Genomic DNA, 1,153,433 nt, shown 5'->3' with positions numbered 1-1,153,433 from the left:
CCTTGCTCAGCTTCTTGTTGAAACCAAGTAAACAATGCAGTCTTGTAAATTTAATCTACAGAAGACAATGGGGTTACATTAACTGGCTTGCATCGACCCCACACAGCACTGGCAAAGTTATTTGCGCCATTGTGACTAAGTTCAAGGAAGCTTGAAGACCAGGCTGATTTTGTTACTTAGCACACCAAACATCAATCAATAGTTGGGATATTTGTGTACTCTGAGAGTCAACCCTCACAGCATTCGTTTTAGGTGTCCGAGATCTCCATCCCCAGAAGCTTTTAGAACAGCTGTGCAATTATTTTGACCCAGCAAAAGCACCAGAAAAAAAACATCACATGCAGATAATGTCAACTAGTAGCAAAGCAGTATAAATATTAGAAAACATTGGGGATTGCTAGGAAAGCCAAGGAGAATGACAGAAAGTCTGGGAATGACAGAAAAAAGAAATGGAATTCATTCCTCAACCTTCAGTTCCTGCAATGGATGTCTTGTTCATCTGCAACTTGTTGGTATGTTCTTTTAGTTCATAAGAATTTTATGTGTTTGGAAATTCTCTCTAGTTCATAAATCTTCTCTAATTCTGTAAATATTTCATACATCAGAAATCCTCTGTGTTAAAAACTATTTGTCAAAATTTCAACTTGTGTCATTAAAATAAAATAAACTGTGTTTGAACTACATAATTAGCTGGAAGTATCTCCTCCTTAATAGGGAAGGGGAACTTAACACTTCAGTGGTGGGTATTGGCAGCTAAACCTCGCCACAGAGACTAGACTGGGAAGTAAGCTAGTCCTTGAAAAGTAGGATGACGCAGTATAACCTCCCTCTAGTGAGGCTCTATGTAGAATACTAACAATATTTCACCTGACATGCTAAATCTATGATCTCTAGTTCTAGTCTCATCCAACCTGCATTCATTCATCCTATTTTTACCCCTCATAATTTTGTATAACTCCATGAGATCTCACAGGCATTTAGATAGGCACATGAATGTCAGGGAAATGGAAGGATGTGGACATTGTGCAGGCAGAAAGGATTAGTTTAGTTGGCCAGATGATTACTAATTTAGTTAATTCAGCACAACATTGTGGGCCACTGGGCCTGTTCCTGTGTTGTACTGTTCTATGTTCTATGTTCAACCATTCCCTATAACTCAGATTCTCAAGTCCCAGTAATATCCTTGTACATTTTCTTTACACTTCTTCAACCTTTCTTGGAGGCTTGGACAACCAAAAGTCAACTACAAGCCTCCATTTGGAGTGACACATAAACCAGATCAGATTAGGACAGCAAACCTCCTTCCTTGAAAGACAGAATGAACTAGGCGAATCTTTACGGCCATCAATTCTCTTAGTAGCTTTAATGTTCCGATTTATCTAATTAACTGTATTTAATTTCTCCAGCTGCTGAAGTAGGGTATGAACTCCCTTCTCTTGATCAAGAGCCAGGGCATACATGCCCATTATACTACATGTGTGAATATAAGAGGATTCAGTCATTATCAAAGGCACACAACACCAGAAGTCTTTCAATATGTTGAATTTCCACTCCTAACCCCAAATTAAGAGCAGTTCAGGATGAACAGATTATATAATTGCAGAGTTGCATTGCTAATTGAATCTTACATAAATAAGCTTAATTGAACTTTTTTTTTATCATAGTACTACTCCGTGAAAAAAAATATAATCTACAATTCCACCCACACGCTGCTTTCTACACAGGGTTAAACCATTACACAAATTACTCTAGGAAGATTCTCATTTTAATTTTTATTAGAACGCTAGCCTTGGAACAATGGGCCTCCTGTGGTTAAAATTTCTGTAGTTAATTAATCACTACCCTTGGCCCAAAAAAAGGCTTGGTAGTACAGTGCAAGATGTAAGATTGGGGTTCAATTGCGGCCACTGTCTGTAAGGAGTTTGTACCTTCTCCCCATCATTGCTCTGGTTCCCTCCCGCACTCAAAGCATGTGCAGGGTGGGGTTATTAAGTTGTGGGTATGTTAGGTTGGCGCTGGAAGCATGGTGACATTTGTGTGCTGCCCTCAGCACGAACCTCACTGATCTGATTTGACGCAATGCAACGCATTACACTATATGCTTAAATGTTTATGTGACCAATAACGTGAATCATACCTTTGATCTTTACAAGTAAGTCATTGAGAACTTCAAATTAATGGACCAAGCGTGCTATTAATGGAGTAACCTGAATATGGAATAAATGTCTCAAAATTATTTACTGGTTAATATTTCAAATACTGCATCAAGTTCCCATCCACGTCCACCAGCAGTAAATTTAAGAGCAGTCTCACCATGTTTAACCATATTTGTTTTCTTATTGTGTTCTTTATCCTATTGTATTTCAGCAGAATGATAAGAGGGGGAAGAGGGGAAGGAATATAAGAGGGGTAGGTGAAAGGGGCAACTTTTCTGGATCACTTGAGAAGCATGGCAAACGGTTTCCACTGTAAGCACAGTTACTGACCTTGCTTTAGCTTGGGACAGCGCAGTAGTGTCGTGATTAGCACATTGCTTTCTAGCGCCCGCATCGTTGATCAGGGTTCAATTCCTGCTGATGCCTGTCAGGAGTTTGTACATTCCACCCATAACCCGGCGAGTTGCCTCTGTGTGCTCTGGTATCCTCCCACATTCCAAAGACGCTTGGGTTCGGGCTGGTGAGTCGTGGGCTGGGCACGCTATTTTGGTGATGGAAATGTGGTGACACTTGTAGGCTGCCACCAGCACATCCTCGCTGATTTGATTTGATGTAAGTGACACACTTCACCCCTCCACAGCCCCCAACCACCAGTATTTTATTAATTCCTGTAAGTCACCTTGCGTGCTGACACTCCTATGCCTAGCCTGAGAAGACGCCACAGTCATCCACTCCAACCAAGGAAGACCCCAGTTTGTGACGCTTGTTTGTACCACTGGATCCAGACTTCTGAGGTCAAGAGATTGGAACTGCCTCAGTACAATGCCTTCTCCACTTCATAAAATCTCTCCCACAGAGGTTCACTGTCATCACTGAACATGACGGAGAACCACCTGTGCCAAGCATCACCTTCCGGACACACAATCAATCTATGTATATAAGCTATCATATGTATTTATGTTTAATGTGATTTGTTTTCTTATTGTGTTCTTTATCTTATTGTATTTGAGCAGAATGATAAAGGGGCAAGAGGGGAAGGAATATAAGAGGGGGAGGTGGTAGGTGAGACCAGGTGGGTAAGTGGGGAGGAGGGATGGAATACTGCTGGCTGGTGATCAGTGATCAGTTTTGGGTCCCTTATCTAAGAACCGGGTAGCACAGTAGCATAGTGGTTAGCACAACGCTTTCCAGTACAGGTGACCTGGGTTCATTTCCCACCGCTGTCCATAAGGACTCTATATGTTCTCTGCGTGACTGCATAAGATTCATCTGGGTGCTCTGGTTTCCTCCCACAATCCAAAGGCGTATCGGTTGGTAGGTTAATTGGGCATTGCAAATCATCCAATGATTACGCTATGATTAAACTGGAGGATTGCTGAGCAGTGTGGCTCAAAGCCGGAAGGGCCTACTTCATGCTGTATCTCAATTAATCAATCAATCAATGTGCTGACATTGGAGATAGTCCAGAGGAGGTACTAGAATGATTCTGAAAATTAAAGGGCTAACTTATGAAGAGTGTTTGATGATTCTGAGCCTGTACCTGCTAGAGTTTAGAAGAATAAGGTGGGATCTCATTGAAATCTATCAAATATTGAAAGGCCTAGATAGACTGGATGTGGGGAGAATGTTTTCCGTAGTGGGGGAGTCTGGGACCAGAGGGCACAGTCTCAGAACAGAAGGACATCCATTTAGAACAGAGATGAGAAGGAATTTCCTCAGCCAGAGGGATGTGAATCTGTGGAATTCATTGTCACGGGTGGCTGTGGAGGCCAAGTCATTGAGGATATTTAAAGTGAAGGTTATTGGGTTATTGATTAGTTAGGAAATCAAGGGGTGGGGGGGGTGAGGACTGGAGAATACATGACTCCACTGTAGAGAGAGTTAAGTGTACCAAATTCCTGAGAAGTTCACACCACAGATGACCTCACCTGGACACTTAATGTCACCTCCCTGAACAAGAAGGCACAGCAGCGCCTCCACTTCCTAAGGGGATTGAGGCAAGCGAGCTCTCCCCACCCACCCCCATTTTAACTGCAATTTGCTCCTGCCTCCATCTGAGATTCTGCCAACAATGACTATATCATCAGCAAATTTATAGATGGCATTAGAGATGTGCCAAGGCACACAGCCATGGGTATAGAGAGATTAAAGCAGTGGACTAAGCACACATCCCTGAGGTGTGCAGTGTTGATCGTCAGTGAGGAGGAGGTGTTATTACAAATCTGCACTGATTGTGCTCTTCCAGTTAGGAAGTCGAGGATCCTGTTGCAGAAGGAGGTACAGACGCCCAGGTTCTGTAGCTTTTTGATCAGGACTGTAAGTGTTGTTTGACATCTTCAAGGAGCAGTGCCTCAGAAAAGTGGCTTCCATCATCAAGGACCCCCACTACCCAGGGCATGTCGCCTTCTTATTGTTACCATCAGGAAGGAGGTACAGGAGCCTGAAGACATGCACTCAGTGATTCAGGAACAGCTTTGTCCTCTCTGCCATCTGATTTCTGAATGGACATTAAAACCATGAACACTACCTCACTATTTTTTTTAAATGTCTGTTTCTGCACTATTTACCTTAATTTAACTCCTTAACAACTTAATTTAACTACATCATGTTGGAGCTAAATAATGGAGCTAATGAATAGCATCCTTATCTTCATAAGTTATCATGTGTCATGTGTGTTATGTGTACTACTGCACTTTACACTTTGGTTTGGAGAATGGTCTCATTTCTATATACAATATATGGTTATATGCATTATATCCATGTATATTAGAATGCACAGTAATTGTGGGAAAGATTGAAGGGAAGAAAGCAAGAGGAAGACAAAGACAAATGATGAAGGAGACAGCAGCCAGAGAACTGGAAATGAATACCAGTGAATTGATCCACTTGACCCGAAACAGGGGTGTGTGGGCCATGGCAGTCAAAGCTCAAACTGGGCATGGCACCTGATGATGATGATGATGATGATGATACATGTATATAGATAAATGAGACTAAACTTAATTTGACTTGAATTTGTTTCAGAGGGAAAATAAATCAGCCAAGATGGAATGGCGGAGCAGACTCAATGGACCTCATGGCTTAATCCTGCTCCATGTCTTATGGAGATCAGGTTAGAGGAGAGGAGGGTGGGTGGGGTGGGGTGTTGAAGTAAGAAGCTCAGAAGTGATAGGTGGAAGAAGCAAAAGGTTGAAGAAGAAGGGATCTGGCGGATCAGAACAGTAGGCAAAGGAAAAAAAGGAGGAGGAAGCCACCAGAGGGAGGTGATGAGCAGGTGAGGAGAAGAAAAGGGGTAAGAGGGGAACTAGAATGGGGAATAGGAAAAAAGAGAAACGGATGGGGGAGAAATGACCAGAACTCAGTGAAATCGATGTTCATGCCTATCAGGTTGGAGACTACCCAGACAGAATATGTGGTGCTGGTCCTCCACCCTGAGTTTGGTCTCTTCATGGGCCGACATGTCAGAATGGGAATGGGAAGTCAAATTGAAATGGATGGCCACCGAGAAATCCCACCTTTTGTGGCGGACAGAACAAAGGTGCTCGACAAAGTGAAAGATAGAAAGAATTTTAAAACACGGATTGATTTTCTGTCACAGTTTGGAGCACACTCATTAAAAAACTATTGCTTGTGATAGTCCTGATAGCTTACAATAGCCTGTTCTTTGAAAGTAAACCAGAAATGTGGACATTAGAAGCTTGCTTGTCCTGAAAGAGCTCTGTGCTCTTTGTGGTATCTTTAGTTAGGAAGAAGCTAAAGTTAGGGTGTCACGGGGTAAAAGAAGATTTAATGAATTAATAGAGGCTGAGGGCAAGTTGTAACACCACAGACAAAATTAAATTGCTATTGCTTTTTCATTGCGGTAAAATAGCCCCTGACATTCAGAAGAAGGTTCTTGGCCCGAAATGCCATCTGTTTATTCATTTCCATAGACACTGGCTAACCTGTTGATTTCCTGCAGCATTTTGTGTGTGTTGCTTTGGATTTCCAGCATCTGCAGAATCTCTTGTGTTCAGAAGATGTTTCTTTCTGTGGCATTTGAACGATGGTACTAATATGTTAATTTTAGCTTTTGTTCAGGTGCTATTGTGAGAACCATTAAACGATGGTCTACTCATTATTACAAATATCAGGGGAAGGGAGCCGTCAGTTTACCTTAGACTATCATTTTAAGGTAAGCTGTGCATTGATGACAAATAAAACCAGTGCAACTATTAATTAAACGGGTGCTCAGGTGTCAGTGTACCAGCTCTGCTCAATGACATTCATTGAGTTAGTGGCTTTCTGAAGAGCGCAAATCAAATACATATTTCGATGGAACATTTGGATATTCGCCTGTGAAAGAATGCAGCTATCGACGCTTACCTGAATGTCTGTTGTTTCCCATTGATATCAGGCAGGTCCCCCGATAACAGACGGGTCCCCAGTGGCAATGCACAGCATATTATCCCCGTTTAGGCTTTGCAGGATTAGACTTCCAATAATACGGATCATTAAGCATCACTTTCACAAGTCTCAAACAACCAGGTGTTTTTTAATGCACCTCAATAACTGTAACAAAAGGACATGAAAATGACTTTGTCTTTTCAAACTCTTTCTATGAGCATGTAACATGCCTGCCAAATCATTAGAATCAGAATCAGATTCTGATTTATTATCACTGAAAAATGATGTGAAATTTGCATTTTTTGTGGGTGCTATACAATGTAAAGATTGAAAAATCTATAAATTACAAAAAAAAACAAGGAACACAATGCATTCAAGCTGATTTATAGATTTACACATAATTACATTTACATTTCCTATTGTGACAGGGGATTGGAAGATTTGCTATTCATAATTTTTCTGCCCTTGTACCATACTCCTAACTTTGTGCAATCATAAAATTCAAATCAATAAAAGCTGAAATAAATGCCTAAAAATATATATCAATTGAGAGAAAATAAAATCCAGAATCTGCCGAGTCTATTCATATTGAATATGGAAGGTTAAAACCGCATCAACAAACTCGGTTAATGTTCTCCAGTTACCGATTTATCTGAGATTGCAACCTGAATGAATTCAGGCCAGTATATAGTTTCATTTAATTGACACTGTTCTAAAAATAAATTTTAGGCCCTTCTGCAAACACTTTCTTCCCTATGATTGAGCATGTGACTTTTGAGGAGCAGCTTGGGATGTGACTTTCCTGACATGCTTGAAATATTTTGTACAGTCAATTTTGCAGGATGGTAGAGGGTTAAAACAGGAAAGGAAGGAATGCATTTTGCCGGCTGGAGGTGGGAAAGAACACCTCTTTATTTCACTGACCTTGCAATTGAGAGAAGGAATTTGTATTTGTGGGCAGCTTCACGCTACTGTTGTGTCAGAGGCTGAGGGATAGGAAAGATTCACTCCACTTTATCCACCTTGTAACCCCATTCAGACCACCCCACGGTGGTGTCTGAAAAGAGGATGCTGTCCAAGGTGCATGCCATCTTGGACAATGTCTCCCATCCACTACATAATGTACTGGGTGGGCACAGGAGTACATTCAGCCAGAGACTCATTCCTCCGAGATGCAGCACAGAGCGTCATAGGAAGTCATTCCTGCCTGTGACCATCCAACTTTACAACTCCTCCCTTGGAGGGTCAGACACCCTGAGCCAATAGGCTGGTCCTGGACCTATTTCATAATTTACTGGCATAATTTACATATTACTATTTAACTATTTATGGTTCTATTACTATTTATAATTTATGGAGCAACTGTAACGAAAACCAATTTCCCCCGGGATTAATAATGTATGACTATGACTATGACTATTCCAAATTTCATTGCCCATGAAGCTGTTCATCCCACGAAAGCCCAGGTCTCTTATTATGGTAACAATACAGACCACTTATTCCTAAACTAAAGCTTCATCAAGGCCACTTGAAGAGCAAGAAGCTCTTTCACACTTCAGTCGTTTTCTTGCAGCTTGGCATGTTCTGATTCTGAAGAACGTAGGAGGCAGGAGCAGAAGTAAGTTCTGTATATTCTGCGGAGCGTAGAAGAATGAGGGGTGACCTTATTGAAGTGTTATTGTTGACTTGGCTTACAACCTGTTGAGAAGACAGCTGTTTAATGTCTCATTGGAGGGACAGAGCAGATTCCACCCCCCCCCACCCCCACTCAACCCTCTAGGACTGTACCAGAATCTCAGCCAAGATTTTATTATCAGACATCTGGGAGTCTCATCCTTAAACATCTGACCCAGAGGTCAGAACAGTCCTGCTGAGCCTAGGCTGACATTGTAAGCTTCCTGTGGAACATAGAAATCACTGTTAAACCTCCTAAAATGTCAATTATGATACATTACGGTGTAGAATTGTTACTTCTCGTGTAGTTTAACTCCTGTATGCTGGCTTGCAATGACCTGTAGAAGATGCACTGCGGTGGACAGGAAGGCTCTACAAAGGGTAGTCCGAACTGCCCAAAGCATCAATGACACCAGCCTACATGCCATCAAAGGCACGTACACAAAAAGGGCAGAATCAGAATCAGGTTTAATATCACTGGCACATTTCGTGAAATTTGTTGTTATGAGGCAGTAGTACATTGCAATACATAATAAAAAAAAACTGTAAAATACAGTAAGAAGTATACTTCAAATGAAATTAAATTAATTAAGTAGTGCAAACAGAGAAAAAATAGTGGTGAGGTAGCGTTCATGGGTTCAATGTCCATTCAGAAATCTGTTGGTAGAGGGGAAGAAGCTGTTCTTGAATTGTGGAACATGTGCCTTCAGGTTCCTGCACCACCTCCCTGATGGTAGCAATGTCAAAGTGATAGATGATGCGTCATTGAGGCATCGCTCCTTGAAGATGTCCTGGATGCCAGGGAAACTCGTGCCCATAATGGAGCTGACTGAGTTTTTATTTAATAAGATACAGCACAATGCAGTCCTTCCTGCCCTTCGAGTCACGCCGCCCAGAAATCCACAGATTTAATTCTAGCCTAATCACGGGTCAATCTAACAATGACCAAGTATGTCTTTGGACTGTGGGAGGAAACCGGAGCACCCGGAGGAAACCCACACAGTCACAGGGAGAACATACAAACTCCTTACAGGCAGCGTATTGGAAATTGAACCCAGGTTGCCTGTACTGTAGAACGTTGTGCTAACCACTATGCTACCCTACAACTTTCTGCTGATTATTCTGATCCTGGCCCCTCCATAATAGACGGTGGTGCAGACAGTTAGAATGCTCTCCACGGTACATCTGTAGAAGTTTGCAAGTGTCTTTGGTGACATGCCAAATCTCCTCAAACTCCTCATGAACTACAGCCACTGTCAGTCACCAGATGTACAGACACTGTCACTTCTGTGCCTAGGATCGCTTTATGGACACAAATCAATCTATCTTTATAAATTATCTTATGTATTTACATACGACCATAAGACCATAAGATATAGGAGCAGAAGTAAGCCATTCAGCCCATTGAGTCTGCTCTGCCATTCGATCACAGGCTGATCCAATTCTTCCAGTCATCCCCCCTCTCCTGCCTTCTCCCCATACCCTTTGATGCCCTGGCAAATCAAGAAACTATCTATCTCTGCCTCAAATGCACCCAATGACTTGGCCTCCACAACTGCTCGTGACAACAAAATCCACAGATTTACCACACGCACTAAAGTAATTTCTCAGCATCTCTGTTCTAAATGGACATCCTTCAGTCCTGAAGTCGTGCCCTCTTGTCCGAGACTCGCCTACCATGGGAAATAACTTTGCCTTATCTAATCTGTTCAGGCCTTTTAACATTTGGAATGTTTCTATGAGATCCCCCCCCTCATTCTCCTGAACCAGGGAATACAAGCCAAAAGCTGCCAGACTTTCCCCATATGCTATCTCCTTCATTCCTGGAATCATTCTCATGAATCTTCTCTGAACCCTCTCCAATGTCAGTATACCCTTTCTAAAATAAAGAGCCCAAAACTGCACACAATACGCCAAGTGTGATCTCATGAGTGCCTTATAGAGCCTCAACATCAAATCCCTGCTCTTATATTCTATACCTCTGGAAACAAATGCCAACATTGCATTCACCTTCTTCACCGCCGACTCAACCTGGAGTTAACCTTTAGGGTATCCTGCACAAGGACTTGCAAGTCCCTTTGCATCTCTGCATTTTGAATTCTCTCCCCATCTAAATAATAGTCTGCCCATTTATTTCTGCCACCCAAGTGCATGACCATACGCTTTCCAACATTGTATTTCATTTGCCACTTCTTTGCCCATTCCCCTAAACTATCTAAGTCTCTCTGCAGGCTCTCTGTTTCCTCAACACTACCTGCTCCTCCACCCGTCTTTGTATCATCTGAAAATTTGCCACAAATCCCTTAATCCCATAGTCTGAGTCATTGACATACATCATGAAAAGCAACGGTCCCAACACTGATCCCTGCGGAACTCCACTGGTAACCGGCTGCCAGCCAGAATAAGATCCCTTTATTCCCACTCTCTGTTTTCTGCTGTTCAGCCAATGCTCCACCCGTGTTAGTAACTTCCCTGTAATTCCATGGGCTCATATCTTACTAAGCAGCCTCACATGCACCACGTGCACGTACAATCCAAGTATACCACATCTACTACATCTCCTATGTCTACCTTGCTTGTAATTTCCTCAAAAAATTGCAGTAGGTTAATTAGGCAGGATTTCCCTTTCAAGAAACTATGTTGACTTTGGCCTATCTTGTCTTGTGCCTCCAGGTATTCCTCCCTCACCACCATTCAGGGCCCTAGACAGTCCTTCCAGGTGAGGCGACACTTCACCTGTGAGTCGGCTGGGGTGATATACTGCGTCTGGTGCTCCCGGTGCGGCCTTTTATATATTGGCAAGACCCGGCGCAGGCTGGGAGACCGATTCGCTGAACTCCTACGCTCTGTCCGCCAGAGAAAGCAAAATCTCCCAGTGGCCACACATTTTAATTCCACGTCCCTTCCCATTCTGATATGTCTATCCACAGCCTCCTCTACTGTCAAGGTGAAGCCACACTCAGGTTGGAGGAACAACACCTTATATTCCGTCTGGGTAGCCTCCAACTTGATGGCATGAATATTGATTTCTCTAACTTCCATTAATGCCCCTCCTCCCCTTCACACCCCATCCCTTATTTATTTATTTAATATATTTTTTATTTTTTCCCCCATTTTTTTCCCTCTCTGTCCCTCTCACTATAACTCCTTGCCTGCTCTCCACCCTCCGGGCTCCCCTCCCCTCTTCTTTTTCTCCCCAGGCTTCCCATCCCATGATCCTCTCCCTTCTCCAGCCTGGTATCCCTTTTGCCAATCAACTGTCCAGCTCTTAGATCCACCCCTCCCCTCCTGTCTTCTCCTATCATTTTGGATCTCCCCCTCCCCCTCCCACTTTCAAATCTCTTACTATCTCTTCTTTCAGTTAGTCCTGATGAAGGATTCCGGCCTGAAATGTCGACTGTACCTCTTCCTATAGATGCTGCCTGGCCTGCTGCGTTCACCGGCAACTTTTGTGTGTGTTGCTTGAATTTCCAGCATCTGCAGATTTCCTCGAGTCTGCTAATTTTCTTTCCCTTTGTTTTCTTTTCGTTGTTCTCTCTGCTCCTCTTTCTTGTCCATTTTCTGCTCTTGTAACATTGAATAAAATGATCATATAGAATATTTTTATGCATCATTCATCACTTCCAAATAACATTTGGATCACAAAAGCATCAGGAGCCAGCAATTCCATTAAAATCAGACCACAAAGTGAGTGCAGCTGGGTTGGCCAATTGGCATATTTTAATTCAAAGTTCAAAGTTCAAGTTTCAAAATAAATTATATAAAGTACATATACTGTATGTCACCATATACATCCCCTGAGATTTAGTTTCTTTCAGGCATTCACAGTAAATACAAAAACACAATAATAAAAGCAAAATAATGATACTAATAAATAAATAAGTAAGCAATAAATGTCGAGAACGTGAGATGAAGAGTCTTGAAAGTGAGTCCATAGGTTGTGGGATCAGTTCAGTGATGAGGTGAGTGAAGAATCCTACTGGTCCAAGAGCCTGATGGTTGACTAGTAGTAACTGTTCCTGAACCTGGTGGTGTGAGGCTCCTGTACCTCTTTCTTAATGGCAGCAGCGAGAACAGAATATGGCCTGGATGGTGAGGGCCTCTTTCCTGCAATGGTGCAACATGTAGATGTGTTGTATGGTAGGGAGGGCTTTACCCCTGAAAGACTGGGTCGTACCCACTACTTTTTGGATTTTCCATTCAAGGACATTGGCGTTTCCACACCAGGCCATGATGCTACCGGTCAATATACTCACTGCCGTGTATTTATAGAAGTTTGTCAAAGTTTTAGATGACATGCCAAGTCTTTGCAAACTTCTAAGAAAGTAGAGGCGCTGCTGTGCCTTTTTCCTAATGGCTTTTAGGAGATGCTGGATAGGCACGTGCATCTAATGAAGATGGAGGGATGTGGACATGGTGTAGGCAGGATGGATTAGTGTTTGGGTGTTCTTGATTTGCTTATTAGCAGGTTCTGCACAACATTGTGGGCCAGGTGGCCTGTTCCTGTGCTGTACTCTTCTATGTTCTATGTATGTGCTGGATCCAGGAAAGGTTCTCTGAAATGATAACACCAAAGAATTGCTAACCGTCTTCACCTCTGTTCCCCTGATGAGGACTGGTTCATGGACCTCTGGTTTCCTCATCCTGAGGTCTACAATCAGCTCCTTGGTCTTGCCTACATTGAGTGAGAGGTTGTTGTGGCACCACTCAGCCAGGTTTTCAATCCCCCTCCTATATCCTGATTCATCACCACCTTTGACTCAGCCCACAACAGTAGTGTCATCAGCAAACCTGAATATATGGCATTGGAGTTGTGCTTAGCCTCACAGTCATAAGTGTAAGGCAAGTAGAGCAGGGGGGTAAGCACATAACTTTGTGGTGCACCTGTGCTAATGGAGATTGTGGAGGAGATGTTGTTGCCAATCTCAACTGATTTCCCATTATTCATTGCCCTTTAGAAACTGACTTTGGGCCACTTCCTGGAACTCCCATATTTCCTAGTGATGAAGGTACCGCCCCATCTCCACCAGGTAAAACTAGTATGTGTTGTATTCGTTCTGTGTTACTGTCCCAGTTCAAGATTTGAGAATCAAATTTGACATGTGTACATCGAAACATACAGTGAAATGTGTCACTTGCCTAAACAACCAACAACCGGTCTGATGTGATCGGGTGGGTCACTGGACTATCTTGAGTCATGTGGTCAAACAGCATGGAAACAATCCCTTTGTCACACTTATCCACACAAATCCTTATTTATTCCAACCAGATTCCCATCAACTCCCCCCAGATCCTGCTATTCACCTGCATTCCAGGGGCAACTTACAATAATCAGCCAATTCACGTATCTATGTTTGGATATGACAGGAAACCAGCCAGAGGAGTGCGTACAAACTCCACATGGACGACACCCAAAGTCAGGATTGAACTTGTATCACTATGAGGGAGCAGGTGTAGAACTATGGAATTACACAGCATGGAAACTGGTCCTTTGGCCCAACTCTTCCATGGTGCCTAGTAGAGTTAGTCCCATCTGCCTGTATTTGGCTGATCGCCATCTAAGCCTTTCTTAATTGGGTGCCACAATAGCATAGCGGTTAGCGCCACCCGATTACAGCTCGGGGCATCAGAGTTCAGAGTTCAATTCTGATGTCATCTATAAGGAGTCTGTACGTCCTCCCTGTGGAATGTGTGGATTTTCTCCGGGTCCTCCAGTTTCCTCCCTTCTGGTGAAGGAAAGAATTCCATACACCATCTTTGCCACCTTGTCCACCTGTGACAACGTGCTCATAGAACTATGCATTAGTACTTCGAGATCTCTGTTGTACAGCACTCGCCAGAAATCTGTTCTACAAGCAGTGTCACTGTCCTGGCTCTAGGGGGTGGTAAGGAGTCAACACTTTGCAGTTAGTCATTTATCCTCTGGACTAGGTAAGGACAAAAAGATTCCCTTCCCTAAATGTTGTTACTTACTGCAAAACATAGCACAGTACAGGCCCTTTGACCCACGGTGTTACGCTGTCCCTTTAACCTATCCAAGATCAATCTAACCCTTCCCCTCCAATACACAGCCCTCCATTTTTTCATGCAGGTGTCTACCTTAAATGTCCCTAATGTATCTGCCCCTACTGCCATCTCAGCAGTGTGTTCCACATGCCGACCACTCTCTGTGTGAAAAACCCGCCTTTGACAAACCCCCTATACTTTCCTCCAAACACCTGAAAGTTAAGACCTCTCATCCTATCTGGGAAAAAGTCAGTAGTTGCCCACTGCATTATCTTGTATCTTGCCTCTGATTATCTTGAACACCTCTATCTACTCACCACTATTAATCAGCATGGGGAAGATTGCAGATGCTGGAAATCCAAAGCAACACATACAAATGCTGGAGGAACTCAGCAGGCCGGGCAGTGTTTATAGAAAAGAGTAAACAGTCGACGTTTCGGGCCAAGACTTACCACTATTCCTCCTTGATTACAAAGAGAAAAACCCTCGTCTGCTCAACCTATTTTCATAAGACATCCCCTCTAATCCAGGCAGTATCCTGGCAAATCTCCTCTGCACACTCTCTAAAACTTCTGCATCCCTTCTAAGTTATGCCCCCTCGTATTAGACATTGAGGTATGACAGTTTGGTTTGTTTCATGAGATTTATTTAATTAGCTAAATTTAAATCCTTCAGCAGCCACCATAGAGATTTGAGTTAACACTTACAGTTCACTGTCAGCTTCAAGTTCAGTGATGTAATCAGCAACCGTATATGCAAAGAGGTGGGTGAACAGCAAGCTATTCAGAGCACCAGCCTGGGGGTTGAAACTTGTTTGAAACTCCAGCTCAAGTTATCACAGGCTGCAGTATTTCCAGCTTTTAGTTCTTCACAGCACTGTCCTTCATGGTTTGATCTTTATCAAGTGGTTAGCTCTCGTCTCTGCTGATATTCATCTGCATGTTTTTGCTTTGATATACTTGGTTTACTTTGGTCCTTGTTTATAGTGTTGCAAAGCAAATTATACCCGGTCGATTTGATCTTCGAGTTCATGTTTAACTTTCATTGACGATCAAGGTGTCCAGAATTCTGCTCAGATGCTTCTGTGGCTCTTCTGAAGTTCTGAAGAATTAGACACAGACTGACATTTAAGCTCCTGTTCAGATGATAGAGTTGCTAGGAGTTCTGCTTACTTTGGATCTGTGCATAAAATCATGCAATCTGCTTGAGCTTGCTTTTGTTGGCACCGATCAGGAAAGAAAAATGCTGCAGCTGTAGGAAATCTGAAATAGAACAAGACTGCCCAAAGTACTCAGTGTCAGGGGGAAAAGTGATAATGTTTCATCTCCAAGTCAAAAAGTCAAAGTAAAATTTATTATCAAAGTGAACATATGTTAGCATATGCCTCCTTGAGATTAAGCTTCTTACAGGCATTTACAGGAAAATAAAGAGAAACAATAGAATTCACAAAACTATATGGTACATAACCAAAAACTGGCAAATAGGCAACGTGCAAAAGACACATTACACAAATAAAAAATAAATATTATAGAGAACATGAGTTGGAAAGCAATTGACAGTGATTCTGTAGGTCGTGGTGACTGGAGTTATCCACGCTGGTTCACGATCTCTGAGGGATATCGTTAGAAAAAAAAATGTTCTCAGAAAAGGTTATTGAATTTAAAACACTTGCTCTTGTTTTTATCGCTGTTTGACCTATTGTATACTTTTGGCACTAGAATTATTTTAATATTATGCTAATGAAGTGTGTAGCCAAATGTTCCAAATGCTAGGCTGAAAGTAAATGAACATCCAGACCATCACATCCTGTAGGGACTAGCCATTCAAAAAACATCAGTACTTCCCGCATGATTAGAAGTTTAGTAGATTCCGGTTAACTGGGCCATCTGTTAACCGGGGCAGTTGTTTATTTGGCGCAGGTCTAAAGAACAAAAACTAAATGAGGAAATAGTCAGGATTCACTTCATTTATTTGGGACACTTTACCACTTAACTGAGGCAACTTTATCCATGCTAGTATCTTTCCTGTAATACCATATGCTCTTAACTTCTAAAGCAGCCTTATGTGCAGCATCTTGTCAAAGGCCTTCTTAAAATCCAAGTACATAACATCCAGCTATCTTCCTCTGTCTATTCTTGTTTGTTATTTCTTCAAAGAATTCCAACAGTTTTGTCAGCAAGATTTTCCCTCGAGGAAACTTACTAGATACTTTACCTCACTCAAGCCTGATCTTTCCTAAGTCTGATCAGCCAAAGCCACCCTAAACACTGGCACACTCTCAACAATGACCGTGCAAAGAATGGCCATTCCATTTGCACTTGCATTATTTTAATTTGCTTTTTCTAATGAATCCCGCTCGGTGACTGGCTGCAGTCCAACTTCAAAAAAACTGCTGCGAAGTTCTGCCTTTTTAATCTTGAGTGTGGTCCTCATGAAAAGGTAGCTTCCTTCATGCACTCCCACTCGACACATTCCCCAAAAGCATTGTACGAAAGCAGTCCATGGGGAGGCACGGTAGTGGAATGGTTAGCACAACACTTTACAGTATAGGAGGCCCAGGTTCTGTTCCTCCCGCTGTCTGTAAGAAGTTTGTACATTCTCCCCATGATCGTGTGGGTTTTCTCCAGGTGCTCTGGTTTCTTCCCACAGTCCAAAGACATAACAGTTGGCAGGTTAATTGATCATTTGAAATTGTCCCATAATTAGGCTAGGGTTAAATCAGGGGATTGCTGGGAGTAGTTCATCTTTTTATACCTTTTTTGCATGAAACTTCAGTTAATTGGGGCAGCCACATAATTGGACCGAAATGTACTGGTCCCGATGTCTCCCAAATAACTGGAACCCACTGTACTTGGATTTGGATGGTTGTCCTTACTACCATGTTAAAGGGTGATGAATCAGGTGTGACTGTGCACTCTCTACATCAGTGCATTGCATGTTTCTCCAGTGTCAGATGTCCACCTAATAGTGTCACTATTTGCATCATATTCCCTTTCAATGCAGATTTCCTTCAGTGATCAGAGTAGCCCAAGGAACACATTGTTCTGTTTTGCTGCGCTTATCATCATCAAAAGTATTAGTTCCCAAAGTGGGCAATACCATCCCTTCTTAGGGGCAGTATGAGTTTCTAATGGGGTAAAAAAGATAAAGGGGGTGGAGGAGAGAGCACTTGGTGGCAACGAGGGCAGCTGTGAGTTTACAAGCTTAATTTAAGAAATAAATTACTTGCGTGATCCTCAGTGCCTCATAATTGATTACAATGTTCACATAATCACTTTATCTCTTGCTAACCCTCCGTTGTCTTGGACTTTGCTCGAAGTGCATTATAGTTGTTGAATAATAATTTGACGCTTCTGTATTTGGCACATTGTTAGTAATCTGGACTGTTATTTCTGAACCCAGCCTGTGCATTGTTGCTGTTCACTACTGTAGTACTCTGTTAGCCAGTGCAATTCCCATACTCTAATCATCCAGTGACACAATTCTTGTGTGTGGCATTCGATGGGGTAAAAGTCAGAATCTACCCTGTTGAATAGTCCTGACCGCGTTTCTCTAGCCCGTGGCCCAACCGAGATATCACTGCCCCACTTTATGTACCATCGGGCAAAGAGTCAGGTTTTGTCTGAGCTATGATGATGTCTTAACTTTCCCCTTTATTGATCGCAGGGCTTGATGTTGGACTTAAACAAATGGTGTTTGACCATTGTTGTCAATCCATAACGAAAATGGCAGAAGCAGGTCACGTGAAAAAGGAGCATTGACACTATAGTGTGGAATACCTGAAATATGGATTTATCCCAGAACCAAGCAAACAACGGCAACCAATGTGTCTGTTGTGTGAAAAGGTGTTTTTTTTTTAATGAGGCAATGAAACCATCCAGGATTCTTGAACATTTGAAGAGAATACACTCTGATAAAACAAACAGGAACTGGCTTATTTTCAGTCACTTTGTGAAAACTTCCAAAAATGGAAAACACTTTAAAGCATATTTGCCAGCACTTCACAGCAAAACAGTGATAGTTTAAGTGCTTCACACAACATTTCATTGCTCATGACTAAATCTGGAAAGCTCCATACAATTGGAGAAGAACTGATTCTGCCAGCAGTAATGGAAGTTCTGAGTACAGTTTTGCGTAAGTCTCCAGACCAAATAACTAAAGTGATTCCGCTCAGTGAAAACTCTTTTTAAAGATGAACAGGTGAAATGTCTAAGAATATAGAAGACACATTGTGCAACATACTTTAGACAAATGAATTTCCTCTCCAGTTGGATGAGTCAACTTTGCCAGGCAACAAATCTTTGCTTTTTGGTTATGTTTGCTTCAAGAAAGATGAAAACATAGTTCAAAGTCAAATCAGTCATCTCCACCTTTCTGTCCAAGTTAGCCCTATTTAAGTACAACATCGACCTTTTCCGTTTTCTGAGCCTCTCTGAATTGGAAAAGGAAGAAATAATACCAGATGATGATCTTCAAGGATACTGTGCTGCATAAAAACAAGTCAAAGAGATTTCAGGATCTTCTTTTGATCCAAACTCCACATTGGGTAATACATCCATTCCTGAACAAGAAGAAGGATGGGCAAAGAACTGATCTCGCTGCAAAATGATGTTGAAGGTAAGTTGAGGCCTCTCCTTATAACCCAAACCTGACAGTCCCTGTAACATCCTTGTGAAACTTTTCTGCACCCTTTCAAATTTAATGACATGCTCCCAATAGCTGGGCACCTAGAACCTTACACAATACTCTAAATGTGGTCTCACCAATGATCCGTATAGTACAACATGATGTCCCAGTTTAACACCTTAATTCTTGGAGAAACAAAACACTGTAGACACTGGAATATGGAGAAACAAACTAGCTGCTGAAGGAATTCGGGATTCAAGCAGCAGCTTTAATGCGCTTGATAGCCCTGGGCCTGTACTCACTGGAGTTTAGAAGAATGTGTGGAGGACCTCATTGAAACCAATTTTAGTAAGGCATTTGACAAGGTTCCACATGGTAGGCTTATTCAGAAAGTTAGAGGGCATGGGATCCAGGGAAGTTTGGCCAGGTGGATTCAGAATTGGCTTGCCTGCAGAAGGCAGAGGGTGGTGGTGGAGGGAGTACATTCAGATTGGAGGATTGTGACGAGTGATGTCCCACAAGGATCTGTTCTAGGACCCCTACTTTTCGTGATTTTTATTAACGACCTGGATGTGGGGGTAGAAGGGTGGGTTAGCAAGTTTGCAGACGACACAAAGGTTGGTGCTGTTGTAGATAGTGTAGAGGATTGTCAAAGATTGCAGAGAGACATTGATAGGATGCAGAAGTGGGCTGAGAAGTGGCAGATGGAGTTCAACCCGGAGAAGTGTGAGGTGGTACACTTTGGAAGGACAAACTCCAAGGCAGAGTACAAAGTAAATGGCAGGATACTTGGTAATGTGGAGGAGCAGAGGGATCTCGGGGTACATGTCCACAGATTCCTGAAAGTTGCCTCACAGGTGGATAGGGTAGTTAAGAAAGCTTATGGGGTGTTAGCTTTCATAAGTCGAGGGATAGAGTTTAAGAGTCGCGATGTAATGATGCAGCTCTATAAAACTCTGGTTAGATTACTGTGTCCAGTTCTGGTCGCCTCGCTATAGGAAGGATGTGGAAGCATTGGAAAGGGTACAGAGGAGATTTACCAGGATGCTGCCTGGTTTAGAAAGTATGCATTATGATCAGAGATTAAGGGAGCTAGGGCTTTACTCTTTGGAGAGAAGGAGGATGAGAGGAGACATGATAGAGGTGTACAAGATAATAAGAGGAATAGATAGAGTGGACAGCCAGCGCCTCTTCCCCAGGGTACCAATGAATACAAGAGGACATGGCTTTAAGGTAAGGGGTGGGAAGTTCAAGGGGAATATTAGAGGAAGGTTTTTTACTCAGTGAGTGGTTGGTGCGTGGAATGCACTGCCTGAGTCAGTGGTGGAGGCAGATACACTAGTGAAGTTTAAGAGACTACTAGACAGGTATATGGAGGAACCTAAGGTGGGGGCTTATATGGGAGGCGGGGTTTGAGGGTCTGCACAACATTGTGGGCCGAAGGGCCTGTACTGTGCTGTACTATTCTATTTCTATAATATTGAAAGGTCTATACAGAGTGGCCATGGAAAGTTTCTGTAAATGGTAGAGTCTAGGTCTTGAGGGCACAGCCTCAGAATACAACAGAGATGAGGAGGAATTTCTTTAATCAGAAGCCACGGTAGCATAGTGGTCAGGACAGCATCCTACTTGGGGTGTTGGAGTTCAGAGTTCAATTCCAGTCCACTCTGCGAAGGGTTTGTACATTCTCCCTGTGATCACATGGGTTTTCTCCTGGTGCTCTGGTTTCCTCCCACAGTCCAAAGATGTACCAGTTAGTAGGTTAACTGGTCATTGTAAACTGTTCTGTGATTAGGCTAGGATTAAATATAGATGGGTTGCTGGGTGGTGCAGGTCGTTGGTCCAGAAGAACTTGTTCTGTGCTGTATCTCTAAATAAAAATAGACAGCTGTGGAGGCCAAGTCACTGGATAAATTTAAAGTGGAGATTGATAGGTTCTTAATTAGTAAGGGCTTCAAACGTTATGGGGAATGACCTTGGCAGGGAAAATAAATCAACAGTGATCGAATGGTGGAGCATGGTGATGGGCTGAATGGCCTATTTCTGCTCCATTGTTGTATGGTTTTATCTGTGACAGGAAAAGAACTGTCTACATTTCAGGTTGAAAAACTGCATCAGGGCGTTAATCTTTAACACCTTCAGACTTCATTGCGAGTCAGTCAAGGGAGTTCAGATGGCACATTATAACCCCTCAGTTCTCCTTTGTAGAACCACCTGCAACATTCATAACACAAAATGTACTGAAGGTCTGACAGATCCCTATAACTGTTTCTGGAGCTTTGCAGCTCTCCCTGAAGATACATTTATTTCTCATCTCCATATGTATTTTCGCCTTCCTCACTTAGCAGGTTCTAGCAATGTATATTCCTGTTTATCACTCTCCCGCAGCTGTCTCCACCCTCACCAGCCCCTTCCTCCCACTACGTTACATCTGCATTTCCCTTTCTCTCTCTCCCTCCAGCCATCATCCACCTGTCTCTGTCTCCTACCTCCGCCATTCCCCTCACCTATCCCGTTGCATTTGCCTGTCTTCCTTCACCATCCCTTGGTCCACCAATCACCTTGGTGTCCCACCACTCCTCCTTCTCCTCTATACACTGGCTATCCCCTTCCTCTACTTTCTGTCCAGATGCAGGGTTTCGATCCATAATATTGATGATTCCATTCCACCCTAACAGATGTTGCTTGACCTGCTGAGCCCCTCCAGCGTGTTGTCTGGATTCCAGATTCTGTGGTCTCTTGTGTCTTCAATTATCTTTGCATTGGTTGAGTGACTGAGGATTCCCAGCAACAGAAGATTTCACCCAGTGACAGAGTTGAACAGCATGAAAACAGGCTCTTCGACCAAACGTATTGATGCCAACCAAGGTGATCACCAAGGTGTCCCATTTGACTCCACTTGGCCCATATTACTCCAACCATTTCCTATCCATTGACCTGTCCTACTATCTTTTAAATGTTGTTATTGCACCAGCCTCAACTGCTTCATCTAGTCGCTCATTCCATATCACAGACAATACTTTGAGTTCAAAAGTTGCCCCTCGGGTTCTTACTAAATGGGCATAGATAATGTGGACAGCTAGAGAGCTTTTCCCAGCGTGGAAGTGGCTAATGTGAGGGGCAAAACTTAAAAGTGCTTGCAGGGAAGTATAGGGGTGGAGGGGTGACAGATATACTTTTTTACACAGAGTGTGGCATGAAGCATGCTGCCAGGGGTGTTTGTAGAGGCAGATATATTGGGAACATTTAATGAGATTTTCAGATGGGCACATGGATGATAGGAAAATGGAGGGCTATGTTGAAGGGAAGGGTTAAATTGATCTTAGAGCAGGCTAAGTTTTGGCACAGCATTGTGGGCTGAAGGGCTTGTCATCATCATCATTATGTGCTGTGTCCTATGATGTAGGTGATCATGGTCTTTCCATGACAATGATTGTTCTTGGCAAATTTTTCGATGTAAGTGGTTTGCCATTGCCTTCTTCTGGGCAGTGTTTTCAGATGACAGGAGACCCCAGCCATTATCAATACTCTTCAGAGATAGTCCGCTTGGTGTCAATGGTCACATAACCAGGACTTGTGATATGCACCAGCTGCTCATACAACCACCCACCACCTGTTCCCGTGACTTCACATGACCCTGATCGGAGGCGGCTAAGCAGGTGCTACACTTCGTCCAAGGATGGCCTGCAGGCTAGCAGAGTAAAGAAGCACCTTACACCTCCTTTAGTAGACGTATCCCCACCCCACCACCCATGAAGGGCCTGTGCTGTGTTGTGATGCTCTATATCCTAAATCTCTCTCCTCTCATCTTAAACCCACGCCCTCTGGTTGTTAATTCTCCAAGCCTGGGAAAAAGATTACACTTCTTAAAGATCATCCCTCAGTCTCTTCTTGCAACATACTTTATACATCACAACCTCCCCACCCCCGTATGAAGTACCTCACTTCTTACTGATACCTCTTTGGTTCTGTGTGAATGCACCTGGTAGATTTCTGCCTCTCCCCTGGCAGCCACAGTGTGTGTGCTGCTGTCATCTGTCTATCACGGCAATCTATTTTAGAGGTGGCACCCTTCACAGACTGTTGCATGGCTATTTGTCAGAAGCTGCACTCAAGTGGAGGCAGGTCGCAATAGGAAATGCGCAGGTCCTACCTTTACTCTATAGTACGGAACGTAAATGACTCTAGTACTAATCCAGGATGTTCCCCTAAGGGGTCGTCTATTGGTAGGTCCTCAGAGGCCAATCCGGAATCCACATATTCGGAATATTAGGGTGGATTCCCTTATTGGAGAATACCAGTGCATGACTTTGTTTAATTTGAGGAGACTGATGTACAAGCAGCCACCTTGACAGATCCAGTCCTAGACAGATCGGGGTCAAAATCTAGTGACATGGATTGCAAGAGAACTGGGGAGCCTTCTTCACTGCAGCAGGCTTCCTCCGCCTTCACTGTCATAGGGATGTGTCATCATCTTCTACGAGCTCCACCATTGAGGTCTCTGTTGGATTGCTCTTGAATGGAACCTTCACCTCAACCTCACCACCACAGATGACCGTACATGAAGATGGCTAAACTCCAAACAGCATTGCTGTCAGGATCTCAGGAACTCAAAGGCCTCTCCACTGTGACATATTGATGATTCTTGAAGAAGCAAATGACGCCACCATAGTTTCTAATGTCATTTTTGGCATTTTCATATTTTGGGGAGGTGGCATACTATCATAGGAGTTAACGTAATGCTATTACAGCACCAGCACCTGGGTTCATTTACATGTTTTGAAAGGAGTTTGTATGTTCTCCCTGTGACTGCGTGGGTTTCCTCAGGGTGCTCCAGTTTCCTCCCACATTCCAAAGTTTAGTAGGTTACATTGGTGAAATTGGGCAGCATAGGCTTGAAGGTCAGAAGGGCCTGTTGCTATGCTGCATCTCCAAATAAAAAATTTAAAAATAAAACAATTCATTCAGATAGGTGGCCAATGAAATTACAACCATGAAAACACTATCTATTCCAAACTAAATATATTTTTAAAGTTGGGCTTTTTGGATATTACATCTCAGTACTTGGTGGCATAACAGCACAACGGATCAGTCAATGGCTGAGTGACTCAGCCCAGGATTATTGATGTCACTCAGTCATTTGGGAATTTCATTTCACGTACTCACAAATGAAAAAGTTAAAATTCAGAAAACACAGAGTCATGGAGCGTGACAGCATAAATCAGGCTCGTCAGCCCAACTAGTCCATACTGCGCCCTGTCCAAAGTTCAAAGTAAATTTATTATCGAAGTATGTGTACCATACACAACCCTGAGAGTCATTTTCCTGCAGGCACCCATAGGAAGGAAAAAGAAATACAATAGAATCCACAAAAGAGCAAAGACCGACAAACATTCGATGTGCAAAAGACGACAGGTCTTGCAAAACTTACTTACTGTCTGTTATACCATTGGCATTTAGGTCAGCAATAAAGGTACTCCATCTCTAGCAGTGTTCAGGCCTTCTTCCATCATGTCAGTAGTTTCCTCTTGGCTGTCACTACTGTCAGTCATGCAAGTCCCTGGTGAAGACTCAGGGATACCATCGCACTCAGGTGTAGAAGGAATTTTCATTGCTGCTTCCATAACAATTTTGTTTTGCCCGTCAGGGTTGACAGCCCTGAGCTGATCTCCTGAACCTGGAGGACTGGTGGATCACTCTTAGTCTGGCCTCTACCCTTTGACCTGTTTGGCATGGGTGACCGTACCAAGAGCCAATGCTCAAAGCTCTGATTCCAACCAACATAGCTCTACGGGTCATTGAGGCACGCAAGCCTCCAAACCACAGCAAGGTTGTGGTCCTCTTGGAATGAAATAATAAAAAGTAAACAAGTAATACTGAGAACATGAGCTGCAAAGCCCCCAAAAGTGAGTCTGTCAGCTGCGGAGTCAGTTCAGCGTTGAGGTGAGTGAAGCTGGTCTAGGAGCACTATGGCTGTAGGATAACAACTACACCTGAAAATGTTTGTATGGGGCTCAAGACTCCTACACCTTCCGCTCAATGTCAGCCGCAAGAAGACCTGGACCATAGCCCTTCATACCCCTCCCGTCCATGTAGGAAAGGTGGCCGAGAAATTATTGGATTTTGGTCCAGATCCATCCACCTGTTTCATGAATATCCTTCAGGAAAGGGAATCTGTCATCAAGATCACCCAAAGTGTGAGGTATCTTGATCAGCTGGGTGAGTGGGCCAGGAATGGCAAAGCGAGTTTAATTCAGATAAGTGTGAAGTGTTGCATTGTGGACAATCAGTTCAAGGTGGGACTTTCACAGTGAACGGTGGTGGGGAGAGTTGTAGAACAAAGGAACCTTAGTGTTCAGGTACATGGTTGCCTGAAGTCACAGGTAGACAGGGTGGTGAAGAACTATTCATCAGTCAGCGCGCTGAATATAGAAGTGGGATGCTGTAGCCAGTGAGTGATGAAGCCAGTTCAATTTTGGTCACCCTGCACAAAGAAGGATGTTATTAAACTGAAAAGAGTGCAATAAAAAAAGAGTGAAAGATTTGCTAGGAATCGGGGGACTAAATTATAGGGAGGGACGGACAGGCTAGGACATAGCTTGAAAGACTGAGAGGTGATCCTCTCCGGCTGTAAGGCAGGTCAAGAGAAATGGTGATGGGGAATCAGATTAGTGCAGAGTATTATCAAAGTTCAAAGTCAAAGTACGTGTATAGTATGTCGCCATGTACTACCCTGAGATTCATTGTCCTGCAGGCTTTCACAGTGGAACAAAGAAATACAATAGAATCGATGAAAAACTACTGTCACGGTCCGGTCTGTTGACTCCACATTTCAGTTAATTTCCTTTTTCCCATGTTCCACTGGGCTCCCTGATTAGGGCATCTGATCCTCATTCAAACCGGCAGCATAAAAACTCTGACTTACATCTACTCGCTGCTGGTTCGTCACCTCAGCAGTACGGCTATGCTCGTTCCGAGCCGGCAAGAATAAGGGGACCGTCTTCCGAGTCGCCAAGAATAAGGGACTGTCTTCATAGTCATAGTCATACTTTACTGATCCCAAAGGAAATTGATTTTCATTACAGTTGCCCCAACCAAGAATAGAGTATAAATATAGCAATATAAATAATTAAATAGTAATATGTAAATTATGCCAGTAAATTATGAAATAAGTCCAGGACCAGCCTATTGGCTCAGGGTGTCTGACCCTTCAAGGGAGGAGTTGTAAAGTTTGATGGCCACAGGCAGGAATGACTTCCTATGACGCTCAGTGTTACATCTTCTCCATCTTCATGTGCTTCTCCATGTCAAGATATGTATTGTCTGTTATTGTTCGTTTTTGTCGTCTAGTGCCTGGCTGAGTATTACTGACCATTTGCCGCTGCTCTGAGCCACGATACTAATTGTCTGTTGTTGTTCGTTTTTGTCATCTTGCGCCCGGCTGAGTATTGCAGGTTGTTTGCCACTGCTCCGAGCCGCGATACGAATTGTCTGTCTTTGTTTGGTTTTGTCGCTCTGTGTTCCAGTCAAGTCCAAGTCCAGGCCCTGAGTCCAAGTCAAGTCCAAGTCCAGGCCCCGAGTCCAAGTCAAGTCCAAGTCCAGGCCCCGAGTCCAAGTCAAGTCCAAGTCCAGGCTCCGAGTCCCAGTGAACGTTCAAGTCCGCGTAAGAATCCTAACCCGCTCTGTGTTCTGCTCTTGGGTCTGCTCCCCAATGCCCGATTACAACAATTACACAGAAAGACTGAATGACAAACAACCAATGTGCAAGAGAAGAGATTCAGTCTGCTGTGGGCTGTGTGTCCAGAGACCTGAGCCTTTCGGGGGCAGACTTTCTGGGTGCAGAGCTCAGAAAAAGTGACGCAACAGACTTTTATATCATAAATCAGCGAGTTGTCTGTTATGTCTCCCCTCTCGCTGTGGAATGGGGACACCTCTTTTTCCTTTATTAGGGAGAGAGAGAGCCTATGATATGTCAAATTACTGGGTGATCAAGCAGTCATTGAGATACTGCAACTCTGTGTCTTTACTGATGCTTTGCTGCATGCTTGAGCCCTTGGTGGGGGGGGGGCGCTGATGCTTTTTTTGCCGGGGGGGTGTCATTGCCTTGCTGCTGCTTGTGTGTGGGAGGGGGGAGTTGGCGGGGGCTTTGATGTTCTAACCTTCAACTGTCATTCATTCTTTGGGGCAATCCTCTGTTTTCGTGGATGTTTGCGAAGAAAAAGAATTTCAGGATGTATATTGTATACATTTCTCTGACATTGAATGTACCTGGTGAACCTATTGAAGGGGGATGGAATACAAGTTTAAGCAAATCTTGCTACAACTGTAAATGACTTCACTAAGCTCACAGCTGGAGGACTGTATAAGAAAAAGGAAAAGACATAATTGCCTTGGAGATATTGTAGGGGAGGTTCTGAATTAGAATCAGGTTTCTGTGGAAACTTCGCAACTGGAATCTGTGTAAACTTCTGCATTAGTAGAGGCACTGTCATGCCTTCTTTGTGATGGCACTTTCATGCTATCGTAAATATCAGAATCAGACTCAGGTTAATGTTACTGGCATATGTTGTGAAATTTGTTAACTTCACGCCAGCATTACAATGCAATACATGATGAAATATAGAAAAAATAATAAGTGAACTACAGTAAGTATATATATATGTATTTTAAATAGTTAAATTAAGAACTGTAGTGCAAAAAGCAGAAATAGATAAATGTGGTAATGTTCATGGGTTCATGGCCTCTGATCCTCAACACAGGTGCCCCTCAGGGCAATGTTCTAAGCCCCTCCTTTACTCTCTGTATACCCATGACTGTGTCGCCACCCACAGCTCCAATCTGCTAATTAAATTTGCTGATGACACTACTCTGATTGACCTAATCTCAGATAATAATGAGGCAGCCTACAGAGAAGAAGTCATCACCCTGACACAGTGGCGTCAAGAAAACAACCTCTCCTTCAATGTCGTAAAAACAAAGGAGCTGGTTGTGGATTACAGGAGGAATGGAGACAGTCTAACCCCTATTGACATCAATGGATCTGGGATTGAGAGGGTGAACAGCTTTAAGTTCCTCGGCATACACATCACCGAGGATCTCACATGGTCTGTACATACCAGCTCCTCTTTCACTTCAGATGGTTGAGGAAGTTTGGTATGTGCCCCCAAATCCTAAGAGCTTTCTACAGGGGAACAATTGAGAGCATCCTGACTGGCTGCATCACTGCCTGGTATGGGAACTGTACTTCCCTTAATCGCAAGACTCTGCAGAGAGTGGTGCAGACAGCCCAGCACATCTGTAGTTGTGAACTTCCCACTATTCAGGACATTTACAAAGACAGGTGTGTAAAAAGGGCCTGAAGGATCATTGGAGACCGGAGTCACCCCAACCACAAACTGTTCCAGCTGCTACCATCCGGGAACCAGTACCACAGCATAAAAGCCAGGACTAACGGGCTCCAGGACAGCTTCTTCCACCAGGCCGTCAGTCTGCTTAATTCATACTGTCGCAACTGTATTTCTGCTATATTGACTATCCTGTTGTACATAATATTTATTATAAATTACTATATTTACACCTTGCACATTTGAACAGAGACATAACGTAAAGATTTTTACTCCTCATGTGCAGTATATGAAGGATTTAAGTAATAAAGTCAATTCAATTTAAAATTCAATTCAATTCAATATCCATTTAGAAATCAGATGGCAGAGGGGGAAGAAGCTGTTCCTGAGTTGCTGAGTGTGAGCCTTCAGGTCTCTGTACCTCCCTTGTGATGGTAACAATGAGAACAGGGCATGCCCTGGGTGATGGGGTTCTTAATAATGGACACTGCCTTTGTGATTCACCACTCCTTGAAGATGGTTTGGATACTGTTGAGGTTAGTACCCATGATGGAGCTGGATAATTTTACAACTTCCTGTAGCTTCTGCCTGTTGGTTGATTCCTGAAATGAGGAATTGTTCTCTGGGGAAACGGATGAAAAAGTGGGGTCTGCGTTTTGTGCAGTTTGGAAGTTTGGGAGGTGATCTTGTTGAAGTAGAAAAGGATGTCTGTTTGTCTTTGTGAGGGATCTCGAACTGGGGACAAACCTTCAGCAGAGTGAGCCCACCACTTAAGACTGTCATGAGGACGAGTCCCTTCTCTCAGCGGCTGTAAATGTTTGGAATTCTCTAGCCTGGAGAGCTGATGAGAGGGAGATATTAAGATAGACATTGTTTTCTATCTTTATGGGAATGGAGGTATTGAGTGATCAGGTAAGACTATGGAGCATAGAACAAAGCTCAAATTATGATTTTATTGGGTGATGGAGCAGTTAGTGGAGCTGAATGGCCATTGCCCATTTTCAAATGCTGTAACTTATGAGTTCAATGCACCTTTGAAATTTGTATTGGTGGGCTTTAGATACAGCATTCAATGCATGTGTTAAGAAGAGGAAGAGAGACACAAATGCACACACACACACAGGCAGATGCATAAAGTCCTAAAAGCACACATATACACACAGGCATGTGCACACTCTCACATACATACATACATGTACATACACACGGACATGCAGATACGCAAGTGCACATACACACCCATGTTAGCACATGCACAGAGACATGTGAACACCAAACACACATCTCAGACATTCACCTCATGTACATTAGAGTATGTGAGCATTGAAGTATGTGAGTACGCATGCACGCATGTTCTCAATCACACACATTCTTTCACACGAACACACACACTCACACGTTCACACACAAATACTGTATGCATGCACATTGACTGATTTACACACTCCCCATGGGAAATGTGTGATTGTTTAACAAAAGTGAGTAGACGTTTGTCCCTCCACCCCATTTCACTCAACAGTAACCTGATGAGAACACTGCAGAGAAAGCACTATTATGAATAGAACAGAACACACGAGTTCTTCCCCTACCCCTACCCTTCCCAAAATGTTTCTCTTCACTAATACCCATTCTGTTATTAAAGAGAACTGCTGGAATATTTTGTTGTAAGAGAGATTAGCCTTTGGAGAGTTAATGGATTAGATAAATATTTGTGCAGATAATTCTGTTGCATGTACTGACATTCAGAATTACAGGAGATATTTGCAGAGCAATTTCTGCTCAAAGCTTGCTCAGCCGATGCTGGGAGAAAACAGAAGCATAAGAAGATAAGAACATAAGATTAGGAGGAGGCCATCTGCCTTTTTTGAGGCCGCTCCACCATTCGGCTGACCTCCTACCTCAGCTCCAGCTTCATTTCCTCCTCTGAATGAACCCAAGGACTGAGTCTGCACATCTGGAGACATCCAGAGGTGGGGTCAGGCACCATAAACTGACCCACAGCCTGGTAACCAGAGAATGACTTATTTATTTCCACTGTCTGTCTGATAATCATCTTCATAGAACCTATCATAGAACATAAAACACACAAATTGGAACATAGAACATAGAAGTGAAAGAGAAGAAGAATGCAAGATTCGATATTCAGTTGACTGGGACCCAGCAGAAACTAATGGCCAGTACGACATCCAACAAAAGAGTGTAGAATTGATGGTAGAACTCTTGGCAGGGTGAAGGATCAGAGGGATCTTGGGGTCTGAGTCCATAGGACACTCAAAGCTGCTGCACAGGTTGACTGGGTGGTTAAGAAGGCATACAGTGTATTCGCCTTCATCAACCATGGGATTGAGTTCAAAAGCCGAGAGGTAATGTTGCAGCTATATAGGACCCTGCTCAGACCCCACTTGGAGTTCTGTGCTCAGTTCTGGTCACCTCACCACAGGAAGGATGTGGAAACCATAGAAAGGGTGCAGAGGAGATTTACAATGATGTTGCCTGGATTGGGGAGCATGCCTTATGAGAATAGATTGAGTGAATTTGGTATTTTCTCCTTGGAGTGATGGAGGATGAGAGGTGACCGGATAGAGGTGTATAAGATGATGAGAGACATTGATCGTGTGGATAGTCAGAGGCTTTTTCCCAGGGCTGAAACGGCTAACATGAGAGGGCACAGTTTTAAAGTGCTTGGAAGCAGGTATAGAGGGGATGTCGGGGGTAAGTTTTTTACATAGAGAGTGGTGAGTGCGTGGAATAGTTGCCACAAGAAGGCACAGTTTTAAGGTGCTTGTAAGTAGGTTATAGCGGGGATGTCAGGGGTAAGTTTTTTATGCAGAGAGTGGTGAGTGCTTGGAATGGGCTGCCAGTGACGGTGGTGGAGGCGGATATGATAGGGTCTTTTAAGAGAGTCCTGGATAGGTACATGGAGCTTAGAAAAATAGAGGGCTATGGGTAACCCGAGGTAATTTCTAAAGTAAGTGTCATGGTCCGGTCTGTGAAGTCCATATTTCGGTTCACGGTCCGGTCCATTGACCCTTGCTCCAGGTTTTCCTGTTTACCCTGTTTCTGTTCTTGTTTAGCTCTAATTGAGGCAGCTGATGCTCATTGGGGCTGGCTGCATAAATACCTCCAGAGACCAGGGCTGGTTGCTGGATTGTTCTTGTCCTTACTCCTTGTATCCCTTGCTCTGCCTTCTGTTTCCTTGTCTGAAGCCCTGCCTTGTCTTGCAGGTAACTCTCGCCTCCCCTGAAGTTCTCATCTCACCTTGCATTGCCTGAAGCCTTACCTTGTTTTGCTGGTAAATCTCGCCTCACCTCACCTGCAGACTTGTCCTGGAGCCACCCTGTATCTAGCTCCCTTCCTGTCCCTTGCCTCCGCCCAGGTAAGCCAGGCCGTCTTGCCGTTACCTGTGGTTGGTTCTGTCCCTTCCTGTCCCTTGCCTCCGTCGGGTAAGCCAGGTCGTCTTGCCATTACCTATGGTTGGTTCTGTCCCTTCCTGTCCCTTGCCTCCGTCGGGTAAGCCAGGTCGTCTTGCCATTACCTATGGTTGGTTCTGTCCCTTCCTGTCCCATGCCTCTGTCGGGTGGTGATCTGCGCCCTGCCCAGGTGATCCGCGCCCTGCCCAAGTGAACCATGCCCTGCCCCGGAGGAGCCTGCCTAGCCTCAAGCCTGAAGACTCCAGCCTCCTGCCTTGCCTCAAGCCTGAAGACTGCAGCCTCCTGCCTTGCCTCAAGACTAAAGACTCTAGCCTCCTGCCTCCTGCCGAGCCTCGCCTCCAGTGTCTAAGACTCCAGCCTTGTCCTGCCTGCCAGCCAAGCCTCGTCCTTGCCTGGTTCCGGGGCCCGAGCCAGAGGCAAGACCCAGGTACTGGGTCCTTGTCCAGTCTCTGGCTTGGAGTCCAAGCCCGGGCTCCTAGCTCTTTTGTCCGGTCCTGTTCTGGGTTCCCGGTTTTCCTGTCCATGTCCTTGCCATCGCCCTGTATCCTAGTCCTGTCCCTAGTACTTCAGTATCTGTGTCTTGCACTTGGGTCAGTTCCTAGCCACCACCCTATGACAGTAAGTACACGTTTGGCACAGCATTGTCGGCTGAAGGGCCTGTATTGTGCTGTACGTTTTCTATGTTTCTATGTTTCAGTCAATCGGACCAATATAAACACAGGCACTTGGCGAAACAGCGCTCAGGTGTGCATTGATGATATCATCTTGATTGGTGATGAAACATTTGCAACTGAACCTCTAGCGCTCGGTGAACAACCGTACAAACATAGAACATACAATATGGAACATAGTACAGAGAGCAGTATAGTGTACTGACTCAGGTCATGTATGATGTTCTCCTAAAGGGCTGTCCATTGGTGGGTCCCCAGGTGACTGATCCGAGATCTACATTTTCTGGGGCAGTGTGGGCATGAGTAAGTGGAGTTTGTGGGTTGCAGTTGGGTCTTTCTGTTCTCTGCAGCACAGTGGATGTGGTTCTCATGTGGGAAGCTCACTCTTGGACAGATTTCCTCCAGGTGCATCTATTGAGAGCAATGTCTTCCCAGTTTTTAGAGCACAGAATATGCAACATAGAACATATAACAGTGCAGTCCCTTTGGACCACAAAGTTATGCCAAATTAATTTAATTAATGACTCATTATTAATCTAATTCCTCTTCCCCACACATTGACTATATTCCTCCTTTTCTGCATATTCACATGCCTTTCTAAGAGTCCCTTAAATATTCCTATGCTATTTGCCAACAGCTCCACCCCTGGCAACGCATTCATGGTCCCCACAACTCTCTATATGAAAAACTCACCTCACACATCTCCTTTGTACTTTCCTCCTCTCACCTTAAGTAAGTGCCCATTGGTCTTAGGCAGTTCAATCTTGAGAAAAAGACATTGGCTATCTACTCTGTCAATGCCTTACATAATCATATAAACCTCTCTTTGCTCTAACATTTCAGACCAACCTCCTGTGGCAGAATGTTATCGACAGCCTCTGAGCACTAAAATGAAGTCCACTCACTAGATCCCCACATCGATTCTTCCAGTCACACCCTTAAAAAGTTCTGATAGACTAGTCAAGCATGACTTCCTTTCCATAAATCCAGGGTGCCTGGTTGTTCAGTCCTACTTGTTTCTAGGTATTCAGTTATGACATCCTTCATTCCAGCTTCCGGAACTAACATATTCAGGTTCAGATTTATTTACTAATGCACTCTTTACGTTAACAACCAGCACACACAAGGCTAGGAGCAGCCTGCGAATGTTGCCACTGATTCCGACGCCAACATATCATGCCCATAATGGTTCGCAGAACAACACAAGCAGCAGCAGAACAAACCATGGCCCTTTCCCACCCTGTCACCCGCCTCCCACTCAAACACACAGATAGGCCTCCAACTCATGACAGGCCACCTCCAGGCCTCCAGTCCTTGGCCCCGGGCTCTCATACTCACAGATATCAGGCCTCCAACCTCCAGTCCCTGGCCCAGGTTTCCATCCAGGCCTCTGGCCATTGGACAAGCTGACCCACGAACTTCAACCCTCGGTCCTCCACCTCCGGACTCACCGAGCTCCAGATTTCGACTTTTGGCTTTGCCTCTCTGTACTGCACTGACCACTGGGTCACCACTTTCCGCTTTCACCTCTCCGTCTGCACAGTCACATTTGGTACCCTCCAATCTGTAGGAACCACTGATGAATCGGTAGAATTTTACAATGAACAAAGCATTCACTCTCTGCAAAGGCACCTCTTTCAAACTTCTCAGATAAAGATCGTTAGATTTATCAGCTTTCATCAACACCAAATTCTCTAGTAGTATGTTTTCCACTCACTTCCTCCTGTTCTTCATCTTCTCTGGACCTTTGCTTCTTTAATATGGCAGATTTTCTTTCTTTCTTTATTAATCTTTTTATTGATTTAAAAAGGAGCATAAAAACAATCAAGAGGATAATTATCTCAAATATACAGTATATATCAGTTACAATATGAATCAAGATTAAGATAGACATTGTCAAAATCATAGATATTGTTAAACGTATAAAATATATAATAAAAAAATGAAAATGGCAATTCTCCTCATATCAGTTTATGAAGAGAAAAGAAAAAACATTGGGTTTTAAATGAAAAGAAAAAAAAACACTACACTATCGAAAAGGAACAAAAAAAAAACCAAAAAAAAGGGGACTGGGCAGTCCATTTTGAGGATATGACCCAAAAAAGAGAAAGGAAGACTTTCTGATCAAATCTAAAACTTTGAAAAAGAAGATTGAAAGAGTAATAAATCAGGTAGATATTCTTATATGCCTTCCGTAAAGACATATGTGTTTAATTTTCCTAGACAAATATGTCTTTGTGGAAAATATTTATTTAATTCCTTACTCATTTCTCTACCGCCTGCTGTAATTTCTTTTGCTTCTATCTGTAGGGGACTCAAACATGGCCTTGCTCGGCTTTACAATTTCCATTCCTCTAATGGAGCTCCTGCCTCACGGTGCCAGAGTTCAAAGGGTCGGGACTGGCGTTGGGTGCTGCTTGTGTGGAGTGTGCACACTCTCCTTCTGACCCCAGGTACACTTTTTTCCTCCCTCAGTCGGTTAACGTGGTCCAAGGCATCACTTGGGTTTTTCAGGTCAGTTCAAGAACCTGATGACAGTGTTGGACATGCTTTTGTATGAGGTAGGATCTCCTGTACCTCCTGCCTGATGATAGCATCAAGAAGAAGGAGGGGTCACTAATAATGCCCTGAGGGCGACCCAATTCCCGCGGTGATCAAAACATTGAGACAGCGGGCGCGGGTGTCAGAGGCCTCCGCACTCAAGCAATCTTTCTCTCTCTCTCAACAGTCAGAGACAGTCTGCTGACTCGTGAGACGGGGGATCTCAAATAAGCGACACTGCAAACTGTAAGATAGAAACACCGAGCTGCGGGCAGACACGTGGTAGCGCGTTTGGAACTACCTGTTCGGGGCGGACCTTCCGGGGACAGTCTGACGTCATGTCCGCCCCGTGGGTCGCAGGGGCCCATGGGAGGGGAGATTTAAGGGTGCAATTTTGAATCAGTAAAGGCATTCTGAGTTCAGCTCTCTCTGCCTCGGTGTGTTCCTTTAGTAGTGCATTTGTGCGCGACTACACAATATCTAAATATTTATGGTATGTTGTTGGGAATGAGAAACGTTTCTTCAGACAAAATTAAAAATTTCTGGGAGCAAGACTTAGAGACTTCAATTTCTGAGGAAACTTGGAATGAAATTTTTTAATTGGTTAATACCTCATCGTTATGTGCCCATTATTCCCTCCTACAATTTAAAGTGGTCCATAGGGCCCACCTGACTAAAGATAAGCTGTCTTGTTTTTATTTGGATATATTTCCCTGTTGTGACAGAAGTAACAATGGAGATGCTTCATTAATTCATACGTTCTGCACATGCCCGAGTCTTGTAAAATATTGGAAGGAAGTATTCCAAACTTTTTCTGTACCTTTCAAAGTAAATTGTAAACGTAACCCTTTGATTGCCTTATTCGGTATTGTTGGAGGAGAAGATATTATCTTGGAGACACCTGATTTGCACATTTTGGCTTTTAGTTATCTTATAGCTAGGAGGGCGTTGTTGTTTAAGTGGAAGGATGTTGTTCCGCCTACTCATGCTGAATGGTAAAGTGATATCATGTCATGCTTAAACCTAGAGAAGATTCATTGTTCAATTTCTGAATCTAGACAGGACTTTCTAACATTCTGGGGACCATTTTTGAATTATTTTCAAAATCTTTGATTTGTTATTATAGAAACATAGAAACATAGAAAATAGGTGCAGGAGTAGGCCAATCGGCCCTTCGAGCCTGCACCGCCATTTATTATGATCATCCAACTCAGAACCCCACCCCAGCCTTCCCTCCATACCCCCTGACCCCTGTAGCCACAAGGGCCATATCTAACTCCGTCTTAAACATAGCCAATGAACTGGCCTCAACAGTTTCCTGTGGCAGAGAATTCCACAGATTCACCACTCTCTGTGTGAAGAAGTTTTTCCTAATCTCGGTCCTAAAAGGCTTCCCCTCTATCCTCAAACCGTGACCCCTCGTTCTGGACTTCCCCAACATCGGGAACAATCTTCCTGCATCTAGCCTGTCCAATCCCTTCAGGATCTTATACGTTTCAATCAGATCCCCCCTCAATCTTCTAAATTCCAAAGAGTACAAGCCCAGTTCATCCAGTCTTTCTTCATATGAAAGTCCTGCCATCCCAGGAATCAATCTGGTGAACCTTCTTTGTACTCCTTCTATGGCAAAGATGTCTTTCCTCAGATTAGGGGACCAAAACTGCACACAATACTCCAGGTGTGGTCTCACCAAGGCCTTGTACAACTGCAGTAGTACCTCCCTGCTCCTGTACTCGAATCCTCTCGCTATAAATGCCAGCATACCATTTGCCTTTTTTCACCGCCTGCTGTACCTGCATGCCCACTTTCAATGACTGGTGTATAATGACACCCAGGTCTCGTTGCACCTCCCCTTTTCCTAATCGGCCACCATTCAGATAATAATCTGTTTTCCTATTTTTGCCACCAAAGTGGATAACTTCACATTTATCCACATTAAATTGCATCTGCCATGAGTTTGCCCACTCACCCAACCTATCCAAGTCACCCTGCATCCTCTTAGCATCCTCCTCACTGCTAACACTGCCACCCAGCTTCGTGTCATCCGCAAACTTGGAGATGCTGCATTTAATTCCCTCATCCAAGTCATTAATATATATTGTAAACAACTGGGGTCCCAGCACTGAGCCTTGCGGTACCCCACTAGTCACCGCCTGCCATTCTGAAAAGGTCCCGTTTATTCCCACTCTTTGCTTCCTGTCTGCTAACCAATTCTCCACCCACACCAATACCTTACCCCCAATACCGTGTGCTTTAAGTTTCCACACTAATCTCCTGTGTGGGACCTTGTCAAAAGCCTTTTGAAAATCCAAATATACCACATCCACTGGTTCTCCCCTCTACTAGTTACATCCTCAAAAAATTCTATGAGATTCGTCAGACATGATTTTCCTTTCACAAATCCATGCTGACTTTGTCCGATCATTTCACCGCTTTCCAAATGTGCTGTTATCACATCCTTGATAACTGACTCCAGCAGTTTCCCCACCACCGACGTTAGGCTAACCGGTCTATAATTCCCCGGTTTCTCTCTCCCTCCTTTTTTAAAAAGTGGGGTACAGATGTTGTACAGATTATGTACAGATGTTGGCTAAAAATATGTTTTACCATATGATAAGGATTTTTTTCCTTTTTCTCTCTTTACCAAACAGCTTTTCTTGGTAGTGGGTTTAGATTTTTTTTGTATAATAAAATTACTACTTTTCAATATTACGATTCAATTTAATTTACATGCATATGGGGTAATGAGGCTATAAGTGTGATTTAAATATATTGTAATTGATATATAATATATATCCTCCTGTACTCTGTATTCTTTTATGTAAGAAATCAATAAAAATATTGAAAAAGAAAAGAAAGAAAAATAAGCCTATTTCAGTGATCAAGCTATTTGTGTATGTTTACGGTGAGAAACACTTTGGACTCTTCTTTAAACTCCATCTGTAGGTAGGCCTCAGCTGAGTCCACTTGAGGAAGTGCTTTCCTCCAGGAAGGTTTGCAAAGGTATCCTCTATCCTGGGCGGAGGGTTTTGACCTACTCTCTGTACTGGGTTGAAGGTGACCTTAAAATCACCACAGATCTTGACAGATTCATCTTTCTTGGCTGCTGGGATCACTGGCATTGCCCATGGGCTCCAATCAACCCTAGAAAGAATTCCTTCACCTTCCATGTGATTTAGCTCACTAGCTACTTTATCATGGATGGTATAAGGAACTGCCTGCCTTTAGCCAATGTCACTGTTGCACACGGATATCTCATTCCCGAATTGTTGCAGGTTTTTCCCCTAATAATTGTGGACTTCAGGAAGTAGCAGGCTGACCACACCTCACTGCACATAAATGGCTCCTCTGCAGAATGCACATAATAGGTGATGTCATCTGGTCCCTGAACACCATCTCTTCAGCAAAGAGTGCACAGCAGCATGTCCACTTCTGAGGAGATGGAGGTGAGCAAGGTTCCCATCCACCCCAGTTCTAACCAATTATTGCAGAAGCACCATTGAGGGTATCCTGACCAGTTTCATCACCATCTGGTCAGTGAGTTGCAAAGCATCTGACCGCAAGACCCTACAACAGATCGTGAGGATTGCTGAGAGGATCATTGGGATCTCTATTCCATCTACCACGATATTTATCAGGACCACTGTGTATGCAGGGCTTTAGCGTGGCCAGTGATCTTACTCTCATCCATCCAAACATCTCTCTGACCCCCCCCCACCATCAGGCAGGAGGTACCGTAGCATTAGGACAAGGACTGTTAGGATAGGAAACAGCTCCCCCCCCAGGCCATGAGACTACTGAACTCCCTACCACCTCACAGGTCTCAACACCTATGGAGTGCCAGTAGCACAATACTTTTACAATTTGACGTGTTGTAAATGCATCATTATTTATTAATTTATATGTGGTAATATATAAATTAATAAATAATAAGATGCATTTACTACATATATGTGGTAATAGTGTGGGCATGTGGCCAAGTGGTTAAGGCATTGGACTAGCAACCTGAAGGTTGTGAGTTCCAGACCCAGCCGAGGCAACGTGTTGGTTCCTGGTGCCAAGCCCAATAGGTCCTAATGCCCTTCCCTTGGACAACATTGGTGTCATGGAGAGGGGAGACTTGCAGCATGGGCAACTGCTGGTCTTCCATACAACCTTGCCCAGGCCTGTGCCCTGGAGAGTGAAGACTTTCCAGGCGTAGATCCATGGTCTTGCAAGACTAACAGATGCCTTTATGTGGTAATATTACCTCATGTGTTGTGTGTGCACCTTGTTGAAGAGGAACATTGCTTTGTTGGATGGTACACATGTATAGAGTTGAATGATAATAAAACTGAACTTGTCCATTTCCATCAGTTTCTCCACTGCCGTTGACCCCTCATTCTCTCGTCTCTCTCTGTCTATAGTGGCCTAGGGTCACTGCCTCTGCACTCATTGATGTCTCCCTCGTCAGACTTACTCTCTGGTCTCCCGTTTGCTGCTGTTGTCCAGGTCAGCAGCAGATCCAAATGCTGTTTATTTAAAATCCTGAGATTCTGCTTAAATAGACTCTAGTTAATAGATATGTGTTACAAAAGGTTTGACTTTCTGTCCCATGATACCAGCTGGAAAACGTTCTGTGTGTATGTTTGTGTGATTATGTCTGCAGTAGAAGAGAATAATCCAACTGAGAATATCTCTTCAATACCCATTGGCACAGAATGACCCATTGCTTGTATCACTATAAATCCTGCAGAACATGTTAAATAGCCTTTGAACTAACTCACTGCTTGAAGTTGGTGGTGTATTAGCAGGCAGCATGTCGAGGTTGGTGGAGATGAGAGTGCACCAGACAACACCTACTGGACGAAAGTGTCCAGCCGGGTACCAAGGCCAGTTTGGAGAATGGTATTCTCACCTCTTATCCTGAGTAAGACTCGAGCCTTCGATTTTCCAACATGCTGTTGTGGGTAAGATAGAGGATTGTTGTGGGTTATAACGGAACATTGATAGGATGCAGAGCTGGGAAGGAGCAAGGGAGTTCAATATGGAAAAGTGTGAAGTGATTCACTTTGAAAGGTTGATTTTGAAGGTGTAATACAGGGAATGAAAGGATTAACGTATGAAGAGCATTTGATAGTTCTGGGCTTGCACTTGCTGATGTTTAGAAGAATGAGGGAGATCTCATCAAAACTTAACGAACATTAAAAGGCCTGGATAGAGTGAATGTGGAGTTGGGGAGCTAGGGCCAGAGGGCACAGCCTCAGAATAGAAGGACGTCCATTTAGAACAGAGATGAGGAGGAACGTCTTTAGCCAGACGGTAATGAATCTGTAGAATTCACTGCCACAGATGGCTCTTGCGGCCAAGTCATTAGATATATTTAAAGCGGAGGCTGATGTTCTTATCAACTGGAATGATGGAATGCTGGAGCAGACATGATGGGCCATATGGCCTAATTCTGCTCCTATGTCTTATGGTCTTATGGTCCTATGGTCTTATTCCCCCCCCCCCACCATACTATTCTCCAATCACCTTAAAATTATACCCCCTGGTATTGGCCATTTCCTCCCTGGGAAAAAGTTTCTGCCTATCCACTCAGTCTTCACCTCGTCACCTCTCGTCTTCATTCAATAAGTACATTTAATGTCAGTGAAATGTATACAATATATATCCTGATACTCTTTTTCTTCACAAACATCCATGAAAATAGAAGAGTGCCCCAAAGAATGAATGACAATTAAAATGTTGGAACCCCAAAGCCCCCCCCAGCTCCTCCCTCCCACACACAAGCAGTAGCAAGGCAACGACCATCCCCCCCCACCCCCACCGCCACCAGCAGAAATAGCATCAGCACCCTCCACCGAGCACTCAAGCATGCAACAAAGACACAAACTTGCAGTACCCCAAAACCTACTCGTTCTCCCGGTAATTCAACATACCACAGGCTCTCTCTCTCCCTAATAAGGGAAAAAGAGGTGTCCCTGTTTCATGGCGAGAGGGGAGACATAACTACGATGTTAAAAATCTGTTGCGTTGCCAAAAAGTCGCAGCTCTCCAGACATACAGCCCCCAGCAGCTAACACGCTGCTCCCGATGTTTCATGTTCTCCCGCAACACCTCAGTTGGGGGCACCAGCCTAGAGTCAGCCCATCTCCAGAGAGACGAAAATCCAGAACCCTGTAGGGGCATTAGTCTTCCAGGCCGTTTCCTTGGGATATCAAAAAGTGGCCAGTTGTGATGCCCTCACAGCAGGTCCCAATCCCACAAAGAAATAAAGTCAGAGTGTAACTCCAGATCAGGGTCTTCAAATGAACCTTGAAGTGGGAAAAAAGAGATATCAAAGATAGAAATAGAGCTGTTTCCAAAGGTGCAAACAAGGGAGTCGCCGTTAGGCGCCATCTTGACTTTGCTCCGCCTCCAGCGTTCTTGTAGGGCATTGATTAAGACAAACAACGTAGAATTTTTTTTGAAGTGGGCTCCACAAATAAAATTAAATTATTTTCATGCTAAGAAGCTGTCTTTTAAAAGTGTTCACTTTGTGTCATGTTGTTGATATTAGCTACAAAAAAAAATGTAGGTGTCGATTCCTGATCTCAGATTCACAGATTCACCCATTTGCCTGTCTCATTTTGTTTTTTCAGTCGTGCAGGAGGATTTGCAAATGAGCGGTAGGCATGACACAGATAACAAAAGCAGATGGAGCCAAAAAAATAGTGAAGGTTTAATTATAGTAATTATCAATAGCAGCAGGAGGACAGACTATGCAAAGCTAAGGACGCCTCGGAGAAAGGAAAATAAAACGAGACCAAAGTAAAGGCAAATTTTACCTCCTCGACAGTAATTTTGCAGTCTGGATATCTAACACCTTCAGCTTTCAGGAAGATGGATTAGACAGTGTCGTGTAGTCTGAACATGGCTTTGCTGCTTTTCTTTCCATTTCGTTTATGTGTTTTGACAGTATTTTATTGCGTTGATTTAACAAATGCAAATAATAGATTGAAGTATAACCCCATTGTTAGAAAACAGCTTATCCTCTGTCTTGCTGTTCAGAAAACCTGGTCATTAGCCTGTTTCTTGAGATACACAAGCAGTTCCAGTTGACTTACCTCAGTAGATTCTAGGCAGGTATAATTACCTCTCTTTGCCTATTTGAAATGCTGCTCTTAAAGGGACAGTCCACATAAACCATTGCTGCTGTACACCTGATCCCAAACAGCCCTCAAGAAACGCTTTCAGGCTAATTTAAAATTAAAAGCTCCATTGTTAAAACCAGACATTGATTAGAACTATCTGAGGTATGCTAAAGGAACGACACATGCAAATACAAGTTACCCCTGTGTAATGTGGTGGCAAACAAACCTCATGCCTCTGTGTGCTACTAAGTGGACCTCCCACATTCCAAGCCTTTTTCTCTTTGGGCAGCACTGTGGCTATTAGATAAAATCGAAGAGGATGAATTTCTCTAGCCAGAAGAAATTTGTGGAATTCATTGCCACAGATGGTTGTAGAGGCTTGGTCATTGAGTATATTAAAAACAGAGGCTGATAGGTTTCTGATTAGTAAGGGCATCAAAGGGTACAGGGAGAAAGCAGGAGCATGGGGTTGAGTGTGATAATAAAACAGTCATGGTCGAATGGCAGAGCAGACTCAATGGGCAAAATGGGCTAATTCTGCTCTATGTCTTATGGTCTTATGGTCTTCAGTCCCTCTACTGGAGCCATGATCTCTATCCCTCTGTGTTTGTAACAATCCGAGGTTGAAACATTATTTATCAACTTCTACCTGACCTTCTGACCACAAATTCAGTTCTACCTGTTTCTACCCGTTGACCCGTTGACCAGCCCTCAACCTTAGCTCAGCTGTTTGTTCTGTTGTTTGACTTGCCCTAGAGTCAGAGAGTCATCCAACATTACTGCACAGAAACAGGCCCTTTGGCCCATCTAGTTCATGCTGTACTTCATTCTGCCTAATCTCATCACCCTATACCCAGGCCACAACCCTCCATCCTCTTCCTACCAATGTACTTATGCAAACTTTTCTTAAAAGTTGCAGACAAACCCGGGTTCAAAACTTCTGCTGGCAGCTCATTCCACACTTGCACTACCATCTAAGAGATGGTCTTTCACCCTCAACTCATAACCTCTAAATTTAGTCTCATCCAATTGCAGTGGAAAAAGCCTTCTTGTATTTACCCCAGCTATACTCCTCGTAACTTTGTCAAATTTTAGCAAATTTCCTCAAATCTCCCCTCATTCTCCAATGTTCTCTTTTTCACTTGAGTTTCTTTTTGAACCTTGCTGCTTATTTTCTGCTCACCCTTGGTCTCGCTATGCTCACAGTAAAGCGATGCCTTGATTTAAATTCATCACTTCTTTTCATATCTATCCATCTCCAGGACTGCCTGTATCACTGGAAGCTCCACTGGTCCTCTGACATGCCAGGAAACTGCACTTCCCACACACCCCCACCCCCCCCGTCGGCCCTCAGGATCACCCCTGGTTTCACATTCAGGTTTATGTATCACATGAACATGGAATCGAACAGAGAAATGCACTGTTTGCATTAACAACCAACACGCCCAAGGATATGCTGGGGGCAGCTCACACGGACAGTCCTCCAGACCCAAGGTAAGCCTCCATTCTCCAGGCTTCAGCCATAGGGCTTCAACTTCCAGGCTTCCGATCGGCCTTCGGGTTGCGGTCTTCAGTATCGACCCCTGACGAGCTGGTTACAGGATCCTGAACTCCAGCCTCACTGACTGACCGACTCCTGACCTTCCTCATGCTTCCTTCACATGTGGATATCTGATCTCAGGACCCCTTGATCTGGGGCAGTCTGACATCCATAGATGTCCTCTGTTACCCATCAACGCCGCTGGCCTTCAACTGCTGAGCATAGAACAGACGCCTGGCCTCTAACTCCCCACATCTCTGTCTTTAAGCCCTGACCTGACCACTAACTCTTTCAAATCGCTGTCCCTAAACCCTAACCTAGTCTCTAACTCCTTCACATCCCTGTCCCGAAACCCTAACCTGACCTCTAACCCCCCACATTTCTGTCCCTAAGCCCTGACCTGACCTCCAACTCCTTCACATCTCTGGCCCGAAACCCTGACCTGACCTCTACCTCCCCACATTTCTGTCCCTGAGCCCTGACTTGACCTCTTAATTCCTTCAAATCCCAGTCCCTAAATCCTAACATGTCCTCTAACTCCCCCACTTCCCTATCCCTAAACCCAAAGCTGACCCCTAACTCTCCCATATCCCTGTTCCTGAGCCCTAACATGACCCTCACATACCTCTCTATCCCCAAAACAATCCCCACAAACTTAAAAAGCAACTGAGTCTGAGCCATTGTCTCAATGGAGACCGCAGCATGGTGTCATCTTGACTGTAAATTCTGCAACTTTCTTTTATGTGCTGGACTCCAAACTCCAGACCCCCCTTTTTATCTCTCCCCATCTCCCTCTCCTCCATGGTTTCTCCTTACATTCCTCATCCTGTGATATCAACACTGCTCCGGGAAGCAATAGATGTAATAGCGGAATATTTGGATATTAGTGGCAGGATAGGTCCGAGTCAGCATGGATTTACGAAGGGGAAGTCATGCTTGACTAATCATCTGGAATTTTTTGAGAATGTGACTATGAAAATGGGCATGGGAAAGCCAGTGGATGTAGTGTACCTGGACTTTCAGAAAGCCTTTGATAAGGTCCCACATGGGAGGTTAGTGTGTAAAATTAAAGCACATGGTATTGGGGGTTGGGTACTGACATGGATAGAAAATTGGTTGGCAGACAGGAAACAAAGAGTAGTAATTAATGGGTCCTTTTCAGAATGGCTGGCAGTGACCAGTGGGGTACCGCAAGGCTCGGTACTGGGACCGCAGCTATTTACAATATATATTAATGATTTAGATGAAGGGATTAAAAGTAACATTAGCAAATTTGCAGATGACACAAAGTTGGGTGGCAGTGTGAAATGTGAGGAGGATGTTATGAGAATGCAGGGTGACTTGGACAGATTGGGTGAGTGGTCAGATGCAGTTTAATATGGATAAATGTGAGGTTATCCACTTTGGTGGCAAGAACAGGAAGGCAGATTACTATCTGAATGGTGTCAAGTTAGGAAAAGGGGAAGTACAACGAGAACTAGGTGTCCTTGTTCATCAGTCACTGAGAGTAAGCATGCAGGTACAGCAGGCAGTGAAGAAAGCTAATGGCATGGTGGCCTCATAACAAGGGGAATTGAGTATAAGAGCAAAGAGGTCCTTCTGCAGCTGTACAGGGCCCTGGTGAGACCACACCTGGAGTATTGTGTACAGTTTTGGTCTCTAAATTTGAGGAAGGACATTCTAGCTATTGAGGGAGTGCAGCGTAGGTTCACGAGGTTAATACCCGGGATGGCAGGACTGTCATATGTTGAAAGGTTGGAGTGACTGGGCTTGTATACACTGGAATTTAGAAGGATGAGAGGGGATCTGATTGAAACATATAAGATTATTAAGGGATTGGATACGCTAGAGGCAGGAAACATGTTCCTGATGTTGGGGAAGTCCAGAACCAGAGGCCACAGTTTAAGAATAAGGGGTGGACAATTTAGACTGGAGTTGAGGAAAAACTTTTTCACACAGAGGGTTGTGGTTCTGTGGAATGCTCTGCCTCAGAAGGCAGTGAAGGCTAGTTCTCTGGATTCTTTCAAGAAAGAGTTAGGCAGAGCTGTTAAAGATAGTGGAGTCAAGGGATATGGGGATAAGGCAGGAACTGGATACTGATTGTGGATGATTAGCCATGATCACAGTGAATGGTGGTGCTGGCTCAAAGGGCTGAATAGCCTACTCCTGCACCTATTGTCTATTGTCTACTGAAGCATTGCGGTTCACTGTACCACATTAATGTGAACCACAAAGCAGTATTGATAACATAGACTGGGGAACGTGACCTAAGTTCAGGTGGGTGTGGCTTGGGCCGAGATTTTACCACAGGGTTGGCGTCTGCGAAATTCGTGATGATTTCTTGTACCATTAGACCCAGACTTCTGAGGTGAAGAGAGTGGGCCTGCCCCAGTGCGACGGCTTTTCCACTTTAAAAATGCTCTCCCGCACGGGTTTCTACTGTCATTGCCGGATATGACAGAAAACCAGTCAATATTGGCTTAGCAGGAGGCTCCAATCCTAAACAAAACCATGGACTGAGATTCAGTTCAGCACCCCATCTGCAGACTGACACCTTTGAAAGGAGAACACTCCCTTAATACTGCGCTGGCAATTGGTAATCTCCCAAAGATTTACTTAACCTGCAAACACCTTAGCACATCTGCTTGCTGTAGTAGATTTTATCTGCCAGAAAAGTTGCCAACTAGTACTTGGCCAAGCAGCATGCTTCATATACACAGCCCTGCATGTTAGTTTAATTCTTGAAAATAACAGTGCATTGCAGGGGGTTAAAACACATGCCACTCTAATGGCTTGAATGCAGCTTTCACAGTTATTAATCACACACAACATTCGCAAATTGTCCCATGCAATAACGCTGCCTGGGGTTCAGCCAACTGCGATAAGTACAGGAGCTTTAGAGGTCACTCTGAATCCCTCAGCCCAATGGCCTGATTATTCTGTCGAGAAGGAGCGATGAATTCGCTTGGATTGATGGAAGGGACACGGTTGACTGGTGCTGCAGTGGCCAAGGGGCTTCAGATTCTGAGCAATGCCTTCAGTAATTCAGCTGAAACGGGATATGTTTTACTTATTGATTTATTGATCTATCTATCAATGAACAATGAACCACCTCATGCACACTATTTCACTATTTTTGATCTCGTTTTGCACTGCTTATTTAACTTAATTTATACATATACTGTATTGTGTCACTTGGGGGTGGGGCCGGGTTGACAGCCCGCCCCAGCATTCCTAATGACCAGCGCTATTAATTGTTCTTGCGTTGAAATGCTTTTGTGGGATTATAGTGGGGTCATCAGGTCATTTACTGTTACATTTTAGCTTGGATTTTAGTTATTTGCTTGTGTATTTGTGGACCACCCTGTTTGTAACTGGAGTATAGGAACATAAAAACATAGAAAACCTACAGCACAATACAGGCCCTTCGGCCCACAAAGCTGTGCCGAACATGTCCTTACCTTAGAAATTACTAGACTTCCCCATAACCCTCTATTTTTCTAAGCTCCATGTACCTATCCAAAAGTCTCTTAAAAGACCTTATCGTATCCACCTCCACCACCGTTGCCGGCAGCCCATTCCACACACTCGCCACTCTCTGAGTAAAAAACTTACCCCTGACATCTCCTCTGTACCTACTCCCCAGCACCTTAAACCTGTGTCCACTTGTGGCAACCATTTCAGCCCTGGGAAAAAGCCTCTGACTAACCACACGATCAATTCCTTTCATCATGTATGTTTGAATCACACACCCCCTCCCGCATCTGTACGTGACTGAGCTGTTCTTTCCCCAGGTCATAGTGCCCGGCCTGTTTTTGTGTTTATCAGAATAAAAGCAGTTGTTGAGTCAAACAAGCTTCTTCATCCATTGTCATGGAGCAAATGCTCGCCAAATTGGTGTCAGGAGTGGGGTTATAAACTGACAAGATTGAAGAGCTATGACACTGTTTGGAGCATTTTAAGATGAGGGTCCGAGCAGTATACCTCCCCCCACCCTCCCCCGCCGGGCTCCCAAAGACAGGCCACTGACCCGGAGGGAGAGCCTGGGAACCGAGCATCGTACCTTCACAGGGAATCTTGCAGGGGTGAGCGTACCCAAACTCCCCAACCCGGGAGACACAGTGGGGCACATCACCCACTTCCCTTGTGGTCCGCACTGGGGAGTCCGAGATGCCGTAGTCATGCGAGGATGGGCAACATGGCAGGCACAACCGATGCTGCCAGAGCAAGAGGAAGACTGATGGGCCTCAGCAAATCACTCCATAAGGCCCACCCTGCAGCTTCCCAGATACAATGGTACCGGCTGCCTGGAGCCTTACCTGGCACAACTAAAACCTGCCGCACCGAGACGGCAGTGCACCTTGCCCTGGCACTGGAGGGGAATGCACTGCAGGCCCTCCTCGACCTAACACTGGCTGAGCCGTGTAGCTGCAGGGCCCTCCTAGCGGTGCTGGGGCTGCATTTCGGACAGAGGTCAGGACTGGGCAGCAGACAACACCACGTGGAAGAAACCCTGGGGCCATTTGATTATATTAGATTATGAGGACACACAGTCCTCTTTTATTGTCATTTAGTAATGCATGCATTAAGAAATGATACAATGTTCCTCCAGAATGATATCACAGAAACACAGGACAGACCAAGACTGAAAAACTGACAAAAAACACATAATTATAACATACAGTTACAACAGTGCAAAGCAATACCGTGATTTGATAAGAACAGACCATGGGCACAGTAAAAAAAGTCTCAAAGTCTCTCGAAGTCCCATCATCTCACGTAGACGGAGAAGGAAGAAAAACTCTCCCTGCCATGAGCTTCCAGTGCCGCAAACTTGCCGATGCAGCATCCTGGAAGCATCCGACCACAACCGACTCTTGAGTCCCTCCGAAAACTTCGAGCCTCCAACCAGCCCTCTGACACCGAGCACCATCTCTGCTGAGCGCTTTAACCCCAGTCCCGGCAACAGGCAATAGGCAAAGCCAAGGATTTGGGGCCTTCCCCTCCGGAGATTCTCGATCTCACAGTAGCAGTGGCAGTGAAGCGGGCATTTCAGAAGTTACTCCAGATGTTCCTCTGTGCTTCACACGGCTGTCTCCATCAAATCAGGATTGTGCACGGCATCCTACTTCACAAATACAATATCACTTCATTGCCGCCGCGCATGCCGCCATCTTCTCCTCCCCTCTCTGCCACTGTGCTCAGCATGCCTATCCCCAGTTCCCTCTAGCAGCTCAGGAAGAGCTTGCCCGCCACGCCTTTGTAAAGGCACTGACACCGGAACGCCTTCAGCAGCATGTTCACCTGACATTACAGTCATCAGTGGCCGAGGTGCTGGCAGAGGGAAGAAGGGCATCAGATGCTGTGCGTTTGTGGACACGGGGGTCAACCGTCACCATCATCTGTCTGGATGTCCTCCCCAACACGGACCAGCCTGGGTGGACACTGCGGTCTCCGGCAACTGTGTAGCGATGAGAAGGATGAGGTGGGTGTGTGTTGAAGTGGGGAAAACGCAGTGGAGCACGAGGTGTGGCTATCTGTCATCCGGCTCTCCCTGAATCATTGGCCTGGACCTGCTGTCCCGCTGGGGAGCTGCGTGGACAACACTCTACCTCGGCGTTGAAGCCGTGAATCTCCGGCAGGGCAGGAACAACCGCCACCAGTCTCGCAGTGGTCCGCCATAGTGCAGCACACCCTGCAGCGGCCTAACGCAACACAGAGCACACGCCATAACCTGCGACGGGGCGATACCCACCATCACCGTTCACCCCAGTGCTGGTCACCTTGCCTGTCATCAGCAACCGCACTGACACAGCACGACAACACCGGCCGCGCTACCGCGGCATCCACCACGTCAGCTCTTACCTCTTCTGTTGAAGGTTCCTGCTTCACATGGACCACGCTGTTCAACTTCCACAATCCCGAGGGGCAGCTGGCATGGCGGCTGGAGGCTCTCAATTTCGAGGTACATCACCGCACCGTGGGCACCATAGCAATGCTGACGCCCTCTCCCGCCACCCTTGTGAGTCATCCAAGTGTTGCTACTGCCACCACCTCAAGGAGCAGAGCCAAGGGCAAGCGGCAGAGATGGCGCCTCGAGTGACAGCTGGCAGCGAACTCCCCACCATGGGCCACCAGCAGCTGGCAGCGAGCAGGTGAGCGACCCTGTGCTTGCCCAGGTGACGGGATGGCAGAGCGTGACGCAGCGGGTGGGGTGGTGGGAGGTCTCCACATGGATCCAGAGACCAAAGCCCTATATCCTCAGCGAGGCACGCTGGAAGTGTGCGACGGGCTTTTGTTCCGGCGGGAGCAGCTTCCCGACATCTCCTGAAGCTGTTGGTCCCCCGGGGGCCCCACATCACGGTGCTGTAGTTGGTGCACGGGCTGGTGGTTGCTGGCCATTTTGGGGTTGCAAAAACGTTGGGCAAGCTGTGCAAAGCCTTCTGCTGGTCTGGGCGCAGGCAGGGTGTGGAGAGGGTCATGCATTACTGTGACACTTGCACGTTGCAGAAGGGGCCAGACTGCCAGTCGCACGCGTAGTGGTGGACATCCTGGGCCCCTTCCCCTGCATGGACACCGAGAACAGCTACGTCCTCGTGTCCATGGATTATTTCAAGAAGTGGCCAGAGGCGTGCGCAGTCCCAGACCGCTGAACCATCATCACTGCTGAGGGACTCATGGGGGAGTTTTTCTGCCACTTCGGCATCCCTGAGGAATTCCACAGCGACCGGGGTGCAACTTTGAGGCACAGGTGCTTGGTGAGGTCTGCAGGTGGCTGAGAATGTCCAAAACGCGGACCACCCCCCTTTACCTGCAAAGTGACGGGCTGGTGGAGTGCTCTAACCCCCACGCTGGCTACGCAGCCTACCATCCTCGTCAGCCAACACCAGCGCGATTGGGATCGCTACCCACCCCTGGTATTGTGAGCATACCGGACTGCCGTTCAGGACAGCACCACACGCACGCAGGCTGTGCTCACGTTCGGTGGGAGCTGCACACACACTGGTGAATCAGGTGTCTGGATCCCTCCTGAGCCAGAGACTCCTGAGGAGGCCGGGTTGGGGAGCACCTGCAGCGTCGGTAGGCTGTTCACAGTGCGGCTTGGCAGAGCCAAAGCGCAACCAGCAGCTGCCAAAAATGGGCTTCTGGTGCCCGTAGCCAGGGACACGACTTTACTGGAGTGACCAGTACACGTCTACTGCCCATCAGGAAGATGAGACTATCCCTCAAACGGGGGAGTCACTGGACAGGGCTGGGAGCGTCACAACCACCGATACGGCAGCGCATCAGATTCAGCAAATGCGCTCAAGAATATGCAAGTGTCAGCTAATTATTATTTCATTGTGATAGTATTTAACTCCATTCATTCCGTTGCAGTATTGGTCGAGACTTGGACACAGCAACGCTTTGCTGCAATCCACCTTGCCTGAGAAATTGGACTGTCGAGTCAACTGACTCTGAAGACTAGCGGTATTCGTTTTATTCTTGGTTGTTCTTTTCAGCTGCAGTGTAGGCTTCGTTTTCCATTTTAGTGTTTTGGTTAACAGCCCTGTTTGGCCGAGCGTTTATTGTTTTGTTTTCCCTTTAACACTGTCCGCATTAAAGTCTGCGTACTATCGACCCATTTCAGCGTCTCTCTCTCCGCACTTGGGCCATGTCCGAACCCGGTGACAGCAAGTCTTGACCACGCAAAGATGGACCCAGCCGAGAGAGAGCAGCTGACCTTGGCCACGTGATTCATTGGTCACAGTGATTCGTTGAGGCAACAATGTTCTGTTGGAATTCCTATGTATGAACTCTTGTTTCTGTCTCCAGCGTGACGGAAGGATCTTGCCAAGTAATGGACGCAGCAAAGTTTGAACAGTGACATTTTGACATTGACGGCTTGAAGAGAGGATGCCTTTATTCTGAGTGCATGTCCTGACTCTACATTCCAGAGTCCCAAGTCTACGTACCGAGCTTCGCTAGTCTACATTGAGTTTCTCCAGTATCCATTCCAAGCTTTTCAATGTCACAAGTACCCACGTTCCCAGCACTGTAGTCCTGTGACTCAGGTCTGCATAACAAATGAGCGCTTCAAACAAGTTGATCAATCGATTCAACAAATCATCATCAACTCTACAGTGTAAATTCTGGAAGAGCCCTACTCCAAAAGCTGATCCCTGGCTGGTGTGTGCAAATATACAAGTGAAGTAACCCTATCAAAAGTATTTTTTTAACCCCTTGACAAAAATCATGGTACAGACTGGGAAATATGTAATTTCATGTAGCAAATTAAACAGATCTACAGAGAACTAGCTAGCTTAGTGATGAAAGAAACCTGTCTATGCTGTCTCGATCTGTAAAGTTGAGAGTATATCCTAATTGTCTCTGGAAAAATTGTGAAAGATAAAACACTGTGAACAAGATTTGAAAAAGTTCCTTCTCTAGGTTTCAAGGTTCACGGTTTCAAGGATACCCGAGAACTTTACTCCATGTTCCCAAGGGTTTTATTTTCCGATTGTTTCAAGGCTTATTCAATGTGTTTAGGATTTTTCAATGTCCTCCCCATCTTGAGGACTCCCAAGTTTCCCTCTCAGCCTCGCCTGAGATTTCTTGATCTCACTCGAGGTTCCCTGGTCTCTCAGTCTGTTGGGGTTCCCAGGTCTCAGTCTCTCTGGATCCCCAAATCCCACTGCCTCTCAAGTTCCCCATGTCTCCCCCTCAAGTTCCCCATGTCTCTCGAGTCATCCCTGGATCTCGAGTTTTCAGGTTTTCCTGGGCCATCAGGTGCCAGCTATCAGAGAGGAGGGGTGTTGTCCTATAGTGACTACTGCAGGCCTCTGAGGTTTTTAGAGCTCCTGAACTGGTTAATTGTTACTTAATAATTAATAATGGCTTTAGAGTTTCTTGTATTTTTCTCAAGCAACTCGCTCTTTGTGATGTGGTTTCCTGGTGCTTTTTGTTTAAGTTTAAGTTTATTTTGATAAACTCAGATTCTGTGTCAGTTTTATTCTTGAAGTAGATGCCAGATTAGCACCAGAGAGTCTTATTTTGAGAATGATTTGTCTCACGGTGTCACTTGGTTGAGCTACCTCTGTCTAAGCTCTTGCTTCTGTCTCTACATGGAAGTCTTTGGCATTGATATTGGCAGTGCATACCATGGCACGTATCTACCAGCATCACTGGAGGACATCTTGGACGAGTCCCTCATTCGGGACTTCTAGCGGACACAGATCTGTGGCGCCTCAGGGGCTGTTCCTAGAGAGGGGGCCCCTGTCACAACCACGGATTCGGCAACACATCAGATTCAGCAATTGTGCTCATGAATATGCACGTGCAAGCTAATTATCATTTCATTGCGATAGTATTTAACTCCATTCAGTCCGTCGCAGTGTTTGTCGAGACTTGGACATAGCTACGCTTCGTTATCTTCATTCCGCCTTACCTGAGAAATTGGACTGTTGAGTCAACTGATTCTGAAGACTATCAGTATTCGTTTTATTCTTAGTTGTTCTTTTCATCCGCAGTGTAGGTTTTGTTTTCCATTTGAGTGTTTTAGTTAATGGCCAAGTTTGGCCTAGCGTTTATTGTTCACATTAAAGTCTGAGAACTATTGACCCACTTTAGTGTCTCTCACTCTGCACTTGGGCCATGTCCGAACCTGGTGACAGGGAAAGGTTCTCAACCACATCTCTGATGTGGTATATGTACCAGGTGCAGTTTCCTGAGCAGCAGAAGGCAGTTGTGCTGCACCAGAACCGGCTGGCACCATATTTTCCCTTGGCCGCCACCGACCCAGCAAGGTTGAAGAAAGGAAGTAACACGCTAGGCGCCCTGTATCTAGCCTCACCGAACAGTGCGTCCCCTGGGAGGGAGCTACTGACACCTCCCAGTGCCATAGGCGGCAGCATCCATCACAACCGGGACTCTTGGACTTTGTCGTGGACCCTGGGGCTGCTGGGGATGGCAGACCCCTTCGGTGGGGGCATTGTGATGCTCCGGGATTGGGGGGGGTGGTCGAAAGCCCATCCCAGCATTCCTAATGACCAGCACTATTTATTATTCTCCTGTTCAAATGCTTTTGTGGAATTATGGTGGGATGTTCAGGTTCGTTTATTGTTACATTTTAGCTTGAGTGATACATTGACTTCCTTCTGTGTTTGTGGGTTGCCCTGACTGTAACCAGGGTGTGCAATCATCACCTTCCCCGGTCGGTATGTGACCGAGTGAGTTCTCACCCCAGGTCAGTGCGCCCAAGCTGGTTTTGTGTTTATCACAATAAAAACAGTTGTTGAGTTAAACGAGCTTCCTCGTCTGTCATCATAAACAGTATTTTTATGTATTGCAATGCGCTGCTACCGCAAAACAACAAAATTCACAACATATGAAACCCAACTCTGATTGATTAATTGATTATTTATTTACTGATACAACATGGTAACAGGTCCTTCCAACCAAACGAGCCCACGCCACCCAATTACACCCATGTGACTAACTAAGCTACCAACCCATACATCTTTTGGAATAATCCGGAGCACCAGGAAGGAAACGCTCGAGGTCACAGGGAGAAGGAACATTCTCCTTACAGACGGTAGTGGACTTGAACCTGGGTCATTGGTTTTATAGAACATAGAAAACCTACAGCACACAAAGGCCCTTCAGTTCACAATGCTGTGCCAAACTTTACTTCCTTTAGAAATTACCTAGGGTTACTCATAGCCCTCAATTTTTCTAAGTTCCATGTACCTATCCAGGGATCTCGTAAAAGGCCCTATCGTATCTGCCTCCACCACCGTCGCCGGCAGCCCATTCCACGAACTCACCACTCTCTGTGTAAAAAAACTTACCACTGACATCTCCTCTGTACCTGCTTCCAAGCACCTTAAAACTATGCCCCCTTGTGTTAGCCATTTCAGCCCTGGGAAAAAATCTCTGACTATCCATATGATCAATGCCTCTCAACATCTTATACTCCTCTATCAGGCCACCTCTCATCCTCCGCAGCTCCAAGGAGAAAAGACCGAGTTTACTCAACCTCATAAGGCATGTTCCCCAATCCAGATGTACCCGCTCCCCGGCCAGCCTCAGGGTCGCTCGGCTCGCTGTCGTCTAGGGAAACAGCCCTCGACCCCGCCAAACTGAGTAATCAGTTTGTATGGATGCTGTGTGATGTACCCCACCCCACCCAAATAACAGACAATACACCAGATACGATTAAATGATTTACAGTTTATAGATATTACTGGAACTATATAATTAATAGAGAATAAAATATAAAAGGAAAATAAAAGACGCCACACTTATCAAAGTTCAATCTCTTTGTGCACAAATAGTTGGAGCTCAGGACCCTTCTTCTTCACCCTGTGACCCCTCGAACCACCTCGACCGGCCGCCTGGGACCAACAACGGTGGTCGACCAGATGCTCCACACGAGTCCGTCTCCATCCTCTCTCCTCGCCGAACGCCCCACTTGGGGTCCGACCCCGTTAGCAGACTCACAGCACCTGGTCCATTCTCTGTCTCTCTCTCCCGCCTTCTGCCCCAAAACCCCGCGCATACAATATCTTACAGACACAGCAAAAACATGACAACTATCCCAATTGGTTCGTAACATCTTCTTATCAGTAACATGATCCAAACAAACTGCTAGTGGGAGGACTTTCTCAGCAGTTAACATAACAAAGAAGCGCTTTCAATTATAACTTAACAAAGAAGCCATTTTAGTTAGACTACGCAGTGACGTAAAAAAAAAGAAACCCCTTACACAGGTAACATTCTTGTAAATCTCCTCTGCACCCTTTCTATAGTTTCCACATCCTTCCTATACTGAGGTGACTGGAACTGAGCACAGTACTCCAAGGGGGTTCTGACCAGGGTCCTATGCATCTGTAACATTACCCCTCGGCTCTTAAACTCAATCCCACAGTTGATGAAGGCCAATGCACCGTATACCTTCTTAACCACAGAGTCAACTTGCACAGTAGCTTTGAGTGTCCTATGGACTCGGACCCCAAGATCCCTCTGATCCTCCACACAGCCAAGACTCTTACCATTAATACTATATTCTGCTATCATATTTGACCTACCAAATGAACCACTTCACACTTATCTGGGTCGAACTCCATCTGCCACTTCTCAGCCCAGTTTGCATCCTATCAATGTCCCACGGTAACCTCTGATAGCCCTCCACACTATCCACAACACCCCCAGCCTTCGTGTCATCAGCAAATTTACTAACTCATCCATCCACTTCCTCATCCAGGTCATTTATAAAAATCACGAATAGAAGGGGTCCCAAAACAGATCCCTGAGGCACACCACTGATCACCAAACCATTGATCACCAACCTCCATGCAGAACATAACCCATCTACAACCACTCTTTGCCTTCTGTGAGAAAGCCAATTCTGGATCCACAAAGCAATGTCCCCTTGGATCCCAAGTCTTCTTACTTTCTCAAAAAGCCTTGCATGGGGTACCTTATCAAATGCCTTTCTGAATTCCATATACACTACATCTACTGCTCTACCTTCATCAATGTGTTTAGACACATCCTCAAAAAATTCAATCCGGCTTGTAAGGCACGACCTGCCTTTGACAATCCATGCTGACTATTTCTAATCATATTATGCCTCTCCAAATGTTCATAAATCCTGCCTCTCAGGATCTTCTCCATCAATTTACCAACCACTGAAGTAAGACTCACTGATCTATAATTTCCTGGGCTATCTCTACTCCCTTTCTTGAATAAGAGAACAACATCTGCAACTCTCCAACCCTCTGGAACCTCTCCTGCCCCCACTGATGATGCAAAGATCATTGTCAGAGGCTCAGCAACCTCCTCCCTCTCCAAGTTCCAAGTTCTTGCCTGATAGCTTCATATTTCCCCTTACTCCAATTAAACACTTTCCTAACTTGTCTATTCCTATCCCTCTCCAACGCTATGGTAAAGGAGACAGAATTGTGATTACTATTTCCAAAATTCTCTCCCACTGAGAGACCTGACACCTGACCAGGTTCTTTTCCCAATACTGGATCAGGTACAGCCTCTCCTCTTGTAGGCTTATCTACATATTGTGTCAAGAAGCCTTCCTGAACACACCTAACAAACTCCACCCCATCTAAACCCCTCACTTTAGGGAGATGTCAATCAATGTCTGGGAAATTCAGATCTCCCACCACGACAACCCTGTTATTAATACACCTTCCCAGAATCTCTCTTTATCTGTTCCTCGATGTCCCTGTTACTATTGGGTGGTCTATAAAAACACCCAATAGAGTTATTGACCCTTTCCTGTTTCTAACTTTCAGCCACAGAGACTCAGTAGATAATCCCTCCATGACTTTCTCCTTTTCTGCAGCCTTGACACTATTTCTGATCAGCAGTGCCATGCCCCCACCTCTTTTGCCTTTCTCCCTGTCCTTTTTGAAACATCTAAAGCCTGGCACTTGAAGTAACTATTCCTGCCCCTGAGCCATCCAAGTCTCTGTATTGACCCCAATATCATAGCTCCAAGTACTGATCCATGCTCCAAGCTCATCCGCTTTGTTCATGATGCTTCTTGCATTAAAATAGACATGCCTCAAACCAAACACAAGGAAATCTGCAGTTGCTGGAAATTCAAGCAACACACATCAAAGTTGCTGGTGAACGCAGCAGGCCAGGCAGCATCTCTAGGAAGAGGTATGTCCCGACGAAGGGTCTCAGCCTGAAACGTCGACTGTACTTCTTCCTAGAGATGCTGCCTGGCATACATCTCAAACCATCTGTCTGAGCATATCCCTTCTTTATCATCTGCCTATCCTCCCTCTTGTACAGTCTCCAAGCTTTCTCTATTTGTGAGCCGACTGCCCCTTCCTCTGTCTCTTCAGTTCGGTTCCCACCCCCCCCAGCAATTCTAGTTTAAGCTCTCCCCAATAGCCTTAGCAAACCTCCCTGCCAGGGTATCGGTCCCCCTCAGATTCAAGTGCAACCCGTGCTTTTTGTACAGGTCACACCTGTCCCAAAAGAGGTCCCAATGATCCAGAAATCTGAATCCCTGCGCCCTGCTCCAAACCCTCAGCCACGCATTTATTCTCCACCTCACTCTATTCCTATACTCACCGTTGCATGGCTCAGGCAGTAATCCCGAGATTACTACCTTTGAGGTCCTGCTTCTCAACTTCCTTCCTAAATCCCTGTAGTCTGTTTTCAGGACCTCCTCCCTTTTCCTACTTATATCGTTGGTACCAATATGTACCACAACCTCTGGCTGTTCACCATCCCACTTCAGAATATTGTGGACACCATCTGAAACATCCCGGACCCTGGCACCTGGGAGGCAGACTACCATCCACGTTTCTTTCCTGCGTCCACAGAATCGCCTATCTGACCCCTTAACTATAGAGTCCCCTATTACTGCTGCTTCCATTCTTTCCCTACCCTTCTGAGCCACAGGGACAGACTCTGTTGCTTCCCCCAGGTATGCTAACCACTACACTCCCAAATCCTCCCCCCCAGAGGGGATCAATGAACACAGGAAATATTAAAAGAGAATATCCATCAAACCTCTCTGGTTTTAACTGTCAGTCCTCTGTTGACTAATTTCTCAAATAATCTGAGAGTGACCCAAAGCTCCGACCAGGACCTAACCCATGCCCAGCAACCCTATGCTCCCCTACCTACATCAGCTTTCTCCTTATAATTTTATAATCCTCCAGGAACTTGTATCATCCTCTCTCTCAATTTTCCTCCTATTCTTCACAGTTTGCAGTTCAGCTTCTTCTTCAATCTCCCTAAATTTCTTGACCACTCTCCCATGGGAGACTCCTTGGCCAAATTTGGCCCCGCTCTTTCCTTATGTAGTCAGCCTCGGTTGTTCTCGGGACCATTCAGTCGCAGTAGTCACCCTTCTTCTGGTCAGTGAATGGTCAATTCACTCTCGCAACACAAACACGCACAAAATGCTGGAGGAACTCAGCATGTCAGGCAACATCTTTGGAAATGTCGACATTTCAGGCTAAGACCTTTCTTCAGGAAGGGGAAAGATGCCAAAATAAGATAGTGGGGGAGGGGAAGGTGTACAAGCTAGAAGACAGGTGACTTGGGGAGGGAGTATAAAGAAACTGGGGAGCGATAGGTTGGAATATTGGTTAATGTGGAGATTTCATGCTTTAAACTTGTTGAATGTTGTTTACTTATGCATGAAGTCTCTTTGTTTTAAAGGCTCAGAATAACACATTAATGTTGTCAATTTGTATCTCAATATTGTGACAACAGGAACAAGAGATTTTCTGAAATGGTTTAAAGAGTAAATTGCTTGCATGTTTCAAGTGAGAGAGATTGCATCAATGCGTTAATGTGTCGGGGGCCCCTGGCCAGCAGTTTTTTTCACTTTTCCTTCGCTCTTTGAGAAACATTTGGAATTTTTTTCATGGAGGTAATTAACTGTTTATTTTAAGTTTTGCAGTTATAGTACTTACAGCAGGTTATAAAGGAAGAACAGTACAGGCAAGGATTTTTGTTTGTCCTGTCTATGTTTTGATTTGTGTTTCTTTATTTGTTTTCCATGGAATTGAATTTAAGGAAGCTCAGTTTCCATACTGGCCAGCAGTAATCTGGGTTGAGAACGAAATTTGTGCATTTCTAATCCGAAGATGAGATGCCCACATTTCTGAAGGAAATGGACATTCAGGAAAATCACTCATTAGTGGACAGTAAAATTTGGAATTTGAATTTGACATTTTGTGAAGACTGGAACATTTGGGGAGCTATCCTAAAAGTTGCTTTTACTAACAAGACTTTTTTTATAGAACATATTTACCTAGCCACTGTTGGATGTTTGAATTAAAATGACTTGGTTAGTCTGCCCTGACACTGCAAGGTTGAGATGTAGTTGTAAAGGGTACCAAAGTTTCTACCTCCCTTGCAGATAATCTTTATTGTACTGGAGAACTGCATGGGCATCAGAAAATGATAGCAAATGATCACAAGGGACCATTTGTATCAAATAATAATGGAGGAGGTAGAATGAGGTCAGAAAGCAATATCTAAGAACAAAGACACAAAGGAAAAATAAAAACCCCATTTTAATTTTTTTGCAGATGGCTCTTCATCAGTACAGGGTGGTGAGAGGAGAGCCAAATGTGGGATATATGTGAAGGTAAAAGGACACAGTCACAAAGGTGAAGACTCACATCAAGTATCCCAGAGAGAATAATAGTCAGTTTTTAGGTCCATTTGGTGCGCAGCCCTTTGGTAAAGATTATAGTTCTGTGGGATCACGTTCATGTGAATGTGAGTGGGACAGGTTCACTCGAGATATCTATTGGGGGGGGGGTTACAGCCAAGTATTTTTCAAAGGATGCTTTGATCATTAACTGTATACAGGAGAACAGCAGGGGTGATTGATAAGTTTGTGGCCTAAGTTCTGCATAATCACTCAAAGAGTTGCACTGCACGTACATGTAGCGAGAGCTGTATAACTCATCACCTTCTACCTGAGACCACGAACTTATCCATCACCCCTCACAGAGCAACAGTGTCCACGAGTTATACAAGGGATGGAAACAATGTCCTTTTGGAAAGTCACCATGTCGCCATAGGGAATGTGACTTTACATCTGGCCATTGGAGGACGAACTTTGTCTCAACCAACAGGAAACACAGTAATGAAGGAGAACTTCAAGATCCAATGCTCTGATACAGATCAATATCTGTGGGACAATGCTGTTACTGAGTTGCCACCAATTCCGCACTTGACTACAGACTGGACATGTGTTGTAGAGGAAGAAAGGGTGACAATCCAGAAATGGACTAAACACATTAAAGTAATTAAAACACATGCTGCTAAGGCAAATGAAATAGTGGGTGACTCAGGCTTTTGGAGTTAGTTTTGGAATTGGGGAACAAATGTTCAAACACGTCCGTGGGTGAGAACAGTATCGCATGCTGCTGTAATGCTAATTTTATGTACCCTGATAATTATGTTGCTTATTGTATATCAACTGAGAAGGTAGAAGGCTGAAATAATTCAAAAATTAGAGGATAACAATTTCATGAAACAGCAGAGACGATTGTCAGTATAAAGTAAATGTTAATATTATTTATATAATGTAACGTAAGTGTTGCACACTTACTGAGGTTCCAAGGCAGTCCTACAGGCAGTCAACTGAATGAGAGATGAGAGGAGGATAATGATCCTAAGAGGCTGGGGGGGGGGGGGGATGCAGAAACCATAGAAAATCTGGTAATGCCCCACCCCTCTCCTTCACTATTCCCCATTCCCATTTCCCTCTCACCATATCACCCCGATTTTCAATCTCCCTCAAATACACTGATTCATCACCACCTTTGATTCGGCCTATGACAGTGGTGTCATCAGAAAATTTAAATATGGCATTGGAGCTGTGATTAGCCACACAGTCATAAGTGAGTAGAGCAGGGGGCTAAGCACACAGCCTGTTGATAGAGATGTTGTTGTCAATCTGAACTGACTGGAGTCTGCAAGTGAGGAAATCAAGGATCCAATTGCACAAGGAGGTGTTGAGGCCAAGGTCTTGAAGCTTATTGATTAGTTTTGTGAGAATGATGTAGTTGAATGCTGACCTATAGTCAATAAAGCACATTCTGATGTATGAACCTTTGCTGTCCAGATGCTCCAGGGTTGAGTGAAGAGCCAATGAAATGGCAACTGCTGTGGACCTGTTGAGATTGTTGGCAAATTGGAGCAGATCCAAGTTGCTTCTCAGGCAGGAGTTGATATGTTTCATCACCAACCTCTTAAAACACTTTATCATAGTGGGCAATAGTCATTGGAGCAGGTTACCACGTTCTTCTCAGGCACCAGTATAATTGAAGCCTCCTTGAAGCAAGTGGGTACCTCAGACGGCAAAAGCAAGAGGTTAAAGATATGGGTGGACATTCCCAGCCAGCCGTTCACAGATCCCTGCCTTTTCCCTGCCTAGAACTTAATGATATTCAGGAATATTGGAACTATAAACTGCATTGAACATACTGATGAATTGTTGAATCTAAGAGGAAGTAAAGAGAGGGTGGTTGAATGTGGGATTAGTGTAAGTGGGAGGTTATTGCTTTGGTGGGCTGAAGGATCAGTTTTGTGTTTTATCTCTCTATGACTATTTATATTGTACCCGTACGATAGCAAATCTGTCCTAAAACAGAAGTAAACCACAAATGAATTATTAGGGCAGATAAGCAATAACCTATTGAAAGAAGCACGTACTAAGGAACATTTTAGAGATAAAGAAAAAGATGAGCTTTATTTGTCACATGTACGGTACATCAAAACATTGAAACATACGGTGAAATGCATCCTTTGTGTCAATGACCAACACAGTCTGGGAGTGTGCTGGGGACAGCTTGCAAGTATCACAATGCTTCTGCCAACATAGCATGCCTGCATTTTACTAACCTTAACCATATGCCTGTAGAATAATGAATGAAGCCAGAGCACCCAGAGGAAACCCATGTGGTCACGGGGAGAACGTCCAGACAGCGACAGGAATCGAACCCCAATCACTGATCGCTGGCACCATAAAGGTGTTACGCTAACTGCTGCCGATTTAAGAGAATAAAGAGAGGCGGAGATCTGGAGAGTTAGAGAGATGTTCCTGAATTTAGCCATGACCCCTTTGACTGTCACACTAAGAGCAAAGTGCCTTAATTCAAGATGCGAGAAATGGAAGAGAGCCTGTATCTCTAAAGCTTGAATGGATGGAGGAGGTTACAGAAAGAGGAAGGAATTAAATGATAGAAGGACTTAAAAACGAATTTAAAATGAATGTGTTACTCAGCCAGTGTAGGTCATAAGTCCTGGAGCACTACAGCGCAGAACAGGCCCTTCAACCCATTTAGTTCATACCAAACTGTTAATCTTGTTATGTTTTGTAACTTCAAAACATTAAATAAATTCAAAGGAAGACATGTGAGTCCAAAATGTGAATCTAACCATGGGTTTCCTTTAGTGCGGCGTGCATGTATTAAGTGGTAGCATGATAACGTAGTTTTACACATAACCCATAATGAATTAGAGTCATAGAGAAGTACATTACAGAAACAGGCCCTTCAGCCTATCTATTCCATGCCAAAACCATTTAAACTGCCTACTCCCATCGATCTGCACCGGGACCATAGCCCTCCATAATCCCTACCATCCGTGTACCTATTTGAACTTTTCTTAAACATCGAGCTTGTATGCACCACTTGTACTAGGAGCTCATTCCACACTCCCACAACTGTCTGAGTGAAGAAGTTTCCCTTCATGTTCCCCTTAAACTATTCATCTTTCACCCTTAACCAATGACCTCTGGTTGTAGTCCCTCACAACCTCAGTGGAAAAAGCCTGCTTACATTTACCCTATCTATATTCCTCATTATTTCGTAGATATCTATCAAATCCCCTCTCAATTTTCTAAGTTCTAAGGAATAAAGTCCTAACTTATTCAACCTTTCCTTATAACTCAGGTACTCTAGATCCAGCAATGTCCTTCTAAATTTTCTCTATACTCTTTCAACCTTGTTTATATCTTTCCTGTAGATAGGTAACCAAAACTGCACACAGTACTGCAAATTAGGCCTCACCAATGTCTTATACAACTTCAATATAGCTTTCCAACTTCTGTACTCAGTACATTGATTTATGAAAGCCAATGTGCCAAAGGCTTTCTTTACGACCCTATCTACCTGTGACACCACTTTCAATGAATTAAGGACCTGTATTCCCAGATCCCTTTGTTCTACCACACTCCTCAGTACTGTACCGTTCACCGTGTAAGACCTAAACTGGTTAGGTCCTACCAGAGTGCAACACCTCACAGAGGTCTGCATTAAATTCCATCTGTCATTTTTCAGACCATTTTCCAGCTGGTCCAGATCCCTCTGCAGGTAATGATAGCCATCCTCATTGTCCACCACAACCCCAGCCTTGGTGTCATTTGCAAATTTGCTGCTCTAGTTAACCACATTATCATCCAGATCGTTGATATAGATGGCAAACAACAAAGGACCCAGCACCGATCCCTGTGGCGCACCACTTACCAGAGGCCTCCAGTCAGAGAGAAAACCCTCTACTATCACTCTTTGGCTTCTCCCACAAAGTCGATATCTAATCCAATTTACTACCTCATCTTGAATGCAGAAGAATTTAAATTATTTAAACAAATAAGAATGCTTAATCAACCTATTTATACACAAATTTACTGAAATATTATTGAAATCTTAAATACACAACAAATCTGCCTAGTCTTATTCACCTGATCCCAGACCATTGCCGTCCATCCCATTCATGTTCCTATCCAAATTCTGCTTAAAAGTTGAAATCAATGCCGCACCCACCACTGACATTGGGAGCTTATTCCGCACTCTTACCTCCCTCTGAGTGAAAAAGTTTCCCCTTGTATTTCTCTTAAACATTTCATCGTTCACCCTCAACCTATGACCTCTAGTTCTAGTCTCCCCCAGCCTCAGTGGAAAAAGCCTGTTTGCATTTACCCTATCTATACCCCACATAATTTTGTATACCTCTATCAAATCTCCACTCAATCTTCTATGTCCTAGGGATTAAGTCCGAAACTACTCAACATTTTCGTATAACTCATGTCCTGAAGTCTCAGCAACATCCATGTAAATTTTCTCTACACTCTTTCAATCTTATTTACATCTTTACTGTAGGTAGGCAAACAAAACCGGTTATAATATTCCAAACTAGGTCTCTTTAATTACAACATAGCATCCCAATTCCTGTACTCAATACATTGATTTATGAAGGGCAATGTGCCAAAAGATTTCTTTACCACCCTATCTACCTGTGATGCCACTTCCAAGGAATTATAGATCTGTATTCCAAGATCCCTCTGTTCTACCACACTGTTCGGTACCCTATAGCTCAGTATGTAAGACTACCCAAACCAAAAGCCGTGAATGAACCAGGAGGTACGTCGTCTACTGAAGGCTAGGTCTGTGGCATTCAAGTCTGGCGACCCAGGTCTGTACCAGAAAACCCGATGTGATCTGCGGAGGGCTATTTCAAGGGTGAAGAGACCATTTCGAACGGGGTTGGAGGCGACATCGGATATACCACAACTCTGGCAGGGTTTGCAAGGCATTATTTCGTACAAAGCAAAACCCAATAGCATGAATGGCAACGATGCTTCACTACCAGATGAACTCAATGTCTTCTATGCCCATTTTGAAAGGGAGAACACAACTACAGCTGTGAAGATCCCTGCTGCACCTGATGACCCTGTGATCTCTGTCTCAGAAGCCAATGTCAGGCTGTCTTTAAAGAGAGTGAACCCTCACAAGGCGGAAGGCACCGAAGGAGTACCTGGTAAGGCTCTGAAAACCTGTGCCAACCAACTGGCGGGAGTATTCAAGGACATTTTCAGCCTCTCACTGCTGTGGGAAGAAGTTCCCACTTGCTTCAAAAAGGCAACAATTATACCAGTGCCCAAGAAGAATATTGTGGGTTGCCTTAATGACTATTGCCCGGTAGCACTCTCATCGACAGTGATGAAATACTTTGTGAGGTTCGTCAACTGTAACGAAAACCAATTTCCCCCGGGATCAATAAAGTATGACTATGACTATGGCTATGACTATGACTATGTCATGACTAGACTGAACTCCTGCCTGAGCAAGGACTTGGACCCATTGCGATTTGCATATCGCCACAATAGATCAACGGCAGATGCAATGTCAATGGCTCTTCACACGGCCTTAGACCACCTGGACAATACAAATACTTATGTCTGGATGCTGTTCATCGACTATAGCTCAGCATTTAACACCATCATTTCCACAATTCTGATTGATAAGTTACAGAACCTGGGCCTCTGTACCTCCCTGTGCAATTGGATCCTTGAATTCCAAACCAGAAGACCATAATCTGTGTAGATTGGTGATAATATCTCTTCCTCGCTGATGATCAACACTGTTGCACCTCAGGGTTGTGTGCTTAACCCACTGCTCTACTCTCTCTATACCCATGACTGTGTGACCAGGCATAGCTCAAATACCATCTATAAATTTGCTGATGATACAACTATTGTTGGTAGAATCTCAGATGGAGATGAGAGGGCGTACAGGAGTGAGATATACCAACTAGTGGAGTGGTGTCGCAGCAACAACCTGGCACTCAATGTCAGTAAGACAAAAGAGCTGATTGTGAACTTCAGGAAGGGTAAGACGAAGGAACACATACCAGTTCTCATAGAGGGGTCAGAAGTGGAGAGTGGGAGTAGTTCCTGGGTGTCAAGATCTCTGAGGATCTAATTTAGTCTTAACATATCATTGCAGTTATGAAAAAGGCAAGACAGTGACTATACTTCATTAGGAGTGTGAAGAGATTTGGCATGTCAACAAATACACTCAAAAACTTATATAGATGTACTGTGGAGAACATTCTGACAGGCCGCAACACTGTCTGCTATGGGGGAGCTACTGCACAGGACCGAAAGAAGCTGCAAAAGGTTGCAAATTTAGTCAGCTCCATCTTGGATACTAGCCTACGACGTACCCAGGACATCTTCAGGGAGTGGTGTCTCAGGAAGGCAGCATCCATTATTAAGGACCTCCAGCACCCAGGATATGCCCTTTTCTCACTGTTACCAGAAAACAACCTGTCCCAAACCACAACTTGGCAGATCCTTTCTGATACCATCATAATTGGTCTTTCTCCAACTTAGAATCTCAGCCTGAACACCAGACCTATCCTTTTCCATAACTGCCTTGATACTAATAGCTTAATGATCACGAGATGCAAAGTGTTCTCTACAAACTTCAGTCACCTGCCCTGACTCAGTCCCTAACAGGAGATCTAGTATTGCACTCTTTCTACTTGGGACTTCTATGTACTGATTAAGGAAACTTTGCTGAACACATTTAACAAACTTTTTACCATCCAGCCCTTTTACAGTACGGGAGTCCCAGTCAATATGTGGAAAGTTAAAATTGACTACTATAACATTCTTATATTTCTTGCCACAGTCTGAGATCTCTTTCCAAATTTGCTCCTCCAAATCACGCAGACTGTTGGATGGTCTATATAATCCCATTAATGTACTCATACCTTTCTTATTTCTCAGTACTACCCATAAAATCTCACTAGACGAGTTCTCTAATCTGTCTTGACTGACTACTGTCATGACATTTTCCCTGACTAGTAATACCACCCTATCTATTTAATCCCTCTCACTCTATCACATCTAAAACAATGGAATTCTGGAACATTGAGCTGCCGGTCCTGACCTTCCTGCAACCAAGTCTCACCAATGGCTACAACGTTATAATTCCAGGTGCTGATCCATTCTCTACGTTCATCTGCCTTTCCTACAATACTCCTTGCATTGAAATATATACAGTTCAAAGCATTAGTCCCACCGTACTTGACCTTTCAATTCCTGACTTTGTATGTAGGATTTACAACATCTTTCGGAAAAAGTACACAGTCAACGTTTCACGCCAAGACCCTTCACCAGTCCTGATGAAAGGCCTCAGCCCGAAGCATCGACTGTTTACTCTTTTCCATAGATGCTGAGTTCCTCCAGCATTTCGTGTGTGTTGCTCTGGATTTCCAGTATCTGCAGATTTTCACCTGTTTACATTATTCTCCACAACCCCTCCACTGTCTGTTCTGGCACTTCGGTTCCTATCCCCCTGCAGCTCTATTTTAACCAATCCATCCCCACCCCGTTCAGCTCTAGGAAACCTGCCACTAGGATATTAGTCCCCCTCCAGTTCAGGTACAAACCATCCCTCCTATACAGGTCCCACCTTCCCTGGAAGAGAGTCCAATGATCCAAAAATCTGAATTCTTCCTCCTATACCATCTCCTGAGCCACATGTTAAACTGGATGATCTTCCTATTTCTGGCCGCACTAACACATGTACAGGATCTGAGGCACCTAACTTCCGGAACTCACTTTGCTGGACCTCATCACCCCTCCCACACAATCATTGGTACCAATGAACACCACAACCTTTGTTTGCTCAGCCTCCCACTTAAGAATGCTATGGACTCGATTCAAAATGTCCCTGACCCTGGCACCAGGGAGGCAACAAACCATCAGACAACCTCATCCTCGTGCACTGACATCAAGTCAGGAGCCACATTGCACAGTGACTCACAGCTGGCCGTCTCAAAGATCTGCATGATTTTCTATTCACATGCACAAAATGCTGGAGAAACCCAGCAGGTCAGGCAGCATCCATGGAGAGGAATAGACAGTCGATATTTCGGGCTGGGGCCCTTCATCAGGACTGGAAAGGAAGGGGGAAGAAGCCAATGTATTTCCCCTCACAGATGCTGCCTGACCAGCTGAGTTTTTGCAGAAGTGTGTGCGTGTGTGTGTGTGTGTTACTCTGTATTTCCAGCATCTGCAGAATGTCTTGTGTTTATGAACTTCTGATGCCTGTTACAACTGTGGAGCCTCATTTAACAACAGACACTGTGGTAAATGGCTGGTAAACTCTGATGCATGAGAAGGTCCTGGCTGCTTGGCAGAAGCTGCAATTTCAGGCAACAGAGGCAGAGCAAAGAGGAGACTTAAAGTAGGAGATTTTTAAAAAAACACAACATAAACAAAGAGATGGACAGGATTGATTTTTAAAGGTTTCCCGGTCTCTGACTTTAGGTGGCTTCTGTGATTATAGAGAAGATGTGTCCCTGGAGTCAAGATTCACACAGCAGCTTTTTGGACTCCTAAATGATCTTTTCCCACTGCATCAGACTGTCTGTTTCACAAACGTACTTAGAGTGAATTTCAAATGGCTGGCAGTCCTACACACTGTAATTACATCATCACACTGACACCAAGCAACTACTTGTCACTTTTAACATCTCTCTGAGCTATCAGACAAGTGCTTTCGACCTTTAATGGCAGAAAACAATGTCACAGAGTCATAAAGTGCTGTAGTACAGAAACAGGCCCTTCGGCCCATCTAGTCCATGCCAAACTATTATTCTGACTTGTCCTATCAACCCACACATGGACCAAAGCCCTCCATACCCCTCCCATCCGTGTACTTAACCAAACTTCTAATAAATGCTACAATTTAACCTGCACCGACCATTTCTACTGGCAGCTCATTCCACACTCCCACCATGCTCTGAGTGAAGAAGTTCTACGACCGATTATCCCAGACACAGACCTGGACATCAGTCCGCTGCCCTGTGGACTCCCTGCCAGGCCATTTGTGAAGCACGGTGGAGTAGTCTTCCGTAACCTCCGCCCTCTGGCGAGGGAGCTGTTGTCGGATTATACTGCTATCCCAGTCAAAATGGCTCTGATCAACACGAGATCCTTATCCAATAAGACTTTTATTCTCAGTGACTTTTTCACCACCCAAGGATTGGATTTCTTACTGGTGACAGAAACCTGGTTAAGCACTGGTGAGCTTGCTGCACTTGTTGAACTCTGTCCAGATGACTGTAACTTTGTTAGCATGCCTAGACCCTCCAGACGCGGAGGGGGGTCTAGCCGCTGTGCTTAAGAACCATTTCAATTGCCGTCTACTGAACTCTGATTATTTCCCCAGCTTCGAGGTGCAATTAATTAAAGTGGGCCTGGTCACTCCCCTCTTAATTGCTCTTGTGTATCGTCCACCAAAAATACATGAAGATTTTATCACTCAATTTGCGGACTTCCTCTTAAATACTATGCCCAACTTTGATCGAGTTCTGATTCTTGGTGACTTTAATTTTCAAGTTTGCTGTCCTGCTAAGCCTCCTGTAAGTGATTTTATGCATCTGCTTGAGTCTTTTAATCTTGCTTTGCTTATCACCGGACCCACTCACATGTTAGGCCATACACTTGACCTGGTCTTATCGTCTGGTTTTTCGATCTGCAATGTGGAAATAATTGGTGCGTGCCTGTTGGATCACAGTGCTGTTATGTTTGTTGCTTCTCTGTCTTTTTCCCCAACTAAATTTCATCTTCCTGTACGTTGCTCTCGTTACATTAACTCTTCGACTGCCAGTAAGTTCTCTGAGGCTCCCATGGTTGCTCCTAATACCTGCACTATTGCGGCTTCTCCTCTGCATCTCGGCACTGAGGAACTTATTTAATACCACCTGCTCTTCTCTTCTGAATACTGTTGCTCCCCTTAAATTCGAAAAAGCCTAAGCCTAAAGGTCTGCCTTGGCTCAACGACACCACCAGAGCCCTGAGGAGGGAGTGCAGAATATCCGAACAAAAGTGGAAGCGTGATAAGCTTCAAATTTCCTTTGAAATTTTGAGATACAATCTTCACAAATATCAGGATGCAGTTAAGGCTGCGAGAGCAAAATACTTTTCTGACCTAATTTCTAACAACTCTCATAATCTCAAGGTCTTATTCAGTACCATAAATTCTGTCATTTGTCTCGCCCCCAGTATTAGTTTAGATGTGCGAAGAATTTTTAAAAATTCTTCATTAGCAAAGTTGAAGATATTAGAATGAACATTCCCCCCCCCCCCCCCACCTGTGACCTACTGTCTCACTGGTCTGTTCATCTAAACTGGACTGTTTCCAACCCATCACGCTACCCTCCCTTACAAAGATTGTTTCCACCATGAAACTTGCAACCTGCCCCCTTGACATTGTCCCCACTGCCCTCCTGAAGGATGACTTTGACATAGCCGGTCCCAGCTTCCTCTCTATTATCAACAGCTCCCTGGCCACTGGTACCGTTCCAACCTGCTTCAAGCGCGCTGTGGTCCAGCCTCTCCTGAAAAAACCCAACTTAGACCGTACCTTACCTGGTAACTATAGACCTATTTCTAAATTTCCATTCCTGTCAAAGGTTCTCAAAAAGGTTATTCTTAGTCAATTTCTGCCCTACCTACACCAAAACAACATCTTGGAAAGATTTCAGTCAGGGTTTAAGGCTTATCATAGCTCAGAGTCTGCTCTGCTGAAAGTGTACAATGATCTCCTCCTCTCTACCGATTCAGGTGACTTTGCCATCCTAATTCTTCTTCGATACTGTGGATCATGCCGTTTTAATAGACCATCTCCAGTACGGGATTGGTGTTGATGGCACTGCCTTGAACTGGTTCACATCCTACCTCAAAAATAGAAGCTTCTCCATCAACGTAGGCAAATTTTCCTCTTCTCCAGCTAGTTTCTTCTGCAGGGTCCCACAAGGTTCCATCCTAGGTCCCATTCTTTTCTCTATGTACATGGTTCCCCTCGGGTCAAACCGTTCAAAAACATGACATTTCCTTCCATTGTTCTGCTGATGACACACAGCTTTATCTCCCCTTGAAACCAAACAACCAGTCAAATCGAGTCAGCCTCATGAACTGTCTTGAGGACATAAAGTGTTGGATGGCACAAAGCTTCCTACAGCTGAATGAAGGTAAGTCTGAAATTGTCCTATCTATTTGGCCCCCCTGGACTCCATCGAAGTGATTACCAACAGTCTTGGTAACCTGTCCACCCTTGTCAAACCCCATGTCAAAAACCTTGGTGTGATATCTGATTCCGCTTTTAAGTTTGACAAGCAAGTTAATGCAGTAGTAAAAGCCAGTTGTAGCCCCCCCGGCCACCCTCAGGGTCGCTCGGCTCGCTGTCGTCTAGGGAAACAGCCTCGGCCCCGGCAAACTGGATAATTCGTTTGTGTGGATGCTGTGTGAGGTACCCTACCCCGCCCAAATAACAGACAATACACCAGATGCAATTAAATGATTTACAGTTTATAGATATTACTGGAACTATATAATTAAAAGAGAATAAAATATAAAAGGAAAATAAAAGGCGCCACACTTATCAAAGTTCAATCTCTTCGTGCACAAAACCCTTGGAGCTCAAGGACCTTCTTCTTCACCCTGCGACCCCTTGGACCACCTCGACCGGCCGCCTGGGACCAACAATGGTGGTCGACCAGACACTCCACATGAGTCCGTCTCCGTCTCCTCGCCGAACATCCCTCTCGGGGTCCGACCCCATTAGCGGACTCACAGCACCTCGTCCATCCTCTGTCTCGCTCTCCCGCCTTCTGCCCCAAAACCCCGCGCATACAGTATCTTCAAATACACCGAAACCATAACAACTAACCAATTGGTTAATAGCACTCTCTTATCAGACTCTAAAACAAAAACAAACTGTTGCGCAAACTTTCTCAGTGTTTAACACAACAAAGCCGCATTCCCCAGATTAACATAACAAAGACGCCATTTTAATTAGCCTCCGCAGTAACATAAAAATCGAAACCCCCTTACACAGTTTTTTCCAGCTTCATACTATTGCCAAAATCAAGTCGTTTCTCTCTTTCAAAGATCTCGAGAAAGTCATCCGCGCCCTTATATCCTCCCGTTTGGACTACTCCAACTCCCTGTATACTGGGATTAGTCAGTCGTCCCTGTCCCATCTGCAACTGGTCCAGAACGCCACAGCCAGGCTCCTGACAGGTGCCCGGAAGAGGGACCATATTACTTCTATCCTGGCCTCTCCCCACTGGCTACCAGTATGGTTTAGAATTGATTTTAAGGTTCTCCTGTTTGTTTATAAAGCCCCAAATGGGCTGGCCCCCTCCTATATCGCAGACCTTCTAACCCGTTATTCTACTTCCAGGTCCCTCAGGTCGGCTGACTTGGGTCTCCTGGCTGTCCCACGATCTAAATTTAAGTTCAGGGGTGACCGCTCCTTTGCTGTTGTAGCCCTAGACCGTGGAACAGCATTCCCCTCCCTAGCAGATCTGCCCTCTCCATTGACTCTTTTAAGTCCAGGCTCAAAACTTACCTTTATTCACTAACATTTGAATCTTCCTGATATGGCCGATTTTTGGCTTGTGCCTAGGCTCATGTGTTGTTTATTTTGTGCCTATAAGTTGTGTGCCTTGTTGTTTATATCTGTGTTTCTTGTATTTGTAATTTTAGCTACCTGTTATGGTTTGTACAGCACTTTGGTCAACATGGGTTGTTTTTAAATGTGCTTTATAAATAAATTTGACTTGACTTGACTCATGTTCTCCCTAAGCATGTCACCTTTCACCCTTAACCAATGACCTCTATTTCTAATCTCACTCAAACTCAGTGGAAAAAGCCTGCTTGTATTTAACTTATCTATACCCCTCATAATTCTGCATACCTCTATCAAATCTCCCCTCTTTCTCCTGCACTCTAGAGAATAAACCTGTTCAATCTTTCCCTCTAGCTAAGCTCCTCATGACCCAGCAACATCCTTGTAATGTGAAGTTAGCATGTTAACACACCGATCCCCCTACAGAGCCACCCGGATCCCCGGAGCCCTCCATAGACATTCTGTAAGGTTGATGTGTGAACACTCTAAATTCACATTACAAGGACGTTGCCAGGTCTTGCAGACTTTAGCTACAGGGAGAGTTTGAAGAGGTTAAGACTTTATTGCCTAGAATGTAGGGGAATGGGGAGGGGGAGACTGGAACTAACTGTTTTGGGTTAAGGGTGAAAGTTGAAATATTTCACACCTCATACTTACAGTATGCCTTCTTTGAGAGCTATGGGATCAAGGTGGCACTGTAGGAGGAGCAATATGGAATTTCTGCAGCTGAAACTGTAGGGCTATAAGTTCAAGCCCCACTCCACAGGTGAACACTGCATTGACAGTGATTCTACATTTTGGAAATAATGCCTGGAACTTGCAGTTGGACAAATAAGGTCTCTTGGCATTACCTTGTCTCGATTACCCTGGCATATATTTACCCAACTGCACAACAAACATTAGTAATCATAGCATTCTGACCGGCTGAACCGTGGTTTGGTATTGAAACTCCAACGCACAGGAACACAGGTTCAGAGATTAGTAAACTCAGCCAGGTTTACCACAAGTACAGCTCTCTTCACCGCTGAGGGCATCTACAAGAGGCGATTTGTCAGGGGGGCAACGTCCATCATTTATGATCGCCACCATCTGGGTCATGCTCTCTTCTTGATGCTGCCATCAGACAGAATGTACAGGAGCCTGAAGACCCAGGCCTCAAGGTCATACAGCTTCTTCCCCACTGCCATCAGGTTCCAGAACTGAGCTGAAAAAAACATAATTCTACCTCGAACTATATTTCCCTCAATGTCACTCATGTCATCATGAAACATCAAAGATAGAGCAGGACAGCACAGGACAGGCATTTTGGCCCGTATGTTTCAACCTCTCCAAAATCAATCTTATACTTTCCTTTCACATAGTTCTCCATATTTTCTTTCTTCCATGTACCCAGACCCTTCAGTCTCTTAAACATCCTTAATATATCTCTCTCTCCCATCAACCCTAGCAACACGTTCCATGCATCTACTACTCTCTGTGTAAAAAAATCTAAATATATATATATATATAAATCATGTTTATTTTTGTTTACTTAGTTGTGTAAATCATGTATAATTTATATTAATTTTTAGCTTTTTCAATTTATGTTTGCAATATTTTGAGCTGCTGCTGTTGCAATTTTTATTAAATTATTTATATCCTGGCCCTGTATTGTATATAAACCACAATTAACGTAAGCTTATTATTTGTCATTTTTGGGAGCTTACTATGCAGATTGACAACGGATCCTGGAAATGGACCATCGGCTGTAAAGTATTTGAAATAGCCTGGATATAGTTTGAAGATAAAGATAAAGATTCAGCTTTATTTGTCACATGTACTTTGAAACATAGTTACCCACCCCTCCACAACAACCCCCCCACCCCCAGAGCCACTACTTTATCATTTCCTGTCGGAGCCTGATATACAAACACTCGTGCCTGGCATCACTTTATGGACATATTGCTATAACGTGAGCAAAGTCACCAGAGAGTCTTTGAAGTTAGTTGATAAAGAAGTGTTTTATTCAACAAAATGAGACACTTTCGGAGGAAGAGGCCTGTTTGACCTAATATTACATGACATTTTATTTGCTTAGCAGCAGGACAATTCCATATTTACAATGTCTCTACAATGTTTCGCAAGCAACATAAGAAATAGGAGCAGGAGTAGCCATCTGGCCCATCGAGTCTGCTCCGCCATTCAATAAGATCATGGCTGATCTGGCCATGGACTCATCTCCACCTGCCTGCCTTTTCCCCGTAGCTCTTAATTTATTTGAATTACATATAATTTTCACAATTCCTTCTTCACACCCACACTCCAGACTCCCTAAATGAACATTAATCAGTATTTTCTCGTTTTCAGTTAACTGGTGTCCATAGCTCCAGGAAACTATTGCCTAGGGCTCCATTTTAAATTTAATCTACAATTCACCTTCAGCTCTAAAGATTGGTTGCTGAAGTTAATATTTGCTATATACCCTAACTTCAGAACATGCCCTATCACATACAATCAATCTATGTATTCTATCGATCTGTCTTATGTATTTATATTTATTGTGCTTTTTTATTATTGTGTTCTTTATCTTACTGTGTCTTTTTTTTTGTAGAGCATCAGTTCCAGAGGAACAATTATTTTGTTTTCCTTTACATTTCTGTACTGGAAATGACATTAAGCAATCTTGAGTCTTGAAATGAATTGTTGATATAAATCTAATCAATTAGCATGGTGTTGAGCAGCCCACAAGTGTTGTCACACTGCTGGCGTCAACATAACACACTCACAACTCACTAACATTAACTGTATGTCTTTGGAATGTGGGAGGAAACCAGAGCACCCAGAGGAACTAGCTTGGTCACAGGGAGAATATACAAATTCTTTATAGGCAGTAATGAAAATGGAACCCTGATCTCACAGCTGGCACTGTAAGGTGCTGTGCTAACCGCTACACGACCGTAACGCCCAGGAAGAGATGTGGCAGGTGCTGTTACACATGCCTCTGGGACTGGTTGTTGCAATCCTGAGACTGAAACATATGGGGCGTGGTGCAAGCAAGAATTTTGCTCCCTGGATTTTGGAAGCAAAATGCCGTCACTTGGTTCATACAAGCGGAGGCCCAGTTCACTCTGCGAGAAATCTCTGCCGACAATACTAAATATTTTTCTGTGATAGCGTCGCTCAGCAACTCCATTGCTGTGAGAGTGGCGAATCTACTAGAACGGCCGCTTGAACACGATAAATACCGATTGCTGAGAACTCACCTTTTACGGATTTTGGTCTGAGCATGCCAAACAGTTGCTTTCCTTGCCCGTTTTCGGTAATGGTAAGCCTTCAGAGCTAATGGGCCACACACTGTCTCTACTGGGAAATCACCATCCTTGTTCTATTTTTAAAGATCTCCTCATGCAGCAAGTGCCTGATCAACGCAAACACGAGGAAATCTGCAGATGCTGGAAATTCAAGCAACACACACAAAAAAATGCTGGTGGAACGCAGCAGGCCAGGCAGCATCTATAGGAAGAGGTACAGTCGACATTTCGGGCCGAGACCCTTCGTCAGGACTAACGAAGGGTCTCGGCCCGAAACGTTTACTGTACCTCTTCCTATAGATGCTACCTGGCCTGCTGCGTTCCAAGTGCCTGACCAAGTTCACATAGCATTTGCTAATGCACCTGTGATGGGCTATAGGGAGCTTGCTAAAATGGCTGGTAGGCTACACTACCATCCCTCCTCCTTTCTCTACCTCAACAACCCCGGTCAGCAAGGACCCCATGGCTGCGAAACAGATGACACCAGGCCTATGCTTTTATCAAGCCTGCTTTGGTAGGGAATCTAGTAGGTGCCGACCACCTTGCAGCTTCAACAATGCCAGTGCAGCAGGACATCAGAGATCTGTGAACACCACGGGTTCCAGCTGCCAGGGTTGTCTACTGTTTATTACAGACACTTCCTGTGTGACACGGGTGCTCGAGTGAGTGTGTTGCCAGCATTGCCTATTAATGAGAAGGCAACGAGTAACGAAACCTCGCTGGAGGCCGCTAACAGCAGCAAGGTCCAGACTTATGGGACGTGGAGGATGAACTTCTGCTTCTGCGGGGGATGTTACACGTGGGACTTCATCCTGGTTAAAGTGGCTAGACCTCTGCATGATGTAGATTTCCTGTGTGCCCAAGGACCGTTAGTCAATCTTGAGAACTGTGTCTTGTGGATGTCAAGAACTTTGGGTCGTTACTCTGCTTCTCCAGTAAGTTCCCCACAATGACTCTGTCAAGTGCGTGCACCACTGCTTGTCAGTTTACTCGACTGCTGGGCAATTCCCAGACCTCACCAAGCCCACATTCTCCATTACAGTCACAAAGCATGTGGTCGAGAACCACGTTCCCACAACTGGCCCGCCAGGCCATGCCCATGCACGTAGACTGGAACCACAAAAGCTGAGTTTACAAACATGGGAAGACTCAGAATTGTATTCCAGATGAGTAGCCCCTGGGCTTCAGCCCTCCATATGGCCCCTAAGTCCGATGGTGACTGCCGCCCATGTGGTGATTACCAATGCCTTAAAGAGGCCACCACTCCCAATCGTCATGCAGTCCAGCACATTCAAGAGTTTTCGGCACATTTAGCCAGAAAGTTATTTTTTTCCAAAGTCTATCTAGTTAGGGGCTACCATCAGATGCCTGTGTGCTGGAGGACATACCCAAAATGGCTGTGATAACATCATTTGGCATTTTTGAGTTTCTGTGCATGCTGTGTGGACTGAAAGATGCAACACGGACTTTCCAACAGCTGACGGACTCTGTATTAAAAGACATAGATATTCTTTTCGTTTACCTGGATTATATATCTGTCACCAGTGCATCCAAATCTGAACACGTATTCATCTCCACACACTTCTCGAACACGGGTTGATAATTAACGCTCTTCAATGGTAGCTTGGGTTGTCAACCATTGACTTTCTTGGCCATCGCATCTCCGCAGAAGATGTGAAACCCCTCCCATCAAAAGTAGCTGCTACTATGGATTTCCGACTGTCCCACACTACCAAAAAAATACTACGGGAGTTGTTAGGCATAAGCAATTTCTATCACCACTTTATTGCACAGACTGCTGAACTTATGCTCCCCCTCTATAGAGCAGTTAAAGGTGATACCCCTAAGCACGTGCTTGACTGGTCAGCAGACATAACCAGGGCATTTAATGATCCAAACAAGCTCTTTCCAACGGGACCCTCCTGGTGCATCTACTCCCCAATGCACCTGTAGCCATTACTACTGACCCGTCGGACTGTGCTGTGGGTGCTGTGCATAAACAGTTGGTTGGAGGTGTGTGCCAGCCACTCACCTTCTTCAGTCGGCAGCTCCATCACCCCGAAAGGAAGTTCAGCACGTTTGACCTTGAGCTTCTCGGTCTCTATCCGGCTGTCCACCATTTTCGCTTTCTTCTAGAGAGTCACTTTTTCACAGCGTTCATTGACCCCAAACCTTTCGTGCACGCAATGACCTAAATATCAGACTTTTTGGTCTGCACGGCAGCAATGCCACTGGGCCTAGGTATCTGAGTTCACAACTGATATACAGCATATCAAGGGGAAAGATAATGCCATGGCTAATTGCCTCTCATGGCCAGCCGTTGAGGCCGTACACATAGGGGTTGTCTACGCCGGCATGGCAGCCAACCAGACTACTGACCCAGAGGTCCAGGCATAACGATCAGCAGTCACAGGCCTGCGGTTGGCTCATTCTAATTTCAGGGAAGCTGGGGTTTCTGTCCAGTACGATATCTCAACTGGTCACCCATTACCCCATTGTGCCCGCAAACTGGAGATGGACAGTTTTCAACTCAATACATTGCTTCTCACGTTCAGGCTGGAAGGCCTCACAGAAACTGGTTGTACTAAAGTTTGTTTGGCACGGCCTCAGAAAGGAGCCCGTGTCGAGTGCTAGCAGACAAAAATTAACCGTCATATTCAGGCGCTATTGGCACCTTTTGAGGTCCCTGAGCGACAGTTTGACCATGTCAATGTGGACCTTGTTGGTCCTTATCTCCCCTCCCACGACTCCTGTACCTTCTTACCATGGTGGAACGAAAACCAATTTCCCCCAGGATCTATAAAGTATGACTATGACTATTAACATACTACCAGATGGCTAGAGGTCGTCCCACTATAGTCAACGACAGCCGCAGACATGGTTTGGGTGTTCATCAGCAACTGGGTTACTTTGTTTGGCGCCACATCTGGTATTTCCTCTGACCGCGGCCCCCGATTCAGACCTCTGGGCTGTGATAGCCCAGAACATAAGCGTTAAGATACATCACACCACGGTGTATCACCCATAGTCCAATGGCCTATGTGAGCAGTTTTACCGCTCCTTAAAGGGTACTCTGTGCACTTCCCTGATGGACGAGTATTGGCATGTTTGGCTCCCATGGGTTCTGCTGGGGTTCAGAACAGCTGCAAAGGAGGACCTGCAGTGGTCCAGGGCTGAGTTGGTATCTGGGTAGCTCTTATGAGTGCCAGGAGATTTCTTTCCTGACACCATAACTGCCAGGTTGGCTCTCAACAACTTTCCACCCTCCTCAGTAAATCCGATTCTTTTTCACCTGTTCCTACCTCCCATCATACTGTACAGTATTCTCGGGTTCCTGTTGACCCACATTCTGTCTTGTCTGTTTTCTTCCAGCATTACGCACACCAACATCCCCTTAGGCACCCTTACAATGGCCTATTGCGCATTTTGGAATGGGGAGAAAGACTTATATCACAGATAGGAGGGGTAAACCTGAAAGTTATTTTGGTGGATCACTTTAAACCGGCCCACCAAGATTTGAAGTACTCTGCTGCCATGCCCCTGCTGTCACAACATGACCATGAGCGTGTCAACGCACTTCTGGATGAGCCAGAGGCACCTGCGGTTCCCCCACCCATGGAACACAGGGTCCGAGTCGGGCAACTCGTCCAAGCTCCAGACAGGCTCACCATGTCAGTTTTAGTGAATTCTCGGGGGACCTCTGTAAGGTAACCTAATTGGGACAAATGTATCTAATTCGCAACCACCAATGTTGAGTTGGGGTTTCGCTTTAAGCAGCTGGTTTGATGTGATGATGTTATTACGTAAAAGATTTTTAATGTGCTTTTTTTTCTCTTTCTTTTCATGTGGTGGGGGCGCAGTTTGATGTCTCTTCTTTCAATTACCTCTATTTATTTTCTGTATTTCATGGATATTTAGAGAAGACGAATCTCAGAGTTGTACTCCGCAGGCATACTTTGATAACAAAATGAACCTTTGACCCTTTTGAACCATTAGGGGATGTGGTTGCTAGCAACATGCCCAACCCTCCTCCGCTCACGCGGGAATTTCCATGGCAGAGTGAATACTGGAGTAGCAAACACAAAATGCTGGAGGAACTCAGCAGGTCAGACAGCATCAATGGAGAGAAATAAGTCGTTGACGTTTCGGCCAAAACCTTTTATCAGGACTGGTCATCAGGTCATCATAATCATATGAACAGTAGGCCATTCAGCCCATCATGCCTGTTGTTCTGGGACTCAAGAGTTACTGGAAGGCCAACATTTGTTGCCCATGTATAACTACCCAAGAGGGGGAAATCACATTCTTTCTGGTGAAGTTATCACATAAAGTTGTTGGGTTTGTAATTCTAGAGTTTGCACCGTTGAAGTCTTGTTTAGATTTGTTAAACATAGTACATGGAACACTACAGCACAGTACAGGCCCTTCAGCCCATGATATGCCAACCTTTTAACCTACGCTAAAATCAATCTGTACCTTCCCTCCAACATAGCCCTCCATTTTTCTATCATCCATCTGCCTATCTAAAACTTTCTTAAATATCCCTAATGTACGTGCCTCTACCATCACCCCTGACAGGGTGTTCCATGCACGCACCACTCTCTATGTAAAGAACCTACCACTCACATAAGACAACAAGACTTGGGAGCTGAATTAGGTCATTTGGGCCTGAAGTTTGCTCCACCATTCCATCTTTGCTGGTTTATCTCCTCCATACATTTTTCCAATCACTTCAAAATTATGACCTCTTCCATTAGCCATTTCTGCCCTGGGAAAAAGTCACTGGCTGTCCACTTTAACTATGCCTCTTATCACCTTGTACACCTCTATCAAGTCACCTTGCATTCTCTTTCACTCCAAAGAGGAAAGCCCTATCTCACTTTCTTTTTTTATAGGCATCCGTTAGTCTCGTGAGACCATGGATTTGCACTTTGGGAGGTTTCCAGGGTGCAGGCCTAGGCAAGGTTGTATGGAAGACCGGCAGTTGCCCATGCTGCAAGTCTTCCCTCTCCACGACACCGATGTTGTCCAAGGGAAGGGCATTAGGACGGATACAGCTTGGCACCGATGTCATCGCAGAGCAATGTGTGGTTAAGTGCCTTGCTCAAGGACACAGCACGTTACCTCAGCTGAGGCTCGAACCAGCAACCTTCAGATCACTGGACCGATGCCTTAACCACTTGGCCACACGCCTATCTCACTAAATCTATCCTCATAAGACATGCCCTTTAATCCAGGCAGCATCTTTTCTGCACCCTGAAGTGTTAACTTCTTTTCAGATCTCAAAATAATATTTCTTTGACCTCTTCGTTGCACTAGTGGACTTTCTCTTGTTTTTACCCTTTTCATTCTTGGCATTTTACCGACTGGACTTCAGCCACTGTTTAAATTCTATGAAAGCTCCAGGTAGTTCATCCTTTTCCCAGGGACCCTTCAGATTCGACAAGCCCAGGCTGTCCTGGGCTTGCTTAGAATTTGCTCTGTACATCTGGACAATATCTGCTCATTATTAGCATTGCTAATAGCTTGTGCTGACAATTCAAAAAGGCGAACATTACCTTGGGGTTATCTGTGAGATTCACTTACCTAATCTGCCCTAGATTAAAGGAGCAAACATTCGAATCCATTCAACACTCTTGCAAAGACATTGCGATAAGAAGATCAAGCATGTCATCAGAAATACTCCTCAGTGTTGACAGCCATTACAAAAGTTTTAGGGCATACTGTGGAACATAGAACATTACAGCTCAGTGGAAGACCTTCAGCCCACAATGTCATGCTGACCTTTTAACCCACTCTAACACCAACCTAACCTTTTCCTCTCACATAGTCCTCCATTTTTTTCATGTACCTATTTAAGAATCTCTTTGTGGGAAGTGACCACATTCTAGAGTCACCAGACACTGAGGGACTGGGTCCTGGATCCTCTCAAACTTCTGTAACTCGCACTTCGGCTAGCGGCTTAATATAGGGGATGACAGCACCTCCCCCCCAGCCCGGCCAAACTTAAGAAATCTCGTTTGGGTGGGTGCTGCGCAATATGTCCCCTGTTACAAATCAGTACCACGAAATAACAAACAGTACACAATACGCCATTAAATGATGAGCTTTATAATTCTTAATTTGACTATATGGTGAATAAAGAAAACAAAAAAAGAAAAGGGATCCATTCTCATGAAACAGTTTAATGTGCAATGTTGGAAATCACTGATAGGGACGTTCGTTCACCATCGACCTCCTCCTATCATCACTGACCTTTGGACCCTCGCTCCAAGTCCTTTCTGTCTGGCAGTCCACCAACTCTCTCCATTCATGTCTTCTCTCCTCATCTCTCCCTGGCAAAAGACTGTGAATTCCTGGCTCCCAGACACACAAGAAAGAACAACATCCCACTCATTTGCTAACACGCCCCATTATCTCTGGTCATAACCCAAACATTGCTGCTACAGCGACACCATTACCTTAGCAGTAGAACATTACAGAGAAGCCATTACATTAGCAGTGAAATCTTACAGTGTTACACTTTTATAGGTGTATTGTTTAATGGGAGAACATGTACTGGCTCAATGGCATAATCAATATAAGGAAGGACATAGGATATGGAACAGTACAGTACAATTCATGCCCTTTGCCTGCAATCTTGTGCCAATCTTTAAACCTACTCTAAGGTCAATCTAAGCCTTTCCTTCAATTCCTCAATTTTTCTATCAACCATGTACCTATCCAAGATTTTCTTAAATGTACCTAAAGTGTCTGCCTCAACCACCACCCCCCAGCAGGGCAATCTTTGCTTCTGACATTCCTCGTATATTTTCCCCCAGTCACCTTAAAATTATGCCCCCTCACGTCAGCCATTTCCACCCTGGAAAGAAGTATCTGGCTGTCCACTCTGTCTAAGCCTCCTATCATCATGCACTGCTTGCTTTGTATTTCCTGAACCTCCTTCTCCAGGGACCGTCACCTTGTTATGGCGGAGAGGCTGGTGAGTTCCTGAGGTCCCGATAGCAGTGCTGTCTGGAGTTTGTGCCATCCGGCACCCGGCTCCCAGTAGGGTCGCCAATGGCAGTGAGGTCAAGGCGGAGGTTCTGGGCAATGAGTGATTCAACCAAGACCTCAACGGTGGAGCTGGCAGAAGATGATGACACATCACAATGGAGTGAAGGCAGAGGAAGGCTGCAGGAGTGAATGGTCCCCAGTGGACCAATGTCACTGGACCCTGACCATGATCTGTGCATCAGCCTTTGCACCTTAAACAAGTCATGTACAGATGCTCTCCATTAAGTGAATGCACCCTAATAATAGTTCCTATATTTTCTCCTGTATTGGAACAGTCTCATGGGATTGTTCTGAGGAAAAGCAAGTTAAACATCACATATATATTTTCCCCAAAGTAGGGTAGACTAAAACAGGCCACTGCAGTAGCCTAGTGGTTATTGTGACACTATTGTAGCTTGGGGTAGTGGAGTTTGAGCTCAACTCTGACACCATCTGTAAGAAGTATGAATGTCCTCCCCATCATCACATGGGTTTCCATTAGGTGTTCCAGTTTCCTCCCACAGCCCAAAGATGTATCCATCAGTAGGTTAACTAGTTATTGTAAAACGTCCTGTGATTAAACTTGGGTTAAGTGGGTTGGTCACTGAACGGTGCAGCTCGTTGAGCCAAAGGGCCTGTTCTTCACTGTGTCTCTAAATAAATTAGGGGGGTGTAGGTTTAAAGTGAGTGCAGAATTGGTGCCAGAATGTGTGGAAACACTTGTGGGTTGTCCCTGGCACACCCCGGGGTGTGTTCGCTGTTAACACAAACAATGCATTTCACTGTATGTTTTGATGTGCATTTGATAGATAAATCTGAATCTGAAAGGTCTTAAAGGAAGAGAGTGGCAAAGTTTTCACACAGAGGGAGGTGGCTATATGAAATAAGCTATCTGAGGAAGCAGAAAGACAGGTATAATGCTTCATAGATATTTGGACAGGTGCATTTATAGAAAAGGTACAGAGGAATATTGGCCAAGCTCAAGCAGATGGAACAATTCAGATTGACAGCTTGGTCGGTTTGGATATGTTCTGCTGAAAGTCCTGTTCGCACATGCTGTAACTCTATGGGTCTATGACCAATAAACGTTACCATGAGAATAGATTATCCAATTGTCATAGAGAGAGAGAGAGAGAGAGAGATAATTACTTAGAGATTCTGGCCTACTAGCTCATGCCACCCAATTGCACCCACGTGACCCACACATCTTTGGAATGTGGGAAGAAACCAGGGATCCTGGAAGAATCCTATGCAGTCATGGGAAAGTGTACAAACTCCTTGCATACAGCAGCAAGAATTGAACCTAGGTCGCTGATGCTTTAGTAGTGTTACGCTAACCGCTACACTACCGTGATGCTCCATCTGGGATTGTGCTGTGCAAATGTGACTCCCAGCTTTCCAACATGACGTCGCGGACTGTATTGGGGATACAGTGCTTTGTGGCGTGAAAGGACATGAACTGTCGGGCACTCTTCCCTTTCCTTTGCTCTGCAGACAACTCCTGGTTAAATCATTCCTTTGAAACTCTGCATATGCAATCAGCCTAGAACAAAGTCCAGGGTTTATAATTCCTAGATTGTAAAACTGTCCTTTCTTAAGTGGCTTTTGGTTGAGTAATTCATCAAGAAAATCTTAAGCTCTGTTCTATTTTTCCACATCCACATTAATTCTGTCCTAAACTGACTTTTGGTTTAAATAAATGTTTACCCTTCAGGGATTTAAATCAAACGTCCTGAGAAGATAGAATTGACTCTCTAGGGTAGGGTGGGGGGGGAATGAAATCCCGATTTCATATCCTGCAACTTCTGTTTTAACCAGATAACAAAAGGAAAACACATACCGTCAGGCATCACCATGGCAGCAGACAGCCTCAGTACTTTAGGGAAAACTTGCATGCATTTTATGTTAAGAGCTACAGTAGGAATGGCAGGTACAATGTCATATGTCATCGGGATTCGATTCCCACCACTGTCTGTGAAGAGTTTGTATGTCCTCCTTGTGACTGCACGCGTTTCCTCCAAGTGCTCCAGTAGGAAGGGGAAAAAAGATTATGAGAGAAAACTGGCGGGGAACATAAAAACGGACTGTAAAAGCTTTTATAGATATGTAAAAAGGAAAAGACTGGTAAAGACAAATGTAGGTCCCCTGCAGACAGAAACAGGTGAATTGATTATGGGGAGCAAGGACATGGCAGACCAATTGAATAATTACTTTGGTTCTGTCTTCACTAAGGAGGACATAAATAATCTTCCAGAAATAGTAAGGAACAGAGGGTCCAGTGAGATGGAGGAACTGAGTGAAATACATGTTAGTAGGGAAGTGGTGTTAGGTAAATTGAAGGGATTGAAGGCAGATAAATCCCCAGGGCCAGATGGTCTGCATCCTAGAGTGCTTAAGGAAGTAGCCCAAGAAATAGTGGATGCATTAGTGATAATTTTTCAAAACTCGTTAGATTCTGGACTAGTTCCTGAGGATTGGAGGGTGGCTAATGTAACCCCACTTTTTAAAAAAGGAGGGAGAGAGAAACCGGGGAATTATAGACCGGTTAGCCTAATGTCGGTGGTGGGGAAACTGCTGGAGTCAGTTATCAAGGATGTGATAACAGCACATTTGGAAAGCGGTGAAATGATCGGACAAAGTCAGCATGGATTTGTGAAAGGAAAATCATGTCTGACGAATCTCATAGAATTTTTTGAGGATGTAACTAGTAGAGTGGATAGGGGAGAACCAGTGGATGTGGTATATTTGGATTTTCAAAAGGCTTTTGACAAGGTCCCACACAGGAGATTAGTGTGCAAACTTAAAGCACACGGTATTGGGGGTAAGGTATTGGTGTGGGTGGAGAATTGGTTAGCAGACAGGAAGCAAAGAGTGGGAATAAATGGGACCTTTTCAGAATGGCAGGCGGTGACTAGTGGGGTACTGCAAGGCTCAGTGCTGGGACCCCAGTTGTTTACAATATATATTAATGACTTGGGTGAGGGAATTAAATGCAGCATCTCCAAGTTTGCGGATGACACGAAGCTGGGTGGCAGTGTTAGCAGTGAGGAGGATGCTAAGAGGATGCAGGGTGACTTGGATAGGTTGGGTGAGTGGGCAAACTCATGGCAGATGCAATTTAATGTGGATAAGTGTGAAGTTATCCACTTTGGTGGCAAAAATAGGAAAACAGATTATTATCTGAATGGTGGCCGATTAGGAAAAGGGGAGGTGCAACGAGACCTGAGTGTCATTATACACCAGTCATTGAAAGTGGGCATGCAGGTACAGCAGGCGGTGAAAAAGGCGAATGGTATGCTGGCATTTATAGCGAGAGGATTCGAGTACAGGAGCAGGGAGGTACTACTGCAGTTGTACAAGGCCTTGGTGAGACCACACCTGGAGTATTGTGTGCAGTTTTGGTCCCCTAATCTGAGGAAAGACATCTTTGCCATAGAGGGAGTACAAAGAAGGTTCACCAGATTGATTCCTGGGATGGCAGGACTTTCATATGAAGAAAGACTGGATGAACTGGGCTTGTACTCGTTGGAATTTAGAAGATTGAGGGGGGATCTGATTGAAACGTATAAGATCCTAAAGGGATTGGACAGGCTAGATGCAGGAAGATTGTTCCCGATGTTGGGGAAGTCCAGAAGGAGGGGTCACAGTTTGAGGATAAAGGGGAAGCCTTTTAGGACCGAGATTAGGAAAAACTTCTTCACACACACAGAGAGTGGTGAATCTGTGGAATTCTCTGCCACAGGAAACTGTTGAGGCCAGTTCATTGGCTATGTTTAAGAGGGAGTTAGATATGGCCCTTGTGGCTACAGGGGTCAGGGGGTATGGAGGGAAGGCTGGGGCGGGGTTCTGAGTTGGATGATCAGCCATGATCATAATAAATGGCGGTGCAGGCTCAAAGGGCCGAATGGCCTACTCCTGCACCTATTTTCTATGTTTCTATGTTTCCTCTCGCATTCCAATGGCATATAGGTCAAAGTTAGTAAGTTGTGGGCATTCAATGTTGGCACCGGAAGCATGGCGATACTTGTGGACGCAACCTTGGACTGTGTTGGTCGTTGATGCAAATGTTGCACTTCATGTTTGTTTTGATGTTTCGACATACATGTGACAAATAAAGCTCACCGTTTAGTCTGCTGAACAATCAGGATGGTGAGAGGGTTCCCCAATGGGTGAAGCTGAGGGAGCAGGATGGGTAGGGGTCTGGCTGGGGAGCATTTGGGAAGTGCATAGGGTGGGGTGTAATAGGATAGCCATTCCCCACTTTGACTTCTTACCTTCTTCCACCCTCCTATCACCTCCACTTGGGTCCCCTTCTCCATTCCTTTCTCCGATGGTCCACTCTTCTCCCCTATCACATTTCCTTCCTCTCCAGCCCTTTGTCTTTCCAGCCCAGCTGGCTTCACCTATCACTTTCTAGTTATCCTCCCTCCACCACCTCCCCCTGCCTTTTTATTGTGGCATCCTTTCCCATCCTTTCCAGTCCTGAAGAAGGGCTTCGGCCTGAAAGTCGACTGTTTATTCGTTTCCACAGATGGCGCCTGACCTGCTGAGTTCCTGCAGCATTTTGTGTGTGTTGTATTGGATAGGGAAGCTGTAAGACTGAGGTTCAACTCCTATTGCTATCTATAAGGAATTCATACATGCTCCCTGTGAACATGTGGGTTTCCTCCGGGTGCTCCAGTTTTCTCCCACAGTCCAAAGATATATGAGTTAGGATGTGTGAGTTGTCAGCGTGCTGCAGGACGTTTGCACCAGAGGCATGGTGATATGTACAGGCTGGCCCCAGCATACTCCTTGGACTGTGTTGGTCATTGACACAAATAACGCATTTCACTGCATCACAAACACAAGCAAATTTGCAGATGCCAATTTTCTCTTGTTTGATATGATAAAAGACAGATTTCTCCTACCCATGATCCATAAACCTTCCTTTCCAGGTAGAGCCATTATTTCTGCTTGTTCCTGCCTCACTGTGATTATCTCTGTGAAACCTTGCTGCTTTTCCTTCGCTGCATAAGTCTAGGGAAGACACACTCCAGTCAGACCAGATGTATGAGATTGAGACCGCTCTCCCACCCCAGACCCCAGTCTGTGTGGATGCTGTGTAATTTGCTACCCTGTAACAACTCAATGCCAAGAAACAGCAGACAGCACACTGCATACGATTAAAGGAATTAACTCAAGCCAAGTCACTTTTTATTGTCATTTCGACCATAATTGCTGGTACAGTACACAGTAGAAATGAGACAACGTTTTTCAGGACCGTGGTGCTACATGAACAATACAAAAACTACACTGAACTACGTAAAACAACACAAAACTACACTAGACTACAGACCTACCCAGGACTGCATAAAGTGCACAAAACAGTGCAGGCATTACAATAAATAATAAACAAGACAATAGGCACAGTAGGGGGCAGTAGGTTGGTGTCAGTCCGGGCTCTGGGTATTGAGGAGTCTGATGGCTTGGGGGAAGAAACTGTTACATACTCTGGTCGTGAGAGCCCGAATACTTCGGTGCCTTTTGCCAGATGGTAGGAGGGAGAAGAGTTTGTATGAGGGGTGCATGGGGTCCTTCATAATGCTGTTTGCTTTGCAGATGCAGCGTGTGGTGTAAATGTCTGTAATGGCGGGAAGAGAGACCCCGATGATCTTCTCAGCTGACCTCACTATCCGCTGCAGGGTCTTGCGATCCGAGATGGTGCAATTTCCGAACCAGGCAGTGATGCAGCTGCTCAGGATGCTCTCGACACAACCTCTGTAGAATGTGGTGAGGATGGGGGGTGGGAGATGAACTTTTCTCAGCCTTCACAGAAAGTAGAGACGCTGCTGGGCTTTCTTGGCTATGGAGCTGGTGTTGAGGGACCAGGTGAGATTCTCCACCAGGTGAACACCAAGAAATTTGGTGCTCTTAACGATCTCTACTGAGGAGTCGTCGATGTTCAGCGGTGAGTGGTTGTTCCATGTCCTCCTGAAGTCAACAACCATCCCTTTTGTTTTGTTTACATTCAGAGACAAGTTGTTGGCTCTGTACCAGTCTGTTAGCCGCTGCACCTCCTCTCTGCATGCTGACTCATCGTTCTTGCTGATGAGACCCAGCACGGTCGTGTCATCGGCAAACTTGATAACTGAAGGGTTAGTAAAGAAAAGAAAGACAAAAACAAAAAGAGCCCATTATAATTAAACAGTCAAATGTGCACAAGTTGGAGCTCAACTCTCCCAAAATTCATATTCACCGATCGTCAGTCGATCTTGGCACCTGGCTCCATCGAATCACGGTCCCCCACTGAGTCAAATCCTACGACCAGTTCTCTCCAGCATCTTCTCTCTTCATCTCCCGCCAAACAAAAAAACCAAAAACCAACCTTAGTGCCCCTCACAAAACCTCTCCCCCCAGTGTTCTCTCAAACTTTTTCCCAGTTCCACCATCCTAATTGGATGACACATTCCTCATCATCCTTATCTTCAACAATAACCCAAACAGACTGCTCTTACAGAACTGCTAAAGTGAAATACCTACAGCATAACAGTAAAAATGTGAACCAGGCTGTTACATCTGCATATCTTGACTCAGTTTTAAACCCCCAGTTCAGTCAATTCCTACCTACATCCATGAGACTTCACACGCTCTGGATCTTTTCAATGACTTTAAGTTCCCTGGCCCCAATCGTCTCACTTTCACTATGGATGTCTAGTCCTTATATACCTTCATCCCCTATGATGAGGGCCTCAAAGCTCTCCGCTTCTTTTTAGATAACAGACCCAACCAGTTCCCTTCCACCACTACTCTCCTCTGCCTGGCAGAACTGATCCTCACCCTCAATAATTTCTCGTTTGGTTCCTCCCACTTCTTTCGAGCCAAAAATGTAGCCATGGGCACTCACATGGGTCCCAGCTATGCCTCCCTTTTCATCAGCTATGTAGAACGATCCATCTTCCAAGCCTACATCAACATTGCTTCCCAACTTTTTCTACCCGACATTGACGACTGCATTGGTGCTGCTTTCTGCACCCATGAGCTCATTGACGTCATCATCTTTGCCTCCAACTTCCACCCTGCCCTCACATTTATTAGGTCCATTTCTGACACCTCCCTCTCCTTTCTCAATCTCACTGTCTTCATCTCTGGAGGCAGTCTATCTACTGATATCTTTTACAAATCTACAGACTCTCACAGCTATCTGGACTATACCTCTGCCTACCCTGACACTTGTAAAAATGCCATCTCCTTGTCTTAGTTCCTCTGACTCCACTGCATCTGCTCTCAGGATGATGCTTTTCATTCCAGAAATACTGACATGTCCTCCTTCTTCAAAGAAAGGGGCTTCCCTTCCTCCACCATCAATGATGCCCTCACCTACATCTCTTCCATTTCATGCACATCTTCCCTCACCCCATCCTCCCACTGCCACATCAGTGAAAGGGTTCCTCGTGCCCTCACCTACCACTCCAGTATCCTCCATGTCCAGCACATAATTTCCCTTAACTTCCATCATCTCCAATGGGATCCCACCTCCAAACACATCTTTCCCTGCCAATTTTGACTTTCCACAGGGATTGCTCCCTTGTCCACTCATCACTCCCCACTGATCTCCATCCTGGAATTTATCCTTGCAAGTGAAACAAGTGCCACACCATAAGACCATAAGTTATAGCAGCAAAATTAGTCCATTTGGCCCATTGAGTCTGTTCCACCATTTCATCATGGCTGATCCAAATTTCCCATCAGCCCCAATCTCCTGTCTTCTCCCTGTATCCCTTCATACCAAACTGCACTAACAGTTACAGAATGAAACGGCGAGAGTTAAACAGTATGAAGACCATCACAGACACTAACAAAGGAATGTGTGAGTAACTGCTTGCTTAGTATACAGTGAAAGACAGAACTAGCAAAGTTAAAATGAAAATAATGTGACAATGGCTTCAGTCGGGAAAGCTGATGAATTTAATAGCGCTAATAAAGGCTGGGAGACATATATTGAGAGGGTGGAACTGTATTGAAACATGAACAACATGGAGGAACAAAAGAAAGCCCCCACACTTCTTAGCTTAATGGGTCCTAGGACGTACAGTCTCTTAAGCAACTAGTAACCCCCGAAAAGCCAGAAAGCAAGACATTTGATGAAATTGTTACAATTTTACAAAATCACTTGTAATAGCTGAGAGATTTAGATTTTACAAAAGGAACTAGTCAAAGGATGAACACACTTCTAAATACATTGCAGAACTGCAAAAACTTTCCCAGTACTGCGACTTTAGAGATGGACTTTCTGATGCATTAAGGGACAGGTTTTCACATGGCTTGCATAGTCAAAGGACTCAGAAGAGGTTACTGTCAGAAAGAGACCTAACCTTAGAATGGGCATTGACCATTGCAATATCATTAGAGATTTCAGCCAAGGATGCAGCAGAACTACAGAAAAAGAGGTTAGAATATGAAATGCACAAAGTGTCTCTGAATGGTGTAAAAAGCCAAAGATGGCAAATCTTCCACAATGCAAATGACTGTTAGTTCAAAGAAAAAGTCTGCAGAAAGTGTCACAGACAAGGTCACATAGTGAGTGTGTGCAAGGCAGACAAAAAGCACGACCAAAGAGAAAAACCACGCCAAGTGAAAAGTTTTACACACAAAGCTAAGCAAATATATAAAGTGATCGAATGTGAAACAGACAACATGGAATCTGACAAAGGTGAGCTGTCATGCCCAGAATTGCATAATGTTACTGAAGTAGTTCAAAAAATCATATGTATCACAATAGGTGTGTCTGGTGTAACAATGAGAATGGAACAGGACACAGGTCAGCTTTGTCTATAATTTCAGAGGCTGACTACAACAGACTGTTTTCTAAGATACTATTACAGCGACCTTAGTGATGCTAAAGACCTATACAGGTGAAAAAGTCTCTCCCAAAGGCAAACTGAAAGTGAATGTGACGTATGGAGGCCAAACACAGCCGAGCTTATGTATTGAAAAATGGAGGGTCAGCACTTTTTGGACTTGAATGGTTGAAAAAATCCAACTAGACTGACACACAATCAAAGCTCTCAATGTGGTATCACCAGGCAACGGCAGCCCAAATGATAGCATTAACCAAAGACTGGAACAGCTGCTCAATGCTAATGAGAAAGTGTTTGAGAAGTGGATTGGTAAACTTAAAAGCATGAAGACCAGATTTGAACTAGATGAAGCAGCAACATTAAATATCCATAAAGCATGTCCAGTACCTTATGCACGATGTCCTAGAGTGGAGGCTGAACTCCAGTGCTTGGAGTGAAGGCATCTGGAATTGTCTTGAGAGTTGAGCAGAGCCATTGGGCTATGCCCATTGTTCCAGTGATCAAGAATGGGAAGGCCAGAACTGTTCACATATGTAGAGATTTCAAAGTGAGCATCAACTCAGTGCTGCATAATGTGCAGTATTCCCTGCCATGAATAGAAGACATTGTTACATCTTTGGCAGGTGGGGAGAGGTTCTCAAATATTGACTTGTCACAACCCTATCTGCAAATGGAGATTGAGGAGTCAAGCAGGAAGTTCCTCACAATCAACACTCACAGGGACTGTTCCAGTAAAATCATCCCATCTTTGGCATTGCATCAGCTCTAACAATTTGGCAAAGAGCAAGGGAACAAGTGCTCAAGTTATCCCAAGAACACAATGTTATCTTGATTTCATCATTGTAGCAGGCAAAAATGATGAAGAGCACCTCCAGAACCCTGGTAAAGTGCTTACCAGGCTAAGTGAGTATGGTCTGCACGCAAGAATGAAATCTCATATTATGGACCTGTCATTGACAACATGGCTTACATAAGAAAAGACTGAAGCAGAGCTACAGGCACTCAGACACGAAAGTATGTCACAACTCAGGTCATACTCGGGTCTTGTAGACTACCACCACTGATTTCTCCCAAACATTGCTACAGTGCTGCATCCATTGAATGCACCTTTGCCAACAGGAGCAAATTGGGAATGGTTGAAAGAATGTGAAAGAGTATTGAAGGAAACAAAGAGACTAATAACATCGATGAACTGCTCACCCTTTATGACCCTTTGCTGCTCACCAGACTGGTATGTGATGCGTCCCCTTATGGCATTGGGGCTGTTTGGTAACACACTATGAAGGATCGATCCGAGTGCCCAATTGAGCTTGCCTCGATATCACTGATGACTGCAGAACACAACCATGCACAGATTGACCAAGAGGCCCTTAGTCTAGTAGGGGGAATAAAGAAGTTCCACAACAACCACTACGGACAAACGTTTATGCTAGTGATAGATCACCAGCCCCTTGCATCTATTTTCAATCCCAGTAAGGGAATTCCAATGATGACTGCTACCTGTAACACAGGCACCATCACACCCATGGGAGTGGCTGATCTCACCATGGCAAAGAGTACATATTGACTTCGCTGGGCCATTCATGGACTCCATGTTTCTGATTGCTGTGGATGCTCATTCGAAGTGGCCGGAGGTTATACCAATGGAGTCAACCTCCTCAGCAAAGACCGTCACTGCTCTGAGGACTATCTCCACCAGAAATGCCTTACCAGAACAAATTGTGAGTGACAACGGACCACAATACACGACAGAAGAATTCCGACTGTTCATGAAGTAAGTTGCATCAGACATTTCAAGTCAGTTCCTCGCCACCCAGCAGCAAATGAGTTAGCTGCAGGGTTTATCCAAACATTCAGGAAGTCCATTAAAGTGATGGACAAGGAGGACATTTCTCTACAGGACAAGGTGGGCAACTTCCTTTTTGTGTATCGAAACTCTGTCCATGTGATGACAAATCAAACACCTGCAATGCTGTTCATGAACAGGAATCATAGATCGCCTGAAACCAGACCTACGGAGGGAAGTGCAAAATAAACAGTTCAGCCAGTTGCCAAGTAAATCAGCAAGCAGCTTCGAGGTTGGACAGGAAATCCTAGCGCGTGATTATTGAGAAGACAAGTGGAGACCCCATAGGATATCTACAAGAAATGGGCCACTGATGTACACAGACATGGAGACGTCATGTGGACCAGATACTCGATGCTCAACTGAAGAACACACTGGAGTCAATTGTATTGAACAAAACGGACACATTACAGCCACCGGACTTACCTCTCAGATCATGTCGCTGATAGCAATGTGACACTGAAAATTGAGAACATTATCTTAGACAAGATACCTACCAAATCTGATGCCACTCCAGGTCCAGAGGTGCTAACTTGAAAGAAACAGAGTGTCACCCAAAAGACTGAATCTTTAGAACAATGAAGTTAGTTATGGAGCGTTATAGTGAAAGCATGTTTATATGGAATATGGGTTTATGAAAGGGAAATTGAATGTTTTGTACATATACAGTTTGATGTTGCATTAATCTAAAGGAGAAGGAAGTGTAAAGTATGGATCTGTTTCTTTTAGATCAATGACTCCTCTTAGCACTATGTACTATCTGTTGTCTGAGCGTGCGCATTGATCTGTTGTCCACACCAGTGGTCCCCAACCTCCGGGCCGCGGACCCATACCGGGCCGCGAAGCATGCAGGGGTGCTGAGGTAGCCAGAACGCACCAAGCACATCTTTAAGAAAAAAGCCGAAATAGACAAACTAATTAATTAGGTGCCGCCTGGCACATAAATATCTCTGATCTGGGCCGCCCGGCACACAATTCCCTCTGATCTGGGCCGACATTTACATGCCGGGCGGCAGCTAATTAATTAGCTTGTTTATTTCTGCTTTTTTCTTAAAGGTGTGCCAGGTGCGTTCCAGCTACCGCTGCATCTCTGCATGCTTCGCGGCCCGGTATTGGTCTGCGGCCCGGAGGTTGGGGACCACTGGTCTACACAAGTGCATTGTCTCTCTGTCTCTCTCTTGCTGCAATGTGAATACACCAGTTAAAGCCATCTCCCGCGTGTGCACTTTTATGTTAATTGTTATTTAGTTGCAAAGACATAACATTAACCTTTAGGGAATCCTACACAAGGACTCTCAATTCCTTTCAACTCTTTCTTTTCTTCTACTAAAGTGCATTACCATACACATCCTGACACTGTATTCTATCGGCCACTTCTTTGCCCATTCTCCTATTTGTCTAGGTCCTTCTGTAGATTCTCTACTTCTTCAAAACTACCTGACCCTCCAACCATCTTCATATTGTCTGCAAACCTTGCAGTAAAGCCATCAATTCCATCATTCAAGTCATTGACATATATCATTAAAAGAATCGGCCCCAGCACAGACCCCTAAGGAACACCACTAGTCACTGGCAGCCAGTCAGAAAGGGTCCCTTTATTCCCACTCTTTGCATCCAGTCAATCAATCACTGATGCACTAGCTGTGCCAATAAATTATCTCAGGCAGCTCCCTCTTCACAAAAGTGACAAAACTTCAAGAATACTTAACTACCCATAAGCATAGGTGTAGTGTGGTTATTCAAGTTGAGTAAGATGTTCTCCTAAGGGGTTGTCTATTGGTGGCAGTGGAGGCCAATCCAGGATCCACACATTCTGGTGCAGCACAGACACAAGTAAGTGGTGGCTGTAGTTAGTGGTTGGGTCTTTTGGTTGCTCAGTCTCTCCTATTGCAGCTGATGCTTGTTCCCTGCAGCTCAGTGGAGGTCACTCTCATGTTGCTCTGCTCCCTCTTGAACAGATTTCCTCCAGGTGTATCTGTTGAGGGTCTTGTCTTCCCAGTTTTTAGATGTTATGCTGAGTTTCTTCAGGCTGATTTTGATTTTATCTTTGAAGCATTTCCTTTGCCCACTAAGGGCTCACTAACCTTCTTTAATTTGTTCTAAATGTTTTGGCAGGTGTTCGCAATGTTGTTCATTCATTCACAAGGCCTGGCCTCCCTGGTAAGGTCAACATTCATCATCAGTGCCTAAATGTCCCCAGGTTGCTTGATTAGCTGCTTCTGAGGGCAGTTAGGACTCCGATTCGGATTCGGATTCGGATTCAGATTTATTTATCAGAAAGCCATCAAAACATGTAGTATAATGTGTTATTTGTGTTAACAATCAACATGCCCAAGGATGTGCTAGGGGTGGGGAGGTACGTGCTATCACCCAATATCACTTACACCCACACTAAAGAAGTGTTTTGAGAGGGTGATGATGAAACATATCAACTTCTGTCTGAGAAGCGACTTGGATCTCCTCTAATTTGCCAACAATCACAACAGGTCCACAGCAGATGCCATTTCATTGGCTCTTCACTCAACCTTGGAATATCTGGACAGCAAAGGTGCATGCACGAGGAAATCTGCAGATGCTGGAAATTCGAGCAACACACATAAAAGTTGCTGGTGAACGCAGCAGGCCAGGCAGCATCTCTAGGAAGAGGTACAGTCCACATTTCGGGCCGAGACGTCAACTGTACCTCTTCCTAGAGATGCTGCCTGGCCTGCTGCGTTCACCAGCAACTTTTATGTGTGTTGCAGCTTATTGACTATAGCTCAGAATTCAACCCCATCATTCCCAGAAAACTAATCAATAAGCTTCAAGGCCTTGGCTCAATACCTCCTTGTGCAATTGGATCCTCTATTTCCTCACTTGCAGACTCCAGTCAGTTCAGGTTGGCAACAATATCTCTATCAACAGAGGTGCACCACAGGCTGTGTGCTTAGCCCTCTGCTCTACTTGCTTTACACTTATGACTGTGAGGCTAAGCACAGCTCCAATGCCATATTTAAGTTTGCTGACAACACCACTGCCATAGGCCGAATCAAAGGTGGCAATAAATCAGCGTATAGGAGGTAAATTGAAAATCTGGCTGAGTGATTTTCAGTGACAGCAACCTCCTGATCAATTCAGCAAGACTAGGGAACTGATGATCGACTTCAGAAGAAGGAAACCAGAGACCCTTGTCTCAGTTCTCATAGGTTGTCAGTGTTTTAAATTTAAATTCCTAGGTGTTATTATTTCAGTGTACTTTTCTTTTTCTTAAGGCCCAGCACTGAAATGCAATTATGAAAAAGCATAACAGTGCCTCTACTTCCTTAGGAGTTTGTGGAGATTTGGCATGACATCTAAAACTTTGATAAACTTTGATGGAAGTGTAGTGGGGAGTATATTGACTGGCTGCATCACAACCTGGTCAATGCCCTTTAATGGAAAATTCTACAAAAAGTAATGGATATGGCCTAGTCTACCATGACTAAAGCCCCCAACCCAATGATTGGGCACATCTACATCAAATGCTGTCACAAAAAAGCAGCATCCGGGGACCCTCACCACCCAGACCTGCTGTCTTCTCACTGCTGCAATCAGGAAGAAAGTACAAGAGCCTCAGGGCTCACACCACCAAGATTAGGAACGGCTACTGTCCCTCAACCATCAGGCTCTTGAACAAGAAATTGAGCTACACTCAATTTCACTTGCCCCATCATTGAAAAGTTCCCATAACCAAAAACTCACTTTCAGGGTCTTTTCAACACATGTTCTCAATATTTATTGCTTATTTATTTATTTAATATTATTGTTTCTTCTTTTTGCATTTGCACAGTTTGTAGTCGTCTGCACTCTGGTTGAACGTGCTAGTAGTGCAGTCTTTCATTGATTCTGTTATAGTTACTATTCTATAGATTTGTTGAATATGCCCACAATAAGAAAATTAATCTCAGGGTTGTAAATGGTGACATACAGTTGAAGTCAGAAATTTACATATACCTAAGCCAAATACATTTAAACTCAGTTTTTCACAACTCCTGACATTTAATCCTAGAAAACATTTCCTGTCTTAGGTCAGTTAGGATAACTACTTTATTTTAAGAATGTGAAATGTCAGAATAATAGTAGAGAGAATGATTTATTTCAGCTTTTATTTCTTTCATCACTTTCCCAGTGGATCAGAAGTTTACATACACTTTGTTAGTATTTGTTTGCATTGCCTTTAAATCATTTAACTTGGGTTAAACGTTTTGGGCAGCCTTCCACAAGCTTCTCACAGTAAGTTGCTGGAATTTTGTTCCATTCCTCCAGACGGAACTGGTGTAACTGAGTCAGGTTTGTAGGCCTCCTTGCTCGCACACGCTTTTTCAGTTCTGCCCACAAATATTCTGTCGGATTGAGGTCAGAAAATGATGTCAAGTCTGGTTCATCCTTGGGAGCAATTTCCTAATGCCTGAAGGTACCACGTTCATCTGTACAAACAATAGTATGCAAGTATAAACACCATGGGACCACGTAGCCATCATACTGCTCAGGAAGGAGATGCATTCTGTCTCCTAGAGATGAACATACTTTGGCGCGAAAAGTGCAAATCAATCCCAGAACAACAGCAAAGGACCTTGTGAAGATGCTGGAGGAAACAGGTAGACAAGTATCTATATCCACAGTAAAACGAGTCCTATATCGACATAACCTGAAAGGCTGCCCAGCAAGGAAGAAGCCACTGCTCCAAAACCACCATTAAAAAGCCAGACTACAGTTTGGAAGTGCACGTGGGGACAAAGATAATACGTTTTGGAGAAATGTCCTCTGGTCTGATGAAACAAAAATTGAACTGTTTGGCCATAATGACCATCGTTATGTTTGGAGGAAAAAGGGTGACGCTTGCAAGCCGAAGAAAATCATCCCAACCGTGAAGCATGGGGGTGGCAGCATCATGTTGTGGGGGCTGCTTTGCTGCAGGAGGGACTGGTGCACTTCACAAAATAGATGGCATCATGAGGAAGGAAAATTATGTGGATATATTGAAGCAACATCTCAAGACATCAGCCAGGAAGTTAAAGCTCGGTCACAAATGGGTCTTCCAAATGGATAATGACCCCAAGCATACCTCCAAAGTTGTGGCAAAGTTGCTTAAGGACAACAAAGTCAAGGTATTGGAGTGGCCATCACAAAGTCCTGACCTCAATCCGATTGAAAATATGAGGGCAGAACTGAAAAAGCGTGTGCAAGCAAGGAGGCCTACAAACCTGACTCAGTTACACCAGTTCTGTCTGGAGGAATGGAACAAAATTCCAGCAACTTACTGTGAGAAGCTTGTGGAAGGCTATCCAAAACATTTGACCCAAGTTAAACAATTTAAAGGCAATGCTACCAAATACTAACAAAGTGTACGTAAACTTCTGACCCACTGTGAAAGTGATGAAAGAAATAACAGCTGAAGTAAATCATTCTCTCTACTATTATTCTGACATTTCACATTCTTAAAATAAAGTAGTGATCCTAACTGACCTAAGACAGGGAATGTTTTCTAGAATTAAATGTCAGGAATTGTGAAAAACTGAGTTTAAGTGTATTTGGCTAAGATGTATGTAAACTTCTGACTTCAACTGTATATATACTCTGATAATCAATTTACTTTGAACTTTGATAAGTGTCACCATCCCAGTACAGCATAATAAAAACATCGAAACAAAACAAGGTAACAGCAGAAAAACACACCACTTTCTCTCTCTCTCTCTCTCTGTCTCACACACACACACACACACACACACACACACACACACACACACACACACACACACACACACACACACACCTCCAACCCCAGGATGGGCCTCTGGGATTGCTGACGTTTAACTACAGAGCATCCCAGCATCCCCAAACTGGACTCAAACTCCCGCCCAATCTCACTATTTACTCCCTTTGACCCTCTAACTCCACCTCATCTCTCTCCCTAAACCCTAATCTGACCCCTAACTCTCTGTGCTGCCTCCAAACCCATCTCTACGAGCCTAAAAGAACAACCAGATCTGAGCCATAACATCAACAGACATTGCAGCTCTTGACCGGAACCGCTTAAGTGGTTAACCGGTTAAGAGTTGACCTCATGGCTAGGTGTCAGATGGTTTCTTACGTAATCATTTTCACTGATTCAAGCATTTACCCCAAGATGATTTCATTGACCAAGTTTGAATTCCCCGGTTGCCTTGGTTAGGGCTTGAGCTCTTGTCTCTAGATCATTAGTCCAGGTTCCTAAGTTACTCATCCAGTAGAGTGACTGCAGTGCCGCTGAACCCCAAATATGTGTCACACTTCTTTCAATTAATTATCTAAAACCAGGTTGGCAGGCATCAGAGAGTGGATGAGTCAGGTCAAGTGGAACAGCTGCAGCTGCAAATTCCCTGTTTGCTGATAATGTGCTGTTCCAAGGTCAGTCCCAGAGTGCAGAACTGACAGAATTTATCTGGAGCCTTCGAATGTGCAGGGATGAGGGAAGTTCTCAGTCTCACAGCCTGAGTCCATGGAATCTCTTAAAAGATCAAGGATCAAAGATCAACTTTATTCACCACGCACATGTACACATTTTAGAAATTTGCTCTGGTGTTGGCAATAAAAAGCAACATTCAACAATTGTGAAGAATTATATAACAAATAAAGTTAGAGGTTAGGGTACAGATATGGAGTAAATGTGCATAAACACACAAATAGCAGCATGTATTAGCAATGAAAACAGAATTATAAAAGGTTGTTTAAAGTGTTTACAGTGTCGTGCAGTGACTTGGGGTAATAGATAGAGTGGTTGGAAGGGCTAACTAGAATGGATAGTCAGATTAACTGCCTGGGAGAAGATACTTTTAAGTTGGCATGGTTTTTGTTTAATAGCCCTATAGTAGTTTCAAGAAGGGAGCTTTTGGAAAAGGCAGGTTGCAGGGTAGGCTGCATCCGCAATAATTCTTCCTGCCAGCTTCTTTGTCCCGGATACATAGAAGTTCGGCAGCCAATGGCCTTTTCTGCTGACCTGACAGCTTACTGTAGTCTTCGTATATTGTGAGGGGATGCTGCACCAGACCAGACCAGACAGTGATGGCTGATATAATTCAATCTGTGGACACTTGGTCAAATCCCGGCTGCATTCACCTTCACTCTCTGTCTATATTTCCCTTTTCAAGTAACCAACTTTTTTTTATGCCTTTTAAGACTATATCACAATTATTTCCACTTTTCCCATGGATCTCTTCCATCTCATTTCAAGGGTCTCAAGAGTTGAGAAGCCGAGGCCTGCCCGTGGTGGGACGGTTGAAGAACAGTGGAAGACTTTAAAGAGATTTTTCTCTTAGAGAGGTGCTCAATAAAAGTACATCCCAGTTAAAAGCAGGAACATTAAAGGTGGGGAGAACCAACCTTGGATAACTATGGAAATAAAAGAAGGCATTGAACTAAAACCCTGTGCATACAAAGTCTCCAAGAGGAGTGGGAAATTGGAAGATTGGGGAAACTTTAAAAAGCAACAAAGTACCAGTAGGTGAGCAATAAAGAAAGGGAAGCTAGATTATGAAAATAAACTAGAACAACATATAAAAATGGATCGTAAAATATTTTAGAATTATATAAAGTGGAAAAATTGAACATCGGTCCCTTAGAGGACAAGAAAGGGGAATTGATATTGGGTAATGAGGAAGTGGCCAAGGCTTTGAATGACTATTTTGTGTCAGCCTTCATGGTGGAGGACACATCTAACTTGTCAAAGAAAGATGTTGTGAAATGGATGGGAGGTGAGGACCCCAATACTATAGCTATCACTAAACAGGTAGCGCTGAGCAAACTTGTGGGCCTGAAGATAGGTAAGTTCCCTGGTCCTGATGGAATGCATCTCAGGGTGCTGAAAGAAATGGCAGAAGTTATAGTAGAGGATTTGGTGATAATTTACTAAAATTCTCTGGACTCTGGAAAGGTCCCAGTGGATTGGAAGATGGCAAGTGTCATGCCACTGTTCAAAAAAGGGTGGAAGCAAAACACAGGCAACTATAGGCCAGTTAGTTTAACATCTGTGGTTGGGAAAATGCTTGAAGTTATCATTAAAGAAGAAATAGCAAGGCATCTGGAAAGAAATGGATCCATCAGGCAGATGCAGCATGGATTCAGTAAAGGGCGGTCTTGTTTGACAAACCTACTAGAGTTCTTTGAGGATATAATGAGTGCAGTGGATAGAGATGAACAGGTGGATGTTATTTACTTGGATTTCCAGAAGGCGTTTGATAAGGTGCCGCATAAAAGACATCCATAAGATAAGGATGCATAGAGTTGGAGGTGATGTATTAGCATGGACAGAGGATTGGTTAATTAATAGATGACAGAGAGTTGGGATACATGGGTGTTACTCTGGTTGGCAATCAGCGGTGAATGGTGTGCCGCAGGGGTCGGTGCTGGGCCCGCTACTTTTCACAATACACATTAACAATCTGGAATAGGGGACCAAGTGTAGTGTATCTAAGTTTGCTAATGTTGCTAAATTGAGTGGAAAAGCAAATTGTGCAGAAGATACAGAGAGATTTAGATAGGTTAACTGAGTGGGTGAAGGACTGGCAGATGGAGTACAATGTTGGTAAATGTGAGGTCATCCACTTTGGAAGGGAAAATGAAAGGGCAGATTATTATTTAAATGGTAAAAAATTGCAGCATGCTGCTGTGAAGAGGGAGTAAGGAATGTTTGTGTATGAATCACAAAATGTTGGTTCACAGGTGCAGCAAGCTATCAAGAAGACAAATGGGATGTTGGCCTTTATTGCTAGAGGGATTGAACTTAAGAAAAGGGAGGTCATGCTGCAACTGTACAGGGCACTAGTGAGGCCGCACCTGGAGCACTGCATGCAGTTCTGGTCTCCTTACTTAAGGAAGGCTATATTGGCTTTGGGGGTGGTGCAGAGGAGGTTCACCAGGTTGATTCCAGAGATGAAGGGGTTAGACTATGAGGAGAGATTGAGTCACCTGGGACTGTACTTGTTGGAATTCAGAAGGATAAGAGGAGATCTTACAGAAACATATAAAATTATGAAAGGGATAGATAAGGTAGAGGCAGGAAAGTTGTTTCTACTGGTAGGTGAGAGTAGAACTAGGAGACATAGGCTCAAGATTTGGGGGAGTAGACTTAGGACGGAGATGAGTAGGAACTGCTTTTACCAGAGAGTGGTGAATCTGTGGAATTCTCTGCCCAAGCAGTGGAGGCTACCTCAGTTGTCATGTGTGATGCCAAGCAGAGCTGCAGAACGGATGATGCTAATGAGAGAGATAACGAGAGAAAATGGAGAACCATTCAAAATGCTAATAAGAGAGAAGAGAGAGATTAACGAGAAAGCGACACATAATTCAGATGTTGGCGTCTGCCACAGACAGTTTGCTTTGAACCTGAACTGTTTGAAGTTTGATGGACAGGTGATACCCCATCAGGGGGATAAAAATAATGGGTTTGCTGAGGCACAGGACACACTACGAGACCCTGGAAAGAGCATTGTGCCCCACAAGTTGGTGGGAGTCTGGAGGACTGATTCGCAGGAATTGGTCAGAGGCTCATAGGGTGAAAAGGTACAATCGGTGGGGATCTGGTATGTGTCCACCCTTGCCTGGGTGCCCGGTTCACCACGGAAAAACGATCGCATCCGAAACAGAGGGATCACAGTCGGTGACCACAGCTGGATCAGAAGGCATCGAAAGGTTTGCCTGAAACCAACTGCATCTCTCTCTCTCTCCAACAGTACAACAACAGCGATTACTTTGAACTGCACTAGACTGAACTGAACTCCGCTTCACCTTAAGACTGATCATTTTACCCCTAGACTGTGATAGAGCTTGGTTGATTCCTTTTACCCTATTTCTGTGTATATGTGTATACTATCATTGCTAACCTGTTACATTTATATCTTTGTGGTTAGTGTATTGTATTACTTATTTCTTTAATACAACTTTATTAGTTCCTAGTAATCACAAACTCCAACAGGTGTTCCATTTCTGCTGGTTTGACAACCCAGTTACGGGGTACGTAACACAGTACATATATTTAAGACAAGGTTGGGTAGGTTTTTGCATAGTAGGGGAATTAAGGGTTATGGGGAAACAGCAGGTAGGTGGAGATGGCCAGATCAGCCATGATTTTATTGAATGGCGGTGCAGGCTCGACGGGTCAGATGGCCTACTCCTGCTCCTATTTCTTATGTTCTTATGTTTGTGAGTCCGAGCCCAAGTGTACTGGAAGCTGGAGGCTCAACTCAAGCTAGAGGATTGTGTATGTGCAGAGATGGGAGCGAGGAATGGAACTTGATTTGTTGCTTGTTGTGCTCTGTTTTGTTTTGTACTGTGATGCTCTGCCGAGCATTGTGGGCATGCTATGTTGGCGCTGGAATGTGTGGCGACAATTGTGGGCTGCCCCAGCACATCCTTGGTGTGTCGGTTGTTAATGCAAACAACACATTTCACTGTATGTTTCAATTTACATGTGGTAAATAAATCTGAATCTTGAATCTCCTAATTCTGGTCTATGTGGTGCCTCATTGTGACTCACCTGTTTCCATGGTTACACCGTCACATGGCATTACCTCAATGTCACTTCCCTTGGTTCCTCGACCATCTCTATATTGTCAGACTCCATTGCTGGATGAACAGAAAGTTCTTCCTTCTGAGTATTGACAAGAAGTGTTGCACCCTTCACCATTGCCCATCCCTGGTCCCCGACTCCATCCTTCTCCCTGTTAACTGCCTGAACCTAAATCAGATGTTCAAATGTTAGTAACTTACTTAACCCCATGACGAACACTAAACCAAAACAGAAAATGCGAAAAAAAAAGTCCAGTGGGTCAGTCAGCATCTATGGAAACAGAAACAAAAACAGAGACAATGTTTTAGCTAAAGAATCCTTGAGCTGACTCTTTTTGATCTGAAATAGTAACTCAGTTTTTCTTTCCATAGGGGTGCAGGACCAGGTGATTTCCAACATTGTCTATTTTTGTTTCAGATGTCCAGTTTCTGTTGTTTTTCTTGAGATTTCTGTGACTAAAACAATTTATTCCCTTTTCCCTAAATTCTCCTGAGTCTATCTATCTTTTGACATAAATACAAGAGATTCTGTAGATGCTGGAAATCCAGAGCAATACCAGTGCAGCTGCCTCTACAATGCTGAAACCCAATGTAGATTTAATCTGCAACGAAAGACAGAATTTCCCAGTGGTCAACCATTTCAATTTGACTCCCCATTCCCATTCAAACACGTTGGCCCATGGCCTCCCTCATTGCCACAACGAAGCAACTCTCAGGTTGGATGAACAATGTCACATATTCTACCTGGGTAGCCCTCAACCTGGTGACATGAACATTGATTTCTCGAACTTCCAGTAATTCTCCCCCACCCCACCTTCTCTCTTTGTCCATTCCCCATTCTGGCTCTTACCCCTTCTCTTCTTCTAACTTCCCCATCACATTCCTCTGGTGCCTCTCCTCCTTCCCTTTTTTAAATGGTCCTGTCCTATCAGGTTCCTTCTTCTTCAGCTCCTTACCTCCTCCACCTATCACCACGCAGCATCTTCGTTCTTCCCCTTGCCCAACCTACCTTCCCCCTCACCTGGTCTTACCTATCACCTGCCAGTCTTTCCCCTTCTCCAGCTTCTTATTCTGGCTTCTTCCATCTTCCTGTGCAGTCCCAAAACGTTGACTATTTATTAACCTCCTTAAATGTTGCCTGATGTACTTCTTCAAAGCTCTTCAGCTGCAGAAATCTTCCTCTACGTTTTTGTAACCGTTTAGCTACCCTAATGAATCTATACCTCCCACCTTTTTAAACATGAGTTGCCAAATCTCTGCTTCCCATATCCCAAACCAAACCATCCCTCACATCTATCAGCCCTCTTCTTCCATTATGGTGATGGAACTGAAGGAACACAGCTTTGTTAATTGAACTGCTTCATCCTGCTAATGTATCAATGATAATAGTTGAGAAAGAAGTGAGATTAAATTTACTGCACTTAGCATTTTCTCTCCATGTCATTTGTATCTTCAAAATTTCCAAAAATTGCATTTGTGAAATTTAAATTATTTTTTAAATACACAGCTTGTGACTCTCTTACTATTTTTGACATTAAATACTCAAAGTTCTGTTTCTTTCACCTAAATATTCTCACTACTATGGTCTTGCCAGCTGAAAGTCAAAGTACATGTGTGCAGAGGTCCATCGAAAAATTTACTTGCAGCAGAATCACAGACACATACAGACATAACATTCACAAGAAAAACATGCAATTATATATAATTTTTACAAGAAATAACATAATTAAAGTAAAAAATTGTCCACCATAGTGCAAAGTGGGCAAGCTGGCTGTAGTGTTGCTATGGGCGACACAGTAGCATAGTGGTTAGCACACACTTTACAGTAACAGCAACCCAGGTTCAATTCCCGCCGCTGTCTGTAAGCAGTCTGTCCGTTTTCCCTGTGATGAATTGATGAATTTCTACCTCCGTTCTCACCAAGCTCTGGACCTTGACCTAGGTTTTGTCAGATTAGAACAATCAATAAGATCATTATTATTCAATGCTGGAACTACTGTCTGTACACTCAAGACTGCATGGCCATATTCTGCTTTAAATCCTGTGACAGGTGTGCAGATGTTATCACTGTAGTGGGCCATATCTCAAATAATGATGTGTTGGAGTGCAGGATGGAGATAGAAAGCTTAGTAACATTGTTCCATGACAACAACTTTTTCCACAATGTCAACAAGATGGAAGAGTCGGTCACTGACCTCTGGAAGGGGTCAGTGCACATGCTCCGATCTACATCAGAAGGGTTGAGGTTGAGAGGGTTCAAATTCCTAGGAGTGAGCATCACCAACAACCTGTCCTTCCTGGTCCATCCACTTGATGTCACAGCCAAGAAAGCTCACCAACTTATCTACTTCCTGAGGAGGCTAAAGAAATTCAGCATATCCCTGACAACTTGTACAAGTGTTTTATCAACGCTCCATAGAAAGCATTCTGCATGAATGCCTAACAGCTTGGTATGGCAAATGCTCTGCAGATGAATGCAAGGATCTGCAGAAAAGTGACAAATGGAATATAGTCTAGGGAAGTGTATGGTTATGATCTTGGTAGAAGGAATAAAGGCTTAGACCACTTTTTAAATGGGGGGAAAACTAAAAAAATCAGAGGTGCAAAGGGACTGGGGAGTCCTTGTGCGGGATTCCCTAAAGGTTAACCTTCAGGCTGAGTTGATGGTAGGGAGCACAAATGAAATGTTAGCATTCATTTTGAGAGGATTAGAACATAAAAACAAGGATGTTATACTGAGGCATACAATGCCTTGGTCATACTGCACGTGGGGTATTGTGAACAGCTTTGAGCCCTTTATCTTAGAAAAGATATGCTGACATTGGAGAAGGTCCAGTGGAGGTTCATGAGAATGATTCTGGGTATAAAAGGGTTAATATATAAGGAGCATTTGATGGCTCTGGTCCTATACTCACTGGAGTTTAGAAGAAAGAGGGGGAATCTCATTGAAACTTATCGAATGTTGAAAAGCCTAGATGGAGTGGACGTGGAGAGGATGTTTCCTATGGCGGGTGAATCTAGGACTGAAAGGCACCTCCTCAGAACAGAGGGATGTCTATTTAGAACAGAGATGAGGAGGAATTTCTTTCTCCAGAGGTGGTGAATCTGTGGAATTCATTGCCACAGATGGCTGTGGAGAATAAAACATTGAGTACATTTTAAAGGTCACAGGGAAAAGGCAAGAGAATGGGGTTAAGAGGAATAACAAATCCTCCATGGTGGAATGGCAGAGGAAACTGGCCTAATTCTGCTCCTATGTCTTATGATCCTTAGTCGTGAACAAAGCACAGCACATCATGGAAATCAGACTTCCCTCTATGCATGGTCCCTATACTTCTCGCTGCCTCAGTAAAGCAGCCAACATAATCAAAAACCCTACCCACCCCTGACGTTATCTCTTCTTCTCTCTCCCATCAGGCAACAGATACAAAAGCTTCAACGACTGGATAGGTTGGGTTTGTTTCCTCTGGAGGGAATAAGACTGAGGTGTAACCTGATAGAAGTACAGCACATAAGATTTTGAAATGCACAGGTATGGGGGAGATAGTTGCAACACTTCTCCCATAGTAAGGGCTTCAAAAATGAGAGGACATAGCTTTACAGTGCAAGAAAGAGGGTCTGAGGGGAAAGAGAGTGATCAATGTTGTGTATTTAATATTGCAGTAATATGTGAGTAATCTGGTAAATATATTGTTTGATTAACCATTCTTTGTTTGTTTAAATAATTCTTTATGGGTTATATGTAAAAGCACATGGATGAAATACATCATCAGGGCCACCACATCACAAGGGTGTACTTCGCTAAAGTAAAGATGAAACCAAGATACCTTCTTCTGGGCTCCCATTTTTTTTTCAATTAGTTTTATGTTTTGGAGTTATAAAACATAACAGTGATGACAATGAAGTTTTAAATGAACCCGATACGACTACCTACCTGTTGAAGCATGGCCAGATGTTCAAGTTAAAAGAAAAGCACAGCAAGACATTTGAGTTTTTAAAAAAGGCATAAAACAGATTAATTGACAGATTCATAAATAGTGAGTACTGGGTGATAATGATCATAAATAACAAAAGAGTAGAAATGGCTGGCTACATGCGTTTGATTGCATGGCTGATAAGTGGCTAATGTATACTGAACAAATTGAGCAGCATTTTAAAGCAAATGAAAGAACCAATAAAAAGTGGATGCCAGTTTTGTTGAGTGCAATCAGTGGAAGTGCATACAGTTTGTTAAAAGTTTGTCTGCTCCAACCAAACCAGCTGAAACGAGCTTTGCTAATATTGTGAAAGTAATGCAAGTAATATAACAACCTTAAGGCTCTTATAGCCGGGGTATGGTAATGGGGACAAGCTCCCACCTATTAAATGCTCCCAGTGGCTTACACCTCAAATAGCCTTTGACAACCAAGTCCAGGTCTTGGCCTTCACATGTGGTTTAGCTACTAAGGCCAGCGGAACCTTTTCTACTGACAGGAGAAGGGGCAAAGGTGGGTTACTGTTGCCTTAAAACCAATTGCTTCAGGCCAATAGGGTTCATCAGCCATGTTTTGCAGCTCAGCTAGGAAAAGGAAACCTTTGATCTCAAATCTCCGCTGCCTTGCGGCTATACCTACTCATGGGAAAGGCTTCAGGAGTAAATCCTGAAGGAAAAGTCCGAAACTGGAGTCCCTAAGGCAGTCACACATTAAGTTCAATGCTGACCAGCAACTCCTGCAATGCTTCTGATACCAAACTGTATTGGTCTCTACCATTCCTTTGGGTTCATCAGATGCATGGAGAGGGGGAGCTTGTTACATGGGCAACAGCTTACTCTCCATATCATACTGCCCAGGTTTGTGTATCTAGACAATTAGGATACAATATCCATGATCAACTCTGACCGGCGGAGACCTCAGAATGCAAGAACATTTAGAACCAGAACCATTGTTGATTGCAGGATGCTTTACGCTTCATATGCAGAATTAAAAGGAAGGAGAGTCCATTTCAACATGTGTGGATAAATCGAAGAGATTGTCTGAACATTGTCGGTTCAGTCTTCGGCTTAATGATACACTGAGAGATCAATTAGTTTGTGGAATCTTATGAGAAAGCATTGAAAAATGGCTCCTAACTGAAACACAACACACATTGAAAAGAGCAGTTGAAATCACTGTATCAATAGAAACAGCAGAAACAGAGGCAACTGAGTTGCAGTCAGGATTGAAAGAAAACATGAACAAAATTGCAGCATCTAGACAGAGACCTGCCTGACTGAACAAATTGTGTTACCATTGTGCCAGGGGCTTATAAACACTCGAGCAATTGACATTTAAAAGTGAACCATGCAGAAAATGCAACAAAGTAGGACACATTCAAAGAGGATGTCAGGCAGACAAAAATAAATGGACTGCACAGGGAAGAGAAAAAGATTAAAAGCCAAGCTGCAGTTTCAAAAAGAGCACTAATCCACAAGGTGTTAATGAGAATGACACAGGACTAAGTAGATCTTCAGATGTAAAATGTGAAAACTAACAATATGGCTTGCAACAGAAGTGAACAGCAAATGAATTGGAATTGGATGCTGGCTTGGCCGTTTCAGTCATTCCACAAAATAAGCTTGAATGGCATTTCAAAGAAACTAAAATGAAGCCTGCAGATATCTAACTGAGAATTTATACTGGAGATAAGATAACTCCTGTGGAATGACGTTCATAAGGGAGAAATAGAACAACCAACAAGCCACAATGAGCTTGTATGTGGTAAAAACAAAATGGCCAGCATTGTGGTGTCATTATTGGCTGAGACATCTACAACTTGATTAGAGGTCCATCCTCTATTTGCATGCCACATCACCAGCAAAAGAGCCAATTGAAGGTGAATTATGGAAAGTACTGGATGATGCCAGAGCAGTGTACAAAGATGGCTTTGGAAAACTCAAACATATCAAAGGTAAAATAATATTAAATGAAAATGCCACACCCAAGATTTACAAAGCCCGTCTGGTTCCTTATACCATCTATAAGTAGCCAGTGAGCTGGATCACATGGAGGCTGATGGAATTCCTTCCTAGGTTTACTGGAGCTCATGGGAAACTCCAGTGGTCCAAGAGGCCAAAAGAATAGGTCTGTCAAGATCGGAAGTGATTTTAAGGTCTCCATCAACCTGGTACTGAAGGTATATCAATACCCTCTGCCCAGGATAGAGGATATCTTTGCAGACCTCTCCGGAGGAAAACACTCAGTAAAGTGAACTTAGCTGAGGACCACCTACAGATGGAGATGGAAGAAGAGTCCAAAGTGTTTCTCACCATTAATGTCCACAGAGGGTTTTATCGCTATAATTGCCTTATTTATGGAGTAACCTCTGCACCTGCACTCTGTCAGAAGGCTATGGAGTAGATGCTGCAAGGCTGCCCAGGCACTCAGTATCACCTGGATGACAGCATTGTTACCAGTAAGGATGACAAGGAATATCTCCTAAATCTCAAGATGGTGTTAAAAAAGATTAGAAGATTATAGGTTCAGAGCACAGAGTAACAAGTGTAAATTCCTTAAACCAAGCATCATTTACAGTGGACACACAATGATTATACAGGGATGCAAAGAAAATTCAAGTAGTGATGGATGCCCCAAGACCAAAGGATGGGTCATAATTGTGGTCCTTTTTAGGATTTGTCAATTACTATAGCAGGTTCCTGTCGAACCTGGCCACTGTGCTTGACCCCTTGAACTCATTACTACAGATCAAGAAGAAATGGCAATGGTCAATGCAGTGTGAGGTGGCTTTCAAAAAGATAAAGGAAGGGTGACGTCAAATACTGCACTCACACATTATAATCCTCATCGCCCAGGGAAGCTTGCCTGTGATGCCTCACTTTATGGTATAGGTGCAGTCATGTCACATGGGCAGTGCTCAAAATTTTGAAGGCAGAGTTTGGCGGCAGGTTTTCTGAGTTGAGGAGAGACCAATCAGCAAGAGGAATTTATTAGAAAGGGCCAAATAACAATAATTCAAGTGCATACGGAGCAGCCATTCATTTGGAGTGCGCCGGTATTTAGAGTGTCTTTGGCTAGTCGGGCTTATCTGAAATCAGGTTTGGGTGAGGTACAATGTCTTGTAAGTTATTCTCTCTCTCTGTCCTTATTTGTTCATTCCTCATCCATTAGGGCAGAGTAGATTAGTGAGAATGGCTCCAGGGGCAGTGTTTTCAAGAGTGCATATCGGACAGCTGGAAAACGATAACAGAGAGCTAGTAATGGGGAACAACGAAATGTAATATGAATTGAATAAGTATTTTGCACCAGTCTTCACTGCAGAAGACACTAGCACTATGGTTCCAGGTGTCAGGGGTCATGAAGTGTGTGAAGTTACCATTACTAGAGAGAAGGTCCTTGGGAACTTGAAAGGTCTGAAGGTAGATAAGTCACCTGGACCGGATGGCGTACACCCCCAGGTTTCTGAAAGAAGTGGCTGAAGAGATTATGGAGGCATTAGTAATGATCTTTCAAGAATCACCAGATATTGGAATGGTTCTGCAAATATCACTCCACTCTTCAAGAAGGGAGAGAGGCAGAAGACAGGAAACTATAGGCTAGTTAGTCTAACCTCAGTGGTCAGGAAGATGTTGGAGTCAATTGTTATGGTCTCAGGGTACTTGGAGGCATGATAAAATAGGCTGTAGTCAGCATGGTTTCCTCAAGGGAAAATCTTGCCTGACAAATCTGTTGGAATTCTTTGAAGAAATAACAAGCAAGATAGACAAAGGAGAACCCATTATTGTTTTGTACTTGGTTTAACAGAAGGCCTTTGACAGGGTGCCATACATCAGGCCCCTTAACAGCCTATAAACCCATGGAATTACAGGAAAGATTTTAGCATGGGTAAAGTAGTGGTAGGAGGCAAAGTGTGGGAATAAAGAGAGCCTTTTCTGGTTGGTTACCAGTGACTAGTGGTGTTCCACAGGGGTCTGTGTTGGGGCTGATTCTTTTTATTTTATATGTCAATGATATGGATGATGGAATTGATGACTTTGTTCCAAAGTTTGCAGATGATATGAAGATAGGTGGAGGGGCAAGTAGTTTTGAGGAAGTAGCGAGATTACAGAAGGACTTAGACAGATTAGGAGAATGGTCAAAGAGGCAGATTAAATAAAGTGTCTGGAAGTGTATGGTCACGCACTCTGGTAGAAGAAATGAAAGGGTAGCCTATTTTCTAAATGGAGAGAAAATACAAAAAAAATGAGGTGCAAAGGGACTTGGGAATCTTTGTGCAGGATTCCCTAAAGGTTAATTTGCAGGTTGAGACTGTGGTGAGGAAGGCAAATTTGATGTTAGCATTCATTTCAAGAGGACAAGCATATAAAGGCAAGGATGTAATGTTGAGACTTTATGGAGCTCTAGAGAGGCCTCACTTGGATTATTGTGATCAGTTTTGGGCCTCTTATCTTAGAAAGCATGTGCTAAAACTGGAAAGGGTTCAAATGAGGTTCACAAAAAATGATTCCAGGATTGAATGGCTTGTAACATAAAGAGCGTTTGATGGCTCTGGGCCTGCATTCAGGAGAATTCAGAAGAATGATGGGTGACCTCATTGAAACGTATTGAATGGTGAAAGGTTTTGATAGAGTGGATGAGGAAAGGATGTTTCCTATGATGGGAGAGTCCAATACCAGAGGATACAACCTCAGAATATTGGGGCATCCTTTTAGAACGGAGATAAGGTAGAATTTCTTTAGGCAGAAAGTGCTGAATCTGTGGATTTTTTGCCACTGGCAGCTGTGGAGGCCAAGTTTTTATGTATATTTAAGGTAGGGGTCAATAGATTCTTCATTGGTCAGGGTATGAAGCGATATGGGGAGAAGGCAGGAGATTGCGTTGGAGAGGGAAACGATCAGCCATGATGAAATGTCGGTGCAGACTCAATGGGTCAACTGACCTAATTCTGCTCCTGTGTCTTATGGTCTTATGTTATGAGTGATAGGAGCGAGCGTCCCACAGTGTTTGCATCACATTCCATTACTGCTGCAGAGAAAATGTACACACATCCTTGAGTCCAGTTTGGGGAGGACAACGTTTCAACCAGTAACTGTATGGGAGAGAGTTTACTTTCATCACTGGTCGTCAATCATTAGTGTCCATTTTCAATCCACAGGAGTGTGTTCCACCAACAGCAGTAGTGTAAATACAAAGATGAGCCCTGTTTCTGACTTGGAGGACACAATTACCAGATCAAATTCCAGAGGATGACTAATCATGGAAATGCCAATGGAGTGTCCTGGTTACCCTTAGGAAAGGAAATACCTGAAAAATTTACAAAAGAGTGCACTCCTCTTGACTTATTCTCCCCAAAACAAATTGAAAGTCTTCCTATTAGGGCAGAGATGATCCATTTGAAGGTCAGAAGAAGAACCCACACTGACTACCTAGCTACTCAAATGTCTGGAATGGGCAGCAGAAATTCCAGTTCCCTCATTTTTACCAGGGCCAGGATAAACTTGTCCTTGACAGGAGTGGCCTTCTCTGGGGATTGAGAGTTGTTGTACATCAGAACTGAGAGCTAAAGCTTTGAAGGAGCAATATGCTGGCCATCTAGGCGTGGTCAAAATGAAAGCATTGGCTCAAAGCTTCATTTGGTGGCCAGGGACAGGTCCGCAGATTGAGCAGCTTGCCATGCACTGTTCTGGATGCCAACACGTTCAGAAGACGTGTACAAAAGGTAGTGGATACCACCCAGTCCATCATGGGTAAAGTCCTCCCCACCATCGAACACACCTACATGGAGCACAGTCGCAGGAAAGCAGCTTCCATCATCAGGGTCCACCACCACCCAAATTATGCTCTCTTCTTGCTGTTACCATCAGGAAGAAGTTACAGGACCCTCAGGACTCACACTACCAGCTTCAGGAACAGTTATTACCCCTCAACCATCAGACTCTTGAATCAATGTGCATAACTTCACTCAACATCACTTGCCCCATCAGTGAACTGTTTCCACAACCTATGGACTTCCTTTCAAGGATTCTTCTTCTCATGTTCTTGCTATTTATTGCTTATTTATTGATTTATTATTATTATTATTAGGAGTATTATTAGTAATATTATTATTTTCTCTTTTGTACTTACAGTTTGTTGTCTTTTATGCGTTGATTGTTTGTCCGCCTGTTGCTGTGATCTTTCATTGATCTTAATATGGTCCTTGGATTTACTGAGTATACCCACAAGAAACCAAATCTCAGTGTTACAAATGATCATATTTATATACTTGGATAATAAATTTACTTTGAAATTTGAACTTTGAAGAGCAGCACCTCTCCATTCCTGGGGATAACCTGCATTCCCCTGGAAGGGGATTCATGCAGATTTTGCCAGACCATTCATGAGCACCAATTTCTTGGTAGTAGTAGATGCAGCGACGACGTGACCATAAGTTCCCAACAGCCTCCACTACAGCCTCACACACTGTCGATGTGTAGAGAAGCCTCTCCTCAAGGACTGGTGTTCTAGAACACTTAGTCACTGACAATGGACAGCTTGTTCCGGAACAGCTTCAGTCACTTCCTGAAAATAAATGGAATACGACATATTGCGTTTGCACCATACCACCCATCTACAAATGGTTTGATGGAAAGGTTTGTCCGGGTTCTAAAGAATGCACTGTGAGCAATGTCAGCAAAACACACTAGCCTGACACTGAATCAGAAGATTTACAACTTCCTGCTTGCATATCGCAATGCAGCACGCTCCACAACCAACAACTCACCAGCTATGCTGCTCCTGGGTCGGGACTTTCACATGGTTGCATCTCCCCAAGCCTAATCTCAAAAGGAGTATACAGGGGAAACAGCTGAGGTAAATTCAGGGCTCCTCAAACAAGGAATTTTGATGTTTCAGTCCTGGACAAGCAATCCTGCAGAGGGACTGCAGCAGACCCTGAATAATGGACAGAACTGGACCATTCTCCTACACAGTGGAGATGGCGTCCGATGTCCTCTGGAGATGACATATCAATCAGTTGTTAGAGAAGAAAGGTGTCCAGAGCTGTCGGAACCTCCTGCAGTCCCAGAGTCAACTCTAGAGCTGAGCAGTCAGAACCACTTCCTACAACCATCACACAGGAGGCCCCAGAATCTCAGATTCTTTCACAGCCACAAGTCTCACCTGAGAAGCAGAGTGAACACTCTGTCAGGAAAGAAGTTATCCCACAAGAGTAAGAAATCTTCCACAGCAATTAAAGCTTTAGGACTGAATGGGACAACTTAAAATTTGCTATGATGTGGATGTCTATATATAGTTGTTGAATTATGTTCTATACTCTATATAGACTCGTCTGAGTGCTACTGGTACCATGTAACCCAGTACTACCTGTCGCATGGTCGGGTGGTCTGCAACTAAACCGGCTCCCCCACCAGGCTTGCCTGGGGAGGATGGCAGCTAGACACCCTGCAGGACAAAAAACAAGACCTGTCAAAGGGCGGATGAACCCTCTTGTAGGGTGAACGGCCATCTGGCAAACATGTGCCGTGAAGCGTGGAAAGGGCATCCCTTGCATCGAAGCTTGGTCTGGCCATTCACTGCAACAGAACTTCCCCCAGCCATCTTGGACCCCACCATGCCGCTGGATCCGGGAGATGATGTCGAAAGGATGGGTCTGGACCTGTGCAACCCCCTACTCACCTAAAATCCATTCACGCACACGCTGTTCCTTGAAAGGAACCATCATCATCCTATAGGATGGCTAGCCAGAGAGAGAGAGATACTCTATATACAGTACTGTGCGAAAGTCTTAGGCATATATATAGCCTTAGCTATATATAATTAGAGTGCCTGAACAGTTTTACATAGGACTGTGTTTCTTAATGTGGAGCAGAGAGGGAGTTTGTAAATCTGATGAGAAGCAAAAGATGTTGGGTATAGCGAGGGTGAAGTGCTATGGGAGGGTTGTGGGACAGGTGGTAGAGAAGGAATACCAGGAGTGGGGGGGGGGTGGTTGGTGTGAGTGCAGACACACCCAGCCCTGAGACTCCAGGCAAGGTCATTTGATTCCAGACAATTGGTTTATTGATCATTACAGAACGTCTGTCTGGTGATTCCCACTCCCTCTCCTCCCTCTTCCCCCAACCGTGATCCGTCTCCCTGCTCCCTTCCCACTCATTCCACAACAGAGACCCCTATGAGAATCAGGTTTATCATCACTCACATAGTGTATGCCATGAAATTTGTCGTTTTTTTGCTGCAGCAGTACAGTTCAATACATAAAATTACTATACATATATCTGCCTAAGTCTTTTGCACAGTACTGTATATATGTTGGGATGCATTCGAGATTGAGTTGGAGTTTATAGTTAAGCAAGGAGGAGTGTCGCATATTTAATATTTAAGTAACATTATAAATATAATGTTTGATTAAGCATTCCTGGTTTGTTTAAATAACTCATTATGGGTTATATGCAAAAGTACGTGAATGGCATACGTCATTACACCACCAAGTCATATGTGCACGCCTCCCTAAAGTAAAAACAAAACTCAGTCACTTTCTCCTGGGACTCACACATTTTTTTTTAAATTAGTTTTATACTTTGGAGTTAAAAAATATAACAGTTGATACCTGGAATATTCTACAAGTGGAGGTGAGTGAATTGGATACAATCTCTATGTCTAAGAGGCACATAAAAAAGCAAAGAGTAGGATGCGATCCTAATGCAGGCAAATAGGATTAAAGTGGATGGACAAAAAGATAGAAATGGACATGATGGGCTGAAGGGCCTGTTTCAGTGCTGTAAAACTCTATGACTGTATGGTTCAATTTCCAACATCAACATCTTGTTTTAGATTTCATATTGCTCCTATTTCTGTTCTGAATACCCAGAGTATTTTATTACTTTTATTTTTTGTTCCCTGATAATTTAATTTCCTCACCCTTCTTTAAGATCATTATGACTGCTTATGAAAAAAGGTCATTGATCTGAAAGGTTAATGCTTTTCCTCTCCACCTCGCAGTCCTGTGAGCTCCGTGCCAGATGACTTGCTCTGCGTGTTATGTATCAGTCAGTAACACAGACTTGACTGTCGAGGACATGATTAAGGAGTTCTCAGACACAAAAATTGACAGAGTTGCTGCTAATGAAGAAGAATGTCTTCGACTGCAGGAAGAAATCCATCCAGTGTTCGGGTGGGTGTAACTGTGGTAAATGGAATTTGATCCGGGGACGGGTGAGGTCACATGTTGGGAAGGGGAAAGGAGTTGAAAGATTGAAAGATTCAAAGATTCAGAGTACATTTATTATCAAAGTACGTATGCAGTATCCAACCCCGAGATTCATCTTCCCCATAGACAGCCACGGAACAAAGAAAAACATGGAACCCCAACCCGTTCAAAGAAACATCAAACCCCTCCTTCCACGTGCAGAAAAAAAAATCACACAAATGGCAACAAAAAAAGTGAAAAACACAGAATATAAAACACAAAATCAAAAGCGTCAGTTCAGCTCAGTAGGCCGCCCTGATTCATAAATCACTCATAACAGCAACAAAAGAAAAGAGGGCAACCAGAAATTAGAAACACATCGTAATGTGAAATAGAGAATCCAATCCACAAAGCTCATTGATTAAACCTTGCTCTGACATTTTCTTCCGCAATGGCATTGAAGGAGAAAGGGAGAATCTAAACAGAGGGCCTTCCTTTGGGAGCAGCAAGAGAGAGGGAGAGAGAGAGAGACCATCACGTGCGGACAACATTCTCTGGGAGCAGCGAGTGAGAGGCTGGTAGTTGGAACACAAAGCAAATGATGGGATACTAAGATACACACAGGGGCAGTGAGGTTGTGTGACCACGGTGTCCAGGGTATACTAGGACGGATGGGCGGGTCAAGAAGGCATGCGGGAAATTCCGACTGCAAGGACTAAAGTATAATGCAGGAAAGGCATCTTAGAAATGTATCAAATATTAGCTGCACCACTCTATTCTGGTCACTACAGCAGAGAGAAAGGAGTTGCAAAGGGTCACTTAGCCCATTGTGGCTGTTGGAAATTGCTACCGAGTTTATTAGTGTCATGTGTACTGAGGTACAGTGAAAAACAAATACAGAAAACTCCAAAGCATAAGTCCATTCAGTGAGATCATAATGGATATTTTACTTCAGCATTGCTGTCCTCCACTAACCCCATGTCCCTTGATGTCGTGGGAGAGGCTCTGAGGTTGCCTGGTCAGGTGAATGTCCATTTTGTAGTGAGACAACCTAGCTAGCAAGTAAGCTGAAGGGGGAGTGAATTGTGAGGAATCTAGAAAGGGATGAAGGGAAACACTATATTTCCTTGAATAACGATGATACCAAAGGGGATACAAGTTTCAAACTAATTGGTAGAAGGATCAGATGTGAGGATAACTAGCGAACTGAAGTGAAGAAATCACAGTGACTTCAGCAATTCAAACAAAACTGAAGATTTATTACATAAATTAACCTGAAAAACTGACAAGAGGTCAGGCAAACTACATAGTATTTTGATGAACAGAAAGTACTGATGATACACAGAAGATCTCAGTCTGAATTTCATCCGACGACCCAACAGAGAGGGTTTTGGTGTACCCTCTTGAAATACACCCTGGAGCACATAGAAACTCCAGACATTGACATTACTGTGCTCATTAAATTAACCCAAATTGAATACCAGTGATAAAAACAAAGAGTTTAACAATCCCCATGATCCCAAATGAGAAACAAGAGCTAGGGCAAAGACAAACAATTAGACATGAAAGGAAAACAAACCAAGGACAATGCAGACACATGAGGTGAAATCGAGTAAAGACAGCCCACATACTAACTGGAAAAATCTTCTTTTTTACAAACGATCCCTGGTTGTGACATCAGGAGTGATTTGAGAGAGATGCTTTCGCCCACAGGGTGGTGTTGGTCTGTGATTTTTCAACTGCAGCGTGGTACTGGGCAGAAAGGCTAGGTGGTCTTCTGCGAAGTTTGTTGAAGGTTTGTTCACTCATCATGTTAACCAACAAAATGGCTTAGTTTTACTAATGCTGGTGTGTGTGTTGTATCATCTGGATCATCAATGTGGATGTTGATCTCGGTATCAGCTCAACATACACTGCACTTGGTGAGTCCCAACATTCTGAGTGACAGACTGGGTTGTGCTGTTCCTTACTGGGGTGAAGGGCCAGTACTGTGCTGTGCTGTTCAATGTTCTATGACTTGGGTGAAAATGTAAGTGACATGGATAGTAAACTTACAGACAACATAAAAATTGCTGGAGTTTTAGCTCATGAGAAAGTTTATTTCAGCATACAGTGAGACTTAGTTTAGCTGGAAGTCGGGTGGAACAGAAATAGTTGGAATAAGTGTGAGGAACTTGGGTTCAAAAGTCAAGAGGTCATGTTGCAAATTTATTGAACTCTAGTTAGGCCACATCTGGAGTATGGCACACAGTTCTGGTCACCCCACTGCAGGAAGCATTTTGAGGCTTTCGAGAGGGTGCAGAAGAGGTTCACCAGGATGCTGCCTGGATTGGAGAGTGTGTGCTATCTTAAGAGGCTGGATGAACTTGAGTAGTTTTCAAGGAGTGACAGAGGCTAAGGGGAGATCTAATAAAATTTATAAGATTATAAAAAGCATACATAGAGTAGACAGGGAGTATCTTTTACCCAGGATAGAAATGTCTAATACCAGAGGGCACACATTGAAGGTGAGAGGGGGTAGATTCAAAGGGAATGTGAGCGGTGACTTTTTCACTCAGAGAGTGGCGGATACCTGGAGTGGTGCTGCCTGATAAGGTGGAAGAGGCAAATACATTAGAGACTTTTAAGAGACATTTAGATAGGCACATGAATAGGAGGAAGATGGAGGGATATGGACATTGAGTAGGTAGGAGGGATTAGTTTTTGGTGGTTTTTCTGATTTGCTTTTTAGCTGGTCCGGCACAACACTGTGGGCGGAAGGACCGTTCCTATGCTGTACCGTTCTATGTTTGAAAGACACATTGGGAAGCAGATTTTAGTTGGAAATAGAGAGTAAGTGGTAGAGACACAATGACCTTGGGATGTGGGTCCGTATCTCCTCAGACATGACAATACGTGGATCATCGTCATCATCATCATTATGTGCCGTGTCGTATGACATCATCGTTATGTGCCTTGTCATATGACATGGGTGATAACAGTCTCCATTACCATGACTGTTCTTGACAAGTTTTTCTACAGAATTGGTTTGCCATTGCTGCCATCTGGGCAGTGTCTTTATAAGGCAGGTGACCCCAGCCATTATTAATTCTCTTCAGAGATTGTCTGCCTGGCACCGATGTTCATACTACCAAGACATAATATGCACCAGCTTCTCATACGACCATTCATTACCTGCTCCCATGGCTTTATGTAACTCTGATCCGGGGCTGGGGGGATAAGCAGGTGCTACACCTTGCCCAAGGGTGGCCTGCAGGCTAGCAGAGGGAAGGAGCTCCTTACACCTCCTTTGGTAGAGATGTATCTCCACCCCACCACCCAACAGGTGAATAGGTTGTGAAAAAGGTATTTGTACATTTGCTTTCATGGGCTGCGGTATTGAGTGTGGCAATAAGTTGCCATTGTACAAAAATCAGCACTGTGTACAATTCTGGTCACCACACTACACCAAGGATGTGGTAAGTATAAAGAGTGTTTGGAAGAAATTCACCAGGATGTAGCCAGGCATGGAAGGCTGTAGCTATAAAGTGAGATTACTTTGGCTGTGTACATTCTTACTGGAATGTAGGAGGATGGGTTAGAGATGTTACAGGGGAAAATATGAGTGATTGACAGTCAGAATCTTTTCCACAGAATTTAAGATAAAGAAATGACATCCTTTACAGAAGATGAGTCTGGAGCAGGTGCAGTCAAAGGAACTGTGGGAGCCCATGGGTTTACAGTTGATATTGGGTATAGTTTGTCTTCTGAGATGGAGACAACGAGATTCAGAAGAATGTCAGATGAATCTTTGTGTTGAAAATCCTCAAAGACTCTGCCTCTACAACTCTCTGGGGAAGGGAAATCCAATGGGTTAAATGTTGGTATTGATTTTACGTCCACACTCTGATGATCATTTCCCTGTAACTGTTGAGGACAACCACAGAAACTAATGTCCCAAACTTGATCAACACCTACGTGGTCCTTACAAAGCTAAGGAAAAACAACTGCATAGAAAAATACAAATTTAGATTATGTTAATTTAGTGTCCCTTATCAATGAGTCTAAATGATAATTTAAATTCTCTTCCATTTCTCTATCTCTTATTATAAATTCTCCCGCTCATCAGTTAAGAGTACCAACTTTACTTGAATTTTCTCTTCACTTTTACATAGAACATAGAACATTACAGCATAGTAAAGGCCCATCAGCCCACAATGTTGTAACTTACTCTAAGATCAATCTAGCCCTTCCCTCATACATAACCCTTCATTTTTTTCTATCATTCATGCGCCAGTGAAAGTAGGCGATCCTTCTGTCTTGACTTGTATTTTATATGTTTATTTTAAGGCAGCCTTTGTCATTTTCTAAAAATGTTCCAATCCCTGGACTTATCACAAATCTTCATAACAACGTGTATCTTTCCTTTTAATTTAATACCATCCTTAACTTTTTTAGTCAGCGTTCTTCCTGTGGAGTCTCTCTACCTCTCAGGAATATAGCCTGACTCAGATTTCTGAAATAACTCTAAAATTTTTGCTGCAGCTCATATTGTTTTATCCTTCAGACAACCTTAGTCAATTCTATTCTCATTGCATTGTTCATTCCTTTATTTAGCTTTGAACCTAAGTTTCTCCCTCTCAAACTGAATTTGAAATTCTTCCTCAGTGGACCACTGAAATACAGCACATCTCATCACAGAAACCAGCCTCCTCTCCATTTCCTACATATCTAATGAAAACATTGAACATAATGGAGATCTTTTAGAGCTATACAAAATTATGAGGGTGTTACCTGTCCTGTGAGTATCTCGTGAGCATGATGTAATTGTCTTGTGATATTAGTAAGATGTAATGGTCGTGATAGTGGGATGATGTGATATCACATGATGGCATGTTCCAATCAGTATAAAAGGGGAAACTGCAGTTTGTTGCATAGTTGTTGTTTCGTTGGGGAGTTACAGTTGGTGGTTACATAATCGAGGAAAGAGAGAGAGCGAGAGTGAAGAATTTGCCAGCTTCGTACGAACCCAAGAAAACAACGGCGTTCTGTGTGCCTTGAATGTGACTGACATTTGGTACGGTCCATATGGGTATTATGGCACACACTTTTGATTAACCCCTGCATGGTCTCGGGTGTTGTGGTATGACCACCTCCAGTGAAAGGTCAGTTACTGTGAGAAATCTTATTCTTCGTGACCTCTTCGGACAAGGCATTTCTTGGCTGGGATCTGCTTCGGCAGTTTCATCTTTTCTTCATCGTTGGTTCGGGAAGTCTCTCCTCTCATTTATTTCATAAATCAATTGGACTCTTTGAACTACCATCTTAAGACTGTGTTTGAGTAAGATCTGTTAAGAATTGTCTTTAAGTTCGACTGTTTGATAACTAAAGACGCATAACACTTTTAACTTCTGCTTGTTAGTCGTTTGTTTACTTTTCTATGTTTTTGAGTAGAGGGTAATAAATTTCATTGTTTATTTATAAAAACCCAACTCAATTTCATATCTATTGCTGCTGATGCGTAACAAGGGGTATAATTGGGATGAATGCTGGCAGGACTTTTCTCCTCAGGTTGGATGAGACTGGAACTAGAACTAGGGGTCATAGGTTAAGGGTGAAAAAGGAATCAGACAGGGAACTTCTTCGCTCAGAGTGTGAGTGTGGAATGAACTGCCAGTGGAAGTGGGGGATTCAATTGTTATATTTGAGAGAAGTTCAAATAGGTACATAGACAGGTGGCACAGAAGCGTGGCAGTTAGTGCAATGGTTATCGGGCTGGGACTCTTCATCAAGATTGGAAAGGAAGGAGGCAGAAGCCAGAATAAGATGGTGAGATCAGGTAAGGATTTCTTCTTCTTCAGACCTTGTTTTTCGGCCACTGGTGTTGGTCAAATCAAATATTGATTCTCTTGTGTTTATGATCTCACCTGTCACCTGCACTCCTTCCACTCCACCCACCTTCTCATTCTGGTTTCTTCCCCCTTCCTTTCCAGTCCTGATATAGGGCCCCCACCCAAAATATCGACTGTTCACTCCCTTCCAAAGATGTTGCCTGGCCTGCTGTTACAAAAAACTCATCATTCTTCAAACAGTAGTAAATTGAAATGGACAGTCTCAGGAGGAGGGGAGAAACTGAATGTGCCAAGGTGATGCATTAACAGCACACGAACTTTCGGACGTCACTGAGCACCATCCACTATGTCAGCAGTGACTCTCACAATGAGGCAAGAAGGCTAAGAGAGTCAGAATAGTTCTTTTACTTGTCACGGAGAGGAAATTAGTGTTTTGATGTTTCATGATTGTCACACGATGTTCTTGGGAACACATCGTTCATTTCCTTTTCAAGAAATACAGTGAATAGATCTGACGTTGTGTATAGATCTGAGTCCGTGCCCAATATCTTGGCTTTGCCAATAAAGGAAGCAGACAATATTTGCATCCTGTTCAGGCTGAGGCTACATAATTCATCGCAGATATAAGAGCCAAACATATGGCCTGAAGATGTTTGAGTGGATATTCACAAAATGTGCACGAATCCATCACCATTCTCTACACATTGAAATTGGGCTAAATGTAGATCTTCCATTCTAAGAACCGTTATTGAAAATTAGCAAAGGGAGGAAAAGGGATTGTTTTTGCCTTTGTTGTTGTGTTCTGCGTTGTTTCGCTGGGCATTGAGACCATGCAATGTTGGCATCAGAAGGTATGGCGGCCCTTGGCAGGCTGCCCCAGCACTCCTTTTGATGTGCTGCTTGTTAATGCGAATGACGCATTTGACTGTATGTCTCGATATACACATGGTAAGTACTCTTGAATCTTGAATTTCACTTCTGTTTGGTGCATTATATATTAATGATAAATCCAGGCTTGTTTCTTTGGACGGTTTAATAGAAACAGTTCTTGTTGCATTCGTGCGTTCAAGGTGTTCATTAGGATCAGAGTGAGTTCTGGCAGATTCAGATTTATTTATCACATATACATAGAAACATTAAGTGACCATGCATTAATAACCAACACACCCAAGGGTTCATTTCCCTCCCTAGATGCTACTTGACTTGCTGAGTTCCTCAGCATCTACAGAATTATTTGTGCCTAGTCCTCTGCTCCATGTTCAAAGTCTAGCGTTGTGGAAGTACGATGAAAGATGTCCATGGATGTCAGGCTGGCAAGCACTGTGGATGAGGACACGTAAGGTCCAGGTCATCAGCCCTGGGATCAGAGCATTAGTTAGTCCTAGGGTCGATTCCAATGATTGAAGCCCAAAGGTCAATCAGAAGACCAGACGTAGAAGCCAGAGAGATGAAGCCCTGGGTCTACGGGTCTGGCATCCACAGGGGAAGTCTGTGGTAAGTGCAAGTCAGACGGCAGCCTAGGGCTTGTCCCGGAGTTGGAGGACTGTCTGTGTGTGGGTGGGTGGGGGGGAGGAAGAGGGCTTGCTTTCATGTAGTTTCATTGCTTTGATTGAATTTTATACACAAATACACTTACTGTGATTTACAGTTTTTATTTTCATGTATTTCAATGTACTGCTGCCTTACAACAACAAATTTCACACCAGACGTCGGTGATATTAAACCCAATGCTTGTGGGCTGCCCCCAGCACATCATTAAGGTGTGTTGCCTGTAAATGCAAAAGACGCATTTCACTGCACGTTTTAACGCACACGTGATAAATAAATCTGAAACTGAACAGTGAAGTATTCCTTCAAGACACACATTGTAAGAAGATGACGCCGGTGAACAACACTACCACGGACAACATTTGTCAGATAGTCCATGGAACAATTTTTTTCATTTATTTTACATCTTTTATTTTCTTTTAACAGTGGTTCTGGTACTGTTGGAGCCTGTAACCTAAGTTTGATGGTGCACTTGCTGGCAGATTGAGCCACCTGACACTTGCTGTCTCGAGAAGATTCTGGGAGGTGAGCAGCCTTGAGGCCAAGAAAACTTAGAGAAGGAGTGCGAGCCCATGATCAACTCTAATTTCCACCAATCACGCTGATTAAAACATAGAGGAAGACTGAAACATCGAGGCGCACCTGGAAGGCGATGGAGGGTTCGGTGCCGTCTACCAGCCTCTCGCTCGCTCGCTGTTGCCAGGGGAGAGTGTCTGTGTGTGACAGTCTCTCTCTCCCCCTCTTACTCACTGCTCCTGAGAGAAGGCCCCTGTGTTCGAATGGTCTCTCTCTCCCTCAGTGCTGTTGGAGGATGGTAGTGAAGATCTGGGTCTGCCTTTTGTGCATTGGACTGTAGTTCCTGGTCGCCCTTTATCTGTGCTATTCGGTGGGAGAAGAGATAGCAGCGCGCCATGCGTACGTAGCCCTCCGGTGAAAATGATATCGTATCCGTTAAATAGGGGCCGTGGACAATTCTGATTTGATGGAGACAGACGTGAAAGCACAGAGGAACATCTGGAGAAATTTCTGAAACGCCCGTTCGCTGCTGTTGTTACTGTGCGATCGAGAATCTTCCGGAGGGAAGGCCTCAAAATCCCCGGCTTTGCCTGCTGTTGGCGACCGAGATTGAGGTCGAATCGTTCGGATAGAGATGGTGCTCAGTACTCGGTGTCGGAGAGCTGATCGGAGGCCTGAAGTTTTCGGACGACTCAGAGTCGGACTGTGGTCGGGCATGGCAGGGAGAGTTTTTCTTCCTTTTTCTGTCTGCGTGAGATGTGGGACATTTGAGAGACTTTGAACTTTTTACTGTGCTCATGGACTTCTTCATCAAATTATGGTATTGTTGCACTGTCGTAACTATATGTTATAATTATGTGGTTTTGTCAGTTTTTTCAGTCTTGGTCTGTCCTGTGTATTGTGATATCACACCGGAGGAAATATTGTATCATTTCTTAATGCATGCAATACTAAATGACAATAAAAGAGGACTGCATGTCTTCATAATCTAATTTTGCTATTTTGGGCAACTTTGAATTGGGCAACCTACAGATAGGACACTGAGCTGAACTGAATATGGACTCTTTTGATTTTGTGTTTTATTTTCTGTGTTTTCGCTCACTCTTTCTTGTTGTCAGCTGCGTGAGTTGTTTTTTTTTGTGCAGGAGGGTCAATGTTCTTGTTGCCATTTGCATGATTTGTTTTTTGCGCGTGGGGGCAGGGTTGATTTTTTTCCTTTGTTTCGCCATTGTCTGTGGAAAAGACAAATCTCGGGGTTGTAGGCTGCATACATAGTTTGATATTAAATGTAGTTTGAATCCTGTGGATTATTTTGCCCATGTTACTGCCATTGAACTTGGAACCCCAACCAACATCAGGTTCCGGGAAACGTGTATTGTAAGCTTGCAGCGTGAAATAACGATAGAACATGGTCTGTCATTTTCTGGGTGAGTCTGCCTCTCCACTAGCTGCGTTGACATGAAGTACCCTTGTCTTTGCAAAACCCATTGAAGCTGCTACGTTTATCCAATTGCTTCAACTACACACCTTCACTTCAATAGCAAGTTTGAAGTGTGAAGAACCAACTTAAGAAGTAAAATAATGAACGATTCTCACTAAAACAAGGCAAAAATGATCTTGCTTCTGCTATTTTATTTTTAATTAATTTATTTCATTTAGAGATTCAGCACAAGAACAGGCTTTTCTGGCCCAATGAGTTTGCACAGCCCATAGAGCACTATGACATAACCGTCCATACCCCTCCCATCCATGTAATTATCCAAACTTCTCTTAAATGTTGCAATCAAACTTGTACCCATCACATTCTTTGGCAGCTCGTTCCACACTCCTACCACCCTCTACGTGAAGCAGTTCCCCCCTCAGGCCTCCCTTAAGTATTTCAGCTTTCATTCTTTACCTATGACCTCTAGTTCTAGTATCATGTGACCGATGAACCCGCCAACCGATATATCTTTGGAATCTGGGGGTGGCTGGGAACCGGAGCACTCAGAGGAAACCCCAAGTGTTCATGGGGAGGACGTACATTCTCCCTTCAGACAGCAGCAGAAGTGAAACTGGCAGTGTAACGGCGTTACACTAACCACCACATTCCCACACTGCCCTAAGGATTGGGTTCTGCAATATTGCAAGGTTTCCTGCTAAACTGTCGCTAGACAGGAACAGGACAAAGCCATTCTGCCCAGCAAACCGTTTTATCATCCCGCTATATCATGGCATCACCTACCCTCAGTTACTCCATTTTCCCTCAGTAACCTTGTCTGACTAAAACCTATCTCTTTTAGTTTTGAATGATATAATTAACCACTAACCTCACAGTCATTTCAAGGTTGTTTCAGGACTATCCAATAGCACAAGAAAGTTGAAGCAGGATTCAACTACTCGGCCCCGCAAGCTTGCCCCACCATTCAACATGATCATGGCTGATCTACCATAGGCCTCACCTCCTCCTCTGTGCCAGTTCCCTCCAGACCTTAACTTAATAATCTGTCCTTCAGCTTACATCATCATCATCATAATTACGTTCCATGCCATATGACATGGATGATCATGGTCACATGACCATGATTGTTCTTGGCAAATTTACAGAAGAGGCTTGCCACTGCCTTCTTCTGGTCAGTGTCTTTGCAAGACCAGTGACCCCAGCCATTATCAATGCTCTTCAGGGATGGTTTTCCTGGCATCCATGGTCACATAACTAGGATTTGTGATATGCACAGCTGCTCATACAACCTTTACCACCTGCTCCCATGGCTTCACATGACCCTATTACAGCACTAGCGTCCCGGGTTAATCAGGTGCTACACCTTGTCCAAGGGTGACCTGCAGGTCAGCAGAGGGAAGGAGCCTTACATCTCCTTTGGTGGAGACATATCTCCACCCTACTACCCTAAGTTTAAATCCTACTAATAACTTAGCCCCAATAGTAGTAAAAAATTCCAGAGACCCACCAAAAAAAATATCCAAGCACTTCTCCTTGCAGCGACTATCCCCATACCTTGCAACTCTGCCGATCATTTGAAAGACCTCCAAAGCCAGCGATCAGCAACCTGGGTTGAATTCCTGTCACAGCCTGTGAGAAGTTTTATATATTCTCCCCATTACCTTGCATGGATTTCCTTCCACAAACAAGAGAAAATCTGCAGGAGCTGGAAGTCTGAGCAACACACACAAAATGCTGGAGGAACTCAGCAGGCCAGGCAGCATCTAGGATAAGAGTAAACAGTCGGTGTTTCAGGATGAAATCGGATTTCCTTCCGATGCTTCAGCTTCCTCCCACATCCCAAAGACGTACAGGTTATGGTTTGCAAGTTGTGGCCATGCTAAGTCAGTGCCAGAAGCAGGTTGCCCCCTGCACATCCTCGGACTGTGTTGGTCATTGTCACAGCAAAGCATTCCAGTGTACGTCTGATATTGCGATGTACCTGTGACAAATAAATCTAATCTAAATCTTATCTTATCTTTCTTCCTTATGCCTCATCTTATTTTGAGAGCCTCTGCTGACGTAGTGGATGGTGCTCAGTGCCTTCAGGAAGTGAGAGTGTTGCTATTGCGTCACCTGGGCTTTGCACAGTTTCTCTCCTCCTCCTGAGGCCGTCCACTTTGATGAACTACAGTTTGAAGAACGATGAGTTGTGTGCCATGCTCTGCAAACCGATCAGATGGTGTCATTGTGGTGGTCCGCAAATGGCTGCATGTCAGATGGAGTTGAAGAACCAACCAAGGAGCAGGCAACTTTACATTAAGTGTTGTGCAATGCGACAGCATTCATGAATGAAGACATTAATGAATTAATGTGACAAATAAAGCTAACCTTTAATCTTTAAGGATCATTCCTGAGTCTTCAGAATTAGTTTTAATAACACCTGTATATATCGAGGAATTTGTAAACTTTGCAGCAGCAGTACAATGTATTACATGATAAACATAGAAAGAAAACTGAATATATATGCATGTATATGTATTTTAAATAGTTAAATTTAACAGAAGTAGTGAGGTAGTGTTCATGGGTTCAATATCCATTTAGAAATTGGATGGTAAAGGGGAAGACGCTGTTCCTGGATCACTGAGTGTGTGCCTTCAGGCTCTTGTACCTCCCACCTGATGGTAACAGTGAGAATGGGGCATGCTGTGGGTGGTGGGGGTCCTTAATAAAGCCGCCTTTCTGAGGCACCACTCCTTGAAGATGTCCTGGGTACTACAGAGGCTAGTACCCATGATGGAGCTGACAAATTTTACAACTTTCTGCAGCTTATTTTGATCCAGTGAAGTATACCCCACCCCCCGCTCCCCCATACCAGACAGTGATGCAGCCTGTCAGAATGCTCTCCACCGTACATCAGTAGAAGTTTTCGAATCTTTCCAGGGTTGCTTCGGGATAGTTAAAGTTGGCTCGTGGGGGAAGGAGAAATGGGACCAACAAATGGATGGTAGACCAGCAATCATAAAAGACGGGGGATTGGCTCAATTTCAAGGGTTTACAAAGTAACGAGTGTTTGGTTTGGGGGCTGGGTCTGTTGGGACAAAGGTGTGAGGACAGCAGTGTTAACAGAGAGGTTCTGCAAACACCAGTAGGCCTGGAACTAACCTACGAGTAGAAGACGTGAAGCAAGTGTGGCTCAGCTTCTGATGACTCATCACTTAATTCTAATTTCATCATTATGTCAATCTGTGATTAATTAAAGTACCACACTCTTCAATGGAGACTGGAGCTGGGTCAAATTTATAATAGGAGACATTAAAAATTCATACTCAGATTGGCAATGTTAACGGCAGGAGTTTGTGAATTTAGCACGTTGGAGTCTGTCGCTGAAATCCACTTCTATGAAGTACATGAAAACAAAGTTTGGCAGCAGACTACAACACACAGATAGTGATACATTGTTAGCATGCTGTTTACAGGTTATGATTTATTTTTATTTAGATAAAGATCTGTAACAGCCCCTCCAGGCCTAATGAGCCCATGCCTTCCGATTCCACTCAATTTACCTACTGGGCTCTTTCCACACTCTCACCACTCTCTGAGGGAAGAAGTTCCCTCTCATGCTCCCCTTAAATATTCCACCTTTCACCCTTAACCTTGACCTCTCGTTCTCACGTGACCAATTAACCAACTAAACTGTACCTCTTTGGGATGTGGAAGGAAACAGGGAACGTGCAAACTGCTTACTGACAGCGGCAGAACTGAACCGGGGACGCTGGCGCTGAAGTAGCATCATGCTATCCGCTGTGCTAGCGTGCTGCTCCCATAAGACTACAAGAGGAATTTCCAGGCAATGGCATGGTGGGCAAAGGTGAGAAGAATGAGATCATGCTTGATCCTTCTGCATCGTTTCATGGACCTCATATGTTATTATATACTGATTCCCGGGGAAAGTAAATAAATATCATGACGAAAATGTGAGACCCAAAATGTTCAGAGGTTTAATGCTGTCAAAGTTCTGACCTCAGAAGGATGGAGCAATATGAATGTGTTCCTCAGGGTCAAAGAGCCTATTAGAAAGAGCAGATAGTAACGAATCTACAATGTGACCAATTAACACCTTCATCCAACATCCCAGGAATCCCTAGCCCGTGCTGCACAAGGTAGTGCAGGAGGATTTGGGATGGGACTGGGAACCATGAATTTATGCATCAGGACTTCACAGGAATCCCACTCAGACAGCTGGAAGAGTACAGCACTTCTTAACTTACCCACCCTCCTGCCCTTTCTGGGGAAGATGGTGTCAATAGTCTATATTTATTTTTATTAGAGATACAATGCAGATCAGGCCCTTTCATTGTGGATTAGGTCTTTTCAGCCTGGATCAGGTCTTTCCAGAGTGGATCAGGCCTTTCCAGCCAAGAACAGGCCCTTTCCATAGAACCATAGAACCATAGAATACTACAGCACAGAAACAGGCCATTCGGCCCTTCTAGTCTCTGCTGAGACATTATTCCACTAGTCCCATTGACCTGCATCCAGTCCATAACCCTCCAGACCTCTCCCATTCATGTATCTATCCAATTTATTCTTAAAACTTAAGAGTGAGCCCGCATTTACCACATCAGATGGCAGCTTGTTCCACACTCCCACCGCTCTCTGAGTGAAGTTCCCCCTAAACCTTTCCCCTTTCACCCTAAAGCCATGTCTTCTCGTATTTATCTCAAATAATCTAAGTGGAAAGAGCCTATTCACATTTACCCTATCTATACTCCTCATAATTTTGTAAACCTCTATCAAATCTCCCCTCATTCTTCCACGCTTCAAGGAATAAAGTCCTAACCTGTTCAATCTTTCCCTGTAACTCAACTCCTGAAGACCCAGCAACATCCTAGTAAATCTTCTCTGCACTCTTTCAATCTTACTGATATCCTTCCTATAGTTAGGTGACCAGAACTGTACATCATACTCCAAATTTGGCCTCACCAATGTCTTATACAACCTCCCCATAACATCCCAACTCCTATACTCAATACTTTGATTTATGAATGCCAGGATGCCAAAAGCCTTCTTTACAACCATGTCTACCTGTGACACCACTTTCAGGGAATTACGTATCTGAACTCCCAGATCTCTTTGTACCTCCGCACTCCTCAGTGCCCTACCATTTACTGTGTATGTCCTACCTTGATTTGTCCTTCCAAAATGCTACACCTCACCCTTGTCTGCATTAAATTCCATCTGCCATTTTCTGGCCCATTTTTCTAGTTGGTCCAGATCCCTCTGCAAGCTTTGAAAGCCTTCCTCGCTGTCCACAATGCCTCCAATCCTAGTGTCATCAGCAAACTTGCTGATCCAATTTACCACGTTATCATCTAGATCATTGATATAGTCAACAAACAACAATGGTCCCAGCACAGATCCTTGAGGCACACCACTAGTCACAGGCCTCCAGTCTGAGAAGCAATCATCCACTACCACTCTCTGCCTTCTCCCACACAGCCAATTTTGAATCCAGTTTACAACCTCTCCATGGATACCGAGTGTCTGAACCTTCTGAACTAACCTCCCATGTGATACCTTGTCAAAGGCCTTGCTAAAGCCCATGTAGACAATATCCACAGCGTTTCCTTCATCTACTTCCTTGGTAACCTCCTCAAAAATCTCCACAAGTTTCGTTAAACACGATCTACCACGCACAAAGCCATGCTGAATATCTTTAATCAGCCCTTGGCTGTCCAAATACTTCTATATCGAATCTCTCAGAACACTTTCCAATACTTTACCTACTACTGATGTCAGGCTCACCGGCCTGTAATTACCTTGTTTACTTTTGGAGCTTTTTTTAAACAACGGAACAACATGAGCTTTCATGTGGAACTTTCATTATGGATCAGGCCCTCCCAGAGTAGATCAGGCCCTTCCAGCACAGATCAGGCCCTTTCATTGTGGATCAGGCCCTCCCAGAGTAGATCAGGTCTTTCCAGACCAGATCAGGCCCTTTCATTGTGCATCAGGCGCTTCCAGAGTGGATCAGGCCTTTCCAGTCCAGATTAGGCCCTTTCATTGTGAATCAGGCCCTTCCAGCCCACCAAGCTGTGCCACCCAACAACCCACTTATTTATCCCTAGCCTAATCAAAGGACAATTTATAATGACTAAATAACCTACCAATTGGTACGTCTTTGGACTGTGGGAGGAAACCAGAGCACTCAGAGGAAACCCATGCACACACAGGAAGAATGTACAATCTTTCTTATAGATGATGCCGGTATTAAACTCCAAACTCCGACGCCCCGAGCTGTAATAGCATCACGCTAACCAGTATGCAAATAGGGCCCCCTCGGCAGAACCAAAAAAACCTAGTCAAAGCAGGTCACCCTCAATTAGGCTTGCCAACTGTCCCGTATTAGCCGGGACATCTCGTACATTGGGCTAAGTTGGTTTGTCCCATACGGGACCACCTTTGTCCCATATTTCCCCCGCTAAGGTAGAGCGTTCCTATGAAACCTTTCATGCCTAAGTGACATAAAGCAAAGAAGAATTACCATTTATTTATATGGGAAAAATTTTTGAGCATTCCCAGACCTGAAAAATAACCTACCAAATCATACCAAATAACAAATAAAACCTAAAATAACACGAACATATAGTAAAAGCAGGAATGATATGATCAATACACAGCCTATATAAAGTAGAAATAATGTATGTACAGTGTAGTTTCACTAAACAGAATCGCCAAAACTGATTTGTAGAAATAAAATCGGCACGTCACGCATGCACACACAGGTGCCCGCGCAAGGCTTCATGGTCATGGTAGACTTTCTTGGGGTAAACACAAGTGTCCCGTATTTGACTGTTACTTTTGTCCCTCATTTGGGAGTGAGAAAGTTGGCAATCCTACCCTCAATCCCAAGGGATTGCCAAAAAAAGAAGATGAACCATTTCTAGCTTGGGGACATAATGGCTGGCAGAAGATGGCCTCAGGGCAAATCATTTATCAAGTTATTGAGAGTTTATCAAGTCAAGAAGTTTCCTGTACCTGCTGAATACAAGCAGCTTAACTGGTCCTTGGCAGCATTTGTAGATCACATGACCTTCCTTCTGCTCATTTCGTCAATTTTATCTGAGATCCTCTATGTTCCTCAAAGGACTCATTTCCAGTTGCCTGAACCTATCATACATTTCCTTCATTTTTCCTGGTCAAACCTTCAGTATCTTTTCTCATTCAAGGTCCCCTAATCATACCAGCAAGTTCTGGTACATGCAAGCCTAGAACTCTTATTAGCTCCCTTTTAAAAGCCAGTGAGTAATTCTTATGAACTTTCCACTGAGTTTATTAGTACTGGTTTAGGTAAGCCAGAAGGTAGATGTATCTTCTTTGCACCTAAATTCCTAAGGCTCTTCAACATTTTGAACTATTTTACTTGGTCAGTCCCCAAAAAGAGGTTATTTCCAAAAGGGTAAACATGGGAAGAAATAAAAAATTGGAGATGGGGATGTGGGGTTGGAACTTGGGAGATGTTCAGCCATACCAAGTTTTGGTTATAAGTAATTATGCAATAAATAAGCTAGAATTTTATTCGCAAAGTACAACATTTAGAACACAAAACATAAAACGTCAAATACCACAGCACAGTACAGGCCATTCTGCTCATTATGTTGTGCCAACCTTTTAATCTACTCCAAGATTAATCTAACACTTCCCTCCCACATATTCCTCCATTTTTCTTTCATCCTTATGCCTATTTAAGAGTCCCTTAAATGTCGCTAGTGTGTCAGTCTCATCACCACTCCTGGCAGTATATTCCCCATACCTGCCACTGTATAAAATAAAAGTACCTCTGACATCACAGTTATACTTTCCTCCAATCACTTTAAAATTATGACCTCTCATATTAGCCAGTTACACCCTGGGAAAATGTTTCTTGCTATCCACTCGATCTATGCCTCTTATTATCTTGTAAACCTCTATTAAGTCACCTCTCATCCTCCTTCACCCCAAAGAGAAATGCCCTAGTTCGCTAAAACTTTCCTCATAAAATATGGTCTCTAATACAGGCGACATCCAGGTAAATCTCCACTGCATCTTCTCTAAAGCTTCCATATCCTTACTATAATGAAGTGACCAAAATCGAACATAATACTCCAAGTGTGCTCCAACCAGAGTTTCATAGAGCTGCACCATAACCTAGTGTTCTTGAACTCAGTCCCCCAACAAATGAAGGCCAACACACCATACGCCTTTTGGAACCAGAATGGGGAAAGGAAAAATATAAAAGAAGGGAGAAATTATTGGAAGTTGGAGAATTCAATATTCATACCATCAGTTAGGAGGCTATCAGGATGGAATATGAGATGTTGCTTCTCCAGCCTGAGTTTGGCCTTATTGTGGCAGTGAAGTAGATGTGATTGAACTTTCTCTTTCTCGATCTCTTAATGCATTGTGCTTATGAACAATTGCCGGTACTTCCCTGGCCTGTATTTGATTAATTTTATCCCTAAACAGAAAAGGAGTTTGGAATTATGGGGTCACAGTGAGAAATTTGACTTACCCAGCAGTGAACAGACCTCATGAGAAAACTGAGATCATAAACAGTTAATTTTCAAGAGGAGTGAATACGTGGATCTTGAGTATTTGGACACAGTCTCTCATTTGAAAGAATCCACCAGGTAAACTACGAAAATTATACAAAATTAATATCTAACATGCAGGGGGGAATGAGAGGGTGATGTTATTGAAACCTACTGAATATTGAAAGGCCTAGACAGAGTGGACATGGAGAGGACATTTCCAATAGTGGAGAAGTCTAGGACTAGAGGGCACGGCCTCAGAATAGAAGGACATTCTTTTAGCGAAGAAGATTTTCTTCAGCAAGAGAATCTATAGAATTCATTACTAGAGACGGCTGCAGAGGCCAAGTGTTATTGAGTCTATTTAAAGCTGGTGTTGATAGGTTCTTGATTAGTAAGGGTATCAAAGGTTATGGGGAGAAGGCAGGAGAATGGGGGTGGGAGGGATGATTATTCAGCCATGATGTAATGGCAAAACAGACTCGGTGGGCCAAAATGGCCTAATTCTGCCCCTGTCTTATGGTTGTATGGGCTTATGGAAGGGTTAGATTGATCTTAGAGTGGGTTAAAAGGTTAGTACAACATCGTGGGCTGAAGAGCCTGTACTGTACCGTTTTATCTTCTATGTTCTATGCTCACAGATTTTAAACAATGTTTGCGAGCTGCTGTGAGTCAGAGCAGATTAAACTGCGGCAGAGAGAAGGGTGGTGGTCAGATGTGTTAGGCGGTCAGGTTCTGAATTTTCATAAGTTGAAGCTTAAATGGATTTTATTTAGGAATTTTTTTTCTGAAAAGAAATGATCCAAAATCCTGAAGATTATAGATTGCATTTTTAAAATTTAAATAGAAATCTGACTACCATTATCTGAATTTCACAGCACTCTGAACGTGAATGTATGGGAAATTGTCCCCTTACTAAGATCCCAAGTTGAGCAGATAATGTTTGTTGCCGGGGGGCAGTATTTGCTGCCTGACCTTGACTTGTTCGTTTGAGCCATATATAAAACAGTGGAGTTTATACAGTGCATTATCAAGATAAATGTCAGCTCTTGTGCAGGCTTTAACAAGATTTACATGTTTCAGTGTCAGAAGGGGTCACACTCAGAAATTATTTCCTGTTGATCACCACCATCTCCAGAGATCAGTGGCAATCCTTCTTGATGTAGGAGTCTGTAGAGAATAAAATATGTTAACATCAATATTCATGGTTTTGGATAGGAGGGCTTGTATCCAGAGGTGACACTCCAGAACTTCACTGGGTGGGAATGTGACATTCAATAGACATTATTTGTGCCACAGCTTCATTTCCGATCTCTCCATAGTCAAACAACATTCCTAGTTTATGAGATCTAAACTGAGAGTGGATGAAATCTTCTTCCTCTTAGGCAGTCCTTGGTGGTGGTGGTGGTGGTGGTGGTGGTGGTGTGTGTGTGTGTGTGTGTGTGTGTGTGTGTGTGTGTGTGTGTGTGTGTGCGTGTGTGTGTGTCTGTGTGTGCGCGCGCGCGCGCTCATATCCTGTTGCTTTGTGAAAGCAGTACAGTGCAATAAATAAAAGTTACTAGAAGATACAATAAAATATATAAAAAATAAATAAATGGTGTAAAAAAAGATCAAAGTAGTGAGGTAGTATCCATGGGATCCTGGACTGTTCAGGAATCTGACGACAGAGGGGAAGGAGCTGTTCCTAAGTTGTTGGGTGTGGATCCTCAGACTGCTGTACTTCCTCAGTGATGGTGGCAATGAGAAGAAGCCATGTCCTGGATGGTGAGGGTCCTTCATGGTGAATGCTGCCTTCTAGAGGTATTGCTTTATGAAAAAACGTCCTTGATGGAGGGGAGGCTGGTGCCCATGTTGAAACTGGTGGAGTCTACAAACCCTCTGCATCTCTTCACAATCCTGTGCCTTGAAGCGTCCGTACCAAATGGTGAAGCAACCTGTCAAACTCCTCTCCATGGCACCTCTGTGACCTATCAAATCACTTCACACTTCGAATGAGGTATAGCCACTGGTGTGCCTTCTTCATGACTGCATCACTATGGTGGACATAGGATAGATCTTCTGAGATGCTGATGCCCGGGATCTTAAAGCTGTTCACTGCTGACACTGCGATGTGTTCTCCTGATTTCCCCTTCCTGAAGACCACAATCAATTCCTTGGTGTCACTGACATATGAGCATGTCTGCATATGTGTTTAGATAGCTGTGTGTCCTTTAGTGTAACTTGTATGTGTGTGTGAGCATGCATGCAAACATATGACTGGGTGAGAGTAAGCATGAGTCTCAAGTTCCTAGGCGTCAACATCTCTGAAGATGAATGCTGGGCCCAACATATTGATGCAATTACAAAAAAGGCACACCAGTGGCTATATTTCATTACAGGTCTGAGGAGTCACCAAAGACTCTAACAAATTTCTACAGATGTACTATGGAGAGTATTCTAAATTGCATCAGCGTCTGGTATGGAGAGACGACTGCACAGGACGGGAAAAGCGGCAGAGGGTCGCGAGCTCAGCCAGCTCCATCATGGGCGCAAGCCTCCCCAGCATTGATGCCGTCTCCGCAAGGTGATGTCTCAGAAGGTGGCGGTGGTATCATCATTAAAGACCTCCATCACCTAGGACATGCACCTGGATGACAGACTTGAGTGGAACACCAACACAGAGGCTGCGTACAAGAAGGGCCAGAATCACAATTACTTCCCGAGGAGACAGAGGACCTTTGGAATATGCAGGCTTCTCCTTCACATGTTCTGCCAGTCTGTCGCTGCCAGTACAGTCTTGTATGGGGTGGTGTACTGGGGCAATGGCATCAACACAGGTGATGCCAACTGGCTCAGTAAACGGATTAGAAAGGCTGGCTTTGTTATAGGAGTCAAACTGGACACACTGTAGAACAAAGGTCCCTATGGAAAATCCTGCAATTCTGGACAATATTTCTCACCATCTGCATGCCACCTTGGATGAACAGATGAGCAGTTTTAGTGTAATAGACTAAGTCAACTATGCTGCTACTAAAGAGCGCTAAATGAGGTCATTCTTACCCTCAGCCATCAGGCTCTATAATGAATCAACCTATCGCCAGGGAAGTGATGATTACACACCCCCCCCCCCCCCCACCGTTAGACTGTTTGAGGTAACTTACTTTTAATTTTTTCTTACTTCTCTTCTACTATTTGTATATCTGTGCACTTGTAATGCTACTGTGACACTATAATTTCCTTTGGGATAAATAAAATATCTATCTATCTATCTAAACAGTCAACGTTTCGGGCCGAGGACCTTCATCAGGACTGGGAAAAAGAGATGGCTTGATCCTCCAGCATTTTATCTGATTTCCAACATCTGCAGATTTTCTCTTGTTTGTGATGTTAAACCTGGTTCTGATTCTGGGCATACCCAAGTGCGCAAGTGTGTACATGTGAGCACCTGTGCATGGTGTGATTGTACATATATATACGTGTGTGTGCGTTTATAAGTGTATGCTACATGTATGTGTATGTGAAAGAGTGCGTGGACTCTTGTGCTTACCCACCCACGTAAACGTCCATATAGCAGATTCGGCCCTCAGTCACCTCATCCCTTTGCAACATTATTCCGCCTGAATTAGATGTGATCTGGCTGAGTGACAGGATTAGTATCCGCAACTGATTATGGGCTAATTTGTGCTCTGTTTTAAATGTGCCTACAAACTCAAGCCATTCAGGGATCTTAAATACATCTGAAGCAAGTCTCAGAGCATCTGTTATTCCATGTAATATTTAGCTCCACTGATGGAAAATAATGCCTTGGTCGAATTGGAATAATGAGGGAATTAAAGATAGTGGCCATATAGTTCCCAGTTATCAGTACCACAGTGGGTGTTTGACACCAGGAGAAAGCCACAAAGTATTGGGAAAATTGAGCCACACGTACAAAATACTGGACATCCTCCAGCACTCTGTGTACATTGCTCAAGATTTCCAGTATCTGTGCTTATGCATCGGGAAAAGATGAGGCCAGTTAGAAGATCAAGACAGCATAACTAGATGGGCCGAACGATTCTGTGTTGTAGTACACAATGATTTTACAAGGACAGGCATAGACACATTTCAAATCAGCAGGAACTGTGGGGAAGAATTTCTTTCCCCAGTGTGCCAGACCAAACGTCGTTTGGTGAGCATCACCAAAATGAATGTTGGCACAATTGCACTCCTCAAGTTGGACCAGATGTAAAACAGGCTGATGAATGTAACCTGAAGGGGAGCTTTGATGATCGGCAGAGCTCCATCTCCAGCTATGTCTCTGGTCAAAGGGGTTTCGGGGTCAGTGCATTACACACCCCTAGACAGCTTCAGACTCTTGATTGGATTTCTCATGTAGTGCTAGACGAACTTGTGCTCTCCTAATCCACCTCACTGTGGCCTTTGCACATTAGTTATCTATCTGCAGAGCACTTTCTCTGTAGCTGCAACACCTCATCTGCATTCTCTTCTCCTTCTTATTCCCTTGGCGTACTTCTGTATGGGATGATCCGTCTGGAAGGTACACAAACAGAAGCTCACCACTGTAGCTCGGTGCATAGAACATAGAACACAAGGCATAGAAGAATGCAGCATAGTACAGTCCATTTGATGTTGTTCTGACCTGTTAACCTATTCCAACATCCATCTAACCCTTCTCTCACACATAGCCCTCCATTTTCCTTTTATCCATGTCTCTATTGAAGTCTCTCAAATCTGCCTAGTGTATCTGTCGCTATGATCACCACTGGCAGTGCATTCCATGGTCTAATCACTCTCAACGTAAAGAACCGACCTCTGACATCCCCCGTATAATTTCCTCCAATCACCTTAAAATTCTGCCCTACCATACTAGCCATTTCTGCTTGGGGAAGAGGTTCTGACGGTCCACTCTATCATCTTAACACCTCTGTCAATTCGCGTCTTATCCTCCTTCGCTACAGAGAAAATCCCTAGCTCACTTGACCTATCCTCATAAATCATGCTCTCTAATCCAGGCAGCATCCTGGTAAATCTCCTCTGCACTCTCTCTAAAGCTTCCATATCCTTCTACATGTGACAATATTAAACCATACCAATATCATCGAGACACATAAGACTGCTGGAATATGGAGCAACCCACAAAGCGCTGGAGAAACTCAACGAGCCAGGCAGCATATTCAGAGGGAAATGGATAGCTGACATTTGGAGTCAAAGCCCTTCAGGTGGATTAGAGAGGCGTCATAACCTAGCTGCCATTCACGTACCACCTCCCAAACCTGAGAGCACAGAGATTCTCATACTCCTCTCAGAACTGGAGGTGGGGGGTGGGGGAAGGAGGAAGCCAGAATAAGAACATGTGGGGAAAGGGAAGGTAAAAAGTGAAATCAGAACCAATGAAGGTTCGTCTGTTCATTCCTCTCCATAAGACCATAACGTATAGGAGCAGAATCAGGCCATTTGGCCCATCGAGTCTAGTCCACCATTTCATCATGGCTGATCCATCTTCCTCTCAGCCCCAGTCTCCTGCCTTCTCCCCGTATCCCTTCATGCCCTGACCAACCAAGAGTCTATCAGCCTGTGTCTTAAATATACACAATGACTTGACCTCCACGGAAACCTGCTGAGTTCCTCCAGCATTCTGTGTGTTACTCTGGATTTCCAGTATCTGCAGAATCTCATCCCATTCTTGCCAATAACATCCAACTGCTGAAAAATATAACTTAGCATATTCAGTGTCGGCGGTTTAGCAGAGAGTACGAGCACACAGTCTTCACAAAGGGCAAATCATAGAGCAAAGGAGTGGGTACTTTCTCAAGAAGTGTCACAACCCAATGTGTGCCACCTTCTCCCCCTTACCAACTCTATGCCATTAACCTTCTGGAAATTGGTATAGAGTACACGTTCTTTGATCCACTGATAGTGACAATTAACTTGACTGCATTCCAAATTACATCAGAGAAAAACAGTCCAAGTGAAATGAAATTACAACTCACTTACAGTAATGGTCTGGAGTGATTATATTGCATTGAATAATAAAGTATATCCCACAAATCAATAGAAACCACTACTATGTGTGGCAAAGCATTTAATCTTTGTGAGTTGACTGACTTCATTCCTTAATTGCAATTGATAAGAGATTAATTCACATTCAGCTGGGGGAGCACAGGCACAGTAGGTCTCAGCACTGCCTTCACATCTGAAAGTTCCTGGACGGTTTAAGGGCAGGGTGATACCAGCAAACCCAGAACTGTTTTTGGTTAATCTTGCTCTGAAACAAAAATACCTGATACCTGATGTTTGAAAGTTCGCGAACTGGAAGCCAGCAACTGGAGGTTGGAAGTCTGGAGGCAGCCTGTCCTGGGGTTAGAAGTGTGTGTGTGTGTGTGTGTGTGTGTGTGTGTGTGTGAGGGAGGGAGGGAGGGAGGGAGGAAGGAAAGAGCTTGTTTTGTCACTGTTATTCTGTTTTGTTACTCTTGTTGTGTTCTTGTTGTTGTTGCTTGACTTGTTCTGCTGAATATTATGAGCATGCTGTAAGACCAAAAGACATAGGGGCAGAACTAGGCCACTCGGCCCATCAAGTCTGGTCCACCATCCCATAATGGCTGATTTATTATCACTTTCAAGCCCATTTTCCTGGTTATCCCCATGACTATTGATGCCCTGACAATCCCTGTTTTAAATATATTCAACGATTTGGCCTCCACAGCATTCCACAGCTATAAATTCCACAGTTTCTCCACCTTTAAGCTAAAAAAAAACTTACTCTCTTCTCTGTTCTAAATTAATGTCCCTCTAGTCTAAGGCAATGCTCTTTGGTCATAGACTCCCCCTATAGAAAACATCCTCTCCATATCCAGGCCTTTCAGTATTCAGTGGGCTCCAATGATGCCATCCCTCATTCTTCTAAACTCCAATGAGTACAAGCTCAGAGATCCTCATATGTGACCCCTTCCATTACCAGAATCATTCTTGTGAACCTCATCTGAACCCTTTCCAATGCCAGCACATAGATAGGGTACCCAATCAGTATTACAGTAGAGTAAAGGGAATTGCAGAGGTATGAGGGAGATGCTGGCCAGAAGTGATTGGAAAAGAATACTGGCAAGGATGATGGTAGAGCAGCAATGGCTGGAATTTCTGGGAGCAATTTGGAAGGTGCAGGAAATATACATTCCAAAGGGGAAGAAGGATTATAATGGCAAGATGACAGAACCATGATTAACAAGAAAAGTCAAAGCCAACATAAAAGCCAAAGAGAGGGCAGAGGGGAAAAATTAGTGGGAAGTTAGAGGATTGAAAAGCTTTCAAAAACCAACTGAAAGCAACTAAAAAGTCATAATGAAGGAAAAGATGGAATACTAAGGTAAGCTGACCAATAAACTTCTTCACACAGAGAGTGGTGAATCTGTGGAATTCTCTGCCACAGGAAACAGTTGAGGCCAGTTCATTGGCTATATTTAAGAGGGAGTTAGGTATGGCCCTTGTGGCTAAAGGGATCAGGGGGTATGGAGGGAAGGCTGGTGCAGGGTTCTGAGTTGGATGATCAGCCATGATCATACTGAATGGCAGTGCAGGCTCGAAGGGCCAAATGGCCTACTCCTGCACCTATTTTCTATGTTTCTATAATATTAAAGAGAATACCAAAAGTTTCTTCAAATACATTAAGTGTAAAAGAGAGGTGAGTGTAGATATCAGACTGCTGGAAAATGATGTTGGAGAGGTAATAATGGGGTAGAAGGAAATGGTAGAGGAACTGAATATGTATTTTGCATCAGTCTTCACTGTGGAAGACACTAGCAGTATGCTGCAAGTTCAAGAGTGTCAGGGGGCAGAGGTGTATGAAATTACCATTACTAGAGAGAAGGTTCTTGGGAAATTGAAAGTTCTGAAGGTGGATAAGTCACCTAAACTAGATGGGAGATTATGGAGACATTAGTAATGATCTTTCAAGAATCAGTTGATTCTGGCATGTTACCAGAGGAGTAGAAAACGCAAATGTCACTCCACTCTTCAAGAAGAAAGGAAACTAGGCCAATTAGTCTGACCTCAGTGGCTGGGAAAATGTTGGAGTTGAATGTTAAGGATATGGTTTTGGAGTACTTGGAGGCACATGATAAAATAAGCCATTGTCAGCACGGTTTCCTTAAGGGTAAACCTTGCCTGACAAATCAATTGGAATTCTTTGAAGAAATAACAAGCAGGATAGACAAAGGAGAATCAGTTGATGTTGTGTACTTGGGTTTTCAGTATACCTCTGACAAGGTACCACACATACCACTGGCTGCTTAACAAGTTAGGATCCAATGGTATTACAGGACAGATATTAGCATGAATAAAGCAGTGGCTGATTGGCAGGAGGCAAAAAGTGGGAATAAAGGGAGCCTTCTCTGGTTGGCGGCCAGTGACTAGTAGTGTTCCACAGAGGTCTGTTTTGGGACCGATTCTTTATACGTTATACGTCAAAGATTTGCATGATGGAATTTATGGCTTTGTGACCAATTTTCTGGATGATACAAAAATGTTGTGGAGGGTCAGGTAGTTTTGAAGAGGTAGAGAGGCTACAGAAGGACTTAAACCAATTAGGAGAATGGGCAAAGAAGTAGCAGACAGAATAGAGTGATGGGAAGTGTATGGTTATGCATCTTTGTAGAAGAAATAAAAGCATAAACTATTTTCTAAATGGAGAGAAGATTCAAAAATCTGAGTTGCAAAGGGCGTCCTCGTGTAGGATTCCCTAAATGTTGATTTGCAGGTTGAGTCTGTGGTGAGGAAGGCAAATGCCATGTTAGCATTCATTTCAACAAGACTAGAATATAAAAGCAAGGATATAATCATGAGACTATAAAGCACTGGTTAGGCCTCATTTGGAGTATTGTGAGCAGTTCTGGGCCCTTTATCAAAGAAAGGATGTGCTGATGTTGGAGATGGTTCAAAGGAGATCCACGAAAATGATTCCAAGATTGAAAGGCTTGTCATATGAGAAGTTTTTGATTGCTCTGGGCCACTTGAATTCACAAGAATGAGAGGTCACCTTATCGAAACCTACCGAATGTTGAAAGGCCTTGATAGAGTGGATGTTGAGAGAATACATGGGGGAGTCTAAGACCTCAGGACACCGCCTCAGAAGAGAGGGGTGTCCTTTTAGAACAGAGATGGGGAGGAATTTCTTTATCTAGACAGCAGTGAATCTGTGAAATTCGTTGCCACAGGTGGCTAAATTTAAGGCAGAGGTTCATAGATTTTTGATTCATCAGGGCATGAAGGGATACAGGGAGAAGGCAGGAGATTGGGGCTGAGAACAAAAATGGATCAACTCTGATGAATTGGTGGAGCAGTTCTGATGGGCCAAATGATCTAATCCTGCTTCTATATTTTATGATGTTATGGTCTGGAACTGCTCCCAATACTTCAAGTGCTGCCTGACCAAAGCCTTACAGTATAAAACATCAGCATCACATATTTGCTCTTGTGTTCTACTGCTCTCAAAATGAATACTAACATTACATTTACCTTCCTTACCACTGACCAAGCCTGCAAATTAGCCTTTAGGGAATCCTGCACGAGAACTCCAAAGTCCCCTTGCAATTTCGAATCTGTATTGCTATGTTGACACCAGAATTTGTGGCAATACTTACAGGCTGCCCGCAACACATCCTGAGGCTGTGTCCGTGGTTAAGTAAACGAAGCATTTCATTGCATGTTCTGATGTACGTGTGATAAAGGAATGATTCCAAATCTCGATCTGAAATCCAGGTTTCCTCCTAATCATTCAGCAGGTGAGGGTTTTGCCTGACACTTTATTCTTTATTGTTATTGTTTTGATGATAATCATCTGACCTTTATGAACAGTGTGAAAGCAAGCTTTTCACTGTATCTTGGTACATGTGAAAATAATAAACCAACACTAATACAAATTTATCCCTTCCCCTTCCCCAAACATTGAACACGTCACATCCCCCTGGTAATTTGGGACTTTCTAGGCAGCAGTTAGGATCACTGAGTGTCTTGTTTGAAAAGGTTTCTGGAGGTGACGAGGAATTTCTTTAGCCAGAGAGTGGTGAATCTGTGGAATTCATTGCCACAGTTGGCTGTGAAGGCCAAGCCATTGGGTACATTTAAGGCATTGATTGGTCAGGGCATGGGGAGAAGGCAGGAGACTGGGGCTGAGAGGGAAAATGGATCGACCATGATGAAATTGCATAGCAGACTCAGTGGGCCAGATGTCCTAAGTCTGCTCCTATATCTTATCACTCACATTATTTCCACAGGGGTCTGTGTTGGGACTGATTCTTTTTACGTTATATGTCAATGATTTGGATGATGGAATTGATGGCTTTGTTGCAAAGTTTGCAGACTATATGAAGATAAGTGGAGAGGCAGGTAGTTTTGAGGAAGTAGAATTAGAATTTATTTAAATCTTACATCCATTGCACAATGTGAGGGAATAAAAATCTTTGTGTTATGACTCAGTTGCAATGTACAGACATGTGGATTTAAAAATCTAATAGCTTGTAGAAAGAAGCTGTCCCGTTCCCTGTTGATCCTGGCTTTAATACTGTGGTAGCATTTGCCAGACAGAAGCAGCTGAAACAGTTTATGGTTGGGGTGACTGGTGTCCCCAATGATCTTCCAGGCCTTCTTTCTGCACCTGCTGCTATAAATGACCTCAATGAAGGGAACTCCACATCCACAGATGCGCTGCGCTGTCTGTACCATTCTCTGCAGTGCCCAGCGATCAAGGTTGGTGCAGTTCCCGTACCATTTGGTGATACAGCCAGTCAGTATGCTCTCAATGATGCCCCTGTAGAAGGATTTGTGGGGCCATGCCAAACTTCTTTAGTTGCCTGAGGTGGAAAAGATGCTGTTGTGCTTTTATTGCTACAAAGCCAGTGTGTACAGTCCAGGTGAGATCATTAGAGAAGCTACAGAAGGACTTGAACAGATTAGGAGAATGGCAAAAAATTGGCAGATGGAATACAGTGCAGAAAGTGTATGGTCATGCACTTAGAAGAAATGAAAGGGTTAACTATTTTCTAAATGGAGAGAAAATACAAAACACTGAGGCATAAAAGGGAGTCCCTGTGCAGGATTCCTTAAAGGTAAATTTGCAGGTTGAGTCTGTGATGAGGAAGGCAAATGCAATGTTAGCATTCATTTCAAGAGGACTAGAATAACAAAGCAAGGATGTAATGTTGAAACTTTAAAAAGCACTGCTAAGGCTTCACTTGGAGTTCTATAAGCAGGTTTGGGCCCTTTATCTTAGAAAGGATGTGCTGAAACTGGAGAGAGTTCAAAGGAGGTTCACGAGAATGATTCCAGGATTGAATAGCTTGTCATATGAAGAGCATCTGATGGCTCCTGGCCTGTATTCACTAGAATTCAGAAGAATGAGGTGTTACCTCATTGAAACTTGTTGAATGGTGAAAGGCTTTGATAGAGTGAATGCAGAGGGAATGTTTCCCATGGTGAGAGAGTCTAAGACCAGAGGATACAGACTCAGAATTGAGTGACATTCCTTAGTAACAGAGATGAGGAGGAATTTCTTTAGCCAGAGAGTGATGAATCTGGGGATTTCTTTGCCACAGGCAGCTGTGGAGGCCAAGTCTTTATGTATATTTAAGGCAGAGGTTGATAGATTCTTGACTGATCAGGGTATGAAGGGATTCAGGGAGAAGACAGGAGATTGGGGCTGAAAGAAAAATTGGATCCGGTGGCCCAGTTAGTGGCAGAAGCAGGCTACAGTGACAAGGTTTCTCGCAGGTCAGCAACACTTGTTTAAGAGAACTTCACACATAAAAATTGCTGGTGAACACATCAGGCCAGGCAGCATCTCTAGGAAGAGGTAGAGTCGACGTTTCAGGCCGAGACCCTTCATCAGGACTAACTGAAAGAAGAGCTAGTAAGAGATTTGAGCTAGTAAGAGATAAGAGCTTCATGGGCATCTGGGCTTATTCCGGCAGCCCAATCAGCAGCAGAAGCAGGCCACAACAACAAGGTTTCTCACAGGTCGGCAACGCCTGTTAAAAAGCACAGAAGGGACAAGCGGGGCACCCATTGTTGAAAGTAGGTTAATGGTGAGAGGAGAGGAGAGGAGTGTCGGGCTTTGGCTCGAAAGAGGTGTTGGTTCTGGGTAAGCTTCTGTTAAGGTTCCCTTTTTTCCCTCTTGCTGTATCCAATGTAGTGAATGGATGTTGTGTGTCCTTCATGCTGGATGTTGGAGTCCTGGGAGACCCAGAGTCTCCTGGGGAACTACATCTGCGTGAAGTGCATCTACCTGCAGCTCCTTGAAGAGCTTGTTAGGGATCCAGAGCAGCAGCTGGATGACCTTCGGCTTGTACGGGAGAGTGAGGAGATCATCAATCAGAAATGCATGGAAGTAGTCACCTCCCTAGTTTCAGGAGGCGAGTAGCTGGGTGACTGTCAGGAGAACAGGATTTAGAGAGAAGCAGTTGCAGTGAGCGGATGGTTCACAACCAAGTTGGTGCCATAGATTTTAAGCAATGCAGATTTAAGGTGCAGTGAAATTTCCCAGGACAATTGTAAAGATAGGTTTTTGTTTAGTCAAGGCGTCGAAGGTTATGGGGGAAAGGCAGAAGAATGGGATTGAGAGGGATGATAGATCGGTCATGATGGAATGGCAGAGTAAGCTCAATGGACTGAGTTGCCTCACTCTGCTCCTATGTCTTATAGTCTTAAAGTGACTGGCGCAAGATGCAGGGGTGACGCGAAGAGAAGTTATTTCATGGCGAGAATGGTTTTCCCGTGGGATTCATGGTCTGAGAGGGAGGTAGGAAAAATGCACTTCTTTCGAAAGAGCAGTGGATGAATATATTTAAATATAAAATTTGCTGAGTCATGACTGACCGGAGCAGCCTACGAAGGGATGACACAGACTCAACAGGTTGCATGGCCTCCCTCTGTGCTGGAACTGAGATTAGAGTGGGTCGAGAACTCACCACTCCCTGCATCATTAGTCCACTCCCCTTACGGTCAGACTGAATAACACAAGCACTGAACCACCACATCATCCCTTGCTTGCTTGTCACCACCCCTTCCCCCGTTCTGGTCTCTGGCATTCCATCAGAAGGGCCAGTGTTGGGAACACTACATTTTTGGAAGTGAAGATAGTAAATATCTTCAATGTTAAGTTCAGGAGGGTAATGGACACCAATAATTTCAGTTTGAAGTTCAAACTAAACTTATTATCAAAATAGATAAATGTCACCACCTGCAACCTTTAGAGTAATTTTCTTGCAGTCATTCACAGTAGAACAAAAAAAACAATAGATTCTGTGAAAAACTACACACAAAGACTGACAACTAATATGCAGAAGAAGACAAACTGTGCAAATACAAAAAGACTAATAATAATAATCATAACAACTTGTCTCAAACTATATGTAAAATTGTAATATCATGTGTCTCGCAACTTATCACCACTCACTTAGATGACCACAGTGTACTGACAGAAGAACAGAAGGGATGCCGTAAAGATATGAAAGGATGTAAAAAACAACTGATAATAGATTCTGTAATTCTAAATCAAGCCCGACAACCAAAAGGCATTTGACTCGGTCCTACACGCATGGTTAATAGAAGCCCCTAATATATATAAACTACAACAATACTTGTGAAATTCCTGTAACATCTGATGAAGCATCAGCATACTGTAATCACCCCATCTACTAACAACCAAAAAAGAACAACCGCCATTATCAAAATAAACCGAGGCATTTTCCAAGGTGACTCTTTAAGTCCACTATGATTCTGTCTAGCTTTAGTCCTGTTCTCTGATTTACTGAATTGGATAAAGATTGGGTATCAAATTAGAAACAACGAAATGAGCTATACCTTAACACACCTATACATGAATGATTTGAAATTTTGCTCTCCTTCATCAGTAAAGTTAAAGCAATTAATTCAAGCAGTAGAACTATTTTCTAAAGATATGAAAATGAACTTTGGACTCAATGAGTGCAGAACATGAAACATAAAGAATGGTGCAATAGAGCGAATAGAATACAAAACAGAGCATCAGGTGGTTGATTATGAAACATATAAGTATCTGGGATATCAACAAGCACAGAAAATAGATTATAGTGTGACAAAGGAAAAACTTTTGACAGAATTTACCTGCAGGCATAAGAATATCTGCCAAAAAGTGCTTAACAGTAAAAATATAACAAGGGCAATAAACAATTTTGCTATCTCTATATTAATGTATTCTCTTGCCATAATATCTTGGTCCAAATTCGAGCTGGAAAATTTACAAAGAAAAAAGAAAAACTGAAATGGCAGATTTCAGAAAACATCATGTACATTTGAATGTGCTTAGAATAATACTACCTGGGACAGAAGGGAGAAAAGGAATAACAGACATTAAAAATCTACACAACAGTCAGATAAAACTTGTAACGATATACGTTCATCAACAAAAACAGGAAGCAGCACTCCGCACGAGCGTATGCAGTTCTGATAAGAAGTACACACACTAAACATAAATGAGAGCACAGCCCGGAAAAATGAAGACATTATCACTATTGAGGGAAAAGCTAGTTAATGGAAGAGCATGACACTCCATGGAAGACATCCCCATGATCTGAGCAGACTAGACGTGGACAAGGAAGTGTCAAACACCTGGCTCAGAGTTAGAGACCTCTTCCCAGAAACAGAAGGGTTCCTTGCGGCAATATAGGACCAGAGAGTTAATACAAAAAAATAGCAAAACTACATAATAAAAGACCAACAAATTCAAGATGACAAATGTAGAAAATGCCAAGAAAAGCCAAAAATAATCCAACAGGTTACAGGATACTGTAGCAGTTTAACTTTATCTGATTACTTACACAGGCACAATCAAGTGGCAGACATCATTCATCAAGATCTTGCTTTAAAGTACATACTGTGTTGACGCGATGCCAAGTGGTTAAGGCGTTCATCTAGTGATCTGAAGGTCGCTAGTTTGAGCCTTGGCTGCGGCAGCGTGTTGTGTCCTTGAGCAAGGAACTTAACCACATATTGCTCTGCAACGACACCAGAGGGTCATAATGGGTCCTAATGCCCTCCCCTTGGACACCATCAGAGGCGTGGAGAGGGGAGACTTGCGGCATGGGCAACTGCTGGTCTTCCATACAACCTTGCCCAGGCCCGCGCCCTGGAAACCTTCCAAGGCACAAATTCATGGTCTCACGAGACTAACGGATGCCTAAAAAAAATGTACATACTCATAAATGAAATCACACCTTACTATTAATACAAGCCGATCCAGTTCTAGAATCAGAATATTACAAATTTTATGATGACCGATCTGTTATTACGGACAGGACAATCCATAAGAACAGGGCAATCTATAACCAACCAGATATAATAATACAGGATAAACAAGCAAGAACAACTTACTTCGTAGATATAGCCACTCCAAGCACACATAACTTACAAAAATCAATGTGAAAAACACCAGAAATATGCTGAATTAAAAGAGGAAATTGAAAGACTTTGGAACATGAACAGGGTATATATTGTCCCATTAGAAATATCTACACCTGGTGTCATCACAAAGGCACTACACAATAGCATTAAACAATTAGGGCTACACAATACTATCTAAGTAAATCTTCAGAGAGCCACAATACTAAACATCATTGAGAGAGTCTGAAGGTTCCTTGCAATTGACAAATGACTGTACTTGGTTATGCCAATACCTCAGGTTTTACCAGATTCAGCTGAGAAAAAAATGAAATAATAATAATTCTGATAAGAAGTACACACTACTAAACGTAAATGAGAGTGCAACACAGAAAAATGGAGGCATTATCACTAGTGAAGAAAAAGTTAGCCAGTGGAAGAGCATGGCCCTCCATGGATGATATCCCTATGATTTGAGCAGCCTAGGTCCCGACAAGGAAGCGTCAAATGCCTGGCTCAGATTGGAGACATCTTCGCAGAAACAGAACATCTCCTTGTGACAATACAGGATCAGGTGGTTAACACAAAAAAATTATCAAAAATACATAATAAAAGACCAAACAATTCAAAATGATAACTGTAAAAAATGCCAAGAAATAACCAACGCATTACAGGATCCCGTAGCAGTTTATCTCTATCTGATTACATACACAGGCACAATCAAGTGGCAAACATCATTCATCAAAATCTTGCTTTAAAATACAAAATCATAAGTGAAATCACACCTTACTGTTAATACAAGTCGATCCAGTTTTAGAGTCAGAACATCACAAATTATATTATGACCAATCAGTTATTACAGATACGACAATCCATACTAACCATCCAGATATAATCATACAGGATAAACAAGCAAGAACAACCTATTTAATAGATATAGCCATTCCAAACACACATAACTTACAGAAATCAATAAATAAAAAGCACCAGAAATATGCTGAATTAAAAGAGGAAATTGAAAGACTTTGGAACATGAACAGGGTATACATTGTCCTGATGGTATATCATCCCAAAGACTCTACACAATAGTGTTAAACATTTAAGGCTACACAGTAATATCCATGTAAATCTTCAGAAAGCCATAATACTAAACACCACAAGAAGAGTCTGAAGGTTCCTTACAATTGACAGATGACTATGCTTGGCTATGCCTGTACCTCAGGTTTCACCAGATTCAGCTGAGGGGAAATAAACAAATAAGTACATAAATATTATTGAAAACATGAGTTGTAAAATCCTTGAAACTGAGTCCATAGGTTTGGAATCAATCAATGTTGAGGTAACTCTAGTTCAAAGCCTGATGATTGGAGAGTATTAACTGTTCCTGAACCTGGTGGTGTGGAACCTAAGACTCCTGTACCTCCTTCCCAATGGCAGCAGTGAGTAGAAACTATGGCTACTGGGGGTCCTTGATGATAGATGCTGCTTTCTTGTGGCAGTGTTCCTTATTGATGTGTTCAAAGGTGGGAAGGGCCTTTCCTTTGATGGACTGGGCTGTATCCAGAGCAACACACACAAAGTGCTGGAGGAACTAAACAGAGCAGGCAGCACCTACAGAAAAGAGTAAACAGTCGATGTTTTGGGCCGAGACCCTTCTTCAGGACTGAGAGGGAAGGGGTGAAATACTTGAATAAGAAGGTGGGGGCAGGGGATAGAGGCTAGCTGGAAGGTGATAGGAGAAGCCAGATAGGTGGAAAAGGTCAGGGGTTGGAGAAGAAAGAAACTAATAGGAGAGGAGAATGGACCATAGGAGAAAGGGAAGGAAGAGGGGACCCGGGGGGGAAGTAATAGGCAGGTGAAAAGTGAAAGGTCAGAGTAGGGAATACAAGAAGGGGGAGGGATATTTGCTTACTGGAAGGATAGTTCAATATTCATTACTTTTTGTTGGCTTATCCATTGTTGGCCATAATAGACCAGTCAGGATACACTCAACTGTGTATCCATAGGCATTTGTTGAAGTTTTGGATGACATGCACAAACAGAGAGCCAGTATGGGCTGGCTGGGCACAATAGCCTGCTCGTGTAAATAAACCTGAAACTGAAACTGAGGGCAAGGTGGTGAGCTGGATACGTCTTACTCTCCAAAATGTTCCCTGCCTTCGCTTTAAACTTCCAAATGCAGACAAGCTGAGGCAAGTCATATTGACTAATTAACCTGGCAACCTGCACGTCTTTGGTAACTGTCCACTATCACATGGCTGAGTGTAATCTGACCATGACCTGACAATAGTTCACAAGCACCTCACTGGCTGGAGAAGCCGGGCTGATGAAAGCTGACATTGAACTTCCCCATCGTAAAAAGAGGAAACATTAGAAACAGAAAGGGGCAGTTCTAATGTGTTGAGAATGTGAAGAGAGAAGAGAGCCAGAGGATGAATTAATATTACCAATAAACAGAAATTAAATGGTGCTGGTGTCTATGTAATGCTAATTCAATGATCAGCTTATGTGCCACCTGCCTCTTATTATAATGGAGGAGTGAAAAAGCATCTTGTGAGTTAAAATCAAGCACAACACCACACACCATAATACCTTTATCATTAGCCTTGGGGGAGCCCATTTATGTCAGAGTAATTCTACAGTAATATTTAGTGTGACAGCAGGGGCACTGTTGCAGTAAGTGTATCTGATAAAGAGGAATTATTTACATATTAAATAACAAAAATAAATTGACAGGGCAACAGGAAACAAAGGGGGAGGAGATTGGAGCAGAGGGGTGGGCTTGGAGCAGTGTGGGTGGGGCTTGGAGCAGTGTGGGTGGGGCTTAGAGCAGAGTAGGAGCAAGAGAGGTAAGCAAGGTAGGATTGAAGGATTCCAACAAAACAAGATAACATATCTTATGCGCGGAATGCACTGCCAGCGAAGGTGGGAGAAGAGGATGCAATAGGGTCTTTTAAGAAATTCTTAGATAGGTACATGGAGCTTAGAAAAATAGAGGGCTATGCGGTAGGGAAATTCCAGGCAGCTTTTAGTGGAGGTTACATAGTCAGCACAACATTGTGGGCCGAAGATCCTGTAATGTGCTGAGATTTTCTATGTTTCTGTATTTTTCTATAAGCAACAGGAGCTAGAGATGGCCATTAGAATCATCAAGCCTACTTCATTACTCTTCAGGTTCATGCCTGGGTCTTTTAATGGTAGTCTAATTTATATTTCTAAACTGATTCATAATCTCAATTTACCATAGAGAGATCTGAACTCATCTTTTTTGTTTTTAAATTATTGATTTGGTGACTTGATTCCGGGCTAATTGCTTCAGATGTTTTCAGAACTATGACTTTGAAGTCCTCCCATGTCCCACTCTGAGTCCAGCCGATGAGAGCTGGTATTAGGCCACAGTAAGTGACATCTTCACCCAGACTCAGGCTACAGTAGCTCGGTGGTCACTTACTGGACTGGGATCCAAAGATCTTGACTAATCATCCGAGTATTTGAGCTCCAATCCCACAAGGGAAACAGGGGAATATAAATTCAATTTATTATGTAATCTGCGGATATCAGTAGTAATGATCATGACTGAAACAATGGGGTTTTCTGAAACCTTGCAGTTGGAAGATATCCTTCAGAGAAGAAAACCTAAACTATATGTCACTGTAAACTTAGAGTAACACAAGGAATGGTAGCAGAAATTGCAAAATAATCAAAACCCCTCCAATCCTCATCATTCCCTCTTCTTCCCCACTCCTCTTCCATTAGACAGAATATACAACTGTTTGATAACATTGTCTTTGAGGTGCACCAAGCTCAAGGTCAGAATCTTGAAGGGATGTCTTGTACAATAAACTCGATCTCTCAATCTATCTCATTGTGGTCCTTGCACTTTACTTGTATCCCTGCACTACTCTTTCTCTCTAACTATAATACCATTGTGTTACTGCTTTTCCCATTTGTACTACCTTCAGTTTCTTGGATCATTGGGATCTCTTCTGGGGGAAGTATGACCTGTTCAAAAAGGACGGGTTACACCTAAACCCGAAGGGGACCAGTATCCTGGCGGGAAGGTTTAATAGAGCTGTTAGGGAGGATTTGAACTAATTTGGCAGGGGGAAGGGAACTGGAATGATAGAATGGAGGAGGGGGAACACAGAAATAAATCTAAGATAGTGAGCAGTAAAGATGTCAGGAAGGACAGGCAGGTGATGGGGCAAATTTGCAGCCATTGGGATGAGTTGCACGCAGCATAAGGAATAAGGTGGATGATCTTATCATACAGCTACAGGTTGGCACATATGATATTGTGGCCATCACTGAGACGTGGCTAAAGGATGCATGTCTCTGGGAGCTGAACGTCCAAGGATACACGGTGTATCGGAAGGATAGGAAGGTAGGCAGAGGGGCAGGCGTGGCTTTATTTGTAAGAAATGATATTAAATCATTAGAAAGAGGTGGCATAGGATCAGAAGATGCAGAATCTTTATGGGTTGAGCTAAGAAATCGCAGGGGTAAAAGGACCCTGATGGCAGTCATATATAGGCCTCCTAACAGCTGCAGTGATGTGGACTACAAATTACAACAGGAGATAGAAAAGGCTTGTCAGAAGGGCAGTGTTATGATAATTGTGGGGGATTTTAACATGCGAGTGGATTGGGAAAATCCAGTCGGCACTGGATCTCAAGAGAGAGAATTTGTAGAATGTCTACAAGATCGCTTTTTCGAACAGCTTGTTGTTGAGCCCACTAGGGGATCGGCTGTACTGGATTGGGTATTGTGTAATGAACTGGAGGTGATTAGAGAGATTGAGGTGAAGGAACCCTTAGGAGGCAGTGATCATAACATGATTGAGTTCACTGCGAAATTTGAGAAAGAGAAGCTGAAATGCGATTTGTCGGTATTTCAGTGGAGTAAAGGAAATTACAGTGGCATGAGAGAGGAAATGGCCAAAGCTGACTGGAAAGGGACAATAGCGGGTAGGACGGCAGAGCAGCAGTGGCTGGAGTTTATGCGAGAAGTGAGGAAGGTGCAAGATAGATATATTCCAAAAAAGAAGAATTTTTTGAATGGAAAAAGGTTGCAACCATGGCTGACAAGAGAAATCGAAGCCAAAGTTAAAGCAAAGGGAGGGCATAAAAGGAAGCAAAAATTAGTGGGAAGACAGAGGATTGGGAAGTTTTTAAAAGCTTACAAAAGGAAACTAAGAAGGTTATTAAGAGGGTAAAGATGAACTATGAAAGGAAACTAGCAAATAATATCAAAGAGGATACTAAAAGCTTTTTCAAGTTTATAAAGAGTAAAAGACAGGTGAGAGTAGATATAGGACTGATGGAAAAAGATGCTGGAGAAATTGTAATGGGAGATAGGGAGATGGCGGAGGAAATGAACGAGTATTTTGCATCAGTCTTCACTGAGGAAGACATCAGCAGTATACCGGACACTCAAGGGTGGCAGGGAAGAGAAGTGTGCGCAGTCACAATTACGACAGAGAAAGTACTCAGGAAGCTGAATAGTCTAAGGGTAGAAAAATCTCCCGGACCAGATAGAATGCACCCTCGTGTTCTGAAGGAAGTAGCTGTGGAGATTGCAGAGGCATTAGCAATGATCTTTCAAAAGTCAATAGATTCTGGCATGGTTCCGGAGGACTGGAAGATTGCAAATGTCACTCCGCTATTTAAGAAGGGGGCAAGAAAGCAAGAAGGAAATTATAGACCTGTTAGCTTCACATTGGTGGTTGGGAAATTGTTGGGGTCGATTGTCAAGGATGAGGTTACAGAGTACCTGGAGGCATATGACAAGATAGGCAGAACTCAGCATCGTTTCCTTAAAGGAAAATCCTGCCTGACAAACCTATTGCAATTTTTTGAGGAAATTACCAGTCGGCTAGACAAGGGAGATGCAGTGGATGTTGTATATTTGGATTTTCAGAAGGCCTTTGACAAAGTGCCACACGTGAGGCTACTTAACAAGATAAGAGCCCATGGAATTATGGGATAGTTACATACGTGGATAGAGCGTTGGCTGATTGGCAGGAAACAGAGAGTGGGAATAAAGGGATCCTATTCTGGTTGGCTGCCGGTTACCAGTGGTGTTCCACAGGGGTCCATGTTGGGGCCGCTCCTTTTTACGTTGTACACCAACGATTTGGATTATGGAATAGATGGCTTTGTGGCTAAGTTTGCTGATGATACAAAGATAGGTGGAGGGGCCGGTAGTGCTGAGGAAACCGAGAGTCTGCAGAGAGACTTGGATAGATTGGGAGAATGGACAAAGAAGTGGCAAATGAAATACAATGTTGGAAAGTGTATGGTTATGCACTTTAGCAGAAGAAATAAATGGGCAGACTATTATTTAAATGGGGAGAGAATTCAAAGTTCTGAGATGCAACAGGACTTGGGAGTCCTCGTGCAGGATACCCTTAAGGTTAACCTCCAGGTTGAGTCGGTGGTGAAGAAGGCGAATGCAATGTTGGCATTCATTTCTAGAGGAATAGAGTATAGGAGCAGGGATGTGATGTTGAGGCTCTATAAGGCACTGGTAAGACCTCACTTGGAGTACTGTGGGCAGTTCTGGGCTCCTTATTTAAGAAAGGATGTGCTGACGTTGGAGAGGGTACAGAGAAGGTTCACTAGAATGATTCTGGGAATGAGAAGGTTAACATATGAGGAACGTTTGTCCGCTCTTGAACTGTACTCCTTGGAGTTTAGAAGAATGAGGGGGGACCTCATAGAAACATTTCGAATGTTGAAAGGCATGGACAGAGTGAATGTGGCAAAGTTGTTTCCCATGATGGGGGAGTCTAGTACGAGAGGGCATGACTTAAGGATTGAAGGGCGCCCATTCAGAACAGAGATGCAAAGAAATTTTTTTAGCCAGAGGGTGGTGAATCTGTGGAATTTGTTGCCACCGGTGGCAGTGGAGGCCAAGTCATTGGGTGTATTTAAGGCAGAGATTGATAGGTATCTGAGTAGCTAGGGCATCAAAGGTTATGGTGAGAAGGCGGGGGAGTGGGACTAAATGGGAGAATGGATCAGCTCATGATAAAATGGCAGAGCAGACTTGATGGGCCGAATGGCCGACTTCTGCTCCTTTGTCTTATGGTCTTATATACTTATGTTTAGAATGATCTGTCTGGATGGCAGGTAAAGAAAGACTTTTCACTGTATCTTGGTAGTCATGACAATAGTAACCCCATTAACAATTCCAATTCCAGTTCATTTGTACCAAAGGGTCGATAGTACTCTCCACCACCTTTACCTAACAAGGAGCAATGGGCGAGAAATGTTAGCCTTGCTGCGCAGCCAATGAATTGATGTAAAAATACAGTCTAAAAAAATCTGAAATTAAATGAAATGGAAGCTGTTTGGACAGACCTCACAAATGGGAGGGTAATCAGTCTGACTCACAAGGAGGGAGAAGGACAAAGAACTTATGTATGTGAGATACTTGAAAACCAGTCCATAAGTCTATAAGATATAGGAGTGGAATTAGCCACTCAGCACATCGAGTCTGTTCCACCATTTCATCATAGCTGATTCCAGATCCCATTCAACCCATACACCTGCCCTTTCACCATATCTCTTGATGTCTCGACCAATCAGGAATTTATCAACTTCCACTTTAAATATACCCACAGACTTGGCCTCCACCGCAGTCTGTGGCAGAGCATTCCACAGTTTCAGCACCCTTTGGCTAAAAAATTCCTCCTTGCTTCTGTTCTAAAAGGTTGCTCCTCAATTTTGAGGCTGTGCCCTCTAGTTCTGGATACCTCCACCGGAGGAAACATCCTCCCCTCATCCACCTTATCTAGTCCTTTCAACATTCAGTAGATTTCAATGAGATCCATAGAAACCATAGAAAAACTACAGCACAGGAACTGGCCTTTTGGCCCTTCTTGGCTGTGCCGAACCATTTTCTGCCTAGTCCCACTGACCTGCACACGGACCGTATCCCTCCATACACCTCCCATCCATGTATCTGTCCAATTTATTCTTAAATGTTAAAAAAGAACCTACATTTACCACCTCATCTGGCAGCCCATTCCACACTCCCACCACTCTCTGTGTGAAGAAGCCCCACCTAATGTTCCCTTTAAACTTTTCCCCCTTCATCCTTAACCCATGTCCTCTGGTTTTTTTCTCCCCTTGCCTCAGTGGAAAAAGCCTGCTTGCATTCACTCTATCTATACCCATCATAATTTTATATACCTTTATCAAATCTCCCCTCATTCTTCTACGCTCCAGGGAATAAAGTCCTAACCTATTCAACCTTTCTCTGTAACTGAGTTTCTCAAGTCCCGACAACATCCTTGTAAACCTTCTCTGCACTCTTTCAACCTTATTTATATCCTTCCTGTAACTTGGGGACCAAAACTGAACACAATACTCCAGATTCAGCCTCACTAGTGCCTTATACAACCTCATCATAACATTCCAGCTCTTATACTCAATACTTGGATTAATAAAGGCCAATGTACCAAAAAGTGTACCAGAAACGTCGACTGTACCTCTTCCTAGAGATGCTGTCTGGCCTGCTGCGTTCACCAGCAACTTTGATGTGTGTTGCAATGTACCAAAAGCTCTCTTTACGACCCTATCTACCTGTGATGCCACTTCTAGGGAATTTTGTATCTGTATTCCCAGATCCCTCTGTTGTACTGCACTCCTCAGTGCCTTACCATTTACCCTGTATGTTCTACCTTGGTTTGTCCTTCCAAAGTGCAATACCTCACACTTGTCTGTATTAAACTCCATCTGCCAGTAAATACAGATGCAAAAAACCCATTTAAGATCTCCCCCATTTCTTTTGGTTCCGCACATAGCCAACCACTCTGATCTTCAAGAGGACCAATTTTATCCCTTACAATCCTTTTACTCCCCACGCATTCTTCTGAATTCCAGTGAGTGCAGGCCCAAAGCTGACAGGCGATCCTCATATGTTAACCCCTTCATTCCTGGAATCATCATCGTGAATCTCCTCTGGACTCTCTCCAATGACAATACATCCTCTCTAAGATAAGGAGCCCTAAACTGTTGACAATATTCCAAGTGCTGCCTGAATTGTGTCTTACAAAGCTTCAGCATTATCCTGTTGTTTTTATTTTCTATTCCCCTTGAAATAAATTTCAATATTGCATTTCCCTTCTTTATCACAGATTCAACCTGTAAATTAACCTTCTGGGAGTCCTACATGAGGACTCCTATGTCCCTTTGGCAGCTCAACTAGGAGAAGGAAAACACTGGTCTCAAACCTCTGCTGCCTTGCAGCTGTACCCACTCATGAGGAAGGCTTTGGGAGTAAACCCTGAGGGAAAATTCCAGAGCTGGAGTCCCTAAGGCAGTCCTACATTGAGTTCAATGCTGACAGGCAACTCCTGCGACATTTCTGGTACCAAACTGTACCGGTCTCTGTCATTCCTTTGGGTTCATCAGATGCATGGAGAGGGGGAGCTTGCTACATGGGCAACAGCATGCTCTCCGTATCATACTGCCCATACTTGTGCACCTGAGATATAGGACACAATACCCACAGTCAACCAGTGGTCAACAGAGGCCTCACTCTCAAAACCTACATACTTCACTCAGAGGGTGATGTGAATGTGGGATGTGCTGTTACATGCAGGTTCAATTGTAACATTGAAGAGAAGGTTGGATAAGTACATGGATGAGAGAGGTATAGAGTGCTATAGTCTGGGTGCAGATAGATGGGACTAGGCAGAAGACCATTCCAGCACAGACTAGATGGGCCAAACACCCTGTTACTGTGCTGCTGTACTCTATAGCTTATAGAAAGTTAACAAGGAAAAGGAACAAAATTCACCTCAAGAATGGCTATGTTATGAGGCCTTTGACATCCATCTGACCAATCCTTGGGCTGCGGAGCTTGGCATCCCTCAGAGTGCTCTCCTTCATCAAAGTCAAGTTTATTGTCATGTGGACAACTTCATGTACGCACAGGTGAAATGAAAAACTTGCAACAGCATCACAGGCACCTAGCATCAGATACACAACTTCCACAAGGAAAACTTAAATTATATGAAATAATACAAGCCAGAAGTACAAAATCCATTCTAGTGCAAAGTGATTATAGTGTTACTATACTAAGGTAGTGACAAGGGCTGTGGTATGCTGCAGTGCTTAGAAAAGTGATGTCATTGCCTGAGGACTATAGACTGCAGTCTCAAGCTCTTACCAGAGAGGTCACATGGTCTGATGTTCTACTAGCGATGTTTTCAGTGAGCTGGCCATTGTGATACTTTTTCTGTAACCGTAACTACTATATCCTGCATTTTGTTTCCTTTCCTTTGGTGCTAATTTGATGCACTTATGTGTGGAATGATCTGCCTGGATGACATGAAAACAGAAGCTCTTCACTGTATCTCGGAATGTGTGATAGTAATAAACCAAATACCAATTATGATATGACTGTGAAGACACGCAGTCCTCTTTTATTGTCATTTAGTAATGCATGCATTAAGAAATGATACAATATTTCCTCTGGTGTGATATCACAAAACACAGGACAGACCAAGACTGAAAAAACTGACAAAACCACATAATTATAACATATAGTTACAACAGTGCAACAATACCATAACTTGGTGACGAAGTCTGTGAGCACAGTAAAAGTTCAAAGTCTCTCAAATGTCCCACATCTCACGCAGACGGGAGAAGGAAGAAAAACTCTCCCTGCCATGCCGACCACAATCTGACACTGAGTCATCCGAAAACTTCGAGCTCTGATCAGCTCTTCAACACCGAGTACTGAGCGCCATCTCTGTCCGAACGATTCGACCTCAGCCTCAGTCACCAAAAGCAGGCAAAGCTGGGGATTTTGAGGCCTATCCTCCGAAAGATTCCCGACCACGCAGTAATGACAGCAGCCAACGAGCGTATCCGAAATTTCTCCAGATGTTCCTCTGTGCTTTCACATCCATTCTCCAACAAATCAGAATTGTCCACGGCCCCTATTTAACAGATACAATATCATTTTTCACCGGAGGGCTGCGCACGCGCAGGTGCGCTGCTCTGTCTCCTCTCTCTGAACTGCTGGAAATGAGACATCTTTCTCTGCCTTCCCTTCCAACAGGAGAGTGTATCAAGATCTGAATAGAGCCTCCTGCTATGTCCTGGGGGACATATATATAATGTCATTTTAAATGACATATATATATAATGTCATTTTCTTTCAGGCATTCACAGTAGAACAATGAAGTACAATAGAATCGATGAAAAGCTACACACGATGACTGACACGCAATCAATGTGCAAAGGAAACTGTGCAAGTAAAAAATAAACAAATAATAATTTAAATAAATAAATAAATCCTGCAAACTTAAGTTGTAGAGTCCTTGATGGTTGTGTTGAGTGATCATTTCAGTGTTGTGTTAAGTGGAGATGTGTACAATGGTTCAGAATCCTGATGGTTGAAGGGTAATAACTATCCTCGAACCTAGTGGTATAGGACCTCAGGCACCTGAACCTCCTTCCTGACTGGCAGCAGTGAGAAGTGAGCATGGCCCGGATGGTGTGCGTCCAAGAGGATGGATGTTGTTTTCGTGTGGCAGCGCTCTTTGTAGGTGTACTCAATGGTGAGAAGGGTTTTTACTGGCCATATCCATCACTTTTTGTATGTTTGCACATTGGCCATCTCCAATACCATGTCCCCATCTATCTGAATGAAGGGGAAAGGGATCATTTTGCTTTTGGGTGATAGTGTACACAGGCTGTTTTTCATTCAGCTACTCATCACATGATTTTCATTTCAATTAGAATCACTGGAGATGAAAATGAAGAGGGTGGTGTAAGTAGAGACTTGCCTGTCTATGCCACTGCACAAAGTTGAAAATAACTCTTCTGAGAAAAGAAATGACCCATGCTGTAGTGATTCCGTTGGTGTATAGAATACCATTATAAATGGTGTTACAACAGTAGCTTTCTGTGACAGCGTAGATGTGACAAGTATTAGTTTCACTGCCCTTTCCAGCACAAGTTCCACTTCCCCAAAGAGAGATGCTTACTCATACATATCCCGGTGCTGTCATCTTGGATATCATAGCTAAAGCACTGGGATCTGACCTTGCTGAAGAAGTGCAGGTGAATAAATATATTGTTTCCCATTACCATGCCTTTATCTTACCCCATTTCTATAAAATTCACCACTAATGGTCAGTAATCATGCTCCTATCACTTGATCTGTGGAATCTCCATGGAAGCATATGGTATGTTCGTATTTGCCTGAGCGCCCATCGCTAATCCTCTCCAATGGGATTACTCTATATTCTATGCCCCTGGTAATGCCTGCTCTTCACACTAGGGGCAAAGAGGATAAGTCTATGGGATAAGTCTTCAATAGGGACTTTTAAGAGATATTTAGATAGGCAGGTGAACAGGAGGAAAATCAAAGGATATGGGCATTGTGTAGGCTGAAGAGATTAGTTTAATTAGCTATTTGAGTTAATTTAATTGGTTTGGCACAACGTTGTAGGCCGAAAGGCCTGTTCCTGTACTGTACTTTTCTGTGTTCTATGTTTGAGGTCAAGAAGTCAAAATGCAGTTGTATAGAACTTTGGCTGGGCTGCATCTGGTGTTTGGCGTGCAGTTCTGGTCTTCCCATTGCAGGAAGGACGTGGAGGGTTTGGAGAGAATGCTGAAGAGGTCTACAGAATGTTGCCTGGATAAGAGAGGTTGGACATATTTGGATTGTCTTCTATGGAGCATCGGATGCTGAGGGGAGACCTGATGGTACAACATCTATTTTTAAGCAATACAGACTTTATACATGATAAAAATAATTTACAAGATTAAACCGTGCCTTTTCACTCTTGTATTTATATTCAATGCATTACGTAGTGTTGAGCAGCATAGTTATATTATGAGAAGCATAGACAAGGCACACAGCCATAACCTTTTCCCAGGATAGAAGGGTCTAATATTAGAGGGCAGAGCTTTAAAGTGAGAGGGGAAAGTTTAAAGGCGATGTGCGAGGCAAGTATTTTTTTACACACAGAGCGGTAGGTGTCTGGAACTCACTGTCAGGGGCAGTGGTGGAAGAAGAGACAATCGTGATATTCAAGAAGCTGTTAGGCTCACAGACATGCAGGGAATGGAGGGAAATAGATCATGCCCAGGCGCAAGGGATTAGTTTGATAAGGCATCGTGCTGGGCACAGATAAACCTTCCTGTGCAATACTGTTCTATGTTCTGTGTTCCGTATAATCTTTCTTACACCTCACTCCCTCACACCCCGCGCCAGCTCTGCTTTAGAACCAGATACCCCTCCGCTCTTGCCCCAACTCTGATCCAAGACACTGAAATGTTCCAACAACCTATGGACTCACTTTCAGGAACTCTTCATCTCGTGTGCTCGATATTTATTGCATATTTATTTATTGTTATTTCTTTCTTTTTCTACTTGCACAGTTTGTTGTCTTTTACACACTGTTGATCACCCAAGTCGGTGCAGTCTTCCATTGATTCTATTATGATTATTATTCTATTATGGATTTACTAAGTATGCCCACAAGAAAATGAATCTCAGAGTTGTATATGATGACATATATGTACTTTAATAATAAATTTACTTTGAACTTTAAATACAGGCAGCACAGTAGAGTAGCAGTTAGCACAACTCTTTACAGCACCGACCGACTGCCAGATTAACGCTCAATTCCTGACCTGCTGTAAGGAGTTGGTACATTCTCCCGTAACTGAGTGTGTTTTTTCCACGTGCACTGGTTTTGTCCCACATCCCAAAACAAACATGGTTAGGGTTAGTGAGTTGTGGGCGTGCTATGTTGGCACTGAAAGCATAGTGACACTTATGGATGCCTCACACAATATTCGCTGCTTTGATTTGACACAAACCACACATTTTACTTTATGTATATTTCAATGTACATCATACAACCCTTTTCTTTAAATTCCTAACTAATTTCTCTTTCCATAGATACTACTTGATTGGCTGAGTCCTTCCAGCATTTCTGTTCTTGTTTAAGAGAGAAAACCGACGTGTTTTAAGTCAGAGAGTTGGGGAAGGGTGGGAAGAACAGAACAAATGCTAACCAGTGTTGTCAAGGTCCTGATGTAGGGCTTTGGCCTGAAAATTGACAATTACTTTTTCTCCCCATGGAAGCTGATTGACCCTCTGAGTTGGTCGGCAGAATAGCAGAGCAGTTAGCGCAAGCGATCGAAAGATCAGGGTTTAATTTCTGCCACTGTCTGTAAGGAGTTTTTACGTTCTCCATGTGACAGGGTGGGTTTCCTATGAGCAGTCTAGCATCCTTCTACATTCTAAAGATGTACATTAGAGTTAGAGGGTTGTGTCCTATGTTGGAACCAGAGGAATGGCGACCCTTGTGGACTGCCTTCAGATGGTATTGATTGTTGATGCAAATAACATATTTCATTGAATGTATCGATGTACCACTGACAAGTAAAGCTAATCTTTATCTCCAAATCTTCCTCCAGCTTTGTTGCTCCAGATTTGAGCACCTGCAGTCTTTCATGGCTCTATTAATTTAGAAAACAGTGGATACAGACAAAAAGGAACTATAAGAAGAAACACTGAAAGAACTCAGACTGTATCTGTAACTTTTCTTCCAGGTATGCCTACCTTGAAGAAGTTTTCTTCTTCTCTCTGATGGGATTTCCATCAGTTGCCTGAACTCTTTCAGCACTTTCCACTTTTGTTTTGGATTCCAGCATCGACAAACATATTATCCAAGAACAAAGAAACTAATTTGAAACAAAGAATGGATGTGCTGGCATTAAAGAAGCTCCAGAGGAGGTTCACAAGAATGATCCTAGGAATGAAAAGGTTAATTTTCATTTGATGGCTCTGGGCCTGAACTTGTTGGAGTCTCTCATTTAAACCTAACAAATATTGAAAGAATGAGTTGGAGTGAATGTGGAGATGATGTTTCCGAAAGAGGTGGAGCCTCAGATACAAAGACCTCTCTTTTGGACAGAGATGAGGAGGAATTTCATTAGCAAGGCATTGGTGAATCTATGGAATTTATTGCCACATACACATACAGGTCGTTGAGTATATTTAAAGTGGAGGTTGATAGGTTCTTGATTAGTAAGTGTGTCAAAGGTTATGGGGAGAAGGTAGGAGAACAAGGTAAAGAGGGATAATAAGTCAGCCATGATAGAATTGTGGAGTGGAAATGATGGGCCAAATGGCCTAATTCCGCTCCTATGTCTTATGGTCTTATGGTTGCCTTTATGGGATGAATGGGGAGTTCTGTAATGCGATCACCCAGATGTGTTGGTACTTTGGTTTTCATTTTAAAATTATTTTTTATTTTTTCTTTTGCTGGATTTTAAAGTATTAGAGTTATAGAGTTATAGAAAAGTATAGTGCAGAAACAGGCTATTCAGACCATCTAGTCCATGCTGAACCATTTAAACTGCCTACTCCCATCAACCTGCACCGGGACCAGAGTGCTTCATACCCTGCCATTTATGTAACTATCCAAACTTCTCTCAAACAATGAAATCAATCTCACATGCACCATTTGTGTTGACAGCTTGTTCCACACTCTCGCCACCCTCTGAGTGAAGAAGTTTTCTCTCATGTTCTCCTTAAACTTTTCATTTTTCACCCTGAACCCTTGACCTCTGGCTGTAGTCCACCCAACCTCAGTGGAAAAAGTCAGCTTGCCTTTACCCTGTCTATACCCCTCATAATTTTTTATACCTCTATCAAATCTCCCCTTAATCTTCTATGTTCTAAAAATACAGGACTAACCTATTCAATCTTTCCTTATAACTCAGGTCCTCCAATCCCAGAAATATCCTTGTAAATTTTCTCTATACTCTTTCAATTTTATTTACATCTTTCCTGTAGGTAGGTAACCAAAACTGCACACAATACTCCAAATTAGGCCTCACTAATGTCTTATACGTTGACATAACATCCGATCTCCTATACTCAGTACTTTGATTAATGAGGACCAATGTGCCAATGTATCTTTACAAGCCCATCTACCTGTGACACCACTTTCAACTGATTATGGACCTGCATTCCCAGATCACAAGGACTCCTCAGTGTCCTACCGTTCACTGTGTAGGACCTACTACGCTTGGTCCTACCGAAGTGTAACACCTCATACTTGTCTGCACTGATTTCCATCTCCAACTTTTCAGCCCATCTTTCCAGCAGGTCCAGATCCCATTGCAAGCTCAGATAGTCTTCCTCTCTGTCCTCTACACTCCCAACCTTGGAGTCGTCTGCAAATTTGCTGATAAAGTTAACCTCTTGATCTAGTCACAGGCCTCCAGAGGCATCCATCTGCTACTACCCTCTGGCTTCACCTACTTAGCTAATGACTAATACAATTTACTACATCTTCTTGAATGCCAAGTGCCTGAAGTTTCTTAACCAACCTCCCATGCTGGACCTGGTCAAATGCCTTTCATTTAAGTCCATGTAGACAACATCCACTGCCTTGCTTTCATCAACTTTCTTGGTAACTTCCTTAAAAAACTCCATACCACACATGAAGTCATACTGACTATCCCTAATCAGTCCAAGTCTATCCAAATATTCGTATATCCAGTCCCTTAGAAAACCTTCCCAAAGTTTCCCAATACTGGTGTCAGACTCACTGGCCTGTAATTTCCTGGTTTATTTTAAGAGCCTTTCTTAAACAGTGGAACAACATTAGCTATCTTCCAATCCTCTGGGACCTCACCTGTCACTAAGGATGATTTAAATATCTCTGCTAGGGCCCCTGCAATTTCTGCACTTAGCTCCCACAGTGTCTGAGGGAACAACTTGTCAGGCCTGGGGATTTATCCACCCTTATTTGCCTCAAGACAACAAAATCCTCCTCCTGTATAATCTAAATAGCATCTATAAAGGCTGTACTGTCCTCACTGAGGAGTTGTAACTAGTCAAATTCCCTGAGCTTATCTTCCTTTCCTACAATAATTTTGCATTAAAATATATACCTGTACAGCTCAGGACATTAGTCACACCATGCTCAACCTTATTATTCCTGACTCTGTCTGAAGTCTTAACAACATCTGTCACCACAACCTCTCCACTATCTGTTCTAGCACTCTGGTTCCCATTGCCCCGCAACTCTAGTTTAAACTCATACTCTTTGTCCATCTGGGCCTAGTGACCTATCTACCTTCAGATCTTTCAGCTTCCCAAGCACCTTCTCCTTAGTAATAACAACTGCACTCATTTCTGCCCCTTGACAATCTCAAAATTCTGCTAGTGTCTTCCACAGTGAAGACTGACACAAAATATTGATTAAGTTCCTCCGTCATTTCTTTGTCCCCCATTGCTCCTTCTCCAGCATCATTTTCCAATGGTCCAATATTCGCTCTCATCTCTCTTTTACTTTTTATACATTTGAAAAACCTTTTTGTATCCTCTATTATTTTATTGGCTAGTTTATATATTTAATCTTTTCTCCGCATATGGATTTTTAAAGTTGCCTTCTGTTGGTTTTTAAAAGCTTCCCAATGCTCTAGTTTCCCATTCTCTTTCTTTTTTTGCTTTTGTGCTGCCTTTGACTTCCCTTGTCAGCCACAATCACGTCATCCTCCCTTTAGGATACTTCTTCTTTGAGATGTACCTACCCTGCATCTTCTGAATTGCTCCCAGAAACTCTAGTCATTACTGTTCTGCCATCAACCCTACTAGTGTCCCCTTCCAGTCAACTTTGGCCGATTCTCTTCTCATGCCTCTGTAATTCCCTTTACTCCACTGTAAGAGTGATATATCTGACCTTAGCTTCTTACGATCAAACTGCAGTGAGAACGCTATCATATTGTGATCACTGTCTCCTAAGGGCTCCTTTACGTTAAGCTCCCTAGATGAATACACAACACCCAATCTAGAATTGTCTTTCCCCTCGTGGGCTCGACAACATGCTGCTCTAAGAAACCATCTTGTAGACATTCTACAAATTCCCTCTCTTGGGGTCCAGCATCAACATGATTTTCTCAATCTACCTGCATACTGAAATCCCCCATGACAATCATAACGTTGCCCTTTCGACATGCCTTTTCTATCTCCCATTGTAATTTGTACCCCACAGCCTGGCTATTGTTCGGAGGCCTGTATATAACTCCCATCAGGGTCTTTTTACCCTTGATGTTTCTTAACTCTACCTACAAGGATTCTACATCTTCCAATCCTATGTCATCTCTTTCTAGGGGTTTGGTTTCATTTTTACCAACAAAGGCATGCCATCCCCTCTATCAACCAGCCTGTCCTTCCAGTATAATGTGTATCCTTGGATATTAAGCTCCCAGCTATGATATTCTTTCATCCATGACTCAATGATGCCCACAACGTTATACCTGCCAATCTCTAACTGCACCACAATATCAACTACCTTATTCCTTATACTGCACGCATTCAAATATAACACCTTCAAGTCCTGTTTTCATCACCCTTTTGATGCTGCCTCCTTGTTACATGGCAACTCAGCCCACTAACTGCAACTCTGCCCTGTCATCTGCCTGTCCTTCCTCACAGTCTCACGACACACAGCAGCTGCTTGTAAACCAACTGCTCCATCCTCAGCCCCGTCACTCTGGTTCCCACACCCTGACAGATTAGTTTAAATCCTCCCCAGCTGCTCTAGCAAACCTGCCTGCTAAAGGTGTAACACACCCCTTTTATACATGTCATACCTTCCCCGGAAAAGACGTCAGTTATCCAGACGTATCAAACCCTGCCTCATGCCCCACACCAGTTCCTCAGCCTCACATTCATCTACCAAATCATCCTATTCTCACCCTCACTGGTGTGTGGCACAGACAGCCATTGAGGTCCGACTTTTCAGCTTTCTACCTCGCCTCACATATTCTCTCTACAGGAACGCTTCCTCCTCCCTTTTCCTACTACGTCATTGGCACCAGAATGCACCATGACTTTCAGCTGTTTGCCCTCCCCCCTTTAGAAAGCTGTGGACTCAATCTGAGACATCCTTGACCCTGGCACCTGGGAGGCAACATACCATCTGGGTGTCTCTTTCAAGTCCACAGAATCTCCTGTCTGTTCCTCTAACTGTGGAATCCCCAATTACTACTACACTCCTCTTCTCCCACTTTCCTGCTGAGCCATAGAGCCAGACTTAGTGCCAGAGATCCAATCGCTGAGGCTTCAACCTGGTAGGCTATTCGCCCCAATAGTATACTTGTTATTGAGGGCAATGGCCAAAGTGGTGCCCTGCAATGGCTGCCTATTCCCTTTCCTTCTTCTGACAGTCACCCAGCCACCTGCCTCCTGCAGCCTTCTGACTACCTCCCTGTGGTTCCTATCTATCACCTCCTCATTCTCCCATACGAGCTGAAGGTCAGCCAGCTGCAGCTCCAGTTCCCTAATGCAATCTCCAAGGAGCTGCAGCTTGATGCACTTTGTGCAGATGTGGTTATCAGGGAGACTGGAGGTCTCAGAATTCCCACATCCCACACATGGAACATACCAGTAATCCTGGATCCATTCTCCAACATACTAGCTATGTACTAATAGACAAAGAAAGAGAAAAAAAAGTCTTACTTAGAACCTTCACCTGTTCTTGCCAAAAACCGTTTCTGCTCCTTGGCTGGCAACATTGAATTTGTTTCTCTCCCCACAGACACCGCTTGACACCTGAACACTTCCAACGCTTTACAGTTTTCGTTCCGGATTTTCAGTTCCTGCATTTTTCTTTTGCTCCAGGCAGAATTTAAAACCACCCTCAACTATTTTGGCTTAGGCTGCAAATACACTAGAGAAAAAGATCTTACGTGTTTAGAAAACTTCTCAGAAACTCAGAACTCTGAAAATGAAGCTGTTCAGTCAAGCTTTTAGAAGCGGTTTAGACACACTTTCAAGGACTCTAAAATCTCATGTTCTCAATATTTATTTATTTATTATCATTTGATTTATTATATGTACACAGTTTGTCTTCTTTTGCACATTGGTTGTTTGTGAGTCTTTGTGCGGGCAGTTTTTCACTGATTCTATTGTATTTCTTTGTTCTACTGTGAATGAATATCCACAAGAAAATGAATAGGTAGTACATGGTGACATATGTATTTTGATAATAAATTTACATTGAACTTTGAGGCAGTCTGTTGTACACCGGGGAAAATCAGTAGGTAAGGTATGGGTAGCAAGCTGTCACAAGGAGTAATGAGATGTTGAAAGGCTAACCTGCTTGTGTATGTCTATCATACGCTCATCACTTCCAGCCACTCAGCCCATCTCCGAGGTGTGGTGCATCAGGATATCTGCCACCCTGGCCATTCCCTTTTCTCTCTTCTAATTTCTGGGAGAAGATATCGGTGCATGAAAGACAAGACAGCCAGACTAGACTCCTGAAGCAATCTCCTCTGTCAAATCCCTTTCCCAATGGATCCCCAGCCACTTTTTTTTAATTATCCTGAGATATAGCACAGTAACGTCTTTCCAGTTTAATGAGCCCGTGCCACCCAATTCCACTGATGTGAATTAACACACTAAGTCGTACGTCTTTGTAATGTGGTCCCACTGCAGATCGATGGGAGCAGGCAGCTTACGTGACTCAGCAGGGACTAGATGGACTGAAGGGCCTGCTTCTGTGCGGTATGACTCTATGATTTCATGTGGGAGGAATCCAGAGTACCTGGAGGAAACCAACACAGTCATGGGAAGAACATGCAAACTCCTTGTGAGAGTTGAACCCCGACCTTACAGCTGGCGTAGTAAAGCATTACACTAACCGTTATGCTAGCATGCCGGCTTTGGGCTTTGGACTAAGCGTTGGTAAATGAGATCAGTAATGATGGTTGGCATGGGCATAATGGGCCACAAAGCCTAAACCATGCCATGTGCCTTTATGACTCAAGTTTCCTGGGTGCCAACATAGCACGCCCACACCTAACCCTAACCCTTTGGAATGCGGGAGGAAACCTGAGCACCTGAATGAGACCAATGTGGTCACAAGAATTTATATACCCAACCGTAGCTTGGAGGGTAAAGAGTTAACTGTTTTTGTTCATTACTGACCAGTTCACAAGTGCTATAAGGATAACATCATCAATGACCAGTGATATTGCAGGTAGTGCAGCTGAAACTTCTCTCTCGAGACCCGGAGACACAGGTTCAGTCCTGACCTCCAGTGTTATATGTGTCAGTTTGTTTCACATCCTAAAGGCTGTTATGTATTTGACCACTATAATTTACCCCCACAGTAGCAGAATTGTCTGTGCATGGGTGGAGGGGGGAGATGGTATGCCGTGCCATTAACAGACGTGCAAGATCGAAACAACTGGGGGTCATGAATTACGCTGAGAGTTGGCATAGATTTGATGGGCCAATTGGCCTATTTATGTGATGAAATATGAAATAATGCCTGACCATGGAAGAGAAAGGCGGAGAATGAGAGGGGAAAAGAGAGCAAGGGAGATATCACTTGAACTTTGCACCATTTTAATCTTCTGCACTCATTGCTGTATGGATTTTTGCATTTATCACTAAAATCCACAGTACTTAATCTGAGAGATCCACACAACCAAGGAATTTCTTTGCATCCTGGTGAATAGGACAATAAACTAATCTGAATCTGATTCTGACTGAGAGAACAATGTAGGCCCTCCATTGATCAGGGTCGACCATGGATGCTGCATCCTAGCTGTCTACTCCAGCCCGAGCAGCACATTGTGCAGAGCAGGCTGTTGCCCATGCAGCTGGCTGCCCCTCTCTACGCAGCTCATGAATTCAAAGAAACGGCAGAGGCCAACACAGTTTGGCACCAGCAGCATTGCAGGAGTTGCCGGTCAGCATTTAACTCAACGTGGGACTGCCTTGGAGACTGCAGCTCTATTCCCCCCCCCCCCGCTCAGGATTTACTTCCTAAGCCTTCCCCATGAGTGGGTATAGCGAAAGTTTGAGATCAGAGTTCTCCTTCTCGTAGGTGAGCGGCCAACCTCAGCTGACGAGCCCCATCTGTCCAAAGCAACTGATTCTGGCACCAGTACCCATCTTTACCCCTTCTCCTGTCAATAAAAACTGTCCTGCTGGGTTTCATAGCTAAGCCACACGTGAAGGCCAGGAGCTTGGCTTGGTTGTCAGAGGCTATTTGGGAGAACAACTTTGGCTGGAAATCAGGGAAAGCTCCTATCCTTTAATTCAGTGCTGCATGTCTTTTTGTACCTGTGAGGATTTGTAGGGGCTCATATTAATATCTCAACTGGCTTGAGTTCTGTACACAGGTCTCCGAACTTGAACCCACAGCCTTGTTCAATTCTGGTCGCCTCACTATAGGGAGAATGTGGAAACTTCGGAGAGGGTGCAGGGGAGATTTACCAAAACGCTGTTTGTATTAGAGAGCATGTCATGAGGAAAGACTAAGCGAGCTAGGGTGATTGGAGGAAAGTATAGGAGGGATGTCAGAAGTAAGATTTTTTTACACGGAGAGTGGTGAGTGCATGGAACACCCAGCCAGGGGTGGTGGTGGAGGCAGATACATTAGGGTCCTTTAAGGGCCTCTTAGATAGGCACATGATGGTGGAAAAATTGAGAGCTATGTGTAAGGTTGGTAGTGTTAGGTTGATTTTAGAGTAGGTTAAAAGTTTGACATTTCGTGGGCAGAACGACTTATAGCCGGTGCAGGGGAGATTTACCAAAATGCTGTTTGTATTAGAGAGCACTACTTATGCTGTAGTATTCAATATTTCATGTTCTATGTTCTGGAATCTGAGCCCTGCTGACATTCATGGGATGAATCAGTCAGAGCCTGTGTTCATGCAGACCCTGGAGGAGATGGAGGATCCTAAGGCTACCATTCAACATCATTTGGAGAAGAAACATTTCTGGCCTAGATAAGGTTGGTGACGGAAACTGATACGTTGTCAGACACCTCAGTCACAAGGAAGTGTCAAGTACACCATCTAAAATGTTGAGTATTTTTCCCCACAGGTCCATTTGAGTATTAAATGTGAAAGATCACTGAACAGTACAGCACAGGAACAGGCCCTTCGGCCCACAATGTCTGTGCTGAACGTGATGTCAACTTAAACTACTTCTTCTGCCTGCACATGATCCACATCCCTCCACTCACCGCCTGTTCATGGGTCTATCTAATAACCTCTCAAATGCCACTATCATATACCTGCTGCCACCACCATCGCCTGGCATCCGTTCCAAGCACCTACCGCTTTCTGTGTAAAAGCTTGCCCCCACCCCAACCCCCACATCTCATTTAAAAGGTGGTATAGCAGTTAGAGAAATCACTCTACAAGTGCCGGCGATTACAGATCGGGGGTTCAATGCCAGCTTTGTCTGTTAGGAGTTTGTACTTCCTCTCCGTGAATGCGTGGATGATCCAGTTCCCTTCCACATTCCAAAGATGTACAGTTAGGGTTAGGGCTAATAAATTATGGGAGAGCTATGTTGGTGACACCCATGGGCTGCCCCCAGCACAAACATTGTTGATTTGATTTGAAGCAAAAGACACATTTCTCTGTACGTTTTGATGTACATGTGACAAATAAAGCTAATCTTTTTATTAAACTTGCCCTCTTTCACCTTAAGTGCATGTCCTCCAGTATTTGATATTTCTGTGCTGGGGAAAAAAAAAAGACCTCTGACTCCTTAGTTTCAAGGATCAAGGATCAACTTTATTCATCGTATAAGTTTACATGTATTTGGAATTTGCTGTGGTGTGTGTCATGACATGCAACAAAAAACCACAACAGTAAGTAATAATAAAGAATGCTGAATTATATAAATAATAAAGTTTGAGGTTACATGGAATAAAATCTGCATAAATACATAAATACATTCTACCCTGGGGAAGTAAGTTCTGTCTGCTGCAGGAAATTTTAACCGAACCCATCCTGGCAGATTATAAAGCTCATTCTCGGTGGAGATATATATTAGGTGGGAGAAACACTTGTGGAACACCAAAGGGGTTCCCTTCCAACCATTGGGTTAAAAGTGAAGGCTCTCTCTCCACCTGAATGGAGTTGGTAAAGTACAGATTTTACAGAGCATGGTGAGTACATGGAACACCCTGCCAGGGATGGAGTTGGAGGCAGATACACAAGGGTTATTTAAGAGACTCTTATATTGGCACATGGATGACAGCAAAACTGAGAGCTATGGTAGGGTTAGATTGATCTTAGCATAGGTTAAAAGTTTGACATTGTTACGTGACCACTGTTTCATTTACTAGGGGTGCCACTTTAAAACGCCTGAATGAGGTAGGACTATGACACCAGTATAACAAGCTGCGACAGACCGCTGGGACTTTCAGAGAGGAGAGAGAGAGAGAAAGTGTGGAAGCTTTGGACCGCCAGCCGCTGGACGAGCTTGCTGCAGTGATGGGTAAAATCTGATAGTTTCCCATGCCCTGAGAATTGGGTTGATCAACAGCACCCAATGCACATTGGATGTGTGACTCTCACTTCGTATGATCCATATGTGGATTTCCCTGGATTATCCTGTGGTGACCACTTTTCTTACCCGTTGCATGGTTTCAGGTACGTTGTGTGGTAACCACTTGTGCTAAAGGAATATTCCGTGACTGTCACCTTTGGGGATATTTCTACGTGGATTTCGGAACGACTCGACGGATAGGATCTTCGGCGACTGTTACTTCGTTCTCCCAGCGTGGAACCTATGGAATCTTTCGTAATCGCCTCCTTTCTACATTTTAATGTGGATTTACAAGTTTCTCCCCTCACTTATTCCATGGATTACTGGACCTTTCTAGTTTGCCATCCTCAGACTTTATGAACTGTTCCTAAGCTTGACAGTTTGGGAGCCACACACACATAACACTGTTAACTTCTGTTTATTTTGTTTAATCTTTTATATTTTGAGTAGATAGTAATAAATATAGTGGTTTAACATTAAAACCTGACTCAATTTGTGATCTATTGCTGCTGGTACATAACAACATAACATTGTGGGCAGAAGGATCCCCACACTGTACTGTAAAGTTCTGTTTCACCTTCCATGTTCTGGTATCTGATCCCTGCTGATATCCATGTGGCGAATTCGTCAGAACCTGTGTTCTAATGATAGAAGTATAAACATGGAACAAAATGTGCATAAATACATACATATCAGCATGTATTTACAATATAAACAGCATTATAAAATGTAGTTTAACATGCTTACAATGCAGTGCAGGGATGGTGGTAATTGATAGAGGAGGTGGCGGAGATAACTAAAATGGTTGATCAGATTAACTGCCCGTGGGAAGGAACTTTTAAGATGACATACAGTTTTTTTGTTTTTGTTTTAATAGCCCTAAAGTGCTTTCCAGAAGGGGGCTTTTTGGAAAAAAGTAGTTTACTGGGCAGATAGTATCCATAATAATTTTCTTGCCACTTTTTTGTCCTGGGCACATACAAGTCCTGTGATGACGGTACTCGTGATAGTGATGGTTCTAGTTACAACTCAAGTGCTCAGGACACAGAGTGGCTGAATTTGGGGAGGTTTTGAAGCACAGAGGCATAAATTGTTTCTAGCCTGCTGGAGAAGATCAGAATGTTCATAAGTCCCAATTGGGCCCTGATTAAGTCAAAAGTCAAAGTACATGTATTATCAAAGTAAGTATCTTTCATGCAATGTCAAGATTCATCACCTTTCAGGCAGCTATGAAACAAAGAAACCCAGCAGAACCCATTAAAACAAAAAAAGATCGTCCAACACGCAACATGCAGAGAGAAAAAAAGGAAAAAAAAGTGCAAACAGTGAAAGTAAGCAAATAGCATTCAGAACTGAAGTTAACAGAAGTGAGTTCACACTGTGATAGTTGCAGGCCACAGCCACAGTTCAGTGCAGAGGTGAGTAAGTCTCGCAGAGTAACGAGTTGAAGTTCAGCGCGGAGATGAGTAAAGCTCACGGAGTAACGAGTTGAAGTTCAGCGCAGAGGTGAGTAAAGCTCACGGAGCAGCTATTTGAACTGGCACGTGCCTCATCTCCGACCCCCACACACTGTCCTTTGCCATCTGGCCCAGCGCTTAAATCATCCAGCCCTTGCTCTCAGACCCAGATCCTGCTGTGTCGATACGCTCTCGGACCAGTGCCCCACCATCCCAATTCAGCCCGTACCCCACCATCCCAATTCAGCCCGTACCCAACTTTCCAATTCCGCTAGGCTCTTAAATCGATCAAACCTCGGGTCTTTCCTGGCTCTCAGGCCTGGGTTCAGGCCCCGCCTCCTCAACTCTGCATTGCCTCACCTTGGTTCTGCTGAATCCAATTGTCTCCAAATTCACTCCAAGAATGGCCAAACATTGACTCATTCCCTGCCGCCTTGATTCACCATGCCTCAGTCATCCTGCACCTCCGAGACTTCAGCTTCCACTGCAAAAATGCCAGGTCAGACAGCGGTTCAAAACCCAGCACTGACTGGGAAGTTACAGTTTATTGTTTGCAGAGATCATTTAACAGAAAAAGTGCCATTAAAGAAGTATTTAGTTGTTTTCTTTGTTTTATTTGCCACCAACAATCAGTCGCTGAGCTTCATCACCACCATCTGACACCATTGGGGTAACAGAAAAGAACCAAGAGCAGTGGAGATGTTAAATGAACATGAAATTGAGACACATAGCTTCTTCTTCATGTAGACATTTTGTATCTACTAGGCTGGTCCTACATTAATAATGTTAGAGGAAACAAGGCAATGAGACACAGGAGAGTGCAGATGCTGGAATCTGAAAAAAATAAAACAGCTGTTAGAGGAACTCAGTGGTCAAGTAAACCTGATTCAGAGCAGCTTCTGTGGAAGGAAGGGAATTGTTAACATTTTAGTGTGAAGCCCTGCATCAGGAAGAGGCTGGTGCAGAGCTGGGAACAGCATTGTCCAGACGGGCCAACTAGCCTGATCCCATATTATAAGTTCAGTCCCGATCTAAGAATGATTAAAGAAACTCATCAGATAGTGTTCAGTAGCAGTTTGAAAATGTCACACAGAGGTCAAGATTGAAAGAGATAGAATAGAGCGTGGTACTCTGTATGGCACCAGATAGATTACCGTTTGAAGAAGTCTCCTGGCAAATTACTTTTCTGTTGACCAGCAGGTACTGAATCTTTCTAATCATTCTGTGGACAGCTGCAGGGCTGGGACCGTTGTACAGAGTGGAAATGGTGCATCAATTTCATTCCTTCTTGCGGTATCTGGCTGTGTGAAAAGTGGCCACTGTTTTATCTTACATTACAACAATGACTACACTTCAAAAGGACGGAAATGGCTGTAAAGCACTCTGGAACATCTTGGGGCCGTAGAAGGCCCTGAACGAAAACACTTTCTTTCCACCATTTAAATGCTATTTTGCTCCCTTTATTTGTTTCCCACTCCTGTCTCTCTGCTAAGGTCAATCTCCCTGAGGTGGACATGTCTTTGAGACATTTGTGGAAACAGATTGCTCTCCAGCTGCACCCCACTGGCCCCTATCCCAAGCTGTCCTCTCTAGACGAGCAATCCAGCTGCGTTGCAGCCTGGTGTAGCAACTGCTCTGCCTGGGACCGCAAGAAAGTGCAGAGTTGTGGACACTAGCCCAGCCTATCGCGAAAACCAGCCTCCCCTCATAGACACTTCCCACTGCCTTCAGAAGCACTTCTTGATTGCCTTAGTCAAGAAGACACAGCAACATCTACACTTTCAGGGGAGACTGAGTTATGCAAGGCTCCCCTCCACCATGCTAACAACGTTCTACAGGAGCTCCATCGTACTTGGCTGCATCAATTTGGGGAATGGAGACTGCAAGGTTTCAGACCTCAAGATGCTACAGAAGATAGTAAAAACCACTGAGAGAATCACCAGGGTCTCTCTTCCCCATCTCCGCCCCCCCCACCATTCATGACATTAACCAGCCCAAAGTGCCCGGAGCATTATTAAAGATCCCTGCCACCCACCTCACAATCTCTTTGACCCTAATACCAACAGGAAGGAGGTACAGACTATCAGGACTGGGACTGCCCGATGGGGTAACAGCTTCTTCCCCCAGGCTATGAGAATGATGGATACCCTGTCATCACTAAGGTCTTGTCACTGGGACTGTATTGTTTACTGCTTACCTGAGCTGCACACCTCACATGCATTATGAATTATAGTTCATTACGGTATTTGTGGTAATATTTTGTTTCATGTGCTATGTGTGAAGCATCTTTTGTGGGTGCACCATGATCCAGACAAACTTGGTTTGTTCATTTGGCTGTATATAAGTACAGTAGGATGACAATAAACTTGAACTTGAAAGCAACTAAAATAATCAAAAACCCCTCTCTCCCAAGTCATCCATTATTCCTGTTTCATTGGGCAGAAGATGCAAAAGCTGGAGAACATGTACCAACAGGATCAAAGTTCAAAGTTAAGTTCAATATCAAATACACACACGTCACCATATAGGAACTGGAGATTCGTTTTCTTGCAGGCATTTACAGTAGAAAAGAGAAATACTATTGAAGCAGTGGGAAATCTACACAAAGACTGACAATCAACAAATGTGCAAAAGAAGACAAACTTTTAAAAGTACTACTGCGAACATGAGATGGAAAGAGTCATTGAAAGTGAATCTGTAGGTTGTGGAATCAGTACTGAGCTGAGGTGAGTGCAGTTATCCACGCTGGTTCGGGAACCTGCTAACCCACTCTCATAAGATTCTTCAAACGGACCTCATGAACACAGAACATAGAATAGTACAGCACAGTACAGGGCCTTCGGCCCACAATGTTGTGCTGACCCTCAAACCCTGCGGCCCATATAACACCCCACCTTAAATTCCTCCATATACCTGTCTAGTAGTCTCTCAAATTTCACTAATGTATCTGTCTCCACCACTGACTCAGGCAGTGCATAACATGCACCAACCAATCTCTGAGTAAAAAAACTTCCTCTAATATCCCCCTTGAACTTCCCACCCCTTACCTTAAAGCCATGTCCTCTTGTATTAAGTAGTGGTGCCCTGGGGAAGAGGTGCTGGCTGTCCACTCTATCTATTCCTCTTAATATCTTGCATACCTCTATCATGTTTCCTCTCATCCTCCTTCTCTCCAAAGAGTAAAGGCCTAGCTCCCTTAATCTCTGATCATAATCCATACTCTCTAAACCAGGCAGCATCCTGGTATTTCTCCTCTGTACCCTTTCCAATGCTTCCACATCCTTCCTATAGTGAGGCGACCAGAACTGGACACAGTACTCCAAGTGTGGCCTAACCAGAGTTTTGTAAAGATGCATCATTACCTCGCGACTCTTAAACTCTATCCTTCGACTTATGAAAGCTACCACCCCATAAGCTTTCTTAACTACCCTATCTACCTGTGAGGCAACTTTCAGGGATCTGTGGACATGTACCCCCAAATCCCTCTGCTCCTCCACACTACCAAGTATCCTGCCATTTACTTTGTACTCTGCCTTGGAGTTTGTCCTTCCAAAGTGTACCATCTCACACTTCTCTGGGTTGAACTTCGTCTGCCACTTCTCAGCCCACTTCTGCATCCTATCAATGCCTCTCTGCAATCTTCGACAATCCTCTACACTATCCACAACACTGTCCAAACTTCCCTGGATCCCTTGCCTTCTGACTTTCTGAAAAAGCCTACCATGTGAAACCTTGTCAAATGCCTTACTAAAATCCATGTAGATCACATCCACTGCACTACCCTCATCTATATGCCTGGTCACCTCCTCAAAGAACTCTATCAGGCTTGTTAGACATGATCTGCCTTTCACAAAACCATGCTGACTGTCTCTGATCAGACCATGATTCTCTAAATGCCCATAGATCCTATCTCTAAGAATCTTTTCCAACAGCTTTCCCACCACAGACGTAAGGCTCACTGGTCTATAATTACCTGGACTATCCCTAAAACCTTTTTGAACAAGGGGACAACATTCGCCTCCCTCCAGTCCTCCGGTACCATTCCCGTGGACAACGAGGACATAAAGACCCTAGCCAGAGGCTCAGCAATCTCTTCCCTCGCCTCGTGGAGCAGCCTGGGGAATATTCCGTCCTAGGGATTTATCCGTCCTAATGTATTTTAACAACTCCAACACCTCCTCTCCCTTAATATCAACATGCTCCAGAACATCAACCTCACTCATATTGTCCTCATATATCAAGTTCCCTCTCATTGGTGAATACCGAAGAGAAGTATTCATTGAACATTTCGCTCACTTCCACAGCCTCCAGGCACATCTTCCCACCTTTATCTCTAATCGGTCCTACCTTCACTCCTGTCATCTTTTTGTTCTTCACATAATTGAAGAATGCCTTGGGGTTTTCCTTTACCCTACTCACCAAGGCCTTCTCATGTCCCCTTCTTGCTTTCCTCAGCCCCTTCTTAAGCTCCTTTCTTGCTACCCTATATTCCTCAATAGACCCATCTGATCCTTGCTTCCTAAACCTCTTGTATGCTGCCTTCTTCCACCTGACTAGATTTTCCACCTCACTTGTCACCCATGGTTCCTTCACCCTACCATTCTTTATCTTCCTCACCTGGACAAATTTATCCCTAATATCCTGCAAGAGATCCCTGAACATTGACCACATGTCCATAGTACATTTCCCTGGAAAAACATCATCCCAATTCACACCCGCAAGTTCTAGCCTTACAGCTTCATAATTTGCCCTTCCCCAATTAAACGTTTTCCTGTCCTCTCTGACTCTATCCTTTTCCATGATAATGCTAAAGGCCAGGGAACGGTGGTCACTGTCTCCCAGATGCTCACCTACTGAGAGATCTGTGACCTGACCCGGTTCATTACCTAATACTAGATCTAGTATGGTAATCCCCCAGTCGGCCTGTCAACATACTATGACAGGAATCCGTCCTGGACACACTTAAAAAACTCTGCCCCGTCTAAACCATTGGAACTAATAAGATGCCAATCAATATTAGGGAAGTTAAAGTCACCCATGATAACAACCCTGTTATTTTTGCACTTTTCCAAAATCTGCCTCCAAATCTGCTCCTCGGTATCTCTGCTGCTACCAGGGGGCCTATAGAATACTCCCAATAGAGTAACTGCTCCCTTCCTGTTCCTGACTTCCACCCATACTGACTCAAAAGAGGATCCTGCTACATTACCCACCCTTTCTGTAGCTTAATAGTATCCTTGACCAGTAATGCCACCCCTCCTCCCCTTTCCCCCCTCTCCATCCCTTTTAAAGCACTGAAATCCAGGAATATTAAGAATCCATTCCTGCCCTGGTGCCAGCCAAGTCTCTGTAATGGCCACTACATCCTAATTCCACGTATGTATCCAAGCTCTCAGTTCATTACCTTTGTTCCTAATGCTTCTTGCATTGAAGTACATGCACTTTATCCCTTCTACCTTCCTACCTTTACACCCTTTATTCTGCTTCTCTTTCCTCAAAGCCTCTTTATATGTTAGATCTGGCTTTACTCCATGCGCTTCTTTCACTGCTCTATTGCTCCAGGTCCCATCCCCCTTGCAAATTAGTTTAAACCCTCCCCAACCATGCTAGCAAACCTACCTGCAAGGATATTGCTCCCCCTCAAATTCAGGTGCAACCCATCCAATCTGTTCAAGTCCCACCTTTCCCAGAAGAGATCCTAGTGATCAAAAATCGAAAACACTGTCCCCTGCACCAACTCCTCAGCCACAAATTCAACTGCCATCTCTTATCATCACTATCAAGTAGCACTGGCAGCAATCCTGAGAAGGCCACCCTTGAGGTCCTGTTCTTCAGCCTTCTGCCTAGTTCCCGAAACCCACACTTCAGGACCTCATCCCTCTTCCTGCCTATGTCGTTGGTACCAACATGTATCACGACTTCTGGTTGCTTTCCTTCTCATACCAGGATGTCGTGCACCTGGTCAGAGACATCCCGGACCCTGGCACCCGGGAGGCAACAATCCATGCGGGTGTCCTTCTCACGTCCACAAAATCTCCTGTCTGCTACCCTGACTATAGAGTCCCCAATGACGACAGCTCTCCCCTTTTCCGTCCCACCCTTCTGCACCACAGGGTCACGTACTATATAGATGATCTTTTGAACTCCCAAACTACCTCGCTGTGGCCCTTGCTGCTTACACCTGCTCTGTACTTTCCCAGTAACATTCCACCAGTGTGTGCCATGTTGTATGACCTGTGCGATCATGGTCACTCTGTGACCATGATTGCTCCTGGCAAATTTTTCTACCGAAGTGGTTTGCCATTGCCTTCCAAACCCTGTAACAGCAACACTAGATTCTGCATTTTGCTGTTGTACTCCTTTTGTTGTACCACATGTACTATGTAAAGAATGATCTGCCTGAACGGTGTGGAAAACAAAGCTTTTCACTGTATATGTGACAATAGTAAGACAATTACCAGCTATCAACTACAGCAACACCTCTTTAGCTCGATACTGCTTTGGTAAAAGAAATTAAAGGATTGACTGTTTTCTAAATGGAGAGAAAATACAGAAAAAAAACTGAGGTGCAAATGGATTTGGGAATCCTTGTGCAGGATACCCTAAAGGTTCATTTGCAGGTTGAGTCTGTGGTGAGGAAGGCAAATGCAATGCTAGCATTCACTTCAAGAGGACTAAAATATACATTACCTATAAAAAGTATTCACCCTCCTTGGAAGTTTTCATGTTTTATTGTTTTACAACATTGAATCACAATGGAAACAATCTGGCTTTTTTGACACTGATCAACAGAAAAAGACTCTTTCGTGTCAAAGTGAAAACAGATCTCTACAAAGTGATCTGGATTAATTATAAATATAAAAAAACTAAATAATTGATTGCATAAGGATTCACCCCTCCCCTTTTAATATGATACCCCAAGTCATCACTGAGGCAGCCAATTGGTTTTAAAAGTCACATAATTAGTTCCATGGTAATCTACTTTTGGAGACCTGTGTGCAGTCAAGGTGTTTCAATTGATTGTAGTAAAAGTACACCTGTATCTTGAAGGTCCAACTGCTGGTGAGTCAGTATCCTGGCAAAAATTACACCCTGAAGGCAAAAGAACAATCCAAGCAACTCTGTGAAAAGGTTATCACAAAGCACAAGTAGGGAGATGGATCAAAAGTGGGGAATTTAGCTGTTTCATCTCAAGAAACAAATAGCCCTCTAACCACATCCCCTTCCTTCAAAGTTCCAAGTTCGAAGTACATTTATTATCAAAGTATTATCATATACATCTTCTTGCAAGCAACCAGAAAACAAATAAATACAACAGAATCCATGAAGAAAAACACACAACAAAGACCGTCAAACACCCAGCTTGCAAAGAAAAAGAACAAGTTGTGCAAGCAATAAAAAAGTAAACTAATAATCCACTGAACACAGAGTCCTCGAAAGTGAGTCCACAGCCACGGAGGCAGTTCAGCACTGAGGTGAGTGCAAGCGGGCCAGGAGCCCGATGGCTGCAGGCCACAGGTGCAGAGTCAGTTCAGTGCTGAGGCGAGTAAGACACGGGGTAGTGAGCTCAACACCGGTTCATCCTCCACCCTTGGCTTGACTCCTTAATGTTTTTAATCTGGCTCGAAGTTTCAATCTAGTTCCTTTCCCTCAAGACCCACGTTGACTTTCTCAGCCAGCGGCGATCAGCACGGTAGGTTGTTCGTTGGTGATGCAGTGCGACATTTAAAAAGAGCTCAGGTGCTTTCGGTTTTTGACTCAGGTGGTGTATGCAGAGCGGCCATTGTTGAAGTGGGGCATTGTTAGAGTGGTCCGGCTTTGGCTCAATGAGCTTGAGCGAAAACGGGCTTGGGCCAGCACATGCAGACTTTGTGAGTAAGTTTCTGGTGATTTTTTCTTTTGGTACACAGCTAGTCCCCCGAGAATGGATCTAGCGGTAGTGGTATGTTCTTTGTCTGAGATGTGGGAATACTGAGAGACTTCCAGTTTCCCTGACAACTACACCTGCATGAAATGCATCAAGCTGCCACTCCTTGGCGACTGCGTTAAGGAACTGGAGCTACAGCTCGATGACCTTTGGCTCATATGGGGGAATGAGGAGGTGATCGATAGGAGCTGCAGGGAGTTAGTCACCACTAAGTTGCAGGAGACTGGTCCCTGGGTAACTTTCATGAGAGGGAAAGGGAATAAGAGCCAGTGCAGAGTACCCCTGTGAGGATCCCCCTCAATAGCAAGCATACTGCTGTGGATGCTGTTGTGGAGGGGAGTGAGGAGAGGAGGGAGACAACCTACCAGGAGGAAGCCACAGTGACCAGGTCTCTGGCTCTGTGGCTCAGAAGGGAAGGGGATGAAAAGGACTGCAGTGGTGATAGGGAATTCCATAATTAAAGGAGCAGAAAGCAGATTTTGTGGATGTGAAAAAAGACACCCAGATGGTATGTTGTCTCCCAGGTACAAGGGTCAGAGATGCCTCAGATTGGGCCCATGGCATTCTAAAGGGGAAGGGTGAGCAGCCAGAGGTCGTGGTACATATTGGTACCAACTACATAGTTTGGAAAATGGAGGAAGTCCTGAAGAGAGAATATAGGAAGTTATGCAAAAGAAGTTGGCAAAAGAATAAATCAAGGAAGGTAGTGCACCCGCTACAGGGGTCAGGGGGTATGGAGGGAAGGCTGGGGTGGGGTTCTGAGTTGGATGATCAGCCATGATCATAATAAATGGCGGTGGAGGCTCGAAGGGCCGAATGGCCTACTCCTGCACCTATTTTCTATGTTTCTATGTTTCTATTAAGCTGAAAAGCAGGATCTCCAGGACAGTTGACTGCCTGTGTCACATGCCAGGGCAAGAACAGGATGATTTGGCAGGTAAATGCATGGCTGAGGAATTGGTGCAGGGGGCAGGGATTTGGATTTCTGGATCATTGGGATCTTTCTGGGGAATGAATAACCTGTACGAAAAGCATAGGTTACACCTAAACCTGAGGGGGGACCAATATCCTTGCCGGCAGATTGGCTAGAGCTGGTGGGGAGTGTTTAAACTAATTTGAAAGGGGGATGGGAACTGCAATGATAGCACTGAGAATGGGGCATAGAAACATAGAAACATAGAAAATCGGTGCAGGAGTAGGCCATTCAGCCCTTTGAGCCTGCACCGCCATTCAGTACGATCATGGCTGATCATCCAACTCAGAACCCTGCACCAGCCTTCTCTCCATACCCCCTGATCCCTTTAGCCACAAGGGCCATATCTAACTCCCTCTTAAATATAGCCAGTGAACTGGCCTCAACTGTTTCCTGCGGCAGAGAATTCCAAAGATTCACCACTCTCTGTGTGAAGAAGTTTTTCCTCATCTCGGTCCTAAAAGGCTTCCCCTTTATCCTCAAACTGTGGCCCCTCGTTCTGGACTTCCCCAACATCGGGAACAATCTTCCTACATCTAACCTGTCCAATCCCTTTAGAATTTTATACATTTCAATAAGATGCCCCCTCAATCTTCTAAATTCCAGGGAGTATAAGCCTAGCCAATCCAATCTTTCATCACATGAAAGTCCTGCCATCCCAGGAATCAATCTGGTGAACCTTCTTTGTACTCCCTCTATGGCAAGAATGTCTTTCCTCAGATTAGGGGACCAAAACTGCACACAATACTCCAGGTGTGGTCTCACCAAGGCCTTGTACAATTGCAGTACAACTACGGCTGACAAGGGAAGTCAAAGGCAGTATAACAGCAAAAGAGAGAGCATATAATTAGTGGGAAGGTAGGAGATTGTGAAGATTTTAAAAACCAACAGAAGTCAATTAAAAAGCCATAAAGAAAGAAAAGATAAAATATAAAGACAAGCTAGCCAAGATATAAAAGTGGATACAAGAAGTTTTTTCAGATATATAAGGACTGAAAGGGAGAAGACAGTGGCTATCTTACTGCTGGAAAATGAAACTGAAGAGGTAGTAATGAAGGAGGAACTTAATAAGTATTTTGCGACCGGCTTCATTGTGGAAGGCACTAGCAGTATTCTAGAAATGAGAGAGTGTCAGGGGGCAGAAGTGAGCATAACTGCTATTACTAAGGAGCAGGATCTTAGGAAACTGAAAAGGCTGGAGATAGATAAGTCACCTGGACCAGATGGATGACCGCCCAGAGGTAGCTGAAGAGATTGTGGAGACAGTAGTAATTATCTTTCAAGAATCAATAGGTTCTGGAATGCTTCGGCAGGAAAGAACAATTGCAAATGCCATTCCACTCCTTAGGAAGGGAGGGAGGGAGGCAGAAGAAAGGAAATTATAGGCTATTTAGCCTGTCTTCAGTGGTTGTAAAGATGTTAGAGTCCTTTATTAAGTAAGAGGTTTCAGGGTACTTGGTGGCAATGATAAAATAGGCCCAAAGTCAGCATGATTTTCTGAAGGGGAAATCTTGCCTGACGAATCTGTTAGAATTCTTTGAGGAAACAACAGGCAGGATAGATCAAGGAGAGTCAGTTGATGTTGTTTATTTGGATTTTCAGTAGGCCTTTGACAAAGTGCCACACTACAAAATAAGAGCCAATGGTATTATGGGAAAGTTACTAACATCGATAGGAGATTGGCTAACTGGCAGGAGACAAAGAATGGGAATAAAGGGGCTTTTTCTGATTTGCTGTTGTTGATAAGTGATGTTCCACAGGGGTCAGTGTTGGGACTGATTCTTACCCGTTATTTGTAAATAATTTGGATGATGGAACTGATGGCTTTGTGGATGGTAGGAAGATAGGTGGGAGGGCGAGTGGTGGCTGAGGAAACAGGGAGCTTGCAGAAGTACTTAGACAGATTGGGAGAACGGGAAATGGATTGGTGGATGGAATATTGTGTAATGATGTGTATGGTCATGTACTTTGGTAGTAAGAATGAAGGCATAGTTTACTTTATAAATGGGGAGAAAATCCAAGTATATGAGGTGCAAAACTTGGGAGTTCTTGTGCAGAATTCCCTAAAGGTTAACTTACAGGTGGTAAGGAAGGCAAATGTGAAGTTAACATTCATTTCAAAAGAATTGGAATATAAGAGCAAGAATGTAAGGCTGAGTCTTTATGGGGCACTGGTCAGATCACACGAGTACTGTGAGCCCCTTATCTAAGAAAACATGTGCTGGCATTGGAGAGAATCCAGAGGAGGTTCACAAGAATGATTCCGGAATGGAAAGGTTAACGTATGAGGAACCTTTGATGGCTCTGGGCCTGTACTCAGTGGAGTTTAGAAGAATGAGTGGGGGGGGCGGGGTGGGATCTCATTGAAATCTAGTGAATATTGATAGGTCTAGACAGAGTGGGGGAGGTGGGTGAAACTAGGACCAGAGTCTATGGCCTCAAACTAGAAGGATTTCCATTTAGAACACAGATGAAGATTGCCACAGGTGGCTGTGGAGGCCAAGTCATTGGGTATACTCAAAGCAGAAGTTGATATGTTCTTGATTAGTCAGGATGTCAAAGGTCATGGGGAGAAGGTAGGAGAATGAGGTTGAGAGGGATAATAAATCAGCCATGATAGAATGGTGCAGCAGACTTGAAGGGCCAAATAGCCTAATTCTGCTCCTATGTTTTATAGTCTCATAAAGTTTAGTGCAATGCTTTACATTGCAATGCAAGACACACAAAATGCTGGAGGAACTCAGCAGATCAGGCAGCATCCATGGAGAGGAGTAAATACTCGACGTTTCAGGCCAAGTCCCTTCACCAGGACTGCTGTTTTAAATTCAGGTTCAATTCCGGCCATTTTCTACATGGAGTGTGTCCATTCTCCCTGTGACTGCATGGGTTTCCTCTGGGTGCTCTGGTTTTCTCCCGCATTCCAAAGGAGTTGGTAAATTGTGTGCCAGATGCGTGGCGACATGATGGCTTAATACTCGCTGATCTGACGTGACACAAATGACGCACTTCACAGTATGTTTCAAAGTACGTGTGACAGATAAAGCTAATCTCACCTTTGTATTTTAACATTTCCCATGATGTGTACACCATTCAATTATGTTGACAAACTGCACAGCAAGTTGAAGAGAAGGTGAGGATTTCTTTTGCCATTTGTCAGAAAGTTAACGTCATTAAAATAAGTGGTATGTCTCGTGTTGTCATGTCACCTACCATCCTTGATGTTGATTGTCAACAAGTGGTTGCTCAGCATTAGTTAACATCTGCAGGCTTCTGACTGTCTCTTGGTTACATTCAATGAGACAGTGCATTCACCTCCCAGCACCAGACAAGTCTGATCCTGCTCTTGAGATGCAGTTTAATGCTCTCTGTATTAATCCACGGGAAGTGCATCTCACTTGGCTGAAGCTGAAGTAGAGGATCCCTCTGGAGATTCCACTGAAGAGCGCATCTTTCACTCAGTCTCCGTATTAACATATCACTGTCTAGAGGACATGTCAGCACCTGGTTTGGCAGAGATTTCTCCAAGGGACAGGGCTGAACCAACTCGGCACCACTCTGATGTGACATCTTCTCCATTTGAAGCATTTTCAGTGCTGTGCAAATGAGTTATAATTATTTTCTCTTGCGGTTGTGAGCTCAGTTGGATGCCTTGCAGGGACTGGGATTAGTGCTAAGTGTTTGTTTTCAGAATGTGGCTCTGTGATCACACAGCGTGACTCACGCTCCATACCCCAAGAGCTATGCTGCCGTGAAGTCACCGAGTCTTAGAGTATTCCAGCACAGAAACAGGCCCTTCAGCCCATCTAGTTCATTCTAAACTAGTCCCATCAACCCTGGACAATAGACCTCCATACCCCTTCCATCCATGTACTTATACAAACCTCTTAAATGTTGAAATCAAACCCACACCACCCTCTGAGTGAAGAAGTTCCCCTTAAACATTTCACCTTTCACTCTTAACCTAAAATCTCTAGTTCTAGTCTCACTCAGCCTCAGTGGAAAAAGCCTGCTTACATTTAACCTATCTATACCCCTTATAATTTTATATACCTCTATCAAATCTGCCCTCATCCTCCTGCACTCCAGGGAATGAAGTCTGAACCTACTCAACCTTTCCCAATAACTCAGGTCCTCATGTCCCAGCAACATCCTTGCAAATTTTCTCTGCACTCTTTCAATCTTATCGACATCTTTACTGTAGGAAGAAGGTGGAGATGAAATTGCGCGTCACTTTCTGTGCTCCAGCACAGACTGTGCCCACCTGAGGTAAGAGTGTCTGACGGTCAACAAAACTTTGGTGGACGCACATTTGGTGTACGGTGTGCAATTCTCATCGCTGAGTTACAGGTAGGAGGTGGAGGCTCTAGAGAGGGTGCAAAAGAAGTTTAACAGGATGCTTCCTGGAGTAGAGACTGTAAGTTACAAGGTGTAGTTGGTTCTGCATTTTTATTGCTTCCAGTTGAATATGAATCATAATCAGGATTATTATCATTCACATCTGTTGCAAAGTCTGTTATTTTGTGGCAGCAGTACAGTACAAGTCATAAAATGTTATTATTAAATAATTAAATAATAGATAGTCTCTTGGCCTCACTAACTAATTCATTATGATCTTGTACCTTAGTATTCACCCACACGGCACTTTTTTGGTATCTTATACACTTTATACTGCATTATTATTGTTTTACCTTATTCTAGCTCAATGTTCTGTGTGCATTGAGATCTGTATTTGATTGTATAAACAATATGCAAGACAAGCTTTTCACACTGTCTCGGTACTTTCAAGATTCAAGAATTTCACTCCCTGTACACAAGTGTAAAGGAAACCAAGGTAATTGTTAGTCCAGATCTGATGCAGCACAAAAACACACAACAGATAAAGAATACAACAATAATAAAAATAAACAATAAATATAAATACATAAGATAGCTTATATACATACAGTAAATTGATAGTATGCCTGTAGAGTGATGCTAGGCTACACATAAGGTGACTGATAGGAAATAGTAAAGGAGCTTCAGTCCGAAACATTGACTGTTTACTCTTTCCCATAGATGCAGCCTGACCTGCTGAGTTCCTCCAGCATTTTGTGTGTGGTGAAGTAGTGACCGAGTTAGTAGGTGGAGGTGTTGATTAGCCTTACTGCTTGGGATAAGGAACTGTTTTTTGAACCTGGTGGTCCTGGTGTGGATGCTACTCCCTGATGGGAGTGGGGCCAATGGTCCATGAGCAGGGTGGGTGGGATCATTCGTGCTGTTACTGGCCCTTTTCTGGCACCGTTCTGTATATACAGCATGCCCTTGCAGGCAGCTAGGCCGGTGCCAGTGATGCTTTGAGTAGCTTCATGCAGCTTGTTAGGGTGATCTCTACTGTGCATCTGTCGAATGATGTGAGTAAGGCCGTGCATAGTTCAGCTCTCTTCTGCCTCCTTGGAAAGTAGAGGATTGGTGAGCTTTTATAACTGTGTAGAAAATGTTCTGGGACCGAGGGAGGTTGTGTGTGATGTGCACTCATAAGAATTTGAAACTGCTTGCAGTTTCCACTGCTGTGCCACCAATGTAAAGGGGGTTGTGAGTGGTGAGAGTTCTCTTGTCTTGTTGACATTATGGAAGACGTTATTTGCCTGGCACCAGGCCTCGAGCTCTTCTGCCTCCTCTCTGTAGGCCATCTCATCATTGTTGGTGATGAGCCCCACCACTGCCATGTCATCGGCGAACTTGACAATGTGATTCCTCAGGTGTTTGCCCGGGCAATCGTCTGTGAGAGCCCTGGGGGACCTCCTGTGTTGTGGAAAATGGGGAGAGAGCAAACAAAACCAATGTTATAAGTGATGATAAAAAATAAACAAATAAATAAATGAGGTATGCAAAAGAGGATAAGTGAGGTAGTCCTGAAGGAGGGTCTTGGCCCGAAACGTCGACTGTTCATTCTTTTCCATAAATGCTGCCTGACCTGCTGAGTTCCTCCAGTGTTTTGTGTGTGTTATGTTGAATTTCCAGTATCTGCAGACTGTCTTGTGTTTTTGATAGTGGTGTTGGACCATTCAGAAACCTGATAACGGGTGGGAAGAAGCTGTTCTTAAAACACTATACTACCTCAATGTACTTAAGTACACATGCAAACAGCTTCGACAAGCCGGCTAAACCAGGTGAGGGTAGCTGACGGGTCTCAAACCCTCGGTGAGATAGGGAGTTGTCTATCCCAGCATGTGAAGACAGACTCTGACGGATTGAGTGGACGAGACCTATGGAAGGTCCAACGGTCAAGAAGGCGGTCTCTGCAGGCGTCATGGAATGTGTAGAGCAGGACAAGATGCAGAAGACATCCTGGTCATCCACTGCGCCTAGTCCCATCTCCAGCCATCTCGACTCTGTATTGGCACTGGATCCAGATGGAAATTGTGAAGAGAGAGTGAGGCTGACGCTGCGCAACTCTCCCTCACTTAAGTCCAAATCACGGGCTAGTCTCGACACCATCATTATGGTGTCAAGGTCCTCATTGATGTCGACGATGGATGAACAATAAAAATACTTAAGTACAGAATTCAGTCTGGAAGGCACATTATCAAAAGTATTTCAGCTTATCTCAGTACATGTGACAATAATAACCATTTGCAAACTTGGATTATTTTCTCTGGAGCATCGGAGGCTGAGGGGATGATCTGATAAACATATTTAAAAGTATGAAAGGCAGAGGGTGGGTAGACAGTCAGAAGCTTTTTTTTCCTTAAAGTCCCATTGTCGAATACTAGAGTGTATAGATTTAAGGTGGGTGTTTTAAAACTTTAAAGGAGCTTTACAAGAGAAGGTTTTTTTTTAATAAGAATGGTAGGTTTCTGGAGAGAGCTGGAAGGAGGTGTGGTAGAAGTAATGTTGAAAAGACAAAGATGCATAAACTAGAGGACATCGATTTGAGAGTAACAGGAAGAGATTTAGGAAGGATCTGAGGAGAAACGTTTCCACCCAGAGAGCGGTGAGCACCTGGAATATACTGGCAGAGAGGGTCACTTCCTGGTGAACACTTTAATCACTTTGGCATTGAAGGCTACAGGCTAAGTGTTGGAAGATGGAATTATTATGGATCAGTGCCCACTGGTATGTATGAACATGGTGAGCTGAATGGCCTCTTCATGCTGTATGATTCTATAACTCTTAAGACCATAAAGCCAAAGGTCATTTGGCTCATTGAGTCAGCTTCACCATTGGATCATGGCTGATTTGTTATCCCTTTCAACCTCATTCTCCTGTTTTCTCCCCATAACCTTTGATGCCTTTACTAATCAAGAACCTATCAACATCCACCTTAAATAGACCAGCTGTCTGTGGCAATAAATTCCACAGATGCACCACCCTATGGCTAAATAAATTCCTCCTCATCTCTGTTCTAAAGGGACATCCATTTATTCTGAGGCTGTGACCTCTGGCCCTATATCTCACACTATTGGAAACATACTCTCAATGTTCACTCTATCCAGATCTAAGCCTAAAACTCTATAATATAGAGCACACAGTCCAGTGGGTGGAAGTGATTCCTGCTCTCCTGTCCTCTTAGGAGACATGGAATATCAACAATGGGCACCTCAAGGCACTAGGGAAGTACCATCACCATAAAGTCCTCCAGATCTACTGGCAACCCAATGCCAGTGCCAACAGTGTGGTTTTAATTACATTGTCATGCTCTGATGGGGATGCCATGTTGTTGAAATGCACATCACCAGGCTCCCACAAGGGGCCCTCTGCTCTAAGCTCCATCAGTACAGACACTTCAACGTTCTTCCCAAAGTTCCATTGAAAAAATATACAACATCCTCATGGACTGATGGGAGTCTCTGGCCTGAAACCCTCTCAAGATAGAGAGGGGTGTCTGGGAAAGTGCTGAGCACCTTGAATTCTCCTTTTTGGGAGAACACTCAAGGAAAATGGTAGAAGGAGCACACCTCTGCACTGGATCAGAAAAAGCTACAGAGGATTCTAAACTCAACCAGCTCCATCATGGACACTAGCCTCCCCGCCATCAAAGGCATTTTCAAAAGGCAATGCTTCAAGAAGGTGGCCTCTATCATTGATGACCCCCATAAGCCAGGACATGCCTTCTCATTTCTACCGTGAGGGAGGAAGTGCAGGAGCCTCAATGTTTTAGGATCAGCTTCTTTTCCTCCACCTTTAGATTTTTGAATGGTCCATTACTCATGAATACTACTCATTATTTTGCACTATTTATTTATCATGCATTTCTTATAGTGATTTTTTTAATGTACTGCTTCCACAAACAATAAATTTCATGACATATGTCAGTGATAATAAACTGATTCTGATTCACCTCCCAAACTATGAGGAGAAATTGAGCAGATTTGGCTTGTACTTGTTTAGCAGAATAAGAGGAATTTTAATCAAGTATTTAAAATCCTTAAGGGGTGTGACAAGGAAGTGAAGTTCATGCTTGCTCTGTCTGGAATGATTTTGTCTGTGGAATAATTGTTGGTGCCAGAAGGGGTGATTTGAGTATCTCAGACTGATCTCCTGGGATTTTCACACACAAGTCTCTAGATTTTACAGAGAATTGTGTGAAAAACATCAAGTGAGCAGCAGTTCTGGATCACATTCTCAAAATGAGAGTCCAGTCCGTGGGCACCACTGTAGCATAGCAGTTAGTGCAATGCTATTATAGCTTGGAGTGTCAGAGTTCAGAGTGCAATTCTCTTGCCGTCTGTAAGGGGTTTGTACATTTCCCCAGGACCGCATGAGATTCCTCCGGGTGCTCCAGCTTCCTCCCACAGTCCAAAGATGCATTGGTCTTTGGACAGTGGAAAGAAATTAACTAAAGGTTAATTGGTCATTGTAAATTGCCCTGTGATTAGGCTAGGATTCAACAAGTGGGTTGTCAGGCAGCACGGCTCATCGGGTTGGAAGAACCTGTCAGCACTGTATTTCTAAATAAAACAAAAATAAAAATTCAGTACACAGTCCTAGAGCAATGCAGCCTGGAAACAGTCCACTCAGCCCAACTCATCCATGCCGACCACAATGCCCTTCTAAGCAAGTCCCATTTGTCCGTGTTTGGCCCACATCCCTCTAAACCTTTCCTAACCACCGAGCCAATCCAGGAATCTTTTAAATGCTCTCGTTGTACCTGCCTCACAATTCATTGGGCAGCTTTTCCCATATATGCACCATGCCCTGCATGAAGAAGTTGCCCTCATATTCCTTTTAAATCTAGGCGCCTCAAATCTATGGTCTCTAGTTTTTGATTTTATGCACTTGAAAACTATGCCTTCATATTTTATTTGTTTTTGTAACATTCTCTGTCAACTCCAGAGATAGTTGTGCGTGAAAATTCCAGATCAATCGTTTCCGAGATACTCAAACTACCCTGTCAGGCACCAACAATTATTCCAAGGTCAAAGTCATCCCAGACAGAGCAAGCTTGAATTCCACTTCAACTTTGTCAAGCTTGTAAAGAATTTTATATACTTGATTAAAATTCCACTCATTCTGCTAAACTTGCCCTCTAGTTTTTGATTTCCTTTCCCTGGGAAATAGACAGTGTGCATTTATGGTGCTACAGTCGCGCAGTGGTTAGCCCAACGATATTACAGCTCGGGGGATTCCAGATTTCGGAGTTCAGTTCCAGTGCTGTTCTGTAAGGAGTCCCTGTACAACTTCCACATCAAATGCATGGATTTTCTCAGGGTCCTTCATTTCCTCCCACAATCCAAAGATGTACCAGGTAGGTTAACTTGTCATTGTAAATTGTCATGTGATTAGGTTAGGGTTAATTGGGCTTGCCAGGGGTTTGCTGGGCCGGAAAGTCGCACTCCACACTGTATTACTAAACAAATAAATTATTCCCCACATGATTTTCTATCGGTCACCCCTCAGTATCCTGGGTTCCAATGTCTAGAGTTCTAGCCTGCTCAACCTCTCCCAAGTCCCTGAACATAGAACATTGAACACTACAGCACAGTACAGGCCCTTTGGCCCTCGATGTTGTGCTGGCCATTTAACCTATTCCAAGACCAATCTAACCCTTCACTCCCTCATAAATCCATTTTTCTATCATCCATGGGCCTTTCAGAGTCACTTAAATGTCCCTAATGTAACTGCCTCTACCACCACTGCTGGCGGTACATTCCATGCACTCACCAGCCTCTGTGTAAAAAAACGGAACTCGGACATTCCTTCTCTACTTTCCTCCAGTCGCTTTAATATTATGCCCCTTCGTATTAGATATTTCTGCCCTGGGAAAAAGTCTCTAGCACTCCACTTTGTCTATATCTGTTATCACCTAGTACACCTCCATTGTCATCTCTTATTCACCTTCTCTCCAAAGAGAAAAAGCCCTAGGTTGCTCAACATGTCCTCAGAAGGCACACTCTATTATCCAAGCAGTGGCCTGGTAAATCTCCCCTGCACCCTCTCTAAAGCTTCCACATCCTTCCTACATGAGGCAACCAGAACCGAACACTATGTTGAAAATCAGAATCAAGTTTAATACCACTGGCATATGGCGTGAGATTTGTTGTTTTATGGCAGCAGTACATTGTAATATATATTAACTAAAAATATACAATGCAATAAGTCAGACATAAAAAAGAAAATTAAACTAAATAAGTAGTGCAAAACAGAGGGATAAAAATTACTGAGGTAATGTTCATTGTCTAATCAGAAATCTGATGGCAAAGGGAAAGAAGCTTCTCCTGAAATGTTGAGTGTGTGTCTTCAGGCTCCTGCAGCAATGAGAAGACGGCATGTCCTGAATGATGTGGGTCCTTAATGATGTATGCCACTGAACAGACTAGTGCCCTTGATGCAGCTTGCAGCGTTGAAAACTTTCTGCATCTTTTTACGCTGGCAACGTTCATGTAAATATTCTTTGCACTCTTTTCATCTTAATGAAGTCTTTCCTATAACAAGGTAACCAAGATTGTACATAATACTCCTGACGCGACCTCGCCAGCATCTTGTATAATTGAACTATGATGTTCCGACTCCCGCTTCCAGTGCCCTAACTGATGAAGGCCAACATGCCAGGTAAAGAGCCGGTAAAAGGTATTCACTGTCCCCTCCGAAAGATTTCCTGTTTTATTGTTTTACAACACTGAATCACAGTGGAGTTAATTTAGCTTTTTTTGACACTGATCAACAGAAAAAGACCCTTTTGTGTCAAAGTGAAAACATATCTCTACAAAGTGATCTAAATTAATTACAAATATAAAACACAAAATAATTAGAAACATAGAAACATAGAAAATAGGTGCAGGAGTAGGCCATTCGGCCCTTCGAGCCTGCACCGCCATTCAGTATGATCATGGCTGATCATCCAACTCAGAACCCTGCACCTGCCTTCCCTCCATACCCCCTGATCCCTTTAGCCACAAGGACCATATCTAACTCCCTCTTAAGCATAGCCAATGAACTGGCCTCAACTGTTTCCTGTAGCAGAGAATTCCACAGATTCACCACTCTCTGTGTGAAGAAGTTTTTCCTCATCTCAGTCCTAAAAGGCTTCCCCTTTATCCTCAAACTGTGACCCCTCGTTCTGGACTTCCTCAACATCGGGAACAATCTTCCTGCATCTAGCCTGTCCAATCCCTTTAGGATTTTATACGTTTCAATAAGATCTCCCCTCAATCTTCTAAATTCCAACGAGTATAAGCCTAGTCGATCCAGTCTTTCATCATATGAAAGTCCTGCCATCCCAGGAATCAATCTGGTGAACCTTCTTTGTACTCCCTCTATGGCAAGAATGTCTTTCCTCAGATTAGGGGACCAAAACTGCACACAATACTCCAGGTGTGGTCTCACCAAGGCCTTGTACAACTGCAGTAGTACCTCCCCGCTCCTGTACTCAAATCCTCTTGCTATGAATGCCAGCATACCATTTGCCTTTTTCACCGCCTGCTGTACCTGCATGCCCACTTTCAATGACTGGTGTATAATGACACCCAGGTCTCATTGCACCTCCCCTTTTCCTAATCGGCTACCATTCAGATGATAATCTGTTTTCCTGTTTTTGCCACCAAAGTGGATAACCTCACATTTATCCACATTAAATTGCATCCGTCATGAATTTGCCCACTCACCTAACCTATCCAAGTCAGCCTGCATCCTCTTAACATCCTCCTCACAGCTAACACTGCCGCCCAACTTTGTGTCATCTGCAAACTTGGAGATGCTGCATTTAATTCCCTCATCTAAGTCATTAATATATATTGTAAACAACTGGGGTCCCAGCACTGAGCCTTGTGGTACCCCACTAGTCACTGCCTGCCATTCTGAAAAAGTCCCGTTTATTCCCACTCTTTGCTTCCTGTCTGCTAACCAATTCTCCACCCACACCAATACCTTACCCCCAATACCGTGTGCTTTAAGTTTGCACACTAATCTCCTGTGTGGGACCTTGTCAAAAGCCTTTTGAAAATCCAAATATACCACATCCACTGGTTCTCCCCTATCCACTCTACTAGTTACATCCTCAAAAAAATTCTATGAGATTCGTCAGACATGATTTTCCTTTCACAAATCCATGCTGACTTTGTCTGATGATTTCACTGCTTTCCAAATGTGCTGTTATCACATCTTTGATAACTGACTCTAGTATTTTCCCCACCACCGATGTTAGGCTAACCAGTCTGTAATTCCCTGGTTTCTCTCTCCCTCTTTTTTTAAAAAGCGGGGTTACATTAGCCACCCTCCAATCCTCAGGAACTAGTCCAGAATCTAAAGAATTTTGAAAAATTATCACTAATGCATCCACTATTTCTTGGGCTACTTCCTTAAGCACTCTGGGATGCAGACCATCTGGCCCTAGGGATTTAAATGCCTTTAATCCCTTCAATTTACCTAACACCACTTCCCTATTAACATGTATTTCCCTCATTTCCTCTATCTCACTAGACCCTCTGTCCCCTACTATTTCCAGAAGATTATTTATGTCCTCCTTAGTGAAGACAGAAACAAAGTAATTATTCAATTGGTCTGCCATGTCCTTGTTCCCCATAATCAATTCACCTGTTTCTGTCTGTAGGGGACCTACATTTGTCTTAACCAATCTTTTTCTTTTCACATATCTATAAAAGCTTTTGCAGTCAGTTTTTATGTTCCCTGCCAGTTTTCTCTCATAACCTTTTTCCCTTTCCTAATTAAGCCCTTTGTCCTCCTCTGCTGGACTCTGAATTTCTCCCAGTCCTCAGGTGAACCGCTTTTTCTGGCTAATTTCTATGCTTCTTCTTTGGAATTGATACAATTCCTAATTTCCCTTGTCAACCATGGGTGCACTACCTTCCCTGATTTATTCTTTTGCCAAACTGGGATGAACAATTGTTGTAGTTCATCCATGCAACCTTTAAATGCTTGCCATTGCATATTCACCGTCAACCCTTTAAGTATCATTTGCCAGTCTATCTTAGCTAATTCACGTCTCATACCTTCAAAGTTACTCTTCTTTAAGTTCAGAACCTTTGTTTCTTAATTATCTATGTCACTCTCCATCTTAATGAAGAATTCCACCATATTATGGTCACTCTTACCCAAGGGGCCTCTCACGACAAGATTGCTAATTAATCCTTCCTCATTGCTCAATACCCAGTCTAGAATAGCCTGCTCTCTAGTTGGTTCCTCGACATGTTGGTTCAAAAAACCATCCCACATACATTCCAAGAAATCCTCTTCCTCAGCACCCTTACCAATTTGGTTCACCCAATCTATATGTAGATTGAAGTCACCCATTATAACTGCTGTTCCTTTATTGCACGCAATTGACTTTATAAGTATTCTCCCCTTTTAATATGACACGCCAAATCATCATTGGTGCAGCCAATTGGTTTTAGAAGTCACATAATTAGTTAAAAGGATATCACTGCGTTCAGTCAAGGAGTTTCAATTGATTATAGTAAAACTACACCCGTATCTGGAAGGTTCAACTGCTGGTGAGTCGGCATCCTGGCAAAAACTACACCATGAAGACGAAAAGAACAATCCAAGCAACTCTGTAAAAAGGTTATTGAAAAGCACAAGTCAGGAGATCGATACAAGAAAATTTTCAAGACACTGAATATCCTGTGGAGTACAGTTAAGTCAATCATTAAGAAACGGAAAGAATATGGCACAGCTGTAAGTCTCCCTGGAGCAGGCCATCCTCAAAAACTGAGTAACTGTACAAGAAGGGGACTAGTGAGGGAGGCCACTGAGAGACCTATGACAACTCTGGAGGAGTTACAAGCTTCAGTGGCTGAGATGGGAGAGACTGCGCATACAACAATTGTTGCCCACGTGTTTCACCAGTCGCAGCTTTATGGGAGAGTGGCAAAGGGAAAGCAACAGTTGGGAAAAACTAACATGAAATCTCGGCTAGAGTTTGCCAGAAAGCTTGTGGGAGACTCTGAAGTCAGCTGGAAGAAGGTGTTATGGTCTGATGAAACTAAGTTTGAGCTTTTTGGCCATCAGACTAAATGCTACGTTTGGTGTAAGCCAAACACCGCACATTATCAAAAACACATCATCCCTACTGTGAAGCATGGTGGTGACTGCATCATGCTGTGGGGATGCTTCACTTCAGCAGGTCCTGGAAGGCTTGTCAAGGTAGAGGGTAAAATGAATGCAGCAAAATACAGGGAATTCCTGAAGGAAAACCTGATGCAGTCTGCAAGAGAATTGCAACTTGGGAGAAGATATGTGTTCCAGCAAGATAATGACACCAAGCATAAAGACAAAGCTACACAGGAATGGTTTAAAAACAACAAAGTTAATGTCCTGGAGTGGGCAAGTCAGAGTCCAAACCTCAATCTAATTGAAAATTTGTGGCTGGACTTGAAGAGGGCTGTTAACTCACGGTCCCCAAACAATCTGACAGAGCTTGAGCAGTTTTGTGAAGAAGAATGGGGAAAAGCTGCAGTGTCCAGATGTGCAAAGCTGATAAAGACCTATCCACACAGACTCAAGGCTGTAATTGCTGCCAAAGGTGCATCTACTAAATACTGACTTGAAGGGGTGAATACTTAGGCAATCAATTTTTTTGGTTTTATATCTGTAAATAATTTAGATCACTTTGTAGAGACCCGTTTTCACTTTGACATGAAAAGTCTTTTTCTGCTGATCAGTGTCTTAAAAAGCCAAATTAAATCCACAGTGATTCAATGCTGTAAAACAATAAAACATGAGAACTTCCAGGGGTGGGGTTGAATACTTTTATTTGGCTCTGCACATTCTTCACCTTCCCATCATAACTGAGTAAAAATGTCTTCGCCTGAGAGTAGTGAATCTGTGTAATTCTGTACGCAAGACGACTACTGGGGGCTCTGTCTCTGAATTTATGGAAGGCAGAGGTCGATAGATTTATGGATATTCAGGCAATTGAGATAATTAAAGGTAAGAAGCATCAGGTGTGTGGGAGGAGTGCTCAAAGCACCCGCGGAACCTAATTCTTCCAATTTATATTTTTATTGATTACCAAGGATTAAGGATCAACTTTATTCATCATATATATTTGCATGCATTAGGTTTTTACTGTGGTGTATAGGTTAGGACATGACATGCAACAAAAACCAACAATATTCAGCAATTATTAAGAATAAAGAATTAAATTAAAAAGATAGAAAGTACAGATATGGAATAAAATGTTCATAAGTACATAGATATCAGCTTGTATTTACGATACAAATAGCATTATGAATGGTTTTAAGTGTTTAAGTTGCAGTGCAGTGGCTGAGGTAATAGATGGAGGGGAACAGGTGGGGTGGGGGAAGCAAACTAGAATGGGCGATCAGATAAACTGCCTGAGTGGGTGGAGGGGAAAGAATTTTTTAAGATGGTGTGAACTTTTTCTTTTAATAGCCCTATAGCAATTTCCAGAAGGGAGCTTTTGGAAAATGCAGTTTGCTGGGTTGGCAGTGCATAATAATTTATTAGTAATCAATAAGAAATTAGTTCTTGACCAAATATAATCTCTGCTTTAGTGCACTGACGACAAATTTTCAATCAGATGTCCCACGGTTTGCCTGAAGGTTCAGTAAAACCTTCCCAAAAATCCATTACTGCTACAAGAAAAGGATGGGACATCTAATTTCAAGCCTGTTCTGTAATCTCAGCATTCACATTATGGATTTAAACTACCTAATCCTCTCCTCTGGGCTCTGATATCTGCTGAATCCTTGAATGAATTACTATTTTGCTGTCATACCTTGGTAAACACTTTCTTTTGCCTGAGGGCCTCGGATTCAAGCCAGTATCTTACTTCCAGGTATTTATTAATCCCATATTAAGCCACCAGAACCCCTTGATTAGGCTCCATCCAGGAATACCCTCCGGCTATACATTAATCGTTATATTAAACCACCTGAATCCATTGATTAGATGCCAGCCAATAACACTCTCTCACGTATCCATTATTCTATGTATAAACCACTTGAATCCCTTAATTAGATACCAGCCTGTAGCTCACTCTCAGGTGAACATTATTGTTTATATTAAACCACCTGAACACCTTGATAGCATCCAGCCTGTAACTCACTCACAAGCACCCATTGTTTTATATATAAAACAGTGAATGTTTGATTTGAAAAATAAATCCACTACGATCGAATGGTGGAGCAAACTCGATGGGTTGATTGGCCTAATTCTGCTCTAGTATCTTATGGACTAAACTGCTATAGATATACAGTGTAATGATTTGATCCGTATGCAAGACAAGCTTTTCACAATATTTCAGAAAACGCACGAGGTTTCAGAGTGCAATGGGCTCAGCCTGTTCCATTGTAAAACACACACATCGCAGGGGCAGCTCAGCAGGTCAGGCAGCATCAATAGCAATAAATAAACGGTTGCTGTTTTGGGCTGAGACCCTTCTGGACTGGAAAGGAAGGGGAAGACACCAAAATAAAAAAGTGGGAGGAGTGGAAGCCAGGTGGGTGCGAAAGGTGAAGGGCTGGAGAGGAAGAAATCTGATAGGAGAGGTGAGTGGACGATAGGAGAAAGGGAAGGAGGAGGGGACCCAGTGGGAGGTGATAGGCAGGTGAGAATAGGTAAGAGGCCAGACTGGGGAATAGAAGAGGGAAGGGCAAGGGGAAAAAATTACCTGAAGGAGAAATCGATGTTCAGGCTATCAGGGTGGAGGCTACCAAGACAGGATATGAGGTGTTACTCTTCCACCCTGAGAGAGGCCTCATCATAGAAAAAGAGGAGGCCATGGACCGACATGTCAGAATGGGGAAATGGATAGGAATTAAAATTGTTGTCCACCGGGAAATTCTGCTTTTGGCTGTTGGGGTGGAGTTGCTCAATAAACTAGTCCCCCAACTTACGTTGGGTCTCACCAGTGTACAGGAGGCTGCATCGGAAGCATTGAACACAATAGATGACCCCCAACAGATTAGCAGGTGAAGAGTTGCCTCACTTGGAGCCCAGAATGAAGGTGAAGGAAGAGGCAAATGAGCAGGTGTAGCACTTCTGTGGCTTGCAGTGATATGTGCCAGGAGGGAAATTAATGAGGAGGGACAAGTGGACAAGGGAATCATGGAGGGACTGATCCCTGCAAAAAGCAGAGAGCAGGTGGGGAGGGGGGTGGAGATAAAGATGTGTTTCATGATAGAATCCCATTGAAGGTGGCGCAGGATGTGGAGAATGGTGTGTTGAATGCAGAGGCTCATGGAGTGGTAGGTGAGGACAAGAGGAACTCTATCCCTGTTAAGTAATCAGCAAGATGGGACGAGCATGGATGTCTTGGAAATGGAAGAGTTGCCGAACGGAGCAGCATCAATACTGAAAGAAGGGAAAATTTGTTCTTTGTTCTTTCAAGGAGGACATCCCTAATGTCCTAGAAAGGAAATCTTCATTCTGGGAACAGATGCGGCAGAGATGAAGTAACTGAGAAAGTGGAATAGAATTTTACAGGAGACAGGATGGAAAAGATATCGTCAAGATAGTTGTGGGAATTGGTAGGTTTATAAAAGATGTTGGCAGTCAGTTTGTCCGAAGAGATGGAGACAGATATCAAGAAGGAGAAAGAAGTGTCAGAAATGGACCAAGTTGATGAAATTGACGAGCTCAGCAGGAAGAGTTGGGGAATATTAACAGAGAAGGCTTTGAACATGGATTATTCTATGCAGCCAATGAAAAGGCAGGCATAGCTGTGGCGCTTTGAGTCTGAAGAAAGTGGGAAGAGCGAAGGGGAAGGACCAGTTCTGCCAGACAAGGAAGGGTTGCGGTGGATGGGAGCAGGTAGGATCTTCTCAACACACACAAAATGCTGAAGGAACTCAGCAGGCCAGGGAGCAACTATGGAAAAAAAGTACAGTCGATGATTTGAGCTGAAATCCTTCAGCAGGACTGGAGAAAAAGGCTGAGGAGTAGGTTTGATAGGTGGGGGGGGGTGGAGGGGAGACAGAAATGCCAGGCGATAGGTGAAACATGGAGGGGAAGGGATGAAGTAAAGAGCTGGGAAGTTGATCTGTGCAAGAAACAGAAGGCCATGGAAGAAAGAGAAAAAGGAGGGTGGGGTGGTGAGGTGCACCAGAGGGAGGCAATGGGCGGGCAAGGAGATAACATGAGAGAGGGACAAGGGGATGGGAAATGGTGAAGGGTTGGGGGGAGGCATAACTGGAAATTTGAGAAATCACTGTCCATGCCATCAGGTTGGAGGCTACCCTTGAGAAAAGGATCTTGTGTTTAGAAAGAAGCAGCCATTTCCATCATTTTTTACAGTTCTCCCCACAATTAAGGACTTTACAAGAGGCAATATCTCAGGAGGGCAACATCCATCATCAGGGATCACCCTCCCTCCCACCTCCATCCGGGCCATGCCCTCTTCCCACTGCTGCCAAAAAGCAGGAGGTAAAGTAGCTTGAAGTCCAACACCTCAATGTTCAAAAAGAGCTTCTCCCCCAATACCATTAGGCCCTTGAGCCAACCTAAAATATCCTAATTCCACCTCTGACTATACTGTACTTCTGATTCTCTCTCTCTCTCAGATTGCGGACTAATGTTCTTCTGTAAATTTTGTCATGAAGTTGGGTTCAGTTAAGTTTATGTTAATATATGTTTGCTATGCTAATAACATACAGTGCTGTTGCTGCAACAAACTAATTTTCATGCCATTCCTACCTGGTCCCTATGACAATTAAGTTGAATTTTATTCAATTTGCCACCAGTACTGGCTCAGAAAACCATTTAGTTCTCGCTAGACCATGATAGATTGAACATAGAACATAGAAGGGTATAGCACAGGAACAGGCCAATGTTGTGCCAAACAAGCCTAAAAGCAAATCAAAAAACACCCAAATACTAATCCCTCCTACCTACACCATCTCCATATCCCTCCATCCTCCTTGCATCCATGTGCCTATCCAAACGTCTCTTAAAAGCCTCTAATGTACTTGCCTCTATCACCCTACCAGGCAGTGCATTCCAGGCAACCATGACTCTGACTAAAATCTTGCCCCTCGCATCCCCTTTGAACCTACCACTCTCACCTTCAATGGCCGCCCTCTGGAATTAGACATTTCAACCCAGGGAAACAGATGCTTTCTGTCCACTCTATCTATGCCTCTCATAATCTTGAAAACCTCCATCAGATCTCATCTCAGCCTCTGGCGCTCCACAGAAAACAACCGTCGGGAGTTTTTGTGCAGAACAGCCTAAAGGTTAACTTGTAGATAGAGTCAGTGGTGAGGAAAGTGAATTCAGTGTCAACATTCATTTCAAGAGTTCTCGAATACAAGAGCAGGAATGTGATGTTGAGACTTTATAAGGCCCTGGTGAGGCCTCACCTTGAGTATTGTGAACAGTCCGGGGCTCCTCATGTAAGAAAAGATGTGCTGGCATTGGAGAGGGTACAGAGGAGGTTCATAAGGAAGCTTCTGGGAATGAAAGGGTTATCATACGAGGAACATTTGATGGCTTTGGGTCTCTACTCACTGGAATTTAGAAGGATAAGGGGGAACCTCATTGAAACTTTTCAAATGCTGAAAGGCCTAGACAGAGTAGATGTTGAAAAGATGTTTTCCATGGTGAGGGAGTCTAGACAAGAGGGCACAGCCTCAGGAAAGAGGGGCGTCCATTTAAAACAGAGATGTGGAGAAATTTCTTTAGCAAGATGGATGTGAATTTGTGGAATTTGTTACCACAGGCAGCTGTGGAAGCCAAGGTCGTTGGGTGCATTTAAGGCAGAGCTTGACAGTTTCTTGAATGGACACAGCATCAAAGGCTAAAGGGAATGGGGCTGAAGAGGGGAAAAAAGGATCTGCCATGATTAAATGGTGGAGCAGATTGATGGGCCAAATGACTATGTCTTATAGTCTTATGATTCATCCAGTCTCTTATGGTAGTTAATGCCCTCTAAACCAGGCAGCATAAACCTGTGTATGTTCACAATATCTTACTGTCACCTTGTCATGGTCAGCGAGATGTCACTTGTGTTCCATGAATGCACAAAATAAAAAAAATCTGTGCTTCCAATGCCAACACAGACACCTTAAGGAACAATTGCTCAGAGAATTAAGATCAATAAAGCAGCTGTAATTCTTATATTACGTTATTTACATTTGAGAAATAGATACTTCATTGATCAGAATCTTCCCGTAAGTGAAACAAACAGCATTTACTTGCCAGAGATCTTAGTGGTGATGTTAACACACAAAGTTCAGTGACTGGTGAATTGGTTTAATGAAACTATGTCCCCAGGGTTAACCTATCTCACTCAGTAGGTTAGTAGGACCATGATCTGATGTGGCTGGGTGTCAATTGTTGATGAGGTTTAAAGAATCTTGGCTGAAACCTACCCTCCACTCTGCGCCTAGAGACCTAGTCTAGGAGCACAGTGTGGTAGTAGAGTGGTAGAGTCTTGAGACTCAAATCAGCAATCTGGCGGCATTGGTCATGGCTAGACTGGGTAAGCATGGATAGTAACAAATTGCATTAACTGCAAATAAAAAAAAACTGGAATCATTCAGCAGGTCGGGCAGACCTGAAGCAATAACTCTGTTTCTCTCTCCTCAGATGCTGACTGATCACCTGTTGAGAGGTTTACCAGGAGGCTGCCTCATTTAAACGGCATGAGAGGCTGAACAAACTTGGGTTATTTTCTCTGGAGGGGAGATCCAATAGACGTTTTTGAGATTATGAGAGGCATAGATAGACAGGCTGGAGGTGTCTAACACCAGAGGGCATACATTGAAGGTGAAAGGGGATAAATTCAAAGGATGTAAGAGATAAGGTTTTTTACTCAGAGACTGGCAGATGCCTGGAATGCACTGCCTGGCATGTGGTAGAGGCAAATACATTCGAGGTCTTTAAGAGACATTTGGATAGGCACATGAATATGAGGAAGTGGAGGAATATGAGCATTACGTAGTTCGGAGGGATAGTTTGGGTTTTTTAAAGTTTACTTTTTAGCTGATTCGGCACATCATTGTGGCTGAATTGCCTGTTCTTGTGCTGAACTGTTCTATTTTCTGTTTCTCATACTTAACTTTTTTACCCCTCCTACCCTGCTCATTCTTTCTTCTTCCCTGAGAACAGAACCCAACAGGGTCAAGGACAGCTTCTATCCTGCTGTTAGAAGACTTTTGAATGGGCCTCTTATCTGATAAAGATGAAGTCTGGATATCTCCACCTGCCTTGTCAAGGCACTTGTATGTCCTGCACTGCACCTTGTCTGTAACACTATTTTTGCCATTGTGGTTATTTCCCCTTCTCGTACTACCTCAATATACTTATCTGTGGAACGATCTATCTGAATTCAGAATCAGAGTCAGAAACATACCAGAATTGATTGTGGTTCAGTGCCAAGCATAAAACACAGGACAATACCATAACAGACAACACAACAGCAGCCAGCAATTTACAAGACAATTGTAAATAGCAAATAGCCATGAGCAACTAATCAACAATTAGCGCAAACATCAATAATGAAGCTTGAACAAATGTGACTGTTTGAACGGAATAATATCAGCTGAACAAGGAGAGCAGGAAGGACCATTCAATGGATGTTGTGTAAGGACCACTAGGGTGGAGTTTTGTTGAGAAGCTGGATAGCTACAGGAAAGAACCTCAGAGATGATGTGTACTCCTGGTGATGATGGACCTGTAGCATCTCCTCGATAAGTGACTGCTGGGGGTTGGAATTGTACACAGACAAAGGCTTTTCACTGTACCTTGGTATCAGTGACAATAATAAACCAATTTGCAATTACCTTTTACTTTAAATTTGGATAACAAAAGCTAACTCAGGATTGGTTCTGCAATGGTTAAACTATGTGCAAGAATTTTGAGAATGGGAAGCCAATTTATCTTTACCCAAGGTCTCAGCATTTCAGATATTCATGTCATTGCTGTGAATGTTTTTGACAATAACCTTGTTTCACTTGCCACCTAGATCTATTTGAGCCTTTCGAGCCTTTGAAAGAAACAGCACAAGGCTGACCTCCAAGTTCTACCTTCCTCTAACCCTACACGCAACAATGCTTTCAACCGGCACAGAGAATCCCATCCTGTTGCTCTCTACAACATCGAGTGTGAGTTACCTATTGTAAACTCTCAGAGAAGAACAATGCCCAGTGTCACAGCCTTGAGATTTTACTTATCTCTCTCTATATAAATATACACTGCAGAGTGGGCCCTTCTGGCCCAACACGTTTCACTGCCCAGCAACCCACCTACTGAACACTAGCCGAATCGGAGGACAATTTCCAATGAGCAATTAACCTACAAACTGTTGTTTGTTGACCTATGCCTTTGGACCGTTGGAGAAAACTGGAGCACCCGGATGAAACCCATGCGTTCACGGGCAGAGTGTACAATCTCTTTACAGAGGACACTGGAATTGAATTCTGAACTCTGGAATGCCCCAAGATGTAATAGTGTCATGCCAACCGCGATTGTACTGTGGTGTACCCTCGACTGCATTAACTGCAAGAAATCCCCTCCCAACATCTCAATGTGGTTGACTCTCAAATCAGGGGCAACTACGGAAGAGTAATAAATGCTGGCATCACCAGCGATGCCCACATCCCATGAGGAAATAAATTTAGAAATTCTGAAAGCCCTCAACTACTGTACATATCTGACTTTTTGAAACAAGGGTAGGTCAGTAGGTGAAGAAAAAATTTTTTCACAATTGTCCAGTTATTAAAAATTGAAGTCAATTGGAGGAAAGTATCAAGGGGGAGGGAAAGATATCAGAGATAGTAACCTAACCACCTTATTAATGTGCATGGCAACTTTGAAGGATCTATGGATGCCTAGAAATCTCGGAGCTTACTCAACTCTCCTAAAAGCTTCCAAGCTGGGAAAAGGCTCTGCTTTTAATCACTTGACTTCAGTCAGGTCTCAACTCTTTTCTCTCGGTTGTCCTTGGTGGACCATTTCCATATATATTTATTCATTTATTTAAAGGACGGGAGCTTCACAGGCTGAGCTTGTATCTGTAGTATTTTCCCATCCCTTATTACTCGTGAGCGGTGAACCGCCACCCTACTTGAGGTGCAGGTGCAACCACAATGCTTTTAGGGAGGTAGTTCCAGAATTCTGACCCTGCAGCAGTGAAGGAATGATGATACATTTACAAGTCAGGATGGTGTGTGGCTTGCAGGGCAACTTCTAAATGACGGTGTTGCCATGTTTTTGGTATCCTTGTTCTTCTAACTGGTAGAGTTTGTGGGTTTGGAAGGTGCTGTCTATGAAGAGAAAAAAGATAAAGAATTGCTTTATAAAAATTAGCTTTATTTTTCACAAGTATGTTGAAACATGCAGTGTAACGTGCCATTGCATTGGATCAAATCAATGAAGATTGTGCTGGGCAGACCGGAAGTGTCACCATGCTTCCAGTGCCAATGTAACATGTCCACAACTCACTAACCCTCACCTACATGTCTTTGAAATGTAGGAGGAAACCCACACGGTGATGGAGAGAACATGTAACCTCCTTACATACTGATTGGGAACTGAACCCCAATCTTCCAGCTGTCAATGTGAAGGAACAATGATATTTTTTCAAGTCAGGATGGCGTGGGGCTTGGAGGGCAATTTCCAGGTAGTAATGTTCCCATGCTTTTGGTGTCCTTGTCCCAACTAGTAGAGTTTGTAAGGTGCTGTCTACAGAATCTTGGTGAGTCAGCTATTGTGTATCCTATAGGTGGTACATACTGCTGCTCCTGTGCATTGATGGTGAAGTGGTGAATGGATAAGTTGCCCACTAATTGAGCTGCTATGTCCTTATTATGTCAAGCTTCTTGAGTATTGTTGAAGCTGCCCTCATTCAGAGGGGTCAAAACTGAGGCTGTGTAGATTTGAAAGTAACTGGAGGAAGGATTGGAGAGGAGATGGGGAATCACTTTTTCCTCAGAGGGCAGCAGAGCCAGAGACCTGTCATCACATTTTAACAGTACTTGGATGTATACTGCAAGAGTGTGACTTCATGGCTATGGACTGAGTGCTGGAAGCTGTCGTAATGAGTATATTTACAAGGAGGACTGCTACAAGAAAGCAGCATCCGTCACCAAGCATGCCCACCACCCATGCCATCCTCTCTACTCACATCTGTCCTCAGGTAGGAGGTGCAGGAGCCTGAGATCCCACCCCACCTGCTTCAGCAACTGTTATTTCCATCCAACCATCATGCTCCTGAACCAGCGTGGATAACTTCATTCACAACTTTGAACTGATTCACAATCTACACACTCACTTTCAAGGACTCTACAACTTACGTTTTAGAAACATAGAAACATAGAAAATAGGTGCAGGAGTAGGCCATTCGGCCCTTCGAGCCTGCACCGCCATTTATTATGATCATGGCTGATCATCCAACTCAGAACCCAGCCTTCCCTCCATACCCCCTGACCCCTGTAGCCACAAGGGCCATATCTAACTTCCTTTTAAACATAGCTAATGAACTGGCCTCAACAGTTTGCTGTGGCAGAGAATTCCACAGATTCACCACTCTCTGTGTGAAGAAGTTTTTCCTAACCTCGGTCCTAAAAGGCTTCCCCTCTATCCTCAAACTGTGACCCCTCGTTCTAGACCTCCCCAACATCGGGAACAATCTTCCCGCATCTAGCCTGTCCAATCCCTTTAGGATCTTATACGTTTCAATCAGATCCCCCCTCAATCTTCTAAATTCCAACGAGTACAAGCCCAGTTCATCCAGTCTTTCTTCATATGAAAGACCTGCCATCCCAGGAATCAATCTGGTGAACCTTCTTTGTACTCCCTCTATGGCAAAGATGTCTTTCCTCAGATTAGGGGACCAAAACTGCACACAATACTCCAGGTGTGGTCTCACCAAGGCCTTGTACAACTGCAGTAGTACCTCCCTGCTCCTGTACTCGAATCCTCTCGCTATAAATGCCAGCATACCGTTCGCCTTTTTCACCGCCTGCTGTACCTGCATGCCCACTTTCAATGACTGGTGTATAATGACACCCAGGTCTCGTTGCACCTCCCCTTTTCCTAATCGGCCACCATTCAGATAATAATCTGTTTTCCTATTTTTGCCACCAAAGTGGATAACTTCACATTTATCCACATTAAATTGCATCTGCCATGAGTTTGCCCACTCACCCAACCTATCCAAGTCACCCTGCATCCTCTTAGCATCCTCCTCACTGCTAACACTGCCACCCAGCTTTGTGTCATCCGCAAACTTGGAGATGCTGCATTTAATTCCCTCATCCAAGTCATTAATATATATTGTAAACAACTGGGGTCCCAGCACTGAGCCTTGCGGTACCCCACTAGTCACCGCCTGCCATTCTGAAAAGGTCCCGTTTATTCCCACTCTTTGCTTCCTGTCTGCCAACCAATTCTCCACCCACACCAATACCTTACCCCCAATACCGTGTGCTTTAAGTTTGCACACTAATCTCCTGTGTGGGACCTTGTCAAAAGCCTTTTGAAAATCCAAATATACCACATCCACTGGTTCTCCCCTATCCACTCTACTAGTTACATCCTCAAAAAATTCTATGAGATTCGTCAGACATGATTTTCCTTTCACAAATCCATGCTGACTTTGTCCGATCATTTCACCGCTTTCCAAATGTGCTGTTATCACATCCTTGATAACTGACTCCAGCAGTTTCCCCACCACCGACGTTAGGCTAACCGGCCTATAATTCCCCGGTTTCTCTCTCCCTCCTTTTTTAAAAAGTGGGGTTACATTAGCCACCCTCCAATCCTCAGGAACTAGTCCAGAATCTAACGAGTTTTGAAAAATTATCACTAATGCATCCACTATTTCTTGGGCCACTTCCTTAAGCACTCTGGGATGCAGACCATCTGGCCCTGGGGATTTATCTGCCTTCAATCCCTTCAATTTACCTAACACCACTTCCCTACTAACATGTATTTCGCTCAGTTCCTCCATCTCACTGGACCCTCTGTCCCTTACTATTTCTGGAAGATTATTTATGTCCTCCTTAGTGAAGACAGAACCAAAGTAATTATTCAATTGGTCTGCCATGTCCTTGCTCCCCATAATCAATTCACCTGTTTCTGTTTGCAGGGGACCTATATTTGTCTTTATCAGTCTTTTCCTTTTTACATATCTATAAAAGCTTTTACAGTCCGTTTTTATGTTCTCTGCCAGTTTTCTCTCATAATCTTTTTTCCCCTTCCTAATTAAGCCCTTTGTCCTCCTCTGCTGAACTCTGAATTTCTCCCAGTCCTCAGGTGAGCCACTTTCAACATTATTGTTTTTTATTTGCTTAATTTGTCTTCTTTGACACATTAATTGTTTGTCATTCTATACGTCTTTCTCATAAATCCTATTGTATTTCTTTATTTTCCTGAAATGCCTACAAGAAAATAAATCTGAAGGTCGTATATGGGAGCATGCATGCTTTGATATTCAATGTATTTATTTATTTATTCGTTCATTCATTCATTCATTCAGATACAACACAGTATAGCCCCTCCCTCTCCTTTGAGCCATGCTGCCCAACAATGCTAGTCTAATCATGGGACAATTTACAAAGCCCCAATTAACCTACCAACTGGAATGTCTTTGGACTGCGGGAGGAAACCAGAGTGGTCATGGGGAGAACATACAAACGCCTTACAGGCAATGGCAGGAATTGAACCAAGGTTAAATTAGTTTGACTATGATTGTTTTTACTCCTCTAGTATCAACACAATGGTCCAAATAACTTCTGCATGGTGAATTTCTCTGAGTGATGTTAAAAAATTATTTTTATTGCACAGGACAAAGAATTGTTCCTGGGAGATTTGCCTCCTCTGTTCCTGTCAGTATCTCCATAGTATATCAATCTGTCCTCACTATGAGATAGAATGTGTTTAGACAAATAGCTAAAAGGTGCTAAGCCAGTGGCAGTTCTCCTGTGCACAGGGATTTTAGTACTGGATCAGTACATGCATTCAAGATAGATGAGCAGGCTGGGTAAAGTCTGCACTCCCCATGAAAATGGGAAACTCTTAAGATTCACATCTCCAAGAGGACCACAACCTTGTTGTAGGGTTTGGAGGCTTGCCTCAATAATCCAGAGAGCTATGTTGGCTGGAGTCAGGGCCTTGTGCTTTGGCTCTTGGTAGGGTCACCCATGCCAAACAAGTGAAAGGGTAGAGACCAGACTAGGAGTAGTCCACCGGTCCTCCAGGTTTGGGGATTCAGTTCAGGGCTAACAATCCTAACTGGTCAAAAAAAAATTGTTACGGAAACAGCAATGAAGAATCCCTTTTTATATGTGAGCGATGGTGTAGACAGGCAAAGATAGAGGATCTTTTTTGCTGCCCTAAACACCAGCAGCATACACCTCAAAGTACATCCAGCTGCCAAATTGGTGCGGAAGAGTAGCAGCAAGAGCCTGGTGGCCACATTTAATCTGGAACACAAGGGCCCACTTAAAATCAAACAGTTCATTGTTCCAAGGCTGAATCGTAACATTACTTAACACCACCTCTTGCAGGATAATTCATTAAGAAACTCAGTGAGTTGTATCTGAGGAGACAAAGGAACTGAAGTGAAACCACATGTGTTCTCACCTCCCCAGGATTCATGTTACGGATTCAGCTTTGTTTCTGCAATGTTACAAGAGAGCTGAAAGTGATACGTTAGACTTTGTGGCTAGTCTCTGAAGGGTTTAGCTCTGAGCAGTCTACATCAACCATCTGAGCAGTGAGATCAGATTGCAGCCTTGAAATCAATCTCCAAAGTTGGTTATTAAATATGAGAATCATGTCTTTGTTATTGCAAATGTGGCTGTTCATCTATTGTGTTTATTCACTATTTTTTGCCAGGAAAGGTTATTGTGGAGGCAAGCACTTTTCAGCTTCTGCCTCTTGAGAGATGGAGTTAAGGCAACCACATCTGGTACTCAAGAGTAACTCACACAAAATGCAGGAGGAACTCAGCAAAGCAGGCAGCATCCGTGGAGAGGAGTAAAGAGTCGACATTTCATCAGGACAGGAATGGAAGGGGGGAAAAGCCAGAATAAGAAGGTGGAGGAAGGTGGAAGGAGTACCAGCTGGCAAGTGAGAGGTGAAGCCCGGTGAGGAGAGAGATGGGTGGGTTGGGAGGTGGGGGATAGAGAAAGAAGCTGGGAGGTGTTAGGTGGAGAAGGTAAAAGGCAGAAGAAGAACAAATCTGATACGAGAGGACAGTGGGCCATGGGAGAATGGGAAGGAGGAGGGGCACCAGAGGGAGGTGATAGGCAGATAAGGAGAAAGGAAGGTTTGGGAGGGGAGTCTGAATGGGGAATGGATAGAGAGAGAAGGTGGGGTAGACTACCAGAAGTTGGAGAAATCGGTGTTGGTGTTCATGCTGTCAGGTTGGAGACTACTCAGATGAACTACGAAGTTTTGCTCTTCCCAAGTGAGAGTTGCCTCTTCATGGCAGTAGAGGAACCCATGGACCAACATGTTGGAATGGGAATGGGAAGTAGAATCAAAATGGGAAATCCTGCTTCTTGCAGTTGAACTGAAGGGCTCCGTGAACTGAAACCAATCCCCAAGAGTTCAAAAGGGATCAGGCAGATAAATCAAAGAGAAGTGGGGAAGGAAGCTCATAAATATTGGAATGATTGCTAAAAAGAAGTTGACAATGCAGTTCAATTCAGCATATCACTACTGTCACTGCAGACCCTCGCAAGAAAGGCTGGGTCATTAAAAAAGAAAGCTTTTTCATAAAGTTATTGAGCACTATAACACAGAAACAGACCAGCCCACTTCTCTAACTTCCGCTAAGGCCCCACCTCCCCCTCGTACCCCATCTGTTACTCATTTTTATGCACACATTCTTTCTCTCACTCTCCTTTTTCTCCCTCTGTCCCTCTGAATATACCTCTTGCCCATCCTCTGGGTCACCCCCCCCCTTGTCTTTCTTCCCGGACCTCCTGTCCCATGATCCTCTCGTATCCCCTTTTGCCTATCACCTGTCCAGCTCTTGGCTCTATCCCTCCCCCTCCTGTCTTCTCCTGTCATTTTGGATCTCCCCCTCCCCCTCCCACTTTCAAATCCCTTACTCACTCTTCCTTCAGTTAGTCCTGACGAAGGGTCTCGGCCTGAAACGTCGACTGCACCTCTTCCTATAGATGCTGCTTGGCCTGCTGCGTTCACCAGCAACTTTGATGTATGTTGCTTGAATTTCCAGCATCTGCAGAATTCCTGTTGTTTGCATTTCCCTTCAGCCCATCTAGTTTGTGTTTTACTATTATTCTGCCTATTTCCATCAACCTGAACTCCATACCCTCCCCATTCATGATTCTTAGATGTGCTTATCCTTAGATGTTCAGATTGAATTCGCATCCACCAATGCAGAGAATGGAGGGATATGGGCATTTTATCCTCACAGTTCTTCACCTCATCCTCCAATAAGCTTCCTGCTGGAGAGGAGCTAATCTTTGTGAAAATTGTTCGACCAATATTGTCTCAACTTCAGATCCAAGTTCATATCAACCTCAGTCATTAAAGTGCAGTACATCAATGCTTTCAAATGTTTTCATTCAAAGGTCAAGCTCCTAGTTTTGTTGACTGGCTCACTGAAGCATGCAAGTGAACGTGTCTTACACTGAACATTCACAAAGCAATGGTCTTCAACTTAACTGTGTTCACTGTATCATTCCTGTGGGACAGTGTAGGACAAGAGAGCATAGCCTCAGACTACAAGAAGCTTTATCCCCCCGGGGTGTCAAAGGTTATGGAGAAAAGGCAGGTGAATGGGTTTGAGAAGAATAATAAATCATCCTTGACAAAATGACAAGCTGGAAGGGCTGAATGGCCCAATTATGTCTTATAGCCTTATTTCTCTCTAATATTAAAGCTCCATGACAAGACCCAGCAGAACATGGATCATTCCCTATATCACAGGAGCCCCTCTTAGGCAAAGGCAGACACGGAAATGGCAAAATTCATCATCCCACTAGCACAGCTTTTGCCAGCTACAGTTGAGGGTTTGAAGGTTAAGATTGGCTTAATAGCGAAAACCTATCTTTTTTTTAAGCCTTCAAGTAAACCTCAATATAGTTGACATCAATTTGTCCTTTGAAGTCATCTGGCAAGCCTCGGTTTAAGAGCAGGAAATCCAGGAAAAAGAATGCATTTAAAAAAGTATTGATAATCATTGGTAGGTAGCAGTACAATCACTCACATTGAGTATGATGTTCTCCTATGGGGTTGTCTATTGGTGAGTCCACAGGTGGCTACAGATGCCTATCTGGGCTCCACAGAACTCCAGAATGTTTAGGTGGATACCCTTAATAAAGAATGATTGAGCATGACTTTATTTAACATGGGGAAGCTGATGTGCGGACATCCACCCATAATCCATGGGAGTTCCGGGTCAGGATCCAGTGGCACAGGGTGCAAGACAACTGGAGCCCCTTCATTGCTGGAGCCTTCCTCTGTCTTCACCACTGTTGTGACGTGTCATCGCCTTCCATCAGCTCTACCACCAATATCTTGGTTGGATTGATCTTTGGAACCTCTCCCTTGACCTTACCACCATGGGTGACCCAACCAGGAACTAAGCACCAGATAGTTAAACTCCACACGGTATCACTCTGGGGATCTCAGGAACTCCCATGCTTCTCCACCATGACAAGGCCAAGACCCTTGAAGAAGACTGGTAAATTTATTCTTACTGTGTAGTGTGGTCCATATATACAAGCATATATGTTGCAATTACCCATTACATAGGAGGTTGTATATTGCTGTCTTGCATATAAGAATGGTTAATTAGGAAGGGTTCAGGAGTGTCTTCACAGCCTGTGAAGTTCTTAAGTCCTTAGCCTATCCAGAGGGTGGCCTTCTAGATGTCAGCAGACCATGCCAATTCATGTTGTCTGCTCAAGTGCTTTGGAATTAAAGATAAAGATTAGGACTTTATTTTTCACATGTACATTAAAACATAAAGCAAAATGTGTCGTTTGCATCAGGTCGTCCTGGGGGCAGCCTGCAGGCGTCCCCATAATTCCAGCGCCAACGGAGCCAGTTGTGGGCAGCAGCTTCTCAAATCAAGGCTCGAGGCTCAGGTGGATGAGTTGTGGGTTGGTCGATGGCTGGAGGATCACATGACCTCCAATTACATTACCTTAGATTGTGTCTGACCTAACCACATGCTGCAGTTTGCCAATGTTATTGTATTTACTTCTGAAATGTTCAGCACTTTATATAGCTACAAAAGCATTCTCCTAATTGTTCCATCTGAGAGAAACCCTTACAGTCTAATTCCCCATGACTGCAGCTTATAAAATATGCTAATATATCCAACAAAGCATTAAACTTCTGAAAGCTTATGTCTAAACAGTCATGTTAATTGAAGAAACATAGCCATTAAAATAAATTTTCATGGAGCTGACAGCCATATCATTAGCATTTCTGAATTTCACAATATAGTCTGCATTAAATATTTATTTTCCCATAACATTTGTTAACAGCTGTGTTAAAAGAGCTTTCTTGTTTAAACCAGCTCTCTTTGTCCTGAACTGTGTAACTACTTCCTTGATTGCAGGGTGAGAGGCACTTAATTCACTTCCAAGCACCTTGATGTAGCTCCAACACTTTCCAACATCAATCTAATCCTTCCCTCCCACAGAGTCCTCGATTTTTCTTTCATTCATGTGTATATCTAAGAGTCCCGTAAATCTTTCTAATGTATCTCCTGTAAGCGCTTCCACCCCGGGGGATAAAGGTTTCCCTAGGTGCCCTCTAAATCTTTTTCTTGTTACCCCCAAAACCTATGTCCTTTAGTTTATCTACCTCTGGGGAAACCTTTCCTGCAGATTATCCTGTCTATACCCCTCATAATTTTACATCCTCCAATCATAGAACATAGAACTTTACAGCACAGTTCAATCCCTTAGACCCATGATGTTGTGCTGGTCTTTTAACCTACACTAAGATCAATCTAACCCATCCCTCCGACATAGCCCCCCATTTTTTTCAATCATCTGCATGCCTATCTGAAAGTTTCTTAAACGCCTCTAATGTCTCTGCCTCTCTCACCACCCCTCGTAGAGCTTTCCATGAACCCAACACTCTCAGAATAAAAAACTTACTTCTGACAGCTCCTCCTCTTTGTACTTTCCTCCGGTCACCTTAAAATTATACCCTCAAATTAGCCATTTCCAGCCTGAGAAAACCACCAAGAGGACTACAATCTTGCCATAAGGTCTGGAGGCTTGCGTACCTCAATGACCCGGAGAGCTATGTTGGCTGGAGTCAGCGTCTTGTGCTGTGGCTCTTGGTAGGGTCACCATGCCAAACAGATCAAGGGTTAGAGGCCAGACTAAGAGTGGTGCACTGGTGCTCCAGGTTTGGGGGTTCAGCTCAGGGCCAACAACCTTGATTGGTCAAAAAACATTGTTACAGAAACAGCAATGAAGAATCCTATATCTGTGCGCAATGGTATACCTGAGTCTCCACCTGGGACTTGCATGTCTGGCAAAAATGGCCAGGTACTTATCACAAACACACCAGCACACGCAGGAGAAAACTCAGTGCCTGTGTTCCTTTGGCAAACAGGCTGGACTCAGAGACAGCTAGAGAAAGCAGAAATGAGGACCCTAAACCACACAATAGAAAAGATGGCCAAGGACAAACAGAGATGGAAGATCTTCATTGCTGCCCTAAACGTCTGTGGCATTACGAGCAAGCCATCACCACACCCTAAGAAAATGTCTCTGACTATCCACTCAATCTATTGCTTGTATCATCTTGCACACCTTTACGCAGTGCCCCCCAGAAAAAGCCCTAGCTCGTGCAACCTATTCTTATAAGGCATGCTCTCTAATCCAGGCAACGTTCCGGTAAAACTCTGCACCGTCTCTAACGTTTCCACATCGAGGTGATCAGAACTGACCACAGTATTTCAAATGTGGTCCTACCAGGGTTTAGTAGAGCTGCAAGATTACCTCATGGCTCCAGGAAACAGCAGATATAACAAATCTCTCTGAGCCAGATTTGTTCCAAGTTAACAAGTTATTGAGCTATTTTCTGACAGGGAGCTGGAAACAAATTCATTAAAACCGTTAACAAGAGAACTGTTCCTAATTAAAGGAGACTTCCTTTATTCATTTGCATCACTGGACCTGGACTTAGGCATCACCGCAAGAGCAGCATGTATTGCCTCTCCATACCCACTCCCGGGAAGATGAGCGTGAGCCTCATCCTCGGGGGAAGGTACTTTCACAGCACGGCTGGAGAATTCCGTGTTCTAGACCTAGCAATGATGAAGCAACTCCATTATATTTCCATATCAGGATGGCGTGCAATGGGAGATCGCTGCAGGGTGCACCTGCTGCCCAGATGATACACTCTGTAGCCATGTTGGCCTTATTGCTAGGCAGGGGTTTTTTTAAAGAGTGTTGGATGGGGAAGCCAAATGGGCTACTTTCTCCTGAATGGCACTGCAAATCTTAAGTGACACTGAAGTGTGCATTTTATTCCACAAGTTAATGAGCTATGGTAAAAAAATAAAAGGGAACGGGACTAATTGGATGCTTCCGCAAATGATCCAGGATAGTTATGATGTCTCAAGTGGCCTTTTCCCTATTGAAGCATCGTTCTTCAATATCATGAAATATAGAAAAGCAGGGGAAATCCTGATAAAACTGTTTTTAACACAATTTGAAAGTTATTTAAAATCCCTTTGAATTTATTCTTTGAATGAGGGGAAGATATGAGTCTCAGTGGACACTTGATTCATTAAAGTTTATTTCCTTCTGTAATTTACTGATGCTTGGCCTTTTATTGATGAAGGAATCTTTGATTACTCATCATAAAAAATAACTTAGTTGAGCAAGAACATCATAAGACCATAAGACACAGGAGCAGAATTAGGCCATTTGGCCCATCAAGTCTGCTCCACCATTTCATCATGGCTGTTCCAATTTTCCTCTCGGCCCCAATCTCCTGCCTTCTCCCCGTATCCCCTCATGCCCTGACCAATCAAGAATCTATCAACCTCGGCCTTAAATATACATAAAGACTTGGCCTCCACAGCTGTTTGTGGCAAAGAATTCCACAGATTCACTTCTCTCTGTTTAAAGTAGCAATAGGAAGTAAATTTAAAGTTCTGTTGGTTGGTCTTTATGCTTCAATTCAAATTGTTACATTGGCATGACATGAAAAAGGTGGCATCCTATTAAGGACCCCCACTACACAGGACATGTCCTATTTTCATGGCTACCATCAGGCAGGAGACACAGGAGCCTGAAGATCCACACTCAACATTTTAGAAACAGCTACTTCTCCCTCCGCCATCAAATTTTTTTAATGGTCCTTGAACCTATGAACACTAACTCACTATTTTGACTGTTCTTGCACTAATTCAGTTCTGGTCACCTCACTACAGGAAGGATGTGGATACTGTAGAGAGAGTGCAAAGACTTTCATTTAGTTGTCTGGATTGGAGGGTGTACCTTAAGAGAATAGATTGAGTGAATTTGGCCTTTTCTCCTTGGAGCGACGGAGATTGAGAGGTGACTTGATAGAACTGTATAAAATGATGAAGGGCATTGATCATGTGGATAGCCAGAGGCCTTTTCCCAGGGCTAAGATGGCTAGCCTGAGGGGGCATAGTTTTAAGAAGCTTGGAAATGGGTACCAAGGGGATGTCAGGGGTAAGTTTTTCACACAGAGAGTGGTGGATGCGTGGAATGCACTGCCAGCAACGGTGGTGGATGCCAATACAATAGGGTCATTTAAGAGCCTCTTAGATAGTTACATGGAGCTTAGAAAAATAGAGGACTATGCACTAGGGAATTTCTAGGCAGCTTCTAGAGTAGGTTACATGGTCGACACAACATTGTGGGCTAAAGGGCCTGTAATGTACTGTAGATTTCTATGTTCTATGTTAATTCGTTTTTACATTTCTTATTGTAAATTGTGGTAATTTTTTTTGGATTGCACTATAATGCTGCTGCAAAGCAAGACATTTCATGTCATATGTCAATGATAATCAACCTGATTCTGATTCTAACTCCATGTTTTAGAGGGCAGTGAAAGAGACAACCTACAAGTCTCATGTAGGTCTGGAACGGTTGAAATGTTAGACTATAAGACAAAAGAGCAGAATTAGATAATTCTGCCTAATAAGTCAGCCCTGCCATTCCATTATGGCTGAATTATCATCCCTCTCAACCCATTCTCCTGTCTTCTCCCTTAAACTATTGACACTCTTAGTAATTGAGAACCCAGCAGCCCGCTTTAAATAATAATTCCACAGATTCATCACCATCTGGCTAAAGCAATAGCTCCTCGTCTCTGTTCTAAAGGGATGTCCTTGTATCTAAAGCTGAACCCCCGGTCCTAGATTCCTCCACTATAGGAAACATCCTCTCCACATCCACGCTATCTAGACCTTTCAATATTCAATGGGTTCCTCCCTCATTCTTCTGAACTCCTGTGAGTACATGTCCAGAGACATCAAAAGCTCCTCACTCATTAACCCTTTCATTCCTGGGATCATTCTCCTGAACCTCCTCTGGACTCTCTCTCCAATGGCAGCTCATCACTGTGGACATTACTGCAATAAACCAATTGCCAATTTTTCCAATTATTTTATAGGCTATAGGAAATACCAAAGAGGAAAGAACACCAATGTATAGTTTTTTTTTTATCTGTGGAGGGAGCTTATCAAACCCAGCCTTCATCTCATATTCCAGTTGGGTAGCTTCCAACTTGATGGCATGAACATCAACTTCTCCAGCTTCTGGTAATTTCTCCCCCCCCCCCCCACCTTTCCATTCCCCATTCTGGCTCCCTCTTACCCTTTCTTTCATCATCACTTTCCCATCACCTCCTTCTGGTGCCCCTCCTCCATCCCTTTCTCCCAGGCTCCACTCTCCTCTCCTATCAAAGTTTTCCTTCTTCAGCACTTCACCTTTTCCACCAGTCTCCTCCCAGCTGCTCAATTCATCCCCTCTCATGCACACACCTACACCCACCCTCACTTGACTTCACTGGTCACCTTCGAGCTTGTCGGCCTTCCCTAGCCCGCCTCACTACATTTTTTATTCTGGCTTCCTTTCCAGTCCTGATGAAGGGGCCTGACTCTTTGTTCCTCTCCATTGATGCTGGTCTCACCTGCCGAGCTTCTCCAGCATTTTCTGCGTGTTGCACTGAATGCATATAACCGCAACGTCTAAGAGCTTTTACCTGTCCCCAGCGGAGAGGGTTTTATCAGTGATTAGTGAGAGGGTTTTATATTCCCAGGTGCAAGGGTAGATCAGTTCTTCAGCAGAGAGGGACTTGCAGTGCTGCAGAAGGAGTTCTCTGACAGTCACACGACTAGGAGGGGGCATCAGGGCCCCAGCTGAAAAGGCTTAACAGTCCGTTGGCTCAGGGAGTTCACGCATGCAGCTGGGGACATAAGGAAGTGGTTATGGTGCAATCTGGATGAACAAGGAAAGAAGTGGTTCCAATGGAGATTCAGGAGACTGCAATCAGGTAGGAGAGTGGGGAAAGCGAGGGGATGCTACAGAAATTTGGACCTGATGCAGCAATTTGGCCACAAACTTTGATAATTCATTCCACCTCCCCTCTGCCCCTCAACCTCCTGAATTCCTCTAACAGACTGTTTATCCAAGCAACTGCTATTCCAAGAATCATAGAGAGATACAGCACAGAAACAGGTTATTCAGCCCATCAAGTCTGTACTAACCATTAAGCTCCCACATACTAATCCTTTACCACTCACGTCATTCCCCTCTCATTCCCATTCCCTCACCATTTTCCAACACGGACTGACCATTATGGGGTAAATAACCTACCGACCTACATGCCTTAGGGAATCAGAAATTTCATCCATCTCCTCCAGACAGGCTTTAGCAGTCCCTAGCTCAGATGAGGTTTATCTGTTGCTCCTGAGATAGGAGGTCAGTCCCCAGCTGAGAGTTTCATGTCCCACACTTAAAACAGTACATTAGACTCCATCCATCCCACCATACACCCTCCACCCTCGGCTGACTCTAATTAGTCCCACCACCTAGTGATTCCATCAATTTTCCAGTTGGGTGAGTGCGTCAGTGCCATGGCCGAGCAGAATCCTGGAGAGAGGATTAATTGTTCCCCACAGTCGAGAGTACTCCCCTTGAGCTGGGTTGTTATATCTGTCCCCAGCAGAGAGTTATTACCTTTCTCACAATGATAGGGTTTATCAGAGGCCAAGTTAAAAAAGTAAGTCAGTCACATAGTTGGGAGGGTTTGTCTGACCTTGAGAGGGATTAACACCACCTCAAACGGGGAGACAGGACTAGGTGAGGATACAGGACAGAACGAGAGACTCCTGAGCAAGACGAGGGAACTTCAGCACAGGACGAGGAAACTCCAGCACAGGACGAAGCACATGGACAGGACGAGAACACGAAGCCTTGATTTGGTACTCAGGAACAGCTCAGCCTTGGACTTGGGACAACAGGAACCTCGGAACCTTGGACTTGGGATGAGAGGAATGCAGAACACAGAGCCTTGGTCTTGGGGAAGACAGGAACACAGAGCCTTGGTCTCGAGCACAGGAACACGGAGCCCTGGACTTGAGAGACAGGAACATGGAACACAGAGCCGGACCCCTCCTTGGGAACAGGACGTAGGGCTGGGACTCATACACAGAATGCTGAACACGACAAGACAGTTCCCAACACTAGGTAGCGGCAAATGGCCAGACCTACCTAGCGAAGGCGTGGACACAAAGTCAGTTCCAACTCAACAATAAACAGTTCCTTATCTTGACACAGCAAGGCTCCGGTCTCGCTCCGGTGGTTGAACTTGACAAGGTTGCAGGCAAGGCCCCAGACACAGGTGGCAGGCAAGGCCCCAGAAGGAAGAGGAGGGGAAGGGAACAGTCCAGCCTCAGGGTAACGGCAAAGACAGCCTGGTTTACCCAACGGAGGCAAGGAGAGGAAGGGACAGATCCAAACACAGAGTAACGACAAAGACAGCCTGACTTACCCCACAGAGGCGAGGACAGGATACTGATAAGACAAACCAGCACCCACACTCGAACCCAGGGCCACTTACATTCCCAGACCCAAGACAAGCATCAGGTGCCTATGATTAAGCCCAACTGAAACAAGGGACAGACGGAAGACCCAGAGTCCAGAGTCCATGGACCGGACCTTGAACCGGAACGCGGACTTCACGGACCGGACCATGACAACTCTGATAATATATTTTACTTTGAATTCTGAATTTTAATCAGCAAATCAAGGCAGACATGGTTAAGAGGTTCAGTTGGCGAAACAGCGGAATGGGGAAGAAATGTGATCTAAGTGACTTTGACCGTGGAATAATTATTGGTGTCAGACAGTGAGGTTTGAGTATCTCAGGGACTGCTGATCTCCCGGGATTTTCACGCACAAGTCTCCGGAGTTTACAAAGAACAGTGTGAAAAACACACAAAAAAAAAATCCGGTGAGCAGCAGTTCCGGGGGCAAAATGGCCTTGTTAATGAGGGAGGTCAGAGGAGAATGGCCAGACTGGTTCAAGCTGACAGGAAGGTGACGGTAACTCAGATAACCACGCGTTACAATAGTTGTGTGCAAAAGAGAATCTCAGAATGCACACCTTGAAGCATTTAGGCTACGTGTGCAGAAGCTCACGAGCAGGAGGTTCCTAATAATGTGGCCCCTGAGTGTACTTTGAGATGTCCTGAAAGGAATGTGCAAGATGCAAGTTAGCTCAAGCCTGTCCCATTTTAAATGGCTGGATCCTTGTGCATTTGTACTTGCAACATCTGCACATCTCCAACCAGCTGGTGATCTCAATCCCATCCATGATCCCACCCCCAGCACCAACAATTAACAAATGCTTCCATTAAACATTCTTGTCCATGCATTCAGTCACAGCAGTTTTCCAAGCAGCCTTGGTGTACAGACAGATGTCTGTCAACAAGCCGAGAAGGTTTGGGCCATTTCAGGATTTACAGCTAATCGTCCATTTAAAGATGCAAATTGGTGTTATGTGTCTGTCCTGCAAGAACTGAGCTGTCAATAGCAATTCAATTACACCTTAAAGCTGCCTTCACAAATTGCTGCTTTAATAGTTCAGATCTTTTATTCCTTCCCAAGTAACCCCTGGCAAAATCAATGCTGAGCCAAAGAATAAGATTTAAAAGCAAATTATCTTAACTCTCCGCAACTCAACTCCTCCAGGGAAATACCAATCGTCTCCTTCATATTTTGTGTTTGTTGATTTGCTCTGTTGCTAAGTGGCTTTGTACTTCATCAGTGCAGGTCTGTCGGAGAGAAAGCCTGATTTAGGAACAAGATGGAATATTTTGCGACAATTTTACTAGAGCTGTTGTCCGCAGTAGTTCTGCAAACAAATTTCACCTTGCTCACGTTCAACCCCCTTATCTTATCTGTCAGACCATTTCCTGACCACTCATTGGTAGGGTTGTCATCAATTCAGTGGATTGTCCTCCTTCTTCCTAACAAACTCCTGCTTTGCCGCTTCCACTAGCACTCACTCCATCGCCCCCACCTCCACCTGCTTCCACCAGCACTCACTCCATCGCCCCCACCTCCACCTACTTCCACCATCACTCACTCCATCGCCCTCACCTCCACCTGCTTCCACCAGCACTCACTCCATCGCCCCCACCTCCACCTGCTTCCACCAGCACTCACTCCATCGCCCCTACCTCCACCTGCTTCCACTAGCACTCACTCCATCGCCCCCACCTCCACCTGCTTCCACTAGCACTCACTCCATCGCCCCCACCTCCACCTGCTTCCACCAGCACTCACTCCATCGCCCCCACGTCTACCTGCTTCCACCAGCACTCACTCCATCGCCCCTACCTCCACCTACTTCCACCAGCACTCACTCCATCGCCCCCACGTCTACCTGCTTCCACCAGCACTCACTCCATCGCCCCTACCTCCACCTGCTTTCACCAGCACTCACTCCATCGCCCCTACCTCCACCTGCTTTCACCAGCACTCACTCCATCGCCCCCACCTCCACCTACTTCCACCAGCACTCACTCCATCGCCCCTACCTCCACCTACTTCCACCAGCACTCACTCCATCGCCCCCACGTCTACCTGCTTCCACCAGCACTCACTCCATCGCCCCCACCTCCACCTGCTTCCACCAGCACTCACTCCATCGCCCCTACCTCCACCTGCTTCCACCAGCACTCACTCCATCACCCCTACCTCCACCTGCTTTCACCAGCACTCACTCCATCGCCCCTACCTCCACCTGCTTTCACCAGCACTCACTCCATCGCCCCCATCTCCACTTGCTTTCACCAGCACTCACTCCATCGCCCCTACCTCCACCTGCTTTCACCAGCATTCATTCCATCGCCCCCATCTCCACCTGCTTCCACCAGCACTCACTCCATTGACCCCACCTCCACTTGCTTTCACCAGCACTCACTCCATCGCCCCTACCTCCACCTGCTTTCACCAGCACTCACTCCATCGCCCCTACCTCCACCTGCTTCCACCAGCACTCACTCCATCGCCCCTACCTCCACCTGCTTCCAGCCCCTCATCACAATATTCTCTTCCTGAGAGCTCTATAGGGCGACTAAAACAAAATTCGTGCCAACTTAAAAATTTCTTCCCCCATACAGGACCAACCACTCCTCCCACACCCCTCTATCTGTTACCCTTGTCACTGCACTGTAAACACTTCAAAACACTTTTTATAATAGAAACATAGTAAACCTACAGCACAATACAGGCCCTTCAGCCCGCAAAGTTGTGCTAAACATGTCCCTACCTTAGAAATTACTAGGCTCACCCATTGCCCTCTATTTTTCTAAGCTCCATGTACCTATCCAAAAGTCTCTTAAAAGACCCTATTGTATCCGCCTCTACTACCGTTGCCGTCAGCCCATTCCATACACTCAACACTCTCTGCTAAAAAACTTACCCTGACATCTCCTCTGTACCTACTCCCCAGCACCTTAAACCTGTGTCCCCTTGTGGCAGCCATTTCAGCCCTGGGAAAAAGCCTCTGACTATCCACACGATCAATGCCTCTCATCATCTTATACACCTCTATCAGGTCACCGCTCATCCTCCTCTGCTCCAAGGAGAAAAGGCCGAGTTCACTCAACCTGTTTTCATAAGGCATGCTCCCCAATCCAGGCAACATCCTTGTAAATCTCCTCTGCACCCTTTCTATGGCTTCCACATCCTTCCTGTAGTGAGGCAACCAGAACTGAGCACAGTACTCCAAGTAGGGTCTGACCAGGGTCCTATATAGCTGCAACATTACCTCTCGGCTCCTCAATTCAATTCCACAATTAATGAAGGCCATTACACCGTATGCCTTCTTAACCACAATGCTGTCTGCATTGTAAATACATGCTGCTATTTATGTACTTATGCACATTTTATTCCATATTTGCATTTTAATCTCTAATTTAATTTTATTTAATTCTCTATTCTTTGTCATTGTTGAATGCTGTTTTGTTGTTGCATGTCACACCCTGACTAACACACCACAGTAAATTCCTAATACATGTAAACATATACGATGAATAAAGTTGATCTTTGATCCTTGATATACAAGTTGCCTGATCAGTTTCCTTTGTGATAGACATTTGCTTCCTGGGCCAGGAGGTCTCATCTTTGCCGGGCTTGGTTTTCTGAATACAGCAGCTGCCACTTGTAGGATTAAACAGTTGTTTAGCTTTGGGTGGTAAATGGGAGCCAGTCTAGTTCTTAAAATGTAAATTGCAAGCAGTAATCACTTTGCAGTTAAAACAAGCAGAGTGTATAGAGTATCTTTGCAAACAAACTCTATGGAGCAGACAGCTAGCCCACTACACCTGCTTTATTGCTCTTAAGAGGTGCAGTTTAAGACAATGGGCTATTTAATTTGCCTTGTTTTAAAACGGACAAGCTGACTAAGTTGTTTAAATCAAGGAAGCTTTCAGACCAAATGGATAATATTATTTAGCATATCAAACGACTGATATGCTTATATTTGGAAGGTTTATGTACTCAGAGAAGCTAGCTTTACAACATTAACTATGGGAAGCTTGGTTCTGTGTCTTCAGATAGCTCTTAGATTAATTGTGTAAAAAGGGTATCTGAGGAAATATCATATGCATGTGAAGTCACACATGTGGCAGAAAAAAAGAGTATTACTAGGAACGGGGTAAGGAACAAGAAAAGTGAATGAAACGGGGTGAACCAGAATACATTCCTCTAGCTTCAATTTCTGCAAAGGACAATGCATTCATCTGTATGGTTGATATGTCTTTTCAGTTTTTATAAGAATTGTACCTGTGTTTGATGATGGTGAGGACAATATGAGTGAGGTTGATGTTCTGGAGCATGTTGATATTAAGGGAGAGGAGGTGTTGGAGTTGTTAAAATACATTAGGACAGATAAGTCCCCGGGGCCTGACGGAATATTCCCCAGGCTGCTCCACGAGGTGAGAGAAGAGATTGCTGAGCCTCTGGCTAGGATCTTTATGTCCTCGTTGTCCACGGGAATGGTACTGGAGGATTGGAGGGAGGCGAATGTTGTCCCCTTGTTCAAAAAAAGTAGTAGGGATATCCGGGTAATTATAGACCAGTAAGCCTTACGTCTGTGGTGGGAAAACTGTTGGAAAAGATTCTTAGAGATAGGATCTCTGGGCATTTAGAGAATCATGGTCTGATCAGGGACAGTCAGCATGGCTTTGTGAAGGGCTGATCGTGTCTAACAAGCCTGATAGAGTTCTTTGAGGAGATGACCAGGCATATAGATGAGGGTAGTGCAGTGGATGTGGTCTATATGGATTTTAGTAAGGCATTTGACAAGGTTCCACACAGTAGGCTTATTCAGAAAGTTAGAAGGCATGGGATCCAGGGAAGTTTGGCCAGGTGGATTCAGAATTGGCTTGCCTGCAGAAGGCAGAGGGTGGTGGTGGAGGGAATACATTCAGATTGGAGGATTGTGACTAGTGGTGTCCCACAAGGATCTGTTCTGGGACCTCTACTTTTCGTGATTTTTATTAACGAGCTGGATGTGAGGGTATAAGGGTGGGTTGGCAAGTTTGCAGATGACACAAAGGTTGGTGGTGTTGTAGATAGTGTAGAGGATTGTCGAAGATTGCAGAGAGACATTGATAGGATGCAGAAGTGGGCTGAGAAGTGGCAGATGGAGTTCTTCCCAGAGAAGTGGCAGATGGAGTTCTTCCCAGAGAAGTGTGAGGTTGTACACTTTGGAAGGACAAACTCCAAGGCAGAGTACAAAGTAAATGGCAGGATACTTGGTAGTGTGGAGGAGCAGAGGGATCTGGGGGTACACGTCCACAGATCCCTGAAAGTTGCCTCACAGGTAGATAGGGTAGTTAAGAAAGCTTATGGGGTGTTAGCTTTCATAAGTTGAGGGACAGAGTTTAAGAGTCGCGATGTAATGATGCAGCTTTATAAAACTCTGGTTAGGCCAGAATTGGAGTACTGTGTCCAGTTCTGGTCGCCTCACTATAGGAAGGATGTGGAAGCATTGGAAAGGATACAGAGGAGATTTACCAGGATGCTGCCTGGTTTAAAAAGTATGCATTATGATCAGAGATTAAGGGAGCTAGGGCTTTACTCTTTGGAGAGAAGGAGGATGAGAGGAGACATGATAGAGGTGTACAAGATAATAAGAGGAATAGATAGAGTGGATAGCCAGCGCCTCTTCCCCAGGGCACCACTGCTCAATACAAGAGGACATGGCTTTAAGGTAAGGGGTGGGAAGTTCAAGGGGGATATTAGAGGAAGGTCTTTTACTCAGAGAGTGGTTGGTGCGTGGAATGCACTGCCTGAGTCAGTGGTGGAGGCAGATACACTAGTGAAGTTTAAGAGACTACTAGACAGGTATATGGAGGAATTTAAGGTGGGGGCTTATATGGGAAGCAGGGTTTGAGGGTCGGCACAACATTGTGGGCCGAAGGGCCTGTACTGTGCTGTACTATTCTATGTTCTATGTCTTGGAAATTGTTTTTTAGAAATGGTTTATATTTGGAAATTTTAAGATAGAAATGCTCTGTGAGTTTTAAATGTGTTTTAAGAATGTTGTTTCAATTTAAATGTGTACCACTAAAAATAAATGAACTGTTTTAAACTACTTTGTTAGCTGGAGGTATCTTCTCCTTGGTAGGGAGAAGGACCCAACACTCAAACAGTGGATGCTCGCAGCTAAACTCACTGCAGAGAACAAACAGGGAAGTGAACTAGTTTTTGAAGATTAGGTAGTTACAGTATAATCTCACTTTAGTGAGAGTACTCATGGCTATTTATATCTGATAGGGGTTAAGGTCTTCATTTGTGTTTAGAACTTTGCAGTGAGCAAACCCAATGCCATCACACCTTCATACAACTCTAACCATCGTGAACACTGCAATTAGATCACATCTCAATCTTAATACTTAAAGGTCATAGTAATATCTGGTCGTGGATAGGCAATTCAGCACTTTCTTTAGCTACAGTGTGACCTCAGGACGGATTTCTCATTGGGACTTGAGTTTGGAGCATTTTGGGTGGTATTGTGGAGTGTAGCTGCACATCTGTTTTGAAAACCCAAATAAACAGCTGAAAAAATGACAACTTTAACGAGAACCACTTCGACAGAGGAGAATTCTATTGAGGCCAGAAATCCATGAGGCCCTGGCCTATTTGAACAGCACAGCAGGCCACAAAGCTAGAGATGGGCAGAATGGTTCGTACAAAAAAAGGAGATCCAGTCCTTTCTCTGGCCAAGAGAGTTCCTTCACTGTAGAGGGTGATCACGTGTATCGATGCCACTGATCCAACTGCCCAGTGATGAAGACTTAATCCAGAGCAGGATCTCGTACAGACTGATCTGCCAAAGGACGAGAGCTTCGGTTAAGGAGATCTTCAGCTTTCTGTACCAAGACGTTGAAGCATCCTTCTCGTATCTGCCAGATCAAACAGGATAGCCAAGTTGAATTGCTGAGAGCTGAGAGAATGCAGGCATCATGAGGTTTGATCTGACAGCTAAATATGAGTCTATGTTGGGGGCGGTACCTTTTGCTCAGTATCCTAAAGTACTGGGTTCTTTAAAAGGACGTAAATCAGCAATGCCTCAAAATGATTAAGGAACCCCATCACCCAGTACATCCCTTTTTCTCATTGCTACCATCAAGGAGGAGATAAGGGAGCCTGAAGACACACACTCAACTTTTCAGGAATAGCTTCTTTCCCTCTGCCATCAGGTCTCTAAATGGACAATGAACCAACCCATGAACACTAGCTCACTTTTTCTTTTCTCCTTTTGAACTACTTAATTAAATTAAAGAATATACTTCCTTTGTTTGTAATTTATATTTTTTATGTAATGCTACCACAAAACTTTTCATGATATATGCCAGTGATATTCAGACTGATTCTGATTCAAGTCCTTCTCAAGACTTAAATTCAACAGAGCCTGATGCTTCTCCACAGAGCAGAGAGGTTTCAGCATCTGAGTTGCTGCCCCTCACGTGAGATGTGAGACTAAAGTCCTTTCTGTTCTCTCATGTGGGTGGGAAAGATCCCATGGAGCTGCCTGCAGAGTCTGGTCCAATATTTATCATCCAACTAACATTATTAAAAAATAATCCTTATTATCAGTTCGCTATTTGTTTAGAACATGCTAAGTATAGGGAGCTTAAGGTAAAGGAACCCTTTGGAATCAATGATCATAATATGATAGGATTCCCTCTGCAATTTGAGAGGGAGAAGCAAAAGTCAGATGTATCAGTATGACAGCAGAGTAGAGCAGAAGCATGAGAGAGGAACTGGCCAAAGTTGATTGGAAGGGGACTCTAGCAAAGATGACAGCAGAGCAGCCATCGCTAGAGTTTTTGGGATCAATTCAGAAGGCTCAGGATAGATACATCCCAAAGATGAGGAAGTATTTTAAAGGCAGGATAATGCAACTGTGGTTGATAAGGGAAGCCAAAGCCAACATAAAAGCAAAAGAGAGGGCATATAATATAGCAAACATTAGTGGAAAGTTAGAGGAGTGGGAATTTTTTTAAAACCAACAGAAGGAAACTGAAAAAAAACATAAGGGGAGGGAGATGAAATATGAAGGTAAGCTGGTCAATAATATCAAAAATGATACCAAAGTTTTTTTCAGAGATATAAAGGGTAAAAGAGAGGTCAGGGTAGATATTGGATTGCTGGAAAATGATGCTAGAGAGATAGAAATGGGGGACAAGGAAATGGAGGACGAACCAAATAAGTATTTTACACCAGTCTTCATTGCGGAATACATTAGTAATATGCCAGATGTTTGAGAGTGTCATGGGGCAGTAGTGAGAGCAGTTGTTATTACTTGGGAGAAGGTGCTTGGGAAACTGAAAGGTCTGAAGGTAAATAAGTCACCTGGACCTGATGGACTGCACCCCAGGGTTCTAAAAGAGATAGCTGAAGTGATTGTGGAGGTATTAGTAATGATCTTTCAAGAATCAATAGTTTCAGGCTTGGTTCGAGAGAACTGGAAATTTGTAAATGTCACTCCACTCCTCCAGAAGGAAAGGAGGCAAAAGAAAGAAAATTGTAGGCCAATTAGCCTGACCTCAGTGGTTGGGAAGATGTTAGAGTCGATTGTTAAGGATGTGGTTTCTGGATACTTGGAGGCACATGATAAAATAGGCTGTAGTCAGCATTGTTTTCTTAAGAAAAAACTTGCCTGACAAATCTGTTGGAATTCTTGGAAGAAATAACAAGCAGGATAGACAAAGGAGAATTGGTTGAAGTTGCGTACTTGGATTTTCAGGCCTTTGACAAGGTGCCACACATGAGGCTGCTTAACAAGTTAAGAGCTCATGGTTTACCGAAAAGATACTAACATGGATAAATCAATGGCTGATTGGTAGGAGGCAAAGTGTGAGAATAAAGGGAGCCTTTTTGGTGGCTGCTGGTGATGAGTGGTGTTCCACAGGGGTCTGTGTTAGAACTGCTTTTACGTTACATGTCAATGACTTGGATGACAGAATTGATAGCTTTCTGACCAAGTTTGTGGATGATACAAAGATAGGTGAAAGTGCAGGTAGTTTTAAGGAATTAGAGAGGCTACAAAAGGACTAAGACAGATTAGGAGAATGGGCAAAGAAGGGGCAGATGGAATATAGTGTTGGGAAGTGTATGGTCAGGCACTTTGGTAGAAGAAATAAAAAGGTCCACTATTTTCAAAATGGAGAGAAAATTCAAAAATCCTAGATGCAAAGGACTTTGGGAGCCCTTGTAAAGGATTTCTGAAAGGTTAATTTCCATGTTGAATCAGTGGTGAGGAAGATAAATGCAATGTTAGCATTCATTTCAAGAGGACTAGAATCTGAAAGCAAGGATGTAATGCTGAGGCTGTACAAGGCTCTGGTGAGGCCTCACTGAGTATTACGAGCAGTCTTTAAGAAAGCATGTGCTGGCATTGGAGAGGGTACAAATGAGGATCACGAGAGTGATTCTGGGAATGAAAAGGTTATCATATGAGCAGTGATCGAAGTCTCTGCCATAGTTGGATGCATCAGCAAGGGAGTTGAGGCTGAGTACAGGGCTACGGTAGGAAACTTTGTCACATGGTGTGAGCAGAATTATCTGCAGCTTAATGTGAAAAAGACTAAGGAGCTGGTGGTAGACCTGAGGAGAGCAAAGGTACCAGTGACCCCTGTTTCCATCCAGGGGGTCAGTGTGGACATGGTGGTGGATTACAAATACCTGGGGATACGAATTGACAATAAACTGGACTGGTCAAAGAACACTGAGGCTGTCTACAAAAGGGTCAGAGCCGTCTGTATTTCCTGAGGAGACTGAGGTCCTTTAACATCTGCCGGATGATGCTGAGCATGTTCTACGAGTCTGTGGTGGCCAGTGCTATCATGTTTGTTGTTTTGTGCTGGGGCAGCAGGCTGAGGGTAGCAGACACCAACAGAATCAACAAACTCATTCGTAAGGCCAGAGATGTTGTGGGGATGGAACTGGACTCTCTGACGGTGGTGTCTGAAAAGAGGATGCTGTCTAAGTTGCATGCCATCTTGGACAATGTCTCCCATCCGCTACATAATGTACTGGGTAGGCACAGGAGTACATTCAGCCAGAGACTCATTCATCCGAGATGCAGCACAGAGCGTCATAGGAAGTCATTCCTGCCTGTGGCCATCAAACTTTACAACTCCTCCCTTGGAGGGTCAGACGTCCTGAGCCAATAGGCTGGTCCTGGATTTATTTCGTAATTTACTGGCATAATTTACATATTACTATTTAACTATTTATGGTTTTATTACTATTTATTATTTATGGTGCAACTGTAACGAAAACCAATTTCCCCCGGGATCAATAAAGTATGACTATGACTATGACTATGACTCTGGGCCTGAACTTGCTGGAATTTAGCAGAATGAGGTGGGGAATCTCATGGAAGCCGATGGAATGTTGAAGGCCAAGATAGAGTGACTTGAAGAGGATATTTCCTTTCATGGGGGTGTCTAGGACCAGAAAGCACAGCCTCAAAATAGCGGAATATCCATTTAGAACAGACATGAGGAAGAATTTCTTTAGCCAGAAGCTGGTGAATCTGTGGAACTCATTGCCACAAGCAGCCATGGAGGCCAGGTCTCTGGGTGTATTTAAGGTAGAGGTTGATAGAGATTGATTAGTCAGGGCATGAAAGGTTATGGGGTGAAGTCAGGATAATGGGGCTGAGAGGGAAATGGATCAGCCATGATGATGAAATCATGGAGAATACACAATGGACCAAGTGGCCTAATTATGCTCCTTTGTCTTATTGTCTTATAACTTGGCTGATTTGTTTCATACAATACATAGTCATAGAGCACAGAAATATACCTGGTCCATGCCAACTAACATCTGAGCCAGACCAATTTGCTTATGTTTGGCTCACATTTGTCTAAACCTTTCCTATCCATGTACCTACCAAAGTACATTTTAATGTTTCAAACAGTATTTCATTGGCTATAGAAACCTTGGAGACATGCTGAAAGAGGGAACATACACAAAATGATGAAGAAATTCAGTAAATTAGGGATATTCTAAGGAGGGGAAGAAACAGTCAACGTTTTGGTCTATGGGTTAAGGGTTAAAGGTGAAATGTTTAACGGGAACCTGCTGGGGAACCTCTTCACTCAGAGTGTGAAACAAGCTGCCAATACAGGTTCATTTTCAGCACTTCCGAGAAGTTTGGATAAGTACATGGATGGGAGGGGTATGGAGGGATATGTCCCAGGTGCAGGTCAATGGGACTAGGCAGAATAATAATTCAACATGAACTAAATGGGCCGAAAGGCATGTAGTGTAGTGCTCTATGACTCTATGAGTGATCTGCACAATAGACTTTATGTGACTGGGCATGGACGGGAAATACAACCAGAAGCAAACTGTTTCTAACAGTTGTAGAGCCAAAACTGAAATGTATAGAGACAGGAGAGGAGTGCTCACTGCACATTCAGAAAACAGCATTGCCAACAATTCAGCAGTGCCAAAATAGCTTCCCAGATCAGGCACATCCCCGCAGTTGGATTGAACCCTCAACTCTGATTCAGGGCATTACAACTGAGTCACGGCACCTTCCACTTTAAACTGGGGAATAAACCTAGCAGATCCAGACGCATCACTTAATCAGGGATCTGTACTGGGTCCAATGTTGTTTGTCATATATATTAATGATCTGGATGATGGGGTGGTAAACTGGATTAGTAAGTATGCAGATGATACTAAGATAGGTGGCGTTGTGGATAATGAAGTGGGTTTTCAAAGCTTGCAGAGAGATTTAGGACAGTTAGAAGAGTGGGCTGAAAGATGGCAGGTGGAGTTTAATGCTGAAAAATGTGAGGTGCTACATTTTGGTAGGACTAATCAAAATAGGACATACATGGTAAATGGTAGGGCATTTAAGAATGCTGTAGAACAGAGGGATCTAGGAATAATGGTGCGTAGTTCCCTGAAGGTGGAATCTCATGTGGATAGGGTGGTGAAGAAAGCTTTTGGTATGCTGGCCTTTATTAATCAGAGCATTGAGTATAGGAGTTGGGATGTAATGTTGAAATTGTATAAGGCATTGGTAAGGCCAAATTTGGAGTATTGTGTACAGTTCTGGTCACCGAATTATAGGAAAGATATCAATAAAATTGAGAGAGTACAGAGGAGGTTTAGTAAAATGTTGGCTGGGTTTCATCTCCTAAGTTACAGAGAAAGGCTGAACAAGTTAGGTCTTTATTCTTTGGAGTGTAGAAGGTTGAGGGGGGACTTGATAGAGGTGTTTAAAATTATGAGGGGGATTGATAGAGTTGACGTGGATATGCTTTTTCCATTGAGAGTGGGGAAGATTCAAACAAGAAGACATAAGTTGAGAGTTAAAGGACAAAAGTTTAGGTGTAACATGAGGGGGGACTTCTTTACTCAGAGAGTGGTAGCTGTGTGGAACGAGCTTCCAGCAGAAGTGGTTGAGGCAGGTTTGATGTTGTCGTTTAAAGTTAAATTGGACAGCTATATGGACAGGAAAGGAATGGAGGGTTATGGGCTGAGTGCAGGTCGGTGGGACTAGGAGAGAGTAAGAGTTCGGCACGGACTAGAAGGGCCGAGATGGCCTGTTTCTGTGCTGTAATTGTTATATGGTTATAACCTGTCTGATTTACAAGTGAGGAACAAGGTTACACAGGGTTCAGTCCTGATGAAGGACCTCAGCGTGAAATGTCAACTATTTATTCTCCTCCATAGATGCTGCCTGACCTGCTGAGTTCATTGAACATTTCGTGTGTGTTGTTGGGAGTCACTTTTACTCACTGTTTGTAAACAAAGGATTGAACAGAACAGGCAGCAACAAACTAAGGGAAGTATCAACTAAGTGAAAGTAGGAACATATACACACGTGCGCACACACACACACACACACAAATGCAGACACATCCACACACATGCACCCACACACACAAACACACACATACACTCACACATACATACATGCACACACTCTTGCAAACACACATACACACACAAGCAGAGGCACACACACACACACACACACACACACACACACACACACACACACGCATACACGGCATGCAGACGCACACGCATGCACGTACAATTGCTTAACAGGGGCTGTGGAGTTGACTTCCCTGGTTACTGACTGAGCCAGAAACGTTTAAGATTGCATCAGATATACTGAGGAAAAAGGACTGAAGGTGCATGGGAACAAAAGAGTTGACTCGAGCTATTTGCTCATTTGGTAGGTAAATGCCAACAGGGCTCAAAGAGGCTGATTACCATAACTTATTGATGTTATGGTAATGAATGTGACAATGGTCAGTTCCATTACCTGTTCTCACCTTATAACTCAGGAGAAGTTACCAGGCAGCCATCAGATGTGACACCATTAGCAAATACACCCTCAATAACAGTGGGAGCTGTCTGACAGCAACATCAGCAGAGACCGGAGAATGAACTTGGGAATTTCTTGGGGTGTGTGGGGGCGGGAGGTCTAGCAATGCACAATGTGGTTACAAACGAACAACAAAAAGGTATTGCTGGCCTGTATCATAGAGCCATAGAGTCACACAGCCCTTCGACCTAACTGATCCAGGTCAACAGTCCTGTGCAGTGAGCTAGTCACATTTGCCCGCATTTGACCTCTAAACACGTAGGGAAAACTAGGTCGGGGAGAAACTTCATGGTAACGTGACCTAATTTTCATAGATTCACAGCAGTGGTTGACAAGAGAAGTGGAACACTTGGTTAAGGGGAAGACAGAGACATACTGAAAGTTCAGGAAACTAAGATCAGGCAGGCTCTTGAGAATTATAAGGTAGCCAGTAAGGAGAGTAAACACACAAAGAAAACTAGGCTGGGGACGAATTTCATGGCAACTTAACCTGTTTTTTATAGACTTACAGTAATGTACCATTTGAGGGGGCCATTTTACCCATCGACGAAGTTCTAACTCCTTTCAAGAGAACAATCTATTGGCTCTGCTCATTCCCCATTTCACGGTTTTGTTCCCTCTATCATTGCCTAGTTCATTGTACTGCTGCCGCAAAGACAACAAATTTCATGACATACGCCGGTGATGTTAAACCTGATTCTGATTGTACTTATGCAGTCTCCTTTCAGTGGATCTGTTCCTACCGATCTACGAGGAGGAGCATTCCCAATTTTAACCACATGCACCAATAGGTCTCTCCTCTTGCTCAGTGCCCAGGCGATCTAAGCACTCTTGGATGCAGGAATTATCCAACCCTTCCACTTTGAGCTGATGAATGATGACATTCAGGCGCTTTAACCAACCTAGACACAGCTCTGATGCAGCAGCGAGACATGGTGATGAAGGAACTGGCGCTGGCTCGTGTCTGCAGCGACGTCTCAATCCCTCGAAGCAAGTCGTTAGTCTTTAGGAGCAGCAGCATTTGGCGAGGGACTTTGTTCAGCAGTTCATTGATGCGAGGTAGATACTTAGCTGCATTTAGTCTAATCTCCACATCCTGAAAAACAACTGGGACACTTGACTACCATTGAAACAAATGGCACGTTTGCAGAGAAACATCAGATAAAATTGGACACAGAAAATCAATTGCAAAGTATTCCACTTTAAAAGTTCTAAATAAATTTAGTATTGAAGCACATATATATCAACAAATAGTACCTTGAGACTTGTTTCTTTACAGGCATTTAAAGGAATAAAAAGAAATGCAAATTGTATGGAAAAATATACATAGACCATAAGGGCATAAAACATAGGAACAGAGTTGGGCCATTCGGCCCATCGAGTCTGCTTCACCTTTCCATCAAGGCTGATTTATTACCTCTCTCAACCCCATTCTCTTGCTTTCTTACCGTAACCTTAAACACTCTCACTAATCAAGAACATATGAACCTTCGCTTTAAATGTACCCAATGATTTGGCTTCCACAGCCATCTGTGGCAATGGATTCCACAGATTCACAACCCTCTAGCCAAAGAACCTCCTCCTCATCTCTGTTCTAAAGGGACGTTCTTGTATTCTGCGGCTGGTTGTGGACTCCCCCACTACAGGAAACATCCTCCCTACATCCACTCTATCTAGGCCTTTCAATATTCAATAGGTTTCACAAACACGAAGAATTCTGCAGATGCTGGAAATTCAAGCAACACACATCAAAGTTGCTGGTGAACGCAGCAGGCCAGGCAGCATCTCTAGGAAGAGGTACAGTCGACGTTTCGGGCCGAGACCCTTCATCAGAACCTGGTGGTCGGAGGCTCGGCGTTTTCGGACGGACTCGGAGTCGGACTGTGGTCGGATGCTTCCAGGATGCTGCATTGGCAAGTTGGCGGCGCTGGAAGTTTACCGTCTGCGTGAGATGGTGGGACTTTCTAGAGACTTTTGAGACTTTTACCGTGCCATGGTCTGTTCTTATCAAATTACGGTATTGTTTTGCACTGTTGTAACTATATGTTATAATTATATGGTTTTTGTTAGTTTTTAAGTCGGTTTCCGTGATATCATTCTGGAAGAACATTGTATCATTTCTTAATGCATGCATTACTAAATGACAATAAAAGGGGACTGCGTGTCCTCATAATCTAATCTAATCTTCTAGCTCAATACACGGTGTAATTTATCTTATTGAAAAATACAGCATGGAATAGGCTCTTCCGACCCAGCGAGATGCTCCTCCAGCCACCCACCGATTTAACCCTAGGCTAATCACAGGACAGTTTACAATGACCACTAACCAACTAACCGGTATGTGTTTGGACTGTGGGAGGAAGCCAAGCTCCTTGCAGACTGCGACAAAAATTGAACTCCAAAATTCAGAATACTCCAAGCTATAAGAGCACTGCGCCGAACACTATGTTACCATGGCCCTCCTTGGTAATGATTTGATCTTTATAGGCAGTGCACAAGACAAGCTCTTCATTATATCTTGGTCCAGGTGAGGGTAATAAGCCAATAAACCAATCCCAATACCAGCCAGAAAAAGGCTATTTAACTGATCCCATCTTGTAACTCTGGACCTAAAGTTCTATTGGTTACATCAGAGCTGAAGCAACGAACAATCTGCTGGAAGAACTCAATGGGTCACGCAGCATCTACGGGAGGAAAAGAATTATTGACATAATTCTTAACAGGGGTATAGATAAGGTAAATGCAAGCAGGCTTTTTCCACTGAAATTGGGTGGGACTACAACTAGAGGTCATGGTTTAAGGGTGAAAGGTGGAATGTCTAAGACCATAAGACATAAGAGCAGATTAGGCCATTCAGCACATCGAGTCTGCTCCACCATTCCATCATGGCTGATCCTGGATCCCACTCACTCCCATATACCTGCCTTCTCTCCGTATCTTTTGATGCCCTGACCGATCAGGGAACGACCAATTTCCGCTTTAAATATGCCCACGGACTTGGCCTCCACCGCAGTCTGGCTACTCTATCTAAAAAAATTCCTCCTTACCTCTGTTCGAAAGGGTCACCCCTCAGTTTTGAGGCTGCGTCCTCTAGTTTTGGATGCCCCCACCATAGGAAACATCCTCTCCACATCCATCCTATCTTTTCCTTTCAACATTCAGTAGGTTTCAATGAGATTTCCCCAGAATTATCTTCATGAACCTCCTCTGGACTCTCTCCAATGACAACACATCCTCTCTGAGATATAGTGCCCAAAACTGTTGACAACCCTCCAAGTACAGCCTGACTAGTGCCTTGTGAAGGCTCAACATCCTCTCCTTCCCTTCATAAGAACATATGAAATAGGAGCAGGAGTCGGCCATCTGGCCCGTCGAGCCTGCTCCGCCATTCAGTAAGATCATGGCTGGTCTGGCCATGGACTCATCTCCACCTATCTGCCTTTTTCCCATAAATCTTAATTTCCCTACAATGCAAAAGTTTATCCAACCTTGTCTCAAATATATTTACTGAGGTATCCTCCACTGCTTCATTGGGCAGAAAATTCCACAGGTTCATCACCTTCTGGGAAAAGCAATTCCTTCTCAACTCTAAATCTACTCCCCTGAATCTTGAGGCTATGTCCCCTAGTTCTAGTCTCACTTAGCAGTGGAAACAACTTTCCTGCCTCTATCTTGTCTTTCCCTTTCACAATATTCTATTCCCCTTGAAATAAATGCTGACATTGCACTTGCCTTCTTTACCACAGACTCAAACTGCAAATTGACTTTCTCAAGTCAAGTCAAGTCACTTTTTATTGTCATTTCAACCATAACTTCTGGTACAGTACACAGCAAAAACGAGACAATATTTTTCAGGACCATGGTGCCACATGAAACAATACAAAAACTACACTGAACTACGTAAAATAACACAAAAACTACTCTAGACTACAGACCTATCCATGACTGCATAAAATGCACAAGACAGTGCAGGTATTACAATAAATGATAAACAAGACAATAGGCACAGTAGAGGGCAGTAGGTTGGTGTCAGTCCAGGCTCTGGGTATTGAGGAGTCTGATGACTTGGGGGAACAGACTGTTACATAGTCTGGTCGTGAGAGCCCGAATACTTCGGTACCTTTTTCCAGATGGCAGCAGGGAGAAGAGTTTGTCTGAGGGGTGCGTGGGGTCCTTCATAATGCTGTTTGCTTTGCGGATGCAGCATGTGGTGTAAATGTTTGTAATGATGGGAAGAGAGACCCCGATGATCTTCTCAGCTGACTTCATTATCCACTGCAGGGTCTTGCGATCTGAGATGGTGAAATTTCCAAACCAGGCAGTGATGCAGCTGCTCAGGATGCTTTCAGTATAACCTCTGTAGAAAGTGATGAGGATGAGGGGTGGGAAATGGACTTTTCTCAGCCTTCGCAGTAAGTAGAGATGCTGCTGGGCTTTCTTTGCTATGGAGCTGGTATTGAGGGACCAGGTGAGATTCTCCACCAGGTGAACACCAAGAAATTAGGTGCTCTTAACAATCTCTACGGAGGAGTCATCGATGTTCAGCAGAGAGTGGTCGTTCCGTGTCCTCCTGAAGTCAACAACAATCTCTTTTGTTTTGTTCACATTCAGAGACAGGTTGTTGGCTCTGCACCAGTCTGTTAGCCGCTGCACCTCCTCTCTGTATGCTGACTCATCGTTCTTGCTGATGAGACCCACCACGGTCGTGTCATCAGCGAACTTGGTGATCTGGGAGTCTTTCGAGGACTCCTAAGTCCCTCTGCACCTCTGATGTTTAAACCTCCTCCCCATTTAAATAATAGTCCACACTAATGTTCCTTTTACCAAAATGCATTATCATACATTTCCCAACACTGTATTCCATCTTCCACCTTTTAGCTCATTCTTCCAATTTGTCTAAGCCCTGCTGCATCACATTGCTTCCTCAGCACTACCTACCCCTCCACCTGTCTTCGTATCATCCACAAACTTTGACACAAACCCATCAATTCCACTATCCAAATCATTGACAAACAATGTGAAAAGTAGCAGTCCCAATATGACCCCTGAAGAACACCACGAGTCACCGGCAGCCAACCAGAAAAGTCCCCTTTTAATCCCACTCACTGCCTCCCGCCTGTTAGCCATTCTACTATCCATGCCAGTATCTTTCCTGTAATGCCATAGAATTTTATCTTGTTCAGCAGCCTCGTGCGTGGAACCTTATCAAGCGCATTCTGAAAATCCAAGTAAATGACATCCACTGCCTTTCCTTTGTCCACTCTGCTTGTTACTTTCTCGAAGAATTCTAACAGATTTGTCAAGCGAGATTTCTCTTGACAGAAACCATGCTGACTTGACTTCGATTTATTTTAACATTAGTCTCTAAGTACCTCGAAACCTCATCCTTAATAATAAACTCCAAAACTTTCCTAACCACTGAGCTTAGCCTAACTGGCATATAATTTCCTTTCTTTTGCCTTCCTCTCTTCTTAAACAGTGGAGTGACATTTTCAATCGTCCAGTCCTCTGGGGCCATGCCAGAATCAAATGATTCTTGAAGGACCATAACCAATGCATCCGTTATCTCTTCAGCAACCTCCCTCAGGACTCTGGGATGTACTCCGTCTGGTCCTGGTGACTTATCCATTTTAAGACCTTTGAGTTTGCCTAGCACTTTTTTCTTTGTAATAGCAATGTCACTCACTCATGCTCCTTGACACTCACAAACCTTTGGCACACTGCTGGTGTCTTCCACAGTGAAATCAGATGCAAAGTACCCATTAAGTTCATCTGCCATTTCTTTGTCCCCATTATTACCCCACCAGCATCATTTTCCAGTGGTCCAATATCAACTCTCACCTCCCTTTTACTCTTTATATAACTGAAAAAATTTTTGGTATTCTGCTTTATATTATTCACCTGTCTGCCCTCATATTTCATCTTTTCCTTTCTTCTTGCATTTTTCTCACTGACATCTTCAACATCTCCCCGAGCAGCGCTGTCGTTCCAACGTGCTTCAATGCTGCCACCATCGTCCCCGTGCCGAAGAAGTCTTCAGTGTCCTGCCTCAACGACTACCTCTCATCCATCTCTCACATCCATCATCATGAAATGTTTCGAGAGGCTTGTCATGAGGCACATCAAGACCCTGCTGCCCCCCTCACTGGACCCCCTGCAGTTCACGTATCGTCCCAACTGCTCAACAGACGATGTCATCGCCACAACCCTCCACTTGGCCTTCAGCCACCTGGACAAAAAAGGTACATACGTTCGAATACAGTTCATAGACTTCATTTCAGCATTCAACACAATCATTCCTCAGCACCTGATTAGAAAGCTGAAACTCCTGAACACCTCCCTCTGCAACTGGATCCAGACTTCCTGACTGGAAGACCTCAGTCAGTCCGGATTGGAAGCAGCATCTCCAACACCATCACACTGAGCACGGAGGCCCCCCCTCAGTCCACTGCTGTTCACTCTGCTGACCCACGACTGTGCTGCAACACACAGCTCGAACCACATCATCAAGTTCACCGATGACACGACCGTGGTGGGTCTCATCAGCAAGAATGATGAGTCAGCATTCAGTGAGGAGGTGCAGTGGCTAACTGACTGGTACAGAGCCAACAACCTGTCTCCGAATGTGAACAAAACAAAACAGATGGTTGTTGACTTCAGGAGAGCACGGAGCGACCACTCTCCGCTGAACATTGGTAGCTCCTCCGCTGAGATCGTTAAGAGCACCAAATTTCTTGGTGTTCACCTGGCAGAGAATCTCACCTGGTCCCTCAGCACCAGCTCCATAGTCAAGAAAGCCCAGCAGCGTCTCTACTTTCTGTGAAGGCTGAGAAAAGTCCACCTCCCACACCCCCCCCATCCTCACCACATTCTACAGAGGTTGTGTCGAGAGCATCCTGAGCAGCTGCATCACTGCCTGGTTCGGAAATTGCACCGTCTCGGATCGCAAGACCCTGCAGCAGATAGTGAGGTCAGCTGAAAAGATCATTGGGGTCTCTCTTCCCGCTATTACAGACATTTACACCACACGCTGCACCCATAAAGCCAACAGCATTATGAAGGACCCCACGCACCCCTCACACAAACTCTTCTCCCTCCTGCCATCTGGCAAAAGGTACCGAAGTATTCGGGCTCTCATGACCACTCTGCAAGTTTCTTACCCCAAGCCATCAGACTCCTCAATACTCAGAGTCTAGACTGATATCTACATCATTTACTATTATATTGTAATTTGTCCTCTACTGTGCCTATTGTCTTGTTTATTAATTATTGTACTGCCCTGCACTGTTTTGTGCACTTTATGTAGTCCTGTGTAGGTCTGTAGTCTAGTGCAGTTTTTATGTTGTTTTACATAGTCTGGTGTAGCCTTGTGCTGTCTCACATAGTTTAGCATAGTTTTGTGTTGTTTCATGTAGCACCAGGGTCCTGGAGGAACATTGTTTCATTTTCACTGTGTACTGTACCAGCAGCTTATGGTCGAAATGACAATAAACTTGACTTGACTTGAGTTGCCTTTTGTTGGATTTTAAAAGTTTCCCAATCATCCAACTTCCCACCCACTTTTGCCACTTTATATACCCTTTCTTTGGCTTTTATGCAGTCCTTAACTTCCTTTGTCAGCTACAGTTGCCTACCCCTGACATTTGAGAATTTCTTTCTCTGGGAGACAAACCTGCGCCTTGTGAACTATTCCCAAAAACTTCAGCCATCTCTCTTCTGCCACCATCCCTGCCAGTATCCTCCTCCAATCCACCTGCACAAGCTCCTCTCTCATGCCTCTGTAATTCCCTTTATTCCATTGCGATACTGATACATGTGACTTATGCTTCTCCCTCTCAAATTGCAGTATGAATTCAATCACATTATGAACACTGCCTCCTAAGGGTTCCCTTATGTTAAGCTCCATAACAAGATCTGGGTTATTACATAACACCCAATCTAAGGCTCAAGCAGAAGTTGCTCTAAAAAGCCACCTTTATAGGTATTCAACAAATTCCCTCTCTTGCGGTCCAACACCAACCTGATTTTCCCATCCCTTTGCATGTTAAAGTCCCCCATTACATTTATGTCATTACCCTTATCACATGCCTTTTCCAGCTCCCTTTGCAATCTCAATCCCACACCTTGGTTACTATTTGGAGGCCCATATATGATTCCCATAATGGCTTTTTTTACCCTTGCAATTTCTTAACTCCACCCACAAAGATTCAAAATTCTCTGACCCGATGTCACCTCTTTCTGAAAATGTAATTCCATCCCTTACCAGTAGAGCCACACCATCGCCTAGGCCTTCCTGCTAGTCCTTTCGATACAAAGTATATGCTTTGATGTTAAGCTCCCAACTATGGCCTTCTTTCAGCCACGACTCAGTGATGCCCACAACGTCATACCGACCAATCTCCAATTGCGCCACGAGTTTGTCCATCTTATTCCGAATGCCATGTACATTTATATACAGCACCTTTAAGGGGAACATGAGAGGGAACTTCTTCACTCGGAGGATTGTGAGAATGTGGAACGTGCTGGCAGTACAAGTGGTGGATGTGATCTCGATTTCAACATTTAAGAGAAGTTTGAATAGGTGCGTGGATGGGAAGGGTATGGAGGGCCATTGTCCCACAGGTTGATGGGAGTAGGCAGTTTAAATAGTTTGGCATGGATGAGATGGGCCAAAGGGCCTGTCTCTGTACTGTACTTTTCTCTGGCTCTATAACATTTTGAGTCAAAACCTGACATCACGATTGAGAGGAGAGAGGCGAGATGGCCAATGGGACGAAGAGAGGGGGAGTGGTGAGAAAGGAGTCCGTGCGGACTGGTTCACCGAGGTGTTCATCTAGGTAACTTTTAGATGTATTCTTCTCCCATCACCATTCCACTCTCCCGCTACTTTGTTTGGATTACTATTTTTTGTGGATTTTAGATAAAGATGCAGAAACTGATTTATTATCCCTGACTTGCAATTTGTTGTTTTGTGGCACCAGCACAGTGCAAAGACATAAAAATTATTAGAGGTTATAAAAATAAAAATAAATAGTGCAATAAAAACGGAATAATGAGGTAATGATCATGGGTTCATGGTCCGTTCAAAAACCTTATGGCAGAGTGGAAAAAGTTGTTTCTGAATCGCAGAGAGTGGGTCCTCAGGCTCCTGTACGTCCTCCCTACTGGTAGTAATGAGAAGAGTTATTTTATTTTATTTTATTTAGAGATACAGAACAGTAACAGGCCTTTCTGGCCTAACATGTCCATGCTGCCCAATTCCACCCATGTGACCAATTAGCTTACCAACTTGAATATCTTTTGAATGTGGTAGGAATGTCTGGTATGGGGGAAGGGAGCTACTGCACAGGATCAAAATAAGATGCAGAGGGTTGTAACCTTCATCAGCTCTATCATGGGCACTAATCTCCATAGTATCCAAGACATCGTCAAGGGGCAATGCCTTAAAAAGGTGGCGACCATCATTAAGGACCCCCATCACCCAGGTCATGCTTTGTTCTCATTGCTACCATTAGGAAAGAGGTACAGAAGCCTGAAGGCAAATACACAAAGATTCAGGAACAGCTTCTCCCCCTCCAACATCTGACTTCTGAATAAACATTGAACCCATGAACACTACCTCACTACTTTTTAATTTCTCTTTTTGCGCTACTTATTTAATTTAACTAGTGGGTATACGTACACTTACTGTAATTCATGGTAATTCATGTTTTTTCTATGGTTATGTACTGCATTGTACTGCAAATTTCACAGTATATGTAGGTGATAATGATATTAAAGCTGATTCTGATTCTGAATCCAGAGCACCCAAAGGAAACTCATATGTCCATGGTGAGAACGTGCAAACTCCTTAAAGACAGTGGTGGGAATTGAACCTGGGTCACTGGCGCTGTAATAATGTTAGACAAATCGTTATGCTACCGTGTCACCCCAGATGTCCCAAATGGTGAGGGTCCTCAGCGATGGTGATCCACTGCCTCTTGAAGATGTCCTCAGTGGTGTGAGGGTAGGCTAGTGCCCATGATGGAGGTGACTGAGTCTACAGCCTTCTGCAGAACCTTGCAATCCTGTGCATTGGAGCTCCACCCAGGTTGCGTTGTAACCAGTTAGAACACTCTCCATTTTACATCTATAGAAATTTTGTCAGATTCTTTGGTGATATATCAAATATCCTCAAACTGCCATCAACAAATCTGCCCTTGGGAGATGCAACGTGTGGGATAAATGTCCTCGCATTCCAGTGTTTTTTTTTCTCTATTTAGGGATACAACATGGTAACAGGACCCTTCAGACAAGTGAGTCCGCTCTGCCCAATTACACCCATGTGACCAATTAACCTACTGACTTGTACGTCTTTAGAATGTGGAAGGAAACCGGGGCATCCGGAGGAAACCCACACGGTAGTGGGGAGAACGAGCAAACTCCTTCCAGGCAGTGGCAGGAATTGAACCTGCGTCTCAGGCCCTGCAATAACCTTACACTAACCACTACGCTACCGTGTCCCAGCTGGTGATGACCCTCAGTGATGGATGCCAGCTTGTGTCCATGAGTGAGCCGGCTGAGTCTGTGTGGAAGAAAATTTCATACATAGGATTAAAAGAGCTTTGTGTTGCTAAAGCTTTGTGACCTTGTGGACATCCTGTGTTTTCCAATTAAGCCGCAAATCTGCATAACCAAGATTATTGTGCTAGGCACTAATACTGCTCCTTGCAGTGATAACACAGCTGGATAACCAAGATAAGCATAGACAAAGGTGCCACAAATCATGAGAAAAGACACTATGGAGTGTCAACTCCTTGACATCTAAGGGAGGAGGCGGTGGTACTGATCTTGCTCACTTGTCTGCTACTTGGTATAAACAAGCTGCTTCCCTTGTAACTCAAAAGTTCCACTCATGTGGACTCTCCATGACACCATGCAAAAATAAAATATTCACCACTTGAAGTCTGGTATCAAGCTTTAATTTAAAAATTCTCTGACAGTTTACAACACACTGCAGTTTCTTGCAATCCTGTGCATAGGAGCCTCCACACCAGGCTGTGGTGCAACCAGTCAGAATGCTCTCAACTTTACATCGGCAGCATGCTACCACCCACACTGGACCCCCTACAACTCGCCTATCAACAAAACTGGTCTACCAATGACGCCACAGTCACTGCACTACACACCATCCTCACTCACCTGCAGAAGAAGGATCTATAAATTAGAATGCTGTTCCTGGACCATAGTTCAGCATTCAACACCATAATTCCCTCCAGACATGGCAGGAAGCTCAGAGACCTCGGCTTGCACCCCGTTTTGTGCAGCTGGATCCGAGACTTCCCACTGGATCGCCGACAGGTGGTAACGATGAGCTCCCTCACCTCTGCCCCTCTGACTGTCAGCATAGGTGCCCCCCCCAGGGTTGTGTACTGAGGCCCTTCTCTACTTCTTTTACACCCATGACTGTACTGCCACACACAGCTCCAATCTGCTGATCAAATTCGCAGATGACACGACTTTGATCGGCCTTATTCCGAGTGGTAATGAGACAGCCTACAGAGGAGAGGTTGACAGCCTGACATAGTGGTGCCAAGATACCAACCTCTCCCTCAATGTCCAAAAATCAAAAGAGCTGATTGTGGATTACAGAAGGAACGGAGACAGGCTCTGCCCAATCAACATCGACGGGTCTGCTGTTGAGAGGGTGAGTAGTTTCAAGTTCCTGAGTACACACACCGATGATCTCACCTGGACTGTACACACCAGCTTTGTGGCAGAAAAAGTACAACAGCGTCCTTTCCACCTCAGACAACTGAAGAAGTTCAGCATGGGCCCCCAGATCCTCTAGACCTTGGTGATATACAGAATCACCTTGAACTCTCATCAAAGGACCTGCCCTTGCGCATCCAATGGTGCGATGGATGCCCTCACATCCCAGTAAAATGAAACCATTTAGCCTGTTGCATGTAGTCTGCTGTGATTAGTTACCTGGATCCCTAATTTTGCACCACTGAGGGCATCCTGACTGGCTGTATCACCGCCTGGTTTGGGAACTGTACCAACCTTGATCGCTGGGCACTGCAGAGAGTGGTACAGATAGCCCAGCACATTTGTGGATGTGAACTTCCCTCCATTGAGGACATTTACAGCAGCAGGTGCAGAAAGAAGGCCAGGAAGATCATCAGGAACACCAGTCACCCAACAATAAACTGTTTCAGCTGCTTCCGTCTGGCAAACGTACCGCAGCATTAAAGCCAGGACCAACAGGCAACGGGGCAGCTTCTTTCTACAAGAAATTAGACTTTTAAATTCACATTTCTGTACATTGCAACGAAGTCATGGCATAAAGACTTTTACTCCCTCACATTGTGGGATGGATGTAAGTTTGAAATAAATTCTAATTCTATCTATAGAAAATTCTCGTGTCTTTGGTGATATACAGAACCACCTTGAACTCCCATCAAAGGACCTGCCCGATGGTGCGATGGATGCCCTCACATCCCAGTAAAATGAAACCACTTAGCCTGTTGCATGTAGTCTGCTGTGATTAGTTACCTGGATCCTTAATTTTGCTATTCATAAGTCTCTGGAAAATGTAGCCTGGACTTTCCATGCGCATTCCCAATGGGCTGGGTCTCCACCTGAGCAGCACAACACTGGAAAATTTCTCCCTCCTTTGGAGAAGCAAAGAAAGGCATTTCACAGTCTCAGGACTCTGCAGTCGTTGACAGCAATGAGGAACACATGTAGTGCAGTCACTGTTGGAAAGCAGGGAGCAGGACAGCCAGTCAGTGCACAGCTACATCCTGCAAATGGCAACAGGATCAATGAGCAGACAATTATGTTGCTGGCAGTCAGGGAACATATTAGTCAAGTCACAGGGAAGCCATGTCACGTCATATTTAACATCACCTGAAGGGTCAGGGAGGCCACAGCTCGATGTCTTAAGTCGAGCCAAGTTTGAGTTTACTGTCATATACACAAGTACATATGTGCACAGATGCAATGAAAAACTTCCTGGGGGCAGCATCACAGAGCATCATAAAGCAGAATTCACAAGAGGGTCAAATAAATGAAACACCAATTTTACAAGGAAGAACACAATTAGAACAAAAATCAAATCAAAGTCCATTGCAGTGCAAAGTGGTCAAAGTGGTGTTGCTGTACTGAGGTAGTCTCTTCCAAAGAAGGGAAGTCTCTGTTGAACACATTCAGTGAAGCTGCAGCCTTTGTCCTGTGTTCAACTCTCTGGAGTTAGACTGAAACCCACAAGCACGTGACTAAAGGGATGAGAAGATTTTTAAAATTAATTTATGAGATGACAGTGTCATGGGCCAGGTCTGGTATTTCAGTATCCTTAATTCCCCTGAGGAATCAGGTGGTGGATGGCGTTCTTGAGCTGTGGCCCATGCGGTATGCTCCACGTGCTGCTCACTGAAGCACAAATGATTAACGAAGCCAGCTGTACTGCTAGCTTCCACAGTTTGCAATATTTGCTTTGATGAAACATAAGCCTTTGTGCAAAATAAAAAATACTTCATAAGTAAAAACAGGAAAAAAAAATCTTACTCAAATTGCAACCTAATGTTGAAGGCATGTACCGTTTGGAAGGGGTTTGCGGTGGGAAACCAGCAAGCCAGATAATGTACGGATCTGTGATTATTACAGATGCAGGTACCGGTTCAGTCAAATCCACTTAAAGGACAGCTCTGTTGCAACAGATAAGCTGCGTAGTCACCTACCATTATCATTTGTTTTTGTCTATACTGAACCAAGCAGTATTTCAGCTTCAGAAGCAGCATGTAGGTAACTCTCCAAAGATATATGGAGATTAAGGTGAGCTGGTTAGTCAACCTTCACTGGGTTCTGATATCCAAATGAAGGCTGGGTAATTGGTGACAAACTCTGCACTGAATCACCTTGAACTTTAGGAGCACGTCGGGGTGGGGAGTTGCCGCACCCACTCCATGTTCTGCTGTAAATTAGACCACTGTTCATCTGTATCTCAGATCCCTCAGTTGCATCATCTGTTAACCCTGAGCCCCACAAAACTCAAACACCCTCAGACATGGAATTTACAACTGACCCTTAGTTTCAGTGGATGTGTGAGAGGGAGTTTATTTAAAGATTCAGAGTCATTCAACTTACCACACGAACGTCAAAACACGCAGTGAAATGCATCGATTGCATCAACAATCAACACAACCTAAGGTTGAGCTGGGGGCATTTCACAAGTGGTGCCACACATCTTGGTGCAACATAGCATGCCCGCCATGTTCAGCAGAGCAACACAAGCCAACAACAGCAGAACAAGCTCCTGTCCACCCTCCCGTCCACTCACTCACTCACTCACACACACTCCTCCAATTCTAGGATAAGCCAACTCCAGGCTACCAGCCTCCATTGGGCTTGTCAATGCAGACATCGGGGCCTTCGACTTCCCCAGTAGACTCTCAGACTCAGGGCAGAGAGACTGAACGAAGTAACTCTGAATGGAGTGTTGGTTATCTTCTTATTTCCTCAGCATGTTGTTCCTTCACAGTCAGTGTGTAGTTTCCAGGACTATCCCCTTTACCTTCTTGAATAACGGTGCGACATCAGCTACTCGCCAGTCCTCCAGGATCTCATGAGTAATGAATAACTGCAATGAAGTTGGGAACTCCTTTCATCGTCGTAGTCTGGGTTTGAACCCAGCAAAGTGACGTTGATTATTTTATTTATTGTAACACAGTGGTTATAGTTCAGAGTCGTTAGTTTTGCCCTCCTGTCCAGGAAGCCAATGGATGAAGAGCAGTGTTGTACAAGAACAGGCTTCTATGGCCCATGGTGTCTGTGCCAAATACAATGGAAAATTAAACTAACTCTCTTTTGCCTGCCCATATCCACATCCCTCCATTCTCTGCGTATTCCAGACCCAAGGGGTAGCCATAACCACCCACATAGGCCCCAGCTATATCTGACGTTTCACTGGCTACTTGGAACTGTCCATGTTCCAAGCATTCACTAGTAACGCTCCCTAACTCATTCTGTGCTACATTGACGACTGCATTGGTGTTGCTTCATGTACCCATGCTGAGCTCAAAAACTTCTTCAATTTTACTTGCAGCCTCCACCCTGCCCTTAGATTCACTTGGAATTTCTGACACCTCTCACCCTTTTTTTGATCTCCCTGTCTCCAAGTCAGAGGACAAATTGTCTACAAATCATTTATAAATCTACTGACTCTCACAGCTATCTTGACTACTTCCCACCCTGTCACCTGTAAAAATGCCATTCCCTTTTCTCAGTTCCTTTGTCTCCACAGCATCTGTTCCCAGGATGTGGCTTTCCTTTCTAGAACATCAGAAATGCCGTCCTTCTTCAAAGAATGAGGTTGTCCTTCCCACACCATTGATGCTACCCTCACCTGCATCTCCGCCACCCTCACGACACCTTCCTACTGCCTTAACAGGGATAGGGTTCCTCTTACCACCCCATGAGCCTCCAAATCCAGCAAACATTCTTATTAACTTCTGCCATCTTCAACAGGATCCTACCACCAAACATGTCGTTACCCCTCCCCACTCTCCACTTTCTGCCGGGATCACTCTCTCTGTGATATCCTTGTCCATTCGTCCCTCCCTATGTGGTCTTCTCTACTACCACGATGAAGCCACTCTCAGGTTGGAGGAGCAACAGCTCATATTCTGTCTGGGTAGCCTCCAACCTGATGGCATGAACATTGATTTCTCTAACTTCTGACAATTTTCCCCCCCTCCCCCTTCTTCCATTCTCCACTCTGGCTCCCTCTTATCTCTTCTCTTCTCCTCACCTGCCTATCACCTCCCCCTGGTGCCCCTCCTCCTTCCCTTTCTCCTGTGGTCTACTCTCCTCTTCTGTGAGGTTCCTTCTTCTGAATGCACCAGGAACCTCGTTATTCCTTTCTTTTTTTGCACTACTTATTTATTTTGTAGTCTATAGTAATTTTAATGTTTTTGCACAGTACTGCTGGTGCAAAACAACAGCTTTCACGTCATATAAAACACAACTCTGATTCTGACTTTTTACTGTATGTGTGACAATAACAGACCAGTTTATCAATGGTACACAAATGTGTCTGAGCAACATCCCCATAAGGTCATAGGTAAAGTGAATGGTCACAGTCTTGTTCTCATGTTTGCTATGTGCCATGTTGTATGATGGAGGTGATCATGGTTTCTCCATGACTATGATTGTTCTTCCCAAATTTTTCGACAGAAGTGGTTAGCCATTGCCTTCTTCTGGGCAGTGTTTTTACAAGATGGGTGATCCCAGCCATTATCAATACTCTTCAGAGATTGTCTGCCTGGAGTCAGTGTTTCCATACCAGGACTTGTGATATGCACCAGCTGCTCGTACAACCATCTACCCACCTGCTCCCATGGTTTCATGCGACTCTGTTAACGGGGGGGGGGGGGGTGGTGTTTAAGCAGGTACTACACCTTGCCCAAGGGTGCGGAGGCAAGAAAGGCCCTACACTTCCTTAGGTAGAAACGTATCCATAAGACCATTAGACATAGGAGCAGAATTAGGCCATCTGGCCCATTGAGTTTGCTCCGCCATTCAATCATGGCTGACCCTTTTTTTTCTCCTCCTCAACCTCAGCTCCCAGTCTTCTCCCCATGACCTTTGATGCCATGTCCAATCAAGAACCTATTAATCTCTGCCTTAAATACACCCTACGACCTGGCCTCCACAGCTGCATGTGGCAATAAATTCCCACAAGTTCACCACCCTTTGGCTAAAGAAATTTCTCTGCATGTCTGTTTTGAAAGGGCTGCCCTCTATCCTGAGGCTGTGCCCTCTTGTCCTATATTCTCCCACCATGGGAAACATCCTTTCCACATCTACTCTGTCTAGGCCTTTCAACATTCGAAAGGTTTCAGTGAGATCTCCCCTTGTCCTTCTGAATTCCAGCAAGTTCGGACCCAGAGCCATCAAATGTTCCTCGTATGATAACCCTTTCATTCCTGGAATCATCCTTGTAAACCTCCTCTAGACCCTCTCCAATGCCAGCACATCTCTTCTAAGATGAGGGGCCCAAAACTGTTCACAATAAAGGTGAGGCCTCACTAGTGCCTTATAATGCCTCAGCATCACATCCCTGCTCTTGAGGTCTTGTATTCTAGACCTCCTGAAATGAATGCTAACATGGCATTTGCCTTCCTCACTACCGACTCGACCTGCAAGTTAACCTTTATGGTGTTCTGCGCAAGGACTCCTAAGTCACTTTGCATCTCAGATTTTTTGATTTCCACCCTGCCAGCCATTTCTCACATGAGGGGAGTCTAAATGTTGAGGGCATAGGTTTAAGTTTGGGGGAATATTTAAAGGGGACCTGCGGCTCTTACATAGAGGGTGGTAGGTTACATGGAACGAGTGCCAGAGGCAAGGGCATTTACAATGTTTAAAAGATATTTGGACAGATACGTGGGTAAGAACGTGGCACTAAGTGGCAACTGCTTTGCTTGCATCTTTGGAAATAGCTCTATTTCTATCTTTGATATCTCCTTTTCTTCCTTTTCAAGATTCTTTTGAAGACCCTGACCTGGAGTTACACTCTGACTTTGGTTCTTTGCGGGAATGGGACCTGCTCTCAGGGCCTCACGACTGGCCGCTTTTTGATATCCCAAGGACACAGCCTGGAAGACTAGCATGCTTTCAGGGTTCTGGATTTTTGTCTCTCTGGAGATGGGCTGATTCAAGGCCGGTGCCCCCAACTGAGGCGTCGAGGGAGAACATGGAACATCGGGAGCAGCGGGTTAGCTGCCACATGCTGTGTGTCCAGAGACCTGAGCTCTCTGGATGCAGAGCTTGGAAAAAGCAACGCAACAGACTTTTAACATCATAAATCAGCGAATTGTTTGTTATGTCTCCCCTCTCGCTGTGAAATGGGGACGTCTCTTTTTCCATTATTAGGGAGAGAGAGACCCTGTGGTATGTCGAATTACCAGGTGAACGAGTAGTCTTTGGGGTACTGCAAGTCTGTGTCTTTATTGATGCTTTGCTGCATGCTTGAGTGCTTGGTGGAGGGAGCAGATGCTTTTTTGCTGGTGGGAGAGGGGGGTCGTTGCTCTGCTGCTGCTTGTGTGTGGGGGAGGAGCTGGGGTGGGGCACTTTGGGGTTCTAACATTTAACTGTCATTCATTCTTTGGGGCACTCCTCTGTTTTCGTGGACGTCTGTGAAGAAAAAGAATTTCAGGATGTACATTGATTACATTTCTCTGACGTTAAATGTACCGATTAAAACCTATTGAAAGGCTTAAGGATATACGGACCAAACACGGGCAAATGGTTCGAGCCCAGGAAGGCACCTTGTTTAGCATGACAAATTGAGCCAAAGTCAAAATTAAAATGTTTTTAAAGAGAAACATAAATTATACACAATTATACAGGATTCCTTTTCCCAAGCTGCAAGTCTATAAAATGGATGGATCCCAATAACCTCTCAATAAGGTAAGGATGAATACCAGCCACATTCCAATAGAACACATATGAATTCAGACATCTCGATTGGACATGGGCTGCGTTGTCACATTGTGTGAGAGATGGATCTAGCCACCCCTGCCTGTGAGGACAGTACTTGAATCTAACAAGGGATCAGATGGCCTCACTGTAATTAATTTAGATTGAGAAATCTCTGAGACAAAATGTCCTTCCAAAAAGGCTGCAGAGCAACATGATAAACTTCAAACTTTATTTTTCTTGATGTTGCTCTCACCTTATTCAAAGGCAATAAGAAGCTGGGTGGGAGGTAGGGGGTGGGGGTTATAAAACATTACAGCACAGTACAGGTCCATTGGCCCATGATGTTGTGCCAACATTTTAACCTACTTTAAGATCAATCTAACCCTTCCCTCATACATATCCCTTCATTTTTCCATCATCCATATTCCTATCTAGGAGCATCTTAAATGTATAGTATCTGCCTCTAGCCTCACCCCTTGCAAGGGCATTCCACACACTCACCACTCTCTGACATTCACCCCACCCCCATACTTTCCTCCAATCATCTTAAATTATGCTCCCTTGTATTGGCCATTTTTACCCTGGGATAAAGTCGCTGGCTATCCACTCTATCAACGCCTTTTATCATCTTGCACAGATCTATCATTTCATGAGAAAATCTGCAGACGCTGGAGATTCCAAACAACACGCATAAAATGGTGGAGGATCTCAGCAGGACAGGTGGCGCCTACGACAAACAGCAAACAGTCGACAATCCAGGACAAGACCTTCCTCCTTCACTCCAAAGGGAAAAGCATTAGATCACTCAACCTATCTTCAGAAGACATGCCCTCTAGTTCAGGAAGCATCCTGGTAAATCTCCTTTACACTCTCTCTAATGCTTCCTACATCCTTCCTATAATGAAGTGACCAGAACTAAACACAATATTCCAAGTGTTTAGGTCTCTGATCTGACCAGAGTTTTATAGAGCCTGCAACATTACCTCAAAGCTCTTGAACTCAGTCCCCCACTAATGAAGTCCAATACACCACATGACTTCTTAACCACCTTATCAACTTGTGTGGTAAATTTGAGGGATTTAGAAGCCCAGACTTTGTGAGATCAGGGAGCCCAGACTTTGTGAGATCAGCGTAGACTATCTGATTCAGACGCTACATCACTTGATTTTTCCCAGTATCTCATTTTGTCAGTTAAAACATCCAGGCTTGATCACCTTTTATCCTTCAATACCCAAGGGAACATATCTACTTCATATCGCCATATTTTAACCTTTTTCTCTCTGGTCGGCTTTTGAATACCTGCTATCATTCTAACTGAGAGCATCTATTGATTTATTGACCCACTTAGCTGAGTGGCAAGACGCAGATGGATAATGGTAAGCACTCAAATTAGCAGCATGTGACTACCGGGGCCATAAAGGTCCATTATATTTATAAATGGCTGGTCAGAAAGCCGCGTTTGCTTATAGAGGGAAAGGCAGCATTGTACGTAGTATTGCATTACAAAGAGCTATCAAGAATGATCTTCTGAATAAGACTGAGAGAAATCAACTTCAATGTTTGCAAGTGTTCACATTGGGCATAGTAAATTGGAAGAAACAGGAGCAGGTGTAGGTTAACAGGCCTCTTGAGTCGGCTTCGCCATTAAACAAGATCATGGCTAATCTTCATTCTCAACACCATTTTCCTCTCCCATTCCTAACATCTTTGATTCCGCTATGTTCCAGCAATCTATTAATGTCTGGACTGAATGCAGTCAGTGACTGAGCCTCTATAGTCTTCTGGGGATCAGAGACTCACCCTTGAGTGAAGACACTTCTCCTCATCAGGTCTTAAAAGCCGATGCCTTATTTTGTGTTATGAACCTGGTTCCAGGCTCCTCATCCTCCCTGATCTATGCTGTTGACTGTCTAATGTTGTATGTCTCAATAAGGTTGACTTTCTTTTTATGAAACTCTAGAGAATAGAAGCCTTAATCTACTCATCTCTCCAGCCATCTTACTACTCTCCCTCAACTACAGAGGGGGAAATTTTAAACCAGAGGGCATAGAGGGTACTGAGTCCAGGAGATGGGATGTTATGTTGAAGTTATATAAGACATTGTTGAGGACTATTTTGCGGTACTGTGTGCAGATTTTTGACACCTACCTGCGGGAAAGATGTAAATAAGGTTGAAAGAGTACAGAGAAAATTTACAAGGATATTGCTAGGTCTGGAGGACCTGAGTTATAAGGAAAGGTTGAATAGGTTAGGACTTTATTCCTTGGACCACAGAAGGTTGAGAGGAGATTTGATAGAGGCATATAAAATTATGAGGGGTATAGAGAGGGTAAATGAAAGCAGGCTTTTTCCACTGAGGCTGGGTGGGACTACAACCAGAGGTTATGGGTTAAGGGTGAAAGGTGAAAAGTTTATAGGGCACAGGAGGGGCAACTTTTTCACTTGGAGGGTTGTGAGGGTGTGGAACGAGCTGCCAGCAAAAGTGGTGCATGCAAGCTCGATTTCAATGCTTAAGAGAAGTTTGGATGGGAAGATGGATGGGGAGGGTAAGGAGGGCCATGGACCTGGTGCAGGTCATTGGGAATAGGCAGGTGGAATAGCTTGACATGGACTAGATGAGCTGAAGGGCCTGTTTCTGTGCTGTACTTTTCTATGAATCTATATGTTCGAAGTGAGAAGGCAGAGAGTAAATGGAATGAACTGCCATAAGAAGTGGTAGAGGTGAGTATAATTACAACATTTAGAAACATAGAAACATAGAAAACCTACAGCACAATACAGGCCCTTCGGCCCACAAAGCTGTGCTCATAGTCATAGTCATAGTCATAGTCATACTTTATTGATCCCAGGGGAAAAACGAAAACCAATTTCCCCGGGGATCAATAAAGTATGACTATGTGCTGAACATGTCCTTACCTTAGAACTACCTAGGTTTACCAATAGCCCTTTATTTTTCTAAGCTCCATGTACCTAACCGGGAGTCTCTTAAAAGATCCCGTCGTTTCCGCCAGCAGCCCATTCCATGCACTCACCCGAAACGGCAACTGTTTATTCATTTCCACAGATGCAGCTTGACCTACTGAATTCCTCCAGCATTTTGTGTGTGTTACTCTGGATTTCCTGCATCTGCAGAAGCTCTTGTGTTTTTCATCTTTATGCTGTCTATGACAGATATTGATCTCCATTAAAATATTACTTGTGTAACTTGTCGGGTTGCAGGAATTTCAACAGCAGATTGTTGTTAGAACCAGCAGCTTTGTTTTTTTATTGAACAGACATGGTATCTTTTAATGCTCTCAGTCTCATTGTTCTCCTGTACTTACAGTTGAGGCATGAGCAAATTAGATCTTTTGCATGAGAACTACATTTAATTACATTTTCCCACAGTGCTGCTTGCTATTTTTAGCATCTATTTGCATTGAATAGCTAGGAATGCCCTGTTGTTCCAAAGGTTATCCATTATCAAGCAATTTAATCAGTCAAATCACATCAATGGAAACCAGATTCCAGTTGGATTTTGAAAAGGAAACCCATTTACAATGACTCTACACAGAAATCACAGTGCGTTCAAAAGGGGCATTAGACAGTCTTGGTTTGCAATGGTCTTATATTCCCAAAACTGAGGCGTTGCAGGAGACTGGTTGCTCTTGACCAGGTCCTTTTCCAGGCTGGGAATATCAGCAGGAAGGGTACGAGTGAAAAGGGAGTATATTGAAGGGAATATATTGGGGTAGCACAATAGCACAGCGCTTTTACTGCGCCAGCGACCCGTGTTCAATTGCATCGCTGTAAGGAGTTTGTATCTTCTCTCCATGACCAGGTGGGTTTCTTCCAAGGGCTCCAGTTTTCTCCCACATTCCAAAGATTCATGGGTTAGCATTGGTTAATTGGTCACATGGCTGTAATTGGGTTTATTGACTCAGAAGGGCCTGTTATCAGGCTGTATCTCAAAAATAAATAAACAAACAATAAATAAATAGAAGATAGATAAATCACTAAATAAACAATATATAAAAGATAGGGTGTTGGCACGTGGCCAAGTGTTTAAGGTGTTCATCTAGTGATTTGAAGGTCGTTAGTTCGCGCCTTGGCTGAGGCAGCGTGTGTGTCCTTGAGCAAGGCACTTAACCACACATTGCTCTGTGATGACACCGGTGCCAAGCTGTATGGGTCCTAATGCCCTTCCCTTGGACAACATCGGTGGTGTGGAGAGGGGAGACTTGCAGCATGGGCAACTGCCGGTCTTACATACAACCTTGCCCAGGCCTGCGCCCTGGAAACCTTCCAAGGTGCAAATCCATGGTCTCATGAGACTAACGGATGCCTATAAAAGATAGGTAGATAAATAATAGATAGACCTTAAGATATAGGAGCAGAATTAGGCCATTTAGTCCATCGGGTCTGCTCCACTATTATATCATGGCTGATCCAATTTTCCTCTCAGCTTTCTCCCCATATCCTTTTATGCCCTGACCAGTCAAGTATCTATCAACCTCTGCCTTAAATATACATAAAGTAATGACCTCCACAGCCGCTTGTGGCAATTGATTCTACAGATTCACCACTCTCTGGCTAAAGGAATTCTTCCTTATCTCTGTTCTAAAAGGACACCCCTCTATTCTGAGGCTGAGTCCAGATAGATATATTGTACACAGGAGGATCTGAGATGAAAGAATGAATTCCAACCGTTCTGCCACTCCACTGTGACTGCAGAGTATATGTTCATTACTGCCCTCAGGAAGGAAATACAGGAGCCTAGACACATTCAGTGAATCAGGAACAACTTCCTCCCCTCTATCATCAGGTATTGAATGGTTCATGATCCCATGAACATTACCTCATTATTTCTTTTTTTTTCCACACTTTGTAATTTATATCAATTTTACATCTTTGCTGCAAAACAAATTTTACACCATATAAAACGGTGATAATAAAGCTGATTCTGATTCTGACTGTGTACAAGATACACTAGGGCAACTTTACAGGATTTCTGGAACGTCTCCCAAAACTACCATTCTGAAGGACGAGGAGCAGGTTATCTGAGGTTCTGCTGAGGAGGGTAAGATACTGGGGCTCAGGGAGGTCCAGAACAAACTTCAGGTCCCAGAAAACCAACGGACCTCTCCATCACACCTGCACCCGATGCTGGGCCCATGTATAAGTGCCATTCAAGTATGCTTTCATGTAAACTCAGCCTCAGGCATCAAAGTCAGCCTGTGTCTGTGCTCCCAGGCTTGGGCCCAAATGTACACCATCCATGTGTCCTACAAACCTGGGCTTGAGCGTGTACTCCCTGCCTCGAGCCTGAATGTGTGCCCCCTTCCTTGGACACAGTGACCCAGCCTTGAGCACAGAAACAGAAAGGATTCTGCAGATGAGACACACACACACACCTCCTCCCCATCCATGGAGGGGGCCGAGACCCTTCAACAGGACTCAAGAAGATTCAGACTTGGGTACAGAAGTCTGAAGACCCACGCTACCCGGTTCAAGAAAAGCTACTTTCCTTCAGCTATACAGTTCTTGAACCAACCTGCATAACTCAAATCACTACTTTAATATAGCAACATTCTTACTACTTTGACCTCTTCGCATTACAAAGCATTTTGGGTTTTTTGTTCCAATTACGTTCTTTCTTGTAAAAAAAAATGGATCCAATTTAGGTCTAAGTAATGTTTTTCTTTCTGCTGAATGCTGTTCCTGATTCTGTTGTGGTGATTTTTTAACTCGCTTTAAGATCAATCTAACTTTTCCCTCCCACATAGCCCTGCGTTTCATCTTTGTGCCTATCTTGCTAATGTATCTGCCTCTACCACCACCCATAGCAGGGCATTCTATGTACTTTCATGCTCTGTGAAAAAACCTACCTCTGACATCCCCTTATACTTTTCTCCACCTGAAAATTAAGTCCTCGCATATCAGCCCTTTCCACTCTGGGAAAAAAAAGGTGCTGGCATCCTCTCTCTAAGCCTCTTATCATCTCACACACCTTTATCAAGTCATCTCTCATCCTCCTTCACTTCAAAGAGAAAAGCCCTAGCTTGCTTAACTTCACCTCAAAAGACATCTTCTCTAATCCACGCAGTGTCCTGGTAAATCTCTTCTGCACCCTCTCTAAAGCTTTCAATCCTTCCAATAATGAGGTGACCAGAACTGAACACAATACTCCAAGCAACACACATCAAAGTTGCTGGTGAACGCAGCAGGCCAGGCAGCATCTCTAGGAAGAGGTACAGTCGACGTTTCAGGCCGAGACCCTTCGTCAGGACTAACTGAAGGAAGAGTCCTCTAACAGGGTCTCGGCCTGAAACATCGACTGTACCTCTTCCTAGAGATGCTGCCTGGCCTGCTGCGTTCACCAGCAACTTTGATGTGTGTTGCTTGAATTTCTAGCATCTGCAGAATTCCTGTTGTTGCGTTTTTACAATACTCCAAGTTTGGTCTAACCAGGGTTTTATAGAGCTGCAATATTACCTTGTGGCTCTTGGACTCAGTCTCCCGTCTGATGAAGGCCAACATACCATACACCTTCTTAACCACTCTATCAACTTGTGTTGCAGCTTTGAGGGATTTATGGACGTGGACTCCACACTGTTAAGAATCCTGTCATTAACCCTGCTGTCTGCTTTCAAGTCTGACCTTCCAAAGTGAATCTCTTCACACTTTTCCAGACTGAACTCCATCAGCCATTTCTCAGGGCAGCTCTGCAGCCTATCAGTGTCCCGTTGTAATCTACAACCTTTTACACGTCCACCACACCACCAACCTTTGTGTGTGATCTGCAAACTCACGAACCCACACTACCACCTTCCTCACACAAGTCATCTATAAAAATCACAAACTGCTGGGGTCCCAGAACAGATCCTTGTGGATCACTGACCTCCAGAGAGACTACAGTCCATCTACTACAATACAATAGGGATACAATAGGGTCTTTTAAGAAGCTCCTGGATAGGTACGTGGAGCTTAGAAAAATAGAGGGCTATGGGTAACCCTAGGTAACGTCTGAAGTAAGTACATGTTCAGCACAGCATTGTGGGCCAAAGGGCCTGTATAGTGCTGTAGGTTTTCGATGTTTCTATGTTTACCACCCACTGCTTTCTGTGGACAAGCCAATTCTGTTGAAGGCTGAGCCTCTATCAATGGGATGCAGAGGAGATGATTGCGGACTCTGTGGAGGGAGTGGCTCGCAGAGAAAATATCTACCTGCTCTAACGTTGACACCGTTGTCTACTTTGAGGATAACAAATCAAAGCTTCTTGTAAGTCAGATTCCTTACACTAGAGATCAGCCTTACAGATCGCAGCAGGCTGGGAGATTTCCCTCAAGACTCCTCGAACAAGAGAGAGCCAACACAAAATCCACTGCTCCACAAAATCCAGCACTTCATGCCAGAAGCGGGGTCTGTGAGTTTCGATTATTTCTCCTTCAATTCATCAGCTAGTGGTCAGTGAGTGCACATCTGCAATGCTCCACCTTTTCGGAGTTTGCTGCCAGATGCTGGTAACCAAGACAACGCAACAGTCAGAAATCAGCGAGGCCTTAGTTGTCACTGACTTAATTATCACTTAGGTGTTAGAAGTGGCTGCTTTAGGATTGCTGACCCAATGAGAAAATTACATTGCCACCACACAATTGCCCAGGGTCAGCACGAGAAACTGCTCTCCAATCTGCTGCATTCTGTAAACTGAAAGAAATGATAATTCTGCAAAGCCTGATCAGATTCTACATTCAGTTCGACAGCGGGCAAAGAAAACTGAATGTAGAATCTGATTAGGAGCTTTACAAATTTTGGCCTGTCTGATCAGTTTTGGTGTAGGATGAGTTACTTTTCATATGCTAAATATTGGATGACTAGAGCAAGATACAGGCTGGAATGTCATTGCGTTGTCAAGGGGGTTTACAGTCAAAAGAACTGAGAGCTGTGAAAAAGCTAAGGGCTGTTTAGCTACAGTGATGTTTAGCTGGTTTATTATAAATGCCTGGGAGTGGGTTACAGACTAGAATCTAATCTAGGGTTGAGTTGTTTTATATGGAATAATGGGTATCTAGAAGGGAGCTATAGGCTGGAATCTAATTGAGGACTTTGAATGATTTACACTTGGAATAATGTGTGCCTGGAAGTAAACCACAGCCTGGAATCTGACCCAAGGTTGAGTTGTTTTATATGGGATAATGGTTACCTGGAAGGGAGTCGCAGGCTGGAATCTAAATGAAGTTTGTAAGATCATATATTGGATAATAGGTCCCGGGGAGTAAACTACAGGCTGGAAATCTAATCCACATTTTTTATATGGGATAAGGCATGTTTGGGAGTGAAATATAATTGAGGAGTTTGGTGGTTTTTACAAAGAATAATATAGGCACTAAAATAGCAATAATCCACGACTCAACCATTCAGAAACCCCAATGGTTCAGCATCACCTCACTGGGCAATGCTTGCCGTACAGCTTTTCTATCCACCAGAACTAGATTTCTATACCCTTCTTCCACTCACTGGGCCTCCAGTTCCCATACACACTTTAAACTGCTCCCACAGTCCCTTTAAACTTAGCAGATTGTGAAAATATTTAGTACCTCATCTTATAAGACGATTAGAATTAGGCCATTCGGCCCATTGAGTCTGCTCCACCATTTCATCATGGCATCCCCCTTAACTCCATTTCTCCTGCCTTCTCCATGTAACCTTTCATGATCTTGCAAATCAAGAATCTAGCAATTTCTACTTTAAATCTATCCAATGACTTGGCCTCCACAGCCTCCATGGCAATGAAGATTCACCAACCCCTTGCTAAAGAAATTCCTCCTCATCTCTCTTCGAGAGGGACATCCTTCTATACTAAGGCTGTAGCCTCTAGTTCTAGACTCCCCCACCAGAGGAAACATCCTCTGCATGTCCACTTTATCTAGGTTTTTTCAATATTTGATAGGTTACAATGAGATTCCCTTTCATTCTTCTAAACTCATGCGAGTACGGGCCCAGATCCATCAAATGACTATGGGACTATGATGGATGTGAGCACTGTAATGTATTGTGTGAGTATTCGTAGCGTCCGAGTGCGTATGATGTCAGGATGTGGAGAGGTAAAAATGGAAGCCTGGTGAATAAACGTGATTGTTCAATCTGCAGCGGTATCCGAGTCACATCAATATTAAACGGTGTCAGAAGAAATCGCGAAAAAAAAGGAAGAGAAGACACGTAAAAGATGTCACAGTTACAGCCACAGTCAAGTTTAAGCCTACAAGGTAATCTTGCTGAGAACTGGAAAATATGGATCTAGAAGTCTGAGCTGTTTTGCACCGCTAGCGGCGTAGCTGAAAAGACGGAGAAAGTGCAATATGCTACGTTTCTGCATGTGGCGGGGGAAGAGGCAATAAAGGTTTGCAACATGTTTGTCTTCCAAGATGATGAGCAAGATAAAATTGAAGTGTTGAAGAAAAAGTTTCAAGATTACTGCGAACTGAGAAAAAACCTACCGTACATCCGACACAGGTTTTTCATGAGGGCTCAAGGACCAATGGAGACCATAGACGCCTATGTAACAGATTTGAAGAGCAAGGCAAAAGACTGTGAGTTCGGACAACTGCATGACTCTTTAATACGTGACACGATTGAATGCAGCATACAGGATGATCAAGTGAGAGGCAGGCTATTGAGAGAGGCGGATCTTACATTACAAAAGGCGATTGATGTTTGCCGTGCCAGCGAGATCACGTCAAGTCAGGTTAAAGTGCTCAATGAAGAGATTGAAGTGCACAAAATAAAAACTGTGAAAACTGACAAGAGTAGGACAAAGCCAGCTCCACAGGATGATCAAAAGGAAGTTAACTGCAACAGATGTGGTTATAAACATGGATACAGAAAATGTCCAGCCTTTGGTCAGACATGCAAGTTATGCCAGAAAAGAAATCACTTTGCAAAGATGTGCAAATCGAAGGAGCACGCAAGGAAAATGCATGCTGTGGAATAGAGTGAGGGCAACAGTAACATATTCATTGGCACAGTTGAAGTGGAACAGGAGGTATGCATCAAGAATATTGACAATGCAGAGATGGAGGATGAAGATGATTGGACTCAAGATCTGATAATGAACAGGAGGAATGTGACATTTAAGCTTGACACTGGGGCAAAGTGCAATGTAATGTCAGCAGAAACATTCAACTCACTGGACATCAGCGGAAGACTGAGAAAATCCACCTGCAAGCTTGTTGCATATTTCGGCCACAAGACGGCGCCACTGGGCAAAAAAGTACTCACCTGTGTGTACAAAGGACAAAAACACAAGATAGAGTTTGAAATAGTACAGCAACATGTTCCAGCCATACTGGGCAAAGCAACTTGCACAAAACTAGGCCTGGTGAAGCGAATCTATGGTGTTGAAAAAGAAAATGACATTCTCGAAGACTTCGATGACTTGTTTTCTGGATTAGGATGTTTACCCGGGAAACACCATATCAAGATTGATCCAACTATTGCACCAGTCATGCATGCCCTGAGAAAGATTCCAGTAGCTCTCAGGGATCAAGTAGTGGAGGAGCTACACAGAATGGAACAGATGGGAGTCATAACAAGACAAATAGAACCAAGCGACTGGGTGAATAGTATGGTGACAGTGGTCACAGAAAAAAAGACGAGGATTTGCATGGATCCACAAGACTCAACCAAGCCATCAAAAGAGAGCACTATCCACTGCTCACGGTTGAAGAGGTTGTATCCCACATGCCTAATGCGAAATATTTTTCGGTATTAGACGCAAATCAAGGCTTCTGGCAGATCAAGCTGGATGAAGAAAGTTCCAAATTATGTACTTTCAACATGCCCATAGGGAGATATCGTTTCCTGCGTCTACCCTTTCTTCTGCATCAGAGGTATTCCAGAGATCCGTGGCACAAATGATTGAAGGCCTGGATGGGGTGGCCAACAACATTGATGATTTGCTGATATGGGCTGACACAATTGAGGAACATGATCAGAGACTGAGGAAGCTCCTGGAGAGAGCACGTGAGTACAACCTAAAACTGAACAAAAGTAAATGTAAGATCAGAACTACAGAGATCAAATACATAGGTCATGTACTCAGTGCTGATGGGCTAAAACCAGATGATGAAAAGGTCAGAGCTGTGGTACAGCTACCACCACCCGAAGACAAGCAAGAACTATTGAGGTTCATGGGCGTGATACAGTATCTTGCCAAATTCATTCCCAACTTATCAGAGGTCAGCGCTCCACTCCGAAAGCTACTAGAGAGCAACGCTGAATGGCATTGGGAAGACGAAAAAAAGAAAAGTTTTGACACATTGAAGCAGTTGGTTACCAATGCACCAGCACTCAAGTTCTATTTGTCAATAAACCGGTGATGATGTCTGTGGATGCCAGTTTGGAGGGAATAGGAGCTGTTATACTGCAGGATGGGAGGCCTGTGGCGTATGGATCACGAGCACTTACGGACTGTCAACGCTGATATGCTCATATCGAGAAGGAATTACTTGCCATAGTTTATGGGTGTGTGAAGTTCCACCAATATGTATATAGCAAAGAAATCCAGGTTGAGAGTGATCACAAACCACTTGAGAGCATCTTCAACAAGCCACTCCACCAAGCTCCTATGAGGCTGCAAAGGATGCTTCTCAGGCTACAGAGGTACACTCTCACAGTCACCTATAAGCCAGGAAAAGAACTGTACATTGCTGATGCTTTGAGCCATGCTTACTGCAAAAGGAAGAGTTGCTAGGAAGAGAGTTGGAGGTGAACTGGGTTACACCTCAGCTACCCATCTCTGAGGAGAAGTTGAGCATGTTCAGGAAAGCGACTGCAGATGATCCTGAAATGCAAATGCTAAGAGACATTACAATGAATAGATGGCCAACAGAAGGAAAAGATGTTCCAAAGGAAATGCAGAAATACTGTACATTTAAAATGGAAATCAGTTAGATACAGAGACTAGACCTACATACAGTCTCACACAGTTTGAGGCAAAGTCACACATGTTTTAAGTTCCAAGGTGAGAAGTAAAAGGTTTATTAGACTATGTTAGTAAAAGAAAATACACTGCTGTTAGTATTGTAAGATACAATGCAGAATACAGTACAAGAAGGTAAGATTTTTTTAGTTTATGTCATGGTTGTTGCACTGTAAGAAGGGCATACCTAGAGGCATTGTTTGGTAATTCACAGTTTTGTAAAAGAAAAAAAAATCGTGTTAGGGGATCCTTTTAGCTGCTGCTGGATATCCATTCCAGCTAGATATTGCTGTGGCTTTATTTAATAAAGACCACTTATTAAGTCCTGAAGAAGGGTCTCGACCCAAAACATCGACTCTTTACTCTTTTCCATAGATGCTGCCTGACCCACCAACCATTTATTAATCTTAATCAACAGATTATTTCAGTGTTCGGTACAAGCAAGTCTTGAGATATATTTTGCTTCTAATATTGTCATAGATACCAGTCTCAGGAAGGAGATTAATGCTTCTTTGAAAGAGGGGATTGACAGTATGCACTAATAGACAAAGTGTTTCAACTTCAAATACCCTGAATTAAAAACATGCTACATTTTAGAAAATAATATCCTTTCTCTCTACTTCAGGACAAATGTTCCTCTGGTTTCTGTGGAGATGCTACCTCTACAGAAAGAAGGTGATTGGTGTGTTGGCTTTCATTAGTTAGGGGACTGGGTTCAAGAGCTGCAGGGTAATATTGCAGCACTGTAAAATTCTAGCCGGACAACACTTGGAGTATTTCCAGTCATCTCATTACAGGAAGGATGGGGATGTTTTAGAGAAGCTGCAGATGAGATTTACCAGAATGCTGCCTGGTTTAGAGAGCAACCCTTATGAGGATTGGTTGAGCGAGCTAGGGTTTTACTCTTTAGAGTGAAGGAAGATGAGAGATGATTTGAAGGAACTGTACAAAATGATAGGAGGCATAGGTAGAGTGGAGAGCCAGAGACTTTTTCCCAGGATGGAAGTGGCTAATACAAGGGGGCATAAATTTAAGGTGATTGGAGGAAAGGGATCGTAAACCATAAGACATAGGAGCAAAATTAGGCCATTTGGCCCATTGAGTCAATTCAATCATGGTTGATCCTTCTGCTCCTCCTCAGCCCCATTCCCCAGCCTTTTCCCCGTAACCCTTGATGCCTTGGCCAATCAAGAATCTATCAATCTCTGCCTGAAATACACCCAACAACCTGGCCTCCACAACTGCCTGTGATAACAAACTCCACAAATTCACCACCCTCTGCCTAAAGAAATTTCTCCGCACCTCTGTTTTAAATGGACACCCCTCTATCCTGAGGCTGTGCCCCTCTTGTCCTAGACTCCTCCGCCATGGGAAACATCCTGTCCATGTCTAGGCCTTTTGACATTCGAAAGGTTTTGATGAGCTCCAACCTCATCCTTCTAAATTCCAGCAAGCACAGACCCAGAGCCATCTAGCGTTCCTCATATGATAACCTTTTCATTCCTGAAATCATCCTTGTGAACCTCCTCTGGACTCTCTCCAATGTCAGCACATCTTTTCTTAGATGAGGAGCCCAAACCTGTTCACAATACTCAAGGTGAGGCCTCACCAGTGCCTTATAAAGCCTCAGCATCACATCCTTGATCTTGTATTCTAGATCTCTTGAAATGAATGCTAACATGGCATTTGCCTTCCTCACAACCGGCTCAACCTACAAGTTAATCTTTCAGGGTGTTCTGCATAAGGACTGCAAAGTCTCCTTGCATCTCGGATTTTTAGATTTTCTCCCCGCTTAGAAAATAGTCTGCACATTTATTTCTTCTACCAATGTGCATGACCATGCATTTTCCAACACTGTATTTCATTTGCCACTTTCTTGCCCATTCTCCTAATCTGTCTAAGTCCTTCTACAGCCTACCTGTTTCCTCAACACTACCTGCCCCTCCACCAATCTTCATATCAGCTGCAAACTTGGCAACAAAGCTATCTATTCCATCATCTAAATCATTGATATACAGCATAAAAAAGCAGTCCCAACGCCAGCCTCTGTGGAACACCACTAGTCACTGGCAGCAACCAGAAAAGGATCCTTTTATATCCCACTCACTGCTTCCTATCAATCAGCCAATGCTCTAACCATGTTAGTAATTTTCCTGTAATACAATGGGCTCTTAACTTGCTAAGCAGCCTCATGTGTGGTACCTTGTCAAGGGCCTTCTGAAAATCCAATATACACCATCCACTACCTCCCCTTTATCTATCCTACTTGAAATCTCCTCAAAGAATTCCAAGTTTCATCAGGTAAGATTTTCCCTTAAGGAAAACATCCTGAGTTTGTCCTATCTTGTCCTGTGTCACCAATTACTCCATAACCTCATCCTTAACAATTGACTCCAACATCTTCCCAACCACTGAGGTCAGGCTAACTGGTCTATAATTTCCTTTCTGCTGACATCCTCCTTTCTTAAAGAGTGGTGTGACATTTGCAATTTCCCAGTCCTCCGGAACCATGACAGAGTCCAATAATTATCGAAAGATCATTGCTAATGCCTCCACAATCTCTACCACCACCTCTTTCAGAACCCTTGGATGCAGTTCATCTAGTCCAGGTGACTAATGCACCTTAAAGTCTTACAGCTTTTTGAGCACCTTCTCCCTTGTAATAGTAACTGTATTAACTGTACTTACTTCTCTTCCCTCGCACCCTTCAAGACCTGACACACTGCTAGTATCTTCCACAGTGAAAACTGATGTAGAACATCCGGCCTCATTTTCTAGTGGTTCTACAGCCATAATCACCTCTGTTTTATTTTTTTAACTTGAAAAAGATTTTTTTATCCACCTTCATATTGTTTGCTAACTTGTTTTCATACTTTATCTTTTCCCTCCTAATGTTTCTTCTGGATGCTTTCTGTAGGTTTTTAAAAGTTGCTTAGTCCTCGTCTTCCCACTTTTTTTTACCTTGTTGTGTGCCCTCTCTTTCGCTTTTACATTAGCTTTGACTTCCCTTGTCGGACATGGTTATAATATTTTACCATTTGAGTATTTCTTCATTCCTGGAGTATATCTATCCTGCACATTCCTCATTTTTCCCAGAAATCCAAGCCGTTGATACTCTGCTGTCATCCCTGCCAGCAGCCCCTTCCAATTTACTTTGGCCAGCTCCTCTCTCATAACACTGTAATTTCCTTTACTCCACTGAAATACTGCTACATCAAATTTCAAGTTGAACTCTATCAAATTGTGATCACTTAAGCTCTCTAAGGGCCTCCGATCCCCTAGTAGGCTCAATGACAAACTGCTCTAAAAAGTCATCTCATAGGCATTCAACAAATTCACTCTCTTGAGATCCATGACCAATCTGATTTTCCCAATTGACCTGCGTGTTGACATCTCTCATGACAATCATAACATTGCCCTTCTGATACGCCTTTCATTTTTCCCATTGTAATCTGTAGTCCACATCCCAGCTATTGTTTGGAGGCCTGTGTATAACTGCCATCAGTTTCTTAACTCAATCCACAAATATTCAAATCTTCCAATCCTATGTCACATCTTTTTAATGATTTGATGCCATACTTTTCTAGCACAGCCACGCCACCCCCTCTGCCTACCTTCCTATCGCTCCGATACTATGTATAATCTTGGACATGCAGCTCCCAATTGCGATCATCTTTCAGCCATGATTCAGTGATGGCCACAACATCATACCTGACAATTTGTAAATGCACAACAAGATCATCCGCCTAATTTCCTATACTCTCTGCTCTGCACAATGAGATAAAACACTTTGATTACTGTATTTGTTACCCTTTTTGATTCTGCATCCCTAGTGCACTGATACTCACCCTGATGGCTGCAATTTTGTCCTATCATCTGCCTGCATTTCCTGACAGTCTGACTGTATGCTATCTTTGCTTTTTTACCATCCCTATCCTGAGTCCCTTCACTCCGGTTCCCACCCTCCTGCAAATTAGTTTAAACCCTCCCCACCAGTTTTAACAAACCTGCCCTCAAGAATATTCGTCCTCCTCGGGCTCAGGTGTAACCCGCCCCTTTAGTACAGGTCATACTTCCCAGGAAGAGATCCCAATGATCCAAGAACCTGAAGCCCTATCCCCTGCACCAACTTCTCAGCCACACATTTATCTGCCAGATCATCCAGGTTCTACCCTCACTGGCCGTGTGGCATAGGTAGCAATCCAGAAATTACTACCCTAGAGGTCCTGCTTCTCAGCTTTCAGCCTAGCTGTCTAAATTCACTCTTCAGAACATCTTTACTTTTCCATCCTATGCCATTGGTACCAACATGTACCAAGACATCTGGCTGCTCTCCCTCCCCCTCCAAAATGCTGTGGATGCGATCTGAGATGTCCCTGACCCTGGCTCCTGGGAGGCAACATACCATCTGAGTGTCCCAATCACATCCACAGAATCTCCTGTCTGTTCCACTGACTATTGAGTCTCCTATCACTACCACTCCCCTCTTCTCCCTCTTCTTCTTCTGCACCGCAGACTCATGTTCAGTGCCAGTAACCTGGTCTCCAGTGCAAGGAATGCACTGCCAGGGGTGATGTTCAAGGCAAATACATGAGGGACATTTATGAGACTCTTAGGTGAAAGAAAAATGGAAGACTATATGAGAGGGAAGGGCTAGATTGATCTTAGAATAGGTTAAAAGGTCAGCACAACATGGTGCTGTGCTGTAATGTTCTATGTTCTATTATCTCTGAATGCTCCTGAGAAATCTGGCATGTTTTTGAGCACTCTATTAAATCAAGCCCTTCTTCTTCTATGAGAACAATTCCTTCCTCCCCCTGTCGAATAGAACAATCCTATCGCCACCGACCAACACAGAGCGACAGACTTGAGAAAGCTGTGGTATATTTGCACCTTTGCCCATTGCCAGCCTCTTGGCTGGTGACACCCGAGACAGGGAGACCTCAGTGTTTCTAGGATCAGCCCTCCTGAGGCAGAAGCATCTGTCTTTTGCTTCTTGAGTGGCATTTAACAGCTGTCGTTCTGAGGTAAGACAGATGTTCTGCTGAGTGAATTGATTAACTGACTCTGTTACCAAGTTAAAACTGGAAATGTACAATAATAAGTGATGTTGCAATGATATGTCATGTATAAAACTGAGAAAAAAAAGAACATTCTGGATATCCCAGAATTGTGGAAGGTCTCAAAATGTCAATAAAACAAGTGTCAGAGAACTGGGATGAGACCACACATTTTTACAGGTGAGCGCATTTGTGGTTGGCACCGTAGCGTAACACTTTACAGTACCAATGACCTGGGGTTCAATTCCTGCCTGCTGCTTGTGAAGAACTTGTACATTCTACCCGTGACCACATGGGTTTCCTCCGGGTGCTCTGGTTTCCTCCCACAGTCCAAAGACATCCCTACTAGTAGGTTACTTAGTCATTGTAAATTGTCCTGTAGTTAGGCTAGGGATTAAATTGGGGGGGGGGGGGGGGTTGCTGGGTTGCTCAAATGGCCAGAAGAGCCTATTTCACACTGTATTTCAATAAAATAAAATTTAAAAATAAACAAACTTCCTTGATGGCTTTTATCAGCATCTGTCAAATATATTTCGGGAAGCTCGGTGTTCCAGTGCATGGAGACATACAGCATGGAAACAAGCCCCTCAGCCCAACTTGTCCATGGCAACTGAGCTAGTCCCATTTCCCTGGGTTTGGTCCATATCCTTCAAAACCTTTTCTGTCCATATTGCTGTCCAAATACCTCTTAAGTGTCATCACTGTACCAGCCTCCGACAGTTCATAGACTGACCAACTTCTGTGCAAAAAAAAAATTGCCCCTCAGGTTCCTTTTAAATCCCCTCATCTTCAGCCTATTCCTTCCAGAACAATCCACACAAAATGCTGGGGGGACTCAGCAGGCCAAGCAGGATCAACGAAAATGAACAAATACTTGACATTTTGGGCTGGGAACCATCATCAGGGTCAGTAAGGAAGGGAATAAGAAGGTGGCGGGAGGGGAAAGAGGGGAAGCTGGAAGGTGATAGGTGAAGCCAGGTGGGTGGGGTTTGGGGGATGAAGTAAGGAGCTGGGATGTGGTGATAGGTGGAAAAGGCAAAAGGCTGGAGAAGAGGGAATCTGATACGAGAGGAGAATACACTACAGGAGAAGGGGAAGAAGAGGGGCACCGGGGAGAGGTGATAGTCAGGTGAGGAGACAAGGTAAGAGACCAGAGTGGGAAATTAAAGAGGAGGGGAGGGGAGGGGAAAAATTACCAGAAGTTGGAGAAATTAATGTTCATGCCATCAGGTTGGAGGCTACCTAGATGGAACATGAGGTGTTGCTCTTCCATCCTGACAGTGGCAGATGAGGAGGCAATGGACTGACATGTCGGAACAGGAAAGGGGATAGGAATAAGAACGGTTGTCCAGGGGAATTTCCACTTCTTGCGGATGAAGCGGAGGTGCTCAACGAAGTCATCCACCAACCTATGTCGGGTCTCACCAATGTCGAGGAGGCCACGTCGGGAGCACTGGATACAGTTGACGACCCCTAAAAGGTTCGCAGGTGAAGTGTTGCCTCTCCTGGAAGGGCAAGCTTAGGACCCAGGAAGGAGGTGAATGGGCTGGTGTAGCAGTTTGACCGCCTGCACGGGTAAGTGCTAGGAGGGAGATTAGTGGGGAAGGACGAATGGCCAAGAGAGTCACTGGGGGAGTGATCCTGTGGAAAATGAAGAGTGGGGAGGGGGGGAGGTAAAGGTGTGTTTGGTGGTAGAGTCCTGTTAAAGGTGGCGGAAGATGCGGAGAATGATGTGTTGGATGTCGAGGCTGATGGGGTGGTACGTGAGGACAAGAGGAACTCAATCTGTGTTAAGGCAGCAGGATGATGGAGTGAGTGCAGATGTCCGGGAAATGGAGAATTGCAGATGAGGGCAGCATCAATGGTGGAGAAACTGAAACTTTGTTCTTTGAACGAAGGAGGATATTCTGATGTCCGGGAAAGGAAAGCTTCATTCTGGAAACAGATGCAGCTGAGACGAAGGAACTGAGAAAAGTGAGTAGCATTTTTACAGGAGTCAGGACAGGAAGAGGTATCATCAAGATAGCTGTGGGAATCTATAAGATTATAGAAGATTATACTACCTCACCTTTTTGCTTTCTTTTTGCACTACTGATTTAGATTTTCTTCTTGTAATTTATGGTATTTTAAATTATGCATTACACTGTACTGCTGCCACAAAACAACAAATTTCGTGACATATGCCAATGATGTTAAACCTGATTCTGATTCTGAAGTTACCAGAGGCCTGGATTAAAGGTGTGGAGAACTGAGTTCAAATACTACCACAGCAGCTGTGGAAATTAAATCTGGTCAGTAATCTGAAATCTTAAACTGGTTAGGAATCTTCTCCTCAGTATCAGGGATGACCTGCTCCACTCTGGTTTGGTGGGTTCTGAGGCGACTCATGAGGCCCTGAGGGGAAGAATGTCTCTTCCACAGATGGGGCAGGAACTGGCTGACAGGATGAGTGGAGCGGGTGGATAGTTTGTAAGGTGCTGCAATCCTTCCATCTCTTATCCAGGACTTCTGTGTTTTCCCAGTTCATGACCATGAACAATTTCTAATGCACCTTCTCCATCAAGGAGCAGTCATGCACAAAAGTTCCCCAGAGACAATGGTGCTGTTCCACTTCCTCCAGTAAGCTTGTGTAGTGCCTACCTAAATCTTTTGTCATGGAGACCCAGTCGTCTCCTCGCACTTAGTAGTGTTGGGCCAGCCCAAATTAGCCACTGGAAGTGACAAGGGAATCAGTGCAGGGTCTCAGAGAGGACACTGATGTTGCTCTGCTTATCTGTCCAGTGAACTTGGAGGATCGTGTGGAACATTGGTGAATCTTTTTCCAATACCTTAAGAAAACTAAACTTAGGCAAGAATCACCACAACTCAATAACGGCAACAAAGCTGCTAGATTATTGTCTCAGGCTGGAGGAGTAACAACTCATATTCAATCTGGGTCGTCTCCAACATGACAACATGACTGATTTCTCTATCTTCCAGTAATTTCTTCCCCTCCCATTCTCTCTTTATCCATTCCCTGTTCTAGACCCCCCCTTACCCCTCCTCAACTGCCCATCACCTCTCACTGGTGCCCGCCTCCTTCCCTTTCTTCCATGGTCCTCACTCCTCTCCTATCATATTCCTTCTCAATCCCTGTCACCTCCCAGGTTCCCACTTCACTCCCACCTCCTCCACCCACCCACATTCCCCCTCAACTCATCTCACCCATCACCTCCACCTCCTCCCCCACCTTCTCATTCTGTTGTCTTCCCCCTCCCTTTCCAGTCCTGATGAAGGGTCTCGACCCAAAATGTGGACTGTTTATTTCCCTCCGTAGAGGCTGCCTGACCTGTTGAGTCCCTTCAGCATTGTGTGTGTTGCTCTGGATTTCCAGTATCTGCAGAATCTCCTGTGTTTAGGATTATTGTTAAAATCTGGCTGGCTGATGCCTGTCAGGAGAGAATGTGTGCCAAGGTGACTGGCTCTGAAATGACACACCAGCTACTGGGGGAACTCAGGAGGTCAAACAGTATTGAGGGAAATGGACAGATGGAGAGAGGGTCTCGACCTGAAACTTCGACTGAGTTCAAAGGAGATGTGAGAGGCAAGTTTTTTACACAGAGGGTGGTGGGTGCCTGGAATGGTCTGCCTGGGGTGGTGGTAGAGGCAGAAACATAAAGGACTTTTAATTGAAGTTTAGACAGGCCTATGAATGTGAGTAAAATGGAAGGATGTGGACACCGTGTAGGCTGAAGAGGTTCATTTAGTTAACCTTTTGTTACTAATTTAATTGGTTCAGCACGATATTGTGCGCTGAAGGGCCTGTTCTTCTGCCATACTCTTCTCTGTTTTATGTTCTGTGTTCTATGAAACAAGCCCTTCAACCCATCTTGTTTGTGCTGGCCTGGTCTTCTGCCTAGACCCATCTATCTTCACCTAGACATAGACCTCCAAACCACTTCCATCCATGAACCTACAGTATCCAAACTTCTCTTAAATGTTACAATCTACCAATTCTGTTGGCAGCTCATTCCTCACTCACACTACCCTCTGAGTGAAGAAGTTCTCCCCCCCGAGATTCCCCTTAAATATTTCACTTTTCACCCTAAACCTATGACCCCTAGTTCTAATCTCACCGCACCTGCATGCATTTACCCTCTGATGATCTTGTATCTCAAAGAGATCTTGCCTCATTCTCCTGTGCTCCAGGGAGGAGTTCCTTATTCAACCTTTGCATGTGTGAAACCTGCAACTGGGGCGAAGTTATCTGCAGCTTATATTCGAGCACTGAAATTCCTGATTATAGAGCTTTAAATGTTTGCAATTGATCCAACTGCTGCTGATGGCAACTTCTTATCAATACTTATTCCCAGTGAGATTCAACTGACTTATTGCAAAGGATGGGAATAAATTCAATCCTCAAAGGGGCAACTGCCGATCTACCTTTGAACAGGATATCATCAAAGGTTGAACCACAGTTTGGGAATGAAGCTGTGGAATATAAGCTGAAGCCTGGTTATAAAGGAAAACAAAGGGAGGGTACTGCAAGATGGCCTAAGGACAGGTATTATTGCGCAAGAAAAATTACTCCTGAGTCATTGATGGGAAGACTAAAACCCAGAAATAATAGGAAAAGGAAAAAAAATTATCCTTCTTCATCTTCCATAAGTCGAACATTTTGCACCTGTGTCCACTTCCCAATGACTCTCCCACTGGGAATTAGTACCAGATATCTCTTATAATTCACCCTGTTGACATGCAGTGATCTGTGCCAGCCAATTGTGCAATTGGCTGATTGTGATACAGGCCTATGGGGGGGGGGGAGGTACGAAATAGACTGTCCATCACAGTATGGCTACAACTACAGACTGAATTCACAGTGTGACAGGGTCCTGAATTACCCCTATGAACTGTGCTTTTGAAAAGAGAGAGAAAGAAGTGCCCAACACAAACACCTTGTTAAAAAGAGAGCGAAAGAAAGAGAGAGAGAGGGGAAGACTGCTCACAGCATGTTTATACTTTCTACAAGGACGCTGCCTGCTTGGAAATTCTTACAGAGAGAGAAGGGAGGAGCTGTTTGAGAGACAGTTGGTATTCAGCACGGTGAGATAAATAGAAGGTCAGATGATAGACCTACAGACACATGGTTTTGGACACTGAATGAGCTTTGTTGTGCCCCACAAAAAAGGTGGGTTTTGGAGGATCGATCAGGCGGATCGATCAGTGGCTCTCGCAGTGTGAAAAGGGTGTGACTGGTGGGGAGTTATTTGTGTGTCCGACCCTCGCCTGGGTTGATAATTCCACCACAGAAGAACGGTCCCCTTTGTTGTGGTCACAGTCGGTGACTTCTAAAGGATTTCAGAGGACAATGGGAAGATCGATGGCATCAGCTCACTTGAAGACTCAAATCTCTCTCTCTCCATCACTACTTAACTCAATACCACGAACTGAACTGAACTTTACTCATCATCGTAAGACTATTTATTTACCCCTAGACTTGAAGAAGCTTGGTTTTCATATATTTCCACACTTACTTATATACTTAATCATTGCTAACCTATTTGATATATCTGCATTTGTATTGCGTAGTTACTAATAAATACCATTTGTTAATAGCAATACTGGACTCCAAAGTGTTCTCCATTTCTGCTGGTTCTTTAACCCGTCACGGGGTACGTGACAACAGTAAGGGGCCAATAATGAGAAGGGTGGACTAATGCCAATGTCGATCACAGAGGGAATCTATCGTGATATGGGGCAGGTCAAGATACAGGGTAGATTGTTGTATGTGGCAGATTATGCTCTGGGATAGATCATGGTGTTGGGTACATTGTAGATTGGGTAGTTCGTGGTGTTGGGATAGATCCTGGTGTGGGGCAGATCATGCTGTGGGGTTGGTCGTTGATGGGGTAGACCATGGTGTGGGGTAGTTCACAATGTGGAGAAGATCATGCTGTGGGGTAGATCATGGATGGTGTAGATTACGGATGGGGTTGATCATGGATGGGGTAACTCGTGGATGGGGTAGCTTGTGGATGAGGATAGATTTGAAGGGAAAATCCAGTCTCTAGATTTGCATGTTTGCCTAAATGGATCCACTTGAATTTACCTCAGTAGTGACTTCATTCATTTGTTCAACTGCAACATAACAATCCAATCAGCTATTGTCATTGTTTACGGGAGCTTACTGTGAACTATTAAAGAGCTCTAGAGAATGGAGCAGGTCCCAGAGCTATCCATGATATCTATTTACTCACCTATGTACACTCTGATTATGCAGAAATCCCTCAATACAGTATCTCCAAAAGTGCCACACTTCCTCAATACAACATAGTACAACACGCAAACCAGCTGAGAAATGAACCTCATACAAAGTTATAATGGACATAGAGACGCTGGAGATTCTACAGATGCTGGAAATCTTGAACAATGCACACGAAATGACGGAAGAACTCAGGCAGCATCTGTGGGCTCCTTCAGACTGCGACCTTCTCCTTTGCAGGGCCAGCAATAATGCGGCATGCACTCACTGTCACACAGGTCTCCAGCCCCTCAGGATGGCCACTCTGACTGTAAAGCATACACTTGGAACAACATCTCTGATAGTGCAGCACACTCTCAGTATGGTAACCCTGGCAAGAAAACACACCTTCAATATAACTCGATCAATGCTGCCTTCCCTCAGTACAATACCTCCTTTAGAATCATGGAGTTAAACGTACCATGTAGAACACAGAGCAGTTTGGCACTTGGGCCCACAAGGTTTATACTTGATGCCAGTGGATTAGCACAGAGTACCACTATCAGTCTATAGCTGAGCATTTCTACCTTTGAGCACGGGATGTCGAAAATTGTTAAAAAGTAAAACTGATGCTAAAGCTCAACATTTACTTCTAAGAACAGGTTTGGTGAGCTGATGATATTGATTTATTATTGTCAAATGTAGCAAGATATACAACACAGAACACTAGAGCACAATACAGGCCTTTCAGCCCATGATGTTGTGTGGACATTTCAACCAACTCTGAGATCAATCCGGGGGTTCCCAACCTTTTTTATGCCATGGACCCCTATCTAAGAGTCCCTTAAATCTCCTTAATGTATCCAGCTCAACCCTCCATCCTTGGCAGGGCATTCCATGCACCTGCCTCTCCTTGAGTGAAAAAACTACTTTGACATCCCCCTTTCTTCCAATCACCTTCAAATGATGCCTCCTCATATTAGCTATTGCCACCCCGGGATAAAGTCTTCAGCTGGCTACTCTATCTGTGCGTCTTATTACAAGACCATAAGACCACAAGACATAGGAGTAGAATTAGGTCATATGCCCCATTGTGTCTGCTCCACCGTTCCATCCTATTTATTATCTCTCTCAACCCCTTCTGCCTTCTTCTGCCTTCTCCCTGTAACCTTTGACACCCTTACTAATCAAGAACTTCTCATAGTTCAAGTTTCAGGTTTAAGTTCAATCATACATGAATATCGATGAATTTAGCCAAAGGACACAGCGTTATTCATGGGTATTTGTATATACCCCCACTTTAAATATACCCAATGACTTGGCATCCAGAGTTGTCTGTGCTGAAGAAATTCCTCGTCATCTCTGTTCTAATGGACGTCCTTCTGTTCTGAGGCTGTGCTCTCTGGTCCAAGACTCGCCCACAATAGGAAAAATCCCCTCCACATCTACTCTACCTAGGCCTTTTAGTATTTGATAGGTTTCAATGAGATCTCCCTCATTCTTCTAAACTTGCGTGTGTAGAGCCAGAGCCATCAAACGCCCATTACGTGTTAACCCTTTCATTCCTGGAATCATTCTCATGAACTCCTGTGGACTCTCTCCAATGTCAGCACATTTTTTTCTGAGATAAGGAGCCCAAAACTGCTGGCAATACTCAGAGTGCGGTCTGACCAACGCCTTATAAACTGTCAGCATCACATCCTTGTTCTTATGTTCTAGTCCTGTCAAAATGAATGCAAACAATGCCTTTGTTTCCTCATCACAGACTCAACCTTCTTTAGGGAATCTTGCACAAGGACTCTCAAATCCCTTTGCAGCATTGATTTTTAATGTTCTCTTCATTTACAAAATAGTCGATGCCTCTATTCCTGCTACCAAAGTTTGTGACCATACGCTTCCCTACACTAAATTTCTTTTTTGCCCGTTCTCCTAATCTACCTAAGACCTTCTCCAGACAACACTCACAACAAGCTGGAGGAACTCAGCAGGTTGGGCAGCATCCGTAGAAACAATCAGTCAACGTTTTGGGCCGGAACCCTTCTCCAGACACCCAGCTTCCCCAACATTACCTGCCCCTCAAATGTATTATATCCACCATCCAAATCATTGGCATATAACATGAAAAGAAGCAATCTCTATACCGGCCCCTGCAGAACACCACTAAGTCACTGGCAGCCAAACAGAAAAGACCCCCTTTATTCCCACTCTTTGCCTCCTACCAGTCACCCAATCTTGTATCCATGCTCGTATCTTTTCTGTAATATTATGGGCTCTTATCTTGTTAAGCAGCCTCAAGCATGGCACCTTGTCAAAGGCCTTCTGAGAATCCAAGTAAACAACAGCCACTGACTCATCCCTGATATCTTGGCCAGCTCCTATCTCATGCCTCTGTAGTTCCCTTTACTCAGCGGACCAGGCAGCATCTATGGAGAGGAACAAACAGTCAATGTTTCAGGCCAAGTCCCCTCATCAGGACTGGAAAGGAAGGGGGAAGAGGCCAGAATAAGAAGGTGGGGGGGGGGGGGAGAGGAGGGAAGGGGAATCTGCTGAATTCCTCCAGCATTTTGTGTGTGTTTCTAGAGAAGAAATTAAGAGGCCCTAGCAGATATTTTTGCTTATCTCTGGCCACGAGCTGGTAGGTGATAGGTGAGGCCAGGTGAGGGGGAAGGCAGGTGGGTAGCTAAAGGGGGATGAAGTGAGATGTTCAGAGGTAAGAGTTGAAGGTGGTAAAGTGCTGAAGAAGAAGGAATCTGACAGGAGAGGGGAGTGGAACATTGGAGAAAGGGAAGGAGGAGAGGCACCAGAAGGAGCTGGAGAAGAAAAGGGGTAAGAGACAAGATAGAATAGGGAATGGGAAAAAGAGAGAACAGGAGGTGGGGAGCAATTACTGGAAGTTAGATAAATTGCTATTCATGCCATCAGGTTGGAGGCTATGCTCGATTGGGAACCAACATTTAAAGGAATGACAATAAACGAGGGCTATCAGTTAAAGATTTACTGCAAAGTTTGCAGCAAATGAATATCCCTTTAAGGCAAAACAAAAGTGAACAGAAAATGTGGCCCACCCACGGCTAACAAGAGAAGTTAAACATAGTATTAGATCAAAGGCAAAGGCTTATAGTGTTGATAAAAATAACAGTGAGCCTGAGGATTGGGAAAACTTCACAATTCACCAAAGCAGCGCCAAGAACCTGATAAGGAAATTGAAAATATAATAGGAAACTAATTTTTGGGCAAAAAAAAGTGACTGATATGTAAGAAGAAAAATATTAGCAATATTTAATGTGTGTCCTTTACTGACAAATAGAGCAGAAATTATATTGTAGAATAAGGAAATGTCAGAAAAACAATTTGTGTTTGTCTTTGGAAGAAGGCACAAAAAACCTGCTGGAAGTAGTGGAGAACAGAAGCTCTAAAATTAAATAAAGGCATTGGCATTAGTTAAATATGAGTATTGGAGAAATTAGTAAGTTGATAAATCGGAAGCTAGGAGCTGACAACTTACAGAATATTGGTGCTGCAACAACAATCTTTCTCTCAACGTCAGTAAAACTAAAGTTCAAAGTAAAGTTATCATCAAAGTACATATACTGTATGTCACCATATATAACCCCGAGATTCATTTTCTTCCAAGTATACTCAATAAATCCAACAACCATAATAGAACCCCTGAAAGACTACACCAACTGGGTGTACAAACTGTGTGCATAAGAGAACAAGTTGTTCAAATACAAAAAAGGAAGAAGAAGTAATAATAATAATAATAATAATAAAGCAATAAATATTGAGAACATGAGGTGAAGAGTCCTTGAAAGTAAGTCTATAGGTTGTGTGTCTATTTGTTGCCACAGGCAGCTGTAGAGGGAAAGTCCTGATGTATATTTAAGGCAGAGGTTGACAAATCCTTGATTGGTCAGGGCATGAGGGGATACTCAGACTAGGGCTGAGAGGAAAACTGATCAACCATGATGAAATGGTGGAGCAGACTCGATGGGCCATATGGTCTAATTCTGCTCCCATATCTTATGCTCTTATGGAACTTTTCAGTCATGGGGCAGGTGAAGTTGAGTGAAGTTATCTCCTTTGGTTCAAGAGCCTGATGGCTGAGGGGTAATAATTGTTCCTGAACCTGGTGGTGTGAGTCCTCAGGCTCCTGTACCACCTTTCTGATGGCAGCATCGAGAAGAGAGTATGACCTGAGTGGTGGGGGTCCCTGATGATGGATGCTGTTTTCCTGTGTCAACACTCCATGAAGACATGCTCAGTGGTAGGGAGGGCTTTCCCTGTGATGGACTGGTCCATATCCACTACTCTTTGCAGGTTTGCTAAAGAAACGATAGTTGACTTAACGAAGGGAGCAAAAGGATGAACACGGGCCAGTTTGCACATGGGGATCAGGAGTGGAGAGAATGGCAGCTTTCTACTCCTGGCATTAACATCTCAGATGATCCATCTTGGACCCAGTTGAGAGGATTTATCCTGGGATCTTCACATTGATGCAGTCATGAAGAAGGTATGCCTGCAGCTCTTCATTAAGAATTAAATTAGATTTGCTATGTCAGAAAAGAGTATAACAAATTTCCCCAGACGTCCTATGAAGACGTTCTTACTGGTTGCACCAGCACCTGGCATGGAGGCTCCAATGCACAGGATTGGAAAAGCCGGCAGAAGGTTGTAGGATCATCTTGGGCACAAGGCTCCCCATCATTGAGGACATCTTCAAAAGGTGGTACCTCAAGAAAGTGGCATCCCCCATTGAGGAACCTGATCATGCCCTCTTCTCATTATTACCATCAGGGAGGAGACACAGGAGCCTGAGGATGCACACTCACCATTTCAAGAACAGCTTCTTTCCTCCATCATAAGATTTCAGAACAGTGCCATGAACAATACCTTCCTATTCCTTTTTTGCACTCTTTTTCTGTAACAAGGCAAATGCAATGTTAGCATTTATTTCAAGAGGACTAGAATATAAGAGCAAGGATGTGATGCTGAGGCTTTATAAAGAATCGATCAGATCACACGGAAATATTACGAGCAGGTTTGGGCCCCTAATCTAAGAAAAGATGTGCTTGCATTGGAAAGATTCCAGAGGAGGTTCATGGGAATGATTCGGGGAATGAAAGTGTTAACATACAGTATGAAGAGCATTTGATGACTCTGGGCCTGTACATGAAGTAGTTTAGAAGAATGAAGGGGGATCTCATTGAAACCTATCACATATTGAAAGGTATGGATAGAATGGATTTGAGGAGGATGCTTCCTATAGTGGGTAAGTCGAGCACCAGAAGGCACAGCCTCAGAATGGAAGGACATCCCTTTAGAACAGAGATGAGGAGGAATTTCTTGAGCTAGGGGTGATGAATCTGTGGAATTCATTGTCACAGGCATCTGTAGAGGCCAAGTCATTGAGTATCTTTAAAATGGAGGTTAATAAGTTTCTTGATTAGTCAGGACATCAAAGGTTACAGGAAGAAACCAGGAGAATGGGGTTGAGAAGGATAATAAATCAGCCATGAAGGAATGACGGAGCAGACGATAAAGGGCATAAGGCCAAATTCTGCTCCCATGTCTTATGAACCCATGTACACCACCTCATTGTTCCTCTTTGTACCGTTTACATAATTTCATATTTTATTGTCATTTTATGTCTGTTCTGTTATGCTACCACAAAAGAACAATGCCATGATTCATTCATTTATTTATGTAACTTATGGTAATTTTTCTGCCTTGAACTGTGCAGCCGCCATGAAGCAACAGATTTCATGGCATACACTGAGATATTAGGTACGTACCTCCTGTACCTAACAAAGTGGTGACTGAGTGTATGTTCATGGTCTGCTGCTGCTGTAGCCCTTCCTCTTCAAGGTTCGACGTGTTATGCATTCAGATATGCTCCTGCACGATACTGTTATGATGCATGGTTATTTGAGATACTGACACCTTCTTGTCAGCTTAAGCAGCTCCCTCATGGTTCCGCCTCCTTCTTCCACCACCCATTGTTTTCAGGGCTATGACGTCAATGCTTCCCCTCCCCCACCCCTTTGTCTTTCAAATTACTGGTCTATCAACTGACGCTACAAGCATTCTTCAAATCCTTCCCCATCTTTCATTCTTCAGTCCTGACGAAGGGTTCTGGCCTGAAACGTCGACTCATCGTTTCTGACTGATGCTGCCCGACCTGCTGAGTTCATCCAGGGTACTGAAAGCTTAAACTATTGGCCATTCTCCTCTGACCTCTCTCACTAACAAGGCATTTTCGCCCACAGAAACCGCTGAATGTGTTTTTTTGTTTCTCACATCATTTTCTATTAACTCCAGAGGACGCTTCTGAAATACCCAAACTACTCCATCTGGCACCAACAATTGTTCCACATTCAAAGTCACTTAGATTACATTTCTTCCCCATTCTGATGCTTGATCTGCACAACAACTGAACCTCTTCACCATGCCTGCATGCTTTTATGCCACATGATCGGCTGATTAGATATCTTCATTAATGAGCAGGTGTACAGGTGTGTCTAATAAAGTGGCCGTGAAGTGCATGCCAGCGATAATAAACCGATTTTGATTTTGTGTAAAGCAGGCCTTGGAGAATTTGCCAGAGGTCAAAAACTCTCCAGGAGCTGGGATACGATACCACAGATGAACTTCTTAGTTACACACACACACACACACACACACACACACACACACACACACACACACACACACGACAGAGGAAACATGCAGCATAATATTTGCAAGGTGAGATTTACATTGAGTGGAACCTAATTTATTTCTAACTGATCTATCAAAACTATTGATTGGAAGCAGTTGGCTGCCTGATACTAGATGATTTTGTGTCTGGGAACTGTATTCCTGTCTCTGGGTTTGTTACATGCTATTATCTCGCGTACAGTACTAAAATGGCTTCTATTCATTAATATTTATGAGGCTCCAAACACAGTGAGTAGCGCTAGGTAAATTACTTTCTATATTAATCAAAGGTAACTGGATATTCCAGAGGTTATTCTTTTTGTTCAAACTTTATAGTATTTGGCATCATGTCTCAAATTACGACTATAACAATAAATTTGGAGATTGCACTACAGGTTTATCTTATTGGATTATTGTTCTATGAACTAATTATATTTCTCTTCAGACATATGGCTACTGCTTAACCTGCTCAAATAATTTACGAGAAAATCAATCATTCTACATCGATATTTCTGTTGTATTAGAATGGTGCCATCAGAATGCGATTCGATCTCAGCACGAACTCGTTCCATACATCTCTGACCTTTGCTGCTCCATCACCGGTAGTTGAGTCTTCAGCTGCTGAAAATTCAGGGCTCAGAAAATTCATCCCCAAAACTCTCCACATTCTCTCCCCCTCTTTCCTCTAAGACTCTCGGTACAACCTGCCGCTCTGACCTAGAGTATGATCATTTGCATTAATACAAACGTTTGTATATCCTTTTGATTGTGCCATGGACTTATCTTTGACAACACTTCTGTGAAACACATTGATATGCTGCAAATGAAATGGACTTCTGACAGGGGTTACTCTTAATAAGAATCAAAATTCAATGTACATTTATTATCAAAGTATGTATATAGTGTACAATTTTGAGACACACACGAATTGCTGGAGGAATTCAGCAGGCCAGGCAGCATCTATAGAAAAGGGTACAGTCGGCGTTTTGGGCTGGGACTCTTCATCGAGAAAAAAACATGAGGAGTCAGAGGAAGATGGTGGGGGGAGGGGAGGAAGAAACACAAGGTGATAGGTGAAACCGGGAGGATGGGGGGAGAGGTGAAGTAAAGAGCTGGGAAGTTGATTGGTGAAAGAGATACAGGGCTGGAGAAGGGGGGCATCTGATCGGAGAGGTCAGAAGGCCATGGAAGAAAGAAAAAGGGGGAGGAGCATCAGAGGGAGGTGATGGGCAAATAAGGAGATAAAGTGAGAGAAGGAAAAGGGGATGGGGAATGGTGAAGTGGGGGTGGCATTACTGGAGATTTGAGAAATCAATGTTCATGCCATCAGGTTGGAGGCTGCCCAAACGGAAAATAGGGTAACCTGAGTGTGGCCTCATCATTTTGGTACAGGAGGCCATGGACTGGCATGTCGGAATGGGAATGGGAAGTGGAATTAAGATGGGTGGCCACTGGGAGATCCTGCTTTTTTCCAGCTGATGGAGTGTAGGTGCATTGGGTCTCACCAAGAGGCCACACTGGGAGCACTGGATACAGTCAATGACCCCAACGGACTCACAGGTGAAGTGTTGCCTCACGTGGAAGGACTGTTTGGGGGCCTGGATGGTAGTGAGGGAGGAGGTGTTGGAGCAGGTGAGATTCCTCTTTTTGCAGGCAGCCACAAAATAAAGAAACGCACACAAAATGCTGGAGGGACCCAGCAGCATCTATGGAAAAGAGTACAGTGGACGTTTCAGGCCGAGACCCGCAGAGCATAATTCCCACTGTTGCCAGTTAGTAATCTCTCCCTGTAACTGTGTGGGTTTCCTCCAGGTGCTCTGGTTTCCTCTCACAGTCCAAAAACAGTGTAAATTGTCTCATGATTAGGCTGGGATTAAATCAAGGATTGCTGGGCAGTGCGGCTCAAAGGGACCAAAGTCCCTACTCTATGCTGTAGGAGAGGAGAAGATGGCGGCGCGACACAGCGCGCAGCAGCCACTCCGGTGAATGATATCTGTTATTTATCAAGTAGGGTGCCATGCACAATCCTGATTTGATGGAGAAACTTCTGAAATGCCTTCTTCGCTGTAGCTGTTACTGTGTGATCCAGAATCTCCGGCGGGGAAGGCTCCGAGTCCTCGGCTTTGCTTGTTGCTCGGCGGCCGGGGTGGGGTCGAAGCACTCGGCAGAGATGGTGCTCGGGAGGCTGTATCGGAGGGGCTGGTCGGAGGCTCGAAGTTTTCAGACGCGGTCAGAGTCAGCTGTGGTCGGGTGCTTTGAATGCATCGGCAGTTGTCAGCGCCAGGAGGTTTATGGCAGGGAGAGTTTCTCCCTTTTGCCGCCTGCTATCGGGACTATTGGGAGTCAATCGGAACTTTGAGACTTTTTTTTACCGTGCCCATGGTCTGCTCTTTATCAAATTATGGTATTGCTTTGCACTGCTGTAACTACATGTTATAATTATGTGGTTTTGTCAGTTTTAGTCTTGGTTTGTCCTGTGTTTTCTTGTGATATCACTTTGGAGGAACATTGTATCATTTCTTAATGCATGCATTTCTAAATGACAATAAACGAGGAGTGAGTGTTCTCATAATCTAATCTCAATAAAACAAAAATAAATAAAAGTCTTACACAACAAATCCATCCAACATGCAAAAAAAAGAACAAATCACGCAATCAACAAAAAGTGAACAAATTACACGCAGAACATTAAACATCAAACCGTTGAATCCCCAAATCAAAATCAGAGCCGGGTTTACTATCACTGAAATTGTAGTGAAATTTGTTGTTTTTGTGACAGTGTACACACATTTGTCGCTGCACATTCTGATGTCAACAGAGCATGTCCACAATGTCCGGCAGAACAACAAAGAATACAACAAGCAATTTACGATGACCAATTAACCAATGAAACTACACATATTTGAGATGTGGGAACAGACTGGAGTAGCCAAAGGAAACCCCTGATGTTAAAGATTAACTTTATTTATGGGTTGGCTGGTGGCACAACGACATTGGCGCCGGACCCGGGAGCTGAGGTTCCGGGGTTCGAAACTAGTCAGGTCTACTCCCGAGTACGCTTTCCATCTGTGCCGGGTTGAGTGTCGAGATCGCAACTCGACCTCGTAAAAATAAAGGGAAAAATACTGTGAAAATGTCTGTGTAGGGGTGGCGTACCACACAGTCTCTCTCTCGCTCCGCGCCTTGTAAAAAGCCACGAAAAAGATATCATCACAGACGCACGCACAGACGTGCACGCACGGACATGCACAGACTCGCACGCACGCAGGCACACGCCAAAAGAAAAAGTTTAACCTTATTTGTCACATGTAAATTGAAGCATCGAAACACACTGTGAAATGCAGAAACACACAGAGGGAAACACACTCAGAATGATGGAAGGAATCGGAAATCGGCACTGATCTGGGCTGACAATTACGGGCGGCACCTAATTAATTAGCATGTTTGTTTCGGCTTTTTTCTTAAAGGTGTTGCTGTGTGCCTCCTGGCTACCGCTGGACCCTTGCGTTCTTCGCGGCAATGTATCGCTCAGTGGCCTGGAGGGTGGGGGCCACTGCACCACCCCAGCCTGCGACGACTAAGTCTAACACACCAGCATCAGTGTGCTCGCTGTCTTCCCGATTCCCATAAGTGATACTACACTGTACATACATTATTTCTACTTTATATCGGCTGTGTATTTTTACGTGTTATTTGGTATGATTTGGCAGCTTCATAGCTTAAAGGTTACTGGAGAGCACTTGCGTCGTGTTTTTGCCAACAGTGCTTGCGTGAGATTTTCTGCCAACGGCGCTTGCATGAGATTTTCGCTACGGAGATCTGTGCCGGCAATGATTGTGGAAAAGTATTTCTACTTTATATAGGCTGTGTATTTATCATATCATTCCTGCTTTTACTATATGTTACTGTTATTTTAGGTTTTATGAGTTATTTGGCATGATTTGGTAGGTTATCTTTAGGTCTGCGAACGCTCACAGAATTTTCCCATATAAATAAATGGTAATTGCTTCTTCGCTTTACGACATTTCGGCTTACGAACTGTTTCATAGGAATGCTCTACCTTTGGATGGCGGGGGAAACTTGTATCGGTCCACGGCCCGGAGGTTGGGAACCACTGCTATAAGTAGTTGAAAGAAAGACATCAATCCCCTCCCAAACACAAAAACAAAAAGAAACAAAAACTCACAAACCCCAAACACCCCCAACCCCTCCCTTGCACAGAAACTAACAGATCACCCAAACCCAAACCCGCCAGTCCGCAACAAGGAAGAATGGGCAACAACACGATAAGACATAGAACTGAAAGAGGCCAATATGAACCACAGTTAGTTTGAACTACAGTCCAATCCATAAATCTCAGAATTTCGATAACATCTCCAAGAGCATCGGGACCCAGTGGCAGCATCTCAAATCAGTGGCCATAGCAAACACTGCAATGCTGCTCTATCAGCACTGGCCCCTCCTCCATCAGAACTGCCCCTACTCCCTCAGCTCTTCCCCTCCCTCCATCAGCATCACCTCATCTCTCAGCACCACCCCTCCCTCTCTCAACACTGCCTCCTTCCTCCCTCAGTACTGCCCTCTCTCAACACTGCCTCCTTCCTCCCTCAGTACTGCCCCTCCCTCAACTGCCCCTGCTTCCCTCAGCACTACCCACTCCTTCCCAATGTACTCCCCTTCCTCCTCAGCACTGCCCCTTCCCCAACACCACCCCTTCCTCCCTCAGCATTGCCCCTCCTTCATCACTGCCTCCTCCTTCCCAATGTACTACCCCTTCCTCCCTCAGCACTGCCCCTTTCTCAACGCTACTTCCTCCCTCAGTACTGCCCCTCCCTCAGCATGGCCTCCTCCCTCAATACCGCCTCTGCTTCCTTCAGAACTGCCTCCTCCTTCCCAATGTAGTACACCTTCCTCCCTCACCACTGCCATTCCCTTAAAACTACCCCTTCCTCCCTCAGCACTGATCCCTACCTCACCATCGCCCCTCAGTCAACATTGCCCTTCCCTCCTAGGGTATTACCCCCCACCCCCACCAGAGCTATCCTTTAACACTGCCCTTCCCTCAGCACTGCCTCACCGCCTTGTTTCAGATTTCCAGCGTGTGTGGTTTCTTTGACCTTCAAGGACTGTAAACGACAGATCCTAAAGATGAAGTTGATAATTTTACGCCACGAGCATCTCACTCACACCACAGACCAATGTTTTGCAATACCTGTACATAAGAGGCTGGAACGGCTTCTGGTTACGCACTGGATTAAGGTGCTCATGGGGATTTCTAGTAAATGTTGAGACTAAGATCTGATACTCACTGCGCCTGTTGCATTGTTCTCTAAGTACACAAAATACGTGTGCATATGTTCAAATACACAGACAATTGTGCACACAATCACACATATCCACTTTAGACAAAATCCACATATTATATGTAAACCCACCCACACAGACATCATGGAGATATCCCGAGGTCAGATTGAACTGATGAGAGAAATGCTGTCAGGTTCTGCTATCCCCCTGTGATTACTACGAATGAAAGGGCTTCTTTTTTATCTCCGCCACTGAGCAGAACAAAGCAGTAGGAAGGAACAAAAAAGCTTTTTGCCAGTTGAAATGAAATGTGGAGAGTTTCCTTACATTAAAGCACTCCTAGACATGGGAGTGCAGGTAAACCTGCCTAGCCAATAGATCAAATCAAATCATCAAAGATTCTCATCATCACAGGGTCCCAACCTTTTTTTTAACACCATCGACCAATACCATTAAGCAAAGGGTCCGTGGGCCCCATGTTGGGAACCCCTGCTCACCATCCAAGCCATACCCTCTTCTCGTTATTACCATTGGCAAGGAGGTTCAAAAGCCTTAGGTCCCACACCATTATGTTCAGGAACAGTTATTACCCTACGACCATCAGGCTCCTGAACTAACATAACTTCAATCAGCACTACTTCAAACTGAATCTCCAACCTGCAGGCTCACTTTCCAGGACTCTTTATAACTCATGATCTCAGTATTACTTTTATTTACACAGTTTGTCTTCTTTTGATCATTGGTGTGTGTCAGCCTTGGTTTATGGAGAGTTTTCGTACAATTCTATTGTATTTCTTTTTTCCCTGCAGTGTTACTCCTCTGAGGTAGTAATTCAGGTTGTGCAGGTTGGGTCAGGAACTGAATGGTTGAAGGGAAGGGGATGCTCTTGAACAAGAGAAAATCTGCAGATGCTGGAAATCTGAGTAACACACACAAAATGCTGGAGGAACTCAGCAGGCCAGGCAGCATCTACGAAAAGAGGAAATAGTCAGCATTGGGATGGGGTCACTAGCCCCATGCCCAACCCTCCTCCTTTCACAGCCGGGCTTGGAACCGTCCATGGCAGAGTGGTAATGGGGTCAACCCGTGCAGCTGCCTTAAGCAGCCTATGGACTCGGACCCCAAGATCCTGCTGATCCTCCACACTGCCAAGAGTCGTACCATTAATACTATATTCTGCCATCATATTTGACCTACCAAAATGAACCACTTCACACTTATCTGAGTTGAACTCCTTCTGCAACTTCTCAGCCCAGTTTTGCATCCTATCAATGTACCGCTGTAACCTCTGACAGCCCTCCACACTATCCACAACACCACCAAACTTTGTGTCATCAGCAAATTTACTAACCCATCCCTCCACTTCCTCATCCAGGTCATTTATAAAAATCACAAAGAGTAAGGGTCCCAGTACAGATCCCTGAGGCACACCACTGGTGACCGACCTCCATGCAGATTATGACCCATCTACAACCACTCTTTGCCTTCTGTGGCAAGCTATTTCTGGATCCACAAAGCAATGTTCCCTTGGATCCCATGCCTCCTTACTTTCTCAATAAGCCTTGCATGGGGTACCTTATTAAATGCCTTGCTGAAATCCATATACGCTACATCTACTGCTCTTCCTTCATCAATGTGTTTAGTCACATCCTCAAAAAACTCAATCAGGCTTGTAAGGCATGACCTGCCCTTGACAAAGCCATGCTGACTACTCCAATCATATTATACTTCTCCAAATGTTCATAAATCCTGTTTCTCAGGATCTTCTCCATCAACTTACCAACCACTGAGATAAGACTCACTGGTCTATAATTTCCTGGGCTATCTCTACTCCCTTTCTTGAATAAAGGAACAACATCTGCAACTCTCCAATCCTCCGGAACCTCTCCTGTCCCACTGATGATGCAAAGGATATGGAGAGGATGTTTCCTTTGGTGGGAGAGTGCAAGACCACAGCTTCAGAATAGAGGTATGTCCTTTTAGAACCGAAATGAGGAGAAGTTTCTTTAGCCAGAGAGTGGTGAATCTGTGGAATTCTTTGCCACAAGTAGCTGTGGAATCCAAGTCTTTATGCATATTTAAGGCAATGGTTGATAAATTCTTGATTCATCAGGGCATGAAAGGATATGGGGAGAAGCCAGGAGATTGGGGTTGAGGAAAATTGGATCAGCCATGATGAGAAGACTTGAAGGGCCAACTGGCCTAATTCTGCTCTGATATCTTATGGTCTCATGGTATGATATTACTATCCACCTCATCGTTCCATAACAAAACAATATATTGCTACGTAATGTCACAGCATTTAGAACAAGCAGTAGTTATTGGAGTTATAGGACCAGACTGCATGTAAACAGGCACTTCAGCCTAAATTATCCATGCAGACCATATTGCCCAGCGAGCTAGTCAGATTCTCCCACACTTGACCCATGGCCGTCTAGACCCTCCTATCTATCTATCTACTTATCTTGATGGATTTTAAATGTTTTGAATGTACCCGTCTCAACTATTATTTCTGGCAGGATACTTGGTAGTGTGGAGGAGCAGAGAGATCTCAGGGTACATGTCCACAGATCCCTGAAAGTTGCCTCACAGGTGGATAGGGTAGTTAAGAAAGCTTATGGGGTGTTAGCTTTCATAAGTCGAGGGATAGAGTTTAAGAGTCGCGATGTAATGATGCAGCTCTATAAAACTCTGGTTAGGCCACACTTGGAGTACTGTGTCCAGTTCTGGTCACCTCACTATAGGTAGGATGTGGAAGCATTAGAAAGGGTACAGAGGAGATTTACCAGGATGCTGCCTGGTTTAAAAAGTATGCATTATGATCAGAGATTAAGGGAGCTAGGGCTTTACTCTTTGGAGAGAAGGAGGATGAGAGGAGACATGATAGAGGTGTACAAGATAATAAGAGGAATAGATAGAGTGGATAGCCAGTGCCTCTTCCCCAGGGCACCACTGCTCAATAGAAGAGGACATGGCTTTAAGGTGTGACGAGAATACACATAAAATTAAGATGTTTGCTGGCCTGGGTTAGCATCAGTGACATCAGCAAGTGGTCTGCCACCTGCCCTCAGGGGAAGGAGAGATAAGGAACAATGGAGCAGCGTCTGGAGATGTGTAATGAAGGGACGTGGGAGAGAGAGCTGTCTGGAGCGGCTCCCCCCTTTGAACCTTGAACTGTTTGAAGTGATGGACAGGCGATACCCCAGCAGGGGGATAAAAAGGGACCGGTTCGCTAAGGCAAGCACACACACGCCACCCGAGGTAACGAGACCCTGGAAGCGGTACGCCTCTCACGAGTTGGTGAGAAGTATCGGACAACGCACAGGGTGGAAAGGTACGATCAGCGGGAACCCGGTGTGTGTCCGCCCTTGCCTGGGTGCCGGGTTCACTGCAGAGGATCGACCGCATCTGGAGGAGGGGTCACAGTCGGTGACCTCAGGTGACATCACCAAGGACCTGCCCAAAAGCTGCTTGTGAGCCATCTCGCCGGTCTGTGAGTGAAGCAGTGTCTGAATGATTAGTTGTTCCTGTTCTCTCTCTCTCTCCCCCCACGTTGTCCATCGCCATGGCAATGATTACTGCGAACTGAACTACTAAACTGGACTGAACTTTGAGTCACTTTGAAATTTGGTCATTTACCCCTAGACAACGATAGAGCTTGATTGATGCTGTTATCTTAATTCTGTGCACATGTGTGTTTATCATCGCTGAACTGTTGCATTTATTATCCTTTCGATTACTGTGTTGCTTGTTTCTTAAATAAAACTTTCTTAGTTCTAGTACTCCAGAGTCCAACCGAGTGATCAATTTCTGCTTGTTTGGCAACCCAGTTACGGGGTACGTAACATAAGTGGGGGCTCGTCCGGGATTTTGAATGCTAAATTTGGGACGGAGTAAATTGATTGGGTTAAAATTCCTGAAAGAAAGAAAAGACAAACAGCAGAAATGGAGGCTGAGGAATTTATAAAGGCGCTGACCTTGGAGGCATTAGAGGATGCCAGGAAATCGGAATTGATAGCTGTGGCCAAACAGTTGAATCTTGCTAAGGTGAAGTCGACAATGAGGAGAGAGGAGATACACAGAGCTATTGTAGAGCACTATGTATCTAAAGGTGTGTTTCCCCAAGGTGAGCTGGGGGTGGTGTATATTGAAAAACCTGCTGGAGACGCGGTACAGGTACAGCTTGAAAAACTGAGACTCGAGCACGAGTTCCGGGTACGGCAGTTAGAACACGAAGAGAAGGAGAGAGAGTTAGAAAGGCAAGAGAGAGAAAGACAGTTGGAGAGAGAAGAGAAAGAGAGAGAGAGACAGTTAGAGAGAGAGGAGAAAGAGAGGCAATGGGAGCGAGAAGAGAGAGGGAAACAGAGGGAAAGGGAATTTGAGCTGGAGAAGTTAAAGATAAGGGCCGAGCAGGGGCTCGTGCCGAACCAAGGTGGAGGGTTCCGGGCGACCCAGGAGGTTAGGCTGGTTCCCCCATTTGACAATACCGACGTGGATCGGTACTTCCTCCACTTCGAAAAAGTGGCTATAAGTCAGGACTGGCCGAGGGATAAGTGGGTTGTTTTACTTCAGAGTGTACTGAAAGGGAAAGCCCAACAAGCTTACTCAGCTTTGTTCGCGGAAGATGCCCAGAGGTATGAGGTGGTGAAAGAGGCCATCCTCAGAATTTATGAGTTGGTCCCGGAGGCATACCGGCAGAGGTTCCAGAATGCGAGGAAGCAGTGGGACCGCACGTATTTGGAGTTTGCTCGTGAAATGCAAACATATTGTGAGCGTTGGTGCGCCTCGAAAGGGGTAGAGGGGGATTATGACAGACTGCTACAACTGATCTTGATTGAGCAGTTTAAAGGTTGTGTCCCTGAGGGTATGAGACCCTACCTCGATGAGAAAGAGGCAGCCACGTTAGCCGCAACTGCTAAGTTAGCGGATGAGTATGCGTTGACGCATAAAATGAAGTTTGCCCCGAGTAAAGGCTACCAGAAGGGTAGTCAGGACGGCGGGGAGAGTCCGCCGGAAAAGTCAGAAAGTAAGCCGGGGATTAGTGAAAAGGATAAGGTAGACCGGGAGCAGTCTGGTAGGAAGTCTCCTGGGGTCGTCTGTTATAATTGTGGGAAAGTCGGACACTTTGCGTCCAGGTGCTTTGCCCCAAGGAAGGAGACGGGGAAAGGAAAAGCGGAGATTTTGAATGGCTGTATCGAGCTGTTAAGCGAACCGCTAGGGAAGGACAGGTCTGAAAAAGTCCAGGAAGGGCGCGAGAGGTTTATCTCGGCCGGACTGGTGTCAGTGAAGGAGGGGTTAAAACCAGTTCCAGTGCGGATCTGGAGAGACACGGGAGCGTGTCAGTCACTAATACTGAAGAGTGTATTAGAGTTTAGCTCAGAGACCCAGACTGGGGAGGTAGAGGTCAAAGGTGTTGGGGAAGGGACAGAGTCAGTCTCTTTGCACCAGATACACTTACAGAGCAACCTGGTCTCTGGACTAGTCACGATCGGGGTGAGGTCCGAATTACCGATGAAAGACGTGGAAGTCTTGCTCGGTAATGACCTCGCCGGGGGAATCGTGTTCCCAGTCGTGAGATTGACAGGTCAGCCTGCCAGCATTGAGGCCCCGCCCATGGACTCACAGGTTCATCACGGGCCCGCGATAGTGAATTTAGCTGAAACATTTCTGCCAACCTTGTATGAGACGGGGTGTAGTGAGACAAGAGGTAGTGAGGGAGCTGGGACGGACGTAGCAGTAGCCAGGAAAGAATTTGTGCAGACGCAGGAGCGAGACGAGGGTCTGATAGTTTTGGCAGAGACCGCTCTCTCTGACACAGCCTTGACAAGGGAACTAGTAGGCTATTGTGCGGAGGAGGAAGTGCTAAAAGGGAAATCAAGTACAGTATCCGCAGATGAGGAGTGGGGGCTGGTGCAAAAGAGTTATGGGGATGAGGTTTTTAACATGGCCCACGAGGTACCCCCCCGGTGGACATTTTGCGGTGCTGAAGGAAACAGTTGGTGGAATCATGAAAGAGATTTACCAGCTGCCCAGGGGGAAAAATGTTATTGATCATGACCGACGCGAACTGAGACGGTCACCGGCTTTTGGTATGCTAACAAACCTAGTCGGTGTTAGCGTGGAAATCAATGAAGCTAGGGGCCCCCTGATAAGAGAAAAAAACCATTTTGAAAAGATTAGTATGGGATCGATCAGATGGGAGAAGGCTATTGTTTTGGCCAGGTCTACTGATAAGGTCTCTCCCTTAATCCCCGAACAAAGCGAATCTTTAGAAGAAGTAATTAAACGACTCGCACCCGTGTGTTTGATTGTCCCGAGGAAATGCAAAGAACTGGGACGTTGGGTGATGTCTGTTACAATAGGGCAGCCCAGTAAAGAACACGCATATATAATGAGTAATTCAGTGACTAAAGGGCTGATGAACACAGAGGTGTGTATTGGCAATTTAATACGGCTGTCTGAAGCCAGCTTGATAGTGAACCTTGAAAAAAATGAATTCGGCCACACGAGGGTCACTTACCTGGGAATTGTGGTGACACAGGGGCAGCTGGCAGTGATGCAAGCTACAGTGCAAGCTATCGCTGACCTCCCAACCCCGACAGACAAGAGGGCCCTCAGAAGGCTCTTGGAGATGGTGGGGTACTGCAGGAAGTTTTGCAATAACTCTGCGGTCAATACCCGTCCCCCTCCTACTAAGCCCTTGCGAGAGAAAACTAAGTCGGAATGGGACGACCCTTGTTATTGTGGTCCGGGAAAAAACCAAATGAGAGGTTACATTGGTCGCAATTCGTCAGTGTTTTTGGCCACTATGAAGTTTGCTGAGTTGGAGCCTGGTCTAAGGGATTATTAATAACACGTGTAAAAGGAATAGAAAATGTGATGACTGTCTGTCAAGGTGTTGACAGCTTCAAACTCGCTGTGTTAGCCAAATAGCTGATAAAGATGTATATTTGTGTATGTATCAAATAATGTATTCATGTTTGTAATTTTTACCTCCCGGTAAAAATCCTTAAAGGGGGGAAGTGTGACGAGAATACACATAAAATTAAGATGTTTGCTGGCCTGGGTTAGCATCAGTGACATCAGCAAGTGGTCTGCCACCTGCCCTCAGGGGAAGGAGAGATAAGGAACAATGGAGCAGCGTCTGGAGATGTGTAATGAAGGGACGTGGGAGAGAGAGCTGTCTGGAGCGGCTCCCCCCTTTGAACCTTGAACTGTTTGAAGTGATGGACAGGCGATACCCCAGCAGGGGGATAAAAAGGGACAGGTTCGCTAAGACAAGCACACACACGCCACCCGAGGTAACGAGACCCTGGAAGCGGTACACCTCTCATGAGTTGGTGAGAAGTACCGGACAACGCACAGGGTGGAAAGGTACGATCAGCGGGAACCCGGTGTGTGTCCGCCCTTGCCTGGGTGCCGGGTTCACTGCAGAGGATCGACCGCATCTGGAGGAGGGGTCACAGTCGGTGACCTCAGGTGACATCACCAAGGACCTGCCCAAAAGCTGCTTGTGAGCCATCTCGCTGGTCTGTGAGTGAAGCAGTGTCTGAATGATCAGTTGTTCCTGTTCTCTCTCTCTCTCCCCCCACGTTGTCCATCGCCATGGCAACGATTACTGCGAACTGAACTACTAAACTGGACTGAACTTTGAGTCACTTTGAAATTTGGTCATTTACCCCTAGACAACGATAGAGCTTGATTGATGCTGTTATCTTAATTCTGTGCACATGTGTGTTTATCATCGCTGAACTGTTGCATTTATTATCCTTTCGATTACTGTGTTGCTTGTTTCTTAAAAAAAACTTTCTTAGTTCTAGTACTCCAGACTCCAACCGAGTGATCCATTTCTGCTGGTTTGGCAACCCAGTTACGGGGTACGTAACAAAGGTAAGGGGTGGGAAGTTCAAGGGGGATGTTACTCAGAGAGTGGTTGGTGCGTGGAATGCACTGCCTGAGTCAGTGGTGGAGGCAGATACTCCAGTGAAGTTTAAGAGACTACTAGACAGGTATATGGAGGAATCTCAGGTGGGGGCTTATATGGGAGGCAGGGTTTGAGGGTCGGCAAAACATTGTGGGCCGAAGGGCCTGTACTGAGCTGTACTATTCTATGTTCTATGTTCTATGTTGTAACATGAGATGGAGAGTCCTTGACACTGAGCCCACAGGTTGTGGGAATATTTCAATGATGAGGCAAGTGAAGTTGAGTGAAGTTATCCACTTTGGTTCAAGAGCCTGATGTTTGAGGGGTAATAACTGTTCCAATTCCTGGTGGTGTGAGTCCTGAGGCTCCTGTACTTTCTTCTTGATATCAGCCATGAGAAGAGAGCATGTCCTGGATGAGGGGGGTCCCTGATGATGGATGCAGCTTTCCTGTGACAATGTTTTGTGCAGATGTGCTCAATGGTGGGGAGGGCTTCCCTGTAGGTAAGTGACCAGATCTGCACACAATACTCCAAATTTGTTCTCAGTAATGTCTTATGCAACTTCATGTATGGCTTGATGTTCGTGGATGGCGTGCAGACAAAAGCTCTACATTGCATATTGGAAGACATGCCAATAATAAACTAATTACCAATACCAAGTAGTCAGTTTGTACATACACCTGTACTCCCAGGCTCAGGGTCTGTGTTTCAACATGGCGTTCCCTATCCAGACAGGTGGGGAATGGGAGGGTCTCGAACTCCCTGTTAACTTTCGAAATCAGGACTCTGGAAGCAAACTGGCAGTATTTTGAGATCCCACTGAGACCTGCCAGCTGCAGACTGCCTCTCCTCCAGTATTCAGAGGACTGAGCAATATATCCTTGAATCAATTCCAGATTCCCACTTCCATTCTGATGGCGCAAGCCAGGAATCTAGCAGGTACTTCAACGGACTTGAAAGGTTGACACTGATTGTAAGCTACATGCTGAGTCCTAGATGTCTTCATCTGTGATCCATCAGACCACGAATGTAGCCTCTCCAGCCTGGATTGTCCCAGTTACCCTATCCTTCGTTCTGCAGAGAGCTTGAGTGAATCCTCCACCACTTAGGGCTCTCAAATTCAAATTCAAGTTCAAGTTTAATTACCATCCAACTATACATAAACATAGCCAAATGAAACAGCATTGCTGACACACCCTCCAAACTACGTAGGTTGGTGGTCTCTGTGATGGCGAAGGAAAGTGTGTCTGTGTGTTTGTGAGGTGGGGGTGAGGATCAAGTATATATTCTGCAGAAATTCCATGGTTGCATAAGAAATAAGCATGGGACCCATGAAAGGTGAATTGTGAAATTAATGATGGAATATATAGAAATTGTAGAGCATTAAAATGAGTACTTCACATCAGTTTTCATAGAACATAGAACATAGGACATTACAGCACAGTACAGGCCCTTCAGCCCACTATGTTGTACCAACCTTTTAATATATTCCATGATCAATCCAACCCTTCCCTCCTACACTGCCCATACCCTTTCATTGTTTGTTTATCAAATGGAGGAAGATTATTTAAAAAATAGGGGAATTGAAGTTCAGGTGTTACTGGTGCAGAAGATCTGGGAGTAATCTGGAACACCCAGATGAAGCCCCTGCAGTGGAGACAGAAGAGATAGCAGATGCTGGAATCTAGAGCGACAAATAATCTACTGGAGGTGCACAACAGTTCGAGCAGCAACTGATGGAGGATTTGGGTTGAGACTGCATCGGTACAGTACTGAGGAACTGGGACAGGAAATATGTACAAGTGTTATGGAGGCAGTAGTGGAGTTCAGGGTTGATCTGGAATTCTGGAGCTGTGAGACAGCAGCTCCACTAACTACATCAATCTGCTACCCCTCATGTGTTCAGTGGCACTGCCTGCCTCAGCATCACCTACAACTTCATGAGTCAAATTCGATGGGCCAAATTCTACTCCTATATCTTATGATCTTATGGTCTTTAGTTACTGGAGATTAAAAAGAGCTTTGCTCCAAGGAAGTAATTTGAGAGCATAAGATATAGGAGCAGAATTAGGCCTCTCGGACCATCGTCAGCTCTGCCATTCCATCATGGCTGATTTACTATTGATCTTAACCCCGTTCTCCTGCCTTCTCCCTGTAACCTTTGATGCCCTTACTAATCAAGAACCTATCAACCTCCATTTTTAATATACCCAATGACTTGGCCTCCACAGCTGTCTGTAGTAATGAATTCCACAAATTCACCACCCTCTAGCGAAAGAAATTAATTCTTATCTCTGTTGTAAATGGACATCTTCCTCCTCTGAGGCTGTTCACCCTGGTTCTAGACTCCCCCACTATGGGAAACATCCTCTCCATGCCCATTCTATCAAGGCCTTTCAATATTTGATAGTTTTCAATGAGATCCTCCTTCATTATTTTACATTCCAACAAGTACAGGCCCAAAGCCATCAAACACAGCTCATACATTAGTTTTGTACAGGGATTGCTGTTGTAATGTGCGAAACATCACACCCAATCTTGACACACTCAAAGATCACACAAGATGAACTATGATTAAGATCATAAAAATTGTTCTGCTGATGTGGATTGGGGATAAATATTGTCAAGGTATCAGGGACAACTCTATGGGTGGGAGGGAGGAGCAGGGGCTTGTTTTGATGTTGTTGTTTTGTTGCTTGTTGCATTCTGTTTTGTTGCGTTGTGTTCCTGTGCAGAGTCACTGTTGGCACTGAAAGGTGAGGCAACACTTGCGGGCTGCTCCCAGTACACTCTAGGGCAGGGGTTCCCAATCTTTTTTATGCTATGGACTAAAACCATTAAGCAAAGGGTCCATGGACCCCAGGTTGAGAACACTTGAACTAGGGTGTTAATGCAACCCCTGATCCAGGTAGCTCAAATGACGCACTTCACTGTATGCTTCGATGTATGTGTAATAAATAAATCTGAATCTTGAATCTTGAACAACTTCTCTCTTCTTCTTTGAAGGTGTGCACTGGGATCGGTGCTGCTCACCTGAGAAAGCAGGTGGGACCACAAAAACTGAGAGAAACTTAAACAGCTGAAGTTTCATCTGCATACAGCCACCAGGAGGGAGGCATCGGAGCCAGTGAGCTCCATCGAAATAATATGGATTATATATATATATTCTGTGTGGTGTGTATTTAACTGATATGTGCTTGCTACCTTGTATGTACAAGGTCTAGGTCTCAAGCCACGGTGTCGCCTGTTTACAGCTGCCAGAGGCAGTGGGCGTGGCGTCCTGGCTGGAGTTGGTACTGCCCCCTAGCGTTCATTTGGCAGAATGTGGCTTGAGTTTAGGCTTTTTTATTGTGTGGCTGTATCTTACTGAACCTTTATGTTCTTGCTATTTTGTACGTGCTTTGTGTGCTCCGTGCTGTGTGACTCTGTACTGTGTTTTGCTGTCTCATTTAGCTGTATTCATGGGTATTCATGTATGGTTGAATGACAATTAAACTTGAATTGAACTGAACAGTTCAGTTCTCACCACCTATTCTTCCAACAAATTAAGACGTCATTATTTATTCACGATTTGGCTACTGCCAGCATACTTGAAGTGGAATAAGATTTGCACGTTCTCAAGAGATGTGTAGAATGATTTTATAAGGTAGTACTGTCTAATAGGTTTGGCTGTGAATTCCTATGACACTCTCCAGCCTTTGCTAAAGACGTGTAACTAATGGGGACCAATCATATCGTAGCTTTCAGAAACATCTGCATACATTGTCTTGGGAGGCATTGCACCTTTAAAGAATCACATTACAGACCACTGCATGGGAAAGTGTCAAAGAGTTGCTGTGTGAGGAATTAACAAATGTTTGGTAATCCTTACTGATCAGAGATTGGAATGACTAAATCCGAATCATTGTATTATTGTACCCGAATTGTGAGACCGGGTTTCGAGCCCTAGTGTTCACGATCCCACCATTGGCGAGTCTGGATTTCAACATCTGGATTTCGGGTCCTCATTCATTATCATCGATAAGTCCTGGGTCAATCGGAAGTCCAGAGAGAAACCAAAAGCTTAATCTGAGTCCATAAATCGAGGCCCAATGGCCCTAGCCCCGAGTCTGGACAATCATTTTAATTCCAAACCCTATTCCCATTCCACGGCCTCCTCAACTGCCTCTATGAAGCCACTCTCAGGTTGGATGAGCAATACCTCATATTCTGTCTGGGTAGCCTCCAACCTGATGGCATGTGCATTGATTTATCTAACTTCCAAGTAACTTTCTTGTCCCCATTCCTTCTTCTTCAATTTCCCATTCTGGCTCCCCTCTTACCTCTTCTCTTCTCATCTGCCTATCATCTCCCCCAATGCCGCTCCTCCTTCCCTTTCTCCCATGGTTGACTCTTCTCTCCTATCTGATTCCTTCTTCTCCAGCCCTTTATCTTTTTCACTTATAACCTCCCAGTTTCGTACTTCATCCTTCCTGGCTTCCCCCTCCACCTGGCTTCACCTATTACCTCGTAGCTCGTGCTCCTTCCCCTCTCTCCACCTTCCTACTTTCTTTCCTTTCTTGATGAAGGGTCTCAGCCTGAAACGTTGGCTGTTTACTCATTTCCATAGATGCTCCCTGAATTGCTGAGTTCTTCTAGCATTTTGTGTACGTTGCTCTGGACTTCCAGCATCTGCAGAAACTCTGGTGTTTATATGGTGACATATACATGCTTTGAGAACAAATCTGCTTTGAATTTTGTACTTTGAGATGTAGACAGGAGTCCATGGAGGGGAGGCTGCTTCCTGTGATGGACTGATCTGTGTCCACAGCTCTTTGCAGTTTCTTCAGCCACATTGAAATGCATAGGTCCGACTATTTTTGTAGGCTCTCCATTTTCACACTCTTCTATATGCCTCAAAGCCAAATCACTGTGTTAATCCAAGTGTCGCCACGGGAAAGAAAATCAGCCCTTTCTATGCACCCATAGACACCAGGAATTCCCAAACTGTGAAGTTTCAGCAGGCTCACTAAAACCGAGGCCAAAGCTTACTTCTATGAGGACAGTTATTTAATTTGTTATGCACGGGAAGTGAAATGAACAAAGCAATGGTGGTTCTCTAAAAGTTAAGGTAAAATATTCCTTTTCCAGGATCTGATCAACACTACTTTTCATAAATGCTCAGCCAAAGTCCTTCTGCTGAACGTGTGAAGGCCTCGACGGAAGCTAGAGCAACATCTTTTAAAATCCAAGATATGATTCCAAGAGAAAAAATTGTTGTGATTATTCCCAATCTTTCTTTGTATACTTCAACCAGTTACTTTACACTGCACTGGGATGAAATGCTTAGATTTTTATCACACATTTCCAGACTTCAGTCCATTCTACATTATTTTACAGCTAATGAAACCTAGAGTGGCAACTTTATTAGGTATCACAAACAGGAGAGAAACTGCAGATGCTGGAAATCCAGAATAACACACACAAGCACAGTAGTTCTAGCTTTTCATTCCAGAACTACTGAGATGTCAGACTTAGGACTGAAAGAAGCTGCAGGAGGTTGTAAATCTAGTCAGCTCCATCTTGAGTACTAGCCTACAAAGTACCCAGGCCATCTTCAGGGAGCAGTGCCTCAGAATAGCAGTTTCATTATCAAGGACCTCCAGCACCCAGGGCATGCCCGTTTCTCACTGTTACCATCAGGTAGGAGGTACAGAAGCCTGATGGCACACACTCAGCAATTCAGGAACAGCTTCTTCCCCTTTGCCATCCGATTCCTAAATGGACATTGAATCTTTGTACACTACCTCACTTTTTTTTAATATACAGTACTTCCGTTTTTGCACATTTAAAAAAAATCTATTCAATATTCGCATACCATAATTGATTTACTTATTTATTTTTTTTTAATTTTATTTTTTTTCTCTGCTAGATTATGTATTGCATTGAAATGCTGCTAAGTTAACAAATTTCACATCACATGCCGGTGATAATAAACCTGATTCTGATATCAGGTAGGGTTCCTCTTGTCCTCACCTACCACCCCACTAGCCTCTGCGTCCAGCATATGTTCTCCTTAACTTCCGCCATCTTCAATGAGATCCCATCAAGCACATCTTTCCCTCCCCCAACTTTCCACTTTCCACAGGGATCATTCCCTATGTGCCTCCTTTGTGCACTTGTCCCTCCCCACTGATCTCCCTCCTGGCATTTACCCTTGCAAGCGGAACAAGTGCCACACTGCCCCTACAGCTCCTACCTCACTACCATTCAGGGCCCAAACAGTCCTTCCAGGTGAGGCAACATTTCACTTGTGATACTATATCCAGTGATCCTGGTGTGGCCTCCTGTATATTGGTGAGGCCCGACATAGATTGGGAGACTGCTTTGCCAAGCACCTACACTCCTTCCGCCAGAAAAAGCAGGATCTCTCAGTGGCCACTCATTTTAATTCCACTTCCCAATTCCATTCCGACATGTCAGTCCATGGCCTCCTCTACTGCCACGATGAGAGTACACTCAGGTTGGAGGAGCAACACCTCATATTGTGTCTGGGTAGCCTCCAACCTGATGGCATGACATCATGTTGGAGGGAGGAGAAGATGGCAGCACACCGCGCATGCGCAGCTGTCCAGTGAAAAATGATGTCGTATCTGTTAAATAGGGGCTGTGGACAATTTCTCATTTGATGGAGATAGACGTGAAAGCACAGAGGAATGTCTGGAGAAATTTCTGAAACGCCCATTCGCTGCTGTTGTTACTGTGTGGTCGGGAACCTTTCGGATGGTAGGCCTCAAAATCCCCGGCCTTGCCTGCTTTTGGCGACCGAGAAAGAGGTCGAATTGCTCGGACAGAGATGGCGCTCAGTACTCGGTGTCGGAGAGCTGATCAGAGCTCGAAGTTTTCGGACGACTCAGAGTCGGACTGTGGTCGGCATGGCAGGGAGAGTTTTTCTTCCCTCTCCTGTCTGCGTGAGATGTGGGACATTTGAGAAACTTTGAACTTTACTGTGCTCATGGACTTTCTTTATCAAGTTATGGTATTGTTACACTGTTTGTAACTATATGTATGATTATGTGGTTTTGTCAGTTTTTTCAGTCTTGGTTTATCCTGTGTTTTTGTGATATCACACCGGAGGAAGTAATGTATCATTTCTTAATGCATGCATTACTAAATGACAATAAAAGGGGACTACGTGTCTTCATAATCTAAAATTTCTCGAAATTCCAGTAATGGCCCCCCCCCATCTCCTTCGACATTCCCCATTCCCATTTCCCTCTCTCACCTATCTCCTTACCTGCCCATCACCTCCGTCTGGTGCTCCTTTCCCTTTCTTCCATGGCCTTTTGTCCTCTCCTATCAGATTCTCTCTTCTCCAGCCCTTCATCTCTTTCACCAATTGACTTCCCAGCACTTTACTTCACCGCTCCCCCCCTCCCGGTTTCTCCTATAACCTTGTATTTCTTCTCCCCACCCCCCACCTTTCTACACTGACTTCTCATCTCTTTTTGCCAGTCCTGAAGAAGGGTCTTGGCCTGTTTACTTTGTCGCATTGATGCTGCCAGGCCTGCTGAGTTCCTCCAGCATTTTTGTGTGCTTTTCTATCAAAGTACTAATGTTGTATTCTGCCTCGAGATTCACTGACAGGAAATGAAAGAAACACAAAATAATTTTGGTAGGAATGGTAGCGGAGTGGTAAGCATATTGCTTTACAGAGCCAGTGATGACCAGTTGCAGTTTGATTCTTGCTGCTGCATGTAGGGAGTTTGGACATTTTCCCTGTGACTATGTGAATTCCCTCCGGATGCTCTGGTTTCCTCCCACATTCCAAAAACGTACTGGTTAGGGGGCCGTGGTCGAGTGGTCGGCGACTTGGGCCGGCTCCCCCACCGGACTTAGTCTGGTGAGGAGGGTGTGAGGACACCCAGTAGGACTTAAAAAAAACAAGACCTGACAAAGGGCGGATGAGCTCCTTGTGAGCCAACGGCCATCTTCTGTGGAAGAGATTAAAGCCTCACCACGTATCTACGAATCGTATGCTACGCACTTAGTTAGAAGAGACATGATGAACTTGGGCGCTGCACCGTGTGCCTGGACCTGCCCAGGGCCTCCGCCTAAGGAAGGGCCGAGCTTGAAGAAGTGGCCGCGGCTGGAGGCCGACACGGCCTCGGGCTCGAGTTCGGCAGGGGCAGTGGCGGGAGGCGCCAAGGCGGCCAGCGAGAACAAACTGGAGGAGAGGCTGTAGTTGGTGCTGTCACAAGATCGAAGAAGATGGAGGTGCATAGCCACCAACCCCCGATCTGGGACGGCACCCACTGACTGACTGACTGGTTAGGGTTAGTAAAGTTGTGGGCATGTAATAATCGCACAGGAAGCATGCAGACACTTGTGGGCTGCCCAGCACAATCCTCACTGATTGGATTTGAGGCATATGGCGCACTTCACCATGTGTTTCGATGTATTGTACCTGTGACAAATAAACCTAATGTCTGTACCTCTTTGAATTTTACGAAAACCTATACATAAACAGATAAACACCAATGTGGAAAAGAAGACGAGCTGTGCAAACAAAAATAATACTGAGAACATGAGTCACAAAGAGTCCTTGGAAGTGTCGCGGCAGATTGTAGAACCATGATGAATGGGGTTATCTGTGCCAGTTCAGGTGCCCGATTGTTGAAGGGTCATAACGGTTGCTGAACCTGATGGTGTGAGACCTAAGACTTCTCTACCTCCTGCTCATTGGCACGACCTGGATGGTGAGGGGGTCTTTGATGATGGATGCTGCTTTCTTGTGGCAGCGCTCTCTGTAAATGTGACATGCTAGCTCATGCAGCTTTGTAACTGAAGAGTTAGTCTATGGCAGGACTGACCGAGGATGACGAGTTTTCTTCCCTACAGTACAGACCATTTTAGACTAAATTCAAGCTGTCAAATTGCCACAGAGGGATTTGAATTCACCTTTTTAGGATGATTAGTCACGGTCTTGGGATGACATCTCCAGTACACCATGGCAGCTCGGTCCCAGCACATCAGGTTTAAGCTCTGTCTCTGACAGCATAACCAAATGGCTGTTTAAAGTTTAATCGACACAAGAAAACCACTCAACTCAACAGCTGAACACAATTTATGCATATGATAATGCCGAGGGTTTCTAAGAGTCTCCAGAAATGGAGATCATGAGGGTAGGGGGCAGCACAGTAGCTTAGCTGGTATCGCAACGCTTCACAGCAGCCAGCTGTAAGGTCGGGGTTCAACTCCCTTCGCTGTATGTAAGGAGTTGGTACGCTCTCCCTGTGACCGCATAAGTTTCCTTTGGCTGCTCCAGTTTTCTCCCAGATTCGAAAGACATATGGTTAGGTTTGTGAGTGTCAGCATGCTCTGTTGGCGCTAGAAGTGTGGCCACGTTTGTGGGGTGCTCCCAATACAATCCTGCTGATTTGAATTGACACCGCTGTATGTTTTGATGTTTCAATGTATATGTGACAAATAAAGCTAATCTTTTATGCTCTATCTTTTAGAGCAGCAGGGCTGCATATTTCCATCATGTCCATCAGAGGGGCAGTGACTAATATAGTATTAGAGAGCCATAAAAGCGCAGAAACCAGCCCTTCAGCCCATCTTGGCCATCCCAGCCAAGTTGTGCAACTGAAATGATTCCCATTTGCATGCATTTGGCCCATGTTCCTCTAACCAGGTGTTCTTAATCTGGGGTCCACAGACTCCTTGCATAATGGCATTGGCTCATGGCACAAAACAGATTGGGAATCCCTGCTCTAAACACTTCCTATCCACGTAACTGTCCAATGTGATTTAAGTATCGTAACTGTCCAACGTGACTTAGGTGTTGTAACTGCATCTTCCTCCACTACTTTCTCTAGCAGCTCCCTCTGTACCTCCATGATCCCTTTTAAATCTTTCTCCTCTCACTTTTGACTGGTGCCCTCGAGTGATAGACTCCCCTAACCCCAGGAAAAGACTTTGGTTAGTCACCCTGTCCATGAGTTCTTTGAGGATATGATGAGCGCAGTGGATAGAGGGGAACAGATGGACATTATTTACTTAGATTTCCAGAAGGTGTTCGATAAGCTTCTGCATAAAAGACTTATCCATCAAATAAGGAAGCATGCTGGGGGGGGGGTGCGGTAATGTATTAACATGGATAGAAAATTGGTTAACTAATAGAAAGCAGAGAGTTGGGATACACGGGTGTTACTCTGGTTGGTAATTGGTGGAGAGCGGTGTGCTGCAGGGGTCAGTGCTGGGCCCACACTGTTCACGATATACATTATCGATCTGGAAGAGGGGACCGACTGTAGTGTATCTGAGTTTGCTGATGAAACTAAATTGAGTGGATAAGCAAATTGTGCAGAAGATATGGAGAGTCTGCAGAGGGATATAGATAGGTTATGTGAGTGGGCAAGGGTCTGGCACATGGGGTACAATGTTGGTAAGTGCGAGGTCATCCACATTGGAAAGAAAAATGAAAGAGCAGGTTTTTATTTAAATGGTAAAAATTGCAGCAAGCAGCTGTGCAGAGGGAATTGGGAGTGCTTGTGGATGAATCACAAAAGGTTGGTTTGCAGGTGTAGCAGTCTATCAAGAAGGCAAAAGGAACGTAGGCCTTCATTGCTAGAGGGATTGAATTTAAAAGCAGGGAGGTCCTGCTGCAGGGTACTGGTGAATCCACACCTGGAGTACTGTGTGCAGTTCTGGTCTCCATACTTGAGGAAGGATATACTGGCTTTGGAGGCAGTGCAGAGGAGGTTCACCAGGTTGATTCCAGAGATGAGGGGGTTAGACTATGAGAAGAGATTGTGTCACCTGGGAATGTACTCACTGGAATTCAGAAGAATGAGGGGAGATCTTATAGAAACATATAAAATTATGGAAGGGATAGATAGAGGCAGGAAAGTTGTTTCCACTGGTAGATGAGACTAGAACTAGGTGACATAGCCTCAAGATTCAGAGGAGTAGATTTAGGATGGAGATGAGGTGGAACTGCGTTTCCCAGAGAGCGGTGAATCTGTGGAATTCTGCCCAATGAAGCAGTGGAGGCTACTTCAGTAAATATATTTAAGACAAGGTTGGATAGATTTTTGCATAGTAGGGGAATTAAGGGTTATGGAGAAAAGGCAGGTGGATGGAGCTGAGTCCATGGCCAAATCAGCCATGATCTTATTGAATGGCAGAGCAGGCCAGATGGCCTACTCCTGCTCCTATTTCTTATGCCATTATGATTTTATAAACCTTGATAAGGTCTCCTCTCAGCCTCCTGTGCTGCAGGGAAAATAGTCCCAGACTGTCAGCCTCTCCTGCAGACTCAAGTATTCCAGTACTGTTAATGCTCTTGTAAATCTCTATGGTACCCCGGTTAGTGACATCCACTGAGGAAGTTGAAGCCCGTTGTCTGTGAACCTGTGAGTCCACTAGATGCTGAAGGCCGGAGGCCAGAGATGGCCTGTCCTGGGCTTGGAGGACTATGTGCATGGGTGAGTGGGGTGGGGGGAGGTCTGGAGCTCCCTCTGAGACTGTTGTTGGTTAATGCGAACAATGCATTTCACTGCATGTTTCAATGAACATGCGATAAATGAATCTGAATTTGAGTCTGTATCTACTTCCACTATGCTTTTAGTCAGAACCTTCCAAATCAAAGCAATTTCTACATGCAGTGCATTTTGATTGATTTGCCCCCTGGTTTTAAATCTTCCTGTCAGCAGAGAAACAGATTCTCCCTCGCTATTCTCAACACCTCTCATAAATTTAATCCTTGCTAGATCCACAGTTTGAGGTCTTTGAGGATGTGGCAAGCAAGGTGGATAAAAGAGAACTATAGATGTGAACACGAGAGATCCTGCAGATGCTGGAAATCCAGAGCAACACAAACAAAATGCTGGAGGAACTCAGCAGGCCAGGCAGCATCTGTGGAAATGAATAAACAGTCAATGTTTCGGGCCAAGATCCTTCTTCAGGACCATGTTTGTGCGTGGGTGAGTGGAAGGGAAGAACGGGGCTCCCTCTGAGGCTGTAGGTTGTTAATTTGAGGGCCGAAGAATGGTCTCGGCCTGAAACCATCCAGAACATTCCCTCTTCTCATTACTACCATTAGGGAGGATGTACAGGATACAGGAACCTTAAGAGGCACATTTGACATTTTAGGAACAGATTCTGTCCCTCCACCATCAGATTTCTGAATGGTCCATGAGCCAGTAGTTATTATTTTATATACATATATAGATAGATAGATATATTGTATATAGATATAAATATTTAATATTGTAACATATTGTATATTTTATGTTTTGCACTTTACTACTACTGCAGAACAAATTTCACAACATATGTCAGTGATAATAAATCTAATTCTAATTCTAATTCTGCCTTCTGTGCAATGATATTCTCTTTCTCAAATTGATTGGATAAAGAGGTACTCTGCTAATTTTCCAGTTCAGAAAATACTCCAATACCCAGTTTTCCCCTGTTGGGCCATTTTCAGCACCTTGCGTTGTGTTGAAGGGTGCAAGAACAAGATTAATAGTTGATAGTTGTTGGATACTACAATATTGCTAAAACTACTCCATGCTTTAAAAAAAAGTTTCATTTCATTTTTAAAATCTTTCTTATTAATTATTATTAAAGATCAACAAAAATACATTAAGGTAATCAAGTCAATATGTCAATATGTACAATGAAGAATTAAATTAGCAAATAACTGATTGACAAAACTAAGCAATATATCAATAATGATAAGAAAAAATAAAGTGTTGAGAATATTTTTTGAAAGAAAAAAAGAAAGGAAAAAAAAGAACTCCTACTAACTAAGAGAAAAAACCCTACTAACTAAAAAAATGAAAAACAAAACATTGGGAACTTGTTACTCTAAATTTCCAGTATCTGCAGAACCTCTTGTATTAATAAATTACTCTTGAATTTGAATTAAGAAACAAGTAACGGAGGATTAAATGGGGGGGGGCACGGTTATTGGGTGGCATGGCTCAAAAGGCTGGAAGGGCCTATTCCTCGATGTATCTCAATAAATAAAAATATTCTCTCCGTAAAAAGTTTAGTTGGATTGGAGGTGAAGATGAATTATGCAACTTTAGCAGAATGGTTTGCATTGGCAATAAGATTGATTAATGCACAATGAAATTGTGGGCTTATAAATATCATAGAGCATAAGGTATGCACTCACTCATCACTAATACATGTGTTTGCTTCCAGACTGCAACCCAATAAAGATTTTTCCAAATTAAATCTGTCAACATCTTTGGATTTTTATCTAAAAGAACAATACAGTTGCTCAGACACATTCAATGCTGCAGTCTGCCTCTGCTATTAAAGATCAGCTTTATTTGTCACATATATATTGAAAAATTGAGACATACCGTGAAATGTGTTGCTTGCATCACTGACCAACGCAGTCCAAGGATATGCAAAGGGGCAGCACGCAAGTGTTGCCATGCTTCCGGTGTCAACAAGGCATAGTTACTGCCCATTACACCACTGGCATTTAGGGCAGCAATGATGGACCTCCATCTCTGGTGGTGTTCAGGGCTTCCTCCACCATGTTAGAGATCCACAACCCTGTGGTAGTGTCTGGAGACTGGCATGCCTCAATGACTCAGAGAGCTTTACTGACTGGAGTCAGGGCTTCATGCTTTGGCTCTCGGTATGGTCACCCATGTCAAACAGGTCAAAGGGTAGACACCAGATAATGGTGGTCCTCTGGTTCTCCAGGTTCAGGGACTCAACCCTGACTGGTAGAGCAAAATTGTTATGGAGACAGCAATGAAGAATCCTTCTACCAAAATAGCATGCCTACAGCTTACTAACCTGTACTTCTTTGGAATGTGGGAGGAAACTGGAACACCCAGAGGAAACCCACTAGGTCACGGGGAGAATGTATAACCTCCTTCAAGACAGCAGAAGGAATTGAACTCAGATATTCTGACTGCTTGTGTCGTAAAGCACTATGCTAACTGCCACGTCACTATGCAGCTCTCATTTCTGACATTTCCACAAGATGTTGAACTCAAACAGAACTTTTAATAGTATAAAATGTCCCAGAATGGATTAGGAGAGTACATAGTTAGTACAAATAAGAACACAAAGTACAAAGTAAATTTATTATCAGAGTACATACATGTCACCACATACAACCCTGAGATTCATTTTCCTGCGGGCATACTCAGCAAATCTATAGAACAGTAACTGTAAACAGGATCAATGAACAACAAACTATGCAAATACAAATGTAAATAAATAGCAATAAATAACTAGAATATGAAATAACAAGAAAAAGAGTCTTTAAAGTGAGACCATTGGTTGTGAGACACCAGAAATAGAATGAGTGTAGTTATCTCCTTTTGTTCAAGAGCCTGATAGTTGAGGGGTAGCAACTTTCCTTGGTGGTGCAAGTCCTGAAGCACTTGTATCTTCTTCCTGATGGCAGCAGGGAGAAAAGGGCATGGCCTTGGTGGTGAGGATTTTTGATAAAGTTTGCCGTTTTTCCACAGCAACGTTTCATGTAGATGTGCTCATGATGTACTGGGCCAAATCCACACCTTTTGTAGGATTTTCCACTCAAAAGGCATTGGTGTTCCCATATCAGGCCATAATGCAGTCAGTCAACACACTTTCCACCACACATCTATTGAAATTTGCCAAGGTTTTTATGCCGAACCTCCGTAGATTCCTGAGGAAGTAGAGGTGCCATTTTACTTTCTTCGCAATAATATTTATATGATAGGTCCAGGACCGGTCCTCTTAGTTAGTGACACACAGGAATTTAAAGTTACTGGCCCTCTTCACCTCTGATCCTCTGATGAGTACTGGCTCATGGACCTCTGGTTTCCCTCTCCTGAAGTCTACAATCAGTTCCTTGGTCTTATTCACACTGAGTGAGAGGTTGTTGTTATTACACCATTCTGCCAAATTTTCAATCTCCCTCCTGTATGCTGTTTCATCTCCACCTTTGGTACAGCCCACAACAGTGCTGTCATCAGCGAACTTATATGTGGTGTTGGAGCTGTACTTATCCACACAGTCATAGGTGTCAAGTGAGTAGAGCAGGGGGCTAAGCACACAGCCCTATGGTGCAAGTGTGCTGATGGAGATTGTGGAGAAGATGCTTTTGCCAATCCGAACTGACTGGGGTCTGCAAGTAAGGAAATCCAGGATCCAATTACACAAGGGGATATTGAGGCCCAGTTCATGGAGTCTACTGATTAGTTCTGAGGGGATGATGGTATTAAATACTGAGCTGTAATCGATAAAGAGCATCTTGATGTATGCATCTTTGCTGTCGAGATGTTCCAGGGTTGTGTGAAGAGCCAATGAGATAACATCAGCTGTGGAATTATTGCTTTGATAGGCAAATTGAAATGGATCCAAATAGCCACTCAGACAAGATCTGATATGTTTTAACACAAGCCTCTGAAAACACTTAATCACTGTGCAGGTTACCACACTCTCCTTGGGCACCAGTACGATTGAAGTCTGTTTGAAGCAGCTAGGTACCACACACTGCCAGAGCGAGAGGTTGAAGATATCCATGAACACACCAGGCAGTTATTCAGTACAGGTTAGGAGAATGGGCAAGAAATTGGCAAATGAAACACAATGTTGGAAAATGCATAGTCATGCACTTTGGTAGAAGAAATAACTGTGTAGACTATTGTTTAAATGGGGAGGGAATCCAAAAATCTGAGATGCAAAGGGACTTTGGAGTACTTGTTCAGAACAGCCCAAAAGTTAACCATTCGCAGGGGTGGAACAAGTCAAGAAGGTGCTAAATGGTGACTCTTTTGCTTACATCTTCAGAAACAGCTCTATTTCTATCTTTGATATCTCTTTCTTTCCTGACTTTGATTCTTTGTGGGAATGGGAACCGCTCTCAGGGCCTCACAATCGGCCGCTTTTTGATATCCCTAGGATGCGGCCTGGAAGGGAAGCAGGCCTTCAGGGATCCAGATTTTCCTGGCTCTGGAGACGTGCTGATTCTAAGCTGGTGTTCCTCACTGAAGCATCGCAGGAGAACACAGAACTTCAGGAGCAGTGGGTTAGCTGCCAGGGGATGTGTGTCCAGAGAGCTGCGCCTTTCTGGGGCAGGCTCTCTGGGTGCGGAGCTCAGAAAAAGTGATGCAACAGACTTTTAACATCGTAAATCAGCGAGAAAAGAGAGGTCCTACCAAAGAGGTTCAGCCCGAAACGTCAACTGTACTTTTTTCTATAGATGCTGCCTGGTCTGCTGAGTTCCTCCAGCATTTTGGGTGTGTTGCTTGGATTTCCAGCATCTACAGACTTTCTCTTGTTGTGAGTTGTTTGTTATGTCTCCCCTCTCGCTGTGAAATGAGGACACCCCCTTTTTCTTTATTAGGGAGAGAGAGAGAAAGAGCCTGTGGTATCTTGAATTATCGGGTGAACCAGTAATCTTCGGGGTACTGCAAGTCTGTGTCTTTATCGATGCTTTGCTCTATGCTTGAGTGCTCGGTGGAGGGCGCTGATGGTTTTTTGCTGGTGGGGGTGGGGAGGGTCGTTGCCCTGCTACTGCTTGTGCATGGGAGGGGTAAGCTGGGGAGGGGGGCTTTGGGGTTCTAACATTTTAACTGTCATTCATTCTTCGGGGCACCCCTCTGTTTTTGTGGATGTTAGCAAAGATTTTCAGGATGTACATTATACATATCTCTGACATTAAATGTACTTATTGAAACCTATTGAACATTGGGGGGGGGGCATGTACAGACAGGACCAGAATTGAACTCCAAACTCTGTCACCTCCATTTGTAATAGCATCAAGCTAACCGCGATGCCCACGGTAATAAACAGATTTATGAAAATCTTTGAAAAACAAAGGCTGACAAACAATCAATGTGCACATAAAAACAAATGGTGCAAATGATAAAATAATACCGAGAACATAAGTTGTAGAGTGCCTGTACAGTAAACCCAAATGCATGGTACATGGATGGTAGGGGTATGGAGGGCTATGGTCCTGGTGCAGGTCGATGGGAGTCAGCCGTTTAAATGGTTCGGCACAGACTAGATGGCCTGAGGGCCTGTTTCTGCGCTGTGCTTTTCTATGACTCTAGAGTTCTCAAAAGGGAGTCAGTTCAGCCAGAGAGTGGTGAATCTGTGAAATTCTTTGCCACAGGCAGCTGTGGAGGCCAAGCCCTGATGTATACTTAAAGGCAGAGGTTGATAGATTCTCGATTGTACAGGGCGTAAAGGGATACAGGGAGACAGCAGGAGATTGGGGCTGAGAGGAAAATTGGATCAGCCATGACGAAACGATGGAGAAGACTCGATGGGCCAAATGGCCTAATTCTGCTCCTATATCTCGTGGTCTTCTGGTATTGAGGTGTATGAGGTTAACCACACTAGCTCAGGAGCCTGATGGTTGCAGCAACCTCTATGCTATCATGCCGCCCAGTCGAAGCAACCGGGAAGGAGTGGATGGGCATATGAGAGAAAGTGAAGGAAATGGGGAGGAAGTAGGAAACAGAACGGATGGAATTGTTGGGCTGGGAAGTACCTGATGCACTGAATGGCCTTATAATAAATGGGACAGCTATGTTTCATGGACAGGTTGTGGGAGAGGTTCAGGGTTAACACTTCCTGCACATCCTCATTTTGAAACAGGCTCAGCCCCAGATCGTACACAGCTGCGCTCACAATTGGAAAATAATTATCAACCTCGCCAAACCTCCCGAGGCAAAACATTTATGAAAAAGAAATTTATTTTTTCTCCCCCCAGTTTGTGCACTCACTTCAAAAGAAAGCCCTCTCCAATCATCAGGCCAAACAATAAGAACACAAACCTGCTGGGAGGCTGCATGGTAAACCAGCTTCTCGTCCTGACTTTTTAAATCATAAAATTTTAAAAAATCACTTAAAACCTTACTGTTCTGCACAAATTTAATCTTCTTTATTTAAGTTAAGCTCTTTATGGTCTTCTGGAAATGACATTGAATTGAAATATTTCCAGAGACAAAGGAACACGTGAGATTTAGCGGCATAAGGCCTGATTTAAAACAATCTGGGAGCTTTGGTCATGCTGGTGGGAGGGGGATAAGTACTCTATTCTCATCCATCTGCACTGTGGCCTCTCAAACATCTTGACCTACATGCCCAGGCAATCGGTACCTCAGCTCTCTGTGTGTTTGTATTTCTCTTTCGGGCGTTGTTCTGTTCACATCCTGTAGTTCTGAAGGCTTGAATTAATCCGATGTCAGTGCATCAATACATTGGCAAGAGAGATCGGGAAGATCAGTGAGCTAGAGCACAGAAAAATTAATGGCAGCTGTCTGTCCACTATTTTACTGTTCCACACGGGCCCCTGCCCAACCAAACCATCAACTACATTTCCATTTCATTCTCCCTCATGGGTTCATCTGGCATTGCCTTGAATACATTCCAAAATCATACAGCCGTTGCTGACAAGGGAAGTCAAAGCTAATGCAAAAGCAAAAGAGAAGGCATACAACAAAGCAAAAATTAGCGGGAAGATAGAGGATTGGGAAGTTTTTAAAAACCTACAAAGAGCAACTAAAAGAATCAACAGGAGGGAAGAGATGAAATATGAAAACAAGCTAGCAAATAATATCAAGGTGGATATAAAAAGCTTTTTCAAGTACATAAAAAATAAAAGAGAGATGAGAGTGAATATAGGACTGCTAGAAAAGGAGGCTGGAGAAATAATAATGGTATTAGTCATCCTAAGCGATCTAATTGTGATCCTACTATGTGATATAATCTATCTTAGAACATAGAACACAAAACTCCACAGCACAATACAGGCCATTCAGCCCACAAAATTATGGTAACTTTATAACCTACTCCAAGATTAATTTAACCCTACCCGCCTACATAGCCTTGCATTTTTCTTTCATCCACATGCCTATTTAAGAGTGTCTTAAATGTCCCATACCTCTGTCAAGAAGAAGGCAATGGCAAACTGAAGACACTTCTATAGAAAGATTTGCCAAGAACAATTATGGTCATGGATAGAAAAAGACCATGTTTGCACATGTTATACGACACAGCATATTATGATGATAATATCTACCTCTACCACCACCCCTGGCAGGCTCTTTGATGGGCACGTGGATAAAGGAAGAATGGGGAGTTATGTGGGAGGGAAGGGTTAGATTGATTGTAGAGGAGGTTAAAGGGCCGGAACAACATCATGCCCATACTGAACTGTTCTGTTCAATGTTCAAAGATATAAATAAGACAAGATAGCACCTCAACTTTGTTAGCAGCTTGCGCAAATTCCGCATGTCATCTAAAACTTTGATATACTTTTATATGAAGAAGAAGAAGAAAGTCCTTAACTCCAAGTCGAGTCATCGGGACGCCGTCATGACGGTGTTTGTTTAGCAGGCTTTCCTATTTTTACGAGGTCGAGTTGCTAGCTTGACGCTCAACCCAGCATGGATGGAAAGCGTGCCAGGGAGCCGGCTGGATTCGACCTCGGAAGCCTTTACTCCGAAGTCCACCAGTATACAATATACAATGCCAATAAAAAGTATTCACCCCCTTGGAAACTTTCATGTTTCATTATTTTACAACATTGAATCACAGTGGATTTAATTTGGCTTTTTTTAACACTGATCAACAGAAAAAGACTCTTTTGTGCCAAAGTGAAAACAGATCTCTACGAAGTGATCTAAATTAATTACAAATATAAAACACAAAATAATTGATTGCATGAGTAGTCATCCCTTTAATATGACACATCATTACTTTTGCTTTCTTCTGTTCCTTGTCCAGTATTACTGTGTTTGGTTGGTTGGCTAGTACCTTCTTGTCAGTCTGTATTTGGAAGTCCCACCGGATCTTAGCTCTGTCATTCTCCACTATCTGCTCGGGTGTTTCCCATTTGGACTTGGGAGCGTCCAATCCATACTCAGCACAGATGTTCCTGTACACAGTTCCTGCAGCTTGGTTGTGCTGTTCAGGGTATGCTGTCCCTGCCTGCATCTTGCAGCCTGCTACTATGTGCTGGGTGGTTTCAGTGGATTCCTTGCACAGTCTGCATCTTGGGTCTTGTCTGGTGTGACAGACCCCTGCTTCTATTGATCTTGTGCTCAGCACCTGTCCTTGTGCAGCCATGAGCAGTGCCTCTGTGCTGTCCCTCAGTCCTGCCACTTCCAGTCATTGGTATGACTTTCTTATGTCAGCCACCTCTGATACCTGGCAATGGTACATACCACACAGTGGCTTGTCCTGCCATGGCCTCTGGTCCTCTGGCTCTGCTTCACCCACTTCCATTTCCATTTCCCTTGCCCGTTGTCTGAGATTTCTCCTAGCAGGTCATCCTTAGGGGCCATCTTCCTGATACTCATGGATGTTTCGCATTTCTTCCAGGACTCTGGCCTTGACTCTTCCAGGTCCTGGTCCTCCTTTATTCCAGTGAGTCCGCTTGGCGTTGGACCTTGGATAGACATCAAAGGGCAGGACATTGCGAGGTGCGAAGGAATTGAATAAGTATCAGATTTATTATTACCGACACTTGTTGTAAACGTTTTTGTGGCAGCAGTAGAGTGCAATACATAAAAATTCACATAAACTACAAAAATAAGTAAGTAGTGCAATGGCAAATAACAAGCTGCTGCTCACGGGCCATTCAGAAATCTGATGGCAGTGGGGTTGAAGTTGTTCTTAAAACACTGAGTGTGAGTCTTCAGACCCCCGTACCTCCTCCCGAGAGTAATAATGCTAAGAGGGCATGTCCTGGATGATGATGCACTTAATGATGGATGCCGCTGCCTTGAGGAACTACATAATGAAGATGTCCTTGATGGAGGTTGTGCCCTTGAATAAACAGGCTAAGTCTTCATCCCTTTATAGTCTTTTTTGATCCTGTGCATTGGAGACTACGTACCAAGACTGTGATGCCAATGGCACAGTAGTGTAGTGGTTAGCACAACGCTTTACAGTACAGGTGACCCAAGTTTAATTTCCATTGCTGCCTGTAAGGAGTTTGTATGTTCTCCCCGTGACTGTGTGGGTTTCTCCGGGTGCTCTGGTTTCCTCCCACAGTCCAAAGACGTACTGGTAAGTAGGTTAATTAGTCATTGTAACTTGTCCTATGATTAGGCTCAGATTAAATTGGGAGATTGCTGGGCAGTGTGGTTCAAAGGGCCAGAAGGGTCTATTCTGTGCTGTATCTCAATAAATGAATAAAAAGATGCAACCAGTCAGAGTGGAACCTTGGAAAGTATGTCTAAGATCCTTAACGATACCCAGACAGGCTGATAGAATAGTTCACAAAGCAATTTATATGCTTCCTTTTGTTTGCTAACACATAGGAATTAAGATCAGTCTAGGCCTGAACTCCATGCAACCCTAGTTAAATCATAGAGACAAGATATTCTGTAAATGCTGGAGGTTTTGAGCAACACACACGGAATGCTGGAGGAACTCAACAGGTCAGGCAGCATCTGCAGAGGGAAATGAACAGTTGATGTTTCAGGCTGAGACCCTTCATCAGAATTCATATCATAGTTCAATCATAGTCCTTGTACTGTACACAGACAGCTCTGGTCACTGCCACATATAAGAGATGAAATGATATCTGAGAGGCAGCATGGGAGATTCATGAGGATATTGCCAAGATGAGAAAACTGTTCATGTAGAGTGATTCGATATATTAGGGTTATTTATTTTAGCAACAGGGAGGCTGAGGGACCTTGGTTAGGTCAAAGATCAAGAATTAACTTTTACTTGCCAGATACATTTACATGTACTTGGAATTTGCTGTGGTGTGTGACACCAAAAAGAAACAACACAATTCAACAATTCTAAAGAGTTATATAAAGGTAAGTTAGAGGTTAAAGTATGGATATGGAGTAAAATGTACAGAAATACATAAGTACCAGCATGTGTTTACAATGTTAGCAGCTTCATAAAAAGTGGTTTAAAATGTTTACAGTGCAGTGACTGAGGTAATAGTTAGAGGGGTGGGATAGGGGTAACTAAATTGATTAATTAGATTAACATCCTGGGAGAAGAAACTTTTAAACTGGCATGAAGTTAATGCCATTAAGGCTACTAGGAGGAGTTTTTGGAAAAGAAAGATTTCAGGGTCTGCAATGATTTTTCTTCTTCCTACTTCTTTGTCTTGAGGTACAGAATGATTCTACCAAAGCAGTACAATTGTACAGTTAGTGAAGCAGCTGCCTCCGCTGTTCCAGTCAACCCTGGTCACTCCTGACCTCTCTTGCTAGCCCTGAGGGAACTCTAGTATCACCTACAAACAAGAGAAAATCTGCAGATGCTGGAAATCTGAGCCACACACACGAAATGCTGGAGGAACTCAGCAGGCCAGGCAGCATCTATGGAAAAGAGTGGAGTCGACGTTTCGGGCCGAGACCCTTCAGCAGGACACCTGATCCATACATCCATAGATGCTGCCTGGCCTGCTGAGCTCCTCCAGCATTTTGTATGTGTTTCTGTTATCCCCTAGTTCAGCTTGATTGCGAGACAGCTGTGTAGTTTCCTGGTAACAACTTGATGGGGACACTCCAAATTTCTTCAACCTCCTGAGGAAGTAGAAGCATTGGTGAGCTTTCTTCGTCATGGCATCAATGTCTCCCATCCACTACATAAAGGACTGAGTGGGCACAGGAGTACATTCAGCCAGAGACTCATTCCACTGAGATGCAGCACTGAGCGTCATAGGAAGTCATTCCTGCCCGTGGCCATCAAACTTTACAACTCCTCCCTTGGAGGGTCAGACACCCTGAGCCAATAGGCTGGTCCTGGACTTATTTCCTGGCATAATTTATATATTATTATTTAATTATTTATGGTTTTATATTGCTATATCTATACTCTATTCTTGGTTGGTGCAACTGTAACGAAACCCAATTTCCCTCGGGATCAATAAAGTATGACTATGACTATGACTATGAGCCAAATGGCCTAATTTTGCTCCTATATCTTATGGTCTCTCAACACTCTTGATCTCAACACTGTTGATTTATACAGAGATGTGTGTGCCGCCCCCTTCCTGAACTCAATAACGGCCTCTTTTATTTTACAGTTAATATACTCCCAACATCACCTTCACCCAGACAAGAAGGTGGGTATCTTTCAGAGAGCCCACATCACCGGTCCTGATGAGGATAGGTATGCCAAGGACCTGCCTTCGCCAAGTGAAAGCAGTGTGACTCATTACTCTGTAAGAGTTGGAGAATAAAACATTTCAGGGAGACATTTACTTGGCCTCTTATGTGCACCTCAGTCTATCGCATCTCTGCTGGAACCTGGCAAGTGCCAAAACAATGTCACCGGGAAGCAGAAAATATGTCAGCTCTTTTGGGAGCCCAGACATATCAGTAAAAGGTATTGTTGCATTAGCCATATGATGTGCTGTAAACAAACCGTCCCTTGCTGTGACACATTCTGAAAAATGATGGAATATTAGACTCCATGGACTTTCTTAGTCACAACTTGATGGGTTAACACCAGGGTCATCAAACATATCAGTTGCACCCAGAATCGAAGGCATGATGCAAATGGTCTGCCAAGAAAGAAAAGCTTGCGTTTCCGTAGTGCCTGACTCATCCCTATCAAGCTGTCATAAGCGACACACATCAAAGTTGCTGGTGAACGCAGCAGGCCAGGCAGCATCTCTAGGAAGAGGTACAGTCGACATTTTGGGCCGAAACCCTTCATCAGGACTAACTGAAGGAAGAGCTAGTAAGAGATTTGAAGAAATTACAGATGGGGAGCAGTGAGAGATGGTTTCATTGAACTCCTGTCGAAGAGAAGATTTAAACTTCTTCAGTGTAGGCTCACGGAAGAGGCTTCGCAGTAGTGAATTTAAAAACACAAACACGAGGAATTCTGCAGATGCTGGAAATTCAAGCAACACACATCAAAGTTGCTGGTGAACGCAGCAGGTCAGGCAGCATCTTTAGGAAGAGGTACAGTCGAAGTTTCGACCGTACTCAAGCTATCATAAAGCAGGTTACAGGCAATGAGGTACTGTGCTGTACTATTCTATGCTCTATGTTCTAGGTATCGTGATCTTTATAGCATGGAGCACACAGGAGCCAACGTAAGCACAGAAAGATCCCGCAAAACAGCAATGTGAAAACAACCAGGTTAACAGGGGAAGTGGTAGAGGCAGGTTCATTTGCACCATTGAAGAAAAGTTTGGTTAGGGACATGGATAAGAGTTATGAGCTGAAATGAGGGCTATGGTCCAAGTGTAGCTAGATGGGACTAAGCGGAAAACCAGGCTGGCATGGACTAGATGGGCCAAAGAGCTTGTGTCTGTGCTGTAGTGTTCCATGACTCTATAAGAGTGATAGAAAGAAAGATTAGCTTTACTGTATTTGTCACATGTACATTGAAACATACAGTGAAATGCATCACTCGTGTCAAATCAAATTATCGAGGATTGAGACGGGCAGCCTTAAGTGTGACCCTGAGTGTTGCTGACCAAGCATGCCCACAATTCACTAACCCTCATCCATACGTCTTGGAATGTGGGAGGAAACCAGAGCATTAGGAATGTTAGCTGAGGATTAGATTTTCAAATTGCACCAAGGTATCTTTTATCCTCACCTGAAAGGGCCATCAGGGCCTCTGTTGTATTTTTAATTCCAAGAACATCAACATTAACAGTATAATACACCCTCAGTACCGCACTGCAATGCCACCCATGAATTGTGTGCTCAAATCTTTGGACGGGAACACACACCTTGTGAAGGTGGCAGAGTGTTAACCTTGGGTAGGGGCATTTAGCTCTGCCACAGGGGTCCTTGGTATCTCGGGTAACAATGTGGTTGTAGCCAATCAGCGATCACTCACCAAGCACACAGACAGACAAAGTCAAAGTGTCCTGATATACATGGAAAACATCAAAAACATCTTCCCTCAGGCCTACTGTCATTTGCCAGTGGCTGCAGTTCAAGTTTCCTTCACAGAAAATCTAATTATAAAGCTGCGTATAGTATTCCAAGACAGAACGTGAGTAATTCCACCAACAAACTTGGTGTCCATGTTACTGGGAATGGCTGAGATTCATTAAGTGGTAAAACACAGGAATAGGCTCTTCAGCTCAACTCATCCATGCCAACTGTGATGCCTTTCTATGCGAATTCCCATTTGCCTACACTAGGCCTGTATCCCTCTTACACCTCCCCCATCCCATAATCCACCACTGCCTGATATGGCAACTGCTCAGCACGTGACCATAAGAAACTGCAAGTTGTGGTCACGGCTCAGCACATCACATGAAACAAGCTCCCCTCCATGGACCCTGTCTATATTTTCCACTGCCTCAGTAAAGCGGCCTCTCCTATCCAGCAGAAGATACAAAAGTCTGAAAGCACTGTTACGTACCCCGTAACTGGGTTGCCAAACCAGCAGAAATGGATCACTCAGTTGGAGTCTGGATTACTAGAACTAAGAAAGTTTTATTAAAGAAACAAGCAACACAGTACTCTAAATCAAAAGGATAATAAATGCAACAGTTCAGCAATGATAAACACACATGTACACAGAATTAAGATAACAGGATCAATCAAGCTCTATTGTTGTCTAGGGATAAATGACCAGTTTCAAAGTGACGCAAAGTTCAGTTCAATTTAGTTCAGTTCAGTTCGCAGTAATCGCTGCCGTGGGAGATGGACAGTGGGGTGAAGGAGAGAGAGAGCAAAACGAATGAATATTCAAACGGCTTCCACACACAGACCTTTGATATTCTTCGCAGTCAGCTTTCGTGCGAGCCCTTTGTGATGTCATCTGAGGTCACGGACCGTGATCCCTCCGTTTCCAGATACGGTCGTTTCTCTGCGGTGAACCTGGCACCCAGGCAAGGGTGGACACACACCAGGTTCCCGCCGATCGTGCCTTTCCACCCTGTGCGTCTATGGCTTGATCCCGCGACCAGCCGTCCAAAACTTCCCACCGACTTGTGGGAGACGCACCGCTTCCAGGGTCTCGTTACCTCGGGGTGTCGTGTATGTCTTGCCTTAGCGAACCTGTCCCTTTTTATCCCCCTGCTGGGGTATCGCCTGTCCATCACTTCAAACAGTTCAGGGTTCAAAGGGGGAGCCGATCTTGACAGCTCTCCTTCCGTTAAATTCTCCCGTCCCTTCATTAACATCTCCAAATGCTGCTCCATTGTTTCCCTTATCTCTCTTTCTCCTGAAGACAGGTGGCAGACCAACAGCTGATCCCACTGGTGCCAGCACAGGACAGCTAACATCTTAATCTATGTGTATTCTCGTCACAGCACGTACCACCAGGCTCAAGGACAGCTTCCATCCTGCGTTATAAGACTATTGATCGGTTTTCCTAGTGGGCTCTTGACCTCATTAGGGCCTTGCACCTTACTGTGTACCAGCACTGAATTTTCTCTGTTACACTTTATTCTGTATTCTGTTATTGTTTTCCTTTGTACTACCTTAATATACTGTTGCTATGAAATGAAAGAGAGATAAGATTAGCTTTATTGCCACCATATACATTGAAACATAAAGTGAAATACATTATTTTGCGTCAAATCAAATCAGTGAAAATTGTGCTGGGGCAGTCTGCAAGTGTCACCATGTTTCCAGCGCCAGCATAGCGTGCCCACAACTTACTAACCCTCACCGTGCGTCGTTGGAATGTGGGAGAAAGCCAGAGCACCCGGAGGAAAGCCATGCGGTCAGGGAGAAAATGTATAAACTCCCGACGGACAGCAGCAGGAATCGAACCCCAGTCGGTGATTGCTGGTGCCGCAAAGCGATTGCGCAAAGCTACGCTAACGTGCCGTCTCACGCTATGCTACTATGCAATCGGAACGGGTGATGTGCAAAGAAAAGTTTGACACTGTAGCACGGCAACAATAAACCAATTCACTAATATTCACTGCTGTGTATGACTCCACTAATCTGTGAGCCATCAAAGTTCAAGGTAAATTTATCCTCAAAGTACATATACATATGTCACCATATACACCATGAAATTCATTTCCTTGCAGGCATTTGTAGTAGAACAAAGAAATACAATAGAATCAATTTAAAGCTACACACAAACAAATACTCATGAAACTTATTAATCAGACTTCCTATCTTCTCCCCACGTGTATACTGATGACAAACAACGAAGGTCCTTGTCATACTCTTCTTTTTACACACTTACAGTCAGAAAACCAACCAACGTCTTGTGGGGAGTTCTATCAGCCAAGATCAAGCAACTGAAGAATGCTCACATTGTCAGTTTTTCTTCTCTATAACTCGCCCAGGCTTAAAAATGCCCCCACTTCACCACTTTCATTGCTTTTACATTCTGTGTATCTCCACTTCCCTGTGCCCACCACTATTCCTCCATTTCCCTGGTCTTCATCTTCCGGAATACTTTAAATCTAGAGCTTCCTGACAGCACAGTCGCAGAGTGGCTCGCCGCAGGGTACCTCAGCACAGAAGCAGGCCCTTTGGCCCATCTAGTCCATGCCAGACTAATAATCTGCCTAGTCCCATTGACCTGCACCCTGACCAGAGACCACCACACCCCTCCCATCCATGTACCTATCCAAATTTCCCTTAAATGTTGAAATCGACGCCACATCCACCACTTCTCTGGCAGCTCGTACCACACGCTCACCACCTTCTGAGTGAAAAAGATTCCCCTCATGTTCCGTTTAAATATTTCACCTTTCACCCTTAACCCATGGGCTCCAGTTGTTTTCCCACCCAACCTCAGTAGGGATAAAAGTCTGCTTGCAACTATCCTCTCGACACCCCTCATAATTTTGTACACCTCTATCAAATCTCCCCTCACTCTCTTATGTTCTTGAGAATAAAGTCCTAAATTATTCAATCTTTCCTTATAACTAAGGCCTTCAGATCTCAGCAACATTCTTGTAAATTTTCTCTGTACTCTTTCAATATTATTTACATCTTTCCTGTAAGTAGGTGACTATACTCCAAATTAGGCCTTGCCAATTTCTCATGCAACTTCGACATACATCCCAACTCCTGTGCTCAGTATTTTAACTTACGTAGGTCGATGTGCCAAAAGCTCTCTTTATAAATCCAAAGGGTTTCTACAGTTATATTAATAGCAAAAGGATAGTGAGGGATAAAATTGGTCCCTTAGAGAATCAGAGTGGATGGCTATGTGCGGAGCCAAAAGAGATGGGGGAGATTTTGAACAATTTCTTTCCTTCCGTATTCACTAGGGAGAAGGATATTGAATTGTGTAAGGTAAGGGAAACAAGTAGGGTAGTTATGGAAACTATGATGATTAAAGAAGAGGAAGTACTGGTGCTTTTAAGGAATATAAAAGTGGTTAAGTCGCCAGGTCCTGACAGGATATTCCGTAGGACCTTGAAGGAAGTTAGTGTGGAAATAGCAGGGGCTCTGACAGAAATATTTCAAACGTCATTAGAAATGGGGATGGTGCCGGAGGATTGGCGTATTGCACATCATGTTCCATTGTTTAAAAAGGGTCCTAAGAGTAAACCTAGCAATTATCGGCCTGTGAGTTTGACATCAGTGGTGGGTAAATTGATGGAAAGTATTCTTAGAGATGGTATATATAATTATCTGGATAGACAGGGTCTGATTAGGAACAGTCAACATGGATATGTGCATGGAAAGTCATGTTTGACAAACCTTATTGAATTTTTTGAAGCGGTTACTAGGAAAGTTGACGAGGGTAAAGCGGTGGATGTTGTCCATATGGACTTCAGAAAGGCCTTTGACAAGGTTCTACATGGAAGGTTAGTTAGGAAGGTTCAATTGTTAGGTATTAATACTGAAGTAGTAAAATAGATTCGGTTTCATCTCCTAAGTTACAGAGAAAGGTTCAACAAGTTGGGTCTTTATTCTTTGGAGCATAGCAGGTTGAAGGGGGACTTGATAGAGGTATTTACAATTATGAGGGGGATAGATAGAGTTGACGTGGATAGGCTTTTTCCATTGAGAATGGGGGAGATTCAAACAAGAGGACATGAATTGAGAGTTAAAGGGCAAAAGTTTAGGGGTAACATGAGGGGGAACTTCTTTAGTCAGACAGTAGTAGCTGTGTGGAACAAGCTTCCAGCAGAAGTGGTTGAGGTAGGTTCGATGTTGTCATTTAAAGTTAAATTGGATAGCTACATGGACAGGAAAGGAATGGAGGGTTATGGGCTGAGTGCAGGTCGGTGGGACTAGATGAGAGTAAGAGTTTGGCACAAACTAGAAGGGTCGAGATGGCCTGTTTCCATGCTGTAATTGTTATACGGTTATATGGTTATATTTGGTTATGACCCTATCTACCTGTGACACCACTTTGAAAGCGTTATGGATCTGTATTCCCAGATCCCTCTGTTCTACCGCACTCTGCAGTGCCCTACTGCTCATTGTGTAAGTCCTACCCTGGTTTGCCGAAACTGCAATGCCTCGTACTTGTCTGCATTAATTCCATCTGCCATTTTTCAGCCCATTTTTCCACTGGTCCAGATCCCACTGCAAGCTCTGATAGTCTTCCTTGCTGTCCACTACGCCCCCAACCGTGGTGTCATCCGCAAGTTTGCTGATCCAGTTAACCGCATTATCAACCAGATCGCTGATCCAGATAACGAACAACAAAAGACCCAGTGCTGATCCCTGCAGCACTCCACTAGTCACAGGCCTCCGGTCAGAGAGGCAACCACCTACCACCACTCTCCAGCTGCTCCCGTGAAGTCAATGTCTAATCCAATTTACTACCTCGCTGGTGCAACGCTTTACAATGCCAGTTCCCACCGCTGCCTATCAGGAGTTTATATGTCCTCCCCGTAACCACGTGTGTTTCCTTCAGGCCCACCTGGTTCCTCCCACATTCCAAAAACACACGGGTTAGTAAGTTGTGGGCGTGCTATGTTGGTGCTGGACACAAGGAGACACTTGCAGGCTGCCTCTAGCACATCATCAGGCTGTGTTGGATGTTGATGCAAACGATGCATTTCACTGTATGTTTCGAGGTACATGTGACAAATAAAACTAGTCTTTAGTATTTAATCCCACCACTGCTCCTTCCTGTGCTGTGACCCAGTAGAAGGCTCACATACCTTTGAGTCATTAGGTTGTGAGTTCAAGACCCACTTTAGCCACACAAACACACAGGTCATCCAATGCAGTGTAGTTAGACTGCTTGATTCTCGGAAACAGAAAAAAACAAGTGACTTGAGGTACCCAGTGGATCCGGCAGCATCTAAAGAGGAAAAAGGTTTGTTGTTGTTTTGAACCAAGACTCTTCACCTGGACTGAAAATGATTTTCTGATGAATACCTGATGTTCATTTCAATATGACTGATCCAATAATGAAGTTGCCATATGCTGCACTTAGCTTTAGTCCAAGAATCAGAATCAGAATCAGAATCAGGTTTAATATCACTGGCATATGTCATGAAATCTGGCTTTGAGGCAGCAGTACAATCTAATACATAATATTAGAAAAAAACTGTGAATTACAGTAAGAATATGTATATTAAATAGTTAAATTAAATAAGCAGTAATATAGAAATAAAAAAGTAGTGAGGTAATGTTTATGGACTCAATGTCCATTCAGAAAATAGATGGCAGAGGGGAAGAAGCTGTTCCTGAATCATTGTGTGTGTGCCTTCAGGCTTCCATACCTCCTTCCTGATGGTAGCAATGAAAACAAAGCATGTCCTGGGTGATGGGGGTCCTTAATGATGGATGCCACCTGTTTGAGGCATCGCTCCTTGAAGATGTTCTGCATACTATGGAGGCTAGTGCCCATGATGGAGCTAAGCTTACAACTCTCTGCAGCTTATTTCGATCCTGTGCAGTAGACCCCACCCCCATACTAGACGATGATGCAGCCAATTAGATTAGTCTCCATGGTACGTCTGTAGAAATCTGTGCGTGTCTTTGGTGACAAACCAACTCCCCTCAAATTCCTAATGAAATACAGCTGCTGTTGTGCCTTCTTTGTAGCTGCATCGATATGTTGTGTCCAGGTAGATCCTCAGAGATATTGACACCCTGGAACTTGAAATTGCTCACACTTTCCACCTCTAATCCCTCTGTGAGGACTGGTGTGTGTTCCCTTGTCTTACCCTTTCTGAAGTCCACAATCAGATTTTTGGTCTTACTGACATTGAGTGCAAGGTTGTTGCTGGGTGGTGAATCTGTGAAATTCATTGCCAAAGATGTCTGTGGAGACCAAGTTATTAGGTATATTTAAAGCAGAGGTCAATAGATTCTTGAATAGTGAGTGTGTTATAGATTATGGGGAAATGCCGGAGAATGGAGTTGAGAGGGATAATATATCAGCCATGATGGATTGGTGGAGCAAACTTGCTAGACCGGATGGCTTAATTCTGCTCCTATAACTTACAGTCCCATTATCTTATGAACTGATCAACATCTAAATAACATTCACGCGTGGGTTAATAATTCATGCCACATAACTGGCAGATAATGTTGATCTTAAGCAAGATTGACTCTGTCCAACTACCCTGCACATTCAATGATTAGAAGCCCAATAGGATCAGTGACATTAATGCTGGAATGACAAAAGAATTGGAATTGGTTTATTATTGTCACATGTACAGTACAGATGCAGTGAAAAGCTTGTCTTGCACACTGTTCATACAGATCCATTCATTTTGCTGTGTGTTGAGGTAGTACAAAGGAAAACAATACCATAATGCGGAATAAAGTCCAGCAGCTACAGAGAAAGAGCAGTAGGTAGACAGTAAGGTGAGAGGTAGTTTGTGAACTTGGGTATCCTGCAAAGATTGCCTCTTCTGTCATCCTAAAGCTCTTACTTCATCTGCTTGGCACTTCTGGTGCACAGCACATCAGCTACAGGATCCCCTCCAAGTCACACACCATCGTGACTTGGAATATATCACCACTCCTCCACTAGTCCTGAGGAGTACACTCAAAATCTTAGGAGTGTGAGAACACAACAAGCATAAACCAGAGTATAGCATTAGTCCTTGGAGACTCTTCTGGCATTCAAAGCTGTTCTACCTTAACACCATTTTCCTTATCCATATGCACTCGATATCCAGCAGTGAGTGCATCTGATGTCGGAGGCATCAGAGAGCTGACGCAGGGTTTTAACCCAAAACCTCGACAATTCTTTCCTGCCACTGGTCGACCTGCTGAGTTCCTCCGGCAGATTGCTTATGCCTCCTTAGCTCTCCAGGGTAGAGAATTTCAAAGCTTCACCATCCTCCGAAGGAAGAAATATCCCCTAATCTCAGTCCAAAGATGCTTATTTTGAGATATGACCTTTACTTCTAGAATCCCCAGATGATAGCTGTAACTAATCAGTCGAACCATCAAAAAAAATTTCTTTGTTTCCATGAGGTCATAAAGTCAGAGAATCATCCAACCCTGAAGTAAACTGTTCGGTTCAACTGGTCCATACCAACTCAGATACCCTTCTAAGTTAGTTCTATTTGCTTGCTTTGATCCATATTACCTGTCCAAGTACTTTTTTAAATGTCATTAATGCCCCTGACTCAACCTCTCCCTCTGGCAGCTCATTCTATATACCGACCACTCTGGCTGAGGAAGTTGCCATTCAGGTTCCTACTAAATCTTTGCCCCCTTAGTTCTTAATTCCACAACCCCAGGGTATCAAATACTATAAAAATTACCCCATCTAGATTATTACATAAATTATTTTCTATATAGAGAGAAAATTCAAAATTCAGAGGTGCAAAGCGACTTGGGAGTCCTCGTGCAGGATTCCTTAAAGGTAAATTTGCAGGTTGAGGAAGGCAAATGCAAATTCATTTCGAGAAGACTAGAATGTAAAAGCAAGGATGTAATTTTGTGTCTTTATAAGGCACTGGTAAAGCCTCATTTGGAGTATTATGAGCAGTTTTGGGCTCCTGATCTAAGGAAGGATGTGCTGAAACTGGAGAGGGTTCCAAGGAGGTTCGTGAAAATGATTCTAGGATTGAAAGGCTTGTCATATGAAGAGTATTTGATGGCTCTGGGCCTCTACTCACTGGAATTCAGAAGAATGAGGGGGGGATCTCATTGAAACCTTTTGAACGTTGAAAGACCTAGATAGAGTGGATGTGGCGAGGATGTTTCCTACAGTGAGGGAGCCTAAGACCAGAGAACACAGCCTCAGAGTAGAGCAATGTCCATTTGAACAGAGATGAGGAGGGATTTCTTTAGCCAGAGAGCGGTAAATCTGTGAAATTTGCTGTCGCAAGCAGCTGTGGAGGTCAAGTCACTGGGTCTATTACAGGCAGAGGCTGATAGATTCTTGATTAGTCAGGGTATGAGGGGATACGGGGAGAAGGCAGAAGATTGGGGCTGAGAGGGAAATGGGTCAGCCACGATGAAATGGCAGAGCAGACTCGATGGGTCGAATGGTGTATTCTGCTCCTATATCTAATGGTCTTTGCCTCTCATAAATTAATACACTTCTAAGATCACTACTCATTCTCCTATGCTCCAGTGAAAAAAGGCCCAACCTGCTCAAACTCTCTCCATAACTCAAATCCTTGAACCCTGACATCCCTGTAAATCTCCTCTATTCTTCTAAACTCTAGAGAATCGAAGCCTGCCTTAGAGTGACAGTAGTCCTGTCATCCTTTGAAACAGTCTAGCTAAACTCTACTGTATTGCTCCTGTGATAGGTTAAGACCTCCTTAGTAGAAGAGACCAAAATTGTCAATAAAATGCTGGAAGAACTTAGCAGATCAGTCAGCATCTATGGAGAGGAATAAACAGACAGCATTTCAGGCTGAGACCCTTCATCAGGACAAAACTCTAGGTATGTCTCATCTTTAGCCTTGTCTTCCAACACTCTCAGAAGAAAGTCCAGCATACCTTTCCATTCAGCTTCCTAAATGGACCTGCACATTAGCTTTTAGTGATTTATGTAAAAAAAATCCAGATCCTCTTAACATTATCATTTGCTGATCTCTTCCCACTTAAAACATACTCAGCATTTCTATTTTTTCTATCAAAGTGGATCGCATCTTACCACACTGAACTCCATCTGTTGTTATTGCTCACTCAATTAGCTTTTTTATATCCTCTTGAATCCTTTGTTTTTGCATCCTCATCATTAGTCACATTTCTACTTGGTTTCCTGCCATCAACAAACTTGGAAAAGTTTTACTGCATCCTCTCATAAATTCCAACAGCACAGAAACAGGCCATGGGTGTGCAGACCATCGACTGTGAGATCTCTGCTGTACACTTGCTAATCACATTTAGTCAACACATAAAAATCTTGAATCGGGGCGGCCTACGGATATCGAATACTGACCCAAACTGAAAATGCCTGGATTCTTCTGATTTTGCATTTTATATTCTGCGTTTTCTGCTTTCTTTTTGTTGCTATTTGAGTGATTTTTGTTTTGCGTGTAGGGGGAGGTTGATGTTTTACTTTGAAAGGGCTCCAAGGTTTACTTTGTGTCGTGGGTGGCTGTGGGAAAGACAAATCTCAGGATTGTGTACCACATACGTACATTGATAATAAATGTCCTTTGAATCTTTGAATTCATCCATTCTTACCATTTTTTTCTCTCTGCTAAGAAACTCCCAATCCATACCAATAACTTACTCCCATTTCCATGATTCCTAATGCAGCCTCATCACTTCCTTCAGTTTGTATGTCACAACTCTTAATTCAACCTTTTCTGCTATCAGCACTTTAGCATTTCTTCGGCAATATTTCATGATTCATTCCATGCTGCACGATGCTGGGCATCTGGTTGAGAAAATCTGATAGGGAAATTCAGAAAAATTCACTTAAGAGGTTCGAAGGTGAAACTTGGTTCCACAAGAGGCGGTTGAGGTGAGACAGCAGAGAAGAGCACAGAACATCATCTCTGTTCACCCGATCTTCCTGCTGCCTTAACAGTGATAGAGTTCCCCTTGTCCTTAGCTGCCACCCCATGAGCGTCTGCATCCAACACACTATCCTCTGCAACTTCTGCCATCTCCAAAGGGATGCTACCACTAAATATATCTTTACCTCTCTCTCCTCCACTTTCTGCAGGGATCTGTGATTGTCATGTCTTTTCGTCCGTCCCCTCTAATCTCCTTCCCTGAAAACGGCCAACACCTGCCCACTCACCTCCATTCAGGGCCCCAAACAGTCTGTCCACGTGAGGCAACACTTCACCTGTGAATCTGCAGGGGTCGTCTATTGTGTCTGGTGCTCCCAATGCGGCCTCCTGTACATTGGTGAGATCCCACATAAACTGGGGGACTGCTTCATTGAGCACCTCCACTCTGTCAGCCAAAAGCAGAATTTCCCAGTTGCTAAACATTTTAATTGCAATTCCCATTCCCATTCCAACAGCTGAGTCTAAGGCCTCCTCTTGTACCAAGAGGAGGTTTCCCTCAGGGTGGAGGAGCAATAGCTTGTATTCTGTCTGAGTAGCTTCCAACCTACTGGCTTGAATATTGATTTTTCCTTCTGGTTACAAGTTTTCCCTCCCCCTCACCTTTTCTTCTATTCCCCTCTCCAGCCTCTTAACTCTTCTCACCTGCCCTGGGTCCCCCCCTCCTTCCCTTTATCTTTCCAATTCACCTGTCACCTGCTAGCGATCCTTCTTCCCCACCTCCCACAATTTTATTCCGGTGTCTTTCCCCTCCTTTCCCAGTCATGAAGAAGGGTCTCAGCCCAAGACATCAAATGTTTATTCACTTCCACAGAAGCTGCCTGATGTGCTGAGTTCCTCCAGCATTTTGTGTGTGTTGCAGAAGATTAGATGGTAGGTGAGATGAATAGAGTAGTCGGAGGTGGGGGCAGTCACTGGATGGCATGAACTGGAATGATGTTTCCCTCCTGCAAATTCTATGCATTTCAATTTTATTACACACTAGTCACAATTTTAATGTATCTTGATTTAAACTTTGAACCTCATAACCATGCCTACTGTATTTCCACCTCCCCCACCCCCCACCAACTTCACCCACTTAACCATACAGCACGGAAACAGGCCATCTTGGCCCTTCTAGTCCATGCCAAACACTTACTCTCACCTAGTCCCACTGACCTGCACTCAGCCCATAACCCTCTATTCTTTTCCTGTCCATATAGCTGTCCAATTTAACTTCAAATGACAACATCGAACCTGCCTCAACCACTTCTGCTGGAAGCTCGTTCCACACAGCTACCACTCTCTGAATAAAGAAATTCCCCCTCATGTTACCCCTAAACTTTTGCCCTTTAACTCTCAACTCATGTCCTCTTGTTTGAATCTCCCCCACTCTCAATGGAAAAAGGCTATGCACGTCAACTCTACCTATCCCCCTCATAACTTTAAATACCTCTATCAAGTCCCCCCTCAACCTTCTACGCTCCAAAGAATAAAGACCCAACTTGTTCAACCTTTCTCTGTAACTTAGGTGATGAAACCCAGGCAACATTTTAGTAAATCTCCTCTGTACTCTCTCAATTTTATTGACATCTTTCCTATAATTTGGTGACCAGAACTGTATACAATACTCCAAATTTGGCCTCACCAACACCTTGTACAATTTCAACATTACATCCCAACTCCTATATCAATGCTCTGATTTATAAAGGCCAGTATACCAAAAGCTTTCTTCACCACCCTATCCACATGAGATTCCACCTTCAGGGAACTATGCAACACTATTCCTAGATCACTCTGTTCTACTGCATTCTTTAATGCCCTACCATTTACCATGTATGTCCTATTTTGATTAGTCCTACCAAAATGTAGCACCTCACATTTTTCAGCATTAAACTCCATCTGCCATCTTTCAGCCCACTCTTCTAACTGGCCTAAATCTCCCTGCAAGCTTTGAAAACCTACTTCATTATCCACAACTCCGCCTATCTTAGTATCATCTGCATACTTACTCAACCAATTTACTACTCCATCATCCAGAGCATTAATATATATGACAAACAACATTGGACCCAGATCCCTGAGGCACACCTCTAGTCACCAGCCTTCTGTTCTCATCTGCTGCCAAAATTAACTCCATGGGTCTTCCCCACCTCATCCTGACGATTACCACATCCCTCTGAGCAGCCTCCCTCATATGCTCCCCACAAGACTGAGCTCATTGAAAACCCTGATGCCCTTGTCCTGACTCAGACTGAGTTTTGTGTACATATCACCCTATTGCTCACAAATCCACACTATTGCCTGGTGCTGCAATGCCTTAATGTTGGAGTTCTCATCCCCATGTAACTTGTCCTGTCTCTGCCCTCCCCCCAAAATAGACCATGAGGCCAGACAGACAAGGAGCAGAATTAGGCCATTCAGCCCATTGAATCTGCTCCACCATTCCATCATGGCTGATTGATTATATCTCTCAACCCCATTCTCCTGATTTCTCCCTTTGAGGCCCTGTCTAATCAAGATCCTATCAATCTCTGCTTTAAATATACCCAATGATATCTGTGGCAATGAATTTCGCAGAGTCACCACACTCTGGCTAAAGAAACTTCTCCTTATCTCTGTTTTAAAGGGACAGCTTTTTATTCTGAGGCTTTGCCCTCTGGTCCTACATTCCATCACTATAGGAAACATCCTCTCTATATCCACTCTATGTAGGCCTTTCAATATTTGATGATTTCAATGATCATCCACTCATTCTTCTAAATTCCAGTGAGTACAGGCCCAGAGCCATCAAAATATTTGGAGGGATCTCTGCACTCCATGAATCCAGGCTTCTTACTCCTTCCAAACCCTCAGCTGCTGAGTGCCAAGTGACTAAGCTCTGAAATTCCATCACTAACCCTCCCTTTCTTCCTCTTCTTAAGCCCATCACCCCTACTAGGCCGCTGGTAGCAGCTCACCAGTACTCTGTCCTGAGCCAAAAGGTGATCAGCTCTGTGGCTTCTGCTTTCACCACATGATTTCAGATGTCTTCTCAGTGAAGGCCCTTCCTCTCCCAGGAAGTCTTTGGAGCTTCCCTTGGCATTTCTGTACCTCTGGGATGAGGTTGCTAGCCCCATGCCCAACTAGGGTTGCCAATTTCCTCACTTCCAAATAAGGGACAAAAGTAGCAGTCAAATATGGGACACTTGTGTTTACCCCGAGAAAGACTACCATGACCATGAAGCCGTGCGCGGGCACCTGTGTGTGTATGCGTGACGTGCGCATGCGTGTACTTGCCGATTTTTTTTCTACAAATCGGTTTTGGCTTAACCTTCCCGATTCTGCTTTTACTGTACGTTAGTTTTATTTTAGGTTTTATGTGTTATTTGGTATGATTTGGTAGGTTATTTTCTGGGTCTGGGAACACTCAAAAATTTTTCCCATATTGCTTCTTCGCTTTACGCCATTTCGGCTTACGAACGGTTTCATAGGAACGCTCTACCTTAGTGGGGGGAATACGGGACAAGGGCGGTCCCGTATGGGACAAACCAATTTACCCCAATATATGGGATGTCCCAGCTAATATAGACAGTTGGCAACCCCATGCCCAACCCTCCTCCTTTCGCAGCCGGGCTTGGGACCGTCCGTGGCTGAGTTCCACCCCTTCTGGACCAATCTTTATTCCATAAAGCCTACCTATTTGACCTTCTGATTTCTCCTCATTTCTCCTAATTTGACAGCCAGTGTCAGAAATGGCAAATACAACAGGGCACTCTGTCATTTTGAGATTTTTTTCATAGAGAGTGGCAGGTGTGTGCCAGGGAAGGTGGTAGAGGCAGATACATTAGGTATCTAAAGAAGGGTCTCAGCCTGAAACATTGACTGTTTCTTCATTTCCCTGGATCTTGCCTCATCTGAGGAGTTCCTGCAGCATTTTGTGTATGTTACATTAGATACCAAAAGACTCTTACATAGGCACCTAAAAGAGGGAAAAATGGAGGTCTACTTGGGAGGGAAGGGATAGATAGATCTTGGAAAAGGTTAAGAGGTCAGCATGACATTGCAGACCAAAAGGCCTATTTACAAATTACTATAAATTGCACATTGCACATTTAGACAGAGATGTAATGTAAATATTTTTACTCATGATGTGAAGGATGTAAGAAATAAAGTTAATTCAATTCAATTCTGTACTGTGCTATACTGTTCTTTGGCTCAGCACCAATAATTTATTTGGTAACCTCCCTGTGAAATGCCTAGGAATATTTTTGCGGCATTGAAGGTGATACATACATAAATTGTAGCTGTGACTGTTATTGTTATTCTTGGACTTCACTAACGCAGCATAGAAACTGACCTGTGAAGTAAATTGCTGATTCAGACTCGTTTTAATGGCAGTCTGCACATCCCTTTATCCTCTTGGACTTTGAATTGAGCTCTGTGATGACAGACTGCCTGCTTCAAAAAAAAATCCAGAGCCATCTGTTGTCAGATGGTTTCTCGTTTCAGTTCAGTGAGTGCTTCAGCTGATGTACCCTGCTCGAAGGGGGAGTTGCTGCTCACCCACTGCTTTGTACAGCAAAGTCACACAAAAACTCTTTCGCACAAACACACACCCACATGAATCTCACCAAAAGTGCAGAAACATGTGCACATATATACATGCACTCACGCATTCCCAAACACAAAAAAAAATCCTATGCATACAAATAAATACACTAGTTACGTACACACAGCGCACTCAGATGTACATATATGTACAGGTCCAACATGTATGTACATACACTACATGCAAGTATGTACTCACAAATGTGCACATATGTACAGTATGTAGAGAACACACATCAAATGCCTGCAAGGACGGGCAGCATCTGTGGAAGGGAGTAAACCATTGGTGTTTCAGACCGAGAAACTTCATCAGGACTGTTGTTTATCTGTGAATATGTACGTAGGCATGGTGGTGAGGAAGGCAAATGCAATGCTAGCATTCATTTTGAAAAGACTAGAATATAAAAGGAAGGATGTAATTTTGAGGTTCTATAAAGCACTGGTGAGGCCTCACTTGGGGTAATGTGGGCAATTTTGTGCCCCTTATCTTAGAAAGTATGTGCCAACATTGGAGAGGGTTCAAATGAGGTTTACAAAAACGATTCCAGGATTGAAAGGCACATTGTTATATGAGGAGCGTTTGATGGCTCTGGGCCTCTACTCACTGGAATTCAGAAGAATGAGGGGTGACCTTGTTGAAACCTATCAAAAGTTGAAAGGCCTAGATAAAGTGGACGTGGAGAGGATGTTTCCTGTGGTGGGGGGTGTCTAAGACCAGAAGACACAGCCTCGGAATAGAGGGGTGTCCTTTTAGAACAGAGATGAAGGGGAATTTCTTTCGCCAGAGAATGGTGAATCTGTGGAATTCGTTGCCACAGGTGACTGTGGAGGTCAAATCATTGGGTATACTTAAGGCAGAGGTTGATAGAATCTTGATTAGTCAGGGCATGAAGGGATACAGGGAGAAGGCAGGAGATACCGCTGAGAGGGAAAATGGACCAGGCATGATGAAATGGCGTAGCAGACTCGATGGACCAAATGGCCTAATTCTGCACCTATACCTTATGGTCTTATGTGCATAAGGACACATGCATACAGTACCATGTGAGCACACATATATAAGAAAGCAAAAATCATCTTGCAAAGACAAAGGCTCAGGCACTTATCTAGAAGTTAACACAAAACAATTGCCTGGTGATCTGATCTGAAGCTGAATCCCCGGATAAACACAGTGAACCCATTGCTATCGCAGAGAATCAAAGGCAGAATTAGCATGCAGGCCTCTGATCGGAATGTAGCTCGAAGGGAAGCTGAGCTATTGTTTTGCTCTCCTCTGATGAAAATGTCTCAGCCAGCTTCTGTTTTCCAAGTTAAACAGTTCTGTGGGTTTGTTTTGTTGCGTTCACCCGAAGGGCTGAGGACATTTCAGGCAAGGCTGTGTAGCACAGCACAGAAGCAACCAGCCCGTGTACCAGAGAACAATGCACACACCTAACATGAACGGGAAATACCTGGGATGGATCACAGAGGAGTATTCTAAAAGAGAAGATGTAACCAGGAGGGCGATACCTGTTAGGGATTATACTGGGTTGGAATTCATTGACAGGCATCACACAGCAAGGGACTCGATAGACGGGAGATATTATTGAGAAGTATTGCACACAATGAATTGCAAAATCTGCAGCGTCTGGGAAAGACTGCGCAGAAATAGGTAAGGCACAGAAGGATATAGTCTTACTGCAGACAAATGGGATTGATGGAGATGAGCAGAAGAGTTGGTACAGATGTAGCAGGCCATAAGACCATAAAATACAGAAGCAGAATTAGGCTATTCAGCTCATCGAATCTGCTCTGTCATTCAATTGTGGCTGTTTTTTTTAAAAACCATATTGTCCTACGTTCTCTTCGTAACCCTTATCCCATTTACCAAGAAAGAACCTATCAATCTCTGTCTTAAATATACCCCACGACTTACTTCCACAGCCTTCTGTGGAAACAAATTCCCTTCATTCACCACCCTTTGGCTGAAGAAATTCACCCTCATTACATCAAAGAGTCCCTTTATTCTGAGGCTATGCCCTCAGATCCTAGACTCTCCATGTCCATTCTATTTAGGCCTTTTAGTATCTGGTAGGTTTCAATGAGATATCTTGCGCTCCCCCCCACCCCCCGATCCTTCTGAATACTGAGTACAGGTATAGAGATGCCAAATTCACCTCACATGTTAAGCCTTTTGTTCCTGCGGTCATATCTCTGAACCTCCTCTGGATCCATTCCAGAATCAGTACATCTTTCCTCAGGCGGCATGCTAGCATAATGGTTAGCACAATGCTTTACAGCGGTGATCGGGGTTCAGTTCCCACTGCTACCTGTAAGGAATTTGTACCTTCTCCTCTTCACTGTGCTGGTTTCCTCTGGATGCTTCAGTTCCCTCCCCCATTCCAAGGACATACATTTAGGTTTCGCAAGCATGCTATGTCTATGCTGGAAGCATGGCAGCACCTGCAGTCTGCCCTCAGCAAAATCTGCACTGATGTGATGTGACACAAACAATGCATTTCTCTGCATGTTTCCATCTTTCATTGTACAAATAAAGCTAATCTTAATCTTATTTCCTTTGCTACGGAGCCCGAGGACCCATTTTTGTGCTGTAAAACTCGATGACTCTATGAGAAGCAAAGAGTATCTGCAGAGCAGATTATACAAAGGTTATAGAAAGTTGCTGTCCAAGTCACAACAATATGGAGACATGTTGTCGCTCCTTTGTTTAGCAGTGGGTTACCTGGATTTCTGCACTGCACTGTACAGAGCACCTTCACCTTGTTTACAACAGCAAGACCCACACCATCCAAGGGTAACTGAGCCAAACTGAGAGAAAGAGTAAGGGACAGAGATTCTTCCTTCCATAAGCTTGAAACGAAGTTCCAGAAGTTAAGAGTCACACTGGATCATATAAAATACAAACTGCTGGAAATCTGGCATTATCAAGATGATAAGAGGCATAGATTGAGTGGACAGCCAGAGACAAGGGAGCATAATTTTAAAGTGATTGGGAAAAAGTGTTTGGCGGGGGGGTGGATATCAGAGAGTGGTGAGTGTTGGAATGCACTGCCAAGGGTAGTGTTAGAAGCATATACATTTGGGGCCTTTAAGATAGGCTATGGATAAGATAATAGAAAAACAGAGAACTATGTTGGGGGGAAGGTTCAGATTGATCTTAAAATAGGTTAAAAGGTCAGCACAAACATCGTGAGTACTGTGTTGTAATGTTCTACGTTCTATAAGTGAAGATAAAAGATGAGGTCTACATTTTAGGTGCAGATCCTTTAAGGAACTGTGCAATGTATTTTGAGAACATGCCGCACATATCCAAACTAATAGTTGTGGATGAACCAGGAGATAGTAGTCTGCTGAGGGCTGGATCTGTGGCCCTCAAGACCTGTGATCCAGAATTTAAATAAGAGGTCCAGGAATGACCTACAGAAGGCTATTTTAAGAGAGAAACGATTCCAGTTGAGGCTAGAGAAGCAATCGAATACACATCAGCTCTGGCAGGGTTTACAGGCCATTACTTCCTACAAAGCAAAACCTAACATTGTGAATGACTGTGATGCTCCACTCCCAGTTGAGCTCACTGCTTTTTATGCACACTTTGAAAGGGAGAATAAAACGACACCTGTGTGAATCCATGCTGCATCCAGTGACTTTATGATCTCTGTGTTGGAGGACAATGTCAGAATATCTTTCAAGAAGGCGAACCTCACAAGGCATCAGCCTCTGCTGCTGCCCTGGTAGGACTCCGAAAAACTGTGTTGACTTTCATCTCTCACTGCAGTGATCGGATTTTCCCACCTGCTTGAAAAGGGTGACATAGACCAGTGCCCAAGAAGAGCAGGGTGAACTGCTTCACTCACTATTTCCCAGTGGCACTCACATCTACTGTGATGAAGTGCTTTGAGAGGTTGGTCATGACCAGAATCAACTGCTGCCTAAGCAAGGAACTGGACCCGTTACAATTTGACTTTCACCACAGTAAGTCTACAGTGGATGCAATCTCACTAGTTCTCCACTGGGCCTCGGACCACCTGGACAGTAGTAATACCCATGTCAGGCTGCTATTTATTGATTACAGTTCAGCGTTAAACGCAATCATACCCTCAGTTGTAATCAGCAACTTCCAAAACCTGGGACTTTGTAACTTCCTCTGCCACTGGATCCTTGACTTCCTCACCAGGAGACCACAGTCCGTGCAGATCAGAAATAACATCTCCTCCTTGATGACAATCAACACTGGCACACCTCAAGGATACATACTTAGCCCACTTCACTCTCTCTACACTCACGATTGTGTGGCTCAGTACAGCTCAAACGTCATTGATAAATTTGCCGACAGCACAATTATTGTTGGCAAAATTTTCAGATGGTGACAAGGAGGCGTACAGGAGCGAGATAGCTCGACTGGTTGACTAGTGTCGCAGCAACAACCTTGATGCAGTTACAAAGAAGGCAAGACAGCAGCTATATTTCATGAGGAATTTGAGGAGAACTGGTATGTCTCCAAAGACTCTCACAAGATTCTACAGATGAACCGTGGAATGCAGTCTAACTGGTAGCATCACCGTCGGGTATGGAGGGGCCAGTGCACAGGACTGGGAAAAGCTGCAGAAAGCTGAAAGCTCAGCCAGCTCTATCATGGGCACTGGCCTCCGCAGCACCGAAGACACCTTCGAAAGGTGATGCCTCAAAACGGTGGCACTTGTCATTAAGGACCCCCATCACCCAGGACCTGCCCTCTTCTCATTGCTACCATCAGGGAGGAGGCACAGGGGCATGAAGACACACACTCAGCGTTTCAGGAACAGCGTTTTCCCCCTCTACCGTCAGATTTCTGAATGGGCATTGAACCCATGTACACTACTTCACTATTTTTTCCTCGCTTTTTGCACGACAATTTATAATTTTTATATATGCTGTATACTGATTATTGTAACTTACAGCTTTTATTGTTGCGTATTTCACTGTGTGGCTGCAACAAAACAACAAATTTCGTGACGTGCCAATGATATGAAACCTGATTCTGATTCTGATTTGCTCATCTGTGTCTGAAGCAACCTCGAAGTGCTTCCTTTGGCGTGGCTCTCTGCTCCCCTGGAAAAGGATGTGTTATTTCGAACTTCCTTCTGGGGGTGAAGATTTTGGGTGGAAAATAAATCCTAATGTAAGACGCGGTGGAATGCAAAGGCTGCTTACTGTGTGCCTGATGGTGCTGTGCTACTGTAGATGATGCCGCGTGCCGGTTGCCCTTGACAATAGCAACGCGCAGAATAGCCCCTCAGGCTGCAACAAGCATTTGTCCAAACAACAGAAAAAAATTAATCTGTTCCAATAAAATTAGCTCATGCAAAATATCTCTCTGACAAGGGAGAAGCAGGAACAAAAAGAGGCCTCGTTCCTGCCTGTAACAGCAGCTCCACGGCTGCCCGAAGGAACCTCAATACAGGAGTAGTGGCGACGTCAGGTGTGAGTTTAATCAACATCTCTCCAGGCCCCTGAAAAGAGACACCTGAGTTAAATAGGACAATTCAGCTGTTAACCCATCATGTCCTTCTGGGGATTAGCTTACATCTAGGATCTTTTTTTAAACAGCGAACAGGATTTTAATTTTGCTTGCACTGGCAGCCAAAACTACTTGCTTCGGTGTAACCGTTTCTGAAGGACAAATTGTCAGAGGTTACCTCATTCCAAAGGTTCGTAGTCAATGCCAGGTATTCAGCCTGTCAGTGACAGGATCGAGCCTCAGCCACTGCTGCAATCCAGGCCTCGTTCCGTGTCAGGGTCCAAACCTCAGTAAGTGCCAAGGTCTAGGCCTCATTAACTAATTTATTTTTTGTTATTATTTAGAGGTCCCAGCACAGTAAATCCTGTGCCAACCAACTGGTTGGAGTGTACAAGGACATTTTTTTAAAATTTAGAGATAGACAGACATCCCACCCTGCAAAAACTCATTTCAGGGAGGTAGCAACCCCACCCCCAGTCAACCTCCAAGGGTGTATGTAATACTTTGTTTTGTGATTTTGTCTAATCTGTAAACCAAGTTGAGTATATGCAGAAAATGTGACATTAAAATATGTACTTATATTATATTATCATGTTTATTCTATTACAACTTTAAGCAAGTCTACCGGGAGTTTGACCTCATTGTAGGACATCAATAGAGTAGCTCCTTTAGCAGCTAGCCAGTGTGTTTAAATAGCATTAGCTAAGCTAATGAATGAATGACACCTGTTAAGTTCACCTCAACATGTCTTTTACATTTTAACCCACCATGGGCAATAGGAAAATCACTGTCGCAAACAGCACAGCGAGCAACACTGTCATTATTTTTGAGGTTGACTGTAAAGCCCGCCCATAGAGAAAACTGATAGGTCTCCTTAGCACGAAGAGAGACCAATCAGGATACTCGCTCTTGCTCTCCCTCTCAAAAAGATCGATTTCTGGGATATTGTATGTAATTTCTGGGCATCAGGGAGTTGCTAACAATATGCAGGAAACTACCGGAACTTCCGGGAGAGGTGGGATGTCCGGATATAGCATGGTAGCAGGCCCTTCTGGCCCAACGAGCTCGAGCCAAACAATTACACCCATGTGGCCAATTAACTGACTAACTGGCAGCCGGAGGAAAACCACGTGTTCACAGGCAGCCCAGGTTTTAGGTTCATTCTATGTTAAGACCTAAGAAAGGCAATGTCAGGATTGAGATCAATGTTGACATCAGGGGCACAGCATGTAAGGGCAATTGTGAAGAAAGCATAGAGTGCCTCAACTTTGGAGTCTGCAGAGATTCAGCAAGACATCTACAACATTGACAGACTTCTATAGATGTGTAGCGGAGAATATTGACTGGCTGCGTCACGGCCTGGTAAGGAAACACCAATGTTTTTGAACAGAAAATCCTACAAAAGGTAGTGGATTTGGCCCAGCACATCACAGATAAAGCCCTTCCATCTCCTGAGCACATCTACATGAAATGCTGTTGCAGAGCAGCATCCATCATCAGAGATCCTCACCACCCAGGCCATGCTCTCTTTTCGTTTCTACCATCAGGTAGAAGGCACAACAGCCTCAGGACTCACACCACCAGGTTCAAGAACAGTTACTACCCCTCAACCATTAGGCTCGTAAACAAAAGGGGATAACTACACTCACTTGCCCATCCATTGAGATGTTCCCACTACCAGTGGTCTCACTTTATCTCATGTTCTCGTTATTTATTGCTATTTATTTATATTTGCATTTGCACAGTTTGTTGTCTTCTGGTTGATCTTTCATTGACCTTGTTACAGTTACTATTCTATCGATTCCCTTCCCTTCCCTCTGTAGCCCTTGGCTGTAGCCTCGCCTGCTACCTTTCGCCTGAAGCCTTGCCTGCGTTCTCGCCATCAAGTTCTACCGCTAGAGCAAGACCAGAGGGGGAGCCTTGCTGTGTCTAGATAAGGAACTGTCTTTCGTTGTTTCGAACCGTCTCTGTGTCCACGCCTTTGCTAGGTAGGTCCGGCTGTTTGCCGCTACCTAGTGTTGGGAACCATCTCTGTGTCCACGCCTTTGATAGGTAGGTCCGGCTGTTTGCCGCTACCTTGTGTTGGGAACCATCTCGTCGTGTTCAGCATTCTGTGTATGAGTCCCGGCCCTACAGCCTGTTCCCAAGGAGGGTCCCAGCTCTGTGTTCCACGTTCCTGTCTCCCAAGGTTACCAAGGCTCTGTGTTCCAGTCTCACAAGTCCAAGTCTTAGCTTCGTGTCCTCATCCAGTTCTGGTCCCGCGTCCTGCCTAGGAGTCCTGCGTCCTGCCGCCATGTCCAGTTCTGTTGCCTTGCCACATCTTGTCCTCGCCTAGATCTGGAGTCCGAGCCCGAGTCAAGACCCAGGTTCCGGTTCCCTGTCCAGTCTCTGGCTCGGAGTCCTTGTCCAGGTTCCAAGTTCCTTGTTCCTCATCCAGGTCCTGCTTTCCTAGTCTAGTCCTAGCCCAGGCCCTGTATCCTAGCCTCATCCAGGGCCTGTGTCTTTTCCAGCGTCATTTTTTCCCCACTTCCCTTGCTTTCTTTACACACCTAGTCCTGTTCCTACTACTTCATTGTCTGTGTCTTGCATTTGGGTCCGCTCCCAGCGCCCCCCTTATGACAGGGAGAGGTTGCTTTCTTGACACCATTGTGTCAGAGGGACAATTTCTTCCCTGCAGGCCACCTCGTTATTGTTTTAGATAAGGCCAATCAATGTAGTGTCGTTGGCAAATTTAATTAGCAGATTGGAGCTGTGGGTGGCGACACAGTCATGGGTATATAGGGAGTAAAGGAGGGGACCCTGAGGGGCTCCTGTGCTGAGAGTCAGCGGGGTGGAGCTGAAGGAGCCCACTCTTATCAACTGCCGGTGATCTGACAGGAAGTCCAGGATCCAGCTGCACAAGGGAGGGTCAAGGCCGAGGTCTCTGAGCTTCCTGTCGAGCCTGGATGGAATTATGGTGTTGAATGCTGAACTGTAGTCCAAGAACAGCATTTTCACATGACCATTCTTCTCCAGATGTGTAAAGACGGTATGTAGAGTGGTGGCTATTGCATCATCTGTCGATTGGTTATGTGAGTAAGGGAATTGTAGGGGGTCCAAGCTGCAAGGTGGTAGCAAGCTGCAGATGTAATCCTATTAAACACCATTAGTATTATGCTGTCCATTTTTTAGCTTGTATTGTAACTGCACCTTATTACTTATTAATTTATTTGTGATAATATTACTTTTTGTATTATGTGTGTGAGTTATATGTACGATCTTGTTCACCTTGGTCCAGAGGTACATTGTTTCATCTGGCAGTATACATGTGTATTGTTTAATACCAAGAATCTTGATCTTGAAGTTAAATAGTGATGGGGAAGGAGCTGAGCCTTGGTGGGAAGTAATAATACAGAAAGGGAGGACAAAAACTAGAAAATAGGATCATCTGCCACTGGTAGTTAAATCTGGCTGGAATGTGGACTAACAATAGGAGAACAATTCATTCCTGGCTCAGAGCTAACTTTATTATTATTCTTTCATTATTACCCAACAAATGAAAGTCACAAAATGACAACTCTAAATAGTGGCTTTCAGGCTTGACTAATGATGTTAACTTCCCTGTGTGAAGCAGATTAATCACTGCCCCCACAGAGTGCAGCTTCTGGGGGAGGAACAGTCCTGGTGATCCAGTCCATTGGCTCGGATTCCATCCTGGAGTAATATCAAAGGAGAGGTAATGGGATCTTGCCCTCTGTGTCCTCCACACGCCTTCTGTCACGGTTCAAGTCACTGATGGAATCCTGGTCTCTAATCAGAAGACGTAAACTCCTCATGAGGCCTCGCAATTGGAAAAGGTTTGCACCTTCTCATGAAAATGTTCCAAAAATCTCACTAAACTTTAATTAGTAAAAGAACCATGAGCAACCTTGCTCTTCCAATTGAAAGTGATGATTAAGATTATCCACATCTCAGGTCCAATTAAGCTTTATAAAAATGGCAGTTAGTGCAATGCTATTACAGTGCCAGTGACCTAGGTTCAATTCCCACCATTGTCTGTCAGGAGTTTGTACGTTTTCCATCTTGACTGCGTGCTCCGGGTGCTTCCAGTTTTCTCACATTTTCCGAAGATGCACGGGTTGGAGGGTTAATTAGTCATATTGTGTACGTGTTTGGGCACTGGTGCTTACTGGACAAGAAGGGCCTATTTTTGTGATAGAGCGGACAGCCAGCACCTTTTCCGGGGCAAAAACGGCTAATACAAGAAACACAACTTTAAGGGATTGGAGAAAAGTATAGGGGAGATAGTAGAGGTAGGTTTCTACACAGAAAATGGTGGGTGCATGGAACGCACTGTCGGAAGTGGTAGCAGAGTTAGATATAATAGGGCCATTTAAGAGACTTTTGACAGACACATAGATGAAAAGAAAATGGAGGGAAATAAATGTTCTATGCTCTAATAGTCATAGTCATAGTCATACTTTATTGATCCCCGGGGAAATTGGTTTTCGTTACAGTTGCACCAAAAATAGTTAAATAGTAATAAAACCATAAATAGTTAAATAGTAATATGTAAATTATGCCAGGAAATAAGTCCAGGACCAGCCTATTGGCTCAGGGTTAGTTCCAATTAGTTCCAATGGTTTGTTAAGTGTGTCCAGGACGGATTCCTGTCACAGTATGTTGACAGGCCGACTAGGGGGAATGCCACACTAGATTTAGTATTAGGTAACGAACTGGGTCAGGTCACAGATCTCTCAGTGGCTGAGCATCTGGGGGACAGTGACCACCGCTCCCTGGCCTTTAGCATTATCAAGGAAAAGGATAGAATCAGAGAGGACAGGAAAAATTTTAATTGGGGACGGGCAAATTATGAGGCTATAAGGCTAGAACTTGCGGGTGTGAATTGGAATGATGTTTTTGCAGGGAAATGTACTATCGACATGTGGTCAATGTTTAGGAATCTCTTGCAGGATGTTAGGGATAAATTTGTCCCGGTGAGGAAGATAAAGAATGGTAGGGTGAAGGAACCATGGGTGACAAGTGAGGTGGAAAATCTAGTCAGGTGGAAGAAGGCAGCATACAAGAGGTTTAGGAAGCAAGGATCAGATGGGTCTATTGAGGAATATAGGGTAGCAAGAAAGGAGCTTAAAAACGGGCTGAGAAGAGCAAGAAGGGGGCATGAGAAGGCCTTGGCGAGAAGGGTAAAGGAAAACCCTAAGGCATTCTTCAATTATGTGAAGAAAAAAAGGGTGACAGGAGTGAAGGTAGGACTGATTAGAGATAAAGGTGGGAAGATGTGCCTGGAGGCTGTGGAAGTGAGGGAGGTCCTCAATGAATACTTCTCTTCGGTATTCACTAATGAGAGGGAACTTGATGACGGTGAGGACAATATGAGCGAGCTTGATGTTCTGGAGCATGTTGATATTAAGGGAGAGGACGTGTAGGAATTGTTAAAATGTATTAGGATGGATAAGTCCCCGAGGTCTGACGGAATATTCCTCAGGCTGCTCCACGAGGTGAGGGAAGAGATAGCTGAACCTCTGGCTAGGATCTTTATGTCCTCGTTGTCCACGAGAATGGTACCGGAGGATTGGAGGGAGGCGAATGTTTTTCCCTTGTTCAAAAAGGTTTTAGGGATACTCCGGGCAATTATAGACCAGTGAGCCTTATGTCTGTGGTGGGAAAGCTGTTGGAAAAGATTCTTACAGGTAGGATCTATGGGCATTTAGAGAATCATGGTCTGATCAGGGACAGTCAGCATGGCTTTGTGAAGGGCAGATCATGTTTAACAAGACTGATAGAGTTCTTTGAGGAGGTAACCAGGCACATAGATGAGGGTAGTGCAGTGGATGTGATCTACATGGATTTTAGTAAGGCATTTGACAAGGTTCCACATGGTAGGCTTATTCAGAAAGTTAGAAGGCATGGGATCCAGGCAAGTTTGGCCAGGTGGATTCAGAATTGGCTTGCCTGCAGAAGGCAGAGGGTGGTGGTGGAGGGAGTACATTTGGATTGGAGGATTGTGACTAGTGGTGTCCCACAAGGATCGGTTCTGGGACCTCTACTTTTTGTGATTTTTATTAACGACCTGGATGTGGGGGTAGAAGGGTGGGTTGGCAAGTTTGCAGACGACACAAAGGTTGGTGGTGTTGTAGATAGTGTAGAGGATTGTCAAAGATTGTAGAGAGACATTGATAGGATACAGAAGTGGGCTGAGAAGTGACAGATGGAGTTCAACCCAGAGAAGTGTGAGGTGGTACACTTTGGAAGGACAGACTCCAAGGCAGAGTACAAAGTAAATGGCAGGATACTTGGTAGTGTGGAGGAGCAGAAGGATCTGGGGATACATGTCCACAGATCCCTGAAAGTTGCCTCACAGGTAGATAGGGTAGTTAAGAAAGTTTATGGGGTATTAGCTTTCATAAGTCGAGGGTAAGAGTTTAAGAGTCGTGAGGTAATGATGCAGTTCTATAAAACTCTGGTTAGGCCACACTTGGAGTACTATGTCCAGTTCTGGTCGCCTCACTATAGGAAGGATGTGGAAGCATTGGAAAGGGTACAGAGGAGATTTACCAGGATGCTGCCTGGTTTAGAGAGTATGCATTATGATCAGAGATTAAGGGAGCTAGGGCTTTACTCTTTGGAGAGAAGGAGGATGAGAGGAGACATGATAGAGCTATACAAGATAATAAGAGGAATAGATAGAGTGGACAGCCAGCGCCTCTTCCCCAGGGCACCACTGCTCAATACAGGAGGACATGGCTTTAAGGTAAGGGGTGGGAAGTTCAAGGGGGATATTAGAGGAAGGTTTTTACTCAGAGAGTGGTTGGTGCGTGGAATGCACTGCCTGAGTCAGTGGTGGAGGCAGATACACTAGTGAAATTTAAGAGACTACTAGACAGGTATATGGAGGAATTTAAGGTGGGAGGTTATATGGGAGGCAGGGTTTAAGGGTCGGCACAACATTGTGGGCTGAAGGGCCTGTACTGTGCTGTACTATCCTCTGTTCTATCTCACTATATATGATCATAATAAACCAATAACATCAGCTTGCCAGACCTGTCCTTGGAAGTGAATGTTGAGCTTCAGTGCAGGTTTTACATTTTAACAATTTTCTACATCACATGCTCAAAGGTAGAAATGGTCAAATTAAGACTGACAACGGCACTCTGTGCTATTCCACTGGCATAGAGCAAAAACTCCACTCAATGAATCAATGCCTGAAGAGTAGAAGAGCAGACTAGGAGAAGAATTAACAAAACACATCCAGCAATACCAAGTAAAGTTACGCTTTGCTCGTGCTGGTAGTGTGGCAACACCTGCAGGCTACCCCAGCGCAATCCTCACAGAAAACAATGCATTTCACCATATGAACACAGGAGATTCTGCAAATGCTGGGAATCCAGATTAACACATGCAAAATGTTGGAGGCACTCAGCAGGTCAGACAGCATCTATGGAGAGGAATAAAGTCGACATTTTGGGCAGAGACATTTCACTGCCCGTTTCGATGTACATGTGATGAGTAATGCTAATCTTATCTTAATTATCTGTCGCAATTGTGCTCTGAGACTCGCGTGAGGACGTGTCAACAATCACACACCAGGGAAGTTTTCTTACACACGTGCAGCAGCCTAGCACACAGCAGGCAAACTGCAGGATCAGGAACGGGGGAAGGCAGTAATTAAAACTGTCAGTTTCTCTTATCAGTATTCATCAGGAGCAGGGAGGTGCATGACTAATCCATCAGAATGAGTGACAGCCTGTTATCCAATGGGGTGTTGCAGTCCTTCCTATAGTGAAGCCCTTTACTCATTTTCAGCTCCGTGCCAAGAAAGAGCCTTCATCAGGATGGAGCTGTTACCCGTTTTGCACCTTTAATCCTTAGGAATTATACAACAGTTCAGTATTCCTTGCAAGAGTAGATATCATATTGAAAATATTTGCAGCTGCTGGACATCTGAAATATAAATTAAATGCTGGAAATACTCAGCAAGCCAGGCAGCATCTGTGGAAAGAGTTAATCTTTTAGATCCAAGTCCATAAGACACAGAACCAGCATTAGGCCATTCAGCCCATCATGTCTGCTCTGCCATTCATCATGGTTGATTTATTATTCCTCTCAACCCCAGTCTCTTGCCTTCTCCCTATAACCTTTGATGCCCTCACTAATAAAGAACATATCAACATCTGCTTTAAATATACAGTACGCAATGACTTGGCCTCCACGGCCATTTGAGACAATGAATTACACAGATTCATCACCCTCTGGCACATCCTCACACGATTCTCAGAGCACGATTGCCACAGATAATTCCTCCTCGTCTCTGTCCTAAATGGACATCCTCTCGTCTTAGACTCCCCCACTACAGGAACCATCCTCTGCACATCCACTCTATCTAGGCCCTTCAATTGATAAGGCTCAATGAGATTCCTCATCTCATTCTTCTAAACTTTAGCAAGTACAGACCCAAGGTCATCGAACACTCCTTGTATGTTAACCCTTTCACTTCTGGAAGGAAAGTCAGAACTGACTTTGATCCCATTTTGCTTTCTCGCTTGTTTGATGCCTACTGTTGATCATTAATATGCCTTACTACTGAATTCTGGAAAAGGGTCTCAGACATAAGAAGTTAACTCTGTTTCTCCTACCTCAGTGGCTGCCTGGTCTGCTGAGTAATTCCAGCATTTTCTGTTTTTAGCTATTTGTCACTCTCTGGGTTTACAATTTGATTTAATCAACTCTGGATCCAGTGCTTCCCAAACTATGCTTTTCAGCACAGTTATACTCCACTTTGCTCCCGTTCTCAGCTACTGCAGTGGGAGAGCAGTTCATTGGTTACCACCTTTCTCCGTTTTCCCAGTTCACCATTATCTCTGTCTCCCTCACTTTTAATATTCTCAATCATTTACAAATCATTCCCTGTGGCCTTATCTCCCACTCCTTTGCTCTGTAAATTCCTCCAGTTGTTTTATAATGCTTCTAATTCTGGCTTCTCAATCCACTCTAAACCGAATCACTCTAGTAATGATGGCCATGTCTTCAAGCACCCAAGGCCCTAAGTCTTTGAATTCCTTCCCCAAACTTCTCCACCTTTTAATACATTCCTTCGAGCCAATCACTTTGAGCAAGCTTCTGCTAATGTGCCCTCATAAATCCTTATAAGGTTCAGTGCCAATCTCTCTTTGATAAGTGGTAGATGCAGGTTCAATTGTAATGTTTAATAGGTGGAAGGACAGGTAGTGATGAGAAAGCAGGGAGTTTGCAGAAGAGTGGCCAGATTAGAAAAATAGGCAAAGAAGAAGCAATTGGAATACAGTGTTGGAAAATGCAGAATTATTATTTATTTATTTATTGCAATACCATAAGACATAGGAGCAGAATTAGGCCATCTGGCCCATCGAGTCTGCTCCACCATTCAATCATGGCTGATACTTTTTTTTAATCTCCTCCTCAACCACAGTTCCTAGCCTTCTCCCCGTAACCTTTGATGCCATGTCCAATCAAGAACCTGTCAATCTCTGTCTTAAGTACACCTGACAACCTGGCCTCCACAGCTGCATGTGGCAACAAATTCCACAAATTCACCATGCTCTGTTTTGAAAGGGCGCCCCTCTATCCTGAGGCTGTGCCCTCTTGTCCTAGACTCTCCCACCATGGGTAACATCCTTTCCACATCTACTCTGTCTAGGCCTTTCAACATTCAAAAGGTTTCAATGAGCAACCCCCCCGTCCTTCTGAATTCCAGCAAATACAGACCAAGAGCCATCAAACGTTCCTTGTATGATAACCCTTTCATTCATGGAATCATCCTTGTGAACCTAACGTGGAATAGGTCCTTCTGGCCCTTCAAGCTACACCACACAGCAATCCTCTAATTTAACCCTAGCCTAATCACAGGACAATTTACAATGACCAGTTAACCTACCAACCAGGACATCTTTGAACTGTGGGAGCAAAGTGCAGCACCTGGAGGAAACCCACACAGTCATGGGGAGAATGTATGAACTCCTTACAGGCAGTGGTGGGAATTGAACCCAAGTCACCAGTACTGTAAAGCGTTGTGCTAACCACCACGCTACCACACCGTGCACTTTGGTAAAAGGAATAACGGCATACACTATTTTCCAAACAGGGAGCGAATTCAGAGAATGGAAGTGCAAAGGGACTTGCAGGATTGCCTATAAGTTAGGTTGAGTCAATAAAAGAAAGGCAAATGCATTGTTAGCATGAATTTTGAGAGGACAAGAATATAAAAGCAAGGATATATTGTTGAGTCTTCATAAGGTATCAGTCTGACCACATTTGGAGTATTGTCACAAGTTTTGTGCCCCTTATCTAAGAAAGGGTGTGCTGGCAACGGAGGGGTTCCAGAGGTTTACAAAATCGATCCTAGGAATGAAACAGTTAATGTATGAGGAGCATTTGATGGCTCTGGGCCTGTACTCCCTGGAGTTTGGAAGAACAGAGGAAGCCTCAGTGAAACCTGCTGAAGATTAAAGTCCTAGCAAGAGTGGACATGCAGAGGATGCTTTCAATATTGGGAGACTAGGACTAGAGGGCACAGCATCGGATTAGAAGGATGTTCCTTTAGAACAGATATGAGGAGGAATTTCTTTAGCCGGAGGGTGGTGAATCGGTGGATTTATTGCCACAGACAATGGTTACAGGAAGAAGGCAGGAGAATGGGGATGAGAGTGATAATAATTCAGCCATGATCAAATGGTGGAGCAGACACAAAGGGCTGAATGGCTTAATTCTATTCCTATGTTTTATGGTCTTTAAGAGAACTTTGGATTGGTACATGGATGTAAGAGATATGGAGGGCTATGGTCTGGGTTCAGGTCAATGGGGCCAGGCAGAATAACAGTTCAGCATGGACTAGATGGACTGAAGGAGCTGTTTCTGTACTGTACTGCTCTATGACTCCTGCAAAACTACTTGAAACTATTTACATTATAGTCACCACGTAAGTGTAAGTTGGGGTTGTCTGAAACTGCATTATCAATCTGATATGGTGCCAGACTGGATTCTCAGTGTGACAGCTTGGCTCCCTGCACTGTTCCCTGTGTCAGAAGCCAGCAAGGAATTATCCATTATCCATTAACTTTTCATCCCAGGTCACAGTTTGGGGGGTAGCTGCTGAGGACCAGTCTTGGTGGAGGAGCAACAAAGGGGTAATCCGACTATGCAGACAACTGCCCACGCTCTCAGAGTCCATGTTTAAATGTACTACTGCCAGTCTGGGCTACTGTCGAGTGAACTAAGGTTCTACCCGATCAATGAAATAATTACCATATGTACTGAGTCCAATAAGTAGCCTTTTCTTTTGAATCCACATATAATCTCCACATAGTGCCAAGGGTCAGGATTGAACCCACGCCCCTGGCGCTCTGAGACCTTAGTTCTGTTAGCTGCATCACCGTGCTACTCATTGAGCGGGTCAGTGTCCCAAGAATAATCCCTTTGCATATCATCGCGTGACACGTGTGCAACGGAATTTCATAGCAGTAGATCCTTGATATGCCCTGATGCAGCCTGTCCTGTGGTTGGGGGACTGTGTGTATGTGGTGGGTGGGTTATAAAGTTCAAAGTACAAAGTACATTTATTATCAATGTACGTACAGCATATCATATACAACCTTGTGATTCATCTTCTTGCAGATACACACCAAAGAAACACAATAGAAACTACAAAAATAATCATACACAGCAAAGAATGGCAAACATCCAATGTGCAAAAAAAAGAGCAAATCAAGCAAATAATATAAATGTAATCAAATAATACACAGAACATGAACTGCAGAAAGGAACAGGGAGGAATGTGGCCATTTTGTTGTTTTGTGTCTTCTGTTCTGTGTTGTTCTGCTGAACACTGTGGGCATTTCCAGGCTGGCACCAGAATCTGTGTCAATACTTGCGGGCTGCCCCCAGTGCATCCTTGGGTGTGTTGGTTGTTAATGCAAACAATACGTTTCACTGTATGTTCCAGTGTACACGTGATAGATAAATCTGAACCTGATTTGAATATGATTCCTCTACACAATGCTCAGAGGCCACGGTGTTTCAGAGACTCTGAAAATCTTATTCTAGAAGTGTCAATTCAACCCAAAAATTCCCTGCTCCATTTCACATGATCATGCCAAACATTACTGCATGCTCAGCACACAGACATTCCTACTTGTTGATGTTAGACCAGTATCACACAGAGCAAATTGAAACATCAATCTTTGTAAAAAGGGATATTTTAGCAGAGCCACTGGCACATAAATTATTGAATTTGAATTAATATTAAAATGAAGAAGCAATCACACAAAAGGATAATGTATTTTTAATTCTTTCAACGCATCTCTGGAGCAGATTGCTGGGGGCTCGCGAAGATGATGTTTGTTAAAATAAAAGAAGTTAACCCTTTGGCAAACATTGGGGAGTGAGGTCTGCTGGGTTCGACATTGTCCCTCCCTTTCCATCAGGCTCCTGAACCAAGGGGGATAACTTCACTCAACTTCACTTGCCCAATATTGAAACGTTCCCAATGGACTCAATTTCAAGAACTCTGTATCTTGAAAGGGAGGGAGGAGAAGATGGCGGCGCGACGCAACGCACGCGGCCGCTCCAAATTGATATCATATTTGTGAAGTAGGATGCCGTGAACAATCCTGATTTGATGGAGACAGCCGTGAGAAGCATGGAGGAACATCTGGAGAAACTTCTGAAATGCCCGCTTCACTGCCACTGCTACTGTGAGATCGAGAATCTCCGGAGGGAAAGGCCCCAAATCCTCAGCTTTGCCTATTGCCTGTTGCCAGGGCTGGGGTCGAAGCACTCGGCAGAGATGGTGCTCGGTGTCGGAGAGCTGGTCAGAGGCTCGAAGTTCTCAGACGACTCGGAGTCGGACTGTCGTCGGGTGCTTCCAGGATGCAGCATCGGCAAGTTTGCGGCACTGGAAGCTCATGGCAGGAAGAGTTTTCTTCCTTTAACCGTCTGCATGAGATGATGGGACTTCCGAGAGACTTTGAGATTTTTTTTTACCATGCCCATCGTCTGTTCTTCTATCAAATTATGGTATTGCTTGCACTGTTGTAACTATATCTTATAATTATGTGGTTTTTGTCAGTTTTTTTAGTCTTGGTTTGTCTTGTGTTTCTGTGATATCATTCTGGAGGAACAAATTGTATCATTTCTTAATGCATGCATTACTAAATGACAATAAAACAGGGCTGAGTGTCCGCATAATCTAATCTAATCTAATCTTATGTTCTCAATGTTTACTGCTTATTTATTTATTATTATTATTTATTTCTTTTTCTATTTGCACAGTTTGTTGTCTTCTGCACTATGGCTGAATGCCCAAGTTGGGCGGTCTTTCATTGATTCTTTTATGATTATTTTTCTATAGATTTCTTGAACATGCCCAAAAGAAAATGAATCCCATGGTTGTATATGGTGATATATATGTAATCTGATAATACATTTACTTTGAACTTTGGATGCCTGTAGATCAGGTCATCCTCACCCCAGTCCAATTAACTTGGGACCGAGTCTTCAACAGCAGGGGCTCTGGCTCTTTTTTGATTGTATGTGTGAGTGATAGATCTCCCTATGTTCTCAATCATCTGAGAAAGTGGGAGTCAGTCACCTTCTCTCTGAATTTCTGCAGCTACCTGGCTTGCTGGGTACTTAGATCAGGAGAAAAGGCACAGAAGTGGTAGATGGAATACAACATAAGGAAGTGTTGGTGATGCATTTTGGTAGAAGGAATAAAGGTGCAGACTCTTTTCTAAACAGGGAGCAAATTTAGAAATCAGAGGTACAATGGGATTTGGAAGTCCTCATGGAGGGTTTCCTAAGGGTTAACTTGCAGGTTAAGGTGGTGGTAAGGAAGGCAAAACCAATGTCAGCATTTAGTTTGAGAGGACCAATATAAGGGTGTAAGAGATTAAATGAGGGGGATCTTATTGAAACCTAATGAATATTGAAAGACCTAGATGGAGAGGACATGATGTTTCCTAGAATGAGGGAGTCTAGGACCAGATGACACAGGATCAGAATGGAAGGAAGTCCCTTTAGAACAAAGGTGAGGAGAAATTTCTTTAGCCAGAGGGTGATGAATCTATAGAATTCATTGTGGGGACAAGTCTTTGGGTATATTTAAAGTGGAGGTTGGTAGGTTCTTGATTAGTCAGAGCATCAAAGATAACAGAGTGAAGGTAGGAAATTGGGGTGAGAGGGATAATAAATCAGCCAAGATGAAATGGCGGGGCAAATGGGCTAATTCTGCTGCTAAGAATTATGGGTATTTAAAGGAACATTAGGCTTGTCTGTCTAGAACTGAGTCACATACAGAAAAGGGGGTAATAATGAATCTGTTCACTTTAAAGCTCATCTGTCAGCTTTAAAGTCACCTTTTACAGCAAACAGACACTTTATTTCCATATTTTTTTTAAAAAAGATTCATATCCTCAAGCTACCATGATTCTCAAATAGTCCTGGTAATTGTCTGCCTTCTGTAAGAAACTAATGTGAACATTGAAGTTATGGAAATTGGCAGCTCAGGTGCTCTACAATCCATCATAATTTGCTGGTCAGAAACATACCTTTGGTGGAGAAGAACCTGCTGGTAGAGCAGCATCTGTGGAAGGAAAGATTGTCAATGTTTTGGGTCAAAACCCTGCACCAGGACCCGAGATGTTGACAATTCTTTCCCCCCGTCCCCACTGAGTTGCTTCAGCAGATGGTTTAATACTCCAAATCCCAATGTCTGCATGCTCAGACAATATTTGCACTTCCCAGCCATTGATCCCATAGTCCTCCGAGTATTAGCCCCTTTAGTACTCATTTAGGTGAAGAAGATTTCTGCCTCCACCACCCTCTTAATACACACAGTATAAGAAATAACATGGATGATCTTGAAATTCAGCTACAGATTGACAAGTATGATGTTGTGGCCATCTCTGAAACATAGCCGAATGTCCAAGGATGTATGGTTTGTCAAAAAGATAGGTTAGTAGGCTGAGGGGGTGATGTGGCCCTATGTATATAAGAAATAATATTAATTCATTAGAAAGGAATTACATAGGATCAGAAAGTATAGAGTCTCTAGGGGTTGAGTTAAGAAATGGCAAGGGTAAAAGGAACCTAATGACAGATGTATACAGGCCTCCAAACAGCATCCGGGATGTGGATAACAAATTACAGCAGGCGATAGAAAAGGTGTGTCAGAAGGGCAATGTCAAGATAATCGTTGGGGATTTTAACATGAAAGTGGATTGGGAAAACCAGGTCAGTACCGGACCTCAAGAGAGAGAATTTGTAGAATGTCTAAGGGATGGCTTTTCAGAACAGCTTGTTGTTGAGCCCACTAGGGGATCAGCTGTGCTGGATTGAGTGTTGAGCAATGCTGCGGCAGTGGTAAGAGAGCTTAAGGTTCAGGAATCCTTAGGGAACAGTGATCACAATATGACTGAGTTCACTTTGAAATTTGAGGAGAAACTAAATTCCACTGTGTCAGTATTTCAGTGAAAGAAAAGAAATTACAATGGCATGAGAGGGGAACTGGCCAAGGTAGAATGCAAAGAGACACTAGCAAGAAGGATAGCAGAGCAGCAATGGCTGCAATTTCTGCAAAAAATGAGGGAAGTGCAAGACAGATATATTCCAAATAAGAAGAAATTTTCAAATGGAAGGACACTACCGTGGCAGACAAGCAAAGTCAGAGCCCAAAGAGAGGGCAAAGGAAGCCAAAGCCAGTGGGAAGATAGAGGATTGGGAAGCTTATAAAAACTTGCAGAAGAAATGAAGAAGGTTATTAGGAAGTAAAAGATGAATTATGAAAGGAAACTGGTGACTAATATCAAAGAAGATACTAAAAGCATTTTTAAGTATATAAAGGGTAAAGGAAAGTTGAGGGTAGATATAGAACCAATATAAAACAATGCTGGAAATATTGTAATGAGAGACACAGAGATGGCAGAGGAACTGAATGCGTATTTTGCATCAGTCTTCACAGTGGAAGACATCTGCAGTATACTGGACATTCAAGAGTGTCAGGGAAGTGAAGAAAGTGCAGTGAAAATTAAGACTGAGAAGATGCTCAGGAAGTGAAATGGTCTGAGGGTGGATAAATCGCCTGGAGCTGATGGAATGCACCCTTGGATTCTGCAGGAAGTAGCTAGAGAGATTCCGGAGGCACTAACATTGATCTTTCAAGAATCGATAGATTCTGACATTTTACCGGATGACTGGAAAATTGCAAATGTTACTCTGCTATTTAAGAAGAGTGGGAGGCAGTAAAAGGAAACTATAGACCTGTTAGTCTGACATCAGTGGTTGGGAAGTTGTTGGAATCGATTGTTAGGGATGAGATTATGGAATAACTGGAGCACATGACAAGATAGGCCAAAGCCAGCATGGTTTCCTGAAGGGAAAATCTTGCCTGACTAACCTACTGCAATATCTTGAGAAAATTACAAGCAGGTAGACAAAGGAGATGCAGTAGATGTGGTGTACTTGGGTTTTCAGAAGGCCTTTGACAAGGTGCCGCACATGAGGCTGCTTAACAAGATAAGATCCCATGGAATTACAGGAGAGTTACTAGCATTGGCTGATTGGCAGAAAACAGAGAGTGGGAATAAAGGGATCCTATTCTGGCTGACTGCCGGTTACCAGTGGAGTTCCACAAGGGTCGGTATTGTGATGTATGTCAATGATTTGGACAATGGCATTAATAGATTTGCTGAAAATACACAGATAGGTGGAGGAGTGGGTAGTGTTGAGGAAACAGAGGGCCTGCAGAGAGACTTAGATAGTTTGGGGGAATGGGCAAAGAAGTGGGAAATGAAATACTATGTTGGAAAGTGTATGGTCATACACTTTGATGGAAGAAATAAACAGGCAGACTATTATTTAGATGGGGAGAGAATGCAAAATGCAGAGATACAGAGGGACTTGGGAGTTCTTGTGCAGGATACCCTAAAGGTTAACCTCCAGGTTGAGTCAGTGGCGAAGAAGGCAAAAGCTATGTTGGCATTCATTTCTAAAGGTATAGAATATAAGAGCAGGGATGTGATGTTGAGGCTCTATAAGGCGCTCGTGAGACCACACAGAGTATTGTGTGCAGTTTTGGGGTCCTTATTTTAGAAAGGATATACTGACATTGGAGAGGGTTCGGAAAAGACTCACGAGAATGATTCCAGGAGTGAAAGAGTTACCGTATGAGGAACATCAGGCAGCTCTTGGTCTGTATTCCCTGGAGTTCAGGAGAATGAGGGGGGGATCTCATTGAAACATTCCGAATGTTAAAAGGCCTGAACAGATTAAATATGGCAAAGTTATTTCCCATAGTAGAGGAGTCCAGGACAAGAGGGTATCACTTCAGGATTGAAGGACGTCCATTTAGAACAGAGATGTGGAGAAATTACTTTAGTCAGAGGGTGGTAAATCTGTGGAATTTGTTGCCACAAGTGGCTGTGGGGGCCAAGTCATTGTGTGCATTTAAGGCAGAGATAGATAGATTCTTGATTAGCCAGGGCATCAAAGGGTATAGGGAGAAGGCAGGGGAGTGAGGATGACTGGAAGAATCGGATCAGCCCATGATTGAATGGCAGAGCAGACTTGACGGGCAGAATGGCCTACTTCTGCTCCTATATCTTATAGCCTGAAGCACAGGATCGAAAGAGGCTGCAGAGGACTGTAGATTCATCCAGCTCCATCAAAGCACAAGCCTCCCCACCATCAAAAGGCAGTGCCTGATGAGGGCAGCACCCATCATTAAGGACCCTCATCATCCAGAACATGTCCTCTTCTCGTTGATACCATTAGAGATGAGGTACAGGAGTGTGAAGACCTACACTCTTCATCTTAGAAACAGCTTCATCCCCTCTGCTTATCACTTCCCATTTTCTTCGTTCTTCCTCTCCGTCCTACCTTCCCTTCTTCACACCTTCTGATTCTAGCTTCTGGGTACTTCCTTTCCAGTCCCAGTGAAAGGTCTCGGGCCGAAATGTCGACTGCTTATTCCTTTCCATTGATGCTACCTGACCTGCTAAGTTGCTCCAGCATTTTGTGTGTTACCCTGGATTCCCAACATCCCTTGTATCTATGGTAACGTTTCTATCTTGCCCTGTATTGCTGCTACAATGCAAAATATTTCATGGGATTCATTCATTCATTGTGTGCCGTATCGTATGACATAGGCGATCGTGGTCTTGACCATGATTGTTCTTGGCAAATTTTTCTACAGAAGTGGTTTGCCATTGCCTTCTTCTGGGCAGTGTCTTCACAAGGCGGGTGATTATCCATACTTATCCAGTCATTATCCATACTCTTCAGAGATTGTCTGTCTGGTGTCAGTGGTCACATAACCAGTACTGGTAAAATGCAGCAGCTGCTCATACGACCATTCACCACACATGGTGCAGTTCGGGGGTTGGAGGGGGGGGTGGTGCTAAGCAGAGTTCTACACCTTGCCCAAGAGTGACTTGCAGGCGAGCGGAGGGAAAGAGTGCCTTACACCTCCTTTGGTTGGAGGCGACTCTGGCAGGGTTTGTAAGACATTACTTCCTACAAAGCGAAACGCAATCGTATGAATGACAGCGATGCTTCACTACCAGATGAATTCAACGCCTTCTACATCCACTTTGAAAGGGAGGATATAACTACAGCTGTGAAGATCCCTGCTGCACCTGATGACCCTGTGATCTCTGCCTCAGAGGCTGATGTTAATAGGCTGCCTTTAAAGAGGGTGAACCCTCGCAAGGCAGGAGGTCCCGATGGAGTACCTGATAAGGCTCTGAAGACTTGTGCCAACCAACTGGCAGGAGTATTTAAGGACATTTTCAACCTCTCACTGCTATGGGGGAAGTTCCCACTTGCTTCAAAAAGGCAACAATTATACCAGTGCCTAAGAAAAATAATGTGAGGTGTCTTAATGACTATCTCCCGGTAGCATTCATATCTACAGTGATGAAATGCTTTGAGAGGTTGGTCATGACTAGACTGAACTCCTGCCTCAGCCAGGACCTGGACCCATTGCAATTTGCTTATTGCCGTAATAGGTCAACGGCAGATGCAATCTCAATGGCTCTTTACACGGCCTTAGACCACCTGGACAATACAAACACCTATGTCAGGATGCTGTTTATTGACCATAGCTCAGCATTTAATACCATCATTCCCACAACCCTGATTGAGAAGCTACAGAACCTGGGCCTCTGTACCTCCCTTTGCAATTGGATCCTTGACTTCCGAACCAGAAGACCACAATCTGTGCAGATTGGTGATAACATCTCCTCGGTGACAATCAACACTGGTGGACCTCAAGGGTGTGTGCTTAGCCCTCTGCTCTACTCTTTCTATGCCCACGACTGTGTGGCTAGGCATAGCTCAAATACCAAAAATAAATTTGCTGCTGATACAACCATTGTTGGTAGGATCTCAGCTGGTGACGAGAGTGGGTACAGGAGTGAGATATGCCAACTAGTGGAGTGGTGCCGCAGCAACAACCTGGCATTCAACGTCAGTTAGACAAAAAAGCTGATTGTGGAATTCAGGAAGGGTAAGACGAAGGAACACATACCAATCCTCAAATTAGGGATCAGAAGTGGAGAGAGTGAGCAGTTTTAATTCCTGGGTGTCAAGATCTCTGAGGATCTAACCTGGTCACAACATATCGATGTGGTTATAAAGAAGGCAAGACAGTGACTATACTTCATTAGGAGTTTGAAGAGATTTGGTATGTCAACAAATACACTCAAATACTTCTATAGATGTACCCTGGACAGCATTCTGACGGGCTGCATCACTGTCTGGTATGGGGGGGGCCTACTGCACAGGACCGAAAGAAGCTGCAGAGGGTTGTAAATGTAGTCAGCTCCATCTTGGGTACTAGCCTTCAAAGTACCCAGGACATCTTCAAGGAGTGGTGTCTCAGAAAGGCAGCGTCCATTATTAAGGACCTCCAGCACCCAGGACATGCCCTTTTCTCACTGTTACCATCAGGTAGGAGGTACAGAAACCTGAAGGCACACACTTCCCTTCTTCCCCTCTGCCATCTGATTCCTAAATGAACATCGAACCTGAGAACACTACCTCACTTTTTCAATATACAATTATTTCTGTTTTTTGGCACGATTTGAATCTATTCAATATACGCATGCTGTAAATTGATTTACTTATTTATTCTTTTCTTCTTCTTCTTCTTCTATATTATGTATAGAAGGACGGCGGAGGCGCGGCAGGTGAAGGAGCGAGTGCGGGGATTGGCTGAGAAGGAGCAGCTGATTTAAGATTATCAGCTAATATAAGCAAGGCTCGCTCTAGGGGAGCGGCCTTGTCGAGGGAAGTGCCTTGCGAGAAAAGTGTGAGTCTTTGGCTCAGGAGTCTTCAGCAAGGAGGCTGAGAGTGGAGACTACGCCACAGTTGGAGAGGGGGAGAAGTGGAGAAGAGATGACCGCTAGGCTGATTCAGTATGCTGCGTGCATGATGTGGGAGGTCAGGGACACTGATGGTGCCTCTGGATCCCACACCTGCGGAAAATGTGTCCAGATTCAGCTTCTGAAGGACCGTGTTGCAGCACTGGAGAGGCAACTGGATGACGTTAGGTTCATCCGGGAGAACGAGAGTTTTCTGGACAGGACCTACAGTGAGGTTGTTACACTGAGGATAACAGAAGAGAGAAGGGGGGCGACAATGAGCAAGGAAAGGATACTTGAAGTACAGGAGACCCCGGGGGATGTGCCTCTCGTAAACAGGTTCTCCCCCTTGGAAGCTGTCGGGACAGAAGACAGTGCCAGTCTGAGAGGCAGACGGGTCTGCGAGTCAACAATTGGCGCTGAGGTAAAGTCGAGGAGACAGACATCAGACAGAGCCGTGATAGTAAGGGACTCCATAGTGAGAGGTACAGAAAGGGGTTTCTGTGGCAACAGGCAAGATCTAAGAATGGTGTGTTGCCTCCCTGGTGCCGGGATCCAGGATGTCACAGACCGATTGCAGGGAATCCTCAAGAGTGAAGGTGAACATCCGGAAGTGGTGGTGCATGTCGGCACAAATGACGTGGGGAAGAAGAGGAAAGACATTCTACAGTGCGACTTCAGAGATCTTGGAAGAAGGCTGAAAAGCAGGACTTCCAGGTTGGTTATCTCCGGTTTGCTTCCAGTTCCTCGTGCTGGAGTGGTCAAGAACAGGGAGATAATGGATCTGAATGTGTGGCTGAGGAACTGGTGTAGGAAGCAGGGATTTACATTCTTGGACCACTGGGGTATGTTTCGGGGTAAGGATGAATTGTACAAAAGGGACGGGTTGCACCTTAATAAGCAGGGCACCAGCATTCTGGCAGGCAGGTTTGCCTCTGCAACACCGGTGTGTTTAAATTAAGTAGTTGGGGGGGGGGGGGGGAACGAACTGGAAACATAAGGATGGAGATAAAGGGAAAGTGAGAATAAGAAAAGTTAAGAATGACAGCAGAATCAACAGAGCAGAAAGCTCAAGAAGGGATCGTACAGTATGGCCAAGTGAAATAGGAATTGATATGGGAGATGAGGGGAGTAATGAATTAAAAGTATTGTATATGAATGCACGGAGTATAAGAAATAAAGTGGATGAGCATGAGGCACAGTTGGAAATTGGTAAGTAGGATGTTGTGGGAATAACAGAGACATGACTTCAAGTGGACAGGGCCTGGGAAATGAATATTCAGGGGTACACGTCCTATCGAAAGGACAGACTGATGGGCAGAGGGGGTAGGGTGGCTCTGTTGGTGAGGAATGATATTCAGTCCCTTGCGAGGGGGTACATAGAATCAGGAGACATAGAGTCAGTATGGATAGAACTGAGAAATTCTAAGGGTAGAAAGACCCTAATGGGAGTTATCTACAGGCCCCCAAACAGTAGTCTGGATGTAGGGTGTAAGTTGAATGAAGAGTTAAAATTGGCATGTCGCAGAGGTAATGCTACAGTTGTTACGGGGGACTTCAACATGCAGGTAGACTGGAGGAATCAGGTTGGTGCTGGACCCCAAGAAAGGGAGTTTGTGGAGTCCCTCCGAGATGGATTCTTAGAACAGCTTGTACTGGAGCCTACCAGAGAGAACGCAATTCTAGATTTAGTGTTGTGCAATGAACCGGATTTGATCAGGGACCTCGAGGTAAAGGAGCCATTAGGAGGTAGTGACCATAATATGATAAGTTTTAATCTACAATTTGAGAGGGAGAAGGGAAATTTGGAAGTGTCAGTATTACAGTTGAACAAAGGGAACTATGGTGCTATGAGGGAGGAGCTGGCCAAAGTTCAATGGAACAATACCCTAGCAGGGATGACAGTGGAACAGCAATGGCAAGTGTTTCTGGGAATAATGCGGAAGGTGCAGGATCAGTTCATTCCAAAGAGGAAGAAAGATCGTAAGGGGAGTAAGGGGAGGCCGTGGCTGACAAGGGAAGTAATGGACAGTATAAAAATAAAAGAGAAAGAGTATAACATAGCAAAGACGAGTGGGAAGCCGGAGGATTGGGAAACTTTTAAAGAGCAACAGAAGTTAACTAAAAAGGCAATACGCGGAGAAAAAATGAGGTATGAAGGTAAACTAGCCAAGAATATAAAGGAGGATAGTAAAAGCTTCTTTAGGTATGTGAAAAGGGAAAAAATAGTTAAGACCAAAATTGGGTCCTTGAAGACAGAAGCGGGTGAATTTATTATGGGGAACAAGGAAATGGCAGATGAGTTGAACAGGGACTTTGGATCTGTCTTCACTATGGAAGACACAAACAATCTCCCAGATGTAATAGTGGCCAAAGGACCTAGGGTAATGGATGAATTGAAGGAAGTTTATATTAGGCAGGAAATGGTGTTAGATAGGCTGTTGGGTCTGAAGGCTGATAAGTCCCTGGGACCTGATGGTCTGCATCCCAGGGTACTTAAGGAGGTGGCTTTAGAAATCGTGGACGAATTGGTAATCAATTTCCAATGTTCTATAGATTCAGGATCAGTTCCTGTGGATTGGAGGGTGGCTAATGTTGTCCCTGTCTTCAAGAAGGGAGGAAGAGAGAAAACAGGGAATTATAGACCGGTTAGCCTGACGTCGGTGGTGGGAAAGATACTGGAGTCAATTATAAAAGATGAAATTACGACACATCTGGATAGTAGTAACAGGATTGGTCCGAGTCAGCATGGATTTACGCAGGGGAAATCATGCTTGACTAATCTTCTGGAATTTTTTGAGGATGTAACTATGAAAATGGACAAGGGAGAGCCAGTGGATGTAGTGTACCTGGACTTTCAGAAAGCCTTTGATAAAGTCCCACAGAGGAGATTAGTGGGCAAAATTAGGGCACATGGTATTGGGGGCAGAGTACTGAAATGGATTGAAAATTGGCTGGCTGACAGAAAACAGAGAGTAGCGATTAACGGGTCCCTTTCGGAATGGCAGGCGGTGACCAGTGGGGTACCGCAGGGTACAGTGCTGGGACCGCAGCTGTTTACAATATATATTAATGATTTAGATGAGGGAATTAAAAGTAACATTAGCAAATTTGCCAATGACACAAAGCTGGGTGGCAGTGTGAAATGTGAGGAGGATGTTATGAGAATGCAGGGTAACTTGGACAGGCTGGGTGATTGGGCAGATACATGGCAGATGCAGTTTAATGTGGATAAATGTGAGGTTATCCACTTTGGTGGTAAGAACAGGAAGGCAGATTATTATCTAAATGGAGTCAAGTTAGGAAAAGGGGAAGCACATCGAGATCTAGGTGTTCTTGTACATCAGTCACTGAAAGCAAGCATGCAAGTACAGCAGGCAGTGAAGAAAGCTAATGGCATGCTGGCCTTCATAACAAGGAGAATTGAGTATAAGAGCAAAGAGGTCGTTCTGCAGCTGTACAGGGCGCTGGTGAGACCACACCTAGAGTACTGTGTGCAGTTTTGGTCTCCAAATTTGAGGAAGGACATTCTTGCTATCGAGGGAGTACAGCGTAGGATCACAAGGTTAATTCCTGGGATGGCGGGACTGTCATATGTTGAAAGATTGGAGCGACTGGGCTTGTATACGCTGGAATTTAGAATGCTGAGAGGGGATCTTATTGAAACATATAAGATTATTAAGGGATTGGACACGCTGCAGGCAGGAAGCATGTTCCCGCTGATGGGTGAGTCCACAACCAGAGGTTGCAGTTTAAGAATTAGGGGAAGGCCATTTAGAACCAAGTTGAGGAAAACCTTTTTCACCCAGAGGGTAGTGGATATATGGAATTCTCTGCCCCGGAAGGCTGTGGAGGCCAAGTCTCTGGATGCTTTCAAAAAAGAGATGGATAGAGCTCTTAAAGATAGTGGAATCAAAGGTTATGGGGATAAGGCAGGAACTGGATACTGATAGTGGATGATCAGCCATGATCACAGTGAATGGCAGTGCTGGCTCAAAGGGCCGAATGGCCTACTCCTGCACCTATTGTCTATTGTATTTGAACTGCTGCTGCTAAGTTAACAAATTTAACGACACATGCCAGTGATGATAAACCTGATTCTGATTCTGATGATAGAGGCATATCACTACCCCAGCACCCATGGCATACATCAGTAATAATAAGCCTGACTCTGATTCTTACTCTGAAACAGTGGCGTTCCAGACCCTACTAACACGCCCATCTAATCCTTGCCAGAGAAGAGGAGATGTGCACACTCAGATTACAGCTCACCTCTCTTAACACACACTCCTAGCGTGGAATAGAAGCTCTCAAGCTCACTTTGGTGATAAAATATAGGATACCACAGTTAAAAGTATAGCATGTTATTTCATCTGTATTGTTCCCATTGTCTGGTCAGAATAAAAACTGCACAGGATTGGAAGGTTAGCCCACCCGCCCCATCACAGACATCCCTATTCACTTTTCATCTGCATTACATCAACCTTGTTGCATTCATTATACTGGGGCCGGATCAGGAGTGCCAGCTGTGCTTTGAGTGTCAGAGCCCGGAACATGATGCCGGTTTACATCCAAGGCAGTAATTCAACACCGAGGATCAGACAAAGTCAGGCACATGCAAGAGCAAAGTTCGCACATTTTAGATACATTATTTAAAAGCATGATTAAATTACTCTTATAAATTTACTGAATAGCATTAGCTATCCCTGAGTAAAATATATGTCTGCTAAGCACACAGGTCGAACAACAAATTTCCAAAGACAGTGAGAGGCATTACGTTGGGATTTACGTTGTTGTATTGGGCAAGGACATGGGTCAGGATTTGATCCGTCTGACCTAGCGAGGGTTTTTATGGGATTTGGCATTCGAACCGATGTCGGCACTGTATGTCAGTGAAAGAGGGCAGGGGGGCGGGGGGGTGGTGCATGGTAGCGTAACGGCTTCTGTAATGCTTCACATTGCCAGCGAGTTGGGTTCAATTCCCACTGCTATCTGTAAGGAGTTTGTACGTTTGTACGACAGTGTGGGTCTCCTCCAGTTGCTCTAGTTTCCTCTCATATTCCAAGACTTACGGTTTAGGGTTAGTAAGCTGTGAACAGGCTATGTTGACACCAGAAGATTCAAGATGCAAGATTCAAAGTTAATTTATATTCGAAGAATGTATAAATTATACAACCTTGAGATCCGCTTGCTCACAGGTGGCCACAAAGCAAGAAACCAGAAGGAACCCAATTTTAAAGGAAATAAATAAAAATAAAAATAAAAATAAAAGACCAACAGTTGATGCACAAGAGAAAGAAAAAAAATAAAAATCATGTAAACAACTGAAGCGAATAACAGCATTCAGAACCAAAAATTGAGTCCTCAGATCCTCAGAAGAGTAACAATGTGGCTGTTCCCTCCCAGCATATCCTCAGACTGTGTTGGTCATTGATGCAAGCAATGCTTTTCCCTGCATGTTCTGATGTACGTGTGACAAATAAACCTAATCTTTGAAGATCTTTACCTTTAAATTAGCATAGTTCCCAATCCCATCAGTTTCCTAACCTGTGGTCAATGCATTCGTCAGTCAAGCTGGGGAGGTAGTATGTCCCTTTAAGACTACAAAGTCTGCTGGCTACGGTTACACCTCATTACCCTCGACAATCTTCTGAAATATTAAATCTGAGCAAATCATGGCATGCAATCCCAAAACAGAACACAAGAAAGGTGATTCTTGAAGTGAGGCAGAAATTGTGGCAGATGTAACATAAGAATGCAAGTGATTGTCAAGTAACAGAGTAATACAGATGGAAACAGGCCATTTGGCCCATCTCATCTATGCTGACCATGGTGTCCACCAAGCAAATCCCATTTGTCTGCATATAGCCCATATTCAATTAAACCCCTCCGATCCAAGATCAAGATTCAAGTTTATTTGCCACATGTCCATCAAAACACAGTGAAATCCGTCATTTACATTAACAACCAACATACCCAAGGGTGTGCTAAGGGTGTGCCAACATATCCGCTCACACTGCTTGGTAGAACAATAAGCAACAAAACAACATCAAAAACAAGCCCCCTTCCTCTCTCCCACCCATGCACGTACACACTCATTTAACCCCAGGACTGGCCCCCAGTATCCAACCTCCAGCAAACACAATTCAGGCCAGCAGACACCAGGCTTCAGTCTGCCCAGTGGACTTGGAGACACTCGCAGACTCAACTCCGGCAAAATGAGCCTCGACTTTCAGACTTCCAATTCATCCCTGGGGTGGGCCTCAATCCTCGGCATCAACCCCAGGACACGCCGATCAGCAAACACTGGGTCTCAAACCCCTGATTCTCCAGTGACAGGATCCTGAAAACTGGGCCTCAAACTCTAATTCAAGCGACATCCTGGTAAATTTCCTCTGTATCCTCTCCAAGTATTCCACACCCTTCCTGGGGTTCAGATGCCAGGCCTGGAGTGGGAAGGGAGGGCAAACAGCCGCCAAGGGAGCATGACTGGGGACAAGGGTGATGCATGTTAACAAAACCCAGTGAGGCTGCCATCCAACCTTGTCTCTGACACATGATGAGAACTGAAGATCTGGACCAGAGTATCACTCAAATCCTCCTCCTTCCTTTTCTTCCATGGCCCACTGCCTTCTCCTATTAGAACCCTTCTTCTTCATCCCTTAATCTCTTCCACCTATCCCCTCCCAGTTTCTTACTTCGTCCACCCTTCCCCACCTACCCCCTCACCTGGTCTCACCTATCACATGTGACCTTGCACTGCTTGCCCCTCCCCACCTTCCTTTCTGGCTTCCAGACCGCCCCCCCAACTTACTTTCCAGTCCTGATGAAGAGTACTGATCCCTGCCAAACATCACTCATCACAGACTTCATATAAAAAAATCTTTCCACCATTACCCCCCCTCCTTATTTTTAACACTTATTTGAAATCATTTAGCTAGCTCAGCCCAGATCTCAAACGCCTTAACCTTTTGTGTGAGCCTACTAAACAGTAGCTTGCCAAATGCAAGGTGTTAGTTGAGGAGCTGGTATGTCCCTGAGAGAGCCACTAAGTTACGCACAGTTCCATTTCAAAGAAGAGCAGGTGAGAGGAAGACAGAATATTGACCAGTACAGCACAGTGAGTTACATCGTACAATAAGCTTGATGAGCCACATGGCAAAAATTATTCTCAAAGTAATCATGATGAGAGCAAGACACTGTATAAAACCAGAGATCAGTAAAGAACAATACGGCTTTGTGGAAAACACTGGAACCAGAAATGCAATTTTCATGCTACGGATGATCTGTGAACGAGCCATCCAGGTACAAAAAGACATCTACCTATGTTTCATTGACTATACAAAAGCTTTTGACACTGTCAGACAGCACGATCTTCTGGAAATGCTTCAAGATCTTGACATAGATGGGAAAGATATATGTTTCTTAAGAAACTTATACTGGGACCAGACAGCATCCATCAGAATAGGAGAAGTGAGTGAGTATATGAATATCATGAGAGGAGTCAGGCAAGGTTGTGTGTTTTCGCCAGACTTATTCAACCTGTATAGTGAAAATATCTTGAGAAGTATCAAAGACATCAAAGGATTCACAATTGGAGGCCATAATATAAATAACATCAGATATGCTGATGATATCGTACTAATTGCTGACTCAGAAACAAAATTTCAAGAACTACTCACTATAGTGGCAGCAGAAAGTAATCGCAAAGGCCTCTCAATCAACACCAAGAAGACAGAAAGCATGGTCATCTCCAGAAAGACAAACATCCCACAATGTGTGATCAAGATCAGAAATACAAACATTAAACAAGTCAACAAATTCAAATATCTTGGCAGCCTAACAACAAGTAATGGCAGGTGCGACACAGATATCAAATACAGAATAGCAATGGCGAAAGAAGCTTTCCAAAAAATGAAGACCATATTAACAGACAGAAAGATGAGCACGTACACTAAAAACAGAATACTGCAGTGCTACATTTACTCTATCCTGACTTATGGAAGTAAATGCTGGACCATTTCCCCAGCAATGGAAAAGAGACTAGAAGTAGCTGAATTATGGTTCTACAGGAGAATGTTAAAAATATCATGGACCACACACACATCAAATGAAGAAGTTCTCAGAAGAGCCCAAGCAGTTATACTGGGTTACAAGCAGTTACACTCATACCAACAATAAGAAAAAGACAACTCAGATTCCTAGGACACATCATGCGGAAAGATGAACTAGAAAAACTCACACTCTCTGGAAAGATTGAGAGGAACAAACCTAGAGGAAGACCTCGGCTTATGTACGTCAAAAGCATAGCCAGGTGGCTACACATCAAGGAAATGGAAGTCATCCAAAAAACGAAGGATAGATCTATATGGAAAACCATGATCACCAAAGTCCACATCGGATATGGTACCTAGACAGACAGCACAGTACAGGACCTCCTGCCCACAACGTTAACCTCATCCAAGATTAACCTAACCCTTCCCTCCTACATAGCCCATAACCCTCCATTTTACTTTCCTTCACATCCCTACCGGGCAGTCTCTCTTAAACGTCCCGAATGAATCAACCTCCGTCATCGCCTCTGGCTGTGCGCTCCTGGCACTTACCACTCTAAAAAATCTACTTCTGACTTCTCCCCAAAATATTCCTCCACTCATGTTAAAATAATGCCCTCTCGCTTTGGACGTTGCCACCCTGGGAAAAAAAGTTTCTGACTGTTCACTTCATCTACATCACTTATATCACTTATACACATCTATCAAGTCACCTCTCATTGTCCTCTGCTCCAAAGGGAAAAGCCCTAGCTCACTCAGCCTTTTCCCAGAAGACATGTTCTCTCAACCAAGCAGGACTCGAACTCACAACCTGGTTAACATTAGTCTTCAAGCAATAGCATTAGAACCGATCACCTAACTATTATGGCAGAGATACTTTTGGGGCCTTGATGTGAGCAAAATGGGCACGGCACCTTCCCTACATAACTGTCCAGTCCATCATACACCACAGAGCAACACCTTCCAATGAGTGTAAACAGGAGTTCCAGTGGAGAGGAACCATGGGATTGATGCGTTGTCTATTGAGAGAAATAGTTCTTCATTCATTAGGCATAAAGGTTAATTATAGAGGGGAACTTCAATCACATTATTCTTCCTCGTTGTTTGTGTAGTTAAGGCTGGATTCTAACCTGACAGTAGCGTCAATATTTATACAGCTCTGTAAACATCAAAATGTATGAAGGGATTGTATTTGCATAATCAGCCTGGAGACACAAAACTCTTGGCTTCAAAACCGCTGCATTGTACACCAGATTTCCACTTATTCATCATGATGCTGTCGTCGCTGATTAACTGGACTCGGAAAGCTCACACTTGCTCTTCAGTCATGCTTCATCTACTTGTGCACGAGGGGAACCGTGTGGCCCCTGCCACCATACTGTTCAAAGTCTGGACAAAGAAATGCCATTTTATACAGAAACTAGTAGTTACAGTTATTGACCAATTGGTAGCCTTGTATATGTTCAAATTTCTTATTTGCATCATCAATCACCCATCACACTATAATAAAAAAGGTACCAATAGCCAAAAATACTTCAGAATTAGTAACCTTCCACATGGAAGGTTAGTTAGGAAGGTTCAATCGTTAGGTATTAATATTGAAGTAGTAAAATGGATTCAGCAGTGGCTGGATGGGAGATGCCAGAGCGTAGTGGTGGATAACTGTTTGTCAGATTGGAGGCCGGTGACTAGTGGTGTGCCTCAGGGATCTGTACTGGGTCCAATGTTGTTTGTCATACACATTAATGATCTGGATGATGGGGTGGTAAATTGGATTAGTAAGTATGCAGATGATACTAAGATATGCGGAGTTGTGGATAATGAAGTAGGTTTCAAAGCTTGCAGAGAGATTTAGGCCAGTTAGAGGAGTGGGCTGAAAGATGGCAGATGGAGTTTAATGCTGATAAATGTGAGGTGCTACATTTTGGTAGGACTAATCAAAATAGGACATACATGGTAAATGGTAGGGCATTGAAGAATGCAGTAGAACAGAGGGATCTAGGAATAATTGTGCATAGTTCCCTGAAGGTGGAATCTCATGTGGATAGGGCGGTGAAGAAAGCTTTCAGTACGCTGGCCTTTATAAATCAGAGCATTAAATATAGGAGTTGGGATATAATGTTGAAATTGTACAAGGCATTGGCGATGCCAAATTTGGAATATTGTGTACAGTTTTGGTCACTGAATTATAGGAAAGATGTCAACAAAATAGAAAGAGTACAGAGAAGGCTTACTAGAATGTTACCTGGGTTTCACCTAAGTTACAGAGATAGGTTGAACAAGTTGGGTCTTTATTCTTTGGAGCGTAGAAGGTTGAGGGGGGACTTCATAGAGGTATTTAAAGTTATGAGGGGGATAGGTAGAGTTTACGTGGGTAGCCTTTTTCCATTGAGAGTGGGGGAGATTCAAACAAGAGGACATGAGTTGAGAGTTAAAGGGCAAAAGTTTAGAGGTAACATGAGGGGGAACTTCTTTACTCAGAGAGTGGTAGCTGTGTGGAACGAGCTTCCAGCAGAAGTGGTTGAGGCAGGTTCGATATTGTCATTTAAAGTTAAATTGGATGGCTATATGGACAGGAAAGGAATGGAGGGTTATGGGCTGAGTGCAGGTCAGTGGGGCTAGGTGAGAGTAAGAGTTTGGCATGGACTAGAAGGGCTGAGATGGCCTGTTTCCATGCTGTAATTGTTATATGGTTATATGGTTAAACTAACTGGTCAATAGTAAGTGTCACCCGAGAATCTTTCATTTGTGTCCTTATCAATTCAAGTTCAATTGTCATTCAACTGGACATGAATACTCATAAATACAGTCATATAAAACAGTGTTACTCTGGGATCAAGGTGCAAAATGCAGTACCAACAGTCACATACAGCACAAAGCACATATAGCTTATACAAGGTAGGAAGCACATGTAAGATATTCAGTAAAATATAGCCAGGCAAAAAAACAGTCCGGACCCCGAGTCCATGAATGCCGCAGAAATCTGCAGTCGACCACAATGCAACTTATTTTATCTCAGTATGCCAAACAGCTCCGGTGCCCTGCTGTATAAAGGGAAGCTGAGCTCTTCAAACCCTTCACCTCAAAGGCCTCCCTTACCTGGGCTGACTGCACACTATGTGTAAACTATCCCTGCCTGGATGCTATCTTAACCCTTGTCCTGCTGCAACTTCCACAATACTACCATTGAGCTAAAGGCAAACAGGCCACCTTCAATACAGTAAAACATTCTGAGGGGAAGAAAATGTGCTTAGCCCCAAGATCAAGGCGATGTTGGAGCAGGCATCTACAGGCTTGGAAGAAAATGGGCTTAGCCCCAAGATCAAGGCGATGCAGGTGTCTACAGGCTTGGATGGGGCGGGAGTATAAGCTTTCAGGAGCTATTGAAATAAAGGAAAGATAGAGAGATATAGAACTTAGGGGGAAATCCAGAGTTATTGGGCTAAGGGAGTTAAACAATGAAGACAGTGGCGTGCAAGTGGCTAGAATTGGGAGTCAGCAGTGACCTTGGAGGATACAGGGCTGGAGTGGATTAATCGGGTAAATTGGTAATGGTTTATGGTTGTCGTGTGTACTGGGGTGCAGTGAGAAAATTTGCTTTGCATGCCATTGATACAGAAACTTTTATTACAGCAGTGCATGGAGGCAGTCCAAGGGAAGACAATAACGAAAATGGACGATACAGTCTTAGAGTTACAGAGAAAGTGCAGGATACACAATGTTCTTGGTCCTGGTGGTACGTGCTTTCAGGGTTTTGTATCTTCTGCTGGACGGAAGAAGGGAGAAAAAAGAATATCCAGGGTGGGTGGGGTCTTTGATTATGTTTGCTGCTTTACCACAGTAATGAGAAGTATGGATAAAGATCGCATGGATGAACTACAACAATTGTTCATCCCAGTTTGGCAAAAGAATAAATCAAGGAAGGTAGTGCACCCGTGGCTGTAGGGATAGTATCAATTCCAAAGAAGAAGCATACAAATTAGCCAGAAAAAGTGGCTCACTTGAGGACTGGGAGGAATTCAGAGTTCAGCAGAGGAGGACAAAGGGCTTAATTAGGAAGGGGAAAAAAGATTATGAGAGAAAACTGGCAGGGAACATAAAAACTGACAGTAAAAGCTTTTATAGATATGTGAAAAGAAAAAGATTGGTTAAGACAAATGTAGGTCCCCTACAGACAGAAACAGGTGAATTGATTATGGGGAGCAAGGACATGGCAGACCAATTGAATAATTACTTTGGTTCTGTCTTCACTAAGGATGACATAAATAACCTTCTGGAAATAGTACGGGACAGAGGGTCCAGTGAGATGGAGGAACTGAGGGAAATACATGTTAGTAGGGAAGTAGTGTTAGGTAAATTGAAGGGATTAAAGGCAGATAAATCCCCAGGGCCAGATGGTCTGCATCCCAGAGTGCTTAAGGAAGTAGCCCAAGAAATAGTGGATGCATTAGTGATAATTTCTCAAAACTCTTTAGATTCTGGACTAGTTCCTGAGGATTGGAGGGTGGCTAATGTAACCCCACTTTTTAAAAAAGGAGGGAGAGAGAAACCAGGGAATTATAGACCGGTTAGCCTAACATCGGTGGTGGGGAAACTGCTAGAGTCAGTTATCAAAGATGTGATAACAGCACATTTGGAAAGCGGTGAAATCATCGGACAAAGTCAGCATGGATTTGTGAAAGGAAAATCATGTCTGACGAGTCTCATAGAATTTTTTGAGGATGTAACTAGTAGAGTAGATAGGGGAGAACCAGTGGATGTGGTATATTTGGATTTTCAAAAGGCTTTTGACAAGGTCCCACACAGGAGATTAGTGTGCAAAGCACACAGTATCGGGGGTAAGGTATTGATATGGATAGAGAATTGGTTGGCAGACAGGAAGCAAAGAGTGGGAATAAACGGGACCTTTTCAGAATGGCAGGCAGTGACTAGTGGGGTACCGCAAGGCTCAGTGCTGGGATCCCAGTTATTTGCAATATATATTAATGACTTGGATGAGGGAATTAAATGCAGCATCTCCAAGTTTGCGGATGACACGAAGCTGGGTGGCAGTGTTAGCTGTGAGGAGGATGCTAAGGGGATGCAGGGTGACTTGGATAGGTTAGGTGAATGGGCAAATTCATGGCAGATGCAATTTAATGTGGATAAATGTGAAGTTATCCACTTTGGTGGCAAAAACAGGAAAACAGATTATTATCTGAATGGTGGCCGATTAGGAAAAGGGGAGGTGCAACAAGACCTGGGTGTCATTATACACCAGTCATTGAAAGTGGGCATGCAGGTACAGTAGGCGGTGAAAAAGGCGAATATTATGCTGGCATTTATAGCAAGAGGATTCGAGTACAGGAGCAGGGAGGTACTACTGCAGTTGTACAAGGCCTTGGTGAGACCACACCTGGAGTATTGTGTGCAGTTTTGGTCCCCTAATCTGAGGAAAGACATCCTTGCCATAGAGGGAGTACAAAGAAGGTTCACCAGATTGATTCCTGGGATGGCAGGACTTTCATATGATGAAAGACTGGATGAACTAGGCTTATACTCGTTGGAATTTAGAAGATTGAGGGGGGATCTGATTGAAACGTATAAAATCCTAAAGGGATTGGACAGGCTAGATGCAGGAAGATTGTTCCCGATGTTGGGGAAATCCAGAACGAGGGGTCACAGTTTGAGGATAGAGGGGAAGCCTTTTAGGACCGAGATTAGGAAAAACTTCTTCACACAGAGAGTGGTAAATCTGTGGAATTCTCTGCCACAGGAAACAGTTGAGGCCAGTTCATTGGCTATATTTAAGAGGGAGTTAGATATGGCCCGTGTGGCTAAAGGGATCAGAGGGTATGGAGGGAAGGCTGGTGCAGGGTTCTGAGTTGGATGATTAGCCATGATCATACTGAATGGCGGTTCAGGCTCGAAGGGCTGAATGGCCTACTCCTGCACCTATTTTCTATGTTTCTAAGTACAAACAAAGTCCCTGAGGAGAAGCTGTTTCCCATGATGTGCTGAGTTGTGTCTACACCTCTCTGCAGTTTCTTCAAAGACTCAAAACGGTTCAAAGGTTCATTTAATATCAGAGCAGGGATACACTATTCAACCTGAAATTGTCATCCACGAAACAAGACACCCCATAGAGTGAGTGGTAGACCATTGAAGCCCCAAAGCCCCCCTTCTTTCCTTTGCACAAGCAGAAGCAAAATCATCAACCCCCCCCCCCACAAGCCCCCCACCATGTAAGCAACAGCAGGAGCCCCAAAGGGTCCTTGATCCAGTGTCCATCAAAACTACAGTCCGCAAACCAGCACTTTGGCATCTCGGAAAGGCTTTCTCCCAGTGAGGGAGAGAGAGGTCACTACTGAAACAATGACAGGAGTGATTAACAACTCCCTTTTCCGATGTTACCATCCTCCCCTTTGCTTCTGAGAGACAGAAAGAGAGAGAGAGAGATGGAGATGAAGCATTCTGATAGGACGCTTCCTTTGGTGCATTGGTAAAAAATGGTAATGGTCGAAGTGGGCATGCCAAATTTCTTTAGCTTTCTGAGAAAGTATGAACACTGGAACACTTTCTTAACCATGCTGTCTCTAAGGCTGTAGCAGGACAGGCTATTTATCATGTTCATTCTTAGGGACCTGAAGCTCTCAACCCTCTTGAGCTCAGCACGGCTGAAGTAAACAGGAGCATGTGCACCACCACTCTCTTCCTGAAGTCAATGGCCAGCTGCTTTGTTTTTCTGACATCGAGGGAAAGGTTGGGAACCAGGCCATCTAACTCCTTCATATGCTCTGAATCCATCGTTGTTTGAGATATAGCCCACAACGGTGGTATCATCTGCAAACTTGGCGACAGAGTTAGCAGAGAATCTGGCTACGCAGTTGTAAGTGTGTTGGGACTGAAGAAGAGGGCTGAGGAAAAAACTTTTTTGGGGAAACTGGTGGCAATGATTGTGGTGATGTTGCTGCATATCAATATTGCTTGCAGTCTGCTGGTCAGGAAGTCAAGGATCCAAATATAAAGGAACGTGTTGAGCCCAAGCTGTTGAGTTTAGTGATGAGTTTACTTGGAATTATAGTATTATAGACAGATCTGTTGTTGATAAACTATAATCTAACATAGCTACCTTTACTGTCCAGATGAGCAAGGGACAGAAGCCACCAGAGAGGGATCTTAAAAAGACAAGCAACACACATCAAAGTTGCTGGTGGATGCAGCAGGCCAGGCAGCATCTCTAGGAAGAGGTACAGTCGACGTTTCAGGCCGAGACCCTTCGTCAGGACTAACTGAAGGAAGAGCTAGTAAGAGATTTGAAAGTGGGAGGGGGAGGGGGAGATCCAAAATGATAGGAGAAGACAGGAGGGGGAGAGATGGAGCCAAGAGCTGGACAGGTGATTGGCAAAAGGGATATGAGAGGATCATGGGACAGGAGGCCCAAGGAGAAAGAAAAGGGGGGGGGGAAACCCAGAGGATGGGCAAGGGCTATAGTCAGAAGGACAGAGGGAGAAAAAGGAGAGAGAGAGAGAAAGAATGTGTGTATATAAATAAATAACGAATGAGGTACGAGGGGGAGGTGGGGCATTAGCGGAAGTTTGAGAAGTCAATGTTCTTAAAAAGACATGATTTGTTTTAAATCAAGTTGACCAGGGGAGATTGATGGATTATCTCACAGGACTTATGGGTGATCAGAGGGGATTGATGGATGATCTCATAGGATTGATGGATTATCTCACAAAATTTGATCTCCATTAAGATACAGAGTTCTGGATGAGCCAGACTTTCGTAGAATGTGAGGTGGGAGCACAGTGGGAGAATGTGCTACGGGTAGCACAGACATGTTAAGACTTCCAACAGCAATCCAATACCATGGCTCATGAAGTCTTCATGATAAAGCTCCCTGCATGAATGATGATTCAATATGATGTGGCAACACCATATAGGGAGTAGGGAGGCAACACCTTGACTTTCCCATTCTAGGTCCTTCAGTGAGGTCAATAAAAAACTCACTATTAATGCCAAGAACCTGCGTGATTTTTCTAGATCGCTGTTCTGCCATCATATCTGCTTGTGTCCCTTCCCAGTTATCTCTGGCCAGCTCCTCTCTCATGCCTCTGTAAATCCCTTTACTGCACTGTAGTACTGATACATCTGACTTCAGCTTCTCCTTCTCAAACTGCAGGGTGAATTCTATCATAGTATCCCTGAAGGGTTTCTTTAGCTTAAGCTCCCTAATCAATTCCAGTTCATTGCACTACATCCACTCCAGAATAGCTGGTCCCATAGTGGGCTCAAACACAAGCTGCTCTGAAAAGGCATCTCTTTGATGGAGAATGGATGTGAAAGCACAGAGGAACATCTGGAGAAATTTCTGAAACGCCAGTTCGCTGCTGTCATTACTGTGTGATCGTGAATCTTTCGGAGAGTAGGCCTCAAAATCCCTGGCCTTGCCTGCTTTTGGCGATCGAGGAGGTCGAATCATTCGGACAGAGATGACGCTCAGTACTCAGTGTCGGAGAGCTGAACAGAGCTCGAAGTTTTTGGATGACTCAGAGTCGGACTGTGGTCGGCATGGCAGGGAGAGTTTTTCTTCCTTCTCCCATCTGCGCGAGATGTGGGACATTTGAGAGACTTTGAACTTTTACTGTGCTCGTGGACTTCTTCATCAAGTTATGGTATTGTGCACTGTTGTAACTATATGTTATAATTATGTGGTTTTGTTAGTTTTTTCAGTCTTCGTCCTTCCTGTGTTTTGTGATATCACACCGGAGGAAATAATGTATCACTTCTTAATGCATGCATTACTAAATGACAATAAAAGAGGACTACGTGTCTTCATAATCTAAATCTAAAATCCCAATCTACCTGCATATTGAAATCGCCGTGACTATCGTAACATTTTCTATCTTCCATTATAATTTGCATCCCATCTCCTGGCTGTTTGGAGGCGTGTATATAACTCCCATAAGGGTCTTCTTACATTTGCAATTTCTTAACTCTACCCCCAAGGATTCTACATTTCTGATCCTATGTCACCTCTCTCTAAGGATTTGATTTCATTTTTTTGCCACACTACCCCCTCTGCCTGTCTGTCTGTCCTTTGGATACTATGTATATCCTTGGATGTTAAGCTCCTAACTATGATCTTCTTTCAGCCATGAATCAGTGATGGCCACAATGTCATACCTACCAATCTCTACAACTGTGCTATGAGATCATCAATTCCCACCGCTATCTGTAAGGACTTTGTACGGTCTCCCTGTGACCGCATGAGTTTCATCCGGATGCTCTAGATTTCTCCCACGCTCTAGAGATGTACGGATTAGGGTTAGTGAGTTGTGAGCAACAATCTTGAGCTGCCCCCAGGACAATCCTCACCGATCTGATCTGTTGCAAACAACACATTTCACTGTACGTTGTAATGTTTCTGGGTACGTGTGATGATCCACACCAGGGCTGTATGTAAAGAGCTACTTTTTAATCAGGGTGGTGATTTGAGATTTTGAAGTCAGAGTTTTGCAGCAGTTTTTCTGATTTGAGGAGCGACGAATCAGCAAGTGGCATTGCATAAAAAGAGCGACCGTTCAGTCAGGTTGGCGTTCAAGATTTAAAAGGCAGAGCTTCGAGCCAGTTTTCTTTGAGTTGGACAATCCACACCAGGGGTGCGTGGAAAGGGGTACATTTTAATCAAGGCACCAATCGAGATTTCTAAAGAGGAGCTTCATGGCAGGTATCCTGATTTGAGGTGCGACAAATCGGCAAGAGGGATTCATTAGAAAGGGCCAATAAGAATAATTCAAGTTCAAGTGGAATGGCAGTTCACTTGGCTTTAGAGTGGCTTGGCTCATCAAGCTGGGCTGGGGTAAATTGTCTTGTAAGTGGCGCTCTCCTCTTAATGTTCTTCTTTGTTCATTCCTCATCTGTTTGTGCGTAGTAGTGGAGTGAGAATGGCTCCGAGGCAGTGTTTTGTCCTGGGTGTGGGGTGTGGGAAGACTGGGAGACCTCCAGTCTCCCGGAGAAATACATCCATGCCAGATGCACTGAGCTGCAGCTTGATGACCTTTGACTCATACGGGAGAATGAGGTGTTGATGGGAGCTGCAGGGAGGTAGTCACCCCCTAGGTTGCAGGAGACAGGTAACTGGGTGACTGTCAGGAGAAGGAGGGGAAATGTACAGCCAGGGCAGGACTGGCAGCTTAATGTTCCAGGGTTCTGATATTTCAGACGTGACAGAGGCAGAGGGGTGAAGGGTGGTATTGCTAGTCAGGGAAAATGTTACAGCAGTGCTCAGGCAGGACAGATTAGAGGAGCTGTCTACCGAGGCCATATGTGTGGAGCTGAGAAACAGGAAAGGTATGGCCACATTAATAGGGTTGTATTATAGACCACCCCATAGTCAGCAAATCTGCAGAGAAATAGCAGACAACTGCAGGAAACATGAAGCTGTGATAGTAGGGGATTTTAATTTTCCACATATTGATTGGGATTCCCATACTGTTAAAGGTCTAAATGGGTTAGCGTTTGTAAAATGTGTTCAGGAAAGTTTTCTAAATCAATATATAGGGGTACCAACTAGAGAGGATGCAATATTAGATCTATTAGGAAATGAGTTAGGACAAGTGACGGAAGTGTGTGTAGGGGAACATTTTGGTTCCAGTGATCATAACACCATTAGTTTCAACTTGATCATGGATAAAGATAGTTCTGGTCCTTGGGTTGAGGTTCTAAACTGGAAGAAGGCCAAATTTGAAGAAATGAGAAAAGATCTAAAAAGCAACACACATCAAAGTTGCTGGTGAACGCAGCAGGCCAGGCAGCATCTCTAGGAAGAGGTACAGTCGACGTTTCAGGCCGAGACCCTTCGTCAGGACTAACTGAAGGAAGAGTGAGTAAGAGATTTGAAAGTAGGAGGGGGAGGGGAGATCCAAAATGATAGGAGAAGACAGGAGGGGGAGGGATGGAGCCAAGAGCTGGACAGGTGATTGACAAAGGGGATATGAGAGGATCATGGGACAGAAGGTCCGGGAAGGAAGACAAGGGTGGGGGGGAACCCAGAGGATGGGCAAGGGGTATAGTCAGAGGGACAGAGGGAGAAAAAGGAGAGTGAGAGAAAGAATGTGTGTATAAAAATAAATAACAGATGTGGTATGAGGGGGAGGTGGGAAGCGTGGATTGGGACAGGTTGTTCTCTGGCAAGGATGTGATCGGTAAGTGGGAAGCCTTCAAAGGAGACATTTTGAGAGTGCAGAACTTGTACGTTCCTGTCAGGATTAAAGGCAAAGTGAATAAGAATAAGGAACCTTGGTTCTCAAGGGATATTGCAACTCTGATAAAGAAGAAGAGAGAGTTGTATGATGTGTATAGGAAATAGGGAGCAAATAAGGTGCTTGAGGAGTATAAAAAGTGCAAAAAAAACTTAAGAAAGAAATCAGGAGGGCTGAAAGAAGACATGAGGTTGCCTTGGCAGTCAAGGTGAAGGATAATCCAAAGAGCTTCTACAGGTATATTAAGAGCGAAAGGATAGTAAGGGATAAAATTGGTCCTCTTGAAGATCAGAGTGGTCGGCTATGTATGGAACCAAAGGAAATGGGGGAGATCTCAAATGGGTTTTTTGCGTCTGTATTTACTAAGGGAACTGGCATGGAGTCAATGGAAATAAGGCAAACAAGTAGTGAGATCATGGAACCTATACAGATTGAGGAGGAGGAGGTGCTTGCTGTCTTGAGGCAAATCAGAGTAGATAAATCCCCAGGACCTGATAGGGTATTCCCTCGGACCTTGAAGGAGACTAGTGTTGAAATTGCAGGGGCCCTGGCAGATATATTTAAAATGTCGGTATCTATGGGTGAGGTGCTGGAGGACTAGAGGATAGCTCATGTTGTTCCGTTATTTAAAAAAGGCTCTAAAAATAATCAAGGAAATTATAGGCCAATAAGTTTGACATCGGTAGTAGGTAAATTATTGGAAGGAGTACTGAGAGATAGGATCTACAAGTATTTGGATAGACAGGGACTTATCAGGGAGAGTTGACATGGCCTTGTGCGTGGTAGGTCATGTTTGACCAATCTATTAGAGTTTTTCGAGGAGGTTACCAGGAAAGTGGATGAAGGGAAGGTAGTGGATGTTGTCTACATGGACTTCAGTAAGGCCTTTGACAAGGTCCCGCATGGGAGGTTAGTTAGGTAAATTCAGTCGCTAGGTATACATGGAGAGGTGGTAAATTGGATTAGACATTGGCTCGATGGAAGAAGCCAGAGAGTGGTGGTAGAGAATTGCTTCTCTGAGTGGAGGCCTGTGACTAGTGGTGTGCCACAGGGATCAGTGCTGGGTCCATTGTTATTTGTCATCTATATCAATGATCTGGATGATAATGTGGTAAATTGGATCAGCAAATTTGCTAATGATACAAAGATTGGAGGTGTAGTAGACAGTGAGGAAGGTTTTCAAAGCTTGCAGAGGGATTTGGACCAGCTGGAAAAATGGGCTGAAAAATGGCAGATGGAGTTTAATACAGACAAGTGTGAGGTATTGCACTTTGGAAGGACAAACCAAGGTGAACATACAAGGTAAATGGTAGGGCACTGAGGAGTGCATTAGAACAGAGGGATCGGAGGACATGGGTTAAGGGTGAAGGGGGAAAAGTTTAAAGGGGACATTGGAGGGGGACTTCTTTGCACAGAGTGGTGGGAGTGTGGAATGAGCTGCCAGATGAAGTGGTAAATGCAGGCTCACTTTTAACATTTAAGAAAAACATGGACAGGTACATGGATGAGAGGTGTATGGAGGGATATGGTCCAGGTGCAAGTCAGTGGGACTAGGCAGAAAAATGGTTTCGCACAGCCAAGAAGGGCCAAAAGGCCTGTTTCTGTGCTGTAATGTTCTATGTTCTATGGAACATTACAACCTACCAACCCTGATAGCAGAATCCTTGTACTCTTGATCTTAACTATATGACAGAGATGTATGCAGCAAATTTCTTCTCAGTGACCACTTTATTAAGTGTACCTCTCCACTGCACATTAATGCAAATATCTCATCAGCCAATCATGTGGCAGTAACTCAATACATAAAAAACGTACAGATATAGTCAAGAGGTTCCAAGCATCAAAATGGGGAAGAAATGTGATCTAAGAGACACTGACTATAGAATGATTATTGATGCCAGACGGGGTGGTTTGAGTATCTTAGAAACTGCTGATCTGGGATTTTCACACCCAACAGTCTCTAGAGTTTACAGAGAATAGTGCAAAAACAGAAATCATCTAGTGCACGGCAGTTCTGTGGGTGAAAGTGCCTTGTTAATGAGAGAGGTCAGAGGAGAATGGCCAGACTGGTTCAAGTTGACAGGAAGGCGAGAGTAACTCAAATAACCACGCGTTACAACAGTAGCGTGCAGAACAGCGCCTCCGAACACATAACACGCCTGGCCTTGCAGCAGAAGACAATGAACATACAGAAATACGGAGTGGCCACTTCATTAGGTACCTTCTGTACCTAATAAAGTGGCCACTGAGTGTAATTCCCTGAGTGCACAATAATGACACCTTTTTGTAAGGTCAGTGACACACTGAACAGCGTTTCCAGACATGAGTCATCCTGTGTCTGCAATTCATCATGTTTCCTCAGAAATTCCCACTGATCTTGTTAGAGGTTTCATCAGACAAATTAAATCTGTGCACTATGATTTCCAAAGTTTAGGTTTTCACAGTACCTTTCATAATGTCCCAGAGCACTTTATAGCACTGAAATGTGAAATGGGAAATGGTGCAGTAAAACAGTGTACAGAAAGCTCCCATGAATAGATACGTTACAACGAGAGGCCATTGATATCCGCTGAAGATATAATTGAAGGGCAACAAGGTAGTGTAACAGTAAGCATAACGCTATTACAGATATTAATGACCATGGTTCAATTCCGCCACTGTCTGTAAGGAGTTTGATATTCCCCGTGTCTGTCTGGGTTTCCTCCAGGTTCCTTCCACATTCCAGATGTATGGCTAAGTAGGTGAATCAGTTACATGGGTGTAATTGGGTGGTGCGTGCTCGTTGGGTCAGAAGGGCCTGTTACCATGCAGTATCTCTAAATAAAAGAAACAGACACGTAATTATTTATTTAGTGATGCAATGAGGAGTAGGCCTTTCCCGCCCTTCGAGCCACGCCGCCCCAACAACCGCAGTTAACCTTATCCCAATTACAGGACAGTTTGCAGTGATGAATTATCCGACCATGGGAGGAACCCAGAGCACCTGGGGAAAACCCACGCATTCCACGGGAACGACGTACAGAGGCTCCTTACAGAACAACTCTGGAACTAAACTCCAAATTCCGGAACACCCTGAGCTGCAAAGAGTTGCACTAACCACTGTGCTACCGTAATGTGGCCTGAACACAATGGCTAACTCCCCAAATCTGCATTCTCCCGCAGAGTCCTGCGGTCACGGGCAGATCTTGAAAAGCCCATACAAACAGCAATAAGTGTAGATCACTGGAGTGATAACTACTGGACTACAGTACATCACTTTCTCAATGGAGTACAGGGAACCTCAGAGACAAGAGACAGACGCTGGCCAAAGTTGATTGGAAGGGGACAATAGCACGAATGATGGCAGAACAGGAAAGCCTGGCGATTCCTGGCGCAATACACAAGGCATAGGATAGATTCAACCCACAGAGAAGAAATATTCCAAAGGGAGGAAGAGGCAACCGTGGCTGACCAGGGAAGTCAAAGACAGCATAAAAGCTGAAGAGAGGGTATACAATATAGCAAACATATAGTGGGAAGCTAGGGAATTGTGAAGCTTTTAAAAACCAACAAAAGGCAACTAAGAAGAAATATAAAGAGAAAAGATGAAATATGAAGCCAAAAATATAAAAAATACCAAAAGATTTCTCAGACATGTAATAAGTAAAAGAGAGGTGAAACTGGATATTGGTCTATTAGAAAATGATGCTGGAGAGGTAAAAATGGGGGACAAAGAAATGGCAGAGGAACTTAACAAGTATTTTGTTTCAGTCTTCACTACGGACAACCCCAGCAGAATATCACAAATTCGAGAGTGTCAGGGGGCAGAAGTGAGTGTAGTTGCTACTACTAAGGAGAAGGTACTTAGGAAACTGAAAGGTCTGAAGGTAGATAAGTCACCTGGACCAAATGGACTGCACCCCAGGGTTCTGAATGAAGTGGCTGAAGAGATTGCGAAGGCATTAGAAATGATCTTTCAAGAATAAATTGATTCTGGCATGGTTCTGGGGGACTGGAAAATTGCAAATGTCACTCGATTCTTTAAGAAGGAAAAGAGCAAAAGACTGGAAATCATACAACAGACCAGTTGGCTAACTTCAGTGGTTGAAAAAATGTTGAGTCCATTATTATGGATGAGGTTTTGGAGCACATGATAAAATAAGGCTAAGTCGGCATGGTTTCCTCGAGGTGAAATCTTGCCTGACAAATATGTTAGACTTCTTTGAGGAAATAACAAGCAGGATAGACCAAGGAGATTGAGTGGATATTGTAGAAATTGCTTACTTAGATTTTCAGAAGACCTTTAACAAGGTGTTGTGCATGAGGCTGATAATCAAGATAAGAACTCATGGTATTACTGAAAAGATATTAGCTTGGACAGAAATTTGCTGACTGACAGGAGGCAACCAGTAGGAAAAAAGAGGCCTTATCTGGTTGCCTTATCAATTATGGGACTGCTGCTTTTCATGTTATATGTGAATGTGGGATAAGGGTTGGAGGTGTTAACATCAACAATATAAGATATGCAGACGATACCACCCTAATAGCAAGTGCTGCAGAAGACCTATAAATCCTCCTAGACAAAGTAGTACAAACAAGTGTAGATTTTGGTCTAACCACCAACTGTAAAAAAAATATATGGTAACATCAAAACAGCAGGATACTCCCAACTGCCAATTGTACATCGGTAACCAAGAGATTGAACAAAGGACCAGCTGTAATTACCTTGGTAGCTTTATATCACAAGATGCTAGAAGTAAAGTAGAAATAAAAAGAAGAATTGCCATTGCCAAAACCACCTTCCAAAAAATGAAATCCATTTTTACCAACAGACACATTTCTATGACAACAAGGCTTAGGCTACTGAAATGTTACATCTGGTCAATCTTGCTGTATGCTTCCGAAACATGGACTATAACACCAGAACTCCAAAGAAACTTAGAAGCAACAGAAATGTGGTTTCTTAGAAGAATGCCGAAAATATCATATAGAGATAGGGTAACGCATGAGATAGTACTCCAACATGCCCATACAAGAAGATCTTTAGTGAGAACATTAAATGAGAGGAAACTTAAATTCCTGGGTCATATCATCAGAAAGGGAGAAATAGAATGCCTTACATTACAAGGCCGTATGCCTGGGAAAAGTGGAAGAGGAAGGCAAAGAAGAAAATATATGGACACTGTGAAAGATCTAACAGATCTAAGTGTGTGCGATATCATTGACGCTGCGAGGGATCGTTCGATATGGATGTAACCAGCAAGGCACATGAAGAAGAAGATGTCAATGATTTGCAATTAATGGCTTCGTAGCCAAGTATTTGGATGATACAAAGATAGGCGGAGGAGCTCCTCATTCATTAACCTTTTCATTCCCATAAATCTCTTCTGGACCCTCTCCAATGTCAGCACATCCTTTCTTAGAAGCGGAGCCAAAAGCTGCTCACCATACAAGATAGATTAGATCAGAGGTCCCGACCTGGTGCCAATGGGCCCTTTGCTTAAAGCTACTGGTCCATGGCATAAAGAAGGTTGGGAACCCCTGGATTAGATGGGGTAAGGCTGTTCACATTACTAGAAGAGACTATGACAATAGGTCACAGTCAGTGGATGAGGAATAAGCCATTTAAAAAGAAGTAGAGATATTTCTTCTATCAGAGAGTAGTGTAACTGGTGATTTTTCTACCCCAGAAAGCAGTTAATCCTGAAGTAAATGGCAAACTGGTTTATTATTGTTCCATGTACTGACATACAGCAAAAAACTTTGTTTTGCATGGCATGCCTCCAGCTCATTTCAAACATAATACATTGAGGTAGTACAAGGAAGAAAGTAATTTCAGAACACAGGCACAGTTTTATAAATATTTCCTGTGGCCAGCCATTTTAATTCCACTATCCATTCCCTTTCCAGCACGTGGAACCTCTACTACTATAACGTGGTCACTCTCAGGTCAGAGGAGCAACATCTCTTGTTCCATCTGATTATTCCATCTTGACAGCATGAACATCGATTCCTCAAACTGCTGGTAATTTCCTCCCCTCTCCCTCTCACTTTTTCCATTCCCCATTCTGGTTGCTCCCTTACCCCTTTACTGGCCTATCACCTCCCTCTGGTGTCTTCCTTCTTCCCTTTCTCCCATGGTCCGCTCTTCTCTCCTGTCAGATTCATACTTCTTCAGCCTTTTATTTTTTCCACCTATCACCTCCCAGCTTCTCGCTCGTGAAAACGCAGAGGAACATCTGGAGAACCTTCTGAAATGCCTGCTTCGCTGCCGCTGCTACTGTGCGATCGAGAATCTCCAGAGACGAAGGCCCCAAATCCTCGGCTTTGCGTACCGCCTGTTGCCGGAGCTGGGATCGAAACGCTCGGCGGAGATAGTGCTCGGTGCTCGGTGTCAAATAGGTGGTCGGAGGCTTGGAGTTTTTCGGACGGACTCAGAGTCAGACTGTGGTCCGATGCTTCCGGTATGCTGCACCGGCAAGTTGGCGGCACTGGAGGTTTACCGTCTGCGTGAGATGATGGGACTTTCGAGAGACTCTGTGACTTTTACTGTGCCACGGACTGTTCTTATCAAATTACGGTATTGCTTTGCACTGTTGTAACTATATGTTATAATTATGTGGTTTTTGTTAGTTTATAATTCGGTTTGTCATGTGTTTCTGTGATATCATTCTGGAAAGACATTTTTATCATTTCTTAATGCATGCATTACTAAACGACAATAAAAGGGGACCTCGTGTCCTCATAATCATAATCATCATCATAAGCATACTTTTCAAGAAAGAATTGGACATTGGCAAAGCCTGGATCTGTGAATCCCTGCAGGTCTGCCAGGGAAGCTGAAAGCCCAATGTTTGTGAGTCTGAGTCCACTGGAGGCTGGAGGCTGAAGGCAGCCTGTCGGTGTGTAGGCACGGTAGGGTGGGAATAAGGTAAGTGGCTTGTTTTGCTGTTTTAGATTTGTTCCTGTTGTTCTGCTGTTGTTGTACTTGAGCACTCTGCAATCACAGTGTTCGGGATCTGGAGCAGCAGCGGGATGACCTCCGGCTTGTACAGGAGAGTGAGGAGATCATCGATTGGAGTTACAGGGAAGTAGTCACCTCTAAGTTGCAAGAGGAGGGTAGCTGGGTGATTTAGAAGAAGGAATGGGAAGGTGAACAGGTAGTTAGCGTAGAGCATCCCTGTGGCCATTCCCCACAATAACATGTATACCATTTCAATACAGTTGTGGGGGAAAACTTCCCAGGGGAATGCCACAGAGGCCAGGTTAGTAGCACTGAGCATGGGTCTGTGGTCCAGAGGAGAAAGAGGGAGAAGAGGGGAGTGGAAGTGATAGGGGTCTCAATAGTCTCAATAGAGGAACAGACAGGAGATTCTGTGGACGTGAATGGGACACCCAGATGGTACGTTGCCTCCCAGGTGCCGGGATCAGGGATGTCTTGGATTGTGTCAACATTTTGGAAGGGGAAGGAGAGCAGCCACATGTCGTAGGACATGTTGGTACCAATGACAGAGGAAGGAAAAGCAAAGAGGTCCTGAAGAGAGAATTTAGACAGCTAGGTAGAAAGCTGAGAAGCAGGACCTCCAGGGTAGTAATTCCTGGATTGCTGCCTGTGCCACACGGCGAGTGAGGGTAGAAACAGGATGATTTGGCAGATAAATGTGTGGCTGAAAAGTTGGTACAGGAGCAGGGCTTCAGGTTCTTGGATCATTGGGATCTCTTCTGGGGGAGATATGAACTGCACAAAAGGGACGGGTTGCACCTGAACTTAAGGGGATTTAATATTCTCACAGGCAGATTTATTAGAGCTGTTGGGGAGGGTTTAATCTAATTTGGCAGGGGTATGGGAACCGGAGTGAAGGGACTCGGGGTGGATGTTAAAAAAAAGCAAAGATACTGTGTAAGGTGAGTATCAGTGCATTAGGGATGCAGAATTTAAAAAGGGTAATAAATACAACACTCAAAGTGTTACCTATCTCAGTGCATGGAGCATAAGAAATAAGGTGGATGATCTTGTTGCACTTTTACGGATTGTTGGGTATGATGTTGTAGCCATCAATGAATCATGGCTGAAGGATGCTTGTAGTTGGTAGCTGAATGTCCAAGGTCACACGTTGTATCGGAGGGATAGGAAGGTTGAAAGAGGGGGTGGTGTGGCTCTGCTGGTAAAGAATAGCACCAAATCAGTAGAAAGGTGTGACACAGGATCTGAAGATGGTGAATCCTTGTGGGTTGAGTTAACAAACTGCAAGGGTAAAAGACCCTGATGGCAGTTATATACAGGCCTCCAAACAGTAGCTGGGATGAGGACTACAGATTACAATGGGAAGTTGAACATGCATGTCAAACGGCCAATGTTATGATAGTCATGGGGGATTTTAACATGCAGGTCGATTGGGAAAATTGGGTCGGTAATAGATTTTGAGAGTGAGTTTGTGGAATGCCTATAAGATGGCTTTTTAGAGCAGTTTGTCATTGAGCCTATGAGGGGATCAGCTGCATTGTGGTATATAATGAACCAGAGGGAAATGGGGAGATTAAGGTAAAGGAACACTTAGGAGGCAGTGATCATAATATGATCGAGTTCAACTTGAAATTTGATAGGGAGAAAATGAAGTCTGACATTGCAGTATTTCAGTGGAGTAAAGGAAACGACAGTGGAATGAGAGAGGAGTTGGCAAAAGTACACTGGGAGGAGATGCTGACAGGGATAACAGCAGAGCAGCAATGCTGTGAGTTTCAGGGAAAAATGAGGAAGGTGCAGGATAGATGTATTCCAAAAACAAATAAATACTCAAATGGCAAAATAGTACAACTGTGGCCGACAAGGGAAGTCAAAGCTAATGTAAAAGCAAAAAAGAGAGCATATAACAAAGCACAAATTAGCGGGAAGACAGAGGAACAGAAAGCTTTTAAGAACCTACAGAAAGCAACTAAAACAATCATTGGGGGGAAAGGTGAAATGTGAAAGCAAGCTCCGTATGCAGTATGTGGGAAGTCAGAGACTGCACAATTGTCTCTGATGACTACACCTGTAAAAGGTGCATTCAGCTGCAGCTCCTGACAAACCAAGTTAGGGAACTGGAGCTGGAGCTGGATGAACTTCGGATCATTCGTGAGGCAGAGGCAGAAATAGACAGGAGTTTCAGTGAGACAGTCACCCCTAAAAGTCAGGAGGCAGGTAGCTGGGTGACTGTCAGGAAAGGAAAGGGGAATAGACAGAAAGAGCAGAGCACCCCTGTGGCCATTCCCATCAACAATAAGTATACGGTTTTGGATACTGTTGATGGGGACGACCTACCAGGGATAAGTTGCAGTGGTTGCGTCTCTGGCACCGAGACTGGACCCTCAGCTCAGAAAGGAAGGAGGGAAAAGAGGAGAGCAGTAGTGATAGGGGATTCGATAGCTGGGGGACAGATAAGCGGTTCCGTGGGAGAGCTCGAGAATCCCAGATGGTCTGTTGCCTCCCTGGTGCCAAGGTCTGCGCTATCTCGGATCAAGTTCTCGGTATTCTCAGGAGGAAGGGTGAGCAACCAGATGTTGTGGTCCATGTAGGGACCAATGACATGGATAGGAATGAGGAGGAGGTCCTGCAAAGAAAGTTTAGGGAGTTAGGTGCAAAGTTGAAGGACAGGACCTCCAGGGTTGCAATCTCAGGATTGCTACCCGTGCCACGTGCTAGTGAGGCTAGAAATAGGAAGATAATGCAGCTGAATACGTGGCTAAGGAGATGGTGCAGGAGGGAGGGCTTCATGTTTCTGGACAACTGGGCTTTGTTCCAGAGAAGGTGGGACCTGTTCCGACGGGACGGGTTGCACCTGAACTGTAGGGGGACTAACATCCTTGCAGGTAGATTTGCTAGTGCTGCTCTGGGGAGTTTAAACTAGATTTACGGGGGGAGGGGAACCAGAGTGTTAGAGCAGATAGTGAGGTGGAGGAAGATAAAGGTCAAGCAAGGACTGCATGTACAGACAGAAATCAAAGGTTTGTACGTGATAGAAATGTTCTCAGGTGCATCTATTTCAATGCAAGGAGTATTGTAGGTAAGGCAGATGAGCTTAGGGCGTGGATTGGCACATGGGATTACGACATTATTGCTATTAGTGAGACTTGGTTGCAGGAGAGGCAGGACTGGCAGCTTAATGTTCCGGGGTTCCGTTGTTTCAGACGTGATAGAGGGGGAGGGATGAAAGGAGGAGGAGTGGCACTTACTAGTCAGGGAAAATATCACAGCTGTGCCTAGACAGGACAGCCCAGAGGGCTTGTCTACAGAGGTCATATGGGTGGAGCTGAGGAACGGGAAAGGTGTGACCACACTAATACAGTTGTATTATAGACCACCCAATAGTCAGAGAGAATTGGAGGAGCAAGTCAGCAGAGGCATAGCAGACCGATGTAAGAAACAGGAAGTTGTAATAGAAGGGGATTTTAACTTTCCACATATTGACTGGGATTCCCACACTGTGAAAGGGCTAGATGGCTTGGAGTTTATCAAATGTGTTCAGGAAAGTTTTCTAAATCAACATATAGAGGTACCTACGAGAGAGGATGCAATACTTGATCTCCTATTAGGGAACCAGACAGGTCAGGTGACAGAAATATGTGTAGGTGAACATTTTGGGTCCAGTGACCATAATGTCATTAGTTTCAAGCTAATTATGGATAAGGATAGGTCTGGTCCTCATGTTGAGGTTCTAAATTGGAGAAGAGCCAATTTTGTGGAAATGAGAAAGGAACTAGGAAGAGTGGATTGGGATAAGTTGTTTTCTGGCAAGGATATGTTCAGTAAGTGCAAGGCCTTCAAAGGCGAAATTTTGAGAGTGCAGAGTTTGCATGCTCCTGCCAGGATTAAAGGCAAAGTTAACAGGCATAGGGAACCTTGGTTTTCAAGGGATATTGGCGATCTGGTTAAGAAAAAGAGAGAGGTGTACAGCAGGTATAGGCAACAAGGAACAAATGAGGTACTTGAAGAGAATAGAAAATACTAAAGAAGGAAATCAGGAAGGCAAAAAGAAGACATGAGGTTGCTTTGGCAGATAATGTGAAGGTAAACCTGAAGGGTTTGTACAAGTACACTAAGAGTAAAAGGATAGTAAGGGACAAAATTGGTCCCCTAGAAGATCAGAGTGGTCGTCTATGTGTGGAGCGCCACGAGATGGGGGAGATCTTAAACAGTTTTTTTGCATCAGTGTTTACTCAGGAAACTGGCATAACGCATATGGAAGGAAGGGAAACAAGCAGTAGTGTCATGGAACATATAGAGATTAAAGAAGTGGAGGTGATTGCTGCCTTACAGCAAATAAAGGTAGATAAATTCCCCAGGCCTGACATGATATTTCCTCGGACCTTGACAGAAACTAGTGTAGAAATTGCAGGGGCCCCGGCAGAAATATTTAAAATCTCCTTAGCCACCGGTGCGGTGCCGGAGGATTGGAGGGTAGCTCATGTTGTTCCGTTGTTTACAAAAGGCTCCAAAAGTAAACCAGGTAATTACAGGCCAGTGAGCCTGACATCAGTAGTAGGTAAATTATTGGAAGGTGTTCTGAGAGGTCGGATATACAAGTACTTGGACAGCCAAGGGCGGATTAAGGATAGTCAGCATGGCTTTGTGCGTGGTAGATTGTGTTTAACGAATCTTGTAGAGTTTTTCGAGGAGGTTACCAAGAAAGTAGATGAAGGAAAGGCTGTGGATGTTGTCTACATGGACTTTAGTAAGGCCTTTGACAAGGTCCCACATGGGAGGTTAGTTCAGAAGGTTCAGACACTAGGTATCCATGGAGAGGTTGTAAACTGGATTCAAAATTGGCTGTGTGGGAGACGACAGAAAGTGGTAGTGGATGATTGCTTCTCAGACTGGAGGCCTGTGACTAGTGATATGCCTCGGATCTGTGCTGGGACTATTGTTGTTTGTTGTCTATATCAATGATCTAGATGATAATGTGGTAAATTGGATCAGCAAGTTTGCTGTTGACACTAAGATTGGAGGCGTTGTGGACAGCGAGGAAGGCTTTCAAAGCTTGCAGAGGTATCTGGACCAACTGGAAAAATAGGCCAGAAAATGGCAGGTGGAATTTAATGCAGACAAGTGCGAGGTATTGCATTTTGGAAGGACAAATCAAGGTAGAACATACACAGTAAATGGTAGGGCACTGAGGAGTGCGGAGGAACAAAGGGATCTGGGAGTTCAGATACATAATTCCCTGAAAGTGGCATCACAGGTAGACAGGGCTTTAAAGAAGGCTTTTGGCATCCTGATATTCATAAATCAAAGTATTGAGTATAGGAGTTGGGATGTTATGGTGAGGTTGTATAAGACATTGGTGAGGCCAAATTTGGAGTATTGTGTGCAGTTCTGGTCACCTAACTATAGGAAGGATATCAGTAAGATTGAAAGAGTGCAGAGGAGATTTACTAGGATGTTGCCAGGTCTTCAGGAGTTGAATTACAGGGAAAGATTGAACAGGTTAGGACTTTATTCCTTGGAGGGTAGAAGAATGAGGGGAGATCTGATAGAGATTTACAAAGTTATGAGGGGTACAGACAGAGTAAATGGGAGTAGGCTCTTTCCATTTAGATTAGGAGAGATAAATACAAGAGGACATGGCTTTAGGGTGAAAGGAAAAAGGTTTAGAGGGAACATTAGGGGTAACTCCTTCACTCAGAGAGTGGTGGGAGTGCGGAATGAGCTGCCATCTGACGTGGTAAATACTTTATACTTTATTGTCGCCAAACAATTGATACTAGAACATACAAAAATGCGGGCTCACTCTTAAGTTTTAAGAATAAATTAGATAGATACATGGATGGGAGAGGTCTGGAGAGTTATGGACTGGGTGCAGGTCAATGGGACTAGCGGAATAATGTTTCAGCACAGACTAGAAGGGTGAATGGCCTGTTTTCTGTGCTGTAGTTTTCTATGGTTCTATGGTTCTAAGCTAACAAACAATATCAAGGTAGATATAAAAAGTTTTTCCAAGCAGATGAAAAATAAAAGAGAGACGAGAGTGGATATAGGACTGCCAGAAAATGAGGCTGAAGAAATAATAACAGGGGACCAATAGATGGCAGATGAACTAAAAGAGCATTTTTCATCACTCTTCACTGTAAAGACACTAGCAGTGTGCCAGCTGTTGAAAGGTGAGAGGGAAGAGAAGTGATTGCAGTTACTATTACAAAGAGGAAGGTCCTTAAAAAGCTAAAACATCTAAGGATATAAGTCACTCAGACCAAATGAACTGCACCCTAGGGTTCTGAAAAAGAAAGCAGTAGAGATTGTGGAGACATTAGTAATGATCTTTCAAGAATCATTGGACTCTGACATGGTTCCAGAGGACTGGAAAATTGCAAGTGTCACTCCACTCTTTAAGAAAGGAGGAAGGCAGCAGAAAGGAAATTGTAGACCAGTTAGCCTGACCTCAGAGGTTGGGAAGATGTTGGAGTCAATTGTTAAGGATGAGGTTATGGAGTACTTGGTGACACAGATAGGACAAAGTCAGCATGGTTTCCTTAAGGAAAATCTTGCCTGACAAATCTGTTGGAATTCTATGAGGAGGTTAGGATAAATAAGTGAAGGCAGTGGATGTATACTTGGACTGTCAGAAGGCCTTTGACAAGGTACTACACATGAGGTTGCTTAGCAAGTTAAGAGCCCATTGTATTGTAGGAAAGTTACTAACATGGTTAGAGCATTGGCTGATTGGTAGGAGGCAGCGAGTGGGAATAAAAGGATCCTTTTCTGGTTGGCTGCCAGTGACTAGTGGGGTTCCACAGGGCTTGGTGTTGGGACCCCTTCTTTTAATGCTGTATGTAAATGATGGAATAGATGGATTTGTTGCCAAGATTGCAGAAGATTGGTGGATTGGTGGAAGGGCAGGTAGTGTTGAGGAAACAGGTAGGATACTGAAGGACTTAGAATGATAGGAGAATACGCATGAAAGTGGCAATGAAATACAATGTTGAAAAATGCATGGTCATGCACTTTGGTGGAAGAAATAAATATGCAGACTATTTTCTAAATGGGGAGAAAATCAAACAATCTGAGATGTAAAGGGACTTGGGAGTCCTTGTGCAGAACGCCCTAAAGGTTAACGTGCAGGTTGAGTGGGTGATGAAAAAGGCAAAAGCGATGTTCAAGAGGCCTAGAATATAAGAGCAAGGATGTGATGCTGAGGCTTTATAAAGCACTGGTGAGGCCTCATCTTAAGCATTGTGAACAATTTTGGGCTCCTATCCAAGAAAGGATGTGCTGGCATTGGAAGGAGTTAAGAGGAGGTTCACAAGGAGGTTCACAAGGATGAAAGGGTTATCATATGAGGAATGTTTGATGGCTCTGGGCCTGTACTAACTGGAATTTAGAAGGATGAGGCGGGATCTCATAGAAACCTTTCAAATGTTGAAATGCCTAAACAGGGTGGAGGTGGAAAGGGTGATTCCCATGGTCGGGGGAGTCTAGGACAAGAGGACACAGCCTGGGGATCGAGGACGTCCATTTAAAACAGATGCAGAGAAACTTCTTTATCCAGAGGGTGGTGAATTTGTGGAATGTGTTACCACAGGGAGCTGTGGAGGTCAGGTCGTTGGGTGCATTTAAGGCAGAGATTGATGCGTTCTTGATTGGCCACAACATCACAGGTTACCGGGAGAAGGCCGGGGAGTGGGGCTGAGGAAGGAAAAAAAAGGATCGGCCATGAGTGAATGGGAGAGCAGACTCGATGGGCCCTGTGGCCTAGCGCTGCTCCTATGTCTTATGGTCTGAACCCAAAAGACACATTTCACTGTGTGTGTCGAAGTATATGTGATATATAAATCAATCTAAGTCTGAACTACAGGTATCAAGGGCTATGGGGGAGAAAGCTGGAGTAGGGAACTGAATTCAGATGATCAGCAATAATCACATTTATTAATAATCAAATAATAAAGACATTTCCAGGACTGGTGCTGGGTTATAGTTGTGGGCAGAGATTGGTTAGGTTGGAACCATTTTCTTTGGAACAGATTGAGGTGAAGTTCATGGAACACAGAACATAAGACACTACAGTAGAGGAACAGGCCCTTCAGACCATCTTGCCTGTGTTGACCATGACGCTAATTTAAACTGCACATCTGTCTGCAGGTGGTCCACCGCCTTCTATTCCCTGCGTGTTCATGTCTAAATGCCTCTTAAATGTTGCTGTAGTATCTGTCTCCGTCATATCCCCTGGCAGCATGTTCCAGGAACATGTCACTTTCTGTGTAAGAAGCTTCTATATAAGTAGACTTTTCCCCCTCTCACCTGAAAGCAATGCCCTCTAGTATTTGACATTTTCACCTTGGGAAAAGGGTCTTATTTGACTGTCCTGATGAAGTATTCCTAACCAAAATATCACCAGGACGTTGTCAAGTCTAGAGGATCTGATTTATAAGGAAAGATTGAATAGGTTAGGATTTTGTTCTTTGGAACGTAGAAGATTGAGGGGAGATTTGATAGAGGTATACAAAAGTATGAGGGGTAAAGATTAGGTAAATGCAAAAGGCATTTTCCATTGATGTTAGGTGGGACTACAACCAGGGTCATGGGTTAAAGGTGGAAGGTGAAAAGTTTAAGGAAACATCAGAGGGTCGTGAGAGTGTAGATGCATGCAAGCTCGATTTCAACATTTAAGAGAAGTTTGGACAGGTACATGGATGGTAGGGGCATGGAGGGCTATGGTCCCAGTGCAGGTCGATGGGAGTAGGAAGTTGAAATGTTTTGGCACAGGTCAGATGAGCTGAAGGGCCTGTTTCTGTGCTGTACTTTTCTATGACCCTATGACTCTCCATTTCCTTCTACAGATGTTGTCTGACTCGCTGAGTTCCTGGAGCATATGCTCTTTGGTCCAAATTCCAGCATCTGCAATCTCCTGTGTCTCACTCCCTCCGATCATCTTCTCCGACTCTGCCCCTCAAAATTCTGCATACTTCTATCAGGTCACCGCCACCCCCCACCCCAGTATTTGATGCTCCAAATAAAACACTTCAAGTTTATCCAACTGCTCCTTATACCTAATACTCCCTAATTCGAGCAACATCTTGGTGAACCTCTTCTGCACTCTCTCCAAAGCCTCCACTCCTTGTGGAATGCAGCCACCACAGAGGGGTAGATAGTTACAAGAACCCCTCTTGGAGTGAGCACAAGGGACTTCCTTTCCTTGGCAAGAAGATTTAGATTTAAACTATTCTGTTTGGATTGGAGATGTCTTAGGAGGATAGATTGAGCAAGCTAGGGCTACGTTCTACCAGACTGTTTTTCACCAGTACAATCTTCCATGCGGTGATATGCTGGGGCAATGGCATCAAGACGGGTGATGCCAGTAGGCTCAATGAACTAACGGCTGGTTCTGTTATAGGGGTCAAACTGGACACACTGAAGGATGTGGTAAAACAAGGGACCCTCTGGAAAATCCTGGCTATTCTGGACAATGCTTCTCACCCTCTTGGCTGAATAGGGGAGCACTTTCAGTAAAAGACTAAGACAACTGCACTGCTCTAAAGAGCACTATATAAGGTCATTCTTACCTTCAGCAATCAGGCTCTATAATGAGTCAACCTATAGCCCGGAATGTGATCTTGTAACCTTTGACTTGTAAATCTTGTACATTTTATTTCTAAGGTGACTTATTTTTAGATCTAGTGGACAGCCAGAGGCTGTTCCCCATGGCGGAAATGGCTAATATAAGGAGACATAATTTTCAGGTAATTGGAGGAAAGTATGGGGGGATGTCAGAGATAAGTTTTTTTACATAGTCTGATGGGTGTGTGGAATGCCTGCCAGGGGTGGTGGTAAAGGCAGATACTTTAGGGACATTTAAGAGATTCTTAGTTGGGCATATGGATGATAGAAAAATGGAGGCCTATGTCGGAGGAAAGGGTTACATTGATCTTAGAGTTGGTTAAAAGGTTGTCACTACGTCATGAGCCAAAGGAGCTGCACTGGACTGTAATGCTCTCTGTCCTATGTAAACTAATCTGTAGAAGGATTAGAGGGAGGATGAGCAAAAATATTTTCAATGGGCATCTGGAAACCATCGTCTGAAAGAGTGATGGAGGCAGAACCCTGTAAAAACTGCCTTAACCTACAAGGCTGGGATATCATATTGGTATAAATGTATCGTTCACTGGGCTACATGTCCTTTTTCTTGTACCATAAATTGCCCAAGATGGTATGGCAAACCCAAGGGGTCAAGTTGATTGTCAAGAATGAAGGTACGCACAGTACGGACATTACAAGAAATTAACCACAGAAAAAAATCACAGCCTGGATAGAATCCAAGACTTGGTTGTCTCAAGAGCCGCATCAGACACATGGATGAAAGCCTTACAAAAATCAATGACAGTAAATGTAAGTGGATTTCCCTCGAGCTGTACGTCCCTCAATTTTGTGTAAAGTCGCAATTGTCTCAGGAACGGAATCCAATCTTTTCTTCTACATTACTCTGAAGGCCGCCAAAGCAATTGCTATACAGTACATGCCTGGCCAACTTCAGAATAACTTTATTGCAACTGAAGTAGACAAGATCCTTTAGAAGATTCAAGCTTCTTTGATCTTCCTCCTTCCACATAGAAATACAAAGTAATAGAGTGAAATTAAGTCCATCTTCTTTTTCAAGTTATGCAGAGTTTAAACCTATTTAATTTCAATACCTACTGCTCAATCAGTCAACAAATATTACAAAAAATAATAAAGACAAGGGATTCTATAGGTGTGGGAAATCTACAGTAACTCACACAAAATGCTGGAGAAACTCAGCAGGCCAGACAGCATCTATGGAAAGCAACTCCGTAGACGAAGGGTCTCGGCTCAAAATGTTGACTCTTTATTCTTCTCCGCAAGTGTTGCCTGACCTGCTGAGTTCCACCAGCAATTGTTGGTGTGTATTACAAAGAAGGATCAGTGCTATGAGCAACCTTTATGAGAATTGTTTCTGAAGGCCCTATACCTCTTAGAGCATAAGACTATAAGACAAAGGAGCAGAAGCTGACCATTTGGCCCATCAAGTCTGCTCTGCCATTTTATCATAAGCTGATCCATTCTCCCATTTAGTCCCACTCCCCCGCCATCTCACCATAACCTTTGATGCCCTGGCTACTTAGATACCTATCAATCTCTGCCTTAAATACACCCAATGACTTGGCCTCCACTACCACCCGGGGCAACAAATTCCATAGATTCACCTCCCACTGGCTAAAAATATTTCTTCGCATCTCTGTTCTGAATGGGCGCCCTTCAGTCCTTAACTCATGCCCTCTCGTACTACACTCCCCCATCATGGGAAACAACTTTGCCACATCCACTCTGTCGATGCCTTTCAACATTCGAAATGTTTCTATGAGGTCTCCCCTCATTCTTCTAAACTCCAAGGAATACAGTCCAAGAGTGGATAAACGTTCCTCATATGTTAACCCTCTCATTCCCAGAATCATTCTAGTGAATCTTCTCTGTACCCTCTCCAACGTCAGCACATCCTTTCTTAAATAAGGAGACCAAAACTGCCCACAGTACTCCAAGTGAGGTCTCACCAGCGCCTTATAGAGCCTCAACATCACATCCCTGCTCCTATACTCTATTCCTCTAGAAAGGAATGCAAACATTGCATTCGCCTTCTTCACCACCGACTCAACCTGGAGGTTAACCTTAAGGGTATCCTGCACGAAGACTCCCAATTCCCGTTGCATCTCAGAACTTTGAATTCTCTCCCCATTTAAATAATAGTCTGCCCATTTATCTGTTCTGCCAAAGTGCATAACCAGATACTTTCCAACACTGTATTTCATTTGCCACTTCTTTGCCCATTCTTCCATTCTATCCAAGTCGCTCTGCAGACTCTCTGTTTCCTCAGCACTACCAGCCCCTCCATCTATCTTCGTATCATCAGAAAACTTAGCCACAAAGCCATCTATTCCATAATCCAAATCGTTGATGTACAACGTAAAAAGAAGCGGCCCCCACACAGACCCCTGTGGAACACCACTGGTAACCGGCGGCCAACTAGAATAGAATCCCTTTATTCCCACTCTCTGTTTTGTTTCCTGCCAATCAGCCAAGGCTCTATCCACGTATGTAACTTACCCATAATTCCATGGGCTCTTATCTTGTTAAGCAGCCTCATGTGTGGCACCTTGTCAAAAGCCTTCTGAAAATCCAGATGTACAACATCCACTGCATCTCCCTTGTCTAGCCTACTTGTAATTTTCTCAAAAAATTGTAATAGATTGGTCAGGCAGGATATTCCTTTAAGGAAATCATGCTGAGTTCTGCCTATCTTATCATATGCCTCCAGGTACTCCGTAACCTCATCTGTAACAATCAACTCCAACAACTTCCCAACCACCAGGTCTATAATTTCCTTTTTGCTTCCTTGCCCCCTTCTTAAATGGCTGAGTGACATTTGCAATCTTCCAGTCCTCCGGAACCATGCCAGAATCTTTCGACTTTTGAAAGATCATTGCCAATGCCTCCGCATTTCATGGCCATCAAATCATACAGAATGAAACAGGCCATTTGGCCCACCTGATCCATGCTGACTGGCAGGCACTCATCCATATTGGCATATTGAGGTGGTAACATTTTGGCACACATTCATATGACCATTTCAGATGATGATGAAGTCAAATCTTGAGAAGAGGAGATGATATAAAAAAGACATCACAACATTTACAATCAATTCGACTTAATTCAGTCTCAGTTATCTTTTTATATTATGATATAATGATATTCAGTTAGATATGTGCCATCTGACTCCATATCATTAAGTTGCACTGTCTAAATTCAAATTTCAAAGTTCAAAGTAAATTTATCATCAAGATACAAGTATATCCTGTATCACCATATACTACCCTGAGATTAAATTTCTCACAAGCATTCAGTATATACGTACAATTTAAAGCCAGAACACTCCCATTTCAAAGTTCAATGTAAATTTATTATCAAAGTACATACTGTGTATTTCACCATATACAACCCTGAGGTTCATTTTCTTGTATGCATTCACAGCAGAACAAAAACAATAGAATCAATGAGAAACTGCACACTGAGCCTGACAAACAACCAATGTGCAAAAGAAGACAAACTATGAAAATAACACAAAGTGTAATAAATAAGTAAATAAATAATATTGAGAACATGAGGTGCAGAGCCCTTTCTTATAAAAAATAATATATTATGGCACAAACAACAGGAATTCTGCAGATGCTGGAAATTCAAGCAACACACATAAAAGCTGCTGGTGAACGCAGCAGGCCAGGCAGCATCCGTAGGAAAAGGTGCAGTCGACGTTTCAGGCCGAGACCCTTCGTCAGGAGTCCTGGAGCTGTCTGGAGTCTGTTCAAGACAGGGATCAGTTTTTAAGGGGTTGGGAAAGAAGGGAGTGAGGGAGTGTTAAGGCAAAAGATCAATGTCTTACTCAATTTCGAACAAGGCATGAGAAGCTCCTATTTCTTCCATTTCTTATTACCTTACTCGGGTCTCTGTTGGCGTTCAGGCGTTCTCCATCTACTCTTGAGATGGCAACATTCTCGGGTGCGGTGGCCTCTCTGGGTATAAGCAAAGCTGTAATTGCTTGATCTTTACATCTTTATCACAAATGCAGGACACTACTAGTTATCAAGAACATCAAGCACTGGAACTCTACCCCACTGGCGATTTGTTCTATAGTAGCAAGAGCTGGGCTTGAGCACCATGTTGCCTTGTTGCAACCTGCTTCAGATACCCAGGGAAGAAGGCATCGGAGGCGGAGTGTAGTCCAACAGTTGGTGTGGTTGATTGCCTTGGACATCTTTATGGTGATCACAAGACCCATTTGGACAACTGGATCGTGGAATACTGGTTCACTGTTGAGAACTACAGCTGGTGAGCTGCACGGCCGCAGTTGTGGCATGGTCCTGGTCCTCATGCCTGTTGCAGCTGCCAAGGAAGGAACTGCCAGAGCTGGCTGAGTGCTGCTGGATTCCACACCGGGTCGGGGGCTGGCCCCCACTGTCAGTGCTGCTGTCCAGTGCCACTCGGAGCACTATGTGATATGAGGAACTGCTGTGGACCTTGCTCATGCAGAAAAATGGCTTCAGGTCAACATGAATGCGACATCAATATACCAGGCATGACATCCAGATGCTTGGGCTATATTATTATTTTTTATTTCTTTTTGTAACTGTTTGCTTTTCTACTATCATAATTATTTGGCTATACGTGCTGTGTGTTGTGACTGTTGGCACTGTGTTTTCCACCTTGGTCCCAGAGGAACGCTTTTTCATTTGCCTGCATTCACATGCATGGGGAGGGAGGGAACGTCGACTCAAACCATGAGAGACCTGCGTCGGGCATTTTCATGCCTTACAAGGCGCAGATTGAAGTCATTCCTCACACAGACACTAGAGCAATGTGTGGTTAAGTGCCTTGCTCAAGGACGCAAACACGCTGCCACAGTTGAGGCTCAAACTAGCAACCTTAAGATTACTAGACAAACGCCTTAACCACTTGGCCACGTGCCCAACACTTATGTATGGTTGAATGACAATGCAACTTGAACTTGAACTAGATGAACTTCTATAGATGCACTGTGGAGTGCATCTGAACTGGAAAGTGTCATGGTCTGATATGGGAACACCAATGCCAAGAAAAGAAATGTGTACAGCTCAGTCTGTCACAGGGAAAGCCATCTTCACCATTTACATACGGAGCTGCTGAACCAGAACAGCATCCAACATCAAGGACCCCCGTCATCCAGGCCATCCCTTCTTCTCATTGGGCAAGAGGTACAGAAACCTTAGGTCCCAAACCACCAGGCTTGGGAACAGTAATTCCCCACAATCATCAGGCTCCTGAACCGGCCTGGATAACTTCACTCACCGCAACTCGACACAACTCAGCACAACCCAACCTACAGACTCAATCTCAGGAAGTTTTACAACACACGTAATCAGTAAATATCTTTTATTTGTACAGTTTGTCTTCTTTTGCACATTGGTTGTTTGTCAGCCTTTGTTTATGTACAGTTTTGCATAAATTCTATGTTCTTTATCTTCCCATAACTGCCTACAAGAAAATGAATCTCAAGATAACATATAGGTAGTTCGATAATATATTTCACTTTTTATCCTAGCAATAAACAGAAACATTATAGTTAAAGATCAAAGTTTAAAATAAATCTATTGTCAAAGTAAATATACGTCACCATATACAACTGTGAGAGTTATTTTTTGGTGGATAGTCACTGCAAATACAAAGAAACACCATAGAATCAGTGAAAAACCACACACAAGATGAACAAACAACCAATGTGCAAAAGACAACAAACTGTGCAAATAAAAAAGAGAACATTAATAATAATAAACAAATAAATAAATAAACTATATATATCCAAAACACGAAATGAAGTCCTGGAAAGTCAGTCCATAGGTTGTGGGAATAGTTCAGTATAAGGAGTGAGTAAAGTTAGACCATAAGACATAGGAAAAAACTCAGGCCATTCGGCCCATTGAGTCTGCTCTGCCATTCCATCATTGCTGATTTATTATCCCTCAACCTCATTCTTCTTCTTCTCCCCATAACATTTGACCCAGACTAATTAAGAAACTATCAACCTCCACTTTAAAGATACTCACTGACTTGGCTCCACGGCTGTCCGTGGCAATGAATTCCACAGATTCACTACCATCTGGCTAAAGAAATTCCTCCTCATCTCTGCTCTAAATGGACACCCCTCTAGTCTTAGGCTATACTCTCTGATCCTAGGCTCACCCACTATAGAAAACATGCATCTTACACCCACTCTATGCAGACACTTTAATATTTGATAGGCTTCAAAGAGATCCTCCCTCATTCTTCTGAACTCCAGCAGGTACAGGCCCAGAGCCATCAAATGCTACTCAGAGGTTAATCCTTTCAATCCTGGAATCAGTCTCATGAGCATCCTTTGAACCTTCTCCAGCGCCTCCACATAGATAAGGGCCCAAGACTGCTCACAGCACTCCAAACCTAGTCTAACCGATGCCTTATAAAGCCTCAGCATTACATCCTTGCTTTTACTTATACTCTAGTCCTCTCAGAATGAATACTAACATTGTATTTGTCTTCCTTACCACCGACTCAACCTACAAATCCTGCACAAGACCTCCCAAGTCTCTTTGCAACCTGATTTTTGAAATTTAGTCTAACCCTTTATTCCTTCTACCAAAGTGCATGACCATACACTTCCCTACACTATATTCCATCAACCACTTTGCCCATTTTCCCAATCTGAGTAAGCCCTTCTACAGACTCCCTCCCTCCTCAACACTACCTGCCCCTCTATCTACTTTCATATTGTCTGTAAACATGACCACAAAGCCATCAATTGCATCATCCAAATTATTCAAGTATAACATGAAAAGAAGCGGTCCCAACACCGACCACTGCGGAACAGCACTAGTCACCAGAGGCCAAGCAGAAAGGCCCCGTTCATTCCCACTCTTTGCCTCTTGCCACTCAGCCAATCTTCCGATCCATGTTAGTACTTTTCCAGTATAGGATCTTACTTTGTTCAGCAGCTTCATGTGTAGTGCCTTCTGAAAATACAAGTAAACAACATCCATTGACTTTCCTTTGTCTATCTTATCTGTTATTTCCTCAAAAACTTCCGGCAGAGGTGTCAAATAAGATATCCCCTTCCAGACTTTGACCTATTTTAACATGCGTCTCCAAGTACCGGGAAACCTCGTCTTCAATAATGGACTCCAACATCTTCACAACCACAGAGGTCAGGCTAACTGGCCTATAATTTCCTTTCTTCTGCCTCCCTTCCTTCTTAAAGAGTGGAGTGATATTAGCAATTTCCAGTCCTCTGGAATCATTCCAGAATCAAGTGAATCTTGAAAGATTATTACTAATGCCTCCACAATCTCTTCAGCTCCCTCTTTCAGAACTGTGATGCAAAATACTTTTTAAGTTCCTCCGCCATTTCATTGTCCCCCATTACCAACTCTCCATCATCATTTTCCAGCAACCCAATATCTTTTCATGCTTCTCTTTTACTCTTTATATATTTGAAAAAAACTTTTGGTACCTTATTTTATATTGTTGGCTAGCTTCCCTTCATAGTTCATTTCTTCTCTCCTAAAGGCTTTTCGAGTTGCCTTCTGTTAGTTTTTAAAAGCTTGTCAATCCTCTCGTTTTCCACGAATTTTTGCTATATGTATTGTATTTCCTCTCTTTTGCTTTTCTGCTGTCTTTGACTTCCCTCGTCAGCCATGGTTGTGTTATCTTTCCTTTAGAATACTTCTTCAACTTTCGGATATATCTATCCTGTGCCCTCCAATCTGTCTCCAGAAACTTCAGCCATTGTTGATCTGTTGTCATCCCTGCTAGAGTCCCCTTCCAATCAACTTTAGCCAGCACCTCGCTCATCCCTCTGTAATTCCCTTAATTCCTCTGTAATATTGATACATCTGACTTTATCTTCTCCCTCTCAAACTGCAGGGTGAATTCTATCATATTATGATCACTGCCACTTAAAAGTTACTTTACCTGCTTCATTACAAATCACCCAATCCAGAATTGCCTTTGCCCTCTTGGGTTCAAGCACAAGCTGCTCTAAAAAAAAACATGCATAGATTCCCTCTCTTGGAATCCAGCACCATCCCAATTTTCCCAATCTACTTACACTTTGAAATCCCCCATTACTGTCATAACAGTGCCCTTTTTACATATCTTTTATATCTTCCATTGTGATTTGTACCCCACATCCAGGCTACTGTTTGGAGGCTTGTACAAAACTCCCACCTGAGTCTTTTTAACTTTGCAGTTTCTTAACTCTACCCACAAGGATTCTACAGTTTCCAATGCTTTGTCACCCCTTTCTAAGGGTTTGATTTCACTTTTTACAAACAGAGCCACCCCACCACCTCTGCCTACTTGCCTGTCCTTTTGATACAAGGTGTACCCTTGGACGTTAAACTCCAACTATGATCTTCTTTCAGCCATGACTTAGTAATGCCCACAATGTCATTCCTGACAATCTCTACACGGACTGACTGGTTTTTCTGTCAAGAAGCCCAAGATCCAAGTATAGGCAGAGGTGTTGGGACCTAATGAGGACAGCTTACCCAATGGTTGTATTAACCGCCAAGCTGAAGTTGATAAGCAGCATCTGAGCATATGTGACACCATTTTCCAGGTGGGGCAGCAAGGAGTGGAGTGCAGAAGTTATCACATCATCAGCAGACCGATTTGAACAATAAGCGAACTGGAAAGGGTCCAATGTAGCAGGAAGATGGGAGTTAATGCCATCCATAACCAGCTGCTCAAAACATTTCATTACTGTCAAGTTCAGTGCCACTGGTGCCTGCTTAGGTACTGGGATGATGGTGGCTGCCTTGAAGCCTGCAAGAACACTTGACTGTTAGTGATAGTCATAGTCATGGTCATACTTTATTGATCCCAGGGGAAATTGGTTTTCGTTACAGTTGCACCATAAATAATAAATAGTTATAAAACCATAAATAGTTAAGTAGTAATATGTAAATTATGCCAGTAAATTATGAAATAAGTCCAGGACCAGCCTATTGGCTCAGGGTGCCTGACCCTCCAACGGAGGAGTTGAAAAGTTTGATGGCCACAGGTAGGAATGACTTCCTATGACGCTCTGTGCTGCATCTCGGTGGAATGAGTCTCTGGCTGAATGTACTCCTGTGCCCAACCAGTACATTATGTAGTGGATGGGAGACATTGTCCAAGATGGCATGAAACTTAGACAGCATCCTCTTTTCAGACACCACAGTGAGAGAGTCCAGTTCCATCCCCACAACATCACTGGCCTTACGAGTTTGTTGATTCTGTTGGTGTCTGCTACCCTCAGCCTGCTGCCCCAGCACACAACAGCAAACATGATTGCACTGGCCACCACAGACTCGTAGAACATCCTCAGCATCGTCCAGCAGATGTTCAAGGACCTCAGTCTCCTCAGGAAATAGAGACGGCTCTGACCCTTCTTGTAGGCAGCCTCAGCGTTCTTTGACCAGTCCAGTTTATTGTCAATTCGTATCCCCAGGTATTTGTAATCCTCCATGTCCACACTGACCCCCTGGATGGAAATAGGGGTCACCGGTACCTTAGCTCTCCTCAGGTCTACCACCAGCTCCTTAGTCTTTATCACATTAAGCTGCAGATAATTCTGCTCACACCATGTGACAAAGTTTCCTACCGTAGCCCTGTACTCAGCCTCATCTCCCTTGCTGATGCATCCAACTATGGCAGAGTCATCCGAAAACTTCTGAAGATGACAAGACTCTGTGCAGTAGTTGAAGTCTGAGGTGTAAATGGTGAAGAGAAAGGGAGACAAGACAGTCCCCTGTGGAGCCCCAGTGCTGCTGATCACTCTGTCGGACACACACTGTTGCAAGCACACGTACTGTGGTCTGCCAGTCAGGTAATCAAGAATCCATGACACCAGGGAAGCATCCACCTGCATTGCTGTCAGCTTCTCCCCCAGCAGAGCAGGGCGGATAGTGTTGAACGCACTGGAGAAGTCAAAAAACATGACCCTCACAGTGCTCACTGGCTTGTCCAGGTGGGCGTAGACACGGTTCAGCAGGTAGACGATGGCATCCTCAACTCCTAGTCGGGGCTGGTAGGCGAACTGGAGGGGATCTAAGTGTGGTCTGACCATAGGCCGGAGCAGCTCCAGAACAAGTCTCTCCAGGGTCTTTATGATGTGGGAGGTCAATGCCACCGGTCTGTAGTCATTGAGGCCGCTGGGGCACGGCGTCTTCGGCACAGGGACGAGGCAGGATGTCTTCCACAGTACAGGAACCCTCCGGAGCCTCAGGCTCAGGTTGAATACATGGGGAAGTACTCCACGTAGCTGAGGGGCACAGGCTTTGAGCACCCTGGTACTGACATCATTTGGTCCTGCAGCCTTGCTTGGGTTGAGACGTTTCAGCTGTCTTCTCATCTGTTCAGCTGTGAAGCCCACCGTGGGGGGAAGGGGTATAGTCATGAGAGCAGGGTGGGGGACTGTGAGGAGAGGTAGGAGGGGAGAGTGGAATATGTGTTGGTTGGGGGCCAACAACAGATGAATCATGTGGGGGATGGACAGGGGCCACAATGTCAAATCTGTTAAAGAACAGGTTAAGTTCATTGGCCCTGTCTACACTGCCTTCAGCTCCTCTGTTGCTAGTTTGCCGGAACCCAGTGATGGTCCTCATCCCCATCCAGACCTCTCTCATGTGAAAGATGTATGTTAGAACCTCTGTTAACTGGGCTGCACAGCCTCTCAGCACCCAACCAGGTATATTATCAGGCTCCACACATAAAAGTTGCTGGTGAACGCAGCAGGCCAGGCAGCATCTCTAGGAAGAGGTGCAGTCGACGTTTCAGGCCGAGACCCTTCGTCAGGACTAACTGAAGGAAGAGTGAGTAAGGGATTTGAAAGTTGGAGGGGAGGGGGAGGGATGGAGCCAAGAGCTGGACAGGTGATAGGCAAAAGGGATACGAGAGGATCATGGGACAGGAGGTCCGGGAAGAAAGACAAGGGGGGGGACCCAGAGGATGGGTAAGGGGTATATTCAGAGGGACAGAGGGAGAAAAAGGAGAGTGAGAGAAAGAATTTGTGTATAAAAATAAGTAACAGATGGGGTACGAGGGGGAGGTGGGGCATTAGCGGAAGTTAGAGAAGTCGATGTTCATGCCATCAGGTTGGAGGCTACCCAGACGGAATATAAGGTGTTGGGCAGCCTCCAACCTGATGGCATGAACATCGACCTAGACATAGACATTCAGCCTATCAGGAAGAGAGGCGTCACTGCAGGGTGGACTTGTAATCGGTTATGATCTGAATGCCCTCATGTACCTCATGTCTTGATGTCACAAAAATGGCTGTAAATTCTCTATGAATAATCCTGTTTTGCCTTTCTGATGCTGCAGGAAAGCATAACTTACTGACTTACGAACTGTCCTATTTCCAGAACTGATGGTGGCATCCCACCGTCAGCTGTGCCCGGTCAACCATGGCCTCTGGTGAGATCTCACAAAGATATGCTTAACAGAATCAGAAACAGGTTTCTTATCACCGGCATGTGATGTGAAATTTTTTAACTTGGCGGCAGCAGTTCAATGCAATACATAATCTAGCCCACAGCAAAAAAAAATCATAATAATAAATAAAACATAATAATAAATAAACAAGTCAATTACATACATTGAATAGATTATTAAAAATGTGCAAAAACAGAAATACTGTATATTAAAAAAAGTGAGCTAGTGTCCAAAGCTTCAAAGTCCATTCAGGAATCGGATGGCAGAGGGGAAGAAGCTGTTCCTGAATTGGCTGAGTGTGTGCCTTCAGGCTTCTGTACCTCCTACCTGATGGTAACATTGAGGAAAGGGCATGCCCTGGGTGCTGGAGGTCTTTAATAATGGACGCTGCCTTTCTGAGACACCACTCCCTAAAGATGTCCGGGGTACTTTGTAGGCTAGTGCCCAAGATGGAGCTGACTACATTTACAACCTTCTGCAGCTTCTTTCGGTCCTGTGCAGTAGTCCCTCCATACCAGACAGTGATGCAGCCTGTCAGAATGCTCTCCACAGTACAACTATAGACGTTTTTGAGTGTATTTGTTGACATGCCAAATCACTTCAAACTCCTAATAAAGTATAGCCGCTATCTTGCCTTCTTCATAACTACATGGATATGTTGGGACCAGGTTAGATCCTCAGAGTTCTTGACACTCAGGAACTTGAAGCTGCTCACTCTCTCCACTTCTGATCCCTCTAGGAGGATTGGTATATGTTCCTTTATCTTTCCCTTCCTGAAGTCCACAATCAGCTCTTTCGTCTTACTGACATTGAGTGCCAGGTTGTTGCTGCGGCACCATTCCACTAGTTGGCATATCTCACTCCTGTACGCCCTCTCGTCACCACCTGAGATTCTACCAACAGTGGTTGTATCGTCAGCAAATTTATAGATGGTATTTGAGCTATGCCTAGCCACACAGTCATGTGTATATAGAGAGTAGAGCAATGGGCTAAGCGCACACCCCTGAAATGCACCAGTGTTGATCGTCAGCGAGGAGGATAGGTTATCACCAATCCGCACAGACTGTGGTCTTTTGGTTCGGAAGTTGAGGATCCAATTGCAGAGGGAGATACAGAGGCCCAGGTTCTGCAACTTCTCAATCAGGATTGTGGGAATGATGGTATTAAATGCTGACGTTCTCAAACAATGGTGACGTTCTCAATGAACTTCTCTATATAGCCAGTGACAGATCCCACATATTCATTGATGTTAATGTGATGGTCACATGTAGCTGCATCCCAAAACATGTTTTCAAAGTAGTCTTGTGATGCTGAGGTTCCTCCTTCTGGCCAAGCCCCTGTCTCCTTTTGAACAGGTCTGTACGCAGGAACTTGCATAATAGATAAGTGGTCTGAGAATTCAAAGAGGGTAGCCTTGAAAGCATCATGTGTGTTGATATCAACCAGCTCTAATGTGCTCTCACTTGCTGGTAGCAAAGGCAACATGCTGGTAGAATTTAGGCAGGACTGCTTTTAAGTTAGCATGGTTAAGGTTGCCGACAACAATAAAGAAACCGTTGGGGTGTGTGGTATGGAGGTCACTGATGGAATAGTAGAGATGTAGAGATCTTGCAGTGCTTCCCCATCATGGCGGGGTGGATGTACACAGCCACAGTCACAAGGGCAGTAAACTCCCTTGGTAAATAGAAGGGTCTGCACTTATCCGTTAAAACTCTACCAGATCTGAACGAGTTCACCAATGGTGGCCACCTGGATGGACGAAACTCGTACAGTCACAGGGGAACAGTATTGGAGGACAAGATCTAGCCTGGTTTACTGGAGATGTGAGGTAGCACCTCCATTAGCTGCATCTTTGTGGCTTAATAAGTTGGTTCCTTAGAAAACATTATCTGTTACTGTTCTCAGGTCCAACCTATAACTGACTTCAGACAAAGTAGTACAGTTGACTCTACCCTGACTCAGTTCAGGAGATGATGTGGTATGGATAATTAATGCTGATACTAACAGTAACATTTACATAATTTTTAAAAATTCTCTGAAATATTTATTCTGCTTTCTCCTTGAAGTTTTTAAAGTTGTTCATTCTAAATATTCCATGCACTGCCAAAATACATATTCGAAACGTCCTCTGATTAAATAACTCTCTTGAATTAATGGATATTTTAGTGCCTATTTTATGATCTCCAGTTTGGAACTAAATGGAGACATTATTACAGAATCAGAACCAGGTTTATTATCACTGACATATGTTGTGAAATTTATTGCTTTGTAGCAGCAGTACAATGCAATACATAAAAATCACTAGAAGTTAGAATGAAAAATATAAAAAATAAATAAAAAGCATCAAATACTGAGGCAGTGTTTGTGGATGGTTCAGGAATGTTATGGTGAGGGAAAGAAGCTGTTGCAAAAACACTGAATTTGTCTTTTAAGGCTCCTGTACCTCTTTTCTGATGGACATAATGAAACGGGGGATATCCTGGACGTGAAGATCCAGAATATAGATGCTGCCTGCTTGAAGCAACGCCTTTTAAAAATGTCCTAAAAGCATCTTCATTAATAACTTTTTTCAAAACTGAAGTCATTCCTATGCCTTCCCCTGCCTGGAGAAAAGAATTCCACTCTCTTCTCATAGTTTTATCTCCTCATTTCTGCTCTAGTCTTTTCAAATCCTTGATTACATAAGCCTTACTGCTTTCCCAAGGTGGCAGGATGTGTAGACAGAGTCAATGAAGTGAGGTTCGATTCGAGTTATGGACTGGGCTGCGTTCACAACTCTACATTTTAGTGTGGCCTTGGGTAGAGCAGTTGCCATACCAAGACATGGTGTATCTGGTGGAGAAGAGGACGGAGGAGTCCTTTCAACCTTCGGACTTCCAGAGAATAAATTCAGATAGTGGTGTCTGTCTTTGGCAGCGGTTTGTTTAAAAGGCTAGTTCTACTCTCAGTGCTGCCCTCAGTTGAATTGAATCCAATTATTGCTGTGGAACTATGGAAATGTCGTACTGTCAGTGGTTAAGGTGAGATGTTACTCTAAGAACCCCTCAGCTCTCTCAAACAAAAGTGAAGAACAATCAAGCTGGGCCAGGGGCACTCTCCCCAGTGGAATGACCAATATTAATTTGTCAATCAATACCACCAGAGAAATGGTTATCACCTTGGTATACCTAGCAACTTGCTGTGGACAAACCAACTGTCACACTTCTGCATTACAGCTGTGACCATGCTTAAGAACTATTTCATTGGCTGTAAAGCCCTCTGGGATGTTCTGAGGTTAAGTAGAAAATGTGAGCTTATCTTAAAGTAAACAGATTCTGCAGATGCTGGCAATCCAGAGCAACACACAAAGTGCTGGAGGAACTCAGCAGATCAAGCAGCATCTAAGGAGGAGAATAAACAGTCGATGTTTTGGGCTGAGACCCTTCAACAGGACTGAAAGTAGGTGGGAAGAGGCCGGAATAAGAAGGTAGAGGAGGGGAAGGGAAGGAATACAAGCTGGCAGATGATAGATGAGATCTGGTGTGGCATAAGATGTGTGGCTGGAGGGGGCGAAACTTAGGAAGCTAGGAGGTGGATGAGGTAATGGGCTGAAGATGAAGGAAACTATTGGAGAGGAGAGTGGACCATGGAAGAAAGGGATGCTGGAGAGGAACTGGAGGAAGTTGGTTGCGGTTGCTGAAAGTCAATCAATCCAGGCTGAGGACAATGCTGCTGGAGTTGTTGCCAACCCTCACCATCTTCAGCTGCTTCATCAATGACCTGAGGTCAGAAGGGAGAACACAAGAACACAAAGAAACTAGAGCAGAAATAGGCCACTAGGCCCTTCAGAACTGCTTAAACATTCATATCTGATTTACTCTGGCCTCTTCAGTGCAAAGTCTCCATCACCTTCAACTCCTCAGTCTTTTAAATGTTTATCTATCTCCACCTTAAAAATGTTTTAGGCTGTAAGACCATAAGACATAGGAACATTCAACCCATCGTCTACTCTACCATTTCATCACTTATAGCTGATTTATTATCCCTCTCAACCCCATTCTCCTGCCTTCTATCTGTAATCTTTGACATCCTTATCAATCAAGAGCCAGTCAACCTGCACTTTAGATACACCCAATGACTTGGCCTCCAAGGCAGTCTGTGACGAAAAAATCATAGATTCACTAACCTCTGGCTAAAGAGATTCCCCCTCTTCTCTGTTCTCGTCTATTCTGATTCAAGACTCTTCCACTAATGAAACATCCTCTCCACATCCACTCTCTCTAGGCCTTTCAATATTCAATAGATTTCAATGAGATCCTCCCCCTTATTCCTCTAAACTCCAGTAAGTATAGGCACAGATCCATCAAACGCTCCTCTTATGTTAGCCCTTACATTCACTGGTTCACTCTTGTAAACCTCCTCAGTACCCTCTCCAATGCCAGCATATTCTTTCTTAGTTATGGGACCTATATTTTTGAAAATTTTAATTCCTTTCATTACTCATCTGAAGATGAAGCAGAGCATGCAGCAAGACTTTGATAGCATTCGAGCATGGTCTCTCGTCATTTCAGAGGGTCATGGTCTCTCGTCATTTCAGAGGGTCATGGTCTCTCGTCATTTCAGAGGGCCATGGTCTCTCGTCATTTCAGAGGGCCATGGTCTCTCGTCATTTCAGAGCGTCATGGTTTCTCGTCATTTCAGAGGGCCACGGTCTGTCGTCATTTCAGAGGGCCATGGTCTCTCGTCATTTCAGAGGGTCACGGTCTGTCGTCATTTCAGAGGGTCATGGACTGTCGTCATTTCAGAGGGCCATGGTCTGTCGTCATTTCAGAGGGCCATGGTCTCTCGTCATTTCAGAGGGTCATGGTCTCTCGTCATTTCAGAGGGCCATGGTCTCTCGTCATTTCAGAGGGTCATGGTCTGTCGTCATTTCAGAGGGTCATGGTCTCTCGTCATTTCAGAAGACCATGGTCTGTCGTCATTTCAGAGGGTCATGGTCTCTCGTCATTTCAGAGGGTCATGGACAGTCGTCATTTCAGAGGGACACGGTCTCTCGTCATTTCAGAGGGTCATGGTCTCGTCATTTCAGAGGGCCATGGTCTCTCGTCATTTCAGAGGGTCATGGTCTCTCGTCATTTCAGAGGGCCATGGTCTCTCGTCATTTCAGAGGGTCATGGTCTGTCGTCATTTCAGAGGGTCATGGTCTCTCGTCATTTCAGAGGGTCATGGTCTGTCGTCATTTCAGAGGGTCATGGTCTCTCGTCATTTCAGAGGACCATGGTCTGTCGTCATTTCAGAGGGTCATGGTCTGTCGTCATTTCAGAGGGTCATGGTCTCTCGTCATTTCAGAGGGTCATGGTCTGTCGTCATTTCAGAGGGTCATGGTCTCTCGTCATTTCAGAGGACCATGGTCTGTCGTCATTTCAGAGGGTCATGGTCTCTCGTCATTTCAGAGGGTCATGGTCTCGTCATTTCAGAGGGTCATGGTCTCTTGTCATTTCAGAGGGTCATGGTCTCTCGTCATTTCAGAGGGTCATGGACAGTCGTCATTTCAGAGGGTCATGGTCTCTCGTCATTTCAGAGGGTCATGGACTGTCGTCATTTCAGAGGGCCATGGTCTCTCGTCATTTCAGAGGGCCATGGTCTGTCGTCATTTCAGAGGGCCATGGTCTCTCGTCATTTCAGAGGGTCATGGACTGTCGTTATTTCAGAGGGTCACGGTCTGTCGTCATTTCAGAGGGTCATGGACTGTCGTCATTTCAGAGGGCCACGGTCTCTCGTCATTTCAGAGGGCCACGGTCTCTCGTCATTTCAGAGGGCCATGGTCTCTCGTCATTTCAGAGGGCCATGGTCTCTCGTCATTTCAGAGGGTCATGGACTGTCGTCATTTCAGAGGGTCATGGTCTCTCGTCATTTCAGAGGGCCATGGACTGTCGTTATTTCAGAGGGTCATGGACTGTCGTCATTTCAGAGGGTCATGGTCTGTCGTCATTTCAGAGGGTCATGGTCTCTCGTCATTTCAGAGGGCCATGGACTGTCGTCATTTCAGAGGGCCATGGTCTCTCGTCATTTCAGAGGGCCATGGTTTCTCGTCATTTCAGAGGGCCATGGTCTCTCGTCATTTCAGAGGGTCATGGTCTGTCGTCATTTCAGAGGGTCATGGTCTCTCGTCATTTCAGAGGGCCACGGTCTGTCGTCATTTCAGAGGGTCATGGTCTCTCGTCATTTCAGAGGGTCATGGTCTGTCGTCATTTCAGAGGGCCACGGTCTGTCGTCATTTCAGAGGGCCACGGTCTGTCGTCATTTCAGAGGGTCATGGTCTCTCGTCATTTCAGAGGGCCACGGTCTGTCGTCATTTCAGAGGGCCACGGTCTCTCGTCATTTCAGAGGGCCACGGTCTGTCGTCATTTCAGAGGGTCATGGACAGTCGTCATTTCAGAGGGCCATGGTCTCTCGTCATTTCAGAGGGTCATGGACAGTCGTCATTTCAGAGGGCCATGGTCTCTCGTCATTTCAGAGGGCCATGGTCTCTTGTCATTTCAGAGGGTCATGGACTGTCGTCATTTCAGAGGGCCATGGTCTCGGCCCAGCACGTAAGTGTAAGTCCCAAGAAAGCACAGTAATGTCTCTACTTCCTTAGAAGTTCAGCATGATTTCTAAAACTTTGACAAACCTCTATAGATATGTGGTAGAGAGTCTGTTTGCATCATGGCCTGATATGGAAACACCAATGTTCTTGAACGGAAAATTCTACAAAAAGTAGTGTACATGGCCCTGTCCATCACAGGTAAAGCCCTCCCCACTACTGAGCACGTCTACTTGAAGCGCTGTCGCATGAAAGCAGGATCCATCATCAGGGACCCCATCACCTAGGTTATGGTCTCCCCTCACTGCTGCCATCAGGAAGAAGGTGCAGAAGCCTCAGGACTCACACCAGCAGGCTCAGGAACAGTTATTACCCCTCAACCATCAGGCTCTTGTACCCATGGGATAACTTCACTTGCCCCATCACTGAAATGTTCCCACAATCTCACTTTCAAGGACACTTCATCTCACGTTCTCGATATTTATTGTTGAGATATTCACACAGTTTGTTATCTTTCGCACATTGGTTGCTTGTCTGTCTTGTTGGGTGCAGTCCTTCATTAATTCTATTATGGTTCTTGGATTTACTGAGTATACCCTCAAGGAAACAAATCCCAGGGCTGTCTATGGTGAGAAATATGTACTTAGATAATAAATTTACTTTCTACTTTGTACTTTGATCAGTGGCAAATTATACTCATGCCACACTACGGTAGATCAAACCATCTACCTCTCACATTCTATGGCATTAACATTACCGAGTTCCTCACCTGAGGGTCACCAGGGACGACAAACTGATCTGGGCCATAAATAGCTACACGAGCAGGTCAGAGGCTGGGTATCCTGCAACATTGACATACAAGGGCCATTCCACCATCTCCAAGGCACAAGTCAAATGCAAGATTGAATTCCCTCATCGCACAGATGAAGAGCAACTCCTACGACACTTAAACAATTTGGCTCCCAATCATCTTCTCGAGCACTATTTGCGATGGGCTGGCTGTCCTGGGTACGGCCAGATCGCAAAACAGGAACTTTAAAAAAATTATAAGGCGTTATCAAACAAAATTTGGCACCACGCCGTAAGGGGGATAGAACATAGAACAGTAGCAGAGTACAGGATTTTCAGCACACAATGTTGTGCTAGCCTCTTAACCTACTGTAAGATCAATCCAACCCTTCCTTCCCAACTAGGCTCCGTTTTTCTTGAACTGAATCCCCCTAACTAATGAAAGCCAACACACCACACACCTTGTTAACTCTCATATCAACTTGCGCAGCAACTTTGAGGGATATATGAACGTGGACCTCGAGGTTCCTCTATTTCCTCACACTGCTGAGAATTCTGCCACTAACCCTGTACTCTGCCTTCAAGATCGAGCTTACACTTAAAATAATAAAACTTGAAACAAAAAGCTTTATCTAATAAGTGAATTTTAAAAGCTTTATCTAATATGTGCGAGGCACAGCGGGGGTGGGGGTTAGAGGCTAGATTTGATGATAGTAGCTGCTTGCCAATACACTCCCTCCTTTTGAATATCAAAGTGCCTCACCAACCTATGAGTCTATGCTGTCGGTGTCTGAGCACTTACCCAATGTTCACGATAATGAAACCAATTGAAAAATGGTCTCATAAAAGCTGCCTTTTTTCTGTTTAGTGTATGGAACACTGCACAGCGCATAAAAGAGACTGGTAGTTCTACAGAGGTATGTGCAAGACAAAAGAAATCTTTAATGCATTTTCCACTTTGAAATGGCTCCTGACTCTTACTGGGGTGCTTGTGCTGTCTTTTTTGAAGAGGGTTTTATTGCCATTTCAAGATCGTCTTCAATAAGTGAAAGGCATCAGTGGGCTGATGAAAGGCATTGCTTCTGTATTAATGCCACTTCCATTGTAGGAGTGGATGGACCCTACTTCAGGCATGCCCTATTTATCAGCAAGGAGGTGCACTCCACCAGATAGAACATCCTCGGACAGCAGTAGAAGTTCTAATCGCATCCTCTACACTTGAAAAATGCCTAAAGCCTTCTTAACTTAAAATTCAGAAATCAGCCCAGGCATTTCATGCTGCTGTCGCATTAAGGACTGCAGCCTACACCAGGCAAAGTGAAACATCTCTCACCAGTAGCAGTGAAAATCTATCTGACCTCAGGCGGATTTTATGTACTGCAATTTCACCTGTTGGCAGACCAGCATTGCTGCAGTGATATACTCTCAGTGATCACTTTATTAGGAACCTCCTGTACCTAATAAGGTGAACAATGAGTGTATGAACTCAGCAGGCCAGGCAGCATCTATGGAAAAGAGTGAACAATTGGTATTTCGGGCCAAGGTCCTCCTTCAGGACTCAAATGTTCATGGCCTTCTGCTGCTTGTAGCCCATCCACACCGAGGTTTGCCCCCAGGTCAGCTGGTGGTGCAGTGAGATCAGCGCTGGGCTTGAGAACGGAGGTTCCCGAGTTCGATCCAGTGACAGACCGCCCCCGTGTGCGCTCTCCATCCGTGCCGGGTTGATGTCAAGCTCGCAACTCAACCTCATAAAAACTACCTCCAGTTTAAATTCCCACGCAGAATGTTGTGGAGGATCAAATACAAATACCACTGATGTAACATGGGGTTATTTGAGTTACTGTCACCTTCATGGCAGCTTGAATGAGTCTGGCTATTCTCTTCGAACCTCACTCATTCAAAAAGCATTTTCACCCACAGAACTGCCACTTTTTTTTGTTTATCACATCATTCTCTGTAAATTCTAGAGACTTGTGCTTAAAAATCCCAGGAGGTGAGCAGTTTCTGAGATACCCAATCTATCTGGCACTAACAATCATTCCTGAAGTGAGTCCTAATGAAGGGTCTCAGCCTTATACTCTTTCCTCTGCCTGACCTGCTGAGTTCCTCCAGCATTTTGTGCGTGTTGCTTTGGATTTACAGGTTTTCTTGTATTCCACAGGTCAAAGTCACTTAGGTTCTATTTCTTCCCCTCTCTGATGTTTGGTCAGAACAAAAACTGAATCACTTGACCATATCTGCATGCTTTTGCGCATTGAGTTGTTGCCATGTGATTGGCTGATTAGACACTGGCATTAACAAGCAAATGTACGGGTGTACCTAATAAACTGGCCACTGAATGAATAAGCACAACGATGTGTTGAGCTTCAAAATAAAGCAGCACACTGGGCAAGTCACTGAAGGCTCACTTTCTTAAACTCTGTGCCCTAGCCTGGATTCCGACGAGCTCTTCCCAGATTAAACCCATATGTTTAGAGGTAGTGCTAACTTGGACCGCCTTCTTCGGAGCATCAGTGACTCAGGGGAGACTGGACAGAAAATTCTGACATACAAAGTGGGCAGTCAAAATCTTTGTCCCAGCTTTGAAATGTCAAATATTAGAGGACATGCATTTTAGGTGAGGGGGGAAAGTTTAAAGGAGATGTGTGAAGCGAGTTTTTTTTTACGGAGTGGTGGGCTTCTGGGGTGATGGGTGTTAGCAGATACAAAAGTGGCATTTGAGAGGCTTTTAGACAGATAAATTAATGTTCAGGGAATGGAGGGGTAGGGATTACGTTCAAGTAGAAAATATTTAGTTTAATTTGGCATTAGGTTTGGCGTAGACTTCATGGGCCAAAAGGCCTGTTCCCTGTGTTCTACGTACTGTCACTTCGAAGTAAACTCCTCAGGCACACTAGCTGTGTGACACTGAGTTCATGCTGATTGTTCCAGCTAAATTTCTGTCCCATTCACCTGACAGGAGACTAAACCCAGCTGATGAGTGAGCCCCTGTGCTCTGTTGTTCCAACTGAGTAGTCATCTCCAGACAGAAACATTGACGACCCGCCAGTGACCAGCACAGTCCATATCTCAGGTTAAATTCCTAATGCTAACTACCCTCCTTTCCATTTGATTTTAATGCACATTCATTTAGTTTATTTTGTTAGTAAAATATACAGTTGGCAGATCATACCCAGTTTATGACCACCAAATAATGAAAAACCGAGATAGTCTGGACATGCAGAGGGTGTTTCCTATGGTAGAGGGGCCCAGGACTCGGACAGAAGGAAATACTTTTAGAACAGAGGAGAAGGAATTTCTTTAGCTGGAGGGTGGTGAATCTGTGGAATTCCTTGCCACAGATGGCAATGGAGGCCAAGTCACTGGGTATATTTAAAGCAGAGCTTGATAGGTTCTTGCTTAGTAAAATTTGTAAGGGCGTCAAGTGTTATGTGGAGAAAGTAGGAGGCTGAGAAAGAAAATAAATCTGCCATGATGAATGGCGGAGCAGACTCAGTGGGCCATCGGGCCTAATTCTGCTTCTTTGTCTTACGGCTACTTGGTCTTATATACAGCCCATATACACAAACGAGTGTCTGGGAGACTGATGCCATGGATTTGTCGAGCGTTGCCAGGCCGCGAGTTCTGTTCTATGGCAACTTGGTTCGCAGCCGTGCATCTGACTTATGAGCTGCTGTGGTGGAGAGGCCTATCTTATGAGGTTAGTTTGAGTGAGCTAGGGGTTTGGTCCTTGGAGCAAAAGAGTACAAGGGGTGAACTGATATAGGCGTACAAGGTGATAAGAGGCCAAGATTGGTTAATACGATGCGGCAGAATTGTAAGGTGATGGGGGGGTACGTATAGAGGCGATGTCTGAGGAGATTTTTTTTTAAAGAGAATAGTAGGTGTGTGGAATGCCTTGCCAGGAGTGCTGTGGAGGCATTAGGAACATTTAAAAAAAATCTCTAGGATGATAGAAGAATGGAGGGCTATGTGAGAGGGAAGGATTAGATTCATCATAGAGCAGGGTAAAATGTTGGTACAAAATCATGGGCCGAAAGGCCTTTACTGTGCTGTAATGTTCTAATGTTCTTCGTATAACGTGATGAGCTGTAATTTGCAATTTAATGGTTGGTCTCATAAACAATCTTTTGTCTACACACACACAAAATGCTGCAGAAACTCAAAAGATCAGACAGCATCTATGGAGGGAAATAAACTGTTGATGTTTCGAGCCAATACCCTGAGTAGTTTCGGCCCGAAACATCGTCGATTTCTCACCACAGATGCTCCCTGACCTCCTAATTTCCTCCAGCATTCTGTGTGTGTTGTTCATTTCCAGCATCTGCAGAATCTCCTGTGTCAACAGTTATTTGTCTTTATGTTTCAGTGACCATCGTAATCACTGAAACTTGAAGGCACGTGTGGAAGTTAGTTACACAGAAATTATGTCCATAAAATCAATCTTAGCCACTTATAGCAGTGTGGTTGCCAGAGATGACAGACAGGGGAAATGACTCAATCGTTGCTTCATCATTATGTGCAGCCAGTTTTTAAAAGGACTAATAAAACACAAAAGAAAACAGCAGTCCTTTCTCTGATTTTTTTGCGCCTATTTTTTACTAGCTAATCAATCCCAATAAAGAGGATCAGGGTTGCACTGACCTTGTAGAATCACAGAATAATGCAGCATAGAAAAAGGCCACTTAGCCCATTACCCTGCTGCTGGTTCTCTGAAATCTTAGTCCTATTGCCCTTTACTTCTCATAACCCAGCAACTTTCCCCTCTCTGGCATATACCCAATACCCTTCAAAAGGTTACCTTTAAATACTACAGAACCTGGATAGGGATTCTCAATTACACTTTCCTTAAACTAGCCTATTTGTTCTTTTACATCACATTATAGGGTGCAGAGGAGGTTCATGAAAATTATTCTGGGAATTAAAGGGTTAACATATGAGGACCACTTGATGGCTCTGGGCCTGCACTTGCTGGAGTTTAGAAAAACGAGTGGGGATCTCATTGAAACCTATTGAATACTGAAAGGCCTAGATCGAATGGAGAGGATGTTTTCTAAAGTGGGGGGGTCTAGAACCAGAGGCCTCAGACTAGAAGGACATCCCTTTAAAACAGAAGTGAGGAGAAATTTCCTTAGCCAGAGGTTGGCGAATCTGAGGAATTCATTGCCACAGACAACTGCGGAAGCCAAATGATTGGGTATATTAAAGCAGTATATTATAGATAGCTTCTTGATTAGTAAGGGGTTAGAGGTTATGGGGAGAAAGCAGGAGAACGGGGTTGAAATAATAAATCAGCTATGATGGACTGGTGGAGCAGACTTGATGGGCCGAGTGGCTTAATTCTGTTCCTATGTCTTATGATGTACAGATTTTTAGATGTCAAGGAACATGGAGCCAGTCCAACAAAGTGACACTGAGGTAAAAGACCCATCATGATCTCAGTGAACGAGACAACAGCACACTGAATATCATGTCGCAGCCTCCATCCTTTTATAACTGGTCTATTATTGTCCTATGTACCAAGTTACAGTGAAAAGCATTTGTTAGTCTGCCATTCATATGGATTATTCCATATCTAAGTACATTGCAGAAGTATAAAATGGAAAAACAGGATGCCAGAGTATAGAGTTGCAGTTACAGAGAAAGTGCAGTGCAGGCAGCTTCAAGGGTCACAACGTGGCTTTAGAAGGCATTGGTCAGACCGCATGGAACATTGTGAGCCACTTTAGGCCCTTATCTCAGAAAGGATGTGCTGGCATTGGAAGGGGTCCAGAGGACATTGAAAGGATTAATGTATGGGGAGCATTTGATGGTTCTGGGCCTGTACTTGTGAGAGTTTAGAAGAATGCTGGGGCGATCTCATTGAAACCTACCAAATATTGAAAGGCCTAGATAGAGTGGACATGGAGATGATGTTTCTAATAATGGGAGAGGTCACAGCCTCAGAATAGAAGGATGTTCCTTTAGAACAGAGATGAGAGGGAATTTTCCTCAGTCAGAGGGTGGTGAATCTGTGGAATTCATTGTCACAGACAGTTGCGGAGGCCAAGTCATTGGGTATATTTAAAGAGGAGGTTGATATGTATTTAATTATTAAGGACGTCAAAGTTTTTGTGGAGAAAGCAGGAGAATGGGGTTGAGAGTAAAAATAAATTGAGCATGAACAAATGGCCTAATTCTGCTCCGATGTCTGATGGGCTAAGAGATAGACGAAGAGACAAAGTGTTCATCTTTAGGACATAAAAGGTGCAGGGTAGAAGTTGTTCTTCAGAATCACAGAGTCCAAATCAGATTTATTATCACTCACCTATCTGATCACCTTGCTGATCAAGTACAGTGTAAAAACATAATATTATTGTAAATTACACAAACAAAAAAAGGAATAATGAGGTATTTTTCATGGGTTCATGGACCCTTGAGACTGGGGGGTAGGTATTCTCAGGCATTTCTATCTTCTGCCTGATTCTCTTCTGTTGATTGCTATTCTGGATGGTAGGGTTATGGAGGGCTGTGGTCCCTGGTGCAGGTTGATGGGAGTAGGCAATTTAAATGGTTTGGCATGGACTAGATGGCTTGAAGGGCAAGTTTCTGTGCTGTACTTTTCTATGACTCACTGACCTTGTACCTATGTGCCTTTTGCCATTCAGTCTCTCTCACCTTGCACCGAATCTCAGGGTTGTACATGGCGATATTTGCATATGTACTTTAATAATAAATTTACTTGGAACTTGGAACCCTGGGTCACTGACCTTCCTTTTTGGCCTCTCTCCTTCCTCCTTTCCCTGCAAAATAAAAATTGCTTAACTTTCCATAGTTGTTATTGTCCTGACATGTTATTGGCTTGACAGTTTTTATCTGCCTCTGTCTCCACAGATGCTGCCTGAACTGCAAGTTATTTCCATCACTTTTCTGGTTAATTTTCAGATTTCCTGCATTTGTGGTAGTGTGCTTTTATTTAACAGCTCTATCTGTACTGGCTCTACCTCTCTTATCCCTAGGTCTATAGATGCTCAGCTTCTGACTTCAGCACTCTTTGCAGTCTACCTTTCTCTCTCTGCCAAGAAAGGGTTACTTCTTTTATTGCTATTGATGTTTTAATGAACTCACAATGCGCTGCTTTGCTGCAGATAACTCTGTCCAAAGCAAAATCAATTTATGAGGAAGAGAACGAGCCAGTCACCACAATGCTCGCTGCAGACTCCTGAAGTGGTCAGAAAGTCAATGAAGAGCTAAAACTCTCATCCAGTCGCAGTGTGCCTGTCTGTCTGGGACAGGCACATTGCATACTGATTTATTGAGAAGACCCATTCTTGCAGAAAAGGTCCCTAAAGGAGGTTGTGTTCCCAACGTTTCAGGACACAATGTTTCTCAAGCAATGCTTATCAATCAGAAAGAGACACTGCAGACCAAGAGATACACATGCTCTCATCATTTAATAACCTCAAGTTTGCCACAGCAAAATTCCATCAAGATCCATGGGGCAATGCTCTTGGAAGAGAGATTTGACTGATTCATTTTTGGGAGGGTTGCAGCATTCCCAAATGCCCTTCAGGAGACGGTGGCGAGTCGCTTGCTTAGATCACTGCAGTCCTCTGTTGAAGGGAGGCACATTATTCTACTGGGGAGGGAGATCCAGGACGAGACCCAGTGATAATGAAGGAATGGTGATGTACTTCCCAGTCAGCATCAAAGTTCAAAGTAAATTTATTATCAAAGTATATGGATGTCACCATATACTACCCTGAGATTCATTTTCTTGCAGGCATTCACAGTATGACAATACAATAAAATACAATAGAATCAATGAAAAGCTCCACACAAAGACTGATAAGTAATCAATGTGTGAAAGAGGACAAACTGTGCAAATACAATCAATCGCTCAATTAATCAATAAATACTGTAGATAAATAATAGGACAGATAAATAAATAGGGTTGGGCTGATTTCACCCACTCTCCCACGAATGTTCATTCCTTCTCTGTGGTTCTGTGAACTGCTGTGGCTGTTGTGCGTTTTTGCTCCGCTGGTGTGATGAGTTGGGGCTGAGGATTGGGCCGACTGCAGCTGCTCTGGGAGCGGTCCTGGGGAGTCTGGTTCAGAGTGCTATTGGTGTGCATGTTGCATGATTTGTGTTTTTTTTTCTCTCTTTCTCTGAGCAGTGGTTTTTGGTCTTTTTTTTAAATTGTGTTATTTGGGTCCCTTGATTTTGTGGCTGCCTGCAAGCAGACAAATCTCAAGTTGTATAATTTTATATATTCTTTGATAATAAATGTGCTTTGAATTTTTGAATCTCAAAAATTGATAAATGAACAGATAAATAGGTAGATAGATAAAAACTGAGAACATGAGTTGTAGAGTCCTTGAAAGTAATTTGATATATTATGGAGTCAATTCATTGTTGAGGTGAGTGAAGCTATCAATGGTTGTTCAGAAGTGTATATGATTTTTATGGTATATGACCTGCAGAGGAACATGTTAATGCTCCCATTTGCCTGCTGGCCCCTGTGTGTTGTGGTGCCAGAGGTCATAGGTCTGTTAGATGCTATCAGGGTAAAACAAGCCCAAGCAAGTAACTGCAGTGCATGTTGTAGATGGTATCCACAGTTCTCTGGTGTGTAGGGAATGGTGGCGGGTGGAATACCAGTCAAGTCGGATGTGTTGCCCTGTGTTGGTGGAAGTGCATTCATCCAGGCCAGTGGGAAGTATTCCATCACACACTGAACTCCTGTCAACGATGCCACGATCAGACACAGGATACCTACTGTATCTTTAGAAGGTGCAACAAAGAAAGGATTAAGATAGTACACTGGCAGGAATGATGTACAGACATTGCGCAAGCACTGGCAAGTAAGGGGGGGCAGAAGCCAGAACGAAAAGGTGGGGGAAAGGAAGGAATACCAGCCGGAAGGTGGGAAGGGAGATGAAGTAAGAAGCTTTGTATTTTGGCTTTTGCCTCCTTCCTTTCCAGTCGTGGTGAAGGGTCTCGGCCCAAAATATCAAGTGTTCATTTCCCCTATAGAAGATGCCTAACCTTGCTGAGTTCCTCAAGCATTTTGTGTGTTTCTTGTTTTTCTTTGTGCATGGTTTGACTCCAACCACTGGGTATCCACTGACTTCAGTTTTATCAGGATTTCTTGGAGTCACAGAGCAATACAGCAAGGGTACAGGTCCACTGGCCCGACTCATCCATGATGCTCTCGAAACTAGCCCCGATTTCCTGTGTCCATCCTATATTCTGCCAGAACCTGCCCTTTCAATGTTCCTATCTAAGTGCTTTCTACTTGATGCCACACCTGAACAAATGTTGCCCTGATGTCAATGGTGGTTCCTTTCACCTCCCCTCCAGAATTCAGTACTTCGGTTCATGTCTGGACCAAGGCTGTGATGAGGTCTAGAGCCAAGTGGTCCTGGTGAAACACAAATTGGGTACTGATGTGTAGGTTATATGGTAGGTGGCCAATGGGTTCCACCACTTTACTGATGAATGAGACTAGCAGCAATGAGCTGGGTTGGATCGGGCTTGCTTTGTGTATGATCAGCTCACACTTTGGCACATACACTCAGTGGCCACTTTCAGAATCAGAATTGGGCTTATTACCACCAGCACATGTCGTGAAACTTGTTCTACAGTAGCAGAACATTGCAATACACAATGATGAAAACTACAAATTATTATAAGGAATATATATAAAATAATTTGATAAGTAATTCAAAAAGAGATCAAAAGCAGAAAAAAATAGCAAGTTAGTGTACATGGATTCATTGTCCATTCAGAAATCTGATGGTGAAATGGAAGAAGATATTCTTGAAATGTCGAGTCTATGTCTTCAGGCTTCTGTACCTCCTCTTTGATGATAGCAATGAGGAGAGAGCATGTCCTGGGTGGGGGGTCCTTCATGATAGATGCTGCCTTTTTGAGGCATCACCTTTTGACAGTGACTTCATATTTGGGGGGGCAATGCCCATGATGAGCTGGCTGAGTTTGCAATGATCCTGTGCAGTGATACCTCCATATCAGGCGGTGATGCAACCAGTTAGAATGCTCTCCATAGTACATCTGTAGAGATTTCCTAAAGTCTTTGGTGACATACCAATCTTATCACACTCCTAACCCATAGATCTGACTCGTGATCCAAGAGAAGGAGGCCCACAAAGTTGACCTTCTGATGTGATTGGAAAGTGCAAGAGCCTGAGGAGTCTCGACTGGGTGGATGCAGAGAGAATGTTCCATCTTCTAAGAGAATCTAAACCAAGGAGGGCTGATTAAGGATAAGGGGTAGCCTACTTAAGACAACAATAAAGCAAAATATTTTTCTCAAGGGTTATGAGTCTTTGGAATTCTCTTCCTTAAGGTCCAGTGAAAGAAATTATTGAAAAGTTCTGACCCAGAGGTAGGAAGATAACTTCTTCCCCTCTGCCATCAGATTGCTGAAAGGTCCTTTGACATTTCTTCTCTATTTTGTTCTCTTTTTACACCACATTTTTATATCTATTTTATTGTAACCTAAAGTATTTTTGTGTGGCACTGTACTGCTGCTGCAAAACAACAAACTTCACGACATAGGTCATATGTCAGTGATAATAAATTTGATTCTGATAAATAAGGGTTACTGTATTTCAATGAGAATGCAGAGTAGAAGTTAAAGACCAGGCTTGAGGGGCCGAGTGGTCTTTAATTCATACATACATATATCATTTCCTGCAAGGTGTCAGTCAAGGGAACCTGAGGCCTTTACATAATGCTGCCTGAGCACTGGCCTGTTAGAAGGTCTTACAGGCAGATCCATTTGCCCCTTTTATATCCTAATATAGTACAGAAACTGGACAATATGGCTATTGCTATTTTTGACTAATCTCACTTCATCCATAAATCTCATTCATTTCACCCTAAAATAACACACGCAGATGTGTGGCTTTCTTTATCTTAATGCTTCAGTTGGTGGTAATATGTGGGTCAGATTAGGAGAAGGAAAACAAAAAGTTTGTTCAATCTGCTTCAGAATCAGAATTCACCCAGAACAAAGCTGAAAGCCACTGCAATTGGTCAGATAGTATTGCACAGCTCTGCATCCGCAACTCTACAGTCAAAGTCAGCTATCCAAGAGGCAGGGTTAAAAGGATAATGAGTTTGTACAACATCAGTGACATCTGTGACAACCATAGTAATGCAGGGAGTACCTGTAGCACTACATTATAATGGCAGCTTCAGTGTGGAGGCCTGTTTGCTAGTAGGCAAGGTTTCTGAGTTTCAAGCAGTGCGTAAGATTCACAGTTGGGTCTGACATACAGCCTCGAATAAAAAAGCACTTTCTCATTGCTCCCCGTTCCAAGTCATAATTCTGCCAAGAAAGCACCACTGCTGGGTTAAAACAATGACTTGGCATTTCTACCATACTCTTCCTGATCCTTATATGAAGCATGTGAAGTGCTTTTGAAGCCTGGCAAGTAGGGCAGCCAAATTGTGCAAAGCAAGGGCCCCAACATCAGCAGGAGCCCAAGGCCCCAATTACTTAAAAAATCTTAGGGATGCACAATAAATGCTGGCCTTGCTAGCCAGAAATCCTCAAATATGATTTTAAAACAATGACGGACAACTTGGTTGACAGAACGGCTGAGGGAGAAATGCTACCAGACCAAGGTTAATGTCTCTCTGCACATTTTTGAAAGAGTTTCATTCGATTGGCAGACAAGAGCCTCAGTTTTCTATCTCATCCAATCAGCAGTCCCGTCACCAACGCAACACTCACTCTGTACAGCAAGGGGCATTGTGTACCGTCAGTTAATTGTTTTCAGTTCATCTTTAAGCTTAGATGTTTGTGCTCTATTGCTGCAGTAGGACTTAATACACATAGCAACGAATCAGGATTTCAATGTGAATATAGCAAAGGTTTTACTTACAGTTGAGTAGATCTGGATCATTGAAGCATCTTGTCAATGCCGTGTTAAAGGCCAATCATAAACTTTCTCAAGTATTGCTCACCTCGTTTTCGCTGACTGGTACTTGGTCAATTCCTTTGCTTATGGATGCCCAGGATCTGGCTGTTATCATGCAGGCAAAGAGTGGATACAAATCGCCAGCTCCCAGCCGTCGGCTGTACGTCTCAATGCCCTTCATGTCGGTTTTGATTAGAGAGCGCCACAGACGGCAATAATCCAGACGGAACTCGTCTGTCAGGGTCTGAACAAAACCAAGAATTAAAAGGAAGTCCAGATAACAATTGCAACTGAACATCAATCCATCTAAAAAAAAATCCAAAAAATTGATTTTGCTTTATACTTCAAATCTAGATATAAAACTTACGCCAGAAAACTCCCATTTCAAAGTTCAACGTAAATTTATTACCAAAGTACGTATATGTCAGCCTATTGCCAAGAACAATCATGGTCTTGGAAAGACCATGATCACCCACATCATACGACATGCACATAATAATGATGATGATGACAATATCACTATATACAACCCTGAGGTTCATTTTCTGTGCAAAATGAATGCATACGTACATACATACCTTAAGATATAGGAACAGAATTAGGCCATTTGGCCCATTGAGTCTGTTCTTCCATCTCATCAGGGCTAATCCATCTTCCCTCTCAGTCCCAATTTCCTGCCTTCTCCTCATATCCATTCATAGAAACATGGAAAACCTACAGTACAATACAGGCCCTTCGGCCCACAAAGTTGTGCCGAACACATCCCTACCTTAGAAATTACTAGGCTTACCTATAGCCCTCTAATTTTCTAAGCTCCATGTACCTATCCAAAAGTCTCTTAAAAGACCCTATCGTATCCACCTCCACCACCGTTGCCGGCAGCCCAATCCACGCACTCACCACTCTCTGAGTGAAAAAACTTACCCCTGACATCTCCTCTGTATCTACTCCCCAGCACCTTAAACCTGTGTCCTCTTTTGGCAATCATTTCATCCCGGGGGGGAAAAAGCCTCTGACTATCCACACGATCAATGCCTCTCATCATCTTATACACCTCTATCAGGTCACCTCTCATCCTCTGTTGCTCCAAGGAGAAAAGGCCGAGTTCACTCAACCTATTCTCATAAGGCATGCTCCCCAATCCAGCCAATATCCTTGTAAATGTCATCTGCACCCTTTCTATGGCTTCCACATCCTTCCTGTATTGAGGCGACCAGAACTGAGCATAGTACTCCAAGTGGGATCTGACCAGGGTCCTATATAGCTGCAACATTACCTCTCGGCTCCTAAATTCAATTCCACGATTAATGAAGGCCAATACACCGTATGCCTTCTTAATCACAGTATTCTGCCATCATATTTGACCTACTAAAATGAACCACCTCACACTTATCTGGGTTGAACTCCATCTGCCACTGCTCAGCCCAGTTTTGCATCCTATCAATGTCCCACTGTAATCTCTGACAGCTCTCTACACTATTCACAACACCTCCAACATTTGTGTCATCAGCAAACTTATTAAACCATCCTTCCACTTCCTCATCCAGGTCATTTATAAAAATCACGAAGAGTAAGGGTCCCAGAACAGATCCCTGAGGCACTCCACTGGTCACCGACCTCCATGCAGAATATGACCTGTCTACAACCACCTTTGCCTTCTGTGGGCAAGCCAGTTCTGGATCCACAAAGCAATGTCCCCTTGGATCCCATGCCTCTTTACTTTCTCAATAAGCCTAGCATGGGGTACCTTATCAAATGCCTTGCTGAAATCCATATACGCTACATCTACTGCTCTTCCTTTATCAATGTGTTTAGTCACATCCTCAAAAAATTCAATCAGGCTCGTAAGGCTGACCTGCCCTTGACAAAGCCATGTTGACTATTCCTAATCATATTATACCTCTCCAAATGTTCATAAATCCTGCCTCTCAGGATCTTCTCCATCAACTTACCAACCACTGAGGTAAAACTCACTGGTCTATAATTTCTTGGGCTATCTCTACACACTTTCTTAATAAAGGAACAACATCCACAACCCTCCAATCCTCCGGAACCTCTCCCGTCCTCATTGATGACGCAAAGATCATCACCAGAGGCTCAGCAATCTCCTCCCTCACCTCCCACAGTAGCCTGAGGTACATCTCACACGGTCCCAATGACTTATCCAACTTGATACTTTCCAAAAGCTCCAGCACATCCTCTTTCTTAATATCTACATGCTCAAACTTTTCAGTCTGCTGCAAGTCATCACTACAATCACCAAGATCCTTTTCCATAGTGAATACTGAAGTAAAGTATTCATTAAGTACCTCTGCTATTTCTTCCAGTTCCATACATACTTTCCCACTGTTACACTTGATACATCCTATTCTTTCACGTCTTATCCTCTTGCTCCACATACTTGTAGAATGCCTTGGGGTTTTCCTTAATCCTGTCTGCCAAGGCCTTCTCATGGCCCCTTCTGGCTCTCCTAATTTCCCTCTTAAGCTTCTTCCTATTAGCCTTATAATCTTCTAGATCTCTAACATTACCTCGCTCTCTGAACCTTTTGTAAGCTTTTCTTTTCTTCTTGACTAGATTTATTACAGCCTTTGTACACCACGGTTCCTGTACCCTACCATAACTTCCCTGTCTCATTGGAATGTACCGATGCAGAACTCCACACAAATATCCCCTGAACGTTCGCCACATTTCTTCTGTACTTTTCCCTGAGAACGTCTGTTTCCAATATAAGCTTCCAATTTCCTGCCTGATAGCCTCATAATTCCCCTTACTCCAATTAAATGCTTTTCTAACTTGTCTGTTCCTATCTCTCTGCAATGCTATTGTAAAGGAGATAGAATTATGATCACTATCTCCAAAATGCTCTCCCACTGAGAGATCTGACACCTTACCAGGTTCATTTCCCAATGCCCTGATTACTCAAGAATGTATCAACCTCCGCCTTAAATGACTTGGCCTCTACAGTCGCCTGTGACAACAAATTCCACAGATTCGCCACTCTCTGGCTAAAGAAATTACCCCTCATCTCCAGTCTAAAAGGACGACCCTCTATACTGAGGCTGTGTCCTCTGGTCTTGGACTCCCTCACCATAGGAAACATCCTCTCCACATCCACTGTATCGAGGCCCTTCTACATTCGATAGGTTTCTCTGAGGTGACCCCCTGTTTTTCTGAATTTCATTGAGTACAGGCCCAGAGCCATCAAACGCTTCTCATATGACAAGCCTTTCAATCTTGGAATCATTTTCATGAACTTCATTTGAGCCCTCTCCATTTTCAGCACATCCTTTCTTAGCAACACACACAAAATGCAGGAGGAACCCAGCAGGTCAGGCAGTATCTACAAAAATGAGTAAAAGTTGATGTTTCAGGCCAAGACCCATCTTCAGCATCTTTCATAGATAAGGGTCCTAAAACTGCTCACAATACTCCAAGTGTGGCCTCAACAGTACTTTATGAAGCCTCAACATAACACCCTTGCTTTTATATTCTAGTTCTATCAAAATGTATGCTAATATCGCATTTGCCTTCCGCACCTCTGACTCAACCTGCAAATTAACCTTTAAAGAGTCCTGCACGAGGACTCCCAAGTCCCTTTGCACCTCGAATTTTTGAATTTTCCCTCCATCTAGAAAGTAGTCTATACTTTTACTGCTTCTACCAAAGTGCATGACCAAGCACCTCCCGACACTGTATTGCATCTGCCGCTTCTTTAAATGCATACTGAGAACAACAGTTGGAGAGTTGTTGAAAGTGAGTCTATAAGTTGCGGAATCAGTTCAGTGTTGGAGTGAATGTAGCTATCCACACTGGTTCAGGAGCCTGATGGGGAAATAAATATTCTTGAACCTGGAGAATGTGGCCTGGATGGTGAGGGGTCTGGGATGATGAGTACTGCTTTCTTGTGGCAGCAGTTCTTGTAGGTGTTCTCAACAGAGAGGAGGGCTTTGCCTGGGATGGAGTGGGGTCTATCCACCACTATTTGTACCCTTCCCTGTTCCTGGGCATTGGGGCTTCCACGCCAGACCATGATGCAACCACTCAGGAGAGGCTCTACTGTGCATCGACAGAGTGCAAAACTAATCCACTTCAGTGTTCACGATTCCCCTCCCTTCTTTATCTAATCATAGCTCCTTCATTGGTACCATTTTGTCTTCCTCTTGACCCACTGAGGAAGCTATTCCCTCAAATGCTTCTGTGCCATTTTCCCATATCATATCTGTTCTAACTTCTGCTCCTCTGATGTGGACAAACAAAGTGCTGCTCAATTCACTGTCAGATCCACGAGTAATAAGGGGAACACTGATAGCCCCTATTTTAGGATTTCTGGCCAGATGAAAACATTCTCACTCAGGCAATGAACCTTAAAAGTTCATGTATAACTTCAAATAAATCTGTCCATCAGCATTGATTTCAAAGACATATGCTGTTCTAGATTGGCTCCCCAACTCATGGCTGCCAACATTAAATGCAAGGAGTTTCTGCCTACACAAATGATGACATCATCACCATTTTGCCATGACACCCAGTGGCCATTTTATCAGGTACAGGAGTGTACCTAATAAAGTGGCCACAGGAGCACAACCCTGTGTGCATTCTGCTGCTATCGCCCATCCAATTCACATTTTGATGCTCTGTGTGTTCTGAGATGCTCCTCTGCAATCCAGTGCTGTAACACATGGTTACTTGAGTTACTGTCAGCTTTCTGTCAGCTTAAACCAGTCTGGCCATTCTCCTCTGACTTCTCTCATTAACAAGGCATTTTCAGCCACAACTGCTGCTCACTGGAGTTTTTGTCTTTTTTTCGCACCATACTCTGTAAACTCTAGAGACTGTGTGTGAAAATCCCAGGAGATCAGCAGTTTCTGAGATACTCAAACCACCCCATCTAGCACCAACAGTCATTCCAAGGTTAAAGTCACTCAAATCATATTTCTTCCCTATTTTGATGTTTGGTCTGAACAAAAACTGAACCTCTTGACCATGGCTGCATGCTTTAATGTATTGACCTAGTTCCCACATGTTTGGCTGATTAGATATTTGCATTAACGAACAGGTGTACAGGTGTTTCTAATAAAGCGGCCACTGAGTGTATGTTAGTTTTCTTGCAAATGTCTGAGGTGTTTCTGATTGAAATATACAGAATCTTTCAGACAATCTATGTAAAAAGTTCCAAGTCTGTCATAGTATATCCATCAACTGCTAAGCGCTTGGATATTGATGCAAGATTAAAATTGGCTACAATTTAATTATGTTTGTTCAGAGTTGGAGCCTAGATCTTATAAGCACCATTTTGCTATTACACTCAGTGCCTACTTTATTAGGTACCTCTTGTACATAATAAAGTGGCCACTGAGTTTATACTATGACAGCAGGAATCCAAGAACAGTTTCACAACAATCTCGTTTACCTTCAAGATAAATCTCTTTACAATGGCTGCCTTAGCCTTTCCTGAAACAATGCAAGAGAACAGCTCCTTGGTGCTTGATGCCAACCTTGTCTCGGTGGGTGTCTGGATCAGAAGGTCATGGGTTCAAGTCCCATGATCTCTCCGTACACAGTCTTTAGAAAGGGGTGTTAAACCAAGAGCCTGTTCTCCTGAACTCAAAATATCCTGCAGCATCACTTGAAAATCACCTCCCCCATTGCGGTTGGATGTTAGCCAAGATTCATTCATTGGCTAGTAAAATAAAATTAGTATATGTAAGGCAATATTAGCATATAGTCAGCTCAAACCTTATGGGGAACATACAAGGGTCTAGACAGAGATGTTAATGAACATTAGCTTCTTCCTAGTTGCTTTGTTTATCTGGTGCCAGGTTTCTATCTTTAGCTTTAGAACATAGAACATTATAGCACAGTCCAAGTTCTGCAGTCCACAATGTTGTGCTGACCTTTTAACCTGCTCTATGATCAATCTAACTATTCCCTCCTACATAGCCCTCCATTTTTCTATCATCAACGCGCCTAAGAGTCTCTTAAATGTTACTAATGTATTTTCCTCGACCACCACCCTGGCAATGCATTACACACACCCACCACTCTGTGTGTGAAAACCTACCACTCACATCCCTTCTATACTTTCCTCCAATCACCTTAAACTTAAAGCCTCTCATATTAACCATTTCCACCCTGGGGGGAAAAATTTCTGGCTATCCACTTCATTTATAGCTCTTATCATCTTGTATACGTCTGCCAAGTCACCTCTCGTCCTCCTTCACTCTAGACAGAAAAGTCCTAGGACACTCAACCTACCCTCATAAGACATGCTCTCTAATTCCGCAGCATCCAGGTAAATCTCCTCCGCACTCTCTCTAAAGCTTCCACATCCTTCCTATAATGAGGTGACCAGAACTCAACACGGTATTTGAAATGTGGTCTAACCAGGGTTTTATAGAGCTGCAACATTACTTTTCAGCTCTTGACCGCAATCCCCCACCTAATGAAGGTCCACTCACCATTTGGCTTCTTAACAAGCCTATGCGGTAACTTTGAAGGATCTATGGACATGGACCCCAAGATCTCTCCGATCCTCCACACTGTTAAGAATCCTACCATTAGCCCTGTTTTTTTGAATTCAAATTCCAAGGTGAATCAATTCACACTTTTTCCAGGCTGAACTGCATCTGCCACTTCTCAGCCCAGCTCTGCATCTCACCAACTTTCTACACTATTCACAACCCCACTAACCTTCATGTCATCTGCCACCCTTCCACTTCCTCATCCAAGTCACTTATAAAAATTAGAAAGAGCAGGGTTATCAGAACATATCCCTGTGGAACATTACTAGTTACTGACCTCCAGGCAGAATACACTCCATCTACAACCACCTTCTTCCTTCTGTGGGCAAGCCAATTCTGAATCCACACAGTTAGATTCCCCTGGATCACATGCCTCCTTGACTTTCTGAATAACTCTCTCTAGGGAAAATCTTATTAAATGCCTTAACAAACATAGTACAATACTGTGCAAAAGTCTTAGGCACATATACATAGTTAAGGTGCCTCAGATTTGCACAATACTATATCTGTCAACGTGAAGCAGAGAGCGAGTTTATAAATTTGGCAGGAATAAACTCTACCTCGGTTGAGTGAATTCGACCTTTTCTCCTTGGAGCGACGGAGGATGAGAGGTGACCTGATAGAGGTGTGCAAGGTAATGAGAAGCATTGATCATGTAGAGAATCAGAGGCTTTTTCCCAGGGCTGAAATGGCGAGCACGAGAGGGCATAGTTTTAAGGTGCTTGGAAGTACTATAGGTACAGAGGAGATGTCAGGGGTAAGTTTTTTACGCAGAGAATGGTGAGTGCGTGGAATGGGCTGCCAGTGGCGGTGGTGGAGGTGGAAGCGACAGGGTCTTTTAAGAGACTCCTGGATGGATACATAGAGCTTAGAAAAATAGAGGACTATGGGTAAGCCCAGCAGTTCTAAGGTAAGGACATGTTCGGCACAGCTTTGTGGGCCAAAGGGCCATATTGTGCTGTAGGTTTTCTATGTTTCTAAAGAATGTTGGGAATGGTGAGGGTGGAGTGCCACAGGAGGGGTGTGAGACAGGTGGCAGAGAAGGTGTGCTAGGAGTGGCAGGTGGCACACAGATGCAGGCACACCCAGCCCTGAGACACCAGACAAGGTCATTTGATTCCAAACAATCGGTTTATTGATCTTTATAGAATGTCTCTCTGGCACTTCCTGCTTTCTCCCCTTTCCCTTCCCTTTTCCCAACCACGACACCCCTCTCCTTGTCCTCAGAAGCAGGTTTATCATCACTCACATCTGTCATGTTTTTGTGTGGCAGCGGTACAGAGCATATATGTGCCTAAGACTTTTGCACAGTTCTGTACATCTTTTGTTAAGTGGTAGCCAGTGCGCACACAGTTAACTCCCACAATGAGAATGTGGGATGTCAGGGGGAACAAAGGGAACCTGGTAACAACTAGACAACCTGTATGTTAATGATAACTGCATAAGATAGAGGCCAGACCTTTACCAACAACAGATTAATCCAATAAAATGTCGTATACATGTCATTAAAAAAAAGTTACCAAACACAAGTTGACACAGCCACATTACCAAAGACGACCAAAGGCTTAGCTTCAGGAATGCTTTAAGGAAATGTTTGCAGTGCAGCTCACCGCATCAGGAGCCTCAGCAGCTGAGTTTGCAAAACAACTCTCCTGCATAGGAGGTTGGTGTCCTTGGTCGGATGGTACCGCCTCAGCTGCGCGATTGACGCTGGATGCGGCGGAACGCACAGACCAGCATTCGGGCACAGGGGAAAACATGCTCCTGCTCACGCTGAGTCTCGTCAGGTCAGCAGCAGCCAGGAACACCTTCCAAAGACAAACTGCGGATCAGCACATGCACAAATCCCCATGGTCACTGACTACGGCTGAATGATCACCCCAACAGCATGCGAGTAATGAGAGGAACATCTGCATGTTTTTAAACACAGGCGAGTGCAGCTGGCAATTCAGCCAGGACACTTGATTAGGTCAACAGACGCCTGTTTCTCAGTGAATGTCATGGAAACAGGCAGGTCAGCGAGCTTCACCCGACTGTCAGATACATGTCCAGAGACAGCAGATGGGCCAAAGGGGCTGTTTCTGTACTGTATTGCTCTAGGACTCTAGAAAGGAAAGAGAAATGTTCAGAAGCTGAAGAAAAGGGAGTTAATCTCTGTTCTCTTTCCACTTTCTGTTCTCAGCAGCTCTCCAGACTGTTTCTTCTAGTCACTGCGTCCATCAGGAAACATGGGAGGAGGTCAAGCGTTATACTTCAATCCATATTTTCAAATCCTGGCACAGCCTTACCTCTTGTGCCTCTGGAACCTGCTACAGTTATGCAAACTTCTAAGGTTTCTGCCCTCTTCCCTCACCCCGCCATCAGTGGCCATGTCTTCGGTTGTCTGGAACCTAACCTCTGGAAGTCCTTCCCACGGTCTTTCTGGGTATTGTCATTAGTGTTGATATACTACAGTCACATGCATCGAAATACAATGAAGATGTTCTGCTTGCATGTTATCCAGGCAGATCATTCCATACATAAGTACATTGAGGTAGTATAAAGAAAACACAATGCAGAATAACATCATTAGACATAGGAGCAGAATTGGGCCATTCGGCCCATTGAGTCTGCTGTGCTTTTCATCATGGCTGATCCATTTCCCTCTCAGCCCCATTGTCCTACCTCTCCCGGTAACCTTTCATGCCCTGATTAACCAAGAATCTATCAATCTCTGCCTCAACTACACCCAGTGACCTGGCCTCCACAGCTGCTGGTGGCAAAAAACCCACAGTTTCACTACCCTCTGGCTGAAGAAATTCCTCTTTATCGCCATTCTAAATGGAGGTCCCTCTACTCCAAAGCTGTGCTCTCTGGTCCCAGACTGCCCCACCATAGGAAACATCCACTCTACCTAGGCCTTTCAATATTCAATAGGTTTCAATGAGACTCCACTCCCACCCCCCTTCCAGTGACTAAAGGCCCAGAGCCACCAATCGCCCCTCATACAATAAGCTTTTCATTCATGGAATCATTCTTGTGAACCTCATCCGAACCGTCTCCAATGTCAGCACATCCTTTCTTAGAAAAGGGGTCCAAAACTGCACATACTACTCCAAGTGAGGCCTCATTGGTGCCTTATAAACCCTCAGCATTACATCCTATATTACTACATAATGTAGTGTAACAGTTCCAGAGAGAGTGCAGAGCAGGGAGTGAAATGAAATACAAAGAGCATGGTGAGGTAGATTGATTTACTATTGCCACATGTACCATGGCACAATGAAAACCTTGCCTTGCATACCGTTCATACTGATTAATTCATGACAATTAGAAACATAGAAAACCTACAGCATAATATAGGCCCTTTGGAACTAAGCTGTGCCGAACATGTCCCTACCTTAGAACTACCTAGACTTTACCCATAGCCACCTATTTTTCTAAGCTCCATGTAGCCATCCAGGAGTCTCTTAAAAGACCCTATCGTTTCCGCCTCCGCTGGCAGCCCATTCCACGCACTCACCACTCTCTGCGTATAATTTTTTTAAAAAGTTACCCCGGCATCTCCTCTGTACCTACTTCCAAGCACCAATTGAGGTAGTACAAGTTAAAACAATAACAAAATGCATAATAAAGGGTTACAGTTACGAAGAAAGTGGAGTGCAGGCAGAGAATAAGGTGCAAATTCATAATGGGGTACTTTATGAGGTCAAGAGTCCATCTTATTGTACTAAGGAACTGTTTAACAATCTTATAGTAGTGGAGTAGAAGCTGTCTGTGACCCTGGTGGTACGTGCCTTCAGGCTTTTGTATCTTCTGCCCAGTGGAAGAGGGGAGAAAAGAGAGAATGACTGGGGTAGGTGGGGTCTTTTATTCTGCTGGCTACTTCATCAAGTCAGCAATAAGAATAGACAGTCTATGGAGAGGAGACTGATATTTGTACCATATCTTCTGGCAACTCATTCCATATACTCACCACCCTCTATGTGGGAAAAAGTTGCCCCTCATGTCCCTTTTAATTCTTTACGCTCACATTAAGCCTATGACCTCTTGTCCTCTTGTTTTAGAAATTCAAGATTCAAGTACATTCATTATCAAATGTATAAATTATACACCTTAAGATTTATCTACTTACAGGCAGCTACAATGCAAGAAATTCAAAAAAAAAATTTAAAAAAGAAAGACCAAAACCACTGGGTTGAGAAAGAAGGAACAAATAACATACACACATCATGCAAACAATAGGAGCAAACGACAGGATTCCGAACCAGATTGGGTCCTGAGATCTGCTCTCCAGAGCAGCCAGAGTAGGCACACCTACCCTGGAGAAAAGACCTTCGCTATTCACCTTATTTGCACCTCTCATAACTTCATTGATTTCTTGATGGGTACCTGATGGTTGGCACTGACTTAATGGCTGGAGGACCTGTTTCCATGCTGTATACTTCTGTAAGATATCATGTGGTTCTTGGTCATATATATTCAGTTCAAGGGGTAATGTTATAGATCTATAAAGCCCTGCTTCGACTACACTTAGAGTATTATGTTCAGTTCTGGTCACCTCATTAAAGAAAGGATGTAGACTCTCTTAGAGAGAATGCAGAAGATATTTACCAGGATACTCAAGCAACACACACAAAAAAAAAATGCTGGTGAACGCAGCAGGCCAGGCAACATCTATAGGAAGAGGTACAGTCGACATTTCGGGCCAAGACCCTTCGTCGTGTGTTGCTTGAATTTCCAGCATCTGCAGGTTTCCTTGTGTTTACCAGGATACTGCTTAGATTAGAGAACACGGCTTGTGAAAATAGGTTAAGCAAGCTAGGATTTTTCTCTTTGGAGCAAGGGAGGATGAGAAGTGAATTGATAGAGATGTACAGGTTGTAAAAGGCATAGACCATGAGCCTAACCAGAGGCTTTTTTCCCGGGTGGAAATGGCTAATATTAAGGAGATAATTTTAAGGTGATTTGAGGAAAATAGAGGGATGATGTCAGTGGCATGCTTTTTTAGACAGAAAGTGGTGAGTTTGTGGAACGCACTGCCAGGCAGATACATTAGGGACATTTAAGAAACTCTTAGGTAGGCACACAGATGATTGAAAATGGAGGACTAAGTGTGAGAGAAGGGTTAGAGTGATCTTAGAGTAGGTTAAAAGGTCAGCACAATATTGGAGTCAATGGGCCTGTACTGTGCTATGTTCTATGTTCTACCTAGTAGGATGGAGGATAAGTAAATGGAGTAGGTAAGGATGACCCACTTGTCAATTTACACAATATTTCAAGTGTTGAGTTTCAGATCTTTGGGTTCACACCTGCTGGATTTGTTGATGAAAACCAGCTATCGAACATCCCCCGAGAACACAAGGAGGAACAAATAGAAGAATGAACCTGAAATAAACACAGGGACGCCCAGTCAGTCTGTCAGCAGAAAACAATGACGTGTAATTATATAGCACCTTTAGCACAGTTCTCAAGAGTATCAGCAAACAGCATCTCTCAGCACCACAAACTGCCCTCTTCACGATTGAGCACATCTACACGGAGCGTTGTCACGGGAAAGCAGCACACATTTCAGGTAACCTCACCACCCAGGTCATGCTCTCTTCTCACTGCTTTCATCAGGAAGCAGGTACAGGAGCCTCAGGACCCACACCACCATGTTCAGGAGCAGTTACTACCATCAGGTTCTTGAAGGGGATAACTTCACTCAACTTCTCTTGCCCCATCATTGAAGTATCCCCACAAGCTATAGACTCTCTTTGATGGACTCTTCATTTAATGTTCTCGATATTTATTGTTTATTTATTATCATTTTGCTCCATTTTGTCTGTGCACAGTTTGTTGTCTCTTGCACATTGGTTGATCACCTAAGTTGGTGCAGTCTTTCATTGATTCTATTATGGTTATTATCCTATTATGGATTTATTGAGTATGCCCACAAGAAAATAAACCTCAGGGCTGTATATGGTGACATATATGTACTTTGATAATAGATTTACTTTAAAGTTTGAAACTCAGGTGGAATATTGTATCGAGAGAGAGAGGTAGATTCCTTTCTGAATGGGGTCCCCTCAAGGATCAGTTTTGAATCAATGTTTCACTTGTGAAGGTTCCTCAGCCTACCCACTTGCCCCCTTACCTAACTTCACCTCGGCCCTGCCAGCTTGTACTCCTTCCTCTTCCTCCCCTCACCACCTGTTTATTCTCACTCCTTTCCTCTTCCTTTCACATCCTGATGAAGGGTCTTGGACCAAAGGCTTGACTGTTCATTCCTCTCCATAAATGCTTCCTGACCTGCTGAGTTCCTCCAGCATTTTGTGGACGTAACTCTGGATTTCCAGCCTCTGCAGCATCTTTTACGTTTATGTTTTTCTCTTGTGAAGGCTAGACAGCCTAGATTTGGAAATAACCCAAACAAAGTTTGCTAATGATACCAAACTGAGCCAGGGAGGCAATATAGAGGCAGCTAATATACAGGAGAACGTGGCAAACACAAGGAAAATTCTGCTTGAGGGAGTTCATAATGAAGTGGTGCACCTTAGAAAATGTTAAAAGATTAATTTTGTCACATATACATCGAAATATTCAGTGAAACTTGAGGCACTGTTTGAGATGTGCTGGGGGCAGGCACGTTTTCAGAGTCGACGTAGCATGCCCACAACTCACTGACTCTGACCCTCTATTGGAATGTGGGAGGAAACCAGAGTGCCAGGAGGAAACCAACAAGGAGAACGTACAAACAGCAGCAGGAATTGAACCTCGATTGTCCGATAACTGATGCTAACCACCGTGCTGCCCCTAGTGGAGGTACAATGTAGAGAGACGGTACAAATCAATGGGTCCAAGAGCAAGGAACAATGCAAGGTTTGGATGTTTTCAGCACTGAGCCAGATTGAAAAGGTTAGGGTGTGTCAGGGCTCGAGGCGAGAGAATGGCTGGATCAGTTTGCTGCTCCGTTATCTGAGGCTGCGGCCTACAACTATGGGCTCCTGAACGAGCTGCAGACAGGCCTGGCTTCATGTCTGTGACTCACTTTTGTGAACCTCAGCTCTGAATGCTATTTGTTTGCTGTTATTGTCCGCATGGCTTTTTAACCTCTGCCCATTGAGTGTTTGACTGTCATCTTTTTTCAATGGGTTCCATTGGGTTTCTTAGTTTTGCGGCTGCCTGTAAGGAGATGGACCTCAAGGTTGCATAAAGTATACATACTTTGATAATAAATATACTTTGAACTTTGAACTTTATCAAAGTAACATTAATTTGCACTATCTCTCCACAGTGTGCTGAGTGACCTGGGTGCACATTCGCAAATCCTTGACAGTACAAGTAAGTAAAACCACATATATTAAAAAAAAGGTCTGTAAGTAAGCACACTGAATAAAAAAGCATGAACTCCCATTAAACCTTTATGAATCACTGGCTGTGACTCAGCAGGAATGCTGTGCACATTTCTCGGAACTGCACTTGGGCGTTGGAGGCTGTACAAGAGGAGGAAATGCAAGGAAGTACCTGGGATGTAAGAGACTAGTGATAAAAGCATAGATTCCTAGCATATACAGAATCTCACACAAAATGCTGGAGGAACTCAGCAGGTCAGGCAGCTTCTATGGAAAAGAACTAGAAAGGAAGGGGGCAGAAGGCAGAATTAGAAGGTGGTGGGAGAGGGGAGGAAGTACAAGCTAGAAGGCGATAGGTATAGCCAGGTGAGTGGGGGAGGAGGTAAGAGGCAGAGAGATGATAGGTAGAAAAGGCAAAGGGTTGGAGAAGGAATCTGACAGGAGAGGAGAGTGGACCATGGGAGAAGGGGCACCAGGGGGCGTGATAGGCAGATGAGGAGAAGAGAGGAGCCCAGAGTGGAGAATAGAAGAAGAGGGAATGGGAGTGGGAAATTACCTCTCTTATGTTTATGATAGCTTCCTACTGTGGTCTTTAGATTCTACAACTCTGGGTGGAATCATTAGCCTCTCCCTGAAATATTTACTCACCCCTTCATGTTCCAGATGGAGCCAGGTTCACAGAGAAAATTTGACAATAATTCCCTGATCCCATCAAATAACCTCAGGGAATGCATGGCAGGTGTCAGATTCAGGCAGGCATCAAGGTCCATTCAAATAAACCTCGTCATTCCAAAAGTCAGGAAGACAGCAGGTATTTGTTGGGGAATTCCTGAAAATCCTAAGGCTTTCAGATCCCTCTGTGGAGACTGGAGATGATGCCTTTAACACAAGACAGATAACAAGCACCTTAAAACGAATCCATGCTTTTTATTGTCAGGAAAGCCAGTGAAGTTAAAAGCAATGAAAATAGAAGCTCGGATCAGGCTATGTTCACAAGCAGGGAGGTCAATTTAACACACGGTGTCATATGTCACTCAACCGTACTGTAACACAGTGGCTGAGTCAATGTGCAGTGACAGCTGAGCGGTAAACAATTCCATCGGCCAGAGGAGGTGAGCTGAGATGCTGAAGAGCTATTGAGGGAAACATTTCATAAACTGCACTCCCACTCAGACGTGTACAATGTCCGGAACACTGAGGAACCACAGCAACCTTTTCTGCTAAAATAAAGTTGTCCCAAGGTAATTGGCTTTTCAGAACAGTTTTTTTTGGGGAGGGGGCAGAGAGTCTGGTTCAATAATCATTTCTTCTCTCACATTTACTGTACAGTGTGCTTGTTTAACTTTTATTTTGAGATACAGCAGGGTAACACGCCTTTCTGGCACGATGAGTCTCAGCCTCCCAATTACACCCATGTGACCAATTGATCTACTAACCTGTACGTCTTTGGAACATGGGAGGAAACTGGAGCACCCAGAGGAAACCCATGCAGTCATAAGAAGAACATACAAATTCCTTGTAGACAGTGGCAGGAATTGATCCTGGCCTGTTTGCACTGAAGTAACATTCCGATAACCACTACGCCATGGTCCTCTCTGTTTCATGTTTGGTAGCAGGCATGAAAGAGCTATGTATAAATATGTTGGTTTCATTGGCCAGTGCTTGTGGTTCAAAGTTATTCGGCCATAAGACCATAAGCTCACCTCTGTCCCGGGATACTGACGGACTTTTACCGCTGTACCACTGAGAGCATACTCACCAACTGCATCTCAGTGTGGTATGGCAATTGTCCCATATCGGACCGTAAAGCACTCCAGCGTGTGGTGAAAACTGCCCAGCGGATTATCGGCACCCAATTGCCCACCATTGAGAACATCTATCATAATCATATGGGCAAGGCGAAAAGCATTATCAAAGATGCATCTCACCCCAACCATGGACTTTTTACTCTCCTCCCATCCGGTAGGTGCTACAAGAGCCTCCGCTCCCGCATCAGCAGGCACAGGAAGAGCTTCTTCCCTGAGGCTGTGGCCCTGCTGAACCTCTCATCACAGCGTTAAGCAGTATTGTACCCATATTGTACTGTCTCAGTACTTTTATATTTGTGTGCTGTAGCACTTACAAAATAACTGTGTATAAAAAGTAAATAACACTATTCTTTGCATTTCTGGTCAGATGCTAACTGCATTTCATTGGCTTTGTACTCAGCACAATGACAATAAAGTTGAATCTAATCATCTAATCTAATAAGACATACGAGCACAATTAGGTCTATAGGCCTATCAAGTCTGCTCTGCTATTTGATCATGGCTAATCCATTTCCCACTCAAATCCATTCTCCCGTCTTCTCCCCGTAACCTTTCATTCCCTGACGTATCAAGAATCTATCAACCTTCACCTTAAACACACCCAATGACCCAGTCTCCACAGCCACCTGTGGCAATGAATTCCACAGATTCACCACTTCTGGCTAAAGAAATTCCTCCTCATCTCCGTTCTAAAATGATGCCCCTCTATCCTGAGGTTGTGCCCTCTGGACCTAGACTCCCCTGCTATAAGAAACATCCTCTCCACATCCACTCTATCTAGGCCTTTCAACATTTGGTAGGTTTCAGTGAGATCCACCCCCACCCTCCCCATTCTTCTAAATTCCAGTGAGTAGAGGCCCAGAACTATCAGGCACTCCTTATATGATAATCCTTTCATTCCTGGAAACATTTTCATGAAATATATGATCTGTGGCTTACCTCTAGAAAGAGGCCACAGCCCACTGTTCCTCCAATGGCTTTAGCATTGTAAAAAATCAATCCCCTACAACATAGACATAGATATAGCAGACTCATACAGCATAGAAATGGGCCCTCCACATCAGCAGTACAGATGAAGGCTCATGGGGGGAAAAAAACATCAACTGATCATTTCTCTCCACACTTGCTAAGTTCTTCCAGCTTTGTGTGTGTTCCATTAGGTCACCAGGCCCATTAAATACCCATTTTACTCACATTACATTTCCCATCAGCAAAACCACTATTGGCAATTCACATGATCAATTCAGCTGCAGACCCGCACATTGCTGAGATGTAGGAAGTAACTGGAGCACTTGGGGGAAACTCATGTGATTACAGGGAGAAAGAGGAAACTCCACTTTCCACGGAGAAATAGGAAAATAGACTAGGTTTTACACACGAGGCAGCAAGGTATAGTGAAGGTTAGCGTAATGCTTTACTGTGCCAGCTGTGAGATCAAAGTTCAATTCCTACTACTGTCTGTAAGGCGTTTGTATGTTCTCATAAGACCATAAGACATAGAAGCTGAATCAGGCCATTCAGCCCATCAAGTCTGCTCTGCCATTTCATCATGGCTAATCCATTTCCCTCTCAACCCTGCCTTCTCTTCATAAACTTTTGCGCCCTGACTAATATAGAACCTATTAACCTCTACCTTAAATGCACCTAGTGATCTGGACTCCACAGCCACCTGTTGCAAGAATTCCATAGTCTCCCTACCACCCTCAGGCTAAATAAATTCCTCCTCATCTTTGTTCTAAATGTATGTCTCTCTGTTTTGAGGCTGTGCCCTCTGGTCCCAGAGCTGCATGGGTTAGAGATAGTAAATTGTAGGCATGCTGTCTTGACACCAAAAGCATGGCAACACTTGGAAGCTGCCCCAGCATATCCTTGGACTGTGTTGGTTATTGACACAAAGTGACGTATTTCACTGTCGGTTTCGATGTTTTGATGTATGTGACAAAAGGAGCTAATCTTCCCTTCACACTTCTGAGGGCAATGATTCCCTGGGCTCTGTTGGACAGTGTATTTTGTCTCTCTGTGATACAGGCTACTTCCTAGCTGATGCCAAAGTAGCATCTTAGAAAGAACAGGATCGAAGGTGAATCCCGGAGATACAAGACAGCAGATTTATTGGCTGCATCACCTTGCTCCCTGCAGCCTGTTGCATTTGTGCTGGTATGTATTTCAGTCTTTGCCCTCAAGGCAAATCATGGGACCATAGAGCACTACAGTACAGATCAGGCCCCTCGGCCCATCTAGTCCATACCACACCATTATTCCACCTTGTCCCATTGACCTGCACCTCAACCAAAACTCTCCATACCCCACCCATCCATGTACAAAGTTCTCTTAAATGCTGCAACTGAACCCCTATCCACCACTTCTACTGGCAGCTCATTCCACACTCACAGTATGTTTTCCTTCAGGCTTCCCTTAAATATTTCACCTTTGAACCTTAACCTATGGCCTCTAGTTCTAGGCTCATCCAACTTCAGTGCTGAAAACCTGCTTGCATTTCCTTTATCTATATCTCATAACTTTGTATATCACTATCAAAACTCCCCCCATTCTCCTACGCTTCAGGAAATAGTCCTCACCGATCCAACCTTTCCATATATTTCCCTATAATTTATGTAGGAGAGAGAAGGTTCCAGTGCAGTTTGTGCAGAGTTTGCATGTTCTTCCTGTGACTGCGTGGAACTACCCCAAGTGCTCCAATTTCCTCCTATGTGCTAGCTGGAAGGTAAATTTGCTAGATTACCCCAAGTATTGGTGGTTGACGTGGGAAGCAGTGGGGCAATAATGGGAAGGTGAGACAGAACAAGTTGCCTGCAAATAAGTGGGGGGATTATTTCTTAATCTGAAGACACAGGCCAACAAAACAATGCCACCCAATTACACCCATGTGAACAATAAACCCGTATGTCCTTGGAATGTGGGAAGAAACCAGAGCACATGATCACAGAGAGAACATACATGCCTTTGAGCGGTGGAATTAAGCGCGGATCGCTGGTGCTGTAATGGGTCTGATGGGATTGGTCTGAGAGCCAGCGTTGACTTAGCGCTCTGAATGGCCTCAACTAATGTTCATTGTAAGGAAGGTTTATAAAATTGTGAGGCGCACAGATGAATAGCTGATATGTTTCCCCAGCCCCCAAAATGTCTAATAATTAATTTGTATTTTTCTAAAGATACAGCACTGTAACTGGTCATTCCAGCCCTATGAGCCTATGCCATCCAATTGAACCCGAGTGAGCAATGAACTCACTAACCCATTCGCCTTCTGAATGTGAGGGAAATCTGGAGCACCTAGAGGAAACCCATGTGGGCATGCAGAGAATGTACAAAGTCCTTAGAGGCAGCAGCAGAAATGAACCCAGGTCACTAGCATTGTAATAGCATTACGCTAATCACTACACTATCATTCGGTCCCAATACTAGATAGAGGGCATGCACTTCAAGTTTAAAGAAGATCTGTGCAGCAAATTGAAAATCATGCAAACCTGGCGTACAGTACACCATTAGTCCTAACGAAGGGTCTCAGCCCAAAACGTTGACTCATTTGTCCTGTCTATAGATGCTGACTGACTTACTAAGTGCCTCCAGCATTTTGTGTGTGTGACTTTCAAGCCTCTGTCACACCAATCGCAAAAGCGGTGCAATGGAATAAAGTAGGTAAACAATCGATAGCATGGAGTGTGGGTTCTGTGTCACATTGGATAGTGTGTTGGAGTGTGGGTTCTGTGTCACACTGCATATTGTGTTGGAGTGTGGGTTCTGTGTCACACTGCATATTGTGTTGGAGTGTGGGTTCTGTGTCACATGGGATAATGTGTTGGAGTGTGGGTTCTGTGTCACATTGGACAGTGTGTTGGAGTGTGAATTCTGTGTCACATTGGATAGTGTGTTAGAGTGTGGGCTCTGTGTCACATTGGACAGTGTGTTGGAGTGTGGGCTCTGTGTCACATTGGACAGTGTGTTGGAGTGTGAATTCTGTGTCACATTGGATAGTGTGTTGGAGTGTGGGTTCTGTGTCACATTGGATAGTGTGTTGGAGTGTGGGTTCTGTGTCACATTGGACAGTGTGTTGGAGTGTGGGTTCTGTGTCACACTGGATATTGTGTTGGAGTGTGGGCTCTGTGTCACATGGGATATTGTGTTGGAGGGTGGGTTCTGTGTCACATTGGATAGTGTGTTGCATTGTGGGCCCTGTGTCACATTGGATAGTGTGTTGGTGTGTGGGTTCTGTCACATTAGACAGTGTGTTGGAGTGTGGGCTCTGTGTCACTGGATATTGTGTTGGAGGGTGGGCTCTGTGTCACATTGGATAGTGTGTTGGAGTGTGGGTTCTGTGTCACATTGGATAGTGTGTTGGGAGTGTGGGTTCTGTGTCACATTGGATAGTGTGTTGGAGGGTGGAGTCTATGTCACATGGGATATTGTGTTGGAGGGTGGGTTCTGTGTCACATTGGATAGTGTGTTGGGAGGGTGGGGTCTGTGTCACATTGGACAGTGTGTTGGAGTGTGAATTCTGTGTCACATTGGACAATGTGTTGGAGTGTGAATTCTGTGTCACCTGGGATAATGTGTTGGAGTGTGGGCTCTGTGTCACATTGGATAGTATGTCGGTGTGTGGGTTCTGTGTCACATTGGATAGTGTGTTGGAGTGTGGGCTCTGTGTCACATTGGACAGTGTGTTGGAGTGTGGGCTCTGTGTCACATTGGACAGTGTGTTGGAGTGTGGGTTCTGTGTCACACCAGATATTGTGTTGGAGGGTGGGCTCTGTGTCACATTGGAGAGGGTGTTGGATTGTGGGCTCTGTGTCACATTGGACAGTGTGTTGGAGTGTGGGTTCTGTGTCACATTGGATAGTGTGTTGGAGTGCGGGCTCTGTGTCACATTGGACAGTGTGTTGGAGGGTGGGTTCTGTGTCACATTGGATAGTGTGTTGGAGTGTGGGTTCTGTGTCACATTGGATAGTGTGTTGGGAGTGTGGGCTCTGTGTCACATTGGACAGTGTGTTGGAGTGTGGGCTCTGTGTTACATTGGATAGTGTGTTGGAGTGTGGGTTCTGTGTCACACCAGATATTGTGTTGGAGGGTGGGCTCTGTGTCACATTGGATAGGGTGTTGGATTGTAGGATCTGTGTCACATTGGACAGTGTGTTGGATTGTGGGCTCTGTGTCACATTGGACAGTGTGTTGGAGTGTGAATTCTGTGTCACATTGGATAATGTGTTGGAGGGTGGGTTCTGTGTCACATTGGATAGTGTGTTGGACTTCTACTGATGTTTGATGATGTAATTGAAAGGTGAGCAGATTTCAGGTTGAGCTGAGATTTATGGGAGAGATTCCTGGTAAAGAGGAAGCACCAAAATATGCAAACCGGTCGTGGGGTTGTGAGCTGGCCATTTTTTTAGCACCTCAGAGCATGGGCCTGTGCAGAGATAACTGCTGTCTAAAACAGCCTAGAACACAATAAATAGAAGTTACAAAAACAGAATCCATCAAACCTACTGTCTTTCCAATGTCCATAAATAGCTCGTCACAGTGGGCCTGTCAGAAACTGAAAAGACGATGAAAGCCCAACAACCAAGTGTTGATGGATCTACCGTGTTTCTCTTGTCACAGGACTAAAATGGTACTTTTTATATCTGTGGGATGAGCATCAGCCCCAGCAGTCAATGAAAACCTAAAGAGCTGCCAGATCTTTGACCTGAAACGTGAACTGTTTCTCTCTCCACAGGTACCACCTGACCTGCAGAGAATTCCTAGCATTTCCTGTTTTAATTAAAGATCTGTAGCTGCTGGAAATCTGAATTATAAACAGAAATTGGAGGCAGGTTAATTTTGCTACAGTAAGAAGCCCCAAGCAACTCAAATTTGAAGGTGAGTTGGGGAATCAAGGGTAGCTGTAGGTTCGAAAATGGCTAAAACCCATCCCCCTACCTCAGGCTATACTGTATTTTGTTTCTGTGTCTCAACATCCACTCGTATCATTATCACAAGCACAAGTGATTCTTCAGGTGCTGGAAACTGAGCAATGCACATAACGTGCTGAAGGAACCAGCATAATAGACAGCACCTGTGGTGCAGAATAAGCAGTCAACGTGATGAAGAGTCTCAGCCCGAAACATCGACAGTTTATTCCCCTCCATAGATGCTGCCTGACCTAATGAGTTCCTCCATTTTGTCTGCGCGTTGCACTTGCATCATTATGTTTATCTTTGCACAGGTGTACGCTTTGTGTCATTTAAGTATACACAACTTGTCATGTTTGTAATGTGCTGTACTGCTGATGTACAAAGGGAAATTTCATGGCATTTATACCACATGTTTACATGGCTATAAACTTTAATGTGATCCTGAAACATGGGGAGAGTAAAATCAGCTTGGTGTAGGATTGGTGTAAGCAGATTCTTGATTCTCAGCATGGAAACAGTGAGCTGAAGGGCCTCTGTCTGTTCTCAGTGTTTCCGAGATGCTGAAAATGCTCAGCAGGTCAGCCAGCATCCATGCAGAGAGACACAGCGTTTATGTTTCATCAGAGAAAGGAAGTTGCTGCTAAGATCTTGTTGCGAAGATCTTCACTTGGACATCATCCTGAGCAAACAATTCTGTTGCACTCCCCATGCCTTTGAATCCTCTGTAAAATTTTCCAAGTTATCAAGGTTTAGTTACAATTGTCAAAACCCGTCGAATATTTAAGGTCCTAGATAGAGTGGACATAGTGAGGATGTTTCCTGTAGTGGGGGTGGAACCTAGGACCAGAGGGCACAACCTCAGAATAGAGAGGTGTCCATTTAAACCCTCTCTAACAGCTCTACCAAACCTGTCCGCAAGCTTATTAATACCCCTTGAGTTCAGGTGAAACCCATCCTTTTCGTACAGAACATACCTTCCCCTGAAGAGATACCACTGATCGAGAATCTGAAACCGTGGGAGGCAACATACCATCTGTGTGTCTCTTTTATATCCAGAGAATCTCCTGTCTGTTCCTCTAACAATGGAATGGAATCCCCTATCACTACTGAACTCCTCTTCTCCGCCTGTCGCTTCTGAAACACAGAGCCAGACTCAGTGACGGAGACCTGACTGCTGTGGCTTTCCTCTGCTATTTCATCCACCCCCTACAAGTGTATCCAATGCGGTGGACCTGTTTTGAGGAGAACGGCCATAGTGGCTGCCTGCCTATCCCCTTTTCCCCCTCCAGACAGTCACCCAGTTACCGGCGTCCTGCATTTTGGGTATAACAAACCCTCTGTATGTCAGTCAATTAACCACCCCACCCCCTCCCCAGTCTCCCGAATGAGCAACAATTCATCCAGTTCCAGCTCCAGTTCCTTAATACAGTTTGAAAGAAGCTGAAGCTGAACTCAGTTACAAGTCAACTGCATTGGAGTGCGGAGTTACAGATGGGGCATGCTGGGCGCCGATAGCAAATTTCCCTTCCTGAACAACGTTAGATAGAGGTTTACCTTGATGTTCCATATGGTATGGTTCCAGGTAAAGTGAACACTTTCAGATCTGTGCTCCCAGCATGTAATTAATTAATTAGTTAATTAGGGAGGCACAGTAGTGTAATGGTTGGTGTAATGCTTTAACAGCTGTAATATCAGGGATCAATTCCCATCAACGTCTCTAAGGAGTCTGTACATCTCCTCCAGGTGCTCTGGTTTCCTTCACGTCACAAAGACATACGGGTTAGGTTATTAAGTTGTGGGCATGCTCTGTTGGAGCAAGAATCGTGGCAACACCTGCGGCCTGCCCCCTCAGACTGTGTTAGTTGTTGAGAGAAAATGCCATGTTTCTCTGTATGTTTTGAGGTTTCTTATCTTTTATCTTATAATTCAGACCTTACAGCCACTGCTCCTGTCTATGTCATGTTCTTCATAATACAGCAACGTATCCCCGGAGAGGCATGGGCTTAGAGCTGTGGACCCACACCTTGGGGACGATAGTAGGCTCCGTAATTCATTTTAGTCAGCACAGCCAAGATGGGCCCAACAGCCTCTTCAGTGTTGCAACTTTCTCTAATTCTGTAAAGCTGTGTGAAATCATTTCAGATGCCCAAAAGCTTGGTCATATTGATGGAAAAGAGAGAATTAAAGGAGTGGTGAGATTAAGAAGGGAATTGACGGGTTTAGGAATTTGTCAATTGAATGAGTGGCCTCAAATGAGCAGGACCAGAGATGCATGAATTCTGTGGTTCTACACTCAAATATAGAACCCAGAACAGTGAACATTACAGCAAGCACAGGCCCTTTGGTACATGGTGTAGTGCCAACCTTTTAAACTCCTCTAAGATCAATCTAACTTCCCTCCTGCAGAACCCTCCCTATTTCTATCATCCATATGCCCGTTTAATTAAGAGTTTCTTAAGTGCCCCTAACGTATCTGACTCCAACACCACCCCTGGCAGAGCGTTCCACGCACCCACCACTCTCTCTGTAAAGAACTTACCTCTGACATACACTGGAGTGCCAATCTTATTACAGCGCGGGACATTCTGAGGTTCAGAGTCCATTTCCAGCACTGTCCCTAAGGAGTCTGTACGTCCTCCCCGTGAAACGCACAGGTTTTCTCCAGGTGTGTCGATTTCCTCCCATAGTCCAAAGACATACCAGGTAAGTTAATTGGTCATTGTAAATTGTCCCGTGATTAGATTAGAGCTAATAGGGTTTGTCAGGGGTTACTGGGACGGCATGGCTTAAAGGGCCGGTAGAGCCTATACCGCGGTGTATCACAATTTTTTGAAAAAACTAATTAAAACAAACCCACCCCCCACATACTTTCAACCAACCAACTTAAAATTACACCCCTTGCATTAGCCATTTCTGCCCTAGGAAAAAAGACTCTGGCTATTCACTCTAACTATGTCTCATCGTCTTGTACAACACTATCAAGTCTCCTCTCATCCTCCTTCGCTCCAAAGAGTAAAGCCTTAGCTCACTCAGCCTATCTTCATAAGACATGCTCTTTAGTCCAGGCAGCATCCTGGTAAATCTCCTCTGTACCCTCTCAGAAATTTCCACATCCTTTCCACAATGAGGCAATCAGAACTGAATATAATATTCCAAATAAGATTGCAGGATTTGAGCCTGTGGCCTTCCGACTCTTGACCCATCTGTCTTGGTGCCATGGTTTTCAACAAAGTGATTTGAGAGCTTACCTGATATAGGCCATGGTCCAGCAACACAATTTCAGCCTTGTTGGTTTGAGGAGACTTTCTCACTAACACATTGCCTGGGTGTGGATCACAATGCACAAATCCATTTACAAAGATCATCTCACTGTAGAGCTTCCCCAGATATTGAGAGATCTGGAATAAAGAGTGAAATATTATTATTTTTGTTATTGTTTTTTAGTACTTTTATGTCCTGCCACAGCTCCTCCCTCATTTGATCAATGTGTTGACAAGTGTTTATCAGAATACATAAAAGTGGAAAATGCTGGAGATATTTAGTGTAGCACACAAAATGCTGGAGGAATTCAGCAGTTCAGGTAACATGTATGGAAAGGGCTAAACAGTTGTTGCTTTGGGCCGAGACCAATGTCCCTCTAAGGTGTACGTGTACACACACACACACACACACACACACACACCCACAACCCCCCCCCCCACCTTTTACTACTAGTGCACAAAATGTCACCCTCTACATCGTTGGTGTGTTAGGTATATTTCACGATCATACACAATCATATGTCCTTTTCCGGTTTCTGACGCAGACGTTGTTGACAATGTGAGTTCACGAAGATTTGTCTGCAGGTTTTAGAACCGACTTATTTACACTGTTTTTATTGAAGAAATTATTGATTCACTATGAAGAATTCCAAAGAAGCAAAGGGCGTGAAGCACAAAAAAAAATTCTAGTTCATTTGAAGCGGAATGGCTTAGAACAACTTCAGGTTTACTTCCACTTAAAAATTCAGAGAGTACCTGTTGTTGTCATTGGGTAAAAAATTGTATAGCACAAGATTTTTGTGCACATTGGTCATTACAAGTTAGAGGGTACATTGACCAAGACCCTTCATCAGGACATTTTGAATGCAATTTCAGAAGGCCATGGGTTCAAATCCTGCAAACACCTATGAGTGTAGAAACATAAGATTGCAGGCATTTCTGATCCTGTTCATTAGTGGCTGTGCGCTCAATTTCCTGTCATTGAAGGGCCAACACCCTTTATCATGAAACACACATCAAAGTTGCTGGTGAACGCAGCAAGCCAGGCAGCATCTCTAGGAAGAGGTAAGTTATGATGAAGGATCTCAGCCTGAAACATCCACTATCTATTCCTCTCCATAGATGCTGCCTGACCTGCTGAGATCCTCCAGCATTTTGTGTCACTCTGAATTTCCAGCATCTGAGGAATCCTGTGTTTACGATTTGCTGAAAACATTCAGTAGGCCAGCTAACAACTATGGAGAACAACTGTCATTGATAACACTTCTGCCATCACTTCCAAATGTTTAATCAAATTAGCCTCTTTCCCCTTCCCCCACCTTTTTATTCTGGCATTTCCCTCCTTCATTCTCAGTCCTGATGAAGGGTCTCGGCCTGAAACGTCAACTGTTTATTCATTTCCATAGATGCTGTCTGACCTGCTGAGTTCCTCAAAGCATTTTGTGTGTGTGTTGCATCAAATTATCAAATTTGTCAGACAGGGTCTCTCAAAGCCATGCTGACAATCCTTGGTTAACCAATGACTCTTCCCCACCTCCACCCCACCCTGCCATCTTTTAAATGCAGATGAATAAGGTAACAAGCTTTCCATAAAGTGTGACTTTTCACCTCTAAACCCCGTTGACAATCAGAATCAGGTTTATTATCACTGACGTAGGCGTAAAATTTGTTGTGTTGTGGCAGCAGCACAGAGCAATACGTAAAAAATTACCATCATTTATAATAGGAAATATTTTTAAATAAATTAATAAAAAGAGAGTAAAATAGTAGTGTTGAAGGGTTCATAGACCGTTCAGAAATCTGGTGGCAGAGGGGAAGAGCTGCTCCTAAAATGTTGAGGTTGCGTCTTCAGGCTCCTGTACCTCCTCTCTGATGGTAGTAATGAGAAGAGGGCATGTCCTAGGTGGTGGGAGTCTTTTATTTTTTTTTAATATAATTTTTATTGAGTTTTCGAAATGATTACATAGAATGATAATATCTACCCTCCCCCCTCCCCTTAACCCTTCCCCCTGATATATACACCTACCTGAAAAAAAAGAAAAGAAAAGAAGAAAGGAGAACTGCCTGGATATTGGAAAGTTTCCACATGCTCCATGGGATTCAAAATAAATTTAGTATATTTATTTATTACTTTCCCCAAGGGACCAACATCTTTATCATTGGAGCAACTAAATATGCCATCCTATCTTTTGTAAATATGGGCGCCAAATATTCAAAAATGTATCATATTTATCTCTTAAATTATAAGTAATTTTTTCGAGGGTGGGGGTCTTTTACGAAGGATGCCGCCTTCGTGAGGCAGCGCCCTCTGAAGATGCCCTCGATGGATAAGAGGCTAGTGCCCATGATGGAGCTGGCTGAGTTTACAACCTCTGCAGCTTTTTCCTGATGCTGGGCACTGGTGCCTCCACACCAGACAGTAATGCAGCCAGTCAGAATGCTCACCTTCAAACACCCCCTTCTCCCCACCAGTAATATTATTGTAACGAAAACCATTAACATCGGAGGGTTTAAGGATGCTGGGTGAAAAAATCCTGTCAATTTCTGTTTTAGTCCCTGTGATTATTATTTTTTTCTTCAGGTCGATGCCTACATTCTTAAAGTCTCTTGGACAATTCCACAGGGATTTGAAAATAATAACGAGTTTGCAAAGTGAGCCTCTTTGGAACAACAGCCTTTTGTTGACTTTGCCATTATCACTGCTATCACCACAAAGCACAATGTCAGCAGAAACAATAATTAAAAGGCAGCACTCCAATCGCACAGCCCCTGAACTCCAGGCAACATCAGAGCAGAGGCTCACTGATTGCCCGTATTCACAATCAGAACTCTCCACTCTTTGGGAGATCAGAAGAACGAGGGGGAATCTCGCTGAAGCTTATGAATATTGGAATGTCTAAATAGAGTGGATGTGGAGAGGGGATTTCCTGGAGTGGGGGAGCTAAGGGCCAGAGGGCACTGCTTCAGAATAGAAGGACATCCCTTTAGAACAGAAATGAGGAAGAATTTCTTCAACCGGAGGGTGATGAATTTGTGGAATTCATTGCCTCATATGGCTGTGTAGGCCAATTCGTTGGGTATATTTAAAGCAGAGGTTGATAGGTGCTTGATTAGTAATGGCGTCAAAGGTTATAGAGGAATAGGATTGAGAGGGACATTATATCAGCCATGCTTGAATGGTGAAGCAGACTCGATGAGTTGAATGGCTTAATTCTGCTCCTATGTCTTATGGTCTTATGGTCTTAGTGGGGCGTGGCAATGCGGACTTCTGATCCTCGGACTGACCTTAGACGTGCCTTTGAAGTTTTGGAAGGAAGCAGAGCAGGGAGAAGGTGAGGCCCATGGAGATTCCATTGTTATCAAAGCTTACTGCATCCTCTTGGGGTTATCTAAATAGCAGATCTTGCATTAAGACCATAAGATACAGGAGCAGAATAGGCCATTTGGCCCACTAAGTCTGCTCTGCCATTTCATCATGCGTGATCCAATTTTCCTCTTAACCCCAGTCTCCTGCCTTCTCACCAGAAGCCTTCATGCCCTGACCAATAAAGAATCTATCAACCTCTGCTTTAAATATACATAAAGACTTGACCTTCACAGCTGCCTATGGCAAAGAATTCCACAGATTCACCACTGTCTGGCTAAAATTCCTGATAATCTCCATTCTAAAAGGATGCCCCTCTATTCTGAGGCTGTATTCTCTGGTCTTGTACTCTCCCACCATAGGAAACATTCTCTCCACATCCATTCTATCAAGGCCTTTCACCATTCGATAGGTTTCACTGAGGTCACTCTTCATTCTTCTGAATTCCAGTGAACACAGGCCCGGAGCCATCACACCCTCTTCATATGACAAGCTATTCAATCCTGGAATAATTTTTGTGAACTTACTTTGACCCTCTCCAGTTTCAACACATCCTTTCTAAGATAGGGGGCCCAAAACTGCCCACAATACTCCACGTGAGGCCTCATCAGTGCTTTATAAAGTACGAACATTACATTCTTGCTCTTGTAACACCCGGGTTAAGATCTTATTCCTAATTTTGTAGGTTAGTTCATTTGAAAGTTTTCTGCAGAAGCAGTGTGTTCTGCTGGCATGTCAGACTCTGGGTCAACATGTACCTCCTGCCTTAGAGGTAAAAGGTGATTCCAGTGGAGAATTTTGACAGACTCATTCCCATCTTCTGTCTTCACCCGGAAAACTGGCACAACTGGCGTCTGCCTCTCCACTTCGTAAGGCATAGCCACCCAGTGGTCAGCCAACTGATGCTTCCTAGTAGCTCCAAGTTCCTCATAGGTACTCTGTCTCCAGGCATCATCTGGGAGAACCTAATCTTTTGATCATATCTCCTCTTGTTTCCTTGATGTTGCTTGGTAGCAGAGACCTCTGCTAGTTCATAAGCCTTTTGCAGTTCCTTCCTCATGTCAGACGCTAAAGATAGGTCTTTTGTGGCAAGTCTTCCCTGCCAGTCATAAAACAAGAGATCTACAGGCTTTGCGCCTGAACATCAAATAGTAAGGCGAGTATCCAGTAGCTTCATTCTGTGTAGAGTTGTTGCAGTGGACCAGATGCCCAATATGCTGACTCCATTTGTTCTTCTTACTGATATTCAGGGTTCTGAGCATGTCTAGCAATGTCCGATAGAACCTGTCAGGCTGGAGATTACCCTGAATGCGATAAGGAGTGGTCCCCAACTTCTTGTCTCCAAGCATGCCCAGTACCTCACGTATGAGCCTACTCTTAAAATCCCTTCCCTGATTGCTGTGCATCCATCTTAGAAGGCCATAAGGAACAAAATACTTTTCCCATAACACTTTGGCCATCTGATCCTTTGTAGGGAAGGCTTGGGCATATCAGTAATAGCCAAGACATTCGCAGTGTTGCTGGAATCAGGCTATTTGGAGAGGAAGTTCATACACACCAAATCAAGTGGCCCCACACTCTGTAAATGGGATAAGGGAGCAACCCTCGTAGACAGCATCTTCCTCTGAATACATCGAATGCACGACTTACAGTACTTTCAACTTCAAGCTTCATCTGGGGCCAGTTGAACTGATCACACTGGGTACTGGTGAGGCCTGAACTGCAAAGAGGTCAGCTATCCACGTAAACAGGATGACAGTGATTGTGTGGAACACCTCGGAGAGAGAGAGGTCACCCCCAGGCAGGGGATGCTGATGACACAGCTTTTTCCAGTGCCCGTAATGTCTAGTTTTCCTGTTAGGAAAACCAGGAGAGAGACAATCTCCTGGATCAGGAAAGTTGATAGCCAAGTCACTCAAATTTGGTGACTTCCCGGTACCTGAGAGTCAGAAAAGGAGACTGACAGAGAAGATATTAAAGTTCAAAGATGTCCTTTCTACTGACAAGTTTGATGTGGGTTGTTCCAAGAGTACTCACCACACCATCGAGTGACAGGACACCCCTTTCAGAGAGAGGTCTCGACGACTAGCACAGCAGAGCTGGAGGATGTTCGGCAGCACCTGCTGAAACTGAAGGAAGCAGGGAATATCACTGAGCCATGGAGTCCCTATGTGTCACCCATAGTGGTGGTGAGGAAGAAGAATGGGAAGGTACGAATGTGTGTTGACTATTGGACTCTGAACTGACGAACAGTTCCCGACCAATATACTGTTCTGCAGATCAAGGACGCACTGGCCTGCTTGAATGGAGCGAAGTGGTTCAGTGTGCTGGACCTAAGGAGCGGGTATTATCAGATACCCATGAGTGAGACTGACAAGGAGAAGACGGCATTCATATATCCATTTGGATTCTTCCAGTTTGAAAGAATGCCCCAGGGCATATCAGGAGCACCAGCTACTTTCCAACGTGTCATGGCGAAGACTGCTGGGGACATGAAGTTGCTGAGGTGCTAGTGTGCCTGGATGATCACAATAGTGCTCGGGTCCAGGCTACTGAAGATATTAGGCCGTCTGAAAGCTGCAGGGTTGAAACTGTCACTGGATAAGTGCCAGTTTTGCAAGACGTCTGTCAACTACGTCAGGTCATAGTCCCACAGGATGGAGTAGTTACAGAACCGTCCAAGATAGAGGCGGTGACCACATGGCAAAGGCCCAAGAATGTGAGTGCTCTATGGTCATTCCTTGGATTCTGTGGGTGCTACCAGATATTTGTGAAGGACTACCCTAAAGTAAGCCAGCCTTTGAATCAGGTTCTGTGCAGTTATCCTCCCTTGGGGAAGAAAGGGAGAAGGACAAAAGAAGGAGATGGTAAAGTTCAGCTTAGTCCTTTGGAGCCTTTCGGAGCAAAATGTGAAGAGGCCTTCCAGGTGCTGAATGAGCTACTGAATAAAGAACTTGTGTTGGCCTTTGCAAACCCCCAACTGCCATTTGCACTGCATACAGACGCCAGCCGAGAAGGCTTAGGGAGTGTTCTGTATCAGGATCAGGGCACAGGGTTGAGACCCGTTGCCTTTGTCAGCCAGAGTCCATCACCCTCCGACCAAAACTACCTCATGCACAAATTGGAGTTTCTGGCATTGAAATGGGCTGTGGTGGATAAGTTAAATGCCTGTCTATATGGTGCCAAGTTCGAGGTGAGGACTGAAAAAAAAAATCCATTGACTTGTATCCTGACCTCAGCGAAACTAGATGCCACAGGGCCATTGTTGGTCGGCAGCGTCGTCTGCCTATGATTCCAGCCTGAAGTATTGGCTAAGGAGCCAGAACATTGATGTCGATGCATTGTCCCAATGTTCACAGGAAGGGCAGGAAATGGATGGAGAGTGTAAGAGTGTTCCTGTCTCTGGAATTAAAGCGATGTGCCAGTTCTCCACCACCGGGAAACCAGAGGCAAGGCTGCGGCAGGATACAGCTGTGCAACATTTCTGGTTGTCATTCCACAAGCTTTCTGCAACGTGACTGCCCTGAATACAAAGCAGTTGCCTGCATTGGTCCTGGGGAAGTGGTGGCAGCTCAGCAAGATGACCCTTGTATAGGTGCTGTCTGGTCAGCTGTGGCAGAAAGGGGATATGGCCAAGGATGAAAAGACTATGCCCCTGCTGTGAGAGAATGGAACAAAGTGGAGTTAAGGAACCAGGTTCTGTACTGGGTCACGTCTCCTCCAGACTGGCCTCAGCGTTCCCAGTTGGTTTTGCCTGAGAAACATCGAAGGATTGTGCTGATGATTCAGGTCATTTGGGGTTTGACAACACCTATTGATCAGCTCGGGATCGGTTCAACCGGCCCCGAATGAAGCCTGAGGTTGAAGACTACTGTAAGTCGTGCATTCGATGTATTCGGAGGAAGATGCTGCCGACAAGGGTCGCTTCCTTATTCCATTTCCAGGGTGCAGAGCCACTTGATTTAGTATGTAAGGATTTCTTTGCCATGGAGACCGATTCCAGCAGCACTGCAAATGTCTTGATTATTACTGATCCCCACACCAGATATGCTCAAGCTTTCCCTACAAAGGATCAGGGAGCGTCTACCATGGTCAAAGTGTTATAGGAAAAGTATTTTGTTCCATTATGACCTTCAAGACAGATACACAATGATTCGGGAAGAGATTTTGAGAGTAGGCTCATACATGAGTTACTGGGCATGCTAGGAGTATAAGTTAAGGACCACTCCTTATCATCCATAGCGCAATCCCCAGCCTGAGAGGTTCAACTGGACTTTGCTAGATATGCTTGGAACCCTGGATATAGCAAGGACAGCAAATGGAGTCAGCAAATTGGGCATCTGGTCCACTGCTACAATTAGGTTCTCCCAGCTGATGCCTGGAGACAGAGTACTCATAAGGAATTTGGAGTTACTAGGGAAACATACGTTGGCTGACTGCTGGGTGGCTACACTTTACGTAGTGGAGAATTACATGCCAAATGTGCCAGAAGATAGTAATGAGCCTGTCAGAATCACTTTTTACCTCTGGAGCAGGAGTTACGTGTTGACCCAGAGCCTAACATGGACCCTACATCTAGTAGGAGGACTCTACACCGAAGGGGAAGAACAGAAAGGCAATCAGTGGGGAGACTGAGAGGGACCCAACCACTGAATGCTGTATGAACTCAGCAGTGAGGAAATGGGGGTGTGGTATACCTTACCTTGTGCAAACTCCCCAGTAATTAATGACGATATTCCTGAACCTCACCACGCTGATGCAAATGTAGTGGAGAGAGGTACAGGTAGACTCGATGTTAGACAATGAAGGGAAGCTGGACTCCAAAGTTATTGGGGATGAAGCTGAGCTCAGTCAAGTGACAAGGAGATGCGAGTTGCCAGAGTAATAGACAGGGGAGGCATCCCCAAGAAGACAAGAAAGATCACCAGGAGTTCTTAGGTTGAAGAAGCTGAAGGTGGGATAAGAAGGTCTCAACGAGTCAGGAAACTCCCAGACAGGCTGGTTCATGATGCACCAGGGGAACAGAATGTTGTGTCTATCCCCCTAGTGAGATACATCACTATCATTCACAAAAGGGTTGGAGGTCTTGACATCACAAAATTTCTTTGCAAATTGTATTATTAATGATGGTTTAATAAGTTTCAAAGTTATGAGGACATGATTTTTGGTGGAGGGAAGTGTGTAACGCTCTGGTTAAGATTTTACTGCTAATGTTGTAGGGTATTGCATTTAATGGTTTTCTGTAGAAGCCGTGTTTTCTGCTGATAGTGTTTGGGCTACCATTAAAGATAAGGAGTTGTGATGTTCATGCTTAGGAATGTTGGGTCCAGCCAATCAGGATGGCAGCATTGGGAGAAGGTTCTAGAGAAAGCTGGGCGAACAAGTTTTATGACGGACTTTGGGGTGTTTTGGTGTCTTTTCAGTGGGAGCTGGAGAGAGAAGATCGAGAGAAGTGGTGGTAGGATTTGATCCAACCGGAGTGTGTGACTCAATGTAGTCTGAGATGGGAAGTTCTACTTGTGATCGGTGAATAGGAGTTGGCACCGTGAGCGCAAGGACACATCCAGCTTTTGGAAGATATGTGCTCCAACCTTGTGCACATTTGACTGTAATTTATAATGGGCCTTATTTTTTTCTTTCTTCTTTAATAACTATTTGATTAAGCTGACATTCATAAATACACCTTCTTTATAATTGCCTGCAGTGTACGATCTGTTATTCCTTGCTGACTGATAATTGCACGTGGGCAATGTTTACACAGTATTCACTCAGATTGCGGGTCGGGTGGTCAAGGCATTCCAACTTTCCAGTCTGGTGGGACCCAAGTAAGAGTGACCCTAGACGTACAGAGTTCGAGAAAGGTGGTTTTTTCCCCCACTGAGTCCAGGGGCTAATGAGCTGTGTTTCGAGAGACACCTAGTAAAAAGGGGCTTCAATTTTATATTCTAGTCCTCTTGACAACATCCCCTGCACCATCAACCTACAGGACATGCTACTCGGGGACTTAAGCTATTTTTTTTGTGACTATGTTTTTCTGCTATTGTAACCATTTGTGCTATATGCGCTGTGTGCTGCTGGTAATGTGTTTTGCACCTTGGCCCTGGAGGAACACTTCATTTGGCTATATTTTTATACGGTTCAATGATAATTAAACGAACTTAAACTTGAAATTGTCAATTTTTTGTGAATGTACAACATAAAACAGGACAGCGCAGAAACAGGCTTTTCAGCCCATGATGTTGAACTGAGTTAATTAAGCTAAAGATGCCAAATGACACTAATCCTGTCCATCCGCTGCTTCAAGGCCTGAAATTCAGGGTCCCGTTACTGGCAAGTCTGGACTTGCAGGCCTGGAGTTTGGGGTCTCATCATTGGTTAGTCCTGGGGTCAGTACCAAAAATCGAAGCCCAAAGGTCGATTGGAAGTCCAGAAGTCGAGGCCCAAAGGAGGAAGTATTGGGTCCACATGTCTGAGTGTCCAGTAGGAAAGTCAGAAGCTCGTTGTCTGTGAGTACAGTGCGGTCCAGGAGGCCAATCCCAGGACTGCAGGACTGTCAGGGTGTGTGGGAGAGTGGGAGGGAGGATCTTGCTGTTGTTGTTTTGTTGCTTCTTGTGTTCTGTGTTGTTCTGCTAAGCATTGTGGGCATGCCAGAAAGTGCGGCGATACTCATGGGCTGCTCCCAGTACATCCTTAAATTGCGTTGCTTATGTTCACTGTATGATTCGATATGCATTCCACAAATAAATGAATCTGATTCTGCACATGGTCTGTATCTCTCCATTCTCTGTGGACCTTATTGTTTCCCTGCACTGCACTCTCTGTAACTGTAACACTTCGTTCTCCATTCTGTTATTACTTAACTTTGTACTACCTCAATGTATTTTGTAATTAATTCATTTGTACGAACAGAATGCAAGACAAGCTTTTCACTGAACTTTGTACATGTGACAGTAATAAACCAATCAATTTATACTTACGATTCTCTTGAACATCTCCCACCATCCCTGGCAGTGCATTCCAGCTATGTACCACTCTTTGTGTATATATTAAAAAAAAACTTGCTTCCCACATCTCCCTTGAACCCTCCTCCCCACCCACCCCCACCCTGCCCACTGACCATCCAGTATTAGACTATTGACTCTGGGAAAGAGATACTGGCTGTCAATTCTGTCTATGCCACATATCATTTCATAAACTTCTATTACGTCTCCCCTCAGCCTCTGCCGCTGCAGAGAAAATGATGTAGCTTGTCCAATCTCCTTATAGCATCTGCTCTGAACGAAATGGATTTGAGGGCAGGTGTTCTCGGTGAATCTTTTACAGAACCGAGAGTCACAAAGGAGCGCATAATGGGAAGAATAGGTCTAACTTTAACATGACTGCACTTATAATGGACACAGTGGCGACCAGATCAGTGTTGGCACGGTAGTATGGTGGTTGGCATAACACTATCACAGAGCCAGCAACCTGGGTTCCACCCCACTGCTGTGTGTAATAAGTATGAATGTTCACCCCGTGACTGCATGGGGTTTCCTCCGGGTGTTCCGGCTCCCTCCCACATTCCAAAGACGTACGGGCTCAGAAGATTAATCGGTTACATTGATACAACTGGGTGATGAGGACCGAAAAGGGCTTGTTGCAATGCTGTATCTTTTAAATTACCTTTTTGAATAGATAGGTAGATAGATAAGTATGCAAGCAAGCCCGTATCTAATTTGTCTTCATCACCATGTCCACGGTAACATGCCCTTCTGTGCCAGTGAGTCCATGTCTCACAATTAACCCCCTAACCCGTACATTTTTGCATTGCAGAAGGAAACCGGAGCACCCAAGGGAGCCCATGTGGTCACGAGGAAAATGTATAAACTCCTTCCAGACAGCAGAGGAATTCAATCCAGGTCATTGGCCAATTTCTATATGGCCACCCAAAGGATATTGATCAAAGACTCCAGAGTCTGTTCTTGATAGAGGTTATTAAATCTAAGTGCATTGGCCAGAGCTTCAGTGACTGTTAATTCCAACTCTTCAGGGGCCTGGCCAATGGTCATTAGAGGTGACCACCCCATCACACCCTTCCAGCAGGAGGCAATGCAGTCCAGATATCACCACCCCTTGCCCACTCACCCACCCACCCAACCCAGCCAACGAAGAGCATCTCCCAAAGCTGAGAGGCACCTCAAGAGTCAATCACATTGCTGTGGATCAAGAATCATATACTGTACAGGTCATAGCAGGTAACTGTGGCACAGCTGGGGTCTTCCCTGTTTGAAATGGATAACCAGGACTTCTTTTGTGCCTCATCATGCCGTTCGCTCTGACATAGCGTTGCAGAACCGCCTTCCTGGCCATTGTAGATCTCATCTGTGCAGTCCGACAAAGCTGACTTCCCATGCTAGGACAGGCATATCTCTATCTCAAGGGGTATGAGACCCGCCAGGTACCCTCACCTGGCTTAGCCCACCTGTTGGAGTGGTGTAATGGGGTTAAGGCCACTGTCGCATGTAAACAATTACTTGGAGCCACAGGTGAGAGCCGCGTGTCTGGTCGGGACCAAAGGTAAAATTCAAGGTGATTGTCGATTCCTTAAAATTTTTTTCAGCTCCTAACTTGGTGAAGTGGTAAAACCATTTCATTTTCACTTCCAGCCATTTCTGGCATTTCCAAGTCTGAATGCTTGAAACTGCAGTGAGCAAAGCAGTTCTGAATTACAGCTTATTTCTCGCCAACTACAAGTGATAAAAATCGCTGCTTTTTGAACACAAACACACACAATTGATGCTATTAAAACACTGCTTGCTCTCAGCATGGTGTAGTGTCTAACGGCCACACGATGTGCATGCGACTGACACTAATTAGAAAATGTTTCGAACAGTCTCCGGCCCCAATTAAACGGCATATTGTCCCAAATAAATGAAAGGACTCCTGGCTACTTCTCTGTTTCTGTTCTTTAAGAATTGTCCCAAATAAGCGGCTGCCCCGATAAACCAATTGCCCAATTAACTATAATCCACCGTACATTAAAAACAAAGAAATGGTGCAAAAAGTAAGCAAAATAGTGAGGTAGTGTTCATGGACCGTTCGGAAATCTGACTGCAGAGTGGAAGAAGCTGTTCCTAAACCACTAAGTGTATGTCTTCCGGCTCCTGCACCTCCTCCCTAATGGCAGCAATGAGAAGAGGGCGTGTCCTGGGTGGTAAATTCTTTCAAAATGGATGCCACCTTCTTAAACACTATCTTTTGAATATGTCCTTGATGGTAGGGAGAGTTGTGCCCATAATGGAGCTGGTTGAGTTTACAACCCTCTATAGCTTTATTGGTACTGAGCATCGGTGCCTTTATACCAGTCGGGGTGTATAGGGTGTCAGGGAGGGGTAGCACCTCTGGTGGAGGAACATGTCGTGTCCTTTTCAGGGCGGTTTGTCCACCTTTGGTCCCCACCTGGCACTCAGCTCTCACCTGTGGCTCCCCGTAGCTGTTTGCATGCGACAGCGGCCACACCCCGGGCAACAGCTTTGACAAGCCGGCTAAACCAGGTGAGGGTAGCCGACGGGTCCAGATAGGGAGTTGCCTATCCCAGCATGTGAAGACAGACTCTGGCGGATTGAGCAGACGAGAGCAATGGAAGGTCCAACGGTCAAGAAGGCGGTCTCTGCAAGCATTGTGGAGTGTGTAGAGCAGGACAAGACTCAGAAGACGTCCTGGTCATCCACTGCACCTGGTTCCATCTCCAGCCGTCTAGACTCTGTCTTGCCACCGGATCCAGATGGGATTTGGGAAGAGAGAGTGAGGCCGACGCTGCACAACTCTCCCTCACTTAAATCCAAATCACGCGCTAGTCTCCACACCATCATAATGACCTACCAAGGCATTGAGACTACATACCCTAATGGGGAGAATGGGACTAGTATAGTAGTATGGGTGTGGGGTGTATGGGGTGTCAGGGAGAGGTAGCACCTCTGGTGGGGTAACATGTCGTGTCCTATTCAGGGCGGTTAGTCCACCTTTGGTCCCCACCTGGCACTCAGCTCTCACCTGTGGCTCCCCGTAGCTGTTTGCATGCGACAGCGGCCACACCCCGGGCAACGGCTTCGACAAGCCGGCTAAACCAGGTGAGGGTAGCCGACGGGTCTCAAACCCTCGGTGTGATAGGGGGTTGTCTATCCCAGCATGTGAAGACAGACTCCGGCGGACTGAGCGGATGAGACCTATGGAAGGTCCAACGGTCAAGAAGGCGGTCGCTGCAAGCGTCGTGGAACATGTAGAGCACGACAAGACACAGAAGACGTCCTGGTCATCCACTGCGCCTAGTCCCATCTCCAGCCGTCTAGACTCTGTCATGCCACTGGATCCAGATGGGAATTGGGAAGAGAGAGTGAGGCTGACGCTGCGCAACTCTCCCTCACTTAAATCCAAATCACGCGCTAGTCTCGACACCATCATAATGGTGTTGAGGTCCTCATCGACGTCAACGAAGGACAAACAATCAACCACCAGACAGTCATGCAACAAGGCAGAGTACTCTCTATTGCACGGCAGTAGAAATTTGCTAGTGGGTGTTTGCTGGGGATACATGGAGAACCATTATTGAAATGAAGAGACTTTACTCACAGGGTTGGAAACCTTTGGAATTCCCCTGCCAGCAAGGCCATTAGTTCTCTTTCATCAAGTACATAAAGCTGAAATCACTGGGACTGCTCAATAGATGAGGGATTAACTTTATTTGTCTCATGTATATTGAAACATCAAAACATACATTCAGTGGCCATGTTATTTATGTACATCTGTACTCCTGCTGATTAGTGCAAATGTCCAATCAGCCATTTATGTGGCAGCAACTCGATACATAAAGTATGCAGACATGGTCAAGAGGTTCAGACCAAACATCAAAATGGAGGAGAAATATGATCTAGTGCCTTTGACCATGGAATGATTGTTGGTGCCAGACGGGGCGGTTTGAGTATCTTAGAAATTGCTGATCTCCTGGGATTTTGATGCACGAATCTCCAGAGTTTACAGAGGATGGTGCAAAAAAAAACAAAAAAATCCAGTGAGCAGGAGTTCTGTGGGTGAAATGCCTTCTTAATGAGGAAGGTCAGAGGAGAATAGCCAAATTGGTCAAGCTGACAGGAAAACGACAGTAAATCAAATAATCACATATTACAACAATAGTATGCAGAATGCACAACACATCAAACCTTGAAGTGGATGGGCTACAGCAGCAGAAAACCATGAACATACACTCAGTGGCCGCTTTATTAGATACAGGATGTATTGTACCTAGTAAAGTGGGCATAGAGTGTACAGTGAAATGTGCCATTTGTGTCTACAACCAACACAGTCCGAGATGTGCCAGGGGCATCTGCAAGTGTCGCCAAGCTTCTGGTGCCAACATAGCATGCCTACAGCTCCCTAATCCTAACCTGCATGCCTTTGGAATATGGGAGGAAAGTGGAGTACCCAACAGAAATCCACATGATCACAGGGAGAACATACAACCTCCTTACAGCCAGTGGTTGGAACTGAACCCTAATCCTCTGACTGCTAGCACTGTAAAGCATTACACTAGCCGCCACGCCACCATACCGCCCACCATCAGGAGGGAGAGTGGATGTAACACCAGAAATGGGGATATTTGCTGATGATTGCACAACGTCCATCACCACTTACAACTCCTCAGATAACAAAGCAGTTCTCATGTGCATCCACATGCAACAAGGCTGATAGGTGGCAAGTGATATTCGTAACATTCACGCCGCACAAGAATCAGGCAGTGACAAGATCCAACAGGAGAAAATTCATATACACAAGAGATTCTACAGATGCTGGAAATCTTTAGCAACACACACACACACACACACACACACATACACAAAGTGCTGCAGGAACTCAGCAGATCAAGCAGCATCTATGGAGGGGAATAAACAGTTGACGTTTCGGGTAGCCTGTGCAGCTGTTTAGCCGTTCAAGAGAAATTCACTCCCTCACTTTCAATGGTATCACCATTGCAGAACAGAACATGGAACATTACAGCATAGTACGGACCCTTCAGCCCACATGTTTTTAACCTACTCTGAGATCAATCTAACCCTTCCCTCCTACATAGCCCTCCATTTTTCTCTTATCTATGTGCCTATCTAAGAGTTTTTTAAATGCCCCATGGTATATCTACCTCTACCACCATCCTCAGCAGGGTGTTCCATGCATCCACGACTCTCTTCATAAAAAAAACTACCTCTGATATCCCACCAATACTTTCCTCCAATCACCTTAAAAATTATGACCCCTCATATTAGCCATTTCCACCCTGAGAAAAAGTCTTTGGCTATCCACTTGATCTAAGGCTCTTATCATCTTATACCAACCCCTCTATAAAGTCATCTTCCATCCTTCTTCACTCCAAAGAGAAAATCTCCAGCTTACTCTACCTATCCTCATAACACATGCTCACTAATCCAAGCAGCATCGTGACAAATCTCCTCTGCACCCTCTCTAAAGCTTCCACGTCCTTCCTATGAGGCAACCAGAACTGAAGACAATATTCCAAGCGTGGTGTAACCAGGGTTTTCTACAGCTGCAAACTTACCTTGCCACTCCAATTCAATCCATTGACTAATGAAGGCCAATGCAACGTAAGCCTTCTAACAACCCAATCATCCATCCCCAGGGCAATACCCTGGGGTTCACAATTGAGCACTACTCAAGTGACTACAATCATCGGTCTGAGACTGGGAATCCTGTGGTGGAAAACTTACTACCTAGCTCCTCAAAGCCTAGTCACTATCTACAAGGCTCAAATCAAGTGATGGAGTGTTCTCCAATTGCCTGAATGTGGCATCTTCAGAAACACTCAAGAAACTTAACACTATACAGGACATAGCAGCCCATTGGATAGGCACAAGAGATGATGGAAATCTTGAGCAACACACAAATTATCTGATTTGCTGAGTTCCTCCAGCATTTTGTGTGTTTAGTCCATTCGACAGGTCACCCCTCCATAACCATTCACTCATTCCACCTGTGAGATACATTAGCAGCAATTGCACCATCTACAGGATGACTGCAGCAACTCATCAACAGCTCTTAGCACTTTCCAATCCACAGCCCTTACCGACTAGAAGGACAAGGGTAGCAATGACAAGGAAGTTGCCCTCCAAGCCACACACCATCCTGATTTGGAAATACATCATTTTTTCACAGTAGTTGGATCAAAATGCTAGAACATGGCCTGGTATGAAAACACCAATTTCCAAGGAATGGAAAACTCCTACAGAAAGTGCTAGATGCAGTTTAGTTCATCACAAGTAAAGCTCTCCCCACCATTGAACACATTTACATGGAGTGTTGCTACAACAAAGCAGCGTCCATTATCAAGGACCCTCCCAACCCCACCATCCAGACTCTCTTCTTATTACTATTGGCAGGACTGGCAGAAGCCTTAGGTCCCACACCACCAGATTCAGCATTAGCTGTTACCCGACAACCATCAGGCTCCTGAACTGATGTGGATAATTTCACTCACTGCAACAATCTACAGACTCACTTTCATGGACTCTGCAACTCATGCTCTTGGTATTACTTGTTTTTGAGTTCAATAGTTCAAAACTTCCATGCACTATCAGAGAAATGTATGCAATACACATCCTGAAACTCTTGTTCTTCACAAACATCTACGGAAACAGAAAATGCCCCAAAGAATGAGTGACAGTTAAAATGTTAGAATCCCAAAGCCCCCCTACTCCCCCTCCCACGCACAAGCAGCATCAAAGCAATAACCCTCCCCAACCCACTTCTACAAAAAAGCATCAGCACCCTCCACCACCCAGGCAATCAATAGCAAAGCCTCCAAGAGAGATCATGATCTACAGTCCAACACAAACTAATCATTCACCCGTCAGTTCGACATGCCACAGGCTCTCTCTCCCCCAATAAAGGGAAAAGGAGGTGTCGCTTTTCACAGCGCGAGGGGAGACTAACAAAACAACTCACTGATTTGCAACAATAAAGTCTGTCGCATTATTTTTCTTTCCCCAAGTTCTCCAACCTGAGAATCAGCAACAAACTCTCCACCAACGAGAGAGAGAGAGAGAGTGATTCGTTGGGTACAGAGCCTCCAAGATTTGCAATTTATCTTCTTTTGCAAATTGACTGTATTCAGTCTTTGATTATGTATTAATTTTTCATAAATTCTGTTTTATTTCTTTATTTTCCTGAAAGTGACAGCAAGAAAATGAATCTCAAGGTGATATGTGGTAACATTCAGAAGAATCTGAATCAGAGTCAGAATCCTTTATTATCGCCAAGTATGTGGACACATACTGTACAGGGAATTTGATGCCGGTTTCCCTGAGCTCTCACTGTACAGAATCAAAAAGCAAACAAAACAATAGTGCAAATAATCATGGACTATATACAATGAGGTGTACCTGTGTACGTACAGGTGGACTTGGTTTATAATAGACTAAAATTCAAGTGTTCATAAGACTGATGGCATACAGAAAGAAACTGTTCTTGTACCTATTTGTCCTGGCATACAGTGATCTAAAGCGCCTACCAGAAGGAAGGAGTTGGAACAGGTGATGTCCAGGGTGTGATGGGTCTACAATGATGCTGCTTGCTCGCTTCCTGACTCTAGATGCATATAAGTCCTGGATCAAGGGCAGCTTCACACCAATAATCCTTTCTGCAGCCCTGACGGTTCTTTGGAGTATATTCTTGTCTTGTCTGGTAGCTGATCCAAGCCAGACAGTGATGGACGAACAGAGAACAGACTGGATTATTCCTGAATAGAATTGAATATTATGGTACTTACTTTGATAATAAATGTACTATGAGTTCCACTCTCCCTATCAGCATGAGGCACTACACCTCAACCCACATCTCATGTACTGCAGTGGTTCAAGGAGGGAGCTCATCAAGGACAACTGGAGATGGACAGTTTGAGTCCTGAAGTCTGGGCCTGAAACAACTACTGTTTAAGGCTGATTTATACTCGTGTGTACTAGCTTACGCCGTAGCCTACGCAAGTGGGCTACGCTGTTGTGAGCATTTATACTTGTGCGTTGGTGTGTCTGCGTCATTCTGCAATTCACCGCCAAAACGTTAGTTGGCGGTGGGGTTTCTATGCCACTGTGTTGAGTTTCTTCGTGTTGAAACTCAACACAAAGAAACTCAAACTTTAAACAATCTCAACTGAAACTGGAGGAGGGTGAATTTTCTGTGCTTGTCCGGCCACTGAGAGACATGGATGAGGAAGTGCATTTCAAATATTTTCGGATGTCAGCAGGTAGATTAGACGACTTGGTTCATCGTCTCCAACCATTTATTTTGCATCAGTGTACGCTCAGTGTACGCACAGTATACTCAGAGAATGGCAATCACCATTCGAGTTTTAGCTTCAGGTGGAAGTCAACAGGCTGTAGCAGCTAGCTACAAACTGGCGTCAAGCACAGGGTCCTCCATAATTTCGGAGGTCTGTAAAGCTTTATGGAAAGCATTGCAGCCAGAGTTCCATCCCTGCCTTTCAGTCGCCCAATGAGAAGCTATTGCAGCGTAGGAGGAAATGCGATGCTACCAAGCGGACCAATCACAGTTGTTCGGTCTGCGTCGCCGCGACGCGTAGTTACACTTTGAGAGAGGTGCACGTTAGGCTACAGCGTAGGGTTGGCGTGGGTACAGCGTACATTTGACACACAAGTATAAATCAGCCTTTACTCTTTTCCATTGATGCTACCTGTCCTGCTGAACTCCACCAGCATTTTGTGTGTGTTGCTATGGACAGTTAAATGCTGGCTCGACAGGCAAAGCCCACACCCCTTTGAATGAATCTCATTGATTGGCGGAGCAGGTAAGAAGGGCCAAAAGTTCCTCTACTTTCTGTAATGCTGTTACTTAGCTACTATCCATGTGAGATCTTGTTGTGCACAAGTCTGGGTGTTGTTTTTGTGTGAAGTGTTAATTAAAAGCTACTTCACTTCAGAAGCTACTAAATGTTCTGGAGCACCTGGAGGAGATGATAACACAAGTGGCTGTTAAGTGCCACAATGGAAATCAATTCTCAGCATCTTGAGCGTGTTGATGCAGAGCAGCAATAAATATCAGTTGCTGCCCCCAAGCCGTCGGGCTGATCAACACCTCCAATCATTAACTCACCCACCACCACTACAACAGCCACTGCTCTCCACAACCATTCAGCACCCCCATCCACCGCCACTCTACACATACACTCCACACCTGATACACGCTGACACAGTCACTGGCCTACTGCGTTTTCATCTGCCCCATTGCACCGAGAAGAGTTCCTCTTGCCAAGAGTCACTTTGTCACTTGATCATCTCAAGTTCAAGTTCATTGTCATTCAACCATGCACATGCGTACAGCTCAATGAACCATCATTATATAGAATAAAACGAGCAGTAGTATAAACAAGAGAGAATCTGCAGGTGCTGGAAATCTGAGCAACACACACAAAATGCTGGAGGAACTCGGCAGGCCAGGCAGCACCTGTGGAAAAAAGTACAGTCGATGTTTTGGCAGTAGTATAAATATGCTTAACAGCAACAATAAAAGATGAAAAGTGACAAGTGCAGGATGAGAGTGCGTCTGTGAGTTGGGGAGTTGGGGAGTTGGGGAGTGGGTGGTGGAGGGAGAGCAACAGGGCATTCAGTATGTGTGTGCTGGGTGGCAGCAGGATGTTAAGAGGTCTAACAACCTGGGGGAAGATGCTACTACCTAGCCTGACAGTGCTGGTTCTTATACTGTTATGCCTTCTGCACCTCGCTTCAGTCCATGTACAGTATATAGGTGGTAACATCCGTTAGTCTTGTGAGACCATGGACCTGCGCCTGGAAAGTCTTGCTTCAGTCTGTGTTACAGCAGCGTCTGTTGTGGCTGTAGAGGCCCACACGGGAGTGACAGTCTCGACTGTAGCGACTGCACTTGAAGGCACTGTCCTCCAGTGTTGTCTTGGTGCTGTTTTTCCGACGAGTGCACTTTTCTTCAGCAGCAAGCCTCAGCTTCTCTTCTCCTCTTTTTAGACCTCTGCGTAGTTCCAGCCTCCAGTGAGAGCAATCGCTTGCGATGTCTTCCCATCTTGGCTCCAAGGTTGTCAAGCTGAGGGGTGGTAGTGGGGACAAGCTCCCAATATTTAAAAGTGCTCCTCACGGCATGCGCCTCAAATAGCCTCTGACAACCAAGTCCAGCTCCTGGCCTCCTTGTGTGGCTTAGCCTCTAAGCTCAGCAGAACTGTTTCTACTGACAGGAGACGGGGCGAAGGCAGGTCCTGGCGCCTTAAAACCAGTGCTTTGGGTAGATGGAGCTCATCAGCCTGGGAAGGCAGTCCATCTCAGAGGGAAACCCTGATTTCAAACCTCCGCTGCCTTGCGGCCATACCCACTGATAGGAAAGGCTTCTGGAGTAAACCCTGAGGACAAATCCTGAGCTGGAGTCTCTAAGACAGTCCGACATTACTTTCAACCTCGTTCTGACAACTCCTGCGACGACACTGGTGCCAAGCTGTATTGGCCCTTGCCCTTCCCTTGGACAACATCAGTGTTGTGGAGAGGGGAGACTTGCAGCATGGGCAACTGCTGGTCTTCCATATAACCTTGCCCAGGTCTGCGCCCTGGAGAGGGCACTCCAGCGTCGCCTCACCGCGACAGTATATAAGGGAATATTATTTTTGTACATCCACACTCAGCAGTTTCTGTGTATTATGTTTTACTGGATTGCTTTTATCTTTATATTCATTGTGTCTTTTATGATTATTGAGTTTTTTTATGTTGCGTTGAATCCAGAGTAACAATCATTTTATTCTCCTTTGCACTTGTGTATTGACGTATTACAATAAACAATCTTGAACCTTGATCACTTCAATGGGCACGTTATATGGCAGTCCATCACAAGCAAAGCTCTCCCCACCATTGAGCACATTTACATGGAGCTCTGCCAGAAGAAACCATCATCCATCATCAAAGACCCCCACCATCCAGGCCATGCTCTCTTCTCACTACCACCATTGGGCAGGAGGTCCCACACTATCATGTTATTACCCTACAACCATCAGGCTCCTGAAATGGTTTTAACATAGAAACATAGAAAATAGGTGCAGGAGTAGGCCATTCGGCCCTTCGAGCCTGCACCGCCATTTATTATGATCATGGCTGATCATCCAACTCAGAACCCCGCCCCAGCCTTCCCTCCATACCCCCTGACCCCCGTAACCACAAGGGCCATATCTAACTCCCTCTTAAATATAGCCAATGAACTGGCCTCAACTGTTTCCTGTGGCAAAGAATTCCACAGATTCACCACTCTCTGTGTGAAGAAGTTTTTCCTAATCTCGGTCCTAAAAGGCTTCCCCTCTATCCTCAAACTGTGACCCCTCGTTCTGGATTTCCCCAACATCGGGAACAATCTTCCTGCATCTAGCCTGTCCAATCCCTTTAGGATCTTATACGTTTCAATCAGATCCCCCCTCAATCTTCTAAATTCCAACGAGTACAAGCCCAGTTCATCCAGTCTTTCTTCATATGAAAGTCCTGCCATCCCAGGAATCAATCTGGTGAACCTTCTTTGTACTCCCTCTATGGCAAAGATGTCTTTCCTCAGATTAGGGGACCAAAACTGCACACAATACTCCAGGTGTGGTCTCACCAAGGCCTTGTACAACTGCAGTAGTACCTCCCTGCTCCTGTACTCGAATCCTCTCGCTATAAATGCCAGCATACCATTCGCCTTTTTCACCGCTTGCTGTACCTGCATGCCCACTTTCAATGACTGGTGTATAATGACACCCAGGTCTCAGACTCACTATCAAGGACTCTACAAACCATTTTTTCAGTAATATTTGTATTGTATTTGTACAGTTTGACTTATTTTGCACATTGGTTGTTTGTCAGTCTTAATTCATGTATGTTTTTTCATAGATTCTACTGCATTTCTTTATCTTTTCCTGTAAATGCTAGCATGTGGTAACATATAGTACCTCCAGTGCCTTGAAAATGAATTCAGCACCCACAACCATTTTCCACATTTTACTGTCTCATTTTCTAAATTTAAAAAATATTGCGGTATTATTTTGAGCTAATCTGTAAAAGATTGTGCATCCTGTCAAATCAAAAAGAAAAGTTCCAAAATTTGTCAATAATTTACTAAAAATTAAAAACCAAAATCGAGAGCTGAAGAAGTATTCATCCCCTCTGTAATTACTATGCCAACTTTCCTCAGGTGAAATACTATATATCACCTTACCAACTCACCCAATTGGTTGATGCAGAAAATTGGAGGATCACCTGAATAAATACTCCCTCTCTCTGTAAGGTCCAACAGTATGATAGATTTTCAACAGACCAATTCAAAATGAGGACAAAAGAGCATTCAAGGCAAGTCAGGGAAATGATAATAGAGAAGAACAGATCAGGGGAAAGGGCGCAGTACAAGACCATCTTAAAGGCACTGAACATACATAGCTTGGAGCTTAGTGCAGTCCATCATGAAAAAGTGGAAAAAATAAGAAACCACAGTCACACTGCCTAGGTCAAGCTGCCCCTCTAAACATGGTTGCCAGAGAAGAAAAGCTCTTGTAAGAGAGGCTACTGTGATGCCAACAGTCTCTCTGAGTGAGGTGTAAAAGTCAGTAGCTGCAACTGGAGATGAAGTTCATGGCTCCACAATGTCTAAGGCCTTGCATAAAAAATGATATTTATGAAAGAGTGGCAAGGAAGAAGACGTGGCTAAAAAACAAAGCATATCCTTGCCTGTAAAGACTTTGCAAAGCGTAACTAAGAAGATACTGTAAAGATGTGGAAGAAGGTAAGTGGAACATTTTGGCTTCAACACTGTGTCTTATGTCTATGTATCATAAAACTAATACTGTGCATCAGCCACGTCATACCATCCCTTCTGTACAATATGGTAGAGACAGCATCATACTGTGGGGATGTGTTTCAGTAGCAGGGACTGGAAATCTGGTTAAGATTGATGGGAACACACACAATATTCTGGAGAAACTCAGCATCTCAGGCAGCATCCATGGGAAAGAGCAAACAGTTAATATTTCAGGCCGAACCCTCCATCAGGACGGGAAAGACAGAGGAGAGGTCAGAGTATGAATGGAGGAGGGGTGAAGTAAAGAGCTGGGAAGTTGATTGGTGAAAGGTATAAAGAGCTGAAGAAGGGGGGTGGGATCTGATAATCTGATAGGACAGTTTAGAAGACCATGGAAGAAAGAGAAGATGGGGGGGAGAGCACCAGAAGGAGGCGATGGGCAGGCAAGGAGATAGAGGGGGAAATGGGAATGGGAAATGGTGAAGGGTAGGGGGACAGGCATCACTGGAAGTTTAAGAAATCGATGTTCATGCCATCAGGTTGGAGGCTACCCAAATGGAATATAAAGTGTTAAAGTGCAGCAGCAGATGAGGCCATGGATTGACTTTCTTAAAAACAGAAACATAGAAAACCTACAGCACAATACAGGCCCTTCGGCCCACAAAGCTGTGCCGAACATGTCCTTACCTTAGAACTACCTAGGCTTACCCGTAGCCCTTGATTTTTCTGTTGTTCATTCTATCAGGTTGGATTGATGGGAAGATGATTGGTGCTAAATACAGAGAGATCCTGGATAAAAACCTGCTAGACTCTGTCAGAAAGCTTAAACTGGGGAGGAAGTTCATCGTTAAGCAGGACAACGACCCAAAGCACACTGCCAGAGCAACTATGCAGTGGCTTCAAATGAAGAAAATTGATGTCCTTGAGTGGCCCAGTCAGAGTCCTGACCTCAACCCAATCAAATGTCTCTGGGGAGACTTCGAGATTGCTGTCCACCACAGCTCCCCAATTAACCCTGCACAGCTTCAGCAATTTTGCAAGGAGGAATGAGCAAATCTTGCTCCATCACGTTGTGCAAAGTTGATAGAGATTTATTCAAAAAGACTTCTGGCTGTAATAGCTGCAAGAGGTAGTCCAACTAAGTATGAAGCAAGGTAGGATGAATACTTTTGAATTGCTGACATTACAGTTTTCGAATTTTTAGTTTTTCATGCTTTACAATTTTCCCTGTTTGGGAGCTCTACTGTGAAAAAAGGGGCATGTGATTCACAAATTTAAAAATTTCTGTTAAATTAATCGAAATCCTTGGTTGTAATACTCACTAATGTGAACAAAGGGTTGGGAGCTGAGTACTTTTACAAGGCACTATACTTTGATAATAAATTTACTTTGAACTTTTGAACTTTGAAAGGGAGAAACCAGCAGGGTTTTGGGAGCAAAATAGCCAGGGATCACGCAGACATGAGCGATCCCCTGCAATCAAATATCCGGACCTGTCTCTCGGTTTTTTTGCACTACCTTACTTCCCATTTTTCTATTTTCTATTTATGATTTATAATTTAAATTTTTAATATTTACTAATTTTAACTATTTCTAATATTTCTAATATTTAATATTTGTAATTCAGGGAGTGGGAAGTGCAGAATCAAATATCGCTGTGATGATTGCACGTTCTAGTACCAATTGTTTGACGACAATAAAGTATAAAGTATAAGTATACGTATACGTATAAGAACAGCAAGACATCCCACACACAGAAGGAAGACCTATGTACTTAGAGTACTGGATACACACTGTACAGCACTTAAATTCATTTATAGGAGTTGGGTTTTGCTGGCCAGGACACAAAGATGTCAGAGGTGGAGTTGTAGCCACCAGGCCCTTCAGCCATGCTCACGGCTGACCTACCCCAAACCTCAACCCCACATCTGCCCAGAATGCTCAGTTTCTCCATCTTTCAAATATTTTTCAATCTCCGCTGAGATTGGGTGGAACTACAACTTGAGGTCATGGGTAAGACATGGAAGGTGAAAAGTTTAAAGGGAACATGAGGGAAAACATCTTCACACAGGGGGTTGTTAAAGTGCGGAACGAGCTGCCAGCACAAGTAGTGCATGCAAACTTGATTTCAACATATAAGATAAGTTTAACAATTATACCAGTGCCAAAGAACAATAATGTGGGCTGCCTTAACAACTATCGCCTGGTAGTACTCACATCGACAGTGATGAAATGCTTTGAGAGGTTGGTTATGACTAGACCGAACTCCTGCCTCAGCAAGGACCTGGACACATTGCAATTTGTCTATTGTCACAATAGGTCAACAGCAGACGCAATCTCCATGGCTCTTCACACAGCTTTAGACCACCTGGACAACACAAACACCTACATCAGGATGCTGTCCATCCACTATACTGTAGCTCAGCATTTAATACCATCATTCCCACAATCCTGATTGAGAAGTTGCAGAACCTGGGCCTCTGTACCTCCCTCTGTAATTGGATCCTCGACTTCCTAACCGGAAGACCACAATCTGTGTGGATTGGTGATAACATATCCTCTTCGCTGACGATCAACACTGACGCACCTCAGGGGAGTGTGCTTAGCCCACTGCTCTACTCTCTGTATACATATGAATATGTGGCTAGGCAAGGCTCAAATACCATCTACAAATTTGCTGATGATACAACCACTGTTGGTAGAATCTCAGGGGGTGATGAGAGGGCGTACAGGAGTGAGATATGTCAACTAGTGGAATGGTGCCACAGCAACAACCTGGCACTCAACATCAGTAAGATGAAAAAGCTGATTGTGGACTTCAGGAAGGGTAAGACGAAGGAACACATACCAATCCTCATAGAGGGATCAGAAGTGGAGATGGTGAGCAGCTTCAAGTTCCTGGGTGTCAAGATCTTTGAGGATCTAAACTGGTCCCAACATATTGATGTAGTCATAAAGAAGGCAAGACAGCGGCTATACTTTATTAGGAGTCCAACTGAGCAGATAAACCTCTATTTCTGTCCTGAAGAAGGGTCTCAGACTGTTTACTCTTTTCCATAGATGCTGTTTGACCTGCTGAGATCCTCCAGCATTTTGTGTGTGTTGCTTTGGATCTCCAGCATCTGCAGACTTTCTCCTGTTGATAAACCTCTGTTCTCCAGAGTTTAAAAGAATGAAGGGTGACCTCAATGAAGTTTCCAACAGTGTAGGTACAGCGCAAAATGCTGAGGAATCTAGAAGACTCAAAATAAGGTGATCTTGCTGAACGGAAGAGCATGCGCCAGGAGTAAAACTCCCAGTTGTACTTCTAACATTACTATGCTCCCTGATCTCAGCTTTGTGGAGGTGAGTGACACTGGTATACATTCACCAGGTTATACAGCCTTGGTAAGCATTTGTAAATATTAAATATACGCCCACATATTAAAGATTGATTCTGTTACAGCTGCAATGACAAGGTCGGGCACAACTAATACCAAGAACTAATGAGCACTCGTGTCGAATGTCCAAACGGCAATAAACAATCGAAGACATCAGAGACGTGTATAACAAATGGCCGCAGCTAAAATCACCATTTTTGTGTCAATGTAAAACATACAAAACGTGGTGTGATATGGGACCCATGTATCTCAACAAACTAAATCTATAAAATGCACAACACACTTATGCCGAAAAACTCCAACCTCAGCTCTGAGAACAAAGTAAGCTATTAAGATGGGACAGTAAAAAATTCACACTCAATGTTGAATGCGAAGATATACATTTGAGGTTTTAGCAGCAGATTTTTCCTCATCCAACATTAAATTTCTGAATGATCCAAGAACACGACCTCATTATTTTTGCTTTACTTATTTATTTTTTTAAATTTATATTTCTTATTTTAATTTATAGTATACACTCACAGGCCACTATATTAGGTACATCCTGTCCCCAATAAAGTGGCCACAGAATGTACAGTATTCTTGTGGTCTTCTGCTGCTGTACCCCATTAACATGTAGTATATTCAAAAATATATTTTTGTATTATATTTTTGTTTGACTGTGTGTTATTGCTCTCTTATGTCCCTTGTGCTGTGTTTGACTGTTGGTACTGAGTTTTACACTATGCCCCCGGAGTAACGCTGTTTCATTTGTCTGTATTCAAGGGTATTCATGGGGTGTATGGGGTGTCTAGGGAGGGGTAACACCTCTGGTGGGGGGGCCTGCCGTGCCCTTTTCAGGGCAGCTTGTCCACATTTGGTGCCCACCTGGCGCTCAGGTCTCACCTGTGGCTCCAAGTAGCCGTAACACGCGTAGCAGCCACACTCTGGGAAACTGTTTCAGCAGACGGGCCAAACGAGGTGAGGGTAGCCGATGGGTCTTCAACCCTCAGTGAGGTGGGGAACTGCCTGTCCCAGCATGTGAAGTCTGGCCCTGGCAGATTGAGCGGAGGAGACGGATTAATGGTCCAGAAGGGAGGCTCAGCAGGCATTGTGGAGCGCTGAGAGCACGACAAGACACTTAGACGTCCTGGTCATCCACTGCAGCAGGAGAGACCTCCAGCCGTAATGGTTGTCCGTGCCACTGGATCAAGGTCTCATCTGCCGAGAGAGTGGGATTGCCTCTGTGCAACGGCTGTTCCACTTAAAACTCCATCACGCATGGGTTTCTGTTGTGCGATTCATCTCAGTCCGAACTCAACTCGTCAAGCCCTGCGGCGATGGGGGAGTGGCGAAGCAACAGGCGGAACACTGGCAGTTGTAGTCACAAACCTGCACGTAGGCGGCTTTTGGACCACTGGTCGTTCGTCTCTGTACCCGGGGCAGCAGAGATGTCCAGTAGCATCCAGGGCGACTGGGCAGCCCTTTTTAGGACAGCACTGCCCACCCTCGCATGAGGGAGGGGGTTAGAAAAGGTACCCTAAACATTGCCTGCCCCACAACATCTGGCTAGCTAACCGCGGCTGGCAGATCATCTCCTTAGCGGTCGACATGCATCAAGAAAAACAAATCAAAGAAAACTCATCTTTGGAGCCTGAAACGTCCGCATCTTGCTGGCTAGAGACAAGGTGGCAAGGCCTGAAAGACGAACAGCACTCATAGCGACTGAACTTCGCCATTATCGCATTGATATCGCTGCACTCAGTGAGACTAGGCTTGTAGACGAGGGTTCATTACAGGAAGCAGCGAGTGGATATACGTTCTTTTGGAAAGGGAAATCACAGACTGACAACAGGATCCACGGAGTAGGTTTTGCAATCAATACTGCTTAGCTGAAGAATATCCCTAAGTTCCGCTTTCCTCTCAGCAAGTCCCGGTATATTACCATAGTCAGTGTCTATGCACCAACTCTCATGAGTCCATACGAAGACAAGGAAAGGTTCTACAAGGACCTGGACCAGACTATTCAGACAACCCCTGCCAGCGACAAACTCGTCAACTTGGGTGACTTCAACGCTAGGGTGGGGACAGACAGCGACAACTGGGATGGAGTCCTTGGGAGACATGGGGTGGGAAAACTAAACAGTAACGGCCTGCTATTTCTGAGCAAGTGTGCCGAGCACAACCTGTGCATCACTAACACGATGTTCAGACTTGCAAACAAATACAAAACAACCCGGATGCGTCCCAGATCGAAACACTGGCACCTACTCGACTATGTCATAGTACGCCAGCGTGACCTTCAAGACATCACCATCACCCAGGCCACGCGAGGTGCTGAGTGTTGGACAGATCACAGGCTGGTTCGGTCGGTCCTCAACCTGCATGTAGCCCCTTTGCATCGTAAGCAGCCAAAGACTGTCAGAGTGTCATTCAACATTGGCAGGCTGCAAGACCCAGGTCAAGTCCAACGTTTTCGAGATATACTTAATGAAAAACTCTCCGGCAATTCACCGCTTGTGGGAACTTGTTCTGAAAAGTGGACGCAGTTCAAAGATGTCATCGCGCAGACTGCAACAACTGTACTCGGACAGAAAACCCGAGTGCATCAAGACTGGTTTGATGAAAACCACGAGACCATTTCAGCAGCCCTTCAGGCCAAGAACAAGGCCTATGCAGACTGGCAGAATGACCGGTCATCTGTCTCAAAGACAGACAAGTTTAAACACCTGCAGTCCAAAGTACGGGCAGAACTGCGAGAAATGCAGGACGAGTGGTGGCAGAGAAAGGCTGAGCAGGTGGAACGCTATGCAGACATGCATACCACCAGAGAGTTCTTCAGCGCCATAAAGTCAGCTTGTTGTCTTTCTAAATCAGGATGCTCCCCCTTGCTGTCATCTGACGGGTCGAGCCTGACCAAAGACCAGGAAGGACTGAAAATCCGCTGGGCTGAACACTTTTTCAACCTACTCAATAGGCCGTCCACAGTTGATCCTGATGTCTTACAGCAGATTCCTCAGCAGCCAGTCCTGGATGACCTAGACCTGCTGCCCTCTACTGATGAGATCAAGAGAGCGATCTCGCAGATGAACTCAAATAAAGCAACAGGGCAGGATGGCATTCCTGCCGAGATCTACAAAGCATTAGGCCCAAACGCCTTACAGGCGTTCCAAGACATCCGGATCACAGAGGAGATGACTGACGACTTCAGCAACGCTCTCATCATGGCTCTCTACGAGAACAAGGGAAGCAAATCAGACTGCGGACACTACAGGGCTATCTCACTGCTGTCCATTGCAGGCAAGATTTTTGCCTGCATTCTCCTGAACAGACTTGTCACTGAGCGGCATCACAGAACAGCAGCCACAATTATTACAACAACGGACTTCCAGTGCCCCCATTGTGCTAGACTCTGCGCTTCCAGACTGGGCCTGCAGAGCCACCTCCGTGTCCACAGATGAATTGCACAACAGCATGTCTTCTTCGAATCCGAAGGACTACCACTAGCATGATGTTAAATGACAATTAAACTTGAACCTGAACTTGAATATGCACTTCTGCACACTGTTGTAGCACGTAGTTATTTGAGGTACTGTTGCCTTCCTCTCAGCTTGAAACAGTCTGGCCATTCTCCTCTGACCTCTCTCATTAACAAACAAGAGAAAATCTGCAAACGCTGGAAATCCGAGCAACACACACGAAATGCTGGAGGAACTCAGCAGGCCGGGCAGCATCTATGGAAAAGAGTATCGTCGATGTTTTGGGCTGAAACCCTTCGGCAGGACAAGGTGCTTTTCCCACTTTTCTCATCAACAAGGAGCTTTTCCGACAGAACTGCTGCTCACTGGATTTTTTTTTCTGTTTTTTGCACCATTCTCTGTAAACTCCAGATGTATGAAAACCTCAGGGGATCAGCAGTTTCTGAGATACCACCCTATCTGGCACCAACAATCATTCCACAGTCAAAGTCACTTAGATCACATTTCTTCCCCACCTGATGTTTGGTCTAAACAACAACTGAACCTCTTGACTATGTCTGCATGCTTTTATGCATTGAGTCACTGCCCCATGATTGACGGATTAGATATTTGTGTTAACGAGGTGTACAGGAGTACCTATTAAGTTGGCCACAGTATGTATTTTATGTATTACACTCTGCTGCTGCAGCAACACAACAACTTTCATCACATTTGTCAGTGAGAATAAACCTGATTCTGTTTCTGATAATGAGCTTTGGTGTGTGCACAGAGATATCTATATCAGATTTACAAGAATGTTTCCAAGGAAAAGTAATTTCATCCACAGCATTGGACTGTAGAAGCCAGGGTATGTATAAGAATGTTGAAATGCACAAGGTGTAGTCCAGACAAGAAAGGTCTTTGAAAAACATAGCTTTTCTTTGCATAGCGGGATATCAGAGTAATTTGGCATATGAAGACAGGATAGGATGTAATCAAAAGATGCATGAGCCCACACAAACCAACTAAGGGACAACTACTTTACTAACTTCAAAGTATCATCAGTTGTTAGCTTTTAGTTTCTTTTAAATTCTATCACCTGTATTGTGAATGGCGATGGCACTTTCACATAAGGAATCTGAACATATACAAGGTTACTAATTAGTCAATGTCTGTAACTGCTAGTCAATCCTGTATAAAAATATTATTTCTCTGTTCAAACTTCAGAACAGTGTGATGACAGGAGCCATGCCGTACTCCTTGTGCACAAGTAATAAAGTATGTTTGGGGAGCGAGTGTGAGTTTTCAGAGTCCAGTTAATCGGCAATGATGGGTATACATTTAAGACCTGGTGGGTGTGCACTGTTGTATCAGACAGTGCTTTTTCAAAGGAGTTTCTGCCTTTAATAAAGGATGTTCTGTTGTTAGCGCTGCCTCTTACCCTCTAGTGCAAGCAACAGCACAAAAGAGCCTACTGGATATTTTTTGTTTGTGCACTATTCTCTGCAAATTCTGGAAACCGTCGTGCGTGAAAATCCCAGTGTCTGAGATACTCAAACCACCCCGTCTGGCACCAACAATCATTCCAAAGTCAAAGTCACTTAGATCACATTTCTTCCCCATTCTGATGACCCAGTCTGTATGGTTTTATACACTGAGCTGCTGCCACATGATTAGCTGATTAGATATTGGCATTGATCAGTAGGTGTACAGGCGTACCTAATAAAGTGGCCTTTGAGGGTATTTTATGTATTGAGTTTGGGAATGTTGTTGCCCAAAGGAGTGGCAAGACAGTGATCCATCATGATGAAGAACAAGTAGTTAGAACATTGAGTGTAAAAGAGCGTTGCACAGAAGCTGTACATCACAAGAATCTGCAGATAAGGTGAAAAGTAAAAGCCTGTGGCAAGTGATTATTGATTATGTCTGGAGAAAATTAGACAAAAAAGGCTAACAGACTTTCACTAAAATATCACCCTGAAACATTAACTCTGTTTCTGCCTCCACAGATTCTGCCCGACCTGATATATATCTCCAGCATTCTCTGTTTCTGTTTCAGATATCCAGCGTCTGCAGTCTTTCTCATTTATGATAGCAAGTCTCTTTTTATTCACAGAATTGCTGACAGGCTTGGATCAAGCACAAGTTAACCTGCACGCCCTACGGGAGGATTGTGAAGCATTGTGAAGACAATTCCGTGCAAATATTAGAGTAGGCCTTTTAATGTTTGCCAAATACAGTGTTTGACAAGACAGGCTGACGGCAGTCATGCCAGGGTTAGAAGGTGATCCAGAGAGGTAGATTCAGAAGAACACACAAAATGCCGGAGGAACTCAGCACGTCAGGCAGCATCTGTGAGAGCTCCTCCAGCATTTTGTGTGTGCCTTAAAAATGGAGCCTGCTTGTAATTCAGAGACGGCCAATTATCAACATCTGAAAGGCATATTTTAGAGATATCAAAAATTCAGCTTACAGTGTAGAGTGCAGTGTACAAAGGGCCAAGAGACTGACTGTATTCTGAAGTTCATTTCCATTTACCACAGTACATTGCTGTCAGTAGTTAACTGACAAAGATAAAGATTAGCTTTATTTATCACATGGACATTGAAGTATACACTGAAATGCGTCATTAGCATCAAACCAGCAAGAATTATGCTGGCCAGCCCGCAAGTGTCGGCGAGCTTCACCACAACTCACTAACCCTAATCATACATCGTTGGAATGTGGGAGGAAACCAGAGCACCCAGAGGAAACCTAAGTGGTCGCAGGGACAATGTACAATACAAACTCTTTAGAGACAGTGGCAGGAATCGAACTTATAGGCTGGCATTGTACAGCAATTGCGCTAACCACTACACTACGCAAACAGGTTATATAATTTAATAGATGCAAACTGTGACTAACTTATATGGGCTTAATGTTCTTTTCACAGAGGAAGTAACTCATAAGAGTGTAAGTATACCTTTAGGAACTGAGATACGTTTTTAATGGAGTGCGAACCAGTTAGTAGAGAGTTATGGCTTTTAAATCAGGACGTTCAGTTGACAGATCTACCTGTGTTAAATACTAATAGAGGCAACGACACAAACAGTCTGAACACTTTACATCGGTAATGTGCTCCTTGGAGAAAAGATGATTTAAGGAGAGATATTATTGAAGGATTTAAACAGGTAAATAAAAGGAAGATGCCTCCTTAAGTAGAGTGCTTAAGGATTGGGGAATTAAATTTGAAGTGTTTGGGAGAGAGGAATGGGGCTTGTTTTGCTGTTGTTGTTTTGTCGCTTACTGTGATCTGTGTTGTTTTGCCGAGCACTGTGGGCTTGCTATGTTGGCGTTGGAACGTGTGGCAATACTTGTGGGCTGCACACAGGACATCCCGAGGTTGCATTGGTTGCTAACGCAAATGATGCATTTCAGTGTATGTTTCAATGTACACATGATAAATAAATCAGAAATCTGAATTTAGAAGATAGGGGAGATTTGTGATAATATTTTTCATGAAGCTTGCTTGTGATTTATCACCAACTGCCTCTGGGGTTGGAAGTGGAATCAACCAGAGCTTTCAATGGGGAATGAAAGCAGAGAACGCTGGGAACACTGGACGAATCTAGCAGCATCTGTGGAGAAAGAAACGCTTCCATAGATGCTGCCAGACCTGCCATGTGTTTCCAGCATTTTCTATTTTCATTTCAGATTTCTAATATTTACAGCTTTTCTTTTACTTTCAACGGGGAATTGGAAAAACAGCAGGCCAGGGGTGGAGGAACTGCCACATGAGGGAAAATTAGACCAGTCCTGGAGCTGAAAGTTATCCATGTGTCGGGGTGGGAGGAAAGAAAGAGGCTCATTTTGTTGTTCATAGACATAAGAAGCTTTGGGCCTACTCCAGGCTACTCTGAGGTTTGGACCTAAGGACTCAATTTTGGTTTGGAATGCTGCTGTTATTTGCTTCAATTGTTTGCGTGATTTTAATTTTTTTCTCTCTTGTGCATCCAGTATTAGAAACATAGAAACATAGAAAACCTACAGCACAATACAGGCCCTTCGGCCCACAAAGTTGTGCCGAACATGTCCCTACCTTAGAAATTACCTCTGGTTACCCATAGCCCTCTACTTTTCTAAGCTCCATGTACCTATCCAAAAGTCTCTTAAAAGACCCTATCGTATCCACCTCCACCACTGTTGCGGCAGCCTATTCCACGCACTCACCACTGTCTACTTGACATCTCCTCTGTACCTACTCCGAAGCATCTTAAACCTATGCTCTCTTGTGGCAGCCATTTCAGCCCTGGGAAAAAGCCTCTGACTATCCACACGATCAATTCCTCTCATCATACACCTCTGTCAGGTCACCTCTCATCCTCCATCGCTCCAGAGGGAAAAGGCCAAGTTCAGTCAACCCGTTTTCATAAGGCATGCTTCCCAATCCAGGCAACATCCTTGTAAATCTCCTTTGCACCCTTTCAACAGGAATTCTGCAGATGCTGGAAATTCAAGCAACATACATCAAAGTTGCTGGTGAACGCAGCAGGCCAGGCAGCATCTATAGGAAGAGGCGCAGTCGACGTTTCAGGCCGAGACCCTTTGTCCTGACAAAGGGTCTCGGCCTGAAACGTCGACTGCGCCTCTTCCTATAGATGCTGCCTGGCCTGCTGTGTTCACCAGCAACTTTGATGTATGTTGCACCCTTTCTATGGTTTCCACATCCTTCCTGTAGTGAGGCGACCAGAACTGAGCACAGTACTCCAAGTGGGGTCTGACCAGCTGCAACATTACCTCTCGGCTCCTAAATTCAATTATTGTTCTTTTATTTTTCATTTTGATGCTTTTTTTTCTTTAATTGGGTTCTTTTGGGTTTCTTGCTTTGTGGCCACCTGTGAGTAAGCAAACATCAAGGTTGTGTAATTTATACATTCTTTGATCATAAATGAATCTTTAATTTTGAATCTAAGAGGTTCTGCAGATGCTGTAAATCCAGAGAAACAAACACAAAATGCTGGAAGAACTCAACAGGTCAGGCAGCATCTATGGAAATGAACAGTCGATGTTTCGAGCAGACTCATCTTGTTTTGCTGCTTATTGTGTTCAGCATTGTTGTGTTCTGTACTGTTCTGCTGAAGATCGTGGGCAAACTTTGTTGGCACTGGAATGTGCAGTGACTCTTACAGGCAGCCCCCAGTACATAGGTTGTATTGATTGTTAACACAAATGACATCTACAGTATCACTGAATGTTTTCAATAACATGTGATACATAAATCAATTGAATCTAAATCTGAATTAAGTCAATTAGATTAGTATTAAGTAGAGCTTAGAAGAATGGGAGGGAATTTACTTGAAACTTAAAATACGCCCCCAAACATTAGACAAACAGGATATGAGGAGAATGCTTCCTCTGGCTGGGGTGCCTAGAACCAGGATGCACCATCTCAGGATTTGCATTTGGGACTGCAAAGAGGAGAAATTCCTTCACTCAGATGCAGGTGAAAATGAATTTGTTATCATGGATGCAGGTGGAGGCTATGTCATAGAATACATTAAAGATGGGGATATATAGATTTTTAGGTACAAGAGGCATCATGGGGTTTGGGGAGAAAGCAGGAACATGGTACTGAGGTAGACAATCGTAACGAATGGTGAAGCAGCCTCAAAGCATTAAAATATGACGTAATGCTGAGACTTTGTAAGCCATTGGTCAGACCACACTTGGAGTATTGTGAACAATTTTGGGCCCCATATACAAGAAAGGATTTGCTGACATTGGAGATGGTCCAGAGGAGGTTCATGAGAATGATCCTGAGAGTGAAAGAATTGACATATGAAGAGCGTTTATGGCTCTGGGCCTGTTCTTGCTGGAGCTTGGAAGAATGGGGGGGGGGGAATCCCACTGAAAACTACTGAATATTGAAATAATCAAGTAGAGTGGACATGGAGTCAATGTTTCCAAGAGTGGGGGAGTCTAGGAACAGAGGGTACAGCCTCAGAATAGAAGGATATCCCTTTAGGAAGAGATGAGGAGAAACTTCTTTATCCAGAGGATGGAGAATCTATGGAATTCATTGCCAACCAGTTGGCTGTGGAGGCCAAGTTATTAAAGCAGAGGTTGATAATTTCTTGATTCGTAAGGACTTCAAAGGTTATGGAGAGAAGGCAGGAGAATGGGATTGAGAAGGAAGATAAATCAGCCACAGCAGAGCAGGCTCGATGGAACAAATATCTTAATTCCGCTCCTATGCCCTATGGTCTAGAGATGAATGATTTACTCCAGATTTTCTAGATTTTGATGTTTCTTTAAGGGAAACTTAGAGGATTGTGGAGAAAGAGCATGGAAACAGCAGTAAATGGATTAGTCTGTAGGGAGCCTTATGTAGGCAATGGGCCAAATAGCCTCCTTTGCAAAGAGTCTGTGACTCTGTTATACACACAGCTAGTGAGGGATTGTCTTGTCTTTCTGAAATAACTATGAGTATTAACTGTTCCCGGTCCACTGATTTGAATTCAAGATAAAGGTTTGTATAAACCTTTACCAACAGATAATGACATTAGGACCATGTGACAAAATCGTATGTGAAGAGAAGCTGAGAGCTTTTAATGGAGGAGGCACTTCCAGCTCCTGAAGCAGAATGATTGACAATATTCTCAATGTTTTAGGCAGGCTTGGGCACAAGGAATCAAGAGAACCATACAAAAATCACTCTGCGTTATCAATTACAGACCTTCCTCTAATAAAGCTCTACACACCACACCATTGGACAGTGAGCACTGTAATGCCAGCAGAGATTACAAACACGAGAGATTGTGCAGATGTAGGAAACCCTGAGCAGCACAAAATGCCGGAGGAACTCAGCAAGTCAGGCAGTACTTATGAAGAGGAATTAAACAGTTGATGTTTTGGGCCAAGACCCTCCATCAGGACAGGGAAGGAAGTGGGAAGAAGCCAGAATAAGGACATGGAGTGGGAGGAGGGGAAGCTATACAAGCTGACAGGTGATAGGTGGAACTAGGTGAGGGGGTGAGGTTGGATGGTTGGGGGAATGTGGATGAAGAGAGAAGCTGTGAGGTGATAATTGAAGAGGTAGAAGGCTGAAGAAAAAGGAATCTGATAGGAGGGGAGAGTGTACCATGAGAGAAAGGGAAAGAGGAAGGGCACCAGAGTTAGGTGTTGGGCAGACGAGGAGATGCCAGCAGAGATATCTTCCAGACAATCTTAGGCTAAAGGCTCACTTGTCTCGTCCAAGCCCCGGGTAAGGCAACACAAGTAAAATGTCAGTCATTCAAAGTTCAAAGTAAATTTACTATCAAGCTATGTACATGTCAGCATATACTACCCATATTCATTTTCCTGCAGACATTCACAAAAAATACAAAGAACACAATAGAATTGGTGAAGAACTATACACAAAGAAAGCTGGACAAATAACCAATGTGCAAAAGATGACGAACAAATTCAAAAAGAAAAACAAATGATAGTAACAATAAATAAGTAAATAAATAACACTTTGAATTGTAGAGAGTTTGAAAATGAGTCCATAGGTTGTAGAATGAGTGCTGAGCTGAGTGTAGTGAACCACTCATTCAGGCTGTGGGTCACTGCTTATAAAACTGCGACACTTCACTGAATTCAAATTACTCAGGGATTCATTGAATAAAATCAAACCTTCATTTTCAATCTCATCCCCAAAAATCTACCTCTTTATTATTCTGCACCTTGTAGCACATTCTTAAAGTTTATGCTGGCATTAAACAAAAGTTCAACGTTCAAAGTAAATGCATTATCGAAGTATGTACAGTATATATTACCATATACTACCATGAGATTCAATCTCTTGGCAGGCATGCAGAGTGGAACAGAGAAATACAGTAGAACCATTGACGAACTGCACTCAAAGACTGACGAACAACCAATGTGTAAAATAAGACAAACTGTGCAAATAAAAAGTGCACAGATAAATAAATAAATAACACTGAGATGATGAGTTGTGGAGTCCTTGATAGTGAGTCTGTAGGTTGCGCAGTCAGTTCAGAGTTGAGTTAGCAAAGGAGTAAACCAGTTCAGTGAGGAATTCTTCTTGACAAATAACAAAATAATGAATGGCTCGTACATGTGGTTCCATTTGATTGGCAAAGAAACTGGTGTTAGCATCCTGGTTACCGCTGACACAGTATAGCTGACACAATGACACCTGACGCTATTGTGACTGACACAAATATAGCTGTTTCTTTTTATAACACTTAATATAACAGCTGCCACCTAAATACACAAATTGTGCTGTTACAACTGCCACATCTATAGCTTGGGCCACAGTTGACACCTTTGCAGCTGAAACTACTTTCGTTCCGAGAACATGGAACATTACAACACAGTACAGGCCATTCGGCCCACATTGTTGTGCCAACTTTTTAACCAGCTCTAAGATCAGTATAATATAATCCTTTTCTCCTACATAGCACTGCACTTTTCTATCATCCACTGGCTTCTATCAGAGTTTTCTGTATGCCTCGAGTTTATCTGCCTCTACCAACACTCCTGGCAGGGCATTCCACACAGCAGTCTCTGTGTGTAAAATTCTTAACTCCGATATCCCCCCTATACTTTCCTCAATCACCTTAAAATTATGCTCGCTTTTATTAACTAGCTACCCACTCAATCTATGTTTCTTATCATCATGCATATCACTATCAAATCACCTCTTCCCTTCCTTCACTCCAAAGTCAGCCTTCACTCAACCTTCATACGACATGCTCTCTAGTCCAGGCAGCATCCTGGTAAACCTCCTCTGCGCCCTCTCCCAAAGCTTCTATATCCTTCCTACGCGGTGGCCAGAAATGAACACAATACTCCAAGTGCGGTTTAACCAGAATTTTATAGTGTGGCAACGTTACCTGACAGCTCTTCACTCAGGAGACGTGGATACCACTGGCAAAATTAGAATTCATTGTCCAACTCTGCAAACCTTTGAACTGAGTGGCTGCTGATCTCATGCAGACTGCAACTGAGTTGAAGTAAACAAGATCCGTAAACTAGATGGATTTTATAATAATCTGGATGTTTAATGATCACCATTACCAAAACCATGCTCTTGCATTTCCAAATTTAATTAATTCCTGAATTTCAATTACCCAAAAGCAGTAGGATTTAATAACCCCACGCAGAACAGTAGTGTAGCGGTTTGTGCACTCACTTTGCAGCAGCAGCGGTAAGATCGGGGTTCAATTCCCACCACTGTCAAGAATGGTGGTACAGTGGTTAGCACAACGCTCTGCAGTCCTGGCGACCCGGGTTCAATTCTTGCCACTGCCTGTAAGGTTTGTTCATTCTCCCCGTGACCGTGTACGTTCCCTCCCACAGTCCACAGGTGTACAGGTTAGAGTTGTGGGCATACACAAGGAAATCTGCAGATGCTCGAACTTAAAGCAACACACATAAAAGTTGCTGGTGAACGCAGCAGGCCAGGCAGTATCTCTAGCAAGTGGTACATTCGGTGTTTCGGGCCGAGATCCTTCGTCAGGACTAACTGAAGGAAGAGCTAGTAAGAGATTTGAAAGTGGGACGGGGAGGGGGAGATCCAAAATGATAGGAGAAGACAGGAGGGGGAGGGATGGAGCCAAGAGCTGGACAGGTGATTGGCAAAAGGGATATGAGAGGATCATGGGACAGGAGGCCTAGGGAGAAAAAGAGGAAGGGGGGAAAAACCCAGAGGATGGGCAAGGGGTATAGTGAGAGGGACAGAAGAAAAAGGAGAGAGAGAAAAAGAATGTGTGTATATAAATAAATAATGGATGGGGTACGAGGGGGAGGCGGGGCATTAGTGGAAGTTTGAGAAGTCAATGTTCATGCCATCAGGTTGGAGGCTACCCAGACGGAATATAAGGTGTTGTTCCTCCAACCTGAGTGTGGCTTCATCTTTACAGTAGAGGAGGCCGTGGATAGACATATCAGAATGGGAATGGGACGTAGAATTAAAATGTGTGACCACTGGGAGATCCTGCTTTCTCTGGCGGACAGAGCGCAGGTGTTCAGCGAAACGATCTCCCAGTCTGCGTCGGGTCTCGCCAATATATAGAAGGCCACATCGGGAGCACCGGACTCAGTATATCACCCCTGCTGACTCACAGGTGAAGTGTCCCTTCACCTGGAAGGACTGTCTGGGACCCTGAATGGTGGTGGTGAGGGAGGAAGTGTAAGGGCATGTGTAGCACTTGTTCCGCTTACAAGGCTAAGTGCCAGGAGGGAGATCAGTGGGGAGGGATGGGGAGGGATGAATGGACAAGGGAGTCGCATAGGGAGTGATCCCTGCAGAAAGCAGAGAGAGGCGGGGAGGGAAAGATATGCTTAGTGGTGGGATCCCGTTGGAGGTGGAGGAAGTTACAGAGGATTATATGTTGGACCCAGAGGCTGGCGGGGTGGTAGGTGAGGACAAGGGGAACCCTATTCCTGGTGGGGTAGCAGGAGGATGGAGCGAGAGCAGATGTGCGTGAAATGGGGGAGATGCGTTTGAGAGCAGAGTTGATGGTGGAGGAAGGGAAGCCCCTTTCTTTAAAAAAGGAGGACATCTCCCTCGTCCCAGAATGAAAAGTCTCATCCTGAGAGCAGATGCGGCGGAGACGGAGGAATTGCGAGAAGGGGATGGCATTTTTGCAAGAGACAGGGTGAGAAGAGGAATAGTCCAGATAGCTGTGAGAGTCAGTAGGCTTACAGTAGACATCAGTAGATAAGCTGTCTCCAGAGATAGAGACAGAAAGATCTAGAAAGGGGAGGGAGGTGTCAGAAATGGACCAGGTTGTTATGGGCATGTTGTGGGCATGTTATGTTGGCATCAGAACCATGTAGATATTGCAGGCTACCCCCAGCGCAATTCTCACTTTAATTTGACATATTTCACTGCATGTTTCAATGAAGCTATCTTGTTAATCTTCATAACAATCCTCCAGCAGGCATTGCAGTTCACGCTTTTATAGTTAACGCAATAGCTAACATTACAGAAGCAGACAGAGCACCTGAAACTACTACAGCTGAGACAAGTCGATCCATTAGAGCTGAGGGAACAGTCGATCCTGTGTAGCTGAGATTATTACAGCTGATATCAGTACAGTTGCTACATCTGAGAGCATTACAGCTAAAAGCACCGAGGCTGATGTGCAGTTCACACCATTACAGTTGGGGCAAAAATGTCAAAGTCAAAGTCACAGTAAATTTATTATCTATAGATATATATATGTCACCAAATGCTATCCTGAGATTCATTTTCTTTCAGGCATTTACAGGAAAATAAATAAATACAACAGAATTTATGAAAAACATGAACAAAGACTAACAAACAATCATTATGCAAAAGAAGACAAATTGTGCAAATAAATGAAAATAAATAATACTGAGAATGAGTTGTAAAGAGTCCTTGAAGGATGTGGAATCAGTTCAGATTTGAGGTGCGTGAAGTTATCCACACCAGTTCAGAAGCCTGATAGTTGAAGGGTAATTACAGTTCCTGAGCCTGATAGTGTTGGACCCAAGGCTCCTGTACCTCCTTCCTGATGGTTGGAGCAAGAAGAGAGCATAGCCTGCATGGCGGGGGTCTTTGGTGATGGATGCTGCTTTCTTGTGGCAGTGCTTGTTGTAAATGTGCTTCGTGGTGGGGAGGGCTTTTCCTGTGACGGATTGGGCTGTATCCATCACATTCTGTAGACTTTTCCCTTCTTGGGCATTGGCGTTTCCATACCAGGTCACGATGCAACCTGTCAGTATACTCTCCACTGTGCATCTTCAGAGGTCTGTCAACAGTTGTTATTTTTGTATTTGAGGCAACAGTTAACAATATTACACAATGAGAGCATAATTAACACTTCCTCCATCTTCAACAAAACCCTACTGCCAAACCCCTCTTTACCTCCCCACCCATTCTCTGCCTTCCACAAGGATTGCTCCTTCCCTTCTCCGTTTGTCCCTCCCAACTAATCTCCCTCCTGGAGTTTATCCCTGCAAGCAGAAGGAATGCCACACCTACCCATTCACGTCCTTCCTCACCACCATTTAGTCCTGCAAATCTGTTGGGGTCGCCTACTGTACCTGGTGCTCCTGATCCAGCCTCCTCTACATTGGTGAGACATGATGTACATTGGGGGACCACTATGTCGAGCACCTTTGCTCCATCTGCAGAAAGCTGGATTTCCCAGTGGTTGCCCATTTTAATTCCAATGTCCAGTCCTATTCTAACATGTCAGTCCATGACCTCCTCTCTTGCCAAGATGAGGCCACTCTCAGATTGGAGGAGCAACACCTCATATTCTGTCTGGATAGCCTCCAACCTGATGGCATGAACAGTGAGATGCGTCTTTTGTGTCAAAGACTAAACATAGTCTGGGAATGTGCTGGGAGATGTCCACAAGTGCTTCCGGCACTAACATAGCATGCCCACAACTTACTAACCCTTACCAAGCAGTACATCTTTGGAACGTGAGAGGAAACCAGAGCAGCACCTGGAAAAACCCACGCAGTCATGGGGAAAATGTACAAACTCTTTACATACAGTGACAGGAATTGGAATGCTGATCTTCCACTAGTTAGCGCTGTAAAGTGCTATGCCAACAGCTAGACTATATTATGACGAAGCTGGCATAGTTCCCATTCTACACCGGGGTAGTCAGCTTATATTGAAGAAACCAACAAGTCATGACATTTGGATGTTAAGATGCAACACTCTGCTTTCATCAACATTGTGTTGCCAACCAGAAATATACTCTAGAAAATATTCAGCCACTGGGTTGTTGGAGTTTTACAGTCCTGAACTGTGAAACTCTCACAGCGATGTCAAACAGCTTCAGAGATAGCTGACAAAACAAGAATTTCTTTAGTTGGAGGCGAATCTAAGGAAGGAGATACACACTCAGCGATTCAGGAACAGCTTCTTCCTCTCTGCCATCCGATTCCTAAATAGACATTGAACCCATGAACACTACCTCATTTTATTTTATATATTATTTCTGTTTTTGCACTATTTTGAATTTAACTATTTAATATACATATATATACTTACTGTGATTGATTTACTTAATAATTTTTTCTAAATTATCATGTATTGCATTGTACTGCTGCCACTAAGTTAACAAATTTCACAACATATGCCGGTGACACTGGAACATGATTCTGAATTCATTGCCACAGATGGCTGTGGAGGCCAAGACATCCAGCATATTTAAAGCAGATGTTCATAGGTTCTAGATTAGTCAGGTTGTCAAAGGTTACGGGGAGAAGGCAGGAGAATGGGGTTGAGAGGGATAATAAATCAGCCATGTTGGAATGACGGAGCAGAGTTAATGGGCTGCATGGCTGACGGGCTTAATTCAGCTCCTATACCTTATGGTCTATGGTCTTGTGGTGTTCTTTCTTTCTTTTTAAATCTTTTTATTGAGTAAGTATACAAAAAAGGTAAGCCATATAAACATTAATACAATGTTAAAGTATAATAAAATTCCAAAAGATAACAATACCAAAAAGAAAATACTACAAACAATGTAATTTAAGCATAAGAAACCAAGATAACATAATAGTATACTAGATTTTATATATATCAATGGAAAAAAAGAAAAAAAAAACCCCAAAAAAAAACCCACCGTGCAACTAACTAAAAGCAAAGCAAAGCAATGGGCTAACTTGAAACCGAACAGAGTTAAACTTAAAATCACGTCCTCAATCCCGACCTCCATTAAAACAGTGAAGAGAAAACAAGAAGGGTAAATATTACATTAAATGAAAATATCGAATAAAAGGTCCCCAAATCTGTTCAAATTTAAATGAAGAATCATAAAGGTTACTTCTAATTTTCTCCAGATTCAAACATAAAATCGTCTGAGAAAACCAAAAAAAGGTAGTTGGAGCATTAAGCTCTTTCCAATGTTGTAAAATACATCTTTTCGCCATTAAAGTAAGAAATGCAATCATTCTACGGGCTGAAGGGGAAAGATTACTAGAAATTTTAGGTAGTCCAAAGATAGCAGTAATAGGGTGAGGAGAGATATCTATATTTAATACCTTAGAAATAATATTGAAAATATCTCTCCAAAAAGTTTCCAAAGTAGGGCAAGACCAAAACATATGAGTTAAAGAGGCTATCTGCCCCGAACATCTATCACAGAAAGGATTAATATGCGAGTAAAAACGCGCTAACTTATCTTTGGACATATGTGCTCTATGAACCACTTTAAATTGAATTAGGGAATGTTTAGCACAAATAGAGGAAGTATTAACTAATTGTAAAATCTGCCCCCAATCATCCACAGAAATGGTAAGCCCCAATTCCTGTTCCCAATCTACCCTAATCTTATCAAATGGAGCTTTCCTAAGTTTCATAATAATATTATAAATCATAGCCGATGCACCTTTCTGACATGGATTAAGGTTAATTATCGAATCTAAAATATATATAGGAGGAAGCATTGGAAAGGAAGTAAGTATAGTACTTAGGAAATTTCTAACTTGTAAATATCTAAAAAAATGTATTCTTGATAAGTTATATTTGTTAGATAATTGTTCAAAAGACATAAGGGAACCATCTAAAAATAAATCCAAAAACCGTAAAATACCCTTAGTCTTCCAAGTTTGAAAAGCGCGATCCGTAAAAGAGGGAGGAAAAAATATGTTACCTAAAATAGGAATCGCTAACCCGAATTGATTAAGATCAAAAAATTTTCTGAATTGAAACCAAATGCGCAAAGCATATTTAACTATCGGGTTAGAGACCTGCTTAAGACGTTTCGAATCAAAAGGAAGAGAGGAACCTAAAATAGAACCAAGTGTATAACCCTGAACAGATTGTAATTCCAATGCTACCCATTTAGGAATAAATAGTATGTCCCGATCAAGTAACCAAAATTTCATATGTCGAATATTAATAGCCCAATAATAAAATCTAAAGTTAGGTAATGCTAAACCTCCATCTCTCTTAGCTTTCTGTAAATGTATTTTACCCAGTCTCGGATTCTTGTTCTGCCAAATAAATGAAGAAATTTTAGAGTCAACTTTATCAAAAAAAGATTTAGGAACGAAAATTGGTAATGCCTGAAACACATATAAAAATTTTGGCAAAAAAAACATCTTAACTGCATTAATACGACCAATCAAAGTTAAATATAAGGGAAACCATTTAGATGAAAGTTGAGTAATATGGTCTATTAATGGTAAAAAGTTAGTCTTAAATAAATCTTTATGTTTACAAGTAATTTTAATCCCAAGATATGAAAAGTAATTATTAATCAATTTAAATGGAAATTTATAATATAAGGGAAGATGTTTATTAATCGGAAAAAGTTCACTCTTACTAAGATTTAATTTATAACCTGAGAAAAGACCAAATTGTGCTAATAACTCTAAAACAGCAGGAATGGATCTCTCAGGATTAGAAATATATAAAAGTAAATCATCAGCATAGAGTGATAATTTATGGGACTTTAATCCCCGAGTTATCCCAGTAATATTTAAAGATTCTCGAATAGCAATTGCAAGAGGTTCTAATGCAATATCAAATAATAGGGGACTAAGAGGACAGCCTTGTCGAGTACCACGAAAGAGAGGAAAAAAAGGTGAGTTTAAGGAGTTAGTACGAACCGAGGCTACAGGGGAATAATATAACAGTTTAATCCAGGATATAAATTTCAAGCTAAAATTAAACATTTCAAGCACCTTAAATAAATAAGGCCATTCTACTCTATCAAAAGCTTTCTCGGCATCTAAAGAAATAACACACTCAGGAACATTTTGTGAGGGAGTATAAACGATATTTAACAATGTACGAATATTATAAAAAGAGTAACGACCTTTAATAAAACCCGTTTGGTCTTCCGAAATAATAGAAGGAAGTACTTTTTCTAGTCTATTTGCTAATAACTTAGAAAAAACTTTAGAATCAACATTTAATAAAGATATTGGTCTATAAGATGCACATTGAGCAGGGTCTTTATCCTTCTTTAGTATTAAAGAAATTGATGCTCTATTAAAAGATTCCGGAAGTTTACCAAGTTTCAAAGAAGCCTCAAAAACCTTATAGAGCCAAGGAATCAATAAAGAAGCAAAACATTTATAAAATTCAACGGTAAACCCATCAGGGCCAGGAGCTTTCCCCAGATTCATAGAAAAAATAACATTCTTAATCTCATCCATTGTAATGGAAGTATCTAATAAAGAAGACATATCCTGTGAAATCAGAGGGAAGTCTAACTTATCTAAAAAATCATTCATATATTTAGAATCTCGAGGAGACTCTGATTGGTATAAAGAAGAATAAAAATCACAAAAGGTTTGATTAATCCCCACATGATCCAATATCAATCGATCATTTTGGTTATAAATCTGATTGATTTGAGATTTAACATAATTAGATTTCAATTGATTAGCCAGCAGCTTGCCAATTTTATCACTGTGAACATAAAAATCACTTCTTGTTTTCTTTAATTGGTTTACAATCGAGGACGAGAGTAGTAAACTGTGTTCCATTTGAAGTTCAGTTCTTTGTTTGTATAGCTCCTCAGAAGGAGCCATAACATATTTCTTATCAATTTCTTTAATCTTGTCCACAATTACCATCTCCTCCTGCTTCTGTTTCTTCCTCAAAGCAACGGAATACGAAATAATCTGACCCCGAATATAGGCTTTAAAAGTGTCCCAAAGAGTGTTAACCGAAATATCTTCTGTATGGTTAATTGTAAAAAAAAGCTCAATCTGTTCATTCATAAAATTAACAAAGTCCGAGTCCTGAAGCAACAGCGAATTAAAACGCCATTGTCTATTGTTTGGTATATTGGCCATAATTTTAATAGAAAGCTTAAGTGGAGCATGATCCGAAATGGTTATAGAATCATAATCACATTTAATCACTGAAGAAATGAGACGAGAATCAATGAAAAAATAATCAATTCTTGAATAGGAATGATGAACATGTGAAAAGAAGGAAAAATCTTTTTCCTGAGGATGCAGAAAACGCCAAATGTCCGTCGACCCAGAATCAGAAAGGAAAAAATTAATCAAATTTGCAGATTTATTAGGTAAAGTCCGTAAAGGAGCCGAACGGTCCAAAGCTGGAGATAAACAGGTATTAAGATCTCCGCCCCAAATCAATGAAAACTCGTTCAAATTCGGAAACTGATCAAACAATGATTTATAAAATTCCGGACAATCCATATTAGGAGCATAAACATTAACCAAAACTACTTTTTTATTAAATAATAAACCACTAACCAATAAAAATCTACCATTCGGATCAGAGATAATATCCTGTTGTATAAAAGTAACTGAGGAGTCTATAAAGATAGAGACGCCTCGAATCTTAGCATTGGAGTTCGAATGAAATTGTTGTCCCTTCCAAAATTTGAAAAAACGTAGTCTGTCCCCCCTCCGTACATGGGTCTCTTGTAAAAATAAAATTTGTGCTTTAAGTCTCCGGAACACTTTAAAAACTTTTTTCCTTTTAATAGGATGATTAAGACCATTAGTATTCCAGGAGACAAAATTAATAATAGACTCCATAAATCCTAAAGTCAACCCATAACAAGGAGGATTGACAATAGGCGCGACCCACAGACCCGGAGAGGAAACAGAACATACAAAAGATACCGGGGAAAAGGACGTAACCAATACTTCAATAATGTATATAGCCCAAAGAGAAACAAACTAAAACGTGAAGCCCCTCCCACCGCCCCCCACCCCAGGACCCCAAGGCGAAATCTAAAGCAGACCCGCCAGAAAGAAGCAAGCGCTAAAACTACCCCCATGACTTCCGGTAGCGCTCATGGAGTGAAGTCGCGTTCTTGACTCGCTCCATTACCTCTGAGTTTTTTCTCTCTATGGTCAGCTATACTTTAATTAACTATTAAGGCATCAATTTTTACAATACTTTGAATTAAACTGAATTCTCTGACAATTGGATGGAACTTAGATCTGCTATGTCTAAGAACGGGAAAGACGGCAAGGATGGTAAACCTCCGGTTAAACCGAAAGCTACGGATCTCCCTCCGACTGAATCACCGGTGACTTTGGAAGCTATATCGGAGTTAATTCAGAGGGAAATTTCAACCTCTGTTAGGGAGATGATTCGTACAGAAATTATGGGCTTTGTTAAAGACCTGATTCATATGGAAATCTCAACTAAGTTCCAGAAAATTGCCGATTTAATTGATAAGATGCAAACATGTATTGCGGAACATCAGTCGGCTATATCTGGTCTTCAAAAATCCGCGCAACAAAGTGAGCTTAAGATGGGGAAAGTCGAAGAAACAATTAATGTAATGAAGAAGAAACTTGACTTTTTGACTTTTAAAAACTCTGACTTGGAATCTAGAATGCGACGGCAGAATTTACGAATGATTGGCGTCAGGGAAGCCGTGGAAGCTAACAACCCTATGAAATATTTCTCCCAACTTTTAAAAGATGCATTCCCTACTGTATTTCCTGACCAACCACCGCTACTGGATCGTGTTCACAGAATCCCATCATACTCGTCTAGGTCAGATAGACCTAGGCATGTTATCTTACGTTTTCATTATTTTCAAGATAAGGAGAGACTGTTTCGATTCGCTCGATCTAAAGGTTTCATTGATTTTTCGGATCTTAAGTTCCGATTCGTGGAAGATTTCAGTAAACCAATCTGGGACCAACGGGTCCGTTACAGATCCGTGATGTCGGAATTCTATAAGATGGATTTAAGACCAGCGCTGCTGTACCCTGCACGTCTAAGGATTCGCATGTTAGATGGAGCTCTTCGTTTTTTTGATTCTCCATCGGATGCCCAGAGTTATCTGGATCAACTTTCATCTTCAACATCTTAATTGCCTTTTTTTAATTTTCTCCGTTGATCGGAGGCTGTGAATTGGTTGGTTTTAACTTTTCTGTGCCCTATTTGGGCAGAAAAGTTTACTTTCGATTTCTTAATATGGCTGCTAAACTTTCTTTTTAACTGCGTCATTTCTTTCTTTTCCCAGGGGATTCTGGGTGGTTACTTCCCTTTTGTCATCTTACGTATTTCCTGTGCGGCCTTAAATTTTGTAGTTTTTTTTAAATTTTATTCTGTTTTGCTTTTTATAATCATTTTATGTTAATAATCCTATTTTTTTTGTTGCTGTGTCTATTCATGAGTTTGAGGTTTATTGTGGTTTTTTTTAATATATACTTTCCGGCTTTTGTTCTGTTCTGTGTGTATTTTAATTGAGCTAACTTTTTTTTACTTATTTTTTACTGTTTTACAATTAGCTGATCCTTTTCATATTTATACCTTTTTTTTAGGGAGCGTATACCGGAGGTCTTGTGGTGTTAATACCACTATAAGATCTTCAAGGCTTCAACTGGAAGGTGCATGGACAATAATTCAGAGCACTCAAAACAATGGCAGAGACAGTGTGACAACATGGCAAGAAATGTTCGGTCTAGTCAATGTAAATTAAAGTGGAGGATTTAAACCTCTCTTATAAAACGAGGGTGGAATATATTCTCACTTGTATCATTTTGTGACAGTGAGAAATATGAGAAAAATGAAGGGATAAATATTACTTTGATACCAGTTGAATCTAGGATTATTGACCCCGAAATGAATTGTGATATCTACTTCCTCATATTACTGTTGATCATTTTCAGTTCCTGACAGAGGTCACAGTGGGAGTTTTGTAGCCTGCTAATAAATCACGTCTTGCCTTCTTTTATTTCACCAATATGATCAGCCGCTCGGTGTAGGAGCTGGTTACAATGAAAGAAGATAAAGTGGCAAGACTGTGACAGGTTCATGCCTGTGGAATACAGAGAGATGATCAAGGGCATCTCTAACTGCCAGAACAGATTGTACAATTATTCCCACAGATCAAATATGTGCCCAGAATGTCTGTGAAAATAAAGCATCCAGAGGGTGCCTCATGCCTTGATGGACTGACTGATTGCTGTCAGGTCTGATAGGAAAGTTGACGACAGTGGAGCAGCAACCTGCGGATGACAGGGAATTGGCATAACAGTGCTCCCCCGAGGGCGGGTTAGCAGAAGGAAGATGGGTCTATACAATGCCCCTCATACCTCAGGATGTCCTAAAGTGCATTAGAGCCAATGAAGCATCTCTTGATTTCAGGTCTCTCTTGTAACGTTGGAAAAACACTAGCAATGCACTCTCTCTCAGCCTTCGACTATTGTTATGTTTATTTTTGCGCATGCAAAGTTGTGTATAATTTATGTTAATTTAAGTTGATGTTAATTGAGTCCTGATGAAGGGTCTTGGCCCGAAACCTCAACTGTTTACTCTTTTCCATAAACGCTGCCTGGCCTGCTGAGTTCCTCCAGCATTTTGTGTGTGTTGCCTTGGACTTCCAGCATCCGCAGGCTCTCTCGTGACGCTAATTTGTGTCTGTCAAGTCTGTAATGTACTGTGCTGCTACAACAAGCTAATTTTTATGACATCTACGTCCTGTGAAGTACGCCTATGAAGATAATATACTTGAACTTTAACTTGAAATATAGCAGCCAATCTGTGTTTAGTACGGACTATCACCAGCAGTCAGATAAAGGACATTTGGGACCCATTTGGGATAAACATTCACCTCGAGAATCTCACCATGGTTAGGGCTTAATTGTAAATATTCCATGAACTGGAGCCCAATTTACTTCGAGCAGTGGTCCATGTGGAATCTTTTGGCCTGTCCCCCAGCCCCTTTCTCTCTCATACTACCAGAAAAACGTTTTTCTGAGAATTAAGAAGTTACAGATGTTGTGAACACCCAGCAGGTCGGGCAGCATCTATAGTAAGAGAGACAGAGTCAATACTTTGGGTCAAGGATCCCTTGTCTGAGAGAGGGTCTTTGACCAAAAATACTGTTTCATATTGTTCAGATCTTGCCTGACTTTCAGTCCTAGGCCAGCACTCCAAGGATGTCTTAAAGGTTAGACCTCAGACCAAACCTCCATCTTGTCTCCTATGCAAATATAAAAAATCCTATGGAATTATCTTGAGGAACACCCAGTGGAGGAGTTTTCTTCAGTGTCCCGGCCAACATTTAGCAATTAATCAGAGATAAAGCCAGATAGATCATGACATTCAGACAAGGCAAAGGTACTCACAGTCCAGTTGACTTCGCAAACTCTTTCCTCACAAACACTTGGGGACTGGTGTCTAAACTTGGATGTTATTCCACCGATTTTTCAATAAACAGCTGTACACTGTTAAACCCATTATAATTAAAACTTGCAATATTCCAGATGCCTCCAAAATATTGCTGGGTAAGTCCTACATTGGGGGCTGCATGGATAGGAGGGAGTAGTGCAGGTAGTACTCAACATTGACTATAGGACATCAACACCCCTTGCCTACCATCTAGCATCCTCCCTCAATTGGTGCTCCTCTATTTGAACAAAAGCTGGATGAAGCACAGATTAAGCAAAGGCACAAGATATACTCTGAGTTGGCTGAGTACAGAACGTGGGAAGGTACAATGGACAGGAGTATTAATGAACAATGAAGTAGTACAATGATGAGAAGTGTTTAAAATGATGTTCGGCAGAGTGGAAGGAAGATATATTCCACTAAAAAAGAACAAGCTGGAATTACAATACTCCATGGAAGTAAAGAATGACATAAGGGAACAATTGAGGGTAAGGAGAGGGGTACACATTAAGGACAAAATGGGTGCAACAACAGCATGGCGGTTTGTGTAGTGCTATGACAGCGCCAGCCATCTGTAAGGAGTTTGTACGTTCTCCCCATAACCACGTGGGTTTCTTCTAGGTGCTCCGATTTCATTACACCTTCCAAAGGCTATAAGATATAGGAACAGAATTAGGCCATTTGGCCCATTGAGTCTCCCTCTGTCATTTCATCTTGGCTAACCCATTCTTTCCTCTCAGCCCCAGTCTCCTGCCTTCTCCCCGTAACCCTTCGTGCCCTGACTAATCAAGAATCTATCAACCTCTGCCTTAGATATATACCCAATGACTTGACCTCCACAGCCACCTGAGCCAAAAAATTCCACAGATTCACCACACCTCCAGGTGAGAGGTTAATTGATCACATGGGTGTAGTTAGGCAGTGCAGGCTTGTTGAGCAGGAGGGCCTGATACCATGCAACATGTCTAAGTAAATAAATAGATACATACATAAATAAAGGAATTAGAAGAAACATTGAAATTTTTGATGCCAAGAAAGAACGATGATGTTAAATTATCAGAACAAAACAGAATAATAAAACGTTTTACAGATGCTGAAAGTGGGAAGGGATTAGGGTGAGAATAGGGTGTTTAGGGATAGAGAACATAAAGAAGTTGCTGAAACAATAAATTATAATTTTGAATCAGGAAGATTGGTCTGAATGACATAACATTGGACGATGAGGGACGAGATACGTAAGTGTATTTAAAAGAGGCAAAGAAGATATGTTAAGTAAACCAATTAATTTCAAAGAAGATTAAACCCACAATTTCTATGTTTTTTTAAATAATCCGATGAGAAATTACAGAGGCATTATAACCACCTTTTAAAGTTTGGTTTTATATGAGGTGGTGCCAGAGAACAAATAGATATCTAGTGTTATACTTCTATATAAAAAGTATGTGCATCCTGGGAATTATAGGCTAATCAGTTTAACCTAGGAGCAGGGTTCTTACTAGAAGAGAGAAAAAAAAACATCTAGAAATGAAAAATATAATAATGAATAATCAGTATGGATTTCAAAAGAGGTCTTGCTTAACCAAGCTTACTGAATTTTTTGAAGGCACCACAGAGAGAGTAGACAATGATAGTGCAGAAACGGAAATCTATCTGGAGTTTCAAAAGCCTTTGATAAAGCACCATATAATAGGGGAAATGAATAATATGACAAATGGCAGGGTCAGGGAATAGCTGAATAGCTGAATGGGTTGCTAACTGGCTTCAAGGCAGAAAGCTGAGTGGGAGCAACGCGTATCTGTTCAGTGTGGAAGAAGCTGAGTAGTGGTCTTCTACAAGATCATTGCTGGGATCAGTTACGGTATAATGTAAAATTGGGAAAGTATTGAATTGGGGGAAGAGCAAAGTCTGATGCCGTTAGGCATAAACTTGGGATCATAAAACATGAACAGGTGTTCTCAGGGAAATATACAATGGAGATGTGGAGGTTATTTAGGGAGCACTTCCACGGGGTTCTGGATAGGTCTGTCCCATTGAGGCAGGGAAAGAATGGCAGCGTGAAGGCATGATGGTTGGCAAGAGAGGCTCAACATCTAGTCAGGAGGACGAAGGAAGCATACTTAAGATTTAACAATGAGAGATCATGTCGGTCTTTTAAAAGTTATAAGGTAGCCAGGAAAAAACTTAAGACGGGACTTAGGAGACCTGGAAGGGGACGTGAAATGCCTATGCAAGTAAGATTAGGGAAAACCCCAGGCATTCTACATGTCCTCCCCATCGGACAGGGAAGGTTGAGTCAGGCCATTGGACCTGGGATGTCAAGATGGGCCGTTGGATCTGGGGATTTGAGTCGGGCTGTCGGGCTGTCGAGCCTAGGGACTCGTACCAGGCGTTGGGCTACAGGAGAAGCCAGATTGGGTCTGGAAGAGCTGACTTGGGTGCAGACCGTGATGCTGCATGCTACTCGGTGGCAATGGAGATAGCGCCTTCAAGTTGGCGCAAAGGCAGCGTACAGTGAAACTGTGAGTGACTGTCTTGGACGCTTCTATTGCAAATGTAAGACCCCGTTGAGCATCGATTGCCGCAGGCCTGCTTTCCCATGTGGTGGGGAGACAGGCGGCGAGGCAGCAGTGTCACCTCAGTTGTAGCAAGGACTAGGCCTCAGTCCTCAGGCTTGCATTGTTGTTTGTTGTCTGGGCTCAGCTGAGGATGGCCTCTCCTGTCAGTGTTGCCCTCCAGTGTTGGATCGGTGGAATTATAGGCTGGACTGCTGGGAACCATCAATTTGTGGGACTTGTCACTCAGGGACTTGGACTAAAAATATGCTTTCTTACATGACTATGTTCTTTTTTTTCCCTTTCTCGTTATTTAGAATGCGTGTGTAAGTTTCTGCACCTTGACCCCAGGGGAATGCTGTCTCATTCAGCTGTATCCATGTATGGCTTGAATGACAATTATACTTGATTTGATGTGATGTACGCGAAGAAAAGGAGGATGACTAGAGTGAGTGTAGGACTGATCAGAAGTAAAGGAGGAAATATGTACCTGGAGTAGGAGGTGGTAAGGGAATCGTTAATAAATATTCTGCTTCAGTCTACACCAGTGAGAGGAACCTTGACAAATATGAGGACAGCCTCAAACAGACTGATATGCTAGAGTATGTTGACCTTAAGAAAGAGGGTGTGTTGGAACCTTTGAAAAACCTTAGGACCGGTAAGTCCCTGGTCTGGACAGGATGTATCCCAGGTTATTTTGTGAAACAACAGAAGAGAATGCTGCACCTTTGGTGATTATTTTCATCATCACTGGCCACAGGAGTAGCACCAGAAAGGTGGATGGCGAATGTTATTCCTTAGTTCAAAAAAGGGTAATTAGGGATAACCCTGGGGATTAAAAACCAGTGAGTCTTGCATCAGTAGTGAGCAAACTATTAGAGATGGTTCTTAGAGACAGGGCTTACAGGCATTTGAGGAAGTACAGAATGATCAGGGATAGTCAACATGGCTTTGTGAGGGGTAGCTTGTGCCTCACAAGCCTGATTGTCTTGATCAAGAAAGTAACAAAACAAATTGATGAAGGTAGAGTGGTGGATGTAGTGTAAATGGATTTTAGTAAGGTGATCGACAAGGATTCCCATGACAGGCACATTCAGTCAATTTAGCGACCCTTGGATAGGTACATGAATGAAAGAAAAACATTGGGCTGTATGGGAAAGAAGGGTTAGATTGGAGTAGGTTAAAAGCTCGACACAACATCGTGGGCCTATGTTGCATTGTCCCATGTTCTAATCTAGATGGAATAAAGAACTAATGATACCAAACTGTCAATACTGAGGATGGCTTCAACAAATTACAAGAAGTCATTAAGAAACTTGCAGAGCGGATAAATAATTAGCACAGAAATTCAACACAGTAAATAGGAGATTCAAGATTTTGTTAGGAATAAACAGGAGGCCACATAATACTTAGAAGATGTGAATCTAGGGCCAGCTGGTGGCACAATGACATCAGCGCCGGACTCTGGAACGGAGGTTCCCGGTTTCGAACCCAGCCGGGTCTGCTCCCAAGTAAGTTTTCCATCCGTGCCGGGATGAGTGTCAAGACCACAACCTGACCTCGTAAAATAAAGGGAAAAATACTGTGAAATGTCTGTGTGAGGGGTGGCGTACCACACAGTCTCTCTCTTGCTCCGCGCATTGTAAAGGCATGAAAAAGACATCGTCCCGCCAACATTGCACACGCATGGACGCATGCATGCAGACACACACACACAGACGCACACGTGCACATACACTAAAAAAAAAGATGCCAATCTAAGTGGAGTAAATGAACAATACCCCAATAACTAAAGGATACACTACAGGTTAGCAAGTTAATTAAGAAAGCAAACCAACCTTAAATGTGTATTTCTAGCAGAGGAAAAATGGAAACTTATGCTCAACTTGTACTGAACATTGGTTAGACCACACTTGAGTACTGAATACAATTCTGCTTGTCATGTTTTAAAAAGGATAAAGAGTGTGTGCAGAGAAGATAATACCAGAAATGAGGCTTGTATGTATCAGGACATGATGAGGAGACTGGCTCTCTCTCTCTCCCTTGAGAGAAGATGCTGAAAGTGGATAGTGAGAGAATAATTGCATTTGTGGGGAACAGTATAACTAAAGAGCATCAGCTTTAGCATTATAAACATGAGAAACTCTGCAGATGCTGGAAATCCAGAGCAACACACACAAAATGCTGGAGGAACTCAGCAGGTCAGGCGGCATCCACAGAAATGAACAAACAGTTGACATTTCTGGCCCAGACCCTTCCTCAGGACTGGAAAAGAAGGGCAAAGACACCAGAGGAAAAAGGTGGGGGGAGGGTAAGGAGGACAGCTGGAAGGTGACAGGTGAAGCCAGGTGGATAAGAAAGATAAAGGACTGGAGAGGAAGGAATCTGATAGAAGAGTGTAGGAGAGAGGGAAGGAGGAGGGTGATAGGCAGGTTAGAAGTGGTAAGAGGCCTGAGTAGGGAATAGAAGAAGGGGGAGAAATTTCTTTTACTGGAAAGAGAAATCAATTTTCATGCCATCAGGTTGGAGGCTACCCAGGTGGTATATAAGAAAAGCTTACAAAAGATTCGAAAGAAACTAGATAATGATAGAGATCTAGAAAATTATAAGGCTAGCAGGAAGGAGCTTAATAATGAAATTAGGAGAACCAAAAGGGGCTATGAGAAGGCCTTGGCAAGCAGGATTAAGGAAAACCCCAAGGTGTTCCACAAGTATGTGAAGAACAAGAGGAGAAGACGTGAGAGAATAGGACCAATCAAGTGTGACGGTCGTTCTTTACGAGCCTAATTACATTTTTTGAGGATGTGACTAAACACACTGATGAAGGTAGAGCAGTAGATGTAGCGTATATGGATTTTAGCAAGGCATTTGATAAGGTACCCCATGAAAGGCTTATTGAGAAAGTAAGGAGACATGGGATCCAAGGAGACATTGCTTTGTGGATACAGAATTGGCTTGCCCACAGAAGGCAAAGAGTGGTTGTAGACGGGTCATATTCTGCATGGAGGTTTGTGACCAGTGGTGTGCCTCAGGGATCTGTTCTGGGACCCTTTCTCTTTGTGATTTTGATAAATGACCTGCATGAGGAAGTGGAGGGATGGGTTAGTAAATTTGCTGATGACACAAAGGTTGGAGGTGTTGTGGATAGTGTGGAGGGCTGTCAGAGGTTACAGCGGGACATTGATAGGATGCAAAACTATGCTGAGAAGTGGCAGATGGTGTTCAACCCAGATAAGTGTGAGGTGGTTCATTTTGGTAGGTCAAATATGTTGGCAGAATATAGTATTAATGGTAACACTCTTGGCAGTGTGAAGGATCAGAGGGATCTTGGGGTGCGAGTCCATAGGACACTCAAAGCTGCTGCGCAGGTTGACTGGGTGGTTAAGAAGGTATATGGTGCACTGGCCTTCATCAACAGTGGGATTGAGTTCAAGAGCCGAGAGGTAATGTTGCAGTTATATAGGACCCTGGTCAGACCCCACTTGGAGTACTGTGCTCAGTTCTGGTCACCTCACTACAGGAAGGATGTGGAAATTATAGAAAGGGTGCAGAGGAGATTTACAAGGATTGGGGAGCATGCCTTACGAGAATAGGTTGAGTGAACTTGGCCTTTTCTCCTTGGAGCAACGGATGAGAGGTGACCTGATAGAGGTATATAAGATAATGAGACACATTGATTGTGTGAATCATCAGAGGCTTTTTCCCAGGGCTGAAATGGCTAACACGAGAGAGCACAGTTCTAAGGTGCTTGGAAGTAGGCACAGAGGGAATGTCAGGGGTAAATTTTTTTACACAGAGAGTGATGGGTGCGTGGAATGCACTGCCAGCGACAGTAGCAATAGATGAATACAATAGGGTCTTTTAAGAGACTCTTAGATAGGTACATGGAGCTTAGAAAAATAGAGGGCTATGTGCTAAGGAAACTGTAGGCAGTTTCTAGAGTAGGTTACATGGTGGGCACAACATTGTGGGCCAAAGGGCCTGTAATGTGCGGTAGATTTCTGTATTTTATGTTCCATGTTCTATGGAGCAGAGGTGCTTGACGACAGGTCTCACCAATGCAGGGGAGGCTACATCGGGAGCACCTGACACAATAGACAACACCCACAGATTCACAGGTGAAGTGTGCCTCACCTGGAAAGACAGCTTGGGGCCCTGAATGGAAGTGAGGGAGAGGTGAATGGGCAGGTGCAGCTCTTTTGTTGCTTGCAGGGAGAAATGCTGGGAGGGAGATCAGTGGGGAATGTCAAATGGACGAGGGAATCATGGAGGGAGTGGTCCCTGTGGAAATCAGAGAGGGGGAGGTAAAGGCATGTTTAGTGGTAGGATTCCTTTGGAGATGGTGGAAGCTGCAGGGAATGACATGTTAGATGCAGAGACTCATGGGGTGATTGGTAAGGACAAGAGGAATTCTATTACTGTTAAGGTGGCAGGAAGGTGGGGTGAAAGCAGATGTATGAGAATTGGCTGTGATGCGGGTGAGAGCAGCATCAATGTTGGAGGAAGGGAAACTCCACTCTTTTAAAAAGGATATCCTGGAAAGAAAAGCCTCACCTGGGAACAGAAAGTCACCAAAAACTTTGATAAACTTCTATAAATGCACAACGGAGAATATCCTGGCTGCATCTCAGCCTGCTATGGAAACACCAATGTCCAGGAATGGAAAGGTCTACAGAAAGTGGTGGGTACAGTATAGTCCATCACAACCAAAGCCCTCCCCACCATTGAGCACGTCTACAAGGAATGCTGCTGCAAGAAGGCAGCAACCTCATCAAGGACCCCACCCCCCACCATATCCCTTTTTGCTACTGCCATTGATTGGGCAGGAGGTACAGAAACCCTAGGTTCAGGAAGAGTTAATGATCAGGCTCCTGAACCAGTATGAATAAGATCACTCACCTCAACACTGAACTGATTCTGCAACCTATAGACTCACTTTTGAGGGCTCTTTACAACTCATCTTTTCGATATTTTTTATTGCACTATTTGTCTTCTTTTGCACATTGGTTGCTTGTCAGTCTTTGTTTATGTACAGTTTTTCATAAATTCTATTGCATTTATTTACTCTACTGCAATGCCCACAAGAAAATGAATCTCTGGGTAGTATATGGTAACATACTGTATATGTACTTTGATAATAAACTTTACTCTGACTGGTACTGTTTTTACAAATGTCCTTAAGTGAGGAAATGCACAAAATCACTCTCTATATCAAAATACCTCCACAGTATTGTAATGAATAGCACCAAAAGCATTTCAAGATCATGACAAAGAACAATTTGTAAAAGAGGTAAGAGTGGGGAATCTAACATTCATACAACCAAGCATATGTACATATACTCAGTGAGCTTTTAATAGGTACACCTGTACACCTGCTCGTTAACGTAAATTTCTAATCAGCTAACCATGCGGCAGCAACTCAATGCCTAAAAGTATGCAACATGGTCAAGAGGTTCGGAACAACATCAAAATGAGGAAGAAATGTGATCTAAGTGACTTTGACCACGGAATAATTGTTCAATGATAATAATTGTTGGTGTCAGATAGGGTGGTTTGAGTACCTCAGAAACTGCTGATCTCCTTGGATTTTCATGAATAACAGTCTCTAGAGTTCACATCACAGAGAATGGTGAGCAAAACAAAAAATATCCAGTGAACAACAGTTCTATGAGCAAAAAATGAGTTGTTAATGAGAGAGGTCGGGGGGAATGACCAGACTCTCTCAAGCTGACAAGCAGGCAACAGTAACTCATTACGACAGTGGTGTGCAGAAGAGCTTTTCTGAATGCACAACACGCTGAACCTTGAAGTGGATAGACTACAGCAGCAGAAGACCTAATAAGACAGGAACAGAATTAGGCCACTTAGCCTATCAAGTCGGCTCTGCCATTTTATCAGGTAGCTGTATTTAAAGTGGATAAGTCACCTGGATCAGGCAGGACGTATCCTTGGTTACTGAGGAGAGTTAAGAGAAAATAACAAAGGTGCTGGCCATAAGCTCCACAGCTGGTGACTATGTATTGGAAAACTGTGGAAAAGGTTGTCGAGATAAACTTAGTACCTGAAGACCAATCAGTTTAATATCCTCTGTGGGGAAAGTGCCTAAAACAATAACCAGGGAAGGAATTAGCAGTCAATTGGACAAATGTGGTTTAATTAGAGTAAACGAGCATGGATTTGTGAAAGTCAATAGTGTTTTCTGATTAAATAACAAAGAATGTTGACGAGGGAAATGTGGTTAATGTGGTAATACGAACCTTTGGCAACTGGTAAATTGTTATATTATCAGCTTATTGTGAAGATTGAAGACCATAGAATAAAAGAGGCCAGAGAAGCATGGATAGAAAAGTGGCTAAGAAACAGCAGAGAGAGAGGTTTATATTATTTATTGAGATAGGCCTTTCCAGCCCTTTGAGCTACACTGCCCAACAATCCCCTGATTTAATCCTAGCTTAATCACTGACAATTCACAATGACCAAATAACCTATCAACCAGTATGTCTTTGGACTGAGGGAGGAAACTGGAGAACACAGAAGAAACCTATGTGGTCATGGGGAGAATGTACAAACTCCTTACAGGCAGCGGCGGGAATTGAACCTGGGTTGCCTGTACTGTAAAGTGTTGTGCAAACCACTACGCTACCATACCACCCTTCACGCCCACAATGTTGTACCAAACTTTTAACCTACTCTAAGATCAATCTAATCCTTCCCTCCCATATAGCCCTCCATTATTCCATCATTCATGTGTCTATCGAAGAGTTTCTTAAATGCCCTTAATGTATCTGCTTCTTCCACCACCACTGGGAGGGCATTCCAGATACTCACCACTCTGGGTAAAAATATTTAATTCTGACATCACCCCTATATTTCCTCAAATCCCTTTAATATTGCGCCTCTTCATATTAGCCATCTCCGCCTAGGGTAAAAAGTCTTTGGCTATCCGCTCAAACTATGCCTGTATTCATCTCATACATCTCTATCAAGTCACCTCTCATCCTTCTTCACTCCAAAAAATTTAGGACAACTGCTTTCCTTTTCTATGTTAAAGCCTGGACTTGGGTATAAAGGGAATGATTTACAAATATTCAGATGACACAAAATTCAGAGATATAGTGAAGTGTGAGGAAGGTGATAAGAGGCTTTGAGGAGGTATATTTAGACTGGTGGAATGGGCAATTAGGAGGCAGACGAATTTTAATGCTGAGAAATGTAAGGTGTCATATTTTAGTGAGAAGAATGAAAAGAGGCAATATAAACGAGAGGACACAATTGCAAAGTGGGCATGAGAACAGGGAGATAAAGTCATAAATGTGCACAGTTTATTAAAGGTCACATGGCAGGTTGAGAAAGCGATTTAAGTAAAAGCAAACAGAATGCAGTGCTTTATAAATATAGTCATAAGATTAAAGAACAAGAAGTTATGGTGAAAGTTATAAACTACTTATTGGTTACCATACCCACAGTTCACTGCACTGCCAGGTGTGATGACATCTTCCTTGGTGAAGACTGATTTAAGGTGTCTATTTAGCCTGATTCACACTACGGTTAACAACTAGGCTTTTGACATACGATCTTATGCTTTCTCTTGTTGGCTCTAATTTTAATAGCTCTGAGGATGTAATACTCAGGCTTTTTAGGCATTGTTCAGGCTACATTTGGAGTATTGTGAGCAGTTTTGGGCTCCTAATCTCTGAAAGGATGTGTTGGCATTGGAGAGGGCCTAGAGGAGGCTGACAAGAATGAACCCGAGATTGAAAGGTGAACGTATGGGAAGCAGTTTCGATGCCTCTGGGCTTATACTCACTGGAGATTAGAAGACTGATAGAGATCTCATTGAAACCTATTGAATACCGAAAGGCTGAAATACTCTCCTAGAATGGAGAGTATTTTTCCAAAGGAGGGAGAGTCTAGGACCAGAAGACAAAGCCTCAGAATGGAAGGATATCCCTTTTGAACAGCAATGAGAAGGAATGTCTTTAACCAGAATATGGTGAATCTGTGGAATTCATCTATAGAGGCCAAGAGACTGTGCATATTTAAAGCAGAGGTTGATCAGTTTTTGATTAGCAGGGGCATCAAAGATTACAGGGAGAAAGCAGGAGAATGGGGTTGAGAGGGAAAATAAATCAGACTCAATGGCGTAATTCTGCACCTATGTCATGTTCTTTTGGTCTTATGTGGCCTCATCTAAACTATCACCTTCACAAATCTTGAGGACTTTCAGGTAGGAATAGTAGAGCTCTGGGGAGTGTCATAGAGCAGAGATACCTAGGAGTACAAGTACATAGTCTATTGAAAGTAGTATTCCCATTAGACAGGATATTTGGCACACTGAGCTTTACCAGTAAGGGTATTGGATTTAGGAGCTGGGACATTATGTTGTAGCTGTACAAGACGTAATGCTGTGTATAGTTTTCGATACCCTGATACAGGAAAGCTGAAAAGAATAGAAAAAATAGATTTCCGGGAATTGACTAAATTATGGAAGAGGTTGGGTACGCTCGGACTTTATTCTTTGGAGCAGAGGAGACTGAGGGGTGACTTTATACAGAAGATGCGCAGCTTAGATAGAATGAATACACAGTCTTTTTCCCAGGGAAAGAGACTCGAAAACTTGCCGGACAATGCGGTTGAAACAGGAAAGGAAAGATAGGAAAGGTTCAGATAGGCTGGGCAAATGTGCAAAAATGGGACTAGCTTGAATGGGTGTCTTGATTAGCATAGAAGAGTTGGGCCAAAGGACCTGCTTCCAAGCTTGTTACTCTATGATCGGATTTTGACTGATAAGCGATACTAGTCCACTGGGTCTATATGATACAGTGCACAGATCTCTGTCGTGTATGGATCTGGGGCCATGTGCAAAACTGGGCAGTTTAGGGAAAGGCAAAATTTAATGCCCACCCCTTAACAACGTCGTGGTGAACCACCAATTTAAACTGCTGTCAAAGCTTAACCCGGTAAGGACACCAACCAACCAAGTTAAAATATTAAAGCATCTATCACATTGCTGGTCAAACATAAAGTCAACTAATGACAGCAAATATTTATAATACATATTATAGTTTGACAATCCTATGGTCATCATCGCAGTGGCTAGCCTCTTCATTCCAGATTATTTAATTAACTGGATTTAAATTCCTCTGCAGTCTCCTAGTCCATGATTCTAGGAACTAGTCTAGTAATTTACCATTGCATTAACATTCCTCATGTATCAGTTACATGTAGACCGCAGTGGACAATTGCTCAGACAACAAATTATCTGACATCATGTGATCAAACCTTTCAGGAACTAATATTGACAGGAATAAGAGACTTCCAAAATTTAAGAGGACAGTCAGGTAGATCTTGGAAAACTGTTCTCTATCATAAACTTCATAACCAGGGACAGAAAATCCTTTATTTAGACCATTAGAACAGCAGAATTAGGCCACTCGGCCCTTAGAGACTGCTCAACCATTTGATCACGGTTGATGTATTTTCCTTCTCAACCCCATTTTTCTGCTTTCTCCCCTATAAACTTTGACACCCTTACTAACCAAGAACCTACTAACCTCACTTTCAGTACATCCAACAGCTTGGCCTCCACAGCTGTCTATGGCAAGTCATTTCACAAATTCACCACTCTCTGCTGAAAGAAATTCCTCCTCATCTCTACTTTAAAGGAATATTGCTGTAATCTTAGGCCCTCACTATAGGATACATCCCCTCCACGTCCACTCTCTCCAGGTCTTTCAATATTCAATAGGTTTCAATGAGATCCCCCTCATTCTTCTAAACTCCAATAGCTACTGGTGCAGAGCCACTAAATGCTCTCCATACATTAACCCTTTCATTCCTGAGATCATTCACATGAACTTTCTCTGGACTCTCTTCAATGCCAGAACATTTTTTCTTAGATACGGGGCCCAACGCCGCACACACACTCCAAATGTGGTCTGACAAATGCCTTATAAGCCCCTCAACATTATTTAGTCAAGGAATGTGGACAAGTTTAATGTTAACAATTTACGAGGCAGTTGCCAGGACTCAGGGGATTGAACTGTAGGGAAAGTTTGGATAGAACAGAGCATTCATTTACACACGAAAAAATCTGCAGATGCTGAAAATCCAGAGCAACACACACAAAATGCTGAAAGAACTCAGCAGGTCAAGCACCATCTATGGAAATGGATAAACAGTTGACATTTTGGGCCGAGACCTTTCTTCAGGACTGGAATGGAAGGGGGGAGATGCCAGAATAAAAAAGTGGAGGGAGGAGAAGGAGGATAACTAGAAGGTGGCGGGTGAAGCCAGGTGGGAAGGAAAGAAAAGGGGCTGGAGAGGATAATCTGCTAGGAGAGGAGAGTGGACCATAGGAGAAAGGGAAGGAGTATGGGACCCAAGGGGCAGTGACAGACAGATGAGAAAAGGTAAGAGACCGTAGTGCAGAATAGAAGAAGGGGGAGGGAAAAATTTTTATAACACATAAAAAACAATATTCATGCCTTCAGGTTGGAGGCTACTGAGACAGAATATAAGGTGTTGTTCCTCCACCCTGAGGGTGGCTCACCTTGGCACAAGAGGAGGCTATGGATTGACATGTCAGAACAGAAATGGGAATTGGAATTAAAATGATTGGCCACTGTGAAGTTCTGCTTTCACTGGCTGGAGCAGGTGTGCTCAATGAAGCCTTCCCCCGATTTACGAGGGGTCTCACCAATGTAGAGTGGGATGCATTGGGAGCACCAGACACAACAGACGACTCCAACAGATTCGCAGGTGAAGTGTGGCCTCACCTGGAAGGACAGCTGGGACTCTGAATGAACATGAGAGAGGAGGTGAATGGGAGGTGTGGCACCTCAGCCGCTTGTAGGAATAAGTGCCAGGAGGGATGAATGGACAAGGGTATCATGGAGGGAGAGACCCCAGTGGAAAGCGTTGGGGGGGGGGAGGTATGTAAAGGTATGTTTGGTAGTAGGATTCCTTTGGAGATGGCCGAAGTTGAAGAGGGTGATGTGTTGGATGCAGATGCTCATGGGGTGGTAGGTAAGGACAAGAGGAATTCTATCACTGTTGAGATTTTTTTTGGAGTATAGGAGCAGTAACTCTACAGATGTGCATAAAATCATGAGGGACATAGATAATGTAGATGGTCAAAGTATTGTTCACAGGGTTAGGAAAGGAAAAGCTAGAGAGCACAGGTTTATGGTGAGAGGGAAAAGATTCTGAGGCTGTACCCTCTGGTACTAGAATCGCCCTATAGGAAACATGCTCTCCACATCCATTGTATATGGGCCTTTCAAAATCCAGTAGGTTTCAGAGAGATACCTCCCCCACGCCCCCCATTCTTCTAAACACCAGCACGTACAGGCCCAGAGCCATCAAATGCTCCTCATACGTTAACCTCGTCATTCCGGGAATCAATCTCGTGAACCTCCTCTGAACCCTCTCCAATGCCATCACAGCCTTTCTTAGATAAGGGGCCCAAAGCTGCTCACAATACTCCACATGTGGTCTGACCAATGCCTTATAAACCTGCAGCATTACATCATTGCTTTTATACAATAGTCCACGCAAAAGGAATGCTAACATTGCATTTACCTTCCTCACCACTGACTCAATCTTTCGGGAATCCTGCATCAAGACTCCCAGGGACCTTTGCACCTCTGATTTTTGAATCTTCTCCCCACTTACAAAACAGTCTGCACCTTTATTCCCTCTACCAAAGTATATGAGACCATACACTTCCCCACACGATATTCATCTGTCACTTCTTTGCCCATTCTCCTAATCTGACTAAGTCCTTCTGCAGACTGCTTGCTTTCTCAACACTATCTACCCCTCCACCTATTTTCGTATTGTCTGCAAACTTGGCCACAAAGCCATCATCTAAATCATTGACATAAAATTGCCACAGACATCTGTGGAGACCAAGTCATTGGGTATACTTAAAGTAGAGAGCCATAGGTTCTTCATTAGTAAGGGCATCAAAGGTTATGGAGAAAACAGGCTTGAGATGGATAATAATACTGCTCCTATATGGTCTTTGATTTGATTTGAACTCCCAAAATCACAACAGCACATCAGACCTCAAAGTACTAGTCCTAAGCTTAACCACAGTGCTATGCATCAACAGCATCAAGAGAAACTGGTTGTCAGACACCTGAACCAAACTTTAACTGCACAGTAAATGTAGTCACTGAGAGAAGATATAGGTCAAAGGACCAGATGAACGTGGTGATGGGGCGGGGGGGGGGGAGTGTTTGGAAAGGTGAACAGGACACAGGAGAGCTGAGATAGAGATCATATGAGAGGAGACAGTACTGGAGAAGATGAACTAGCACAGTCCAGTTGGGCTGAATGGACTGTTTCAGTTCTTCATTTTGAACGGGGTTGAGAGAAGTAGAGATTAGGCAGGTTCAAATATGACTGGTCCTGTTTTTGCAACCCTTATTCAAAAGAGGTGTGACATTTAAAGACAATGATTTTGCAAAAAGGGTACAGAATGAGTCAGCAGAAATGCATTTTGCGGCAAGATCCAGAGATACAATCTGTCTGTGAAACAGGCGCGTGGTGTTTGTCATTCGTCTGATGCTAGGAAACTCTCTGCTCCAGTAATTGGATGTCATACCCTTGAAATGATCTCCCTTTTTATTTGCATGTGGCATTAAAGCCTGTAAAAATCTAATTAGGCTATAACTACCAAAGCATCATTAAATCTGAAGCATTGTTCTGATAGCAGACAATCTCCTTCCTCTCTGGTATAAATACTGTAGAAATACTGCACCAATTTTTACTTCCACTCGCACAAAAATAGGTCTGTCGTATAGTGACTTCCTAATGAACTGAGGGGCTGCGAGGGTAAAGAACGCTTTCTTCAAACTGGATGATCAAGCAGCTGATAATTAAAATAAAATTTAATCTATTTTTGCATCAGTTTCAAGATCCTAATATTTGCTTTGTGTCCAGCCCTGTGAATAACAGCAATAACACACACCTAGGGCCATACACTCGCACACAAAATGCCGTAGCAATACAGCAGGTCGGGCAGCATTTATGGAGAGTCTGTTTCGGGACTGACACAGAAGGAGGCAGAGGCCAGAATAAGAAGGCGAGGGAGGAGAATGAATAGGAGGTGGCAGGCAATAGGTGAGACCAGGTGAGGGAGTGGTGGGTGGGTGTTGGATAGGGGGTATGAAGTGAACGCTGGGAGGTGAATAAGAGCCATCTATACAACAACTTGAAAGTTGCAAGATCATCTCAGACTTCACAGGCAAATAAAAAACTAAAGCGGAGCACAAATAGAGTGTAGAGGCAGGTATTAACTGAGATCAATGTGGTCTCGAGGTTGAGACATTTGGACATACACCATAGTAACAGGCACTTCTGGCTCACAAGCACGCACTGCCCAATTACACCCATGTAACCAATTAGCCTTGCCACTTATGCATCTTTGGAACATGGAAGGAAGCCCACAAACTCCTTACAGACAGTAGTGCAACTGAACCTGGGTCATCGGCACTGTCGTAGCATTACACTAAACGGTACGCTACCTTGCTTGGGGTGTATGGGGTGTCAGGGAGGGGTAGCAGCTCTGGTGGGGGAACATGTCGCGTCCTTTTCAAGGCGGTTAGTCCACCTTTGGTCCCCATCTGGCACTCAGCTCTCACCTGTGGCTCCCCGTAGCTGTTTGCATGCGACAGCGGCCACACCCCAGGCAACGGCTTCGACAAGCTGGCTAAACCAGGTGAGGGTAGCCGACGGGTCTCAAACCCTCGGTGAGATAGGGAGTTGTCTATCCCAGCATGTGAAGACAGACTCCGGCGGATTGAGCAGACAAGACCAATGGAAGGTCCAACGGTCAAGAAGGCGGTCTCTGCAAGCGTCGTGGAACGCTTAGAGCACGACAAGACACAGAAGACGTCCTGGTCATCCACTGCGCCTAGTCCCATCTCCAGCCGTCTAGACTCTGTCTTGCCACTGGATCCAGATGGGAATTAGGAAGAGAGCGTGAGGCTGACGCTGCGCAACTCTCCCTCACTTAAATCCAAATCATGTGCTAGTCTCGACACCATCATAATGGTGTTGAGGTCCTCATTGACGTTGACGATGGACGAACACGCTACCTTGCCATGGTAGGTTTTAAGGAGAGTCTGAAAAGAGGAAAGCGAGGAAAAGAGAGAGGCACAGAGGCAGAGGTGCTGTCTCACAGCTCTATCAAAGCAGATTCAGTCCTGATTCCAGTGGAGTTTGCATATTGCCCCTGTGAAGGTGTGGTCTTCTCTAGGAGAATCTTCTCTGCAGCCTCTCTACATCCTACCTATAGTGTGGTGGCCAGAACTGCAAAGAGTACTCCAGCTGAGGTCTAACCAATGCTCTATGAGGCCATAAGATATAGGTGCAGGGTAAGGCCATTAGGCCATTCGGCCCATCGTGTCTGCTCTGCCATTCCATCATGGCTGATTTATTATCCTTCTCAACTCCATTCTTCTGCCTTCTCCCCGTAAACTTTGACATCCTTACTAATCAAGAACCAATGAACCTCTGCTATCAATATACTCAAAGACTTGGGCCTCCACAGCCGTCTGTGGCAATGACTTCCACAGATTCATTACCCTCTGGCTAAGGAAATTCCTCCTCATCTCTGTTCATAACCTCTCCACTCTTGTACTTAATGCTCCGACGAATGAAGTCCAACATCACCTACCAACTTGAACTCCAACCCCTCATCCTACCTTCTTATTCTAGTTCCATCCCCCTTCCTTCCCAGTCCTGATGAAGGGTCTCAGCCTGAAACATTGAATGTTTATTCCTTTCCATAGATGCTGTCTGACTTGCTGAGTTCCTTCAGCTTGAAGCATCCCATATGTCTTCTCAAACACAATAGCTACCTGCGATTCCACTTTCAAGGATCACTGGACTTGCAATCCAGGACCTTCTGTTTCTCAATACCCTACCATTCACTATATATGTCCTAGTCTCGTTAGTACTTCCAAAATGCATCACCTCACTTTTCTGAGGAATTCACTCCAGATGCCATTTCTTAGCCCATTTCACCAACACATCAACATCACCCATGGTTTAAGACAGGCATTCCCAGATTTTTTATGCTATGGACCCCTATCATTAGGTCTGTGGACACCAGGCTAGGAACCCCTGATCTAAGACTACTCTCCTCAGTGTCAACAACATCATTGATCTTTGTATCAATTTCATCAATCTGTAATCTTTCTGATCAACACATCAATATTTACAAACAGTAAGGGTCCCAGCACCAATCCTTGTGGTCACAAGCACCCAATCATGAAAACAGCTCTTTAATGTCACTCTCTGTCTCCTATTCCCAAGCCAATTTTAAATCTAATTTACCAAATTATCTCGGATCCCATGGGCCGTCAGGCCTTCGGCAAGGTCTGTGACAATGTATATTGATAAGGGCAGTGCAGTAGATGTGTCTATTTGGGAGCTTGTCAGAGCCTTTACTGAAGCCCTCATCAACATACCTTGTTACCTCCTCAAAAAATTCAATCGAATTGGTCGGCCTTACTGGTTAACTCAACCCATTGCATGTCTTTCCAAGTGATCATGAATCCTGTACTTCATCATTTTTTCAGTAACTTCCAGTACTGATGTGAGGCTCATGGGTTATTATTTAACACGTTCCAAGAACACTCAAACCTCATCATCAACAGGCCGTTTCTCATTACTGAAGACTTAGGAGCAATCTCCTCACCAATAAATTAAAAAGGGAGAACCAAATGCAATTTAATGATGAAGTTTGTGGTTGGCAACTGTAAACCCACCTCCTCACAGCTCCAGTGACCAGGGCCTACTCTGACCTTGGCTCCTGCCTATGTGGAGTTTGCAGACTCTTGCTGCGGCAGGGTGTGCTTGCTCCGGCTTCCTCCAAAATCCTAACCATGTGCGGATGGGTGGGGTAATTGGTCACTAAGTAAGGTTGATTGAGTACAGAGAAAATTTACAAGGACGTTGACGGGACTGGAGGACCTGAGTTATAAGGAAAGATTTAATAGTTTGGTGCCGTAGAAGAGCGAGGGGAGATTTGATAGAGGTACAGTATACAAAATTATGAGGGTCCATAGATAGGGTAAATGGCTTCTTCCATGAGGTTGTGTGGGACTACAACTAGTGGTCATGGATTAAAGGTGAAAGGTGAAAAGTTTAAGGGGAACATGAAGAGGAGATTTCTTCACTCAGAGCGTTGTGAGAGTGTGGAATGAACTGCCAGCACAAGTGGTGCATGCAAGCTCAATTTCAGCATTTATGAGAGGTTTGGATGGCACATGGACGGTAGGTGTATGGTCCCAGTGCAGGTCAATGGGAGTAGGCAGTTTATATAGTTCGGCATGGACTAGATGGGCTGAAGGGCCTGCTTCTGTGCTGTGACTATATAAATTTTCCCCAACTGTGTGATACAATCCCGGAGAGTTGAAGGAAGTGTTGGGAAATGAAATTCAGGTTAGTGTTAGGTGGAGTAAGTGGTGTTTAATGGTAGGCGCAGACTTGGTTCCAGCCTGCATGACTCCACATCAAGGCAAGGAATTTCAGAACTTAGAATATTGGTACCTGAAAGATGGAGCAATCAGAATGGGCAGGATTTATAATCAGAGGAGTCCAGAGACCCCAGAGAGCTGCAGAACTTGAAGAGGCTGGAGAGAAATCAGGAGAGGCAACACTAAGGTTAGACCTGTCCAAGTCTAGGGGCTGTTTCTCAGCAGATGCTAGACAATCCACTGAGTGTTTCTGACATCTACTGCTACTGTACTGTATGTGGTGGTGGAAGAGCAGGGATAATGGGCCATTCTACAATCATATGGCTGCCTCAGCTGTGTATGTTCTTTGTAGTCTGCACACTGACTGCTACAGTGCAAGAAGGCTCAACATCACTTCTGATGCATCCGATGAGAGAACAACAAAAGATTTTGGCAAAACTTTGAATCATTTATTACAACATATAAATAATTTACAAATGGGCGATCCCCAACTCGTGATTTTCCATAGCTGTTAGGTAGCAGATTATTTGTAGTGATGGAAGTCTAGGGGGTTGGACAGGTGATCATAGGGGCATAGTCGTGTACAGCACAGAAACAGGCTTTTCGGCCCACCCTGTCCATGCCAACATTTTTGCCCATCGACACAAAACTAACTTGCAGACATTAGGGACTTTCCTATTTAAGTGTTTGTCCACATGCCTCTTAAACATAATAATTGTATCTCATCTCCTCTGGCAACAGGTGCTACATAAAAAGCATTCCTTTCTGATTCCTTTAAAACTCTTTCCTCTTGCCTTCAACCTACATCCTCTTGACATGGGAAAAAGATACTTCCTACCCTATCTCTGCCTCTCATAATCTTACGTATGCTTCAGCTCCTTTGCTCTGGGGAATTGAAACCCAACCTATCTAATCTTTCCCCACAATCTTCGCCCTCCAATCCAGGCGGCGTTCCGGTGAATCTGCTTTGCACGCTCGACAACGAACTCATGTCCTTCATAAAGTGTGGGACCAATACTCCATAAACATGAGAGATTCTACAGATGGTGGAAATCTCGGAGAACACACAATAAGTTTCTGGAGGAACTCAGCAGGTGACGCAGCATCCGTGGCGAGGAATAAACAGTCAGTGTTTCAGGCCAAGACCCTTCATCAGGGTCCCAAGGTCTCTCTGTGCAACCACACTCCTCAGAGCCCTCTGATTTGTCCAAGCTGAATTCCATCTGCCTTTCCTTGGCCTGTTTTCCCAGTTGATCTATGTGTGTCCTTCTGTAACCTGAGATGAACTTTATAGAACGTAGAAAAGTACAGTACATTGTAAGCCTGCAGGTCCTTCTGCCCACAATTTTGTGCCAACCTCTTAACCTGTTCCAAGATAATCAAACCCTTCATCCACATGCCTACCTAAAAAACTCTTAAATGCCCCTAATGAACATTTACCACTGCCCCTGCCAGTGTGTTCCCTGCATCTACCTCTCTCCATGTATATCTGATATCCCATATACTGTCAACACTGAAAGGCAGAACCAGACAACACCAGAGGATAGGGAAAACACTTGTAATTCGACAGCAGATTTCAAACCAGGAAGTTTCAAAGTGCTTTACAGCCTATGTCTGCTGTGATATGTGAAGCAAGCAGTCAATCAGTACACAGCAAACTCCCTCAAACATCAGTGAGATTTGACCAATGACTCTGTTAAGATTCACTCCATGATGTTATTTGACCGATAAGAAGTGCCCAGAACACTGAGAGGAAAATACCTCCTCACGGGTCCTCCTCTAACAACGGCCCAGGAACTCGCAAGAATTGAGGTCAAGTGGATCCATAAAACAATTGTCAAAAATGAGAAACAAACACTTTGCAAAACACAAATTGATGGCGGAATGCAGCAATGTTTGAAGTACATCTAAGCAAGTATGCTGGTGCGTCAGCTTGGCCTTCTGGTAACTTTTCATACTCCCCTAACCTATCAGTCATCCTGGGTGAATGCAAAAGAGCAATCTGCAAGACAAACTTGTGTTCACTGATGTCTATTAAATTAAGCAGTGCGGAAACTGGATGGGGTCTCACGATGTGCCCTCCTCCTTGCCAATCCTATCTCAGCACCAAGTGCTGCGATTCTCTGATTTCAGGTTACATGCTCCCCGTCTGTCCCTCTTTGGCCTCCTCCTGATTTACCAGCTCCTCCAAAACCTACTTCACCTCTCACCCAACCTCCCATTGGCAGAGCAGTCACTGTCTGCCTAAAAAAAATCTTATATCTGACATCCCCCCCCCCCATATACTTTCCTCCAATTATCTTAAAATTAAGATTGAATGAGGGTCCTGGAAAAGGGACTGAAACGTCCATAGATGCTGCCTGACCTGCTGAATTCCTCCAGCATTTTGTGTGTGTTGCTTGTCTTAAAACTATCCCTCTTGTATTAGCCGTTTCCGCCCTCAGGAGAAAGTCTCTAGCTGCCCACTCGACCTATGCCTCTTATCATCTTGTACACCTTTATCAAGTCACCTCTCATGCTCCTTTGCTCCAAAGAGAAAAGCCCTAGTCCATTCAACCCATCGTTATAAGACATGCCTTCTAGTCCAGGGGCATCCTGGTAGATTTCCTCCACAGCCTATTGAAAGCTTCCACATCCTTTCTGTAATGAGGCAATCAGAACTGAGCACAATATTCCAACTGTGGACTAACCAGAGTTTTATAGAGTTGCAACATTACTTCATGGCTCTTCAACTCAGTCCCACAACTAATGAAAGTCAACACAACATACACCTTCTCAGCGACCCAATCAGCTTGTGTGACAACTTTGAGGAAGATGTTATCTATTTTAAATTGTATTTTGAACAGACAAGAGTGACGACTTCACAGTTCACAACAGTAAACTGCTATTAACCTGTCTCCGACACACAAGAGCTTGATGCAGGACTGACCTGATTATGCTCTTCTTTCTCATTGGCTGAGCCTCTGGCACTGTTGATGCTTCTTGACACAGTGTAGACAATGCACAGAAAGCTGGCTGTGAGTGATTTGATATGGTCAGCTTATGTGCATAACCATATGCTCCCTGGGCGGTGTGTGTCAGCCTGCTGTCTAATCCTAGGGATGGGCTATCTGGTGTATCCAAAGGCTCCTAGAAGGCTGCAGTCCTCAGCCACTGGACTGTGACAAGCTTCAAGCTGTTCAGAAGCAAAAGAAGGAAGACAGAGAGGGCTGCTTCTTATGAGGATTTTGCAGAAGTTTCACTCCATGAAATTTAATAGAGGTGCTAAAACTGAGAGGCTTCACATCATGGCCATGGATTGAAGTGCTAGAGGGAACAGATTTTCTGAATCTTTAATGTTAGTTTTTGTAGAAGCAATTAGTGTGCAATTAATCTGTAGCTAACCAGTTAAACAGAACCTTGATTTCAAAATTTGTTTTCAATTCCACAGTGTGTCTCACCCCTCCTTTTTTTCTGTAATCATCTCTAAATTTAAAAATACTCACAAACAAGAAAATCTGCAGATGCTGGAAATAAGCAACACACACAGACTGCTGAAGGGTTTCGGTCCGAAACATCGACTGTACTCTTTTCCATTGATGCTGCCCGGCCTACTGAGTTCCTCCAGCATTTTGTGTCTGTTGCAAAAAATATTCAGACTATTTATGCTCCTCCAATTCTGGCCACTTGCATGTTTCCATATTCTTACACACTCTTCCTTCTTCCCCCTCCCATCATCATCATTATGTGCCATGTCATATGATGTGGGTGATCATGGTCTATGACCATGATTGTTCTTTGCAAGAAGTCATTTGCCATTGTCTTTTTCTGGGCAGTGCCTTTACAAGATGGGTGACCCCAGCCATTATCAATACTCTTCAGAGATTGTCTGCCTGGTGTCAGTGGTCACATAAACAGGACTTGTGAAATGCACCAGATGCTCATACAACCACCCACCACCTGTTCTCACGGCTTCATGTGACCCTGATCGGAGGGGGCCAAGTAGGTGCTACACCTTGCCCGAGGGTAACCTGCAGGCTAGCAGAGGGAAGGCGCACCTTACACCACCTTTGGTAGAGTCATATTGGGCAGAAGATACAAAAGCTTCAAAGCTCCTACTACAAGGCTCAACAATACCATCTACCTGTCAGTTAAATGGTCCCCTAATACAATAAGATGCTCACGGTCTACCTCGTTTTGGGACCTTGCATCTTGACTGCACCGCACTTTCACTGCTTGAACACTTTATCCTGAACTCTGGTGTTGTGTTCCTCAATACATAGGTGTGTAGGAATGGTGTGCAAAACCAAAGATTTTCATTCTCCCACAGTACATGTGATGATAATAAACCAATTTACCATTCTACCATTGGTGGTCTGGCCATCCGCTCTGGAGCTCCCTTTATGAACCTCTCTATCTCACCAGCTCTCTACCTACTTCTTTAATACACTCTTATAATCCTACCTCTTCACCCAATCTTTGGTTACCTGCCCTATCTTTTTAAGTAATTCAGCACCAACATTTTCTTTGCTCATGCTCCTATGAAGAACCTGATGATGTTCAATGGTTCTACATAAGCAGATATACAAAATGTTGTATAATGTTGAGAAGGTGGATAGGAGAAAATGGCGGCGCGATGCAGCGCGCGCGGCTGCTTCGAATTGATATTGTATTTGTGAAGTAGGATGCCGTGCACAATCCTGATTTGATGGAGACAGCCGTGAGAAGCACGGAGGAACATCTGGAGAAACTTCTGAAATGCCCACTTCGCTGCCGCTGCTACTGTGCGATCAAAAATCTCCAGAGGGGAAGCCCCCAAATCCTCAGCTTTGCCTGTTGCCTGTTGCCAGGGCCGGGGTCGAAGCGCTCGGCAGAGATGGTGCTCGGTGCTTGTTGTCGGAGAGCTGGTCAGAGGCTCAAAGTTTTCGGACGGACTTGGAGTCGGACTGTGGTCGGGTGCTTCCAGGATGCTGCATCGGCAAGTTTGCGGCACTGGAAGCTCATTCCTTCAACCGTCTGTGTGAGATGTTGGGACTTTCGAGAGACTTTGAGACTTTTTTTACTGTGCCCATGGTCTGTCCTTCTATCAAATTACAGTATTGCTTGCACTGTTGTAACTATATGTTATAATTATGTGGTTTTTGTCAGTTTTTTTTAGTCTTGGTTTGTCTTGTGTTTTTGTGATATCATTCTGGAGGAACAAATTGTATCATTTATTAATGCATGCATTACTAAATGACAACAAAAGAGGACTGTGCGTCCTTATAATCAAAAAAAAAAGAGGGGTCTAGATAGGATAAATGCAAGCAACCTTTTTCCACTGAGGTTGGGTGAGACTACAACTAAAGGTCATGGGCTAAGAGTTAAAGATGAAATAATTAAGGGGAACATGAGAAAAAACTTCTTCACTCAGAGGTGGTGAGAGTGTGGAACGAGCTGTCAGTACGAGTGGAGGACATGGGTTCAATTCAAACATCTAAGAGAGGTTTGGATAGGTACATGGATCAGTTTGGTTAAGTTGATGGAGAAGATCCTGAGAGGCAGGATTTATGAACATCTGGAGAGGCATAATATGATTAGGAATAGTCCGTATGGCTTTGTCAAAGGCAGGGCGTACCTGACAAGCCTGACTGAATTTTTTGAGGATGTGACTAAACACATTGATGAAGGTAGAGACGTAGATGTAGTGTATATGGATTTCCGCAAGGCATTTGATAAGGTACCCCATGCAAGGCTTATTGTGAAAGTAAGGAGGCATGGGATCCAAGGAGACATTGCTTTGTGGATCCAGAACCAGCTGCCCACAGAAGGCAAAGAGTAGTTGTAGACGGGTCATATTCTGCATGGAGGTTTGTGACCGGTGGTGTGCCACAGGGATCTCTTCTGGAACCCCTACTCTTTGTGATTTTTATAAATGACCAGGATGAAGAAGTGGAGGGATGGGTTAGTAAATTTGCTGATGACACAAAGGTTGGGGATGTTGTTGTCAGTGTGGGGGGCTGTCAGAGGTTACAGCGGGACATTGATAGGATGGAAAACTGTGCTGAGAAGTGGCAAATGGAGTTCAACCCAGATAAGTGTGAAGTAGTTCATTTTGATAGGTCAACTATGATGGCAGAATATAGCATTAATGGTAAGACTCTTGGCCGTGTGGAAGGTCAGAGGGATCTTGGGGTCCAAGTCCATAGGACACTCAAAGCTTCTACACAGGTTGACTCTGTGATTAAGAAGGCATATGGTGCATTGCCCTTCATCAATCATGGGACTGAGTTTAAGAGCCAAGAGGTAATGTTGCAGCTATGTAGGACCCTGGTCAGACCCCACTTGGAGTACTGTGCTCAATTCTGGTCGCCTCACTATAGGAAGGACATGGGAACCATAGAAAGGGTGTAGAGGTGATTAACAAGGATGTTGCCTGGATTGGGGAGCATGCCTTATGAGAATAGGTTGAGTGAACTCAGCCTTTTCTCCTTGGAGTGACGGAGGATGAGAGGTGACCTGATAGAGGTGTACAAGATAATGAGAGGCATTGATCGTGTGGATAGTCAGAGGCTTTTCCCCAGGGCTGAAATGGCTAGCAAGAGAGGGCATAGTTTTAAGGTGCTTGTAAGTAGGTACAGAGGAGAAGTCAGGGGTAAGTTTTTTTACACAGAATGGTGAGTTCATGGAATGGGCTGCCGGCGGCGGTGGAGGTGGAAACGATAGGGTCTTTTAAGAGACTCCTGGATAGGTACATGGAGCTTAGAAAAATAGAGGGCTATGGGTAACCCTAGGTAATTTCTAAAGTAAGGACATGTTCGGCAAAGCTTTGTGGGCTGAAAGGCCTGTATTGTGCTGTAGGTTTTCTATGTTTCTATGTTACATGGATGGGAAGGTATGGAGGACTATAGTCCGGGTGCAGGTTGATGGAACTCGGCTGAATAATATTTCAGCTTGGACTAGATGAGCCAAATGGCCTATTTCTGTGCCTTAGTATTCTATGGCTCTATAAATGCAAACCGTTGTTATAACCATTAAAAATAAATGTTTACAGTACATCTGCAGATGGAAATAATCTTTTTTTTTATTATTTATTTATGGTATGTTGCCAGCCTATGATGTAGTGCACTGGTCCCCAACCTCCGGGCCACAGACCAATACATTGCCACGAAGAATGCAGCAGTGCAGCGGTCGTCAGAACGCACTCAGTACATCTTTAAGAAAAAAAGTGGAAATAAAAAAGCTAATTAATTAGGTACCGCCCAGCAATCGGCAATCGCCTCTGATCTGGGCCAACATTTATGTGCCATGCGGCACCTAATTAATTAGCTTGTTTATTTTGGCTTTTTTCTTAAAGATATGCTGGGTGCGTTCTGACTACCGTTGCACCGCTGTGTTCTTCGCGGCAATGTATAGGTCCGCGGCCTGGAGGTTGGGGATCACTGATGTAGTGGCATTAGCACCAGTCTTCAAGGCAAACAGTCCCCACTTCAAATCTGACCGACTCCTTGCATCTTACTGGTTTGAACATCAAGCTAGCAACTCAACCTCATAAAAAATACTCAAATGCTATGGAAACACCAAAAATGCCACGTGATGTGCCATGAGGCGCAAAAAGAAACAGCAACTTATGGGATGTTGGTGAGAAAAGTTCAATAGGTAATTGCCCTTGAGATGGTGGTTGTGAATGACATTTGTGAACTGCCTCAGGCTTTCTGGACTCTCTCTTCCAACACAGTGCTTTTGGAACAGAGTTCCAGGATTTAGACCCATCAACAATGAAGGAGCTGCAATATGTTTCCAAATCAGGGTGTTGCAGGGAATCTGTGAAGGGTGATACTGGTCCTATCAGAGTAGCCCAGGCAGGTAACTACAGTGCATTTTGTAGATGTTACGCACTGTGATTAGAGTGTGTCGGTGATAAAGTGAATGAATGTATCGGGTGGTGGGTTCGACGTCAATCAAGCAAGCTGCAAGCTGCTTTACCCTGGATAGTGTTGAGCAGGGTAGAGCAGCGTTATCAGAGCTGTGGATTGTTATCCATCACACTCCTGACTCCTGAATATGGAATGGTTTGTATAGCAGGAAGCAAGTCAGCCATGGTGGAACACCCAACTTCTGAGCTGCTCTTATAAACACAGTATTAGTGTGCCTGGTCCAGTTGAATTTTACATGAGAAAGAGGAGCAAGATAGATCACATAGACACTCAAGCCTGTTCTAAAATTCAGTAACATCTGCGGTGACCTCATCCTCCTTTAATTCACATACCCCCTTTCCCCCAACCCTTGATTTCCCAACACTCTAAATTTCTATTTTGCTTTGAATAATTTATGCCCCACAACTCTCTTTGGTGGAATTACCAAAGCTTAATGGCCTTCTAAGAGAAGGAACTTCTTATCTTAAATGGGACATCGCTGATTCTGAAACCACAGGTTTTAGATTCTGAGGGAAAAATCTTCTGCAGAGGAGGTTCACCAGGTTGATTCCAGAGACGAGAGAGTTAGAGTACGAGGAGAGATTGAGTCGCCTGGGACTGTACTGGCTGGAATTCAGAAAAATGAGACGAAACCTTATGGAAACATATACAATTATGAAAGGGATAGATAAGATAGAGGCAGGAAAGTTGTTTCTACCGGTAGGTGAGAGTAGAGCTAGCGGACATAGACTCAAGATTCGGGGAAGTAGATTTAGGACCGAGATGAGGAAGAACTGCTTTTCCCAGAGAATGGTGAATCTGTGGAATTCTCTGGCATTGAAGCAGTGGGAGTTACCTCAGTAGATATAATTAACATAAGATTGGATAGATTTTTGCATAGCAGGGGAATTAAGGGTTATGGGGAAAAGGCACATGATCAAATAGGCCTTCAGAGGCGAGAGTCTGCGAAGCCCCTGCAGCTGTTCACATTGTAGAGCAGAATCTGGTTTTGTAAACTGCACTGGAACATCTTGGCTTGAGAGAACACTAATTCTGAAGTGCTGGTCTTCAGTACTACACCTGGAAAGCTGTCTGATCCCATTGCATTTCCAGTGCTTTCAGCCATTTCTTCATGTCACATGTAATGAATCAATTCGGCTGTGATGGTGAGAGCTCAGGAAGAAGGCAAATGGATTATTCACTCAGAACTCACGGCTGAACAAGGTAACTAGTGCTTCTGCCTTGTATTCAGCGTGCATAGGCAGAGTCTCACTATTGCTGAGGATGATGATGTTCTTGCAAACTCTTTAAATGTCCACCATTGTTCATGACTCGGTGTTTATTTAACTTAAAGATTTAATTTAATGTAAAGATACACAATGAGCCTGTGCCACCCAAGTACAGTCTTGTGACCTATTAACCCCGCTTAACCATACATTTTTGGAGTGTAGGAGGAAGCTGGACCAACAGAAGGAAACCCATGCGGTCACAGGGAGGACATACAGACAGCAGCAGGAACTGAACCTGAGTCAAGGGCACTATAATAGCATTACGCTAACGGCTGCACACTATGCTGTTCTAAAGTGCCCTGTTGTGCCCTGATTTGTTACAACTACAGAGCCTTAATCTGAGGAATTGTCCGTGCGATTGCTTAGCCTATTTATAGCATTCTGTTTTGTGCAGTTTAGCACAGAGAGGAAAATGATTAATCTGTGGAAGAATATACAACAGAAATGGCATTGCTTGACGTGGTGAGCCCTAGACACAAGCTACACAGCAGTGGCACCACACACAGCATCTTGCAACTTCTGTTTGGAGCAGAGAAGAGGTACAGCAGGTAGTGCTGCTGCCTCACACCTCCAGCGACCCGGGCTTGATTCTTATCTTTGACACTGTAGGTTGAAAGTAAAGTTCAAAGGTCAAAGTCAATTCATTATCAAGGACACCATATATGACCCAGAGGTTCATTTTCTTGTGGGCATACTCAATAAATCTATAGAATAACAATGATAACAGAATCAAAGAAAGACTGCACCAACTTGATCATTCAACCAGTGTAGAAAAGACTGTGCAAATACTAAAAAAAGAAAATAATAATAAATAAGCAATAAATGTAAAGAACAGGAGATGAAGAGTCCTTGAAAGTGAGTCCAATGGTTGTGGGAACAGTTCAGTGATGTGACAAGTGAAGCTATCCCCTCTGGTCCAAGATGCCTGATAGTTGAGGGGTAATAAATGTTCCAGGTGGTATGAGTCCTGAGGCTCCTGTCTCTTTTTCCTAATGGCAGCAGTGAGAAAAAAAAACATGTCCTGGGTGGTGGGGGTCCTTGATAATGGATGCTGCTTCCCTGCGACGGCATTTCGTCTAGATGTGTTCAGTGATGGGGAGGGCCTTACCCACGATAGACTAGGCTGTACCTATTACATTTTGTCAGATTTTCTGTTCAAAGGCATTGGTGCTTCCATACCAGTTTGTACGTTCCCTTTGCGACTGCATGTTCTCTCCCCTCCCAATCCGGTGAATCGATTGCTGAAAATGCCCCTGCTGTAGAGGGAGGTTAGGAGGAGAGCGAACGGGGGAAGGAGTGAGATTACGTTGTAGCGTGGCGGTTAGTACGACACTATTACAGCAGCAGTGATTACCCATCGGGAGTTGACACCCGCCGCTGTCTGTAAATGTGCATTTCCGCTGGGTGTTCCGGTTTCCTCCCACATTCCGAAGACGTACGGTTAGGATTAGGGTTAGTGAGTTGTGTACATGTTATGTTGGCACCAGAAGCGTGGTGACACTGGAGGGCTGCCCCCCAGCACAATCCTCGGATTGTGTATGTCATTGACGCAAAATGTTTCAATGTTTCAATGTACATGTGACAAATAAAGCTAATCTTTAGGTTACAAAGAAATGAGTGGAGGAACAGGGCTAATGTTGTGTCTCTGAGAGCAGCATAGCCTCAGTGGGAAGAATGGCCTCCCCCTATATCATAAGGAAATAGTACAACAGCACGGAAACAGGATATTTGACCCAACGAGTCCACAGCAACCATCAAACAGACATTTACATTAGTCTCACATACAGTAAATCCCATTTTTTTTCTCCATTAACTGTCACCAGCTCCTGAAGATTCTATCACCAACCTGCAGACCAACAATTTACAGTGGCCGATTAACTTACCAACCCACATGCCTTTAGGATGTGGGAGGGAACTGCTTTCTGTAAGGAGTTTATAAGTTCTCCCCATGACCGCATGGGTTTCCTCCAGGTGCTCCAGTTTCCTCTCACATTCCAAAGATGAATGGGGCAAATAGGTTAATTTACACAAGTAGAAGTGGGTGCATGGGCTTATGGGGCCACAAGGGACTGTTACTGTGCTGTATCTCTCCATCTCGCCCTCCAAATCATTAAACCAGTAAACTTTTCAAGTTTTTTCAAAACCCAACCAGTCCTACAGCGATATAGCACAGAAACAGGCCCCTCAGCCATAGGACTATAGGATAAAGGAGCAGAATTAGCCCATCGAGTCTGCTCCATCATTTCATCATGGTTGACCCATTTCCCTCTCAGCCCCAGTCTCCTTCCCTTTCCCCGTATCCCTTCATACCCTGACCAATCAAGAACATATTACCTTTTGCTTTAAGTATACCCAATGACTTGGCTTCCAAGGCACCTGTGGCAATGAATTCCACAGATCCACCACTCTCTGGTTAACCTCCTCATCTCTGTTCTTAATGGCGTCCCTCTATTCAGAGGCTGTGTCCTCTGGTCTTAAGTTCTTCCACCATAGGAAGCATCCTCTCCAGATCCACTCTATCAAGGCCTTTCAATGTTTGATAGGTTTCAATGAGGTCATCCCTCATTCTTCTGATTTCTGGTGAATACAGGTCCAGCGCCATCAAACACCCTTCATAGGAAAAGCCATTCAATCCTGGAATCATTTTTGTGAGCCTCCTTTGAACCCTCTCCAATGTAAGCACATCCTTAAGTGGCCCAAAACTGCTTACAGTACTCCAAGTGAGGCCTCTTCCATGTTTTATAAAGTCTTAACATTACATTCTTGCTCTTATATTCTCATCCTCTCGAAATGAATGCTAACACTGCATTTGCCTCCCTCACAAGCAACTCAGCCCGTAAATTAACCTATAGGGAATCCTGAGCAAGGACTCACAACTGGTCCATGCTGACCAAGATTCCATTTAAGCTACTCCCATTTGCTCGTGTTTGGTCCCATATCCCTTGCAGCTTTTCCTATCTGTCCAAATGCTTTTTAAATGTTCTTAATGTACCAACTTTTATTGATGCACGTAGAAAACTTTCTGTCTGGAAGCACAATAGCTGGGTATAGCAATTGCTCAGTGCATGAGCGCAAGAAACCTCCGAAAGTTCTGGGCACAGCTCAGCGCATCACAAGAAGCAGCCTCCCTTTATGGACTCTGTCCATACTTTTCTCTGCCTCAGTAACATAGCAAATTTCATGGCATGTCAGTAATTATAACCTGAATCTGGGTCAAATCAATCTTTCTTTCATCCTTTCTTCTTCCCTCCCTCCCTTCCTTTCTTCCTTCCTCCTTTCCTTTCTTTCTTTCTTTCATTGAGAGGCCAATTTGGGCCTTCGAGCCATGCCACCCAGTAACCCTAGCCTAATCACAGAACAACTTACAAACACCAATTAACCTACCAACCAGTATGTCTTTGAATCCCACACGGTCACGGGGAGAACGTACAAACTCCTTACAGGCAGCAGTGGGAATTGAACTTGGATCACTGGTTCTGTAAAACGTTGTGCTAACCTCTACACTATGTGCGAGTGCATGAAAGAACTTGTGTTTCTGTAATCTCTTTCATGACTTCAGGATGCCCCAATCCACTTCATGGGCATTTCTCTGTTCAGAGAGCACAAGTCAATGTTGCAGCAAACACTGCGGTCAATGTGTACACAGCAACATCCCAGAAGCATTGGTAAACAATCAGCATCTCTCCTTCAGCCACTGTCCCCAAACTACAGAATTACCCATTCCAGAGCAATACATCGCTGATGGATCTTGCAGAGCAGTGGATGGTTTTGTCAAGGGTACTGTGCACTGACAGCAGATGTCAAAGGAGCCCTGATTTGTATTGTCTGCATGTTATTCTTTAGAGCAACACTTTAAAGTTGTCCACGCAGAGACTGCAATTATTGAATGGTGTTTTAAGTTATTTAAAAAAAAGATCAGTGCTTCAGGATTGAATGCATTACAAAACCAATCTTCGTTTTAGTCAAAGGTTAATCTAATCTTTTCATCCTTATGTTGGGAGACAGTAGGTAGGGAGCGTTAGCTGTTCTAACACACTATGTTCTATCCCACAGGGGTAAGAAGGACTAAACACATCAGTAGAGCACAATCTGTGTTGTATTTCTTATTCATAAGAGGCAGGAAAGAAAGATGGGATGGAGATTCCCACTAAATGGAACTCATAAATCACTGAAGGCAAGGATTTAGCATTAAGGCCGGGCAATACTCTTAGCCAATACCAAATAAGATTCAGAGAAAACAGTATACAATTCACTGAACAACACACACACACACACACAACAGTGAAGGAACTCAGTAGGTCAGACAGCATTTAAGGAGGGGTCTAAACAGTCGACATTTTGGGCTGAGACCCGTCATCAGGATTGGAAAGGAAGGGGGCAGAAGCCAGAACAAGAAGATGGGGAGGAGTGCAAGCTAGCAGGTGATAGGTTCATTTCATTTTATTATCAAAGCATGTATGCAGAATGCAACTCTGAAATTAGTCTTCTCCAGAAAGCCATAAAATACAGAAAACCCCTATAAGCAGTTGAAAGAAAGACATCAATCCCCTCCCATGCACAAAAAGAAAGAAAAACTCACAAACCCCAAACACCCCCAACCCGTCCCTGGCACAAAAACTAACAGATCACCCAAACCCCAACCCACCGGTCCGCAACAAGAAAGAATGGGCAACAACATGATAAGACATAGAACTGAAAGAGGCCAATATGAACCACAGTTAGTTTGAACTACAGTCCAAACCTTAAATCTCAGAATTTCGATAACATCTCCAAGAGCATTGGGACCCAAAGGGCAGTAACTTGAACCAGCGGTCCCTCCAACGCCAGCGACTCAAATGAGTGGCTTCTCCGATGGCACGTCTCGAACCAGCAGCCCTCTGACGGCAGCGTCTTGAACTAGTGGCCTCTCCGACAGCAGTGGCTTGAATCAGCGGCCCCTCCAACTGCAGCAACTCAAACCAGTGGCCTCTCTGATGGCAGCATTTGGAACTAACGGCCCCTCCGAGTACCACTCGCACTCCTCCACATTTGCCTTGATGTTTCAATCTTCCTCGACGCTTTAATCAATGAGAAATGTAGTCAATCAAGGCCCCTCATCTTGTTTCTGAGCTTCTCTTCGTGGTAGCTCGTGCTTGCATTTCTCTCCTGGAGTTCTCACAGGGACAGCAGAGCGCTAGCTCACTCGATCAAACTACAGACTGTAAGGCTCCAACAGTTTCAAAAACAAAATTAAGACAAAAAGAATAGTAGAAGCTTTAAGTGCAGATTCAGGATGGCAGGAGAAACAACATCCATTCTACACTGCACAATTCCATAAGCACTCATAAAGGTGAGTGACTCTTCAAGCAACATTGTCTGGGGTTGGATGAAGGATGCTTTTGGACAGAACACCATGAGGCCACAATGGACTTTGTAAAGTAATGGTCAGGTTATGATCAGTTTGATCCAATGCAATAGATTGGTGGGGCCTGTGGGAAATGTGATGCTGCTAGATATTCAAGGCCCAGACAGAAATGATGGACTTAGATTGACAGTTAGAACATAGAACATAGTGCAGAACAGCACAGGAGAGGCCCTTTGACACTGGATGTTGTGCCAAACTTTGATAACTCCTAATTGGAAGAATTGGCAAAAAAAGGGGCAGATGGAATACAGTGTTGGGAAATGTACGATAATGCATTTTGGTAAAAGGAACAGTAGTGCTGATTATTGTCCAAATAAGAAATAGATTCAAACATCAGAGGTGTAAAGGGACTTAGGAGTCTTCGTGCCAGGCTCCCAGAAGGTTAATTTACAGGTTGAGTCTGTGGTAAAGAAAGCAAATGCAATGTTGGCATTTATTTCAAGGGGAATAGAATATAAAAGCAAGGAGATAATGCTGAGCCTTTATAAGACACTAGTCAAGCCGTACTTGAAGTATTGTCAACAGTTTTGGGCCCCATATCACATATCTCAAAAAGAATGTGCTGTCATTGGAGAGAAAAACTAATTGAGACATAGCTAAAATTCCCTTTGTTTATTTGGGATACCTGTCATTTAATTGGGACAGGAGACCGTTGCTGAACAGTTTCTAACTAGTGTCAGTCGCGGGCACTTGTGTTGCTGTTAGACACTACACCGTGCATTGGTCGCAATGTGTCCCAATTAACGGATCCACTGTATATGGTGCATAAAATTGATATTTGATGCCTCCAACATTGATATCAAAGGTGTTCATATATATCACAAACAACAAGTCCCAGAGCACCATGGGTATTCCAAACCAAAAGGCATCCTTCCACAACTAGCATCCATCTCCAGAACCGAGCCAATATTATCCAACTTAATTTGGATCCAATGTCCCTTTACTGGTTGGACTAGCCTACCATGTGGGACCTTGTCAAATACTCTACAAAAGTCCAGGTAACATTTACCACTCTGCATTCACCAATCTTCTTAGTTCCCTCAATCAAATTAGTGAGGCAAAACTTCCCTCACACAAAGCTATGCTGATTACCCTTGGATGGACCCTGTCTTTCCAAGTGTATATAAACCTAATCCATATAGGTGTATATTAACTACCTCACGGGACCAATAGACAATGAGATACAGGAGCAGAATTAGGCTAATCAGCCCATCAATTCCAACATGGCTGATTTATTATCCCTCTCAACCCCATTCTCCTGCCTTCTTCTTCTTCTAATCTTTGATACCTTCACTAATCAAGAACCTAACAACTTCCACTTTAAATACATCCAATGGGTTGACCTCCAAACATTTGTGGCAATGAATTCCACAGATTTGCCACCTTCTGGCTAAAAAAATTCCTCCTCATCTCTGTACAAAAGTGACATCTTTCTATTCTGAGGCGGTGCCCTCTGATCCAAGATTCTCCCGCGATAGTGACCTCTCAATATCCTTTCTAAGTCCTTTCAATACTTGATAGGTTTCAATGAGGTTCCCCCTTCATTCTTCTAAAATTCAGCTAGTCGAGGCTAGAGCCTTCAAATGCTCCTCAATTGTAAACCCTATCATTTCTCGGATTATTATCCTGGATCCTCTCCAATGCCAGCACATACAGGAGAGTGGTGATGCACTGAACTAGTTATAATTTGCTTTGGGGAGCCCTGGGGGTGTGGAACACATGCGTTGAGATTATATTTCTTAGTTTACTCTACCAGGGGTCTTTCAGGAAAGAGAACCAGCCATTATATGTGAACACAAAACATAAAACAGGCCCTTCAGCCTATGGTGTTGTTCCAACCTTTTAACCTGCTCTATGATAAATCCCATCCATATAGCCCTCCTTGTGCCTATCTAAGAGTTTCTTAAATGTCCCGAATGTACAGTACCTGCCTTTACCATCACCTATTCCTTCCACCCACTACTTTCTGTGTAAAAAAACCTGTGACACCCCCCTATACTTCCCTCCAACTATGCCCCTTTTAGACCATAAGACATAGGAGAATTAGGCCATCTGGCCCATCGAGTCTGCTCCGTCATTCAATCATGGTTGATCCCTTTTTTTTCTCCTCCTCAACCCCAGTTCCTGGCCTTCTTCCTGTAAACTTTGATGCCATGTCCAGTCAAGAACCTATCAATCTCTGCCTTAAATACACCCAATGACTTGGCCTCCACAGCAGCATGTGGCAATAAATTCACCACCTTTTGGCTAAAGAAATTCTCCGCATCTCTGTTTTGAAGGGGTGCACCTCTGTCCTGAGGCTGTATTCTCTTGTCCTAGACTCTCCCACCATGGGAAACATCCTTTCCACATCTACTCTGTCTAGGCCTTTCAACATTCGAAAGGTTTCAATGAGATCCCTCCCGCTCATCCATCTGAATTCCAGCGAATACAGACCCAGAGCCATCAAATGTTCCTCGTATGATAACCCTTTTATTCCTGGAATCATCCTTGTGAACCTCCTCTGGACCTGCTTCAATGCCAGGACATCTTTTCTGAGATGAGGAGCCCAAACCTGTTCACAATACTCAAGGTAGGGCCTCACCAGTGCCTTATAAAGCCTCAGCATCACATCCTTCCTCTTGTATTCCAGACCTCTTGAAATGAATGCTAACCTGGCATTTGCCTTCCTCACCATCGACTCAACCTACAAGTTAACCTTCAGGATGTTCTGCACAAGGACTCTCAAGTCCCTTTGCATCTCAGATTTGTGGATTTTCTCCCCGTTTAGAAAATAGTCCACACATTTATTTCTACTACCAAAGTGCATAACCATGCAATTTCCAACATTGTATTTAATTTGTCACTTTCTTTCTCATTCTTCTAATCTGTCTAAGTCGTTCTGCATCCTACCTGTTTCCTCAACACTACCTGCCCCTCTGCCAATCTTTGTATCATCTGTAAACTTGGCAACAAAACCATCTATTCCATCATCTAAAACATTTATATACAGCATAAAAAGAAGTGGTCCCAACACCGACCCCTGCAGAACACCAGTAGTCACTGGCAGCCAACCAGAAAAGGATCCTTTTATTCCCACTCACTGCCTCCTACCAACCAGCCAATGCTCTAACCACATTAGTAACTTTTCTGTAATACCATGGGCTCTTAACTTGGTAAGCAGCCTCATGTGTGGCACCTTGTCAAAGGTCTTCTGAAAGTCATTAACCATTTTTGTATTAGCTATTTTTGCCTTGGGAAAAATCTCTAGTCACCCATTCGATCTATGCCTCTTATCATCTTGTATGCCTCTATGAACCTTCCTCAATGGTCTCATCCTCCTTTATTCCAGAGAAAAATGCCCTATGTGACCAAACCATCAGCAACCTGGTTGACCCTTATCTACCTGTTGAAATAGCCCAAATAACAAGGTCAAAACTATTTAATTGGCTTTCTTTCTATTTAAACTTAGAAATTAAGTTTAATGATTATCTTTATTTGTCACCTGTACATCGAAACAGCTAAACATACAGTGAAATACATTGAAATCAGCGAGGATTGTGGTGGGGAGAGCTCACAAGCGTTGTCACGCTTCCAGTTCCAAAACAGCATGCCCACAACTTTCAAACCTTAACCGTACGTCTTTGAAGTGTCAGAGGAAACTGTAGCACCCAGAGGAAACTCATGCAGTCACAGGGAGAAAGTACAAACTTCTTATAGACAGTGACAGGAACCGAACCTAATCGGTGGTTGTTGGTGATTGCAGACTCAATGGGCTAAATCAACTAATTCTGCTCCTGTATCATATGGTCTAACTCCAATGCGATTGCACTGCCAACAATGTTACATGACCCTTGAGGGGGGATTTTATTGAAACCTACAAATACTGAAAGGCCTAAATAAAGTGGACGTGGAGAGAATAATTACCAACAGTGGGAGAGTCTAAGACCAAAGCTACAGCCTCAGAATAGAACCACATTCTTGTAGAACAGGGATGAGAAGGAATGGCATCAGACAGGAGAGTGGTGACTCTGTGGAATTCATTGGCACAGATAGTTGTGGAGTCCAAGTCATTAAGTATACTTAAAGCAGAAGTCGATTAAGTTCTTGATTAGTAAGGATAATAATAATATTTTACCAGGGTGAGCTGAGAAAAAAAATAATTGTATTATAAATAGAAGCCTGATTCAGTTTTAAAATCAGAATACCACATATTATATTATGACTGATCAGTTATTACAGATAGGACAATCTTTGGAACCTGAACAAGATATATATTGTCCTAATAGTAACATCTACAACTGGTATCATCCCAAAGGCACGACGCAATAGCATTAAACAATTAGGCTACACAGCAACATCTTCATAACTCTTCAGAAAGCCACAATACTAAACATCACTAGAATAGTCCGAAAATTCTGAGCAATTGACAAATGACTGTGCTTGGCTATGCCCGTACCTCAGGTTTTACCAGCTTGAGCTGAGAGAAAAAAAATATAATAATGATCATTATTATTGCTGCTATTGTGCACTTTTCACACAATGTAGTTCAATGTGTTTTACAATGGGATAAAGTGTGTCACACCCTGGGAAAGGTTTCACTGCTAACGTAATGGTCTTTGTGTAGAAGCAGTGTTTGGGTTATGGTTAAAGATAACGAGGACTTTGGAATGTGAGCCCCCCAATGAAGTCGTCCTTGTCTGAACCCTTAGTGCCTAGGTGGCACATGGGGCCTCTCATCCAATGAAGGGAATGTGCTTTTCATGTTGTGTGCCTGACACCGGTGTGAGCTGGATTTTTTTTTTTTGGTTCGGCGGGAGATGAAGGGAGAAGACACCGGAGGGAAGAGGTCGTAGGACTCGACCCGGAGTGGGAGCATGATTCGACGAAGCCCAGGGAGACTGAAGGAGGATCGGCGAAGGGGAAACCGTGAGCTCCAACTTGTGCACATTAGACGGTTTCATTAAATGTGCCCTTTTATTTTTTTTTGCTTTTTCTTTACTAATCCTTTAGTCAAACTAAGAATTATAAAGCTAAATTGTTTAATTGTATGCAGTGTATTGCCCGTTATTTCGTGGTACTTATTTGTAACAAATCAAGCAGCATCCACACACATACAGGGGGATTTGGTGGGCTTGTGCTTCAATCTCCCACGTTTGGCGGCGTCGGAGATTGTCCTCCCTAGACTTACGCAGCTGACGGAACCACAGTGTTTCAAGTGCAAACATGAAAATAAAAGACAAGAAGATGTTAGTGAAAACCAAGATCTAAAAAATAGGTTTTCAGCTGGTCTTTAAAAATGTCAACTGAGTTTGCATCTCCTATAGTTTTAGATATTGAATTCCACAGTTTAGTAGCATAATTCATAAAAGCTGACCTTTCAATTATCTTTTGAGGGAGATTATTAAAATTTAAGAGACTGGCAGAAGAAGATCTGAGGGTTCAGACAGGATTACAAAAGGACATCAAAATTACTGGGAGAAGGCATAAGAACAGAGTTGAAACAGAAAGTAAAACAGCCCCATCACTATAAATTACCTGATGAAAGTTGTATTGAATTACAACTCGCAGAAGCATCCACTCTTCTCAGCTGGATTCAATATTCTAGTTGAGATGAAATGAAGAATACAGGAAATGTGAAACAGAGAAGAATTGCCTGAAATGCACAGCAGAGCTGTGGTGATGGGTGTCCACTTGAAACATTAACATGTCTTTTCCCTTTCTTGGGATCTGTCAGTCTTATCAGACATTTCCAGTCTTTTAGTTAACTGTTTCTCTGAGAACCCAGGAGCCTGAAGAAAGTGCTGAGAATCTTAACTAAGGGCAGGTTACAATCCTGGATGCACGTCGTTGCCTTCTGGAGTGCTTACCACTTGAGTATTGAACTGTAAGTGCAACAGCACAGCGGCTGGGGCTATGCAGGCTTTCAGATAACCTGAATGCTGATCGTAACTGAGAAGTTCAATAATTCATATGGTAATGAAGGAATTTATTTTATTATTTATATAACATAGAATATTACAGTACAGTAACGACCCTTCAGTCCATGATGTTGTGTCAACCTTTTAACCTACTCTAAGCCTTCCATCCTCATGGCCTTCCACGTTTCTGTCATTCTTGTGCCTATCCAAGCGTTTCTTAAATGTCCCAAATCTACTCTATAATTCTCAGGGTTTGTCCCCACTCCCTTTTTTGAACAAAAGAATCACATTTGCCGACCTCCAATCATTTAGTACTACTCCTGTGGCCATGTTGTATTTATTTGATTCAGAGATACACCACGGTAACAGATCCTTCTGGCCCAATGGGTCTGCACCACCCAATCACACCCACTCATGTGGCCAATTAACCTACTCATGTGGAAGGAACGTGGCAGGAAACCGGAGCATCCAGAGGAAACCAGGCAGTCACGGGGAGAATATATAAATTGAAGCAATTAAATAAATTTGGAACAGAAAGCTAGTTACAGTGTTGGTAACCATTTATAATGACTTCTCAATACAGAGGTATGGTATTGTATACAAGGCTGAACACTTAATCTAGATAAATATTGAGTCTGCATGCTACTGACCAACTATTCCAGACAGCATCATTGTTACAAGCAGGCACACCACATTACCAGCCTGGCTGAGTTCACAATATGTTTATGCAAAAAAAAAAGTATGTTCACAGTCTAGACTTTTGTAGCTGCTAGCAATATGTTACATTATTTGCAATAGTTTCATTATGAACAGCATTACTTAGACTCAATAAACTTTTGAAAAGTTCTGAGTTGGAATTTTCTGTGAGACTTGGAGACTTCAGGGCTGAAGAGAATTAATAGGTGTTAAGGACGACTACCATATTGCATTATTTCTGGTTAAAACCCATTCAGTTCACCAACGTCTTCTTAGGAAGAAAATCAGCCTTCCTCTACCTGCGGCAGTATATACGTTAAGTGACACCAATGTAATTTGCTCTTTACTGCCACAGAGTCAGGATAGAAGGGTGCCCCTTTAGAACCAAGTTGGAGAAGAATTTCTTTAGCCAGAGGGTGGTAAGTCTGTGGAATTCATCGCCAGCCAGTTGGCTGTGGAGGCCAAATTATTGGATATATTTAAAGTGCAGGTTGATTGGTTCTTGATTAATAAGGCCAACAAAGGTTATGGGGAGGTGGTAGGAGAATAGGGTTGAGCGGGTTAATAAATCAGACATGATGGAATAGCAGAGCAGACTCAATGGGCCAAATGACCTATTTCTGCTCCTATGCTTTATGGACTTCAGGAATGGGCAGGCAAGCAACTCAACTATGGGGTAATTAGTGACAGAACCATGGAAACTTATAGCAGAGGACAAAGCCATTCCATCATGTACACAACAGACAAAAATGGACTTTGAGTCATCCAATGCTCCAGCTCTCAGCCTGGTCCGTCGCACATTAGGCTCTATTTATGTACACCATTTTAAATGTGTTCATGACTTTCGCCTGCAACAACTTTCCAGGCAGTGTGTTGTACGATTTTCACCATTCACTGAACCAAAAAACCTTTTTTATTTGTCTCAACTCCCTGCTAAACCTTCGACCAATTAGTTTAAATCTTTGCTTCTAATTATTGACCTTGCTGCTAAGCGATATCTTCTGTCAATTTCTTTGTCAGAACATCAACCCAGACCGAGCTACCACATTACTATAATACCTCATAACTATCATTTTCAGCCCTCCACGCTCACCCTGATAATATTCCAGCCTACTTTAGAGAACTGACAAGAAGTGTACATTGTATTCCAGCTATGACCTAACCAACGCTTTACACATTTCTGGTACAACATCCCTGTCCATATCTTGGCCAACAATTTCCCTTGCCATCTCGTTATCTAACTGTCCTACTAACTTCTACAGATGTACTACTGAAAGTGACAGTTGAATCATGGGCTAGTACAAGAATTGAAATGTGCATGAACATTAGAAGCTGCAGAGAGCAGTGGACTTTGCTCAATACATTCCAGGCACATCTCGCCCCATAATTGGTGGTAACTCCAGTAAACTCCAGCTGCCTCAAGGAGTCAACATCCATCATCAAAGACCCCCACCATCCAGGCCATGCCATCTTCTGGCCGCTACCACTGATCAGGAAGTACAGAAGCCTTAAGTTCCATACCACCATCTACTCCCCCTTCAGCTACTTAGTTCATGAACCAACCAGCAAAACCCTAATGATGTCGTATCTGTTAAATAGGGGCCGTGGACAATTCTGATTTGATGGAGAACAGACGTGAAAGCACAGGGGAACATCTGGAGAAATTTCTGAAACGCCCGTCCTCTGCTGTCGTTACTGTGTGGTCGGGAATCTTTCGGAGGGTAGGCCTCAAAATCCCCGGCCTTGCCTGCTCTTGGCGACCGAGAAGGAGGTCGAATCGTTCGGACAGAGATGGCGCTCAGTACTCGGTGTCAGAGAGCTGATCAGAGCTCGAAGTTTTTGGATGACTGAGAGTCGGACCGTGGTCGGCATGGCAGGGAGAGTTTTTCTTCCTTCTCCCGTCTGCATGAGATGTGGGACATTTGAGAAACTTTGAACTTTACTGTGCTCACGGACTTCTTCATCAAGTTATGGTATTGTTACACTGTTTGTAACTATATGTTATAATTAAGTGGTTTTGTCAGTTTTTTCAGTCTTTGTTTTGTCCTGTGTTTTGTGATATCACACCGGAGGAAATAATGTATCATTTCTTAATGCGTGCATTACAAAATGACAATAAAAGAGGACTACGTGTCTTCATAATCATAATCACTACAGTTTAGCAACACCATCAAAATGCTGGAGGAACACAGCAGGTCAGGCAGCATCAATGGAGAGGAATAAACAGCTGACGTTTCAGGCCGAGACCCTTTATCAGGATTGGTAAGGAAGGAGGAAGAAGCCAGAACAAGAAGATGGGAGATGGGGGAGGGGAAGGAATATAAGTTTTAGCAGGGTAGGCAGTGTTTCGCCACCATTTTGTGTGTGTTACTCTGGATTTCCAGCATCTGAAGTTTCTCTTGTGCTTAGCAACACTATGGCCACTTTGATCACTTTGCATTAAAATGGACTAGGTACTTTTTGTTCTAATTGTGTTTTTTCTTGCAAAAACTGTGTACAATTTATGTTTAATTAATGCTTTTTGTGTGAATGCTACTTCTGTGATGTTATGTTCCTGTGATGCTGCTGCAAGTTTATCTTTGTACCTGTACACATCTATACAGGTGCTTACGACAACAAAGCTGACTTCACTGCAAGGATAGGTGGGCATACATTAAACACCAGGCTGGCAAGTAACATCCTGATCCCATAAATGAATAAAGAAACTGAGTAGCAAAGGCATTATATGCTCGTATTCACATTATCGACAGAAGTGGGTGATGCCAACACTGTTCAGCAGGGAAAACAAACATGTAATGATAAAATGATAAGACATTCAAACAATGAGATTAATCTCTGCAGATTAATAAACTTTTGTCAAGGTTCAATGATAATCCTTAAAACTCCACATAAACCAGTGTCAATAGAATCTATTTGATAGGTAAATAACCTTAGATGATCTTCTGTTTAAGAACACAATCACTGATTTTAAAGGAGATTTGAACTGAAACCTTTAGCATACCAAAATAGTCTTTTCTTTTTAAGAAAACCTTTACAGTACAGAATTGCGAGCTCTTCTCCATCATCTAAGCCCCTACCATCCAGACCATTGCCTCTTCCGATGTTGACATATTTTGTTACAAAACTACAAGTTTATTCACTCACAAAAGTCCATACAATACCCAGGTGTTCACAAAACTATTAATAATTTCAAATTAAAATATGATTACTGTTATCTGGAAAACACTCAAATCCCTGGGGGGTCTGCTATTCTCAGAAATCCCCCACTGTGCACATAGGAACTTCATGCTCCCTATGAGCACGGTGGCAGACAAGTAAAAGAACTCTACTTTGGTAGAAGTTCGTGACGATTTTGTCATCTAAAGGTTTGACAAAGTTCTATAGATGTGTGGTGGAGTATATTTACTGGTATGGAACGCCAGTGCCATTGTATGTAAAAGCCTACAAAAAGTGGTGGATACGGCCCAGTCCATCATGGGTAAAACACTCCACACCATTGAGCACATCTACATGGAACACTGTTGCAGGCAAGCAGCAGCCATCATCAATGACTCCCACCATATAAGACATGCTCTCTTCTCTTCTCGCTGCTATTATCAGGAACAAGGTACAGGAGCCTCAGGACTCACACCACCAGGTTCAGGAACAGTTATTACCCCGCAGCCATCAGGCTCTTGAAGCAAAGGGGTAACTTCACTCAGCTGCACTTGCCCCATCGTTGAAATGTTCCCACTAAACTGGACTCACTTTCTAGGACTATTCATTTCATGTTCTCAATATCTATTGCTTATTTATTATAATAATAATAATTATTATTATTATTTCTTTTTTCTCATATTTGCACAGCACTGTGAGGGTCATGTTTTTTGACTTCTCCAGTGCGTTCAACACCATCCGCCCTGCTCTGCTGGGGGAGAAGCTGACAGCGATGCAGGTGGATGCTTCCCTGGTGTCATGGATTCTTGATTACCTGACTGGCAGACCACAGTACGTGTGCTTGCAACAGTGTGTGTCCGACAGAATGATCAGCAGCACTGGGGCTCCATAGGGGACTGTCTTGTCTCCCTTTCTCTTCACCATTTACACCTCGGACTTCAACTACTGCACAGAGTCTTGTCATCTTCAGAAGTTTTCTGATGACTCTGCCATAGTTGGATGCATCAGCAAGGGAGATGAGGCTGAGTACAGGGCTACAGTAGGAAACTTTGTCACATGGTGTGAGCAGAATTATCTGCAGCGTAATGTGAAAAAGACTAAGGAGCTGGTGGTAGACCTGAGGAGAGCTAAGGTACCGGTGACCCCTGTTTCCATCCAGGGGGTCAGGGTGGACCGGGTGGAGGATTACAAATACCTGGGGATACGAATTGACAATAAACTGGACTGGTCAAAGAACACTGAGGCTGTCTACAAGAAGGGTCAGAGCCGTATCTATTTCCTGAGGAGACTGAGGTCCTTTAACATCTGCCGGACAACGCGGAGGATGTTCTACGAGTCTGTGGTGGCCAGTGCAATCATGTTTGCTGTTGTGTGCTGGGGCAGCAGGCTGAGGGTAGCAGACACCAATAGAGTCAACAAACTCATTCATAAGGCCAGTGATGTTGTGGGGATGGAACTGGACTCTCTGACGGTGGTGTCTGAAAAGAGGATGCTGTCCAAGTTGCATGCCATCTTGGACAATGTCTCCCATCTACTACATAATGTACTGGTTGGGCACAGGAGTACATTCAGCCAGAGACTCATTCCACCGAGATGCAACACAGAGCATCACAGGAAGTCATTCCTGCCTGTGGCCATCGAACTTTACAACTCCTCCCTTGGAGGGTCAGACACCCTGAGCCAATAGGCTGGTCCTGGACTTATGTCCGGGTATAATTTACATATTACTATTTAACTATTTATGGTTTTATTACTATTTATTATTTACGGAGCAATTGTAACAAAAATCCAATTTCCCCCAGGATCAATAAAGTATGACTATGACTGTGACTATGACTATAGTTTGTTGTTTTTGTTTTGCACATTGCTTGTTGTCTGTCCTGGTGGGCGCAGTCTTTTATTGATTCTATTGCATTTCTTGTATTTAGTGAGATTTCCCACAAGAAAAGAAATCTCAAGGTTGTATACGGTGACATGTATGCACTTGAATAAAAAAACTTACTTTGAACTTTGAATTTTGAAGAACAAGTCTCATTGGGAATGAGTCATAATTTGAAGTAGCGAGTGAGGGAGAGATATCGTTGCAAGACGAGAGCCATTTGAAAAGGTTTAGTCTTGTCGGGAGTTAGTATTATTTGAGCCAATAAATAGAGGAAAGGTGTAAGCAGAGAGGCCATTGTTGGAGAGGGACAGTGTTGTAGCGGGAGGCTTTGGCTCAAAAGGCTTCGGCAAGAACAGGCTTGGGCAAGTACAGAAGGTTATAAGAAAGCTTTTATTTTCTCTTTCTTTGCCTATTTTACACAGCTAGTGTGCTGAGAATGGGTCCAGAGGCTCTTTGTGTGAGATTTGGGAACTCTGGGAGACCTCCAGCCTCCCTGATAACTACATCTTTACAAAGTATATTCAGCTGCAGCTCCTTAGAGAAAGAACTGGAGCTGCAGCTCAGTGACCTTTGATGGTATGCCCAGATGGTATTCTGCCTGTCGGGTGCCAGGGTCAGGGATATCTCAGATCAGGTCCACAGCATTCTAAAGGTGGAGGTTGAGCAGCCAGAAGTCATGGTACATATTGGTACAATGACATAGGTCAAAAAAGTGAGAATATAGGGAATTAGGGAATATAGGGGTCCTGAAGAGAGAATATAGGGAATCAGGTAGAAAGCTGAAAAGCAGGACCTCCAAGGTAGTAATCCCTGGATTGCTGTCTGAACCAATGTGCCAGTGAGGATAAGAATAGGATGATTTGGTGGATGGAAGCGTGGCTGAAGAATTGGCGCAGGCAGCAAGGTTTTATATTTCTGAATCATTGGGATCAATCGTGGCGAAGGTATGACATGTACATAAAGAGTGGGTCACCCAAAGGAGACTAATATCCCTGAGAGCAGTTTCTAGAACTCTTGGTAAGGATTTAAACTAATTTGGCAGGGACAAGGGATCCAAAATGACAGGCTGAGGATGGGATCATTGGTATACAAGGCGATGCACTGTGTTGTGAGACCATGTGGAAGGACAGACAGATGTCAGGGCAGAATGTCAGTCATTAACCGTAATGTGGGGTAAAAATCAGAAAGAGTGACGAATACAGGACTGAGGGTGTTATATTTGCATGCTATATATGAAATACGGCAGATGAACTTGTAGCAGAGTTGGAGATTGGCAGGTCTGGCATTATAGGCATCACTGAGTTGTGGCTGAAAGAAGATCATAGTTTTGAGCTTAACATCCAAAGATTCACTTTGTACTGAAAGGGCAGGAAGGTAGGTAGAGGGGTGGGGTAGCTTTGTTGGTAAAAGATACAGGCAATGTTACAATAGTCGTGAGGGACTTCAATATACAGGTAGATTGGGAAAATTAGGGTGGTGCTAGATCCCAAAAGAGGGAATTTGTAGAATGCCTGAGATGGCCCTTTAGAGCACCTTGTGGTTTGCACCCACTAGGGGAAAGGCAATTCTGGATTGGGTATTGTGTAATAAAGCAGATTTCATTAGGGAGCTTAAGGTAAAGGAAAACTTGGGAAACTGTGATAACAATATGATAGAGTTTACCCTGCAGTTTGAGAGGGAGAAGGTAAAGCCAAATATATCAGTATTACAGATGAGTAAAGGGAATTACAGAGGCATGAGAGAGGAGCAGCCCAAAGTTGATTGGAAAGAGACATTATCTGTGATGGTAGCAGAAAAGCAATCGCTGGAGTTTCTGAGAGTAATTCAGAAGGCACAGGATAGAACATCCCAGAGATGAGAAAGCATTTTAACAGGAAGAGGAGGTAACCACGGCTGACAAGGGGAGTCAAAACAGCCAAGAAGGAAATGAGAGGGCATATATTACAGCAAAAATTAGGGGGAAGTTAGAGTATTGGGAAGCTCTTAAAAAACAAAAGAAAACTAAAAAAAAGAGAGAAAAGATGAAATTTGATGGTAAGCTAGCCAATAATATTAAAGAGGATACCAAAAGTTTTTTTTCAGATATATAAAGAGTAAAAGAGAGGTAAGAGTGGATATCAGATCACTGGAAAATGATGCAGGAGAGGTAGTAACGGGGGACAAGAAATAGCAGATGAACTTAATAAGCATTTTACATCTGCCTTCCCTGTGGAAGACATTAGCAGCATGTCAGAATGTCGGTGTCAGATGACTGAAGTGAGTGTAGTTGCCATAGTGAGGAGTAAGTGCTTGGGAAGCTGAAAGGCCTGAAGGTAGATAAGTCATCTGAACCAGATAGTCTACTCACCAGGGTTCTGAAAGAGGTAGCTGAAGAGATCGTGGAGACATTAGTAATGAACTTTCAAGAATCATTACATTCTGGAATGGTTCAAGAGGACTGGAACATTACAAATGTCACTCCACTCTGCAAGAAGAGAGGGAGACAGAAGAAAAGAAATTATAGGCCAAATAGCCTGACTTCTGTGGTTGGGAAGATATTGGAGTATTTTATTAAGGATGAGGCTTCGTGGTACATGGGGACACATGATAAAATATGTCAAAATCAACATAGTTTCCATTAACAAGAACTCTTGTCTGAAAATCTTTTGGAATTCTTTGAGGAAATAACAGGCAGAATAGACAAAGGAGAGTCAGTTAATGTGTACTTGTATTTCAGAAGGCCTTTGACAAGCTGCTGCACATGAGGCTGCTTAACAAGGTAAGAGCCCATAGTATTACAGGAAAGATGCTAGCATGGATAGAGCATTGGCTGGTTGGCAGGAGGCAAACAGTGGGTATAAAGCGAGACTTTTTGATTGGCTGCCATTGGTTACTGGTTTTCCGCAGAGGAAGGTACTGGGGCTGTTTCTTTTCACGTTATAAGTGAATGATTTGGTTGACAGAATTAATGGCTTTGTGGCAAAGTTTGCAGATGATACAAAGATAGATGGAAGGGCAGGTGGTGCTGAGGAAGCAGAAAGTCTGCAGCAGGACTTAAACAAATTAGGGGAATGGGCAATGAAGTGCTAGATGGAATATAGTGTAGGGAAATGTATGGTCATGCACGTTGGTAGAAGGAATAAAGGCATAGGCTATTTTTTAAATGGGGAGGAAATTCAAAAATCAGAGGTGCAAATGGACTTGGGAGCCCTTGTGCAGGATTCCCTAAAGGATAACTTGCTGGTTGAGTTGGTGGTAAAGAAGGAAAATGCAATGTTAGCATTCATTTTGAGAGGACTAAAATATAAAAGCAAGGATGTAATGTTGAGGCTTTATAAGGCATTGGTCAGATCACGCTTTGAGTACTGTGAGCAGTTTTGGCTTATTTTAAAAATGTGCTGGCATTGGAGAGTGTCCAGAGGAAGTTCATGAGAGTTTCCAGAATAAAAAAGTTATCAAATGAGAAGTGCTTGATGTCTTTGGGCCTGTACTCGATAGAGTATAGTAGAGTGAGAGGGGATCTCATTGAAACCTATTGAATATTGAAAGGTCTGGATAGAGTGGATGTGGGGAGGATGTTTCCTATAGTGGGTGATTTTAGGACAAGAAGACACAGCCTTAGAATAGAGGGATGTCCATTTAAAACTGAAATGAGGAGAAATTTCTTTAACCAGAGGGTAGTGGATCTGTGGAATTCGTTGCCACAGATTCTGTGAAGGACAAGTCACTGAGTATACTTAAAGCTTTGGTTGATAGGGATAATAAATCAGCTATGATGGAATAGCAGAACCATTCTGCTCCTATGTCTTATGGCCTTGTGCTCCTTCTACAGGGACATCTGGGTATAGACATATCCAAAAGAGAGGTAGGCAGTTGGCCTGGGCAGAGCCTCGAGTGCCCGTTGCCCGGCCCGTGAATGGGCATTTTGGCTAGAACCAGAAGTAAGCCCACCAGGAGATTCTCCTGAGTGACCCACCCCCTAGGCAGGAGGTTCAGGAACCCACAACTCCGGGTTCAATAGCAGCTTCTCCCCCACAGCCAGCGGGTCTAGGGCTAAGCTGAAAACCTCTCATTTGACCTCAGACTATATATGTTTCTATGTTTCTTTCTCTCTCTCTCTCTCTCTCTCTCTCCATTATTCCCCTTATGTTTATTTAATCATGTAAGCTATATGTAACTTATGTTAAGTTAACGTTACCTTATGTTTGTCACGTTCATAATGTACTGTGTTGCTGCTGAAAAAAGATAGTGATCTTAAAGATCAGCTTTATTTTTCATGTGTATATCGAAATGCGTCGCTTGTGTCAAATCAAATCAGTGAGGATTTTGCTGAGCAGCCTGCAAGTGTCGCCACGCTTCTGGCACCCACCTAGATGCCCGCAGCTCACTAACCCTAACCAATAGCCCTTGCAACATGGGAGGAAAGCAGAGGACCCAGAGGAAGCTTGCATGGTCACAGGGAGAACAGACAGCAGAGGGTATTGAACCCCTATCTCACAGCTGGCACTATAAAGCATTGTGCTAACTACTAGGCTACCAAGGCACCCCTAAAAAACGACATTTTCATGACATTTATATACTACATATGCCTATGACAACAAACATGAACTTGAGATTGTTATAAGTTCTAGATTGTCTTTGGCGATGTTCAAAGTGGTGTGGCTCTATTACCAATCACTTAGCATTCCATCTGCCTTCTTGAGAGCTCTACTTAAATAAAGCCCTCTGTCCTTGCAGCCTGTGAGATATGTTTTAAATGCAGAGTGATTTTCACACAAAGCTGCCATGATAATGACTAGGTAATGGGTGTCATTGGAAGTCATTGCCAAATGATAGCAGGATCGAGAAGAGGGCATGGCCTGGATGGTGGGGGTCCTTGATGATGGAGGATGCTTTCTTGTAGATGTGCTCAATGGTGCAGAGTAAGCACATAGCATTATTATGTACCTGTGCTGATGGTGATTGTGTTGTTGACCAATCCATTGATGGTACCTGTCCAACTGTTTGTGTCCAGCAACTTCCAGTTTTGTTTTGGATTTCAGTCTCAACAGATTCCTGCTCCAATTGCTCCCTGAGATGGTAAACCCTGGTTCTCCTGTTGACTTAACAATGCTAATAAGACAGGAGTCAAATTAAGCTATTTGGATCATCATGTCTGCTTCACCTTTCAATCAATATAGTAGGGTTGGTGAGTTTTCTTGATTGTTTGGGATATGTTCTCCGATAGTGAAAGGTTGTGTGTGATGTGCACTCCCAGGAGTTTGAAACTGACTGCAGTTTCCATTGGTGTGCCGCTGATGTAACAAGGGGTGTCAGTGGTTTGAGTCCTCCTGAAGTCAATAACCATCTCCTTTGTCTTGTTGACATTGAGGAAGAGGATATTTGCTTGGCATCGTGTCTTGAGCTCTTTCACCTCCTCTCTGTAGGCCATCTCATCATTGCTGGTGAGGAGCCCCCGCACTGTCGTGCCATTTGCAAACTTGATGATGTAATTTCTCAGGTGTTTGGCCATGTGAGCAGAGTGTACAGCTATGGGCTCAGCACACAGCCCTGGGGGGGGGGGGCACTAATGTTGAGGATGTTTGGGAGGGAGGAGCTGTTGTGTTTCCTGACTGTCTGAGGTCTGTTCGTTAGGAAGTCCAACACGCAGTTGCACAGTCGAGATGAAGAATCCATTGAAAACTATGCAAGCTGGCTTTCCACTGAAGCTGGGCGAGATGAGAACAAGAGGTCATAGGTTAAGATTGAAAGGTGAAATGCTTAAGGGGAAACTGAGAGGCAACTTCTTCACTCAGAAGGTGTTGCAAGTGTGAAACAGGTTTCCAGCAGAAGTGGTGGATGCAGGTTCGATTGCACCATTTAAAAGAAAAATGGATAAGTACATAGAAGAGAGGGGTATGGAGGGCGTAGGTGCAGGTCAATGGGAGTAGGCAGAGTAATGGTTCAGCACAGACTAGATGGGCCGAGGTGCCTGTTTCTGTGCTGTAGTACTCTATATATCTATAAGACCTGTGTTTTAAAGACATGAGAGATTTCACAGATGCAGGAAATTCTGAGCGACACACACAAAATGCTGGACAAACTCAGCAGGTCAGGCAGCATCTATAGAAGGGAATAAACTGTTGACGTTTAAGGCCAACCCCCTTCATCAGGATAATTGAATTCAAGGCAGTCTACTATTCAACAGCTATTCTTAAAATAAAGTTGACGTAAAGATTGGACGAAAGAAACCATGGCAGCTGTTTCTTCTTCCAATAAAAGCCGGGTGACGTTTCCAGTAAAATGCATCAAATGGAGGATAATGACAAAAATTATAATGTGAATGAGATCAATCACAGTGTAGTTACCAAGTGTGAGTGACAAAGAAATTAGTTAATCATCGTCACACTGTCACTTTGTGCAGCACGTCACCGCTTAAAATTGGAATAGTTGCATCCTAAAGCACTGAGTCATGTGGCCACTAACGATCTCCAAGCCTTTTTATGTAAAACTGAACACAAATCCAATCAAATTTACAAAGGTAATCTCTAAAGGAAATGGAGAGACAAATCACTGCAGATGCTGGAACGTGATTGAAAGATAACTTCAAATGATGAAGACCCTTCAGCCCAAATAATACCCTCCTATCATCCCAATGCAGCTTTAAATGAATGGGCATTATCATATCAGAAGGTCTGTCCTGATGCCAGCACATAAGTGTCATCATAAAAAAGGCAGAACGTTTGTTCCACTTTCTTACAAGTTTGCATAGATTTAGCACGTCATCAAAAACTTTGACAAACCTCTATAGATGCACTGTGAGAGTGTCCTGACTAGTTGCAGCATGGCTTGATATAGCACCACCAATGTCCAGGAAAGGTAAAGTCTACTAAAGGTGGTGATTACAGCCCAGTCCATCACAGGCAAAGCACATTAGAAAGCAGCATCCACCATTAAGGACCCTCATCACCCAAGCCATGCTCCCTTCCAGATTTGGGAACGATTATTACTCTACAACTATCAGGCTCCTGAAAAGACATGGACAGCTTCACTCATCTCTACACTGAACTGACTCCAAAACCTATCAACTCACTTTCAAAGACTCTGCAACTCAGCATCATTTATTTACTTTTTAGTGTTTGCATGATTTGTCTTCGTTTCTGCATTACTTGTTCGTCTATCTTTTCTAGTTATAGCTTTACATACATTCTACTGTATTTCTTTATTTTCCTGTAAATGCTTGCAAGAAAATGAATCTCAAGGTAGTATATGGTGATATATTCGCTCTTTGATAATAAAATTACTTTGAACTTTGAATTTCAACTTAAGACCCATCTAAGTTAATTAAGGCTAGTGAAAATGGAAAAATCCTAACCAAAGTTTCCAAACCACGACTTTTTATTCAAAAGATTATGATTAAATAGGGAAAGAAATCTTTCCAATCCTTACTTGAGCCTCTTTGGTTAATAATACATTAACACGATACTTGAAAGTGCCATCGGATTATTTCTGTATCGAATTACTTCCTCAAGCACTCATTCAGCCTTGATAGCTGGATCCTACTCTGCTTGCCAGCTATCTGACTCCTTGCAGAAAATCTTTGTAAGAAGCTACCTACTTTCCTTGAATGTACAATGCTCCCAGCTCCTCTTCAATAGAATTCTGTTTGTACTGCTTTATAATCTGCATGCTGAAAAATGCACACTTCACATTAAGCAAACATTTGAATTTACGATTGATATAAAATTTATTGAATGCAAAGTCGAATGTTTTGCATTTACGAAGAAGGAAGTGTCGCCTTTACAATACGATTCAGAAGACTTCTGGGCAGTGATTCAGCTCTTGTAGATAAAATTTACCTCAACATAACTCTAGCCTTCAACACAGTGAATTGATTAAGAATTAGGTAGTAAAAAATAAACCTTGATACTGAACCATAAAGCAATGAATGGGTAAACACTAAATTCAATCCCTGATTAATGCTCAGTTATTGCCCTGTCTAAATGACGGCAAGCTTTTTCTCTTAAATGGTTTGGTACAATTGAGTGGCTTGCTGGAGACACAAGAGCTTCTGTAGATGCTGGAGACACAAGAGCTCTGTAGATGCTGGAGGAACTCAACAGGTCAGGCAGCATCTATGGAGGGATTCCCATTCCCATCCTGATGAGTCGGTCAATGGCCTCCTCTTGTGCCCCGACGAGGCCACCGTCAGGTGGAGGAGCAACACCACATATTCCGTCTGATGACATGAGTATCGATTTCTCCTTCTGGAATACAAATTCCCCACTCTGACCTTTTACTTCTCACCTGCCTGTTACTTCCCATTGGGTCCCTGCCTCCTTCCCCTTCTCCTATTGTCCACTCTCCTCTCCTATCAGGTTCTCTCTTCCCCAGGCCTTGATCTTTCCCACTCATCTGGCTTCACCTATCACCTTCTAGTTAGCCTCCTCCCCTACCCCTCACCTTTTTATTTTGGCACTTTCCCTTTCCTTCTCAATCCTGAAGAAGGGTCTTGACCCGAAACATTGACTGTTTATTCTTTTCCATAGATGCTGCCTGATCTGCTGAGTCCCTACAATATTTTGTGTGCGTTGCTGTGGAGGGGTCCCAGCCCGAAACACCAACTGTTCATTTTGCTTGTAGACGCTGCCTGACATGCTGTGTTTGTCCTGCATTTGTGTGTGTTGAGTGCCTTGCTAGGCTGCTTTATGTGGGGTTAGAAGTCAACTGCAGCTGTAACCACAAAAAAGTCAAACCAGTAGAGCATCTCAGTTATGTTTCTTGTGGGGGCAATCAGAAACCATTTTGGTGTTTACAAAAATCTGGCAACCCCGCAGATAGGCTCATGATGGAGTTCCCAGAGTGGAGGAGTTTAAAACTGGAAGATATAGGTTTAAGATTAGAGGGCACTGATTTAAAAGGGGCCATGATATTTCTTCCCTGGAAAACCTTGAAGGGTGAAGATGTCACCGAGGGCTCTGGGACACTTTACTTTATTAAAGTTGCTATAAAAATGCACTAAAGACAAACTGCACAAAAGGACTCCTGCAGTTTCTTGCAAGGAACCAGGCACTGACCAGACACCTGGTGGATCCCAGCCCTTCATGCATTAGCCACAATGTCCAAATACCTCCCCACACTTCCAATGCACACCTCTTCCTCCCAGAATCACTCAATCTCATTTATGTTGACCTGTGTAATAGCAAGAGATATCATGGGACAAGTATAGAGTGCCCGCTACTAAATGTGCACTATGTACCCTATATCACAATTATTTGCATAAAGGATACTGGTTATATTGGCAAACCAGTAACCATAAGACCATAAGATATAGGAGCAGAATTAGGCCATTAAGCCCATCAAATCTGCTCCACCATTCCATCTTGGCTGATTTATTATCCATCTCAATCCCTTTTTCCTGTTTTCTCCCCATTACCTTTGACACCCTTAATAATCAAGAACTTATCAACCTCCACTTTACATATACCCAATGACATGGCCTCCCTAGTCTTCTGTGGCAATGAATTCCACAGATTCACCACCCTCTGGCTAAATAAAATTCCTCCTCATCTGTTATAAACAGATGTCATTGTATTCTGAAGCTGTGCCCTCTGGTCCTAGATGCACTCAGCATATGAAACATCCTCTCCACGACCACTCCTATCAGGTTCTTTCCTCTCCACCCTTGACCTTTTAGACCCACCTGGCTTCACCTATCACCTTCCAGCTAGCTTCAATCCCCTCCCCCTATCTTTTTATTCTGGTATCTTGCCCCTTTCAATATTCAATAGGTTTCGATTAAATCTACCCCCCTGCAGTTCTTCTAAACTCCGGCAAGTACAGGCCCAGGGTCATCGAATGCTTCTTTAATTAACCCTTTCATTCCTGGTATCGTTTTCGTGAACCTCCTCTGGACCCTCTCCAATGCCAGACTGATTAATTGAGACCAGGACAAATGATCTGGAGACATGCAGGTACTTTAAATACAGTTAATTAAGTATGCAAACTTGGAGTTTTGAAATAAAAACTGGTATGAATAATAAAACCATGAATTTCAGACAGTCATAAAACTATGAAACTTCATACAGTCATAAAATCTAGTTCATAAATGCTCATTGGAAAAAGAAACTTCATATTTTTATGAACTTTAACTGGCTGATTGCCCCATGAAACAGCTTAGCATGCCAAGGGTAGTTCGAGTTGGACAATAAATGCTTCAACCTCTGAATGAGTATCTGAATATGTGTAGCCTGGGGGAAAGTACACACTCAGGACAACAAAAACTCTTTCGGGTTTCAATTCCTTTAAATGTTGTAGATGTTTAAGAGCCAGAAGAAGGTCGCGAAACAAACCGAACGAATTTACAACCAGTTCTTGCTGTTACAATCTCAGTTTAACTTTCGCTCCACACCCTTGTGTATGGACAGAATTGCGTATGCAGTATAAAAATACCAGAACTAATATGGTACTAATATGGTAGTGGCAATCTTGGATGGTGAGGAACTTTGTATAAACCACGCTACCCAGCGTCGATTCCTTCACTCGTGGAAACCTTTCCTCACCATGCCCAGCACAGTCTGGGAGGAACCCAATTCCAATGCCCTACCACATCTTCAGCAGAAAGCAAAATGGTCTCCCCACTATCCCGCGCGTGCGTAATGACATCACCGTCTCCCCTTAAAGGCACAGACAACTATTCTAGCATTACCCAGATGGATGCCTAAGTACACTTTTATACTGAATAAGATCCGACGGTCACCCAGTTACATATGAATTGAGGGGAGGCCAGTAACTATATTCAAGATTGATGGGATAATAATTCCCACCAGCTCCATCAGTTTGAAGGCTGACACTCCTTCCTCAATGAGCAAGAGCCAGCCGGTCCTCACCTCATTCACGTTGATGCCATTTTCCTTCATGAACTCTCTGTCATTGACTTGACCTCCTTCCATAAACTCCATGGCCAGAACACGACTGGTTGACAACTCCCAGTGAATTTTAGGCACCTTCAGGATGAAGACACAAGGCAGATGTGTTAATTCATCTCTCCTGGAACCACGGGACAAAATAAAGACCACTATCATAGGTACTAACTGAAATCTTGGCTTCTGACTTTAATCGTGCAAATATTAGGCATACAAGATCATCACAGGCAGAAATCAATTGGATTGCCAGAGACTTTTGCCGGGGCAGAAATGGTGAATATGAAAGGGCAAAATTTAATGTAATTGGAGGAAAATATGGGAGAGAATGTATGAGGTAGGATTTTAACACAGAGAGTAGTGGGTGCCCTGCCAGGGGTGGTGGTAGAGATAGAAATATTAGGAACATTTAAGAGAAACATAGATAGGCACATAGGAGGAAAGAAAAATAGAGGGCTGTGTGTGAGGGAAGGGTTAGATCGATTTTGAAGTAGGTTAAAAAGTCGGCATAACATGGCGGGCTGAAGAGCTTTTACAGTGCTGAAATGTTCCCTGTCCTATGTTCTGAGACAAAGCAACACACAATCTGCTGGAACAACTCAGGTGAAGTATCTTCTGTGGCTAGAAAGGAACTGTTGACATTTTGGATTGAGACGCTGCATCAGGACTGATGCAAGTGATGCAAGGAAATCCCGATGCAGGGTTTTGAACGAAAGTGCCGACAGTTCCTTTCCTCCCACACATGCTGCTTCACCCAAGTTCTTCCGGCAGATTGTCTGCAGCTCCAGGCTCCAGTATCTGCATAGCAAAGACTGAAACACCCCCAGGATGAAAACCCTCCATGAGTGCAATGGCCTGGTTCACAATTTTACTGCTACGCTGTAGGTATTTCATTTTAGCAGTTCAATAAGAGGACTCTGTTCTGCTTTCAGCTTGTTTGAGTTTTCGGTGAAGATAAGGGATGCTTAGGAATGTGTGTCATCCAATTAGAGTAATGGAACTGGGAGAATGCTTGGGGGTTGGGGAGGCAGGAGGAGGTTTCATGAAGGGCACAAAGATTGGTCTTGGTCTTTGCTCGGTGGGAGATGAAGAGAGAAGACACTGGAGAGAGCTGGTTGTAGGATTCGATCTGGTGGGACATTTGACTGCACATTTAATGCACATTTGACTGTTTCATTATAATGGACCCTTTTTGTTTTTTTTCTTTCTTTTCTTTACCAACCCTTTCAGTTAAGTTAACATTCAAGAATATACTTCTTTATAATTGTATGGAGTGTGCGATCTGTTATTTCTGGCAACGGGCTGTAACAGGGCAGTAAATTACACAGCTTTCGCACAAACTGGGGCTTGGGTGAACAAGGCACCCCAATCCCACGGATATTGCGGGGCTGGAGTCGTATATACCCTAGACGTATGAAGCCAGAGAAAGGTGGATTTCTTGGCTCTGATGTCCAGTGGCTGTTAGCAAGGGGCTAACAAGCTCGTTCTGGAGACACCCCGCAAAAGGGGGTTTCATATGAAAAATCAGTCCTGACAACTCCTCCAGTTCTGTTGGACAACACTCCCATGGACTCCAGTTTAAATAGCATCATTTTAAACATAAAGATACCTAATTTATTCAGTAATTCACAGGGACAGAGGAGTCCTCTAGGGATAGATTGGGACTATTTTACAAGATTTAAATTAATATGTCAAAGAAAGGTTTTACTCAGAATGAAGTAACATCATCCCACGGCATTTTCTCCACAGCCAGTATGTAGTGTAGTGAGAAAGATTTCTGGAGATTTACAAACAATCTTTTTTTCTGCATTAACCCTTTAAGAATAAAGAACCAAAGGCCAAAGACTGCAGTGTGGGGTTTGAAGTTCAAAGTTCAAAGTAAATTTTTTTATCAAAGTACATACATGTCACAATATACAACCCTGAGATTCATTTTCTTGCAGGCATTCAGAGTAGAACACAGCCATACAATAGAGTCAATGAACACTACACACAAGCAAAGACTGCCAAACGTATATGTGTAATATGTCTTTTATACATATTAAACCTTTGTTGATGATGAAGGTATTTCCAAATTAATACCACTTGCTTTAGTGTTGAGGGAGTAACATTTTTGGCCCAAAGAGCTCTAACATTTTTACCTTAAGAAAGTGGAAGTGTTTGAGCATCCTCGCCATCTTCTCGGTGTTGCGTCCTTCTTTCAGGAAGTCAAGCTCCAGTGGCATATTCTTCTTGGTTTCATCGACCAGCCAGGCGAAGCTGAAGTCGGGAAACAGCCAGGACACACCTTGGACCAGGATCTGTAAAGGATGGGCTGCATTATAACCAGAACCAAGCTTGGGCACTCTGCAATATCCTGGGGCCTTGTGGCAAGCCTCTACAATTTATCCAATACCCCTGATGACATCAGTCATCTTCACCTTTCATGGCCACATTATGTTCTAGAAGTTGAGAGCATGTCTTAGGAGAATAGGTTAAGTATGCTTAGGCTTTTCTCTTTGGAGTGAAGGAGGATGAGAGCTGACTTAATGGAAGTGTACAAAATGATAAGAGACATTGATAGAAAGGACAGCCAGTGCTCTTTTACCCAGGATGGAAATGGCTAATATGAGGGGACATGACTTTAAAGTGTTTGGAGCAAAATATAGGGGGAATGGTCAAAGGTAAGGGGAATGAACTGAGGCCAAGGCTATGGGCCTGCTCTGACTGCTCCGGGCTTCATGTCTATGGATTCACTTTAGTTCCGAATGCTATCGCTTGCTTTTATCGTTATTGTTTGCATGATTCAGTGTTTTTTCTCTCGCTCTGCACATTGGGTATTTCTTAATTTTTTTTTAATGAGGTCTTTTGTATTTCTTTGTTTTGTGGCTGCCTGTAAGGAGATGAATCTTAAGGCTGTATAATTTATACATACTTTGATGATTATGGACTGCCCATATCTCTTATCAGGTGGGGAAGGTCCAACAGAGGCTCCACTTCCTAAGGAAGCTAAAGCACACTCTCCTCCCTCATCACCTGCTGATCAACTTCTATCGGACAACTATAGAGAGCCTCCTGACGTATTGCTATGCAGTGTGGTTTGCCAGCTGCACAGAACAGAACAGGAAGGACTTGCAGCGGGTGCTGAGGGTAGCAGAGCGGGTTATTGGCACAACATTACCCTCCCTCAGAGACATTTATACTGGCAGACTTCAAAAGACGGCTACTTGTATTTCAAAGGATCCCACTCATCCTGGACATCACCTGCTTTCCCCTCTACCTTCTGGGAAGAGATACAGAGCATTAAGGACGAAAACAAAGAGACTCCTTAACAGCTTCTACCCACAAGCAGTGAAATGTATAACACCCCCTTCCCTTCTCCTGCCCCCCTCCTAAGACGGCGGCAGCTAAATGCATCACACTTCCAGGAATGGCAGGTGTGCAATAGTCCTACCCCCCCCATCCATATATTATTAATTTTGAACTGCATTCCTGAGGTTTTAGAGTTTATCTTATGTATATATTCTTGTCGTGCTGCAAAACGTTGAGCTGCTAAACTGTGTTTCATTGCTCCACAACAATGACAATAAAGATATTCTTAAGGTACTTTGCACATCGAACATTTTACACAGAAAGTGGTGGGTATGTGGAACACGCTGCTTGAGGTGGTGATAGAGGAAGGTACATTAGGGCTATTTAAGAGACTCTCATACAGGTTCAGGAATGAAAGAAAAATGGAGGGCTATGTGGGAGACAAACCATAGGTTGAAGTAGCAACACAACATTGCAGACCAATGGTCCTATGCTGTACTGTTCTATGATCTATATTCATTCTGGTGTTGCTGGGAGAACGTCTTCTGGTCATTAGTTGTACATGAGAAGGATTTTAAGAATAAATGATCAAGGTTCCAGCCCTATTCCAATCTTCTTCCAAGGTTCCTCTCCTGAGGTGAAAGAAGAAGAAGGTTGGTAGGAGAATGGATTGACGCTATCTCAAAGTACTTTTGCTTGGCATGATCTGCCTGGATGACATGCAAACAAATTTTTTTTACGGTATCTTGGTACAAATGACAATAATAAGCCAATATCAAAACCACTTATTCTTGAAGTCCCTCACCAAGTTTGCTGATGATACAAAGATTGGAGGTGTAGTAGACAGTGAGGAAGGTTTCCAGAGCCTGCAGAGGGACTTGGACCAGCTGGAAAAATGGGCTGATAAATGGCAGATGGAGTTTAATACTGACAAGTGTGAGGTATTGCACATTGGAAGGACAAACCAACGTAGAACATACAGGGTTAATGGTAAGGCACTGAGGAGTGCAGTGGAACAGAGGGATCTGGGAATACAGATACAAAATTCCTTAAAAGTGTCGTCACAGGTAGATAGGGTCGTAAAGAGAGCTTTTGGTACATTGGCCTTTATTAATCGTAGTATTGAGTATAAGAGCTGGAATGTTATGATGAGGTTGTATAAGGCACTGGTGAGGCCGAATCTGGAGTATTGTGTTCAGTTTTGGTCACCAAATTACAGGAAGGATATAAATAAGGTTGAAAGAGTGCAGAGAAGGTTTACAAGGATGTTGCCGGGACTTGAGAAACTCAGTTACAGAGAAAGGTTGAATAGGTTGGGACTTTATTCCCTGGAGCGTAGAAGAATGAGGGGAGATTTGATAGAGGTATATAAAATTATGATGGGTGTAGATAGAGTGAATGCAAGCAGGCTTTTTCCACTGAGGCAAGGGGAGAAAAAAAACGGAGGACGTGGGTTAAGGGTGAGGGGGGAAAAGTTTAAAGGGAACATTAGGGGGGGCTTCTTCACACAGAGAGTGGTGGGAGTATGGAATGAGCTGCCAGATGAGGTGGTAAATGCGGGTTCTTTTTTAATATTTAAGAATAAATTGGACAGATACATGGATGGGAGGTGTATGGAGGGATTATGGTCCGTGTGCAGGTCAGTGGGACTAGGCAGAAAATGGTTCGGCACAGCCAAGAAGGGCCAAAGGGCCTGTTTCTGTGCTGTAGTTTCTATGGTTCTATGAGAAAATGCCTCCTAGTTCCCAACTCTCTAGCCAAATAACATGACAGTCCCTCTGACAGCTTTGCCAGTTTCAGTAAGATACCATGTCATTCCTCTAAATGCCAGCGAGTATGGTCCCATTCACCTCAATATCTCCTTCCCTTTCATCCCAGGAATCAAACTGCAATCTACGGCATTATTCCATATTTCACTGTTTGTGTAGATTCTATGCTGGAGCAAATATTCCAATCAGAAGAAAGGTTAGTGATTAGCGCAATGCTGTACAGCACTGGCTGTAAGATCAGGATCTGTTTCCCAGTACTGCCTGGAATGAGTTTGTACGTTCTCCCCATAACTGCGTGGCTTTCTTCCAGGTGTTTCAATCTTCTCTCACATTCCAAAAATGTTCAGGTTAGGGTTAGTAAACTGTGGCATGCTGTGTTGGTGCAGGAAGCATGGCGACACTAGTGGGCTGCCCAGCACAATCCTCACTGATTAGACTTGATGGAAAAAACGTTCTTCACTGTATGTTTCGAATTTCATGTAACAAATAAAGCTAATCTTTTCTTTAATCTTTCACAAAGTATGTCTACAAAATTATACAAAATTGTTTGTGGTAAAGGAAAAGAAGATCAGTTAATTCAGCCTCCAAGGACTAATGTTTAACAATGTTTAGCAGAGAGTGCTTGTATTGCATTTTCAAAAGTATTTATTGATTTACATGATATGCTGACAAAATGCAGCACAAAGAATGAATTCTAGACATGATAGAAATGAGTTGGATTGAAATGTGTGAGGTAATCTGAGACTGGCTTCTAAACACACTGATCCAATGTTGGTTTTCACTACAGTTCTTTGTCCCACTATAAGCACTCTGCTCTTAAGCACCTTCTTTACTCCATTCTTAAATGGCCAATTCCCTTCTCCTGAGAGAATGCTACAAAATTATTTGCATATCAATTTCTCTAACCCCTCCCCTCTCTCTTTTTCCATTCCCCATTCTAGCTCACCTCTTACTCCTTCTCTTCTCCTCACCTGCCTCTCATCTCCCTCTGAAGCCCCTTCTCCTGCCCTTTCTTCCATTGTCCTCCAACCTCTCCCATCACATTCCTTCTTCAACACTTTATCTCATCCACCTATCACCTTCCAGCTCCTTACCTCATCCCTCTTCCCCCACCTAACTACTTTCCCCCTCACCCGGCTTCATCTATCACCTGCCACCTTGTACTTCTGCCCTTCTTATTCTGACATCTGCTGCTTTCCTTTCCAGTCCTAATGGAGGGTCTTGGCCTGAAACATCGACTGCTTATTCCGCTCCATAGGTGCTGCCTGACTTGCCGAGTTCCTCCAGTATTTCCTGTCTTTTGCAACTGTGATCTTATTGAATGGTAAAGAAGAAAGTGGAGCTGAGTGATCTACTCCTTTTCCATTACAAAGTTCAAATTTCAAAGTAAAGTTATGAACTTGTAGCGTACACAGTAGCATAGTGGTTAGCACAACCAATACATGAAAGCAAATTAGCTGATTATTTTTCCCTCAGTGCTTGTTGGAGTTTGTTGTGTCATAGAGTCATACACTCCTCCAAGGATCATCAACTTGCTGTGGTGTAGAGCCTTGTGAATTCCTGACATCCCAAGAGCAATGTCATCTGGAGTTTAGCCATCTAGCCTCTATTTCCTGGTAGATTCGCCCATGGCTGTAAGGCCAAGGAGAGGGTTCCAGATAAAGAGCAACCCAACCAAGTCTTCAACAATGGAGCTGGCAGAAGATGATGACACATCAAAGAGGATGCTGTCCAAGTTGCATGCCATCTTGGACAATATCACCCATCCACTACATGATAGACTGGTTGGGCACAGGAGTACATTCAGCCAGAGACTCATTCCACCGAGATGCAACACTGAGCGTCATAGGAAGTCATTCCTGCCTGTGGCCATCAAACTTTACAACTCCTCCCTTGGAGGGTCAAACACCCTGAGCCAATAGGTTGGTCTTGGACTTCTTTCCTGGCATAATTTACATATTACTATCTAATTATTTATGGTTTTATTACTATTTAATTATTTATGGTGCGACTGTAACGAAAACCAATTTCCCTCGGGATCAATAAAGTATGACTATGACCATCACAATAGCAGTGAAGGGTCCCCAGTCACCGTGCATTCCATGCCACTGGACCACTGCTCATGGATCAGCCAGGGGTAAATACTTTCTCTAGGCACTGTATATCACCATATACCACCCTGAGATTTGTCTTTCAGGCATACTCAATAAATCCACAGAATAATAACCATAACAGAATCAATGAAAGACCATACCAATGTGGGCATTCAACCAGTGTGCAAAACACAACAAACTGCACAAACACAAAAAGAAAGAAATAAATGATAGTAAATAAATCAGCAATAAATATTGAGGACATGAAATGAAGGGTCCTTGAAAGCGAGTCCATAGGTTGTGGGAACATTTCAAGGATGGAGCAGGTGAAGTTGGAAAGTTATCCCCTTTGGTTCAAGAGCCTGATGGTTGAGGGGTAGTAACTGTTCCTGAAGCTGGTGATGCGAGTCCTGGGGCTCCTGTACCTTCTTCCTGATGGCAGCAGCATGAAGAGAGCATGTCCAAGGTGGTGGGGGTCCCTGATGATAGATGCTGCTTTTCTGAAACAGCATTTCATGGAGATGTATTCAGTAGTGGGTGGGTTTATCTGTGATGGACTAGGCTGTGTCCACTACTTTCTGTAGGATTTTCCATTCAAGGGCCTTAGTGTTTCCACACCATGCCGTGATGCATCTAGTCAATATATTCTCAGTAGCTCAGGCAGCATCTGTGGAGCAAGAGGGATGGCTGGTCCTAATCCAAGGCCTCAGCCAAAAAACTGACCATCCCTTTGCTTCTGCAGATGCTGCCTGACATGCTGAGTTTTTTGAGCAGTTTGTCTTTTCCTCTTGGAGTCAAAAGGTCATAAAGCACGCCTCATTCACCTGTCTACACCCATGTAGCTAGGCACAGCTCAAATGGCATCTATAAATTTGCTGGTGATACAACTATTACTGGCAGAATTTCAGATGATGACGAGAGGGCATGCAGGAATGAGATCTATCAACTAGCTGAAGGATGTCACAGCAACAACCTTTCACTCAACATCAGCAAGACCAAAGAACTGATTGGGAACTTCAGAAAGATTAAGACAAGGGGACGCATGCCAATCCTCATAGGGGGATCAGAAGTGGGAAGGGTGAAAAATTTCAAGTTCCTGGATATCATTACCTCTGAGGATCTATCCTTGACCCAACGTATTGATGCAGCTACAAAGAAGGCACAACGCTGTCTAGTATGCCTACTGCACAGGATCGAAGTAAGCTGCAGAGTTGTAGGTGTAGTCAGCTCCACCACTGGCCAATCGAGTATCCTCATACTAGCCTCCATAGTATCCAGGACATCTTTAAGGAATGATGCCTCAAAATGGCAACATCCATCATTAAGGAGCCCCTTCACTCCGGTCAAGGCTTGTTCTCATTGTAACCATTAGCGAGGAGGTACAGGAGCCTGAAGGCACACACCCAACCATTCAGGAGCACCTTCTTCCCCTTTGCCATCTGATTTCTGAATGAACTTTGAACCCCTCAACTACTTTTTATTTCTATTTTTACACTACTTAATTAACTATTTTATATATATGCTGATACGATAGGGTCTTTTAAGAGACTTTCGGATAGGTACATGGAGCTTAGAAAAATAGAGGGCTATGGGTAAGCCTAGTAACTTCTAAGGTAGAGACATGTTCGGCACAACTTTGTGGGCTGAAGGGGCTGTATTGTGCTGTAGGTTTTCTATGTTTCTATATTTATACTGTAATTCATGTTTTCCTTCTATTATTATGTATTGCATTGCTGCTGCAAAGACAACAAATTAAATGACATATGCCGGTATACAGGGTGGGGGAGAGGGGAAGGCAGGAGATTGGGGCTGAGAGGAAAATTGGATCAGCCATGATGAATTGGCGAGCAGACTCGATGGGCCAAACCTGGCTGATTCTGATTCTGATCTGATAGGAGTGATTCCCACAATGTCATACGTGCCAGTCTCTTAACTGTGCTACAAGATCATCTACCTTATTCCATATACTGTGTGCATTCTAATGTAAAACCTTCAGTCCATTATCCGTCACCCTTTTTTGATTTTGTCACCGATACACTTCAACTCATCCCAATGACTGCAATTTTGCCCAATCACCTGCTTATCCTTCCTGACAGTCTCACTACACACTACATCTGCTTGTGTAGCTACTGTCCCATTCTCAGCCCTGTCACTTCCGTTCCCATCTGTCAAATTAGTTTAAACACTCTCCAGCAACTCTAGAAAACCTGCCCGCATGGCTCCTGGTCCTCCTTGGGTTCAGACGTAACATGTCTCTTTTGTGCAGGTCGTACCTTCCCCAAAGGAGATCCAGAAATCTGAACCCACCCCCTCTGCAATCCACAGATTTCTACCCTAGAGGTCCTGCTTTTCAGCTTGCTGTCTAAGTCCCTAAACTCCCTCTTCAGGACCTCCTCCCTTTTCCCCTACCAATGCCATTGGTGCCAACAAGTAGACTTCTGGCCACTCACCTCCCCCTTTAGAAGTCTGTGGACCCAATCTGAGACATCACTGACCCTGGCACCTGCGAGGAAAAGGCTGTATAACATCCATGCAATGTCTACCACCGTCTGCCTTCACCGAGCTTCTTAGTTACCTGCCAAAGAAGGACTCTTATTGCATTAATCTTTCTGCCAGAACAATTTGGCTTAGGACATTGTCAGTGCTTTGAACTAAGTCAAATCACCTAGGGTGGACATTTGAGGCAGGATGACTGTGACACTGAAAGGCAAGCACTGGAAGCCCTTGGCAGGAGGTGCTGAGGTTGAGGGCCTGTCTATGTGTGAGTGGGTGAGAGGGTGGGAAGGTGGAAAAGGGGCTTGTTTTGTTGTTATTGACTTGTTTTGTTCTGTTGTTGTTGTTGTTGTTGTTGCTTCCTGTCATCTCTGAACATGGTGGGCATGCAATGTCAGTGCCAGAATAACACCAAAAGACCATAAGATATAAGAGCAGAAATAGGTCACTAGTGCATCAAGTCTGCTCTGCCATTTCATTATGGCTGATAGAATTTTTCTCTCAGCCCCAATCTCCTGTTTTCTCTCCGTATCCCTTCATGCCCTGACCAATCAAGAATCTATCAACTTCTGCCTTAAATATATATGAAGACTTGGCTTCCACAGCTCCCTGTGGCAAAGAATTCCACAGGTTCACCACTCTCTAGCTAAAGAAATTCTTCCTCATCTCCACTCTAAAAGGACATCCCTCTGTTCTGAGGCTGTGTCCTCTAAACTCTCTCACACAAGAAACATCCTCTCCACATCCACTCTATCAAGGCCTTTCAATTAGATTACCCCTCATTCTTCTGAATTCTAGTGAATACAGGCCCAGAGCCATCAAATACTCTTGGCAGCGCACAGGATCAGTGAGATCTTAGGATCAATGTCCATAGGACACTCAAAGCTGCTGTGCAGATTGACAGTGTTGTTAAGAAGGCGTATGGTGTGTTGGCCTTCATCATCCATGGGATTGAATTCAAGAGCCGTTAGGTAATGCTACAGCTATATAAGACTTTAGTTGGATACCACTTGGAGTACTGTGTTCAGTTCTGGTCACCTCACTAGAGGAAGGATGTGGATACTATAGAGAGAGTGCAGAGGAGATTGACAAGAATGTTGTTTAGATTGGGACCATGCTTTATGAGAATAGGTTGAGTGAATTTGGCCTTTTCTCCTTGGAGTGAAAGAGGATGAGAGGTGACCTGATAGAGGTGTATAAGATGATGTGAAGCATTGATCGTGTGGATAGTCAGAGTCTTTTTCCCAGGGCTGAAATGGCTGAAAAGTTTCCTTTCTTCTTCTTCTCTCCCTTCTTGAAGAGTGGAGTGACATTTGCAATTTCCAGTCTTCCAGAACCATTCCAGAATCTAGAGATTCTTGAATGATCATTACTAATGGCTCCATAATCTCTTCAGCTATCCCTTTCGGTACTCTTGCGTGTACACCATCTGGTCCAGGTGACTTATCTACCTTCAGACCTTTCAGTTTCCCAAGAGCCTTCTGTCTAGTAATGGTAACTTCACACACTTCATTCCCCCTGACACCTGGAACTTCCACCATATTGCTAGTGTCTTCCACAGCGAAGACTGATGCAAAACACTCTTTCAGTTTGTCCGCCATTTCCTTGTCCCCGATTACTACCTCTCCAGCATCGTTTTCCAGCAGTAAAATATCCACACTTGTTTCTCTTTTACATTTTATGTATTGGAAGAAGCTTTTGGTATCCTCTTTAATATTATTGACTAGCTTACTTTCATATTCCATCTTTACCTTCTTAATAACTTTTTTAGTTGCCTTCTGTTGGGTTTTAAAAGCTTCCCAATCCTTAAGCTTCCCACTAATTTTTGCTCTATTATATGCCCTCCCTTTGGCTTTTATGTTGGCTTTGACTTCTCTTGCTAGTCACAGTTGTGTCATCTTTCCTTTCGAATACTTCTTCCTCTTTGGGGTGTATATATCCTTCCGAATTGCTTCCAGAAATTCCAGCCATTGCTGCTCTGCTATCATCCCTGCCAGTGTTCTTTTCCAATCAATTCTAGCCAACTCCTCTCTCATGGCTCTGTAATTCCCTTTACTCTACTGTAATACTGATACATATGACTTTAGCTTCTCCTTCTTAAATTTCTGGGTGAATTTTACTTTCCTCTTTGGGTTCTTTTACCTTCAGCTCTCTAATCAATTCTGGCACAACACCCAACTTAGCTGATCCTTGAGTGGGCTCAACCACAAGCTGCTCTAAAAAGCTAGTTCATAGACACTCCAGAAATTCCCTCTCCTGTAATCCAGCTCCAGCCTGATTTTCCCAATCTACCTGCATATTGAAGTCCCCATGACTATTGTAATATTGCCCTTCACATCATGCATTTTCTATCTCCTGCTGTAATCAGTAATTTGTCTGTTTCCTAAATAACAAATCCTTATGACTGCTAGGGGGTCTTCATACAACTCCCATCAGCATTTTTTTTTACTCTCCTAGTTCCTTAACTCCATCCATAATGATTCAACCATTCTGACCCTATGTCACCTCTTTCTAATGATCTGATTTTTTACAAAAAGAGCAAAGCCACCCCCTCTGCCTTCCTGCCAATCCTTACGTTACAATGTGTATCCTTGGACATTAAGCTCCCAGCTACAATCTTTCAGCCATGGCTCAGTGATGCCTACAACATCATACCTGCCAATCTGCAACTGTGCTGCAAGTTCTTCTGCCTTATTCCATATACTGCACACATTTAGATACAGCACCTTCAGTCCGGGATTCACTGATTTCAATTTTGTCACATCATGCTCAACCTTTTGATTCCTGACTTCGTCTGAGGTCTTACCTACATCGGCCTCCACACCTCTCCATTAACTGTTCTGGCATTCTGGTTCCCACCCCCCTGCAACTCTTATTTAACCCCCACTGTGCAGTATTAACAAACCTTCCTGCTAGGATCTTAGCCCCCTCTCCAATTTAGGTGTAAACCATCCATTCTATACAAGTACCACCTTCTCTGGAAGATCCAAAAGTCTTATGCCCTCCCTCCTATACCACACCTTCTAGTTCTGGCCTCACTAGTAGGTGGCACAGGTAGCAATCCTGAGATCACAATCCTGAGAACCCTGGAAGTCCTGCCGTTTAACTTAGCACCCGCATTGGTACCTACATCGACCACAACTTCTGGTTGTTCACCCTCCCACTTCAGAATGCTGAGGATTTGACCAGAGATATCCTGGATCTTGGCATCTGGGAGGCAACATACCATCCGGGAATCTCATTCTCGCCCACAGAGCTTCCTGTCTGTTTGCCAAATAACAAATCCCCTATCAACACAACGTGCCTCTTCGTCCCCCTTCCCTTCTGAGTCACAGAGGCAGACTCAGTGCCAGAGACACAACCACAGTGGCTTTCCTCTGTTAGGCCATCCCCCCAACAGAATCCAAAGTGATATACCTGTTGTTGAGGGGGATGGCCGCAGGGGTACTCTGCATCGGCTGCTTAATCCCTTTCCCCTTCCTGACTGTCACCTCGTCTCCTGGGTCCTACATCTTGGGTGTAACTACCTCTCTATATGTCCTATCTATCACCCCCTCAGCCTCCTGAATGATCTGGATTTCATCCAGTTCCAGCTCCATCTCCATAACGCAGATTGTTAGAAGCTGTAGCTCGATGCACTCCTCACAGTCGTAGCGGTCAAGGATACCGGAGGTCTCCCTACCTTCCCACATCCTGCAAGAGCAGCATCACACTATCCTGCCTGACATCTCTACGGTCCTACCCAGGCAGATATACAGAAGAGAAAGAAAAAACTTGAGCTTTTCTTTCCTTTGCTCTGAGTGAAAACTCTCTTCGCTGAAGCCTCAAAGAGCTAAGCCCTTAAGCCCAGCTGCCAGAATGTATGACGACACTTGCGGGCTGCCCCCAGCACATCCTTGGGTGTGTTGATACTTAACACAAACAACATATTACACAGTGTGTTTCAATGTATATATGATTAATAAATCTGAAATGACTGTAGGTAAACAATACTGAACCAAGTATGGTATCAGGGATAAAAACATGGAGCAATCAAATTTGAATCAGAATCAGAATCGGGTTTAACTTCACTGGCATATGTCGTGAAATGTATGTACATTAAATAGTTAAAATCAGTAGTGCAAAACAGAAATAAATAAAAAAAAGTAGTGAGGTGGTGTTCATGGGTTCAATGTCCATTTCGGAATCGGACGGCAGAGGGGAAGAAGCTGTTCCTGAATCGCTGAGTGTGTGCCTTCAGGCTTCTGTACCTCCTTCCTGATGGTAACAGTGAGAAGAGGGCATGCCCTGGGTGATGGGGTCCTTAATGCTGGACGCAGGCTTCCCGAGGCACCACTCCTCGAAGATGACTTGGTTACTATGGAGGCTAGTCTCCACGTGGAGCTGATTAATTTTACACAACTTTCTGCAACTTCAATCCAGTGCAGTAGCACCCGCCCACCCCATCCCAGACAACAACGCAGCCAGTCAGAACGCTCTCCATGGTACATCTGTAAAAGTTTTCGAATGTTTTAGCTAATAAATAAAATCTCTTCAGGCTCCTGAGGTATAATTCCAACAAACTAAATCAGAATCAGAATTAATATCGCTGGCATGTGTCAAGAAAATTATTGTTTTGTGGCAGCAGTACAATGCAATACATAAGAAACTATAAATTATAGTAATACATGAACTTAATATGCATAATTAGATAAATAGTGCAAAAAGAGAGCAAAAAAATAGTGAGATAGTGAGGTAGTGCTCAAGGGTTGGTTTATTGTCCATCCAGAAATCTGATGGCAGAGGGGGGAAAGCTGTTCCTAAAACGTTGGGCGTGTGTCTTCAGGCTCCCATACCTCTTCCCTGATGGTAGTAATGAGAAGAAGGCACATCCTGCGTGATGGGGTGAGCAACGATGGATGCCGCCTTTTTGAGGCATTGGCCTTTTGAAGAAGTCCTTGATGCTGGGGAGGCTGACGCCCAGGATGGAGCTGTCTGTGTTTACAACAAACTGGTGGCTAACTGTAATTATTTATTATTGTTTGCAATGATGGTACCAGTTACTTTAACAGAATTTTGACACCTAATGGATCCAGATAAAGATGCTTTGATTCCATGACAACTATTATTTCACTACTACCTTTGATGTCAACCAATACCATTCATATTTATTTCATTTCACTCATTAACTGTGCATCACATCGCACAAGCAGATGTTGCTGTTAAGGCCACAGTGATGAATTGTTGCCATAAAGGTTATGGAAGAATATGCCAGCACATTGATTTGGGGCAATATCGTTTCCTCTTAAAATTCGTGGCTTGATCAATCATTCCTGACAGTTAGGAAATCCAAGTACGCCAGGATTCACAATGCATTTTATTGCACGGTGTAATTGTCGAATACTCTACACATGACTGAATGAGGGGATTCCCATGTGAAGCACAGGGTTGTCTGACAATGATTTGACTTTAGGTAATATTTCACCCAGTTGGGAGACTCCCAGTGCAGCATTTAAAGAGCAGTAAGACAGTACTCCCCAGAGTCCTGGCCAAGAAGTATTCTGATCAGTGGTACTTCAAAGGCTGTTAGGTCGAAGTACAAATATGCCGGAAATGGATCATGTACAGACAAAATAAATGAGCTTAATTTGGCATCTTGTTTTGTGCAGACATTATGGCTAAAGGACGGTGCTGCAAAGTAGCATAGCGTTCAGCAGAATGTTTCACAATGCCCGCTGCAAGATCAAGGTTTAACTCCCACTGCGGTCTGTAAGAAGTTTGCATGTTCTCCCCACGTGGGTTTCCTCCCACATTTCCAACACGTATGGGTTAGGGTTAGTAAGTTATGGGCATGCTACACTGATGCCAAAAGCATGGAGAGTTTCAGCCATCCCTCAGCACATCTCGAACTGTGTCAGCCATTGACACAAAACAACCCATGTTTCGATGTACATGTGACAAATAAAACTCATCTTTTATTCTATGTTATATGAAATCAGACTCCACTCTCTACTCATAATGCAGAATGGGAAACCTGAGGAACTACTACTGCTTTCCTGCTCAGAAGAGTAAATGGATGTCCTTTCCGAGGATGATAAGGATTGCAGAGCGCCATTTTAAAAAGAGTTCTTCCTAGTGCTGTGACCAAAATTTTCCCTGCAATCCTACAGCAGGGTAAAACAGGATTGAGAACGAGCCATTCACCTCCTGGACCTGCTCCACCAATGTGATGTGTTCACAAATGATGTGTATAAAAGGGTTGATTCAATGGAATGTTGGCTGAAGTTAATAAAACCAAAACTTTCTTCACTGTTGCTGCCTAATCCATGACTGATTCCAGCAATTTCTGATTTGATTTTAGATTTCCACTTTTTGTTTTTGATTTTCATAACACATAGAACCCTTTGGTCCACGATGTTGTGCTGAACCAATTAAAAAATAATCAAACGGCTAACTAAACTGATCTCTTCTTCCTACACATCTGGACAGTGAAGATGCATACAACAGGATGCTCTTCATTGACTACAGCTCAGCATTCAAAACCATCATCCCATCAGAACTAATCAATAAGCTCCAAGACCTCGGCCTCAATACCGTCTTGAGCAGCTGGATCTTCGATTTCCTCACTTGCAAACCCCAGTCGGTTCAGATTGGCAACAACATCTCCTCCACAATCTCCATCTGCACAGGTGTACCACAAGGCTGTGTGCTTGGCCCCCTGTTCTACTCACTTTACACTTATGACTGTGTGGCTAAGCACAGCGCTAATGCCATATTTCAGTTTGCTGATGATACCACTGTCACTGGCTGAATCAAATCAGCATATGGGAGGGAGGTTGAAAACCTAGCTGGCAACAACTCCTCATTCAATGTCAGTAAAACCAAGGAGCTAATTATTGACTGCATGAGGAGGAAACCAGAGGTCCATGAGCAAGTTCTCATCAGGGGATCAGAGGTGCAGAGGCTCAGGAATTTTAAATTCCTCCGCATCTGTCCTGGATCCAGCACATAACTGCCTTTATAAAGAAGTCATGGCAGAACCTCTTATTTCTTAAAAGTTTGCGGAGATTCAGCATGTCATCTAATTCTTTGACAAACTTGTATAGATGAATGGTTGCATCACTGCCTGGTACAGAAACACCAAAGCCCTTTAATAGAAAAAACTACAAAAAGTGGTAGGTACATCCCAGTCCATCACAGGTAAAGCCCTCACCACCATTGTGCACTTTTACAAGAGGGGGAGTCACAGGAAAGCAGCATCCATCATCAAGGACCCCCACCATCCAGGCCATGCTCTCTTCTCACTGCTGCCACAGGAAGGAGGTAGAGGAACCTCAAGTCCCACACCTCCAGGTTCAGGAACAGTAATTACCCCTCAACCATCAGACTCTTGAACCAGAGGGGATAACTTCAATCACCACTAAACTGAACAGATTCCACATTTCACTTCTAAAGACTCTGCAACTCACGTTCTTGATATTTAATGCTTACTTATGTGTTGTTATTATTATTTATTTTCTTTTTGTATGTGCACAATTTGTTGTCTTTTGCACATTGGTTGTTTGTAATGTGCATTTTTTCACTGATTCCATTGTGTTTCTTTCAATTTACTGTGAATGCCTTCAAACATTAATCTTAGGGTAGTATATGTACTTCGATAATAAATCTACTTTGAACTTTGAAGCATGTCCATATCCTGCCATTCTCCTCTCATTCATGCACCTATCTATACGTTTCTTAAAAGCCCCTAACGTTTCTGCCTCTTTCACCATCCCAGACAACCACAACTCCATGTAAAATACTTGCCCCTGACATCTCCTTTGAAATTAGTTCCTTTCACCTTAAAAGCATGCCCACTGGTATTAGACTTCTCAACCCTGGAAAAAGATACTGTCTACCTACTCTATCTCTGCCTCTCATAACCTTATAAACCTCTATCAGATCTCCCCTCAGCCTCCACTGCTCCAGAGAAGACAACTCAAGTTTGTCCAACCTCTCGTCATAGCACATGCCTTCTCATCCAGGCAACATCCTGGTAAACTTCTCCTGTACTCTCTCCAAAGCCTCGACACCTTTCCTATAATTGGGGGGGGGGGGGTGCACGACCAAAACTGCATGCAATATTCCAGATGCAGCCTTACTAGAGTTTTATTAAGCTGCAACATAACTTCCTAACTTTTGAGTCCTGACGAAGGGTCTCGGCCTGAAACGTCAGCTGTGCTTCTTCCTATAGATGCTGCCTGACCTGCTGCATTCTACCAGCATTTTGTGTGTGTTGCTTGAATTTCCAGCATCTGCAGATTTCCTCGTGTTTGCATTCCTAACTTTTGAACTCAGTGCCTTGACTAATAACATCAAGCATGCCACATCCTTCCTTCAACACCCAATCATGCTGTGTAGCCACTTTCAGTGAGCTAAGAACTTGGAGCCCAACATCCCTCTGCTCATCAACACTGTTAAGGGTCTTGTTTTTCATTTTAAGGACAGACCGGAAGGAAATCTTGTTGGGCTAGCAGAGTTAATGAGTATGGCCGAGAGAGAGGCTCAGAAGATGCTGAACAAAAACTCGAATGCTGGAAGAATCCAGTGGGTTTGGCGACACATCCAAGACGCACAGTATGTCAACATTGCTGGATGGGTGCCTGCATCAAGGCAGAGAGGGAAAGTGAAAGACTTCCAGAATATTAGCAACATATAAGAAAGGGAGTGTTATAGAGCCTGGTAGCTGATGGGGAGGGGATAGAACATAGAAGAGTGCAACACAGTACTGACCCTTCAGCCCGGCATGTTGTAGCAACCTTTTAACCTACTCCAACATCAACCTAACCCTTCCCTCCCAAAGAGCCCTCCATTTTTCTTTCAACCATGTGATGCGGGGTTCGTGCAGGAAAATGCCGGTGAGGAAGAACATCAGCCGCGAATGGAAGAGCAAGGACAACAGGCTGAATGGCCCGCTGTTGCTTCAATCTGTTGGGTTTTAAACAAGCTACGAGATAGAAGTTGCTGCCATGATTAAGTTTCAGCCTTTATTCTCTTTGCCTTGCTGAATTACGCAGGGGACTTGGAGGTTTGCCTTGGAAGTGTGATCATCAAGGGAAGAATTAAGACACCATGGCACAGCCTTTGAATCATGCAAGCTGTGTAAACTGCCGGAGTACAAAGAAATAATCCAGTCAGCGACTGTCTGAAGATTGCATTGATTTTTCTCTGTCCCCTACACACCATTTTATAAATTTAGCATTTTAAACATATGTTTTAATAGAAATTCAAATTCTTGACATCCCAGGGCTTTTTCATATCCTTTTGCAATCAAACTGGTTTGGAGACACTTTTTTTTTACATTGTTGAAATAATATCTCTTTAAAAAAGAAAAAAAGGGAACAGATCTATTTTGCCATCACAAAGACACAGCAGTTCGTATGAACCAGTTCCTGAAGGTGATGAATGATTACAAAGTGACTGTCATAAACAAGCAACAGTGATTCCCGGTCCAGAGAGGGTGGGAAGGCAGGATGAGTTCAATGGTAATTGTACATTTCATTATAATGTGTACTGTGTGTCTGCAGAACTGAATAATTGCAAAGAATGCTGTATTATTTATTTAATTTAGCAATTCACCACAGAGTAGGCCCTTCCAGGACTTCATGCCATGCCGTCCCAGCAACCCCCGGCAAACCCAATTAACCCTCACCTCATCACAACAATGACTGGTTAACCTACCTAGTCCGTCTTTGGACTGTGGGAGGAAGCTGGAGGAACCGGGAGGAAACATGATTTCCATGGGAAGGACATACAGAGACTCCTTACAGAATGGAACTAGAGTTGAACTCTGAACTCTGGAACGCCGCGAGCTGTAATAGCGTCGCGCTAACCGCTATGCCACCGTGGGGCCCAAAACAATGAAAGAACAGAACGCTTGCACATACAAAGGACCTATGAGGGACTCGGCGTTTTCCCCAGGGGTTTGGAAATCAAGAACTAGATGTCATAGGTTTAAGGTGGGAGCAGAAAGATTTGATAGGAACTGAGGGGCAACTTTTTCCACCCAGAGAGTGATCAGTATGTGTATTGAAAGTAGTTGAGGCCCGTACATTAACACAGGTATGTTAGGGTGCCGCGGTAGTGTAGCAGTTAGTGTGGCACTATTACAGCCCGGGGCGTTCCAGAGTTCAATTCCGGCATGTCTGAAAGGAGTTTGTACGTTCTCCCCATGACTGCATGGATTTCACCTGGGTGCCCCAGTTTCCTCCCAAAGAATTAATTGTTAGGAGGTTATAGGTCATTGTAAATTGTCTTGTGATTAAGCTAGTGTTAAAAAGGTGGATGATGTGGCTCATTGGGTGGGGGGGGGGGGCCTGCCTGATTCGCGCTGTATCTCTAAATAAGTCAATTAATTAAGTAGATCATTTGTCTTTTTCCCAGGGTAGGGGAGTCTAAATCTTAGGGGATATGGTTTTAAATTGAGAGAGGGAAGTTTTAAAGGGGAGTTGAGAGGCAATGTTTTCACGTGAAGGGTGATATAAATATGGACGAAGTGCTAGAGGAAGGTGTGTGCACAATTTCAGCGTTTAAAAGACATGTGGATAGGTACGCGGATAGGAGAGCTCAGGTAGGTGACTTGGTCACCATGGACAAGTTAATTTTATATCTCTTAGCTCGCACAAACATCGATTTGTTTTGGAGAAGTTTGAGAGAGTAATGTGGGCCAGGTACTTCTTCAAGGACACGGGATCTCCTGACCAGGTAGGCAGGACTTTGGTTTAATCTCACTCTACAAGAGATCACCTTCAGTTGTGTTTCACGATTGCTTTGGAGTGTGAGCCTGGAGTAGGACTTGATTCATCAGGGCAGCACGATAGCGTAGCAGTTGGTGCAATCGCTTTGCAGCACCAGCGATCACTGATCAGGGTTCCATTCCTGCCACTGTCTTAAGGAGCTCATACCCTCTCCCCCTGACTGCGCAGTTTTTCCCCGGGTGCTCTGGTTCCCCTCTACATTCCAAAGACCTATATTTAGAGTTAGTGAATCCTGGGCATGCTATCTTGACGCCAGATGCATGGCTGCCCCCAGCACAATCCTTGCTGATCTGACTTGCTACAAACGGCACATTTCTCTGTATTCTTTGATGTACATGTGACAAATAAAGCTCATCTTTTTAATCATAATGACTTTACTGAATGCTGGGCAGGCTGGAGGAGACAAGTAGCATCCTCCTGTTCCTCTTCTATTGTGTTTCAAAGAGTTCCAAATTTCCAATCCCTAGCATTTGAAAAAATGCTCCCTGACTTCACCCCAAAACGTCCTGACTGAAATGCTCTTTGTTCCATGTACTTATCCAAACTTCCTCAGTTACGAATGTTCAAATCGAACCTGCAACCACCATTTCCTCTTGATTATTGGCATGGATTGGGTGGATAAATACTGGATGTCTTGATGAGACTGGGGCCCCTAAGGGGCACAGAAACTAGCATTGAACAAACGAGCTAAATAACTTACTTCTGGGCTTTTTCCATGCGACAGCAAGGAGGACTGAACAAGACGAGGCGGAAAACAATTATTCTGCCAACACTCGATCCGATTTGATAATAATTACATTTTCAATTTGAACTCAAGTGTGGTTACAAGGCACAGAAGCTGCTGTCTAGAGTTACTGCACAGCCCCATCAGTAAATTCTCTGCTGAAATGATGCAGGACAATTAGTGAGCTCTTCGCTAAAGCTGTCTTTTTTCAAACGATGACAAAATTATCACAATAAATTGCTCTTTCACAGAGGGCAACTTCAAATTATTACACAAATAAATGGAACAGTATTTAATTAAAAACCACCAATGTATAAAGCTGCAGAAAAATAGACCACACAATACTTCACATGTAATCAGTATCTTAATAGTATTTACTAAACGATAAAAGGTTTGGATTGTAACTGGAGAAATGTTAAGATACTAGATCATGCTGCTTAAAGGCAGCATCAACTAACTTGCCTGATTCAGGAGATGTGAGTTCAAGGCTAGCGACAAAAATCGCATCTGATGCGCTGGTGCAGTACAGAGGGAGTGCTACATAGTTGCATAGCCTTTCTTTTGTAGCTGATGTCCAGTGTGGCTCCTACTTGCCTTTTCCAAGTGATTTAAAAGATCCCATGGCACTATTTCAGTGAAGCACAGGAGACCTAGCTATGGTATCATGGCCAATACTCCTGGTGAGACCACACCTGGAGTACTGTGTGCAGTTTTGGTCTCCAAATTTGAGGAAGGACATTCTAGCTATTGAGGGAGTGCAGCGTAGGTTCACGAGGTTAATTCCCGGGATGGCGGGACTGTCATATGTTGAGAGATTGGAGTGACTGGGCTTGTATACACTGGAATTTAGAAGGATGAGAGGGGAGCTGATTGAAATATATAAGATTATTAAGGGATTGGACATGCTAGAGGCAGGAAACATGTTCCGTATGTTGGGGGAGTCCAGAACTAGAGGCCACAGTTTAAGAACAAGGGGTAGACCATTTGGAACGCAGGTGAGGAAAAACTTTTTCACACAGAGGGTTGTGGTTCTGTGGAATGCTCTGCCTCAGAAGGCAGTGGTGGCCAATTCTCTGGATTCTTTCAAGAAAGAGTTAGATAGAGCTCTTAAAGATAGCGGAGTCAAGGGATATGGGGAGAAGGCAGGAAAAGGGTACAGTATATTTATATTCATCTCCAAGTGGCCCAGTGGTCAGGACTTCGGATGTGTTATGATTGCTGGTGCCAGACAGGGTGGTTTGAGTATCTCAGAAACTGCTGACCCCCTGAGATTTTCACACACAACAGTCTCAAGAGTTTACAGAGAATGAGTTTACAAGAATTTACAAAAAAAAATTGATGAAGCAACATTTATGAAAAAAATTGTTGTCCAGTGTTTGTATTTCAGGCAGTGGACTGTCTCACAGTGAACAAGGTTGCCAAAGCAAGGTCAGGGGATAGAGGGGAGGCAAGAGGGACTGGAATCTGGAGCAAAAAATAAACTGCTGGCAAAACTCAGCAGGTCAGAGGCAGAGGGATGGCCAGAGTCTCAGGTCGACACCTTGCTTCAGAAATACAGGAGATTCTGCAGATGTTGGAAATCTAGATCAACACAAACAAAAAGCTGGAGGAACTCAGCAGGTCAGGCAGCATTATAGAGGAGAAGAAACAGGCAATGCTTTGTGCTGAGAACCTTCATCAGACCAGCCAATCTGAAGGGTCTTGGCCCGAAACATCCTCTGCTTAGTGCCTTCCATAGATGCTGCCTGACCTGCTGTTATCCTGCATCAGGACTGGATTAGTCCATCAGACCATAAAACAGATTAAGCCATCTGGCCCATTGAGTCTGCTCCCCAATTCCATCAGCTGATTTATTATCCCTTTCAACCCCATTCACTTCCTAACTTTTAATGCCCTTACTAATCAAGAAGCTAACTTAAAGGGCGGTGGAAGCAGAATGCTTTTAACAAAGTGGGAGGCAGATTCTTGATAAACAAGAGGATGGAATGTTACTGAGGGTATAGAACGGAGTTGAGGATACCGCCAGATCAGCCATGCCTTCTCCTGCACCTAATCCATGTGCACCGTACATCATGCTGCCTTAGCTGAAAGCAAACTTGGAAGGATACATTCGAAGCAATGCATTAAATACAAGAGATTCTGCAAATGCTGGAAATCCAGAGCTACACACACAAAATGCTGGAGGAACTCAGCAGGTCAGACAGCATCTATGGAGAGGAATAAACAGTCGACATTCTGGGCCAAAGTTTCACTCCAAGCAATGTCTTCCCATTACAGGAAGGACGTGGAGGCTTTGCAAACGGTGCAGGAGAGATTTCTGAAGATGCTGCCTAGATTACAGGATATGAGTTAAAAGCAGGTTTGGACAAACTTTGGGCTGCTTTCTCTGGAAAATCTGAGGCTGAGGGGAGAAGTGATAGAAGTTTATGAGTATGAGAGACGTAGATAGGGTAGACAGAACATTTTACCAGGATAGAAATGACAAGAGGCCATTCATTTGGGGGGGGGGAGGTTCAAAGGAGATACATGACTCAAGTTCCTTTCACACAGAGTGACGGGTCCCTGGAATGTGCGGCCAGCGTGGGGGGGCGGGAGGCGGTTAGTGGATCCAGGTACAATAGAGGCATTTAAGAATAGAGGCACATGATTATGCAGCGAATGGAGGGATATGGAACTAGTGCCTGCAGAGGAGATTTAGTTTAAACCAGAGCTGCAGTCAGTACAAACATAATGGGCTGAAGGGTCTGTTCAAGTGCTGTCACATTCAGTGTAAAGCTATCAATCAGAGGCGATGTGCCATTTTGAAACAGGCTCTGAAGACCCAGTTAAATGGACTCCCAGGGACCCGAGCAGTAAAACACAAACAAATCATAGAGAAAAGTGAATCTGCCTCTAAAGCCAGGTCCTTGCTGTCATAGAATAGCACACACCAGGGCCACACCGTGTCAAAATTAATTAGCTTGTCAAAATGCGGCAGCTGGATGAACAGTAAAATATGTCTTGGAAAATAATTATCCACTGAAGCAAAATGAGAACAAGACTCTATATATTTTACTGTCTAGGCACAGTTATAAAGATTGTCTCAATACTATGATCTTCTTTAGAGCGAGGAGGATAAAGAGAGGGAGAAGGAGAGAGAAGAAGGGGAGAAGAGAGATAAGAGAGGGGGGAAAGAGTGAGGGGGAGAAAGAGAGAGAGAAGAGGAGAAAGCAGGGAAGAAAGAGGGAGGAAGAGGGGAGTGAGAAAAAGAGAGGGAAAGGCAGAAAGGGGAAGACAGAGAGCGGGAGGGAGAGAGGAAAGGAAGAGGGGAGTGCGAAAGAGAGAGGGAAGGGCAGAAAAGGGAAGAGAGAGTGGAAGGGGGAGAGAGAGGAGAGGGGAGGTGAAGGGAGAGAGAAAGAAAGAAAGAAAAACCTTTGGGAATCCCTTGAAAGAGGAAATGCAAACTGCACAGACCATTTCAGACTACCCATTTTAACAGTCTTTTTGTAAGGGTAACATTCCCCTGTGATATGATTTAATTGATCTATGCAGAATGACAGGTTGCTGTTTTATGATGCTCTGATACTGTCCATGACGACACCACTCAATGTGCCTCACCAGCTGCAGAGCCAGCCCATGGAATCCAGAAGGGTGGTGCAGTTAAGAGGTGATGATGGAAATGGGGTAGGGTAGGATTGGTGTAAGTTGGTGGATTGGGCGAGCTGGCGATTTTCCTCAGGAGTCTGTGGAGATACGGCATGCCATGGAAAACCTTGGCAAATTTCTGTAGATGTGTGGTGCAGAGTGTGCCTACTGGCTGCCCTACAGCCCAGTGTGGGAACCCCAGTACCTTTGAGCATAAAATCCTACAAAAGGTAGTGGATTCAGCCCAGTATGTCATGGATAAAATCCTCCCAACCATTGAGCACATCTACATGAAATGTTGCCATAGAAAAGCAACATCCATCATCAGAGACCCTCACTACCAAGGCTATGCTCTTTTCTCACTGCTGCCATCAGGTAGAAGGTACAAGAGCCTCAGGACTCGCACCACCAGGTTCAAGAACAGTTAGATTATGAAGACACGCAGTCCTCTTTTATTGTCATTTAGTAATGCATGCATTAAGAAATGATACAATATTTCCTCCAGTGTGATATCACAAAACACAAGACAGACCAAGACTGAAAAAACTAACAAAACCACATAATTATAACATATAGTTACAACAGTGCAACAATACCATAACTTGATGAAGAAGTCCATGAGCACAGTAAAAAGTTCAAAGTTTCTCAAATGTCCCACATCTCACACAGACGGGAGAAGGAAGAAAAACTCTCCCTGCCATGCCCGACCACAATCCGACTCTGAGTCATCCGAAAACTTCAAGCCTCTGATCAGCTCTCCGACACCGAGTACTGAGCGCCATCTCTGTCCGAACGATTCGACCTCAATCTCGGTCGCCAATGGCAGGCAAAGCCGGGGATTTTGAGGCCTACCCTCCGGAAGATTCCCGCCCGTGCAGTAACGACAGCAGTGAACTGGCATTTCAGAAATTTCTCCAGATGTTCCTCTGTGCTCTCACATCCGTCTCCATCAAATCAGAATTGTCCTCAGCCCCTATTTAACAGATACGATATCATTTTTCACCGGAGGGCTGCGCACACGCGGTGCGCTGCTCTCTCTCCTCCCGCCGTTTATTGTTACTACTTCTCACAGGCTCTTAAGCAAAAGGGGATAGCTACACTCATTTAAGCACTCTATTAGTTTGTTATTTCATGCTCATTGTTTATTGCCATTTATTTATATCTGCATTTGTACAGTTTGTTTACAGTTAACATTTCTTGATGGTTACAGTTTATAGTATTATTCTGTAGAGTTGCTAAGTATGCTTGCAGCAAAAGGACCTCAGGGTTGTATGTGGTGACATGTATGTACTCTGATAATAAATTTTACTTTGATAATAAATTTTTAAGTGAAGCGTGCAGCCTGGAGACATGGCGAGAGCCCATGATCTAAGCTCTTTCTCACTGATTTTGCTGATTAAAGCATTGAGCAAGATCGAAATCAACAAGGATGAGATCAGAAGGTGAGCGGGTGTTCAGCACTCTCTGCCTGTGTTTGACTGCTCTCTCTCTCTCTCTCTCTCTCTCTCCCTCTCACTTGCTACTGCCAGAGAAAGATGCCTCCATTTGACCAGTCTCTCTCTCCCACTCACTTGAGGTTTGGGTCTCGGGCAAGATTTAATCAACACATTTTGTGGATTGGACTCTGTAGCTCATGTTATGATGTGTTTCTGGTTCCTAGTTGCTCCTTTTTTTATTGCCAGTATGACTGGGGCCGAGCAGCCGGCAGTTAATGAACGACACAGCGCTAAGCTGAGCTGAACTGAACTAAACTAAACTAAACTGAACATTCCTACACTGTTCCGTTGACTCTGTGGTCTGATGTTTTATATTCAGCTTTTTTTTTGCTCGTTTTTTGCTGTTTGCATGACTTGTTCTTTTTTTGACATTTTCTTTGAATGGGTTCCATGGTGTAACTTTGTTTCATGGCTGTCTGCGGGAAGACATACCTCAGGGTTGTATACTGCATACATACTTTGATAATAAATGTATTTTAAATCTTTGGTTAGTGTAAAAGGGTGGGTGTAGATTGGCACAGGCTCTGTAGTATGACGCCATGAATCACACCCCTATGAATAGCGTGCTGGATGCAGTCACATCGTGGCCATTGTGGGAACAGAAAGAATGGGCTGGAGAGTAGAAACTGCAGCAATATGTGACTGAGATTGCTATTGCCTCAAAGAGCTGCTCTTGATGCCGAGACAGGGAGGAGGGCAGGAGGAAGGGACCTGCTTTGTCTGTGAGAGACTGAATAATTACTGGCAGCAGGAACAACATACGCACAACCAATTCAGAAGGTGCTTAAAGAGAGCAAGAGGCATGTTCATCAAGCTTTGATTGACCAGGTTTATAAAACACCTCAGCTGTGCATTTTTCATTCTACTCGTATTGGTTCAGTATTTTTACACATACTGAGATATGGTGAAAGGTTTTTGTTTTTCAAGTCATCCAGACAGATCGTGCCATGCATAATTACATTAAGGGAGTAAAGGGAAACTAGAAAACAGAATATAGTGTAGCAGCTGGTCGTCACAAGCAAGTTATTGTCCACCCCGCCCATCCACTGTTTTGGGCTGAATCAAAGGTGATGGTGAATCAGAATATAGGGGGGAGATTGAAAATCTTGTTGAATGGTGCCACAGCAACAACCTCTCACTCAACATCAGCAAAATCAACTACAGGAACTCCTGTATTGACTATAGGAGGAAGAAACTGACAGTCCATGAGCCAGTCCTCTTTAGGGAATCAGAGGTGGAGAGGGTCAGTAATTGTAAATTCCTCGGTGTTATCATGTGAGAGGATCTGTCCTGGGACCAGCATGGAAGTGCCATTTCAAAGAAGATACAGCAGCACCTCTGCTCTCCTAGAAGTGTACTCAGATTTGGCATGACCTCTAAAACTTTGACAAACTTCCATAGATTCACGGTGGAGAATATCCTGACTGGTTGCATCATGGTTTGATATGGAAACACCAAAGCCCAGGAATGGAAAAGTCTACAAAAAGTGATGGCTACTGCCCAGTCCATCATAGGAAAAGCCCTCCCCAACACTGAGCACATCTACAAGGGGCATTGACACAAGACAGCAGCATCATCATCGAGAATCTGCACTATCCAGGCCGTGCCCTATTCTCGCTGCTGCCATCAGGAAGGAGGTACAGGAGCCCGAAAAATCACATTGTTAAGTGCGCCAATGACATGACAGTGGTGGAGATCATCACCAACAATGATAAGGCGGCCTACACAGAGGATGTGGAAGAGCTCAAGGCCTGATGTCAGGCAAATAACCTCTTCCTTAAATGTCAACAAGACAAAGGAGATGGTCATCGACTTCAGAAGAATGCGCACCACTCACACCCTTCTTTACATCGGCACCACAGCAGTGGAAACTGCGAGCTGTTTCCAACCGCATCTCACACAACCTCTCATGATTATCGAGCACCACTTGCACAATCAGGAAAGCTCATCAACGTTTCTACTTTCTGAGGAGGCTGAGGAGAACTGGACTGTGCACATCTATACTCACGTACTTCTACAGATGTGAAGTAGAGATCATCCTAACATACTGCATGGTACGAGAATTGCACTACAGTACACAGGAATGCTCCAAAACAGGTGGTCAAAACCGTGCAACACATCACTGGTACCAGCCTACCCACTATCAAAGACATCGATAAAGAAAGGTGCCAAAAAAAAACGGCCAGTAACATCATGAAGGATCCCAGAGCCCTGCTTATGTTCTGCTTGTCCACTCCCATCAGGGAGGACGCTACATGTTATCCACACTAGGACCACTCAAAAACAGTTACTTTCCCCAAGCAGTAAGGCTTATGCCCCCGAAACCATTACTTCATCATTTCCTGTCAGAGTCACCTTATGTACAGACACCCCTGTGTCTAACATCAGATTATGGATAGACAATCAACCTATGCGTATAAATACATAAGCCGCCTTATGCATTTTTATTAACTGTGTCTTTTTTACTATTGTGCCTTTATTTTATTGTGTTTTTGTTTTGTGCTGCATTGCATCTGGAGTAACAATTATTTCAGCCTCCTTTACAATTATTACAGGAAATAGCATTAAGCAATCTTCAATCTTGAAGACACACACTCAACATTTTAGCTTAGTCGGGAGGAGAAGATGGTGGCACGACGCAGTGCGCGCAGCTTCTCCAGTAAAATTATATCGTATTTGTTAAATAGGGGCCATGCACAATCCTGATTTGATGGAGACAGACGTTAGGAGCACGGAGGAACATCTGGAGAAACTTCTGAAATGCCCGTTTCGCTGCCGCTGCTACTGTGCAATTGAGAATCTCCGGAGGGAAGGCCCCAAATCCTCAGCTTTGCCTGCTGCTGGCGGCCGGGGCTGGGGTCGAAGCGCTCGGCAGAGGTGGTGCTCGGTGCTCGGTGTCGGAGGGCTGGTTGGAGGCTCAAAGTTTTCGAAAGACTCAGAGTCGGACTGTGGTCGGGTGCTTCCAGGATGCTGCATCGGCAAGTTTGCAGCGCTGGAAGCTCATGGCAGGGAGAGTTTTCTTCCTTCTCCCGTCTGCGTGAGATGATGGGACTTTCGAGAGACCTTAAACTTTTTTTACTGTGCCCATGGCCTGTTCTTCATCAAGTTACAGTATTGCTTGCACTATTGTAACTACATGTTATAATTATGTGGCTTTTGTCAGTTTTCCAGTTTTGGTCTGTCTTGTGTTTCTGTGATATCACACCGGAGGAACATTGTATCATTTCTTAATGCATGCATTACTAAATGACAATAAAAGAGGACTGCGTGTCCTCATAATCTAATAATCTAATCTAATATCTCCTCCACCATCAGATTTCTGGACATTCCACAAACCGATGAACACAACCTCACTATTTTGCTCACTTTTTGCACAACTATTTAAAAATCCATTTCTTGTTGTAACATAGTATATTTTATGGATTACACTGTACTACTGCCAGTGCTAGTAAACCTGATTCTGATTCTGAATCATTAAATGCGCTGGGTCCAGCACGTAACTGCCATTACAAAGAAAGCTCAGTAGTTTGCAAAGATTCAGCATGTCATCTAAAACTTTGAAACAGTTCTATAGACGTGAATATAATGACTGGTTGCATCACAGCCTGGTATGGAAACACCAATGCCTTTGTATGGAAAAGCCTACAAAAAGTAGTGAATATGGCCCAGTCCATCACGGGTAAAGCCTTCTCCACCATTGAGCACATCTACACGGAGTGGTGTTGCAGGAAAGCAGCATCAGTCATCGGGGACCCCACCAAACAGGCCATGCTCTCTCCTCGCTGCTGTCATCAGGAAGAAGTTACAGGAGCCTCAGGAACCACACCACCATGTTATTACTCTCAACCATTAGGCTCTTGAACCAGTAAGGATAATTTCACTCAACTTCACTTGCCCCATCTCTGAACTGTTCCCACGACATATAGGATCATTTTCAAGGACTCTTCACCTCATGGTATCGATATTTATTGCTTATTTATTTATTATTATTGTTTCTTTTTGTATTTGCACTGCTGTTGTCTTTTGCGTACGGGTTGTTTATCTGTCTTGTGTGCGTTTTTACATTGATTCTCTGGTGTTTCTTTGTATTTACTGTGAATTGCTGCAAGAAAATGAATCTTGAGGTTGTATATGGTGACATATACTTTGATGATAAACTTACTTTGAACTTTGAAGGCTGAACAGGAGAATGTGCCTGGCACAAGGGAAGGTTATACTTGCTGAAAGAGGGTGGTAAATGTTAGTGAGGAAGGAAAGATTGAGAAATAAACAAGTGGAGATGAAGAAAGTTTAAAAAAACAGAGAAGGAGATATAAGAACTGAATGTTGGGTACTGTAAGAGCTGATTATAAGAAACTGTTGAATTCAATATTGAGTCCAGAGAAGGCTGCAATGTGCCAAGGCAGCCAGCTCCATCATGGGCACGTATTTCCCCAACATCAGGGGCATCTTCAAAATGTGATGCCTCAAAAACGTGGCATCCATCATCAAAGACCCCTGTTACCCAGGTGTGTATCTGTGTGCGCGTGCGTGTGTGTGTGTGTGTGTGTGTCTGTGTGTCTGTGCCTGTGTGTGTGTGTGTGTGTGTGTGTGTGTGTGTGTGTGTATCTGTGTGCGCGTGTGTGTGTGCGTGTGTCTGTGTGTGTGTGTGTGTGTGTATCTGTGTGTGTGTCTGTGTGTGTATCTGTGTGTGTGTCTGTGTGTGTGTGTATCTGTATGTGTGTGTCTGTGTGTGTGTGTGTATCTGTGTGTGTGCGTGTGCGTCTGTGCCTGTGTGTGTGTGTGTGTGTCTGTGTGTGTGTATCTGTGCCTGTATGTGTGTGTCTGTGTGTGTGTGTGTGTATCTGTGTGTGTGCGTGTGTGTCTGTGTGTGTGTGTGTGTGTATCTGTGTGTGTGTGTGTGCGTCTGTGCCTGTGTGTGTGTGTGTCTGTGTGTGTGTATCTGTGCCTGTGTGTCTGTGCCTGTGTGTGTGTATCTGTGCCTGTGTGTCTGTGCCTGTGTGTGTGTGTGTGTGTGTGTGTGTGTGTGTCTGTGTGTGTGTATCTGTATGTGTGTGTCTGTGTGTGTGTGTGTGTATATCTGTGTGTGTGCGTGTGTGTATATCTGTGTGTGTGCGTGTGTGTCTGTGTGTGTGTGTATCTGTGTGTGTGCGTGTGTGTCTGTGTGTGTGTGTGTGTATCTGTGTGTGTGTGTGTGTGCGTCTGTGCCTGTGCGTGTGTGTGTGTCTGTGTGTGTGTATCTGTGTGTGTGTCTGTGCATGTGTGTCTGTGCCTGTGTGTCTGTGCCTGTGTGTGTGTGTGTCTGTGTGTGTGTATCTGTGTGTGTGTCTGTGCATGTGTGTCTGTGCCTGTGTGTGTGTCTGTGTGTGTGTGTATCTGTGTGTGTGTCTGTGCATGTGTGTCTGTGCCTGTGTGTGTGTGTGTGTGTGTGTGTGTCTGCCTGTGTGTGTGTGTGTGTCTGTGTGTCTGTGTCTGTGTGTGTGTGTCTGTGTGTGTGTGTATCTGTGTGTGTGTCTGTGTGTGTGTGTGTGTCTGTGTGTGTCCGTGTGTGTGTCTGTGCGTGTGTGTCTGTGCGTGTGTGTGTGTGTGTGTGTGTGTCTCTGTGTGTGTGTGTGTGTGTGTGTGTGTGTGTGTGTGTGTGTGTGTGTGTGTGTGTGTGCGTCTGTGTGTGTGTGTGTGTGCGTGCCTGCGTGTGCGTGTGTGTGTGTGTGTGTATGTCTGTGTGTGTGTGTGTGTCTGTGTGTGCGTGTGTGTGTGTGTGTGTCTGTGTGTGTGTGTGTGTGTGAGTGTGTGTGTGTGTGTACCACTGAACAACAAATTTCACGACCTATGTCAGTGTTAACAAAGTAAACCTGACCTTGACTCTGATTCTGATTCTACTCCACAAGCTTGCATCTGGTACACAAGCTGGCAAAAGCATGGCTCACCTGTAGGAGCTTCAAGGTGATGTTGAATACTCTGCAGCAATATGGCCTGCAAAAGCTGAGAGACAAAATAGAAGTCTCACAGGAACATAGTGAGAGAAGTGTTTTAAGAGCTTGCTGTGATCACTGGGCACTAATCTGACTCCTGAGGTGAAAATAGAAAGGTTCATAAGACACAGTAGCAGAATTAGGCCATTCAGCCCATCGAGTCTGCTCGAGTCACGCCTGATTTATTATCCCTCTCAGCCCCATTCTCATGCTTCCTCCCCACAACTTTTGATGCCATTACTAAACAAGAACCGATCAAACCTTGCTTTAAATATACTCAACGACTTGGTCTCCGCAGCTGCCTGTGACACTGAGTTCCAGATTCGCTATCCTCTGGCCATATAAAATCCTCATCATCTCTGTTCTAAAGGGACATCCTTCTACTCTGAGGCCATGCCCTCTGGTCCTAGATTCTCCCACTACAGGACACATTCTCTCAATTTTCACTCCATCTCGGCTTTTCAAGTCAAGGGCAGAAAATTAGTCATAGATGATGTGGAAGGTCGACCAGGGTGAAACTTGGCAGTAAAGTTGATGAAACGTTATGGTCTATAAGAGAACAAGAAGCAATACCACTCTCAAAAACTATTATACACTCATGATTCATGCCTTATGAGGATAGGTTGAGCGAGCTAGAGTTTTTCTCTTTGGAGTGAAGGAGGATAACAGCTGATCTGATTGAAGTGTACAAGGCTGATGCACTTTTTCCAGTGCAGAAATGGCTAATAGGAGGGGAAATAATTTTAATGCTATCGTAGGGAAAGCATGGTGTGGATGTCAGATGCAAATTTTTTTACACAGAGACCGGTGTGAAGGGTGCATGGAACATCCTTCCAGGGGTGGTGGAGGAGGAAGATACATTGAGAACATTTAAGAAACTCGAAGAAAGGCACATGCATGTTAGAAGATAGTGGCTATGTAGGGGGGAAGGATTAGATTGATCTTAAGAGTAGGTTAAAAGATTGGCACATTGAGGGCCGAGGGCCTGTACGTTACTGTATTATTCTGTGTTCTATGTTCTATCATTACATGAACAGATACAGCTTGAATTCCACCTACAGATGGCATCGTCATATTTCAAATAATGATGAATCGGAGTACAGGACTGAGATAGAGAGCTTAGAACATGTTGCCGTGGTGACAGCAGGCTGTCCCTCAATGGCAGCAAAGCAAAAGAGCTGGTCATTGACTTCAGGAAGTGGGAGAGGGGATGCGAAGCACACACTTCAGTTTACATCAAAGGTACTGAGGGCCAGAGGGTAGGAAGCATCATGTTCCTAGGAGTGAATAAATAGCCAGTCCTGCTTCAACCATGTAGACGCCACAGCCAAGAAAGTTACCAAGCTTCTACTTCAAAGTTCCTGGTGAACGCAGCAGGCCAGGCAGTATCTCTAGGAAGAGGTACAGTGGACGTTTCAGGCCGAGACCCTTCGTCAGGACTAACTGAAAGAAGAGTTAGTAAGAGATTTGAAAGTGGGAGGGGGAGGGGGAGATCCAAAATGATAGGAGAAGACAGGAGGGGAAGGGATGGAGCCAAGAGCTGGACAGGTGATAGGCAAAAGGGATATGAGAGGATCATGGGACAGGAGGTCCGGGGAGAAAGAAAAGGGGGAGGGGGGAAAAACCCAGAGGATTGTCAAGGGGTATAGTGAGAGGGACAGAGGGAGAAAAAAGAGAGAAAGAGAAAGAATGTGTGTATATAAGTAAATAACGGATGGGGTACGAGGGGGTGGGGCATTAGCATACCCCATCCATTATTTATTTATATACACACATTCTTTTTCTCTCTCCTTTTTCTCCCTCTGTCCCTCTCACTATACCCCTTGCCCATCCTCTGGGTTTTCCCCCCTTCCCCTTTTCTTTCTCCCCAGGCCTCCTGTCCCATGATCCTCTCATATCCCTTTTGCCAATCAACTGTCCAGCTCTTGGCTCCATCCCTCCCCCTCCTGTCTTCTCCTATCATTTTGGATCTCCCCCTCCCCCTCCCCCTCCCACTTTCAAATCTCTTACTAGCTCTTCTTTCAGTTAGTCCTGACGAAGGGTCTCGGCCCGAAACCTCAACTGTACCTCTTCCTAGAGATGCTGCCTGGCCTGCTGCATTCACCAGCAACTTTGATATGTGTTGCTTGAATTTCCAGCATCTGCAGAATTCCTCATGTTTGAAGCTTCTACTTCCTCAGGAGGCTAAAGAACTTTGGCATGAGCCCTTTGACCTTCATCGATGCACCACAGTAAGTATCCTATCCTGTGTTTCATGGGTTGGTATGGCAAATTCTCTGCCCGAGTCAACAAGAAAATGTAGAGAGTTGGAAACAAAGCTGAACTCATCATGGAAACCAGCTTCCCTTCCATGGACTCTGTCTATACTTCTTGCTACCTCATTAAAGAAGCTGTCACAAAGATCCCATTCACCCAGATTCTTTTCTTCTCCCTCCCTGTTGGACAGTAGATGCCAAAGCCTGAAAGCACATATCACTGGGCTGAAGGACAGCTTCTATCTTGTAGTTAGAAGATTATTGAATGGTTGCTTATTATGATAAGATGGAATCTTGACCTCACATTCTGCCTCATTATGACCTTGCAACTTATTGTCAGCCTGCATTGCTCCTTCTCTGTAGCTGTAACACTTTACTCTGCTGTCTGTTGTTGTATTCTGCCGAGCAAACTCAGTGTTGCAATGAAATGATCTGCATGGATGGCATGCAGATGCTTTGGGAAAGTTTTTCCAAAGTATCTCAGCACATGCGACAATAATAGACCAATTTACCAAAAAAAAGAGGCAAAAGAGGGAGCTTCATTAGGACTGAAATGAGAACTGCTCTTCAACTTTAACAAAGAGAAAGGCTCGCACTCTGAAAAGCTCCCTGAGCTACTCTTACTTATTTTGAGAAGTGGAATTGTAGGAGATATCATTTAGTGACAGAACAAATCCAGCCAAGTGGAGAACTGAAGAAGGCTCTATCCAAGGAAGAAACAATGCAGTCTCAGGCTAGACTGAAGAGACACAGAACGTAGAACATAGAACAGTACAGGTCCTTTGGCCTGCAATCTTTTAATCTACTCCAAGATTATTATAAGCCTTTCCTCCCACATAACCCTCCGTTTTTCTTTCATCCATGTGCCTATCTACAAGTCTCTTAAATGTCGCTAATGTATCTACTTCTACCACCATCTGCAACAGCGCATTCCACATAGCCACCACTCTCTGTATCCTCAGCCATCCCCCCTATATTTTCCTCCAATCATCTTAAAATTATGTCCTCTTGTATTAGCCACTGCCGTTCTGGGAAAAAGGCACTGGTTGTCCATTCTATCAATGCCTCTTATCATCAGGTACACCTCTATCAAGTCATCTCTCATCCTCCCCCACTCCAAAGGGAAAAACCCTAGCTCACTCAACCTGTCCTAATCAGACATGCTCACTAATCCTGGTAAATCTCCTTTGCACCCTCCCCAAAGCTTTCTATAACAAGGCAAACAGAACTGAATACAATACTTCAAGAGCAGTTTAACCGGGGTTTTACAGGCAGTGGGATTGGATATTCACATTGAAAAGGAGACAGCCCGTGACTGGAAATGGAAGGGCAGACTGCATTACAAGTATTGTAGAAGCAGGCGAGAGGAGAATGGACAGGATTAGACAGTGGAAGTGGGAAGGCATGAGTTGGCTGGCAATTCTGCTTGTTCTGTACATCTGTATGTGGCTGTGGTTACAGTTTAATCTCTGCCTCCTCAGTTGTTGTTATGAAACTGTTAAAACTACCCAGCAGGCCACGTGGGAACCTCCTGATGCTCCTGTTCGGCTCGGCTGATGCATCTGGAGATTGTTGCTGGGGCAACACAGCGGCTGTTGGCAGCAACACTTTTCAGAATGTACACCTGCCCTGTGGGTACTGATTGCACATCACTCGAACATTGGGATCACTTTAAAGGGCACCAATCCCCGTTACAGCAACATCCTTGAAAAGGAACCGTTTTCATTTCCAGCCTGTGCTCGGTGACATAGAGGGGTGCAGAACTAAACAAACAGTGAGAGCCACAGAGCTCACTTGCTATTCCAGGCACAATCACAAAGAAACAGCATCCTCTCTCTAACGGGGTCAAACGCAAACATGGCTTCATTTACACCTCAATGTCGCCACCTGAACCACTGCGACTTTTTCCTGTCATGTTCCCCCTGCACAGTTGCCAGATTTTCCGTTTGCCCAATCCTGGTCCATAATGGCCGCTGCCTCCCCCACCACAGAGAATATATGGAGGAGGCACATCTGTCATCAAGGATCGCCGCCAGTCAGGCCACGCCATCCTCTTGCTGCTACTATCAGGCAGGAGAGACAGAAGCCTGAAGCCCCACACCACCAGATTCAGGAACAGCTAATTTCTTACAACTATCAGGCCCTTGAAGTGATCTACACAACTATAGCCCTACCTCAGCAACAGAACACTACGGAACACCCCCTGCACGACCACGGACTTGCCTTGGATTGTGTTTTATTTTGCACTGTCTGGTTTTGGCACAGTCTTCTTCTCTTTATGTTTATGTACTGTGAGCTGTCTGAATCTACTGAATGTGACTGTGGCAATACTGCTGGAAGCAAACTTTATCTGTGGCCCACAGCACCTGTGCACGAGAGCTCAACTCAACTTGACTCCCGTTCAACACTTCCACTGTGACCTCCAGCCTCTGCTTCTATGTCCTTTTCCTAGATAGTCCCTTTAGCTCGAGGAGGACTAATTTCCACGAAAGAGCGAAGCACATGATGGATTTTATGATGAGGGTGTTTTATGATCAGCTACCAGAGCAAGAACACGATCCAATGTATGACAGCTGGAGACCATGCTTTGTGCACAAATGGACATGACTACACTGGGGAGTGGGCTGAAGAGATTCACCAGCTGTTGCCTAGGATGAAGCAAAGCATTTCAGTTACAAAGGGAGAGTGGATAGGCTGGGAAAGAAGGAGGCTGAGAGGAGGTACACAAAATTATAAGGGGCAGAGACAGGGTAGATAACTCTTCTCCGTAGATTAGTTACTGAAAACTAGAAGACATGAGTTTTGGATAATGAGTAAGAGTTTTAGAAGGGTCCAGAGGATTTGGAAAGAGTTACCCTCACAATATTTAATAATTATCCGGACATGCCTGAATCGCCAGAGGAGTTCAAGATGGTGCTGATGTTCAAGATGGAAATTGAAGGACTGTGTATTCTGTGGGTGAGAAGGAGGAACGGGGCTTGTTTTGCCGCTGCTATTTTGTTGCTTGTTGTCGTCCTTGTTATTCTACCAAGCACTATGGACGTGCCACATTGGCACTAGAATGTGAAGTGACACCAACAGGCTGCCCCCAAAATATCCTTGGTTGTTAACGCAAACGACACATTTCAAAGTCAAAGTAAACTTAATATCAAAATACGCATATGTCACCATATACTACCAAATACTACCACATACCACCGAATACTACCATTTACTACCACATACCACCATATAATACTCTGAGATTCAGTTACTTGCAGGCATTCACAGTAGAACAAAAAATAGAATATAAGCAATGAAAATCTATACAGAAACCAAGATTGATAAGTGTGCAAAAGAAGACAAAATGTATAAATACAAACGTACAAAATAAATCTAATAATAATAATTAACTAAGTGAATAAATTATACCAAGACCATGGTCCTTGGAAATCAGTCCACCTTTCAAGGACTACACGACTCATGGTCTCAGCATTATTTATTTACTTATAATACTATATGTACCCTAAAACTGTATGTATCAATGTACATGTGATAAATAAATTTGAATCTGACTCTTGTGTAAAAAAGGCTACAGATCAATTGCTGGTAAATGGGGCTGGCGCAGAGAATCAGCATGGCCATATTGGGCTGAAGGGCTGGTTTCAATGTTGGATGAATCTAACTTGGGTGGCGGGATGGTGATACGCCTCTACCAAAGGAAGTGCAAGGCGCTCCTTCCCTCCACTAGCCTGCAGGTCACCCTCGGGGAAGGTGTAGCACTTGCTTTGCCCCCAGTCGGGTCACGTGATGCCATGGGAGCAGTTGGTGCTTATCACAAGTCCTGGTTATGTGACCACTGATGCCAGGCAACAGTCTCTGAAGAGTATTGATAAATGCTGGGGTCACCGTCTTCTGAAGACACTGTCCAGAAGAAGGCGATGGCAAACCATTTCTGTGGAAAAATTTGCCAAGAACAATTATGGTCATGGATAGACCATGATCACCCATGTCATACAAGACAGGGTACATAATAATGATGATTCTAGCATACCAACAATACAAACGCTGTTGCCTCCTGATTGGGAAGGTGGGAGGAGGCGGCTTTGTTTGTGTCCTGCTTCCAGTACTATGTCCCTTAGCCTTTCAACGTGAGCATTCAGTCACTCCTATCACTATTCAGTCCCTGTGTTGAAATTGCTTGTGCAGTGCAGTTGACAGTGAGTTCCAAGACTTTGACTCATGACTGCTGTGTCTGCCATCTAAAAATGCATTGCTAAGACTCTCCAAGGCCTCTTCGACAACATCTCACAAACTCTCAGTCTTCACCACCTAGCACAGCCTTAGAATAGAATGACGTCCCTTTAGAATAGAGATGAGGAGCGAATACTTTTTCCAGAGCTGAATCTGGGGAATTCACTACCACAGATGACTGTGGAGGCCAAGTCATTGTGCATAGTTAAAACAGAGGTTGATAGGTCTGTGTTTAGTTAGGGCAAAAAATGGTTACAGGGAGAAGGCAGGAGAATGGAATCAAGAGAGGAAAAAATCAGTCAGGATCAAATGGTGGAGCAGACTCAATGGGCTGAATCTTATGTTCTTAAGATCTTAAAATAAATGTTTTGTACAGCTGCAATGTAAATTTCCAACTCACTTTCCCAGAGCCCTGACCAATCAAGCCAAGCATACTGTATGTCTTCCTATGCTGTATGCATATTGTATGCATCCTATGCATTTCTGTTACTATTTTCTTGGCATTAAAGTCTCTCTAACACAAATCGTTGCCCATCTCACAAAACTGCCTTAAGAACATTATCTCTGCACCTGCTGACATTGACAATGAGAGATGATGGACAAGAGGACAGAAGCGGAGTCTACCGCTGTGTCAGTGACGCTGAAGGGAATAAACGCCCATGGTTTAATTTTAAGACCCTTTTTGAAAAACAGAGATTGCATCTATTCATAGATGCCCTATTGTATGAGACCTGCTACAATTAGCCTGCACCCTTGTGACAGTGGAGGAGAAACAGAATGACATTGGTTGTCTTGAACCAAGCCAAAGTCAGAAAAGGATGTGTTGAGAATTTGGGCTGAGACCTTTCATCAGGACTGGAAAGGAAGTGGGAAGATGCCAGAGCAACTTCCCCCTTCCTTTTCAGTCCTGGCGATGGGTCTTGATATGAAACGTTGACTGTTTATTCATTTCCCTAGATGCTGAGTTCCTCCAGCATTTTGTGTGTGTTGCTCTGCATTTCCAGCACCTGCAGAATCTCTTGTATCTGTGTTGAGAATTTCGTGGTTTCACCACCCATTTTGGGAATAACTACCCTACATGTATCAGGCTCCTGAACTGGTGTGGATACCACCAATCACCACTACACTGAGCTGATTCTCCCATATACAGACTCACTTTCACAGACTCTTTACCACTTGTGTTCTCACCATTTACCTTTTTTCACACATGGGTTGCTTATCAGTTTTGTCTGTGTGTGAATTGTTTTAGGGTTCTGTACCTCCTGTGCAACGTTAGAAATGAGAAAAGAACATGGTGTGGATGGTGGGGGTCTTTGGTGATGGATGCTGCTTTTTTGTGGAAGCGTTCTATGTAAATGTATTTGATGGCTTTGAATGTGATGAACTGGGCTGTGTCTACCACTTTCTGATAGCCTTTTCCATTCCTGGGCATTGGTGTTTCCATACCAGTCTGTAATTCAACCAGTCAGGATACTCTTGTCAACGTTTTCGGTACCATGCCAATTCTCAAGGTAGCATATGGTAACATAATAATACTTAGTTAATAAATTAACTTAGAACTTTAGTTAACACATACTAAGAAAGTTAAGAGTCACTTGATCCAGACACTGAAGTGCAAATACTGAACCAGCTTGGGACACTGAAGGCATGTCATAATGCAGGACATTATCACTGTTGGAAAACAAGTTTTTTTTCCAGAAAGCAAGAGTATTTCCAGAATGGTTAAATTATTGGACCGGAATCTAATGGTCTGGAGCATTGATATGGATATTGTGTAGGTAGATGAGAATAGTTTAGTTGGCCATTTGGTGACTAATTTAATTGGTTTGCCACAACATTGTGGGCTGAAGGATCTGTTTCTTTGCTGTACTGGTCTATGCTCTATTTGAATTCGAATCCCACCCACTATATCATCTGGGGTATACAAATATTAAGGCATGATGGAATATAGAACAAAGGACATGGAAAATTACAGTGCAGGCCCTTTGGCCTACAATAGTGTGCTAACCTTTTAACCTACTCTAAGATTATTGCCGCCCGGGGAAAAAATCTTTGACTATTGACTCTATTTATGCCTCATAAGATGTGTTCTCTAATCCAGGTAGCATCCTGTTAAATATCTTCTGTACCCACTCTAAAGTTTTCATATCCTTCCTAACATGAGGGGAGCAGAACCAAACACTATACTCCAAGTGTGGTCGAACAAGAGTATTGTATAGCTGCAACATTACATCATAGCTCTCGAACTCAATCGTTATCCAGTAAAAACTTATCATCAGTAGCAGTGGCCATGAGAGCACTGGAATCTGCCTGGTCTGATCTGGATGTGAAACTGCAGACACAGCAGTTAGAGTCATAGAGCCATTGAAAAGTACAACACAGAAATTGGCCCTTCAGCCCACCTATACTGCACAAAACCATCTAAACTGCCTACTCCCATGACCTGCACCAAGACCATAGCCTTCCATTTCCCTACCAACTGTGTACCTGTCCAAACTTCTCTAAAACTTTGAAATCGAGCTTGCATGCATCACTTGCTGACAACTCTTTCCACACCCTCACAACACTCTAACTGAAGAAATTTCCCCTCATGTTCCCCTTAAACATTTCATCTTTTACTCTTAACCTATGACCTCTAGATGTAGTCCCACCCAATCTCCCTGGAAAAACCCTGCTTACGTTTACTCTATCTATACTCCTCAAAATTTTGTATACTTCTATCAAGTTTTCTCTCAATCTTCTATGTTCCAAGGAATAAAGTTCTCACCTATTCAATCTTTCCTTATAGCTTAGGTCCTGCAGATCCAGCAACATCCTTGTAAATTTTCTCTGCAGTCTTTCAGCTTTGTTTACATCTTTCCTGTAGGTAGATGACCAAAACTGCACATAATGTTCCAGATTAGGCCTCACCAACGTCTTACACAACTTCAACATAACGTTCCACCTCCTGAAGGCCAATGTGCCAAAAGCTTTCTTTACAACCCTATCTACCTGTGACGCCACTTTCCAGGAATTATGGACCTGTTTTCCCAGATCCCTTTGTTCTACCACACTCCTCAGTGTCCTACCACTCACTGTGTAAGACCTACCCTGTTGGTCCTACCAAAGTGCAACACCACGTACCTGTCTGTGTTAAATTCCATCTGCCATTTTTCTGCCCATTTTTCCAACTGGTCCAGATCCGGCTGTAAGCCACGAACGCCTTCCTCACTGTCCACTACACCCCCAATCTTGGTGTCATCCACAAATTTGCTGACCCAGCTAACCACATTATCACCCAGATCATTGATATAGGTGACAGACAACAACGGACTCAGCACCGATCCCTGCGGCACACGACTAGTCACCGATCTCCCGTCAGAGAGGTAACCCTTTACTACCACTCTTGGCTCCTCCCACAAAGCAAATGTCTAACCAAATTTACTACCTCATCTTGAATGTTGAGCAACCGAATCTTCTCGACCAACCCAAAACCACAGAGTTCAGCCGCAATTGGGAATGGAAATAGACATTGGCTTTGCTAATTTCAAACATATTTAAAGATTCAAATGAATTAAAACATTGAAAATCTGCATCTCACAAGGTAAGTTTCTTTAATTAATTTAATTAACTTAGGTGTTGGTAGATAGGGCAGTCCAGTACTCTGATTGTAAGATGTGGGAAGTCAAGGACAGCACAATTGTCTCTGATGACTACACCTGTAAAAGGTGCATCCAGCTGCAGCTCCTGACAAACTGAGTTAGGGAGCTGGAGCTGGATGAACTTCAGATCATTCGGGAGGCAGAGGCAGTAATAGATTGGAGTTTCAGGGAGACAGTCACCCCTAAAAGTAAGGAGACAGGTAACTGGGTGACTGTCAGGAGAGGGAAGGAGAATAGACAGAATGAGCAGTGTACCCCTGTGGCCATTCCCATCAACAATAAGTATACCGTTTTGGATACTGTTGGTGGGGACAACCTACCAGGGACAAGTTGTAGTGGTCGCGTCTCTGGCACCGAGACTGGACCCTCAGCTCACAAAGGAAGGAGGGGAAAAAAGACAGCAGTAGTGATAGGGAATTCGATAGTTAGGGGGACAGACAAGAGGTTCTGTGGGAGAGATCGAGACTCCTGGATGGTCTGTTGCCTCCCTGGTGTCAAGGACCACGATATCTCGGATTGAGTTCTCGGTATTCTCAGGAGAGAGGGTGAGCAGCCGGATGTTGTGGTCCATGTAGGGACCAATGACATGGATAGGATTAGGGATGAGGTCCTGAAGAAGGAATATAGGGAGTTAGGAAAGAAGATAAAAAGCAGGACCTCAAGGGTGGTAATCTCGGGATTGCTGCCTGTGCCACGAGACAGAGAGGGTAGGAACAGGAAGTTATGGCAGATGAATGTGTGGCTGAAGAGTTGGTGCAGGGGGCAGGGGTTCAGATTTCTGGATCATTGGGATCTCTCCTGGGGAAGGTCTGACCTGTACAAAAAGGAGGGGCTGCACCTGAACTGGAAAGGGACCAATATCCTGGCGGGCAGGTTTGCTAGATACTATATATGCCAACACGACAAAATCTGCAGATGCTGGAAATTCAAGCAACACACATAAAATGCTGGTGGAACACAGCAGGCCAGGCAGCATCTATAGGAAGGGGTACAGACAAAGGGCCTAGGCCCGAAATGTCGACTATACTTCCTATCAATATTCTGGTGGGCAGGTTTGCTAGAGCTGTTGGGGAGGGTTTAAACTAGTTTGGCAGGGGGGTGGGAATCAGAATGTGAATGCAGAGATTAGGATAGAAGGACAAGGGCATGATGCTATGTGTTCTGAGTTGGTGAGGACGGACAGGCAGGGGACAAGATATGAATGTAGCCAGTTAGAAGGGTTGAAATATGTCTATTTCCGCGCTAGGAGTATTAGGAATAAAGGGGATGAACTTAGAGCATGGATCAGTACATGGAACTACAATGTTGTGGCCATTACTGAAACTTGGCTGGAGGGATGGTAGGATTGGCTGATGCAGGTACCGGAGTTTAGGTGTTTTAAAAGGTATAGGATGGGAGGTAGGAAAGGGTGGGGGGAGTAGCATTACTGGTCAGGGATAGTATCGCGGCTATAGAAAGGGAGGACGCTGCAGAGGGAGTGTCCACTGAGTCGGTGTGGGTGGAAGTCAGAAATAGGAAGGGATCAATCACTGTGCTGGGAGTAGTCTATAGGCACCCAAATAGCCCTCAGGACACCGAGGAGCAGATAAGCAGGCAAATTTTAGAATGGTGCAGGAAATACAGTGTAGTTATGGGCAATTTCAACTTCCCTCATATTGACTAGCACCTCCTGACTGCAAGGGGGATAGATGGGGCTGAATTTGTCAGGTGTGCTCAAGAAGGATTCCTGACACAGTATGTGGACCGGCCGACCAGAGGAGAGGCCATACTGGATCTAGTTCTGGGTAATGAGCCTGGTCAGGTGGCAGACCTCTTGGTGGGGGAGCATTTTGGTGAGAGTGACCACAACTCCCTTAGCTTCAGCATAGCTATGGAAAAGGATAAAAACCATTCAGAATGGGAAAGTGCTTAACTGGGGAAGGGCTAACTGTGAGGCAGGAACTAGCGAGAGTAAATTGGAAACATGTTCAAGGCACAGAAGTAATATAGAGGAAGTTTAGGGACCACTTGTACTGGGTTCAGGCTAGGTTTGTCCCACTGAGACAAAGAAAAAATGGTAGGAAAAGGGAACAGCAGCTGATGAAACACGTGAGGCAAATTGTCAGAGGAAGAAGGAAGCATATGTTAGATATAAGAAGCAGGAAGCAGGAGGGGCTCATGAGAACTGTAAGGAGCTTAAGAAAGGACTTAGGAGAGCTCAAAGGGGGCATGAGAAGGCCTTGGCATGTAGGATTAAGGAGAACCCCAAGGCGTTCTATGCGTATGTGAAGGACAGAAGGAGGACAAGAATGAAGGTGGGACCACTAAAGGATAAAGAAGGCAACATGTGCCTGGAGGCAGAGGAGGTTGGGGAGGTCCTAAATGAATACTTTGCTTCAGTATTCAGAAGTGAAAAGGACCTTGATCAGGGTGAGGTCAAAATAGAACAGGCCTGTGTGCTGGACAATGTAGGGATTAAGGAAGAAGTGTTGGATCTTCTTAAAAACATCAGGATTGATAAGTCCCCAGGGCCGGATATGATATACCCCAGGTTGCTGTGGGAAGTGAGAGAAGAGATCGCTGGAGCAGTAGCTATGATCTTTGAATCCTCTTTGGCTGCAGGGGAGGTGCCGGAGGTTGGAGATTGGCAAATGTAGTTCCCTTCTTTAAAAAAGGTAATAGGGAGAATCCTGGGAACTATAGTCCAGTGAGTCTTACCTCGGTGGTCTGCAAACTATTGGAAAGGATTCTTAGGGATAGGGTCTACGAGCATTTGGAGAAGTACAGTCCACTCAAGGATAGTCAACATGGCTTTGTGAAGGGAAGGTCATGCCTCATGAGCCCAATTGAGTTTTTTGAAGAGGTAACAAAAGAAATTGACGAGGGTAGGGCGGTAGATGTGGTCTACATGGATTTTAGCAAGGCACTTGACAAGGTCCCCTATGAGAGACTCATCCAAAAAGTCATGAGGCATGGGATCAGTGGAACCTTGGCTGTTTGGATAAAAAATTGGCTTACAGGAAGAAAGCAGAGGGTAGTAGTGGAAGGAAAGTGTTCTGCCTGGAGGTCGGTGACTAGTGGAGTGCAGCAAGGATCTGTCCTGGGTCCCCTGCTCTTTGTGATTTTTATAAATGACCTGGATGAAGAGGTGGAAGGATGGGTGAGTAAGTTTGTGGATGACACGAAGATTGGAGGAGTTGTGGATGGAGTTGTAGGTTGTCGAAGGTTACAAGAGGATATAGACAGGATGCAGAGTTGGGCAGAAAAGTGGCAGATGGAGTTCAATCCGGGTAAGTGTGAGGTGATGCATTTTGGAAGGACAAACCAGAAGGCTGAGTACAGGGTTAATGGTCAGTTACTTAAGAGTGTGGATGAACAGAGGGACCTTGGGGTTCAAATCCATACATCCCTCAAGGTCACTGCACAGGTTGATAGGATAGTTAAGAAGGCCAATGGGATGCTAGGCTTCACTAATAGGGGGATTGAGTTCAAGTGTAGAGAGTTCATGTTGCAACTTTACAAATCTCTGGTGAGACCAGAAGAGTGTTCAGTTCTGGTCACCTCATTACAGGAAGGATGTGGAAGCTATGGAGAGGGTGCAGAGGAGATTTACCAGGATGTTGCCTGGATTAGAAAACAAGTCTTATGAGGCAAGGTTAGCAGAGATGGGACTTTTCTCTTTGGAGTGTAGAAGGATGAGAGGGGACTTGATAGAGGTCTACAAGATTATAAGAGGCATAGATAGCGTGGATAGTCAGTACCTGTTTCCCAGGGCACGAATAGCAAACACCAGAGAGCATATGTACAAAGTTAAGGGAGGGAAGTTTAGGGTAGGCATCAGGGGTAATTTTTTTAGACAGAGGGTTGTGGGTGCCTAAAATGACTTGCCAGGGATGGTGGTGGAGGCTAAAACATTAGCGATATTTAAGAGCCTCTTGGACAGGCACATGGATGAAAGAAAAATAGAGGGTTACGGGGTAGTGTGGGTTTAGTACTTTTTTTAAGGAATATATGGGTCAGCACAACATCAAGGGCCGAAGGGTCTGTACTGTGCTGTAGTGTTCTAGTGTCTAGTGTCTTCCACAAATTGCAGCTGACTTGTTGATCTAGGGATATGATTCTTGTTTAGGTTGTGGGTTTAAATCCTCAGTGAGCCCAATTCTGGGGTGACAACATAGCATGGCATTATTACAGAGCCAGTGACCCAGGTTCAATTCCTGCCGCTGCCTGTAAGGTCGCACATATGGTTATGATTCTCCCCGTGACCACATGGGTTTCTTCCAGGTTCTCTGATTTCTTCCCACGTTACAAAGATGTACGGGTTAGTAGATTAATTGGTCACAAGGGTGTAATTAGGCAGCATATATATCATGAAAAGGCAATGTAACTTCCTTGGACATGTGATTAGGAAAGAGGAGTTAGAATGCACGGTAATTATGGAAACGATTGAAGGGAAGAGAGCAAGAGGACAGCAAAGACAAATGATGATGGAAACAGCAGCCAGAGAACTGGAAATGAATACCAATGAACTGATCCACTTGACCCGAAAGAGGAGTGTGTGGGCCACGGCAGTCAAAGCTCAACCTGACGATGACAGATCAGAAGGCCCTGATACTGTGCTGTAAACCTATTGACTCACTTTCAAGGAATCTACACCTCATGTTCTCAATAATATTTATTTTAATTTATTAGTGTCCTCTTTTGCACTTTGGCTCTTTGTCAGGCTTTGTTCTGCATGATTTTTATAAACTCTGTTGTAGTACCTTGTCCCACTGTGAATGGCTACAGGAAAAAGAAACTCAAGGTACCATACGGTGACATATACATACTTTAACAATGAATGTACATTGAACTTTGAACTACTTTCTGCAACAGTTCCACAGATTCAATACACCAAAAATGCTGGAGGAACTCTGCAGGTCAGGCAGCACTTTTGGACAGAAATGAACAGTCAACATTTCAGGCTGAAACCCTTCATCGGGACTCTTTGAAAATTAACCTGCCAACTACAATGCCTTTGGGATGTTCGAAGAAATCCACGTGGTCACAGGGAGAAGTTGCAAACTTCCACATGAGTTGTGTCAGAGGTCAGGACTGAAACTTTGTCCCTGGAGGCCCGTCAACGCTGCCCTCCAGTGTTGACTCAGTGATGTCTCTGATGTTCGCCTGGTGATGTCTCTGGTGTTTGCTTGGTGATGTCTCTGGTGTTCGCTCAGTGATGTCTCTGGTGTTTGCTTGGTGATGTCTCTGGTGTTTGCTTGGTGATGTCTCTGGTGTTTGCTCAGTGATGTCTCTGGTGTTTGCTCGGTGATGTCTCTGGTGTTCGCTCAGTGATGTCTCTGGTGTTCGCTCGGTGATGTCTCTGGTGTTCGCTCAGTGATGTCTCTGGTGTTTGCTCAGTGATGTCTCTGGTGTTTGCTCGGTGATGTCTCTGGTGTTCGCTCAGTGATGTCTCTGGTGTTTGCTCGGTGATGTCTCTGGTGTTCGCTCAGTGATGTCTCTGGTGTTCGCTCGGTGATGTCTCTGGTGTTCGCTCAGTGATGTCTCTGGTGTTTGCTCAGTGATGTCTCTGGTGTTTGCTCGGTGATGTCTCTGGTGTTCGCTCAGTGATGTCTCTGGTGTTTGCTCGGTGATGTCTCTGGTGTTCGCTCAGTGATGTCTCTGGTGTTTGCTCGGTAATGTCTCTGGTGTTTGCTCGGTGATGTCTCTGGTGTTTGCTAGGTGATGTCTCTGGTGTTTGCTCGGTGATGTCTCTGGTGTTTGCTCAGTGATGTCTCTGGTGTTTGCTGGGTGATGTCTCTGGTGTTCGCTCAGTGATGTCTCTGGTGTTTGCTCGGTGATGTCTCTGGTGTTCGCTCGGTGATGTCTCTGGTGTTCACTCAGTGATGTCTCTGGTGTTTGCTGGGTGATGTCTCTGGTGTTTGCTTGGTGATGTCTCTGGTGTTCGCTCAGTGATGTCTCTGGTGTTTGCTCAGTAATGTCTCTGGTGTTTGCTCGGTGATGTCTCTGGTGTTTGCTTGGTGATGTCTCTGGTGTTTGCTCGGTGATGTCTCTGGTGTTTGCTCGGTGATGTCTCTGGTGTTCGCTCGGTGATGTCTCTGGTGTTCGCTCGGTGATGTCTCTGGTGTTCGCTCGGTGATGTCTCTGGTGTTTGCTTGGTGATGTCTCTGGTGTTTGCTCGGTGATGTCTCTGGTGTTTGCTGGGTAATGTCTCTGGTGTTTGCTCGGTGATGTCTCTGGTGTTCGCTCAGTGATGTCTCTGGTGTTTGCTCAGTGATGTCTCTGGTGTTTGCTCGGTGATGTCTCTGGTGTTTGCTTGGTGATGTCTCTGGTGTTTGCTGGGTGATGTCTCTGGTGTTCGCTCGGTGATGTCTCTGGTGTTCACTCAGTGATGTCTCTGGTGTTTGCTTGGTGATGTCTCTGGTGTTTGCTTGGTGATGTCTCTGGTGTTCACTCAGTGATGTCTCTGGTGTTTGCTCGGTGATGTCTCTGGTGTTCGCTTGGTGATGTCTCTGGTGTTCACTCAGTGATGTCTCTGGTGTTCGCTTGGTGATGTCTCTGGTGTTCACTCAGTGATGTCTCTGGTGTTCGCTCGGTGATGTCTCTGGTGTTTGCTCGGTGATGTTTCTGGTGTTCGCCTGGTGATGTCTCTGGTGTTTGCTTGGTGATGTCTCTGGTGTTTGCTTGGTGATGTCTCTGGTGTTTGCTGGGTGATGTCTCTGGTGTTCGCTCGGTGATGTCTCTGGTGTTCACTCAGTGATGTCTCTGGTGTTTGCTTGGTAATGTCTCTGGTGTTTGCTTGGTAATGTCTCTGGTGTTTGCTTGGTAATGTCTCTGGTGTTCACTCAGTGATGTCTCTGGTGTTCGCTCGGTGATGTCTCTGGTGTTCACTCAGTGATGTCTCTGGTGTTTGCTTGGTGATGTCTCTGGTGTTTGCTCGGTGATGTCTCTGGTGTTCACTCAGTGATGTCTCTGGTGTTCGCTCGGTGATGTCTCTGGTGTTCGCTCGGTGATGTCTCTGGTGTTCACTCAGTGATGTCTCTGGTGTTTGCTCGGTGATGTCTCTGGTGTTTGCTCGGTGATGTTTCTGGTGTTCGCCTGGTGATGTCTCTGGTGTTTGCTCGGTGATGTCTCTGGTGTTTGCTTGGTAATGTCTCTGGTGTTTGCTTGGTGATGTCTCTGGTGTTTGCTTGGTGATGTCTCTGGTGTTCGCTTGGTGATGTCTCTGGTGTTCGCTCAGTGATGTCTCTGGTGTTCGCTTGGTGATGTCTCTGGTGTTCGCTCAGTGATGTCTCTGGTGTTTGCTCAGTGATGTCTCTGGTGTTCGCTCGGTGATGTCTCTGGTGTTTGCTGGGTGATGTCTCTGGTGTTCACTTGGTGGAAGAACAACTTACCATCAATTTACAGTCATGCCACTCAAGGACCTTGGGATATATTTTTTTTCTCTCCTTTGTGACTGTATGTTTTCTGAAATCGTAACCATATGTGCTATTTGTGCTACGTGTTATGTGCAGAATGCTGGGTGTTGTTGGTAATGTGTTTTGGACCTTGGCCCCAGAAGAACACTGCTGCATTTGGTTATATTCATGTATTGTTGAACGATCATTGAACTTGAACTTGAACTCGAAGTTGAACTGATAAAGTATCTCTGCTCAAAATGCTGACTACTCATTTTCCTCCATTGCTGCTGCCTAGCCTGCTGAGTTCCTCTGGGATTTAGTGTATGTTGTTCAACATTTTCCAGCAACTGCAGAACCTCTTGTGGTTTTACAGATACTCCTTAAGCTGCTGAAAGAGAAGTGGCATCAATGTTTTATGTCGGTGAGCTTTCATCAGAACTGGGAAAGAGAGAAAATAATCGGTATAAAGTATAGAGAAGTTGGGGGAGAGAGGGCAAAGGGGAGATCTGGTATAGGGTTAGGCCCTGTGGCAATCTGCAAGCAAGGCCATCTGGTAAAAGGGAATAGTCAGCAAGAGAGAAACTGGGTAAAGGAACACAGAAGCTCTAAAACAATTGTAACACTCAGGCTTGTGGACATGCCCAGCAGGTCAGGCCGTGTTAACTTTACACCTTTATATCAGTACACTGAAGGCATGTAAGACATTGTTATTGTTGGAAACATGTTTTTACTGTATTTCTACAACGGTTAACTTATTTGACTGGAACTCTAAGGTCTGGAGTGCTTTGAGTCCTGATGAAGGTTCTCAGCCCGAAACATCGACTCTTTATTCCTCTTCATTGATGCTGCCTGACCTGCTGAGTTCCTCCAGCATTTTGTATGTGTGTGCATTACCTTTTCAATTCCTTTGTTTGTGTTCTTCCTCTCTCTCATTTCCCTCTTCTTACAGCTTTTTCGTTCCTTTGCTCCTCTCTCACTGCCACCATTTATCCATTACTCAGGTGGCCATCTTATCTCCACAGCAACCTTGGGCTCACTTCATCACATATACTCCCTTGGCCCACCCTCTTTGCAACCTACAGCCTATTCGGTTTCCCCCTTCTCCAGTTCCGACAACTGACTTTCATCTATTTGCTTTTCTTCCCACATCACAGTGACAGGCCCTTCTGCCCCAGTGAGCCCGTGCAAACAAATTATACCTTTGTGACTAACTAACCTACTCACCTGTATGTCTTTGGAAAGTGGGAAGAAACAGGAGCACCTACTATTTATGTATATAAACTACCTTATGTAGTTATATTTATTTTGTTTTTTTATTATTATTGTGTTCTTTGCCTTATTGTGTTTCTTTTCATGCTGCATTGGATCTGGATTAACAATTATTTCATCTTCTTTAAATGTGCATACTGGAAATGGCATTAAACTATCTTAAGCAAACCTACACAGTCACAGGGAGAACGTAAAACTCCTTACAGATAGCAGCGGGAACACCTGTAATGTTAACTCTGTTCTGTCTCCACAGATGCTGCCTGACTTATTGAGCATTTCTGGTATTTTCTGCATATATTTCAGATTTCCTGCATTTGCATCATTTTGAATTTCATTCAAGTCCTTTTGAAGTTGTCTTGTTGTCACTTTGAATGAAAACTGATAGTTCGCTGTAGACACAAGAGACTGTAGAGCTGTAAACTGGCGCAACAACCAAACTGCTGGGTGAACTCAACGAGTCAGCCAGTATCTGCGGAGGCAGGGGAGTGGGCAATGTTTCTGGCCAAGAGCCTGCATCAGGACCAAGAGTGTAGAGGGGAGATAATCAGTATAAAGTGTGAAGAGTGAAGGATAAGGCAGGGTCTGGAAGGTGATAGGTGGAACCAGTTGATGGCCAGATGGAACCAGGAAGCGGGGGGGGGGGGATGTGGAGTGGGGACAAAGTGGCTGGTGGGTGATAGCTGGGACAAATAAATAAAAACAAACAGCAGATGGGGGAGGGAAAGATAGAAGAAGATATTAAGTGGAGACACAAGAGTCTACCAATCTTACACTCTGATAAATAAGAAAGGTAATCATCATTGTCATCATGATCTGTTGTATGACATGGTCTATCCATGACCATGATTGTTCATGGCAAATTTCCTACAGAAGTGGTTTGCCATTGCCTTCTTCTTGACAGTGTCTTTACAAGACAGAAGACCCCAGCCATTATCAATAATCTTCAGAGGTTGTCGGCCTGGTGTCAGTGGTCACATAAGCAGGGCACCAGCTGCTCATACAACCATCCACTACCAGCTCCTGTGGTTTCACGTGACCCTGATCAGGGGGCTAAACAGATGCTACACTTGGCCCAAGGGTGATCTGCAGGCTAGTGGAGGGAAGGGGATCCTTACAGCACCTTTGGTAGAGACATACCTTCACCCACCACAGAATGGAAGATGATATGAGGAACCAAATAAAGGAGGGATGAGATGCCGATGAAGCCAACCGGGGATGTGGATACGAGATGCAGTAGGTCGCGTGTGGGAGTGAAAGGCACCAAGAGGGGAAATGGGACTGAACTGGATGACAGGGGACTGGGGATATGGTTGGAAACAGTGAGGCCAAAAAATGTCAACAACCATAGGTTATGACAAATACAACGGAAGAGTTTCAAATAAACTCCAGTTTTATTTTGGGGGGGGGGGGGTGCATGGACGGAGCTCCAGCCTGGACAGGCCTGAACTCCAGCCTGAAGTTATGTGAACTCTGTATTTTTTGTGAGAGGTGCATGGTGGGAGCTCCAGGCAGCAAAGGATGGATGAAGAAATGGAGCCACGGATAAGCGAGGACAGCGTTAGTCAATGCTTACAATGGAAATGAATGGACTCGAAGCCAGAGAGTATCATCAGTCTGTGTTCCCAAATTCAAAATCACAAACTCCTGTGGTAGGATTTGAAGCTGTATTCACAAGATGACTGGCACAGGCCCCTGGATTGCTAACCCAATAACAAAGCCATAACATTGCAATAAATACAAAAAGAACGATTCTTCAGATGCAGGAAATCCAGAGTAGCACACAAAAAGTGCTGGAGGAACTCAGCAAGTCAGGTAGCATCGATGGATACATCTTGGACTAAGACACTTCATCAGAGAAAAATGGCAAGGGGTATTCACACAGATGTCCAGCACACACAGACAACACTACTTGACCCTTTACTGGCCTCTACATCTGCAAAATAATGCAGAAGTTCAAGCTAATCATGAATACTGATTGCTGGCATAACAACAAGGTTTTGAATATATATGAGCAAGCAAACCGCTTGTGTAACAAAATGCAACTCTTTATTTAACAGAGATCAAAAAGGTAAGTGATTATGCTTCTAACAATATATTAATTAAATCAGAATAGCCAGTATTAAATCCCAATTACCTTAGCTGTTGCTATCCAAGGACACAGTTCAATGACTATGAATTTAATTTGGCCTTCCAATTGATGCCTGTTAGGCTTTTATGATCTAATCATACGCACCACTCTCAGACTATTAACCATAGCAATAGATAAGCAACACACGGAAATTAGCAGAATACAGGAATCACAGCTCCACTCAACTTTGTGTTTCAAACAGTTGCAACCAGCCCTAGTGAGTGGTAGGGTAGAAGGCCGTGCTCACAGCTCCAGTGAGCTGGGTTTGATCTTATCCCTTGGGTGCTGTCTGCATGGAATTTACAGTAAGAGCAGGATTAGGTCACTCAGCTCATCGAGTCTGCTCCACTATTATACCATGGCTGATTTGTTATCTCTTTCAACCGTGGAGCGGCACGGTAGCATAATGGTTAGCACAACACTTTGTACAGGCGACCCGGGTTCGATTCCTGTCGCGGTCTGTAAGGAGTTTGTATGTTCTCCCCGTGGCTGTATGGGTTCCTTCCAGTTTCCTCCCACAGTCCAAAGACATACTGGTTGGTAGGTTAATTGGTCATTGTAAGTTAGGGTTGGCAACTTTCTCGCTCCCAAATAAGGGACAAAAGTAGCAGTCAAAAACAGGACACTTGTGTTTACCCCGAGAAAGTTTACCATGACCATGAAGCCTTGTGCAGGCACCTGTGTGCGTATGTGTGGCATGCGCATACATGACGTGCGCATGCGTGTACGTGCCGATTTTTTTCTACAAATCGGTTTTGGCTTAATCTTCCCGACTGTACATACATTATTTCTACTTTATATAGGCTGTGTATTTATCATATCATTCCCACTTTTACTATATGTTAGTGTTATTTTAGGTTTTATGTGTTATTTGGTATGATTTGGTAGGTTATTTTTTTGGGTCTGGGAATGCTCAAAAATTTTTCCCATATAAATTAATGGAAATTGCTTCTTTGCTTTACGCCATTTCAGCACGAAAGGTTTCATAGGAACACTACCTTAGCGGGGGAAATACCGGACAAGGGCGGTCCCGTATGGGACAAATCAATTTAGCCCAATATACGGGATGTCCCGGCTAATACGGGACAGTTGGCAACCCTATTGTAAATTGTCCCAAGATTAGGCTAGCAATTAAACTGAGGGATTGCTTGAAAGGCCAGAAGGGCCTACTCCATACTGTAAACAGATAAATTCCCCTGCCTTATCCCTGTGACACCATTACTTACCAAGAACCTATTAACCTCCACTTTAAATATAGTCAATGACTTGGCCTCCACAGCTGTCTGTGGTAATGAATTCCACAAATTCACCACCTAAATATGTTCCTCCACATCTCTGTTCTAAAGGGACATCCTTGTATTCTGAGGCAATTCCCTCTGGTCCTGGACTCCTCCGCTGTAGGAAACATCATCTCCAAGTCCACTCTGCCTAGACTTTCAGTGTTCAATGAAACTCCTCTGACTGTGTGGGTTTTCTTCACCAGATGTTTCATATTTCTCCCACATCCACTTCCATAGGCTATGTTAACCGATTAATTGGGTCCACTATAAATTCCCCCAGTGCAAGTGAGAGACAGGAGTGGGGGCTGTGAGGAAGAACAAGTTACAGAAAGACAAGTGAGGAATGGAAGCAATGGCAATGTTCTGAGAGCTAGATTATACTCGATGGTCTGAATGGTCTTTCTCTGCGCTGTAAGGAAAAACAGGATTAAATATAGAAATTATGAAGTTTGGAATTAGGAATTTTATTCGATTAAGAGATGCGAAGGGCTACATAAGTAAGGAAAGGAGGTAAAATTAATATGTAGATCAGAAGTGATCAAATTGAATGAAAGTTTTGTTTGCAGTCTCTTAACTTCACCTTCCTTTCATCACACATTGCAGTAGGCCATGTTTCTCCTTCACAGAATTACAGAGGGATACAGAACAGAAATGGGTCCTTAAATCCACTGAATCTGTGCCAACCATGGAAGACCACAATCTGTGTGGATTGGTGATAACATATCCTCCTCATTGAGCATCAACACTGGTACACCTCAGGGGTGTGTGCTTAGCTCACTGCTCTACTCTCTATACCCATTACTGTGTGGCTAGGCATAGCTCAAGTACCATCTATAAATTTGCTGATGATACAACCATTGTTGGTAGAATCTCAGATGGGACGAGGGGGCGTACAGGAGTGAGATATACCAACTAGTGGAGTGGTGTCGCAGCAACAACCTTACACTCAATGTCAGTAAGACGGAAGAGCTGATTGTGGACCTCAGGAAGGATAAGACGAAAGAACACATACCAATCCTCACAGAGAGATCAGAAGTGGAGAGATTGAGCAGTTTCAAGTTCCTGGGTGTCAAGATCTCTGAGGACCTAACTTGGTCCCAACATATTGATGCAGTTATAAAAAAGTAACACAGCGACTATAGTTCATTAAAAGTTTGAAGAGGTTTGGTATGTCAACAAATACACTCAAAAACTTCTATAGATGTACTGTGGAGAGCATTCTGACAGGATGTATCACTGTCTGGTGTGGAGGGGCTACTGCACAGGACCGAAAGAAGCTGCAGAGGGTTGTAAATTTAGTCAGCTCCATCTTGGGCACGAGCCTACAAAGTACCCAGGACATCTTCTAGGAGCGGTGTCTCAGAAAGGCAACGTCCATTATTAAGGACCTCCAGCATCCAGGACATGCCCTTTTCTCACTGTTACCATCAGGTAGGAGGTACAGAAGCCTGAAGGCACACACTTCCCTTCTTCCCCTCTGCCATCTGATTCCTAAATGAACATCGAACCTGTGAACACTACCACACTTTTTCAATATATAATTATTTCTGTTTTTTGCACTATTTTAATCTATTCAATATATGCATACTGTAAATTATTTACTTATTTATTATATTTTTCTTCTTCTATATTATGTATTGCATTGAACTGCTGCTGCTAAGTTAACAAATTGCACAACACATGCCGGTGATAATAAAGCTGATTCTGATTCTGACATATCATTGAGATCTGCCAGTGTTGATTATCAATGAGGTGGAGATGTTATTTGCGATCCGCACAGACTGTAGTCTCCTGGTAAAGAAGTCAAGGATCCAGATGCAGAGGGAAGTGCAGAGGTCCATGTTTTGGAGCTTTTCGATCAGAAAAACTCACACCAGATTCTAGCACTTGTCTACACACTAGGAGCAATATATAATGGCCACGTAATCCATCAAACAACATGCTTTTGAAATGTGGGAGGAAACAGGAGCACCTGAAGGAAATCCAAAGGAACACAGGAAGAACATGCAAACTCCACACAGACAGCATCAGAGGAAGACAAAAAAATAAAACAGCAGATGCTGGAACCAGAAGCAAAAGCAGAAATGCTGAAAGAACTCAGCCAGTCTGTGGAAGGAGAAATCAGTAAACCTAAAGGGTCAACGATCCTTCAGCAGAACTGAGAAGGAGAGGAGGCAAGCTGGTCTCAATAGCAGAGATGGTGGTGGAGGACAATAGGTGAAGCAAAGGGAATGCCTGCTGGAGGATGAGGTGGTACAGCCATTGAATAGGCTGTTAGGTTCTTTGTTCTGCGAATGGCAGCAGTGGTCAGCAATAGCTAGGAGGCTGCGGCTCCACTAATTACACCATTCCTTTTAAAGTAAAATACTGAAAATCTGAATAAAATTCAGAAAATGCTCGTCAGGCAGTGTCTGTGGAGAGAGAAACAGAGCCAACCGGACCAGCTGATGACCTCTCATCAGAAATGTAGAATGGGAACAAGTCGTAACCTCAACAGAAAGGGGGCGAGGGACAAAAAAAAGTCCGTGGGAGGGTGAGACCGAATGAGATTAACTATGAAAACGCAAGCAGAAAGAGACAAATCAGAGTCAATTTTTTTTATTATTCAAGGATCAGCTACATTCACCATATACACTTACATTGTATTGTGTGCAGTTTTGGGCTCCTTATTTTAGAAGGGATATACTGACATTGGAGAGGATTCAGAGAAGATTCACAAGAATGATTCCAGGAATGAAAGGGTTACTGTGTGAGGAACGTCTGGCAGCTCTTGGGCCGTATTCCCTGGAGTTCAGGAGAATGAGGGGGGGATCTCATAGAAACATTCTGAATGTTAAAAGGCCTGAAGAGATTAGGTATGGCAAAGTTATTTCCCATGGTAGGAGAGTCTAGGTCAAGGGGGTATGACTTCAGGATTGAAGGAGGTCCATTTAGAACAGAGAAGCAGAAAAATTACTTGAGTCAGCGGGTGGTAAATCTGTGGAATTTATTGTCACAAGTGGCTATGAAGGCCATGTCACTGGGTGCATCTGAGTCAGAGATAGATAGTTTCTTGATTAGCCAGGGCATCAAAGGATATGGGGAGAAGGCAGGAGAGGGAGGATGACTGGAAGAATTGGATCAGCCCATGATTGAATGGCGGAGCAGACTCGATGGGCTGAATGGCTTACTTCTGCTCCCAAATCTTATGGTCTTATAAGTGTTGATCTGACACGCAACAAAAAGCATTCAACAATTAAAGTCATAGAGTCATGCAGCACAGAACAGGCCCTTTGGCCCATCTAGTCTGTGCTGAACCATTTAAACCACCTACTTTCATCACACTGCACCCAGACCATAGCTCTCCATACCCCCACCATCCATGTACCTATCTGAACTTCTCTTAAATGTTGAAATCGAGCTCATATACACCACTTGCGCTGGCAGCTCATTCCACACTCTCACCACCTTCTCAGTGAAGAAGGTTCCCCCACGCTCCCCTTAAACATTTTACCTTTCACCCTTAACACATGACCTCTAGTTGTAGTCTCACCCAACCTCAGCGGGAAAAGCTTGCTTGCACTTACCCTGTCTATGCCTCTCATAATTAAAAAGTATAAAGACAGTATAAAGAAATATATTAAAAAAAGGGTAAAGATTAAAGTACGGATCTGGAATAAAATGTGCATAAATACCAATAGGTATTTATAATGTAAATAGCATTATAAAAAAGTGGTTTAAAGTGTTTACGGTTCAGTGATTGGGGTAATATAGGAGAGTGGGAAAAGCTAACTAGAATTGTTGCTCAAACTAACTGGCTGGGGTGGGGGGGATAAACTTTTAAGATGACGTTAATTTTTTGTTTTAATAGCCGTACAGCACTTTCCAGAGGGAGCTTTTGCAAAAGACAATTTACTGGGTGGGTAGTGTCCACAATGACTTTTTCTGCCCACTTGTCTATTCTGGACACAGACAAGTCCTGCAGTGATGGTAGACTGTAGCCAATGACCTTGCCTGCTGACATGACAGTTCACTGTAGTTTTCACATATTGTAAGAGGATGCTGCACCAAACCAGACAGTCACAGCTCATATGAGGGTGCTCTCTATGTCGACAGTGTAGAATTGCACCAGTATGTTCCGGGGAAGATGGAATTTTACCAACAGCCGCAAGAAATAGATTGTTGGCCGAGCCGTTGTGTTAACGAAGGAGATATGATTCTCCCACATGAGGTCCTGTGAAATAATGATTCTCAGGAATCTGATTGTTGAAATAGTGTTAAGTGTAGATGGTGTTAAGTGTACAGTTGTTGTTGCTCATTCACGGGATGTGGATGCCACTGGCGGTGCCAATATTTATCAGCTATTCCTAATTGCCCATGCCCCCGAACCAAAAGTCAAGTTAAGAATTACACTGGCGGGTCTGGGGCGTCAGATGAGCTAAACCTGGTAAGGTTGGCAGATTTCCTTCCTTGGAGGACATCAGCAAACCAAACAGTCCGGTCATTTCATGGTTACCATACTAGGAGGTATTTTTCATTACGGATTTATTGAACAACTTGAATTTAAATTCCCTAGTTGCCATGGTGGGATTCAAAATCATGTCTCTAGATCAATACTTCCGACTTCTGGCTGCTAATCTAGTAATTTAACAACTGCGTAACCGTACCCTTCAAGAAGAGCAGAGGGAAAATAAACTTAACACGGGAAATGTGAGACTGCACTGGAATTACTGATTATCTGAAGACAACATCTCACTCTCTCTCTACCTCTCTTTCTCTTTTTCACTCTCCTTCTCTCTCTGCAATTCAATTTCTTTACTTCAGTCTTCCCCCCCACCCCCATTACAATGAGAAATAATTAACATGAAATGCTAAAACACTCTCTTCACTGAAGAGTATTACTTATGATCGTAGATGGACTAAGCTGGACTGTTTTCTCTAGAGCATTGTAAGTTGATGGGCGACCTGGTGGATGCATATAAAATTATGAAAGGCAAAAAAAGGGCAGATAATCAGATTTCTTTTCCCCAGAGTGAAAAAACTAGACAGCATAGACTTAAGATAAGAGGGGAAAAGTTTAAAAGAGATCGGAAAATATTCATATTCAGGGAATATTCATATCCAGATCATCTTTGGTTCTGAATGAACAGAGTTTGAGAATATAGGGTATGGCAAACTTCTACGGACTCACCATGGAGAATATTCTGAATGGTTACATTGCTAGCTGGTATGGAGGGGCCACGCAGAGAGTTGTAGATTCAGCCAGCTCCATCAAGGGCACTAGCCTCGCCACCATCGAAAACATCTTCAAAAGGTGCTGCCTCAGGAAGGTGGCATCTGTCATAAAGCTCCCTCCCTCTCGGCTCAGGCCCCTTTCTCGTCACGGAAGCCTGAAACTTGATGTTTTAGGAACAGGTTCTTTTCCTCAACCATCGGGTTTTTGAAAGGTCCAAGAACCAAAGGATACTCTGTCATGATTCTTCTCTCTTTTGCGCTATTTATTTTTGACTTACAGTTATTGTAATGTATTGTAATTTTATGTATTGTACTGTCCCTCTGCCACTAATCAACAAATTTCACGACATATGTCAATGAAAATAAGATTGCTTTTACTGCCGGGGAGGTGGCAGAGCAAACATGATAGCAATGTTTAAGAGGCACTTAGACAGACAGATGTGTGAGCAAATAGGAGTATTTAGCTTGACATTATGGTCAGTGCAGACATAGTGGGCTGAAGTGTACTGTACTGTTCTATGCTCTGCAACTGAACAAGTGCGATTGTACAAGGAGCAGATTTACAAGGATGTCTGCAAACAATGGAGAAATTTGGCGATGAGAATTACAAGGTGGCAAGCATTATTTTCTTCAGAACAGAGGCTCTGATGAAACTTAATCAAACATGCATAAAATTATGAAATACCAAGGAATTAACATTAATTGTACTTCAGCAAGTGAAGTTTGAATAGGTACATGGATGGGAGTGGTATGAAGGGCTATGGATTCGAGGGGGCTGTGGGAAGATTGTGACTCCAAGGAGAAATGCCTATCCAGAACTCAGTGCCTGAAAGACTAATGAAGACACAAGCTCTCATCACATTTAAAAAGTAACTGATGAGCTATTAAAAAGTCATAACCCCTAGAGCCCTGGCCAACACCTGAGAAGCTGCATTGGTCTCCATGGTTCTTTTTTGCCAGCACAGAAACAATCGGCCAAAAGGTTTCCTTCTATGTTGTACTTTCCTATAATTCTAACAATGGCAAGTTTGTGAGAGACACAGATAAATCTCAGGAAAGCAGGGGAATAAGGTGGAGGAGGAAGGACTTGCAATTCCACATTTTCATTACTCGGACATGATCTCATCACAACCTTGAGCATTTGGATTATGTTCAAGATGTAATGACCTTACACTGAAAATTCAAACCATAGAAGATAAGATACTCCCATCAACATATGGCTGCTGTTAAAATCAAAACATCATTATCAGCTTGATGCCTTGTTCATTCTCCACACCAAGGTCCCTTAAACCTTGACTTCCCAGGTGCCTTTTAGATATTTTTTATAATTTCAATCAGCAATAAAGCAGGCAGCTTGACAGGCATGGAGTACAAACCAAGTGTTCACCTTCCACTGCCAGCACTCTATGACATCAGTTCAATTACTTGGAATTGAAAAAATTTAAATTTGTTCACTTTAGTTTGAATACATTGAAATCCGTTCAATTTTGTAGATTGAATCAACAGTGTATTTTGTTGATTCAGACTACAAAATCCATGGCAACAACTTGTCAAGGTTTCTTCAGCAAATCCATACACACAAAGGAAGCAGGAACATGGGAACAACATGGGTTCCCCTCCAAGTCTCACACCACAATAGATTACTGCTCCTTCGTTGTAACTGCATCTGAATCGGACCCAAAATGGAGAAACCTTCTCCAGGAAGCCCAAGATACACCACCTCCCAAAGGACAATTTGGGATGGGCAATGAATGTTGACCTTCCCAACAATAACCATGTCATGTGACCAAAACTGTCTCTGGCTCTTGAACTCACTAAGATTCGAGCCCTGTAATACATTCACTGAAACCCACTGCTTATTCAGTCCTCACAACCCCCAACTAAATCTGGGAAGGGGGTTCTGTAAATATAAGGTGGTACGATAGATCTTGTACGTTAAGACAAACCCTTGACCTCACAATCTGCTCCTTCCTTATGACCTTGCACTGCGCTTTCTCTGTAGCTTCTAGACTTTAGAAGCATTGTTAGTGTTTCACCTTTTTCTACAGGTGAGACAGTAGCGCAGAGGTTAAGGTAATTGTTTGCAGTGCCAGCAACCACCAATTGGAGTTTAATTCCCACTAGTGTGTAAGGAATTCGTACATTCTCCCTGTCACTTCATGGGTTTTCTCCCACATTCTAAAAACATTTAGGTCAGTCAGTTGTAGGTGCAGAAGCATGGTGATACTTGTGAGCTGCCCCCAGCACATCCTTGAACTATATTGGTCAGTCCCACAAATGACACATTTGTTGTTTCAACGTTTTGATGTACGTGTGACAAATAATGCTAATCTCTCTTTAATTTTTACCTCAGAAAACTGATGAACACTGTGCAAGACAAGCTTTTCACTGTATCTTGGTACGCGTTGACAATAATAACACAATATCAATTACCAGTGGTCATAAGGCCAATAAATCCATTGTCCATTTGAAAGAAGATAGAATTCATAATCACAAGGCACTTGGGAGATGAATATCTATCTCTCTCATTTCAAGAGCAACTGAATAAGCGCACGAAGGAGACCATTGGGTTAGATGAACAGTGTGGGAGAAAATGTGTGGATAATTTCACTGCTGCTGTGGAATGAAGCTGGCCTGAAAAGGGAGTATTTTGGCAACAGGGACCAGAACTCAGCTAATTTTACTGTTGGTTCCTATGGTTATTTTAGCTGGGGGTGGCAATGGGGACAAGCTCCCACTACCTATTAAATATTTCCAACAGCGTGTGCCTCAAATAACCTCCAATAACCAAGTTTAGCATCTGCCCTTCACATGTGGCTTAGTTATTAAGCCTGGCGGAACCGTTTCTACTGACAGGAGAAGAAACAAAGGCGGGTTACTGGCACCTTAAAACCAGTCACTTTGGGCAGATGGGGCTCATCAGCTGTTGCTGGCAGCTCATCTCGGAGAAGGAAAACTCTGTTCTCAAACCTCTGCTGTCTTGAAGCTGTACCCCCTCATGGGGAAGGCTTCAGGAGTAAACCCCAAGGGAAAAATCTAGAGCTGGAGTCCCTAAGGCAGTCCAAGGTTGACTGGCAACTCCCACGACATTCCTGGTGCCAATCCGTATCAGTCTCTGCCATTCCTTTGCAGACAGAGGGAGCTTGTTACATGGACGACACCTTGCTCTCCATATTGTACAGCCCAAGCTTGTGCACCTAGACAGCCAGGACACAACACTGATTATCAGTCCTGACCAACAGAGGCCTCAGAGTAAATTTAATGTTGTTCAGCAAAAGTTCTTAAATAGACTCAGCCAAGTATGCCATTTTGAGATACAACTTGGCAATAACCAGCGCACCAATCGTGAGTTGGAGAGCTACGAGAGAGGAGGTGGCACACAGGACCAGGAGCAAAATTTAAATGGGGAAAGCTTCGCGGGAACTCGGCTGTAACCAGCACACCAATCGTGTTGGAGAGCAGAGAAGGTTCAGGCATAAAAGGAAGACACTGCCTAGCAGAGCTGTCATCAAAGGAGTGGTCCGAGTCAGAGTAGTTGCGCTTTGGCTCATTCGGGCTTCGGCGAGGTAAGTGGGTAAGTGGACTTCATTTTTCCCCTGCATTTTTTGAGGAATAGCGAGCATGTCTGCAGGGTTAGTGCTTTGTTCTGGGTGTCAGATGTGGGAATGCTGGGAATCTTCCAGTCTCCCAGATGGCCACATCTGCCCCAGGTGCACTGAGATGCAGCTCCTGAGAGACCGTGTTAGGGACCTGGAGCTGCAGCTCAATGACCTGCAGCTTATTAGGAAAGGTGAGCAGGAGGTAGATAGGAGCTACAGGGAGTTAGTCACCCCGAGACTGCAGGAGTTAGACAAGTGAGTGACCGTCAGGGAAGGGAAGAGAAGAGCTCAGATATTAGAGAACACACCCGTGGCCATCCCCCTCAGTAATCGTTATCTCATTTTGGATGCAGTTGAGTGGGGTGACCTGACAGAGGACGACCACAGCAATTGGGTCTCTGGCACTAGGCCTGGTTCCGTGGTGCAGAAGAGAGAGAAGAAGATGAGGAATGCAGTAGTCGTAGGGGATTCCATAGTGAGGGGAACAGACAGGAGGCTCTGTCAGCCTGATAGAGTTACCCGCATGGTGTGTTGCCTCCCAGGTGCCAGGGTACAGGATGTCTCAGATTCAGTGCAGAGAACTCTGAAGGGAAAGGGTGAACAGCCAGAAGTCTTGGTACATGTTGGTACCAATAATGTTGGTAGAAAAAGGGAGGAGGTCCTGAAGAGAGAATTCAGGGAGTTGGGTAGGAAGTTGAAAAGCAGGACCTCCAGGGTAGTAATCTCAGGACTGCTGCCTGTGCCATGCAAGAGTAGCATGATCAGGCATATTAAAGTATGGTTGAGAGACTGGTGTAGGGGGCAGGGTTTCGGGTTCCTGGATCATTGGGGCCTCTTCTGGGGGAGGTACGACCTGTACAAAAAGGACGCATTACACTTGAACCCAAAGGGGTCCAAAATCCTTGCAGGCAGGTTTAATAGAGCTGTTGGGGGAGGTTTAAACCAATTTGGCAGGGGGATGGGAACCGGAGTGATAGGGCTGAGGAAGGGGAAAACAGAAATAAATCAAAGGTAGTGTGCAACAGAGATGATAAAAAGGACAGGCAGCAGATGAGGCATAATCAATGTCAGTGGGATGATTTACAGGGCAATAGAGGTGTAGCGCAGTTAAAATGGAAAGCAACAGATACTGGACTGAAAGTGTTATATTTGAATGCACACAGAATAAGAAATAAAACGGACGATCTTGAAATTCAGCTACAGATGGGCAAGTATGATGTTGTGGCCATTTCTGAAACTTGGCTAAAGAATGGCTGCCATTGGGAGCAGAACATCCAAGGATATACAGTGTATCAAGAAGATAGGTTAGTAGGCAGAGGGGGTGGTGTGGCCCTGTGTATAAGAAATATATTAAATCATTAGAAAGGAATGACATAGGATTGGAAAGTGTGGAGTCTCTATGGGTTGGGCTAAGAACAAGGGTAAAAGGACCCGAATGGCAGTTGTATACAGGCCTCCAAACAGCAGCCAGGATGTGGATTACAAATTACAGCAGGAGATAGAAAAAGCGTATCAGAAGGGCGATGTCATGATAACCGTTGCTGATTTTAACATGAAAGTGGATTAGGAAAACCAGGCCAGTACTGGACCTCAAGAGAGAGAATTTGTAGAATGTTTAAGGGATAGCTTTTTAAAACAACTTGTTGTTGAGCCCAATAAGGCAGCGGTCCCCAACCACCGGGCCACGGACCGGTACCCGGCCGCAAAGCATGTGCTACCGGGCCGCGAGGAAACGATATGAGTCAGCTGCACCTTTCCTCGTTCCCTGTCACGCACTATTGAACTTGAACATAGGGTTGCCAACTGTCCCGTATTAGCTGGGACATCCCATATATTGGACTAAATTGGTTTGTCCCATACGGGACTGCCTTTGTCCCGTATTTCCCCCGCTAAGGTAGAGCGTTCCTATGAAACCTTTCATGCCGAAATGGCGTAAAGCGAAGAAGCAATTACCATTAATTTACATGGGAAAAATTTGAGCATTTCCAGACCCAAAAAATGACCTACCAAATCATACCAAATAACACATAAAACCTTAAAAAACACTAACATATAGTAAAAGCAGGAATGATATGATAAATACACAGCCTATATAAAATAGAAATACTTTTCTGCAATCACTGCAGCACTGTCCACCGTAGTGAAAATCTCACGCACTAATTGAGGCAGCTGATTCTCAGTGGGGCTGGCTGCATTAATACCTCCAGAGACCAGGGCGTGGCTGCTGGATTGTTCTTGTCCTTACTCCTTGTATCCCTTCCCCTGCCTTCTGTTTCCTCGCCTGAAGCCTTGCCTTGTCTTGCCGGTAACTCCCACCTTGCCTGAAGTTCTTGTTTCACCTTGCATTGCCTGAAGCCTTGCTTAGTCTTGCTGATAACTCTCGCCTCGTCTCACCTGAAGTCTTGTCTTGGAGCCACCCTGTACCTAGCTCCCTTCCTGTCCCTTGCGTCCGCCGGGTAAGTCAAGCAGTCTTGCCGTTACCCTGCGGTTGTTTCTGTCCCTTCCTGTCCCTTGCCTCTGTCGGGTAAGCCAAGCCATCTTGCCATTACCCTGCAGTTGGTTCTGGCCCTTCCTGTGCCTTGCCTCCATTGGGTGGAGATCCGCGCCCTGCCCAGGAGGAGCTTCAAGACCCCAAGCCTCGAGCCTCACCCCAAGCCAAGCTTCAAGACCCCAAGCCTCGAGCCTCGCCCCAAGCCAAGCTTCAAGACCCCAAGCCTCGAGCCTCAGCCAAGCCAAGCTTCTAGTCTCAAGTCTTGCCTCGAGCCTCCAGTCCCCAGCCTCGTCTCGAGTCTCTGGTCTCCTAGCTCTCTTGTCCAGTCCTGTTCCGGGTTCCCGGTTTTCGTGTCCATGTCCTTGTCCTCACTCTGTATCCTAGTCCTGTCCCTAGTACTTCAGTGTCTGTGTCTTGCACTTGGGTCCATTCCCAACCACCACCTTATGACACACTACCGTGGCTGACAAGTGAAGTCAGAGCCATAGTAGAAGCAAAAGAGAGGGCATACAAATAAGCCAAAGCTAGTAGGAAGGTAGAAGATTGGGCAGTTTTTTTAAAAACTTCCAGAAGGAAACTAAGAAGGTCATTAAGAAGGAAAAGATGAATTATGAAAGGAAGCTGGCGACTACTATCAAAGAAGATACTAAAAGCTTTTTTAAATATATAAAAGGTAAAAGAGAGTTGAGGGTAGATACAAGACCAATAGAAAATGATGCTGGAGATATTGTAATGAGAGACACAGAGATGGTAGAGGAACTGAATGTGTATTTTCCATCAGCCTTCACAGTGGAAGACATCTGCAGTATACCGGATATTCCAGAGTGTCAGGGAAGTGAAGTATGTGCAGTGAAAATTACGACTGAGAAGATGATCAGGAAGCTTAATGATCTCTTAGACCTGATGGAATGCAGCCTCGGGTCTGGAAGGAAGTAGCTGGAGAGATTGTGAAGGAATTAACAATGATCTTTCAAGAATCAATAGATTCTGGCATCGTATCCGATGAATGGAAAATTGCAAATGTTACTCCGCTATTTAAGAAGGGTGGGAGGCAGCAGAAAGGAAACTATAGGCCTGTTAGCTTGACATCAGTGGTTGGGAAGTTGTTGGAATCAATTGCTAGGGATGAGATTACGGAATAACTGGAGCACATGACAAAATAGGCCAAAGCCAGCATGGTTTCCTGAAAGGAAAATCCTGCCTGACTAACCTACTGCAATTTTTTTGAGGAAATTACAAGCAAAGGAGATGCAGTAGATGTGGTGTACTTGGATTTTCAGAACGCCTTTGACAAGGTGACACACATGAGGCTGCTTAGCAAGAAAAGAGCCCATGGAATTACATGGAAGTTAGTAGCATAGGTGGAGCACTGGCTGATCAGCAGAAAATAGAGAGTGTGAATAAAGGGATCCTATTCTGGCTGGCTGCCAGTTACCAGTGGAGTTCCACAGGGGTCTGTGTTGGGATCACTGCTTTTTATGACATATGTCAATGATTTGAACTATGGGATTAATGGATTTGTGGCTAAATTTGCCAATGATACAAAGATAGGTGGAGGAGCAGGTAGTGTTGAGGAAACAGAGAGCCTGCAGAGAGACTTAGATAGTTTAGGGGAATGGGCAAAGAAGTGGCAAATGAAATACAATGTTGGAAAGTGTATGGACGTGCACTTTGGTGGAAGAAATAAATGGACAGACTATTATTTAGATGGGAAGAGAATTCAAAATGCAGAGATGGAAAGGGGCTTGGGAGTCCTTGTGCAAGATACCCTGAAGGTAAACCTCCAGGTTGAGTCAGTGGTGAAGAAGGCAAATGCAATGTTGGCATTTATTTCTAGAGGTTCAGAATGTAAGAGCAGGGATGTGATGTTGAGGCTCTATAAGGCACTTATGAGACCCCACTTGGAGTATTGTGTGCAGCGTTGGGGCCCTTATTTTAGAAAGGTTATACTGACATTGGAGAGGGTTCAGAGAAGATTCACGAGAATGATTCCAGGAATGAAACAGTTACCGTATGAGGAACATGAGGCATCTCTTGGGCTATATTCCCTGGAGTTCAGAAGAATGAGGGGGGATCTCACTGAAACATTTTGAATGTTAAAAGGCCTGAACAGATTAGATATGGTAAAGTTATTTCCCATGGTAGGGGAGTCTAGGACAAGTGGGCATGACTTCAGGATTGAAGGACGTCCATTTAGAACAGAGAAGTGGAGAAGTTACAGAGGGTGGTAAATCTGTGGAATTTGTTGCCACGAGTGGCAGTGGAGGCCAAGCCATTGGGTACATTTAAGACAGAGATAGATAAGTTCTTGATCAGCCAGGGCATCAAAGGTTATGGGGAGAAAGCCAGTGAGTGGGGATGACGGGAAGAATTGGATCAGCCCATGATTGAATGGTGGAGCAGACTTGATGGGCTGAATGGCCTACTTCTGCTCCTACACCTTGTTGTCTAAAACTGGACTGGGAACAGATCCTTGAATGCGTCGACATCACCACCACAGTAGGCACTTTAATAGCAAGGGTTCAAAGAAAATATATTTGCAAATTAATTCAAACTGGTACCAGGGATCAAATCTAGAGATGCAGAGATGCCAAGGGAGATATAGGATAAAATTCAGCATACATGATAAGCATATTGAATTGAATACCGGGGCTTTGGGCCTACTCCAGACTGCTCTGGGGGATTTAGATTGAGGACTCATTTTGGTTCGGAATGCTGATGCTGTTCCTCGCTTCTACATTCTGCACGATTTGCGTTTTTTTCTCTCTTTCTCTGTGCGCATTGGGGGTTGGTCTTTATTTTTTTAAATTGGGTTCTTTTCAGGTTTCTTGTTTTGCGGCTGCCTGTAAACAAACAAATCTCAAGGTTGTATAATTTATGCATTGTTTGATAATAAATGCACTTTGAACTTTGAAGCATATTCTATATACCAAGGTCAATTCTGTATTCAGAAGTATAGATAATGCAGGAGCGAAGAGCTAAAGAAATTCATGAACTCGAACAGAGGCACAGAAAATAAAAGGGAACTAAATTAAGTATTACAAACATAAAGAACAAAAGGAAAGAGTAGGAGCTATGAAAGAATGAAAGGTAATCTGCATATGCAGACGGGAATATGGGTTCTTAACGAGCACTTTGCACTTGTCTGTTCAAGTGGAAAATGTAGTATATGATGTAGTTAATGAAGAGATAGTGAAACATTAGATAAGACAGGCAAGGCAAGCAAGAAAAATATTAAAGGGGTTTCGCAGATTTTAGGCAGCCTTTTAAGAGAAGCGGGGGGGAAAGAGCAGGACTCTAAACATAATTTTCCAGCCCTCTTTGGCTGGAGGCTTCTTGGCCCGGGATCAGAAGACAGCAAATACAGCACTGTTCAGAAATGCAGATTAGAGTAAATCAAGTCATTTTGGGCCACTGAATTCAATGTCAATAGTGGACAATTTTTCTGGAAAACTTCCAAGGAAGAGTATTTATCAGCATTCAGATGGGCAAGGACATTCAGTAAGGATTTGTGATGGCAAGGTCACATCAAACTAAATTGAATGATTTTTTTCAGGTGATAACAAAAAGCAGACTTAGGAGGATAACACTTTTATGTAGTTTACATGGGTTTTAGGAAGGTATCTGACAATGCCCTACATGGAAGGTTCATGATTGAATCAAAAGTTCAAAGTTCAAATTATACTTCTTATCAAAGTGCATACAGTACTGTGCATGACTAGGGTGTGCATAGCTAGGGTGCATGAGACTTTTGCACAGTACTGTATTTGTCAATGTGGAGCAAAGAGCGAGTTTGCAAATCTGGTGGGAGCAAAGCATATCGGGAATGGCGAGGGTGGAGCACCGTGGGAAGGGCGTAGGACATGTGGCCGAGAAGGAGTGCTGTGGGAGGGGGGTGGCATGGGTGCACACACCCGGCCCTGAGACACCAGGCGAGGTTATTTGATTCCAAATAATTGATATTCTAGTGCTTTCCTTCTCAAATATACTTTTTAAAATCATTGTATGCAGTGTGCGATCTGTTATCTCTTGCCGACGGATGATTGCCGGGGGATAGTAAATCGAACAGCATTCACACAAACCAGGGTTCAGGTGGGCGAGACATCTCAACCTCACGGATCTGGCGGGACCAAAGTTGTATACACCCTAGACGTACGAAGCCCGAGGAAGGTGGGCTTCTCGCCGCAGAGTCCAATGGCTGTTAGCGAGGGGCTAACGAGTCGCATTTCCAGAGACGCCCAGCAAAAAAGGGTTTCACAAGTATACAAAGCCATAAAAAAATTTAAAAATAAATAATATTGAGAACATTTGTTGTGGGGTCCTTGAAGTTGAGTCCATACGTCCTTGAAAGTGATTCCTTAATGCCAGGAAACAACTGTTAATGGCCAACGGTGATCGGAAAGCTGTAAGAAGAGGGATTCCACAAGGCTCACTGTCCGAAATGTATAGGCTTCCCCCTCCATCCGAAGGTAGAGCGTTCCTATGAAACGGTTCGTAAGCCGGAATGTCATAAAATGAAGAAGCAATTACCATTTATTTATATGGGAAGAACTTGTGAGCGTTCGCAGACCCAAAAAATAGCCTACCAAATCATGCCAAATAACACATAAAACCGAAAATAACAGTAACATATAGCAAAAGCAGGAATGATATGACAAATACACAGCCTATATAAAGTAGAAATACTTTTCTGCAATCATTGCAGCACTGTCCACCGTAGCGAAAATCTCACGCAAGCGCTCTCGGCAGAAACACTCGGTACAAGCGCTCTCAGCAGAAGCACTCTCCCCAGTAACCTTTAAGCTATGAAGCTGCCAAATCATACCAAATAACACATAAAAATACACAGCCTATATAAAGTAGAAATAATGTATGTACAGTGTAGTATCGCTTACCGGAATCAGGAAGACAACGAGCACACTGATGATGGTGTGTTAGGCTGAGTCGTCAGAGGTTGGGGTGGTGGGACACTGGGGTGTCATCTCATCGTCATCTGTTTCCATCAGGGCAGGCAGGTCTCTTCTTCTATGTCTGCCTGCCTCGATGTTGAAGGTCGAGGTTCGTTGTCTGCTGTGGCTGATGTGGAAGGCTTGAAAAACGAGGGTACGCTTGACTGCTTAGCCTCGCACATTTTTCTATCATATAGTTCTTTGTAAGCACTCAAACCATCCTGCAAATATCCCTTAAACGGATGTAGCCTTTCAAAATTAAAGTCGTACTCTTCTGCAATCATTGCAGCGTTGTCAACTGCAGCGAAGATCTCACGCAGTTGCTTCACGTTCAGTTCCTGGATGACTACTGCATTCGGTTTCGATTGTTATCCTTTCCTCTTCCAATTGCATCAGCTCTTCATCTATCAGTTCTTGGTCATGGGATGCCAAAACCTCTTCAACATCTCTACTCTCTATTTCCTGAGGAGACTGAGGTCCTTGAACATCTGTCGGACGATGCTGAGGATGTTCTACGAGTCTGTGGTGGCCAGTGCTATCATGTTTGCTGTTGGGTGCTGGGGCAGCAGGCTGAGGGTAGCAGACACCAACAGAGTCAACAAACTCATTCGTAAGGCCAGTGATGTTGTGGGGATGGAACTGGACTCTCTCACGGTGGTGTCGGAAAAGAGGATGCTGTCCAAGTTGCATGCCATCTTGGACAATGTCTCCCATCCACTACATAATGTACTGGTTGGGCACAGGAGTACATTCAGCCAGAGACTCATTCCACCGAGATGCAGCACTGAGCGTCATAGGAAGTCATTCCTGCCTGTGGCCATCAAACTTTACAACTCCTCCCTAGGAGGGTCAGACACCCTGAGCCAATATGCTGGTCCTGGACTTATTTCCTTGCATAATTTACATATTACTATATAATTATTTATAGTTTTATCACTATTTAATTATTTATGGTGCAACTGTAACAAAAACCAATTTCCCTCCGGATCAATAAAGTATGACTATGATTATGACTATGACTATCATCTTCGTCAACTTCCACAAGCCAAACTCACTTTGTCCTTACTTTGTTCACCACGATCGAAACGCTTAATTATGTCTAGTTTTACGCTAAATGTAACACCCTTACGAGCTCTTTTAGGCTTTTCCAATACCTTAGAACTCATCTTGCTAACGGATGCTCAAAATAAATCGACATAAAGCACAAATGCTCACAGGCACGTATTTAAGCAATGCCAGCTAGAATGCAGTTCCGGGGGAGGAGCTTTGCTGCTCAGGGCGCGCGCTGCTTTTTATCACACCTGCCTTTTATCGCACCTGCCTTTTATCGCGCGCTGCCTTTTCTCGTAACAGTGAAAACACCTTCTGTTAGCGAAAACAATTAAGTAATGTAGGTCTTTCATAACAGTGAGGTGTCGTAAAGCGAACGTTCGAAAAACGGGGGACACCTGTACCACAAAATGCGAGGAGCTAACAATGACTTAGGCTGAAGTACGGGATGCTAAGATTACTTATTTGGTTGTTGGTGAGGCGGAAACCAGAATATTGCAGGAAAATGCCAAAAGGCGAGGAAAAGAGTTCAGGAGAGCACAGAGCGAGAACTCCCCACTGAACATTGACGACTCCTCCGTTGAGATCGTTAAGAGCACCAAACTTCTTCGTGTTCACCTGGTGGAGAATCTCACCTGGTCCCTCAACACCAGCTCCATAGCCAAGAAAGCCCAGCAGCGTCTCTACTTCCTGTGAAGGCTGAGAAAAATCCATCTCCCACCCCCCATCCTCACCACATTCTACAGAGGTTGTATCGAGAGCATCCTGAGCAGCTGCATCACTGCCTGGTTTGGGAATTGCACCGTCTCGGATCGCAAGGCCCTGCAGCGGATAGTGAGGTCAGCTGAGAAGATCATCGGGGTCTCTCTTCTTGCTATTACAGACATTTACACCACACGCTGCACCCGCAAAGCCAACAGCATTGTGAAGGACCCCACGCACCCCTCACACAAATTCTTTTCCCTCCTGCCCTCTGGCAAAAGGTACTGAAGCATTCCAGCTCTCACAAGCAGACTGTGCAACAGTTTCATTCCCCAAGCCATCAGACTCCTCAATACTCAGAGTCTAGACTGACATCTACATCATTTATTATTGTATTGTAATTTGTCCTCTACTGTGCCTATTGTCTCATTTATTAATTATTGTACTGCCCTGCACTGTTTTGTGCACTTTATGTAGTCCTGTGCAGGTCTGTAGTCTAGTGAAGTTTTTCTGTTTGTTTTACATAGTCTGGTGTAGCCTTGTGCTGTCTCACATAGTCTAGTGTACTTTTGTGTTGTTTCAGGTAGCACCAGGGTCCTGGAGGAACATTGTTTTGTTTTTACTGTGAACTGTACCAGCAGCTTATGGTCGAAATGACAATAAACTTGACCTGACCTGAAGAAGGCAAACAGATTCCATCTGGGGAATTGTAAAATCAAGCATTTGTTGAGGCTAAAGAAGGGGAGAGAACATAAAATGAACAGTAGGATACTGAGAAGTACCGAGGGACAGAAAGACCTTGGAAGTGGCAGGGCAAGTAGACAAGGCGGAGACTGAGTGCAGAGTACAGGGACAGGAAAATCATGCCAGAGCTGTATAAACCACCATTTGGACCACAGCTGGAATATCACATACATTCCTCAGGTGCATCTGACCTGAAGATTGGAGCAGTACCAACAACATAGGTAGGAAAAGGGAGGAGGTCCTGAAAACAGACTACAGGAAGTTAGGAAGGAAGTTGAGAAGCAGGACCGCAAAGATAGTAATCTCGGGATTACTGCCTGTGCCACGCGACAGTGAGTATAGAAATAGAATGAGGTGGAGGATAAATGCGTGGCTGAGGGGGGCAGGGATTCAGATTTCTGGATCATTGGGACCTCTTTTGGGGCAGGTGTGACCTGTACAAAAAGGACGGGTTGCACTTGATTCCCAGGGGGACCAATATCCTGGTGGGGAGGTTTGCTAAGGCTACTGGGGAGAGTTTAAACTAGAATTGCTGGGGGGGTGGGAACCGAACTGAAGAGATAGTGGAAGGGGCAGATGGCTCACAAATAGAGAAAGCTTGGAGACAGTGTGAGAGGGAAGATAGGCAGGTGATAGAGAAGGGATGCACTCAGACTGAGGGTTTGAGATGTGTCATGAACACAGCAGATGAGCTCAGAGCGTGGGTCAGTACTTGGAGCTATCATGGCCATTACAGAGACTTGAATGGCTCAGGGACAGGAGTGGTTACTTAGAGTGCCAGGCTTTAGATGTTTCAGAAAGGACAGGGAGAAAGGCAAAAGAGGTGGGGGTGTGGCACTGCTGTTGAGAGATAGTGTCACGGCTGCAGAAAAGGAGGAAGTCATGGAGGGATTGTCTACTGAGTCTCTGTGGGTGGAAGTTAAAAACAAGAAAGGGGTCAATAACTCTACCGGGTGTATTTTATAGACCACCCAGTAGTAACAGGGACATCGAGGAGCAGATAGGGAGACAGATTCTGGAAAGGTGTAATAATAACAAGGTTGTCGTGGTGGGAGATTTTAATTTCCCAAATATTGATTGGCATCTCCCTAGAGCAAGGGGTTTAGATGGGGTGAAGTTTGTTAGGTGTGTTCAGGAAAGTTTCCTGACACAATATGTAGATAAGCCAATAAGAGCAGAGGTTAGAGGAGGCAGGGTCGTTTTCCTTGTGGCAGAGGAGGGTGAGAGAAGATTTATTGAGGGAAGATTTAGTACCAAGAAGAGACCTAGACAGAGTGGCTTGGAAAGTTCTAGCCGTGAAAAAAATGATTCAATAACCAGTGGGCAAAGGTTTACAGATAGTAGAAAGTTCAAAGGGGATTTGAGGAATATCTGTTTGCAAAGAGGGCAGTGGCAGTCTAGAACCTACTGTTGAAAGGCAAAACCCCTTGCATATTTAAGGAGTAGCTGGCCAAGGACTTAAAGTGCAAGGCCATGGACCAAGATGTGGAAAACAGACTTACAGCAAACAACTCTTTTCTGCCCAGGATGTATTTAACAGGTGCAATACCTCCGTCTCCTCTCAGGATGAGGCATCTTATTCTAGAACTAAGGAGATGTCCTCCTTCTTCAAAGAAAGGACCCTCCCTTCCTCCACCATCAATGCTAGCCTCAACCGCATCTCTTCCATTTCGTGTTCAACTGCCCTCACCACTTCACCCGCCACCCCACCAGGGATAGAGTTCCTCGTCCTCACCTACCACCCCACCAACCTCCACGTTCTACACATAACTCTCCGTAGCTTCCACCATCTCCAGTGGGATCCCACCACCAAGCACATCTTTCCCTCCTGCCCACTTTCTGCCTTCCGCAGGGATCACTCCCTACGCAACGCCTTTATCCATTCATCCCTCCCCACTGATCTCCCTCTCGGCACTTATCCTTGCAAGCGGAACAAGAGCTATAACTGCTCCTACACCTCTTCCCTCACTATCATTCAGGGCCCCAAATAGACCTTCCAGGTGAGGTGACACTTCACCTGTGAGTCTACTGGGGTCATCTACTGTATCCAGTGCTCCCGGTGTGGCCTCCTGTACATTGCAAGATCGCTTCTCAAAAAAAGTGGGATCTTCCAGTGTCCACACATTTTAATTCCACTTCCCATTCCCATTCCGACATGTCAGTCCATGGCCTCCTCTACTGCCTCAATGAGGCCACACTCAGGTTGGAGAAACAACACCTTATATTCCATCTGGGTAGCCTCCAACCTGATGGCATGAACATTGATTTCTCAAACTTCCAGTAATGCCCTTCCCCCCTTCACCATTCTCCATTCCCATTTTCCTCTCTCACCATATCTCCTTGCCTGCCTATCACATTCCTCGGGTGCTCCTCCCCCCCTTTTTCTTTCTTCCATGGCCTTCTGTCTTCTCCTATCCGATTCCCCCTTCTCCAGCCCTGTATCTTTTTCACCAATCAACTTCCCAGCTCTTTACTCCCACCTCCCCCGCACCCAGGTTTCACCCATCACCTTGTACTTCTCCCTCCGCTCCCCCATCCTCCGACTCTGACTCCTCATCTTTTCTCCAGTTCTGCCCGAAACGTCCACTGTACTCATTTCCATAGATGCTGCCTGGCCACTGAGTTCCTCCAGCATTTTGTGTGTGTTGCACTGATTCTATACTGATATGGTTGAGGAAGCAGAGAGTCTGCAAAAGCAACACTCACAACACACTGGAGGAACTCAGCAGGCCGGGCAGCATCCGTGGAAATGAACAGTCAACGATTCGGGCCGGAACCCTTTGTCAGTATTCAGGTTCCGGCCCGAAACATTGACTGATCGTTTCCACGGATGCTGCCGGACCTGCTGAGTTCCTCCAGCGTGTTGTGAGTGTTGCTTTGACCCCAGCATCTGCAGAGTATTTTGTGTTTACGAGTCTGCAAAAGGACTTGGACAGATTAGGAGAATGGGCCAAGAAGTGGCAGACTGAATACAGTGCAGGGAAGCGTTAGATCATGCACTTTGATAGAAGGAATAAAGGCATAGACTATTTTCAGAAATTTCAGAAATCAGAGGTGCAAAAGGACTTGAGAGTCCTCGTGCAGGGTTCCATAAAGGCTAACTTGCAGGTTGAGTCGGTGGTAAGGAAGGCAATTGCAATGTTAGCATTCGTTTTGAGAGGGGCAACACAGTAGTGTCATGGTTAGCACAATGCTTTCCAGTGCAGGCAATCTGGGTTGATTTCCCACCACTGTCTGTAAGGAGTTTCTACGTTCTCCCCATGACCATGTAGGTTACCTTTGGGTACTCCGGTTTCCTCCCACAGTCTAAAGGCGTACCGGTTAGTAGGTTAATTGGTCGTTGTAAGTTGTCCCATGATTAGGCTGAGATTAAATTAGAGGATTGCTGGGAGGCATTGCTCAAGGGACCGGAAGGGTTTATTCCACACTGCACATGGATGGATGGATGGATCGATAAATAAATAAATAAGATTAGTTTTTAAAAACTGACACCAGCCTATATTCTAAAAGGACAAGAATATAAAAGGAAGAATGTAATGCGAAGGCTTTATAAGGCTTTGGTCAGCCCCCATTGGAGTGTTGTGATCAGACTTCAGCCCCTTATCTAAGAAAGCAAGTGCCGCATTGGAGATGGTCTACAGGAGATTCATGAGAATAGTCCCAGAAATTAAAGGGTTAACTTATGAGGAGCGTTTGATGGCTCAGGGCCTGTACTTACTGGAGTTTAGAGGAATGGGGTGGGGGGGGGGATCTCATTGAAACCTGTCAAATATTGAATATTTGGAGAACATGTTGACCTATAGTGAGGGAGTCTAGAACCAGCTTCACAATAGAGGGACGTCCCATTAGAACAGAGATCAGGAAAAATTTCTTTAGCCAGAGGGTTGTGAACCTGCTGAATTCATTGCTGCAGATGGCTGTGGAGACCAATTCATTGGGTATATTTAAAGCAGAGGTTCTTGATTAGTAAAGGTGCTTATACTCCTTTGTCTTAAGGTCTGTAGCTTGCACGTAACTCTATGCGACTCTTATGTGAATCTTAATACATGGTTACTTTGCATGAGGAAGTATTGCTGTGTGAGGTGCAGAAAACAGAGCTTGAATTTCTTACAATTACTCTGCAAAAACAAGGCAAGTAGTGATTATCCTAATCATCAGTTACCCAATTCTCTAAGTGTCATGCTCTTTACTTCTAAAGACTTAATCAAATTTACCTCCATCAGAACAACATCCTTGGCACACTGGCTCTGTACTTTGGGATGCTGGACTTTAAGCGCCACCGTCCTTCCATCGTGTAGAACTGCTTTATGGACCTGGGCCCAGGACGCAGCACCAAGGGGGGCTTCATCAAAGCTGGCAAACAGCTGGGTGATCTGTCAAGATCAGAATCAGGTTTAGCATCCCTGACATACTGTGTGTCGTAAAATTTGTTCTTTGCAGCAACAGTGCATTAAATATATAAAATATGCAATTAATTATAATAATCAATATAATAATACATTTAATAAGAACTTATAAATGGAATGTCGTCACAAGCAGGCTCTGCTGGTTTGCTGTTGCTCAAGAGGGCAATGTAGCCGAGTATAAGGACGTGTAAAAAGACACTGGCCTTGTGAGGGTGAAGGTTTCTGTAGACTTTGCACTGATATACAAACAACAACTACTAATTTCCACCGCATTCTGGGCTACTGAAAAGGATATGCCATATACCATCCCCAATCCCACACCAAGTCCCCTCAAACTTTCACTAAATAATGTTCAAATTTCAAAGTAAATTCATTATCAAAGTATATATTGCTCTCAGGAACTCACAAGCCTCTCCACCATGACAAGGAGACAATTAGATTAGATTAGATTTAACTTTATTGTCATTGTGCCGAGTACAGATACAAAGCCAATGAAATGCAGTTAGCATCAAACCAGAAATGCAAAGAATATTGTTATTTACAAAATAACTGCGAATAAAAAGTGCTACAGCACACAAATATAAAAGTACTGAGACAGTACAATATGGATGCAATACTGCTTAGCGCTGTGATGAGAGGTTCAGCAGTGTCACAGCCTCAGGGAAGAAGCTCTTCCTGTGCCTGCTGGTGCGGGAGCGGAGGCTCCTGTAGCGCCAACCGGATGGGAGGAGAGTAAAAAGTCTATGGTTAGGGTGAGATGCATCCTTGATAATGCTTTTCGACCTGCCCAGGCAGCGTTTATGGTAGATGTTCTCAATGGTGGGCAATTGGGTGCCGATAATCCGCTGGGCAGTTTTCACCACACGCTGGAGTGCTTTGCGGTCTGATACGGGACAATTGCCATACCACACTGAGATGCAGTTGGTGAGTATGCTCTCAATGGTACAGCGGTAAAAGTCCGTCAGTATCCTGGGACAGAGGTGAGCTTTCCTGATGCTCCACAGGAAATAAAGGCACTGTTGCGTCTTTTTGATCAGGATGAGGAGTTCAGGGACCAAGTGAGATCTTCGGAAATGTGGACACCAAGGAATTTGAAGCTTGGTACATGCTGCTCTACAGCACCGTTGATGTAGATGGGGATGTGAGTGTGGCTCCTAGCATGCCTGAAGTCCACAATGATCTCCTTGGTCTTCTGGGTGTTAAGGGCCAGGTTGTTGTCGGCACACCACACGGCCAGGTGCTGGACCTTGTCCCTGTAGGCCGTCTCGTCATCCCCTCTGTCAGGCCAACCACCGTGGTGTCGTCTGCGAACTTGATTATCCTCATAGACAATCCTCAGAGATGACACTTGAGGTAACTTACAGTGGCCGATCCGTCTGACCACAGGCATGTCGTTATGATACAGGAGGAACTGGAGAACCCAAGGGAAACTCATGTATGTAGTCACATATATAAACTCCACACCGCGGAATTATAGAACATAGAACAGTAAATGATCTTATTGCCTGGCAGAGCAAGCTCAATAGGCCAGATGTCCTACTCCTGCTTCTATTTCTTATGTTCTTATGTACAGCACTGTACAAGCCCTTCAGCCCACAGTGTGTGCCAAACTTTTAACCTACTCCAAAATCTATCTGACCTTTCCCTCCCATTCAGCCCTCCATTTCTCTTTCATCCATGTGCCTATCTAAGAGTCTCTTTAGTGTCCCTAATATACCTGCCTCTCCCACAACCCCTGGCAGCACGTCCCATCATCTCCCAGTCTGTTTGAAACCCTACTTCTAACGTCCACCCACTGATCTTGATGAAATATCTCGTCCTCAAATGGAAAATCTCAATAGATGCTTCCTGATCAGCTGAGTTACTCCAATATTCAGCTTGTGTTGCTTTGGGTTTCCAGCACCTGTAGAACCTCTTGTATCTAAAATCACCACCCCCCATACTTCCCTCTAATCAGCTCATAAAAATGTCCTCTTATATTAGGCACTGCCACCCTGGGAAAATGGCACTAGCTGTACGTTCTGTCCATCGCTCTTATCACATGTGTTTGTTCTGGGTGTTCTGGTTTCCTCCCACATTCTAAATTGGTATGGTTAGAGTTAATGAGCTGTGGATATACCAAGTTGCTGCAGGAAGCTTGCGCACAGTTGCGGACTGCTCTGCACAAACCTGATTTGATTTGATGCAAACAATGGATTCCCCCTGTATGTTTTCACGTCTCTGTGACAAATAAAACTCATCTTTAAATCTTTAATCTTCAATTTGCATTTCTCAGATATAGTTTGGTACAGCGAGCATGAGGAAAGTGTGCCTTAGGGACACACAAACCATAAACAACGGCCACCACCTAATCTACATTAACTAGGCTTGTTAAGAATACATTGAATATGTGTGATACTAATTGTTTAAATCATAGCTTTAATGATGTACTCTGCAGTAATTAAATATTGTAACTTGACCACAAAGCATGATAGGATCGAGTCCTAGAAAAGTACTGCACTGAAACAGGCCCTTTGGCCCATCTAGTCCATATCAAACCATTCCAATTGCCTATTCCCATCGACCTGAACTGGGAAGATAGACCTACATACTCCTACCATCCATGTACCTATCCAAACTTCTCTTAAATGATGAAATCGACCTCACATCCACCACTTGTGCTGGCAGCTCATTCCACACTCTCATCGCCTTCTGAGTGAAGAAGTTTCCCCTTAAACTTTTCACCTTTCACCCTTAACCTAGGACCTCTGGTTGTAGTCCCACTCAACCTAAGAGGAAAAAGCCTGTTTGCATTTATCCTATCTATACCCCACATAACTTTGTACTCCTCCATCAAATTTCCTCTCAATCTTCTACATTCCAAGGTATAAAGTCCCAATCTATTCAATCTTTCCTTATAACTGAGATCCTCCAAACCCAGCAATATCCTTGTAGATTCTCTCTGTACTCTTTCAACCTTGCCTACATTTTTTCCTGTAGCTAGGTAACCAAAACTGCACACAATACTCCAAATTAGGCCTCACAAATGTCTTATACAATTTCAACATAACATCCCATCTCCTTTACTCAATACTTTGATTTATAAAGACCAATGTGCCTAAAGCTTTCTGAACGACTCTACCTCCCTGTGATGCCACTTTCTATGAATTATGAACCTGTATTCCCAGGTCCCTTTGTTCTACCACACTCCTCAGTACAAAAGAAAGAGTTTCGGGAGTACAAAATTATCAGCAGTTGTGTTGGCAGTTCGTGATGCATCAGTTAACACAGGAACATTTGGATTAGAACATCTTCTGCAGAAATATTAATTGTTGAGGAAAGAGAGAGCGTGCAGAGAGACTTAGATAGTTTAGGGGAATGGGCAAAGAAGTGGCAAATGAAATACAATGTTGGAAAGTGTATGGTCATGCACTTTGGTGGAAGAAATAAATGGGCAGACTATTATTTAGATGGGGAGAGAATTCAAAATGCAGAAATGCAAAGGGAGTCCTTGTGCAGGATACCCTACAGGTTAACCTCCAGGTTGAATCGGTGGTGAAGAAGGCAAATGCAATGCTGGCATTCATTGCTAGAGGTATAGAATATAAAAGGAGGGATGTGATGTTGAGGCTCTATAAGGCACTCGGGAGACCACACTTGGAGTATTGCAGTTTTGGGCTCCTTATTTTAGGAAGGATATACTGACATTGGAGAGGGTTCAGAGAATTTTCACGAGAATGATTCCAGGAATGAAAGGGTTACTGAATGAGGAACGTCTGGCAGCTCTCGGGTTGTATACCCTGGAGTTCAGGAGAATGAGGGGGGATCTCATAGAAACATTCTGAATGTTAAAAGGCCTGAACAGATTAGATATGGCAAAGTTATTTCCCATGGTAGGGGATTCCAGGACAAGAGGGCACGACTTCAGGATTGAAGGATGTCCTTTTAGAACTGGGATGTGGAGAAATTACTTTAGTCAGAGGGTGGTAAATCTGTGGAATTTGTTGCCACGAGTGGCTGTGGAAGCCAAGTCATTGGATGTATTTAAGGCAGAGATAGATAGGTTCTTAATTAGCCAGGGAATCAAAGGGTATGGGGTGAAAGCAGGGGAGTGGGGATGACTGGAAGAATTGGATCAGCCCATGACTGAATGGTGGAGCAGACTCGATGGGCCGAATGGCATACTTCTGCTCCTATATCTTATGGTCTTATGGTTTATTGCCTTGAAAACTGAGGTAGTAGAATAGAGAGCCGAAAGCTGGGTTGAATTATAAGATATGAAATGTGGAAACCTGGGGGATGCTAAGGAAATAATGACTCCTCACAAGATTGTTTGTAGCAGCAATACAGGTGCATCGGAATAAAGAACATACCAAATATGAAAAATAAATTGTACATAAAATCATACAGTGGAAAAAGAGACGCAAGAGCAAGGCCTTAAGCGTAGAAAAAGCAAAGTGATAATAGAAACCAATCCATGATAGTGCAAGGGCTGGTTGTAGACTTGCGACCACCTCTGAGGTAGGGTTCTCTCCAAATTACAACTCATCCTGATTTGGACATCTAACTACGCTTGTTCCTACTCACTGTGTAGATACCAGTAGTTCCTGCCATTTTATCTTTGCATTACTTAGAGATAAAGGGAAAACTGGGCAGTCAGGACAATTTGGAAGATGTAATAAGTACAATCTAGAACATAGAACACTAGAACACAGCACTAGCCCTTCGGCCTACAATATTATCCCGACCTTTTAACCTATTCTAAAAGATCAATCTAACTCTTTCTTCCCACATAGCCCTCCATTTTTCTATCATCCATGTGCCTATCTAAGAGTCTCTTAAATGTCACTAATGTATCTACCTCTACCACCACCCCTGGCAGCACGTTCCACACACCACCGCTCTCAGTGTAAAAAGCTACCTCTGACATCCTCCCCTCGCACCCACACTTTCTTCCGATCCCTTAAAATCAAGCTTCACTCAGAAGGTGGTGAGAGTGAGGAACGAGCTGTCAGCACAAGTGGTGGATGCGAGCTCAATTTCAACCAAAGTTTGGATGGGTACATGGATGGTAGGGGTATGTAGGTCTATTTTCCAAGTGCAGGCCAATGGGAGTAGGTAGTTGGAATGGTTTGACATGGACTAGATGGGCCGAAGGGCTTGTTTCAGGGCTGTACTTTTCTAGGACTCTATCCTATCATGCCTTGTGGTCAAGTTACAATATTTAATTACTGCAGAGTACATCATTAAAACTATGCCATTTCTGCCCTGGGAAAATGTCTCTAGCTATCCCATTGATCTATGCCTCTTATCATCCTGTTTACCTCTATCAAGTCATCTCTCATCCTCCTTTGCTCTAAAGAGAAAAGGCCTAGCTCGCTTAATTTATCCTCATAAGACATGCTCTCTCATCCATGCAGCATCTTGATAAATCTCCTCTGCACCCTCTCTAAAGCTTCTATATCTTTCCTATAATGAGGTGACCAGAAATAAACACAATACTCCAAGTGTGGTCTGACCAGAGTTTTATAGAGCTGCAAAATTACCTCGCAGCTCCTGAATTCAATCACCCGACTAATGAAGGTCCACACACCATACTCTTCTTAAGCACTCTATCAACTAGCACGACAGCTTTGAGGGACCATTAACCCTGCATCCTGCCCCCCTTTCAAAAACAAGGAGAAAAAACTGCATGTTCGCGCGCCCAGCGCAAGTGCCAAGTAATTGTTGAGCAGGAAAAATCTTAAGAGAGGCACAGCAACAGATGGAAGCACGGAGATATGAATATGTTGTGCCGGCTTGATGCTCCAGGGATATGAGTGAAGTTCCGCCTGTCTAATTCCAACACACATACTGATCCAGTTGTGTGAAAACCAGGTAACCAGACAGAGGAATTTCAGGTGAATGTGACATGGATTATTGAGTTCAGCTTAACAAAATATTGAATCCATGTTGCCTGGTGGTTTGACTCCAATTAGAATTATTAGGATTATAGAAAAGGCCGTAAAATATGCCCTTGTATGAAGAATATAAAGTCATTTTATTAAAATAAAGACTTCCAGTTAAATATTATATTCATGATATTGCAATATAAAAAAGGAAATGAAAACTGAAAGTCATTCCCAGAAAAAAATGTTCTCCTCAACTCTTATCAATTCTGGGCAATGAATATGAATGTGACGTTTGCAATTCATCCCTCACAGGCGGGAGTGGGTCATTGCTCAGTTGTGAATATCCTTTTTTTTTCTCATTTTAGTGGGGAAAATGAATTTTCCAAAGTTCTTGTAACTGCGTTCTGCTAAGCCCTGAGGGTACTGAACATACTCGCACAGCTTGTGATACAGAGCTTTCTCTGTCAGAAGCGCAGCACATGAAAAAGATAAGCTCAGGAAAGTGGGAGCCATGCCGCAATAACCGAGAATCATATTTCATGTGTCAAAAAACAAACCAGGTCCATTAGCATTAAATCACCCGAAGCAACAAAAGGAAGAGCACTATCCATCGTTAACTGTTTGATTTAAAATGGGGTTGCTGAATTCTATCTAACTTAGGAATTTGAAATAGTTTCAGGTAAGCAAATACAACATGGATAAAAGGTGGGATTATACACCCAGTAGCCACTTTATTAGGTACCTCCTGTACACCGCTCTTTAATGCAAATATCTCATCAGCCAATCATGAGGCAGCAAATCAATACATAAAACCACACAGACATAGTGAAGAAGTTCAACTGCTCAGATTGACCAAACATCAGAATGGAGAAGAGATGTGATCGTGGAAAGACTGTTAGTGCCAGATGGGGTGGTTTGCGTATCTCATAAACTGCTGATCTCCTAGGATTTTCATGCACAACATTCTCTAGAGTTTACAGAGAATGGAGCATAAAACAAGAAAAAACCCACTGAGCAGCAGTTCTTTGGCCAAAAACACCTTGTTAATGAGAGAGGTCAAGGAGAAAGGCCAGACTGTTTCAAGCTGACAGGAAGGTGACAGTAACTCAAATAACCACGCGTTATAACAGTGGTGTGCCGAAGAGGATCTCTGAACACAAAACTCTTCGAACCTTGAGCGGATGGGCTACAGAAGCAGAAGCTCACAAACATATACTCATGTATATAATAAAGTACATGAGTACAATAAAGTGGACAGTGAATATAATTTAATTTAGAAACTTGAAGTAGCTTGTGCGTTTGATGACTCTGAGCCTCTACCCACTGGAGTTTAGAAGAATGGGTGGGGAATCTCATTGAAAGATATCGAATATTGAAAGGCCTTGATAGAGTGGACATGGAGAGGATATTTCCTATAGTGGTGGCATCTCGGATCAGAGGGCACAGCCTCAAAATACAAGGATGTCCCTTTAGAACAGAGATGAGGAGGAATTTCCTTAGTCAGAGGATGGTGAATCTATGGAATTCATTGCCACAGACAGTCGTGGAGACCAAGTTAATGGATTTAAAGTGGAGGGTGATAGATTCTTGATTAGTATGGGCATCAAAGGTTACGGGGAAAAGGCAGGAGAACAGGGTTGATAGGGAGAATACATCAGCCATGATAGAATGGCAGAACAGACTGGATGTTTCCAAATGGTCTAATTCTTCCTCTATGTCTTACGGTCTTTTCTACTATCTCGATGTATGGAATGATCTGTCTGGATGGCATGCAAGCAAAAGATTTTCATTCTATCTCAGTACATGTGACAATAGCAAACCACCATTACACAACCTCCTACCTTCAACCACCCATCCCTGCCACTAGACACTGGGATCACCAATCTATCAATAATGATAGTTGCAAAACCCAAATCCCCAACGCTTCTGAAACCACTCTTATGTATAACTGTAGCCAACAAAACCAGGGTTGTCCGAAAGCAAATTTCTTCAGATACTGGATAGTGGAAAGTGGTGGTGTTGTGGATAATGGAGAAGGTTGTCAAAGGTAACAACTTGCCATTGATAGGATACAGAGATGGGCTGAGAAGTGGCAGATGGAGTTCAATATGAGAAAGCACAAAGTGATACACTTTGGAAGGTCAAACTTTAAGGCAGAGTACAGGGTTAATGGCAGGATTCTTAGAAATGTGGAGGAACAAAGAGATCTTAAGGTTCACATCCATATACCTCTTAAAGTTGCCACACAAGTTGTTAGGGTGGTTAAGAAGGCATATGGTGTACTGGGCTTCATTAGTCAGGGAATTTGGATCAAGAGCCACAAGCTAATGTTGCAGCTCTATAAAATACTGATTAGACCACTCTTAGAGTATTGTGTTCATTTCTGGTCACCTCATTATAGGAAGAATGTGGAAGCTTTAGAGAGGCTACAGAGAAGATTTACCAGGATGCTGCCTGGATTAGAGAGCATGTCTTATAAGGAAAGGTGGAGCAAACTAGGGCTTTAGTCTTTGGAGTGAAGGAGGATAAGAGATTACTTGATAGATGTGTATAAGATGACAAATGGCAGATATAGAGTGAGAGTGGACCACCAGAGACTTTTTCTCAGCATAGCAATGGCCAATACAAGAGAGATTGGAGGAAGGTATAGGAGGGATGTCAGGGATAGTTTTTTTTTACAAAGAGAGTGGTAAATGAACAGAATGCACTGCTGAGGATGGTGGTTGAGGCAGCTGTTAATAACATTTAAGAGACACTTAGACAGACATATGGATGAAAGAAAAAATGGAGTGCTATGAGGGAGGCAAACACAAAAAAATTTGTGTCTTAGCGCGCTTTTGTGTGTAGATTTTGGAGTTCAACAAAATGGGTTTCATTAAACATAAAATGCCTCACTTCATTTCATTTGCAAAATCCTACATTGGTGACCCCAATGCCCTAGGCCGATCCGGAGTTCCTGAACATGTCTGTCAACACAGTCGCTTTCAAACTACTGGAGTTCTGGAAGCAAAATGCCGTTGCTTGGTTCATACAAGCCGAGGCCCAGTTCACTCCGTGAGAAATCAGCACCGACAATACCAAATTCTAATGGACCGCATGCTGCCTCTCCTGGAAAATTACCATCCTTGTTTTACAATAGACAATAGACAATAGGTGCAGGAGTAGGCCATTCGGCCCTTCGAGCCAGCACCGCCATTCACTGTGATCATGGCTGATCATCCACAATCAGTATCCAGTTCCTGCCTTATCCCCATAACCTTTGATTCCACTATCTTTAAGAGCTCTATCCATCTCTTTCTTGAAAGCATCCAGAGACTTGGCCTCCACAGCCTTCTGGGGCAGAGCATTCCATATATCCGCCACTCTCTGGGTGAAAAAGGTTTTCCTCAACTCCGTTCTAAATGGCCTACTCCTTATTCTTAAACTGTGGCTTCTGGTTCTGGACTCACCCATCAGCGGGAACATGGTTCCTGCCTCCAGCGTGTCCAATCCCTTAATAATCTTACATGTTTCAATAAGATCTCCTCTTAGCCTTGTAAATACCAGAGTATACAAGCCCAGTCGCTCCAATCTTTCAACATATGACAGTCCCATCAAACCGGGAATTAACCTTGTGAACCTATGCTGCACTCCCTCAATAGCAAGAATGTCCTTCCTCATATTTGGAGGCCAAAACTGCACACAGTACTCCAGGTGTGGTCTCACCAGGGCCCTGTACAGCTACAGAAGGACCTCTTTGCTCTTATACTCAATTCCCCTTGTCATGAAGGCCAACATGCTATTAGTCTTCTTCACTGCCCGCTGTACTTGCATGCTTGCTTTCAGTGACTGATGTACAAGAACACCTAGATCTCATTGTGCTTCCCCTTTTCCTAACTTGACTCCATTTAGATAATAATCTGCCTTCCCGTTCTTACCACCAAAGTGGATAACCTCACATTTATCCACATTAAACTGCATCTGCCATGCATCTGCCCACTCACCCAGCCTGTCCAAGTCACCCTGCATTCTCATAACATCCTCCTCACATTTCACACTGCCACCCGGCTTTGTGTCATCAGCAAATTTGCTAATGTTACTTTTAATTTCCTCATCTAAATCATTAATATATATTGTAAACAGCTGCGGTCCCAGCACTGAACCCTGCGGTACCCCACTGGTCACCGCCTGCCATTCTGAAGGGGACCCGTTAATCGCTACTCTTTGTTTTCTGTCAGCCAGCCGATTTTCAATCCATGTCAGTACTCTGCCTCCAATACTATGTGCCCTAATTTTGCCCACTAATCTCCTATGTGGGACTTTATCAAAGGCTTTCTGAAAGTCCAGGTACGCTACATCCACTGGCTCTCCCTTGTCCATTTTCATAGTTACATCCTCAAAAAATTCCAGAAGATTAGTCAAGCACGATTTCCCCTTCGTAAATCCATGCTGACTCGGACCAATCCTCTTACTGCTATCCAGATGTGTCGTAATTTCATCTTTTATAATTGACTCCAGCATCTTTCCCACCACCGACGTCAGGCTAACCGGTCTATCATTCCTTGTTTTCTCTCTTTCCTCCCTTCTTGAAGACAGGGACAACATTAGCCACCCTCCAATCCACAGGAACTGATTCTGAATCTATAGAACATTGCCTTTTTAGTTACCTTCTGTTGTTCTTTAAAAGTTTCCCAATCCTCCGGCTTCCCACTCGTCTTTGCTATGTTATACTTCTTCTCTTTTACTTCCCTTGTCAGCCACGGCCTCCCCTTACTCCCCTTAGGATCTTTCTTCCTCTTTGGAATGAACTGATCCTGCACCTTCCGCATTATTCCCAAAAACACTTGCCATTGCTGTTCCACTGTCATCCCTGCTAGGGTATTGTTCCATTGAACTTTGGCCAGCTCCTCCCTCATAGCACCATAGTTCCCTTTGTTCAACTGTAATATTGACACTTCTGAGTTTCCCTTCTCCCTCTCAAATTGTAGATTAAAACTTACCATATTATGGTCACTACCTCCTAATGGCTCCTTTACCTCGTGGTCCCTGATCAAATCCGGTTCATTGCACAACACTAAATCTAGAATTGCGTTCTCTCTGGTAGGCTCCAGTACAAGCTGTTCTAAGAATCCATCTCGGAGAGACTCCACAAACTCCCTTTCTTGGGGTCCAGTACCAACCTGATTCCTCCAGTCTACCTTCAAGTTGAAAACCCCCATAACAACTGTAGCATTACCTTTGCGACATGCCAATTTTAACTCGATTTATTTTTAAAGAACTCTTCCTACAGCAAATGCTTGATCCTGATCCAGATCGTGTAACCCTCGCTAATGCCCCCCATGATGGTCTATACAGACTTTGTTCAAATGGCTGATAGTCTCCACTCAGACAGGCAGTGCTGTATCATTCCTCTTCCTTCACTATCTCAATAAGCCCAATCAGCAAGGTTCCCAACATAAGGATGCCTTCGGCTGCGAAAAAGACGTAGCTGGGCCTGTGCTTTTACCACAATCGCTAGGAAGTGCCAACTGCCTTACAGCTTCAACAGTGCCAGCGCATCGGGACATCAGAGATCTGTGAACACCGTGGGTTTCAGCTGCCAGGGTTATTTACTGTTCATTACTGATGTCCTTTCAGGACGACGCTTCCTGTGTGACATGGGTGCTTGAGTGAGTGTACTGTCAGCATTGCCTATTGATGAGAAGGCAAAGAGTGACAAAGCCTCACTGGAGGCCTTCAACAGCAGCAGGATCCAGACTTACGGAACACGAGGGGTGACACTCTGCTTCAGTGAATGACATTACACATAGGACTTCGTTCTGGCTAAAGTGGCTAGACCTCTGCTCGGTGCAGATTTCTTGTGTAACTAAGGAATTTTAGTTGATCTTAAGAACTGTCAGCTTGTGGATGTCGAGAACTTTGGGTCGTTACTCTGCTCCCCCAGTAAGTTCCCCACAGTGAATCTATCAAGCGTATGCACCAACACATGTGAGTTTACTCAACTGCTGGGTGAAATCCCAAACCCCACCAAGCCTACATTCTCCACTACAGTCACAAAACATGGAGTTGAACACCACATTCCTCCAACAGCCCGCCAGGCCATGCCCACGTGCTTAGAATGGACCCAGAAAAGCTGACAACAGCGGAGGCTGAGTTTGCCAAGGTGGAAAGACTCAGCATTGTACGCTGGCCAAATGGTCCCTAGGCTTCACCCCTCCATAGGGTCCCTAAGTTCAATGGTGTCAGCCACCACTCCCGATTGTTATCAGGTCCCACACATCCCAGACTTTTTGGCACATTTATCCAGAAAGTTAATTTTTTCCAAAGTCAATCTAGTTAGGGGCTATGGTCAGGTGCCTGTGTGCTTGAAGGCCATTCCTAAAACAGCTGTGATAACACCATTTGGCCTTTTATTAGCGGTTCTGCGCGCACCGCTTGGACTGAAAAATGTAAAACAGACTTTCCAGCAGCTGATGGACTCTGTATTAAAACATTTAAGACTTCCTCTTTGTTTACCCAGATGACATATTTGTCCCCAATGCATCCAAATCTGAACATGTATCCAATTATTAACCCTGCTAAATGGCAGTTTGGGTTGTCAACCACTGATTTTCTCGGCCATTGTACCTCCACTGAAGGTGCGAAACCCCTCCCATCAAAGGTAGCAGCTATTATGGATTTCACTACTAAAAAAACTACAGGAGTTTTTTGGCATGATGAGTTTCTACCACCGCTTCATTCCGTGAACTGCTGACCGCATGCTCCCTCTGTATAGGAAACACCCCTAATCAAGGACTTGACTGGTCAGCAGTCATGACCAGGGCATTTGATGATACCAAACGAGCTCTCTCTAATGCAACACTACTGGAACACCTACTCCCCAACGCATCGATAGTCACTACTACTGACGCTGCAGATGATGCTGTGGGTGTCGTTCCCCCAAAAGGAAGTACAGCAGGTTTGACCGTGAGCTTCTTGGTCTCTATCTGGCTGTCTGCCATTTTCATTTTCTTCTAGAGGGTCACCATCTCACAGCGTTCCTTGACCACAAACCCTTCGTGCACACGATTGCCAAAATATCAGACCCTTGGTCTGCACAGCAGCAACACCAACTGGTCTAGATATCTGAGTTCACAACGGATATACAACATATCAAGGGGAGAAATAATTCTGTGGCTGACTGCCTCTCACGGCCAGTCATTGAGGCCCTACACATAGGGGTTGACTATGCTGGCATGGCGACCAACTAAGTTAATGACCCAGAGGTCCAGGCTTACTGGACAACAGTCATGGGCCTGTGTTTGGTTGACATTAAATTCCAGGAATTGGTGTCTTGCTCCTGTGCAATGTCTCAACTGGTCACCCTCACCTCAATGTGCCCGCAAACTGCAGATGAACTGTTTTCGACTCCATACGGGCTGAAAAGCCGCACAGAAACTGGTTGCGCTGAAGTTTGTTTGGTATGGCCTCAGAAAGGACGTGCGTGATTGGACTGCAGCCTGTGTGGAGTGCCAGTGGGGAAAGATTTACCGCCCATGTCCAGGCACCACTGGCACCTTTTGAGGTCCCTGAACGACGGTTTGACCATGTCAATGAGGACATAGAACATATAACATAGAGCATAGAATATCTACAGCACATTACAGGCCATTCAGCCCACAATGTTGTGCTGACTATGTAACCTACTCTAGAAGCTAACTAGAATTCCCCTATCACATAGTCCTCTATTTTTCTAAGCTCCATGTACCTATCTAAGAGTCTCTTAAAAGACCCTATTGTATCCACCTCTACCACCATCACTGGCAGTGCATTCCACACACCCACCACTCTCTGTGTGAAAAACTTACCTCTGACATCTCCTCTGTACCTACTTCCAAGCACCTCTAAACTGTGCCCTCTCATGTTAGCCATTTCAGCCCTGGGAAAAAGCCTCTGACTATCCACATGATCAATGTCTGTCATCCTCTTATACACCTCTATCAGGTCACCTCTCATCCTTCATCACTCCAAGGAGAAAAGGCTAAGTTCACTCAGCCTATTCTTGTAAGGCATGCTCCTCAATCCAAGCAACATTCTTGTAAATCTCCTCTGCACTCTTTCTATTGTATCCTTCCTGGAATGAGGTGACCAGAACTGAACACAGTTCTCCAAGTGGGGTCTGACCAAGGTCCTATATAGTTGCAGCATTACCTCATGGTTCTTGAACTCAATCTCACCGATGATGAAGGCCAATACACCATACGCCTTCTTAACAACACTGTCAACCTGCGCAGCAGCTTTGAGTGTCCTATGGACATGGACCCCAAGATCTCACTGATCCTTCAAACTGCCAAGACTCCTACCATTAATATTGTATTCTGTCTTCAAATTTGACCTACTGAAATGAACCACTTCACATTTATCTGGACTGAACTCCACCTGCCACTTCTCAGCCCAGTTCTGCATCCTATCAATGTCCCATTGTAACCTCTGACAACCCTCCAGACTATCCACAACACCCTCCAACTTTGGTGTCATCAGCAAATTTACTAACCCATCCCTCCACTTCCTCATCCAGGTCATTTATAACAATCATAAAGAGCACAGGGTCCCAGAACAGATCCCTGCTGAACATAACTGGTCACTGTCCTCCAGACAGAATACGAACCATTTACAACCACCCTTTGCCTTCTGTGGTCAAACCATTTCTGGATCCACAAAGCAAGGTCTGCTTGGATCCCATGCCTCATCACTTTCTGAATGAGCCTGGCATGGGGAACCTTATCAAATGTCTCACTGAAATCTACATACAGTACATCCACTGCGCTATCTTCATCAATGTGTTTTATTACATCCTCAAAGAATTCAGTCAGGTTTGTCATGACCTGCCCTTGACAAAGCCATGCTGACTATCCCTAATCAGATTACATCTCTCCAAATGCTCATAAATCCTGCCTCTCAGGATCTTCTCCAACAACTTGCCCACCACTGAAGTATGACTCACTGGTCTATAATTTCCTGGGTTATCTCTACTCCCTTGTAGGTCCTCTCCCCCCCCCCCCCCCCGTGGTTTCACATACCTTCTTACCACAGTTTTTTTTGTGGCTTCAGTACAGTGCAATACATAAAATTACTACAGCACTGTGCAAAAGTCTTTGGCACCCCAGCTATATATATGTGCCTAAGACTTTTGCACAGTACTGTAAGCTATTTTATGTATTTATATTTATTGTGTTTTTTTTTAATTTTTGTGTTCTTTATCTTTATTGTGTATTTGTGCTGCATCAGATCTGGGGTACCAATTATTTTGTTCTCCTTTATACTTGTGTACTGGAAATGACATTAAACAATCTTGAACAACAGGAATTCTGCAGATGCTGGAAATTCAAGCAACATACATCAAAGTTGCTGGTGAACGCAGCAGGCCAGGCAGCATCTATAGGAAGAGGCGCAGTCGACGTTTCAGGCCGAGACCCTTCGTCAGGACTAACTGAAGGAAGAGTGAGTGTGTGAGCACTCTTCCTTCAGTTAGTCCTGACGAAGGGTCTCGGCCTGAAACGTCGACTGCGCCTCTTCCTATAGATGCTGCCTGGCCTGCTGCGTTAAACAATCTTGATCTTGAATATTAAAGATTAGCTGTATTTCTCACATCTGCATAAACACATACAGTAACACACGGTATTTGCATCAACGACCAACACAGTCCGAGCATGTGCCGGGGCAGACCGCAAGTGTCGGCTTGAACAAAGCATACCCACCACTTACTAACGTGCCTGTCTTTTGGAACGTGGGGGGAGCAGAAGCACTCGAAGGAACCCACATGGTGACAGGGAGAACATTCAGACTCTGTATGGGGAGCGACAGGAGTTAAATCCTGATCACTCCAACTGTGAAGTGTTTTACATTACCGTGCCATCGAGCCTTTTCCGCCTTACACTAATTGTATGTAAAATACAAGTTGCTTTATCAATTCAATTTTCATTGGACAGCTCTGCATAAAGCACAATCTCTAATTTAGGGAGAGAAATGAAGAGAAGAGGTTTAGGAAGGGAATATTTTCTTAATCCTGAAATCTCCACTATTCTATCCGAGAGGATTACACTTGAAGAGCACCAATATTTTCTTTTTGGTCTCAGTGACTGGGAAGCACTGTGTTCCCTGAAGCATTTGACTTATCTGCCCTAAACCTGCAACCTTCATTCCCGCTTCAAAACAGATAAAGGGGGAAGATTTGCATTTATATTGTGGCACACTGTGCATCTGCGAGAATCTCAGAAAGCTCCATGTATAATGAATTAATCTGATGTACAGTATCTATTATGCAGGCAAACAGATCTCCAAGCTGCATTTTTCTGAGGATTAATCAGCACTGCTATCAATTTATCTGTAGCTAACCCAACTCGGTTCAAATGCATGCTGTCCCAGCATCTGCTCTCTTTCAAATTTCGAGTCACATTTTCTGCTAAAAAATGTCATTTCTAAAAACTGAAAATGCTTCCAACCTAATTTACAAAATTACGTTTTTTCTTTTAACTACAATTTTCTTTCTTTCTTGCCAATTTTCTCCACTTGCTCAAGACATTTCTTCATACAAGTGGTTCCAGCCAAGTACACTCCTTGTGTGCAAGATTTCTCAGGCCCACAGACAAAACCATTCCTCTTCTCCACTAGGTGGCACAACAGAAGGAGTTGTTGAGAAAGGGGGTTCACTGATTAGCCTTCAATGGCAAAAGACTTTAATTTTATTTCCTAATTAGAAGCCATTGGTCAGACCACAATCTAAGGAAGGATGTGCTGATATTGGAGATATTTCAAAGGAGGTCAAACGATCCCAAGAATGAAAGGGTAGTGTTTGATGGCTCTAAGCCTGTACTTGCTGGAGTTTAGAAAAATGAGATGAGATCTCATTTCAACCTATTCAATATTGAAAGGCCTAGACAGAGAGGACGTGGAGAAGATGTTTCCTGTAGTGGGAAGTCTAGGACCAAAGCGCACAGCCTTAGAATAGAAGGATGTTCTTATAGAACAGAGATGAAGAAAAATGGTTGTAGCCACAAGGTGGAATTCATCGTCACGGACAGCTGTGGAGGCTGGTCATTGGGTATATTTAAAGTGGAGGTTGATAAATAATTAGTAAGAGTGTCAAAGGTTATAGAGAGTTTAGTGACATGGCATGACAACAACCTTTTTGCCAGCAAAGCACGAGAGCTGGTCACTGAGTTCAGGAGAGGGGTGGTGTACATGCTCCTATTGATATCAGTGGTGCTAAGGTTAAGAGGGATGAGAGTTTCAAGTTACTAGGAGTAAATATTAGTACAGTAGTGTAGTGGTTAGCACGCTTTACAATACCAGTGTTGGGTTCAATTCCAGCCACTGCTTGTTTGTACATTCTCCCCGTGACTGCGTGGGTTTCCTCCGGGTGTTCTGGTTTCCTCCCACAGTCCAAAGATGTACTGGCTGGTAGGTTAATTGGTTTTTGTAAATAGTCCTGTGACAATTAGGCTGGAAGGACCTACTCTGCACTGTATCTCAATTAATAAATAATCTGTCCTGGATCTAACCACGTAGACACAATGGTCAAGAAAGTGCACCAGTGCCTCTACTTCCTCAGGAAAGAAATCAGATATGTGCCCATTGACCTACACCAATTTTTATAAACGCACCGTAGAAAACATTCACTCTGGATGTACCTATCACGGCCTGGTATGACAACTGCTCGGCCTGGGTGCACAAGAAACTTCAGGGAGCTGCAGACACAGTTCACACATCACGGAAACCAGCCTCCTCTCCATGGGTGGTGTCTTCATTTCTCACTGATTCAGTAAAGCAGCCAGCCTAATGCAAAGACCTCCACCCCATCCAATCCCCCACCAGATATTAGATTAGATTCAACTTTATTGTCATTGTGCCGAGTACAGATACAAAGCCAATGAAATGCATTTAGCATCTGACCAGAAATGCAAAGAATAGTGTTATTTACAAAGTAACTGTGAATAAAAAAATGTGCTACAACACACAAATATAAAAGTACTGAGACACTACAATATAGATGCAATACTGCTTAACGCTGTGATGAGACGTTCAGCAGTGTCACAGCCTCAGAGAAGAAGCTCTTCCTGTGCCTGCTGGTGTGGGAGCGGAGGCTCCTGTAGCACCTACCGGATGGGAGGAGAGTAAAAAGTCCATGGTTAGGGTGAGATGCATCCTTGATAATGCTTTTCGCCCTGCCCAGGCAGCGTTTATGGTAGATGTTCTCTATGGTGGGCAATTGGGTGTCAATAATCCGCTGGGCAGTTTTCACCACACGCTGGAGTGCTTTGTGGTCCGATACGGGACAATTGCCATACCACACTGAGATGCAGTTGGTGAGTATACTCTCAATGGTACAGCAGTAAAAGTCAGTCAGTATCCTGGGACAGAGGTGAGCTTTCATCATGCTCCGCAGGAAATAAAGGCCTTTTTGATCAAGATGGAGGAGTTCAGGGACCAGGTGAGATCCTCAGAAATGTGGATACCAAGGAATTTGAAGCTTGATACACGCTCCACTACAGCTCTGTTGATGTAGATGGGCACGTGAGTGTGACTCCTGGCATGCCTGAAGTCCACAATGATCTCCTTGGTCTTCTGGGTGTTAAGGGCCAGATTGTTGTCGGCACACCACGCAGCCAGGTGCTGGACCTCGTCCCTGTAGGCCCTCTCGTCATCCCCTCTGATCAGACCAACCAAGAGAGATATGCTCTCTTCTCACCCCTCCCATCGGGTAGAAGATACAAAATCCTGAAAGTATGCACCACCAGGTTCAAGGGTAATTTCTATTCTGCTGTTACAAGACTACTACTAGCATGATAAGGTGGAGTCTTTCCCTCACAATCTTCCTTTCTGTGATCTTGCACCTTATTTATTTATCTGTCCATCTATCTGTGTATTTATTATTTAGAGCAGTGGTTCCCAACCTTTTTATTTGCCATGGATCCCCACCATTAACCAAGGGATTCATGGACCCCAGGTTGGGAACCTTTAATTACAGACACAGCACGGAACGGGTCCTTCTGACCCAATGAGCCACAACACCCAGCAACCCACCCATTTAACCCTCGCCTCATCACAGGGCAATTTCCAATGACCAATTAACCTACTGTCTTTGGAATGTGCAAGGAAATGGGAGCACCCGAAGGAAACCCACTTCACTGCATTTTCTCTGTAACTGTAACACCTTTTTCTGCATTCTATTATTGTTTTACCTTCTGCTGCCTCAGTCTTCTGGTGTAATGATATGCTGTATCTATGATATGCAAGACAAGATTTTCACTGTAGCTCGGTACATGTGAGAATAATAAACCAATTTACCAATTTAATAGTGGTGTTTCACAGGAGCGGAACCAAATAAAATTTGATACTGAGAAAAATATTAAAAGAAATTAGGATGACTGACAATCACCTTTTTCAATTGAGCAGTCTGTAACAAGTGTCTTTCAGGAAAAGTCGAGAATGGGAAGGAGATTAGGAACTCTAGATTCAGGATTCCCATTGGGAATTGTTCATTTGCTAAAGTACAGAAAAGAAATTTTGGTGGAGGCAAAATCATGTGAGAACAGCCCCTGTGCCTAAAGCAGGTACTGCTGCTGATCTTTCGACTTACAAGAGTGTTGCTAGGAACTCAAGGGACGGAATTGTGATTTATTTACTTATTTATTTAGAAATACTGTGTGGAACGGGCCCTTCCGGCCCAGCAACCCACTTCTTTATCCCTAGCCTCATCACAGTACAATTTACAATGACCAATTAACCTACTAACCGCTGCGTTTTTGGACTGTGGGAGGAAACTGGAGCACCCGGAGGAAACCCAAGCACTCCCGGGAGAGAGGGTACCGTACAGACTTACAGACGGTGCCGGAACTGAACTCCGAACTCCCACCTTCTCAGCATCAATAGCGTTGCGCTAACTGCGACGCTACCGTGGAGGGAGTCTGAGCCAGGTTGGGACCGTTTCGCTGGAATGTAGAAGAACGAGGACTAATAATACAGAGGTGCATAAAATCATGAGGGTCAACGAGCATTGCCTTTTTCCCAGGATTGGAGAATCAAGAACTAGAGGGCGAAGATTGAGGGTTCCCAGCCTCCTTTTGGGCCATGATTTAACAGCACATCCAAAAACTCTCAGCAATTGCTTGCTTGCAGATCTTGTTCATCAGACAGGCTGGAGTTGTTTCCTCTGGAGCAAAGCAGGCTGAGGGGATGACCTGATAGAGCTGGCAGGCGATATTTTTATCTATTGGAAGCATTACTCTGGGGAAGAAAGAGCGTAATCAAACAATGCCACCAATCTAATTGCTCCACATTACCACTGACAACTATTGGCCGCAGCACCCCTCCCCACCCCCACATATCTTCATCTTGTTTCACATCATTTTAATTGAATCCATTTTGATTCATTAAGATTCGGTGTAAATTAATTCCTGCCTCTAGCCTGTAAATGCTTTTACACTATTACAACTTGCATGTATATGCCATTAATACAACCAAGGGACTACATGGGAGTGTAATCAGAGGAAATTAAACAGTAGCCACAGGAAGAAACATCATGGTGGATCACGTTTTGTTGAGAGCATCAGTCCCTGTCTACCCTCCGACCTGTAGCTGCATCTGGGTGCTGCAGTACACTGGAGCAGAGGTGTCAGTCCACCGGCCTCATCACTCAGTCAAGTGACAGTGGTAAAACCAACTGAGGTATCAAATGCAGTCTCCCAGCATTACACCAGGCCCCAGCAAGCAACTCCATTCCTTAATTTTTGATATTGCTTTTGCTTATCTCTACCACTGTTGTTGGTAGAATCTCTGGTGGTGATGAGGAGGTGCACAGAAGCAAGGTAAATCAGTTGGCTGAGTGGCGTCATGACAACAACCTCACACTCAATGTTGACAAGACCAGGGAATTGACCAGGGACTTTAGGAAGCCGAGACAACACTCATCAATCTGTGACGGGTCAGCAGTAGAAAGAGTCAGCCAGGTTCAAGTTCCTGGGTGATCTGAGAGGATCTTGCCTGGGCCCAACACATTGACGCAATCATGGAGATGGCAGGCAGCTGCTACACTTCATCAGGCTAAGTACAGCTCCAATGCCATATTCAAGTTTTTGCTGATTACTCCACTGTCAAGGTGGTGATAAATCAGCATATGGGAGGGAGACTGAAAATCTGGCTGAGTGTTGACAGCAAACTCGTACTCAATGTCAGCAAAACCAAAGACCTGATTATTGAGTTCAGGAGGAGGAAACTGGAGCCAGTCCTCATCGGAGGATCAGAGATGGAGAGGGTCAGCCACTTTAAATTCCTCTGTGTTAGCATTTCAGAGGATTTGTCCTGGGCCTAGCAGATTACGTGCAACTACAAAGAAAGCAGGTCAGCACCTCTACTTCCTTAGGAATTTGCAAAGATTTGCCATGACATCTAAAACTTCTGTAGATGTGTGTTGGACAGTATATTGACTGGCATCGAAACAGCAAAGCACTTGAATGGAAAATCTTACCAAAAGCAGAGAATACGGCCCAGTCCATCACAGGTAAAGTCCTCCCCATCACTGAGCACATCTACACGAAGCATGATTGGAGGAAAGCAGCATCCATCACTATCCCTTCTCGCTGCTGCCATCAGAAAGAAGGTACAGGAGCCTCAGGGCTCACACCACCAGGGTCAGGAACAGTTATTACCCCTCAACCATCAGACTCTTTAATCAAAGGGGAAAACTTCACTCAACTTTACTTGCCCCATCACTGAACTGTTCCCACAACCTATGGACTCACTTTCAAGGACTCTTCATCTCATGTTCTCAATAGTTATTGCTTACTTATTTATGGTCAGGTCACTCGTCTGAGTGCAACTGGTGCCATGTAACCCAGTACTACCTGTCGCATGGTCAGGTGGTCGGCAACTAAACCGGTTCCCCCACCAGGCTTGCCCGGTGAGGAGGGTGGCTAGACACCCTGCAGGACAAAAAACAAGATCTGTCAAAGGGCAGATGAACCCTCTCGTAGGGTCAACAGCCATCTAGCAAACACGTGCCGTAAAGCGCGGAAAGGGCATCCCTTTCATCGAAGCTTGGTCTGGCCATTCACTGAAACAGAACTTCCCCCAGCCGTCTTGGACCCCACCATGCCGCTGGATCCGGGAGGGGATGTCAAGAGGGTGGGTCTGGACCTGTGCAACCCCCCACTAACCTAAAATCCACTCACGCATACGCTGTTCCTTTCTGAGGAGTGGGGTACCACCCCACTAACTGACTGAAAGGAACCATCATCATCCTATGGGATGGATAGTCAGAGAAAGAGAGAGAGAGACTTACTTATTATTATTATTTCTTTCTTTTTGTATTTGCACAGTTTGTGTATTTTGTACGCTGGTTGAACACCCAAGTTGGTGCAGTCCTTCGCTGCACGGTGGGTTTTTTTTTGGGGGGTTTTTTTTTCTTTTTCTTTCCATTGATATATATAAAATTTAGTATACTATTATGTTATCTTGGTTCCTTATGTTTAAATTACATTGTTTGTAGTAATTTCTTTTTGGTATTGATATCTTTTGGAATTTTATTATACTTTAACATTGTATTAATGTTTATATGGCTTACCTTTTTTGTATACTTACTCAATAAAAAGATTTAAAAAGAAAGAAAGTCCTTCATTGATTCTATTATGGTTATTATTCTACTATAGATTTATTGAGTATGCCTGCAAGAAAATGAATCTCAGGGTTGTATATGGTGATATACTGTCATGGTGAGTGCTAGCAAAGGCTGAACCCAAGTGAAGAGGAAAGACAGAATATCGTGAGGAGTTTGTAACCAGGGTTTACTCATTATAGTTCCAACAAAACATCGGTGGCTCAGCAGGACAACACCACAAGGCACAACATTATCAAAGCTAGGACCCAGCGATGTGCAAATCGGGAGGCCACTTAAATAATCACAGAATGCCGAAAACTCATGCCAGTCAAGATAATCTTATCAAGTTTAAACAGAAAGCACCAGGGATTAATGACCCTCATTAAAACAACAATTAACAAATCCAGGTGCTCTAGAAACCTCCAAGCCCAAAACTCTCCAGCTCCCCGCACAGACCCGAAGAGCCCATTACACATGTATGCACTTTGATAATAAATTTACTTTGTACTTTGGACATGATTGGCTGATTAGATATTTTTATTAACAGGCATGTGTATACATGTACCTAATAAATTAGCCATTATCTATATATATATATATTTGATTTTTAATAAGGCTAATTTGTTTTTTAAAATTATTTTAATTATATTTTAAGTCATTTAAATCCACTTTAACTGCTTTTAAATATCTTTGAACAAGAGAGATGTTTCATAGTGTGTAAATGCCTCTTTACAGCAGGGAGCTGTCAAAAGTTATTAGGGCAGTGCTGAGGGCAAGGCTTCAGGTTCCACTGCCTGAGGTTTAATTACCACTTGCAGCCGGTTCCAGCTCGCAGAGGGCCACAGAGCTGACATTTTAGGAATAGTCTATTCCACAGAGAGAAAAATCTGCCAGGGGATTAACATAAGAGGAAGATGCTAGATAAGTAAATTTAGGGATGACACCAAGATTGGAGGGGTAGTGGTCAGCGAGGAAGGCTATCAAAGCTTGCAGCAGGATCTGGACCAGATGGGGAAATGGCAGGTGAAATTTAATGCAGACAATTGTGAGGTGTGCCACCCTGGGAGGACCAACCAGAGTAGGTCCCTCCCAGCGAGCAGTCAGGCACTATGGAGCATGGTAGAACAAAGTGATCTGGGAACGCAGGTCCATAATTTATTGAAAGTGGTGTCACAGGTAGACAGGGGCATAAAGAAAGCTTTTGGAACATTGGCCTTCATAGATCAAGGCACTGAGTATAAGAGTTGGGATGCTATGTTGAAGTTGTATAATACATTGCTGAGGCTTAAATTGGAGTATTGTGTGCAGTTTTGATCACCCACCTACAGGAAAAATGTAAATAAGATTGAAAAAGTGCAGACAAAATTTACAAGGATGTTGTCGGGACTGGAGGACCTGAGTTACAAGGAAAGATTCAATAGGTGAGAACTTCTTTGAATTGTATTGAATTGACTTTATTTTTTACATCCTTCACATACATGAGGAGTAAAAGTTTTTACATTACGTCTCCATCTAAATGTGCAATGTGCAATCATAATAATTTATAATAAATAGAACAGTCAATGTAACATAGAACACACTCAAATTAGCGCGAGTTAATCAGTCTGATGGCCTGGTGGAAGAAGCTGTCCTGGAGCCTGTTGGTCCTGCTTTTATGCTGTGGTATCATTTCCCGGATGGTAGCAGCTGGAATAGGTTGTGGTTGGGTAGAAGATTGATGGGAGATTTGATGAAGGTTTACAAAACTATGAGCAGTATAGATAGGCTAAATGCAAGCAGGCTTTTTCCACTGAGGTTGAGTGAAACCAGAGGTCATGGGTTAGGGGTAAAAGGTGAAAAGTTTAAAGGGAATATGAGGGGAAACTTCTTCACTCAGAGGGTGATGAGAGTGTGGAACGAGCTGCCAGCACAAGTGGTGCATGCGATTTCAATTTCAAAGTTTAAAAAAAGTTTGGATAGGTATATAGATGGGAGGGGTATGGAGGGCTATGGTTCCGGTGTGGCTCTGGTAGTTACAATGGTTCAGCATGGACTAGACGGGCCAAGGGACCTGTTTCTGTGTTGTGTTGTAGTCTTCCATGACTCTACAACTGTCTTCTCTGGGGTCAGGTCAGGCAGCATATGGAAAGTCAACCCTGCACCAGGGCTGATGACGCAAGGACATCACCCAAATTATTGGAAGCTCCTTGCCTCTATAGATGCTGCCCAATCCACTGAGTACTTTCTGTAGTTTGTCTCTTGCTTCATATAGTTTCCCTGGGAAATCTCCTTGCAGAATCAGTGACTATATTGACTCCAATGGATTATTGAATATACTGTAGAACTCTACAGAACATTACAGGCCCCTTCAGCCTACGACGTTGTGCTGGCCTTTAACTTACGCTAAGCTTTAACTCCTACGTATCCCTCCATTTCTCTCTAAGATGTCTCTAATTATATTCACAGAGAACGCCTGGCTGGAAATATTGAGCAAATTAGAAAAATCCATTGACCACCGGAAGGTGGCCAAAGAGGAACAAAAGGAACCTTGTTCAAAAGAAGTTTTGCCACAAAGAATTCAAACCAAGATTGGAGACTTGTACAGTCACTCACAACCTTGTATCTGAAACTGAAGAGCTTAGGTGTCAGGAAGGGGTAAGAAGATTAGAGGGGATCTAAGGAGGAATTATTTCACTCAGAGGGGGGTAGTGGAGACAGGTATCTAATGAGTACTTGAATCACCAAGGTTATAGCCAATTTCTGGCAAATACTATTGGTGTAGATGGGTGCTTGATGGTTGACATGAAGATAGTGGACTGAAGGGCCTGTTCCTGGCTGTATAATAAATGAGTCAAAGAAACACGAGCCAATAGGATTTGATAGTCAACTGAAGGCGTAGCCAATCAGGACTGAGGCAAGCGAAGGGGGGCCTATATAAACACGAGCAATCCCAGAGAGAAACACCAACCACTGCGCACTGAGGATGTCACCTTGGTTGGTGAAGAAACGTCTGCAAGCTAATTGCCAAGCTCGGTGAACATCAAACAATGATAACCTTTCACTAATCATTTACTGGTGTAAACTACTAATTGTTTCTGGTTCCTAAAACTTCAAAACAAACCTAACAAACAGAGATTTTAAAGCAGTTACACACTTCAGAAGCTTACAGTCATTTAGAAAGTCAATGTTTTAATTTTTGCTTGTGTTTAGGCTGGCTTTGAAAGAGCCAATTTTTGCAAGTCCATGCATGATCATTCACGTTCATCGTGGGGTCCTCCACAGCTCACACCTTATAAGATAGTAACCAGAATATTGAACAGTACAGCAAAGGAACGGGCCATTCAGCCCACAAAGTCAGTGCTGACCATGACGCCACTTTAAACTAACCCTATCTGCCTGCACAAAATCCCTAACACTTTATTTCCTGCCTGTTCGTGAGTTAGTCCAAATATTTCTTAAATATTGCTGTCATACCTTGTCAAATGATTCCAGTGCTAATTTTGTGAGTTGGATCTCCAGATAAATGCAAAACATCAACAGGAAAAGGTAATGACATCAGGTGCTGAGCCTGAGTTGGAAAGACCCAACTTCGAACCAATCCCTTCAAAGTCTGCATCTATGATACTGTGATAAGGACTATGTCTCTGATTGTGGTGATAAAGAGACAATATTTGAATCCAGGACCCCTTATAATATCAATTCTACTATCATTCATAGACCATAAGACTTAGGAGCAGAATGAGGGCATTCAGCCCATCGAGTCTGCTCTACCATTCAATCATAGCTGATTTATTTTAACTCTCAATCGCATTCTCCCCATAACCTTTGACAGCCTCACACACAAGATGCTGATGGAATGCAGCAGGCCAGGCAGCATCTATAGGATGAAGTACAGTCGACGTTTTGGGCCAAGAACCTTCGTCAAGACTAAATGAAAGAAGAGATAGTAAGAGATTTGAAAGTGGAAGGGGGAGGGGGAGGGGGAGATCCAAAATGATAGAAGACAGGAGGGGGAGGAAATGCCCCTCCTCCCCTTCTTACCCCATCCTTAATTTTTAATTTTTTTTCTCTCTCTTTCCCTCTCACAATAACTCCTTGCCTGTTCTCCATCTTCCTCTGGTGCTCCCCTCCCCCTTTTTCTTCCAAGGCCTTCTGTCCCATGATACTCCCCCTTCTCCAGTCTTGTATCCCTTTTGCCAATCAACTTTCCAGCTCTTAGCTTTATCCCTCCCCCTCCTGTCTTCTCCTATCATTTCCGATCTCCCCCTCCCCCCTCCACTTTCAAATCTCTTACTATCTCTTTTTTCCGTTAGTTATGACGAAGGGTCTCGACCCGAAACATCGACTGTACCTCTTCCTATAGATGCTGCCTGGCCTGCTGCGTTCCACCAGCATTTTGTGTGCGTTGCTTGAATTTCCAGCCATCCGCAGATTTTCTCGTCTTTGACAGCCTAAGTACGTATTAACTTCTGCTTTAAATATACTGTAACAACTTGGCCTCCACAGCCATCTATGGCAATTAATTCCACAGATTCACTACCTTCTGGCTAAAAAAATTCCTTCTTACCTATGTTCTAAAGGAACGTGCTTCAATTATGCAGCTGTGCTCTCTGTCCCTAGACTCTCCCACTACCTATCCAACTGACTTTCATCAGAGGAGGGGGCAAAATAAATATCAGGTGAAAATGTGCAGCAAATCACACAGAGATAAGTGTTCCTACTTGCAGGATTTCTTTGGGCTGCAATGTCAACCTGTCCCCTTGCAAAATGTAAGCATGGGAGAGTGAAGGTACTGAATAATACTGTGCACTGTTATAGCTTAACCTGACCCAGGATAATTTACCTGAGGTGAGGGGTCTGTTATGAAGGGAATGATTTATATGCTTTCGCTATTCCAGAGGCCCAATCAGCAGTGGGAGCAGAGCAGAGCGAACTAAGTAAAAATACAGAAGAGATAAGCAGGGCGGCCATTGTTGGGAGTAGGATAATGGTAAGAGTAGGAGTGTTAGGCTTTGGCTCAAAAGAGGCTTCTGCTCAGAAAATCCATCGTCTATGAGTACATTTCTGTTAAGGTTCCCTTTTTTCTCTCTCTCTTGCAGTACTTAGTGTAGTAAATGGCCATTGTGTGTTCTTCATGCCGAATGTTGGAGTCCTGGGAGACCCAGAGTCTCCCGGGGAACTACACCTGCGTGAAGTGCATCCAGCTGCAGCTCCTTGAAGACCATGTTAGGGATCTGGAGCAGCAGCTGGATGACATTCGGCTTGTACGGGAGAGTGAGGAGATCATCAATCAGAGTTACAGGGAAGCAAGCACTCCGAAGTTCCAGGAGCTGAGCAGCTGGGTGACTGCCAGGAGAAATGGAAATGTGAATAAGCAGTTAGCGCAGAGCACCCCTGTGGCCTTTCCACTCAAAAATACAGTTTTGGATACGTGTGGGGGATGACCTCCCAGGGAATGCCATGGAGACCAGTTACTGGCACTGAGCATGGGGCCATGGTGCAGAAGGGAAAGAGGGAGAAGAGGGGAGCAGTAGTGACAGGGGACTCAATAGTCAGAGGAACAGACAGGAGATTCTGTGGACATGAATGGGACACCCTGATGGTACGTTGCCTCCAAGGTGTCAGGGACATCTCAGATCATGCCCACAGCATTTTAGAGAGAGAGAGCAGCCAGATGTATTGGGACATATTGGTACCAGTGACATAAGCAGGAAAAGCAATGAAGTCTTGAAGAAAGAATTGAGAGAGCCAGGTAGAAAGCTGAGAAGCAAGACCTCCAGGATAGAAATTTCTGGATCGCCACCTGTGCCACGTGCTAGTAAGGGTAGAAACAGGATGATTTGGCAGAAAGTTGTATAGCTGAGAAGCTGATGGAGGGAACAGGGCCTCAGCTTTTTGGATCACTGGGATCTCTTCTGGGGGAGGTATGACCTGCACAGAAGCGATGGGTTGCACCTGAACCTGAGGGGGACCAATATCCTTGTGGGCAGGTTTTTCTTAGAGCTGTGGGGGAGGGTTCAAACTAATTTGGCAGGGGGGTGGGAACCAGAATGAAGGGACTCAGGATAGGACAGATGGTAAAAGAACAAAGATAGCGTGCAGTCAGATTGTCAGGAAGCGCAGGCAGATAATAGCACAAAATTGCAACCAACAGGGTGAATCATGGCTGAAAGATGCTTGTAGTTGGGAGCTGAATGTCCAAGGTTACACATTGTATCAGAGGAATAGGAAAATAGGCAGAGGGGCTGGCGTGACTCTGCTGGTAAAGAATGACATCAAATCAGTGGAAAGATGTAACATAGGACTGGAATTGTTAAATCCTTGTGGGTTGAGTTAAGAAACACAAGGGTAAAAGGATCCTGATGGCAGTTATTTACAGGCTTCGCAACAGTGGCTGGGAGGTGGACCACAGATTACAACAGGAAATAGAAAAGGCATGTCAAAAGGGCAACGGAGATTTTAACATGCACGTCGATTGGGAAAACCAGGTTGGTAATGGATCTCAAATGGGTGAGTTTGTTGAATGCCTACGAGATGGCTTTTTCGAGCAGTTTGTCGTTGAGCCTACTAGGGGATCAGCTATAATGAATTGGGTGTTATGTAATGAACTGGAGGCAATTAGGGAGCTTCAGGTAAAAAAAAAAAAGCTGGTGATCACAATATGATTGAATTCAACTTGAAATTTGATAGGGAGAAAGTAAAGTCTGACATAGCAGTATTTCAGTTCAGTAAAGGAAATTACAGTGGTATGACAGAAGACTTGGCCAAAGTAAGTTAGAAGGAGCTACTGGCAGGGATGACAGTAGAACAGCAATGGCGTGCATTTCTGGGAAAAATGAGGAAGGTGCAGGATAGATGTATTCCAAAAATGAAGAAATACTCAAATGGCAAAATAGTACAACCATGGCTGACAAGGGAAGTCAAAGTTAATGTAAAAACAAAAGAAAGGGCATACAACAAAGCAAAAATTAGCGGGAAGATAGAGGATTTGGGATCTTTTAAAAACCTACAGAGCAACTAAAAGAATCATTAGAACGGAAAAGATGAAATATGAAAGCAAGCTAGCAGACAATATAAAAGTGGATAGTAAAAACTTTTTCAAGTACAGAGCCGAAGGTATTACAGGAAAGTTACTATCATGGTTAGAGCATTGGCTGATAAGTAGGAGGCAGCGAGTGGGAATAAAGTGATCCTTATCTGGTTGGCTGCCAGTGACTAGTGGTGCTTCACAGGAGTCAGTGTTGGGACTGCTTCTTTTTATTCTGTATATCAATAATTTAGATGATGGAATAGATGGCTTTGTTGCACGTTTGCAGATGATACAAAGATTGGGGCAGGTAGTGTTGAGGAAACCGGTAGGATGCAGAAGGACATACAGATTAGGAGAATGGGCAAGAAAGTGGCAAATAAAATACAATGTTGGAAAATGCATGGCCATGCACTTTGGTAGTAGAAATAGATGTGCAGATTATTTTCTAAACAGGGAGAAAACACAAAAATCTGTGATGCAAAGGGATATGGGAGTCCTCGTGCAGAACATCCTAATGGTTAACTTGCAGGTTGAGTCGGTAAAGAGGAAGGCAAATGCAATGTTAGCATTCATTTCAAGAGGTCTAGAACACAAAAGCAGAGATGTGATGCTGAGGCTTTATAAGGCACCCGTGAGGCCTCACCTTGAGTATTGTCAACAGTTTCATCTAAGAAACTGTTAGATTTCTTAGATCATCTAAGAAAAGATGTGCTGGCATTGGAGAGGGGCCAGAGCGGTTCACAAGGATGATTCCAGGAATGAAAGGGTTATCATACGAAGAACATTTGATGGCACTGGGTTGGTACTCGTTGGAACTTAGAAGGAGGTGGGGGAGATCTCAGTGAAACCTTTTGAATGTTGAAAGGCCAAGACAGAGTAGATATGGAAAAGATGTTTCCCATGGTGGGGAGTCGAGGACAAGAGGGCACAGCTTCAGGATAGAGGGGCGTCCATTTAAAACAGAGATGCAGAGAAATTTCTTTCGCCTTTGGGTGGTGAATTTGTGGAACTTTTTACCACGGGAAGCTGTGGAGGCCAGGTCATTGGGTGTATTTAAGGCAGAGCTTGATAGGTTCTTGATTCGACACAGCATCAAAGGTTACAGGGAGAAGGCCAGGAAATGGGGTTGAAGAGTGGAAAAATGATTGAATGGTGGAGCAGACTTGAAAGGCCAAATATTCTAATTCTGCTCCTATGTCTTGTGGTCTTATTAGTGAAGGAACTATAAACAATATTTCAAAGGATGTAGGTCTCTGGGATTGTGTCAGGGTTAATGAGGTCTCTGGAAGTTTGTCAGGGCTAAAGGGATCCGTAGGAGTGTGTCAGGGTTAAAGGGGTGTCTGGGAGTGGTCAGGCTCATTGACATCTCTCAGAGTGTGTCAGCATTATAGGGGTTCCTGGAAGTGTGTCAGGGTTAATGGGGTCTCTAGGAGTTTGTCAGGGTTAAAGGGGATCTCTGGGAGTGTGTCAGTGTTTACAGGGGTCTCTGGGAATGTGTCAGGGTTAAAGGGGTGTCTGGGAGTATGTCAAGGTTAAATGAGTCCCTGAGAGTGTGTCAGGATTTAAAGGGTTCCCTAGGAGCGTATCAGTGTTTACAGGAGTTTCTGCGAAATATCCAGGAGTTTCTCAGGGCAAAGCTTAACCTTGAAACTCTCTACCCAACAGCAATAGGAACAGATTCATCACAAGAACTGCAGCAGTTCACAAAGAAAGCTTAGCACCATTTTCACAATGAAAATTAAGGACGGGTTATAAATACTTTTTCTACCAGTACCACCCAGGCTATGATAGATGGATAGATGGATAGATGGATAAATAGATAGATAGATAGATACATACATACATGACTGGATAAATAGATAGATGGCAGATGGATGGTAGATAGATAGAAGGATAGGTGAAGAGGTGAATAAATAAAGGGGTTTCCATGATCATGTCAAAGTTTCAGGGTGACCAAAGTGAAGCTCCAACATCTACAAGAGTATATACATATTTGCTGGCAGTCCTTAAGAAGGCAACTGTATTTAGCAAGCTTTCCAAGTGGGCTGGATCTGCTGTTTCCTCGGAAGCATGTCCGATATACTAACATTGGCAGTGATGATGGAGCTGGGGGTTGCGGTGGGGAGGTGAAGAAGGAGAATTTTGCTGTACCACATGTATGGCAAAAATGGCCTTGTAAGGCATTTGTGACTAGGTGTATCTCACAACTACAGAGAATGAGATTCAATCCTGACCTCAAATAATATGTCTGTGCGGAGTTTGCATGTTCATCCTGTAGCTCGTGGATTTTCTCCGGGTGTTCTAGTTTCATCCCGTCTCCCAATGATGAGTGGGTTGGTAAGATAATATAATTACCCTTAGCATGTGGTGTGAGACACAATCTTGGTAGTGGAAGGGGGTGTCGTTGAGAATATAGGGAGATTAAAATGAGTTTAGTATAAGACTAATGCAAAATGGGTACCTGATAGTCAGCAAGGACTTGACAGGCCAAAGGGTCCAAAAATGCTCTAACTCCAAAGTTCAAAGTAAATTTTATTATCAAAGTATATATATGTCGCCATATACCACCCTGAGATTCATTTCCTTGCAAGCATTCACAGTGAAACAAGGAAATACAATAGAATCAATGAAAAACTACACACAAATACTGACAATCAATGTGCAAAAGACAAATTATGTAAACACAATAAAACAAATAATAAACAAAGGTAAATAAATAGATAAATCAATAAATTATGCTGAGAACATGAGTAGTCGAGTCCTTGAAAGTGACTCCAAGGGTTGTGGAATCAGTTCAGTGTTGGGGTGAGTGAAGTTATTCGCGCTGGTTCAGGAGCCTGATGGTTGAAGCGCTATAACTGTTCCTGAACCTGGTGGTATGGAACGGAAGCTCCTGTATCTTCTCTCCAGTGGCAGCAGTGAGAAGAGAGCACGGCCTGCATGGTTGGGGGTTCTTGATGATGGATTCTGCTACACTGTGGCAGCGCTCCTTGTAAATGTGCTCCAGGACATTAGCATTACAAGCTCCCAGACAGGCAATCTCAGACACCCTGTTGGCACCTCCCATGGACCTGTGCCTCAGACTGGTGACTCCCTTAACTTGACCCTCTGACAAGCCTAACAGATGTCACAGGCCAATGCTCAGCGGGCAGAAGTGAAGTCGCTGGTAAATGCTTCTGTACACTGAGTGAGAGGAACTGGGTCAGGGCTAAGGACAGCTGGTTTAGCACACAGTGTCCCTGGAGCAATGGCTGATGTCTCAGAAGCCACAGAAATGGCCCAGCCAGCCACGCTGTTGAAGGACAAAGAGCGCCAGGCAAAAAATCCATCCCTTGAATGAATAAGAAGCAAAAGATTAATGACCATCTGAGGATATTAATTCAGTTCCTTTCATGTGATTGGTTCAGAGAGTCCTTCTAGCCATTTCCAGTCAGCACTTAAACAAAGACTATTTTTAAAAAGTTAATGGAAAGCTAAATTGCACACAGGAATGCTAAAAGTGGGTTATGATATTTATCAGTCCAGGCCAACAGTGATTCCACAAATGGTTTAAAACGCACATTAATTATGTTTTGACAACCACCTGTTTAAGAAGGACTAAGTTGTGTCTTTCATGCCTGCTGAGAGGATTGAACAAGGAGAGGATGTTTCCTATAGTGGAGGAGTTTGGGACTAGAGGGCACAGTCTCAGAATAGAAGGACATCCCTTTAGAACAGAGATGAGGAAGAATTTCTTTAGCCAGAGGGTGATGAATTTGTGGAATTCATTGTCACAGACGGCTGTGGAGGCCAAGTCATTGGGTATATTTAAAGCGGAGGTTGATACGTTCTTGATTAGTAAGGGCATCAAAGGTTCCGAGGAGAAGGCAAGAAAGTGTGGTTGAGAGGGATAATAATCAGCCATGACAGAATAGTGGAGCAGACTCAATGGGTTGAAAAGTCTAATCCTGCTCCCGTGTCTTATGGTCTTATGATTCGGTGAATAGCCAGGGGACTGAAGGTGAACTGCAGTAAAACCCAAGGTTTGCTGATCTTAAAGTATGGCGAAGGAATGACTGGCATCTCCTGGCAACAGAGGATGGTGCCGGATAGAGTTTAGAGCAAAGTGCCGGGGAACTGAGGAAACGGTTTTTGGAAAAAAGTAGCATCCCCAGCAATTCTCAGGAATCCCTGGGCCACAACAACTTCAAGTGGAGAAGGAACATTAGCTCTGGCACTCACAATTCAAGTTCAAGAGGAGCTACAGAAACAACAAACAATTTGTTGGAGGAGAGGGTCAAGCAGCTAGACTATTTTCAACTAGAAAATAGAAAATATGGCATAGTACAGCCCTTCAGCACATAATGTGATGCTGACCAATATAAACCTACTTCATGATCGATCTAATCCTTCGCTCCTACATACCCCTTAACCCTCAAATTTTCTATCATTCATGTACCTCTCGGGGAGTCTCTTAAATATCCCCAATGTATCAGCCTCTCGCACCATCCCCAGCAGCGCATTGAGGCTCTTACCACTCTCTGTACCTCTGACAACTCCAATAAATGTTCCTCCACTCATCTTAGAAGGGTGTCCTCTGGTATTGGCCATTGTCGCCCTGGGAAAATGGTGCAGGCTGTCCACTCTATCTATGCCTCTCACAACCTTAATACGAATTGTTGATATTTGGAGTTGAAACCAATGTTCCTTCTAATTTGTAATGACCAGTGTGTGCAAGATTCTTGTGCTGTGCAGTGTTTTGCCCAGTGACAACAACATGTGCACACTGAATAATTTCTTCAATAAAAACAACATAAATAAATAAGCCAGTTCTAAAATCTGCAGACAAATCACTGCAAACTCCGCGTTGTCAATACCATCCGCGTCACAAACCGGAAAAGGAAATGTGATTGTGTACGATCATGAAATATACTTAACATGCCAACAAGGAAGAGGGTGACAACCTTTTGTGCGCAGTTTAAATCCCTCTGTGTGCTTGTAACAAAAAATGTGTGCACGCACCTTAAAGGGAACATTGGTGGAACCCTGCATCAGGACTGAGAGAGGGGAAGAGAGATGAAGAGGCTCTGGGAGGAGTGCACCACCTAGCAAGCTACCTTCCTGCCACTGCCCCATCAGCCATCTCCTTCTCCACTGGTAGCAGAGTCCTCAGATTTAACACTGACCTCGTCAAACCCTGCAGAACTGTACTGGAAGCACAACATTCTCAATCCAGAGGGACTGCTTAGCAAGACTACGCCACTGCTCAACATTAGCCACACATTACACAGACAGAGGAGTCTCATTGAAGACAATGCCATTTCACCCTATTACAGACATTACCCCCTACTCTGCCTTCTCTGCCACTTCGACTAGCCTGCTTTCTGACTTGCTCAGTCTCCGTAATGCTCTAAAAGAAGAAGGGTCTCCAGATCGAAACACCAGATCAGTATCAGGTTTATAATCACTGACGTATGTCGTGAAGTTTGTTGTACAGTACAATATAAGGAAGGAGAGGAAGGAAGGAAGGAGAGGAAGGAAGGAAGGAAGGAGAGGAAGGAAGGAAGGAAGGAGAGGAAGGAAGGAAGGAAGGAGAGGAAGGAAGGAAGGAAGGAGAGGAAGGAAGGAAGGAAGGAGAGGAAGGAAGGAAGGAAGGAGAGGAAGGAAGGAAGGAAGGAGAGGAAGGAAGGAAGGAAGGAGAGGAAGGAAGGAAGGAAGGAGAGGAAGGAAGGAAGGAAGGAGAGGAAGGAAGGAAGGAAGGAGAGGAAGGAAGGAAGGAAGGAGAGGAAGGAAGGAAGGATAGGAAGGAAGGAAGGAGAGGAAGGAAGGAAGGAGAGGAAGGAAGGAAGGAGAGGAAGGAAGGAAGGAGAGGAAGGAAGGAAGGAGAGGAAGGAAGGAAGGAGAGGAAGGAAGGAAGGAGAGGAAGGAAGGAAGGAGAGGAAGGAAGGAGAGGAAGGAAGGAGAGGAAGGAAGGAGAGGAAGGAAGGAGAGGAAGGAAGGAGAGGAAGGAAGGAGAGGAAGGAAGGAGAGGAAGGAAGGAGAGGAAGGAAGGAGAGGAAGGAAGGAGAGGAGAGGAAGGAGAGGAGAGGAAGGAAGGAGAGGAAGGAAGGAGAGGAGAGGAAGGAAGGAGAGGAAGGAAGGAGAGGAAGGAAGGAGAGGAAGGAAGGAAGAAGGTAGGAATGGAAGAAAAAAGGGAAGAGAGTAAGGTAAGGGAAGGAAGGAAGGTAAGGGAAGAAAGGGAGGGAGGGAAGGGAAGGAAGGAAGAAAGGGAAGGAAGGGAAGGAAGGAAGGGAAGAAAAGGGAGGAAGGAGAGGAAGGAAGAAAGGAAGGAAGGGAGGGGAGGGAGGGAAGAAGGAAGAAAGGGAAGGAAGGGAAGGAAGGAAGGGAAGAAAAGGGAGGAAGGAGAGGAAGGAAGGAAGGAAGGAAGGGAGGGGAGGGAGGGAAGGAAGGAAAGAAAAAGAAAGGAAGGAAGGAAGAAAAGATGGGAAGGGAGAAAGGAAAGAAGAAGGAAAGGAAGGAAGGAAGGAAGGAAGGAAAAAAGGGAAGAGAGTAAGGTAAGGGAAGAAAGGGAGGGAGGGAAGGAAAGAAAAAGAAAGGAAGGAAGGAAGAAAAGATGGGAAGGGAGAAAGGAAAGAGGAAGAAGGAAAGGAAGGAAGGAAGGAAGGAAGGAAAAAAGGGAAGAGAGTAAGGTAAGGGAAGAAAGGGAGGGAGGGAAGGGAAGGAAGGAAGAAAGGGAAGGAAGGGAGGGAAGAAAGGGAGGGAGGGAAGGAAGGAAGAAAGGGAAGGAAGGGAAGGAAGGAAGGGAAGAAAAGGGAGGAAGGAGAGGAAGGAAGAAAGGAAGGAAGGGAGGGGAGGGAGGGAAGGAAGGAAGAAAGGGAAGGAAGGGAAGGAAGGAAGGGAAGAAAAGGGAGGAAGGAGAGGAAGGAAGGAAGGAAGGAAGGGAGGGGAGGGAGGGAAGGAAGGAAAGAAAAAGAAAGGAAGGAAGGAAGAAAAGATGGGAAGGGAGAAAGGAAAGAGGAAGAAGGAAAGGAAGGAAGGAAGGAAGGAAGGAAGAAGGTAGGAATGGAAGAAAAAAGGGAAGATAGTAAGGTAAGGAAGGAAGAAGGGGAGGGGAGGGGAGGGGAGGGGAGGGGAGGAAGGAAGGAAGGAAGGAAGAAGAAGGAAGAAGGGATGGACAGAAGGAAGGAAGGAATGAAGAATAAAAAAGTTAGTGAAAAACTAAATGACTTTTCCACCAGTTTCTGTTTTCTTTATTTCAGATTTGAAGCAGCTGCAGATTTCCATTTGATTTACATCACTGTAGCTAAGCTTTACTCCAGCTTAAAAATGTGTCCGTAATGCAGCCAGTAGGCCAATGCAGATGTAAGGAAGATGCACTGCATTACTGCAGAGCTCTCCAATGCATCTTGTTTGTCTATGTTGATTATGATCCAGTCAGAAACTGGAGTGCAGCCATCAGTCAGTCAATTGTAGCTAATATACAGAAGTATTATTTTCTCACTGAATCTAAGCATTCTACACCAGTAAATGTACTTGGAGAATACATTCAATGCACTGAAACTTAGTGATGCTACTCACTGGACCAGTAATCTACTGAGTCAAGACAGAATACGTTGAATAGGCCACTTGGTTACTCTCTGTGCACCAACGGCATCAAGCTGTGGTTAAACAGCAAATCAATTGATCATGGGCAAATGACACCTTGGACGTCTTTCTAAAAGATAAACTGTACAATCACATGGAGTAAGGAATTTCAGCAGAGGAATAAGCCATTGGTCCCAGCAAGCCTGATCTGGAGTCTTCCCCTTTCTATCCCCACATCATCAAGGACAACCTCTACTCCTTCCTCTTTCATAGAATTCTACAATTTCTCATTGCTATTTGCCTCAATAACACCATGTAACACATGATTTCATTAGGAATTTGAGGAGATTTGTTAATTTATTTATTGTTTGAGATACAGTGTGGAATAGACCCCTCCAGCCCTTCAAGCCATGCCACCCAGCAATCGCCCCCAATTTAACCCTAGCCTACGCATGGTACGGTTTCAACGACCAATTAACCTACCGACCGGTACGTCTTTGGACAGTGGGCAGAAACTGGTGTACCCAGAGGAAACCCACTCAGTCACAGGGAGAACATACAAACTCCTTAGTGGCAGCGGCAGGAAATGAACCTGGGTCGCTTGTACTGTAAAGCATTGTGCTAACCACTACTCTATCGTGATGTCACCAAAGACTCTTACAAACTTTAACAGATGTACAGTGGAGAGCATTCTGACTAGTTGCATCACCATCTGGTACGAAGGCTCCAATGTACGGGATTGAAAGAGGTTTCAGGGCATTGTAGACTCAGCCAGTTTCATCACAGGCACAACTCTCTTCGCTTTCAAAGCCATCTTCAAAAGGCAGTGCCTCAAGAAGGCAGAGTCCATCATTAAGGACCCCCTACCATTTGGCTCAATCCTTCTGCTCATTACTACCATCAGAGAGGAGGTTCAGGAGCCTGAAGACACACACTCAACAATTTAGGAACGGCTTCTTCCCTTCTGCGAACAGATTAGGACAAATTAGAGGGCTTGTCTACTGAGTCCTTATGGGTGGAGCTGAGAAACAGGAAAGGTATGGCCACATTAGTGGGATTGTATTACAGACCACTCAATAGTCAACGAGACTTGGAAGAGCAAATCTGCAGAGAGATAGCAGGCAACTGCAGGAAACATAAAGTTGTGGTGGTAGGAGATTTTAATTTTCCATACATTGATTGGGACTCCCATACTGTTAGGGGTCTAAATGGTTTAGAGTCTGTAAAATGTGTTCAGGAAAGTTTTCTAAATCAGTATATAGAGGGACCAACTAGAGGGGATGCAATGTTGGATCTCCTGTTAGGTAACGAATTAGGGCAAGTGACAGAAGTCTGTGTAGGGGAGCACTTTGGTTCCAGTGATCATAACACCATTAGTTTCAATTTGATCATGGACAAGGATAGATCTGGTCCTAGGGTTGAGGTTCTGAACTGGAAGGCGGCCAAATTTGAAGAAATGAGAAAGGATCTAAAAAGCGTGGATTGGGACAGGTTGTTCTCTGGCAAAGATGTGATTGGTAGGTGGGAAGCCTTCAAAGGGGAAATTTTGAGAGTGCAGAGTTTGTATGTTCCTGTCAGGATTAAAGGCAAATTGAATAGGAATAAGGAACCTTGGTTCTCAAGGGATATTGCAACTCTGATAAAGAAGAAGAGGGAGTTGTATGAAATGTATAGGAAACGGGGTAAATCAGGTGCTTGAGGTGTATAAGAAGTGCAAGAAAATACTTAAGAAAGAAATCAGGAGGGCTAAAAGAAGACATGAGGTTGCCTTGGCAGTCAAAGTGAAGGATAATCCAAAGAGCTTTTACAAGTATATTAAGAGCAAAAGGATTGTAAGGGATAAAATTGGTCCTCTTGAAGATCAGAGTGGTCGGCTTTGTGCGGAACCAAAGGAAATGGGGGAGATCTTAAATGGGTTTTTTGCGTCTGTATTTACTAAGGAAGCTGGCATGAAATCTATGGAATTGAGGGAATCAAGTAGTGAGACCACGGAAACTGTACAGATTGAAAAGGAGGAGCTGCTTGCTGTCTTGAGGAAAATTAAAGTGGATAAATCCCTGGGACCTGACAGAGTGTTCCCTTGAAGGACCTTGAAGGAGACTAGTGTTGAAATTGTGGGGGCCCTGGCAGAAATATTTAAAATGTCGCTGTCTACGGGTGAAGTGCCGGAGGATTGGAGAGTGGCTCATGTCGTTCCGTTGTTTAAAAAAGGATCGAAAAGTAATCCGGGAAATTATAGGCCGGTGAGCTTAATGTCAGTAGTAGGTAAGTTATTGGAGGGAATACTAAGAGACAGAATCTACAAGCATTTGGATAGACAGGGGCTTATTAGGGAAGAGTCAACATGGCTTTGTGCGTGGTAGGTCATGTTTGACCAATCTGTTGGAGTTTTTCGAGGAGGTTACCAGGAAAGTGGATGAAGGGAAGGCAGTGGATATTGTCTACATGGACTTCAGTAAGGCCTTTGACAAGGTCCCGCATGGGAGGTTAGTTAGGAAAATTCAGTCGCTAGGTATACATGGAGAGGTGGTAAATTGGATTAGACATTGGCTCAATGGAAGAAGCCAGAGAGTGGTGGTAGAGAATTGCTTCTCTGTGTGGAGGCCTGTGACTAGTGGTGTGCCACAGGGATCAGTGCTGGGTCCTTGTTATTTGTCATCTATATCAATGATCTGGATGATAATGTGGTAAATTGGATCAGCAAGTTTGCTGATGATACAAAGATTGGAGGTGTAGTAGACAGTGAGGAAGGTTTTCAGAGCCTGCAGAGGGAATTGGACCAGCTGGAAAAATGGGCTGAAAAATGGCAGATGGAGTTTAATACTGACAAGTGTGAGGTATTGCACGTTGGACGGACAAACCAACGTAGAACATACAGGGTTAATGGTAAGGCACTGAGGAGTGCAGTGGAACAGAGGGATCTGGGAATACAGATACAAAATTCCCTAAAAGTAGCATCACAGGTAGATAGGGTTGTAAAGAGAGCTTTTGGTACATTGGCCTTTATTAATCAAAGTATTGAGTATAAGAGCTGTAATGTTATGATGAGGTTGTATAAGGCATTGGTGAGGCCGAATCTGGAGTATTGTGTTCAGTTTTGGTCACCAAATTACAGGAAGGATATAAATAAGGTTGAAAGAGTGCAGAGAGGGTTTACAAGGATGTTGCCGGGTCTTGAGAAACTCAGTTACAGAGAAAGGTTGAATAGGTTAGGACTTTATTCCCTGGAGCGTAGCAGAATGGGGGGAGATTTGATAGAGGTATATAAAATTATGATGGGTATAGATAGAGTGAATGCAAGCAGGCTTTTTCCACTGAGGCAAGGGGAGATAAAAACCAGAGGACATAGGTTAAGGGTGAGAGGGGAAAAGTTTAAAGGGAACATTAGGGGGGGCTTCTTCACACAGAGAGTGGTGGGAGTATGGAATGAGCTGCCAGACGAGGTGGTAAATGCAGGTTCTTTTTTAACATTTAAGAATAAATTGTACAGATACATGGATGGGAGGTGTATGGAGGGATATGGTCCGTGTGCAGGTCAGTGGGATTAGGCAGGAAATGGTTCGGCACAGCCAAGAAGGGCCAAAGGGCCTGTTTCTGTGCTGTAATTTCTATGGTTCTATGGTTCTGAATATTCCATGAACCTATGAAATATATCTCATAATTCCTCTTTTGCGTTATTTATTTATTATTATTATGATTTTTAGTAATTTATGTATGCAATGCACTACTGCTGTAAAACAACACATTTCACAACATATGCCTGATTCTGATTCTATAGGTAAAGCAGGTCGTCTCTACTTACTTCTTCTACTGATTATCTTGTGGTAAATGTGAAAATATAACCATTGGTAAAACAAAGGTAGTTAAAATCAAGTATCGATGAACCCATACCCAAATATGCTGCAAACTTATAGATTTGACCTTCAGGGGTGGGTGGGAATTGCTCAAAATATTTCCAAATTATCACCTTTGATTTGTTTTAGCAATACACAGTATTGTTCAAAAATCCTGGACACACACACTTTTGCACATTATCGTATGTGTCAATGTGGAGGACCGAGAGAGTTTGTAAGTCTGGCAGGAGCAAAGAATGTTGGGAATGGAGAAGGTGGACTGCCGAGCCACGGGAGGGGTGTGGGGCAAAGAAGGAATGCCAGGGGCCAATGCAGACAAACCCAGCTTTGAGACACCAGGCAAGGTCATTTGATTCCAAACAATTGGTTTATTGATCATTACAGAATGCCTTTCTGGAACTTCCCACTCCCTCCCATCTCCCTTCACCTTCTCCCAACCATGATTCCCCTCTGCCTGGCCCCTTCCCACTCTCAGTCCGCCATAGAGACCCGTATCAGAATCAGGCTTATCATCACTGACATATGTCATGATTTCTTTTGTAGCAGCAGTACAGTGCAATACATAAAATTACTACAGTATTCTGCAGAAGTCTTAGGCACCCTAGCTATATATACATGCCTGAGACTTTTGCCCAGAATTGTGCAATTAATGTTGGTCATGTTTAACTGAATTAGCTTGCGTGCTGTATTAGGAAATCTGTTAAACATCACTTCAGTCCCTCTCTCCTGTATTAAAATGTTCATCATCATCCACACTTTGGTTACTGGTTCCGCCATCTCCTTATGCCATCCATATAGATCATTTAATCACATCAGTACATTGAGATGGATAAGGAAAGCAATAACAGAATGCAGACTAAAGTGTTACACTTAGGACTGGACAATGAGATGCAAGGCCATAACAAAGTAGATCATGGAGTCAAGAGTCCATCTTATTGCACAAGAGGTCGGTTCAAGACTCTGATGCCTTGAGCCTGGTGGAACGTGCTTTCAGCCTTTTGTATCTTCTTCCCAATGGAACAGGGGAGCAGAGGAAACATCTGGGGTGGGTGAGGTCTTTGGTAATGCTGGCTGCTTTTCTAAGACAGCAAGAAGTTTGGTAGAGTCCATGGAGGGAAGGCTGGTTTCCATGATGTGCTGAGCTGTGTCCACAACTTTTGGCAGTTTTTTGTGGTGTTGGACAGAGCAGTTACCATAACACATCTCATTATCAAACTCTGTTTGCTAATGCTCCTGCAAAGCTCTTTGGACCATTTTACTGCGTACGAGGTGCCATGTATGTGCCAGAACTTTTGTTGAATAATTCTTTGAACTTCCAACTAATTCCTTTTGCAAGTAGAATGGTCTGGCATCTGCTGCTATCTTTAGACAAAGAAGGTCACAAGGGGTCACAAGGGAGGCATGCGATGAAGCCAACATCCTGAAGCAATCTTCTCAATTCCCTGGCTGGGTTGTCCTTCAATGTACAAGAGCATGATGCTATGATGAATGCAGATAAGACATTAGTTTAGCACCACTGGAGTAAGGTGCCCAGTTTGCTGACATACTTCAGATAAGATATAAAGGCTTCAGAGCGAATGCAAAGGACATTTAGTAAAATAACTCAAGAACAGAGGAATGGTTGTGGATAGACTTGATGTTCATCTAGGCCAAGGTTGGATGGAGATCTGATAGAAGTATTTAAAATCCTGAAGAATCTGTAGTCAATGGATGGAGAGGAACGGTTCCCATCAGTGGAAGGGTCAAGACACAGGGAACATAGAAAGGAAGTGACTGGTAAACAAATCAAATGTAAGTGAGGAAAAAACTATTTACCAGTGGAAATCAGAAGGAAGCTGGGTACGTTCATGACAGAAAAGAGTTTGCAGGGACATGGGGAGAACCAAGGAGGTGGGGTTAGTTGGATTGATCTCACATAGAGCTATTATAGACTTTTTTAAAGATGGTGCCAAGCTGTGGTTTCCATCGAGATCATGTCTTAGAGATAGTTGTTATTTTAAGATCATTGGGTTGATATTGGTGACGGAAAGGGGAGTTAAAAGTCAGGTTAAGGTTTAGGGACGGTTTTGTGAAGAAGCTAGATGTCAGATTCGGGTTTACGGACAGGGATGTGTTGGAATTAAAGGTCAGCCCTCCACTCCGTAATCCACATTCAGTATCTAACAACATGGTCAGGAGACAAAGGGCACCCGCGGTCTAGCCCCCACTCTGCGTTCGAAGGCCAGCAGCGTGCATGGTGATGAAGGACATCCATTGTTCAGGCCTCCACTCTGCACTTGAAGGCCAGCGACCAGAGGTCCATATATCAGGTAGGATCACTCAGTTGCCGTGACTAGTGTTCAGGGAACCATCATCGGCTAAGTGGGGAGTTGAAACCAAAGGTTGGAGCCTGAAAGTCGATCAGAAGTCCAGAATCAGAGCCCAATGACTAAAGCCTGGTGCCTAGAGGCTGCAGGTGGGAGGGTGGAAAGAGGCTTGTTTTGCTGTTGCTTCAAGATTTAAATGTAGGTCAGTCAGAATAACTCTTGCCTCGGATCAATTAGTATCAAGTTCAGTAGAGAAACAAAGACTGAAGAAATGCTGGGACATTAACATAAGGTGGATGTTAAATATCCCCAAAAAAATTCGAAGAAGTGTAGAGGAGGGCTTTCCAATGTCCTGACCAATATATCTCCCTCAGTCGGTAGGTACTAAAGGGAAATTCCAGCAGCTGCAGAATTCCTGTTGTTTGCTTGAAAATATTATCTGTTATTTTGGGTGCATGCTGTGCACAATTGGCTACATACTTCCCACATTGGCTACACATTTCTACATTTCAGCGTGGTCCAGTATGGAAACACCAATGCACATGAGTGGAAAAACCTCCAAAAAGCCGTGGACACAGCCAGTCCATCAGAGGAAAACCCTTCTCCACCACTGAGCACACCTCCAGGGAGCACTTCCACAACGTGGACCCCTCCATCCAAGTCATACTCCCTGCTGCCATCGGGAATGAAGCACAGGAGCCTTAAATCACACAGCACCAGATTCAGGAACAGTTATTACCCTGCAACCATCCGGCTCCTGAACCAGAGTGGATAGCTTCACTCACCCCAACGCTGAACTGATTCCACAACCTGTGAACTCACTTTCAAGGACTCAGCAATTCAAGTCAAGTCAAGTCAAGTTCATTGTCATTTCACCACATAGGTGTATTCTGTGAAATAAGACAACTTTTATTCAGACCCGGGAGTAAAGCACAGAAGTACAATTAACACACATTTAATACACGATAACTTAGGAAAGTAAGGATTAAATCTACAGATGAATTGTGCACAAATAAAAGTACATAAATTAAATATTGTCAGATACAGAACAGATTAACCAGTGACACTTTGAATACGATGTGACAGGGAATTCAGAAGCCCAGCGGCCTGAGAGAAGAAACTGTTCCCCATCCTGACCATTTTTGTCTTTATGCATCAGAGTCTCCTGCCTGATGGTAGAAAGTCAAAGAGGAGGCTGGATGGATTGGTGGGAACAACCCATGTCCTCCGTATTATTTATTTATTTATTTTGAGAAGTTCTTTATTTATTTTAACTAGTGGAGTGATGCCACAGCAACAACCTGGCACTCAACGTCAGTAAGACAAAAGAGCTGACTGTGGACTTTAGGAAGGGTAAGACGAAGGAACACATACCAATCCTCACAGAGGGATCAGAAGTTGAGGGAGTGAGCAGTTTCAAGTTCCTGGCTGTCAAGATCTCTGAGGATCTAACCTGGTCCCAACATATCGATGCAGTTATAAAGAAGGCAAGACAGTGGCTATACTTTATTAGGAGTTTGAAGTGATTTGGCATGTCAACAAATACACTCAAAAACTTCTATAGTTGTACCATGGAGAGCATTCTGATAGGCTGCATCACTGTCTGATATGGAGGGACTACTGCGCAGGACCGAAAGAAGCTGCAGAAGGTTTTAAATCTAGTCAGCTCCATCTTGGATACTAGCCTACAAAGTACCCAGGACACCTTCAGGGAGCGGTGTCTCAGAAAAGCAGCGTCCATTCTTAAGGACCTCCAGCACCCAGGGCATGCACTTTTCTCACTGTTACCATCAGAAGCCTGAAGGCACACACACAGCAATTCAAGAACAGCTTCTTCCCCTCTGCCATCCAATTCCTAAATGGGCATTGAATCTTTGGACATTACCTCACTTTTTTTTAAATATACAGTATTTCTGTTTTTGCACTTTTTAAAAATCATTCAATATACATAATTGATTTACTTGTTTTTATTATTATTATATTTATTATTATTTTATTTAGTATTATCATTTTATTTATTTTTTCTCTCTGCTAGATTATGTATTGCATTGAACTGCTGCTGCTAAGTTAACAAATTTCACGTCACATGCCAGTGATGATAATAAACCTGATTCTGATTTGCCAATGTCTTTGCAACATTGGTTGTTTGTCAGTCTTTTTGTGTAGTTTTTCTTTGATTCTATTGTGTTTCCCTGTTCTACAGTGAATGCCTGCAAGAAAATGAGTTCCAAGGTAGTATACAGTGACATATAAGTGATAATAAATTTACACTGAACTTTTTTGAACTTCACAAACACTTCAAATGGCCTGAAAGAAATGTAAAAGGCTCTATAGAAATACAAGTCTTTCATTCCCAGGAGTGCTACAAGCAACACACGTTATGTCTCAAATTACTCACAATACTGTATCACAAAATGCTATTTTCTGAAAGAAGTCTATCTAATTTGCATTTAAATGAATCAACACTATCTGCTTCCACTGCCTCCCTAGGGAGGCTGTTCCACAGATACATTCACAGACTGAAATAATATTTCCAATGATTAGTTTTGATTTTTTTCCCCTCCAGAAGTAAAAGTTGCTGTAGTTTTGCTGTGCTGGATAAGGTGAAATGCCATGTTTCACATTACTTAATCATTTGAGCTCGCCACTCGGATTACCCCCCCCCCCCAAACCTTGCCCTATTTATGTAATCACCCTTCATAATCCAATCCCTCCATCCCCGTCATCACCCTGGTCACTAAGTCATCTGACTCATAACATACATCACGACAGGCATACAATGCTAATGACGCACAATGCATCTCGCCCACTAGGAACTCATTCATGTCCCTTCAGTGAGTCAGGGAGTTTATCCAACAACATCACTGCACTTTTCAAGTCACAAAAACAATAAAATCTCAACGGCGCTCCAAAACCACTTGACAAGGTGTTGGTCAGCGTCTCTTCCATTGCAACCCTTGCAGAGCAACTTAAGTCCACCAGCCTGACTAATAAGACCATAAGACAAAGGAGCAGAATTAGGCCATTCAGCCCATTGAGTTTGCTCCATGGCTAATTGATTATCCCTCTCAATCTCACTCTCCTGTCTTCTCCCTGTAACTTTTGACGTCCTGACTAATAAAGCTATGATATAGGAGCAGAATTAGGCCTTTCACCATTTGACAGGTATTGGGATTGGTTTACAATTGTCACATATACTGAAATACAATGAAAAGCTTGTCTTGCATACTGTTCATACATATCAAATCATCACACAGTGACTAAGCTAGAATAAAGTAAAAGAATAACAATTCAGAATAAAGTGTAAAAGCTCCCAAAAAAAGGTGCAGTTCAGGTAAATGTTAATGTGCAAGATCATAATGAGGCAGATTGTGAGGGTCAGGACTCCTGAGTGGAACCCGTGGGAAAGGACAATACCAACAGAACAGTGGGAACGACTTAATTTCCCTGATTTCATTTGCTTTAACTGTACTTAATTGTTGTTAAAGGTGTGGGGTATTTTAATATTTTTTAAATGTTCAATCATTGTAATTGTTTGGATTGTATTTCTATTTTTTAAATAGGGCTTTTGAGCCATTGTGGATGAAGACAATCACAGACATCAGTCTCTGTGGTAGGTGGGATGACTAGGTGAACCTTGGGGACAGGGTGCCAGCAATCAGCAGAGAGGCAGTAACCTCAGATTCGGGCTGAAAGGAAGTGCGGGGCCCAGAGGAAGGAGGCGGCCAAGCTGGTCGGTTAACAGAAGATGCCTCCCCACAACCTATCCCCCCGCCCCCAGCCTTTGGGGCAGATAGCTAAAAATGAGAGAGTTCAAGGCATGACCACAAGTACTATGGATCACGCACAAGAATAGGGATCATACAGGTAGAAGATATTTGGCTTAATTAAGCATTCCTTCACCGCAGATATTATGAGCCAAGGACATTCCCTCTTCTCCCATCTCCCATCAGAATCAAAAGCCTGAAAGCACATACTACCAGGCTCAAGGACAGCTTCTATCCCAATGTTATCAGACACTTAAATGGAACTCTTTACTATAAGTTGTACTTTTAGCATCCATTATCAAGGACCCCACCATCCAGGCTATGCCCTCTTCTTACTATTACCATGAGGCAGGAGGTACAGAAGCCCTAGGCCCTACACCACCAGGTTCAGGGAGTTATTACCCTACAACCATCAGGCTCCCGAACCGGTGTGGATAACAACTCACCACAACTCCAACTGATTCTATGACCTGCAGACTCACTTTCATGGATTCTTTACAACTCAAGTTCTGAGTTGTATTTTTTACATGCACAGTTCATCTTCTTTTGCACATTGATTGCTTGTCAGTCTTTGTCAGTTTATGTATGGCTTTTCGTAAATTCTATTGCATTTCTTTTTTTTTTTCTCCTGTAAAGGCCTGCAAGAAAACGAATCCCAAGGTAGGATATGGTAATCTATACGTACTTCGATAATAAATTTATTTTGAATTTTGAACTTTGACCGGACTGCTGAGTGTGAGTAGAATTTCAGATGCTGGGTGTCCAGATCAACACACACAAAATGCTGGAGGAACTTAGTGGTTCAGGCTGCATCTGTGGAGGGAAATGGAAAGGTTCGGGACCTAAAACGTCAATTGTCCACTTCCCTCTACGGCTGCTGACTGACCCACTGACCTCTTCTAGCTTCTTGTGTGTTGGTCCAGGTTCCAACACCTGCAGCTTCTTGAGCCTCCACACATACTCAATAGTCTGGTCAAAGTTCAGTGTTTCAACTGATCAGTGTTTTTGATCCATAAACACCAACTGTCCATTTCCCTCCACAGATGCCGCCTGACCTGCTGATCAGCTCTGGGTTCTGTTTGTGGTCGAGTCAATGGGTGATAATCAACTCGCTTTACGCTTGATAAAGCACTAAGGCCGTTCACTGGATTAGGCAGAAAATCCAACTTCAAAAGGTTCATTGTATACTGGCTGTATCCAGAAGGCCTCCCCGAACGATGGGAATTTGATCTCTTGCTCACTAGCTTGCTATCGCTCCTGGCACTCGTCTGAATTCCCAGACGGTACTTGTGCGACTGAACACTCCACGTTGATGAATGAGAAAGCCTCATTAAGCACTGATCTGCTAATCTTCTGCCAACAGTGTGCGGCCGGTCGTGAGTTACATCTGTCTCCGGTCCTATGGGATGGGCAAGTCTCGTTTGTTACACAGCGAGCTCACTGATACAATCCCCTTTCCAGCGTCTGCACATTCAGCTTGGGATCATCGAAAAATAAAACCCTTCACTTTTATCCTCATTACAAATCATCTCCCCTGTCAAAGATTATTTGTCTGCATTTACTATCTTAATCTGCAGCTTATTTAATAAGCGAAGAGATGCCTTTGGGCAAATGGATGATTAGATTTCAAAGACTTTGATAAGAGCACTTAATTAGTACGGGTAAATAGCAGTGTGTCGCACAAAGGTAGAAGTTTCAAATGTGAACACAAGAGATTCTGCAGATACTGGAAATCCAGAGTAACACACACAAAATGCTGGAAGAACTCAGCAGGTCAGGCAGCATCTATGGAGAGGATTAACAGCTGATGTTTCGGGCCAAGAACTTTCATCCTGATGAATAATTTCTGCAATACTTTAAACAAGTGTTGTCCAAGGAGTAACTTCCTTGTTGTAAGGCAAAAGCTGGTTAAACATTATTATATGCTTTTCCAGAACATACCATGTGGCCTGGATTAGTAAGCACATTGCCTAGATTAGAGTGCATGTCTTATGAGGAGAGGTTGAGCAGGCTGGGGCTTTTATCTTTGGAGTGACGGAAGATGAGAGACTAATAACAGGGGGCATATGATTGGTGAAAAGTACAGAGGGAATGGCGGAGATAACATCTTTACCTAGAGGGTAAAGGGTGCATGAAACACCTTCCTAAGGGTAGCGGTAGAGACAGATGTTTTAGGGACATTTAAAAAAACTCTTAGACAGGCACATGGGTGGTAGAAAATTAGAGGGCTATGTAAGCGAGAAGGGTTAGATTGATTTTATAGTGGGTTAAAAGGTTGGCACACCGTCCCGGGCTGAAGGGCTTGTACTGTGCTGTAGAGCTCTTTGTTCTCTCTGTATAGCAACAGAGCAGCAGGTAGCGTGCCACTGACCCAGAAGTGATCTTGTTCACCCGCACTGTCTGCGTGGACTTCATACATTCTTTCCTGTGGCTGCGTGGGTCTCTTCTAGTTATGCTGGTTGATTCCCCCATCCCACAGGTATGTGGGTTGGTAGGTTAACTGGCCATTGTAAATTGTTCCTTGTGTAGATAGGTGGTGGGTGGTAGTTGTTAGCCAAGTTGCAGAATAGTATTTAGAGAATTAAATGGGGGAGTGGAAGTGATGGAATTCTCTGAGAGCCTGACTAGGGTCAATAAAATGGTGGGCTTCTGTGTGACACAGAAATAAATATTAGTTTGGAAATGGATCCAGAATCAGAATCGAGTTTATTATCACTGACATACGCCACAAAATTTCTCGTTTTGTGGCAATACAGTGCAAGACATAAAATTACTATAAGTGACAATAAAAAAAGAGTAATGAGATATGTGTTCATGGACTATCCAGAAATCTGATGCTGGAGGGAGAAGAAGCTGTTCCTAAAACGTTGTGTGTTGGTCTTCAGGCTCCTGTACCTCCTGCCTGATGGTAGTAGTGAGAAGAGGGAAACACTGTGGATGGTGAGAGTTCATAATGACAGATGCCACCATTTTGAAGGTGGGCAGGCTTGTACTGTTGAGGGAGCTGGCTCACTCCCTCAAATTGTCTTCTCAGATCAGGCATGAGTCTGGTTGCTTTCTGACAGGCCTTGGTAAGGATCTGTGGAAGGATCGATGGAGAGTGGGGAGAGTGGTTTGAAGTGGGAAATTAATTGGGTAGGGAGTTGGCAAACTGAGCTTGAACCCTGACACTGACCAGCACCCTGACCCTCCAAGGTTAGCTTGTGGGAAGTGGTTTCTTCTGCCCTTGGCTGTCTGCCTTCTATCGTGGTAAGATGAGCTCAGCCTGATCTCCCACTCTCCCTCAATGTGGCCCTCGCACTTGATTGATCTACCAGCACTGCACTTTCCCTCAAACAGAAATTTTCCTTTTACTACTCGATGTATGGTATCATCTGTCTCATTGAAAAATGAAACAAGAACTGTTCACTATATCAATAGCAAACTAATATCAAGCGTGCCAGCCATGATATGACAGCGTGGCTGCAATGACTCCCCCCACAGGCCCCAGAGATGCCCTAGAAACCATTTAGCTGCTGACCATTGGAGACCCTATGAAACCATCCAAACAAACTTCTTCCACCAACCAGCTCCACCCTCCTGAGGTACCAAACTGCAAACCACAGTGCCCAAAGCCCTTCCAACTCACCGACCTTCAAACAGCCTATGGTTGTTAAGAAAGCAATATGGTGTGCAGGCCGTCATTAGACAGGATTTGAGTTCGAGTGCGAGTGCCACGAGGTAATGTTGCAGCTCTATAAGACCCTGGCTAACCACACTTGGAATATTGTGTTCAGTTCTGGTCACCTCATTACAGGAAGGATGTGGAAGCTTTAAAAACAGTGCAGTGGAGATTTATCAGGATGATGTCATGGTTAGAGAGGATGTCTTATAAAGGTAGGTTGAGTGAGCTAGGGCTTTTCTCTTTGGTGCGAAGGAGGTGACTTGACATACGTAGGTGAGCAAGACGATAAGAGGAATAGATCAAGTTGACAGCTGAAGACTTTGTTTTCTCAGGACAGAACTGCCTAATACAAGAGGGCAAAATTTTAAAGGTGATTGGAGAAAATTGGGGGTGGTGGGTTGTCAGGGCTTTTTACACAGAGTGGTGAGTGCGAGATACGCGCTGCCAGTGGTGGTGATAGAGGCAGGTACGTTAGCGACATTTAAGAAACCCTTAGGTAGGGACAGGGATAATTTTAAAATGTTGGGCTATGTGGGAATCAATGCATGGATTGATCTTTGAGTAGGATAAAATGTCAGCACATTGTGGGCTGAAAGGCCTGTACAGTGCTATAATATTCTAAATTCTGTGTTCAATTGCCTTGCTAACTCAAAATTTGATATCAAAGTACATATATGTCACCATATATAACCCTGAGATTCATTTTCTTGTGGGCATTCACAGAAACACAACAGAATCACTGAAAAACTGCACACAAGATGGACAACCAAAGTGCAAAAACAAAATGTAAAAATACAAAAAGAAAAAGGAAACCAACAAAATAATAATAATAAATAAATATCGAGAACATGAGATTAAGAGTCTTTGGAAGTTAATTTGTAGGTTGTAGGAACAGTTCAGCATTGGGGTGAGTGAAGTTCTCCATTTTGGCTCGAGAGCCTGATGGTTGAGGGGTGATAACTGTCACTGAATCCTCTGGCTCCTGTACCTCCTTCCCAATGGCATCAGCAAGAAAAGAGCATGGTCTGATAGTGGGGGGTCCCTGATGATGGATGCTGCTTTCCTGCAACAGTGCTCCGTGTAGATGCGCTCAATGGTGGGGTGGGCTTTACCCGTGATGGACTGGGCTGTATCCACTACTTTCTGTACGCTTTTCTGTTCAATGTTATTAGTGTTTCCATATCAGGCTCTGATGTAACCAATCAGTATACTCTCCATCACACATCTATAGAAGTTTGTCAAAGTTTTAGATGACATGCCAAATCCTTGTAAACTTCTAAGGAAGTTAGAGATACTACCATGCTTTCTTTGTAATGGCACTAATGTGCTAGGCCAAGGAATTTAATGTTGCTGACTCTCTCCACCTCTGATCCCACAATGAGGACTGGTTCATGAACCTCTGGTTTCCTCCTCCTGAAGACAATAATCAGCTCCTGGGTCCTGCTGACAATGAGTTGCTGTGGTACCACTCAGTCAGATTTTCAGTCTTCCTCCTATAAGCTGCTTTGTCACCATCTTTGATTCAGCCAGTGACACTAGTGGTGTCAGCAAACTTAAATATGGCATTGGAGATGTGCTTGGCCTCACAGTCATAAGTATAAAGCGGGTAGGATAGGGAAAGGGCTCTCAGTTCAGATACAACCACCCAAAAGGGCCCAGGACATTTGAACCCTTTCCCCCTTTTAACAACTTGTGGTCCTTTACTGCTGTCAATTTGCCTGTAGCTGATCTCCCTCCCTCCTTACCTAACTGCCTCTTCCCGTACCTTCAGACTCTCCCCTTGATCCCAGGCGCAGCCTTCGTGTGCACTGCGCTGACAGAGAGGCTCTGGAATTCTGTATGTGAGCATTTAATCCCACAACCAAAGCAGTGGTTGCCACAGTACACAAGGACCAATTAAAATGTACTCACAGCTGAAGATAAAAGCAATAAGCATCAGTTCATGAGAGTTGAACATCATCTGTATTTATTGACAGATATGCTTGGAAACACAGGAGGCAGTGAATCTGCTGTCACAGGCAGCCAAGACCAGGTAAAGACTGCAGTAATTCTTCCCCTGTTGAGTTCTTAATGACAATCCTGTAGTTTCAAGGTCACCAATACACTTTATTCCAGCTTGTTTAATGAACAATTTAAATTCCCCAGCTGATCTGGTGGGATTCAAAGTCATATCATCTGGTTTTCTAACCCACGAATTTAACCATTACACTACCAAACAACTCTTCGAGTTAGAATAATAGGGATAGATACAAAACAGAATTAGAATCAATGATAAACACAAGAGATCATGTAGATTATGGACATTTTGAGTAATACACACAAAATGCTGGAAAACTTAGCAGTTCAGATAGCATCTACAAAGGGGAATAAACAGTCGACATTTTGGGCCCTTAACAAACTGGTGGAGTTTTAGAGGAACGGCCATTGTGTGAGTGGGCCAGTATTAAAGAGGAGAGCGTGAGACTTTGGCTCAAGCAGCTTTGGTGAGAAGAGGTAAAGACCAAGGTATGCTTCCGGTAGGTTTCTTTCTTTCATCGTCTTTTAGTGCACAGCTGGACAGGTGAGAAAGGATCAGGGTCAGTGGTGTGTTCTTCATGTCAGATGTGGGAGATCTGGGAAACCTCCTTTCTCCCTGATAACTACATCTGCATAGTGCACCCAGCTACATCGGACTGTTCACTGTTTATTCACCTCCATTTTGTGTGTGTTGCATTAAGAATGCATGAGCCGGTTTATGTGTGCTGGCATAGGTTGAATCACCTTCTTAATCTATTCCTACCTTGTAAAAAAGCAGAATAAAATCCAACTCACCGCGAAATTCTATCATTTCCCAGATATGTACACAGCAAGAAGAAAAAAAATTTTAAGTAAAATTAAATAAGTAGTGCAAAAAGAATGAACTAAAAAAGTGAGGTAGTGTTCATGGGTTCATTGTCCATTCAGAAATCTGATGGCGAAGAGGAAGAAGCTTGTCCTAAAACATTGAGTGTGTGTCTTCAAGCTTCTGTACCTGCAACTTGATGGTAGCAAGGAGAAGAGAGTATGTCCTGGGTGATGGAGGTCCTTAACGATGGATGCTGTCTTTCTGAGGCATCACCTTTTGAACATGTTCTTGATGGTGGGGAGGCTAATACTCGTGATGGAACTGGCTATGTTTGAACTTTCTGCAGCTTCTTCCAATCCTGTGCAGTGGCCCCTCCATACCAGACAGTGATGCACCCAGTTAGGATGCTCACCAGGGTACATCTGTAGAACTTTGCAAGTGTCTTTGATAAAATACTAAATCTTCTCAAACTCCTAATGAAATACAGCCTCTGTCATGCCTTCTTTGTAACTGCATCGATATGTTAAGCCCAGGATAGATCTTCAGAGATGTTGACATCCAGAACTTGAAACTGCTCACCCTTTCCACTGCTGATCCCCATGGGGGGTGGTGTGTGTGACGGTTCCTGTAAGGGATAGTGCAAGGGGAGATATGTGCGATAATTCCTGAAAGTGCTGGTGTAGAGGGAGGTGTGAGTGACAGTTCCTGTAAGTAACAGTGTAAAGGGAGTTTGTGTGTGACAGCTTCTATTACAGGTGTGGACTGATGCGTGTATGAATATTATATATCAGTGTTGGTTTAGATGGAGCTGTGTGTCAGTTTTCTATCACCAGTGATATAGAGGGAGCCCTGTGACAGCTTCAATCCATTTTCTGTCAGCGATGATTTATAGGAGGCCTTGTGTAGAGTTGCAATCAATGATGGTGGAGCTGGATCTAAGCGTGACTGTTACCTTCCGTACTGCTGTGCGTGCCTGTCACTGCCCATAACAGCATGGTGTGAGTTATGTGTGACTCTTTCCCTCGGTGATGGGATGGATGGAAATATCTGTGACTGAAACGGCATTGTTTGTAGGCTTGAGGTGATTTGGGAAACCACCAAGGACTCCAGCAAATTGTTATAGATGTATCATGGAGAGCATTCTAACTGGTTGCATCACCACCCGGTATGGAGACCCCACTGCGCAGGATCGGAAGACAATAGACAATAGACAGTAGGTGCAGGAATAGGCCATTCAGCCCTTCGAGCCAGCACCACCATTCACTGTGATCATGGCTGACCATCCACAATCAGTACCCGTTCCTGCCTTCTCCCCATATCCCTTCACTTCGCTATCTTTAAGACTCTATCTAACTCTTTTTTGAAAGAATCCAGAGAATTGGCCTCCACTGCCTTCTGAGGCAGAGCATTCCACAGAACCACAACCCTCTGTGTGAAGAAGTTTTTCCTCAACTCCGTTCTAAATTGCCTACCCCTTATTCTTAAACTGTGGCCTTTGGTTCTGGACTCCCCCAACATCGGGAACATGTTTCCTGCCTCTAGCGTGTCCAATCCCTTCTTATATGTTGTAAGCTCTTATATGTTTCAATCAGATCCCCTCTCATCCTTCTAAATTCCAGTGTATACAAGCCCAGTCACTCCAATCTTTCAACATATGACAATCCCGCCATCCCGGGAATTAACCTCGTGAACCTACGCTGCACTCCCTCAATAGCTAGAATGTCCTTCCTCAAATTTGGAGACCAAAACTGTACACCAATATTGCAGGTGTGGTCTCACCAGGGCCCAGTCCAACTGCAGAAGGACCTCTTTGCTCCTATACTCAATTCCCCTTGTTATGAAGGCCAGCATGCCATTAGCTTTCTTCACTGCCTGCTGTACCTGCATGCTTACTTTCAGTGACTGATGAACAAGGACATCTAGATCTTCTTAGACACCTACATCCAAGAAGATGCAGAAAGTTACAGGCTCTGCCAGCTCCCTCACGGGCACAAGCCTCCCAACTATCGAGTCCGTCTTCAATAGGCGATTCAAGGTGGTGGCAGACATCACTAAGGACTTCTCATTACTGTTAGCAGAAAGGAGGCACAACAGCCTGAATGAACACTCAACATTCTAGAACCAGCTTTTCTCCTCTGCCAACAGACCTCAGTGCACTGCCTATATTTAAAGAAGAGGTTGATAGTTTCTTGATTAGTAAGGGTGTCAAAGGTTATGGGGAGAAGGTAGGAGAATGGGATTGAGAGGAACATAAATTAGCCCTGATTGAAAGGTGGATCAGATTCAATGGACAAAACACCCACTGTAACCTCCTGCAAACTGAAGACACACACTCAACATTTTACAAATAGCTTATTCCTCTCCACAATCAGATTTCTGAATGGGAAATGAACCCATGTACATTACCTCACTTTTTTCTTTTTTTGCTCTTTATTTGCCTTTTTGCACTCCTTATTCAAGTTATTTTTATTATAATTTATAACATTTTATATAGTATTTTTCTTATTGTGATTTAGGGTTTTGTATGGTACTTAAGCTGCCCAGTGGTGTAGTGACATTCACACCAGACTCCGAGGCGAGTGGTCCTGGGTTCGAATCCGGCCGGCTCCTTGCACCCTTTCCATCCATGGTGGGTTGAGCACCGAGCGAGCAACTCGGCCTCGTAAAAAACAGACAAAAGCTAAAGATATGGCAAGGTTACTGCCCGATGTGCCACAAGGTGTGGAAAGGAACAACAATTATGTTTTGTAATGTACTGCTGCAAAGCAACAAACTTTATGACATATGCCAGTAATATTAAACCTGATTCTGATTCCCTGCCCTATCACTTACAGGAACAGTCACACACAGCTCCCTCCCCTCCACAATCACCATCAGCACAGGTGGACCAGGAGGCTGAGTGCTCAGTCCCCTGCTCTACTCACTTTATGCTCATGTCTGTGAGGCCAGGTACAGCTCCAATGCCACAGCAGAGTCTGCCGACAATCCCACTATCGTTGGTCAGATCAAAGGTGGTGATGACTTGGCATACAGGAGGGAGATTGAAAATCTGTTTGAATGTTGCCACCGCAATAACTTTTCACTAAATGTCAACAAAACCACAGAGCGGTTTACTGACGACTGAAGGAAGAGACTGGGGTCCATGAGCCAGTCTCATTAGGGGATCGGAGTTGGGAGGATTTGTAACTTTGAATTCCTTGGCATAATCATATCAGAGGATCTCTGCTGGGACCATCACAAAGAAAGCATGACAGCACCTCTACTTTGAGAATTTTGCGCAGGTTCACCGTGTCATCTAAAACCAGGGATTCACAACATTCTTTATGCCATGGACCAATACCATTAAGCAACGGGTCTGTAGATCCCAGGTTGGGAATTCCTACCCATGTACTTGTCCAAATGTCATTTAAATGTATTGCCTGTACCACTTCCTCGGGCAGTTCTTTCCACATGCCCACCAACTCTTATGGTACGCACCCGACCGCGTCAGCTTCCGGGGCTTTGGATGCTCCGATTCCCCAAAGTACGGATAGCTGGCATGGCCCTTTAATGATTCAGGACCACTCCGCTAATTGGTGGCTATGTTTTAGTCATAGTCATACTTTATTGATCCTGGGAGAAATTGGTTTTCGTTACAGTTGCACCATAAGTAATTAAATAGTAATAAAACCATAAATAGTTAAATAGTAATATGTAAATTATGCCAGGAAATAAGTCCAGGACCAGCCTATTGGCTCAGGGTGTCTGACCCTCCAAGGGAGGAGTTGTAAAGTTTGATGGCCACAGGCAGGAATGACTTCCTATGACGCTCTGTGTTGCATCTCGGTGGAATGAGTCTCTGGCTGAATGTACTCCTGTGCCCAACCAGCACATTATGTAGTGGATGGGAGACATTGTCCAAGATGGCATGCAACTTGGACAGCATCCTCTTTTCAAACACCACCGTCAGAGAGTCCAGTTCCATCCCCACAACATCACTGGCCTTACGGATGAGTTTGTTGATTCTGTTGGTGTCTGCTACCCTCAGCCTGCTGTCCCAGCACACAACAGCAAACATGACCGCACTGGCCACCACAGACTCATAGAACATCCTCAGCATCGTCTGGCAGATGTTAAAGGACCTCAGTCTTCTCAGGAAATAGAGATGGCTCTGACCCTTCTTGTAGACAGCCTCAGTGTTCTTAGACCAGTCCAGTTTATTGTCAATTCGTATCCCCAGGTATTTGTAATCCTCTACCATGTCCACACTGACCCCCTGGATGGAAACAGGGGTCACCAGTACCTTAGCTCTTCTCAGGTCTACCACCAGCTCCTTAGTCTTTTTCACATTAAGCTGCAGATAATTCTGCTCACGCCATGTGACAAAGTTTCCTACCGTAGCCCTGTACTCAGCCTCATCTCCCTTGCTGATGCATCCAACTATGGCAGAGTCATCAGAAAACTACTGAAGATGACAAGACTCTGTGCAGTAGTTGAAGTCCGAGGTGTAAATGGTGAAGAGAAAGGGAGACAAGACAGTCCCCTGTGGAGCCCCAGTGCTGCTAATCACTCTGTCAGACACACAGTGTTGCAAGCACACGTACTGTGGTCTGCCAGTCAGGTAATCAAGAATCCATGACACCAGGAAAGCATCCACCTGTATCGCTGTCAGCTTCTCCCCCAGCAGAGCAGGGCGGATGGTGGTGAACGCACTGGAGAAGTCAAAAAACATGACCCTCACAGTGCTCGGATTTTAGCCAGGATTTTAAAATTTACAAGAGTACCTGCCCTCAGGTTCAATGCTCAGTCGTCAGCTCAAGTTAGTTTAGTATTGCGATTGCATTTTTGATTTCTGTCTCAGTAGGATCCTCGTGTAGCATCCAGTTAAGAATGCTGCTCTCATCTCAATCTCAAAATCATGTCTCAATTCTAGTCTCAGATGCTCCAGCACTTGGGTCCTTACCATCTTTGCCTAGGCCTCTTGTCACACCACATTCTGTGTGAAAACGTTTCCCCTCGGGTCCCTTTACAATCTTTCTCCTTTCACTTAAAGTTATCCTTCTAGTTCTGTGACCATTCACCTCATCTACAAACCTCATGATATTACTTATCTCTATAAATTTTACAACGCTGCTGCTGGGACTTGAAGACCTGAATTACCAGCATAGGCTTAGAGCACAGGAGAATGAGGGAAGATCTAATGGAGGTATAAAGAATTATGAAGGGTACAGACAGCATGAATGCAGGCAAGCTTCTTCCCCTCAGCTTGAGAGGTCATAGGTTGAGGGTGAAAGATGAAATATTTAAAGGGAAGCTGAAGGGGAGCTTATTCACTCAGAGGGAAGGTGCAAATGTGAAACAAGCAGAAGTGATAGCTACAAGTTCAATTGTAACATTTAAAAGAAGTTTGGACAGGTACATGGACGACAGTGGTATGGAGGGCTATGGTCTAGGTGCAGGTAAATGGGACTTGGCAGAAAACCAGGTTGATATTGACTAGATGGCGTTTTGATCGCTGATGGGATCGCTCTGCAAATGGAAAGGGGAGACTGTCTTTTGATCGCTGGTGGGATTGCTCTGCAAGAGGGGAAACTGCCTCTTGATCATCGGGGTATCACTTTGCTACTGGAGAGGGGAGACTTTTGATCACTGGCCGGATTGCTCTGCAAGAGGGGAAAGTGCCTTTTGATCGCTGGGGTATCACTTTGCTACGGAGAGGGGAGACTGTCTTTTGATTGCTGGTGGGATCGCTCTGCAAGGGGGAAAACCGCTTTTTGATCGCTGGGGTATCACTTTGCTACGGAGAGGGAAAGGCCTACCAGTGTGCTCGGAGAATGATACCCAGGTTTTCCGCATTTTGGATACGGACTTGGACTATAGACTTCTTTTTCAGACTTAGTTTTTTTTATATTCTGTGTTATTCACTCATTTTTGTGTGCGCAGGAGGGGTATTTGAGAGTCGATGTGCCTGTTCCATTTTTGTTCATCTTTTTGTGTGGGGAGGAGGGATTTGGGGGGTTGGGTGATCATGCTGCTGTTCTTTTCTTTCTTGGTTTCGTGGCTACCTGGAGAAGAATAATTTTGGAGTTATATACTTTGATAATAAATGAACCTTTGAACCTTTAAACTTTTAGATAGGCTGAAAGGCCCATTTCTGTGCTGTAATGCTCTATGGCTCTATAAGATCGCCTCCTCAGCCTCCTGCACTCTAAGCGAAAAAGTCTCATCCTAAACAGTCTCTCCTTATATAACTCAAACCCTCCAGTCTCGGTAACATCCTTGTGGCACCAGCGAACAGCGTTATTGTGGGTGACATTCTCCAGTTGGTCCGTGAATCTGCTTCTTTCACCTCTTTTATGTTTTGTTTCTTTTAAATCTGGCTCTGATACTGTTGGGGCCTGTGACCTACAGTTTGATGGTGTGCCTTCAGGCCGATTGAGTGATCCGGCACTTTGCCGTCTCCAAGAAGGTTCCAGGAGTTGAGCAGCCCCGAAGCCAAGAAGCTCAGAGATGGGGCTTGAGCCCACAGTCGACTCCATTTCTCACCATCTCACAGATCAAAACGTCAAGGAGGTTTGAAAACATTGAGGAGAGTGCAGGAGGCGAGCGGGTGTTCAGTGCTGTTTACCAGCCTCTCCCTCGCTGCTGCCAGAGGAGGTGCCTGCGTATGAGGGTTTTTTGCTCCTTCTCACTCACTGCTCCTGAGAGAAGGCCCCTGCATTCAAATTCTCTCTCCCCCCGCCCCAAATCGATGCTTTGAGGGGATGGTACTCCATTTCTGGGTCTGCGCTTTGTGGATTGGACTATAGTTTCTAGTCGCTCCTTTTTCTGTTGATATTTTGATATTGTGGGCGACTTTAATTCAGGGCGCCCTGCGGGTAAGGAACACTGAAATGAATATGGACTCTTCACTTTTGGGGTTTATTTTCTACGTTTTCACTCGTTCCTTCTTGTGGCCATTTGCGCAATTTGTTTTTTGTGTGTGTGGGGGGTTGATAGAGTCATAGAAAAGTACAGCACAAACACAGGCCCTTCAGCCCATCTAGTCCATGCTGAAACCATTTAAACTGTCTGCTCCCATCAACCTGCACTGGGACCAAAGCTCTCTATATCCCTACTATCCATGTGCCTATCCAGGTTTCTGTTAAATGTTGAAATCAATCTCACATGAACCACTTGCGCTGGCAGATCGTTCCACACTCTCATGACCCTCTGAGTAAAGAAGTTTCCCTTCATGTTCCACTTAAAATTTTCACCTTTCACCCTTAACTCATGATCTCTGATTGTAGTCCCATCCAACCTCAGTGAAAAAACCCTGCTGGCATTTACCCTATCTATAATTTTGTATACCTCTATCAAAATTCCTCTCAGTTCTAAGGAATAAAGTCCTAACCTATTCAATCTTGCCTTCTAACTCAGGTCCTCCAGACCCAGCAACATCCTTGTAAGTTTTTTCTATACTCTTTCAAACTTATTTACATCTTTCCTGTAGGTAGGTGGCCAAAACTGCACACAATACTCCAAATTAGGCTGTTTTTTTTTTTCTTTGAATGATTCCATAGTTTTCTTTGTCTCGGGGCTGTCTGTGGAGAAGTCAAATCTCAGGGTTGTATTTATTTATTTATGGGATGTGGGCGTCACTGGCTAAGCCGCACTTATTGCCCGTCCCTAGTTGCCCTTGAGGAGTTGGCGATGAGGTGGTACAGCATACACAAACGTACTTTGAATCTGGTCTCAGATTCAGCTTAACTCTACACCGCCCCCCCACCATGATTTTACACACACTGATAAAGGAGGACAAAGAGGCTCCAATGCCAACTTATAGAGCTAAGGCAGCTGAAGGAGCACAGTCAATGGTGGAGCCATCAAACCCTGGTATGCTTGAAAGATCTTAATGAGTGGAGTACAGAGATAATGAGAGGGTGATTAGAAAGAAAAGGAGGAATGAGGCATGGGGGAATCAGGCACGTGCGAATTTTAGCAGTGAGTCCAGGACTGTGAGCACAAAGAATTCCTGGACGTCAACATCTCTGAGAATCTATCCTGTGCTCAACATATCAATCAACTAAAATAAAGACATGCTACATTTCACAGGGAGTTTCAGGGGAGCTGGTTTGTCACTAGCAAATTTCTGCAGATGCAAGGTGGAGGGCATTCTGACTGGTCGCATCAGGGCCTAGTATGGAGATATCAGTGCACCTTGCCAATGCCTCGTACACTCAAGTCAGCCCCATCATGGGCATAACCCTCTCAACATCGAGGACAACTTCAAAAGGTGGTGGCAGAGAAGGAGGCAGATACATCCAAGGGTCTCTGAAATGGCCATGTGGATAAAAGAAAAATGAAGGATTATGTGGGAGGGAGGGGTTAGATTGATCTTGGAGTAGGTTAAAGGGTCGGCACAATAATGTGGGCCGAAGGGCCAGTACTGTGCTGTACTGTTCTATATTCTATGCTCTATAAGCTCCTCTGTGGCAACACGAACAGCTGACACATCTCAAGGTTACGGCTGTGGTTTGAATGTTACTTTTGGACAGATTTTCATTTTCAATTAATTTTGCAGCTTAAACTGGGACAAAAAGGAAGGATAAATGCTTTTTTCCATTTTCAGTAACCGAGCAAACCTCTAGAGGAGCAGTGCCCCCTTGTGATGGCTGCTGCGTTCCCTGTCCCCCTCCCTTCTTGGTTTCGGCTGACTGCAAATGTTCCCTGCAGGACAGTGCTTGCTTTAGTGGCGGCTGAGTACAACCTCTAACAACAGCCAGCAACAACTCCTCAGTCCCTCGTCTCAGGAACACACGCACATAAAATACCCTGAAGACAGTATCAACCTAATTTTAGGTTACAGCTCCTGCTCCCTTCCTTCCACCATCAGTCACTCTGCGTACCTGCAGGGTTGGAGCCATTGTTTTAAATGCACAGGACCGTCCTTCTCGCCCATGCGATTCTCCACCAAACCCGACTCGGCTGCTAAGCGATGCAGGAACAGGGCTCCCTTTATCAGTGCAGAGGTTTACAAAGATCAGAGATTAGCTTTATTTGTCACAGGTACATCAAAAACATGCAGTGAAAAGCCATGTTTGTGTCAATGACCAACACAGTCCGAGGATTGTGCTGGGGGCAGCCTGCAAGTGTCGGTACATTTTCGGCACCAACAAAACATGCCCACAACTCACTAACTCAACCTGTACATCCTTGTAATGTGGGAGGAAACCGGAGCACCCAGAGGAAACCCACACCGCCACGGGGAGAACGTACAGACAGCGGTGGGAATCGTACTTGCTGGCACTGTGAAGTGTTACATTAACCACTGTACTACCATGCTTTCCCATACCTCCAAGGTGAAAATCATCATGGGAATGCAGAATTCACTACAGACAAGACACCATCAATCCACAGAGACAGCCTGATAAGCTGGCAGTGAATTCTGGAGTCCGGCCTTCCTCTTGTAAAATTAGTCAGCTCCCTCATGGATACCAGCCTCCGTAGTATCCAAGATACCTTCAAGGAGCGGTGCCTTAGGAAGGTGATGTCCATCATTAAGGACCCCCACCACCCAGGACATGCCCTCTTCTCACCGTTACCATTGGGAAGGACGTACACTGAAGACACACACTCAGCGATTCAGGAACAGCTTCTTCCCTTCTGCCATCCGATTTCTAAATGAACACTGAACCCATGAACACTACCTTACTATTTTTTATTTGTTTTTTTTTGCACTATTTACTTTAACTACTTAATTGACATATATATATATATATATACTTAATATAACTCAGTATTTTTTCTCCATATTTGTCATGTATTTCAATGTACTACTGCTGTAAAGTTATCAAATTTCACAACATATGCCCATGATATTAAATCTGATTTTGGTTTTGATTCTCTCAGCACAGATGCTTGTATTTATGACTACACTATGTTTTAATCCGCCAACGCTACATTCTTCCAGTATTTAAGCTTGAAGTGTTGCACTTGTCTCGTTCATCGCAGCAGCAGAGGGAAATCAGCTAACATCTATTCTTGTCAAGTTCGCTGATGACACGACAGTGGTGGGTTTCGTCACCTATAGAGAGGATGTGGAAGAGCTCGAGGCCTGGTTCCAGGCAAATAACCTCTTCCTCAATGTCAACAAGACCAAGGAGATGTTTATCGACTTCAAAAGAACTCGCACCACTCACACCCCTCTCTACATCGGTGGCATAGCATCACAGCTGTGAGCAGTTTCAGACTGCTGGGAGCGCACATCTCGCACAGCCTCTCACGGTCCCAGAACACATCACACACAATCGGAAAAGCTCGTCAGTGCCCCTACTTTCCGAGGAGGCTGAAGAGGGCTGGACTGTGCACATCCATACTTGTGTCATTCTACAGACGCTCAGCAGAGAGCATCCTAACAAGCTGCACGAGTGCACGGTACAGGGACTGCACTGTGGCGGTCAGGAAAGCACTATAACGAGTAGTCAATACGGCCCAACACATCACTGGCATCACCTACCCATCGTCAAGGGTGTATATTCAGAAAGGGGCCAGAAACATCATGAAGGATCCTACCCACCCTGCTCATGGACTGTTTGTCCCACTCCCATCAGGGAGGAGGCTACACAGAATCCACACCAGGACCACCACACTCAAAAACATTTACTGTATTTTCCCAAGCAGCAAGGCTTATCAACACTTCCACCCACTAACCCACCCCTATACAGTCCCAACCACCACCACTTTATCATTTCCCGTCAGACACATTACGTACAGATACTCCTGGGCCTAGGGTCACTTTATGGTCCTACAACCAATCTATGTATATAAGCTATCTTATGCATTTATATTTATTTTGACTATTTTATTATTGCTGTGTCAATGATCTTATTGTGTTTTTTTTGTGTGCTACATCAAATCCGGTGTAACAATGGTTTTGTTCACCTTTACGCTAGTGTATTGGAAATGACATTAAACAATCGTGAATCTATGCCCATGAAATCTAACTCAATTCCCTGAAAAAAAATCACTTATTTTCCAATTTCTCCCTTTGCTACTGGCCCTGTGATAGACGGATCACACGGATTCAGAGGCAACACCAAATTCAATCCAAAATAATGCAGATGCTGGAAATCTGAAATAAAAATTGAAGACACTGGGACTGCTCAGCAGCAGTCATTAGATTTCTGAAGGTGGGCCACTAATTAGAAACATTAGCAGCAGATGCTACCTGACCTGCTGAATGTTTCCAGTGTTTTCCGCTTGCAAAATTAAGCTTGTTAGATCTCCCAAGGCAGACAGATGAGGAACCTTGAAAAGCCGGTCATCATTAGCATCAACAGGATTGAATCCCTCAGCCAGAGGATTGGCTAACAGTGATTCCAAAATTCCCGAAACCCGGTGGCCATTCCCTGATCTTTAAACTCACTGCCATCTGCTCTACCTAGCTCTCCCAATCCTCAGACAATCCGGTTCACGATGAAACTGCTTTGGTTTAGAAACAATATTAGTTTCTGAAAAGAGCAATGCAAACAAAATGCTGAAAAAAATCAGCAGGTCAGGCAGTACCTATGGAGAGGAATAAATCCAGTCCTGATAAAAGGTTTTGGGCAAACATCCTACAGTCCTGAATAAGGCTCTCAGCCCAAAATGTCCAACAATCCTGATGAAGGTTCCGGGCCCAAAACATCTGACAGTCCTGATGGAGGGTCTCAGCCTGAACCGAAGACAGTCCAGATGAAATATCTTGGTTCAAAACATCTGACTGTCCTGACGAAGGACCTCAGCCTGAAACATCCAACAGTCCTGATGAAAGGTCTCAGCTCAAAACAGCTGACAGTCCTGATGAAGAGTCTCAGCCTGAAAGGTCTGACAGTCTGATGAAGGGTCTCAACCTAAAATGTCCGACAGTCTATCTATCTATCTATCCATCTATCCACGTTTATTGCTCTCCATAGTTGTTGACCTGCTAAGTCCCTCCATCATTTTGTGCGTGCGTTGCTCTGGATTTCCAGTATCTGCAGACCCTCTTGCATTAAAGCTTCTGAAAAGCACAGTTGTGTCACAGAATTCCCAGGCAAACCATCCCAGTTAATAACATTTCCCTGTAACGTGTTTAGGGGAAGGTGACACATAATAGAAATGATTATTGTCACCGCAGTGCTCCCGTTATTTAGTACTCCCGCTGCAGCTGCAGAATCAGGTTTTGCAAAGAGTTCATTCCTGTGTGATTTACAGGGCTCCAAAATCTATTTAAAGAGGTTTTCACCATAAGTGTGTTGTGTGGCACTTAATAGAATGCCACAGGTTAGCCGATAAATGTGGGGTTACATAAAAGGGCACTAGCATGTGTTTGCTGATGTGCCAGAAGTCATCAGTGCAGATGGCAAGGCTAACCTCCCAGCTACAGGACTGCGTAAAAGTCTGATGCACATCTATATAGCGATGGTGTCCAAGGTGTTTGCACAGTACTGTATTTGTCAACATGGAGCAGAGAGCGAGTTTGTAAATCTGGTGGGAGTAAAGAATATTGGTAATGGTGAGGGTGGAGTGCCCACAGGAGGGGTGTAGGACAGGTGGCAGAGTGCCAGGGGCAGGGGGTGGCACAGGTACAAACACACCCAGCCGTGAGACACCAGGCAAGGTCATATGACCCCGAACAATTGGCTTAGTCATCATTACAGAACGTCTCTCTGGTGCTTCCCGATCACTCCCCTTTCCCTTCTCCTTTTCCCAGCCATGATTCCCCTCTCTCTGACCCCTTCCCACTCTGTCCACAGCAGAGACCCATTTGAGAATCAGGTTTATCATCACTCATATACCATGGAATTTGTTTTTTTTTGCAGCAGCAGCAGCAGTACAGTGTAATGCATAAAATTACTACAGAACTATGCAAAAGTCTTAGCCACCCTTGGTGTGTGTGTGTGTGTGTGTGTGTGTGTGTGTGTGTGTGTGTGTGTGTGTGTGTGCGCCTGCCTATGACTTTTGCACAGTACTGTAAGTCCATAATGAACTGCTGCAAAACAAGCCTGATGTTTGTGAAGAGTAAGAATTTCAGGTTGTACACTGACATTGAACTGAGGCACTGAACCATATAACCACTAGAACCGGCCAGTGGTGTAGTGTCATCCACACCGGATTTCAAGGCGAGTGCTCCTTGCACACTTTCCATCCGTGCTGGGTTGAGCATCGAGCTAGCAACTCAGCCTCATAAAAAAACGTTAAAAACGAGGAGAAGAAACAACAAGGTTGCTGCCTGATGCGCCACGAGGTGTGGAAAGGAACAACATCAACAACAAAACTGGACACCCTCACTCTGCCGCCTATGTACATCCATCCCCAGAAGAGGGTATCACCAGTGTTTGATGCCCATCCATAATTGCCCTCTAGTTGTGTGCCTTAATAGCCTGTGTCACAAAGCAATTAATCAGAATCAGAATCAGATCAATTACCATTGACATATGTCGTGAAATTTGTTGTTCTGTGGCAGCACTACAAAGCATAAGAACATCAAACCATAAGCCATAGGAGAAGAATTGGGTCATTTGGTCCATTGGGTCTTCTTCGCCATTCCATCATAGCTGATTTATTAGCCCTCTCAACCCCAGTCTCCCGCCTTCTCCCTGTAACCTTTAATGCCATTACTCATCAAGAATCTATCAACCTTTGCTTTAGATATACCCAGTGACCTGGTCTCCACAGACATTTGTGGTAATGAAGTCCAGATTCACCACCCTCCAGCTAAAGAAATTCCTCCTCATCTCAAAAGGACATCTTTCTATTTTGAGGCTGTGCCCTCTATCTAGACTCACTGGCGGAAGAGTTATTGAAATCAAATACAATCACTATTTTTGAGAGACTTATAGACACACATTTAAATGGACAAAGTGTAGAATAAGAATCAGGTTTATTATCACTGGCATATGTCGTGAAATTTGCTAACTTCGCAGCAGCAGAACAATGCAATACATGATAAATATAGAAAAAACTGAAATACTGTCATTATATATATGTATCTTAAATAGTTTAGTTAAAATAAGTGGTGCAAAAACATAAATAAAAACAGTATTGAAGTAGTGTTCCTAGGTTCAATATCCATTTAGGAGTCAGATGGCAGAGGGGAAGAAGCTGTTTCTGAATTGCTGAGTGTGCCTTCAGGTTTCTGTACCTCCTTCCCGATGGTAGCAATGAGAAGAGGGCATGTGCTGGGTGATGGGGATGCTTAATGACGGACGCTGCCTTCCTGAGGCACCGCTCCTTGAAGACATCTTGGACACTCTGGAGGCCAGTACTCATGATGGAGCTGACTGACTTTACAACTCCCTGCAGCTTTCTTCGATCCTGTGCAGCAGCCTCCCCCCCCCCACCCCACCCACCACATACCAGATGGTGACGCAGCCAATCTGAACACTCGCAACGGTGATACATGAATAATACAGCCCTAATACAGGCAAATGGGGTTAGTGTAGATGGGCAAGGATTAGCATGGCCATGATGGGCCGATAGGCCTGTGTCTGTGCTGTACCAACCATGACCAATTGGCATGAAAATTACTTCCATTCATTCCTGACAAATGCAGCACTGGAATGGGGATGCAGTTACAAAAATAAATTGCTTTATCCACTGTTGTCCAGCATTTCAATCTCCTTGCTCCATGTTACCAATATAGGAACAGCCCAGACTGAAGATACTGTCATACAGTATACAGTGACCATGTATTACACTCCAGGCTGTTTATCTTAATCAGTGTTCTTGTTAGAATCAAAAAGCAGGTCTAGCAGACACCAGTATATCCAGCAGGTTACAGTCACATTCCCCTTCTCCCCTCCCTTCTCACAACACAACCCTTGCCCAGCTCCGAAGGGTTTCAGTCCACTGAGTTTGCTCTGTATTTCATGATATCCTGAGTGGAAGAGACATTCCTAACATCCACACAGCCCCACCAGGCATTCACATCACTTTGAGAATAAGAGATGCTGGCACTGTCTGGCTGAGTGGCTGAAGAGGGGCCGTGGACATAGATTCCTGTAGACATGAATTGCCAAACTCTGTTCACCACCCAGCCAAGTGTGTCAAACGAGTACAATCACTCTCAAACGCAGTAATCTGTACGGTCCAGCTTTACAAGGAGGTCCTGGTTGGCACAACAAAATCTCATCAATTGAGATCTGCATTACAGAGCCTTCCCCGTGCAAGAGGCCATTCAACCGTCGGTCTCTGTTAGCTCACTGAAAGACCAGCCTTGGCTCACATGCTCCTTCTCGTCTCCCATTAACTTTGTTAATATTTATTCAGCTTCTCTTCAGTAGCTGTTTGTTTTATTATCAAAATAAACATTATTCATAATAAAAATTATTTTCAAGAGTAAACCATACAATGCCTTAATAGTCTCACATTCTAAGTCAATGCTCTTAGTTTTCTATTTCATTCTTCAAAACCAATAAGATGGTTGCCACTCATGTGGCCCCCGGGGTGGTACTCGCTATAATAAATTGAGGGGCTTCCTCATCCAACCCGGCCCCTCCCTCTCCACTAGTGGAAGAACCCTATACTGTGGTCCTCTCCACCGAGGCCTTGTGGTGGCTGCACTGAGCTTTAGTCCGCCCCTCAGCAGATACTCCTGCAGCCTGGAATGTGCCTGTCCCTGGGTAGCTGGTACCTGGCCACCCTTTCAGATAGAGCTGCCGTCCAGACCATAGATACTCCTGTAAGATTCTTCCATATTCTGCGAGAACCTCCAAAATGTTTATTTAATCTTTGCCCCCTTTGCAAGTAAGAGAATAATGCCAGCTTCACCATTTCCCCACAGAAGTGGAAGCTCTTGACAAACATGCTTGTGTTGTTTAATTTAAAGCAAACACTAGCAAACAGGACCAGCCTGGATAGGCACCTTGCATTACTTGGATGAAACTGCCTGTTCCTGTGCTGTATGGCCCTATAAATCTGTGCTGGAAGTAGAACTTAGAACACACAGTATAGCATAGAGCAGTACAGCACACTACAGGATGTTATGCCAACATTTTAACCTGCTCCAAGATCAGTCTAACACTTCCCTCCATCATAGCTCCCAATTTTTTTTTTCCATGTGCCTATCTAAGGGCCTCTTCAATCTTCCAAATTTATCTGCCTCTATTACTACCCCTGGCACTTTTACACAGAGAGTAGGAATTTGTTAATACATTTACCACTTTCTGTGTAACAAAACCTGCCTCCAACATACCCCCCCCCCCATACTTTCCTCCAAACACCTTAAACTGATGCCTGTTCATGTTGGGTGGTGGGGCAGAGATACATCTTGACCAAAGGAGCTGTAAGGTGCAGCCTCCGCTAACCTGCAGGTCTGTCGGGTTTCGGTGGGACTCAAGTGCAGACCAATGAATACTTTTTCACCAGGATTTATTAGGGAGCACAAAGGCAACAGTCTTTCAAAAACGGAAGGCAGGCACAAATCCGAAATGACAGGCAGAGATCTTACCAGGAAAGGCAGTCAGGCGAGGGCAGACAATCCAGAGCGCACAGGCAAAAATCAGGTCCAAGAACAGGCAAAATCGGTTGGCAGAAGTCACAATGACAGGCTAGAACTGCACAAGTCAAAACTGGGACAAACTGGCAGAGGATGCTAGTCAAGGCAGGGTTTAAATGGACAGGGTAATGAGTGAAAATTAGAAACAGGTGGGTGCAAATGAGGAGACAAGCAGGTAATTGGAGGAAGTCCAAAAAGGAAAAGGGCTGGACCAAAACCCACATGGCCAGGTGAAAGAAAACAGAAATTAAAGACTGTCATGATCCAGAGCTACCCGCAGAGGGCCTTCGACCCAGTGTTCAAGCCAGATCCTTAACAAGGTCACCCTTGGGCAAGGTGTAGCACCTGCTTAACCCCCTGGTCAGTGTCACATGAAGCTATGACAGCAGATGGCGGATGGCTGTAGGAGCAGCTGGTGCACATCACAAGTCCTGGTTATATGACCACTGACGCCAGGCAGACAATCTCTGAAGAGTATTGATAATGGTTGGGGTCACCTGTCTTGTAAAGACACTGCCCAGAAGAAGGCGATGGCAAACAAACTCTGTAGAAAAATTTGCGAAGAGCAACCATGGTCGTGGAAAGATCGTGATCACCCACATCATATGACACAGCAGCTAACGAACAAGCAAACACATTAGCCATTTCCACCCAGGGAAAGCACTGCTGGCCGTCTACTTTATCAATGCCGCCTATCATCTTATACACCTCTGTCAAGTCACCTCTCATTCTTCTTTGCTCCAAAGAGAAAGGCCCTAGCTCAGTCAACCTTTCAGTCTAAAACAAAATGCTAGAAGTACTCAGCAGGTCAGGCAGTATCTGTGGAGACAGAGGTAAGAGTTAGTGTTTCAGGCCAGTGATTTTTTATATGATGAGTATCACCAGCATTTTCTGCTTTGACATCAGGTTTTTTTGCATTTTATATCAAAAGTGCAACCTTGACATTCATTTCCTTATTTTGTTGCTGCCTGTAAAGAGACAAATCTCGAGGTTGTATATAGTATACATACTTTGATAATAAATATACTTTCAACTTTGAACTTTGGTTCAAAACGTAAAAAAAAACTTCTGATGTTGAAAACGTGAAAACAGAAGACCTTCTTTGGAAATATTCCTTGGTACGTCCAAATGTTAAAGGTTCGAGGCAGAGCGACACAATGAAATCGAACTGGAACTCTGTGACAATGGTCCTGATGTGTATCTAGTGTGAGCAGAGCTCAGGCATCCACTAAACTCCATGAATAGGTAAACAGGCACAGCTGGGCTTTGCCACAGTAACATAAAAGATAGATTAGTCTTTGCACAATGGAGATTACCATCCTTCAGCTCTCTAGCAATCAAACAGGTTTAGAAATATCAAATGGATTACAAGGCCAAGCAGTCACCTTATCTGCCTCGATTCAGGTTCCAAATCTTACTTTTAAACTGGACCAATGAGGTTCTTAATCAGGGCATCAGGTGAGAGGCCGGCGGGGAATTCATGGCGAGAAGCTCTTGCCAACGTTTGCCCCCAGTGGCCAATTCCACAGACAGCTTGCCCTGTTGGCCGAGGTCCAACCCAGAAGCGATTCTATTCCACACAGCGGTCCCCACAGAGGTTAAACAGCTGGAGTCAAAATCAGCTTTGTAATCACTGACATGTGTCATGAAATCTGTTGCTTTGCGGCAGCAGTGCTGTGCAATCCATAAAAATCACCTTGAGTTACAAAAATAAACAAATAATGCAAAAGATGAATTATGAAGTGATGCTCATGGTTTCAGGCACCGCACAGAAATTTGATGGCAGGGGGAAGAAGCTGGTACGGAAATATTGAGTGTGGGTCTACCTCCTCCCTGATGTTAAGAATGAAAAAAGGGCGGCTCCATTAGACCAGAAGACACAGGAGCAGAATTAGGCCATTCAGCACATCGAGTCTGCTCCGCCATTTCAACACGGCTGACCCCAATCCCACTCAACCCCATATACCTGCCTTCTCGCCACATGTCTTGGATGATGAGGGTCCTTAATGAGGAATGCAGCTTTCTTGAGGTATCCTTTTGAAGATGATCTCAATGGTGAGGAGGGCTGAAGCCCATAAGGGAGCTAGAAACCCTCCACATCCTCTTATGATTCTGCTCTTTGCAGCCTCCGTACCAGACGCTGAGTAACCGGTCAGAATACTTCCCACTGTACATCTGAAGAAATTTGCCAACCCTCCCTATGTGTGGCAGGGTAGAACGAAAGGAATTCCAAAAGAACTGCCCTCGCAGGCAACCCAGGGGAGGTACATTACAGTGCAGTCCAGAGGGCAGTCTCTGTTGCAATGAAATGAGCAAATGCTGAATGAGTTAAGGCTTTTCTCTTTCGAGTGAAGGGGGTGAGAGTTAACTTGATAGAAGTAAATAAGATGAAATGGGTTACCTCCTGCACCTAATAAAGTGGTCACCAAGCATATGTTCGTGATCTTCTGCTGCGACATCCATTTCAAGGTTCAATGCTTTGTGTGCTAAAACGCCTTTCTGCACACCACTGTTGTAGATCGTGGTTAATTGAGTTACTGTCACCTTCCTGTCAGCTTGAGCCATTCTCCTCTGACCTCTCTCATTAGCAAGGCATCTTCACCCATTGAACTGCTGCTCAGTGGATGCTTTGTTTTGTTTTTCACACCACTCTCTGTAAACTCTAGAGACTGTTGTGCATGAAAATCCCAGGGGGTCAGCAGTTCCTGAGATACTCAAACCATCCCGTCTGGATCCAACAATCATTCCATGGTCAAAGTCATTTAGGACACATTTCTTCCCCATTCTGATGTTTGGTCCGAACCTCTTCACCATGTTTGCATTGAGTTGCTGCCATATGATTGCCAGATTAGATATTTGCACTAACATGCAAGTGTACAGGTCAAATAATCATAGAACACTGCAGTACAGAACCAGGCCCTTAAGCCTGCTTGCATTTACCCTTTCTACACCCTTCATAATTTTGGATACCTTCATCAAATCTCCCCTCAATCTTCTACATTCTAGGGAATGAAGTACTAACCTATTCAATCTTTCTCTGTAACTCAGATCCTCAAGTCTCGGCAACATCCTTGTAAATTTTCTCTGCACTTTACCTTACTTACATCTTTCTTATAGGCTGGTGACCAAAACTGCATACAATACTCCAAATTAGGCCTCACCAATGTCTTGTACAACCTCATTAAAAAAATCTCATCTCCTGAACTCATCAGTTTGACCTATGACGGACCAATGTGCCAAAGGCTTTCTTTAATACCCTATTTGCCTATGAGGCTGCTTTCAACAAATCATAGACCTGTAAGTCCCTGATCCCTTTCTTCTACCACATTCCTCAGTGCCCTACTGTTCTCTGTATAAAACCAACCCTTGCACTTGTCTGCATGAACTTCCATCTGCCATTTTTCAGCCTATTTTTCCAGCTTGTTCAGATCCCGCTGTAAGCCATGATAGCCTTCCTTGTTATTCACTACACCCCCAACCTTGTTGTCATCCACAAATTTGCTGATCACATTATCATCCAGATCATTGATATATATGACAAACAACACTGAAGCCAGTGCCAATGTTGCAGCACACCACTAGTCACAGGCCTCCAGTCAGATAGGCAACCATCGATTACCACACTTTGCGGTTCTACCACAAAGACAATATCCAGTCTAATTTACAACCTTATATCGAACGCTGACCGACTGAACCTTCTTCACCAACGTCCCATGCAGGACATTGTCAAAGGTCTTGCTAAAGTCCATGTAGCAACATACACTGCCTTGCCTTCAACAACTTTCCTGGTAACTTCCTCAAAAAACTCTATAAGATGGGATAGAAAAGACCTACCATGCACAAAGCCATGTTGACTATCCCTAATTAGTCTCTGCCTATCCAGATACTCTACTTATATACCTGGTCCCTTAGAATACCTTCCAATACTTTCTCATTAATGACGTCAAGCTCCTGGCTTTTTCTTAGAACCTTTCTTAAACAACAAAACAACATTATCTATCCTCCAATCCTCTGGCACTTCACCTGTAGTTAAGGATATTTTAAATATCTCTGCTGGAGTTCCTGCAGTATCTGTACTAGCCTCCCACGAGGTCCGAGGGTATACTGTATCAGGCCCTGGCATCATGATCACTAGATGCAAAGCGGTCCCCTGCACAAACTCTTGTTATGTGCCCTGTCTCTTTCCCTAATGGGAGATCTAGTATCACACTCTGTCTAGTTGGGTTTCTTATGTACTGATTAAGGGAACTTTTCTGAACACATTTAACAAACTTTTTCCCATCCAGCACTTTTGCAGTATGGGAGTCCCAGTCATATGTGGAAAGTTAAAATCACCTTCTTCTGGCCTCACTAGTATGTGATTTGGGTAGCAATCATGAGATCACAATGCTGGAGGTCCTGCCCTTTAACAACTTTTCTTCTTTGAAGAAGGAAGATATCTCTGATAACAAACAAGAGAAAATCTGCAGATGCTTTAAGTCCAAGCAACACACACAAAATGCTGGAGAAACTCAGCAGACCAAGGAGCATCTAGGGAAAGAGTACAGTTGATGTTTTGGGTTGAAACCCTTCCATAGGACTGGAAAAAAAATGCTGAGGAGTAGATTTAAAAGGAGGGAGGAAGGGGAGAGAGAAACACAAGGTTGTAGGTGAAACCTGAAGGGGGAAGGATGAAGTAAAGAGCTGGGAAGCTGACTGGTGAAAGAGACAGAAGAAAATGGAAGAAAGAAAAAGTGGAGCACCCGAGGGAGGCAATGGGAAGGCAAAGAGATAAGGTGAGAGAGGGAAAAGGGGATGGGAAATGGTGAAGCAGAGGAGGGGGATGGTGGGCATACCAGAAGTGTGAGGAATCGATGTTCATGCCATCAGTTTAGAGGCTACCCACGGAATATAAGGTATTGTTTCTCGAACCTTCCAGGTGAGACAACACTTCACCAGCGAGTCTTTTGGGGTTATATACTGTGTTCGGTGCTCCCGTTGTGGCCTCTTGTATATCGGTGAGACCGACGTCAATTGGGAGACCGTGCCGCCATAAAAAAGCAGTATCTCCCAGTGGCCACCTATTTTAATTCCACTTCCCATTCCCATTCCCATTCCCAATCCGATATGTCCATCCATGGCCTCCCCCACTGGCATAATGAGGCCATGCTTCGCTTCATAGTCATAGTCATACTTTATTGATCCCGGGGGAAATTGGTTTTCGTTACAGTTGCACCATAAATAATAAATAGTAATAAAACCATAAACAGTTAAATAGTAATATGTAAATTTTGCCAGTAAATTATGAAATAAGTCCAGGACCAGCCTATTGGCTCAGGGTGTCTGACCCTCTAAGGGAGGAGTTGTAAAGTTTGATGGCCACAGGCAGGAATGACTTCCTATGACGCTCCGTGCTGCATCTCAGTGGAATGAGTCTCTGGCTGAATGCACTCCTGTGCCCAACCAGTACATTATGTAGTGGATGGGAGACGTTGTCCAAGATGGCATGCAACTTAGACAGCATCCTCTTTTCAGACACCACCGTGAGAGAGAGCAGTTTCATCCTCACAACATCACTAGCCCTACGAATGAGTTTGTTGATTCTGTTGGTGTCTGCTACCCTCAGCCTGCTGCCCCAGCACACAACAGCAAACATGATAGCTCTGGCCACCACAGATTCGTAGAACATCCTCAGCATCGTCCGGCAGATGTTAAAGGACCACAGTCTCCTCAGGAAATAGAGACGGCTCTGACCCTTCTTGTAGGTTGGGGGTACAACACCTTACATTCCGTTTGCGTAGCCTCCAACCTGATGGCATGAACATCGATTTCTCAAACTTCCGGTAATGACCCCGCCCCCACCCCCCTCCTTCACCATTCCCCATCCCCTTTCCCCTCTCTCACCTTATTCCTTGCCTGCCCATTGCCTCCCTTTGGTGCTCCTCCCCATTTTCCTTCTTCCATGGCCTTCTGTCTCTTTCACTAATCAACTTCCCAGCTTTTCATCCTTCCCTCTCCAGGTTTCACCTATCACCTTGTGTTTCTCATCCCCTCCCACACTTTTTAAATCTACTACAGCTTTTTTCCTCCAGTCCTGCTGAAGGGCTTTGGCCCGAAATATCGACTGCACTCTCTTCCACAGATGCTGCCTGACCTGCTGAGTTCCTCCAGCATTTTGTGTGTGTTGTTTGGACAGTGGTTGGTAAGCTGATGGAGAGGCAGGATTTATGAACATTTGGAGAGGCATAATGTGATTAGGAATAGTCAACATGGGTTTGTCAAAGGCAGATCATACCTTACGAGCCTGGTTAAATTTTTTGAGGATATGACTAAACACATTGATGAAGGTAGAGCCGTAGATGTAGCATATATGGATTTCAGCAAGGTATTTGACAAGGTACCCCATGCAAGGCTTATTGAGAAAGTAAGGAGGCATGGGATCCAAGGGGGCATTGCTTTGTGGATCCAGAACTAGCTAGCCCACAGAGGGCAAAGAGTGGTTGTAGACGGGTCATATTCTGCATGGAGGTCAGTCAACAGTGGTGTGCCTCAGGGATCTGTTCTGGATCCCCTACTCTTTGTGATTTTTATAAATGACCTGGATGAGGAAGTGGTGGGATGGATTAGTAAATTCGCTGATGACACAAAGGTTGGGGGTGTTGTGGATAGTGTGGAGGGCTGTCAGAGGTTACAGCAGGGCATTGATAGGATGCAAAACTGGGCTGAGAAGTGGCAGATGGAGTTCAACCCAGATCAGTGTGAGGTGGTTCATTTTGGTAAGTCAAATATGATGGCAGAATATAGTGTTAATGGTAAGACTCTTGGCAGTGTGGAGGATCAGAGGGATCTTGAGGTCCAAGTCCACAGGACACTCAAAGCTGCTGCGCAGGTTGACTCTGTGGTTAAGAAGGCATACGGTGTATTGGCCTTCATCATTCGTGGGATTGAGTTTAGGAGTCGAGAGGTAATGTTGCAGCTACATAGGATCCTGGTCAGACCCCACTTGGAGTACTGTGCTCAGTTCTGGTCGCCTCACTATAGGAAGGATGTGGAAACTATAGAAAGGGTGCAGCGGAGATTTACAAGGATGTTGACTGGATTGGGGAGCATGCCTTATGAGAAAAGGTTGAGTGAACTCGGCCTTTTCTCCTTGGAGCAACGGAGGATGAGAGGTGACCTGATAGAGGTGTATAAGATGATGAGAAGCATTAATTGTGTGGATAGTCAGAGGCTTTTTCCCAGGGCTGAAATGGCTAGCATGAGAGGGCACAGTTTTAAGGTGCTTGGAAATAGGCACAGAGGAGATGTCAGGAGTAAGATTTTTACGCAGAGAGTGGTGAGTGCATGAAATGGGCTGCCAGCGACAGTGGTGGAGGCGGATACGATAGGGCCTTTTAAGAGGCTCCTGTACAGGTATATAGAGCACAGAAAAATAGAGGGCTATGGGTAACCCTAGCTAATTTCTAAGGTAAGAACATATTCAGCACAGCTTTGTGGGCCTAAAGGCCTGTATTGTGCTGTAGATTTTCTCTGTTTCTATGTTTCTATCTCTGATGTCCTGGAAAGGAAAGCCTCATCCCGGGAACAGATGCGGTGGAGATGGAGTCCATGACCATAATAAACCAATACCAGTATCAATGAATGGCTAAGCATCTGGCTATAAAAGCAACTAACACAACTCTTGCTGCTGTCTTGCCTTCTCTCTTCAGCTCACTGTGACTAATTCTGACAAAGATTGCCTTGTGTGTCCGCCACAGCAGAGGAGGGTAAGAATAAGTAGAAGTTGCAGTTTATGGGATGGGCGCAATCAGGTCCAGCGCAGGCCTGACCTCCCATTAATAAAGACATATCCTCTCATTTACCCAGTAATCAGGACACACCCTCCCCAGTAATCAGGACACACACTACCCAGACACACGATCCCCCCTAGTAATCAGGACACAACCCACCAGTAATTATATACCCTACCAGTAATCAGGAAACACCCCACTCAGGAATCAGATACCCTCCCAGTAATCAGGACACACCATTCACAGTAATTAGGACATTCCTCCCTCCCTGAAATCAGGGCCTACCCTCCCATTAATCATAACGGGTAAGCGGTAAGCGTAAAGGAGTTGGGGGCTTGCTGTTCTGGTTAACAACGGATGGTGCAATCCTGGTCATATTACGATCGAGGCACTTGTTTGTAGCCCGGATATTGAACTTTTTGCTGTTGGACTCCAGCCATATTCCACCGAGATACAACACTGGGCGTCATGGAAGGTTGTTCCTGACTGTGGCCATCGAACTTTGCAGTTCCTCCCGTGGAGGGTCAGACACCCTGAGTCAATAGGCTGGTCCTGGACTTATTTCCATCTGGCATAGTTTGCATATTGTTGTTCGATTGTTTGTGGTTTTTGTATTTTTATATTTATGCTCTATTCTTGGCTGGTGCAGCTGTAACGAAACTCAATTTCCCTCGGGATCAATAAAGTATGTCTATGTCTATGTCTAACATAGCCTCCCCATTTACCCAGTAATCAGGACATATACAACACACCCAGTGATGGCAGGCAATCCCTCCCCCCACAAATACCATACATGGATCTGTGACTACAATGACTGTGAGGTTCCTGCACGCACTCTCTGCAGAATATTGGGGAGTGTGGATTTAATCATTTGTCAAGTTTTAAAACTTCTGCTGTCATGTATTTTCTCCTGATTTTGTCAACCTCATGTTGGTCTGGGGATTTGATGATCTGAGGCCTGAGGCCAGGATATGGGGATTCCCTGATCTGGTCGATCTCATTTTGTCACGACTGTCACTCCTGTGTTCTTTGTTTCGCCTTCAGCCTGCCAGCTCGTACCCATCTGCCACTTTAAGTTCACATTTCCCCAACTTCACAACCTCATTGCCCCATGAACATGAGTTGAAACTCTGGCTTGATTGTAACAATAGCAGTTTTTCAAATTAATAAATACAAGAGATTCTGCAAATGCTGGAAATCCAAATGCTGGGGCAACTCAACAGGTCAGGCAGCACTTATGCAGAGGAATAAACAATCAACCTTTCAGGTCACGACCCTTCGAGACTGGAAAGGAAGGAGGCAGAAGTTAGAATGGGGGGGGAGGGGAAGGAGTACAAGCCAGCAGGTGATAGGTGAAGGGGATGGTGGGTGAGTGGAAAAGGGTGTGATGAAGTGAGAAGCTGGGAGATGAAAGGGCTGAAGAAGAAAGAATCTGTAAGGAAAGGAGTGTGGACGATGGGAGAAAGGGAACGAGGAGGGTCACCAGCAGGAAGCGATAGGCAGGTGAGGAGAAGGGAAGGGGCACGAGGGAAGCTAGAATGGGGAATGGAAAAAGAGAGCGGGGGGAGGGGAAGAAATTACAGGAAGTTAGAAAAATAGATGTTCGTGCCAGCAAAAATTTTATGTAATACCTCGAGACTAATTGTGCAGGTCTTCAGCTCTGCCTTTCAGACCATTACTTTCCTCCATAGATGCTGCCCGACATAGCGAGCTGCGGTTGTATTTGGTGCAATTTGCTGCAGGCTTCCAGCAACTGCAGGATCTCTTGTGTCTTTGCTTTATTAAATACCAGTTTGCTTGTCTGCCATCAAATTCCCCCACTCACCAACTATCTTGTAGGGGATTGCTCACACTGTGCCATTTTAGTATTTTAATTTCTAAAACAAGATTTGAAATATATTTGAAAACTAGATTTCAAAGATGATTATTGTTCATCATTTTAAAGATTTTTTTTTAAAAATTGGACACCTGATTAGTTGTGACAGCTATCAGAGTCGCCCTGAAGTGATTGGTTGTGAAAATTCTCTGTCCAATTTCCAACTGAGATGGCGTAATTGGCTGTGATAGTCACCAGTCCATACTGTAATTTGGCTGCAATAACCACCTTTCCTCCACTCCACCTGAGCTGATTGGTTATTACTGACAATTTCCAAGGCAGATATAGAGCAAAAGGGAGATTTTCTCTTGTGAAACACCCACAAGTTGACACGATATTAAACATTGACGATATATTTGTCAAAGCATCCCAAGGAGCTTCATGGGAGAGTTATGAAACTAAATTTGACTTTAAGACACAGAAGGAGCTCTGAAAGCAAGTATGACTGGAGAGGAGATGTCACTGAGCCTTTTGAAGGAGAAAGGAAAGCAGAGATACAATAGGGACTCATGAATTTGGCAGTTTGAAGGCATGGCTAATGGGGTGACTGAATTCATGGTAGTGAAACAAAAACTCTTCAGGGACCACATGACAGAACTTTTCTGAGACTGTATGACATGGAGATTACAGAGCAGAGAGGAACAAGGCCCCAGGGGGATTTGAAGTCAGCAGTGATAATCTCAAATCCAAGGCGTGGTTTACTGAAAGCCAAGATACGGCAGTGCACACAGGAGGGGAAGAGTTTGACTTGTGCCATAGATAGCAGAGTTTTGGATGATCTCCACTTTAAAGCAAAGAAGTTCAATGAGTCAGGCATAATCAAGTCCAGATTTATCAAAGGGATTGGCAGCAGAAGCAAAGATGGAGTCAAGCAATTTTACTGTGGTGAATGGAGGCAATGCAGCTCCTGGTATTGTTATGGATTTCCTATAGCAGGCAGCTCAAGGCACCAGAGAGATAGTTGGCATGTTATTTCCACTTGGTCCTCTGGAACAACAAGTGAACCAATGTTAGTGTTCTCTCCCTGACCAATGCTCCCAACATCAAGACCCTCATTACACTCAGTTGGCTTGGGTTGTACACTGCTCTGCTAACCGAGCACTGGACATAGTCTAGGCCAGAGCAAAGTATTTAGTTTTACTGAGTATGCTTCAATTCTAGATTAATATTTGACATTATTCCTCTTGGGTGGCAGGGTGGATATCCACCTCTAGCAAAGGAGGTGTAAGGGGCTCTTCCCTTTGCTAGCCTGCAGGTCACCCTTGGGCAATCACAGCAGCCAAATCATACAGTCTAAACACAAGAAACAGTAAGGTGATAACTAGTCAATTAGCCTAGTTTAGAAGTGTTTAAACGACATGTATCAGCCAAAAGACCGGAAAGGGCTCCTACGCCCTTTCTCAAAAAGGTGGAGAACTTCAGAGAAGAAATTGCACTGTTTAAAGTCTTGACAACTAATGGAGGTAGATAAGGTGATTGAGGATGATGCAGGATCCAACTTAAAGGAGCATTAAGATCTCAGAAGGGCTGCAGAGTTGAAAGAGGTTACAGATATGGGGAGGGGTAGGGCAATGGAGGACTTTGAAAATAAAGATAAAATTTTTTTAAGTTCTGAGTTGATATGATTCAGGAGAAAGGGGAGCTATTTAAATGGTAAAAAAAATTGCAGCATGCTGCTGTGCAGAGGGATTTGGGAGTCCTTGTGCATGAATCACAAAAGGTTGGTTTGCATGTACAGCAGGCTAAACAGAATGTTGGCCTTCATTGCGAGAGGGATTGAATTTAAGAGCAGGGAGGCTACGCTGCAACTGTACAGGGTACCGGTGGAGCCGCACCTGGAGTACTGTGTGCAGTTCTGGTCTCCATACTTGAGGAAGGATGTACTGGCTTTGGAGGCGGTGCAGAGGAGGTTCACCAGGTTAATTCCAGAGATTGGGGGGTTAGACTTTGAGGAGAGATTTAGTCCCCTGGGACTGTACCCACTGGGATTCAGAATAATGAGAGAACTTATAGAAACATATAAAATTATGAAAGAGATAGATAAGACAGAGGCAGGAAAGTTGTTTCCACCGATAGGTGAGACTAGAACTAGGGGACATAGCCTCAAGATTCGGGGGAGTAGATTTAGGACAGAGATGAGGAGGAAATGCTTTTCCCAGAAGGTGATGAACCTGTGGAATTCTCTGCCCAATGAAGCAGTGGAGGCTACCTCAGTAAATATATTTAAGACAAGGTTGGTTAGATTTTTGCATAGTTGGGGTACTAAGGGTTTTGGGGAAAAGGCAGGTAGGTGAAGATATGTCTGTGGTCAGATCAACCATGATCTTAATGAATGGCAGAGCAAGCTCGATGGGCCAGATGGCCTACTCCTTCTCCTATTTCGTATGCTCTTCTGTTCTTATGTGGTGGGTGAATGGGTCACAGCAGATTAGGGCAGGGCCTGCAAAGATTTGGCTGGATGAAGATATGTGGAGGTTCAAATTTAGGAGAGTGCTCTGAAGAGCCAAATCTGGAGTTTACAAGAGCACAGATCAGGGGTTCAGCAGTGATTGGCAAAGGTGTTGAAGAAAGAGAAGAAAACTGAAACAATACTACAGATGCAGAAAATCTGAAACAAACAGAAAATGCTGGAAATTTGGAAAAAGAAACAGAGTTATCAAACAGGGCTGAAGACAATCGGTTTGGTCAATATGTTTTGGGCAAGTTTGTGGACGAAACGAAGATAGGTGGATAGGCTGGTAGTGTTGAGAAAGCAGGAAGGGTGCAGAAGGAATTAGATTAGAGAATGGGCAAAGAAGTGACAGATGGAATACAGTGTAGGGAATTGTATGGCAATGCACTTTCATAGACTATTTTTTTTTAAATGGGAGCAAATTCAGAAACCAGAGGTGGAAAGTGACTTAGAAATCCTTATGCAGGATTCTCTAAAGGTTAACTTGGAGGCTGAGACTGTGGCAAGGAAGGAAAATACAGTGCTATTCATCTTGAGATGATTGGAATATAAAAGTAAGGATGTAACGCTGAAACTTTATAAGGCATTAGTCAGACCACACTTGGAGTACTGTGAGCAGACTTGGGCCACTTACCTAAGCAAAGATGTGCTGGCATTGGAGATGGTCCAGAGGAGGTTAACCAGCATTATTCTGGCAATGAAAGGGTTAATTTATGTGAAGCATTTGATGGTTCTGGGGCTGTAGTGACTTGAGTTTAGCAGGGGCAGAGGGATCTCATTGAACTCTACAGAATACTGAAAGACCTATCTAGAGTGTACGTGGAGAAGATGTTTCCGATATTGGAGGAGTCTAGGACCAGAGGGCACAGCCTTGGAATAGAGGGACATGCCTTTAGAACAAAGATTAGGAGGAATTTCTTTAGCCAGAGGGTGAGGAATTTGTGAAAATCATTGCCACAGACAGCTGTGGAGGCCAAATCATTGGGTACATTTAAAGCTGGAGATTGATAGGTTCTTGATTGGTCAGGGCATCAAATGTTATAGGGAGAAGGCAGGAGAAAGGGGTTGAGAGGGATAATAAATCAGCCATGATGGAATGGCGAGGCAGACTCAATGGACCAAATGGCCTAATTCTGTTCCCTATGGCTAATGGTCTCACCTACTGAGTTGGAAGTAATTTCAGCCCAGTGGGTTACTGCTGATCAGTCAAGAGTGTGGCAAGGCAGAGGCAGTGAAAGGGCAATAAAGGATGCTCTTTGACAAGAACCGACTAGTTGAAGTACTTTTTAAGACCAGAAGAACTGAAATGTTACCAAATAAATCTCAGTCTTCCTTGTCAAATGTCCTTCCAAAGGCATGTAAAATTTTCTAGTATACTCTTGTAATGACTATTCGTGACAAAACTGTTCCATATTCAAATTTTGCTGTCAGAAAAAATCCAATTTCCTCCTTAATCCTTGCCCTTTGTTCGTGGTGGAAAATAGACCTACATTATTCATTAACCTTCTCAAAGCATCTCCTCACATTGATAATACCAATTAAATCCTCAGATCAACTACATTCACCCCTTAGCCAACAGTGGTCTGAGTATTGTGTGGTAACTTGTAAAATGGCAGTGCAAGTTCAGAGGAACAAAGCTTGTTGAAGCTATTTTCTGGTACTTTTTATAGACACACAGAAGCTGGAGGCAATGCTGTAAATGTACAGAGCTGATGTAATGGACTGACACAATAACGTTACTTGGACTGTACTACGTTTACAGAAGAGAAGCTGTATTCTTTAAAAATGTTAGCTTTATTTGTCATATGTACGTCAAAACATTCAGAGAAATGTGTCATTTGTGTCAAATCAAACCAGCAAGGATTATGCAAGTGTCGCCAAGCTTCCAACACCAATATGGTTTGCCCAGTACTCCCTAACCCCATCCGTACATCTTTGGAATGTGGGAGGAAACTGGAGCTTCTGAAGGAAACTCATGGAGAGAACATACAAAGTTTGTACAGGCAGCAGCAAGAATTGAGCCACGATCAGTGAAAGCTAGCAGTGTAAAGCAAAGCACCAAAGGCTACGCTACCGTGTCTTTTTTCATTGTATTTGGTTTATTTCAGATTTGTTATCCTTGTTATTTCCTTTGTTCATTTCTCCTTTATCTTCCCCCCCCCCCCGCCCAGTCTCCCAGACATCTGCCTACACGCAGAGGTAGTGGAGAGGTTAAAAAATTGAGTCACCGTCAGAATAAGAAGTGGTGTCCCAGCCAGCAATTATCTCTCAACTAGCACACCAGAAACACATGCTTACATCCCTGGACTTGTAATCAAGAGGCCTTCACTAACGATCAGGAGATCAGCTGGGGACTTGGTTAATTATATAGATCCAGAAGAAAAAAACTATCATCAGTAATGATGTCCATGAAACTAATGGGTTGTTGTAAAAACCCATTGGGAGTCTGTAATAGCCTCCTAATATTGACTCCTAATATTGAAGATGTATAAGGCACTGGTGAGGCCAAATTCAGAGTATTGTGTGTATTTAAGGTCACCAACCTACAGGAAAGATATCAGTAAGATTGAAATAGTTCAGAGAGATTTTACAAGGATGTTACTGGGGCTTGAGCACCCGCGGTATAGGAAAGGACTGAATAGGTTAAGATGATTTGGAAAGTGTAGGAGGAGGAGGAGGGGAGATTTGATAGAGATGTACAAAATTATGAGGGGTATAGATGAGGTAAATGCTAGCTAGGCCTTTTCCACTGAGCTTGGATGAGACTAGAACTGGAGGACATGGGTTAGGGATGAAAGGTGAGATGTTTAAGGAGAACATGAGGGGAAACTTGACTCAGAGGTTAGTGAGAGTGCGGAAAGAGCTGCCAGTGGAAGTGATGGATGCAGGTTAGAATTCAACATTGAAGAGAAATTTGGACAGGGACATAAATGGAGGGGTATGAAGTGCCACGCGCTGGGTGCAGGTTGATGGGACAAGGCAGATTAATATTTTGGCACAGATTAAACAGGACAAAGAGCCTGTTTCTGTGCTGTAGTGTTCCACGACTCTAAGGCTCTAAATTTGGAAAAGTACATTCTGTAGCTGGAAGGGTTATGGAGGGCCACAGTCTGGGTGCAGGTTGATAGTTCCGCATGGACTAAGTGGTGCCAAAGAGCCTGTTTCTGTGTGAAGTGCTCTATAACCCACAGAACATTAAACCCACTGAGAAATTAAAATCAAAACACCTGCCGATGCTGGGAATCTGAAGCAATCACTGAAAATGCTGGAGAGCATCAGCAGGACAGGCAGCTTCTGCAGAAGAGAAGCAGGGTTAATATTTCAGGCTGAAGACCTATCCACTGTGAAATGGCCTGGGGAGCCAATCTGATTTGCCACTGTTATCAAGACCACACGGGTGAAGGCAGCAACTTGCTGCCTGTACTTTTTGTGGAATCCCTATTAGCCAATCAGTGGTGATATGCTATGAATGGATAAATAAAAAACAGAGTTCTCATACATCTTGCCTTCAGTCCTATGTGATTCTACGGTAAATAATACTTCTGTTGGCTACACTAGAAGGGCCGAAGGGCCTGCTGCCCTGACGTAGTGCTCTCTGACTCCAGAATCCTTTCTACTGTCACCCCTTGCCTACTGATGATCTCTTTCCTCTGGTTTTAACATTGTCCTACATTTGCAGTGCTGCGAGAAAGGAGCAGATAGGGAGTTGGCTTCAACCACAGAGAACTGAAGAGGAGACAGAAGGGCGGAAGGTGTTTAACCATCCTGACATACACTGAGGCATCAGGTACATCCTATAGCTAATAAAGTGGCCACTGAGTGTATGTTCATGGTCCTCTGCTGTAACCCACCCACTTTCAAGCTTCAATATGTTGTTCATTCAGAGATGCTCTTCTCACACCACTGTTGTAACACATGGTGATTTAAGTTCTGTCAGCTTGGACCACTCTGGCCATTCTCACCTCTGACCTCTCTCATTACCAAAGCATTTTTGCCCAAAGTGACACTCACTGGGTGTTTTTTTTTGTTTTTCACATCATTCTCTGTAAACACTAGTGTCTGTTGTGCGTGAAAATCCCAGGAGATCAGCAGTTTTTGAGATACGTAAACCACCCTGTCTGGCACCAACTGTCATTCCACGCTCAAAATCAGTTAGATCAGGGGTGGCCAACCTTTCACATTCCATGCGTCAATTTTTTCATGCACAAGTTCAGATGTGCCATACAACTCTTGTACCCCCACAATTGGTGTAAAAATGTTAACATTGAACTCGTGTGTGAAAAAATCGCATCTGAACTCGTGTGTGAAAAAATTGATGCATGGAATGCCAAAGATTGGCCATCCCTGCGTTAGATCATTGTTAAGAAGGCAAATGGTGTGTTGGCCTTCAACCCTGGGATTGAGTTCAAGAGCTGTGAGGTAGTGTTACAGCTATACAAGACCTTAGTTAGATCCCACTCGGAGTACTGTGTTCAGTTCTGGCCACCTCATTACAGGAAGGATGTAGATACTATAGAGAGAGTGCAGAGGAGACTTACAAGGATGTTGCCTGGATTGAAGGCACTCCCAGGGCTGAAATGGCTAACATGAGGGGGCATAGTTTTAAGATGCTTAGAAGTAGATGTCAGAGGCAAGGTTTTTTTACAGAGTGGTGAGTGTGTGGAATGCACTGCCAGCGAAGGTGGTAGAGGCGGATACAATAGGGTCTTTTAAGAGACTCTTAGATAGGTATGTGGAGCTTAGAAAAATAGTGGGCAATGCGGTAGGGAAACTCTAGGCAGTTTCTAGAGTAGGTTACATGGTTGACACGACATTGTGGGCCAAAGGGCCTGTAATATGCTGTAGATTTTCTATGTTACTATCATATTTCTTTCCCATCCTGAAGTTTGGGTCTAAACAACAGCTGAACCTCTGAACCATGTCTGCATGCTTTTATGCTATGAGTTCCTGCCACATAATTGGCTAACTAGATATTTGCACTATGGGCAGTTGTACAGGTGTACCTAATAAAGTGGCCACTGAATATAGGTCAAAAGTGGAACAGGGTTGATGTAGGTGTGTCAGCTCAGGTTGAATGATTAATAAATTGATTAATTGGCTCATTATTGTACTGAAGTACAGGGTAAAACTTATTTTGCATAACATCTGTGCAGTTCATTTCATTACAAAAGTGCATTGAGGTAACAGAAGGTAAAACATTTCAGAGTGCAGTATAAAGTGTTACAGTTACAGAAAAAGTACAGTGCAGGCAGACAATAACGTGCAAGGCCATAACGAGGTGGATCATGGGGTGAAGAGGTTTAAAGATGAGCTTCATTTGTCACATATACATTGAAACCTCCAAACGTCATGAAATGCATTGTTTGTATCTATCTTATCACACCAGCAGACCATTCAATAGTTTTATAACAGTGGGTTAGAAGTTGTTCGAGACCTTGGTGGCACAGACTTGTGTATCTTTAGCCCACTGGGGAGGAGAGAGAGAGAGAATGTCCAGTCTTTCATTACATTAGCTGCTTAACTGAGGCAGGCTATAGTGTAGACAGAGCCCACAGAGGGGAGGTTCATTTCAATGCCTTTAAACATGCTGTCCCCAGCCCCTGCCATATATTTATTTTACTTAGAGATTCAGCATGAAACAGGCACTTCCAGCCCACCAAGCCACACTGCCCATCGAGTTAACCCTACCCTACTAACAGGACAATTTTCAATGATCAATTAACCTACTAACCAGTACATCTTTGGAGTCTGGGAGGAAACTGAAGCTCCCAGAGGAAATCCACAGGCACATGGGAGGACCATGCAAACTTTCTCACAGAGGACTTTCCTACGCTTGAACTCCAAATTCCGACGTGACGCCCTGAGCAGTAAACACATTGCACTAACTGCTACGGTATATCCGACATATCCATTCTGGTAAAGCACAGCCTTCTTATACCAGAGCAAAGTCCTGATTACTCAGCTGGCTGATGCTCCAGATGATGCAAATATTCATTCCACCCATCCTTAATTAATGTTGCAATTGGTAGACAGGAGTGCTCAAAGAACAGTAAAGCAAGACTAATTCTGTTGCTGGTGCCCCATGGGTTTCTATTCTCTGGAGGTGCGCACACTAGTGCTCCAGAGATGAAACTTCAACTCCCGCAGACTCTGGGCTAATCCAGAAGGACACAAGGTCCATCTGACTGAATTAAAGAAAATTCAGTGTTGGGAGCTGACTGCTTGATTTATGGCCCTCATTTGGGAGTGGGTAAAGGGGAGATGTTCAGGGTGAGGAGAAAAGTTTTCGAGCCATTCAAGGTAGTCAGGAAAAATTAAGGTTGTTTGCAGCAGATCTGTTAGTTAATCTGCAGCCTTGAAAATGTTTTACTTGTAATAATGATACTTCCCTCTCTTTCTATCCCTGTGACTGTTACAGGTGCAAATTCCCCATGTGCTTCGTAGAGCGCTGATGGTTCATGCTGTGGACGTGAGATTAAAGGAATCTCCTCCACTCTCTTTAAGATAAATTGTTCATTTCAATAAAAGTCATTTAACTCCCCTTATCATTTTTTTTTACTGACTTTTACCCCTCAAGGGCTTAAGTAGTCTGGGAGCCAGGGAGTGTGTGATTAAATGCTGTCTAAAAATATAAGACACCTGTTTCAATGCAGGTTGCAAAACACGTCAAAATAATTGGTGCAAGATGTAGACCGAGTGGGAATAGATTGGAATTCAAATGCAGAATGAGAGGCTGCAGACAGTAGCGGGAGGGACGTGCCAGTACATCACAAGGCATGCCCACAAATCACTAACCCTAACCTATAGGTCTTTGTAAAGCGAGAGGAAAGCAGAGCACCCAGAGGACACCCACACGGTCACGGGAGGACGTACAAACCCCTAACAGTCAGCAGCAGGAATAGAATCCCAATCGGTGAAATCAGACGCTGTGAAGCGATTGCACTAACCACAACTCTACTAGATCATTTGGTTTACTTCAGATTTGTTATCCTCATTATTTCCATCAATCATTTCCCCTCAGTCTCCCAGACATCAGCCTGTGGCTGACACACACAGGTAGCGGGGTGATTAAAAATGGAGTCACAGTCTGAATAAGAAGTAGCGCCCCAGCCAGCAATTATCTCTCAATGAGCAAATACCGCCCCGCCATTGGTAGTATTAACAGGAGGCACTGCCGTAGAAAGGCGACGTGCATCATTATTCCATGGCCACCAGAAGATATAGGAGTAGAATGAGGCCATTCGGCCCATTATTTATTTTACTTTATTGTCGCCAAACAATTGATACTCGAGCGTACAATCATCATAGTGATATATGATTCTGCGCTTCGCGCTCCCTGAATTACAAATCGATAGTAAATATTAAAAACTTAAATTATAAATCATAAATAGAAAATAGAAAAGGGAAAGTAAGGTAGTGCAAAAAAAAAACCGAGAGGCGGGTCCGGATATTTGGAGGGTACGGCCCAGATCCGGGTCAGGATCCGTTCAGCAGTCTTATTACAGTTGGAAAGAAGCTGTTCCCAAATCTAGCCGAAAGAGTCTTCAAGCTCTTGAGCCTTCTCCCAGAGGGAAGAGGGACGAAAAGTGTGTTGGCTGGGTGGGTCATGTCCATGATTATCCTGGCAGCACTGCTCCGACAGCGTGCGGTGTAAAGTGAATCCATGGACGGAAGATTGGTTTGTGTGATGTGTCCGGTCTTGGACAGGACAACTTCCATACCAGGTTGTGATGCACCCTAGAAGAATGCTTTCTACAGTGCATCTATAAAAATTAATGAGGGTTTTAGGGGACAGGCCAAATTTCTTTAGCTTTCTCAGGAAGTAAAGGCACTGGTGGGCCTTCTTAGCAGTGGACTCTGCTTGGTTGGACTGAGTCAGGTCATTTGTGATATTGACCCCGAGGAATTTAAAGCTTTTGACCTGTTCCACTTGCGCACCACCGATGTAAATTGGGTCGTGCGGTCCGCTACTCCTTCTGAAGTCAACAACCAATTCCTTCATCTTGCTGATGTTGAGGGGTAGGTTATTGTCTTCGCACCATGCCACCAGGTTTTTAATTTCCTCTCTGTACTCAATCTCATCATTGCCCGAGATACAGCCTACAATTGTTGTGTCATCAGCAATCTTATACACTGAGTTTGATGGAAACTTGGCTACACAACCATGGGTGTACAGAGAGTACAGCAGGGGGCTGAGTACACAGCCTTGTGGGGCACCAGTGCTCAGAGTGATTGTAGAGGAGAGCTTGTCCCCTATTTTTACAGCTTCGGTCCTGTCTGTGAGGAAGTTGAAGATCCAGCTGCAGATCTGAGTGCTAAGGCTACTTTAAGTCTGCTTCCCATTCCATCATGGCTGATTTATTAGAAACATACATAGAAACATAGAAACCTTCAGCCCACAATGTTGTGCCGACCATGTAACCTACTTGAGAAACTGCCTAGAATTTTCCTACCACATAGCCCTCTATTTTTCTAAGCTCCTTGTACCTATTTAAGTCTCCTAAAAGACCCTATTGTATCCGCCTCCTCTACCTTCACTGGCAGTGCATTCCACGTGCCCGCCACTCTGTGTGAAAAACTTGCCCCTGACATCCCCCCTTGTATCTACTTCCAAGCACCTTAAAACTATGACCCCTTGTGTTAGCCATTTCAGTCCTGGGAAAAAGCCTCTGGCTATCCACACGATCAATGCTCGTCATTACCTTATACATTCTCAACCTTATTTTCCTGCCTTTCTCTCTGGAATCTTTGATGCCCTTACTAGTCAAGTTAAAGTACCTATCACAAGGCCCTCTATTGAGTTGGGTTATTTGCATCCTAGCTGTCCACGTGATATGCAAGCAAGGGCAGTACGATACGGAGAGCAAGTTGTTGCCCATGCAGCAGACTCCCCCTCTCCACGCAGCTGATGAATCCAAAGCAACGGCAGAGACTGATACAGTTTGACACCAGCGGCATTGCAGGAGCTGCCAGTCAACCCAACGTAGGACTGCCCTGGGGACTCCAGTTTCCGAATTTTTCTTGGGGTTTACTCCCAAAGCCTTCCCCATGAGTGGGTATAGCCGCAAGGCAGTGGAAGCTTGAGATCAGAGTTCTCCTTCTCCTAGATGAGCCTCATCCGCCCGAAGCGACTGGTTTGAGGCACTAGTAACCCTCCTTTGCCCCTTCTCCTGTCAGTAGAAACGATTCTTCTGGGCTTAGTAGCTAAGCTGCACACGAAGGCCAGGAGCTGGACTGGGCTGTCAGAAGTTATTTCAGATGCAAACCATTAGGAGCATTTAATAGGTAATGGGAGCTTATCCTAACTACCTCTCCCGGCAACCTTAAAGAACCTATCAACCTCCAACCTAAATATACCCAGTGACCTGGCCTCAACAGCCATCTGTGGATGGGATCGCAGCTACCACCGAGCAGGAGGTACTGAACCTTGGACCCACACCACCAGGTTCAGAACTGCTACTTCCCTTCAACCATTCTGTTTGGTCAGGACATCAAAGGATACAGCAAGAAGGCAGGTGTGTGGGGTTGAGTGGGATCCGGGATCACCCATGATGGAATGGCGGAGCAGACTCGATGGGCTGAATGGCTTATTCTTCTCCTATATCTTATGGTCTAACCCTAATCACAATTACACTATGACCACTCTGATCACTTTGCACTAGAATGGACTTTGTCGTTTGTGTTCTAATCATATTGATTCCTGTAAAAAAAATCTATGATTTATGTTTTTCTTGTGAACGTGGCTTACATAATGCTCTGTACGTGTGCTGCTGCTGAAAGTTTTCAATCGCACCTGTGTATACATGGACAATACACTTGACTTTGAATATAAAGTTGTCAATGAGGAAAAAACTAATTAACCAAAAATGAAGCAAGTGGAAGAGGATTTTCTAATGGTAAAGACCCAGTATAAACACTCAGTTTAAGACATCCTCAAACCGTCAACATTAGGGCCTTGCTCTGGACACTTATAAAACTTACAAGGAGCTCCAAGCAGTGGCAACTATCGACCGAGTCGACCCAAGGAGAGAGGAGTCAGCCTCACAATGAGCTTCTCCCAGAGAATAAGGAACAGCCTTCAATGGGAACATATAGAATATCATAGAATTGTTATAACGCAGGAGGCCATTCTGCCCATCAGGTCAAAGTTAGATCCTCACTCATCAAGCTCATTAGTCCCATTCCCCTGTTCGCAATGAAAGGCCTGACTCATTATTTTGACTCAGATGGAGCTTTAAGTGCCATTTCAAAGCCAGAACCAGGGGTAAAAGGGTGCAAATGTGAAGAGTGGCGGGTTCGATCCCCGAGTCCCCGAGCTCTACTGAAAGAGCTGGATGCTGGGATAGGACATACACCTCTCCATTCCTATCCTGATTACTCAGTCCTGATACAGCATCTTGGCCCGAAAATGCAGCACTTTATAGATGCTGCCTGGCGTGCTGAGTTCCTCTAGCACCTTGTTTATTTTGCTCTGCATTCCTAAACTAGGACCGGTCCCTCTTGATAGCAATGCAGCGACCCCTGCTGGTAACTGTGCCGAGTGCAGGCCTTGGACTCTCTGTCGAGTGCGTCTCTGTGGACTCAGATCCCACCCTTGCACAGTTGACGCTGGACAGCGTTCTTACATGGAGAACGAAGGCAGGAGGTAAAATGGAAGGAGAGCCAATGAACAAATTTTGAAAAGTGGGTCGCTGTTTTCAGTGTGGTAGCCAACCAGGAGTGGCGATTTGACACCGGAATATGTGGTGACATTTGCCAACACATCTTTAAGTTGTATTGATTGTCAATGCAAACAACGCATTTCACTGTATGTTTCAATGTACGGCATATGTGATAAATAAATGAATCTGAATCAAATCAGAGCTCAATATGCTCCCATGAAAAGTAGTGTGATAGTGACTAGAAAATTTAGTATTTTTCCTTACTGAGATTAGTTACAAAATGAGCAATGGGAAAACCATTGGGAAGGTCTGAGATCTGGAGCAAGAGCCAGAACAGGGGTTCCCAACCGGGAGTTCACGGACCCCTCGGTTAATGGTAGGGCTCCATGGCATAAAAAACATTGGGAACCCCTGTGATCGACCAACTTACAGAGTCAAAGTAAATTCATTATCAAAGTAGGCACATATCACCATATACTACCTTGAGATTAATTTTCTTGCAGGCATTTACAAGAAAGTCAAGAAATATAAAAGAATGAAAAATTATACATAAACAAAGACAAACAATATGCAAAAGATAAATAGTGCAAGTAAAAAAAAGGGTGTAAAGTCCTTGAAAGTGAGCCTGTAGGTTGTGGAATCAGTTCAAAGTTGAGGTGAGTGAAGTTACCGGGGAGCACTGAGAACATAGAACATAGAACAGTGCAGTGCAGGAACAGACTATTCAGATCACAATACCACGCCAAACTAATTTAGATAATGACACCTAATCCTTTTTATCCACGAATTTCAGGTTGTGACCCTGCATCAGAAAGGTCCAGCCTGACCTCTTCACAACCACTCAGTAAGATCTGCTGTATTCACTTGTGAGGGTAGACCCGGCTTCAATGTCACCCCTCTTCAAAAGTTCAACTCTCCCAGCATAGCCGAGATACTTGTACTCAAGATTCAAGAAGTTTATTGTTGTTCTTCAGTACTCAAGTGCACAAGAAAACAAAATGATTATTACTCCGGATCCGATGCAGCATAAAAAACATAATAAGCCTAAAGAAGACAATAATTATAAATACACAAAATTAGCTTATATACGTTGATTGTATGTACATAACATGACTTTAGGTGGGGAGTACCTGTACATTAGATGAATCTGACAGGAGTGGTAAAGCAGTGGTGGTAAGGGATGGTTTGTGCTGGAGGGGTTAATCAGCCTGATGGCTGGGGGAGGTAACTTTTTGAGACTGGTGATTCTGGTATGGATGCAGTATACCCTCTTCCCTGATAGGAGTGGGACAAACAGTCCATTAAAAGAACGAGTAGGATCCTTCATGATATTGCTAGCCTTCTTCTGGCACCTTTCTATATTTACGTCCTCAGTGAATCAATCAATCCCACAATTTCAGTCACCATAACTCAGAACACGCTCTGGATAATTTAAGGTGCTTCTCTCTCTGATGTTGCCCACCCACAAACAAACCAACACAACGGCCACCACCTATACAGGCAACTTCAGTGGCCAAAGAGAACTTCACAGTGGGGAATATGGTTGGTGCAGAGCGGACTAGCCTTTCACAATTTGTTAGAGAGTGGCGCAATGATAATCCTGGCAGCAAAACTGGTCAATGTGGAGATTGCATGGTTTTCCTGTGACTATGTGAACTTTGTCCTGGGTGCTCTGGTTCCCCACCATCACAACCACACCTCCATAAACATGTCAACTCACAGGTTAATTGGCCATTCTAAATTGCTCTGAGTGTGTCGGTGAGAGGTAGAATCTGCGGGACAAAGGGAATGTGGTGAAGTTATTGGGAATGTGGGGATTAGTGTAGAATTAGTGTGAAATAAGACCATAAGATATAGCACCAGAATAAGGCCATTTGGCCCATCGAGTCTGTTCCACCCTTTCATCATGACTGATCCATTTTCCTTCTCCGCTCCAATCACCTCCTTTCTCCCTTTATGCTCTGACTAATCAAGAATCTATCAACCTCTGCCTTAAATACACCCAATAAATCCATAAGACATAGGAGCAGAATTAGGCCATTCAGCCCATCGAGTCCGGTCTATTTCATCATGGCTGATCCTGGATCCCATTCAACCCCATATACCTGCCCTCTCACCATATCCCTTGATGCCCCTACAAATCTGGAATCTATCAACTTCCACTTTAAATATACCCACGGACTTGGTCTCAACCGCAGTCTGTGGTAGAGCATTCCACAGATTCACCCATCTTTGGTTAAAAAAAAATCTTCCTTACTTCTGTTCTAAAAGGTCACTCCTCAATTCGGAGGCTGTGCGCTCTATTTCTGGATATCAGCACCAGAGGAAACGTCCTCTCCACATCCACCTTATCTAGTCCTGTCAACATTCAGTAGGTTTCAAATAGATCCCCACACATTCTTCTAAATTCCAGTGAGTATAGGCCCAAAGCTGCCAAATGCCCCTCATATGTTGACCCTTTCATTCTCAGAATCATCTTCTTGAACCTCCTCTGAACTCTCTCCAATAACAGCACATCCTTTCTGAGATATTGGGACCAAAACTATTACTCTTAAGTGCAGTCTGACTACTGTCTTATAAAGGTGCTGCATTATCTCCTTGCTTTTATATTCTATTCCCCTTGAAATAAATGCCAACATTGCATTTGCCTTCTTTACCACAGACTCAACCAGTGAATTACCTTCTGGGAGTTTTGCATGAGCACTTCTAAGTCCCCTTATGTCTCTGATGTTTGAATTTTCTCCCCATTTATATAATAGTCTGTACTGTTGTTCTTTTTACCAACTTGCCTTCATATACAGGTATATTTCCCAACACTGTATTCCATCGTAAACACGAGGAATTCTGCAGATGCTGGAAATTCAAGCAACACACATCAAAGTTGCTGGTGAACGCAGCAGGCCAGGCAGCATCTCTAGGAAGAGGTACAGTCTACGTTTCGGGCCGAGACCCTTTGTCAGGACGAAGGGTCTCGGCCCAAAACATCGACTGTACCTCTTCCTAGAGATGCTGCCTGGGCTGCTGCGTTCACCAACAACTTTGATGTGTGTTGACTGTATTCCATCTGCCACTTTTTTGCCCTGTCTTCCAATTTGTCTAAGTCCTGCTGCAATCACATTGCTTCCTCAGCACGACCTACTGCTCCACCTATCTTCATATCATCCGTAAATTTTGCCACAAAGCCATCAATTCCATTATCTAAATCATTGACAAACAATGTGAAAAGTAGTGGTCCCCATACCGAAACCTGCGGAACACCACGAGTCACCCGCAGCCAACCAGAAAAGATCCCTTTTATTCCCACTCTCTACCTCCTGCCAGAGATCCGAAGACATACAACAAAAATTGAAAAAGGTAAACAGAACTCGGATCCACGGCACCCACTACACCATCATGTGCCAGTTTCCAACCACCTAAAATCGAGGAAAAGCTTTGCTACAGTGAAGGAACTACCGCACAGAACATCCCCCCAAACATACAGGATTAACCTCCGGCAACAAACAGAAGCCAGAACCCCACCAAACAATACAGTGCAAGACCCCACAGAAATGTTGCCAGACGAGGCGCTGCTTGACCGATGGAAGTGGTACACTCTCAACAGAGCGAGAGCGGGAGTTTGTAGGACGGGAGACAATATGGTGAAGTGGGGTTTGAAGACCAGCAAATCCTGTGAGTGTGGCGAAAGGCTGCAGAACATTGAACACGTTCGCGCAACTGCCCACTCTCACTTGAGTTAGCTGACACTGACCTGCTCAACATCAACCACACAACACTAGAGTGGCTGGCTGTCTGGTGTGACAAGCTATGATGATGACCTTCTGCCTGTCAGCCATTCCTCTATCCATGCCAGGATTTTATCTTGTTAAACAGGCTCATTTGAGGCACCTTATCAAATGACTTCTGAAAATCTAATTAAATGACATCCACTGCCTCTCCTGCTTGTTACTTCTTCGAAGAATTCCAACAGATTTGTCAGACACGATTTCCCTTCACAGAAACCATGCTGACTTTGACTTACTTTATCATTAGTCTCCAAGTTTTGCGAAACTTCATCCTTAATAATGGACTCCAACACTTTCCCAACCACTGGCCTATAATTTCCTCTCTTTTGTCTTCCTCTCTTCTTAAAGAGTGGAGTGACTTTTGCAAACTTCCAGTTCTCCGGAACCATGCCAGAATCAAGTGATTATTGAAAGATCATAACCAATGTATCAGTTACCTCTTCAGCAACCTCTCTCAGAGCTCTGGGATGTAGTCCATCTGGTCCAGGTGAGTTATCCACCTTAAGACCTTTCAATTTGCGTAGCACTTATTCCTTCTCACTCCTGCTCCTTGACACTACAGAGCTCTGGTATACAGCTAGTGTCTTCCACAGTAAAGACTGAAGCAAATTCTTATTAAATTCATCTGCCATTTCTTTGTCTCCCATTACTACCTCATCAACATCACTTTGCAGTGGTCCAATATCAACTCTCACCTCTCTTTTATTCTTTACATAACTGAATAACTTTTAGTATCCTACTTTATATTATTGGCTAGTTTGCCCTCATATTTCATCTTTCCCCTTCTTATAGCCTTTTTAGTTGGCTTTTGTTGGATTTTAAAAACTTTCCAATCATCCAACTGCCCCCTCACTTTTGCTACATTATATGCCCTTTCCCTGGCTTTTATGCAGTCCTTAACTTCCCTTGTCAGCCACGGTTGCCTACCCCTGCTGTTTGAGAACAACTTCTTCTGTGGGACATATCTTTCCTGCGCCTTGTGAACTATTCCCAGAAACTTCAGCCATCTCTGCTCTGCCGTCATCCCTGCCAGTATCCCCCTCCAGTCCACCTGGGCAAGCTCTTCTCTCAAGTCTCTGTAATTCCCTTAACTTCACTGCGATACTGATACATGTGACTTATGCTTCTCCCTCCCAAATTGCAGTATGAATTCAATCATATTATGATCACTGCCTCTGAAGGGTTCCTTTGCGTTCAACTCCCTAATAAGATCTGGATTATTACACAGTCTAAGATAGCCCTTCCACGAGCAGGTTTGAGCACAAGCTGCTCTAAAAATCCATTAAACAAATTTCCTCTCTTGCGATCCGACACCAACCTAATTTTCCCAATCCCCTTGCATATTGAAGTCCCCCATTACAATTGTGACATTACCCTTATTACATGCACTTTTCCAGCTCCCTTTGCAATCCCAACTTCACATCTTGGCTACTATTTGGAGGCCTATATATGATTCCTATAATAGTTTTTCTCACCCTTGCAGTTTCTTAACTCCTCCCACAAAGATTCAACATTCTGTGACCCGATGTCACCTCTTTCTAAAGATGTAATTCCATCTCTTACCAATAGAGCCACACCATTACCTAGGCCTTCCTGCTCGTCCTTTCGATACAAAGTATATTCTTTGATGTACCTCCCAACTATGACCTTCTTTCAGCCATGACTCAGTGAAGCCCACAACGTCATACCAACCAATCTTTAATTGCACCACGAGTTTGTCCACCTTATTCCGAATGCCACTTGCATTTAAATACAGCACGTTCAGTCCTACGTTCTTCACCCTTCTGAATTTTACCTCTGTGGTACAACTCAGCTCTTTGCTCTGTCTGTGGTTATATCTAATCACACATTCATGTTACATATTACATCATCTACTTGTAAACCTGCTGGCTCATCCTCGGCTCTATCACCCTGGATCCCATTCCCTCGCCATATTAGTTTAAACCACTCCCAATAACACAGGCAGCAATTCCGATATTGCTACCCTTGAGGTCCTGCTTCTCAACTTCCTTCCTAACTCACTGTATTCTGTTTTCAGGAGCTCCTCCCTTTTACTACCTAAGTCGTTGGTACCAACATGTACCATAACTTCTAGCTGCCCACTCTCCCTTTTCAGGATATTGTGGATATGTTCAGAAATGTTGCAGACCCTGGCACTTGGGAGGCAAACTACCATCCACCTTTCCTTTTCACGTCCACAGAATCACCCATCTGCCCCCCCCCCGCCAACTGCAGAGTCCCCTATTACTGCTGCCATCCTCTTCAGATTCCTACCCTTCTGAGCCACATGGTCGGACTCGGTGCCACAGCGACGGCCCCCGTTGCTTCCCCCAAGTAGTTTGACCCCCTCAAAAGTACTCAAAATGAAGAACTTATTGTTGAGGGGAATGCCCACAGGGGTGCTTTCCGCTACCTGATGTTCTCCCTTCCCTTACCTGGCAGTCACACACTTATCTATCTCTTGTAGCCTTAGGGTGACTACCTCTCCTGTAGCTCCTGTGCGTCACCTCCTGACTTTCCCTAAAAGTCAAAGGGCATCAAGCTGCAGCTCCGGTTCCCTAACACGGTCTCTAAGGAGCTGCATTTTGATGCACCTGGTGCAGATGTGACCATCGGGGAGGCTGGGAGTCTCCTGTTAATCCCACATCTGACACCCAGAACAGAACATTGGCCCTATAGACATACCACCTATTCCCTCAAAAGTTAAATAAGAAAAAATAAAAACTAAGGAATCAACTTGCCTACTTACCTTGCCAATTCCCACTGAAGCCCTGTCGAGCCAAAGCCCTTGAGCCAGTGTCGTCTGTGGCAAAGAATTCCACAGATTCACCACTCTCTGGCTGAAGAAATTCCTCCTCATCTCTGCTGTAAAAGGACGTCCCTCTAGTCTGAGGCTGTGTCCTCTGGTCTTTGACTCTCCCACCACAGGAAACATCCTCTCCACATCTACTCTATCAAAGCCTTTCAACATTTGATAGGTTTCAATGAGGTGACCCCCATTCTTCTGAATTCCTGTGAGTAGAGGCCCCAAGCCACAAATGCTCCTCGTATGACAAGCCTTTCAATCCGGGAATCACTTTCATGAACCCCCTCCAATGTCGGCACGTTCTTTCTTAGATAAGGGGTCAAAACTGCTCAAAGTACTCCAAGTGAGGCCTCACCAGTGCCTTATAAAGACTCAGCACTACACCCTTGCTTTTATATTCTCGAAATGGTTGCTTAATATTCAGCACAAGCACGGTGGGCCAAAGAGCTTGATTCCATGCAGTATCTCCCAATGACTCTATGACACTTGGGCATTCATGAACCTCTTGCCCATAGAGTCATAGCGCGACAGAGTAATACAGCATTGAAAAAGGCCCTTCAGCCTAACTTGATCATGTTGGCTAAGATTCCCATCTAAGCTAGTCCCATTTGCCTGCATTTGGCCTATATCCCTCTAAACCTTTCCTATCCATGTACTTATCAAGAAGGTCTGTTAAGTGTGTCATGTACCCAGTGATGGGTTAAAGAACCAGCAGAAATGGAAAACACTTTGGAGTCTGGTATTGCTTTTAACTAATGCTATTTATGAGTAACTACACAATGCAGTAATGTAAATGCAGATATATCAAACAGGTTAGCAACGATAATATATATATGTGTGTGTGTGTGTGTGTGTGTGTGTAAATATAGATTAGATTATGAGAACACTCAGTCCTCTTTTATTGTCATTTAGAAATGCATGCATGCATTAAGAAATGATACAATGTTTCTCCAGAGTGATATCACAGAAAACAGGACAAACCAAAGACTAACACTGACAGAACCACATAACTATGACATATAGTTACAGCAGTGCAAAGCAATACCAAATATAAAAACCAAGCTTTTTCAAGCCTAGGGGTAACTGGATACAGTCTTACGGTGATGGGAAAGTTCAGTTCAGTTCGTGGTATTTAGTTGAGTAGTGGTGGAGAGAGAGAGGTGTTTAGTTTTTCGGGTGAGCTGATGCTGTCAATCTTACTGTTGTCCTCCGAAACTTCCAAGTTAGCCAAACTTGACCAACTTAAGAGCACCATCTTCAAGTGATAGTCTACCAACCCAGGCAAAGGTTAGACACACTGGTAGACTTCACAGGGTCGCTCTTTCACGCACTAATAATCACAGATCGACCCCTCAGAATCGATCCTCAGTCCCACACTCGTGGGCACCTGCACAGGATAGTGGTAACTTCACCATACCCTTGTGCGCCTGTGTGTCCTCCGTGAAACAAGCAATTACTCTGGTTTAAGTACTGTTGTGTTGAACACCAGCTGTCCATCAAGCAGCTCCTCCCTTCTCTCTCTGTAGGAACACAGAAGCTGCCAGTGCCCTTGCAGAAATTCCAAACAAACTGTGAGCAGTCTTCGCCTCTCTCTCTCTCTTAATAACAAGGTGCTTGTATTGAGCAACTCTCTCTCTCTCTCTTTTTAAAAACAAAGTTCATAAGGATAATTCAGGATCCCGTCACAAGTGTTACTAACCTATGCTGGATCCCATGATATATCCTAAGCCCAACATATCGAGGCAATCACGAATGAGGCACGCCAGCAGCTATACTTTGTGAGGAGTTTGAGGAGATGTGGTATGTCACCAAAGACTCGAGCACATTTCTACAGATGTACCATGGAGCACACTCTGACTGAGTTGCATCACCATCTGCTACAAAGGCTCCAATGCACAGGGTAGAGAGGCAGCAAATGGTTGTACGCTCACAGCCAGCTCCATTATGTTGAAAGCTCAATGTTCAAAGTAAATTTGTTATTAAAGTATGTTTATGTCTCCAAATACTACCCTGAGATTCATTTTCTTGCAGGCATTCACAGTAAAGCAAATAAGTACAATGAAATCAATGAAAAACTACACACAAAGATGGAGAAATTGTGCATATACAAATAGATAGACAGATAGATTGATAAATAAATGAATCAACTGAATGAATAACACTGAGGACATGACTTGTAGAGTTGTTGACATTGAGTGTGTTTAATAATCAGTTCATTGTTAGGGTGAATGAAGTTATCCACTCCGGTCTAGCAGCCTGATGACTGAAGGGTATTAACTGCTCTTGAACCTGGTGATATGGGATCTAAGGCTCTGGTACCTCCTCCTGATCATAGACACAAGCCTCCCCACCATTAAGGACACTTTCAAAGGTTGGAATCATCATGAAGGACCCTCAGCATCCAGGACATGCTCTCTTCTCATTCCTATTATCAGCGAGAAGGTACAAGAGCCTGAAGAAGCACACTCAACTCTTTAGGAACAGCCCCATTCCCTTCACCATCAGATTACTGAATGGTCCATGAACACAACCTCACTATTTTGATCTCTTTTTGCACTATTTATTTACTTTGTTATTGCAACCTGTTGTAATATTTTGTGTACTACATTGTTCTCCCACCACAAAACAAGTTTCATGACATATGTAAGTGATAATACACTTGATTCTGATTCTGAACCTGCCTCAACCACTTCCTCTTGCTCCATACATGCGTGAATAAGATACCTCTCAGGTCCATTTTAATTCTTTTCCTTCATGCTTCAAACCTGCTCCTTCTAGTTCACGACTCCCTTTCCCTGGGGAAACGATAGATATGTCCCTCATAGTTTTCTGTAAGTTCTTCCCTCAGTCTCCTACATTCTCAGAAATAAAGTGCTAGTCTGTCTAAACCCTTCCTGGTAATGTTCTCAAAGATTATTTTTACAAGTTCAAAGTTTAAAAGTTCAAAGTAAATTTGTTATTAACGTTCATATATGTCTCCATATACAACCCTGAGATTCATTTTCTTACGGGCAACTCAATAAACCCAATAACCGAAACAAAATCATTGAAAGCCCGCACTCACTGGGCATGCAAGTGTGCAAAAGACAACATACTGTGCAAATACAAAGAGAAAGAAATAATAATAATAAAGAACAACTTATTTAACAGATATAGCCATCCAAAACATATACAACTTACAGAAATCATTAAGTGAAAAATACCAGAAATATGCTGAATTAAAAGAGGAAATTGAAAGACTTTGGAACATGAACAAGGAATGCATTGGCCTGATTGTCAGATCTACAATTGGTATCATCCCAAAGGCACTACATAATAGCATTAAACAATTAGGGCTACACAGTAATATTTATGTAAATCTCTAGAAAGCCACAAAAGTAAACACCACTAGAATAGTCTATGAGTTCCTAGCAATTGACAAATGAGTCTGCTTGGTTATACCCGTACCTCAGGTATTACCAGCTTGAGCTGAGAAAAAAACTTTTTACAATAAAATTAATAATAATAAACAGACGGTTTCCTTGTGGCAATACAGGACCAGCTGTTTAACACAAAAAAAATTATCAACAATACATAATAAAAGACCAACAAGTTCAAGACAATAAATGCAGAAAATGCCAAGAGAAACCAGAAACAATCGAACACATTACAGGATCCTGCAGCAGTTTAACTCAATCTGATGACTTACACAGGCACAATCAAGCGGCAAACATCATTCAACAAAATCTTGCTTTAAAATACAAGCTCATAAAAGACACCATACCTTACTATAAACAGAAGCCTGAACCAGTTTTAGAGTCAGAGTACCACAGATTATATTACGACCGATCCATTATTATGGATAGGATAATTCATAATAACCATCCAGATATAATAATACAGGGTAAACAGGCAAGAACAACTTACCTAATAGATATAGCCATTCCAAACACACATTACTTACAGAAATCAATAAGGGAAAAATACCAGAAATACGCTGAATTAAAAGAGGAAATTGAAAGACTTTTGGACATGAACAGTCCCAATAGTAAACAACTGGTATCATCCCAAAGTCACTACACAATAGCATAACAGTAATATCTGCGTAAATCTCTAAAAGCCACAGTACTAAACGCCAATAGAGTAGATATGTTAAGTTCCTAACCATTGAGAAATGAGTGTGCTTGGATATGCCTGCACCTCAGGTTTTATCAGTTTGAGCAGCAAATAAATAAAAATACAACAGTAATATAAATAACTAAGCAACAAATATCAAGAACATGAGATGAAGAGTCCTTGAAAGTGAGTCTATAAGTTGTGGGAACATTTCAGTGATGGGGCAAGTGAAGTTGAGTAAAGTTATCCCCTCTGGTTCAGGAGCCTGATGGTTGGGGAGTAATAAGTGTTCCTGAACCAGGTGGTGTTAGTCCTGAGGCTCCTGTACCTTCTTCCTGATGGCAGCAGTGAGAAGAGAGCATGGCCTGGGTAGTGGGGGTCCCCGATGATGGATGCTACTTCCCTGTGACAATGCTCCATGTAGATGTGCTCAGTGGTGGGAGGGCTATTACAGGTGTAGCCAATGGTGGCGACAGGTGCACTAGCACTTGACGTTGAGCTGATGGTATTCTCTAATCAAATTCTTCCACGGGGCTGGGGGTGGAGGGGAAGAAGCCATTTCTGACTGCCGTTGAAGGCATTATCCTTGCCCACTGCAGACACAGATACAGTGAACTGCAGGTGTCCACACACACACACGCGCGCACGCAGATGTGTGCACAGTGAAGAACCAGATACGCACACACTGTTCCTTGGTACTTCTTATTTATTTACTGAGTTACAGTGTAGAATAGGCCCTTCCGGCCCTCCACGCCGTGCTGTCCAACAACTCCCAATTTAACCCTAGCCTAATCACAGGACAATTTGCAATGAACAATTAATCTACTAACTGGTAAGTCTTTGACTTGTGGGAGGAAACCAGAGCACCCGAAGGAAACCCACGCGGTCATGGGGAGAACATATGAGTTCCTCACAGGCAGCAGCGGGAATTGAACCCGTGTCGCTGCTACTATAAGGGATTGTGCTAACCACTACACTACTGTGTCACCCTACACATGACAATAATAAACCACTTTACCAAGTTACCTACTCCACCAGCTCCTTGGGTCAAATGAACACGTACACATGTATGTGTGCCTGTACAGGTACAGTGGGTGTCAGAAATGGACACCATTGAGTTATGCATGCACACGCTCACACAGTGGATTTCACACACGCACGGATACAGTGGCATATGCACACATGTACACATTTTTTTTATTTAGAGATACAGCATCGTAACAGGCTCTTCCGGCCAAACAAGCCCACACCGCCCAATGACATTCATGTGACCAATTAACATAAATAATTGCACGTCTTTGGATTGTGGGAGGAAACCAGAGCACCTGAGGGAGACCCACTCAGTCATGAGAAGGACGTTTAAAATCCTTACAGACGGTGGTGGAATTGAACCCTGGTTGCCAGCGTTGTAATATCATAATGCTAACCACCATCCTACTCTTCACCACACATCCATAGAAGCTTGTCAAAGTTTTAGATGTCATGGTGAATCTTTGCAAACCTCTGAGGAAGAAGAGGTGCTGCCATGCTTTCTTTGCAATTGCACTTGTGGGCTGGTTCCAGGACAGGTTATCTGAAATGGTAACACCGAGGAATTTAAAGTGGCTGATTCTCCGATGAGGACTGGCTCTTGGATCTAGCTTCCTCCTTCTGATGTCAATAATTAGCTCCTGGTCTTGCTGACATTGAGTGAGAGGTTGTTGTTGTGGCATCCCTCTACCAGATCCCTCCTATATCCTGATTCATCACCACCTTTGATTCAGCCAACAGTGGTGTCATCAGCAAACTTTAAAATGTCATAGGAGCTGTGCTTAGCTGCACAGTCATAAATGTAAAGCAAGCAGAACGTGGGGCTAGGCTCAGAGTCTTGTGGTGCACCCGTGCTGATGGAGATTGTGGAGGAGATGCCTTTACCAATCTGAACTGACTGGGGTCTGTAAGTGAGGAAATCGAGGATCCAGTTGCAGAAGGAGGTATTGAGGCCAAGGTCTTGAAGCTTATTCATTAGTTTTCAGAGGATGATAATATTGAATGTCAAGCTGCAGTCGATAACGAGCATCCTGATGTAGGCACCTTTGCTGTTCAGATGTTCCAGGGTTGAGTGAAGCACCTGCTGTGGATCTGTTGTGCCAGTAGGCATATTGGAGAGAATCTATGTCAGGAGTTAATTTGTTTCACCTCCAACCTCTCAAAACACTTTATTACAGGGGAAGATAGTCCCTGAAGCAGATTACCGCATTCTTCTTAGGCACGGGTATAATTGAGGCCTGTTTGAAGCAGGTGGGTACTTCAGACTGCCAAAGCAAGAGGTTAAAGATATTGGTGAACACTCCAGCTGGTTGATCAGCACAGATCTTTAGTACTCAGCCAACTAGTCCATCTGGGCTGGAAGCTTTCCTTCACCCTTGTGAAGGATGCTCTCACGTCAGCCTGAAACGGAAATCACAGGGTCAGCGATGGCTGTGGGAGGTTGTGAAGATTCCTCCTTGTTTTGACAGTCAAAGTGAGCATACAACGCACTGAGCTCATCTGGAAGTGAAGCCCTGTTGTCGCCTATCTCACTTGATTTCACATTTGAACACTGCCACAGCTGCTGAGCATCCTTCACTGACTCGTTTAGTCTGGAATTGCCATTTCATCCGTGGGATGGCTTTCCGGAGATCGTACTGGACCTCTTCTATCTTACTTGGTCTCCAGACTTGTATGCCTCTGATCTGACGCTCAGCAGATTGCGATCTCATGGTTCATCCAGGGCTTATGGCTGGGGAAGCCTCTGAATGATTTTGTGGGGACACAGTCGTCTATGACTATCTTTATAAAGTCCCTGACAACCGTGGTATATTCATTCAGATCCACAGATGAGCCCTTGAATTAGCCCAGTCCACCGACTTGAAGCAATCCCATAAATGCTCCTCTGCTTTACACAACCACCTCTTTATTGTCATTATCTCTAGCGCCTTGCTCTTTAGCCTCTGCCTGTGTGCAGGTAGGAGAGGACAGCCAAGTGATCAGATTCCCTGAAATGATATCTAGGCGCGGAATAATAGGCATTCCTAATCGCAGTAAAGCAGTCGTCGAGTATGTTGGGGCCTCTAGTGCTGCAGGTTATATGTGGATGGTAGCCGGGCAGGGTTTTCTTCAAGCAAGCCTGATTGAAGTCCCCAACTATGATTTGAAATGTGTCAAGGTGGACTATTTCTTGTTTGGTGGACGCCTCGTGCAGACTGTGTGTGTGTGTGTGTGTGTGTGTGGGGTGTGTGTCTGTGTGTGTGTGTGGTGTGTGTCTGTGTGTGTGTATGTGTGTGTCTGTGTTTGTGTGCACACTCATGCGCATCTCACTCTCCACACACACGTCTGCACACTCTCATGCGCACCAGCCAATCTTTGTGTAAAATCCACTCTCTCTTCTGCCTCTCTATTTATTTTTCCCCCTGCTTCCTTTCATCATTTCCTTCTGCCAATGTTCCCTATGCCACTCGTGCTGCCCATTTGTCTTTCATCTGTCCCTCGTTCTCCTCCCATCCTGCAGCGGATCTTTCTGCCTCTGTAAACATGAGGAAGTTGTGCCCTCTTTCCCTGCTGCTTATTCCCAGTGATTCAACAGCTAATTATCACCATGACTGCTCGAGAGGCAGCTTCACAGCCAATTCTACAACAGCAGCACATTACTTAACCCACTCGTGACATTCAAAAACAATTATAAGATAAATATTCAGAGCTGTATTCAATGCACTGAAATTAATAATACCAGCCCTGATATTAAAAAATAATTATAACAAATATTCAAAATTGTTTTAATTTTTCACAAGGATTAACAATTGCAGGATTTATATATTATACTTGCATATTTTATATAGAAATTATATGCAACAAACTGAAAATGCTGGAGGAACTCAGCTAGTCAGGCAGCATCTATGGAGGGGAGTAACCGTTGATGTTTCGGGCTGAGATCGTTCATCAACATTACCCCTAATTTTTTTTAACAGCTGCACGGACCAACTATTGCTCTGAACAGGAAGTTTTTACACGGCCTGAAAACTGTGTGGCACTTTAAATTTGTTTTTTTTTTGTAATGTGCGTACTATGAATATTTAGAATGAAAAATTTAAAAATCACATACTTTTGATTTTATCTACTAATTGAAGGGTATATTGAAATACAGTACAACAGAGAAAATCTTTCACGTTGCATGCAGCAGGCCAGCAGTTTATTAACAATCAGCCACCAACTTCCATTCCAATTTGTAACAGTGTTGTAACTTGAAACACTGACAATGTGAATATGTTGAAGCTCTAAAATGTTTCAGAGTAAAGGTTGTGGTATGTTTATTACTTAGAAAATTTATGGATTATATTCATTAATGCATAATTAGTTACAGGGTATCTCACAATTATATTAACATAGATTTCAAAATTATATTAGCACAATGTCAAACTTTTATTAACATAATTGTAAAATTATATTAACGTTATATAAAAGAAAATTCCAGCTGCGCAGCAACAAAAGCTATGTGCATGGGAGCTTTTTAGTTACTGCACAACCATGCAGTCACACAGCTGAGAGGGAACAGTGCCCTTCGTCAGGACTGGAAAGGAAGGGGGCAGATTCTAGCTGTGCCTTTATAAGCATAGTTTTCCCCTGAGATTACAACCCCCCACCCACCCCTCACACATACATCCTCCCTCTAACTAGGTCTCACCTATCACCTGCCAGCTTGTACTCCTTCCCTTCCCCCCACCTTCCTATTCTGGCCTCTGCCCCCTTTGTTTACAGTCTTGATGAATGGTCTCGGCCCAAAAAGTTACCACTTGACTTGCTGAGCTGCTCCAGCATTTTCTGTGTGTTACATAGGACGTAGAACATAATAGCACAGTACAGGCCCTTTGGCCCATAATGTTGTGCTGACTTTTTAACTTAGTCTAAGATCAATCTAACCCTTTCCTCCCACATCGCCCTCTATTTTTCTGTCATCCATGTGCCTGTTTAAGTTTCTTAAATGCCCCTGATATATTCCCTTTACCACCGCCCTTGGCAGGGCATTCTATGCACATACCACTCTGTGTAAAGAAATTACCTCTGACATCCCCCTTATACTTTCCTTTAAACACTTTAAAGCCCCCTTGTATTAGCCATTTCGGCTCTGGGAAAAGTTTCTGGCTGTCCACTCTACCTGTGCCTCTTATCATCTTGTACTCCTCTATCAGGGCACCTCTCGTACTCCTTCGGTCCAAAGAGAAAAGCCCTGGACTTGCTCAAGCTATCTTCATAAGGCACCCCCTCTAGTCCAGGCAGCACCCTGGTAAACCTCCTCTGCACTCTCTCTAAGGCTTCCACGTCTTTCCTATAATGAGGCAAACAGAACTGAACACAATATTCCAAGTGTGGTCGACCCAGAGTTTTATAAAACTGCAACATTACTTTGTGGCTCCTGAACTCAATCCCCGACTAATGAAGGACAACACACCATAAGCTCCTGAATCACCCTATCAGTCTTGTTGCTCAAGATTTCCAGCATCTGCAGAATCCCTTGTGTTTATAGACATAAGATGTTTGATTAAACATGATTACATGATCCCATAGATGTGAAGTGTATTTCATATGTGTGTATTTATAACATAAATACACATGCTCCTCAATTAGATTAATATTGCAAGTACATCACAACATTGAACTCGAAGCTCCCTTGTTACCTCTTTGCCGAGTTCTTCCCGGATAACCTGCTTGATCTCCTGCAGGCTGCTCTGCGGGGCTTGGCTGTGTAGAATCTTCAGAGTGCTGGTGTATTCCTCAGGCAACAGGTAGTCCAAGCCCCCCAGGTGCTGGCCCACTTTGATGAAGGTGCCCCTGTTGGCACGGCAGAGTGTCAGCAGGTGATGAGCAGAACGACGGTGAACCTTCGGAGAGCAAGAAACACAAAGGTGGTTTTACTCATCTGACATCTGAGTGGTGAACTAGACTCTTCTAAAGAAAAGTTCCAACAGAATGGAAAACTTCAAAACACTGAACAGCGATCCAGAGATGTGGAGGTTAGCTTATGAGGAGGGACTGACTCACCTGGGACTATACTCACCACAACTTAGAAGCATGAGAAGGACTCTTATAGAAACATAAAATTGTGAAAAGGACAAACAAGATAGAAGAGTGAAAGTTGCTTGCATTGGTAAATGAGATTACATTAAATTAGATTCAACTTTATTGTCATAGTGCCGAGTACAGATACAAAGCCCATGAAATGCAGTTAGCATCTGATCATAAATGCAAAGAATAGTGTTATTTACAAAATAACTGTGAATAAAAAGTAAGTGCTACAGCACACAAATATAAAAGTACTGAGAGAATACAATATGGGTGCAATACTGCTTAGCGCTGTTTTGTGAGGTTCGGCAGGGTCACAGCCTCAGGGAAGAAGCTCTTCCTGTGCCTGCTGGTGCGGGAGCGGAGGTTCCTGTAGTGCCTATCAGATGGGAAGAAAGTAAAAAGTTCATGGTAGGGGGAGATGCATCCTTGATAATGCTTTTCGCCCTGCCCAGGCAGCGTTTATGGTAGATGTTCTCAATGGTGGGCAATAGGGTACCAATAATCCGCTGGGCAGTTTTCACCACACGCTGGAGTGCTTTGCGGTCTGATACGGGACAATTGCCATACCACACTGAGATGCAGTTGGTGAGTATGCTCTCAATGGTACAGCGGTAAATGTCCATCAGTATCCTGGGATAGAGGTGAGCTTTCTTGATGCTCCGCAGGAAGTAAAGGCGCTGTTGTGCCTTTTTGATCAGGACGGAGGAGTTCAGGGACCAGGTGAGATCCTTGGAAATGTGGACACCAAGGAATTTGAAGCTTGATACATGCTCCACTACAGCTCCGTTGAAGTAGATGGGGACGTGAGTGTGGCTCTTAGCATGCCTGAAGTCCACAATAATCTCCTCGGTCTTCTAGGTGTTAAGGGCCAGGTTGTTGTCGGCATACCGCGCAGCCAAGTGCTGGACCTCATCCCTGTAGGCCGTCTCGTCATTCCCTCTGATCAGGCCAACCACTGTGGCGTCATCTGCGAACTTGATTATGGAGTTAGAACCATGTACAGGAACGTAGTCATAGGTGAAAAGGGAGTACAGAAGAGGGCTCAGCACACAGCCTTGAGGCACACCGGTGTTCAGGGTGAGAGTGGAGGAGGAGAGGTTGTCTAACTTAACTGATTGGGGTCTGTCAGTCAGAAAGTCCAAGTCCAATTGCAGAGAGATGAGCTGATACCAAGCTGGCAAAGTTTGGTGATCAGCTTGGAGGGTATCACAATATTGAACGCCAAACTAAAGTCAATGAACAGCATTCTGACATAAGAGTTGGGGCTGTCCAGCTGTGAAGTGCTGTGGAGATGGCGTCCTCTGTTGACCTGTAGGTGCGACAGGCAAATTGATGGTGGTCCAGGGTAGTGGGCAGACAGGATTTCAGATGTGATAGCACCAGTCTCTCAAAGCACTTTGCAACGATGGGGGTGAGTGCAACTGGGCGGAAGTCATTCAGGCCAGTGGTAGTGGAATGTTTCGGCACTGGCACGATGGTGGCGATCTTGGAAGCTTGTGGGGACAACTGCCTGGGCCAGGAACAGATTGAAAATGTCCGTGAAGACCCCAGCCAACTGCCCTGCACAGACTCTGAGCACATGGCCAGGTATTCCGTCCAGACCAGCTGCCTTCCGTACACTGGAAGACTAGTAGACTGGAACTAGGAAACGTAGCCTCAAAGTTCAAGGAAATAGATTTAGGATGGATATGAGGAGAAACTGCTTTTCCCAGACAGTAGTGAATCAGTGGAATTCTCGGCCACCTCATTAAATACTGTACATTTAAGACACAGTTAGATAGATTTTTGTGTTGTAGCAGAATTAAGAGTTACAGGGGAAAGGCAAGTAATTAGAGGTGAATCCATCATTAGCCATGCTCTTATTAAATGGTAGAGAATTGAATTAGACATTGGCTTTGTGAGAGAAGCCAGAGAGTGGTAGTAGATGGGTGCCTCCCTGACTGGAGACCCGTGACTAGTGGAGTGCCACAGGGATTGGTGCCCAGTCCGTTGTTGCTTGTCATCAAGATCAATGATCTGGATGATAATGTGGTTAACTGCATCAGGAAATTTGTGGATGACACCAAGATAGGGGATGTACTACTCAGCGATGAAGACTATCAAAGCTTACAGCGAGATCTGGACCAGTCAGTGAAACGTTCTGAAAAATGGCAGATGGAATTCAACGCGGATAAGTGTGAGGTGTTGCACTCAGTAGGACCAACGAAGGTAAGTGAATGGTAGAGCACTGAGGAGTGTGGTAGAACAAAAGGATCTGGGAATACAGGTACATAATTCATTGAAAGTGGCATCACAGGTCGACGGTTCATAAAGAAAGCTTTCAGCACATTGGCCTTCATAAATCAAAGTACTGAGTACAGGAGATGGGATGCTATGTTGTTGTATAAGACGTTGGTGAGGCTTAATTTGGAATATTGTCTGCAGTTTTGGTCACCTACATACAGGACAGATGTAAGTAAGTTTCACCAAGGTGAATATTGTCTCTGTCTCAAAAGGAAGAAGTAGATGATCTCTAATTAAAATATATTTAAGGCAGAGTAAGACAGATTTTTACATAGCATGGAATTAAGGGCTATTGAGAAAAGACAGGTAAGTGGAACTGAGTCCATGACCAGATCAGCCATGATCTTATTTTGGTCGAATAGGCTCAATAGGCCAGATGGTCCACTCCTGCCCCTCTTTCCTATGTTACTGTGCTTGTATGATAATGCAGAAGGCACAACTAGTAAGTCTGCAGGAGATGCTAAAAATAGGTAGTGTCCTCGCCAGTGATGATGGTCTTCAGAAATTGCAGAGGGAACTTGATCAGCTCAGCAAGTGGGTCAAGGAATGGCAAATGGAGTTTAATTCAGATAAGACTATATATAAGACCATGGGCATAGGAGCAGAATTAGGACATTCAGCCCATTGTTTCAATATGGCTGAACCATTTCCCTCTCAACTCCATTCTCCTGCCTTCTCCCCATAACCTTCACGCCCCGGCTAATCGAGAACCTATCAACCTGCGCCTTAACACACCCAGTGAGATGACCTCCACAGCTGCCAAGGTAATAGTAAGGTGGGGCCGTTTCGTAAGGCAAATCAGAATAGGACTTTCACAGTGAATAGTCGGGCTCTGGAGAGCGTTGTGGATCAGAAGGACCTTCATGTACAAGCTCATGATTCCATGAAACTGGAATTAGAAGTCAACAGGGACACTGGCCTTCATCAGTCAGGGCAATGGGCAATGAGTATTGATGGGATGATGGGAATGGATGTTATGTTTTATTTATTTATTTATTGGGGTACAAAGCAGAACAGGCCCATCCAGCCCTTCATGCCACACCTCCCAGCAACCTCCAAATTAACCATGGCCTAATCACAGGACTATTTACAATGACCAATTAACCTACTAACCGGTACGTCTTTGGACTATAGGAGAAAACCCTAGGGTCACAGGGAGAATGTACAAACTCCTTACAGACAACAGAGGGATTGAATCCAGGTCACCAGTACTGTAAAGCGTTGTGCTAACCACTACTCTACCGTGCTGTAGTTGTGCAAGACATTGGTGAGGCTACATTGGAATACTTCGATCCCTTTTGGTCACCCTGCTAGAGGAAACATAACATAAAGCTAGAAAGATTGCAGAGGAGATTTACAAGGATGTTGAGGAACTGAGTTATGGAGAGAGGCTGAGCAGGTTATAGAGGCGTAGAAATCATGAAGGGCAATGCACACAGTTTTTTTTCGAGTATTAGGGAATCCAAGCTTTAACGAGCATCGATTTCAAGGTGAGAGGAAAGAGATTTAACAAGACCCTGAGGGACAATGTTGTCACCCAGTGTATGATTGGTAGGACCTGTGTGAGAAAGTGATTCAGGTAGGTACATCAGCATTTAAAAGGCACTTTTTGAAGGTTTAGAGATATGGGCCAATCTTGCGACTAGTTTAGATGGAAATCTTGATCGGCATGGACCAGATGGGCTGAAGGGCTTGCTTCTGCACTGCATGACCATGAAGTCGCCGAAACAACATCTCTGAATCAGAATCAGATTTGTTATATGCACCTCTGTCTATCCAATTATATGTGTGGGGTTCAGAAGGCAAGGTGACTCGGTCCGATTTCAGGAACTCTCTGTTCTGCACTCTGACTGGCTCACTCCGGTCCAAGAAGGCATGTGGTCCCCGCATCTGGAGTTCAAATTTCAAAGTAAAATTTATCATCGAAGTACATTGATCTCACTATAGCTTACCCTGAGATTTGTTTTCTTGCAGGCATTCACAGTAGAACAAAGAAATACAATGGAATCAATAAAAAAAACTACACACTAAGACTGACAAGCAACCAACGTGCAAAAGAAGCCAAATACAAAACAAACATAAATAATAAATAAATACATAAATAATACTAAGAACGTAAGTTAATTGGTCAGACTGACGGCGAGGGAGCTGCATGGTCTCGGTTGTTGTGTGGACCACGCCCTCAAGGCATGGCACTGCTTCTCATAGCCACCCAGGAGAGGAGGTGCCGGAGGCAGTGTGGGAGAGACAGAGGCACAGCGGGCACATTGGAATCCATGCCCAAGGTTCAGGCACTCATGCCACAGCGTCTCCTGTGACAGTCACCCAAGAGAGGAGGCCTGGAGGCAGTGTGGGAGAGACAGAGGCACAGCGGGCCACTGGAATCAGTGCTGTGTTGGGGATCAGCTCCTACAGTCCGGCTCTCCCTGCGGTGCTGCCCTCTAGTGTTCTCTCCCTAGAAGACAAACTGGATTGCCTTTATCTGTGGCTGTGGGAGATGAGAATCTTCTGCTTGCCTGTTTTGCAGGAATGTGGCTCCAGTACAACACCCCCTACACCAGCAGTCTCCAGGCCATACCACGCAGGGACTTGTGCTAATATTACTTAATGACTGTATGTGTTTTCGTAATTGTACGTGCTGTGTTTTGCACACAAATGCACAAACTGTGTGTTGCGCCTTGGTCCCAGAGGAATACTGTTTTGTTTAACTGTATACACATGTATGGTCAAATGACAATTAAACTTGAACTTAAACTTGAGTTGTAGAGTCCTTGAAAGTGAGTCTATAGGTTGCGAAATCAGTTCAGTGTTGAGGTGTGTGACTTTATCCACACCGTTCAGGAGCCTGATGGGTGTAGGTTAATAACAGTTCCTGAACCTAGTGGTGTTGGACCTAAGGTTCTCGCACCTCCTGGTCGCAAGAACAGAGCATGGCCTGGATGATACAGTCATTGAGCAACTTTGCAAACTCCTGCCTGAACATGCACATCGCGAAAAGACCAAAGGATACCCACCAGACTGGTCCAGGTGTCAGCAAATGGCTGTCAAAGCTCAATATACAGCTTTCTGGCCACTGCCTGCTGTAACCATAAGGAGAACACTCACAGATTGCAAAGCTACGACCAGCCATCTCATTTGACCTTAGCTGCTCTGTGTTAGAGAGCAGACACTGGCCAGCACAGCGGTATAATTCCTAGCTTCAACAAACTTGATAGTTTTGCGCCAACTCTGCTCTACGGGAGAAGATAATACACTCTCCAATAAAATTGTGATTTAAGTAGCATTTCATACCAGTCACACCTAAGGAGCTGAGCCACACCTATGTCCATTGTATAAAGTCATTCTCATAAGGACCTCCATCTTTTTGATGGTAACATGTCCTTGTTATGTGAAAGAAGTACTTGCTACCATCATGACAGTTTTATTTAGAATTATAATATAAACTTATCACCTTTTCCAAAAAAACGCCTATGCACTTTGAAGAGAAAACATCAGGAATGGAAGGTACAGGCTAAAATAAGGGTTATATTTAAAGATATTCTTCATTTGTCACATGTGTACCAAAGCATTGAAACACACAGTGACATGCGTCGCTGTGCGTCAACAACCAACACAAGGATTGTACCGGGGGCAACCTGCACGTCCTGCCATGCTTCCAGCGCCAACACAGCATACCCAAAACTCACCAACTCTACCATCTTTGGAATGTGGGGGGAAACCGGAGCAGCCAGAGGGAAGTAACTCACGGGGAGAACGTACAAATTCCTCAGAGGCAGCGGATGAAATTGAACCCTGCTTGATGATAGCCGAGCTGAAAGGCGATTGCACTAAATACTATGCTACTGTGCTGCCCACGTATTGTACTGCTGCCGCAAAAACAACAAACTTCACGACGTACGACGGTGATATTAAACTCGATACTAATTCTGATTCAAAAGACAAATAATTAGGTAGAATCAGAACTCCAGAGAAATATTAGATAATATGTTGCAACACACATAAAAAATGCTGGTGAACGCAGCAGGCCCCGTCCCATGATCCTCTCATATCCCTTTTGCCAATCGACTTCCCAGCTCTTAGCTCCATCCCTCCCCCTCCTGTCTTCTCCTATCATTTCAGATCTCCCCCTCCCCCTCCCACTTTCAAATCTCTATCTCTTCTTTCAGTTAGTCCTGTCAAAGGGTCTCGGCCCGAAACGTCGACTGTACCTCTTCCTATAGATGCTGCTTGGCCTGCTGTGTTCACCAGCATTTTTTATGTGTGTTGCTTGAAATTCCAGCATCTACAGATTTCCTTGTGTTTGCGTTAGATAATATGTTAAATGCTTCAAAACAACAGAAGTTTCTTATGCAGATCTTTTCAAGAACTTTCTGATTGTTTATGTGACTGAATTATTAAGGGTGAAGACCCTTACTAAATGCCATCCGGACTTGTTGCCTGAACCTCATTTAAGCAGAGGGCATGAATGCAAAAAAAAAAAAATCAAAGGACTGCCGTTTTGATAAAAGTCTCTACTTCCTTTCATTTGCAAGGCAATCTCGTTTGAAGAACAAATGGATTTTTTTTCTCAATGTCAAGCAATCAGGATATTAATAATTTTGAGCACTTAAGTACATAAAGCGTGAACGACAGTCTCTTGGCTGCCCGTTGACTCATTTGCTCTTAACTCTTCACCATAGCAAAGTCGTTATAAATGCCTGAGATGATTCTGAAAATCCAACTGCATTAGCATTTCAAAGGCACAAGGTAATATCTAGTACAATTAACCTTTTCATTTTAAATACAAATTAGCCTGCATTTTTTAAAATCTGTTTCCTTGTGTGTCTAGGGAGATCCATGTTTCTAGGCGGGGAGGAGGGTGACGGTGCTTGATGTTCAGGCAATGACATTTGCATTGATCAAGGTGGATGGAGCAAAGGACCTATCCTTGTCCATCATTGCATTTACGCTTCACAGCAGAAATCCAGTCTGTTTGGCATAAACTCCCCCACAAAACCACAAACTCCAGCAGTCCCTTCTCCAATGTTTTGCTTTCTCAAGTGTGCAATCTGAAGCCTTGGGACCAATACCACAACCCCATCATCCTAGAGACCTTGGGACCAATACCACAACCCCATCACCCTAAAGACCTAAGAACCAAGGGTTCGGAAGCTTTGGGACCAATACCACAACCTCATCACCCTAGAGACCTAGGGACCAATGCCACAAGCCCGTCACCCTAGAGACCTAAGAACCAAGGGTTCGGAAGCTTTGGGACCAAAAACACAACCCTATCACCCTAGAGACGCAAAGTGGAGAATATCCTGACTGATTGAATCGCAGCCTGGCATAGAAACACCAATGCCCAAGAACAGAAAAGCTTACAAAGAGTGGTGGATACAGCCCACTCCATCAGAGGCAAAGCCTTCCCCTTTGTTGATCATATCTACAAGGAGAACCGCCACAAGGAAGCAGTATCCATCAGCAAGGACTGTCACCATCCACCATACTCCCTTCTCACTGCTGCCATCAGGAAGAAGGTACAGGAGCCATAGGTCCCACACCACCAGGTTCAGGGACAATTAATACCCTTCAACCATGAGGCTTCTGAACCATCATGGATAACTGGGGTACCACAGTAGCATAGTGGCCTTTACAGCTCGGGGCATTCCAGAGTCCAGAGATCAATTCCAGCACCATCTAAGGAGCTTGTACGTTCTCCCCATGGGTGCGTGAGGTCCCCCTAGGTGCTCCGGTTTCCCCCCACATTCCAAAGACGCACCAGTTAGTAGGTTAATTGGTCAGATTAATTATCCTGTGATTAGGCCATGGTTAAATAGGAGGGCTGCAAGGTGGCACAGCTCATTCGGCTAGAACGGTCTGTATCTCCAAAAAAATAAATTAAAATAAAACTTCCCTCACCTCAACACTGAACTGATCACCAAACACAACCGATGGACTCACTTTCAAGGTCTCATGGTCTCAGTATTTTTTTATTCATTGTTATTACTTTTTTGTATTTGCACAGTTTGCCTTCTTGTCGGTTGCTTGTCGGTCTTTGAGAATAAATTTACTTTGAACTTGCTTACTGGGGCATGAATTTATTTTATGCCCCAAGTGTATGCTCAATGCCTTCCTGGAGATAAGGAGAATGCAATCAGCCAGTATGTGAGCAAAAACTGATCCATTTGATCCCTGTTGTTTAACTGGATTTTGGATGAGTGCGGACAAGGCTCACAACGCTTGTGGGTGGTGCAGGTGACGCTGCCCCCAAGTTAAATATCTGGTCCAAGTCCCGGAATGGAATGATGACTGCACTGTTTTGCTTTAACCACCTTATAAGCTAAGGGTGTGTTGGGGGCAGCCCACAAGAGTCACCACACATTCCAGCAGCAAAACAGAATAGACAATAGACAATAGGTGCAGGAGTAGGCCATTCGGCCCTTCGAGCCAGCGCTGTCATTCACTGTGATCATGGCTGATCATCCACAATCAGTATCCGGTTCCTGCCTTATCCCCATATCCTTTGATTCCGCTATCTTTAAGAGCTCTATCCATCTCTTTTTTTGAAAGCATCTGGGGCAGAGCATTCCATATATCCACCACTCCCTGGGTGAAAAAGTTTTTCCTCAACTCCGTTCTAAATGGCCTACCCCTAATTCTTAAACTGTGGCCTCTGGTTCTGGACTCACCCATCAGCGGGAACATGCTTCCTGCCTCCAGCGTGTCCAATCCCTTAATAATCTTATATGTTTCAATAAGATCCCACAATGCCCACAGCGTTGAACAGAAAAAGTAAAAACAACAGAACAACAGCAACAAAACAACGGCAAGACAAGCGGCAATATCAAATCAGTTCCCAATTCTGCAGTCCGTAGCCGGTGTGCTGTCTTTGCAGCCTCAGAATCACAGCATTGACTGCGCGAAAGAAGATTGAGTGATGACGACGTGCAAATATTACAGCCGTCATGAGGCGCTGCGATGGGTGCAGCCTGTGCGGAGGGTAAGAGGCAGCAGCATTTCAGCCAAAGGCTCTTCAAACAGAAGCTCTCACTGATAATAAACGTATAACTCTGTCAAAAATGAAGATTGCTGTCTGGCAGGACAGCTCTGGGCCAGAAAGCCCATGCAGCTGGGCGCTCCAGCTTTGCCATTAGGATTCTGCTGCTCCACCAGATCCCATTATACCGATATCATGTGATTATTCCAGTGCAACGGGCAGGCGCCTGACACTGTGCCTATTGTGGCTCAGTTAGCTTATCTGTGCCGCACACTGAATTGAGATGAAGCTCGGAATCCGTCGAGTGGGAACTCTTTTCTGCTGCTTAAATGGTTCCAGTTGGCTGCAGCACATCACTCAATAACTGAACATGCACTCAGATTCACCCACCGCTGTCTCAGCTAGAAATCTTTCCTGTTTCCTGGAAACAGAGGTCCCACACGGCCAGGCTCTGGAACAGTTATTACCCTCAGTCATCAAGCTATTGAACTTCACTCACCTGGACACTGAACTGATTCCACAACGGATGGGCTCACTTTCAATGGCTCTACAACTCATGTCCTCAGCATTTTTATTATTAGTTGTAGATCTTTTGTATTTGCATAACTTGCCTTCTTTTGCACATTGGTTGCTTCTCACTCTTAGTCTGGAGCTTTTCATTGATCCTATTGTATTTCTTTGTTCTACTGTGAATGCCCGCAAGAAAATAAATCTCAAGGTAGGATATAGTGACACGCTGTACACTTTATTAGGGTACAGAAGTGGAACCCAGTGTTGGCTTCTGCTGCTGTAGCACATCCATTTCAAGGTTCGATATGTTGTGCAATCAGAGAGGCTCCTCTGCACGCCACTGTGGCAACAAGTTCAAGTTTAATTATCACTCAACCACGTGCATGTGTACAGCCAAATGAAACAGTGTTCCCAAGGTGCAAAACACAGTACTAACAGCATGCACCACGCATCACATATAGAACGTACGGTTTAAATAGCAGAAAAACATACAGTCACAAACAAATAATATAGCCCAAGTCCCCTGAGTGGCAAGGCCTGTAGATTGATGGCTTATGGGATGTTATCCTGGTAGAGCTGGTCTTCCACTGAGTGAATACTGGAGGGCAGCACCAATGCGAGGCTCCAGTGCAACCACAGAGGTCACCGCTCTCTCCATACCACCTCTGGCGTCTGCTCTGCTGGGTGGCTGCAACAGGCAACAACACCTTGGTACGAGGGCCTGGTCCGTGCAACAACCGAGGCAACGCAGTTCCCCCGCCATCGGTCTCCCCACTGAACCAGCGAAATGGACTTGCAATTTCCAAAAGGATCTTGTAATCACAACATAAGTGTTCAAAAGAATCATTTGCACCATTTATTGGACCACGCACAGTCTCTGCACAACAATGGTACACAACAAGTTCATGTAACAACACAGAAAGTCCAGCTCCATCACTGTCGAGCATCTCGCTGATGGGGTCGATCTGCAGGCCTTGATGTTTTTAATATCCAACAGTGTCTTGCAATTGAAAAAAAGAGGTAAAGCACAAATAACTACTCCTTTGGTTTGACCTGGAGAAGCCACTGTAACCATGCCTGCTGCCAATCTACCACATGGTTATTTTATTGTCGCCTCCCTGTCAGCCTGAGCCAATCTAGTCATTTTCCTTGATCTCCCTCAGTAACAAACCTTTTTTATCCACAAACCTACCACCCACTGGAAGTTTTTTTTGTTTCTCGCACCATTCTCTAGAAACTGTTGTGCATGAAAATCCCGGAAGATCAGCAGTTTCTGAGATGCTCAATACACCCCATCTGGCACCAACAATGGTCAAAGTCAGTTAGATCATACTTCACCCCATTCTGGTGAATGTTCTGAACAAAGCTGAACTTTTGACCATGTCTACAAGCTTCTATGCATTGAGTTGCTGCCACATGATTGGTCGATTTTATATTTGCATTAACGAGCAGATGTACAGGTGTACCTAATAAAGTGGCCATTGCGTGTATGTTCATGGTCTTCTGCTGTAGTCCATCCCCTTCAAGCTTCAATGTGTTGTTCATTCAGAGATACTCTTCTATACAACACTGTTATAAGACGTAGTTATTTAAGTTCTGTCAGCTTCCTTTCAGCTTGAACCACTCTGGCCTTTCACCTCTGACCTCTCTCATTAACAAGGCATTTTCACCTAAAGTGCCACTCACTGGGTGCTTGTTTGTTTTTTTTTCTGTTTTTTACATCTAGAGATTTGTGTGTGAAAATACCAGGAGATCAGCAGTTTCTGATATACTCAAACCACCCCGTCTGGCACCAACTGCCATTCTACAGTCAATATCAGTTAGAACATACTTGTTTCCCATTCTAATGTTTGGTCTAAAAAACAACTGAACCTCCTGACCATGTCTGCATACTTTTATGCTTTCAGTTGCTGCCATGTGATTGGTTGATTATATATTGCATTAACAAGCAGATGTACAAGTGTACCTAATAAAGTGGCCGCTGAGTGTAAACCTACTTTCATAATAAAGTTACTCAGAATTTTGAACTTGAATTCTGATTCTGAACAGCTCCGTAGAGATCTTCCACTCCATTTGGCACAGAAATGGAACACAGCAGGAGGTACAGCCAGGGACCATGTTCAACTTCTGACCTTGGGTGTTGTTTGAGTGGAGTTTGCATACTGTCTCTGTTACAGTGTGTGTGTCCCCTGATGCTCTAGTTTATACTCACATCACATGCTGGGGGCGGGATAATTGGTAAAAAGAGAGATGACGGGCATGTACGTGAAAGAATTAGTTACAGGGAACGAAGATGGAAAAGGGACTAATCTACAAGTGGTGATATCTCAGGAAGACCATAAGACATAAGAGCACAATAAGGCCATTCAGCCCATCGAGTCTGCTCCGCCATTTGATCATGGCTAGTTTATTTTCCTCTCAACTCCATTATCCTACTTTCTCCACTGTAACTTTTGATACCCTTACCAAGGGAGCACAGGAAAGCAAAGACTATCATGAGGGATCCCCAACACCCAGGCCATACCCTCTTCTCAATGCTGGCATCAGGCAGGAGGTACAGAAATCTGAAGACCCACACATCAAGGTTCAACAATATTTATTTATCTATTTATTTATTTATTGCAATACAGCACAGAATAGGCCCTTCCAGCCCTTTAAAGCACGCCACCCAGCAATTCGCTGATTTAACCCTAGCCTAATCACAGGACAATTTACAATCACCAATTAACCTACCAACCAATAGGTCTTTGAACTGTGGAAGGAAATCCACGTGGTCATAGCGAGAACCGGCAAACTCCTTACAGACAGTGGCGGGAATTGAACCCAGGTCACCTTTACTGTAAAGCATTGTCCTAACCACTTAGCTACTGTGCTTCTTCCCCACTGTCATCATGTTCTTCGACAGACCTGAAGGATTTTAATTCTATATCGGACTACATTTCTTTATCTTCATCTCAACTTGCACTCATGTTATCTTGTTTATTTTGTATATGTTAAGTATAATTTATGTTAAATTAAATTTATGGTAACTTATGTTTGTCATGTTTGTAATTTACTGTGTGGCTTCTGCAAAAGCTAATTTTCATGGCATTTACATGCTGGTATGCATGGCCATAACTATAAACTTGAATGTGATAGTACACCTAATGGGCCAAAAGGCCTGATTCAATCCCATTATAAAAAACCTGACTGTTTCTGTTCTTATTATTCACTGCCTAGGGAAGGACGTCACGAGCACATCCAGGATTCCAGAGTCCCGGATATCAGGAAATCCTCCAGGGCGCACCAGCATTTCCAGGGAATCCCAGGGAATGTGCCAGTTTTTACAGAGAGGGGAAAAAAACTTCAGGACAGCCTGTGCAATTAATATAAAGTAAATACAGAAAATGCCAGGAGTGTTCATCGGATAGAGCACCGTCTGTGGAAATCATCAGCACAAAAGGAAGAAAAGCAGGACTAGTCACACGGTGCGTAGAACTAGTCTGTCGAACAATAAGATCACAATCCTGGCTTCATGTCTGCTTTCCTCCTTGCTCCCCATAAATTTTGGTTGATATCTTGGCCATTAATACATTCAATGGCTCATCCAGCACAGATCACTGTAGAAGTTAATTCAGAAGGACCACCTTCCTTTGCGAGGAAAAATTGCCCCTTGCCACCAGCATACTCTGAAAGTCTGTCTCACTTCTTCTAAACTCCACCAGATATACAGCTTCATGTTGGACATTTTTCACCAGAATGGAAACATAAACTCTATTTCTCTCTCATCAGATGCAGCCTGAATTGTTGAGCGTTTCTAGCATATTTCTGCTTTTATTTTAGGTGTCCAGGATCTGTAATATTTTGCCTTTATCATGCAACAAAGAACAGTACAACACCAGAAACAGGCTCTTCAGTTTTCAATGTCATAATGCCAAATTTTACCATAAGGGATAGGAGCATTTGGCCATTCAGCCCATCAAGTCTGCTCCACTATTCGACCATAGTCTCATTCTCCTGCCTCCTGCCCAAACCTTTGACACCTTTACCCATCAAATACCTACCTACTTCAAATATGTACACCCAAAGACAGAGCTTGTGGCTATGAATCCCACAGGCTTACCACACCCTAGCTAAAGAAATTCCTCCTCATCTTTGTTCTAAAGGGAGACCCTTCTCTTCTGAGGCTGTGCCCTCTGGTCCTAGAGACTCTTCCACTATTGGAAGCATCTCTCCACATCCACTCGACCTAGGCCTTTCAATATTCAGCAGGCTTCAATGAGATACCCCTCATTCTTCTAAAATATCAATGTATACAGAGGTGGTGGGTGTGTGGAACATTCTACCAGGGTTGCTACTAGAGGCAGATACATTAGGAACATTTAAGAGGTTCATAGGGAGGAGGGTCCAGATGTAGAGCATATTTACAGTGAGTCCTGGAATAGATTGATATTTGTAACTAAGGGTTTAAACATTAAAGCTTCTTCCCCTCTGCCATCAGATTTTCTAAACAGACATTGAACCCACAAACAGTACCTCACTTTTTCCCCTCTTTTTTACACTACTTATTTATTTTAACATAAAATATATACATATACCTACATACACACATGTAGCATGCAAAAGTTTGGGCACCCCTCACTCCTAAACACACCTCAAAATCCACAATGGACTACCTCAAGAGGCACAAGCTGAAGGTTTTGCCATGGCCTTCACAGTCCCCTGACCTAAACATCATCGAGATAGACCTCAAAAGAGCAGTGCATGCAAGACAGCCCAAGAATCTCACAAAACCAGAAGCCTTTTGCAAAGAAGAATGGGCAAAAATCCCTCAAACAAGAATTGAAAGACTCTTAGCTGGCTGCAAAAAGCATTTACAAGCTGTGATACTTCCCAAAGGGGTTATTACTAAGTACCGACCACACAGGGTGCCCAAACTTTTACTTCCGCCCCTTTTCCTTTTTTGTTATTTTGAAACTGTAAAAGATAGAAATAAAAAAGTTTTCTTCCATAAAATATTAAAGAAATGTGTCATCTTTAACTTCATGCCTTTTGGAAATCAGGTCATCTTTTACTCGCTTAGCTATTCACAGTAACAGAAATTTTGACCGGGGTGCCCAAACTTTTGCATGCCACTGTATATTTACTGTAATTTACAGTTTTTATTACATATTGCAATGTACTGTTGCCACATAACAACAAATTTCATGACATAGGGCAGTGATATTAAACCTGAATCTGATTCTGGATAAAAGACAAAAGAAGGGATATGTAGGAGGGACAGGTTAGATTGATTTTGGAGTTGGTTGAAAGGTTGGAACAACATTGTGGGCCGAAGGGTCTGTAGTGTACTGTAATGCTCAATGTTCTATAAAAGATCAGCATAATACTGTGGGCCAAAGGGCCTGTACCATGCTGTACTGCTCAGTGTTCTATGTTGTAAAAGGTCCCCCACAAGTGTATCAGTGTTTACAGAGTGTCACAGGAATCCATCGGTCTAAACTGGAGTGTCCTCAGCTTGTGCGTCAGTCGGTGTCATAGAAGGTTCCTGGGATTGTGTTGCTGTTTACAGATGCTCCCAGGGATTGTGTTGGCATCTGCAAAGGATCCCCAAGAGAGATCCCAGTCTATGCACAGCGTAATGGGAGCTATTCAACATTTAGAGATGATCCCAGGTTTGGTGTCAGCAATTGCGGAGGTCCCCTGCTGTAAATAAAGAGGTTTACAGGATGGTCCCACATGTGGAGCAATATTTACAGGGAGTCCTGGAATGGGTCAATATTTGTAACTAAGGGCTTAAAGACTTAAAATTAAAAATTAGCTTTATTTGTCACATGTTCATCGAAACATCAGAATGCACCGTGAAATGAGTTGCTTTCATCCACGACCAATGCAGTCAGGATACGTGCAAGGGGCAGCCCACAAGCATCGCCATGCTTCTGGCGCCAACACGGCATGCCACAAGACCAAAAGACACATGCCCACAACTCACTAACGCTAATCCGCAAGTGGAGTGCGGGAGGAAACCAGAGCACCCGGAAGAAATCCACGCGGTCACGTGGAGAACATACGAGCTCCTTACAGGTGGAGGCGGGAATTGAACCCTGGTCATCCAATCACTGGGAATGGAAAGCAATTTCAGTATCATGCCACCCGAAACTGAAATGTTTGGGGTTTCTGATTTAGGTTTGTGATCTGCAGTAGGCAGTTAATCTGATTCTATTTAGCCAGTCACTTCATTGCACTGTAAACATTTGAAAACATTTATTGTAATACAGTTTACATTGTAAATACATGCTGGTATCAATGTATTTATGCACGTTTTATTCCATATCCGCCCCTTAAACTGTTAACTTTATTTTTATATAATTATTGAATATTGTTTTATGTTGCATGTCGAGCCCTGACCGGCACACCACAGCAAATTCCTAACACAAGTGAGCGTACGTGGTGAATAAAGTTGTGCCTTGATCCTCAGTGTTTGCGGTATACTCAGCCCTCTGCTTGGTCTGTAGCTGTGACGTGCCCCAGGGGACCGTGATCAAAGGCTGCGAGGCTCAGCGAGCACGTGAAGAGTTAAGATTAGTGACAGGAATTAAAGCCTAAGAGCCATGAATATTTCCCCGAGTCACATTCTGCAGCTCAATGTCACGACCTCAATCATGGAGGGGAACTGTGGGCTTGCTGCAGTTGCCGGGAAGGTGGAGGCGGAGGAGGGAAGAGGTGGGGGGGGGGGTCAAAGTTATATTGACAGCTATCTTAATATGTAATGATTTATCCTCACTACGAGTATGAAATGATGAGTATTTTTATTGAAGCTCAAAGAGTCCTGGTTACCAAGCAGGCCTACCCCACAGGCTGCATCTGGATGGTGTATCTTCAGGTTTACAGGCATCGGAGACTGAAGGGGATGCAGCTCCAACTGCCGCAAGGTTAATTAAGGTCTTGCAAAGCAATTTGTAAAGAAAATTTTGCAGTAAATCAAACCGCCTACAATTACAAATGATGCTGGGGTCTAGAGTACCCAGGGGCTGGTGTTCAGCATGCCCCAGGGACTGTTGTCTGGCAGGGAGAATGATAGTTCTGGAGATCACTGTAAATGCTCAGCTTCAACAAGCAGCTTCTCGTTAGAGGTCTGCTCAAGTGTAAAGTTAAAACATGAACTGATCCGAGACCAGCCCCAGCCCCAGCCCAATATAAAATTCTTCCTTATTGGATAGCGCAGTCAGTAGAGCATTTGAATTTTAATCAGGGGGTCTAGGGTTCAAATCCCTGTTCAGGCGCTAATTTTGAATTCATGTCAGTCATTTGCTCAAACTCATCAGTCAGTGCCCATAAACCGTGAAGATGAAGTCAAAGTCCAGCTTGTCTTACGCACAAATATATACGACAAGATTATCTGTCCTGGGCCCAACACGTAGATGCACCAGGACCTCGCCTGGCTGGCGGTGAGAGGGGCCCTCCCAGTCAGGTCCCTCCTGTACACCCGGAACGTCGTCTCCGCACCCCACTGCCCACGGGAGGACTGCAGTGAGGAAGAGTCTGTGACCCACCTCTTTGCACACTGCCAGTTCGCAAAGAGGGTGTGGAGGAGGATGGACGGGCAAGTGTCACGGTTTATCCCCAGCAGCTGCGTATCAGAGGACTCTCTGATCTACGGGCTGTTCCCGGGGATGCACACGGAGACCAACATCCGGTGCTGCTGGCAGATCATCAACTCGGTGAAAGACGCTCTTTGGTCGGCCCGAAACTTGATGATCTACCAGCACACGGAGATGTCTGTGGGAGAATGCTGCCGACTGGCACATTCTCGGTTGCAGGAGTACGTGCTGAGGGACGCACTGAAACTCGGTGCAGCCACCGCAAGGGCCCGGTGGGGAAGGACCACGGTATAGGTTTCCCCACCCGCGGAAGTGGGAGGGGTCGGGTGGCGGGGAGTATACCCCTCAACAATGATATGGTAAGCTGAACAATTGGAGTGCCACATGGGTGGCCATAAGTATGGATATGTACAGACTATAATGGAAACGTATGTAAAGGATGGAAAGTGATTGAATGGTTTATTGTATATAATTTTATTTTTGAATAAAGTATGTTTTGAAATTTTAAAAAAACATGTAGATGCAATCACATGGAAAGCACGCCAGCATCTTTACTTTAGGCGGCACAGTAGCATAGTGGCCTAACCAGAGTTTTATAAAGTTGCAACATAACCTCCTGACGTTTGAACTCAATGCCTCGACTAATAAAAGCAAGCATTCCGTCAGCCTTTTTAACCACCTTATTGACCTGTGGAGCCACTTTCAGGGAGCTATGAACTTGGATCCCAAGATCTCTCTGCTCAGCAACTCTGTTAAGGATCTTGCCTTTAGCAGCGTACTGTCTCCTTGCATTTTCCCTACCAAGGTGCAACACTTCATATTTATCTGGGTTAACTCCATCTGCCATTTCTCTGCCCAAATCTGCAGCAGATCCATATCGTGCTGTAATCTTCACCAGTCTTCTACACAATCCACAACTCCACCAATCTTGGTATCATCCACAAATTTAATAGCCCACCCACCTAGGGTGGATTTTCATCTAGGCTAAGTACATACATCACAAACAGCAGAGGCCCCAGCATAATCCCTGCAGAATTCCACTAATTACAGGCTTCTAGCTTGAATAAGTCCTTTCAACCACTACCCTCTGACTTCTATGCACAAGCCAATTCTGAATACAAACAGCCAATTCACTGCAGACCCCATGCATCTTAATCTTCTGGATTAGCCTCCTGTGAGGGACTTTGTCAAATGCCTTACTAAAACACCAGTAGGCAACATCCACTGCCCTACCCTCATCAATCTCTCTTGTCATCTTGTCAAAAAACTCAATCAGGTTGGTAAGGCACGACCTGCCATGCACAGAGCCATGCTGACTCTCCCTCATTAGGCCATGAGCTTCCAAATGCTCATATATCATATCCTGAAGAAGTTTCTCCAGCAATTTCCCTACAACTGTGAGACTCACCTGTTTATAGTTCCCAGGATTTTCTCTTGTTCCCTTCTTAAATAGAGCTACAACATTAGCCACTCACCAGTCCTCCGGAACCTCATCTGTGGCTAGAAAGGACATGAAGATACAGGTCAGGGCCCAGCAATTTCAACTCTTGCCTCCTTCAATAATCTGAGGTAAATCCCATCGGGCTCTGGAGACTATCCACCTTAATACTCATTAGGAGGCACAGCACTTCCTCCTCCTTGACCTCTAAGTGTCCTAATATACTTAAACACTCAGCACTAATCTCCTGGTCCTCCATATCTTTTTCCTTGGTAAATACTGAAGCAAAGTACTCATTAAGTACCTCACATAAAAGTTGCTGGTGAACGCAGCAGGCCAGGCAGCATCTCTAGGAAGAGGTGCAGTCGATGTTTCAGGCCGAGACCCTTTGACAGGCCGGCAATTTTTATGTGTGTTGCTTGAATTTCCAGCATCTGCAGAATTCCTGTTGTTTGCATTAAGTACCTCACTCACATTCTCTGTATCCATGCAAGAGATTCCACCCTCTCCCTAGTTATCCTCTTCGTCTTGATGCATGTGTAGAACGCTTTGGGATTCACCTTAATCTTACTTGCCAAGGACTTTTCATGGCTCCTCCTGGCTTTCCTAATTCTCCTCTTTAGTTCTTTTTTGGCCTCTCGTTTTGCTTTATTTGATCCTAACTTCTGAAGCTTTACGTATCCTTCCTTTTTCTTCTTGACTAAATTCATCAGCTCTCCATACATCCAAGGTTCTCTTATCTTTCTATCCCCATCTTTCCTTCTAACAGAAACATACCTTTCCTGTACTCTGTTGCAATTGATCTTTAAACATCCTCCACATGTCCGATGTGGACTTGCCAAAGAAAATGTATTCCCAATTAAAACTTCTTAGTTCCTGCCTACTGCCCCCGTAAGTTCATCACCTTTACCCGTAATACTCCTAGCATTAAAATATACACACTTCAAACTATCCGACCCAACATACCTGTTAGTTTGATTTTGCCTTCCATACATTCTTTGACATCTACATTCTGGTCTGATCCTTCCCTTGCTGACCTGGGGCTCCAATTCTCAGACCGCTAATTTAAACTCACCCAAGGTGCATCAGCAAATCCCCCGGCCAGGATATTAGTTCCCCTCCAGTTCAGGTGCAACCTGTCCCTCTTGTACAGGTCACCCCTTCCCCAAAAAAGATTCCAATGATCCAAGAACTTAAAACCCTGTACCCTGCACCATCTCCTCAGCTACTCATTCATCCATGCTGTCATCTCGCTCCTCACCCCTCAACGCAGATGAGACGCAGCTGCTGACAGAGAAGAAGCAGATTCTGGATCGGTGGGCTGAGCACTTTAACAACGTCCTTAACCGCCCTGCCGACATCAACGACGAGGCCATTGCCCGCCTGCCCCAGGTAGAGATCAACAAGAACCTCGACACCCTCCCCACAGTAGATGAAGTCAGGAAGGCAGTGAAGCAACTCTCCTGTGGCAAAGCGTCAGGACCCGATGCAATCCCTGCTGAGGTATACAAAGCAGGAGGCCCTGTCATGATGCAAAAGCTGACTGTACTCTTCCAGTCCATGTGGAAAAAGGGACAGGTCCCGCAACAGCTGAAAGATGCCAGCATAGTCCACATCTACAAGAGGAAAGGCAACCGCCAGTCTTGCGACAACCACCGAGGCATCTCCCTCTCGTCCATTGCGGAGAAGATTCTGGCCAGCGTCCTGCTCAACCGCCTTCTCCAACACCTTGAGCAAGGTCTGCTCCCAGAAAGCCAGTTCGGCTTCCGTGCTGAACGTGGGACCGCGGACATGATTTTTGCTGCGCGCCAACTCCAGGAAAAATGCCAGGAGCAACACAGCAACCTCTTCGTGACCTTTGTTGATCTAACCAAGGCTTTCGATACGGTCAGCAGAGAAGGCTTGTGGAAGATCATGGAGAAGTTTGGCTGCCCCAGCAAGTTCATCACAATCGTCCGGCAGTTCCACGACGGTATGATGGTGAAAGTTCTGGATGACGGCAACGAGTCGGAGGCCTTCCCAGTGACAAATGGCGTCAAACAAGGCTGCGTTCTTGCCCCGACTCTGTTCAGTATGGTATTCTCTGCCATGCTGACAGATGCCTTCCGTAACTACGAAGAAGGAATCCACGTCAGGTACAGGACTGATGACCGGCTGTTCAACCTTAAGTGCCTGCAGGCAGTTACAAAGGTGCGAGAGACTGTCATCAGAGACTCCTTGTTTGCTGATGACTGCGCACTCAACGCCAGCACAGAGCAGGAGATGCAGCGTGAAATGGACTGCTTCTCACAAGCCTGCGACAACTTCGGACTCACTATCAGCACCAAAAAGACCGAAGCTATGTACCAGCCTGCCCCAGGAAAGCCATACCAGGAGCCACGCGTCACGGTGAAGGGCTAGAACCTCCAGGTAGTCGACAACTTCACCTACCTGGGCAGCATACTCTCTCGCGCAGTGAACATAGATGCTGAGGTCAACAACAGGATTTCCAAAGCCAGCGCCACCTTTGGGAGACTCCGTGAGAACGTCTGGGAGCGGAGAGGACTCAGCCTTACCACCAAGCTGAAGGTCTACTGTGCAGTGGTCCTTACCACCCTCCTTTACGCCAGTGAGACCTGGACTCTCTACAGCAGACACGCCAAACAGCTCAACCACTTTCACCTGAGCTGTCTCCGCAGACTCCTCCACATCAGGTGGCAGGACAAAGTCCCCGACACGGAAATCCTGGAATGAGCTGGGCTCTGCAGCGTCTACACCCTCCTGCTGAAAGCCCAAGCCAGGTGGGCTGGACATGTGGTCAGAATGCCAGACAGCCGATTGCCTAAGCAGCTGCTGTCCGGAGAACTGTGTCAGGGCAAGCGCTCAGTCGGGGGGGGGGGGGCAGAAGAAACGTTACAAAGACTGCCTTAAAGCGTCCCTCAAAGGCCTGGGTGTCGACATCAACACGTGGGAGACGCTTGCCCTCGACCGTCCAGCTTGGCGCAGCAAGATCACCACAGGAGCCCGTGCAGCTGAAGTCAGGCGCATCATCGAGGCGCAACGAAAGCGTGCTGTGCGCAAGGCCCGAGCAGCATCCACTGCCACGACAGCACCCACCCACTTGTGTCCCACATGTGGGCGAGCCTTCAGGGCCCGGATTGGCCTCATCAGTCACCTCCGGACCCACAGCCACCAATCTCCCATTTGGCTTTGAAGCCATGGTCATCTTCGACTACGAAGGACCAACAACAACAACAACAACCTGCATTAGCTCGAGGCACAGAGAGTAATCTGGAAATTGCTACTTTGGAGGCTCTTCCCTTCAGTCTCCTCCCTATACCCACTACACAGGACCTCTTCCCCTTTTCTCCCGATATCATTGGTGCCAATATGCACCATGACTTCTGGCTGTTTCCCAGAGGTGTTCAAAACCACTTCGATCTCATTTCTTCCCATTGTGATGTTTGGTCTGGACAACAACCGAACTTCTTGACCATATCTGCATGCTTTTATGCATTGAGTTGCAGCCACATGATTGGGCTGATTAGATATTTGCATCAACAAGGTGTTCGTGTACCTAATAAAGTGGACACTGAGTGTATATATAAAGTTATGCAAGGCCTAGGTAGGAAAATAACTGGTGAATATTCCCCATGACAGGAATGTGTAAGACGTTTAGGGCATAGGGTTTAGGTGAGAAGGAGGAGGTTTAAAGGAGATCCGAGAAATATGTTTTTCACAGAAACTGTTTCGGTCTGTAACGAGCTACCAGAGGACATTGAAGAGATATCTGAAGAGATACTTGAATGAGCAGGGCATGGAGGGATATGAAATTAATGAAGGTAAGTGGGATTAGCATAGATAGCATAATTGCCAGCATTGACATGATGAACTGAAGGGTCTGTTTCAAAGCTGCACATTTCTATGACACACTAAGTTACATCTTAAGAAGATGGTGTTGGGTATGCAAGTACTGACAAGGGAGTGAAAGGTTGTACAGTCAAACTCTGATGACCTTGCACTCTGGAGGTTTTGGTGATGGTGAACAGACATTTGGATGCCACTTCTACCAGTGTCACAACACATTTTTAATCAGTTTCATTTTTACAATGTCGCACCAGTTATAATAAATTTCCTAGTGGACACAGTAAACTTAAAGAGAGCACAGGAAATGGGTCCCAGTCACTTTGAAGACAGTGTGGGAAATGAGTCCCGGTCACTTTGAAGACAGTGTGGGAAATGAGTCCCGGTCACTTTGAAGACAGTGTGGGAAATGAGTCCCGGTCACTTTGAAGACAGTGTGGGAAATGAGTCCCGGTCACTTTGAAGACAGTTTGGGAAATGGGTCCCGGTCACTTTGAAGACAGTTTGGGAAATGGGTCCCCGGACACTTTGAAGACAGTGTGGGAAATGAGTCCCGGTCACTTTGAAGACAGTGTGGGAAATGAGTCCCGGTCATTTTGAAGACAGTGGGGGACATGGGTCCCCGGACACTTTGAAGACAGTTTGGGAAATAGGTCCCTGGACACTTTGAAGACAGTGTGGGACATGGGTCCCCGGACACTTTGAAGACAGTGTGGGACATGGGTCCCCGGACACTTTGAAGACAGTGTGGGAAATGAGTCCCGGTCACTTTGAAGACAGTGTGGGACATGGGTCCCCGGACACTTTGAAGACAGTGTGGGAAATAGGTCCCTGGACACTTTGAAGACAGTGTGGGACATGGGTCCCCGGACACTTTGAAGACAGTGTGGGAAATGAGTCCCAGTCACTTTGAAGACAGTGTGGGAAATGAGTCCCGGTCACTTTGAAGACAGTGTGGGACATGGGTCCCCGGACACTTTGAAGACAGTGTGGGAAATAGGTCCCTGGACACTTTGAAGACAGTGTGGGAAATGAGTCCCGGTCACTTTGAAGACAGTGTGGGAAATGAGTCCCGGTCACTTTGAAGACAGTTTGGGAAATGGGTCCCTGTCACTTTGAAGACAGTGTGGGACATGGGTCCCCGGACACTTTGAAGACAGTGTGGGAAATGAGTCCCGGTCACTTAGAAGACAGTGTGGGAAATGAGTCCCGGTCATTTTGAAGACAGTGGGGGACATGGGTCCCCGGACACTTTGAAGACAGTTTGGGAAATAGGTCCCTGGACACTTTGAAGACAGTGTGGGAAATGGGTCCCGGTCACTTTGAAGACAGTTTGGGAAATGGGTCCCGGTCACTTTGAAGACAGTGTGGGAAATGGGTCCCGGTCACTTTGAAGACAGTTTGGGAAATGGGTCCCGGTCACTTTGAAGACAGTGTGGGACATGGGTCCCGGTCACTTTGAAGACAGTTTGGGAAATGGGTCCCGGTCACTTTGAAGACAGTGTGGGAAATGGGTCCCGGTCACTTTGAAGACAGTTTGGGAAATGGGTCCCGGTCACTTTGAAGACAGTTTGGGACATGGGGCTTAATTGATGGGGAAAGGACTGCAAGTGAGTGGAAGGTAGCTTTGAAACCAAGGTCCTAGCGAGTCAGCGGAGTTCGTGGGACACAGGGCCCCACTGATTCAGAAAGGAGAGCCCAAGTGAATCAAAAAAGATGACAGTGAGCTGAATGTGAGTGTTGGAACACGGGCAACATGACAAACATTACCTCATGAACTGGATGTCAAATCATCGGGATGCCCAAATACTTGGATGGTGTATTATCAGAGCTTTACTGTAAATGGGGACAAGTTACACAAACTATTATCGGAAGAAGAATAAAACTCTAGAATAGGTCACATGGAAAATTTTAAGGCAAACTCAACATGGATCTGTCAAATAGAAATCATGTTTGGCCAATATCTTTTAGTGCTTTGATGAAGTTTTGAGATTCAGGTTCAGATTCATTTATTTATCACACGTACATCAAAACAAACTGAAATTTCTCATTTGCATTAACAAACAATACAAACCTACAGATGAGCTGGGGGCAGCCCACAAGAGTCACCACACATTTTGACGCCAACAGAGCATCACAGAACAACACAAATAAAACACTGCTGCCCTCACTGTGTGTGAACACAGCTATACAGCGAGCTAAACATCTGTAGAAAAATCACCCAAGATGGAGCTTTCTTCAGGGGTTTTATTGAGATCACTTTTCTCTTGTGAAAAGATATTCCTATTTCAAGGGCAAATAAAGAGCAGATGGAGATGTCTTTCCACCATGTGCTTCAAATAGAATGAAAACTAATCCATGCCTGAAATGATATATAAAAAAGCTTACATACAGGAAGTGATGGCTATCTGGTGAAGACAAATATCAGAGTTGTATTGGACATGCATACTTCAAAAATAAAGTAAATCTTTGAACTTTTCATACAAAATGAACTGTGCCTCTAGAGGCCAGAACACTTCCTGCCTGGCATCCATAGGATGTCAAACTTAATTGCTGAAACTAAAAGTCAAGTGCTCACCTCACCATGTCTTTGGCAAAAGAAGGATAGTCTAGAAACTGGCCTTGAAAACTCTGTCTTTAATCGCTCTCACTTCAAAAGTGCCGGCCTTGATAACATACATGCTCATGGTAATGGCAAATGAGCAGAGAGGTGACATAATGCTTACCTGGAATGACGATTGGGGGAGTTACCTCTGAAGTGAGTTGTGCCTTCTAAATACACACTCCAACTCGCAGTAGCCCCTCAGAGTCAAGAAAGGGACAGAGTTCACTAAGGGGGCTTTGTTTTGTCTCGGGAGAGATACTGTGTGGTGATGCACTGCACTTCCTCTGTACAAACCTGTCTTTTAACAACGAGAAGGATCTAACCTTTGCCTGAGTCAGTTGCTCTGCACTGAGAGGTTGCTTACAAATGTGCCGACTGTAGCAAATGCTGTCTTTGGCTACTCCTGTGGAGGAATGAGCAATACCGGAGAACTGGGAAATTGCTCAGGTAAGCACCTTCCAGGGAAAAATGCTCAAAGCTTGCCTTGCCAAGTTGAAGCAGTGGTAAATGACTGGTGTTGGTCAACACCTGAGGTCGCATTTCTACATCTGCTTCAGGGTCAGCTAAATCAAAAGTTTCCTGCTGACTATGCTCTTGCTGAGGATGAGCAAGAAATGCTGGGCCAGTTAACCATGAAGGAAGAGGAAGCTGATTAGATTTCAGCCCTTTTGTGGTATGATCAGCCAAGTTAAGATCAGTGGGAAGATAGTTCCATTGGCTCTTTTGAGTTAATTGCCTGATACGTTGGATCCTATTACATATATAAACATAGAATCTCTTTTTGCATTAAATTATATAACCAAGCACAACATTATTGTTGGTAAAGAACTTGATATCATCCAGTTCTGTGTCCAGCTCTTTGGTTATCAGCTCTGCCACCTCAACTGCTAGAACAGCAGCACCAAGTTTAAGGCTTACTATGGTGAGATCTGGTTTGGGAGCAAGCTTTGGCTTGCCAGGATGAATCCAACTTCACTATATCCAGCGGCATCTGTGACATTCATGTATGCCTCAGCAGCAATAGCTTCAGTTGATGTATCACAGAAGATGCAGACCTCTTCCTTTTGGACAATAGATAGTGGAATTATTGTTTAGGTGCCTGGAATTTTCAAGCCTATGAGATCCTGAAGGGAACAACATCACTGCTGCCACTGCTCATGTTTTTCTTTAGGGACTGGGAAATCCCAGCACAAATGTCCAAGGTCAAGTCTCTTAACATTAAGAGTCCCTGGAGCAGCAAATCCAAGAGAGTCAGATAAGAACACAAGAACACAGGAAATAGGAGCAGGAGTAGGCCATCTCGCGCATCAAGCCTGTTCTGCCATTCAGTAAGATCATGGCTGATCTCGCCATGGACTCATCTCCAACTACCTGCCTTTTCCCCATAACCCTTAATTCCCCTTCTATGCTAAAATATATCCAACCCTGTCTTAAGTATATTTACTGAGGTAGCCTCCACTGCTTCATTGGGCAGAAAATCCCACAGGTTCACCACTCTCTGGGAAAAGCAGTTCCTCCTCATCTCTGTCCTAAATCTACTCCCCCAAATTTTGAGGCTATTTCCCCTGGTTCTAGTCTCACCTACCAGTGGAAACAACTTTCCTGCCTCTATCTTATCTATCCCTTTCATAATTCTATATGTTTCTAATAAGATCTCCTCTCATTCTTCTGAATTCCAGCAAGTACAGTCCCAGTCGACTCAATCTGTCCTCAAAGTCTAACCCCCTCATCTCTGGATTCAACCTGGTGAACCTCCTCTGTACCACCTCCAAAGCCAGTTTATCCTTCTTTAAGTAAGGAGACCAGAACTGCACGCAGTACTCCAGGTGCAGCCTCACCAGTGCCCTGTACAGTTGCAGCATAACCTCCCTGCTCTTAAATGCAATCCCTCTAGCAATGAAGGCCAATATTCCATCTGCCTTCTTGATAGCCTGCTGTACATGCAAACCAACCTTTTGTGATTCATGCACAAACACTCCCAAGTCCCTTCACACAGCAGCATGCTGCAATTTTTTACAATTTAAGTAATAATTTGCTCTTTTATTTTTCCTTCTAAACTGGATGATCTCACATTGTACTTCATCTGCCAAACCCCTTGTCTACTCACTTAACCTCTCTGCTACCTAACTGTTTGACTCATCTTTGCTAAACTCTTTGCTCATGATTTGGAGGAAGACCCCAACTTTGATGGAAGGTGCCAGCTAATAATCATCTTCCGAGTGACAGAAGACCAGCTTGCTTAAGTCTGGTTAAGCAGAGGTGCTTGGTTTACTTACATACTCTCTTGGGTGTCCGTTCTCTAGGACGTTAGTCTTAAATGTGCTGACGGTCGGCTGATGAGCACCATCGAGACAGAATTCACCCACTATGACCCAATCCAGGTCCAAAGCATGAGTGGTTCCGGTTATGGACTTTCAACCATTGATTCATACATATTTGCCTTTGCTGAGGCATCCTCAACTTCACATTCTTCCTTGACCAGAGTTAATGTAGCCTTTATACCTGCTCTCTCCATGTCTATGGGTACCGTCTTGATTTCTCTACATGCTTTCTCTAATGCATCTCAACCTCACGCGCTTAGCATACGCTGTTTTCTTTCTTGCCACTTCAGCTTTTGTGTGAACTTGTGCTGAAGCTATGGTAATTGTGGTTTCACTTGAGCAATAGATGAACCACATTCTGACCTGGAGATCTTGATAATTGATGTTGCTCAGGTCAGAAGCTGACCTTATCATCTACAGCGTTCAGACGATTCCTTTGAAAGCGAACTACCTTTTCACTCCTGTGCATGTGAACACTGTGATTCAGTGGGCTAAACAACTTCTCAAAAAAATCACTCAAGATGGAAGCGTTCTTCAGGGTTTTTAATGAGATCTCTATTCTCTTGAGAAAAGGCATTGCTGTTTCAAGGGCAAATAAAGAGCAGATGGAGATGGATGTCTTTCCACCCTGTGCTTCAAACAGAATAAAAACTAATCTGTGCAGGAAATGATAGAAAAAACAATTTACCTACAGGAAGTTATGTCCACACAAATGAACTGTGCCTCTAGAGGCCAGAACAAGAACAACAACCTCTAAATAAGCTCCATTCCTCCCTATGCACCAACCCACCCTCAGACAGTCCTCTAACCCTAGGAGAGGCCACCTCCAACCTCCGGCAGACTCACAGATTTGCAGACATTAGGCCTTTAACTTTTCCAGAGGACTCGCAGACATTAAAGGCTGATTTATACTTCTGCGTCAAATCGACGCCGTAGGTACGGCATAGCCACGAACCCTACGCAGTGCCTACGCAGATCCCTACGCCGTAGCCTGACGTGCACCTCTCCCAAAATGTAGCTGTGATTGGTCCGCTTGGTAGCATCGCATTTCCTTCTACACTGCAATAGCTTCCTATTGGGCAACTGAAGGGCAGGGAAGGAACTCTGGCTACAATGCTTTCCATAAAGCTTTACAAACCTCCGAAATTATGGAGGACGCATTTTGCTTTTACAAAAAAAGACGCTCGCTTTAAACTTGCTTACCCCGAGAAAGACCACCGTGACCATGAAGCCTTGCACGGGCAGGTGTGTGCGCATATGTGACGTGTGTGAATTGCAGAGCAACGCAGACACACCAACGCACAAGTATAAATACTCACAACACGTGTAGGCCACTTGCGTAGGTTACGGTGTCGATTTGACGCAGAAGTATAAATCAGCCTTTAGCCTTTAAATTCTCCAGAGGATACGTAGACACCAGACCTTTAATTTCTCACATAATTCACAGACATTAGGCTTTTAACTTCCCCAGAGGATTCGCAGACATCAAGCCTTCAACTTCCCCAGACGATTCGCAGACATCAGGCCTTTAATTTCCTCAGACTACTCACAGACAGCAGGCCTTCAACTTCCCCAGACGATTCACAGACATCAGGCCTTTAACTTCCCCAGAGGATTCGCAGACAGCAGGCCTTTAACTTCCCCAGACGATTCACAGACATCGGGCCTTTAACTTCCCCAGACGATTCGCAGACATCGGGCCTTTAACTTCCCCAGAGGATTCGCAGACATCGGGCCTTTAACTTCCCCAGACGATTTGCAGACATCAGGCCTTTAATTTCCTCAGACTACTCACAGACAGCAGGCCTTTAACTTCCCTTGAGGATTCACAGACATCAGGCCTTTAACTCCCTCAGACAATTCACAAACATCAGGCCTTTAACTCCCTCAGACAATTCACAAACATCAGGCCTTTAACTTCTCTAGATGATTCACAGACTTGCAGACCCAGGCCCATCAGGCCTGGACCTCTGACCGACATTCAGGCCTCCATTTTTGACATCGACCCCAGGGCTTGCCGATGATGACAAATAAGGATGCAAAACTCCAAGCCTCAAACTCCGGACTCTCTGATTACCAGGACCCCGACCAGTAAGCCTCAAACTCCAGTCTCATTGACCCACATACCTAGGAGGTCACCAGGCCTCATATCTCCTATTCACATGGTACTCTGACCCCAGAACTCGCCAATGACTCCTTGAGTGCCACCAGCCCTTGTCCTCATGGGTCTGCTAGCACGACATCTGACCATGACCTTCGAATGGAATTCTCCATCTAAGCAGTTTCCCAACCCTTTTTTATGCCATGGACCCCTACCATTTATTGAGGGTTCTGTGGGCCCCAAGTCAGGAACGCCTGATCTAAAGCAATTGAGATGAAGAAATGGAGTGAGCAAAGATCTGTTAAATGGAGCAAATGGTATGGAACTGACTACATAAGGGGGCAAAATAAAAATAGAAACATTGTCTAAATGGTGAAAGGTTGCAGAGCTCTGAGATGCAAAGGAATCTACAATAATTTGTAACAGGCAAATCCGCCACTACAGCGATTAAATAGCAAGGTTAACAGAATGTTGCTTTAAATTCTGGGGAAATGAAGGAACCGGGGAACTGGGGATATTCTGGAAAAATACAGGGAGTTCATCCATCTGTTATACAAGACATTGGTGACAGTCTACAATACTGCATTCAACACTCACAAAATGCTGGAGGAACTCAACAGGCCAGGTAGAAAGGACCGAGACCCTTCATCAGGACTGGAAAATATTGCAATCATTGTTCACAATTCTACATTGGAGTAACCAGATGCATATTGGAAGGTCACTTTGCAAAGCACCTGCATTTAGTCCGATTTACCTCCCACTTCAATTCGCCGTGCCACTCCCACTCTAACCTTTCGCTCTGCTGCCTAACACAAGCTTGAGGAGCAACTGCTCACCCTCCATCTGGGCACACTGCTGTATTCCAGACTCAATATCAAATTCTACAACTTTAGCAAAGTCACTCTTTCCTTCCGTCTATATCATTTCCGTCTGACATTATTTTGTTAATGTCGCAGGCCAATGACCTTTCATCGGACAGGTGAGAAGTTACATGTGATGGATATTCACTTTCCAGGCCCAGAAGACATATTGGTAACCTCAGCTATTTGGTACAGCAATATAAACTGTCCAAGGGTCAAGATGCTGGTACTCTATCGGTTTATTATTACCATATGTACCAAGATACAGTTAAAAAAGCTTGTCTTGCATACTGTTCATACAGATCGAATCATTACACAGTGCTTTGAATTAGAATAAGGTAAAACAATAAAAATGCAGAATAGAGTGTAAAAGCTACCAAAAAATTTCAGTGCAGATAAATGATAAAGTGCCAGATCATAACAAGGCACATTGTGAAGCCAAAAGTCCATTTTACCATACGAGAGGCCCATTCAACAATCTGACAACAATAGGATAGAATAAACACAAGAAAGTCTGCAGATGCTGGAAATCCAGAGCAACACACCCAAAATGTTGAAAGAGCTCAGCAGGTCGGGCAGCATCCATGGAAATGAATAAACAGTCAATATTTTGGGCCGAGAGCCTTCTTCAGGATGTGGAACGGGAAGATGCCAGAATAAAAAGGAGAGGAGAGGAGTGGAGGGGAAGGAGGTTAGCTGGAAGGTGACAGGTGAAGCCAGAAGGGTGGGAAAGGCCAAAGGCTAGAGAAGAAGGAATCTGATGGGAGAGGAGAGTGGACCATAGGAGAACGGGAAGGACGAGGGGACTCAGGGAAAATGATAGATAAGTGAGAAGAGGTGAAAGGTCAGAATGGGGAATAGAGGAGATGGCGATGGACTTTAGGAAGACTAAGCCTGCTTTACTCCCTGTTACTATTTATGCTGAGGATGTGAATGTGGTGAGAACCTACAAGTACCTGGGGATGCACCTGGATGACAGACTTGAGTGGAGCACCAACACAGAGGCTGTGCTCAAGAAGGGTCAGAGTCGTCTCTACTTCCTGAGGAGGCTGAGGTCCCTTGGAGTACGCAGGCCTCTCCTTCACATGTCTTACTATGTTGTTGCCAGTAAATCTCTATGTGGTGGTGTACTGGGGCAATGGTATCAACACGGGTAATGCCAGCAGGCTCAGTTAACTGATTAGAAAGACTGGCTCTGTTATAGGAGTCAAACTGGACACATTGGAGACTGTGGTAGAACAAAGGACCCTGTGCAAAATCCTGGCAATTCTGGACAATGTTTCTCAGTCTCTGCATGCCACCTTGGCTGAACTGAGGAGAAGTTTTAGTAATAGTCTAAGACAACTGTGTTATTCCAAAGAGCACTATACGAGGTCACCCTTACCCTCGACCATTAGGCTCTATAATGAGTCAACCTATAGCCAGGGAAGTGATGACCCCCTCCTGTTAGACTGTTTGAGGTAACTTAATTTTTATTCTTTCTACTTCTCTTCTAATATTTATATCTGTGCACCTGTAATGCTACAGTGACACTGTAACTCCCTTGGGGATCAATAAAGTATCTACCTATCTAGAGGAAGTGGGGGGGAGGGGTGGTTGAATTTTTTTTAACTGGGAAGGAGAAATCAATATTTATGTCATTGTTGGAGGGGACCCAGACAAAATACAAGGCAACACTCACAACACGCTGGAGGAACTCAGCAGGTCGGGCAGCATCCGTGGAAACGATCAGTCGACGTCTCGGGCCGGAACCCTTCATCAAGACTGTAGGGGGAAGGGGCAGAAGAAGGTGGGGGGAGGGTGGGAAGGAGAAGGCTGGTAGGTTACAGGTGAAAAACCAGTAAGGGGAAAGATAAAGGGGTGGGGGAGGGGAAGCAGGGAGGAGATAGGCAGGAAAGGTGAAGAAGGAATAGGGAAAACACAATGGGTAGTAGAAGGAGGCGGGACCATGAGGGAGGTGGTAGGCAGCTGGGGGAGGGGGCAGAGTGACATAGGGACAGAGGAAGGGAGGGGGAGGGAATTACCGGAAGTTGGAGAATTCTATGTTCATACCAAAGTATGAATACAAGGTGTTGCTCCTATACCCTGAGGGTGGCCTCATCTTGGTACTATAGGAGGCCATGGACCAACATGTCAGAACAAGAATGGGAATCACAATTAAAATGTTTGGATGCCAGGAAGTTCTGCTTGTGGCAGGACATTTCCAGTATCCAAACATTTTAATTGTGATAACTTATTTTTTATTCTTTCTACTTCTCTTCTAATATTTATATCTGTGCACCTGTAATGCTACTGTGACACTGTAATTCCCTTGGGGATCAATAAAGTATCTACCTATCTAGAGGAAGTGGGGGGTGGAATTTCAAGTTGGCAGGTGACAGGTGAGACCAGGTGAGGGGGAAGATAGCTGGGTGAGGAAGGTGGGGATAAAGTGAGAAGATGGGATGGGAGAGATGGAGGTGCAATAGCACAATAGGATTGAAGCTGTTCTTGAGCTGTCCTTAAGATGATTAAGCTTCTAACCAGGACATTTTGCTCACCCTCTTCTTGATTTAATCAAGAAAAACAATGGGGTCCAAGTGGAACTAATTAAACACTCCATCCACCGGGCCTGAGAAATGTAGTTGGGAAACATCACACAGCGCTGATGCCAACTATAAAAACAGTACCAATGGTAAAAGCCAGGCAGGGTTGGCAGTGACAGAGAGAAGATACAAAATCAATTCCTCAGCCTCAGCTCCTGTGACGACTCATTTGACTGCAACCCACCGGGAGGTATTTCTGGTTTGTAAGAATCGTACTTGTGTTTGGAAATCCTTTGTTAAGGTATAAATCTCAGTCAAGGATTACTCCTCAGAATTACACATACTCCACTTAAAAATAAACTGTGTTTAATCTGCTTCATTAACTAGAATTATCTCCTCGTTGTTTGGTGGGGTAGGTGAACCAACCTACAGTATATAGATATAGTGATTGTTTACAGCTAGACAGGAGCAGACTAAAGCAGTGAAGTACATTAATCTTTGAAGTGCAGTTTGGTACAGTACTATCTCCCCAAGGTGAGGGTACTTGTAGACGCTTATATCAGATGCAGCTTAAAGACCTGATTGAAGTTTAGGTCTCTCAAACAAGTACACTCAATATCAATACATATCAACCAAATATAATTTAAGTGGCAGAGAGAGGAGGGAATGTTTCTGATGGGATGGAAACACAAATGAAGAGAGCAGCTGAGAGACAGTAGCAAAGGCTTGTGAATCACAAATGATCCGTCTGGGGAATTGGAATTGGTTTATTATTGTCACATGTCCTGAGATACAATGAAAAGCTTGTCTTGCCTACTGCTCAAACAGATCAACAAACACAAAATGCTGCCTGTAAGGATTTTGTATGTCCTCCCTGTGACCGCGTGAGTTTCCTCCGAGCGCTCCAGTTTCCTCCCACAATCCGAAGACGTACGGGTTGGTAGGTTAATTGGTCATTGTAAATTGCCCCGTGATTAGGCTAGGATTAAATCGGGGGATTGCTGGATGACACGGCTCGAAGGGCGGGAAGGGCCTACCCTGCACTGCATCTCAATAAAAATAAATCTTTTAAAATGCTGGAGGAACTCAGCAGGTCAGTCTGCAACTCTGGAGAGGAATAAACAGTCGATGTTTCAGGTCAAGGTACTTCATCAGGACAGATTCATTCAGATTTAAGGCTGATTTATACTTCAGCGTCAAATGGACGCCGTAACCTATACAAGTGGCCTACACGCGTTGTGAGCATTTATACTTGTGCGTTGGTGTGTCTGCGTCGCTCTGCAATTCGGGCATGTCACGCATGCACACACACCTGCCCGTGCAAGGCTTCATGGTCATGGTAGTCTTTCTCGGGGTAAACAAGTTTAAAGCGAACGTCTTTTATTGTGAAAACAAAATGTGTCCTCCATAATTTTGGAGGTCTGTAGAGCTTTACGGAAAGCATTGCAGCCAGAGTTCCTTCCCTGCCTTTCAGTCGCCCAATGGGAAGCTATTGCAGCGTAGGAGGAAATGCGATGCTACCAAGCGGACCAATCACCGTTGCTGCTGTCTGCGTTGCTGCGACGCGTAGTTACATTTTGCGAGAGGTGCGCGTCAGGCTATGGCGTAGGGATCCACGTAGGCTCTGTGTAGGGTTCGCGGCTACGCCATACCTACGGCATCGATTTGACACAGAAGTATAAATCAGCCTTAAATCATTACACAAAGGTAGAACAAGGTAAAACAGTAACTTAACTACATACACAGAATGCTGGTGGAATACAGCAAGTCAGGCAGCATCTATGGAGGGGAATAAACAATCAGCATTTTGGTCTGTGACCCTTTATCTAGACAGGAAAGGGAGCCAGAATAAGAAGGTAAAGATGGGGCCAGGAATACAAGTTGTCTCAGCCCGAAACATCGACCGTACTCTGTTCCATAGGTGCTGCCTGACCTCCAGCATTTTGTGTTTGTTGCTACAAATTGGCAGGTGATAGGTGAGACCAGGTGAGGGGGAAGATAGCTGGGTGAGGAAGGTGGGGATAAAGTGAGAAGATGGGACGGGGATAGGTGGAAGAGCTAAAGGGCTGAAGAAGGAATCTGAGAGATGTGGACAGTGGACCAAGGGAGAAAGGGAAGGAGAAGCACCAGAGGGAGGTGATAGGCAGGTGAAGAGAAGAGAAAGAGTGACAGTGGTGCCGGAATGAGGAATGGAAAAAGAGAAGGGAGAGGGGGGAGAAATTCGCAAAATTAGCAATGCTTGGCCATCAGTTTGGAGGCTACCCAGATGGAATATGAGGTGTTGCTCCCCCTACCTGAGAGTGGCCTCATCATGGCAATAGAGGAGATTATGGATTGACGGATGGAAATGAAGATTGGAATTAAAGTGGTTGGCTTCTGGGAAATCCTGCTTGTTGCGGTTGGAGTGAAGGTGCTCGACAAAGTGGCCCCCCAATCAAAGAGGCCGCATCTGAAGCATTAGGTACAGTAGTTGACATGAAAGCTGAGTTCATGTCGGAGGAGAATTAAAGGACGAGAGCTTTAGAACAATGCAGCAATCTATGAATTTACCATTGTAAATGCAGGAAAGCCTGCATTTTACACCGTACCCAGTTCCACACAGAGCAGACTAGCTACCCTAGCATATAAAAACAGTAAAACAAGTCATCTGCCCTGAATTTCACAATCACTTTGGTTCCACCATATGATTTTTAATGATCATTAAAGGCGTGCGCTACGACCATCTTACAAAGAATGTGATGGAAGAACGAGGGATGTGATTAGTGGTGACAAACGTACAGACACCATTCAATATTTCAGTCTGAGAGCTGTCAGCAGCCTCCAGCTGCTCCTTGAGTCAACACTGCAATTTTGCTATTGAACCAACTGGACAAGGTCATGGTACCAGGACTGCGCCAGGCACAGATAAAAACACACAGACATGCACACGGAGCATGTGTATTCAAGTCGGTGCATCCTCTACTTCATTTCTGGGTTACTCATAGCCCAGCCAAAGGGAGAAGAATATATTCTTCTAATCAGAACCTACAGTGGAGGATCTCTGTGTGTTAAGCAGCATCTGTTAAAGGCAAAAGGAGAAAGCTGGTGTTTTGGGATAAAGGCTGGTAGTTAAAGGTGGAACCCGATGGGGAAAGGGACCACCCTCCCAGATGAAGGTGGCGTCCACATCCCCATTGCCCCACCACCATTTCCACACCACACCGACCCCAGAACTGTGTAAGTTCAGTGTCCAGCACCATCATGGAGCCACCATTCCCAGGACTGGTGAGAAGGGAAAGATTTAAGAAGGACTTGAGGAGAAACCTCTTTCACACAGAAGGTGGTGGGTATATGGAATGAGCTGAAGAATAAGTTATTGAAGTGGATACAATTACAGTATCTCAAAGACACGAGTTATAGGTACGTGGCTAGCAAAGATCCAGATGGATCAAAGCAATATACATCATCAAAGATCCCCGGCCATGCCATCTTCATGTAAGTACCATCCTGCAGGGGTACAGAAGCCTGAAGTCCCATATCACCAGGTTCAAGGACAGCCATTCCCTCAACCATTCAGTTCACAAACCAACCTGCACTATCCTAATCACTACCTCCATATAGCCACACTATCACCACTTTGATCACTTTGTACGATAATAAGTGGCATTGATCGTGTGGATAGTCAGAGGCTTTTTCCCAGGGCTGAAATGGCTAGCAAGAGAGGGAATAGTTTTAAGGTGCTTGGAAGTAGGTACAGAGGAGATGTCAGGGGTAAGTTTTTTACGCAGAGAGTGGTGAGGGTGTGCAATGGGCTGCCGGCGGCAGTGGTGGAGGCGGAAACAACAGGGTCTTTTAAGAGACTCCTGGATAAGTACATGGAGCTTAGAAAAATAGAGGGTTATAGGTAAGCCTAGGTAGTTCTAAGGTGGGGACATGTTCAGCACAGCTTTGTGGTCCGAAGGGCTGTAAGTTTTCCTATGTTTCTATAATTTTTTTGTTTTAATTTCTTTCTTATAAAATCATGTATAATTTATCTTCACTTTATGTTTTTCTTGTGAATGCTGCTTATGTGCTTGTGATACTGCATCAAGCAAGTTTTCCATTGCACCCGTGCATACATGTCCTTGTGCATACGACAATAAACTTGACCTTGGCTTTAGATACGGGCTGAACTCAGGAAAATAGGACCAGCTTTAATAGACATCTTATTAGCATGGACGAAGGATCTGTTTCCATGCTGTACATTTGAAATTACTGTCATGTTGAGACCAGACTAGATTAAAGGAACAAAACCTCATCTTCTCTCATTGTGTCTCAAACCTGAAGGTGTGAACATTGATTGCTCTAATTTGTGGCAACCACTTCCCTCTGCCCCACCCCTGTGTTTTCTTTCACTCCAATGGAACTCCTTCCCATTGCTTCCCCTTCCTTGCCCTCGTGACCTCACATCACCTCCCTTTGAATCCCCGCGTCCTTCGCCTTATTCTATCATCTGCCACCCTCTCCTATCAAATTCCTTCTTCTCCAGCTCTTCCACTAATCACCTCCTAGGTTCTCATATCATTCCCTTTCATCCTCCACCCCCCGCCCCACTCCCCAAACCCACCTACCTTCCCTCTCAGATGAACTCACCTATTTCCTGGCAGCTTGAACTCCTTCCCTTCCCCTTACCTTTTTCATTCTGGCTTTTGCCCCTTTTCTTTCCGGTCCTGATGAGGGGTTCTTGGCCCAAAACGTGGACTGTTTATTTCCCTCCCTAAATGCCGCCTGACTTCTGGGCTCCTCCAGAATTTTATGTATTTTACTCACAATTTCCAGCAACTGCAGAATCCCTTGTATCTCTGTTGTACTACGATAGATTCTACTTTCCCATCTCCTTCCACCTTTTATCAATAAATATATATCTTTCTTTTTGTAAGATATATAAGGGATTTGGGGCCAAGATCACCTATAAAGAAAAGGTGAATGATTTGTATCTACACAGCAATTCTAATATCCCTTTCTATACATCACACAGTACTTTGCAGACTATGTGGTACTTTCAAAGTGTATGCACTGCTGAGATGTAGGGGGAAAAAAAGCAAGCAATTTGTGCCCAGAAATCTCCCACAAATAGGTAACATTTTCTTTTTTTTTACAATAAACATTGATCAATGGGTATCTATTTGCAGAACACTTGGGGTATTGTCTCTTACTTTTTGCAACAAATGCAAAGAATCTTCTATCCTTGCAAAGGAATGAATGCATTGAGATGTGTGAGCAGTATCTTTTTACCACAAGAAATACTTTGTGGCAAGGCTAATCCGTTAGACTACAAAGTACAAAGTAAATTTATTATCAAAGTGCATGTAACCATATAACCATATAACAATTACAGCACGGAAACAGGCTATCTGGGCCCTTCTACTCCTTGCCGAACTCTTACTCTCACCTAGTCCCACTGACCTGCACTCAGCCCATAACCCTCCATTCCTTTCCTGTCCATGCACCTTGCCCAAGGGTGACCTGCAGGCTAGTGGAGGGCAGGAGCGCTTTACACCTCCTTTGATAGGTACATATTTCCACTCTGCCATCTAAAGAACATATACAGAGCCTATAAAACGTATTCATCCCCCTTGGAAGTTTTCATGTTTTATTGTTTACCATTGAATCACAGAGGATGTAATTTGGCTTTTTTGACACTGATCAACAGAAAAGACTCTTTCATGCCAAAGTGAAAATAAATTACTACAAATTGGTCTAAATTTATTACAATTATTAAACACAAAATAATTGATTGCATAATTACTCACCCCTTCAAGTCAATATTTAGTAGATACACCTCTGGCAGCAATTACAGCCTTGAGTCTGTGCATATAGGTCTCCATCAGATTTGCACATCTGAACACTGCAAGTTTTCCCCATTCTTCTTTACAAAACTTCTCAAGCTCTGTCAGATTGCATGGGGATCGTGAGTGAACAGACCTTTTCAAGTCCAGTCACAAATTATCAATTGGATTGAGGTCTAGACTCTGACTTGGCCACTCCAGGACATTAACTTTGTTGTTTTTAAGCCACTCCTGTGTAGCTTTGGCTTTATGCTTTGTCTCAGAAAGGCAGCACCATTATTAAGAACCTCCAGCACCCAGGGCATGCCCTTTTCTCACTGTTACCATCAGGTGGGAGGTACAGAAGCCTGAAGACACACACTCAGCGATTCAGGAACAGCTTCTTCCCCTCTGCCATCCGATTCCTAAATGGACATTGAACCCTTGGACACTACCTCACTTTTTTTAATATACAGTATTTCTGTTTTTGCACGTTTTTTAAATCTATTCAATATAGGTATACTGTAATTGATTTACTTATTTATTTATTGTTTTTTATTTTATTTTTTTCTCTTCTATATTATGCATTGCATTGAACTGCTGCTGCTAAGTTAATAAATTTCATGTCACATGCCGGTGATAATAAACCTGATTCTGATTCATTGTCTTGCTGGAAAACAAATCTTCTCCCAAGTCGCAGTTCTCTCGCAAACTGCATCAGGTTTTCCTCCAGGACTTCCCTGTATTTTGCTGCATTCATTTCACTGTTACCTTCACAAGCCGTCCAGGACCTGCTGCAGAAAAGCATCCCCACAGCATGATGCAGCCACCACCATGCTTCATTCTGTGTTTTTGAGGAAATTTTCTTGTATCCTTCTCCTGACTTGTGCTTTTCAATAACCTTTACAGGGAGTTGCCTGGAGTGTTCTTTTGTCTTCAGGGTGTAGTTTTTGCCAGGATACTGACTCACAGCAGTTGTACCTTCCAGATGCAGGTGTAGTTTTACTACAATCAATTGAAACACCGTGGCTATGCACAAGTGATCTCCATTTAACTAATTATGTGACTTCTAAAACCAATTGGCTACACCAGTAATGATTTGGCATATCATATTAAGTGGGTGAATACTTATGTAATCAATTATTTTGCATTTCATATTTGTAATTAATTTAGATCACTTCGTAGAGATCTGTTTTCACTTTGACACGAAAGAGCCCTTTTCTGTTGATCAGTGTCAAAAAAAAAAGCCAAATTTAATCCACTGGGATTCAATGTTGTAAAACAATAAAGCGTGTAAACTTCCGGGGAGGGGGGTGAATACTTTTTATAGGTACTGTATGTCATGGGAGATTCACTTTCAGAAACAGAATCGGATTTAATATCGCTGGCATATGTTGTGAAACTTGTTAACTTAGCAGCAGCAGTACAATGCAATATATGATAAAATAGGAAAAATAAAGTAAGTCAATGACAGTAAGTATATATATATTAAATAGTTAAATTAAAATAGTGCAAAAACAAAAATAATAAAGATCAGGTAATGTTCATGGGTTCAATGTCCATTTAGGAATCGGACAGCAGAGAGGAAGAATCTGTTCCTGAATCACTGAGTGTGTGCCTTCAGGCTTCTGTACCTCCTTCCTGATGGTAACAATGAGAAGAGGGCATGCCCTGGGTGATGGGGGTCCTGAATGATGGACGCCCCCTTTCTGAGGCACTGCTCCTTAAAGATGTCCTGGATGCTACAGAGGCTAGTACCCAAGAAGAGCTGATTAATTTTACAACTTTCTGTAGCATTTCTTACAGTCATTCACAGAAGGTACAAAGAAACACAATAGAATTGATGAAAAACTGCACACAATAAAGATGGACAAATAACCAATGTGCAAGATTAAGAGAAGTCAGCTAGGAAACTCCCAGCAATTAAAACAAACTTGTTTTACTCTTTGTAAACCAAAGTAATGGAAACATAGCATAAGGAATCAGATGGGTGAAGTCCAAGTGGAAAGCTGAAGCTTGCAGGATAAACACAGAAGACAGTCGGCGCATTTTCCACCAGAGTGGAAATACGTAGCTAATAAAAGAGCGCGTGATTTTAAAGTGATTGGAGGAAAATGTCAGAGTTAGGTTTTTACAAAGAAAGTCGTGTGTATCTGGAACTTACTGCCAGAGGAGGTGGAGGCAGATACATCATGAACATTTAAAGGACTCAGACAGGTTCTTGAATGATAGAAAACTGAAGGGCTCTGTGGGAGGGAAGCATTATATTGCTCTTGGAGTAGTTGAAAAGGTCAGCAGAACATTTTGGGTCGAAGGTCCTGTCCTGTGCTGTACTGCTCTATGTTCTATATTCTAACATCTTCTTGTGAGGGAGCAGAGAAAGCCTCAATTTAACATCTGAAAGGCAGCATCTCCAACAGTGTAGCACACCCTCACTACGACACTTCAACGCTTGGTTAGGTTATTGTGCTCAAAAGTCCAAAAACAAAATATTGCAGATGCTGGAATCATAAGACCATAAGATATAGGAGCAGAAGTAAGCCATTCAGCCCATCAAGTCTGCTCCACCTTTCAATCATGGGCTGATCCAATTCATCCAGTCATCCCCACTCCCCTGCTTTCACCCCATACCCTTTGATACCCTGGCTAATCAAGAACCTATCTATCTCTGCCTTAAATACACCCAGTGACTTGGCCTCCACAGCCACTTGTGGCAATAAATTCCACAGATTTATCATCCTCTGACTAAAGTAATTTCTCCACATCTCAGTTCTAAAAGGACGTCTTTCAGTCCTGAAGTCGTGGCCTCAGTCGAATCCTAGAAGGACACCGAAAATGCCAGAAAGACTCAGCAGTTCAGGTACCATCTTAGCATTGGGGAACAGAATTCAGGTCAATGAAACATGCTTTGTTGAAAGATTTTTTTATTTATTGAGATACAATGCAGAATAGGTCATTCTGACCCTTCAATCCATGCCACCCAGCAATCCCCCGATTTAATCCTACATGCCACCCAGCAATCTCCCCATCTAATCCTACATGCCACCCAGCAATCTCCCCATCTAATCCTACATGCCACCCAGCAATCCCCCGATTTAAGCCTACATGCCACCCAGCAATCTCCCCATCTAATCCTACATGCCACCCAGCAATCTCCCCATCTAATCCTACATGCCACCCAGCAATCTCCCCATCTAATCCTACATGCCACCCAGCAATCCCCCATCTAATCCTACATGCCACCCAGCAATCCCCCGATTTAATCCTACATGCCACCCGGCAATCTCCTCATCTAATCCTACATGCCACCCAGCAATCTCCTCATCTAATCCTACATGCCACCCGGCAATCTCCTCATCTAATCCTACATGCCACCCGGCAATCTCCTCATCTAATCCTACATGCCACCCAGCAATCCCCCCATCTAATCCTACATGCCACCCAACAATCCCCCGATTTAATCCTACATGCCACCCAGCAATCTCCTCATCTAATCCTACATGCCACCCAGCAATCTCCCGATTTAATCCTACATGCCACACCGCAATCTCCCCATCTAATCCTACATGCCACCCAGCAATCTCCCCATCTAATCCTACATGCCACCCAGCAATCCCCCGATTTAATCCTACATGCCACCCAGCAATCTCCCCATCTAATCCTACATGCCACCCAGCAATCTCCCGATTTAATCCTACATGCCACCCGGCAATCTCCCCATCTAATCCTACATGCCATCCAGCAATCTCCCCATCTAATCCTACATGCCACCCAGCAATCTCCCCATCTAATCCTACATGCCACCCAGCAATCTCCCCATCTAATCCTACATGCCACCCAGCAATCTCCCCATCTAATCCTGCATGCCACCCGGCAATCTCCTCATCTAATCCTACATGCCACCCGGCAATCTCCTCATCTAATCCTACATGCCACCCGGCAATCTCCTCATCTAATCCTACATGCCACCTGGCAATCTCCCCATCTAATCCTACATGCCACCCAGCAATCCCCCCATCTAATCCTACATGCCACCCAACAATCCCCCGATTTAATCCTACATGCCACCCAGCAATCTCCTCATCTAATCCTACATGCCACCCAGCAATCTCCCGATTTAATCCTACATGCCACCCAGCAATCTCCCCATCTAATCCTACATGCCACCCAGCAATCTCCCCATCTAATCCTACATGCCACCCAGCAATCTCCCGATTTAATCCTACATGCCACCCAGCAATCTCCCCATCTAATCCTACATGCCACCCAGCAATCTCCCCATCTAATCCTACATGCCACCCAGCAATCCCCCGATTTAATCCTACATGCCACCCAGCAATCTCCCCATCTAATCCTACATGCCACCCAGCAATCTCCCGATTTAATCCTACATGCCACCCGGCAATCTCCCCATCTAATCCTACATGCCATCCAGCAATCTCCCCATCTAATCCTACACGCCACCCAGCAATCTCCCCATCTAATCCTACATGCCACCCAGCAATCTCCCCATCTAATCCTACATGCCACCCAGCAATCTCCCCATCTAATCCTACATGCCACCCGGCAATCTCCCCATCTAATCCTACATGCCACCCGGCAATCTCCCCATCTAATCCTACATGCCACCCAGCAATCTCCCCATCTAATCCTACATGCCACCCAGCAATCTCCCGATTTAATCCTACATGCCACCCAGCAATCTCCCCATCTAATCCTACTTGCCACCCAGCAATCTCCCCATCTAATCCTACATGCCACCCAGCAATCTCCCCATCTAATCCTACATGCCACCCGGCAATCTCCCCATCTAATCCTACATGCCATCCAGCAATCTCCCCATCTAATCCTACATGCCACCCAGCAATCTCCCCATCTAATCCTACATGCCACCCAGCAATCCCCCGATTTAATCCTACATGCCACCCGGCAATCTCCCCATCTAATCCTACATGCCACCCGGCAATCTCCTCATCTAATCCTACATGCCACCCAGCAATCTCCCGATTTAATCCTACATGCCACCCCGCAATCTCCCCATCTAATCCTATATGCCACCCAGCAATCTCCCGATTTAATCCTACATGCCACCTGGCAATCTCCCCATCTAATCCTACATGCCATCCAGCAATCTCCCCATCTAATCCTACATGCCACCCAGCAATCTCCCCATCTAATCCTACATGCCATCCAGCAATCTCCCGATTTAATCCTACATGCCACCCGGCAATCTCCCCATCTAATCCTACATGCCATCCAGCAATCTCCCCATCTAATCCTACATGCCACCCAGCAATCTCCCCATCTAATCCTACATGCCATCCAGCAATCTCCCGATTTAATCCTACATGCCACCCGGCAATCTCCCGATTTAATCCTAGCCTAATCATGGGACAATTTACCACGATCTAACCTCCCAGCCGGCACATCTTTGGACTGTGGGAGGAAACCGCTGCGCATGGACAAAACCCACATGGTCATGGGGGAGAAGGTACAAACTTCGTACAGACAGCAACAGGAATTGAATGCAGATCACCTGTACTGTAAAACGTTGTACTCACTACTATGCTACCGAGATGATCAACCTAAAACATAAACCATTTCCCTCTCTCCAGGGATGCTGCCTGACCCACTGAATATTTCTTGCATATTCTGTTTTTATCATTGTTTTCTGTATTCAAGACCCTTGAGAACCCACAACTATCTAACTCAGAAGCCAAATGAGGCATAAACTGAGAATTTGTATAAGAGCATAGGTCATAAGACAGAGGAGCAGAGACTGTCCTGACGAAGGGTCTCGGCCTGAAACGTCGACTCTGCTTCTTCCTATGGATGCCGTCTGGCCTGCTGCGTTCCACCAGCATTTTGTGTGTGTTGCTTGAATTTCCAGCATCTACAGATTTCCTCGTGTGAGCAGAATTAGGCCATTCAGCCCATCGAGTCTGCTCCACCATTTCATCATGGCTGATTTATTATCTCTCTGAACCCACTTCTCTTACCTTCTCCTCATAACCTTTTTTTGACACTCTTACTAATCAAGAACCTATCAACCTCCATTTTAAGTACACCTCCACAGCAGTCTGTGGCAATGAATTCCACAGATTCACCATGAGACCAATGGGGCATATAAACCAAGAAACAAAAGGTAGAATAGACTCGAGGAGCTACACAGCCTACACTTTTCTAGATTTCCCATTTTTTCTACATGATGAATGTCAAACTGCTGCTTAATTTCACCATTTCTCTGTTGCGACTGAAGAGCTGGAAGATTCCCAGCCACAGAGACAGGGGCACTGGGGACAGTGGAGTTCAAAGGGTCTCTCCTGACGTTGACTTTGATGGAACGGGTCAGCTCTCTTCGAACCACACTGAGCTGCTCATCCTCGGCAGTTCATTCATCCCTGAAGTTCAGCCCATTAGTTTCACATATGGTGCTTCAAATGTCTAAAGAACATCTGTCAAGTTCAAACTTTAACCGACGCCTCTGATTTCCTCTGTCAATATGACCTAAAGTGGATTCATCATCAAGTGCAATATGAAACCCTGGGGAACAGGGAAAACAACATTTCAATGTACTACCTTCTGTCTCAGAGGATAAAAAACAAAGACTTAAAAAGAAAGTCTTGTATCTGTATTGAAAGCTGAAATATCCAGGGATACACTGGCACAGCCAGTCAGAAGAGTAAATGAGTCATAGAGCACTACAGCACAGAAACAGACCCTTCAGCCCATCTAGTCCATGCCAAACTACTATTTTGCCTAGTCCCATTGACCCATACCTGGACCATAGCCCTCCATAACCCTCTCATCCATATACTTTACCAAATCTCTCCTAAATGTTGCAATCGAACCTTCATCCACCACTTCCGCAGGCAGCTCATTCCACACTTGCAGTGAAGTAGTTCCCCTTCAGGTTCCCTATAAGTATTTCATCTTTCTCCCCTAACCTATGACATCCAGTTCTAGTCTCACCAGACCTCAGTGGAAAAAGCCTATTTGCATTAACCCTATCTATACCTCACTTATAATTTTGTATACCTCCATCAAATCTCCCCTCATCCTCCTACACTTTAGGGAATAAAGTCCGAACCTACTCAACCTTTCTGTGTAACTCAAATCCTCAACATCCATGGATAGACACATGCACTCTAGAGCAAGGTCTCTTTGGGGAGCTTCTGCTACTGCTTGCACGGTGGGGAGGGGGTTGGCATTTGGCGTTCCTGCTGGCGCAAGTGGGGAAGGGGGAGGGTCAATGCTTCGGCTGTTCCTTGTGCATTAGGAAGGGGAAGCGGGGCTTTGGTGTTCTGATGTTTCTAGCATTCATGCTATGGGATTTCTTGTTTTGTGGGTGTCTGTATACTGCATACATTAAATTGAGCCATTTGAACCATTTGAATTTTCTCTTTACTCTTCCAATGTTATCGATATCTTTCCTGGAAGCAGGTGAACAGAGCTGCACACAATAAGGTCTTGGTTTGACCAGAAAGCTTAAATATCCACACACATGGGTTTCATCCAGCTCATCCAGTTTCCTCTCATGCCCCAAAGGTATAGAATTTGCCATGTTAACCAGCCGCTGTAAATTGCTCCTCGTGTTATCCGGGGAGAATTATTGTGAATGGGGGGTGGTAGTGGGAATAAAGATTGGGGGGATGCAATAGGATTGCTCAGTAAGCCAATATAGACCCAATGGGCAGAAATTACTTTGTACATTGTAAGGAGATACGGAAACATAGTCCCGGAGATGTTCACTAGGTTAAATGGCATCTGTGAAGAGAAAAAATTAATGTTTCACATCATAAGATTAACTTCTGACTTATCCTGAAATCCTGGGAAGAAAGTTCATCCTCAGCCCCACTGTCATCTAAATATTCACCCTAAATATCAGCTGTGCATTTCTCTCTACAGTTACCCCTTACCCCTTCCCATTGAGCTTGCTTGTTATAGAGCAGGGGTTCCCAACCTGAGGCGCATGGAGCCCCCTTGCTTAACGTATTGGTCCATAGCATAAAACGGTTTGGGAACCCCTGGTATAGAGTCACACAGCACAGAAAAAGGCACATTGTCTCAACTGTGACAGCCAATATGTCTACCCATGCTAGTTCCACTTAGAGCATAAGAAACGGGAGCAGAATTCGACCATTCAACCCATTCGATCATGCCTAATTTATTTTCCCTCTCAAATTCTCCTGCCTTCTCCCCATTACCTTAAACCCCTCATAAATTAAGTACCGATCAACTCCACTTTAAATATACCCAATGACTTGACCTCTTCAGCCATCTGTGGCAATGAAAACACAGTTTTTGCTTGCATTTGGCCCAGATCGCGCCGAACCTTGGTTCATCACAGGCATAACGCTTCCAACCTTCGAGGACATCTTCAAAACTCAGTGCTTCAGGAAGGCAGCGTCCATCCGTAAGAACTCAGAACATCGGGGAGGAGGTACAAGACCCCGTAGACCCACACTCAACAGCTTCTTCGCCTCTGCCACCAGATTTCTGAACGGTCCATGAACACTATCTTGCTATTCATCTTTCGCACTATTTATTTACTCGTATTGTAATGCCATAACTTTATGTAACCTATAATAATTTTCATAAAAATAATTAATATTTTAACAACTGTTTTTACTGTACTGCTGCCATAGAACAACAAATCCCACAATTTATATTAGCTATAATAAATTTGATTCTGTTTTTGATTTTGACCTTTTTGATCTGTGAATCTATCCAAACGGCTCTAAACACTCTAACTGCACACATAACAATTACTTCCTCTGGCAGCTCTCCGTACACACCCACCACTGTTGGAAAAAGTTGCCCCTCAGGTCATTTTAAACCTTTTCCTTCTCATTCTAAACCTAGGTCCTCTCCTCCAAATTTACTTTCATCTACCAAGGAAAAAGACTGTGACTATCTATCTTTCCGGCCTCTTCTTAAAACTCTAACCCTCCGATGTTCAACGTTCAAAGTTCAAAGTAAGTATACATCACCTTATACGACCTTGAGAGTCATTCTCTTGCAAGCATTTACAGGGAAAAAAGAAATACAGTAGATTATAATGAAGAAAACTATATATAAACAAAGACTGACAAACACCAATGTGCAATAGAAGTCAAACTACAAATAAAAGTAACACCGAGAACATGGGTTGTAAAGAGTCATTGAAGTGAGTTGTGTAAGTCATAGAATCAGTTCAGACTAGATTGAACTTATCCATGCCAGTTCAGGAGCCTGAGGATTGTAAGGTATTAACTGCTGCTGAACCTGGTGGTGTGGAACCTGAGGCTTCTGCATCTCCTGCCTGATAGTAGAGGCGAGAAGAGGACATGGCAAGGACGATGGATGCTGCTTTCTTGTGGCAGTGCTTCATGTAAGTGTACACATTTGTAATCCACTTCTGACAACATCCTTGTGAATCTCCTCTGCACCTTTTCCACCTTAATGACATCCTTCCTATAGCCAGGTGATCAAAACTGCGTAGAATATTCCGAGTTTGGTCCAATGTAGCAGATACAAAGTAGAGTATTCCACTTCACAAACTCAGTTCCATTAAAATCAGTGGAAATCAGGACAGAAATACCAACCCAGGTGAACTAAGCATTTATAAGTGAGGACGAACTTCACGTTGATGAGTTCTAAAAGCAAAGGTCATCAATCTGAAGTCGCCACTCTTTCTCTCTGCCCGAAAGAAGGAGGGAAGGTTAGCAAAGCAGAGAGATTTGTCGGGTGGGAGCTGGGCAGAGGTGAGAATGGGTATGAATGTGGGTCTATCACAGGGAAAGCCCTCCCCACACTTGAGCACATCTATAAGCAGTTCCGCCACACCACCAGCTTCAGGAAGTTACTACCCTTCAACCATCAGGCTCCTGAATCAGCCGGGATAACTTCACCCCCCTCAAACCTGAACATGTTCTCAGTATTACTTAAATATTCTTTTTTTTGTATTTGCACAGTTTGTCTTCTTTTGCAATTTAGTTGATTGTCGGTCTTTGTATGTGTGCAGTTTTTCATTGATAATATTGTATACCTTTGATCTACTGTGAATGCCTGCACAAAAGTTAATCTCAGGGTAGTATATGGTAACATATACATTCTTTGATACTAAATTTACATTAAACTGTAAATTTTAGCTCACACCTGTGTAAGATATGGCCCATCCCTCCCCCCACCCACCCAACCCCAAGGATGTGAACCACCTGGTCCAGCCTCCGTCAGCCCAAGTCCACAATTCCTTGCCAAGGATTAATCCAACAGAAGCAGCAAGCCAACAGCAGGCAACTGGGATGTTTGTTCCCTGAAATCTAAGCGAGACAACCCCCTCAATGTCGAATAGATTATGATTAAAATGCAGGGAGAATATCCTGACCCCCCAACTCAATTCTCAAAGGTCAAGCTGTAATACAATGTAATGGCTTAATTAGAACTGACTGTTAATTACAGGTAAAGCGCTTGAAACACTGCTAAACCACCCACCCTTGGTACAGCTGAGATTTAATATTAATGTAATGACTGGACCCTTGCCCTGTGCATTTTTAAAGCCTATCCATTTTGCAGCACTAATGAGCAAGGTCAGGCTTGAAGTGAAACTCACTGAGTGTATTCTCCTGTTAACAATGATGAATACCAATGTCTATCCTGCCCTCCACTCCCTCCTCCCTTATTTGCGACCCAGCAGTGAAGTTCAACGGTCACAGGTCAAGAGTCACAGTGCAGCATTCCACCCACATGTTCTTTCCTTTGCGGGCTGGAACAAGGCCATATCACAACTCACATGCAGAAGTCCTTGCCTGTATCTAATAAAGTGGCCTTTGGGTGTATGTTCGTGGTCTTCTGCTGCTGTAGCCCATCCACCTCAAGGTTCGACGGGCTGTGCATTCAGGGATGCTCGTCTGCGCATCACTGTTGTAACTCATAGTTATTTCAGTTACAGTCACCTGCCTGTCAGCTTGACCCAGTCTGGCTATTCTCTTCTGACTTCTCTCATTAGCAAGGCATTTTTACTCACAGAATTGGAACTCACTGTAAACTCTAGAGACTGGTATACGCCAAAATCCCAGGACATCAATAGTTCTTGAGATAAACACCTTGTCTGACACCAACAATCATTTCACGGTCAAAGTCACCTAGATCACATTTCTTCCCCATCCTGACTTGGTCTGAACGACAACTAAACCTGTTGACCATGTCTGCATGCGTTGATGCTCTAAGATGCTGCCAAATCGGTGGGAGGAGAAGATGGCAGTGCGCAGCTCTCCAGTGAAATGATACCGTTTCTGTTAAATAGGGGCCGTGGACAATTCTGATTTGATGAAGACAGACATGAGAAGCAGAAGAACACCTGGAGAAATTTCGGAAATGCCCGGTTCGCCGCTGTTGTTACCTTGCGATCGAGAATCTCCAGAGGGTAGGCCCCAAAATCTCTGGTTTTGCCTGCTGCTGGCGACTGAGGCTGAGGTCGAATCATTCGGATAGAGATGGCGCTCAGTACACGGTGTCGGAGAGCTGATCAGAGCTGGAAGTTTTCGGACGACTCAGAGTCGGACTGTGGTCGGGCATGGCAGGGAGAGTTTTCTTCCTTCTCCGGTCTGCATGAGATGTGAGACTTTCGAGAAACTTTGAACTTTTTTACTGTGCCATGGACTGTTCTTCATCAAGTTATGGTACTGTTGCACTGTTGTAACTATATACTATAATTATGTGGTTTTGTTAGTTTTTCAGTCTTGGTCTGTCCTGTGTTTTTGTGATATCACACCGGAAGAATATTGTATCATTTCTTAATGCATGCATTACTAAATGACAATAAAAGAGGACTGCGTGTCTTCATAATCTAATCTAATCTAAAATGATTGGTTGATTAGATATTTGCATTAATGAGCAGGTGTACAGGTGTACCTATAAAGTAGCCCCTGAGTGCATTTCACAATGAGGAATGTGGAACAGGGTGGGAGTCATGGGCAGCAGAGAGTCTAGCTGTAAAAAGCTTTCACTCTTCCTCCCGCACTGAACTGCTAAATGTTTTGAGCCACCTTCCTGACACGACCAATGCCCAAGGGGATTCAATTTTATTTTCTTTGTTCAGAAAGAAAGCTTCAGCAAACTGAACTCAGTTAAAATACCATGTAATTATTCTCCAGTTTCCAGGTTGCACGGTAGAGCTACCAGCCAGCCCAAGGGACACAGGAGAACAGTAATGGGTTCACAGTACCGGCTTATTCACATAACAAAGCAGAAATATTAAACAGCTAACCACAGGAAATGACAAAAGTGCATCGGAGGGACGTACAGGTCAGAGAAAATGGGAAGCCAACAAAAAGCACAAGTCTGCCTGACTAAAGATACAACTTTCAGCACTTTTCTTTTGATTGCCTGTTCAATATATTCCTTTCTGCTTTTATAATGGCCTGTGAAAAGGTTCCGTTATCTCCACACAAACTGCCCACCTTTCCAGCCTGTGATCAATAGGCATCACAGAGAGATTAAGCAGATGATTGAATCATTATCACAATATGGGAGATTGCTGCATTCAAATGACCATAACCTTTTAAGGCACCTAATATTTTTGGATCAGAAATAATTTCATAAGACATAGGAAAAGAAAGGCCATTTGTCCCATTAAGTCTGCTCTGCCATTCCATCATGGCTGATTTATTATCCCTCTCAACACCATTCTCCTGCCTTCTTCCTGTAACCTTTGACATTCTTACCAATCAAGAACCTATCAAACTCCGTTTTAAGTATACCCATCGGCTTGGCCTCCACAGTCATCTGTGGCAATGAATTCTGAGCCTATTTCGATGAGAAACGCTGGGCTTCTAATTTAATAACTCACTTAAATTTATCCTGTTTTCGGGCCTCCTGTGTGGCAGACTTCAACTCATTGATTATGCATGATGCTCACACAAAAGGATTAACGATTACTGGTGGTCTATAAAGAAAGAATGGGCAGTTGATTACAGAGAAAATCCATAATCAACATCAATCTTGTTGCAGAAGAAAATGGCCCTAAAGAAAGTTCTAATTCAGAAACACCAACAGGTTGAAATTTGTATGGTTGCTACATTAAAATAAGGCTGTACAGGAAAGAAGCTTCACTCAGACCAAGAGAGCCAATGAACCAATTGATGCAATGATCCATAAGTAACTTTAAATTCCTTGGTGTCATCATTATCAGAAGATCTGTCCTGATGCCCTTCTACTCTGATGCCATGTTTTGTATGACTGGTGTTACCCAGGTCATTAGGGAGAACAGCTGATCTTCCATCCAAAGCTGTGGGATGTTTTACATCCATTTGTGGGAGTGCAGGATTTGACACTTCATTCCAAAGACATTACTCCTAACGATGCAACACTTCAATGGTACTCACCACTCTCTGCCTAAAAACACGCACAAACTCAGAAGGTTTATGGAACTTAGCAGGCCAGGCAGCATCAATGGAAAAAAGTACAGTCGCATTTCAGGCCAAATGACTTTGACTTTGTAACCTCTATTGCTCAAGTTTCAATTGTTCTGATTCTTTTCCGCAGATCCAAATTCAGATAAATTGCTGTGAATCAGTCTGAGATTAAGAGTGACACACATGAAACGTTGGAGGAACTCAACAGCTATGGAGGGGAATAAGCAGTTGCTGTTTTGAGCCGTTTATTCCCCTCTATAGATGCTGCCTGACCGGCTGAGTTCTTTTGACATTTTGTGTACGTTATTTTGGATTTTCAGCAACCGCAAAACTTCTTGTCACTATGAGATTAGCGATGGTGGTTGCACCTCCAGTATAGCCACTGCCTCACAGCATCAGGCAGCCATGTTCAAATCTGACCTCGGCTGCCGTCTGCCTTGAGTCCACTTGTTCTCTTTGTGACCATGTAGATTTCCTCCATGTGCTCTGGTTTCCTCCTTCATCCCAAAGATGTGCATGCTGGTACAGCAATTAGCCACTGTGAACTGCCGTGTAGATGAGTACTAATCAAAAAGCTTCAAAGCCTGGACCTTTGTACCTCTGGATCCTTAACTTCCTTATCAGAAGAATGCAGTCTGTGAATAAGTAATAATATCTGCCCGCCATTGAGGACATTTTCAAAAAGCACTGTCTCAAGAAGGCGACATCCATTATTAAGGATGCTCATCCTCTGGACCAGGGGTTCTCAACCTCTTTTATGCCAGGAGCCTGACCATTAACCAAGGGGTCCGTGGGCCCCAGGTTGGGACCCCCTGCCCTAGAACATGCCCTCTTCTCATGGCTACCATCATGGTGGAGGTACAAGAACCTGGGGATCCTCACCCAACAATTCAAAAACAGCATCTTCCTCTTCACCATCAGATTTCAGAACACTGCATGAACCCATGAACACTGCCACATTTGCACTACTTATTCTTTCTATAATGATATGGAAATGTTTATGTCTGCTGCAGCAAAGCAACAAACATCACAATGTATGTCAGTAATAACGAACCCAACTCTGATGATAGAAGTAGAATTACATCAGATGAGTGTAAAATAGGAGGGGGTTGTTCATCGTCATGGACTCAGTGAGCCAAAAAGCCTATTTCTCTGAACTATCTCTTTCTGAATCCAGACTAATGGGTGGGTGGGGAAGGGTGGCATTAGAGGGGAGAAAAAGGAGGCCAATTTGATGACCTCGTTTGAAAGAGGCGGGTAGAACATGCCACGTTAAGTACAAAAGGGCAAGGGTTTAATTCAAACTCACTGTGTTGAACAACAGTGAAGCTATGCTGATCACCAAAGGCATGGTGACGGGCAGTTGGATTCCATCAGCTGGAGATCAAGTGGGCTAGGATAGGGCTCAGGAGGATGGAGAAGAAAGACTAAAGAAGTAATTTCTTGAGTTATGGATAACATCAATACTGTTTTCAAAGCCTGATCAACGTGTTGGAGTCTAGTACATAATTGGACCCAACTTTCCTGGGACGGTACAGTAGTATAGCGGTTGGCACAACGCTTTACAGCCTCAGAGATCATGACGGGGTTCAATTCCTGCCACTGTCGGTAAGGAGTTTGTACATTCTCCCTGTGCCCATGTGGGTTTCTCCCAGGTGCTCCAGTTTCCTCCCACATTCCAAAAATGTACAGGTTAGAGTTAGTAAACTGTGGGCATACTACATTGGCGCAGAAACAAGCTTCACCAACACAATCCTCGGACTGTGTTGATCATTGACGCAAACAGCATACTGTCACTATATGTTTCAATATACATTTGAGAAATTAAGCTAATTTTAAAATCTTGGTAACATCATCAACCGGGTCACAGATCGAGAACCATACAGCATAAAAACTGGCCATTCGTCCATCACATCCATGCTGGTGAGTGGACACCCAACCACCTTAATACCATCTACCAGCACTGCACAGTTTTCTATGCCCAGTCTATTCAGGTAGGTGCTCGTGGACATTTCTTAAGTGCTGTCAGCAACTCCACTTTCACCACTCTCTCCAGTACCATATTCGAGGTACTGACCACCTTCGGAGTGTAAAAGGTCCTTCTCAGACACCCAAATACATTACATGCCCTGGATCACCAGTGACCTGAAAGAACTTTTGAATATGAAGATGAAAGCTTTCAGGTCTGGATATAGAAAAGTACTGTGGGTAAAGCTGAGGGAGTGCAAAGAATTCTACAGGAGGAAGCTGGAGTACAAGCTCCAGCAGAATAGCATAAGGGATGTGTGCTCAGGCATGAAGCAGATCACTGGCTTCAAGTTAAGGAAGGAAGATCGAGGGCTGCTTGGATAGGGCCAACGAATTGAACTTGTTTTTTCAACAGGTTCAGCATGGGATCTCCTGCTATCTTCTCCCCCACTTGCCCAAACCACACACCCTCCCTGCCTCTGAAGCTTTTTCCCTCCCCTCTGTTGAGCGCTTGTGTCCCAACACCCCCCCCCCAACTCTGGGATATCCTGCTTCCATGGGGGTGACCACCCTCCCCTCTCCTGCCTGACTGTGACTGGAGGTCAGGTTAAGAGATATCAAGGCAAGGCTGCTGGCCCGGACAGTATCAGCTCCAGGGTACTGAAGACCTGTGAGAGCCAGCTGTCTGGTATTTTGCAGCACCTTTACATTCTGAGTCTGAGTCAGAAAAAGACACCGGTGTTATGGAAGACCTCCTGCTTAGTTCCTGTACCAAGAAGGTGACTCCATCTGAACTTAATGACTACAGACCAATTGCTGACACATCTCATGTGATGAAGGTGCTGGAGAGGCTGGTCCTGACTGACCTAGGACCGCAGGTGAGATCTTCATTGGACTCTCTACAGTTTGCCTACCAACCTCATGTGGGAGTGGATGATGCCATCATCTACCTGTTGCAGAGAGCTCTCTCCCACCTGGATTATGCTGGGGACCTTATCACAATCACACTTTTTGATTTCTCTAGTGCTTTCAATACAATCCAGCCACTTCTTTTGAGTGAGAAGCTACAAAAAGATGGGCATAGACAAATCCACTATCTCCTGGATTACTGATTGCTTGACAGATAGACCCCAGTTTGTACGGCTGAGTAGTTCTCTGTCTGAGATGGCGGTGAGTGGCACTGGAGCCCCACAAGAAACTGTCCTGTCTCTGTTTCTGTTCACACTGTACGCCTCAGACTTTCAGTACAAATCTGCCAAAGTTCTCTGATGACTCTACGGTGGTTGGGTGTATCAAAGATGAGCAGGAGTCAGAGTACAGAGGACTGGTGATCAAGTTTATGGAGTGGTGCAGGAGGAATCACCTGCTTCTGAACGTGGCCAAAACCATGATGGTGATTGATTTTAGGAGGAAAGGACTGTGACGAGTCCTGTATACATTCGGGGAGAAGAAACTGTGGTGGTGGAGGAGTACAAATACTACAGTGTTCACCTTGACAACAGGCCTGACTGGAAAATCAACACAAGGGCTATTTACAAGAAGAGGATGAGCAGGCTCTATTTTCTAAGGAAGCTGAGATGTTGGGGATCTTCTACCAGTCTGTTGTAGCGAGTGCAGTCTTCTTTGCAGCTTTACGTTGGGGGAGCAACATCGGTGCTGATGATGCAAAAAGACTAAATAAACTCATCAAAAAGGCTGGATCCGTCCTTGGCTACAACCCGAACTCTTTTGAGTTAGTGGTGGAGAGGAGGTCACTAAACAAACATTTATCCACTATGGACAATCGGGCACATCCTCTCCATGACCTACTGAATAAGCAGTGGAACACCTTTTTGAACAGACTCATTCAGCTTCGCTGGCACAAGGGTCCTTACAGGAAATCTTTCCTATCAAATGCAATAAGCATATACACCAGTTCATCTCTGTGTGACAGGAGAACACACATCATAGTACAATAGTCTCTGTTTTATTATTTTGTACAAAAAAAATGAATAACCAAACCCTCTTCGCCTCGCCCGTTTCCGCCTAAGCCCGTTTAGCCAAAGCCCTTAAGCCTTCACTCTGCTTCCGGCTCACTCCGCAGCCCGCAAAATACACTGCTCGCTATATAAGGCTATCCTCCTTTTAAATGGATAGGTATATGGACAGGAAAGGAATGGAGCGTTATGGGCTGAGTGCAGGTCGGCGGAACTAGGATAGGGTAAGAGTTCAGCAGGGACTAGAAGGGCCGAGATAGCCTGTTTCCGTGCTGTAATTGTTATATGGTTATATGGTTATATTATTATTGCACAGTATTGCATATTATTGCACATTGGTATGTTATTGTATATATTATTATTTTGTATTTTATTATTAGTTAATATTATTATTGCCAAACATGTTTTTAAATGTTGTTGCTGTAACAAAATAATTTCCCACTTGGGATCAATAAAGTACTTATTACAACTATTATTATTATTATTACTATTATACTGCAATGAAAACCCAGATAATACTGCAGATGCTGGAGATCTGCAAAAAAGCAGAAAGTGCTAGAAACACTCGGCAGGCTGAGCATGCTCTATAACCCGCTGAGTGCTTCCAGCATTTTCCATTTCAGTCACAAATAATCTTTATCAAGCTCAACTGATTTGCTACATACTTGGAGTTTTGAGCAACAGTAATACAGAGAGCCAAACAGCATTATATATCAGCAGATTTCATTCTGGATATAGAATGCAACCTTTGTCAAGTCATTTCAGTTTATCTCCAAGGATCTTGAAGGAGAGCCGAAGATCTTGATAGGCAGACACAACTATCTCTTGAAAGGAGTTGCTTTTCAATTTCACAACAGATTTATTTGTGATTAGACTAACTCTTCTTGAATGATGACAAGCCCCTATTCAATGTTCCATGGTAACAGAAAGCATTTTTGAAGATAAAGTTTTCTCTCACTAAATATGATACACAAAGAATCCTGGGAATGAGCAATTTGCCCATTTCATTATTCCCAGCCATGGTGCAAATTTTTCGAGCTATATTTGTGAATAGAAAATCAAAGCGCTGATCTGAAAATAAATCAAACCCTGGAAATAATTTGAAAGATGTGTAGCTCAGGTGGTTGAGTTGTTCTCTGATCTTGGCAGTTGACTTGCAAATATTTCATCCCCACGTGAGGAGACATTGTCAGCGCACTGTTGATTGCGGGGTGTCCTCTGTATTCCTGCCCTTAATATTGTTTTTAATCAGCTGATTGGACATAACATTGCAGAAAATATTACATCAGCCAAACTGGGAGAAAACTATCCACTAGGATCTATGAACAGCATTTGGCTGTAAAGCGACATGACCAATTCTCCCTAGTCTCTACCCTTGAAGATTGAGAGGGGCACAAATTCGACTGGACATCAGTGAAAGTCATGGCACAAGCAAACTTGCGACATGCAGGAGAACTCCTAGAAGCATGGTTTTCCGCCAGCAGTTCTGTTAACAAACATGTAGAGCTCAATCGTATTTATGGGCAAAATTCCTGACCACAACACACGAAGTTCGCCATACAACCGACCAGCAGTGAGATTTCTTCCCCACATCACGACTGAGTTTCCAAAATGACATCCAGTCAGCTGATTGAAAAGTACATAAAGGCCAAGCATTCGGAGGGCACACCACAATCAAAGACACTCTGACAATGTCTCCTCACATGTTGACAAAATGTTTGCAAGAAAACTGCCAAGATCAGAGAGCAACTCAACCCAAAAATCCAATCCAACAAAAGGGCACAGTTGACGGGAAGAAATTAGGGCAGTGCTTAAAGTGGGGCTTGAATCTTAGCTCTGGGTGGAACAAGGCACTGTGGAGCTGTGCAGTGCTCCAGGGAGAGAGCATGTGGTCATACTGAGAGGGAGCGATTGGAAAGGTTGGGTCTGTTCTCCTTGAAGCAGAAGCGGTTAAGACTGGCCATGACTGAGATAATGAAGGGTGTAATAAAGGTAGAATGCAGGACCCCAGATCAAAGCTGGATAAAATAAGAAGACACAAGGAAGTGACATAGAAAGGATCTGATAGGGTCGTTTTTCACCCCAGGGAGAGTGCATTCCTGGAATACACTGGCAGAGGGAGAGGTAGAAGCAGAGTGACTGATGGGTTTAAGAAGTGTCCAGACCAGCACTTGAATCCTCTGCCTATCAATGTCTAAGGGTCAAGTGCTGGAAGATGGCTTACAATGGTGTAGACATGTTGGGCCAACCTTCAGCTAATGCTGACACAGACCCCAATGGTGTGTTTGAGATCTGTTTCAATGATCTCATGGACCTCACATGCTCAGCAGAATTTTACGCAGCCAAACACGGCACTCCCTTTCATCCGGGGGTTCCCAACCTTTTTTATTCCATGGATCAATACCAAGGGGTCCATGGCACCCAGGTTGGGAACCCCTGCTCTAATCACACTGCACACGGTCAGCAGCCGACATTCTCTGGCACATCACACGTGCATGAGTCTCTGAACAACTGAACTGGTGTGACCTGAAAATAGCCCTTCAAGCCCAAAATAGACAGCATTTTATATTTAAATAAATTCATTTTAAAAGTAGATAGGAATGATCGAGACAGAAATGAAGATTCACATAGTAGACCCGAGGATTAACGCAACATTCAGAAAAGCGTCTCAGAAACAGTAGCTGCCGGCTGAATTTACATGACTTCGTCACAGGCCCGACGTCTGCGCATCCCCAAATCTACTGGAGGCCCAGAAGCAGTCTGCCTTGGGGTTGGAGGACTGTGAGCCCGAGTGGGAGGGAGCAAAGGGGCTTGTTCGGCTGCTGTTGTTTTGTTGCTGCTATTCAGGTTGTTTTTGTTCTTGTTTGTATTGTTCTGTTGAACATTGTGGTATTGCTATGTTGGTGCTGGAATATATAGTAACACCTGTGGGCTACTTCCAGCACACCCTTAGGGTATGCTAAAGCAAACAACAACTTTTAATCATGCAATGTACATGTGATAAATACAAGAATTGTAATCTGAATACATAAGAAAAGAACTTTCATTCAAATTGCCACTTCCAACATTATTAAAAAGCACTTGGAAGTATTTTTCAAATATTCCGTGTCAATGATGCAGGAAATACAATAGTGAATATGTGCAATAGAAACTTCCCTCGATTAACAAATTTCACGTCACATGCTGGTGATAATAAACCTGATTCTGATTCTAAATTAGCAATGGAATTAATGATAATTGGTGATGGGTTCATTGAGAGAAAACGACCCCTTGTTTTCTTCGCGATAGTATTTTCTGTCTTGATACATCTATTGTAAGAACAGACATTACCTGCCTTTCCCAACACTCCCTTCTGGAAAGCACTATAGGGTCATTAAAACAAAAACTTCATTCCAGGACAAAGGAGAGGTCTTCATTTTTTAAAGAAAGGGACTTCCCTTCCTCCACCATCAACTCTGCCCTCAAATGCATCTCTCCCGTTTCACGCACATCTGCTCTCACCCCATCTTCCTGTCACCCCACTACGGATAGGGTTCCTCTTGTCCTCACCTACCACCCCACCAGCCTCCGTGTCCCAACGTATAATTCTCCATAATGTCCGCCATCTCCAACGGGATCCCACCACCAAGCACATATTCCCCCCCCCCCTCGACTTTCTGCTTTCCGCAGGGATCGCTCTCTATGCGACTCCCTTGTCCATTCGTCGTCCCCCCCCATTCCTTCCCACCGATCTCCCTCCCGGCACTTATCCTTGTAAGCAGAACAAGTGCTACACCTGCCCTTACACTTTCTCCCTCACCACCATTCAGGGCCCCAGACAGTCCTTCCAGGTGAGGCGACACTTCACATGTGAGTCTGCTGGTGTGATATACACTGTCCGGTGCTCCCGATGTGGCCTTCTTTATATTGGCGAGACCCGACGCAGACTGAGAGATCATTTCGCTGAACATCTACGCTCTGTCCACCAGAGGAAGCACGATCTCCCAGTGGCCACACGTTTTAATTCCACGTCCCATTCCCATTCCGATATGTCAATCCACGGTCTCCTCTACTGCCGAGATGAAGCCACACTCAGGTTGGAGGAATAACACCTTATATTCTGTCCGGGTAGCCTCCAACCTGATGGCATGAACATTGATTTCTCTAACTTCCGTTAATGCCCCTCCTCCCCTTCTTAACTCATCCCTATTTATTTATTTATTTATTTATTATTTGTTTGTTTATTTTTTCTCTCTCTTTCCCTCTCACAATAACTCCTTGCCTGTTCTCCATCCTCCTCTGGTGCTCCCCTCTCCCTTTCTTTCTTCCAAGGCCTTCCATCCCATGTACTCTCCCTTCTCCAGCCTTGTATCTCTTTTGCCAATCAACTTACCAGCTCTTGGCTTCATCCCTCCCCCTCCTGTCTTCTCCTATCATTTCGGGTCTTCCCCCTCCCCTCTCAAATCTCTACTATCTCTTTTTTCCATTAGTCCTGATGAAGGGTCTCGGCCCGAAACATCGACTGTACTTCTCCCTATAGATGCTGCCTGGCCTGCTGCGTTCACCAGCATTTTGTGTGTGTTGCTTGAATTTCCAGCATCTGCAGATTTTCTCGTGTTTGCATGACACCATTTTAAAAGTTTTTTCCCCCCAAGGCAGTTTTCATCTGGTCAATCATTCTAGTTTGCCACCCCATCCTCCTCTATTACCTCAATCACCACACTGCACTGTAAACACTTTCAACCACTTTCTACAATGCTGTCTACATTGTAAATGCTTGCTGGTATTAATGTATTTATGCACATTCCATTCCATATCTGTACTTCTAACTTCATATTTATTTAATGCTTTATTCTTTATAATTGCTGAACGTTGTTTTTGTTGCATGCTGTGCCAACACACCACAGCAAATTCCTGATACATGTAAATGAATATGGTGAATAATGCTGATCCTTCATCATCCCCATGTTCCAAACATTTCACTTAAATACAGGCTTTAGAACAAAAGGTTCGGGACGTTGCTGCAGCTTTTAGTAAGAATACAGAGCATGAGATTAATATTGAACTGTTGGTGTCTACGAGTAGGAATGCTGAGGAACTGCACAGTCCGAATGCTGGGCTCCTTTTCATACTGAAGGTAAGCTTTGTCACCGGTCACTGTTATCCCAAGAAGAGTAAAGAACACCACCACACATTTCAAACTGTGTGTGAATGTGGGGGGGGGGGGGCGGGGGGAGGTAGGAATATATGCCCCCAGGGAAGTAAAATGTCTGTCAGTTGCCATGGCTTGCACCATCTCTCAGGATAAAATATCCCAAGACATTTTACATAAATGCTTTAATGCAAAACTTGATGTGGAAATGGTATAAGGACATGGCCAAACGCCCAGTGAAGAGTCAAGCGTTAGGGAGGAGGGTAAGATGGATTGGTTTCAGAAGTGAATTCCAGGACTGTAAAGCGGGAGGCGGCAAAGACAGGAAGTCAGAAACGTTCGAGAAGCTGGAACTGAAAGTGGTCAAGGATTACAGTGCACGGGAGGAATTTACAACGAGACAGGGTGGGATGAAGCCGAGGAAGGATAGGAAGGCAAGGATGGGAATCTGTGCTTGCAACAGTGCACGAACTGTACCCAGTTCACTGACGGGCAGGGGCGGGGGGGGGGCAGAAGCCCTTTTGTACACCTTGCTGTTCTGTACCCATGAGTTCTTAAAAGTTAACCATGATTACTGGATGACAAAAATTAAAAGTGTTGGGAGCAGTCAGTTGATCAGGCAACAACAGTGGGAAGAAGAACAGAGTCAATGTTTTAGGTCAAAAACCTTTCAAGTGAACTAGTACAATGAGAAGGCAGGTGTTAAGTTACAGAGAGAGAGGAGGTGGTAAGGAGAACAGAGGGAATGTCTGTGATAGAGTTCAGATCAAAATTGAGGCAGAAAATCAATCAGAAATTAACGGAACCTCAAAGCTACAGCCACATGTGCAGAGAGAAAACAAAGCGGTCACTGGAATTCTTTGAGGATATAATGAGTACAGTGTATTGAGAGGAAGAGGTGGATGTTATATACTTGGATTTCCAGAGCGCATTTATTAGCATGGACAGACGATCTGTTGACCACAGAGGTCAGAGTGTTGGGATAAATGTGTATTTCTCGAGTTGGCGGTCAGTGGCAGGCAGAGTGCCACAGGGGTCAGATCTAGGCCTGCAACTGCTCACGATATACATTAATGATTTGGAGGAGGGGACCAGGTTTAGAGTATCTAAGTTTATTTATGATCCACTGAGTGGAAAAGCAAATCGTACAGAAGATCAGAGAGTGGCAAGGGTCTGGCAGATGGAGTACAATGTTGGCAAATGCGAGATCATCTACTTTGGAAAGAGAACTAAATGATCAAAATTATTATTTAAATGGTAAAGGAGGAATAGAAACATAGAAACATAGAAAACCTACAGCACAATACAGGCCCTTCAGCCCACAAAGTTTACACCACTGAGACTGAGTCTGTGGTTGTGCCTTACTCCAGCTGCTCCAGGCTTGGTGACCGCGAGCGAGCTTCGCGACAATTTGCTCTGCAGTTGCTGAACTGAGGCTGAGGCTGAGGCTCCTCTAGGCTTTGTATCTATATATTCACTTTTCTTCTGAATGCTGTTGCATGCTTTTTTTGTTTGCATGATCTATGTTTTTTTTTCTCTCTTTGCGCATTGCGTATTGGTCTTATTTTTAATTTGGTTCTTTTGGGTTTCTTGTTCTGTGGCTGCCTTAAGCAGACAAATCTCAAAGATCGTATAATTTATACATTCTTTGATAATAAATGTGCTTTGAACTTTGAACTCTACAGGGTACTGATGAGGCCACATGTCAAGTTCTGCATGCAGTTCTGCCTTTCATATTTGAAGAAAGATGTACTGGATTTGGAGATGGTGTAGAGGAGGTTCTCCAGAGATGAGGGGGTGAGCCAATGAGGAGAGATTGAGTCGCCTGGGACTATATTCACTGATACAGAAGAGTGCGAGGGGATCATATTGGTGGGTCTTGAGTCACATTTGGACTAGGCAGATCAAAATAAGAGACTTCCTTGCCTCAGCAACAGTGATAGACCAGATCAGCTTACACAAGAGCCTGGTAGCTTCATGGTCACCATTACTGATACCAGCATTTTTAATTAGTTGTGTTTGAAATTGAACTCATGTTTCAGAGTTCATACATAGGGTGAATGTCTTTTTCCCAGGGCAGAGGAATCAAGATCAGAGACCATAAGTATAAGGTGAAAGGGAAGAAATTTAATAGGAACCTGAGGGCCAACTTTGTCACTCAGAGAGTGGCCGGTATATGAAACGACCTGTCAGAGGAAATGGGTGAGGCAGGTACATTAACAACATTTAAAAGGTACTTGCACAAGTACATGGATAGGAAGGTAGCGAGGGACATGGCCAATTGCGTGACCATCTTAGGACAAGATTATCTTGTTTTGGGTCCAGCACATAGCTGCAATTACGCAGAAAGTGCGCCAGCATCTTTACTCAGGGTCGGCACAGTAGCTTAGCAGTTAGCGCAATGCTTCACACCGCCAGCGATCAGGGCTCCATTCCACCGCTGCCCGTAAGGAGTTTATACATTCTTCTGTGACTGTATGGGTTTCCTCCAGGTGCTCCAGTTTCCTCCCATGTTCCAAAGATGCACGGGTTAGTGTCAGTAAGTTGTGGGCATGCTATGTGGACACCGACCGGAAGCATGGTGACATTTGCAGGCTGTTCCAGACTGTATTGGTCATTGATACTGATGGATTAGGATTGTTACATTAGACTGTTTAATTGTTTTGTTTGCATCTGAACAATTAATTACTTGTTTGTATTTTTATAACTACTTATATACATGTAATTGTTTAGTAAGTTTCTTAGAGGCCACAGTATGTATATACATTTGTTCAGTGTGTGGCCTGGCGGTTACAGTTCTTTGCAAGTTCTCGAAAGTTCTTTTGATATTTGAATAAGGGCTCTCTGATTGGTTAACTGTTATCTGCAAATTTAAATTGAACGTTTAAATTGAAATTTATCTATAAAAAGAGCTGACCACTAGACCTCTATCACTGTCTCTATTAACTCTTAATAAAATGATTGTGAAACAAGTTTTGTGCCTCTTTCCTGAAGAACCTCGGATTAAAAACCTTAGAATCCAATAAATTGGCATGTGTCAGTGAGAATGGTTGCGAAGATTTAAGGACTTGCAAAGAATAAAAAACAAAACTGACTTTTTTTAAAATAAAAGAGCTACAAGCTTCCTCTGATCCCAGTTCTGTCTGAGAGAAAACCTAGTTCTGACTTCAATACATCATCAGATGGAAGTAGGAGTGAGGAACTACTACACTATTTTAAAAAAACAGATCCGTAAAAATCAAGCTGAGCACTGAAATTAATATCGGGCTCAGTCATACAAGCCTATAAGGAACAGGAGTATTTTTCAGTTGGAGGATAATCTACTGAAATTTTGGTTGCACGTGAATCCACTCAGTTGCAGCCAATCTATTGCACAGCAACCTAGTGAAACATCAGTTGCACTCTATTGGTTGCAATCCATTAGTCCATTAGTTGCGGGGCAGCCCAACGGTTGCAATCTATTAATGTTTCGAGATCACGGTCAAATTAATAAAAAGTAGAAGCAATTAGAACAATAAGTCTTGAAACATACTACAAGCTCTTATCTGCATAAAACACCTCAATTTGATAAGAATAATAAAAAAAATCCGAATGAAAAATACCAACAATATTAAGTTTACTAAGAATAAGAAGGCACGTGATAAGATCCAGAGAATGCCTGAGGGAAAGGAAAAGTCCGGAATGTGTGAATTAAAGATAAGACAAGCAGTCTGTTTGATTAAATGTACAAGCAAATGCGAAAGTTAATGGGGTAAGTAAAGACTTTTACTGACCGATTATGGAAAGAGAAAGAAATGTGTGATAAACTACAAAAACAGCATGACAGCAAAAAGCCCAATGAGCAAATTTCTGCATTAGCCGAACGAGTGAAAAAACATTAGAATTGTAATCGAATTGAAGAGCAGTGTATGGAGCTCAGAAGCAAACGAAAGCAACGTGAAAAAACTGAGCAGGGACCTCAAGTGGGCGGTTCTGCCAAACCAGTACACGGTCGTATTAGTAACGTTATCGGTGATGTTACTTCTGGACTCCCCCGAAGGAAACACCCCCTATATCGGACTGTCCTCCAAGATAGCGGCACCATTCGTCCTCTGAAGAATTACAGCCTACATCGAATAATCTTCCGAGACAGTGGCATCATCTGAACTCTGTGAAATTACAGGATGGACAGGACGTGGACCCTGCAGCGGCCTCTAGTGACTCAGCTGAGGATGACAGTGATCATCAAGATTGACAGCCACGTCACAGCTTGCTCCGATAAAGACTAAAGCAGTGGAGACACACAGGAGCGAAGATGAAACATACAAAAGTAAACTGACAGTAATTAAATTATTAACAAGCTAACCTCTAATCCACCAACAACTGCTCAACCACTCAACAATCTGCTGAAGGGCAGTAAATGCTCAGAGGACGCTATGACCCCTAATAAAGAACAACTAAAAGTGTTTCAAACTTTAAAAGTGCACTGTGTACTGCACCTGCATTAGGAATAAGACCATGAGACACAGGGCATTAGGCCATTCAGCCCATCGGGTCTGCTCCTCTATTCTGCAATGGTTGATTTATTATCCCTCGCAACCCTATTCTCCTGCCTTTGATGCCCTTACTAATCAAGAACTTATCTACCTCTCCTTCAAATATATCCTATGACTTAGCCTCCATAGCTGTCTGTGGCAAAGAATTCCGTATTTTCACTACCCTCTGGATAAAAAAATTCCTCTTCATCCCTGATCTATATGGATGTCCGTATATTCTGGGGTTGTACCCTCTGGTCCTAGCCTACCCCACCATACGAACATCCTCTCCTTATCCACTCTATCTAGGTCTTTCCATATTCGATACATTTCAACAAGAACCATCCTCAGTCATCTAAACTCTAGTGAGCACCATCAAGTGCTCTTCATACAGTAACCCTTTCATTCCCAGAATAATTCCTCTGGACTCTCTCCAATGCCAGCACATCTTTTCGTAGACAAGGAGCTCAAAACTACCCAAAATGCTCCAAGTGCAGTCTTATAAATCCTCAGCATTACATCCTTGCTTTTATATTCTAGTCTTCTCAAGATGAATGCTAACATTGCATTTCCCTTCTTTACCACTGACTCAACCTGCAAGTTAACCTTCTCCCTAGTAATACCAACTTCACACATTTCTGCCTACTGACACTCGAACTTCCGGCATACTGCTAGTGTCTTCCAGAGTGAATACTGATGCAAATTACCTATTCAGTTCATCTGCCATTTCCTCGTCCCCCATTACTATCTCTCCAGCATCGTTTTCCAGCAGTCCAATATCCACTTTTGCCTCTCTTTTACAGTTTATGTATCTGAAGAAATTTTTGGCATCCTCTTTAATATTATTGGCTAGCTTACTTTCATATTCCATCTTTACCTTAATGACTTTTGTAGTTGCCCTCTGTTGGCTTTTCAAAGCTTCTCACTCTCCGAATTTCCACTCCAACAACAGCCCACCAATATGTCCCAAAATATCCTGAGATCTTTTTAAACCTCATGCTGCCTCAACCAAACAGTAACTGCTCGCAATAATTGCAGCCCACTGAAAAGTCCCGGCAGGCCCCAAGCTCTTCTTAAAGCACGCGCCCCCTCAGTCAAAAAAGCGACTTCTCACAATGTAGCCTGTCAAAAAGTCCCAAAAGTTTGTGAGACACCATTATTCAACTACAAGCGAGTCTAGTGAATCCTTCTACACCGTTACCACCAGACATGGAACACTATGATGACTATGACTGTGCAAAAACCGCAATATGTCATGAAAAAAAACAAACTATTAAAACGAAATGCCTATACTGAACTCAGGTTTGATTCTGTACACTGATGGCTCCTGCAATGATTGAGAGAGGAATCTGAATGGCTGGATGAGCTGTTGTTTCTGAAGCTGAAGAGCTGGCATCATGGAGCATGGATCTTGGCACCTCTGTGCAACAGGCTGAACAAAATGCTCTGACTGAAGCCTGTAAGTTGGCAGAAGGAAGATCATCTAATATCTGACACTGATTCTCAATATGCTTTTGCAGTTGTTCATGATTTTGGAAACCTATGGAGATAAAGGAGATTTCTTACAGCTGTAGGAAACACAATCAACACTGGCCGGCTGGTAAAAGAACTCATGAATGCCATACAACTGCCATCAAAAGTTGCTGTATTAAAATGTATGAGCCACTCCAAAATGACAATGGAAAGCCGTGGAAATGTATTCATGGATAAAATTGCTAAAAGGGCAACACGGGAAGGGGTAAAAGAACTAAAAGAAATAAAAGTAAGAGAAACGCAGAGAACATATGCAACGAACCGAACAACTGGAATTATAGAGACAAAAATGAACTCTGTATCAAAAACAAACATAAAAGATAACTGAGCAATGAAAGCTCAGTGGCATAACTGGAAAAATGGTTCTGGATCGAGAATGGGGGGAAGATAAGCAGTGATGGATTATGGAGATATGGCATTAGTCATAGACTAGCAACTCCAAATACACTACTTCTTTATCTGGTAGGGCAAATACACTCCTTAGGATACACTGGAGTGCAAAAGATGATTGACAGATTCTCCCAATGGTGTATCAATACCACCTTTGATATTTCCTAACAGAAGTAATTTTTGATTATTTTATACTTAACATTGATTACACGAGTTTTTTCTGCCTCTGCAATTTCAATGTAATGATTCTAAATGTGTGATTTAGAATCAAAGGGGTGAATTGTTGGATTGGACTGTTTAATTGTCATTTTCTTTGTAGTCTAACAATTAATTACATGCTTGTATTTTTATTACTACTTATATACACGTAGCTGTTTCCCAGTGGCCACAATATGTACAGGCACTTGTTCGGTGTGTTGCCTAGTAGTTACAGTTCCTTGCAAGTTCTGGATAGTTCTCTTGGTATTGCATTATTTGAATTGGGGCTGTCAGATTGGTTGACTCTTATCTGCGAAATTAAATGGAACGTTTCTTGTTTCTGTGGTTTCAAGAGCTGACCACAAGGTTCCACCATTCAATGCCTTCTCTCCCCATTCAATTTCTAGACCTTTGTCACTGTCCAGCTTTCAAATTTCTCTGTTCTATTATTGCTTAACAAAACGATCTTGAAGCATCAATTTTTGTGCCTAATTCCTGATCTCCAAAAGAACCTTGGAATCTAACAACGCAAGTGGTGCATTTCAGTGTATGTTTCAATGTACACCTGACAAGTGAAGCACATCTTTAATTTTATCTTTATCAAGATGAGAAGTTGGGCCAACCGGCCTGTTTCCATGCTGTATGACAATGATGCTATTTGCTTGTGATTGTCCCATATCATTCTAAACCCTTCCTTCCACCTCAGCATTGAGGTATTGAGCATTCCTATCACTCAAGATTGTCAGTGCGGCTTTCTCAATTACTGGCCCAGTAGCAACCACTGCACTGCACAGTATATCACACATATTTGAGCCGTAGCAAGTGTTCAGATTCAGAGTTAATTATCACACGTACATCGAAACATACAGTGAAATGTGTCATTTGCGTTGACAACAAACTCGCCTTAGGGACATGCAGGGGCAGCCCCGCATTTGCTGCCACACATTCTGGCACCAACATACCATGCCCACAAGGCATGGCAGAACAATGCAGAACACAACTGTAGTAGTAGTTAATAGTACCATTCCTATGCCTCTCAGTTAGTCACTCTCACATGGGAGGAGTTCACATACTGTACGATCTGGGTTGTCAACAAAGTTCATTTGAATAGCCTGCATGCAGGTGTCTTGGTGTGCTCTGCACTAGCCCTCAATACTGAACACAACATGGTGTTAAAAGCGGTTGCTCGTCGATGAATTGGCACCACAGACCAAGTGAGATCCCCAACAAAAAAGAATTTACACTGTTCTAAAGGGAAAAGGAATTGGGGGAAAAATGAAGGAAAACAAAGTGAGAGGGAGACCATTAAAAACAAAGAGAAAGACAGTTATAATGTTGGCAATTCCTTTTTATGTTTATGTAAGGAGTATAAGTTGCATACTATAGGTTAAGTGAACTGAATCGCTCAATTTCAGTGACGATAATTTCAATGCAGTTCTGTGGACAAGAAGTAGATTCCTAAGTATTTTTTCCCCAAGAAGGAGAAATGTAGTGGTAGCTAATATTGCTATTCCTGTGCTACCCAGTTAGCCACCTCCATAAGGGAGGAGTTCACGTGCTGTACAAGCAGGGTTGTCAATATAGATCGGTTGACTATCCTGCAAGCTGGCGTCCTGGTGTGCCCTGCACTATCCCTCAATAATGAGCACAACAGCAACAAGCAACAAATCAACAAATCAACAACAGCAAAACAAGCCCTTTCCTCCCTCCTACCAAACCTGCACACACGAACAGTCCTCCAACTCCAGACAGGCCTCCATTCTCAGGTCTCCAGCTCCCGTCTCCATTCTCCAGCCACTGGGCTTCAACTTCTGGACTTCCATTCAATCTTTGGGTTTCAGTCTTTGGTATCAGCCCCAGACTAGGTGAAGATGGGACCCTGAATTCCAGGTTAAAGTGTTGTAACGTAGGTTGCAATGCTAAAAATGGACTATTGGCTGCAGGTCCAGCTTTAAATCTCCTCCTCCTTCAGTGATACGATCTACACCCAGACTAATTAGAAAGGACCCTTCTCTATGCAGTGGGTGAGCTTCCAAACACTGACAGAAGAAGATACATTTTCACATGCTTAGGACCACTAATATATTCCGGGTCTGTGGTTCTCTAGCCATGGATCAAACATGTAGATTACATGATGAAAGACTCTGAGACAACGTCACACTTATCACTGAGACACATCGCCACTTCTACTTGATAAGGCCTGTTCACATCAGATGGTGAAATAAATAATAATTTTGTGTACTTCAGTCAAAGCAGAGTCTTAGACAAAAGCCCTGTACCTCAGGCCTGTTGTGAAACTGTCAGGTCCAGTTGTAAAGATATGTACTTTCACAGGACATGGTTGTTTCAAGGGTATTGTGTCAATAAACAGAAAAGTCATTTTAACTGCAATACCAAATAACCAGCAAAGTCGTTTGGACACAAGTCATCCTGCAGATGCTGGAAATCTTGAGCAACACACACACACACAAAATGCTGGAGGAACTCAGCAAGAAAGGCAGCATCTATAGAAATGAAATGAATAAACAGTCAACGTTTCCTGCCGAGACCCTTCAACAGGACTGCGGGGGTGGAGTGGGGGTAATGCCAGAACAAAAATTGAGGAGAGGGGAAGGAGGACAAGCTAGAAGATGATAGTTGGGTGGGGAAGGTAAAGGGCTGGAGAAATCTGAGTGGACCCTGAGAGGAAAGGAAGAAGGAGGGGCACTAGGGGAGGTGGATAGGCAGGTAAGGAGAAGAGGTAAGAGGCCAAAGTGCAGAATAGAAGAAGAGGAAAGAAGGAATAAGGAAAAAATTACTGGAAGGAGAAATTGATGTTCATGCCATTAGTTGGAGGCTATACGACGGAATATGAGGATTTGCTGCTCCACCCTGTGAGTGGCCTCAGGAATAGGGATAGGAATTAAAACGGTTGGTCACTGGGATATTCAGCTTTTGGTGGATGGAGCAGAGGGGCTTGTCAAAGCGGTCCCCCAATTCCAAAATTGCAGATGCTGGAAATCTGAAATAAAAGCAAAATGTGTTGGAGATACTTATCAGGTCAGGCAGCAGCTGAGGAGGGAACACAAGAAAATAGGAGGAGGAGGCGGCCACCTCAAGTCTGCTTGGGCATTCAGTACATTTACGAGCTTAACTTCTCCTCTACGCATGATCCCCACAGCCTGAAACATAGTCATAGTCATAGTCATACTTTATTGATCCCAGGGGGAATTGGTTTTCGTTACAGTTGCTGTACATCAACTGTTTATTCCCTTCCAAAGATGTTTCTTGACCTGCTGAGTTCCTCCAGCATTTTCTGTGTTACCTTGTCATTAAACTAGTAGTGTCATGCTAACTAAACTAATCCCCGTGTCTGCACAATTTCATATTCCTCCATCCTAAGCATGTTCATGTGCCCTTTTGAATGCTTCGGTTGTAATTGCCTCCACCACCACTCCTGGCAGTGCATTCCAGGCACCCACAACTCTGTACAAAAAGGACTTGGTCTGCACATCTCCTTTGAGTTACTCTCTCTAACCTTAAATGTATTAGATATTTCAGCCCTAGGGAAAAGAAACCAGCTGTCTACTCCATCTATGCCTCTGGAAATCTTATAAACTTCTATCAAATATCCTCTCAGCCTCTGCCAGTCTAAGGAAAACAACCCAAGACTGTCTAATCTCTCGTTATAGAACATAGAATAGTACAGCACAGCACAGGCCCTTTGGCCCACAATGTTGTGCCAACCCTCAAACCCTGCCTCCCATATAAGCCCCCATCTTAGATTCCTCCATATACCTGTCTAGTAGTCTCTTAAACTTCACTAGTGTATCTGCCTCCACCACTGACTCAGGTAGTGCATTCCACGCACCAACCACTCTCTGAGTAACATCCCCCGTGAACTTCCCACCCCTTACCTTAAAGCCATGTCCTCCTGTATTGAGCAGTGGTGCCCTGGGGAAGAGGTGCTGGCTGTCCACTCTATCTATTCCTCTTATTATCTTGTACACCTCTATCATGTTTCCTCTCATCCTCCTTCTCTCCAAAGAGTAAAGCCCTAGCTCCCTTAATCTCTGATCATAATGCATACTCTCTAAACCAGGCAGCATCCTGGTAAATCTCCTCTGTACCCTTTCCAATGCTTCCACATCCTTCCTATAGTGAGGCAACCAGAACTGGACACAGTACTCCAAGTGTGGCCTAACCAGAGTTTTATAGAGCTGCATCATTACATTGTGACTCTTAAACTCTATCCCTCAACTTATGAAAGCTAATACCCCATAAGCTTTCTTAACTACCCTATCCACCTGTGAGGCAACTTTCAGGGATCTGTGGACATCCACCCCGAGATCCCTCTGCTCCTCCACACTACCAAGTGTCCTGCCATTTACTTTGTACTCTGCCTTGGAGTTTGTCCTTCCAAAGTGTACCACCTCCCACTTCTCCGGGTTGAACTCCATCTGCATGTGTTATAGCACATGCGCTCTAATCCAGGCAACATCCAGGTACCTTTTCTGCACGTTCTCCAAAGGTTTCACATCCTTCCTAAATAAGGGGCAACTGGAATTGAATGTAGCATTCCAGATGCAGCCTAACCAGAGTTTTATGAACCTGCATCATAATTTCCTGACTCTTGAACTCAATGCCTCAATTAAAACAGACAAACATAACATATGCCTTCTTTATACCATGTACTCCATCTTCTTCATACCATACACTCCATCAACCTGTACAGCCACTTTCAGGAGACTATGGACATAGACACAAAGAATAGGAATCAGAAACAGGTGTACCATTGACATATGTTTTGAAATTTGTTGTTTTGTGGCAGCAGTACAGTACAAAGTATACAAATTCACTACAGTATAAGTTACAACAATAAATCCTCTGCATTGGCACCTCCATACAAGACAGTGATGCAACTCATCAGAACATTCTCCACTGATCCCTTGGAACAAGTATACAGGGGTGTCCATAGTTCAGGTATTTGAAATCCAGGGACGGTATGTACTGTAATAGGGTGGCATGTAAAATCTTCCCACAGTCCACGAGAGTGAAAAACCCTCCCAAAATTTATACCACATCTACCGATCGTGAGTGATTGAAAGTAGAGGAGCAGGAAGATTTTAAAGGACTGGTGGTAACTGAGACAGAGGGGGACAATCCCATGGAGGGATTTGAAAATGGGGATGAAAATGTTAAATTCAAAGAGTTCTCGAAGCAGCAGTCAATGTAGGTCAGTGAGCACAGAAGTGTTAGGCGAACAGATGTTGAGAGTTACAATCTAGGCATCAGTTGGTAGCTGATCACTGTTAAACTGAGGGTGGGAGAGAGGCAGACCAGCTGCGCATTGTAAGAGTCAAGTACTGAAGCAAACAAGCAGAAATTAAGGCTTCAGCACAGCAGAGCAGAGGTGGTGCATGGTCCCATGGAGATGGAAGAATGGGTTTATGGTGACAGAGAAGATTAGTGGTCAAAAACACCACCACAGGGTCAAACTGAAAGTCAGGGCTTCAAGCAGCCTGGGTTAGACACAGAAAGGAGACAGGAGAGATCCAACATAGCTTGGAAGACCGATTCATCGAGCACCTTCGCTCCATTTCCCATAACAAATGGGATTTCCCAGCAGCCATCCATTTTAATTCCACTTTCCATTCCAACATGTTGGTCCATGGCCTCCTCTACTGCTACGATGAGGCCACTCGGGTTGGAGGAGCAACACCTCATGTTCCATCTGGATAGCTTCTACCTGACGGCATGAACATTGATTTTTCTCCGGGAATTCCTCCCCCTTCCCCTGACCTCTTTTTCAATTCCCCATACTTACTCACTTCTCTTCTCCTCTCCTCACCTGCCCATCATCTCATCTCATCTTGGTGCCTCTCCTTCCCTTCCTCCCATGGTCCACCCTCCTCTCCTATCAGATTCCTTCTTGTTCAGTCCTTTTTCACCTATCACCTTCCAGCTTCTTACTCCACCCCCCCCCCCCCATATACTCACCTTCCATCACCTGGCTCCACCTGCCAGCTTGTATTCCTTCTCCTCCCCCACCTTCTCATGCTGGCTCCTTCCCTCCCCCTCCTTTCCAGTCCAGATTGAGGGTCTTGGCCCGAAAAGTCGACTATTTATTCCCCTCCATAGATACTGCCTGGCCAGCTGAGCTCCCCCAGCATTTTGTCTGTTGTTAAGAGGCGGGAGCATGGAGGGGAATGCGAAGAAGGGAAAAGAGTGACAGATACCAACAATAATTGCTTTGGACATTGTTAGACGCCCAAACACTAAATATCCCTAAATACATTCGGGACATTTAAAAGATTTATAGGCATATGGATGAGAGTAAAATGGAAAAATAAGAGGGGGAGGGGACTATGTGGGCAGGAAGGGTTAGGTTGATCTTGGTATAGGTTAACAGGTCAGCATATCATGGGCCAAAGGGCCCGTACTCTGTACTGTACTATTCTCCGTTCCATGTTCCCGATACCTCGTCCAAGACACTCCTGCTCAATTACGTATCTTTTTAGGTTTTATATTTGTATACTTTGCTGTTGGGTTTCTTGTTATTAATTGATATTCTTTGCTATTTGAGATTCTTTCCTTTTTAGTCAATAGTTTGCATAAGTGAAATATTCACAGTAGTTTGGCAGATGTCTGGCACATTCAGGTGTGATCTCTCGGAAGTGACACTTTTGAGCAAACAGCCTTTGACAGGCATAGCAGAGAAGCTTTAAGGTTTTTAGCTTTGTAGATACTCCAGGCTAGAAGTTGAAATGCAACCTTTGGTCACAAAGAAACTGAGGACACTGCTTGTTAGAGCAGAGAGAAGACTAGACAATATTCAAGGTTAAGGCTGTTTACATGCATACATGGATAAATTGGTCAACGCTCATAGCTGGGTAACGAGAGGATTAGCATTTAATGCTTTCAGTGTAGTCAAATATCTCAAGATATAAACATGAGAAAGTCTGCAGATGCTGGAAACCTAAAGTCACACACACAAATGCTGGGGGCTCTCAAGCAGGCCAGGCAGCATCTATGGAAATGAATAAACAGTCAATGTTTCAGGCCAAGACTCTTCTTCAGGACTGGAAAGAAGGAGGGAAGATGCCAGAATAAGAAGAAGGGGAAAAAGGCCAGCTGGAAGGTGATGGGTGAAACCGGGTGAGTGGGAAAGTTCAAGGACTGGAGAAGAAGGAATCTGGTAGGAGAGGAGAAAGGAAAGGAGGAGGGGACCCAGGGAGAAGTGATAGGCAGGAGAGAAGAGAAGAGGTAAAAGGTCAAGCTGGAGAACAGAGGAAGAGGGAAGGGGGAAGAATTATTTTTACCATAACGAGAAATCAATATTCATGCCATTAGGTTGGAGGCTACCAACCTGATGTCTCAAGATGTTTCATGGGAGTGTTTCAGATAATATTTAGCACCAAGTTTCATGTAGCTGCCATTGGGCAGGAGCCAGGAGTTCCACACCACCAGGTTCAATAACAGCTACTTACCTTTCAACCATTCAGTTTTTGAACAATTCTGCGCATGCCTCCACAACACTATGACCACCCTGCACTACAAAGGACTCTGTTTATTTTTTTTTGAATTGTGTTCTTTCTTGTATAATTTTGTATGATCTATGCTTGGAAGATAGAACCATGCAGCCCAGGAACAGGCCCTGCGCCCCACGGCATCTTGCCAAATTAAATTAAATCTCTTCAGCCTGTGTATGGTTTTCTTGTGAATGTTGTGTTTAAGATTAAGATTAGCTTTATTTGTTACATATACAGCAAAACATTGAAACACGCAGTGAATTGTGTCATTTGCATCAAATCAGCAAGGTTGTGCTGAGCAGCCCATAAGTGTTGGCACTAATATATAATGGCTGCAACTCACTAATCCTAACCCTAACCACACGGCTTTGTAATGTGGGAGTAAACAGGAGCACCCGGAGGAAACCCACGCGATCATTGGGAGAATATACAAACACTTTACAGACAGCAGTGGGAATTGAACCTTGATCTGTAAACGCTGGGGCTATAACAGCATTATGCTAACCATTACTCTACCATGCTGTTATCCGCCTCTGTTGGTGCTGCGAGTCAGGTTTTTGTTGTACCTGTGCAGGCATATGGCAATGAATTCGACCTTGCCTTTGACACGAGCAATGAGAGAGACAACGGATAAAAGGCCGCTGGCACATCCCAACTATTCCACCATTCAATAATGGTTCATCTGACCCTGAGATGGGTCCCCCTTTGTTTTTCATTCCTCAATAGACATTCATTCCGACAAAATCCCTCGTAGTTCTAAATTACTGTCTTTTCACCTTCCAGACCGTCAGTCACCTCAGAAGTTACACATTTCAACAGAATAACCTCTCACACTTCTAATCCATATCTGATGCACTCTCTACGTGGATGAAGGCACTGTACTGTAGCCAGAATTTCTGCTAATACAAAATAGGTGGGCTCAGAAGTTGTGAGGATGATACAAAGAGTCTACAAGTATGTATAGAACGGTGAAGCGAATGGGCAAGAAAGCAGCAGAGGTGATATAACATGGAAAAATTGAAGTTAGCCACTTGGGAAGGGAAAAAGAAAACTACATTGTTACTTAAACTGAGTGAGATGAAGAAGTGTTGTGGTACAAGAAGATTTGGAAGCCCAAATGCACGAGAAACAATTAGTTAGGAACATGGGTAGACGAGCTTTTCAAATTAAAGCATGGCTTCCCAAATAAAACTTTTTATTCCAGGGAGTATAGAACAGTGGTCCCCAACCTCCGGGCCGCGGACCGATACATTGCCGCGAAGAATGCAGGTGTGCAGTGGTAGCCAGAACACACCCAGCACACCTTTAAGAAAAAAGCCAAAATAAACAAGCTAATTAATTAGGTGCCGCACGATTGTTGCCACTGATCTGGGCCGACATTTACATGCCAGGCAGCATCTAATTAATTAGCTTGTTTATTTTGGCTTTTTTCTTTAAAATGTGCTGGGTGCGTTCCGGCCACCACTGCACTGCTGCATTCTTTGTGGCAATGTATTGGTCCGCTGCCTGGAGATTGGGGGCCACTGGTATAGAGCATATAAAATTGAAAGTTTTGATACAACTTTACAGAGTGAGACTGCATTCAACTACCGTGTACAGTTTTGTTCTCCATACTTAAGGAAGGATATGCCTGGATTGGAGACAAGACCAATTTAGTTCAACAAGTTGTTTCCTGGAATAAATGAGTTGACTAAGCCCAAGTTCCACAGGGCTAGAGAATTCAAGGGCTGATGGGATTTCCTTCAAAGAAAGGGCAAATGTACTCAATGTCAAATTAGCAAATAGTCGATCCCCCTCTTATTTTGACTTATTTTAATTTGACAGTTCAAAGTCAAAGTACATACACTGATTGGCCGCTTTATTAGTTACCTCCGGTACCTGAGTGTACGTTCGTGTTCTGCTGTTGTAGCCTATGCACTTCAAGATCCGATGTGTTGAGTGTTCAGAGATGTTCTTCTGCACACCACTTTTGTAATGCATGGTTATCTGAGTTACTGTCACCTTCCAGTCTGGCCATTCTCCTTTTACCTCTCTCATTAACAGGGTGCTTTGGCCCACAGAACTGCAACTCACTGGATGTTGTTGTTTTTTGCACCGTTCACTGTAAACACCAGAGACTATTGTGCACGAAAATCTCAGGAGATCAGCAGTTTCTGAGATACATGAACCACCTGTCTTACACTAACAATCAATCCACGGTCAAAGTCATTTAAATCACATTTCTTCCCCATTCTGATGTTTGTTCTGAACAATAACTAAACCTCCTGACCATGCCTGCATGCTTTGATGCATTGAGTTGCTGCCACGTGATTAGATATTTGCATTAAAGAGCAGATGGACAAGTGCACCTAATAAAGTGACCACTGAGTATATACCATGAGATTCATTTTCTTGTGGGCATTTACAGGAAAACAAAGAAATGCAATAGAACTTATGGAAAACAAAGACTGACAAAAAACAATGTGCAAAAGAAGGCATAGTGTACAAATAAAAAGAAAATAATTCTGAGAACATGAGTTGTGGAGTCCTTGAAAATAAGTCCATCCATTCTGGAATCAGATCAGTGTTGAGGTGAGTGAAGTTATCCACGTTGGTTCAAGAGCCTGAAGGTGACAGGGTAATAACTGTTTCTGCACCTCGTCCTGTGCAAACCATGGCTTCTGTACTTCCTGCCTGATGTACAGTGGGAAGATGGCACGGCCTACGTGGTAATAACTGTTTCTGCACCTCATCCTGTACGAATTATGGCTTCTGTACTTCCTGCCTGATGTACAGTGGGAAGATGGCACGGCCTACGTGGTAATAACTGTTTCTGCACCTCGTCCTGTACAAATTATAGCTTCTGTACTTCCTGCCCGATGTACAGTGGGAAGACAGCACGTATCCTTGGTGATGGCTGTTTGGTTCATGTAATACATGTAAAAGTCCTCAAAGGTGGGGATGGCTTTGCCTGTGATAAACTAGGCTGTATTCACAACATTCTGCAGACTTTTCCGTTCTTAGAATAGATATTTTCACGCCCGGCCATGATGCAACCAGTTAGGATACTCTCCACTGTACATCTATAGAAGTCTGTCAGAGTTTTAGGTCACATACCAAATCTACATAAAGTTGGAGTCATAGAGTCATAAAGAAGCACAGCACAGAAACAGGCCCTTCAGCCCATTTAGTCTATGTCAAAACCATTCGAACTGCCTACTCCATTGAACTGCTCCTGGACCATAGCCCTCCATATCCCAACTATCCATGTACTTATCCAAATTTCTCTGAAATATTGAAATCGAGCTCACGTGCACCACTTGTGCGGGCAGCTCATTTCTCTCACGACCCTCTGAGTGAAGACGTTTCCCCCCATGTTCCCTCAAACTTCTCATCTTTCACTCTTGACCTTTGACCCCTGGTTGTGGTCCCATCCAACCTAAGTGGAAAAAGCCTTGCTTGCATTTACCATACCTGTACCCTTCATAACTTTGTATATCTCTATCAAATCTTTTCTCAATCTCCTACATTCTAAGCAATAAAGTCCTAACCTATTCAATCTTTCCTTACACCTCAGGTCCTCCAAACCTGGCAACGTCCCTTATATTTTTTCTCTGCACTCTATCTACCTTTTTGTGACCAAAACTGCACAGAATACTCCAAATTAGGCCGCGCCAGCATCCTATACAACTTCAACATAATATCCAATCTCCTGTATTCAATACTTTGATTTATGAAGGCCAATGTGCCAAAATCTTTCTGCCAAAAGATTGTTGTCTGCAAGTGAGGAAATCAAGGATCCAGTTGCACAGAGAAGTAACAAGATCCAGGTCTTGGAGGTTAGTGATAAGTTTTGAGAGGATGATTGTGTTGAATGCTGAGTTGTAGTCAATGAACAGCATCCTAATGTATACATCTTCATTGTCCAGATGTCATTTTCTTGCAGGCACTTAACGTTTCAAAGGTTCAAAGTATGTTTATTATCAAAGTATGTATGCAGTATGAGTGAGGTCTCCGTCGGTCAGGGTCGACCATGGATCGCGCATCCTAGCTGTCTAGATATGCAAGTCTGGGCAGTACGATATGGAGAGAAAGCTGCTGCCCATTTGCAAGCTCCCCCTTATCCACGCATCTGATGAATCCAAATCAACAGCAGGGACCGATATAGTTTGAAAGCAACAGCAGGGACCGATATAGTTTGGTACCAACAGCATTGCGGGAGTTGCCACTGTGTCAGTGTTGAACTCAATGCAGGACTGCCTCAGGGATGCCGGCTCTGGGTATTTCCCTTGGGGCTCACTCCCGAAGCCTTTCCCATGAGTGAGTATAACCACAAGGCAGCGGAGGTTAGAGATCAGTTTTCCTTCTCCTAAATGAGCTGCCAACCGCAGCTGAAAACACAGCCCATATGCCCGAAGCGACTGGTTTTAAGGCACCAGTAACCTGCTTTACTCCTTTTCCTGTCAGTAGAAACGGTTCCACTAGGCTCAGTAGCTAAGCTACATGTGAAGGCCAGGAGGCACACGCCACTGGGAACATTTAACTGGTAGTGGGAGTTTGTCCCTATTACTACCCTGGCTATAACAATCTTAATTATGTATGCAGTATACAATTTTGAGATTCGCCTTCCCACAGAAAGCCATGAAACAACGAAAACCATGGAACCTATTCAATGAAAAACATCAATACCCCATACCAGACAAAACACATAAAAGTTGCTGGTGAACGCAGCAGGCCAGGCAGCATCTCGAGGAAGAGGTACAGTTGACGTTTCCGGCCAAGAACCCCATGACAGGGAAAAAAAAAACAAATCATGCGAAGAGCAAAAAAAAGTGAAAAATATAGGATATAAAACATTAAAAAATCGAAAGAGTTCAGGCATATTCAGCTCAGTTCAATCTAGTGCTGTGTTGTTTATTATCCTTAGCCTCCCCGATCCAAATCACCCAAAATAGCAACAAAAAAAGGAGAGACCAGAAACCAGAAACACATCATAATGTGAGCTACAGAGTCCAATCTACAAACCGCATTGATTAAACCTTGTCCTAGACCCAGGACTCCAGCACAATCCTCTAGCAGCATTAAGTGAGAGGGAGCGAGAGGCCATTCGAAAGCGGCACCTTCCTCTGAGAGCAGCAAGTGAGAGAGAGAGAGAGACCATCACACACAGATAACTTCCTCTGGCAGCAGGAAACAAGAGGCTGGTAGATGGCACTGAACACCTGCTCACCTTCCGTGCTCGTCTCGATGACTTCAATCTTCCTTGATGCTTTAATTGGCAAGATCAGCAAGAAATGGAGTCGATCATGGGCTCACACTTTGTCTCCAGGCTTCTTGGCCTCAAGGCCGCATGCTTCACTCAAAACCTCACCGATCACCCTCAGAGACAGCAAAGCGCCAGATCACTAAATTAGCCCGAAAACACACCATCAAAATGTCGATCACAAGCTCCAACAGCAGCAGAACCACATTTGAAAGAAAAAGATGTAAAGGAAGTGAAAGTAGTAGCTTTGTGGACCATTGGGAGGATGTCACCCTTGGTCGCATCGATTGCTGGAACAGCAGAGCATTCACAGTAGAACAAAGAAATACAACAGAATACTGAAAATCTAGGCAAAAACAAAAACTGACAAACAACCAATGTACAAAAGAAGAAAAACTGTGCAAATTTGAGATAGATAGATCGATAATAAATACTGGAGAACATGAATTGAAGAGTCCTTGAAAGTGAGTCCAGAGGTTTTGGAATCAGTTCAGAGTTGAGATGAGTGAAGTTATCCACACTGGTTCAGGAGCCTGACGGATGAAGAGTAATAACTGTTCCTAAACATAGTGGTGTGGAATCTAAGGCTTCTGTACCTCCTGCCCATTGGCAGCAGCGAAAAGACAGCATAACGTGGATGGTGGGGTCCTTGAGGATGGATGTTTTCTTGTGGCAACGCTCTACATTTGCATTTTCATAATATCTTTCATGACCTCGATGGACGGAATGTCCCTTCAGCTGCAAAAATCCTTGCAAGGTGCGGTCATTTCTACTATGAAGACAAAAATACATAGCAGGATCTGATAAACAGCTCTCCTGGCTGGTCGGGAGTGAGGAGATGTCAGGTAACCAGCAGCCCACGAAATGATAAAGCCCGGTGTTTCTCCTTCAAGTCAAGTTCAAGTTTATTGCCAGAGGCTTACACATCCAGGATAAAATGACCTGAAAATCAGCTTTCTACAGCAGCAGTACATGTTAAAATAAACTTAACATAAATTACATATAATTTGTACAACAAAATAAGCATAATGACATTAGTGCAAGCTGAGAGAGATGAATAGAGAAGAAATATGGTCCAGGATGAAACCTTTTGCAGACATTTTACTCTCAGGCTGGTTGAGGCGCAATCTAATTCCTACACCAACAATAAGAGAAAGGACTCAATGAATGAGAAGAGCACTAAATCTAATGGCACATTTCAAATGTGGGATGTTCTGCCATGGTTTCTCGTGGGAAAAGACCAGAATATTGAAATAAATTGATTTTATTTCTTACCTCTTTCATATACATGAGTAGAAATCTTTACGTTACATCTCCATTTGAATGTGCAATGTGCAAATTATAGTAATTTGTAATAAATAGTACGTACAGTAAGATATACAACAAAACAGTCAATACAGCTTAGAAATACAATTGTGTCAGCGTGAATTAATCAGTCTGATGGCCTGGTGGAAGAAGCTGTCCTGGCTTTAATGCTGAGGTTCCATTTCCTGGATGGTAACAGCTGGGAGTTTGTGGTTGGGGGTGACTCGGGCCCCCAGTGATCTATTGGGCCCTTTTCTGCACCTGTCGCTGTAAATGTAAATATATGAAGAAGCAGAAGATAACAGGCTGTGGGAAGGGGACACAGGGAGAGGGCAAACACTGTCACAACAGGCCAAATGGCCTTGCCCTGTGCCATAAACCTCTCAGCTTCTATACAGCGGTAATGATCAGGAAGCAATGTGCAAGACCCATACTCAAATCATTATTGCTTAATACATAGGTCATAAAAGGTTAATCCAAGTTTTAAACAACAATCAAGTTTGTTTTAAAGCAAAAGATTCATCCTTGAACGTTTTGTGCTTGGAGTGGTTTGAAAATGAACATTATCAAATAATTTCTGGCTAAAGCCAATGTCAGTTGTACAAAGTGCCTCCCATCAAATAACACCCTGCAGTAAACGGAAACAGCAGGGAAGCCAGAAATCTAAAATAACAACAGCAGATGCTGGAAATGCAAAGTAGGTCTGAGAAGCTCTGGAAAAAAGAAGGGTTGAAATTCACTCCCCCAAAAAATCTGTAGATCCAATATTATCACCGGCACCAGCCTACCCACCATCAACGACATGTACCGTATACAGAAAGGCGCCTGCAACATCATGAAGGATAACACCCACCCTGTTTATGGAGTTGTCCCACACCCATCAGGGAAGAGGCTACGTAACATCTACACCAGGACCACCAGGTTCATAAACAATTACTTTCCCCAAGCAACAAGGCTGATCAACGTCTCCCACTACCACTACATACACATCACCTAGCATCTCTTTATGTAGTTACTTGTACATGGTGTTTTATAGGATTGCTTTTACGTATATATTGTGCTTTATTAGGTTCTTTATGCTTATTGTGTTTTTTTTAATGCTGGATTGGATTCGGAGTAACAATTATTTGTTCTCCATTACACTTGTGTACAGAACAACGACAGTAACACGTGCCAGTGAGTGTAAGAATAGAATAATTTGGCAGATGAATGCATGGATGAGGAACTGGTACAGGGGGGCAGGGGTCGGGAGCAGACCTATACAAAAGAGATGGGTTTACACCTAACCCCAAGAGGGACCAATATCCTTGCCAGCACTGTTGGGGAAGGTTTTTTAACTAAGTTGGCAGGGTGATGGGACCAGAGTGATAGGGCTGAGGATGGGGCAGTTAGTATGCAGCTAGATGCAGTGTCAGGAAGGACAGGCAGATGGTCGGGGAAAATTGCAGTCAGTGGGATGAGTTGCAGAGTAAAGTGGAGTTAAGATTGAAAAGGGTGATGAATACAGGATTGAAGGTGTTATATTTGAATGCACGCAGTATATGGAATAAGGTAAATGATCTTGTAGCTCAGTTAGAGATTGGCAGGTGGTAATGTGATGGGCATTGCTAAGTCATGGCGGAAAGATCATAATTGGGAGATTAACATCCAAAGGTAAACATTGTATCGAAAGGACAGGCAGTTAGGCAGAGGGGTTGAGGTGGCTCTGGTGGTAAAATGAAATCAAATCATTAGAAAGAAGTGACATGGGATCGGAAGATGTAGAATCCTTGTGGGTAGAGTTAAGAAACCGCAAGAGTAAAAAGACCTGATGGAGTTATATACATGTCTCCAAACAGTAACCAGGATGTGGGGTACAAATTACAATGTGAGATAGAAAACGCATATCAAAAGGGAAAAGTTACAATTTCAATATACAGATAGATTGGGAAAATCAAGTTGGTGCTGGATCACAAAAGAAAAAATTTGTAGAGTGCCTACAAAATGTTTTTCTAGAACAGTGTGTGGTTGACCCCACTAGGAGAAAGGCTATTCTAGATTGGGTGTTGTGTAATAAACCAGATTTGATTAGGGAACTTAAGGTAAAGCCACTGACCTTCGGAGGCAGCGATCATAACATGATAGAATTCACCCTGTTGTTTGAGAGAAAGAAGCTAAAGTCAGATGTATCAGGATTACAGCGGAGTAAAAGGAATTACAGAGACATGAGAGAGGAGCTGGTAAAAGTTGATTGGAAGGGGACACTAGCGGGGATGACGGCAAAACAGCAATGGCTGGAGTTTCTGGGAGAAATTCGAAAGACGTAGGATAGATTCATCCCAAAGAAGAAGAAGGATTCTAAAGGCAGGATGAGGCACCGTAAATGACAAGGGAAATCAAAAACAACATAAAAGCAAAAGAAAGGGCATATAATAGAGCAAAAATTAATGGGAAGTTAGAGGACTAGGAAGCTTTTAAAAATCGACAAAAGGCAACTAAAAAAACTATAGGGATGGAAAAGATGAAATATGAATGTAAGTTAGCCAATGATATCAAAGAGGATATCAAAAACTTTTTCAAATCTATAAAAAGTAAAAGAGAAGTGAGTGTACATATCAGACCAATGGAAAATGACACTGTAGAAGTAGCAATGGGGGACAAGGAAATGGTGGATGAACTGAACAAGTATTTTGTATCCACCTTCACTGTGGAAATCATTAGCAGCATACTGGAGATTCAGGAGTTTCAGGGGCAGAAGTGAATGCAATTGCTATTACTAGGGAGATGGTGCTTGGGAAACTGAAAGGTCTGAAAGACGATTAAGTCATCTGGACCAGATGGACAATACCCCAGGGTTCTGATCTTTCAAGAATCACAAGATTCTGACATGGTTACAGAGGTCTGGAAAATCCCTTATGGACATAGTCTAAACAATCTGGAAAACTGAAATAAGTGTATTTTTATTAGGTCAAGGGATCTGGAACACAAGCAGGTAGATAGAACTGGAGGTACAGATTAAGATACAGTTTTCTCCTCAATTAATTGACTAAACAAACCCAAGGGGAAGTGTATATTCCCTATTCCTACCTCACCTTTGTTTACATGCAATATCGAACTGATGGAGTTATGCTTCATTCGCACCTCTTCCCATCCCTCTTTATCTTACCCGTCAATATATTCTTCTCAACATGTATTCAGCTGGCAAGTTGGGCACAGCAATGGCAGATGGAATTTCATCCCGTTAAGTGTGAAGCATGTATTTTGAGGGTGGGGGGGGTCAAATAAGGGTATACACAATGAATGGTAGGGCCTTGGGGACTATTGAGGAAGAAAGGAACCTTTGACTACAAGTCCAAAGATCCCTGAAGGTAGCAGCATAGATACAGAAACTGAAGATAAAGATGAGCTTTATTTATCACATGTACGTTGAAACATCAAACAATACAGCGAAATATGTTTTTGCATCAATGACCAGCACAATCCGAGGATGTGTCGCCATGCTTCCAGCACCATTTTAGCATGCCCATAATTTACCAATCTAAACATTTATTCCAGCAGATTATTTATCTCAGGAATAGAAGTCTTACACATTAGCTTGACTGAGTACCACTAAAGCAGAGAAAGGAAAGAAGTTGGTTCTCTACAGTATTGGAATTCCCTTGAGCAGCATTGCGGGACCAGTGTTTGCCAACCCTTGGCTAGCATCTCACTCAAAAGAGGGCAGTCCCTCAGAGCTAAGCACTGAATTGACCTACATTCTGCAATTGAGGAACATCTTTGGGTGAATGCTGGGCTTCATTAATTCCTTCTCCATCAACCTTCCCCTCAACACACACACACACACACAGATGCTGTTTGACTTGCTGATCTCCTCCAGTAGACTGCTCATTGCTCCATATTCCAGCATCTGCACTCTCCTACATCATCACTTGTTGCTGGCGAGAGCAAATCGGCTGGGAGGCCAGCACGCTCTGGCTTATCCACACTTACTGCCCAAGGGGAAAAATACATGTCCACTGCACGAGAAACCAATGTGAACAGCTGAAAAATTAATCAACGTTACAATCTGCTCAGGGCACACACCTAAGTAGGCAATTCACCTAATTAGGTACTGTTCTCCTTCCAGCATAATACGCATGAGAGTACTTCCATAGAGGCCCATCAGCAGGCTCGATCTTTGCAAGGATAAAAAGATTGCTGACAACACTCACCAGCTTAGTTAAAATCAAAGACAGTTACAGTAATGTAAGATGCAAGTGCCAAAAACTAATGTTGAGCTGTATCGTAGTGTTCTATATGTTGTTCATTCTCAAGCACTGGGGGAAACACAATCAAGCTATATGCAGGCTTGGGGTTAAAATCTAAGCACCCAGAGCGACACACACAAAATTCAAGAGGAACTCAGCAGATCGGGCAGCATCTACGGAGAGGAATAAACTGTCGACGTTTCTGGCCAAGACTTTTCACTGACTGTTTATTCCTATCTATAGATACTCTCTGACCCACTAAGTCCTCTGGCATTTTGTGTGTGTTGCTCTGGATTTCCACCCTCTGCAGAATCTCAAGTTTTTCTTATCTAAGCGCACCAACAGCTTTGTATTATTCACACAAACTGCAGTGGAGGAATTATTTCTCTCAGTTCAACATTTATGTATGCTACTCAATACAATATATGCTACTCAATACAATATCACCAGGATCTATCACATGGTGCAACTGAGGAATTAACTCATATTTGCTTGTCTTTAAATAACCTTTAAAACTGAGACGTCTACCAACAGTCTATAACTGTGATATCCTCTGATTTTCTTCTTTTTTTTTGGCGTGTGCCTGTGTGCGTGCGAGTCTGTGCGTGCGTCTGCGTGTGCGTCTGCGAGTCTGTGCGTGCGTCTGTGCGTGCATCCGTGATGACGGATTTTTCATGGCTTTTTCCAAGGCGCGGAGCGACAGAGAGAGACTGTGTGGGTCGCCACTCCTCACACAGACATTTTCACAGTATTTTCCCTTTGTTTTGCGAAGTCGAGTTGTGTTCTCGACACTCAACCCGATGTGGATGGAAAGCGTGCTCCGGGGCGGACCCGACGAGTTTTGAACCCGGGAACCTCCGCTTCCAGGTCCGGCGCCGATGTCCTTGTGCCACCAGCCGGCCCCGATATCCTCTGATTTTCATTAACACGTTCATACATGCTTTACTATGAATTAAAGAGGACCTATCAAAGCAAATACTAGCCCTTGGAGGCTGGTGCCAAGAGTCAACACTGGACAAGAACATCTAAAAGAATTAAATGTGTACCCCTTATCCCTCAGAACCCACAATACTCCACTATGTTGCCCTAATTCTAATCGCCAGGAAGTACTTTGTAGATGATTGTTGTGTCAAGGTGATTCTTCATTTTCCACCGCAACAATTGGGAGTCAGGTCAATCTGCACAGAGTTGGCTCACACACGGGTGACTGGGGGCTACTTTTCTCACACTTGTTTGCTCTCCAGGCACAGTGATCCTCTCCTGGTTTTTGTTCATTTCAGACATACAGCCAAAAAAAAAACTGGCTTACGAGTTCTCAGGAACAGAACACTGTCATAATCCGGAGATGGCCTGTACCAGATCATTTGTCTCAGAGCTGTGTGTGGTTATTTCGTCCTCCCACAAACAGAATTTACAAAAAATATATACATAAGCAAAGACTGACAAACAACCAATGTGCAAAAGAAGACAAACTCAGCAAATAAAAGAAATAATACTGAGACCATGAGTTGTAAAGATTCCTTAGGTCATAGAATCAGTTCAGGCTAGTGCTGAGTGAAGTTATTCACTCCAGTTGATAAGCCTGATAGTTGTAGGGTAATAACTCATGTCAAACCTAGTGGTTTGGGACTTAAAGCTTTTGTGCCTTCCGCCTGATGGTAGTAGCAAGAAGAGAGCATGGCCTGGATGGTGGGGGTACTTGATTATGGGTGCTATCTTCTTGAGTCAGTGATCCTTGTCAATGTGCTTAACGGTGGGGAGGCCTTTGTCTTTGGTGCTATATCTACCACTCTCAGTAGTCTTTTCCACTCCTGGGCAATGTTGTTTCCATACCAGACTGTGATGCTACCAGTAAAGATACTCTAAACTGTGCCTCTATTGAACTTTGTCAAAGTTTTTGCTGAGATGCCAGATCAGTGCTGGGTCCTTTGTTGTTTGTCATCTACATCAATGATCTGGATGATAATGTGGTTAACTGGATCAGCAAATATGCAGGTGATACCAAGATTATGAGGTGTGGTGAACAGTGAAGAAAGCTACTAAGGCTTGCAGAGGGATCTGCATCAGCTGGAAAAATGAGCTGAAAAATGGCTGATGGAATTTAATGTAGACAAGTATGAGGTTTCGTACTTTGGTAGGACCAACCAGGGTAGGTCAGGGGTTATTTGCGTGGAGTTCTACATAGGTACATTCCAATGAGATGGGGAAGGATGGTAGGATACAGGAACCGTGGTGTACAAAGGCTGCTGTAAATCCAGTCAAGAAGAAAAGAAGAGCTTACAAAAGGTTCAAAAAACTAGGTAATGATAGAGATCTAGAAGATTATAAGGCTAGCAGGAAGGAGCTTAAGAAAGAAATTAGGAGAGCCAGAAGGCGCCATGAGAAGACCTTGACGGACAGGATTCAGGAAAATCCCAAGGGATTCTACAAGTATGTCAAGAGCAAGATGATAAGACGTATGGAACCAGAGGAGATAGCAGCGGTACTTAATGAATACTTTGCTTCAGTATTCACTACGGAAAAGGATCTTGGCGATTGTAGGGATGACTTACAGCGGACTGAAAAGTTTGAGCATGTAGATATTAAGAAAGAGGATGTGCTGGAGCTTTTGGAAAGCATCAAGTTGGATAAGTCACCGGGACCGGACGAGATGTACCCCAGGCTAGTGTGGGAAGCGAGGGAGGAGATTGCTGAGCCACTGGCATTGATCTTTGCATCATCAATGGGTACCAGAGAGGTTCCGGAGGATTGGAGGGTTGCAGATGCTGTTCCATTATTCAAGTAAGGGATTAGAGATAGCCCAGGAAATTATAGACCAGTGAGTCTTACTTCAGTGGTTGGTAAGTTGATGGAGAAGATCCTGAGAGGCAGGATTTATGAACATTTGGAGAGGCATAATATGATTAGGAATAGTCAGCATGGCTTTGTCAAAGGCAGGTCGTGCCTTATGATCCTGATTGAATTTTTTGAGGATGTGACAAAACACATTGATGAAGGAAGAGCTGTAGATGTAGTGTATATGGATTTCAGCAAGGCATTTGACAAGCTACCCCACTGCAAGGCTTATTGAGAAAGTAAGGAGGCATGGGATCCAAGGGGACATTGCTTTGTGGATCCGGAACTGGCTTGCCCACAAAAGGCAAAGAATGGTTGTAGATGGGTCATATTCTGCATGGAGGTTGGTCACCAGTGGTGTGCATCAGGGATCTGTTCTGGGACCTCTGCTTTTCATGATTTTTATAAATGACCTGGATGAAGAAATGGAGGGAGGGGTTAGTAAATTTGCTGATGTCACAAAGGTTGGGAGTGTTGTGGATAGTGTGGAGGGCTGTCAGAGGTTCCAGCTGGACATCGATAGGATGCAAAACTGGGCTGAGAAGTGGCAGATGGAGTTCAACCCAGATAAGTGTGAGGTGGATCATTTTGGTTGGTCAAATATGATGGCAGAATATAGTATTAGTGGTAAGACTCTTGGTAGTGTGGAGGAACAGAGGGATCTTGGAGTCCGAGTCCACAGGAAACTCAAAGCTGCTGCGCAGGTTGACTCTGTGGTTAAGACAGCATATGGTGCATTGGTTTTCATTAATCATGAGACTGAGTTTAGGAGCTGAGAGGTAATGTTGCATGTATATAGGACCCTGGTCAGACCCCATTTGGAGTACTGTGATCAGTTCTGGTCGCCTTACTATTGGAAGGATGTGGAAACCATAGAAAGGGTGCAGAGGAGACTTACAAGAATGTTGCCTGGATTGGGGAGCATGCCTTATGAGGTTGAGTTAACTCGGCCTTTTTTCCTTGAAGCGACGGAGGATAAGAGGTGACCGGATAGAGGTGTATAAGATGATGAGAGGCATTGATTGTGTGGATAGTCAGAGGCTTTTTCCCAGGGCTGGAATGGCTAGCACGAGAGGGCACAGTTTTAAGGTGCTTCGAAGTAGGTACAGAAGGGATGTCAGGGTAAACACGATGTCAGGGTTAAGTTTTTTACGCAGAGAGTGGTGAGTGCATGGAATGGGCTGCCGGTGACGGTGGTTGAGACAGATATGATAGGGTCTCTTAAGAGACTCCTGGACAGGTACATGGAACTCAGAAAAATAGAGGGCTATGGGTAATCCTAGGTAATTTCTAAAGTAAGAACAGTTTGGCACAGCTTTGTGGGCCAAAGGGCCTGTATTGTGCTGTAGGTTTTCTATGTTTCAATGTTTCTAACATAGAAAATTAAGAGGAGATTTGATGGAGGTATACAAAATGATGAGGGATATAGATAGGGTAAAGCAAGCAGGCTTTTTCCACTGAGATTGGGTGGGACTACAATCAAAGGTCACGGGTTAACAGTGAAAGGTGAAAAGCTTAAGGGGAACATGAGGGGAAATCTCTTCACTCAGGGGGTCATGAGAGCGCGGAATGAGCTGCCAGCACAAGTGGTGCATGCGAGCTCGATTTCAATACTTAAGGGAAGTTTAGATAGGTACATGGATAGTAGGGATATGGAGGGCTATGGACACAGTGCAGGTTGATGGGAGTAGGCAGTTTAAATGGTTACAGCATGGACTAGATGGGCTGACAGGCCTGTTTCCACGCTGTACTTCTCTGTAAACCTATGCCAAATCCAAGAAAACTTTTAAGAAAGTAGAGGCCTATAAAGCCTTTTTGGTGATGACACTTAGTGCAGATCCCAGAACAGATGCTCTGATATGTGAACATCAAGGAACTTAAAGCAGCTGTCCCTCTCCACCTCGGTTCCGAGATGTCCTGCCACCTTGAACAGTGTTATATGTAAACACAAAATAATCTGCAGATGCTGTAAAAGATCAAAGCAACACTTTCAGTACGCTGGATGAACTCAGCAGGTCGGGCAGCATCAGTCAGAAACGATGAGTCAACGTTTCGGGCCGGAACCCTTCGTCAGGACTGAAGAATGAAAGATGGGGAAGGATTTGAAGAATGCTTGTAGCTTCAGTTGATAGACCAGTAATTTGAAAGACAAAGGGGTGAGGGAGGGGAAGCATTGACATCATAGCCCTGAAAACAATGGGCAGTAGAAGAAGGAGGCGGAACCATGAGGGAGCTGGGGGAGGGGGTCGAGTGACATAGGGATAGGGGAAGGGAGGGGGAGGGAATTACTGGAAGTTGGAGAATTCTATGTTCATACCAAGGGGCTGGAGACTACCTAGACGGTATATGAGGTGTTGCTCCTCCAACCTGAGTTTAGCCTCATCGTGGCAGTAAAGGAGGCCATGTATGGACATATCTGAATGGGAGTGGGAAGCAGAGTTGAAGTGGGTGGCTACTGGGAGATCCTGTCTGTTTTGGCGGACGGAGCTGAGGTGCTCGACGAAGCGGTCCCCTAATCTGCATCCGGTTTCTCCGATGTAGAGGAGGCCACACCGGGAGCACCGGATGCAATAGATGACCCCAACAGACTCAAAAGTGAAGTGATCCAACACATTTCACCTACCACCCCACCAGCCTCCGGATCCAACACATTATCCTCGGCAACTTCCACCACCTTCAACAGGACCCCACCACTAAGCACATCTTTCCCTCTCCACCCCTCTCCGCCTTCCGCAGGGATCGGTCCCTCCGCGACTCGCTGGTCCACACGTCCCTCCCCACGGATCTCCCACCCGGCACTTATCCCTGTAAGCGTAAGTGCTACACCTGTCCCTACACCTCCTCTCTTGCCACCATTCAGGGCCCCAAACAGTACTTCCAAGTGAGGCAACACTTCACTTGTGAGTCTGTTGGGGTCATCTATTGCATCCGGTGCTCCCGGTGCGGCCTCCTCTACATCGGTGAAACCCAACGCAGATTGGGGGACCGCTTCGTCAAGCACCTCAGCTCCATCCGCCAAAACAGACAGGATCTCCTGGTAGCCACCCACTTCAACTCTGCTTCCCACTCCCATTCAGATATGTCCATACATGGCCTCCTATACTGCCACAATGAGGCTAAACTCAGGTTGGAGGAGCAACACCTCACATACCGTCTAGGTAGTCTCCAACCCCTTGGTATGAACATAGAATTCTCCAACTTCCGGTAATTCCCTCCCCCTCCCTTCCTCTATCCCTATTTCACTCTGCCCCCTCCCCCAGCTCCCTCATGGTTCCGCCTCCTTCTTCTACCACCCATTGTTTTCAGGGCTATGACATCAATGCTTCCACTCCCCCACCCCTTTGTCTTTCAAATTACTGGTCTTTCAACTGACACTACAAGCGTTCTTCAACTTCTTCCCCATCTTTCATTCTTCAGTCCTGACGAAGGGTTCCGGCCCAAAACGTCGACTCATCGTTTCTAACTGATACTGCCCGACCTGCTGAGTTCATCCAGCGTACTGAAAGTGTTACAGTGTTATATGTCTTTTCACCCCACTCTTTGTATCTTGTTCACTTAGAGGTTGCAATGTTACATTTATACAGCTCACCTTCTCCATTGCTCATCTTTGCAGTCCCATTAACCAAGAGTCAGCGAAAGACAAAGTTATTACGGACACACTCTGAAACCAGCCTCTCATCCGTGATCAGATCAATTTTTTTTGAACTGGGGATAACTGTCCAGATTCACTTCACTTCTCTTTCCATTCCCAAAGCTGGTTGTAAACCATGACACTGAAGACAGAGTTTGGGCCATTAGAAAAAGAAATTATCTCTTCCTTTATTTGCCAAGGATAATCACATATGAAATAGCCGAGCCAAATTATGCACAGTAAGAATCCTCAAGAGCACGATGATAAACCATGGGGGACACTGATAACCAATGTTCCCTCTAATTTTTAGTAGTCAGTGTGTGCAAAAATCTTACGTTGTGCAAATTTTTGTTCCTGTGACAGAAGTATGTGCGCACCGAATGCACACATGGGACAGTTTATGTAGGTTTACAAAATATTTGACATAAAACTGCACAGAATAACAACAAAATAACATACATATTTAAGTCACACACACAAAAAATGCTGGTGAACACAGCAGGCCAGGCAGCATCTATAGGAAGCAGTACAGTCGATGTTTCAGGCCGAGACCTTCCGATAGGACTAACTGAAAGAAGATATAGTAAGAGATTTGAAAGTGGGAGGGGGAGGGGGAGATCCAAAATTATAGGAGAAGACAGGAGTGGGAGGGATGGAGCCAAGAGCTGGAATGTTGATTGGCAAAAGGGATACGAGGCTGGAGAAGGGAGAGGATCATGGGACGGGAGGCCTAGGGAGAAAGAAAGCGGGAGGAGCACAGAGGGACAGAGGGAGAAAAAAGAGAGGAAAAAAAGGGGAAAGAAAAAAAATCATCATAATAATAAATTAATTAATTAATTAATAAGGGATGGGTACGAAGGGGAGGAGGGACAATAACGGAAGTTAGAGAAGTCAATGTTCATGCCATCAGGTTGGAGATATTTAATTTTTATCGTATTTAAGTCACTCAGTTATTTTTTCTCTCTTCTGTCTTTGGCATTTACCCCATTCTTTGTAAACTTTATCTCGACTAATAGAACTTCCATCCCATTGATAGCTTTTAATTCTCTTTAACATATCCAAATGACATTCACCTAAACAGTTTCTCGGCTTGTTTTTGAGTTGATTCATTAGGCTAAAACCTCGTTCACAGTCTGCACTAGACGCAAGAAAGGTTCCCCCATGCGCAAGGTCGCAAAACTGTTCATTTTGAAGTACAAATGCCACCATTTGAGCAAAGTTTGAAATTGGTTTGGATTTAATTTTTTCTTTCATGGAAAATTTGAAATCATTAAACTGTCTAACTATTACAATATTTTCAGCTAGAAAATCATGATATTTTAGACATAAGGCATTAACTTGTTCATTGCCAAATGTGAAGTCACAATCTGCAATTGTGGAGAAATCAAAAGCTGACCATTCTTGTACCTCAACTTTGATCTCCTCTGGGTTTGATCGTTTTCGCTCTCGCTCATCTGCACTCAACCGTAATATGCGTAGCACTCCTGTAACGGGTAATGACAGGTTCTGTTGCCTGAGCTTTTGTACACAGTCCAAATGTGATTTACTTGCCAAATGATGCTTCAAAAAGTCAAGTTTCCAAATATCATTCCACTTCTTTCCACTAGCAAATTCTCCATCAACTTTTGCATCACGACAATACAAACAGATAACTCCAGTTTCCGAATCGTACATAAATATTTCTCGTAGCTGAACGTTCATGACCTCATGAGCTTTCGGTGTAACAGTTTCTACTATTTTGTTAAGCCACTCAACTTTAAACAAATTTGCAGTTCTTTTGCGCTTCACGCCCTTCGCTTCTTTTGAATTCGACATAGTGAATCAATATTTTTTCCAATAAAAACTTAGTAAGCTATCTACAGGATTTGAAACAGATCTTTGTAAACTTTACGATATGAACACTGTCCGCCAAACATGGCTCCCGCCGTGATGCAGCTGTACAAACCGGTACAGGATAGGTGAGGTGATGTAAATTAGTGACGTGCATTGTGGTATTTGAAAAACCAACTAACTAGTTAACCGAAACAGTTAGCTAAAAGATTATTTTCAATAAGTATAATTATTAACTACTACATTATTTTAGTTAACTAACCTTTTGTGCGCACAGTAATTTACCTTGTGCGCTGGTTGAAAAACGTGTGTGCGCACGCACACGCGCATTGCTTAGAGGGAACTATGCTGATAACGTCTGATGGCATGACATTGAGAAGACAGTCACAGTGGAATGACATTGAGAAGATAGTTACAGTGGAATGGCACTGAGAAGAGCTTCTCCTGTCTTTCTCGAAGCTTCATAGAATCTTTTACATTCATCTGAGAGGCCACACAAAACTTAGGCTTAGTACTTCACCTGATAGGCCAACCTCTGACACTGTACTTATACTATACTGGAGAGCCTGGGTTATTCCCCCTGCAGGATCTGGTCTGGGCCTTCACCCCATAGACTTCCGATTTAGGGTTGAGACGCTACCCGCCAAGATATTGCTAGGGACATTCAATAACACTGCTATATTTGCAGCTATATAGGACCCTGGTCAGACCCCATGGAATACTGTGCTCAGTTCTGGTTGTCTCACTATAGGAAGGATGTGGAAACCATAGAAAGGGTGCAGAGGAGATTTACGAGGACGTTGCCTGGATTGGGGAGCATGTCTTATGAGGTTGAGTGAACTCGGCCTTTTTTCCTTGGAGCGACAGAGGATGAGAGGCGACCTGATAGAGGTGTATAAGATGATGAGAGGTATTGATCCTGTGGATAGTCAGAGGCTTTTTCCTGGGGCTGAAATGGCTAGCATGAGAGGGCATAGTTTTAAGGTGCTTGGAAGTAGGTACAGAGAAGATGTCAGGGGTAAGTTTTTTATGCAGAGAGTGGTGAGTGCGTGGAACAGGCTGCCGGTGACAGTGGTGGAAGCGGATATGATAGGGTCTTTCAAGAGACTCCTGGACAGGTATATGGAGCTTAGAAAAATAGAGGGCTATGGGTAACCCTAGGTAATTTCTCAGGTAAGGACATGTTCGGCATAGCTTTGTGGGCCAAAGGGCCTGTATTGTGCTGTAGGTTTTCTCTGTTTCTAACACTCTTTTCAAGGGTATCTCCAAGTATTTCATAACAAATCAGTTAACTTACATGGATTTTACTCAAATACATGCGGAAGTCCATAAGATATAGATGCAGAATTAGCCTAGTTGCCCCATGAGATCTGCTCCACCATTCAATTATGGTTGCTTTTATTTCAATCTCATTCTCCTGTCTTCTCCCAAGAACTATGAACTTCTTTATCAATTAAGAACCTATCAATCTCTGCCTTAAATAGTCCCAATGACTTGGCCTCCACAGCGCTCTGGAAAGAATTCCACAATTTCACTAGCCTCTCGCTGAAGAAATTCCTCCTCATCTCAGTTTGAAAGGAACGTCCCTTTATTCTGAGGCTGTGCCCTTAGATCCTAGACTCTCCTAACTAATGGAAACATCCTCTCTACTTCCACTCTGTCCAGACCGTTCATCTTCTGGGAGGTTTCAGTGAAATTCCTCCTCACCTCATCCGACTGAATTCAGTCAAGTATGGTCCCAGAGGTGGCAAACACCCCTCATACGTTAGCCCTTTCATTCTTGGGATCATTCTTGTGAACCTCCTCTGGACCCTCACAAGCACATCCTTGCTTTTAGATTCTTGCAATTGCAAATTTCTGCGAGTAATTGTCCATTAACTGAAAATAACTGAAAAAGGAATTAACCAAAGCAACAAAGTGTCAGATTAAGGAATAAATACTGAAGGAATACCTCTGTTCTTCTTTAAGTGGGATCTCTCAGTTACATTTGAGAAAGAAAGTGAGATATTAATTTAATATCTCATCAAAAAAGTGAGTACTTCAGCAAGAGAGTACTTTCTCAGGAAAGTACTGAGGTGTCAGCCTGCATTATGTGTTTAAATTCACAAGTGGGAGTAGAACCCACTAACTTATGACTCAGCAGCAGGACTGCCAACATCTGAGAAAAGTGTATTCACCAATGCAGTCGAGGAAACCACCTAAAATCTTTACTTTTTTTCCTTTTAAATGTTCCAAACTTTAAAGATTTTCTTCAAATTCCCTATGAAAGCCTAAGTGTTTTACAATAGTTACTTTTTCTTGTTACTGAGGAGGTGTTGAAGATGCTTGATGAGGATAGGGCATGGACTCTTAAAAAGCTTCCAACAAGGTCTCTCATGGTAGGCTGATCAAAAAGATTCAGGACGCATGAGATTGAAGAAGACTTGACAAATTAGATTTAAAATTGACTTGGCTATAGAGGGTAGTGGTGAAGAGGTGTCATTCTGACTGAAGGTCTGAGACCAGTGCTGTTCTGCCAAGATTATTGCTGGTACCTCTGTAAGCCCCACATATATATTGGACCAATATGTAGGAGAAATGATTAGTAAGTCATGTGAAACAGAGACACCTCTATTTCTCTTATTAGGGAAAGAGATAGAGAGCCTGTGGTATGTTGAATTACCGGGTGAACGAGTAGTCTTTGGGGTACTGCAAGTCTGTGTCTTTACTGATGCTTTGCTGCACGCTTGAGTGCTCGGTGGGGGGGGGGGGCGCCGACGCTTTTTTACTGGTGGGGGAGGTGGTTGCCTTGCTGTTGCTTACATGTAGGAGGGGTGAGTTGAGATTCGCTTTGGGGTTCTAACATTTAACTGTCATTCATTCTTTGGGGCACTCCTCTGTTTTTGTGGATGGTTGTGAAGAAAACTAATTTCAGCATGTATATTGTATACCTTTCTCTGGCACTAAGTGCACCTTTGAAACCTTTGAAGTCTGCAGATGACACAAACACAAGGTATTCTCTGATACCCATAATCTCCAGCAACACACACAAAATGCTGGAGAAACTCAGCAGGTCAGGCAACATCTATGGAGGGGAATAAAGCTGATTTCTCAGGGAGAGACCCTTCATCCTCAAAACCTGGAATGTGCTACTAGGGGAAGTGGTGGAAGTAGATATGACAGCAGCAATGAAAAGGCATTCAGACAGGCAAATGAACAGCAGCAAATGGAGATTCATAGGCAATATGCAGGCAGATGTGCAGTTTAAATCAGCGTCATGATCAGCACAGACATTGTGGGGCGAAGGGCCCATCCTACATTGTGCTGTCCAAGCTCATTGTCAGTCAACTATAAGCATGTATACAGCTAAATGAAACATTGCTCCTCTGGGGTCAAGGTGAAAAATACAGTACATATATTGGAAATAATCTGGAAGCTCGTGTGGTTGATGGCTGGGTTGAGTGTCAAACATTCAGATGCGCTTGTCATCGGGAGAACTTTGCCTGCAGGCAAGCCTCTACACAAGAGCAACTCTTCTTCCTCCACAAATGCTTAAGGTGAAATATACTTCCACAAAGCATCAGGTAGAGATATCCAACGGCACGTTCCATCACCAGGCAGAAAAGGAAACGTACGATCCAAATGCTTATCGCTGATGCGCATAATCGTCTTAGAAAATACTATCAGATTGGAAAAGAAGAATGAGATGAATGCCTGTGGACAGTTAGCCAAGAACCGTCAGAGAAATTTGTAGAAGTGGTACAGCGCAGGGTTACCAACACCAGAGATAAGAAGCAGAAAGCACTGTAGAAGAAACTGCAGGAAATTGACAAAACAGATAAGATAGAAACTAACGATACATGGATCAGAAACTTGTCCAGTAGACCACTGTCAAGTACGGAACAAGAAGTCCTCGTGAGAGGTCTCGATTTTAATTTGAAAGACGTGGAAGACAAAGATTATCTTGCCAATTTAGAACATGTGCTTAAACCAAATGGATTACCAGAAGAAAAGCAACAGCACGTAAGACAAACAATTGTATTGACTATGACGTGCGACATATCCTTCATAGCCACACACAGCACATAGAGTTACAATCCAACACATACAGTCACAAAATAATGTTAGCACAAGTCCCTGAGTGGCATGATATGAAATGCGAAGTGCATGTTTATGGAAGACAGTATAATGTTACTGGCACTATTATAATAAAACAAGCAGTCATATAAATATGTGAAACAGCAGCAATAAAAGATGAAAAGTGTTCTCTGTGTTTTATCCAATAGGGAGTAACCTGTGAATAAATAAAAGAAAATGCTGAAATACTCCAGTAGTCAGGCAGCTTCTGTGGAGAAAGAAACAAAATTTCAGATAGGAATACCTGAGCACTTGTATTTCAGGTTTTCAGCAGAGTGCCATGTCATTTCTGCAGTAACATTGGGAATAGAAATTTCAGGTGCTTTGGCCATTGAAGCTGACAGTGTTTATTTCTTTCCTGTAAGGACACTGATAATATGGAATTGAACTGTCAAGGGTGTTGTTGAATTACTCTCTCGGGTAATTATATTGCCTGGACATCCACATTACATTCCCAACAATACTACAGAAACCACACTTCAAAAAAGTACTGAAGTGGCTCGGAAGAGAATTGGGCTAATCAAAGGCGCTACATCAGTGCAGGTCTTCATTTCAGTTTCATGAGGATAAGCTGTCCACACTGGAGCCAAATTCATATAATATGATGGGTTGAGGGGTGAATCAGAGATGCATTAACCGATCATATTTGAGTCCTCTTTGCTGGATCTATTCCTTGTTTTATTGTGAGTTACATCATAATAGATCCCATGTGCCTTAATCTTCTGGATTAGTGTACCATGGGGGACCTTATCAATAGTTTTATTAAAGTCTGTGCCTACAACATCCACTGCCCTACCCTCATCAATATCTTCATCACCTCCTCAAAACAAGGAATGTAAATATTGTAGGTTTTCATGTAGAATTCTAAGAATATTTTTAAATGTTAAGACCTTTTGATTTAATATCTGACATGAAATAGAATGGATGTGGACAATATGTTTCCTATGGTGGTGGGGGTGGTGTAGGACTAGAGGACACAGCATCAAAATACAAGGATGTCCCTTTAGAACACAAATGAAGAGAAATTTCTTTAGCTGGAGCAGGAGTTCCCAACTTTTTTATGCCATGGACCCCTACCATTAACCAAGGGATCCATGGACCCCAAGTTGGGATCCCCTGAGCTAGAGGGTGGTGAATCTGTGGAATTCATTGCCACTGACTATGGAGGGCAAATCGCTTGGTATATTTAAAGCAGAGGTTGTTAGCTTCTTGATTAATAAGGGTGCCAAAGGTTACGAGGAGAAGGAGCAGAAAAATGGGGTTGAGAGGGATACTAAATCAGCCACGATGGAATAGGGGAGCGGTCTCAATGGGCCAAATGGCATAATTCTGCTCTTACGGGCACACAGACATAAACACTTGAGGTAAATATTTTAGGCAAATGAATTCTGTCCATGGAATGAGCACCAAAGGTGCCTGGTCTGAAATCTTCATGGGCAGGAATGGATAGAAGCACTTAAAAATGGATGAGTTTTGGTCCAATTTACACATAAAACAAGACACGAATGGCTACCTGTCTGATGCAACAATTTCTCTGTTCCCACTGTCTTTATAAAATTGACCCATTTAACTTACATTCTTTCACCTCATTCCTCCTAAGAATATGGTGCATCTGGTATGAGTAAGTGTCTGCAAAGCCAGTAAATGGTTTCGTTTAGCAGTAGTGAGGTGAAGAGAGGGTTTGTTCCAGTAGGAGGCTGTGCGGAAATGCTGAGATGAGATTAGAGACTTCTTACGCTGCACAGGAGGCTGCAGAGAGGTTGGAGGCTCAGCCTGCTCTAGCACCCCTCCCCGCCACCATCAAGGAAATCTGCAAGTGGAGATGCCTTAAGAAGGTGGCATTCATCATTAAGACCCCTTGCCATCCGGGACATGCCCTTCTCTCATTGCTACAATCAAGGATATGGTACAGGATCTTGAATCAGAATCAGAATCGGGTTTAATATCACTGACACATGTCGTGAAATTTGTTAAATCAATGGCAGGAGTATAATGCAATACATGATAATATACAAAATAAACTGTGAACTACAAACACGTAGTGCAAAAACAAAAATACAAAAGTAGTGAGGTAGTGTTCAGGAGTTCAACATCCATTCAGAAATTGGATGACAGAAGGGAAGAAGCTGTCCCTAAATCACTGAGTGTGTGCCTTCAGGATTCTGTACCTGCTTCCCGATGGTAACAAGGAGAAAAGAGCATGTCCTGGGTAATGGGGGTCCTTAATGATGGACATTGCACTTCTGAGGCACTATTCCTTGAAGATGTCTTGGATACTATGGAGGCTAGTGCCCATGATGGAGCTATGGAGCTGGCTAATTGTACAACTCTCTGTGGCTTACTTCAATCCTATGCAATAGTCCCTCACCGCCCCCCCCCCCTTCCAGACAGTGATGCAGCCAGTTAGAGTGCTTCCACAGTACATCTGTAGAAATTTGTGAGAGTTTTAGGTGATATAACAAAATCTTCTCAAACTCCTAATGAAATATAGCCACTGCCTTGCCTTCTTTATAGTTGCATTGATATGTTGGGACCAAGTTAAGTCCTCAGAGATATTAATGCCAGGAACTTGAAACTGCTTACTCTCTCCTGTTCTGATCCCTCTATGAGGACCAGCGCATGTTCATTCTGTTCCTTCTGAAGTCCACAATCAGCTCTTTGGTCTTACTAACACTGAGTGCAAGGTTGTTGCTGTGATAGCACTCAACTAGTTGGTATATCTCGCTCCTATACACCCCCTCGTCACCATCTGAGGTTCATCCAACAATGATTGTATCATCAGCAAATTTATAGATGGCATTTGAGCTGTGCCAAGTCACACAGCAGAGAGAGTAGAGCAGTGGGCTAAGCACACATCCCTGAGGTGCGCCAGTGTTGATCGTCAGCGAGGAGAGATATTATTACCAATCCACATGGACTGTGGTCTTCTGGTTAGGAAGTTGAAGATCCAGTTGCAGAGGGAGGTACAGAGGCCCAGGTTCTGTAACTTCTCAATCAGGACTATAGGAATAAAGACCTATACTTCACATTTTATGAACAGATTCTTTCCCCTCATTAACATCATTAATTCTGAACGGTCCATGAACGATTTATTATTCTTCTTTTGGACTATTTATTTCTGTAATTCATAGATAATTATATCAAAAAATACAAATAACAAAATAACAATACCACAAAATGACAAATTTCATGTTATATTCCAGGGATAATAAATCTGTTTCTAATCCTGAACTACTTCATTCGAGTGTAACCAGGGAGCACATAATGAACTAAACTACCCCATCAACCCCTTCTACATAACAACACACACTAAACCTTTGTCAGGTCACTAGAACAACAGAAATCTGAATTCTCATTACACATCAAGGAGCCATAGACATGTTTGCAAGGCAAACATTTTAAAGTTTACCACACATCAATAGGGCAAGAGAATAGGAAGAACACAAACATTCTAGATCCCTAAGACAATATGTTAATGAGTATTCACTTGCTTTGATGTAGAGTGCAAGAAAGCTATAATGAGGTTTAGTATTGCATTGAGATCAATTAGATTTACTCATCTACTTAATTAACTTTACCTAATTTCTCTCATCAGACTAAATCCTTTACACTTTGCATAAACAGAAGTTATTATTAATACCAACAGGATATCATTTATATCACACATGCCACCAACTCATTTCCAAATTTACATCTTGTAAGTTATCAAGTCGAGCCCAGTGTAAGATATGCACCAAATCCCCTGAGCCTATAATAATGAATATATTTCTAGTTAGTTTTTGTGCACTTTATGCATATGGTTAAAACTAAAATTGATCCAATTAAAACTTAATGTAATCCGAAGAACCTGCTGTACATTAAAAATAATTGGCCCTTCCAGTAAAACCTTGGATTGTGCTTGTTTCATTTAATTTAACTACACTAACTCACATGGAATGAGGGCATGGACTTGTTTTGTGTTACAATGAATAGGGCTACCGCTAGTACCTAATAAAGTGACCAGAGTGTACGTTCATGGCCCTCAGTTAATACAGCTCATCCACTTCAAGCTTTGACGTGCTGTGCATTCAGAGATGCTCTTCTGCACACCACTGTTGTAACATGTTACCTGAGTTTCTGTCAGCTGGACTCAGTCTCCATGTTCAGCCGACCTCTCTCATTAACAAGATGTTTTTGCCTACAGAACCATCACTTATTGGATTTTTAAAAATTTTTCATAATATTCGCTGTAAACTCCAGAGACAGTTATGCGTGAAAACCCCAGGAGATCAACAGTTTCTGAGATACTCAAACTATCCTTCTGGCATCAACAATCATTCCACAGCCAAAGTCACTTAATCAAATTTCTTCCCCATTCTGATGCTTGGTCTGAACAACAACTGAACCTCTTGACCATGTCTGCATGCTTTTATATGCATTGAGCTACTGCCACCTGATTGGGTGATTAGATATTGTGTCAGCGAGGTGTACAGGTGTACGTAATAAAGTGGCCACTGAGTGTATATCATGAAATCTGCAAGCAATGCTACCTCCATGGATTAAACAACGACCGTGTGATCTATAAACACAAGTCTGCGGAGCGGAGAAAGGTAGGGAGGAGGGGACCCAGGTGGAAGTGACAGACAGGTGAGAAGAGCTAAGAGACCAGTGTGGAGAATAGAAGAAAAGGGAGGGGGAGAGAAATAGGTTTTCATTGGAAGGAGAGATCCATATTCATGCCACCAGGTTGGAGGTTACCCAGACGGAATATACGGTGTTACTCCTCCACCCTGATGCTGGCCTTATCTTGGCACAAGACGAAAACATGGACCGACATACTGGAACAGGAAAGAGAAAAAGTTCAGCCACCAGGAAGTTCCACTTTTGGCAGATGGAGCAGAGATGCTTGACAAAGCGGTCTCGCAATTTACAACAGGTCTCACCAATGTAGAGCAGACTGTGTTGGGAGCATCAGAAGCAATAGATGACCCCAGCAGATTCAAGGGTGAAGTGTAGCCTCACCTGGAATGGCTGTTTGGACCACTGAACGGAGGTGAGGGAGGAGATGAGTGGGCAGGTTAGCACTGTGTGATCCAGCTTCAATTTTATGTGGCAGACCTTCTGAACAAGCACTCTACTCGATCCACTTAGCCACACTGCAGACCCCTGCTGCAGCCTCAATCTCCAGAATGACATTGAGAGTCCTCAATAGTCTGAAGTGATTCCTCGGGCTGAGCCTGGCAGGCTGTGGATTCATGAATGGTATATCAGTGGATAAAATGGGCATGGTGTACTGGAGTCCCAAAGGCATTTAACATGCTCCTGATCTACTCATACCATAGGTTCCATTGTGAACATGTCAAAGCTGTGGCCATACATTGCTGCCGGAACAAAGTGCCTACACATTTTCATGGAATGGTTCCTTTTTTTACTGATGTATCATTGGGGTGGATATGTGCACTCCAATTGACCACAGCCAGCTGCTCTGGATGTGGCCCGAGGGAACAAATCTGGATGTTAACATCCGTTTAGTGCAATATGTCTTGCTTTAACTGCTTTAAAGAGACATTACAAAGCAGTCTGGGTGCCATGTACCATCAGGCATGAAATTTAATGGATGTGAGAGATCAAGCTCCCACTTTTCCAATAAAGAGCGCATTCTTCATGACGGCCACATTAATTCACTAATTTTTGAATGCATATCAAGAAACCACTTCTCATCTCCTTTCTAATCTTCTCATTAGACTAACCTGGGAAACGAGTTGGCTCAAGAACTCAATCTATTGTTTGATGCTATCATATTCAGAATGGTGAGAGGGAAAAAAATAACCATCTGATCCCTGCTGGTTAATTTCAGTTTTGATTTTGCATATTCACTCTCAATCATGTTTAATAAATAAAGTGGCAAGCACTATTGGCACAAGGAATTTCTTAGCGTTAGAATTTACAGAACCAGCAAAATCCATTTGGTGCCTCCTCTGCCTGATCTTAAGGTTAAACCTATTGCTGAACTTTGTCATGGTGAAAACTTTGGGCTTGGTGCATGAAAGAAGCACTCAACAGCTGCAGGGATGAGGATTTAATTTGGCAGGAAAGACAGGGAATGCTTTCATTAGAGCAGAGATTTGGTAGAGGTGTTCAAAATAAGGAGGCATCTAAATAAGATCAAGAGAAACTTTGACAAGGTCCCGCATGGGAGGTTAGTTAGGAAAATTCAGTCGCAATGTACATGGAGAGGTGGTAAATTGGATTAGACATTGGCTCAATGGAAGAAGCCAGAGAGTGGTGATAGAGAATTGCTTCTCAGAGTGGAGGCCTGTGACTAGTGGTGTGTCACAGGGATCAGTGCTGGGTCCATTGTTATCTGTCATCTATATCAATGACCTGGATGATAATGTGGTAAATTGGATCAGCAAATATGCTGATGATACAAAGATTGGAGGTGTAGTGGACAGTGAGGAAGGTTTTCAAAGCTTATAGAGGGACTTGGACCAGCTGGAAAAATGGGCTGAAAAATGGCAGATGGAGTTTAATACAGACAAGTGTGAGGTATTGCACGTTGGAAGGACAAACCAAGGTAGAACATACAGGGTAAATGGTAAGGCACTGAGGACAGCAGTAGAACAGAGGGATCTGGGAATACAGATACAAAATTCCCTAAAAGTGGCGTCACAGGTAGATAGAGTCGTAAAGAGAGCTTTTGGTACATTGGCCTTTATTAATCAAAGTATTGAGTATAAGAGCTGTAATGTTATGATGAGGTTGTATAAGGCATTGGTGAGGCCGAATCTGGAGTATTGTGTTCAGTGTTGGTCACCAAATTACAGGGAGGATATTAATAAGGTTGAAAGAGTGCAGAGAAGGTTTACAAGGATGTTGCAGGGACTTGAGAAACTCAGTTACAGAGAAAGGTTGAATATAGAAACATAGAAAATAGGTGCAGGAGTAGGCCATTCGGCCCTTCGAGCCTGCACCGCCATTCAGTATGATCATGGCTGATCATCCAACTCAGAACCCTGTACCAGCCTTCCCTCCATACCCCTGATCCCTTTAGCCACAAGGGCCATATCTAACTCCCTCTTAAATATAGCTAATGAACTGGCCTCAACTGTTTCCTGTGGCAGAGAATTCCACAGATTTACCACTCTCTGTGTGAAGAAGTTTTTCCTCATCTCGGTCCTAAAAGGCTTCCCCTTTATCCTCAAACTGTGACCCCTCGTTCTGGACTTCCCCAACATCGGGAACAATCTTCCTGCATCTAGCCTGTCCAATCCCTTTAGGATTTTATACGTTTCAATCAGATCCCCCCTCAATCTTCTAAATTCCAACGAGTATAAGCCTAGTTCATCCAGTCTTTCATCATATGAAAGTCCTGCCATCCCAGGAGTCAATCTGGTGAACCTTCTTTGTACTCCCTCTATGGCAAGGATGTCTTTCCTCAGATTAGGGGACCAAAACTGCACACAATACTCCAGGTAATAGGTTAGGACTTCATTCCCTGGAGTGTAGAAGAATGAGGGGAGATTTGACAGAGGTATATAAAATTATGATGGGTATAGATAGAGTGAATGCAAGCAAGCTTTTTCCACTGAGGCAAGGGGAGAAAAAAACCGGAGGACATGGGATAAGGGTGAAGGGGGAAAAGTTTAAAGGGAACATTGGGGGGGGGTTCTTCACACAGAGAGTGGTGGGAGTGTGGAATGAGCTGCCAGATGAGGTGGTAAATGCGGGTTCTTTTTTAACATTTAAGAATAAATTGGACAGATACATGGATGGGAGGTGTATGGAGGGATATGGTCCGTGTGCAGGTCAGTGGGACTAGGCAGAAAATGGTTCGGCACAGCCAAGAAGGGCCAAAAGGCCTGTTTCTGTGCTGTAGTTTTTCTATGGTTTCTAAACTGTTCTCACTGGTTAAGGAGTTCAGAAACACCAAGTACATGACTGGGAGAGGAACCAAATGTACATAAAGATATATATGCATAAGAACTAAGAGCAGGGATGGACCATCCGGCCCATTGAGCCTGCTCTGCCATTCAATAAGAGCATGGCTGACGGTGGACCCGGCTTCAACTACCTGCCCTTTCCCCATAAACCCTTAATTCCCCTACTATGCAAATATCTATCTGAGTCTTAAATATACAGTGTTTAATTAGATGGCCTCCGAGACTTCCTTGAGCAAAGTATTACACAGATTCACTACTCTCTGGGAAAAGCAGTTCCTCCTCATTTTCATCCTAAATCTTTTCTCCCTAATCTTGAGGCTTTGTCTGCTAGTTCTAGTCTCACCTACCAGTGGAAACAACTTTCCAACCTCTATCTTTTTTAGCCTTTTATAAACTTATGGATTTCTATAAGATCTCCTCTCACTCTTTTGAATTCTAATGAGCATAGTCCCAGGTGACTCAATCTTCTCCTCACAGGCTCACCCCCTCATCTCCGGTATCAATCTGGTGAAACTCCTCTGCATCACCTCCAAAAACAGTACATCTTTCAACAAGTAAAATGTCTCAGTACTTCATCTTTAATGATAGCTTCAAGCATGTTCCAGACCATACATGTTAAGCTAACTGTCCCATAGTTACCTTCCCTCTTCCCATGTCCTTTTTCAAACAGTGGCACAGCATTTGCTATCTTTCAATCCGACAGAACCTGCCCAAAGTCCAGAAAATTTTGGTAAATTACCTCAAATTTCTCTAGCATCACCTTCGCCATTCTTACAGTACTCAGGGATGCATTCCATCAGGACCAGGGGACTTATCTATCTTTAACTCCATCGGTTTGCTGAGCACCTTCACTCTATCAGGCAGATCCAGCATGAATTCAGGGAGAGCCCGCCCTGTTTGACAAAGTTTGTTTATGACATTAACAGACATCCCACCCAGCAAAAACTCATTTCAGGGAGGTAACACCATCAATTTGCAGGAGACTCCCGGAACTTCCGGGAGAAGTGGAATATCTGCAATAGAGTAGCTCCTTAGCAGCCAGCCAGCTAGTTTAAATAACGTTAGCTATGCTAAGGAATGAATGACACCTGTTAAACTCACCTCAACATGTCTTTTACAGTCTTAATGCACCACGGGCAATAGAAAAGTCACTGTTGCAAACAGTGCAGCGAGCAACACTGTCATTATTTTTGACCCCTATTAGGCAGGGGTACACTTTAGTGTAGTCTGGGGTGACGTACGCTTTATATTTTCTTACTTTGGAACACTCTGTCATGACGCGCGCTTGCTCCCTCTCTCTCTCTCTCTCTCGCTCTCGTGGTCGCTCTCGCGCTCTCTCGCGGCCTCACTCTCACGCTCTCTCTCTCTCGCTCTCAAAAAAATTGATTTCCGGGACATTGTATATAATTTGCAGGCATCAGGGAGACACTATTAATATGCTGGAGACACCCGGAACTTCCGGGAGAGGTGGGATGTCTGCACTAAATTCAGTGGAAAAGCAAATTATGCAGATTAGCATCTCCTCCTTGCGCACTGAACCGTGTCTACACCCATGACTGTGTGACTAGGCACAGCTCACGTGCCACAAGTAAATTTGCTGATGACACAACTATTGTCAGCAGAATTTCAGATGGTGACGAGAAGGCATGCAGGAGCGAGCTATATCAGCTAGTTGAGTGGTGTCACAGCTACAACCTTGCACTCAGTGTAAGTAAAACTAAAGAACTGATTGTCGATTTCAGAAAGATGAGGAAACACACGCCAGTCCTCATGGAGTGATCAGAAGTGGAAAGAGTGAGCAATTTTACATTAACACATGCAAAATGTTGGAGGAACTTAGCAGGCCAGGCTGAGTTCCTCCAGGATTTTGTGTGTGTTACTTGGATTTCCAGCATCTGCAGATTTTCTCTTGTTAGCAATTTCAAGTTCCTGGGTATCAACATCTCGGGATCTAAACTGGGTTCAACATATCGATGTCGTTACAAAGAAGGCATGACAGCGACTATATTTCCTTAGGAGCTTGAGTAGATTTGGTACGTCATCAAAGACACACGCAAATTTCTTCAAATGTACCATGGAGAGCATTCTATCTGGCTACATCATCCTCTGGTATGGGTGGGGAAGCACTGCACAGGATTGAAAGACGATGCAGAAAGTTGTGAACTCAGTCAGCTCCATCATGGGCACTAACCTCCATAGCTTCTAGGACATCTTCAAGAAGAGATGCCTCAAAAAGGCAGCATCCAACATTACAGACCCCTACCATTCTCTTCTCATTGCTACCAACAGGAAGGAGGTACAGGAACTTGAAGGCACACACTCAATGATTCAGGAACAGCTTCCTCCCCTCTGCCATCCGATTTCCGAATGGACTTTAAACCCATGACCTCACTACATTTTATGTACTACTTGTTTAATTTAACTCATTTAACTACGTACACTGTACACTATTTAAATATATATACACACACACTCACACACTTACTGTAATTCAGAGTTTTTATTATACATTTCACTGTACTGCCGTATAACAAAAAAAATTCACAACACACACCAGTGATGCTAAACCTGATTCTGATTCTGGATGCAGAATCTAAGCTCAAAGCTTGACTTGGGAAATGGCTGCTTGAAAGGCTCTAGTAATCACAATGAGTTTTATACTTTCAGAGTATGAGCTGCATGTTTCAGAAATTAATTTTCAGCACACAATTTCAACAGAAGTGCTGGTCACTTCGTTTTTTTTTCCCCAAGTGAGGGTACCGCAGTTTCCAGTTGCTGTGCCTTTTAAATAGATTCTGTTTCCCGAGTAAGCTGACTTTGTTCGTCCACTTACTTTACTCCCATCCTCACATACCACAGCTCCTCAAGTTCACTGGCTGGCATCCTGAAAAATAAATTCATTTCTACTCACGGGCAAAGAGCCAGAACATTGTTGTCATTTATTTACTATTGTGCAGGGCGACCACCAACAGCTGACTGAAACAATGAGATGGGACTCAGATGGCTGGAGCACAGAGTCAAAACATCATAGAGAGATGCAGCGGGTGAACGGGCTCTTCAAATCCATACTGCCATTTACACTCATCTTAATTATAATCCCATTCTCATGACTCTAACGGTAGCAGTTAGCACAACACTATTACAGCTCAGGGCGTTGGAGTTTGCAGTTCAATTCCAGCATCCATTTTCAGAAAGTTTGTGCGTTCTTCCCTTGAGCGCATGAGGGTCCGGTTTCCTCACACATTCCACAGATTTACTGGTTAGTAGGTTAATTGGTCATTGTAAATTATCCCATGATTAGGCTGGGGTTAAATCGAACATAGAACATAGAACATAACGGCACATTACAGGCCCTTCGGCCCACAATGTTGTGCCGACCCTCAAACCCTGCCTCCCATATAACTCCCCACCTTAAATTCCTCCATATACCTGTCTAGTAGTCTCCTAAACTTCACGAGTGTATCTGCCTCCACCACTGACTCAGGCAGTGCATTCCACGCACCAACCACTCTCTAAGAGTAAAAAACCTTCCTCTAATATCCCCCTTGAACTTCCCACCCCTTACCTTAAAGCCATGTCCTCTTGTATTGAGCAGTGGTGCCCTGGGGAAGAGGCGCTGGCTATCCACTCTATCTATTCCTCTTATTATCTTGTACACCTCTATCATGTCTCCTCTCATCCTCCTTCTCTCCAAAGAGTAAAGCCCTAGTTCCCTTAATCTCTGAGCATAATGCATACTCTCTAAACTGGGCAGCATCCTGGTAAATCTCCTCTGTACCCTTTCCAATGCTTCCACATCCTTCCTATAGGGAGGTGACCAGAATTGGACACAGTACTCCAAGTGCGGCCTAACCAGAGTTTTATAGAGCTGCATCATTACATCGCGACTCTTAAACTCTATCCCTCGACTTATGAAAGCTAATAGGTGGGTATGTTCATCGAGCTAGGAGAGCCTGTTCCGTGCTTTATCTCTAAATCAGGCATTTCCAACCTTTTTCATGTCATGGACCCCAGGATGAGAACCCCTGCTCTAAATAAAGTAAAAATAATATAAAACAAAATAAACCTCTCCCCTAATCTCAGCACCACAAATCACCTGAACTTGAACTGAGTCCCAACTGCCTCTTCTGATCACTGACCCTGGTTCCCCTCCCCCCAAAACTCTTTCTCTCATGAGCCCCCCTACACCCTGCCACAGTGTATAAAGAAATTACCTTATCTTACGCTGAGCAGACTCACAATCAAAAGTGTCCATAAGACATAGGAGTGGAATTACGCCATTCAGCCCATCGAGTCTGCTTTGCCACTCGATTATGGCTGATTTATCCTCAAGATCATTTGTAGTACGGGTGACTGCCAATGCAAAATAAATTACAGACAGGTCCGTTTCATGGATGCTGTTTGACGGATAAACATTGATCGAAGCGCTATGGAAACCCCTCCAGCTTATCTTTGAATGCTGCATCAAACCTTGGATGAATTTGCAATCTTTTGCATCACAGCTAAACAGATGGGAAGCTGACTATTTATCACTGTATCCAACAGCACACCCTCAACACCTCGACGGAATATTGCTTTAGATTAGGGGTTCCCAACCTTTTTTATATCATGGACCTCTACTACTGAGGGGCTCGTGGGCCCCAGATTGGGAAATCCTGCTTTAGGTCGTAATCTATTGTTTTCCAGTTCTGAATTCAGGAACTTCCCTGCTTCTGAAAAGCAATTTAGCACAAGCGTTTGACTCTCAATGCTAGCCTCAGAGTCCTGAAGAAAATAAGTTTAAGAACTTAAGACATTAAGGAGAACAGATAGAGAAAAACTATTTTACATCTTAAATTGTCCGATGATTAGGCTAGAGTTAAATAGGTGGGTTGCTAGGCTTGCTGGGCTAGTAAGGCCCGTTCTGTGTTCTATCTCCAAGTGAATAAACAAATGACAGCACAAAGAGGTATGTAGACATTTGGAAAGCTTTTCCTCAAGCTGAAACTGTTGCTGGCTTACAGTAGTTATTAACTTTAAAATCTGAGTTTTATGTCTTTGTCAGTAAAGGTTTGAAGTGATACGGGGAGAGGAAGCGATATGGACAAAGGTCATCAATCAGCTGATTACCGTGAGTGAAGAGGCATGACAGGTTGGACGGCCAAACATTATCTCTTTGACCCACTGTAAATTCCTCCCACATTCCTACGGAACATTTTTCCTGCTTAACTTCCTTTACTCCTGATTTTTATTTTAAAAGACATGCTTTTAAGATTGACAAATATGTCACTGGGAGCAATATCAATTTGCGAAAAACATCATCATTTAATCTTAGAACTGCAGGGCCCCAGGAGATGAATCATTCACGGTGTCAAACTGAATCTCTTAAAAGTATTTCCGGTTGCCAATCAAAGTACAGCAGGCTACCACCTTAGCACAGAAATACAAGACTATCGCTTGAGCCCACCTCACCCCCAGAAAGCTGATTAAAGTCTAAACTCCACTTTGGAGGCTGTTCCCTGGGTTTGAGAATAACCTGCTTCAACTCCAGTTCTGTGGGTTCTGAGGTGATCAATGAGACAGTTTCATAGGGAAGGAGGTGCCTGAAGTGTGGGCAAGTGGATCATAAGAGAGGCTGTGTACTCCCTAGTACCACGAATGCTGGGCATCTGTATGCTTCCAACAAGTGGATTGAAGGCTGTCCTTTGAGCTCACCTCACCCCCAAGTAGTTGATTAAAGACTTTAATCTCTACTTTGGAGACTGTCCTCAAAACCACCGTGTATGTAGACACTACAATCTGCTGGAGGGACTTCAGCAGTTTGCGCAGGGTTTTTGGGAGGAAAGGAACTGTAGACATTTCAGTTCAAAGAGTCTGTGTGGGTGTGTGTGTGTGTGTGTGTGTGTGTGTGTGTGTACAAGATGCTTGTTTTACTGTTTTCTTGTTTCATTTTGTTGTTGCTGCTTGTGTTATTCTACTGAACACCGTGGGCACGCTGTGTTGGCACCTGAATACGTGGCGAGACCTGCGGGCTGCCCCAGCACATCCTTGGGTGTGTTTGTTGTTGAGACAGAGGACATATTTCACTGTGTGTTTCGATGTACACGTGAAAAGCAAATCTGAATCTGAACCCTGCATCAGGACAGTCTGCCAGCCAGCACCTGCCATCTCTTGTGTAACCCTCTCATATACTCCTTTGCTACTTTGAGAAGTCATGAGCTTGGGATTCCTACAAGTCACTGAGGACGTATCTGCTCATGAAAGAGACTTTGAGAACGTCTTTGTAGTGTTTCCTACATCCACCTAGTGATTCTTGTCAAGGTCAGCATAGTGTCTATTTTGGGAGACAAGTGTGTGTGGCAAGGGAATGACAAGGCCTATGCAGACTGCAGTTGACCCAGTGTAATTTGTGCTTTCATGCTGGTGGTGTTCAGAGAACACGGTAGCGTAGCGCTTAACAAACGCTTTACAGTGTCAGCTGTAAGGTCAGGGTTCTCTGTAAGGAGTTTGTATATTCCCCCGTGACCGTGTGGATTTCCTCCAGGTGCCCCAGTTTCCTCCCATATTCCAAAAGGACATAGGGGAGGTTGTAGGCATGCTACGTTGACATCGGAAGCATGGTGACACTTGCAGGCTGTCCCCAGCACATCCTTGGATTGTATTGGTCCTTGATACAAACAACACATTTCACTGTATGGTTTGTTATTACATGTGTCAAAGCTAACCTTGAAATTTAACACTCAAGGTGGCTCACATGTTCTCCCAATAGATTTGGAGGATTATGCAGAGCTAACGAAAGGGGTATACCTCTAATACTTTGAGGTGCCTGCTATATGTAGTCCATGCCTCAGAAGCATAAAGGAGGGTTCCATCGGGCAACGTCTCCATTCAAGGACCATCATTCTACATACAAACGTCTAACCTCACCACATACAGAACCGTGCGAAAGTCTTGAGCACATGTAAAAAAACTCTGTACAGTAAAGTTGCTGGTGAACGCAGCAGGCACAGGCAGCATCTCTAGGAAGAGGTACAGTCGACGTTGCGGGCCGAGACCCGAAACGTCGATTGTACCTCTTCCTGGAGATGCTGCCTGGCCTGCTGCGTTCACCAGCAACTTTTATGTGTGTTGCTTGAAATTCCAGCATCTGCAAATTTCCTCGTGTTTCTGTACAGTAAAGATGTGTTCATAAATAATGAAATGAAAAGTTTCGAAACATCAGAAAATTTACTATAAAATGCAGTAAATAGTAAAAAAAAACTGAATCAAATCAATATTTGGTGTTACCACCCTTTGCCTTTATAACTAGGTACACTGAAGTGCAGTTTTATAAGAAAATCAGCTGGTAGGTTGTTCCAAGCATCTTAGAGAACTTATCACAGTCCTTCCGCAGACTTTAGCTGTCTCGCTTGGTTCTGTCTCTCCAGATAATCCCAGACAGCCTTGATTATGTTGAGATCAGGGCTCTGTGGAGGCCATACTATGTGAAACTATACAATAAAAGAATCTAGCATGCACAGTGCTATATCTTCAAGAGATAACTGGAAAGCAAGCAAGCTTTCTGTTGCTAGGTTGGGTCTGTTAGTCTGTCACACTTAGTTCCCATTCTTTGATATGTTCAGGAATAATAAATAGAGGAACACAAATACATCGCTGTTCCAGGACCCCTACCGTGTTTATTCACATCATTGCCATGGAGTTCAACCATTAATTTTCAGGGAGGCTCCAGGGTAACGTTGGGAGCACTCTGTAGCTGTGCTGAGACAATCATGTCCAAAGAAGACAGCCTAAAGAAACACTGCCATTGCAGACTCAATATCACGCTGTGATCACCATCAGCACTCTCTCAGCTGTTGTCTGTAACACTAGTCTGCAGGGTGCTCCATCTAGCAGCTCACCAAACTTCCTGCAGCAGTCTATGCCAGCTTGACAACCTTTGCCACTGAAAAGAACAGAAGCATTGATGTCTTAGAAAGCCATCAGCTTTATGTAAACACAAGAGTTTCTGCAGATGCTGGAAATCCAAAGCAACACACACAAAATGCTGAGGGAGCTCAGCAGGTCAGGCAGCATCTACGGAGAGGAATAATGAGAGGGTTTAGGCCCAAAATGTCAACTCTTTATTCATTTCCATGGATGCTGCCTGGCCTGCTGAGTTCCTCCAGCACTTTGTGGGTGTTGCATCAGCTTATAACTTGTCACACACCACTCTGGACTTGACCTAACAACAACAACTTGGCCTGAAGTCTACTGATTGTAGACTTCATCAGAGGACCAGAGGCAGAGAGGATTAGCAATTTTAAATTCCTGGGTGTTACTATTACAGAGTACCCAGCATGTAATTGCAATTGTGAAGAAATCATGGCAGCACCTCTACTTCCTTTGGAGTTGGCAGAGATTTGGCATGTCATTGAAAACTTTGACAAACTTCTATAGACGTGTATGGAGAGTGTACTGACTGGCTGCATCACAGTCTGGTATGGAAACACCAGTACCTTTGAATGGAAAATCCAACAGCACGTAGTGGATTTGGCCTAGTACATCACAGGTAAAGACCTCCCAACTATTGAATGCATCTATATGAAACACTGTCGTAGAAAAACAGCATCCATCATCAAGGATCCTCACCACCCAGGCCATGCTCTTTTCTCGCTGCTGCCAGCAGGCAGAAGGTACAAGAGCCTTAGGGCTCACACCACCATGTTCAGGAACAGTTACTACCCATCAGTCATCAGGCTTAAACAAAAGGGGATAACTACATTCACTTGCCCATCCATTGAGATTTTCCCATAACCAATGATCTCACTTTGAGGACACTTTATCTTGTTATTTCATGTTCATGTTATTTATTGCTATATATTTATATTTGCATTTGAACAGTTTGTTATCTTCTTGTTGATTTTTCATTGATCCTGTTATAGTTACCATCCTATAGATTTGCTGAGGATGCCCACAGAAAAATGAACCTCAGAGTTGTATGCGGTGACATATATATAGTCTAATCATAAAATTTACTTTGAACATCGTCACCAAGTATAAATTTTGCCATTCCCCTTCAGTACTGCTGCCTTCAACAGCCACCAGCAACAAGAGGAGACAACCCATTGCTATCTTCTCAGTGAGAGCAGACAAGGTGAGGAGAGAATCTTCAGACTCTTGTCAGAGCTTCTTCCCTCATCCCCACACCTCCCCACATACTTAACAAGAACGGCAAGCAGATTTTATACAAGAATAGAAACAGCTCAGCTGTGTTTCCCCATGCTTCTAGCAACACACCACTACTGGAAACGATACTTGCCCAACCTTGTAATCGCCATACTGACCAACAACACCCCCCCCACCCCCACCGAATCAGGAAAGATGGGTTGTACTCGGGTCTGCAGGTGCTCATTGAGTCATAGCACAGAAACAGGCCCTTCGGCCCATTGAGTCCATGCCGAACTATTACCCTGCCTAGTCCAATCGATGTGCACTCAGACCAGAGCCCTCCATACCTCTTCCACCTATGTACAGTACTGTGCAAAACTCTTAGGTACGTGTTAAAAAATCTGTAAAGTGAAGATTCTTTGAAAAATAATGAAATAAGAGGTTTCTAAGTATTAGAAAAACTATAAAGAGCAGTAAACAGTTAAAAAACTGAATCATATCAATATTTGTTGTGATCATCCTTTGCCTTTAAAACTGCATTAATTCTCTTAGGTACACTGTCATGCCGTTTTATAAGAAAATCAGCTGGTAGGCTGTTCCAAACATTTTGCAGAACTTGCCACATCTCTTCTGCAAACTTCGGCCATCTCTCTTGCTTCTGTCTCTGCAGGTAATCCCAGGCAGCATCGAAGATGCTGAGATCAGGGCTCCATGAAGGCCGTACCACCTGAAACATGTAAACAAATCTAGGGTGCCTAGGACTTCTGCACAGTACTATAACTATCCAAATTTCTCTTAAATATTGAAATCAAACCCACATCCAGCAATTCCACTGCCAGCTCATTAGGTTCTCCTAAAACATTCTACCTTGCACCTGTAACCCATAAATCAAGTGTCACCCTACTTCATTGGAAAAAGCCTGCTTCCATTTATCTCATCTATACCTCTCATCAATTTTGTGTACTTCTATCAAATCTCCCCTCATTCTCCTACCTTTCCCTGTAACTCAGGTCTTCAAGTCCTGGCAACATCCTTGTAAATATTAATCTGCGCTCTTTCAATCTTATTGATACCTTTCCTGCAGGTTGGTGACCAGAAATGTACACAATACTCCAAATTAGGCCTCATCAACGTCTTATACAACTTCAACATAACATCCCACCTCCTGTACTCAGTACTTAGATTTATAAAGGCCAATGTGCCAAAGGCTCTCTTTACTACCTGTAATGCCATTTTCATGGAATTATGGATCCATATTCCCAGATCCCTCCATTCTACTGCACTCTGCAGTGCCTTATCATTCAGTGCGTAAACCCTACCCTGGTTTGCCCTCCCAAAGTGCAACACCACACACTTGTCTGCATAAAGGCTCTTTAAGATAATGAAAAGAGTTTGATCTGGGAGCTTAGGAAAACATGTTTTGATTGTCCCCAGAGCCAGGGATGATAGTTACTGATAAATCCACATCGCCTGTGGCTCAGTAACCAACACCTGCGGCAAAGTCAGAAAGTTATGAGTTTAAATTCCCCCCCAGAAATTTGAGCTCAACCTAGGCACATCATTCCTGTGACAGAAAGAGACTGCAATACTTTTAGACTGCATTGACTTTTAGATTAGATGGTCTTCTGAGATTCAGGTGAAGATAAAGTATCCCTGAGCAGGGTTTCAATGGAGAGCAGAGAATATTTCCCAGTATTTATCTCTTAATGAAAGTTCTGAAAAAAGAGATGATATGGTCATTTTAAAATTACAAATTGCTAGGTGCAACTTGTCTGTTGCATTGTCTACGTTACAACAGTAACTGCACTCTACTCACTGTAGAAAGCTTGGAAATTATTAGAAAGGAACGTAGAAAATACAACCCTCTTCACCCCCCCCATTCTAAGCCTTTCATTTTGTAAACCTCAGTGTTAAGGTAAAAGGGGTTTTTTATTGCTAACAGAACTATAAAAGGGTAGATTGATGCAGTGAGACTTTACAAGATGAGAATTATGGAGCAAAATGACAGACAAATCATTTTGAATCTAAATCCTGTGAATGTCCTCTGCCCTCCAATTACTTAAAAAAAACTTTGCTGCTGGGGTTTCTATTTTGGTTTAGAAGAAGACGTTGCCATTAGGCCGGTGACACTAGAGTAGCTCATCGCCATCATCCAACAACACTGAGAAGTATGCTGACACATAGTCGCATTGAGGGAACGGCAGAAAAACTATTTGAGTATTGGACGACGGCGACGACTTACAGAAATTAGAAACTAGAGGGGGATTGAGGGACACTCCCATGATTAAACCCTCTACAAACCAACAGGCATCAAGCAATGGATAATCAAGGAGTTCCAATGGATACCCAAAAGCACTTTCCAGTCTTGAATCTAAATAAATGGTCCACATGTAGAACACTAAGTGACACGTTAATCAGAAACGGGACTAGGCCATTTAGTCCCTCCAGTCTGGTGACCTTTCACTCTCCTCCTGGAATTTCTGAGATGTTCAGATGACGTATAAAATGAAATTCAGTCGTACAGCACAAAAATAGCTCCTTCAGTCCACCACATCAAGACTGAACTTTTTGCCTATCAACAATAATCCCATTTGTCTAATTAAGACCATATCCTTCTAAGCTTTGACTATTTAAATGTTGGTCTAAATGTCTTTTAAACATAGTAATTGTATCTGAATGGAATAAAGAGTACTTGGGAATGAATTAGCATCTAGGCTCCAATTAAAGACCAGATAGTTTATAAATGGACTAACAAGTCAGAGAGTGAATTACACACTGTGATCCACACAAGTGGTGCAGATTATTTGTGAATAGTAAGTACCGAGAAGTGAGTTACAGGCAACATTGATATTTTAAGTCTGGAAGTGGAAAGCTGAGGGGAAATTACAGGCTGGGAGTTATTCAATAAGATCAGATAGTACATGGGTGGTGGGGTGGAGATACATCTCTACCAAAGTAAGTGTAAGGTGGTCCTTCCCTCCACTAACCTGTAGGTCACCCTTGGGAAAGGTGTAGCACCTGCTTAGCCCCCTGATCAGGGTCATGTGAAGCCATGGGAGCAGGTGGTGGATGGTCGTATGAGCAGCTGGTGCATATCATAAGTCCTGGTTATGTGCCCACTGAAGCCAGGCAGACAATCTCTGAAGAGTGTTGACAATGACTGGGGTCACCCATCTTGTAAAGACACTGACCAGAAGAAGGCAAAAGCAAACCATTTCTGTAGAAGAATTTGCCAAGAACAAACATGGTGCAAGACCATGATCGTCACGTGATGACGATGGTGAGTACGTGGGTAGAAAGTAAATGGATAGAAAGGGTTATAGGCAAATGCAGACAAATAGAACTAGCTCAGATAGACATTTTTATGGGAGTGGATGAGATGGGCCAAAGAGCCAATTTCTGTGTTGGTTAACTATGTTTTTTTGTACAATAATGGGAGGCTGGAAGCAAGTAACAGGCTAGGTTCTTATTTATGGGCTTCAGATAGATTCAGTGTAGAATGATAAGTACCTGAGAGTGAGTTACAGGCATTCAAGATTTTTTTTTGTCCATTATAAATCATGAGCCAGTGATGCTGAAACTCAGGATTAGGTTACTGCACTACAAGATTCAGTCTCTACGGAGAGGCCTTTTGATTGATGTACATTGCAGTTCAATAGATAACATACAGCAGTTTGCACTGTGGTTTCATATTGGCAGTAGATATGCTGACTTGTATTAACCAAAGGGCAATCATCATTGATTGGTACCTGTTTATCAATGGCGGTGATGTGAAAGCAATCCTCTAGAATTTCATGATCAGTGTACAATAAAGTATTTAAAAGAAAATGACTCAAGGCATGGAAGGATTTCTGTGGGTGGTACTGACACTATTTTTTCTTCAGAAGTCTTCAGAAGTTTTCGGATGACTCTGCCATAGTTGGATGCATCAGCAAGGGAGATGAGGCTGAGTACAGGGCTACAGTAGGAAACTTTGTCACATGGTGTAAGCTGAATTATCTGCAACTTAATGTGAAAAAGACTAAGGAGCTGGTGGTAGACCTGAGGAGAGCTAAGGTACCGGTGACCCCTGCTTCCATCCAGGTGGTCAGTGTGGACATCGTGGAGGATTACAAATACCTGGGGATACAAATTGACAATAAACTGGACTGGTCAAAGAACACTGAGGCTGTCTACAAGAAGGGTCAGAGCCGTCTCTATTTCCTGAGGAGACTGAGGTCCTTTAACATCTGCTGGATGATGCTGAGGATGTTCTATGAGTCTGTGGTGGCCAGTGCTATCATGTTTGCTGTTGTGTGCTGGGGCAGCAGGCTGAGGGTAGCAGACACCAACAGAATCAACAAACTCATTTGTAAGGCCAGTGATGTTGTGAGGATGGAACTGGACTCTCTGACGGTGGTGTCTGAAAAGAGGATGCTGTCCAAGTTGCATACCATCTTGGTCAATGTCTCCCATCCACTACATAATATACTGGGTGGGCACAGGAGTACATTCAGCCAGAGACTCATTCCCCCGAGATGCAGCACATAGAAACATAGAAAATAGCGCAGAGCGTCATAGGAAGTCATTCCTGCCTGTGACCATCAAACTTTACAACTCCTCCCTTAGAGGGTCAGACACCCTGAGTTGATAGGCTGGTCCTGGACTTATTTCATAATTTACTGGCGTAATTTACATATTACTATTTAACTATTTATGGTTCTATTACTATTTATTATTTATGGTGCAACTGTAACAAAAAACAATTTCCCTCGGGATCAATAAAGTATGACTATGACTACTATGACTATGACTATTTGTTAATATACATGAGCAGCATTTTAACTGATTTCACATGGAACTGTAGTACACCTTGTAGAAGAGTAACAAACTTGGTTATGAAAAGGTCTCTAGTTATGAAAAGGACATCTACAGAGTAGATGTCATGAGCATGTCCTAAAGTGTGAATAAATTAAAGCCATGCAAAATTCCAGGAAGAGATTGAGAAAATTAAGAGGGGGATGAATAGGGTAAATGCAAGCTTTTTCCACTGAGATTGGGTGGAACCAGAAACAGAAATCATAGGTTAAGGGGGAAAGGGGAAATATTTAAAGGGAAGATGAGTGGGGACCTCCTCATTCAGAGCACGGTGCGAGTGTGGAACGAGCTGCTAGAGGAAGTGGTGGTTGTGAGTCCGACTGCAACATTTAAGAGAAGTTTGGATAAGTACGTGGACCTAAGGAATACATTTCAGCATGGACTAGTTGGGCCTAAGGGCTTTTTTCTGCACTGTAGTCCCCCATGACCCCAAACTGAATGATGCACTAAGTGGTTAGAATGTGAAACTCAATGCCATGGGAAGCAGTTGAGGGAAGATGCTTTGAAACATTGAAGGAAAAGATCAGATTGATTGTTAGATTGAGTTTGGAATAGATTAAAAGGTCGACAAAACATTATGGGCTAAAGGTCTTGTACAGTATTCTTTGATGAAAGCTTTGATAAACAGAAGTATGAGAAAGCTTTAAATGGAAGTCTTGCCTGAAATAGATTAAAATAGATGGGGGCGGTCCACATGGAACTTAAATCCTGACACAGACTTATTGATATCCAATATGATTACTACAAAGCTAATCTATCTCTGCCACAGTTCATCTCCCACTGAAACACTTATCCACGCCTTTCTTCACCACAGTCTTAACCAGGTTTTCTCCCTTGTTCTACTGCCTAATGACTTAGCCATACAAAATTCTGCAGCCCATGACAAAACGAGCACCGTTCTGTTCATCCACCACTCCTACACTAGGTCCATATTGAAGCTACATCTTGATTCTAAAGTCGTCATCAGATCTCAAAGACCTCAGCCTCCACACCACTAACCTCTTCCAGCCTTCTAAGACCTCTGCTTCCACCAACTCTTACACATCCCCAAATGTAATCATGCCGTTATCGGCCGCCATGCCGTCAGCTGCCAATGCTGTATACTCTGGTATTCCTTCTCTGAGCCTTTCTGTCTCTCCACGACTCCTTACTCCTTTGAGATAGACTGCAAAACCTACCTCCTTCCTTGGTCATGACATTTGGTCATCTGCCCCCCACGCTCTTTATGAAGCTGAGTATCAATTTTCCTACAATACCATTTTCAAAGAGCTTACAGACATTTTGACACATTAAGGAAGCTGTATAACTGAAGTGTGTTGCTGTTTGTAGTTTATACCCACTGGGATGTCACCATATGCCTATCTTGACCATTGTTCCAGCGGCCAATTGCCACTCCCACTCTATGCACATGCTTTCCAAAACATAACATCATTGTGCATTATGCAGTTAAATCACCGAGATCAGAATGACACAGTGTGGTTCTGGCGTGACTGGACTGGCACTAGTTTCTACACTGAGCAACTCGCCGAGGTTCTTACGATCCACACAGGTGACACAACTTATCTTCAGTTATTTTATTTAGAGATACAGCATAGGAACAGAACCTTCCAGAACAACTACACCAATGTGACCAATTAACCTACTCATCTATATGTCATTGGAATTTGGGAGGAAACTAGAGCACCCTGAGGAAACCCAAGCAGTCATCTGGAGAACATACAAACTCCTAACAGACAGCGGCAGGAATTTAACCCAGGTCACTGGTGCTGGAATAGTGTTATGGTAACCAATAAGGTAGCGCCCGGTCATTTTGCTTTAGAGAGGGCAGATCACTGTCAAACTAAAATGTTGTGGATTGAGCAGCAGATGATTCATATCAAGGAAGGCTGACAATTGACAAGGACATGGATGGAAGAAGACTCCAATCATATCTCTCTGGGAAAGATTTCAGGCCTCCTGTTAGGCCAAGGAAGAGAAAGACAGCAGCTTGCTTCTTCTGTGCTTCCTCCTGGAAAGGCACCCAGCAAAAGCAATTGGGTGTAACATTTCAAAGTTCAAGGTATATTTATTATCAAAGTATGTACACTATATACAAACATAAAGATTCATCTCCTTACAGGCAGCCACAAAACAAAGAAGAACCCATTAAAAAAGAAGAAACGCCAATATGCAGGAACAAAAACAAATTGTGCATATAATAAAAGTAAGCAAATAACATTCAGAACTGAAGCTCAGGAAAGTGAGTCCATTGCCACAAAACCAGTCATCACTGCAGCTGGTCCAGGAGCCCATTAGTTGCAGGCTATGGCCTCAGTTCAGTGCAGGGATAAGCAAACCTCATGAAGCAGTGAGCTGACATCAGCCCACCCATCTCCTCAGGTCCAGTCACCCTGAACTTTTCAATCTGGCCCAGCCCCTAAATTGCCCAAGCGTTGGATCTTTCCTTGCTCTCAGACCCCAGGCCCTGCCGCTTCGATAGGCTCTCAGGCCTGGGGTCCGCTGCCTCAATTTGGCCCGTGCCCAACCTTTCCAATCTGGCCCGGCACTTAAATCAACAAAACAGTGGGTCGCTTCTCACTCTCACGCCCAGGCCTGGGCCCTGCCGCCGCATCTGTGTCTTGCCTCACCTCACTGCTGCCACATCGAATCGCCTCGAAGTCTGCTCCAGCAATGTCCAAACATTGGCTCATTTCCCACAAAAGTGTCAGGTCAGACAGGCAGTTCAAAAGCTCAACTCCGAAAGAGAAGTTGCAGGCGACTGATTTCAGTGATGGTCTCCCAGATAAAGTCTGATTAGTACAGTAATTTATCATTTTATTTACTTTGTTTGCTACCAGCAAGTCATCACTCTGCTTCACCAGTGCCATCTAAAACCAGAACACTTGCCTTGACGCTGTGGATATTGGCCTGAGAGAGGCCACTGACATTGCTTCATCTGTCTAAAGTTCAAAGTAAGTTTATGATTAAAGTGCATATATGTCATCCTGTACAACCCTGAGATCCATTTTCTTGTGAGCAGTAAAAATACAATAGAGTCAATGAAAATCTACACACAAAGAATGACAAACAACCAATGTGCAAGAGAAGACAAACTGTGCAAATACAAAAAAAAAGATAAATAAATAGTAAATAAATAATTGAGAACATGAGTTGTAGAGTCCGTGAAAGTGAATCCATAGGTTGTGGAATCGGTTCAGACTTCCAATAGATTTGGGGAGGTTTTCAGAGATAACATTGGCATTGTGAGGTCCCTACTACAAGTTATCTCTGACCCACAGTGGAGAGTAGAGATCACTGTTGCTCATTCAACTTTGAGCTTGGTCCCACGGTTGAGGTCTCAGTCTTCAAATACTTTCTTCCTCAGGTCATCTTAGTAGTGCACTAATGGTGAAATCCAGCATAGCCTTCGAAGTCTGCCCTCAGTGAAAGGTAGGTTCCAGGATATGATTTAATTAAGGCATCCGTTAGCCTTGCAAGACCATGGATCTGCACCTGGAAAGTCTTCACTCTCCAGGGCGCAGGCCTGGGCAAGGTTGTAAGGAAGACTGGCAGTTGCCCATGCCGCAAGTCTCCCCTCTCCACCACACCAATGTTGTCCAAGGGAAGGGCATTAGGACCCATACAGCTTGGCACCAGTGTCGTCGCAGAGCACTGTGTGATTAAGTGCCTTGCTCAAGCACACAACATACAGCCTCGGCTGGGGCTCAAGCTCACAACCTTCAGGTCGTTAGTCGAACGCCTTAACCACTTGGCCACATGCCCATATGGACACGTCCAGGATATGATGAGCACCAAAAACACAAGGAATTCTGCAGATGCTGGAAATCCACAGCAACACACACAAAATGCAGGAGAAACTCAGCAGGTCAGGCAGCATCTATGGAAATGAATAAACAGTCAATGTTTTAGGCCAAAATGTTTCTTCAGGACTGCACCACATATTTCAAGATAGTATCTTGGATCATGATTGATGGAGTTGGTGAACTTTGGCAGGACTAGCTTAGCGAATGATCTCCATTTTACAGATGCTTTCCACCCTCTTATACACTTCACTGAAGATATCCACGACAGTTGGGTGATTAATCTTCAAGTGTGCAGACACATTATTGTAGTGTAGTTTATTGATTTAGGTCATTAATCTCCTCTGGAGTGGGAGGTGATAAAAATTGAATGGCGAAACATTGATTGTTTATTGCTCTCCACAGATGCTGCCTGAACTGCTGAATTCATTTTGCGTGTGTTGCTCTGGATTTCCAGCATCTGAAAATGATTTAATGATTTAGTCTCATCGACCACTACCCTCTGTTTTCTTGGAAAACAAGTTCTGATTCCAAATGGCCAAACAAGAATGGTGGGGACCCATATGACCACATCAAGCTGCCACAAATAGCAATGACCAGTTGATTTGTTGAAATATTAAGTGGGGGATGAACATTGGCTGGCGCACCAGAGCTAACTCCCTCACTAATCAAAATGATACATTTATATCCAATGGAAAGAACAAACAGGGTTTAGCACTTAATCTAAAAGATGTAACCCTGACAGTGCAGCACTCCCTCGGCAATGCGCAGAAGCGTTGGCCTAGTCTCGATAATGGTGACCAAGTACTGGATTGTTGTAAAATCCAACCTGGTTCACTAATGTCCTTAATAGATGGAAATCTGTTCTCGTCTTTATATGTGGTAATGGCTGGAAGGACACCATTAAAGCTGGAAAGAGTGCGAACATTTATGAGAATTTTGGCAGGACTAAAGGGCCCAAGTTATATAGGGAGATTGGACAGACTAGGGCTTCATTCTTTGGAGAAGAGGAGACTGAGAGATGCCTTCATAGAGATATAGAATATCATGAGAGGCATAGTTAGGGTGAACGCACACTGTCTTTTTCCCAGGGAAAGGGAGTCTGAAAGTAGACAGCATAGGTTTAAGGGACCTGAGGGGCAGAGGATGGTGGATAGTGGAATGAGCTGCCCAAGGAGGTGGTGGAGACAGGTATAGAGAAAGATTTTGGCCAGGTACATGGAGAGGAAAGGGTTAGAGGGAAATGGGCAAACCCAGACAAATGGAAGAGCTCAGATGTGCCTCCTGTTTAACATGAACGAGTTGGGTTGAAGGGCCTGTATCTATGCTGTGTTAATCTATGACTCTAACATGGACTGACTAAAAGAGGCCACTCAGCCCCTTGGCCCTGTTCCATGATGCCATTCTCCTAACCGACTCACCACTGTCATCAAGGACAGTGGCCCCAACAAGATATATTGGGCCTGTGGTTCGTAAATACAGTGGCCAAGATCTTACACCAGCAGGTTGCAATCATTTCATTTTTGCCTGGCATGTATCGATAATAATAGGAGCGCAATCACTCAGCAGGTCTGGCATTTTCTTCAATGACTGTGTCACATTACCAACCGAACTGATGGCTTGTGAAAAAAATCAAAGTTTGTGCATTGAAAGCTCAGATGAGAACGTGCCACCCAAGTAGACAAATGCAACTATGCAACGAGCTGTCAGACCGCTCGAGTGATTACGCCATAATCATGTGACCATCAAGCACCTCCAAAAATAACTACACCCACACTACACCCAGGGAATGCTCCATCACGAGAACATTTAACTCACACAAATCACTTCAGTGATGATGAGGCACATCAGAAATGAGAGCTACAATTAACAGTTGAGACCTGTGATATTTTTTCATTCTCTCAATGGGATGCAGGCATTAGAGGCAGGGGCAGAATTTATTGCTCGTTCTTTTATTAGCTTTGAGATGATTCTGATGATAACTGAGTGGCTTTCTCAGCCATATTAAAGTCCAGCTAAAAGTCAACCACATATTCAAAGATGGAAATAGATTTCCATCTATTAAGGGCATTAGTGAACCAGGTTGGATTTTACAACAATCCACTACTTGGTCACCATTACCGAGACTAGGCCAACACTTAGTCATAGTCATAGTCATAGTCATACTTTATCGACCCCGAGGGAAATTGGTTTTCGTTACAGTTGCACCATAAATAATTAAATAGTAATATGTAAATTATGCCAGGATATAAGTCCAGGACCAGCCTATTGGCTCAGAGTGTCTGACCCTCCAAGGGAGGAGTTGTAAAGTTTGATGGCCACAGGCAGGAATGACTTCCTATGACGCTCTGTGTTGCATCTCGGTGGAATGAGTCTCTGGCTGAATGTACTCCTGTGCCCACCCAGTACATTATGTAATGGATGGGAGACATTGTCCAAGATGGCTTGCAACTTGGACAGCATCCTCTTTTCAGACACCACCGTCAGAGAGTCCAGTTCCATCCCAACAACATCACTGGCCTTACGAATGAGTTTGTTGATTCTGTTGGTGTCTGCTACCCTCAGCCTGCTGCCCCAGCACACAACAGCAAACATGATGGCACTGGCCACCACAGACTTGTAGAACATCCTCAGCATCATCCGGCAAATGTTAAAGGACCTCAGTCTCCTCAGGAAACAGAGACGGCTCTGACCCTTCTTGTAGACAGCCTCAATGTTCTTTGACCAGTCCAGTTTATTGTCAATTCGTATCCCCAGGTATTTGTAATCCTCCACCATGTCCACACTGACCACCTGGATGGAAACAGGGGTCACCGGTACCGTAGCTCTCCTCAGGTCTACCACCAGCTCCATAGACTTTTTCACATTAAGCTGCAGATAATTCTGCTCACACCATGTGACAAAGTTTCCTAACGTAGCCCTGAACTCAACCTCATCTCCCTTGCTGATACATCCAACTATGGCAGAGTCATCCAAAAACTTCTGAAGATGGCAAGACTCTGTGCAGTAGTTGAAGTCCTTCTGTGCATTGCCGAGGAGTGTTGCACTGTCAGGGATACATCTTTTAGATTAAATGCTAAACCCTATTTGTTCTTTCCAGAGGATATAATTGCATCGTTTTGATTAGTGAGGGAGTTATCCCTGGTGCGCCAGCCAATACACATCATTCGCCTAATATTCCAACAGATCAATTGGTGATTGCCATTTGTGGCAGCTTGCTGTGCTCATATGGGTCCCCACCATTCCTATTTGGCCACTTAGACCCAGTATTTGCTCCCCAAAGAATAGTGAGGATAGTGGTCGATGAGACATTCTGGCTGGAGGTCAGCGGTCCGTGGTGTTCTGTAAGGATCTGTACTGGGAACACCACGTGGTCTTCTGCTGCTGCAGCCCATCCACTTCACGTTTTGACAAGTTCTGCATGCAGTGATGCTCTTTTGCACACCACCTTTGTAATTTGTGGCTAGTTAGAGTTACTGACAACTTCCTGTCAGCTTGCAACAGTCTGGTTATTCTCCTCTCACTGTTCTCATTAACAAGTCATTTTTGTTCACACAACTGTATGATTTTAGTTTTTGCACCATTCTCTGTAGACTCTAGGGACTGTTGTGTGTGAAAATCCCAGGAGGTCTGCAGTTTTTCACCTACTCAATCCACCCATATGGAACCAACAATCATTCCACAGTCAAAGTCACTTACATCATATTCTTCCCTATTCTGATGTTTGGTCTGAACAACAACTGAACCTCTTGACCATAGCTGCATGCTTTTATGAAATGACCTGCTGCCCCCATGATTGGCTATTTAGGTATTTGCATTACTGAGTGGTGTACAGATATGCCTAATGAAGTGGCCACTGAGTATACATAAATATCCTGGATTAAAATGTAGATGGTGGGTTAGTAAGTTTGCAGTTAACACAAAGATTGGTAATATTGTGGATAGCATAGAAGACTGGCAAAGGATACAGTGGGATTCAGATCAGTAGCAAGTATGGGCAGAGAAATGGTAGATGGCATTTAACTCAGCCAGATGTGAAGTTCTGCATTGTGGGAGATCAATGTAAAGAAACTGTACATTGTAAAGACTCTTTACGTTACAGAGGGATCTTGGGGTCCATAGCTCCCTAAAAGTGGTTGCACAGTTTAATAACACAATATTTATGAAGGTATTGGCATGTTTGCCTTTATTGGTTAAGGCATTGAGATTGAAAGTCAGGAAGTTATGTTTCAACTGTACAAAATTCTAGTTAGGTGCCTGACCTGCGGAGTTCCTCCAGCATTTTGTGTGTTGCCTGGAATGTTGAATTCAGTTCTGCTGTATTATAAAGAGGATGAAAAGGCTTTAGATCATATGACCATAGGACACAGGAGCAGAATTAGGACATCTGGCCCATCGAGTTTGCTCCGCCATTCGATCATGGCTGATCCCTTTTTTTTTCTCCTCCTCAACCCCAGTTCCCAGCCTTCTTTCTGTAACCTTTGATGCCATGTCCAATCAAGAACCTATCAATCTTTGCTTTAAATACACCCAACAACCTGGCCTCCACAGCTGCACGTGGCAACAAATTCCACAAATTCACCACCCTCTGGCTAAAAAATTTCTCAGCATCTCCGTTTTAAAAAGGGTGCCCCTCTATCCTGAGGCTGTGCCCTCTTGTCCTAGCCTCTCCCACCATGGAAAACATCCTTTCCACATCTACTCTGCCTAGGCCTTTCAACATTCGAAAGGTTTCAACGAGATACACCGTCATATTTCTGAATTCCAGTGAGTACAGACCAAGAGCCATCAAACGTTCCTCATATGATAACCCTTCCTTTCCTGGAATCATCCTTGTGAACCTTCTCTGGACCCTCTCCAATGCCAGCACATTTCTTCTAAGATGGGGGGCCCAAAACTGTTCACAATACTCAAGGTGAGGCCTCACCAGTGCCTTATAAAGCCTCAGCATTAAATCCTTGCTCTTGTATTCTAGACCTCTTGAAATGAATGCTAATATTGCATTTGCCTTCCTCACCACTGACTCAACCTAAAAGTTAACCTTCAGGGTGTTCTGCACAAGGACTCTCAAGTCCCTCTGCATCTCAGATTCCTGGATATTCTCCCTGTTTAGAAAATTGTCCACGCAGTTATTTCTACTACCAAAGTGCATGAACATGCATTTTCCAACATTGTATTTCATTTGCCACTTTCTTGCCCATTCTCCTAATCTGTCTAAATCCTTCTGCATCCTACCTGTTTCCTCAACACTTCCTGCCCCCCCACCAATCTTCGTGTCATCTGCAAACTTGGCAACAAAGCCATCTGTTCCATCGTCTAAAACAAATTGTATTTATATGCAGCATAAAAAGAAGTGGTCCCAACGCTGACCCCTACAGAACACTACTAGTCACTGGCAGCAAACCAGAAAAGGATCCTTTTATTCCCATTCACTGCCTCCTACCAATGAGCTAATGCTCTAACCATGTTTGTAACTTTCCTGTAATACCATGGGGTCTTAATTTAGTAAGCAGCCTCATGTGTGGCACCTTGTTAAAGGTCTTCTGAAAGTCCAAATATACAACATCCACTGCATCCTTTTTATTGGGAGGAGAAGATGCGGCGCGACGCAGTGCGCGCAGCTCTCCAGTGAAAGGATATGGTATTTGTAAGTAGGACGCCGTGCACAATTCTGATTTGATGGAGACAGACGTGAGAAGTAGAGGAACATCTGGAGAAATTTCTGAAATGCCCGGTTCGCTGCCACTGCAACTGTGCGATCGAGAATCTCCGGAGGGAAGGCCCCAAAATCCCCGGCTTTGCCTGCTGCTGGCAACCGAGGCTGAGGTCGAAGCGTTCAGCAGAGATGGTGCTCGGTACTCGGTGTCAGAGGGCTGATCAGAGCTCAAAGATTTCAGATGACTCAGAGTCAGACTGTGGTCGGGCATGGCAGGGAGAGTTTTCTTCCTTCTCCCGTCTGCGTGAGATGTGGGACTTTTGAGAGACTTTGAACTTTTTTACTGTGCCATGGACTGTTCTTCATCAAGTTATGGTATCGTTGCACTGTTGTAACTATATGTTATAATTATGTGGTTTTTGTTAGTTTTTTCAGTCTTGGTCTGTCCTGTGTTTCTGTGATATCACACCAGAGGAATATTGTATCATTTTTTAATGCATGCATTACTAAATGACAATAAAAGCGGACTGTGTGTCCTCATAATCTAATCTAATCTATCCTATTCGTAATCTCATCAAAGAATTCCAAAAGGTTCGTCAGGCAGGAAACCATTGCTGATTTTTTCCTGTCTTGTCCTGTTTTACCAAGTACTCTATCACCTCATCCTTAACAATTGACTTCAACAGTTTCCCATTCACTGAGGTTAGGCTAACTGGTCTATAATTTCCTTTCTGCTACCTTCCTCCTTTCTTAAAGAGTGGAGTGATATTTGCGATTTTCCAGTCCTCTGGCACCATGCCAGAGTCCAATGATTTCTGAAAGATCATTTCTAATGCCACCACAATCTTTAGTGCTACCTCTTTCAGAACCCTGAGATGCAGTTTATTTGGGCCGGGTGACTTATGTACCTTTAGGTCTTTCAGCTTTTTGAGCACCTTCTCTGTTGTAATAGTAACTGCATCCACTTCTCTTCCTTCACACGCATCAGACATACTGCTAGTGTTTTCCACAGTGAAGACTGATGGAAAATACTCATTTAGTTCATCTGCCATCTCCTTCTCCCCCGTTATTATTTCTCCTGCCTCATTTTCTAGCAGTCCTATATCCACTCTCATTTCTCTTTTATTTTTAACATACTTGAAAAAACTTTTCCTATCCACTTTGATGTTATTTGCTAGCTTGCTTTCATATTTCATCTTTTCCCTTCTAATGATTTTTTTAGTTGCTCTCTATAGGTCTTTAAAAACTTGCTAAGCTTCTATCTTCCAACTAATTTTTGCTTTGTTATATGTCCTTTCTTTTGTTTTTACAATGGCTTTGACTTCCCTTGTCAGCCATAGATGTAATACTTTACCATTTGAGTATTTCTTCATTTTTGAATACATGTGCCCTGCAACTTCCTCATTTTTCCCCAGAAAAGCACACCATTGCTGCTCTGCTGACATCCCTGCCAGCAGCTCCTTCCAATTTACTTTGGCCAACTCCTCTCTCAAACCACCGTAATTTCCCTTACTCTACTGCTACATCAGACTTTCAAGTTGAACTCAATCATATTGTGATCGCTGGTTCCTAAGAGTTCTTTTATCTTAAGCTCCCTAATCACCTCCGGTCCAGTATAGCTGATCCCCTAGTAGGCTCAACGACAAACTGCTCTAAAAAGCTATCTCTCAGGCATTCAACAAACTCACACTCTTGAGATCCATTACCAACCTGATTTTCCCAATTGACCTGCATGTTAAAATCTCTCATGACTACCATAACATTGCCCTTTTGACTCGTCTTTTCAATTTCCTGTTGTAACCTGTGGTCCACCTCCCAGCCATTGTTGGGAGGCCTGTATATAACTGCCATCAACGTCATTTTACCCTTGCAGTTTCTTAACTCAGCCCACAAGGATTCAACATCTTCCGATCCTATGTCACATCTTTCTGCTGATTTGATGCCATTCTTTACCAGTACAGCCACACTATCCCCTCTGTCTACCTTCCTATCCCTATTTAGAGAGGGTGCAGGAGAGGTTTACCAGGATGGTGCCAGAATTAGAGGGCATACGCTATAAGGAGAGGCTGGACAGACTTGGATTGTTTTCTGAAGGGCTTGTTCATGTACTATGCTGTTATACGTTCTATATTGCAACTACTCCTGCATCCACTCAGGCCCAGGGGGCCGGCGTCGGGCACGATGACGGACTCTCCACTTCTCCCTCTCCCTCATCAGTGTGTTCAGTTCATCTACATTAGCCGCGCCGCTGTCTTCCAGGATCGTGTTGACCATAGTGTTGGGAGGGCGCCCAGGGTTCATCCTCCCGTGCTTGGGCTCCCATATGATGACTAGGCTGGCAGGTAGCTCGGGGTGGCGTAGATAGTGCCCCGCTAGTTGCAGTCTTCTCACCTCGATTTTAGTGGTGGGCATCAGTAGGTTGTTATACAGCTCAACGTTCGCCATGTGCTGTTGCCAACTCACGTCAAGCCATCCGGAGCATTCGTGTATAGCAACCATCTAGAGACTTTCCCATCGTCTTGGTGAGTGTCCACGTCTCGCATCCGTACGTGAGAATGGACTCTATGACTGCTATGAAAATCCTCTTTTTAAGCCCTCTGGTCAGGTTTGACTTCCAGATTTCCTTCATGTCATTCATAGCCCTCCACGCCAGTGCCTTCCGTATCCTTATGTCCTTCTCCGAACTCATCATTCTTGACCCGAGGTACTTGTAGTCAAAGATATATTGCAACAGTTTATTCATTATAAAGGGCTTGTTCATCTACTATGCTGTTATACGTTCTATATTGCAACAGTTTATTCATTATAAAGAGCTTGTTCATGTACTATGCTGTTATACGTTCTATATTGCAACAGTTCATTCATTATAAAGGGCTTGTTCATCTACTATGCTGTTATACGTTCTATATTGCAACAGTTTATTCATTATAAAGAGCTGTGAGACATTAAGTTCAGAATCAGAATCAGGTTTAATATCATAGGCAATACATAATATATACATAATATAGAAGAACAAATCAATAAGTCAATTACAGTATATGCATATTGGATAAATTAAGTTTATTTACTTCATCGACATGAAATTTATAAGGTGCTTTAGAAGTCCAAGCCTTTCATTACAAACAGCAAGCAAAAAATATAGCACAGAATCATTAATGAAAACAGAGGCCATTCAGTCCTTTGATCCAATGCTAGCTCTATACAAGAGAAATCCAGCCAACCCCAAATGCCTGTTCTCTACTCATAACCCTGCATTTTTTCCCCTTCGGACAGGGATTAATAGGTTTTGAAATCCAGTTAATCATCTTAAACTTCGAGCAAGATTGGCAATAGATTGAGATATACAGAGATCCATAAGCCTTGGGGCTTAGGCCTTTCTTTGTCTTCAATAAAAGGGATTTTCACATCTAACCGGAATAATGTGTCACTTCTGCACCTACTGAGTACATGCTTCAATGGTATAATCAGCTAGCAGCAAAGACAAAATTGACTGAAGAAAAAAATCCATTCGTTCACAGGGACACTTTGCGAGTGAAGTAGGATGAACAGCAAGGAATGGTTTAAAACCGAAAACAATGCAGAGGTATGGATCTCCACGGACCACTCAGGGACCCCTAATGTAGTGTTAATAAAAGCAGAGCATTTGTAGTAGCTTCCCCATTATCATATGTTTTCATCTTTATAAACCCACCTGGTTGAAAATACAGCAGAATCCAGGAACAGAGCAGCATGTTCAATCCTAGCTCTGAAAACACCTTTCCGGTGGGCTGCAATCAGCGCGAGAGGACATTTGCTGGTGAGGCAGTGTGAGGTCGAAAAAGAGCTCGGGTGCTTACGGGAATTTTCAACGGGCTACAATCAAAATGATTTATTAGAAACTCAGCAGGGACCGACAAAATGCCAGGTGTAAGCAGAGTGACCATTGTTGGGAACAGCCATTGTGTGAGTGAACAGTGTCAGTGGTCAGTCTTTGGCTCAACAGGCTTAGGCAGAAGTTTTAAGTAAGATTCCAGGAGTTTTTTTTTTCTCTCTGTTAGGGCACTGAAAATGAGATGGTGGTATTTTACTTGTGTGAGATGTGGGAATTTTGGGAGACATTCAGTCTCTCTGATAACCACATCTGCACAAAGTACACCGAGCTGCAGCTCTTTACAGACCAGGTTGAGAAACTGGAGCTGCAGCTCGATGACCTTCGGCTCAGACGGAGAAATGATGAGGTGATAGATAGTAGCTACAGGGAGGTAGTGAGAGGGCTGCAGGAGGCAGGCAGCCGGGTGACTGTCAGTAGAGGGAAAGGGAATAGACAGCCAGTGTAGAGTACCCCTGTAGCCATTCCCCTCAATAATACATATACCACTTTGGATACTGTTGGGGCAAGAGTATGACCTTCAGGGGAAGTCGCAGCAACCTTATAGGAGCAGATAGCAGATACTGTGAAATGAAAGAGACACCTGGGTGGTACGTGGTGTCCCAGGTGTCAGGGACTCAGATGGGGTCCGCAGCGTTCTAAAGGAGGAGGTTGAACAATCGGAAGTCATGATACATATTGGTGCTAATGACATAGGTAGGAAAAGGGAGGAAGTTCTGAAGGGAGAATATAAAGAATTAGGTAGAAAACTAACACAGGAACTCTAGGGTAGTAATCTTTGGATTGTTGCCTGAGCCATGCACCAGCGAGGGTAAGAACAGGATAATTTGGCAGATGAATGTGGCTGAAGAACTGGTGCAAGGGGCAGGGTTTCAGATTTTTGGATTATTGAGATCTCTTCTGGGGAAGGTATGACCGGTACAAAAAGGTCAAGTTACACCTGAACTCAAGGGGGATCAATATCCTTGCGGGCAAGTTAGCTAGAGCTGTTGGGGAGAGCTTAAACTAAGCAAGCGGGGGTTGGAAACTGAAGTTGATAGGGCTTAGAAGGGGAAGTTCACATACAAGTCAATGCAGTGTGTTGTGAAACTGCGGATAGACAGGCAGATGATGGGCCAAAATTGTAGTCAGTGTGATGAGTTGAAGTGTAACGTGCAGGGCAAAATTGAAAAGCGTGATGAATACAGGACTGAAAATGTTATATTTGAATGCACACAGTATACGGAATAAGATCTTGCAGGGCAGTTAGAGATTGGCAGGGAGGACATTGTGGTCATTGCTAAGTCATGACTGAAAAAAGTATTGGAATCACTTCTTCTCACATTATATGTCAACGATTTGGGTGACAGAATCGATGGCTTCATGGCTAAGTTTGCAGAAGATACAGAGATAGGTGTGGGCAGGCAGTGTTGAGGAAGAAGGGACTCTGCAGAAGGACTTGGACAGATTGGGAGAATGGGCAAAGGTGCGGCAGATGGAATATAGTTCATGGTCATGTGCTTTGACTATTTTCTAAAAAGGAAGAAAATTCAAAACTCAGAGGTGTGAAGGGACTTGGAAATCCTCTCGCAGGATTCCCTAAAGGTTAACTTGCAGTTGAGTTAATAGTACGAAAGGGAAATGCAATGTTAGCATTCATTTCAAGAGGTCTAGAATATAACAGCAAGGATGTGATGCTGAGTCTTTATAAGACATTATTCAGACTGCACTTGGGGTATTGTGAGCAACTTTGGGCCCCCTATCTAAGAAAAGATGTACTGGCATTGAAAAGGGTCCAGAGGAGGTTCATAACAATGATTTCGGGAATCAAAGGATTAACTAAATGAGGAGCGTTTTATGGCTCTGGGTCTGTACTTGTTGGAATGAGGGGGCATCTCATTGAAAGTTAATGAATATTGAAAGACCTACACAGACTGAATGTAGAGAGGATGTTTCCTATAGTGGGTGAATCTCAGACGAGAGGGCACAGCCTCAGAATAGCAACACACATCAAAGTTGCTGGTGAACGCAGCAGGCCAAGCAGCATCTGTAGGAAGAGGCGCAGTCGACGTTTCAGGCCGAGACCCTTCGTCAGGACTAACTGAAGGAAGAGTGAGTAAGGGATTTGAAAGTTGGAGGGGGAGGGGGAGGGGGAGATCCAAAATGATAGGAGAAGACGGGAGGGGGAGGGATAGAGCCAAGAGCTGGACAGGTGATAGGCAGAAGGGGATATGAGAGGATCATGGGACAGGAGGTCCGGGAAGAAAGACAAGGGGGGGGGGACCCAGAGGATGGGCAAGAGGTATATTCAGAGGGACAGAAGGAGAAAAAGGAGAGTGAGAGAAAGAATGTGTGCATAAAAATGAGTAACAGATGGGGTACGAGGGGGAGGTGGGGCCTTAGCGGAAGTTAGAGAAGTCGATGTTCATGCCATCAGGTTGGAGGCTACCCAGACGGAATATAAGGTGTTGTTCCTCCAACCTGCGTGTGGCTTCATCTTTACAGTAGAAGAGGCCGTGGATAGACATGTCAGAATGGGAATGGGATGTGGAATTAAAATGTGTGGCCACTGGGAGATCCTGCTTTCTCTGGCGGACAGAGCGTAGATGTTCAGCAAAGCGGTCTCCCAGTCTGCGTCGGGTCTCGCCAATATATAAAAGGCCACATCGGGAGCACCGGACGCAGTATATCACCCCAGTCGACTCACAGGTGAAGTGTTGCCTCACCTGGAAGGACTGTTTGGGGCCCTGAATGGTGGTAAGGGAGGAAGTGTAAGGGCATGTGTAGCACTTGTTCCGCTTACACGGATAACAGCCAGAAGGGAGATCAGTGGGGAGGGATGGGGGGAACGAATGGACAAGGGAGTTGTGTAGGGAGCGATCCCTGCGGAATGCAGAGAGAGGCGGGGAGGGAAAGATGTGCTTAGTGGTGGGACCCCGTTGGAGGTGGCGGAAGTTACGGAGAATAATATGTTGGACCCGGAGGCTGGTGGGGTGGTGGGTGAGGACCAGGGGAACCCTATTCCTAGTGGGGAGGCGGGAGGATGGAGTGAGAGCAGATGTACGTGAAATGGGGGAGATGCGTTTAAGAGCAGAGTTGATAGTGGAGGAAGGGAAGCCCCTTTCTTTAAAAAAGGAAGACATCTCCCTCGTCCTAGAATGAAAAGCCTCATCCTAAGAGCAGATGCGGCGGAGACGGAGGAATTGCGAGAAGGGGATGGCGTTTTTGCAAGAGACAGGGTAAGAAGAGGAATAGTCCAGATAGCTGTGAGAGTCAGTAGGCTTATAGTAGACATCAGTGGATAAGCTGTCTCCAGAGACAGAGACAGAAAGATCTAGAAAGGGGAGGGAGGTGTCGGAAATGGACCAGGTAAACTTGAGGGCAGGGTGAAAGTTGGAGGCAAAGTTAATAAAGTCAACGAGTTCTGCATGCGTCCAGGAAGCAGCGCCAATGCGGTCGTCGATGTAGCGAAGGAAAAGTGGGGGACAGATACCAGAATAGGCACGGAACATAGATTGTTCCACAAAGCCAACAAAAAGGCAGGCATAGCTAGGACCCATACGGGTGCCCATAGCTACACCTTTAGTTTGGAGGAAGTGGGAGGAGCCAAAGCAGAAATTATTAAGAGTAAGGACTAATTCCGCTAGACGGAGCAGAGTGGTGGTAGAGGGGAACTGATTAGGTCTGGAATCCAAAAAGAAGCGTAGAGTTTTGAGACCTTCCTGATGGGGGATGGAAGTATATAAGGACTGGACATCCATGGTGAAAATAAAGCGGTGGGGGCCAGGGAACTTAAAATCATCGAAAAGTTTAAGAGCATGAGAAGTGTCACGAACATAGGTCGGAAGGGATTGAACAAGGGGTGATAAAATAGTGTCGAGGTATGTCGAGCCTCAGAATAGAGTGGTTTCCATTTGGAACAGAGATGAGAAGGGATTTCTTTAAGCAGAGGATGGTGAATCTGTGGAATTCATTGCCAAGGACAGCTGTGGAGGCCAGGTTATTGGGTATATTTAAAGCAGAGGCTGATAAATCGTTGGTTAGTCAGGGTGTCAAAGGGTACGGGGAGAAGGCAGGAGAGTGGGGTTGAAAAGGATAATAAATCGGCCATGATGGAATGTTGGACAGGTTTGATGTGCCAAATGGCCTAATTCTGCTCCTATGTATTATGGTGCAAGAGGTGGTCCATAGTGTTTCACTACTAAGGTATGGTCAGGTTGTGCAGGTCAGTTCAAGGACCCAATGTTTGTCCGATAGTATCTGTTCCTGACCCTGGTGTTAAGAGACTTCAAGCTCCTATACATCCTCCCCAACAACGGCAGCAAGGAGAGCATGACACGCACGGTGGGGATCCTTCACGATAGCTGCCACCTTCCGAAGGCAGCACCTCTCAAAATGCTGGTGACGGTGTGGGGGGCTGTGCCCGTGATGGACTTCGATGTGTTCACTCACACTCCATACTGATTAACGATGGGTGATTGGCCTCAGTTTGGAAGTGCATCACTCTTCTTCGGTTATCACTGGGTTCTGAACCCTCAGACTCTCTCCGCAGCAGCATCGAATGTGTGCCTTTGCCAGTGGGACCTCTGATTCAAAGTACTGGCTCACTACGACTTCTTGGAAGCAGTGAATGGCGGCCCCATGAATCACAATCAGGTTTAATCACAAGTATGAGAAAGTCTGCAAATGCTGGAAATCCAAAGCAACGCACATAAAACGCTGGAGGAACTCAGCGGGTCAGGCAGCATCTATGAAAAAGAGTAAACAGTTGATGTTTTGGAATGAAACATCGACCGTTTACTCTTTTCTATAGATGTTGCCTGACCTGCTGAGTTCCTCCAGCGTTTTGTGTGTGCACTGCTCTCCATCAGGTTTAATATCACCGACATATGTTGTGAAATCTGTCGTTCTGCAGCATCAGCACATTGCAATACACAATTAAAAACTATAAATTACAAAAAGAAACATATATTCAAAAAATAAATTAAATTAGTCCAAAAAGTGAAGGAAAAAAACAGTGAGGTAGTGTACATCAATTGATTGTCCTTTCAGAAATCTAATAGCACAGGGGAAGAAGCTGTTCCTTAAATATTGAGTGTGTGTCTTCAGGCACCTGTACCTCCTCCCTTTAATGAGAAGAGGGTACGTCCTGGGTGACAGGGATCCTTAATGATTGAAGCCATTTTTCGTGGCATTGCCATTTGAAGATGTCCTCTGGCTGGGGAGGCTAGTGCACAAGATGGAGCTGATGGAGTTTGCAACATTCTGCAGTTTTTTCCGATCCTGTGCGGTGGCCCCTCAATACCAGACCGTGATGCAACCAGTTAGAACGCTCTTCATGGTACCTCTGTAGAAATTTGCTAGAGTTCAACATCCTGGTGAATAAGCAGCACTTGACCACTAGATAATCCAGGTCAGGTGAGCAGGAATGCGACAGAACTACCACGTTCATGCACCACCATGAGTTAACCATGAGGCATACTCTGCCTCCACTACCTTTAAGAGAATCAGCTATTCTGTCTTTGCGGTGAATGTTGAACCCCCTCAGGCTGTAACACTGCATCCAAAATGGTGGGGGTGAGACATGCTTCCATGAAGCAAAGTACACAGCAGTCTGTGAAGGAAGGCAAGTAGTCAGCTAAAGAGTCAAGTAGTCAATGTATCGGGCCAAGACAGGTCTCCTGATGAGGGGTCTTGGCCCAAACTGTCGACTCCTTATTCCCCTCCATAGATGCTGCCTGGCCTGCTGAGGTCCTCCAGCATTTTGTGTGTGTTATTCTGTCTCAACAAAGCAGAGATGAATAAAGGAAAATCTGCCATTGAAGTGAAGACAGATCTTCAGTCAGAACGAGAGATAAGATCATAGCAGAGTAAACAAAAGAAAATCTGCAGATGCTGGAAATCCAAGCAAAACACACAAAATGCTGGAGAAACTCAGCAGGCCAGACAATATTTAGAGGAAAAAGTACGGTTGACATTTCAGGCCAAGACCCTTCTGCAGGACTGTAGTAAAACAGATGAGTAAATTTAAAAGGTGGGGGAGGGGGAGGAGAAACTCAAGGTGATAGGTGAAACTGGTGGGGGAGGGAATGAAGTAAAGAGCTAAGAAGTTGATTGGTGAAAGAGATACAGGGCTGGAGAAGGGGGAACTTAACAGGAGAAGACGGAAGGCCATGGAAGAAAGAAAGAGGGGGAGGAACACCAGAGGGAGACAATGGCCAGGCAAGGAGATAAGTGCAAGAAGGAAAAGGGGATGGGGAATAGTGAAGCGGGGGGCAGCATCACTGGAAGTTTGAAAAATCGATGTTCATGCCATCAGGTTGGAGGCTACCCAGACGGAATACAAGGTGTTGTTCCTCCAACCTGAGTGTGGCCTCATTGCGACAGCTGAGGAGGCCATGGATTGACATATCGGAATGGGAATGGGAAGTGGAATTAAAATGAGTGGCTACTGGGAGATCCCGCTTCTTCTGGCAGACGGAGCATAGGTGCTCGGTGAGGCGGTCTCCCAATCTACGTCGGGTCTCACCAATATACAGGAGACCACATCGGGAGCACCGGACACAGTAGATGACGCCAAATGATTCAGAGGTGAAGTGTCGCCTCACCTGGAAGGACAATTTGGGGCCCTGAATGGTAGTGAGGGAGGAGGTGTAGGGACAGATGTAGCACTTGTTCCACTTGCAAGGATAAGTGTCAGGAGGGAGATCAGTTGGGAGGGACGAATGGACAAGGGAGTCACATAGGGAGCAAACTCTTCAGAAAGCAGAAAGTGGGGAGAGGGAAAGATAAGCTTGGTGGTGGGATCTTGTTGGAGATGGCTGAAGTTCCGGAGAACTATGTGCTGGACGCATAGGCTGGTGGGGCGGTAAGGGAGGACAAGAGGAACCCTATCCCTGGTAGGCTGACAGGAGGATGGGGTAAGAGCAGATGTGGGTAAAATGGAAGTGATGCGGTTGAGGGCAACCATTGATGATAGAGGAAGGGAAGCCCCTTTCTTTGAAAAAAATAGGACATTTTCTCCATTCTAGAATGAGAAGCCTTATCCTGAGAGCAGATGCGATGGTGGAATTGAGAAAAAGGGATGGTGTTTTTTACAAGTAACAGAGTGGGAAGAGGTATAGTCCAGGTAGCTGTGAGAGTCCATGGGTTTATAATAGACATCAGTAGATAAGCTGTTTCCAGAGCTACACACAGAAAGATCGAGAAAGGGGAGGGAGGCTTCTGAAATGGAACAGGTAAACTGAATTGAATTTATTTCTTACATCCTTCACATATGTGAGGAGTAAAAATCTTTGTTACGTCTCCATCTGAATGTGCAATGTGTAAACTATAGTAATTTGTAATAAATAGTATGTACAGTAAGATATACAACAGAACAGTCAATATAGCTTAGAAAGATGATTGCGGCAGTGTGAATTAATCAGTCTGATGGCCTGGTGGAAGAAGCTGTCCTGGAGCCTGTTGGTCCTGTCTTTCATGCTGTGGTACTGTTTCCCAGATGGTAGCAGTTGAACACTTTGCGGTTGGGGTGACTCGGATCCCCAATAATCCTTTGTGCCTTTTTTATACACCTGTCACAGTAAATGTCCTGAATAGTGGGAAGTTCACATCCACAGATGCGCTGGGGTGTCCGCACCACTCTCCGGAAGGGCCTGCAACTGAGGGAAGTACAGTTCCCATCCCAGACGATGAAGGCAGGGTGGAAATTGGAGGCAAAGTTGATGATGTCAATGAGCTCCGGATGAGTGCAGGAATCAGCACCAATGCAGTCGATGCAGCGTAGGAAAAGTTGGGGACGGACACCAGTGTAGGCTTGGAACATAGACTGTTCCACATGGCCGGCAAAAAAGCAGGTATAGCTGGGACCCATGCAGGTTCCCATGGCTACACCTTCTGTTTGAAGGAAATGGGAGGGGCCAAAGGAGAAATTATTAAGAGTGGGGTCAAGTTTCGCTAGACGCAAGAGTGTGGTGGTGGAGGGAAACTGGTTGCGTCTGATGTCCAGAAAGAAATGGAGAGCTTTGAGGCCTTCCTGGTGGGGGATGGAGGTGTATAGAAACTGGACGTACATAGTAAAAATAAGATAATGGGGGCCAGGGAACTTGAAATCATTGAAAAAGATTCAGAAGCGTGTGAAGTGTCACGGGTGTAGGTGGGGAGGGACTGAACTAGGAGGGATAAAACAGAGTAATCCAGGCAGTGGAGGAGCAAGTCGCCTCCTGGAATTAATGGTCTTTTCTAAAGTAGGTGTAAATGTAAATGTAAATCTAATACTTTTGACCCTGAAGATGGAGAGATTATTTAATGATCATCGCAGTGCATAGCTGTCCTTGACACACAGGCATGTAGTTACTTCAAATCATGGACAACCATGTGCTGTAACCTGCCTGAAATAATCATGTCAATAATTTATTATCATCGTCTCATTCAGGCAGAAGGTAATATTAACAATGGGGTCAACAGTAAAACAGGTCCCTTGAAGGGTCATGAGAGAGGAGGAAGTCAAATTTACCAGCTGAATAAGGTCAATCTAATTCAGATTTCATTATCTTGACACCCAAGGCAGAGGAACCAGCAGTAAGCAGGAATAGGCTAAGATGAAAGGAAGGATTAGATGGGAACAGTCATTGGCCTAAGCCTGGAGGTTGTGCATGGACAGAAAGCATCAAAGTAATCATTCCAGGATCCCCAGACCTTTGACTCCCATCAATCTAAACTGCTTTCAACTTTCTAATTAATTCCTGCCCTAAGAGAGGCCTCAACCAAGAACATAAATGCAATAAAATTAACTTTTGTAGGTCTTTTAAGACTGAATTTAATTACAAACTAGAACTTTCAAACCGCCCAATAGCTGATAAACAGATCCATACTACAAAACAGAAAATGGTAACGAGCAGGAAGCCAGTCGAAGCACTTTGCAATCTATAAAGGATGTCCTGAAAGGATGATAATATACATGTAGCATAAAGGTTAAGTAAATGGACCAAAAGCAAGAGTTCAGGATTTGAGCTTGAGAAATCTACCTCAGCAGCTGGGGATATTAAATTTAAGTAACTGAATAAATCTAGAATTAAAAATAAAGTCCTCATTGATGGTAAGCACAATAGTGGATCGAATTATTGTAAAACATATCTGGTTTGCTAATGAACTTCAGCAAAAGAAACTTGCTGTTCTTGTCTATATGTGACTCCGTATTCACAAATATGGTTGATTCTTAACAGTGTCTTCACTTAGTGTCCAGTTAAGGATTGAAGATAAATGTCACCTTGTCAGTAGCATGTGTACTTCAGGAACAAAGACAATTTAATTAAATTTTAAAGTTTTTCAAAGGATATTAAATACTTGACATGATTAAGAGAAGTTTGGATAAGTACATGGATGGGAGGGATATGATGGGCTATGGTCCAGGTGCAGGTCAATGGGACTAAGCATGGATTAGATGGGCTGAAAGACTTGTATACAGTATGTGCTCCATGACAATGATAAAATAGAAGTGGAGATGATAAAAGGGTGATTATAAAGGCATGAAGGCAGAGGTAGCTAAAGTGAACTGATAGGTGGAGAGACAAAGGTAGATATTGAGGAGAGTCTTTCAGAATGTCCAAAATAAGACACTCCAATGAGAAAGAACATTTTCCCAAGTAGAGGACCTTTGGAGAAGGTTAAATACGTGTAAGAAAAATTGGACAGAATATAACACATAAACAAATAATTAAAAGATTAACAAGGTAGAGGAAATACAGGATGACTCAAAGCTAATCAAAAATCAAAAAAGTACAAGTAAGACTTTCTATAGATATTAAAAAAAGAAAATAAGAGTACACACATGTGAGCATTGATGTCACTGGCTCTAGGGAATTAATAAATGGGAAATAGGGATATGCAGTTAAACGAGTATTTTTACCTGTGTTCACAAGTAGCATCTCAATTAGGAATTGAAAAGGAAAGAGGGACTCGAAGAAAGTACAAATACCAGGTAAAAAACTAGAGCAGTGTACTGAAAAAAATCCCTGGTTCCTGAGAGACTACATCCTAGATTCTTAAAAACAAATGACCAGTGAGATAGTTAACACGTTGGTTTTGATTTTCCAAAGTTTCCCAGATTTGAAAAAGGTTCCATAATATTGGGCATGTAAATTCAAAAGGGAAGCAGAAAGCAGGAGACCTCAGGCCAGTTAGATTAGCACTTGTCATTGCAACAGATAGAAACTAATATCAAACATGTACATCATGACACTTAGAATCTTCAAGTTAATGTATTCTAGTGAAAAATAAATAATCTTATTGGAGGTTTTTGAAACAGTGACATGCTGTGAATAAAGGGGAACTGGTAAACAGACAAACTACATCATTCTGTTGTTTCACACTTGTCGCTGTAACTAAGATTGTACAAGTTCCACAAAAGCAAGGGATTTCACTGCACCCTGGTGTATATGGCAATAAACCAATCTGAATCTGAACTTGAATATTTCCAGAAGGCGTTTGATAGGGTGCTGTATCAAAGGTTGTACAGAAAATAAAATACAATATTTTAGTATGGACAGAAGATCGGCTGCTGAATGAGAAACAGTAACTATGCATAAGGTGGTCTTTTTGTGGTTGGCAAGATGCACAAGTGGTATGATACAGGGACCAGTACTGGGGCCTCAGTTCCCTACAATCATTTAAATGGCTTGGATTTGCGGATGACACAAAGATAGATTGGAAAGTAGGTTGTGAAGAGAACACAAGAAGGTTACCATTAGATAGAGGAGCAGAGTTAGGCCATTCAGCCCATTGAGTCTGCTTACGATTCAATCATGGCTGATTTTTTCTTTCAACCCCATTCTTCAGTCTTCTACCCATACCCATAAAGAACATATCAATCTCTTGCCTTAAATACAACTAATGACTTGATTTCACATAGCAACAGATTACACATACTTACCAACCTCTCTGGCTGTAGAAATTTCTCCTTAGCTCTGTAATAAGGGAACATTCCTTTATCCTAAGCCTGTGCCTTCAGATCCTAGACCCTCCTACGAATAGAAGCATCCTCGCAACATCCACTCTATCTAGGCCTGTCGGTGTCTATTACAAAGGGACACTGATAGGTTGAGTGAGCAGGGAAAGATCTGTTTAGTATCAATGTGGGAAAAGATAAAATTATCCTCTTTGGCAGGAAAAATAAAGCTAATCTAAATGGTGACTGATTTCAGAGCTTTGCATTGCAGAGGGATCTGGGATTTCTGGTGCACGATTAGCAAAAGGCCAGTACAACAACTAATAAGTGAAAACTAAGAAGCTGCCAGAAAAATACACAAGCAACTGTACTGGAAAATTCACTGAAAAATTACATGTACATAGGTGATTATATAAAAATATAAGCAAGCATAAACTACACAAAAAAAACATTCTGAACCCCAATCCAACAATGTTGCAGTTCAAAATATTACCAGACTAATATTTAGTTTTGGCAGGGGGTGTATTAAGAGGAAAATTAGGCATGCTACGATTGTATCTGTTGGACTTCAGAAGAATAATGTCTCCTTATCTTCTCCCAGTTCTGATGAAACAAGAACTCTGTTTCCTCCTCCACAGATGCCTCCTGTTCCATGGAGTATTTCCCCTTAATAAGAACGCCCATAATCCCATGAACAAGTAAATAACAAAACTGTCAGAATGTATAAAATCCAGAACAGTCTTATTAGGATGGATGTGCACAACTTTTCCATTGTGAGAAAATCTTGAACTAGTGTTTCAAATGAGGCCATTCACTGGAGAGGGATGAAGCAATTTATTTTTCCCTTTTGAGGGTCACAAATCTTTTAAATTTTCTTCTTCCAAGTGCAGTGTACTGCATACAAAATCTGTTAATATTTTAAGGCAAAAGTTTACCTGAGGAACGATGGGAAGACTGAGATCAAACCAACCATCATCTTACTGAATGGTGGAGTAAACTCATGGGGCCTGCTTCTAATTTAAAATTTTCTGAACGATTTCAGGGAGTATTTGGATACAATGAAATACAAATTAAATAATTCAGATTGTTCTTTATCATCTCCAAAAACAAAAGGTTTATTTTTTAGTTCTGCAAATACCATTTTAAAAAAATCAAGGCAATGGGGCAACAATATGGAATGGGTTTCCATCTGTTGGTCTTTGAGTGGGTTGACTGCTGTGATCTTTGATTTTACTCTACGATTTCCTGTCAAGATTAGTTACTCAAATAAAAAAAGCAAACCCATGGAATTCTTTTTGCAAATATTTGCAGAATTACAATGTAAAATGATTTCAGGATGAAGAAATATTAGAGCCATACATACAAAATGCTGGAGGAACTCAGCAGGTCAGGTATGGAAATGGATAAACAGTTGCAGTTTCAGGCCAAGACCCTTCATCAGGTTTGGAAAGGAAGGGGGTTAGTCAAGGGAAGAAAAAGGTGGTGTTGGGGTGGGAGGGACAAGCTAAACAGGTGAAGCCAGGTGGGCGGGAAAAGTAAAGGACTGGAGAAGAAGGACTCTGATAGGAGAGGAGAGTGGATCATGTGAGAAAGGGAAGGAGGGGCACCAGGAAGGTAAGAGGCCAATGTGGGGAATGGAAGAAGACTGAAGGGGGAGGAAAATAAGAAAGAAAAGGGGGAAAAATTACCCAAAGGAGAAATCGATATCCATGCCATCAGGTTAGAGGCTACCCAAATGGAATATGAGGTGTTGCTGTCCAACCCTGAGAGTGGCCTCATAGTGGCAGGAGAGGAGGCCCTGGAGCTCCTCAGGCACTTTGTGTCTGTTGCTCAAGATTTCCAGCATCTGCATAATCTCTCGTGTTTATATTTTGCAGTACAGGCTGGCAAAGGAAGCACATAAAACAATGAAAGCCACACGGAGGTGGCTCTGCCATTCACTCAGCCTTAGTTCACACCAGTTGCCATGGAAACAAATTGCATTCCCTGTAATTTGAATTGTTAAAATACAATTGCTGGATTAAATTCCGATTACATTTCAGAGATAAAAAAAATCTACTGATTCAGAGTGCAATTTATTAGAAGGACACCTCTGGACTAGAAGCCTCTGGTAGCAGTTTATACTGGTCCCATTCCTCAAAGAAGTGAAAAGAACAATTAAAATGATCCTCTATTGTCAATTCAAAAGAGATAAGAGCTGGGAATGTATGACGGACAGTTAAATTGTGCATGAAATCTCTCAAGCTGTTTTGAGCATTTTTGTAGCATCAAAGATCAAGGCTAGGCCACATTATCCTTTGTGAGAGAGGTAAATTATTCTCTCCCTGTTTTAAAATTTTGCCTAGGTACTCTGTATGGAAATATGCATAACCCATATGGATATTAAATAACAATTTGTACAATTTCTAAGAATTCATTTTGGCTTCCTTGCTAACTGAAGACATACTGAGGCTACGAGCAGCAGCCTCGGGAGGTTAAAATAATTTTTATGTATGTTACTAAATGAGTGGATATTTACAGATGATGGGGATGGGTGTGGAGCAGAATAACAAGTTAGGAAAATCAAAGAGGAGTGTCGTGGCCACTCGAACAAACCGATGCCACTGCTGGAGACCTCACAGGAGTTGTTATCCTGCATCATGCATTCTCTGATCAATCTAATAATAATGTTCCAAAAGTCAAAGAAACGTATTGGAACCTTTATTAGCAACTAGCAAAACATACAATCGTGAAGTAATGAAACTTACAAAACTAAAACTAGCAAAATTAAACATGCTTAAGCAGACTTAAGAAAAGTTATTAAAGTTAAGTGATTTCAAATGTAATTAACCTGTCAACAAAGGATATGACACCCGACGGCTCCCAGCTCTGAACTGCTGAGAACAAAGCACAAACACATAACTAAACCCTTTGCTTTTGCTACACCCTCACCCACAGGAGTAGTTACCATAATAAAAACTCAACACAGAATACAGTGCAGATAGAGAACAGATGCACAACTCCTTCAATGAGGACAGGTGACCACTTGGGAGAGAGAAGAAGATAACAGAAGGAATACAAGGGGAAGAGAGAATGGTTAGCTCATTGCAACTAGGGGAGGGTGCGAGAGAGCACAGGAGGCCAACGACCAAAGAAAATAAATAGACAAATTAAATGAACATTCTCATGGGTCTAAAATATACAAGCTCAATGAGAGTACAGTTGAGAGTATGCTGTGTTACCCTGCCAACATCACACCAACAGTCAACGTATTGAATTGCCAAGCTTCCTGAAGGTAGAACAGTGCCAAACAGAGACAGGCCCTTCAACCCATGATGTTGTGCCAAACTAATTAAATTAGTGACGGAAAGACGAACTAAATTACTCTGCCTGCATGATGTCCACATCTCTCTATTCTTTGCAAATTCACTTACCTATCTAATTACGAAATAATTTCCCACTCAGGGTCAATAAAGTACTTAATATTATAGCCTATCTAAGGGCCTCTCAAAATACCGCCCTTCTCCGAGGATCATCATGGTGGAGAGGCCTGTGAGTTCCTAAGAACAATGCCGTCTGGAGTTTAGCCACCTGGTGCTTGCTCCTCATAGGACCACCCATGGTGGTAAGGTCAAGGGGGAGGGTCCAGACAAAGAGCAAACCAACCAATACCTCAACAGTGGTATTGGTCTATGTCACTGACCCCTAACTGTCAAGGACTATGTGGTGGCTGCCCATGCGTTAGCCTCCCCACATTACACAAAGCCATGCATAGGCATTCCCCATTAGGGGAATCCAACCAAACATCCTAGTACGCAGATCCCAAATCAGCCTCTACATCCACCTGAGGATCCACCAATAGACAACCTCTTTGAAGAACATCACACTCAACTCGAGTTATAGCACCACTATTGCTACTACCATCTCTGGCAGCCCATTCTAAGCACCTACCACTGTGTAAAAAAAAATCTCCTTTGAATTTACTCCCTCTCACATTCAATGCATATCCTCTGACATGAGACATTTTGACACTGGGGAAAAGATACTACCTGTTTATCTATGCCTCTCTTGATCTTCAGAACTTCAGTCAGATCTCCCCTTAGCCTCTACGGTCCAGAGAAAGCAATCCAAGTTTTTCCAACTTGAATATCAGCCACGCATTCTCTTTGGTGACTGATCTAAAGGAACGTATTCTAATAAAGTCACCTTTCATAGATGTGCTTTCCTTTCCACGTTCACTAAGTGCTAATTCTCATTCTCTCACTCTTATTCTCATTAAAAATCCATGTCTGAAGCCATCAATGAATAACACAGGCTATTCATGTGGCCCAGTCCAGGCAGGTAAACCACTGTAAGCAGACGACTGTGGCATATCCAAAGGTTTAGCTTCCAGTAAGTAGAATTTTGCAATATTTTAGTCCTGATCTCCAGGTCAGAATCAGAATCAGGTTTATTATCACCGGCATGTGACATGAAATTTGTTAACTTAGCAGCAGCAGTTCAATGCAATACATTATATAGAAGAAAAAAAATAATAATAGTAAATCTTATTCAGTATACTTTATACAGTATATGTGTATTGAATAGATTAAAAATTGTGCAAAAAATAGAAATACTATATAATACTATATACTAAGGGTTCAATGTCCATTTAGGAATCGGACAGCAGAGGGGAAGAAGCTGTTCCTGAATCGCTGAGTGTGTGCCTTCAGGCTTCTGTACCTCCTTCCCAATGGTAACAGTTGTTAATAATGGACACTGCCTTTCTGAGACACCGCTCCTTGAAGATGTCCTGGGTACTTTGTAGGCTAGTACTCAAGATGGAGCTGACTAACCTACTTTGTAGGTTATAACTTACAACCCTCTGCAGCTTTTTTCAGACCTGTGCAGAAGTTCCCCACCCACCCCCCCATACCAGACAGTGATGCAGCCTGTCAGAATGCTCTCCACAGTACATCTACAGATGTTTTTGAGTGTATTTGTTGACATATCAAATCTCTTCAAACTCCTAATGAAGTAGAGCTGCTGTTTTGCCTTCTTTATAATTGCACCAATATGTTGAGACCAGGTTAGATCCTTTGAGATCTTGACACCCAGGAACTTGAAACTGCTCACTCTCTCCACTTCTGATCCCTCTATGAGGATTGGTATATGTTCCTTCGTCTTACCCTTCCTGAAGTCCACAATCAGCTCTTTCATCTTACTGACATTGAGTGCCAGGTTGTTACTGCGGCACCACTCCACTAGTTGGTATATCTTACTCCTGTACACCCTCTCGTCACCACCTGAGTTTCTACCAACAATGGTTGCATTGTCAGCAAATTTATATATGGTATTTGAGCTATGCCTAGCCACATAGTCATGTGTATTTAGAGATTAGAGCAGTGGGCTAAGCACACACCCCTGAGGTGCACCAGTGATGATCGTCAGCGAGGAGGAAATGTTACCACCAGTCCGCACAGATTGTGGTCTTCCAGTTAGGAAATCGAGGATCCAATTGCAGAGGGAGGTACAGAGGCCCAGGTTCTGCAACTTCTCAGTTGCAATGGCTCCAGGTCCTTGCTGAGGCAGGAGTTCAGTCTAGCCATAACCAACCTCTCAAAGCATTTCATCACTGTCGATGTGAGTGCTACCGGGCGATAGTCATTAAGGCAGCTCACAATATTCTTCTTAGGCACTGGCATAATTGTTGTCTTTTTGAAGCAAGTGGGAACTTCTGCCCATAGCAGTTAGAAGTTGAAAATGTCCTTGAATACTCCTGCCAGTTGGTTGGCACAGGTTTGCAGAGCCTTATCAGGTACTCCATCGGGACTTTCCACCTTGAGGGGGTTCACTCTCTTTGAAGACAGCCTAACATCAGCCTCTGAGACAGAGATCACAAGGTCATCAGGTGCAGCAGGGATCTTCACAGCTGTAGTTGTGTCTCTCTTTCAAAGCGGGCATAGAAGACATTGAGTTCATCTGGTAGTGATCGCTGCCATTCATATATTGGGTTTCACTTTGTAAAAAATAATGACTGCAAACCCTGCCAGAGTTGCCGTGCATCCGATGTCGCCCCTAACCTCATTCGAAATTGTCTGTTTGCCCTTGAAATAACCTCCGCAAGTCATACCTGGTTTTCTGGTACAGGCCTGGGTTGCCAGACTTGAATGCCACAGATCTAGCCTTCAGCAGACAACGTACCTCCTGGTTCATCCACGACTTTTGGTTTGGGAATGTGCAGTAAGTCTTTGTAGGCACATACTCATCCACACAGGTTTTAATGAAGTCGGTAACAACTGCAGCATACTCGTCCAGGTTCAAAGATGAATCCCTGAATACAGTCCAGTCCACCGATTCAAAGCAGTCCTATCGGCGCTCCTGTGCTTCCCTTGTCCAAACCTTCTTGGTCCTCACTGCTGGTGCTGCAGACTTCAGTCTCTGCCTATACTCAGGGAGTAGAAGTACAGCCAGGTGATCAGACTTCCTGAAGGAAGGGCGTGGAATAGCACAGTAGGCATTCTTGATGGTGGTGTAGCAATGGTCCAGTGTGTTGTTTCCTCTGGTATTGCAAGTGATCTGTCTTGGAACCACAAGAAGAAAAGACACCACGTTGGAGTCACTTGGAGTACTGTGTTCAGTTCTGGTCACCTCATTACAGGAAGAATGTGGATCCTATGGAGAGAGTGCAGAGGAGATTTACAAGGATGTTGCCTGGATTGGAGAGCATGCCTTATGAGAATAGGTTGAGTGAACTTGGCCTTTTTTCCTTGGAGCGACAGAGCATGAGAGGTGACCTGATAGAGGTGTACAAGATGATGACAGGCATTGGTTGTGTGGATAAACAGAGGCCTTTTCGCGGGGCTGAAATGGTTAACATGAGGGGGAATAGTTTTAAGGAGCTTGGAAGTAGCTACAAGAGGAATGTCAAAAGCAAGTTTTTCATACTGAGTGTGGTGGGTGTGTGGAATGCACTGCCAGCAAAGGTGGTAGAGGCAGAGACAACAGAGATTCTTAGATAGGTACGTGGAGCTTAGAAATATTGAGGGCTATGCAGAAGGGAAATTCTAGGCAGCTTCTAGAGTAAGATACATGGTCGGCACAACATTGTGGGCCGAAGGGCCTGTAATGTGCTGTAGATTTTTAACGTTCTATAAAATGCTAAGTGATAAATAGGTGCAAATAGCTAAGATCCTGGCCTGGACCAACCTGGGCAGGTTTGGAAATGGAGCTGGAAACCACGTGGGACAAGATGGCAGCAAAGCCAGGAACGGGGAAAGAACACATGACAGTGAGTCTGTGTGAGAATGTAGTCCAAGGCTGCATTAGTCGCATACATTTGTTGGTCTCCACCTATCATCTCCCAGCTTGTTGCCATTTCCACTCCTTCCTCCATCAGCCTATCACCCCCCTTATCTGGACCATTCACTAGTACTTGCTCCACCCCTTCCCCTCACTATTTTATACCTGCAAGTTCCCTTTCAGTCCATACAATGGGTTGCAACCCCAGTTGTTAGCTATTTCCCTCCACTGATTCTGCCTGACCCACTCAATTTTATGGCACCACAATAATCCGGGTAACATACATGTCTGCCTGTAAACCAGCCCACGATTCAGAGTGCTTTCCACCTCACCAGTCAGCCTCAAAAGGAGAAGATGATTCCTAGTAATAATGACTATCTTCCAAGCTTCACATTTACAGTTATTGGCAGAAAAGTAACAAGGGAAGCAGATGAGTTTGGCTGCCGGAACCTCATCAATATCAATACAACAGCATTTCAATAAAAGATCTTGTCATTGACTTCAGGAAGTGGGGCAGAGTACAAACTCCTATCTGCATCAATGGTGCTGAGAATGAGAGAGTAGAGAGCTTCAGTTTCCTCGGTGGCCACAGCAAGGAAGTTCACCAATGCCTCTACTTCCTCAGAAGGCTAAAGAAATTTAACATGTTCCTTTTATTCTTTACCAAAATTTAATCAATATACCATGGAAAACATCCTATCTGGATGCATAACAGCAAGTAAGGCACCTTCTGCATGTGATCTCAAGAAACTGTAGAGAGCTGGAGACACAGCTTAGCACATCACAGAAACCAAACTCCTCTCCATCGACTCTGTCTATACCTCTCGCTGGCCCAGTAAAGTAGCCAACATAATCAAAGAACCCATCCACATGGTCTCTTGTCCCCTCCCCATCGGACAGAAGATACCATAAATCTCATTATATTGAGAAAGCCTTGATAGAGTAGATGTGGAGAGGATGTTTCCTGTACTTGGAGATTCAAGGAACAGAGGGCATAGGCTCAGAAAAGAAGGATGTCCCTTCAGAACAAAGATGAGGAGGAATTTCTCTAGCCAGGGGGAGGTGAATCTGTGGAATTCATTGCCACAAATGGCGGTGGAGGCCACGTCATTGGGTATATTTAAGGCAGGGGTTGATGCTTAAAGCAAACTGGTTGAATACCCAAGTTGGTGTGGTCTTTTATTGATTCTGTTATGGTTATTATTCTATGGATTTGTTGAGTATACCCACAAGAAAATTAATCACAGGGTTAAATATGTTGACATATATGTACTTTGATAATAAATTTACTTTGAATTAGAATTTTGACAGGTTCTTGATTAGTAAGGGTATCAAATGTTACAGGGAGAAGGCAATAGAATGGGGTTGAGAGGGATAATAAATTAGCCGTGATGGAATGACAAAGCAGAGTCAATGGGCTGAATGGCCTAATTCTGCTCCTATATCTTATGGTCCTGCACAAAAGTCTGAGAGCAAGTATCATCAGGCTCAAGGACAGCTTCTATCCTACTGTTATTAGATTATTCAGTGCTATCCTAGTTCAATAAGATGGATTCTTGACTTCACAATCCATCTCATTCTGATCTTGCACCACATTGTTTATCTGCACTGAACCTTCTCTGCAGCTGAAACAAATTTTATTCTGCATTGTTATTGTTTTGCCTTGTTCTACCTCAATGCACTGTGTAACAATCTGTATGAAGAATGTGCAAGACAATCTTTTCACTTTACCTCAGTACGTGTAACAAAAATAAACCAATTCCAGTGCTTGGACATCTCAAAATTTTCCCCAAGTAGCTGGGCCCAACACGCACAAGTCCAGCAATGCAAAAGAGGGAGTGGGCACCTTCCTATGACATGCCACAAGTTTTAACGCAGTGACTGAGGAGGGTGAAGCCCAGCAGCCAAACCTTCAGTCACCTAGTGAACACTCAATCCTTGGGGACCCTCGGACGTTGCTATGTCTAGACCAGCCACGCACCTCATAGGATCACGGCTCAAGGTGGGGGGAAAGGCAATGCTTACACTGCAATGAAGCCACAAGACCAAAAGACCAAAACAGGGCCCGTGATATACACATTAATCAGATTCAAACGTATTCCATCTGTCCCGTGCGCAGCAACAACAGGGTAATTAATTTTCCACACATGTACAAGCTGCCTTCACCAAAAGTAACATTGAACAGTAGAGCTGAAATAAAAACAAGCAGGATTTAACCTTTAGTGTCATTTAATTATAGATTAACACTGAGTGAACTCTATCCATCACTCCCAAACTAAACGTGACAGCGTTCTGCAGCTGTAACGTGCCAACAGTAGGTGTAACTACAGCAAACACGAGAAAATCTGTAAATCCAAAGCACCACACACAAAATGCTGGAGGAACTTGGAAGGCCAGCCAGAAGGATAGAAAAGAGTAAACAGGTGACGTTTTGGGGCGAGACCCTTCTCCTCTTCCTTTCCACTCCTAATGAAGGGTCTCAGCCCGAAATGTCAATGTTTACTCTTTTCCTTAGATGCTGTCTGGCCCGCTATAGTGTAAATATAGAATTGGCATAGGCTTAAGCAGAAGGAACGAGTGACAATTGACCTGGTTCAGAGGGATCGTCGCCATTACAGTTTCCTCTGCTTGTGCCTTGGTCTTTTAACAAAAGAGAGGTCACAATGTTACTCATTGACTACATTGTGTGATGAATAGACAGAAAACATCATTGTGCCATGGTCTGGTACAGTAAATCAAGGCATAGGAATGTAAGAAACAGTATAGACATGTACAGCCCATCATAGGCACATCCCATCCCATCATCAGTATTATCGACAGCGGGAGCAGACTCAAGAAGCCAACATCAATCGAAGAGCCCTACCATCTTCATGCTGCTACCAATGGGCAGGAGATACCCAAAGTCCTACACCCCCAGAACAGTTATTTCCCTTCAACATATTGGTTTTTCAACAACCCTAATCACTAGAGTTTAGCAACAGTATGACTACTTCAACCATTTTTCACTGAAAGTTTTTATTTTCTTTTTGCTCTAAATTTGCTCACACCCTCACTGTGACACTGACACACCCCACACCCCTCACTGTGACACTGACACACCCCACAGCCCTCACTGTAACACTGACACACCCCACTCCCTCACCGTGACACCGATACACCCCACACCCCTCACGGTGACACCCACACACCCCACACCCCTCACTGTAACACTGACACACCGCACACCCCTCATTGTAACACTGACACACCCCACAACCCACACGTTCATTCGTGTAAAAATCATATTTTGTGTTTACTGCATGGTCTTCCCGTGGATGCAGCATTTATGAAGCTGTGAAGCTGTTGCAAGTAAGATTTTCATTGTACTTCTGCATACGTGAACTTGTGCACGTGATGATAAACTCAACTTTGACTTTTAGAAAGTGAACCATGTGGAACTTCCTTCAAAAAGTTCCTCGGCATGAATTTTGAGAGAGTTGTTTGGGGTAGAAACGGGGATATAAACTGTATTTTAAACTTTATTTTAGATTAACTTTTCCTCAGGGACAATGAATATGTTACAGAGCAAGAGAGGAATTTTGACAATGGGATGAAACAAAGGAAGGAGACTACTGTAGGTCAGAAAGACTGGCATTGACCAGTTGGACTGACTCGGGAGGATCTACCAAGGAATACAAGCACCTCAGTCCCAAATTGAAAAGCAGGAACATAAAGTAGCAGCAGTCTCTGAACTCCTTCTCAGCCAATCACAAACCGGCATTTGGTCAACAAGATCAGAGAAGTGAGTGAGAGGCTCGATGATTGACGTTGCCAGGGAGAGGGGGCTGCTTCGTTGGGGCAGCATCACCTCAACTCAGACCAGTTCAGTCTTGTGAACAGGACCTGAAACTAAAACGTTTGGGTGGGGAGTGGAGGAGTCTGTTGAAGCAAAAATTCAAAAGGCAATGGAGCAGAGTAATAAAATGGGCAACAACAACCAGAATGCTTCAGAAACAGAAAACGTTATTGAGTAGCAAATGAAGGTGGAACTGAAAATTGAAGAGGTTTTACTGAAATAAACTATAAGACACAGGAGCAGAATTTGACAATTTGGCCCATCAAATCCGTTCTGCCATTCATCATTGCTAGTTTATTATCCCCTCCCTCTCAACTCTATTCTCCTTCCTTCTCCCTGTAATATTTGACACCCTTACTAATCAAGAACTTATCAACCATGGATTTGGCCCCATAACCATTCATGGCAATGGATTCCACAGATTCATGGCCCCCTCGCCGAAAAAAATTCCTCCCTATCTCTGTTCTAAACACACATCTTTCTATTCTGAGGCTGTGCCTTCTGGTCTGAGACACCCCCAACTTGTGAAACACATCCTCTCTACCTAGGCCTTTCAATATTCGATAGGTTTCAATGAGATCCCCCTTCCCCATTCTTTTAAACTGCAGTGAGTACAGGCCCAGAGCCATCAAACGCACCTCATACATTAACCCTTTCATTCCTGAGATTATTCTCGTGAACCTCTTCTGGACTCTTTCCAATGCCAGCACATCCTTTCCTAGATAAGTGGCCCAAATTGCTCCCAATGCTCCAAGTAGGGTCTGACCAATGCTTTATAAAGCCTCAGCATTACATCCTTGGAATGACGAGATTTATGAATTAGTTAACACAGCACAAAATAACTGGCTATGATCTAACAGTTATCGTAAAATGAGGTTGCAAGGAGGCCAAGGCTGTGTCATAAGTATTCTAGGAAGCTTAGAAGGGAAGCCAGACCACTATAGCTCCTGAGACAGTGAACCATCCTGACTGGGGAAGTAGCGGGGAGCTCAGGACTTTTACTGTTGCAGATAGAATCACAATGACGTGGGGTTGAGATAGGCTACAGAATCAGAGAATAGGCAAGTGAGCAAATGCTTCGTAAGCTTGAGGAGAAAGAAAACTATCACCAAACTGGTGAAGAAATGCAGCCTAACTGGTGGGGTTAAAAGAAAAAGTTCTCATTTCTAAAAGGCCGATTACAGTTTGAGCCCCCACAGCATTTAACAGGCAATGTCTTTAAGAGTGATATAGTAAACGTGGTACACAACAAGACATCATAAACAAAATTTAGATCTGACCAGGACAGTGGGCAAGACCAATACCCCACTATCTGAAACAGTGTCACAAGGTTGTTATTTACAGCCAGAGAGAGTGTAGAGGGGTAGTTTAATCTGAAAGGTGAAACTGTATAACACACTGGTGAGGCTTAAATTTGGAGTATTGTATGCAGTTCTGGTCACCTTTCTACAAAAAAAGCTATCAATAAAATTCAAAGAGTACAGAAAATAACTACATGTTGCCGGGGCTTGAGGACCTGAGTTATAGGAAAAATTTGAATAAGTTGGGACTTACTTCTCCTGAAGCATACAAGAATCAGGTGTGATTTGATAAAGGTACACAAAGTTCTGAGGGGTATAGATAGGGTAAATGTAAGCAGGCTTTTTTCACTGAGATTGAGCAAGACTAGAACTAGAGGTCATAGGTTAAGGGTGAAAAGTGAAATATTTAAGAAGAACCCGAGGCAGAACTTCTTCACTCCGAGAATGGTGAGAGTGTGTAACCAGCTGAGAGCAGAAATGGTGAATGTGGATTCAATTGCTGTGGTAAACCATGCATATAGGTTGTAACTGGGTTACCTGTCTGGACATGCCTGCACACGCCCCTCTGCTGACTGCTCCTGTGGCTCCTCCCACAGACCCCTGAATAAAGGCGATTGCGCCATTGCTCCTCCCTCAGTCCAGGACAGATACTCAGCATGGACATGTGTCCATTTACTGTTAATAGAAGCCTTTCAATATTTACTCCACTTCCAGTCTCTTGGAGTGATTGATAGTGCATCAATTGCAACGTTTAAGGGAAGTTTGGGTAAGTACGTGGAAGGGAGCCGAATGCTGGATTCTGTGCTCTAGTGCTCCATAACTCTATGAAAGACAATACCTCTGACATAGCAGCACTCCTTCTGCATCAGCCTAAACTTCATCCTTGTCTTAGGTCTTTGAAGCCTTCAGGCTCCACAGCTGTTTGAAACATGGGCATCAGTTAATCTTTTTAAAGACATCACAAGGCATTGACACTGAAAGTTCAAAGTTAAAAGTAAAAGTACTTATTTGTCACCAAATACAGTACTACCCTGACATTCATTTTCTTGCAGGCATTCATGGTAGAACAAATAATTACAATAGAATCAATGAGATACTACACAGAAACAAAGACTGACAGGCAAACAACGTGCGAATGAAGACAAAATGTGCAAATACAAAAAAGAAACAAATAATAACCATAAGGAATAAATAAATAACACTGAGAACACGAGTTGTAGAGTCGTTGAAAGGGAGCCCATAGACTATGGAGCCAATTCAGTGCTGAGGTGAGTGAAGTTATCCACTCTGATTCAGGAGCCTGATGGTTGAAGGATCATAACTGTTCCTGAATCCGGTGGTGTGGGACCTAAGGATCCCGTACTTCCTTTCTGATGGTAGCAGAGAGAAGACAGCATGGCCTGGATGGTGGGGGTCCTTGATAATCGAGGTGTGCACGCTTTATTAGAACAAACCCTTCCAGACACTGATACTGCTGATGCACTGTACAGTTGTCCTGCTGTCCTTCACAGTGGCAGTCAACACACAGAACAGACCCACATGGCTCTTTGTGAAAGACCTTGGAACAATTCCTGTCTGTCACAGGCTGAGGAAAACAGCGGGCCTTGTCCTGTCTGCTCTTGAAGTGCACATCGATGATTTCCCTGACACATTGTTATTAAATTATCATAAAACACACCTAATTAATGTGCTGAAGACTGGGCCAGTGCCTACCATACTTATGCCAGCCAGCAGCCTCACTGTACCCAAGCACATATGTCCCTCATTCGAATGCCCGATTACAATGCGTCACTGCGCAAAGAAAGAATTTGCAAGTCAGCACATTAGCACAACAATATGTTTAGCATTCATTACAATAATGAACTACATAGGAATAAAATTAACTCAGTGATTAGTTACTTGCATCATTTACAGAAATTTGCATAAATTTTAACCATCAAGTAAGGAAAACATTTATTTACACGTACTTAGGATATGGGGGAGAAACCCATGTGATCAGAGGATGAACCAAAGTTAACAGCATTGTTCAGAAGGCGTATGGTGTCACAAGTTGATAGGGTTAAAAAGCATATAGTGCGTTGGCCTTTATTAGTAAGGGGATTGACTTCAAAGTAAATTTATTAACAAAGGTGATTCTGGAAAGATCATGACCAATGCATCCATTATCTCTTCAGCAATCTCTCTCAGAACTCTGGGATGTAGTCCATTTGGCCGAGGTGACTTATCCACCTTAAGACCTTTGAGTGTGGCTTACACATTTTGCTTTATGGCACTCATTCCTGCTCCCTTATACTCATAGACCTCTAGCACACAGTTAGTGTCTTCCACAATGAAGACAGATGCAAAGAACCCACTGCTATTTCTTTGTTCCCCATTACTACCTCACCAGCATCATATTCCAGTGGTCCAATATCAATTCTCATCTGTCTTTTAGTCTTTTATATAACTGAAAAAATCTTTGGTATCCTGCTTTATATTATTGTCTAGCCTGCCTTGATATTACATCTTTTCCCTTCTTATAGCTTTTTTAGATCCTTTTTGTTGGAATTTAAAAGTTTCCCAATCATCCAACTTCCCACTCACTTTTAGAACATAGAACACAGAATAGTACAGCACAGTACAGGCCCTTCGGCCCACAATGTTGTGCCGACCCTCAAACCCTGCCTCCCATATAAGCCCCCACCTTAGATTCCTCCATATACCTGTCTAGTAGTCTCTTAAACTTCACTAGTGTATCTGCCTCCACCACTGACTCAGGCAGTGCATTCCACGCACCAACCACTCTCTGAGTAAAAAACTTTCCTCTAATATCTCCCTTGAACTTCCTACCCCTTACCTTAAAGCCATGTCCTCTTGTATTGAGCAATGGTGCCCTGGGGAAGAGGCGCTGGCTATCCACTCTATCTATTCCTCTTATTATCTTGTACACCTCTATCATGTCTCCTCTCATCCTCCTTCTCTCCAAAGAGTAAAGCCCTAGCTCCCTTAATCTCTGATCATAATCCATACTCTCTAAACCAGACAGCATCCTGGTAAATCTCCTCTGTACCCTTTCCAATGCTTCCACATCCTTCCTATAGTGAGGTGACCAGAACTAGACACAATACTCCAAGTGTGGCCTAACCAGAGTTTTATAGAGCTGCATCATTACATCGCGACTCTTAAACTCTATCCCTCGACTTATGAAAGCTAACACCCCATAAGCTTTCTTAACTACCCTATCCACCTATGAGGGAACTTTCAGGGATCTGTGGACATGTACCCCGAGATCCCTCTGCTCCTCCACACTACCAAGTATCCTGCCATTTACTTTGTACTCTGCCTTGGAGTTTGTCCTTCCAAAGTGTACCACCTCTGGGTTGAACTCCATCTGCCACTTCTCAGCCCACTTCTGCATCCTATCAATGTCTCTCTGCAATCTTTGACAATCCTCTACACTGTCTACAACACCACCAACCTTTGTGTCGTCTGCAAACTTGCCAACCCACCCTTCTACCCCAACATCCAGGTCATTAATAAAAATCACCAAAAGTAGAGGTCCCAGAACAGATCCTTGTGGAACACCACTAGTCACAATCCTCCAATCTGAATGTACTCCCTCCACCACCACCCTCTGCCTTCTGCAGGCAAGCCAATTCTGAATCCACCTGGCCAAACTCCCCTGGATCCCATGCCTTCTAATTTTCTGAATAAGCCTACTGTGTGGAACCTTGTCAAATGCCTTACTAAAATCCATATAGATCACATCCACTGCACTACCCTCATCTATATGCCTGGTCACCTCCTCAAAGAACTCTATCAGGCTTGTTAGACACGATCTGCCCTTCACAAAGCCATGCTGACTGTCCCTGATCAGACCATGATTCTCTAAATGCCTATAGATCCTATCTCTAAGAATCTTTTCCAACAGCTTTCCCACGACAGACGTAAGGCTCACTGGTCTATAATTACCCGGACTATCCCTACTACCTTTTTTGAACAAGGGAACAACATTCGCCTCCCTCCAATCCTCCGGTACCATTCCCGTGGACAATGAGGACATAAAGATCCTAGCTAGAGGCTCAGCAATCTCTTCTCTTGTCTCGTGGAGCAGCCTGGGGAATATTCCGTCAGGAATATTTTGCTACCTTATATGCCTTTTCCTTGGCTTTTCCTTGTCAGCTGCGGTTGCCTACTCGCTATTTGAGAACAACTTCTGTGGGACATATCTATCCTGCACCATGTGAACTATTCCCAGAAACATCAGCCATCTCTGCCATCGTCTCCATCAGTATCCCCCTCCAATCCATTGGGCAAGCTCCTGTCTCATGCCACTGTAATTCCCTTTATTCCATTGCGATACTGATACATCTGAGTTATGCTTCTCCCTCTCAAATTGCAGTATGAAATCAATCATATTATAAACACTGCCACCTCAGGGTTCCTTTATGTTACGCTCCCTAAGAAGGTCTGGGTTATTACACAACACCCAGTCTAAGATAGCCTTTCCCTGACTAGGTTCAAGCACGAGCTTCTCTAAAATGAAGTCTCGTGGGCATTCAACAAACTCCCTCTCTTGCGATCCAACACCAACCAAGGTGATTGGAGCGTGATGCATGGAACACACAACCAAGGTAGTGGTAAGAGGCAGATACATTAGGGAGCTCCAGTAGTCTCTTATATAGACATGGAGGGCTATATGGGAGGGAAGGGTTAGATTGATCTTAGAATAAGTTAAAAGGTTGCCACAACATCATGGGCTGAAAGGGCCTGTACTGTGCTGTAATCCTTTAACATGAAAACTCCACATAGAGAGCAGCATAGATCAGAATGAAACAGGGTTATTGGACCCGTGAAGCAGCAGCTCTAGTAGCTGCAACATAGTGCCAACCTTCCTTCTCCATTGGGTGGGGGGAGGGGGAAGAGAGAAAATAATCTGGTGACTGACCATCAGCTTTTGACACTGACTTTCCCCCACCGTAGATAATGAAAAATAAACAGAACCTCCCTAGCAAAACTGGACATCTCCTGCCCACAAATATTCACAAAAGATAGTTGTTTCTGAACACAACTGGGAATGTGTCCTCAATTTGAAACTCCAAATATATGCTCACACGTATTTAGGGTCATAATGTCCATTCACAATGCTTGAGAACTACTCCCTCAAGCTGACAGCCTCAAACTTCAAGAGTTCCTCGTCACTGTGATCCAGATTATTCAGACACTACCATTAGTACATGGAGGACAAAGTTCAAAGTTAAGTATATATATGACACCATATACAACTTGAGATTTGTTTTCTTGTGTTCATTCACAGTAAATACAACAAAACTATAGAATTAATGAAAGACAACACCAAACAGGACGGACCAACAACCAGTATGCAAAAGAAAACAAACTGTGTAAATACAAAAAGAAAAAAAAAAGAAATATTTTTATTATTTCTTTATGCAGAGAGTAGTGAGTGTGTGGAACGGGCTGCTGGCGACAGTGGTGGAGGCGGAAACGATAGGGTCTTTTAAGAGACTCCTGGATGGGTATATGGAGCTCAGAAAAATAGAGGGCTACGGGTAACCCTAGGCAATTTCTCAGGTAAGGACATGTTTGGCCCAGCTTTGTGGGCCGAGGGGCCTATATTGTGCTGTAGTTTTTCTATGTTTCTAAATAATAAATAAATAATAAGCATCAAGAATATGAGATGAAGTGTCTGTGAAAGTGCGTCCACAGGTGTGGGAACAGTTCAATGATGGGGTAAGTGAAGCTGAGTGAAAGTTATCGCCTTTGGTTCAAAGCCTGATGGTTGAGGGGTAATAACTGCTCCTGATGCTGGTGGTGTGGGTCCTGTGGTTCTTGTCCCTTTTCCCTGATAGGTCTTTCTCGCCCAAGTTGGTGTGGTCCTTCATTGATTCTATTATGGAATTATTGAGTCTGCTTGCAAGAAAAGGAATCTCAGTTGACATATATGTTGCTGTCCCTTTTCGCACTTTGAGGCACATCGGCCACCATTTTTGTTGTTTCCATAGCATTTGACTGTTTTTTTTTAACAAGGCTGAGTTGCGAGCTCAACGCTCAACCCAGCATGGATGGAAAGCATGCAAGAAGCCAGCCGGATTCGAACGTGAGACCATTCACCTCAAAGACCGGTGCTGATGCCACCACACCACCAGCTGGCTAGACATATTTGTACTTCGATAATAAACTTACTTTGAACTTCAACTCCAAGAAAAATAAGATAATGTCAGGTAATTTACAATCTTTAAATTGTTCAAATAATCAAATTTAAAGTTATTTGTTAAAGTTTTTAAAGCATTGTTGTGTTGAAGTGTTTTATTACTTTAAAATTGCACTGTTAAATATAAACCATTAAAAATTAACAATAAAATTGATACCTCCTCAGGGCTCTACCATTCTATATTATCTATATTATCTTATATCCCTATATTATCTTATCTCACCAAGACATGTAGGAGAACATAGCTAAACATAGGTCATCTTATTTTAGATCTGACACCACCAAGGCCAATCGCTGGTTGCTCCTACCTGCTTGTGATGTCTATACCTTTGTTTCCTCTTAACACCACAAGATCTTCTGCCATTGGCAAGCTTGGAGTGAAGAGATTGCTTGCAGACACAGGAATCTGGCAACCAAACTCAGTGCCTGGTTAAGCAAGTTGGTGTTGAAATCAATGAACATGCAACCGTAAGACATAGGAGCAGAATTAGGCCATTCGGTCCATTGAATCAGCGTCACCGTTCTATTTATAAACTACATTCTATTTATAAACCACCATCAAGAATGCCTACTGTGCTATTCCACGCCCTCAGTTCGGGTAGTCTGATCACTTAGCTGTACTTCTACTCCCTGAGTATAGGCAGAGACTGAAGACTGCAGCACCAGTAGTGAAGACCAAGAAGGTATGGACAAGGGAAGCACAGGAGTGACTACAGGACTGCTTTGAATTGCTGGACTGGACTGTATTCAGGGATTCATCTTCGAACCTGGATGAGTATGCTGCAGTTGTTACCAACTTCATTAAAACCTGTGTGGATGAGTGCATGCCCACAAAGACTTACTGTACGTTCCCAAACCAAAAGCCGTGAGTGAACCAAGAGGTACGTTGTCTGCTGAAGGCTAGATCTGTGGAATTCAAGTCTGATGATCCAGGCCTATACCAGAAAACCAGGTATGATTTGCGGAGGGCTATTTCAAAGGCGAAGAGACAATTTCAAATGAGATTGGAGGCGATATTGGATGCACGGCAACTCTGGCAGGGTCTGCAAGACATTACTTCCTACAAAGTGAAACCCAATAGTATGAATGGTAGCAATACTTCACTACCAGATGAACTCAATGCCTCTATGTATGCTTTGAAAGGGAGAACACAATTACAGCTGTGAAGATCCTTGCTGCACCTGATGACCCTGTGATCTCTGTCTCAGAGGCTAATGTTATACTGTCTTTAAAGAGAGTGAACTCTCACAAGGCGGAAGGTCCCGATGGAGTACCTGGTAAGGCTCTGAAAACCTGTGCCACCAACTAGCAGGAGTATTCAAGGTCATTTTCAACCTCTCACTGCTATGGGCAGAAGTTCCCACTTGCTTCAAAAAGGTAACAATTATACCAGTGCCTAAGAAGAATAATGCGAGCTGCCTTAATGATTATTGCCCGGTAGCACTCACATCGACAGTGATGAAATGCTTTGAGAGATTGGTCATGACTAGACTGAACTCCTGCCTCAGCAAGGAGCTGGACCCATTGCAATTTGCCTATCGCCACAATAGGTCAATGGCAAACGCAATCTCAATGGCTCTCCACACAGCTTTAGACCACCTGGACAACACAAACACCTACGTCAGGATGCTGTTCATCGACTATAGCTCAGCATTTCATAACATCATTCCCACAACCCTGATTGAGAAGCTGCAGAACCTGGGCCTCTGTACCTCCCTCTGCAACTGGATCTTCAACTTCCTAACCGGAAGACCACAATCTATGCAGATTGGTGATAACATATCCTCCTCACTGACGATCAACACTGGTGCACCTCAGGGGTGTGTGCTTAGCCCACTGCCTTACTCTATAAATACACATGACTGTGTGGCTAGGCATAGCTCAAATACCATCTATAAATTTGCTGACGAAACAACCATTGTTGGTAGAAATTCAGGTGGTGACCAGAGGGCGTACGGGAGTGAGATATGCCAACTAGTGGAATGGTGCCACAGCAACAACCTGGCACTCAACGTCAATAAGATGAAAGAGCTGATTGTGGACTTCAGGAACAGTAAGATGAAGGAACACATACCAATCCCCATAGATGGATCAGAAGTGGAGAGAGTGAGCAGCTTCAAGTTCCTGGATGTCAAGATCTCTGAGGATCTAACCTGGTCCCAACATATTGATGTAGTTAAAAAGAAGGCAAGACAGCAGCTATACTTTATTAGGAGTTTGAAGAGATTTGGTATGTCAACAAATACACTCAAAAACCTCTATATTTGTACCGTGGAGATCATTCTGACAGGCTGCATCACTGTCTGGTGTGGAGGGGCTACTGCACAGGTCCAAAAGAAGCTGCAGAAGGTTGTAAATCTAATCAGCTCCATCTTGGGTACTAGCTTACAAAGTACCCAGGACATCTTCAGGGAACAGTATCTCAGAAAGGCAGCTTTCATTATTAAGGACCTCCAGCACCCAGGGCATGCCCTTTTCTCACGTCAGGTAGGAGGTACAGAAGCCTAAAGCCACACACTCAGTGATTCAGGAACAGCTTCTTCCCCTCTGCCATCCGATTCCTAAATGGACATTAAATCTTTGGACACAACCTCACTCTTTTTTGAACACACAGTATTTCTGTTTTTGCATGTTTTTAAATCTATTCAATATACGTATACGTTAATTGATTCACTTAATTATTATTATTTTTTATTTTATTTTATGTATTTTTTTCTCTCTGCTTGATTATGTATTGCATTGAACTGCTGCTGCTGTTAAGTTAATAAATTTCAGATGACATGCCGGTGATAATAAACCTGATTCTGATTCATTTGATTTATTATCCTCCCTCAATTCCACTCTGTTGCCTTCTCCCCATAAACATTGATGCTCCTACTCATCACGAACCTAACAGCCTCCGTTTTAAATATACCCAATGACTTGACCTCCAAGACTGTCAATGGCAGTGAATTCCACAGATTCACCACCCTCTGGCTAAAGAAATTCTTCCTCATCTCTGTTCTAAAGAGACATCCTTCTATTTTGAGGCTGTTCCCTTTGGCCCTATAGGAAACATCCTCTCCATATCCTCCCTTTCTGCACCTTTCAATATTCGATATAAACGGAGGTTGGTAAGTTCTTGATCAGTCAGGGTGTCAAAAGTTACAGGGAGAAGGCAGGAGAACACTTGAGAGGTATGATAAATCAGCCTTGATGGAATAGTGGAGCAGACTCAATGGGCCGAAAGGACTAATTCTGCTCCTATGTCTTATGGTCTAAAATGCATGGAATCCAAGGTGGTAAATTATTCCAGCTGATTTGGAGAGTGGGAACTAGACTGGCTTATCACTGTAAACAAAGTACCCTTTGTTTGGTTATCCCATTATTTCAACAACTTCACTACTCCAGTTAACTAACTGAAAGCATCGAAAGGAATGCTTTCCAAAATGTTCAGCATTTGAACAGCTCAAGTTCAGATGTGCCACCTATACATCTGATCTTACAGCCTATACTTCCACTGTTACCATAACCTAAATTGTGTCCCTATGACCAAAAATAAATGTTGTTACTTTAAAGATAAAGATGGGCCTTATTTTTCACATGTACCAGCAAATCATACAGTGAAATGCATCGTTTGTGCCAAATCAAATCAGTGAGAATTGTGTCGCTATACTCCTGGCACCATTGTAGACTGTCCACAACTCACCGTACGCTTGGGAATATGGGAGGAAACCAGATCACCCAGAGGAAACCCAAGCAGTAACTGGGAGAATGTACAAACTCCTTATAGTCAGCGGAAGGAATTGAAGCCCCACTTTGCAGCTGATGCTATAAGATGATGCACTAACCGCTGCGCTACCATTACACCCGCTTATTTTCTAAACATCAACCCAACATTAGAAATAACACAGGCCAATAATGATTAATACCAGCTGATTCATGTGTCACAGCACTTATACTGTTAAAAAACTGTGAATATCACAATTCACCATAACAAAGAAATAAGATATCTTCTGTCAACAGTAATAGCTACAAGTTCATGGTGAGAGCCATTTAAGAGATTTGGCTTGGAAACTGACAAAGCAATCTCTTATGTGGCAAGCAGGTGCATTAGGGGACACAAGGAATGGTTGATGGTGTAATCTACAGCAAAAAGCTAACTGTAAGGTGACAGGTATTGACAAGACAAGGAAAGAGGGAAAAGAGCAGAGGGCACTGGTAGGGGAAGGGAGGATGAAGGCAGGTGCCACCTTTTGTGTCCAATCACCTCTTCTTGTCAACCATGGTTCCTTCACTTTACCATCTCTTCCCAAGTTCAATGGGATGAAGCTTCTTTCCCTTTGCCATCAGATTTCTGAATGGACAATGACCCCATGTTACACTTACTCGGTATTTTTTCCCTCTTTTTTCCTCTATTTATTTAATTCATTTTGATATACTGTGTAATTATTGTATTATATAATATTAATTATTATGTATTGCATGTACTGCTGTCTCAAAACAAGAATTTTTTCAACATTTGCTGGTGATATTAAACCTGATTCTGAATCTGAGCCCCGAAATTCACACCTTGCTGCAAGTCATTCACTTCTCACTCCACGTCTCGGCTCCTGTTCCCCCGGAGCACTTCCCTAAAACTTGAAACGTCTAGTTTCCTGCAGCAACACCTGCCCAGGTGATCTGAAAATGCCTCAGTACATTGCTTCATGTTGAAATTGTTTCCAGCTGCTTCACTTGCAGATTCTTGTAACAGCCCAGCTACCATCCTGAAATTCGTGTGAACTCCCATTCTGTCCCAGCAGATTACAGACTCATCCTCAACTACATACGGTTGATATTTTTAAAGCTCTTAAAATGTTAAACTGCAATCCAAAAGAAGCTACTGACACCAAATGCTTATAATCTCACTCTGGTCTTTTCTTTGATTATTTTCAAACCCTTGTCGTGATCTCCATCGACATTTCAGTAATAGATACATTCTGTCCTATGCATGATGATTTCTTTTTTTCCAACCACCACCCCCCCTCCCCCCGCCCCCGCAGTTAAGTAGGCATGTATCCAGCCCTTGCTGACAAACACCTACAGGGCCAATACAACAAACTATTGACTTTCAAAGAATTCTCTGCAGCAGGGAAGGTACATTATATAGACATTAGAGCACACATCAGCAGAGAACAGTACTGTCCTGTCAATGTTAACACCTCACACTGAGAACATTGAACACTATAGCACAGTACAGGCCTTTTAGCCCATGATGTTGTGCCATCTCGTAGATCAATCTCACCCTTCCCTCCCATGTAGACTTCCATTTTTCTATCATCCACGTATCTGTCTAAGAATCTCTGAAACTTCTCTAATGTATCTGCCCCTACCACCACATTCCACACAACCACTACTGTGAAAACCCTACCTCTATCAACACGCCCCCATACTTTCCTCCAATAAAATTATGCCCTCTTGTGTTAGCCATTTCCACCCTAGGAAATAGATGGTGGCGATCCATGTTTTCTATGCCTCTTATCAGATTATACACCTCAATCATATCATCCCTCATCCTTCATCGCTCCAAAGAGAAAAGCCCGAGGTTCACTCATGCTTTCCTCATAAAACATGCTCTCTAATCCAGGCAGCGTCCTGGTAAATCTCCTCTGTGCCTTCTCTAAAGCTTCCACATCCTTCCTATAATGAGCTGACCAGAACTGAACACAATATGCCAAGTGTGGTCTAAAAATTTTACAGAGCTACGACATCACCTCACAACTCTTGAAATCAATCCGCCAACTAATGAAGGCCAACACACCTTCTTAACGACCCTACCAATATTCTTTGTTAACACGTAGACCCACGCCGTGTCCCCTTCTCCAGTGAGTTTTCACATTGACCTTTGCTTCTACAATTGCTGTATCTCTTCGCCTCCTTCCATCAACCTTTGCACACATTGACCCAATTTGAGGCTTCCAAGAAGGCTTTGCATTTGCCGAATTAGCTCGACTTTTAGCCCAGCCTACACATTCCAGTTCAGATGGACTATCATAAAATTCCATCTGCAATGATGACTGCTCTCCCCCTCACTGAAAGAGACACATATCCCCTCAGGCACACAGTTCCTCAGTCTGAGTGACTCAGTCCAGTTCATGACTCAGATCACAGCAACACAATCCTATACAATAATTATAATTGGCAACTGGGCTTTGTCTCAACTCACTAGGTTACCTCCTCTTTAAGCCCAAACCAAATTTTTAGGATACAAGATGTGGTACAGGTACTCCCAACAGACATCCCAGTCTATGACAGTCAATGCAATACCCATGCCGGTTACTGCATTCTCAAAGTGCCGTTGCAGGAAAGCAGCATCTATCATCAGGGACACCTAACACCTAGGTATTGCTCTCTTATCGCTGCTGCCATCAGGAAGACAGCACAGGAGCCTCAGCACCAACACCACCAGATTCAGGAACAGTTACTACCCCTCAACCATCAGGCTCTTGAACCAAAGGGGATAATTTTACTTTATTTCAAATGCCACATCACTGAAATGTTCCCACTACCCATAGACTCACTTTCAAGGACTCCATCTCCAGATCTTGATATTTTTTATTTATTATTATTTCTTCTTTCTTTTTGTATTTGCACAGTTTGGTGTATTTTGCACACCAATTGTCTGCCCTGTTGGTGCGGTCTTTCATTGATTCGATTATGGCTATTAGATTTCTTGAGTATGCCCGCAAGAAAATGAATCTCAGTATACCTACAGTGATAATAAATTTACTTTGAACTTTTTGAATGTTCTTAAATATCTCGTCTCTATCATCTTCTTCAGGTTTATATCAAACTCCATTCAATATTTTCAATTCCACATTTTTACCTGCTTCTAAGAAGAGTATAAATGCTTCAATGAAGCCATTCCATTTCATCAAAAACAAGAGAAAATGCTGCCAAAGGTCAATGGGTCAGACAACAGCTATATACAGAGAAATAGTTAAATAGTCTGAAATCTTTCAACAGGAGGGAGAAACAAACCAGCCTGGGGAAATGGGGGAGGGGTGATGGGTGGAACAAAGTGGCACTCATCTTGCCTACTTCTGTTCTTCAGGACTTGCTTCCTTCCCCCCATCCCCACGCAATTTGCCCTCCCCAGAGGTAAGAGAAGTGTCGAATAAGGGTAATGAAACTAGATGGGTGCCATAATACCACCTTTTGCACCCACAACCTAGAGAATTCATCCATGCGTCAGGACACGCCCTCGTCTCATTACTACCATCAGGGCAGAGAGCAAGTACCAGGGCCAGAAGAAGCCCACTCAACATTTAAGGAACAGCTTTTTCACCTCTGCCATAGATTTCTGAACAATCTATGAACATTACTTCACAAACAAGAGAAAATCTGCAGATGCGAGAAATCCAAACATCACACACAAAATGCTAGGGGAACTCAACAGGCCAGACAGCACGTATGGGGGAGAAAAAAACAGTCGACGTCTCGGGCTGAAAACCTTTGGCAGGGCTAGAGGAATAAAAGCTGAGGAATAAAATTGAAAGGTGGAGGGAGGGGAGAGAGAAACACCAGGCGATAGGTGAAACTTGGAGGAGGAGGAGGAGGGATGTAGCAAAGAGCCGGGAAATTGATTGGTGAAAGAGACAGAAGGCCATGGAAGAAAGAAAAATGGTTGGGGGGAAGAGCACCAGACAGAGGCGATGGTTAGGCAAGGAGATAAAATGAGAGAAGGAAAAGGGGATAGGAAATGGTGAAGGGCGGGAGGGGTCCTATTCAAGGGGCAGGAAAGAGGAAGAACACTACTTTATTATTTTGCTTTCATTTTCAATTTTCAAATATATTCCTATTGTACTTACTTACTTAAACCCACACTAGGGCATAGGCCACCGAGAGCATTTACCTTAAGGACTACGGAGCTGCTGTTGCCGTTTCTGAAGCACTGGGTTTTTACGGGATGGAGTTGCCAGTCCCTTGCTCAACTCTCCTCCTTTCACAGCCAGGCTTGGGATCGTCCATGGCAATGTTATATTACTATTGTAATCTACAGTAATTTGTATGCATTGCACTGCTCTGCTACCATAAAACAACAAATTTGACAACATGTCAGCAATAATAAACCTGATTCTGATTTGCAGCCTTTTTCCATTCAGCTGAACCACTGGCTTACCACTGAATCCACCAACTGCCCTACAACAAAAACAACGGTCAAGCTGCCCTAATCATGGCTCTCTTCGGACACGGCAGATATGTTGTTAAGACCTGAGGGCTTCTCGATACACAGGATGGACTGCTGATTCAGAGAAGGCAAAAGGTGGAGTCTATATTCCACGATAAACTCTTTGTGGTGTTCAGATGTAGCAGTCTTCCTCCAACCTGGGACATTAAGTGTCGTCCAGTCTACTTACCAAGAGAGCTCTCCTCCCTGATCCCGATTACAGTTTACATACCACCAAAGGCTGATGTTAATCAGGTACTCGAGGTACTGAGCAAAGAAGAAATAACTGACACCGACACCTTTCAAGTCATTGACATGGAGTTCAATTAGGCTTGTTTGAAAAAATCCCTATCTAATTATCATCAACATATAACCTGCTGCACCAGGGGTCCCAACACACTCGATCACTGCTATACTACAATTAGGAATGCCTACCATTCCATGCCTAGACCACACTTCAGGCAATCTGATCACTTGGTTGTCCTCCTTCAACCTATGTATAAGGCAGAGGCTAGAGAGCAAGGCTCCAGAGGACGACAAAGAGGTGGTCGAGGAAGAGAGAAGAGAAGCTATGGGATTGCTTTGAGTTGGTGGACTGGGTGGCACTCAAGGTCTCATCAAAGGATCTGAAAAAATTATCACGGCTTTAAGAGGTTGGTGATGAATCATATCATCTCCTACCTGAGAAGTGAATTGGATCCACTCCAACTTACCTAGAGTCACAACAGGTTCATAGCAGGCACCACTTCACTGGCTCTTCGCTCAGTCGTGGAATATCTGAACAGCAAAGGTGCATACATCAGAATGCTCTTCACTGACTATAGCTCGGCATTCAAAATTATCATCCCCTCAAAACTAAAAATAAGCTTCAAGACCTAGGCCTCAATACCTGCTTGTGCAAAGGGATCCTCGATTTCCTCACCTGCATACCCCAGTCAGTTCAGATTGGCAACAACATCTCCTCCACAATCTCCATCAGCACAGAAACACCACAAGGCTGAGTGCTTAGCCCTCTACTCTACTTGCTTTGTTCTTATCATTGTGAGGATAAGCACAGCTCCATTGTCATACTTAAATTTGCTGACAACACCACTACTGTTGTTGGCCACATTAAAGGTGGTGACGAATGCCGGGTGTTGATATTTCAAAGGACCTGTCCTGGTCCTAGCACGTAGGTGTGATCACAGCGAGAGCACGGTGGCACCTCTGCTTTCTCGGGAGCTTGCGGAGGTTCAGAGTAACATCTAGAACTTCACCAAATTTCTACACAGAGTGCATTGACTTTCTGCATCACGGCCTGGTGTGGAAGCACCAATGCCTTTGAATGGAGGATCAGCTCAGTACATCACGGGTGAAGCCCCCCCAAATGTTGAGTGTGTCTACATGGAGCGCGGTTGTAGGACAGCAGCGTCCTTTGTCTAGGGATCCCCTCCGCCTGGGTCACGCTCTCTTCTCGCTGCTGCCATCAGTGAAGGGCACTGGAGCCTCGGGACTCACACCACCAGGTTCAGGAACAGTTGCTATCCCCCAAACATCAGGCTCTTGAACAGGGGGAGATGGCTGCACTCAGCTTCATTCGCCCCATCATGAAGTGTTCCCACGGCCAAAAGTCTCACTTTAAGGACTCCTTACCCCATTATCTCTGTCTCGTTATTTATTTCTATTGATTTATATTTGCATCTGCACAGTTTGCTGTCTGCTGCACTCTGGTTGACCTTTCATTGACCCTGTTGTAGTTACTATTCTATAAAGTTGTTAAGTATACCCACAAGAAGATGAATCTCAGGGTTGTATATGGTAACATATATGTATAGAATAAAAATTAAATTCATTTTGAACTTTGGATCTGCATATACCATCGGAGCGAGTCTGAAAATCTGGCAGTGTGGTGCCACAACACCCTTTCACTCAATGTCAGCAAGACCAAGGAGCTGATTATTGGCTTGAGGAGGAGGAAATCAGATGTCAATGAGCCAGTCCTTATCAGGGAATCAGAGGTAGAGAGGGTCAGCAACTTTAAATTCCTCAGTGTTATCATTTTAGAGATTCTGTGCTGGGTCCAACACACAGGTGTCAATATGAAGAAAGCACAGCAGTGTCTATACTTCCTAAGAAGTTAGCAAGGATTTGGCGTGTCATCTAAAACTTTGACAAACTTCTATCGATGTGTGGTGCAGCGTATACTTACTGGTTGCATCACAATCTGGTATGGAAACACCAATACCCCAGCATGGAAAAGCCTCCAAAAAGTAGTGGATACAGCCCAGTCCATCACAGATAAAGCCTTCTCCACCATGGCGCACATCTACACAGAGCGCTGTCACAGGAAAGCAGCATCCATCATCAAGGATCCCCACCATCCAGGCCATGCTCTTTTTTTTTTGCTACTGCCATCAGGAAGAAGGTACAGGAGCCTCAGAACTCACAGCAACAGGTTCAGGAACAGTTACTACCCCTAAATCATCAGGCTCTTGAACCAGAAAGGGTAACTTCACACAACTACACTCGCCCCATCACTGAACTGTTCCCACAACCTATGGACTCACTTTCAAGGATTCTACAACTCATTTTCTCGATATTTCTTGTTTATTTATTTATTGCTTATTTATTTATTATTATTATTTTGGGTGTTTTTCTCTTTTTGTATTTGCATAGCTTGTCTTTTGCACATTGGTCACTGTTCATCCTGTTGGGTATGGTCATTCATTGATTCTATGTGTTTCTTGTATTTACTGTGAATGCCTGGAGGAAAATGAACCTTATGGTTGTATATGGTCGCATACATGTACTTTGAAAATAAATTTAATTTGAACTTTGAATTTTGATCATTTTCAAGGGTTTGATCCCTGTTTGCACTTCAAAATTGTTGCTCAGCAGACGTGATGGTGATATTTAACAATGATAATTCATTTCTGGCCAACTCATTATAGGAAGATTGTGGAAGCCTTAGAGAAGGTACAGAGGAGATTTACCCCACAGGATCATGCCTGGATTAGATAGCATGTCTTATAAGGATGGGTTGAGTGAACTAGGGCCTTTCTTTTCAGAGTGAAAGACACTTGACAGAGGGGGTGGTGGTATAGTCAGATACACTAGGGACATTTTTTTTTAGATTATGAGGACACTCAGTCCTCGTTTGTCATTTAGTAATGCATGCATTAAGAAATGATACAATGTTCCTCCATTATGATATCACAGAAACACAAGACAGACCAAGACTAAAACTGACAAAAACCACATAATTATAACATATAGTTACAACAGTGCAAAGCAATAGCATTTAATAAATTCTTATGTAGAAATATGGATAATAGAAAGAGAGAGCTATTCTGGAGGGGAAGGTTGGATTGATCCAAGAGAAGGTTAAAAGGTTGGCACAATATGGTGGGTCCAACAGCCTGGGCCATGCTGTATGTTCAATGAACTGCAGTAATTTTGGAAGCTCCTGATTGTTCCTTTCCCATGCACTTTTCAAATGTATATTATGTTTATAGACATTTAAAATAATTATTTCTGTAATGAAAGTGGAGAACAAAGAAAACAATCCAAAATGAGTCAGAAGTGGATTAACATAGAAAACATAGAAAATAGGTGCAGGAGTAGGCCATTCGGCCCTTCGAGCCTGCACCGCCACTCAGTATGATCATGGCTGATCATCCAACTCAGAACCTTCCCTCCATACCCCCTGATCCCTTTAGCCACAAGGGCCATATCTAACTCCCTCTTAACTATAGCCAATGAACTGGCCTCAACTGTTTCCTGTGGCAGAGAATTCCACAGATTCACCACTCTCTGTGTGAAGAAGTTTTTCCTCATCTCGGTCCTAAAAGGTTTCCCCTTTATCCTCAAACTGTGACCCCTCGTTCTGGACTTCCCCAACATCGGGAACAATCTTCCTGCATCTAGCCTGTCCAATCCCTTTAGGATTTTATATGTTTCAATAAGATCCCCCCTCAATCTTCTAAATTCCAACGAGTATAAGCCTAGTTCATCCAGTCTTTCATCATATGAAAGTCCTGCCATCCCAGGAATCAATCTGGTGAACCTTCTTTGTACTCCCTCTACGGTAAGGATGTCTTTCCTCAGATTAGGGGACCAAAACTGCACACAATACTCCAGATGTGGTCTCACCAAGGCCTTGTACAACTGCAGTAGTACCTCCCTGCTCCTGATTGATTATGGATAGGGTAGTTAAGAAAGCTTATGGAGTGTTAGCTTTCATAAGTCGAGGGATAGAGTTTAAGAGTCGCGATGTAATGATGCAGCTCTATAAAACTCTGGTTAGGCCACACTTGGAGTACTGTGTCCAGTTCTGGTCGCCTCACTATATGAAGGATGTGGAAGCATTGGAAAGGGTACAGAGGAGATTTACCAGGATGCTGCCTGGTTTAGAGAGTATGCATTATGATCAGAGATTAAGGGATTTAGGGCTTTAGCCTTTGGAGAGAAGGAGGATGAGAGGAGACATGATAGAGGTGTACAAGATAATAAGAGGAATAGATAGAGTGGATAGACAGCGCCTCTTCCCCAGGGCACCACTGCTCAATACATGGCTTTAAGGTAAAGGGTGGGAAGTTCAAGGGGGATATTAGAGGAAGGTTTTTTACTCAGAGAGTGGTTGGTGTGTGGAATGCACTGCCTGAGTCAGTGGTGGAGGCAGATACACTAGTGAAGTTTAAGAGACTACTAGACAGGTATATGGAGGAATTTAAGGTGAGGGCTTATATGGGAGGCAGGGTTTGAGGGTTGGCACAACATTGTGGGCTGAAGGGCCTGTACTGTGCTGTACTGTTCTATGTATCTGTCAAGTCCATATGATGTCAAGCAGTTCATGTAACACCTTATAGTGCCAGCGATTGGAAGGTCGCAGTTCAATTCCACCACTGTCTGTAAGGAGTTTGCACATTCTCCCCATGACCAGGGTCTCATCCGGGTGCTCCGGTTTCCTCTTACGTTCCAAACGTCGTACAGGTTAGGGTTAAAAAGTTATGGGCATGCTATGTTGACACTGGAAGCATGGCAACACTTGCAGGCTGCCCTCAGCACGTCTTCAGGCTGTGTTGGTCATTGACGCAAAATAATGCATTTCACTGTTTTTTTCAATGTTTCGATGTACAAGTGACAAATCAGCTAATCTTTAAACATTTTCAATTTCTAACCAACCTGCAGCACCATCATCAGGCTATTGGAGAAAATACAGTCTCAGATCACGATGAGATAGAAGGTCTCTCATAATAAGCAAGCATTCACTGAAGGAATTTTCACTCCAACAAAAAAAAGCTTTTATTTAATTTTAGTTGTCAGTTAACAAGAGGTTAATTCACAGAAACAATGGGTAGCAAAAACATTTGGAGAAAACAAGTCTGCGAAGAACTGTAACTTTCAACTGGAGACACAAGGGACTGTAGACACCGGGATCTGAAACAACACACAAAACACTGGAGGAACTCAACAGGTCAGGTAGCATCTGTGGAGGGAAATGAACAGTCAGCGATATGAGTTGAGCTCCTTCATCTGGACTAGTTTTACTGCTCCAACTCTTGTAACATTTAACTTCCTTTAATTGGGTTAATGGGAAGGACTCTGTGAAATAAACATGCTACATATAACTCTTGAGCACCCATCTACAGTGACTATTAGATGATTGACTTGTAAGTTTCAGCATGTCAAAAGAAGCATCTGATTTATTGCATGCTTAACAGAAAGTTCCTTAAGGTTGTTACAGCCGGATGTGGTGGTGGGATCAAGCTCCCACTACCTGTTAAATGCTTCCAATGCCGTGCGCCTCAAGTAGTCTCTGACAACCAAGTCCAGCTCCTGGCCTTCAAGTGTGGCTTAGCTACTAAGCCCAGCGGACCCATTTCGACTGACAGGAGAAGGGCCAAAGGCAGGTTACTGACACCTTAAAACCAGTCACTTCGGGTAGATGGGGCTCATCAGCCATAGTTGGTAGCTCATCTAGGAGAAGGAAAACTCTGATCTAAACCCTCCACTGCCTTGTGGCTATAACCATTCAAGGGGAAGACTTTGGGAGTAAACCCAGAGCGAAAAATTTAGAGCTGGAGTCTCTAAGGCAATCCTACATTGAATTCAACACTAACTGGTAACTCCTGCGACGCTGCTGGTACCAAAATGTTATCAGTCTCTGCCATTCCTTTGAGTTCATAAGATGCATGGAGAGGGGTAGCTTGTTACATGGACAACAGCTTGCTCTCCATATCATACTGCCCAGGCTTGTGAACCTCGACAGCTCAGACCATGGTCGACCCTTACCTACAGAGGATTCACTCACTGACTAGAATATTTCTGTTTCCCTCTTGCTTCCTTACCATTCACGGTAACTGGTACACCTTGCAAAAGGCAAGGGCTCCCTGTAGCTCCCATTATACAGTGCCTATAAAAAGTATTCATCCCCCTTGGAAGCTTTCATGTTTTATTGTTTTACAACATTGAATCACAGTGGATTTAATTTGGCTTTTTTGACACAGATCAACAGAAAAAGACTCTTCATGTCAAAGTGAAAACAGACCTCTACAAAGTGATCTAAATTAATTCCAAATATAAAACACAAAATAATTGATTGCATAAGCATTCACCCCCGTTTAATATGACTCAACAAATCATCAATAGTACAGCCAACTGGTTCTAGAAGTCACAGTATTAGTTAGGTGGAGATCTGTTTTTTGGAAATCTGTGTGCAGTCAATGTGTTTCAATTGATTGTAGCAAAAATACACCTGTATCTAGAAGATCCAACGGCTGGTGAGTCAGTGTCCTGGCAAAAACTACACCATGAAGACAAAAAAACACTCCAACCAACTCTGCAAAAAGATTATTGAAAAGCAGAAACCAGGATATGGATACAAGAAAATTTCCAAGTAACTGAATATTCCTTGGAGTACAGTTAAGTCAATCATCAAGAAATGAAGACGGCAACAGCTGTAAACCCACCTACAGCAGGCCATCCTCAAAAACTGAGTGACCATGCAAGAAGGGAGGGAGGGAGGGAGGCCACCAAGAGACCTATGACAACTCTGGAGGAGATACAGGCTTCAGAGGCTGAGGTGGGAGAGACTGCTCATTCAGCAACTGTTGACTGTGCATATAGCAACTGCAGCTTTATGGGAGAACGGCAAAGAGAAAGCCACTGTTGATAAAAACTTGCAAAAAATCTCATCTAGAGTTTGGCAGAAGGTATGTGGGAGACTCTGATATCAGCTGGAAGAAGGTCGCTACTCTAAAGCATGGTGGTGGCTGCATCATGCTGTAGGGAGGCTTCACTGCAGCAGGCCCTGGAAGGCTTCTGAAGGTAGAGGGCAAAATGAATGCAACAAAATACAAGAAAATCCTGGAGGAAAATCTGATGCAGTCTGCAACAGTACTGTGACTTGGGAGAACATTTGTTTTCCAGCAAGACAATGACACCAAGCATAAAGCCAAAACTACACAGGAATGGCTTAAAAACAACAAAGTTAATATCCTGGAGTGGCCAAGTCAGAGTCCAGACCTCAATTCAACTGAGAATTTGTGACTGGACATGAAAGGGGCTGTTCACTGACAATCCCCATGCAATCTGACAGAGCTTGAGCAGTTTTGTAAAGAAGAACAGGAAAAAATTGCAGTGGCCAGATGTGCAAAGCCGATAGAGACCTATTCACACAGACTCGAGGCTGTAATTGCTGCCAAAGGTGTTTCTACTAAATACTGACTTGAAGGGGGTGAATACTTGTGCAATCAATTATTTTGTGTTTTATATTTGTAATTAGTTAGATCACTTTGTAGAAATCTGTTTTCACTTTGATACGAGTCTTTTCCTGTTGATCAGTGTCAAAAAAAACAAATTAAATCTACCATGATTCAACATCGTAAAACAATAAAACATGAAAACTTCCAAGGGGGTGAACACTTTTTATTGGCACTGTATTTATACAACAGAGGCTTTTTTTAGGAAACCAACTCCTTTCACTCTCAGGGGAAAACCTGCAACCTGTTTTAATGGTTTTGGATGCCTTGTCCTTTGAAACTGCAAACACCTTCTGCAGGAAGTGCAATCCTTGAAGTTGTACAATGGACCAACAATAACAACTTTTTAATTTATTTTAATCTCCCTTCATCCATGTTACACATTGCATCCTCCTCAGGGCTAACAACTCTGACTGGTACAACAAAATTGTTACAGAAAGAGCAATGAGGAATCCTTCTACATCTGAGTGTGACGGTATTCCTAAGACTCCACCTGGGACTTGTATGATTGACGGTAGTGAAAAATCGAAAAGAAGCTACTGACATGATGAAGGATGCCCTGAACGCTGTCAGAGATGGAGGACCTTTAATGCTGCCCTAAATGCCAGTAGTGTATCAGGCTGTAATTATATACAAGTTTATGGTTGCAATGCATATCCCTCAGAACTCCAATCTGCCTTTGTAAAACCCCCTACTCTAGTCCCCGTACACTCATAACTGTGTGGCCAGATTCGGTTCGTACTCAGTTTACAAAGTTGCAGATCAGTGGGCTACATCTCAAATAACAACAAGCTAGCGTACAGGAGGGAGATAGAGAGCTTAGTGAGATAGTGTCACGACCACAACTTTTCCTTCAATGCCAACAAAATGAAAAAGCTGGTCACTGACCAGAAGGGGTGGAGGTGTGGGAGAAGGGTGCACATGCTTCTGTCTACATCAACAGGTTGAGAATGCTGAGAGCTTCAAGTTTATAGGTTTGAACATCACCAATCGCCTGTTCTAGTCCAACCATGTTGATATCACCAAAGCTTCTACTTCCTCAGGAGGCTAAAGAAATTCAGTTTTCCCTAGCAGGCCAGGCAGCATCTATAGGAAGAGGTACAGTCGATGTTTCCAGCCGAGACCCTTCGTCCTGACTATAATTCATCCAGACATTCCCAAGTGGTATGCATTCACCACAAGTGGGCTAGAGTGTAGGCCCAAAGCCTAGACCTAGGCTTTAAAAGTCTATCACAGTTCCAGCACTGACAAGCCAGCAAGACATGGCAACATGACAAGGATTCTACTTGCTGTGCAGTACATGGCGCCATAGCACCAACGATGACTGTCAATGAGGACTGGAAATGGACGAAGGGTCTTGTCCTGAAACATCGACTGTACCTCTTCCTATAGATGCTACCTGGCCTGCTGCGTTCACCAGCATTATTTTATGTGTGTTGCTTGAAATTCCAGCATCTGCAGATTTCCTCGTGTTCGGTTTTCCCTGTTGACTTTTACAGTTTTTGACGACGCACCAGGGAAAGCATTATGTCTGGATGCATAACAGCTTGGTAATGGCAAGTGCTAGGCACGTGACCACAAGTAACTAGAGAGTTTTGGACACAGCTCAGCACATCATAGGAACCAGTTTTCCCTCTATGGACTCTGTCTGTACTTCTCATTGCCTTAGTAAAGCAGCCAGCATAATCAAAGAGCCCACCCACCCCTAACATTCTTTCTTCTCCCCTCCATCATACCACCAGGATCAAAGTCAGCTTCTATCCCACTGTCACAAGAACCTTGAATATCAGATGATAAGATGGATCACTTGGCTTCACAATCTTCCTCATTATGATCTTGTACTTAATTGTTTACCTGCACTGCATTTTTCAAGTAGCTTTTACACTTTACCCAGCACTATTATTGTTTTACCTTATTCTAGCTCAGTAATGATCTGATCTGTATGAACAGCATGCAAGACAAGCTTTTCACTGTATCTTGGTACACGTGACAATGTAGACTACTACCAATACAGTGCAGAGATAGTCATTCAGGCTTAGCAGCTAAGATGCAATTTAATATCTTCAATAGTTCTTATTAGGTGTAAGCAGTACAACAAAAACATTTTGTCATAAGAACTAAGTGGTCAAGTAGGGCTTTCACCACTTGTTACACAGATAGCTTCAATCCCTTCCCTTTGTGATTATTCCTATTGGTATTGGTTTATTATGTCACAAATACCCAGGAAGTGAAAAACTTCACTTTCCATACCACCCATACAGATTATTTCATCACATCAGTACATTGAGGCGAAGAAGAAGACGAAGAAAGCCCTTAAATCCGAGTGGAGCCATCGGGACGCCGTCATGACAGCAAATTTTTAGCAGGCTTTCTTATTTTTTTTATGAGGCCGAGTTGCTAGCTCGACGCTTAACCCAGCACGGATGGAAAGCGTGCAAGGGAGCCGGCTGGATTCGAACTCGGGAGCCTTCGCTCTGAAGTCCGGCGCTGATGCCACTACACCACCAGCTGGCAACATTGAGATAGTACATGAGAAAACAATAAGAGAATGCAGTATAAGATGTTACAGTTTCAGCCAACAAGGAACAAAGCCATAATGAGATCATAAGACCATAAAATATAGCAGCAGAATTAGGCCATTTAGCCCATCAAGTCTGTTCCGCTATTTCACCGTGGTTGATCCAGTTTTCCTCTCAGCCCCACTCTCCGACTTTCTCCTTGTATCCCTTCATGCCCCGACCAATCAAGAATCTATCGACCTCTGCTTAAATATACCTAAAGACTTGGCCTCCACAGCTGCCTATAGCAAAGAATTCCACAGATTCAACCCTCTCTGCCTAAAGAAATTCCGCCTCATCCCAGATCTAAAAGAATACCCCTCTATTCTGAGGCTGTGTCCTCTGGTCTTAGACTCTCCCTCCATAGGAAATATCCTCTCCGCATGCACTCTATCAAGGCCTTTCACCATTCAATAGGCTCCAATGAGGTCACCCTTTATTCTTCAGAATTCTAGTGAATACAGGCCCAGAGCCATCAAACACTCATCATACCACAAGCCATTCAGGTAGATTGTGAGGTCAAGAATCCATCTTAACATACTAGGAAACTATCTAATAGTTTTATAACAGCAGGATAGAAGCTGTCCTTGAGCTTGGATGTGCATGCTTTTAGGCTTTTGAATCTTCTGGCTGATGGGAAGGGGAGAAGGGGGGTAGAAGTGAGTATGTCTGAGGTGAGTGGGGTTTTTGATCATGCTGGCTGCTTTACCAAGCAGTAAGAAGTGTAGACAGTGTAGAACATGGAGGGGAGGCTGTTTTCCATAACATGCCAAGTGCCGTCCACAATTCTCATCAGGTGTTTGCGATTTTGAACAGGGCAGTTACCTTTCCAAGCCGTGATTCGTCCAGACATTCCCAAAAGGTATGCATTCACAGACATCCCACCCTGCAAAAATTCATTTCAGGGAGGTAGCACCATCAATTTGCGGGAGGGGGGATGTCTGCAATAGAGTAGCTCCTTAACAGCTAGCCAGCTAGTTTAAATAACGTTAGCTATGCTAATGAACGAATGACACCTGTTAAACTCACCTCAACATGTCTTTTACAGTCTTAACCCACCATGGGCAATAGAAAAGTCACTGTTGCAAACAGTGCACCAAGCAACACTGTCATTACTTTTGACCCCTATTAGGCAGGGGTACACTTTAGGGTAGTCTGGGGTGATGTACGTTTTATATTTTCTTTTTTTGGAACACTCTGCCATGGTGCGCGTGCACTCTCTCTCTCTCTCTCTCTCTCGCTCGCTCTCTCACTCTATCTCCCTCTCTCGACCCCGCTCTCTCTGGCATGCTCTTGCACTCTCTCTCTCATTCTCTCTCGCTCGCTCTCAAAAAAATCAATTTCCGTGATATTGTATATAATTTGCGGGCATCAGGGAGCCACTATTAATATGCGGGAGACTCCCAGAACTTCCGGGAGAGGTGGGATGTCTGCATTCACCACAAGTGGGCTAGAGTGTAGGCCAAAAGCTTAGGCCTAGACTTTAAAAGTCTATCACAGTTCCAGCACTGACAGGTCAGCAAGACATGACAACATGACAAGGATTCTACTTGCCATGCAGTACATGGTGACATAGCACGAACGATGACTGTCAATGAGGACTGGAAATGGCAGCTCAAGTTCACGGTGACAGAAAAGCAGAATTCTTTTTCAGATTATTTTTACTGCCACAACTATCTAGCGGTGTTATTGAACTCCATAATAGGATGTTTGCGATTTAATTGTCTCTCCTCTCAAGTGTGTAATTAATAAGCTTCAAAAATGCCAAAATAAGCCATTGAGTCACTTTATTAATAATTAATCTCAATTAACGTTGGTAAATATTTAGATTGAAACCTTGCTACAAGGGAAGGTTTAGTCCAAATGATGACCTACAGAAGATTTTCACGAACTGTTCATTCTTCTTCAGTCTGACAACAAAAGAGTCACAAGGACACTTCATCTGATGAAGAATCTGCCTTTTCATTCAACTTAAAGTTTCAGTCACTGTTCTTCATCACAATACTGCTACTTTATAGACAAGGGCCACTTCTACTAAGCTCTCACAGGAAAGGACTTTCGCTATTATTATAAATTTTATATTACTTATTGAAAGAGAGGCATTTGCCTTGGGCTGGTTGCTAGGAAAGGGTATGTCTGACTCTTCACCGGGGATCTTTTCAATAAAGTAACGGCACTGTATTACACCTCTGATCAGACAGCCATTATATCATTTCCAACCACCACCACCCACCAACCCTACACATTCAATATCCTTGCAACTAGTAAATAAGTTCAAAGCAAAACTGTTATTTGGACTATTGATTAATTCTATAAAGAATCCTGCAATGTTAGAACAGCTCTCTTTATAACCATATAACCATATAACAATTACAGCACAGAAACAGGCCATCTCGGCCCTTCTAGTCCGTGCCGAACTCTTACCCTATCCTATTCCCGCCGACCTGCACTCAGCCCATAATCCTCCATTCCTTTCCTGTCCATATATCTATCCATTTTAACTTTAAACAACAACATAGAGCCTACCTCAACCACTTCCACACAGCTACCACTCTCTGAGTAAAGAAGTTCCCCCTCATGTTACCCTTAAACTTTTGTCCTCTAATTCTCAACCCATGCCCTCTTGTTCGAATCTTCCCCACTCTTTGTTTTTCCCTAATATCATATCTGGTTCATGGAACATGTAACACATTTTGGCCCCAAGGAATCAGAATCACATTTAATATCACTGACTTGTATGATGTAAAACTTGTTTTGCAGCAGCAGTTCAATGGGAAGACAAAAATTACTACAAATTACAAAATAAATATATATATATATATATATATATATATATATAGCACCACAAGTGGAAATAGTGAAGTAATGTTTATGGGTTCAAAGACGGCTCAGAAATTTGATGGCAGAGGGGAAGTAGCTGTTTCTGAATCATTGAGCGTGGGTCTTCAGGCTCCCGTACCTCGTCTCTGAAGGTAGTAATGAGAAGAGGGCATGTCCTGGATAGCGAGAGTCCTTAATAATGGATGCTGCCTTCTTGAAGCACCATCTCTTCAAGATGTCCTCAACAGTGGGAAGGATTTTGTCCCGTTTAGAAGACAGCAACTCTGCAAACTTGTCAAGTTGCCACTTCCCTCCCAAACTTTAATTCCCTTTCTTTCCTCTGGAACTCACAAGTGTGGTCACTTGGAAATATTTCTTAACATTTCATAACCATCATCTCTAGGGATCCCTTCCACCTCCCTTTTCGTTAAGATAATCTTATCTGATCATCTGTATTTCCTTATGTGACTAGGTATCAAGGTAATCTTTCTTTTCAAAGTTTGCTTGACAAGTTGCTTCCATAAGGAACATGAACATGTTTCAAGATATCAAAGCAACAGGAGAAAATCCTGATTAATGAATATTATACTTGAAGGTTCAATAACCACCTGATAACATCAGAGACAGTTCAGTGGATACTTCAGCCCCTCCATGATACACAAGCTCAGAGCAAAATCTTGCAATATTCCTTATTGACTTTGCTTCTCTACTGATGTTGTGTCAAACCCTTGGTGGCCCATATAATCAGTATCAGTGCCCCATGCATTTCATTGCAGTTCAATATTTACCTTGCAGATAAAAACCTGCAAAGTTGGACATGAGGGCCTATTTATTTATGTATTTCGAGATACAGCACAGTAACAGACCCTTCTGGGCCAATGAGCCCACGCTGCCCAAATACACCCATGTAACCAATTAACCTACTAACTGTACGTCTTTGGGATGTCGGAGGAAACCGGAGCACCTGAAAGGAACCCATGCGGTCACAGGGAGAACATACAAACTCCTTACGGCTGATTTATACTTGGCGTCAACTCGACGCCGTAACCTACGCAAGTAGCCTACGCGCCTTGTGAGTATTTATACTTGTGCGTTGGTGTGTCTGCGTCGCTCTGCAATTCGGGCACGTCGTGCACGCGCACACACCTGCCTGCGCAAGGCTTCATGGCCATGGTAGTCTTTCTCAGGGTAAATAAGTTTAAAGCGAGCATCTTTTTTCGTAAAAGCGAAATGTGTCCTCCATAATTTTGGAGGCCTGTAAAGCTTTATGGAAAGCATTGCAGCCAGAGTTCCTTCCCTGCCCTTCAGTCGCCCAATGGGAAGCTATTGCAGCCTAGGAGGAAATGCGATGCTACCAAGCGGACCAATCACAGTCGTTGCGGTCTGCGTTGCCGTGACACGTAGTTTCATTTTGGGAGAGGTGTGCGTCAGGCCACGGCGTAGTGATCCGCATAGGGTTCGCAGCAACGCCGTACCTATGGCGTCGATATGACGAAGAAGTATAAATCAGCCTTTACAGACAGCAGTGTTGGGAACTGAACCCGGGTCACTGCATTGTAATGCTGACCACTACACTACTATGCCACCCAATTCCAAGTTCTATGAATCTCAGTGCTCAGAAAGTGAAAGAAATTTCGCATGTCTTCAACATGACTCAAATGCTTGTATGATAAGATAGACTCTTGGTTCACAATCTACCTCATTATGATCTTTTACTTATCACTTACCTGCACTTTGCTGATAGTTTTTTACAGTTTATTCTATATTCTTATTGTTTTATCCTATTCCAACTCAATGTACTCTGTAATGATTTGATCTGTACGAACAGGAATCAAGACAGGCTTTTCACTGTATTTTTGTAAATATGACAATTAAAAGGACCAACACTAATACTTTCTGTCCTCTCAGGTGATTGTAAAGATTCCATAGTGATGCCTGAAGAGTAACAGAATTCAGTTGCACTTTTCCATAAGAAACAGAAGCTGGAGTAGGGCATTACCTTGAGCCAACTCCAACTTTCAGTAAGTACTTTGGTGTTACTTTACTGCACTAACCCTATATCGCTTGATTTCTTTTTGGTCAGTCAACATAATGAAACTGATTATCTGGTCATCGTCACATTGCTGTGCACAGATTAGCTCATTCAGTACAACTCTAGCCAATTAGCAAACCCTCTGATACAAATCAAAGAAGCAAAACATGTGATTCATTGTCACAGGCTTTCAGCCAGGCTGTGAGTCCCTCTACCATGGCCATATACAATGGCATGCAAAAGTTTGGGCACCCCAAGAGATTTGAGCTCTCAGATAACTTTTGCCAAGGTCTCAGACCTTAATTAGCTTGTTAGGGCTATGACTTGTTCACAATCATCGTTAGGAAAGGTCAGGTGATGCAAATTTCAAAGTTTTATAAATACCCTGACTCCTCAAACCTTGTCCCAACAATCAGCAGCCGTGGCCTCCTCTAAGAAGCTGCCTAGCACTCTGAAAATTAAAATAAATGATGCCCACACAGCAGGAGAAGGCTATAAGATAACAAAGTATTTTCTGGTAGCCGTTTCCTCTGTTGGTAATGTAATTAAGAAATGGCAGTTAACAGGAACGATGGAGGTCAAGTTGAGGTCTGGAAGACCGAAAATTTTCCGAAAGAACTGCTCGTAGGATTGCTAGAAAGGCAAATCAAAACCCCCGTTTGACTGCAAAAGACCTTCAGGAAGATTTAGCAGACTCTGGAGTGGTGGTGCACTGTTCTACTGTGCAGCAACACCTGCACAAATATGACCTTCATGCAGAGTCATCAGAAGAAAACCTTTCCTACGTCCTCACCACAAAATTCAGCATCAGACGTTTGCAAAGGAACATCTAATCAAGCCTGATGCATTTTGGAAACAAGTCCTGTGGACTGATGAAGTTAAGATAGAACTTTTTGGCCGCAATGAGCAAAGGTATGTTTGGAGAAAAAAGGGTGCAGAATTTCATGAAAAGAACACCTCTCCAACCGTTAAGCACAGGGGTGGATCCATCATGCTTTGGGCTTGTGTTGCAGCCAGTGGCACGGGGAACATTTCATCGGTAGAAGGAAAAATGAATTCAATTAAATGCCAGCAAATTCTGGAGCAAACGTCACACCGTCTGTATAAAAAAAAAATGAAAAGAGGATGGCTTCTACAACAGGATAATGATCCTAAACACACCTCAAAATCCACAACGAACTACCTCAAGAGGCACACTCTTAAGGTTTTGCCATGGCCCTCAGTCCCTCAACCTAAACGTCATCGAGAATCTGTGGATAGACCTCAAAAGAGCAGTGCATGCAAGATGGCCCAAGAATCTTACAGAACTAGAAGCCTTTTGCGAGGAAGAATGGGCGAAAATCCCCCAAACAAGAATTGAAAGACTCTTAGCTGGCTACAGAAAGCATTTACAAGCTGTGATACTTGCCAAAGGGGGTGTTACTAAGCACTGACCATGCAGGGTGCCCAAACTTTTGCTTCGGGCCCTTTTCCTTTTTTGTTATTTTGAAACTGTAAAAGATGGAAGTAAAAAGGTAATTTTGCTTAAAATATTAAAGAAATGTGTCATCTTTAACTTTATGCCTTTTGGAAATCAGGTCATCTTTTACTCACTTAGCCATTCACAGTAATAGAAACTTTGACCAGGGGTGCCCAGACTTTTGCATGCTACTGTATCCTTCAAACTTCACAGCAGTGCCAGTGGGCAAGTGGTTTGCATCTTTCCTCACAGTGAGCCTCCTGCTTTTTGCAAATTTCACTCAAACACCTCCTCTGTATACCTCAGCATGCATTAGCACCAGCGTTCAACCCGCTTTACCCTGTCACTGTGTCATTCACCCAGTCTCCACACACAAAACCTCCCCTTTTACGCATCTCCACCACCCCTCCCCATTCCCCCACTTTTTCTGTAACTTAGAACTTGGGGTGCATTTCATACCCTCTCAGCACTGATGAAAGGGCATTGACCACAAACGTTAACACCATCCCCCTCTCTACAGAGCTGCCTCAGCTGGTCAGCATTGACAGCATGGTGTTTTATTTCAGCTTTTTCCAACACAATCGCATACTTTTGCTTTCAGATTTTGAGAGTAGAATCTGGTTTTGTGATTGGAACCCAAATAGTGAATTACCAAAACCGTCACTGGCACGTTCCCAATATTCACATACAGTTAATACCATATTTATATTGATGACTGGATCACTTCCCTGGAACTCCAATGTAGGAGAATCTTCACCACACATATTGTAGCTCTCCAACAACAGGTCACAGGCTTCAAAGGTAATTAATAATGAATAATAAATGCTGGCCAGGGCTGTTTTCATTACAGATACAAATCAAATTGATTATACAACTTAACATTGTTCACTGCACTAGATTTTAGCCTCAAAGTACATCCATATCAGAAATAAGCGGGGGTGGCATTCAAAAAGAAAATTTTAATATGAAAAACCTGGACTGCCCTCTCCCACTGACCTTTGACTGGTATCAGGTGGTTGGACACATTCTTCTAAGTTTCATTACTTGAAATGTCACTGACAATCATTTCTTTCCCAAAATCTTCAACCCCTCTTACCCATTTCCATTTATTTAAGTTGTAAACAAAAAAATGATTAAAGAAGAAAATGTCATGAAGCTGTTTCTCCTGAACTGCAAGATGTGATTGGGGTTGGAGTGAAGGTTCCTCCAGTTGATTAGACATTGTCATTCCTAAGCATCTTTTGTATCTACTCAAAGCAATCCAAACTACTCTGCAGCAAGTGAAGTACGTTGTGACATGGCGACTCGCCGAGTAAAAATAATCCAATGAAAGCAAAGTAGAAGCTGCAAAGAAAGCAAAACCTGGATTGTGGGGCTTAAAGTTTACAAGGGATGAAAATGGAGGGCACATCATTTGGAAAATATGTAATTTGAGGCTCAAAGCTCACAAACCATGCACAGGAACAACTAGAAGTATCTGGAATCTCTATTGGTGTATCTACTGTGGAGATCAGGTTAGATCTTGATTTAACACAGATAGTCTATCCATCAATCTGCCTCTCCCTAACCATTTTCAAACCAAAAATTACAGGAATTTACAGAGCAGTAGAAGCTCACCCACACAAGGATTTAGCCTTACCTGCGACTTGACGGATTCATATTCCTCTGTACCATATTCCAGACCCTTGAGCGAGGCAAGGTAGTCATAACTGATAACTGCAGTCTGAAATGGCAGAATAGAAAGGGTGAAGTCACAAAAAACTGTGGATGCTGAGATCTGGAGCAAAAAAAAATGCTCATATGAAGAGCATTTGATGGCTCTAGGCTTGTATTCACTGGAATTCAGAAGAATGAGGAGTAGTCTCAATGAAACTTATCGAATGCTGAAAGCTCTTGATGGAGTGGATGTGGAGATGATGTTTCCTATGGTGGGAGAGTCTAAGACCAGAGGACACAGCCTCAAAATAGAGGGCATCCTTTTAGAATGGATATGAGGAGGAATTTCTTTAGCTAAAGAGGGGTTAATGTGTGGAATTCTTTGCCACAGGTAGCTGTGGAGGCCAAGTCTTTACGGATATATAAGGTAGGGATTCTTGACTGGTTAAGGCATAAGGGAGTACGGGTAGAAGGCAGGAGATTGGGGCTGAGAGCAATAATAGATCAGCCATCATGAAATGGTGGAACAGACTCGATAGGCCAAAGGACCTAAATCTGCTTCTATATCTTATGATTTTATGAACTCAGTGTGTCAGGTATGATCTATGAATGGAAATGGATGGTCAACTTTTCCAGTCAACACCCTTCAACTGGCCACCTACTTGTCCCCATTACATGTACTACTCCACTGATCAGTACTAGTAGGTAACGTCATTGAGTTGCCATACTCCTGCTCACAGAACAATACATGTTCCTTTTCACTTTGTCTGCTAGAAGGCAACTTCCTAGCCACTGGATGCTTCCTATCTCCATTTCAGTGATTGAACCAGCTCCTTTATCTATTTCCCTCCCTCACTCCCTCATGCTCAAGGAATGGAAGGGTGACCTCATCCTGTGTTTGCAAACATTTGCCACCTCACATGGGGAGAGGTCAGGTATCAAGTTGGAAGAAAGCCACCAATGAATTTGCCTCTTTATTGATGTTGTGCTTCAACCCGGGACATAGAATCAGGAGACATAGAGTCAGTATGGATAGAACTGAGAAATTCTAAGGGTAGAAAGACCCTAATGGGAGTTATCTACAGGCCCCCAAACAGTAGTCTGGATGTAGGGTGCAAGTTGAATCAAGAGTTAAAATTGGCATGTCGCAAAGGTAATGCTACAGTTGTTATGGGGTCTTCAACATGCAGGTAGACTGGAGGAATCAGGTTGGTGCTGGACCCCAAGAAAGGGAGTTTGTGGAGTCCCTCCGAGATGGATTCTTAGAACAGCTTGTACTGGAGCCTACAGAGAGAACGCAATTCTAGATTTAGTGTTGTGCAATGAACCGGATTTGATCAGGGACCTCGAGGTAAAGGAGCCATTAGGAGATAGTGACCATAATATGATAAGTTTTAATCTACAATTTGAGAAGGAGAAGGGAAACTCGGAAGTGTCAGTATTACAGTTGAACAAAGGGAACTATGGTGCTTTGAGGGAGGAGCTGGCCAAAGTTCAATGGAACAATACCCTAGCAGGGATGACAGTGGAACAGCAATGGCAAGTGTTTCTGGGAATAATGCGGAAGGTGCAGGATCAGTTCATTCCAAAGAGGAAGGAAGATCCTAAGGGGAGTAAGGGGAGGCCGTGGCTGACAAGGGAAGTAATGGACAGCATAAAAATAAAAGAGAAGAAGTATAACATAGCAAAGACGAGTGGGAAGCCGGAGGATTGGGAATCTTTTAAAGAGCAACAGAAGGTAACTAAAAAGGCAATATGCGGAGAAAAAATGAGGTATGAAGGTAAACTAGCCAAGAATATAAAGGAGGATAGTAAAAGCTTCTTTAGGTATGTGAAAAGGAAAAAAATAGTTAAGACCAAAATTGGGCCCTTGAAGACAGAAGTGGGTGAATTTATTATGGGGAACAAGGAAATGGCAGATGAGTTGAACAGGTACTTTGGATCTGTCTTCACTAGGGAAGATACAAACAATCTCCCAGATGTAATAGTGGCCAAAAGACCTAGGGTAATGGATGAATTGAAGGAAATTTATATTAGGCAGGAAATGGCTGTTGGGTCTGAAGGCTGATAAGTCCCCGGGACCTGATGGTCTGCATCCCAGGGTACTTAAGGAGGGGGCTTTAGAAATCGTGGACGCATTGGTAATCATTTTCCAATACTCTATAGATTCAGGATCAGTTCCTATGGGTTGGAGGGTGGCTAACGTTGTCCCTTTCTTCAAGAAGGGAGGAAGAGAGAAAACAGGGAATTATAGACCGGTTAGCCTGACGTCGGTGGTGGGAAAGATGCTGGAGTCAATTATAAAAGATGAAATTACGACACTTCTGGATAGTAGCAACAGGATTGGTCCGAGTCAGCATGGATTTACGAAGGGGAAATCGTGCTTGACTAATCTTCTGGAATTTTTTGAGGATGTAACTATGAAAATGGACAAGGGAAAGCCAGTGGATGTTGTGTACCTGGACTTTCAGAAAGCCTTTGATAAAGTCCCACATAGGAGATGAGTAGGCAAAATTAGGGCACATGGTATTGGGGGCAGAGTACTGACATGGATTGAAAATTGGCTGGCTGACAGAAAACAAAGAGTAGCGACTAACAGGTCCCTTTCGGAATGGCAGGCGGTGACCAGTGGGGTACCGCAGGGTTCAGTGCTGGGACCGCAGCTGTTTACAATATATATTAATGATTTAGATGAAGGGATTAAAAGTAACATTAGCAAATTTTCAGATGACACAAAGCTGGGTGGCAGTGTGAAATGTGAGGAGGATGTTATGAGAATGCAGGGTGACTTGGACAGGTTGGGTGTGTGGGCAGATGCATGGCAGATACAGTTTAATGTGGATAAATGTGAGGTTATCCACTTTGGTGGTAAGAACGGGAAGGCAGATAATTATCTAAATGGAGTCAAGTTAGGAAAAGAGGAAGCACAACGAGATCTAGGTGTTCTTGTACATCAGTCACTGAAAGCAAGCATGCAAGTACAGCAGGCAGTGAAAAAAGTTAATGGCATGCTGGCCTTCATAACAAGGGGAATTGCGTATAAGAGCAAAGAGGTCCTTCTGCAGCTGTACAGGGCCCTGGTGAGACCACACCTGGAGTATTGTGTGAGTTATTGGTCTCCAAATTTGAGGAAGGACACTCTTGCTATTGAGGGAGTGCAGCGTAGGTTCACAAGGTTAATTCCCGGGATGGCGGGACTGTCATATGTCGAAAGATTGGAGCGACTGGGTTTGTATACTCTGGAATTTAGAAGGCTGAGAGGGGATCTTATTGAATTATTAAGGGATTGCATACGCTGCAGGCAGGAAGCATGTTCCCACTGATGGGTGAGTCCAGAACCAGAGGCCACAGTTTAAGAATTAGGGGTAGGCCATTTAGAACGGAGTTGAGGAAAAACTTTTTCACCCAGAGAGTGGTGGATATATGGAATGCTCTGCCCCAGAAGGCTGTGGAGGCCAAGTCTCTGGATGCTTTCAAGAAAGAGATGGATAGAGTTCTTAAAGATAGCGGAATCAAAGGTTATGGGGATAAGGCAGGAACTGGATACTGATAGTGGATGATCAGCCATGATCACAGTGAATGGCGGTGCTGGCTCGAAGGGCCGAATGGCCTACTCCTGCACCTATTGTCTATCTGAAGGCAGAAAATGGCCTGGACACAACAGCTAAATGCTTTCAAAATGGAATGATCCCTGTTGGATTATCTGACAGAGAATGAAATAGGGATAAGTGGTTTCTCTGCAAATTGTAAGAAAGATTAGTGGTGTCCAACAAGTACCACTGCTGGAGCCAGCTAATGCAATGGGGAACACAAAACTAAATTTGGCCACCTCACAAAGAACAGCAGCCTGTTTGGTCATGCAAATGGAGCATCAAACTAAAAGGGGGCATCAATAGATTGAGTTGAGTTAGATGTTCAAGATTGTTTAATGTCATTTCCAGAACACAAGTTTAAAGGAGAACAAAATAATTGTTACTCCGGATCTGATACAGCACCAAAATAAACACAATAAGATAAATAATACAATAATAAAGAACACATTCAATATAAATACACAAGTTAACTTGTATATGTAGATTGATTGTATATCCATAAAGTGACACTAGGCACAGGAGTATCTGTACATAAGATGATTCTGACATGAAATGATAAAGTAGTGGCGGTTGAAGGTATGGAGGGATGGGTTAATGGGTGGAGGAGATGATCAGCCTTACTGCTTGCAGAAAGTAACTGTTTTTGAGAATCAGAGTAATACACAGCATGGAACCAGGTTCTTCACTCCATCTTGTTTATGCCGACCGCAGCTCCCACCAAACTAGCTCCATTTGCCCGTGTTTGACCCAGACCCCTCAAACTTTTCCTACCATGTATTTATCAAAGTATCTTGTAAATATTATTAAATATTTGAAGCAGAGCAGACAAAGGATATGCAAAATAGACAAAAGTAGGAACCAAGTCAATAGAGGAGTAGCAGCAAAAAGTCAAGGTGATATATTTCAAAGAAAACCTTACAAGCACAAGAGGCTTCCACAGAAAGTAAAAGCAGGAGACGGTTCAGTCCCTTGAGTTACCTTTACCATTCAATATAATCATGGCTGATTCCTCATCTCACTACTAAAAGTCTTACTCTATTCCCAAAACCTTTGATGTTTTCCGAGTTTATCTACCTCTGTCTTAAATATATTCAGTGACCTCATCTCCTGAGCCTTCTGTGGTAGTAAATTCCACAAGTTCACCATCTTCGTTCAGAGTGTGTCTTTTGAAGAGTTAATTAGTAAATATTCTCTCTCTCACACACATTTCTTGCAATATTTACAGGTTAGACATTTTTTTACAAAAATATGTTTCTACGTTTCCATATATGCAAGAATCTGATTTGTTGGCCGGTATTTTGAATACGAATCCCTTAGTGAGAGGTTCCACTGGTAGAATTTATAATTTATTTTTACTACAAGAAGATAACCACTCACTATAAGATGAAACAAGATTGGGAGAGAGAACTTAATATTACTTTTGTTAATGAAGACTGGTTGCGAGTTTTGAAAATGGTTAATTCTTCTTTGATATGTGCCAATCATTGTTTAATTCAGTTTAAAATTGTTCACCGCTATTATTTAACAAAGGAGAGGCTATCCAAAATATTCCCTAATATAGATAATTACTGTGATAGGTGCAAAAATGAAGTAGCTACTTTGTCAGATATGTTCTGGTCATGTCCCTTGTCAAAATCTTTTTGGAAATCTTTATTTTCTACAATTTCTAAAGCTTTGAAAATTAACTTACAACCTAATACATTGACTGTTCTATTCGGAATAGTTCCGCATCACATTCTGGGTATTTCATTTTCAAACCAACATGTAATTGCATTTGTTACATTGTTGGCAAGAAGAGCTATTTTATTGAAGTGGAAAGATACCTCTGCTCCTACACTAATTCAATGGTTTTCCCAAGTAATGTTATGTCTTAGTTTGGAAAAAATTAGAAGTAGAACTTTTAATTCCGATTTGATTTTGAGAGAAGGTGGGGCTCTTTTGCTAAATATTATCATTTAATTTGAATCAATTTACATGGTTTCCTCCCAATTTTAAGTTATATAAATGTGATTTGGCAGTTGTTGGTTTCTTTTTCTTTTTTTATATAAAAGATTGTAGGATGTATCATTCCAGGAGTTGATTCCTAATGGGTTTTTTTTTCCTTTTTTTTGTCTTATAGTTAGTGAGTTTTTTTTTAGTTAGCTGGGGTTCTCTTTTTTCCTTCTTTTTCTTTTATAAAAATTTTTTTTCATTAGCATATATATGATTCCTTCAGCTTTATTAATTATATATATACTAATTTGTTGTATTTCTGTATTTTATAGCTGTAATAGATTATATATTAATAAAAAGATTTAAAAATGAAATGAATCTTCATTCAGAGTGAAGAGGTGGAGAGTTCCTACAGAGAAACAGCAGGATTAATGTAGAAAGGTTCCACTATTTGGGCACTAAGATGGGCAATACCCAAAGGATCTGCTTCACTACGATGTAACTGTGTCTCTATTGTTTACTGGGGGGGGGGGCGGTAAAAACCCCAAATAAAATCCTAGTGCAAATGTGATTTTTCTGATTTACTAGCATAACTTACCGTGACAACAGCTCGTCCAATTCTAATGATTCCGATGTCATTCGGATCCACCCGGGTGGCAGCGTATAAACCCGATACCGTTAACCCTGCCGTGGCCGCTGCTCCAAACCTCAGGAACCACCTGGCCATTCCAGAACCATGGGATCGGAGAGCCTTTCAATGCTATCGGACAGAAAGTTATCAGAGTTCAGGGCACAATCAGGATGCCAATGGATGAACCTGCACCTCCTCCTGCCTCGACCATCGGCCACCCTTCCAACGTGCATCCACCGAAACAGACACAGCTATTGTAGCAACCCTTCCATTAGTAACCCCATCCCCATGTTATGATTCTTGCAGCTCGAGCATAAAACATTACAGCACAGTACAGGCCTTTTGGCCCACAATGTTGTACCAACCTTTTAACCTGCTCCAACCCTTCCCTCCCCCATAACCTTCCATATTTCTTTCACCTTCTTGAAAGTGATGACCTTCAAAGACTCTAATGACAGCAACTCAGAGAGAAAGGACATAGTATTGCAGGTAAAATTGGGTGTTTTTTTTTTCTCTTGGTTTAAGATCGATTAGCGTTATTTATCATGTGTACACAGAAATATACAGTGAAATGCTTTGATTAGGTCAACAACCAACACATTGCAAGATGTGTTGAGAGGCAGCCCCCACATATCGCCAAGTTTCTGCTGCAAAAATAGCATGCCTGAAACTTACTAACCCGAACTCGTACGATTTTGGAATGTGAGAAAACCAAAGTACTCGAAGTAACCTCACACACTCACGAGCAGAAAGAGCAAACTCCTTACAGACTGTGGAGGGAATTGGACCCCAGGCTTACAGCTGCCACTGTAAAGCTTTGTTACGCAGCCACTCATGCTTTGAAATTTAGTGCTGGAGACAGAGGAATAACACGTGAAGAAACCGCCAGGGGAGCGTCCAGCCTAAAGTGCCAATCCCAAGCATCAGGTCTTTATGTTCAAGTGGAGAAGATCAGGATGTTGATATCTAGTTAGCTTTGGATGTCATCAGCCTTCCCCATCAACACTTCATTGCTGACTGGATTCAAACTGTGTGACATTGCCAATTAACTGGATTCTGAAAACTCACCTTATTTACTTGTGCACAACAGTATGGCCCCTATCACCACATTGTTCTGAAGTCTGAACAAAGAAATTCCTTCCAAGAATGTCGCACCAGACAGTCAGCCATTCTTGTCTGGTGCGTAGTGTCAGGATTGGCCTCCTTTCGGATTAACCGGGTCACGATATAAACGTTCCTGACTCGACCCTTGTTTTTTTACAAGGCCGAGCGGCTAGCTCAATGCTCAACCCGGCACATAGAAACATAGAAAATAGGTGCAGGAGTAGGCCATTCGGCCCTTCAAGCCTGCACCGCCATTTATTATGATCATGGCTGATCATCCAACTCAGAACCCCACCCCAGCCTTCCCTTCATACCCCCTGATCCCTTTAGCCACAAGGGCCATATCTAACTCCCTCTTAAATATAGCCAATGAACTGGCCTCAACTGTTTCCTGTGGCAGAGAATTCCACAGATTCACCACTCTCTGTGTGAAGAAGTTTTTTCTAATCTCGGTCCTAAAAGGCTTCCCCTTTATCCTCAAACTGTGACTCCTCATTCTGGACTTCCCCAACATCAGGAACAATCTTCCTGCATCTAGCCTGTCCAATCCCTTTAGGATTTTATACGTTTCAATCAGATCCCCCCTCAATCTTCTAAATTCCAACGAGTATAAGCCTAGTTCATCCAGTCTTTCATCACATGAAAGTCCTGCCATCCCAGGAATCAATCTGGTGAACCTTCTTTGTACTCCCTCTATGGCAAAGATGTCTTTCCTCAGATTAGGGGACCAAAACTGCACACAATACTCCAGGTGTGGTCTCACCAAGGCCTCGTACAACTGCAGTAGTACCTCCCTGCTCCTGTACTCGAATCCTCTGGCACGGAATGAAAGTGTGCTCGGGGGTGGGGGGAGGGGGCCTGACTTGGATTCGAACTCGGGAGCCTTCGCTCCGAAGTCCAGCGCTGATGCCACTGCGTCACCAGCCGGCAACAAAGAAATGTCATTTTTATACAGAAAATGACTAGTTGACACAGATATTAACAAATTGATAACCTCGTGTATGTTCAGATTCCTTATTTGTATAATCAATCACCAATCACACTACAATAATACAGGTATCTATAGCCAAAAGAATCTCCACATTAAAGGCCAATAATACTTAAGAGTTAATAAAGCAACTGACCAATTAGTGTCACTCCAGAATCACACATCAAAGTTGCTGGTGAACGCAGCAGGCCTCTGCGTTCACCAGCAACTTTGATGTGTGTTGCTTGAATTTCCAGCATCTGCAGAATTCCTCGTGTTTACGTCACTCTAGAATGCTTCTTTTGAATCCTTATCTTGTCTTGGTGTGCCAAATGGCTCCAGTCCCCTGCTATGCAAAGGGAAGCTATGCTCTTCAAAGGCTTCACTTGCCTGGACAGACTGCACACGATATCTAAACTATCCTTGCCTGAGCATTATCGTAACCCTTACCTTGCTGCAACTTCCCCATTTGGACTCGGAAGCATTTCTGGGGGCTATTCAATGGTTTACATATGGAAAAAATATTCAATTGCACTTTGCCCGTCATCAGGAGGACCCAGTGAAGGGGTCTGGAAACAGTTCCTGTTTTCACAAGCAAAGCCCCAGGAAAAGCAACAAGTGACCAACTTCCGCTGACGTTGGACAAGGAGAAGAATTCTCCTGCTCTCCTTTGATTAAAGCCAAGGAGATCTTTTCTGTCTGGCTGAGACAGCAATTTAACATCTCATTCAAAGGCAGCACCTCTGACACCCCAGCACAATTCAAGAGCAGGGCGCTGGCTGGGCTAATTGTAACACCACTAACGCCTCCAACCGGGGAAATGTGATGGATGATCACATCTGAAGTAGGGAAAATTGATAAAACCAGTAATTACAGAAACAGCGCTATTTCTGTCCATTGCTATAGAAACATTCTCCCAACTGACTCTGATGACAAAAATGTGAGCAACCGGATCAGAAAGTAACAGAAGCTGTGTACTGAAGGCAGACTGTTTATTTTACTTATCCTTCTTCATCTCTTCCAGAATCTCAGCCAAGAGTTTCTCATGTGGCTTTAACCAACCAACCTGCAGTTGGAGGTTCAGAAGGAATCATTTCCCTTTCAGACAGCAAACTACATCCAACTGCTTGAATGGCATGGTGTGTAGGAACACTAAAATACTGCAGCATCCTTACTTTTGGGAAGGACGTGGAAGCTTCAGAGAGGGTGCAGAGCAGACTTGCCTGGATGCTGTCTGAATTAGAAAGCATGTCTTATGAGCATAGGTTGAGCAAATTAGGGCTTCTCTCTTCGTAATTTATAGTACATTTTAATGTATATTTTGTGTATTGTACAAAGCAGCAAATTTTATGACAAGCCAGTGATAAGAAATCAGATTCTGATTTGGAGCAAAGGAGGGTGAAGAGTGTCTTGACAGAGGTGTACAAGATGATAAGAGGCACCGATCAAGTGGACAGCCAGAGATTTTTTCCCCCCAGGGCAGAAATGGCTCATACAAGAGGGCATCATTTAAGGGAAGTGGAGAAAAAGTACAGGGAGGATGTCAGAGGCAAGTTGTTTTTTTTTAACCACACAGAGAATGGTAGATGCATGGAACATGCTGTCATGAGTGGTGATAGAGGCAGGTACATAAGGGACATTTAAGATAGACAGAGAGATGAAAGAAACAAGGAGGGCTGTTTGGCAGGAAAATGTCAGATTGATCTTAGGGAGGATTAAAAGATCAACATAACATTGCGGGCTGAAGGGCCTGCATTGTTTTATGTTCTCTGAACATTGTCTAACATCTTCATGAACCCAGAACAGGTGAAGGGTAGTCAAGTCGGAATTAATGAAGTGCAAATAAGACTTATCAGCAGGAAGCGTTCACGACATGAAGGACACACTCTTTGAAAGGCTGTAAGATGTATGCAAATATTATGATGCCACAGCCTCGGAAACTTCAATCCATCCTATCCAACCTGAAAAATACTGCCTCACACACTAGGATGCTGTTTATCGACTTCAGCTCAATGTTTAATACAATCATCCCTCCAAAGTTGGTGGGTAAATTGTCCTCGTTGGGTTTCAACAGCTCTATCTTCAAACTGGATCTTGGACTTCTTGACAGAAAGACCACAGTCAGTCCGTGTTGGCGGCAACATCTCTAGCTCCATTGCGCTAAGCACTGGTGCTCCCCAAGGCTGTGTGCTCAGCCCCCTGCTGTTCGCACTGCTGACACAAAACTGCACAGCTAGATTCAGGTCTCGCTTTGGGTGCGAGAGGTCCCCGGTTCAAATCCCGGACGAGCCCCCACTTGTAACGTTCAGTTATATTGGCTCGTGTATGTCTCGGGGAAATCCAGCCCAGCACCCGCCTCAACACTCCCCACAGGGTCGGTTGCCACCCGAATCAATCACAAACATCAATCATCAGCCAGCACACCCAGTAAATTTTAACAAATACACTTTATAGATATTACTAATTCTATGACATTAATATACATTTGATACAGAGAGGAAAGTAATGAAAAAAAAAGGCGCCAACACTTATCAAAGTCCAAGTTCTTTGCGCGCTACGTTGGAGCTCAATTCGACTTCAGATGACCACCCGAATTCCGTCGACTCACGGCTCGGGACCACCCTGAGTGATCGACCGGAGCCTCTCCACACGTCCGCGGTCTTCCTCGTCTCTCCTCCGACTCCCCGCCAAAACTCAGTCCACAGTCATATCATACAGCATGGTATCCGAAAACAAAACGATACATAACCACCCATTGGCTAATAGAACCCTGTTATCTCATTTTAAAGTAAAACAAACTGTTAGCGCAAACTCTCTTCAGCGTTAAAGCACAACAAAGCCGCATTCCCCAGATTAACATAACAAACTTTCCATTTTAAATGTAACAAAAGAAAGACCCCGTACACTGGATCATCAGATTCACTGATGACAAAACAGTGGTTGGCCTCATCAATGACGACGATGAGATGGTGTACAGAGAGGAGGTAGGGCAGCTGGTAGAATGGTGTGAGCATAACAACTTGAGTCTCAGTGTGGACGAGATGAAAGAGATAATTGTGGACTTTAGGAAGGTGCAGGGCTGACCACTCCTCACAGCATGTAAACAGCTACTCAATGGAGTGTGTTAGGAGCATCAAGTTTCTGGGTGTACACATGATGGATGATCTCACCTAGTACCTCAACACCACCTCTTTGACCAAGAAAGCACAGCAGCATCTCCAACTCCTGAAACATCCCCATCAACTTTTACAGGAGCACCATTGAGAGTGTCCTGACCAGGTGCATCTGGCATGGCTCCCAGCTAGGTCTGCCTGTTTGTTTGTTATGTGGAATAGTCTATGTTCCAAGCCTACACTGGTGACCATCCCGCACTTTTCCTATGCTACATCGACAACTGCATTGGTGCTGCTTCCTGCACCCATGCTGAACTCATCAACTTCATCCACTTTGCCTCCAACTTCCACCATGCCATCAAATTTACCTGGTCCATTTCCAACACTTCCCTCCTCTTTCTCAATCTCACTGTCTCTATCTCCAGAGACAGCTTATCCACTGATCCACAGACTCCCGCAGCTACCTGAACTATACTTCTTCCCACCTTGTTAATTATAAAAACGCCATCCTCTTCTCTCAATTCCTCTGCCTCCACCCCATCTGCTCTCAGATCTGCTTTCATTCTAGAATGAAGGAGATGTCCTCCTTTTTCAAAGAAAGAGGCTTCCCTTCCTCCACCATCAACACTGCCCTCAAACGCATCTCTTTCATTTCAGGCATGTCAGCTCTTAACCCATCCTCCCACCACTCTACCAGGGATAGGGTTCTTCTTGTCCTCACCTACAACCCTACCAGGGTCCGCGTCCAGCACATAATTCTCTGGAATTTCCGCCATCTCCAACGGGATCCTACCACCAAACACATCCTTCCCTTCCCCCTCCCCAACTTACTGCTTTCCGCAGGGATCGCTCCCTATGCAACTCCCTTGTCCATTCGTCCCTCCCCACTTATCTCCCTCTTGGCACTTACTCTTGCCCCTACACCTCCTCCCTCACTACCATTCAAGGCCCTAAACAGTCCTTCCAGGTGAGGCGACACTTCACCTGTGAATTTGTTGGGGTTATATACTGAATCTGGTGCTCCCGGTGTAGCATCCTGTATATCGGTGAGACCCGACGTAGATTAGGAGACCGCTTCGCTGAGCATCTACGCTCTGCCCGCCTGAAAAAGCGGGCTCTCCCAGTGGCCACCCATTTTAATTCCAGTTCTCATTCTGATATGTCTGTCTATAGCCTCCTCCACTGTCATGATGAGGCCACACTTAGGTTGGAGGAGCAACACTTCATTTTCCATTTGGGTAGCCTCCAACCTGATGGCAAGAACATCGATTTCTCAAGCTTCCGGTAATTCCTCCTCCCCCACTTCATCATTTCCCATCCCCTTTTCCCCCTCTCACTTTATCTTCTTGCCCATCCATCACCTCCCTCTGGTGCTCCTCCCCCCTTTTCTTTCTTCCATGGCCTTCTGTCTCCTTTACCAATCAACTTCACAGCTCTTCACTTCATCCCCTCCAGATTCAGATTTCACCTATCACCTTGCGTTTCTCTCTCCTCTCCCCACCTTTTAAATCTACTCCTCAGCTTTTTCTCTCCAGTCCTGCCGAAGGGTTTCGGCCCGAATTGTTGACTGTACTCTTTTCCTACATGCTGCCTGGCCTGCTGAGTTCCTCCAGCATTTTGTATGTGTTGCATCACTGTCTGGAATGGAAATTGCAACGTCTCTGACCACAAGTCCCAAAAAAGGATTGTGAGCACTGCTGGCGATCATCGGGGTCTCTCTTCCACCCATCAGATATTTATAAAGAGCACTGTGTACATTGTCAATGATCCCTTCCTTCCAGCCAACAGTCTCTTTGATCCCCTCCCATCGGGCAGGAGGTACGTAGCATTAGGACAAGCATTGTTAGGATGGGAAACAGCTTCCCTCAACAGGCCATGAGACTACTCAACTGCCTGCCACCACCCAGGTCTCATCACGTATGAAGAGCCAATGGTGTTATACTGTTTACTTTTTAAACTTATGATGCAAATGTAACTCATTACTTATTAATTAATTTGTGGTAATATTACTTACTGTACTGCACAAAAGTCTTAGGCACATATATAGCTATAGTGTCTCAGATATTTGCACAGTACTGTAGTAATTTTAAATAATGCACTGTACTGCTGCCACAAAGAAAAACAAATTTCATGACGTACGTAGGTGATGATAAAGCTGATTCTGATATGGGTCTCTTTTGGGGACTGAGTGTTGGGAGAGGGGAATCATGGTTGGGAAAAGGAGAAGGGAGAAGGAAGCACTAAAAAGACATTCTGTAATGATCAATAAAACAAAGGTTTGGAATCAAATGACCTTTCCTGGTGTCTCAGGACTGTGTGTGTCTGCACCCGCACCACCCCACCCTTGGCATTCCTTCTCTGCTACCTGTCCCACACCATCTCACAGCGCTCCACCTTCACTGTTACCAACACCCTTTGCTCCCGTCAAATTTAGAAACTTGCTCTCCGCTCCACACTGACAAATACAGTACTGTGCAGAAGTCTTAGGCACCCTAGCTATATACATGTGGCTGAGACATTTGCACAGTACCACATGTGTTGTGCACCTTGGTCTGGAGGAACATTGAATGACCATAAGCTTGAACTTGAACAAATGTCCAGTTAACAAATTTCACGACACATGCCGGTGATAATAACCCTGATTCTGATTCCATGGGAGGAATAAAGGAATTATATAGTTTTGAAGTGCAGGGAACAAGATAGATTTCAAACTGACACAGCAAGCCTCAAGAAGAAGCATAAGGAATAGATGGTAGCAGCAAGGAAATCTTATCAAGTCAGGGATGGGTTAAGGTTACTAAAGGAGACTGAAAGAAACTGTTTGCTCTGACAGGAAGGATCAGACCAGAACAATTTTAAAACTAGGCTGGGCTATTTTTTTAAAATGGCATCAGGAAGCACTTGTATGCACAAAATAATCCGGAACTCCCTTCTCTCCATCCTACCCCCAAACAAAAAAAACTTCTGGAGTCTGAAATATAGATTGATAGGTTTGAGAGTTATGGAACCAAAGTGCGCAGATATGCATCTGCTTTTATTTAACCAAATGACCATATAGGAGCAGAATTAGGCAATTCAGCCAATCAAAGATGCTCTGCCATTCCATTGTGGCTAATTTATTATCCCTCTCAACCACATTCTCCTGCCTTCTCCCCCATTAACTTTTGACACCCTTACTGATCAAGAACTCACCAACTTCCGCTTAAAATATACCCAATCACCTTCACAGCCATCTGTGGCAATGAATTCCACAGATTCGCCACCCTCTGGCTAAAGAAATTCCTCCTCATCTTTGTTCTAAAGGGGCATCTTTCTATTCTGAGTCTGCCCCCTCTAGTCGTAGACCAGTAATGGAACTAATTCAGGAGGGTGAATGGCTAAACTTTGTACATACATTCCTAATCTATCACCCTAATTCCCCAACTCCCACCGATGTCTGTAAGAAGTTTATACATTCTCATGACTGCATGAATATCGTCCAGATTCACCGGTTTCCTCCCACGTTCTAAAAAAAAAACATGTGATTTAGGGTTAGTAAGTCGTGGGCATTCCATGTTAGCACTGGAAGCATGGCGACACTCGCGGGCTGCCCCAGCACGTCCATGGACCGTGTTGGTCGTTTACGCAAGTGACGCATTTCACTGTATGCTTCAATCTTCTGATGCACAACTGACAAATAAAGCTAATTTTTAGATTTTCAAATATTTTGAAACCTACAACAGCCCCCAAGTTGAATTGCAATATAGAAGAATCACTTCTCTGTAAAATTTCAGCATGGTGGAAAGGACAGCCCGATGGTTGGATTTGTCATGAATGACATTGAACACAGAATTGGATCAGTAAATGAGACTTTATTTGAACATCACCTGTTATGGGAACTATTCACCGCCCAGTACTTATCAATCATTGAGGCCCCATTCTTAATGATAAATCATAAGGGCTGGAGGAATAGCTCTAAGGCCAGAATTCTCTTTACTGTCACTTGGAAATAATTCAGGAAATAATTGCATTCAACGCCAGTGTCATGCTTCATTGAGTAATATTAATTCAGCGCAGTCTCACATGCACACACACAGATACAGTAGATGGTGCTGAGATAAATGGCTTATATGCAGCGGGTGTTGAACATGATGCAGAACACCCTCTGTGTGACCTGCAGGTCACGAGCTGCTGTTCTTGACGGCTATGGTCCTGGAATATGCCTTAATGTGTGCAGTAACGGCATTTTGCACTTTCCTTCAGCACCTCAGCACCTCCCACAAGGACCAGCTGTTTACAGCTAAAGAAAAACCTAATGATATCGCTGTTTCAAGGCATCTGCATATTCCAGATCACCCCTCCCCACACAGAAAAGCACTGTGGAGGCAGTTTATACACTGCATTCATAGTAAAGCAAGACCACAACACACCAGTGTTGTAACTGAATGGCTTTAAGTTATCCCATGCACAATTGTTCCCCCCCACCCCCCCCCCCGCCATCAGTAAACTCGGCTAAAAATCTGCACTGATCATTATTTAGAAATACAGCCTGGAACAGGCCCTTCGGGCTCAACAAGCCACACAGCCCAGCCACCCACCTATTTCACCCTAGCCTGACCACAGGACAGCTTACAACAATGACCAGTTAACCTACCAACCGGTTACGTCTTTGGAACGCCAGAGCACCAGAGCACCCGGAGGAAACCCATGCATTCACAGGGGCAGTGGCAGAATTGACCTCTGAACTGTAATAGTGTCATGCTAACCACCAGGTTGTCGTGGCACCCACAGGGAGTGCTGGTTGCCTGGAATGTGATGCCTAGTGCGGCGATGGAGGAAAATACGCCGGGGCATTCAGGAAGCTTTCAGACAGGTACATAAATGGACAGGAATTGGAAAGGTGTGTGGACCGAAGGGATTAGTTGGACACTTGATTACTGATTTATTTGGTTCATAAAGGGCCTGCAGTATTCTAAGTTCTATGATTTGCGAACATTAGATTATCCTCATCTGACCACTCCGCTACTTCTGACATACAATGAAGACAAAACAAAACCAAGAAACTCGTCATCTGTTGCTCAAACATCATTTGTCACACAGCACTAATAGCATGATTCTGCCATTTAGATTCATTTTATGACTTCCATGGAACTAACCACAGAAGCAAAGTACGATGCACTATGTGACTATTTAGCATTGCACTGGGAATGAATTTCTAGTCAAAAGTACTTCCGAAATTTGGAATGAAAGTACAGTATTTGTAAAGTGACCACAAAACTACTAGGTTGTAAAGTTTCCATCTGTTGCACTAATATTCTTTAGAATAGGAAATCAGCCTTCCTTCCCCACTGGCCTAAATCGTTGGCTCTAAAACTCCTCTCACAGCCAGCAGGTCACACAATTCAAACAGCAGTTAGCAACACCCACTTCCTTACGTTGAATAACTAATCGATGGAAAGCTCGAAGTGCTGCAGGTCCAATGATGCTTAGGAGGCTTGATATGTCACCAAAGACTAACAAATTTATACAGATGCATTGTGGAGAGCATTCTAACTGGTTGCTTCATCATCTGGCATGGAGGGGCCACTGCCCTGGGTCAGAAAAACCTGGACAGGTTTGCAAACTCAGCCAACTCCATCATGGGCAATAGCCTTTCCAGCACCGAGGACATCTTCAAAGGGCAAGGCTTCGAAAAGGTGCCTTCCACCATTAATGACCCCAATCAACTAGAACATGCTCTCTTCTTATTTCTGTCAGAGAGGAGGTACAGGACCCTGAAGACACACACAATGCTTTTCCCTCCAGTAAGCTGGCGGCGCAGTCAATTACTGCGGCTTCTACAGGGTCAACAAAAGGTGCTGCTGTCGTATTTAAACATTATTCGAATGATCACAAGTTCCTGCTGAATATTAAGAACTAAAAGGACTACAAGTCTACCCTATCAATGCGTGGCTCACTGGCAGGGAAAATGAAGGAGTTGTGCAACGTGCTGATGTCCGAGTCCAAGGAGGCGTACGTTGTAATAGCAAATAACTGTCTTGGTCATAGAAACATAGAAAACCTACAGCACAATACAGGCCCTTCGGCCCACAAAGCTGTGCCGAACCTTAGAACTACCTGGGGTTACCCATAGCCCTCTATTTCTCTAAGCTCCATGAAGCTATCCAGGAGTCTCTTAAAAGACCCTATCGTATCCGCCTCCACAACCACTGCCGGCAGCCCATTCCACACACTCACCCCCCTCTGTGTAAAAAAACCTACCCCTGACGTCTCCTCTGTACCTACTTCCAAGCACCTTAAAACTATGCCCTCTCACGCTAGCCATAGGTCGTTTTTCTTGCGATCGCAAGAACCTTTTGGACATTATTAACGTGGTATGCCTCAAGTTCGATTGTCAGAGAGCAAGGGCAGATGCGAGAGAGCGGCGCGGCCTTGGTCGAAGCGAGGACTAAGCATCAAGTCATTGTGTCGCCCGTTTACAGCCGCCAGGAGATGTTGGATTTGGTGAGCTCCACCGGAGGTGGTGTGGCATGACGTCTGGGCTGGAATTGGTGCTGCACTCCCCCCAAACAAGTGTTGCTTTTTACTGCTGCCGTAAAGTTAACAAATTTCACAATGTTTGCTGGTGATATTAAACCTGATTCTGATTCTAATCCTTTGCCCCTTTATTGCCTAAAATAAGGTTTCTGCTAGTTGCTCTGAGAGCTGTTCTGTCACCAGACTTGAAGGGTTTTAGTAAGGAGTGCACATCAGTGTTCAGCCAGGACTCCTGGTTAGGCTGTGAGATGACCGCCCTTGAGGGTACCAATGGCATCTATACACTTGCTGCACTCCCCCCAAACAAGATTTTGCTCAAGCAGTATTGTGGTTGTGGTTGACTTCAGATCTCAGCAGCATTTAGCTTGACTTGGCCTTAAGCCGCAGTATCGCCTGTTTACAGCTGCCGGAAGAGAGGCGTCGAAGCCTGCACTCCACCGGGGTGGGGGTGGGGGTAAGGAGGGGGAGCATGGTGCAGCATCCATACTGGAGCTGGTGCTGCCCTCTCCCACACACCAGTGTTCGCTTGGCAGAAGACAAGATCTGTCGTGGTCATCTACAGACTTCTGCAGTGTTGGATGGCTTGAGCTTGGACTCTTTAATTGAGTGGCTGTATATGTGCTATGTGTGCTTTGTGCTGTGTGTGACTGTTGGTACTGTGTTTTGTACTTTGACCCCAGAGTGACACTGTCTCATTTGGTTGCACCATGAGTATTCACGTATGGTTGAATGACAATTCAACTTGAATTGAATTGAATTTAGGGCAACACACACAAAATGGTGGAGGAACTCAGCCGGTCAGGCAGCATATAAGAAAATGAATAAACGGTCAAAGTTTTGGGCCAGGACCCATCATCCGGATCGCAAAGGAAGGGGGAAGATGCCAGAATAAGAATGTGGGGGGAGGGGAAGGAGTACAAGCTGGAAGGTGATAGGTGAAGCCAGATGGGTGAGGAATGGTGGGGGTATGAAGTAAGAAGCTGGGAGGTGAAAGGTGGAAAAAGTAAACAGCTGGATAGGAAGGAATCTGATAGGAGAGAAGAGTGGATCATGGGAGAAAGGGAACGAGGAGGGGAACCAGGGGAGGTGATAAGCAGATTAGGAAAAGAGGTAAGAGGAGACAAGAGTGTGAGGAATTAAAGAAGGGAAAAAGGTGAGGGGGGGAAAATTACCGGAAAATGGACATGTTTCCAAGAATGATCTGTAGCTGTGGTGGCGAGTGTGAGTGAGCACGTGGTCGAAGAGCAGCAGATATCACGGGGGGGGCAGTGAGAGAGGGCTTCCGCACAAAATGGTGGAGGAACTCAGAAGGTCAGGCAGCATCGATGGAAATGAATAAACAGTCGACATTTCAGGTTGAGACCCTTCATCGGAATGCAAAGAAAGGGGTAAGATGCCAGAATAAGGTGGTGGGGAAAGGGAAGGAGTTTCTTAATTCATTCCCCTCCCTCGCCCACCTGGCTTCACCTATCACCTTCTAGTTTGTTCTCCATAGCTACGTCCATGTTAACACAAACAGGCACAGAACTTAAACAGCCATCCCACATCCTCACCTTGGCCTGTCTGACCATATTTCCATAATGTTAACCCAGAATTCCAACCACTGCTGGAACGAGAGAAGTCAGTCAAGAGGACCATCACTGTAAGGCCTAATGAGGCGATCTCTATGCTTCAGGACCATTTTGAACAGACTAACTGGCGTCGTGGAACATGTAGAGCAGGACAAGACACAGAAGATGTCTTGGTCATCCACTGCGCCTAGTCCCATCTCTAGCCATCTCAACTCTGTCTTGCCACTGGATCCAGATGGGAATTGGGAAGAGAGAGTGAGGCTGACGCTGCGCAACTCTCCCTCACTTAAATCCAAATCACGTGCTAGTCTCAACACCATCATAATGGTGTCGAGGTCCTCATTGACATCGACAACGGACAAACACCTTGACTATAAAGGTAATCTACTTACTCACATAATACTAGAGGTGCAGGGGAAAACAGAAGTACCAGGAGCAGGAGTACACCTGCTCTACCATACATTGAGATGATGGCTGTTAGATTATGGAGTAGAATTGTTATTTTTCTTGTAGCTTAACTTCTCTATGCTTGCTTGTATTATTATGTACAGTAGATTCTGGTTAATCGGGGCAGCCACTTACTTAGGACAACGCTTAAAGAACAAAAACTAATTCAGAAAATAGCAGGCTTCCTTTTATTTATTTGGGACACTGTGCCGCTTAATTGGGAAAGGAGATTGTTGGCTGATTTATTTTCCCTCTCATCACTATTCCTCTGCCTTCTTCCCATAACCTTTGACACCCTTATTAATTAGAACCTATCAACACTGCTGTAAATATAGCCAATGACTTGGCATCCACAACCATCAGTGGCAATGAATTCTACAGATATACCACCCTTTGCAATGGTAATGTTCAGGGAATAAAATGGGACATGTTTGGCTTATTGTAAGAATGGTCAGCACAGATTCAATGGGCAGAAGTAACTGCCTCTCTCTGTGACTTTGAGACTAGATCCTTGTGTCTGCCCGTAAGAATGGAGAGAACTACAATTTTACACTTGTTTTCATCAGTGCGAACACAGTCAGAATAGTCTGGTGACTCTTTGGGAAAAATTGTGTACTTAACTAATACAGTGCTCTGCAAAAGTCTTAAGCACATAGATATAGCTGGGCTGCCGAAGAACTTTCCACGGTACCGTAGTCATTTTATGTATTGCACTGTACTGCTGCAAAAAAAAACTAATTACATGTGTGAGTGATGATAGACCTGATTCTGATATGGGTCTCTATTGCAGACAGAGATTGGGAAGGAGGCAGGGAGAGGGGAATCATGGTTGGGAAAAGGGCAAGGGAGCGGGAAGCACCAAAGAGACGTTCTGTAATGATCAATAAACCAGTTGTTTGGAATCAAATGACCTTGCCTGGTATCTCAGGGCTTGGTGTGTCTGCACCCCCGGCACCCCCTCCCGGCACTTCTTCTCTGCCACCTGTCCCATATCCCTCCCGCAGTGCTCCATCCTCACCATTTCCAAGATCCTCTGTGCTTAAGACTTTTGCACAGTACTATAGTTATATCTCATTTAACCCAGAGAAGTCTACAGATCTTAAATTGTAATCCTACGTTTCAATATCCAACAATGTCAAATCATTCTGTTGATTAGGTTGCACCTGAATAATCTCTTCAGCCTATTATACTCTTCGGAGGGATTAACATATGTACTCGCAATGCCCTTTGTAACGCTTATCTCTCCAAACCACACAGATGACATGCCATTAAACCATACACACAAACTAATCTAAGATCTACTCTATTTCATTTGTCTATTCATTCCACCCACAGTAACGTCGCTGTACATTTATGCACACCAAGGGCTTCAACTTTCCAATTTGCCATACAAATATGGTTGACTCTTAACAGTCTCATTTCAGAGTGGAATTTGAACACAAAATGTCAGCATTGCCAGTAACATCTACAACTACACAAAGCAACAATGCTGCTATGGAGCAAGTATGATCAAGATCAAGTTGTTAAGTTGAAGGACAACTTCAACATAACATCCCAACTCCTATACTCAGTATTCTGATTCATGAAAGCCAATATGCCCGTAGCCCTCTTTAAAGCCCTTTCTATTTGTGATGCCACTTTCAAGGAGGTCATGGGGTATATTTAAAGCAGAGGTTGATAGATTCTCGATTAGTAAGGGCGCAAAAGGTTATTGAGAGAGGCAAGAGAATGGGGTTGAGAAGGATAATAAAATCTGCTTAGAAAGAAGGGCAGAGCCAACTTGATGGGCCCAATTGGCCAAATTCTGCTCCTGTGACCTTATACACAAGTTATTGATCCAAGCAGCTTCATCTGTGGACAATGAGCAACATGCAGAGAAGTGAGAGGTCTTGCACTTTGGGAGGACAAACAAGGGTAGACTTACACAGTGAACAGTCGAGCACTGAAGAGTGCGGTAGAACAAAGAGATCTGGGGATACGGATTCATAATTCCTTCAAAGTGGCATAATGGGTAGATAGGGCCATAACAAGAGCTTTTAGCACATTGGTCTTCAATGTGTAATGGCCTGGGTTAAATCAGACCCAAAAAAACCAAAACCAATCTGAGAGGTGGTAATAACCATACAAGCACAACAGAGTAATTTAACTCTAATTTATTACCATAAAATAAAGAGCAAAAATCAACCACACAATATAATACTTAGTAAGTTACAAAGATTCCACAAAGTTTTCAAGGTACACTATTTGTAGTCTCCACTTGATTGTTGCTGTCATCGGGGGACTTGATTATCACTGTTGTTGGGGGAACTCCGAATTCCAACTCATAAAATCACCCCAAGACCGTCCTAGGCACTAATCATAATCTCTCAGTCTAGGTGAAGTCCCAAGCATAGAGACACATAAGGTGACAGACAAACTCTTTGATCTTTTGTTCTCATCCCACCATCTCAGCATGGTTTCTTTAGGAGTTCCACAAGCAATGAGAGATGCACTGAGACAGATAAACTCGTTGGTCTTTAGTTCTCATGCCACTGGTGCCTGAGGCCAAGGAAGACTCCAGCCTCAATCAGCAAACATCTAACAAACCTACAGTGTTTAACTTGTACAGATACCTTGACACCTTTACATGCCGCGAGCTCACAAAGAGTTAATGTGTCATTTGGAGCTGTTCAGACTTTCATCCAATATTTTACAAAATTTAGTACACCACAACACACCTTCATAAATCAGAGTACAGGAGTTGGGATCCAGAAGAAAAATGCTGACTTACAAGTTCCAAGGAAGAGTTTACAAGTTTTAATAAGAAATTTTTTTTTTTAGCTATATAATGATTTCAGTTAAAGATACAAGAGCAGGTTCCAGTGACATCATCATTCAGAATGGCAGCTTAAATCAACACCTCCTCCAGAAAAAAGCATATTTTGCCCCGTTAATCCATCAAATACAAGATCTTGCGAAAATATCTGAATTGATAAGGGGGGCAAGAATGGGGAAAAAGAATGGAGATAAAAAAAAGCATCACTGCAGAGCCTAGGGAAGAGAGAGGTGCAGCGCGTGGCTCTCCTACACGTGCGCGTGGTGGCGAGGCTGACGCGGGGCCTCATGCAGGCAAAGCGGCAAATATGATAAAGATTCTAGAAGAGATAAGGGAAGTTCAAAAAGATATAAAGCAGCAACTCAATGATATAAAGTCAGAGCTAGCCAACGTCAATCAGAAAATAGTGGTGGCAGAGACTCAAATTGAGAAGGTGGAAGATCGCTGGCAAAACGTGGAACAGATACTAAGTAAGACGATAAAAATATTAAATCAACAGGAAAGTAAATTGCTTGACCAGGAGGGCAGATCGCGACGGAAAAGTATCAGGATTTATAATGTTCCCGAAGGAGCAGAGGGATTGTCGATGATGGGCCTTGTAGACAAGCTGCTGCAGGAAGCGCTGGAGATTGAAATTGAGAGGGCACATCGTTCGCTCAATCAGCGGCCTCTCGGAGACAGACAAAGTAAACCGCGCTCAATAGTACTTAAATTCCTTCAATTCAAGAGCAAGGCGGAGATTCTATGAAGGGCCTGGGGTACGAAGAGGGTTTTTTTGGAACGGGAAGTTAATATACTTCGATCATGATTACCCCCGGTGGTCCTACAGAAGCGGAAGGAATATTCCGAAGCGAAACGAATATTAAAGCAAGAAAAGATTAAATTCCAAACCCCGTACCCTGCTAAACTGAGGGTATTTTACCAAGAAGAGATACGACTATACCAGACGGTAGAAGAGGCGACTACAGACATGAACAACAGAGGACTGTCCATTAGTGTGGTCAAACCAAGGAAAAGTCTGGCTGAGCAGTTGTCCCGAACTGCTTGGGAAATAGTAAGAGAACCGAGAAAGCAGGGGACGGGAGCAGGACGAGAGAAGGATATTAGGAAGAGACTGTCAGTTCTCCAAGGGCAGCCTTCACCTCCTCCAGAAGAGCCATTGAGTTTGGCGAACTTTTAAAGTGCTGATAAACTAAATGGAAGCAAAAAATAGACGTTGATATACCTATCTCGAGAAACACGTGCAATAATGTGGATTTTATATTACTCAATTTTTTAAAAATTCATTTACTCATTCCTTTTTCCCCACCTAAATGAGAATATATACATGGGAGAAATACACAGGGAAATCATTTCTGTGTAATGGACATAGTTTTTTTACTTACTTTTATAGAAACTGCAACAGGGGCCCTCAACCCACAGGTAGGAGCAGCTATCCCCCACGGCTAGACTTTTCTTCTAGCCCAACCCAGGGTCATCTAGAGACCCCAGCCTCAGAATCACATCTTCGTTACCATTTTTTTTATTATTCGCATTTCCTGGCTCTTATTTGTTCAGGGAGTAGATCGATTATTCTGCAAGTTTCAATGATATACTAACAGATAAATACACATGGCTAAGGACAAAGTAAAATTCATTTCTTTTAATGTTAATGGGGTGTTGAATCCAGTCAAGCGCAGCAAAATTCTATCAAAAATGAAAAAAGAACAAGCCCATGTAGTATATTTACAGGAAACTCACTTAAGTGATAATGAGCATGGAAAATTAAAGAGAACGGGCTTCACTAATTTGTTTTTCTCCTCATATAAATCAGGACATAGAAGAGGAGTTGCTATTCTCATCTCAAGTAAGCTAAATTTTGAAAAAGTATTTGAAATGGGAGATAGGGAGGGCAGATATATCCTGGTAAGGGGGAATATAGATGGAATTCCAGTTACTTTATTGAATATACACGCAACCCCAGGAAGTGATATTAGTTTCTTCCAGAAAATTACTAATATTATGGTAACGGAAACAGAAGGTCTCTTGATATGTGGGGGAGACTTAAGTTTACAATTACAACCAAAGTTAGACTCTTCCAATAGAGAAACTTATGAAACAAAGTCCTTACATAAGAAAGTAACACTCTTTTTGAGGATGTTGGTCTAATTGATATATGGAGGGACCCTTTCCCCGACAGAAGGGATTACACTCATTATTCTGCCCCCCATTACATATATACAAGAATAGACTATTTCATAACATTTGGAAAAGATAGACACAAAATAATCACCTGTGGAATTGGGACAATAGACGTAAGTGACCATAGACCTATATATTTATCTGTTGATTTTGACCTACAACCAAAGAATACTATTTGGAAACTAAATTCAAGTCTACTCAATGATCCCTATTTTAAGGAACAAATTAAAAAAGAAATTGGTCTTTACTTCGAATTCAATGATAATGGAGAGGTTTCACGTCCCATTCTATGGGATACTCTGAAGGCTGTCTTAAGAGGGAAAATTATAGCGATGTCTTCATATAAGAAAAAAATAAGGAATAGATCATTAGAGGAATTACAAAATTTGCTGAAGGAACTAGAAAAAAAAACACAAATTGAGTTTGGCACAGAATACACTAGAGGAAATTTTAAAAAATAGGAATGAAATTAATAGTTTGGCTATACAAGAAATTAGAAAAAATTTAATGTTTCTGAAACAGAGACACTATGAAAGTAGATCTAAATCTATGAAAATACTGGCATGGAAACTGAAAAAAAAATAGCAGAAAATACGATTCATAGAATAGGGGATCCAAGAACAAAAGTGATAAAAAAAAGATAAGCTAAGTGAAATTCAAGAAGCTTTTGAAATGTTTTACAAAACTCTATATTCAAAAGTTCCAGGGGGAAGCATAACCCAAATTGACACCTTGCTGAACTCTTCAGAGTTACCCACTTTAAGCAAAGAACAAAATAGAACGATGACTGCTGACATAACTGAACTAAAAACAGCATTTAGTAGGCATAAAATTAAGCAAGTCACCAGGATCAGATAGATATACAGCAGAGTGGTATAAAGAGTTTAGAAGTGAGTTAATTCCTATTTTACTCCCCACACTGAACTGGACCAGAAGAAAGGCACAAATGCTACCCAGCTGGAAGGAGGCGATAATCTCAGCCATACTGAAAAAAGGCAAGGATAAAATGAAATGTGGGTCATTTAGACCAATATCTGTTATTAATGTCGATTATAGAATATTTACTTCCATCATGGCCAAACAATTAGAAGAGTTTCTACCCACACTGATACATAATGATCAGACAGGTTTTATACAACAACGCCAAACACAAGACAATATACAAAGGACACTTCACATTATGGATCATATTAAAAAAAAGTGAAATTGAAGCAATAGTGATAAGCGTGGACATGAGGAGATCTGCAGATGCTGGAAATTCAAGCAACACACATAAAAGTTGCTGGTGAACGCAGCAGGCCAGGCAGCATCTCTAGAAAGAGGTACATTCGACACTTCAGGCCAAGACCCTTCGTCAGGACTAACTGAAAGAAGAGCTAGTAAGAGATTTGAAAGTGGGAGGGGGAGGGAGACATCCAAAATGATAGGAGAAGACAGGAGGGGGAGGGATGGAGCCAAGAGCTGTACAGTTGATTAGCAAAAGGGATATGCGACGATCAAGGGACAGGAGGCCGAGGGAGAAAGAAAAGGGGGAGGAGGGGAAACCCAGAGGATGGGCAAGGGGTATAGTGAGATGGACAGAGGGAGAAAAAGGAGAGAGAGAAAAAGAATGTGTGTATATAAATAAATAATGGATGGGGTACGAGGAGGAGGTGGGGCATTAGTTCCCCTCTACCACCACTCTGCTCCATCTGCTCCATCTAGTCCTTACTCTTAACAATTTCTCCTTTGGCTCCTCCCACTTCCTCCAAACTAAAGGTGTAGCTATGGGCACCCGTATGGGTCCTAGCTATGCCTGCCCTTTTGTTGGCTTTGTGGAACAATCTATGTTCCAAACCTCTGCTGGTATCTGTCCCCACTTTTCCTTCGCAACATGGATGACTGCATTGGTGCCGCTTCCTGCACGCATGCAGAGCTCGTTGACATCATTAACTTTGCCTCCACCCTGCCCTCAAGTTTACCTGGTCCATTTCGGACACCTCCCTCCCCTTTTTAGATCTTTCTGTCTCTATCTCTGGAGACAGCTTATCCACTGATGTCTACTATAAGCCTACTGACTCTCACAGCTATCTGGACTATTCCTCTTCTCACCCTGTCTCTTGCAAAAATGCCATCCCCTTCTCGCAATTCCTCCGTCTCTGCCGCATCTGCTCTCAGGATGAGGCTTTTCATTCCAGGACGAGGGAGATGTCCTCCTTTTTTAAAGAAAGGGGCTTCCCTTCCTCCACCATCAACTCTGCTCTCAAACGCATCTCCCCCATTTCACGCACATCTGCTCTCACTCCATCCTCCCGCCACCCCACTAGGAATAGCTCCCCTTGTCCTCACCCACCACCCCACCTGCCTTCCGGTCCAACATATAATTCTCCGTAACTTCCGCCACCTCCAACGGGATCCCACCACCTGGCACATCTTTCCCTCCCTCCCCCCTGCTTTCCGCAGGGATCGCACCCTACGCGACTCCCTTGTCCCTTCGTCCCCCCCATCCCTCTCCACCGATCTCCCTCCTGGCACTTATCCTTGTAAGAGGAACAAGTGCTACACATGCCCTTACACTTCCTCCCTCACCACCATTCAGGGCCCCAGACAGTCCTTCCAGCTGAGGCGACACTTCACCTGTGAGTCGGCTGGGGTGATATACTGCGTCCGGTGCTCCCGATGTGGCCTTCTATACATTGGCGAGACCCCACACAGACTGGGAGATCGTTGCGCTGAACACCTACGCTCTGTCCGCCAGAGAAAGCAGGATCTCCCAGTGGCCACACATTTTAATTCCACATCCCAATCCAATTCTGATATGTCTATCCACGGCCTCCTCTACTGTAAAGATGAAGTCACACTCAGGTTGGAGGAACAACACCTTATATTCCGTCTGGGTAGCCTCCAACCTGATGGCATGAACATTGATCTCTCAAACTTCCACTAATGCCCCACCTCCTCCTCGAACCCCATCCATTATTTATTTATATACACACATTCTTTTACTCTCTCTCCTTTTTCTCCCTCTGTCCTCCTCACTATACCCCTTGCCCATCCTCTGGGCTTCCCCCCCCTCGCCCTTTTCTTTCTCCCTTGGCCTTCTGTCCCATGATCCTCTCATATCCCTTTCGCGAATCAACTGTCCAGTTCTTGGCTCCATCCCTCCCCCTCCTGTCTTCTGCTATCATTTCGGATCTCCCCCTCCCCCTCCCACTTTCAAATTTCTTACTAGCTCTTCTTTCAGTTAGTCCTGACAAAGGGTCCCAGCCCGAAACGTCGACTGTACCTCTTCCTAGAGATGCTGCCTGGCCTGCTGCGTTCACCAGCAACTTTTATGTGTGTTGCTTGAATTTCCAGCATCTGCAGAATTCCTCGTATTTACTTTCATATAACTATAGCCCACCAAGAGAAATTGAAAGTAGATATCCTTGGGCATGGCAAAAACAGGGTCCATCAAATATTTGGGCATCATTATGTCAAAAGATTTGGCAAAATTATCAGAATGCAATTATCAGCCAATATATATAAAAAATTAAGGAAGATGTAACAAGATGGAACCCAATTCCTTTTCTTGGTCTCAGTTCAAGGATTGAATCTATTAAAATGAATATACTGCCCAGACTTCTATATCTCTTTCAGACCCTACCAATAGAGATTAACCAAAATCAATTCAATGAATGGAACAAGATGCTATCAAGATATATATGGCAAGGTAAAAGGCCTAGGGTTCGTCTCAAAACTTTGCAATTAGCCAAGGAAAAGGTGGATGGGGCCTACCTTCTCTTAGAGATTATTATTTTGCAGCACAGTTGAGAGCCGTGATATGCTGGTGCAACCCATCATATGACGCTCAATAGAAAAACATTGAGGAGAGGATACTTTCCATCCCCATACAGGCAATTTTGGCTGATAACAACCTACAAAGTTACATAAATAATATTGACAACTCGTGGGTGAAATGGACTCCTAAAATATGGAAAACTATTATAAAAGAATATAAACTAAAGAGAGACATTGAAATTCTTAAATGGTGTGCATATGACTCGGATTTTACGCCAAATAAACTGGATGCTAGATTTAAGGACTGAACAACTAAAGGAATAACAGCTATTTGCAATATAATGAAAGAAGGAGCACTGTTCAGCTTTGAAATGTTCAAAGAAAAACACTTATTAGAAAAACAAGTCTTTTACCGGTATTTACAGATGTGACAGTACGTTAATAGGATAGTTAAAAATGTAACCAAGGCAAGTAAATGTCTGATAGAGCTATTTAGAAAAGCATATATTCAGACAACGGTAGTAGAATAATTTCAAGCATTTATAAGGGTTTGTCAAATCTTAAAACACATTCAACTTCATAACATTGAAACAAAATGGGAGAAGGAAGGAGGGATAATAATATCTGAGGAAGACTGGACAATAATATGGAGGTATCAATGGAAGTGTACCAGCTCACAGAAATGGAGGGAGTTCGGGTGGAAAAACTTGAAAAGATATTTTATTACACCGTCTCAGAAATTCCATTATGATAGTAACCCCCTGCTTGCTGGAGAAATTGTGGAAATCAAAGCGCAAACCATTATCATATTTTCTGGGAATGCCCCGTTATCAAAGACTATTGGAGTAGGATACATAATGCCCTACAAGACATCTTTAAATGTGAAATACCCTTCGAGAGTAAGACCATATATTTTGGGTATAAACCTCAAGAATGGTTGAAATGAGATAAATATTTAATGAATATACTGCTGGTGGCTGGAAATGGTTTTCTCAGGAGACCCCAACTTTAAATGTATGGATGGAAATTACAATGGACATTTGCAAAATGGAGACGATAATAGCATCTGTTAATCATAAGTTGGAACAATTTTATTCATACTGGAAAAAATGGTTTAACTACATAACACCTCATAGGCCTGATTTTATTCTCACAAGTCAATGAATATGTTGTAAAAAAAAATCACTCCCTACTTTGTACATAGTTTTCTTCTTTCCATTATTCTTTCTTTCCCCTCCTTTCTATAAGTGTATACCTCAGATAAATATTATGTGGAGATTTGTGACAAATATGATTATATGATATATATGTACAGTATCTGAAATACATCTTACGGAAATGTTTCTTTGATGATGAAATTGAATAAAAAATAAATTACAAAAAAAGGTACAAGAGCAGAAAATACTGCTATTACTCAGCAGATCAGGCAGAATCTGTGGAGAGAGAAAAATAGAGATAACATTTCAATTTGATGACCATTCGCTGTGATGATTATACGTTCTAGTATCAATTGTTTGGCGACAATAAAGTATAAAGTATTTAGAAAGATAATTCACCTGAAATGTTATCATTATTTCTCTTTTCACAGGTGCTACCTGACCTAGTGAGTATTTGTACTATTTTCAGTTTCATTTCAGACTTCCAGCATGTAGAGGGTTTCAATATTAATTAGCCATATGCTACATCTTCCAAGGCCCTTTGCATTGCAGTCTCTTGCTAACCAAACACACATATTGAACAAAGATTAAATAATAAGACCACAAGGCATAGGAGCAGAATTAAGCCACTTGGCTAGTGGAGTCTGCTCCGCCATTCGATCATGGCTGACTTATTATTCCATTCAACCCCATTCTCCTGACTTCTCCTGTAACCTTTGACACCATTACTAATCAAGAACCTAATAACCTCCACTTTAAATATACCCAATGACTTGCACTCCACAACCGTCTGTGGCAATGTTAGAAGTTGAAGCCTCCTAATAAAAGGACGTCTCTTTAGAAAAATGATGGGGAGGAATTTCTTCAGCCAGAGGGTGGTGAATCTGAGAAATACATTGTCTCAGATGGTTGTGAAGGCCAAGTCATTGGATATATTTAAAGCAGAGGTTGATAGGTTCTTGATTAGTAAGGGTGTCAAAGGTTATGGGGAGAAGGCAAGAGAACGGGGCTAAGGGAAACAATAAATGCAAGGCAAGGTGCACCAGTGGCCAACAGCAAAATGCTGCTGACATCTTACAAGACTACTAGATACACTCATTCTTTTAAAGGTACATCTTCTGCTGAACTGCGATCGATCGCAGCCTGAATTTCCACTTTAAGGATGTATTTCTGTGTCGACTAAATGATCTGGTGCTTTTGTGACCTCCGAGGGGATTCAGCAATATCGAGAGTGGAGTGTGCAGGGATAGACGTCGATCCGTAATGGCAGAACACAAACCTATGGTCAGCTCCATTACGCCATGCCAATTAAAGCAGCGAACAAGAGTAAAATCAACAAGGACAAGGGCAGAAAACGAATGGATGTTCCATGCATCTACTTGTCTCCCTCTAATGGCTGCCAGCAGATGGTGCAAAAGTCTAGCGTCCCACGCTGCAAGGTTCAATCGCCTAGGAGATAATGGATGTGGACTCAAGTTTGGGGAACTATGCCATTTGATATTTAATGTCCTTAGTGCTGAATGCGCCCTGCATTCTGGGGCCAAGGTGCATAACATACATTCAAAATAGCGAGAGAGAAAAAAAACACACATCGTTACTCTAGAAAGCACATGTACAGTCCAAGTCCCTAAGTGACATGCAAATGGATGGTACAGCCCCCGGCAATCCAGCCTGACATTCCACTAGAGGGCAGCACCGAACTGAGCACAGCCATGCTACACCGCCTCTGGTGCCTGCTTATCCAATCTGCAGCAGCAGCCAAGCCCGCAGCTTGAGGCCTAATCCTAGCATTTCTACATATTGTGTAAGAAAAGTATCCTGGACAAATTTATCAAATTTCACTGCATCCAAGCCCTAAGCACTACGGCAGGCCCAGTCAACTCAAGTTTATTTTTATTCATCCATACATATGGTATGAATACAGCCAAACGAAACAATGTTCCTCCAGACCAAAGTGCACAAAACAGTACACATGACTACACACAACACAGAGGGTAATATTCCCACAAATAAATAAGCAAAAGTAAAATGTGGAATTTGGTAAACAATTATACTAGGGGAGTTACAAATCATCCATTTAGAAGATGGGGGTGGGGGGAATCTTATTGAAAACATTAGGCTCTTGAACAAAAGGGATAATGACACTCATTCTATTTCAGATGCTCCCACAACTGATGGTCTCACTTCAAGGACTCTTTAGATTTTTAGATTATGAGGACACTCAGTCCTCGTTTATTGTCATTTAGAAATGCATGCATTAAGAAATGATACAATGTTCCTCCAGAATGATATCACAAAAAAAAACAAGAAAAACTAAAGACTAACACTGACAAGACCACATAATTATAACATATAGTTACAGCAGTGAAAAACAATACCATAATTTGATAAAGAGCAGACCATGGGAACGGTAAAAAACAGTCTCAAAGTTCTGAATGACTCCCGATAGCCCCGGGTAGCAAGCAGCAGAAGGGAGAAACTCTCTCTGCCATAAACCTCCAGGCGCCGACAACTGTCGATGAATTGGAAGCACCCGACCACAGCTGATTCTGAGTCTGTCCGAAAACTTCAAGCCTCCAACCAGCCCTTCGACACCAAGCACCATCTCTGCCCAGCACTTCGATCACCGTCCCAGCCACCGAGCAACAAGCAAAGCCAGGGATTCGGGGCCTTCCCCTCCGGAGATTCCGGATCACACAGTTACAGCAGCAGCAAAAAAGGCATTTCAGAAGTTTCTCCAGAAGTTCCTCCGTTCTCTCACGTCTGTCTCCATCAAATCAGGATTGTGCACGGCACCCTACCTAACAGATTACAGATTTCATTCACTGGAGTGTCGCGCCACCATCTTCTCCTCCTCCTCCTACTTTATCTTGTTATTTCATACTTGTTATTTATTGCTATTTATTTAGATTTGCACATACACAATTTGTTGTTCATTGATCCTGTTTACAGTTACTGGTAGAAACATAGAAAACATACAGCACAATACAGGCTCTTCAGCCCACAAAGCTGTGCTGAACATGTCCCTACCTTAGAACTACCTAGGCTTTACCCATAGCCCTCTATTTTTCTAAGCTCCATGTAGTCATCCAGGAGTCTCTTAAAAGACCCTATCGTTTCTGCCTCCACCACCACCACCACCGACAGCCCATTCTACGCACTCACCACTCTCTGCATAAAAAAACACCCCTGACATCTCCTCTGTACCTACTTCCAAGCACCTTAAAACTACGCCCTCTCATGCTAGCCAATTCAGCCCTGGAGAAAAGCCTCCAACTATCCACACGATCAATGCCTCTCATTATCTTGTACATCTCTATTAAGTCACCTCTCATCCTCCATTGCTCCAAGGAGAAAAGGCCGAGTTCACTCAACCTATTCTCATAAGGCATGCTCCCCAATCCAGGCAACACCCTTGTAAATCTTCTCTACACCCTTTCTATGGTTTCCACATCCTTCCTATACTGAGGCAACCAGAATTGAGCACAGTACTCTATGGGGTCTGACCAGGGTCCTATATAGCTGCAACATTACCTCTCAGCTCTTAAACTCAATCCCACGATTGATGAAGGCCAATGCACCATATGCCTTAACCACAGAGTCAACCAGTGTAGCAGCTTTGAGTGTCCTATGGACTCAGACCCCAAGATCCCTCTGATCTTCCACACTGCCAAGAGTGTTACCATTAATACTATATTCTGCCATCATATTTGACCTACCAAAATGAACCACCTCACACTTATCTGGGTTGAGCTCCCTCTGCCACTTCTCAGCCCAGTTTTGCATTCTATCAATGTCCCATTGTAACATCTGACATCCCTCCACACTATCCACAATACACCCAACCTTTGTGTCATCAGCAAATTTACTAACTCCACTTCCTCACCCAAGTCATTTATAAAAATCACAAAGAGTAGGGGTTCCAGAACAGATCCCTGAGGCACACCACTGGTCACCAGCCTCCATGCAGAATGTGACCCGTCTACAACCACTCCTTGCCTTCTGTGGGAAAGCCAGTTCTGGATCCACAAAGCAATGTCCCCTTGGATCCCATGCCTCCTGACTTTCTCAATAAGCCTTGCATGTGGTACCTTCTCAAATGCCTTGCTAAAATCCATATACACCACATACAGCTCTACCTCCATCAATGTGTTTAGTCACATCCTCAAAGAATTCAATCAGGCTCGTAAGGCACAACCTGCCTTTGACAAAGCCATGCTGACTATTCCTAATCATATTATGCCTCTCCAAATGTTCAGAAACCCTGCCTCTCAGGATCTTCTCCATCAACTTACCAACCACTGAAGTAAGACTCACTGGCCTATAATTTCCTGGGATATCTCTAGTCCCTTTCTTGAATAATGGAACAACATCCGCAACCCTCCAATCCTTCGGAACCTCTCCCATCCCCATTGATGATGCAAAGATCATTGCCAGAGGCTCAGTGATCTCCTTCCTCACTTCCCACAGTAGCCTGGGGTATATCCCGTCCAGTCCCGGTGACTTATCCAACTTGATGCTTTCCAAAAGCTCCAGTACATATTCTTCCTTAATATCTACATTCTCAAGATTTTCAGTCCACTCTAAGTCATCCCTACAATCGCCAAGATCCTTTTCCGTAGTGAATACTGAAGCAAGTATTCATTAAGTACCTCTGCTATTTCCTCCAGTTCCATACACACTTTTCCACTGTCACACTTGATTGGTCCTATACTCTCAGATCTTATCCTCTTGCTCTTCACATACTTGTAGAACGCCTTGGGGTTTTCCTTAATCCTGTCTGCCAAGGCCTTCTCATGGCCCTTTCTGGCTCTCCTAATTTCATTCTTAAGCTCCTTCCTGCAAGCCTTATAATCGTCTAGATTCATATCATTACCTAGTTTTTTGAACCCTTCGTAAGCTCTTCTTTTCTCCTTGACTAGACTTACAACAGCCTTTGTGTACCACGGATCTTGTACAGTACCATCCTTTCCATGTCTCATTGGAACGTACCTACTCAGAACCCCACGCAAATATCCCCTGAACATTTGCCACATTTCTTCGGTATGTTTCCCTGAGTACATCTGTTTCCAATTTATGCTTCCATGTTCCTGCCTGATAGCCTCATAGTTCCCCTTACTCCAATTAATGGTCTATAGACTTGCTATGTATGCCCGCAGGAAAAAGAACCTCTAGGTTGTACATGGTGACAGGTATGTACTCTGATAATAAATTTTACTTTGACTTTGAAAATTGAAAGGCCTAGATAGAGTGAATGTGAAGAGGATGTTTCCAAAAGTGGGTGAGTCCAGAGGACATAACCACAGAATACAAGGATGTCCTTTAAAACAGAGAGAGAAGGAATTTCTTTAGCCATATGGTGGTGAATTTGGGTTTATTTATTGCCGCAGACAGCTGTGGAGGCCAAGTCATTGGGTATATTTAAAGCAGATGTTGATAGGTTACAGGGAAGTTATGCCAGGGTGTACAAGGAAAAGGCAGAAAATCAGGGTTGATGAAAACAGCAAATCACACTCAATGGGACAAATGGCCTAATTAGGCTCCTGTGTCATTTTCTTACAGGTATCTGCAGCGTCCCTGCATACTTGCTCCGTGAATTCCCACTGACAATTTGGAGTCTATAGCACATCCATCAAAGTGAAACACCTGCTTCTTATTTCTTAGTTCCCATTATAGGCTCACTGGAAAATCCCTCGGGAATATCCTCTCCAAAAGGTTAAACTTGGCAAATATTTCTGCAGAACGCAAAAGTTTGCCTGAAAGGATGTGAGGGAATTGAGCTTGTGACAGTGATCAAAAGAAAAGCATTCAATTCTCCTTACACGAGCAGTTCAAGGTAGTAGCAAAGATTCCACCTGTTAATATTATGCAGGTGTTTGAAAATTAAATTATTTGTAAAACTACCATGTAACTCTGGGGTAGTACTTATGCAACCAACACCGCATGTTTTGTTATGCAACTTGCAGTAAACCCATTCTCATGTGTTACTCAGCTCATCTTAAAGTACATTTTCCCATCCGTATAGTAAAACCTATATTAAAAAATATAAAGTAACATTTTCTAACCTAGCTTCTTTGAATTGTTACGTTCGCTTGACATTGACTTTCCCTCCTTCACATTATCGAAACTTGTCATTCAGATACCTTCCAACAGTGTGCACTTTTGGTTAGGGAGATCTCTTAATCAACAGATAAAAACGAGCAGTATCTCAACCAAAAACGACCAGTATGATACCGTTGTGTACGGGTGCTGAACCCTGCACCAATGGTATCTTACATCGCAACTCTTACCGGCTATTGGCAACAGACGGCTTCAGCCTCCGACAACCGGGAAGCCCTGACCCATGACCTCCTCCTATCGCGCAAAGTCATATGGGAATTGTAGTCACAAACTCCAACTGGCAAGTCGTTTTAAGCAGGACAGAGTTGGAAGAAAACTACAACATTTTAAAAACACCCCTGTTTTCTCATTTGACTTAATAAACTGAATGAGCGTTACTCAATGCATAAGATAGCATAACGAAGTCTTTCTATGGGAAAGAAATCCCGGTTACTTCGTATATTAAAAGAAAAGTAAGTAGGAGAACTACAACTCCCATGAGGCTTTAACCTATAGACGTAGATCAGCATCCAAGGGACAACCAGTGGGCGGGTCAAACCTGCTGTCAGTCATGTTTACGTCAACTGAGCGATCCGATCACTGTCCAACGCAGGGCCGCTGCGAAGGGCGCCAAATGCAAATTGCATGCCTACATCATGACGCAGACATGATCAAAGCTGCCGCACCGCGGTGACGCCTGGTTTGGTTGACATCTCAGCCCCTGCGGCATAACGTCAGACGTATATCGTCAGGGGCAGCAACAACCAGGAGAAAATGGCGCTGACGAGGTTAGTTATGCTTTATATTCCTGCAGTAATCGGCTGCCTGGTTATAGTTCCTGTTACCTGCCAGCTCCGAGTTCCCGCTGGTGTAAGTAAACGCGAGTTGGTGCGAACTGTGTGGCACCCCTGGAATTGTTTGGTTTTGTTGGCACCTCCTTTCCTGGGAGGCCTGTCGAAGCGCCTTTGCTGATCGTGCTCCAACCAACCGAACTGTGTGCTGAGGAACGGGAGCAATACCGTGGGCAGATGGGTTTTAGAGTCCCCTTGCGTGTTCCATTATTGGGAAAAGTTCCTACTTTATATTGAAATATAGTCGGGACTGAAGGTTTAGGTATTAATCTGTGTTTCTTCTTGCTTATTTTTAATATTGTCCAAGTTACTTGGGTTTTGTTTTCGTTGGTTCTGTAACTCTGATCTATATCGGACCATTTTAATACTTAGTTGCACATAAAATTTATTGGTAATGTAATGCTGAAGGTGTGTAGTATCTGTGTCGCCACGTAATTGTTGCCATGGTTTCATCCAGCACCTGAAATAGGAAACGTTATTTTTAAAAATAAAGTAATGGGTAAAATCGTAGTACTCTGAGCAATACTGAGGAGGCCTAATTTCAAGGAGTTGGTTGAGGAATGATGAACCTAATCCCTCGTTCTGAGTTGCTTGAATCAAATTGGTTTATTATTATTACACTTACAGATGTGCAGTGTAATACTTGTGTACCATCCATGTAGGTTAATTTACAACGTTGCAATGAAGTAGTACAGGGTACAATGACAATGTCAAATAAAGTACTAGTGATAGAGAGTGCAGTGCAGGTAGACAATAAGGTGCAAGGCCATAAATGGGTAAATTGTTAGTTCAAGAGTACATTTTATCGTACTAGGGGTCCTTTCAATAGCTTTATAACAGTGGGATAGAACCTGCCTGGTGGTACATGCTTCTAAGCCTTTTTTTTAAATCTTCATATGGGAGGGGGAAGAAGAGATAATATCCAGGGAGGGTGGGCACGTTGATTATGCCGGCAGCTTTAAGGAGGAGGTAAAAGGTGTAGACCTAATCCACGAAGGGGAGGCTGTTCTTTTGGTGACACACAAGCAGAACTAGGTCATTTGGTCCATCTAGTCTGCGCTGCCATTTCATCATGGCTGATTTATTTCTCTCTGCTCCAATCTCCCACCTTCTCCCTGTATCCCTTCATGCCCTGATTAATCAAGAATCTATCAGCCTCTGCCTTAAATATACCCAATGACTTGTCCTCCACAGCCACTCGTGGCAATGCATTCCAGATTCACCACACTCTGGCTAAAGAAATTCCTCCTCATCTCCATTATAAAGGATGACCCTCCCACAGTGCAAGTGAGGTCTCATCAGTGCCTTAGAAATCCAGAACATTACATCCTTGAATATGCTTAGCTGTGTTGCAATGTTCGTGGAATTAATATGTAGAAATGGGCCTAATATAAATTGTCGTGTAGCATGAAGGAATGTTGTGTAAAGTGCATCTCAATCAATATTCTTTGTGTGAAACAGGGCTAAAACAAGTATGCAATAGTTGTGTTACTGCATCTAACATTTTAGCTGGTCTTTCTATCATGTTATGTTTCTGTAAGTCCTTGTTGGAGTTTTATGAATTAAGGATTAACTAGATGGAAAGATTTTCTGTGGAGCCATTTAGGATAAAGCAATAATGATGTTGATCTTTGAGATGTTAGTGTAGTTATAGCTCCTCTGCCAATGCTAGTACAACAATCTTAAAGACTTGGCATATACCTTTTAATTTATTCAATCTAATCTATATTTTAGTGTATTTATATTGATCTAAGACAAAAGTATCATGGAGCCTGTCCATCAAGAACCTATTTCTTCCAACCCTAGAACAGTTCCACTTTACAATCCTCACACTCCTATCAGTTCATTCCCACCATCTGCACGCAGAGGCATTGTACAGTGGCTAATTAACCTACCAACTTGTACCCTCTTGCACATCCACTCTGTTTATGCCTTTCAATATTTGATAGTTTCACTCAGAACCAAACAGAATTCGTCTTAAACTTCAGTTGCTCCTTGGCATCTACGTTAAGAAATATTTCACATTTCTTCTGTTCTTATATGAATGGTGCTTCTTGATTTGGTTTCTGAATGACTTGGGTTCATATTTTATGATTATATGCTCACATTAAGATGACGAGGTTGTCAGAGACTCTGAGAACTCAAAGTGGAGGGATGGCAGTTTTCAAAGTAGACCCAAATTGTCACATGGTCTCTTTTTCAACAGATGCTATTGACTGTGTGAGTTCCAACAACACTTCTGTTTGGCTTTCAGATTCTGATGTGTATTAATTCAGAAAACTGCCATGAATGCACTCTGGATGTTAACTTACTATCTTTCAATTTGAAATAAAACAAACCGCTAGAAATACTCAGCAGGTCTGGCAGTATCAGAGGATTGAAATATTTCAGATTGTGCTGAGCAATGGTCATCAATTGGACACAATGTTTCTCTACCCTGCTGAATGTTTCCAGCAGTTTTCATTTCCTCGATTTTTTTTTTGCAGGTATCTATCTATATAAATATTACATTTTTGTTAATTCTCTCTTATCTTTGACTTCTGCAGTTGCTGTATTTGTTTAAAACTTCTTTCACAGGGTGCTCATAGCATTTCTTGTTCAAACTCACCTGCCCCTGAATGAAATGCTGGACTTTTTTAAGAGTCAGCCTTGAGTGTGGGTTGAGTTACTTAAAGGCCAACGGGCAAGAAGATCACAGTTTACCTTCCTTATGGGATGGAATCAGACTTTATTGCTAACACTTCATTCCATTTTTATTTAATTACATTCCCAATTGCCATCATGCAATTCAAACTTATTATATCTGTAACTCTGGCCTCTGGTTTAGTAGTTAGCCATTATGCTACTGTAGCCATGGGCATTAATGCCACATCTTGGCACTTTTCTTCCCCCCCCCCCCAAGTTTCCTTACTAAAGGATGTACCCATTGTATTTCAGTCACCCAGCTCTGTTCTCTGTTTGAGCCGTGTGCATCAACCAAACCTCTGTAGCTCAGGGTCATCAGAGGACAAATGTCCTCAGCAGGAAAAAAACTGGATGCAGCTTACACAAAATGCTGGAGGAACTCAGCAGGTCAGGTAAAAATCTACAGAAATGAATAAACAGTCAACGTTTTGGACCAAGACCTTTCTTCAAGACTTAGAAAAGAACTTAAGACTCAAAGGAACTAGATGGTTATGATTTCCATATTTGCTGTTATGTCAATTCAAAGTTACATCACTAACTTTGAGGATAATAGATTAGACGTTGTGATACTCTGAGCACTTCAACTATTGTTCTTTTTACAAAATCTTAACTGTTATATTTTTTGTCCTCTCAAGTCAGCTACAGCAGGTCAGCATGCCTCTGTCAACTCTTACCAATTTTTATTGATGCACCATAGAAAGCATTCTGTCTGGATGCGTAACAGCTTGGTATGGCAACTGCTCTGCACGTGACTGCAGAAAACTGCGGTTATGGACACAGCTCTGTGCTTCACGGGAACCAGCCTCCCCTCTCTGGACTCTGTGTATACATAGTTCTCACCTCAGTAAATCAGAGAGCATAATCGAAGACCCCACCCACCTCAGTCATTCCCTCTTACCTGCTCTGCCATTGGGCAGAAAATACAAAAGTCTGAAGGTATGTGCTAGCAGGCTCAAGGAGAGCTTCTATCCCATTGTTAGTTCTTGGCTTCATAATCTATCTTATCATGACCTTGCATTTTATTCTTTACTGCACTTTTTCGGTAGCTTTTACGCTTTACTTATTTATGTCTGTCTGTTGAGATACAGTTTGCAGCAGGCCGTCCCAGCCCTTCGAACCAATGTCGCCCAGCAACCCCTGATTTAACCCTAGTCTGATCACAGGCAATTTACAATGACCAATTAACCTACCAACTGGTACATTTTTGGACTGTGGGAGGAAATTGTAGCACTGAGAGGAAACCCATGTAGTCACTGGAAGAACATACAAACTCCTTACAGACAGCGGCTAGAAACTGTCTATAGCCATCGAGCTGCACTGGGACCATAGCCCTCCCTACCTCCCATCCACGTACCTATCCAAACTTATCTTGAACGTTGAAATTGAGCTCACATGCACCACTTGTGCTGGCAGCTCATTCCACACTCTCATTGCCCTCTGAGTGAAGAAGTTTCCCCTCATGTTCCCCTTAAACTTTTCAACTTTCACCTTTTACCCATGGCCTCTAGTTGTAGTCCCACCCTATCTAGTGGAAAAAGTCTGTTTGCATTTACCCTATCTATACCCCTCATAATTTTAATCTGTATGAACAGTAAGCACGACAAGCTTTTCACTGTATCTTGGTACATGTGACGATAATGAGTCAATATCTGCGGCCTATCTTCATGCCATAAGCAAAATTAGGTGCTTAATACTCTTTCCACCCTCCTCTCAGTCAATAATATCAATAGGAAATAATTGAGAGCCAAGGACTGATCCACTGGTTACATTGTTCTGGTCTGAAAAGGACCTTTTATTCTGACTCTTACTTCCATTCTTTAATCCATGTTAATATATTTTCCCCAATGCTCTAATCTCCTATGTTGTGCTGTAGCCTATTTAAAGTGGGACATCCTTAATCAGATATTTCTTATTTATATGTAGTATGGTAAAATATGTCTCACAGGTATAAGTTGCAAAGTAGTGTAAGTGCTCACAATGGTGTGGCCAGCCTTAATATTCCAAATTTCAAATGAAAATATTAATCTTTTGAGGGATTTCTAAAATAAAAAAAATCTGATAACAGTGTGATAAATTACGGTTTTGAACAACTTGCTCCACGGTCCAGGTGTTCACAGGAACTTTTCCACTGTGGAAAAGCCAGGAGATATTTGCCTTGCCATATCTATTGGAAATATTAAAAACATTTTTATTTTTATTTTCAAGTTTTCTTCCTGCGCCAACACAGCTGTCCCAGGATCAGCTGGAAGCTGACGAAAAGGCCCGTGCTCAACGAGCCAGACAAACAGCCTTGGTAGCATCCCGCAGAGAACCTCCGCCATATGGGCATCGAAAAGGATGGATTCCTCGTTCCTTGGAGGTACATCTGCAATCTTGTCATGATTATCTATTTTGCCGAACACAACATTGACATATCATGTGCTTGAACTAGACATTTAGTTGCAGCAGTTAGTAATATTGATACATGTAAGAATTTCTATCTTTATTCATGTCTGTACTTTCAGCATTATTATCGATTGCATAGAGACTGAATTTCAGGTGCTCAGTTCTCTGCCACAGCTCATCAGGTGCTGTGTAAACAACACTAACTTTATTGTAAATATTTAACGGACACATCTTCCATTCATATTTTGGAGTTTGTTACGGCATTAGTGTTACTGATACATAACAAAGTACTGGAAATTACCTTGATTGTCAGTGAAGGTATTGAGAGATTTATGAGCTGTTTTTATTTTAGTGTGACTTCTACTACTTGCTACTTTGTTTCTACCTTTTATCAAAAGGTGTATTCAGCAGCCAGGGTGGTAAGTAGGGGAAAAACTTAAAACTAGGGGGTTACTAAATATGTGGAATCAACACAACCATTTGTATTCAGCCTGCCTTCAATTCTGCTATTCAAGTAAGTCTCTGGTCTTTCACAGCACTTTGCCTGACAAAACATTTGGGCATGGACTAACTAGGGTGCTTGACAGCATTGCAGTTGGGTTGGCTTTGCCACTGAGAATTAATGTTGTTGATAAAACTCTTTTCCAGTCTTGTGGGAGCAATTATAAGTCAATGATTGTTGAACACTAACTCTAAACAAAAACTTGCTGCTCTTGTTTATAATTGTAGTTCCTGTGCATCTGACAGCTCTGCCAAATGTTTGCTATTTTGCATTATTGCATAGCAAGGATACCAGGATTAGTGATTTGCAGTTTCACACGGACTTCTCTGTTCCACTGAAGTTCAGCCTGAGTATCTTGTCATTCTTCACTCTCATAGAACGTGAGCAGAAGTAGATCATTTGGTTCTTCCAGCTGTCTCCAACTTTCAACAGAATTATGGTTGGTCCAGTATTAGTTTCAACTCTACCTCGCAGTTCATTCCCCCTTGTAGTTCAAATGTCTGTTGGTCTCCATGTTGAATATATGCACTGATTCTGCCTTTGGAAGTCTAGGCTAGAGAATTTCAGAGAGTTGAAACACTAAGATGAAGTTCCCTTTCATCTCCATCTGAAATGGATGACTCCTTATTCCAAAGCTATAAACAGCCCCAATCGGAGTAAATATTAAATACCCATCCTGTGAATAGTGCTTCAGTAAGATCAACTCTCATTCTTTTGAACTTCACGAGCAAAGTCTGATCCTGTTTGACCTGTCTTTTATAGGTCAAATCTTACATTCCATAAATCAGCCTATTGAACCTTCCCCATACTGCCTCAAAATCCTTCTTTAAATTTGGAGACCAAAGCTTCCTTGCAATTGTATTCTTGTAACAAGGGTCAACTTTCCATTAACTTTCCTAAATACTCACTGTACCTCCGTACCAGTTTTTGCTTTATGCAAAATGAGTCCAGATTCCATTAAATGCAATATTTTGTAGTCTTACTCTATTTAAATAATTTACTTTTCTTTCTTTCTTTTTAAATCTTTTTATTGAGTAAGTATACAAAAAAGGTAAGCCATATAAACATTAATACAATGTTAAAGTATAATAAAATTCCAAAAGATAACAATACCAAAAAGAAAATACTACAAACAATGTAATTTAAGCATAAGAAACCAAGATAACATAATAGTATACTAAATTTTATATATATCAATGGAAAAAAAAGAAAAAAAAAACCCCAAAAAAAAACCCACCGTGCAGCTAACTAAAAGCAAGGCAAAGCAATGGGCTAACTTGAAACCAAACAGAGTTAAACTTAAAATCACGTCCTCAATCCCGACCTCCATTAAAAACAGTGAAAAAAAAACAAGAAGGGTAAATATTACATTAAATGAAAATATCGAATAAAAGGTCCCCAAATCTGTTCAAATTTAAATGAAGAATCATAAAGGTTACTTCTAATTTTCTCCAAATTCAAACATAAAATCGTCTGAGAAAACCAAAAAAAGGTAGTTGGAGCATTAAGCTCTTTCCAATGTTGTAAAAAATAATTTACTTTTCCATTTTTCCTTCAACCTCATATTTTCCCTACTCTGTATTTTTTTCGGCCAAATCCTTCCCTACTTTCAGCACAAAATAGTATCAAGTGACCTGCTGTCACTGGTTTAAAAATTTTTTCAATATTTTCTTAAGTGTATTCAAAAATGTATGTACAAAAGGCAACATGTTGTTCTCTGAGTAGACCCTTTCAAAGTTTTGTGCTCAGAAGTATATTTTCATTTTTCAAATAATCTTTACAGCTAACCTGCAGGAGTCAGTATAAAAAGATCAGTAAAGTGATGTATAGAGGCTGCAGTGGAGGAACTATCTAAATAAAAACATTCAATTTTAAAATAGCAACTTAAAATGTGTAATGGATGACTGTCTTGTTTAACATCTTGAATGTGTTTCAAGGCTATGCAAATATGCCTTTCAGAGATAGTATCACAGCTGCAGAAAGGGCAAATGCCGTGGAGTGATCGCATACTTAGTGTGGGTGGAAGTCAGGAATTGGAAGAGACCAATTAGTCTAATTGGGAGTGATCCCCCCCCTCCCCAGTAGCAACAGAGACACTGAGAAGCAGATTGGGAGGCAGATTTTGGAAAAGTGCAAAGATAAGTGTTGTTGTCATGGGTAACTTCAACTTCCCTAATATTAATTGACACCTCCTTAAACAGGTTTTATTGAGATAGAATTTGTTGGGTGTGTCCATCAAGGATGGCAGGATTCTTAGCATGTGGAGCAACAGAAAGATTTTGGGGTCCAAGTCCATTGTTCCCTCAAATTTATCACACGTAGTTAAGAAGACCTTCGTTAATCAGTGGATTGAGTTCGAGTGTCAAGATAATGTTGCAGCTCTATAAAACTGTAACTCTTGGGAGTACTGATTCGGTCTTTCTTTTTCTACCTCCAGGATTTTGGCGATGGAGGCGCATTTCCAGAGATCCATATGGCACAGTTTCCATTGGACATGGGCCGCAAGAAGAAATCATCCAATGCCCTGCCGGTTCAGGTGGACGCAGAGGGGAAGATCAAATTTGATGCCATTGCCAGACAAGGACAGTCAAAGGACAAGGTACAGTCGACCTTCACTAATCCAACTACCTGTAATCCGGTTCCTTTGATAATCCAGCACTGATTTCAAATTTTCCGCACAACTGTAATTTCAAATTTCCCGGGCCACCATACCAATCTGCTGCGCATTGTTTTGGTTGCACTAGATCTGTTCACATGTTGGCGCGCTCTTGTAAGCACAGACAGGTGATTTCTGCTTGTTTTCCTGCATTTATTAATATCAATGGCCTTTTATTAGCCCCAGTTATGACCCCAGTGAGTAAAGGAAATGCACTTCGTGCTGTGAAGCAAAAACACCGCACGTTATCCATTAAAGATAAGGTTGAACTCTTGAAAAAAAACTGGACAGTGGTGTATCGATGAAAAGCTTGTGCGAGTGCTACAACATTGGCTCTTCCACAGTGGACGATATAAGGAAACAGAAAGAAAAACTGCTACATTTTTTTGCTGATAGTGGCTGAAAGAAACATTTGCATAAGAAAAACAATGAAAGATGGAAGAAGTTCAGAACTAGATAAAGTGCTGATAATGTTTAATCTTCGTGTAAGTGAAGGTGTTGAACTATCTGGAGATATGGTGAAGGAACAAGCAAAAGTGTTTCATGAAGAACGAGGACTAGATTATGAGTGTGACTATAGTGAAGGCTGGCTTCATCAGTTCAAGCAGCATCATGGCTTACAGTGTTGTGCAGTGTGTGGTGAAAAACGTTCAGCAGGCAAGGAAGCAACAGCAGAGTTTGTTGACGAGTTCGCCAAGTTAGTCTCCGATGAAAAATTAAGCTCCGAGCAGGTGTACAATGCTGATGAGACTGCTTTGTATTGGAGATGTACACCAAGAAAAACACTTACAACAGCAGATGCAGAATTGCCAACAGGGTATAAGGCAATTTCCTGTAATTTACCGTGCTAACAAAATGTTAATGATCCTGACAACCCCACACTTGCAGACATGTGACTTTACCTGAAGGTATATTAAACGTCTCACTTTAGAAGCGGGAAAGCTCAACTTTTCTGTATAAGTTAATTCCTGTACATTTGCCTGTACCCTTTATTTTATCTGTGCATGTACAGTATATTACTTTATCAAAATTTCACTTGCTACTCATTTGAACCCTGGAGCACATCCTCAGCGGCTGTGCAAGAGCACTTGGTGAGGGACGGTACAGGTGGAGGCATGATCAGGTCCTGAAGACCATTGCTGAAGCCGTCAGCGCAGGAGTTGAGTGGGCGAAGCGGTCCCGACCCTCCAAGCAGACCATTGCCTTTGTCAGAGCTGGGGAGCAGCCAATACCCGCCAAAAGAACATCTGCAGGCATTCTGACCTCTGCAAGGGACTGGCAGCTGTTGGTGGACCTCGAACGGCAGCTGAAGTTCCCCAAACATATCGCAGCCACCACCCTGCGACCAGACATTGTCCTAGTGTCTGAGTCTACTAAGCAAGTGGTGCTGCTGGAGCTGACAGTCCCATGGGAAGATAGCTTAGAGGAGGCCTTTGAAAGGAAGCTGTCCAAGTACGCAGGACTGGTCAGCAACTGTCAGCAGGCTGGATGGAGAGCGAGGTGTCTCCCAGTGGAGGTTGGTTGTAGGGGATTCGCAGCCCGTTCTTTAGTTAGAGCCTTCAGCATTTTGGGCATCGAGGGAGAGAGGAAGAGGAGAGCCATCCGCAGTACCACCGATGCGGCAGAGAGGGCCTCAAGGTGGCTGTGGCTCAAAGGAGGGGAGCCATGGAGTCATAAGTGGCTAGCCATCTGGACACAAGCTGGGGTCTGATCAGCCCCGGCTGGGTCGCCTGGAGGAGGTTGTATGATGTTGAAAGACCCAAAACACCCGATGATTCCAGGAACATCACTGAAGATTTGTCCAGAAGCATCAATAGATGTATGTACACGGTAATATTTCTGTTTCATTATTATCTAACTTGTACTGATTTACATGATATTTTTAAGGTATGATGAGGTGGTTAGCTGTTGCTTAATGTGATCCTTCTGTAATTCGCCATCTTCACTAATCCGGCACTCCTCAGGTCCCAATGGCGCCAGATTAGTGAAGGTCGACCTGTAGAGTAATTCCCATCTGATTCTTATCTGCAGATGTGTTATGTTACTTTGTTTTCTACTTCCATCATCAGATGGGCTGAGTGAGGAATACCTTCCTTACCCCTGATCCAGAATTCTAACTCATATTTTGGGTAGATAACATTTTATTAAGTTATACAATAGTTGTCAAGATGATGAGGGTGTAATGTGTAATTCAGAAAATTTGGCTTTACAGACTTACAATGTTCATCAACGTTTGTTTCTCTTCTGCAGGTTATTTACAGCAAGTTTACAGATCTTATTCCTAAAGAAGTTATAAATGAAGATGACCCAGATCTGCAGAGGCCTGATGAAGACAGTATAAAGGAGGTAAACTACTTATATTTCTACAAATGTGTAGGTATGACATAGGGAATGTTTCTGATTTGACGATATTATTGAATTCAAGGAGATACTGGAGATTTGAAAAGAAGAGTAAGCTTGTGCTTGGAGAGAGTCCAGAGGAGGCTCACTAGAATGATCCTGGTGATGAAAGGGTTAATGCGTGTGAAGTGTTTGATGGCTCTGGGCCTGTACTGGCAGGAGTTTAGAAGAATGAGCAGGGATCTCATTGAAACCTATTGAATAATGAAAGACCTTGATAGAATGGATGTGGAGAGGATGTTTCTATAGTGGGTGAGTATAGGACCAGAGGGCACGGTCTTAAAATAGAAGGATGTCCCTTTATAACAGAGATGAGGAATTTGTTTAGCCAGAGGGTGGTGAATCTGTGGAATTCGTTCTCACATGCAGCAGTGGGGCCAGATCATTGGGTATATTTAAGCAGAAGTTTATAGCTTCTTAATTAGTAGGGGTGTCAAAGGTAATGAAGAGAAGACAGGAGAATGAGGTTGAGAGGGACATTAAATCAGCCATAATTGAATGGTGGAGCAGACTCAATGGCCTAAATCTGCTACAATGTCTTATTGCCTTGTAGAACATAAGGACAGTGCAACATATGGACAGACCCTCCAGACCATGCCAATTTAAACTGCACATCTGCCTGCATGTGGTCTATATCTCTCAATTCCTTACCTGTGTGTGTGTCCTTCCAAATGACTCTTCAATATTGCTTTCACCATTCTCTGGCAGTGCGGGACTAGCCATTTCTCTGACTTTATACAAAAGCTGTTGAAAAATACTGGAATTTGCATAACATTTTCTGTACACCAGAGGATTCTTAGAGGATGCAGCTGAATTGACTGTAGTGTTCCCAAAAGTCAGTTAATGAACAAGCTGTTTTCACATACAAGATGATTTATGGGAGAAATAAGTCTTCAAAGGGTTGAGCTACAGGCCAAACCCTTTAAACATATCTTGCATGTTTTGTTGTGGGAATGGATATTTTCTTCCCTGCACATGTCCATCAGACAGATTAATTGATTGTTTCTTCTGTTTTTCATGAAGAAATTAGTGTACAGATTTTCTGCCGTGTTTCTGAATAACAATTTGTACTACACAGAAATTTTTTTAAAAAATTTGAAGACATTTTACAGACATTCAGGCAATTTGAAAGTTTCATGTTTTTAGACATAACAGGAATGTGGGGATGACAAAGTAGATTTCATGGTGTCTTACTCCCTTCATGCCAAAGGATATGACATTTCTAAATAAAAGGAGATTCTTTTATTCAGGTGCATTAACTCTGGTTCTGTTAGTGTGATGAATTCTGTACAATATCTTGGAGGATTTTATAATACATGGACTTCTAAAGTATACACATGCCAAAGTATGTCACGTTCTTTGGGAGATTTCAGCATTATAAATCATGCATACGTTAGTCACACAGAAAGGAAGATCATGTACTGTAATAAAATTGACTGTATTGCCTTATGTTCCACACATGTGCTTTGTGAGAGGTTGAATCTGGGTTGATTGATTCAGAGAGACAGCAGCAGGTAGGTGTGCAAGTTAGCCTTGTAGATTGAATGTTCTACAATAGTAACCAATAATAATGATGTAGAGGTACAAATCATTATGTATACAACATTCCAGCTTTGATTTCCACTGTGAAATAATGTTAGATTGCAGGGTTTGTGATGTCTTTTGAAGTTAAATAGCTCACTGGTATTCATAGCAAGTTTTCACGTGTGGATGTTTGGTGGTGTTTAAGAATGACAAAGAACTGTGTGCTAGGTGAAATGAAGGGAGGGAAAGGCTTTTCAGTGCGGAGTGATGTTAAAATGTCCCTCAGTATTACTGCTGATCCGGTACAGCAAAAGTAACGTGAGTGTTATCTGTGGAAACAAAACTGAAATGTTGGTAGAGTCAGAAGAAGTACCCTTTAATTGAGGGTACGATTACATTCTTCCACTGGGAATAAGCAACTTCATAATATTGTGTGACATGGTGTTTCTAACACCTTTGTTTAAAGACTAATGCATTTTGACAGTTGACTTTGTCTTGGGTAAGATGGCCTGTGAATCCTTGAAAATTAAGATCGTAAGTAGAAGTTGTGTGGTATGTTGACCATAGGCAGTCCAGAGGTAATGCATTTTAATTTGCTAAACTGACTATTGTTTCATTACAGTTGACTGAAAAGACGCGTTCAGCTCTTGAGAAACAAGTCTCACAGAAGGTTGCAGCAGCCATGCCTGTTCGAGCAGCTGAGAAACTAGCCCCTGCACAGTACATCAGGTTAGAAGAGTCACACAAGCAGTGGTGATATTTTGATGTCTAATTTGTTTTTCTAATGCATGCTGTATCTTAATGAGGTTCAGCATGTAGTGCTTTGGATATATCGTTTTGATTACACTTCATATAATAATCTTAGCTTGTCTGTCAAGAGCAACACACAAAAATTTGCTGGAGGAACTCAGTAGGTCAGGCAACATCTGTGGAGGGAATAAACAGTCAACGTTTTGGGCCGAGATCCTTTCAGTACTGGAAAGGAAGAGGAAAGAAGCCATAGCAAGAAGGTGGGGAGAGGGGAAGGGATGCAAGCTGGCAGGTGATATGTGAGGGGGAAGATAGGTGAGTAGGGAAGAGGGAGAATTAAGTGAGAAGCTGGGTGGTGATAAGTGAGAGAGGTAAAGAACTGAAGTAGGAATTTGATAGGAGAGGTCGGTGGACCATTGGAGAAATGGAATGAAGGAGGGGCAGCAGAGGGAGGTGATGAGCAGGTGAGGAGAAGAAGGCATCCAGAATGGGGAATGGAAAAAGAGTGAAGGGAGAGTGGGAGTAGTTACCAGAAAGAAGAAAAATAAATGTTTATGGCATCAAGTTGGAGGCTCCTCAGACAGAATATGAAGTGTTGCTCCTCCAACCTGAAGGTAGCCTCATCATGACCATAGAAGAAGCCAGAATGAGAATGTGAAATAGAATTAAAATGGGTAGCCACTGGGAAATCCAGCCTTTTGTGACTGTCAAGAGTTGGATTATGAAAACTTGAATTTTTTTTAAAAAAGGGGACTATGGAAAAGCAGCGGAAAGGTTCCTCCTGCATAGCTGTCAGACTGATTAAGGCATACGCTCTTGCTCAAGAGCGTGCCTACAAGTGGCACCATGCTTCCTGCACCAACAGTTGAGGAATGCTGGTACTGTTGGAGTAAGTTACAGAGAGTTAGAAGAGGCAGAGAAAGGGATGAATTTGAAAACAACAATGAGATTTTAAAATTGAGTAATTGATAAGACCAAGATCCCTGTATCAATCAGTGATCCCAAAAATGATCGGTGGTTAGAATATTGTGTGAACCTGAATATCAGGCAGAGCTTTTTTTTTAATTTTTTTTTCCATAGAGTGCAAATTGGGCTTTTCAGATACATGCGTTCTGAGTTCATGGGTATAAGTGTCGTGCTCTAGTTTGCTAGACCTTGATAAGACTAAATTTGGAATATTGTGTCCAGGTCTGTTATCCATACATACGGAAAGATATTCTTCCAGTAAAGGTACACTATAATTAATCCTGGAGCGATGGTGTAAGGAATGATTAAGCAGATTGGGCAACATTACTCTTGGGTTTAGTTGAATGAGAAACTATTTCTTTGGATAAACAAAAAATACACCCAAAACTTCACAGTATAGATAGGGTCCCCTGGCTGAGGCATCTAGAATCAAAAACCACAATGTCAATACAGTTTAGAGATAAAATTCATCACCCATAGTCAGTGAATTTTTCATGTTCCTTTTACAACTGAGCTGAGCTATTGATAGATATTAAGGGAATAAAGGTTTTTGGACGATACGAGAAAATGGCACGAAGCAACAGATCAGCCTTGATCTTGTTGATTCAAAGACCAGGTCATCATCATCATGCCATGTTGTATGTCATGGGCAATCATGGTTTATGACCATGATTGTCCTTGGCAATGTTTTCTACTGAAGTGGTTTACCATTGCCTGCTTTTAGGCAGTGTCTTTACAAGATGGGTGATCCCAGCCATGATAGATACTCTTCAGAGATTATCTTGCGTCAGTGGTTGCATAACCAGGACTTGTGATATGCATCAGCTGCTAGTGCGACCATCCACCATATGCTCCCATGGCTTCATGTGACCCTAATCAGGGGGCTAAGCAGGTGCTACACCTTGCCCAAGGGTGACCTACGGGCTAGTAGAAGGAAGAAGCACCTTGCACCTCCTCTGGTAGAGACATACTATATCGCCATCCCACCACCCTAAAGCAGGTGCAGGGGGATAAAATAACCAATTCTTCTTATTTCTTACTTTTCTTATTCAGCACATAAGGGAACACGTGCATGGGTAAGTGTTTTATTTGGCAGGAAAGTTGATGCATTAATGAAGTAATGCAACTAAAACGTGTTTACCTTGATGGTCAGAAACTTGGTCTTGAGTCAGAAATGACCAAGATAGAGAAAAACGTGATGTAGTTTCAGCTGCCAGGTGAATGGATGGAAGGGTCATGAGGGAACAGGCTTTGTAATAGCATCCAAAGGGCTGAGTTGGATCTTTGTTTTCTAGCTTAAAGAATTTGTAACCAAGGCTGAGTTTCAACAAGCATTAAGGGTGTTATGATAACGTAGCAGTTAGCGCAAATCTACTACAGCTCTTGGTGTTCTGGAGTTCAGAGTTCAACTCCAGCATTCCCTGTAAGGAGTTAGTACGTTCTTCCTCTGAACCACGTGGGCTTCCTTCACTCAGTCCAGTTGGTAGGTTAATTGATCATTGTCAATTGTTCTGTGATTGGGCTAGTGTGAAGTAGGTAAGTTGCTGGTTAGTACGGCTTGTTGGGCTGAAAGGGCGTGCCTCATGCTGTACCTCTAAATGAAAACAATAAAACATTGGAGCAGATTTAAGCCATTCAGCCCATCAAATCTGCTCCACCATTCCATCATGCTTGATCCTGTATCTCACTCAACCCCATACGCCTGCCTTCTCATCATATCCTTTGATGCCCTGACCGATCAGGAAACAATCAACTTCCGCCTTAAATATATGCATGGATTTGGCCTCCTCCGCAGTCAGTGGCAGAACATTCCAAGGATTTGCAACTCTCTGGCTAAAAAAAGTTCCTCCTTACCTCTGTTCTAAAGGGTCGCTCAGTTTTGAGGCTGTGCCCTCTAGTTCTGGATACTCCCACCACAGGAAACATCCTCTCCACATCCACCCTGTCTCGTCCTTTAAACATTTGGTAGGTCGCAATGACATACATGTGCATTCTTTTAAGTTCCAGATAAATAAAAAAAATTATATCAAATTAAAGGGGCAAAGAATTAGTGTTGTCAATGTATATATGTATTCTACTATCCATGCTGTTGATGGAGATCTCTGAACTAACAGAGAAGTTGTGACTGACTGTGACTCCTGATTTGTGTGATACTAGGATCTCGTGCATTTTCTTGGAACCGAATACTCATTTGTGTATACATATGTCAGAATAAATGACCATGTCAATAAACTAAGTTTATTCTTCAATGCAGGTACACTCCTTCTCAGCAAGGTGTTGCTTTCAACTCAGGAGCTAAACAAAGGGTTATCAGGATGGTGGAAATGCAAAAGGACCCCATGGAACCGCCTCGATTCAAGTAAGTGAATAGCAATCAAATAGTAAATTATTTCAGTGACCTTTGATTTTGTCTTCAGAAGTTGATTTGTATGAGATTTAAATTCAAGTTTAGTTATCAATGTGTGTTGAAACATACAATGAGATCAACTGCGTTAATAACCAACCTGCCCAAGGATGTGCTGGGGACAACCCAAGTGTTACCACACAGTCCAGTGCCCACTATGTTTAATAGAAACATACTGTTTCAAAAAAAAAACAAGTTAAACTCATTCATTATTGTCATGAAATCTGTGTGTATGTACAGCAAAGAACTCCAGACAAAACAGTGTGGGTAGTCAGGGGCTTTTTCCCAGGGCTGAAATGGCTATCACGAGAGGGCACAATTTTAAGGTGCTTGGAAGTAGGTACAGAGGAGATGTCAGGGGTGGGTTTTTTTACACAGAGAGTGGTGAGTGCATGGAGTGGGCTGCCGGCAACGATGGTGGAGACAGATACGATAGGGTCTTTTAAGAGACTCCTGGATAGGGACATGGAGCTTGGAAGAATAGAGGGCTCTGGGTAACCCTAGGTAATTTCTAAAGTAAGTACATGTTCGGCACAGCATTGTGGGCTGAAGGGCCTGTATTATGCTGTAAATTTTCTGTTTCTACAATATGCTGATTATGTAATCAGAAAATTGATAATTTTTTGGAGCTCAAGAATATTCCATTAAATATTAAATTGTCTAATCTGTTTCTATTAATTACGGTAAGTTCCATTCTAGTACTGTGTATGGGAGAGTGAATCAGAAATTTATTTTTTCTATTTTTATTTATTTAGCGATACACCGCAGAGTAGGCCCTTTGAGCCATACCCTCAGCAACCCTCGTGGAACCCGATTAACTCTAACCAAACCGCAGTATTATTTGCAATGACTAATTAACCTACCCGGTAGGTCTTTGGACTGAGAGGAAATCAGAGCACCCGGTGAAAACCCACGCATTCCACGGGGAGGCCATACAGACTCCTTACAGAACGGCGCTGGAATTGAACTCCAAACTCCGGATCATCCAGAGCTATAATAGCATCATGCTAATCATTTGCTACGGTGTTGTCCATTAACATGAATTCTACTGTTTCTTCTTAAAGATGTTATTCTGCTTAATTGGCTTCTGTCTTTTCTGTTTAGGATTAATAAGAAAATTCCTCGAGGTCCCCCATCACCCCCTGCACCTGTCATGCATTCGCCAAGCAGAAAGGTAGGAGCGTGATCAACTAATGCTAGAGAGAAGTGCTCACTAATATTTCATTGAGATTTTTTGAGTAGATCTTTTGTTTTAAACTTCCAGATAAAAGCTTTATTTTTAAATCGGCTGCCACACAAGTCCTTTGTCTAGCTCTATTGTAATTTCTTTTTCATAAGCTGATTGACTCATAACTTCAGATGACTCCATAGTTCCTGCAGTGATGAATGAAATCCCCACACCAGAATCATGGGTTTGGGCCATTTAAAGTCAATTACTGCAGATGGATTAAAACTTGCTATTGTTTGGTGGCAGGGTGAAGAATGGCAGGAAGTGAAGTGACTGAAAGCAGCAGTAACTGTCACTGACAGCTCATCCTCTCTTGTGGGTTTCAGTGGAGAAATGGAGTATGGTATAATGACTCTGCAGCAAAGTAAAATGTGGCATTGCTGTTAAAAATACTTGATTTTATCAGGCAGCCTGCTGTCTAGTAAAGTTCACTGTGACATCCATCATTGAGAGAATTGCACATTACCAGCCCGCTTCCCCTACAAAACAGTTGCAGAAGATTATGCAGAACATGTATTTCCATTCTATAGGGAGTTGAACGATCATGGTGGTGAAGCCAACTGAACCACCAAGGATGTCCTACCTGCAAGCAACTACTTTGAATTTTTTTGGAAGTATGTGCTTTTGCTGCCAGTCCTTCCCCTCTCATTAAAAGTTCACTCCATTGCAGTTCCACTAGTTCCTTGATTTGCTGTTCCTTCATTGTCTGAAGCGTCTGGCCAGACCATCTGCTCTATGATTGTATCCACAGGTACCGTACCAGAAGATATCAAGCAACAACAGCGAAACAAGCCTCATACCTCCCTCCTTCCACCCATGCACATACACAGTTCTGTGACCCTAGAACAAGTGGTTGTCTTCAGTCTCCAAAATTGTGGTATTGTGGACAACCCTGACTTCCCCAGTGGGCTCGCTCCGGCCAACCAGCTTCAACTTTTGTACTTCTCATTGGCCTTCAAGCTTAATCCCGACTTTATCAAAGGAATTTGTACCATCCATATGAGGAAGTAGTAGTGAAGATGTTCATTAACTTAGAGAGAAAAGCTTTGATTGATGACTTGATAGGAGGAAAGAGAAGCGGAGGGATTTCCAGAGCTCTTAGTTTTAGAAGCTAAAGACATAGCCAACAGTAGAGGACTGATTAAATTACACAATGGTCACAGGGTTAGAATTTGCAGCAGACTCCATTATAGGTCTGGAAGGGGATACAAGAAAAGCTGAAGAAAATTGAATTTATAAATCATTTTAAAGAGAAAGTGGATCATCTTTTTTAAATCTTATGTTTAAAAGGTAGGATAACTGGGACCCCCCTCTTTCAGGGAACAGTATGGGCATAGTAAGTTAAATGGCCACTTTGATGCAAAACTCTGAACACAGCACAAAACTGTGTGGGTTCATTTTGTTGCCTCGTTCTTAAAATAACAAGGCTTTTTCAGCTGCATCAACTCCCCAGTTTGAGTTAAACCTGGATGCTTCTACCTGTTCAAAGTAAAAGATTCTTTATGAAGATAAAGATTAGCTTTACTTGTCATATGTTCATTGAAACATTCTGTGAAATATGTCCTTTGCATCAAATCAAATTAGCGAAGATTGTACTGGTGTAGCCTGTAAGTATTACCACAGGCACCAACATAACATGCCTACACTTCACTAACCCCAAGTTCTTCTTCATTGGAACATGGGAGGAAATTCACAGGGAGAATGTAAATGCATTGTAGATGGGAGTGAGAATTGAACCTCCATCTTGCATCTGGCACTGTAAACTGTTGTGCTAATTAGTACACTACCATGCTGCCCCAATTCAAATTCTTAGACACTTTTACTAATCTCTATTTGTTGGATCTAGTTTTCCAAAGTTGGTTGCCACATTTGTTTGTCTAGATTTCAACTCATTACACATTCGGTCAATTTATGTGCAATATTCTAGGGAAATGATACAAAAGGGTGTTACTGTGTCTCCACATGAATTCTGAATGTTGCTACAGTGGTGCATTTGATTAAGCCCGGCCATTCTAAGAGTTGTCCTCTTTGAGTATATGTGATTCTTCTCATAAAATATTGTTGTTTGTTTCAGATGACTGTGAAAGAACAGCAAGAGTGGAAAATTCCTCCGTGCATATCAAATTGGAAGAACGCCAAGGTAAAGAGACTTGGAGTGATTTTTTTTTGGAATCTACAAAATAGAATGGTATTTAAAAGAAAATGTAGTGTAGCCATTAGGTTTAATTAAAATGAAATAGCAATGTTACCAGTACTGGAGACTGCTGGTTTAAAGAATGCATTGTTAGTTTTTTTTTAAGAGAGACTAGTAGAACAGTGTATTTTTTTTCCAGTTGATGGCCATGTCATAGCATGAGAGTAGGGTAGACAAGTTGGAGAAGAATAGTTAAACTGTGCCAGTAAGGCACTTCACATACAAGAGAAGTTGTAGATCACTCAAGGATCAACTTTTATTCACCATGTACATTGACATGTATTGGAAATTTGCCATGGTGTGTTGGCGCAATGTGTGACCAGCACTTGGATTACACTTAGAATATCTCTTGCAACTGACCTCCAATTTGCAGTAGAATTATACAAGTTGAATTGTTGGTAAATCTTCAGCCTAAGCATGCTGAGAGTCAAAATCTGATTTGATTTTGAATGGTGGGACTATCATGAGGGATGTTGTAGTTTATCAGGAGACCAAGGTGCATTAGAAAGTGTACAAAAGTGTGGCACTTGGTGGAGGTCACAACCTCTTCTCAATTTCCCTCCTTGACTTGCTTCTGAATTGATCCATATCATTTATGTCCCTGACCGTTGTCTCAAGTTTAGCCTGACCTCAGCATCCATGCATGTGCATTAAGGCATGAGATCAGTGCATAGTTGGATAGGGTGTCTCGAATGGCAGGATGTGAAGCTCCAGCTCTGGTCGTGGAAAGGTGAACCTTGGCATATCTTACTTGAGGAAATTCATTGGAACTGGGAGTGATCTGTTAGAATTTCAGTGTAAATTGAATTTATTTCTTAACTGTATATGGCCCTGGGGAGAATGTTTTTGTCGTTATATTCAACAGCACTGTATCAGTGTTCCTGAATCTGCTGAAACCTCATCTTCAGGCTCGTATAAAGAAAGATGAGATTTGCAATAAATATTTTCGCCATAGTTTTTTCCTAACGTGTGCAGTATGTATGAACTTTATACATTCAGTGGCCACTTTATTAGGTACACCTGTATACCTCATTAATGCAATCGATCAGCCAATCGTGTGGCAGCAACAATGCATAAAAGCATGCAGACATGATCAAGAGGTTCAGTTATTGGTCAGACCAAACATCAGGATGAGGAAGAAATGTAATCTAAGTGACTTTGACTGCGATTGTTGGTACCAGACAGGATGGTTTGAGTATCCCAGAAACTGCTGATTTCTTGGGGTTTTCCTGCACAGCAGTCTCAAGAGTGTACAGAGAATGGTGCAACAAATAAAATACGCAATGAGTGGCACCTCAATGGCTAAAAACGCTTTGTTAATGAGAGAGGGCAAAAGAGAATGGCCAGGCTGGTTCAAACTGATAGGAAAGTGACAGTAATTCAAATAACCAATCATTACACCAGTGGTGTGAATTCACAACACATAGAACATTGGAAGTGGCTGGGCTACAGCAGTAGACCATAATCATACTCTCAGTGGTCACTTTGTTAGGTACAGGAGGTACCAAATAAAGTGGCCACTGTGTGTATTTGTACTGGACTTGGTTCTCTAACTGATGGTTTTATTTTGGCAATGATTTCAACAAACAAATAACCAAAGCTTTAGTTATTGATAAGTTCTGATCTTGACCCAATTAACAATATCAGCAAAGGTGTAAAGATCTGAATCAACTGCCCTGGTATGTTCAGAGTGAGAATTGAATTGGACTCATTATTGCCGTTATGTTTAACATGTGATTATGTTCTGTGTTCCAGGGATACACCATTCCATTGGATAAACGTTTGGCTGCTGACGGACGGGGACTTCAAACAGTTCACATTAATGAGAACTTTGCTAAACTTGCAGAGGCTCTTTACATTGCTGACAGAAAGGTATCTTTATCAACTTTTGAAAAGTTGCAAAATGCAGCCCTGTTAGTGAATTCCTCTATCACTATTGCTCATCTGCAACTTCGCTAAGGCAGACCTACTCCTTAACTAGCATGTGCTGTGTCCTTAGGCTCGGGAAGCTGTGGAGATGCGAGCACAGGTTGAAAGGAAAATGGCTCAGAAAGAGAAAGAGAAGAAAGAAGAGAAGCTTCGAGAATTGGCTCAGATTGCTAGGGAAAGAAGAGCTGGTATCAAGACTCACATAGAGAAAGGTAGGAAGGTTTTGTGAGGGCATCATGTGCAGAATATTTGGAAATCATGACGTTTTGACATCTGGCTCACCAAGTAGTGGTACCTACACTCCCTTCATACTTGCCAGCGCTCCAGTTTCCATGTCCCTTCACATTCCCATCACTGGCTCTCAATCTCAGCACTTCAAATATATGAGTGATTTTTCAAATATAGCGACTGGTCTTGAATTCCTTTTAAGGTTCTAACTGAGCACATTGTTAAACATCTTAAGAGGAGCACCTCCACGTAATAAACTTTTAATTTCTGTATTTTTGGAAGTAAAAATGACCTTGCGATTTGGTTTAGATTACAGTGGTTCCTAACCTGGGGTCTAGAGACCCCCTTGGTTAATGCTAGGGGTCCATGACATAAAAAAGGTTGGGAACCCCTCATTTAGAAGCATTTGTGGTTTCGGGCAGTTGAATGCAATACATTTGTTTCTAATTCCATCCTCAGAAAAAAGTGGGACAAACTGATCCTTGGCTACTAAAGTTGTAAAAAGAATGTGTAGAAAGCGATTGAATTTTTTTTTTGCCTCCTTCGCAAAAGTATCTGACCTCTGTTGGCTGTGGCCCATACTGAAGCTGCTGACATCATGTTTGTGTGGCACAGTGACTTGACATTACACTGCTGTAGTGACATTGCAATACGCATGTACGACCTTTAACACCCTATCAACTTCAGTAGTGTTTTCAGGAAGCAATGGAATTACACCCTAAGATCCCTCTAAACTCCTAAAGGTCTTGCCTTTACTCTGAAGATTCCTCTGCATTTGACCTCCTGAAACACAACACATCATACTTGTCCAAATTAAGCTCCATCTGCCATTTCTCTGCCCACGATTCTAACTGACCTATCTACTGCTGTAAATCATAAACAAGATTTTGCAGATGCTGAAAATCTCGAGCAACACATCCAAACTGCTGGAGGAACTCAGTAAGTCAACTACCATCTATGGAGGGAATCAGCAGTCAATATTTTGGGCCTAAGGCCCTTCAGGATTGGAAAGGAAAGGGGCAGAAGCCAGAATAAGAAGGTGGAAGGAGGGGAAATGGTACAAACCAGCAGGTGATAGGTAGTAGTTCATATTCTGTCTAGGTAGCCTCCAACCTGATGGGATTAATACTGATTTCTCCAACTGCTGGTAATTTGTCCCCTCCATCCTACTCTTTTCCAATTCTTCATTCTGGTTGCCCCCTTCTCATCTGCCCATCACCTCCCTCTGGTTCCCCTCCTCCCCTTTATTCCATGGTCCACTGTCCTCTCTTTTTAAATTCCTTCTCCTTCACCTCTTTACCTCTTCCACCTTCGCTCATCTGGTTTCACCTATCACCAGCCAGCTTGTACTCCTTCCCTTCCCCTACTTTAAATTGGCTTCTGTCCCCTTACTTTCCAGTCCTGATGAATGGTCTCAGCCCAAAATGCAACGTTTTATTCCCCTCTATAGAAACTGTCTGACTTGTTGAGTTCCTCCAGCACTTTGTGTGGATTGCTATATATTGCTGTATCCTTTGACAACCTTCCTCATTATCTACAGATCCACCAAGTTTTATGTCATCTACAAACTTTACTTATCAGCCCATCTACATTTTTGGCAAAATCATTTGTACAGCAGTCCCAGCACTTACCCTCACAGAATACCACTGGGACTTCCCTTTTGAATGGAGAGAGGAAGACTTTCTTTAGCCAGAGGTGATGAATATGTGGGGGATTTATTGCCACAGACAGCTGTGAAGGCCAAGTCATTGGATATATTTAAAGCAGCAGTTGTTAGGTTCTTGATCAGGAAGATCATCTAAGGTTACAGGGAATAAGCAGGAGAATGGGGTTGAAAGAGATAATAAATCAGCTATGATGAAATGGCAGAGCAAATGGCCTAATTCTGCCCTTATGTCTTATGCTCTTATGGACCACAGATCCCCAAACTAACTCCACCACTCAGTCATCTTTATCATTTTAAAAAAACTTACTCAAGCTTATAAGATGTGAACTTCCCTACCTGAAGCTATGCTTACTATCCCTAGTAAGTCTAAGTGTGCAAATGCACCTATGATTTGTCTCTAGTAATACCCCTACCATTGATGTAAGACTCAGTGGCACATAATTTTCTTCGTTGTCTCTGTTTCCCTTAAAGAAAGGAGGTTATTTTCCAGTCTTCTAGAATCTTGTCTATGGTTAAAGTGGATATATAGATGTCTGCAAAGGTGCCAGTAATCTCAGGTCTCAATAATTTGAGATGGATCCTGTCAGACCCTTGGAACTTATCTACCTTGGTTTTTTCAAGAGCTCCAACACCACTTGCTTGTTATTGACATGTTGTAGAATATCAGCATACTCCTCTCGGATCTTGTTATCTTCCATGTCCTCTGTCAATATTAATGCAAAATACATATTTCATACCTTACCTACTTTCTCTGCCTCCAGGTAACAGCAGAATCTTCTTTGTTGATTATAAATGAAACTCGCTCGTTTCCTTAAGGAGGACCACACGATACAACAAATGCAGGGCATTTCATTATTTTGTTTTCAGTTGTAGGAACTTCTTTTAAATGATAATTGGCACCTCCAGTATGATAGAGTAACTGTATCCAAATAAATGCTATTCAGCTTAAAAGTCTGATTTTCAGTAATTTCAGACAATACATTAATAATAAAAAGCTTTGTATGGTGTAGAAATTGAATAATGTGGTGTTCTTTCTCCCCCAGAGGAAAATGAAACAAGAGAAAGGGATGAAATTCGACACGAAAGACGAAAAGACCGACAACATGATCGTAATCTTGCCCGTGCAGCTCCAGATAGGAGGTATGTTACGACATGAACCTATGAGAAAATCATATTTATAAGTGGCTTAGTGCCTTGGTCTGTGCTGTGTAGAGTAGCATGCAAAAATCCTCATCTCAAAATTCCTTTGGCTTACAGCCTAGAATTAATCAGCTTTTCTTGGGGGAAAAAAAGTTTAGTGTTACTTTTTATGGTGATGATGCAGTTGTAAAGTTATTGGACTAGCAATCCAAAGGCCCAAATAAAACATTGCCCTGATAGCAATGGTATTTAAAATCAGTTATTAATTATTGATTGCCATAAATGTACTGGATCGTCATTAAAAACTTACCTCCTTTAGAAGAAATCTACTATTCCTGTCTGATCTGGCATTGTTACTCAGCTTGGCACTTGCCCTCTGAAAAGGCCCAACAAATCATTTGGTGGTGCCATTACCACAGGTAGAGGCAGAATAAATCCAGACACACCACCTGGTGTCAGTGCTAGTATCAAATTCGGATGCAGTAAAGTAGCTTGCAGCCAGTTGACTTCACAGACATTTGGGGAGTGGAGTCTAAATTGGCAAGCAGTCCCACAGTCTGGTCGGGCAGAGGTTGTAAACATTGAATCACATGCCCTAAGGCAAGTGCCAGGCTCTGCCATCACAATCCCTTGGTACATCCTATCCAGGCAGCAGTGACAGCACAGTGATATCCGGGCAGGAAGGAGTAGCCGTGGTGATCCCCACTATTAGCCTCAGAGCCCATGAGGTCCCATGGCACTAAGTCAAATATGGTCAAGGAAACTCAATGATCACTCAGTGTCTGTCCTTGGTTGATGAGTTGGTGCTTCTCCATTTGGAAGAACATATGGAAATACCAGGAGAACCAAATGTACTCTGGCTAAAGTACTTCAATGATCATCCCAAAGGTGGCTTAGTATCCATGCTGGCTGAGTTGGCTGAACGCTGAAGCATGGATCTGCTAGAGTCGGTCTGTGGCAGGTAGTGAGTGAATTCATTTAAGGTATAAACCTTTCTGACCTTGTTTGTGTTGCCAGACGATCCAGTGGCAAATGTTTCTGTCCATAATAGCTTTCAGTAGAAGTAATGACTACATAGTAATATTAATTGTGTTGTGTAGCATTATAATTGTACTACGTAGGGTAGATTTGGAAACTGTCTACCGGCTCAATGGCATCTGTGGGGCATTTTGGGCCATCAGCAGTAATTGTGTTACTTAACCTTTCCCTCCATCTAACACTACCGTCAAGCCAGGATATCAATATAGTTTCACTGAGGTGCAGTCGGACAAGTCTTAACTAGTTTTAACTAGTTTTAATCAGGTGCTAAACAAGTTGCCCTCAACACTGAAGCCACAAATCAGGACTACATGCATGCTAAATAACAAAAATACCATGCCAACAGAAATGGATAAGCAACTGATGGATCAGATCAATCCTCTGCAGCCCTGTCACATAATTATTGCTGGTGGAAAATTTAAAATGGCTAACTGGAATAGGAAGCTTCAACAATATTCTCCAGTGAGTGCTGAAGAAGACACAACCACATTTATCTGGAAGTTCCAAATAGTCAAACAGGAAAGGCACTTCAAACCACTGAGACGGTGCTGACAACTGCCCATTTGCACCAATCCTATATTAATCTTATCAACTCCCTCAGATTCTATCACTCAGCTACGCATTAGTCAATTGACTACCAATCAACACATCTAGAGGAAATTCTCATGGTCCCAAGGATAACGTGCAAACTCCACATAGCACCCAAGGTCAGGTTTAAACCCAGATCACAATCACTGAGATAACCCCTCTTAGTTCTGCTACTGTGCTGCCCAAAATAAACGGTCAGTCTTGCCTTCTGGCCTGGGTCTGCAATAATGGAAGGCAGTCTACAGCAAGTCTGATTGCTTCTACATTGTATCAAGAAGCAACACAGAACACTGGGTACAACAAATGCCATGGAACCAGGCACATCCTAGTAATAGTAGAGGAGACTTGCACTGAGGAACTAACTCGAGCTAAGCTGTTCCAGTACAGAAACAATACTGGCATCTATCTGAAATAGCTTGTGGTTGTTGAAAGCTGATCAGTCCAGTCCCAGCACATCTCTGCAAAAAGTTCCCCATGGCAGTGACTTAGACCTAATTATCTCCGACTTAAATCAAAAGCTTTCTTTCATCGTGAGGTCACCAGTAATTTGATTCTGTTTGGAAAGGAGCAGTCTGTCCTTAAAAAAACTTAAAAAAAAGTATTAAATTGGTCCTGATGAAGGGTTCAGCTCGAAATGTTGGCTTTTTATCCCTGTATAGATGCTGCCTGACCTGCTGAGTTCCTCCTGCATTTCGCATTTTCCTGATTTCTAACATTGCAGAAAGTATGATGTTGGTAGTTAAGAAACAATACAGTGCATTCATTTCATGTACAGCTTCAGTAGAGTCTAAAATGCTCTAGAACCATGAAGTAAAATTTCCAGGTGCACGCCATAAACACCCACAAATAGCACTATGACCAGAAATTCGAGTTTAGCAATTTTGACTAGAGGATGAATATTGCTCAGTGTATTGTTGCAAGTGTGAGCCTACTGAGGGTATGTTAACACAGAACTACATACATGCCAAGCAGCAAGGGCTGAGGTGAGTCAGGTCATCAGCCTGATGAAACTCACTGAAACAATTTATCACATCGCTGTATGTGGGAGCTTCCTTTGAAATTATTTAGTTACAGAACAAAATAGACCCTCAGCCACGCCAACATCAACCCACCAATTTAACCAAGCCTAATCACAGGACAATTTACAATGACTAATTAACTTACTAATCTTTGGACTGTAGGAGGAACAGTACCCAGAGGAAACCCACGTGATCGTGGGAAGTACATGCAGACTCCTTACAGATGATGTCAGAATTGAACTCTAATCTCTTGATGCCACAAGCTGTAATACCGTCGCTCTAACCACTATGCTATAGTGGCGCCCACCTTCATTTCATTTCACCTTCAGAATGGCACTTGCAACAATGCAGCATTCTGAATAGGCCTGGATTGCCAGCCAAACCTTCTGGTTTGGAGATAATACTGAGCCACAGATACCTGCACAAGGAAATAATGGCCAATCCCTGAATACAGATGTGAGATGTTTTACTTGTTGAGAGGCACATAATCTCTATTGAGATGAAACATTAAATAATATTCCCTCAAAAAAGTGTGCTTTTTTGCCAGTCTCTTGTTTGGCTTTGAACAAATAAACATTTAACTCTAAGGGGTAGTGCTGTCTCTAAGCTACTGTATGTCATCAGTAAAATCTGAGAGATGAACATGTTTCTTTTAAGCCAACTGATAATGTTACATTTTAATTTTCAGTATTTTTCAGTAATCTGGAACTCTGGAACTCTGCTATAGTAATCTGGAAATCTGGTATAGTAAGAATTAGATGGGCAGGTGAGAGTGAACAATTTGCAAGCCTGTGGAAAATTAGGGGAATGAGACTTTATCTATCAAGAGCTGGCAGGGACTTGATGGGTGGTCAGTATCTTACACATCTTCATTATATCCCAAAGTTCTTTCCACCTAATGAAATAGTTTTGAATTGTGAACAATACTTGTTTAAATAGACTCTGGTCTATAACTTGAATTTCTGCACATGGTGCCTGGTGAATTCAACATATAAGTAATTAAAACTTGCTTGAATACCAGGTTCAAACAGCAGAAGGATCAGGATCGAGATATCAGTGAGCTGATTGCACTGGGTGTACCACATCAACATGTATCATCTGAACTAGCCTATGACCAAAGACTCTTCAACCAGAACAAGGTAAAATAATGTGGTCAATGCAAAGAAGTTACATAGCTTGATTTATGCAATAGTTTTCCTCATTCCTTAAAAAAATAAAACTAGCTGTCACTGGTATTTGCTTTCCCAAATCTTACTTAACATTATTAAACCACTATAATGTGCTGTATGTACAATCCAGGTATTCCATCTGGAAAATATAGATCACAATTCAACAAATCTGCTGAAAAGGTCATTTCTCTATAATGAACAGGGAAAGCAAAAACCAAATAATATTGCCACCCAGCCTATGGGGAGCAAAATAGTCACACTTTATACAATGTGGCAAGATATTAATGATCTTGATATGCCACCTCAAATTACTCATTAACCCCAGCAAAAGGACCTCACATACTTGTGATTCGAACCAGATTATGAAAGTTTTTTTCTCATTAGAAAAATACTGAGCAAAATACTTCAGAAGCCTCATATCATAGATGAATCTACGTAGAGCTTTCAGTGATAAAATTGTTTTCTGTTGAGGGCTAAATGACCCATTTATAAACCTGTTAAGCTTTTATTTTTTTGGGGCTGCAGTATGGGACTGGATCTCAAAATTAAGATGCTTAAAGCAGTTCCTATCTGCATCCCGTGGAAAGTAAATTGAGTGAACCTCGTATTTTTAATTTAAAAGAAACTTGAAAATTGAGTCATAGCCCAGAAACAGGCTGTTTGGCCCATCTAGTCCAAATCAAACTATTAACCTTCCCAGTGTCATTAACCTGCACCCAATCCATAGTACTCCATGTACCTATCCAGACCTCACATAAATTTTGAAATTGAATATGCTTCTGCTGGCAGCTCGTTCAACACTCACCACCCTCTGAGAAAAGTTCCCCTGCATGTTTCACCCTTAACCCATGACTTCTAGTTTTAATCTCGCTAGGAGCAACTGGATTCTCTGGTTTAAACCATTGATGAGCAGTAATGATGCAGCTGATGTTTTTGCAGGGCATGGACAGTGGCTTTGCAGGTGGAGAGGACGAACTTTACAATGTTTATGACCAGCCATGGAGAGCTGGCAAAGACATGGCACAAAGTGTGTACAGACCTACCAAAAATGCTGATAAAGACACCTATGGTGATGATTTGGACACATTTATGAAAAACAACCGGTAAGTAACTCACAGTAGCATTCTTTTTTGCCTTTACCTCATTTTTTTTTAAACCTGTTGACTTGTCTGTTATAAATACTCCTTCATTCTGCAAAGTAAATTTTAAATCATCCAAAACTAGGCTGAGAGTGTATCTTCCTTCAAGATGTTGTAATATATGTTCTTCTAATTCTTGGGCATTCAGCTTTTAATCTTCAGTTGTGGCTTCAACTGTTAGATAGTAAGCCTCTAAATTCTCCCTAAGTCTCTCCCCAGGATGCTCCTATAAAACAGCACAGGAACTTGCCCTTCAGCCCATGTGCCAAATCAATCAAATTAGTAATCAGATTGCCAACTAATCTCTTCTGCCTGTACAATGTCCATATCCTTCCATTCTCCTCACATATGTGCCTACCTAAATGCCTCTTAAAAGTCCCTAATGTATTTACCATACCAGGCACTCAACACTCTGTATAAAAACACTTGCTTCTCGCTTCTCCTTTGAAATTACCCCCTCTCACTTTAAATGTATGCCTCTGGTATTAGACATTTCAACCCTGGGAAAAATATATTACTTGCCTACTGTATCAGATCCGCCACTCCAGAGGAAACAACCCAAGTTTGCCCAACCTCTCATTATAGATCATACCCTTTAATCCAGGTAGCATCCTGGTAAACCTCTTCTGCACCTTCTCCAAAGCCTCTATCCTTCCTATAATGGAGCAACCAGAATTGTATGCAATACTCCAGATGCAGCCTAACTAGAATTCTCTAAAACGGCAACATAATCCTCAACAAATTAATAGCTGTCCAAAGAAAGTTAACGTTTCAAATCATCGATCTTTCATGAGAATAACTACTAACTATGGTTTCTCTTTTGAGAGGATTGGTGTCACTGCTCTTGTGCAATACAATTTGTTGCTTTGGAAATGTGCCTTAAGAACAATTAAGGTTTAGACAGTAAAAAAAAATTCTAAAACATTTGTATAATTAACTCATTTTACTGTAGATCTTGGCATGAGTAAGCTTGGCAGAAGCCTCTTGTGTAGATGTAGCTTCTCAATGGAAATAAAGTTTCAACTCTAATGTTTTCTTCAATACCATTTGCTTACATTGATTGAATCACTTGTGCACAACTAGTTTTGAGAATTATCCCACAAAATATAAATTAATTGTCATTTTCTTTTTTAGGTTTGTCCCTGACAGGGAATTTTCTGGTACAGACCGCAAACAGCGTCGTGAAGGCCCTGTTCAGTTTGAGAGGGATGAAGAAGATCCCTTCGGGCTGGATAAGTTCTTGGAGGAAGCCAAGCAACATGGTGGTTCAAAGAGACCTGAAAGTGGCCGTTCAAAAGAATACGAACATGAGGGAAAGAAGCGAAGAAAGGAATAGATGAACTTTTATAATACCATTATGTTTCAACAAAATTTAGTTCAAACCAATGTCCCTAGCATTTGTTTCTGCATGGACTTGCTGTATATCATGGCTACAACACAATCTGGAAACAATTTCCTTGTGTGAATTTCCTTTACAGTGATGTTCCTGTAAAGTAAAATTCAATCTATTTTTCTAATTAAAAATGCTAATGTAAGCACGCAAGAAAATGCAAAAGGGAGATTTTAAACATTACAACTGTTTATTCATCAACTTTAAGACAAAAACAAATTGAACTACACCCTCCATATCGGTATCAACTTGCTGATTCGGTAATTTTCTTGGCTCTTTGTCTTTGGAATAATTTTCTGTTCCTCTGAACTTGAAGCTGTGAAGAGAATAAATTTTTAATGAGTTATTCAATTTCTATTTTTGCTTTAGTGTAATACCAACATTATCCCCATGGAAGAGTGTTGCTGTAAACTATAATATTAAAACAGAAGAGTAGCCAGGTAGTTGGCTAAATGCAGCAAATGGCATTGAGGATCTTGGCTAAACTTTGCCTTTGTAATATAGGTCTGGTGATGTTACTATTGGTAACCCATTTCTGTTCTTTTTTAAAATAAAACAAATTTTCTTTTGCCTTTTGTGGATTTATTTTCTGAGGTGGTTATTTAGGAAAATTTAATAAAAACCAATGGCACTTCCATGCCCATGATTTTCAAGAGGTAAACCATCAATTGCCCTTGAACCTACTCTGCCACCATACAACCAGTCTCCAACACCAGTTCTTCCCTCTCCTCCTTCATAGTTCAAAGATGTTGGCCTTCGACGATATCAGTCTCATCAAGAAGTTTAAGCCTAGTTCCAAAACCTCAGTTTTCCCTTTTTCACACAATCTGTTTAAAATGCAAATGCAACCAAACAGATTATCTAATTTTTCAGGAAATCCTGATGATTCACCAGAGTCTTATTCACATGTTCCCATAAACACAGTTCAATAGAAAATCCCAACTAACTTTTTAATTAACTTAGTTTGATACTAAGAGTCATTTGAATAGTCTAGAAAATCTTAGTCCTACAGAACCCAAGAAGCTATATTCTATATCCCTCCTTAAAAATATCAAGACTACTTAGTACTCCATTCCTACATACCCTATGGTTTCTTAATGCTAGCTTTACTGCAAATTATCCCACACGCACCACAGTTGATGCAGACAGCAGCTACAAACTGAAGACATTTGTTTTGAAGTGGCTCTCTTCATCAGGAGAGTTTCATGAACATCAAATTATTTCCTCATACTTTGAATAAAAGAAAACAGCATTTTAAAATTACCTTTGCACCTTCAATATTATGTACTTCTGTCTGCAGCACATTCTGAAGTCCTTCTTCTGTAGTGAAGCTGACCCAACAAAATCCTTTGTGAAATCCAGTTTCCTTGTCCTGTAATATGAATTTGGTCAATGAGCATTACAAATCAATTTACTGCTATTTCTGCAAATATTTGAATTCATGTCCGTCTCTGCCTCTGGAATTGTAACAAATATTTTTCTCTCAGATGCCACCTGATGTGAGTTCTTTCAGCATTTTGTTTTCAAATCCAAAAGAAATACAGCACAGCTGTTGGAAATCTGGAATAACAGATCAGTGGAAATACTTCACTGGTCAGGCAGCATTTATGGAGAGAGATTAGAATTAACATCCCAGGCCAAGGACCTTTTATCAAAAAAAGGGAAATACATAAATGAAGTTAGCTTGAAGTTTTAAGCCTGTGGAGACCTGCAGGAGGTGAGTAACAATGTTGGTGGTGATGCCAGTTGGAGGGAAAAAACATGCAGTGTTAGTGAGTAACATTGGATAGTTGGTTGAATTGCGAATGAAGAAATGACTAAAATTTGAAATTACAAGAAAACAGGCTTCGATATATTCCAAGGGGTCTAATCCCTTCAATTTACTTATCAAGCTTCTTCACACAGAAGGGTTGAGGCAAAAAGCCAGGAGGGGATAGGTGAAAGACATAAATCGCTGAAGGAGGGAACTATTAGATGACATCTTCACCTATCAGCTTGTACTCATTCCCCTCTCCCCACCTTCTTATTCTGGATACCGCCTCCTTCCTTTCCTGTTCCTGATGAAGGATCTTGGTCCGAAAAGTTGACTGTTCATTCCCCTCCATTTTAGCCTAATTTGTTTACAAGCCAATCTCTATCAGTGTCTATATTTTACTTCCTCTACTTTGTGCAACAAACTGAGAAAGCACCTTGGCAAAAGACCAGAAATCGAAGAACAATTCATCCATCAATTACTAAAAAAAAAAGGTTAGTTTTATTTGCCACACATACATTGAAACACATAATGTATTGTTTTGCATCAACTCAAATTATTGAGAATGTGCTGGGGCAGCACGCAAATGTCACCATACTTCTGGTGCTCACATACTATGCCCATAGCTTGCTACTGTTAACCGTACACCTTTGGAATGTGAATAAACTGGAGCAAATCCACATGGTCACAGAGAGCAGACAACCTCCTCACAGGCTGCAGCAGGAATAAAACCCTAACCAGTGATTACTGGTGCTGGAAAGGGATTACACTATCTGCAATACTTTCCTACTTCCAAAAATCAAATAAACAGGACAACATGATTTCCTAAAGTTTCCCGATTACCTTTTTTTTTTAAACACATCTTTAATAATATGTACAAGAAGGGCCAGAATCACCTCTGCTTCCTGAGGAGACTGAGGCCCTTTGAAGTATGCAGGCCCCTCCTTCACATGTTCTACCAGTCTGTTGACACCAGTACAGTCTTTTATGCAGTGGTGTGCTGAGGCAATGGCATCAACACACGTGATGCCAACAAGCTCAGCAGAAAGGCTGGCTCTGTTATAGGAGTCCAACCGAACACACTGGAGGCTGTGGTAGAACAAAGGACTCTATGGAAAATCTTGGCAATTCTGGACAATGTTTCTCACTCTGCATGCCACCTTGGCTGAACAAAGGAGCATTTTCAGTAATAGACTAAGACAAATGTGCTGCTCCAAAGAGAGCATTAGGTCATTCTTACCCTCGGCCACTAGTCAACCTGTAGCTGGGGGAAATGATGACCCCCCTCCTGTTAGACTGTTTGAGGTAACCGATTTTTTAAATTCTTTCTTACTTCTTGTCTAATATTTGTATATCTGTGCACTTATAATGCAACTGTGACACCGTAATTTCTATCTATCGGCTTTTCAATATTTTTCCAATGACATAATTAGGCTAAGTGGCCTATAGTTTCCAGTTCCCCAACTCATTCCTTGTTTGAATGAAGGAGCAAAACATTTGTATTTTCTAATCTAACCAATTCAATAAGTTGTTAACTCAGCCAGCTCCATCACGGAGACTAGCGTCCCCAATAGTCAGAACATCTTCAAGGAGCAATGCCAGAAAAAGGTGGTATCCTTCACCCAGGTCATGCCCTCTTCTCACTGTTACCATCAGGGAGAAGGTACAGAAGTCTGAAGGCACACACACAATGATTCATGAATAACTTCTTCCCCTCTGCCACTCGATTTCTGAATGGACTGAGATCTCTTACTATCTCTTCTTTTAATTAGTCCTGATGAAAGGTCTTGGTCAGAAACGTCGACTGTACCTCTTCCTATAGATGCTGCCTGGCCTGCTGCGTTCACCAGCAATTTTTATGTGTGTTACTTTTTCACTACTTCTTTGTGGCTCCAGGATGAAGTCCACCAGAACCACTTGAAGCTCCAACTCAGCAACGTATTTCTAAGAATAATTTTCTCACTCTTTTCCAATTCCTGACTTATTTTAACTTTTGGGAATCCTTTCTGGTGAACACTATTGCAAAATATCTTTTTAATTCATCTGCTACGTCATTTCCCCATTATTAATCCCCAGACTCACTAGAGGACCACCCCTCACTTTGTTAACTCCTTTCCCTTTCAAATATCTATCAAATTATTTTTTTTACATTTAACACTAGCTTCAACTCATTTTTTTTTGTCTTTTTAGTCATCCTTTGCAATTTTATCCTCTTTCATTCTGTGCAATTATACATTTTCTTCAAATATGATACTATTTAATTTAGGTAACTTAAGCTAGTTTTTGTATCCTCATAAATGTTTAAAATTGTAGTTTTGGATAAGAATATAAGAAATAGGAGCAGGAGTAGGCCATCTGGCCCGTCAAGCCTGCTCCACCATTCAATAAAATCATGGCTGATCTAACCACAGACTCATCTCCATCTACCTGCCTTTTCCCCATAACCCTTAATTCCCCTACTATGCAACAATCTAACCAACCTTGCCTTAAATATATTTACTGAGGTAGCCTCCACTGCTTCATTAGGCAGGGAATTCCACAGATTCACCACTCTTTGGGAAAAAGAGTTCCTCCTCATCTTCATACTAAATTTACTCCCCCGAATCTTGAGGCTATGTCTCCTAGTTCTAGTCTCACCCACCAGTGGAAACAACTTTCCTGCCTCTATCTGATCTATTCCTTTCATGATTTTATACAGTTCTTTAAGATCTTCTCTCATTCTTCTGAATTCCAGCGAGTACAGCCCCAGGCAACTCAATCTCTCCTCATCTCTGGAATCAACCTGGTGAACCTCCTCTGCACCACCCCCAAGGCCAGTATATCCTTCCTCAAATAAGGAGTCCAGAACTGCATACAATACTCAAGATGCAGCCTCACCAGTACCCTATACAGTTGCAGCATAATTTCCTGGTCTTAAATTCAATCCCTCCAGCAATGAAAGCCAACATTCCATTTGCCTTCTTGATAGCCTGCTGCACTTGCAAACCAACCTTTTGCGATTCATGCAGAAGCACTCCCAAGTCTCTCTGCACAGCAACATATTGCAATCTTTTACCCTTTAAATAGTAATCTGATCTTCCATTTTTCCTTCCAAAGTAGATGACCTCACATTTACCAACATTGTACTCCATCTACCAGAACCTTGCCCACTCATTTAACCTATCTTTATCTCTCTGCAGACTCTCCATATCTTCTGCACAATTTGCTTTTCCACTCAATTTAGTGTCATCAGCAAACTTAGATACACAACACTCTGTCTCTTCTTCCAGATCATTAATGTATATTGTGAACAGTTGCAAGCCCAGCACCAGCTCCTGCCGCACTCCTCTCACCACTGATTGTCAACTAGAGTAACACCCATGTATCCCAATTCTCTGCTTTTTATTAGCTAACCAATCCTCTATCCATTCTAATACATCACCCCCAACTCTATGCATCCTTATCTTACGGATAAGTCTTTTATGCAGCACCTTATTGAACGCCTTCTGGAAATCCAAATAAATAACATCCATTTGATCCCGTCTATCCACTGCGCTTATTATATCCTCAAAGAACTCTAGTAAGTTTGTCAAACAGGACCTGCCTTTTCTGAATCCATGCTGCATCTGCCTAATGGATCCATTTTGTTCCAAATGCCTTGCTATTTAATCTTTAATGATAGCTTCAAGCATTTTCCCAACTACAGATGTTAAACTAACTAGCCTACAGCTACCTGCCTTTTGCCTACATCCTTTTGAACTGTGGTGTGACATTCGCCATCTTCTAACCTAACGGGAGATGCCCAGGGTCCAGAGAATTTTAGTAAATTATCACCAAAACCTCTACTGGAACTTCTGTTATTTCTTTCAGTACCCTAGGATGCATTCCATTAGGACCAGGGGACTTACCTATCTTCAGGCCCACAAGTTTGCTCAGCACTACCTCTTTAGTGATAGTTATAGTATTAGGGTCCTCGCCTCCCATCGCATCCATATCATCTCTCTTCGGCATGTTAGACGTGTCCTCCACCATGAAGACCAACACAAAATAGTCTTTCAAAGCTTCTACCATTTCCTCATTACCCAGTATCAATTCGCCCCTCCTCGTCCTCCAAGGGACCTACATTAACTTTGGCCACCCTTTTCCAAATTATATAATTATAAAAAATTGTACTGTTTTTATATTTTGTGCTAGTTCACTTTCGTAATCTAGCTTCCCTTTCTTTATTGCCCACTTAGTGGTTCTGTTACTTCTTAAAGTTTTCCCAATCTTCCAGTTTCCCACTACTTTTGGCGACTTTGTACACACAAGTTTTTAGTTTGATGCTTTCCCTTATTTCCTTAGTTATCCAAGGCTGGCTCTCCCCACCCTTACTGTCCTTGCTTTTAACTGGAATATACTTTTGTTGAGCACCATGAAAAATCTCTTTCAATCTTCCAATGTCTTCCATCCCACCATAGCCTGGGTTCCCAGTCTACACTAGCCAAATCCTCCCTCATCCCATTGTAGTCTGCATTGTTTATGCATAATACACTGGTTTTCGATCAAACTAATGCACCCTCCATTTGTATGAGAAACTCAATCATACTGTGATCACTCTTTCTGAGAGGATCCCTAACTACAAGATCACTAATTTTACCTGTCTCATTGCACAGGACTAGATCTAAGATAGCACGTTCCCTTGTAGGTTCAGCAATATGCTATTCAAGAAAGCCATCACAGATGCATTCTATGAAGTCCTCCTCAAGACTACCTCAACCAACTTGATTCACCCAGTCTATGTGCAAGTTAAAGTCCCCTATGATAACTGCTGTTCCATTCTTACATGCCTCAGATATTACTGTGCCACTGTAATGTTATTATTTGGTGGCTGATAAGACAACTCACACCAGTGATTTTTTTCCCGTTACTATTTCTAATCTCTACCCAGATGGATTCAATATCTGCTCCTTAGATCTTGCATCGTCTCTCACTTTCGCCCTGATCCCATCCTTAATTAAGAGCACTACCCCATCTCCTTTACCTTGCTGCCTATCCTTCCGTATTACCTGATATCCTTGGATATTTAATTCCCAATCCTCTCCACCCTGCAATCACATTTCTGTAATGGCCACTAAATCATACCCCTTTATTCTGATTTGTGCCACAAATTCAATGACCGTGTTACAAATAATACAGGCATTCAGATAAAGTGCCCAAGGATCCATTCTTCTCTCAGCATAAGAACACAAGATATTCACAAGGCTATTTGGCCCATCGAGTCTGCTCTGACATTTCATCATGGCTGATCCATTTCCCTCTCAGCCCCAATCCCCTGCCTTCTCCCCATATCCCGCACAAGTCCCATTGCACCTCAGATTTTTGAACTTTCTCTCCATTTAGAAAATAGTCAATGCTTTTATTTCTTCTACCAAAGTGCATGACCATACACTTCCCAACTGAATCCCATCAACACACATAAAAGTTGCTGGTGAACGCAGCATCTCTAGGAAGAGGTGCAGTCGACGTTTCAGGCCGAGACCCTTCGTCAGGACTAACTGAAGGAAGAGTGAGTAAGGGATTTGAAAGTTGGAGGGGGAGGGGGAGGGGGAGATCCAAAATGATAGGAGAAGACAGGAGGGGGAGGGATGGAGCCAAGAGCTGGATAGGTGATAGGCAAAAGGGATACGAGAGGATCATGGGACAGGAGGTCCGGGAAGAAAGACAGGGGCCGGGGGGGGGGGGGACCCAGAGGATGGGCAAGGGGTATATTCAGAGGGACAGAGGGAGAAAAAGGAGAGTGAGAGAAAGAATGTGTGTATAAAAATAAATAACGGATGGGGTACGAGGGGGAGGTGGGGCATTAGCGTAAGTTAGAGAAGTCGATGTTCATGCCATCAGGTTGGAGGCTACCCAGACGGAATATAAGGTGTTGTTCCTCCAACCTGAGTGTGGCTTCATCTTTACAGTAGAGGAGGCCGTGGATAGACCTATCAGAATGGGAATGGGATGTGGAATTAAAATGTGTGGCCACTGGGAGATCCTGCTTTCTCTGGCGGACAGAGCATAGGTGTTCAGCAAAGCGGTCTCCCAGTCTGTGTCGGGTCTCGCCAATATATAAAAGGCCACATCGGGAGCACCGGACACAGTATATCACCCCAGCCGACTCACAGGTGAAGTGTTGCCTCACCTGGAAGGACTGTTTGGGGCCCTGAATGGTGGTAAGGGAGGAAGTGTAAGGGCATGTGTAGCACTTGTTCCACTTACACGGATAAGTGCCAGGAGGGAGATCAGTGGGGAGGGATGGGGGGGGAACGAATGGATAAGGGAGTTGCATAGGGAGCGATCCCTGCGGAATGCAGAGAGGGGGGTGAGGGAAAGATGTGCTTAGTGGTGTGATCCCGTTGGAGGTGGCGGAAGTTACGGAGAATAATATGTTGGACCCGGAGGCTGGTGGGGTGGTAGGTGAGGACCAGGGGAACCCTATTCCTAGTGGGGTGGCGGGAGGATGGAGTGAGAGCAGATGTACGTGAGATGGGGGAGATGCGTTTAAGAGCAGAGTTGATAGTGGAGGAACGGAAGCCCCTTTCTTTAAAAAAGGAAGATATCTCCCTCGTCCTAGAATGAAAAGCCTCATCCTGAGAGCAGATGCGGCGGAGACGGAGGAATTGCAAGAAGGGGATGGCGTTTTTGCAAGAGACAGGGTGAGAAGAGGAATAGTCCAGATAGCTGAGAGAGTCAGTTGGCTTATAGTAGACATCAGTGGATAAGCTGTCTCCAGAGACAGAGACAGAAAGATCTAGAAAGGGGAGGGAGGTGTCGGAAATGGACCAGGTAAACTTGAGGGCAGGGTGAAAGTTGGAGGCAAAGTTAATAAAGTCAACGAGCTCTGCATGCGTGCAGGAAGCAGCGCCAATGCAGTTGTCGATGTAGCGAAGGAAAAGTGGGGGACAGATACCAGAATAGGCACGGAACATAGATTGTTCCACAAAGCCAACAAAAAGGCAGGCATAGCCAGGACCCATACGGGTGCCCATAGCTACACCTTTAGTTTGGAGGAAGTGGGAGGAGCCAAAGGAGAAATTATTAAGAGTAAGGACTAATTCCGCTAAATGGAGCAGAGTGGTGGTAGAAGGGAACTGATTAGGTCTGGAATCCAAAAAGAAGCGTAGAGCTTCGAGACCTTCCTGATGGGGGATGGAAGTATATAGGGACTGGACATCCATGGTGAAAATAAAGCAGTGGGGGCCAGGGAACTTAAAATCATCGAAAAGTTTAAGAGCGTGAGAAGTGTCACGAACATAGGTAGGAAGGGATTGAACAAGGGGGGATAAAACCGTGTCAAGGTATGCAGAAACGAGTTCGGTGGGGCAGGAGCAAGCTGAAACAATAGGTCGGCCAGGACAGGCAGGTTTGTGGATCTTGGGTAGGAGGTAGAAACGGGAAGTGCGAGGTGTGGGAACTATAAGGTTGGTAGCAGTGGATGGGAGATCCCCTGAGCGGATAAAGTCGGTGATGGTGTGGGAGACAATGGCCTGGTGCTCCTTAGTGGGGTCATGATCAAGGGGTAAATAAGAGGAGGTATCCACGAGTTGTCGCTGTGCCGCGGCAAGGTAGAGGTCAGTACGCCAGACTACAACAGCATCCCCTTTATCAGCGGGTTTAATAATAAGGTTAGGATTAGTGCGGAGGGAGTGGAGAGCAGAGCGTTCCGAAGGAGTGAGGTTGGAATGGGGACAAGGTGCGGTGAAGTCGAGACGGTTGATGTCCCGTCGGCAGTTAGCAATAAAGAGATCCAGAGCAGGCAGAAGACCAGAGCGGGGTGTCCATGAAGAAGAGGAGGGTTGAAGACGGGAGAAGGGGTCATCGGTGGGGGTGGAAGATCCTTGCCGAAGAAGTAGGCTTGGAGACAGCGGAAGAGAAGTTCCGCATCATGGCGAACACAGAACTCGCTGAGGTGTGGGCGAAGGGGGACAAAGGTGAGGCCCTTACTGAGGACAGAGCGCTCTGCCTCCGACAGTTGAAGGTCAGAGGGGATAGTAAAGACCCGGCACGGATGAGAGCTGGGATCAGAGTGGGGAGGGGGGAGGCTGGGAGTGTCAATGGAGAGGAGAGGGTTGGGGTGAGAGGAAGATGGAGCCTCTGAGGGCCCAGGAGCTGACGGTGGGATCTGAAGGAGATGGGATTGCAGAGTGGTGGTGGGGGAAGGGGAGACGGGATTCACAATAGCAGCATATAAAGACCCGGCCTGGAGTTCAAGGCTGGAGTCGCAGTTGGTGGTTGCGCAATCACTTCGAATGTGTCTATGGTCATTGCTGGAGTCCGGGTTTGAATCCCATTAGTCACTTTTCTGCCCATTCTCCTAATCTGTCCTTCTACAGCCTCTCCACCTCCTAAAAACGACCTGCCTCACCACCTATTTTTATACCACCTGAAGACTCGGCCACAAAGCCATCAATTCCATCATCCAAATCATTGACATATAACGTAAAAGAAGCGGTCCCAACCCAGACTTTTTGGAACATCACTAGTCACTGGCAGCCAACCAGAAAAAGCTCCCTTTTATGAACATAAAAAGAATGAATCATTATATTATAGAAAACTTTGTTCCAAAGAAGTTATTTTCTTTGTTTTTTTGTTCTAATTGTGTTCTTTCTTGTAAAAATTGTGTTCAATTTATTTTTCGTGATAATGTACATCAGATGCTACGTTCCTGTGATGCAACTCCCAAGTTTTTTATTGCATCTTCGCATACATGTATTTGTGCCTATGGCAATAAACATGGCTTTGATATTTGTACCTAACCAGTGGAAACAATGCTACTTTTTATTAAAATTCTCGTCTTTCAGTCAATGCTTAATATTCTCACAATTAATTACTTATGGTGTCCCAAACTGTATCTGTCTAGCATCTTATGACATTTGTTTGCTGTTCTAGTTTACACATTTACACTTTCTCCACACCCACTTGCAATTCTAACATTAATGTATCCAACCCAAAAATCACTTCACTGCTCTGTACCAGTTGAAATTTCACAACTGTTGGCACATGCTACTGTACATCCTTACTTCAAAACTTTATTTTTCATAGTCCCTAACAGGTTGCCTCTCTGTCTGTTTTAAGTATTTATGGAATTTCTTAAAATCTGTTGTAGTTTGCCATTTCCTGATATTTCCTCACACAATTGATAAGATAGATTAAATAAAAGCAGATCTCTGTGAAATACCGATTAGCCTTCTCCTCATTCTGGACTTTACAAGGGATTTCAATGCTGCATTTAATTTTAAAATCTAAAATATATAGTTGATCCATTCAAGATAGGAAAGAAAAGATTCAGCTTATATTTATTAACACAGAGTATGATTAAAGTTAATTGAATACTTACAAATGGAAGAAGACATTTCTTCACTGATCCAAACTGTCCAAAATAATCCTTGATTTCTTCTGCAAAAACACAGATTCATTAATTCAATAACTTCTTTTTTTAAATGTTCGATTACTTCTGTAAATTATTCCTGCAGGAACACTGCAAACAATTTTCAGCCACTTACTTTTCCATTTCCCAAGCCTATCATACAACTTTCCCAGCTTAGAAGTCTCTTTCCAAGAGCTGAACGATATTGACTAAAAATATGTAAAATACCACCTCAGAAACTATCCATTCTCAGTTTTGTACATTCTACTTTATGGAATAGGAGTCAGGGAGCAGATGTAATTTAACGTAGGGAGTTACAGATTTTGAAAGGCAAAAACAGGAATTGCAAGAGAACGCAAAAAGAAGATATTGAAGGGAAGATTCAGTGTTCAAAAAGGCATTATTTGTTGAAAAGAACCGTATTAGAACTTTAAATTAATTCATTTTTGTAATGTTAGTGGCTCACACAGCATTTACTGTCTATTCCATCAAAACTTGCCACTGAGAAAATAGTGGATAGCAAGTTTTCATAAAATGATTTACCAAGTGAAAAGGTAAACATTCACTGTTTTTTTCCATAATTATTTTCACAAGAAGAATCACTCTCCTTGCTTTTCTATATTCTGACTATAAGCAGATCTGATTTCTTTGCATCCCAGGTAAAAGACGTCAACACAGTGTGAATAAGAAATGAAGCAAACAATCTCTTTCCGATTTCAGATGCTGCCCGACTTGTTTAGTATCCCCAGCACTTTCTGTTAATATTAGCACTGAATTGAACTGACTTTATTACTTACATCCTTCAAACACGAGTAAAAATCTTTGTTACATCTCCATTCAAATGTACAATTTGCAAGTATAATAATTTATAATAAGTAGTATATACAACAGGATAATCAATATAGCATAGAAATACAGAAGCATCAGCATGAATTAATCAGTCTGATGGCCTGGTGGAAGAAGCTGTCCCGAAGCCTATTGGTCCAGGCTTTTATGCAGTTTCCCAGATGGTAGCAGCTGGAACAGTTTGTAGTTGGGGTGACTCCGGTCTCCAATGATCCTTCAGGCCCTTTTTACACACCTGTCTTTGCAAGTGTCCTGAATAGCGGGAATTTTACATCTACAGATGCGCTGGGCTGTCCACACCACTCTCTGCAGAGTCCTGCGATTGAGGGAAGTACAGTTCCCATACCAGGCAGAGATGCAGCCAGTCAGGATGCTCTCAATCGTGCCCCTATAGAAAGTTCTTAGAATTTGAGGGGCCATACCAAACTTATTCAATCGTTTGAGGTGAAAGAGGTGTTGTTGTACCTCTTAAAGCTGTTCACCCTCTCAACCCCAGATCCATTGATGTCTATAGGGTTTAGCCTGTCTCTATTCCTCTTGTAGTCCACAACCAGCTCCTTTGTTTTTGCGATGTTGAGGGAGAGGTTGTTGTCTTGACACCACTGTGTCAGGTGATGACTTCCTCTCTGTAAGCTGCCTCATTATTATTCGAGATAAGGCCAATCAGTGTAGTGTCATCGGCAAATTTAATTCGCAGATTGGAGCTGTGGGTAGTGATACAGTTATGAGTATACAGACAGTAAAGGAGGGGGGCTTAGTACACAGCCCTGAGGGGCACCTGTGTTGAGTGCAAGAGGGGCAGAGGTGAGAGAGCCCACTCTTACCACCTACAAAGTGCATGATAATTACCTCCATAGATACTACTCGACCAGCTCAATTCCTCCAGCATCTTGTGCATAGTTAAGGACAATTCCGGATGCTTTAATGGAAACAATTATAAGATGAATAAGGCATCTTAGAAGGGACAGCCTGTTTTCCTTCGAAGTAACAAGTCAAAGACATACCAAATGTATCCCCATTTCCTTAGCCCTCTCCCTGTTGCTCAGTAAATTAACATTCCATGGACGTCCGTCAATTTCCTTTCAATAGCTTGAATTGACACTATCCATTTCCCTTATCAGCAATACAAAATAAGAACAGAAAATGCTGGAAACACTCAGAAAACAAACAAGAGTTACCATTTCAAGTCAAAGACTCTTTATCAGTGGTAGAAACAGTTCCATGTTATTCACTTACCTCCTCAAAGAACCCATCTCATTGTCAGTAATCAAGGATTCCCTCCCACCCTGGTCATCCTCTCTTCTCCCATCTCTCAGGGATACTTTATTGATCCCAAAAGAAATTACAGTATCACAGTTGCATTTCAAGTGCACATATATACAAATATCAGAAGAGAAGTAAAAAAATAAAATAATTACCTCAAATAGTCTAAAGGAGGGAGTCACTGCATATCACCAGACTCAAGGACTGCTTTTAACCCAGTTATATTTGACTCTTGAATGGACCACTGATGGGCTACAAGAGCAACACTTGATCTGGCTCATCATAGCCCTAGCACTTTATTTGTCTGCCTGCACTGCACTTGCTCTGTAACAGTCTATATATACCCGGATTCTATTTGCTTTTTACTACATTGAATAACTTCAGTATGGCTTAATATCATACAACTTAGTATTATAATTTAGATATGGCTGATCCGTCTGGCTGACATGCAAAGGGTTTTCACTGTAACTCAGTACACGTGAATGATAAACCAGTACTAATACGAAATATTACACTTAAATTCCAAATGGAGGGTTTTCAACTTAAAACCAAAGTTTTGTTTCTTTCTGCCGACGCTCCATGTGGAAGTTCAGTGTTTTAATTTTAAAATACAAAACGCAGGGTTATATATTCATAAATATGAGAGATTCTGCACATGCCAGAAATTCACAGCAACACACACAGAATGCTGGGGGAGCTGAGCAGGTCAGGGACATCTATAATGGAGAACAGGCAGCATTTTGGGACGACAACCTTCACAAGTCCTGATGAAGGGTCTCAGCCCGAAACGTTGACCGCTTATTCCTCTCCGCAGATGCTGCCTGACCTGCTGAGCACCTCCAACATTTTATGGGTTATATATTCAGTTCGGGTGCATGACCAAGGTTGCTATTGCACAGGGTCGGGGCCCACTCCTCCATCGCCCACTAGCTTAATTTTTAAAAAAATCACTCGCACAAAAAGGCATTCCTCCCGAGCAGCGGAAAGCAAAGTCGGCGTCACTCACTGTTTGCCAGGGTCCAGGGAACGCGAGAGATGAAGACCTCGAAAACCTTGCGGGACGGTGGCGCCGCCATGCCGACTCCCCGATGATGACTCCTGACCTCTGACCCGCGAGGCTGACGATCAAAAGACAACACGCGTTCCCCATCAAAATAAAACTTCGATAAATTAACATATATCTGCTGTGATTTCTAGTTGTTTTTGAGGCGGCTGGCGGTGATTACAGTGGAACTAAGGCAGCGAGCACCGGCGGGGCGGGCCCGGACCGGGCTGACGGAAGACAATGGCCGCCGGGCGGCTGGAACAGGGGGAGGACGCCTTCAGGAGGCTCTTCAAGTACTACAAGAGGCGCGTACCCCCGCCGGACTTTTCTGGGGTCCTCGACTTTTCCAGAGCTGAAAAGAATCTTAAAGTAGGTCCCGGCCGCTCTTGGTGAATCGATAGAAACCCTCCGCGGTCTGTTGTCCGTAACGTGGTTGTGATAGTAACTGGCCTGGTTCTCGGGCATTAGGGAGGACTGGAAAAGGCTAGGTTGGTAAACAGCGTCGGTATCATGTAAAGTAAATAAAAACTCCATCACCAGAAAAAAACATCAAAACACGTATTAAGGCCTTTCCCAAGTCTTAACCATGGGTTACTGAATTTCAAGTGCTTGCCCAGGACATAATCTCCTATTAAGGTTTCTGTCTCTGTCACCTTTTTGGAAAACGAGTTCTAGTTCTTACAGTATTCTGTCCTGATAAAAGTAAACTTCCCTCTACCAAATGAGGTAGGTCTTTCTTATTCACATTGACATGGCATCTTAATGTATGATAACCCTGAGAATATATTTCCTTCCTATAACATAGTGACAAGAATTGAATTGACTTTATTACTTCATCCTTCATATACATGAGGAGTAAAAATATTTGTTATGTCTCAGTCTAAATGTGCAATTTATAGTAATTTGTAAAAAATAATATGTACAACAGGACAGTCAATATAACATAGAAATATAATTGTATCAGCATGAATTAATCAGTCTGATGGCCTGGTGGAAGAAGCTGTCCTGGAGCCTGTTGGTCCTGGCTTTAATGCTGCAATACCATTTCCTGGATGGTACCAGCTGGAACAGTTTGTGGTTGGGGTGACTTGGGTCCCCAATGATCCTTCAGGCCTTTTCTACACACCTGTCTCTGTAAATGCCCTGAATAGTGGGAAGTTCACATCTATAGATGCGCCAGGCTGTCTGCACCACTCTCTGCGGTGTCCTACAATTGAGGGAAGTACAGTTCCCATACCAGGCAGTGATGCAGCCAGTCAGGATGCTGTCAATTGTGCCCCTGTAGAAAGTCCTTAGGATTTGGGAGCCCATACCAAAATTCAATTGCCTGAGGTGAAAGAGGCGCTGTTGTGCTTTTTTCACCACTCAGCCAGTATGTACAGACCACGTGAGATCCTCGGTGATGCCGAGAAACTTAAAGCTGTTCACCCTCTCAACCCCAGATCCATTGATGCCTGTCTCCATTCCTCCTGTAGTTTACAACCAGCTCCTTTGTTCTTGCGACATTGAGGGAGAGATTGTTTTCTTGACCCCACTGTGTCAGGATGATGACTTCTTCTCTGTAGGCTGCCTCATTATTATTTGAGATTAGTCCAATCAATGTAGTGTTGTCAGCAAATTTAATTAGCAGATTGGAGCTGTAGGTGGTGACACAATCATGGGTATACAGGGAGTAAAGGTGGGTGCTTAGTACACAACCCTGAGGAGCACCTGTGTTGAGGGTCAGAGGGGTGGAGGTGAGGAAGCCTACTCTTACCACCTGCTGGCAATCTGACAGGAAGTTCAGGATCCAACTACACAAGGCAGGGTGAAGTCCAAGATCTCTGAGCTTCTTGCCGAGCCTGAAGGGAATTATAGTGTTGAATGCTGAACTGTAATCCAAGAACAGCATTCTCACCTGAGCATCCTTTGTCTCCAGATGTGTAAAGACAGTCTGTAGAGTTGCACAGCACGTGGTACTCCACCAGAAGTATGACAAAAGTTTTATGAAGTTGGAGCATAACCATAAGACTTTACGACACAGGAGCAGGATTAAGCCATTTGGCCCATCAAGAAGAATAAGAGGAGTTCTTATAGAAACATAAAATTATGAAAGGTATAATATAGAGAAAGGAAAGTTGTTTCTACTGGTAGGTGAGATTAGATCTAGGGGGCATAGCCTCAAGATTCGGGGGAGTAGATTTAGGACAGAGATGAGGAGGAACTGCTTTTCCCAGAGAGTGGTGTATCTGTGGAATTCTTTGCTCAATGAAGCAATAAAGGCTACCTCAGTAAATATATTTAAGACAAGGCTGGATAGATTTTTGCATAGTAAAGGAATTAAGGGTTATGGGGAAAAGGCAGGTAGGTAGAGATGAGTTCACGGCCAGATCAGCTATGATCTTATTGAATGGCGGAGCAGGCTCAACGGGCTAGTGGCCTACTCCTGCTCCTATTTCTTATGTTCTTAAGTCTGCTCCATAGCTGATGAGAGGTTGGTCAGTGCTTTGAGAGGTTGGCCATGACTAGACTGAACTCCTGCCTCAGCAAGGACCTGGACCCATTGCAATTTGCCTATCGCCACAATAGGTCAACAGCAGGTGCGACCTCAGTTGCTCTCCACACGGCTTTAAACCACCTGGACAACATAAGCAGGGTGCCTTTCATTGGCTATAGCTCAGCATTTAGTACCATCATTCCCACAATCCTGATTGAGAAGTTGCAGAACCTGGGCCTCTGTATCTCCCTCTGCAATTGGATCCTCAACTTCCTAACTGGAAGACCATAATCTCTGCGGATCGGTGATAACATCTCCTCGCTGACGATCAACACTGGTGCACCTTAGGGGTGTGTGCTTAGCCCACTGTTCTACTCTCTATATACACATGACGGTGTGGATAGGCATAGCACAAATACCATTTATTAATTTGCTGACGATACAACCATTGTTGGTAAAATCTCAGGTGGTGACGAGAGGGCGTACAGGAGTGAGATATGCCAGCTAGTGGAGTGGTGCCGCAGCAACAACCTGGCACTCAACGTCAGTAAGACGAAAGAGCTGATTGTGGACTTCAGGAAGGGTAAGACAAAGGAACACATACCAATCATCCTAGAGGGATCAGAAGTGGAGAGAGTGAGCAGCTTCAAGTTCCTGGATGTCAAGATCTTTGAGGATCTAACCTGGTCCCAACATATCGATGTAGTTAAAAAGAAGGCAAGACAGCAGCTATACTTCATTAGGAGTTTGAAGAGACTTAGTATGTCAACAAATACACTCAAAAACATCTGCTGATGTACTGTGGAGAGCATTCTGACAGGCTGCATCACTGTCTGGTATTGAGGAGGCTGCTGCACAGGACCAAAGAGAAGCTGCAGAGGGTTGTAAATCTAGTCAACTCCATCTTGGGTACTAGCCTACAAAATACCCAGGACATCTTCAGAGAGTGGTGTCTCAGAAAGGCAGTGTCCATGATTAAGGTCCTCCAGCACCCAGGACATGCCCTTTTCTCACTGTTACCATCAGTTAGGAGGTACAGAAGCCTGAAGGCACACACTCAGCGATTCAGGAATAGCTTCGTCCCCTCTGCCATCCGATTCCTAAATGGACATTGAGCCCATTTGAGCACTACCTCATTTTTTTTTAATATACAGTATTTCTGTTTTTTGCTGGATTTTCAATTTATTCAATATATGTATACTGTAATTGATCTACTTATTTTTATCTTCTATATTATGTATTGCATTGAACTGCTGCTGGGAAGTTAGCAAATTTCACGTCACATGCCAGTGACAATAAACCTGATTCTGATTCTAATTTACTGGCCCTCTCAACTCCATTCCTCCTGTCTTCTCCCTGTAATCTTTGACACCCTGATTGGTCAAGGACCTATCGACCTCCGTCTTAAATACACCCAAAGACTTGGCCCGCACAGCCATATGTGTCAATAAATTCCACAGATTCACCACCCTTGGACCAAAGGAAATTTTCTTCATCTTTGTTGTAAATGGATGTCCCTATGTCCTTCTATTCTGAGGCTATGTCGTCTGATCCTAGACTCGCCCACTACAGGAAACATCCTTTCTACATCCACTATATCTAGGTTGAATAGGTTTCAGTGAGCGCCCCCGCCCTCCCCCCCATTTTTCTAAACTCCATCAGGTGCAGTCATAGAGCCATCAAATGCTCCTCGTATCCTTAACGCTTTCATTCGTAGGATCATTTTCATGAATGTCCTCTGGACCCTCTCCAGTGCCAGCCCAAACTGCTCACAATACTCCATGTGGTCTGACCAATGCCTTATAAAGCCTCAGCATTTTATCCTAGCTTTTGTATTCTAGTCCTCTCAAAATTAATGCAAAAAATCATTTGTCTTCCTTACCACATTCTCAGCCTGCAAGTTAACCATTAGCAAATCCTGTAAGAGAACTCCCAAGTCCCTCTGCATCCCTGATTTTTGAATCTTTCCCCCCCATTTAGAAAATAGTCCATGCTTAGGGCATGGATCAACACCTGGAATTATGATATTAGTGAGACTTGTTTGCAGGAGGGGCTGGACCGGCAGCTCAATGTTCCAGGGTTCTGTTGTTTTAGGTGTAACAGAGCAAGAGGGATTAAAGGAGGAGGAGTGACATTGCTAGTCAAGGAAAATGGCAAGCAGTGTTCAGTCAGTACAGACTGGAGAACTTGTCTCGTGAGATGTTATGGATGGAACTGAGTCACATATTATAGACCACTCAACAGTCTGAGTTATTTGGAGGATCAAATTTGCAGAGATATTGCAGACTGCTACAAGAAACATGAGGCTATTATAGAGTAGGTGATTTTAACTTTCCACATATTGACAAGGACTCCCATACTGTAAAAGGACTAGATGGGATATAGTTTGTCAAACGTGTTCAGGAAAGTTTTCTTAATCTGTGCATAGGAGTCCCAATGAGAGAGCGTGCGGTACTTGATCTGCTGTTAGTGGATGGGACAGAGCAGAAGTTTGTGTAGGAGAACACTTTACATCTAGTGATTACAATGCCATTAGTTTCAAAGTAAGTTTGAATAAAGATAGGTCTGCTCTGTGGGTGAAGATTCTAAATTAGAGAAATGGTCAATTTTGATGGTATGAGAAAGGATCTGGCAAGTTGGATTGGGACAGGCTATTTAATGACAAAAGTGTACTTAGTAAGTGGGACGCCTTCAAAAGTGTAATTTTGAGAGTAGAAAACTTGTATGTGCCTGGGTCAGAATAAAAGGTAAAGATAACAGGTGTAGGGAACTTTGGTTTTCAAAAGATATTGAGGCCTTGGGTTAAGAAAAAAAGCCTTATTTGTTCCTCCCTGTCTATTGCAGCAATAGACAGAGGGGAACAAATAAGGTGCTTATAGAGTCCAAGTAAAGCAAGAGAACACGAAAGAAATAAATCGGAAGGGCTAAATGAAGGCATGAAGTTACCTTCGCAGACACGGTGAAGGAGAATCCTAAGGGATTCTACAAATATGTTAAGAGCAAAAGGATTGCAAGGGACAAAATTGGTCCTTTGGGAGATCAGAATAGTAATTCATGTGTGGAGTCAAAAAAGAAGGGGGAGATCTTAAATGCATTTTCGCATTTGCACTTACCAGGAGATGGACAGAGAGTCTATAGAAGTAAGGCAAAACGGCATCAACTTCATGGACTCCATACAGATTACAGAGGAGGAGGTGTGTGCTGTCTTGAGGCAAATTGTAAAAGGGAGGCAAGAGTAGATTTGTCCGCTGGAAAATGATGCTGGAGAGGTAGAAATAGTGGACAAGGAAATGGCAGATGAACTGATTAGGTATTTTGCATCAGTCTTCACTGTTGAAGACATGAGCAGTAAGGTAGAAGTTCCACTGTCAGGGGTCAGAAGTGTGTGAAGTTGCCGTTACTAGGGAGAGGTAATGGAAACTGAAAGATCTAAAGGAGAATAAGTCACCTGGACCAGATGGTGTATACTGCAGGGTTCTGAAAGAGGTGGCTCAAGAGTAATGATCTTTCAAGAATCACTAGATTCTGGAATGGTTTCGGAGGACTGGAAAATTGCAAATGTCACTCCACTCTTCAAGAAAGGAGAAAGGCTTAAGAAAGGAATTTTATAGGCCAGTTAGTCTGATCTCAGTGGTTGGGAAGATGTTAGAGTCAATGGTTAAGAATGTGGTTTTTAGGTACAGGTGTCCCCCACTTTTCGAACGTTCGCTTTACGAAACCTCACTGTTACGAAAGACCTACATTAGTACCCTATTTTCGCTTTCAGAAGGTGTTTTCACTGTTACGAAAAAAAAAATCAGCACGCAATAAACGGCAGCGCGCCCCAAGCAGCCGCTCTCCCCTGGATTCTCACCGGCATTGCTTAAACACGAGCTTGTGAACAGCCGTTTGCAAGATGAGTTCTATGGTATTGGAAAAGCCTGAAAGAGCTCATAAGGGTGTTACACTTACAGTAAAACTAGACATAATTAAGCGTTTTGATCGTGGTGAACGAAGTAAGGACAACGTGAGTCTGGCTTGTGGAAGTTGACGAAGATGATGTTGAAGAGGTTTTGGCATCCCATCACCAAGAGCTGACAGATGAAGAGCTGATGCAATTGGAAGAAAAAAGGATAACAATCAAAACCAAATGAGTAATGATAAAGTACGACTTTAAATTTTGAAAGGGTACGTCGGTTTAGGGGATATTTGCAGGATGGTTTGAGTCCTTATTAAAGAACTAAGTGATAGAAAAATACGCGAGGCTCAGCAGTCAAGCAAGCCTTCCACATCAGCCACAGCAGACGACGAACCTTGATCTTCGACATCAAGGTGGACAGTCATAGGAGAAGATGAGCTGCCTGCTCTAATGGTATAAGAAATAAGAGGGTAGACTATTTTCTGAATGGACAGAAAATTCAAAAATCTGAGGTGCCAAGGAACTTGGGAGTCCTTGTGCAGGATTCCTAAAGGTTAATTTGCAGGTTGTGTCTATGGTGAGGAAGGCAAATGCAATGTTAGCATTCATTTCAAGAGGACTAGAATATAAAAGCAAGGATGTATTGTTGAGGCTTTATAATACACTGGTGAGGCCTCACTTGGAGTATTGTGAGCAGGTTTGGGCCCCTTATCTTAAAAAGGATGTGCTGAAACTGGAGAGGTTTCAAAGGAGGTTCACGAAAATGATTCCAGGATTGAACGGCTTGTCATATGAAGAGCATTTGATTGCTCTGAGCCTGTATTCACTAGAATTCAGAAGAACGAGGGATGGCCTCATTGAACCTATCGAATGTTGAAAGGCTCTGACAGAGTGGATATGGAGAGGACGTTTCCAATGGTGGGAAAGCCTAGGACCAGAGGACACAGCCTCAGAATAGAGGGGTGTCCTTTTAGAATGGAAATGAGGAATTTCTTTAGCCAGAGGATGGTGGTTCTGTGGAATTTATTGCCATGACGGCTATGGAGACCAAATCTTAATGTATAAGGCAGAAATTGATTCATTCTTGATTGGTCAGGGTGTGAAGGGATATGGGAAGAAGGCAGGAGATTGGGGATGAAAGGAAAAATGGATCAGCCATGATGAAATAGCGGAGCAGACTTGATGGGCCAAATGGCCTAATTCTGCTCCTATATCTTAGGGTCTTATTTCCTTTTATACCCTCTTTGAGAGGTTGTTTTCTTGACACCACTGTGTCAGAGAGATGACTTCTTCCCTGTAGGCCACCTTGTTATTGCTTGAGATAAGGCCAATCAGTGTAGTGTCCGTGGCAAATTTATTTAGCAGATTGGAGCTGTGGGTGGCTCCAGGACCAATTCCTGTAGGAGGCCATTAGTTACAGGCATCTTACTGCTAAGGCAGTCTTGGATCTATTTTCCCAACTTAATCTGAATCCCATTTGCCTTATCTTTTTGAATCAGTTTTCAATATGGAACCCTGTAAATCAGAATCAGGATTATTATCACCAGCATGTGACGTGAAATTTGTTAACTTAGTAGCAGCAGTTCAGTGCAATACATAATACAGAAGAAAAAAATGCTAATAGTAATAATAATAAATAAGTCTTATTCAGTATACTTTATACAGAATAAATATATTGAATAGATTAAAAGTCATGCAAAAAACAGAAATACTATATATTTTTTTGAAAAGTGAGGTAGTGTTCAAGGGTTCAATGTCCATTTAGAAATCGGATGGCAGAGGGGAAGAAGTAGTTCCTGAATCGCTGGATGTGTGCCTTCAGGCTTCTGTACCTCCTACCTGATAGTAACAGTGAGAAAAGAGCATGTCCTGGGTGCTGGAGGTCCTTAATAATGGACGCTGCCTTTCTGAGACACCACTCCTGTAAGATGTCCTGGGTACTTTGTAGGCTAGTACTCAAGATGGAGCTGACGAAACTTACAATAAAGTGGAAAGAAGCGGTCACAACACTGCTAATCACTGACAGCCAACTAGAAAAGGCCCTCTTTATTCCCATTCTTTGCCTCCTGCCAGTCAGCTAGTGTTTTTTTTCCATGCTAGTATCTTTGCTGTAATACCATGGGCTCTTATCTTGTTAAACAGCCTCATGTCCAGCAAACTGTCAAAGGTCTTCTGAAAATCCTAAGAAACAAAGCCATTGCTCCCCGTTTTTCAATCCTGCTTGTTATTTCCCCAAAAAAGTCCAACAGATTTCCCTGGCAAGATTTCCCCTTAAGGAAACCCTGCTGACTTTTGGCCTATTTTATCATGTATCCCAAGTATCCCAAAATCCTCATCATTGATAATGGACTCCAACATCTACCCAACCACTGAGGTCAGACTAACAGGCCTATAATTTCCTTTCTTCTGCCTCCCTCTCTTCTTAAAGAGTGGAGTGATTTTTGCAATTTTCCAGTCCTCGGGGGCAATTTCAAAACCTTTTGATTCTTGAAAGATCATTACTAATGCATCTTCAATCTCTTCAGTTACCTCTTTCAGAACCCTGGGGCATAGTCCATTATCTCAATCACCTCCTTAGTAATAGCAACTACACTCACCTCTGCCCCTGACACTCTCAAATTTCTGGCATACTGCTCCTGTCTTCCACAATGAAAGCTGATGCAAAATACTTTTTAAGTTTGTTCGCCATTTCTTTGTCCCCCAATACTACCTTCCAACGTCATTTTGCAGCGATCCAATAATCACTTTTGCCTCTCTTTTATTCTTTATATATCTAAAAAAAACTTTGGGTACCCTCTTTTATATTATTGGTTAGCCAACCTTCATGTTTCATCCTTTCTCTCCGCGTGGCTCTTTAGTTGCCTTCTGTTTTTTAAAAGCTTCCCAATCCTCTAATTTTTCCTATATTATATGCCCTCTCTTTTGCTTTTACGCTGTCTTTGACTTCCCTCGTCAGCCATGATTTCATTATCCTTTCTTTAGAATACTTTTTCTTTGGGATGTATCTATCCTGCGCTTTCCAAATTGCTTCCCAGAAACTCCAGTTACTACTGCTCTGCTGTCATCATGCTAATGTCCCCTTCCATCAGTTTCGGCAAGCTCCTGTCTCGTGTCTATAATTCCCTTTATTCCACTGTGGGACTGATACATTTGACTTTAGCTTCTTCCACTTAAACTGCAGGGTGAATTATTTTATATTTTGATCACTGTCTCCTAAGGGTTTCTTTACCTTCATCTCCCAAATCAAATCTGGTTCATTACACAGCACCCAGTCTAGAATTACCTTTCCCCTTGTGAGCTCAACCACAAGCTGCTCTAAAAAGCCATCTCATGGGCATTCTACAAACTCCCTTTCATGGGATCCAGCACCAACCTGATTTTCCCAATCTACCTGCATAATGAAATTCCCCCATGACTATCGTAACATTGCCCATTTGACATGCATTTTCTATCTCCCATTGTAATTTACATCCTGCATCCTAGATACTGCTTGGCTGCCTGTATTTAACTCCCATCAGGGTATTTTTGCCCTTGCATTTTCTTAACTCTACCCATAAGGATTCTGTATCTTCCGATCCTGTGTCATCTCTTTATTGGCCAAGTAAGAGATGAGATTGATCTGGTGCAGCTTTTACCATGTTCTGTATTTAATTTCTTTATCTTGTATTCTTCCTTGTACCATTAGCTTCTGCTTTGCATTTGAATCACACACCACAGAAGTCTGTCTAATATCAGTGAATAAACATGAGTTGAATATATATCTGTTTCATGTAATGGAAGTCAATTGGTTTATACTTAAGTTTTTCAGGAGTGAATTGAGAGACTTTGAATAAAAAAGGACCTTTGTATGACTGTAAGATATTCTTAAAGTCCTTTTTATTTTTATTGATGTTATTGTTCACCCAGTTTTTAAAAAAAGTTATATTTCTTGTGCCCATGATGTACATGGATTATGCTGGGGTCAGCCGGTAAATGTCAGCATACTTCTGGTGGCCACAACTTACTACCCCTTACTAATCCATACGTCCTTGCAATGTAGGAGAAAAACAGGGTATGTGGAGGAAAGCAACATGGTCACAAGGAGAATGTACAAACTCCTTATTGCCAAGGAGGAGATCGAACTCTGATTAGTGATCTTTGATACTATAAAGTGATTGCACTAATCTTGATGCTGTGGTAGAAGCATCAAAACTTGATTGCACAGAAAGACCATACCAACTATTAAGAAAATCTTCTTCAAAACAATTCCACTTCCCAACTCTCATTCCATATACTTGTATATTATGGAGTTTCAGATGTGCACCCATGTACTTTGTCAATATTTTCTTCCTCCTTCTTTGAGCAGAGAGTTCCAAATTTGCACCCCGGTTGAAAAGTATATATTTAATTCCCATCTCTAATCTGGCACATGACCAAGTGGTTAAGGCATTCTTCTAGTGATCTGAAGGTCGCTAGTTCGAGCCTCAGCTGTGGCAGTATGTTTGTGACCTTGAGCAAGACACTTAACCACACATTGCTCTAGTGTCTGTGCAAGGAGTGGTGTCCCACACAGACCTCCAATCTGCGCCTTGTAAGGCACGAAAATGCCCGACGCAGCCCTCTCATGGTTTGAGTCAACGTTCCCTCCCTCCCTCCCTCCCCCTCTAATCTGTCCATAAATTGTCTTAAATCTGCCCCCCTAGTTATTGAACACAATTAAAAGGAACTGATTCTCCATAATTGTTCATTCAAGGACCTATATAATTATATACATATTCATTTAAATCTCCTTTCAGCCACTTTTGTTCCAAAGAAAAGAGTCCAGGAATAGCCACTTTCCCCTCAGCAGTAGAATTCAGCACTCCCAGCAGCATTCTCATAAAGCCATAAAAGCAAATATGAAGGCCATTTTAATGACTAGTCATTTGCTTTTTACGTTAACACTATTTCTAATACCATAGACGTTGCCTGACCTGCTGAGTACCTCCAGTCTTCAGTGCTTTTCTCAGAATCAGAATCAGGTTTAATATCACTGGTATAGGTCGTGAAATTTGTTGTTATGCAGCAGCAATGCATTGCAATACATAATAATAAAAACTATAAATTACAATAAGAAATATATATAAATAGGTAATGCAAAAAGAGAGAAAAAAGGTAGTGAGGTAGTGCTCATGGGTTCAATGTCCATTCAGAAATATGATGGCAGAGGGGAAGAAGCTATTCCTGAATCATTGAGTATGTGCCCGATGGTAGCAATGAGAAGAGGGCGTGTCCTGGGTGACATCCTCATAATAACCCTATGTATGCTCGAGTTCTAGAACTCTTCAATCTCCCTCACACTTAAGGTCTTTGTTTTCAAACACTCTCCTTCTCTTCCACTTTTGCTAAATTATACTTGTTAACAGTTGTTCCCCAAGTTTAGAATGTTTACTCACTTCGTATTTTGTTCCTTTTCATTATTGTGCTAAACCTCAAAAAATTGTGATTACTGCCACCAGAGTGTTCTTTTCCTGCTACCACTTCCACAGTCCAGGTTCAAATCTAGATTTTTTCTCTCCTGATGTACTGATTTCAAAAATGTTCTGCTGAGAACTCTGCAACTTCTACACCTTTGAGTCCAGGTTAATATTAGGGTAATTGAAATTTTCTACCCTTTTATTTTTGCTCTATGAAATTGTCTACATACTTAAATGTTTTGCCCTGCTCTGAGTGTTTGTTAGCCAAATATGTACTTCCAGCATGATGGGTTTTTTGTGCTCTTTTTTTTAATCCGATATAACCTCATTTATGGATCTTTCGAGTTATGTTCCCCATCATCACAACTGTTTCCTTATACAAAGTTGCTGCCTCTCCCAGCTCTTTTTAAAGTCCACAATCAAAAATGTTGTGCATTTCTGCCCTCCTTTAAGCCATGTTTCTATAATAGTCACAATATATTCTCCTGTGTCTATCAGCCTTCCTAGTTCCTTTGCATTAAGGTGTCATACAAGTGCAATACGATTTCTCTTCCACCATAACAGATTTATACTTTTATAGGAACATGGAGGGTTTTCATATTGAGGACACTGAAATCAATTATTTAAATATATAAGGTATAAACACATAGGGGAAACTTGACCTTCACCCACACTTCCTCAACTCTTACTGCAGCTGTTTAGATATTGTTCCTTGATGCCATGTTATTCTTGTAGCTGGCAGATTAGATATGACGGAGGGGTAGGATCCGTTACTGATGTGCCTTCAACATTACAGTATTGAGGGCTCAGGTAGCCTGCATGCATTGATTGAGACATCAGCTGAGGGTAAAGAATGAAACCTTTCACCATTCATCAGCACTTAATTTTTACGCCATTAGAATACACACTCTCACTGTCAACATGTAGAAATGCTGAGAATAGTTTAGAAAAAAGAATCAATAGTAAGAGGAGATATTGTCACTTGACCTTCTTGGCATCAAATGGTAAAATACCAAAGTAATATTGAAACAGTTTTCACAAGCAGTTTGATTTTCCTATTATCCAATATCAATTCTGCATGAGTTTATAAAATCAGAATCAGATTTATTATCACCAACATGAAATTTGTTGTTTTGCCAGAACAGTGCAGTGCAGATATGTAAAATGATAACAGATGACAAAAATAAGTAAATAGTGTAATAAGAAAAGGAATCATGAGATTCTTTTCAACACAAATTGGTGGTGGTGATGTGGGTATTGAGGACAGTCATCTTAGACTACAGAATGATATTGATTGAACACTAGAGATTCTGCAGACACTGAAAATCCAGAGCACACACAAAATGCTGGAGGAACTTAGAAGGTCAGGCAGAGGAACAAACAGTCAACATTTCAGGCCAAGACCCTTCATCGAGATGACTTTATCAAGATTAATGGTAAAAATCAATGGTATTGATTGAGCTGTTAAATTAGGCACGGAAATTACAGATAGAATTAATCCTGATAGGTGTGATGTGATGCATTTTGGGGGAGGGAGGTCTAGTAAGGATTAGGCATACACTATGAATTGAAAGGCCTTTGATAGATAGATAGATAGATAGGTAGATATACTTTATTAATCCCGAGGGAAATTGGGTTTCGTTACAGCTGCACCAACCAAGAATAGAGCGTAAATATAGCAATACAAGAATAGAGTGTAAATATAGCAATACACCAAGAATAGAGCGTAAATATAGCAATACAAGTATACAATTTGAGAGTATTATGAAACTAAGATGCTCAAGTCCAAATATCCCTGAAGAAGGCTGCATTGGTAGTTGGTGTGATGAAGAAGGCATTTGGGATTCTCACTTTCATTAGCTGTGGCTTAAAAAATAAGAATAACAGTCTCAGCCTGAAACATTTGACCGTTTGTTCCCCTCCATAGAGGCTGTCTGACTTGGCTGTCTGACTTACTGAGTTCCTCCAGCATTTCATATGTGTTGCTCATGGTTTCCAGCATCTGCAGAATTTCTTGTGTTTAACAATAGGGAGTTTTCATATAACTGTATGAAACATTGATTAAGCCAAAGCTGGAGTATTTTGTACAGTTTTGGTCAAGAGGATGTAAACACAGAAAAGCTTCATGAAGGTATTGCTAGGGATAGAATTTTTCAGTTGTAAGCAAAAGGTAGATAAGCGGTTATTATCCTTGCATCAGAGAAGGCTGAGGGTTAGATGTGATATGGGTACGCAAAACCATGCATGGATTGGTAGAAAGAATCATTTTTACACGTAGAAACATAGAAAACCTACAGCACAATACAGGCCCTTCGGCCCATGATGCCGTGCTGAACATGTATTTACTTTAGAAATTACCTAGGGTTACCCATAGCCCTCTATTTTTCTTAACTCCGTGTACCTATCCAGGAGTCTCTTAAAAGACCCTATCTTATCCGCCTCCACCACAGTCGCCGGCAGCCCATTCCACGCACTCACCACCCTCTGCCTAAAAAATGCTTGCCCCTGACATCTCTGTACCTACTTCCAAGCACCTTAGAACGGTGCCCTCTTGCGTTAGTCATTTCAGCCCTGGAAAAAAGCCTCTGACTATTCACACGATCAATGCCTCTCATCCTCCATCGCTCCAAGGAGAAAAGGCCAAGTTCACTCAACCTATTCTCATAGGGTATGCTCCCTAATCCAGGCAACATCCTTGTAAATCTCCTCTGCACCCTTTCTATAGTTTCCACATCCTTCCTGTAGTGAGGTGACCAGAACTGAGCACAGTACTCCAAGTGGGGTCTGACCAGGGTCCTAGAAAGCTGTAACATTACTTCTCAGCTCTTAAACTCAATCCCACGATTGATGAAGACCAATGCACTGTATGCCTTAACCTCACAGTCAACCTGCGCAGCAGCTTTGAGTGTACTATGGACTTGGACCCCAAGATCCCTCTGATCCTCCAAGAGTCTTACCACATAACAGAGGTATCTAAGACTAGATAACATAGAACATAGAATGGTACAGCACGGTACAGGCCCTTCGGCCCACAATGTTGTGCCGACCCTCAAACCCTACCTCCCATATAAGCCCCCACCTTAGATTCCTCCATATACCTGTCTAGTAGTCTCTTAAACTTCACTAGTGTATCTGCCTCCGCCACTGACTCAGGCAGTGCATTCCACGCACCAACCACTCTCTGAGTAAAAAACCTTCCTCTAATATCCCCCTTGAACTTCCCACCCCTTACCTTAAAGCCATGTCCTCTTGTATTGAGCAGTGGTGCCCTGGGGAAGAGGTGCTGGCTATCCACTCTATCTATTCCTCTTATTATCTTGTACACCTCTATCATGTCTCCTCTCATCCTCCTCCTCTCCAAAGAGTAAAGCCCTAGCTCCCTTAATCTCTGATCATAATGCATACTTTCTAAACCAGGCAGCATCCTGGTAAATCTCCTCTGTACCCTTTCCAATGCTTCCACATCCTTCCTATAGTGAGGTGACCAGAACTGGACACAATACTCCAAGTGTGGCCTAACCAGAGTTTTATAGAGCTGCATCATTACATTGCAACTCTTAAACTCTATCCCTCGACTTATGAAAGCTAACACCCCATAAGCTTTCTTAACTACCCTATCCACCTGTGAGGCAACTTTCAGGGATCTGTGGACATGTACCCCAAGATCCCTCTGCTCCTCCACACTACCAAGTATCCTGCCATTTACTTTGTACTCTGCCTTGGAGTTTGTCCTTCTAAAGTGTACCACCTCACACTTCTCCGGGTTGAACTCCATCTGCCACTTCTCAGCCCACTTCTGCATCCTGTCAATGTCTCTCTGCAATCTTTGACAATCCTCTACACTATCTACAACACCACCAACCTTTGTGTCATCTGCAAACTTGCCAACCCACCCTTCTACCCCCACATCCAGGTCGTTAATAAAAATCACGAAAAGTAAAGGTCCCAGAACAGATCCTTGTGGGACACCACTAGTCACAATCCTCCAATCTGAATGTACTCCCTCCACCACCACCCTCTGCCTTCTGCAGGCAAGCCAATTCTGAATCCACCTGGCCAAACTTCCCTGGATCCCATGCCTTCTAACTTTCTGAATAAGCCTACCGTGTGGAACCTTGTCAAATGCCTTACTAAAATCCATATAGATCACATCCACTGCACTACCCTCATCTATATACCTGGTCACCTCCTCAAAGAACTCTATCAGGCTTGTTAGACACGATCTGCCCTTCACAAAGCCATGCTGACTGTCCCTGATCAGACCATGATTCTCTAAATGCCTATAGATCCTATCTCTAAGAATCTTTTCCAACAGCTTACCCACCACAGACGTAAGGCTCACTGGTCTATAATTACCCGGACTATCCCTACTACCTTTTTTGAACAACATTCGCCTCCCTCCAATCCTCCAGTACCATTCCCGTGGACAACAAGGACATAAAGATCCTAGCCAGAGGCTCAACAATCTCTTCCCTCGCCTCGTGGAGCAGCTGGGGGAATATTCAGTCAGGCCCCAGGGACTTATCTGTCCTAATGTATTTTAACAACTCCAACACCTCCTCTCCCTTAATATCAGCATGCTCCAGAACATCAGCCTCACTCATATTGTCCTCACCATCATCAAGTTCCCTCTCATTGATGAATACCGAAGAGAAGTATTCATTGAGGACCTCGCTCACTTCCACAGCCTCCAGGCACATCTTCCCACCTTTATCTCTAATCAGTCCTACCTTCACTCCTGTCATCCTTTTTTTCTTAACATAATTGAAGAATGCCTTGGGGTTTCCCTTTACCCTACTCGCCAAGGCCTTCTCATGCCCCCTTCTTGCTCTTCTCAGCCCCTTCTTAAGCTCCTTTCTTGCTTCCCTATATTCCTCAATAGACCCATCTGATCCTTGCTTCCTAAACCTCATGTATGCTGCCTTCTTCCTCCTGACTAGATTTTCCACCTCACTTGTCACCCATGGTTCCTTCACCCTACCATTCTTTATCTTCCTCACTGGGACAAATTTATCCCTAACATCCCGCAAGAGATCGCTAAACATCGACTACATGTCCATAGTACACTTCCCTGCAAAAACATCATCCCAATTCACACCCGCAAGTTCTAGCCTTATAGCCTCATAATTTGCCTTTCCCCAATTAAAAATTTTCCTGTCTTCTTTGATTCTATCCTTTTCCATGATAATTATAAAGGCCAGGGAGCGGTGGTCACTGTCCCCCAAATGCTCACCCACTGAGAGATCTGTGACCTGACCCGGTTCATTACCTAGTACTAGATCTAGTATGGCATTCCCCCTGGTCGGCCTGTCCACATACTGTGACAGGAATCCATCCTGGACACACTTAACGAATTCTGCCCCATCTAAACACTTGGAACTAATCAGGTGCCAATCAATATTAGGGAAGTTAAAGTCAACCATGATAACAACCCTGTTATTTTTGCACCTTTCCAAAATCTGCCTCCCAATCTGCTCCTCTGTATCTCTGCTGCTACCAGGGGGCCTATAGAATACCCCCAGTAGAGTAACTGCTCCCTTCCTGTTCCTGACTTCCTCCCATATTGACTCAAAAGAGGATCCTGCTACATTACCCACCCTTTCTGTAGCTGTAGTAGTATCCCTGACCAGTAATGCCACCCCTCCTCCCCTTTTTCCTCCCTCTCTATCCCTTTTAAAGCACTGAAATCCAGGAACATAGGTTTAAATTGACAAGCAAGCAATAAGAGGTTTAAGGGGATCAAAGGGTGATTGGAATCCAGAAGACACTACCTGAGGAAGCATTCATGCAAATACTCCCAGAAAATTAACGAAATATCTGAAAGATATGAGCCAAATGCTCATAGGCTCTTAACCTAGTTCTGGTAAATGGAATTAGTATAGATACGTACTTGGTGATCAGCCTGGGCAAAGAGTGTGGAAGGGCTTGATACTTTGCTGCTATGGCAGGGGAGGCCACTTGGCTCATCTTGTACATACCAGTCAAAAAAGAGTTACCAAAGCTAATCTCATCGTTCATCACCAGGTGCACAGATCTCCCAAAACATGGAAGTATTTTTTAAACACATTGAAGTTTTCTGCAGCCATTATGGGTAGTGGGGTTCAGAGTCCTACTACCCTGAGGGCACATCTCCCCTCTGATCTTTTGCCAATTACTTTAAATGTAAGTACATTGGCTTCTACTTATGCATAACCAATGGGATATGGCAGCAAATATTTTAAGCACAAATTTTCTGTTTTTAATTCAGAGCAAGATGTTGCATCATTTCAAATTACCCAGTCATTTAACCTTATAGACTTAGAACAGTATGGATACTTGTACAAACATTAATGTTATACAGTAGTGGTCACCAACCTTTTCAAGCCCAACATATCCTACCTTGACCTTAGTGAAAGGCAAGATCTACCTACTGAATCATTTAGAGAAAAAACAGCTCAGATTGTACTGCCAATTTGAGGCCTTTTATTTGGGCTAATTGTATTTGAGTTACACAAAATACTTTTGTCAAACTTTAAAATTAATTCATACAAGAAAACACTGTAACACACATCAAAGTTGCTGGTGAACGCAGCAGACCAGGCAGCATCTCTAGGAAGAGGTACAGTCGACGTTTCGGGCTGAGACCCTTCGTCAGGACTAACTGTAACTAGCATATCTTTCTTTAAGAATATTACAATACTTCACACCTTTAATTCTAAGTTTCATTATTTAATTTTATTTCAACACGAAAAATAAATGAATAAAAATTGACTGTTGCACTCAGTGTGATGACTGGGGCCGAATACTTATTGCTAGTTCCCTGAAATTTGGCTCATAACTACAGACAGCCAGTCCAAGACAGTCTGTGAGGTGTCTGTCAGTAAGACAGCTCCTGTACTTATATTTAATAATTTTTCATCTGTGAAAATGCAATTTCACATAGATAAGTTGACCGGAAGTAGAAACTGACTTTTACTGCTATAAAACCAACGTGCACACTGCGCATTGCTGGGGCCCCATCAGTAGTAATTGCCACCAGTTTATGAATGGGGTTGTCATTTTCACAGACATATTTTTTAAACTCATTGTAAATATCCTCACCTCTCGTTCTCTCCTTTAATTGCAAAAGAGTGAGGAAGTCCTCCTTTGTTGTAAAATCCTGGAAAGCCATTCTGACAAATACAACAAGCTGAGCTGTTTGCATTACATCCAGGGATTCATCGAATTGTAGTGAAAAATATCCACGTCCTCTAACAGTGACTCTACCCTCCTCGTCACTGTTGCAGGGCCAAGTGGTATATTATGTATTGCGGTTGTGATGTCGTTTTTGTTTTTAAAGTCATTAAAAACAGTCTCTGTGGTAATGGCCATTGCTTCCTTGAATAAATCGCCATCTGTAAAAGGCTTCTTGTGTTTGGCCAAAAGGTGACTTAAACGAAATGATGCTTCAATAGCAGCCTTATTTTCAGCAGCATGTTTTGTGAAAAATGATTGCTGGGCCTTCAACCCTGATTTCAGCTCCTCAACTTTCCAGGCACGAATTGTGCTCTCTGGGGGGTAGGTGTCTTTAAATTCCTGGTGGTTGGTGTTGTGGTGCCTCTCCAGATTCCCTCCTTTAGTCAGTGCTTGTGTTTGGTGGCACAACATACGTACACACTTGTCTTTCACCAAAGTAAATAGAAATTCCTCTTCCCATTCTGGATGGAATTTGTACTTTTTCGCCTTCTTTCGTGGAGCCTCCGCCATGCTATCAGGATATCATGAGCGAGTGCCATATATTGATGTTTGTGACAGTTTGTACTCTTATCCGGTGGTCCCCAACCTCCAGGCCGCGAAGAATGCAGTGCTGCAGCAGTACAGCGGTGGCCGGAACGTACCCAGCACATCTTTAAGAAAAAAAAGCCGAAATAAACAAACTAATTAATTAGGTGCCACCCGACACGAAAATGTAGGCCCAGATCAGAGACGACGCAATCGTGTCGGGCGGCACCTAATTAATTAGCTTGTTTATTTCAGCTTTTTTCTTAAAGATGTGCTTGGTGCGTTCTGACTACCACTGTACTGCTGCATTCTTCGCGGCCCGGTGGTTGGGGACCACTGTGTATCTAATTTAATTGGTCGCTTTGATGCAGCACAAGCTACGCTGAAAATGCAGTTCATGGTGGGGGTGCTACACACATGCGCGCTGGACAGGAAGAACGGAACTGAAACCCCGCAACCCGGAAACAATCTCTCTTTACAAACAGCTTTGTAGCAAAAGTATTGCTATATTGACATTATCCTAATTAGTATTACTTATTTTTATAATGCTCACTTTACAACAGTATTTGTGTATTTATTTTTGATTTTTTTTGGGATCTACTGGGAAAGTCTCAAAGATCGACCGGTCGATCGCGACCGATGGGTTGGCGACCCCTATTATACAGTATGAAGTTAGGTGATTTAAAAAGAGAGGACAGGAGTACAGTATTTGGTCCTTCAGTCCTTTCCACCAGTCAATTATTTCATAGATTATCTTCATCTCTACTCCACGTGCCCACTTGGCTCTAACTCCTCCGGTATTCAAGCAAAATACAATCAAGATCAGTACTGACATTTTCAATTGTCTCATCTAGTTCCAAATTTGCTCTCTTCAAAGTGTTTCCTGATTTCCTTTATGAATAGCGTAGCACTGTTTTAAAAAGATTGGATTTATTTGTCACATGCACATGGAAGCCTTTAGTGAAATTTGCCTTTTCCATCAAATCAAATTAGCGAGGATTGTGCTGGGCAGCCCACAAGTGTCATCGTATTCCCGGTGCCAACACTGCATGCCCACAACTCATTAACCCTTTGGGATGTGGGAGGAAGCCAGAGCAGCCAGAGGAAAACCACACAGCCATGGGGAGAACGTAAAACTCCTTATAGGCAGCTCCAGGATTTAATGCTGATCAATGACGGCTGGCACTATAAAGCGATGTGCTGACCGCTACGCTAGTGTGCCACCCACAGATTATGTTAAAACAACATAAGGTTATGCTGTTTTGTTCTTAGCTCCCAATGGAAATATTTTCCCTCTATGTCCACATTCAAAACATTTAATTACCTTAACCACCTCAGCTTGACAACCATTTTCTCTATTTAAGAGAATACAATATTAAATAATTCTGCAATTGCTTCAATTATTTGCCATCTGCCCAATTGTGTTAGTAATTTGAGATCATAGTGTAACTTTTCTTTTCCTCTTCAGGTTCTGAATGCTCCCCTTAATGCAGCCTCTGTCAGCGCTAGAGATGCCTGTAAAGCGGGACTGCAGCCAGTTAGCAAGTGGAAAGCATATACTTTAGCTGGGTATCCAGGTAATGTACATCATGCAACCTGAGGAGATTACAACTCTATCATTTTCAATGAAATATGAATAGAACCACTGTGAGTGTTGCTTAGAATGATGACCAGTGTCTTCATCTGTCAGTGGAGAGCCGTCTGTTTGCAGATTGAAAATATACTTGGTATTGAACTGCACAGAAGGAGACCATTTGGCCTATTGTGCCTGAAGTGGTTCTTTGAAAGCTGGGAACTACATTTTACAATAATGCGCCGAGCACTTGAACGAAGCTGATTATGGTCAAGCACCACTGCTCTGGGAATAGCAAGCGGTTGACTTGGTTGTCTGCAGGTAGTATTAGCTACAATCAGTTGAACTGATCTGACAGTAAATTAAATGCAGGTACTTTTTTTTTCTGCATCAACTATGGAGAATGGTGCTCTGCTATCTTCAACTAATCCTTTTTTTAGTCTCTCATTTTATATCATGGTAATGCTCAATCAGACCTTTAACTTTGTACTTTCCAGATGGCTGAGCCTGTCTTGTCATTTATGATGTCACCATAGAATCTGGGACGTTCATATCTTTATTTCCTTATTATTCAGGATCTTAACTGAAAATTTATTACTACTGAGTTTTACTTTAAACTTGATCTAATCTCAAAATATTAAAATTTTTTATGAATTAAAGAGTTGATTATTCCAATACTATTGCAGATGGTTTCCCATATTCTACTCTATAAACCCAGTCTTCCAAAATAGCATGATATACGTAATTCTAAAATAGCACAATTATTTTCCAAGAAGACAAAACCATTGACTGGATTTGTAATTTTGGTCATTTATAAAGCATTAATAGTGTTTTTGTGGTTTGTAAGTCTGCTTGAGCTTTGTATGTTTTACCTCATTTCAAAATTCTGCTTTACAAATACTGAATCAAAGGCCTCTTATCTCCAGCTGATACTTTAGAGAGTGCAGCAGCATCTGCCTGGAAGCAGTAAATAGCTTCTGATCTCCTAGAACCTTGAAAAACTCCAATGAATGCTTTTAAATGTGAAGGATTTCTCATGCAAGAATGGATGATGATGATGAAAATCAAAATATATAATGTCAGGAGAGAAGTATGTATCTGAACTTGTACAGTAGGGTGTAGAACCATAGAAGACTACAGCACAGCAAACAGGCCATTCAGCCCTTCTAGTCTGTGCCAAAACTTTATTCCCCTAGTCCCATTGACCTGCATCCAGTCCATAACCCTCCAGACCTCTCCCATCTATGTATCTATCCAGTTTATTCTTAAAACTTAAGAGTGAGCCAGCATTTACCACATCAGATGGCAGCTCGTTCTACACTCCCACCACTCTCTGAGTGAAGAGGGGAGGGGACATCAACTCAGACCATGAGAGGCCTGCATCGGGCATTTTCATGCCTTACAAGGTGCAGATTGGAAGTCTGTGTGGGGCGCCACTCCTCGCACAGACACTAGAGCAATGTGTGATTAAGTGTCTTGCTCAAGGACACAAACACGCTGCCACAGCTGAGGCTCGAACTAGCGACCTTCAGATCACTAGACAAGCGCCTTAACCACTTGGCCACGTGTCCAACACGTGAAGTAAAGAAGTTCCCCCTCAATCTTTCCCCTTTCACCCTAAAGCCATGTCCTCTCGTATTTATCTCTCCTAATCTAAGTGGAAAGAGCCTACTCGCATTTACTCTGTCTATACCCCTCATCGTTTTGTAAACCTGTATTAAATCCCCCCTCATTCTTCTATGCTGCAAGGAATAAAGTCCTAACCTGTTCAATCTCTCCCTGTAACTCAACTCCTGAAGACCTGGCAACATCCTAGTAAATCTTCTCTGCACTCTTTCAATCTTACTGATATCCTTCCTATAGTTAGGTGACCAGAACTGCACACAATACCCCAAATTTGGCCTCACCAATGTCTTATACAACCTCACCATAACATCCCAACTCCTATACTCAATACTTTGATTTATGAATGCCAGGATGCCAAAAGCCTTCTTTACAACCCTGTCTACCTGTGACACCACTTCAGGGAATTATGTATCTGAACTCCCAGATCCCTTTCTTCCTCCGCACTCCTCAGTGCCCTACCATTTACTGTGTATGTCCTACTTTGATCTGTCCTTCCAAAATGCAACACCTCACACTTGTCTGCATTAAATTCCATCTGCCACTCTCTGACCCATTTTTCCAGTTGGTCCAGATTCCTCTGCAAGCTTTGAAAGCCTTCCTCGCTGTCCACAACGCCTCCAATCTTAGTGTCATCGGCAAACTTGCTGATCCAATTTACCACATTATCATCTAGATCATTGATATAGACAATAAACAACAATGTTCTCACACAGATCCCTGAGGCACACCACTAGTCACAGGCCTCCAGTCTGAGAAGCAATCATCCACTACCACTCTCTGTCTTCTCCCACACAGTCAATTTCAAATCCAGTTTACAACCTCTCCATGGATACCTAGTGTCTGAACCTTCTGAACTAACCTCCCATGTGGGACCATGTCAGAGGCCTTGCTAAAGGCCATGTAGACAACATCCACAGTCTTTCCTTCATCTACTTTCTTGGTAACCTCCTCGAAAAACTCTACAAGATTCGATAAACACAATCTACCACGCACACAGCCATGCTGACTATCCTTAATCAGCCCTTGGCTGTCCAAATACTTGTATATCCGACCTCTCAGAACACCTTCCAATAATTTACTTACTACTGATGTCAGGCTCACCTGTAATTACCTGGTTTACTTTTGGAGCCTTTTTTAAACGACAGAACAACATGAGCTACCCTCCAATCCTCCGGCACCGCACCTGTGGCTAAGGACATTCTAAATATTTCTGCCAGGGTCCCTGCAATTTCTACACTAGTCTCTCTCAAGGTCCGAGGAAATATCATGTCAGGCCTGGGGGATTTATCTACCTTTATTCGCTGTAAGGCAGCAAGTACCTCCTCATCTTTAATCTCTATATGTTCCATGACACTACTGCTTGTTTCCCTTCCTTCCATATGCGTTATGCCAGTTTCCTGAGTAAATACTGATGCAAAAAAAGTGTTTAAGATCTCTCCCATCTCGTGAGGCTCCACACATAGCCGACCACTCTGATCTTCTAGGGGACCAATTTTGTCCCTTACTATCCTTTTACTCTTAATATACTTGTAGAAATCCTTGGGGTTTACCTTCACATTATCTGCCAAAGCAACCTCATGTCATCTTTTTTACCTTCCTGATTTCCTTCTTTAGTATTTTCTTACATTTGTGTAATGGCTGCACTGGGTTAAAGCAAAAATAAAATACCTTTCCTTAGGATAGATTGCCTTTGTCTTAAACATTGACAAAAAAATCTATATTATTTGGCAAGGCAGAAATTTTTCAGCTCCACACCTTCTCCAGTAAATGTCTCTAGGAATATTAACAAGATGATGTTGAGATTTATACTAGGATGTTCTGTGACGTAACCTGGGATTTTCAGGTATTTTGGGTCTTTCAACATCAGGTACCCTCACCCAAGCGACCCAGCCAAGGGTGACCAGGCCCCAGTTTTTTTCGCAACAGCATTGGTCCACAGGACACACCTTTTGACACATAGCTATCCGGAGGCACAGTCAGCAGCCTCTGTGATGGTTCTGATGGCTCTTCTCTTTGCAGCTCCCATAATGCCAAAGAGAAAGTAGGATCTGCAGAGCAAGCAGCCAGCAAAACCTCTACACCCCCCTCTATAGGCTCGCAACATGCCTTCCGTCCCTGTCTCTGGCATTGCTATACTAGCTCCTGATATTTGGCCTTCATACACTCGAACGCCTCCTCAATCCAGTCTTCCCAAAGAACTGTTGGTACTACCATGACCACGTGCTTCAAGGTTTCTGACAGAATGACTATGTCAGGCCTCAGTGATGATGATATGATGAAGTAAGGGAACTTTAATTGCTTGCCAAGATCAACTTTCAGTTGCCAGTCAGACACTGTGGCGAGCAAGCTTGCTGGTGATCTGGACTGAAGCTGTGGTTGGTCTCCAACTTTGACAAAGGCTATGGGCTTTCTGGGTTAGTGGAGGTGCTTACTGTTGTTAATAACCGAGGAGATATTTTCTGCCACTGCCTTCAGTACCTGGTCATGGCACCAGCAGTAGTGGCCTTCTCCCAGAGCTTTTGCCCAGCTGCTGAGTATATGTTTCAGGACCCCTCTGCCAGGGCAGAGAGGACATGATGGTGCCTCACTTTTGCCCCAGCATAAAGCTTCACTGGATCAGGCAGGGCAGTGTACACAGCCTGGGTCATGAATTTGATGCACTGGTGTTTTACCTGCCAGATGCTGGACCAGGAGATCTCCCTCTTCAGTGCTCCGTCCCATCTTGTCCAAGCTACCTGCTGCCCCATTCCTACCATATTGGTGGGACAGACTTCCTCGTCAGCTGCTCACACCTCTTCCTGGACTACTTTGCATCTGTCCTGGCCCATTTTAAGGTGGGTTGAAGAGAAGCCAGCCCCAACTGGCCAGTAAATACAGTGAAAACATCTCTTGCTGTGCCTAAAACTGGACAAATTTAAAAATACATTGTCATTCAAAAGAAAGCTTTTCCTACCATGTACTTAAAAAAAAATTTAGAGATACAGCACAGAACAAGTTCTTCCAGCCCAACAAGTCGCACTGCCCAGCAACCCAGCCATTTAACCCCACCCTAATCTCAGGACAATTTACATTGACCAATCAACCTACTAACCGGTATGTCTTTGAACTGTGTGGGGAAACCAGAGCACCCAGAAGAAACCCACTTGTTCACGGGAAGGGTGTTGAAACTTCTCGCAGAGGATACCAAAATTGATCTCTGAATTCCGGAACACCCCTGATTTGTAATAGTGTCACACTAACCACTATGCTACTGTGACACCCCATGAAGCCCGCCTGTTGTGCATGAATTTTGATGTCTTGCAAAGATGTGCATTCCCATTTTTTTACAAGATAGATCAGAGCTTTATAACTATTATACTGTTTCATAACAAAGTAAAGCCAGAAAACCTTTGAGCACTCAGTGCCTTGAAAAAGGTCATCAGTAGCCAGGCCAAAGGAAGTACAGTTCAAGTTTCTGAACCCTTTGCAATTACCTGGCTTTCTGCATTAATTATTCATAAAATGTGGCAATAATAGACAAACACAATCTGCCTAAACTAATAACACACAAACACGTGTACTTTTCATGGCTTTATTGAACACTTTTATTGCTGGTGAGATTGCTCTGCTACGGAGAGGAGAAACTGCCTTTTTGTCGCTGGTGAAATAGGTTTTGTAGAAGGCACTACCCCAGAGGTTCACATACTTTTTTTGAACCTAGACTGTAATTGTTTAAATGGTGTACTCAGTATTGACGAGAAGAAGTACAATTGGTTGTGTGTTATTAGTTTACACAGATTGTATTTGTTTATTATTGTGACTTAGACGAAGATCAGATCACATTTTATGAGTGATTAATACAGAAAAACAGGTAATTGCAAATGGTTCACAAACTTTTTCTTGCAAATGTGCTAGCTCCCTGGGCTTTGGTTAGCTCTTGTTGTGTTTGACTTACAGATACAAAATACTCTTGATATAGGTGTGTTATTTGAAAATATTTTGCTGCAAGTTATTTGACTGATCCTCTGCTTAGGATTCATGTTCATTACGGATCCCTTTCTTCCTGGATGGCAACGTTACTGGGCCAAGCAGTGTTTGAAAACCTACCCTCAGAAACCAAATGTTTGCAACTTAGACCTGCACATGTCACCAGAGGAAACTAACGACATATGGGAGCGGAGCAAAGAACAGCTAAGGTAAATGCACAGGATGTTAATTGATAAGCCTTGTTTCCTACCTGCCAGCTTCAACCTATCCCAAATCTACACCATTGCAGCTGCCCTCCACAAAACATCAAATTTCCTGACATATTTCAGTGATAATACACCTGATTGTGATACTTATTCAACTCTCTATAAACATGAGTCTTCCAACCTGTGCCCTGGCCAATTTTTTACCATGTTGTAATCACTTGTCACATCTAAGTTCACTGGCTCCCAATGCTTTTACATTAAAATTAAAGCTTTATACTTTCATGGCCTCAATATCTATATTCTCCTCCAATACTACAACCCAGCATGCTGTGCTAATTCTGGCCTCTTGATCATTCCCAAATGTAACCGCTCTGCCATTCATGGCTGGGCCTTTTGCTGCTTGGACCACTGAGCAATGGAATTGTTTTTCTCTCTCTCGAAGCATCTTGTGTTGTCTATCTTTTTCCTGTTATAAAGACACAATTTTGATGACACTTTTAGTCGCCTTCCCCATCATCTCCTTGGTGTAACTCGTTATGGAAACATAGAAAACGTACAGCATAATGCAGGCCCTTCGGCCCACAACGCTGTGCCGAAAGTGTACCTACTTAGAAATTACCTAAGGTTACCCATAGCCCTCTACTTTTCTAAGGCCCTTGTACCTGTCCAGGAGTCTTTTAAAAGACCCTATCATATCCGCCTCCACCACCATCGCCGGCAGCCCATTCCACTCACTCACCGTTCTCTGCGTTAAAAAGAACTTACCTCTGACATCTCCTCTATACCTACTTCCAAGCACCCTAAAACTGTGCCCTCTCGTGCTAGCCATTTCAGCCCTGGGAAAAAGCCTCTGACTATCCACACGATCATTGCCTCTCATCATCTTCAGGGCGAGAGGTCCCAAGTTCGAATCTGGCCGGCTCCCTCGCACGCTGTCCATCCGTGCCTGGATTGAGTGTCGAGCTAACAAATTGACCTTGTAAAAAAAAAACCTGGAGAGGGATGGTCTCCACCAGGTTTCAGATACACAAGACACACCGTATGATGAGCATACCAAAAAGATCAGTGCAAAAAGCTTGTCATGGTAGCGCCCCGACGACTCCACCAGGAGTTAAGGGCACATCTCCAAAATGCTCTCCCACTGAGAGATCTGACACCCGACCAGGTTCATTTCCCAATACCAGATCAAGTACAGCCTCTCCTTGTGTAGGCTTATCTGCATATTGTGTCAGGAAACTTGCCTGAACACACTTAACAAACTCCACCCCATCTAAACCCCTTGCTCTAGGGAGATGCCAGTTAATATTTGGGAAATTAAAATCTCCCACCACGACAACTCTTATTATTACACCTTTCCAGAATCTGTCTCCCTATTTGCTCCTCGACGTCCCTGTTACTATTGTGTGGTCTATAAAAAACATCCAGTAGAGTTATTGACCCCTTCCTGTTTCTAATTTCCACCCACAGAGACTCAGTAGACAATCTTCCATGACTTCCTCCTTTTCTGTAGCCATGACACAGATCAGCTGTGCCAGGTCCCCACTTCTTTTGTCTCCCTCTCTGTCCTTCCTGAAACATCTAAAGCCTGGCACTCTAAGTAACCATTCCTGCTCCTGGACCATCCAAGTCTCTGTAATGGCCACAACCTCCTAGCTCTAAGTACTGATCCACACTCTTAAGCTCATCCGCTTTGTTCATGATGCTTCTTACATTAAAATAGACACATCTCAAACCATCGGTCTGAGCACATCCCTTCTCTATCACCTGCCTTTCCTCCATCTCCTCAGTTTGGTTCCCACCCCCCAGCAATCCTAGTTTAAACTCTCCCCAATAGCCTTAGCAAACCTCCCTGCCAGGATATTGGTCCCCCTCAGATTCATGCAACCTGTCTTTTTTGTATCGGTCACGCCTGCCCCAAAAGAGGTCCCAATGATCCAGAAATCTGAATCCCTGCCCCCTGCTCCAATCCCTCAGCCATGCATTCATCCTCCACCTCACTCTATTCCTATACTCACTGTCGCGTGGCACAGGCAGTAATCCCGAGATTACTACCATTGAAGTCCTGCTTCTCAACTTCCTTCTTAATTCCCTGTAGTCTTTTTAGGACCTCCTCCGTTTTCTTACGTATTCGTTGGTACCAATATGTACCACGACCTCTGGCTGTTCACCTTCCCACTTCAGGATATCGTGGACGCAGCCAGAAACATCCCAGACCCTAGCACCAGAGAGGCAAACTACCATCCGTGTTTCTTTCCTGCATCAACAGAATCGCCTGTCTGACCCCATAACTATAGAGTCCCCTATTACTGCTGCCTTCTTCCTTTCCCTACCCTTCTGAGCCACAGGGACAGCCTCTGTGCCAGAGGCATGGCCACTGTTGCTTCCCCCAGGTAGGCTGTTAACCCCCCCCCCAAAAGTACTCAAACAGAAGTACTTATTGTTAAGGAGAACAGCCACTAGGATACTCTCTAATATCTGCCTCTTGCCCTTCCTGACTGTAACCCACTTATCTGTCTCCCGAGGTCCTGGTGTGACTACTTGCCTATAGCTCCTCTCTGTCACCTCCTTGCTTTCCCCAACTAGACGAAGGTCATCGAGCTGCAGTTCCATGTCCCTAATCCGGTCCTTAAGGAGCTGCAGCTCGACGCACCTGGCACAGATGAGGCCTTCCGGGAAACTGGGAGTCTCCAGGGCTTCCCACATCTGACACCCTATACAGAATACCGGCCTCACAGACATACGTCCTGTTTCTATTCTTCACAGGTAACCTATCTTGCCTCAACCCATTATCGCCAAAGCCCTCCTACTCTGTCTCGCTGTGCTCTGGCGCCCACTCTTTAAAGCTGTCTCCTTTTAAACTTGCGCCGGTCTAACTCGCTGACGTCCACGCACTTGCGCAGTCGTCCCTTCATAAACAGTTATAATTACTGTTTGATAATTCTCCAGAATGCTTTTGAGAAGTTTCACTTCGATGGCAGTGTCATGTATATAGAATTAGCTTTTTCACCAGACCAGTCAAAAAATTCAGAAGAGTTCCTTAAGGTTATTATAACCAGGGATGGTAGTGGAGATAAGCTCCCACTGACTATTAGAATTAGAATCCAATTTATTATCACTGGCATGTGAGGTGAAATTTGTTAACTTAGCAGCAGCAGTTCAATGCAATACATAATATAGAAGAGAAAAAAAGTAAAAATACTAATAATAATAAGTAAATCGATTTCAGTATACATATTGAATAGATTTTAAAAAATGCAAAAAACAGTATATTAAAAAAATGAGGTAGTGTCCAAGGGTTCAGTCTCCAAAGGTTCAATGTGCATTTAGGAATCAGATGACAGAGGGGAAGAAGCTATTCCTGAAATGCTGAGTGTGTGCCTTCAGGCTTCTGTACCTCCTACTTGATGGTACAGTGAAAAAAGGGCATGCGCTAGGTGCTGGAGATCCTTAATAATGGAAGCCGCTTTTCTGAGACACTGTTCCCTAAAGATGTCCTGAGTACTTTGTAGGCTAGTACCCAAGATGGAGCTGACTAGATTTACAACCCTCTGCAGCTTCCTTCGGTCCTGTGCAGTGGCCCCTCCATACCAGACAGTGATGCAGCCTGTCAGAATGCTCCCCATGGTACATCTATAGATGTTTTTGAGTGTATTTGCTGACATGCCAAATCTCTTCAAACTCCTAATGAAGTATAGCCGCTGTTTTGCCTTCTTTATAACTACATCAATATGTTGGGACCAGGTTAGACCCTCAGAGATCTTGACAACCAGGAACTTGAAACTGCTCACTCTCTCCACTTCTGATCCCTCTATGAGGATTGGTATGTGTTCCTTCGTCTTACCGTTACTGAAGTCCACAATCAGCTCTTTGTCTTACTGATGTTGAGTGCCAGCTTGTTGCTGCAGCACCACTCCACTACTTGGCATATCTCACCCTTCTACACCCTCTCGTCACCACCTGAGATTCTACCAACAATGGTTGTATCATCAGCAAATTTATAGATGGTATTTGAGCTATGCCTATATAGAGTCATAGTGTATTTAGAGAGTAGAGCAGTGGGCTAAGCACACACCGCTGAGGTGCGCCAGTGTTGATCGTCAGTGAGGAGGATATGTTATCACCAATCCACACAGATTGTGGTCTTCCATTTAGGAAGCTGAAGATTCATTTGCAGAGGGAGGTACAGAGGTCCAGGTTCTGCAAATTCTCAATCAGGACTGTGGGAATGATGGTGTTAAATGCTGAGTTATAGTCGATGAACAGCATCTTGACATAGGTGTTTGTGTTGTTCAGGTGGTCTAAAGCTGTGTGGAGAGCCATTGAGATTGTGTCTACCATTGACCTATTATGATGATAGGCAAATTGCAATGGATCCTTGGTGAGGCAGGAGTTCAGTCTTATCACAGGCAATAGTCATTAAGGCAGCTCACTTTATTCTTCTTAGGCATTGGTATAATTGTTGTCTTTTTGAAGGAAGTGGGCACTTCTGCCCGTAGCAGAGGTTGAAAGTGTCCTTGAATACTTGCACTAGTTGGTTGGCACAGGTTTTCAGAACCCTACCAGGTACTCCATCAGGACCTTCTGCCTTGCGAGGGTTCACTCTCTCTTTAAAGACAGCCTAACATCAGCCTCTGAGACAGAGATCACAGGGTCATCAGGTGCAGCAGGGATCTTCACGGCTGTAGTTGTGTTCTCCCTTTCAAAGCGTGCATAGAAGGCGTTGAGTTCATCTGGTAGTGAAGCATCGCTGCCATTCGTGCTGTTGGGTTTTGCCTTGTAGGAAGTAATGTCTTGCAATCTCTGCCAGAGTTGCCGTGCGTCTGATGTCGCCTCCAACCTCATTCAAAATTTTCTCTTCACCGTTAAAATAGCCCTCCGCAAATCATACCTGGATTTCTGGTACAGGCCTGGATCCGCCAGACATGAATGCCGCAGATCTAGCCTTCAGCAGATGATGTACCTCTCAGTTCATCCACAACTTTTGGTTTGGGAATGTACAGCAAGTCTTTGTAGGCATGCACTCATCCACACAGGTTTTAATGAAGTCAGTAACAACTGCAGCATACTCATCTAGATTCGAAGATGAATCCCTGAATACAGTCCAGTCCAGCAATTCAGACCAGTCCTGTAGACACTCCTGTGCTTCCCTTGTCCATACCTTCTTGATCCTCACTACTGGTGCTGCAGTCTTCAGTCTCTGCCTATACTCAGGGAGTAGAAGTACAGCCAGGTGATCAGACTTCCTGAAGTGAGAGCGTGGAATAGCACAGTAGGCATTTTTGATGGTGGTGTAGCAATGGTCCAGTGTGTTGTTTCATCTGGTATTGCAAGTGATCTGTTGATGGTAATTGCTTAGTGATTTTTTTTCAAAACTGGCCTGGTTAAAACTGTGGTGAAGGAGTTAGGGTGCATTGTTTCGTGCATGTTGATGCCTTTGCTCAGATTATCTAAAGCCTGCTTGACATTGGCCTGAAGTGGAATGTACACTGCTACCAAAAGAATCCCAGAGAACTCCTGTGGTAGGTAAAAAGACCAGCACTTAACTGGTAGATATTCCAGGTCTGGTGAGCAGAATTGAGACAGCACTGATATATTTGTGCACCAAGAAGAGTTGATCATGAGACATACTCCTCCACCTCTGCTTTTGAGAGACTCTATAGATCTATCCTGATGGTGTATAGTAAACCCGTCGATCTGAATTGCTGCATCCGGTATGGAGAGGGTTAACCAGGATTCCGTGAAACAGAGGACACACTGTCCTAATGTCCCTCTGATTCAGCACTCTAGCTCTGAGATCATCAATTTTACTCACCAGAGACTGTAAATTTGCCAGCAAGATGGTCGGTATTGAGAGTTTAAAACCCCGTTTCCTTAAACGCACTTGTAACCCCGCTCTGCACCCGTGCTTCTCTGAGATATCCTACATGGGCACTTCCGACCACAATCGGTGTTGTTTCCATCAATTTTAAGCTGCGATAGTTTGTTTAAACGCATTAAGACATCTTTGTTGACTGTACTGACCTTGGAAGCAGTTGTACTTTTTAGCTGCATCAGGCTGAAATGAGAATATTTAATCGTATCCATTGAGAGTACTGCTGCTACTCAAGTTGCGCTTAGGCACCTCGGTGTGCACCTCAAATGCCCTCTGACAACTAAGTCCAGCTACTAAGCCCAGTGGAACCATTTCTACTGACAGGAGAAGGGGCAAAGGCAGGTTACTAAAGCCTTTGTCCTAGTCACCTCAGGCAGATGGCGCCCATCAGCTATGGTTGGCAGTTCATCTAGGAGAAGAAAATTTCTGTTCTCAAACCTCCGCTGCCTGCAGCTATACCCACTCATGGAGAAGGCTTCGGGAGTAAACCCCCAGGGAAAATCCCTAAGGCAGTCCTCTGTTGAGTTCAGTGCTGACTGGCAACTTCTGTAACGCTGCTGGTACCAAACTGTATGACTCTGCTGTTCCTTTGGGTTAATCAGATGCATGGAGAGGGAGGGCTTGCTACATGGGCAACAGCTCGCATATCTAGGCGGCAAGAATGCAACATCCATGGTCAACTTTGATCAACGGAGGCCTCTGTCAGAACATTCAGAAGGGTACTAAATGATTAGGGAACTAGCTGTACAATGGAACAGAAAACCCTAATAAAAATATTCGCAACAAGCTGAAAAAATGTTGACTATATTATCTTATTTATTGCATCACTTTACAATGCAAGCTGTAAGATTGGGGTTTGATTCCCACCACAGTCTGTAGAAGGTTGTACATTCTCCCTGTGACCACATGGGTTTCCTCCCACATTCCATTGACATTAGGCTTAGTGAGTTATGGGCATGCTATTTTGGTGTTGGAAGTATGGAGACATTTACGGGCTATGCCAACACAATCCTCATTGATTTAATTTCATACCCACAGTACCTTTCACTGAATGTTTTGATGTACATGTAACAAATAAAGCTAATCTTTGAAACTTTTCTTTTTCCTAGTACCCATACATTGGTTACCTGCAAACAGGCAACTTCTCTGTTTTCATATTAGAACAGTTAATTTCCCAAGACCCTTTGTTCTAACAGCAAGTGAAAGCTAGAAAACAAAAAAAAACTTAGCCCATAAGGATTGAGAAATAGCAATAGAAAGAGATCATCCATCAAACAGTAAAGGGGAAGAGGTTGAAAGTGGGCATTATGTAGAGTAAGCTCTGCCAAAGAGCACATGCTGTTTTCAATTCACCAGGCAGTTATTTGTCTGTGCCTTAATCTGCTGTTAACATTGTGTTCTTGTAAAGTTCTTTAGTTGGAATCTATAACATGCATCCTATATGAATTGAAATCAGGCCAAATGAATTATTCCTGTGGAATGGAAGTGGCAGGCATTGGAAAATTGGAGCCTAAGTTTGAAGAAATGCAAAATGAGGAGCAAAGAGAATAATGCTAAAAAAGGTTTAGGACATGTGCACACATTTCCCACAACGCACATTGAGAGACAAGCACATCTCTTAAAAATAAATCCTCTACATAGATTAAAGCACTTCCATTAAATTATTCAACAATTTTAGTGCTTTTTCATGGCTTATAAGCCCAGCTGACTCCAAATAAAGCTACACCCTGACTGCTCAGCATTCGGTGAAGCACATCGAAGCTCTGAAAAACTCATCACAAGCTGATTCTGTTTGTTGAATCTAGGTTCAGTGACTGGGAAATAAAAATAATATATTGAAATAATACAACTGGTCCACTAGTACTAGTATTTATTTTATTATTGCTCCTCCAATTCTACCTATTTCTAAAAAAAACATTTAGCACTTCAGTTGTTTCTATGGCTGGTTGAGTGTCTGGAGTAAATTACTGTAATATGGTATATGCATCTGAAGAGATATTCAGTTTTCAAAGTTCCAAGTAAATTTATTATCAAATTATGTATATGTCACCACATACTATCCTGAGATTAATTTTCTTGCAGGCATTCATAGTCAAACAAAGAAATGCAATAGAATGGTTGACAAACTACACACAAAGACTGTCAAATAACCAAAAGAAGATAAGTTTTGCAAATTCAAAAAGAGATAATAAATAAATAAATAAATCCTACCCAGAACACGAGTTGTAAAGTCCTTGCAAGTGAGTCTGTAGGTTGTGGAATCAGTTCAGTGTTTAGGTGAGTGAAGTTGTCCAAATGGTTCAAAAGCCTGACAGTTGAAGGGTAATAATAGTTCCTGAACTTGGTGGTGTAGGAACTAAGGCTCCTGTAAAAAAATAATAATAATAATTCGGCATGTCATCGAAAACCTTGGCAACTTCTATAGATGTGTGGAAGAAAGTGTGCTAACTGGCTCCATTACACACTGATATGGGAACACCAATGCCTCTGAGCAGAAATTCCTACAAAAAGTAGTGGATTCGGCCCAGTACCTCACAGGTAAAACCCTCCCAACTATGAAATGCATCTACATGAAACATTGCCGTAGAAAAGCAGCATCAATCATCAAAGATCTTCTCCACCCAGGCCATATTCTCTTCTCATTGCTGCCATCAGGTAGAAGGTACAAGTGCCTCAGGACTCACACCACCAGGTTTAAGAACAGTTACTGCCCCTCAACCAACAGGTTCTTGAACAAAAGGGGATAGCTACACTCATTTAAGAACACTGTTACATTGTTATTTCATGCTTGTTATTTATTGCTATTTATTTACAGCTGCATTTGTCCAGTTTGTTTACAGTTAACAGTTCCTGATGTTTACAATTACTGTTCTAAAGATTTGCTAAATATGCCCGCAGAAAAAGGATCTCAAAGATGTATGGTGACATATATGTACTCTGATAATAAATTTTTACTTTGAAGTAATACTAAGAACATTGTTGTGGGGATGGAACTGGACTCTCTCACGGTGGTGTCTGGAAAGAGGATGCTGTCTAAGTTGCATGCCATCTTGGTCAATGTCTCCCATCCACTACATAATGTACTGGTTGGGCACAGGAGTACATTCAGCCAGAGACTCATTCCACCGAGATGCAACACAGAGCGTCATAGGAAGTCATTCCTGCCTGTGGCCATCAAACTTTACAACTCCTCCCTTGGAGGGTCAGACACCCTGAGCCAATAGGCTGGTCCTGGACTTATTTCATAATTTACTGGTATAATTTACATATTACTATTTAACTATTTATGGTTCCATTACTATTTATTATTTATGGTGCAACTGTAACGAAAACCAATTTCCCCCGGGATCAATAAATTATGACTATGACTATGACTATTAGTTGTGGATTCCATAAGATATAAAAGTCCTTGAAAGTGAGTCCATAGGTTGTGTTCAGTGATCATTTGAGGTGAGTGAATCAGAATCAGATTTATTATCACCAGCATATGTCGTGAAATTTGTTACCCACACTGGTTCAGGAGCCTGATGATTGAAGAGTAATAACTATTCAGCACTTAAAAATGAAATGATCAAATTCCTGTTGCTTAATGGAGAAGACATTATTCATGTAGAACGATGATGAGGATATTTTTGCTTGACTTTTCAGTGTGGCATATAACTGCACAACTGCAGTGCTCACTTGCAGTTAATAATGTTTGTCCTCCTATTCCCTGAGTTGCCATATTATTATGCCTGGAGCTAAAAAGCTTGTGAAAACTGATGAGAAGAAATGGGTTTTTATTCTCTCAAGTACATTATATCCTAATGTAACTTCAGTTACTTCTCGAATTTCCCTTTTTAGTAAGGATCATTATTGTATGTCAAATTTGAAACTTGCTAAGTTTACACTTGGAAGCCACACAATAGTGTTTAGGTACTAATTTAGTGTACTAATTTATTACACTACATCCTGTATAAGCATTCCAGATCCTCATCATAATTTTCCTTTTATCCTATAAAACCATTCTGTCCATGTCCTCTAAAATAAGCTTTGGTAAATGTAAATTCAGCTAATTAATCTCCTATTGGAAGGAAGCAAATGCAGGTATAAAAGAGGCTTGTTTTGAAAATAAGACTGCCCAACCATCCACATCAAATATCTTAAAATATCAGAAAGAGCTGACAAGTGTCCTGAAGTCTGCACTGCTAAAACCTAGCTCAGTCATGTTCTAGAAGTTACGATAAAACATTTTTATTGTTAGACTATGTTGCTACATTCCAAAAGTGTACAGGTTAGACTGATGTGGTTATATCACTGGTCCTGATGAATGGTCTCAGCCCAAAACATTGACTGTTTACTCTTTTCTGTCCTGATGAAGGGCTTTGACCCAAAAGTCGACTGTTTACTCTTTTCCATAGATGCTGCCTGGCCTGCTGAGTTTCTCCAGCATTTTGTGTGTGTTGCTTTCAACCTCTTACATCTGCAGATTTTCTTTCTTTGTGATATCACTGGGCTTTATATTACTGGATAACAGCTTAATTTCAATACTACTGCACATGCTGGAGGTCTACTATATAAATTGCTGAAAATACACAGGTAGTCAGGCAGCTTCTGTGGCTATATTCATAGCTATGCTCTTTGGCGTTGACAGCCTTTAAGTTCAATCTAAACCCTTCCTACATAGCTCTCTATTTCTCTAATATCCATATGCCTATTTAAGAGTTTCTTAAATGCCCTTAATATATCTGCCATTACCTGCACCCATTTCACTCAACCACACTCTGTAAAAACTTAACTCTGATATTCCCCCCACCTTTACTTTCCTCCTATCATCGTAAAATTATGCCAATAATGTTAATGTTTTGGTTTGATGACATTTGATTACAATTCTGTTCCTGTCTTCACAGATGCTGAATCCAACCTGATGAGTATTCTGTTTTCTTTTCAATGTTAGTATTCCCATTCATCGTTCAGTAAGCATTTATAAAATTGACATTATCTAAATGGATGCAATGCACTTTGTTTTAAAAGCCACAAATGAGTTAACACATCTGACTAGAACTAATTAATGGCAGTTTAAATTACATCAGCTGCTAATTAACATTGAAGGAATGTATAGAAAATGAAGCTCTAATTTCAAAATGTCTCCCATGAATGCACCAGTAGCTATAAAAGACGGTGATACTGATTATCACATAGGTAATCATTCCTTGGTGATCTGAATGTAATGTGGGAACCAAATGTTTTTTTTTCACAACTTGCTAGACATATGTAAATTCATTTTAAATATTCTGAGCAAGTCCATAAAATGAAATTTAAAAGGTGGATGTGGAACTGCATAGTTATTCGTATAGTCTTGTAGGCTGGGCAGAAAGTCAAGAACTTTATAAATGCTAGCACCTCCTAAAGCTGGATTCTTAAAGTTGTATAGGATTTGTCATTTTCTATTTGGTTACCTCAAGACATGCTATGATGTCAGAGGTGCTATATAAATGTAGTTATTGAGGTGGAGGACTGTAATGATCTGTTTAAGTTACATTTCCTAATCAATAAAGCTAAATACATTCTGACTTAATATACAAAGAACATCATGTAACCCTTTGTTTGTATCTCCCTCCTCCCCACCTCCACAAACTCCATTATCCCTTCCCCAAATACAAACTTCATGGATGCAAAAATTGAAAGAAAATCCAGTGTTTTCTTTCTTTTATGACTTAACCTTTCCTTCTGCCAATCAGGAATTGTGTCAGAATCTTATATCAGCATGAAGAGAATTGTTATTTTTTCTTTAGTTGATTTCATTGGAAAGGCATCAAATCTTTCTTCGAAGATCTGCAGACTTTTTCTCTTTCCTTATTCCTGTCACTTGCTGTCTTCCCCACTGCCACCCTCTGTCACTGTTCATACTCTATTCTTTTGTTTTGTAAAGGATTATGATTAAGTTATTAATCTTCATTGTAAAGCCACTTTAATATGTTTTATAGAGCTAAAGGGCATTTCATAATTTTTGGTTTTCTTTTTTTTGAATCAAGAACAAAACTTGTGGGTTTTAGGCATACCCTAACATCACAGACAGTCAACATTGGTAAAGTACTGTATGATTCCTGAAAACTAAAAAACTTCAGTTTCAAGGTGTCTGACTGCAAGGAACACGAAGCTTACACTCTCACTAATGTGCAGTTCAAATCCCTGAGCTGCCAATCACAACCCACATGTTTTATGTGCTTGGGTGAGTTTCTAGTCCACACTGCTAGGAGCAGTACTCTTAGATATGAGCCACCTTATCGCATCAACAATGAAGGGGTGGAAGAATGTCAGGACGTACTTCAGTGATACACTATCCCGATTTGATATCATTAGAGCAGAAATCTCCGGATGAAGTTTGCTATATAGAAGTGGTGTGTAACCCAAAGGAATGTGAGACGAATAAATGAAAGTCCAGCTTTTAATGGGATTTCACTTTTTTTTTGATAGGCTAAAATGCCCTGGTAAACGAGAGGCTAAAAGCTTGCTAGAGAAGCTGCGATGGGTTACTTTAGGATACCATTACAACTGGGAAACAAAGGTAATTTTTCTCTATGACTAAAAGAGCATTTTAAGAAAACATCTATTAAGTATCTATTATCAAGCAAAAGTCCTTTTTATCAAGTTTCATTTTTTTTTGTGATGTCCTCCCTATCCAGCTCCTAGTCGCTTGTCAACTTCACACTTAGTTGATAGCAAAGTTAACCAAAGTCATAGAACACTACAGTACAGAAACAGGCTCTAAGGCCCATCTAATCCATGCAAACTGTTCTGCCTAATCAAACTATTATTCTGCCCATCAATCTACAACCGACCATGGCCCTCCATACCCATCCCATCCATGTACCTATTCAAATTTCTCTTAAATGTTGAAATGAAACCCACGCTTCTACAGGAAGCTCGTTCTAAACTCGCACCACTTTCTGAGTGAAGAAGTTTCCCCTCATGTTTCCCTTAAACATTTCACTTTTCACTCTTATCCCATGATCTCTAGTTTTAGTCTCACCCAACCTCTGGAAAAAGCCTGCTTACATTAACGCAATATCCCCCTCATAATTTTGTAGGCCTCTGTCAGATCTCCCCTCATTTTCCTATGCTCCAGGGAATAAAGTCCTCACCTATTCAAGCTTTCCCTATAAATCTGGTCCTCAAGACCTAGCAACACACATCAAAGTTGCTGGTGAACGCAGCAGGCCAGGCAGCATCTTTAGGAAGAGGTACGGTGGACGTTTCGGGCCGAGACCCTTCATCAGGACTCATCTTCTCTTTCTGCGAAGCCTCAAGACCTAGCAACATCTTTGTAAATTTTCTCTGCACTCTTTCAACCTTATTGATATTATCCCTGTATGTAGGTGACCAGAGCTGCACACAATGCTCCAAATTAAGCATCACCAACATCCTATACAATTTCAACCTAACATCCCAACTCCTTTGCTAAATATTTTGATTTATGAAGGCGAATATGCTGAAAGCTCTCTTTACGACCCTATCTACCTGTGATGTCACTTCCAAGGAATTATGAATTTGTATTCTCAGATCTCTCTGTTCTACTATACTCAGTGCCTACTGTTTGCCATGTAAATCCTACTCTAGTTTGTCCTCCCAAAATTTAACACTTCACACTTGTCTGCATTAAATTTCATCTGCCATTTCTTAGCACAGTGTAGACCCTCAATCTTTGAGTCATCCGCAAAATTGCTGATCCAGTTTACTGCATTATCATCCAGTTTGTTGATATAGACGACAAACAACAACAGACCCATCACCAATCCCTGCAGCACACCACTAATCACAGGCATCCATTCCGAGAAGTAGCCATCTACTACCGCTCTCTAGCTTCTCCTGCAAAGCCAATATTGAATCTATTTTACTACCTCATCCTGAATGCCAAGCAACTGAACCTTCTCGACCAACCTCTTGGAATCCACTTCATTCACTGAGGAGAAGCCCTTGCTCAGTAACCTCTCCTACTCTCACAAATGCATCCCAGCAATCTTAGTCATCCAAGTTATATGGTTATGGTTATAAGTAATTTCTTTTACTCTGCAAATATTTTTGAACTACCGTCCACTGCTACTATCCAGGATGTTCAGAATCTTCCTGTGTCCTCTTCTGTACTCCCTTTTCACCTATGACTGCGTTCCTGTACATGGTTCTAACTCCATAATCAAGTTCGCAGACGACACCATGGTGGTTGGCCTGATCAGAGGGGACAACGAGACAGCCTACAGGGATGAAGTCCAGCACCTGGCCATGTGGTGTGCCGACAACAACCTGGCCCTCAACACCCAGAAGATCAAGGAGATCATTGTGGACTTTAGGCATGCCAGGAGCCACACTCACATCCCCATCTACATCAACGGAGCTGTAGTGGAGCGTGTATCAAGTTTCAAATTCATTGGTGTCCACATTTCCAAGGATCTCACCTGGTCCCTGAACTCCTCCATCCTGATCAAAAAGGCGCAACAGCACCTTTATTTCCTGCGGAGCATGAAGAAAGCTCACCTCTGTCCCAGGATACTGACGGACTTTTACCGCTGTACCATTGAGAGCATACTCACCAACTGTATCTCAGTGTGATATGGCAATTGTCCCATTCTCTCTGAGGATAGCAGCATTGACAACGACATCCAGAGCCACATTAAACAGGTATTTTCGCCTTGAAGTCTCGCCTTTGGGAGACTTCAGTGTAGAGTCTTCCAGAACAGGAGCCTTCGTCCCTCCACAAAGGTCACCGTATACCAAGCGGTCTGTGTCACCACCCTCCTTTATAGCTGTGAAGCTTGGGTCACATCAAGTCCTTGGAGCACTTCCACATAAGCTGCCTCCAGCGCATCCTGGGAATTACCTGGTGTGAGCGGGTGCTTCACACTGAAATACTTGTAAAGACCAACTGCAGGAGTATTGAGGCCATGATCACCCAGTGTCAGCTGCAGTGGCTGGGGCACGTGATAAGGATGCCCCCATGTCAGCTACCCCGCAGAGTGTTATAGGGCCAGCTACATCATGGTCGATGCTCAGCTGGAGGGCCGAAGAAGCGCCATAAGGATCAGATGAAGAATGCTTTAAGGAAGTGCAAGATCAGACCCAAGGACTTGGAGGATGTTGCTGCTGACCTTACCATTTGGCGACAGCTGTGTAGGGACGGGGTTCGTATTCTGGAGATGGAAAGAACAACCAGAAGGCAGCAGAAGAGAGCCAGGAGAAATGCAGTCAGGGTTGCCACCACTACCACATATACATGTCCCACTTGTATTAGAGCTTGTGGGTCCAGGATAGGACTGTATAGTCATCAAAGATCTCACCGTTAAAGGAGTGGACGTCGTCATCAGATTTCGATGGACAACCGAAGAAAAGTTATTTACTTTTATTGGAACTTACAGTAACTTCTAATACTTGCACTGTACTGCTGCCACAAAACATCAAATTTCACAACTTATGTCAGTGGCAATAAACTTAATTCTGTTTCTAAAGCAAATTAGGAACAAAAAGTGAGGGAAGAGAATACTGTAGGTCCCTTTAAGGATCAGTGGGGTTGTCTTATGTTTGGAGCCTCATGTAATCGATGATCTTCAGTTACAATGTCGTCAGTATTTTCTGGAAGACTTGGAAGCTCCTGACAGATGAGGTGGATGTTCACGATCTTTTTCCCAGAGGAGAGCCTATAACAAGAGGACATAGGTTTAAGCTGAGCAAGGAAAGATTTAAGAGGGACCTGAGGGGCAGTGTTTTTCACTCAGAGTGTGATGGGTATATGGAACAAGCAGCCAGAGAAAGAGAGAAAACCAAGTACAATTAAAATCAGAATCAGGTTTAATATCACCAGCATATGTCATGAAATTTGTTGTCTTTGCAGCAACAGTACAATACTATACATAATAATAGAAAAAAATATATAATGTATATATAATAGTTAAATTAAATAGGTAGTTCAAAAATAAAAACTAAAAAAGAAGTGTGGTAGAAGTGTGGTTCAATGTCCATTCAGGAATTGGATGGTAGAGGGGAATAAGCTGTTTTTGATCATTGAGTATGTGCCTTCAGGCTTTTGTAGCTCCTCCTGGGTGATGGGGGTCCTCAACGATGGATGCCGCTTTGTTGAGGCATCACTCGTTGAAGATGTCCTGGATACTACAGAGGCTAGTGCCCACGATTGAGCTGACTAAGTTTACAACTCTCTGCAGCTTATTTCAATCCTGGGCAGTAGCTCCCCCCACCCCCCATACCAGACAGTGATACAGCCAGTTAGAATGCTCTCCGTGATACACCTGTAGAAATTTGCGAGTATTATTGGTGACATACCAAATCTCTTCAAACTCCTAATGAAGTACAGTTGATGTCGTGCCTTCTTTGTAGCTGAATCGATATGTTGGATCCAGGATAGATGCTCAGAGATATTGACACCCAGGAACTTGAAATTGCTCACACTTTCCAGCTCTGATCCCTCTATGAGGATTGGTGTGTGTTCCCTTGTCTTACCATTTCTGAAGTCCACAATCAGTTCTTTGTAGTTCTTGACAATGAGTGTAAGCTTACAACACTTAATTGACATTTAGGCAGATATACAAATAATAATTTGTATGTCTTTGGAATGTGGGAGGAAACCAGAGCACCCGGAGGAAAACCATGCAGTCTTGGGGAGAACATACAAACTTCTTACAGGCGGTGGTGGATATTGAACTCCGATCGGAGATAGTTGGCACTACTCTACCATCCCACCCCCTGCAGCCAGTGATAATGCTCCTTAAAGGGTTCTTTGCCATGGGTGCAATTGACTATCTTTTGGTCTTTCCATTCACAGAGGTATTCAGCTGAACACTACACAACATTTCCTGTAGACCTCGCATACCTGTCAGAACAGGTCGCAGCTGCTTGCGGCTTCCACCAGTTTAAGGCAGAAGCAGGAATATTGAACTATTATCATTTTGACTCTTCACTGGGTATTCATGTTGATGAATCTGAGATGGACTACTCCAAACCCCTCTTGTCATTCAGGTAAAGAAAAGTGAACAAAATACCACCATTTTACCTCTTTCTGAAACCCTCTGCTGATCTTCATGGTCTGTGTCGGGTAATGTTTTTAGTGACAAAGTGCTAGTAATTGGAGGATAGTGGTTTAAAATGACTGCCAAAAGAATCAGGGAAGAAATGTAGAAGAATGTATTCCATATTTGTTTATGATCAGTAATATATTACATGGAAAATAATGTTACAATATTTTGAAAAATAATTGATAAATACATGAAGATTGAAAATTTACTGGATTTTTGGGGGAAATGGGGGGATACAGTGAATTGGAATGAGATGTAAATTCAGTTACACCCATTGCATTAGAAATCAAAAGGCTGCAAATGCTGGTAATCTAGAATAAAATGGAAAATGCTGGAAACACTTAACAAATCAGGCCCTATCTGTGGAAAGAAATAAAGAGTAAATGATTTATGTTCAAAATACGAGGGGGCATAATTTTAATATGTTTGGAGGAAAGTTTAGGGGGAATGTCAAGGGTAAAAAATTTACACAGAGTGGTAGGTATGTGGAACGAGGGGTGGTGGTACAGGCAAATACATTAGGGGTGTTTAAGAGACTCTTAATCAAGCACATTGGTAGAAAAATGGAAGAAATGTGGTAGGGAAAGGTTAGGTTGATCTTAGATCAATCTGAAGTTAAAAGACCGGCACAACATCATGGGCCAACCTTTCATTGGAGCTGGGTCTCCAACTAAAGTATTAACTTGGTTCCTCTTTCCACAGGTACTGTCTGACTTGCTACCATTTCTCAGCATTGTCTGCTTTTAGTTCTTTCAAAGAGCTGGTATGATGTGGGAGTTTCAGTCTCTGATTCAGGTGGTTTTGCTTAGATACTTTCAGATGAAGATTACTATTATTAGTACTGAGTTCTGCTCCTCTGTTTCTAGTGCATCAAGCCAGTAGCCTTAAGAACTATTTATTTCAACTTTTCAGCTTGATTTCCATCTCTCCAAGAGTGGTCATAGCATAGAAAAGGATTTTTCACTCCTTTCACCATCTTACCATGCACCAACCTCTATCTCTAAATCCCCCTTCTCCCTCTTCTCCTCCACCTACCCCCCCCAACCCTGTACCACCCTCACATCCTTTCCCACCTCACCAGGTTCCACGTCACCTACCAGCCCATCTCAGCCCTACCTCTCACCTTCTTGTATTGGCTATCTTCCCTCTAAACCCTCAGTCTGATGCATCAGAGTCTCAACCTGAAACAGTGACCATCCCTCTGCCTCTATAGCTGCTGCTAGACCTGCTGACTTTCCTCAGCAATTTGCTGTTTTCACCAGATTCCAGCATCTGCAGTCTCTTGTGTCTCCAACGAAAAGAGCCTCTTGTTTATGGTCTAAATGCCCTTTATTTATGCTAAGGTTTAGCCTCCACATCATAATATACACAGACTTGAAAGGAGAACAGTTTGCAAACACTAAATTCAATTGAGCAAAGACTCTAAAGCTCTTCTTCAGCAACACTTGCAAAATATTTCATGACTTTGCGGACTGCAGGGAATTGTTAAGTGGAAGGAGGGAGCAATAAAAAACAGCATGTGAAAGTAATTCTACCATTTTGCAAAACACTGACCATTTCTAAACTTAAATTGCATTTTCTTCCACTGTTGCACAATTTCTATCTGTCAGTGCTTGACAATCTTGGTTTTCTAGCAGCCCCTCTCTGAAGGCAATAGGTGTCACACACATCATATCAGGAGAATCATTGCCATAACTGTTGCCTGAAGGGGGAAAGATCATGGGTACATGCTCAAATTCCATCAAAATGTTCTTGTCAAAGTTTTGTACAATCGACCTTCCAGATTCCAGTTCAACTACTGTTTAGGAAATGCTTCAGGCTAAAGAAGAATATTGATGCTTCATGAGAAGCAAACATTCTCAATATAGTCACACTGCCATTATATTGCTATTCTGAATGTAGAATGAAAATCCAGAGTCTTGGGCCAGATTTTCAGTGTAACATGATAATAAATACAAAAGAGTAATGATATATCATGTTTATTTTAAGACATCAATATTTGGATTTCTATTGATTCCTCACAAATTATAATCTACGTGATGATGTCTGTTCTGAATGCATTGTATGGCACTTGTCAGTTCTGTTTATTAGGTCCTTTTTTATGCTAACTTTTGTACTTTCTCCTTTCACCACAAGGTTATTCACTTTCACCTCTGCAACATTCCTCATAGCTACTACTGTCATGTCCCTTCTACCTATTTGGTTGCCTCATTTTCTGTCTCTCTTGGCAGTTCTCTGTCATTCACTCTGCTTAACCACATCTACACGGTGAAGTCTGGTTCGAGACCTTGGTTGAAGCTTATTTTGTTGACAGTTGGATCTTGCAGTGCACCCCTTATCCCTGTAATCCCTTTTGACCCTCAGACATTAATTACATCATTGTCATACCTCCACTGACTGTTAAGTGGAGAAAATTGGCAGGTTAAATATAACTGAAATTGTTAAATGTTCTCGTTCTCTCTCTCTCTCTCTCTCTCTCTCTCTCTCTCCCCCTCTCTATCTCTCTATCTCTCTATCTCTCTATCTCTCTCTCTCTCTATCTATCCACCTCTCTATCTATCTCTCTCTATCTACCTATATCTCTCTCTCTATTTCTCTCTCTATCTCTTGTTCTATCTCTTGTTCTATCTCTCGCTATCACTTCCTCTATCTCTTGCTCTCTCTGTGTCTCTATATCTATCTCTCTCTATTTCTCTATCCTCATCTATATTTCTATCTCCATCTGTCTATCTCTCACTGTACCTATTTATCTATCTCTATCTCTCCATCTTCCTCCTCCAGCTTTGGCCAGACTGCTGTGTTTCTTCTCGGAGGCCGGAAGAGGCAGGATCCTCCCCAGCCTTTGTTTATGCACAGCGGAGACATCATGGTCATGTCAGGCAGCAGCCGTCTTCTGTACCATGCAGTGCCCCGGATTATCCGTAATTTGGAAGGAGGGCCACTCCCCAGCTGTTTAGAAGGTACAAACCCCAGCAACAACCAGCAAAGCAACGAAGGTGACTGGGAAATCTGTGCTAAGTACCTGGAGACCTCCAGAGTGAACATGACTGTAAGGCAGGTGCTGGGAGTTGGACAAAGTTTCCCAGTCGAGTCAGACAGAGATACAAGAGAAGGCATCCAGCTATCCTCTTATCCTCAAGGCTACTTCATGGAGACAAATTAACAAAAAATGGTCAGCACTGATATGGCATAGACTCCTTAATTCTTTTGACTATCCTTGGAGATTTTGTTGTGGAAGATTCATAGATGTAAAGCTGCCTCAGCTCTCTAGTTTACAAAATTCCTTTTCACATTTAAGGCCTTAAAATCAGATGGGAAAATGCCAAAAGGTTTTCTCATACATTCTCCATCCACGCATGTTTTCTGCAATTGCAACCTTGGCTAATTTTGTGGGTTTTCCAGCCATATTTCTTCAATATGGCTGGAAAATTGTTGTAATGGTTGCACATTTATTTACAAAGAGGAATTGTGTTGTAACTGATGGCGATTTTGATAAAGAGGCACGTATTTAAAAAAAGCCCAATAGCTATTACATGATCGAATCTGATGAGAGCTTCAATTTTATACCATCTGAATAATAAAAAGTATTAATATATGGTTATTGACTTCTCAGTTGCCTGAAATACTTCAATTAAATGCAAAATATAATGTCAGATTTGATAAATGGGTCTTTTAAGTTCCTTATTCTGTAGTTCAGGAAGCCTTGCAAGCATACAAAAACTGCATGAAAGAGGACTGTAAAACAAAGTAATAATGGTGAAACAGCTGGTATTATCCTCACAATATTTTGCCACTAGCCTTGGTGCAATGTGGGGAAAATACAAAGTAATCCACTTTGGAATTAATAGGTCGGAATCTATTAAATATGGGCGTTCTGAAATATCTGGGACTATTAATATGAGAAACACAGAATAACAGCATGCATGCTCACAAACATAATTTGGGAAACAAGTAGAATATTGATCAAAATACTGCAGTTACTAGAACTTTGAAAGAAAAATGCTAGAATTGGGATTGATGGAATGGGGTTGATTGGAACTGGCTTATATTGTCACATGTACAGTGAAAAGCTTGCCTTGCATACCATTCATAGAGATCAAATCTGTGCATTGAGGTAGAACAAGGGAAAAACAAGAGAATGCAGAATAAAGTGCAGTGCAGGTAAACAAGGTACAAAATCATAACAAGGTAACAAATCATAAATAAGAGAAAGTCTAAAGATGTTGGAATCCAAAGCAACACACAAAAAATGCTGGAGGAACTCAGCAGGTCACACAGCATCTATGGAAAGAATAGATAATCAATGTTTCATGCTGATCCCCTCCTGCAGGACTAAGAAGGCAGGGGGAAGATGCCAGAATAAAAAGGTGGGGGGAGAGGAAGGAGGTCAGGGGCTGGAGAAGGTGGAATCTGATAGGAGAGAAGAGTGGACCATAGGGGAAAGGGAAGGAGGAGGGGACCCAGGTGGAAGTAATGGGAAAGTGAGAAGAAGTAGAAGGTCAAAGTGGGGATTAGAGGAAGGGAGTGAGGGAATTTATTGGAGGCTACCCAAATGGAATATAAGGTGTTTCTCCTCCACTGAAAGGGTGGCCTCATCTTGGCACAAGAGGAGGCCATAGACCAACGTGTTGGAATGGGAATAGGAATGAAAATGTTCAGCCACCAGGAAGTCCCGCTTGTGGTGGATGGTGCAGAGGTGTTCAAAGAAGCAGTCCTCAATTTACAAAGGGTCTCACCAATGTAGAGAAGGCTGCATCGGGGGTACTGGACACAATAGACGACCCCAGCAGATTTGCAGGTGAAATGTTGCCTCACCTGGAAGGACTGCCTGAGCCCCTAAATGAAGGTGAGGGAGGAGGTGTATGGGCAGCTGTAACACTTAGGCCACTTGCAGAGATAAGTGCCGGGAGGGAGATTAGTAGGGAGGGACAAATGGACGAGGGAAACACGGAGGGAGTGATCCATGTGGAAATCGGAGAGGGGAAAGTAAAGGTATGTTAAGTGGAAGGATCCCTTTGGAGATGGTGGGAGTTACAGAGGATAATGTGTTGGATGCAGAGGCTAATAGGGTGGTAGGTGAGGACAAGAGAGACTCTGTCTTTTGAGACGCTGGGAAGGTGGGGTGAGCACAGATAGACAGGAAATGGAGGAGATGCGGGTCAGGGCAGAGTCAATAGTGGAGGAAGGGAAACCCCATTCTTTAAAGAAGAAGGACATCTCTGATATGGAAACCCAAACCTGGGAACAGATGTGGCAGAGGCATAGGAACTGAGTAAAGGGAGTAGAATTTTTACAGGAGATAGAGTGGGAAGAGGTATAGTCGAGATAACCATAGGAATCAGTAGGGTTAGGGTTATGGTTACCTAATCACAGTTGGAGACAAAGAGATCAAGAAAGAGGAGGGAGGTGTCAGAGATGGATCAAGTGAATTTAAGGGCAGGGTGGAAGTTAGAGGCAAAGTTGAAATATTGACAAGCTCCGCATGAGTGCATGAAACAATACCAGTGCTGTCACCATTGTAGCGAAGGAAGAAGGGGAGTATAACCAGGGAAGGCTTTGAACATGGACTATTTTACATAGCCAGTGAAGAGGCAGGCATCGCTACGACCCATACGTGTGCCCATGGTTACCCCCCCCCCCAAGTCTGGAGAAATTGGGTAGTTTGTGAAATCCAGAGTCCACTTAATTCCACTAGAGAACTGTTCAATCATCTGTTTTAACAGTAGGATAAAAGCTGTCCGTGAGCCTGGTGGTACATGGTTTTAGGCTTTTGTATCTTCTGTCTGATGGGTGAAGAGAGAATCAGCAAGAAGGAGAGTTAACATTTCGGGTCCGGGTCCTTTCCACTAAAATGGAGTATTGACTGGTACACACAGTATGAGGTAAGGAGTATAAAAGCCCTTGATTATCAGCAAGAAATGGACAAGATGTATTTGATGCATTATCATTAAGCATGTAGATGCTAAGAATCATAGTACTTATTCAATTTTGTGGAACAGAGTGCCTGCTTGCAAAGGTGCTGTTACCGTGGCCCCGACACATATTAGCTTTTTGTTGCGATGGTCCGATTGGAGATCTTGATGTTTTACTGTTATGGGAGTTGACCCTCACCCTGCTACGTCTTCTAGTATGATGGCATAAGCTATTAATATTGGCATAGCAATCTACACACTCTGTGTGCATTTATCATTAACTGGTCCCACAAGAGCACCTTTGTCCATTAATAGGAATCAAGTTGATTGAACAACATTCTTTCTTTGGCCGAATCAAAGGTGGTGATGAATCAGCACATCGGAGGAAGATTGAAAACCTGGCTGAATGGCGCCACAACAATAACCTGTCACTCCATGTTAGCAAACCAAAGAGCTGATTATTGACCACAGGAGGAAGAAACTGGAGGTCCATAAGCCAATCCTGATCAGGGGATCGGAGGGTCAGCAACGTTAAATTCCTCTGTGTTATCAATTTCATAGGGTCTGTCCTGGGCCCAGCACATAAATGCCATTACACAGCAGTGCCTCTACTTTCTGGGAAGTTTGCATAGGTTTGGCATGTCACCTTAAACTTTGACAAATTTCAATAGATATGCGGTGGATAGTGTACTGATTGGTTGCATCACAGCCTGGTATGGAACTCCAATGCCCTTGAATCCCAGGAGCTCTAGAGGGAATCCACTCCCCCCCCCCCCTTTCCTTCACCATTCCCTATTCCCTTTTCCCTCTCTCACCTTATCTCCTTGCCTGCTCATTGCCTCCCTCTGGTGCTCTCCCCCCCACCCGACCTTTTTTCTTTCTTCCATGGCCTTCCGTCCTCGCCTATTAGATTCTCCCTTCTCCAGCCCAATATCTCTTCCACAAGTCAACTTCCCAGCTCTTTATTTCACCCTTCCCCCTCCTGGTTTCACCTTTTGCCTTGTGTTTCTCCTTTCCCTCCCCCCCCCCTCACTTTTTAACTCTACTCCTCATCTTTTTTTCTCCAGTTCTGCTGAAGGGTCTTAATCGAAACGTTGACTGTAATTCGACTGTAATCTTTTCCGTAGACGCTGCCTGGCCTACTGAGTGCCTGCAGCTTTTTGCCTGTGTATCATGGTTTGGGGCTGCTTTACTGCCTCGGGGCCTGGACAGCTTGCAATCGTTGAGGGAACAATGAATTGAAAATATTATCAAGATATTTTACAGGAGAATGACAGGGTAGCACTCCATCATATGAAGCTTAATAGAAGTTGGATAGTGCAACAAGATGATCCAAGAGATAAGAGCATATAACAACTGTTGACCTGGTGCTTCAGCAGTCGCAGCTTTATGGGTAAGTGGCAAAAAGAAAGCTGCTGTTGTAAAAAAAAACATGAAATCTCAGCTAGAGATTGCCAGAAGGCTTATGAGGGACTGAGGTCAGCTGGAAGAAGGTTCTATGGTCTGATGAAACCATAATTGAGCTTTTTAGCCATCAGACTAAATGCTATGGTTGACATATACTGCAGATCATCAAAAACATATCATCACTCCCATGAAGTATGATGGTGGCTGCATCATGCTGTGGGGATGCTTCACTGCAGCAGGCCCTGGAGGGCTTGTGAAGGTAGAGGGTAAAATGAATGCAATAACATACAAGGAAATCCTGGAGGAAAACCTGATGCAGTCTGCAAGAGTATGATTTGGGAGAAGATTTGTTTTTCAGCAGGGCAATGACCTCCAGGCAGAAAGCCAAAGCTTAAATGGCTTAAAAACAGTTAAAAGGTTAACGTCCTCGAGTGGCCAAGTCAGAGTCCAGACCTCAATCCAATTGAGAATTTGTGGCTGGACTTGAAAAGGTCTGTTCACTCACAATCCCCATGCAATCCGAAAGAACTTGAGCAGTTTTGTAAAGAAAAATTGCAGTGTCCAGATGTGCAGAGCTGGTAGAGACCTATCCACACAGTCTCGAAGCTGTAAATGCTGCCAACAATGCAGCTACTAAATACTGACTTGAAGGAAATGAATAATTATGCAATCAATTATTTTATGTTTAATAATCGTAATAAATTTAGATCAATTTGTAGAAACTTGTTTTCACTTTGACACGAAAGAGTCTTTTCTATTGATTAGTGTCAAAAAAGCCAAATTAAATTTACTGTGATTCAATGCTGTAAACCAATAAAGCATGAGAACTTTCAAAGGGGGAGTACTTTTATAGACACTGTAGGAGCTGAATTAGGCCATTTAGCCCATCAAGTCTGTTTCACCATTTCATCATGGCTGCTCCAATTCTCCTCTCAGCCCCAATCTCTTGCCTTCTCCCTGTATCCCATCATGCCCTGACCAATCAAGAATCTATCAACCTCTGCTTTAAATATACATAAAGACTTGGCCTCTTCAGCTGCCTGTGGCAAAGAATTCCACAGATTCACCACTCTCTGGCTAAAGAAATTCCTCCTCATCTCCATACTAAAAGGATGCCCCTCTATTCTGAGCCTGTGTCCTCTGGTCTCAGACTCTCCCACCATAGGAAACATCCTCTCCACATCCACTCTGTCCAGGCCTTTCAGTATTTGATAGGTTTCAATGAGGGTACCCTTCATTCTTCTGAATTCCAGTGAATACAGGCTCAAAGCATCAAACACTCTTTATATGACAAGTAATTCAATCCTGGAATTAGTTTTGTGCATATCCTTTCAACCCTCTCCAGTTTCAACACATCCTTTCTAAGATGAAGAACCCAAGTCTGCTCACAATACTCCAAGTGAGGCCTCACCAGTGCTTTATAAAGTTTCAACATTATGTCCTTGTTTTTAAAGTTTAGTCCTCTTGAAATGAAGGCTAACTTTGCATTTGCCTACCTCACCACCAACTTAACCTGCAAATTAACCTTTAGGAAATCCTACACAATGACTCCCAAATCCCTTTGCACCTCGGTCTTTTGTATTTTCTCTCCATTTAAAAATAGTCACCCCCCTTTCATTTCTTCTACCATATGCTTCCCAATACTGTATTCCATCTGTGGTCTTTGTACTTCCTCATAACTACCTGTCTTCATATCGCCCGCAAACTTTGCAACAAAGCCATCATTTCCATCATCCAAATCACTGACATATAATCTAAAAAATATTGGAATGCCACTAGTCACCAGCAGCCAACCAGAAAAGACCATAGACCATAAGACATTGGAGCAGAATTAGGCCATTTGGCCCATTGAGTATGCTCTGCCATTCAATCATGGCTGATCCTTTTTCCCCCTCCTCAGCCCCACTTCCCGGCCTTCTCCCTGTAACCTTTGATGCCATGTCCAATCAAGAACCTATCAATCTCGCCTTAAATACACCTGGCTTCCACAGCTGCCTGTGCTAACGAATTCCACAAATTCACCACCCTTTGGCTAAAGTAATTTCTCCACATTTCTGTTTTAAATGGACACCCCTCTATCCTAAGGCTGTGCTCTCTTGTCATTGACCCCCCCCCACCATGGGAAACATCCATTCCACTTCTGCTCTGTCTAGACCTTTCAACATTCGAAAGGTTTCAATGAGATCCCACCTCATCCTTCTAACTTCCAGCGAATACAAATCCAGACCTGTCAAAAGTTCCTCATATGATAACCCTTTTATTCCCAGAATCATCCTTTTGAACCTCCTGTGAGCCCTCGCCGATGCCAGCACATATTTTCTCAGATGTGGAGCCCAAAATTGTTCACAATACTCAAGGTGAGGCATCACATCCCTGCTCTTGTACTCAGGACCTCTTGAAATGAATGCTAACATTGCATTTGCCTTCCTCACCATCAACTCAACCTGCAAGTTAACCTTTAGAGTGTTCTGCAAAAGGACTCCCATTTCACTTTGTATCTCAGATTTTTGGATTTTCTCCCCATCGAGAAAATAGTCTGCACATTTATTTCTACGACCAAAGTGCATCACCTTGCATTTTCCAACACTGTATTTCATTTGCCACTTTCTTACCCATTCTCGTAATCTAAGTCCTTCTGCAGCCTACCTGCTTCCTCAACATTACCTGCCCCTCAACCAATCTTTGCATCATTTGCAAACTTGGCAACAAAGCCATCTATTCCATCATCTAAGTTATTGATAGTATAGAAAGAAGCAGTCACAACACCAACCCACTAGTCACGAGCAGCCAACCAGAAAAGGATCCTTCGGAGAGAAAATACAAATATCTCAATTCAAAGGGACTTGGAGTCCTTGTGCAGGAATCCCTAAAGGTTAATTGGCAGATTGAGTGTGTGGTGAGGAAGTCAAATGTGATGTTAGCATTCATTTCGCAAGAACTAGAATATAAAAGCAAGGATGTAATGTTGAGACTATAAAGCACTAGCGAGGCCTAACTTGGAGTATTGCGAGCAGTTTTGGGCCTTTATCTTAGAAAAGATGTGCTGGCATTGGAGAGGGATTAAAGAAGGTTCACGAAAATGATTTCAGGATTGAATGGCTTGTCATATGAAGAGCATTTATGGCTCTGGGCCTATATTCACTATACTTCAGAAGATCTCATTGATACCCATCAAATGGTGAAAAAGAGGATGTGGAGAGGACGTTTCCTATGGTGAGTGAATTGAATTGTATTGACTTTATTTCTTACATCCTTCACATACATGAGGAGTAAAAATCGTTATGTTACGTCTCCAACTAAATGTGCAATGTGCAATTTATAGTACATGCTATTTATTACAATTTACAACAGGACAGTCAATATAGCATAGAAATACATTTATGTCAGCGTGAATTAATCAGTCTGGTGGCCTGGTGGAAGAAGCTGTCCTGGAGCCTGTTGGTCCTGGCTTTAATGCTGCAGTACCATTTCCTGGATGGTACCAGCTGGAACAGTTTGTAGTTAGGGTGACTAGGGTCCCCATTGATCCTTTGGGCCCTTTTTATACACCTGTCTCTGTAAGTGTCCTGAATAGTGGGAAGTTCACATCTACAGATGTGTCTAGGACCAGAGGCACAGTCTCAGATTAGTGAGGCGTCCTTTTAGAACAGCGATGAGGAGGAATTTCTTTAGCCAGAGAGTGATGAATCTGTGGAATCTGTTGCCACAGGTGGCTGTTGAGGCCAATCTTTATGTATACTTAAGGCAGAGGTTGACAGATTCTTGATTGGTCCGGGAATGAAGGGATACGGGGAGAAGATAGGAGATTGTGGCTAAGAAGAATAATGTATTAGCTGTGATGAAATGGCTGAGTAGAATCAAAAGGCCAAATGGCCTAATTCTGTTCCTAGAGCTTATGATCTTATGGTCGTTTGATCTATACCCCTCATACTTTTGTATACCTCTATCAAATCTCTCCTCATTCTTCTACGCCCTTGGGAATAAGGTCCTAAACATCTTACACAACTTCAACATAACATCACAACTTCTGTAATTAATACTTTGATTTATGAAGGCCAATGTCTCAAAAGCTTTCTTTACAACCCTATCTACTTGAGATGCCACTTTCAAGGAATTATGGACCTGTATTCCCTTATCCTTCTATTCTATGCCACTCCTCAGTGCCCTACCGCTCACCATGGAAGTCCTACCCTGGTTTATCCTCCAAATGTGCAACACCTCACACTTGTCTGCATTAAATTCCTTCTGCCATTTTTCCAGCTTGTCCAGATCTCACTACAAGCTTTGATAGCCTTCCTCGCAGTCCACTGCATCCCCAGTCTTGGTGTCATCCACAAATTTGCTGATCCAGTGTATCACATTATCATCCAGATCATTAATATAGATGACAAACAGCAACAGACCTTGCAGCGATCCCTGCACCACATCACTAGTCACAGCCCTCCAGTCAGAGAAGCAACCATCTACTACCACTCTCTGGCTCTCCCATGAAGCCAATGTCTAATGTATTTTACTGCCTCATTCACCAAGCAACTGAACCTTCTTGGCTAACATCCCATGCTGGACCCCTTGTCAACGGCACTGCTAAAGTCCACGTAGACAACACCCACTGCTTTGATTTCATTAACTTCCCTGGAAACTTCCACGAAAAACTGTATAAGATAGGCTAGACACAAGCTACAATGCACAAAGCCATGCTGACTATCCCTAATCAGTCCCTGCCTATCCAAATACTTATAGAGCCAGTCGATTAGAATACCTTCTAATAACCTACCCACTACTGATGTCAGGCTCATCGGCCTGTAACTTCCTCGTTTATTCTTAGAGCCTATAATTTCTCTTTTAAGAATGTACTTTTGAGCTGACTAAACAATCCGATGGTTTTGCGATCTCCTGGGTGTTTCAATGATGTAGACTCTCGTGAGAGCAGGTAAGGCCAGGACGACCGTCATTGCGGGCGATGCCAGAAGGCCAAACACGAACTTGTGGTCCACGCCATTACTCTGCGCTGATTAAATTATAGAGCAAGATTAAAATTATCGAGGACGAGAGTGGCAAATGAACAGGTGCTCAGCGCCGTCTGCCTGCATCTGACTGGGCTCCCTCCCTTCTCGCTCCTACTATCGGGCGGGAGGTGGCGGGCTCTGGAGTCCTACGCCGTCGGGTTTGGGAGCAGTTGTCCTGCAGCTACAGGGCTCCTGGTTGGGCTTCAATCGCCTCAGTGCTGAACGTCTCCGCAGCTGTGGACTCGCGTTCAGGGACTCTGCCGTTCCTGTTGCATGTGTTCTTGTTACATTAGTTACAATGCACAATTTGATCAAAGCGCTTCAGCACTGAACTGACTCTGCAGATGCTGCCCGCAGCCATCAGGCTGGTGGACCAGCTTCACTCGCCTCAGCGCTGAACTGGCTCCGTGGCTGTGAACTTACTTTCGGGAAATCCGCAGTTCATTTTCTGTGTGTTATTTGTTTACTTTTTTATTGTTTGCATGTCTTATTCTTTTTTTCATACATTGGATGTTTGGCAGTCTTTGCTATGTGAGTATTTCTTATGGGTTGTGCTGGGTTCCTCTCTTGTGGCTGCCTGCAAAACGAATCTTAAAGTTGTATACTGGCTGGGGGCGTGGTCAACAGCCTGCCCCTGCATTTCTAATGACCAGTACTGTTTATTGTTCTAGTGTTAAAATGCTTTTGTGGGATTATGGTGAGAGGTTCCAGTTCCAATATTATTATATTTTAGCTTGGGTTATACAGTTAATGGCTTGTGTATTTGTGGGTCACCCTAACTGTAACCGGGATGTGTGATGGTCACCTCCCCTGTTGGTGTGAGACTGGTTGGGTTCACTCTTCGGATCATGGTGTCAGGTCTATTTGTGTCTATCCTTTGGGTCGGGTAAGACTCCCGGAAGCGACGGCTTACCGGCTGAGTTGTACTCGACTCTGTGGAACTGGATGGGCCCAGACGTGCTGGAAGTGTACACCGCTATGCTTCTGGCCGGCATTATGTCTGAGTCCATGAGGAAGGGCATCATCACCCTCATCTACAAGCAGAAGGGGGAAAGGGAGGACATTAGAAATAGGAGACCCATCTCCCTCCTGAATGTGGATTACAAGATCCTGTCCAAGGCTATCGCCAACAGTGTCAAGTCTGCTCTAGGACAGGTGATCCATCCAGACCAAACCTGTGCTGTACCGGGCAGGAAGATCTCAGACAGCCTCGCGCTACTGAGGGACACCATCGCCTACGTGCAGGACAGGGGGGTGAACGTCTGCCTGGTCAGCTCGGACCAGGAGAAAGCCTTCGACAGGATATCGCACACGTACATGGCGGACGTGCTCTCCAAAATGGGATTTGGGGAGGGAATCCGGAATTGGATTAGACTGCTCTACACAGACATCCGTGGTGCAGTCCAGGTCAACGAGTGGGAAACAGACAGCTTCCCCATCAGGTCTGGAGTCAGGCAGGGCTGTCCCCTCTCCCCTGTCTTGTTTGTCTGCTGCATAGAACCCTTTGCGGAAGCCATCAGGAGGGATGAGGGCATAAGAAGGGTGACGCTGCCAGGCAGTGGAGGAACCCAAGTGAAAACCTCCCTGTACATTGACGACGTCACCGTCTTCTGCTCTGATCCGAGGTCAGTTCGCAGGTTGATTGGCACCTGCGAACAGTTCGAGCTAGCGTCGGGGGCCAGGGTCAACCGCACGAAGAGCGAAGCCATGGTCTTCGGCAACTGGCGCGACCGATCCACCGTCCCCTTCACCATCAGGTCTGACCACGTGAAGGTGTTGGGGATCTGGTTCGGAGGGGCTGAGGCGTGCAACAAGAACTGGCAGGAGCGGACTGCCAAGGTGAAACAGAAACTGGGACTGTGGGGAGGGCGCTCCCTGTCGATAACGGGCAAGAACCTGGTCATCAGGTGTGAGGTGCTCTCAGGGCTGCTGTACTTGGCGCAGGTCTGGCCCGTCCCCCGCTCCTACAGCTCGGAAATCACCCGGGCTGTCTTCAGATTCGTCTGGGGATCCAAGATGGAGCGGGTGAGACGGACCGTCATGCACAAGTCCCTGGACAACGGGGGCAAGAACGTCCCCAATGTCGCCCTCACCCTGATGGCCAGCTTCGTGTGTGGCTGCATCAGGTCGTGTGTAGAACCCAGGTATGTGGGCACCAAGTACTACTATGTGCCCAGGTTCTACCTGTCGCCCTGGCTACGAAGGATGGGTCTGGCCCCGTTCCCGCACAACACGCCAGTCAGCTGGTCGTTGCCGGCATACCTGTCCTACGTAGCAAAGTTCTTCCAGGAGAACGCCTTTGACCACAGGGCCATCAGGCAGTGGTCGGCACGTAGTGTCCTGCAGGCACTACAGGAGAAGGACGTGATGGACACAGTGGGGTGGTTCCCTGAGCAGACTATCCAGTTCATCTGGCAAAATGCATCGCCGGATCTCACCAACAGGCACCAAGACCTCGCCTGGCTGGCGGTGAGAGGGGCCCTCCTGTACGCCCGGAACGTCGTCTCCGCACCCCACTGCCCACGGGAGGACTGCAGTGAGGAGGAGTCTGTGACCCACCTCTTTGCACACTGCCAGTTCGCAAAGAGGGTGTGGAGGAGGATGGACGGGCTAGTGTCACGGTTTATCCCCAGCAGCTGCGTATCAGAGGACTCTCTGATCTACGGGCTGTTCCCGGGGACGCACACGGAGACCAACATCCGGTGCTGCTGGCAGATCATCAACTCGGTGAAAGACGCTCTTTGGTCGGCCCGAAACTTGATGATCTACCAGCACACGGAGATGTCGGTGGGAGAATGCTGCCGACTGGCACATACTCGGTTGCAGGAGTACGTGCTGAGGGACGCACTGAAACTCGGTGCAGCCACCGCAAGGGCCCGGTGGGGAAGGACCACAGTATAGGTTTCCCCACCCGTGGGAGTGGGAGGGGTCGGGGTCGGGGAGTATACCCCTCAACAATGATATGGTAAGCTGAACTACGGGAGTGCCACGTGGGTGGCTATAAATACGGATATGTACTGACTATAATGGAAACGTATGTAAAGGATGAAAAGTTATTGAATGGGTTATTATATATATTTATTTTTGAATAAAGTATATTTTGAAATAAAAAAATAAATAAAACGGTTGTTGAGTTAAAGAGCTTCCTCCTCTGTCATTATGGACCAAATGCTCACCACATTGGTGTCAAGAGGGGGATGCGAGATCGACGATGAGATTGAAGAGCTACGATGTCAGATAGAGTGCCTTAAGACCCAGGGAATAAGATGAGGGACCGAAAGTATGCCTCTCCCGCACCCACAGGCAGGGCTCGTGAAGACGGGACCCAGAGGGAGAACCTGGGAACCGAGCATTGTGCCTTCACAGGGAGCCCCGACGGAGCCAGCATACCCAGGCTCCCTAACCCAGGGGTCAGAGCGGAGCGCATCACTCGCCTCCGTAGCCACCCGGCAGCGGCCCAACGCCACACAGCTGAACCAGGGACAAGCGATAGTGACGGCCCTTCAGGTGATAGCCAGGGACCACCTCCCCACCACAGACCAGCAGCTGCACAGCGAACAGGTGAGCGATTCTGTGCTGGCCCGGGTGAGGGAATGGCTGAGTGTGGGGCGACGGCCGGAGTGGGCAGAGCTGGATCCAGAGACCAAAGCCCTGTACTCGCAATGGGGAACACTGGAGGTCCACGACGGGTTGGTGTTCAGGCGGTGGCAGTTGTCCGATGGTGATAGACTCTTGCAGCTGGTAGTCCCCCGGGTGCTCCGCGCCATGGTGCTGCGGTCAGTGCACGGGCTGGTGGGGGCAAAGACATTGGGCAGGCTGCGTGAACGCTTCTACTGGCCTGGGTACAGGCGGGACGTGGAGCTGTTCGTGCACCGCTGTGACGTTTCCAAGTCCCAGAAGTGACTGGGTCGACAGTCTGGGGTGCCAATGCAGCAGTACATGATGGGAGCCCCAGTATGGGTCTACAGCCCCTCCCTAAAGAAGGGACTACCCCCCAGGCTTGTAAGCCACTGGAAGGGGCCGGGAGAGGTGCTCGACCGCATCTCTGATGTGGTATATCGGGTGTGGTTGCCTGAGCGGTGGAAGGCAGTCGTGCTGGCACCATGCCAACCCTTGGCCACCACTACCCCAGCGAGGCTGAGGGAAGGAAGTGACACTCCGAGTGCCCTGCCTCTTGCATCACACAAACAAGCGGCAGCGTCAACGCCCACCGGAACTTTTGGACCTTGCTATGGACTCTGGGGTTGCCGGGGACTGCTGACCCCTTGGATGGGGGCAGTGTGATGTTCTGGGTGGAGGTATGGTCGACAGCCTGCCCCTGCATTTCTAATGACCAGTACTGTTTATTGTTCTTGTGTTAAAGTGCTTTTGTGGGATTATGGTGGGAAGTTCCAGTTTGTTTATTGTTATATTTTAGCTTGGGTTATACAGTCATTATGGTTCTACAGGAGAATGTTAAAAATATCATATACCGCACACACATCAAAAAAAGTTCTCAGAAGAGCCCAAGCAATTAGATCACTCATACCAACAATAAGAAAGGCAACGCAGGTTCCGAGGACACATCTGTCATAAGGGGGCGTTGGCGGTGGACCCAAATGCAAGACACAGACACTGAAGTACTAGGAACAGGACAGGACTAGGGACTAGAGTTAGTGACGTGACTGGATGCAGACTAGGAGCTGGGACAAGAACACAGACTTGGCCTAGGACATTGGCTAGGCAAGCGGGACCAGGACAAGGCAAGTACATGACGTGGCTACAGGACTGGACATGGCTTGGGTTCCTCGAGACTTAGGTTCTTTGTGGCTAGGACATGACGAGGCTTGGGTTCTGACTCCGAGCCAGAGACTGGACAAGGACCCAGAAGCTGGGTCTTGACTCGGGAGTCAGACTCCGGAACTAGGCGAAGACATGACGTGTCCTTGAGGACTGGATGTGGCTAGGCTACAGGACTGGATGTGGAACTCCTGCACAGGACGAGAACATAAAGCCTGGGCTTGGACTAGACGAGGTACTTGGGCAAGGCTTGGACTAGATGAGGTACTTGGGCAAGGCTTGGACTAGACGAGGTACTCCTTGACAGGACGAGAGAACCCCAGCACCGGGCTGGGTGAGGTACTCCTGGGCTGGGTGAGGCACGTGGTCAGGACGAGAACACGAAGCCTTGACTTGGTCGAGGGAGAACAGGAAGGCAGAGCCTTGGTTGAGGGAGAACAGGATCATGGAACACAGAGCCAGGACCCCTCCTCGGGAACAAGACATAGGGCCGGGACTCATACACAGAATGCTGAACACGGCGAGACAGTTCCTCACACTAGGTAGCGGCACACGGCCGGACCTACCTAGCGAAGGCGTGGACACAGAGACAGTTCCAAACAACGAAATACAGTTCTTTATCTAGGCACAACATGGCTCCGGTCTTGCTCCAGCAGTAGAACTTGACAGTGATACAGGCTAGGTTGCAGGCAAGTCTTCAGGCCAAGGCTTCAGGCAGAGGTTGCAGGCAAGGCTTCAGGTAGAAGGTGGAGCAACTGAAGCTGAACCCGGGAGCTGTTTTTGTAGCCAACCCAAAATCAGAATCATGTGCCTCAATTAAGGCACACAACAGGACAAGAGAAAACCAGAAAACCTGGAATACAGATCCATGGACCAGACTGTGAACCAGAATGTGGATTTCACGGACCAGACCATGACAACATCATGCGGAAAGATGAACTAGAAAAACTCATACTCTCTGGAAAGATCAAGGGGAGCAAACCTAGAGGAAGACCTCGACTTATGTACATTGAAAGCCTAGCCAGGTGGCTACACATCGAGGAAATGGAAGTCATCCAAAGAACGAGGGATAGATCTGTATGGAAAACCATGGTCACCAACGTCCGCATCAGATATGGTACCTAGACATACACAGTCGGTTGCTTGTGTATTTGTGGGTCACCCTAACTGTAACCGGGGTGTGTGATGGTCACCTCCCCCGTCGGTGTGAGGCTGGTTGGATTCACTCTTCAGATCATGGTGCCCGGTCTGTTTGTGTCTATCACAATGAGCAGTTGTTGAGTTAACGAGCTTCCTCGTCTGTCATTATGGACCAAATACTCGCCACAATATATTATACATACTTGGATGATAAATGTACTTTGAACTCTGAAACAATGGAACATTAGCTATCCTCCAATCCTCCGGCACCTCACCTGTGCCTAAGGATGTTTTAAATATTTCTGCTGGAGTCCCTGCAGTTTTTGCATTAGCCTCCCACAGGGTTCAAGGGAACACTTTATCAGGCCCTGGAGACTTACCCACACTAATTTTCTTCAAGACAGCAAACACTCCCCTCTGTAATCTGTTGACAACCCGTTAACCTCACTACTGCTTTGTCTCCCTTCCTTTGACAAGTAAGTACAGATGCAAAAAATCCATTTAAGATCGCTCCCATCTCTTTCAGCTCCATCCATAGGTGACCACTCTAATTGCCCCTTACTGTCCTTTTGCTCTTAATATAACAGTAGAAACCCTTGGGATTCTCCCTCACCTTGGCTGCAAGAGCAACCTCATGCTTTCGTTTAGCCCTCCTGATTTCCTTCCTAAGTGTTCTCTTGCATTTCTTATACTCCTGAAGTACTTTATTTGCTCCTTCCTGCCTATGTCTGCTATGCGCCTGCTTCTTTTTCTTAACCAGGACCTCACTCTCTCTTGAAAACCAAGGTTCCATAAACCTGTTACCCTCGCCTTTCTGGTAGAGGGGTATTTGTTAGTGGGAGACCTTGAAAAGTGAATTTTTGAGAGTACAGAGTTTGTATGCTCCTGTCAGAATAATGTCCAGATCCACACTTGCCAGATCTTTTTTGATACCACCAAAATTGGCCCTTCTCTAATTTAGAATCTCAACCTGAGGACAAGACCTCTTCTTCTCACCTACCATCCCAGCAACCTCCACATTCAGCACATAATTCTCCGTAACTTCCACAGGTTCCAACTACCAAGCCCATTTTTCTCTCCCCTCCCCAACCCCACTTTCAGCAGAGATTGCTCCCTATGTGACTCTCTTCTCCATTTATCCCTCCCCACTGATCTCCTTCCTGGTACTTATCCTTGCAAGCAGAATAAGTGTCTCCACCTGCCCCCATACCCCCATACCTCCTCCCTCACTACAATCCAGAGACCCAAACAGTCTTTCCAGGTGACACGACACTTCACCTGTGAGTCTGTTGGAGTCATCTATTGTATCCAGTGCTCCCGATGTGGCCTCCTGCATAACAGTGAAACCCTACGTAGATTTGGAGACTGCTTCACCGAGCACCTACGCTACGTCTGCCAGGAAATGTGCGATCTCCTGGTGGCCACCCATTTCAATTCACCTTCCCTTTCCCAATCTGACATGTCAATCCATGACCTCCTCTACTGCTGCACTGAGACTATACTCAGGTTGGAGGAACAACACCTTATATTCTGTCTGGGTAGCCTCCAACCCGATGACATGTACATCAATTCCCTTAACTTTCTATAATTGCCCCGCCCCCTTCACCATTCCCCATCCCCATTTTCCTCTCTCATCTCCCCACTTGCCCATCACCTCCCACTGCTGCTCCTTCCCCTTTTCTTTCTTCCATGGCCTTCTGTCATCTCCTATCAGATTTCTCCTTCTTCAGCCCTGTACCTCTTTCACCAATCAACTTCCCAGCTCTTTACTTCACCACTCCCCTTCTCCCAGTTTCACCTACCACCTACTACCTTGTATTTCTTCCACCCCTCCCTCGCCTGCTTACTCTAACTTCTCATCTCTTTTTCCCCAGTTCTGATGAAATGTCTCGGCCCAAAATGTCAACTGTACTCTTTTCCATAGATGCTGCCTGACCTGCTGAGTTCCTCCAGCATTTAATGTGTATTACTTTGATCTCCAGCATCTGTAGATTTTCTCTTGTTTGTGATTCCATCAAAAGGAGTGGGCCATTCTGCCCTTCAGGACTATTCCTCCTTTCAATGAGCTGATCTTTATCTGAATTTCATTGACCTGCCTCCACAAGCATAGAGCTGTAAGACTATAACACATAAGGAGCAGAATTAGGTCATTCAGCCCATTGAATCTGCTCCGATGTTTCATCAAAGCGGATCCTTTTCCCTGTCGGTCCCATTCTCCTGCCTTTTCCCCGTAACCTTGCACACCCTGACTAATCAACCTCTGCCTTATATACACCCAATGACCTGGCCTCCATAGCCACCTCTGGCACAGAGTTCCACAGATTCACAACACACTTGCTACAGAAATGACTCCTCATCTCCATTCTAAATAGACTTCCCTCTATTCTGAGGCTGTACTTTCTAAAAGAAGAGGGTAAATTACCTTTCTCAAAAGATTCATGAAATATTTCCAAAAGGTATGGAGAAAGTAATTTTTCAATTTTTTTGTAAAGTCCTACCGAACAACCATCAAGTCCAGGAGCTTTACCTGATTGCATTGACCATATAGCTTTCTGAATTTCATGCTCAACAATTGGAGCATCAAGGGTCTGTTGATCTTCAGCAGTAATTTGAGGAAATTTAATCTTATATAAAAAAAAAGCTTTCATTTTAGAGGGATCTGCTGGAAACTGAGATTTATAAAGATCGGAATAAAAAGCTTGAAAAATATTATTAGTATCTTCATAATTACTTACTATATCTGCATTATCTTTACGAATTTTTAAAATTTGTCTTTTAGCTTTAGCAGCCCTTAATTGGGAAGCTAATAGCCTATTATTTTTATCCCCAAAAATATAAAACTGACTTTTTAATTTAAGCAAATGTTCTTCAATAGGATAAGTTAATAATAAATTATGTTGTGATTGTAATTCCACTCTTCTTTTAAACAAATCAATGTTTGGAACGATTGCGTTGATATTATCTAATTCTTTAATTTGTTTAGCAGTTTTATCTAATTCTATTCTTGTCTGTTTCTTCAATTTAGCTAAATAAGAAATAATCTAACCACGTAAATAAGCTTTTAACGTATCCCAAATTACTAACTTTGAGACGTTTCCTGTATTATTAAAGAGAAAAAGCTCTTTTATCTGAGTTTCAATAAACTCAACAAAATCTGAACTTTGTAACAAATATTCTGGAAAACACCAAGGTGGTCTTGTAGAAACAACATCTTTCAAATCAAATATTAAATTTAAAGGAGCATGATCAGAAATAACAATTGCAACATATTCACATTTCTGAACATTAAGTAAAAGTCGAGGGTCGGCTATAAAATAGTCGATTCTCAAATATTTATTATGAACGTATGAAAAAAAGGAATATTCTCTATCAGTAGGATGCATATGTCTCCAAACTTCAATTAAACCATAATCAATTAAAAAGGAATTAATAAGTGATGCAGAACGATTAGGGAGTTGATGTCTAGATGATGATTTTTCTAACAAGGGATTTAAGCAAGTATTAAAATCTCCACCCATTAATAACATATATTCATTTAAATCAGGTAATAGAGTAAAAATATCTTTAAAAAATGAAGGATCATCAGTATTTGGTCCATATATATTAACCAAAACCATTTTCTTATTGTAAATTGTTCCTTTAACAATCAAAAATCTACCATTAATATCAGATACAGTTTGTAATAGCCTCCTGATTAAAGGGAATATTATAATCAATAAAAATGGAAACACCCCCAATTTTACTTTGAGAGTTTGCGTGAATCTGAGGATTCTTCCAAAATTTAAAAATTTATTGTTATCACCTAACCTGACATGTGTCTCTTGTGCAAAGATTATATCAGGTTGGAATCGATTAATAATTTTAAATGTTTTCTTATGCTTAATAGGATGATTCCTACCACGGACGTTCCAACTTAAAACATTTAACTGTTTAACTAACATCATGAAACTTTATATCTAAAGAAAACAATTAAACACATGTCAGGATAAGGAAATTTTGAATGGCAGTGATAAACAACAATGATAACAATTTGCATACACTCCGGAATTCCATAATGGGAATAAAAAATAGAAATAAAAAAAAGAAAAAAAACCGCCCAACCTACAAAGCCCAGAAATAAGTCAATATTAATCGATGCAAGCCCCAAGAAATGCATAGAAGCAATTCTGAACTCCACCTGCCTAAATAAAAAATACAAATAAAAAAGAGTAATCTGTCTCCCTCTCCCGAGCATACAACTCAATGCAGTTGACATACAACATACATTGCATTTGTCTTCCTCACCACCAACTCAACCTGCAAAGTAACTTAGAGAATCCTGCACGAGCACCCCCAAGTCCCTTTGCGCTTAGGAATTTTGAACTTTCTCCCAATTTAGAAAATAGGCTATGCTTTCATTCATTCTAACAAAGAGCATGACCACTACAGCACAGAAAAAGGCTCTTCAGCCCATCTAGTTGATGAGGAACAATTTAAACTGCCTAGTCCCATCAACCTGCACCAGGACCATAGCCCTCCATACCTCTGCCATCCATGTACCCAGCCAAACTTCTCTTTAATGTTGAAATCAAACCCACATCCATCACTTGCACTGTCAGCTCATTCCACACACCCACCGCCCTCTGAGTGAATGTTTCCCCTCATGTTCTTCTGAAGCATTTTGTCTTCAGCCGTAACCCATGCCCACTATTGTAGTCTCACCCAAACTCAGTGGAAAAAGCCTTCTGTTATTTACCCTATCTATATCCCTCATGATTTTGTATACCTCCGTCAAATCTCCCCTCAATCTTCTGCATTCTAGGGAATAAAGTTCTAACCTATTCAATCTTTCCTTGTAACTCAGATCCTCCAGTCCTGGCAACATCCTTGTAGATTTTCTCTGTACTTTTTCAACTTTGTTTATATCTTTCCTGTAGGTAGGTGATCAAAACTGCACAGAAAACAAATTAGGCCTCACCAACATCTGATAAAACTTCAACGTAACATCCCAATTCCTGTACTCAGCACTTTGATCTTTGAAGGTCAATATGCCAAAAGCTTACTTTACGCCCCCATCTACCTGTGACTCCACTTTGAAGGAATTATGGACCTGTATTTCCAGATCCCTTCGTTCTACCACACTCTTCAGTGCCCTACCGCTCACTGTGTAAGACCTACCTAGGTTGGTCCTCCCAAAGTGTAACACATCATACTTGACTGCATTAAATTCCATCTGCCATTTTCAGCCCATTTTTCCAGCTGGTACAGATCCCACTGCAAGCTTTGATAGTCTTCTTCAATGTCCACTACACCCCTAATCTTGGTGCTATCCACAAATTTGCTGATCTAGTTAACCACGTTATCATCCAGACCATATTCTTTCCGGCACTGAAACCATTTGCCACTTCTTTGCCTGTTCTCCTAATTTATCCAAGTCCTCTGCAGTCTCCCTACTTCCTCAACACTACCTGTCCCTCCACCTATCTTCATATCATATGCAAACTTGGTCATAAAGCCATCAATTCCATTAACATACAAAGAAGCAGTCCCAACATCGACCCCTGCAGAACACCACTAATCACCGGCAGTCAATCAGAAAAAGTTTGTTTTGTTCCCACTTTTTGCCTCCTGCCAGTCAGTCAGTGCTTCGTCCATGCTCATATCTTTCCTGTAATACCAAGAGCTCTTATCTTGTTAAACACCTTGCTAAAGGCCTTCTGAAAATCCACCAATTCACCTTTGTCAATCCTGCTTGTTATTTCCTCAAAGAATTCCAACAGATTTGTCTGGTAAGATTTTCCCTTAAGGAAACCATGCTGACTACAGCCTATTTTATCATGTGCCTCCAAGTACCCCAAAACCACATCCTTAATAATAGACTCCAACATCTTCCCAACCACTGAGGTCAGCCTAACTGTCCTATAATTTCCTGTCTTGAAGAGTGACAGTGCAGAAGCAAGCCTTTCAGCCCATTTAGTCTGTGCCAATCTATTAATCTGCCTATTCTCAATGACCTGCACCTAGATCATTGCACTCCATACCTTCCCTTCCAATCTTGATTCACAAAAATCTGCCAATTCCAGATACAACGTTATGCATTAAACCAGAATCAAATGCATTTACCACAACTGGTGTTTCCCTGCTAAACAGCATTATGTAGAGTGAAACAAAAACCAAATATGATTTTTCCAAAATTGTTAACTAAGAACCTGAATTTCGATGTCCAAGTAGTAATCTCTGGATTATTTCCAGTACCACGTGCTACTCAGGACAGGTATAGAATGATGGTACAGATGAGTGAGTAGCTGAGTAATTGGTACAGGGGGGCAGGGTTTCTAATTTCTGGATCATTGGAATCACTTCTGTGGAAGGTATATCCTGTATAAAAAGGATGGGTTATGCCTGAGACCAAGGAGAACCAATTTCTTTGCAGGCAGGTTTGCTAGAGCTGTTGAGGAGGTTTTACACTCAGTTAGCAGGGGAAGGGCCAGTTGGTGTACAAGTCAATGCAGTGTGTAGTGAGACTGCGCAGAAGGACAGGCAGATGATAGGGCAAAATTTCACTTTGTGCAATGAGGTGAAGTATAGCATGGGAGAAAAAATCAGAAAGTTGTGAAGAATACAGGACTGAAGGTGTTAAATTTGAATACACACAGTACACAGAATAAAGTGGATGATCTTTTAGCACAATTAGAGACTGGGAGGTATAGCACTGTGGGCATCACTGATTTGTGGCTGGGAGAAGATCATAGTCCCAAGCTTAACATCCAAGGATTCTCCTCATATCAAAAGGACAATCAGGGAGTCAGAGGGATGGGGGGGGGGGCTCTGTTGGTAAAATATGAAATCAAATCCTTAGAAAGAGGTGACATAGGGTAGGTTGGTGTAGAATCCTTGTGGGTAGAGTTAGAAACTGCAAGGGTAAAAAGCTAACAAAAACCAATTTCCCCTGGGATCAATAAAGTATGACTATGACTATGACTACTATACTGATGGGAGTTATACACAGGAAGACAAACAGTAGCCAGGATGTGGGATATAAATTTCAACAGGAAATAGAAAAGGCATGTAATAAAGGCCATGTTAAGATAATCATGGGGGATTTCAATATGCAGTTAGATTGGGAAAATCAGAATGGTGCTGGATCCCAAGAGACAGAATTTGTAGAATACTTGCCAGATGGCTTTTAGAGCAGCTTGTGGTTGACCCCACATGGGGAAAGACAATTTTGAATTGGTGTTGTGCAATGAGCTAGATTTGATAAGGGAGCTTAAAGTAAGGGATCGTAATATGATCGAATTCACCCTGCACTTTGACAGGGAGAAGACAAAGTCAGATGTATCATTATTACAGTCAAGTAAAGGGAATCTCAGAGGCATGAGAGAGGACCTGGCAAAAGTTGATTGGAAGGGGACACTAACAGGGATGACGACAGAATAGCAATGGCATTTTTGGGAGCATTTAGGAAGACACAGAATAGTTACATTCCAAAGAAGAAGAAGTATTCTAAAGGAGGATGAGGCAACCATGACTGACAAGGGAAGTCAACGACAGCATAAAAGAGGGGGCATATAATACAGCAAAAATTAGTGGGAAGTTAGAGGATTGGGAAGCTTTTAAAAACCAACAGAAGGCAAGTAAAGAAGCCAAAAGGAGAGAAAAGATGAAATACAAAGGTAATCTAGACAGTAATATCAAAGAGAATGTCAAAAGTTTTTTGAGATCTATAAAGTGTGAAAGGGAGGTAAGAGTGGACATTGAAGAGGTGATGGGGGGGGGCAAAGAAATGGTGGACGAACTTAGTAAGTGTTTTGCGCCAGTCTTAGCTGTGGAAGACACTAGCGGTATGCCAGAAATTTGAGAGTGTAGGTGCTCTTACTAAGGAGAAGGTGCTTGGGAAGCTGAAAGATCTGAAAGTAGATAAGTCACCTCAACCAAATGGTCTACACCTCAGGGTTCTGAAAGAGATAGCTGAAAAGATTGTGGAGGCATTCCGGAGGACTGTTAAATTGCAAATATCATTCCACTCTTTAAGAAGGGAGGGAAGCAGAAGAAAGGACATTACAGGCCAGTTAGCCTGATGTCAATGGTTGGGAAGGTGTCGGAGTCCATGATCACAGATAAGGATTTGAGGCACATGATAAAATAGGCCAATGTCAGGATGGTTTCCTTAAGAGGAAATCTTACCTGACAAATCTGTTGGAATTCTTTGAGGAAATAACAGGTGGGATTGACAAAGGAGAGTCAGTCGATGTTGTTTACTTGGATTTTCAGAAGACCTTTGACAAGGTGCCACACATGAGGCTGCTTAACAAGGTAAGAGCCCATGGTATTACAGTAAAGATTTCAACATGGATAGAAGATTGGTAGGAGACAAAGAGTCGGAATGAAGGAAACTTAGTCAGCTTGGCTGCCAGTGACAAATGGTGTTCTGCTGGAGTCAGTATTGGGACTGATTCTTTTCACATTATATGTCAACGATTTGGATGACAGAAATAATAGCTTTGTGGCTAAGTTTCAGATGATACGAAGATAGATGGTAGTGTTGAGGAAGCAGGGAGTCTGCAGAAGGACTTGGACAGATTGGGAGAATGTACAAAGAAGTGGCAGATTGAATATAGTGTAGGAAAGTGTATGGTCATGCACTTTGGTAGGAGGAGTAAAGGCATGGACTATTTTCTATGCAGGGAGAAAATTTTAAAAGTACAAGGCGTGCAGGGACTCGGGAGCTTTTGTAGGATTCCCTAAAGGTTAACTTGCAGGTTGCATTGGTGGTGAGGAAGGCAAATGCAATGTTAACATTTATTTCCAAAGGACTAAAATAAATGAGCAAGGATGTGATGCTGAGGCTTTATAAGACATTGGTCAGACCACACTTGTATTGTGAGCAGTTTTGGTCCCCTTATCTAACAAAAGATGTGGTGGTATTGGGGGGGTTCCAAACGAGGTTCAGGAGAATAATTCCGGGAATGAAAGGGTTAACGTATGAGGAGCATCTAATGGCTCTGGGCCTATAGGAGTTGAGAAGAATGAGGGGGGATCTGATTGAAATTTATCGTATATTAAAAGAACTAGATAGAATGGATGTGGAGAGGATATTTCCTGTAGTGGGTGAGACGGCTGGAGCTGGAGTGAGCAGAATGGAGAAAAGTCAGAACAGAGGAGTTTCAGAGCCCGTCCACCTAAACCCAGAGCAAGATTTGATCAACCTGAGTGCCTTGCCGATTTAGAAAGGTCAGGTCAGGCGGGGTCCAGGCCCAGAGCATATCGATGCAATAGGGCCCAGATCTCAGAGCAAGGTGTTTGGATGATTTAAACACCAGGCTGGGTGGATTGAAAAGGCAGGGTGTTAGGACTGGTTTGGCTTGTTGCTCCGCAATGTTTGGTCTGCTCTCCGCTGCACTGAAACTGAGGCTTTGGGCCTGCCCCGGCTGCTCTGGGCTTTGAGCCTATGGGCTCACTTTTGTTTTGAATGCTGTTTGCTTGTTTTTATTGTTCGCACGATCTCCCTCTCTTCCCCCCCCCCCCCGCCCCCATTGGATGTTAATTGGATTTTTTTAATGGGTTCTTTTGGATTTCTTGTTTTGTGGCTGCCCAAAAGGATTGGATTGAATTGACTTTATTACTCACATCCTTCACGTACATGAGGAGAAATCTTTACGTTACGTCTCCGTCTAAATGTGCAATGTGCAATTTATAGTAATTTATAATAACTAGTATGTACAACAGGACAGTCAATATAACATAGAAGTACAGTTGTGTCAGCACGAATTAATCAGTCTGATGGCCTGGTGGAAGAAGCTGTCCCAGAGACTGTCGGTCCTGGCTTTTATGCTGCAGTACCATTTCCTGGATGGTAGCAGCTGGAACAGTTTGTAGTTGGGGTGACTCAGGTCCCCAGTGATCCTTCAGGCCCTTTTTACACACCTGTCTTTGTAAATGTCCTGAAAAGTGGGAAGTTCACATCTACAGATGTGCTGGGCTGTCTGCACCACTCTCTGCAGAGTCTTGCGATTGAGGGAAGTACAGTTCCCATACCAGGCAGTGATGCAGCCAGTCAGGATGCTCTCAATTGTGCCCCTATAGAAAGTTATACATACTTTGATAATAAATGCACTTTGAATTTTGATAGGTTCTTAGTTAGGTTATGGGAAGAAGGCAGGAGAATGTGGTTGAGAGGGATAATAAATCAGCCATGATAGAAGGAAAGCGGGGACTTGATGGGCCGAGTGGCATAATTTTGTTCACTTGCCATGGCAAAATTCAGAGTATCCTTTTTTGTGCAAAGGCTTTATTCATGAAGGTGGGAAACGGATGGTGTTCCTTTTCCCCTCCCATTAGTTCAAACCGAAGGAAAATACATTTCTTTTTATGAATTTAAAACAAAACTTGACATTTCAAAACCCATTTTAATTTCCTTTTCTATCGAACATGAAGACTGGAGGATAGTCCCGTTAGGATATATCTTTGATAACGAGGCACAGACGTGAATCTGTTTAAACTGTTGATGGCTCTCATTTAAGATGACAAAGCTTTGATGAATTTTATTGCTGCCATCATCTCCCCTGTTATGCTCCATCAGCTCCTTCTGAGTTATGGAGCCAAATGAAATATAGTTTTACTATAGTATTTCTGGTTTTAAATATAGAATGTAGGGATTGGCATAATTCACATTTTATTGCTCTTTACAATTTGCAGTTTATGGGCTGCGTCTTCACTGTAGTTAATGTTTATTGGATTTGCAGCTGAGGTATCTCCAGTTTTGCTCCTCTGAACACTGTCGACATAATGTTGCTGCTGGAAATTAGGGAGGAGATGGCCAGCGAGCAGTGAGGTGGGATGGAGTTCCAGCAAGTAAAGCCCTTGTCTCATTGCACCGTAGAATCTGGTTCAATCCCCAACTCGGAGACTAGGTGGAGCATACACGTCCTTCCTGAGAATGTGCTCATTCCCCCCAAAATTTCTACCAATCTTCCAAGGACGTGCACGTTGATGGGTTAATCACCCACAATAAATTGCTTCTTTTGTAGGGAGGGAATCAATGGGAATATGGGAAACCATCCCGGGCATGCCCTCTTCACAAAGTACATTTATCTATCAAGGTATGTTAGCAGTGCACAATCCTGAAATTTGTTTTCCCCCACAGACAGGCATGGAACAAGAAGAACCATGGAACCAACCCATCCAAAGAAAAACGTCAAACTTCAGACGCCCCTCCCCATGCAGAGAAAATGCAAACAGCAACAAAAAAAAGAGGAAAAACAGAGAATATAAAAACACAAAATCAAAAGGCATATTCCAGTAGAAGTCGACCCAGTGTTCATTGTCTGCAGGCCATCCGGATTCAGAAATCGCCCAAGAGTAGGACAAAAAAGAGTGACGAAAACCTGAGAATCCAAATCGACAGTCTGCGTCGAATAAACCTGACTATGGCACCATCCACTGACAGCACCAAGGGGGAGAGAGGTCACTCGAGTGCTGGATCTCATTGCTGTACTAGGAACAATGGAGAGCCTAAAGACGCACACACAACTCTCTGAGGACAGCTTCTTCCTCTCCTTCATCAGATTCATGAACACTATTTTGCTTCTGTTTTGCAATATTTATTTATTTTGGTATATTCTTATTGTAATTTACAGCAATTTTTATGTCTTGCATTGTACTGCTTCCACAAAATAAAGCATTTCACAACATATGTTTGTGATAATAAACCTGATTCTGATAGGGGATTAATGTAAATGGGACTCTGGTGGTTGACTAATAGGCCAGCTTCCATGCTATCTGTCTCTCTCTCTCTCTCTGTATCTTGTTTTACGGCGGTTGGCATCCAGCTTAATGGTGCATTACCGCCACCCTCTGCTCCAGAATGTGCACTAGACATACATTCTAAATACACACACACACACACACACACACACACACACACACAAACCTACACTTCACCCTCCCATCTTTGATCATTCTAGTATCCTATTCCTGTTTATTCGTCATATTCTATAAAAAAAACCCCTGTACCCCTTAAAAACGCTAAAAATACCCGGACTTGTGCTCTCTCACCCATGCCCAGCAACCCTTTTAATGTGAATTCCTGCATCCCCAACTCCCTTAATTTATTTCTCATCATCTCTCTCTGTATCCCATACTTCCTGCAACACAAAACTACATGTTCTACTGACTCCTCTTCCTGACATTCCTCACACAATCCTGTCTGGTGTTTCCCTATCATTTTCAATGTTTTGTTTAATGCACAATGCCCCAGCCTTAACCTAGTCCACACAGTTTCCTCTCTTCTGTTTCCACTACCTACCCTAGTAACTGCAACACTCTTTTGTATTTGATATAGATGCCTCCCTTTCCCCTCCCTGTCCCATCTTTCTTGCCACATTCGGTTGACTTTTTCCCAGATTACACACTTAACCTCTGCTTTATAGATACTAATGTGCATTTCCACATTTTCTTTCTTTAACGCCCTCTTTGCCAACTCATCCACCCTCTCATTCCCCTTCACCCCTACATGTGCTGGAACCCATAGAAATTTTACCTGACCTCCCTGATTTGCAATTCTTGTAACTAACTGAAGGACTTCATAAAGTACATCTTGCCGACTGTTTGTGTGAAAAGACCTTAAACTTGCTAGAACTGAGGATGAATCTGAACATATCAATGCTTTGGCTTGTCTGGCTTTCTGCACCCATTGCAACGCAACCAACTCTGCCAGCATCTCCACTGTAAACACTCCTAACTTATTAGATGTTCTTCTGCTGATTCCAATTTCTTTTGCTGGTATTACCACCCCAAACCCTGTCACTCCTGTTTCAGGTTCCTTCGCACCATCCGTATAAATGTGAGTATAATCACTATACTTTTCCATCACATGACAGTTAAATGCATTTACCAAATCTGTTTTATATCTTTCTTTCCTTTTTACCTCTAACAAATGCCAGTCTATGTCAGGCCATACAAGCTTCCATGGAGCTACAACCAGATAAACTACTGAAGGACTTATCCTCAGATCAAACACTCCACATTCTTTCGCGATATCATTCCCTACCCAACTAAAGGTATCCCTCTGAAACCTCCCATTTTCCCAGCACTCCTGCAACACTCCTTTAGTAGGGTGAGAATCATTGTGCCCCTGCAAGTTAGCCCAGTAGTTTGCCATCAGTTGCATCCTTCTTAGTTCCAAAGGCATTATTCCCATTTCTACCTGTAGGGCTGACACTGGTGACGTTTTAAGAGCCCCACTGCACACTCTCAAGGCCTGAGCCTGAATCACATCCAGTTTCTTTATAAGAGACCTAGCTGCTGATCCATATACTGTATTTCCATAATCCAATACAGATCTTACTAAAGCCACATACATTCTCTTCAAAGCTGAACAACTTGCTCCCCATTCCCTACCAGTCAAACATCTCATCACATTTATTACTTTTTTACATTTCTCCTCAACTTTCCTGATATAGTCTGCCCATGTTAATCGTGAATCAAATATAACTCCCAGAAATTTAAATGATGCAACCCTTTCTGATTCAACCCTATACATCCTTAACTTCTTCCCTACCTCAACCCTTTTCCTGGTAAAAAATACAGTTTGAGTTCTGTCTACTGAAAATCTACATCCCCAATCATAACCCCACTCCACCACTTCATCAATTGCTTCTTGTAGTTTCCTGATTATATGGTCCATGTTCCTGCCTCTTTTCCACAAGGCCCCATCATCCGCAAACAGTGACCTACCTATATCCACTGGTACCTTTGTGAAGACATCATTGATCATAATGATGAAAAGTAACGGGCTAATCACACTACCTTGAGGTGTGCCATTTTCCACTATGTACTGTTTTAATAATTCTGGTCCAATCCGAACTTGAATTTTTCTACCAAACAAAAAATCTTTAATCCAATTAAAAACTCTCCCACCAACCCCCATCTTGTGCAGTTTAATTAATAATCCTTCCTTCCACATCATATCATAGGCTTTTTCAATGTCAAAGAACACTGCCACTACTGACTCTCTATTTGCCTGGGCCTTCCTTATTTCAGTCTCTAACATAATCACTGAGTCCATGGAATTCCTTCCCTTTCTAAAACCACTCTGGTAACTTGCCAGCATTCCCCTTTTCTCAAGCTCATATGATAACCTTTCTGTTATCATCCTTTCCATTATCTTACATATTCTTGATGTTAATGCAACTGGTCTGTAGCTAGTAGGTTTTGACAGATCCTTGCCAGGCTTCATTATTGGAATTACTACTGCTTCTTTCCATGCACTTGGTAATCTTCCCTCCTCCCACACTCTGTTATAAAAATGCAGCAACTTCAAGAGCACTCCTTCTCCTAGATTTTTTAGCATCACAGAGCATATCAGATCTTTCCCTGGGGAGGTTGGTCTCGATCTCTTTATTGCTCTCACCATTTCTGCTAATGTAAATGGATCATCAATTATATCATCTGTTCCTTCCCTCCTGCTTAACACACCTGGGTGTTGGCTCATTATTCTTTCCCTTCTTCTTCTCCCTTCTTCAGACAAATTTTCTGAACTGTGTATCAGTACAAATGACTTGGCCATGACCTCAGCCCTATCCCTACTGGAGACTGCTATTTCCTCCTCAGATATCATTACTGGATATTCCCATTCCCTTCTATCTCCTCCCATCCTCTTATTCATTCCCCATATCTCTCCCACAGGTGTTGTTCTTCCTACCTTGTCGCAAAAACTCCTCCAACTTGCCCTTTTAGCTTGACGTATAGTTCTTCTCACCACTACCTGTGCTTTCTTATATTGAACCAAATGCTGCATGTTATGGGTTCTTTTAACTAGCCTGAATGCTCTATTTCTGTTTTTTACAGCCTGACAACATTCCTCTGTCCACCATGGTACCAGTTTTCTATTCATCCTATTTTTACTCCTAGGTATAGATCCTTCTGCTGCCATGATAATTGCTGAAGTCACCTGACTGTTTAATTCATCTACATTTCCAGAAATATCAATCTTTGTCAACCCTTCTTCACTCAACTTCTGGAACTTACCCCAATCAGCTTTTTCAAACACCCACTTTGGGGTTCCGCCACCTGGTCTTACTTCAACTCTTTCACCCACTGAACATAAAACTGGGTAGTGATCACTGCCTACTGTTGAAGCAGTCCAAACTCCCCAGTTACTAATGCCAGCCAAGGTATTAGACACTAACGTAATATCTAACACTGACTCAGTTCCTGTTGTTATATCTATCCTTGTGCCGCTACCATCATTCATACACACCAAATCCCTTTCTTCCATCAAATCTTCAATTACCTTTCCATTTGGATCTGTAATCTGATCCCCCCCATATTGTGCTATGAGCACTGAAATCTGCACACCACACTACTTTATGTCTGTTTTGTCCTTGTATCTTTAATAGGCTGTCCAAATCCAACCTTTTACATGGATTGTAGTAGTTAATTATAACCACTCCCTCCCCTCTCTCCCACACTTTCACCACTATGTATTCCTGATCATCTCCTTTTTCCAGTACCCTATATGGTATACCTTGCTTGATTAACATAGCACAACCCCCTCCTCTCCCTAGATTTCTATCTTTCCTTATCATTGTATACCCATATACCACAAAGTCTAAAGTTGGTTTCAACCAAGTTTCCTGAATACACACTACATCCGGTTTTACAACCATTTCTTTAATAAAGTGCTTGAATTCCTGGCTATTGGCCAGTAAGCTCCTTGCATTCCATTGTAAAAGAATCACCATAATTAGTATTAACCAACACATGACACTTCCTGGCTTGACTGATTACTGAGGTTCTCCCTCACTTCCTTCCATGTCAGTCCTACTAACCCTAAATGGTTTACTGCTGCTTTTACCACCAGCTGAATTTTGTCACTTTTTGACTTTACCTCAGCCGTACTATTAATCACTCCTGCAATGAATGTTACTAGAGCCTTTTTGTCTACATAAATCCTGTCATTTGTTCTTTGTTGCATCTCTCGTATCCCTATTGCTCCCTGTTCATTAGGAGCATTATTCTGTTCTCTTGACATTCTTACAGCTTCTGCATAAGTGATCTTTCTTTTCACTCTTATTTCTTGAATTTTGGTCTCCCATCTCACAACCTCACACCCACTATATGCAACATTATGAGCTCCTCCACAATTGCAGCATTTTGGTTGAACTCCTGTTCCGCACTTTCCATATTCATGATCACCCCCACATCTAGCACATCTCCTCTGCCTTTTACAGTTTTTAGCCACGTGTCCAAACCTTTGACAATTATAGCACCTCAGTGGCTTTGGCACATACACCCTTACTGGGTAACTCATGAAACCCAGAAACACCTTCCTTGGCACTCTTTCTTCTTCAAATTCAATCAATACAGATTCACTTTCCTTTTTCACTCCCTCCTTTGTCGTTTTCAGTCTTTGAACATTCATTACTTTCCCTCCCTTGATATTCCTCTTTATCTCCTCCATATTTATACTCATTGGTATCCCCGTGATCACTCCTTTACAACCAATGTTTTGTGCTCCCACCCTCCCAGTGTATTCCACCTTGCATTTTCCTATCTCTTTTAGCTTGAGTGCTTTCTCAAGTTGTTCCTCATTCGCACATCTTACCAATAGGTTGCCATCATTAAGGACTTTTGCAAATACTATTTCCCCTATCTTATTTGCCAGAGTTGTTGTTAGCACAAACGGGTTAATTTTCTTCATATGTCCCTGAGCCTTCTCATTAAACCTAATTATGACAACACCTCCTCTCTGAGCTTGTTCATCTTCCTCACTTTCAGAGCTCTCTCCACTATCATTTCTTATTCTTTTATTCCCTTTGTCTTGGTTTTTATTCATCCGACCCCTCACTACCTCCTCATTCCCTTTATTTTTCCCTTCACAATAATCCACCTCTCCCCAGCTGCCTACCTCTGATCCCAAGTCCCTATCCCACTTCTTCTCCACTTCCTTTCCCTCAATCCCCCCTCTTGTCTTGCCATTACCGGACCCACACGACCCCCTCCCAGCAATTTCCGTTCCTTCCCCACTCTCTTTCCCTCAACAGGTTCCAAACCATATTCACGCATCAAGCAAAACACAGCCAGCTTCCAGGTGAGCCAACTCCCATGCTATCTGTCTCTATCTAAGTCAATTCTTCATGTTACAACTACTGCATTTCTCTTGTTTGAAGTGTCTTACTAAAATTTAGAAGTGGTAGACAAGACTTTCTCCAAGTATGTCAATAGGATTTCCTTTCAGTAGTTGTGTCTTTGAAATCCACAGGAGCCATGTATCTGCATTATATTCTGTGCTGCGCATTTATTATGGTAACTAGTCACAAGTGGGGATGTGGTAAGAGTGAAGGGAATAAGTTACATATTCATACTTAGACTGTAAAACCATAAGATATAGGAGCAGAATTAGGCCATTTGGCCCATTGAGTCTGCTCTGCCATCTCATGATGGCTGATCCAATTTTCCTCTCAGCTCCAATCTCCTGCTTTCTCCCCGCATCTCTTCATGCCCTGACCAATTGAGAATTTATCAACCTCTTCCTTAAATATACATAAATACTTGGCCTCCACAGCTGCCTGTGGCAAAGAATTCCCCAGATTTACCACTCTCTGGCAGAAGAAATTCCTCCTCATCTCCATTCTAAAAGGGTGCCCCTCTATTCTGAGGCTGTGTCCTCTGGTCTTAGACTCTCCCACCATAGGAAACTTCCTCCTCACATCCACTTTATCAAGGCCCTTCACCATACGATAGGTTTCAGTCGGGTCCCCCTCATTCTGAATTCCAGCAAATACAGGCCCAGAGCCATCAAACACTCTCCATATGATAAGCCATTCAATCTTGGAATCATTTTCGTTAACCTCCTTTGAACCATCTCAAGTTTCAGCACATCCTTTCTAAGATAAGGGGCTCAAAACTGCTCACAATACTCCAAGTGAGGCCTCACCAGTGCTTTATAAAGTCCCAACATTACATACTTGCATTTATATTCTAGTCCTCTTGAAATGAATGCTAACATTGCATTTGCCTTCCTCACCACAGACTCAAACTGTAAATTAACCTTTAGGGAATCCTATAAGGAGATAAGGTGAGAGTGGGAATGGGGAATGGTGAAAGGTGGGGGTGGGGGAGGCGTTACCGGAAGTTCGATAAAGCAATATTCATGCCATCAGGTTAGAGTCAACGCCAACATAAAAGCCAAAGAGAGGGCATATAATAGAGCAAAAATTAGTGGGAAGTTAGAGAACTGGAAAGCATTTAAGAAGAAGGAAACTAAAAAAGTCCTTAAAAAAGGTAAAGATGGAATATGAAAGTAAGCTAGCCAATGATTTAAAGAGGATACCAAGTTTCTTCAGATACTTAAAGTGTAAAAGAGAGACAAGAACGAATATCAGACCACTGGAAAACAATGCTGGAGAGGTAGGTAATGGAGGACAATGAAATAGAGGACTAACTGAGTAACCCAAGCAACACACACAGAATGGTGGAGGAACTCAGCTGGCCAGGCAGCATCTGAGTACTCTTTTCCATAGATGCTGCCTGGCCAGCTGGGGACCGATGGATGGCATATCTTTTGCTGACCACTCAATTAACACTTGGGTATGCTTAAGTTTCATCGCTTCAAGATTGTATGTTTGCTAATTGCTAATAAAGGATTGAATACCTATCTTCGAGTTTGGAACTACCATTGTTGGAGTGAGGGCACGTTGTACAAGTATTACAAATCCATGGGTTTTAGCAGTAATTGGTTTGGTTGGAACTGGCTGCAAAAAAGAGCCTCCCTTTAAGTTTAACTTTTAATCTTGTGTCCTCAAACTACTGCTGAGATAGAACTTTATGCTGTGGAAGAAGTAAAAATAAGTAGCGCAAATGTAAAATAAGTACAGAATTCTGATAAACACAGCAAGACTCAGGATGGAGAAACAGAGGTGTGTCAGGTTTCTGAGGATGTGCTTCTTTAAGAAGAGTTTTAACGCGTTTTAATATACACTTATAGACTTCAACTCCAGAAACTCCCTCCCCAAATCCCTCTGCTCCTTCCTCCTTAACAGTGCATCTTAAAGGCTAACTGACCGGTACTGACATAGATTTCTGCAGCTCAATGTTTGTGGGAGGCTTTCTGTTCTAAAAGCGCCATATAAAGGCAAGGGCGTCCCTAGCATGGTGAATGTTACAGTGATCATAAATTAGACAGTGATATTAAACCTGAGCTCTCTGTATTTCCTCTCGTCCTCCATACTCTCTGTTCTCTCACAGTGCATTTGTTCTGGTCTGCTCGGAAGTGAATGGCTAAGACTCCAACAGGCTGGGTGAATAAGTAGATATTCATGGAGTCATACAGAAATACAACACAGAAACAAGCTCTTCGGCCCATCTAGTCCATGCTGGATCATTTAAACTGCCTACTCCCATCAACCTGCACTGTGACCATAGCCCTCCATACCTCTACTATCCATGTACCTATCCAAACTTCACTTCAATGTTGAAATCCAGCTCGCGTGCACCTGTGCTGGCAGCTTATTCCACACTCTCACAACCCTCTGAGTGGAAAGGTTTCTTCTGATGTCCTCCTTAAACTTTTCACCTTTCACCCTTATTCCATGACCTCTGGTTGTAGTCCCACCCAAACTCAGTGGAAAAAAACATGCTTGCATTTACATTATCTATACTCCTCGTAATTTTGTATACCTGTCAAATCTCCTCTCAATCTTCTACATTCTAAGGAATAAAAACAGGAGCAGAATTAGGCCAGTTGGCCCATCGAGTCTGCTCCGCCATTCAATCATCACTGATCCTTTTATTTTCTCCTCCTCAACCCTATTTCCCAGCCTTCTCCCCATAACCTTTGATGCCATGTCCGATCAAAAACCTATTAACCTCTACCTTAACACTCAATGACCTGGCCTCCAGAGATGCACATGGCAACAAATTCCACAAATTCACCACCCTCTGGCTAAAGGAATTTCTCCGTATCTCTGTTTTAACTGGACTCACTTCTGTCCTGAGGCTGTGCCCTCTTGTCCTAGACTCTCCCACCATGGGAAACATCCTTTCCACATCTACTCTGTCAAGGCCTTTCAACATTCAAAAGGTTTCAATGAGATCCCCCTTCATCCTTCTGAATTCCAGCGAGTACAGACCCAGAGCTATCAAATGTTCCTCATATGATAACCCTTTCATTCCTGGAATCATCCTTGTGAACCTCCTCTGAATCCTCTCCAATACCAGCACATCTCTTCCAAGATGAGGAGCCCAAAAGTATACACAATACTCGAGGTGAGGCCTCACCCGTGCCTTACAAAGCCTCAGCATCACATCCCTGCTCTTGTATTCTAGACCTCCTGAAATGAATGCTAACATTGCATTTGTCTTCCTCACCACCGACTCTACCTGCAAGTTAACCTTTAGGGTGTTCTGCACAAGGATTCCCAAGTCCCTTTGCATCTCAGATTTTTGGATTTTCTCCCCATTTAGAATATACTCCGCACGTTTATTTCTACTGCCAAAGTGCATGATCATGTATTTTCCAACATTATATTTCATTTGCCACTTTCTTGCCTATTCTCATAATCTGTCTAAGTCCTTCTGCATCCTACCTGTTTCCTCAACACTGCCTGCCTCTCCACCAATCTTCGTATAATCTGCAAACTTGGCAACAAAACCATCTCATGAGAAAATCTGCAGATGCTGAAAGTTCAAGCAACACACACAAAATGCTGGTAGAACACAGCAGGCCAGGCAGCATTTACAGGAAGTAGTACAGTCAATGTTTCGGGTCGAGATCCTTCATCAGGACTAACGGAAAACTGAGATAGTAAGAGATTTGAAAGTGAGAGGGGGAGACCTGAAATGATAGGAGAAGACAGGAGGGGGATGGATGAAGCTAAGAGCTGGGAAGTTGATTGGCAAAAAGGATACAAGGCTGGAGAATGGGGAGTATCACAGGATGGAAGGCCTTGGAAGAAAGAAAGGGGGAGGGGAGCACCAGAGGAAGATGGAGAACAGACAAGGAGTTATTGTGAGAGGGAAAGACAGAAGAAAAAAAATTAATAATTTAAGGATGGGGTAAGAAGGGGAGGAGGGGTGTTAACGGAGGTTAGAGAAATCAATGTTCATGCCATCAGGTTGGAGGCTACCCAGACGGAATATAAGGTGTTGTTCCTCCAACATGAGTGTGGCTTCATCTTTACAGTAGAGGAGGCCGTGGATAGACATATCAGAATGGGAATGGGACATGGAATTAAAATGTGTGGTCACTGGGAGATCCTGCTTTCTCTGGCGGACAGAGCATATGTGTTCAATGAAACGATCTCAAGTCTGCGTTGGGTCTCGCCAATATATAGAAGGCCACATCGGGAGCACCGGACGCAGTATCTCACCCCAGCCGACTCACAGGTGAAGTGTCGCCTCACCTGGAAGGACTGTCTGGGGACTTGAATGGTGGTAAGGGAGGAAGTGTAAGGGCATGTGTAGCACTTGTTCCGCTTGCAAGCATAAGTGCCAGGAGGGAGATCGGTGGGGAGGGATGGGGGGGGCCAAATGGACAGGGAGTCGCGTAAGCAGCAACACATGAGGCACCTTGTCAAAGGTCTTCTGAAAGTCCAAATATACAACATCCACTGCATCCCCTTTATCTCTCCTACATGTAATCTCCTCAAAGAATTCCAACAGGTTCGTCAGGCAGGATTTTCCCTTAAGGAAAGCATGCTGCCTATGTCCTATCTTGTTCTGTGTCAGCAAGTACCCCATCACCTCGTCCTTACCAATTGACTCTAACATCTTCCCAACCACTGAGGTCAGACTAACTGGTCTATAATTTCCTTTCTGCTGCCATCCTCCTTTCTTAAAGAGTGGAGTGACCTATTCAAACTTTCCTTAGGTCCTCAGGCCCTCCAGACCCGGCAACACCCTTGAAAATTTTCTCTGTAATCCTTAAATCTCATTTACATCTTTCCTGTAGGTAGGTGACCAAAACTTCACACAAATTAGACCTCCAAATTGCACTCCAAATGATCCCTCACCAACATTTTGTACAACTTCAACATAACATTCCATTTCCTGTTCTCAATATATTGGTTCAATTGCTGACTTGCTCGTAACTAACTTGTGATAATTAAGATGATCACAAGAAACCAGGGTGTCTGATTAGCTCATCCTGGGTGAAATTCAGGGAGCATTAAATATGTGATATGGGAAAACACGTTTGGTTTTCCTCACTCACAGGATGTGGGTATTGCCAACGAGCGTTTAATGTCCATCTTACAGTGCCCTTACACTGACCAGCATGCCAGGCCGTTTTACTAGAGGCACGTAAGAATCAATTCCATTGCTCTGGGTTGAGAGTAAAAGTTAGTCCAGAATGTGCAAGTTTTCCTTTGAGGTTGATGAAGGCACGGTGGTCAAATGCCTGACTAAAGTCCATACGGACAAGACTTTTCAGAGGAGGCTGGTCCAAAGGTACATGGGATCCAAGGCAAACTGGCTATTTGGACCCAGAATCGGAATCAGGTTTAATGTCACCAGTATGTTGTGAAATTTGTTAACTTAACAGCAGCAGTAAAATGCAATACAGAGAAATTAATTAATTAATTACTGTGACTATAAGGTATGTATATTAAAAAATTAATTTAAAAATAGTGGTGCAAAAACAGGAATTTTTTTAAAAAGCAAGGTCATGTTCATGGGTTCAATGTCCATTTAGGAATTGAATGGCAGAGGGGAAGAAGCTGTTCCTGAATCGCTGAGTGTGTGCCTTCAGGCTTCTGAACCTCCTACCTGCTCATAACAGTGAGAAAAGGGCATGTTCTGGGTGATGGGGGTCCTAAATGATGGATGCTGCCTTTCTGAGGCACCGCTCCTTAAAGATGTCTTGGAGACTAGTACCCAAGATGAGCTGACTAACTTTACAACTTTCTGTAGCTTCTTTTGATCTGTGCAATAGCATCCCTATACCCGATGGTGATGCAGCCTATCAGAATGCTCTCCACTGTACATCTGTAGAAATTTTTGACTTGGCTTGGGAGGAGACAGAGGATAACGGTGAAGCATGCATTTAGTCATAGTCATAGTCATACTTTATTGACCCTGAGGGAAATTGGTTTTTGTTACAGTTGCACCATAAATAGTTAAATAGTAATATGTAAATTATGCCAGGAATTAAGTCCAGGACCAGCCTATTGGCTCAGGGTGTCTGACCCTCCAAGGGAGGAGTTGTAAAGTTTGATGGCCACAGGCAGGAATGACTTCCTATGACGCTCAGTGTTGCATCTCGGTGGAATGAGTCTCTGGCTGAATGTACTCCTGTGCCCAACCAGTCCAGTCCATTATTTCTGCTTGGAAATCTGCAACCAGTTGAGTACCACAAAGATCGGTGCTGAGTCATTAGTTGTGAACGTTGGACAGATGATGAGTACGTATGTGGATGATATGAAATCGGGTGTTGTGGAGAGCGAGGAAAGTTGTCTGAGGCTACAGGAGGATAGATACTTTGTATAACTTGGCTGCTGCACTAAAAATACTAAATGTTAACATTGGCATTTCCTGAGACGATGAAAGATGCTGCAGGAGTGAAAGTTCTTTGTGCAGTTTAAAACTCCTTTGGGGCTTGTGTTGGATTTCCTTTACAAGCCTTTTATTTGATAATGTTTCTTCTGCGTATGTTTGTGATTGATGTTTTCACTATTGACTTCTGTGTGCTCCATTTCCTCTTTCCCCAGGCCATGATTCCCACTGAGTGTAAACCTCCCCCAGCACCTCTCCTTTGTACATCATTTATTCCGCGCTGGGGGTCTATTTCATTCCAGAGAAGATCACAGCCAAGCCTGAACTCCTCCCTTACCCGATGATACCCATCCCACAACTCATGTTCTCAGTATTGTTTCCACTTATTTATTATTATTACTATTTTTTTTATTTGCACACCTTGTCTTCTTTTGCACATTGGTTGTTCATCGGTCTTGGCTTGTGTGTAGTTTTTCATTGATTCTACTGTGTTTCTTTGCATCTACTGTGAGTGCTTATAAGAAGAGGGCAGTATATGGTGACACATACGTACCTTGAATATAAATTTTACTTTGAGGTTTGAACACATCTGAGGCTTCCAGTGAACGGCTTGATACCAGACAGAGTGAGTCCGAGCTGATTGTTCTGCAGCTCCCTCACTGAAGCCACGTGGAGTGCCTTAGGCACTACCACTACCTCAGCCGAGACCATGCCTAAACATCGGAGTCTCGAGACTGTGTCATACAGCAGCTGAACGACTGGCTCCCTTGTTTTTAAAAAAGCACCAGACTTGGAGTGATAACTGTACAGATGTCGTCCTGTTCCTACGGGATTCAGAGTTTGTCTTTACAGTGTCAAAGATCTTACAGAACCCAGTGAAGCAAGAGATTTCTTTCGTCTGAAATGCATTGATGTACCGACTGTCTGCAGCACAGATCAATAGCAATATACTGTTCAGGCTGTATTGGATTACAGCCAGAACAGCACTTCACTGCTGATATATTTATAGGATTGATTCTAATTCTTTGGGGCTGAACGGGCATTTATTTTTACTTGGATGTAAAGTTCACAGTATTACCTGAAAATAATTTTAAACACTGTCAGGAATCTTAGAATTTTAAAAATATATGACAGAAACATAAAACATTACAGTTCAGTCAAGGTACTTTGGCCCATAATGTTGTGCCAACCTTTTAACCTATTCTAGGATCAATCTTACCCTTCTCTCTTACATAGCCCTCCAGTTTTTGATCATCCATGTGCCTTTCTAGGTGTTTCTTAAATGCCCCTAATGTATCTGCCTTCAGCACCACTCAGAAAGGGCAATCCACAAACCCAACTTACCTCTGACGTCCCCACCCCCAGCTTTCCTCCAATCACCTTAAAATTATGCCCCTTGTATTAGCCATATAGATCAATAAAACTGTTGAGTTGGCAGTACATTTTTACTTATCAACATTTTGTTAGATATATAATGGTATACCATTATATACCTTGTTGTTGGACATATACTCAGTGTCCATTTTATTAGGTATATCTGTACACTTGCTTATTAATGCTAATATGTAGTCAGCCAATCATATGGCAACAACTGAATGCATAAAAGCACGCACACATGTTCAAGAGGTTCAATTGTTGTTCAGACCAAACATCAGAATGGGAAAGAAATGCGATCTAAGTGACTTTGACCAAGGAATAATTGTTGGTGTCAGACTGGGAGGTTTGAGTATTTCAGAAACTGCTGAACTCTTGGGACTTTCATGCACAACTGTCTTTAGAGTTTACAAAGAATGGTGTGAAAAACAAAACAAAAAAACAGTGAGCAGCAGTTCTGTGGGCAAAAACACTGTAAGAGAGGTTGGAGGACGATGGCCAGATTGGTTTGTCCTGACAGGAAGGTGACAGTAACTCAAATAATCAGTGGTGTGCAGAAGAGCATCTCTGAATGCACAACATGTCAAACCTTGAAGTGGAAGGGCCATGTCAGCAGAAGACCGTGAACATACAGAAATACTCTCAGTGGCTACTTTATTAGGTACAGGAAGTTTAGGAGTATGGTTTGCTGTAAGAGTTCAGCTTTCAAAATGCCTGTATACAGTGGATTACTGAACAACCAGATCCTACCACCAAACACATCCTTACCTCCCTCTTACTCTCCATTTTTTACAGGGATCGTTCCCTCTGTGAATCCCTTTTCCATTCATCCCTTCCCGCTAATCTCCCTGTCACATATTTCTACAAATGACAGAAATGCTACACCTGCCCATACACCTCCTCCCTCACTTCCATTCTGGATCAAAAACAGTCTTTCCAGGTGGGTGAACACTTTGCGTGTGAATCTGTTGGAGTCGTCAATTGTATTTGGTAATCTTTTTTCTGTTTTTTGTTTCTTTTCCCCTCCCCCTTCTCTCTTCTTTTATTCCCCTCTCTGGCCTCTTTCCTCTTCTCCTCACCTGCTTATCACCTCAACCGGGTTTCCCTCCTCTTCCCATGGTCCTCTCTCCTCTGCTGACTTCTCCTATTACCTTCTAGCTTGTCCTTGTTCCTCTCCCCCCACCTTTTTATTCTGGCATCTTCCCCTTTCCATTCCAGTCCTGATGAAGAGTCTCAGCCCTGAACCTTGACTGTTCATTTATTTCCATAGATGTTGCCTGACCTGCTGAATTCCTTCAGCACTTGCATTGTGTGTTGCTCTGGATTTCAAGATCTGTGGAATCTCTTGGGTTTATGAAAAATCCAAGCCTTATTTATGCTCAAAAGTCTTGTACCCATTGATTTTTCTGCCGACGAGTTTCGTCCCTTTTAGAACCATAGGACCATAAAACACTACAGCACAGAAAACAGGCCATTCAGCCCTTCTAGTCTATGTCGAAACATTATTCCGCTAGTCCCATTGACCTGCATCCAGTCCATAACCCTCCAGACCTCTCCCATCCATGTACCTATCCAATTTATTCTTAAAACTTAAGTGTGAGCCCGCATTTACTACGTCAGATGGCAGCTCGTTCCACACTCCCAACGCTTTCTGAGTGAAGAAGTTCCCCCAATGTTCCCCCAAACCTTTCTCTTTTCACCCTAAAGCCATGTTCTCTCCTATTTATCTCTCCTAATCTAAGTGGACAGAGCCTAGTCACATTTATTCTGTCTATACCCCTCATAATTTTGTAAACCACTATCAAATCTCCCCTCATTCTTCTATGCTCCAAGGAATAAAGTCCTAACCTGTTCAATCTTTCTCTGTAACTCAACTCCTGAAGACCCGGCAACATCCTAGTAAATCTTCTCTGCGCTCTTTCAATCTTATTGATATCCTTCCTATAGTTAGGTGACCAGAACTGTACACAATACTCCAAATTTGGCCTCACCAATGTCTTATACACAGGTCTCTCACATTGATTTCCTTTGGTCAATTGCTAGGGCTCAGTTTCAAGGTTGTTCATTGCCTCCCGTTATTCTGCCAAAGTGCCTACTCGCTGTGGCCAGTGAGTTTTGACAGGCCACTTATCAAACACTGAATCCCTGCTCTACCGGTCTCAAATTCACTTTTCCCTGCTCGCCTGACTGACTTCCCATCTTCCAAACTCCTTTCTATTTGATGCCATCCAAAATTCTGATGCCTGTGGTTTTGAACAATGAATTTTGGAGTGTGGCAGATTCAGAATAGGAGTGAGCAATGGTTAAGTACATACAGTATTTCATTTTATTTATTTCTTAAGTTTATAGTCAAAGCTAGTAACTTTTACAGTTAAATCCTTTCAGACTGGATAGCAGTTGATGTTGGCAGTTGTACTTGAGAAGATCTAGGTTACAGACTCGACGGGCCAAAGGCCTTCTTTTGTGCTGCAATGTTCTATTTTCTATGAGATGAACAAAGTCACTTGTGGGGGAGGGGGGACTTTTCACTTTCATTGAATCTATTGCATTTACTGTGAATGCCCGCAAGAAAATTAATCTCGGATTAGTACATGGTGACGTATATGTACATTGATAATAAATTTACTTTGAATTTTGTAATTATAAGTTCACCCTTTTCAACTGAGGTCAAGTAACTTCAGCTGACTGGACAAGAGCTGTTTGAGAGAGGCATGTAAATCATCATGTGGTTTTTCAGAGCAGATCACAACATTCAGTGATCTCAGACTAAAGGATTTATGAGGGAAGGGGCTTCAGTAAGGAGGGTCTGTGGAATCTCCTTTGACTGGACTTTTCTGCTGATCAGATAGGTAGTTGGTGAATACTTTTGCATTATTGTGGGAACAGGGACTGGATCACACCTTAATAGGCCCTTCCTAAAATGTAAGTACATCATGAGATCCCAGTAACTGAAGTTGTATGGAATTCCAAGACAACCTCTGCAGTCTGAATAGAGTCATATAGTACTACAGCACAAAAGCAAGCCCTTCAGCCCATCTTTTCCATGCTAAACTACGAACTCACTTTCAAGGACTCTTCATCTTATATTCTAAATATATATTGCTTACTTGTTTATTATTATTACTTCTTTCTTTTTGTATTTACGCAGTTCGTTATCTTTTGCACATTAGTTGTTTGTCCATCCTGTTGGGGACAGTTTTTTTATTGATTCTGTTGTGTTTCTTGTAATTACTATGAATGCCCATAAGAAAATAATTCTCAGGGGTGTATATGATGATATATATGTACTTCGATAATAAATTTACTTTGAACTTTGAAACTTAATCTCCCTAGTCCCATCAACCTGCTCTTGGACCTCTTATCAATTTACCTATACAAATTTCTCTTAGATGTTGAATTTAAGTCGCATGCACCACTTCTGCTGGCAGCTCATTCCACACTCCCACCACCTTCCGAGTGAAGAAGTTCCCCCTCACGTTTCCCTTAAACCCTTTCACCCTTAACCCATGACCTCTAGTTCTAGTCTCACCCGACCTCAGAGGAAAAAGATTGCTGCATTTACCCTCATAAATTTGCATATTTCTATCAAATTTCCCCTTGATCTTATACATTCTAAGGAATAAAGTCTTAGCCTACTTATATTTTCCCTATAATTCAGGTCCTCAAGTCTTGGCAACATCCCTGTAAATTTTCTCTGCACTCTTTCAATCTTATTTACATCTTTCCTGTAGGTAGGTGACCAAAATTGCACAGAATACTCCAAATTAGGCCTCACCAATGTCTTATACAACATCAACATAACATCCCAACTCCTGTACTCAACTTTGATTTATGCAGGCCAATGTACCAGAAGCTCTTTATATGACCTTATCTGCATGTGATGCCAACTTCAAGGAATTCTGGATCTGTATTCCCAGATCCCTCTGTTCTACCACACTCCTCAGTGCCCTACCGCTCACCGTGTAAGTTCTCCCAAAGTGCAACACCTCACACTTTTCTGTATTAAATTCCATCTGCCATTTCTCAGCCTATCTTTCCAGCTGGTCCAGATCCCACTGCGAGCTTTGATGGTCTTCTTCACTCTCCACTACACCCCCCAGTCTTGCTATTATCCACAAACTTGCTGATCCAGTTTAAAATCATGGTTAGTTGAGGTGTTGGAGAACTGGAGGATAGGTTACGTTGTTCCTTTGTTTAGAAAAGGCTATAAGAATAAGCTGGGAAATTACAGGTTGCTGAGACTGGCATCAGTCGTGGGTAACTTATTGGAAGGTATTCTAAGGGACCGAGTATATAAATATTTGGATGGATATGGCATAAATAAAGATAGTCAACATGGCTTTGTGCATGGTAGGTCATGTCTAACCATCTTATAGATTTCTTGAGGAGGTTACAAGGAAGATTGTTAAAGGAAAGGCAATGGACGTTGTCTACATGGACTTTCGTAAGACCTTTGACAAAGTGCCACATTGGAGGCTGGACCAGAAGTTTCAGTCACTTGGCATGCGGAATGAACTATTAACTTGGATTAGACACTGGTTTTGTGGGAGAAGCCAGAGAGTGGTAATAAATGGTTGCTTCTCTGACTGGAGGCCTGTGGCTAGTGGAGTGCAGCAGGGATCAGTGCTGGGTGCGTTGTTGTTTATCATTCATATCAATGATCTGGATGATAATGAGGTTAACTGGATCAGCAAATTGGCAGGTGACACCAAGGTTGAGGGCATAGTGGACACCAAGCAAGGCTATCAAAGCTTGCAAAGTAATCTGAACCAGTTGGAAAAATGGACTGAAAAATGGCAGAGCAGATGGAATTTAATGCACTAGAAAAGTGCAAGGTGTTGCATTTCACAAACAAACAAGGGTAGGAATTATACAGTGAATGTTAAGGTACTGAATGTAAAACAAAGGGATCTGGGAATACAGATTCCTAATTCGTTACAGGTGGTTAGGGACGTAAAGAAAGCTTTTGGCATATTAGCCTTAAATCAGAGCACTGAGTACAGGAGTTAGGAGGTTATATTGAAGCGGTATAAGACATTTGTAAGGCCAAATTTGTGCAGTTCTGGTCACCTACCTTTAGGAAAGATATCAATAGGCTTGAAAGAATGCAGAGAAAACTTAGAAGGATGTTGCTGGAAATTTAGGATCTGAGTAATAGGGGAAAATGGAACAGGTTAGGACCTTAATCCTTGAAGTGTAGAAGGTGAGGGGAGATTTGATAGAGGTACACAAAAATATGAGGGGTATTGATTTGATAAATGCAAGCGGGTTTTTTCCGCTGAGGTGGACGAGGCTGGAACAAGTTACACAGGTTCAGGGTGAAAGGTGAAATCTTTAAGGGGAACCTGAGAGAGAACTGCTTCACTCAGAGGCCGGTGCAAATGTGGAATGAGCTGCTAGCAGTGATGGTAATACAGGTTCAATTGCAACATTTAAGAGAAATTTGGATAGGTACATGGATGAATAGGGTATGGAGGGCTGTAGTCCAGATGTGGGTAGATGGGACAAGGGAGAAAAACAGGCAGGCACAGACTAGATGGGCCAAAGAGCCTGATTCTGTGCTGAAATGCTCTAAGTCCTATGCAAGCCATCTTCTACCAAAATTATATCAACAGCTAATTATCTGCAGATATAAAATCATAAAATGTATTATTTTCAGAAGCATTTACAGGCTCGAAGACTCTGTAGTTCTGTTAACAGCATACTCTTTCTATGAGCTAAGTAACTGCTCAGTATCCATTCCAGGTTTAGGTACTTCCCATAAATCACATTTCCAAGAAAGCTTCACATGTCCTCTTCTTACATTTTACGCCATAGCTGTTCCCTTAACTTCATAACCTAAGCTATGTTGTAGAATATTTTTCCATGAACCTTAACTATGACTCTAACTTTGGTTTATAACATCTAGTACATTTACAGTTATATATTACTTTTAGGACTGTACATTGCTAAATGTCAGAACCTAGTCTTCACTTTCTACTTTCTGACTTCCCCTCGACACTGAACCTGTTTCTGCCTCCACTGCCCCCCATTGTCATTAAAGGTCATTGCTCCTAACCTTCGCTGCTGGATTATTTTCAATGTCTCACTTCCACCATAATGGCCTCAGCCTCTCCCATACTATGCTGGGACCAACTGTGTTGACGCCAGTGCCTCTACGTCCTCAGAAGGCTAAGGAAATTTGGCATGTCCACGTTGACCTTCACCAGTTTTTATATATGCACCACAGAAAACATCATGTCTGGATGCATGACAACTTGGTCTGGCAACCGCTCTGCCCAACACTGCAAAAAATTGCAGAGATTTGTGGACACAGCTCAGTCCATCGTCCCCTCCTAGAGGATGTATAATGGCCTGTTATGGCAACTGCTGTGTATGTGACCACGAGCAACTGTAGACACTTGTAGATCCAGCTCAGCGCATCACGGAAACCGGCCTGCCCTCCTTCTCGCTGCCTTGGTAAAACAACTAGAATAGTCAAGGACAACAACCACACTGGGCGTTCTTTCTTTTCCCCTCTCACATCAGCAAAAGATAACAAAAGTCTGAAAGCATCTACCACCAGGCTCATGGTCAGCTTCTGTCCCACCATTATCTGACTCTTGATCAGACCTCTGTACAATAAGATGGACTCTTGACCTCACAATCTATCTCACTATGACCTTGCACTTTCCTGTTTACCTGCACTGCTCTATTACACTTTATTCTGCATTGCTATTGCTTTACCTTGCTCTACCTCCGTGCACTGTGTAATGACTTGATTTACGTGAACAATATGCACAACAAGCTTTTCACAGTACCTTGGTACATGGGACAATAATACACCGATACCAATATCCTGCCTCCTACTTTTTGCAGATCCAGTTCATGCCCTGTGGGATGGGCTGATGTCTACATGACATGTGATTCACCAGCAGTTTCTCTGCACTCAGAATCACCATGGACGTGGATTGTTATTAGCAACACTTGCACAGATTATGATGCTCGTCAAACTCATGGCTGCCTACAAGGCTTCCTATGGGCTTCTGATTGGCCTCCTGCTCCCTTTCACTCTTCTTCTGATCTCCCCAGGTCCTCTCAGAAAGCCCCTTCTTTCCAAATAAAACACCCTCTGGCCCCTATCACTTTGTATCATTTCCCTCGCTCACCTGTTCTATCTGCCCGGCACCCAGTTCCCCCAATGGGTTCCCAGTCCCCACATCCCACAATTCCTTTCTGGCCACCTTTCCTCTTTTATTACACTCCACTCTTTACCTGTCTTTCCTATCAGATTTTGCAATCATAAGACTTAGGAGCAGAATTAGGTCCTTCAGTCCATCAAGTCTGTTCCACCATTTGATCATGGCTGATTTATCTTTCCTCTCAAACCCATTCTCCTGCCTTCTCCCCGTAACTTTTGGTGCCCTACTAATCAAGAAACTATCAACCTCCACTTTAAATATACCCAATGACTTGGCCTCCAGGGCTATATGTGGCAAGAAATTTCACACGTTCAGTACCCTCTGCCCAAGAAGATTCCTCTTCATCTCCATTCTAAAGAAACGTCCTTGTACAATGAGACTGTACCCTCTGGTCCTAGGCTCCCCCACTAAAGGAAACATCCTCTCCACATCCCTCTATCTAGGCTTTTTAATATTCAATAGATTTCAATGAGATTCCCCCTCATTCTTCTGAACTCCAGCAAGTACGGGTCCAGAACTCTCAAACCCTCCTCAAATGTTAACCCTTTCATTCCCAGATTCATTCTCGTGAACATCTTCCGGATCCTCTCCAATGCCAGCACTTTCTTTCAATACATAAGGGGCCCAAAACTGCTTACAACTGGTTTAACCAATGCCCTATGAAGCCTCAGCATTACATGGTTAATCTTTATAATCTTCAGCACTTTATTGCCGCCACTTATTTCCTCACAGCCTCTGTCATCATCTCCAACCATTCCTTCCCCAGGACTCCATCGACCAATCACCCTCCTCACCCTATCACTTGCCAGCTTTTGCCCCAACCTCTCTGATTCACCTCTTTATACTGAATATCCCCCTTCCATCTTTCAGTCCAAGTGAACGGTCTCAACCTGAAGTTTTGACCTTCCATTTCCCTTCACAGATGCTGAGTTCCTTCAGCAGATTTTTTTTTAATAACTAGGTTCCAGCAGCTGCAATCTCTTGTGTCTCCTGCTGTCATGAACCACCTGAACAAACACATTTTCCTCCACTGAAGATCTGGGACTCAGATGAATAAGGAAAATGAAGCATATCTCTTCAACACTTGACCAAACAATCTTTTTTCCTGAGGCATACCAAGTCTAAACCAGGGAGCGTGAATCAGGATAATTTTAAAATTAAGTGATATGTGTACAAGATGATAAAAGGCATGCATTCTATGGCCACTTTATGAGGTACAGGAGTGGCCACTGAGTGTATGCTCGAGGTCTTCTGCTGCTGTAGCCCATCCACTTCAAGGTTCAACATGGTCTGCTTTCAGAGCTGCTCTTCTGCACACTGCTGCTGTAATGTGAGGTTATTTCAGTCGCTGTCAGCTTGAACCAGTCTGACCATTCTCCTCTGACCCTTCGTTATCAATGTGTTTTCGCCCACAGAACTGCCGCTCACTAGGTTTTATTTTATTTTTTATCATTTTTCGCACCATTCTCTGTAAGCTGTAGAATCTGTTGTGCATGAAAATACCAGGAGATAAGCAGTTTCTGAGATATTCAAATCAATCCATTCTGGCACCAACAATCATTCCTCCATCAAAGTCACTTAGATCACATTTCTTCCCTCTTCTGAAGTTTGGTCTGAACAACAACTGAACTTCTTGACCATGTCTGCATGCTCTTATGTGTTGAGTTGCTGCCATATGATTGGCTGAATGCATATTTGCATTAATGAGCAAGTATACAGATATACCTAATAAAGTGGCCACTGTGTGTATGATGATAAGGCAAAACATCTTGCAACTCACAGCAACACACATAAAAGTTGCTGGTGAATGCAGCAGGCCAGGCAGCATCTCTAGGAAGAGGTACAGTCGATGTTTCGGGCTGAGACCCTTTGTCAGGACCGAAACGTCGACTGTACCTCTTTCTAGAGACGCTGCCTGGCCTGCTGCGTTCACCAGCAACTTTTATGTGTGTTGCTTGAAATTCCAGCATCTGCAGATTTCCTCGTGGTTGCAACTCACAGCTTTTTTTGATCTATATGGCTAAGACAAAGAAGATAATTTTAAGGTGATTGGAGGAATGTCTGGAGGAGAAGACAGAGGTAAGTCCTTCACACAGAGTGGTAAGTGTATTGAATGCCCTGCCAGATACAATAGGGGCATTTAAGAAACTCTTAGATAGGCACATGGATAATAGAAAAATAGAGTCTGTCAAGAGTTAGATTTAACTTAGAGTAAGTTAAAAGGTCAGCACAACACTTTGGGCCAAAGGGCCTGTACTGTGCTATAATGTTCTATGTTCATATACAGGAAGTGTTGGAGAAAAGGGAAAGCAATATGAAATTGAAGGACAAAAAGTGAAATTATTTTCCGGTTTTTATAATGAGGATTCCACTCTCCCAGAAGTAAATTCTCAAAGCCAGAGAGTTTTGTTTAGCATGAATTATGATTTACAATGCTGCTGGTAAAAATTTCGCTTGCATTTTAATAAGTCTGAGTCTGCCAGAGGCCGGGGTTAAAGGACTGCATATGTGCATGGGTGGGAGGGAGGAACGAGGCTTTGTTGTCGTTTTGGTGCTTGTTCTGTTTTGTGTTGTTCTGCCGAGCATGGTGAGCACGGTGTGCATAGTGAGCATGGGGTGCACGGTGAGCATGGTGAACAAGGTGTGCATAGTGAGCATGGTGAGCATGGCGTGCATGGTGTGCACGGTGAGCATGATGAGCACGATGAGCATGGTGTGAATGGTGTGCACGGTGAGTATGGTGAGCATGGGGTGCATGGTGTGCATGGTGAGCATGGTGAGCATGGTGATCATGGTGTGCATGGTGTGCACGGTGAGCATGGTGAGCATGGTGAGCATGGTGAGCACGGTGAGCATGGTGAGCATGATGAGCATAGTGAGCACGGTGAGCATGGTGAACATGGTGATCATGGTGAGCATGGTGTGCATGGTGAGCATGATGAGCATGGTGTGCATGATGAGCATGGTGAGCATGGTGTGCGTGATGAGCATGGTGAGCATGGTGAGCATGGTGTGCATGGTGAGCATGGTGAGCATGGTGTGCATGGTGAGCATGGTGAGCATGGTGTGCATGATGAGCATGGTGTGCATGGTGTGCATGATGAGCATGGTGAGCATGGTGAGCATGGTGAGCATGGTGAGCATGGTGTGCATGGTGTGCATGGTGAGCATGGTGAGCATGGTGAGCATGGTGAGCATGGTGTGCATGATGAGCATGGTGAGCATGGTGAGCATGGTGTGCATGGTGTGCATGATGAGCATGGTGAGCATGGTGAGCATGGTGAGCATGGTGAGCATGGTGTGCATGGTGTGCATGATGAGCATGGTGAGCATGGTGAGCATGGTGAGCATGGTGAGCATGGTGTGCATGATGAGCATGGTGAGCATGGTGAGCATGGTGTGCATGGGGTGCATGATGAGCATGGTGAGCATGGTGATCACGGTGTGCATGGTGTGCATGGTGTGCACGGTGAGCATGGTGAGCATGGTGAGCATGGTGAGCACGGTGAGCACGGTGAGCATGATGAGCATGGTGATCACGGTGAGCATGGTGAGCATGATGAGCATGGTGAGCATGGTGATCACGGTGTGCATGGTGTGCATGATGAGCATGGTGTGCATGATGAGCATGGTGTGCATGGTGAGCATGATGAGCATGGTGAGCATGGTGTGCATGGTGTGCATGATGAGCATGATGAGCATGGTGTGAATGGTGTGCACGGTGAGCATGGTGAGCATGGTGAGCATGGTGTGCATGGTGAGCATGGTGAGCATGGTGATCACGGTGTGCATGGTGAGCATGCTTTGTTGTCACCGGAATGAGTTGCGGCACTTGTGGTCTGTCCCCAGCACACCCTCAGGTGTGTTGGTTGTAATGGGAAATGTAAATTTAACTCAACCTTTTTGCTGTACACATAACAAATCAACTTGAATTTTGAAACTTAATGGGTAAGCACAAAGCTTACCCAAGTGTTTCGTGGGTATCCAGTGGGCAGCCTCACTGACCTTTCGTATTTTTTAATAGCAATCCCTGAGCAAGGTGCAGCCGTGCTCAAACTGTGGAGGAGAGCCCGTCATTCCGCAGTCTCCTGAGTTCCATGTTAAGTGGGTTTGTGCAGGTCATGTAAGCCAGTGTCCTGTTTTCTGCATAGGTCAGTAATGAAAGCTGGATTGCCTTGCAAATACACTTGCAGTGACATTTATGAGTGTCCAAGTTAATGATTAGCTGAGAAATAATAATTCAGACAAGCCGGTGAGACTGGGATCTTTAATTAATAGGAAGCCTTTGATTTTCACTTCAGATCCTCCTGAGGTTCCAGTGTGGTGGCAGCTTTGCTTTCGAACCTATGGAGACACAAGGCAATTTCTGTGCTTTCAACCATAAAGCTCGATGTGCAAAATACTCAGCTGGTGAACATAAAAGAAACTCTTCCTGCTGCAGACCCTCGCCATGAGTGGGCATGAACATTCAGCATCTAAAGACCTGCTCAGCTGTGGAACAGCTGGTATCTCTCAAGGATCGGTGCTGGGACCTCTGCTGCTCGTGAAATAGATCAGTGATTTGGATAAAAACATAGATGAATGGATCAGCAAGTTTGCAGATGGCACCAAGACTGGAGGACTATCAAAGAAAACAGTAACATACAGATCAATTGCAGACATGGGCAAAGAAGTGGCCGATAAAGTTTCAGCTGAGACGTTGCACTTTGGGAGGTCAAATGAATGGAGAATGTATGTGGTTAATGGCAGACCACTTAATGACATTTGAGGAACGGGGCATCTTGGGATCCAGGTCCAGAGTTCACTAACAGTGGCTACACATGTGGATAAGGTGATAAAGAAAATGAATGGAATGCTTGCCTTCATTGGTAGGAGTGTTGAGTATAGGAGGAAAGAAGTCATGCTGTGTCGATGTCAAACTTTATTCAGACCGCAATTGGACTTCTGTGTGTATTTCTGGTTGCCCCATTATAGGAAGGATATGGAGACTGTGAAGAGGGCACAGAAGAGGTTTACCAAGATGTTTCAGGGATTAGAAGGTATGAGTCATAAGGAAAGGCTGGACAAGCTAGTTTTGTTCTTCCTAGAGTGTTCGAGCCTAAGGGAGGCATGTCAGAGATTTTTTAAATTACGTGAAACCAGGTGAGGTGGGAGGGGGAGGGTATTTAAGTAAGATGGGCTTCACCAATCACCTGACAGCTTATACTCCTGCCCCTCTGCCCACAATCTTATTCTGGCTTTTGCCCCCTTCATTTCTGGTCCTGACAAAGGGTCTCAGCCCAAAACGTCGATGGTTTATTCCCCTCCGTAGATGCTGCCTGACTTGCTGTGTTCCTCCAGCACTTAATTAGTGTTGCTCAAGATGTCAGCATCTGCAGAATCTCTTACGTTTAGCACAGACAAGACATTTTTCTTGGGGTAGAAACGCCAGACACCAGAGGACATGCTTTTAAGATTAGAGGGATAGTTTAAAGGTAACAAGAGGGACTACTTTTTTTTAATGCAGAGTGGTAGGTGCCTGGTATGGTCGTAGAGGAATCAAGCAGTTTGTCGGAGTTTGAGGCTTTTAGATAAATACATGAATACGAAGAGAATGGAGGGATATGGATGATACACAGGCATTATGATCGGCACAACATTGTGGGCTGTGTTCTTCTACAGTATATTCTAATGTAGTTATGCTGAATGTAAAGGGATATCTTTACATATGTGGTGATGTTGAGTGTAATGTGATAGCTCTCCTGTGCTGTGTACAATGTGGTGATGTTTCAAAGGCTTCAAAAGTACATTTAATGTCAGCGAATGTATACAATATACATCTTTAAATGCTTTTTCTTCGCAACCATCCACGAAAACAAAGGAGTGCCCCAAAGAATGAATGACAGTTAAATGTTAGAACCCCAAAGTCCCTCCCGCACATAAGCAACAGCAAGCAGTGATACCCTGCCCCTCCAGCACCCACCACCGTGCACTCAAGTGTGAGCAAAACCAGCAGCAAAGACACAGACTTGCAGTACTCCAGAGACTATGCATTCACCCGGTATTCAACATACCATAGGCTCTCTCTTTCCCTGATCAGGGAGAAAGGGGTGTCTCTGTTTCACAGCGAGAGGGGAGACATAACAAACAACTCGTTGGTCTACGATGTTAAAAGTCCATTGTGTCACTTTTTCCAAGCTCTGTGCCCAAGGTCTTCGGTCACACAGCCAAAGATCTTCCAGCTCCCATGAAACACCGGTCTGGGACACCGACCTTCGATCCGCCCGTCTCCAGAGCCCCGAGATCCTAGGCCTCCAAAGGCAAGCCGAATTCTTAGGCCGTGCCCTTGGCATGTCGGATAACGGCCAGTCGTGACACCCCGAGAGCGAGGCCCATTCCCGCAAAGAACCGAAGTCAGCGTGTAACTCCAGGTCAGGGTCTTCAAAAGAACCCTGAAAAGGGAAAAATAGAGATATTCAAGATGGAAATGGAGCTGTTTCCGAAGACGCAAGCAAAGGAGTCACTGTTTAGCGCCATCTTGACTAAGCTCTGCCCTCCGATGTTGAGTGTAATGTGATATCTCTCCTGTGTTGTGTACAATCAATGTCTGTCAGTTTGTGGAACAAATTCTGCTTGTCATTTATCAACTCTGACTACCATGAGACAAACCCCTGACCTCGTAATTTACCCCTTTATAATCTTGCACTTGGTTTCTATCTGCACTGCACTTTCTCTTGGGCTGCTTCAAAAATGGTCTTACATTCAAGGCAGAAACATCCAAGACCCAGGAAACAAAGTCTTAGGGTTGGAGTGACTGATCTCAAGCGATCAAAGCCACATTCCTCTGGGTGAGTATTTTCCCCTTGATGCCTGTGACTTCAGTTTCACCAGGACTCCTTGATGCCTCTCTCAGTCAAATCCTGGCTCGATCGATCTCATAGACAATACAATAGTACAACAGGGCACCAGGCCCCTTGACCCATGTTTGTGCCAGTCTGACAAAGTCCATATCTCTCCAATCCCCGTCAGTTCATGTGCTTGCCTAAATGCTTCCCAGACACTGCTCTCACACTTCCACTGGCACCCACCACTCTCTGTGTAAAATTAGCTTGCCTCATAAATCTTCTTTAAACATTCCCCTTCTCACCTTAAACCTATATCCTCCAGTTTTTGATGTTTCCTCCCTGGGAAAAAGGCTCTGACTATCTACCCTGTCTCTTACTTACCGCCCATTACGCCGCTGGCATTTAGGTCCCCCATCTCGAATGCTATAAAATCAATGGAAACTACATGCAAAGACTGACAAACAACCAATGTGCAACAGCAGACAAACTGTCCAAGTACAAAGAGGTTACAATAATTAATAGATAAATAAATAAATAATACTGAGAATTTAAGTGTAGATTCCTTGAAAGTGAGTCCATGCGTTGTGGAATCAGTTCAGCGATGAGGTGTGTGAAGTTATCTAGAAGCTCGATGGTTGAAGGGCAATAACTGTTCCACAACCAGACGGTGTGGGGCCCAAGGCTCCTGTACTTCCTTGCTTATGGCAGCAGTGAGAAGAGAGCGTGGCCTGGATGGTGGGGGTTTTTGATGATGGACACTCCTCTCTTGTGACACCCCGGTAAATGTACTCAGTGATGGGGAGGACTTTGCCTGTGTGATGGACTGGGCTGTGTCCACCACCTTTTGCAGACTTTTCTGTTCCTGGGCATTGCTGTTTCGTACCAGGCCATGGTGCAACCTGTCAGAATTCTCTCCACCGTGCATCGATAGAAGTTTGACAAACTTTGGATCTGGTTGTACACACTTTCTGTCATGGTCCGGTCTGTGAAGTCCGCATTCCGGTTCACGGTCCGGTCCGTCGATCATTGTTCCGGGTTTTCTTGTTTTCTCCCTTGTTCTGTTGGGTGCCTTAGTTGAAGCACCTGATTCTCATTTTGGTCTGGCACATAAATACCTCTGCAAACCAGGGATTGTTTGCTGGACTGTTCCCTTCCCTTCCCCTTCCTTCTGAAGCCTCAGCTGTATCCCCATCTAGTTCAACTACGGAGTGAAGCTGGAGCCTTGCCGCGCCAAGATAAGGAACTATCTATTGTTGAGCTTGGAACTGTCTTTTTGTGTCCCTGTGTTTTGTGTCCGTGTCAAAGAAGAGTCCCAGCCTTAGGTCCTGTTCCCAAGGAGGGGTCCTGACTCTGTGTAAAGCCCTGGCCCTAAGTCCTGTTCCCAAGGAGGGGTCCCGGTTCTGTGTTCTGTGTTCCTGTGTTCCGAGTTCCAGGCGCTGTGTTCCAGTCCTGTCCAAGTCTGAGCTTCGTGTCCTCATCCAGTTCTGGTTCCTCGCCTGGCCCGGTGATGGAAATTCCTCATCCGGTGCTGGAGATTCCTCACCTAGCCCAGGAGTACCTCGCCCAGCGCAGTCCTGGAGTTCCCTCGTCCTGTGCTGGAGATCCCTCATCCTGTCCAAGCCAAGTCCAAGAACCTAGTCCTGTCCAAGTCAAGGCTTTGTGTTCTCATCCTGTCAATGTGCGTCGTCCTGTCCTTGCCAAGATCCTAGTCTTGAGTCCTAGCCTAGACCCAGGTTCCAGTTCCGAGTCAAGACCCAGGTTCCGGGTCCTTGTTCAGACTCTGGTTCCAGTGTTCCGAGTTCCTAGTCCAGGCTCCTCGTTCTTAGTTCCACGTCCAGGTCCCATGCTTCTAGCTCAGGCCCTGAATCCTAGTCTCGTCCAGGGCCTGTGTCAATGTCCAGCATCGTTTCTTCCCTTGCCTTCTTGACAAACCTAGTCCTGTTCCTAGAACTGCAGTGTCTCTGTCTTGCATTTGGGTCCGACACCAACGCTCCCTTATGACTCTTTCAGGCTTTTGTCTGAGAAGGCGAGGGACTGTCCTGTCTACGCAGTTCCTCCAGCACTTTGTGTATGTTGCTCAAGATCTCCAGCATCTGCAGAATTGATCATCTGGAGCCTCCTACCCAATCCACAACCTTCCATTCTTAAAGAGAGTACTTTAGAGAACAGATTCAAAATTTTGGACGAGGAGTACAATCTACGGACAAGTCACACGATAAAAAGTAAGGCTTGAGACCATCGGATACAGTGAGACCTGATGACATTCCAACTGTAGCGATGAAGATATGCAATCCAAAATTAGTTGTATCTCCAGCAAAGGTGTTTGACTGGGTAAAATTGTATAACTAAGAGTGTTATTGTAATGAGGGATATACTCCCTGAAAGAATTATGGGAACAGATGTGCTCAATGTCTCTTTGGAAAAGGCATATTTAAATATCAGCCCCACAACCATTCAAAGTGGAGGAGGAGCTTCTGGGCGCTCTTGTGAACCTCAAGGAACACAGAGAAGCTCTGATTAGCACGATTCCAGGATCAAAAGGTTTATCATATGAGGAGCGTTTGATAGCTCTGGGCCTCTACTCACCGGAATTCAGAAGAAAATGAGGGGTGATCTCATTGAAACCTATCAAGTGTTGAAAGTCCTCAATGGAGTAGTTGTGGAGAGAATGTTCCCTATAGTCGGGGAGTCTAAGACCAGAGGACACAGCCTCAGAATAGAGAGGCATTCTTTTAGAACAGAGATGAGGAGGAATTTCTTTAGCCGGAGAGTGGTGAATCTGTGGAATTCGTTACCACAGGCAGCCATGGAGGCAAAGTCATTTGGTATACTTCAGGCAGAGATTGATAGATTCTTGATTGGTCAGGACATGAAGGGATATGGGTGGAAGGCAGGAGACTGGGGCTGAGAGGGAAAATGGATCAGCCATGATGATATGGTGGAGTGGACTCGATGGACCAAATGGCCTGATTCTGCTGCTGTATCTTATGGTCTTAATATCCTTTACAGTGCCAGCAATCATGGTTCAAATCACGCCGCTGTCTGTAAGGAGTTTGTACATTCTCCTTGTGACTGCACGGGCTTCCTCCAGGTGCTCCAGTTTCCTCCCACAGTCCAAAAACGTACAGATTAGGGTTAGTGAGTTGTGGGCCTGCTGTGTTTACACTGGAAACATGGCAACACTTGCAGGCCGCCCCTAACACAAAACAATATATTTCACTGTATGTTTCAATGTACTGTACATGTGACAAATAAAGCTAATCTTTATCTTACATAAGCACTGGAAGGAGGCTGTACCTCACAGTCTCTCCATCTGCTTGCCCAGTCAGACTTCTCCTTTCCTACATTCACCTCATCACTGAGCTCAGAGCCCACAAAAACACAGTGGAAGCACTTCCCTTCACCTGGACTCACCTATTACCTGCAAACTTCCCCTCGCCTGGACTCACCTATTACCTGCAAACTTGCACTCCTTCTACCTCAGTATTCTGCCTTCGGCCTTCTGCCCCCTTCCTTTCTAATCCTGATGAAGGGTCTAAGCCCAAAATGTAGACTGTTTATTCCTCTCCATAGACGCTGCCTGACCTGCTGAGTTCCTCCAGCATTTTGTGTGTGTCGCAGTGGAGCTATGACTTCCTCAATGTCAAGGAATTGGCTCAAGAAGATTCAGATTATTTCATTCTCAAATGCACCTGGGGTCCACTGAAATTCCTTGCTCAAGTGAGGTTCACAGAGTAAACGTGAGGTATTGTGAGAAGTTTTATCTTGTCTGAGGAAGGATGTGTTGGCATTGGAAAGGGTCCAGAGGAGATTCACAAGAATGATCCCAGGAATAGAAGGGTTAACATATGAGGAGCATTTGATGGCTCTGGGCCTGTACTTGCTGGAGTTCAGAAGAATGAGGGGGGGGGGGGATCTCATTGAAAGCTGTGAAAGATTGAAATGTCTGGATAGAGTCGATGTTGATGGGGTTGAGGGGGATAATAAGTCAGCCACAATTGAACGGCAGACCAGACTCACTAGACCAAATGCCTCATCCTGCTCCTGTGTCTTCGGGTCTAAAGGTGGTAATAATAAATACAACACTAATTACAGCAATGAGCACAATACAACAGAACAGTGCAAAGTTTAGTCATGTAAACAGAGTCCTCAACATGAAACATTAACTGTTTCTCTTTCCATAAATACTGCCTGACCTGCCGAATGATTTACTGCAATCTCTGTTTTTATGTGGATTTTATCATAACCACATCATTTTGCTCCAAAGGAAATTAAACCACTGTTTAAAAAACAACCTATTGAATAAATATGCAAAAAAACCCTCACACAAAATAACAACAAAGAATTAGCCCATTAGACAAGTCAGTGTCCTTTAGCCAGTCCAATGATTCACTCTCACATTCTGACACCTCCCCACACTCTATCTTGTAGATTGAGAACTTCAAGAAATAGGACTCTCATAAACAAGCAAAGATACCAATCAGCGTCTACCAGCAGTAATCTATCCATAGCTCTGGGCCTCAAAACTCTATGGACCTGTACATGCATCTATTTTGGCAAGTTTATTATATGTGATTGCAGGTGACTCTCATTTGCCTATGCTTTAGGTACGCATTAATATTTAAGGACCTGTCTTAACATTTAGACTATTAGACCATAAAACTCAGGAGCAGAATTAGGCCATTCGGCCCATTGAGTCTGCTGAGCCATTCCGTCATGGCTGACATTATCCTTCTCAACCCCATTCTTCTGCCTTCTCCCCATTCTTCTTTGACACTGACTAATCAAGAACCTCTCAAACTCCGCTTTAAATATACACATTGACTTGGCCTCCAAAGCAATCTGTAGCAAGGAATTCCACAGATTTACCACCCTCTGGCTAAAGAAATTCCTTCCCATCTCTGCTCTAAGGGACGTCCTTCTATGCTGAGGCTGTGCCCCTGGTTCTAGACTCCTTAACTATAGGAAGCATTGTCTCCACATCCACTCTATCTAGGCCTTTCAATATTCGATAGGTTTCAATGAGATCCCCACCCCTCCCCCCAATTCTTCTCAACTCCAGCAAGTACAGGCTGAGAGGCATCAAACATCCTCATACGTTAACTCTTTCATTCCCGTGATCATTCCTGTGAAGCTCCTCTGGACTCTCTCCAATGCCAGCACATCAATGGTTTCCCTGGGATTAATAATATTTTGGTGGGAAGCATTGTGGTCAGAATCAGAATCAGGAGCAGAATCGGGTTTATAATTACTGATGCATGCTGTGAAATTTGTTGTTTTGCGGCAGTGGAAAACATAAAATATACTATAAATTACAATAATGAGGTAGTGTTCATGGGCTCATTGTCCATTCAAAAATCTGATGATGGAGGGGAAGATGCTGTTCCTAAGACATTGAGGAAATCTTTGATGATAAAAGTGAGAAGAGGGCATGTCCTGGATGGTGGGGAAGGGATCCTTAATAACGGAGGCTGCCATTTTGAGGCATCGCCTTTTGGAAAGTCCTGGATGGTGGAAAGGCTAATGGTCATATAACCATATAACAATTACACATGATGGAGCTTGCTGCAGCTTTTTCCAATCCTGTGCAGTATCTATTGGCATTCTCTAGATCTGTGATGTCTTTGGCTGAGTAAAGTGAGTCATTACTCACAAGGGATCTCAGAAATGATTAATAGAATCAGAGAAGGTATATTTTGGCAGAGAGGTTTTGAAAATCACATCTCATTAGCTTTGAACTTATTTGTTAAATGACTCTCCTTTTGAGAAAAAGTTTTTGTAAGGAAGTCATTCATTTATGAAACCTTTGGAATTATGTTACCCTTGTGCCAAAATGATAGTTGATCCCATCCAGCAATTCATAGCTGTTCCCTTTGTAAAGAGTTCATACATTTTTCCCACAACTATGTAGGTTTCCTCCAGATGCTCCAGTTTCCTCCTACATTCCACTTGTGAGCTGTGGGCATGTTATGTTAGCACTGGAAGCATGGCGATACTTGTGGACTGCGAAGCACAATCCTCACTGATTTCATTTGATACGTTTCACTGTTATGCTTTGATGTACATGTGACAAATAGAGCTAATCTTTCCTCTGCGTACGAACACCCTTTGTTACATTCCATGAAATGTCATTTCATTTCAATTGTATTGATCACGTCCACAGAGCATTTGGATTTATTTTACAAAATTCCAGCCATCATTACGTTAACTTTCAAATGATGATGAGTGCTGTGGTGGGTTAGGAAAGCAAATTACTGTCAGAGTGGGGTGTTTAATGCAAATAAAGTATACAGCCCTGCAAAGCTGGAGCTGGCGAAACACCAGACATCTGCTGGGCACAGGCTGCCCCTTGCTGGTCATACTCGGTACTGCTGGTGGGTGCAGGTCAGGTTGCAACATTTACGTGAGGTTTGGAGAAGTTCATGGATGATTTGATTATGGAGGGCTTTGGTCCAGGTGCAGGTCGATGGGACTTGGGCAGAATTACAGGTCAGTATGGACTAGATGGGCCGAAGGTCCTATTTCTATGCTGTCTATGACTCTAATCTTGAACTTGTTGAAATTACAGTGCATGGATGAGATGGCTGTGGGGGGCTGTGGTCCAGGTGCAGGTCATTGGACTTGGGCAGAATTACAGGACAGCATGGACTAGACAGACAGAGATGGAGGACCTTCATTGCTTCCCTAAGCGCCAGCAGCGTAACAAACCATTAGTTAAGTCAGTAAAGGACTAGATGGGCCGAAGGTCCTATTTCTATGTTGTCTATGACTCTAATCTTGAACTTGTTGAAATTACAGTGCATGGATGAGATGGCTATGGAGGGCTGTGGTCCAGGTGTAGGTCAATGGACTACAGGTCAGCATGGACTAGATGGGCCGAAGGTCCTGTTTCTATACTTTTGTGCTCTATGACTCTAATCTTGAATTTGTTGAAATCATAGATTCTCATTGCTCATCCAAGTGCTGACGTGTAAGCTCTCTGAAAGACTCACTCGAATAGTCCACGTGTCCTGCTGCTTCTCTGCAGCATTGCAAGTACATAGAAAATAGAACAGTGAACGCAGTACAGGCCCTTCATCCCACAACACTGTGCTGATGTACGGAAAATGACTCCACAATCTATCTATCCCTTCCCTCCTGCATAACTCATAACCATCCCTTTTAACTTCATCCACATGCTTATCTAACCGTCTCTTAAATGTCCCTTTTGTAACAGCCTCTACGACCATCTCTAGCAGAGTGTTCCAAACACCCACTATTCTCTGTGCAAGAAACTACCTCTGACATCTCCCCTAAACGTTCCTCCACTCCTCTTAAACTGATGTCCTCTGGTATTGGCCATTGTCACCCTATCTATGCCTCTCATAATCTTATACACCTGTATCAAGTCACCTCTCATCTTCCACTGTTCCTATGAGAATAAAAGTCTTTTTTTATTTATGTTGTAAGCTTGCGAACCTGTCTCCACTGATTTTTCAGGCAATGTATTCAAGATTCACTGTATTAAAAACAACGACACTACCGCCACAGTGACACTATTACATCTCGGGATGTCGGAGTTCGAAGTTCAATTCCAGTGTCCTCTCTAAGCAAGTTTATACTTTCCTTCCTGTGTGCGTGTGGGTTTTCTCCGGGTGCTCCGGTTTCCTCCCACAGTCCAAAGACCTACTGGTCATTCCAAGTTGTCCTGTAATTAGGCTGGAGTTGAGTTGGTGGCTGCTCGGCAGTGGTGCAGCTCGAAGGGCCAGAATGGTTTGTTCCACGCTGTACCTCTAAATAAATAAATACATGAAAATAATTCCCCCGTGTTGCCACCATGATTAGTAAATAATTGGACTAAGCTTTGGGGCCATCTTCTACTAGCTCCTGAGCATCCAACTTCCATCAACAGCAAAGGTCAGCTGGTCACTTCTCTCATTTGGTATTTGTGGGATTTTGCTGTGTATACCTGGTGACCATTCTTGTCTATACATAAGACCACAAGACCATGAAACCATGGGGCAGAATTAGACCATTCAGCCCATCAAGTCTGCTCTACCATCCCATCACGAATGATTTATTATCCCTCTCAACTCCATTCTCCTGCCTTCTCCTCGTAACTTTTGATGCCTTGACTAATCAAGAACCTATCAATCTCTGCTTTAAATATAACCGGGAGCCAGTACTTCAGAACCAAAGATGGTGGAAGGTGGTTCAGTGTACACGGTTCACCAGTTGATAGATTCACGTCATTGTGCACAGGACGTACGATACCTGGTCGACGGGGAAGGGTATGACCAGAGGAGAGATCTTGAGTGCTGTCCTGTTACATCTTGGATCCAACACTCATTGAAGAGTTCCACCGGACCCATCCAGATCCTACTGGGCCGTTGGGAGCCAACCAGAGTCTGGTGGCAATCCTGTCAGGCCTGCACATGCACGCTCCTCCCAGTCTCCACCCAGGTGACCGAAGTCACCAGCCACTTGTTTCCAACTTCATCACCTGCAGCCTATTTAAACCCAGCTCTAACCCACAATCCTTGCCAGCCAGACTCCACCAATTGTCCCTAGCCTTCAGTGACCTTGTTGCCTGCTGTGTTTAGTATCTGTTCTCTCTTGTTTTGTGGCTCCTTGTGGCTTGTTATTTTGCAGTTTATTAGCGAAATATTGTTTACTGGAAGCGATGGCGAAAACATGGTATTCCTATGGGAGCTTGGTGAGGTCGAGGGTTTCCTCTATCTCCGCACATTTACAAGGTGAAGGCGACGGGTTGCAGGCAGGTGGGTCCCCAACTCAGCAGTGAACCTGATGACCGGGTGAAATGAGGGTGGTGAATGGAAAGCTGGGGGTAACCTGTGATGAGAGGAGCGTTTTGATGTGCATGTGACAAATAAAGGTACAAGTTAATCTTCTTTACAACACCAAACAAAGCCGTTTGTGCCATCAGGACAATGGCAGCTCCCAGCAGAGCAAGCTCATCAGTCACTGTGCCCACACCTATTTATTTCCCTGTTGCCCTGTTATGAGGGGTATTGATAGGGTAAATACAAGCAGACATTTTCCACTGAGGTTGGGTGAGACTAGAAAAACCAGTCATAGGTTAAGGGTGAAAGGTGAAATGTTTAAGGAGGACAATTATTCACCCCCTCAAGTCAGTGTTTAGTAGGTGTATCTTCAGCAGCAATTACAGCCTTGAGTCTGTGTGGATAGGTCTCTATCAGGTTTGTATATCTGGATGCTGTAATTTTTCCCCATTCTTCTTTACAAAACTGCTCAAGCTCTGTCAGACTACAAGAGGATCGTGAGTGAACAGCCCTTTTCAAGTCCAGCCACAAATTCTCCCAAGTCGCAGTTCTCTTGCAGACTGAATCAAGTTTTCTTCCAGGATTTCCCTGCATTTTGCTGCATTCATTTTACCCTCTACCTTGACAAGCCCTCCAGGGCCTGCTGCAGTGAAGCATCCCCACAGCATGATGCAGCCACCACCACGCTTCACGGTAGTGATGGGATGTTTTTGATGATATGTGGTGTTGGGATTACACCAAACATAGTGTTTAGTGAAGGCCAAAAAGCTCGACTTTGGGTTCATCAGACCACAGGAGCTTCCAGCTTCCAGCTGATCTCTGGCAAACTCTAACCACGATTTCATGTGAGTTTTTTCTTTGCCTCTGTCCTATAAAGCTGCGACTGATGAAGAACCCGGGCAACATTTGTTGTATGTGCCGTCTCTCCCATCTCAGCCACTGAAGCTTGTAACTCCTCCAGAGTCGTTATAGGTCTCTTCGTGGCCTCCCTCACTAGTCCCCTTCTCGCACGGTCACTCAGGTTTTTTAGGATGGTCTGCTCCAGGCAGATTTACAGCTGTGTCATATCCTTTCCAGTTCTTGATGATTGACTCCAAGGGATGTTCAGGGACTTGGAAATTTTCCTGTGTCCATCTCCTGACTTGTACTTCTCAATAACTTTTTTGTGGAGTTGCTTAGAGTGTATTTTGTCTTTATGGTGTAGTTTTTGCCAGGATACTGACTCACCAGCAGGTGGACCTTCCAGATACAGGTGTATTTTTATGGCAATCAATTGAAACACCTTGACTACACACAGGTCTTCAAAAACAGATCTCCATTTTACTAATTGTGTGAGGTCTAAAACCAATTGGCTGCACCGGTGATGATTGATGTGTCATTTTAAAGGGAGGAGGGTGTTAATTATTTTTTATATTTGTAATTGATTTAGATGGCTTTGTAGAGATCTGTTTTCACTTTGACACGACAGAGTCTTTTTCTGTTGATCAGTGTCCCAAAAAAAGCCAAATTAAATCCACTGTGATTCAATGTTGTAAAACAATAAAACATGAAAACTTCCTAGGAGGGCGAATACTTTTTATAGGCACTGTAATTTAGCCAGGCACGTCGTGTTCAAGTGCCGTTTCTTTTCACAGCTTATTCCCCGTTGACTGTGACTCTGGAATAACAGTGAAACGGGAGCTAGGTTAACAGCAATGATTTACGCTGATGGTTTTTGGATTATAAGAAACCCATTGTGCCCATGTACATTCATGGATTGCATCATGAAGGGTGAACAAAGGGTAACTCATGCAGTCAATCACAACTAAAATAGAATTACAGGAAGGCTGGTTTGGGATCACTACCCCGCAGTGGAAACATATCATTTCCATCAACACATCCCTGCAGCAAAGGATTTTGTGAAGCTGACCAAAGCAGAAAGGATGTTGGGAATCTAGACCACGTTTGAAAGGTTGTGTGATAAATACTGTTGCATTGGCCTGCTTTGAGTAGGATTTGTTGTCCGTTGTATTGGATCCTGATGCTTTTGTCATACAAAGGCTCTTCGGAAGGCAAGAATGAGGCATAAGACCTTTTGCTCACTATCATTTTATTAAGCATTACAAGAGCAGAAAGGGAACAAGAGAGAGCTGAGAGAACAAAGGAAAGAATAAGGAAAAAGTGGCCATGGTCAGAAGAGAGAAAACAAAATTCCAGTGGTATCAATTAAGCTATAAAATAGTCAGATTCAAGTGGCATGACTCCTCCTGCAGAAAATTAAGAAGCTTCTAAAACAAGGGTTCCCAACTTGGGGTCCATGGACTCCTCAGTTAATGGTAGAGGTCCATGGCACAAAAAGGTTGGGAGCCCCTGTTCAAAAGGATATTCATGTGAATGATATCGGGAATGAAATGGTTAAAGCATGAGGAGCATTTGGTGACTCTGAGCCTGGAGATGCTGAAATTTAGAAGAATGAGGGGGGGAGTTTCATTGAAACCTGTTGGATGGTGATAGACCTGTATAGAATGGATGTGGAGAAGATGTTTCTTATTGTGGGGGAGCCCAGGACCAGAGAGTACAGCCTCAGAATAGAAGGTGGTCCCCTTAGAACAGAGATGAGGAGGAATTTCTTCAGCCAGAGGGTGGTGAATCTGTGAAATTCTTTGCCTCAGACAGCTGTGGAGGCAAAGTCATTGGGTATACTTTAAAGTGGTGGTTGATAGCTTCGTGATTAGTCAGGGCATCAAAGGTTATGGGGAGAAGGCAGGAAAATGGGGATGAGAGGGATAATAAATCAGCCATGATGAATGGCAGAGCAGAGTCGATGGGCCAAATGGCCAATTCCGCTAAAATAGATGTTTTTCTAGAAAAGTACAGAAGCAACTGGGCCATGATTACTGGAAAATGCACTTGTCTAGGTGACAATATAAAAATACAAGCTAATGTAGGAAAGTTAAATTATAAGAAAAATAACTAATCTACACCCCAATGTAACATTTGAAAGGGCTTTACTTAAAGATACCAGATAAGTAGACCGTAACAAAGACAGCTCTCTCTTCAAACTGTGAGTTGGAGGGAGGCAAACCTGCAAAAAAGATATGGAAATGACCATCTCACAAAGAAGATGTTTTAAAATGGATTCACTGGCTGGATGTGGACCGTGCTGGCAGGTCTGGCACTTACTGACCTTACCCAACCTTGAGAAGATAGTACTGAGCTGCCTTCTTGAACTGCTGCAGCGTGCATGATGGAAGTACCCCCACAGTGCTTTTAAATTGGGAGTCGATGCACAATTAGCTGCTCAGCCGACCAGAACAAACGATTCCACGTTCCAAGATTCAGGCAGAGACCCCAGAATACAATTGCAGCACATCCTCATTCAGAGAGCTGTCAATTAGTGTGTCAGACACCATTCTAAACTAATTCAGGTTTGGAGACTGAGGTCCTTTAACATCTGCTGGACGATGCTGAGGATGTTCTACGAGTCTGTGGTGGCCAGTGCGATCATGTTTGCTGTTGTGCGCTGGGGCAGCAGGCTGAGGGTAGCAGACACCAACAGAATCAACAAACTCATTCGTAAGGCCAGTGATGTTGTGGGGATGGAACTGGACTCTCTCACGGTGGTGTCTGAAAAGAGGATGCTGTCCAAGTTGCATGCCATCTTGGACAATGTCTCCCATCCACTACATAATGTACTGGTTGGGCACAGGAGTACATTCAGCCAGAGACTCATTCCACCGAGATACAACACAGAGCGTCATGGGAAGTCATTCCTGCCTGTGGCCATCAAACTTTACAACTCCTCCCTTGGAAGGTCAGACACTCTGAGCCAATAGGCTGGTCCTGGACTTATTTCCTGCCGTAATTTACATATTACTATTTAACTATTTATGGTTTTATTACTATTTATTATTTATGGTGCAACTGTAATGAAAACCAATTTCCCCCGGGATCAATAAAGTATGACTACGACTATGACTATGGTGCCTCCCTTTCACATTCTTAAAAAGAGTTAAAACCCCAAGGGAGGGATGAAAGCTCTTCTGGTCACTGTTCTCAGCTCAGCATTCCCCCAGGCCCCGCAACTTCCTGTAAACTTCTGAACACTCCCTTTGCCTGTTGTCTCTAAACAAGCACAGAGGGCTCAAATGTCGCTTTAAGACCATAAGACACAGGAGCACTATTAGGCTATTCAGCCCATCGAGTCTTCTCCACCATTAGATCATGGCTGACTTCTCTCCCCCTCATCCCCTTTCTCCTGCCTTCTCCCCATAACCTTTGATGTCCTTACTAATCAACGATCTACCAGTCTCCGCTTTAAATATGATACTGCATTGTCCCTCAGCTCACTCTGTGAAAGAACTAAATAAAAGGCCAAATAGCTCCAGGTACTTCAGCTTCATCCCATGTCCCAAATACGTAGGGGCTGGTAGGATAATTGGCCATTGTAAATTATCCCACGTGTGTAGAAGGGGCGTGGTAGATCCTGTGGGAGTTGATAGGAATATGGAGTGGATAAGAAATGGGAAAAGTAAAGAGCTGATACAGATGGAGATGGAAGAATTCCCTTTCGCAGGATGAATCTGATGGTATGATTCCCCAACACCATATCTGGGAAACACTAGTGGAGTTTGCAAGGAAGCAGCACCTCTTGTCCATTGTGTAGAAATTGGAATTGGTTTATTTTTGTCGCATGTACCGAGGAACAGTGAGAATAATGAGGTGCGGTGAGGAAGCATAAAGCAAGGGAAAACACACCAGTCCCCACAGAGGGTTCAGAAGTGGAAAAAGACGTCATTTTTAAGTTCCTGGGTGTCAATATCTCTGAGGATCTATCCTGGGCCCAACATTATTGATGCAATTACAAAGAAAGCACGGCAGCAGTTATACTTCATTAGGAGCTTGAGGTTTGGTTTGTCATTAAAGGCTCTCACAATTGTCTACAGATGTAATGTGGAGAGCATTCTAACTGGCTGCATCACCGTCTGGTATGGGGGGGCACTGCATAGGATCGAAATAAGCTGCAGAAAATTGTAAACTCAGTCAGCTCCATCATTGGCACCAGCCTCCCCAGCATCCAGGATATCTTAAGGAGCAATGCCTCAAAAAGGCAGCATCCATCATTAAGGACCTCCATCACCCAGGACATGCCCTCTTCTCATTGCTACCATCAGGGAGGAAGTACAGGAGCCTGAAGGCGCACACATTCAATGATTTAGGAACAACTTCTTCTCCTCTGCAGTCAGATTTCTGAATAGACTTTGAACCCATGAACACTACCTCACTACTTACTTAATTTAATTAAATGTGGAACGAGCTTCCAGCAGAAGTGGTCGAGGTAGGTTCGATGTTGTCGTTTGAAGTTAAATTGGATAGATATATAGACAGGAAAGGAATGGAGGGTTATGGGCTGAGTGCAGGTCGGTGGGACTAGGTGAGAGTAAGAGTTCGGCACGGACTAGACAGGCCGAGATGGCCTGCTTCCGTGCTGTAATTGTTATATGGTTATGGTTATATATACTTTCTGTAATTTACAGATTTTATTATTATGTATTGTAGTGTAGTGCTGGCGCACAACAACAAATTACACAACATATGCTGATTACATTAAACAGATTCTGACAAATTCAATTACAGTAGTGCATTGAGATAGGACAAGGTAAAATTATAGCAGAATGCAGAATAAATATTACGGTTATGGAGTAAGTGTGTTACGTATTACAAGTAGACAATAAGACACAAAGTCACAATGAGGTAGATTGTGAAGTCAAGATTCAAAAGGATTCAAAATACACTTATTATCAATGTATGTATAAATTATGCAACCTTGAGATTCATCTGCTGACAGGCAGCCACAAAATAAGAAAGGCAAAAGAACCTAATTTTAAAAAAAGACCAACACCCAGTGTGCGGAGAAAGAGGAAATGAAAGCACAAATCATGCAAACAATAAAAGGAAACAACAGCATTCTGATCCAAGTTGAGTCTATCGTCCTGAATCCCAGAGAAGCCGGACTAGGCCCATAGCCTCGGTCTCAGTGCATCATCTTGCGGGGCAAATCGCCGTGAAGCTTGCAGACGTGAAGTGTGTAGCAGCCAGAGTAGTCTCACAGGCTCAGCACCACACAGAGAGAACTGAAAATCTCAGAAGAGCAAGCGGAATTGGCCCGACCCTCGCCTCTGGTCCCGAAACCCTATCTGAGCCAGTGTTTAAATTGTGCAAACACCCTGTCGTGCACTAAGACAGGGGCCACGCCACAGCAGTACGCTCTGGGCCTAGACCTTGCCCACCTTTCCTATTTGGCTTGGCACTGAGATCAATCCGACCTCACTCCTGGTTTAGGTGGATGGGTGCCAAAACTCCTCCGCCTCAGCTCTTCTCTGAAGCCCTCGCTCCAACTCCATCCCCGACCCCGTCTCAGACATGTTACTCTACAACTCTGCATTGCACCAGCACAGCTCAACCCTCAGGTCTACTTCACCTTTGTTTGCCTCTTCATTGTTTTCAGTGATAGCTTACCACAATTTACCTCAGAAAAAGTGTTATTAATAATGTTTTAGTCATATTTCTTGCCTTTTGAACTACCAGTAAGCTATTAACTGACTTCAGTGGCACCATCCTAAACCGGAGAATAATCTTTTTGTTCTAGGGAATTGTTCTATGACAGGGAACAGGAGCTGTCTTTGAGCCTGGTGATACATGCTTTTAGGCCTTTGTGTCTTCTGCATGATGGAAGGGGGACAAAAGTGAATGTCCAGGGAGAGTGGGGTCTCTTTATTAAACTGGCTGCTTTATCAAGGCAACAGGAAGTATAGGCAGAGCCCGTGGAGAGAAAACTGATTTCCGTGATGTGCTGGGCTCTGTCCACAACTCTCAGAAGTTTCTTGCAGTCACATGCAGAGCTGTTGCCATACCAAGCCGTGATACATGAAGATGGGATGGTTTTTAAGGTGCATGGATAAAATATTGGTGAGGTTTTGCAAATTTCTCAGGCCTCCTAAGGAAGTAGAGATGCTGGTGAGCTTTCTTGGCTGTGACATCAACCAGAACAGGAATTTAAAGCTCTCAACCCGCCCAACCTCAGCATCGTTGGTGTAAACAGGAGCGTGTGCACCATCCTCTTTCAGAAATCAATGATCAATTCTTTTGTTCTGCTGACATTGTAGGCTGGGTTGATATCATGATACCATGTCACTAGGCTCTCTACCATCTTCCTGACCTCTGGAACATCAGTATTTGAGGTACGGCCCACTATGGTGATATCATCTAAGAACTTGTAGATGGAGTTTTTGCTGGAGTGCAGTCCAGATAGATCATTCATTCCACTGTGTTAAACCATGTTTAGGAGCATTGACCCTTTGATTGGCAATTACTGACCCAGTGCTTAACGGGCTACATCACCTTGGACAAGGTCAGTAATCTCCAACCAGCCAGGAAGAATACAGCGCAGAAAGAGACGGCTCAGCCCATTGAGTCTGTTCATTCAAAGCAATCTCTGATTTCCACCTCCCACAGAATATTCTTGTTTCTTGAAGATTTACGGGACCATTTCAAGTCCAAATCTAAAATAGATCTCCTTCACACTGCTTCTACTTCCTTCAACAACAACCTGAAGATGGGACTCGTCCCAACGTTCAGCACTCACCTCCCCTTCTGGTCCAGGACCCCTCTCTCCTAGGGGGTGCCAGTGTGGCCGCCAGTTTTTGGACCCCGAATCTGAAACAAAGTAAGACACAAGGTGAATTAACAAAATAAATTTAAAGAGAAACGAAGTTCACTTCAAACTATTTGCCAAGTTGTATTAATGCAAAAAGAATACAAGAAAGCGTGTGGGTAACACTGAATAAAAGGGAAGTGACACTACACTTTAACAGGTGGGTTCACTTGACTCTTTCTGGTCTGTCAGATTCGATTAGATTAGATTATGAGGACACTCAGTCCTCGTTTATTGTCATTTAGAAATGCATGCATTAAAAAATGATACAACGTTCCTCCAGAATGATATCACAAGAAAACACAGGACAAACCAAGACTAAAACTTACAAAACCACATAATTATAACCTATAGTTACAACAGTGCAAAACAATACCATAATTTGATAAAGAGCAGACCATGGGCACGGTAAAAAAAAAGTCTCAAAGTTCCAATAGCCTCATCATCCCACGCAGACGGTAGAAGTGAGAAACTCTCCCTGCCATGAACCTCCAAGCACCTCAAACTTGCCGATGCAGCACCATTGGAAGCACCCGACCCCAGCGGACTCTGAGTCCATCCGAAAACTTCGAGCCTCCGACCAGCCCTTCCAACACAGCCTCTCCGAGCACCATCCTCTGCCGAGCGCTTTGACCCCACCCCGGCCGCCGAGCAACAAGCAAAGCCGAGGACTCGGAGCCTTCCCCTCCAGAGATTCAGGATCACACAGTAGCAGCAGCAGCAAAGAAGGCATTTCAGAAGTTTCACCAGATGTTCCTCCGTGCTCTCACATCCGTCTCCATCAAATCAGGATTGTGCACGGCACCCTACTTGACAAATAACAGACATCACCACCGGAGTGGCCGCTGCGAGCTGTGTCGCGTCGCCATCTTCTCCTTCCTTAAAGCATTAAGATTCAGATTAGTCTATTACTAGATACAACAGGGTGCAACAAAACTCCTTGCTCATGTGAAACTCACAGAGTAAACAGTGTACATGGTAACGTTGGATTAGCTTATAGAATGTTATATTTCTTGTAATTTAACTCTCCTATGCTTGCTTGTATTTTTGTATACTGTAATCATTGATGTAAGTGGAGTTGTTCAGTGAATTCTCCAATCATTGTACATAGAAATTTACAGCACATCACAGGCCCTTTGGCCCACAATGTTATGCCGACCATGTAACCTACTCTAGACGCTGCCTAGCATTTCCCTGGCGCATAGCCCTCTATTTTTCTAAGCTCCATATATCCATCTAGGAGGCTCTTAAGAGACCTTATTGTATCAGCAGTAAAGCTTCGCCTGTATTTCTCTAGAAATCCATTAGATTTCTGTAGCACATGTCACATCAATTCAATCTGGCTACTTTATACACTTCATAGAGAAAAAAATTCCCTCCCCCTCCCTTCTTTCTCTATTCACCACTCTGGCCCTTTACCTCTCTCACCTGCCTATCAGTTCCGCCGGTCCCCCTCCTTTCTGAGGGAGTTAGATATGGCCCTTGTGGCTACGGGGATCGGGGGTATGGAGGGAAGGCTAGTGCAGGGTTCTGAGTTGGATGATCAGCCATGATCATAATAAATGGCGGTGCAGGCTCGAAGGGCCGAATGGCCTACTCCTGCACCTATTTTCTATGTTTCTATGTTTCCTTTCTCCTATGGTCCTCTCCTATCAGATTCCTTCTTCTCCAGCCCTTCACCTTTCCAACCCACCTGGCTTCCCCTATCACCTTCTAGATATCCTTCTTCCCCACCCCACACCCCACACCTTTTTCTTCCAGTGTCTTCCTCCTTCCTTTCCAGTACTGAAAAGGGGTCTTGTCCCAAAACGTTGGCAGTTTATTCATTCCCATAGATGCTGCCTGACCCTCTGAGTTCATCCAACACTCCAGCATTTTGTGTGTGTTGCTTGTAGTCTAGTTGTTATGACTAGGATGTTGTTATCTCTTTAGTCAGAGCTGGGTTTCGTTCTCAGTTTGTCTTTATGAAGTGCCATAGTCATTATGCTGTTTATTTCTTAACTTGAGTCGTAAATGCACCTTATTCTGAACGTCAATCTTCTGGAATATATCTTGTGATTTGTTCATTTATTTTATGTGTTGTGTGAGTACCTTCGTCCAGAGGAACGTTGTTTCGTTTGGTGGTATACATGTGTACGGTTAGATGGCAATAGACTTGAACTTGAATCCTTGGAATACTCAAAAAAATGGCCATAAGCAACAAAGTTTTGTGCCTCAATCTTGACTTCTAAAGAATTTCAGCATCACAAAAACACCAGGATCCAACATTAATAATAAATACGAAGATGAGCGCAAAATAGCAAAATATTGCTGTGCATTTCTCTAGCGCAAAAAGAAATTTTAAAGTGACAATAATTGAATAACAGAGAGAAGTAGAATGAAGCGTCTGAGAACCACTGGGCGTGGGATCTGAAAACAGGGACTGGATTAGAGGCCTAATAGCAGTGGAGAAGTTATTCCTAAGTCTGGGTGTCCTGGCTTTCAAGCTCCTCTACCTTTTCCTGGAAAGCAGAAGAGAAAAATGGAACTGGCCAAGTTGGTCTTCCTGATGCAACACTTTGTGAAGATGGACAGGGTGGAAGTGACGAGCCTGGGGTGGGCAAGGTAGTGTTTACCACTTGCTACAGGTTCCATTGTTCCAGAGTAGAGTAGTTGCCATACCACGCTGAGATGTAACCCACCAGCGTACCTCCTGTGAGTTCTTGTTCGGTTGAATCGTCATGATAGCAGTTTGTGCAACACTTTACAGTGCCAGCTGTAAGGTCAGGGTTCAATTCCCATGACTGTCTGTAAGGAGTTTGTACGTTCTCCCGATGGCTGCGTGGGTTTCTCCAGGTGCTCCCTTTCCTCCCACAGTCCAAAGGCGTATGGGTTGGGGTTAGTGAGATATGGCCATGCTAAGTTGGTGCCAGAAGCATGCCAACTCTTGTGGGCTGCCCTACATTGGTCATTAGCGCCAGAAACATGGCAACCATTCATTGGTTGTTGGCGCAATTTGATGCATTTTATGTATGTTTTAATGTTTCCGTGTACAAATAGCAAATAAAGCTGATCTCTGTCTTTAGGTTGCCACTTGAAATGAGGAAGTATTATTCCTTTAAATGGAACGACAAGTTAAACCAGCAGCAGGCATTCAGTGATAGATTTGTTAGCAGCGGATGCTCGGCAGTCAGCTCAGTCAATATGGAAGTTTTACAGAGTCTATAGAGCTCTTTGTGTAGAGAACGGGGAGTGAATATGAAATGCAAACACACAATAATTACTTGGGGAGTTATTGATTTCCTGGAGCAGCTCCTGAATACACAAGTTCCTGTGCTGGCTGATGCACTCTGTCCTTTGTATTTTGTGACCAATGTGATACTGTTGGGTTGTCTCGCCCTCCCTGGGCTCAGTCACATGGGAAGGATCGTATCCCATCATCCTGTGTCCCATCAGGTCGCCTTAGTTACCAATTCTCAAATGGTCTCTGTTTCCAGCCAACCTGCAGCACAAGGTTACAGGGTTGGGAAGAACCACAGGAACAGTATGTAGTGTAATGGTTAGAGTAACGCTGTAAGATTGCTGTTCGATTCCCACTGCCATCCATAAGGAGTACCTGTCTGTAACTGTACCATCAAGAAGAGCAAGGGCATAGGGTCTGGAAACACCTTCACCTTCAGATGCATACCATACAAATTTGGAAATAGATCTCAGGTCCGTCCTCAATAGACCTGGGCAACATAGTAACATAGTGATTGGTGCAATCGCTTTATAGCGCCAACGATTGCCAGTTCCCGCCTCTACCTGTAAGGAGTTCTCCCTGTGACCACGTGAATTTCCTTTGGATGCTGCCATTTCCTCCCATATTCTTTAGGCATGGGGTTAGGGTTAGTTAGTTGTGGGCACCAGAAGGGTGGTGACACTTGGGGCTGCCTCACAACACAATGTGCTGGTTGGTGACACAAATGACGTATTTCATTGTATATTTCGATGTAGAGTGTTGTGCAAAAGTCTTAGGCCCATTTGTACAGCTAGGGTGACTAAGACGTTTGCACAGTATTGTAGTTGTCAACTCGGAGCGGACAGAGAGTCTGGAATTCTGGTGGGAGCAAAGGATGTTGGAAATGGCAAGGGTGGAGAGCCATGGGGGTGGGACAGGTGGCAGAGAAAGAGTGCCAGGGATGGGAGAGTGGCGTGGGTGCAGACACACCCAGCCCTGAGAAACCAGGCAAGAGCATTTGATTCCAAACAATTGTTTTATTGATCATTACAGAATCTCTCTCTGGTGCTTCCCACTCCCTCCCCTCTTCCAACTATGATTCCCCTCCCCCTGCCCCTTTCCCATTCTCAGCCAACAATAGAGACCCATATCAGAATCAGGTTTAGCATCATTCACATATATCATGAAAGTTCTTTTTTTGCGGCAGCAGTACAGTGCAACAAATAAAATTATTACATTACTCTGCAAATGACTTGAGCATCCCAGCCATACATATGTGCCTAAGGCTTTTGCACAGTACTACACATGTTACAAACAACACTAATCTTTAAATCTTTAGGACCGGATATCCCTGCTTGCTTTGAATTAGAGTCTGTTGCCAAATGGCGCTCTAAGTGAGAGTGGTGTGGGGTCAGTTTGCGCCCCTGAAATCTGGGGGTGGAGTTGCCGACTGGTTGCATTGCAGGACTGGGAGACACTTTCAGATGAGGTGCTACCCGCCTTTTGAAGGACCTCAGAGAAGCTTACCTCGCCACCCTAGCTATCCCTCAATCAACACCTAAAATGGGTTGTCTGGTCATTATAATATCACCATTGTGGTTTCTTGCTCGAATAGCTATATCTGACCTGGTCCTTTGCCTATAAAGTAATGTCCGTGTTCTGAAAACCTTTTCTTTCATTAATCAACAATTCAATCCTCATCTGATTTTAACCATCCCTCGACTGCCTTATTACTTCCATGCCACCTAGACTAACTTGTTGTTCTCTCCTTCCTGGTTTTGATGAAGAGTTCCAGACCTGAACCATCGGCTGTTTGTCTATCCACATTAGCTTGTTCATCATTTTCTGTTTTTATTACAGGTGTAATCTGGCACTCAAACAGGCAGAGGAGTACTGGCCTATAATGTGCTAATATAGTTCAGCCCTTTATTAAAGTTGTTTTTATATGACTATTTTTTATGTAGTGCCGTTGATTTTAATGTCATTATTTCTGGCAGCTTATGGCAGTTTGGGAAGCTAGTTTAATCAGTTGGTTTTCATGTCCCTGTCTGGAACAGCTTGATAAACATAATTCTAGAGCAAACCTAGCTGTGCCAAACTGCAGCAGACACGGTTGCTTGGGCAGATCTCACTTGGTACCTTGGGTGAATAGTGATCGTACTCAAGAAAAGATGAGCCGGAATAAAACACCCACAACTCAAACACCAAAAGGAGAGGTAAGGTTGGGACAATGTAAAGTTGGCACTTTCTAACAGGTGATTTATGAGATTTTTATTGAATGGAGAGTAACTGAATATATAGATAATTACTCTAGTGAAGTTAATTAACAGTGGTGATTAATGGTGCTACATCCTCACAATAGTATTGTTGACTAGCTTAGAGAAGGCATTTATTGACTAGCTATTTGTTCCTTTCCCTCGTTGTTCTAGCTCCTGTTTCCCACAGGAGTATCTGCAAGGGTTGCGTGTTGGAGGGCTGTTGGTGTAGTGGGTTGTAAAAGATGCAGGTCGGGCAAAGACATAGGGGCAAAGGGAGGGGGGCTTCTGTTCACAAAATCCATGACCAGTTAGCATGGAGACGTAAAACACTGAATAATTGAACAGAGCTAATTTCCCTCTTCACCAAAGGTACTAAGTTGATTTCCAATGCTAAGTAGCACTGTCTAGTAATGTGTATCGAGGCAATCAATCCCTCTGACTGTGAGGTGGCATCACTGAGTGTCGAGTAGGTTTATAGTCAAGTTTATGTAACAGTTCAGCCACCTCCTGTCTCCTCTCTGACCATTGTCATGAGGGGGTACACCTCCTCCAGTAGCATGGCAATGTTCAAGAGATTCTGCAGATGCTGGAAATTCAGAGTAACGCGCACAAAATGCTGGAGGAACTCAACAGGTCAGGCAAAATCTATGAGAGGAAAAAAGTCAATGTTTCAGGCAGAGACCCTTCATCAGAATTCACTGAAGGGTCAATTGTCCTGATAACAGTTATAATTAAGAATCTCGGCCCAAAACGTTAACTGTTTATTCCCTTCCATAGATGCTTCTTGAGCTGCTGAGTTCCTCCAGCATTTTGTGTGTGTTTCTCTCGTGTTGAAGGTGAAATGGCCATCAAACTGTATTCGCACTGATAGAGCAGGTTAGGTACAAGATTCAACCCCGACCTAACTCCATTTACACCCACATTCCAATGCACAGAGCTCATTGCAACCTATGGCCAAGAAACCAGAGCTTATTGGCCATCAGACATGTAGATGTCTTTGTAATATTTTTCATTGTGTGGAGCATTTTTTGATATGGAAAATTAGTCTATAATTTGGCATGAACATACAGTAGATTTCTCTAACTTCTGGTAACTCTAACTCCTTTGCTTTCCCTTAACCCACCAACCCCAATGCTGTCCTCTGTCCCCTTTCCTGCCCTCTTGATCTGCTCATTGCCCACACGTTCTTCCCTCTGGTTCCCCTCCTCAGCTCCTTATCTTTATTCCACGGTCTTGTGATGGATACTCACTGTCTGGGGCCACAGGGCCTTTTTTTGCCAAGCTCAGCTTTCTAACATGGCAGCTGAAACTTCTAGAGATTGAAGAGTTGTTTTTGAGTAAGTTAAACTTCCAACTAATTTTCTTTGTTCAACTTCTTCTCATAAGAGGGAACCAGTCTTCAGTTCTTAATGTAAGTGGCAAGCAATAATCAGTCTGAAGTTAAAAGGACAGGTTAGCAATCAAACAGAACTGGCTAGAGGGCACTGAATGCTGGTCCATAGCGTGAGGCTGGTTGCAGTGTAAGACAATGGGGTTATGTTAATTGGCCTGTTACAAACCAGACAATGCTGGCCGAGTTATTTCATTTAAGGAAGCTTGCAGACCAGATTGATATTATCATTAGCACATCAAATAGCTGATCTATTAATAGTTGGAAGATTTGTGTATTCAGAGAGTAAACTTCGCAGTATTAATTGTGGGTGTCTAAGAACTCTCTCCCCAGAAGCTTTTAGACCTTTTGTGTAAAAAAGTATCTGAAATAATATAATGTGTGTGATGTCACCCAAGTGGCAGAAAAAAACAGTATAAATGCTAGAGAGCAGTCAGGCTTGTTAGGAATGGCCAAGGAACATCAAGAAGAATGACAGAAAGACTGGGTGACTACAATCTATTTCTCTGTTTTCGATTTTTCGACGACAATTTGTTCATCTGCAATTTGTTGGTATGTCATGTTTAGCTTATAGGAAATGTACCCGTGTTTTGGAAATCCTTTGTGTTTTAGAAATTATTTGTAATTTGGAAATATTTTATAAGATAGAAATCCTCTGTGAGTTTTAAATTTATTTTTAAAATTTCGTCTGGGTTTAAATGTGTATCCCTAAAAAAAAATGAACTGCATTTAAACTATTTTGTTAGCTGGAAGTATCTCCTCCTTGATATGGAGAGGGGCCTACCACTCAAATAGTCAATACTGGCAGCTAAATTTGCCATGGAGGATAAACAAGTAAGTGATCTGGCCTTTGAGGGATAGGTAGCTACGTTATAAGTTCCCTGTAGTGAGGGTACGGCAGATCTTTTTATATCGGAGAGGGGCTAAAGGTCTTCAGTGGAGTTCAGAACTTTGCGGCCAGCAAGCTCAATAACATCACACTCCACCATCCTCTCCCATCCGGTTCCTCCTTCTTCTTCAACCCTTCGTTACCTCAGCCTGTCACACCTCAGCTACTTACACCATTCCCACTCTAGTGGTAGTCAGGCTTCTGTAACAGTTCAGCCCACTTCCCATTCCCCCTCTGACCATTGCCATGAGGGAGTAACATGGCAGTGTTCAAGTGGAACATGAGATTCTGTAGGTCCCCCTCCCTGTCCATCATGGATCCTCACCTGGATCCACCTATCACCTACCAGCTCTCACTCTAATCCCTCCCTTCACCTTTTATACTGGCTATCTCCCTCACTTCAGTCTTAACAAAGGGTCTCAACCTAGAACATCGATTGTTCATTTCCCTCCATAGATGCTGACCCACTGGGTCCCTCCAGCGTCTCCTGTGCTGCTCCCAATTGCCAGCATCTGCTGTCTCTCTTGCAGCCTATAGTTGGAGTTTTTGCTTCTGTGTTCTTTGAGCAATATCAGCTTTGGGAAGGATTTTTTGAACAACCACAAGTTGACCTTCAGTTGGTACTGTGATAATTGTGGTGGGAAAGCCACATCCCTGGACTCCCTCGATGACCCTGATCGGACTATTCCATGCAGCATTTTCTTAGGCGATGGGAGTCTGAGTGTCCTCTCCCATGTTCCCACATCCACTCACTAAGCCTTCTGTTTGAATTTTGGGAAGATAGTTTTCCATTTTTATGAGGAGGGAATATAAATCCCAGAAAAGCAAAGACATGCCCACTCTATAAGTACCGATGCTCCCAGGTTACAGAACCTTTCCTCAAGATAAATCAAAATGATGTACAGAATTACAAGGGGTGTAGATCCAACCTGGGACACGGTAGAGAAGATGGCCAAGGGCAGACGGAGATGGAGGACCTTCATTGTTGTCCTAAGTGCCAGCAGCGTAATGGGCAGTGAGTAAGATATTGTAAATGCAAGCAGGGTTTTTCCACTTAGGTTGGGTAAGACTAGAACTAGAGGTCATAGGTGAAAGGTGAAATATTTAAGGAGAACCTAAGGAGGAACTTCTTCACAGAGAGGGTGGTGAGAGTGTGGAACGAGTTGTGGATGCAGGATTGATTTCAACATTTAAGAGAAGTTTGGATGAGTACATGGATGAGAGGTGTATGGAGGGCTATGGTCCTGGTGTGTGTCGATGGGTCTAGGCAAATTAACAGTTTGGCATGGACTAGATGGGCCAAAGGGCCTGTTTCTGTGCTGTGGTGTTCAGTGATTCTATGACTTTATGGTCTGGTTCACTCCCTAAACCGTGAGATTCCTCATCATTTGATAGGCTTCACCACAGCATTACTGCGACAGTATAGAGTTGTCCTGATCTCCCCCTCACACTGCACCACCACTGAATCCTGGTGTCCTTGTCTCTGAGAAAACTCCACATCTCATACACAGGCTTCAGAGAGTGAGCTCAAAACATAAAATTCAATTTACTGGGGTGACATTTCCTAATGTTGTAGCACAAAGCACTGGATTGTGACCACTGATTTTAAATTCTTCTTTCATGAAGGAAAAGCAACTCTTTTTCTCTGCTCTGATCGTGACGTTTCAGCAAATGGGCTCATTTTTAATCAATATCCACAAATGATTGTAGGCTCTGAAAACAGAATGCTCAATGAGACAGGAGATAATGAATGCAAAACACGCAGGCAGGCAGGCCAATTAGACTAAAAGGTTCACTTAAAATGAAAACAGAATACAGACAAAGCAAGAGAGACGTCCAGACAAATTTAATACAAGTTTGTCACCTTGATTCCCGAGACATTCAGTTTCTCAAAAAAAAGCTGAGGAACTTGTGTTGAATGGTTCCTCTTATACAGGAAGGGAGAAAGAGTCTTCCATGCTGAAGTGGGCTGAAGGTCAAACTTCCCTTCAGCCCACTCCCTCCCTACTGACCATTGTCCTGGATACAAGAAGGATGTTTCTCCCTCAAGGGTCACTGACTCAAAATAAGGAGTTAGCTGTTCTTGACTGAAGTGAAACTCAGAGGGTGTGGAAGAGTTGCATCGCGGGGGGGGGGTCACGGAGGCTTAGTCACTGGGTTACGGACAGAAATGGGTAGATTTCCAGGCTTTACAGGGGTAGGGCAGGAAAATAATATTTGCAGTGGCTTAAGCTTGTTGGATTGGAGAGGAGATTTGAGGGAGAGAATGGCCTGCCACTGTTACAATTTCAACCTCAACACGGAACTGACTACACAAAATATGGACTCACTTTCAAAGACCCTATAACTCATTTTCTCAGTATTATTTATTTAGCATTTATTTGTTATTATTATTTAATCTTTTGCATTTGAACAGCTGAACTTATTTTGCACATTAGTTGCTCGTCAGTCCGTGTGCATAGCTTTTCATTGATTCTACTCTGCTTCTTTGTTCTCCTGTGAATGCCGGCAAGAAAATGATTCTCAGGGTAGTGGGTACTTTGATGATGAATTTACTTTGAACTTTGGATTTATTGTCATGGAGAATACTGTACTGAATAAAATCTCAAGGAGCCATGAGCATCTGCCTGGCGGCAGGCGGCCCCTTTGCAGGCACACAGTAGGCCCAGGAGGCTGAGGAAGAACGTGAGGAATGTTGCCAGTGGAGGTGATGTCTCAGTCCGTCAGTGCTCCTGCCTCCTGAGGCATCCAGCTCACAGACACTCCGTTTGGAGAGACATATCATTCTGCGTGCATTCAGTCAAAACATTACCACAAATCTGATTTACATTCCTGACAGGCACGACCTGTTTGATGGGCTGTTAATTGCATTGCCTGAACAACTGTTATTGCAGTGAGTAATGTGGTTTTTTTTTGCATTTCTCACTCGGCTGATCCTGCTCTCACCCTTTGACTGCCCGTCTTCCCCACCTTTAAATAAACTTCAGATTCCCTCTGCATTGTCGGCACCTGCCCAGAGCAAGACAGCAGAGCCACTCCCAAATGAATGACGTCTGCCCTTCGCGGGACGTTGGCGTGGCCATCAGCGCAACGCTTTACAGCACCAGCGGTCGAGGTTCAATTCCCGCCAGCGTCTGTAAGGAGTTTGTACATTCTCCCTGTCGCCACGTGGGTTTTGTTTGGGTGCTCGGGTTTCCTCCTACATTGCAAAGGGTTAATAAGTTGTGGGTATGCTCTGTTGGTGCTGGAGCATGGTGTCAGTTGTGACCTATCCCCCGCACACCCTCACTGGTCGTGGACTCAAGTGGCACATTCACTTGAGTCGATTTCGATGTTCCGATTGACACGTGACAAATAAAGCTGAGTCCCAGACTTACCAGTTTGAGGACGAGTTGGCTTTGAATTATGGTTTTGAAGGTCGTCGTGGCTATCCCTCGAGGTCGAGGATGATGGTCTTTGTTCTGTTGATCTACTTATGGGCTCTCAAGCGGCTTATTTTGTTTAATAAACAAATCCTCAATCGCCTCCCCTCTACCTACTTTCCCTCAACAGAGCCAGCCTCCCTTTTTCCCTCACCCTACCTCAATTCGCCCACACTCCCGATTCTCACCTCTCTGCTTCCACCCATCCATTTCACTCCATTATCCTTGACTCAGAATGTGTAACTTTCCAGCCCATTCACCTCGACCCTATTTCTAAACACAAAAGGTTCCACAGATGCTGGAAATCTGTACTATCGCCTGCTAATTATTATTATTTGGAGACGCAACTCAGTAACAGACCCTTACAGCCAGAAGATCCTGTGCCATCCATTTACACCCACGTGACCAATTAACTTCAAAGTTCAATGTACATTTATTATCAAAGTATACATCCATTATACAACCCTGAGATTTGTTTCCTAACGGGCAACCAGTATGTTTTTGGAAACTGGGAGGAAACCAGAGCACCCAGAGGAAACCTACATGGTACAACAAATTCCTCACACACAGCAGAATTGGACTGAGGTTGCTGGGGCTGTTACTTTATTTTCTTTACTTTATTACTTTATTGTCGCCAAACAATTGATACTAGAGCATACAATCATCACAGCGATATTTGATTCTGTGCTTCGCGCTCCCTGGAGTACAAATCGATAGTAAATATAATAAAAATTTAAATTACAAATCATAAATAGAAAATAGAAAAGGGAAAGTAAGGAAGTGCAAAAAAAACCGAGAGGCAGGTCCAGATATTTGGAGGGTACGGCCCAGATCCGGGTCAGGATCCGTTCAGCATTCTTATCACAGTTGGAAAGAAGCTGCTCCCAAATCTGGCCGTACGAGTTTTCAAGCTCCTGAGCCTCCTCCCGGAGGGAAGAGGGACGAAAAGTGTGTTGGCTGGGTGGGTCGTGTCTTTGATTATCCTGGCAGCACTGCTCCGACAGCGTGCGGTGTAAAGTGAGTCCAAGGACAGAAGATTGGTTTGTGTGATGTGCTGGGCTGTGTTCACAATCTTCTGCAGCTTCTTCCGGTCTTGGACAGGACAACTTCCATACCAGGTTGTGATGCACCCTGGAAGAATGCTTTCTTCTACTGCGTTACTGCGTCATGCTAACTGTGCCGCCCAAATTAGCAACTTTCAGTTTCCAAAACTCTATAACTACATTGCATCTGTCCCCATGTTAGTGTTCCTGACTCAACCTTTGCCTTCGAACCCAAAGCCTCTCCTCTTCCCCACTTCCCCGAACCTTTCTTATCTCCCGGGTCTCAGTTATTTTCGGACGCCATCAGAGTGGGCACCCGTGACGGTGCTGATGTGACAGCCCCAGATGAGGAGCCTCCTCCCCTCCCAGGCGCCAACGCCCCCGGGAGCCCAGGCACTCAGCTAACCGCTGCTTCCTGCACCCTTAATGGGTGTCCTGAGGGTGAGACTGCATCATTTCAAGGAGAAGCTGTTTGTTACAGCGCATTTTCAGCAGCACATACTTCATATGTGGTCATCCTTGGTAATTGTTCCGACAAGATTTATGTTATGAAAGCTTTGCACTCAGCAATGTTGAAACAAGCCATTAGTTAGCTATTTATAATGGAAAAATAATGTTGTAAATTAAGCTGCGTTCATAAATCTAATGTGTTCAATTTTCAGTAATTATTTTTTTATTCTGAAGTAGGCCTGGATCTTGGGTTTGGTTTCAGTTGTGGCTCACTGGGGTGACAATTTTACCTCTGTTCCAGGGGTCCATGTGCAGCCTCGGCTGGAGAAGCGAAGTTGAATTTGGGCTGCGCGGCTTCCTTCTGCCCGTTCAGGTGCATGGACTAAAGACCCAACACACAACTTCACAGGAGAGCCAGAGAGTTCTTCCTGCTGACCTGATCTACTTTTATAGGATGTAAAACTGTAGGATTTTGTGAATGAAACATGTGAGAGTCGTTTTATTTGCTTAACAAAAGCCACAGGCCTTTACTTCCATTACGAACGAAGTAGTCACCTCACACTGATGTCATTAAGTCAGACACTGTCTCTGAAAGTGAACACAATACTTTTTCAAACAAATACATATAATTTTGGATCATTTTTCTCGATAAATGAATGAACAGGTATAATGTTCTTTGTGCTATTTATTGAATTGGGTTCTCTTTATCTAGTTTTCAGACTTGCGTGAAGATCTGATCACATTTTAGGTCATATTTACACAGAAGTAGAGAAGATTCTACAGGGTTCACAAACTTGCTTGCACCACTGTATGAAATAAGTAGATGATCATGTAGCACAGTTGGAGATTGTCAGGTATGATGTTGTAGGCGTCTGTAGCCATCACTACTGAAGTCTCAGACAATGCTGTGGGTGCTGTGCACAAACAATTGGTTGGAGGCCTGTGGCATCCGCTTGCCCTCTTCAGCCAGCAGCTCTGCCCCTGAGAGGAAATACAGCAAGTTTGACCACGAGCTTTTTGCTCTCTATCTGGCTGTCCGCTATTTTCATTTTCTACTGGAGAGTTGGCATGTCACAGCATTTGTTGGCTACAAATCCCTTGTGAATGTGATGGCCAAGGTGCCAGACCCTTGGTCTGCATGGCGCTGTTCGTGAATTATGTAGAACAGTTTCTACTGAGAACAATATGTTTCATCTGTCACCCATTACATAAACAAGCCTCCCCGCAAAATTCACTGGAAGTGGCATTATGAGTCCGTCTGGAGCTTGTACAAGCCGCCCAGCTTGGGTCCTACGTGCCTTGGTTGGGGTAACAGCAGGTGCCTCTTGTTCATCCAGGGTTGTGCTGATGTGCATGTGGTCATGTTGTGATACAGGGGGTATGGTACTGGAACCTTCCAGGTTTTGCTGGCCCAGTTTAAGGTGATCTATAGAAATACATTCAGATTTACCCTTCCTATCAGCGATAAAAGTCTTCTTGTCCCATTCCAAAACACACAACAGGCCATCTTAAGGGGACTTAAGGGGGTGTTTATGTGCCCCATGGCGGACAGAAACAAACGAGGTAGAATGTAGGTCAACTGAAACCCAAGAATGCTGTACCCATGATGGGAGGAAGGAATAGGTGTAAAAGAGTTGAGTTTACTGAGGAGGGTTTAACGCTGACCAGCCGGTTGTGACGCCAGGAATAAAATCACCTGGCACCCATAGCGATTGCCCAGCTGCGGAGGACTCTGGATCCTCTTTTGGAGCCACTCTGAGTCCCAGCAGGACCCACGGGAGATGATTGTGCCAACACTTGTCTGCCAGGGAGGCCCTCAGAGCAGCCTTTAAAGAAGGGTGAAACTAATCACACAGGGCATCGGACTGCAGATGATACACTGTGGTCAGATGCAGTTTAACTCCAAGGTTCTGCGCCATTACGGCCTGGAGGTCTGACATGAACTGGGGACACCGGTGGGAAGAAATATCAGATGGGGTGCCAAACCGAGCAGCCCAGGTGTTGATGAACGTCCAAGCCATGTCCGCAGCCGCCATCGGTGCGAGAAGGACAACCTCTGGCTACCTGATGGTATGGTCCACCATGATACATGAAACCACGGGAAGCGGGGGCTGGCATGCGT

At 43.7% G+C, this 1,153,433-nt stretch overlaps 4 protein-coding genes across 5 annotated transcripts; 2 read left to right on the top strand and 2 right to left on the bottom strand.

Moving 5' to 3' along the window:
• Window positions 1-223,911: 223,911 nt before the first annotated feature.
• Window positions 223,912-975,343, bottom strand: adck1 (aarF domain containing kinase 1). Of its 2 annotated transcripts, none has more exons than XM_063044551.1 (11): window positions 975,298-975,343; window positions 945,345-945,506; window positions 939,205-939,288; window positions 748,982-749,185; window positions 639,710-639,868; window positions 564,466-564,624; window positions 562,292-562,408; window positions 455,064-455,213; window positions 430,308-430,505; window positions 237,669-237,862; window positions 223,912-224,656 (listed from the first exon to the last, which is right to left on the bottom strand). In XM_063044551.1, exons 2-11 carry the CDS (start codon window positions 945,471-945,473, stop codon window positions 224,626-224,628), a joined length of 1,425 nt encoding a protein of 474 aa, XP_062900621.1. In that variant the 5' UTR covers window positions 945,474-945,506; window positions 975,298-975,343; the 3' UTR covers window positions 223,912-224,625. The 2 variants fall into 2 exon arrangements, with proteins under 2 accessions (XP_062900621.1, XP_062900611.1); XM_063044541.1 differs by lacking the exon at window positions 223,912-224,656 and adding an exon at window positions 229,118-230,302.
• A 509-nt stretch (window positions 975,344-975,852) lies between these two features.
• Window positions 975,853-1,006,983, top strand: snw1 (SNW domain containing 1). The gene is made up of 14 exons (XM_063044529.1): window positions 975,853-975,894; window positions 980,848-981,001; window positions 983,967-984,128; window positions 986,436-986,531; window positions 988,732-988,838; window positions 992,080-992,184; window positions 993,334-993,403; window positions 995,532-995,597; window positions 997,407-997,523; window positions 997,651-997,792; window positions 1,000,518-1,000,614; window positions 1,004,281-1,004,398; window positions 1,005,368-1,005,531; window positions 1,006,702-1,006,983. The coding sequence occupies exons 1-14, from the start codon at window positions 975,881-975,883 to the stop codon at window positions 1,006,901-1,006,903; spliced, it is 1,614 nt and encodes a 537-aa protein (XP_062900599.1). The 5' UTR covers window positions 975,853-975,880; the 3' UTR covers window positions 1,006,904-1,006,983.
• A 145-nt stretch (window positions 1,006,984-1,007,128) lies between these two features.
• On the bottom strand, window positions 1,007,129-1,021,407 carry slirp (SRA stem-loop interacting RNA binding protein). The gene is made up of 4 exons (XM_063044578.1): window positions 1,021,199-1,021,407; window positions 1,018,054-1,018,112; window positions 1,008,222-1,008,329; window positions 1,007,129-1,007,273 (listed from the first exon to the last, which is right to left on the bottom strand). Exons 1-4 carry the CDS (start codon window positions 1,021,266-1,021,268, stop codon window positions 1,007,202-1,007,204), a joined length of 309 nt encoding a protein of 102 aa, XP_062900648.1. The 5' UTR covers window positions 1,021,269-1,021,407; the 3' UTR covers window positions 1,007,129-1,007,201.
• A 60-nt stretch (window positions 1,021,408-1,021,467) lies between these two features.
• alkbh1 (alkB homolog 1, histone H2A dioxygenase) lies at window positions 1,021,468-1,068,716 on the top strand. Its single transcript, XM_063044565.1, has 6 exons — window positions 1,021,468-1,021,606; window positions 1,042,255-1,042,363; window positions 1,047,998-1,048,160; window positions 1,060,486-1,060,576; window positions 1,064,837-1,065,030; window positions 1,067,868-1,068,716. The coding sequence occupies exons 1-6, from the start codon at window positions 1,021,478-1,021,480 to the stop codon at window positions 1,068,247-1,068,249; spliced, it is 1,068 nt and encodes a 355-aa protein (XP_062900635.1). The 5' UTR covers window positions 1,021,468-1,021,477; the 3' UTR covers window positions 1,068,250-1,068,716.
• Window positions 1,068,717-1,153,433: the final 84,717 nt, after the last annotated feature.

Source organism: Mobula hypostoma, chromosome 1 (assembly GCF_963921235.1).
Source record: "Mobula hypostoma chromosome 1, sMobHyp1.1, whole genome shotgun sequence".
Classification (NCBI taxonomy): Eukaryota; Metazoa; Chordata; class Chondrichthyes; order Myliobatiformes; family Myliobatidae; genus Mobula; species Mobula hypostoma.
The sequence above is the reverse complement of the archived record's forward strand: the minus strand, read 5'-3'. Positions and strand labels throughout refer to the sequence as shown.

Coding starts and splice junctions, on each gene's coding strand:
- adck1 (XM_063044541.1), bottom strand. CDS start 945,473: ATGGCCAGGTGGTTCCTGAGGTTTGGAGCAGCGGCCACGGCAGGGTTA. Junction 430,506..455,063: donor TGGACCATGGCCTATATCAG/GTAAGCTCTCAA, acceptor GGTTTTGTTCAG/ACCCTGACAGACGAGTTCCG. Junction 237,863..430,307: donor TACCAGTCAGCGAAAACGAG/GTGAGCAATACT, acceptor GTTGTTTTTCAG/GATGTGGAGATTAGACTAAA.
- slirp (XM_063044578.1), bottom strand. CDS start 1,021,268: ATGGCGGCGCCACCGTCCCGCAAGGTTTTCGAGGTCTTCATCTCTCGC. Junction 1,018,113..1,021,198: donor TCCCTGGACCCTGGCAAACA/GTGAGTGACGCC, acceptor GTGTTTTTGCAG/AAGAAATCAAGGATTATTTT. Junction 1,008,330..1,018,053: donor AGAAATGTCTTCTTCCATTT/GTAAGTATTCAA, acceptor TTCATATTACAG/GACAAGGAAACTGGATTTCA.
- alkbh1 (XM_063044565.1), top strand. CDS start 1,021,478: ATGGCCGCCGGGCGGCTGGAACAGGGGGAGGACGCCTTCAGGAGGCTC. Junction 1,021,607..1,042,254: donor GAGCTGAAAAGAATCTTAAA/GTAGGTCCCGGC, acceptor TTTCCTCTTCAG/GTTCTGAATGCTCCCCTTAA. Junction 1,042,364..1,047,997: donor TACTTTAGCTGGGTATCCAG/GTAATGTACATC, acceptor TCCTCTGCTTAG/GATTCATGTTCATTACGGAT.
- snw1 (XM_063044529.1), top strand. Junction 995,598..997,406: donor CAAATTGGAAGAACGCCAAG/GTAAAGAGACTT, acceptor TCTGTGTTCCAG/GGATACACCATTCCATTGGA. Junction 1,004,399..1,005,367: donor GACTCTTCAACCAGAACAAG/GTAAAATAATGT, acceptor ATGTTTTTGCAG/GGCATGGACAGTGGCTTTGC.